At 47.4% G+C, this 984,444-nt stretch overlaps 7 protein-coding genes, 6 long non-coding RNA genes, 1 other non-coding gene and 2 pseudogenes across 26 annotated transcripts; 2 read left to right on the top strand and 14 right to left on the bottom strand.

Annotated features, from left to right (window-relative positions):
• Positions 1-42,117: 42,117 nt before the first annotated feature.
• LOC135896757 (uncharacterized) lies at positions 42,118-59,561 on the bottom strand. Its single transcript, XR_010562802.2, has 3 exons — positions 59,433-59,561; positions 53,937-54,064; positions 42,118-47,069 (listed from the first exon to the last, which is right to left on the bottom strand). It is a non-coding gene; the product is annotated as an uncharacterized lncRNA (long non-coding RNA).
• Positions 59,562-66,151: 6,590 nt separating this feature from the next.
• On the bottom strand, positions 66,152-141,787 carry LOC139046767 (uncharacterized). Of its 2 annotated transcripts, XR_011512367.1 has the most exons (4): positions 141,556-141,787; positions 78,883-78,917; positions 69,598-69,669; positions 66,152-68,227 (listed from the first exon to the last, which is right to left on the bottom strand). It is a non-coding gene; the product is annotated as an uncharacterized lncRNA (long non-coding RNA). The 2 variants fall into 2 exon arrangements; XR_011512366.1 differs by lacking the exon at positions 141,556-141,787 and adding an exon at positions 110,683-111,146 and having other exon boundaries at positions 66,152-69,669.
• A 9,444-nt stretch (positions 141,788-151,231) lies between these two features.
• Aldh7A1 (aldehyde dehydrogenase 7 family member A1) lies at positions 151,232-253,834 on the bottom strand. Its single transcript, XM_065425252.2, has 8 exons — positions 253,593-253,834; positions 229,562-229,807; positions 227,986-228,264; positions 209,525-209,830; positions 184,914-185,090; positions 163,952-164,158; positions 163,716-163,808; positions 151,232-151,591 (listed from the first exon to the last, which is right to left on the bottom strand). The coding sequence occupies exons 1-8, from the start codon at positions 253,776-253,778 to the stop codon at positions 151,472-151,474; spliced, it is 1,614 nt and encodes a 537-aa protein (XP_065281324.1). The 5' UTR covers positions 253,779-253,834; the 3' UTR covers positions 151,232-151,471.
• Positions 253,835-296,477: 42,643 nt separating this feature from the next.
• LOC135896749 (kinesin-like protein KIF12) lies at positions 296,478-831,554 on the bottom strand. 10 transcript variants are annotated; one of them, XM_065425246.1, is made up of 18 exons: positions 831,471-831,554; positions 815,538-815,621; positions 774,681-774,759; positions 700,436-700,563; positions 648,566-648,635; positions 640,334-640,468; positions 585,556-585,688; positions 533,687-533,929; positions 522,227-522,345; positions 521,825-521,929; positions 496,979-497,059; positions 482,861-482,982; positions 468,305-468,412; positions 423,688-423,751; positions 397,162-397,290; positions 375,966-376,075; positions 317,099-317,289; positions 296,478-296,798 (listed from the first exon to the last, which is right to left on the bottom strand). In XM_065425246.1, the coding sequence occupies exons 1-18, from the start codon at positions 831,509-831,511 to the stop codon at positions 296,758-296,760; spliced, it is 1,983 nt and encodes a 660-aa protein (XP_065281318.1). In that variant the 5' UTR covers positions 831,512-831,554; the 3' UTR covers positions 296,478-296,757. The 10 variants fall into 10 exon arrangements, with proteins under 10 accessions (XP_065281318.1, XP_065281319.1, XP_065281317.1 ...); XM_065425247.2 differs by lacking the exon at positions 831,471-831,554 and adding an exon at positions 815,799-815,894; XM_065425245.1 differs by lacking the exon at positions 831,471-831,554 and adding an exon at positions 815,697-815,831.
• On the bottom strand, positions 359,811-361,290 carry LOC135896766 (uncharacterized). Its single transcript, XR_010562808.2, has 2 exons — positions 361,128-361,290; positions 359,811-359,939 (listed from the first exon to the last, which is right to left on the bottom strand). It is a non-coding gene; the product is annotated as an uncharacterized lncRNA (long non-coding RNA).
• Positions 453,592-455,618, bottom strand: LOC135896763 (uncharacterized; annotated as a pseudogene).
• Positions 594,992-597,366, bottom strand: LOC135896754 (uncharacterized). The gene has a single exon (XM_065425255.2). The coding sequence runs from the start codon at positions 597,136-597,138 to the stop codon at positions 595,345-595,347; it is 1,794 nt and encodes a 597-aa protein (XP_065281327.1). The 5' UTR covers positions 597,139-597,366; the 3' UTR covers positions 594,992-595,344.
• TRNAK-CUU (transfer RNA lysine (anticodon CUU)) lies at positions 680,368-680,440 on the bottom strand. The gene has a single exon. It is a non-coding gene; the product is annotated as a tRNA-Lys (tRNA).
• LOC139056473 (uncharacterized) lies at positions 693,389-698,894 on the bottom strand. Its single transcript, XM_070534722.1, has 3 exons — positions 698,754-698,894; positions 695,798-695,851; positions 693,389-695,010 (listed from the first exon to the last, which is right to left on the bottom strand). The coding sequence occupies exons 1-3, from the start codon at positions 698,892-698,894 to the stop codon at positions 693,553-693,555; spliced, it is 1,653 nt and encodes a 550-aa protein (XP_070390823.1). The 3' UTR covers positions 693,389-693,552.
• Positions 740,402-746,562, bottom strand: LOC135896747 (uncharacterized). Its single transcript, XR_011512365.1, has 3 exons — positions 745,301-746,562; positions 742,372-742,557; positions 740,402-740,557 (listed from the first exon to the last, which is right to left on the bottom strand). It is a non-coding gene; the product is annotated as an uncharacterized lncRNA (long non-coding RNA).
• Positions 770,924-773,428, bottom strand: LOC135896752 (uncharacterized). Of its 2 annotated transcripts, none has more exons than XR_011512364.1 (2): positions 771,599-773,428; positions 770,924-771,505 (listed from the first exon to the last, which is right to left on the bottom strand). XR_011512364.1 is itself a non-coding variant. In XM_070534681.1 (2 exons), the coding sequence occupies exons 1-2, from the start codon at positions 772,826-772,828 to the stop codon at positions 771,407-771,409; spliced, it is 1,062 nt and encodes a 353-aa protein (XP_070390782.1). In that variant the 5' UTR covers positions 772,829-773,428; the 3' UTR covers positions 770,924-771,406. The 2 variants fall into 2 exon arrangements, 1 of the variants encoding a protein (XP_070390782.1); XM_070534681.1 differs by having other exon boundaries at positions 771,866-773,428.
• On the top strand, positions 816,170-824,862 carry LOC139056429 (uncharacterized). Of its 2 annotated transcripts, XM_070534675.1 has the most exons (5): positions 816,170-816,598; positions 816,856-817,057; positions 818,139-818,272; positions 819,869-819,933; positions 822,877-824,862. In XM_070534675.1, the coding sequence occupies exons 1-3, from the start codon at positions 816,386-816,388 to the stop codon at positions 818,159-818,161; spliced, it is 438 nt and encodes a 145-aa protein (XP_070390776.1). In that variant the 5' UTR covers positions 816,170-816,385; the 3' UTR covers positions 818,162-818,272; positions 819,869-819,933; positions 822,877-824,862. The 2 variants fall into 2 exon arrangements, with proteins under 2 accessions (XP_070390776.1, XP_070390777.1); XM_070534676.1 differs by lacking the exon at positions 819,869-819,933.
• On the bottom strand, positions 824,999-826,852 carry LOC139056472 (uncharacterized). Its single transcript, XM_070534721.1, has 2 exons — positions 826,815-826,852; positions 824,999-826,294 (listed from the first exon to the last, which is right to left on the bottom strand). The coding sequence occupies exons 1-2, from the start codon at positions 826,850-826,852 to the stop codon at positions 825,127-825,129; spliced, it is 1,206 nt and encodes a 401-aa protein (XP_070390822.1). The 3' UTR covers positions 824,999-825,126.
• A 1,114-nt stretch (positions 831,555-832,668) lies between the features above and the next one.
• Positions 832,669-835,754, bottom strand: LOC135896753 (uncharacterized). Its single transcript, XR_010562800.2, has 3 exons — positions 835,349-835,754; positions 833,731-833,940; positions 832,669-832,909 (listed from the first exon to the last, which is right to left on the bottom strand). It is a non-coding gene; the product is annotated as an uncharacterized lncRNA (long non-coding RNA).
• Positions 835,755-895,390: 59,636 nt separating this feature from the next.
• LOC139055835 (uncharacterized) lies at positions 895,391-948,574 on the top strand (annotated as a pseudogene).
• A 6,086-nt stretch (positions 948,575-954,660) lies between these two features.
• Positions 954,661-955,978, bottom strand: LOC135896756 (uncharacterized). The gene is made up of 2 exons (XR_010562801.1): positions 955,716-955,978; positions 954,661-954,933 (listed from the first exon to the last, which is right to left on the bottom strand). It is a non-coding gene; the product is annotated as an uncharacterized lncRNA (long non-coding RNA).
• Between the last annotated feature and the right edge of the window lie 28,466 nt (positions 955,979-984,444).

The following is a 984,444-nucleotide window of genomic DNA, read 5'->3' as shown; positions in this document are numbered from 1 at the left end:
CTAACCTAACCTAACCTAACTAACCTAACCTAACCTAACCTAACCTAACCTAACCTAACCTAACCTAACCTAACCTAACCTAACCTAACCTAACCTAACCTAACCTAACCTAACCTAACCTAACCTAACCTAACCTAACCTAACCTAACCTAACCTAACCTACACCTAACCTAACCTAACCTAACCTAACCTAACCTAACCTAACCTAACCTAACCTAACCTAACCTAACCTAACCTAACCTAACCTAACCTAACCTAACCTAACCTAACCTAACCTAACCTAACCTAACCTAACCTAACCTAACCTAACCTAACCTAACCTAACCTAACCTAACCTAACCTAACCTAACCTAACCTAACCTAACCTAACCTAACCTAACCTAACCTAACCTAACCTAACTAACCTAACCTAACCTAACCTAACCTAACCTAACCTAACCTAACCTAACCTAACCTAACCTAACCTAACCTAACCTAACCTAACCTAACCTAACCTAACCTAACCTAACCTAACCTAACCTAACCTAACCTAACCTAACCTAACCTAACCTAACCTAACCTAACCTAACCTAACCTAACCTAACCTAACCTAACCTAACCTAACCTAACCTAACCTAACCTAACCTAACCTAACCTAACCTAACCTAACCTAACCTAACCTAACCTAACCTAACCTAACCTAACCTAACCTAACCTAACCTAACCTAACCTAACCTAACCTAACCTAACCTAACCTAACCTAACCTAACCTAACCTAACCTAACCTAACCTAACCTAACCTAACCTAACCTAACCTAACCTAACCTAACCTAACCTAACCTAACCTAACCTAACCTAACCTAACCTAACCTAACCTAACCTAACCTAACCTAACCTAACCTAACCTAACCTAACCTAACCTAACCTAACCTAACCTAACCTAACCTAACCTAACCTAACCTAACCTAACCTAACCTAACCTAACCTAACCTAACCTAACCTAACCTAACCTAACCTAACCTAACCTAACCTAACCTAACCTAACCTAACCTAACCTAACCTAACCTAACCTAACCTAACCTAACCTAACCTAACCTAACCTAACCTAACCTAACCTAACCTAACCTAACCTAACCTAACCTAACCTAACCTAACCTAACCTAACCTAACCTAACCTAACCTAACCTAACCTAACCTAACCTAACCTAACCTAACCTAACCTAACCTAACCTAACCTAACCTAACCTAACCTAACCTAACCTAACCTAACCTAACCTAACCTAACCTAACCTAACCTAACCTAACCTAACCTAACCTAACCTAACCTAACCTAACCCAACCTAACCTAACCCAACCTAACCTAACCTAACCTAACCTAACCTAACCTAACCCAACCCAACCTAACCCAACCTAACCTAACCTAACCTAACCTACCTAACCTAACCTAACCTAACCTAACCTACCCTACCCTAACCTAACCTAACCCAACCTAACCTAACCCAACCCAACCTAACCTAACCTAACCTATGACACCATCTCGTTATGTCACACCGCGCCACCAGCAAAGTTTTGGGAATCCGAAACTATGGCACCATTTCGTCACATGACGAACCTAACCGATGACGCGATCTCCGGTATGTCACACCGCGCCACCAACTCAGTTTTGGGAATCCGAAACTATGGCACCATTTCATCACATGACCAACCTAACCGATGACGCGATCTCCGGTATGTCACACCGCGCCACGAACTCAGTTTTGGGAATCCGAAACTATGGCACCATTTTGTCACACGACGAACCTAACCGATGACGCGATCTCCGGTATCTCACACCGTGCCACCAATTCAGTTTTGGGAATCCGAAACTATGGTACCATTTCGTCACATGACCAGCCTAACCGATGACGCGTTCTCCGGTATGTCACACCATGCCACCAACTCAGTTTTGGGAATCCAAAACTATGGCACCATTTTGTCACATGACCAACCTAACCGATGACGCGATCTCCGATATATCACACCGCGCCACCTACTTAGTTTTGGGAATCCGAAACTATGGCACCGTTTTGTCACATGACTTACCTAACCGATGACGCGATCTCGGGTATGTCACACCGCGCCACCAACTTAGTTTTGGGAATCCGAAACTATGGCACCATTTTGTCACATGACTACCCTTACGTAATGCCGCGATCTCGGGTGTCACACGCCACCAACTCAGTTTTGGGAATCTGAAACTATGGCACCATTTCGTCACATGACCAACCTAACCGATGACACGATCTCCAGTATGTCACACCGCGCCACCAACTCAGTTTTGGGAATCCGAAACTATGGCACCATTTCGTCACATGACCAACCTGACCGATGACGCGATCTCCGGTATGTCACACCGCGCCACCAACTCAGTTTTGGGAATCCGAAACTATGGCACCATTTCGCCACATGACCAACCTAACCGATGACGCGATCTCCGGTATGTCACACCGCGCCACCAACTTAGTTTTGGGAATCCGAAACTATGGCACCATTTCGTCACATGACTAACCTGACCGATGACGCGATCTCCGGTATGTCACACCGCGCCACCAACTTAGTTTTGGGAATCCGAAACTATGGCACCATTTCGTCACATGACCAACCTAACCGATGACGCGATCTCCGGTATGTCACACCGCGCCACCAACTCAGTTTTGGGAATCCGAAACTATGGTACCATTTCGTCACATGACCAACCTAACCGATGACGCGTTCTCCGGTATGTCACACCATGCCACCAACTCAGTTTTGGGAATCCGAAACTATGGCACCATTTGTCACATGACCAACCTAACCGATGACGCGATCTCCGATATATCACACCGCGCCACCTACTTAGTTTTGGGAATCCGAAACTATGGCACCGTTTTGTCACATGACTTACCTAACCGATGACGCGATCTCGGGTATGTCACACCGCGCCACCAACTTAGTTTTGGGAATCCGAAACTATGGCACCATTTTGTCACATGACTACCCTTACGTAATGCCGCGATCTCGGGTGTCACACGCCACCAACTCAGTTTTGGGAATCTGAAACTATGGCACCATTTCGTCACATGACCAACCTAACCGATGACGCGATCTCCGGTATGTCCCACACGCCACCAACTCAGTTTTGGGAATCCGAAACTATGGCACCATTTCGTCACATGACCAACCTGACCGATGACGCGATCTCCGGTATGTCACACCGCGCCACCAACTCAGTTTTGGGAATCCGAAACTATGGCACCATTTCGCCACATGACCAACCTAACCGATGACGCGATCTCCGGTATCTCACACCGCGCCACCAATTCAGGATTGGGAATCCGAAAATATGGCACCATTTCGTCACATGACTAACCTGACCGATGACGCGATCTCCGGTATGTCACACCGCGCCACCAACTTAGTTTTGGGAATCCGAAACTATGGCACCATTTCGTCACATGACCAACCTAACCGATGACGCGATCTCCGGTATGTCACACCGCGCCACCAACTCAGTTTTGGGAATCCGAAACTATGGCACCATTTCGTCACATGACCAACCTAACCGATGACGCGATCTCCGGTATGTCACCGCGCCACCAACTTAGTTTTGGGAATCCGAAGCTATGGCACCATTTTGTCACATGACTTACCTAACCGATGACACGATCTCGGGTGTCACACCGCGCAGCCAACTTGGATTTGGGAATCCGCAACTATGGCACCACTTGTCACATGACTACCCTTACCTAACCAATGCCGCGATCTCGGCTATGTCACACCACGCCGCCAACTTGGATTTGGGAATCCGAAACCATGGCACCATTCGTCACATGACTAGCCTAACGGATGACGCGATCTCCGATATGTCACACCGCGTCACCAACTTCGTTTTGGGAATCCGAAACTATGGCACCATTTTGTCACATGACTAACTTAACCGATGAGGCGATCTCCGGTATGTCACACTGCACCACCAACTTAGTTTTGGGAATCCGAAACTATGGCACCATTTTGTCACATGACTAACCTAACCGATGACGCGATCTCGGGTTGTCACACCACGCCAGCAACTAAGATTTGGCAATCCGGAACTATGGCACCATTTTGTCACATGACTACCCTTACCTAACCAATGCCGCGATCTCGGGTATGTCACACCACGCCGCCAACTTGGATTTCGGAATTCGAAACCATGGCACCATTTTCACATGACTAGCCTAACCGATGACGCGGTTTGAATTTGGGAAACCGAAACTATGGCACCATTTCGTCACATGACCAACCTAACCGATGACGCGATCTCGGGTATGTCACACCGCGCCACCAACTCAGTTTTGGGAATCCGAAACTATGGCACCATTTTGTCACATGACTACCCTTACCTAACTAATGCCGCGATCTCGGGTGTCACACACGCCACCAACTCAGTTTTGGGAATCCGAAACTATGGCACCATTTTGTCACAGGAGTAACCTAACCAATGACGCGATCTCGGGTATGTCACACCATGCAGCCAACTTGGATTTGGGAATCCGAAACTATAGCACCATTTCGTCACATGACCAACCTAACTGATGACGCGATCTCCGCTATGTCACACCGCGCCACCTACTTAGCTTTGGGAGTCCGAAACTCTGGCACCATTTTGTCACGTCTTAACCGACGACGCGATCTCGGGTGTCACACCGCGCCACCAACTCAGTTTTGGGAATCCGAAACTATGGCACCATTTCGTCACATGACCAACCTAACCAATGCCGCGATCTCGGGTATGTCACACCACGCCACCAACTCAGTTTTGGTAATCCGAAACTATGGCACCATTTCGTCACATGACGAACCTAACCGATGACGCGATCTCCGGTATGTCACACCGAGCCACCAACTCAGTTTTGGGAATCCGAAACTATGGCACCATTTCGTCACATGACCAACCTAACCGATGACGCGATCTCCGGTATGTCACACCGCGCCACCAACTGTTTTGGGAATCGAAACTATGGCACCATTTCGTCACTTGACCAACCTAACCGATGACGCGATCTCCGGTATGTCACACCGCGCCACCAACTCAGTTTTGGGAATCCGAAACTATGCCACCATTTCTTCGCATGACCAACCTAACCGTTGACGCGATCTCCGGTATGTCACACCGCGCCACCAACTGAGTTTTGGGAATCCGAAACTATGGCACCATTTCGTCACATGACCAACCTAACCGATGACGCGATCTCCGGTATCTCACACCGTGCCACCAATTCAGGTTTGGGAATCCGAAACTATGGCACCATTTCTTCACATGACCAACCTAACCGAACGCGATCTCTGGTATGTCACACCGCGCCACCAACTCAGTTTTGGGAATCCGAAACTATGGCACCATTTCGTCACATGACCAACCTAACTGATGACGCGATCTCCGGTATGTGACAACGCGCCACCAACTTAATTTTGGGAATCCGAAACTATGGCACCACTTTGTCACATGAGTAACCTAACCAATGACGCGATCTCGGGTATGTCACACCATGCAGCCAACTTGGATTTGGGAATCCGAAACTATGGCACCATTTCGTCACATGACCAACCTAACTGATGACGCGATCTCCGCTATGTCACACCGCGCCACCTACTTAGCTTTGGGAATCCGAAACTATGGCACCATTTTGTCACATGTCTTACTTAACCGACGACGCGATCTCGGGTGTCACGCCGCGCCACCAACTGTTTTGGGAATCCGAAACTATGGCACCATTTCGTCACATGACCAACCTAACCAATGCCGCGATCTCGGGTATGTCACACCACACCACCAACTCAGTTTTGGGAATCCGAAACTATGGCACCATTTCGTCACATGACCAACCTAACCGATGACACGATCTCCAGTATGTCACACCGCACCACCAACTCAGTTTTGGGAATCCGAAACTATGGCACCATTTCGTCACATGACCAACCTAACCGATGACGCGATCTCCAGTATGTCACACCGCGCCACCAACTTAGTTTTCGGAATCCGAAGCTATGGCACCATTTTGTCACATGACTTACCTAACCGATGACGCAATCTCGGGTGTCACACCGCGCAGCCAACTTGCATTTGGGAATCCGAAACTATGGCACCATTTGTCGCATGACTAACCTAACCAATGACGCGGTTTGAATTTGGGAAACCGAAACTGGCACCATTTCGTCACATGACCAACCTAACCGTTGACGCGATCTCCAGTATGTCACACCGCGCCACCAACTGAGTTTTGGGAATCCGAAACTATGGCACCATTTCGTCACATGACCAACCTAACCGATGACGCGATCTCCGGTATCTCACACCGTGCCACCAATTCAGGTTTGGGAATCCGAAACTATGGCACCATTTCTTCACATGACCAACCTAACCGAACGCGATCTCTGGTATGTCACACCGCGCCACCAACTCAGTTTTGGGAATCCGAAACTATGGCACCATTTCGTCACATGACCAACCTAACTGATGACGCGATCTCCGGTATGTGACAACGCGCCACGAACTTAATTTTGGGAATCCGAAACTATGGCACCACTTTGTCACATGAGTAACCTAACCAATGACGCGATCTCGGGTATGTCACACCATGCAGCCAACTTGGATTTGGGAATCCGAAACTATGGCACCATTTCGTCACATGACCAACCTAACTGATGACGCGATCTCCGCTATGTCACACCGCGCCACCTACTTAGCTTTGGGAATCCGAAACTATGGCACCATTTTGTCACATGTCTTACTTAACCGACGACGCGATCTCGGGTGTCACGCCGCGCCACCAACTGTTTTGGGAATCCGAAACTATGGCACCATTTCGTCACATGACCAACCTAACCAATGCCGCGATCTCGGGTATGTCACACCACACCACCAACTCAGTTTTGGGAATCCGAAACTATGGCACCATTTCGTCACATGACCAACCTAACCGATGACACGATCTCCAGTATGTCACACCGCACCACCAACTCAGTTTTGGGAATCCGAAACTATGGCACCATTTCGTCACATGACCAACCTAACCGATGACGCGATCTCCAGTATGTCACACCGCGCCACCAACTTAGTTTTCGGAATCCGAAGCTATGGCACCATTTTGTCACATGACTTACCTAACCGATGACGCAATCTCGGGTGTCACACCGCGCAGCCAACTTGCATTTGGGAATCCGAAACTATGGCACCATTTGTCGCATGACTAACCTAACCAATGACGCGGTTTGAATTTAGGAAACCGAAACTATGGCACCATTTCGTCACATGACCAACCTAACCGATGACGCGATCTCGGGTATGTCACACCGCGCCACCAACTCAGTTTTGGGAATCCGAAACTATGGCACCATTTTGTCACATGACCACCCTTACCTAACTATTGCCGCGATCTCGGGTGCCACACACGCCACCAACTCAGTTTTGGGAATCCGAAACTATGGCACCATTTTGTCACATGACTAACCTAACCGATGACGCGATCTCGGGTTGTCACACCACGCCAGCAACTAAGATTTGGCAATCCGAAACTATGGCACCATTTTGTCACATGACTACCCTTACCTAACCAATGCCGCGATCTCGGGTATGTCACACCACGCCGCCAACTTGGATTTGGGAATTCGAAACCATGGCACCATTTTCACATGACTAGCCTAACCGATGACGCGGTTTGATTTTGGGAAACCGAAACTATGGCACCATTTCGTCACATGACCAACCTAACCAATGACGCGATCTCGGGTATGTCACACCGCGCCACCAACTCAGTTTTGGGAATCCGAAACTATGGCACCATTTTGTCACATGACTACCCTTACCTAACTAATGCCGCGATCTCGGGTGTCACACACGCCACCAACTCAGTTTTGGGAATCCGAAACTATGGTACAGTTTCGTCGCATGACCAACCTAACCGATGACGCGATCTCGGGTATGTCACACCGCGCCACCAACTCAGTTTTGGGAATCCGAAACTATGGCACCATTTCGTCACATGACCAACCTAACCGATGACGCGATCTCCGGTATGTCACACCGCGCCACCAACTCAGTTTTGGGAATCCGAAACTATGGCACCATTTCGTCACATGACCAACCTAACCGACGACGCGATCTCCGGTATGTCACCGCGCCACCAACTTAGTTTTGGGAATCCGAAGCTATGGCACCATTTTGTCACATGACTTACCTAACCGATGACGCGATCTCGGGTGTCACACCGTGCAGCCAACTTGGATTTGAGAATCCGCAACTATGGCACCACTTGTCACATGACTACCCTTACCTAACCAATGCCGCGATCTCGGCTATGTCACACCATGCCGCCAACTTGGATTTGGGAATCTGAAACCATGGCACCATTTGTCACATGACTAGCCTAACAGATGACGCGATCTCTGATGTCACACCGCGTCACCAACTTCGTTTTGGGAATCCGAAACTATGGCACCATTTTGTCACATGACTAACTTAACCGATGAGGCGATCTCCGGTATGTCACACTGCACCATCAACTTAGTTTTGGGAATCCGAAACTATGGCACCATTTTGTCACACGACTAACCTAACCGATGACGCGATCTCGGGTTGTCACACCACGCCAGCAACTAAGATTTGGCAATCCGAAACTATGGCACCATTTTGTCACATGACTACCCTTACCTAACCAATGCCGCGATCTCGGGTATGTCACACCACGCTGCCAACTTGGATTTGGGAATTCGAAACCATGGCACCATTTTCACATGACTAGCCTAACCGATGACGCGGTTTGAATTTGGGAAACCGAAACTATGGCACCATTTCGTCACATGACCAACCTAACCGATGACGCGATCTCGGGTATGTCACACCGCGCCACCAACTCAGTTTTGGGAATCCGAAACTATGGCCCCATTTGTCACATGACCACCCTTACCTAACTATTGCCGCGATCTCGGGTGTCACACACGCCACCAACTCAGTTTTGGGAATCCGAAACTATGCCACCATTTCGTCACATGACCAACCTAACCGATGACGCGATCTCCGGTATGTCACACCGCGCCACCAACTTAGTTTTGGGAATCCGAAACCTTGGCACCATTTTGTCACATGACTAACCTAAACGATGACGCGATCTCCGGTATGTCACACTGCACCACCAACTTAGTTTTGGGAATCCGAAACTATCTCCACATTTCGTCACATGACCAACCTAACCGATGACGCGATCTCCGGTATGTCACACCGCGCCACTAACTCAGTTTTGGGAATCCGAAACTATGGCACCATTTCGTCACATGACCAACCTAACGGATGACGTGATCTCAGGTAGCTCACACCGCGCCACCAATTCAGGTTTGGGAATCCGAAACTATGGCACCATTTCGTCACATGACGAACCTAACCGATGACGCGATCTCCGGTATGTCACACCACACCACCAACTCAGTTTTGGGAATCCAAAACTATGGCACCATTTCGTCACATGACCAACCTAACCGATGACGCGATCTCGGGTATGTCACACTGCGCCACCAACTCAGTTTTGGGAATCCAAAACTATGGCACCATTTTGTCACATGACTACCCTTACCTAACTAATGCCGCGATCTCGGGTGTCACGCACGCCACCAACTCAGTTTTGGGAATCCGAAACTATGGCACCATTTCGTCACATGACCAACCTAACCGATGACGCGATCTCCGGTATGTCACACCGCGCCACCAACTTTGTTTTGCGAATCCGAAACTATGGCACCATTTCGTCACATGACTAACCTAACCGATGACGCGATCTCCGGTATGTCACACCACGCCACCAACTTAGTTTTGGGAATCCGAAACTATGGCACCATTTTGTCACATGACTTACCTAACCGATGACGCAATCTCGGGTGTCACACCGCGCAGCCAGCTTGGATTTGGGAATCCGAAACTATGGCACCATTTGTCACATGACTACCCTTACCTAACCAATGCCGCAATCTCGGGTATGCCACACCACGCCGCCAACTTGGATTTGGGAATCCGAAACTATGGCACCATTTCGTCACATGACCAACCTAACCGATGACGCGATCTCCGATGTCACACCGCGCCACCAACTTAGTTTTGGGAATCCGAAACTATGGCACCATTTTGTCACATGACTTACCTAACCGATGACGCGATCTCGGGTATGTCACACCGCACCACCAATTAAGTTTTGGGAATCCGAAATATGGCACCATTTCGTCACATGACCAACCTAACCGATGACGCGATCTCTGGTATGTCACACCGCGCCACTTACTTAGTTTTGGGAATCCGAAACTATGGTACCATTTTGTCACATGACTTACCTAACCGATGACGCGATCTCGTTATGTCACACCGCGCCACCAACTAAGTTTTGGGAATCCGAAACTATGGCACCATTTCGTCACATGACGAACCTAACCGATGACGCGATCTCCGGTATGTCACACCGCGCCACCAACTCAGTTTTGGGAATCCGAAACTATGGCACCATTTCATCACATGACCAACCTAACCGATGACGCAATCTCCGGTATGTCACACCGCGCCACGAACTCAGTTTTGGGAATCCGAAACTATGGCACCATTTTGTCACATGACGAACCTAACCGATGACGCGATCTCCGGTATCTCACACCGTGCCACCAATTCAATTTTGGGAATCCGAAACTATGGCACCATTTCGTCACATGACCAACCTAACCGATGACGCGTTCTCCGGTATGTCACACCATGCCACCAACTCAGTTTTGGGAATCCGAAACTATGGCACCATTTTGTCACATGACCAACCTAACCGATGACGCGATCTCCGATATATCACACCGCGCCACCTACTTAGTTTTGGGAATCCGAAACTATGGCACCGTTTTGTCACATGACTTACCTAACCGATGACGCGATCTCGGGTATGTCACACCGCGCCACCAACTTAGTTTTGGGAATCCGAAACTATGGCACCATTTTGTCACATGACCAACCTAACCGATGACGCGATCTCCGATATATCACACCGCGCCACCTACTTAGTTTTGGGAATCCGAAACTATGGCACCGTTTTGTCACATGACTTACCTAACCGATGACGCGATCTCGGGTATGTCACACCGCGCCACCAACTCAGTTTTGGGAATCCGAAACTATGGCACCATTTCGTCACATGACCAACCTAACCGATGACGCGATCTCCGGTATGTCACACCGCGCCACCAACTTAGTTTTGCGCATCCGAAACTATGGCACCATTTCGTCACATGACTAACCTAACCGATGACGCGATCTCCGGTATGTCACACCGCGCCACCAACTTAGTTTTGGGAATCCGAAACTATGGCACCATTTTGTCACATGACTTACCTAACCGATGACGCAATCTCGGGTGTCACACCGCGCAGCCAGCTTGGATTTGGGAATCCGAAACTATGGCACCATTTGTCACATGACTACCCTTACCTAACCAATGCCGCAATCTCGGGTATGCCACACCACGCCGCCAACTTGGATTTGGGAATCCGAAACTATGGCACCATTTCGTCACATGACCAACCTAACCGATGACGCGATCTCCGATGTCACACCGCGCCACCAACTTAGTTTTGGGAATCCGAAACTATGGCACCATTTTGTCACATGACTTACCTAACCGATGACGCGATCTCGGGTATGTCACACCGCACCACCAATTAAGTTTTGGGAATCCGAAACTATGGCACCATTTCGTCACATGACCAACCTAACCGATGACGCGATCTCCGATATATCACACCGCGCCACCAACTAAGTTTTGGGAATCCGAAACTATGGCACCATTTCGTCACATGACGAACCTAACCGATGACGCGATCTCCGGTATGTCACACCGCGCCACCAATTCAATTTTGGGAATCCGAAACTATGGCACCATTTCGTCACATGACCAACCTAACCGATGACGCGATCTCCGGTATGTCCCACACGCCACCAACTCAGTTTTGGGAATCCGAAACTATGGCACCATTTCGTCACATGACCAACCTGACCGATGACGCGATCTCCGATATGTCACACCGCGCCACCAACTCAGTTTTGGGAATCCGAAACTATGGCACCATTTCGCCACATGACCAACCTAACCGATGACGCGATCTCCGGTATCTCACACCGCGCCACCAATTCAGGTTTGGGAATCCGAAACTATGGCACCATTTCGTCACATGACTAACCTGACCGATGACGCGATCTCCGGTATGTCACACCGCGCCACCAACTTAGTTTTGGGAATCCGAAACTATGGCACCATTTCGTCACATGACCAACCTAACCGATGACGCGATCTCCGGTATGTCACACCGCGCCAACTTAGTTTTGGGAATCCGAAACTATGGCACCATTTTGTCACATGACTTACCTAACCGATGACGCAATCTCGGGTGTCACACCGCACAGCCAACTTGGATTTGGGAATCCGAAACTATGGCACCATTTGTCACATGACTAACCTAACCGATGACGCGGCTTGAATTTGGGAATCCGAAACTATGGCACCATTTCGTCACATGACCAACCTAACCGATGACGCGATCTCGGGTATGTCACACCGCGCCACCAACTCAGTTTTGGGAATCCGAAACTATGGCACCATTTTGTCACATGACTTACCTAACCGATGACGCGATCTCGGGTATGTCACACCGCACCACCAACTCAGTTTTGGGAATCCGAAACTATGGCACCATTTTGTCACATGACTACCCTTACCTAACTAATGCCGCGATCTCGGGTGTCACACACGCCACCAACTCAGTTTTGGGAATCCGAAACTATGGCACCATTTCGTCACATGACCAACCTAATCGATGACGTGATCTCCGGTATGTCACACCGCGCCACCAACTCAGTTTTGGGAATCCGAAACTATGGCACCATTTCGTCACATGACCAACCTAACTGATGACGCGATCTCCGCTATGTCACACCGCGCCACCTACTTAGCTTTGGGAATCCGAAACTCTGGCACCATTTTGTCACGTCTTAACCGATGACGCGATCTCGGGTTGTCACACCACGCCAGCAACTAAGATTTGGCAATCCGGAACTATGGCACCATTTTGTCACATGACTACCCTTACCTAACCAATGCCGCGATCTCGGGTATGTCACACCACGCCGCCAACTTGGATTTGGGAATTCGAAACCATGGCACCATTTTCACATGACTAGCCTAACCGATGACGCGGTTTGAATTTGGGAAACCGAAACTATGGCACCATTTCGTCACATGACCAACCTAACCGATGACGCGATCTCGGGTATGTCACACCGCGCCACCAACTCAGTTTTGGGAATCCGAAACTATGGCACCATTTTGTCACATGACTACCCTTACCTAACTAATGCCGCGATCTCGGGTGTCACACACGCCACCAACTCAGTTTTGGGAATCCGAAACTATGGCACCATTTCGTCACATGACCAACCTAACCGATGACGCGATCTCCGGTATGTCACACCGCGCCACCAACTCAGTTTTGGGAATCCGAAACTATGGCACCATTTCGTCACATGACCAACCTAACCGATGACGCGATCTCCGGTATGTCACACCGCGCCACCAACTCAGTTTTGGGAATCCGAAACTATGGCACCATTTCGTCACATGACCAACCTAACCGATGACGCGATCTCCGGTATGTCACCGCGCCACCAACTTAGTTTTGGGAATCCGAAGCTATGGCACCATTTTGTCACATGACTTACCTAACCGATGACACGATCTCGGGTGTCACACCGCGCAGCCAACTTGGATTTGGGAATCCGCAACTATGGCACCACTTGTCACATGACTACCCTTACCTAACCAATGCCGCGATCTCGGCTATGTCACACCACGCCGCCAACATGGATTTGGGAATCCGAAACCATGGCACCATTTGTCAGATGACTAGCCTAACGGATGACGCGATCTCCGATGTCACACCGCGTCACCAACTTCGTTTTGGGAATCCGAAACTATGGCACCATTTTGTCACATGACTAACTTAACCGATGAGGCGATCTCCGGTATGTCACACTGCACCACCAACTTAGTTTTGGGAATCCGAAACTATGGCACCATTTTGTCACATGACTAACCTAACCGATGACGCGATCTCGGGTTGTCACACCACGCCAGCAACTAAGATTTGGCAATCCGAAACTATGGCACCATTTTGTCACATGACTACCCTTACCTAACCAATGCCGCGATCTCGGGTATGTCACACCACGCCGCCAACTTGGATTTTGGAATTCGAAACCATGGCACCATTTTCACATGACTAGCCTAACCGATGACGCGGTTTGAATTTGGGAAACCGAAACTATGGCACCATTTCGTCACATGACCAACCTAACCGATGACGCGATCTCGGGTATGTCACACCGCGCCACCAACTCAGTTTTGGGAATCCGAAACTATGGCACCATTTTGTCACATGACCACCCTTACCTAACTATTGCCGCGATCTCGGGTGTCACACACGCCACCAACTCAGTTTTGGGAATCCGAAACTATGCCACCATTTCGTCACATGACCAACCTAACCGATGACACGATCTCCGGTATGTCACACCGCGCCACCAACTTAGTTTTGGGAATCCGAAACCTTGGCACCATTTTGTCACATGACTAACCTAAACGATGACGCGATCTCCGGTATGTCACACCGCGCCACCAACTCAGTTTTGGGAATCCGAAACTATGGCACCATTTCGTCACATGACCAACCTAACGGATGACGTGATCTCCGGTATCTCACACCGCGCCACCAATTCAGGTTTTGGAATCCGAAACTATGGCACCATTTCGTCACATGACGAACCTAACCGATGACGCGATCTCGGGTATGTCACACTGCGCCACCAACTCAGTTTTGGGAATCCAAAACTATGGCACCATTTTGTCACATGACTACCCTTACCTAACTAATGCCGCGATCTCGGGTGTCACGCACGCCACCAACTCAGTTTTGGGAATCCGAAACTATGGCACCATTTCGTCACATGACCAACCTAACCGATGACGCGATCTCCGGTATGTCATACCGCGCCACCAACTTGGTTTTGGGAATCCGAAACTATGGCACCATTTCGTCACATGACTAAGCTAACCGATGACGCGATCTCGGTATGTCACACCACGCCACCAACTTAGTTTTGGGAATCCGAAACTATGGCACCATTTTGTGACATGACTTACCTAACCGATGACGCAATCTCGGGTGTCACACCGCGCAGCCAACTTGGATTTGGGAATCCGAAACTATGGCACCATTTGTCACATGACTACCCTTACCTAACCAATGCCGCGATCTCGGGTATGCCACACCACGCCGCCAACTTGGATTTGGGAATCCGAAACTATGGCACCATTTCGTCACATGACCAACCTAACCGATGACGCGATCTCCGATGTCACACCGCGTTACCTAAGTTTTGGGAATCCGAAACTATGGCACCATTTCGTCACATGACTTACCTAACCGATGACGCGATCTCGGGTATGTCACACCGCGCCACCAATGAAGTTTTGGGAATCCGAAACTATGGCACCATTTCGTCACATGACCAACCTAACCGATGACGCGATCTCTGGTATGTCACACCGGGCCACTTACTTAGTTTTGGGAATCCGAAACTATGGGACCATTTTGTCACATGACTTACCTAACCGATGACGCGATCTCGTTATGTCACACCGCGCCACCAACTAAGTTTTGGGAATCCGAAACTATGGCACCATTTCGTCACATGACGAACCTAACCGATGACGCGATCTCCGGTATGTCACACCGCGCCACCAACTCAGTTTTGGGAATCCGAAACTATGGCACCATTTCGTCACATGACCAACCTAACCGATGACGCGTTCTCCGGTATGTCACACCACGCCACCAACTCAGTTTTGAGAATCCGAAACTATGGCACCATTTTGTCACATGACCAACCTAACCGATGACGCGATCTCCGATATGTCACACCGCGCCACCTACTTAGTTTTGGGAATCCGAAACTATGGCACCGTTTTGTCACATGACTTACCTAACCGATGACGCGATCTCGGGTATGTCACACCGCGCCACCAACTCAGTTTTGGGAATCCGAAACTATGGCACCATTTTGTCACATGACTACCCTTACCTAATGCCGCGATCTCGGGTGTCACACGCCACCAACTCAGTTTTGGGAATCTGAAACTATGGCACCATTTCGTCACATGACCAACCTAACCGATGACGCGATCTCCGGTATGTCACACCGCGCCACCAACTTAGTTTTGGGAATCCGAAACTATGGCACCATTTTGTCACATGACTTACCTAACCGATGACGCAATCTCGGGTGTCACACCGCGCAGCCAACTTGGATTTGGGAATCCGAAACTATGGCACCATTTGTCACATGACTAACCTAACCGATGACGCGGCTTGAATTTGGGAATCCGAAACTATGGCACCATTTCGTCACATGACCAACCTGACCGATGACGCGATCTCGGGTATGTCACACCGCGCCACCAACTCAGTTTTGGGAATCCGAAACTATGGCACCATTTTGTCACATGACCAACCTAACCGATGACGCGATCTCCGGTATGTCACACCGCGCCACCAACTTAGTTTTGGGAATCCGAAACTATGGCACCATTTTGTCACATGACTTACCTAACCGATGACGCAATCTCGGGTTTCACACCGCGCAGCCAACTTGGATTTGGCAATCCGAAACTATGGCACCATTTGTCACATGACTAACCTAACCGATGACGCGGCTTGAATTTGGGAATCCGAAACTATGGCACCATTTCGTCACATGACCAACCTAACCGATGACGCGATCTCGGGTATGTCACACCGCGCCACCAACTCAGTTTTGGGAATCCGAAACTATGGCACCATTTTGTCACATGACTTACCTAACCGATGACGCGATCTCGGGTATGTCACACCGCACCACCAACTCAGTTTTGGGAATCCGAAACTATGGCACCATTTTGTCACATGACTACCCTTACCTAACTAATGCCGCGATCTCGGGTGTTACACACGCCACCAACTCAGTTCTGGGAATCCGAAACTATGGCACCATTTCGTCACATGACCAACCTAACCGATGACGCGATCTCCGGTATGTCACACCGCGCCACCAACTCAGTTTTGGGAATCCGAAACTATGGCACCATTTCGTCACATGACCAACCTAACCGATGACGCGATCTCCGGTATGTCACCGCGCCACCAACTTAGTTTTGGGAATCCGAAGCTAGGGCACCATTTTGTCACATGACTTACCTAACCGATGACGCGATCTCGGGTGTCACACCGCGCAGCCAACTTGGATTTGGGAATCCGCAACTATGGCACCACTTGTCACATGACTACCCTTACCTAACCAATGCCGCGATCTCGGCTATGTCACACCACGCCGCCAACTTGGATTTGGGAATCCGAAACCATGGCACCATTCGTCACATGACTAGCCTAACGGATGACGCGATCTCCGATATGTCACACCGCGTCACCAACTTCGTTTTGGGAATCCGAAACTATGGCACCATTTTGTCACATGACTAACTTAACCGATGAGGCGATCTCCGGTATGTCACACTGCACCACCAACTTAGTTTTGGGAATCCGAAACTATGGCACCATTTTGTCACATGACTAACCTAACCGATGACGCGATCTCGGGTTGTCACACCACGCCAGCAACTAAGATTTGGCAATCCGAAACTATGGCACCATTTTGTCACATGACTACCCTTACCTAACAAATGCCGCGATCTCGGGTATGTCACACCACGCCGCCAACTTGGATTTGGGAATTCGAAACCATGGCACCATTTTCACATGACTAGCCTAACCGATGACGCGATCTCCGATGTCACACCGTGCCATCTACTTAGTTTTGGGAATCCGAAACTATGGCACAATTTTGTCACATGACTAACCTAACCGATGACGCGATCTCCAGTATGTCACACCGCACCACCAACTTGGTTTTGGGAATCCGAAACTATGGCACCATTTTGTCACATAAGTAACGTAACCAATGACGCGATCTCGGGTATGTCACACCATGCAGCCAACTTGGATTTGGGAATCCGAAACTATGGCACCATTTTCTCACATGAATAACCAAACCAATGACGCGATCTCGTGTATGTCACACCGCACCGCCAACTTAGATTTGGGAATCTGAAACTATGGCACCATTTTTTCACATGACTTCATAATCATGAGGTTCCACTTCAACCCAACATATTGGATTGTTACGTCTTCAATGGCAACCTCATTTGGCTGCCATCTTCGATTTCAAATGGCGAAACTATGCCTCCATTTGTCATAATTATGTGGTTCACTTCAAGCTGCTATATGGGATTATGATGCTATCATTGGCACTCGTATTTGGTCGCTATCTTGAATTTCAGATTCCTAAACTATGTCGCCTATGGATTTCCTTCTATCCACCATATTGGATTACATTATCACTGGCACCAGAATTAGGCTGCCATCATAGATTAAGTCAGATATCACATTACCAATCACGAATTGGGTTGCTATTGATTTACTGTGGGCCGCCATCTTTGATTTATCGGTGACATCAATTGGTCTTCACCTTGGTTAGGTTACCAATCAATGAGCACTTCCGTTGCTATAGCAATTTACCATGGGGCTGCCATCTGGAACTTAACCTAACCCAACTAAACGAATGACGTGATCTCGGGTAGCAGCCACCTTAGATTTGGGAATCCGAAACTATGGCACCACTTCTTCACATGACGTCATAGCCATGCGGTTCCACCTCAATCCGTCATATTGGAGCATTACGTACTCACTGGCAACCTGATTTGTCCGCAATCTTACATTTCAGATTTCGAAACTACGCTTTCATTTTGTCATAATTGTTTGATTTACTACTAGCAGCCATATGGGGTTACTTCTAGCAGCCATATGGGCATGTGGGATATCATTGGCACCCGTATTTGGTCGCCATTACTAACTTCAGATTCCTAAACTATGATGTCATGACCCTGTGGATTCGTTTCTATCCACTTTATTGCATTACGTCATCACTAGCACCAGAACTAGGCAGCCGTCTTAGATTATGATGTCAAATATCACATTACCAATCACCAATTGTGTTGCTATTGATTTACTGTGGGCTGCCATCTTTGATTTATCGGCGACATCATCAATTGGTCTCCATCTTGGTTAGGTTACCAATCAATGAGCACTTCCATTGCTATAGCAATTTACCATGGGGCTGCCATCTGGAACTTAACCTAACCCAACTAAACGAATGACGTGATCTCGGGTAGCAGCCACCTTAGATTTGGGAATCCGAAACTATGGCACCACTTCTTCACATGACGTCATAGCCATGCGGTTCCACCTCAATCCGTCATATTGGAGCATTACGTACTCACTGGCAACCTGATTTGTCTGCAATCTTACATTTCAGATTTCGAAACTACGCTTTCATTTTGTCATAATTGTTTGATTTACTACTAGCAGCCATATGGGGTTACTTCTAGCAGCCATATGGGCATGTGGGATATCATTGGCACCCGTATTTGGTCGCCATAATCAATTTCAGATTCCTAAACTATGATGTCATGACCCTGTGGATTCGTTTCTATCCACTTTATTGCATTACGTCATCACTAGCACCAGAACTAGGCGGCCGTCTTAGATTATGTCAAATATCACATTACCAATGACCAATTGTGTTGCTATTGATTTACTGTGGGCTGCCATCTTTGATTTATCGGCGACATCATCAATTGGTCTCCATCTTGGTTAGGTTACCAATGAATCAGCAATTCGGTTGCTACAGCAATTTACCATGGGGCTGCCATCTGGAACTTAACCTAACCCAAGTAAACGAATGACGTGATCTCGGGTAGCAGCCACCTTAGATTTGGGAATCCGAAACTATGGCACCACTTCTTCACATGACGTCATAGCCATGCGGTTCCACCTCAATCCGTCATATTGGAGCATTACGTACTCACTGGCAACCTGATTTGTCCGCAATCTTACATTTCAGATTTCGAAACTACGCTTTCATTTTGTCATAATTGTTTGATTTACTACTAGCAGCCATATGGGGTTACCTCTAGCAGCCATATGGGCATGTGGGATATCATTGGCACCCGTATTTGGTCGCCATAATCAATTTCAGATTCCTAAACTATGATGTCATGACCCTGTGGATTCGTTTCTATCCACTTTATTGCATTACGTCATCACTAGCACCAGAACTAGGCGGCCGTCTTAGATTATGTCAAATATCACATTACCAATCACCAATTGTGTTGCTATTGATTTACTGTGGGCTGCCATCTTTGATTTATCGGCGACATCATCAATTGGTCTCCATCTTGGTTAGGTTACCAATCAATCAGCAATTCGGTTGCTACAGCAATTTACCATGGGGCTGCCATCTGGAACTTAACCTAACCCAAGTAAACGAATGACGTGATCTCGGGTAGCAGCCAACTTAGATTTGGGAATCCGAAACTATGGCACCACTTCGTCACATGACGTCATAGCCATGCGGTTTCACCTCAATCCGTCATATTGGAGCATTACGTACTCACTGGCAACCTCATTTGGCCGCAATCGTACATTTCAGATTTCGAAACTATGCTTCCATTTTGTCATAACTGATTTACTACTAGCAGCCATATGGGGTTACTTCTAGCAGCCATATGGGCATGTGGGATATCATTGGCACCCGTATTTGGTCGCCATTACTAACTTCAGATTCCTAAACTATGATGTCATGACCCTGTGGATTCGTTTCTATCCACTTTATTGCATTACGTCATCACTAGCACCAGAACTAGGCAGCCGTCTTAGATTATGATGTCAAATATCACGTTACCAATCATCAATTGTGTTGCTATTGATTTACAGTGGGCCGCCATCTTTGATTTATCGGCGACATCATCAATTGGTCCCCTCCTTGGTTAGGTTACCAATCAATGAGCAATTCGGTTGCTACAGCGACTTACCATGGGGCTGCCATCTGGAATTTCTCAAACTAAATAGTTCCTGCTCAAGCGTGCGGGCAGCAGGAACAGAAACGTAAGAGCTGAATCTCTTAATGAATAAAGGCGGGGCCTGCAACAGATCCACCATGCGATCCTCGATGTCTGGTATCGGAGAACTCGGGAAAGCAATTTCATCTCCAAAGGCTAGACATGGCAAGGAGAGTGCCTTGCATGACAGTGGAGCCCACCTGCTGCCATCTGGGTTCATGGCACTGCAATATTTCTACCTCGGCCATTAATGAGCCCACCTGAAAATTTTTAGAGCCAAAAGAAGACACTTCCAGTGCATAAAATGTGCCCTTTCAGTGCGTTCAAAACGCTTCCTAGAAGACATGCAACAACTTCCAGTATGCCCTTCAAGTGCATTTTAGCCTAATATATGGGTGCACGGGCGAGCGTTGCTCGATGCCAGGCACGACAGAGTGCATAGCAGGACCTAGTTATGGTGGCTACACTAGTGTGTCAAACCGCCAATGCATCGAACTATACCCGTTGGTCTCGCCAATGTGGCACATTTATTATTGCAATAAGGATTTGCCCTTAAGGCAAAATTCTTGGTGTGTATGTGTATTATATGTGTTGTGAGCCGTGTTAATAAATTGAAGCAGTGTTTGCAGAATCTGTTGTCATGTATCCCACGGCCATAGCTGTTTGTCAGTGTAGCAGAGGCCCGCTTGCAGTAGAAGACGCGAGCATTCTGATTTTAAACCAGTACATGTCCATATTAGGTGGTATCTGCTTCCATCACACGAACAGAGCGGTATGGACACGTAGCGACCAGCTCCACCTTGAGATAAGCCAGTGTAAGGGCCACCTCAGCTCCAAGCCTCCTCAGCACTTCCTCTGCCCTAGTAAGGTGAAGGGGGAGGGAGCAGACATACGGTGGAATAAGAGCGCGTGTTCTCCCGGAGAATTTTTTTACGGGCTCGGAGCGAGTTAAGGGAACAGGGTAGGCAAAATTTCCGGAAAAAATCTATTTTTTGTTTTTGTGTAATTTAAAATCTATTCTTTCCTTAACATGGCCCAGTGTTTCATTTGCGCGCACGCGAAATATTTACCTCAATATCGAGACTTTTCGAAACCTAGGCATCATCCAGCCACGCCCCCTCTGACATGCTCAGGATCTGTGCCTCTCCGAAACTGAAAAAAGTTTTTTTGAGCGCCTATTTTTTGTTGCGTTTAGCAGGAATGGCTGTCACTCATCTGGCGTAGGTACAGGGAGGTCTACACGCGTCAATATCTTCAACGATTTCTACGTTTTTTTTTTTTTGTACAGTGTGTACTCATGGCACCTGTATTGTGCATTGGTTGCTTTCATGTTTTACGTGCTAGCAGCTACCCATCCAAGCGGGCGGAGTAAGCCGCTTTGCGCAGAACGCAGAGTAAATTCCTTACGTCGCCTGACATTGCATAGCCTGAGCCATAAGCGTCCTCGCTCTGTTGAAGCCAAACATGGCAAAGCGTTTGCGCGGGCGAATCGCGCTGGGCGCACCGCCACGGATGCAACACTGTCAATGAGGCGTGCGCCTCTCATCTCGCTAACTCATTCGTGACAGGTGCGAGCTTGCGATCCGAGCCGCAGGAACCGCGTTTATATTGCGCTAGCGCCATAGAACTGTTTCATGGTGGGCAAAAGAAGCACCAGAAGGGACTTGTCTTTTCGCACCGTCTTTTCGTCCACCATGAAGCAGTCGTATGACGCTACCGCAAGCGTGACTCAGATGCAACTACTGGCCATGTCATGAACACAGCCATGAGCAGCTGTATTCTATATTTTACCCAGCGCGGCGCTATTTCATTCACGGTGCGCGCACCACGAAAGCCACCCGTGAAGATTGCGGCTACACTCACCTGCTTCTGGCCGTCAGTCGATCACGTGTACCACACACAATATGGGATATGTGACGTAACCGTGACGTAACTATGAAATCAAACACGCATTTGCCGTAACGTGTAACACAAGACGTGTACATAACGCTATAACGTAGGTTGCCTTGTTCATCGCATCTAGAAACGCATCTACTACAGAAAATATAGGATCAATACACCAAATGGCGCAAGAGAGCTTTAAATGTCAGTTTCTGTTGGATCCTGCTGCTACTCATGTATGAATTCCCGCGAATTGCCGCGAGCAACTTTTATGGCAGCCCATGCCAAAGATTTGGAGTTGCATGATGCTGGCCTACCTTGGCAAGATTATAAAGCCACTTTAGAAATATCAGTTGAAAAATACTGGCAGAAATGAATGGAAACATATTATAAAACCTGTTTTACGAGAACGGCGGAGTTCTCGCCAAAGAAAAACATTTTACGAGGTTATTTTATGTTGCTTGAAAAGTGGTCACACAAGGCTCATAGTTACTGAATATAACCAACCACAACGAACATGCGGCGAATTTTCATACGTGTTAGATTTTAATAACATGTGCCGGAAATAAAAATGGAGGCAAATATATTTTACTATTTTCTTGTGAAAAAATAATCCCTTTCCATCCCATGTTCTTATTGAGCGATGAACCACTTGTGCCATAAGGAGATACTTTGAACTTTTTAAAAGGCACGGGAAGGCACAGGAATTCTAACTGTAGCACATTCCATCTTCTATATTTTTACTTCCACTATTTTACCGCATTTGAACAAATAAGCTAATTTGAAAAACGGCTGCTGCATCATAATCCCAAATCATGTTGATTAGCTCTTACAAAAATCAAGCATCCGTACAGCCCGTCGGAATACGCCGTTTCGTTTTATAAGCCCCTCCTATGCGATCTGCATTTCTTCCACTATTCGCACATGTATAGCCGTTAAAGGTGGCTCGCTCATGCACAAACCGCCCCTTCCTGCGAATTAAACGAGCGTCCTCGCCTGCTGCAGATACCGCGGGAGCGCTCCCATCTTCGATGCTCGAACACGCAGGCGATGATGTAGTCGGCAGTTCGGCCGATAGCGTGATGCGGCCGATGCGATAGCAGAATTCGCATCAGCCTTGCCGTCTTTCGTAAGGCGATTGCCATGCCGCGCCGTTAGCCGAGTGGTAGAGTGTCGAGCCGGCACTCGCAAGGACCCACGTTCGAATCCTGGAATCCTGCTCTGCAGCCAGCGACGAGCTGCAGAGCAGAAGGGGTTCGGCGTGGTCCGCCACTTGGACGGCGCGGGGGACAAGGGGATTCTTTGTGCTTTTAGCACAAAGTCTCCTCTAGCGTCCCCCGGGTACCCGAAAGGGCAGGTGCCCGGATTTGTTTTTTATTTCAAGGTCAAATTTTTATTTCCTGATCGCTTGGTTTTCGCGCTAGCGCCATAAAGCTGTTTTATGGTGGACGAAAAACAGCGCGAAATGACAAGCACCAGAACGAGGTTTGTCTTTTCGCGCTGTTTTGTTTTTCGTCCATGAAACACTTGTATAGCGCTAGCGCAAACGTATGAATCACACTGGCCATGTTTATGAACAGATCTGCGGTATTTAATTTTACCTAGCGCGACGGTGCACGCACCACGAAAGCCGCCCGTGAAGAACACGGCTGCACTCACCTGCTTCTGCTGGCGCCAGCAATCGCACTGAAAGTGGTTCCAGGACAGAACTCCTGCACTGGTTGACATTAAATGTTTCGTACAGCTACGTTTGGGTGTTAGTTAAATACACGCATGTATGCTGGGAGTGGCCAGTGTTCACCAAACTAATTTACTTATTGGCGGGGTACCTTCTACTTACTGGGTTGTTTGGAACTTTCTTTATGAAGTGTCTGGGCAACATATTGTAACGCAGGAAACATTTATTTGGCTCATATAAACAAAAAGACGAGAATGGCAGACAAAGGGTATACAGTTGCAGAGGAAAGCTGCCGCCAGCTTCAGTACAACATTATGCTTAAATTATTGAACATAAGCATGCTGGCCCATTTCCTACAGATACTGTTGCAGCAGCGACTTGCGCAATTCGTCCCGCGTCTTCACGCTAGCGACATTCAAGTACCAAGCACTGTCATGTTCATGGCTAACTTTACGGTATTCGCTTCGCTAGAACTAAAGGAAACGCGCCGCGAAAGGTGACGCAGAAGGCTGCACATACCTGGCTGAGCTGGCGAGGGCGGCATCTCGTAGCGCTGACACGGAATACGGCTCCAATTCCCGCGACCCCATAAGTAACACACCTGCCTGCACATTTTCTTTTAAATCTGAGAATAACTTTATCAAGGGCGCGTGCATATTTTACACGTCAATATACACCAGATTTCGTAGCAAGCCATTGTTAACGCATCGCAAGTTTTCAAATGTGAACGCAAATGGTTATTCAGAAGTTTTCTGTTTTGCTATGGAAGCCGTTGTTTGCTTGTATTCTGTCATTTGGTGTTTTTGGCGGTGTAATCATGCAGGAGTATCATACCTGACGCCACAACGAGTCATGTTTTCTTGGTAACAACTCATTTGTTTTGCAAAGCTGGTCGCCCAGTAGACATTCATTCTTCGGGAGCTTTCGTAGTTTTCTAAATCAGGAATCAGCGATTCTATGTTTAAAGTCGATCACAAGCCGTCTTTTTTTTTCACTAGTCAGTCTCGCCGTGCTACCTAAGAACACACGAATAAATTCGCCTGCTTTTGACTACTCGTATCCGCGAATTCTGATATTCCCCCAACGCAATATTTTTTTTAATATTCTTATAAGGCAAAGTAATGTTTCACCACTGACTTCTGATCGTTTGTCAATGTGCTGCAAATGCTACAGTGTAAGCCGCAACTCGCATATTCCCGTTTGTGGTCGTCCGCTTTTAACACTTTCATTTGGTGCGAACATAGAATGTCCGACTAGTTCTCTTTCCTGTTCTCTGATCTATCTCAATGTTTTCATGGGCCGATCTCAAAATCCTACACTTTCCCTCAAGCAAGAATCGAACCTGCGATACACGGGCTCCTCATGTGCGGCGTGTCCAGAGGGAAGCGAGATGTGAGCCTACCTGCAATGCCTGGATAGTCTTCATAAATAAATAGCTGCAGCCGACAAGGGGGTGTTCTTTGTCAAGTACGACACCAGCCTCTTCTTGAATAAGACGTTCCCTTTTAACTTAATTGCGGCCATTTCTTTCTCTTTTCAGCATAAATTTGATTCATTTTAGGCTACATAAACGACATCATTCGTAAACTTGATTAACATCGAAATGCGGGTTAGCTACATCTACATCACTGTCATTTTGTCTTGAGATTCTGCAGTCATCAGCAGTAAGACTGATGGAAAACGTGTTAATTCATGATGGGCAAGCCATTCATTAAAATGAGATTGAGCGGCGGGCTTATTGCGGAGCTCTGATTCGGCTGACAAAAATGAGTCAATGGTTATCTGACGCAAATTGGTAACGATTCCTGAGAAAGGCTCGCAACTAAGAACTTCGCCGTGCAGATCCAGACGTTGAGTTCTTCCGCGACATTAGAATACGTAGTTGATAACGTCAGTGGGACATTTGCTTAATAGCCTTTTCGAAAAAGTTGTACTTAACCCACGCCCATATAAATTTAAGCACATATTTTCCATAGATGCGCGGCCATCGTTGCTAAGTCTAATTTTGGTTGCATTTGTAGTTGTGTCACGGTTGAATGCGGAATATCGCATCGCTGGTAAACATCAATCACATATAGTCTGAAGTGCTCCATATTACATATTTTAAGGACATTATTCAGTTTAGCCTGCAAATGACTGATGACGTCAGCCTGATTTTTTACCAAAATGTGAAGTTCGTGTATCCTGCAGCTCGAGACGCTCTGCAGCATAGCGCAAACATTCGCATGTTTAAGAATTGCCTTCTTTCTATACAAAAATTTAACTTCGCCATTGACATTTACCTTTTCACACTAATTTGCCATAGGTTTCCCTACATATTTCATAAACTTGACCTTGTCGGAGTCTGTACTTCGGTCAAGGCAGCGGGCTAAATTATGCACGTTTCGTAAAACAAAGAGTGCTTTGGAGCTCTTGCGTTTGTAATTTAATGCAAAGGCTACATATAACCCAGGCACTTTACAATTCGCGTGCGCATCATTTCAATCTCGCCAAATAAATGACGTACCTTTTCATTTCGCCCAGAACACCCGCAAAACATTGTATGACCCCTGGAAAATATGACAAAAAGCGTGTCCGCGAATTACTTGTAAAGCTGCTATTGAAGACAGAAACGGTATATTTTCGCGAAGCATGGAAGTAGAGATGCCCACCATTTGTGTAAGGCGGAGTTCCATCGCGACATAGTAGCCGATGATGGCAGTGCGTCACTTGCGAATACTTACGTTAACTTCTCCTTGGGGTAGTTTATTGATATTTCACAAAGCGCACACACAAGGTCGCACAGCTGATCACCCCGAACACTACTTCGAGTATTCATTGTTTGCAAAGTATCTGTGATGCACGCACTCAACTTCGCACAAATATTTGGAATATTGATCTCCCCAATTTACCGAAGTTTTTTGTTATTGATGATGTATGGTGTTTTTTTTTTTGTCCCAACGGTCAGGGATGGCCAAAGAGTGCCAGAGGTGTGTAGAAGTCAATGATGCCATGAGTGACAAGTGTCAGATGTAACGAGGCTAGATAAAGGCCGAAAATATTCCCTGTAAGGTACGTAAACTATGAAAGTGTTTAAATGGTGTCAAGGACGTGTAATGTGACAGATGACCACCACATATACAGCCAAACACGGATATATCAAACCCACACAAATCCAATTATTGTCTGTATCGAACTCGTAAATTATCCCCTTGAAAATTCTGAGTTAAAGTATGGAAATTCGTGCGTTTATATCGAACAATATCTTTACCCGCCATTGGATATAAGAAAACCGCGCGATCTCTGCACTCGCCGCACCCGCGAGCTCCGCAACTCCCCCGGAAGGCTCGGAAAATGTGAGAGCGAGAGGAAGGGAGGCTCGGACTGTACTCCCGCTGCGCACGCTCTCCGACTTGCGGAACTGTTCTTTTTCTCTCTCTCCCAATGTCTCATCCTTCCCCCGCGTTAGTGATCGGCTCGGAAAAGATAGCCAGGAACGAAGGCGCCGACGGCCTCCTCCTCCTGCCTTTTTTTTTTCTTGTTGCTTTTTCACGAGTTTTGCTCAGCCAACCACAGCTCGTGCCTTTCGTACGTCGCTGTCGCCCTTGGAGGTCATAGAGTTTCCTACAAAATTACTAGAGGGAACTCTGGCGCTAGTGTCTACGTGAGCTACAATGGGGGCGGTTGTCCCAGCATGGGTATAGAGGCTAGAAGGTTATCCTAGTGTCGGGAGCGGGCGCCCTTTCCCGAAGCGCCGGAGAAACCAGTTTGGATGCTTGGCGGAGTAGTTCGAAGAGGGCGCTGCGCTCCTGTGGCGGGTAGAGTTACTGTGTATGCTACCAAAGGTAGCGGTAGCATATACAGTAACTCTAGTGGCGGGTTACTGACGCCAGCCGAAGGAATGCAGACACAAGTCCAACAAGTCGTCGTCAGTTTTGGGTAGCACGTGTACCGACGTAGTTCAGTTTGTTGCAGCCTTTATTTTCGTTGACACCGTAGTGCCACGGCTTGGTGCGATGCGACGTTGAACTTCTGTGATAATGCCTTCAAAAAAAGAGAGGACATGTTTTGTTCCCCTTTGTAAGGGCGGTTACAAGTCGTCTATAGAAAAGGTGTCGTTGTTCCGCGCTCCATCCGACCCTGTTCGCTTGAAGGCATGGGCAAGGAACATCAAGAGAGACGACAAAGTGCTGAGTGAAACTTGTGTTGTGTGCTCTCGCCACTTCGACGAGCGGTTCATCCAAAGGAAGTTCAAGCACGTAATTAATGGCGAGATTGTCGAGCTCGACCGTGAACGTCCGGCGCTTACTGAGGATGCCATTCCTACTATTTTTCCCGACGCACCACCTTATTTCACGAAGCAACTACCGAAAAAGAGAGCAGAAAGAAACATGGCCAACAGCGATGCCCCGCCAGCAAACGCAAGGCTCCGAACAACGACCAAGCTGAAGCCGTCGAAACACAGGCCTGCACTGATGAAACGCCGCAAAGACCGCGCCCGTTGGGAGAAATCGAATTACCGTCGGCATTCTGCAGCAAGATTTCGCTGCCATGTGATGCCACTGTTTTGTGCTTCGCGTGGCACACCGGCACGCAGCCCGGCGATGTCCGTGTAGTAAAACACGTTACTTTTTCGACGTCCACGGAAGCAGCTGCTACGCAGCAAAATTCTCATATTTGCACAGTGTTTTCACGGTGCAAATATGTCGGCCTTGAGAGAGAGAATAAGTGTGACGTAGAGAGAAAAGAGTAGCTGCGAAACCTGCTGTTGGGGCTTCTTCCGTACCATTATCAAGGTGCTGCGCTATCTCTTCGGGTTTGCGATAGGCAGTGCAGTTACTTTCAATCAGCTTATTTGAGGGCACTGCTTTATGATGCGGGTGAGAGTTCACTCACATGGTGTTTTTCATAGTTCGTGAGGTTATTTTCCAGTCGGTAAAATTGTACGCAATTAGTATGTGGCTGAAAACACTGCAGTTAGATGTCATTTTGGGATGCCAACAAATGCCTCATTGACACCTTGAAAATTATGAGAGTACTTCTCGAGTTAGATAATTGTAATTACCCAATTAAATTACTGGCTGCTACTCCGCTTTACTGGAAACAATATGCACTAGGTTTTCTTCAAGTAACGGAACTGTTTTTTTTTTAAATCTTAGTGCATGATAGCTGTGGAACACTCTCTCTCTCTTCATCCCTATACCCCTTTCCCCAGTGCAGGGTAGAAAAACGGACATGCGTCGGGTTAACCTCTCTGCCTTTCCTCTCTTCTATTTCTCTCTCTCTCTCTCTAATTCACTAAGTAACCGTAATGAGGCCAAGCCAGATTCGCTCGAAATCGGAATCAACAGCAGTCATGTGCGGCAGCACTTATGCTCGGACTAGCAGAAAAAAAAAGAGAGAGGCTGCAGTTTTGCAGAAAGGCGAAGCAGTGTTAGTGATAGCCAAGTATGCGACAATTACACGAAGGAAGATTACACCAGCAAGGGGACTCAGGCTGTGAAATTGAACTGTCTCCTACTATGAGGTCTTGTATATACTTAGCGCCGTCACTTCAGTGCTCAAGTCTTCGAGGTCAAGCGAAGTTTCTTGAAGTGCAAGAAATATATATATATATATCCTCGAGGTAGTAGTCCGAGCTTGGCTGGAATAAAGCGGTTCCTTACGGCGAAGCAGTGTTAGTGATAGCCAAGTATGCGACAATTACACGAAGGAAGATTACACCAGCAAGGGGACTCAGGCTGTGAAATTCAACTGTCTCCTACTATGAGGTCTTGTATATACTTAGCGCCGTCACTTCAGTGCTCAAGTCTTCGAGGTCAAGCGAAGTTTCTTGAAGTGCAAGAAATATATATATATATATCCTCGAGGTAGTAGTCCGAGCTTGGCTGGAATAAAGCGGTTCCTTACGGCGAAGCAGTGTTAGTGATAGCCAAGTATGCGACAATTACACGAAGGAAGATTACACCAGCAAGGGGACTCAGGCTGTGAAATTCAACTGTCTCCTACTATGAGGTCTTGTATATACTTAGCGCCGTCACTTCAGTGCTCAAGTCTTCGAGGTCAAGCGAAGTTTCTTGAAGTGCAAGAAATATGAAGTGCAAATGAAGTGCAAGAAAAAACCTCGAGATGGGCGACATGCACTATCTCTGTGCCATATATATATATATATATATATATATATATATATATATATATATATATATATATATATATATATATATATATTGTCACGAGAGGAAAAGCCAGTCAGACAGTTCTAAGCGAACGGCCGTTTACAGTTTGTTTTCGCAGCAGCTACCACGCACACTTCTTCCTCGACAGCTCGCGTAACTAGCTCGTGCCATTACCCCTCCCTCCAAAAAAAAGAAAAAAACAAACAAATAAATAAATAAATAAAGTTGGGGAGATGTGAAATGCCACAAGGAAAAAATAAAAGAAATGAGAAAGACAGCGGACGAGACGACAGGGGCCGAATCACAAAGTTTGTGGATGAGAGTCAGCGCGAATGGTAGGGCTTCATCCTGGTAACGTGAACAATGTCAGAGGAACGTGGTCTACGGGAGTGGTGCGAACTGTCGGCTGGAATAACTTCGTAGTTGACAGGACTTAGACGACGCAAAACAATGTAGGGTCCAAAGTATCGGCGCAATAATTTTTCTGACCGGCCTCTTTGACGTATAGGGGTCCAAACCCATTCAAGATCTCCCGGGTTGTATGTGACGTCTCGATGACATAGGTTGTATCGACGAGCATCTTGACGTTGTCGGGATAGAATTCGTTCCCGCGCAAGGTGCCGCGCTGCTTCGGCACGCTGAACAAAGGCGTCTGTATCTGGTGCGGTATGTAGCGACGAAGTTGGTAGGAGCATCACGTCGAGCATAGTGGTGACGTCGCGTCCGTAGACCAGACGAAAAGGAGGAAACCCGGTGGTTTCTTGTAGGGCAGTGTTGTACGCGAATGTCACATACGGGAGCAGTTCGTCCCAATTTTTATGGTCCGTGGCAACATACATGGAAAGCATATCCGCGATCGTTTTGTTGAGACGCTCAGTTAAACCGTTAGTCTGCGGGTGATACGCAGTTGCCGTACGGTGCGTTGTCCCGCTCAGCTGCAGGATATTTCGGACCAACTGGGCAGTGAAGGCCGTACCACGGTCTGTGATGACGACAGCGGGAGCACCATGTCGAAGGACGATATTTTTGATGAAGAAGTTAGCAAGATCTGAAGCAGTAGCTCGCTGAACGGCTTGTGTTTCGCAGTATCGAGTGAGGTAATCGGTGGCGACGACGATCCAGCGGTTATCAGCCGAAGACTTGGGAAATGGGCCGAGTAAATCCATCCCAACTTGTTCAAAAGGTGAGCAAGGAGGTCGGACAGGCTGAAGCAGACCGGCTGGTTTCAGAGGTGGAACTTTGCGACGCTGGCAATCTCGACAACTTCTGACGTACTGCTTCACGGTTTTTGCGAGTTTTTGCCAATAGTACTTCTGCTTGATCCTCGCGAGAGTACGCGTGAAACCAAGATGCCCAGACGTTGGTTCGTCGTGGCATGCACGTATAACGTCGTCGCGGAGAGTAGCGGGAACAACGAGCAGGAAAGCGGTTGCCATAGGCTGAAAGTTCTGCTTGTATAGGATGTCGCCACGTAGGCAGAAAGATGACAAGTGACGCGCGAACTGCCGTGGGGGTTGTGGGCGGCTTCCTTCAAGGTATTCAATCAAGGGCTGGAGCTCGGAATCTTGGCGTTGCTGTTGAGCAAGGTTTAAAGACGGAAGAGTACAAAGAAAACCCGAATCGTCGTCAGTATCTAGTGGTGCGGGTTCGACGGGGGCGCGAGAGAGACAGTCGGCGTCAGTGTGTTTCTGGCCAGACTTATAGACGATGGTCACACCAAATTCCTGCAACCGAAGGCTCCATCTTGCGAGACGGCCTGAAGGATCTTTGAGATTCGCCAGCCAGCAGAGAGAGTGGTGGTCGCTTACGACACGGAAGGGGCGTCCGTACAGGTATGAGCGGAACTTCTGGAGAGACCATATGACTGCCAGACATTCTTTTATGCGAAGCATATTACGAGAGCTCAACCCAGCTCCTCAGGCGCGGCGGTGTCACCATGAAACCACATGACACCGTGACGTCACGACAGAGGAGAAGTGGCTTTGGCTCAACTCTTGCAAGACGGGCTGGGTGGGAATCGAACCAGGGTCTCCGGAGTGTGGGACGGAGATGCTACCACTGAGCCACGAGTACGATGCTTCAAAGCGGTACAAAAGCGCCTCTAGTGAATGCGGTGTTACCTTAGAAACGAGCTGTTTCTAAGGCGTGCGTCTCTTGCTCAGGCGCACATTTCGTTGCCGCGCCGAACGCTGCTTTGCTCGACGCTCACCGCGTCCAATGCGGGGCGCGTAGTCGCTGCCCTGTAGCCCATTGTCTTACACCCCTTGGCGGGTCGACGGGAACGCTGTCGCGTTCCACTCTTGAAGGCGAAGCAGTAATGCATGAGTTGTTTCTTCGTCTAGCTGAACCAAATATAGCCAAGCAACAGCAGTTCACCAGGCTAAACAGTGGTTCAACAACTAAAATAAAGGCTAGTATGCTTCGCATCCTGGGCTTAACCTTACCTAAGCCACAGCCATTTTTTTCAGTTGCCGAGTAGTTTTTTTCAGCAGCAGACAAGGTTCGGCTGGCATACGCAATAACGCGCTCAACACCAGCTTGAAACTGTACGAGTGTCGCTCCGAGACCAACGTTACTAGCATCAGTATGCACTTCTGTGTCAGCCTCGGTGTCAAAGTGACCAAGGATCGGTGGTGTCTGGAGACGTTGCTGAAGGTCGTGGAAGCCGTCGGATTGTGCCGGGCCCCAAACAAATGTGACGTCGTTCTTGATGAGTCGTTGCAAAGGTTCGGCAATTTCACAAAAATTGGGTACAAAACGCCGGTAATACGCGCAAAGCCCTAAAAATCGGCGGACATCGTGTTTTGTCTTCGGTATCGGGAACAGAGCGACTGCCATGGCTTTGTCAGTATATATATACTGGCTGTGCCATGGCTGTGCCAATATATATATATATATATATATATATCGTAAGGAACCGCTTCCTTCCAGTCAAGCTCGGACTACTACCTCGAGGATTAAACTGTGCTGCTGGTGATGATATATGCAGATGGAAAAGATGTGCAGATGATGAAGTTGAAAGTCAGGCATGTGTTGTGCCCATGCTAATTCTCTCTCGCTGTGGAAGCGGCCGCCTGGCAGCGCATAAGTACTATAAAATTCGTCAAATATTTGGTTTTAAGCGGGCGACATGCACTATCTCTGTGCCACATCAACGGGAATCGGGTGGCATTCTAACAAGCGAGACATGGTAATTGACAGGTGATGTCTGCTCAATGACCGTGGAAAGTCGAATAAAACACGAGAAATTTTTTGCATAAGCCAGGAACGCACACAGGAGTCCAAAGAACTTCGTCACCAGGAGAAAAAGTCACAGCACAGTGGGTCGAGTCGTTACAAAACTTGCGAGCGTCCTGGGAGACGCCGGTGTTAAGCGGGGCGAGGCGTCTGCACTCTGCAAGGCGAGACACAAACTGTTCCAAGAAAGGAACTGATGGGGGTACAGGAGTCGAAAGGAATGATACATCAAGAATGAAACTTGGTGACCAGCCATAGATGAAGAAAAAATGTTAAAAGCCAGTAGTACGTTGCGTAGCCATGTTATAGGCGAATGTCATGAACGGCAGGATTGCATCCCCGTTCGTGCGGCCAGGGTGGATGTACAGTCGCATGCAATATGACTTGCAACACTCTTGTTCGTGGTTGAAGGGGCTCCACGGCTGCGCAGCAGCTCTGACGTGTGAAATAGCAGTTTAATAGACACCACTAATTGAAGCTGTGTTTCGGTCTGGAACTTACCATGTGTCTGCACAGCCGTACAGCCTTGGAGCCCCTTCGACCACGGGCACCGGTATTGCAATTCATCTTGCACGTGACTGTACATCGCAATCATGTCAGAGAGGGTATGGTGAAAACACTCCGTCAACCTGTTGGTCTGCGGATGGTAACTGGAAGTCGTCTTGCAAATTGTGTTAGAGGTGCACAGAACTTCGGTAAGGATAGAAGAGAAGAAGACTGCTGCGGTCACTGAGGAGAACGCACGGAGCGCTGCGGTGTAAGATAATGTTGTGTAGAAAGAAATCGGCGATTTCAGCAGCAGTCCCGGATGGTAGAGATGCTGTCTCCGCATAGCGTGTTGGATGGTCTATGGCCGTTGCAATCCAACAATTTCCATGTAAGGTCATGGGAAGAGGAACGTACAAGTCTATTCCAACTACTTCAAAAGGCGAAGCGGGACAAGGCAGAGGTTGTAAAGAGCCAGAAGGAGCTGTTGGGTTTGCTTCGACAATGAACGCAGGGTGCAACATACTTCGCAACGGCTGAAGATGGGCCAGGCCAGGAGCAGCGACTTCATATTCTGTTGTAAGTCTTGCGGTAGCCTAGATGACCAGTCGTCGCATGATCGTGAAAGGCTTCAAGCACCTCACATTGCAAAGAACATGGTATGACCGGGACCCATTTGTTGCCATCGATCTGATAAATGTTTCGATGTAAAACCCCACTGTGCTGCTTGAATTGATTAAGTTGTCAACGAAGTCAGGCATTTGAAGGTGACAAAGAATCTTCCATGCGTTGGAGAATAGTTCAGCAGTATGGGTCGATGCGTTAGTGGGACACAAGGACAGATGGGCTGTCGTGTCTTAGCCATTCGAGGGTTACAATGGGTAAAGCCGATGAAGAGGACTCAGGACGTACACAATCACGGAGAGGTTATGGTGAATCGTCATGATTCGGCAGAGGGTAGCAAGAGAGAGCATTGGTGTCTTGATGCTTCTTTGCAGCCCTGTAGGTGACATTGAAATCGTACTCCTGTAGGTGAAGCACACAGCAACCCAGGTGACCTGATAAATTCTTTAGCGATGAAAGCCAGCACAGTGTGTTATGGTCGGTAACGACTGTGAAATGGCGGCCATGAAGACATGGGTGAAATTTTTGCACTGCCCAACAGCAAGGCACTCCTGCTTGGTTATGCTGTAGTAATTTTCTGCACTGGTTAGTGCACGACTACCATAAGCAATTACTCGTTCTCGGAATGTCTTGTCAGATTGCAGTAGAATGGCACCGAGACTGACTGCTAGCGTCGTTGTGAAAGATGGTGGGCGCAGTCGGATCAAAGTGGCACAGTACTGGGTCTGACGTCAGGGCATGTTGCAAAAGCAGGAAAGCATGTTCACATTCGTCGGACGAAACAAAGGGCGCATTACTGGCGAGCAGTTGATGGAGCGGGGACGTAAAATTAGCGAAGTTGCATATGAATTGCCGGAAGAAGCAAGTCCAAGAAAACTGTGCATGTCTTTTTGACGCAGTGGACACAAAATTCGAGGATGGCAGTAAGCTTCTCGGGGTCCGGTCGAATACCTTCTTTGCTGACTATGTGCCCCAGAACTTTGATGGCCTTGCTGGCCAAACTGCATTTGTGTGTGTGTGCATGTGTGTGCGTGTGTGCGCGCGCACGTGTGCGTGTGTTGAGCTGCAAACCAGCATTTGCAAGACAGGCAAGGACTTCATCAAGATGTTGCAAATGATTGAGAACATGGTTGAAAACACAATGTCGTCGAGATAGCACAGACAGGTTTTCCATTTCAAGCTACATAAGACTTATCATGCATTCGAATGTGGCAGGCACATTGCAGAGTCCAAAAGGCATCGCACTGAACTCGTAGAGCCCAAAGGGGTAGCAAATGTTGTTTTTGCTTTGTCGGATTTGGACATCGGCATTTGCCAGTAGCCTGGTCTAAAGTCAAGGCTAGAAAAATATTCAGCACCATGGAATGAATCTAGTGCATCATCCATCCGTGACACGGGGTAAACATCTTTGCGCACGACTTTGTTCAGCGCACGGTAATAGACGCAAGAACACACTGAGCTGTCTTCGTGACAATTGTAACGACATGAGTGTCAACAGCTCAAATGACAATTGATCCACGAGGCAACAGTTGGGGTTCGATTTGGTTTATTGCAGTAAGCAATGCAGACCCCTCAGAGAAGCAAATAAGGCCAGGGGTAATCAGAATTGCTCGAGATAGGGTATGGTCATAGTGTAGAATGAATACGCCGCCATCCACAATGTTACAGGAGTTGACACCTATAATCTCTTCTCTAGGTGGCCAAAGAACGTAATCGGAAGAGGTGACGAGACGAATGCGTTCCTCGAGGTTAGGAAGAGAATTGCCAGTGGCATCCAGTTGTGTGAGGCGCTGACGACAAGAGATAGAAGCGAACGCCAAAGATAAGAAGTCCCACCCCAAGATGAGTTCATGGGTCACTCACGAAATACCACAAAAGCAATGTGGTGAAGAATTTAGTCTATGGACACACGAACAGTACACGGTGCGATTGGACGAATAATAACGTTGGCCGCTGCACAAAGAGAAAAGCCGGAGTAGGGCAATTCTTGTGTTTTATAGAGCCCCAAACAGTCACATGGCAATAATCGCCAAGCGTCTTGTAACGTGGAGCCACCTCAGAATTGCACCAAACAAAGATGATGGATGCAGCCAGTCTTGCCAGATAACTACATTTTGACTATTCTGTATTGTTTGCATTTTTTTGTGCAAAAGGAATTCTCGCAGAGTTTTATCTTCAGTGGCATTCAGTTGACGTCATATGCTACAACTAGCACATAAGTTAACTCCATAGCACCACTAGGATGGAGACATTGTGTCGTGGGATGCTTCCTTAAAAGTGGACAAGAAGATTCTAAAGGAAAAGTGTGAGATGGTCACAGTAATAACCAAGGCATTTGGCATGGGAATGACCCAGCTATGAAGGTATTATCAGATGTAGACAAGCATATAATACTAAATGGCGCCTTGCACGAGCCCCAAGTGTCAAATGTAATCAGTATTGTGCATTGAAAGGGCCAAAAATGCTTTGTATATGCAAGGGAAAACTATGGGCATTTGATAGCAGTTGCTTAGATGTACTACATTAACAGGAACCAAACTCCCTTAGACATAAGCATGCAGCAAATTCAAGGACTAGATGAAGCTTCAAAGAAGTAACTGCATTTCATGTAGGATAGGTGCGAATGGGGGCATGCCGCTGCAACGAACGAGGTCATGAAACCGCTCCTTTTTGCGCAGGCTTTCCTGCTATGCACCCTTGCTCCGCTACATTCCGGTTTCGGCCTCATCGATCCTGCCACCGCTGGTCAACCCGATGACGCTGCTACACAGCCTCCTGTGGATGGCGACCGAGCAGCAGAAGACTGGCTGAATTCTCTGCATCCAGCTACAGTCGATTTCTTCGCCTGGCAACCACGCAGTACTGCCACCTCAGCAGCTTTGCCTTGCCTACAAATACCGCTTCCGTTCTGGGGCCATTCGGGGCATGCCGCTGCGACGAACGAGGTCATGAAACCGCTCCTTTTTGCGCAGGCTTTCCTGCTATGCACCCTTGCTCCGCTACATTCCGGTTTCGGCCTCATCGATCCCGCCACCGCTGGTCAACCCGATGACGCTGCTACACAGCCTCCTGTGGATGGCGACCGAGCAGCAGAAGACTGGCTGAATCCTCCGCATCCAGCTACAGTCGATTTCTCCGCCTGGCAACCACGCAGTACTGCCACCTCAGCAGCTTTGCCTTGCCTACAAATCCGTTCTGGGGCCATTCGGGGCATGCCGCTGCGACGAACAAGGTCATGAAACCACTCCTTTCTGCGCAGGTTAGTTACCTCCCTCTCGATAGTTACCTCCGAACCAGTAGTCCTTTTTTGGTCGCAGTGTCGTGCCCCTCTGACCTGCTTGATTGTTACCGCAGATTGTTGTGTTTTTCATGTTATTTTTGCCTCAATGTCAATTTGGTATCTCTCTTGCTTGTCATGTCAGGGGATGTGGAACTGAATCCCGGCCCTTCTAACGGTGACGAACTTGTATCCCTTGTTTCAATTTCACACACACTGTCCCGCCTGGAGCAGTCCCAAACCACTGTTCTCGCAGAACTTTCGCTAATCCGCACTGCCCAAACTAATATAGAAGGTCTGGTCGGCCGCCTGTCTTCACGTGTCGACGCACTGGAAAAAGTTGTCGAGAATAATCAATCGAACGACTCGTCTGCTTGCGCCTTGAAAACAAGTATTGAGAAATTCTCGGCGGAAATCAAAGCTCTTACCAACAAATGTGATGACGCCGAGAATCGCCTTCGCCGGTCAAATTTGATTTTTTTCGGAATAAAGGATAATAAAGGCGAAACCTGGGCAGAGTCCGAGACCCAGATTATTTCCTTTTGTTCAGAGAAACTTGGCATTAACCTAAATCCTGACGACATTGAGCGAGCACACCGGCTGGGACGATTCCAGGCAGACAAAAAGCGCCCTATAGTTGTGAAATTCGGGCGTTTCAAAGTTAAATCAAACATTCTATCAGCGGGACCTAAGCTTAAAGATACGTCTTATGCAATTCGTGATGATTATTCAACACGCTTGCAAACAGCCCGAAAAATGCTTTTCAATTACGCCCGAGAAAGGAGCACTAACTTTAAGATTCGATTCGACAAGCTCACCATGAACGGCAGACAATTCATATACAATTCCGAAACGAATTCTCTCCAGGAAGTGCAATTATAGCAACCGTCACCCGCTTACTTGTCGCCGCCACGCCCCCGACCGCAGCCACCCTGCGGGCGATACTTCAAACCGACTTGTCATAATTTGGCGGTTCTTCTAGCCAATATTCGCAGCTATTTGCCGAAGAAAGACGCTGTTGAAGCCTTCCTAAATGATAGCAGTACAGATATAGCAATATTTACTGAGTCCTGGCTAACTTCTGATATCTCGAATGATGAGTTGCTACACGGTGTGCGATCTTTCACGGTGTACAGGTGCGACAGAGTGGGGCGGAGGGGTGGCGGTGTGCTTGTTTTCGTGAGGTCGAGTGTGCCCTCTTTCTGTGTCTAACCAATCAGTAATCATGAAATTGTTGCTCTGAAATTAACACTGCCTTCCAGTACAATCATTTTAATTGCATGCTATCGTGCCCCGGACGCCGACATTTCATTTGTTAACCATTTGTATTCAATTCTACTGGACCTTCAGGCCCGCTATCACCGCGCGAGGTGCTTACTTTGTGGCGATTTCAACTTCCCTGACATTAACTGGCTCGACTTATCGGCGCACAGTGGCCAATCGAAAGAGTTTATTAATTTAGTTCTTACCTTTAATCTTCCACAAATAGTTGACATGCCAACCCGCCAAAACAATACTCTCGACCTTGTTCTTGCTTCGAACCCTGAATCCATTCAGTCATTATCATGCATTCCCGGTTTCAGCGATCATTGCTCCTTATTATTCAAACTGTCCGTACCCATCCCTACTCGTCAACCATCAGTCAAATATATACGAGACTATAAGAAGGCTGACATTCAGAATATTATCATCGAGCTGGACAAGTTTTTTCATTACTTCCGCATGTCCTCCACTTCCAGAACAGTAAATGAAAATTGGCTGCTTTTCAAACAAAAATTGTTATCACTCGTTGACCGATATGTACCCCTTGTTTGCATTCGAGGCGATGCCAGCAGACCCTGGTTTTCTAATGCCCTCAGAAAACTGTCAAATAAAAAGAAACGACTCTTCCGAGCAGAAAAACATTCGGCTAGCGCTTTGCGTTGGGAAAAGTATTTCTGTTGTCTTCGCGATTACACAAAACTTTTGCGATGCTCAAAAAGAAAATTTTATCATCTGGATCTACAGGACATTATTCGCTCCAATACAAAAAAATTCTGGAAAATTTTAACTCCCGCCATTACGTCATCACATAACATCTCATTGGTTAGCAATAACGGTTCTGAAGTTCCACCAGACAAACGCAGTGGTGTAATGAATTCTTACTTTTCCTCAGTTTTTACTAATGAACCGACCTTAAGTACCCTTCCCCTATCTAAGTTTCCGTTTTCACAGATGCCGCCCGTTATCATCACTACACATGGTATCATAAAACTTATTGAAAGGCTCAATGTTTCCAGCACCCCTGGACCGGATAATATATCGTCTAAGATACTGAAATGCACCAAGGACATATCAAGCCAGTTTCTGCAAATAATATTCGTCCAATCGATTGCTACCGGCTCACTTCCAGACGACTGGAAGCTGAGACAGAAGGTCTTATCTTTAGCAGTCTGCCGCCTTACTCGAGAAATACTTGGTACGCTACTGTCCACATTCACTGTAAATATGAAATTTCTGCTATTTATGGTCTTTCTGCAGAGGAAGGAAAGTCTTTTAAGCAGCTCACCTAACACTTCTAAACAAGCCGGAAACGAGGTTTTACCGATAATTAACCACTCATTGACACAGCCATTTCAAAAGCGATACCACTTAATTAGCTCTCCGTTTTTCATCACAAGTGGCCAACGCGGATCAGCCAGAATTTATAGCAGATTTATAAGCTTTATGATCAATGAGCCATCTTTTCCATACAATAGGGGCCTGATGTAAAAGCACCATTCCAAAAGTAATGGGTAAGTGATCGCTACTTGTTCCATTGTCGAAGGTGTCCCAAGATGAAATACTAGACATGAGAAGACAAAGTCAGGTCTAACGCAGAAGAGAATCGTCAACTTAGAAAACTAATTCGACCTGAAATATGACATTGAAAATTGTTGTCCTGCGTCCAATTTCGCAACCTTTTCCCACAAACATCCGCTTCAAGTCCACAAGAAGAATGATGATAATTAAGAATCTAATGCCAGGAGGATTGCATTTGAACATTTTTGGCACAGCGAGTACAGCTGATCAGTGCTCTTGACTCCGTTCGGCAAATACGCATTAACCACTATAAACGCAATGCAGTCAGGCAGCAAAAAATCTAATCCAAGAATGTCGCAGTCTCACGCACATGTTCATAGGTGACTGTTACGTTATGATACATTTTTCATGAGACTAATGCCAGCAGCCCACCGCCTCTACCTGGGCAATCTAATCGACATGTTCGAAAGTTACTAATAGTAAGTCTTTGATGTGGCGCAAGCCATAATCCTTGAAATAAAATAACATCTGTAATTAGTTTGTGTAAGAGGTAAAGAAAGGCAGCATAAACAGAAAAGTTAGAGTGCCAATTCCATTGAACATTTACTGATGCTTAGCCAGTCTTAAATGCAGAACTCAAGGCATCCTGCTCGTCGTGATCACTCTGTTTTTATTAGATTTATGAGAATTAGTGGGAGAAATTCCTGAAGGTCCCAAGCCTCACGTGTCCAAACGAGTGGCTAGGTCGCACAGTTACTGAGAGAGAAGAACACACGGACGTATCAGAAACAACCTCTGCCTGACTGTCAAAGTTTCATTCATTTCATTGTTGAGCAGGAGTACTAGTTGAAGAGGGGGCTACAGTAGCAGAGTGCAATTGGAGAGGCAGTTTAATTTGGCAGCATCTCAGTTATACTTTTATTTTTTTATTTGTAAAATACCTTACAAGGCCCCTTCTTGGGGATTGAGTAAGGGGGGCATACAATCAAGTACATACAATTAACAACAATAACAAATGAAAACAGCAGCCAAGTGCACAGCCTAAAAGTCATGAAACATATTAGCTACATAAAGCTGCATATGATTACAATAAAAAGAAACAATATAAGTTAGTAACAACGTATAACACTGCAAGAAAAAGGCAAAGAAATAATACAGAGCAGTGAGTGTGTTATTAATGGTTAACATGGGTTAAGCGAGTTCAGTGAGCACTTGAATTTATCACGGTCAGTTTCCAAAACTATGTTGTCGGGGAGGTTGTTCCAGAGCCGAATGGCACGTGGAATTGCAGATGAGTTAAATGCTTCTGTTTTACCATAGATGCGCGTGAAGCTATGATGATTGTATAATCTGTGCGACGTGTGTGATGACGTTTCTAGGTGTAAGGAATGTTTGTTAGTGTGGTGGGCGTATTTATGAAATAATGACAAAAGGGCTATGTCGCGACGATTACTTAGTAGCTGAAGTGAAAGGTGAATCTTTATTTGAGTTACGCTAGAACGGTAGTCATAATTTCGGGAAATGAAACGTGTGGCTCTATTTTGGATTGATTCCAGCATGGTAATTAGGTAATTTTGATGGGGAGACCAGATTGGAGCGGCGAACAAGTCGAGGGCGAACAAATGTTTGATATGCCAGTTTGCGGATAAGTGGAGGTGAGTTCCGATGGTTACGTCGCAGGTAACCCAGTGATCGAGAAGCACTGGCACAGATGGTAGTAATGTGAGAAGTCCAGGAGAGGTTTGTTGAAAGATTAACTCCTAGATATTTAAATGATGAGGTCCGAGATAATGGGACATTTTTAATACAGTAAGAATAGTCCAAGTTATTGCGTTTGCGGGTGAAGAACATCACTTTACATTTTGATGAGTTTAGAGTCATTAGCCAGGTGTCACACCAATTAGTGATTTCGTTAAGATCATTTTGGAGGATCAGGTGGTCATCGGAGGCGTTAATAGAACGATAGATAATGCAGTCGTCAGCGAAAATGCGCTTGCATGATGATAAGTTATTGGGTATGTCGTTAATGTATATCAGAAAGAGTAAGGGACCAAGAACGCTTCCTTGTGGTACACCGGATGAAACATCTGAAAGGGGCGAGGAGAAGCTGTTAGCGAAAGTAAACTGCTGCCTGTTAGAAAGAAAATTTCGAAGCCAGGCTAGTGTTAGTGAATTAAGTTTTAATGATGATAACTTCAAAAACAGGCGACAATGAGCTACGCGGTCAAAAGCTTTAGAAAAATCTAGAAAGATGCTGTCAGTTTGAAGGTTTAAGTCCATGTTAAAATGTAAATCTGTCGTAAATTCAAGCAGTTGCGTTTCGCACGACAAACCTCTCCTGAAACCATGTTGATTATGAAAAAAGAAGTTGTTCGATTCTAGATGTTGGTAAATATGAGATGCAATAATATGTTCCATCATTTTGCAGCATATGCACGTTAGTGATATCAGTCGGTAGTTCTCAGTTAAGTTTTTGTCAGCGTCTTTGAAAATGGGTATGACTTTGGCTGTTTTCCAATCTTGGGGTATCTGACCTGTCATTAATGATTGATGAAAAATGTGAAATAAAAACTTGCTAGATATTGATACTGTATTTTTTAGTAATTTAGAATTAATATTGTCAATACCTGCTGAAGATGAAACCTTCCAGTTATTAATAAGTTGAACAATACCATCAATAGTAATGTTAATAGGTTCCATGTACCGGTAATCTAGTTCGGCAACAATGGGCAAATTAGTAATACTTTCTTTTGTGAATACGGATGAGAAAAATTTATTAAAAAATGGCTGTGGCTTAGGTAAGGTTAAGCCCAGGATGCGAAGCATACTAGCCTTTATTTTAGTTGTTGAACCACTGTTTAGCCTGGTGAACTGCTGTTGCTTGGCTATATTTGGTTCGGCTAGACGAAGAAACAACTCATGCATTACTGCTTCGCCTTCAAGAGTGGAACGCGACAGCGTTCCCGTCGACCCGCCAAGGGGTGTAAGACAATGGGCTACAGGGCAGCGACTACGCGCCCCGCATTGGACGCGGTGATCGTCGAGCAAAGCAGCGTTCGGCGCGGCAACGAAATGTGCGCCTGAGCAAGAGACGCACGCCTTAGAAACAGCTCGTTTCTAAGGCAACACCGCATTCACTAGAGGCGCTTTTGTACCGCTTTGAAGCATCGTACTCGTGGCTCAGTGGTAGCGTCTCCGTCCCACACTCCGGAGACCCTGGTTCGATTCCCACCCAGCCCGTCCTGCAAGAGTTGAGCCAAAGCCACTTCTCCTCTGTCGTGACGTCACGGTGTCACGTGGTTTCAAGGCGACACCGCCGCGCCTGAGGAGCTGGGTTGAGCTCTCGTAATATGCTTCGCATAAAACTTGAGCGCACTCACTGTTAGGAATAGGAATGTTGTTTTCTTTATTGTGTAACGAGATGTCATTAGTATTGCGTTCAGGAGATAAAATTTGCCAGAACTTTCTGGGATTAGATTTGAGTAGTGAAGGAAGGTCTTGGGAAAAATATTTATTTTTGGCTACATTGAGAGCGGAGCAGTAAGAACTTAAACATTTAAGGTACCTTTCCCAAGCTGACGGGGTGCCGGTTCGTTTTGCAGTTCTGTATGAACATTTCTTTTTGTTTCTGAGTAGATGAAGGGACTTAGTGAACCACGGTTTGTTTTTGTCTTCAGTTATTCTGATTAAAGGAATGTTCTGCTCAACCAATGCGCATAACTTATCTCGGAACATGACCCAGTTATCATGAACAGACCTGGTGTGGAACGAAGGTAGGAAATGATGTTCAAGAAATGATTCTAGCTCAGTGATGATTACTTCATAATTTCCTTTGTTGTGGTCACGAATTGTCTTAAGATACCTGTAAATGGTAATGGGATACTGATGGATACATTCAGTAATCTGTTGTCACTGAAACCATCCGAGCATGTTACTTCTTCTATAGTTTCTGGGGCGTTAGTATAAGATCTAAAAGGTTAGAGCCACGGGTAGGTTCTTTAATGATCTGGAACAGATTATAATCTAATGTTAGGCTAATGAATTCTGATGAAAAACTGCAGGATGACGACAAGTTTGGCCAATCAATGAGAGGAAAATTAGTCTCCTATAAGGTATGTGAACTCAGTTGGACAGAACTGGGTGGCTTTAGCAATGCTGCTGCGCAGTTCATCAATGAAGCAATGACTGTAATTTGGAGGGCGGTAACAAACGCCTATCAAAACTTTGGCAGAGCGGCAGCGGCATGCGGCCCAGACAATCTCCAGACCTGAAGATGTGTCAATAATATAAGATGCGATAGTTTTTTTAATAGCGAGGAGGACACCACCACCTCTTCTATCTGAGCGATCGCAGCGATAAATATTATAGCTTAGTTTTACGGGAAGAATTTCAGGATCGGCTAACTCGGGGGAAAGCCAGGTTTCGGCAAGAGCAAGAATAGTGCAGTTGCAGTCTTCAAGATAAGATGAGACGAGTTCGCGTTTCGACATCAGGCTGCTAATATTAGTGAATGATATTGTTAACGATGTAGCAATGCGATGAGTTAGCGGCGCTTCACATGTGTCTTGGTCTAGCTATCTGCTGATTTCCACAACTGAATGCTTTGTGGCATCATATGCATAAGATTTGTTATCAATGCGCAATCGGTCAACTGCAAGTTTGAATGGTTTATTTAGTGTTTTCGCGTGATCGATCAATTGTTTTCTGGCTTGTCGTGTAGAAAATGAAAAGTCCTCTCGAACGTAGAAACCAGAACCTTTTAGTTTGTGCGCAGAAGACAAGATGCGTCCTTTATCTTTAAAATATGTTAGCTTAGCAATAATAGGTCTGCGCTTTTCATCAGCGAACTTACCCATTCTATGCACTCTGTCAAACTGGGCGCCCGTTACAGTGATACCAAGTTTCTCTGAGCAGAAAGAAATTATCTTGTGCTCCGATGCAGCCCAGTCTTCTCGAGCATTACCTTCTATGCCAAAGAACAGCAAGTTTGAGCGTCTCATTCTATTTTCGTTTTCATCACACCTCGAAGAAATTTTTTCGATCTGCTCAGAAAATTTACGCAATGAATGAGAGCCAGGGTCCGGGCCACCTGGGCATTCGAGTGAAGTCCTCAACTCCACTGCAGAAAGCTTCATACTCAGCAGCTTGACCTCGCTATCTGCGGCAGACTGCCTGTCGTGGGCTGCCTTTAGATCGGCCCGCAAAGTCGCATTTGCTTCTTGAAGTCGACGCACCGTTTCTGAAGCAGCTGCACGGTCATTTTTGACGTAGTTTAGTTCAGCAACTAAAGCAGCCTGCCCTTCCTCAAGTTTAAGTATTTTTTCCGTAGTAGCGACATCAGCTGCCTCTAGTCTGCGTATTGTTTCCAATATAATAGCAAAGGAATCCGCCTCCGTCTTGGACATTGGGCCCGGGTTTAGCTCAACATCCCCAGAAAGTACAAGCAAAAGTACAGGTAGAGCGGAAAACACATCACCCGAAAACGCTAGCATTCGTTTAAGTACATCAACGAGATCCGTCGGGCACGACACCTCAAATAAGCAGTAGTTGCTGGTCTTGAAAGACGCAGCGCCCTTCAAATAACTAACCTGCAAAAACAGTGGGCGTGAGCTGGCCATCCTAGCAGCGGTGTCGTGCCCGACTGGAATCGTCGACGGTCGGTGTTTATATCCGGCCCCGCCGTTGGCGGGCTCAGTGGTAGGTGAAGTGACTGACGGTCCGTGTTGCCAGGTGCATGTGCTCATCGTGTCCAGAGTTGGCATCGGGTTTGGGAATGTCAGCCAAACGGGTGGCCGATCCTCGGCGTTCAGCAGGCAGCAATCCCACACCTCGGAGCAGATGAACCATGTAAGCGTAACCTGCAAAAACAGTGGGCGTGAGCTGGCCATCCTAGCAGCGGTGTCGTGCCCGACTGGAATCGTCGACGGTCGGTGTTTATATCCGGCCCCGCCGTTGGCGGGCTCAGTGGTAGGTGAAGTGACTGACGGTCCGTGTTGCCAGGCGCATGTGCTCATCGTGTCCAGAGTTGGCATCGGGTTTGGGAATATCAGCCATCGGAAACTTCGGACCTTCGGAAAGGGTGCTGAAAAGTTGCTCGATAACTGTTGATTGCCCTATCATTAGCTGCGGCTACTTTGGCCGGAACTGGCATTTCTACAGATGTGGACTGACGGGATTTAGACACTGTTCGTATTTCCACACAAGGTTAACCCTTGCTGCTGATAAGATTGGAAGTAAAAATGAAGTGAATACAGGAAATACGTTAAGTGAGGAAGAAAGACAAAGGTTGCAAAAAGTTTCGAAAAAGGCAGAACTTTATTTTCAGTGCCATATGTTGTTATGACATGACGGTGGGCTCAATGACGTGTTGCTTCCTCCCGAGCCCTTCAAAGCGTGTTTTATTGCAAATACCAGAATTAGCACACATATTTTCAACTTTGCCTATGCACAAGCCACAGCATTTGTTTAATTTAGATGAAATATAAACAAGGTGTCCCAACTAGATCACCAACGACAACAAAAAAACTAGTAACAAACCTGTTTCTTCAAACATGGTTCTACAAACCTGGTTTATTCCTGATGAAAATCAGGAATAAACGAGAGTTCAGTAATTATTTGCAACGCGTCAATTTAAACAGGATACTCTAAACACTCGAAAGACATAAACGTCAAATCCCCACGTTGTCGGCAAACTTGAAGGTTTATCTGATGCACCTGTTTTACGACTTTGGGAAAATATGTACATATTGTCAGCATGACACTCTCAAACACTTGAATCAATAGGCTATCCAGAAAGGCCTTAATTAGGGTAAAAATTAGTTCGCACGTTAATCACTCGTCGAATGACGTGCTCCGTTCGTCAATGATTTATGAACATCGTGCCTTGCATAATTCAATGAATGAATATTTGATGTTTAATGGTGTAAGGGTGAGGTATGCCCAAAGAGCGCCATGCTAATGTTAATGAGTTCGCAGTGGACTGATGGTTTCTGTGATCTTAATGTGCCGTGGCTGGTAAAGGCTTAAAAGAGGATGTAAATTCCATAAAATCTACGTGTCATAAAATTATGGGAATGACTATTGACGTGTACTACGAACATTAGAATGCATTGAGAAAGAATGATGCAATATACGAAATACGTGAGATGCTAAAATTTTCTAGAGCACTACTGCCTCACTAGAGCCCTTGAAACCCAAGGGCCCAGAGGCATGTGCTATACAGAGAATCTATCCTAGCGATATTCTCTGGGAAGAGGACGCGCTACGAAATGGATGGGCTTGTAACATGTAGCACATCAAGAAAGCGAGGACTGCTTTGGTCTTGAAAAGCGGTTCTTCACCGAGAAACATAGCCGGATGCAGAGGAATGCAATGGCGGTATAGAAAAGAAACATGTTTCCTCCTCTCTCTTTCGGCTTCTCGGCACTCCAGCAAGACCTGGAGGACGGTCAGCCTGTCGCCACATCTACCCAAGGTTGGAGGCTCGTTACCAGTCAAGAGAAAGTTACGAGTGCCAAATGTGTGTCCTATTATTCTTAGTGTGGTGAATAGGACATCTGTGTTTTCGTTGTCAGATACCAGAAACCTAGCTTCAGCTCAATTAAGTGAAGCTTGTTACTCGTTTCTGCATCCCACAAGCATTGCCAGTGGCTTCACAGTTTCTTTCTTAGGAAAGGCTTCATGTCTGTGGCAGGGACTGCAGCAGAACGAGTACCCTGCGATACCATTGATATGGCCATCTCGTCGGCAAGCACATTTCCATCCATTCCTCTATGGCCAGGAACCCAGCATATTACTACATGTCTATGTGATGAGTAGATGTTACATAAGTGTGTGTAGAGTTCATTGAAGACAGGATTTGTATGCTTTTGTAAGGAAATGAGTGCTTTTACAAGGCTTAACGAGTCAGTGAATATGCTTGCTCTGTGAAGTTTTAGTTTCTTTATGTAAACTAGAAGTGAGGCGTGCAGACAGGACACAAGAGTAGAGAAGTGGACAACACGAACGCCGACTATCAACTGAAGGGAGCACTGAGGCAAAAAATGAAAGAAGACACAAAACTCATCTGCGCATGCTCAGGAATGGTAACACCACGTGTCAATCGGGTACACGTGCTGGTCTACGTGAGGTGGCCAATGTAGCGGTGGCCACTGTAGCTGAGCGCCTAAAGAAGTCGGTTTCGAGGGGGACGTACGTAATCACAGAAAGCAGTAATCGCAAAAAAAAAAAAAGAGTAGTGGCTATTCCGTACATTCATTCAGTGTCGCACAGGCTTAAGAAAGTTGCTAGTAGATATGATGTTAATGTTGCTTTCACTGCTCCCAATAAGCTAGGTAAGATATGCGCTGCCGTACAGAATAAAAAGGAGCGGGTTAAAGGCAAAAAACGAACAGATATTTGTCCAGTGAAGCACAATAAGAACAACAGTTTTACAGAATGTCGTATGGGTGTGGTATATCAAATTCCCCTTAGCTGTGGCCAGTTCTACGTAGGGCAAACGGGACGGTGTATCAATCAGAGGCTAATGGAGCATAAAAGGTCGTTAACCGGTGGATCGCCTTCTAATCTTTCGCTACATTGCCGAGATTGTAACTGCAGGCCAAAGTTAGATGAATGCGCGATACTGTACAGGCATAAGAATGAAGATACGCGTCTTATGGTAGAGGCATGGCATATCTATAATGGTGGAAGTGCGTGCGTGAGTCAGCCTTCGATTACTTTACATAAGGAAGAAATTAAGTGCCTTAACAGTTATCTCTCACGTAGACCAGCACGTGTACCCGATTGACACGTGGTGTTACCATTTCTGAGCATGCGCAGATGAGTTGTGTCTTCTTTCATTTTTCGCCTCAGTGCTCCCTTCAGTTGATAGTCGGCGTTCGTGTTGTCCACTTCTCTACTCTTGTGTCCTGTCTGCACGCCTCACTTCTAGTTTGCATAATGAATCCTTACCAACTAGCTCAGCTTTCTGTCGTTCTAAGCTTCTTTATGTGTTTTACTGCAGACGGTACCGCGTAGGATTCTGCAGTGAAGATACTTGTTTGGGGGTTTAACACGTCAGATTCAGAAAAAGAGGTACCAAGAGCAGCGTAACATACGCCAACATGTGATTTTGACACGTCTGTGTAGAATTCGCTGCAGGAGTACTTCACTTGAAGTTCACGGAAGTGCATAGCGATTTCGAGGTCAGGAGCATGCTCTGTGACATCTACAAAGGATATGCGACAGTCTCACCTGCCACTCCCACGGTGGTAATAGCTCAGCTGGAGGCATTAGGCGATGTTCGAGAACTGGGAAATCCGTTTCCCTGCTAAGTTCTCTTGCATGCAGTGAGAAAGGAAGTCTCATGAAGGATCTATTCCAAAAAAGTGTTTCACACGTCAAGTTGTTTACTGTCGTGAAACACGGATGTTCCTTATTAGAGCGAACCTTGAGAAAATATGATAAGCTGATGTATGTTCTTTGAAATTGGAGTGGCCACTCATCTGACTCGACGTATAGACTTTCGACAGGGCTTGTTCTAAATGCGCCAGTGGCCAGGCGGATATCAAGATGGTGAACGAGGTCTAACATCTTTAGCACGCTCAGGGCGGCAGAGTGACATACTACCGCACCATAATGTAATCTTGATCGAACTAGGCTTCTGCAAAGATTCAGTAAATACTTCCTGTCGCTACCCCATGTCGTATGGGATAGGATTTTAAGTAAATTCATAGTTTTTAGACATATTGCTTTAAGACTTGTTATGTGCGAGATGAAAGTAAGCCTCGAGTCAAGTATTACAACTAGGAATTTGTGTTCGTTGTTCACAGGTATTTGTTGTCCGCCCAGTTCTACGCAATCTGGGACCAGACCTCTCTTACTTGTGAAGAGAACGCAAGAACTTTTGTGGGGGTTGATTGTAATCCATTTTGGTCAGCCCACTTGGACATGGATTGAGGCAATAATGAAAATTTGAATAAGTCACATCTAGCAGCAAATGGTTGTATGCACATGTCGTGGTTGATTCTTTTGGAGCAGTGGTGTGGTGGCGGCTTTAGGTACGCATCTTTAGTTATACTGATGCAATCTTAACAGGAAAAGAAATTTCATACATGCAGTTAGTTGTCGGCATTCTAACGTCAAGATACTAGCCCTTTTACGCAGAAGTTTCACGCTATCGTAGCGGGAGTAACGGGAATAAATAAAACGGAGTGCTAGGCTTTGAAATAATTCTTTGAAGTTTCTTTTTCAGATAAGACTGATGGGGGTTCCAAACTATGGTGCTGTTCTCAAGAATGGGCCTTACTAGTCTTATAGGCGTTTAGTTTTACATGGGGGGTGCAGCTGATAATTTCCGTCGGATGAATCCAAGTTGTCGGTATGCTTTTGTACATATGTCATCTATGTGGGATTCCCAACTCAATTTTTCAGTAAGTGTTACCACGAAGTATTTTGCTTCATTATTATGTGTCACAGCAGAACCTGATAAACGGTAAGTAAAAAAATGGCCGTTTTTTTCCATTGTTATGGTGACAGATGACACTTCCCTTACATTTATTTTCATATGCCAAGTTTTAAACGAACAATCAATGTTAGTCAGTGTCAAGTGCAAATTATTTTGGTCGTCTTGTGAACGAATCACAGTGCACACAAGGTCATCTGCTAATAATTTCAGTACACTTGGAGTGACACAGGAAAAACTCATTTATATAGATTTTTAAAAAGTATACGTCCTAATATTGATCCCTGGGAACACCAGAGCAAACGTCTACATTATTGGATTTGGCATTCTTTATTTCGACATATTGAGTACGGCCTGAGGTAAGCTGCAATCCAGAAAAATGTTTGAATTAATACCAATAATTTGAAGCTGCTCGATTAATTTACGATGTGGGATAGAATCGAAGGCCTTCGCAAAGTCAACAAGCACTAGCAGCCATGAAGTCATGTGTAATTTCATGTAATTGCGTAACTGTTGATAGTCACTTCCTAAAGCCGTGCTGCTTTACACATAAAAGCTTGTTGCTTTCCAGATAGATTATGACTGCTTTGTTAATTATATGCTCCGCTAACTTGTAGCAAGAGCTGGTTAGTTATAGGTCTATACATGCTTACTAAGAGCCTATTCCCATTTTTTTAACACCGGGACCACTTTTACACAAAACTAGTTGGCGGGCACGGATGCTGTTTCTATAGGTAAGGAGACATTTTTTGAAGGAGAGACAGTTGTTGCATCTAATGATTTAAAAAAGCATTGGGTAATCCATCCGGCCGAGGCAATTTCTTTTCATCAAGCTGTAGCAGTAAGTTAAGAATGCCGCATTCTGTTATGACAAGATCGGGCATGAGAGAATGGTATTCCGCTTGATTGAATTCTGAGGTAGAAGCATGAGTGAACACAGACTGGAAATAGTGATTAAAGACATTCGCGATACAGTTCTCGTCATCTGTAACGGCTCCATTTCCATTTGTTTGATCGAAGCCCCCGGCTTCGCCATGTAACGCCAGAACTGTCTTGGCTGATGTGTGATAAAATTGGTCGGCATATTTGTGAAGAAATTCCTTCCAGAAGAAATTTCCACTCTGATCATTTACGAAAGTTCGTTTATAGCATCGACGTTGCTTTCCTTTTTTTGCATTCTTTGCAACCTTCCTTTGAAGTGGATAATGCTGTATGTAATCCAAGGTGTCGTGTCACAAGTTCTTCCCATAGGAAATACATGGGCTCTTTGGTGCCGAATTGTCTATCACAAAATTCCCTATATAGTAGAGCACCAAGACCTACGTATCTTCACCCAGAGGAACACTTGCACACACACTTAGTATACTCTCTTAAAATGGTGAAAGCCTGGGATCTGTTTCAAGGTTGCACTGAGGTACGGGAAAAATGACGTGACTCAAACAAGGCCACACGCTCACAATATCATGTACAGCTGAATGAGAGATTATTGCTTAGCAAAGTTAATTATTGATTAGTGACTGGATCAAGGTGGATTTACATTAATTACATTACATTCACAGAAACGAGTTGCCGCCATTGAAGCGTCAGGGGACTGTGAAGAAACAAAAAAACTGAGAAATTACCTTAATCACCTTGAGCAGTATGGACGACACAATATGGAAATACACGGCATAAGGTTGACCGAGAATGAGGACTTGCTCAGCAAGATTAACATCTTTGCTAGTGAACTTGGTCTGCAGCATGTCACTACAAGGGAACTCGATGCTGTTCATAGACTTCCAGCTAAACAAGGAAAGACACAGCCAATACTAGTCAGGTTTCAATCTCGAAATACTAAGGAAGAGTGGCTCAAAAGAGCTGTCTCGAAGGAAAAGAAATCAACCGTGGGTTTGCATGAGAACCTTACAGCTTGCAAGACTTCAATGCCACTTTTTAGGACATAAGCTCGCATATGATATGCAACGTTGTTCTGCGCATTAAGTTATGTTCATACCGTCAGAAAAGTGCAACGCATTCCAGAATCCCCCAGACAAGGGTCAAGTAATACTTCTCATGTCAAACGTTACGTACATAACGAAGAACACTGCATATTCCTTGTGTCTCTGCATTTGAGTTACTAGTGTGAATGGTGAGAATTACTGTTTTGTTTAACACGCTAAATTCCAAGAACTTTTTTCCTTATTTCTTTTCTAGTCACTAAATACACCTACTCGGCCGTGCCAAAAATTCAATCGCTCAGGTTTAATTACATGTACGCACTCTATCAGCACTGCCATCTCACCTTGCAGTACTCCTCCAATCACTTTTCTGCCAACGCATTCCTTGCAGCTGCAAGGGTCACCCTTCTGGCTGTGTCACCCACAGCCTGCTGCGAGAGGCAGCCTCTTGTTGATGTAGGTCTTGAAGGCCCTGCATAATTTGGGAAGCACACTAGCTTCTAAGCTGCACGACTAACGAAATGTAACTATGCTGTTTAAGGATAAGCAGCGCAATTAGGGCAGCAATAACAACAGGCAATACAAGTATTCATCTGCATGAGGTTTCATGTTGTACTTGACTGTACATACATTTCATACCTGAAATGTTTTTTTTTTTTTTTTGATCAGTGAAACAGGAATACTTCACGTTTTCACTTGAGGAGCATAGACCTTGAAATCGTTATAGAAACGTGCGAAATTGGAAATTACAGTTCCTTTCACAGCCGCACCACTAATGCAGCTCATCGTTTCTTAAGTGAAGTGTTTGCATTGCGCATTTAACCTTGTAATATGACTTCCCACAAAATCCCAGTCCCCAGCAGTCCATAATAGCATGTACAATTCAGGCGCATAGGAAGTTTCTTGGTCTATTTTAATCTTTAATTTCCATACCACTGATATAGACGAACAGCCATTCATGAGTGCTCAGCCAAGAACCACATTACATGATGTCACGCAAGTATTGATTTGGCTTGACTATATGTATCTGTTGTGTGACATGGCATTTGCATAAATACATTTGTCACATTCACCTCATAACAATTTCACTTTGAATTTGTGGAAGTTGTCCGAAATTACTTTGCCATATGAAGCTCTGCCAGTTAACAAAGGTGACATTGGCCCCCTAGAATACACTCCTAGCTTCATACATAGGCAAGCTTTGTTAGCAAGCCACTAGATAATCGCACATGCATGACTGAAGTTTGTGCAATATTTGTTCAAACGTGCAATGAATACATAGCATGCAGGCATGCATTCAGTGTGCTGTTGTAGTTGCCTTCATTCAATTTTTGCTACCTTTTTGTGGGCATCTCCCATGCCTTAGGTTTGTCAACCCACCAGTGACACTACAAACCCTCAAAGAGGTTTTCACAGTGACCTTTGTTCCGCTCGCCAGTTAAAATCATTCATGGCTATGTTCTTTATTCATGTATTGCCACATTACTAAATATCCAAACTACGTAAACCCTACAGCATCGAGATGCAGTTATTATGCACAAGATACGTAGCATTACCATTCAATAACAAGAGTATCCATGAAGTATGCATTCAGTTTGACTTCACCACTCCAACTAAAACTGAAAGCTAAACGTTCTGCTCCTCAGGTGAGTGTGGGTGAAACATGAAGTTGCCTAAGCATGCACGTAACATATAACATAGCCACTTATTACCAAGACTGTTTATTTATTTATTTATTTATTTATTTATTTATTTATTTATTTCACGTACTTTCAAGGCCCGAAGGCGTTACAGAAAGGAGTGGAGTCAAAACAAGAAGTAATGCAGTAAAAAATAAAAAAAATACAAACAAGTATTAACAAAAAATTAACAAAAGATATTAACAAAAGGCATTCTGAACGGCGGTTTTGAAGTTAGTAGGGTCGGTGATGAGTGCGATTGAGGTGGGAAGGCGATTCCAGTCCGTGCTTGTCCTGGGGATGAATGAGTCACTGTACCGGTTAGTACGGCACAATGGCACCCCGATTTTAAGGCTGTGGTCAGTGCGGGCAGAAATATATGACGGAGGGGTAAGAAGGGTCTCTTTTAAAAGGGGGTTCAAGTGAAAAACTTTGTGAAAAAGAGAGAGACGGGAAGATTTGCGGCGTGACGAAAGATCAGGTAAGTTAAGAGTTCGTTTCATTGAAGAAATACTTGCATAGCGAGAATAATTAGATAATATAAAGCGTGCACTGCGGTTTTGAATACTTTCAAAAGTAGAAACTAATGACGACTGCGTCGGATCCCAAATGGCTGAAGCATATTCCAATTTGGAGCGAACTAAAGTTTTATAAAGAGTTAGCTTCAGGGAAGAAGGGGCAGAGCTAAAATTACGGCGTAAGTAACCAAGCATGCTATTAGCTGCTTGGTTACTGTTACATTCATTAGCCAGACGTCTCACCCAATTGCATTTTACCGTGTGGCTGCAGGTGATATTTCCCAACTAAACTGCCTTGTCAATACAAATGCTTGGACCTTTGCCAAGCGTCTAGTGATCAACGGGTTTATAGTGGTGCATTAGAGATATCCTGTTGCATAGAGTTGATCCTCAAAAAGGAAAGATTGAGGATTGGGTTATCAAATGACATCCACAATGGTGGAAGCAGGCTTGAGCATTTTGGAGCAGCTCATGGAGCAGTAATAATGCCATTCCGGAGCAGCTTTGGAGCACGAAAGTTATGTTTTGGAGCACAAAAATTGTGTTTTGGAGCATGTTTCTAGAGTAAAGTACTTGTAATAATTGCAACTTCACACTGACATACAAAAAAACGCAAAGAAAATCATTTTATTCAGCATTCAATTTGCTTGTTAGAATTACTTGTTAGATTCCAGCGTGGAATCTATCATTCTAATGCGCTCAAGCACCGCCGGTTGGAATTCACATCAACGAGCAAAACGTTTCCAGTTTCCACTTTGTCCATGTCCTTCGATTTTACTCCTGTGCTGATGAGTTCCTCGGCACTGGTAAGTAATGCCTTCAGGGTGGATAGACGGCACTGCAGGGTGGCCTTTTCCTCTTTCAGCTTTTTTTCTTCGCTGCTTTCTGTCAGTGGCTCGTCACATTTCCGTTTGCGTGATTTTGATTCTTCTTCCATTTCAACGCGTTTGCGATAACCACTGTACGACTTTCCAACACACTTCAGGAGATCTCTAGTGATTGGCACCTTTGTGACGTCACCCCCATAACGCTTCAAGTGTGCTTTCGTTTGACGAAGGCTTGACACTTGTTATTGACAAAGAGGCTCGATGGTGAAGCGCCTGCTTGTTTTCGCTGAATCCTCTCTCGCAGTCTGCGTTGCCATGCGGCAAGGAAAGAACAGCCCTTACGAGCCTTCCCAGTCTTGGGTATTTGGGTTCGCCAGTGGGCATTTTTAGTGCAAACACATTAACCCAGTGTTCAACAACATTTGTTGAAACATCCCAGTCAGAAATTTCGCAGCAAAGGCACAACCACTCATCAGTTAGACATGATACTTCGCTGGGTGGCATGACTTGTGGGAGGGCATTCGCGATGTAGCGCAGTGACGTTGTGTAGTGGTCTCCTACTACACCAGGCTTCAAAAATCTACTGTGGAACAGCACTTTGTTGTCCAAAGGTAACCTTGAGACGAGGTACTTTGTGCAGGATATATAGAAAGCTCTGGTCTTGACATAGAAAGCCTTTTTCTGAGTTGATGTCCAAAGCTCCATTTCTTTCTCAGTATCTAAGCCAAGCTCAGGTTTCACTTTCCAGTTAGCTTGCGATTCAACTTGAACATTCTTCAAATGGAAACCAGTTACATCTACAAACGACTCCTGCCGCAAAAATCTGCCCATCAGCTGTTTGACCACAGCAACTATTTCATCATAAAATAAATGAAGAAGAGGCTCTTTGCTCTGAAACAAGGTTTGAAACTTGTCAAAGAGCTGGGCGGCATTCTGAACAAAAAGGAGTCGTGCTCGGAGCGTGTTGTCAGAAAATGCAGATGCGAGGCGATTGTGCCTTATAGATGAGGATTTTCTTGGTTCTGCAGCCTTGGAAAAGAAAGACTTCAAAGCATCATACAGCTTAAGCACACGCTGTATACTTGGTAATAGTGTCAGCCACCTGCTGCTTACGTGCCGCAGGAACTCCAGCTGTGGCAATCCAAGTTTCTGTTGGAGATCCTTGATGTCCGCATGTCTTGTGATGTCCGCATGTGTTTGTAGAATACTTTGCAGCGGTTTTTTTTTTCTCGAAAGTTTAGACTGCACACGAGACAGCTAAATACTGCCCAGGGGCATATTCTCAACATTCCATTTTTTATGTCGGATCCATTTGGTCCTCTGGCACAGGTTGGGTGACGAAGCCGCAGCTTACAAGCATTTGTGGATAGCAACTGGACCGCTGGCTCCTGTAGAGCGAGTGGTCAAATGCCACAAGATCAAATGGATCCAAAATGACCAGTGGAATGTTAAGAGAACACAGCTCCAGCTCACGTGCGGCCTTACACCACCCGGCATGTAAAAGTACAGTAAAATCTAGCCAATTCAGCCTTCAAGGAAATAGCAACCATGTTAAAATTATCTGAAAGTCCAAATTATCGAACGGCCCTAAAAAAACTGATGAAAACAGTTTGCATCACAGCAGTTTTATAAAATGAACACCTGGAATATTGTTGCAGTAAATTTGAGATGGAAACAAAGTGACCGCGACAATTTTTTGCAGTTTGGTCAAGTTTTTTTGCTTTTTGCACACTGTCGGGAACGTCGTACAACTGCTCCAGAATCATAAGCGCCTCCGCGGCTCTTTTCGCAGTGTGAGGCAGTAGCCGTGGTGCCTATTCACAAATGGCCCCATCACGATTTGAGGATGCTTCACCGCATGAACTCTGACGGCAGGTTCACATGGAAGCGACTGAGCGATTAAGCGGCGCGTCGCAGCGAAAATTTCGAACTTGTTGGAACCTCGTCGCTCATCGCAGCGGCTCAAAACAGGCTTTCCCGCTGCGGCGGCAGGATTCGCTAGCATTTTCGGTGGCATGTGAAACAGGCTTGAGGTGAAGCGTCCTCAAAACCCGGCGGTTTAACATACTCGAAGAGCGGAGAAAGCACGTGGACGCAAGAGAGAGATGCGTAGACGTTAGAACGCCGTGACCTGGCCATCCCAAAGTGAACATACAAAATAAAACTACACGACCCGTGACGCGCAATGTCCGAAACGGAACGACTGGACGATGCGCACGCCCGGTGGCAGCGGAGGGATGGCTTGAATTTAAGAGATGCAAAACTGAAAATATGCAGCTGATTTATACTTCGGCAGTGGTGGACTACCGATAGACGTCGCGCCTGCCATAGCACACGCGCCTGAGGTGTGCGGGCATCACTGTTCCCTACACAGGTTCGGCGAGGTCTATTAGGTCAATCACTGACGTCGCGGGTGGTACCTCGAAGCGGCCCCGCCATAATTAACCAGTGCGAACCTTCTCATGTTCGAACTAGCGAGCGTCCGACACCATAGGCTATGGGACCGCGCTGCTATTTCGAATTATATGAGAAAACGGGGGTCAAATAATCGAGAATTTAGTATGCTCGACAACCTGACCTGATGACAAGCGAGGACCAACAAATACAAGTGGCACTAGCTTGTTTCCTACTGCATACCATATATCACGAAAAATCAAACAATGGCGCCACATTTTCGTCCACTGCAGCTACAAGGCATGACCACCCAGCTTCGCTTTTAGACAATCCTGTCTGCGCTGCCCTCAACGCTGAGAATTTAAGTTACATAACTGCTATAATGTAGCATTTTCTAGATTCGGTAGCTTCAATACACTTACTTTTGCTCATGTCCAGGCTTGCAGGCGACCAGCATCCAACGGCAGCAGCTTACAAACACAACACCAAACAGCTTCGCACGAAGTATCGGATCGGATTGGATCAGATCGGCTAGCCCACAGTGAGAGGAAAAATAACCCATAGGCTTCGCTAAATTTGACGGTAAAACATCGAAGTGGCCGGCGCGGCGGAGTTATGGCGCAAAATTGTGTTTTAGAGCAGAATGGCTTGCACAAGAACATGCATTCGATTTTAATTGCGCATCCAGAGCTACAGTGCAGTAGCAGAAATAGTTCAGTGAATGGGCATGCATTCATATGTGAGAAAGCTCGAAGTAGCACAAAAAACCGCAGCTAAACGGCAGATAGCACAGAGCAGCCAAACAAAGCTACGGAAGCTTTGTTTCGCAATACAGGCTTGCATATGTTGTGTGTTGTGAGGTTGACATTACATAAGAGTGCATTGTTCTCTAGAGAATGTAACAATAAGACATATGTTGCAGTGCCTACCCAACAATTTAGCCACACAAAACAATATGTTGGTGTCTCCTTGCAGTGACACAAGCAGCACGGAGATTGAGAGCACACACATGCAAGTAGGAGTCGCATTAGGGAAGCACTAGCAAGTTCACATGATGTGCTGTCATTGCGACACCTCACCCAAATGCGGGTGCAAACATCGCGGGACGTCACCATGGCGAAACAGCACTGGATGATACCTATGCAAGAGCAAGGTTGCAGCCAACCTACCACTAGGCATGCAGTCCATTTGAACAGTATGTGAAACCAGCTGTCATTCTGCTGACCGAGAGGCACCAGCCAGACATGCATGCCTGTGTCGAGTCACACCTGCACCACACCAGATGATCAGTCGCCGAAAAAGTATACAAACGCTGCATTGGCGTGTTTAGGCTGGGCCGAAATTGACACAATAATCACATGCGAATTGCTGCCTGTGCAAAAAAACATCGTTTTGTGCCAGTGAAGGCTAGCCATGTTCACTTACAATTTTACTTACATTGTTACTGTTACTTACATGTTACATGTTACTTACACTTACATGTTACCTACAAGTGACAACCACACTATGGGTTCATTAGACTGTCTACACGTATCGCATGCCTGGCTTTGACACAACCTGACTCTTGCGCTCCCAGTGCAATTGCATCCAGTGCTGCTTCACAACACTACCACTTATCCTCACATATTCTTGTCGTGATGGCGGCAGTACATTGTATTAGCAGCAAGGCTGAATGACTGGTGCTGCACGCTAGTAGAGTGAAAGTAGCAGCCTCGCTCTGTCGGTTACATCTCTGCATGTTTTCAGGACAGCAAGTGAGAATGTGACAGCACGGTTTGTTAGGTAGATGTGTAGGAAAGCGCCCAAGTTTGGATGAAAGTATCAGTGCTAGTGGCATTGCATGGCCATGTGTTTTGCCGTCTAAGATGACTACACGTTCAGCAAAACTCTGCCTTTCACAGTAACATGTGTAGAAGCATTGCTGACGAAACATTTTTATTGCAGCAAACTGGTGAGTTACAGACGCTGAACCACCAGGTCAGCAGACTAGCTGACACAATGGAACAGCAGCTGAGGCCCATTTCAAAGTTGGCCACAATCATGGCCTCGTTTATAACGAATGGAACCCAAGTTTAGTGTTGATTTATAAATAATGTGTTATCCTTCCATATGTCAGAATTAAAAGTTCTTAAAAATACCAGCATACGTTTGAAGGTTTATTAGTAATGTAGTGTGGCAATCTCATGGTTACAACTGACCGAAGTTTTTTTTCAGCAATTCTTGGAGCAAGTAACATTGGGTGTTGGAGCAGTTTGGAGCAGACAAAATTCTATTTTGGAGCAATTTGGGGTAGAGAAATTTATTTTGAAGCAGTTTGGAGCGGGCCAATGGCAATTATGGTGGAATGGAATGTACAGGGCACTTCGAAACCACAATGAAATATAAAAGACCAACACGAAAAGAACAATAAAGTATGTCAACAGGCAGCATTGCGCATGTTTTTCTGTATAAAGGTAAGAGCATTGGTGGCACTATGATGGAACTATATATTCTGGTGCCAACGCTCATAACTGCAATGTTATTAAATCATGTGGTCCAATCAACGTGGTAACACACTTTCTGGTTCACCATATGTCACTGCAGACGCAGAGAGCCGCGATCAACCCCAGACTGGTGAAAGTTAAAGCTATTCCAATCTGTTTTTATAACAATAGCAATTACATGGACACTGTAGGCACATTTCTGCCGTCAGTGTTGGTGTGATGTTCCAGATAAATTGCAGGGGTGATAACGACATCGCCATGCACTGTATGCTGTAAAGTATGTGCAAGTCAAAGCATGTGAGGATGAGCCAGCGATGCCATTTGGGGAACTCAAGATGTATTCAAATATTATAATTACAACCTCCCAAGTGGCCGCACATGCCCCGACCAGTTGCAGGAAGCGCTGAAAAGTCCACTGTTGCGAGTGCGAAAATTCATGCGAGAGGCACGCTGGCTTGGTGTGCAACATGTGAACGGTTGTAGTCTTTTTTTGTGTGTGTGGAATTCGCTCTCTGTTCGCGGCCACTGCCGGAGCACACATATGCCGCAGTCATTGTGGTGTAGCATGGCACAATTTCCTCCAAATTTATGTTTGTGGCACAGTATGGTACAGGAATGTGCCTTTCTGTCAAGATGGTGCAATCGACAAAGGAGTCCCACCCTTGCAATAATCTTGTGAACTACCATGCACTTCCAGTGCTTTTCAAGTGTGGAGAGGTAGTGCACAACTTTGTTGTGGCATTGGTGTATTGAAAAAAGCCTATCTTTAATCTAATTCTTGCACCCTCACTGCCAACACATCATGTATACTTCGTGTAGATTACACAAATATATTCCAAAGCTATAAATTCCATGGTCCGAGCAGCTAAATCCTACGCTCAAGCTGAAAGGAAATAGTAATGAGGTATTGCGCACTCACGCTTGTTCGTAGTACATACTACGAGCATGACATGTCGAAGTAAACCTGTTTGGTCTCCTCAGACGGAGGAGAAATCTCATGTCATATTAACGACTTCCAACACAAATAAATCACAATGTGTGTCACAATGTAACGTATGTAGGAAACAATATGGAAGTATCCAACAACAAACTAAAAGAAACACGAGGAATATGGCCAATCGTTGAAGGAGGACAAATTATATGAAAAGAATTGTGGCACAAAACCAAGTGAACAAACACAGTCACAGCAGAGGCGACAGAACATGTCTTCCAGTGCATACAGAACAACAAACTGTTGCCACAAACGTTGCAGTGCATACCTTTACGACTTATGCTATCGAAACCTAAACTGTGTGTAATAAATAATTCACATGGACATAAAGGAGGTGGAAACTACGAATTGGCATATAAAGTGCATGCATTTTTGGTTTCGGTCATGAGTCAACATGACCTTGCAGAAGCACATGGAAATACATGGTAATAAAAAGCTTTTCTTTGTCAGCCATTCCACAAAAATCAGACTTTCTGTCACAGCGATGCGGGTGAGACTTTGAGATACGCTTGATATCGCAACATAGCTCGTAACATAACATTTAAGCAAATGTGGTGACTGGCTAATTCCAAAACGCACCTAAAAACAAAAAGTTTCGTGTGATGCGCCCCACACTGCTTTTTTAAACAATGCTTCGTTTCCGTTGCTTCATTTCCGTTGATAAAAAGTTGTACTTTTTAACAGACATAAAGCTAACAGTTCAAGTTCGTACAGGTGTTGGAAACATGCTGCCAATTTAATATTGCACATCACAAAGCTTACTGAATGTGCAGCAATGCTACATACAGTGCACCACATGTTTGAAGATCATTGTTGTGTGTCACTCACGTACATACAAGTGTGTTGTGTTACACATTTCACGTCATGGTGAACCTCTTTCAGTGAAGCTTTCCGAAATTACATGTTAGCGGATTTATTATAACATTTGTCCCTAGGTTACACACAGGTGCCATTTTTCTCGCAAGACCACAATTTCAATTTTAAACACATTTCATTGTGATTCCTTTGACGGTTAACTCAGGCAAGGCACTTGTACAGTTTGCATGTACTTTAAAAGGAAGCTTTGGTGTTTAAGTACATTAGGATGTTTACATATGCAAATGCCGTTGACATTACAGGGTGTCTACCAAGTTGACATTTCCAAATTCCCTGAGTTTTCCAGGTTTTCCCTGAGCACCTTTGCGAAATTCCCTGAATGAGTCAGATCTTTGTTTTATGTCAAGACAGGCTGACACCACGTTGCCCGATGCTGTCACTCTCTAGTAAGCATGCTGAAACAAAAAAATGACTTAATCCAGTTTGAACAGTAAGGAGTAATATATATTTTATTTAAAAAGAAAACAGAAGGAAGGTGTTAGTAAAATGCACAGCGAAAGAAATGGTAAAGCCCATTCCAAATTGAGTCGAACATTTTCAAATACGAATGAAAAGGAGATGCATACATAAGTAAATATTTTTTTAATATCGGCTATTTCTATCAACTGATAGCAAGCTCATCTGTATGAGGTCCTGAACTTTGTCACAACTAAGGTTCTCTCTCAGCAGCTGGGAAGTCAACCTCAACTGTCCTGACATACTCTCAGCCCGTACACAACATCTCAGTGTTGGGTTTCACTGCGTAAACAATTTATTTTGGTTTGGATGAGGGACACCTGTGTCTCAGCATCAGCCATCACTTAGCTTTTTAGCTCAAGCTCCTTCAAAAAGGTGGCGGCACCCTTCCTTTCCCGTTAATTCCTCAGTGCGTCGGTCCTCTCTGTTCTCATCCTCCTTCTACCACGCTTTCACCACATGGATCATCTGAAGCATCCTCTTGGTCAGTTGTACAGTCAACATTTGATTTCTTGGACTTCCGAGGGGCCGCAAAAAAAAAAAATTGAAAAAAAACGGGCAGTCTGAAAAAAATTAATGCATGTCTTTAACTGCCTTTAAGGGCTAAAATTACCACAGGCACGTCTCAAAAAGCTCTGAAGGCCTGCCAGTACGCTTTTTAGGCATATCAGGGCTTGTACTGTGACAGAAGACGACGTGCACGCATGTGTAATTAAGTAATGTATACTGTGTGCCGCGACAATTGCCCCCTTCCCACGCTTGTTATGCTTCACCGCCTAACACTAGTGTACCGAAGCAAAGCTAACTTTCGCAGACTGGCATTACGCAACGCGCTGTGCTCTGCGAGCTTCAAAGCCAATCGCTAGGATTACAAAGGCGGAGTCGGTGCCACTGGTGATAGCGGCGAATTCTTTCAATGAAAAACACGGCACCGCACGGCAAGAAGCTTAATAGCGAACATAGAAGCAGCTAGGCCTGACGTTGCCGCGGTGGTGGTTACGGATTTGCGGATTTGCCTGCGAGAGTGCCGGTTCGAGGCGGCGAGATAATCAAAATAGCGGCGGTGGCGGCTTTGATTAATGCCATTTCAGACCTGCAGTCGGGGCAATATACATTGACTATATGGAGTACGTGGTGGTGCCGCAAAACCGTGCAAATTATCAGGCATGTCCGAAAAATCGGCCGTCTAGAAAATCGGTCGTTAACTACTCTGGCAATACATCGTGCCGATGACACGGCGTCAATGACGATTCGTTGCGATTCCTCTGTTACTGGAGCCAGCATTAACACGACTTTCGTTCCCTTTCAATAAAGTTACAGCTAATTTTCCCTGATGGAAGCACAAATTCCCTGAGTTTTCCCTGAGTTTTTCCAGACTGTTCAAATTCCCTGAGAATTCCCGGTTTTCCCGGTTGGTAGACACCCTGCATTAGTGTTACCAGTGGGATGGCATAATTGGCTTAGAAGGTCATTGCTAATTTTAAATTGCGAACCAAAGCCAAAAGGGGTAGCTGCTTCATATAACGTTGGGATGACTCGGAGATGTCACATCCTACACTAACTCAACATAGATACCTACAACGCTTCTTAACACACCACATATGGTGCATGCGCTGAAAAAAATCCAAGCTGATGATATGTCCTGATGTCATATGAGAACTTTTGTAGGTAACTCGAATTAGCCTTCATCGATTGCTCAAACAGAGTTAGCACTGCAGCATCGGTAATTAACGCTTAACACCTCCCACTTTCTTTTTTACAGTTTGATTACCCAAGCTTACTTTATGCATTGGCTTAATCTCTTTCTCACCCATTAAAGGTACGGGGCGATTTACTCATGCCTAAATGCTGCTAAGAAAGCAGTTGCTGCTCAACAGTACGTCATCTTGTGAAAATCACTCAAAATGACATTCCCTGTTAAATCACTGCTAAAGCTTGTGGCATTAAGGACATGCTTTTTATACATGCAACAAATATCTGCATTTACACATTACCAGATTTTTTTAATGGCTGCTGTTTTTGTAGTTTCCTCTTTCATCCTTATAAATCTTCTCAAGAACTTGGACAGTGCTTCGGCACCGTGCCTTAAGCAGACTGTTTCCTGTTACCACTAGAATCAACCTTCATTGCATTCTTTTAGACGTAGCTCTTGTTTCCTTTCTCAGTGTGGAAAAAAATATTTCTTTTTGAACCCCGACTTCAATGTGTGCAGTTAGTAGTTTTTGTGCACAGATTTTATAATTAGCTCTGTCTTTCCGTGTCACTTCAACGTTAAGGCATTCGTGCAGACCAGCACAATAAAGGTATAGTGAAAGTGCAGACATGAACAAAGTGCTGGTTTCCAACAAACATTTATTTTAAATGTGAAGCATACATACACATTGAAAAAAAAAAGATAAATGAGCAAGTGTTGTGGGAACTTGTAATTAACAGTTATGTCCTTGAACCTTTATAAAATACAAAAATATCTTCAAGTTTACATGATGAGACATGAGAACGACCAAAATCTAATTGCTAGTGCCACCTTCATTGAGCAGCATCCTGTGCACTAAGTGAGATTTATTTTATATACAGCAAAGGTGGTGATGTGAACAGAGTACACAATGGTCTAGCTGGTCATGTCAGCGTTCACATCCGAAAGAAAGAAGGGGAATAAACTTTATACACAACATTCACAGCCATTTTCGTCAGGCCACTATCTGATTTGTCATCATGAGAGGGTGAACAAGAACAAAACATAGCCCGCCAGCACCACTAGAATGTAAACTGATTCTCCTACAATAATGTGTAGTTGGCACCTTGATGCACTAATCAAACACTATTTCACAGTGCTGGTGCTTGGTAATTTCATTTGTGGGGGGGGGGGGTCATTTCACTTAATTTATTTCCACCTTAAAGGCCCGAGAGCATTACATAAGAGGGGGGGGGAGGCATAGAGGAACATATGACACGGCTACAGAGGTACAGTATCAGTACAGTGAAGTACAGAGGTACAAGTGTAACAGCAGATACAAAAATAGAAATAGCTAAAAAAATACAGCACAAAAGTGCAGAGATACAACAGCCTAAAAATACAGCAGTAGATTTCCATACAGCAAGAGCATGAAACACATTAGCTATGCATGTACAATGGAATATGGCTGATTAATTTTTTCCGGAATAGTTCGCTGTCAGTGCATGAGGCTATGGTATCGATCGGGTAGACTGTTTCAGTGGGTTATTGCTTGAGGAAAGAATGAGGTTAGCATTGATGAAGTACGGCTGTTAAGTCATGCTATGGCGTTGCTGTGGTTGATACGGGAGGAAGTTCGGCGTGGCGGTCTTAAGAGAGGGTGTCTGGACTTTGGGTGATAATAAAAGGCTTGGCGCTGCATGAAACCCGGAGAGCGGAACACCTGTGCATGTTTCTAGAATTCCACAACCAGCATTACCGTAGTAGACAGAGACAACATATGGATGACAAAGTTATTAGGAACATGGCAACGCATACTTCACAAGCCTGCTACTTTAGCCATTCCTCTAGATGTGAATGCATTTCTAGCTAAAGTTTGGCAATTTCACACTCTCCCTACTTTTCATATTTGTGTTCTATAAATGTCATTCTAACTTGTCTAGTATCATTTTAATGCACAGTTACAAACTGGAACATCCTTCTAATCCTTCCAGGCTTCTGCTAGTTATTTATTTTGAAGACGTTTGTACTTGATTCACTCAACTTCCAATTGACAGACAGCTGGCTTATGCAACCTGGCACAATCAGGGCCCAATTTTCAGTGAAGCTGTTTCTTTTGAGTAGTTGCATGTAAGATTTCAGTTGCCAGTAATTAAGCCACACACCATAAAATATTGGCCGCCTACGACTTCACTTTCAAACATTGCCTGTAAACAGTGCATTCGAGCGCTTTCTTCCTTTTTTAGCAAAATGCTTCACTCACAAACATTTCAGTTAGCATGGATATGAGCCGCTATTAGTCTCCCCATTTTCAACAAATTTAACTTGTATGGCTGTTATAGTTCTCTCAGGAGAGCAGGCTAAATTATACATTCGTGAAACACACTTACGGTACTTAGGTGCACCGGAAGAATTTAGTGCAAAGGCCGCAATTAACCCACACACTTTAAACTTTGCCTAAAAGAACAGATTCACGTTAACGCAGCTCTGCCAGACCGTCAGAAAGGCCATCTGTTGAGTCTCGTGAACGAATTTGCGGACTGTTTTTCAACGTCATCCAAAGTGCGGCGCATGTCCATCACAAAGCGCCGCATTATTACAGACGATTCTGCACATCCTGTTCGTCAGCATCCTTACAGAGTGTCTCCAGTGGAAAGAGAAGCGACCAGGCATCAGGTGAAAGAGATGCTCCAAGACGACGTGATCCAGCCATCTACAAGTCCATGGGCTTCCCCTGTACTGTTAGTCAGAAAGAAAGACAACACACTACGCTTCTGTGTAGATTACAGAAAGTTGAACCATGTCACCAAGCGCGATGTTTATCCATTGCCACGCATCGACGACGCATTGGATCATCTACAACATGCCAAGTTTTTTTCTTCGTTGATCTTAAATCCGAATATTGGCAAATTGAAGTTGATGAACAGGATCGTGAAAAACAGCGTTTGTGACACCTGACGGGCTTTACGAGTTCAAAGCTCTCCCCTTCGGTCTCTGTTCCGCACCTGCCACCTTTCAGCCGATGATGGATACCGTGCTTGCTGAACTCAAGTGGCAAACTAGCCTCGTATACTTGGACGACGTCGTGTTCTCGAGCATGTTTGACAAACATCTCGCCTGACTTGAGTGTCCTCACTGCGATCCGTACTACCGGCCTCACCATCAAGCCTGGAAAATGCTACTTTGGGTTCCAAGAGCTCAAATTTCTTGGCCATGTCGTTGGTCCTCAAGGCGTCCGACCAGACCCCGACAGGCTAGCTGCCGTCGCCGAGTTTTCGCCACCCACAGACAAGAAGGCTATCCAACGCTTTCTTGGTTTGTGCGCATATTATAGGTGCTTCGTCGAGGGATTCTCGAGAATTGCTGAGCCTCTGACACGGCTTACACGCGACAATGTGCCTTTCATTTGGGCGGACGAGCAGCAGCAGTCATTAAATGAATTGCGCAACCGTTTGCAAGAGGCCCCAATACTTGCTTATTTCGACGTAGACGCTGACACTGAAATTCATACTGACGCCAGCAATGCGGGTCTCTGCACAGTTCTTGTGCAGTGCCAAGCTGGTACGGAATGCACTATTGCTTATGCAAGCCGCAGTCTCACCAAGGCCAAGAAAAACTACTCAACCACCGAAAAAAAAAAGCTTAGCGGTTGCCATTAGTAAATTCCGACCGTACTTGTACTGTAGACCCTTTAAGGCAGTCAGTGACCACCATGCGCTGTGCTGGCTTGCCAACCTCAAGGATCCTTCAGGCAGACTAGCCCGTTGGAGCCTGCGCTTACAAGAGTACAACATTACAGTTGTCTACCGATCTGGAAGCACAGTGACGCTGACTGTGTCACGCGCACCACTCCCTACAAGGTCATCTGACCCTGACCATGACTCGCCAATTGTCGGCGTTAGACACACCATAAAAACGGTGTCGACGTTATAGATGCCATAAAAATGACTAAACACCAGTACGCTGACCCTGAGCTGCTGCCGCTGATCGAGCACCTTCAAGGAGTTGAAGGTGTTCTACCCCACACGCTCGTGCGCAGCTTATCATCGTACTACTTGCATAACAATGTCCGTTACAGGAAAAACTGCAGAAGCAGTCCCAATACGTACCTCCTTGTCGTGCTGTCGGCACTGCGCCAATACATTTTGCAAGCCTGCCATGATGAGCCATGCGCGGGACACCTGGGATTCGCCAAGACATTAGCAAAGATACGACAAAAGTATTACTGGCCCCGGCTTTATTCTTCTGTGCAACGGTACGTGAAGACCTGCCGCAATTATCAACGCCGCAAGAAACCACCAGTTAAACCGGCTGGCTTTCTCCACACTGTGGACCCTCCTCGAGCACCGTTCCAACAAATAGGAATGGATGTACTTGGGCCATTCCCAGTAACTTCTTCGCGCAACAGATGGATAGTCGTCGCTACCAAATATTTAACCCGGTACGCCGAAACCGAAGCTATTCTGCAAGCAAATTCATATGAAGTGGTCAAGTTCTTTGTACGCCACATCATCCTACAACATGGTGCACCGTCTGTTCTCGTCACCGACCGCGGTACAGCATTTACAGCTGAACCTATGCAGGACATTCTCCAGCTGATGCATAGCTCTCACCGTAAGAGCACTGCGTATCACCCTCAAACCAATGGATTAACGGAATGTCTGAACAGAACGCTGGCTGATATGCTCTCCATGTATGTCGACGTAGAGCACAAAACGTGGGACGAGATTTTAGCCTATGTGACTTTTGTGTATGACACTGCTGTACAGGAGACTACACAGTTTACGCGTTCGAACTTTTATACGGGCGTCACGTCAACACTTGACGCCATGCTACCTCTGGCTGATAATAACAAGACCGGCGAACATGTGGAAGAGTTCGTGCAAGGAGCCGAAGAGGCATGCCAGCTTGCTCGACATCGTATCCGGAGTCAACAGCATACCAACACCCTTCGATACAACCAGGGTCAACGCGACGTCCATTACAATACCGGCACCTGCGTGTGGGTCTGGACGGCCATTCGTAGCCGTGGACTCTCGGACAAGTTGATCCGCTAGTATTTTGGTCCCTACAAGGTTACACGCTGCCTCAGTGACATGACCTACAAAGTTGTCCCCTGCAGTTCTGACCCCGGTGCGCTCTGTCGTAGCAAAACTGTAAACAGCGAAACTAACTCTTTACTGGGTGAATCTGTGCCTAGAAAAACAGGCTACACTCAAAGCACAATGATAGCGGTGAACACAGTTGGAGATCGTAAAAAATCTGCTCTGCCGGTCAAGCGCGTCAGCTTTTATACACAAGTCATCAAAGGTTCTGAATAATTTCTGGTGCTCGCGTGTCTTCCTGAATGGTCTACACAATTTTCGTCGTATATTCAATCAGGTTACACAAACTACAGTGACACAGACAGCAGACACAACCATCAGTAACATTCGAGAAACTTCTGATACATGCAGGCACCTCCAGCACTTAGACAGTGAAAAGCGGTCACCCCCAAAAAATAAACGAGCACATGTGTCAATATCAACTCAGTGAATGTTCTAGTTCCCCAGGGACATGAAACTGCACACATTTTCAAGCCCTCATAGTTCATCTAACATCTTTACTGCAAAACTACAATACACCACTCCCAGTATATTCACCTTTCTGACATTCACTCAATCACATTCATGTAAATTCGGAAGGTCTGCAATATAGAGGGTACTTCCCACACTCATCCTCACACATATCTTGTCCACTTCGCTAGTATGTAAAAGCACAGTCTCCTCAACTCCCGTTCTAATGCAGAAGTGTAATACTTATTTATTTATTTATTTACTTATTTATTTATTTACTTATTTACTTATTTATTTATTTATTTATTTATTCATTCATTCATTCATTCATTCATTCATTCATTCATTCATTCATTCATTCATTCAAAATACTCACAGGCTCTAGAAAGGAGTATTGTGTGAGGGGGGCATGTACAGAAAATGAAGGATACAAAAAAGCAGCTCATGCATCACAATGGGTAACAGTTTCACCGGACACAAAGAACTAATGAGAAGTATAAAGTTACAAATATAAGGCCAGAAAAATATTGCACAGTATATGCAATCTATGAAGGAACATTGAAATGACGACTAAAAGGGTGACTAACGAAGTACAAGGCAGCGAATAAAACAGTTAGGAAAACCAGAGCAGTACTTGGTCTTTGAAGGCTGCAGTGTCATGTAATGCAACAATGCGATCAGGAAGATCATTCCAGTAGCTTATGGCACGTGGAAGCACTGATGAATTAAAAGCCGTGGTTCGGCCAAATGTGTGCCTAAAGCTGTGGCTATTACAAAGACGACGGGATGTACTATGTGGTTCGGTAAGGGGAAGGGTAGTAGGATGCTGACTATGAATTATTTTGTGGAAGAGACAGCAAAGCTACCTTCCTTCACAGCTCTAGTGTTGGGAGTGATAGCGAGAACTTCAGGTTAGTAACACTAGTCTGTCGGTCATATATCCTGGTTATAAAACGTACCACGCGGTTCTGAATTCATTCAAGTGATTGCATTAGATAGGCCTGATGCGGTGACCATATGGGCGAGGCGAATTCAAGTTGAGGACGAACAAAAGTCTGCTAGGCTAGTTTTCGAGTGGTTAAAGGGGCATCTCGAAGATTACGCTTCAGATAGCCAAGAGTACGCAATGCTTTGGCGGTCATTTTATTATTGCGAGTCTTCCAGCAATGATTGACAGTGAGGTATACGCCAAGGTACTTGTATGAAGTCGCATGCGCACAAGGGTTAGAATTTAGTGAGTATGGGAAGGCTGAAGGCGTCTTTTTGCAGGTAAAAGTCACAGTTCTGCATTTGTCAAGATTCAGCGTCATTTGTCACGATGTGCACCAGTTAGTGATTTGATCTAAGTCGTTCTGAAGTTCAAGGTGTTCAGAGGGTGAGCTATTTTCCGATATATTATGCAGTCGTCTGCGAAAAGTCTAATGGTTGAAGTAATGTTAGACGGCAGGTCATTGATGCAGATTAAAAACAGTAATGGACCCAAGACGCTGCCCTGGGGAACACCGGAGGAGACATCAGTTAAATCGGATTCATATCTGTCGACGACAGTGAACTGCTAACGAAATGACAGGAAATTATGCAACCATGAGATCACTGAAGAATGTAAGTGCAACGACGATAGTTTAGCTATTAAGCGGGAGTGTGGAACACGATCAAATGCCTTGGAGTAGTCCAAAAAAATGCAGTCAGTCTGGAAACCTTCATCCACGTTAGAAAAAAAGTTCACTGGTGAATTCTATTAACTGCATGTCACACAAATATCCCTTCCTAAATCCATGCTGGTTTGGGAAAAAGAAGTTATTGCATTCAAGGTAATGTGCGATGCCTGATGCGACGATGTGCTCAAGAAGTTTGCATGCAATACAGGTTAGAGATATCGGGCGATAGTTACTGACATGATTTCTGTCACCAGCTTTAAAAATAGGAATAACTTTAGCGATTTTCCAATCATCAGGTATTTCCCCGGTAGACAATGATTGCTCGAATATGTTACAGAGGATAACGCTGGAATGATTTACGGTGTTCTTAAGTATTTTAGAATTTATGCCGTGAAGGCCACAACAAGTTGATAAGTTTAGGTTATTGATTAAAGATGCAATACCAGTAGCAGTTAGGTTTATAGGTTCCATGTACTGATAGAGGACATTGGTTAGCTGTGGAATACTGGAATGGTCTTCATGAGTAAAGACAGATCTAAAGAAAGTGTTGAAAACAAATAGACACTCTTGTTTACTTATGGGTGCCCCGATGTCGTCTTGAAGTAATATATTAGCATCCCTGTTTTTCGGTGATATGGTCTTCCAGAATTTTGACGGGTTATTCTAGATAACAGATTGAAGATCACGTAAATAGAATGTGTGTTTAGCTTTGCGTACAGCTTGACAGTATTTTTGATCAGCTGCTTTATGGTTAAGCCATGAATGTGGGGTTCTTAATTGTTTAGCTTTCCTAAATAAACATTTCTTCTTGTTTTTTAGCGTGCGCAAAGACCTGTGAAATCAAGGCTTTGATATGAGAACAAGGTCAGTTAATTTTTCTTTAAATAAAGTCCAGTTTTCATTGACCGGTCTGCCAGGAAAAGTAGGAATATATGTGCGGCAAAAGTTTTCTAAACCGAGGTTGATAGCATCGTAGTCTCCTTTTTTATAATCTAAGATTTGTTTGGGCCATGTGATACGCTGATAAAAAGAGGTAATTGTAAATTCGAGAAGCAGATGGTCACTAAATCTTTCACAAAAAGACACTGGGCTGATAAACTCGAGAGCAGTCGTAAGGATCAAATCCAAGATGTTATCACCGCGGGCAGGTTGATTTATTATCTGGACAAATGAAAAATCTAGACTAAACTCTATGAATTCATTAGAGTTGGTAGAACGAGATGTTAGGTTTTTCCAGTCGATGTCAGGATAGTTGAAGTCACCCAAAAGGAAGATATGAGCTGTTTGGAATTTCTGTTTAATTTCACTAAGGTTATCGGTCAAGTCTGAAATGAACGAGCTCGTATGATCTGGTGCTTTGTAACATAACCCAAGTAGGCATTTGTGCGCCTGTGAAGGAATACAAACCCACAAGATTTCCAGTGGGGAGGAAACATTAACATGAAAATGTACGATGTTTTTTCATGGCGACTAGGACGCCACCACCCCTTCTGTTGGTCCGATCATTCCGGTGAATGATGTAATCCTCAGTGTCAAATAAAACTTCGTGATCAGCAACATCTGAGTTAAGCCACGTTTCTGTTAATAATAAGATGTCAGTACTATTGCTTTCTAAGTGAGAGCATAGTTCAGTGCGCTTGGGGAGAATGCTACGAATATTAGTGAAAGATACTTTAAGCTCCGATGGTCGACTACAAGCATTTGAAGCTCGCGTACTAATATCCTGTGGACGTGTTGCCGGGGCGCGGTTGAGCTATCTGGAAGACTGTATCACAGTGTTTGAAGCAGAATCATACGTGTATACCTGTTTATCAATCCTCAACTTTTCAACGTTAAGCTTGAATGGCATCTTTTTAGATTTAGCATAGTCAAGAAGATTTTTTCTGGCAATGCGTGTTTGAAGGGGGAAATCCTCACGCACGGCAAAGCCAGTGTCCTTGAATTTATAGCCGTGTTCGAAAACACATTGACCATCTTTAAAGGAGGTAAATTTAGCTATGATAGGCCTATGTTTATCTTCATGATACTGGCCGAGGTGGTGGGTGCGTTCAATTAGTGAAGACTGCAGATTGATACCAAGATGATTCGTGCAGAGTGCTATAACTTTTTCCTCAGCTGTACACCATGACTCTGAAGCATCCTCAGAAATACCGAATAAAAGCAAATTTGATCGTCGCATTCGGTTTTCCGCGTCTTCACAGCGGGAGTGTGGTATCCTTAGTTTGTCCGGTAAATTACAAGCCAAAATAGATGAGCTGAATTCCAAAGTGCTATGGGCGTTTTTAATCTCCACAGAGTCAACTTCAATTGCACGGATTCTTGCAGAGAGCTGCCTCAACTCGACATCTACAGATGCCTGCCAGTTCTTTATTGCGAGCAGGTCATCCTTAATTTCATCTTGTCCGGATATAATCTGCTGAACTGTTGCTAAGACCTTCGCCAAAACGTCATCATGCTCAGGGCCTGGATTTGTTTCAATATCACCAGACATAATTCTGCCAAAACATGTACACCCAAAAATGAAACAGGAAGTGTGGCTCAGGTATTAATGCCAGTGTCTTGGTGTACTACTCGATTTAGTCGCTGGACTCTGTGAAAGTATCCACTCTTGTTGCATTTCTTTCTTTATGTTCAAATGCAGGCCGCAATTGGTCGTAATGCTGCGGCATCCACAGCACGAAATCCAGCCATTGACAAACATAGGTCTACATAAGGTCTACACAAGTGAGTGTAGCGAATGCCTTGGATGGTGGCGAGAGCGGGCCAACAATGTAGATGTCAAAGTGATAGAAACGGGCATCACAGAGACGAAAGGAGTGCATTGGCGACTTCGTGTGTTGCGTCCTCTTGGAGCGCTGACAGTGAAGGCATTCGCGTGCCAAGCGGCGCATATCAGAGTACACTCAGGTGGCATGCTGGGTGGCACGAACTAGGGGATGACTTGCATGGTGTAGGTTATCAAACACTTGATGAAGGAGTCGGAATGGAATGAATGGCAGTGTTCGACTCCTTGACATGTTGCAAGTGGTAGTGACTGAAGGAAATGGAAAGGGGACGTCTGGAAGCACTAATGAGATTGCAGAGGACCAGAGGTCCCGAGGCCCAATGTCTAAGTGCTGCGCCGTAGCAATTTCTTCAATGTCAAGTGTTGCCGTGGATATTGCGTCGATACAGAAGGCATCTGCAGCTGCGTTGACCGGGCTTTCAATGTATTGTATGTGCACGGTGAACTCGGACATGAAATTGAGGTGCCACCAAAGGTTGCGGGTACAGCTCAAGTTAACAATGGCAATCGGAATCCAGCTTGCAGTTATGGCTGGTTTGCCCATATCTTCAAGTGGGTACGACTGCCACCAAATGTTGTGGGTTCGAGTGTTAACTTCTCATGGGCAGTGCCGATTCTACCTCCGAGGAAGAATGGCAGAAAAAGCTAGTTACAGCATGGGATTCCTTTCAAGGATCCCCTGAGCGAGCTGCCGGTACGTGTCCATGCACACGCTGACATATGCTGTTAAGTACGTTGTTAGTGCACACATCAACAATGACGTCAAATCTAGCTAACACGAGACATTTAAACTGATCAATTATCTCTATTTGTTTGGAGTTAAATATGATGCTATTGTGTGGACAAACTGCTTTATATTTCAGCTGGAAGATTACTGCTCGTGTTTTTTTTTTCATTAACATGCATATGATTAGATTGTGACCATTTTCCCAGCGAAGTTATCGTCATATTGCACCCTTGTACGAGTTCATGAATGTTATGTCCAGATACGAAAATGCTTGTACCATCTGCATATATTATGAATCTGGCATTTGGGTTAATGTTTACAATGTCATTAACATAAATGTTGAAAAGTAGTGGTCCTAATATACTGCCTTGTGGGGCACCAGAATTAATTGGTTTTATTTCCAAGTATGATTATGTATGTTGACAAGTTAATATTTTATTAGTTTTACAGCCTGGCTTCATATCCTGAAGTACCATAGCTTCTCTAGAAGTAACGCATCATTAACAAGATCAAAATCTTTTGAAAAGTCAAGAAATATTCCCATCACAAAAGTTGTTTTGAAATTGTGACAGAATATATCCTTTTTTTAACAGCACCAGTTCAGTAGATTTGTTTTTCTGGAATACGAATTTACATCTGGTGAGCAAATTGTATTTATTTATAAATTTAGTAAATCTAGAATGCCAAATTTTCTCTACCGTAGAATCCCGAGAAATTCCCCACGCCCAAAAGATAACCCACCCCTAACTAAGGTGCGAGCTTAGGCATGATAAGGCACCAGTCAGGCATGATAAGGCACCAGTTGTTATCTTGGTAAGTGTTTGGAGTGCACTCATAAAATCATTAGAGTGCAACACCATCTTAAATTCTTCTAAATTCTTAAAACCTTAAATTCTTAAAACCTTGTTAAACTGTACCTCCTTAAACAGTAGTTTCGTTTTAAAAGTAGTAAAGTGAAATCCCTGACTCAGTGGCCATTGAACATAATGCATTTTGTATCTGCATAAACCGTACCAGCTTATTACGTATGTATCAGTTAACACGCAGTGTTTCCACTTTTCATTGCACAACCACAGCAGTTTGTCCCCATCGGGCAGGTTGTAAGAACAAACCTCACAGATCAAAACAACGGCCTTCAATCGTATTGTCTGTTTGTGAGTGAAGCCACATCAACATCATTTCGGTGTCGTACAGGCAAAGACTCGGGCCATGCCGAAGCTCAGAAAAAAAGCAGCAGGTGCTCAGCACAGAAGAAAAATTACGACATTCGACCCACTAAAGCATATTCTAGTACACTGTAAATACAGCTGCCCTGGCCATTCCGACAGCGGTGACAACAGCCAAGAGTGGACCCAGGGGCACCGGCCACTTAGCAGGAGCATGGAAAAGTCCAGTGTAAAGAGCACAAAAATTAAAAACTGTGCGCCAAGCGCCCTCGCACGGCGTGCGAAATGTGAACGGCTCAACTCTCTTTACGAGAAGAATCCGCTCGCTGTTCGCAGCCAGCACTGGAGCACACATGCCAAAGGCGCTCTGGCACAGCGTACAGAATTTGATCAATTTTCCGTGCTTGGCACAGGAGTCCCACCTCTGCTTTTTCAATGCCTTGCACTGCGAAGGCTACGGTACGGTGGGGCGTGCCCACAATTGTCACCTTTGCATAAAGCTCAAGTTTAATTTTTGATGTTAACGTAGACACCGCGACTTTCAATTTTGGTGCCTATGACGCAGTAAACATAAGCAAAACGTGGTTGTCCTGAGGAAGCCACAGTGCTTTTAGCCAGTGGACGCGTAACGGAAGCCTGCGGTGGTCGCTGTATCTACGCTACGTAGCCGACCACAACAACCAATAGCAGTCGCATATAGGAATCTGCTTTATTATGAAATAAAGTGTAAGCCTGCCTCCTTAAGAGAGTAAGGAGGCAGGTTTCTGTTGAAAAGAGAGTGTTCGAGAGAAAGGCGACTTCGTGGTCTGCTTGCAAGCTCCACGCACCACATACGACAGTAAAACTTGGTAGCATATGCTGCTGTGTACGTATCAGCCAACGGAGTATGTTATTTCACCAAGCTCGACGGGTGGTTCAGAGCCCCTTTAATCTATGTGCTACTGCTGCTATGAAGCTTGATCCTGAGACACTATTAAACACTCACTCATGTCACAATATAATAACGTACCGACAAGGGTACCAGAAAAGACAGGTACCATATTGAAACATTTCATAACCAAGTATGATAAGTGTTGCATAAAGGCAGGTGTCATTAATTTTGCGATAAGTGATCACTCGCCCATTTTCAGTGTCCCAGGTTAACATTTTAAAGAAGCAGGACTAATCTTACTTGTAGCGAGACATAAATCCTGCCACACTGTCACAATTCAGGGACTGGTGCAATGTTGTAAATGAAAATGACCCTGACGCAGTTTATGAGCAGTTTCTGTGCAAAGTTAAGTGGATTATGAGAATTGTCTTCCTTAAGAAACCTCTAGTAAGTGCAGGAAACATACAAATCTGTCAATGAATTATGAACTGCTCAACAACATAAGAAAAAGTGACTAGATTTAGAGAGCATTTCTTCAAGTAAGATGTACCGACGGCCTGAAAACTTGTACAGCATTTAGAAACCCCGTGAATAAGGATAGTGACATAGCAGAGAAAAATTACTATACTCACCTAACCAGCTCTTCTGCAGGAAGATCTGAAGAATTCTGGAAAAAATTTAAATCAGCAATTGGGCATATACCTCCACTTACTTAATTATTAAAGGATGGGGCGTAGTTTAAAGGTCTCGAACTCTGCTACATTTAATGATAATTTTGTCTCTTTCACCCTCTTGTCTATGAATAGCAACATACCAGCAATAATATTTCCTAATGAGCAGACCATTTTCTTAGGCTGTGTTAATGAAAGTGAAATAGTTTCGTCTTTTATGAAACCAAATAACAGCAAGTCTATTGATGCATCAGGCATACAAATAACATGAGTTACATATATTATTGACATTAATTATAGTGCGCTAGTTCATATTTTTAATACATGTCTTGCAACAGGAAGCTTTCCACGTAAAATGCATTATGCAAGAGTCGCCGTAATATACAAGAAAGGTGACAGAAACGAACCTTCCGATTACCGTCCTATTTCTTTTTGGCAGTTGTTTCAAAAAGATTAGAGAAAATTATACTTAAATATTTCAAATCCTTCATTGAACATAAAATTTAATTAATTTATTTATTTAAAATACCTCACAGGCCCATTTAAGGGCATTGGGTAAGGGGGGACACAAAGTGTTTCAACAGGAGCAAACAATATAAATATCAATACAGGCATTCACAAGATAAGTAAAGCAACGTTCAATAAATGTTTGTCTAGGCTAAGCTTTAGACAGCGTAAGAACAGTAATATCCTCATACACACAAAAAATACAAAAATTCAAGTGTGAAAAACAGGGAAGGAAAGCAGGTCAATAACATCCTTATACGATGTTCCTACAGGAAGCTTTGCAATTCTTCGCGAAAAGCGCCACAATTTAAGCATGCTATGTTATCAGGAAGACTGTTCCATACAGTTATGACACATGGCAGTGCTGATGCGTTAAATAACAGTGTATTGCCAAATATGTGCATGAAACTATGGCTATTGTTAAGGCAGCATGATGCACGCGCTGGTACTTCAAGCGGCAACAGATGAGTTCGTTAACATTCGTTAACCATTTCCTCTCGCTGCCCCAGGATGTGTGAAGATAAAATTGTCAGTAAGTTCGTTGTTTTTATGCATTTCGCTTTGTTATGTGTAGAATGAAAGTAAGTTTAGAGTAAAGTATGATGCCTAAAAACTTCTGCTCTTTGTTCACAGGTATTTGTTGCCCATGCATTTCCATATTGGGATCCGCAGCAAGAACTTTCTTCCTGGTGAAAAGAGCACAAGAACTTTAGGGGGGGTTCACTCTAAACTTATTTTCGTCTGGCCACTTAGAAACTCTGTTCAAGCACTGTTGTACTTGTCTCTAACAGACTGTAAAGTTGCAGGATTTGAAACCTATCTGTATGTCTTCTACATAGATGGAACAAAAAATAGCTGGTAGCAATGACGCACAAAGCGAATTCATATTAACGACAAAGAGCATACAACTGAACCCACCTCCCTGAGGTGCCCCAATTTTCTGTATGAATGCACACAAGAGTGCATACCTATTTTCAGCCGGAACGTACGGTTGTATAGGTAGCTTTCTATAATGTTTAACATAATGCCGCAGATGCCCACCACCAACAGGTCGCGCAGCATTTTGTAACGCCAAGTTGTATCGCGTGCCTTTTACATATCAAGAAACACAAAGAAGGATTATTTATGTACGAAGGTGTCACGAATGTTTGCTTCAATGCCCATGAGATCGTCCGTTGTACACCGTCCTTCTCTAAAACTGCACTGATATGGATAAAGAATTGTTTGACTGAAAAACGTGTAAAAGGTGATGGTTTAACATTTTTTTCAAAAAGTTTGCAAATGCAAATTGTGAGGGCAATTAGGCAGTAACTTGTTGCTAATGTGGGGTCTTTGCCTTGTTTTAAAATCAGGTCAAGGGATTCTTTACCATCTGTACCGTGTGCATGAGCAGTGCTTGTAATTAACCTTATGTTAAAAACCAGTATATTGTTGCAAAAATAGTATAGCACAGGCCCCTTTCTTTCCACAAATATGGGTTCCTCGATGCGGGGGAAGCCTTTGTGCGGAAATAACCACAACAGTGCCTCGGGCATGTTCTCCCGCCCAGCCAACGCTGCCGTACCTGATGGTCACTTCATGCACGTGTCGCACCCTCTTCTCACGCTCGGCTGTATGGGACGTGAAAAACTGATTACTTTTGGGCAAATTTATTTTTTATGCGGAGTATTTTCACCACCATTTTTGGACTCTTAAACTCTGGCCCTTATGGGATCCTGTCGGCCAGCCCGATGGGTCGAAATAGGCCATTGGCGGAGAAGCCTGCACCTCCCGCCGACCCGTGGGTCCCTTGAATGCTGCGGAAACTCGTTTAAGGAATGGTCCGGGAAGTTTTGGAGAGAGCAAGGAGACAGCAGCACACAGGCGGGACTTCACCACCTGCCGGTCAGGCATGCCGTCGACGATCGGTGTGTCATCGTTTTGTATTTGATATGTGTAGAGCATAAATCTAAATGTTAAGTTAATAAACCTAGTTATTCAAATGGCACTTCTCATCTTCGTACCTGCGGATCTGGCCTTGCCCCTGCCTGAACTCATCCCCTCTCATTGTTGTCTCCCTAGTGAGCTGATGCGTCAGAAAAGTAACAACTGCGTCACTTCACTACAACATTCCCTAGATGTCTAAAAAAGCTAAGGTAGTTCCTCTTCACAAAAAGGGTGACAACGCTAGTCTATAACTATCATCCTATATGTATTTTATCTTCAATTATTGCAGTGGTAGAAAAGGTATTGCTTTACCGTATTAACAACTACCTTAAATTTAGCTTGCTGAAACCTAGTCACTTCAGTATAAGTTCAGGAAGTTCACCTAACTTGGCTTTGCTAACATCAACTGATGATATTATTATTCACTTGATCTCGGGTACATGTGAGCTCAGCCTTTTAAGACTACTAAAACATTTGATACAATGAACCATAATGTTCATCATCAGCAGCAGCAGCCTATTTTATGTCGACTCCAGAATGAAGGCCTCTCCCTGCGATCTCCAATTGCGCCTGTCCTGCACCAACCAATTTGGTGCTGTCATTTGTGACAGCACCAATTTCAAGCTTGCTGTTCAAAGTGCCTTATAGTTCCCTCATTATTTTTTTATTTTCGTTCTGCAAATAATGTACTTCACCACTCCTTTCTGTTGTGCCTGCCGGCCTTGAAAGTATGTACAATAAATAAATAAATAAATAAACTAGCGCCCGTGAATTTCCCAATTTCATCGCCCACCCCTCTTCTGCCGTCCTCGACTGTGCTTCCCTTCCCTTGGCACCCATCCTGTAACCCTAATGGTCCGCCGGTTATCTAACCTGCACATTAGGTGACCTCTTTCTGTCTCGTAACGTTATGCCTAGAATTCTTCGTTACATTGCTCTTTGCGCAGTCTTTAACTTGTTCTCAAGCTTCTTTGTCAGTCTGCAAGTTTCCACCCCATATGTCAGCAGTAGATAAAATTCACTGATTGTACACCTTCCTTATCAATGATAATGGTAAGTTTCCAGTCAGGAGATGACAATGACTGCCGCATGTGCTCCAACCTATTTTTATTCTTTGAATTACGTTCTCATGATCAGGGTTCCCTGTGATTAATTGTCCAAGGTAAATGTACTCCTTCACAGACTCCAGAGGCTGACTGACGATCCTGAACTCTTGTTCCCTTGTCCGGCTATTCATGAGTATCTTTGTTTTGTACATATTAATCTTCAGACCAATTCTTACTCTCTCTGTTCAGGTCCACAATCATTTGTTCTAACTCAACTCCAGTGTTGCTGAACAAAATATCATCTGCAAACTAAAGGTTGCTGAGATACTCACAGCCGATCCTTACTCCTGAACCTTCCCAAATTAATAGCTTGGATACTTCTTCCAAGGACGCAGTGAACAGCATTGGAGAGATTGCGTCTCCTTGTCTGGCCTCTTTCTTTATAGGTATCTCCCTGCTATTCTTGTGGAGAATAAAGGCGCCTATAGAGTTTCCAATATATTTACGTAAGCGTTCAGTACTCCTTGATTACGTCATACCTCTATGACTGCTGTTATCTCTACTGAATCAAATGCCTTTTCGTAATCTATGAAAGCCATATAGAGAAGTTGATCATACTCTGCGGATTTCTCAATTACCTGATCGATGGCATGGATATTATCCATTGTAGAGTATCCCTTCCTGAAGCCAGCCTGTTCCCTTGGTTGGGAAAAGTTTAGTGTTGCTCTTATTTTATTGCGAGTTATCTTGGTGAATATTTTATATAATACTGGGAGTAAGCTAATGGACCTATAGTTTTTCGATTCTTTAACGTCTCCCTTTTTGTGGATTAGTATGTTTGCATTCTTCCAGTTTTCTGGGACCCTTGAAGTTTGATCTCTATAGATATGAGTATCGCTTCTGCTGTATAAACAGGAAGCTCCCCCATCGGTAACAATCTTCACAGCACAGCCGTACCTGAGTAAAGTGAATGTAGGGACACACACTAGATAAGAAAGGATTGGGAGACCTTGATGATGCGCTATAGTACTGTGCATGCACATTTCCCAAGCGTCACCACATTTTTGGATATGATTTGATTGCAAAAGTGCCCTTTTAAAGCTAAAACTAGCTGTCTACAGCATTACTGGCCCCTTCAGGTCGCCACTCAAATGAAAAAGATGTTGGTTGTGCAATGGCTTGATCATTATCGACAAAGCAAGCTAGTACGCGTGTTTTGCTAAATCTCCCGTTTTTTTATCATTGTGCACTTTTATTTTCATGCAGAATAAGTGGAGGCCATTCCATCGTAAACCGCTGCTGCTATGATCTGGAGACTGTACAGGCATCGGAGGCTGCTTGGTTGTGCGTGTGTGTGTGTCTGGTGGAACTTTAGGAATCTGCTATGCAACGCCAAGGCATGTTTCGTGAACTAGAGGCAACTACTCCATTTTTTTTTTTTAACTTGGTACAGTGCAAGTGCTGGATTTTTTTCATGGCATTGGAACGATTCTGCCTGTCATCTGCATCGTCAAATCACTTGCAAAGTTGTGCTCTTCCTAGAGTCCATCAATGTGGTTTGTGCAAAATTTGTGTGCAGGAACTTTTTACTGATTTTTTTTTTACGTCATGGCCATATTCTATGTTGGTGAAATTGCTACCGCAGCAAAGCCATGGCTTTATGAAACATGTTATTCTTCTCTACAAAACTTCTGTGCAAAAGCCCTACATTAGACACAAGATCTTTTTTACCTCAATATTTCAGAGTATTTCTGTTAGTCCTGTATGTGCATCTACCTGTCGCCTCATTGTTAGCATAAACGCACCAGTGCGTGGTTCGTACACAGTGCAGTGCACAAGCGGCAAAAACCAAATGCATGTGTGAAACGCTAAGGTAGTTCATTCCGTGTGAGCATTGCCCAAATTTCTCTGGACAGAGGCAGTTGGCTTGCCAGGAATAAATTCAACTGTTTCGCAATCTTGCTCATCTGCCCAACACTGGATGACACCTAAGAGACTGTTTCCTCTTTGTCCTGGTGACAGCTTGCGAAGGAAGGTGTCAGGATTCATGACTGCATATGGTGAGTGCATGGCTTTTCACCGAGATATCACTTGGCTTTACATATTTTGGGGGGAAGTACAAAGCAGTGATTTTTCTTTAACCATTGACGGAAGCTTTGAGTACATTGAGGTTGTTATAGGGTGATGATTTAGCAGCACTAAAGCCAGCTATGAACTTGAACACACTAAACAAGCTGGAGTTGTTTAACTTGGCCAGAGAGTTGAGCCTCCAAACTGCCGAATCGAAGAGAAAGCCAGAGATCATTGAGGCGATCAAAGCAATCGGGGCAGACGATAAACTGAAGGAATGCTTATAGAGCAGTACACGTAAGGAGGAAGAGCGTAAGCGCCTAGAAGAAAAAGAGCTCGAGCAGGCAGCATTTGAGGCTAAAGAAGAGTGCGACCATGCTGCACGCGACACAATCGAAATATTGAGATATTGAGTTTCTGAAGGCTGAAAATACTGAAAGACCTAGCACAGAGGCACGAGAAAGCGAGCGCAGAATGAGACTTGATGGCATCCGACACAGTAGTAGGGGAGATAGGTCTTTTTCTAGCGCAGTTTGAGCGCGCATGTGAGGAGGAAAAATTTGCAAGAAGCACGCGGCCGCAACGCTTGCTTAAGTTGCTGCCACGTGAGGTAGCTGATATCATTGCCCGCATGGGGAAAGAAGCAGAGGACTCTGATAAATTCAAAGCGAGTCTGCTTAAAAAGTATAGATTATCAGCAGAAGCATTCAGGCGAAAATTCAGGGAACTCGAGAAAACCAAAAGTGAGTCATACTCAAATTTCGCATACACTTTTGGAGGTAAACCTGAAAGAATGGCTCAGAGAAGAGAGTGCACTCCGCGACACAGAAAAGACAATGCAGTACGTTGCATTAGAACAGTTCTTCCGCCAGCCACCCGAAAACATCAAGTATGGGGTTCAGGATAAGCCAGGTGTGGACACTCACGAGAGCGGCCGATCTCGCTAAGGGGTATGTAACTCGCCGTGCGTTCGAAGACGAAGAAGCTCCTAAGGAGATGAATAAATACAGTCCCGACAAGCCAGAGCGATGGTCAAAGTTGAGTCGGTACAAATCAAAGGAAAGGTCAGATTCGGTGAAAAATAGTGACAAGAACAGCAAGGGAAAGGAGGAGTCACCCGACCAGAGGGCAGAAAGGCAAAAGAAAAAAGCTTTCGAGGCAAAGAAACAAGTAGTTTGCTACAACTGCTAAGAAACGGGGCATATCTCCATGGGGTGCAAAAATCCCAAACTAGTGTTGATGTCACTAAGTAGCAACGAGGAAAATCTGAAATTGCTAGAACCGTACATTCGAGACCTCATGATAAACGGCAAACCGTGTCGGGTACTTCACGACTCAAAAGCCACAATGGATGTGGTGCACCCGTCGTAGGTGGAGGAAGGCCAGTTCGCGGGAGAATGTGCTTGGATAACGCCTGCTTAACCTCCGCTGCGGGTCGGCCCGGCATTGCACTATCTCCGGGATCGGCCCATGTATGGGGAGTTTTTTGCTTACCACGCCAACACGAACATTTCATTGGACGGTAGAGGTATACCGCTTCGCCGTAATAATACCAATTTTCAAATGAGGCGATTGTGTTTCTCCACTTAATTATTGTCCAATCTCCTTAACCAGCACTACTCGTAAATTACTTGAACATATCATACACAGTCAAGTCATCAACTTCCTTGAAGAGCATAACATTATTTTCAAGCATCAGCACAGTTGTTGCGAGGGCTACTCATGCGACACCCTACTTCCCGGATTTATTAACGACATACACGCTGGGTTTCAAGTTGATGCAATACTTTTATATTTTTCTAAGGCATTTGATCGCATTCCAGACACTAGGTTGTTACTTGAATTTTCACAACTTAACATTCACTCTAATATAATTGCATGGATCATCAATTTGCTCTCATCTAGAATTAAGTTTACATCAGTTAACAATTCTACCTCATCTTATGCTGATGTTATGTCTGGAGTACCACAAGGCAGCGTACTTGGACCTTTACTCTCTCCAATCTATATTAATGATTTACCCAGGTACATGAGGTACAAAATCAGACTATTTGCAGATGATTGTATATTGTATCAATGTGCAACAAGTAACACTTGAAGCGGTATGAGCCTTCGAATAGAAGATGAAGAAGCGCGAGAACCGGGAGACAGGAGAAGAGAAGAATGAAGTGGGAATAAAAATGTAGACAAGATGGACGCCAGTTCCACAGCAATGCTTTACGTCTACTGTGTCCTTTAAATAGGAACGCTACATTATTTTGGCGCAGCCGACAGCGAACTCCAACATGTGGGTGAGATTTTTCCTTGAGGAGACCTCCGCGGACAAGATCATCTTTTCGAGATACCAAGCTGAAGATGAACCAGCGGTAGAACTACCTCGCGAACTCAACTCGGCAGAACTCATGAACCTGGTTTTAGAGAAGGCTTCCATGGACCCTGATGAACTACGTCGGAAGGGTGCTGTGAACGTGAACTTGCCTCTGGTGATCTTCGACGAATTAGTTCTTCAACCGATGCGTCGACAGGACTCTGGATCACAGTCGTCGACGGAAGAGGTGAGCCTCGTTTTGAAAGCACTTCGGCTACAACAAGAACAGATTTCGCAACAAAACCAGCTGGTGACATCGCTTATAAGCTCTTTAAACGCTGAGAAGTCAGTGACTAAATTTGTAGAACCCGATGCATTCGACGGCATGTCATCAAGTCCAGAAGGTTGGCTTGAATTCTATGACTATGCTGCTGGGAAGAACAACTGGCACTCTAATGAGGACAAGATTACTAACATGCGTAGTTACTTAAGCGGTGTTGCACGGAAGTGGTATGATTTGCACATTATTGAAGAGGCTGGCAACTCTTGGAATCAGTGGAAAGAAAAATTCTTGACGACATTCCGAAGCAACCCAGTGCAAAGGTGGGACGCCGCGCTTAATTTCAAATTCAAGCAAGGCTCCCTCGTCGAGTATTTCTTTGACAAATGCCGCCTTTTAAAGCTGGCCGAGCCTCTGCTTCCTCCGTCTGCCGTAGTAGCACTAATAATGCACGGTCTGCACGCGCAAGTCCTGAAGCAAGTGCAAATACGGTCACCTAAAACTATGGACGGGCTCCTGGAGTGCCTTCACGACATATCATTTACTTCAGAAGAAAATATAAACGCTAGCTCAAGCGGTCGCTTCACACGGTCCGGCGCGGATTGGTCAAGCCGTAATCAGCGAGAACCGCGCCGCCTTGCAGGCGGCACAGAGAACTTGGGTTGGCGCGCTCCCAGAGGTCGGGTGCATAACGTCGACAGCGACCCCGTTCCCCTCCTTTCGGACGCTGAAGAGGCTCCGACGACAACAAAACTGATAAACAAGGGTGATCAGTCCGACCCGATGACCACAACTGAGACTGTTTATTTAACTTGCTCTAGCCTACTTCACATCCCTGTCAAAGTGGGAAACAGACATATGATGGCTTTGGTTGACAGCGGTGCCTCTGTGTCTATAATTAATGCCAAGCTGGTAGATGCAAGTCACCTGCATAGTGGAAGAGTACTACGGGTGCAAGGCTACGACGGAAAAGTGACAATGCGTAATCAATGGGCCTCAGTAAACATCGAGTTCCAAGGTCATCAAATAGAGAGTGAAGTACTGGTGATTGAGGGGGTGACGTATGACTTTCTGCTATCCAGACCAGATATAAAGAAACTAAAAATCAACGTTTACTGGGACGATGCTGTTTTAGTGGAAGGACTATCAAGGCAAGAGACACAGCCTGATAGAAAAGATAACCTGCGAGTTGTCAAGTGCGCGAGGGATATTGCAACGACCTATCCTGAACTGGTATGCATAGGAAGCTACCCACCAGCGATGACGTCACACAAGGTGCCTTTCGAACTAACCGACAAGACTGTCATCCGAAAATCGCCTTATAACATGTCAAGAGAGCGCAAGATATGGTTGAAGAAGGAATTGCAGGAGATGCTAGACGCGAATATAATCCGGCCTTCGGTGTCACCTTTCGCCTCTCCCATAACTATTGCGCCGAAAGAAGATGCAACTTTCAGACTGTGCACAGATTACAGGGTTCTCAACCGCCAGACAGAGCTTATACCATTTCCCATGCCGAAGATAGACACGATTATAGATGAGACAGGTGGTTACCGATGTTTTTCACGTATTGACTTGTGCAAAGGTTTCTGGCAGATCCCGCTAACCGAAGAAACAAAAATGTACACTGCTTTCATCACGCCCTTCGACCTGTACGAGTATAACCGGCTTCCTTTCGGCTGGAAAAACTCACCAGCATGGTTCCAGAAGATAATGAACGAAGTCCTGAAGCCTTTCCTAGGTGTCTTTTGTAACGTGTACATCGACGATATTATCGTCTTCTCCAAAACAGAGGCAGAACATCAGGAACACCTGTCCCAGGTATTAAATGCCTTGAGCTTGGCACACCTCAAGGTTAATTTTAAGAAAAGTGCGTTCTTTCAAAGAAAAGTTATGTTTCTTGAAAGAGTCTTTGATGGGACTACCAAAAGCACGAAACAAGAGTCCGTTGAGAGGATATCCCAACTGGTAAAACCATATGACGTCCACTCATTGCGTGTGTTTTTGGGATTAGCAGGACATTTCAGACCTTTCATAAAAGACTTTGCCATAAAAACAAGATGCCTCACGCGCCTAACGCAGAAAGCAGTTCCATTTGTGTGGGATGAGGAATGTGAGAGAGTCTACCGTGATCTGGTGCACAGAATCTCTGCTGACCCTATTCTACGCATACCAGATTTCACTTTACCCTTTGAACTGAATACCGACGCCTCACATTATGGAACAGGTGCAGTCTTGTACCAGAAATGTCCAGAAGCATCCGGCCGAGAAAAGCGACACGTAGTAGGCTACTACAGCTACACCCTCAAGCCACCTGAAGTCAACTACACCACTACTGAAAAGGAAGCGCTTGCAGTCCTTAAAGCAATTCAGTACTTCCGTACGTACCTAGAAGGTGCGAAGTTTACTTTGTTCACCGATCACCAGGCCCTCACTCATCTCTTGAATATGACCCAACCTAAGGGACGTATCGCCAGATGGGTGAACTATTTGCAGCAATTTGATTTCACCATCTCCCACAGACCTGGACCCCTTTTGACTGATGCAGATGCATTGTCTAGACTGATGATACAGGCCGAACAATCTGAAGAAATCAATGAAGTAAAATTGTGGGAAGGCACTGAACAATTGATGTTTATGGAAGGTCGCTATCAAGTCCCGCCAACGCTGATTTCAAAGGTTCTTTATTTGTACCACGATAGCCCAGAATCTGGAGGGCACGACGGATTTTGGCGCACCTACAACAAGCTAGTCAAGAGATTTACGTGGCCTCACATGAAAGAAGACGTCAAGCAATACGTTCGTTCTTGCCACCTTTGTCAAGTCAACAAAGTGAAATATAAGCAGCCTACGGACGCCATGATAATACCTTGCCACTCGAACGTGCCTTTTGAAGTTATACACCTTGATTTTGCCGAGCTGAATAAGAAACGAGAAGGAGTCCGAAAAACGCAAGCTTTTCTTCTGGCCATAGATGAATGCACCAGGATGGTCGCGGCACGGGCAGGAAAAGAAGATGCGAATAGTGTCATCGCCCTTCTCGAACGGGAAATGTTTAGGACAACCAGGACGATTGTATGTGACAACGGTCCAGCGTTCAAGAGTGAAAAGCTAGCAAGATGGGCTCGAGACCATAATATATCAATCAAATTCTGTGCGCCATACCATCCCGCAGCGAATGGGCTTGCAGAGCGTGCTATACGAGATGTAAAACAATACATCAGGATGTACGATAGTTTCCCTGGTGGTTGGAAATGCTCTTTAGAAGCAGCTGTACGACATCACAATCGCTCCTACACCAGTGGCTTGGGATGTAGCCCGCAGTTCGCTTCTTCAGGAGAGACCCCTATTCTTCAGGCGGACCGTGAATTGGGGCTGTTAGAAAATCTCAAGATCGTCGAGGAGAGGAAACAAAAATCGCAGGAGGAGAGGTACCGTAAACGAATGAAACAAAATTTTGACAAGAGACATTGCTTAGATATCCCAGACATTCAAGTCACCGACCTCATTCTAGTTAGGAAAGGAGTAAGAGGATCCAGTGCCAAATTTTATGGTCCTTACTCTGTGACAAAGACAGCCACTCAGAAAGGAATATTGAAGACAGTGTGGTACATTGGTGAACGGGGCGCAGTTGAATGTGCTTCGATTGGAAACGTTTTCAAGTATTACCGCAGGAGGGGTTAGCAAAAGAAACCTGGAAGGGTGAAGCGGTATGAGCCTTCGAATAGAAGATGAAGAAGCGCGAGAACCGGGAGACAGGAGAAGAGAAGAATGAAGTGGGAATAAAAATGTAGACAAGATGGACGCCAGTTCCACAGCAATGCTTTACGTCTACTGTGTCCTTTAAATAGGAACGCTACAACACTCATAGCCACTTAGTAAAAACTGGCCTAGAAGTGATATGTGCATGGTGTTCCAATTTCTTAATGCCATTAAATATTTCCAAAACTAAACTCATGTCTTTCACTAATAGACCACCTACTCCCTCGATAACAACGCTGTGTAGAACTCGCCACAACTTACAAGTACTTTGGTATCAAGCCCAAATGCCATCAGAGCGACGGCTCTGAGTGACAAAACGAGCCATCGCGCGAACAGGTCGGACATTCTTTTCGCTCGACTGCTCAGTTATGGAAATCTATAATACATCGCTCGTCGCCCGGAAGTGCTATGAGCGACTACGAGTTCAGAGGGTGTATATGGATGACAGCGCAAGTAAGAGAGAAAAGGTGATAGGAGAAACTCGTTTTCCCCCCAACAGGTTGAATGTGCACAATGCCCTCTGGAGCTCCATGGCCGTCGTCACTTTAGCTGCTTGACAGCTGTAATTATCCGTGACTCCCCGCAGAAGCACTGCAGAAACTACAGCGCTTGCCTTTCTACTAACGTGCATGGCCAGATGGGACACAGATAGAACTGTAGAGAGGAGGAGAGGGAGAAGAGGCAGTTCCAATATAAAAGAGGGGGGAGGTGATGTGTGAAGGCAAGGAAACAGGGCGTCTACCAAGTTGGCCTTCCCAAGTTCCCTGAGTATTCCAGATTTTCCCTGAGTGCCTTTGCAAAATTCCCTGAGTGATTCAGAACTGTTTTATGTCAAGACAGGCTGAAACCATATCGCCCGATGCTGTCACTCTTTAGTAAGCATAAGAAGAAAATTTTTAAAAAGAACTTATGCCAATTTGAATACTAAGGAGTAGTGTTTATGTTATTCAAGAAGAGAATCGAAGGGAGGGGCTAGTAAAATGCACAGCAAATAAAGTGTCTTCTAAAAAAAATTTCAAATCGAGTCGAACACTCTCAAATACGAATAAAAAGGAGATGCATACAGAAGCAAATATTTTCGAATATGAGCTATTTCTATCAACTGATAGCAAGCTCAGTGGTATGAGGCCCGAACTTTGTCACAATTGACATTCTCCCTCAACAGCTCGTAAGCCAACCTCAACTGTCATGACATACTCTCAGCCTGCGCACGACGCCTTAGTGTTGTGTTTTACTGCTTTAAAGAGTTTATTTTGGTTTGGATGAGGGACACCTGCATCTCGGCATCAGCCAACAGTTTGTTTTTTGAGCTCAAGCTCCTTCAAAACGACAGCAGCACGCACGCTTCCTTTCCCGTTCATTTCTCAATGCATAGGTCCTTTCTGTTCTTGTCCTCCTTCCGCCACTCCTTCGTCCCACGGACCATTTGAAGCATCTTCTTGACCAGTTGCACAGTCCACGTGCGATTTTTCGAACTCCCTAGGGGGCTCGAAAACATCCGAAAAATCGGCCAGTTAGAAAAAATAAATGCATGTCATTTGCTGGCCATAAGGGCTCAAACCGCCACAGGCACATTCGAAAACACCTTGAAGGCCTGTCGATACTGTTAGGAACGGCCTGCTCAGGTGCAAGTTTTGCTAGCCAGTTGCGACAGCGACGGCAACCTTTGCTTGGAACGCCACCATTACGCTCTAGCCTCGTCGCCATTTTGACTAAACGCGGTCGGCGAATCAACTATTGTTACTGAGCCCGCCACCGCCCACCGGGTGGGCCGCAAGCGGGGGAGTGCCCGCGGGAACGGCTACTGATGCCTCTTCCCACGCGCCATTCGAGACGCAAGACAAGTCGGCCACGCTGCGGGGGTAAGCTCAGAGTTCTGCGAAGTCCGTGTGACGTCGGTTCTGGACCGTGAACCTGTGTGTGTGTGTGCGTGTCTGTATAAGCCGTCCCGCGGAGAGGCGACTTGTTTACGATAGCTGGACGAACGTTTCCGTCACCTTGGAATCGAGGGTGGACCGAGTGCTCATAAACCGCTGTTGTGCGGATGCTCGAGGAGTTTCTCAAGCAGTCATGTTAGATTGATGCACTTTTCTCTCGCAGTCATGTTAGACTGATGTACTTTCTCTCGCAGTCATGCTAGACTGATGTAGATACTGTAAATAAACCCACATTCCTCGTTCTCGATGAGAAGCAGTCCTTCCCTTCAACAACGTCCTCAGCCTGGATAAGTTGGATGACGGCATATCAGCTACCTTCTAATTCAGGGGGCACGACATCGTTTTAGACATGGAGCATTCACCGATGCTTCTGTTCCAGGTGCACCTACTTCTGCTGGCCCTGCCGCTGTCTACCGCATCATGTACTACTCAGGAAGCAGTCAGCACGCCAGCAACTAACCGCTCTGTGGAATGCCCGACATCGCCAAAGTTGGGATTCATTCCGGCCTGCTGCTGGCAACGAGGAATATCAAGACGACATGCCGGCACTAGCAGCACAGGATACGCAGCTTATAAGCAGTCATTCGGCGCCGCCCGGCTGGGGCACGACATCGTTTTAGACATGGAGCATTCACCGATGCTTCTGTTCCAGGTTAGTTACCTGAATGGTTGTTCTTGCCTGAAGAGCAGCAATCGCTGTCTTTTTGTGGTGTCGTGCCCCAGCGAGCTGCCACTTGCAGTACGGAGCAGTCAGTACGGTCAGTCAGTACGGAGCGGTCCAGGCAACTGGAAGCATCGGCAAACGTTAATCGTTCTCTTCAAATCGTGCAGATTCCGGGGCCAATTCGCTGCTGGTTGTACAGTCAAAAAACGACCAGCTGTTTCATCCAATCAACGATATCAGCCCTCATCTTCAAGATTGCCACCATGGTAGCTACCGACTGCGCCTGTGTCATGGAATGGCGCTCTGATCGTCAAATCATGGACGCCCCCTCGCATCAGCTATAAAAGGAGCTGTAACAAGTGCGACAATCGTCAGTACGGAGCGGTCCAGGCAAATGGAAGCATCGGCAAACGTTAATCGTTCTCTTCAAATCGTGCAGATTCCGGGGCCAATTCGCTGCTGGTTGTACAGTCAAAAAACGACCAGCTGTTTCATCCGATCAACGATATCAGCCCTCATCTTCAAGATTGCCACCATGGTAGCTACCGACTGCGCCTGTGTCATGGAATGGCGCTCTGATCGTCAAATCATGGACGCCCCCTCGCATCAACTATAAAAGGAGCTGTAACAAGTGCGACAATCGTCAGTACGGAGCGGTCCAGGCAACTGGAAGCATCGGCAAACGTTAATCGTTCTCTTCAAATCGTGCAGGTAAATCAACTTGGATCTTTTCATAATAACCCACCAGAAGTGCCTGGATCGCTCCGTGACTGCTCTTTTAGCGCGTTTCTTTGACTGTCTGTCAAGTGCGAATTGCCTTTGATAATGATGGACAAGCCACCGACTACAATTAAGGAATTGGCAAAGTTGCTTACTGATCTATCAGGCAAGGTTGACTCGCATGGATCTACTCTGAGAGATGAGATGCAACAGATAAGGGAATCCCTTCATTTCTTGAACTCTCACTTTGAAAGTTTCAAGGCAGCAGTTGATGCTATGAAGAAAGAACAAGCGTTGCTAAAAAAAGAAAATAATGAACTACGAAGTAAGCTTGAAAGCACCCGCTATGAAATAATTGAGCTGAAGCAATATACACGACAACAAAATTTGGAAATCAAGGGACTTCCCTTAAAACGAAACGAAAACCTCGTCGAAGTATTGACATCTGTTTGTCAAAAGCATGACATTTCTGTTAGTGAAACAGACTTTGACGTGATTCGTGTTCCCAGTAAAGATAAGGATCGGCCAAATGTTGTAGTTAAGTGCATGTCTCGTTCCATTCGTGAACGCATAATTAAAGGTTTCAAAAAGAAAAAGATAAGCCCTCAGGATTTTGGATACGATGGCTCAGCGAATGTGTACATTAACGAGCACCTCTGCCCCGAAATGAAAACACTATTAGGGAAAGCTATCACCAAGAAAAAGACAAACAACTGGAAATTTTTCTGGGTAGCAAACGGAAAAATTCTCGCCCGAAAGGCTGAGAATGCACGTGTTGTCAATATTCGTAATGATAACGACCTATCACTTATTTGTTAGTTTTTTGCATTAACATGGCTACCATAGTTCAGTCTGCTAATGACTTCCTGAACAGTTCCTCCTGTTATACTTTAATTCATTGTAATGTGCGTAGCTTGCTCAGAAATATTGACAATCTTTGCTCTCTTCTGTCATTACATAATTTCCCGTTTGATGTTATTGCTACCTCCGAAACATGGCTGCGTTCAGACGAACTGTACCATATACCCGGATATGCATTCTTCTCCACTCCTCGAAGTACGGGAACTAGGGTGGCGGCGTTGCACTATTTGTGAGGTCTTCTTTATCGTGCTCAGTCGTTAAAGAGTACTCTTACTCATACGCGAATGAATTTGATATGCTTGTTGTGCATTCTCAATGCTTCGTTGCAGCGGTAATTTATCGTGCTCCTAACAAGAACAAATCAGCTTTCATGCAACATTTTGAACATTTATTAGTTTATTTAACCAATTTAAATAAACGAATAATAATATGTGGAGACTTTAATATTGATGCTATAAAGGAACATGACAGCGATTATTTTAATCTTCTTAGATCATATGGGTTCCATAACGTCATTAAAACCCCAACACGTATAACTTCACTGACATCCACACTGATCGATCATATATTGTGCAACTTTAACACCGATTCAAGCTGGTGTAATGTTTATGATTCAGCTGTAACAGATCACTCTGCTGCTGCCATCTTTTTTCATCGATCCACTCATTCTCAGGGCCATTCTCATATTTCTCATCGAGTTAACTATCCAGTATTACGTGAATGCCTTTGCTCTTTAACTATAGATGTGCAGAAAAATTCAAATCAGCAATTTGACAGTTTCAGCAAAGCGTTGTGTGATGCATTAGCGCAATCGTCAAGCACCTTCGAAAAAAGGTATTATAGCACTCCTATCTGTCCCTGGATGACGAAAGGACTGCTAAAATTAATTAAAGATAAAGACTTTTGGCACACTAAAGTAAAGTCACATAGGGGTAACAAATATTATGAACAAAAATTTCGTATAGCTCGAAATTTAGTAACTAGCGCTATACGTATTCGTAAAAAAGAGTATTACACAAATTTAATAGTACGTAATTCTGGTAATTCAAAGGCTACATGGCGCATTATCAACTCAGTAATTAAGCCATCGGTTACAGAATATACAATGCCAGACTTGAAAGTCTTAGGAATATCTATGGAATCCTTAGTCTCGTCGTTTAACTCGTACTTCTGTACGACTGGCCAAGCAATATCTAATAACGTACCTCTTCTTTCAGCCATTACTTACCCAGAAGGGACAACAAACTCGTTTGGTTTTGTGGACATTGCAGCGGAGGAGATAGTGTCTGTAGTTAACGGCATGCCATTCAAACATTCTACTGGTCACGATGGCATATCCATAGTGGCCTTAAAGCATTGTATTGATATACTGTGCATGCCATTAGAAAAAATATTCAATCTCTCTTTCTATACTGCTACATATCCAGATTTACTAAAGATCGCTAAGGTTATTCCAATTTACAAAAATGGGGACCATAACTTATTAGAAAACTACCGTCCTATATCCGTCTTAAGTTGCTTAAACACCGTCTTTGAAAAACTTATCGCCCAACGAATCACTTCATTTCTTGAACGTGAATCCATTTTATCTTATTGCCAGCACGGTTTTCGAGCTAAAAGATCGACAAGCACAGCGGTACTAGCTCTGTCTGACTACATAAATTCTAACTTGAACAACAACAAAAGTGTCCTAGGCATATTTCTAGACGTGAGGAAAGCGTTTGACACTGTGGATCATGACATACTGCTAAATAAGTTAGAATGCTTTGGTTTCCGAGGTCTAACTCTTCAATTTTTCCGCAGCTATCTCAATAACAGAAAACAACTAGTTTCCATTGCAGATACCAAATCCCACGTTTCTGACATTGTTACAGGGGTCCCACAAGGGTCAGTACTAGGGCCAATATTTTTTTCTTTATTTGTAAACGATCTTCCTGATACCTTAGAAAACTTCTCTGCTGTGATGTATGCAGACGACACTGTTCTACTTTGTGCGCTAGACTCCTTGAACAAAACATTTCAAGTGGCTAATAATGAACTTCGGAGTGTTAACCAGTGGTTCGCGTCAAATAAGCTAACTCTGAATATCAAGAAAACTAAGTATATTCTCTTTACTTCTTCGTGGAAAGCACCACTAAAAGACTGTCATTCGCTTTCTCTAAACCATAATATCCTTGAGCGGATGAGTTCAATTCTATACTTGGGTGTCACACTAGACGAGCATCTTCACTGGAAGCCTCACATTGCATTGCTGTGTTAAAAGTTGAGCAAGGCTTGTTTTATGCTGTATAAATGCCGTTATTACTTCGACACTGCCACTCTGAGAACAATTTACTTTAGCATATTCCATAGCCATCTATCCTACTGTATTGCATCTTGGGGTCACACATACGTTTCATACGTTGAACCTATCATACTTCTTCAGAAAAGGGCCTTGCGATTTATGACTTTCTCGGACTACAATGCTAAATCATTGCCGCTCTTTCAAAGTTTAAATATACTGCCTTTTAATTTATTACTGAATCTTAAATCTACATTGCATACTCATAACAGTATAACCACTAACTGTCCTTTGAGTGTATCACATTTTTTACATTCTAGAAGCAATACACGCAGTGCTCTTAAGGGAAATTTTCTCTTGCCAAAAATGCATAATGTATATGGAAGGCGAAAGTTAAGCAACACTGGAGCACTCCTATGGAACAGCTTACCAACAGAAGTAAAACAAGCAAAATGTTTTTCACTATCAGTGAAATTCCATTATCACTCATTACTATTATCTGCATAGTTTTCATCTGGATTGTATACACATGTTTACCCTTTTCACTTGCACTGTATAATTTACTAAATACAAATTCCTTTCTGTCGGTTTCTCGTAGCTAATAGACGTACCCTGCCTTGTGTTCTAATTGAATGTTCATGTATATATGACTTACTTATACTTCTTCGTATTGATGTTAAGAATGTGAATTAATAACTAGCATGGATCCCAACTAGCCTTGAGCTAGGGATCCAGATGTCCTGTACAACATTTCCTGTGTACTTTCCTATTTTGAATAAACTTCAATTTCAATTTCAATCAAACGCTGTAAGAACTTGTAGTGCTTGTTCATATGTCGGGTACGCTTACTTCTTTCTGGAGACGTCGAATCAAATCCTGGTCCTGTTGACCTAGCTACCATTTTGGAAGCGTTGCGACGTATCGAAACTGGTCAAGATGAAATTCGAAATGACCTGCGAGCCCTTAAAAGTTGGCAGGCATCTGTCGATGGTCAACTGAAACAGTTATCCATTAGGCTTCAGACTGTTGAGGGTGATCTCGAATCGATTAAAAGTTTTGGCAATAGGTCATCATCCGAGTCTCCTGAAGAATGCCATGCTATCTCGAGGCAGCTTAAAACAATAGAGATGCGTTGCGAGGATGCCGAAAACAGACTTCGGCGGTGTAATTTACTCTTCTTTGGCATCCCTGATGATCGAAACGAATCATGGCCATCATCCGAATCTAAAGTTATCAACTTGTGCAGTGAACACCTTGGCATCACCATAGAACCCACCAAAATAGAACGCGCACACCGCCTTGGCCAGTTCAACAGAGAGAAGAACAGGCCAATAATTGCTAAATTTACGTTTTTTAAAGATAAACAAAGCATAATAGAAAATGGCTACAAATTCAAAGGCACGGAATTCGCTGTTCGCGAAGATTTTTCGCTCCAAACACGCATCGCCCGACGCAAGCTCATTGCCTTCGCGAAAACCAAGGGCGTACCGTTGAAGTTAACCCTCGACAAACTGTGAGTAGATAACACTACTTACAAGTATGACTCGCTTTCCGATACCATAGTACCAATTTCGCGATAGCTAGAACTTAACCCGATAACATGCGCGTCTGACAACCCCTCTGCTGCGCAACATACACACACCGAGCCTTCGTACCTAGCTTCATAATTTACTAACATTCGTAGTATAATTTCTAAGAAATCGTATCGTACTTGGAAAATAGTAACTGTGATATTTTGGCACTAACGGAAACTTGGCTCTGTGGCGGCGTGAATGACAGCGAAGTTTTTTCTGATACGGAGGACTATGTTATTTATCGCCGAGACAGACATAATCGAAGGGGAGGTGGTGTCTTGCTGGCAATAACGAAGCACATCACTTCGTTTATAATACCGACACCCTCCGCTATTGAGATAGTGTGGGTTTGTGTCACATCGACACTATCAAAGTCAGTTTACGGAGTGCGTTACAGGCCTCCTGACAGCACTGATAACTTTGTTTCTAACTTGCGTGAGAGCCTTACTGCTTTTCATTCTAAATTCCCTAAAGCTGATATATTCATTCTTGGCGATTTTAATTTCCCGGACATAGATTGGCCTAACTTAAGAGGCAATTCGCGTGCATCTAATGACTTTGTCCAGCTCATCCTTGATTTTTCTTTTGAGCAACTAGTCCTCCAACCAATGCGCATTACTAACGTCTTAAACCTTGTTCTAACAACAGCACCTAATAGAGTTAGCACCATTTCAATCACTGATGGGTTCAGTGACCACTCGTTATTAGAATTTACAGTTCGCACACCTTCATGCACACGTAATCTAACAACAAAACGAATATTTGACTATAAAAGAGCAGACTATAATGCCATTAACCGAGATTTACAAAACTTTTCATCTAGATTTATCGCAACATTTTCTCAACGATCAGCCAACAAAAATTGGTGCCTGTTTAAGGAACAACTGCTAGGTTTAGCAAATAAATACATACCTCAGATCTCATTTCGCACCAACTGCTCCAAACCATGGTTTAATAAAACTTTGAATGCGTTAAAAAACAAAAAGAAACGTTTATACAGTGCAGCCAAAAGCGTCAACACGTTAGGTTCGTGGAATAAACATAAAGCCTGCGAAAAAGCCTACTGCAGTTCCCTTCGTCGTGCAAAGCATAACGTCTTTTCCGATGACCGAAATTATCCGAAATTATCCGAAATTTTCGAGTAGTTCCGGATTTGATGGCATCAACACGAAAATCCTAAAGAATACAGTAGTCCCTTCCAGTACAATCCTTAGTTACATATTTCAGCAGTCACTGTCAACAGGGGAGCTGCCGAATGATTGGAAAGTTGGCAAAATCATACCCATTTTCAAGTCAGGTGACAAGAGCGATGTGAGTAATTACCATCCAATATCACTAACCAGCGTTCCCTGCAAGTTACTCGAACACATCATTTTTACTAATGTCGTTCATCACTTAGAATGTAATAACTTCTTTTTTAAACATCAGCATGGATTCAGAAAAGGCCTTTCATGTGAGACACAACTAATTGAATTCACTACGGATCTTTTTCAAAATATGGACGACAATGCTCAGACTGACTCAATATTCATCGACTTCTCTAAAGCATTTGATCGCATGGCTCACTGTCGCCTCATTTCTAAACTCTCGTGCTTAAACCTTGACGACCTAACAATTTCTTGGATAAGAAACTTTTTGTCTTTTCGAAAGCAGTCCACTGTCATTGACCAGTACTCTTCCCCTTTCAGTAACGTAACATCAGGCGTACCTCAGGGAAGTGTCCTTGGACCCTTACTCTTCCTGATTTTCATCAATGACTTGCCATTAAACATTACATCCCGTGTTCGACTATTCGCAGATGACTGCGTTATCTACCGTCAAATCCGCTCCCCCGCTGATCATATTGCTCTTCAACGTGACCTTCAATGTGTCACTAACTGGTGTCTGGATTGGCAAATGACCCTAAACACTAACAAATGCAAACTGATGACATTTACTCTCAAAAAGTCCTACTCCATTTTCAGTTACTCACTTGACAATAGTATCGTCGCTCGCACGTCTTCATACAAGTACCTTGGAATTATTCTAACACCTAGCCTTTCATGGTCATCCCACATTGTGAAAATAACGGCTAAAGCATCGCGCACTCTCGGATATTTAAAACGTAACCTTCGCAGCGCTCCCTCCCTCACAAGAAAGATAGCCTACCAAATATTAGAGCAACCGCAGCTCGAATTCACAGCTTCTATATGGTCACCTCATCAGGCATATCTACTCCATCTTCTCGAGTCGATCCAAAATCGTGCTGCACGTTTCATTGCCAGAGATTATAGCCCATTTTCGAGCGTAACTAACATCAAGCTGTCGTTGTCGCTTTCATCTTTGGAATCACGCAGGAATATAGCATTACTTTGTCTTCTGCACGAAATCATGCATAATGTACGCCCATCTACTTTACCACTCGTTCGTCCCTCCCGCACATCTAGACGCCTGCATAATCATCTCAGTTTCCAACGCATCTTCGGTCACACCAATGCATTCAACTGCTCAGCTTTGCCACGTGCAATTGCACTGTGGAATGGTCTTCCTGATAACCTCGCTGACATTAATGACCCATTAACCTTCAGACTAAAAATCACTGCATATTTGGCTAGTACTTAGCTAAAAACTAGTATCTGTTCAGTTTTGTTACTTTTAACTTCATTGTTATTTATTTATGTAAGCATTTGTTCTAAGGTTGTTTGCTTTACTGTATACTGAAAAGCTAACACCTGTTCGTTTACCTTCCTTGCTTTTTATCTTTGTTTACTTCGCATTCTTTGTTTATTATTTGATTCTTTTTTTGTTCATACTTATGTAACAAAAGCTATGTTTTTGCTCCGCATTTGTTATCTGTACCGCCCCCCTCACGCAATACTCCTTCTGGAACCTGTGAGGTATATGAAATAAATAAATAAATGCCCGACTCCAATCTTGACAACGAGTTACGAACGGTGGGATTGAGCCCACAATCCTGACAATACACGTATTAGGCATATCAGTGCTCGTACTGTGACAAGAAATACCGGGTGCACGCGTGTGTAATAAAAGGCCTACATGCTGTGTCCCGTGGCAACAGCTCCTTCCCACGCTTGTTATGCTTCACTGCAATACTTTTGCGTATGCTTCACTAAGTAACATTTCAGTAGAGAGGCGAAGCTGACTTTCGGGAACCGGCACTATACAATGCACCGTGCTTTCCAAGCTTCTAAGCCAATGGCGAGGGCCGCAAAGGCGGAGTCCGTCCCATTGCTGACAGCAGCGAATTATTTCAATAAAAAAACACGGCACCCAACAGCAAGAAGCTGCATAGAGAACGTCGCCGCAGTGGTGGTTACGGCTGCCAGCGCATCTGCGTGCGAGAGCGCCGGTTCGAGGCGGCGAGGTAATAAAAATGGCAGAGGTGGTGGCTTTGATTAATGCCGTTTCGGACCTGCGGTCACGGCAGAACGTCCGGAAAATCGGACGGCGAAGAGTTCTTGCGTCAAAAATATTGTTACGTAGGAAGACGCAGACGAAAAGCTATGTACAAATATATTTACAAGGAAAATACGCTGCGCTTGGCCAAGAGGCGACAGCCCGCGCAAGCTTCTAACCGTCGTCGTCGTCTTCACACTGCTGGCCTTTCGTGATCGCACATATTGTGCCGTAGCACTACCCCCGGCTGCAAAAGCGCCGTCCCGGAGCGACTAAAGATCGGACTCGGAAGCAGTGTAGTAGGCCTTGAGCCTACTGACGTGTACGACATCACTAGATGCCACAGGAACGGACGAGGTTGAGCCCACAGGAGCAATTTCGTAAGTCACAGGCGTCACCTGGCGCAGCACGCGGTAGGGCCCTGTGTATCGCGAAAGAAGCTTCTCTGAAAGTCCGACGTGACGAGAGGGCGACCACAGGAGCACGAGCGCACCAGGTGAAAACTGTACGTCACGATGGCGGGCGTTGTACTGACACTGCTGAGTGGTCTGTGAGGCCGTAAGTCGAGCACGGGCAAGCTGGCGTGCATGGTCGGCGAGGGCGATGGCGTCGCGCGCATACTCGCTTGTTGAGACCGCAGCAGGAGGAAGTGCCGTGTCTAGGGGCAAGGTAGGTTCGCGACCGTACAGTAGATAAAAGGGAGAAAATCCGGCGGTGTCGTGCCGGGAAGAATTGTACGCAAATGTTACGTAAGGAAGGGCAATGTCCCAGTCGTGGTGGTCCTTGGAAACGTACTTGGCCAGCATATCGGTAAGAGTACGGTTTAACCGCTCTGTCAGGCCATTGGTTTGAGGATGGTATGAAGTAGTCAGTTTGTGTTGAATGGAACAGGAACGCACAATGTCAGCGATAACTTTCGAGAGGAAGTTTCGACCACGGTCAGTAAGCAGCTGTCGCGGGGCGCCATGAAGCAAGATAATGTCACGCAAGAGAAAGTCCGCGACGTCAGTGGCGCAGCTGGTAGGGAGAGCCCGAGTGATAGCGTATCGGGTGGCGTAATCAGTCGCGACGGCTACCCATTTGTTCCCAGAGGATGACGTGGGAAAGGGACCGAGCAGGTCTAATCCAACACGAAAGAACGGTTCCACAGGGACGGTGATCGGCTGGAGATGACCGGCAGGTAGCACCTGAGGTGTCTTCCGACGCTGGCAGGGATCACAGGCAGCAACATAGCGTCGAACGGAGCGAGCGAGACCAGGCCAATAGAAGCGGCGGCGGACGCGGTCGTACGTGCGGGTTACTCCAAGATGTCCTGCAGTGGGTGCGTCATGCATCTCAAAGAGCACAGTCTGTCGTAGATGTTGTGGCACGACAAGAAGAAGATCAGGGCCATCAGGGAGGAAGCTCCTTCGGTACAGAATGCCGCCCTGGAGGACATATCGGCGAACGGATGCGTCGGTAGGTGTAGAGCGCAGACGCTCGATGAGTACTCGCAGCGATAGGTCTCGGTACTGCTCATCGGCGATGTTAGCGAAGGCAGACACTGAGAAAATGCCGTCGGCGGTACTACTGTCGGCGTCGTCAGGCTCGTCTACCGGGTAGCGAGACATGCAGTCAGCGTCCTTGTGTAGTCGGCCAGATTTGTGGGTGACAGAGAACGAATATTCTTGGAGGCGTAAGGCCCAGCGACCAAGTCTTCCTGAAGGGTCTTTCAATGAGCATAACCAACAAAGCGCGTGATGGTCTGTGACAACGGAAAAGGATCGGCCATATAAGTATGGGCGGAATTTCGCAACCGCCCAAACTAGGGCCAGACACTCACGCTCAGTGATGGAATAGTTGCGCTCCGCAGGTGAGAGGAGCCTGCTGGCGTAAGCGATAACACGGTCGTGGCCACGCTGGCGTTGTGCCAGTACTGCTCCAATTCCGTGACCGCTGGCGTCAGTACGGACTTCGGTAGGCGCAGAAGGATCGAAATGGGCCAGAACTGGAGGCGTTGTGAGAATGTCGATTAGATGAGAGAATGCAGAAGCCTCGTTATCGCCCCACTGGAAAGGAGCGTCTTTTTTCAAAAAGTCGGTTAGTGGTCGTGCTATGGCGGCGAAATTTCTCACGAAACGGCGGAAGTACGAATAAAGGCCGATGAAGCTGCGCACATCCTTGACACACTTCGGAACAGGGAAGTGCGCAACAGCATGGATCTTGCCTGGGTCCGGTTGCACTCCGTTCGCGTCAACGAGATGTCCAAGGACGGTAATCTGGCGACGGCCGAATTGGCACTTCGATGCGTTGAGTTGCAGACGGGCTCGCCGAAAAACGTCCAGGACTGCTGAGAGGCGCTCGAGGTGCGTAGCGAACGTTGGGGAGAATACGATAACGTCGTCCAAGTAGCACAAGCACGTGGACCATTTGAAACCGTGAAGAAGGGAGTCCATCATGCGTTCAAAAGTGGCAGGAGCGTTACATAGGCCGAACGGCATCACCTTGAATTGATAAAGACCGTCGGGTGTTACAAAGGCAGTCTTCTCGCGGTCGAGATCGTCCACGGCAATCTGCCAATAGCCGGAGCGAAGGTCAATAGAGGAGAAATAGCGAGCACCGTGGAGGCAGTCAAGGGCGTCATCAATCCGAGGTAGGGGATACACGTCCTTTTTGGTAACCCTGTTAAGGTGCCGATAATCCACGCAAAAGCGCCATGAGCCATCCTTCTTTTTTACCAGCACAACCGGTGACGCCCAAGGACTACATGACGGTTCAATAATGTTCTTGGCAAGCATTTTGCGAACTTCTGCGTGAATAACTTGACGCTCAGCTGGGGACACTCGATACGGGCGGCGATGAATAGGAGGGGCATCGCCGGTATTAATGCGATGTTTGACAGCTGTAGTTTGGGCCAAAGGACGATCGTTAAAGTCAAAAATATCGTGGTAGGAAAACAGAACGCGGTAGAGTTCACGAGCGTGCTCGGAGGGCAAGTCGGGGGCAATCATTTTCCGTAAGTCAGCGATGGTACAATTTGGCGACTGCGATGGTAGAGGAGTATCGGATGAAGTGTCGTCTACTGCAATGGATGCTACTGAGTGATCCTCGAATGAACAAAGCTGGGCCAAAGACATCCCACGTGGCAGCACTTGTGTCGTCAAGCCAAAGTTGACCACTGGCAGGCAGACGCAATTCGCCGTAATAGATAAAATTGTATGGGGTACTGTGATCCGTGTGTAAGGAGGACGTCTTGCATAGGAGCCGCGATGTAGTGACCGTCGGGGACTGGTGGGGATGACACTAGGTCAACGTAGGTCAGTGCCGAAGGTGGCAAGCGAACGAAGTCGGCGGAACTTAGGCGACTGGGGTGGGGTTCAGCAGGATCCAGAACAGGCAGGTCAAGGCGGAGAGTACTGGCGGAACAGTCGATGAGAGCAGAATGTGCGGAGAGGAAGTCTAAGCCGAGGATGATGTCGTGGGGACAGTGGGCGATGACTGTGAATAGCACGATTGTTGAGCGATCGGCGAAGGAGACGCGGGCGGTACACATACCAATTACCGGGGCTGATCCGCCATCGGCTACACGGACAGCAGGCGTCGTGGCGGGCGTGATAATTTTCTTGAGCCGGTTACGAAGGTCAGCGCTCATTACGGACAATTGCGCTCCAGTGTCTATGAGAGCAGACACAGAAACACCGTCGACTTGCACGTCAAGAAGGTAGATGAGTGGGCAAAGTCAGTAGAGGATTTGGCGGCGTAGGGAGCAATGCAGCGTCACCTCGAGGCGCTGCATCGTTTAGTTTTCCGGCTGGGAGCGGCGTCCGAAGGGAGTCGGCGAGTAGGAGCGACGGGGCTGGGGAGAGCGAGATTGTCGTCGTTGGGGCGAAGGCGAACGAGAATAGGGGCGGTTCGTTGCAGGCGAATCAGTGGCGGCATTATCGGAGCGTGCGGCATAGGGACGAGAAGGGCCACCTGAGGCGCGAGAGTAGGCAGTATAAGTAGACCGGATCGGGGAACTCCAGCGACTACGACAGTACCGAGAAATGTGCCCGATTCGATGGCAGTGGAAACAAATAGGCTTGTCGTCAGCAGTGCGCCATTCAGATGGGTTGCGGAAACGTGGTGTGTAAGAAGATGCGGGACGGGACGAAATCGAAGAAGCCGGGCACGCGGGTATCAGGGCGATGGGCCGAGCAGATGGTGTGAAGACCCATGTTTTCAAACTCCTGGCGGACAACTGCCTGGATCAGTGAGACCGTGACTGCAGAAGTGTTGGTGGGACTGGAGTCGAAGGCAGCCGGATAGGCGGCCTCGATCTCACGCCGGACGATCCTGGTAACATCGGCAGTGTTGTTGGGACGAGAAGCGTCGGCACAGGAAGATGTCGCTGGGGTGTTGGGCAGACGGGCAAACTTCGGGTCAATACGTCGGCTTTTGGCGAGTTCCAGGCGGCGGCACTCTTTTATAACAGCATCCACCGTGGCTACGTTGTTGCAAACGAGCAAGTTGAAGGCGTCATCGGCAATGCCTTTGAGGATGTGGGAAACCTTGTCTGATTCAGTCATGTGGGTGCCAACTTTCCGGCACAGAGCCAAGACGTCCTGAATGTACGTGACATAGGGCTCCGTTGACGTCAGCACACGGCCGGAAAGCGCCTTCTGCGCGGCAAGTTGTTGACCGTAGGGGTTGCCGAACAAGTCTCGAAGCTGTGTCTTAAGTGAATCCCAACTGGTGAGCTCATCTTCGTGCGTGCGATACCAAACTCGAGGTGTGCCACCGAGGTAAAAGACTACGTTGGCGAGCATAATAGTAGGGTCCCACCGGTTATTGCGGCTGACGTGTTCATACAGGCTGATCCAGTCGTCGACGTCTTCCCCATCGTGGCCCGAGAATACGCCAGGATCACGGGGAGCGGGGAGAGTGATGTAGGTCGGCGAAGTGGCAGGAGGTGTCGGAGCCGGCGGAGTTGGGTTGTCGTCACCGGGAGCCATGAAGGAAGGCTCGACGTACCGTCCACTGCGAAGCTCCGTGACGAGGTACAGGGAACGTCCACCTCCACCAGATATGTTACGTAGGAAGACGCAGACGAAAAGCTATGTACAAATATATTTACAAGGAAAATACGCTGCGCTTGGCCAAGAGGCGACAGCCCGCGCAAGCTTCTAACCGTCGTCGTCGTCTTCACACTGCTGGCCTTTCGTGATCGCACATATTGTGCCGTAGCAATATCAAACGTTCTGATACACTGACTCTGTGGGGTACGTGGTGGTGCCGCGAAGCCGTCCAAATTGTCGGGAATACGGAAAGTCGGTCGTTGACTGTACACTGGCAGCTCTCCATCCGACAACAGGACATCAAAGACGATTCATTACGATTCCTGACTGTTACTCGAGCCAGCATTACTTTCGACCCTTTCAATAAAGTTGCAGCTAATTTTCCCTGATAGCAGCACAAATTCCATGAGTTGTCCACGAGTTTTTCCAGACTACTCAAAATCCCTGAGAATTCCCGGTTGATAGACACACTGGGAAGCACCACTATTACACACAGCAGTTGCGGGGAAACAGGATTTAAGTTCAAGATACGGTGCAGTACGTTGCTGCTATTTCTGAAAAACAAACGCCATGCAGATATGTCAAGCGGACAAATTACGCAGGGCGTGCTGAAGCACAGCCGCATTAATTAAAGCCTGCAGGGTCTGGGCAACACTACGGAGCGGTCGACCGTCAAATCAACAGTTCTGAGCCCACCGCGGTAGCTGCGCGGCTATTGCAATGCTAGAGGTCGTGGCCGGATGTGGTCCCAATCGCGGCAGCCGTATTTCGACGGGGGCGAAATAGAAAACTCACGTGCACTTAGATTTTGGGACATATCTTAAAGAACATCACGGTGTCAAAATTAATCCGGAGTCTGCCACTACGTACGGCTTGCCTCATAATCCGAGTGTGGTTTTGGATTAAAGTACAGCCCCATAATCCAATTCGATTTTAATACTTCTGCCACAATGCGTTCCATGTGAGAAAAATGGCAGCGCTCTACCCTCTGAGAAGTTATAAAATATGGCGCACAACTACGCGTCAAGCAAACACCCCTCCCTGTGTGTTCTGTGTACTACGCAGAAAAATAGCAGTGGTGCAGGCAAGGTAACGTTTAACATCAACTCACTACTCTCGTGTTAGCCTAAACATTGAAGAAATTAAGCTTTAGCCGTCAACATCACAAATCAAAGAATCCGGCACGGAAAGCTTTGCTTTCATCGATTCCCACAGTGCGTGCATGGGATCTGTATAGTTTTTTTTTTACCTTTGGGACTGTGCTAAAAATCCGCAAGAAGCTGCAACGATAACAACGATCCCACTGCGGCTCGAGGCCGCAACGAGGTGCTATGACCAGGATGTCCAAGCCCAGTCCGTCGATCCAGCAGATCTCGGCAGCCCTCGAAAGGCAACGACCGAGCGAAACCGGAGGGAGGCTGACACCCCAAAAGAGGGGCAGGCGCGGTCCAAAGGAAGTAGTGCGGCCGCGGCCGAAGTAGAGACGCCACACACCGCGAAGACGTCATGGCCGCGTCACGGTTACGCCTCCCTAACAGGGGAAGGCTAACCGTTCTGCAGGCATTCATAACAATGCTTCTTCACTCACTCACCCTTGCCTCCACTAACCATACTCTCGGACTTCTTAAACATAAGTTAAAAGAAGCCCCAATGCATGTTAAGAAACTAGCATACACCACATTAATCCTTCGCAAGCTCTCCCGAGCCTATAATGAAGAAATATGCGCAAGCAGTGCAGTTGAAAATGAAATACGTGGAGTGCGGAAAGTAAAACTTGTAAAATGGCCATGTACTACAAAACACGTCAGCAAATTTCACTAACATACAACGAGAGATTCAGACCCAGAATCAAAGCTACATGTAAACAATATCGCAGCTATTGCTGAAACATTCGTCGAGTGCAATGTACAAGAGACGTCAGAAAATTTCTGAAAAATCTAACGATCGACAGGCTGGGTATGGAAATTATCGCTGACCACAGTATAAACGCAAAACGCAAACGAGCTCACCCTTCCGGTATTGCCTGCACTTAGGGCTTACATCAAGCAACCAAAATAAATGACCATTTCACAGACATTAGTAGCCGTCATTTATTAACAAGGAGAAATATGGCTGTGGCTTAGCTCTGGGTAAAGCTGGTTGAATTGCGAAAGCAAAGTTTCCTGGGCACGTTGTAACCTTTATATCATTCTTGCTAGCTTGCTTAGCTTTCGCCTTATAATTAAACGTTTCGAAGCAGTAGAGCAACTAGATTCAGATGTAGACTCTTCGTCGGTAATTTCCATGGCGAGAGTGATCAACCAACGCGTAGCGCACCGCTATATATCCCAGTGAAGCCGCCACCGAGCGAGCGCAAGGCGAGGTTGTCGTCGCGACGCATGCTCGGGGGCCACTGTACACGCCACGAGCGGTAAGCAAGCCGACGTCACGCGTCGTCATAGCAACGGAGAGAGCTGACGTCACACCAGCTGCTAAGCGCCGCGCCGGCTCTGGGGGAGCCACGGCGTGGCCACAGCATACGCGACGAGCGGTTAGACCTGGCGTAGTATTAGACAGCTTTAGTTACACGTACGTAGAGGCTTCACGTACGCAAACGTGAAGAGCCTACGAACCTTACGTGCACGCTATCTGAAACGCTTTTAGCTACACGTACGCGACGCGCGCCAAGAGGGACCTCGTAGCTCCATCTATCGGGAAATGTGAACCTGGCGATAGCCAATTCAATCCTGTCGCCGTGTTTCGATGCAAGCGGTCTTCGCGTGCACGGCCCGCTATCGCTTGTTTGTGATATCGCGAAACTCCCGCGCGAAGCTGTCTACGTGGGCAACAAACGCACGCAAAGAATTGAATCGCACGTACGTCCGTGAGACTAGCGCGCGGCCGCTACGTTCTACTCGTGCGCACTGCTTACACGTAGAAGCTCTACGTACGCAAAGCCTCTACGTACGTGCAACTAAAACTGTCTATTGCTTTCGCAATAATAAATATTTTAGAAAGTCGGGAAGCCTGCAGCAGAGGAACAGCGCGAAACAGCTGCTCCGAAACAATACGGCACCCTCCCTCCCCACGAAACCGGCAAAAATGGCGGCGAGGTGGATGATTCCGGTACGTCTCTAGTTTCACGCTCGAGCTCGCGAGGGTAATGGGCCCGGCGTCAAGCATCAGCTGATCAACTCAACAAGGTCTTACTCTTTATGTTCGCTGAGGTCGTGCACAATTACGAAAACCGCTACAATACCCGCCTCTTGTTTAGATGAAGCACGATAAATTGGGCGCGAGTTCGGAGAGATGACAAAAGGGCAATAGCTTCTTTATTTAAGTGCTTAAAATTATGCTCTTTATAACTCGAAGAGACAATGAATAGAGCAGTGAACATATTTCATATGTACTCACATTTAGAAGCCTTGCTGTGCGTTCTCAAGGTTTGCACCGGCGAACCGCATGGGCAGCCATCTCAACTCCGCACAATATACCCTCAAAGTTTCGTCGACGAACATCACAAGACAAGAGTTTTGGAACACATCGATATGTAAGCTGCCGAAGAACAGGAAGCAGCTTGTCTTGTCGAATCGTCCAACCGGTCCACGACCAAATCACATGACGCAACCGTTGCGCGGCAAATTTATCCCTCCGCAAGACCATAGTAACACAAGGGGAGAGAGGGTTAGTAGCGACCGCCAGGCCCGGCGTCTCCGCCGCTTCTGCAAGCACCGAGTGCGCGCCAAATCACCGGCCTGGCTCTTAAGTGCCGTGTGCAGGCGTTGTCTTATTGGTTAACTTGAGCCACGAGATCTGCCGCTTCGCTAGTCGCACGAAGAGTTTAAAGGAAGGCGCTGCTCGCGCCAGTGTTACGCCAGTCCTTGAACTCGGTGACCGTGCCAGCTACCTCGGCTTTGGCGAGAAAAGGCCGACTCCGCACGTTTTCGTTTCGGTGGGAAAAGGTGATTATGGCGTGAATATGCAGAAGTAGATGTTTGATGGTGACATTGAGCGCTGTTTGATTGCTGAATATTTCCAATACATCCGCGTTTCTTTCTTTCTTTTTTTCTTTCTTTAATGAAAATAAAGGAAAGAGATGTAGTCACCCTACAATGATGACGCCTACTCGTTTTCGTTTCGACTGGCGCGTTCAGTTACTTAATGCGTCACTAGTCACTGTGTTCGTTCTATAGAAAGTGCGATAGCAAGGAAAATTTCTGTTTGTACTGGCAAAGACGTAATCGGGAGTACGTTCTTAAAACAAATTTACACTCTTTGGGTCGTATCTTGCCACACAAGAATAATCGTCATCTGTCTTGCTTGCGTTTCCTTTCTTGAAAACGCTGTGCTCGCTACTTTCCTGTCGATAATGCTCTCATGGTGATAACGCGCATGCCGTTCGTGACTTGGAAGGGCTGGGCTCACAGCGTTTAAGAAAGGAAATGCGGACGAGAAAGATGACGATTATTGTTGTGTGGCAAGATACGACCAAAAGGGTGTAATTTTGTTTAAAAATCTATGCACTAGAAAACAACTATTAATTGGTCTGTTGTGTGTTGTAATATCTTCGAACTGGCAACGCTCAAAGTGTGCGCGACGGTGTGGCCGCTTCCTTTGGTTTTATCCCGTCGTATTACCTTTGTTTGTTTTGTGTATGCAGGGTTTTTTTTTAGGTGCACCAAATTTTTAAGATTAGAAAAACATAAATCACGGTAACGTTATGTTTGCCTTTCGAGTGTATGGACTGGCGGCCTCATACAGAGCAATTTCCGCACTTACGTGGACAATTAGCGAAGTTACGCTAATTAACTTAATTTCTAATTATCAACGATAGGTGGCTACAGCAAACCAGTACTTTGGGGCCCATCCCCGACACTACCTATACTAGCAATCAAATTTTGAATAGCGGAGTTCATTTGGGAGCTACGCGAACGATTATTTCCGCTTGGCAGGTTCCTTGAAACCGAAACTGGCTGGAAAAAGTGCGTCTGTGTCGTCGATGTGCCCCCCCCCCTCTCCCTTTCGTCACGTCTCTGAGGTCACCGCTGGTCCGGCGCCGCAAGTAGCTTTCGAACGACAGAAAGCTGAGCTAGTTCGTAAGGATTCATAATGCAAAATGTTAATGTTGCTTTCACTGCTCCCAATAAGCTAGGTAAGATATGCGCTGCCGTACAGAATAAAAAGGAGCGGGTTAAAGGCAAAAAAAGAACAGATATTTGTCCAGTGAAGCACAATAAGAACAACAGTTTTACTGAATGTCGTATGGGTGTGGTTTATCAAATTCCCCTTAGCTGTGGCCAGTTCTACGTAGGGCAAACGGGACGGTGTATCAATCAGAGGCTAATGGAGCATAAGAGGTCGTTAACCGGTGGATCGCCTTCTAATCTTTCGCTACATTGCCGAGATTTTAACTGCAAGCCAGAGTTAGATGAATGCGCGATACTGTACAGGCATAAGAATGAAGATACGCGTCTTATGGTAGACGCATGGCATATCTATAATGGTGGAAGTGCGTGCGTGAGTCAGCCTTCGATTACTTTACATAAGGAAGAGATTAAGTGCCTTAACAGTTATCTCTCACGTAGACCAGCACGTGTACCCGATTGACACGTGGTGTTACCATTCCTGAGCATGCGCAGATGAGTTTTGTGTCTTCTTTCATTTTTCGCGTCAGTGCTCCCTTCAGTTGATAGTCGGCGTTCGTGTTGTCCACTTCTCTACTCTTGTGTCCTGTCTGCACGCCTCACTTCTATTTTGCATTAAGTAGCTTTCGTTATGCTTTCGTTATCTCCTTGCTGTCTGCGGGTTTGGCCTAGCGCTTCAATGCCAGCGGGCCGCTAAATTTGCTTCGTCATTCCGTTTGGCGCCACGTGTGTGTCCATGCACTTCCACCGACGAAATGCCGTTTCAGGCTGTGGATGAAAACGACGTTTAATCAAAATTCACTTTCTCCGGGAAAGCTATCTCGAACGCGTGAGCGCGATTTGTGTAAATGAAAACGCGCAAACTAAAACAGATATGAACATAACTCACCAAGTGAAGGGGAAAAAAAGAAAGGAATACTACTACTGCAGCAAAGACAACCTGCTCAATGAACCCGGAGTTTAGTGCACTCAACAAAGCTTTAGTCCTGGAAGCCACTGCTTCCAGGACTGCTTCCAGCAGACATACGTATTTCACACACACATAGACACAAAGTGTTGTTCCAATCACATGCCTTTAAAGGAACTGTTCAAAATGATGGCCATTCGTGGCAACACACATCATCAACCTATCTTTCATGCAATCAAAGACTCGCTTGAGCATTGCAGGTTGAACTGCAGCACATGCAGCAATGATCCTTGCTTTGAGGTCTTCCACAGTGGCGGGTTCAGTGGCGTAAACATTCTTCACGTATCCCCAGAAGAAGAAATCTAGAGGGGAAAGGTCTGGAGAGCAGTAACAGTGACTTTGAAGTGGGAAAAGAAGAGATAAGTGCGGTACCGTAACTGTCTCTCGCTTAGGAGGTCACCTCAACAGTACTGCACGGGGGAAGGGGAATAAAAGAGTGAAGAGAAATAAAGATGGAAGAGAGGGACGAGCGTTAGGCCGTGAAGAAAAACAAACAAAAAGAAGCGTTAAACGGGGCCTATGGCCGCGAGTAAAGGTTCGAGGACTCAAAGAACTCAATGAGAGCTGGAAAGGCTCCTTTGAGTAAAGCCGAAAAATCGCTAGGAACTAGGAAGTCCTCAGGACGGGCTGTGGGGAGTCCTATGCGTCGATAGGAAGCGATTAGGGTTTCTCGAGCTGAGCTGTAAGCCGCACAGTCGAGAAGGATGTTTGCGAGAGTTTCATCAACGCCAGCAGTGCAGTTCTGGCAAACGGAACTGACTGCGCCTGAATGGCGAGAGATACGCTCCTCTGTGTTGAAGCAGCCAATGCGGAGTAAAAGGGCGCTATCGGCCCGTGAGAGTCCCAGTTTTGGTAGCGGCCGGGGTGGAACGCCAGCGGCGAAGCGATTGTCAGGGTGTTTGCTTCTGACTGCATTTGAGACCAGTTGGCGTGCAGTGTCACACTGAGAGACGAAGTTGGTATAGGGCCAGTGGCGTAGCTAGGTCGTCTGGCACCCGGGGCCCATTGGTGTTTGTCACCCCCCCCCCTCCCCGTTTGTAGTTGAGGAAGGCGAGGATATCGACAATTTCCGGCTTTCAGCAGCAGTACAGCCGCCAAATTCCGGATCAAGCTACAGAACAGGTATTCGGCTTTAACACAGGAAAAGGACCTTAGTGTTGAATCAATGAACGACAATCTTGTGGGCATCATTAAGGAGTGTGCAATGGAAGTCGGTGGTAACTCCGGTAGGCAGGATACCAGTAAACTATCGCGGGAGACGAAAGAGCTGATCAATAAACGCCAATGTGTGAAAGCCTCTAACCCTACAGCTAGAACAGAACTGGCAGAACTTTAGAAGTTAATCAACAAGCGTAAGACAGCTGACATAAGGAAGTATAATATGGATAGAATTGAACATGCTCTCAGGAACGGAGGAAGCCTAAAAACAGTGAAGAAGAAACTAGGAATTGGCAAGAATCAGATGTATGCGTTAAGAGACAAAGCCGGCAATATCATTACTAATATGGATGAGATAGTACAAGTGGCTGAGGAGTTCTATAGAGATTTATACAGTAGCAGTGGCACCCACGACGATAATGGAAGAGAAAATAGTCTAGAGGAATTCGAAATCCCACAGGTAACGCCGGAAGAAGTAAAGAAAGCCTTGGGAGATATGCAAAGGGTGAAGGCAGCTGGGGAGGATCAGGTAACAGCAGACTTGTTGAAGGATGGTGGGCAGATTGTTCTAGAGAAACTGGCCACCCTGTATACGCAATGCCTCATAACGTCGAGCGTACCGGAATCTTGGAAAAACGCTAACATAATCCTAATCCATAAGAAAGGGGACGCCAAAGAGTTGAAAAATTATAGACCGATCAGCTTACTGTCCGTTGCCTACAAACTATTTACTAAGGTAATCGCAAATAGAATCAGGAACACCTTAGACTTCTGTCAAGCAAAGGACCAGGCAGGATTCCATAAAGGCTACTCAACAATAGATCATATTCACATTATCAATCAGGTGATAGAGAAATGTGCGGAATATAACCAACCCTTATATATAGCTTTCATTGATTACGAGAAAGCATTTGATTCTGTCGAAACCTCAACAGTCATGGAGGCATTACGGAACCAGGGTGTAGATGAGCCATATGTAAAAATACTGAAAGATATCTATAGCGGCTCCACAGCCACCGTAATCCTCCATAAAGAAAGCAACAAAATCCCAATAAAGAAAGGCGTCAGGCAGGGAGATACGATCTCTCCAATGCTATTCACAGCGTGTTTACAGGAGGTATTCATAGACCTGGATTGGGAAGAAATGGGGATAAAAGTTAATGGAGAATACCTTAGTAACTTGCGATTCGCTGATGATATTGCTTTGCTTAGTAACTCAGGGGACCAATTGCAATGCATGCTCACTGACCTGGAGAGGCAAAGCAGAAGAGTGGGTCTAAAAATTAATCTGCAGAAAACTAAAGTAATGTTTAACAGTCTCGGAAGAGAACAGCAGTTTACAATAGGCAGCGAGGCACTGGCATTCGTAAGGGAATACATCTACTTAGGGCAGGTAGTGACTGCTGTTACGTTTCGCCTACGACGCGCGGTAAAGCCAGCGCGGATGCAACGTACGCCGGAGCTTCGTCCAAGCGGCGGACATTTTGGCCCGTTCGGAGCGGCCGCGACGCATCCCCGCCGAGCGCGTCCCGGCATGTTTCAGTGCCACGTGTCTTCGTGTGTGCGTGTGTGTGTGTGTGCCCACGCTTGTCAAAGCGCGGCAGCTGGGGAGAGGAGCTCCCCCAGTGTGAAGCGAGGAGGTCTGACCGGCGCCGGCCCGGCTGATGCGTCACCTCCTTGTCCCAACGTGTCTATCAGTCCGTCCGTCGCCGCTGTCACGTGGTGTCATCTCGTGACCTTCCTTCTTGCCCGCGACGCCAAGAGTATAAGAGCAGCTGCCCCCGGACGCCAGGAGAGAGGCTCCGATTTCTTCTGTTGAGTAAAGTGCTCTCCCGTCTCTCTACTTCGGTCGACCTGACCGCCCGCTCTTTGCGATGCTAGAATAAACAAGTTGTTCTGTTAGCAGTCGCCTCATGCTTTGCTGGGACCTTCGGATGCTTCCAGTGTGCCCCAGGCCACCAGGCCAACGCTACCCTTGGGGCTTGCGACCCATTTGCAACAACGGGTGTCAGCACTGAGGTTCCGACAGCTGGTGGCAGCGCTGAGATTCCAACAGCCGGTGCCATCGGTGCGGATCAAACATCTGGTTGCCAGCGGTGAGATCGCGACAACGGAGGCCAGCAGCGAAGATATGCGGTTGACTGTATGCTGAACAGCACAACGACCATCCGGGAGCAGTGCAACGAGCCCTGTGTGATGACTGGTTGCCTGCAGCGGACCGACTGCGCTGAATTCTTGGTTGCGAGGTTTGGTGAGTGCGGGACTTTCTTCTTCTGAGTTTTGCCAGGCTTTTGTTAGTGTCAGAAACAGAGCTGGTAATTGGGGTTGTCGTTGCTGCCGGGTTAGTTGCGGCAAAACAATAGTAGGCAGTAGAGAAAGCAGCATTCAGAGCAGCCATGGATTTGAAGTCGTTGCGCAAACCGAAATTGTTGGAGCTTGCAAGAGAGTTGGGTCTGGATGTCTCGGACAAACTCAGAAAACCAGAACTGCTAAGGGCTATTCTTCAGTTAGGAGCTGAGGATGACGAGCTGTCGGAATGCCTTGAGACCATTGAGGAGAGGGAGATGGCAAAAAGACAGGAACGCGAACTTAGAGAACGAAAAGAGAAAGATGAGCTTGAACGTAAAGAACAGAGAGAGAGAGATGAGCTTGAACGAAAAGAACGAAAAGAGAAAGAAAAAGAAGAGCGCGATCATGCTTTGGAAATGAAGCGTCTCGAGGTAGAGATGGAACGCGCTCGTAATGGAAGTCAGGCACACGGTGCAGGAGAACGAGTATTGTTCAAAATGACTGACCTGATGCGGCCGTTTAAGCTTGGAGAGGACATTGGTTTGTTCCTGGTTAACTTTGAGCGAACGTGCGAGAAGCAGGGGTTCTCTCGGGAAACGTGGCCACAGCGCTTGTTCACTTTGTTACCCGGCGAGGCGGCCGACGTAGTCGCTCGCTTGGATAGAGAGGAGGCAGAGGATTTCGACAAAGTGAAATCGAGTCTGCTAAAAAAGTACAGGCTGTCAGCGGAGGCGTTCCGTCGGAAGTTTCGAGAAAATGAGAAGGGCAAAAGTGAGTCATATACAGAGTTTGCCTACAGGCTAATGTCAAACATGCAGGAGTGGCTCAAAGAAGAGAAAGCGTTTGGTGACCACGAGAAAGTTCTGCAGTGTTTCGGGCTAGAACAGTTTTATAGTCGGTTACCTGAGAACGTGCGGTACTGGGTCTTGGATAGACCAGACGTTAGTACGGTGGCTAGAGCCGCTGAGCTAGCCGAAGAGTTTGTGACGCGTCGGGCTCGCGGAGCTAAGGACGGTCAAAAGGGTGAATTTGGCTCCAAGTTTGAGAGGCCGAAGTTCACGCCCATGAGAGCAAAGGGGGACACACGTAGTGCGGATGCGAGTGAAAGCAGTCCGACCGAACGTAAGGAGACGGCGGCAACCGAAGCCGAACGCAGAAAGCGGTTCGAGACGAGGCAAGCGCGCGTTTGTTATACGTGTCAGAAGCCGGGTCATTTTTCGGCGCAGTGTCCAGAAACAAAAACAAAAGTCGTGTTTTTGTCGTTATGCAGCACTGACGAGAACATGAAGCTTCTCGAGCCTTACATGCGAGACCTCCTCGTGAACGGGAAAGAGTGCCGAGTGCTTCGCGATTCCGCAGCTACGATGGATGTAGTTCACCCCTCTTACGTAGAACCCGATATGTTCACGGGCGAGTGCGCATGGATCAAGCAAGCCGTGGAAGCTCATGGCGTGTGTCTGCCTGTAGCAAAAGTGCTTATTGAAGGACCTTTCGGAGCACTTGAGACGGAGGCCGCAGTGTCATCTATGCTGCCCCCTCAGTACCCGTACCTATTTTCGAACAGGTCCGATCACCTCCTGCGCGAGAAGGGGCTTTTGTTTGGTGAGGCTAGCGTTCAGGCCTTAACCAGATCGAAGGTTCGGGAGCTCGCTGCAAAGGCGGTAGTTGCGGGGCCGACGTTGTCGAACGATGAGAAAGGGTCAGAGGCGCAGCAAGCTGATATTCAGAGCACGCCCGAACTGAATAAAATTGAGCCTGTAGCGTTAAAGGCACCAGGTACTGGAGAGGAAATTCCCGATGCGGGAAAGTTAGAAGAGCTATCTGCAGATTTGCTCATCGCGCCTACGTCAGACGGACTTAATAGGTTGCTAAAAGTCAGCCGGTCGGCTTTGATAGCCGAGCAAAAGAAGGATGGCAGCCTAGAAAACATACGCTGCATTGTCAAAGAAGGTATCGCCAAGAAAAATGCTCGCTTTGTGGAAAGAGGTGGGGTCCTGTACCAGAAGTATATAGACCGCAGGGGAGTGGAGTTCAATCAGCTGATCGTGCCTCAGTGCTATCGTCAGGATCTGTTGCGCTTGTCGCATGGGGGTTCGTGGTCCGGACACCTAGGAGTTAAGAAAACTAAGGACCGTCTCTTGCAAGAGTACTATTGGCCAGGGTGTTTTCGGGACGCAGACCACTTTGTGAAGACATGCGACACCTGTCAGCGGGTGGGCAAACCAGGGGACAAATCGAAGGCGCCGTTGAAGTTGGTACCTATCATTACAGAGCCTTTTAGACGGCTCGTTATTGATACAGTGGGACCTCTGCCGGTAACAGCCACGGGGTACAAACACATTTTGACTGTGATCTGCCCAGCGACAAAGTTCCCTGAAACAGTGCCGCTTAAAGAACTCAGCTCAGTTGAGATAGTCAATGCACTACTGCCCATATTTGCGCGAGTTGGTTTTCCTGCGGAAATCCAATCAGATCAGGGCACAGTGTTTACTAGCGCTTTGGCGACAGCCTTTCTCGAAAGGTGCGGGGTAAAGCTGTTACACAGCTCAGTGCACCACCCCCAGTCGAATTCCGTTGAGAAGCTCCACTCCGTCATGAAGCACGTGTTGAGAGCTTTGTGGTTTGAACAACAAACTGACTGGGAGCTGTTTCTGCCTGGGGTGATGTTTGCATTGAGGACCGCGCCGCATGCGGCTACGGGGTTTTCGCCAGCTGAGCTAGTGTACGGTCGCTCGCTGCGATCTCCGCTTCGCATGCATCGAGACGGATCACTGACCTCTCCAATGGCTGCAGACTATCTCTTTCACAAATGGCCGCCTCCTGCACAGGAGCCTCGCTTTGCAATAACATTCCTTTGAGGTGCGTTACAAAAAGGGGAGTCTCAACGGTAACGCCGATGGCTTAAGTCGAAGCCCCTAACGTGGGAATCAGCCTCAAAATTGTTTGTTATTGATGTTTTTCTTCTTGAGGCAGGATTTTTAACATATTGCTTTTGTGTAGTGTTTCAAAGTGATGATGTGCTTTCTAGTGCAATTTTCCGATTTGTGGACGCGTTCTGAGTGCTGCTAGAATACTGTAAGGAACTATGCAGTAGTATAAAAGGGGAAAGAGCCTGGCATGGCTTAGTGAGGGTTGTGCCGTGCTTGCTGACTGAGCGGCTGAGTTTCGGCGCAGTTCTAACGCTTGCTGGGAAAGAGAACAAAAATGGCAACTCTCCTGAAGTCACTTTGCAGTGTCCTGTGTGAACCTGAACGTGAGAACGAGGCCTTCTCGGTGCGCTGCGCTCAAGAAACGCCGAGGGACGACCGACTTCGGTTATGAGCATCATCGAGCGACATCCCTCCGGACAGCGGATGCAGTCCCCTGACCATCGGGATCTCCCTCCCCCGGCGGGGCGGTCTGTTACGTTTCGCCTACGACGCGCGGTAAAGCCAGCGCGGATGCAACGTACGCCGGAGCTTCGTCCAAGCGGCGGACATTTTGGCCCGTTCGGAGCGGCCGCGACGCATCCCCGCCGAGCGCGTCCCGGCATGTTTCAGTGCCACGTGTCTTCGTGTGTGCGTGTGTGTGTGTGTGCCCACGCTTGTCAAAGCGCGGCAGCTGGGGAGAGGAGCTCCCCCAGTGTGAAGCGAGGAGGTCTGACCGGCGCCGGCCCGGCTGATGCGTCACCTCCTTGTCCCAACGTGTCTATCAGTCCGACCGTCGCCGCTGTCACGTGGTGTCATCTCGTGACCTTCCTTCTTGCCCGCGACGCCAATAGTATAAGAGCAGCTGCCCCCGGACGCCAGGAGAGGCTCCGATTTCTTCTGTTGAGTAAAGTGCTCTCCCGTCTCTCTACTTCGGTCGACCTGACCGCCCGCTCTTTGCGATGCTAGAATAAACAAGTTGTTCTGTTAGCAGTCGCCTCATGCTTTGCTGGGACCTTCGGATGCTTCCAGTGTGCCCCAGGCCACCAGGCCAACGCTACCCTTGGGGCTTGCGACCCATTTGCAACAACGGGTGTCAGCACTGAGGTTCCGACAGCTGGTGGCAGCGCTGAGATTCCAACAGCCGGTGCCATCGGTGCGGATCAAACACTGCGGATCCGGATCATGAGACGGAAATAATCAGAAGAATAAGAATGGGCTGGGGTGCGTTTGGCAGGCATTCTCAGATCATGAACAGCAGGTTGCCATTATCCCTCAAAAGAAAAGTGTATAATAGCTGTGTCTTACCAGTACTCACCTACGGGACAGAAATCTGGAGGCTTACGAAAAGGGCTCTACTTAAACTGAGGATGACGCACCGAGCTATGGAAAGAAGAATGATGGGTGTAACGTTAAGGGATAAGAAAATAGCAGATTGGGTGATGGAACAAACGAGAGTTAATGACATCTTAGTTGAAATGAAGAAAGATATGGGCATGGGGGGACATGTAATGAGGAGGCAAGATAACCGATGGTCATTAAGGGTTACGGACTGGATTCCAAGGAAAGGGAAGCGTAGCAGGGGACGGCAGAAAGTTAGGTGGGCGGATGAGATTAAGAAGTTTGCAGGGACGACATGGCCACAATTAGTACATGACCTGGGTAGTTGGAGAAGTATGGGAGAGGCCTTTGCCCTGCAGTGGGCGTAACCAAGCTGATGATGATGATGATCTGTACGGTCGCGAACCGACCTTGCCCCTAGACACGGTACTTTCTCCTGCTGCGATCTCAACAAGCGAGTATGCGCGCGACGCCATCGCCCTCGCCGACCATGCACACCAGCTTGCCTGTACTCGACTGACGGCCTCGCAAACCACTCAGCAGCGTCAGTACAACGCCCGCTACCATGACGTACAGTCTTCGCCCGATGCGCTTGTGCTCCTGTGGTCGCCCTCTCGTCACATCGGACTTTCAGAGAAGCTCCTTTCGCGATACACAGGGCCCTACCGCGTGCTGCGCCAGGTGGCGCCTGTAGCATACGAAATTGCTCCTGTGAGTTCAACCTCGTCCTCTACTCTGGCATGTAGTGATGTCGTGCACGTCAGCAGGCTCAAGGCCTACTACACTGATTCTGAATCCGACCATTAGTCGCTCCGGGACGGCACTTTTGCCGCCGGGGGTAGTGCTACGGAACAGTATTTGCGATGACGAAGAGGCGAGCAGTGTGAAGACGACGACGACGATTAGAGGCTAGCGCGGACTGTTGCCTCTTGGCCAAGTGCGGCGTATGTTTTTGTAAATATACTTGTATATAGCTTTTCGTCTGCGTCTTCCTACGTAACAATATTTTACAATGTTGAGCCAAATGGGAACCTGTGCCTCTTGGTATGGATCGCTCATGTTCTCTAAGCGCTCGTCAACACAGCGGCCTGACTGACCTACATACACCTTGCCACATGACAACGGAATCTTGTATAGCACAGCGATGCTCTGAAATCTCCGAACTTCGTGTAGTTCTTTTCACAATCTGGTTTTTTACTTGTTTTAGAAATACGGTTGCCCAACATTGACAGTTTATGAGGAGTAGAAAAGACTACCGGAATTTGGTATCTAGTGGCGACATTCTTTAGATTGTGAGCCACTCTATGGCAATACGGCACAACTTCAGACCTCTTTTGTGTAATACAGTTACTTTTGTGCCACTTCCCTTTCCGTTTCTGAAGCAATACCTCAGAGACTGACGTCACCACCACACTTGGTTAACCGGCAGCCTGCAGCCTATTTAACTGTGCAATTAAACTCTGGTTCGCAGTGCGATGACAAGATTTCATTAACGAAGATTCTAGACACATCAAACGAATGGCGCGTTTTTCAATCTTTTGAGTGCGCAGACGCATAAGGTAGAAGCTCCTTACGTGCACGTGGCCAGTACATCCAACAGGCGTGACCTGTTTTTAAGGATAGCTGCAAATCTAAAAACTGGAGTTTACCGTGAAGTGTGAAAGTTAGACATTTGCCATTGTCATTGAACAGAGTTAGAATGTCAGCTACGGTAACGGAGCATTCGTTGTTAGTCTGTTTTATTACAACAAGAAAACCTTCACCATATCTAAAAATTTGAACCGAGTCATTGTTTAAAGCACTCTTAAGAGCGCGGTCGACAAACGATGAAAAATATTACAAAGAGCAGGCGACAAACATGAACCAATACAGACACCATTTTTCTGAATAAAAATCTTGTTTTCGAACCGGATAAAAGTCGCACTTAGATAAAATTCGAGAAAGGGGATGAAATTTTCCGAGGACAACCCGGTTGCATTAAGAAAATCTACCTCACCACTTTCTTAGATGCCCGTCATCACACTACGAAATAGCTCATCGTGCGGTATTGAGTAATAAAGATCTTCGGCTACTGAATGGTTGTTTTCCAGAAAGGAAACAACGCCGACGGAATTCTTTATCCCATAAGGATAATCAATAGTTAAATGGTTCAACTGTTTTTGCAAAAAGCGGGTAACCAAAACCTGCCAACAGTTGTTTTCAGTTACTATTGTATGGAAAGGCACAACCGGTTTGTGCTTTTTTGCAGTGAAAAAAACCTCTAGAGCAAGCACCTTACATTGTTTGACATCTTTCACAAGGTTGGTGAGGCCTATGCTTTCCAACAAAGAAACGGCTTTGCGTTTTAGCTTTTGAACTTCTTGTTTGCCAGAATTAAGTTCTTGTCGACAGCCTGAATGGCTTTTTTGTTGAAGACGGCAGACGGAGCTATCACGAAACCGCCCTGTTTGTCACTCAGTAACAACCGAAGTTCATTCTCTCTAAATAAAGATACTGCTCTTTTTATCAGAGCTGTCGATGGTGGCGCGTTCTTGGTGACGGTCCTACGAAGACAATCCACTCCATGGAGGAACCACTGCTCCTGGTCCTCTAGTCCACTTTCCTTGCAATGTGCCTGTTCAAGGCCAGTAGCTCGTGTGCAGAAATTCTTGGTTCCGTGCTAAACTTAGGCCCATTCTTTAACAATGCAGCAACTTCGTCAGGAAGCCTTACGTCACCGAGCAGCTGAAATCCAGCGGTGACAGCTAGGTTGCGTTTTTTTCTTCTGTTTTGATGAAATTGCTACCACTGCAAAGCCATGGTTTTGTGAAACGCTATTATTCTGCTTCTGTACAAAATTTGTGTGTGTGAAACCCTTACAGTAGATGCAAGATCTTTTTACCTCAATATTTCAGAGCATTTCTGTATGTCCCGTATGTGCATCTACATGTCGGCCCATTGTTAGCATAAACGCACCAGTGCGTGGCTCGTACACAATGCAGTGCACAAGTGTCAAAAACCAAGTGCATGTGTGAAACGCTAAGGCAGTGGACAGAAGCGGTTGGCTTGCCAGGAATCACTTCTACTGTTTCGCAAACTTGCTCATCTGCCCAAGACCTATGCTTGCAAAGAGCATCCAGAATCATTTGTTTGTGTCTGTAGGCCACCGTCTTAAGTGGCAAATTCACTGTTGCATAAATGCCATGCTTACTGTAGCCCTGCTGTGAAGTGTCCACAATCTGTCATCCTTGCATGGCTGTGGGAATCCCAGCCATTTCCTGTTTCTGATGACAAGGAATGAAAACACTGCGGCACATGCCTTACCAATTGCCATCCAGAAAAACCCTCAAAAGACCAAATAAATATGTTCACTCTTTTTATTCTGCGATTGCGGCTTGCACTTACCACGAAATATACGGCCATCACTGAAGCATGCCATGCATAACCGTGCATAAAACAAGCTGCTCCTGTTGCATTATGCTAGTGTCGTATTCCGTCATGCTCCATTTGTGAAATGAACAAATTTTGGCCTATTGTGTGATAACGTCACTGTAATGTACTGTTGTGGAAACACATGCTGGTGTGTTCATGCTACCAGTGGGGATGCTACTTTGGACCTTACTGGAAATTGTCAAGGCCAGCCACCTACTGCGAAAAATGCTGGTCAGGCCTCTCTCGTGCCTTTCTTGTGCTCGTGGTTATACTGCGCTTCGTCAGGAAGCCGAGCGAGTACCTGAAATCCAGCGGTGACAGGTTGTGTTTTTTTTTTCTGTTTTGATGAAATTGCTACTACTGCAAGGGAAGGTTCTAGTCATTTTCCTGCATCTTTAATGTCGCTTCCAGTGAAGTGTCATTATTCTTATTTGCACAAAAGAAATTTTCTGTGAAGTCCTTTTGATGGGTACATCTACAGTTTTACAAGGTAAAGTGCTACCACAGTCTATACGTAGGTTAACCATCTTTTTGAGACTGGCTGAGACTGGAGACTAGCTGTCTCATTGAGCCAATGAGACAGCCAGTTTGTTTTTTTGCATTACGTGCATTGCTGTTGTTGCAAAGATGCCATTTTGTGCCTTTGTGCAAAAAAGTGTGCATAGTGATAGCGCCAGATATTTGTTGCTCTATCGTACTGTTCGTTTAGTTATATTTGTGATATCACAGTTCAGATGCCAATGCCGTCAGTTTATTCTTGTCATTTTCCTTCACAAAACATGCTTACATCACTGCGTTAATTTGATAATTATAATTTGTCTTCATGTTGAGGTCACTTCAAGACGCATTTATAGTTTCCCTGTACTGATCTTGTTAAATTTAACATACACTCCTGCGGGCATCTTTTGTGATTTTCATTTTTTTTTGTGGGTCCTTATGGACTTTTCTTTAGTATGTTCTGGCACAGGTCATGTTTTGCTGTGCCAAGCACACAAGTGTGTTCTTACAATATGATTTTTAAATAAAGATCCGCTGTTTATGCGGTTTATGGGCAAGTCTATGCCTCAGTAAGGCTATCATAAAAAGCTGAGCAAGTTTTATTAGAAGGCTTATATGCATAATTTGATTTCACATTGATGCAGCTTAATATCTAGAATAACTTTGACTATTAGAGTTGATACACAATGCCTTTTACTGTGCATAATTGTTTTATTCTGTGCATTTGGAAGCTGCCCATATACATTTCCGATACCTGTGTACCAGTGGAACTTACATTAAATATGTTGAATGTGCCAGTTTGCAACATATGCTTCTGTTGCAGATGTGTCCACGTATGTGTCCACCTTTGCAACCTGCACCAGTAAGATGGTCCCCGTTGCTTTGGGGGTACTTAATTACTTGTGAATGCAATTGCACCTTAAACCAAGTGCAGTATCGTGCGTGTAACTGGTACATTGGTTTTCAGGTAGAGTACAGCTTCTAAAGCATCGAAAAAGCCGCAGTATGAGCAAGGTGACACACAGACAAAACTGAACAATGTATAAATAGCGTATTTATCATGGATGCTCTCTCGATATCTCATGGACGTTTCTGTAAACAATGTCCACATTTAAAATCCCACAATTAAATGTCCCCAGGATGTCCATGTCCGGATTGTTTTATCCAGCGGACATTGTTCGGATATTTAGTTGAAAACGTACATTATTTCATGTCCGACGGACGTCCATTGAACGTATTCTTTTTTTGCACAGGACGGTCCCTCCGATATCCAGCGTATGTCATTTGGATTTGTGGGGATATCCGGTGGATGTCCAAACGCCCGGCGCTAAACGTCCATCGGGTGTACTGTGGATTATTTGTGGTCTTTTGGGTTGCTGCGATGCGGGAGAAACAAGGGCAACGACGGGCCGATCCGACCTAGTTGGCCAGAGAGGCCGAAGCCAGAGGTGGCGACTACGCGAAGACCCAGAATACGCCAGTCGAGAGAGAGCCAGGATCGGTGCGAAGCATCGGCGATTACGCCAAGACCCTGCAGTGCCGGACGCCGAGTATGAGCGGCGCCGAGCTCGTGCTTCAATCAGGGGTGCGAACGTTCAGTTTCAACGTGAGTTGCTCTCGTTGGAGTTTGGACATTCCTGCCAAGTATGCGATCGACTGTGGTTTGACTCGAACCTATCAACGCTCAAGACGGTTTGGTCTGTCGAGAAAGGTGCACAAGACCAGCTTCGCTGGTTCAAACCTCGCGCGACCGAGTGCGAGCTTGCCCGTTTTTTTCTCATGACTTACCATCCATACTAAAAATAATACTCATTGCTTTTGACGTGCGGTGAACTCTAGCATTCGCGCTGGCATCAGTCTCACTGATTCTAGTGGCAATCCTATCGCCGATTCAGATTGCGCTCAACTTCTCACTGATACATTATAACAGTTTTCACTCAAGCAAACGCTAACTCATTGCCTACATTAAATGGGAATCAATATGCAAGAGGTATTGATCAGTGAGCCTGGTGTTTTATCTCTACTAAGCAAGTTAGAACGTCACCTAGGGCCAATCATGTAGGCTTCAAAAATAAAATTTTAAATAATACATCGCATAGTATTAGTTCCATGTTAACGGCCCTATTTTCCCTGTCATTATCAACTGGCTGCATTCCTAATTACACGCATAGCTAAAATAATACCCATATTCAAATGAGGTGATTGTGCTTCTCCGCTTAATTATTGTCCGATCTCTTTAACCAGCACTATTCGTAAATTACTCGAACATATCATAGACAGTCATCAACTTCCTTGAAGAGTACAACATTATTTTCAAGCATCAGCACAGTTATTGCGACGGCTACTCAAGCGACAGCCAACTTCCCGGATTTATTAATGACATACACGCTGGGTTTCAAGTTGATGCAATATTTTTACATTTTTCTAAGGCATTTGATCGCATACCAGACCATAGATTGTTACTTGAACGTTTACAACTTAACATTCACTCTAATATAATTGCATGGATCACCAATTTTCTCTGATATAGAATTAAGTTTACATAAGTTAAAAATTCTAACTCATCTTATGCTGATGTTACGTCTGGAGTTCCACAAGGCAGCGTAGTCGGACCTTTACTCTCTCTAATGTATATTAATGATTTACCCAGTTGCGTGACGTCCAAAATCAGGCTATTTGCAGATGATCGATTGTGTATTGTATCAATGTGTAACAAGTAACACTCATAGCCACTTACTAAAAACTGACCTTGAAGTGACATGCGCATGGTCTTCTAATTGCCCTAATGCCATTAAATATTTCGAAAACTAAACTCGTGCCTTTCACTAATAGACCACGAATTCCAACCACCTACTCCCTCGATAACAACGCTGTGTAAAACTCATCACCACTTACAAGTACCTTGGTATCAAGCCCAAACGCCATGAACGATTCTGTGCGCGGCAGCCTTGAGCGACGAAACGGGCCGTCACACGACTGATCACTCGTTCTTTTCGCTCGATTGCTCAGTTCTGGAAATCTACAATACATCGCTCGTCACCCGGAAGTGCTATGAGCAACTAGCCAATAGCACGAAGCCGGGACTGATTGTACACCAATCAATCAAGCCCTACCGATTCGCATGGAACGAGCAAACGACTAGATTTTGATTTGTGCAAGGATAGGAACCTACTGCAGCACCTTCAGAGATATATTACGCTGCTCCTTACACTGCTCCTTGATACGTGCAAGGGTAGGAACTTACTGCAGGACCTTCAGAAATATTTTGCGCTGCTCCTTACCGTCAAACACGTGAACTTCAATTAATAAAGCACGGTCACGAAGCCAGCTTCGGCGCAACTGCCATCATAACGGCAACACCAGGGAGTCGTCGCTCGAAGTCTTCATCTAGCATGGTGTACGACTTGCAGGCGACGAGTGAACGCAACGGCTATCTCCATCGCGTCACTGTCAAGCACAATATCGCTTGCAATCTTCATTCAAACTTATCGTGGAATCGTAATTATTTTTCACCCTTGCTTCCACTAGCCGTACTCTCGAACTTCTTAAACGTAACTTAAAAGAAGCTCCAATGCATATTAAGAAACTAGCATACACCACATTAATCCGCCCCAAACTCTCCCGAGCCTATAATGAATAAGCATGCTCTCGCAGTGCAGTTCAAAATGAAATAAGTACGTATGGCTTCAACTTCTACGTATTGCGAGGAAAGCAAAACTTGCAAAATGGCCATGTACTACAAAATACGCCAGCACATTTCACTAACATACAACGAGAGATGCAGTCCCAGAATCTAAGCTACTTATCTGACCAATATCGCAGCTATTGCTGAAATGGTCGTCGAGCGCAATGTACAAGAGGCGTTAGGAAATTTCAGAAAAATCTAACGAGTGACAGGCCGGGTATCGCTGACCAGAATATAAACGCAAAACGCAGCACGTGGTCGTAAAACGCAAACAAGCTCACCCTTCCGGTATTGCCTCAACTTATGGCGTACATCCAGTAACCAAAATAAATAAATAAATAACAGGCCTTTTCACAGACATCAATAGCCGTCATTTATTAAGAAGGAGAAATTTTATATTTTAAAAAGGTGGGAAGGCTGCAGAATAGGAACAGCTCGAAACAGCTACTCCGAAACATCCCTTGGCAGCATGCAACAATATGGCACCCTACCTCCCCACGAAACCGGCAAAAATGGCGGCGAGGCGGACGATTCCGGTACGTCTCATCCTTTCCCGTTTCACTCTCGAGCTCGCGAGGGTAATCGGTCCGGCGTCAAGCGTCAGTTGATTAACTCAACAAGGTCTTACTCTTTATGTTCGCCGAGGTCGCCCATATATTACGAAAACCACTACAATACCCGCTTCTGGTTTAGATGAAGCACGAACAACTTGGCGCGAGTTTTGGGAGTTGACAAAACCGCAATAGCTTTCTTTTTTAAGTGATCAAAATTATGCACTTTATAACTCGAAGAGGCAATGAATAGAGCAATGTATACATGAGTTTCATATGTAATCACATTTAGAAGCCCTGCTGTGTGTTCTCAAGGTTTGTAGAGGCGAATCGCGTTCCTTCTTTCCCCGGGCAGCCGTCTCAACTGTCCGCACAACATACCCTCTAAGTTTCGTCGACGAATAGCGCAAGGAGCACAAAAGTTTTGTGATACATCGACATATAAGATGCCGAAGAACAGGAAGCAGCTTGTCGAAATGTCCAACTGGTCCACGACCAAATAAGATGACGCAACAGTTGCGCAGCAAATGCACCCCCCCCCCCCACCTCCGAGACTATAGTCACAAAAGAAGGGGAAGAAGGGGGAGAGGGTAACAGGCAACCGTCAACTCCGCCATCTCCGCCGCTTCTGCGAACCAGTGCAACGTTTATAGATACTTTTTTAGTTCCGTATCTCTCCGCCTCGCCCATAGAGAAAAAGCGGCCTGTTGCGATTCTCGCCACCGTGGCGCTGCGGTTACGGGTTGCGCTAGGAGCGTGAGCGTCGTCTGCTAGCAGGCAGCGTTCCGCTGCGGCATCTCAGGTTCTCACCAATTCTGGCCGTCTGCTGCAGAAGAAATAACTGTTCTCGGGAAGGTGCTCGGCATTTTTTTGCGGCTATTCCAGTTCGCAATTTATTTGAAACGGGCCGTATTGTGCAAGGAGTAATGTGTACGCCCAGGTATTTTGAGTGGTGGCGGAAATATCAAGAATAACAGCGTTTTAAATGAACGTTCGCGCATCAGTGGCTGTCAAGCGTGCACACGAATTCGCTACCCATGCCAATCGCGCGAATCTATTGCAGCACGTATAATATTTCCTCACAGCCGTGCGGAACAACTCTTTTCTTTATGATACGCGCAGAGATCCACGTAGCTGAATTTATGCGCCTCAAGAGCTGGCTGCCCGTTTCAGCGACTGCGCAACTCGCAACCGTCGAGTGCTAACTTGTATTCTTCCATCCGAAATTCTCCACGCTCATTCTACTTTAAAGAAATATTCGACATTGGCTTGCTCAATACATGTGTATCGCGATGCACACGCAGTACACAGCGATTATATGAGCATGATCTATGCAGTAACTGTTTTCAAAATGGGAAAAAGAGGAACTTTATTAACAATGGCGTTCACAAGCTACATTGCCTTGGTGAAACTTTTGCGGTCACGGTTCTATCTAGACAAGTTTTGCTTTCTTTCGTTCCTTTTGTGCACGAATTGCACTGTCATTTCATGTCTGATAGTGTTCTGTAGCACTCTGGACTTAATTGTCAGCCGCAAAAGCAAGCACACCGATCCAGTCAGGCGGGTATCTATGGCCGCGGGCTGATTTTGCTGCCTGTTGCATGACTGCTGTGCGAATGGCGACCTTCTGTACTTCAGGTAGGTCTTGCACAAGCTCGTCAAGGGATGTTGTGAACGTGTCCCTCAGCTTCTCGCTGAGCCGCTTCACTTCCCGCTTTTTGCGCTCACGTGCTGCAGTGGCGCGAATCAATCGCTTCCTCAGCACACAAGCTGCGACAGGGACCTTCCTCCTTGCTGGCGTAGATATCTTCTTCTTCAGGCTCTTAATCAAAGTGACGCACATATTGCAGACACCTTTGTCTGCGTCCGTCAAAACTGAGCAGTCCTTGTGGAACAATGTGCTTCCAACTTTCACCCCTGCTCTGCTGGTGGCAACATCACTGCAAGAGCAGCCTAGGCAAAATTGTTTGTTGTGTACAATCTGCAGCAGGGCTTCTAGATCTTGCAGAGAACGAATCTCTACATCAAAAGACGACTGTCGGAGCAGCCTCCCGTTTGCGTGGACAACATAGGTGATATCGTCCCGCACAACGACGCTCTTCGGGATTGTGTACGCCCCCGCTTTCATTCCGGCCACGTAAAAAAAAAAAAACAATCACCCGCCGTGGTTGCTCAGTGGCTATGGTGTTGGGCTGCTGAGCACGAGGTCGCGGGATCGAATCCCGGCCACGGCGGCCGCATTTCGATGGGGGCGAAATGCGAAAACACCCGTGTGCTTAGATTTAGGTGCACGTTAAAGAACCCCAGGTGGTCTAAATTTCCGGAGTCCTCCACTACGGCGTGCCTCATAATCAGAAAGTGGTTTTGGCACGTAAAACCCCAAATATTATTATTAAAAAACAATCTGCCGACGCTGCCCTGGTTCTTCTTCGAGTACTGCTGTTGTCCAGTTGGCTGGGAGCCGAACTGTCGCACTATTCTCGACAATCTGAGCAAAATCGGTGCACTGCAGGGGAACAGGCGCCTCTTGGTTAGTCAGCTGCTCTCGTCGCTCCGTGGGCAAGTGTGCTTCGTTTGTGGTCACATCGTGCGTAGATGCTGCAGCTCTCTTTTTCGGAGACCGCCGCCGAGTCTGCCTTCTCGACAAGTAACTGGGAAGGTTGGGGAAGTTAACGGGGACTGCACCTTCCTTCAATGCCCAGTACGCCCGGTCGATCTCGACTTCACCGTTGATATTGAGCTTAAACGTCTTCGAAATGTCCGCTTCGTCAAAATAAAGGTCACGAACCTTGCACGTTTTGCTCAGCTCTTTGTCCGCGCGGGGAATAGCTCTTTTCCATTTGCTGAGAAGTTCCGGATCCGATGGCGGTGCAAAAAGTGACGCTTCTGAGTGTTGCTTTTGTACCCGCTCGTACAGCCAGGTGCGTAGCAGGTCGGCATTGCGCTAAGCCCAGCATATCAGAGAAAACACACCGTATCGACAGAGTTATGAAATGCTTCCGTCCGCGGCCGCACTGTTCGATAGCCCCACAAACCGAGCGCACTGCAAGGTCAAGGTTCTCGCACAGGGGTGAAGACAAACGCAGGCTAAAAGAATCGTGCACAGAAAACACGCAACTGTGCCACAACTTTTAGTTCAGCCGACCGGCACACGCCGTCAATGCTGCCGCCGGCACCGCGCAACCCTAAAGCCCCTCAATCTCCCAAAGTAGCGCCATTCACTTCCCTCCTCCTCCGCTCGGCGCGGCCTCGACGGTGGCGCCGCTGGTGGTGGGCCTGCCGTAGCAGACGACGGCTAACACGCTACGGGAGGAAATCCGCGGAAAAGTTCGTTCGAGTCCTGCGGAGCAGTTTTTTCAATCTAGATCTTGCTTCGTCAGTCGGTAACGAAGAATGTCGTGTCGGATTTGCGGAAGAAATAGAGAAAAGCACCATTATTCAAGGCGTATTTAAGGCGTAAAGCGCGCGCACGTTGAAAGTTCGTGTTGCTGAAACACGACACAAGCACGCGGTGTGCTCAGACACGCGAGTAATTACCAGAGTTTCAGGTTTTGACAGTGCGAAAGTATGTGCACGTGGTTTCGTAGGTTAATTTACGTACCTGCAGGATGCTTTTGTTCGGCCGGCGCGTGAGAGATTCCGACTGTCTGCGGTCAGCAATGCCTGGCAGCAGGGCCGTTTCTGTTCCGCGCCTTTTACAGATGTACGTAGCTCATGCACAGGTTTTGGTGGCCATGAGCAACGTTTTCACACATAGGCGGTATAGATAATTTTAACAACGTACCAGCATATGAAATTGTTATTTATTTATTACAGTGCAAATGGTTAGAATTTGATAGAAAAGAAAGAAGGAACTTGATGGGACAACTGGAAAGAGGTTCAGAAAATAATTATCCCCCTCCCTCATTGGCACCAGCAACACTTTTGTTGAAGTGCTAATTTTATCTCTGTATACTACGTGCGTCTGTATTCTTTTGCGTTGTAAGTTTTCACAAGGAAGCAGTGTTGCGTTAACTGGAACAGTCAAGGCACACAAGACAGAAGAAAAGTTGATTCTTGGGTTTTACATCCCAACACCACGATCTCATAAGGCACGCCATAATGGGGGCTCTGGATTAATTTTTTTTTTCAGCTGGGGTTCTTTAACGCACCCCCAATGCACTGGACACGGGCCCGTTTTGACACGGGCGTCAAAAGAAGAGGTTGGAGGAGCCGTGTCACTTCACAAAGCCGCGCGTTCTTTGCCACTTGCTCGAAGTCAGCCCGCCCGATCTTGTGAATCCACACTTTTCTTCGTTTTGCGTTGCGCCCGGCGGATGGTAAAACAAAAAGCTTTTTGCCGTCACTGGGTCTGTTGTGGCAACCGTAGGCGCAGCAGCACGGCATCGCAATTAAGCACTCGGCCCTAACACATTGTATAAAACTACCGCGCTCCTTCAAACCGCCTGCCGTACTTCGTCGCGTAGGCCCAAGAATGGGGGTCGCAGGCCCAAGATTGGGGGTCGCAGCGCGCTGGAAAGAAAAGATATACGAAAGCGCGGCGCCTGCTCTGCGCCGGAAAGAAAAAAATATACAAAAGCGCGGGGCCCGTTTTCACGTGACACAGATTGGCCAATGGGGGAGCGGAGGAGGCTGGGGCGACAGGAGGAGTGGAGGAGGAAGCGCCTGGGTGAGCGGGGTGGCGGAAAGATCTAAGAATGGCGCTACTTTTGGAAAATTGAGGGGCTTTACGCAACCCGCGACCGCAGCGCCCTCTCAGCGCCTAGGAAGAAATCACGCCCGCCTGGGAAGGCGCAGTTCCGGAATTAAGAAAGTATCTATAAACGTTGAACCAGTGTTGCCACGACACATTGAAAAATAGTAGATTTTTTCGCGAAAAATCAGTAGAAATCAGTAGATTTTAATTTCAATTTTTGCACTCAGTTTATGAGCCCACGAATTCAGCGCTTATATTAGTACTCTGTAGAAGTATTGTAGCTTCAAGGAAATCATAGAGTTTCTCACTATAACACTTAGAAGGTAATCTGGCGCCACCGTCTATGGGAGTTTCTTAAAGGGGCACCATGCCGTCATGGGAATGACGGTACAGTGTCTAAAACGTGGATATGGCTACGCAAATAATGCGTTCTGAAAGTAAAATCTTCATAAAATGTTTCCATTCACGCGTATTACATCTTTACTCACCCACGATCCATGGCCAAGCGAAGAAAAGCAAGAACAGACGACGAACTGTTTCAAAGCGAGCGCGAACCTTGTCGCCTGTCCTCCAACTTTAGCGGCCCGCTGATACTTTTTACGTAACGTGTAGTCGTCCACACAATAACAAGTTCTCATAGTTAAACAAAACATGTTTTCGCGTAATAATAAAGCTAAAACAGCTTTTAACGTGCTGTTCTAGTAGAAAATGAATCACTGTGACAGACGGAACGATACTTGCCAAGCGCGTCTTCAAGGTGTCCTGTCTCTACGAGAACGATGCCAATCCGAATCCACAACATACCGGCATTCCCATGCATACCACAGCGCAGCAGCGCCAGATTTCCCTCTAGGTAATGTAGTGAGAAACTCTATGCAGGAAATAGTTGAAAAATTGACCCCGAGATTCTTAGCGATACTTTTGAAAAACCCGGGGATGCAGAGAGCCATCGTCAAGCACGAATTTAAAAACAGCGAAGCCCTCCGATGGCCTATTCAAAGGCGTCAGATGGTAGTTAGTATCTGAAAGCTTTAGAGTATAGTATCTTCCAGACAGGGGTAATTGGAGATCGCTGGGAGAGGCCTACACAGAGGCCTCCGTGCTGCAGTGCACATAAAAATAGGTTGGTCATGGTGATGATGATGATTATAATGGTCGTTTCATAGTTGTGGAGTTCGGTAGTGCACCCACTTTCACAAATTCACCGCCTCACCGTTTCCCATAGAGCATAGAAACTCTATGCCTTTTCCCCACTTTGCTCAAAGACAGAGGTAGCGCCACGTTTGAGAGTCTGGAAACGGAGGAGTGTATGTTAACCTCGGATCCAACCACATTTTTTTTTCTCTCGCTAGGTGGCATCACATTAATATAACCTCTGTAACGTCTATAACCATCCATCCATCCATCCCCCGTACTGAAAAAGTTGCAGATTTCGCTTTCGTTTCACTAGAAAAGCAAGAAAATCAGCAGATTCAAGCGCTTTATCACTGAATCAGCAGAAAATTTAAAAAATCAGTAGATCTACTGATAAATCAGCAGCCGTGGCATCACTGCTGCGAACACTGGGTGCGCGCCAGGTCATCGGCCTGGCTGTTCAGTGCCGTGTGCAGGCGCTGTCTTATTGGTTAAATTGAGACACGAGATCTGCCGCTTTGCTAGTCGGACGAACACATATTGGCGGCGAGGAGTTACGGAGTCGCCATCTATCGGAAGCGCCTCGCTGGCGTAGTATGAGGGATCACGTGGCGCGCTCTTCATAGGTTTTGCTGTCAGCGCTCACTGAAAACACCACGCGCCAGCTCTCCCAGACATTTCTGTAAGTACTTTTGAAACGAGAGAAGTTTTTACTGCCCAAATAACAATCTTGGGCAAACTGAAAGCACAGAATCGTTTACAAACGCGATCTCTTTACCGAATACGTACAGTGAACGCCACTGCACGCGGTCGCCGCGATGGAGTCTCCCGAACCGGTTTCTTGCGTGAAAGGTGGGTAAACGCTGAGAGAAAACTATGTGAAATATGTTCTTATAGTGTTTGTATAACTAAATGGAGCGTAATAGGACGAAGCCTCAATGCAGCGATCGCGCAGATTCGCAGCGACCGACTGCGCGTCTGCATGCTTGTCCGCGCACTGTTTCGCTTTCTCCACGTGCGCGTTTTCGCACCGTGCCATGATCTTTAGGCCGCAGAATATGAGCATTTGACAGTATACAAGCAACCACTGCTGCGTGGGCGCTATCAGAGCTGTTCAAAAATAATTTCATTGTAGAGACTTCGACGCCTACAGGGAGTGATGTGCCGTCGCGACGATTAAATATTTTTTTTTTCTAAATTCGTTGAACTTTCAGTATTATTTCTCGAGTTGCGTCGCACTGTATGTTTATCGGTGTTCTCAGCGTGCAACTTCCTGCTGCTCCTTTTTTGTAATCCAGTGCATTAATTCATAACATAAGCATGACCAGGAGGAGGAATAAACATTTATTGTAGAACCAGCACTTTATGATGGCCGGGCCTAAGCCTCCCACGAAGGGACGTCGAGGGCTTGCCTCGCCGCCGCCTCGCGGGCGTGCTGGGTCGCCCAGGTTTGGTCGTCGAGGGCGGAGCTCCGCAGAGCCTCATGCAAACTCGACGAGAGAGTCGATATGCCATGCTTTTTTTAAATGTGCTTCTTACCGCTGCCTTTCCACTCCACTGAACTTACCAGTATCTATAGCATCGACAAGTTCATAGACCAAACCATCATGACATTAGTCGAGCAGCGGACTGGGGTGAGCGTCTCAGTGCGCGTTTTCAGAACATCGCAGACCGGGCGCCGTAGCAGAAATCTTCCTCGCGTCTGTGCTTGCTGCATACCCGAGTTGTAGCCGATGACTGTTTGCCGGTTTTATGTTTCGCGAGCCAAGCTTCACACAGCTTCTTGTCCTGCGGCTACGTGTGAATAAGGCTGACACTGGCCTCCGTTACGTGCGTCCGGCCCTGCGGCACCGAGCAGTAGCCTACCATGTTGCGCGCCTTCAAAGGCAGCCACTACCTATTGTAGTGCTTTCAAGCGTTTTAAAGGAGACACTCGGAGGGGGAAAGTTTCGCCACTAAATGAGGACCGCAGCGTACGAGGGAATTTAAACTCGTTTTCAGCTCGCTTCGGCGCTCCCGAAGCAGCCGACGCGGCCGCTATGTCCACGTGATCCCTCCTAGCACGTCACGCCGACGGTGGCGCCAGCTTTTCCAGTGGTGGAGCTCGAGGCCAATATGTCGGCTTTGGCGCGAAAAGGCAGACTCCGCGCGTTTTCCGTTCGGCGGGAAAAGGTGACCATGACGCGAATACGCAGAAGTAGATGTTTGATTGGTGAATATTTCCAATACATCAGTGTTTCTTTTTTTAATGAAAATAAAAGAAAGATATGTAGTCACCCTACAATAATGACGCCTACTCGTTTTCGTTCCGACAGGCCAGTTCAGTTGTCTGCACTAATGCGTCACCAGTGACTGTGTTCCTTCTATAGAAAGTGCAATACCAAGAAAAATGTGTTTGTACTGGAGAAGGCATAATAGGGAGTACACTCAAACAAATGTACACCATTTGGGTCGTATCTTGCCACATAACAATAGTCGCCTGTCTGGCTCGCGTTTCCTTTCTTGAGAACGCTGGGCTCGCTACTTTCCTGTCAAGAATGCCTTTCATGCTGATAACGCGCATGCCGTTCGTGACTTGGAAGGGCCGGGCTCGCAGCGTTAAAGAAAGGAAACGGGGACCAGAAAGATGACAACTGTTGTGTGGCAAGACATGACTTAAAGGGCATAATTTTGTTTAACAGTCTGTGCACTAGAAAACAACTCTTAATTGTTCTGTTGTGATATCTTCGAACTGGCAACGCTCATAGTGAGCGCGACGGTGTGGCCGTGTCCTTTGGTTTTATCCCGTCGTATTAGCTTTGTTTTGAGTATATTTGTGTGCGTGCGCGCGTACATATTTGACAAGCAGTACACTCACCGCTGGAACAGCGATCGGAGATCGTTGTTCGGGCGCGTTAGTTCGTTTAAGGCCGATCCATACGACGGACCAAATCTGCGGACCGATCGGTCACGTGATACGACGCCACGGCCCGCCGCGGTCCGGTCCGGCACATGCACACGGCGCACCGCCATAGCAGAAGGCAGAGCAGACCTATCAGCTACACTCTCGGCCACAGTGTTATCATTGCAATCATACCGGCTCGAGTCCCACAGAGCCAGGAACTGCTCAACGAGGGATACGAAATAAAAAACCTCCTCGTCACTCCAAGAGACATAGTGTTTAAAAAAATATATCTGCTGCACGCACGTGTAGGCGGAACGGCGGACAACACAACACCAGTGCAATGCATCTGCAATTTCGCGGATATGTGGTGGCGATCCAAGATATGCACCGTGCCAGCTTGCTGATTGGCTGAAGGAATATCCCGTGAGGAGCGTCACAGGAAGGGCTCTTTCGTAAACGTCATTTTGACGATGCGTGACGTTGCGATGGGCTGCCATTGCTGAGATTTTCCGCCATAATTTGCGGTGCGTCGAGCCGCGCGAATAATGCCAATGAGCAGTCATATTCAACAGCAGCCGAGAGGAATGCGTATCGCCACATTTTCCCCGTCGTTTGGCGCCATGAAAATCTTGTTCATAACGCGTGCTCATGGTATTTGCATCGCTCTCGGGTGGTGTTGGCATTTGCGTTTTGGGCCATCATTTTTTAAAAGAACGCGTTTCTGCGAAATAATATAGGTTGGACATAGCAAACTTTCGACAATGTTGTCCACTTTTCTCTGCTGCGTTCTAAGAATACCAGAATAGCGCGCTGGGGCGCTATTCTGGACATTCCGTCATTTTCTTCGATGCGTGACGTAGACGCGACGCGAATAAAATGGCGCTGATGGCCCCATTTTGCTTTCGTAACGTGACGCCAACTTGACGTTTTGCCTAAGAAACTGAAATGAAGGCACTGAACGTAAGGTTCTCGGTAAAGCAAAACAGTTTTCCTCCGCAGTAAAAATAAAGCAGCTAGCTCAAAGCGCATGATGATTTCGTTTAAAACGCATCTCGCTTCCGTCGTCTGCTGCGTACAAGCCGTCGTCTGCTGCATTAGCTAGGATGCGTGTCCCTGGGAAATGGAATGAGTCATCGTATGTTGGCGCCAACAAACTTGTTTTCTTTGAGACAACATACGCGACCTACCAGTGGTGATGCGCGCACGTTCTAGGCCATGTTATCGCTATCTCGTGAAACGCAAGTGACTCAGCCCGACTCGGCTGGCTGAGAAACGACCGAATATTACCGATAGCGTTGCGCGCGCCAGGGATCTCCACTAGCGCGACGCAAGCGCCGGCGCTGCCATCTCTTGTTCACTTCGCTGGTTAGTCGCACCGCAGGCGGATAAAACCCCTTAACCTTCGTAAAGTAGTGACACTCTCCTCCTCCGCTTCACTCCTCCTCGTTTCTCCTCTCTTTCACGTTCCCTTCTCGACCGTGGCGCAGACGACCTTTCGCAGAGTGAATGCACGCATAGCAAGGCACTCGCTTTCCGTGATATGCCCGCCATTAATCAGGCGCGAGGAAAAGGACTCGACGAAACTCCCTCAGTACGGCGAATTTCGGCTAATTATTTTCTACCGCGCAAATCGTCTCGCCCCATTTCCCGCTCCCTTTGACGCGTGGCAATTAGGGCGCGGGCACCACTTAATCATCAAGAAAGAAATGACACGGCCAGGCGCGCGCTCGCGGTGGTCGGTGAAAACGCACATTCGAAAGCAGACTTTTCGTTTTTCTCCCACCACGCAATGCGACTATACCCCCCCCCCCCCCCCCCCCGGCGTTCACGTTGGCTTTCGCAGCTCCGCGTAACTTCGTGTACAGCATAGAATTTCTAGTCGGATGGTTATACAAATTCAGCAACGGCAACTTTTGTTTCATTTTTTGATAACTATTTCTTAAAAAAGAATCTGAAGGAGTGTTAACGCTATGCGTTGACGACTGTGAATGTATCGCGTGCCCTACAATTAGGTACGCAACATTTGTCAAGGGCGTGTCGCAAGATCTTGTTGCGAATGGGTGCAAACAACACGTTTACGATCGAATGACAACATCTTGACTTCCAGCAAGCCCTCAGCCTAGAGAATCCCCGCCGCCCTTAGCATGTGAATTCGCGGCGCGTATCAGCTATGACGTACAAAAGCTGACGGAGGTCACTGCACTGAAGGTTTGAAAGTGCATTACAAGCTACAGTGCCACCAACGTGTGTGCTTGCCAATCTAAGCGCGTGCAAAGGCTCAGAAGTGGGCACTGGTGCTATTATGTTTCTCGTGTCTCAACATTGACAGAAATACCGCGGCCGATCATCGAGTCGGGACTCTGCGTACACAGGAAAATCAAATAAGTTTTTAGCATTCGTGCGCGAAGCGGGAGCGCGATAACAATGCTTAACTCACTCTCAAACATGAACATAGTGGGCTTGAGTAATTTTCTTCAGGTTAGTGACTTATCACGAATAACACTTCATCGTGCGTTGGTTCGTCCGTTCACTAAGTGACGTACTTGTCGCGAACCGAGTTGCACTGAGGTGCATGCATTGAGGACAGTTGCGCGCTCCCTCCGAAGTAACATTTGCGATACATGACTTTATATAGTGAAGTCGCGTTCGCGCAAAGAATCGCCCCACCATGACGCGGCCGAAATTGCCGCAAGTGAAATTGTTTTACCTATAGGTCAAAATGATATGAAACGGCATTCGAGTTGCAAGTTAACAGATTATTTGCAGCATAGATGCATTACTGATTTGCCTTTGCAGTCACAAGTCCGCGTGCACCATTCATTGTCTCATTGCGTAAATAAACGCACCAGCCTAAGAGTCCTACAGCAAGCGCGTCTCAATTAGGCACAGTGACTGTAGAAACTAACAGTGGAATGAACGAGCAAGCGAACGACTATATACGAGCGCGCGAACTAAACGAGCGTGCGAAGGAACGAGCAAACGACTAAACCAGCCAGGGAACGGGCGGGCGACCGTACGTTTTCTTTGCGAGCGCTCCACCGCCGCATCTTAAGCTTCGCACACTTTAAAGCTCACGTGAATTAGCACATACGTCTCAATTACCTATGATGCTGTCGCTCGGCAACGAACGCACCGCGTAACACGGTTTCGGGAGAGCACGCACGCTTTTCATCGGTGCCTCTGTATCGCAAATCCACCGGGCGACCGCCAAAGAGGAACACGAACAAGTGAGGCAAACAAAGCTATTCTATCTAAAGAAGGCTAGTAAGTAACCACAAAAGGCAGAGAGTTGCTCTCCTGAGGCGCTTTCATGATCGAGACTGAAATTTTGTCAAAAGGACTGCGCGGAATCTTAAAAATTTCGTAATCATGTAATAGCACGAAACCTCGCGTGCCCGCGAACTCAAGCCCGTTGACGTATAAGACGATTAAGCACACCAAATACGACTAACACGACCACGTAGTGCGTATATAAACAAAGCAGACGTTGCGTAAAAATCGTGTTAAAGCGTGCGTACAAATGACAACATGCACAGTGAACTGTGCAATATCTACTACGTTACTGCCCGCAGCACAATACTCAAGCCTGGCACATACTATACTCTGAGAGACGCACAACTTACCTCACATAGTCGCGCGGAGGAAGCTGGTCGGAAGTTCTCCCTCCCGATTCGGTGAAGCCATGTCTTTCTTCTTAAGCCGTCGCGCTTACCGGACGGTATCGCGAACAGATTCTTACCTTTGCTAAAACTATATTGGCATCCGAACGCGCAGCAGGTCATCGTCACAGAAAATGACGTGAAGCGACGCCGCACTTGCCACAAAACATCCTTCAAGGCGTTCACAAAATCAAAACAACACAGAATAGGGATGGAAGGAATGGCGCGCCGACAAGCGCCGCTTCTCTAGCAAAAATGGCACTGAAGCGTGACTGTAAACAAACGAAGCCGGCGCAAGGGGCCACGTGATGCCATTAGGCCAATAGCGACGCGGCGTCGGCTTCGGCCAGAGCAGCTCGAGGAGGCGGCATTCTTCAAAGCGTCGCACTACTTTACGAAGTTTAAGGAGTTTTACAGGCGGAAACTTCAAGGCGCCGCCTTGCGTACATTTCTTTTTATAAATTAGAAAGACGCCGTTGTCATAACTTTTCATTGTGCGAAAAGGCATTAATCTTGATTACAGTACAAATGCAGCAGTGAAAAGTGGACAACATTGTCGAAAGTTTGCTAGGTTCAACCTATATTATTTCGTATAAACGCGTTCTTCTAAAGAATGATGGCCCCAAACACAAATGCCAACACCACCCGAGAGTGATGCAAATACTATGAGCACGCGTTATGAACAAAATATTTTCATGGCGCCAAACGACGGGGGAAATGTGGCGATACGTGTTTTTCTCGGCTGCCGTTGCATATGGCTGCTCATTAGCATAATTCGCGCGGCTCGTCGCACCACAAATTATGGCGGAAAATCTCAGCAATGGCGGCCCAGCGCAACATCACGCATCGTCAAAACGACGTTTACGAAACAGCCCTTCCAGTGACGCGCCTCACGGGAGATTCCTTCAGCCAATCAGCAAGCTGGCATGGCGCCTATCTTGGATCGCCAGCACAGATTCGCGAAATTGCAGATGCATTGCACTGGCTTCTGCATGCTACCGCTCACATTCTTTTTGAAGCGCTAACGTGACAATGTAGCTGTCAAGGAACAAAAGACGTATTAGTCCATAACATTTGCAGCTCCACGTTACGTTTCGTCATCTTGATGAAAACGCAAAATTGCATTTTTCAATACTTCCGCTTCCCGGCACAGATTTCAAAGCACGTGACCTCTCGACAGCTAATCAGAGAGTAAACATGGCGGATAATGGCGGCCGTGCATGATGCAGCTGTGCAACCTCTATGCGTGTCGAGAATAATGCCCCTAGCTTGCGGCTCAGCAAAAGCCAGCCGTTTCATATCCGCCGTTCCACCTACACGTGCGTGCAGATGATATATTTTTTATACACCATGTCTCTTGGAGTGACGAGGTTTTTTTTTATTTCGTATCCCTCGTTGCGCAGTTCCTGGCTTTGTGGGACTCGAGCCGGAATGATTACAATGATAACACTGTGGCCAAGCGTGTAGCTGGTTGGTCTGCTCTGCCGTCCACCGTGTGGATGTGCTCTGCACCGGACCGGACCGCGGCGAGGCGTGACGTCGCATCACGTGAGCGATCGGCCCGCAGACTTGGTCCGTCGTGTAGATCGGCCTTAACCGAACGAACGCGCCGAACAACGAACTCCGATCGCACCCCGGATGCTTTCTACGAATTGAGCAACAACTTTTGGCCTGTTGCTCCATCGACGAGCGCAACCTCTGTTATTTCTTGGTAGTGTTAAGAATGGCGAGCTGCAATGCAAGATTGCCACCCAGTTACGACCGGGGAACAAGACACGCATCCCCCACTCTCCGTCGCTTCAGCTAGGATGCGTTCGATGAAGCGGGCTTTGTGCTGACACCGCCGCCATCCTCCAGCCCCATCACCGTTGTGACGGAACGAATTCGGCGGGCGAACTATTGTGCCCGAGCTCCCCAGCGCGGACCTGATCTGCTACGCATGAGCAAGCTGCCGCGGGAAAGCCGTTTTTTTGTTGCTTCCCACGCGCCTTCCGGGACGCAGGACAACGAGCTACCCACCATGGCTCCGAGCTTCCCGGCACGGCGCCTCTCTGACGTCGGCGCCGGACATCGGAATGTGTGTGCCTCTGTGTGCGTAAACTGTTCTGCGGGGCAGCGGCAAGTTGACAATGAGTAAACGAACGTTCGCGTCGCCTTGTATCGCGGGAGGACCGAGTGTTTAAAAACTGCTGTGGTGCGAATGCTGGACACACTTCTCTCGTGCAGTCATGTTGGACTGACACTCTTTTTCTCAAGCAGTCATGTTAGACTGATTTAAATACGGTAAATAAACCCATATTCCTCGTTCTCGATGAGAATCAGTTCTTTCCTTCATCAACGTCCTCAGCGTGGATAAGTTGGACGACGGCATGGGCCAGCTACCTTCGAATTCATGCCGGACTCCAATCTTCACAAAGGATCACGAGCGATGGGATTGAGCCCCCAATCCTGACAGTAGCTGAAGCAGCAGTGTTATTTATTCTAGATTTTGCAGGTGATTGAAATAGTGACGGCCACGTGGCTGCTATTTCAACTTGCGCGATTCGCGTTGTCTTGATAAGCTCTTTAGCGGCCGCTGCGACTTTGCTTCTGAATTCCTTCTCCATTTCTGTTGTCAAATGTTGTCTATACAATATTGTATCTGTACATATGTCTTTGCACGGGAGATTATAGATGCTCTGCAATCTATTAAACTCCTTTTCTACAGTTTTACAGCGAAGTTGTATACCTCTACCGTCCAAGGAAATTTTCGTGCCGTTGTGGTAAGCAAAAAACTCCACGTACGTGAGCCGATCCCGGCGATAGTGCAATGCCGGGCCGACTCGCGGCGTAGGTGAAGCAGGCGTTGTCATTGCCTCACATGGCACACCGCATCGTGGCAGAAGTATTGAAGTTGAATTGGGTTATGGGTTTGTACGTGCCAAAACCACAATCGGAATATGAGGCACGCCGTAGTGGCGGACTCCGGATTAATTTTTGCACGGTGATGTTCTTTAACGTGTCCCAAAATCTAAGTGCAGGTGCATTTTCTATTTCGCCTCCGTCGAAATGCGGATGCCGCGGTCGGGATCAAACCGCGACATTTAGCAATGCCATAGCCGCAAAGCTACTGCGGCGGGCACAGAAGTGTCGATATGCTGGTTGACCGCTTCCGTAGTGTCGCTTGGACCTTGCGGTGCGCTTTAATTAATGCGGCTCTGCTTCTGCACGCCCTGCGCAATTTGTTCACTTGACATATTTGCATGGTGTTTAATTGTCAGAAATAGTAGGAACTACTGTGCCATACTTTGAGCTTAAGCTTATCCAGTTTCCCCGCAACCACTGCAGTGACGCCCATGGAGCTCCAGAGGGCATTGTGCAGATTCGACGCGGTGGGGTTCAAACGAATTTCGCCCGTCGCCTTTTCTTTCTGACTTGCGGCTGTCATGTATACATAGGTTCTGAACCACCCCCCGACGTGGTGTGCCACACAACAGACACCGCAGCAGCAGTAGTGGTAAAGTCGAATGAGAGGCAAGAAAGCTTCGCTTTAAAACAGTAGCAAGCTCAAAGCATGTAGAAGAAATATGCAGATCCCACGCACTGTGGCAATCGATGTAAGCGATGCTTTCCGTGCTGGATGGTTTGATATACGATAATTAGCGGTGATGTTGACGGCTAAAGATTAATTTCTTCAACGTTTAGGCTAACACGAGAGTGGTGAGTTGATGTTAAACGTTACCTTGCGTGCACCACTGCTGTTTGGCGTTCGTGCCGGCTCTGGGCCCAATGCGAGAAACACGGCGTTCCTCGATCCCAAGACATTGCAGCCGAATGGCTTTTTTCCGTAGTGGCGGTTGCGCGTCCATCAACGTCGCTTCAAGGAAAATTGTGAAATCATTGCGCCACTGCTCCCATGAAATTGTCGCACCTCCAGGAGTCTCCAGGAAAGGCGGTAATGGTGGTAGTCCGTAAGCTGCGATCTCGTAGGGGACGCCCCTTGGAACAGCAGCAAGCCAGGTAAAGGAAAACAGTCCGTCGCTAGCTTGCTAACTTCACCGACTGCGTCAGATTATGGTGACGCGAAGCGCCGAATGATAAGACGAGACTCTACATTGACGAGGAACCACGTAACTCCATTTATTCTGATGGCAATCGCTTATATACAGATGACATAATTGACAGCACTCCCTGTACAGAACAGAGTTCACTTTGAGCCCGTTTTCGTCTGCCCACTTAGAAACTTTGTTCAAGCACTGTTGTACTTGTCTGTCACAGACTGTTCGGTTGCAAGATTTGAAACCTACTTGTATGTCGTCTACGTAGGTGGAATAAAAAATAGACGCTGGTAATGATGTACGAAGCATATTCATCTGAACGACAAAGAGCGTGCAACTCAGTATGCCTTCCTGGGGTACCCCAGTTTCCTGTATGAATGCACACGACAGTGCATTACCTATTTTCTCCCGGTATGTACAGTCGTGTAGGTAGCTTTCTATTATGTTTAACATAGTGCCGCGGATGCCCAGCGTCGACAGCTCGCGCAGGATTCCGTGACGCCAAATTGTATCGTACGCCTTTTCCATATCGAGAAAAACTGATATGGATTGCTTATGCACGAAGGCGTCGCGAATGTTTGATTCGATGCGCACGAGCTAGATGGTCGATTGTAGACCCTCCTACTCTAAAACCACACTGATATGAATCAAGAATTTTGTTTGATTCAAGGAAGTGTAAAAGACGGTTTATCATTTTTTCAAAAAGTTTGCATATACAACTTGTGAGGGCAATTGGACGGTAACTTGTTACTAATGTAGGATCTTTGCCTCATTTCGAAATCAGAATGACAAAGGCTTCTTTCCATGCGTTAGGGAGGTACCCCGCAGCCCATATAACATTAAAAAGTGCGAGTTACTTGAGTATCGCTGGGGAGGTGTTTATTCACGTCGTACGTGATCCTGTCAGGTTCAGGTGCAGAGCTCTGACATGCAGTCAAGGAGGCTCTTAACTCGACAATGTTAAAAGGCAGGTTATAGGCTCCGTTCTGTCTGCATATGCGGTCGATAGCCTTGAGTTCTGCTACTTGTTTGTGCTTTAGGAATACATCGGAATAATGTTTAGAACTGGAGATGCGCTGAAAGTGTTCACCAAGAGCATCAGCTTGGTCTTCCACGCTGTTCGCTTCATCGTTCACTCGAGACAACGGATGAATTTGTTGTCCCTTTAGCCTGTTCAGCCTATCCCATACTTTGACTTCTTGAGTATACAAATTTATACTTGAGAAAAATCTCTACCAGCTTGCCCTCTTTGCCTGTCGTCGTGCCCTTCTTCCCTGTGATTTAACCTGTTTAAGTTCTATTAGATTTTCGGCTGTGGGACATTCACGTAGTTTGCCCCAAACTTTATTTTGTCTCTTTTGTGCCTTTCTACAATCTTCATTCCACCAGGAGATCCGTCTTTTGTATGAAGTGCCTCTTGTTTGAGAAATGAGCTTTTCAGCGGCGTCATTGATAAAAGCGGTAAAGTATGAAACAGCATGGTCTATACTAAAATTATCTATAAAATCCCATAGATAGGTGGATTCACTACAACGTTCATAGTCAGCTGCGGCCAATTTCCAGTGAGGGAAGTGCGGAGGGAAGTCATGTTGATTTACCAAGTTCAACGTAACTGGGAAGTGATCACTTCCGAATGGATCTGTAATTACACCCCATTCTAAATAGGGTAGAAGCGCGCGGAGCCGATCGCCAGGTCTATTGATGAATATGAATTACGATGTGGATTATAATATGTTGGTTCTTTCATATTGAAAAGGCACGCATCGGAGGTTAAAATGAAATTTTCAATGAGTCGACCTCTCGTGTCGAATATAGTCTCCCCACATCGTGTTACGAGCGTTAAAATCTCCCACGAGTATGTAAGGCTCGGGTAGACCAATGAGGTTATTTATTTCACAATAATCCTAAAGGCCCTCTAGGGAGGGTATTACATAGGGTAAAGGTTACATCGGTGAGGCAAAAAGTGCATAAATGTAAATAAAATACAAAAACAAAACTGGGACAAAATTACAGTGCATCAACGCATAAACACAGAAAAAACAAAAAAATAACAATAGTTATCAGTACAGCAACATTAAATAACTTCGTGGAGACTTTGGTTATCGGCGCATTAAAAAAAGTGTTTTAATGATAAAAGTGCTTTTTTTAATATGATGGTTCGAGGGTATATACGTGGAACATACAGTGACTAATTGATTAAACAAGAATGGTCTGAACTGACACTGCCTCAAGGGGTGTCTGAAGTGTGACGTGCCGACAAGCTTTGGACTTGGCGGTTACTATGGCTACACCGCCGGAGGCATTAGCCTTGTCCCGGTCTTTTCGGAAGATGTTGTAATTAAGAAGAAAATTTGTGTTCGTAGGTTTCAGATGAGTCTTGAACACACAGTAACTTTGGATTGTGTAGCAGTTCCATAATTTCGTTGAGGTTGTGAAGAAGTCCTCTAACATTCCATTGTAGTATTTGTGTTTCCATTATAGTAAATGTGTTTGGTGTGTGTTTAAGAGACAGATTACCTCATGGGCCCTTTCCAGGCGCCATGACGCAAGGTTTGTCTTTTTTTTTGGAGTGATTGCAAGAATCGCGCCGCTCCTTAGGCGCTGGTGGCGCTGTTTGGATCGTGTCTATCGTCCCTTACGAAGCGTTGAGCACGCGCTTTTGCGAGCGGTGTTTGACGTGAAGGCCTCGTCTCGGTAGAAGAGAGCGTTGAGGCCACCTGCCCGCTGGTCGATGGCCCCTTCTGCTGGGGAAGATGGCGTCACTGCCGGCTCACTGCGTGTGCCGGACAACCGCCGGAAGCCGTTGTGTCGCTGCCCCCTGACGCGTCACATTGGCAAAGGTGTTCTTTGGTAGGAAGGATACCCGCCTGCGTGCCTCCTTGAAACTTATGTTTTCTTTTTGTTACAATTTCCTTTTCTTTTTTTTTTCAGAATGGACACGACCGCGCGTATGCAACGTGCTCCCCATCACAGTTTGCACGGCGGAGAGATTTTTTACAAGATTCAGAGATGTGCTCATAAACACTGCCTCTCGCACAGGTTTGGCAGCCTTGGCAGCGCTGTGAACTGTGGCCGAAAGGCTTGCATTTGAAACACCGCAGGGGATTTGGAATGTATGGCCGAACACGAAGCTTGACATACCCGGCCTCGATGGAGTCGGATGGAACACTTGTGCCAAAAGTATCAGATGTTTGGTCTGGATTTCTTATTGTCACGCCTCATTTTATTTCAGTTAACGTTGATGACGTTCTGCTCACTGAGGCCATCCAATGTTCAGCTTCAGCTATCTCCAAGTGATCATCATCTGAGACTACGCCACGGGTGGTATTCATAGTTCGGTGTGGGGGTTACCATTACTCGGACGTCCCCAAATGAGACTAGATGTGGTAGCTTTTCATATTGTTTCTGGTTGCGGTGCTCCAAGAGATCACTGCTTGCCATCCTGGATGCTTTATAGCCTGTACCAAAACTTCGGTGAGACACTTAGAAACGAAGAACGGTGAAATTGTTCGCACTGGTTTATCTGGTTTTTCAGAATGAATGACATGAAAACGGGAGATTCTTTTTGCTGACCAAAAACCTGGAATACTACATTGGTGCGCCATCATCTTTTCTGAGGGTGATCAGGGAGTGGGGGGAAGGAACTAGCCATAGAGGAATGTGTATACTTTTCGGCAATAACGCCAGTCACCCACCATGGAGCCCTACAAGGGCTACAGAGACTAAAAACAGGTCCTGCAAATGCCAGATGTACATTATTACTATAACCAAATATGAAATAATCTAGTTTGGCTATTCATGCAAGGTTATAACCCTTGCTGCCTGGAAAAATTGGAAGTAAAATGAATTAAGCCAGGAGAAGACAGGAAAGATGGAAAGTGAGAGAACGACGATGGCTGGTGGCAGAGAGACACGAAATGGCAACTACCGATTTCCTCCAGGTGGGTCAGTCCGGGGGTGCCGTCTACGTGAAGCAGAGGTCAAAGAGGTGTGTTGCCTTGGCCAGGGGTCCTGAACGGTCCGAACACCCGGCATCGGCTCAACCCCCAGGGTCCCCTTTTCCCCGGACACGGCTAAGCCGCGTACAGCTACACGCGGGAGGGTGCAACCCTCGTGTGCTCGGGTACGTGGTATCGCAACACACCAAGCGCCTGCCGAGGCAGACGCCCTTGCGGGGCTAGGGAAAAAAAAAACAGCTTTGGAGTACCATGAAGCAACAAATTTCAGTTGGCGCAGATTGATACGATTGACGAACATTCCCACCACTCAGTCACGTGATGCGCGGTTTGCGCTTGTCCATCCCGCAGCGGATGACAATATATGAAACTCACCTGTCATCAAGATGGGAGAACGGTTTTGCAGAGACGTGGAAAGCAGAACTTCTTAAGCAAAAGAAGATTGCCATGGCACACTATAAAATCAAGACCCTCACTGGTATTCAGAACATACCTTCCCTATTTCTTCAGCGTTCAGAGGGAAGAAAGCTGAAGAAAGGCACCCATGTACAAAAATTGTCGCCAGCTAGCAATATTCTCATTATGCCACGAGAGTAAGCCCCTTGAGCGTGTGTAGCACCTGGCTTTCGTGCACGAAATTTGTAGGCATTAAAATTAATGTTGAATTCTTTTATATTCAACACAATATTCGGCTTTTGATATTGCTGTTTGGTATACACGCACCCCAATTTATTTTACGACTTGGGCGAAGTTAGGAAGCTCAATTTTCCATACACCATCTAAGCAGTAAATTATCCATTTACTAACAACATGCACAAACCAGAGCACTAATGTCAAAACGCATAGCCTTTGAAACCTTCCAAGCAGGATATGTAGTCAAAGAACTGCTGTGAAACTGGACAACACACAAACAGGATGCCAGTGGAAAGATTACTCAGGAAAGAAAGTATGCAAAGTGTATACATGCTTCTTGTATAACGTACTGAAGTACACACACTGCTTCTGGGAATCTTACAGGCTGCCTGAGGAGCTAGGCGATGTAATGCTCTCCCTGATCAAAACGGCCTAAGCAGATAATGCGAGCTTTTTTCTACCATATTATAAAGTGCTTCTCAGCTCTCGAATTTGACTTTTCCGGAATGCCTTATCAAGAACATGCTTGTAATGCTTTTATAATCATCATCAGCCTGCTTTATGTCCACCACAGGACGAAGGCCTCTCCCTGCGATCTCCAATTACCCCTGTCCTGTGCCAACCAATTCCAATTAACGCCTGCGAATTTCCTAATTTCATTGCTCCACCTAGTCTTCTGCCATCCTCGACTTCCTCTAGTTCATGTCACCTTTTCCTTCATCGTAACAATATTATCCTGCTTATCTTTCAGTGCATACATCTTGGTTTGTCCTATGCCAAGCATCTTTCTCACTGATTTCAGGCTTCGTCCATACTTTTCAGCTTCTTCAGTCTTTCTCACGTTATGCCTTCGAATATTAGACAGAAAGAAATCCGTACTTTTGTTGTGTCCACCGAAGAGTTATCATAAATGCAACCAAAACAGCACAACAGCAACCTGTGGCACAAAGAGCATTAATGCACTAAGAGTGCAGCACTAGAACAATATAGAATGCACTGTTGAAGCAATGCACATTGTTTCACCTGTAATGCAAAGTTTATTGGCTCGTGGAATATGAGCAACAATCTTGAGTAGGTATCAAGGCTTTTATGACAAGACAGCTGTAGAGGGCAACAGTCATGGCAAAAATGGCATTGAACATACAAAAATATGCATATCCTAAAAGGGAATTACTGAAAAGGCAGTATTCCCGTAATAATAGAAGTGCTCTGAAAATTCCCATGGAATGTAGATGCAGTCTCGTCCCCCTTGCCTCACTGGAACGTGATGCCCTGTGCCAGGGGCAGCTCCTTGCTGTAGTTGATGGTGCAAGTGGAGCGACGCATGTACTGCTTCCATGAATCACTGCCCGACTCCCGGCCACCACCTGTGTGCTGCATGGCATGGGACCATGGTCAGTCCCACCTCCCAAAATGCCTGCATGCTGAGGCTAGAACCACTTGTAGGTCAGCTGCATCTTTTGCAGCATGCCACTTTGTGCTAGAGTTCTATAGCAAGACCTAAATCTTAAAGGGACCTAATTCTTAAAGAGGCCTAAACCACCTAACACAGCTGCCAGTTGTGCTACATATAGCTCGAAAAAGGGTCACCTCATTGCCACAAGCCACTCGACAATCATTTAGACTATGTAAGTGCACAAAAATGTCCTTGGCTGCACAGAAAAGTCTTGAAAACTTCATATTGTCAGCATTTGTAATATTAGATGAAGCAAGCCGAACAGTAATGTAAGAAAAGACTCATTTCAAATTCTGTTGTGAATGGCTCACTTTCGGGACAAAGCTGCTGTTGCCTGCTGAAGTTTTCCCTCACCAGAACAAAAGTGGCCACAATCTTTAACAGCATTACCTCCAATTAGTTACACACAGAAGCATATAAAATATCAATAGCACTATCAACATTATCCTACATTCGAGGACTGTAGCAGCAGCACTTAAGGAACACGGACACAGAAAGAATGAATAGACGTGGACGCAACTGCACTTTCAGCTAATTTCTTTATTAGAATTCCTGCGCTTTTTATTTCGTCTCCGCCTCTCATCTCTTATCTACCTGAGGCTTCTCTCAAAAAGGTGACTTCTTTTCTTGTCAAGGCCTCTGACGGTGTGCTTTACAGATTGCATTCCTGTTTGACTTATCTGAAATGCCTCAAGAATCTCCCGTGTTAGCCTATCATCGTTCCTTTTCAGGACTTGCACATCATGAAATTTGGTGTTGCACATGCATACTTGGCTATCTTTTTCCTTCTTGTTCTTCGCAACGTTTGCAGTGCAGGGCTAGAATGCTGCCAGGGGTCCCTAAGTGACATGCATGCTCTCTGGTTCAATCATTCATTAAGGCAGCTTCCAGCTTGCCCTATGTATTGTTTTCCACAGGACAGTGTCGATGGAGCCTCTCGACGATGCCGTTAGATGCAGGATGGTAAGCAGTTGTGTGAACGCACGCACAACCCAGAAGGGATGTTACAGACGTGAAAAGTGCCGATTAAAATTGTCTGCCCCTATCATGGTGAACGTTCATGGCCCACCAAAACAGCTCAGGTAGACAGAAAGGTACAAGCAACTGTCTCCGCCGTAATGCCAGGCATTGAAGCTGCTTCCGGCCACCGTGTGTACCTACCAATGATCATCATCATCAGCAGCAGCCTATTTTATGTCCACTGCAGGATGAAGGACTCTCCCTGCGATCTCCAGTTACCCCTGTTCTGAGCCAACTGATTCAAGCTAGCGCCTGCGAATTTCTTAATTCCATCACCCCACCTAGTCTTCTGGCGTCCTCGGCTGCGCTTCCCTTCTCTTGGAACCCATTCTGTAACCCTAATGGTCCACCAGTTATCCAATCTATGCATACATCACCTGCCCAACTCCATTTCTTTCTCTTAATGTCAATTAGAATATTGGCTATCCCTGTTTGCTCTTTGATCCACACCGCTCTCTTCCTGTTTCAACATTATGCCTAACATTCTTTGTTCCATCACTCTTTGCGTGGTCCTTAACTTGTTTTCGAGATTCTTGGTGTACCTATAAATGCACGTAAGAAAATACGTATAACAACGGCATGATGGCAAAGGGCCAACAATGTCCAAATGAATGGCGTCGAAATGTGCATAGGGAAGAGGGAATTTGCCCAATGGAAGCTTGGTGTGTCATTGCACCTTGATATGTTGACATGATGTACAAGTCCGGACCCAATCGCGGATATATCAGCTTGTATGCGCAACCAAACGTAACCTTCGGTGATAAGGTGTTGTGTGGCACGCATGCCTGGAAGGCAGATTGAGTGCAGTGTATCAAACATAGCCTGACGAAGAAGAGCAGGAACATAAAATGCGGGTACAGTTCGGTGAAACACCGCACCAGAATGTGGCGTCATGGTTGGGGAAGTTTACTTGCTCCGAGCCGAGGGATGTAGAAGATCGGAGTCCTGGAAGGTCATTGTTGGATGTTTGAGCTGCCGTGAGTGAAGACAAGGAAAGGTGGACAGAACTTCTTGTGGTGTTGATGGTAATATGACAGTGTCCGCTGCCCTGTTAAGGCTGCCTTTGACGTAGCATATGTCTTTTGTGAATTCAGCAATAGACCTTTTTCCATCCGTGGTGTTGCATCAGTGCATTCATGACCCCACAGAACTTACGGTCAGCCATTTTCAAAGTACAGTTAGCCAAGAAAAAAAAAGTATTTTATTGCATAGTATAATGTAGGCACATATTGTTGATGTTTTCAGATATAAAAAACGTGCGCCATATGTCGAGCTCATGTATATGCATTTTTTGTTGCACTGAACACTGCAATTCCCTTGTCAAACACTCCTACTCTGCAACAGAACTGGTGCCAGATGTAAGGTCCTATAACTTTTTAGGCTATTGCAACTTACGTTTCCCAGAGTGTTGAACTAGAAGTCTTCTGGGAACTATGTTTGTAAGCATGAAAAGGGTCTATAAAAGTAAGATTCTGAAGCTCTCTAGGAGTATGATGATGTGGGGTGTTTTGTGGCGCAAGGGCCAGGTTTGGCCAAAGAGCGCCATGACAAGTGGTAGTGTTAACGATGTATTATGGAAGATGTGACTTGGCTGTAAAGTGGCCTAAAAATAGTCGCTGTAAAGTACGTAAAATCTACGCGCTATAAAATTATGGCGATGACTAATGACGAATACTATGAACTTATCCATCTTAAAAGAATGATGCATTGTTTAAAATATGCGAGATGTTAAATTGCTTACAGGACTACTGCCTCGCCAGAGCCCTTGAACCACAAGGGCCTAGAGGCACGTGCAATTCAAAATAATTATCGCAGCGGCATCCTCTGGAGAGAGGAAGCGCTACGAACGTGTGGGGCTAATAACATGCAACACAACATCTTTCAAAAAACCTAGGACGGCGTGGTGTCAAAGAGTGGTTCTGGACCAAGTAACATAACAGGATTAAGGGGGATGTGGTGCCGGTATGCTAAGAGAAAATGTTTTTTTCTTTCGGATTCGGCTTCCCGACACTCCAGTAGGACGTGGAGGACGGTCAGCCTCTCCCCGCATCTACCACAGGTTGGAGGCTCGTTTCCCGTGAGTAAAAAGGTATGTGTGCCAAAAGTGTGTCCTATTCTTAGACGGCAGAATAGGACATCTGTCCGGCGGGATTTTGTTACAGGAGGCCAGAAACCTAATTGTGGCTTTATTACAAGCAGTTTATTATTTATTTCTTCGTCCCACATGCGATGCCAGTGGTTTCGTAGTTTCCTTCTTAAGAAAGGCTTCAGGTCTGTGACAGGGACCGAAGCAGTAGGATTAACTGCATGCAATGAAATTGATGTGGCCATCTTGTCGGCTAGAACGTTTCCCTCGATGCCCCTATGTCCAGGCACCCAGCATATGATCACATGTTGGTTAGATATATATGCTTTGCACAGTGCGGAGTAGAGTTCATAAAATACTGGATTTTTGTGATTACCGAAAGACATCAAGGCCTTCACAGCACTGAGGGAGTCCGCATATATAACTGATTTCTGGAGTTGTGATTTATTTATATCTGCGACCACATCGGGCTTTATCGGGCGACCACATTTGTTAGGCGGCCAAATGTGGTCGCCCGATAAAGTACACGTGTCAATATGCTTTACGGCCGACAGCAGTACGTAGGCCTCAGCCGTAAAGATACTAGTTTCCGGATGCAGTACGTCGGATTCCGAGAAGCATGGACCGACGGCTGCATAGGACACCCCGTCGTGTGACTTTGATGCGTCTGTTTGATGTCTCCGTGCAGGAGTACTTGTGCTAAAGTTCCCGGAAATGCATCTTGATTTCAATCTCTGGAGCATGCTTTGTGACTTCCACGAACGATATATCACATTGTATGAGCTGCCACTCGCAAGGAGGTAGCAGCTTGGCTGGATGCATTAGGCGAAGCTCGAGGAGTGGAACGTGCATTTCTTCACTAAGCTCCCTCACACGCAGCGAGAAAGGCTGTCTTACGGAGGGACGATTGCGAAAGAGTGTAGCATATGTCATGTCATTAATGGTATTAAAACAGGGATGTTGAGGATTTGAGTGGACTTCAAAAAATATGTTTGGCTGAAGTACGTTCTCTGCAGATGAAGTGACCACTCATTTGATTCTACATATAAACTTTGTATGGGACTCGTTCTGAAAGCACCAGTGGCCAGTCGGATTCCTAGATGGTGGACTGGGTCTAGCATGTTTAGTGCGCTCGGGGCAGCAGAGTGATAAATCACGGCGCCATAGCCTAGTCGTGATCGAATGAGGCTTTTACAGATATTCATTAAGCACTTCCTGTCACTACCCCACGTAGTCTGGGATAGAAGTTTGATTATGTTCATTGTTTTTAGACACTTTTCTTTAAGATACTTAATGTGGGGGACGAAAGTGAGTCTGTAGTCAAGTATGACACCTAGAAATTTGTGTTCTTTGTTTACAGGTATCTGTTGTCCACACATTTCTAAGCAGGGATCCGGAACCAGGCCTCTCTTCCTTGTAAACAAAACACAAGAACTCTTATGAGGATTGATTTTGAATCCATTTTTCTCTGCCCACCCTGACACCTTGTTCAAACCATGCTGTACCTGTCTCTCGCACACTGCGAGGTTACAGGATTTGAAACCTATTTGAATGTCGTCCACATAGACGGAATACAAAATGGCCGGTGGTAAGGAAGCACAAAGTGTTGTCATCTTAACAATAAAGAGTGTGCAACTGAGCATGCCACCCTGGGGTACACCGGTTTCTTGTGTAAAAGGACCTGACAGCACATTGTCTACTTTCACCCGGAAGGTACGATTGGACAAGTAGCTTTTTATTACGTTTAGCATATTACCATGAATGCCCATTTCTGACAAATCTCTCAAGATTCCGTAGCGCCAGGTCGTATTGTACGCCTTCTCCATATCGAGGAATATCGATAAGAACTGTTTATGTACAAACGCGTCGCGAATATGTCCTTCAATACGTATAAGATGGTCGGTTGTACAGCGCCCTTCTCGGAAGCCACACTGATAGGGATCAAGCATTTTGTTTTGTTCAAGGAACTGGATTAGTCGCCGATTTATCATTTTTTCAAATACCTTACACATGCAGCTTGTGAGGGCTATCGGGCGGTCACTTGCCACTGAAGAAGGGTCTTTCCCTTGTTTCAAAACAGGGACCACAATGGCTTCTTTCCACGCCGTTGGAAGGTACCCTGCGTCCCAGATGGTGTTGAAAAGTGTAAGTAGTGTTACTTGCGTGTCATTGTGCAAGTTTTTGAGCATTTCATACATGATTCTATCGGATCCCGGTGCAGAGCTCTTGCATGCGCTCAAGGCAGCTCTCAACTCTGCAATACTAAAAGGACGGTTGAACGGTTCATTCTGCTGACACTTTCTTATGAGTGGCTTGCATTCTTCTACTTGTTTGTATTTGCGAAAGGGTATTGAATAATTGGTGGAACTCGACACGCTCTGAAAGTGCTCCCCAAGTGAGTCTGCCTGATCTTGCAGTGTGTCGCCTTGTGTATTTACCAGTGGGAGTGAATACGCTGGTCGACCTCTAATTCTATTTACCCTGTTCCAGACTTTGGCCTCATCTGTAAACGAGTTAATACTCAATAAAAAGTTCTGCCAACTTTCTCTTCTGGCCTGCCTGCGAGTTCTCCTGCCTTGTGACTTTACTTTTTTAAAGTTGACAAGATTCTCTGCAGTGGGCGAAGCGCGTAGCAACCCCCATGCTTTGTTCTGATTTCTACGTGCGATTCTACATTCATTGTTCCCCCACGGGACGCACCGTCTGCATGCCAAGCCACTTCCTTCAGATATGCATTTAGATGCGGCATCTATTATGAACGCTGTAAAATACTCCACAGCGGCATCAATTTCTAGAGAAGACATATCAGCCCATGAGATGCTAGATAGAGTTCGAAATTTCTCCCAGTCGGCTGTATCTATTTTCCACCTAGGAGCTTGTGGGGGAAATTCATTTTCTTTGGATGTTCTTAGCAGTACAGGGAAGTGATCGCTCCCGTAAGGATTGCTTGTAACTTCCCATTTGAGTTCGGGCAGTATAGACGCGGAAACCATATACTAAGATCTATTGACGAAAAGGATCTGTTTGCAAGAGAGTAATATGTGCGTTCTTTCTTATTTAGAAGGCACGCTCCAGAAGAAAAAAGGAACTGTTCAACGAGACGACCTCGCGCATCGTACGAGAGTCTCCCCACAAGGTGCTGTGTGCATTGAAATCGCCAAGAACAACATAAGGTTCTGGCAATTGATCTACATAGGATTGAAATTCATGTTTTGTAAATTTGTAATGTGGGGGTAAGTAAAGAGAGCTAATGGTGATGAGTTTGTTTAAGAGAACAGCTCGAACCGCCACTCCTTCGAGAGGCGTTTGTAGCTGTAAGGGCACATTCACACCGGCGACTTGAGGAGGTCGCGCGACCATTTGCGACTCGCAATCAAAAAGCGACTGAAGGCGACTGATGTTCACACCGGCAAGCCCGGCTGAGCGCGACCCGCAAGTCGCAATCCCGGAGATTATCGTTCTCAGCGAGAACTCTCGGAATCTACGCAGAATTTGAATGCGACGCCGGAGGAGGCCGGATGTAGACACACGAAAGATCACTTCCGGTGCGCCGCTGATTGGTTTATCGGTTTTGCAACCACGGTCGCGCGACTGAAAAATCGCGCAGAGAGCGACTCGCCCAAAATGGTCGCTTTTCGAGAAAGGCGACCTTTTGCGACCATTTGCGACTGGTCGCAAAGCGACCAACTTGGTCGCGCGACCTCCTCAAGTCGCCGGTGTGAATGTGCCCTAAAAGTTGACACGCAATGCCCTTATGGATAACAATGGCGACACCGCCCGATGATGCGACGGCATCATCGCGATTTTTGTGATAAGTTATGTACTGTCGGAGAAAGTTTGTGTGTTTGGATTTTAAGTGTGTTTCCTGTAAACACAGCACTTTTGGATTGTGTTTTTGGATGAGTTCCTGCTCATCATCAAGGTTTCTAAGAAGACCTCTGATGTTCCATTGAATTATTTGTGTATCCATATTTAAAGAAAATTGGTGCTGTGTTTACGGAAACGGAAGTGATGCCTTAGGTTACAGAGCTCTTTCGAGGCCCTGTAAAGGGGGTTCTGCCCTTTCTGGAGCGTTCGAGGGAGCCTCGCCGCTCCTTAGGCGCTTGGTGCGCCTTGAGGACGGGTGTAGTGTCCACTGCCTCTTGTGAGGCGCCGGACACGTGCTCTTGCGAGCGGGAAATTACCAGCGAGGGTCCCGCCTTGGAGGGATAGACCCCTGCGCCCACCAGCCCGGAGGTCGATGGGGCTCCCCGAGGGATTTAGCTGCGCCGGCCGTTGCCAGCGCTGGAAGGGGCCGGGGAGGTTGGGGCAGCCTCGGCTGCACCCACCTTTGGGGTCGGTGGCCCCGTCTGCTGTGTTGACGGAGCAGTGCTAGCTGCAACCGCCGCGGGGGCAGATGGCGTTGCTGCCGACTCACGGCTTGTGGGTCGGACAGCCGCGGGAGGCCGTTGTGACGCTGCCCCCTGACGCGCCACTTCGGCAAAGCTGGTCTTAGGTAGGTATGCAACCCGCCTGCGTGCCTCTTTGAGCTATATGTTTTCTTTCACTTTGATCGTTGCGATTTCTTTTTCTTTCTTCCAAGACGGGCACGACCGCGAGTACGCAGCGTACTCGCCATCACAGTTCACGCAGTGTGGAGCGTTTTCGCATGTTTGAGAGGTGTGTTCTTGGGCACTACATTTAGCACAAGTTTGGCGGCCTCGGCAGCTCTGCGAGCTGTGGCCAAAGCGCTGGCATTTGAAACAACGCAGTGGGTTTGGCACGTACGGCCTAACACGGAGCTTGATGTACCCGGCCTCGATTAACTCGGGCAAGATACTTGATCCAAAAGTAATTATTAGGTGCTTCGTCTGAATCTCTTTACCATCCCGCCTCATCTTAATTCTTCTGACGTTGATCACATTTTGTTCACTGAAGCCCTCCAGGAGTTCCGCTTCAGTCAGCTCAAGCAAATCATCATCTGACACAACACCACGAGTGGTGTTCATTGTACGGTGGGGGGTTACTGTTATGGGGGTCTCCCCAAATGACACTAGTTGCGGTAGTTTCTCATATTGTTTTACATCACGGAGCTCCAAGAGGAGGTCGCTGCTTACCATCCTCGACACCTTGTATCCTGGACCAAAAACATCAGTCAGGGACTTTGAAACAAGGAATGGAGAAATGTTTCGCACTGCTTTGTTTGGCTTTTCGGAATGAATAACGTGGAAGCGGGGAAAATTCTGGGTTTGGCGTCCAAAAAACTTCAAGACATCTTCGGCGCGCCCTCGTTTCTGAGGGCGATCAGCAAGGGAGGGGAAAGAAGTTTCCATGAAAAAATTTATACATTCGGCAACAGCGCCGACCGCCCACCACAGAGCCCAACGAGGGGACGTGGCAGAGCTTGCATACAAGTCTGCACGACGCCAGTCGTACGCCGTCACTATAACCGAATATGGTGTACCCAAGGTTGGATAGCCACACAGGGTTAACCCTTGCCGCCAGGAGAAAGGAAGTAAAAAGAAGAGAGAAGGAGACAGGAAAGGTCAAAAAGTGGGAGATAAAGACGAAGATTCGAGGAGGGAGAGCCAGGAAAAGGCGACTGCCGATGTCCTCCAGGTGGGTCAGTCTGGAGGTGCCGTCTACGTGAAGCCGAGGCCGAAGAGGTGTGTTGCCTCTGCCGGGGGGCCTTAAAGGTCCAAACACCCAGCATCGGCTCAACCCCCAGGATCCCCTTTTCCCCAGACACGGCTAAGCCGCGCACGGCTACACGCGGGAGGGTCCAACCCTCGTGTGCTCGGGTACGTGGTGTCGCAACACACCAAACGCCTGCTGACGCAGACGCCCCTGCGGGGTCTCTAGGAGTATAGGTGGCATTGTGGGAACATAAAGCCGTAACAAGTGATTTGTGGCCAGTAAGAATTATAAATTGTCGCCCTTCCAGAAAGTACCTTAAATGATTCACTGCAAGGTAGGCTGCGAGGAGCTCCCATCTGAAAGTACTGTACCGGCATTCAGGGTAGCGTAACTTGCGGGAAAAGAAGCAGATGGGGGCCCATGCAGCATTAATCCACTGAAGACCTGCTCCCACAGCTTCCGTAGAAATGTTAACCATAAGGCTAGTGGAAGCGGTCTGTGAAGCGTGATGCAGGAGGGCAGCTTGTGCAAGTGCGGTCTTAACGACAGTGAAAGCTTGATCAACGACCCTGTCCCAAGGAAGACTCAGCTTTTGAAATAGAAAGAAGTGCTTCAAGAGGCTGCACCAACTTGGAGCATGCAGGGATGAAATGGCAATAAAATTTTATGAGTCCGAGAAAATGTCGCAAGCCACATGTGGACTTTGGTGGCGGATAGTTGATGGCCTGAACCTTATCACGCAGTGGAGTGAGGCCATGATTGGTGATGTGATGTCCGAGAAAATCCATCTCCGGAACTCCAAACTGACATTTGTCAACTTTTGATGAGATCGTAATCATGAAGTAGAGTGAAAAGTTGATGTAGATGTGCTTTGCGAGTTTCAGCATCGCTGCTGGCGACTTAGTCTCTAAAATGGCGAAAGGTTTGAGCTGCATTGCGCAAATTGAAAGGCACGCGTCAATACTCAAAAAGGCCACATGGGGTAGTTATAGCCATCTTTGGAATGTCGGCTGGCTCAACGTCGATCTGGTGATGTGCTTTTCGAATATATTGTTCTGCTGGTTAAAAAGGCAGTGCAATCCTGAATATTGGGTAGCAGGTGTTAGTAGGGAACAGTGACCGCATTCAGTGTGCGATAGTCACCACAGGGGTGCCAGTCATTCTTCTTCTTAGGAACCATATGTAGTGCTGATTACCGACGGACGAACAATTTTTAGTTGCAACATATGCTTGAATTTATTGCGGGCAACTTGAAGTTTATCAGGACCGAGTCAGGTGGGACGGCAGTGAACAGCGGGTCTGTGGTAACAATACAATGGGTTGCAGTGCGTTTAGGGGTTTTATCTAACGGAGACTGTGTAGTAATCTCCGGAAACTCGTTGAGTAGAGCTGCATATGGTAAGGCGGGCAATTTGGCAGAAATAGGGTTGAGAGCAGCAGCGTACGACAGAAAACCATTGACTGACAGTATCGTAATGTTATCCGCTAGGCGACAGTGGCTCATGTCCACAAGCAGATGAAAATGGCTCAAGAAATCAGCCCCTAAGATAGCATAGCGGACATCTGCTATCCAAAATAGCCATGGCAACCTTCTCTTAAGACCGAGATTGAGGCTAAGAGACTTCTGTCCGTAAATTGTGACGACAGAAGAGTTCATAGCTTGCAGGGGGTGTTGACTTTGCGCGGAGACACCGGTCAGCTTTGGATGCAGGAATTATGCTGACCTCTGCACCAGTGTCTACCAACAAATGCAGTCATGCGGTGCGGTCGGTTATATAGAAAAGGTGGCTTGATGTAAGGCCATCATCGCCTGTTGCTGTTACTGACGACTGGCCTGAGCGTTTCCCGCGTGCCACGAACAGGGTGTATGAATGTGTGATGTTTAGTGACGCAAGGGCCAGGTATGGTCAAAGAGCGCCATGCCAGTCTTAAGCTCGGGCCAAACTCCGACGAGGCCTATTCAAATACATGTAAAATGCAAAAACGCTTTTCTGAGAAACCCCCTGGACAGTCTTAACGAATTTTGTTGCATTTTAGAGAGAAAGCTAAATTCTAGTGATTGTTGGAAGGGGAATTGCAAGTTAAGGCCTGGATTTTGTGAAAATAGTTTTTGAAAAATTCGGAAGTTCTAAAGAAATAGATGCACGAAGTTTGTAAATAAATAGCTCTGCATTAAAAACAGATATCGCAGTTCTTTAAATGGCATCCATTAGATAATTCAAAGCAGACAAATTTGATATGTGAATTCATATCTTACGTGAATTTGTTACGTTTTGTCCATATTACTGATTTTTTTTTTACATTAATGTGTAACATCAATTTTGTCTACCTTAGATGTACTATCTGATGCAATTCACAGAATTGTGTTACGATTTTTTCTTGCCAAGTTAGAAAGTTGTAAACTTGACAGTTTCATTTTCTGATAATTTCCGATTTTTGACAATTTGTAATAAAATTTTCCGATCTAAATAAATGTGTAGCGCCTACCAAAGCGTGAAGCAGCTCCTCTGTATGGGGCAATGGGAAACTGTCTGGAACAATAGCTTTGTTCGGCTCTCGAAGGTCTACGCATATCCTGATGCTACCATCTTTCTTGTTAACAACAATGGGGGACACCCATTCAGAAGCATCGATCGCTGAACCTCTTCTTTGACGATGTCAGCAATTGAGGCCACTTGATGCTGTGACCATGGAAAGAGCTTCTGTGACCATGGAAAGAGCTTCTGCAGTTCCTCGCAAATGACTACTGTGATGGTCTACTGCAGGTAGTCGCTGCCAAGTGCTTGAACATTGGTATGGTTTGCGGTCAACAGTCTGATTATATTGCCTTGTCCTCATATTGAGCTTCTTCTCAATACCTGTGGCCTCCAAAACAAATTCGGCAAGAGCCTTGGGTGCGTTACGAACCAATCTGGTGAAGAGCTCTTGCTTTACCCCATGCATGAGGAACCTATTTTTTTTTTCAGACATATCCGGGTCAGCATGGCGGAAACGGGCACGTCATCTCCTAGGTGAAGATCACTATGGTCTCGTTGGGTAGGTGTACTCGGGCTTCTAGGATAGCTTCGGCCCTTTCCTTGCACACGATGCTCGTAAATGTCCGCAGGAAGCCACTACGGAACAGGTTACATGTCAGGGTCGACTCCCGGTTTTAAAACCACATTCTGGCGGTGTCTTCTAAGGTGAAGTATACATGCCGCAGTTCCTCATCGGAGTACCAGTTGTCGAAAGTCGCGATTCGTTCATAGGTCTCCAGCACAGCTTTGTAAAAGGTGCAGCACAGTGCAATACAAATCAGCAGACAAAGCCAAGGGGCTCACCTTCTCACCACCAAAGGCGCCGCCAATCTCTGCTCCACTTGTTGGAATGTTAATGTTCACAATACCGCAGTCCGAGCCCTTTGGTCCCAGCCACTATTTCATGAGAAATACAAAGAAACAGTCTATTGCATGGTGTCCAGCAAGTATTTGTAATGGATACTGAGAAAATTTTTTCTCTAGCACATCATTGTAGGAATGTGAGAGGAATGATCTAGAATGCAACCTTGGCTACCCACCTTGAAGACGTTGGCAAGGTTGGCAGTAAAGAGGCTGCTGGAGAGGCCCTGCTCCACCTCATTGTTCCATGCAATGGCTTGGTCCACACTGTCGCATTTGAGAAGGTACACGATGGGGGCAAACGTCTCCCGGTGAACAACAGGTGCATCATGTGGCAAGCCAGTCACAATGGTGGGCTCCACAAAGTAGCCATCCCTCTCCACGCGCTGCACGAAAGGAGGCACTCACACAGGGAACGCACCACATACACAGTGGCCATTCAATCAGATCAGAGGGTTGCTACAAAGGAAAGGCACAACCCGAAGAAAAATCTAGTTTGCTACACTGGGGGGCATAGGAAGATCACTTCTGTTCACAGCAGAGGGTAACAGTGCTAGAGCCGGTTGCACAGGTTTGTTGTCAGTAAAAACTGCAACAGTGCATTCGTAGCTTTCTGTTGTGGCTGCTTGTGAGGCAAGTTAGTTGGCTTAGTGTAACCCTTTCTTTCTTTGCTCCTACCATTGATAGCGAGCAAATATCATGGGCATCATTCGTCCAGCGATCAGAATTAGTGCTATCGCATAACACAAACAAGCGACAACCTTTGCTTAGATCACCTTTGCTTAGGTTTTTAATATATTTTGTTTTGTAAGCACACCATATGTATTCAAAACTAAAACAAGGAAATTGACAAATTTAGGTTTGCTTGAACTTGACTGGATAAGTAGCTGGAGCACAAGACAGACAGACAGACAGACAGACAGACAGACAGACAGACAGACAGACAGACAGACAGACAGACAGGCAGACAGGCAGACAGGCAGACAGGCAGACAGGCAGACAGACAGACAGACAGACAGACAGACAGACACAGACAGACAGACAGACACACAGCATGGAGACATATAAAGGTGCAATATAATGTTCCGGCCTTTTTTTTTTATAACATTTTTATCCTTACGTTGATAAGGCGATATTTTCCTAGTGGTTTCCAGTAGTCTGAATTCACGCTAAACAGAAAGTCTTAAGCTAACCTGAAGAACAAACAAAATTTTTGCATAAGAAAGTGGTAATAAGTTTTGTTTGCAAGAAAATAATGTAAAACATACTTGAAGATTGCACAACACGATAGAGCATGGTACAACTAATTTTCAAAACAAACCACTTGCCAGAGAAATAGTGAGAAATAGCAACAACAAGTGACTAAAATTATGAGAAATGTAAAATTTGTATTCAACTACAATGCCGCTTGGTCGACAGTGAATTTAGCAAATGAGCCCTGCAATCATGATTTCCAGAGCTGCATAGACTCATTTACTCACTGAGCCATGAGCTAGTGTCCCTGCTTACAAGGGCTGTGGTTATATCAAAAGGAATTTTTTTATTAGAATTACGCTCTTTGATTTTCCATGCCAAAACTACCGTACGATTTATGGGGATGCTCGACTCTCCCGTGTCAGTAAACTTCGACTTGGGCTAGTTGGCATGACATTGTTCTGTTTATTGCACTATACTGTTATACAAAAGACAAAAAAGCATGTGTACATCAGTTTATTTTGTCCTTTGCATACCAGTATAGCGCAGTAAACAGAACAATGCAACATGTCCCCAGATGTTTTTCCTGCATAGCTCTCGCATCTGTAACACGCATTCCCCACGTAGCTATGAGCCGCTGGCAGTCTGTGTAGTTGCAGAATAGTACGAGATGGAGCAAATGTTATGCTGTCAACACCACCTAAAGGCAGGACTTTAATCAGGTGCAAAAGGAAGTAGCCTCTTGCTCTTTGGCTTGGAGTCGATGGAGGCTGCACACTTGTCGCATGCCTATTGGCATGCTCTCTGGGAGCATCCAGTGAGAGGCTTCAATGCAGAGCGCCAGGATCGACGAACACGATCGTTCGAATGTGCCACCATTCATTTGGCTGTACATGTGAATGATTAGGTGTTGGTGTCTGGCATGTAGTGAACACATTCACTTAATATCCTGTTGCGGTCAGTTGGACTTCCTCATTTCATTAGTACCCATCATGTTTTATTGGTAGCGATTTGACTAGCTGGCATTGGTGTATAGAGGGCGGAATAAATGCTCAGTAGACCATAAGAAAGGGAAGTGCCTTTCTGTTTTCTTCACTGCTAAAATGCAAAAGCCAGGCGTTCTATATAGGACAACCATGAGTGAACACAATACTTGGCAGAATTTGATTAGCCAGCTTTTAATTAAGATGCTTAATTCTCTTGTTAATGACCTGTTTGCGACTGCTTATTCAGGTGTTACACACTTTCTGCAGACTGCAGAATTTTCCAATAGGGTACTTATTTTCCGTGGATATTGAGGATTTGTTTTATGCTGTCCTGCACAATGAATTGTTCTCCCATGTCAGAAATGGCATCGACGAGAGTGACCCTATTGCCTTCCAAAACGTTGTAGGCATATCGATGCGTTTTTATCTCTTCAAGCTTTATCTAAAAGTCACCTTCAATTTCAATGAAAATTTTATGTACAGGGTCGTACACTCTTAGGGTGAACACGGCTCACCGTGGCCGCGCTCCGCGGGGCAGCAGTGCGTCCGGCGCGGCGGCGCATCAAAGCGAAGCAGCGCAGGCACACACGGACCTCGGGGAGGCGCTTCGCATCATCTGCTACAGTGCTGGAGCACGCCGCTCTGGCTTTGCTGTAAAGTACACTTGGCTTCACCCACAGGTGACTGAGTGCCAGAGGCGCAGTCGCGGGAAGGCGCACTTCACTAACTGGAGCTTTTTCCAGCTGGTTCGGTCTACAGCTTGTGAACAGCCTGCTTAATCAATATACATTACCAGAAACGAGCTTCTCACCACATAAATCACTTAGCATGTTTTTAATAAGTGATAAGGGTAAAAATAGTCATTTTTTCGCACTCTTTATTAGGCTGGGGCTATTTTATTTTACTCTCGCAGCACTTGGTGGAGTGCATACGGAGAAACCTATTAGGCGGGCTCTTTTTGGTTGGAGTCATCATGTGATGAGCCTAGCGCGCCGTTTCACACATGTCTTGATGCTAGAACGAATTTGCTTAATTGACTTAAGAGGAAGCTTTAGCTCGGGCCCAACTCCGGCGTGGCCTATTCAAATACATGTAAAAAAGCAAAAACGTTTTTCTGAGATAACGCCTGCACCGATTTTAATGAAATTTGTTGCATTTGAGAGAGAAAGTTAAATTCTAGTGACTGCTGGAAGCGGAATTTTGATTTAGGGCTCGAATTTTGTCAAAAAGATTTTCAAAAATTCAGAAGTTTGAAAAAAATAGAAGCACGAAGTTTACAAACTAATAGCTCTGCATCAAGAACAGATATTACGGTTCTGCAAACGGAATCCATTAGATCATTCAAAGCGGACAAATTTCATATGTCATTTTACATCTTCCGTGAGTTTGTTACGTTGTTTACGAGGGTTCGGCAACAGTTGTAATTACATATTAATAAATTTTTTGAGATTCATGTGCAAGATATCAAATTTGTCCGCTTTAGATGTGCTATTAGGTACAATTCACAGAATTGTTATATCATCTTTTCTTGCTGAGTTACGGAGTTGTAAACTTGATAGTTTCGTTTTCTAAAAATTTGCGATTTTTGCCAATTTTTTATAAAACATTGACGACCTAAATCGAAAATTCGAAACCAACAGTCACTAGATTTTAAGTTTTTCTTTTAAATGCAACAAACCCCGTCAAGTTTGGTGCATTGGTTGCCGAGAAAAACGAATTCTCCTTTTACATGTATTTAGATAGGAGCACCCGAGCTAAAGCTTCCTCTTAAGAAAACGACCGAAACCCGCAATACATTTTGCAGAAAGTTAGAGAGCGATTGTTCAATCACGCATCATCATGTTCGCCATGAATTTTACCATTAAGGAGGGCAATAATGTTACTTCGACAGCAACTAAGAAGCAATATACGTTGCTTCGCGAGTCTCTTATCGACGCGTTAATGTCGCGGGTAGGAGGGCATGGAGCGCTTTACACGACGTAGAAAAGTGCTCTCCCCGGCATAGCAACTGATTTGGCATAACGCCTCCTTTTCATCTTTCTACATCCTATAAAAAAACTAAATCCATCTTTGTTGTCACAGTTCGGGTAAAATCATCGAAGCGGTGCCGGTCCTTTGATAGCTACCTGACGCGAGAAGTCGCATTCTCATTTAGAGGAATCGTCGGTCAATTATTTGATTACATTGATTAGGTGAAGTAAAATGCGACGCCAACATTTTTTTGGTTGTTTGTCTTTTTCTTCTTGGAGTCAATGCATGCCGCATGCGAATGCTATTTCTGTCCGTTTTGAATAGGTAATTGGAGGGAAAAATCTATAATCTATATGCCTGTTTTTTAGCTTAAGTTAAGTCTCGCTGGGTAATTAAGTTGTTATCCGCTTCTATTTCATTTCAGTACTTCCTCGGAATAGGCCATATGCATATTCTCATTAGCATATAATAATTTGTTAATTGTGCGGTATACAGTATGAAGCGACACATTGCCTCTGTGTTACGCCATAGAGGTGGGCATCGGATAAATTTGAAGGGCAGGAGGAACTGATTTTTTTTTTTTTAGGGGGTAGGAGGGGGGGGGGTGAGGCTGGGCTGAGGGGGTAAAACCCAGATATGAATACTAATATGGATGAGATAGTTCAAGTGGCTGAGGAGTTCTATAGAGATTTATACAGTACCAGTGGCACCCACGATGATAATGGAAGAGAGAATCAGGAACACCTTCGACTACTGTCAAGCAAAGGACCAGGCAGGATTCCGTAAGGGCTACTCAACAATAGACTATATTCCCACTATCAATCAGGTGATAGAGAAATGTGCGGAATATAACCAACCCTTATATATAGGTTTCATTGATTACGAGAAAGCGTTTGATTCTGTCGTAACCTCAGCAGTCATGGAGGCATTGCGGAATCAGGGTGTAGACGAGCTGTATGTAAAAATACTGAAAGATATCTATAGCGGCTCCACAGTCACCACAGTCCTCCATAAAGAAATCAACAAAATCCCAATAAAGAAAGGCGTCAGGCAGGGAGATACGATCTCTCCAATGCTATTCACAGCGTGTTTACAGGAGGTATTCAGAGACCTGGATTGGGAAGAATTGGGGATAAAAGTTGATGGAGAATACCTTAGTAACTTGCGATTCGCTGATGATATTGCCTTGCTTAGTAACTCAGGGGACCAATTGCAATGCATGCTCATTGACCTGGAGAGGCAAAGCAGAACAGTGGGTATAAAAATTAATCTGCAGAAAACTAAAGTAATGTATAACAGTCTCGTAAGAGAACAGCAATTTACAATAGGTAGCGAGGCACTGGAAGTGGTAAGCGAATACATCTACTTAGTGCAGGTAGTGACGGCGGATCCGGATCATGAGACGGAAATAACCAGAAGAATAAGAATGGGCTGGGGTGTGTTTGGCAGGAATTCTCAGATCATGAACAGCAGGTTGCCATTATCCCTCAAGAGAAAAGTGTATAATAGCTGTGTCTTACCAGCACTCACCTATGGGGCAGAAACCTGGAGGCTTATGAAAAGGGTTCTACTCAAATTGAGGACGACGCAACGAGCTATGGAAAGAAGAATGATAGGTGTAACATTAAGGGATAAGAAAAGGGCAGATTGGCTGAGGGAACAAACGCAAGTTAATGATATCTTAGTTGAAATCAAGAAAGAAATGGGCATGGGCAGGACAAGTAATGAGGAGGAAAGATAACCGGTGGTCATTAAGAGTTACGGAATGGATTCCAAGGGAAGGGAAGCATAGCAAAGGGCAGCAGAAAGTTAGGTGGGCGGATGAGATTAAGAAGTTTGCAGGAACAACATGGCCACAATTAGTACATGACCAGGGTAGTTGGAGAAGTATGGGAGAGGCCTTTGCCCTGCAGCGGGCGTAATCAGGCTGGTGGTGATGATGATGATGACGACGAATACAGCACCAGAACTCTTGCCGCGGACAAGCGATGCTGTTGCCGTCATGGGGAAGTGGCCAGTCCGTGTGTTAGAAGAACACGGCCACAATAATTAAACCGGCGGGTCATGAGGCCGGCCCGGTGTAGTCTGCTGACAGCATGCCGGTGGTCATCAACGGGCTCGCCATTTGTAAAAGCCAAGCCAGATTGCTGTGGTTGGGCAGTCTACTTTTTAACTGACCATGGGCGTCAGCCCGATCTACTGCTGAACCCCCCCCGCCCCCTTTTTTTTTTGCTTAGGTCATGGTATACCCCCATCTTAGCTTAATATGATGCGGTGCAGCCAATGGTTGCTCAACTGAGTGACTGGCCGCTCACGAGTTAAAGATTCTGGGATGCCTATCAAATCAAAAGACACCAGAGGTGTTTCCATTAAACACATTTCTGAGCACTTGCATGATGAATTGCATTTTGTTCAGTTACTGGTTGCCATGGCACTTTGGCGATAAAAACGCTTAACAGTGCAGGATAATTTAATTTCCCATGTGCACTTTCGGAAACTAGTCATGTTGTGGGTACCGGAAAGAAGGAAGATGACGCATTGTAGATCTGTGCCTACAAAACTATTCTCAATGCGTTATATCGGAGATGACAAAAAGGCCACTGACAACTGAAAAGAATCGTCCAGACTTACAAGAGGGATGGAAGAATTGCGGATGCTCCCCGTAAAGCCTGGTAAACAATGACTACTGAAGCTGAATACATGACAATTGTTGCAGCGGCTGCTGCGAACCCGACCTCCACCGTTCAAGAAATTAAGAACAGCCTCAGGTTGGGTGACGTCGCTGACTAGACTATCATTCGTCGCCTCTACGCCCCAGCCTAATAAAAAGCACAAAAAATGACTATTTTTACCCTCATCATTTATACCAAACATGCTAAGTGATTTATGTGGTGAGAAGCTCATTTCTGGTAATGTATATTGATTAAGCAGGCTGTTCACAAGCTGTAGACCGAACCAGCTGGAAAATGCTCCAGTTAGTGAAGTGCGCCTTCCCGCGCCGCCGCCTCTGGCACTCAGTCACCTGTGGGTCTAGCGAAATGTACTTTACAGCAAAGCCAGAGCGGTGCGCTCCTGCACTGTAGCAGATGACACAAAGTGCCTCCCCGAGGTCCGTGGACACCTGTGCTGCTTCACTTCGATGTGCCGCCACGCCGGACGCACTGGCGCCCCGCTGAGCGCAGCCACGGTGAGCCGTGTTCACCTTAAGAGTGGACGACCCTGTACAAAGACAAGGCATTTGTATTAGTACCTGTGTTGCTACTGTGCTTTGTACCAGCATGTTAATGTGGGGGAGGTAATGAAGGTACAAGGTTTTTTTTTTTTTTTTTCAGGGCAAGGTCCGATCGATTTCAAAATGAAAAGCACAGTGAAAATCTCACAGCGCTGTACGCAGATGTGTTGCTCAGTGTCTCTCTACTATATCCGTTGAATGCGTGAGGTCCGCAGTTGTCGATTCTGAGCATGCAGTGAGCATGTGAATATGCCTAGAACAATACAGTCTCCCACGAAGTGTGAACTGCGTGTTGTCATTCGATTTCTGCATGCTGAGGGGTGCAATGCAGCCAAAATTAATCTGTGAATGAGTAATGCGTGCAGCACAACTTTCATGAATGACAGCAAAATGCGGCAATGGTGCAGGAACTTTGAAGGATGATGTAAAGATGTTCATGATGCAGGCAGGTGGGGAAGAAAGCGAGTGGCAACTGCTCTTGTTCATCAGCATCATCATCATCGTCATCATCATCATCATTATCAGCCTGGTTACGCCCACTGCAGGGCAAAGGCCTCTCCCATATTTCTCCAACAACCCCGGTCATGTACTAATTGTGGCCATGCCGTCCCTGCAAACTTCTTAATCTCATCCGCCCACCTAGCTTTCTGCCGCCCCCTGCTAGGCTTCCCTTCTTTTCGAATCCAGTCCGTAACCCTTAATGACCATCGGTTATCTTCCCTCCTCATTACATGTCCTGCCCATGCCCATTTCTTTTTCTTGATTTCATCTAAGATGTCATTAACTCGCGTTTGTTCCCTCACCCAATCTGCTCTTTTCTTATCCCTTAACGTTACACCTATCATTCTTCTTTCCATAGCTCGTTGCGTCGTCCTCAATTTGAGTAGAACCCTTTTCGTAAGCCTCCAGGTTTCTGCCCCGCAGGTGAGTACTGGTAAGACACAGCTATTATATACTTTTCTCTTGAGGGATAATGGCAACCTGCTGTTCATGATCTGAGAATGCCTGCCAAACGCACCCCAGCCCATTCTTATTCTTCTGATTATTTCCGTCTCACGATCCGGATCCGCCGTCACTATCTGCCCTAAGTAGATGTATTCCCTTACCACTTCCAGTGCCTCGCTACCTATTGTAAATTGCTGTTCTCTTCCAAGACTGTTAAACATTACTTTAGTTTCCTGCAGATTAATTTTTAGACCCACTCTTCTGCTTTGCCTCTCCAGGTCATTGAGCATGCATTGCAATTGGTCCCCTGAGTTACTAAGCAAGGCAATATCATCAGCGAATCGCAAGTTACTAAGGTATTCTCCATTAACTTTTATCCCCAATTCTTCCCAATCCAGGTCTCTGAATACCTCCTGTAAACATGCTGTGAATAGCATTGGAGAGATCGTATCTTCCTGTCTGACGCCTTTCTTTATTGGGATTTTGTTGCTTTCTTTGTGGAGGACTACAGTGGCTGTGGAGCCGCTATATATATCTTCCAGTATCTTTACATACGGCTCATCTACACCCTGGTTCTGTAATGCCTCCATGACTGCTGAGGTTTCGACAGAATCAAACGCTTTCTCGTAATCAATGAAAGCTATATATAAGGGTTGGTTATATTCCGTACATTACTCTATCGCCTGATTGATAGTGTGAATATGATCTATTGTTGAGTAGCCTTTACGGAATCCTGCCTGGTCCTTTGCTTGACAGAAGTCTAAGGTGTTCCTGATTCTATTTGCGATTACCTTAGTGAATAATTTGTAGGCAACGGAAAGTAAGCTGATCGGTCTATAATTTTTCAAGTCTTTGGCGTCCCCTTTCTAATGGATTAGGATTATGTTAGCGTTTTTCCAAGATTCCGGTAGGCTCGACGTCATGAGGCATTGCGTATACAGGGTGGCCAGTTTCTCTAGAACAATCTGCCCACCATCCTTCAACAAATCTGCTGTTACCTGATCCTCCCCAGCTGCCTTCCCCCTTTGCACTTCTCCCAAGGCTTTCTTTACTTCTTCCGGCGTTACCTGTGAGATTTCGAATTCCTCTAGACTATTTTCTCTTCCATTATCGTCGTTGGTGCCACTGGTACTGTATAAATCTCTATAGAACTCCTCAGCCACTTGAACTATCTCATCCATGTTAGTAATGATATTGCCGGCTTTGTCTCTTAACGCATACGTCTGATTCTCGCCAATTCCAAGTTTCTTCTTCACTGTTTTTAGGCTTCCTCCGTTCCCGAGAGCATGTTCAATTCTATCCGTATTATACTTCCTTATGTCAGCAGTCTTACGCTTGTTGATTAACTTCGAAAGTTCTGCCAGTTCTATTCTAGCTGTAGGGTTAGAGGCTTTCATACATTGGCGTTTCTTAGATTAGATTAGATTATCTTTATTTCCATCTACTTGATGGAGGAGGCTGCAAGTAAAAGCTGCTCCAGTAGGCAGCTTGACGAGGCCCGCAGCCCCCTCTACAGAATATTCGGCAACAGCATACATGCAAGCACATATGCATCATACATACATATATACACATACACATATACATATGTATACATACATATATACTCTCATGAACCCACATACTCGCATTTACACATGCACACCCATATCCATACAGAGCCACTGGTGACAAAACCAAAAATACTTAGGGTAGCTTGTGTGGTTCTCGTGATTCTTGATCAGATCTTTCGTCTCCTGCGATAGTTTACTGGTATCCTGCCTAACGGAGTTACCACCGACTTCCATTGCACACTCCTTAATGATGCCCACAAGACTGTCGTTCACTGCTTCAACAGTAAGCTCCTCTTCCTGAGTTAAAGCCGAATACCTGTTCTGTAGCTTGATCTGGAATTCCTCTATTTTGACTCTTACCGCTAACTCATTGATCAGCTTCTTATGCACCAGTTTCTTCCGTTCCCTTCTTAGGTCTAGGCTAATTCGAGTTCTTACCATCCTGTGGTCACTGCAGCGCACCTTGCCAAGCACGTCCACATCTTGTATGATGCCAGGGTTAGCGCAGAGTATGAAGTCTATTTCATTTCTAGTCTCGCCGTTCGGGCTCCTCCACGTCCACTTTCGGCTATCCCTCTTGCGGAAGAAGGTATTCATTATCCTCATATTATTCTGTTCCGCAAACTCTACTAATAACTCTCGCCTGATATTCCTAGTGCCTATGCTTATTCCCCTGCTGCCTTGTCTCCAGCCTGCTTCTTGCCTACCTTGGCATTAAAGTCGCCCATTAGTATAGTGTATTTAGTTTTCACTCTACCCATCGCCGATTCCACGTCTTCATAGAAGTTTTCGACTTCCTGGTCATCATGACTGGATGTGGGGGCGTAGACCTATACAATCTTCATTTTGTACCTCTTATTAAGTTTCACAACAAGACCTGCCACGCTCTCGTTAATGCTATAGAATTCCTGTATGTTCTTGTTCAGCGAGTGAATAAGGCGATTCGAGAAAATCATCGGTTCACAATTTCTGCGTTGAGTTATTCGTTTCCCAAAATTTCATGGTCAGCTCTCTATACCATCATGAATGAGAGACTCCAGTGCTGTAAACTCTGTGCCAGGTGGTTTTCCAAGATGCCGACCACCGACCATCACAAAATACAGCTAATGGGCGCAGCCTTAACATTTCTCCAGCATTATCACGAGGAATATTTTTTGAAGAAAATCATCACAGAGGATGATACACGAGTCCATTTCGAAAGTGAAGAAACAAAAGAGCAAACCAACAGCCGATTCTCTGAATAAAGAAGTTCAAGCAAGCCGCTTTCTCCAGCAGAAAGTGTACGGCTACTGTGTTCTGGGATAGGAATGGTGTTCTCTTGGTGGAATTCATGTAATGTGGCATGACCATCGCTGCAGCCTCGTACAGCGCGACTCCTGAATGTCAGGCAATTCTGGATGAGTGAAGAGGAATGTTGTCATTAGGCATTCTTCTTCATGACAATGCGCGGCCACACCGTGCAGCTGTAACAAAGCTCCTGCAGCGTTTTTGATGGCAAGTGTGATCACCCACTGAACAGCCTGGACCTGGCTTTGTGATTACCATCTCTTTGCTCACATGAAACCCTGGCTAGGAGGACGAGAGTGACTCAGACGAGCTGCCGACCAGTTTACAGAACTGGCTGAAAGCACAGCCAGCTTCTATGGCGAGGGTATAGGAAAGTTGGTACCATGCTACGACAAATGTCTCAATCGGAGCAGCAACTATGTAACTGGAAAGTATCTAAATGTTCCAAATAAAACAGTTGATTTTCACTGTGGTTTTCATTTCGCAACTGATTAGACCTTGAAAAACAATTGCCCTCCTATTTAGATATGTTGATTTTTTCAGTTGCTTTAGAACAACAACCCATTGCCTCATATCCTTCCATTGTTGACAAAGCCTTAGTGGCCTTTTGCCACCTCGGGAAGGGAATGGTTTTTACTCACAAGTTACTTTCCCTAAATTCCTTGCAATTTTTAGATGTCAAAATCACCTTGCAGAAGGGTCACACCTGCTGGCTTTTTTCGCCTCTGACAAAGGTATTGCTGCCATATGAGTCAGCAGATTCCAAAACTTAAAAGGGCCGTAGCTAAACTTTGCCTTGAGTCCGCTCTTGTACGGTCGTGTCCTTGCGCAATTCAGGCAAGCTTTCAAAATCAATTGGATAGACTGTCTTCAGCTGGGTTCCCCTGCATGCTTTTTGCCACCGTTGCCGAGTCGCTCCTCCAGAAAATCAAGAGCGATGAATACAGGAAAAGGGCTGAGCAAGCACACAGAATGGCGAGGCCGGAGGTCTTACCTTATAGTATGCACTGTGTTACCCACACCTTAAGGAAGGTTGCAGACGCACATGGGGTGCCAATCATATTCTCTGCTCCATACAAGCTACCCCAGCTGTGCCCACGCATACTTTCTGATGAGAGCAAGAAACGTGGTCGCAGTAAGAAACAAGGCAAACCGTACACAAAATGTGCCACTGGAGTCATATATGAGGTCCCGCTCTCTTGAGGCAAGACATACGTCAGCCAGACAGGGCCATATGTGAATGAGCATGCGCGGGAACATGAGCTTTCACTAAAAGGTATAGGTGGAGCACATTTGTCTACGCATTGCAATTTACATCAGTGCAAGCCACGACTGGACAAGATACAGAATCTTGGAAAAAGCAGGGACATCACGGCACATTGTTAGAGGCTTATCACAGTAAAGAACAAGATTTGTTGTGCATTAGCAATAATTCAGTTTTGCTCTTGCATGCAGAAACTTTCTTAAAAGCCAGCTGCGATTGGGCTGTGGCATGATTGAAGCTTTTTGGTATGTTGCGCATTTGCCTGCGTATATACAGTAGAACGTCCTTGATACATTCCCGTTACGTACGTTTTCCCAGCACTAGCGACAAGTTCGCTGGCAAGAGGAAGAGACTGCGAACGGCAGCGCAACCGAAACTTGAAGCGTTGTTAAGATGGACTGCCGATTCGCGCGACGCACAGCTGCCTTAGAGTGGCCCCCTTATCAGTGCGCATGCCAAAAACTACGTGCTGAGGCTCAGAATCGAACACTTCAAGGCATCGGAAGGCTGGATCAACCGATTTAGAGGGCCCCTCACCAGGTCTGGCCATTTTGAGCTGACAAGCGCAGAGCATAAAATGCGTGCTAACTATTGTGTTTGCAAAGAATTGCATCGATACGCGCTGCGGAAAGGTCTGAAATTTCAATCCGAACGCCATTTTCCCTTTCCCTCGCGGTGACTGCGCTTCAAGCCGGACGATGACGTAGTCGTGTCCCTATGGCTACGCAGTCGTGTCCGCAGTGTGACGCCGCTTGTGGCGACATGCGACTTTCGAGAATTATTCAAGGCAACATCCATTATTTGTGTGATCTGTTGCTTGAATTGACGAACTGAAGTTTAGAGAAATAATAAAACACACAAACACAATGTCTGCATGGTTTTTGTTTTACTTCGCACCGAAGCAAGAGACGTACTTCTGCTTCGTCTACTTGTTCCCACGGTCGTGCAGTCACGTGCGCAGGTACCGAAACTATGCCATTTTCTACCATGTTCCAGCGCCTGATCATGCTCTGCGATCCACTTGTTCTGCCTCAGTATTCGTGTAGCACTAATTATAGCGCTAGTGCACAGTGCACAAAATCATGCGCTGCATGAAATGAAACATCACAAGAGCCCGCACACAATGCCGTCAGTGGAAATGCGCAGAGCCGGGGAAAAAGAAGAGAGAGAGAAAAGAAAAATAAAAGCGAGGAGAAAAAAAAATGAAGGTGGGGCCGTGACATTCGCATCACGTGATCCTCGAGCTCCACTACGGGAGAACACAGGGAAGGAATTTCGCTTGCAGAGGCTAGGCGGAGTGAGTGGAGAGAGTCGATATGCAGTGCAGCTCTCCTTCTGAAATCATGGGTTCATGGCACTGAACTGTTTCCATCTCGGCTATTAATGAGCCGATTTGTAAAGTTCTTGCGGCAGAACGCTCCCTAGAGAACACGTAACAACTTCCAGCGTATAACCAAAAATTGCTATGGGGCCTGGTGAGGGGTCGTTTTAGGATAGAGTCCTTTGCGGCAACATTTGGTAGAAGAGAGCTGCCTCATCAACATTGAACATATCTCTCTTCATACTTCTGTAGCAGGGATTCAACATTGGCTTTCACGCATGACGCTGCTGTTTCGTCAACGACAGACTGGTACTCGCCAGTAACGACCCTGCCTATGATATTGTGGCGCCCCTTAAATCATTATAGCCAGCTGTCGCTTGCGACAAAGCTGTCGAAGCTCATAATGCAAGGAAAGCCTCTGGCTTTTCTCTGAAGTGGTGCCCCACTCATGGGCAAATTAGCAGCCCTTGCATCCAAAAACCGCTTGAACAGGGCCTCATCCACTGCTTCAAAGGCAGGAGACTGCAGCTTCTTCCCCTACCTCTTATGCCGCGTGCAACAGCGCCAGTGATGACTTCCTTGCTGATGAGAATTGTAGAAAGTGAGGTCGACGCGACGCCAAAGTCCTTGGCCACTTGTGTTTTCTTTGTCCCTGATGCGACAGCTGCAATTATGGCTGCCCTCTGATCCAGAGTGGCAACTTTCCGTTTTCGTTTCGAGCAGCTGCTGCCATGATTCATTCTCCTGCCATGTAACTGGCAGCACGGCATAAAAAGCAAATTGCCTGGCTGACCTACACCTGCTTATGAAACAAAGCAAATGAGTGCACACAGTACGCTAACACAAGTCAGGCTTGGCCAGCTTACCTCGGCTAGCTTGGTAAGCTTAGTGTGGCTTGAAGCATTGCTGGTGTACTGCAGCCGTGGGAGATCTAAACTGCCACATTAAGAGGCCTGAAAAGCGCTGCGCATTTTGACAAATCGATACGTTGTGTACAAAGCGGGCGGTTAATTGTCAATTTGGAATGAAAATTTTTCATTATATTTCTTGATCACTATAAAACGTTTTTGTTAAAATGAAATTTTAATGATGTGGGTTTCTATGGGGACTTTCAAGGGGAATTAAGATTATTTAATTATAAACCATTATGCTATAACAAGGTTTAATATATACAGTGAAAGCTCGTTAATTCGAACTTCAATAATTCGAATTTATGGATAATTCGAACTGTACGATTTGGTCCGGCCAAGCTCCACAGAAGTCTATGTATAAAAAAGTCCGTTAATTCGAACGCGAGAAGGTTCCCTCACGGATAATTCGAACTACGCTCGCCTGACACACGGCCAGAGAAGCGCGCCTACTGCCTACACACAAGGCTGTATTGCCTCAGAAACGGAGAGAACGGCGAGAGAAGGCAAAATCGGAAAAAAATCTAACCGACGCGGGGTCAGCCAGAAGGCAGCGGCGGCTGCCGCCTCTCTATTCTACGTAACCTCCGAGACTTCTTGCCCGTTGCGAATCTCGGAGGCTTTGCAAATCTTGTACAGCTGCTAATGTTGTGTGGAGATGGCACGGCAAGCTCCAAAACACAGCGAATCAAGTACGTCGCAGCTGCGCTTGCAATCAAGAACCAACGAATGAGGGCCTTCGCCACCTTCACATGTTCAGCGTCTTTGTCTCGGCAGTCTTCATCGGTTGTGCACCTCTGTTTTCAGCTTAGGAGGTATCGGCCGTCGCGATTCATTGTGATGGTGTTAAGCCTCGGCTAACGTTCGTTTCGGTGGATATCGGTGGTGTGGCACAGTCGGACCCAGAGCTTCGACTTGAAGATGGCGTGTGCCCGTGGCACACGCCATCACTTTCTGACGCGCCAAATTTCTGACATGCCCTACTGCTTCCAAATCGCAGTGTACTGTTGCCCTCCTTCACTTTCGTTAGTTCGAACTGAAGCGTCTTCCCCTTGTGGTTCGAATTAACAAGCTTTTACTGTATATTGGATTGTATACAGCATGGAATAAACAGTCGAAATTTGGCACTCCCCTTGCCCCCTTCTGTCCTTCCTTGTTTGTGCTAAGCGGCCATTTATTTATTTATTTATTTATTTATTTATTTATTTATTTATTTATTTATTTATTCATTTATACACACTGCAGCGCAATTTGCGCTACAGCAGGAGTGGGTTAAGAAAACGTACAGAAAATGCATTGGAGTATACAGCGGTAAATACAAGTGAACACTATTAAAAGACAATTTCTTATGGTCTACTGAGCAGTGTGAACTGACTAGCCCAGCAACATGTACTTCATAATAAATGACCTTTGATTGTTTGCACAACTGTGTTGTAGTCCCTTTGTCCCAAGAGCACATTTGAGACCCCATAGAATAATTATGAGGCATGCCATAGTAGAGGACTCCGTATTAATTTGACTACCTGCGGTTCTTTAACGGGCACCTAAACTGAAGTATACACAAATGATATTGCATTTGGTGCAATACGAAATGTGGCCACAGCAGCTGGGATCGAATAAGTGACCTGAAGCTTGGCTGTGCAACACCATAGATGCTGGTTTTCACGTCGGGTGGTTATACGCGTAGCGTGCGCCAATAGATGCACCACTGGTGGCAGCCTTGCGAAGTGCGCTCAGCAAAGGAGGCAGCCGTGCACCGTAGTTTTCTACGTCGTTGATCATGCTTCTCTGTTTTATTAAAGTTTTCAGAGCAAAATAAGCAACCCCCTTCGCATGTGTGGGGTGCCCAAAGCTTCAAGGAATGTTGAAGGATTGTTGCACTTTTGGGTGCTCGAATACCGCCAGAAATGTGCCAGCGATATGGTTCTAATCATTCCCCGCAAAGCCTCATCAGTGGGAGCAATGGTCTAAATGTCATTTGCCGCTTCTCTACCACATTGCATTAGCTAGGCGGCATGACTGCACGAGTGCACCGTGTTGTATGTTAAAGCTACTGAAGTTTGCAAGAACTAAAATTGTTGGTTTTATGCGGCCCAGTAAATCATCGCAGAAGCTGTGAAGTACTCCATGTTTTTGCATGCACTTTATGTGTGGCTTCGCACATGTTGAACTGCTGCTAGTTACTTCATACGTAACAGTCGATTTTTTTAGGTGCAAGGTTTTCACCCTGCCTCATTTATAAAAGGTGTAAATCATGCTGTTTCTTATTGGAATGATACCAGGCAAGTGCCTCTTTAACAGCTTTATTTTTATCGCCCGAAGACATCTTAGGTATTGTGGTTTCTTGGGAAATGTGTTACTGCTAATAGTTGCTGCATATGGTATTTATGTTCCATTTTCGTTGAAAAGTTTGCATCACGTTTGGGAAGTCGTCACACCTCGATGCTGTCAGAACAGACTTACCACACCAAGTGAATTTTTTGTTTCATAACGTAGTCCATTTTTGCATGTGAATGTTGTACTCGACTGAATTTTCTTATTATGCTTACCCCGCAAACGAATAACACGGCCTTGCCGCCAGCGCCCATCTACTTTGGCTGGCGCTGCTCTGCCTTTAAATATATCATGTGGCACCTCTCTCTAGTAACATTCAAGAAAAAAAAAAAGCTACTGAAAAGTAGGTCAGACTTTGGCCTTGTACGTTTCCAAGCAGCTTCCTTAGGGAATGTTAAATTGCGAAAACTGCAGCGGGAATGGCAGTTCATTGACGTATGCAGCAGAATTGTAATTAGAGCCCTAACTTCCGCTATTATTAACCCCTATGTTAGGTGACTTCGTTGACTAGTGTATGCATTCCCATCAATAAATCCGCAATTACTGTTGAGGCGACTTTGATGGCACTTATTCAGCAATGTCACATGTATTCATCGGCATAAAGATCACTACTCAGGGTTCTACTCAAATTGAGGACGACGCAACGAGCTATGGAAAGAAGAATGATAGGGTAACGTTAAGGGATAAGAAAAGAGCAGATTGGGTGAGGGAACAAATGCGAGTTAATGACATCTTAGTTGAAATCAAGAAAAAGAAATGGGCATGGGCAGGACATGTAATGAGGAGGGAAGATAACCGATGGTCATTAAGGGTTACGGACTGGATTCCAAGGGAAGGGAAGCATAGCAGGGGACGACAGAAAGTTAGGTGGGCGGATGAGATTAAGAAGTTTGCAGGGATGGCATGGCCACAATTAGTACATGACCGGGGTTGTTGGAGAAATATGGGAGAGGCCTTTGCCCTGCAGTGGGCGTAACCAGGCTGATGATGATGATGAAAGATCACTACGACATGTGCAGACATTGCACCATGCGGATTTGTTTAAGATATAAGTCTGCACTGACGATGTGTGGCTATTAATGAGGTACAGAAGAAGTATTATGGCTAGGTTAGAATTAAAAAAAAAGAAAGAAGAAACGATCGAGACGATGCATTACTCAACAAAACCTAGCGACTAATTAACATAGCTACACTTTGTATAAATGGGGTTCATTGCATTTGTCTGCGGGCTGCACCTGGCACGAAGTGGATTGGGTTGTCCCAAACAGCGGTAACATTGTGTTCATGCCCGCTTCCATAGAGGACAGTGTCTTCCCTGCAGCTGCCACTGTAGAAGAAGCAGACTGGCACGCGAATAAAGGAGAAACTGCAGCCGCGAACTTCAGCCATCCCTGCCACAAAGGGTTGTCTGCTACTGCTTCTGAGCGTACTGTTGGAAGCGCCTGCCAGGTGGCACTCTATAGGCAGTGAACGACGCGTATATGGAAGATACATTAAATATATAACATTTGTTGTCCTCCTGAAATTGGTATTTATAAATCTAAGACTAAACCTTTTAGAACTGCACAAGCACACGGGAAACATGGACGAAAAAAGGCACATATACGCACATAGGCGCAACTTCTAACAGTTTATTTTGGTCCCAACACTACTTTTTATATATCACATAACCTGAGCACATCAGTGCGCAAAACTCCAAGGCACCACGAGTCAGCATTTCTACAAGAGCGAGGATGGCACACCCAGAAAATCGAATTCTTCCCTTGTCAGCGTGATCGACGCCATACTTATACACATTTCACCCATCTATTCTATTTCTTCTGCTTCTATTATCTTTCTTGTAAGCAGATTCCTATTTTGGCCAACAATTCTACAAGTGTGAAACAAAGGAACGCAACTGCAACACTTACAATGCGTCGCTAGAAAGCCACTGGCCACGTTTTGACATAACTTTGCTCATGCAATTGGCCGTTGAGGTAAGGGCCAGTTCGCCCAACATAGCTGTGACCACACGACAACGCTAAGCAATAAATTACAGGTTCAGCACAATCTACAAATTTGCTTTTGTAGTTCTTTTTGTTCAATGGCGAAAGGGCAGGGGATTCATCACGACTATATTAAACTGGAAATACTTATTAAGTGGGTGCATGTTTACAATGTTCTACTGTATACCACAGGCTGGAAGTGACCAATCTTGCTGCTTAACCCTTTCAGGGTCAATGACGTAAATATACAGTGCCTCGAACAAGTACAAAATGGTCGATGCCATATATTCACGGTGCCGTCTGTACGTTTAAAAAGCGCTTCAATTTCCTAACCTTTTCTTCCCTGGCATGTGCTGCCACTATGTGGGAATACAGGAAATTTTTTTCTCACGCCTCCCCCGCTCTATTTCGTTTCATGGTTTGTTTAAGAGCTAGTTTGCTCTGGTGCACCTGTATACTAGCACTCTCGCATTGGCATGCGTGCAGGTGGGCGGCGGTTTGGGTTTGGTTCCACAGTGGTTTCAGCTTCTTGCGCTCGTGAAACTGATGGCTATCTCGTTACTAATTGCTCAAAGGGAGACCGCCTGTCTCTTGGTCGTTTAGTGCTCACAGGAGTGCACATAGGAAGGATGCGCCGTACATGCGTATTTTTTTTTGAGACTCGCGATAACTAATTGCCCCTGGTTAGTTTAAGATGAAGATTAGAGGAAGTTTGTCAGACGTTTTGATTTTTCTACGGGCACACAGCCACACAGTTTTCTTGAGCGCACTCACCTACACAGTTCGATTACATTACGGACGTAAATATTTGTGTAAGAGCAGGAACATTTGAGACTTGCGAAATATTCTCGTGTGCGCATTTTTTAAGCCTTCAACTATGTGTATAACAATGCGTCAAATTTTTAATTATAAGTTTATTTCCTTTTTTTATTGTTGTTATTCATGAATAAACAGTACATATTATCACGATATCATCGAGCGATGCTCAAGAGAAACCGCCGTGAGAACAACGATGAAGTTGGTCGGTGCCCTTGGCGCGAGCGAGTGCCGGCCTGGCTGCCTGGCTCCAGTGTAAATAGCCTGTAGATAGGCTCTTTCATCTGTGTTTTTCCACATGTGACAATATATACCAACACAAAATATCTTTTTTTTTTCACTTTACGGTCACCGCAGAAAAATTACGGTAAATTTTTTCAAAATAAATTTCTCATAAAGATTGGAATCTGCAAAAAAAAAAGACCCTGGGCGGTCACATATGGTGAAAAAGATCGACCCTGAAAGGATTAAAGCGGTGACCACATGTATGCAATATTCAATCAACAGTGTCAAGCTGACAGACCCCATCACATTGCCACGTCACAGGGCAGGGCAACCTCATGGACGTGACATTGCAAGAAAGGTCTTGACAAATTTTCATTGTCTGCATAAGTACAATCATACACTTGTAAAAATATTGCAAACATGCCACAAGGCTAATTTTTTTGCCAAAATTTATTAGAACCTAGTTTTATTCTGCTGACATCCGACAATAAAAATGCGTTCCAGGTCACCAGAGTGAAATGCTGTGGTGCCCATCTGGTAGATAAAAATCTAAACACTTCTGCAGGTTTCAGTGGCATCTCAGGCCTAACGGCATCAAAACAACTGATCTCAATAATAGCCATAAAGCATCACTGATACTTTGTCCTCAGCGAAAGATGAGATGAAGCGATGGCTGATTTTACCATTTATTTCTTGCCATCACAGTGGAGAGCAAGTAGCAAGAGCCAATTCAGATCAAAGCGGGCAAACTTGTTGCTACCATGTAGTTATGCAATCACGTGGTAACTGGCAGAAGCTGCTGCATGCACTTCCGGGCAGCAAGCCGAGTTTTTTGGCTGGCCAAAAACCAACATCCCTAAAAGCGATCATGAAAGATTGACCTCTGCAACGAAAAAACCTGTCGCTTGTTGCCACCACTTGCCGCCGTCACTCAAAAATTACGTGCATGTGGTTGTACCTTCACAGACGCACAAGATTGCCAGGTGAAGCATGCTGGTATGACCTGTTTTTTTTTTTAATCACTCAGCTATGAATGCTATAAACTTCCAAAAAACAAAGAAAACTTAATGTTATCGTACAGCTTCTGAAGACGGTAGTCAGAAAATAATTGCTTCCTCACCTTACCACCACACTCAATGCGGCCACCAGACTTGACAGCTTCAGCAACAGCTTCCAGGAATTCCTCCACTGCACGCTCAGTGTGCAGGGGGCCACATAAGGTTGATGAGTGCAGAGGGTCACCCAGACGAACCTGGCTGTAGGCATTTTTGAGTCTCGACAGTACTTGGTCATATACCTGCGCAGTTGATGCAGTGCCAGCACTTTAGTGCCCCTGATTGTCAAACAAGTGACAACCAGTCATGTGTTCCTGTGGCAGTTATGAATAGCAGCAAGAATGCCATATATATTTGGTCACATTGAACATGGCATGCATTACAACACAGATGCACTCACAATGTTGCAGTGTTCTTTAACCCAAAATGCTATAGCCAGACAGGCCCTTCTATCCAAGTACAGTAGTTATTCATCTGTACTCAGGGTGTCTACCAAGTTGACATTTCCAAATTCCCATAGTTTTCCAGGTTTTCCCAGAGTGCCTTTGCAAAATTCCCTGAGTAATGCAGAACTATGTTTTATGTCAAGATGGGCTGGAACCATATCGCCCGATGCTGTCACTCTTTAGTAAGGTTCATGGTTATACTGCGCTCAGTTTTACACAGATGATGTTAAGGAAGGACAGGACGTGGACGGACGTAGCGCAAGTTTCTACACTAAATGGTAAGGATATGAAAATTCTTTTTAAAAGAAGCGACTTAATCTAATTTGAATACTAAGGAGTAGTGTTTATGTTATTCAAAAAAAGAATAGAAGGGAGGGGTTAGTAAAATGCACAGCAAATAAAATGTCTTCGAAATAAATTGCAAATCGAGTCATCATCATCATCATCATCATAATCAGCCTAGTTACGCCCACTGCAGGGCAAAGGCCTCTCCCATACTTCTCCAACTACCCCCGTCATGTACTAATTGTGGTCATGTTGTCCCTGCAAACGTCTTAATGTCATCTGCCCACCTAACTTTCTGCCGCCCCCTGCTACGCTTCCCTTCCCTTGGAATCCAGTCCGTAACCCTTAGTGACCATCGGTTATCTTCCCTCCTCATTACATGTCCGGCCCATGCCCATTTCTTTTTGTTGATTTCAACTAAGATGTCGTTTACCCGCGTTTGTTGCCTCACCCAATCTGCTCTTTTCTTATCCCTTAATGTTACACCTATCATTCTTCTTTCCATAGCTCATTGCGTCATCCTCAATTTCAGCAGAACCCTTTTCGTAAGCCTCCATGTTTCTGCCCCATATGTGAGTACTGGTAACACACAGCTGTTATACACTTTCCTTTTGAGGGATAGTGGCAACTTGCTGTTCATGATTTGAGAATGCCTGCCAAACGCACCCCAGCCCATTCTTATTCTTCTGGTTATTTCAGTCTCATGATCCGGATCCGTGGTCACTACCTGCCCTAAGTAGATGTATTCCCTTACCACTTCCAGTGCTTCACTACCTATCGTAAACTGCTGTTCTCTTCCGAGACTGTTAAACAATACTTTAGTTTTCTGCAGATTAATTTTCAGACCCACCCTTCTGCTTTGCCTCTCCAGGTCGGTGAGCATGCATTGCAATTGGTCTCCTGAGTTACTAAGCAAGGCAATATCATCAGCGAATCGCAAGTTACTAAGGTATTCTCCATCAACTTTTATCCCCAGTTCTTCCCACTCCAGGCCTCTCAATACCTCCTGTAAACATGCTGTGAATAGCATTGGAGGGATCGTATCTCCCTGTCTGACGCCTTTCTTTATAGGGATTTTGTTGCTTTCTTTGTGGAGGACTACGGTGGCTGTGGAGCTGCTATAGATATTTTCCAGTATTTTTACATATGGCTCATCTACACCCCGATTCCGTAATGCCTCCATGACTGCTGAGGTTTCGACTGAATCAAACGCTTTCTCGTAATCAATGAAAGCTATATATAAGGGTTGGTTATATTCTGCACATTTGTCTATCACTTGATTGATAGTGTCAATATGGTCTATTGCTGAGTAGCCTTTACGAAATCCTGCCTGGTCCTTTGGTTGACAGTAGTCGAAGATGTTCCTGATTCTATTTGCGATTACCTTAGTAAATACTTTGTAGGCAACGGACAGTAAGCTGATCGGTCTATAATTCTTCAAGTCTTTGGCGTCCCCTTTTTTATGGATTAGGATTATGTTAGCGTTCTTCCAAGATTCCGGTACGCTCGAGGTTATGAGGCATTGCATATACAATGTGGCCAGTTTCTCTAGAACAACCTGACCACCATCCTTCAACAAATCTGCTGTTACCTGATCCTCCCCAGCTGCCTTCCCCCTTTGCATAGCTCCTAAGGCTTTCTTTACTTCTTCTGGCGTTACCTGTGGGATTTCGAATTCCTCTAGGCTATTCTCTCTTCCACTATCGTCGTGGGTGCCACTGGTACTGTATAAATCTCTATAGAACTCCTCAGCCACTTGAACTACCTCATCCATATTAGTAACGATATTGCCGGCTTTGTCTCTTAACGCACACATCTGATTCTTGCCTATTCCTAGTTTCTTCTTCACTGTTTTTAGGCTTCCTCCGTCCCTGAGAGCCTGTTCAATTCTATCCATATTATAGTTCCTGATGTCCGCTGTCTTACGCTTGTTGATTAACTTAGAAAGTTCTGCCAGTTCTATTCTAGCTGTAGGGTTAGAGGTTTCCGTACATTGGCGTTTTTTGATCAGATCTTTCGTCTCCTGCGATAGCTTACTGGTTTCCTGTCTAACGGCGTTACCACCAACTTCTATTGCGCACTCCTTAATGATGCCCATGAGATTGTCGTTCATTGCTTCAACACTAAGGTCCTCTTCCTGAGTTAAAGCCAAATACCTGTTCTCAACAATGCAAGCTTGATCCGGAATTCCTCTAGTTTCCATCTTACCGCTAACTGATTGATTGGCTTCTTGTGTACCAGTTTCTTCCGTTCCCTCCTCAAGTCTAGGACAATTCGAGTTCTTACCATCCTATGGTCACTGCAGCGTACCTTGCCAAGCACGTCTACATCTTGTATGATGCCAGGGTTCGCGCAGAGTATGAAGTCGATTTCATTTCTAGTCTCACCATTCGGGCTCCTCCACGTCCACGTTCGACTAACCCGCTTGCGGAAAAAGGTATTCATCATCCGCATATTATTCTGTTCTGCAAACTCTACTAATAATTCTCCTCTGCTATTCCTAGAGCCTATGCCATATTCCCCCACTGACTTGTCTCCAGCCTGCTTCTTGCCTACCCTGGCATTGGAGTCGCCCATCAGTATAGTGTATTTTGTTTTGACTTTACCCATAGCCAATTCCATGTCTTCATAAAAGCTTTCGACTTCCTGGTCATCATCACTGCATGTAGGGGCATAGATTTGTACCACCTTCAATTTGTACCTCTTATTAAGTTTCACAACAAGACCTGCCACCCTCTCGTTAATGCTATAGAATTCCTGTATGTTACCAGCTATTTCCTTATTAATCAGGAATCCGACTCCTAGTTCTCGTCTCTCCGCTAAGCCCCGGTAACACAGCACATGCCCGCTTTTTAGCACTGTATATGCTTCTTTTGTCCTCCTAACCTCACTGAGCCCTATTATATCCCATTTACTACCCTCTAATTCCTCCAATAACACTGCTAGACTCGCCTCACTAGATAGCGTTCTAACGTTAAACGTTGCCAGGTTCAGATTCCAATGGCAGCCTGTCCGGAGATTCTCAAATACAAATAAAAAGGAGATGCATACAGAAGCAAATATTTTCGAATATGAGCTATTTATACCAACTGATAGCAAGCTCAGTGGTATGAGGCCCGAATCTTGTCACAATTGAGTGTCTCTCTCAACAGCTCGTAAGCCAACCTCAACTGTCCTGGCATACTCTCAGCCCGCACACGACGCCTCAGTGTTGTTTCACTGCTTTAAAGAGTTTATTTTGGTTAGTATGAGGGACACCTGCATCTCGGCGTCAGCCAAGAGTGTTTTTTGAGCTCGGGCTCCTTCAAAGAAGTGCTCGCATACTTCATTCCCCCTTCATTCCTCAATGCGTCAGTCCTTTCTGCTCTCGTGCTCCTTTTCTCGTGCGTTAGCACTACGGACCATTTGAAGCATACTTTTGGTCAATTTACAGCCAACATCCAATTTTTCGGACCCCCTAGGGGCCACGAAAACTTCCGAAAAATCGGGCTGTCCGATAAAATAAATGCATGTCTTTTACTGCTCTTAAGGGCTCAAATCGACACAGGCACATCTGGAAATGCTCTGAATGCCTGTAAGCACACTTATTAGGCATAGCAGTGCTCCTACTGTGACAGGAGAGGGCGGGTGCACGCATGTAAAATTAAGGAATACATACTGTGTCCCGTGACAATTGCCCCTTCCTAGGCTTGATAAGCTTCATCGCAATACTTTTGCTAATGCTTCACCGTGTCACACAACTGTACCGAGGCAAAACTTTCAGGAACCAGCATTATGGAATGTGCCGTGCATTCCGAGCTTCGAAGCCAAAATTATTGCTGACAGCAGAGAAATGAAGAAACACGGCACCGAACGGCAAGAAGCTTAATAGCGAACGTCAAAGCAGCTAGGCGTAGCGCTGCCGCAGTGGTGGCTACGGCTGCCAGCGGATCTGCGTGCGATAGCACCGGTTCGAGGCGGCGAGGTAATCAAAATGGCAGTGGTGGTGGCTTTGACTAATGCCATTTCGGACCTGCGGTCATGCAGACCGTTCATAAAATCGGACGGCAAAAAGTTCTTGCGTCCGAAATTTCAGATGGTCTGATACATTGATACTATGGGGTACGTGGTGGTGCCACGAAGCTGTCGAAATTATCGGGAATCCGGAAAGTCGGTTGTTGACTCTACATTGGAAACTCCCCCAGTCGACGACAGGGTGTCAAAGACTATTCGTTACCGATTCCTGTCTGTTATTTGAGCCAGCATTACCGTGACTATCGACCCTTTCAATAAAATTACAGCTAATTTTCCCTGATAAAGGCACGAATTCCCCGAGTTTTCCCCGAGTATTTCCAGACTACTAAAAATCCCAGAGAATTCCCAGTTTTCCGGGTTAGTAGACACCCTGGTACTTTTCACGATCTTCTCCCTTGAAGCAAGCAAATCTCCAGCTTTCTGTCACGTACCCGACAGGCTGGTCACTTTCCTTCATGGCTTCGGGTACTTGTAGGAAATTGAGGTAGCATAATTTTCAGGCTACATAATTATATATGCAACCAGGACTACAAGTGCTGCAGTTCTTGCTCGTTACACTTGCTTACAGTTCCTGCAATCTCGAATAATAATGGAGCTGTGCTGGCTGCACAAAGAATAAGGCCATGATGACTCCCATTGAAAACTCAAACCTTGGGGTGGCCACTGTGATGCAGCAGATGGGCACAGCTGCTGGCTTCAAGGGACCTGCAGGATCAGGCTTCCGCATGAGACTTGCAAACCTCAAAGCCATAGGCATTACAGTGGTGAAATACGTCTTGCAAAACAGTACTAATTTGGGCAGGTTGATTGAAACTAGAGTACTAGTAAATAGGCCCATTCTATTTTGTCTTGTCCCATGTGCAGTAACTCAATTCACCAATATGTCCGCATTAGAAGTACTTGTCACCTTTAGGGCTACATCCACAAGGCAGGTGTTGCTGACCTTGCAAGCCTCCCAGATGCTGCAGCCTTGAGCACCGATAGACTGCACTGACAATGTGTTTCCATGGACATCCTGGCCTTGTGAATCTGCGGCCATTGTTCTGAATGACAAGGTCTGACAGGAGCCGATGCAGATAAAAGGTGCTTGCTCCTTGCCACTATCCATCATTCAACCACAGTTGCAGTCCCAGGTTTCGCGACCCAAGTGTAAATATGATGAGCAAAACGAGAACGAAGTAAAAGCGGGAGCCAACATTTCAACAAGTAGACTTGTCTTTTCAAGGCAACATATGCTTTTCTCGGCACAGTATGTATAGGTAGGGTTCTTCTAAAGGGGAGAGGGGGAAAGGCAGGTGGGTGTGGCAATGACGGAAGGTGTGTTTGTGGTGAAGGTATAGAATTGAGGATAAAGGGGTGTTATGCACAAGGCTAGTGACATGACCATGTGCACTGCACGCCCCTATTATCTGCTCTGCTGGAGGCTGTGGGCTATTGTCTCTCTGAAAGAAATAATAAAAGGAGCGACAGAAAACAGTGCTTGTGAAAAAAATACTGAAATGGAATAAATATATAAAATTTTAGAAAGAAAGAAAGGGAGAAAAGAACTCCGAACTTTTGGCACTAGTACGGGAACATCATTTGCCCCCACATATGTGAACATTTTCATGGGACAGCTTGAAGCAGACCTGTTAAAATCCGAGCAGTGAACCGTGCTAAACGACAGGATGAAGAGGGGGACACAGCGCACAGCACTGACTAACAACTAAGTTTCTTTATTCTTTCAGTCAACATATATATACTCAACTGCTATCTCCAAGTGGTAGAGTATATATATATATATATATATATATATATATATATATATATATATATATATATATATATATATATACATGCAAAATCTTACCCTTTGACACCCCACACCTATCTGCGTTACATTGATGACATATTTATAATATGGAAACACAGCACAAGTGTGTTAACCGACTTAATTAGCCATTTCAATCACTTCAAATCAATCTAGTCAAATCAACTGCTTCGACAGACGTCTGCCAATTTCTGCCGTTCTTGAGGTACTGGCGTCGGTAGCTTCTGGTTCAGGACCAACAGGCATAGCGCGCATGTGTGCCCAGCACTTCCACCAGCTTGTCACGAGAGGAAAAGGCAAGCAGTCAGTTCCAAGCAAATGGTTGTTTACTGTTCGTTTGTGCAGAACTACGACACACACATATTTGTCCTCGGCTTCCAGCGTTACTAGCGTGTGGCAATATACTGCTGCCAACGCTCCATATACTCATTACATTGCTGGCCACCTTTCCTGGCTCCAGTTTTTGAAAGCTGTCTGCTGTTTACCGCAAGCATAGGCTTATCGTAGGGGCTTTCTGTAGGGGTGTTTGAATATCAAAATGCTGTAATATGGATTGAATATTAATAGTTAGCTTCAAATACTGAATTGAATATTGAATAATGATATGCACATTCATTTATTACCAAGTTTAGTTATTTTAGCCTGTTGAAACATGCAATTACATTGTCTAGGTTAAGAAATTAGGCAAGTAAGCTTTTATACTAAAAGATTGCGTATTTGACTCATGTCAACGTGGAAAATTAATTCCCAGTGGCTGTTGTCGACTTACTGCATTACTGGAATGTCGATTACCTGCGAGATCTGTACTACTATTTCCAGGTTTACCTCAGGCATGCATTGTGGCAGCAGATTGGCCATCACTATTTTCTGAAATGTAACAGGCATGCGATACACTGCACGAAGGTGAAACATGGGCATTTGGCGGGAAGCTGGCATATTTGCATAGTGAGACTGCGTAAGCGGGCATCACTGCTGAGGATCAGCCCACTCAACCTATACTACTGGAAAGAGCATTACAATTGCAGTTTTGTTCTTGCCCACCCCTTTTCATTGAGCTCTAAACACGCCCACACTGTCCACAAGCACGTGCCTCTCGTTACCAAGAGGCTGGCTTTCCCACATACATTTGACATTCGGTCGCTGAGCGCACCTTACAATCAAAATTTTGTTCAAGTTAAATTTAGGGGTTTTACGTACCAAAACTATGATATTGCGAAGCAAGCCATAGTCAGGGGACTCTGGAATAATTTTGGCCACCTAAGGTTCTTTATTGTGCACCCAATGTACAGTATACAATCGTTTTTGCATTTTTGTTCTCATCGAAATGCAGCCGCCATGGCCAGCATTTGGTCCTGCACCCCCAGGTTTAGCCGTGCAATGCCGAAGCCACTATGTCACCACTAGGGGTTAGGCAAAATTTTGCCAGCAGCACGAAACAGAAACAAAATTCAGCACAATATCAGACAGATTCTTAGATTTGATAGAAACAAATCCTAAGAACCGTTCTTCCTCCTGCACAACCAGTATTCGATTTGTTTTGGATATTAGCATCCAACTGAATATACGAAAATTTTTGAATGAATAGTTTCCGAGTTGAATACTGTTAAGAATGGCCACCTGCAATGCCGGATTGCCACCCGCTTACGACTATCAGGGCAAGATACCGGGAGCTTCGCCGTCAACTTCTAGCCACAGCGTGACTAAATCGACTTTGTGACGGAATGAGCTCGGCGGGCCAACTATTGTTCCCAAACTCCCCAACGCGCTACCCGGAACGGCTCCGAGTGCTACGGGGCCCCTCTGACGTCAGCTCCGGACATTGGAATGTGTGTGCCTTTGTGTGCGTAAACCGTCCTGCGGGAGGCGGCTAGGTTGCGTTGACGAAACGAATGTTTGCCGCCTTGTATCGCCGGAGGACCGAGTGTTTAAAAATGGCTGTGGCTTAGGTAAGGTTAAGCCCAGGATGCGAAGCATACTAGCCTTTATTTTAGTTGTTGAACCACTGTTTAGCCTGGTGAACTGCTGTTGCTTGGCTATATTTGGTTCGGCTAGACGAAGAAACAACTCATGCATTACTTCTTCGCCTTCAAGAGTGGAACGCGACAGCGTTCCCGTCGACCCGCCAAGGGGTGTAAGACAATGGGCTACAGGGCAGCGACTACGCGCCCCGCATTGGACGCGGTGAGCGTCGAGCAAAGCAGCGTTCGGCGCGGCAACGAAATGTGCGCCTGAGCAAGAGATGCACGCCTTAGAAACAGCGCGTTTCTAAGGCAACACCGCATTCACTAGAGGCGCTTTTGTACCGCTTTGAAGCATTGTACTCGTGGCTCAGTGGTAGCGTCTCCGTCCCACACTCCGGAGACCCTGGTTCGATTCCCACCCAGCCCGTCTTGCAAGAGTTGAGCCAAAGCCACTTCTCCTCTGTCGTGACGTCACGGTGTCACGTGATTTCATGGTCACCGCCGCGCCTGAGGAGCTGGGTTGAGCCCTCGTAATATGCTTCGCATAAAAACTGCTGTTGTGCGGATGCTTGACACACTTCTCTTGAGCAGTCATGTTGGACTGACACACTTCTCTTGAGCAGTCATGTTGGACTGACACTCACTCTCAAGCAGTCATGTTAGACTGATGTACTTTCTCAAACAGTCATGTTAGACTGACTTAAATATTGTAAATAAATCCATATTCCTCGTTCTCGATGAGAAGCAGTCCTTCCCTTCATCAACGTCCTCAGCGTGGATAAGTTAGACGACAGCATGGGCCAGCTACCTTCTAATTCATGCCGGACTCCAATCTTGACAACGGATCACGAGCGATGGGATTGAGCCCCCAATCTTGACAATACAAATAATAAAAATATAATATTCCATGCTATTTTATCAACCCCCAGTTTCCTGCCCTCGTTGCTTGCCCGGAACATGACGCCGGGCAAGGACAACGACAGGTGCACAGCGCGGGCTAAAGCCATAGCCCGGAAGCTGGAAGAGAACCCCAGGGTCCTCTGCGCAGATGCCTCGCTCTGAAAACACAGTGACCGTGCAGTGGTGGTGGTTACGTTGAAAGGCAGGCTGATCGTCAGCGCGTCCCTGAAGACAACAGACCCTGCAGTTGCCAAAGAAGCGGCCGTGGCCCTGGCACTCGCACAGCCAAGCGTGGACACCATGGTCACCAACTCAAAGACAGGCTACGAAAGCTTCCGCAGGGGGGTCATTTCCTCCGCGGCCTGAGCCATTCTATCCAAGTGCAAGCCTCCGGGAAGAGCCGGGTAGAGCTCGTGTGGATTCCTGCTCACTCGCAGGTAGCAGGCAACACCATCGCCGACTACCATGCCCGAGAAATGTCAATCCGGGTCGAGCACGAGCTGGAAGAGCTACCGCACCCGGTTACCAGCTTTTGGGACATTACCTGGATGAACTGAGACGAAAGGTGCAGACTGCCAGAACCGCACCCCAAATTCACCAGGCAACAACAGACGATCCTGCGTCAAGCGCAGGTGGGATTGCTTGCGCATCCCGTACTGATGAACCGCATAGACCCTGCGGAACACGATATGCTCTGTCCTTTTTGCAAAAGAGAAAAGGGCACCCTGCCGCACGTCTTGGCAGAGTGCACAGAACTCAAGACACCTCCTCCTCTCCTTCCCACCAACACACCCAATTGCCAACCCCTTGAACGATGGGAGACTGTTATCCAGCCCCGCCCTACCGATTCAGCTCGCACTGACGGACAGGGGTCAGGAGCTGCTGGGAACATATGGGTCCTGTAACGAGAGAACCACCCCGTCTGGTGCCTGGATGCACCACTGATTTATTTCTGGCCCAATAAATGTTGATTCATCATCATCATTGCTAGTTGATAAAACGGTGGCAAACAATTTAGCAAAATATTATTGCAAGAGCAATTATATGAACACTCAAAGCACATTTTCAACATCGCCGTTGCTGTGATGTTTCGTATAAATTCCAAGGGCGATAACACTGTCACCCCGCATCGTATATGCTGTATGTGCGAGTGAAAGCACACGAGGGAAGCCGACGATCGCGGCTCAATCTGGCGCCTGCGAACGAAGAAAGTGGAGAGCAAACATGCTGTTTACCATCGTGCAAAAGGCCGTGGGGGGATGGGAGGGAGGAGGGCGGTGTTACGCTTTCGCAGCAACTGCTCATTTCGAGACCGGGCGCAAGGGGAATAGACTATCGCGGCTCAATCTCGCATGCCATACATGAAAGCAAGTGGGGAAGCAGCGCAGGAGGGGGCGAGGTGCGGTTTCGACTCCGCCAACAAGTGCGTACTTCGTACAGCCATGCGCAGTATCTTGAAAGTGATCTGCAGATGGCTCATACCTCTGTGTGCACTGTATGCATACCTTTGTGTGCACTGTATGCATACCTTTGTGTGCACTGTGTTTTTGGATCAAAAGTTGGCATCAACTTTCATGCAAGCCTTTCAGAAAAGATTACTCTTTATCGTGCAGCATGATTGAAGCCTGGATCATACAAGCGTTACGTTTGACGATTTCATTTCATTTCATTTTATTACCTTAAAAGCCCCATAGGGGCATTACATAAGGGGTGGGCATACATATATTTATTATACATCATTTTTAGAATAACAGAGCCTAAGTAAAAATAACAGAGCATAAGTTACAACGCACGCGAAAATTAAGTACATAATTCCATCTAGTAAACACATAGATAGCATATCCTGTTCATTTTTTATTCTAAAAAATGGTCTGTCAGTCTTCGCATGAATGTAGGTGCACAGGTTATGGCGGCAATTTGGTGGGGCAGGTTGTTCCAATCTGTTGCTGCGCGAAAGAAGAATGAGCCTGAAAAAGTGGTAGTATGAGTGCGAGGGCGGCCAACTTGGTACACGTGCCGAGTGCGATGTGATACACGGGCAGCGGGAATAATGTATGGTTGTTGATTAAGTGAAGTATGATAAAACTTATGAAAAAGAGAGAGAGTTGAGATGCGACGGCGATCAGCGAGTGTAACCAGTCCGGATTCTTTTTTCAGTGATGACACGCTGACATCATATGAATACGTTGAATGAATGAACCTTATGGCACAGTTTTGCACCGATTCAAGTGCGTTGATTAGATATGCTTGATGAGGGCTCCATACGGCACATGCATATTCGAGTTTGGGTCTGATTATGGTCTTGTAGGCTAGTAATTTCACATGCGTGGGTGCTTGCTTTAAGTTTCGTTTTAAGAAACCAAGAGATTTATTAGCAGATGAGATGACGTTAGTAATATGTGTGCTCCAAGTCAAGTCATTTGTAAGGGTAACACCAAGGTATTTATAGGACTGCGCAGTTTCTACGTCTACGTTATTTATTGTGTATGGGTAAGCTAGTGGGTTATGTCGCCGGGAGAATACCACTACTTTACATTTATTTGGGTTAAGTGTCATTAACCAGCAATCGCACCATTGTTGCAAGCGTTTAATATCCTCCTGAAGGGAGATTTGGTCAGACATGTTAGTAATTGTTTGGTAAATGACGCAGTCATCTGCAAACATGCGAATGTTGCAGGATACATGCAGAGGTAAGTCGTTAAAATATATTAAAAAGAGGAGAGGCCCGAGGACAGATCCTTGTGGAACCCCAGAAATTACCGGTAGGGAAACAGATGGACTGTTGTTAATAAGAACAAACTGTGAGCGGTTACTAAGGAAAGCTTCAATCCATCGCAATATATCGGGGTGCACGTTTGCTAGAGATAGCTTTAGTAATAGTCGTTGATGTGGTACCTTATCAAATGCTTTGGCAAAGTCTAGGAATACTGCGTCTGTCTGCTGGTTAGTATCTAGATTAGTGTGAAGATCATGAAGGAAAAGTGCCAATTGCGTCTTGCAGGAAAATCCCTTGCGAAATCCGTGCTGTGAAGAATGAAAAAAGTTTCCTGCGTCTACGAATTTCATAATTTCTGTATAAACGACATGTTCCATGATTTTGCAAGGTATGCTTGTCAGTGAGATGGGGTGATAGTTAAGTGGAGAGTTCTTGTCACCTGATTTGTAGATGGGAACAACCCTCCCCACCTTCCAGTCATGTGGTATGATGCCAGATGAGAGTGACTGCGAGAACAAGCACAAATAAGCAGCACTGATGTCTTTAGTATTTTTTAACACTTTTGAGTTTATGTTATCCACTCCAGCTGAGGATGTTAGTTTAAGATTGTCAATTAGAGACAAAATACCATCGGCAAAGAAGGTTACTGATGGCATGACACTAGTTGAGTTGTTAACTGTAGGGGGAAATGACAAGCTAGGTTCATGGGAGAAGACTGACACAAAAGCTGTATTAAAAAGATTAGCACATTCAACATCATCGACCGTTTCACCGTTCTCGTTGACTAACGCAATACTGCTTATTTCCCGAGGATTGATCACCTGCCAGAACTTTCTTGGATTAGTGACCAGCATGTTTGGTAGATCTTCGTGAAAGAAAGACTGTTTTGCCTCCCTTATAGCTGATAAGTATGCACTATGATAGTATAATAATAGTATAATAGTATATACTGAGTATAATAGTATATACTGAGATACTATGCTGATAGTATAAGTATGGATGTGGAACGCCTCGATAATTTCTCTAGGCTGCTGATCCCTGTGGCGTGAAAGTATTTTATGACAGTCTCTTTCTCTCACATGGCTGTGTGCTGGTACAGTTCAACTCGTTTATAACGAACTCTAAAGCTCCACGAAAAGTCGTTATAACAGTAGATCGTTATATATGGACTCATGCTTAGAAACACTAAAAAACGAACCGCACTGAAGGTGGCATCAGCAGTTACAATTTCGCAGCACTGCCGTCCGAAAACCAGATTTGCACTTTTGTTCTCAGTGCGTTCCCACACCTAGCTGCAGACTTCCGTTAGAAACGTCCATCTAAAGAACGAAATGCGGCATTGTATAGCTCTTTCAAAGTGGCATCTGGTTTCGTTCAACTGTTTTTGTGAAACTGCAAGCGCAGCCACCATTTTTTATTCAAGCTTGTGATATATTTTATTACCAGAGGGACATGACTATTTGGCACAAAAGAGTCAAGCATTCTATTTGGCCGGAAGCGTAAACTATGGAAACTACTGCGTCATGCCACCATTTCCCGAAGGTCTCGCAGACTACACATTGATTCTGCATGAGCAGACAAAAAGTGCCCGACTTCACATCAGATCCAGTCAGAGGGACACACTCGCCAGAGCCCTGCACAAAGCTACCACATCCTGTTCCGGACACGAGCTGGTTGCCAAGCTCATGGAGAAGTACCTTCCCATAAAGGACGGAGACGAGGAAGACCAGTTTCCTGACTACCTCGGCCCAGCCCATCCGGAATTGGATGAAGACTTCACCGTGAGGGAAATTAGACAAGCCATTTTTGCGCTCAAAGGCAAGCGTGCGCCAGGTGCGGACAGAATCGCCAACAAGATGCTGCGGAACCTTGAAGACCGATCGGATACCTCACCGAGAAGATCAACGGGACATGGAAAAACGGCAGCGTCAAAGGGCATTGGAAAACCGCCAATGTCGTCCCGATCCGCAAACCCGGCAAGGCTCCGAACGTGGACAACCTCTGACCCATCTCTCTCACCTCCTGTGTCGGGAAAGTGGCAGAGCACGTCGTCCTCAACAGATATCTAGAAGAGAATAACATCTATACTCACAGCACGATTGGCTTCCGTGCCGGCCTTTCGTCACAGGACGCCATGAAGATGATCAAACATCAAATCATCGACGGCAGTACAGTCGACTCCCGATAATTCGAAGCCACTTAATTGGAATTTTCGGTTAATTAGAAGTGAAGTGCTGGTCCCGTCAGTTTTGCATGTAATCCTATAGAAGAAATCGCTCGATAATTCGAAGTCCTCATCCAGTAATATTGTTTAATTGGAAATTAATTTTCATCCGGGATCCTCGAGGTGACCGTCATTCTTTGGTAGAATGTGCAATTTTTCAAGTGTTGCAACCGTTCCATTCTCTGCGTTAGTGTCATCGCCACCGCAGCCGCCCGCAACGCCATCCTTCTTGGAGCGGCGCGATTATTCATTGCTACGGCTGCCGTGGCCTCCGCGATCAACTCCGGCGGGAGGCGAAGCGGCTCCCGCCGGAGGCCACGCGCGGCTGCCATGCGTGGCCGGAGCTGATCGCGAAGGCCACGCGGGTGCCATAGGTGCACACAGCGCTGCATACTGGCAGTGGCGAGATTGTGCGAGATTTGTCTTGCAGCGTGCGCAGCGTATGTGGAGGCGTGTGTTGGTCGAGCGCCTTTGTGCGGGTAGCTTGTAGGCTAGGTTGTTCCACGGGCGATTCGGAATTGACTGTACCTAGACGCGCAGTTTATGGGCAGGTTGCAAGTGCTAGGCGGCGCACCGTCTTTCCGACCCCTAGCGCCATCTGACGAACAGTTGCGCGAATGTGGTAGGATTACTCACGGCGTCAGCAGCCCGCACTGCGTGTTTGGCGTCCTGTCAAACGATAGCGATGGCGCGAAACAGCGTGCCGATATTAATTTTAACCGGGTTTCTGGGAATTACAAGATCTTCATAGCTTTTTTCGTGAAAAGAATTTAGGGAAAGGAAGTCGTCTATTTGAAGTGGGGCACGTCTACGACGTGAGGGAAGTGTTGAACTCGCACTGATCGGAAGTGACTGCTTGGTTTATTCCGCAAACGAAATATAATGCACCAGCGAGATGCGTGAAGCTCAGCGTAATTTACTTCGTTATCTACGGTGTGGACGCATGAAATTGTAGGCGAAATTGATTCTTGAAGATCGGCGACAGCAGACAAATCCTAGCGGGGAGCTGCGATTGCCGTGCTGGCATCGCAGCGAAGTGCAAGGATGCCGCGGTAGTTTCCCTCTACATACATGACGGCAAATACGAATCCAAAACATCTCATCCAAGAACGTGAGGCGTATGAACGACTCGTAAGACCTACCAGAGGTATTCTAACGTTGCTCTCCCCAAACACTAAAAAAAAGGGGATGAACTTACCAGTTGTGTTAGACTGCGCTGGGAAAATATTTTCGCCAAAGTTACTGGAAGTGCGATACTTTTATGTTGCGATTTTCCAGTGCGTGCAAAGGAGGTTCCAATAAATCACGTTGTCAAAAATTTTGGTGATCTCATCTGCACCTTCGTTGATATGCTGCCATGGGAGCAGAAGAGTATGCCCGCTCAGCCGGCTGCAACCCCTCCACAAATCTCTCAGCAAGCCCTAGCGCTGTTCGAATGGGAGAGGATTGGGAAAGAGTTCCACGGCTTTACTGCGGTACAGTGTAGGAACAAACTACTTTGTTTGATGCATATCCTGGTACGCACTGCAGGCAGTGGCGTAGCAAGGGGGGGGTGGGGCGTGGGCTCCGTGTGCAAGGGGCCAGTGGGGGGGGGGGTCATATACGTCTGGAGACACACAGAAATTGTTGATATCCTCGCCTTCCTCCAATAAACCCGGGAGAGGGGGGGGGACAGAAGACCTATGGGCCCCGGGTGCCAGACGACCTAGCTACGCTACTGACTGTAGGTGTCCCGTTGCTGCCATCATTGCTGTAAAAGCAAAGAATTCAGAGTTATAACGCACTTGGCATAACGCCAGAACATAAAACAGCTTATGCCGTCGGACGAGCGCTATCCAGTGATGACGCCGTTCTGCTTCATACGGTCGGCTTGGAAACCTGTAAAACTTTGTTCCTCGTGAGTTGGTGTACGTGCTGTTGCAGCCCACTACTCAACAGCGCGGGTTGCACTTCGGCATTACTCAGAAAAGGCAACAGCTACGCGCGAAACAGTGCGCATACAGGCTTTCCGAACGCAAGCGGGCCGGTCGTATCCTGCCGGTCCTGCGCTCGCCGCCGCGAGGGGCGCCCTAGTAGGCGCGGGAACTACGTTCGCAGCCTGCCTATAGCCATGGCAAACCGTGGCTCTTATCGCACGCTCGACCTGGCAACGAAAGTCGAGGTTTTTGAAGGAAGTTGAGAAGGGAGTTGCCGCCAAACAAGACATAGCGCGGAAGTATGGGATCAAGCCGAACACGCTCTCAAACTACATCAAGAAGAAGCGCACAATAATGGATGCATTTGAGAACGACAAGTTCAAGACTTCTCGGAAGCGAATGCGCACCGGCGCTTACCCAGAGTTGGAGAAGGCTCTGCTGGTTTGGATTAGGGAGGCCAGGAGCAACAAACTTCCTCTCAGCGGAAACATCGTTGCGATGAAAGCCCGAACGCTTGCAGCAATGTTGGAGATCGATGACTTCGTTTCGTCAGATGGATGGCTGACGCGCTTTAAAGATCGCCATGACCTGGTTTTCAAGAGCGTGTGTGGTGAAAAGGTGTCCATTAACCAGAAAACATGTGCCACGCGGAAGGACGGAAAGCTGCGTGAATATCTTGCCGAATACAGACCAGAAGACATCTTCAATGCAGATGAGACTGCACTCTTCTATCGGCTTCTACCAGAAAAGACCCTGACATTCAAGGACGACGACTGTGCTGGGGGCAAACGCAGCAAGGAGAGAGTGTCGGTGTTGATCGCGGCAAACATGACTGGCACGGAACGATGTCGGTTACTTGTGATCAGGAAAGCCACGAAGCAGAGATGTTTTAAAGGCATGAAGACGCTGCCTGTGGACTATGAGGCGAACAAAAAAGCGTGGATGATGGCCGAAATCTTCAAGAGCTCGATAAGCAAATTGGACCGCAAGTTTGCTGTTTCAAACCGCAAGGTGTTGTTCCTTGTTGATCACTGCAGGGCTCACGTGAATGTGCCAGCCCTGAGTGCAATACGCCTCGCATTTTTGCCTGCAAACACAATGGATGTTTTGCAGCCAATGGACTAAGGCATCATCAAGAATGTTAAAGTCCTGTACAGGCGGCACCTCCTCGAGCGCATGATTTTGTGTATAAATAGCTCCACAAAGTACGGGGTGAGCCTGCTTAGTGCCATCCACATGTTGGCGCGAGCATGGGATCGTGTGAAGCAAGAAACAATCACAAACTGCTTCAGGGCTTGCAGTTTTGTGGCAGCTTCTTCGGAGGATGCCTCCGAAATTTCAGTGGAGGAAGCGTCAACAAGCGAGCTTGACGGCACTGATTTTGGTGATGCTCTCGGGGACGTCAATTTTGAAGATTACGTCGCCGTAGACTAGGTGGTCGAAACGTGCGGTGCGCTGACGGATAGCAAAATTGTAGAGATTATTCGGCCCCAGGAAGCGACCCAGGAAAGTGACGGTGATGCTGAAGGCGAGCCGCAACCTAAGGCTGCCGATGTAGCTGCAGGCCTTGCTCTCGCGGAGCGCTTCTTTGCCACTGAAGGTAACGAGGAAGAAGCGTTCCGCCACATCTACAGCCTGCAGAACTTGCTTTCAGCAGCGCGATTCGGCAAGAAGAAGCAAAGCAAGATGACCGACTACTTTTCATAGAGAAAATACTCGATTTCGCCACAAATAAAGTGCTGTTTTTTGTGTTTTGTGCTTAATTGGAAGTTTTTTGCGGTCCGCGTGAACTTCGTATTAACGGGAGTCGACTGTACCAGGGACACCAGGGCCCTGCACAGACTCAAACCCGAGAAAGCGTTTGACAACATTCTCCATGAATACATTCTGGCCTCCGTCGCAAACCTCGAGCTGGGCCCCAGCCTATATAACTACGTCCATTTGTTCCTCACGGGGAGAAAAGTGAAGCTGTGGATCAGCGACTTTGTATCCGATGGTGTGCTCCTGGGCCCATGGGGCACGCCGCAAGGCTCGGTCATTTCGCCTGCTCACTTCAACATCTGCATGGTCAGCCTCCCGAGGAATCTGGCCCAAGTTAAAGGTATCAAACACACCATCTACACCGACGGCATCACGATGTGGTGCACCGGTGGTAGCGAAAAGCAAGCATAAAGTGCCATGCAAGAGGCGGTAGATGACACGGAGCAGTACCTGCTACCCACCGGACTCGTATGCTCCCCGACCAAATTTGAGCTTCTGCTTTATAGAAAAGATAAAGGCGGCAGACCCAAGGGCTGGAAAGTGGTTTCGGAAAGTGACATTCAGATTCAGATTCAGATTCAGATTCAGATTTATTGGTTCAGATTCAGATTTCACCTGTTCACTCGGAGCGGTGACCCGATACCCAGGGTCGACACCATCAGAGTCCTGGGTATGTTCATCGAATCACGTGACGGCAATGGCACTGCGTTGCGCAATATAATTGCAAAGACTGACAATGTTTTTCGCCTAGTTCAAAGGGTCACAAACAGACATCGTGGCCTCAAGGAGGACAACCTGCTTCAGCACACGCCTTTGTGCTGTGTCATTTCACCTACGCGGTGGCCATGCACAACTGGCTCCGAGCCAAGCGGGAAAAGCTTCATGCCCTCATTAGAAAATTTGTCAAGAGAGCCCTCGGGCTGCCCGTCAGAACGCATACCGAGGAACTCCTTCGGTTTGGTATACACAACACCATGGAGGAGATCGCCGAGGCTCAGGAACGGGCCCAGCTAACTCGGCTGTCCACCACGCCGGCCGGCAGGCGTATCCTCGAGGAGATCAGACTCGAACCCACGAAGAACTTGGCTGAAAACATCCAAATCCCCAGAGAAATAGGGTAGAAGATCGTGGTCGCCCCTTTGTCCCGCAACGTTCATCCCGTTCCCAACGCAGGTCATTGCAAGGCAAGAGCATTGAATATACTGAAGCAAATAAACAAGGAAAAGATCAAAGCAAGCTTTGTGGACGCAGCTGCACATAGACACGGCAAGGCTATTGCGGTTTCCGTTGTGGACACACTGGGCAAAGTCATCAACTGTGCTTCCGTCCAGACAACGAACCCCAAGGTGGCAGAACAAGTGGCCATTGCACTCACCATGCAAGACAGTCGAAGAGAAAGGGTGTATAGTGATTCGAAAGTGGCCGTAAGGGCCTTCCAGAAAGGCCAGGTAGCCTGGCAGGTAATTCAAATTCTGAAAGGCCCCAAACACGGTGACACCGCCATACACTCCATCCTTTGGTTCCCTGCCCACATCGGGGCGATTAAGGGGGTTCCTCTGAACCTCGAGTCTGCCCATGAGGCTGCGTGCGGCTTTACCGACCACGCTGCCCTCGAATCGGGCGACTCTCTCCCCGGACATAGAGACGCTCCTGTCACACAGACGTCCCTTAACAGCATATATCCCGAGATTTATCCGCATTGTTCTTGCATGGCCTGTGGTGAGGTTGCTACTTTGCCTCGTACGCTCTGGGAGTGCGGGTCGCTGGGCCTGAAGTTCACCAAGGAGGAGTGGGACGTGCTCCTGCGAAGTCCTGTCTTTGAGGACCAAATCCTGGCTGTCCAGCACGCCCGCGATCGGGCTGGCAGGCTAGACCTGTCAGTCCCGTTGTGGGATTAGCTGGGCGCATGTTTTATTGCGTTTTGCTGGACCCAATAAAAGTTTATCCACTCACTCACTGACTTCACACTTTGCCTGACATTGTAGTTACTGGCTTCACATATGCCCTTGCCTGAAACTAAAAGGCAATGTACGAGTTTCTTTTCAGCAACAAATCTAGACAAACTGCAGCCAAATACATCAGGAGTGCATAACGCACGAAGATAACTTCCCTATATATGCATATAGTACAGTGCGGAGTCTGAAACAGCAAGCACCATCTGTAAATAAGAAAATTTTGTCTTCTTGGAGGATTAGCCCACCTTCCTCTGTGACCGTCTATGACACATGGTCACGCCAGTACTTTGCTGCTGTCCCTGCAGCGAACCTTCACGATCATCACCATATCAGCACTGACAGTCACAGACGAAATGGTGCCATGTGTTCACACCAGCCAGTTTGCTTGTCTGCTACCTACACTCATTGAAACTGTGGTGTAGAAAGTAGTTTTCATGCTACATTACTGCTATAAAAATTGGTTCGTGTATGTGAGCAGAGCTACAATTTTTCCACACGAGTTAAAAAGCAAAAAGATTTTTTAAATAAAAAAAAATAGCCCTATGGTCTGGGCATTACAACTGGCGTGCGCCAGCCATGAAAGAGCCATAAAATTACATGATGTCACTTCGGGTGAAAAGAAATGTGATGTTCGAAAGGTCAAACAGCACTGTGAGCCATTATCAGCAATTGGCAACGCATAAACAAAGCGTCGCCAAACTGCGATCTCTTGACAACGACGTAGTAACTGCCAATCCTTCACAACATTGCATGGCAGCAGCACATGGTGCAGCGCATTCGCCGACTCGGGCAGCGTTGACAGGAATGCTTGAGCGGCCGTTATTTCCATGACAGAAGGACATATACTGTCGTTCAAAATCATTGAAACAGGCTTCATGCACGTGGTGCTGCATGGGCAATGGCACCGAAATGACAGTGACACCATTGTGGCATCCGATATCCCAACAGCGCATATGCCATGCACGATAAGTATCATGCTCACGCTGTTTATGCTGTACACCTACTCCCTGGAGGCACGCCTTGAAAGCGTATGACCTTCGCAGCTTCCGAAATCTGGATGCGGCAGTCACTCGCTCATCTCGAATGTTGCATTATCATCGCGGTTGGACTGGAGCGGTGAATGTGCTACTGTATGTCCACTTCGGTTGCGCTTCCATGGACTGATACTTCGAGTGTGCCCTATTTTTACCTTGACTTGGTTCAAAGCGTTCATTGGAACAGTACAGCAATTTAAAAAACGTTTGTTATATCTGGAAGCAGTTTCAGTAGGTAGGGTCAGAAAATCGTAAATGCACTGAAATGTCATTATGACCGATAGATCGTTATATCTGGGATCGTTATGAGTGGGTTCGACCGTATACCTATTTAAAGGGGCCTCAGAACATTTTTCTAACTAATCGCAGAATTAGCTTGCTGTTAAAGACATCATCTCACAAGTGTCATTCCACAAAAATGTTTCAGATCCTTTAAGTATAAGTGGAGTTATCGCACCGATACCTGGTTTCCTCTCTTTTCACCTCCGCTAGCGCACTGGAAGTTACACAGCGGAGAAGCCAAGAGGGCAAAGCTCTGGCCAAAAGTTCAGTGTCGCAGCAGCAAAAAGGCTTGCTGTGGCACCCTTTGGCGGCCGCGGTAGATTAGCTATAGAGTTACTGTATATGGCTAACTCTAAATATAGTCTGATATAACTCAAGCCTGCAGTGAAGCCCCACCCACGCCCTCATAACCGCCAGCCACTGCTCCTCCACGAGGCTGCAAATAGTTCAGACTTCAAACTTTCCCTGTTATCTAACTAAGGCGGTAACCCCAAAAATAAAATTATAAGTACATAATTTTGTACGCTTTCACTCGTCTATTATAGTGGAACGCTGAAAGCCTAATTCTTTATTGAAGTGAAATAAAACGCATGATTTGCTACAACTATTTATTGTCAAATTTCACTTCAGTTGGCAGAGAAGTTTCATGAGTAAAACGGGGTCAGCAGTGAAATGAACTGTGCCGCCGACTTTTGAAGAGTGAAAAGCTGAGACTACATGCACTTTGTCCATGCCTCTTGCACACCTCATCGCTTCGGCCGATGTAAAGGCTCTTCAAGAACAGCAGATGTTCCAGAGGTATCAAGTATGACGCCATTTTAAAATGGTTACATGACAACGATTTTATTTGCTTCTGTGATTAGCTGGCGGAGTAACAATCTCACACGGTCTGTGTGCCTTGGTTGTCAACTGCTGTTTTTTTTTTAAGTTGTATCATACTATAGCTACACAGCATGCCACTGCCATCTCGAAGGCCATGAGCAGTACACACAACTACACGGAATGCATAGATGAAATTATTTTTCTGTCTTTTTGAGATTGCCAACGTATACATCTTTCATTTATTTAACTCAAATTAAGCAATTATATTACTGAGAATGCTCTTGCGATCACAAAATCAGCCAACAGCATTGGTTGGCCAGCTGCTCTCGGTGCAACAACATTGTGGAAGCGAGGGCAAGCGATTTTTAGCTCTCTGATACAAGATTGTAAATTCCCTGCTGCATGCAGTGCAGTAACATTTGGTTCATGTTCACAGCAGCCTCAATGACAGACCGGCAGCATATTCTAATGCCCAAAAAGTGTTTCAGCGCTTCTTTAACACTGCATTTTAAATTAAATATTACAGTAGAACGCGACTATATTGAACCCGTTTACATAAAATTATTCTATATATCGAACAATTTCTGGACAAGGTATAGTTACAATGAGTATATATAGCAAAAATTCCGCTTACATTGAACAAAAATACCAGCGACTCCCGATATATCGAATGTCAAGCGGCAGAAAAATGCCCCCAGACGTTGGCTTTCCTTCGAGGTGGCGAGGAAACCCGGCAGCGCGGCTCCATCCAACCGCTCTCCCTACAGTGACCGCGCTGTGTTGAGCGAGCCGTCGACACCCCCCTGCAAAAAATGATCCTGGCTCACCTGCAGCGCTTGCTCAGACAGCCAATCACAGGCTCTTGTGCCCTCTTTGTGCAAGATGACGAAAGTGTGAGTTGTCTCGCTGCTTTTCTGGTTCATTGCGTGTGCATCTTGTGGGCCTTCTCCCACATTGTTGCCGTGATGAAGTGGCAGAATTCGCCTTTCATCGTGAAGCTCGAAATCATAAATCGGGTCGAACATGGTGACAAGTCGGATGTCCCCTCAGCGTGCAAGATTCCAAGGAGCACTGTCAGCACGATCTTGAAGAATAAGGGGGAGATTAGGGCTAAAGCGGCCAAACTCATGACCTGGTGCTCGTGGCACCCGATGCATACGCACGGCCGTGTACAAGTGGTTCATCCGAAATTGCTTCAGCCGTGCCGGCTTCCGCGTGCTCGGTGATGACTAAATTCTGATGAATGCAACGAAGCCGTTGCCGGTGTTGGCGAAGTTTGGAGTGAGCTGTCAGAATTTCCGGAAGCTGTTGGCGAATCACCGGTGGACGAGTTCTTGAGTGCAAATGATGGTGTCGCGACCACGGCAGAGCCCGAGAACGAAGACTACATTGCCGACATCGTACCGAGCACAAGAGAAATTGGGCAAAATGAGGAAAGCCACGCCGGTCCTTTACCCATGTCCTCGGAAGTGACTGGTGTGCTCGCACTAGTCCGGTGCTTCTGTGCGAATGCGGAAGGTGGCGGCCTCAGCTGCTTTGACTCCGACAAAGTGGAGAAGTGTGCACGTCACAGGCAGCGAAATTGCCCAAGCAGAAGAAAATGCAGGACTATTTCACGCGAAACTAAGCTATTTCTAGAAGTAAAGTGATTTTAAAAGTAATATGTGCTTTTATGACATCCACTTATTTAGCAGGCTTATATCAAATTATGCTCTATATCGAACTGATAGGCGTTCTTTTGCGAGTTCGATATAGCAGGGTTCGACTGTAGTTGCAAGTGCAGGATTTGTCGTCCCGAGTTCTGTCTGTGCACTGCCCCTCAGAATTTAGTACTATTCTCATTCTGGTATGCTCTACTTGAGTTTATGTGTCATTAGAATGTGGGTTTAGTGTACTGCTGTTTCAAAGTAGCAGCACTTCTTGCGGCAGGAGCTAGAAATGTAGTTTTTTTAAGCATCTCTCCAGAAAGACTTCTGGCCCCTTCAATAAGCATTCACAGCTGTTAAGGGTCTTGAAGAGTGGCTGCATCGCTGCCTGAAACCCCGACCAAGGCTGAAGTTTTGAAAACATTGAGTATTTATAGTTTGCAACCATGTCTGGCACTTATTACAACAGCGCCTCACCAAAGAATATTACATTATGAACCTGTAACAAGTTGTAGATTTCTTATTTCAACTTTATTCTACATGGTTCAAAACACTTCTTCCTGCCAAACTTGTCTACAGCCACACCTTTGTTGCATTCTATTGCTATCAGTCCTGATTAAGAATTTTGCCAGTGTTGATGCTTAAAATTTCACATGTTTTCAGAAGTAACTACAGCAGTTGTGGCCACCTTTGATGATAAACTTTATGTGTATACACATAAGATAGCTTTAGACCATACATAACTGTTTGGTGTGATTATGTACTTGGGAGGCATGCTTAAGTGACCATTTCAAAACTGAGCTGCAAAGCTAGGACTTATAAAGTGCTCCTGTAAATATGCAGGACCCCTGTAGTCCTGTTTCGCCTCGTCTGAGGCTGCACGTAAAAGCATTTGTGCACTTGCCTTGTGGTGGATGATGATTCGGCGCGTGGTAGTACAGCGCTGACCAGCTGTGCCCACACAGGCAAACAGGGCAGCCCGCACAAGCATGTCTAGGTCAGCGTCCTCGTCCACCACAATGGCATTGTTCCCGCCCAGCTCGAGCAGAGGACGTCCAAAGCGCTCCTGCACCTTGAGAGCCACCTGACGCCCGACGTGGGTGCTACCCGTGAAGGACAGCAAACGCACACGGTTGTCCTCAGCCATAGCGTTGCCAATGGGGGGCCCGCCAACAGTCAGTGCACACACTGCACCCGGAAGCTGGTTAGCCTGCAACAGGGCATTGCACAAGGCTTCCATAAATCAGTCCGCCTTCAGAGAAACGTGGTCGCACAGGGTTCAACCAACTGATTTTAGCTTAACCTTCAACATGACCCACCATATTTTTCCGCGTATAACTCGCTAACGTGCATAACCCGCACCCCCGATTACAACAGCCTGGAAAAAATTTGTACTTGCGTAGCTCTTGGAAATTCCTGCATACAACAATGCTCAAAGCTTTGCAAAAACAGTATCCATTCACACATGGATGACTCGTTCGCGTTATATCTTCAGCTAACGGCTGTTATACATGCAATAATTCAGTATATTCTTTTTTTTTGCTGGCATCCCAAGCCATTACAGAATCACAAAGGTTTACTAGTTTGCCTCAGGTATGTTTCTCAGTGAGTGATCATCAAACGGATAATACAGTATAAGAGGAGTACATTTTGTCGGGCAAGTGTATGTGTACTGTATATATTAATTTGTGCCTCTTTTCTAATAGATATAAAGGGACATTGCCTTTCTGAAAGGGCTCTTAGTGCCAACAACTGAATGCAAAACAGCCTGCAAAGAGGCTCTGGTTGGTGGTCTCTCGAGGGTATGGGAAATTTAGCACAATCACTTTCTTCCTTTTGTGCAATATCACAAATACACAGCTTTCTTGTTCATCACGAGAATGGTCAGTGAGGATCACTTTTTATGCACTTTTGTCTGGCCTCAGCATGAGTACAACCTGGAAAGTAGGTACAGGTCGCAATGGGGTTTTAGTCAAACCTTTATATAGAGGTGACCAGCTCTAAACAAATATGCAGCCTTAGAACAGAGAGATGATGACATAGAGCTAATGAATGAACCCGTAACTAGGTTGGCTTCAGAGGCAGCAATTGAAGTGGGAGGCAAGGCACCAAGGCAACCAGTACGCAAACTCTCCCAAGTAACAAAGGACTTAATAAAGAAACGACAAAAAATTAAAGTGTCCTACTCAAGAGATAAGATGGCATTCGCGTAACTGTCAAAACCGATCAACAAGGCGAAAATAAGCGATATTCGAAACTATAACGTGAGAAAGACTGAAGAAGCCGTAAGAAATGGACGCAGCCTGAAATCAGCGAGAAAAAAAATTGGCCTAGGATAAACCAAGATGTCTGCATAAACCCAGGTAAGCAGGGTAATATCAGCAATCTGGAAGATATAGTAAAAGCAGTGGAAGAATTCTATACTGACTTGTACAATACCCAGAGGAGTCAGGATACCTCAATAGAAACAGTAAACAGGATACAGAAACTTCTATAACTAGCGATGAGGCCAGAAGGGCCTTGCAAGACATGAAACGAGGAAGATGGAATAACAGTCCATTTAATAAAAGATGGAGGAGACATAATGCTTGAAAAACTGGCAGCTCTTTATACAAAGTGTATCGACTGCAAGGGTCCCAGGAAACTGGAAGAATGCAAACATTATACCAATCCACAAAAAGGGAGACGTTAAAGAATTGAAAAATTATAGGCTCATTAGTTTACTCCCAGTATTATGTAAAATATTTACCAAAATAATCTCCAATAGAATAAGGGCAACACCAGACTTTAGTCAATCAAGGGAACAGGCTGGCTTCAGGAAGGGATACTCTACAATGGATCACATCCATGTCATTAATCAGATTATAGAAAATTCCGCAGAGCATAATAGGCCTCTCTATATGGCTTTCATAGATTATGGAAAGGCATTTGATTCAGTAGAGATACCAACAGTCATAGTGGCATTACGTAATCAAGGAGTACAGAACGCTTACGTAAATACCTTAGAAAATATCTACAGAGGTTCTACAGCTACGTTAATTCTACATAAGAAAAGCAGGAAGATACCTATAAAGAAAGAGGTCAGACAGGGAGACAATCTCTCCAATGCTATTTACTGCATGCTTGGAAGAAGTATTCAAGCTATTAAACTGGGAAGGCTTAGGAGTAAAGATCGACAGCGAATATGTCGGCAACCTTTGGTTTGCCGATGACATTGTTCTATTCAGCAACTATGCAGATGAGTTACAACAAATGATTGAGGACCTTAACAGAGAGTGTAAGAGTGGGATTGAAGATTAATATGCAGAAGACAAAGAATGTTCAATAGCCTGGCCCGGGAGCAAGAGTTCAGGATCGCCAATCAACCTCTAGAGTCTTAAGAAGTATGCTTCTCTTGATCAGGTACTTACAGGGGACCCTGATTATGAGAAGGAAACTTGCAGAACAATAAAAGTGGGTTGGATTGCATATGGCGGACATTGCCAGCTCCTGGCTGGAAGCTTACCATTATCATTGAAAAGGAAGGTGTACAATCAGTGCATTGTACCAGTGCCGACATATGGGGCAGAGACTTGGAGACTGATAAAGAAGCTTGAGAACAAGTTAAGGACCGCGCAAGGAGCGATGGAACAAAAAGTGCTAGGCATAACGTTAAGAGAGAGAAAGAACGGTTTGGATAGGAGAGCAAATGGGTATAGACAATATTTTAATTGACATCAAAAGAAACAAATGGAGCTGGGCAAGTCATGTAATGCGCAGGTTAGGTAACCGTTGGACAATTAGGGTAACAGAATGGGTACCAAGAGAAGGGAAACGCAATCGAGGATGACTGAAGACTAGGTGGAGCAATGGAATTAGGAAATTCGTGGGCGCTAGTTGGAATCGGTTGGCGCAGGACGGAGGTAATTGGAGATCGCAGAGAGAGGCTGTCGTCCTGTAGTGGACATAAAACAGTATGATGATGACCAGCTGTAAATACTATTGGGAATGCTATGCTTTGGCCACATTTTCAAACTTTGCCTTATGACGATACTTCTAGGCCTTAAAGGGGCCCTGAAACACAAAGTTTTTAAACTAATCATAGAATGGCCTCAATATTAAAGAATGTTGTCTCGCAAATCATGCCGTCAAAAATACTTCAACTATAAGTAAGATTGTCACACCAATACCAGGCTTTATATTTTCATCTCCGTTATCGCGCTGGAAGATACACAGTGGAGAAGCCAAAAGGAGCAAAGCCCCAGCAAAAACCTCAGTGTCACAGTGGCACAAGGGCTTGTCGCAGCACCCCATGGCGGCTGCAGTAGACTGAACTAGGGAGTACACCACTGCCACCTCGTAGGCCATGCACAGTGCTAAGATGAAATTATTTTCGATAAAAGCCCCGGCAGCCACATTCCAACGGGGGCAAAATAAATAAATGCTTGTGTACTAGGATTTAGGGACCCGTTAAAGAATACCACGGTGCCGAAATGGCCATACTTGTGCACATATAATCCATACCAAGAATTTGAAAAAACTAACAGTAACGTTAGGGTGCGGGTTATACGCGAATTTCACCTGGAGATGTGGCTTCACGGCAATGAGGCATGCTCTGCCTTATAGCTACACCTCGATGCAAAGTTCTCCCCCTTGTAGTTTCAAAATCTCATTACGGGTTGCCATTTTGGCTATAGCGAATAGTGCACGGGGCGCCAGCGAACTGTTCCCGCGGTGCTCCCTTGGTCCACGCAAAGTGCTTCACGATACGGCGGTGAGTGAAAGCACCGTTGGGATTTTCGGCTAGGTCTCGTTTGCTCCACGGCGGTGCCCATGCAAGGACTGCTCTGTCTGCACTGTCATGCTCTGTTGCGTAAATGCTAGCTATGCCTGCGAAGTGATCTGATTCACGTCAGATGTCACGTGACTGATTCGTCTACTATCATGTCTGTCTTACGAATCTAGCTTTATCAGCATCGCCGAAGAAGGGAGGAAGAGGAGGATGGAACAGCCGCTGGCCGAAGATACGACGCAGACGAGTCGTGCATCCGTGAATGGACAGTTTTTGTAAAGATTTGAGCGTTATTGTATGCAGTTATTTCCAAGGCGATACAAGCAGCTATTATTTTCCCGGCTGTTGTTATTGGGGGTGCGGGTTATATGGGGAAAAATACGGTAATCCAGAGTCCGCCATTTTGTCATGCCTTTTGTGATTGTGGCACATACAGCTCCATGATTCAACTAAAGTTTAATACTTCTACCACGATGCGATATGCCATGCGAGGCAGTGAATAAGCTCAACCCTCTCAGAGGTTATGAAGTATGGCACACAATGCCTCAGTCAAACACTTCCCCCGTGCATAACGGAGATAAACAGCAGTGGTGCACACAAGGTATAATGTTTAACATCAACTCGCCACTCTCGTATTGGACTAAACATTGACAGAATTAAACATCCGCCGTCAACATCAACACCAATTATCGTCGATCAAAGCAAACAGCACAGAAAGATTTGCTTAAATCAATTCCCACAGTGTGTGGGATCTGCATAAATTTTATTTTCAAGGATTTCGCATTTCATCAACTTTCAGCATGGACAGACAGCAGTAAGACTATCGTTATAACCGATAATGCAGCAAGGGGCATTGCAGTAAGCAGTTTATTTCACCATAGAAAACATACAAAAGGTGAGAGTGCAGCAGCTTCTCATTGTTATAACCAATATATAATTAAAATCAGTATTGTGATAAGTGGGTTCAACTGTACATGCCTTTAAAAAATGTTTTGGATATAGTGCGGTACTGATGTTAGTGTAGAAATTAGACTCCACTAACGTACCTTAAAGCAGTCCTACGCTGTATCACGTTTCCAAGTTTTTCTAGGTCTTGATAGGCATATTTTTTTACAGTTGGCAACACTGCTCCATGGGCAGAAATAAATGTGAACAAGTTGTTTCTATTCGCTCTGATGTAAAATGGCATTCAGGTTTTGTAGGGCTAATGATTCGCTCCTCATTGGATCTCTTTACTTGCACCTACACATATCTTTTTTTTAATTAGAAGGACTGGCCCTTTTTGGATAATTTAAACTTAACATGTAAGGACCTTGCCTCAAATGTAGTGCTTCTTGGAAGCCTTAGAAAATAGTGAATGCATTGAAGAACACATCATCTCTCACCAAAAATGAAGATTTCAGTCCACTATCAAAACCAGCAGCTCACAGTGATTGATAACTGTATTTACCAGATACAATAGAACCTCATTGATACAATCCTGCTATGTATAATTTCGCAGCACCAACATCCTCAATCAAGGACACAATGACCCAATACAGTTAGGCTTCTTTTTTGCTGGTTCATATGTTCCTGGAAAACATGATCTGTTAGTAGCAGCATTCAGTACAGCAAACCGCGTTTGTTTGAGACCTGTTCTGGCCAATAGATCCCATGTAAACAGGAAAAAGAATACTTGCCTGCTCACCTCACATGAAAACGCTGACGCGCACTCGGTTTCTTATTTCGGTACAAGCGAATCTCATCCAGGGTCATCACATGCTGCAATCACAGCTACTGCCAACAACCGTATATAATAAGCATCTTTGCCTGTATGTTTCACAGTAAAACTGATAAAAGAACCAGTAGAAGCACATGAGAGCCCATATGAAGATGACGGGACTAGGTGGAATTTACAATGGAAAGATTGAGACAAATGACGAAAATATACCTGACGCCAGGCCACGTGGTGTGTGCTTTTTGAGAACTGTCATCCGCCCAATGAACCAACTCGCCCAAATCAAGGTATGGTCGCACGAACTCATTGCAAAAGGCCAATTTCTTACCTATTAAAAATCAACAGTGACACTATGAAAATGTGTCACTAACACACATGGTTTTTTCCTAATTATGTGGAGTGCCTCCAGATTGCAATAGTCAACACAAAACTTTTCTTCCCACAGCAGACGACGCTCATTTGCCGAAGCATTGTAGACAGTGCAGGTGCGCAGCTGTGTTTGGCAACAGAAGTATCTTAGGCCACAGGAAAATGAGGAATGAATGATTCTGGAGGCATCCCCCATAATTAGGAAAAAAAAAAAGCCACTTGTGTTAGTTGCACGTCTCTGTGCCTCACTGATAAAGAGATGAATTTCCTTAGTGCCCACTGCTGATCTTAGATACTATATCAAATAATTGGCTTCTTGCAATTGCAGTTTGCACATGCACCACGTGGTCTGCCAGCAGGTATTTTGTCATTCAAGTGTCAATCTTTCAGTTGCAAGTTCTAGCTAGTCCCATCTTCATCTGGTGTCTTATGCGTTTCTGCTGGCTTTTTATCAATTTTACAATGTACCAACTAGCCCAGTTCACCGCTTTGCTGTTTTACATTTCATAGGACATAGTTCTGTTGGAAGCACATTGCCTGCCTGCCTACGATGCCTGCAAGCACAAGCTCTGCCTGCATCGTAGACATTGTATTTCACTGGTGTCACCCCCCGCCCCCCCCCTCGATTTAGCTTCAGTTGTCTGTCACTGCTTTAAAACACTATGCAATAGAAGAACAACAATGTGCATCTAGGGTCCCTTGGGCACCACCAGCTCAATGCAAGTCTCATTATGCAATAATTCGAGGCAAGTGAGTACATCGAAACTTCCTGCAAAATGCCCTGCTTGAAGCTGCTGACCCAGGCCAAATTCGAGGACCACAAACGTAAGCGTGCCAAAGACTAAAAAATTAGATCCACGTCTTCGGTCGCTCGGGCTCAACAAACTCCACATGCATCGGCATTTTATATTGCAACACTTTGCATTACATAGATGACAATTACAGTTGAGTCAAACTTTTTAGTGACTTGGGATAGCAAATTTTGCCGGTTCGCATATTTTTTTTTTCAGATATATTTTTACAATATATATAGATGAGGTTTTACTATTAACCTGCACTATTTTTTTCAAGATATTTGGTCCAAATATTGCCTTTGTGTTACAATCAGATATAAAAATCCATGTTCACAATATTGGAAACAGCCTACCATCAGTGCAAACATTTTTCCAACAACTTGAATTGGGTGAGTTGGTTCATCTTGATTACAACTTCAAGCAGCATGAAGAAGATAAAGACAACAATCGAAATGAACAACCAATGTCTTCAGTCTTACACTCAAACCCTAAAAAGTTTTGGCAGACTGTTTCTGTTTCTAGATTGGAGTGTGTGCCAACATTCAATGCCTTTTGCAGCACTGTGGAAGCTGCACGCTTCTTGGGCCAATCAGAACAGTGAGCGCATCTTTTCTGTGCCTTGTTTTCTAGCGGCAACCACTGCAGCACACAGGGTGGCAGCACGTACAAACCCTGCAACTGCACAGTCAGACACGTACTCTGATAGCAGCGGTAGAAAATTAGCTCCGACACTGAAATGAGAGAAGGTGGAGGATTCAGAAGGAGCACTCGGCCAACGTGTAGCATGGGATAGTGGCACTATCTCTTGACTCATCTTGTAAGATACACTGTACGCTGCACTCATTGATGCTTGTCTATGCCGCCGCTTCCTTAATTACAGCGTTTGTGCACTTTATGGCCCTTCTTCCACAATGTTCAAAGCATGTTCAACACCAGCTGCATTACCGTATTTACACGATTGTAAGTTGACCCCCCCCACACACACACACTGTGCGACAGGAAAAAAAAAAAGCATACCCGAGGGCGCATTCCATAACGAAAATTTATTAGTAGCTGACATGGTCACTGGACTACTAATCTTCCCTAGTGCTGCCATCGTCATCGTTGCTACAGTCCCACAGTGCGTAGTCGTCCCGCGAAATTTCACATTTGGCAAACGACCGCACCACGACATCTTGTGGAACAGCAGCCGACGCTGAATGCACCCAACCACACGCAGCCGTCAGGGAGGCTCTTTTGACAGGCCTGGTTGGCGTAATTTCGCGATCTTCTGCCGCCAGCCACTCATACTCACGGCAGAGCAGGTCCTTAAAAGGCGAAGATCCGGGCCATGTCGCACTTCACTGGCAGGGACCGATCTCGCATTTCAGCGACATATGCCGCAAGCTTAGCCTACAGCTCCGGAAAGCGTCCAGACATCGGCACGTGGGAAATTCCTCACTTGCCGTCACAAGAGAAAATTTCGCTTCGCTGCAGTCACCACTCTCGCACCACCCGTTCGAAACATAGAACTTGCGGCCAGCTGCACAGCGATTTTGTTTCTTTGGTGTAAAGGATGGCAGCCCTCTTGAATGCTACTGTGAACGAGTGCCGAATGATTAGTGGGCCTCGAGCACTCATGACGACTGAGGAAGGATAGAAGTAGCACGTAGCCGGCAGTCAAGTGAAAAGCGTCAAACCAATGCCTTTCGTCAAGAAAGCTAAGCGCAACAGGCACAGAGAAACCCGAGAGCGGTGCCTGCTCTTCCATGCCAGTAGGTCATGTTCCATGCACTACCAATGCTCCCCGCAAGCGCCGCCGTTCTGAGGGTGCCGCCGCAAATGGAACAGCGGCGCTTCTATCAACTATTGACACCCCCTCATGAGTGTAAAACCACAAGAGCGGCGCCACTGCTCCTGACGGGTAGCGCCATCTGTGGCAGAAAAAGTCGAAACTGGGAATATCCACTGCGCATTTCTGCTGCGCCGCGCTGCAGCCGCTCGCTTTTTGTGCACGTGCAGGGCCCTCTCCTCGTTTTGCACGTGCGGCGCGTCACAATGTATCGCCTTCAGTGCGGCTTCAAAAAGATCGGCCAGCTATTTTTGGAAAGCCAACTTGTTAAAAGGAGAAAAGCTCGTCAGTCACGTAAACTCTGTGGAGCAGACAATCAACGGTAACGAGGCACAGCTCAATGCAAAATGTATTTCCCAAGTGAGCAACAACATCGTGTACGACGTGTACCTCGAGGGGAGGGTCATTCTGTCATATGTTAAAAATACTGATTGTCTATACACACTGCGAAATGAAGCCGCGCACTCTCGATGTTTTTCGTTGTCGAATATGAAGCGTACGCTTTAGTTGTTTTGATATGGCAGCCTTACAGTTGTTGTCGTCTACTGTCGGGGTCGAACGTTTGCGGCGTGCTAAAAAAATAATTGTACGGCCATGGCATCCCACTGAAAAGCCTGGGAAGATACAACACTTGCGCTTCGCCCGTTGGAGGATCACCCACTGACTTGGTGGCGAGGCAGCTGAAATTTAAGCACTGCGAAGCTAGTTGAACTGCTCACCTCGTTGATTTCGCCGGTCGCGTCATGCCTGCACTCGAGTTTTGTGAAAGTATCGCAGGCGCATAAAACCTGCTGCGCGAACGCGGTTCAGTGTGAGTGATGCAGAATTAAAGGCGCGACATGGTATCGTGCGCGTGATGTGCTCGCGTAATTAGCGCGCATAGTGAACGCACACTCGAAACAATGTGCTGAATGTTTATATTAGTAAACGTAAGCATATCATGTTGCCTTTATTTTCGCTTTATAGGGCAACGGTGCAAACTTGGAGTTAGCTTTGGAGATGCCCACCACGCCATGTTGCTGAATATTTGTAGAGGCAAGTTTGGAAGGCAGCTGCATTTGAAAAGTAGCGGCAAATGGCTTCACTGTCTCACCCTTATTTTCATTCTTTCATAGCTGCAGTGGTCGTGCCATGTAAAGAGGAATTCTTGCTTTCGAGAAGGAGATGCACTTGCAAAGCTGGCATTACGGCAAAGTGCAAGCACGCAGCTGCGGTGTGCATTTACCTCAACAATAAAGAAGTAAATTCATGCATCAGCGAGCCACAGAAATGGGGCAAGCCAAGCGGAAAGCCAAAGAGACGCCTGGAACAAGATGTCTCGGACCTTTTCCCAAATGAGTTAGAAAAACATTCATGCTGTAGAATGCACTGCTTCAGTGAAGTAACTGTGCCAGTACTGAAGGTACGAGAATTAGGGGCTCGTTACGACACACCCGCCCACGACACAGCAGTACTTCGGACCGCGCTTTCGCTTCGGTGGGGCCGCTTTTGCCATTGTGGAAAGTCAACTTCGCGCAAGAAGCCTTTTGACAACGTTCCCAGCTGGCGGCGCGACGCGCCAGTGCCCCGGCTCAACTGAATAGCGCGGGCGCGCACGTGCAGTGGCCGCCTGCAAACTGGTTGCGCCTGGCGGCGCGGGCGCCGTCTATCCCCAGTTTTGCACTGCTCGCTCGCTGGGGCAGCAGTGCGCGCTGTCGTCGCGCGCCCAAACTTGAGCTTGGGTTCCCTATTACTACAGTGAACTATATATTCTAGTTCACTGTACTATTACTTCGCGACCTGTTCACCGGCGCCGCCTCCGTAGCCGCCGATTTTTTACTGCTTGTTTAGTTCATTCTTAGTTCGCCCGACCGCCGCTGCTCTCCGTGGCGCCAGAACTTACCCCCACGCCGAGTGTGGGCTGGCGTAGCGGTAGCAGTGGCGGCTTCTTCGTTGTGTTTTTGTGGTCTGAACACCGTGTTTCCGGCTGTTCTGATTGCTGCCCGCATACGTGCCAAGAACGCAATTACTGCTGAGAGCCTTTACATTTCATAGGCCGTAAAAATCATCGCCCGCGATGGTGTATTGCTGTGTTCCGCTCTGCAAATCGAGCGGGTGCACAGCGAAGGGTATCACATGTGAGGGCTGTCTCATTAATTTGAGGGCACCAGCCTCTCAGTCTACTACTACTGCCATCATAGCAGGCATGGACCGGGGAGGGCTATCAGTACCCTACCTTGGCTTTCGTAGGGTTCGTCAGCCGCCTGGAAGGTGCTGCATCAAGTGTGGCTCCTGTGCTTGTTAGGAGGCCAACGCCGCTTAAGAAGTTTGCAGACCTAGTGCTGCCGTCACTTATAAAAAATCCGTTGTTTGTGTGCTTGAAGGACACCACAGAGCCTCACAGAAGGGCCCAGCTAAAGCTGATTGTCCACAAGTTTATGAGGCCATTTTTGTCCAATTTTTCCTCTGATCTCACAGAAGAGCAGTACAAACGAAGATTAATTAATGCCAAACTGAAATCACGAACGGTCCTAAAAGTGTAAGAATCTGGCTGACCTGAAATGAAGTTCTGGCCACGGCCGGCTATTGTGTCTGGCAAACAAGCTTTTTTAGTCTGGTTTTATTCATTTTTCATCTAGAGTGCGTCTTGAAATGATTAACAATCGGGTGAATGCTCCTGAAAACGAGTAAGTGTGCATAGCGCGCTTTTTGTCGTAAATTGGTGGAAAGTAGCGCGGCTTCGCCCTGGGATGCTGCTAGCTACAGAGCAGAAGCAATCGTGTTCAGGTTGTACAGCTGTGCGCGCAAAAAAAAAAAAAAAGAAATGAAAAAACGCCGCTTGAGCAGCACCACAGCCGCGCCCCCCACTACAACCGCTCTTTGAGCTTGTTTTAGTTGCAAAACTGCTGCGCTGAGAATGAAAAATATTACCGCTATCAGCCTTTAGTCGGGTACAGCTTTTTGTGGCTATGCAGGGGAATTGCTACGAGCGCGATCGAGACGCTTGCTTCTGCGCTGTTCTCGCGCGCTCATGAGCCAGATTAGGCGCGTTAGCTGACAGCTCGCGCTCTTAACTACCGCTGTATACAGAAAGCTGTCCGCGATTACTGCATCTGATGAATATTAACACGTCTTGGCGGTGCATGCTTAAACGATGCGGTTTAACTCGGCCTACCGGCTACATGGTAACGCAAGCGTACTGAAGCTAAAACAAGCGTATGGCGGGCGCTGCCGAAATGAGGGTAGCTTGTGGCGCCACCTGTTGCATCGCGCCGTCCCTCCTGAACAGTCACGTGATACTTACGCGGACACGCGCCGCCATAGGAGCCGGCGTAGTGAGCAGGTCGCGAGTAGGGTGCCTCAACGGCGGCGCTGGCATCGAGGCACCCTAGTCGCGAGTAGGGTGCCTCGATGCGTGCGCCCCCCTCCGCCGCTCCGTGGAGGGTGGGGACATCCTTTGAAAGGGTCAGTGCCGCCTCGGCGAGGACGCGCGCCATATTTGTGCCCCCTCCCCGTCCCGCCTGCGTCAGTTGCACGTGCGGCGGCCTGTTTCCCGTCAGTTGCAATTTTTCTTGGCCGCAAGACGAGGAAGACATGCCGGGGTGTTGCGTGCCTGCGTGCACAAATCACTCCCGAAATGGCTGGAGAATGTTTTCATTTCCGAGAGATCCGAAAAGGAGGCTCCTGTGGACTGTAAAAGTGAAACGGGACAAGTGGCAGCCCGCCAACACTTCACGCCTATGCAGTGTAAGTACTATATTCCTTGTTTCGTTTCCGTGCTGCTTGCTCCATAGATAAGTGTACTGCTTTAAAATAATACCCAACGTGCGCGCTAAAAACGGCGTTACAGTTTTTGTAGGCATTCATTACTATTTCGCGCTTGATACTGGGTACGATCGATTATGCCAGCATATACCGCGGCACCAAGCATTGTGTTTAAAATGCTTAGCCAACGTACACTTCAGGACGCGAAGTTGTGGTCATGAATCGCATCTTTAGTGAAAAGAGACTAAGTTTCAAGGCATAAGGGACCTTGATCTGAACAGAACACAATACATGCGTGTGTTGCAGTGGCGCCCGGACCTTTATGCTCTAGGCCTCTGCCGCTCGTAATCTGTTTGCCTAACGCTGCAAATATCTGTATTACTGATTACTGATGAAAGTGAACGCGTCAGAGATCGTTACACCATAGCTTTCATCCGAGGTTCTGAAGAAAATAAGTAAAGGCGCGAAGGCCGCACGACAAATTAATGAAGTTTAAGATTTCATTTGTTGAGTACCAGTATAATGACATCGAAATATTTGGAGCTGTTGATTTTTACTTCCTTTGTGGTGATTAGCAGTTCTAATACTAGACCAGTGATTGTTTCGTACACCGTTTGGAAAATTCCGAAAACCAACTTTCCTGCACAGCAAATGCCCCTTCAACATGGCGGACCGGCCTAGAAGTTGGGTGCAGCTCTGCATTCTAATATTTTACGCCTCATACCACTTTGCTCGCACATGGCGAACAATTTGACAGGGCTCATTTCACCCTTCTCCAACAAAAGCAGTGGCTTGGCAGAACTGCCCCTAATTCGTTTATCGCGGCAGCGTGAAGGCAGGGAACCTGGCATTGTTCAGGGCATAGGTGTCTCCTTTGCTGCACCTTATTTCTAACCCCAAAACCAGTTTGGTGGCCGTGGTGAAAGGTTTTTGCAAAGGGTCATATTAGAGTGCCTTGTCGGCGAAGATCGACCTTCGTCGTCTGTCTGCAGCCTCAGCGCAGTAGTCTATGCGTGATTATTTCGTCATATGTGATAGAATTATAATAAACACATCATTAGTGTCACCGACTTGAGTGTATTATGATGTCATTGACTAATTACCCTAACGATTGTGCGTAATTACTTTGTAGCTAGTGTTACAATGAATAGAGATGACTATAATTAAAAGTAAGAAAGTATAAGGCTGGGATTAATGACTATGACAATTACTATTGCTTAAGAATTACTCAATACAAATTAATATGGCTTAAATTTATTGAACAAAATAAATATTGACTTAGAATGACGCAGAAAAATTAGACTGGCTTAAAATAATGCAGCAAAATTAACGACCACCGAAAATAAATTATCAAAATACAGATTACTTACGGCTACTCAGCAACATAAGTATGACTTAAAAGGACTGAGCAGAACAAACGATCAAAAATTGCAGCTGTAAAGGAGTTTAATGTGGTAATCGTTGATTCTTAAAAAGCGAAAGGCGTATGCTTTCGCACTTCGAATCAATCGTCTCTAAGGACTTATTTTGCTCTTACTGTGTTCTTTTTTTTCGATATGCCGTCCGCCTACTATGTTCGTTTGCCTTAGTGACTTACTTTCCTATACCAATTTCCAAAAAATTTTGCCCCTAAAAGCCGACAAAAATGGAACAGCAGAAAAGTGAAATGCTTGAAAATCCCTCGAGTATCATCACGTGGCCTTGTGTATATTAAATGTAATGTCATGGGGGCGGATTTAGTTCCTTGTGCAGTGATTACTCGACTGTTAATATTACTATTTCTTTGGTGCGCAGGCCCATTTTGTGGACAGCTGCTTCGAAAACAACCGCGCGGACGGACGAAAGCTGCTGAAAGGAAACGCTGTGCCAACCATCTTTTCGTTCCGACGTAAGTTGTACCATATGTTTCAGTAGTGATTACTTTTGCAATGCATATCACTGTTGCTGATATGTTAGTATACTGGCGCAATTGAGGACTGTAAGCGCGCATACTTCTCAACCTTACATTTCTTTACTTGAAACTGCCTTGTCATTCACGCAACTGGGAAATTATAGTGTCACCTTTCGATGCTTTTGACTGAGTCCATAAGCTCTAAAATTTCCTGTTTATTGTGCAGCTTTGGTTCCCCACCGAAAGGAGCCGAAGGAAAGAAGCACACCTGTTCTAGCATCTGCAGCCATAACAGTGGTGCCACAAGGAAAACCAGAAGTTTCTGCAGCTTTTGAATTGTCTTCAGGGTGTCATCTAGATTCTCTGCCAGTCCACTCTTGCAGTGCACAAGACAGCATGAACTGCAATCAGGAGGCAGTCTGCAATGAGTCGCAAACACAACAAGAACAAGTATGCAATGTACATGCTTCCTCCAGCTCTTGTGCCGAGCTAAAAAAGCAACTAGACGATGCAAGACAAAGCTACATGCAGCTTCAAGAAGTTCACAAGAAGGCTAACGTGACTATTCAGTCCCTAAAAAAGAAGGTGCGAAAACTAGGAAGTAAAATAGAAACCTTCGAAAGGCGAATAAAATTTCTTAATGAAGACCAAGTGCAGGCGCTTTCGAGAAGCAGCAATCAAGGGTCTACGTGGTCGCCGCAGACAATTAAACAGGGGCTGCAACTGAAGTTTGCTTGCGGAAAGTCTGGCTACAGAGCACTGATACAGCTTGGGTATCCACTGCCGACAGATAGAACATTGAATCGTCGCCTCCAGGGGTTGAAATTCTCGCCGGGAATCTTGAATGATGTTGTTGAACTCCTCAGGATCAAAGCGCAAGGCATGGAAGACATTGAAAGAGACTGTGTTTTGTTCCTTGACGAAATGGAGATAGCGCAAGGGTTTCAGCTTGACCGTGCTGAAGACACCGTGTTCGGAGGTGTGACGCTTCCACCTAAGCCAGATAATCCCGCTAGTCATGCACTGGTGTTCATGGTAGGAGGCCTCAACAACCGATGGAAACAGGTGATCGCATACCATTTTACTGGGAGCCACGTCGACGGCAGTACTCTCAAGGACTGCGTTCTCGAAATTGTCCGCCTGTGTGCAGATATTTCGCTCAGAGTCCGAGCAGTAACGTCAGATATGGGCGCATCAAACCGAGCGATGTGGGGCGATCTCGGGTTTTCCAGCCATCGGAACTCCAAGACTACGTGCTCTATAACACATCTGTCATTCAGTGAAACGGAGTTAGTTTTCAATGCAGATGCTGCCCATGTGCTCAAGAATATCAAGGGTCAGCTTCTAAACTCTATCGTGTTCACATTAAGTGATGCAACCGTCAGCGAGCACAACCTACCTTCAAAGGATGTGAAACTAGAGCACGTACGCGCTGTCCTAGAGTTCGACAAAGAAAGGGAGCTGAAGCTCGCGCCGAAGCTTTCTGAAGCACATGTTTCCTCAGGACATTTCACAAAGATGAAAGTGGGACTTGCAGTGCAATTTTTCAAAAAGACCCCCGCTGCAATCCGGTACTTGGTGAAAGAAAAAATACTGGAGCAAGAAGCCGAAACCACAGCATGGTTTTTAGAACTTTTATCAAGGTGGTATACTCTGATGTCATCGCGCCACCCCTCCGTTTCTCTTAGTCTTCAAGACATGGAGAAGCATTATGAAGCTGTCTGTACTCTCAAGCTGGCCATCAATACTTTTCAAGGCATGAATATGGGCAGCACCTCGCAGTGGAAGCCATTACAGGCAGGCCTTCTAATCACCACTACTGCTGTACTTCAACTCCAGGACATTCTTTTGAGCTCTGAAGGTTACACTTTCTTTCTAACTGGCAGAATACTGCAAGATTGCCTGGAAAACCTTTTCTCTGTTGTTCGCCTGAAGAAGCCGGTTCCAGATGCATTGGACACGAAATATGCTCTCAAAGTTGTGTGCATTAGCCAATTTTGGCGCACGTCGAAGACAACCAGCTATGCTGTCGATGATTCGGAGTATCTGGTTGATCTACTGACAGATGGCAAGTGTGAGCTAGCTGAACCAGACCCATCTGAAATCGATGATTCTGAGATACTCTTCATTGAAGAGCCGATATCTACAGAATGTAGCACCCTCTTTCATATTGCCGGATTCCTCGTGAAAGGCATTATCAAAAAGATAAGCAGTTGCGAGCAGTGCAAAACTGCTCTGCTAGGTTCGACAGACAGTCGGCATTCTTACCTGACAAGGCTAAAAGAATACATCCGGAACGGCGACAACCTGCATTGCCCCAGTGCTCAAGTAATGAGTATTCTGAAGTCGTGCGAGGAGCTATTCAAGGGAATCACTGAATGGACCGAAAGCCTTCTTACTGTACAATCTCCTTTACAGGCTGTTGTGACGTACTTGAGCAAAATGGGAAAGTTCAACGTGAATGCTTGCCAAGTGCACAGTGCAACTGTTCAGAAGCTTCTCATTTCCACCTATGCCCGAATGAGGTTACGCATTCACCTGCGTCAGCTTGAAAAGAAAGAAGTCAACGGCCGCGGAAGCAAAACGTGTGCTGCAGTAAACTTGCAGTGAAACCACAGTTTTGATAGTGTGCACATAGCTGGTGTGTACTTTTTATAACTTTTTTCTATAGTGTTTTCATATTTTTCGCACATTGTTGATGCAGCGGTGTCGCAAAGCTTTTGATCACAACACCATATTTTTTGTGGATTCTTTCAGTGATTTCTACATAAGTGTTTTGCTGTAATGAAAAAGAAATATTCAGTTAACTCGACGCGAACTTTTTAAGGCCGGAGAATATAAGAGGTTTCATAAAATATTGGATGTCGCAATACATTCCAAATACCCCACTTCAGCCTCGTTTGTGTGTGTGCGCTTTCGAAGAATGACTGCCTTCTGATAGCAGCCACTGAGGTTCTTGACTTCGCCGAAAGTGTGACATTTTATCATTTGAGTCATTCTCCTTCTATTCATAATGATTTGTGTCGTTTGGCGAGAAAAACAGCTTACTTTCAAGGAAACGCGTTCGGCACCAGTGCGCGCTCCCGAAGCGCGATGAAAGAAGTGGGCACAAATACGGCGGACTCCGTAGCAGACGACGCGGTCGTCCCCACCCTCCACGGAGCGGCGGAGGGGGGCGCGCGCATCGAGGCACCCTAGTCGCGAGTAATAAAGCCGGTCGTGTGTAAAACTCTCAAAAATTTTAAAAAACCGTTCCAAAAAGCGAACAAACATGCGGGATAGCAAAATGCTATGGGTGGGGCCATAGAGCAAACATAAAATTGTAACTACGTTGTAGCTCCTGTTGGTCTTGCTTTTTTGGCGGTGCCATGTTTTGGTTTCGATTGTAAGTCGACCCCCCCCCTTCAGATTTTCAAATTTAAAAAAAGTGGTCGACTTACAATCGTGTAAATACAGTATCTATTTCACGTAAGAGAGCAGCTTGAAATGATACCATACATGCGAGCCTGAAGATGGCATTCTCGCAAAGGACAAAGCACGACCCAAGAGGGAGCCCACAGCAGTACTGTGGCTGTGCTGACTACACATGAATTTAGTCGAAGTCAAAGCAACTGAGTGTTTGTAAACACTAAATTGAAATTAATGGCTATAAAACAGTGTTGCATTGATTTCTTTCATTCTTTGCATGTTTTTATTCGCAAAAGTGGAGAGAAACACTGCACAAAAAATCAAAGCTCTCCTGCAGAGGAGCTTCCAGACACATCTGCAGAGGAGAACACTTGTTAAGGCTATTTAGTGAAGCAACAGGTTCTAAACTATGGCACTACATCCCGATGCAAAGAATCTGCACTTGCAGGCCTCGTAGCTTCAGCACTGATTCGAGGAACTACAGAAATGGAGCATATACCGCCTGGTATTGATAACATACTGAAAAAACACATAAGCTTTGTTCACTGAAATTTAGCATAATTATTTTCAGCAGTCCTTGTCAGCTGGTCTACTGCCCACTGACTGGAAGATCGCCAAAGAATGTGGCAGCCACAGTGGGGATTGAACCCATGACCTCGGCAGCACAACGCCATAGCCACTGTGCTACGCATGACAAAAGTACACATGACAAGGAATTTCCAATTTTAAGAAAGCGTCAATATTCCCAGCTTCTGCAGTGTAGTTTGCTTTAGATTTTCACACAACTTTATATTGGTCAATTAGTACTGCACCAGGAACCACAGAAATAGACCACCTCACCTCAAGGACCTGGGCGATAATCTTTGTCACAGCAACACCACATAGTGGAGTTGTGCTGGCTGTCTTCCAGAGGAGTGTGTCGCCACAGACGAGGGCAATAGCGCTGTTCCAACCATAGACAGCCACTGGGAAGTTGAAGGCTGTTATGACACCCACAATGCCCAGTGGATTCCAGGCTTCAAGGAGAGCGTGACCTGGCCGTTCACTAGGAAGCCACTTTCCCTCAATGGTGCGCGACAGGCCAACAGCATAGTCACACACGTCAATATACTCCTGAACCTGCATAACACATAAGCGGTAAATATACTTGTGTGCAAGACATAAAAAAGTACAAGATGTTGCAAAATTAGGAATCATTTAATAATCACCAATCCTCAATTCCTTAGCTTGCATTGAACAAGATACCCACAGACTCAAGTACTGGTGAAATAAGAGCATGGATTGGCTGAAGCTTTGTCTTCAGATTTTTATTCCTTGTAGTGGATACATTTTCATGAAGTTTACTATCTACACACCATTAAAAACGTAAAGCACTATTGGTGATGCTTGAAATCCCTTTTTCTCATAACTTAAAAGCAGTTTAGCATTAAGTTATAGCTTCAGCAACTCACAGAATGTTTATTTAATAAGGTAGTCTCACCTTGTACAGCACATTTTCCAGAGACTTGCTCTGCAATGAACACTGCAGCAAATATGTGTGGAGAGCAGGTATACAGTGTTGTCTTTTCAAATGTCATTTTCGCACAGTAATCACACAGAGTACAGTTTACTGCTACAATAGCTGTACTGATTAACTGATGCTATATTGCACATTGTTCTAGCTTGAGAAATGCTAATCTTGAGGACCGTTCATGCGGCCAGGCTGCAGGAATCAATGCCAATGCAATGACATGTCTAAATAGCACCATGCGAGGACAGAAACATGAGCTTGAGTACGCACTCCAGCCTTGTCACGTACAATGCAAACGCTGCGCATAGGCACTAAAGTTGCATGTAGCTGCATTCAGCTATGTAGTGCAGATACCGCAATCAGCGCGCTTGCTGAGCGCACTGCAGCTTGCCGAGGTCAACCCCATTTGGCATGTCGTAGGTGCCGAAATCGGAAATAGTGTCATCTACATGAACATCGAAAATAGGACTTGGACAGTGCGCCCTTGTTGCTGTAAAGTGTTTCTGAAATAGTCTAGTTCAACTTCAAATGCATTGCTCGACTTGAATAAGAAGTGCTTCAAGGCTCTGTTAACCAGTTTAAGATGTATACCAAGTGTTCAGGCATGGAGCAGCTTTTGGTGCATCATCAAAGGTGGTTGTCATTTGTGTACCACTCTGCATGGTGCAAGGCATCCCAATGGTTGACACGGTGACTGACAAATTCTCAGCCAGGCTCACAGATTCTGAATCTGAACCAACTCATGACTCTTGACATGAGCTGGGAATTGATGTCTTCGATATTCTTGCCGGCATGCTTTGACAAGTTAATAAATGAAATGGAAGTACAAACTGAAACCAATGCCGTGAGCAGTGCACACTTTCTGTGCACAGTGCCCAGTGCCAGAGCAGAATAGAGCAAAAGTACCTCTCCCAAGCCTTCAGCGAGAATCTTGCCCATCTCCAGGGACACGAGCTTGCCCAGTGGCTCCTTGTAGCGGCGAAGTGCATCGCCCATCTGGCGGACAATCTCACCCCGCTTGGGGGCTGGAAGGTCTGCCCATTGTTGCCAAGCTGCAGAACTTGCAGCCACTGCAGCCTCATAGTCTGCTGGTGTAGCCTGGACCACCTCGGCGATGGGTCGAGCATTGGCTGGGCAGTAGGATGTCAGCACCTACAGGAGAGAAGCGCACATAAGACCATTCCCAAAACGGCAGGCTAGTTCGGACCAGAGAGCATGTGCTCTTGAATTTACTCTGAAAATGCTTCTGCAACTTAGTCAAACACCCAATTCATATCTGGCACAGGTATTTACTCATAATAGCAAAGCCTTTAGCGCTGCTAAGAGATTTATTAGCAACTGGCGCGAACGGGTAGCTGTCAAGCGTTCGGCGAAAGACAGCAACCACGAGCTCATGCTGGTAGCGATGGTGCTGTGGCGCAGGCGGCTACTCTTCTTCGTTACAATCGCCCTCCGCATAAAAAGGCGCCATCCTGGCGGCTTAAGGCGAAGAGACTACTATTGGGTCGTAGTACAGTAAAAGCTCGTTAATTCGAACCGCAAGGGGAAGCCGCTTCAGTTCGAATTAACGAAAGTTCGAACTAACGAAAGTGCAGGAGAGCAACAGTACACTGCGATTTAGAAGCAGTAGGGCATGTCAGAAATTTGGCGTGTCAGAAAGTGATGGCGTGTGCCGCGGGCACACGCCATCTTGAAGTCGAAGCTCTGGGTCCGAATGTGCCACACTACCGATGTCCACCGAAACGAACGTTAGCCGAGGCTTAACACCATCACAATGAATCGCGATGGCCGATACCTCCTAAGCTGAAAACAGACGTGCACAACCGATGAAGACTGCCGAGGCAAAGAGGCTGAACATGTGAAGGTGGCGAAGGCCCTGATTCGTTGGTTCTTGATTGCAGGCGCAGCTGCGACGTACTTGATTCGCTGTGTTACGATGGCGCTTGCCATGCCATCTCTGCACAACATTAGCAGCTGTAGAAGATTTGCAAAGCCTCCGTGATTCGCAACGGGCACGAAGTCTCGGAGGTTACGTAGAACGGAGAGGCGGCAGCCGCCGCTGCCTTCTGGCTGACCCCGCGTCGGTTAGATTTTTTTTTCGATTTTGCCTTCTCTCGCCGCTCTCTCCGTTTCGCAGGCAATACAGCCTTGTGTGTAGGCAGTAGGCGCGTTTCTCTGGCCGTGTGCCAGGCGAGCGTAGTTCGAATTATCCGTGAGGGAACCTTCTCGCGTTCGAATTAACGGACTTTTTTATACATACACTTCTGTGGAGCTTGGCCGGACCAAATCGTACAGTTCGAATTATCCATAAATTCGAATTATTGAAGTTCGAATTAACGAGCTTTCACTGTACGGCTTAAGGCGAGAGACGTGGAGAAGTTCGCGGCCGCGATGGCGTAGGTCCGTCGATGGCGTGAGGGGCTCTACGATGTAATTGACGGAGGACGTTTGCTGGAGAACGCGGTAGGGTCCTAGGTACTTTGCGACAAGTTTTGAGGAGAGGCCGGGTGTAGCAGCGGGTACCCGAAGCCATACGAGAGAGCCAGGCAAAAAAGTTGGGGCAGAACGGCTGGCAGGTTGAAGGGATTGCTGCTGCCGCTGGTCCTCGGTGGAAAAAGAGCGGGCAAGCTGGCGGCATTCCTCGGCATGACGAGCAGCTTCAGATAGCGGAGTACTTTCGGACGCGTCAAGTGTATATGACAGAATGGTATCGAGAGTAGTAGAAGGTTCTCGTCCGTATAGGAGAAAGTAAGGGGAAAAACCAGTAGTTGCTTGGGTCGCAGAATTGTACGCATACGTCATGAAAGGGAGAACTTGGTCCCAGTTTTAATGATCAGAGGCGACGTACATGGAGAGCATATCGCCAAGAGTACGGTTGAAGCGCTCGGTCATGCCGTTAGTTTGCGGATGGTACGCTGTACTGGTGCGGTGAACGATTCGGCATTCGTCGAGTAGTGCCTTCAAAGCATCGGAAAGAAAGGCGCGGCCTCTATCGCTCAGAAGTTCGCGAGGGGCACCGTGGCGAAGAACGAAATGTCGTAATAGAAACGAGGCAACGTCGCGGGCAGTGGCAGTCGGCAGAGCAGCTGTTTCAGCATAGCGGGTCAAGTGATCCACTGCAACAATAATCCAGCGGTTGCCTGCTGGAGTGGAGGGTAGCGGTCCGTAGATGTCTATACCAACACGATCAAAAGGCCGACGAGGGCAGGGAAGGGGTTGTGATGGATAGACTTGTCCGGGAGGTAATTTTCGGCGTTGGCACTGAGCGCAGGAGCGAATGAACTTTCTGACGTAGTTATACATGCCGCGCCAATAAAATCGGATGCGTAGTCGAGCATAGGTCTTGAAGAGGCCGGCATGTGCGCACTGAGGGTCTGCGTGGAAAGCGTCGCAGATAAGGTCACGGAGATGGCGCGGTATCACGAGAAGCCACTTGCGACCGTCAGAGAGGTAATTACGACGATAAAGAAGGCCGTCGCGAATGCAGAAGTAAGTAGCCTGACGGCAAAGAGCGCGAGATGGGGAAGAGGTGGATGGATCAGAAAGGATGCTGATGAGAGCACTGATCCAGGGATCCTTGCGCTGCTCCGACGGCATGTTGCGCAGTTCATGAGATGGAACTGTGGGCTCAAGGGCGGATAGGCAAGCGCAGTCAGCGGAGACCGGTGAGCGAGAAAGGGCGTCAGCGTCCGTGTGTTTGCGGCCGGAACGGTAGAGGACGCGGATGTCGTACTCCTGTAGCTTAAGGGCCCAGCGAGCAAGTCGGCCAGATGGGTCCTTAAGGGTAGACAGCCAACAAAGGGCGTGATGGTCGGTGACGACATCGAAAGGGTGACCATACAAATAAGGACGGAATTTTCCAAGGGCCCAAATAATGGCTAAACACTCTTTCTCTGTAACAGAGTAATTAGCCTCGGCCTTTGTAAGAGTTCGGCTCGCGTAGGCAATGACATATTCATCAAAGCCCGCTTTTCGTTGTGCGAGTACGGCGCCAAGTCCGACGCCGCTGGCATCGGTGTGGACCTCTGTGGGCGCCGCAGGATCGAAGTGGCGGAGGATAGGTGGCGAGGTTAGCAGGCGGCGTAATTTCGTGAAGGCGTCATCACAGGCGGGCGACCAAGAGGAAAGTTCTTTGTCGCCACTTAGAAGGGCTGTCAGGGGTGCACTTATGGAAGCGAAATTTCGAATGAAACGTCGGAAGTATGAGCATAAACCAAGGAAGCTTTGAAGCTCCTTTAACTTCTTTGGTTGCGGAAAGTCGGTGACAGCGCGGAGCTTGGCTGGATCCGGAAGGACACCCTCTCGTGATACAACATGGCCAAGAATAGTGAGCTTTCGGGCGCCAAAACGACATTTTTTTAAGTTAAGTTGAAGTCCCGCGTCAGTAAGGCATTTGAGAACTTGCTCGAGACGGCTGAGATGGGTTCGGAAATCAGCGGAAAAGACAACTACGTCATCCAGGTAGCATAAACATGTGTTCCATTTGAGGCCGCGTAAAATATTATCCATCATTCTCTCAAAAGTGGCTGGAGCATTGCACAGACCGAAAGGCATTACGATGAATTCGTACAATCCGTCAGGTGTTACAAATGCTGTTTTAGGTCGATCAGATGGTGCCAAGGGGACTTGCCAGTATCCGGAACGTAAATCCAGCGAAGAGAAGAACTCAGCTCCCTGCAAACAGTCGAGGGCGTCGTCAATGCGCTGTAACGGGTAAACGTCCTTGCGCGTTATCTTGTTCAGACGTCGGTAGTCGACGCAGAATCGAATAGAGCCATCCTTTTTCTTAACAAGGACGACCGGTGATGCCCAGGGACTGTTGGAAGGCTGCACAACGCCACGCTTGAGCATGTCGGCAACCTGGTGGTCAATGACACGGCGCTCAGAGGTGGAAACTTGGTAAGGGCGCTGCCGTAAAGGTGCATGACTGCCGGTATCTATCTGGTGAAAAACGGTCGATGTGCGGCCCAAACCGGAAGCATGGCTGTCGAAAGAAGCGCTGAACCTCTGCAGGAGAGCAATAAGCTGGCTTCGTTCTGAAGATGACGTGCCATCGTCGATGGAGCAGTGGAAAGCGTCGAGGAGTGACTGATCAACCGCAGAGTCACAAGTAAGTGCGCCAAGGCCCGCAGAAGTAGAAACGGCAAGCGTGTCAAAGATGCAAAAGGTGTCGACCGGTTGAACAAGGCCTAGGCATTCGCCATGAGATAAAGCTAAAGTGCAGGCTGTGGGATTGTCGACGACCATTTTCGTGACGCCATTGCGAAGAGTAAGGAGAGCAAAGGGCAGCGGAGAACATCGGCGGCGAATGAACAGCTCAGAGGGCGTAAAGAGAACAGTGGCATCAGAAATAGCGGCGCACGACACAGGCACAAGCAGGGAAGAGCGTGGAGGGACGGAATTGTCTTCGGAAACAAACAGTTTAACACTGGAAGGGTCGTTTTCGATAGGCTCGACGTCGGGAAGTGCAGAAAGTTCGAGTTCGGCGTGACAACAGTCAATAACGGCGTTATTATTTGCAAGGAAGTCCCAGCCTAATATAATGTCCTGGGAACAAGTGGGCAGCACGACGAATTCGACGGTATACAGTAAACCTTGAATGAAGACGCAAGCAGTACAGGCAGCGAGAGGCGTTATATTTTGATCGTTCGCGGTTCGAAGGGAGAAGTCGGAGAGAGGCGTCGAAACCTTTCGTAGTGTGCGGGAGAGTTCGGCGGAAATTACGGATACGGCGGCTCCTGTATCTACAAGTGCCAGGGCGGCGATTCCATCGACAGAGACTTCGATGACATTGGCTGGAGAGGGACGAGGACTTGGGCATTGCGACGTGGACGCAGTTCGTGCCTCGGGAACTGCGGCCATCAGAGCTTCGGCCACGCTCAACACTGTGGACAGTGGCACTGCGGAAGAGGCTGCTATTGCCCTAGCCATCGTACACACTTCAACCATGCCAGCACCGGATGGACCTATCACAGTGGTCACTGATTCTCAGACCGCCTGCAGGACTTTGGCACAAGGGAGGGCGACACCCTACACACACCGCATCCTTACATCATTACACCCCACAGCGTTACACAGGGTGCGTATCGTCTGGACGCCTGGACACGCCTCTCTCCATGGTAATGAACGCGCTAATGCGGTAGCCCGAGAGCTCGCTAACCGGGCGCCATTGGAAGAGCTGCCCAACCCAGACGACGCACCGACAGCACCACTGAACTACACTGAAACTTTACAATATTACAGAGATACCAGGAGACACTTCCCTGCACCACATAATTCCCTTAATCGAGAAGATGCCGTTGCGTGGCGACAGCTTCAAACTAATTCATTTCCCTGCCTCTTTTATCTTCACCTCTTCCACCTCACACAATATCCCTCATACTGTCCCTATTGTGGAGCAAAGCCCACAATATATCATTGCACCTGGGAGTGCCCACATTCTCCGGGCTACTCCCGTATTCCTTCACCTTCACCTTCCTCCTGGGAGACTGCGCTGACCAGCTCAGACCCGCAAGAGCAGCGACGGCCGATCCGGCGGGCACGCGGAGTGGCGCGGGCCAATGGGGCCCTGAACTAAGGGCTCCACCCTGCGAGGAAGTCGCCCAATCTGATGACAAATAAATGTTTTCTCTCTCTCTCTCTTTCCTGCTCGGTGGACACGGGACGACGCCGCATCGGAGAAAGCGAGCGACGACGGGGAGATGGGGAGCGGCGAGTAGAGGCGGTTGGGCGGTCAGGGGAAAAGGAAGAGGTAGGAAGGCCGGAAGGCGACGACGAAAACGAACCGGGGAAAGGTGGCGCTCGCCGGATGTTCTGAAGAGGAGGCATGCCACGACGACAATGGCGCGCCACGTGACCAGCACCACCACAAGCAAAACATATTGGGCGGTCATCGAAGGTGCGCCACTGGTGGGGGTAAGGTCCGAGTCGCAGTTGAGGATTCGGAAAATGCTGTCGGTCGGGCAGCGGCATAGGAGGAAAATGCCGGCGGTCGTGAAGCGGCATAGATGGCGGCAAAAATGTCGGTGGTCGATGCATAGAGGGCGGCAGGGGCGCTTGTGGACAAGATCGGGAAACTGCTTCAGCGTAAGTGAGAGGAGCCGTGACTGGTGGCTGCTCAACAGCTGGAGGAACGGCTTGAGAGACTTGTTCTTGAATGAAGTCGTGGATCGTAGGATGCAAAGCAGGGGGTGGTTCCTGGACAGAAGATATCAACGATAGCTGGCGGGCGACCTCTGCGCGAACGAATTCCTGGATTTTTACGAAGAGAGCAGCATGAGTGTCGTCGATTCCAAGGCTTGATAGAGAGTCGGCGGGCGGGGTGGGACGGCGGGTGTGAAGCCGTTGCCTGCGCAACTCGTCGTAACTCTGGCACAATTCTATCACTTCAGCGACAGTGTGAGGACTCTTCGATATTAACATTTGAAACGCGTCGTTCTGAATACCCTTCATTATATGTTGGATCTTCTCCTCCTCTGACATCGACGCATTCACCCGTTTGCAAAGGTCGACAATGTCCTCAATGTAGCTCGTAAAGTTTTCTCCGGCCTCTTGGGATCGTGTGCGCAAACGTTGTTCTGCACGAAGCTTTCGTACTGCAGGCCGACCGAAAACTTGGGTAAAGTTGGTCTTGAAGACCAACCATGAAGTGAGGTCGGCTTCATGGTTGAGAAACCATAGTTTCGCAATGCCCGTAAGATAAAATGCGACGTTTCTCAACTTGGTAACGTCGTCCCACTGGTTATGGGCACTCACTCGCTCATAAGACGAGATCCAATCTTCAACATCGTTGTCATCTGTGCCGGAGAAGATAGGGGGATCTCGCTGATGCAAGGCACCGGCACAAACCAAGGTGGCCGGCGCCGTTGGAGGAGCTGGAGGAGTGCGTGCGTCATCGGGCATGATGGGGGGTAGAGTGCGACTCCGAAGTTCCAGGGTGGTCGAAACCCAGCACGTCCACCACTTGCTAAGAGATTTATTAGCAACTGGCGCGAACGGGTACCTGTCACAAGCGTTCGGCGAAAGACAGCAACCACGAGCTCATGCCGGTAGCGATGGTGCTATGGCGCAGGCGGCTACTCTTCTTTGTTACAAGCGCATTCAAAAAGACAGGGACGTGACAGAGACACAGGACAGCACTATTGGATTTGCAGAATTGCGCTAAAGGCTTTGCCATTATGAGTCAACCATACCAACTAGCCCAAGAATCAGCCTCACAGGTATTTAAATGCAAATGCTTTCACTTTAAAGTGTAAATGTACATTTGCAGCATGCACTTGGCAGCTTTTTATGACTTTTGCAGTGTTCTTACCAGGGTGTCAAACTGAACTGGACAGCAGCAGAACCAAATCAAACTGATATTTTTTTCCATTGTCTCAGAGCCATCGTAACTGAGCCGAAACATTTTGGAGGCACAGGTTAAGCATAGGGTCTTGTAGCTTAAATCCTATGGGAGCAGTCGTTTCGTGCATCTATTCAGCGATACACGCAGCGTAACTGCCATGAGAATTGTCGTGTGGTTCGCCACAATTGGCTCACTCAACCGTACACTTTGCGCATAGTCAGTGTGCATTGATAGATCGTCGCTGATGTTGCGTCGTCTAGGATACCACTTGTGATCGAGGCATTTGTTTATGTTTATATGTTTATTGCAATTTGTACTTAATCTCTGGTTCTCCACGATAAAGCACAGATGTAGACAACTCAATAAAGAGGGTATGTAGACTGTTTTGTGGTGCTCTGATATTAATAAGCAGATTACAAATTTATGTAATTGTAAGCTCTTTCTGTAACATTTACATGGCATCCCTGTTTTGAGGCAGTTTGCGTGAGCGCTATGGAGAAATCCAGGAAAAAAACATGTCTCGTAATGGAATGTGTGAAAATTCAAAATTTAGGATATGAAGCCCTGGCATTCAGACTGATGGTATTTCCTTAAATACAATAAAATAAAGAAATAATAGCCCTTGCTATTTAATCTGTGTTTAATTCGAGAATTCACTGTTTGATATTGCTACGGCACAATATGTGCGATCACGAAAGGCCAGCGGTGTGAAGACGACGACGGTTAGAAGCTTGCGCGGGCTGTCGCCTCTTGGCCAAGCGCAGCGTATTTTCCTTGTAAATATATTTGTACATAGCTTTTCGTCTGCATCTTAATACGTAACATATCTGGTGGAGGTGGACGTTCCCTGTACCTCGTCACGGAGCTTCGCATTGGACGGTACGTCGAGCCTTCCTTCATGGCTCCCGGTGACGACAACCCGACTCCGCCGGCTCCGACACCTGCTGCCACTACGCCGACCTACATCACTCTCCCCGCTCCCCGTGATCCTGGCGTATTCTCGGGCCACGATGGGGAAGACGTCGATGACTGGATCAGCCTGTATGAACACGTCAGCCGCAATAACCGGTGGGACCCTACTATTATGCTCGCCAACGTAGTCTTTTACCTCGGTGGCACACCTCGAGTTTGGTATCGCACGCACGAAGATGAGCTCACCAGCTGGGATTCACTTAAGACACAGCTTCGAGACTTGTTCGGCAACCCCTACGGTCAACAACTTGCCGCGCAGAAGGCGCTTTCCGGCCGTGTGCAGACGTCAACAGAGCCCTATGTCACGTACATTCAGGACGTCTTGGCTCTGTGCCGCAAAGTTGACACCCACATGACTGAGTCAGACAAGGTTTCCCACATCCTCAAAGGCATTGCCGATGACGCCTTCAACTTGCTCGTTTGCAACAACGTAGCCACGGTGGATGCTGTTATAAAAGAGTGCCGCCACCTGGAACTCGCCAAAAGCCGACGTATTGACCAGCAGTTTGCCCGTCTGCCCAACACCCCAGCGACATCTTCCTGTGCCGACGCTCCTCGTCCCAACAACACTGCCGATGTTACCAGGATCGTCCGGCGTGAGATCGAGGCCGCCTATCCGGCTGCCTTCGACTCCAGTCCCACCAACACATCTGCAGTCACGGTCTCACTGATCCAGGCAGTTGTCCGCCAGGAGTTTGAAAACATGGGTCTTCACACCATCTGCTCGGCCCATCGCCCTGATACCCGCCCGGCTTCTTCGATTTCGCCCCGTCCCGCATCTTCTTACCCACCACCTTTCCGCAACCCATCTGAATGGCGCACTGCTGACGACAAGCCTATTTGTTTCCACTGCCATCGAATCGGGCACATTTCTCGGTACTGTCGTAGTCGCTGGAGTTCCCCGATCCGGTCTACTTATACTGCCTACTCTCGCCCCTCAGGTGGCCCTTCTCGTCCCTATGCCGCACGCTCCGATAATGCTGCCACTGATTCTCCTGCAACGAACCGCCCCTATTCTCGTTCGCCTTCGCCCCAACGACGACAATCTCGCTCTCCCCAGCCCCGTCGCTCCTACTCGCCGACTCCCTTCGGACGCCACTCCCAGCCGGAAAACTAGACGATGCAGCGCCTCGAGGTTACGCTGCATTGCTCCCTACGCCGCCAAATCCTCTACTGACTTTGCCCACTCATCTGAACCTTCTTGACGTGCAAGTCGACGGTGTTTCTGTGTCTGCTCTCATAGACACTGGAGCGCATTTGTCCGTAATGAGCGCTGACCTTCGTAACCGGCTCAAGAAAATTATCACGCCCGCCACGACGCCTGTTGTCCGTGTCGCCGATGGCGGATCAGCCCCCGTAATTGGTATGTGTACCGCCCGCGTCTCCTTCGCCGATCGCTCAACAATCGTGCTATTCACAGTCATCGCCCACTGTCCCCACGACATCATCCTCGGCTTAGACTTCCTCTCTGCACATTCTGCTCTCATCGACTGTTCCGCCAGTACTCTCCGCCTTGACCTGCCTGTTCTGGATCCTGCTGAACCCCACCCCAGTCGCCTAAGTTCCGCCGACTTCGTTCGCTTGCCACCTTCGGCACTGACGTACGTTGACCTAGTGTCATCCCCACCAGTCCCCGACGGTCACTACATCGCGGCTCCTATGCAAGACGTCCTCCTTACACACGGGATCACAGTACCCCATACAGTTTTATCTATTACGGCGAATTGCGTCTGCCTGCGAGTGGTCAACTTTGGCTTGACGACACAAGTGCTGCCACGTGGGATGTCTTTGGCCCAGCTATGTTCATTCGAGGATCACTCAGTAGCATCCATTGCAGTAGACGACACTTCATCCGATACTCCTCTACCATCGCAGTCGACAAATTGTACCATCGCTGACTTACGGAAAATGATTGCCCCCGACTTGCCCTCTGAGCACGCTTGTGAACTCTACCGCGTTCTGTTTTCCTACCACGATATTTTTTACTTTAACGACCGTCCTTTGGCCCAAACTACAGCTGTCAAACATCGCATTAATACCGGCGATGCCCCTCCTATTCATCGCCGCCCGTATCGAGTGTCCCCAGCTGAGCGTCAAGTTATTCACGCAGAAGTTCGCAAAATGCTTGCCAAGAACATTATTGAACCGTCATGTAGTCCTTGGGCGTCACCGGTTGTGCTGGTAAAAAAGAAGGATGGCTCATGGCGCTTTTGCGTGGATTATCGGCACCTTAACAGGGTTACCAAAAAGGACGTGTATCCCCTACCTCGGATTGATGACGCCCTTGACTGCCTCCACGGTGCTCGCTATTTCTCCTCTATTGACCTTCGCTCCGGCTATTGGCAGATTGCCGTGGACGATCTCGACCGCGAGAAGACTGACTTTGTAACACCCGACGGTCTTTATCAATTCAAGGTGATGCCGTTCGGCCTATGTAACGCTCCTGCCACTTTTGAACGCATGATGGACTCCCTTCTTCACGGTTTCAAATGGTCCACATGCTTGTGCTACTTGGACGACGTTATCGTATTCTCCCCAACGTTCGCTACGCACCTCGAGCGCCTGTCAGCAGTCCTGGACGTTTTTCGGCGAGCCGGTCTGCAACTCAACGCATCGAAGTGCCAATTCGGCCGTCGCCAGATTACCGTCCTTGGACATCTCGTTGACGCGAACGGAGTGCAACCGGACCCAAGCAAGATCCATGCTGTTGCGCACTTCCCTGTTCCGAAGTGTGTCAAGGATGTGCGCAGCTTCATCGGCCTTTGTTCGTACTTCCGCCGTTTCGTGAGGAATTTCGCCGCCATAGCACGACCACTAACCGACCTTTTGAAAAAAGACTCTCCTTTCCAGTGGGGCGATAACGAGGCCTCTGCATTCTCTCATCTAATCGACATTCTCACAACGCTTCCCGTTCTGGCCCATTTCGATCCTTCTGCGCCTACCGAAGTCCGTACTGATGCCAGCGGTCACGGAATTGGAGCAGTCCTGGCACAACGCCAGCGTGGCCACGACCGTGTTATCGCTTACGCCAGCAGGCTCCTCTCACCCGCGGAGCGCAACTATTCCATCACTGAACGTGAGTGTCTGGCCCTAGTTTGGGCGGTTGCGAAATTCTGCCCATACTTATATGGCCGATCCTTTTCCGTTGTCACAGACCATCACGCGCTTTGTTGGTTATGCTCATTGAAAGACCCTTCAGGAAGACTTGGTCGCTGGGCCTTACGCCTCCAAGAATATTCGTTCTCTGTCACCTACAAATCTGGCCGACTACACAAGGACGCTGACTGCCTGTCTCGCTACCCGGTAGACGAGCCTGACGACGCCGACAGTAGTACCGCCGACGGCATTTTCTCTGTGTCTGCCTTCGCTAATATCGCCGATGAGCAGTACCGAGACCTATCACTGCGAGTACTCGTCGAGCGTCTGCGCTCTACACCTACCGACGCATCCGTTCGCCGATATGTCCTCCAGGGCGGCATTCTGTACCGAAGGAGCTTCCTCCCTGATCTTCTTCTTGTTGTGCCACAACATCTATGACAGACTGTGCTCTTTGAGATGCATGACGCACCCACTGCAGGACATCTTGGGGTAACCCGCACGTACGACCGCGTCCGCCGCCGCTTCTATTGGCCTGGTCTCGCTCGCTCCGTTCGACGCTATGTTGCTGCCTGTGATCCCTGCCAGCGTTGGAAGACACCTCAGGTGCTACCTGCCGGTCATCTCCAGCCGATCCCCGTCCCTGTGGAACCGTTCTTTCGTGTTGGATTAGACCTGCTCAGTCCCTTTCCCACGTCATCCTCTGGGAACAAATGGGTAGCCGTCGCGACTGATTACGCCACCCGATACGCTATCACTCGGGCTCTCCCTACCAGCTGCGCCACTGACGTCGCGGACTTTCTCTTGCGTGACATTATCTTGCTTCATGGCGCCCCGCGACAGCTGCTTACTGACCGTGGTCGAAACTTCCTCTCGAAAGTTATCGCTGACATTGTGCGTTCCTGTTCCATTCAACACAAACTGACTACTTCATACCATCCTCAAACCAATGGCCTGACAGAGCGGTTAAACCGTACTCTTACCGATATGCTAGCCAAGTACGTTTCCAAGGACCACCACGACTGGGACATTGCCCTTCCTTACGTAACATTTGCGTACAATTCTTCCCGGCACGACACCGCCGGATTTTCTCCCTTTTATCTACTGTACGGTCGCGAACCTACCTTGCCCCTAGACACGGCACTTCCTCCTGCTGCGGTCTCAACAAGCGAGTATGCGCGCGACGCCATCGCCCTCGCCGACCATGCACGCCAGCTTGCCCGTGCTCGACTTACGGCCTCACAGACCACTCGGCAGTGTCAGTACAACGCCCGCCATCGTGACGTACAGTTTTCACCTGGTGCACTCGTGCTCCTGTGGTCGCCCTCTCGTCACGTCGGACTTTCAGAGAAGCTTCTTTCACGATACACAGGGCCCTACCGCGTGCTGCGCCAGGTGACGCCTGTGACTTACGAAATTGCTCCTGTGGGCTCAACCTCGTCCTCTCCTGAGGCATCTAGTGATGTCGTACACGTCAGTAGGCTCAAGGCCTACTACACTGCTTCCGAGTCCGATCTTTAGTCGCTCCGGGACGGCGCTTTTGCAGCCGGGGGTAGTGCTACGGCACAATATGTGCGATCACGAAAGGCCAGCGGTGTGAAGACGACGACGACGGTTAGAAGCTTGCGCGGGCTGTCGCCTCTTGGCCAAGCGCAGCGTATTTTCCTTGTAAATATATTTGTACATAGCTTTTCGTCTGCGTCTTAATACGTAACAATATTGTTGAATATTCGTTTCTGTTTGAATATGAGATAAACACACTCATTGGAGACTCGACGGAGCCAGAGATGCGAAAGACAGGACTGTTCCGAATGATTCACCTGCAAGAAACCCAGGTATCTTGTTGCACAGGGGCACCAGTCTGCGTGAATGCACGGGCCAAATAACTACTGCTTGATAAGCGACAGTCATTCAGCAAGGCTGCCTCACTAAAGCAGCCTATGATATACAAATTTGTTGTCTCAATGTTTGGCAAACAAATATTTTTTTTACCACTTTACACGTATGTATCAAATAATTCAAAATAAGTTTACTTCATGATACAGCCTCCATATAAATCTTGTTTCACTTTGTTTAGAAATGTGAAAGTATTTTATATTTGATTCAGTAATGCGAGGTTGTTTTCTTCCTTTGAATATTCGTGTTTGATTTAATAAGGAAATTTTACTATTCGAAGATCCTCAGAAAAAGTTGTATTCAACAGACATCTTGGCCCATCTTGCTTAACATGTCACACAATGTGTACCGAGTTCTGCTCTGTGTCAGCACTACACACTTATTTGTTTTAATGCAAAGCATTCTTTGCCTCATGTCAGGAACTTGGCAGGAGGTTGGTAGGCAAGTAGGTCTTTCATGTCTTGCCACATTTCGGACCTCTGTAATAAACGAATTACTGACAGCGAAATAAAACCTCTGCCTTTGAGCAGAGCAGCTCAATGCTCTAACCAGCAGTGTACAATCGCACGCGTACTCCCCTCATGCTAAAGCTGGCAAGCTATTTGAGACGTTTGGCGCATACGTTCCACGAGACTTTGTAGTCAAAGTTCTCACCTTTCAGGGTCATCAAAAGAAATTATGAATATAGTAAAAATGTTTCATCTAACACATGTTGACTCGGACAACAAGAAAAAGTAACGTTTAGGACTTATCTGCAACAAATCGGCCCAATTGGGTAACCTCGATTTATGTTTTGACATAACCTATGTCAAAGGAAAATTCTACACTGACCGAAAGATGTACAATTACACACAAGCCAATGTTACAGGTATAGGCTCTGCACTAAAAGAATATTTAATAAATTATGAATTGCTTTCAGAAACTTCCAGTGTGAACGATTTATGGGTATCATTTAAAACGAAAATTTTGGAGCTAGGAGACCACTATATACCATCATGGGTTCAGACAGCCCAGCGTTTTAGAAGCAAGCCCTGGTTAAATGCAACATTACATTCTCTTGTATTTGAAACGCAAAGAATATATGAAAAAGAAACTTCCTTATTGAAGGAAAGACTGCAAGCTATTACCAAGGGATTGCAAAAGAAAACGATAGAAGCAAAGCGGATATTTTTTTAGTTTTTTAACACGTGGTTGCAAATCACCTCGAAGGAATTCTGGAAGCATGTCAGACGTAACCAGAAAGATAGGGTCTATTCAACCGCTTGAGCTAAATGATGAAATAATAATAAAGCCAATTCCTTTAATAACTTCATCACCTCAGTTTTTTCCTTGAAAGTATCAAATGAGCTACCACCCTGCCCTAGAAATATAACCATACAAGACATGGAAGAAATTATTTATTTATTTACAAATACTGCTGTCTCAGAGTTGAGACATAGCAGGAGTAGGTAAGTACGTCAAGACAACATACAATCAACATGTCACATGTAAACGAACTTTGTCTACAAAACGCTCATGTGGCAATTTTCGGAGATGAGTATGTAGGTTATTCGAGAATTCAATAGGAAATGGAAAGAAAGAAAAATTAAGCCATCTAAGTGAACAATATTCAAAGAATTGGCTCTTCGTGCTACATGTGACAAGGAGCTAACAAATGTCACAGGTACGTCGACAATGACATAAGCATGTGCAATTTTGTGCAACATTATAATCCTTTCACACGTGCGCCTAAGTGCCAACGGCTCAAGCGATAGCAGTTGAAGAAAAATTCATCCTGGTCCAGGACTCGAACACTGGGCCACCGCCTTTCCGGGGCGAACGCTCTACCATCTGAGCTAGTCAGGCAACCAGGAGATGGCAGGGCAAAGTCGAATTTGCCAACAACTCGAAGCAAAGGCAAGAGTTTGACGTAACAGTTCTGCGGAAACCCACAAGGTGGAAAGAAGTAATTGCTAGTTTCCGCAGAACTATTACGTCAAACTCTTGCCTTTGCTTCGAGTTGTTGACATGGATGGATGGATGGATGTTATGAGCGTACCCTTTGGAACCGGGCGGTGGGTTGCGCCACCAAGCTCTTGGCATTATATTGCCTAATGCCCTACCTAGGTTAAACCATGAAAAAAGAAAAAAAAAAACACTATGAACTCCCACAACCAAATTTTCTGATCCGCTATTGCAATCTGTTCTTTTGTACGTCTCCGTTTTTTGTTGTTTCCCTACTTTTATTCCACCAATCGTCCAATCACCTCTTACTAATCCTTATTGCGGACATGTTTACTTTTCCACTGCTCTCGCTGAACCCAAGGGCTTCAAGGAAGCCAGTGGTGCCTGAATCGACCGCTGGGTAGACGTCTTCACATTATAATAAAACATGCTCCATAGTCTCCCTAGCTTTACCACTGCAAGCACATGCTTCTTCCTTCGTATATCTCGCTTTATAGGTGCGTGTTCTAAGGCACCCCGATCTCACTTTGAAAAGTAATGACCTTCCCTTTGAGCTATCAAATTGTTTCTTTCCTAATTTCGTTTTTTCCTCTTAAGTAGTTACTTATGGCAGATTTCTCTTCCATTGCCGCCACCTATCAGATTATTTCAGCCTCTCTGACTTTCTGCTTGACGTTCTTTGTTGCTGTGTTGCCTGCCCTACAGGCCACATCCTTGCTGGTAAGCTTCCTAGTTCTTTTTCTCCCCTGTGAATCAATGTTTTTCCTGCACAAATACCTTAACACTCTCCCAGACCATTTACTTTCTTCCGCATTCCTCAGTCGTTCTTCATACTCAATTTTACTGCGAGCTTCCCTCACTTCAAAACTAGTCCAGCCCACATCACCGTGCACAGCTTCATTTGTAGTCTTCCCGTGAGCGCCCAATGAGAGGTGATCCACCGACCTTTGGTTCCCATCGAGTCCCGATTGTAACCCTGATTTAAAGCAAACGACCGCATTTCCAAAAGTCCTGGAACCATTACACCTTTCCACAGACCTCGGAGCACCTTGTACTTATTGTATCCCCATAGTGCTCTGTGCTTTCTTATGGCTGCCATTTATCATCCCCTTCACTGTTATTGTTTTTTCCTGTGTTTCCATTATACCGTATTTTCGCGATACTTAGCACCCCCCCTCTATTGTCGCGAAAAAATTGGGGAAAAAAGTTTGCATGCGAATCTAAGCACCCCCCTATTTGTTAGGAAGAGCGCGTAGCCAAGACCGCCAAGCGCGCTTGCTCGCTCTGTCATCGAGCCGGAGCCGTCGGAGTCCCGAGGTGGAATGGCGTCCGCGGTGCGATCTTACCGCACAGCCGGACTGCAGAGCGGGGCGGACTCGTGAGTGGCAGTGATAGTGACTAAGCATCCGACACAAGTGGTGGGCTCACTGTCTGCGCCGATCTTTCTTTCAGATGTTTGCAAAATAAAATGTTATTTCTCACACCCGTCTCGTCGTGATGTCGCAGCGAAAAGGGGGAGGGGGGAAGGGTCATTCTAGATTTTTCGAATCTAAGCACCCCCCCCACTTTGGGCATCGTGATCATGAAGAAAAGGGGGAGCTTAGAATCGAGCAAATACGGTATATTGCCTTCGTTTATCCATATACCAATGTATTTATATTCTGTTACACAAGGTATTTCCTGGCCCTGTATCGCCGCTGTCTGTTCACTGTTTTCATTGCATATTACCATAACACCTGATTTTCTAACACTAAATGTCAAACCTAAATTGTTGCCTTCCTGTCCACAGAGAAGTCCACAGATGTCCAAAGAAAGCCAGACGTTGCAAATCACTTTCCTTGTTAGCTAGCAAGACTATGTCATCCGCATAAAATAAATCTGGAAGCTGCTGCTCTACTACTGTAGCCGCCTGTTTGTATGAGATATTAAAGTCGATATTACTTCCTTCTAGAGCCCTCTCCATCTTCACCATGTACATTATAAACAGCAGTGGGGATAAAGGGCACCCCTGCCTCGGTCCCCTGTTGATATGAACTTTCTACTCGCTCTTCATCCCTTCCCATTCTACACAAACGGTATTTTCTAGGTAAATCTCTCTCAAAAGCTGTAGACAATCGTCACCTAAGCCTTCCCCTTCCAGAATATCCCACAAAATGTTGCGGTCGACGTTGTCATAGGCTCCTGTAATGTCTAAAAAGGCCACTATAAAGGTCTGCTTTCTACTTTTGATATTTCAATACTGAGTAAGAGCACATAAGTTACCATTTAAAGGCCTGCCTATTCTGAAGCCATTCTGAAGTTCCCCCCAAAATGCCATTATTCTCTGCCCATGCTTGCAGCTTTAATTTGATTGCCTGCATTGCTAACCTGTATATTACCGATGTAATGGTCACCGGTCTATACGAGTGAATTCTATCTTTCTCCCCCTTACCTTTATACATTAAATTCATCCTACTTTGTCGCCAACTGTCAGGTATTCGTCTATCTTTTAAAGTTTATTTCCACTGCTTTCACCAGAGCTTCCTTACTTTTTGGTCCTAATTCATTAATCAGCCTAACGGGGACCTCGTCTAGCCCTGTGGTTGTACGCTTAGGAATTTTCTCTTCGGCTTTCTTCCAGTTTAAATTTGTCAGCACCAGCTCCTTTTCCACCTGGTTCTCTTTCATGCTCTTTCATGCTCGCCCTGCCATCTGCTGGCTGCCTAGTTAGCTCAGACGGTAGAGCGATTGCCCCGGAAAGGCAGTAGTCCCGGGTTTGAGTCCTGGACCAGGACAAATTTTTCTTCAACTGCGAAGCTTTTCTTTCAAGGAACCCATATGGGTTTCCTTTGTAGCAATTGCTATGAATGGGTGGATGCCTCATTTCCACTAATTAATTACTTCTCTCCACCTTGTGGATTTCCACAGCACTATTACTTCAGTGTCCAGTATATTTGATCCCCTTGGCATTCTCTCACCCTTCACAGTAACCACCAAGCTGCTATTCCAAAAGTTACGGTGCTCGGAAATCCCATGGAATGCTGAAATACCGAAGGAAATGAAGCAACATGGAAGGAGCGGTGCGCTGAAGTAGCTAATCGCAGATCTATCAAGATTCGAAGATGCGTCAGGCGTCAATTAACATGAGAAATCACAAAGACGCAACTTCACATCTTCGTAGATGTCAGTCCCAGAGCTTAAGGAGCATGCACGTACCTCAGAACAGTTGATCTTTATAGCTGTTGTGCTACGGCACTCATCGTAGCAAAGTCGAACGTTGCACCTACAAAAGCCTTGACATTGCCAAAGTTGGAACTGATGGGTGATGTAGGAGTGCAACTACTGAAGTACCTAAGGAAATCATGGGCCGCCATATGTTTCTCACATGTCATGTAGTCGAACTCTACAATTGTGCTGAGCTAGATTCACGGGCAACACTACGAACTCGGACCTCTCATCAAGAACAGAGTGGCTGAGATAGCTGAAGGTACCAATAGAGATACATGGCTTTATTGCCCTAGTGAGGAAAATCCATCTCACTGACACGAGGATTATCTGCAATATTGCTGCGAGAGAACCACAGCTGGTGGCTCGGCCCAGGTTGGTTGCCGCAGTCTGAAACAACGTGGCCAACCGAACCAACTGCCATTTGCGTCAAAAGTTGAATGTGAAACTGAACTAAAAATAGCATCAGAGAAAGTTCTGCAGATACAAGAACAACATGAAGATGTCATAAACGTGAAAAGGTAGAGCAGCTTATCCAAGCTTCTATGAGTCGCGACATTAGCATCCAGATTTGTGGAAAGGACTGTGTGCCCGGACAGTGCATACCAGGCCTATAACAGTAGAAAAAAAAATATTGCCGAAGCATTTTGGACAAAGCAAGCTCAGCATTTTGGCTCCTCCCAGGAAATCAAGCAGCTGCCTGGTGGACACACTCTCAAGACACTACATGCTACGTGACCTAAATTCGTTCTTAGATTAATGACATCAACTGGGTCGACATCTACAGAAAATGCAACTTTATGATCAAGAAATATATTCTGCGATATTGCATCAGAATCATAAATTCACGAGATTGGTATTACGGAAGCACACTGTAGTGCCCGACATGGCACAGTATCAACCATACTGACGCAAATTCGTGAGTGCCTCTAGATTATTCATACCCACCAGGAGATGACAAATATTGCAAACTGCTTTCTCTACAAACGATTCCGCCCCAAGCCCGAGAGCATCGCTCATGCTCCACTACCAACACACTGAGCCACTATGTCTCGTCCATTTTAAGTGTTGGGAATTGACTACGTCAGCCCATTATATGCAAAGCGCAGCAAAACAAACTCTGTGCCAAAAGGTTTACATTGTGCCTTTTACCTGCGCAACGACTCAAGCGGTGCATCTAGAAATGACAGTAGGTCTCTCGTCTGACACTTTCCTTGCTCGTAGGGGAGTGCCTCTTATGGTGTATTCGGACAATGTGTTGACCTTCAAGAGGGCAAGCAGAGATGTGACATGGGGCGCATTATGAATGGTTCTCCATTTGCTTCATTTCTCACCAAACATAGAATATTGTAGAATTTTGTAGTGCCCAACACACGATGGTGGGGTTGGAAAGGCTAATTCGGTCAATCAAGTCAGCTCTGTGCAAAGTTCTCGGGAAGAGCAGTCTGGAAAGTGAGGAGTTAAGGACTTTACTGCTGGAAGTGGAAGCCTTGATCAATTCCCATCCTTTGACTTATATGTACTCGCAAGCAGGAGAATGGTTGCCGGTATGTCCAGCACACTTCCTGGTTGGCAACTCATTCCTCACTAATCCGGACCCCAGCTTCTGCGACACCTTGTCCTGGCCACAGGCCACGATCTCTGCATCAGTATCCGCAAAGCTCCAACCAAAGTGTGAAGGTCAACAACGTCATTTTAATGGAAGAAGACAGAAAGACATCTTTGGCCACTGACTCAAGTACTCCAAGTATATCCAGGCCATGATGGATTGGTACGGGCTTGTTACATCAAAACACAAGACAGCAAAATACTTAAAAGGCCTGTTCGCGTCCCGCATCACCTGGAGATGCCCACTGCTTTTCGGGTGGGGCAGGATGTAGAAAATGATGAAGTTAAATGCGGCCAGCCAGTGTAGGCAAAGAAAAGAAAGAAGACGCTAGAATATGTAGGTGCTACACCATGGCTCCCATCTGAGCATCTTGTTCGTTGCCATCTAAGCATCTATACATGCTAGGCACAGAGGGGAGAAGTAGTGGTGAACATTTTGCCAAACACCAAATGGAGCAGCACTGATACACAACAAATACTAGCTTTGAATGCCACTGCACACTTGCTTGCAAACGCAATGACAGGCGTCATCGATATACAGAGATGGGACAGCAGTGGAATGTTACCAAGTTGCCTTATGGATGCAAACAAGTATTATGACAAATACATCAGACAGCACAAGTTTGGCCTGGTGTGTGCTATAGACTGGTTTCTCTTGCATCTCTGGTGTTGCAGCTCTACAAGTTTATGCCAAACAAGGCATTTCCCATTGAAAATGTGTCCGTTCCTCATACTACATAAATGAAAGCTTTGCTTAAACCTATTCCCACTGTATGTGGGATTTATAATTTTTCTTGGCATCATAAGCCATGATGAGGAGGGGCGCTCAAACCCTCCGAAAACAGAAGCCATCCACGTTTCCTTACACCGCCTGAAAAGAGCCCATAAATTTTGAGGGGGTGCTTCATGAAAGGGTGCTTACACTTCAAACGCACTGCATACATTTCGAAGGGAGACATACAATCCACATGAACACTGCCTCAAAACAAACCATTAGGAAACCTCAAACAGGCTTCCAGTTACCACCACAAGCGTTTCAAACAAAGACAACAATTCTTAGAATAAAGTCTAGGATGCAGTTGCAACATGGAACAATGTCAAGCTGACATATCCCCATTGAAAAAAAAAAAAAAAGACAATCATTCAAGATGGGGCAGCATTTATGCGAGATTGCGTGCATTCATAGCCTTGACTTCCTTTTTACGTGCAAGCACAGCTGGCCAGCTCGTCAAATTGCCGGTGTTTGTCTGAATCCGCAAAGCAAGCGAATGAGGAAGACGCCAGGGCCTCCATGCTGGCTCCGATTGGTCCGCAAGTTTCGTCTGTGTATTTAATTAGCACTATGAGCAACGACAATGCAGAAATTAGAGGATAAAAATTGTTAAGCATCACACTCTTCAAACTAACACTTTGAAGATGAAGTCTGACACCTGTATGCCTGAAATTGCGCTGCTGAAGTGTTTGCTATTAATGAATAAAAAAAAAATTATGAAGAACCAACTTGCTACCATTCATGAATGTGTTTACCATGCACTGCAAGGTGGCTATTCACGGCACTATATTGCACTGTTATGAGGGGTGCTCCCCCTTACCACCGTCCCTTCAACGTACGCGGAAGCCAACCGGTACTTTGAGCAGCCCTTACTCAAGCAACGCATTCTGAACCCCATGCAGCGCCTGCCACTGCCTTTGATCGCAGATGCTGTGACCAGAGGCACAGCGTCTCAACAACATCGTCTCAAAGCACTAGGTGTCACGAGGGAAGAATGCGAGAATGCTCCCCTTACCACCATGCCAGTGGTGCCACCATACTGTTCCATGGCACAGTTGCGTGGGCTTTATCTTGAATACGATCTGCTTTTTTTTTTTTTATTCAGCATTGATTCAGACACAGTGAAGGTCTTGGATGGCAAGGCTAAAGGCAGTACATTGTCTGCCTGACTAAGGCCCTGTCACCCATACATTGCTCAACAGTGTGGTAGCATACAACATACAGATAGTATACACACATATCAATAGCGTGGATTAGACGTACATAGCATACATTGCAAACATACGTGCATTAAATACAACAATAACTATACAACTTTCTAAGCAGAAACCGTTTAGGATCAACAGAGTAATATAAACACAAAAAAACTATACATATATATATATATATATATATATATATATATATATATATATATATATATATATATATATATATATATATATATATATACAAGCACAAAATGAAACGCACTTAAAATAATTGTACATAAGACACACAAAACACCAATTAGCACAATGTCAATCAGAAAGGGAAAGCAAATATTTTTTCATGGCACTTTTAAAGCAGTTTAATGATCTGAAGTTTTGCGCGATAGTGATCGTGTTAGGATGTGCATTTATGAAGGAGGGGACTAAGTATGCTAATTGTTTTTTACCGTAGTTCGTCCTGCAAAATGGAACTCTAATATGGTCATGCCTGAAATTGTATTGGGTGTAACTTGAGAGGTGGTTTTGATAAAAAATGAGTGAATTTTTCTCGAGTTCACCTCGTATGTATATAGCGAGCTTAAGTTCGTACAGTTGATTAATTCTTAAAAGTGCATGCTTTATGAAGAAAGGTGCCGTGTGATCGCGGGGTCCAAGGTTCTCAACACAGCGAACTGCTCGTTTTTGGAGACATATCAATCGATCCAAGTTTGATTGGAATGTAGTCCCCCATACCAACAGGCAATAGCTAAGATGAGACTGAATTAAAGCATAATACAGGCGGAGTTTCAACCAAGTAGGAACAAAGTATCTAATTTTAAACAATATGCCTATTGACCTACAAATGCTAGAATGAATCTTCGTTACATGAGGTGTAAAACTTGTGTTTGGGGGCACAGTGTAGGTAGGCCAACCGCTCTAGCTTTGCGTGCGCTGTGTTCTGACTGCTCAGTTTGCGTTTAAGCGATAGGCTGCACGAAGACACTTCGTTCGCGGCTGCTGCCGCGAATTCCTCATGCCAGCGCCTTGACAGCGAGTGTCCGCAGTCATCGAGTAGGAAATGTTAATGTTTGCCTGTGCGCGCTGACACCATGCTCGGTAATTCAGATAGTATTTCTTTTCTTTAATAATGGCGACGAATTTCACGCGATACTAAACAACTTGGCTGCTTTTCATTTCAGTTTTCGCTCGTTTTCTTGTCTACCGAACGGCAACACTTAGTGCTTCTTCCTCGACCCTCTGCTCGTCACACGCACTGCCAGCGACGTGTGTTGATTCACTTGCGCTTATCTTGAAATGCCGCTTAGAAATTCTGACTGACGCCCCACTGAATATGAAGGATGCAGGACTAGCACAGACGCCAGGATTTCCTCGGAAGTGCAACGGAAATTTAATGTGTGAAAACGCTGAGCACATATTTAAAGCACTGTGCCACACACCAGATCAGGTTTTAGATTCGAGTAATCTGACGTTTTTCGCAGAAGCAATGTAGGTTCGGTTATTAAGGCGAAATGGCTCATGGACACAAAAATCGACTGACCGGCGTTAAGGCACCAAAATTCAATGGCACCAATATGGATGGTGCCACCCACAACCACTGGCGGGAGTAAACGAGTCACAGAAAGTAACAACACATTCGAATGACAATGTCAAGTAATTTAATAAATGTATCGAGAGCGTGCAGGCTCTCGCCTTCATACTATCAGCGTATGCAAGGGTGACTCACTTTTTACAACAGTTTTTACCTTGAGACTTAGAACGGACTAAGCATGCAAAATAGAATAAGCAGGAATGCACGACCCAAAGTTTCTGCCTTAAAGTCCACGCTCACGGCGGCGTGTAGCGCACGTGCGCTTATCAGAGGCGACCTCCAGAGAGGTCATGTGAGCTCACCTGACCGCTACCTCGCCACTGCCCGTCGTACACTCCGAAATTCTTCTTCGACAGGCCGAGGTCTTTGAGAAATGAGTACTCGGCTTCGTCGATCAGAAACGACGCCATTCTCCTACCCGAAGTACTACCAATGACTCTCGAAGCAGCAGTAAACTTAACGCCACGACGGACTAGCAGCAGCCACATCACGCCCACTATACTACGTTGAGTAAAGAGCCCTCAAAACCCGCGAAATGATTCGCGGAGGCATGGCAGCACTGCAGAAACCAACGCCGCATCAAAAACATCTCACAAGAATTTTCACACATAATAAAAAATAAAACGCGCTAAATTTTAAGTACTGTAGTTATCATGCTGTCTGCTGCAGTTACGTTGCTGTTCTGGATATTATTGTGCAGTACACGTCCCAGTGGCGGTCACTGATCCATGGACTCCAAGATTTGCGCGCGCCGGCTGTCTAACCAACTGCCGGCTGCTTTTCCTTCACCTGCACTACAGTGCCTAGACACTGCTACAGTATTCTAGTACACTGTAACACTGCACCTGCGCCTAGAGTGTACTAGACTATATCCGAGTGGACCGAACGGCACTCTCGCTGAGGTGCCGCGTGTGGAAAAATTTTGCCAAGGCGCTGCAAGCGAAATGAATTGGGGTCGGGACGCGCTTCGCTGCATATTCAACGTAATTTCGCTGCGGGCCTTGAGAACGATTGCGCGCGTACGCTCTTATAATAGTGCTTTATTTCCATTGCAAATTTATACTGACACATTTTTGCTACGTACACATACTTGAGGCATGGATTATACAACATGACGTATTCAATTTTGCTGTCGTTGTCAAGTGCATCGTCTGCTAGCGAGTGCGCCTTCGTTGCGCGGACGCTGGCGGACGCTCAGTTTTTCTAGCAGAAAGTCTCTGCAGTAAGATTTTTTGTGGTTTTCCTTGCATTGGTGCGCCAGCGATTCTTCTCGGCCGGTACCAATTGCAGTTTTAGTCAGGTGAACTGGTATTTTTAACATCGTTTTCTATAGGTAACACGTAACTTTTGCCACAGAAGCCGCCAATCTGCAACATGAAGCTACGTAAGAAAATGTTATTGATATCGTATCATTTGACACGCGTTTCTTATTGGTGGAATATTGATCAGGGGCAATGATCAATGATCAAAGAGAACAATATTACAGTGAAATAAGCCAGGTTCATTAACTGCGTGGCGCGAAGAGATGCAGAGGACCGATGCACTTCTAGGTAAATCTAAGAGTACATAGACATGTATATCCACGACATATATTCAAGAGAAAAGTGATCAAAGATGCTAAATGAACTGGTTGAAAAAAGTGAGAACTCCCGACTGGAATAATTGTTTCTTTTAAAAGCTGCAGCAGCCCCAGGTGAACCAATCGACTTCCCGAGAAAAGAACCCAAGACAATTATTGGACATTAACATGAACATTGTAAGGGAAAAGAGAGTGTCTGTGTACTCAGACTGAATCGGGGAGACCGGGGAGTCTTTACCAACAGTGGCTAAGCCAGAAATCTCGTTCAGGGGAGAGGGAGCGGCGGGGGGGGGGGGGGGGGGGGAGGGCTCACGTTGCAGCTCGACCGCTTTAGATCGGGTGCTCCTTTCTAAATACATGTACAAGGAGAATTCGTTTTTCTCGGCGACCACTGCACCAAATTTGACGAGGTTTGTTGCATTTAAAAGAAAAGCTAATTCTAGTGACTGTTTGTTTCGAATTTTTCATTTAGGTTGTCAATTCTTTATTAAAAATTGGCGAAAAACGCAAATTTTCAGGAAACGAAACTATCAAGTTTAAAACTCTGTAACTAAACAATAAAAAATAATATCACAATTATATGAATTGCATCTAATAGAAAATCTACAGCGGACAAAACTGATATGTTACTCATGAATATAAAAAAAATTAGTATTATGAAAATACGGCTTTTGCAGAACCCTTGTACACAACGTAACCTATTCACATAAGATACAAAGTGACATATCAAATTTGTCCGCTTTGACTGTTATAGCAGATGCCGTTCACAGAGCCGCGACATCTGTTCTTGATGCAGAGCTATTAGTTTGTAAACATCGTGCTTCTATTTTCTTCAAACTTTCGAATTTTTCAAAATATTTTAACCAAAATTCAGGCCCTAAATCGAAAGTCCGCTTCCAACAGACACTAGAACTATCTCTCTCAAATGCAACAAATTTCGTTAAATGCGATCCACGGGTAATCTCAGAAAAGCATTTCCGTGTTTTACATGTATCTGAATAGATCGCGTCGGAGTTGGGCCCGAGCTAAAGCTTCCTCTTAAACAATTTATCGAGAGATAAAATACATGAATAATAACTGCATTGGCCTTGCCAAAGATGCCGCAAACAAATTCTTGAACGCTACGCACTGTCAAAACAAGTAAAATAGTTAGTTTTTTTTATATAAGTATATACTCTTATGTGCCAAATATTGTGCGCAAAGTATATAACTGATATCAGTGCTTCCATGTTTTTGTCTATTAAATAAGTAAATAATATATCACACAAACTTTAGAACAATATCAGTTCGAAACCAGCCAAGCATTGCATGCCGCTGGTATGAAGAATGTAAAGCCCATGGAATGAACAAGTTGATAACTAATATGTTAATAAAACTTTGTCATTCAAGAACCTTGTTTACAGTCTTGCACACATGCAGCGATATCGCCGTGGTTGCTCAGTGGCTATGGTGTTGGTCTGCTGATCACGAGGTCGCGGGATTGAATACCGGCCACGGCGGCCGCATTTCGATGGGGGCGAAAACACCCGTGTACTTAGATTTAGGTCCACGTTTAAGAACCCCAGGTGGTCGAAATTTCCGGAGTCCTCCACTACGGCGTGCCTCACAATCAGAAAGTAGTTTTGGCACATAAAACCCATAATTAAAAAAAAATGCAGCGGCCAGTGAAAAATCTAAATGACGCTGTCACTTGCTCCAATGTGTTACGAAGGAGCAGCTGTCACCGGTCCTGTATCGTGAGTAATCGCACCGAAATTATAGGCGCAACAGGGATCACGTATAAAAAGCAGGACTTCTGCAAAATCTACGAGGGCGAGTCAAATGAAAGTGAGCCAATGTGAATATATGACAAACGGAGTACTTTATTTAAAAGTGGTCTCCATGAGCAATTAGACATTTGTCCCATTGACTAACGAGTCGCGTAATTCTCGTCTCCTGAAACTCCATGGGTTGCTGCTCCAAAAAGCCTGCAACTGACTCTTTCACGTCACCGTCCGACAAGAATCTGGTTCCCTTGAGCTGTTTTTTCAGTTGCCCCAAAATGTCGAAGTCGCAAAGCGAGAAACCTCAGCTGTATGGCGGATATTGCAGCGTTTCCCACTTGAATTTCGCCAGTTTTATATTAACCAAATCAGCGACGTGAGGACGGGCATTGCCGTGGAACAAGATCTTGTTCAACAAGATTGTGTCGCAATCAATATCGTGTCGATCTTCATTGCAAACAAGATCGTGTCGCAGTCAAGAACAAGTTCTTGATTGCGACACGTAGCCGATCCCGCGTTTCACAATATCGGAAAGAATTGATAGTCTCTCAAGATTTACCAAATTCTATCAATAATGGCCCCTGACAATCGAAAAAAGAAGTCAACAACATCTTTCAGGCAGAAATGACGGCCTTTGCTTCCTTGGGGGTGGTGAATTCGAATGTTTCCACTGTAAGCTTTGCCGTCGTGTTTCAGGTTCGTAGGAGTGGCACCATGGTTCGTCCCCGATCTCAATTGCAGACAAGAAGTCGTCACCTTCGTTGTGATACCGGATCAGATGAGTCAAGTCAGCGCCGAACTGCTCCGTCTTCTGGTGGTGGTTCGAAATATTGGGCATCCATTGCGCACACAAGAGCCGATAACCGAGATGTTCATGATTTATGGCGTGAACGGAACCGTGACTGATGTTCACACGCTCGGCCGGTTCATCGATGCTTATTCTCCGTTCTTGTCTCATCAGCTCACAAACCACAAATTGTGTTGCTCACAAATTCAGCTCACAAATTTTGTTGGGGGTGATTGCACGGTGGCTTTGGCCCTGTCTTGGGTCGTCTTAGCAACGTCCAACTATCCATCCTAACGTGTTTGCAACTTTCACATCTTTCTTTGAACCGTTAGCTCCAACTCTTCACAGTGGCCAATGAAATGCAATGTTCAAGGTACACGGCAGTCATACGGCGACTAATTTCTTGTTAGGAAACACCTTCAGCAGTCAAAAACTTCACGGCACCACTCTACTCAACTTCTGGAGCGTCCATTACGTCACATAACCAAGTTCAACCCAGTGTGTGAGAGCAATAAAGAACATTTATTCTCACACCTGCGTGTCACTTTTGTAAATAAGAGATTCCCCTGTGCCACGCGCATGCCTCGCAAATAATGAACCGAACCATTATTGCGCAGGGTGGGTTGGCTCACTTTCATTTGACTTGCCTTCGTACATTAGAAATGCGAAGATACAATGGAATATGCAAATGCGAAGATACAGCTTGATAAAGGGCAACAAAGTGTCACTGGAAACAAAGTTCGCTGCACGCGTATGCATAAAACCTCGCACCAATATATTTAACCATACGTATAAGTCTTCAATAAATCTACGTATCTAAGAAAAAAAGCCACTGTATATAAAGCATCAAGTAAGGCAAATAAACATGTTGCGCAATCACAGATTCACGGAATCCTAGATCCCGCCCCCATTTCATCCACTCCCCCCGATGTATCGCGCGCAATGGAAGGCGGCGCGGTTCCTCCCAGCTTTTCTCCTCTGCGCACACAAGACTGAGCCACCATCGTCGGCCAACCCATGCCACCCCCCTCCCCCATACGCTTTCACTCGCTCACACAGCATGCGGCGCCTGGTCCCGATGTTATCGCCCTTGGACTTTATACGGAACATGAGGGCGACGGCAGGAATGCGCCGGAAGTGTCCGTATAATGGCTATCGCAATAATATAATAAGAGTATCCGGCAGGTGAAGGGTCCCGCGGCCCATAGCTTTCCTTTCCGTAAAAGACGTAACAAACTCGAACTTTCACCATGCGACAATTCGCTACGCCACAGCGATGTATTTTTTTCTTCCTTTAGCGAAGTGGGGCCACCGAAATGAAAAAAAAAAATACGCGAAGGAAAATATCTTGGCCACAATCGAATGCCTACTTTGGGCCCCTAATGTGGCTACCGAAGGAATATCGAAGAAAACGTGAGACGTTCGGTCCACCGAGAACAACAGGCATACTGCTCGGTATCCTACACTGGCTGGACAAGACTTTCCGGAGATGTTGCTCTCAAGCGAACGCGGTGCAATCCATCGAGTCCCCACAGTGATGGCGGCGAGCGACCATTGTTTCGTTTTCTCGTCTGCTAGCCAGGAAGCGTCCAAAACCTCTGCTAAGCAAAAATCTTTTCGGCCAGAGAAAACCGAACGCGCACCTAAGTGCGCCGCGCGGTTGTCGGGGCAACACGAGAACAACGCATGCGCTCTGGGTGGCTCTGGCAGACCGCGGGTAAGGTAGCGAGAAGAAAAAAAAAATTGAAGAGGCTCAATGTGTCCTCGTGAATCAAAGTCAAAGTAGAAAAAGATAAATAAGAACGTAGCTACCTTTGCTGGCTTTAGTGTCTTGACATGGATGCTTTGGAGTAAGTGAAAAAAAAAAATGTTGATATTTTTTGTGTAAGATGGCGGCACAAATGAACCACCACAACGCTTCGTCTCATCGAACCTCGCTGCGTGCTTTGTCAATTTGTCTGATAGTGTGTTGATTTGGCTTGCGTTGTTGTACGTTCCGATGTACGACTTTAGAAAAGTGAATGCACCTCTGGCGTCAAATGTTTATAACAGCATTAAACCCACATCATCATCATCACCAGCCTGGTCGCGCCCACTGCAGGGCAAAGGCCTCTCCCATGCTTCTCCAACAACCCCGGTCATGTACTAATTGTGGCCATGCCGTGCCTGCAAACTTCTTAATCTCATCAGCCCACCTAACTTTCTGCCGCCCCCTGCTGCGCTTCCCTTCCCTTGGGATCCAGTCCGTAACCCTTAATGACCATCGGTTATCTTCCCTCCTCATTACATGTCCTGCCCATGCCCATTTCTTTTTCTTGATTTCAAGTAAGATGTCATTAACTCGCGTTTGTTCCCTCACCCAATCTGCTCTTTTCTTATCCCTTAACGTTACACCTATCATTCTTCTTTCCATAGCTCGTTGTGTCGTCCTCAATTTGAGTAGAACCCTTTTCGTAAGCCTCCAGGTTTCTGCCCCGTACGTGAGCACTGGTAAGACACAGCTATTATATACTTTTCTCTTGAGGGATAATGGCAACCTGCTGTTCATGATTTGGGAATGCCTGCCAAACGCACCCTAGCCCATTCTTATTCTTCTGATTATTTCCGTCTCATGATCCGGATCCGCCGTCACTACCTGCCCTAAGTAGATGTATTCCCTTACAACTTCCAGTGCCTCGCTGCCTATTGTAAATTGCTGTTCTCTCCCGAGACTGTTAAGCATTACTTTAGTTTTCTGCAGATTAATTTTTAGACCCACTCTTCTGCTTTGCCTCTCCAGGTCAGTGAGCATGCATTGCAATTGGTCCCCTGAGTTACTAAGCAAGGCAATATCATCAGCGAATCGCAAGTTACTAAGGTATTCTCCATTAACTTTTATCCCCAATTCTTCCCAATCCAGGTCTCTGAATACCTCCTGTAAACACGCTGTGAATAGCATTGGAGATATCGTATCTCCCTGCCTGACGCCTTTCTTTGTTGGGATTTTGTTGCTTGCTTTATGGAGGACTACGGTGGCTGTGGAGCCGCTATAGATATCTTCCAGTATTTTTACATATGGCTCATCTACACCCTGATTCCGTAATACCTCCATGACTGCTGAGGTTTCGACTGAATCAAACGCTTTCTCGTAATCAATGAAAGCTATATATAAGGGTTGGTTATATTCTGCACATTTCTCTATCACTTGATTGATAGTGTGAATATGGTCTATAGTTGAGTAGCCTTTACGGAATCCTGCCTGGTCCTTTGGTTGACAGAAGTCTAAGGTGTTCCTGATTCTATTTGCAATTACCTTAGTAAATACTTTGTAGGCAACGGACAGTAAGCTGATCGGTCTATAATTTTTCAAGTCATTGGCGTCTCCTTGATTATGGATTAAGATTATGTTGGCGTTCTTCCAAGATTCCGGTACGCTCGAGGTCATGAAGCATTTCGTATAATGGGTGGCCAGGTTCTCTAGAACAATCTGCCCACCATGCATGCTTCAGCAAATCTGCTGTTACCTGATCCTCGCCAGCTGCCTTCCCCCTTTGCATATCTCCTAAGGCTTTCTTTACTTCTTCCGGCGTTACCTTCGGGATTTCGAATTCCTCTAGACTATTTTCTCTTCTATTATGGCCGTGGGTGCCACTGGTACTGTATAAATCTCTATAGAACTCCTCAGCCACTTGAACTATCTCATCCATATTAGTAATGATATTGCCGGCTTTGTCTCTTAACGCGTACATCTGATTCTTGCCAATTCTTAGTTTCTTCTTCACTGTTTTTAGGCTTTAGGCTTTTTAGGCATTAAACCCACAAGGTTCAGCAATCGAAAATCGAAAGCACAACTTCGGAAATGCCAATGCACCTTTCACATAAGAAGTTTATGAGAACTTTACACCCATAAAGTTTCGGAATTGACATCCATGCGTTCCGCAGATTCCTCGGCCTCCGCGAGATGCCGCGGCGAGTCCGTTCGCACTTTGTGCTCGGATGGGGTTGCTTGGCGTTGTGTGACTCCCGGTGCATGGACGTTGTCGCGAAATCGCGCCCGAGTTCGCAATGTTCGCGGTGGAATGTTCTTTCAAGTGCGAAAAAGACATTCTGGACAAAATCCAGAATAATTTCCGGCTCCGGGGGTTGCTTTGGTCGGCGGTGCATGTACAGCAGGAAAACATTTCGGGGGGGGGGGGAGGGGAGTCTGAAGCCTCGTAAGCGCCCCCCCCCCCAGGCTACGCCCCTGTTTACCAATGTAATCTCCGTGGCTTGTCTGGCGATCTCCTTCAACGTGCAAGCAGGCGAGATGAAGTGAAACATATATTAGTCTAATCGAATGGTATTTGCTATTCAGATCGTATCCGACTTAAGAATTTACTATTAAAAATGACTGAATAACAGTAAGGGCACATTCACACCGGCGACTTGAGGAGGTCGCGCGACCAAGTCGGTCGCTTTGCGACCAGTCGCAAATGGTCGCAAACGGTCGCCTTTCTCGAAAAGCGACCATTTTGGGCGAGTCGCTCTCTGCGCGATTTTTCAGTCGCGCGACCGTGGTCGCAAAACTGATAAACCAATCAGCGGCGCACCGGAAGTGATCTTTCGTGTGTCTACATCCGGCCTCCTCCGGCGTCGCATTCAAATTCCGCGTAGATTCCGAGAGTTCTCGCTGAGTACGATAATCTCCGGGATTGCGACTTGCGGGTCGCGCTCTGCCGGGCTTGCCGGTGTGAACATCAGTCGCCTTCGGTCGCTTTTTGATTGCGAGTCGCAAATGGTCGCGCGACCTCCTCTAGTCGCCGGTGTGAATGTGCCCTAACGAATGTAACGAATAACAGCACTTTTGAAGCCTCGAAGGTGAGGGGCTGACGCAAGCGCATGATGACTCTTATTCCGAGTGATTGTGCTGTTGGAGAGTCGTGGTTATTGTGCAGAGGCGCATCAGTTCCTGACAGAAATAACGCACGGGTGTTAATCGGTTCAGCTCAACAAGTTACTAGCTGTCATTCAATATAAACACCCCGTTTTGGGACAGCCTGCAAATCTGCAAACTTGAATCAGGCAAGGAAAACTTTTTTTTGACACTGTCACCATGTCTGCAAAACTGCAACCCATCAAAACTAGGTGTCCAATGTGGTACCACTTTTATCTTTTTCAACGAACACAGCAGATCTACAAATATCTCTACGTGTATCAGAGGCATGTCGCTCCTTTAAATGCTTCATTATTGTCGAATTTGGAACCCCGCAAAGCGCGGTCCTCTCCCCCCTTCTATTTAACATTGCTCGCATCCCCTTAGCCCAGAAGCTCAATCTCATCCCCCACCTAAAGCATACTCTGTACGCTGATGATATTACCGCATGGACTACTCATGGCTCAGACGGGGAAATTGAGGAAACTCTACAATTAGCAGTCGACACGATCTCCGCTCACGTATCATCTATCGAACTCGAATGTTCCGTCTCTAAGTCCGCGCTCCTCCTAATTAGACCAAAATCTGTCGCTAACTCACCCATCCAAATCACTTTACAAGGATCCCCCATCTCCATCACTCCCACTCTGCGCATCCTTGGCCTCTACCTGCAGGATTCCGAACGCAATGACCATACCCTTAAAACACTCAAGGCCTCCACGCCATCAGTGTTGCAGCTTCTACGCCGCGTATCTTCCCTGCACAAGGGTTTAGACGAAGCAGACAACATGAAAGTTGTACATGCTTTTACGCTTAGCCGCATTCTGTACGCCACACCATATCTCAAGCTGAACTGCACGGAAACCTAGCGCGTGAACGCCATGATCCGCCTTGCAATTAAGGCAGCCCTCAACCTACCTCGCAGTACTAGCATAGCCAGACTCCTTGCACTAGGCATGCATAACACGCTTCCTGAACTAGTTGAGGCGCACCTTCAGACGCAGTATTTAAGACTTGCCGCGAGCGACACTGCCCGCCATATCCTCGCCTCCCTTCGCATCAACATACCCGCTAATCAGTCAACCCTTATGGCCATTCCGCGACACATTCATACACCCCTTGTAGTGAAACCCCTTCCTCGAAACGTCCATCCCCAGTATCACATCTCTCGCCGCGTAGCTCGCGCAAATGCCCTCCACAAATATTACGGACAAGTCGAGAAAGCCATCTGGGTAGACGCCGCATGTACAACGCATGAAGCTGTAGCAGTTGCTTACAACCCAACCTTACCCCGACCCCTAACTCACCAGCTTCCCTCGGGCTCTACACCTGAGGAAGCAGAGGAGACCGCCATCGCCTTAGCCTTTATCCCTTTCGGATGCTGAATACATCTTTAGCGATTCAAAGACTGCTTTGTCCAACTTTGCCAGAGGCAGAATTCACAACCCTGCCTGGAACTTGTTGAACATCCCCACCCAGAATTTACCACGCAGGGTTGAGCTCCGGTGGGTGCCGGCGGACTCTGGGAACCCCGGAAACGAGGCTGCCGATAAATTGGCCCGAGGTTTAATTTGCCGGGCTCAGGACAGCCTCGATCCGAGTTTCTCGAGGGAGCGGGTACACAGCTTTGCTGAGCTCACGCAAATACCCCGTTTGGACCGTCGGACTTACCCTCCTCCCCACCCCTCCCTGACGCACTCCCAACAGATCCTCTGGAGACGCCTCCAGACCCGCTCTCTCCCATGCCCTCAGCTGCTATCCCACTACTGTGGCATCTCCCCTACATGCTCCCTATGCGGAGACCCTCATGCCACACTCTCCCCCATCCTCTTTGGCTGTCCTGCCGATCCTCCCCCGCAGGGACAGCCCGCCATCTCAAGCTGGGAGGACTGGGAGGTCCTGCTCTCGTCTACGGACCCGACATCGCAGCTTACTGCGGTGGCTCGGGCTGCCGACGTCATGAAAAAAAGGAGCATGAACGTCTCAACGTAGTGCGGGACCATGCGGTGGTCCAGGGACCCAGAGAAGTCCAAACTCACTCGCTATCAATAAAGTTTTTCTGTCTGTCTGTCATTATTATCCTTATGATAGAGCACCGGATAACTGAAAGCAGCCGTTTATAATACAGAAGCTGCCCAAGAAGCAAAAGTGGGCTACAAGCATTACAGACTCGGCTTGACCCAGCTTGGCCCAGCTAGTGCTAAGTTAAGCTCCAAATTAGACGTCTTCTGTACAGCTTATAGTAAATGTCTTCAATACTTTTGCTGTAAGATCTGATGGAAACGTAAAAGCTCTAGTACGTTCTTAAAGTCGATCTCCAAGTCTTACAAGCAAAATTTACGCCAATTTTTTATGCGAAGCATATTACGAGAGCTCAACCCAGCTCCTCAGGCGCGGCGGTGTCGCCTTCAATGACCTTTGACCCCATGCCATGCCATACCACGTGACACCGTGACGTCACGACAGAGGAGAAACGGGGCTCCAACTCGCGCCGTCGCTCAACTCTCGCAAGATGGGCTAGGTGGGAATGGAACCAGTGTCTCCGGAGTGTGAGACGGAGACGCTACCACTGAGCCACGAGTACGATGCTTCAAAGCGGTACAAAAGCGCCTCTAGTGAATGCGGTGTTGCCTTACAAACGAGCTGTTTCTAAGGCTCAGGCGTGCGTCGCTTGCTCAGGCGCACATTTCGTTGCCGCGCCGAACGCTGCGTTGCTCGACGATCACCGCGTCCAATGCGGGGCGCGTAGTCGCTGGCGGGTCGACGGGAACGCTGTCGCGTTCCACTCTTGAAGGCGAAGCAGAGTAACGCATGAGTTGTTTCTTCGTCTACCCGAACCAAATATAGCCAAGCAACAGCAGTTCACCAGGCTAAACAGTGGTTCAACAACTAAAATAAAGGCTAGTATGCTTCGCATCCTGGGCTTAACCTTAGCTAAGCCACAGTCATTTTTTTTACCTCTGGCTTGCAACGATTCGTTCGACAACACCATCAGTGGAATGAAAACATCGGTATGTTATCGTCATACAAAAGCGCTGCGCAAAATACAATAATCATAAGGTGTACTACAAGTCCTATGTACGAGATTATTTCGCAAAGACCATCGTCGGTGACAGCGCACGTATCAATATCTGCCAATTTAAATTTACCGCGTCATCCGAAACTAAAGCCACGCCAAGGTTTCGTGTGTCCTTGATCACAATACAACAAAAACTTTCAAAATGTGTAAAGTTATTATTTAATTTGTAGAAGTTTTAATAAAAATATTCTAATGAAGTTTCACAAGCTAATACAACATTTTGCAACAGAACTGCTTGTTGGCCTAGTTGGTGCTTGCTAAAAGACATGTTTTTTGCGCAATTTAACACAAACAAAAGGAAAATACATAAAGACACACGGGAGGTGGCTCGTGTTGTCTTAATGTGTCTTCTTTTTGTGTGAGTTAAATTGAGGCAAAAAACATGTCTAATACAACATGCCGTGACCCAACAATAAGAGCGCTACTGTGGCTTGGCCGCTTCCAACACTGGCACACCCATGCATAGAGTTTCATACAATAATGCTCCCGTGCATTGCATTATTCGAATTGCATCCGCTTGACTACCGCGCTTTTTAACGTGTTCAACGGATTTGTTCTGCGCGCGCATCGCCTATACGCTGTCTTTCTGTGTTGTAGGCGCAGCTCCATTTGGGTACATGATCGAACTTTTTACCTGGTTTGAAAGGTCTGTTGCACTTGGTTTTGTTGGATACGCATCCTTTTCCTGGAATCACTCAAGTTCCCCGACCTCATCCAATCGCCGTCGCATTCCAATTATGGTGCGCCGGGGCGCGTCTACCACATTACCGGACCCATCAAACAGGTTGGTGACCCCCACCTCATGCGCCGCACGTCGAGCTATTGTCTCCCCCCTGCCCCCTGCTTGACTCGTCCCGGAAGTGCAACGGGAGGCTAGCACGGTTCCAGGTAGCTCATCTTATACCCCTGTCACACTGGGAGTTTTTATGTCATTCGAATCGAATAGCATTCGGTGCAACGAATGTCATTCGCCCCCGGAGGTGCTACACTCGAAAAATTAACGTCATTCGGTGGCGATATCAATGGCAATGATTCCAAAAACGTCGTAACTAAAGTAGAACATGGTAGGTATAAAGTGCTTGCATAAACGATCCCTATATTTAAATATATTGTTACAAGCACGGGGAAAAGGGGTTTATTTAGGCGTGCGAGAGCAGGAACGGCAGGCTACGAACAACAGGAATGGCCGCTGCACAGTCTTCGTTTTCCTCTTCTCTTCTCTCCTTGATCCCCGCGTCCCTTTTACGCGCTTGGACGTAACATATACCTCTCCTTGCAGACAAAGCCCACTGGGCGAGTCAACTAGATTGTCGTGGCGTGCATGATTTCAACCATGCTACATGCGCGACTTGTGTCCTAGCAGAACGTCTACCAGTGTTCGTGAGGCGCGCGAGAGTATAGTTCACTTCGCTGACTTTGTCGATGACAATATACGGTCCATCGTAGTTTGCCAGCAGCTTTTGGCACAAACCGCGCTTCCTTGTAGGAGTCCAAAGCCAAACGAGATCACCAGGGTGATATGTAACAGGCCGATGTCGTGCGTCGTAGCGGGCTCTGGAATTTTCTTGTGATGCCAAAGTCCGCAGTCGCGCAAGTCTCCGAGCCTCTTCAGCGAGGCATAGCGTATCGGCGACCGTAGGATTGGCGTGGTGGTAAAAAGGGAGGACAGTGTCGAGCGTATACCGGGGCGGCCGAGCATATAGAAGGAAGAAGGGGCTGTAGCCGGTTGTCTCGTGCTTGGCGGTGTTGCAGGCGTAAGTAATAAACGGTAGAACTTCATCCCGATTCTTGTGATCGGACGCAACATACATGGAAAGCATATTTGTGATTGTTCGATTAGTGCGCTCAGTGAGGCCTGTTGTTTGCGGATGATACAGCGTCGAGTGCCTGAGGTGCAAGTTACATAAGCGCACAAGCTCTTCCACGATATCCGCCGTGAATTGACGTCCCCGGTCGCTTATGATAACACCAGGTGGTTCATATCGCAGAACAATAACGTGAAGTAAGAAGAGCGACACTTCGGTGGCAGTGGCTGATCTTATAGCCGCCGTCTCGCAATAGCGTGTGAAATAGTCGGCACAGGCAATTATCCAGCGGTTCCCTTTAGATGACTGAGGAAAGGGGCCTAAAAGATCAATTCCAACTTGCCGAAAGGGTAAGCTGGGAGGCGGCACAGGTTTAAGGAGACCAGATGGGACAGTGGTTGGGCGTTTCCGACGTTGGTATTGTATGCAGCTGGCGACATACAACTCAAACGAATGCCGCATCCGGGGCCAGTAAAAGCGTTCTTGAATGCGATAAAGGGTGCGCACAGTGCCTAAGTGACCGGAGGTAGGGTCATCGTGCATAGCCTTAAGGACTGCTGGCCGGAGACGCTTCGGCACCACTAGAAGGAAGCGTGCCCCCGTGCTTGAGTAGTTCCTTCTGTACAGGAGCCCGTCACGTAGACAGTAGCTGCTGGTTGCACTTGAATGGGCAGAAGTGTAGAGTGGTTCCAATTTGGTGACTGTCCGTTGTTCTGCTTTGAACGCATCGATATCTGGAAAAGCGGATGTCACAGAAGCGACGAGATGATCAAAATCGTCTGCGTCGCAATCCATCGTGGTAAGCAGCATACGGGAAAGGCAGTCTGCGTCAGCGTGTTTTCGGCCACTCTTGTAGGCAACAGTGAAGTTATATTCCTGCAACCTCAAAGCCCAGCGCGCAAGGCGACCACAAGGGTCGCGAAGGTTCACGAGCCAGCGCAGGGAATGGTGGTCTGTGACGACTAGGAATGGGCGTCCATACAAGTACGAGTGAAATCGCTGAGCTGCAAAGATTACAGAGAGGCATTCTTGCTCTGTCACCGTGTAATTTCGTTCAGGTTTGCTTAATGAGCGGCTTGCATAAGCAATCACGAGCTGACGGTCGTCATAACGTTGGACCAAGACGGCACCCAGACCGACGCCACTAGCATCTGTGTGGATTTCTGTCGGCGCAGCAGGATTGAAGTGACGAAGGATAGGTCGGGAGGTCAGCAGGAACTTCAACTGACGAAATGCAGACTCGCACTCGGGTGTCCACTCAAATCGTGCGTCTTTATGTAGCAGATTTGTCAGGGGATAAGCGACGTCAGCAAAACCAGGAATAAATCGGCGAAAGTAAGAGCAAAGACCCAGAACACTACGAAGTTGCCTCACAGACTGCGGTGCACTGAATGCCTCAACAGCTGCCGTCTAGAGGGGATCAGGCCGGATACCGTCTTTGTCAACAAGATGACCCAGCACAAGGGTTTGACGGTCACCAAAGATGTATTTCTTGAAGTTCAGAACGAGGCCGGCGTTTTTGATGCAGTCGAGGACAATATCCAGGCGCGTATTGTGCTCATTGAATGTGCGCCCGAATATAACAACGTCGTCAAGATAGCACATACAGATGTTCCATTTTAACCCACGTAAAATGGTGTCCATGAACCTTTCAAAGGTTGCTGGAGCGTTGCACAACCCAAATGGCATCACATTGAATTCGAATAATCCATCCGGGGTTATGAAGGCTGTTTTCTCCTTGTATGCCGGGTGTATCGTGAGTATCGCGTATCGTGCTTATCGCGTATCGTGATTATCGCGTATCGATTACCTTGCGTATCGTGGCACGCAAGGCAGCAATGGCCATGCATAAAGGCCTGTGTGGCCAATCTGCTGCACCTTCATTATTTGTCCATACCTCTATCAGCATTTAAACAATGTACAGGCTGTGGTCAAAGTGAATGCAGGCATGCTTACTCTCTCAACAATGACGACAATCAAGGATGATTGCCTTGAGACCGTTTGCTGCTGTCAACATCATTTATGCATGCATTCTCTTTTTATTCTTTTCCCTATAAAAAAAAGCTTGTGCAAAATGCAAGAAGTCAGTGAGCTATAGCAATGTTATTTGATTGCGTTGGGCATGGCCCAAATGTCATTCATGTAGTGACAACCTAGTTAGCTAATGCACAGCCACATTAAAAAGTAAGAGAAGTGCATAGGCCAACAAACAGGAGCACAGTACCTGTATTTCATCTCAAAGCAAACCAAGATTATCAAGCGACTATAGAGATCTATAGGAACGCAAGCATTCAGGCCCCCTAGTACTTGAGGCCCCAACGATTGCATCCGCCTGATCTAAAACTCTCTAATAAGCTTTGCAATGACTGCAGTGATCTTGCATGTGAAATGGTTGACGTAGTTAGTCGTTTTGTATTTGCCTTTCTTAATCAGTAACTGCTTAAACAGGTACGTAACAATGAAGTGAAATGCCGGCTCATGGTGCACAATACACAAGTAAGGGAGAACATTTGTCATGCCTGCTGTAACACCAATTCCAACATGCAGTAGCTTGTAGGCAATGAATGCATGTTCATTGCATCTGTGCAACTTGCACCTACCTCTAATGAAAGAATATAATGTCTGCATTGTAGGCATTAGTTCATTAGCCCCGTGTGCGGGGCAGCACAAGAAAGTAAAGGAATGTTTGTTGCCACTTTTTATTTTCACAACCGACAGACAGTTTCTTGGGTGGAGCATTATGACAAATTCATAACATGTTCTGTGTAAATCTGCAATGCGGACATGTTCTATCATCCAATCACTTCATAAATTGTCAAAGGAATGCAGATAGCCCCATAAGCACTGTGAAACGGAACGGAGAAATTTGCAGTTAAGAAGCCATAGTGATTCACACTCTGTACTGAACATAAAATAGAAAAACTGCGTAGTGGACAATTGGGTGCACATTATCATCTGTCATGCAGATCCATATATTACAAGTAATCTTTCACTCGTTCTCGTATTGGTTACAGCTGCACGAACTTTACTGCAGCATCCTCTGTGGAGTAAAATAATATTGCAAGTCACAGCTACTTGTTCACTCTAATAACATATATTAGCCCCCAGGCTCTCCTGTATTCCTTTACGCATGCTACAATAGCATGGTTGTACTCAATCACCTCTTTCCATTCCACTGAAATGAACATGGCATATATTTGTTACCAAAATATGTTCTAAGGCATAACTGTTTATCATTCTTTAAGCCTCTGAGAAGTAAGGATGGATGTTCAGCCTTGCTGTTGCTGCATTTCATAGGTTCTAACTGACCGTTATAATTCTAAACAAGCAACGATGAAATTGTACAGTCAAGCCATACCATTAGTACAACTGAGGTATTGCTTCCCCAGGGAGTCTCACTGCCACCTCCCCAATTTCGTAAATACTTAGAGGTGTGGACAACGTACACATTTTGAAGCCAACTTCACAGCCTGTGTTTTAACACAACAAATAAACCAGATTAACCTAACAGCTCTTATATCATTCTCTTAATCATTTCAAATACTAACTAGCACACGGCATGTAGTCATATTATATTCTGTTTGTATGTTTGGTGAATTGCACAAATCATTTTTGTCGCCCTTACAGTCTAGCTGATCCTGCCTTTCTTTATAACAACTAAGCAACAACCTTACTTGGTGCATTGCTGTGAGAACTATAACTAGCTTCACAGTAGCACTGCACATGTACCCTCAGACAACATCGTAGACATGCTTCTATAGATACTAGAGGCTGGCCCCAATCAGCATAATTTTGAAACCTAGATAAACAGGGTGCGAATTCATGTGTATCAAATAAATGTCTGTTCCATTGAGAGGCTGTGTACTTGTGTGCGATATAGTTATCGATTCACTATACTTATGGCAGAAGAACAGAATACACAAAACAACAAAATCAAGTTCTATCTGAAAAGCTGCGTTTTGCCACTATTACATGCAGCAAAGTAAGACTTCAGAAAGCACAAATATGGCTTGCGCGCATCTGTGTGCATTGTATAAGAAGCAGAGATGGGCGAATGTTAATTTTTTTCAAACACAAATTGAACGAAATTAGTAAATATCAAATATTGAATAGTGACACGAGGATGCAAGTACTTGTAGTAGCAATATTTATTTACATGTATTTAGGTACATCTTAACCAACTAGTGCAAAAGAGAGCTAACTATTGGGGACAAAGGATAAGTTTGCAATGCAAGGCTACTCATTGTTATATTAAAAAATACTTGCATAATCTATCAAAACTTTAGAGCCTCGTTGCAAAGAAGCTTTCCAAGAAATAATGGCTGCTGCATGAAGAGCTTCCAAAAATGCAAAATAATTGTTATAAAAGAAAACATGAAAGTTGTAGAAAAAAATAGGACCAATGAAGGACCAATGTTCAGCGGACACATGTAAAAGTACTTGCTGCAAGGAAAACAGCACAGACTTGTCGCATAAAAGATAAATCTGCCAGATAAAAAGATATGTGGTTGGCTTTTTCACACACAAAAAAAGCCTATAGGAAAGTTTTGTGCTAATATGGTTAAAATATACTTTCGTCACCGTGCTTGCCTTTGAGAGGCCACATACGCTTGTTCACACGCAAGTACTTGTCACACATTCGTTTTTAAAAAACTTCCAATTTATATATTGACACAAAAGCCTCCTCTGACCACGGAAAAAGAATAGAATTGTCATATAGTATACATAACATGTAGAGCATCAGGGAATGTAGAGAATGTAGAGCACTATTTTCACATTATGCAAATACTCATGAAAGACAAAACTGCAAGAATCAGCATAACACTTTGGCATAATCCGTAACTGATTATGCGAATCGGATTCGGAGATGCGTTATTGCATCTGGGTACAAGGATTATACAACTTATCATTGTGGGAATAAAGAAATAAGTGGCATTGATTAACAGTATGTCATCATATCACTTCTATCTGAAAAGTGACTTTCATTTCAAGTCAAACTTGCAACTGGCAAACTTGCATTGAGCATCATGTATATGTGCCCCCATATGTGTACCTCATGAGCCGTTGCTTTAAGTTATGACCAGTGTCATGCCATTCCTGTATGTAATTGTAGTTTTACACAGTACCCCTATAAACTTTTGATCAGCATCCTTGTACATTTCCCTGTATTTGCACGCAGGCTTTCTATGGAACACCCTCTTCGCACCCAAGATAAATGCTGCAGTCAGTAAAAAGGAAGACGAAGTGACTGCGAGCCAGAACGCTATTTTTCTAGCTCAGCTACTTTCGAATGCAGCAAGCTGCCAGGAGCGTGCTCGTATCAAGTTTCAAGGTGGGAAACGATTTTTCGCTACTTTAGAAAGCACTTCCGCCTGAGAAGCGCCGACGCCACGTTCAGACGCTGCGCACGCCTGGAGGCAAGCCTAGGCGAGCTACCACCCGCCAGGCCTAACAGTACCTAAGCCCTACGAATAAATTTTTCGCCAAGCATGGACGTCCAGGTAGAAGGAGAGGAGATGTCTCCCGAGAAATTCGGTGAAGATGCCGGCTGTTGCATGATCGGCTCACAGATGTCGCGCCATTTTGGTTGACTGCTGGTCAGTGATGCTGTTGTTGTTGACATCGGGGGATATCGAGGAGAATCCAGGGCCCCCGACGGAAGAGTATTTGAAGGCCATTCTAGACAACCAGGCAGAAACCGACCGGAAACTTAATTCAATTCAAGAACAAATTGGTGTTCTCTCAGCAAGGACAGAAAAGCTGTCAGATTAACTTGTGGTAATCCAGGAGATGACCACAACAATAGATAAGCTCGAGGATACTGTCAGGCAACAGGCCAAAAAATTAGTTGAGTTTGAAAACCGTGGGCGGCGTAACAACCTTTTAGTGTTTGGTGTCCCGGAAAAGGCGAACGAAACAGAGTCAGATCTCAGGGCAGCTGTTGCAGATAACATTTTTAAAAAAGAACCAGGTGTCCATGTCACCACAATAGAAAGAATTCACCGTATTGGAAGGAAGAAGCCAGAAAAACATAGACCTATCATAATGAAATTCTCTGACAGCAGGGAGAAGGACAGCATTCTAAAGAATTGCAAGAAACTTAAGGGAAAATCTGATTATGCAAAAGAAACTGCAGACGTTAGAAAGAAACTATGGGATTCTGCCATTGTAGAAAGGGACAACAAGCAAAAGGTGTCTCTGGTTCATGATAAGCTTAAGATTGATGACCGTCTATATGCCTGGGATCACAGTCGCAACGAGCGTATTCTTTGCCAAGAACGCCGTGATAAGGGCCGCCATAGCAATCGCAACGTGTCAGGGGAAGCTTGCAATGACAAGGAGGGCATGCCTTCCTGCAGTTCAAATACAGCATAGCTCAGAATCGTTTCGTTCAATGCTCGCAGTATTCTTAACAAGGTTGCTGAATTAGAATGTCTGTTGCTATCTGAGCGACCGCACGTCGTTTGCATTACAGAAACATGGCTCAACAGTGCCATTTCTTGCGACTGCATTATCCCACCTGGCTACACAATGTTCAGGTGGGATCGGGACTCTCGTGGTGGTGGTGTGGCCATTATTGTTAAATCATCGCTGACAGCCTGTACGGTTATGTGTGACATGTCGGAATCGGTGTGGTGTAAAACCATATTTTCTGGCATGTCGTACCTCATAGGAGTCGTTTATAGGCCGCAACTACTTCACCTGATTTTCTAGATATGTTAAATACGTTTCTTTGCTCACACGTAAACAGGAACACCAGGCTAATAATGATTGGTGATTTTAACTTGCCACATATCAATTGGGAACTTATTTCGCCTGGAAATAAAGAAACTTATAGTGCCGAAAAATTATTGGATATCACATTTTTTCACAACTTAAGGCAAATAGTGAAGGAAAACACACGTAACGTCCCAATCGCAGTCATTGCTTGACTTGGTGTCCTTTCCCATAAAGTAGGCGACTATGAAATGGCAGTCACCGATGGTATATATCACAAAATCATTTTGCTGAATGTGCTTACTTGTACACCACCACCTACAAAACCTACTGTATGTGTTGAAATCAAAGACTATGCTAAGGCCGATGATACGTCTATTCTAGATTATTTAGAAAAGTGTTTCAACGAATTTGAAAATGTCTCCGAGATCGAAACAGTTGCAGATTTGTGGCAGCGCTTTCAAGCTATTATTAAAGTCTGCATAGATCAGTTTGTTCCGACCCGACTCAAAAAAACGAAGCGGAGTAACCCATGGATAACTAGGGATATTGTTCACGCGAAACGGAAATTAAAAAGGCTGCGCAAAGGAAAAGCAGATCCTAGGGAAATACACGCAGTACGTCAGAGAATAAAGGCTTTGCTACTGAGTTCGAAGCAAACATTTTTTAATCGCACTCTAAGTGATTTTCTTAAGACTTCCCCAGAAAAATTCTGGCGTCATTTAGACCGCAGAAACGAAAAAATGAAGCAAATGACGGTAGGAAATGGTGTAGTAGAAGAAAAAGGTGTTATCGCTGATGGATTAAATAAATATTTCCAATCAGTATTCACGCGCAGTGATCGACCATTTCCAGTAGATGATGGGGAATCTTTCAGCGAAAGTTCCATGGACGCTATCAACTTTACTCAGAGGGGCGTATTCCAGCAGTTGCTACAGTTAGATGACAAGAAGGCTTCTGGGCCAGGCGGAATACCTACTCGCTTTTTGAAAAGGTATGCTGAGTGGATATAATTTTATTTGGTGATTATTTTTCAGAAATCACTAAGCACCCATTCCGTGCCACAGGACTGGCGTTGTGCTGTATTTATCCCCATATTTAAAAGTGGCAATCGTACTCTAATGAATAACTACCGTCCTGTATCCCTTACGTCAGTTTGCTACAAGGTTATGGAACACGTCATAGCAAAACATATAATTATCTTCCTAGAATCAAATGGCCTCCTTTGCGCATGCCAGCATGGGTTCCGACGGGGACTTTCCACAGTGACACAGCTCATTGAGACATTACACGATTTTTACAAAGCTATGGACAACCGTGAACAAATGGATGTTATATGCGTTGATTTTGCCAAAGCCTTTGATAAGGTTCCCCACCGTAAATTACTTTTTAAACTGTACAAAGCAGGTATAAATAGCGACGTTCTAAAATGGATTGAAGATTACTTAACTAACCGCAAGCAGGCAGTTCGCGTTGATGGTTCCGAGTCTGGTTTTGTAGATGTATATTCAGGAGTACCACAGGGGCCCGTGTTAGGGCCAACACTTTTTCTGCTTTACATCAATGATGTAGCAACCGCTTTAGATAGTTCTGCTAAGATGAAACTCTTTGCAGATGACTGCTTGATTTTTGCGCCGGTATCTTGCTTAGAGGATCAGATTAAGCTCAACCGAAACCTTCAGGCGTTTCGGAGTTGGTGTGACAAGTAGGAAATGCGAATCAATTTTGATAAGACCACATACACGCATATCACTGCAAAAAAGAATATTTTTACTTTTCAGTACGATATTCAAGGCTACAATCTAGTTAATGTTCCTTGTTTCAAATATCTTGGCGTCTCTATTTCGCATGATTTAAAATGGCACAATCAAGTAGAAAGAGTGTGCTCTGCGGCACAGAAGAAATTGGGTTTTTTAAGAGCAAAACTGGGGAGGGCAACAAAAGATGTCAAACTGCTGGCTTACAGATCTCTTATTCGACCATCCCTAGAATATGCGTTAGTAGCATGGGCGCCCCATCAAAAGCTAATGTGGGCCAAAATAGAGAAGGTGCAACGCCGGGCGACGCGCTTTATTTGCTCGAAATATAGAAGGACAGACTCAGTTTCGGCGATGTTAAAGTCTTGCGGTCTTGAATTATTGGAAGATCAGTGCAAGAAGCAGAGGGTAAAAATGTTATTTCAAATAATTCATGGTGAACTAAAAATTAATAAAGAGTTGTATTTAAAACCTCCAGGCAGACTGAGCTCCCACTTAAATCATAGTGGAGCTATTCAACCGTACTTGTCCCGAACCAATGCCTTTCGTTGTTCGTTCTTCCCAGATTCAATAGAGCTGTGGAACAAGCTGCCTGCAGAAATTGTTCGCACTTCTGATACTGCATTGTTTACAAATGCAATCAAGGTTCTTTACTAAAACTGTACCATGTGGATATTGTAAAGTGTTTTTCTTTTCTTTTTTTCTCTTTTTCCTTTTTTCTGTTTGTGTGCGTGCGGCAGCTGGTTGAACATTTGAATACATGTCTTACAGTCTGTATATCGTATCTTGTATTGTATCCGTAGGACACTGTAGTGCATGCGCATATTTCTTTTGTATCTGGCTGCCTTGTATGAACGTATATGTAACATCCCTCCCTGTTATGACCCTCAACTGAGGGTTGACAGTATTTCTATTTCTAAATAAATAAAAGCCGGTCCGGCCGCTGCGCATCGCGGAATAGACCTAAGAACGAAGCCTACTCCTGCACCGGCGAGGGAGACGGTCGACAACCGCCACGACGCCCGCGGAACGTAAAACAACAAATACTCAAGGCCAGCAGAATGCCGGCTCTCCTGAGGAACGACATCAAGATCGTCTTTAGACCCAAGGGCGGCCTCAACACCGCAACGATCGGAGCAGTCAGGATTGCGTCAGCTATATACCGGGCTGCAGGAGTGTCCGATCAAGACGCCAGCGAAGACACCGTCTGCCCCAACACCCACCAAAACATCGTGGTTATCAGCACACCCAGCAGCACCAACGCAGAAAATACAGGAAGCTCGAGGTCATCAGGATCGGCGACCGCCAATACGAGGTCAACGCGTATGAAACGGCACGCGATCATACGGCCAAGGGGGTCATCTGAGGCATACCTCTCGAAGAAGACTCCAGGACCATTAACTCCAAGGTCGTGAACGACAGGAACCCGACAGCCCTGGCAGCCAAGCGTCTTAGCAACACGACCACAATCATCATCGCCTTCGAAGGCCTAAATGTGCCCACTCTCGTCAGGTACGGAGGCACTCTGCTTCGCTGTTCGCTGCACAGGAAGCAGGTCGACATCTGTCACCAATGCGGTAGGCTGGGGGCACCATATGGACGTCTGCCCAAATCCCCAGGACAAGATCTGCAGGGGCTGCGGTGGCAAGAACCCAGATCCCAATCACCAGTGCACCTCAAACTGCCGCTGATGTGGAGGGGAATACCCTACGGCAGACAAATCCTGCCGAGCAAAGTTCAAGACCCAGTATATAGTCAAGAAACGGAGATTGGAAAGGAAAAGAGCCGAAGCGGAAGCAGAACTCGAGGTGGTCAAGGAATCCGGAGAAGAGCAAGCCCCCGCCCTGCAAAAGCCAAGATCCAGATCCAGAGGCCGGGCCAGCTCCAGATCGACGTCGGCTACCGGGACCTCTCGTTCCCGTCAGCCCAGCCGGTCGAGGAGCAGAGCTTGCAGTCGCAAGTTCTGCTCCTCGTCCCGTCGCACCCCAGGACCGGGCCGAGCCAGGTCCAAATCCATCCAGGCCCTCCCAGAAAAGGTGAGCTGGGCAGACGCGGTCAAGGGTGCGCCAAGGCGCGGGGTCTACGGAATAACTGCCTCAGAACCACAAGTCACAAAGAACATAGACAATGAGATTATTGCAGAAATAAAACGTGAGCACGCCATGCTCAGGAGCCTAAGTACATCTGCTAACCCAAGAGGTACGCGAACTGAGAAAGGTCGCGCCTCCCGCGCAACCCCCTAGACCCACTCCCGTCAGTACTCCTGCTCCGAGCAACAATGGCGAGGAACAGGACAAAGCAACTCCACCCGCGAAAAAGCGAGCCGTACAAAGCCAAGACACCAGCCGCGCCGAACAGGCGAGATCGGAAATAAAAGCCATGCTTACCGAACTACAAAGTGCAATCGGCAATCTGTCTTCCGCCATATCCGGCCTCACAACCAGGGTGGTCAAGCTCGAAGAATGTGCGATGTGGGCACCATCTCTGTCGCAATCACCACAGCCAAACATGGGAACTCATAATATAAATCCCGTAATCCCAGACGTTCCCATGATGGCACCGCCCCCCGCGCACCGCTCCAGTTTCTCAACAGCTCCTTATTCAAGACTCCAGGATGGCCAGACACGATAAAGAGCTATTGGTCTGGCAGTGGAACTCCAGAGGTATAGCCGGGAAAAAACCTGTCCTACAACAATACGTATGAAACATCCAACCCAAACCCGATGTGATAATGCTACAAGAAACCGTGGGCACGTCGACCAACATCCCGGGCTACCGCGCTCTCGTCCCTAAATTCCAAAACAATAGGGGCATCGCCTCACTAATCAGAAAGGGCCTAGTACCCATAGAACATGAGATTAAAGGCCCGCAGGCCGAGCATATAATGATAGAAATTATTCTTAACAGAACGCAAAAAAATAGCACCTTTATACTGAACATATACAGAAGCCCAGCCAAAAGACGGCAGCGTTTTCTCTCCCTGCTCAAGAAGGCAGCCGAGCTCGCCGGCCTGAACCCGCTAATAGTGGGTGGGGACTTCAACGCACCGTGTCATCCCTGGGGATACGGCCACACCACAACCAAGGGCAAACAGTTATGGCAGGACTCGCAAGACTTGGAATACACGCTCATCACGGATTCCAGCGCCCAAACGCGTATGGGCAATTCGGTTGCAAGAGATACCACACCAGACTTAACAATGATCAAAAACATCGAGAGGGCTACCTGGAGAAACACCCTAGAAGACCTAGGTAGCGACCGTATGATCATCGAGATCACGATCCCCCGAGCGGGAACCACTCTCACAGTCAAAAGCTTCAAATGGACAGATTGTGAGAAGTTCCACAAGCACCGGGATATGAGGCAAGACGACGAGCCAGGCGGTGACATTGACAGATGGATCGCGGACCTGACCAGGGATGTCGGGGAGGCCACGCATACCATCACTCCTGATTTCCTGACGGAGAGGATGGACAGTCGCCTCGCCCACCACTGGGAAGCCATGAAATCCATACAAACCCGAGGGCAAGGCCATCGGTTCAATCGAAAGGTGAGAAAAAAGATAGCCGACTGAAACAAACAAATCGAAGAGCACTGCAAAACCTTGAGCAAGCAACAGTGGGACGAAGTCTGCAATGCCGCGGATGGCCAACTCCACAACGGAAGTACGTGGCGACTGCTGAGGCACCTGCTGGGCGAAACCCAATGCAAATCCAAGCAAAGAGCCGACATGCAGAGACTTCTGCACAAAGAAAAAGGGGTGGCGAGCGAGAAGCAAATCGTCATGAAACTCTGCGACAAGTACCTCCCGCAACGACCGACGGTCGAGCACGGCCGGTACACTGGCAGTCCTAGTCCCAAGTTAGATGAAGACTTCAGTGAGGCGGACATCAGAACGGCACTCCAAGGACTCAACAGCAAGTCAGCCCCAGGACCGGACAGGGTTACCAACAAAACGCTCAAAAACCTGGACGACAAATCTGTCACCAAACTCGCGGCCCATATGAACGAGTGCTGGAGAGAAGGCCGCATCCCGGAGCAGTGGAAAAGGTCCAAGGCTATCCTCACACTCAAGCACGGAAAGCCGTTGAGTTTGGAGAACCTACGCCCAATCTATCTCGCGTCGTGCGTGGGTAAGGTCTTGGAACACGCCTTCCTGAACCGTATCAACAGCCATCTAGAAGAGACGGAAGCATACCCCCACACCATGATAGGCTTCCGATCCCGCCTGTCTACGCAGGACGTCATGTTACAACTAAAGAACCAGATCCTTGACGACAAGACAAGAAACACCAGAGCCGTCCTAGGACTAGACCTGGAGAAAGCATTCGATAACGCCGCTCACGGGTCGATCCTTACACAAGTGTCTAATCTGAACCTGGAGGAAAGGGCCTACAACTACGTGAGGGACTTTTTGAACGATCGCAAAGCCACCCTGACGGTTGGCGACCTCGAGTCCGAAGAACGAACCCAGGGAAGTGCAGGTACCCCCCAGGGCTCAGTTATGTCCCCGCTCCTTTTCAACTTAGTCATGCTGGGTCTCCCCAGCAAACTACGGGAAACCGAAGGAATCCACCACGCTATATACGCAGACGATATAACGATTTGGGCAGACCGCGGCAGTGACGGGAAAATTGAACACGCACTACAAACGGCCATTCACAAAGTGGAAGAGTATCTCCAAGGAATGGGTTTCGAGTCTCGAGGAATCCCGAGCAAGTCCGAACTACTACTTTACCGGCCCACGCGCAGAGGCATGCCACCAAAGAGCTACACAGGAACCCGGGAGTGCGAGGAAATCGGCCTGTACACCCAAGACGGAAACACAATCCCCAAAGTAAACAAGATCAAAATCCTCGGAATGATCATTGAGGCCAACGGAGCTAACGGCGAAACCGTGAGGAAGGTCGAAGGCAAAGTCACCAGCGCCACGAGACTCATGAAGAGAATAACCAATAGACACGCGGGCATGAAGGAAGAAAACGTCATTCGACTGATCCACTCATTCGTTGTCAGCCACATCGCCTATGTAGCCGCCTACCACATCTGGTACGTCGCGGAAAAGAAAAAGATCAACACGCTCATAAGGAAAACGTACAAGATAGCCATGGGCCTCCCGGAATCGACGAGCACCGAGCTCCGGGCTCAGCTGGGCATATACAACACCCTAGAAGAAATATCCGAAGCACAACGCATCTCGCAGCTCGAACGCCTGTCGACCACCACGACGGGAAGGTACATTATGAACACGCTCGGCATAACGTACCACAACCAGCACCGTCAGAAAATGCAAATCCCCAACAAAATCAGAGAGACCATTACGGTGGCAACCATCCCAAGAAACGTGCACCCCGATTACAACCGAGGTAGAAAAAAGGCAAGAGCCGAGGCTCTGCTCCGTTCATTCGGCAGGGAGAGAAACGCGCGCTTTGTCGACGCAGCCGAATATGCGAATGGCCAAAAATACACCGCCGTAGTCATAGACGCAGAGTCAAAAATCAGAACCACATGCAGTGTATGCACCAAACACTCGGAAATAGCGGAGGAAGTAGCGATTGCGCCGGCCCTCACAGAACAGGAATGCGAAGTCGTACTAAGTGACTCGCAAACGGCGGTAAAGAATTATGCCAAAGGTCGAATTTCCAAGGATGCCCTGTCCATTCTGGCCAAAGCGGGCAGATCCAAAACCGCGAGCTCGAGGATCATATGGTTCCCCGCGCAGGTCACCACGGAAGGCGACGCGCTCCCGAACCTAAACGAGACGGCGCAGCAGAGGGCGCGAGACATGACCCGCCGCGCCGAACAGGGCAACGCCTCTCGCACGATAGCGAACGCTTCTCGAGCAGAATGGGACAGGCTCATCAGATACAACGACATAACCAGTGCATATTTGAACGCCAGAAGGATATACCCACCGCCGAGTCCCAAATTGAATAGGAGGCAGGCCGTCGCCTGGCGACAACTCCAGACGAACACCTTCCCTAATCCATTCCGTCTGAAACGTATCTTCCCAGAGAAGCATCAGGACGACACGTGCAAATTGTGCCAGGAAGGACCAGCAACACTCAAACACATGCTGTGGGAGTGCAATGTAGTTATAGGAGGGATGGCAGTTACTCCGGAGACCCTGTCGTCGAGGTGGGCCGCCGCTCTGCGCAGCTCAGACCTCGGAATCCAGATGTGGACAGTCCAGCAAGCACGTGAGGCGGCGTTGATGCTGGGCCTTGACGTTCCCCCGTGGGAGACCTGAGCCCGGGTCGCGTTAAACCTTGCCGGTCGTACAAGAAAGTTGTATTCATCCATCCATCAGTAAAATAGAGATTCAGATTATTTCCTAAATTGCTAAATTTCCTAAATTTCCTAAGATTATTGCTTTCATTCCAGCAAGTAGACGCCGAGAAGACGCTGTGCCGCAAGTGAACATTTATGAGGGCGTTCATCCTTGCTGTTAATTCAAGTGACTGCAAGGTGGGCCAAACAGACAGTTGCGTAAATGACTGACTGTGCGAACATTGATATAACGGCAGCCTGATACAAGCACCTAGAGACCTTGCCATATATTGCGCTTCATGCCGTATCTTCCACAGGATGGGGATCTTGCTGAAATGCAGTAACCAAAGAAAAAGAAATCGTGGAAGCCTACAACATCAAGATGACCCCATGTATCAACTATATGACTCAGCAAAGAGATTACCTTAATGACTGACGATAGATGGCATGGGTCGACTGAGAAGAGCATCCCTGCACATGCGAGTAGGCTATATGAAGGTCTCATTTTGCGAAAAATAAAACATTGTTAATTTGCACTCAGGTGTCGTGCATTGTTTTTCTTTCTTAAGTCCTGTCCCTTCGTTACTTTGCGCAACAGTGTTATGTCGAACTAACTAGCCCACTGGGAAATTTTCTTTAATTATATGTAATATGCTCCGAGTGCACATTTATGCGAGTCTTGTTTGCAATGCACATGGGAAATACAGCGCAAAAAGATGCAATATTAGCGGTGAGCAAATAGGGATTTTTGGAACCGAATAGAATAGTTCCAGAAGCTAATCGAATCTAATACTTTTCTAAAAATGAATAGCAATTATCATAATATAAACTGATGTTTACATCCCAGTATTTCTGAAGTTAGCAAGTTTCTGTCATCATATAGTACCTTATTAAGTATTGTACTTGAAAAACACAAACTGAGCATTACTAGCAAACAAGTACTTTATTCACATGCACAGGGCTCTTCAGAGGATGCAAAAAATCCCTGTAGAGCCTGTAAAGTGTGGCTACTCGAGTGACCTAGCCTGCTCTACTACGCAAGTTCTCATGTTTTATGGCTATAGTATGCCTGTCGTGGTGAAAATTTACCGTACTTTTCTGCAATGTAATGTTTATGTGGGTGCGGTTGGCAATTTGAAATACCCGAACGGTATGCGAAAAATATTCACATTTACAAAAAGTGACCACCGAATCGAATAGGACGTTATTCGATGCATTACTACAAAGCTGCAAATATTCGCACATCCCTATGCCACTTGAGATTGGCACTTTACTTTCAGGCATGCTCATTCACAATACTCTCTCTTGCTTCCATCATACCGACGCACAAGAACTGATCTCCCTCGAAATAATGGTTTCGACGCTTACATACACACTACATGCTCCAGCAGCCAACAGTACATCATATATGGACAAAAGGGTGTTTAACTGGGCTAGTTGGTTCGTTCTTCGAGGATTGTAGCAGCAGAACTTAAGGAACACGGACATAGAAAAAACGACTAGACGAAGACGCAACTGCATTGTCAACTGATTTCTTTATTTAAATCCCCACTCTTATTTATTTCGTCACCATATCTCTTATCTATCTGAGGCTCCCTCAAAAAGTTGACTTCCTTGTCAAGGCGACTGACGGGTGTGCTTACACATTGCACTCCTGTTTTAGTTATCTCAAATGTCTCAAGAATCTCCTGAGTTAGCCTATCGTTGTTCCTTTTCAGGTATTGCACTTCATGAAATTTGGGAATGCACGTGCTTACTTGGCTATCTTGTCCCTTCTTGTTCATTTCGCAACGTTTGCAGTGCAAGGCCAGATTGCTGCCACGGGTCCCTGAAAGTGATGATGCGTGCACTCTTGTTCGATCATTAAGGCACCTCCCTGTTTGCCCTATGTATTGTTTTCCGTAGGGCAGGGGGATGGCGTACACTACTCCTTTGACGCAATCGCAGTAAAATCGAAATGAACAAGAAGGGACAAGATAGCCAAGTAAGCATGTGCACCCCCTAATTTCATGAAATGCAAATCCTGAAAAGAAATGACGAAGCAAGTAGACGGCGTCTACTTGCTTTCAGAGACTTGAGCTTTTGCACGTGAAACCGCTATCTTGAGTGCATAAAAGAAAAAAAGTGCTTGTTTCGCATGATGTGCGATCACATGACTGCGACACGTGTGGGAAATGGTTATAAGAAGCCGTGTTTCTTTCGGAATAAACGCTGTTGAAAGTCAGCGCTTGTGGTGTCTTCTTGTCTCGTCTCTTGTCTACATTTTGCGCTGTTACTAGCAGGATGGAAAACCAACAAGCCCAAGCTGCTATTCTAGCAAAGTTTTCGGAGACAGTAAAGTAGGCTGAAAAATGCAAGGTACCCCGCGTCAATGCTATGCAGCATAGCTGAAGGCATCATCATCGTCGTCGTCATCATCATCATCATCATCACCATCATCATCATCATCATCATCATCAGCCTGGTTACACCCACTGCAGGGCAAAGGCCTCTCCCATATTTCTCCAACAACCCCGGTCATGTACTAATTGTGGCCATGCCGTCCCTGCAAACTTCTTAATCTCATCCACCCACCTAACTTTCTGTCGCCCCCTGCTACGCTTCCCTTCCCTTGGAATCCAGTCGGTAACCCTTAATGACCATCGGTTGTCTTCCCTCCTCATTACATGTCCTGCCCATGTCCATTTCTTTTTCTTGATTTCAACTAAGATGTCATTAACTCGCGTTTGTTCCCTCACCCGATCTGCTCTTTTCTTATCCTTAACGTTACACCTATCATTCTTCTTTCCATAGCTCATTGCGTCGTCCTCAATTTGAGTAGAACCCTGTTCGTAAGCCTCCAGGTTTCTGCCCTGTAGGTGAGTACTGGTAAGACACAGCTATTATACACTTTTCTCTTGAGGGATAATGGCAACCTGCTGTTCATGATCTGAGAATGCCTGCCATACGCACCCCAGCCCATTCTTATTCTTCTGATTATTTCCGCCTTATGATCCGGATCCGCCGTCACTACATGCCCTAAGTAGATGTATTCTCTTACCATTTCCAGTGCCTCGCTACCTATTGTATATTGCTGTTCTCTTCCGAGGCAGTTAAACATTACTTTAGTTTTCTGCAGATTAATTTTTAGACCCACTCTTCTGCTTTGCCTCTCCAGGTCAGTGAGCATGCATTACAATTGGTCCCCTGAGTTACTAAGCAAGGCAATATCATCAGCGAATCGCAAGTTACTAAGGTATTCTCCATTAACCTTTATCCCCATTTCCTCCCAATCCAGGTCTCTGAATACCTCCTGTAAACACGCTGTGAATAGCATTGGAGAGATCGTATCTCCCTGCCTGACGCCTTTCTTTATTGGGATTTTGTTGCTTTCTAAGGCACCATCGAGAAGATTAAAAGAAAACAAGAAAGCAAAAGCGGACCTGAAGTTGCGGATGCCAAAAATAATTCTACAAAAATTCCATATGTGCATGGACTAAGCACCCTAATACACATATTATCTAGTTTGGTGACTTTAATTTTTCTAATATTGATTGGCCTAACCTAACTGTTGACGGAGGATGCCACAGCGAGGCAATCGAGTTTATAAATGTTTGCCTTATTTTATCCTTACTCAAATCATATCCAAACCAACCCGCGTAACCCAAGATTGTGAAAGCATTTTAGACTTAATACTAATCAGTATCCCTGAAACCATAAAATCAATCTCATACTTGCCAGAAATAAGTGACCACAAAGAAGTTCAGGCCGACTTTATAATTACTCCACTAAACTGACAAATCGCCAGAAAGTCCATACGACTCTACGATAAGGGAAATTACACCGCTATAAATAACGAACTAAATCATTTTATTTCAATATTCCAAGAAAATTTTCATTGTCGCTCAGTGCATGAAAACTGGACGGTATTTAAGGACAAAATAGATATATTAGTCGAAAAATTCATCCCTAAATTTAGTTTCCGTGCCTGCTCTCAAAAACCATGGTTTACTAAAACACTTAAAAGACTAGAAAACAAGAAAAAACGCCTCTTTCGCTCTGCCAAACTGCGGGATAATAAAAACGCGTGGCTGAAATATTATACAGCTGAAAAAACATACCTAACGGCAATCCGCAATGCTAAGCATTCTTTTTTCCACGCTGACTTGCCAAAAATATCACGAGTGCGTGAGTTCTTTTGTGTCACGTGGTAGTGACGCTGAAAAAAGCAAAACGGTGAATGGTGAAACTAGCGTTTAATTGGGCGAACTTGTGCCCACAAAAGCAAGTTACACTTAAAGCACAATAATAGGGGCGGACACAGTCGGCGATCGTCGGAAATCTCATCAGCGAGTCAAGCGCGTCGGCTTTTTAATCATTAGTCGTCGAATGTTCCAGAGTAATCGCTGGCGGACCCGCGTGTCTTCCACAAAGTTCTACGCCATTCGCATCGCGCATACATGAAATAAGATTCCACAAGGTTCGGCGACCTCCAGACAGCGGATGGAACCATGAATAACATTCCAGAAACTTCCTATACATGCAGGCACGTCCTCAGCTGTGCGATAACATTTGTTAGGCGGTGAAAAGTGGTCACCCGATAAAGATAAACAAGTACACATGTCAGTGAACTCGCACATGCTACCTGAAGGCGTCAATGCATTGCCGGATTCGAGACTTTTCTTATGTAATGAACAAGGAGAGACAGTTTCATTGCCATCATCATTGATTGAATTCAATAGGCAAGTACAAGTAATTTACCCTATGTTGTCCTTGGCGTCCTTGCTTGTTGGCTTCTCATGACATGATTAATAAAAATTGGGCCCCTAGGTTATGTACTCTCGTTAGTAAGAAACTCATTCATGTAACCCATGACCTCAAAATGGCTTGTAGTAATATTGAGTATGTCATCGTAGAGATCATACCTGGTCGGGTCAGCCGAGGCAGCATATGTGTTCTTAACATTTACAGTAGTCCCAACGATAGAAGGCAATGGTTTAAGACTCTGCTCCGCAAGGCCGTAGACCTGGCAGGCTCAAGCCCTCTTTTTGTCGCAGGGGACTTTAATGTCCCCCTTCATGTCTGGGGTTGTAAATATGACACCAATAAGGGTAAGCATCTTTGGCAGAATGCCATGGATCTGGACCTGACACTGATCACTGACACTAACTTTCCGATCTGAATCGGGACATCCACGTGTAGAGACTCTACCCCTGATCTCATCTTGTCAAGAACGTGACTGAGGCCAAATGGAATAACTTGGCTGAGAACCTTGGTAGTGACCATAATATTTGTCAGGCCCAGTTTCCTACCGCGGGTAAAAACAGCGCGAATTCTCATACACAAACTGGTACATTATCCGCAAACGTCGGGAGGAGAGGCCTCCCTCAGATTCCCGGCCTACAATAGAGCATTGGATGGGTCAGGTCCAAGAGGATGTTCGGCGTGCAACCTCTAAGATCTTGAGAAGGCCTTCGACAACGTCCTACATTCGCGTATTCTAGCCTCGATATCTCGGCTCAATCTGGGTGAGAGATTTTACAACTATGTTAGATCGTTCCTCTCCGATAGGAAGGCTACCCTCCGAGTTGCCGATTTCGAATTGCAACTGCTGGAACTTGGCGAGAGGGGCCCCCCACAGAGGTCAGTAATTTCCTCCTCTTTGTTCAATATAGCCATGGTCTACCTTAGCAGAAAGATTCTGGAGATTGAAGGCATCAAACACACTATGTATGCTGACGGTATAACTATATGGTTCACAGGAGGCAATGATGCATGGTCAGGTTGAGGCAGCCTTACTGGATGCCATCGAAACCTATCTCGAACCCACCGGTCTCAGATGCTTCCCCTTGAAGCCGGAACTCTTACTGTGTAGCCCCAAGAAACGCGGTCCAAGTCCCAAAGGGAGGACATCGTTAGAATACAGAGACATTACCCTACATACAAGAAATGGTTGCCGCATACCCAGAGTCGATTCAACCAAAGTCTTGGGCATGATCGTTGAGTCAGGGGGTACAAATGGCAAGACTATAGGCAAGTTAATTTCTTGAACTGAAAGTGCCTTTCGTTTAGTTCGGAGGGTATCAAACCGGCATCATGGACTTAAGGAGGTTAACCTCATTCGACTAATGCATGCTTTCGTTCTGTGCCACTTTACATACGTGGCAGCCATGCATAGATGGAAACGGACAGAGCGGGAAAAGTTCAATGTACAGCTTAGGAAGATTATTAAGCGGGTTCTCGGGTTACCCATATACACTTGTACGGAGCGCTTAATGCAGCTTGGCTTTTGTTACGTTCTACCGGCCAAAGGCCGGCAGCTACGCGATGAAACTTGCACTTGTCGGAACGAAGCTTGATACCGTTCTCGCGGAAACGCTGTAGCACAGCTTGCAGGTTTACGTTTTCAGCCTCGCTGCTCTCGGCTATCAGGACGTCGTCTAGATAAGCCTGGGTCCCTTTTAGTCCTTGCAGTACAGATTCAATTTTCCGTTGGAATATCGCTGGAGCTGATGCGACGCCAAACGGTAACCTGTTGTAGCAAAAGAGCCCCTTTTGTGTGTTTATCACTGCTAATTTCCGCGAATCTTCATCTAGCTCGACCTGACTGTAAGCATCGCGAAGGTCTAAAATACTGAATTTTTTTCCTCCACACAGGTTTGCAAAAATATCGTCTATGACAGGCAAGGGGTACTGCTCAACATCGCACACAGGGTTTAGTGTAACCTTGAAGTCCCCACAAATGCGCACTGTTCCGTCCTTCTTCAAAACTGGCACGATGGGCGTTGCCCATTCGGAATGAGGGACTGGAGATATTATACCGTCTGACACTAATCTGTCAAGCTCCTTAGACACTTTATCACGAAGTGCAAAAGGAATTTTCCTTGCCTTGAAGAACTTGGGGTTTGCTCCAGCCTTGATGTGCAGTCGGGCTGGCGGGCCTTTCATGAGACCAGCGCCTTCTGTAAAAAAGTCGGAGTGTTGCTGGAGCAGCGTCGGCACGTCCTCCAAGGCTTGTTTTGGCACAGGAGCCGTCGAATACACGCTCAGCACCTGAATGCGTTCGTCTGTTAATTTTTTCAGCAGGTCCCGACCGCATAGACTGGGGCCATTGCAGTCTAAAACTGTCAGACTGCACTGCACTGTTGTACCGTCATAAGAAACTGGCATTGTCAGTGCACCCAGAAGCGGCAACTTTCCGAGATAGCATGAAAGCTGCACTTCCGCCTTTTGTAGCTGCGGCCATCGGTGAGAGTGCAATTTGTAAATGCTCTTGGGAATGACACAAACAGGGGAACCCGTATCGATGTCCATCATTATTTCGATGCCATTCCACGCGAACGATTTCCTGATGGGCGGTATGAGAGAGCGCGTGGTAGTCAAGGACCAGATTTGTGATGCGCTGCTATCACTTTCTTCGCTTTCCATCGCCTGAGCAGTTACTGCTAGCATTTTGCTTGTTTCATTTCCCGCACACATTCTCGCTAAATGCCCTGGCCGTGCACACTTGTAACATTTGCGCTTGATTAGACGACAAGCATTGGTCGTGTGACCACGTCTACCGCAACATTTGCATTGTTGCACGCCTTGCGACTTCGCGCGCGATTCCTATTGCCCAGAGAGCTTTAGCAATCTTGCTTGTTCTTATTCGATCTGTAACAATACCTTGCGAATCGCGTTCAGCGCTCTCTGCGGCAAGGGCAAGAGCCTCGGCTTCTTCAAGATTCAGATCTTTCTTCGCTAGCAGCTGCTTCTGCACATTCTTGGATCTGACGCCGCACACAATACGGTCCCTTATAATTCTGTCCAGCATAGTTCCATAATTGCAGTTGTGTGCCATCTGCCGTATTGCCACTATGAATGCATGTACAGATTCCCCTTCTTGCTGGCAGCGATGGAAGAACTTGAAACTTTCAGAAATTTCATTCGGTACCGGGTCGTAGTAGCTGTTTAACGACTGCACAACTTCTTTGTAGGTCAGGGCGCTAGGCTTTCGCGGAGCTACCTTTCCGTTCAAAATTTCTATTGTCCTTGTTCCAAGCGCAGCTACCAGCAGGGCTCTTTGCTTAGCATCGTCCTTCACATCATTCGCTTCGAAATAGGCTTCAACCTTGACTAGGTACGCCTGCCACTTATCTTTTTCGTCTTCAAATTCCGGTAGCCTGTGTGCCATGGTCGGTGGTGGGCTCCTTCTGCTTGGCTTCTTTGCTGCAGCAGAATCCTCGTCGCCACTGTTACGTTCTACCGGCCAAAGGCCGGCAGCTACGCGACGAAATCCAGGCCGATTCGCAGAGCAAAAAGACGACGCTTTATTTCCAGCTCGGAAATATATATAGAAGAGAAAAGAGAGAAAGAAGGAAAGAGGGACCATAGACGCATGCGCGGAGAGGCGCACGTGGCTCCGAATAGGTTATCTGCAGCAGCTTTCATAATACTGTGGAAGAGATTGCAGAGGCCCAGGAGCGCGCACCGCTAACTCGCCTCACTACAACGAACGCAAGGAGATCCATCTTGCAGGAACTCGGATATCACACCGATAGAGTAGCGCAGGAGTTCTCTGACGTTCCTCCGTCGATTCGTGAGAACATTACGGCCGCGCCCATACTTAGGAACATGCAGCCCCATCAAAATCGCGGTAGAAGGAGGGCAAGGGCGGCCAACCTCCTTAGGAAAATACACAGTGATCAGCGACAGGTCAGCTTTGTGGATACCGCTTCTTGTAAAAGACGTCGGGCGTTCACCATCGTCACTGTCGATGGTCGGCAAGGAATCACCAATGCTGCCTCTGCTCGGACGAGGGACTCCGAAATTGCTGAACAAATGGCTATTGCAGTAGCCCTGCTGGATAGCTCACAGGATGTCACCTATAGAGATTCAAGGTCTGTAGTCTGAGCATTTAAAAAGGCACTGCTTCCAAGCAGGCCCTCAGATTTCTTGGGGGCAAGGCAATCACGCACCACTTCATTTATTGGTTTCCCACACATCAGGGTGCTCCTACCAACCTGAACGAGTCGGCTCACAGGGCTGCGCGTGAACTTGCCCACCGCGCTACTCGCGACCAATCGGATGCCGACTCTCCAGAGAACATGGACACGCCCACCACCTACAACAAGATTGCTAAGCACTACTATCTCAGCCGTAGAACATACTTCATTCCTTATCCGCGGCTCAGTCGAGCTTAAACATTAACGCTCCGTCTACTACATACGACTACGTATCCCCAATCCGTCGCTCTTATATAACATCTATCCGGATACTTACGCCAATGGAACTTGCCGCGATTGTGGAGAAATAACCACGTTAGAACACATGCTCTGGCGTGTGCCCGGTCGCGCTCTATCATCGATAACAGCTCTGTCAGATGGCAGGCGGTTCTCTGCAGCCCAACTCTGGGCTGTCCAGCAGGGCCCACGATGCGGCCGAGAGGCTCGGACTCCCGGTTACCACGTGGGAGCGGCCCGCTTCGTGAAGCCTCACGATCTGCAGGACTTCAATAAAGTTTTACCATACCATACCATACCTCGGTTAACACCCTTTCTTCTGGTTCATTACATAAAGAGGGTCTCGAATCCGGCAACAATGATGCCTTCAGGTAGCGTGTGTCGGTTTATTGGCCAGTTGCCTTCACCCCCCAAAAATAAATATCACTTATCGTGATGCCTGGTGACGCTGGCTAACACTCCCAAGTTTTGTTGTTGTAGTAAAACATAAATACCCAAGAAAGTGAATTGCAAAACGGCGCCGCGGTAACTAAATTGGTTAGAGCATCGCACGCGTAATGCGATGACGTGGGGTCGTTCCCCACCTGAGGCAAATTGCTTTTTCATCCACTTTCATTGCCACTAATTTGTCATTTTTTAATTCAATTAGCAAGTACGTGTAATTTCCCCTATGTTGTCCTTTGGCGTCTTTGTTTGTTGGCTTCTCATGATACGATCACTAAAAATCGGGCCCCGCTGTTAACCCCCTTTCATCTCGTTTATCGTCTGTGGTCGTTCAGTAAGCCGCTTATCGAAATCGGAGTCAGCATCCACTCATCTGCCATCACTCTCACTAGAACTTACCATTGTGCCCGCCGCAACGCGAGGAAAACAAAACAGCTCGCAGCCGGTCTGTTGCCCCGTCGCTGCAGAAGGTAGATGTGAGGTCAGATCCGCCGGCTTGTTGTCGGGAGCGCGTTGCGTGTGACTCGGTGGCCGCTCAAAGAGCGTCAAAAAGAGCCATCCGCTTATAATTAACCCGAATGATGACTGTATGCAAGAGCAATCCTGTCATAGAAATGCAATTGTGGTGTTTTCTCGATATGCTTGGATTTTTATTCTGTATACCTTTAGAGCCACGCGAGCTCAGACAATTTGACAGCAAGGAGAAGATCCCGAGCTGAGGGAGCGGGACGCCAAAGCAATCGGGCACCATTACCTGTCGGTTAATTAACCGTCACGAAGGGCAGGTGCTCGCAGGACAAGCTTCGCTTATCCCCCTTTTCCGGTAGGGGAAGGGTTGGTCTTTTTTAGAGCGAAGCTGTTCATGGTTAGGTTCAGGCGGATTTAGTCTCCGTCGACATAGACCAACTATTTTCCATACGTGGGTCGATGCCGAAGATAGTGAATACCGGGCCGACTCGCGGCGGAGGTGAAGCAGGCATTAAGCACTTCCTCTAGGTGGGCCGATACTGCAGATAGTGAATGCTGGGCGGACCCGCGGCGGAGGTGCAGTTCGCCAGTAAGGGGCCCCACATTACAGTTTCGCTGGTCATCCTTCTTCACAGACTGGAAGGGCACTGATTTTTCGTTGTTGCGCCCCTGACCCGCATGCATGCACCGCGTCTTCCGTTCGACTCACTAGACCATATTTAAGGGCAATCTACATCTCACAAGCTGGTAGGAGCACTCCCAAAGGTACGATGCGTACACAGGCAATATCCTTGCGCAGCGGTATATAGTAGGGCGTAACTGGCTGATTATTGGCTGCAATAGAAATTACGCGACATGTTAGGACCTTTGCTCATGCACGTCGTATGCCGTGAATTGCTGTGGCAGTTACCGCCGGTCACCGTAATAGCCACCCTAACCGTGGCAACATGGCAGCGCTCATACAGCGCTGACCACGCGCTTCGATGCGAATTCGCACTTGTCATGGGCTCTCCGCCCTCCCAGCATGCGACAAAATCCGTCATCGCTAAGTTTCATCTCAAGTTGAGGTCAAATCATTAGGTATGTTTTGTCGTAATTATTGAGATGGGCTGTCTGTTGTCACGCTGCTACCATTACAGACACCGCACCGAGCCGTAACACTGGTTAGATGTCTAGTTAGGAGGTGGCACAACAGCATTAGCATTGGCGATTTGTTGACGATGCGGAACGCAATAAAATGCTAATTGTTCAGTGCATCGTTACTTTATTACCCCGCTCTAGCGTGATACGTGATGACAGTAGCGAACATTTGTAAGGGCATCCGCCCGCGCTACTTGCTAAGGAGGCTACAAGGTATCGGCAGGGGAAGCGTACAGGTAAAGCGAAGCCCTGCTGTCGCATGCATGTAAATGCAGTTTATGGCTACGGCGTCACAACATTTTCTTTTTGCGTCAATCCACCAACCATGGAGCATGTAAGAGGATGGCAAGCAGACGCTGAGAAGACGACGCGGCGCGGATGAGCGCATCTCGAGGGGGCATCCGGCCCTCCTATTGGCTAAGAACTTTTGCAGCGCAAACGTCGGGTGGCTTACCATAGGCTGTAGGGTCCTTTCTACGTAGGCAAATCTGTTCGTGTTGTCGGCTTGGTAGGTCTCCATTGTTTGTTTCAATGCTGTCACTGCTGCGATGTTCGCCGTAATTACCTGTTTGAGTTTGGTGAATGTCGCTTCGAATTTCCCTTCGAGGCTGTCGATGCGATCGTTTTCTGTTTGCGTGCGCGTGGCCTCGATGGCTCGCTTCTTCGGTGCCGGTTCCTCTATGGCTTTCTCCTGGATGTTCGTTGTCGTTTCCTCGGTCTTGCTGTGCTTGGCGTGGGTCTCTGTAGAGGCTCCTAGCAGAAATTGACAGATCTCGGCGATCTCTCTCGTGAGGTTGCTGATGGTCGGTCGCAACGCCGCGTCTTCTTGTCTTATCATTTGCCTCCCGCCACCTTGTTCATATCTTCTTTCTTCGTGGCTTCGATGATTTTCTGCGCGTTTTTTATATTCTTTCCTTTCGCTGCGTAGACCCAGCTCACTCGCTCACGTGATGGTGACGTTTTCCTGCTGAGGCTTCTCTTGCAGCAGCTGCTGTCTCTGGATTTAGGCGCGCGGTTTTCCGATGGGGTCCTTGACTTTCGCGCATCTGGCGGCTTGTCGAGTGGCGGGAAGTCACTCTCAGACAGCAGCTGGCGTTCGGCTTGTCGGCGCTCCCATAGCCGCTTGCGCACTACGTAGGAGATCTTGTATTTCGCCTTGCACGTTCGGCCTCCGGTCGGGTGGTCGTCGCCGCACAACTTACATTTTGGGATACAGCGATGGTCTTCTGTAGGGTTCGCGAGTCCGCAGGCCAGGCACGTTTTGATTGTGGGGGTCGGGCACACGTCCTTGCGGTGTCCCACTCGGCCACACTGCTGGCAAACGTCGATCTGTTTCTTCTAGAGGCGGCACGGTATCAGGGTGACTCCGTATCGGACGAAGTTAGGTACCTTGGGTCCCTGGAACACCACGATCGCAGAGGTCGTGCTTCCAATCCCTTTTGCGACCACTGCTAGCGGGTTCCTCTCGTTGACGATGTTTCTATCTAGCTCGTTGGCGCTCGCGTCGATGGGGACGCCTCTGATGACGCCCTTTACGGTGCTGTGAGGTGCCGTGCGATATGGGCTGACCTCGTAGGGTTTGCCTTGAATAGATATTTCCTGGATTTTAGCGTACCTTGCCGCATTGTCTTCGTTCGGTGTACTGACGACCATGATGTTCTGTGGCGTGTTGGGGCAGATGGTGTGCGCGGCGCTTTCCTCGCTCGTGATCTTGGCCGCAGCGAGTATGGCCGCAGCGACGGTGGTGGTGCCGGTCTTGACGACGTCCAGTCCCCCTCTGGGTCTGACAACTATCTTGCTTTCTTCCAGTGGCAGGGCTGGCATGCGTGCTGCCTTGATGGCCGAGGCGCGGAACGCATGTCGAGGATGCGCCTCGACATGCGCTCCCCCGCGAGCGTCATTCCGGCGTCGCTGTGGTATTCCTCGGGTGATCTCTTTTCCTTGAACTTGAACGCACATGTGATTGTCCACGATCATTGTTGTTTGAGCGAGCGCCTCCATCTCGGAGTTGACGAGCGGCAGCCGCCGAGATGTACGGCAGGCCGCTGTCGGTGCGACGGTGTTGGGCCTAGCGTCCGCGGAACAAGCCTAAGCCAAGCACTCCTTCGCACGGCGGCAGTAGTAGTAGCCACGAAATGTGGCAACGAAAAACGCACCTCTGGGGTCAGCTGGTATCAGTCGATGCCGCTCGCCTTCATGGACACATTGCTGCAAGCAAAACATTGGTTCGAAGTAACACTGCGTAATTGGCTAGCAATCACGGAATCGATCTATGACTAGGGACGAGCGCTTCTTCTCCGTCGTCTCATTACAGGTAAGTAAATTTTAATTACGTGCCAACATCATGGTAAAAACTGCAGTCAAATAACCTCTATATGATGACACAGCTGTGCAGGGCGTTTCATGTTAGGTGCCGCCATGTTCTCGCCATAAGGGTGTTGCATACAATTCAGACGGCAAACTCAAGTTTGCTGCAAGACATGCTATGAGAAATACAGCCTCAGCAACAAACACACTGTTGCACGTATTTCAGTAGTTTCAAACTTGCAATGCGAATAGGCCGTTTTGTCATGTTTGAAATCACTGTTACGAGAGAGAGAGAATGGGATGAGAATGACAGGGAGGTTAAAGGGAAGAGCTTCTGGTTTGCTGTAACAAGTGCTGTCATGAAAAAAAGCTTGATGCACTGACACAACATATTTTTTTTTAAGGTGTGACACTTCACTTTGCCCCTGGGTATAAAGGGTATGTTGCTCCAGCAATCAGTAAATCTATTTTGTGGTATACTCCAATACATACCAAAGCCGTCCTTCCGCGGAGGATTAAATTAAAAAAATTAAATTATGGGGTTTTACGTGCCAAAACCACTTTCTGATTATGAGGCACACCGTAGTGGAGGACTCCGGAAATTTTGACCACCTGGGGTTCTTTAACGTGCGCCTAAATCTAAGTACACGGGTGTTTTCGCATTTCGCCCCCATCGAAATGCGGCTGCCGGGGCCGGGATTCGATCCCGCGACCTCGTGCTCAGCAGCCCAACACCATAGCCACTGAGCAACCATGGCGGGTATCCGCGGAGGATTAAGAAAGACTAGGCAGAGAAAGGCGACAATTTGAAGCACACTTGCAACTAATATAAAGGAAAGGCTTAAGGGAAATAGGCCCTTACCACGTCTTAGGCTAGCGATGATTTCAACACGTCGAGGCTGTGGAGAGTATATAATTCGACCGAGGTTCGACTGTGGCCAGGGCTTTCGGTTCTACAAAGAGAACAATGCATCTAAAGATCTGGTAACAACATCGGATTTATTTCCAAATAGTTTATGCGCAGATGGACCCCGAAGTTAAACAGGGTGACTTTAAGAGGATGACGACTGCTGATGTCTGATGTCATGCTCTTCGCTAGCCATTCTCCTTTCTCCACGTGTTCACCATTACAGTGGGGCTGCTGGGGGGAAAATAAAGGTACTTCCATGTCATTTGGTTAATCAGGGATGTTCTGTGCTCCATGCTGAGATTAAAAGATGAATATTGCTTGTGTGCGTCATGATGCTTCTTCTTATCACCTTAGTTCATTCCGGTTTGTGATGCACTGCTCCTCTTCGTGTCTGAAAGCACACAAAAAAAAAAATTACTGCAGAAACTGCCTAGTGGTACTTTCCAGATAGTGTATAACCATTCTTTCCAGTCAAGCGCTCATCTTGCGCCCATACGTCCTTGACGTGTCCGAACGCGTGTGGTCGTACGATGGCGACGATTGCTCGTTTTCGTTTTTTGATTGTTAGTCTTTATTAATGAATATAATGAACCCGAATCATGGAGGGACAATCAAATTAATATACTCAAGTTAGGCTAAAGTCGTATTAATTACTCTTAACTGATACTAATTGGCCTTGATAAATTCAATGTCATTTAATGGAAATTAGGCTTAGCATCATCATCATCATCATTATCCTGGTTATGCCCTCTGCAGGGCAAGGCCTCTCCCGTACTTCTCCAAGAACCCCGGTAATGTACTAATTGTGGCCATGTCGCCCCTGCAAAGTTAATCTCATCCGCCCACCTAACTTTCTGCCGCCCCCTGCTACGCTTCCCTTCCCTTGGAATCCAGTCCGTAACCCTTCATGACCATCGGTTATCTTCTCTCCTAATTACATGTCCTGCCCATGCCCATTCATTTTTCTTCATTTCAACTAAGATGTCATTACCTCACGTTTGTTCCATCACCCAATCTGCTCTTTTCTTATCCCTTAACGTTACACCCATCATTCTTCTTTCCATAGCTCGTTGCGTCGTCCTCAATTTAAGTAGAACCCTTTTCGTAAGCCTCCAGGTTTCTGCCCCGTAGGTGAGTGCTGGTAAGACACAGCTATTATACACTTTTCCCTTGAGGGATAATGGCAACCTGCTGTTCATGATCTGAGAATGCCTGCCAAACGCACCCCAGCCCATTCTTCTGATTATTTCCGTCTCACGATCCGGATCCGCCGTCACTATCTGCCCTAAGTAGGTGTATTCCCTTACCACTTCCAGTGCCTCGCTACCTATTGTAAATTGCTGTTCTCTTCCGAGACTGTTAAACATTACTTTAGTTTTCTGCAGATTAATTTTTAGACCCACTCTTCTGCTTTGCCTCTCCAGGTCATTGAGCATGCATTGCAATTGGTCCCCTGAGTTACTAAGCAAGGCAATATCATCAGCGAATAGCAAGTTACTAAGGTATTCTATTAACTTTTATCCCCAATTCTTCCCAATCCAGGTCTCTGAATACCTCCTATAAACACGCTGTGAATAGCATTGGAGAGATCGTATCTCCCTGCCAGACGCCTTTTTTATTGGGATTTTATTGCTTTCTTTATAGAGGACTACGGTGGCTGTGGAGCCGCTATATATATCTTTCAGTATTTTTACATACGGCTCGTCTACACCCTGATTCCGTAATGCCTCGGTGACTGCTGAGGTTTCGACAGAATCAAATGCTTTCTCGTAATCAATGAAAGCTATATATAAGGGTTGGTTATATTCCGCACATTTCTCTATAAGCTGATTGATAGCGTGAATATGGTCTATTGTTGAGTAGCCTTTACGAAATCCTGCCTGGTCCTTTGCTTGACAGAAGTCTGAGGTGTACCTGATTCTTTTTGCGATTACCTTAGTAAATAGTTTGTAGGCAACTGACAGTAAGCTGATCGGTCTATAATTTTTCAAGTCTTTGGCATCCCCTTTCTTATGGATTAGGATTATGTTAGCGTTCTTCCAAGATTCCGGTGCGCTCGAGGTCATGAGGCATTGCGTATACAGGGTGGCCAGTTTCTCTAGAACGACCGGCCCACCATCCTTCAACAAATCTGCTGTTACCTTATCTTCTCGAGCTGCCTTCCCCGTTTGCATAGCTCCCAAGGCTTTCTTTACTTCTTCCGGCGTTACCTGTGGCATTTCGAATTCTTCTAGACTATTCTCTCTTCCATTATCGTCGTGGGTGCCACTGGTACTGTATAAATCTCTATAGAACTCCTCAGCCACTTGAACTATCTCATCCATATTAGTAATGATATTGCCGGCTTTGTCTCTTAACGCATACATCTGATCCTTGCCACTTCCTAGTTTCTTCTTCACTGCTTTTAGGCTTCCTCCGTTCCTGAGAGCATGTTCAATTCTATCCATATTGTACTTCCTTATGTCAGCTGTCTTACGCTTGTTGATTAGTAGAACTCGCGCACGCCTTTTCTGTAGACGTGGCTGATTTATTTTACTCAGTGCCTTAACAGGAAATGTGTGCCTCCGTTAGGGATCGCATTGATCGCAACGGCCCAGTAGATTTTCAGAATCTAGTAGGCATACCCATTGACAATTTTATGGTTTTATTAGAATTTTACTTAAAGTCTACTTTTATTTCTCTTAACGATGAATTGTATGTTCAACGGCAAGGGATATGCATCGGGTCCTGCGTCGCTCCTGTGCTGTGTGACATTTTCTTGGCTTTGATTGACCGCGACCTGCACAGTTCCTTTGACGATAGGTTCCACCTTAAGGCTTTTAGAAATGTCGATTACTTTTTATTTCTTTTGAAAAGTAACCATGATTTTACCGTTGACCAGTGCATTAGCCAGGTCTTAGGTGTTTTTAGACTCCATGGGAAGGGCATACTATTTACACATGAAATCCCTTCCCATGGCACTCTTCAGTTTGTAGATCTGTCTTTATTTTTTGACAAAGACCACGTATGTTGGCAGTATAGCCCACGTGCCCAGAAGGAATTGCTACCGCATGATTCGGCACACTCAAAGTTAGTTCAAAGAGGAATAGCCACTCTTTGCCTTGACTGAAGTACTATAGCGCCAAACAGACGACACGGGAAGAAGAGACACAGACGAGCGCTTACTAACGACTGATGCTTTAATGACGGAAGCACACAATATATATACACAAATCTGGTGGCGCAACTCGCGCATTGTCAAAACATCACATGGTAAAAGGGCAAAAGGCGATAGAACGATTGTGAATGTGACGTTCGTGAAGATGACACGTGGTGTACAGGGCCAAATGACTATAAGTGATAATGGTTACATGATACACAAACACTGGCGTAAGGGAGTACCCCCTAAAAAACTAAACGATTAGGAATGTTCACCAGGCGCGGGCGGCGCAGCAACATGCTCAGATTTAACTATGGGCTTCTAAAAATGACATCTCACTTTTATAGAGAATTTTAGATGGTTCGCTTACGCATTCAGTGCCCTTCCTTTTAATGTAGAAGGCTTCCTTTAGCTCGCGGGCCACGCTGTCTCGACTTCTGTCCAGAATGATCGTCTCTCTTAGGCGAGGCTTGCACCCGCACTCTTTGCAGTGGATGGCCATATTGGAACCTGTTCCTTTCTCGTGTAACCTTTCGTGTTCTTTCAGCCTTTCATTTAGACACCGCCCCGTTTGTCCTATGTAAACGTTTTTGCATGAGAGCGGAATTTGATATACTACCCCTTCCTTGCAGCTGACAAGTGGATTGGTATGCTGGGTTCCGCAGGTCACGCGTTCTGTTTTCTGGTTGCTCACGCGGGCGCACAATGTTGCAAGTTTTGAAGGGGCTGAGAAAACAACGGGGACTTCGAATTTACTCGCGACCTTTTTCAGGTTGTGGGCTACGCGGTGGGAGTACGGTACAACTACAGGTCTTAATCTCCTGGTTTGTTCTTGCGTGTTTTTTCTTGCTTTCCCTTTTATCTTCTGGAGCAGGCTCTCTACTACAGAAGTTATAACTGACTGTGGGAACCCCGCCTCCTTTAGCCTTTCAATCTGCTGATGGAAGCTGCTCCGTATGGCATGCTTACATGACTTCCTGGTAGTCGATTCCAATGCCCCTTTTGCTATCGCTCTTTTTACGGTCTTAGAGTGGGCTGACTCATAAGACAAGAGCTCTTTCTGCGCTCGGGGTTGGTACTTTCAGTGCACTTCAGATCCCAGGCTGAGCTCGAGGTCTAAAAACTGTAACTTATTATTCTTTGGTAGTTCAAAGGTGTATTCTAATCCATGGATATATTTCATAAAGACATCTAGCGTCTCTGATAGTTTCTTGGTGGCCTGGTGGATCCTGTCTGTTTAACACAATTAAGAAATCATCTACATATCTAAATACTTTCAAAACCTTCTGTTTGTCAAGCATGCTGTCCAAAACGCTATCAACGGCCGAAAAAAAAATGTTGCTTAAGATAGGGGCTACGCAGGACCCTATACAGATGCCCTTCTTTTGAACATAAACCCTATCATCAAACTGAACAAGCGTGGAACTGAGATAAAACTTCAGAAGCCTAATGAAATTTTCAACTGACATGGCCACAGAATTCTGAAACGAAATGGTGCCTTTCTTTTCAATACATGCCTGGACAGCTGAAAACAGTTCCTTGTGTGGGATAGAATAGAAAAGATCTTTGACATCGACCGAGAAAAAACCACTTACGGTACCGCAAGCCTGTAAAAATCCTACCACATCATAGGAGTTTCTTGTTTCGAAAGGATCTTCCATGTTAAGTGAACTCAAATGCTTTAACAGAAACTGGCTAACATGACGTTGCGAAGATTCCCTTTCGCTCACGATACACCGGAACGGAACTTCTTCTTTGTGGGTCTTAGCGGTAAAAAACATGCCCAAAGTCTTACTTTTGCACTTACTTATGGCATTTGCTATTTTTCCTAGTTCCAGTTCCTTGCAGAGGGACACAGCTTGAGATTTCACCCTAGCCGGCTAGCAGAGGGACACAGCCTGAGATTTCACCCTAGCCGGCTAGGGTGAAATCTCAAGCTGTGTCCCTCTGCAAGGAACTGGAACTAGGAAAAATAGCAAATGCCATAAGTAAGTGCAAAAATAAGACTTTGGGCATGTTTTTTACCGCTAAGACCCACAAAGAAGAAGTTCCGTTCCGGTGTATCGTGAGCGAAAGGGAATCTTGGCAACGTCATGCTAGCCAGTTTCTGTTAAAGCATTTGAGTTCACTTAACATGGAAGATCCTTTCGAAACAAGAAACTCCTATGATGTGGTAGGATTTTTACAGGCTTGCGGTACCGTAGGTGGTTTTTTCTCGGTCGATGTCAAAGATCTTTTCTATTCTATCCCACACAAGGAACTGTTTTCAGCTGTCCAGGCATGTATTGAAAAGAAAGGCACCATTTCGTTTCAGAATTCTGTGGCCATGTCAGTTGAAAATTTCATTAGGCTTCTGAAGTTTTATCTCAGTTCCACGCTTGTTCAGTTTGATGATAGGGTTTATGTTCAAAAGAAGGGCATCTGTATAGGGTCCTGCGTAGCCCCTATCTTAAGCAACATTTTTCTTTCGGCCGTTGATAGCGTTTTGGACAGCATGCTTGACAAACAGAAGGTTTTGAAAGTATTTAGATATGTAGATGATTTCTTAATTGTGTTAAACAGACAGGATCCACCAGGCCACCAAGAAACTATCAAAGAGACGCTAGATGTCTTTATGAAATATAGCCATGGATTATAATACACCTTTGAACTACCAAAGAATAATAAGTTACAGTTTTTAGACCTCGAGCTCAGCCTGGGAGCTGAAGTGCACTGGAAGTACCAACCCCGAGCGCAGAAAGAGCTCTTGTCTTATGAGTCAGCCCACTCTAAGACCGTAAAAAGAGCGATAGCAAAAGAGGCATTGGAATCGGCTACCAGGAAGTCATGTAAGCATGCCATACGGAGCAGCTTCCATCAGCAGATTGAAAGGCTAAAGGAGGCGGGGTTCCGACAGTCAGTTATAACTTCTGTAGTAGAGAGCCTGCTCCAGAAGATAAAAGGGAAAGCAAGAAAAAACACGCAAGAACAAACCAGGAGATTAAGACCTGTAGTTGTACCGTACTCCCACCGCGTAGCCCACAACCTGAAAAAGGTCGCGAGTAAATTCGAAGTCCCCGTTGTTTTCTCAGCCCCTTCAAAACATGCAACATTGTGCGCCCGCGTTAACAACCAGAAAACAGAACGCGTGACCTGCGGAACCCAGCATACCAATCCACTTGTCAGTTGCAAGGAAGGGGTAGTATATCAAATTCCGCTCTCATGCAAAAAAGTTTACATAGGACAAACGGGGCGGTGTCTAAATGAAAGGCTGAAAGAACACGAAAGGTTACACGAGAAAGGAACAGGTTCCAATATGGCCATCCACTGCAAAGAGTGCGGGTGCAAGCCTCGCCTAAGAGAGACGATCATTCTGGACAGAAGTCGAGACAGCGTGGCCCGCGAGCTGAAGGAAGCCTTCTACATTAAAAGGAAGGGCACTGAATGCGTAAGCGAACCATCTAAAATTCTCTATAAAAGTGAGATGTCATTTTTAGAAGCCCATAGTTAAATCTGAGCATGTTGCTGCGCCGCCCGCGCCTGGTGAACATTCCTAATCTTTTAGTTTTTTAGGGGGTACTCCCTTACGCCAGTGTTTGTGTATCATGTAACCATTATCACTTATAGTCATTTGGCCCTGTACACCACGTGTCATCTTCACGAACGTCACATTCACAATCGTTCTATCGCCTTTTGCCCTTTTACCATGTGATGTTTTGACAATGCGCGAGTTGCGCCGCCAGATTTGTGTATATATATTGTGTGCTTCCGTCATTAAAGCATCAGTTGTTAGTAAGCGCTCGTCTGTGTCTCTTCTTCCCGTGTCGTCTGTTTGGCGCTGTAGTACTTCAGTGATGCACCAACTAGCCCAACAAAAAGTTTTTCTTTGCCTTGAATCTGCTCTCATGAAGTCGTACCCCCACAGGATGCAGACTAGCTTTGATAAGCAACTGGCGAGGCTACACACAGCCGGCTACCCGAGCTCGGTCATTGGGGCGGTGTCTAAAACATTGCTCCAGAAGGTGAAGGGGAAAAGGCATGCGCCTAGGCCCGGCCAACAACGAGGCAAACCCGCAGTGGTGCCATACGTCCACAAGCTTTCCCACAACTTGAAGAAAGTCGCTGCTAGGTTTGATGTGCCAGTTGTTTTCTCGGCACCACGCAAGTTGGCTGGACTGTGTCCGCGCATAAGCCGCGTTGACAAGAAGTCAGGATGCCAGAAAAAGCACACTAGACAGTACGTCAAATGTCTGACGGGCGTTATATACGAAATACCGCTAAAATGTGGGAAATCCTACGTTGGACAAACGGGGAGATGTGTTAATGACCGAGCCCGGGAGCATGAATTGTCTGTAATCAATAAAGGTAATGCGCATTTACCTGCGCATTGCACAGTTTGCCTGGAAGGCAGATGCCAGCCACTGCTGCGTGAGATAAAGATACTGGGCAGGAGTGGCAATACGTTAGCAAGAGAACTTTTGGAGGCACGAGTTGTATTAGTGATACGTCTGTTTTTCTGTTTGAAAACGAGTTGCAACTGTTAAAAACGTCACTGGAATAGCTTTAGGCAACACTGATGTGCACATGCGCATTTGTTCATTCTCCCTGTCCTGCTGTAAGAATAAAATCAGTTGAAGTTCAGCGCTCATAAGTCTTTATTTTACTTTTTTGGCGCAACAATGTATTCTTTAGCTTGTTGATTAAATTTGAAAGTTCTGCTAGTTATATTCTAGCTGTAGGCTTAGAGGCTTTCATACAATGGCGTTTCTTGATCAGATCTTTCGTCTCCTGCGATAGCTTACTGGTATCCTGTCTAACGGAGTTACCACCGACTTCTATTGCACACTCCTTAATGATGGCCACAAGATTGTCGTTCATTGCTTTAACACTAAGGTCCTCTTCCTGAGTTAAAGCCGAATGCCTGTTCTGTAGCTTGATCTGGAATTCCTCTATGTTTTCTCTTACCGCTAACTCATTGATCGGCTTCTTATCTACCAGTTTCTTCCGTTCCCTCCTCAGGTCTAGGCTAATTCGAGTTCTTACCATCCTATGGTCACTGCAGCGCACCTTGCTGAGCACGTCCACATCTTGTATGATGCCAGGGTTAGCGCAGAGTATGCACTCTAAGAAAAATCCCGGGGAAAAGGGAGTAACTGCGCCGTTAGTCCTAAAAAGGGCGCTTTCGTCCCTCAAAGGACTAACTGCATGAATGTGCGTGCCGTGTGCAAATTTCGGAGAGTAAGCGTTTAGTCCCTGGTCGGAAAGAGAGCAATGGGAGGACGAACGGCAACAGTTACTCCCCGGGCACTTCGCTGTTTTCGTCCGTGTCATGGAGCGATGTGGCGAAAACCGTATTGTCTATAAATCGTGAATGGTTCGAAGTTCGTGCATTGTCTATTGAACTACATGCAAAGCAGCGCCTTGTCTCTTCGTGAGAAAATTACTTGTAACTTAAAACTGGAATGTGAAGAGGCATGTCCTTCGTGCGCACCACATAAGTGAGCGATACACATTAAACGCGTGCAAGTCATTGATAGACGGCTAGATTTTCTTGGTCAATAGTACTTAAGTTCCTTCCGTTCGAAGGGAATTGGGAACTGAAGCGATGTGTACCTCTAACCGCACACGCTAAGCGACAGAGAAATTGGCCTTCTCTGTTGTCTTCGGTGCCCCGTCTGAGCTCGCTACACGTATACATGGCGTAGTGCCTCAGTTTAAATCACCCTAAGAATACTCGGGCTGATTTCTTTTCGCAGTCGCTTATGGTTGCAAATACACTCAACGTTAGACTCTCACTGCATAGCTTGTACAAAATACGAAGTCGCTTTTATATTGCCGCACTTGCGTTCCCATGCTTAACCTTCCCTAAATATCCAGCTTCGTCAACCAGCTTCGTCAACCAAGTGGCGTGGTGGAGTTCCATGTAATAAAGGAAAAAAAACCAAGTGGCGTGGTGGAGTGGTTAGAGTGCCTGACTTGTGAGCGAGAGGGCGCGAGTTCGAATCCTACTTTCGGTCGTGTTTTTTTTTAGCTCATTAATTTTTTATTAGGGTATAATTGCCTAATTTAATTAATTCCACCTTTGCGGAGCATCGGAACGAATTACCGTTACTCCCTTGAGGAGCATCGGGCAAGGGCAACTGTTAGTCCCCGAAGGAGTAAGTGCATGGCGAGTAACAGTTCATCCCATGTCAGTTCGTCCCCAAAAGGACTAATGGTTGTGGCAAATCAGTTAGTCCCCAAAAGGACTAACCTCCCTACCCCTTTTAGTCCTTTTTTTCTTAAAGTGTGAAGTCTATTTCATTTCTAGTCTCGCCGTTATGGCTCCTCCACGTCCACTTTCGGCTATCCCGCTTGCGGAAGAAGACCCGCCGTGGTTGCTCAGTGGCTATGGTGTTGGGCTGCTGAGCACGAGGTCGCGGGATCGAATCCCGGCCACGGCGGCCGCATTTCGATGGGGGCGAAATGCGAAAACACCCGTGTGCTTAGATTTAGGTGCACGTTAAAGAACCCCAGGTGGTCAAAATTTCCGGAGTCCTCCACTACGGCGTGCCTCATAATCAGAAAATGGTTTTGGCACGTAAAACCCCAAATATTATTATTATTATTGCGGAAGAAGGTATTCATTGCCCGCATATTATTCTGTTCCACAAACTCTACTAATAACTCTACCCTGCTATTCCTAGTGCCTGTGCCATATTACCCCACTGCCTTGTCTCCAGCCTGCTTCTTGCCTACCTTGGCATTGAAGTCGCCCATCAGTATAGTGTATTTTGTTTTCACTGTACCCATCACCGATTCCACGTCTTCATAGAAGCTTTCGAGTTCCTGTTCATCATGACTGAATGTAGGGGCGTAGACCTGTACAACCTTCATTTTGTACCTCTTATTAAGTTTCAGAACACGACCTGCCACCCTCTCGTTAATGCTACAGAATTCCTGTATGTTACCAGTTATATTATTAATCAGGAATCCGACTCCTAGTTCTCGTCTCTCCGCTAAGCCCCGGTAGCACAAGACGTACTACCCGCTTTTTAGCACTGTATATGCTTCTTTTGGCCTCCTAACTTCACTGAGCCCTATTATATCCCATTTACTGCCCTCAAAGTCCTCCAATAGCACTGCTGGACTCACCTCACTAGATAACGTTCTAGCGTTAAACGTTGCCAGGTTCATATTCCAATGGCGGCCTGTCCGCTTAGCAATATAACCTTAATTATTCTTGATTAGGATAACTAATCTAACTTAAATCATTCTTGTTTAGGCTCGCTATTCTTAATTACCTTTAAATAATCTGCGTTTAGTTCGCATAATTGTACCTGATTAACCTTAATTTAACGTTAATCAATCGAACATTGGTTCAAATATTTCGTGCCCTTATTATCCTTGATTAGGCTTAATACTTGCTTACTTAGACTTAATTGCTCGTTGAGGCAAATCTAGTGGCCCCCTATTTCTGCACCGACTGTATGCGACTGTATGGCCGACTTCATGGTATGCTTGTTGCGACAACTGCAGTAGTCATAATGCAAAGAAGGATAGCATAATGCAAATGCTAGGATAGCAGAACAAGAATCCAAGCTTGCAGCGCTTATCGCCGAACTTGACGAAGTAATCAAACAAAACACCGCGCCGCCACCCACCACACCCCCACAGCAACACGAAGTAGTGACGCACCAAACGCTACAGCAAACACTACAGGACATGGAGAAGAGAGTGGTCAGCTCCCTCAACGAAAATATCACCCAACTATTCAGCGTGCTTCAATCCAAAATTGAAACCACAGCGGTCAACCTCGAGCAGGTAACTGCTGCGCAAAACTCACACCCTATCTCAATACAGGCGCTCCGGACTCAAAGCAAAAAACGCGCATCGTCACGCGATCAAGGTCCCTCCCGCAATCGCAGCCGCGCCAGTTGCACTGGGAGCGATGAAGGCCCGCCAGCCTACCTAGCACCCCCCCCCCCCCCGATATGGCCCCAAACCATAAGGAAATCAGCAATGAACACCTCGAAATTTGGCAGTGGAACTGCAGAGGTTTCAGACAAAAACAAGGACTTCTTAAGCAATACCTCTGTACCACTCCCATAAGACCTGACGTTATCTACCTGCAATAGGTAGGAGCCGAAAGTACCCCAACGCTAGCCGGCTACTACACAATCCACCAACCCTACATGGCGACGACTGCAATCCTCGTCGCAAAAGACATCACTGTCATCGAGCACTTTTTATCGGAACCGGACGTTGAGCACTTAGCCATAGAGATAGTGCCCAATAAACGGGGCCGGAAGAGCACGTTCGTGGTTAACAGGTACAAGCCACCAAAACCAGCAAAGGCCGAGCAGCTCAGGCCTAGCAAAGGCGCAAGCTAACCAGCTTGTCGTAGTTGGGCATTTCAACTCCTCACACCATGACTGGGGGTATCAGTCAAACTCGCAAGAGGAGTGGCAGTCGCGCGAGTAATAAAAGCTCTCGGACTGGAACTCCTCACCGACCATTTATATCCGACCAGGGAAGGCAACAGTGTCACCCGTGACTCCTGTCCCAACCTCATCCTGAAGAAGAACGTCGCCGACGCCACGTGGACGAGCCTAGGAGAAACCCTGGGCAGCGACCACTGCATATTCGGCACGTCCATATGATGTTCTAAAATTAGAAGGGGTCTGGACACCGCCCGTATCACCAACTGGCCCAAATTCCGCAATGCACCCTTCCCGCCAGGTACCATCCAGTCCATACACGTCTGAAGCGAAGGCATCAGACAAGCATACAGGACAGCAACAGAAACAATACACTGCACACCGGAAGCCCGGGAAGTAGACCGTGTTACGGTTAGCATGTACCACCCCGGGCAAAAAGGATGTTCGAAAGATCCTGCTCAACCGAAACGGAGGATCGATTCCTAATTTGTTATGGTTGTCTCGTGTGGTTGTAGGTCTGGCAGGCGCCCCGCAGTAATGACAGGCCCCTTTGTGTGTGCGACGAAGGGGAGCACCCTTTCCACGAACTGTCCAATTCTACGGGAGAATTGCGTTCCGCGAACCAAGGCCGCCTACGACCCCCGACCCGCGTGTTGCCGCCAGCGGAGGGAAACACGTGCGAACGTCACCTGGGAAAAGGGATAAGGCGCCTATCCTCAACCAGACAAAGTGCATGTCACGTGACGCTGACGTGAGCAAGATCCCGCCTACAATTTTAGTGGGCCTATTTAAGGGGCCTCGCAATGTGCTTTTTATTCTCGTTCATTCTCTTCACATCTTTTGAATAAACAGTGCAAGTTTCGCACTACAAATCGTCTCGTCCTTGCCTGGTCGCCATGGTCTACCGGACGCCTGCAGCCCGCCGACAACGCCACGCTACCCAATAGTAACGCTGGTCAAGGTTGAAGAAACGGGTGTCGCAACAACCACCACCTACTCAAGCTATGGCAGAAGCACCGCCGGCTCGTGGGAAGATGGAAAAGACAACGCCTAAACAGACCCCTCCGCCAGCGTATTGCATAGCACACGGAGGAAGCTCAAACATACGCCACCAACCTAGCACAGCAAAATTGGCAACAGTTCTGTGAGTCGCTGCGGGGAACGCTGGGTACCCCCCGTACCTGGACAATTCTACGGAACCTCATCGACCCCTCTAATCAAAATTACAATCTGCACGCACCCTGAAGCGCATTGCTCCCCTCTTCCCGGGAGACGACGCAGCACTGCTTCAGGCTCTAAGGGACAAACACATCGGAACTAGTACCGCCCCACCGTGCTCTGTGACCTACCAGGGCAAGTAAAATCCTGCACTTGACGCTCCCATCTCTGAGGCCGAGGTGTATGCCGCCGTCCGATCGTGCACCCAAAACACGGCGACGGGAGCAGACGGAATTAACAACGCCATGATCCGCAACCTGAGCGAGGCACAGATCAGGGATCTCACCAAGTGCCCCAATGACTCGCTCTGGGAGAAGAATGAAATCCCCACCGAGTGGAAACACTCCGACATCATAGTAACTCCGAAACCGGGCAAGAAGCCGGCGATCGAAGCACTACGACCTATATCTCTCGCATAGTGCCTGGGCAAGCTCTACGAGCGAGTCGTCCAGACGCGTCTCCAACACTACATGAAGACAACGATCTTTTTCATCCCTCCATGATTGGCTTCCGGTCGCGCTTGTCGACGGAAGACGCCTTCCTTCTTCTGAAGGAGCAGGTTCTCTCCAACATCCCGAGGGGTGGCGAACACCTCAATAAGGCGCTGGATCTCAAAAGCGCTTTTGATAACGTGTCTCACGAGGCCATTCTCTAGGAGCTCAGCAATCTAAACTGCGGCGAGCGCACCTTTCAATATATCAAGACCTTTCTGTCCAGACGAATGGCAACAATAGGAATGGGTGACACGAGATCAGACCCTCAAGACATGCCCAACAAGGGCACGCCACAAGGATCGATCATCTACCAGCTCCTATTCAACATCGCCATGATTGGAGTCGCAAGGGCTCTGCAACAGGTCTCGAACATTGGATACACCCTGTATGCGGACGACATTAGGATCTGGATAAACACCGGCTTCCCAGCCGAGAAGGAAGACATACTCCAAGCGGCAGCAATCTGCGTCGAAACAGAGGCCATTCGATTCGGGCTCCGCTGCTCACCCCACAAATCCGAAGTTATCCACATACAGGGATACCACTACAAATCACCAGGCAACCTGAGCATCCTCCTACACAGGGTCCCAATCCGGGAAGTACCACTCATCCGGATCATGGGTCTATGGCTGTAGAGTGACGGAAAGGACAACCACACATTCCAACTGCTCAAAACTACAACACAGCATATTCCTAAGATAACCCGGCGGGTGGCCAGAAACAGAAATGGCATGCGAAATGAGAAAACGATCCGTCTGGTGCAGGCGCTGGTCATAAGCAGCCTCTCCTACGGGCTCCTCTACCTCACCCTGCGCGGAGCAGACAAATAAAGTCAATGCGATGATACGCGTAGCCTACAAGAATGCCATTGGTCTCCTACCATACACATCCAATGTGAGCTTGGAAGCTTTGGAACTACACAACACGTTCGAGGAAATTCAAGAGGCGATCCTCCTGTCCCAGAGAGAACACCTCCTTTCCACAGCAACAGGCCGACACATCCTCAAGCGCATCGGCTACCCGGCGGACATTGACACCATCCAGTCGACCACGAACATTGCTACACTTTACCGGGCCAGAGTACACGTGGCCCCGCTCCCAAAAAAAACATGTGTCAAACCCACAATGAAGGCAGAAGAAACGCCCGAGTGGACTATCTCAAACGCACAGTGGGACGGAGCCAGAAGACGGGTTACTTTGATGCTGCCCTATATCAGGGTACATCGAATCCAGCAGCAGCCGTGGTGGTGGAACACAGAAGTCTCTAGCATCTCCATTCCGCACTGTACAGTCACAGAAGTGGAGGCTGCGGCAATCGTGCTGGCTGTTGAATAGGGGGACGCGACCAACCTAGAACTACAAGTAGTCACCGACTCCCAAGCGGCGTGTCGGCTCCTTCTAGCAGACAGAATACCTCAAAAATTAGCTAGATTCACGACTAATCCATTGGATACAAAATCATCGCTCAAACGCCAGATTGCGTGGGTCCCGGTGCAGTCGGGGCTGGAGGGCAACCAGGTCGCGGACAGGCTTGCTCGAGGTCACACAAACCGAGCTGCCACAATCCTCGATTCCACAACCACCCTCCCCATCCCCGCGGCTTACGGCGCGAGACTTCAACACCTGCGCAAACAACGACAGCTTTACCCCCACCGCACAAGGGGCTAAACGCACAAAAAGCGCGGGACTGGAGAAAGCTCCAGACCAACACTTTCCCCAACTTACACAAATACAGGATCTTCTCAGAAAACTACGAAGACGCATGCCCCTGGTGTAACAAACAGACCACTGCCTACCACGTCACGTAAGGGTGTACGGGCCCCAAACCGCCAGATATACAAGCACAACAGTCGGAGGAGCAGTGGGAGGCCACCTTGTCCAGCCCAGATCTAGAGACCCAGCGCGGACTGCTAATCCAGGCGAGAGCAACAGCCAAGGCCACTGGGGTTTTGAAATGAAGACTCCACTCGCTGTACATTTTTTTCCGTATTTTGTTTCCTCATTCGTGAATAAACGTTTTCTACTACTACGGATGGGCATTGCTGCGTCCAACGGCATCGACATCAACACCCGCAAATATAAGAAGCCTGCTCGAGCCAAATTTTTTCAGTGGGTAGGTTGGCTGGACGCCTGGCAGTGTGATGCGAAACCCGCTTCTTTTCATGCAGTTGGTTGTGCTCGTCACGACAGCCAAGGCAAGCGCGTCACAAGATTCAACCATTCCGACTACTCGGTTAGGGAAAAGAGTGTATAGAAATCATATGGGCCACAGGAAAGCTTCGCCCTTACCTTTATGGCCGCCCAGTCGACGTGGTTACAGATCATGATCTGTTATTTTGGCTTTTCCTCCTTGAAATATCCATCTGGTCGACTCGCCAGTTGGGCATTACGGCTCCAGGAGTACGCCATTCGCGTCAGTTTAATCAACGCCTCCTTTATTATACTATGCCTGTCAGTTCCGGCGCCACGCAATGGGACCGCCGCGGACGCCTCGGTTCACGCGCCGCTCGCACCGCGGCGCTGCTAGCTGCCACTATGCCGCCGCTCAGAACGCTGCTGAAACATACGCGCCGCGCCCGACTTGCGCAGCTCACGTTGGTCGTCGAGTTACATATTGCACTATAATTTATTCAGTTCGTCCAGTAGGTTAACGAAACACTGCTCAGGTGCTTATAACCTAAATATTTATTGTGATACAAGCGATACGACTGAGTGACATCGCCGCCGGGTTAGTAGCTAGCAGTTTCGTGTGTTCGTTCAGGTATTCCGATGTCGACTAGCTACTAGCCAAACGCATCGATTGTCACTCACTGAGCTCGGCAAAAACGTAAAGCGTAATAGCCAGAAACTGTACTCGTCCTCGATTTTGTGATTTGCCCTGCTTTTTCAAAAGATTTCGTTCCCAAGGCCCGAATTTTCTCACAAGTCAACCACATGGGACATTTAACAATCGAACATTTATTTGCAGTAGTTATCTAAACATGTCAAGAATGCTACAGTTCACATGACATATGCTACAGTTTTAGCAGCTTCCGTGACAATGGCTTCTTTGAATATAATTTGGCAACTGAATTCTTATCTGTAATATTAAAAGCATGGTTAGACAGCAGGGGTTTGATGAACTTGCGGCACAAGAGTTCAAGGAACATCTTCCTGTGGCCAGGCTCTCCGTTCTTGCACATCAAGACGGGGACGTCCACAAGCACATCAACAGCATGTTCTACACTGGTTTCGAGCGGTTTGGAAATGAACTTTCTGTGAAACAACATTATGTCAACAAACCGCTTGAGACCTATCAAGACGGACACCAACTCTTTGGTTGGATACTTCAGTCCACCACTGTCTTGGTACGCAATGAGCCCATCAACAGGGGCATTGGCCTTTGGTTTTTCGACAAGTTGAATACAACTCTCGCAGCTCAGCCTTTCTGACAAGGCTCTGGCTAGATAACCACCAATCAGGGCAATACTAGCCACTTCGGGGTTGGGGAGCCATGGTGTAGTGCACAGGTCCCGCAATCTATTCTTTGCTGCTGATGGGAAAAAACCCTTGCTAGTACAGCTGCGTTTCTGAGTGTCCCCATTGCAAACTGCCGCATCAGTACGGAATGAGGTTGAGCTGTTCACATTGCTTCGAACTGATGCAGATACAATGCCAGTCTTTAACATCTTCTCAAGTCCGCAGAGTACAGTCTTCACATCCATGGCATCATTGCAACCTGCTGTCCTTCGAAGGAAACCGAACAGTGCCTCAATCGGATCACTTGAGAATTTTCGAGTCAAAACAAATATGAATTTCTTTTCCTTCAGAAGAAAACGAATGCATGCTACATTCGATGTTGTCGTCAGGACCAGTGCTCGGTATGTTTCACTGGTAAAGAAATTGTCAGGGTGGCTCTCCTGTCTCAGCCTTTCGATATAGTTAAGGAAATCGGTCTCTAGCCACTGCAGCCTCATGTCGTCAACATCACTGAAATGCCGGCTGTCAGGGTCATTCCTGTGGACGTGCTGCTCTGTGTTGCTGACATCCATCAGCGCAAACCACTTGTGCATCAGCAACAAAAATTCAACAGTTGGGCCCACTGACCTGAACTCCAAGTCACAGGTGTGACCAGCCTGGTCTTTCAAATACTGGAGTGCAGCAGTAACTGGCGGAGAGAAGATTTGCACTGCATGTCTCACACTCATCTTCTCAATATTTGATGGATATAGGTGTTTCCGTGTTAAATATCGTATTGGCTTCACAGTAGAGCCTCGCTGCATTCTGTACAGTTCTTTCAAAGGAGCTGACGAAATTTGTTTCTTACCACCTATGTCCTTTGCAAGAAATTGTGACCTGACATTTTTAATTATGTGGGATTGGTCAAAAGCAAGATAAAGGAGTCTTGAAGGATCCGCTGGATGTGGAGCAGAAATTTGAGCCGTTCCCTTGCTTAATATGTCCATGGCAGCGACGTTTGTCTTGTGGTTATCAGTGACAAGACGAACTATTTCAAAACCGAGCTCCTCTGTCTTCTGGACAACGTGACAAATGGTCTGCGCGAGCTCGGCTCCTGTGCAGGCTTTAGTAAAAAAGTACCCGACAGGTATCTTAAAGCTTGTCGACAGGCCACAAAGCAAGAAACAAAGCAATGAATTTGCTAACTGGTCGCTGTCACTTGGTACCAGATGCTCCAGATCAATGCTCATATTGACGTCACCAACAAAAGCATCTCTTTGTTTATTATATTCAAGCTTTTGCTTGATGTGCATTTCGTCTACTACCAAACTGCACACTTTTGACTGCGATTTTGTAAGACCCTGAAGCTCTGTTTTGAGCCTGCAGCGAACCAGACGGCTGAAGCCAATTTCCCCAGTTGCCGATCCAATATACTTTTGCAAAGTATTTCTACATGGTAAAGGCAGAAGTTGTTCAGTCCGCACATACTCATAGGCCTTGGTCGAGAGATTCCTCAGGATCACGCAGTACCTCACGGTAGTTTCAGACCACGTTGGTCTCTTCCTACCGTAATTGATGACTTGGTCCACAATGAATACAGCCTTTGCCTTGTTTTGGTGCGCATCGGCTACAACGTCCACAAAGGCACGCACATTGCAGTCGTCCTTCAGCTTGCAAAGTTCTTCTTTGTAACTTTCAACTGTCTGTTGCAACCTGGCGATCTGTAACCGAAGGGCTTTCTCTTTGGCTCGCTGTTTTCGGCGATCTACGTAACTGCTTGAACTTGCGGTCCTTTCCGTCTGAGTTGAAAATGTTCGCTTCGCAAACGCCACTGTTCTGCAAGTTAACGCTTCGGTACGCACCGCCGTCGCTACAGCGCATACTGTGCCACTCAAAGGAAGAGATGCGTTCGAGCATGCTGGCCTGTTAGTTGGCGCTAAGGCTGGTCGCGCAACTACTGACGTCGCGACGCCAGGGCAGCCAGATTCTTCATTCTCGTTGAAGGTAGTAGCAGCTACTGCTTTCCGTTTTTTGCTAGCCTTCTCCTGGCCACAGTCGAGCTGCACAGTGCGCTTTCGACTACTTGCATCACTACGTACCTTGGCAGGTGCAGGCTTCATGTACGAGGGGTAGCACGTGAACACGCTGGGCACCGCTCCCTTGTTTAATTGTCGGATTTTAGTATTCTCCCGAAAGTCCGAGGCAACGAAGTGCTTACTGCAAACGACGGAGTAATTAGATGTTGTATTGGGCTCCCAGTTCTTTCGTGAGATCACCTTTAGCCATCGTTGGCGCAACTCGAGGTCGGCAGGAATCTCGTGGAATGATACTCCGTCGTCCTTCTTTCGTGCACTTGATGTGCACATAGGCACACAGCAGTACCTCATGCTGAACACTGTCCGTACACAAAACAGAACCAAATCAAACTTCAGAGCATCTTTCTACGCACGTCGACACCAGCGAACAAAACGTTGCTTTGTTTATCTCGCGCCACGAGCCCCGCAAGCCCATGCACGGCCGAGACGGACGGGAGACTGTAGTGTCAGCCGCCAGCGCCACGAGCGGCAAGCGCCGGCATATGGGAAAGAGCGACAGGAGAGGGTGTGATTGAGCAGGAGGGGCTCTTTTGACAGGCATAGTTAAATAAAGGAGGCGTTGGTTTAATACTGCGCCATGACGATAGACATCCGCACGCCAAGCTTCATCCTAGACGCCAGCGCTTGTTTCTCCCCTGGCGGAACGATTTCACCTCCAACGGGTGTGTTTCCGCCGCTTCCCTTCAAGGTCGTGTCCGCGTTGAGCTCGCGCTGCGCGCGAAACGTCTCTTAATTGTTTGCGATGGCGCCTCTTCGGATGACTGGAAATTATTAGTGTTGTTAACTGTCCTGACAGCAATGTGAACACGAAAGAGTTGATGCCATGAGTGAAATTCTGGCAATTCACAAGACAATGTTAAGAAAAAAGACGACAGACATGGTTTACTGCGTTGCGCCGAAGGAAGTAAACAACTGGAAAACCAAGCAATCTCGTTCATTGATCACTCGTGAGTGTATGACGGATATACATGTAATCCACATGAATCGCATGATTACACGGTATACAATCCTTTTATTCACATAAGAACTTTCAGTTGTTCGACCAGCGCTTGTCCTGTCTGCTTTCTCTTGCTTCGTTTGTGTGTGCGCTGCCGAAAATGGAAACCGCTTCTGTGCATGCGCTAGCAGTGGCCGAAGTTCACGCGTGCCGAGAAATTGAATATGTGCACGATGCATTCAACATGACCGGAGTTCATTCCTGCATCACCACTGCCCCGATCGATCGAGTTACTGGACGACAAACGCCCGCGTCTTGGTAGCGCCGGCATTGCTGAAGCAGAAATGATTACTAATACTTTCAACTTCTCTCTCTTGAGCATTGCTAAAGAATGGTAAAGTTATTTACATTGCTGCCTCTATGCTATATTGTAGGGGACGTATTAGTTAAATTTGTGTACGCATGTCGTACTTTGGCTATGCGGCGATATATTTTGTTTATTTCCGCGCAGTGTCGATGGAAGTCCGTTGTCGCCATCAGAGAGAACATGGATTTGTAGCAAACATATAGTGGGAAACTGCAAAAATCGCTTTAGCTAACACGCATCGTATGTGCCGACGATTTCTCCAGCGGCACATACCTAAATTGTGCCTTGCGCAAACTGCTGAATTTCTCGGTTACCATTCCGTATGCAATTCGAGAAAATGGCATCCCAAACTACTTCTTACCTAAGTGCTCATGTCAGGTTGCGCATCACATTCGAAAGCATCAAGCTCAATTGTTTCCAGTACGCAACGTCTTACGTTTTTTTCGCTTTCTAACGTCATAGCGCAGACCGCGAACAAAGGTGCGAAGTGAGCGCGCAACAGCAGCGCTCTCGAAAGGGATAAAAAGACTGATTCTTGTAGGTGCACTATATGGCAACGGTGATAAAGTGACAAGACAGCAATTCGACAAGACTGGAACATACCAGCGGGTGTGACCCTGTTGGAAGCTGTGCGGCGCAGCACGCGCTTGGGTGCCAGTGCAGCTACAAGCGGGTTCGTCGATAGCTTTTGGCGCAGCTTGGGTATGCCGCTGGTGCCCCACGAGTTGCGTCGGCCGCCCTGCTCGACACCACGTGGCTGAGCCACCAGTGTGCCGCCACCGATGTCGTTCAGGCTGCGATAATGAGAACACTGAAAGAAGTTGGCGCCTGTCCGCTTTACTAGCTTCTATAAAGCACGTGCTACACTTCTTAGACTTCTGTTTTTCTTTATTAATCGGAGAAAACAAATACCACATAGCACAGAAATAGCCGGTACAACCTTGTGAAGAACGGCACCTGTGTGGAAACCAAGTGTTCTAATTAAACGCTCAACGTAGGAAAGTGTTAAAGGAACTGTCTAAGGAAGCTGGGTATAGCGCTTTCGCGCAACCGGGAACAGAATGTTTGAGGAGGTGGATACGCCGACATAACATGCGTGTTGAGCGAGTATTAAAGCGACGCTTTTGGTTGCCTACCTTCTCAGGGCTTGGCGTCTCTCTGTCGGTCGCTGGTTCAGTTCTTGCCCAGTACGCTACACAGAGGTATAACAAAACTTCTAAGAAAAAAATAATTTATAACATTACGTCATAACCCATCTCCTAGTGACTGTCGATGTTAATACGAGCAATAAAAACAGCGCTAAACGACGGGACGAGTGAAGGGACACAGACAACGGCGCTGACTAACAACCAAAGTGTGTTTATTCCGTCAGTCAGCATATATATGCTCCGCCGCTATCTGAAACCATGGGATCTACAGGATAGGGCATGCGCAGGGGGAATGCAATTAATGTGATAAGAAGGCAACCTCTTTTGGAAGGAGAGAAATGGATGGGAGGCTTGCACATGCATCACCACTAACGTGAATGTGGAAGGCTTCGGATATAAGGCGTGCGCGGTCATCACGATATTTTGACAGATATGTTACACGTTCGAAGGATGGCTTGCAACCGCATTCATTGCAACGTAGTGACAACTGACTATCTTTTGCCCGTTTTTGAAATTTGTTGAAGTGCTCGCGCATGCGGTCGTTGATGCAACGCCCCGTTTGGCCGATATAAAAACGCTTGCATGAAAGAGGGATCTTGTAAACCACACAGTCACAACAGTCAGCAACAAACCTCTGTCTGTGCTGTTTTTTACAACTTTTCTTGTTATTGCTTATCCTATTTACTTGGTGGCACAGGCTTCCTAACTTATTTTTGGCAGTAAACAGCAACCTGACGCCTGCCCTACTGACAACCTTTTTGAGGTTGTGCGCAACCTGGTGAACATATGGTATTACCGCAACCACTTGCCGTGAGCGATTCTCGGACAGAGCAGCTGCCGACTGCTTTCCTTTAAGGTTCGCTACGAGGCTTTCGGCGATGCTGGTCAATAGTGGTACCGAGAACCCTGCGAGCTTCAGTCTGGCTACTTGCTTTTCGAAGCTTACATCCACTTGGTGGTCACATGACCGGATGAGGGCCGCCTTCATGCAGGAACTTGCTATACCGCGCTTGACTATCTTTGAGTGCGCGGACGAAAATGGAAGAAGGTGCTTACGAGACCTAGGAGCGTAACCCCAACATACATGATTGCTTGAGAACGTTAGCTCCAAGTCTAGGAAACGGAGTTTGTTGTCTGACGGATGCTCCGTGGTCAATTCGAAAGAATCTAGAACTGTGCGGAACAAGTCAAATATTATAGCAGCAGCAGGCTGCGCGTCAGTGGCGTTAGTATTGTAAAAAATTAGAAAGTCATCGACGTATCGCATCACTTTTACAGTGCTTGTCTGGCTGAGCTTAGTTACAAGATTGCGGTCATAGCTGGCTAATAAAATGTCACTAAGAACAGGGGCTATACATGAACGGTTGCATGTCCGAGGCTGTCCGAGCCTGTCCGTGGACATCAAGGACTTGTACTACTCCTTGCCTCAAGATGATGTATGCATTGAAGTCGGCCATTGCATAGACAAATATGGCATTCTTAGGTTTCAGAATGCATGTGGTATCAACGTCGACAAGTTTTTAGAGCTTTTAAGGTTTTATATGCTTTCCACTTTCGTTTCAATGGAGGATAAGCTTTTTATACAGAAGAAAGGTGTGTGCATCGGTTCATGTATAGCCCCTGTTCTTAGTGACATTTTATTAGCCAGCTATGACCGCAATCTTGTAACTAAGCTCAGCCAGACAAGCACTGTAAAAGTGATGCGATACGTCGATGACTTTCTAATTTTTTACAATACTAACGCCACTGACGCGCAGCCTGCTGCTGCTATAATATTTGACTTGTTCCGCACAGTTCTAGATTCTTTCGAATTGACCACGGAGCATCCGTCAGACAACAAACTCCGTTTCCTAGACTTGGAGCTAACGTTCTCAAGCAATCATGTATGTTGGGGTTACGCTCCTAGGTCTCGTAAGCACCTTCTTCCATTTTCGTCCGCGCACTCAAAGATAGTCAAGCGCGGTATAGCAAGTTCCTGCATGAAGGCGGCCCTCATCCGGTCATGTGACCACCAAGTGGATGTAAGCTTCGAAAAGCAAGTAGCGAGACAGAAGCTCGCAGGGTTCTCGGTACCACTATTGACCAGCATCGCCGAAAGCCTCGTAGCGAACCTTAAAGGAAAGCAGTCGGCAGCTGCTCTGTCCGAGAATCGCTCACGGCAAGTGGTTGCGGTAATACCATATGTTCACCAGGTTGCGCACAACCTCAAAAAGGTTGTCAGTAGGGCAGGCGTCAGGTTGCTGTTTACTGCCAAAAATAAGTTAGGAAGCCTGTGCCACCAAGTAAATAGGATAAGCAATAACAAGAAAAGTTGTAAAAAACAGCACAGACAGAGGTTTGTTGCTGACTGTTGTGATTGTGTGGTTTACAAGATCCCTCTTTCATGCAAGCGTTTTTATATCGGCCAAACGGGGCGTTGCATCAACGACCGCATGCGCGAGCACTTCAACAAATTTCAAAAACGGGAAAAAGATAGTCAGTTGTCACTACGTTGCAATGAATGCGGTTGCAAGCCATCCTTCGAACGTGTAACATATCTGTCAAAATATCGTGATGACCGCGCACGCCTTATATCCGAAGCCTTCCACATTCACGTTAGTGGTGATGCATGTGTAAGCCTCCCATCCATTTCTCTCCTTCCAAAAGAGATTGCCTTCTTATCACATTAATTGCATTCCCCCTGCGCATGCCCTATCCTGTAGATTCCATGGTTTCAGATAGCGGCGGAGCATATATATGCTGACTGACGGAATAAACACACTTTGGTTGTTAGTCAGCGCCGTTGTCTGTGTCCCTTCACTCGTCCCGTCGTTTAGCGCTGTTTTTATTGCTCGTAATCATGAACCAACCAGCCCAAATGCGTACTCTTTTGATGTTAATACGATTAGCACTAAAAGAATGTAAGGATAGGGCGTGCTGTTGAAGATGCCTTTATTTACGTTTTGTATTGGTGGAAGTAAACTGAGAATGCTAATCACGTTGATTGCCCACAACTACCCCACAAAGTCTGCACCTTTGGATGAAAAAAGAAAAGAAAGAAACCTTCCTAAACTCAGCCTCCCCATCGCATCCAGATATCGCTGACGCAGTAAAGACTACCCTGTATATGCACTTGGAGAGGTGGAACAGCGTTATTCGTCATCGGATATTTAACAAAAAGCTATTTGAACTGGAGATGCAAGCTCCGGCGAAAATATCTTGGAAGATTGGGAAAATGTTTTTCCCATTGTTTTTCAGCACAAATCAAGTGCAAAAAAAGCCCATAAATATTGACACGTGTACTTATCTTTATCGGGCGACCACGTTTCGCCACTTAACAACTGTAATCGCACAGCGAGGGACGCGCCTGAATGTATCCGATGTTTCTGGAAAGTTATCGATGCTTCTACCCGGCTGTCTGTTGTCGCCGAACCTTGTGTTATCTGATTTCATCGCGTAACGCGAATGGTGTAGAACTTTGTGGAAGGCACGCGGGTCCGAACGATTAGTCTGGAACATTCGACGACTGCTCTATAAAAGCCGACGCGCTAGACCCGCTGATCAGATTTTCGACGATCGCCGAGCGTGTTCGCCGCTATCGTTGTGCTATAAGTGTAGCCTGTTTTGTGGGCACAGGTTCGCCCAATAAAAGTTAGTTTTCTCGTTCACAGTATTGCTACTGTGTTATTCAACGTCACCACCACGTGACATCTGGTGGAGGTGCTTTGCGTTCATGCACCGGACGCCCCCACAAAGCCGTGACCCAAGCCCTCACTCGGAAGACACCAACGTCGACAAGAACCAGCGAGGTAGCCGCAGGCTGCAAGGACTGCCCCCGGAGCACGGACTTTTGCCCGAGACGACTAGGAGGATGGCCACCAAGTCCACCCCAATGGCAGCACCAGCGTCACCCGTCGTGCTGCAACAGCCCAGGGAGCCTCCGACGTTCCGCGGTTCAACTTTCGAGGACCCGGAAAGCTGGCTTGAGACGTACGAGAGAGTCGCTACCTTTAACAACTGGAACAGCGACGACAAACTGCGATATGTGTTCTTCGCTTTGGAAGACGCGGCCAGGACGTGGTTCGAGAACCGAGAAGCCACCTTAACGACCTGGGAACTTTTCCGAAGCGGCTTCCTACAGACATTCGCAAGCGTCGTACGCCGAGAACGAGCCCAAGCGCTACTAGAAACCCGGGTGCAGCTACCTAATGAGACGGCCGCGATCTACACGGAAGAAATGAGCCGTCTGTTCCGCGCCGACCCTGAAATGCCCGAGGAGAAGAAAGTCCGCCTGCTGATGCGTGGTGTGAAGGAGGAACTCTTTTCCGGAATGGTACGAAGCCCACCGCAGACCGTCGACGAGTTTCTTCGCGAGGCCACCAGCATCGAGAAGACACTCGAGATGCGAAACCGGCAATTCGACCGCCGCACGAACTCGACAAATTACGCCGGAGTTCAGTCACTGGCCACCGACGACCTGCGCGAGACTATCCGAGCGGTCGTGCGGGAGGAGCTACAAAAGCTGTTCCCACCATCACAGCCACAAGTCGCTTCGATTGCCGACGCCGTGCGTGAGGAGCTCCAACAACAACTTGGAGTAGCCCCTGTATCGCCCCAGCCTGAGCCGCAAGCGATGACCTACGCCGCCGTCGCACGCCGTCAAGGTCCCCCTCCGCGACCGCGCCAGGGCCCTGTCACGCCGCAGTTCCGTCGACCACCGCCGCCGCCGCCAGCACGCCCACCCGTCACCCAGCGCAGCTACCCGAGAAAGACAGACATTTGGCGAGCCCCCGACCACCGCCCGCTCTGCTATCACTGCGGAGAAGCGGTCACGTTTACCGACGATGTCCATACCGGGAGATGGGACTGCGAGGTTTCGCCGTGAACGCTCCGCGCCCGCAGCAAGGCGAACGCCCCCGCGATATCGCCGATTATCTCGCCGCTACTCAGTGGAGCTCTCGACGACCGTCGCGTTCGCCATCACCAGGCCGCTACCTGTCGCCGCAGCGCCGACCATACACTGGCCCAGCCCGGGGCCGGTCAGCGAGCCCATATCCGGAAAACTAAAAGCAGCAACCGATGGAGGTGCGGTTGCTGTTCGTCGAACTGATGAAGATCCTCCGCCGCCTACGAAGACGACGAAGACGACGAAGACGACGAAGAGACCATCTCGACGACATAATAACGACACGCCGCCATCCCGACAAAGTCAGGTAGCCAAGACTACACCGACTAAAGACGATTTGACGAAGCGACGTTCCAGCTTCAGTTCAACCCGATGCAGCCGTGATCCGATGCCAAGACCTAATTGCAATGCCAGACAAAGAACCACCGACCTCAACGTGCTTCTCGACGGCCACGCAGTCACCGCTTTAGCAGACACAGGAGCTGATTACTCCGTCATGAGTGGACACATCGCCGCCCAGTTGAAGAAGGTTAAGACTGCATGGGAAGGCCCTCAAATTCGCACCGCTGGAGGACACCTGATTACGCCGACTGGAATCTGCACGGCAAGGATAACCATTCATGACCGGACTTACCCTGCCACCTTCGTTATCCTCCAACAGTGTTCTCGAGACGTCATTCTCGGTATGGACTTCCTGAACCAACACGGCGCAGTCATCGACCTGAAGTCGAAGTCAATAACGCTGTCGCAAGATAAAGCGATACCGCCGGAAAGCCCTCGTTATCACCACGCCTTGAGTGTGCTCGAAGACCAAGTGAGCATCCCGCCCCACTCCAGCATTGTTATTTCGGTCGGCACCGAAATACCCGCTGACGTAGAAGGTGTCATCGAAGGCGACCAACGTCTCCTGCTAGACCGTGAAATTTGCGTCGAAAGAGGGATCGCTCGACTGCATGGAGGGAAAACTGAAGTGTTGCTGACAAACATCAGCCCGGAGTTCAAGCACATCAACAAGGGCACGACGATCGCGTACATCGAGGAAATTGTGGAAACCAGTAATGCGTTTGACCTCTCGGATTCCGCCGCATCTACCTCGACGACAATGGTTCCCGAACCAGACTACGACATTAATCCAAGTCTCCCAGTGATTAAGCAACAGCAGCTCAGAAGTCTGCTCCGACGATACAAAGGCTGCTTTTCGACGACATCGAGGATTCGACAAACACCAGTCGCCAAGCATCGCATAATCACCGAGGAGTACGCTCGACCACTCCGCCAAAGCCCTTACCGAGTTTCGCCGCGAGAACGCGAAGCTATAAGAGAAGAAGTCGACGAAATGCTGCGCGACGACATCATCCAGCCGTCGAAAAGCCCGTGGGCATCCCCTGTTGTCCTGGTGAAGAAAAAGGACGGAACCCTACGTTTCTGCATCGATTATCGTCGTCTGAACAAGATCACGAAGAAGGACGTATACCCCCTTCCACGAATAGACGATGCATTGGATCGGCTCTGCAACGATAAGTAATTCTCCTCGATGGACCTCAAGTCTGGCTATTGGCAAATAGAAGTCGACGAAAGAGATCGCGAAAAGACCGCCTTCATCACCCCAGACGGCCTCTACGAGTTCAAGGTTATGCCATTTGGACTGTGCTCGGCGCCTGCAACGTTCCAGCACGTGATGGACACGGTTTTAGCGGGATTGAAATGGCAGACCGGTCTCGTTTACTTGGATGACGTCGTTGTATTCGCCAGAAATTTCGACGATCACCTTAGGCGGCTTGCCACAGTACTAGAGGCCATCAAGTCATCAGGGCTCACTCTGAAGCCAGAAAAATGCCGCTTCGCTTACGACGAGCTTCTGTTCCTAGGCCACGTCATCAGTAAATCCGGAGTACGCCCCGACCCGCAGAAAACAGCTGCCATCGCAAAGTTCCCGCAGCCCACCGACAAGAAGGCAGTGCGTAGATTCCTTGGCATGTGTGCCTACTACAGGCGCTTTGTCAAGGACTTTTCACGCATCGCCGAGCCGTTGACACGTCTAACTAAATGTGATGTTGAGTTCAAGTGGAAAACGCCGCAGGCCGACGCATTTGAAGAACTCAAACGACGCATGCAGTCGCCGCCGGTACTTGCGCACTTCGACGAGTACGCCGATACAGAAATCCATACTGACGCCAGTAGCCTAGGCCTCGGTGCCGTTCTAGTCCAGAGGAAAAACGGAGTCGAACAGGTGATATCTTACGCTAGCCGGTCGCTGTCAAAAGCGGAAGGCAACTATTCTACGACCGAAAAGGAATGCCTCGCCATCGTTTGGGCTACAGCTAAATTTCGCCCTTATCTTTATGGCAGGCCATTCAAAGTCGTCAGTGACCATCACGCGTTGTGTTGGCTAGCGAGTATAAAGGATCCTTCAGGACGACTGGCGCGGTGGAGCAAGATGACGACGCCTTCCTTGGCATGATAAGCGCGGAAGACTTCGCTGAACAGCAACGGGCAGACCCGGAGCTAAAAGGCCTGGTGGAATATTTGGAAGGGCACACCAACGTTGTCCCCAGGGCATTTAAGCGCGGACTATCTTTCTTCACGCTTCAAAACAATCTCCTCGTGAAGAAGAACTTTTCACCAGTCCGCGCCAACTACCTTCTTGTTGTCCCGTCAGGACTTCGTCCAGAAGTATTGCACGCCCTACATGACGATCCGACCGCTGGACACCTCGGTTTTTCCCGGACACTCTCGAGGATACAACAAAAGTATTATTGGCCGCGCCTGACCGCCGACATCGCCCATTATGTCAGAACATGCCGAGACTGTCAGCGACGTAAGACACCGCCGACAAGGCCAGCTGGATTACTACAGCCAATCGAGCCTCCTTGCCGACCATTCCAGCAGATCGGGATGGACTTGCTGGGACCCTTTCCGACGTCAACAACCGGAAATAAGTGGATCGTCGTGGCGACAGACTACCTCACCCGCTTCGCTGAAACTAAAGCACTGCCGAAAGGTAGCGCAGCCGAAGTGGCGAAATTTTTTGTCGAAAACATCCTGCTTCGACATGGCGCCCCAGAAGTCCTCATCACCGACAGGGGAACGGCCTTTACAGCGGAGCTCTCCCAAGCCATTCTGAAATACAGTCAGACAAGGCACAGGAGGACCACGGCCTACCACCCGCAGACGAATGGTCTTACGGAGCGGCTGAATAAGACCCTCGCCGACCAGCGGCGTAGCCAGAATTTTCGTTCGGGGGGGGCTCACAATGCAGCTCGGCCACCTCCTAAGACGAAACATTAGGTCGGTTGCTCCTATCTAAATACATGTAGAAGGAAAATTCGTTTTTCTCGGCAACCACTTCACCAAATTTGATGAGGTTTGTTGCATTTAAAAGCAAAACTTGAATTCTAGTGATTGTTTAATTGTTTCGAATTTCCGATTTAGGTCGTCAATATTTTAATAAAAAGTGGCAAACAACGAAAATTTCCAGAAAACGAACAATGAAGTTTACAACTCTGCAAATCAGCAATGAAAATTGATATCACAATTCTGTAAATTGCACATAATAGTACATCGACAGCGGACAATATTGATGTTACACATGAGTCTCAAAATAGTAAGTAATTTGGAAATAAGGATTTTGCAGAACCGTTGTACATAACATAACCAATTCAAATAGACATATTAAATTTGTCCGCTTTGAATGGTGTAACGGATGCCGTTTACAGAACCATGATATCTGTTCTTGATGAAGAGCTATTAATTTGTAAACTTCGTGCTTCTGCTTTTTTCGGAGTTTCAAATTTTTCAAAATATTTTAAACAAAGTTCGGGCCCTAAATCGATATTCCGCTTCCCACAGACACTAGAATTAAACTTACTCACTCAAATGCAACAAATTTCATTAAAACAATTCAGGAGTTATCTCACAAAAGCGTTTCTGCGTTTTACATGTATCTGAATAGGCCGCGTCGGAGTTGGGCCCGAGCTAAAGCTTCCTCTTAAACATTTGCCTAGGGACCAAATACATGAATAATAACTGTATTGTCATTGCCAAAGATGCTGCAAACGAATTCTTGAACGCTACGCACTGTCACTACAAGCAAAATATGTATTTTTTCATAAAATATTATACTCGTATGTGCCAAAAATTGTGCCCAACATAACTGATGTCAATGCTTCCATGTTTTTGTCTAGTTACTAAGTAAAGAAAATATCACACCAGCTTTAGAACTACATCAGTTCGAAACCAGCAAAAGCAGTGCATGCCGGTGATATGAAAAATGTAAAGGCCATGAAATGAACAAGTTGAGGACAAATATGTTAATGAAACTTTGTCATTCAATATCCTTCTTTACATTCTTGTACATATGCAACGGCCAGTGAAAAATCTCAATGACAGTGTCATTTGTTCTAATATATTACGCAGGAGCAGCTGTCACCGGTCGTGTATCGTGAGTAATTGCACCGAAATTATAGTCGCAACAGAAAGCACGTATAAAAAGCAGGAGTTCTGCAGAATTTATGAGGGCCAGTCAAATGAAAGTGAGCCAATGCGAATATATGACAAACGGGGTACTATTTAAAAGTAGCCTCCATGAGCATTTAGACATTTGTCCCATTGACTAACGAGTCGCGTAATTCCCGTCTCATTAAGCTTCTTGGGTTGTTGCTCCAAAACGTCTGCAACTGACTTTCACGTCATCGTCCGAGACGAATCTGGTTCCCTTGAGCTGTTTTCTTGGTTGCCGCAAAATGTGGAAGTCGCAAGGCGACAGGTCTGAGCTTTATGCCGGATGTTACAGCGTTTCCCGCTTGAACTTTTCCAGTTTTGTGTTAACCACATCAGCGACGTGTGCACGGGCATTGTCGTGGAACAACCCATTCGTCAATTTTTCACGTGGTTTGTTCTTGATTGCAACATGCAGCCGATCCGGTGTTTCATAATATCGGAAACAATTGATAGCCTCTCAAGATTTAGCACATTCTATCAGTAATGGCCCCTGACGATCGAAAAATAAAAGTCAACAGCACCTTTCCGGCGGAAATGACGGCCTTTGCTTTCTTTGGGGGTGGTGAATTCGAATGTTTCCATCGTAAGCTTTGCCGTCGTGTTTCAGGCGCGTAGTAGTGGCATGATGGTTCGTCTCCGACCACAATTGCAGACATGAAATCGTCACCCTTATTGTGATACTGGATCAGAGGAGTAAAGGCAGCGCTGAACTTCTCCGTACTCTGGCGGTGGTTCAAAATCTTGGGCATCCATAGCGCACACAAGAGCCTATAACCGATATGTTCATTAATTATGGCGTGAACGTTGACGGTGATCCGAACCGTGACTGATGTTCACACGTTCTGCCACTTCATCGATGCTTATCCTCTGTTCTTGTGTCATCAGCTCATCAACCTTTGCAAGTTTGTTAGGGGTGATTGCACGATGGCTTTGGTGCGGTCTGCAATCGTCTTTGCAACTTTCACATCCTTCTTTGAACCGTTTGTTCTAACGCTTGACAGTGGCCAATGCAATGCATTGTTCAATGTTCAATAGGACTTAGTCAAGCTGCTGACGCAGCTTTTTTCTTCAAGACCTGTCCATATTCAAATGTATATTGTATATGGGGAATAAAGCACTTACTTACTTACTTACTTACTTTACTTGCTTACTTACTTTACTTACTTACTTTACTTACTTACTTTACTTACTTACTTTACTTGCTTGCTTGCTTGCAGTGTACACGGCAGCCATACGGTCACTAATTTCTTTTTGGGAAACACATTCAGCTGTCAAAAACCTCACGGCACCACGCTGCTCAACTTCTGGAGCGTCCATTACGTCTTGCAACCATGTTCAACCCAGTGTATGACCCCATTAACGAACATTTATCCTCACACCTGCGTGTTACTTTTGTAAATGAGAGATGCCTGTGTGCTACGCGCAGGCCTTGCAGATAATGAACAGAACCATAATTGCGCAGGATGGGTGGGCTCACTTTCATTTCACTCGCCTTCGTACATTAGAAACGCGAAGATACAATGGAATGTACAAATGCCAAGATACAGCTTGATAAAGGGCAAAAAAAGTGCCACTCGAAACAAAGTTCACTGCACGTATGCACGGAACCTCGCAACAAGATATCTAAACGTACTTATAAGTCTCCAATAAATCTACGTATCTAAGAAAAAGTCACAGTATATAATGGGTGAAACAAGGCAAATAAACATGTCGCGCAATCACAGATTCACAGAATCCTAGATCCCCTCCCCCATTCCATCCACTCCCTCCGATGTATCGCGCGCGACGGAAAGCGGCGCGCTTGCTCCTGTTTTCTCTCTCGCGCACACAAGACTGAGCCACCATCGTCGTCTCACCCATTCCAGCCCCCCATCCCCCTTCCTACGCCCTTGGACTTTATGTGGAACATGAGGGCGACGGCAACGGCAGGAATGCGCCTAGACTGTCCATATAATTGCTATCGCAATAGTATAATAAGAGTATCCGGCAGCTGAAGCGTCCCATGACCCGTTACTTTTCGCAAAAGAAGAAGCAACAAAATCGAACTTCACCATGCGACAATTCGCTGTGCCACAACAATGTCTTTTTTTTTCCTTTTGTGGGGCGGAGGCATCAAATGCAAAAACACAAACGAAAGTATCTCCACAATCGAATGCCTACTTTGGGCACCTAATTTCGCTACCGAAAGAATATCGAAGAAATCGCGAGACGTTTGGTCCACCGAGAACCATACGCATACTGCTCGGTATCCTACACCGGCTAGACAAGACTTTCTGGAGAGGTTGCGCTCAGGCGAACGCGGTGCAATCCATCGAGTCCTCACAGTGATGGCGGCGAGCGACCATTGTTTATTTTTCTCGTCTTCTAGCTAGAAAGCCTCCAAAACTCTGCCAGGTGAAAATTTACTCGGCCAGAGAAAACCGAACGCGCACCGAAGTGCGCCGCGCGATGGTCGGGGCAACACGAGAAAAACGCATGTGCTCTGGCTGGCTCTGGCATCCCGCGGGTAGGGCAGCGAGAGCGAAAACAAAAAAATTGAAGAGGCTCAATGTGTCATGGCAATTAAAAGTCAAAATAGAAAAAATAAATAGGAACGTAGTTACCTTGGCTGGCTTTAGTGTCTTCAGTGGATGCTTTGGCGCAGGTGAAAAGAAAATGTTAATATTTTTATGTGACATGACGGCACGAAAAAACCACCACAACGCTTCGTCTCATCGGGCCTCAATGCGGGCTTTGTCAACTTGTCTGATAGTGCGTTGACTTGGCTAGTCTCGTTGTATGGCCCGATGTACGACTTTGGAAAAATTAATGAACCTTTGGCGTCAAATATTTATGGGAAATTAAACTTACAAAGTTCCGCAATCGAAAATCTAAAGCACGCGTTTGGAAATGTCAATTCACCTTCTACATCAAAAGTTTATGAGAACTTTACACCCATAAAGTTTCGGAATTGACATCCACGCGCTCCGTAGATTCCATGATAAAGTGTAGATTCTGCGGTCTCCGCAAGATGCCCTGGCGAGCCCGTTCGCCATCAAAACGTCCTTGAAACTTTGTGCTCGGATGGGGCTGCTTGCGTTATGTGACTCCCGGTGCATGGGCGTTGCCGCGAAATCCAGCCCCAGTTCACGATTTTTGTGGTGAAATGGCTTTTCGAGCGTGAAAAAGACGTTCCAGACAAAATTCAGACTGATTTCCGGCGCCGGGGCTTGCTTTGGTCAGCGGTGCATGGACAGCACGAAAAAATTTCCGGGGGGGGGGGGGCTGAAGCCCCATAAGGCCCCCCCCCCTGGCTACGCCCCTGTCGCCGACATGCTAGCGATGTACGTCGACGTCGAACACAAGACCTGGGATGCCGTCCTGCCGTACGTAACATTTGCTTACAACACGGCGGTGCAAGAAACAACACAGATCACGCCGTTTAAGCTGGTTTACGGCAGGAACCCGACGACGACGCTCGACGCCATGCTGCCCCACGTCACTGACGAAGAGAATGTTGACGTCGCTAGCTATCTCCAGCGCGCCGAAGAAGCCCGACAGCTCGCCCGCCTACGGATCAAGAACCAACAGAGGACCGACAGCCGACACGACAACCTCCGACGACGCTTTGTTGAGTACCAGCCCGGCGACCGTGTTTGGGTTTGGACACCGATACGCCGACGAGGACTCAGTGAGAAACTACTCCGACGCTATTTCGGACCCTACAGATCATCCGACGTACTGGCGCTCTGGACTATGAGGTCGTGCCAGACGGCATTTCGCATTCACAGCGGCGCCGCGCACGATCTGAAGTGGTCCACGTGGTGCGCCTTAAACCCTTTTACGGACGCTGACGAAATTCCTTATTTTCTTTTGTTGTTGTTTTCTTTGCTACGGGTGTTTTTATTTCGCTTGTAGTAGCATCGGGTCGATGCTTTTTAAGAGGGGGGTATTGATACGTGTACTTATCTTTATCGGGCGACCACGTTTCGCCACTTAACTGTAATCGCACAGCGAGGGACGCGCCTGAATGTATCCGATGTTTCTGGAAAGTTATCGATGCTTCTACCCGGCTGTCTGTTGTCGCCGAACCTTGTGTTATCTGATTTCATCGCGTAACGCGAATGGTGTAGAACTTTGTGGAAGGCACGCGGGTCCGAACGATTAGTCTGGAACATTCGACGACTGCTCTATAAAAGCCGACGCGCTAGACCCGCTGATCAGATTTTCGACGACCGCCGAGCGTGTTCGCCGCTATCGTTGTGCTATAAGTGTAGCCTGTTTTGTGGGCACAGGTTCGCCCAATAAAAGTTAGTTTTCTCGTTCACAGTATTGCTACTGTGTTATTCAACGTCACCACCACGTGACAACATTTCGACATATTTGAAATACAGTTACATTGGCCATTCTGTGCTGTGCAGCATACGATTCTAGAAGTGACGACGACGACAAAAACACACCACAGTTTACTCCCCAGCACAATGTCTTCATTAAATGCTTCCAGTTCCGTTATGATAACGTAGCGTAGCCTTCAAACATAGCAGAATACAGGACGCCCTTTGAGTTTTGGTGAAGGATTAACGTTTGGGACCCGCGAAGCACGTGTAAGCGTCAACCTGGTAGCCATCTTATTAGCAAATTAGAATCTTTTCAGAAGGCAGCGCGATTTATTACAGGTAACTGTCCATAACGTTCAAGCATCACCAAAATAAAACATGACCTCGGACTCATCCTATTGCAGACTAGAAGAAAGATATCTCGGTTAACTTTCTTCGATCAGCTTTTTCATTACCCAAATATCTTCTCTCAGGCGCACATCTTACCAGCCAAAAGGAATTTCCCACGAATTGATCACGAATTTAAGGTCGAATAACCATTTGCACACACTAAACTATTGCAATTTTCGTGTCTGCACTTAGCCATTTCGGAATGGAATCATCTCCCAAGTAATATAGCCGAAATAACTGACCATATTATATTCAAACAAATACTTAATGAAACAGTCGGAAATTAGAAACAATAATATTTCTTCTTACATTTCTTCAGATGTCAGAGGATGTAAGATTATTGTTTGTATAATGTAAGAATTATTGGTGTCTGATGTACAATGAGAAGAGATGTAAAGGTTGCATAGCATGTACGACTTCATATAAGGATATTCGCCTGACAAGCACGCTGCCTCATACCTTTGTACATCAATTGTTACCTACCCCCCTATAAGTAATACTCAAGCTGGGCCTTTAGGTAAATAAATGAAAAAAAAAACGCATTTGCATTGATCAGCCGCTGACATCTATTTCTAGGCTGCTGCAGATGCCTTAGACATCTGCCAGTTGTGAACGGCAGAGGCCGCAGTTTGGAAATATTGATAACAAGCTTCTCAAAAGCTTCATAAGCAAGCTTGTTTAAAAGGTCGCAGTTTCACCTGAAAGTCCAAGCATCCATTGCGATAGTAAATAAGTGGACAGCTATACGAAGTAAGAATAGTAGTTTTATCGGCCGTACAAACTTCTAAACATAGACGTACTAACTAAATTAACAAGCGAGTGAAGTCACCTTCATGCAGCGTCTCGCATCGACGCGAACTAAGCCGCTGAAAGACAGCGCGCAGCGGACTTTGTCCTTTGGCGCAGATGGCTTTCAAGATACAGTGGCCCGGGCGGTAGCGCGCGGCCGCCCCTTAAACTTCGTAAAGTAGCGACACACTCCTCCTCCGCCTCAACTGCTCGTTTCTCCTGTTTCACGCCCCCTCTTCGACCGTGGCGCCGCCTACACTGCTCGAGTGCACCAACGGCGCCAGCTACCCTCAATCTCCCAAAGTAGCGCCATTCGCTTCCCTCCTCCTCCGCTCGGCGCGGCCTCGACGGTGGCGCCGCCGTTGGTGGGCCTGCCGTAGCAGACGACGGCTAACACGCTACGGGAGGAAATCCGCAGAAATGTTCGTTCGAGCCTTGTGGAGCAGTTTTTTCAATCGAGATCTTTCTTCGTCAGTCGGTAACTGGCCTTTAGAATTTCGTGTTGGAATTGCGGAAGAAATAGAGAAAATGACCATTATTCAAGGCGTACCTTCAGGACACTTTTGTTCGGTCGGCGCGTGAGAGATTCCGGCTGTGTGCGGTCAGCAATGCCTGGCAACAGGGCAGTTTTTTTCATTGCGGGGTGCTTTGGTAATCGTGACGATATATTTTTTTTTTGCAAGTACTGCTCCAGGAGGGCACATGTAATGGCTAAAGGAGGCCTGTGAAGAGCATGTAACATTACACTAATGCAGGCGTCGCCGGGAGTGTTCGCATACAAAATTGGCTGGCTGCGATCTTATACCCCCTTGGCATGCACAGGCTTCGGCGAGCCTCATCCAGCCCTGGTTCTAGCTTTGGTGTTCCCGTTGTCGCTTTGGTGCCCTGGAGGCGCCGTCAATATTAATACGAAATAATGACAAGTTGTTAAAACTAGTAAATAAAATTTATTGAAGGAATACAATCGCGCCAAGGCGCCAACTTCTGAAGCAGCGGTAGCGCGCGAGTATAATGAAACGCCAACGAGGAATTTACCGGCCCACGTACGACTCTACGATCAAAGTGCACGTTAAACATCCCCAGGCGAGCCAGATAAAGTTATCCGGAGCCATCCACTACGACCTCCATCCTAGCTTTAGTCGCTTCGGAACGTTAAAAACGTTAATCACGACAAACCAAATCAATACATGCGGGCGCACATTCGAAGCTAAAAGACAGCATCGTAAGTCATAGTGAGCCTTGCAAAAGCGCCGAGAATGTGCTAACTTCTGGTGGAGCTCAAAACACACCCTGAATAAAGTCGCTTTTATGTCACAGGCCAACTGCAGATGCGTGCATTTCACCGCAAGACGAAACTACATGAAACAAAGAGAGCACATTCGAAAAAAAAAATGGCTGTGGCTTAGCTGAGGTTAAGCCCAGGATGCGAAGCATACTGGCCTTTATTTTAACGCGACAGCGTTAAGGAGTCCGTGTCGCAGAAAAGCCGGTGTCGTCGGCGTCGGCTCAGGCGTGCGGCGCTTGCTCAGGCACACATTTCGTTGTCGCGCCGAACGCTGCGTTGCTCGACGCTCACCGCGTCCGATGCGGGGCGCGTAGTCGCTGCGCCGTAGCAAAGCCACCCAGAAACAGTCTCTGTAGCACGCGGCAACCTTCGCTTCTCATTCCAACGAGCAGCTCTGTCTCCAGGAGGCATCTCACCTCGTGAGTGTCTAGCAGAGGCAAGCGCAGCTGCTTATATACCGCCGCGACGCCGTGAGCGACGGCGCGAGTTGGAGCCCCGTTTCTCCTCTGTCGTGACGTCACTGTGTCACGTGGTCAGCCTTGAAGGCGACGCCACGAGCGACGGCGCGAGTTGGAGCCCCGTTTCTCCTCGGTCATGACGTCACAGTGTCACGTGGTATTGAAGGCGACACCGCCGCGCCTGAGGGGCTGGGTTGAGCTCTAGTAATATGCTTCGCATAAAAGTCAAACAACGCGCTAAAAACCACGCAGAGCATGAACACACACCTTTTTCGAAGGGGAAGGCGTGAACTAGGCTCAAAATAAGAGGTTGTGAGCAGCCGTGGCCCTTACTTCACCAAGCCGTGCGTTCTTTGCCACTTCCTCGAAGTCAGCCCGCTCGATCCTGCGAATCCACTACTTTTTTGCGTTGCGCCCGCCGGACGGCTAAGCAAAAAGCTTTTGCCCTCGCTGTGTCTGTTGCGGCAAACGAAGGCGCAGCAGCATGGCATCGCAATTAAGTTCTCGGCCCTGCACATTCTATTACGCTTACGCGTTCCGTCAGTCCGCCTGCCGTACTTTCGTCGCCCAGGCCCAACAATGGAGGTCGGCGCGCGCTGGGAAGAAAAAATATACAAAAGCGCGGCGCCTGCTTCGCGCTGGAAAGAAAAAAATATACAAATGCTCGGGGCCTGCTTCCACGTGACACAGATTGGCCAATGGGGGAGCGGAGGAGGCTGGGGCGACAGGAGGCGTGGAGGAGGACGCGCCAGGGTGAGCGGGGTGGCGGAAAGATCTAAGAATGGCGCTACTTTTGAAAAATTGAGGGGTTTTAGCGCCAGCATGCGCTCCGCGCCACTCCGTAGACGCTCAGGGGTAGCACACTCTCAAGTTCAACAAATGGCCACAGAGGGCGAAAAAATCGACCGCGCGCCGCTGCTAACAAAGCCGGCGTAGTAGCATCACTTCGGGATGCTTTCGTTAGTTCCAACATTTCCCGGTAGAGGCGTCGTAATAAGCGCAATTTTATCTTACACGCTTTCTCTTACTATTACCGAAGCATTTTTGTTACATAAAAAAACAGGCCAAAATTATCATTGCTAATTAGTTATTGTACTCTTTGTTAGTAAGTTTATTGTTTCTTCGTCATTATAAACGCAAATAGCGTTCAGCATCATCGATCTTTCACGTGACCTCTGGCCTAGATTTAAAATTTTTACCAGTATTTTCGAGTGCACGGCAGCACGGATTCATTCGTTCGTACACTCAGACTGGTTGCTTCTTTGTTGCTAAAACTAGTTTCTTGCGCTTCGATGTCTCGTGTTATTTAACTTGGGGTGAAGTTACGTGTTTGCAAGCGGACATGTAAGCCCGGAAGGTGGGTTTCGGTCGTGAGCCATTCGGAACACGTCTGCATCGAAACGGGAGCTGGATTTTGCTGCGGCTGACAACGGCAATAACGGCGAGTCGTTTACACCGCTGCTTGAATCGTTATATAACATCCGTCTCATTACCTTCCAGGCGGGCACAAGTTAACGAACTAGATCCTGAATTACATATGGGCAGTCAGGATCTCAGTTGCTGTTTCCTAAATAAACCTTTACTTGCGAGGCTGTCGTTATACACACACAACCAGGAAAGAAAGAGCGATATCGGAACGCGCGTCTCATTTTTCATCTTATTGTAGCCGTGGTCGTAGGTGACTGTTTAGCCTTGTCAATATACATATTAAACTGTTTTTTCAAGTCCACCGGCAACTTCTTTCATCCACAAAACCGAATAATCCTTTGGTAAAATGAAGTGAAAGTACAGAATTTAATGTATTAAACAGTTGCAAGCATGATAATTCACCCATATTTCGTACTTGTTGGTTCCAAATGTTCTTGCTGTTCAGTTTGGTTTACCGTAGGGCATTTATTTTTGCAGTAGTGGAGCGGTGCATCACGTTCGCGCAGAAAAATAATGCATCAGTTCTAATAGCTTCATGACTTTCATGCATTTGCTTGTGGAACCAGCAGCCTGATCTCTTCTAGTGAATAAACGAACGCACAAATGCTCTCATTTGTGATCTTAATAATACTTAAGCTGTTGACGTGCATTGTAGTTAGGCAGACATCAATTTTATGGACTATAGCAATATTTATTTAACATGCTGCTTAAGCACCCTAGAACAAACAGTGTACATTTGCATGTGTTCTGTAGTCGCAAACCATTACAATATATGTCACACCTTTTTGCATTTCATATTGCAAAATTTAGCTTTTTCAATTTCTGATTCAGTCAAAATTTCTGTTCCAGACATGCAGTAATGAGGACGGCACCAGTATAAAACAACACACTCCACGCATTAAACAGAAGCTGCTGCCAGCTACAACAAGGTCGTTGTGTGGACGTTGGCTACTACTACAAGGTAAACAACACATGGTTCAGAAATAAATATGTTTGATATATGCTGTATTGGCTTGCTGTTTGCAGCAGATATGAATGTTTGTTCATATTTATGGTTCAGTATAATTGGTTCGAACATAAAAGAAAATACACATGAGTTTGGCTAATCTGTGCTGTATCTCATGTGTCACCGTTCTGCCCCAACAGAGTCTATGCCAAGCACATCTTGGTCATCACTGGAGCTCCTATCTGCACCAACAGGAAGGGGCTGGAGCCGAATTTGCAAGGCTTTTACACCAAGAACAAAGAGGCGCATGCAGAAGAATATGGATGAGATATCAAGTCTGCAGATAACTGTGTTAAGACTAAAAAGAGCTTCAGCCACCATTCCACCAGCACGGACATTTGGCTGAGTCATCCAGGTAACTCAAAAAGGACTTTCTAGAAATTCTTCGTCTTCAGATGCACCTGCAACATCCGACCAAGCACAGACGACGCTGGCCAAAAGATCGAATTCCGGCAGTTTGCCCTTAATCAGCTTCCTAGCCATGTCAATTCCGTTTGTGCCAAGTGCAATTTTTCTTCTATAAATGCAAGTTTTTTCATTGCCCATTTTTGTTAGAGATCATTCATCCTCATCCAAACATAAAGGTCAACCGATTCTTCGCTGATACTTAATACCAGTCATTGTCTAGTAGCCTAACATATCTGTAGCAGTATCTTCTAGTTTACGTTGTCATGCACAATTCCTCTCCTGAAATAGCTGATGTAGCATCGGTATGTGTCTTGCATTAACCTATCCACCATGCACCATTTTACTTTTCTTGATGTTTTTAGCCTTCTTCCTCGATAGCCTAGGTCTTTCCGCAAGCTACACTGAAGTGATTGATTGCAGAATCTGGTTTTGCTGCCCCACTTGGTTGTGGTAACTGTGTTACGTTTCTCGGATGTGGGTGCCTCGTCAGTTGCATTGGTAAGCAGTGCCTCGAGGTAAGCATTTGCCCCTGCAGTCCACAAAGCGACATAGACTCCCAGTATACACACACAGTAACTGGTGCTCCCCGTTCGTTCTTGCCTGCTGCAGCCATGGGCAAATTGTGCTTGTGGCCTACCTCGGCCATGATTTGCTCAAAACGGAGACCAGCATATGTGCTTACATGGTTCGAAGTGTATGAAGTTGATAGCCGTATGGGTGGAAAGGCCCGCAAAAATGGCTGCCGAAGGTGATGCCCACAAAAGCGACTTGTCCACATTGAGACAAAGTGGGACACAAAGTGTGAGCCACACATTAGCAGCCCTCGAAAGAAAATGAATGTGCAGGTTGGAAAGGAGTTAACGCTAAAATGCCGGGTAGTCCATGTCGCTGTGTCGGTTGCGGCAGCAGATGCCTGCGTCACCTGATTGTTTCGCAATGGAAGTTGCTCATCTTCAACGGCAACTGTTGGTTCAAATAGGTGCGAGGCTCTGTCCAATCTGTTTGTACCACTGGTTGTCGCAAGTTACCAGACCACCACATACGACAAAGGCAAGCATTATGCCTGTGAGATGGTTCGTCGCCAATGTATTGTCTGAACCTCATGCGGTGACTGCTTCCCAGTGCAACAGCAAAATTAAACAGCAATCAGTCTCTCGAAGTAAGCATTTGCTCCTGCAGTCTGCACAGAGACATAGACTCCCAATTTACACACACCGTGATTTGTGCTCCCGTTCACCCTTTCCTGCTGCAGCCATGGGCAAATTGTGCCTCTGGCCTTTCTCGGCTGCGATTAAGCACGAACGGAGACCAGAATACGTGCTTACATGGTCGGACGTGCATGAAATTTGGTGGGAAGGCCCGCAAAAGTGGCTGATGAAGGTGATGCCCACGAAAGCGACTTGTCTATATTGAGACAATGTGGGACACCAAGTGTGAGCCACGCATTAGCGGCCTCCGAAAGAAAAGAAACGTGCAGGTTGGAAAGGAGTCAATGCTAAAATGATGTGTAGTCCATGTCGCTGTGTAGGCTGCGGCAGCAGATGCCTGCGTCACCCGATTGCTTCGCAATGCAATTTGGGCATTTTTAATGGCGACTGTCGCTGCAAACAGGTGGCACACTGTCCAATCTGTTTCCGCTGCTGGTTGTCGCTCGTTACTAGACCACCACGTGCGACGAAGGCAGGCACTACGCCTGTAGGTAGGCGGCTGAATGTACCCTAAGAGACCCGTGTATGTGAATGCTCACTGTTGCCATATGGTTCGTATACAATGTATAATGTATTGTCTGAACCTTATGTGGTGATTGATTGCTGTTTAATTTCGATGTTATCTTACTTGGTTATAGTCGCCATGTTATGCTTCTCGACTGTGGCGGCCTGGTCAGTTGCATTGGGAAGCAGTCTCTCGAAGTAAGCATTCACTCCTGCAGCCTACACAGCGACATAAGACTACCCATTTTCATGCACCGTGATTCATGCTCTCCGTTCGCCCTTTCCTGCTGCAGCCATGAGCAAATTGTGCCTCTGGCCTTTCTCGGCCGCGATTAGGCATGAACGGAGATCAGCATACGTGCTTACATAGTCCGATGCGTATGAAGTTGATAGCCACATGGTTGGAAAGGCCCGCAAAACCAGCTGATGAAGGTGATGGCCACGAAAGCGACTTGTCTATATTGAGACAATGTGAGACACCAAGTGTGAGCCACACATTAGCGGTCCCCGAAAGAAAAGAAACGTGCAGGTTGGAAAGGAGTAAACAGCTAAAATCCGGGGTAGGCCATATCGCTGTGTAGGCTGCGGCAGCAGATGCCTGCGTCACCCGATTGCTTCGCAATGCAATTTGGGCATTTTTAACGGCGACTGTCGCTGCAAACAGGTGGCACACTGTCCAATCTGTTTCCGCTGTTGGTTGTCGCTCGTTAACGTGACCACCACGTGCGACGACGATGGTGAGCCGTTTACGAGCACGCGTCAATGATTCCAGTGTATCTCGACATGCAAATTTTATTTCTGCTATTGCACGAGAATGTACACTGCTTGTCTTCTGCCAATAAAGTCGCACGTTCTGTTCACTCACTTGTGGCTTGTTTGCATGGGCGTCAGTAGAGGCTCTTGACAATTAGAACGCACCAGCTACGCGGCAGCGAAGGCATTGAGGCATGCCGCATAGCCGGCAGGACAAGCACGGCGCGTACCAGTGTACGCGACCGGCGAAAAGCGGCCATATTGGATTCTGTTCTAAAAAAGCAAGTGTACTTCCGCTTCCGCATTGAGCAACGCCATCTGGCGTCCACCTAAGTAAGTTCCATGCGCTGCCGCTGCTTATTTTCGAACCACTGCGAAAGGTACAGTTTCCCTTCTCTAAGTTGGTTCTTTATTCTATGGACGCTTCTCGAGCGAAAATGGCACTGATGCAGGGCGCGAGGGCCCACATGGTGCTATTAGGCCAACAGTGACGCGGCGTCGGCCAGAGCACGCGAGGAGGACACGGCATTCTTCAAAGCGTGGCACTAGTTTACGAAGTTTAAGGGACTTTAAGTACAACGCCACCCTTGCCTATTCTCTCCTGGGAGCCTTGCGCGCGACGGAAGACAGTGCGCTTTCTCCCCGCTTCCCTCCCTTGCGTGCGCGAGATTAAGCCGCCATCGCCGGCTCACCCTTGCGCGTTTTCACTCGGACATACAGCATACAGCGGGCGATGACGATTTTATCGCCCTTGGACTCAATACGGAATGTGTTCACGGATGAATAGTTTTTTTTTTATTTCTGGGATAATGAATGTAAGCAAAATATCAATTTTTCCTAACATTTACAAAGTTTCCTGAAAAAGCACGAAAAAAAACCAGCTTCTTTTCCTAGCTCAATATTTCCATAATATCGCATCCCTTGTTTGAAATTAAAAAAAAATGATTATCGGGTACGTAGTCTTAGAGGGGCACGTGCAACGTTTTGTGCGTGCTGCTGAGAGTGTAAGGGCGATATAGGGCACTGGGTGCACAGCTGGGCTAGTTTCGGCGTAGGCAATTGCCATCGCCATGTTTCTGGTGGCCAGGGGAAATTAAATACCGTTCGATATTCGGCTATATTTGTAAAATCTGCGGCTACGTCAAGCAAAATAATGGAGTTGTTTGTAGAATCATTTGTTTCCACGTATTTTTTTCTTTTTGGCGCACTTTTTGGGGTATTTGGTGGTTGCTTCATTCATTGGCGCCAAGGTATGACGCTCTAGCTGTTATCGCTTCGGCTGCCATTCTGTTCATTTGCTGCTAGCACTCTGCACACATGCGCGCCTTTGACGTCTACTGAGCGCAGCAAAATTTTATTTCTGTATCGGCCAGTTTTACAGCAATATAAGACAAGCAGAAGAAAGGCCACAAGGCGTTCTGCGCAGCTAGCTCTATGGTTGACCAACACGAGGAGGGACAGCCGGGCCACTTTTCTTCCTTTCTAAGAGAATAAAAGGCAAGTACGATTTTTATGCAGTCGTTATGCAGCGAAAAGCTGCTAACCTTATTGAAAAGGGCATGCGACAAGAAGAAGCGCCTTGCGTACGTGGTACATTGGTATGTGGTGCGTAAGGACATTGAAATTGCATTTCGACAACAGCTCCTGAGTGAGTGATCAAGCTAACTCGCTGCGGAAATTGCGCGTTGTTAAATCTTGGCGACTGCTGTTCGTTTTCCCGAGGAATAAATCGTTTATATCTTACCATTGCTGAATGTGGGCTGCAGGAACGAGATGGTCAGGTAAGCGCTTGGTTGTTGGTTAGACATGGCAAGTCGCCTGGAGCTTCGCGAGGTGCGAAAACCAATTTAAGAAGCGCTGCGCAGGCGCAAAATGCTCTGCAGGCGCTGCTTTTTCCGCGTTGTCCGCTATGGCGCCGGGCGCTTTTTATGTTACGAATAAAAAATTCCAGTCTCGCCAAAAACAACCTTCTTGTCTGTTAATTTTTATGAGATATTCATCTGCGATGTTCGGGGTTGTTAACTGTGAACTACGCAGCCGAGCAGATTCTGCTAATAAGGAGCGAGTTTACCTTCGCAGCCAGTCGCGCGGCACTGCATCTGTCAGCGCTGAGCGAGCCACGCGCTCCGGCGTTCCCGAGCACGTGCTGGTGGGCGAGTTGGTTAGAACGAGGCCGCCACATAACACAACGGTTGTTAGAGTGTCTACGTGGTTGCCCCGCGTCGTCGTCCGTTGTTTTATTTGGCGCCTTCGTTGAATCGCTGTTCCCGCAAGGTTTTGCTTCCCGACTGCCACCCAAATTCTTCTAGAGTTGGAAATGCTTCGAGAGTTGGAAATGCGCAGGGTCAACTGCAATGTTGACCCTGCGGCTTCCGACTTTTGGAACCTAGTCTTCTTGTAAGAGGGATTCTGTAGGACAAGGAAGGCGGACGGCAAGTAAAAGGTCGAACTAATCCGTCAGTGCCTCATTTACAAGCGAACGAGAAATTCATCAACAAAATAATTTAGTGAAAGGTAAAACAGAGAAACGCGAACTAAAAATGAAAAGACTAAAAAAAAAGAAACACCGCCCAAGCACTTCGTACCGCTGGTTAACCGGCGAAGCTGAAGTGTGTGGCCCCGGTGTTGGTAGGCTGCCAGATCCGGCTTGGTTAGCTGCCCGATCCTCGGCACGTAGTTGCTGCTTGAGCTTGACTGCACGGGGCTGTTCTTGCGCGCGGGCTGCAGCATCGGCGCGGCGTAGACGAGCTCGTTCCCGGTTCAGCTCACGGCATTGCTGATCGAAAGCTCTCTGCTCATTCGGAGTACGTACGATGCGTGGCCTACCCATTTCGGAGCTGGAGAGAAACTGCAGCGCGCGCGCTCGGCTGCGACGGAGAGCAGCGACGTCACTACTGGCGCAGCCAATCCAGCGCCTCTCTCTTTTCGTTTCGCGCATGCGCATGGGGTGGCGCCGGAGGAGTTTTCGGCGTACAGGCGACAGACAAATTGGCTAGCCATATGGGGAACCAGCATTGGAGTTTTCACGACGCCTGCAGCGCCGCCCTAGCGGTCAGAACGTGCACAATGCAGCCACTTCCGCGGACGAAAATTGCTACTGGTAGTGGCGTTGCGTGCCCCCAAAGTCGAAGGAAAAAAAAAGGACGCCGACGATACTGTTGCGTATACAAGTGCCACAACTACGTCGGGATGAGGGAGGATGTATCCTTCTGCGTCTTTCCATCTGAACCCTAAGAACGAGAACGGAGGCGGCGTTGGATCCAAGCAGTCAGGCGAGCGGAGTAAGTTTCCGTCTTGTCGCCCTGTCAAGAGGTGTCGGGCTTGTTTCTAAATCGAATTTCGCGCGTGTGCTTGGTTTATTCGATAGTGAAGACTGTCCGCCATGGCAGACAGTACCAAACAGCAGAATCTGCAGTCGGCATTTTTTCGGAAACAAAATGAGCAATAGCATGCACCATCCGCCATATGTATGTCCCAACCATTTTTCCTTCGTAATACCACCGCCAAGCCCCTTCCAATGCCACCGCACCAAGCGAACGATACGATAGGCAAATATTATCCATTCATTGCCAAGAATTATGTGGTAGGGATCTTGTAATACGAGTTGTGTGCGCATACTGCCGGCGCAAGCGCGACTAAGCCGCCTATGTATTTTTAAAATGCGCACGCAGATGAGGACTCGGCGCTGAGATGCATCCTGTAAATTTATGTAATTAGTGCTAAATGTAGCCAGCGTTGTTACGGCTCCAGCAGCGGAGCACTCAAACCTTTGCTTGCGCGAGTCAGCTGATGCGATAAAGCTTTCTTCTCCATTGACTGCTGTGGCGAAGTAACATCAGAAATTTTTATGTCTAGCCAGAGAAATATGGAATGTCTTCAGGCCAACTAATACTTCCGAAACCATAGCGCAGCACGACCGGAGCCATAGCTGCTAGATTTGCGAGGCAGGCTGCCACGCAAGCATGGCAATGGACCACGGCGCAACCTTTAAAGAAACACACGTGCTCCGCGAGACACTGTGACAAATATATAAAGCTTAAAAAGCTTCTTTCGTCATTTATTCACTTGATGGCGCTAGCTTCTTTACGAAAACTGTCCACTTGAAGCGCGCGAAAACGGAAACGTACGAACTATAATACGGCCGCGCACGTGTGTGTCGTCTTGTCGAGAGGCTGGAATATGCCGCGTTTCGTCGCCAGGGCGGCGTGCAACACACTCTTTTCGACGCGCCGCCTATCCAGCGCTGGTTTCCTATAGACCGTTCTCTCGTAGGCGCCGCCATATTGTGAAGCAGTGGCGCCGCCTATGAGCAGCGCCATAGCTTGGGTGAAAGCGGTCTTTTGGACGGCAGGTACTATACGCTCGGCGGTAGGTTCTGGCATTTGTTTTCGCGGTCATGTGGTCTGTTTAGTATGACATGCGTCTTTACGTGGTAAACGGTTCTGTGAGACGTGCTGAAGTGGTTTAAGGCGACATGGCCGGAATTTCTGCTGGCGTTGAGGTGGACGGAACATGCAGCGCGATGTGTGCGCTGTTCAAACTGTTCGCTGCAGATTACATTGCGTGACTACTTGGTTCGATGGATGAGGTTTCCGCCCCTGAATAAAATAGTTTTAGCAGTAATAGCAGCATACCTTACAGTCTGAATTAAGCTTGTCCAGCAAAGGGACTGTTTACGAACTGCGCGAGCGTCCTAAACAGTGGTAGGTGGTGGAGAACAGATATCTTCGTTCTATATACCGCATGGTCCAAGCGTACGGCATCAGCGGTTATATATTCATAAACGTTGTGCGGCGTGACTATACGAGGTCGTATTGCGGCGTTAGCCCGTTTTCTCTTGCTTTTCGAGAAGGAGGATGATAACCAAATTTTTTTTTTCGGTTGTGTTCGTTCCGTTCTCTACGACGCACTCACACGTATTACGGAAATTTTGTCCTCAAAAATAGGCATCGCATTCTTTTTACGAGATCCCTCTCATATTCCTCTCGAGATCACGATTGGGCACGGCAGCGCAGTTGCGATGGTGGCATCTAATCCTTTCGTCTTCGTTGTGCAGCTTTTCTTCGTCCTGCTGTGTTCCTTGGCAGGCGTGCGCACGGACCATCCTCACCACGCCAGCTTCGCACAGGCCAACCAGACCGGCGCACGAGGTATCATGGTCAAAAATATGCACCTTCAGGATGGTTTTCGCGACTCACCATGGGACAGCAGGATACGTCACTCGACAGCGCCTGCGCATCTGCACGGCCAACAAGCAGCGCCTCACCACAGCACCTATATAAAAGGCCTCCCTTGGCACAACGGCTTCATTGGGCACGGCAGCGCAGTTGCGATGGTGGCATCTAATCCTTTCATCTTCGTTGTGCAGGTGAGACGATATGGTTTATGCTTTCGATCAAACGACCCATTTCTGCTATTGCTGCCGTGCCCACGGACTCTCCTTTCCGCTGATTCGGTCGGTTGTATTTTGATTTGCATCGACATCACATTGTATTTGAGAGAACTGCTATTATTGTGCGGTGATATAGAATCCAACCCGGGACCTGACATAAACCAGATTGCCAAACAACTTAAGGAAATAGCCGCTGACATTAAAGATATTAAAGAGGGACGCCTCGTTCAGATGGATCAAAAGTTAGACGTATTAACAGCAATCGAGGCAAAGGTGTCATTCTTCGAATGTGAGATAACAGATATGAAGGTGCGCTTGCAAAGACTTGAAGAGAGAGCCGAAGACTTAGAAAATCGGAGCAGACGAGCAAACCTATTAGTATATGGCCTCCCTGAAACAGAGGGAGAAAGCAGTGAAAGCCTAGAAACGGCTGTGAACGACAACATAATTAAGAATACCCTTGGTCTGGAACCCGTTGGTATTGAGCGCATCCACCGTTTAGGTAGATATTCAAGAAATAAAACCAGACCAATCATATTCAGGCTTCTCGACACTAGACACAAGACTCAAATATTGCGAAAAGGCTACAAGCTCAAAGGCTCCAACTTGTCTATCGGAGAGGATTTCAGCCGCAAAATGCGGGAGACTAGAAAAAAACTCTGGGATAGTGCAAAACCCAATCGGGAAAAACACGAAAACGTCTCTTTATCCTATGATAAGCTCTACATTAATGATCGCGTATTCGTTTGGGATCACGAAAAAAATGAAAGGGTGTCACTACAAAAAAACATAGAAAGAAATCGTCCATCAACCCGAAGTCAAACAAATTTAAAACCCTAACAAAGAAACTTGAGACCCTAACAGTGCTTAACATAAATGCGAGAAGCATAGTAAACAAGGTAGAACTCCTGGAAGGACTGTTACTTGAACACAATCCGGATATAGTGGCCATCACTGAAACCTGGCTATCCCCAGATATCTTCAATCACGAGATATCTCCACCAGGTTACTCTGTTATCCGTAAAGATAGGCTGTCTCGTGGTGGTGGCGTGGCCCTACTTCTTAAGAATGATATCCCATTCGTTTTACTCCCCGAAGTCTCCAACGCGGAGGCTGTATTTTGTAAAATATTGTACAATGATACCGGTATATTTACTGGTTGCGTCTATCGAAGCCCTACTAGTGGATCCTAAGGCGTGCTTGCTTTGCAGGAGTATATGCAATTCCATGTTCGTACTAGTAGAGTGATCCTCATGGGGGACTTCAATTTACCTGATCTGAACTGGAGTACCATGCACTACACTTCAGCCACATCCGCAGCACTTACCGATTTAATGCTAAACTTCAACCTCAACCAGGTAGTCGACCAGCCAACTCGCTCACAAGGTTCTACGAATAGCATACTTGATCTCATACTCATAAGTAACCATTTCCCACTTCACGCAATTGAGATGACAATAGTCGGTGGTATATCGGACCACGACATACCTAAATGTAAGCTCTCGCTTGAAGGCAACATAAAGAAGCTAAACCTGGAGCGTGCTGTACTTGATTTTCGCAGAGCAGCTCATGACTGTATTGTCACTCACCTGGCACACGAGTTTGATGCTTTTCTCCAAGCAGCTTCAGAAACGTGTTGTGACGTCAACACTTTGTGGCATCAATTTAAGTCAGTCGTGCTACACTGCACAACAAACTTCATCCCGATGAAACGTTGCAAACCACAAAAGAAAAACCCATGGATATCGCGTGAGGTCCTTCAAGCGAAGCGTAAAGTAAAAAGACTTAGACATACTATTAAAAGAAAAGGGCCGAATCAATCTCTGAAAGACAATCTGACCTCCGCTCTCGCTGACTTCAAAGGAAAGTTAAAAAATGCAAAACATCACTATTTCAGCACAACATTCGCCGACTTCATTACCAACAATCCACACAGGTTTTGGAAATACTTTCGCCCGTGTTTAGGTGTGTCACCCGAACGGTCTCTAGAAGAGAAAACAGCTCGAGCAAACACATTCAACAAATTTTTCTTCTCGGTTTTCACTTCAGACAATGGCTTACTTCCCTCCCTACCCTGCCCACCTAAAACCATCGATTCATTAAGCATTACGAATGCCGGTATTCTTAATCTGTTGCTTAATATCGACATCAAGAAAGCTAACGGGCCAGATGATATCCCGAACGAATTTTTAAAAACGTATGCAGATTGGTGTAGCCAATACCTTGCCATTATATACCGCAAATCACTCGAGTCCGAACAACTACCAGATGACTGGAAAAAGGCGAAGGTGATCCCAATACATAAATCCGGCGACAGCAACGAACCTTCCAACTACAGGCCAATCTCACTTATCAGCACATCTTGTAAAATATTGGAACATGTTATCTTCAAACACATCACTACATTTCTCGAGCAAGAACATATATTAATACCTCAACAGCACGGCTTTAGAAGTGGCCTCTCAACGGTCACACAACTAACCGAAGTGGTCCATGACCTTGCGCTCAGCCTAAACAACCGAAGCCAGACAGACATGATCCTCCTCGACTTCAGTAAAGCGTTCGATTGTGTAAGCCATGTAAAACTAGTTCCAAAACTGGAGGCTGCAATCGGAGTTGGTCAGATTACTGCATGGATAAAAAACTTCTTATCACATCGAACACAATATGTTATTGTAGATAACACCCCTTCCAGGTCTGTAGCTGTCACCTCCGGTGTTCCCCAAGGGTCAGTACTGGGCCCATTGCTATTTTTGATCTTTATTAACGACATTGCTGCTAACATTGAATGTGACATTAAGCTCTTCGCGGGCGATTGTATTATTTATAAAGAAATTGTCAGTTACGCAGACCACTTATTATTAAACAGAGCACTCGATTTGGTGTGCAATTGGTGTAAAGAGTGGCAAATGTCAATTAACCCCACTAAATCTGTATGCATGTCCTTTACAACAAAAAAAGAAGCCTTCAGAATTTTCTTACGCCCTCGGTGGCACTTGTCTGAATAAAGTAAATAACCACAAATACCTAGGTTTGACATTCTCCTCTACCCTTTCTTGGAACTTACATATTGATAATATTACCTCAGTCGCATTACGCAAGCTTTTTTTTCTTAGACGATGTTTACGCCTTGCACCGAAACGCACCAGACTACTAGCCTACACAACTTTTGTTCGCCCCGTCTTAGAATATGCTAACATCATCTGGTTTCCACACACATCAACTAACATATCAAAACTAGAAAAGGTGCAAAGAAAAGCTGTGAGGTTCATTTTTAACAAATACAGTCCTTATGACTCCCCTATAAACCTCTTAGCTGATGCAGGTCTTAAAACACTATCTGTTAGGGCCAGACACGCCCGCTTAAAATTCATCTACCAACTAATGCACGACAGTTATAAGATAGACCGAACTAAGTACGTTACTTTGTCTACATCACGCCTGTCGCGAAAAAAATCACCCATTTACACTAAACCAGTACAGTATTCACAATGACACGTTCAAGTTTTCACTTTTCCCACGTGCGATCAGAGAATGGAATCTCCTCCACCCAGACATAGTTTTCTCTCCGTCACTTTCATCGTTCATCAACCTACTGGAGACATCAAACGGAGAAGACGCCACTTAACACACCCACATATCTTAATCTTAACCCACATATCTGTAATACTTATTTCTGTGCGTGGAATTTATGCATTTCAAACCCCAAACTCGCCGCTCCTGCGCGGTTATCTGTTACCTGTATAAGTTCTCTGATCTTATAAGTGTCATTCATTCGCTATTTTTTATATAAAATCTAGTAATACAATATTGTTATATTGTTATACTAACTACATTGTTATATTGTTATGGCCATATTGTTCTACCAACCAAAAGTATTGTATTAATGGTGATTTCTGCAGTAGTTAAGGAAGCGTTTTTCCTTCTTTTTTTTTTCTTTTAATGTACCATGTAACATGACCTGTTTGTTTCTCTCTGTAAAATTGTGCCCACCTGCTTTGGTCTCAACTGAGACTGGCAGTATTGCAAATAAATAAATAAATAAATAAATAAATACATATATTATGGCTGTATACAGGCCAAAAAGGCAATGCCGATGCGCACAGCTTACAAATGTATCGTGCTGGTTCGCCAACCGCAGTGATTGCTGTGTTGAGCAGCGCCATCGGCCTCATGCAGGAAGGCTAGCGTAGACATATGGTTTGAAGCCTACTAGACTTTAAATGCGCGAGAATGATGCCGGTGCGTCACAAAAAATTGGAGGACGCTTAAGCTTCGCCTTCAAGAGTGGAACGCGAAAGCGTTCCCATCGATCCGCCAAGGTCCTCGTACAGCTCCAATGCGCGCGTGGCGCGCCATCTGTCGGGGCAACGCCGTACATAGAGAGAAGGGGGTCTTCTGCGTTTGCCGCAAGATGGCTCTGCGTGTGCGGAAAGCGCAGAAGAAATGCAGCGGAAACGCACTTCGCTACTCGTGTAATTGCGACTTCTGTAAGTTACATGTTCATAATTACCGATATACAACGCAGTATAACTTTCCGCGGCTCGTTTCGAAGGCAACACCGCATTCACTAGAGGCGCGTTTGTACCGCTTGGAAGCATCGAACTCGTGGCTGAGTGGTAGCGTCTTCGTCTCACACTCCGGAGACCCTGGTTCGATTGCCACCCAGCCCATCTTGGAAGTTGCTTTTTATTTATGAAGTGCCTGCCGTGATTTATCGCTCACGGCCAACGCCGCGGACGCCGACACCGACACCGACGCCGACGACACCGGCTTTTCTGCGACACGAGCTCCTTAACGCTATCGCGTTAATATTTGATAGTGCCTGCCGCTTAGATGCTTCGTGGTTGCCTTAAGGCGGAACCGCATGGCGCGATTTCAGGCGCGATTGACGCCCGGATGGTGGGACGCGCGCGTCATTTTGACGCGTGCCCAGCAGGATCCATCACGAAATCGCGCCGGCGCGTGTTGCTGCTCGGAGTAGAAAAAACGCGTCGCGCGCGCGCGTCCACCAATCAGAGTTCAGGTAAGTCACGTGGCATTTGGTCACGTGGCATTTTGGTTCTTTTTTTGCCACCAGATGGCCCTACTCTCTGGGCATCTCGACGGAACCTCCTTGGCGGAATTTTTTTTTCTCGGCAGAACTGGCGCGCGCGTCGAGGAAAACGTGCTACCGTGATTTCGTTCGCGCATCGTGTTGGTTCGCGCATCGTGTTCACCTAAAATGAACACAGCAACCTTCAACGAGGCCCTAATAACTAAAGTGGAGAAGCGTCGCGTCTCATCGCTAATACTGGCAAGACAATTTGCTAATAATATTACCAATGTATGGTGCTCGCTCTCTTCTCAAACAGGCAGGCCGCACCCACATGTACCTCCTGACCCGCATTTTTTCTTGCTTCAGTATCAGTATCCCCCTTAGTAGTAGCAATCGCCTCTTCTGCTCGGTAGTAAGCGGCCGACCCTCCTTTTTATATGTGAAGTTGTAAACAAGCAGCGGCTTCTCAGCATGCGGAAAGTACATAGTTGCAGTTTCGCACACAATATTGCTGCTTGAAATTAAGCTTCATAAATACACTTCGGAAAGAAATGTCGCTGTCTAATTACACTCAGATTATTTTTATTGTAGTGTTCTGTAAGTTTAAGGGCATATTATATATGCGGTAACAGAGACAATACCTGTCGTTGAGAGTTATGTTGTCTGGCAACGCGGAAAACGCGGCGCGTAAGCGCCGCTCCTTTTTTTCGTACGGGTGGTTGCACATGCTCTTCATCGGTGTCACTTCGGCCACACGTCGAGACAAGCCTCGGAAAGGTGCGTTGCTTTCTGGCCGTTTTACGGCCGCTTTTACGCGCCAGCGGGCGGCCTTGCTAAGCCTAATGCATGGCCACGACTGCGTTGATGACCGAGCCCGGGTCATCGAAGCTACCTCCATCTGACGACCATGAACAACGCCAGGGACAATCAGCTTTGATGCCGCTTACCCAAGACTGGGGCCAAGAAGCGGCTACGCCACGTCCCGAAGGCGTTCCGGAAGCGTCTACCACAGAACGCTCTGCTGGGATGCATGAAGAACGCTGTGGGCATGCTACCGCTGACCAACAACATAGACGCGAACGCCAAAAACGAAAGAACAATAGGGAACCGAACGAACGCAGCCGCAGCCGCCACCGTCGTGATAGAGACCGCTCTGCAAGTCTGTCAACGACGGCCAGTGCGGTATCGAAACGAACGCGGCACGACTCTCTCACGTCATCGACCTACGAAGACGCGTCCGCCCCTTCCAGTGACGAAGACGACATGCAAACACAAGCACCACCGACATCCTCAAGCCTACAGTCTGATGGGACAACGCCACGTCAAGCAGAGACTGCATTGCACGCGTCTCAAGAACTGTTTTCTTACGCAAACTCAACTGAGAAGCTAGAGACAATTCGAGACGCCGGAGCCCTCTCCCAGGACGCGTTTGAAGATTACGGTGACGAAGGAGTGTGGAAAGTGCAACGCCGTAAGCACAACCAAACGCGGCCCGAGAAGGAAACACCGCCAGAAACTTTTGTGCTAGTCGTGAAACCACGGATAAACGTGGCGCTCACGACTGTACCAGGCAAGGACCTCCACCGCAACTTCGTGATGGCCCCACCCGCTGCCGCCAACACCAAGCCTTTGACGTACACGTTGCAACCAGCATCTAACACCATAAGATTGCTCGTTCATGACAAGAGGCAAGCAGACGGGCTTCTCAAGCTTTCACACCTAGACGTGAACCACGGACAGATACCAGTACAAGTGTATCAGGCACCCGGCCGAGACATGTGCCGAGGTGTTATATACAACGTTGACTGCAATGAAACAAAGGCTGAACTCCGGGCAGCCTTGACCTGTGAGCACCGACGTATCCTTGACGCGCGCCCAATGGGAAAGCGTGGGGCATGTCTACTGACTTTTGAAGGACGCCACCCCCCTAACAGAGTCGTGTATTACGGCCGCATCACCCGAGTTTCAATTTACGAACCTAAAAGCATCGTGTGTAATCGTTGCCATCGCTTTGGTCACAAAAAGGATGTCTGCCCGCACGAAGCGGTATGTCCTACATGCGGCAAGACACACGAAGGTAGTACTACTGGCAATGAATGCAAACAGACGAAGCCCAGATGCCGCAACTGTGAAGAAGAAGGTCACACGGCGACTGACCCCAAGTGTCCAGCTAAACTGAAGTCCGACGCACAAATTGCTAAGAAACTCCGCTCAAGGCCCCGCTCTCGTCGTAGAAGGCACGGCGCACACCGATCGAGAAGCCGCACTAGAACTGTCCAGTGCCATGACGTCAAATTGACGCAGCAGCTACTTGAAAGTGAAAACATCTCAACGCAGCCACGTACCATAAAGGAAGCAGTGAACGAGATTGTTTCAAAGAACTGTGCACAACCAACAACGGGAGGAAACGGCTGCAACCTCACCTACGCAGCAGCGCTCAAGCGAACTCAACCAAGTGGAGACAAACCGGCACACTCTTTACGCTATCCCACACCTATGCTGCCTTCACCATCGCAGCTGGTTGATACACCGAAAGACAGTGTAGAAGCTGAGATTGCAGAACTCGCACGACAGAACGTCGAACTGCGGCGGCAACTAGAAGAGAACGAAAAAAGGCATGCAGCACTGCTCGCACGTGTTCGTGCCAAGCGACAGCAGCAGCCATGCAATCCGCAGGAGCTCACTAAAACGCAAGAAACAACCTCTACTACCACACAGCAGACAGACCTGGCTCTGCTGGTACAACAACTTTTGCACCCTCTCCTCCAAGCGCAGGAGAAGCACTTCCAACGACAATATGGCTTGCTCCAACAGCTCTTCGCCTCGCGTCAATAGCCACCCGGCTCCGCGTACAGCCCTCGACAATCCCACTCCACACGTTTTACAGTGGAACTGCCGAGGGCTCGGCACTTGTGCGACAGAACTGAACCTCTTGTTTGACTGTGTCGGACGCCCCCTTGCGCTGTTACTTCAAGAAACTAATGGCACAGATCGGACACTACGACAGTTCAATGGTTATTACCAACCGTCAATAGAGCATAGAAACAGGAAACGACACCGAAACCCGCAGCACAATGGTATCGCCAGTGCAGCCGAAGAATTTGTAATACGGGGACAAGCGGCTGTCTTTGTCCGCACAGACATTCCGCAAACGCAGATTGACACTTCTCAGTACTCGACTGCCGTACAGGAGGTGGTGGCTGTCCGTTGCAAGATTGCAAAGCGAAATGCAGTGCTGGTATCGGTATACATGCGCCCTGAAGTTAGCTCCCGTACACGCGGTTCATTCACGTGGATTCACGCTTTGCGGAGACGTTACCCAAACGACGACTTCCTGATAGGCGGCGATTTCAACGCCAAGCATCCGCAGTGGGGCTATGACTATCACACGCCCCGCGGAATGGCACTCGCAGATGCCACGGAGTCAGCTGACTTAGTGCTCGCAAATGACACCGACTACCCCACCCGCGCCGCCCTGCATAGTGGACAACGTAACACGACCCCAGACCTGACGTTATCCACACCAGCCTACGTGAAAGACTGGCGATGCGATCCGGACGCCTGGGGCAGCGACCACTATCCACTGTAGATTACTTTGAACGTGGGACGAAAGCGTGTGGCCGGGCGCACTGTGCGCACGATCAGATGGGATGCCTACAGAAGAGCATTTGCGGAGCAACCCAAGACTTCATCCGTACGGGAGCGGGCGTCACGCGCCCTGCGCAAGGCCACTACTGAGACTGAGGTGAGAGCTGATGCTCCGGCGCCGGACATACATATGCTAAACCTTTGGGATGCGCGCAAGCGAGCACAGTTGACGTACGAAGCCAATGGCCGACGACATCGCGACCGTGTGCGACTTCGACGTCGCACTGCCATCGCTAGAAGATACGCCAAGCGCCTGTATCGGGAACGTTGGAGCCAGCACTGCTCATCATTCAACGAAAGAACTGGCCTCCACAAGGTGTGGCACACGTTCAAGGCTATGACAGGTCAACGTAAAACACGCAGCGCTATTTCCAACGTCTTGCTCAAAACTAGCCAGTCAATCAGCCGACTCCAAGATGATGCCGCGAACACGTTTTTTCCCCAACCATCGACGCCCCCGAACGTTGACATTTACCGGAAAACGCCGCCAGTGACCGATGAGGGCATCCAGGCCCCATTCTCTCTCTTCGAGCTCGAACAGGCACTTTCTTCCATCAACACGCGCAGCGCGCCAGGCTATGACGGCGTGACGTGGGCGGCTCTGAGGAATCTGGAAGAATACGCAAAAAAGCAACTTCTCGAGGAGATTAACGAAGTGTGGATCAACGGTGAAATCCCCGCAGGATGGAAGCATTCGATAGTTACACCCATACCGAAACCAAACAAACAGCCAGATGTACTGTCGAACATGCGCCCTGTATCCCTCACGCTTACTACGTGTAAGCTGGCGGAGCGAATGGCCTTGACACGCATATCTCACTTTCTAGAAACAGAGGGTCGCTTTCATCCAGCACAGACAGGGTTTAGACCAAACCTTGGCACTCATGACAGCCTCCTACTTGTGAGGGAGGGTGCACTGCGTCGAAAGACAGTCGGTCGCGCAAAGCGACACCCGAGCGTCCTGGTGGCGGTGGACCTCCGTAAAGCTTTTGACACTGTGACGCATGAGGCAATCATCGAGGCAGCAGAGAGGCACGGAATCACGGGCCGCCCCCTCAACTTTGTGCGTTCCTTCCTTCAAGATCGCACTTTTTCCATACGGGTAGACGGAGACGCCGGGAAGGTTTACCCAAACATAGTGGGAGTCCCACAAGGCTCCATACTATCACCCCTCCTCTTTAATTTGACTATGATAGGCCTGGCTGAGCGACTGGAGGCTATTTCCGAACTGGGCTTCACAATTTACGCAGATGACATCACGTTATGGACTGCATCACGACCAATTGATGAGCAGCAGGAGACCCTACAGGCGGCACTTGACGTTATTGACCACTACCTGCCACAAACTGGCATGCGGCCATCTCCAGAGAAGACAACCTATGTGGTGATCCGAGGTTCAACGCAGGACGAAGCAGCCCTCACGCTCACTCTCGCAGGCAAAACGCTGCAGCGAGCAGAAAAATCAGTGCGCGTTCTCGGTATACCTATTGACCGCAAAGGCACAGCGGATGCGTGGCTCGCAGACCTTCGTCGGACGTGGCATAACACTCTGCACCTCATAAAACGAATCTGTTTCCGCATGGGCGGTGCTGGTACCGACGTATGCCGAAAGCTTGTTAGTGCTTTGCTGACATCCCGAGCGATATATGGAGCGCGCTGTTATGACCTGCTTGCTCGGCATTGGACACAGCTAGAGGTACTCCACAGATCAGCTCTCCGTGTTATCACTGGGCTCCCAAAACACACACGTGTCGAGGAGCTACATCGCTATGCGAAGTTGCCTACCCTCCGTGCAACCATCGAAGCATCGAAGGCAGGACACGAGGAACGCCTGAAGCACACCAGACAAGGCAGGACTCTACTGGCCTACATGGGAAAGGATATATCAACTTTGCCACAACTGCCATCCGACATCTCACCGTGGGATGACATTGCTGTCGTCGACACTACACCAACGCCCCGAAACATGGGTGCCCAACATGTGCACCGCCGAGCAGCATTTGCTGCGCGTCATGTGCAGACAGTGGCAGACGCACCGCCAAGTCATGAACAAGTGTACACTGACGCAGCTTTCGACCCACGCACCAGCGAAGGAGCAGTCGCCTACCACGTAGTGGGTTCTTGTGAGACACATTCTACCTTTACAACTGCTGATGCTGACGACCCAACGGACCTTGAACTCCGCGCAATAGTCTGGGCATTAGATAGAGTTTCAAGCACCACGCAAGCAAAACACATCGATATATACACCGACTCTCAGTATGCGCTGCACGCCTGCAAGTCGCGCCACACATCATCATCGGTAGTACTCCTCGTCAAGCAGGCCTTCAGGCGTGCGGAGGCCCACGGGGTCACTGCAACACTTCATTGGATCCCTGGTCACCAGGGCATCGAGGGAAATGAGAGAGCCCACGAGGCGGCGCGCGCCCTTCTTTCCAACCGCGTCGTCTCCCGGGATCCTTCAGAAGCCCTCACAACCAGCACAAGCAACACGACAAATGGAGCCCCGTATGACCCAGACAGAGCTCTGAGAGCGGCAGCCAACCGACGCAAGAGGGAACTCCGTGCGAGTGTGCCCTCAGACCCAGACCCCCTTCCAGCGGGTCTTCCCAGGTCGGGGCAGGTGCTGCTGCATAGGCTCCGTTCCGGCTTCGTCCTCACACCGGATGTGCTGCAGCGGTGGCGACAGTACCGGCCACGCCGGGAAAGACGCCCTCCATCTCCGTCTCCCAACTCCCTTCCATCGCAGGAATCCGGCCATCCCACAGCCTCCGCGGACCAAGAAGCGCTCCAGACGCCACACAGGTGCCCTGACTGCGACATGGCTACACGGCCATCCGCAGCCCATCTGTTTTGGGAGTGCCAGCGACACGCTCAACAGCGGGACCACCACCTGAGGGCGGTGCGAGTGTCGTCCTACGAGGAGTGGATTAGACTGGCAACTGGCTCGATGGATTCCGATAGGGCCATTCTGGACTCACTCTTGGCTTTCGCCAAGGACGCGAAGCTCCTAGGACGGCTCTGAGTACGCCTCCCCCCTCCCCTTCCTATTCCCCATTATAGGCCTTCGCGCCATCCCTTAATAAATACATTTTGTCATCATCATCGTACGGGTGCTCGCGCGTCGGCGGCAACGCGGGCGTTTGCCGCCCGTCGCGTTTTTCGCTCGCGAAAAACGCGCCATGCGGTTCCAGCTTTAGGTCGGCCGCGTGCGCGAGCATGCGCTCTTATGCTTTTTATTTTACTCCCTACGCCAAGCGATCAGATAGTGAGCAGATTTACCATTTCATGCTGCTAATACAGAGACACCGGTATTTTTTTGTTGAATTAAAACCGATATAAGCAGAATAGTTTACAACACCTACACACACCGCGACTGATAATGTGCGTCATATTTTTGCGCCCCCAAGAGATATTTCCGCCTGCTGTAGTTACCGATGCACCGAAAGGCTTCCCTGACGACCTTATATGGACGGACATGGCGTAAGTTTCACAAAGTACGATCTAAAACATCTCGAAATCGTTCCGCAGCACGCGACAGCAATACTCTCAAACAGCGCCGCGCCGGATCGCCCAAGCCAGAGAGGAGGAAAGGCTCTCCGCGCGCCCTATCCTCCTCACCCGATGAAAATGTCTATACAGCGTCGTTGTGAAACTTCAAGACATTTCGGCTTCCGTACGCAAGCCGCGTTCTCAAAAAAAAGTGGCTCGGCTCGGCGAGCTTATTCCCTTTTAGTACATGACCGAGGCACCTAACATACGGAGCTGGGTGATTGCCATCATTAGCGTTTGCTTCGTAGTTTGGATAAGAGACGATTCAAGATGCTGACGGGAACGCCAGTATGATTCTTTCGCTGATATGCTTGCCTTGTCCCAGTCAACCTCATGATTAGAAGTTGCCACGCTCCTGCTGCGCATGCTATCGCATGGATTAGCCGCCATGAAAGAACAAACGTTGGAGCGAACCTTATTATTTATGACTCAAGCTCTCTGCCCCTTTCTTGTGAAGGTGCCGGTTTGCTTCAGCGACTCGTAGGTGTTGAATGTTGTCATCGGGCTCAGTCGCGTACCCGGGTGCCAGCTTCGAAATAGTCTTGCAGCCTGCCGTCTCTGCCTGCTTGCAGCTACTAGGGCAAGGATCATGTTTGCTTTTTCCTCGTTGGAGAAAAACATCACGAAATTGCTCGCGCGTTGGCGCCCGATGCACGATAGTCTGTTTATCGCTGTCTGGAATTACCACCTACCAATACAACCACGTCCATCAGTCGCTTTACACAGCACAGGGGATAACGGTTGCTAGCTTAAATCGAACAGCCAACGCTTGCGTCGCTGCTCTGTCGCTTTTTAAGTGGCTGCTAGTGCACCTATGGCTGTTTGTGCGCGGAAAGCTTCGGAGCAGTGCAATCACGACACGCAAGCGGGCATGTCACGTTGTGTTTTTGTATTTCGCGGGAATCCGCAGTGAGCTGAAAAACACTAATACTTAATAGATAGAAAGACAGAAACTGTATACTCGGACGCTTTGCAAAGCGCTCTGAAACTTTCTAATTGTAATTTTTTTCCCTAGCTTCGTTGCTTCAGAAGTTAGCCAATTAATCTTGACTAATTATTTAATTAAACAAAATAGAAAAAGAGCTACACAATGCATACAAAATTGAGAAACATGCATTTTGTGGCGTCTTGTTAGAGTGCATCGGCATATTTTTAAACTCTGGCTAAAGTTAGCTAAAACACCCTGTATAATGCGTCAAACAAGGCAAATAAACATGTTGCGCAATCAAAGATTCACAGATCACAGAATCCTAAGGCCCGCACCCCCCCCCCCCCCCCTCCACTCCCCCGAATCATCCCGCGCGACGGAAGGCGGCGCGCTTCCGTCCCGCTTTTCTCCGTTGCGCACACAAGACTGACCCACCATCGTCGGCTCCCCACTCCAACCCCCCCCCCCCTTCCCCCCCCCCCCCGCTACGTTTTCACTCGTACATACAGCATGCGGCGCGCACTGTAGATGTTATCGCCCTTGGACTTCATATGGAACATGACGGCGACGACAGGAACGTGCCTTGAGCGTCAACCTAATTGCTATCGCAATAATAACAATAAGAGTATCCGGCAAGTGAAGAGTCCCATGGCCCATTACTTTTCGCAAAAGTAGTAACAAAATCGAACTATGAGCATGCGACAATTCGCTGCGCGGCTACAATGTCTTTTTGTGTGTGTTGGGAGGGGGGGGGGGGGCACCGAAATGAAACGCAAAGGAAAGCATCTTGGCAACATTCGAATGCCTACTTGGGGCACCTAATGTAGCTACCTAAGGAATATCCAAGAAAACCTGAGACGCTTGGTCCACAGAGAACCATATGCTTGCTGCTCGTTATCCTACACTTGCGAGATAAGACTTTCCGTAGACGTTGTGATAAAATCGAAACGATGGTGGTGCCCTCGAGCGAACGCGTTACAATCTGTCGAGCCCCCACAACGGTGACGGCGAGCAACCATAGCTTTTTTTTCTCGTCTGCTAACCAGAAAGCGTCCAAAACTCTCCGAGGCCAAAATCCGCTCGGCCAGAGAAAAACGAACACGCACCGCAGTGCGCCGCGCAGTTGTCAGGGCAACACACGAAAAACACATGACCCCTGGCTGGCTCTGGTAGCCCGCGGGTAGCGAGAAAAGAAATTGGAGAGGCTCAATGTGTCCTCGCGAATAAAATTCGAAGTATAAAAAATAAATAAGAACGCAGTTACCATTGCTGGCTTTAGTGTCTTGACATGGATGCTTTGGCGCAGGTGAAAAAGATGTTGATATTGTCACGTGGTAGTGACATAGAGAAAGGAATACAATAAGAGGGGACACTCCCATAGAGCCCAGCGGCCGAATTGACTGCAGCGCACCAAGCCGTCGATGTTAAAACCTGAAGCACACTTCCGGTTTCGGTTTTGTGCGCGCGCGTTTTGAATTCTAGCTGGTGCGCGTCACGCCGGCTCCGTTCTATTTTTTTTTTTGCTTTTGCAGCAAATATTTATTTACATATTTATTTTTTATTTATTAAATATTTATGTGCAAATTATTTTATAAAGTAAAATTGATCGCGATCTTCACAAGCCTCCATTGAATATGTGCCACGTGCAATTTCATAACGACGCAAGACACCTTGTGAAATGTGGAAAAATTAACGTTTGTTTTATTCTTTGTAAATGGTCGTCGCGGGCTTTTTGTGCATTCATCCAGCGTTGTGGCACCAGGTAAGCAGCAGTAGTTTCCGCAGGAAGCTCCACCAGACGACGTGAGCTGAAAAAAATTACAAGCGTTATTTTGGTATTAACATCTAAGAATAATGCCTGTAGAGGCGAAGCGTACGAAAGTGGTGAGTGGGTGGCATTACAAACAAAAGCAGCTCGTATTTACACACACGGCGTAGAAAATACCCGACTCATCCCAAGCAATACCGTACATACCACAAACACATTCTAATTCCAAACATTCCCCTCTTCCCAATACTTATTTCCTGCACTTTAATGGCACGAATGCGCGGGCAACGGCGCGTTTCGCGAACTTGGCTACAACCGACGCGATAGTACGCTAGGAATACACAGAGGTGGCCACAACAGAGGCTCTCAACCAGAGCATGCTGGACGCTCGCAGAATTCCTTCTACTCGGACTCAAGACAAAATGCGTGGGCGCCGTTCAGAAGACAGAATTTCGAGTTACTAGTTCCTGGCGTTTGAGCTCCTTGGCTTATCACTTCTGCGTTCTGAAAGGCGCAAGCAACGCACTCCCGTGTTATCACTCTTGACGATTGCTCGTCGCGTTTTCGACAAGCGTGGGTACCGAAAGAAGGCTTAAATTGTTGCGGGGACATAAAAATTGCGACAAATTTGTCGGAGTAAGATTCAGTACGCGCCAAACTAACTGTCACCACGACCGAGCTGCTTTTCGCTGCGTCACAACAGGCGCGGCGAGCGGGCCTCATAACATAAAAGTGTCGAAAATAATTTTCAACAATGTTTAGCGTCAGAGAAAGAACAGCGTCATGAACTTGTCAGTGCATTAAAGCGCGAAACCGCGCACCACGGCCGAGCTGATTTTCGCTAACCGAGTCACAGCGCCAGGCGCACCCACTGTGCTCGAAAGGTGGCCCAAAAAGTAATGAAATTAGTTTCAATAATGTTGTCAGTCAGAGAAAGCGCCAAAACTTCTCGCAGTAAAATTCAGTACACGCGAAACTGCGTCACAGCACCCTGTGCGACTAACGTGCCCAAAAACTACCGAAATTAGTTAAAACAATATTGGGGCTTACAGGAAGCGTCGCAAACATCTCCCAGTGCGATTCTTTAATTCAAATTAACTGCTCCACGACGGCCACGCTGTTTTTCGTTAACTGCGTCACAAGTCTAACCTACAAGTCTAACCTAGTTGCCGGGCAGTAAGCCTAATTGCTTGAAGTGCGTCGCAGACTGTCGAACAAAGTTTCTCACCTTGCCGTAGTCCAATAGTGCAGTGCTGCCTTGTCGAAGTTCCGAATGAAAGCAATAATTCGCCGGGAGGCCACCAAACCAGGCTAAATCCCAAAATAGAAAAACAGTCAGACGGGTGACCAAACAGGCCAACGCTCAGATGCGCGGCCGGTCGCTCTCGCTTCGGCGGTGATGATGATGATGATAGCAACTTTATTGTACCACCGGATAAGGAGGCCCCTACTCCCCGTCCCCGGCACACAGGCCTTGGGGACGGGGGCCGGAACCTCCGCGATTAGAAGCAAGCAAAGAGGTCTTGACTCTTCGCGGCTTCTTCCGTCAGGCGGATGGCGTGTTGCTGTGGAGTAGGGTCCTCGCTCCGCAGCAGGGCTTCCCAGGCCTCTCTACAATTTATGTTTGCTTTAGCCCCTGGTGAGCTAGCGATTATGTGATCGAGGGTCCCTCTCGCCCCACAGTGTTTGCACTTATCGGTTTCTCTGTCATGCATAACATGGTATGCCCAGACCGGGTTTACGAAGTTCCCAGCTTGCAGGCGCCGCCATGCGACTGCCTCTCTATTGTTTAGACTTTTATCCGGTGGTGGCACCAGTCTCCTGCGTAGCCGATAATTTTCGACAATCTCCGTATAATTTTGCACACGCTCGTCCATGTTCCGGCAGTCGGGCGGTTCCACAGCCACCCGGAAGTAGAGAGCTCGGGCTAACTCGTGGGCCGCCTCGTTGCCAGGAACGGACGTGTGTGCAGGGGTCCAAATTAGGCTAATTTTTCTGTTCAGCCGTCTACTGGCCAGAACCCTTGCCGCTTCGGGCGAAATCCTGCCCTTTCCAAAATTCCAGATGGCCGTTTTGCTATCGCTAATTATGAAATTTGCTTGCGTTCCCACGCAAGCGAGCGCTATCGCAACTTCTTCAGCCGTTTCCGAGTTGCGGCTTCTAATGGTGGCGGCCGATACGGGGGCACCTCGGCCGTCGACCACCGAGGCGACCGCCGCACCCGACTTGCCACTTGCCGCGTCCACGTACGCAACTGACTTGCTGTTCATTGAATCAAAGCGTTTGATTAGTGCTTCTGCTCTTTTTTCCCTCCTCTCCGTGTGGAATATGGGATGCATGTTACGAGGGAGGGGAGGAATGATTATATTTTCTCGGCAGTCCAGCGGGATGTTTGTCTTGCCTCGTAGTCCCCTGTCTGTTTGCAGGCCTACCATATCGAGAATAGCTCTGCCCGTGGTCGTTCGGCTTAATCTTTCAAGCTGCGAAATTCTGACAGCCTCCGCTATTTCGTCCCAGGTATTGTGCACTCCCATAGAGAGGAGCTTTTCTGTGGAGGTGGTAATTGGTAAGCCTAAGGCCCTCTTTATGCACCGTCGAATGAGCGAGTCGAGTTTCCTCCTCTCCTCTGACCTGATGTTTAAGAAAGGCGTGGCATAGCACACGCGGCTTATTACGTATGCTTGGGTTAGTTTAAGCAAGCTTCTTTCCTTCAGGCCTCGTCCTTTCAGCGCGACCCTTCTAAATATGCCAAGTGCTTGCGTGGCAAAGCCCTCTAGATTTTTTATTGTCCCATCATTATGTCCGTTTTCCTGTATGAAAAGTCCTAGGATTCTGATTTGGTTAACCTTTGGGACTGGTTTCCCCTCTATTTTAATGTCAAATTCCCAGCTACGCTTGCACCGGAGCGACTTTGGGTTGTAGACGAATAACTCCGATTTTTGCGGTGAGCACGACAGACCCCTACCGGCAGCATAGTGCACGACAGTATCCGCCGCCGCCTGCAGGCGCTCCTCGATGCTAGCATCGCTCCCCTGATTGGTCCAGAGGGTGATGTCATCCGCATAAATACTGAAATTTAGTCCCTGTATGTTTCTCAGAGCTTCGGGGAGGCCCCTCATCGCCACATTGAAGAGGAACGGGGAAAGAACTGAGCCTTGCGGCGTGCCCCTGCTTCCTAATTTCAGTGTTGGAGATTCAATATCTTGGAACTTCATGCAGGCAGTTCTGTCTGACAGAAAGTCCTTTACATAGTCGAATGTTCGCGCGCCTACCCCGATTTCTTGGAGACCGCGGAGTATCGCTTCGTGTTTAACATTATCAAAAGCCTTTGTCAAGTCCAGGCCGAGGATTACCTTGGCGTCTCTAGAACGTGAGTCAATGATGTCATGTTTTAGTCGGAGCATCACGTCCTGCGTACACAAGCCCGGTCGGAAGCCGATGATCTCGTGCGGCCACAGATCGTTCTGCTCCATAAAGTGCGTCAGTCTGGTCTGGACTACGCGCTCCATCAATTTCCCCATGCATGAGGTTAGGGAAATGGGTCTTAGATTTTCTAGTTTAGGGGGTTTGCCCGGCTTTGGAATTAGGATCACGTTTGCCATCTTCCATTGGCGTGGCAAGTGGCCTTTAGTCCAAATTTCTTGCATGTACTCCCTCAGAGCGCTGATGGAGGCATCGTCCAGATTTCTTAGAATTTTGTTTGTTATCCCGTCAGGGCCCGGGGCTGATTTGGTTTTTAGTCCCAATATTACTGCCCTGACCTCCGCCTCCGTGATGGGTGCGTCGAGCTCCTCATTGGGGGCTCCGTCATATTCCGGGAGGGGGGTGCTAAGCGTATCGCCAATGTACATGGTGATCAGTTTGTCCATAAATTCTGCGTCTGTACCCTCATACGCGTGCCTGGCTTTTGATAATCTAATTCCCGATAGGGTTTTCGAATTGGTCGGATCTAATAGGTGTCTCAGCAGACCCCACGTTTTGGAAAGGCTCATGCCCCTCTCCATCTCGTCGCATCTGCTGCACCAATTCTGTTCGCATAATTTAATCGCGTAATTTTCAATTTCTTTGTTATGTCTAGCAATCCGCCTTCTAAGATTACGGTTCCATTTTTGCTTCTTTAGTCTGCGCTCCATACCGCGTTTTGCCTCCCACATGTGAAGCAGTTTGCTATCCATTATTTCCGGGGCATCGTCCCCTTCAATCGTCTTGGTTGCCTCTTCAACGTGACGCGCGATGACCTCCGTCCATTTCTCTATGTTTGTGATTTTCCCTATGGCAGCTTTCTCTCCTTTCTCCCTAAATAATCCCCATTCGGTGATCCTCGGTTGACGCACACGACGCGTCTTCACCCCTTTTTTAAGGATCGAGGCCAGAATGAAATGATCACTTCCGAAATTGAGCTCCGAGTTTTTCCAATTCAGATCTGTCATATTTTTTGAGAAGGTCAGGTCAGGGGAGGTGTCTGCGCACACGCTGTTACCCACCCTGGTCAGACAGCTAGGGTCCGTGTGTAGGGTGAGTCCTAGCTCGTGCGCATCCTCCCATAGCTGCCTGCCTTTTGGATCTTGTTTAGCGTAACCCCATTCCGGATGCGCTGCATTAAAGTCACCTACTATTAGTAAGGGATTTATCCCGGCTACCTGAATAGCTTTGCGGAAGAGGGCCCTGAATCGCACCTTTCTCTGCTGTGGAGTGCTGTACAAGTTTAATAGGAACACGCTCGGTTCCTCTTTTCGTCCCGTAATAATTTCTAGGAGCACTGCCTCAATGTCTCTCGAGTTGATTTCGTGCACGATTGCCGCAATATTCCTCTTAATGAACGTAGTGATGCGAGATTTCTCACCCCTGTCACTTGAAAAAGCTTGGTATCCCGAAAGTTGTGCTGCTTTGCCCGTCTCCTGCAGGGCTATAGCTAGCGGTTTCTCATCTAATAGCGTCAAGTACTGTTGCACTAACGCTCGCTTGCGTTGGAAGCCGCGACAGTTCCACTGCCAGATTAAAGACTCATTTTGTGCGCCTCTGGCCATGTTGGAGGTGGTCGAGTTGTTCCTCTGCTTTTAGTTGCCATTCTCCGATGGCTACTAATTCTGCCCTTTGCTTTTGTACTTCACCCGTAAGGGCTTGGATCTGGCTTTGAGTCTGCTGTATTGCTCCCATAATTTGGGCCATGAAAGAATCAAATTTAGCTTCGATTTTAGCTTCTAATCTTTTCTCTAGTGCCACCAACGGATCAACGTCTTCCCCTTTGCGTTTCATTGGGGGTGGTCTAGCCGATTCAATAATCATATTTTCCTCCTCCGGTGCCGCAGGCTGCATGGGAGTCGCGGCCATAGGAACCGGGCGGGTTGGTTTCGATACCAATTTTGGCTGCGTGTTGTGGGTAGAGGGGGACCCCGTACACGGTTGTGATTTTGGTCTATGCAACTCTTGAGTGAGCTTATTAATGATCTCTTTAAGCTCCCCAACCTCTTTCCGTAATTTATCGATCTCCTCATCTTTTTTATCTTTTGCCTGGGAAACCCCACTGCCAAAGCTTACATTGTTTCGGTCCCTGCTCTGCTTCCGCTTCTTAGTCCATGGGTTCGCCGGGTCCCTGGAGCTTGATCTCCCCCTTTGTCTGGATCCGGAGCGGCCCCTGGTGCGGGACCGCGAACGGCCACGCTGCTGGTGCCCTCCGGTGGTCTCCTCCAGCCTCGGAAAGGAGTCGGTTCTGGCACGAAAGTCCTCGTTTCCGCGCCTGACCTTGGAACGATCCCTGGGATTCACCTCTGCAGTCGCTCCGGCTTGCTGCTGCTTTTGAAGTTGCCGCTGCTGTAGCATGTTGGTCTTCCGTTCCCACTGCCTCTTCTTCACCTAGTAAGGAACACGGTAGAGTTCTCTACATTTTCTGTCACCGAGCGGGTGTCCTTTCCCACACAGTTGGCACTTGGGCTCACATAAATGGTCTTGTGGTGGTTGCTCCATGCCACAGCCACGACACTTCACATTCGCGGGGTCCGGGCAGACGTCCTCGCGGTGTCCGAGCCGTCCGCAGGCGTTACAAACTTCGTACTTCTTGCGGTAGATTACGCAGCGTTGCGCCACGGGCGTAAGTCTCACCCACCGCGGCACCTCTTTGTCTTCGAACAGTATTAGAACTGTCCTCGACGTTCTTCCGAGTCGTCGTACTCCCAAGACCGGGGGATTCCCGTAGATTTGCAGCCTTTTCAAGATCTCTGCGTCGGAGAAGGACAAAGGGACTTCATGCACGACGCCTTTTCCGCAGTCCTCCGGCATAGCGACGTACGTAGTCATTTCAATTTTTTCCCCTTCGAACACGAGGAGCTTCAAGTCCGCGTATTTTCGCTTCCTTTCCGCGCTGACGGTGGCAACGAGAATGGAATGTTGCTTCACATTCATCAAGATGACGTCCTCTCCGGCGGCGTCTGGACTGACGCCAGCCGCCTTAAGTATTACGTCTGCCAAATACGCACTTCCGTATTTCATTAGACGTACGAGACCACCGTGCGGCCTCATGACTACTTTCTCGGCGCCGTCCGGAAGTCGGGCAAATTGCCTTTCAACCGACTTAGCCGCCATCTTCCTTCCTGCGAGCTTCTCGGCGGCTCGCTGCCGTTCCATATGGCGTGCCTCGTTGTTCACTAGGGGGGCCGCTTTTCCTTTCTTCTTTCTAATGTACCATTGCCCCGGCACGTTCAATTCTTCCGGATCGATCTCCGTACCTTCTACGGTCTCCATCATAGTCTTCGAGCTGCGCCTCCACCGCCGCCGCCGCCGCCGCCGCCGCCAGTGGCTTCTCGTCGCTATGTCGAGCCTTAGGCTTAGCTCGCCATGCAGCGCGTAGAACGCTTCAAAGTCTCGATATCGTGGGAAAACGAGGGCCCACCTTGGAAAAATTGATATCCTCGGTGTCCGTTCGTCGAGTGCTGTTGATTCCAGCTAGAAACCAAGACCGTCGAATCCAACTTGTGCTCGAGCGGCCGTTGTCGACGGAGCCCATCGAACGCACGTCTGCTCGAGCGATCATCGTCGTCTTCGGCGGTGAGTCTGACGAATGACGTAAACATTTGGCTCGTCATTCGCCAGTTCGCCTGTCGCTAGGCAACGAAAGTAAGCCGCAAAGTTTAACTTAATTTATACGCAGATATTTTTAATTTTTCCGGGAAAGAATAAAAAAAAAAATAAAACAATTTCTGTTAATCTCATTTCACATTCTTTTTTTTCTCGATGCTCGCGACCCCAATTCGTCGATGTTAAAAGTATAGCGTGACGTGTTTCCTGTTTCCAATTTTCGCCGAGTGTCCGCTCTTGTTCAATCCCTTTCTCTATGGTAGTGATGGCGAAGAAAGAAGCAGTACGGTGGAATACAAAACTAGCTTTTATTGGGCGAACCTGTGCCCACAAAACAGGCTACACTTATAGCACAACGAAAGCGGCGAACACAGTCGGCGATCGTCGAAAATCTGATCAGCGGGTCAAGCGCGTCGGCTTTTATAGAGCAGTCGTCGAATGTTCCAGTCTAATCGTTCGGACCCCTGTGCCTTCCACAAAGTTCTACACCATTCGCGTTACGCGATGAAATCAGATAACACAAGGTTCGGCGACAACAGACAGCCGGGTATGCATCGATAACTTTCCAGAAACATCGGATAGATTCAGGCGCGTCCCTCGCTGTGCGATTACAGTTGTTAAGCGGCGAAACGTGGTCGCCCGATAAAGATAAGTACACGTGTCAATATTATTTTCTGTGACATGATGGCAAATATGAACCATGACAACACTTCGTCTCATCGGACCTCGCTGCGTGCTTTGCCAACTTGTCTGATAGTGTATTGATTTGGCTTGTGTCGTTGTATGGTCCGATGTACGACTTTAGAAAAGTAAATGCAGCTTTGGCATCAAAGGTTAATAAGAACATTAAACCCACACAGATCCGGAATTGAAAATGTAAAGCACGACTTTCGAAATGTCAATGCACCTTTCGCATCGAAACATATGATCTTTACACCTCTAAAGTTTTTTAATTGAAATTCATGCGCTCCGTAGATTCTACGACCTCTGCGAGATGCCGCAGCGGGCCCGCTCGCCATCAAAGCGCCCTGGAGACTTTGTGCTCGGGTGGGGATCTTTGCGTTATGCGACTCCAGGTGCATGGGTGTCGCCGTGAAGTCCAGCCCGAGTTCGCAATCTTCGCGCCGAAATGTTCTTTCGGGCGCGAAAAATACATTCTAGAGAAAATCTAGAATAATTTCCGGCGCCGTGGGTTGTTTTGGTTGGCGGTGCATTACAGTACGAGAAGATTTCGGGGGGGTGGGGGAAGTGAAGCCCCATAAGCCCACCCCCCTGGCTACGCTCTATTTGATCCGCACCGATGGCACCGGCTGTTGGAATCTCAGCGCTGCCACCAGCTGTCGGAACCTCAGTGCTGACGCCCGTTATTGCAACTGGGTCGCAAGCCCCAAGGGTAGCGTTGGCCTGGCGGCCTGGGGCACACTGGAAGCATCCGAAGGTCCCAGCAAAGCATGAGGCGACTGCTAACAGAACAACTTGTTTATTCTAGCATCGCAAAGAGCGGGCGGTCAGGTCGACCGAAGTAGAGAGACGGGAGAGCACGTTACTCAACAGAAGAAATCGGAGCCTCTCTCCTGGCGTCCGGGGGCAGCTGCTCTTATACTCTTGGCGTCGCGGGCAAGAAGGAAGGTCACGGGACGACACCACGTGACAGCGGCGACGGACGGACTGATAAACACGTTGGGACAAGGAGGTGACGCATCAGCCGGGCCGGCGCCGGTCAGACCTCCTCGCTTCACACTGGGGGAGCTCCTCTCCCCGGCTGCCGCGCTTTGACAAGCGTGGGCACACACACACACACGCACACACAAAGACACGTGGCACTGAACATGCCGGGACGCGCTCGGCGGGGATGCGTCGCAGCCGCTCCGAACGGGCCAAAATGTCCGCCGCTTTGAACGAAGCCCCGCCGTCCGTTGAATCCGCGCCGGCTACACCGCGCGTCATAGGCGAAACGTAACAGCTCCTGCCCCATTTACTCGGACACTGATTGTAATTTCTTCCACGCGGCTTTTCGTCTTCTATAATTCCGCGTGCAATCCGAATTCCACCATGGAGAGGTAGTACTTTTTCTTATGTTAACATTAAATTGGGACCTTTTAAAGGAACTTTTTACTCCAGCGCAAAGCCTTACGGCTTTCATGTGATTGGGTACCGTTTCCTGGGAATTGAGGACCGTTTTTCAGGTACTCTGAAATTTCTGATAATTGACAAAAGTACGCGTTGGTGGCTCCAGGGGAATAACAGGGCAGACAATACCAAACCTAATAGGTAGATGGTCCCTATTTGAGGCTGAGTCGACAGTATACCAGAAAGTTACGGAAATTGCTGAACTGGGAAATGTTTGATCCAATGCCGATTTAGAAAGACCCTGAATGGAGGTAGCTGACTTCGTGTTTAAGAAACGAAAATTTTGATTAATTGCCCAGTCCGACAATCGCTTTCCACATACGTCAGTTTTGAAACCCCAAGGCACATGATGCGAATTAAAGTCTCCGGCTATTACAATTTCTTTCCTACAAGATTTGACAACGGTATCGAGGAAACGAGTATCATATACGCCTGTGGGAAAATATGTATTAACTAAGGGAAATGGGGAACAACCAGGAATAATTACATCTATTGCTAGTATCTCACACTCCGTAGAGATATACTGGTAGGAAATTTTACTTTGTGGAATATTTTAGTTATCAAGAAAATAGGTCCTCCACCTCTCGATGGACGGTCCTAACGAAATAAACGATAATTTTTTATATGAAAATCTTGGCCATTGGAGAGTTAAGTTTCCTGCAAAAGAATAATGTCGGTGGATAGTTGTGAACAAAAATATGTTAAATCGGTAGCTGCAGAAATAATAATACCTTTAAATAACCTCTGATCTAATAATGCCTACATTAAAAACCGCTTGCTCTAAAATACTGTCTTTTAAAAAATCCTTCTTCGAAAGACTGTCTTTAAAGTACCTTGTGGGTTTTGATTGAAAGTCAGAGCTGGAAGACTTAGGATTAGAATCTGACTTGGAAAGACTTTCACAAACTTTTTGGTTTTTGAGTGCGGGACAGAGATCGATGAATTATCGTTAGGTGATCTTGTGCGTTTAGGTGTCGGGAAGTCCATTTCTACATCCTGGTTGTTTTCCGACACTGATCCAGAGAAGCATCCGTTGTCGGTCTGCTGAGTTGGAGTTGACGGTCTCGCATTGTCTGCGTCTTGTACAATAACTGATAAAGGATCCATTAGTTGTTCAGCATACGATCTTAAGGTCTGTGTAATAATCTGCGAGCTAGCATTAGAACTCGCTAAAGGACTGAAAAGCTGAATAATTTGTGATGTCATCACTTGAGCTAGAGTCTCCGACAGGTTTGATGTTAATCGTTCCATAGCTTTTGACAACGCCTTTTCGACCGCTGTCACAATAGAATCGGAAAGGGTTGAGTCCGCAACCATTTGCTGACGGGCTGTCACTCCTGCATATCCCTTAGACCTCCCCTGGACCTCAACAAGAGCATCACGGCGTGAGCAACGTCTCCTTTCAATTACATCTATAATTTGCATTTCCTGTGATCTTGTAAGGCAATTCGAGTAGCTGGCGGGATGACCACCACCACATAGACAACATTTCTCTTCTTTGGAGGAACAATCACTAAAACTGTGGCTGTCTCCAGAAGCACGGCAGCGGGGTGCAGATCCGCAGCCCCTGACGCTGTGACCAAATCCCCAACAATTGTTACATTGTAGAATGCGTGGAGTTAGAGCTTCTACCTTGTAAATTAGGGGCCAGACCTTAATTTCTGTTGGCCGCAATGTCCCAGCACATGTAACTATGACTGACTCTGTTGGGATCTTCTTATTGTCAATCACTCGACTGCACCGGTAAACGGAGATGACTCCAGCCACCGAGAACATTTCTAAAATCTTTTCAGGGGTTAAAGTGACGTTCACCCCTCGTACAATGCCTCTAGAGCGTGCGAGATGTGGTGGTACGAAACAGCTCACCGGATGGGAAGCGAATGTGGAACAATTCAGCAGTTCTTTGACACAGGTGTGGTCTGGCGAGCAGCACAGTATACCCCCTTTGCCGAACTGACGGACCTCTGTGATCTGTCGGAAGTGGGGTGAGGCCTTCTGCAATTCGCTCTGAATCGTTTTGGGGTTTTTCATATTGATCGTACCGCCATCGGTCGGCACCATGGTCACAGGAACAGTTCCGGCTCCACTGCGAAGAAAAAACTCATGCGGCAGCTCCCGGGGAGCTACCGAGGTTGACCACGGGGAAGTCCCGTATCCAGGTGACGCTACGGACATCAAGCAAGGCTAACACTAAAACAGATCAGAAAAAAAATAATAAGAAGGTAATGTGAAATTACAAGCTGACTGAGCAAAGAAAATACCACCTGATACTTGACCTAAGCCCCCAAAGCAGGAGAAGCCAGAACCGAGGAACGCAATTTCTAAGCGCAGAGCTAGATCGATCGCGCGGACAGCCGACACAAGAGCCGTCCTGTTCTTCCTCTTCTTCACTACACTGTGAGCAACTGTAACATCGCCAACGTTACACATGAAAGACTGGCGTTGAAGCTGGGGCACAAAGTACTGCTATTTTGAGGATTTGATGCATGTTGGAATTCAGGCAGCAAATTTGAGCAAAGTGATAGCGCTTTTAAGCCATTAGGTATAGCATTATAGCCGGCGAGCTAAAATAAGTTTTTCGCAGGCTGCCAACGTTATGCTTTCAAATCACATTATATTTATATTAATTTTGGGATATATTTATAATGTCTGACAATGTTATTGCGTATGAGCTGTATATTGCCACGTGGTGGTGACGTTGAAGAACACAGTAGCAATACTGTGAAAGACAAACCTAACTGTTATTGGGCGAACCTGTGCCCACAAGAACAGGCTACACTTATAGCACAACGATAGCGGCGAACACGGTCGGCGATCGTCGAAAATCTGATCAGCGGGTCAAGCGCGTCGGCTTTTATACAGCAGTCGTCGAACGTTGCAGACTAATCATTGGGACCCGCGTGCCTTCCACAAAGTTCTACACCATTCGCGTCAGGCGATTAAATCCGATAACACAAGGTTCGGTGACAACAGACAGCGGATAGAAGCATCGATAACTTTCGAGAAACTTCGGATACATGCAGGCGCGTCCCACGCTGTGCGATAACATTTGTTAGGCGGCGAAACGTGGTCGCCTGATAAAGATAAGTAAACGTGTCAATATTATCGTGCTTCACTATACTGAAAAAGTCGTTACTGCTCGGTCGAGAGGTTTCTGGAAGAACGATGCATGAGTAAAACAACCGGCAACCTCTAAGTTACACTAGAGTGATGGACACCGGTGATAAAGCCAACAAAAAAGGAATAACAGACGCGTTACTTGGGGTGTACGGTGTACCTCTGCCATTACCAACAAGCGCACATTGCAACCCTGGCGAGCGTTACTGGGCCCTATAGCGCGTATCCCTTTGTGCGCTTGAAAGTTGGATGTCTGTTTATTTTTTGCAACATCTCAAAGTACAGTCGGCGACAGAGAGGTGCTGAGCAACAGAAACACAAGGAAGTCATGTAGCGCATTGATTTGAAGTCGGCCTGACGGTCAAGTAAGTATAGTATGACCCCAGGCTCACAACACGGACGTAGGTACGGGACGCAACTAGGTTAAGTGATAAGAACAGCCGGTTCGGTTGATGAGCAGGCGATCCAGGTGTGGCTGCCACATAAAAATGTTTGGTCCTTATGTTAAACGGATAAGTGGGTAAGAGCGAGTACGCTTCTGTGATCAGTCAGGAAACATCACCGCGAGCATCTAAAATATCCTCAGCGGTCGCATCTGAAGGCGAAAGTATATTCAGAGGAAATACAGTATGCTCCTGTCGAAAAAAAAAAGAGAAGAAAACGTGATGAATAACAAGCGGTGTAGAGTGAGCAATCGCACGCGAATATCACCAAAGACAGGGCCACGTTACTATACCAGTGGTAAGCGAAAATGTACTGTCGGCCAAAAATGTAAACGGACCACGGCTTAGGTGGCCAGAGCGGCTGCGGGGCCACACCGGGGCGCTGCTATCTCGCTCCGCGTAAGGTCCCTCTATAATTTAGGGACTTTAGCTCCGCGTGCTGACAACGAGAGTGCCCCGGGTGACGCCAGACTTCGCCCTCATTCTCACGCCGGGCCTTATCACGCTTGATAAATTTCTAGTGCGCCGTTCGGCTGCTCTGGTGCTGACGGTTGTGACGAAGGAGACTGTGTATTGCCGATATTCTAGAACATGGCGCTGTCGCACAGTAACGGATGGCAGCAGGGCATCAAACCGCGGTACTGAGAAGGAACGAAACCCGTTGTGATTGTTGTTTTGCTTATATTCACCTTATCCTTCATATTAGTGGATGTTGCGCGCGTCCACCGCTGCTCAATTTTAGGCAACATAACGCAAGTAGGCACAATGACGGCTACGGTGATGCGCGCTCTTTCACGCCGGCGTGATAAGTTACAGGCGCCAAGCTCTACTGATGGCACGGCTTTTCTGCGCAAATTACTTCCCCTGCATTGTCTCCAGCAGTGCGTTTAATATTTACATCAGCGACGCCTCTGAAAACTGCTTTAATTAGCTACTACAATGCGTAGGCTGTTATGAAACTTTACAAAAGTGCGGCCAGGAAGAGATAATTGGGACGACGAATTGGAATAACTAGTCAGTCGTGAAAGTTTATTAACGGAAGCATTCCATAGCTTGAAGGGGTCTTCAGTGCGATGAAAAGTTGCCGCCGACCGCGATGACTTGGCTTACTCGCCTTGGCATCGAGAGCGCCACCGCTATAGCTTCGGACGTCCGTGCAGCGCTTCCCGCTCTCTGTCACGCCGACGTGAAACAGCGCTTGCGCGATGTCGCCTAAAATCGAGCAGTGGTGAACGCCGGCGACATGCACTAATATGAAAGACAAGGTGAATATCAGCAAAACAACAATCAGAACGGGTCTTCGTTCCCTCCCAGTGCCGTGGTTTGATGCCCTGCGGCCGCCCGCTAGTGCGCGACATCGCCATGTGCTGGACTACTGGCGATGCACGGTCCGCTTCATCGCGACCGCCAGCAGCAGAGCAACCGAACGGTGCCCTAGAAATTTATCAAGCATGATGAGGCCCCGAGTGATAGTGAGGGCGAAGTCTGGCGTCACCCGGGGCACTCTCCTCGCCAGAGCGCGGAGCTACGCGGAGCGAGATAGCAGCGCTCCGGTGTGGCCCTGCAGCCGCTCCGGCCACCTAAGCCGTGGTCCGTTTACTTTTTTGGCCGATAGTACATCGACAGCATCTCGACGAGCGTGTAATTGATACTTAAATAAGGTCATTGTGTGATTGTGATGGCACGTTTTTGGCACATCAAAAACAAAAAACTGAGCGAGAAATATGGGAAGCACTTGCGACAGCAAAAGAAAAATAGAAGTGCACAAGCACTTCATCCAACCAGTTTATCGAAGCTGAAGTCGATTTTCCCAGGGCGAACGGGTGAAAGTGAACGGGTGAATGTTTTCCGGCTCACTGAGTCATCACATGTCGTTACCTTGTCATTTCTTGTTATATCTACCTCTTCCCCCGGGCCATATCACTTTGTATATAAGCGTGTTCTTTAACAGTAATAAACAAGTTGGTAGTTTGTGCCACGTACGTCCATGTCTTGTTCCCTACATTCATGGTTATATTGCACTCAGTTTTACAAAGACGATATTAAGAAAGGACAGGACGTGGACAGACTTGCGCTACGTCCGTCCACGTCCTGTCCTTTCTTAATATCGTCATTGTAAAACTGAGTGCAATATAACCATGAACGTTCACCAACTAGCCCCCTTTATTGCTTTACTAAATGTCATTTCTTGTTCCTTACGTTTGTCAGCGTAACACTAAGCGCAATACAATCATGAATGCATAATATGTGCATATATGGCTATGTATAAAGAAGTTATGGATGAGACATGGCCCATATTTAATTTTTTTTTAAGGATTGCCTAGAGGTTCGAGAAAGGAAGCGTTCAAGCAGTTGCGCTTGTCAGTCATCGGTTGGCACGTGCATTCGTAGTTGTGGAAGTAGACATGGTGAAATTTGTGCGAATACCATCAGGAATTTGCAAGCGTCAAGCTACGGCCTTGTTGGCACGATATCTCTTCTAGTGCTCAGCGCTTATGTACGTCTCCTTTTCTCTCCGTTGTTCTTGAAATTTCTGCGCTGAACACTGAAGTGAGAGCGCCAGGAGACTACAGCTCACTAAATGCTACGTCTGCACTTCCGGAAGCGGCCATGGTTAGAACGCTCGACCGCAAGCCTCAAGGATTAAAAACCGAGGAGTGACGTGCTAACCCGATCGGCTTCTTCCGTGGCTCGTAACAACAGTATGTGATGCAGGCTTGCTCATGCACCAGTTCACATTTCCTGCGACTCACTCTGACATCCACAAGGCAGCCGAGGATTTCCTCGTGGGTGGGTCTCACTTAGTCTCTTAGATTGGTATTACGAGGGAGCTTGCCGATATACGATGCCACGATACTTCATTTTTTTTTATGCGAAGCATACTAGCCGCACAACCACGCTCTTCCTTGCTGCGCCGCGCACGGCCGCGTAGCTACCATATGATGTCAAAACAGCTGCAAAAGCAGAGGCTCAACTCGTGCGCTCGCTTGCGGCCGCGTAGCTACATAGCCGGGTCTCAGCTCGTGCGCTCGCCTGCATGAGTTGTTTCTTCGTCTAGCCGAACCAAATATAGCCAAGCAACAGCAGTTCACCAGGCTAAACAGTGGTTCAACAACTAGAATAAAGGCTAGTATGCTTCGCATCCTGGGCTTAACCTTAGCTAAGCCACAGCCATTTCTTTTCCCACAGGGCACGAGTGCAGAGAGCATGCATGGCTAGCATTTCAGCTGTACTGCCGTGAATACTCAGTACAGCCTTTTTACTTGACGCACTGAAAATCCCCCTGCGAAGGAAAATTTGCACACCTTCGACCAATCTTCCGGACTGTGGGCGTCAGCTTGGGTGACTCCCTGGTCGAGCTCTGGTTGGAAGCTGCGCTGTGCTTGGTCACCTTTGCGTCAGCACGGGCGCCCGTCTGCGTGAGTAACCTTATTTAGTGTATCCGAGGAGAGGGGTGAAGAGCGGCAACTGGCATGAAAGTGCTTGTGCTATAAGCACAAAATACACAGATAAATGACAAGAGAAATGAGAAGAGTGTCAAATGAGAAGAGCATCATTGCTCGCTTCTGCTCACGCGATAAGAAAAACGAGTTCACCAGGAAGGCAAGAAGAGCTAGGCTTCGCACTGACCAGATTGGTTTCACAGGTGGCACTAGCACGCCTGGCTATGTAAATGACCACTTGACGATTGATAACAAGATGTTCTAGAAGGCGCTGTCACTCAAAAAAGAAAATAAGTGGAAATACTTACGGACACAAAACTGCCAGATAAAAGCCCGCAAAACTGATGATAGCAGGGTCTATCGCATTTTCACTGAGTCCGACCTTCCAATCCTCACGTGATTCACTGTGAATATTTTTTTTCTTTTTTTCCCTTTTTTTCCGTGGCCTTGCTCTACCCCGTTGACGTAAAATCTTGTCTTACCGCAAATAAACGATCCCTCAATCACTTCAATGCTCGTAGCCTTCGTAAGAACATAGATGGGATTAATAACTTCGTTGCCTCACTTCACCATGTCTTCACTTTTATCTGAATATCGGAGACTTGGCTTTCTGATTCCGACAACAACATGAGCGGTTTTCCATCTTATCAACCCGAGTATTGTCATCGTCCAACTAACAGTCATGGTGGCGCCGCCATTTTTGTTTCACAAGCTGTCACCTACGCTCGCAGATTTGATCTGGCAGTTAACGTGAATCATTGTGAGTCAGTGTGGATAGAAGTCGACAGGTCATTCCTTAATAACAATAAGAACTTGATCCTTGGTTGCATTTATCGCTCACCGTCATCTTCCCTTAACGATTTCTTGCTTTCTCTTGATGCAGTATTGTCCCAGCTAGCTTTTGAAAATAAGGATGCGGTGATTGTAGGTGATATTAATATTAACTTACTTGACACTGAAGCTGCCTTGTACACAACTTACACAGATTGTTTTGATGGATTCGGTTTTGAATCACTCATTGACTGCCCAACTAGGGTAGCCTCTCGTGGGAGTAGTGCGCTTATTGATCACTTGTTATGTAACATATCGCCATCGCCTTGCTCCGGGGTTATTAATACTGACATAACGATACTAGACTAGCTAGGCGCTATAGTAGGTACTGTAAATTACTGAATATTTTACTTAAACAGGCGAAAGAAAAGTACTCCGAAAATAAATCTGATCAGAATAAGGATAACCCCAAAAAGCAATGGCAGTTATTGAACTCTTTTCTTAACAAATCGTCTGTTGATGCCTCTATAACCAAAATAAATTACAACGGTCTCACTCTTTCTGAGCCCAACGAGATTGCTAATGCTTTTTCGGACTTTACTTCTGTTTAAACTAATAACAACATACATGCGCAGTTGCATAATACTTTGAGCCGTACGACACAATCGTTCTTTTTGTTACCAGCTACACCAAATGAAGTGTGCTCCACGATTGCTAACCTTAAAAATACAGGGCCTGGCTTAGACAATATTTGTGTCAGGCATTTAAATCTGCTTGCGCATTTAGTTTGCGAAACGCTCTGTAATATTATCAACCTTATGTTCAAAGAAGGTGCATTCCCTTCATTTTTAAAAAATGCCAATATTATTCCTGTTTTTAAAAAAGGCGACAAACACACAGTTAATAATTACCGACCAATTGCAATTCTTTCCTGCCTTAGTAAACGCTTTGAGAAATTATTTGTTAAATGTCTTAATAACTACTTAACAAAGTTTAAATTGCTAAAGAACAATCAATTTGGTTTCCGCCCTGGCAGTTCCACGAATCTAGCTGTTCTATCTCTGACTACATAAAAAAAATGTATTCATTCGGGAAACTTAGTCTGATATCTATCTTTAGACTTCAGTAAAGCTTATGACACGGTTAACCATCAAGTCCTGTTGGCACCCCCATCACTCTAATCTCACGAATCTACTCGAATCAGTTCAAAATAAAGCTGCGCGGTTCATCCTAACTTCATAGTCTCGATATCAAAGTGTGTCCGCCTTAAAGAAATTACTTAAACTCCCTTCACTTGACATGCGCAGGAAATTATCACTGTTGACCTTCTTCCATAGCCTTTACCACAGCAACATTGCATTAGCTCGAGCCCATATTCTTCCCGCTCCCCACATCTCTAACCGCACAGACCATGTTCATGAAGTAAAACCTAACGCTTATCAAAATTAGCCTCTAGTTTCATCTATTGCCGAATGGAACTCGCTACCTGCAAACATTGTCTCGCTTACGGAATCATTATCATTTCATGCAGCACTGCTAACCTTTTTAGAATGTGTCAACCTGTCCGAACCCACATTTCCTTGAATATTTACTTAAACAATGTTTTCAAGTGCTTGGCATTGTATAAAATTCATTCCGTTTCATCATCTGATATGTATCTGTGTAGGCTGTTTACCTAAATCATTATTCGATTGTATCCTTAAACTCGTGTTCTGATGGGTACTGATTGTTTGCATCGCATTTTAGGTTCTTATGCATGTTTCACGCTACTAAACATTGTTTAAACTTCGTTACCCTTTCTTTCTTTCTTTCTTTCTTTCTTTCTTTCTTTCTTTCTTTCTTTCTTTCTTTCTTTCTTTCCTTCTTTCTTTCTTTCTTTCTTTCTTTTGTTTGCTTCTGCTATATTTTTTTAACTTCGTTACCCTTTCTTTCTTTCTTTCTTTCTTTCTTTCTTTCTTTCTTTCTTTCTTTCTTTCTTTCTTTTTTTTGTTTGCTTCTGCTATATTTTTTTTATGGTTCCTAATACCTTCATATTGCTACGGAACAATATGTGCGATCACGAAAAGGCGAGCAGTGTGAAGACGACTACGACGATTAGAAGCAAGCGCGGGCTGTTGCCTCTTGGCCAAGCACAGCGTATTTTCTTGTATATATACTTGTACATAGCTTTTCGTCTGCGTCTTCCTACGTAACATATCTGGTGGAGGTGGACGTTCCCTGTACCTCGTCACGGAGCTTCGCAGTGGGCGGTACGTCGAGCCTTCCTTCATGGCTCCCGGCGACGACAACCCGACTCCGCCGGCTCCGACACCTGCTGCCACTTCGACGACCTACATCACTCTCCCCGCTTCCCGTGATCCTGGCGTATTCTCGGGCAAAGATGGGGAAGACGTCGACGACTGGATCAGCCTGTATGAACACGTCAGCCGCAATAACCGGTGGGACCCTACAATTATGCTCGCCAACGTAGTCTTTTGCCTCGGTGGCACACCTAGAGTTCGGTATCGGACGCACGAAGATGAGCTCACCAGTTGGGATTCACTTAAGAAACAGCTTCGGGACTTGTTCGGCAACCCCTACGGTCACCAACTTGCCGTGCAGAAGGCGCTTTCCGGCCGTGTGCAGACGTCAACAGAGCCCTATGTCACGTACATTCAGGACGTCTTGGCTCTGTGCCGCAAAGTTGACACCCACATGACTGAGTCAGACAAGGTTGCCCACATCCTCAAAGGCATTGCCGATGACGCCTTCAACTTGCTCATTTGCAACAACGTAGCGACGGTGGATGCTGTTATAAAAGAGTGCCGCCGCCTGGAACTCGCTGAAAGCCGACGTATTGACCAGCAGTTTGCCCGTCTGCCCAACACCCCAGCGACATCTTCCTGTGCCGACACTCCTCGTCCCAACAACACTGCCGATGTTACGAGGATCGTCCGGCGTGAGCTCGAGGCCGCCTATCCGGCTGCGTTCGACTCCAGTCCCACCAACACATCTGCAGTCACGGTCTCACTGATCCAGGCAGTTGTCCGCCAAGAGTTCGAAAACATGGGTCTTCACACCATCTGCTCGGCCCATCGTCCTGATACCCGCCCGGCTTCTTCGATTCCGCCCCGTCCCGGATCTTCTTAACCACCACGTTTCCGCAACCCATCTGAATGGCGCACTGCTGACGACAAGCCCATTTGTTTCCACTGCCATCGAATCGGGCACATTTCTCGGCACTGTCGCAGTCGCTGGAGTTCCCCGACCCGGTCTACTTATACTGCCTAGTCTAACCCCCCAGGTGGCCCTTCTCGTCCCTATGCCGCACGCTCCGATAACGCCACCGCTGATACTCCTGCACTAAACCGCTCCTATTCTCGTTCGCCTTCGCCCCAAGGACGACAATCTCGCTCTCCTCAGCCCCGTCGCTCCTATTCGCCGACTCCCTTCGGACGCCGCTCCCAGCCGGAAAACTAGACCATGCAGCGCCTCGAGGTGACGCTGCATTGCTCCCTACGCCACCAAATCCTCTATTGACGTTGCCTCTGAACCTTCTTGACGTGCAAGTCGACGGTGTTTCTGTGTCTGCACTCATAGACACTGGGGCGTATTTGTCCGTAATGAGCGCTGACCTTCGTAACCGGCTCAAGAAAATTATCACGCCCACCACGACGCCTGTTGTCCGTGTCGCCGATGGCGGAACAGCCTCCGTAATTGGTTTGTGTACCGCCCGCGTCTCCTTCGCCGATCACTCAACAATCGTGCTATTCACAGTCATCGCCCACTGTCCCCACGACATCATCCTCGGCTTAGACTTCCTCTCCGCACATTCTGCTCTCATCGATTGTTCCGCCTGCACTCTCCGCCTTGACCTGCCTGTTCTGGATCCTGCTGAACCACACCCCAGTCGCCTCAGTTCCGTCGACTTCGTTGGCTTGCCACCTTCGGCACTGACCTACGTTGACCTAGTGTCATCCCCACCAGTCCCCGACGGTCACTACATCGCGGCTCCTATACAAGACGTCCTCCTTACACACGGGATCACAGTACCTCATACAGTTTTATCTATTACGGCGAATTGCGTCTGCCTGCCAGTGGTCAACTTTGGCTTGACGACACAAGTGCTGCCACGCGGGATGTCTCTGGCCCAGCTTTGCTCATTCGAGGATCACTCAGTAGCATCCATTGCAGTAGACGACACTTCATCCGATACTCCTCTACCATCGCAGTCGGCAAATTGTACCATCGCTGACTTACAGAAAATGATTGCGCCCGACTTGCCGTCCGAGCACGCTCGTGAACTCTACCGCGTTCTGTTTTCCTACCACGATATTTCTGACTTTACCGATCGTCCTTTGGTCCAAACTACAGCTGTCAAACATCGCATTAATACCGGCGATGCCCCTCCTATTTATCGCCGCCCGTATCGAGTGTCACCAGCTGAGCGTCAAGTTATTCACGCAGAAGTTCGCAAAATGCTTGCCAAGAACATTATTGAACCATCATATAGTCCATGGGCGTCACCTGTTGTACTGGTAAAAAAGAAGGATGGCGCATGGCGCTTTTGCGTGGACTATCGGCACCTTAACAGGGTTACCAAAAAGGACGTGTATCCCCTACCTCGGATTGATGACGCCCTTGACTGCCTCCACGGTGCTTGCTGTTTTTCCTCTATTGACCTTCGCTCCGGCTACTGGCAGATTGCCGTGGACGATCTCGACCGCGAGAAGACTGCTTTTGTACCACCCGACGGTCTTTATCAATTTAAAGTGATGCTGTTCGGTCTGTGTAACACCCCTGCCACTTTTGAACGCATGATGGACTTCCTTCTTCACGGCTTCAAATGGTCCACGTGCCTGTGCTACTTGGACGACGTTATCGTATTCTCGCCAACGTTCGCTACACACCTCGAGCGCCTCCCAGCAGTCCTGGACGTTTTTCGTCGAGCCGTTCTGCAATTCAACGGATCGAAGTGCCAATTCGGCCGTCACCAGATTACCGTCCTTGGACATCGCACTGACGCGAACGGAGTGCAACCGGACCCAGGCAAGATCCATGCTGTTACACACTTCCCTGTTCCGAAGTGTGTCAAGGATGTGCGCAGCTTCACCGGCCTTTGTTGGTACTTCCGCCGTTTCGTGAAAAATTTCGCCGCCATAGCACGACCACTAACCGAGCTTTTGAAAAAAGACGCCCCGTTCAAGTGGGGCGATAACGAGGCCTCTGCATTCTCACATCTAATCGACATTCCCACAACGCCTCCCGTTCTGACCCATTTCGATCCTTCTGCGCCTACCGAAGTCCGTACTGATGCCAGCGGTCACGGAATTGGCGCAGTACTGGCACAACGCCAGCGTGGCCACGACCGTGTTATCGCTTACGCCAGCAGGCTCCTCTCACCCGCGGAGCGCAACTATTCCATCACTGAGCGTGGGTGTCTGACCCTAGTTTGGGCGGTTGCGAAATTCCGCCCATACTTACATGGTCGACCCTTTTCCGTTGTCACAGACCATCACGCGCTTTGCTGGTTATGCTCACTGAAAAATCCTACAGGAAGACTTGGTCGCTGGGCCTTACGCCTCCAAGAATATTCGTATGCTGACACCTATAAATCTGGCCGACTATACAAGGACGCTGACTGCCTGTCTCACTACCCGGTCGACGAGCCTGACGACGCCGACAGTAGTAGCGCCAACGGCATTTTCTCTGTGTGCCTTCGCTAACATCGCCGATGAGCAGTACCGAGACCTATCGCTGCGAGCACTTACCGAGCGTCTGCGCTCTATACCTAACGACGCATCCGTTCGCCGATATGTCCTCCAGGGCGGCATTCTGTATCGAAGGAACTTCCTCCCTGACGGCTCTGATCTTTCTTGTCCCGCCAAAACAGCTACGACAGACTGTGCTCTTTGAGATGCATGACTCACCCACTGCAGGACATCTTGGGGTAACCCGCACGTACGACCGCGTCCGCCGCCGCTTCTATTGGCCTGGTCTCGCTCGCTCCGTTCGACGCTAGGTTGCTGCCTGTGATCCCTGCCAGCGTCGGAAAACACCTGAGGTGCTACCTGCCGGTCATCTCCAGCCGATCACCGTCCCTGTAGAACCGTTCTTTCGTGTTGGATTAGACCTGCTTGCATGGTCCCTTTCCAACGTGATTATCTGGAGAAAAATGGGTAGCCGTCGCGACTGATTGCGCCACCCGATGCGCTATCACTCGGGCTCTCCCTACCAGTTGCGCCGCTGACGTCGCGGACTTTCTCTTGCGTGACATTATCTTGCTTCATGGCGCCCCGCGACAGCTGCTTACTGACCGTGGTCGAAACTTCCTCTCGAAAGTTATCGCTGACAATGTGCGTTCCTGCTCCATTCAACACAATCTGACTACCTCATACCATCCTCAAACCAATGGCCTGACAGAGCGGTTAAACCGTACTCTTACCGATATGCTGTCCAAGTACGTTTCCAAAGACCACCACGACTGGGACATTGCCCTTCCTTACGTAACATTTGCGTACAATTCTTCCCGGCACGACACTGCCGGATTTTCTCCATTTTATCTCCTGTACGGTCGCGAACCTACCTTGCCCCTAGACACGGCACTTTCTCCTGCTGCGATCTCAACAAGCGAGTATGCTCGCGACGCCATCGCCCTCGCCGACCATGCACGCCAGCTTGCCCGTGCTCGACTGACGGCCTCACAAACCACTCAGCAGTGTCAGTACAACGCCCGCTATCGGGACGTACAGTTTTCGCCTGGTGCGCTCGTGCTCCTGCGGTCGCCCTCTCGTCACGTCGGACTTTCAGAGAAGCTCCTTTCGCGATACACAAGGCCCTACCGCATGCTGCGCCAGGTGACGCCTGTGACTTACGAAATTGCTCCTGTGGGTTCAACCTCGAGCTCTCCTCTACCATCTAGTGATGTGCATGTCAGTAGGCTCAAGGCCTACTACACTGCTTCCGAGTCCGATCTTTAGTCGCTCCGGGACGGCACTTTTGCAGCCGGGGGTAGTGCTACGGCACAATATGTGCGATCACGAAAAGGCGAGCAGTGTGAAGAAGACGACGACGACAATTAGATGCTAGCGCGGGCTGTTGCCTCTTGGCCAAGCGCAGCGTACTTTCTTGTAAATATACTTGTACATAGCCTTTCGTCTGCGTCTTCCTACGTAACAATATATTTACATTGTACAGAGAAGCTAGGCTTTGCACAAGGAGACATAGAAAAGGACTTTGCGGACCTCCCACGGGACATCCACGCCAAGATCACGGTCCGCCCTATACCCAGAAACGTGCACCCCGAAAACAACAGGGGCAGACGACAAGCGAGAGGACAATTCCTTCTTAACCAAGCCTTGGCGAACCGTGAACGCTCAGCTTTTGTGGACGCGGCGGCATACACGGGAAACAAAGCTTTCGCAGTGGCGGTTGTGGATGGCCGCGGATCCACAAGATATGCAGCCACGGTAATTGCAAGGAAGCCTGAAAAGGCCGAACAGGTTGCGATCGCTGTTGCGCTCACCGACGACAATCTTTCCCATATCTACAGCGACCCCATAGCCGCTATCAGAGCTTTCCAAAAGGGCACGGTCTGCGCACAGGCTCTCAGAATTGTTTCAAAGAAAGAGATTAAGAACCACTTCGTATACTGGTTCCCGGCACACTTAGGACCAAAGATAGGTGACGTCCCCAACCTTAACGAGGCGGCACACGAGGCTGCGCGCGCTTACAGACCGCGCGGCTTCACCCAACCACTCCGAGAATAAGGACGCGCCCACTACATACAATGAAATCACTAAATACTACTACCTACAACGCAGACAGTATAGCATGCCACACCGCACGCTCACTCGAGCTCAAGAGGTTACACTGAGAATGCTACAAACAGACACATACCCCACTCAAAACAGATTACACCATTACATGCCTGAGCTCTACGACAAGTCTCATTGCACCAATTGCAATACATCCCTTAACGTATATCATTTACTCTGGCCGTGCTCGCAAGCTCACGTAAACTACGAACAGGACAAGCGCAAGTTTGAAGAAGCAATCCGGAGCGAAGAACTCGCTCCCCAACTCTGGGCCGTCCAGCAGGTCCACGACGCCGCCAGGAAACTCAACCACCCGGTTCCGTCGTGGGAGACGCCCACTCCATGAGAGCCCAAAGCTCTCGTGGCCTGCAGGACCTGAATAAAGTTGATTTCCTTCCTTCCTTGTACAGATTTCACTCATGCTTGAACTTTTCCGTTCCCCCCTATGTAATGCCCTAGCGCGCCCTTAGGGTACTCAAATAAATAAATAAATAAATAAATAAATAAATAAATAAATAAATAAATAAATAAATAAATAAATAAACTTGACTTTTACGGTATAAGCGGTCCTGCGCTAACATTCTTAAAAAATTATTTACTTGACCGGCCATACACAGTACATGCAGCAAATACTTTCTCAGTAACAATATGTATTAACCAAGGTGTACCACAGGGATCAGTTCTGGGCCCTTTGCTTTTCCTTTTATATATTCATGATCTTCCGGATTCTCTTAACTCCACCAACTACGTTCATTGCATTTTATACGCAGATGACACAACCATATCTTTATCTGACAAATCTGTTACTACTCTTACTTCTAAATTAAATATTGCATTAAGTAACATTATAAAATGGTGTAGCAACAATTACTTAGTTCTTAATCCTTTAAAAACTAAATTTATGTCACCACGTGACACCGCTAGCACCCGTATGGATTTCCGTGGGAGCAGTTGGATCGAAATGGCGCAGTATCGGTGGTGTTGTGAGCAGGCGACGTAGCGTTGCGAAGGCATCATCGCAAGTCGGGGACCACGCGGAAAGATTGGGGTCTCACCGAAGAAGCTCTGTCAGAGATGCCAAAATCGAAGCGAAATTTCGAATAAAGCGGCGGAAGTACGAGCAGAGGCCAATGAAACTATGCAAGTCTTTTAGAGACGTTGGCCTCGGGAATTCTTTAACAGCACGGAGCTTAGCGGCATCAGGGAGAGCGCCGTCCTTCGACAACATGTCCGAGAATTGTCAGCTTGCGTGCCCCAAAGTGACATTTTTTCAGATTTAGTTGGAGGCCAGCGTCACTGAGACCGCATAAAACCTCCTCCAAGCGATGAAGGTGAGTACGAAAATTTGGTGCGAACACTACTACATCATCCAAATAACACAAGCACGTGTTCCATTTGAGGCCTCGAAGAATAGTGTCCATCATCCGCTCAAAAGTCGCGGGCGCGTTGCAAAGTCCGAATGGCATTACACGAAATTCGTATAAGCCATCTGGTGTGATGAAAGCAGTTTTTATGCTGAGCACGAGGGCGTGGGATCGAATCCCGGCCACGGCGGCCGCATTTCGATGGGGGCGAAATGCGAAAACACCCGTGCGCTTCGATTTAGGCGCACGTTAAAGAACCCCAGGTGGTCGAAATTTCCGGAGTCCCCCACTGCGGCGTGCCTCATAATCAGAAAGTGGTTTTGGCACGTAAAACCCCTTAATTTACAAAGCAGTTTTAGGCTTATCTTCTGCAGCCATAGGCACCTGCCAATAACCAGGGCGTAGATCGAGGGAGGAAAAGAACTGTGCACCTTGTAAGCTGTCGAGGGCGTCGTCGATCCGCGGCAATGGATAAACATCCTTTCGGATCATTTCGTTTAGGCGTCGGTAATCCACGCAAAAGCGGATCGAGCCATCCTTCTTTTTAACTAAAACAGCTGGCGATGCCCATGGGCTGTCGGACGGTTCAATGACACCACGCTTTAGCATGTCACCTACTTGCTCATCAATGACGCGTCGTTCTGTCGACGAGACGCGGTAGGGTTGCTGCCGTAGCGGTGAGTGAGAACCGGTGCCAATACGGTGACATACAGTCGTCGTTCGGCCCAGAGAAGTGCTTGACTGTCAAAAGCAGGGCGAAATTTCTCGAGGAGACGGAGACGGTCATGGCGTTGCGTGGGGCTTAAGGCATTGTCGATGACGTGGCTGAAAATGTCTTCAGGCGATGCGGCAGGTGCGGGACTACAGCAGAGGGTGTTGACCTCTTACGATCCAACAGGAAGTTCCGACGTGGTAATTGTGTCGTAAGGCTCCACAGTGCCGAGAGATTCACCGCGAAGCAACGCAATCAAGAATGGGAAGTGGTTGTGTATAGGAAGGTGAGTAGCACCAGCTTGAAGGCTAAAGGCTCAACCAGACGTACGCGTTCCAACGCGCCGCACCACGCCTGGGCGCGTACGGCGTCAGGCGCGGAGGCTGTTTCGCGTGTCGGCGCGCGGCGGCGTGGAGACCTACAACCGCTAGGTTTTTTGCGCCCGCGCCGGAAGCTGCCGCTCGCGTCAGTAGCATGACGCACCTCACATGACCACGGCAAGCCAACGTCACTTCCGGAACGACTCTTCGCGCGACGTTCAGGTACAGTTCAGGCAAGCCCGGGTAGGGTGGCTAGAATGGGAGGTGTCGGCATCGGCTGGGCTGCGCCGCGTGTGGCGGTGCGGCATTTTTTCATGACAGCGACAGGTGGCGCGCTCGTCGTCTCCGAGATGCCTAGCGTGATGTGTTTGAGCAATCTCTCCGGCTCCAAGCGCGCGTCGTGAAGTCTGTGTTGAAGTTAGCTTCGCCTTCCCCGCTTTTGTTTGCTCTCATAAGGAGTTCTGAGTAGCCTTCTTGACCCACGCCACTAGAAAAATTTGGTCGGTGTGCAGAGTAAGCTGGATGATCTCCTGGATGTGGGCCACCTAAATGAAGTTCACGAGATGGTAAAGCATTGTGATGCGATGCCAGATCATCGTGAAATGGTGGGATCAAATAGCGACTCTCGCATACCCTACTACGTTAGCGGGTATGTTTGCAGGAAAATGCTAATGAGAACAAAGTGCGAAGAGTGTTCTCTAGCTGTTGCTTCAAGCGAAAGACTTGCGCCTGCTTCCGGAAGAGTCGTGCCTTACCAACCACATGGATAGAGGTGGCCTACTTTACCCATCTCAAGCACTAAATGACTTGGTAGCTGCGATGGAAGATGCCTTCACGCATTGTTTCAGCTTTAACAAGTTGAAAGTTGACAGCATCACGGGCCTTATTTTCTGCCTGTCAATAAATAAGCTGGATGTGGTTGGCTGTGCGCAGCATAGCGTAGAAATCACCAAGTTATACGGCTTTTTGTCATCACGAGGTTGCACGTCCTTGTCGCAGGAGAGAACGCATCGAAGCAAGGGAAGCGAGAAAAAATGAAGTACCTCAAGTTGAGGCGCACAACATAACTGCATAATCGCAAAGTTTATATCAGCAAGACCAACATAAAGCGTTTATAATGTAAAACAGGAATTGTTCCCATCACATTGTATGCACAGAAATATCTGCATATCTGAGCAGAATTTCCCACCCGACAAATTATTGTTTGCAGTGCACCTCGTTCACCGTTCCTGCGTATATACCTCCATTATATATTGGATTTGCGCTCCATTTCGTGTCATATTGTTTGTTTGAGAGCTAACAACCATGTATATAGAGTCGTGTGTATTATCTTATTAACAAGAAATATTATTTTGTTTTTGTAAGGCATTTTTGGCGTTATCTGAGGGGGTACTAAATACGCGAACTTAGTTCTTTGCAGGTTTCTAATATTGGAAACCAAATTTCCCTTAGCGCTCTCATCATGCTGAGTTTTGACCATTGGTGCCTACAGTTCTACCTTTCACTGCAAAATTAAAAAAAAAAACTTCAAATAATCATGTTTCACTCGAGCGGCCCGTTTCAACTGATGAGGCGCGCACCAACTAGTAGACGATTAGGACAAGCGCCTGTAGCACAAGACACTGATAAAGTCACGCCAAACAAAACTTCATACGGCACCCCATAATAGTCCCTTAAAATGTAAAAGCGGCACTGGCAAGCTGCAAACAACCGCCTACTGCGGAAGCTTTCTTTGTTAGGTGCAATTATGAGTTTCACAAGTGTTGCAATGAGCGCGAAGCTAAAGCGTGGCGATAGAATGACCAAAATTTAGTACATAGTACGTTAGGCCAGCTGCAGTGATAAAGCCGCCTAGCCTTTAAAATGATTTTCCGATGCGCGTTTTGCGCCCCAACAAGCCGCGGAGCGAGAAAGCACTTCACAGCGGAACCAAATAACCGCAGCGAACCTAATTAGCCAGCGTACGGGAGGCATCTCGGAGCCGACAGCAGCGCCGCCGCATCGTCCTGAAAAAATGCTGCCTCTCCGGCGCTCCGATGCCGACACCTCCCCCTCTAGCCACCATAGCCCGGGCAAGCTGCTTCAGTACCTGGCACGGAGGAAGGAAACTAAGGAGAGGCCCTGACGTCACTCTTTATGAAGCAAAAGTGAAGCCGGAAGTTGGCGTTGCTCATGGCGATGCGCCGCCTTTTAACGCGATAGCGTTAAGGAGCTCGTGTCGCAGAAAAGCCGGTGTCGTCGGCGTCGGCGTCCGTGGCGTTGACCGTGAGCGATAAATCACGGCAGGCACTTCATAAATAAAAAGCAACTTTCAAGATGGGCTGGGTGGGAATCGAACCAGGGTTTGCAGAGTGTGAGACGGAGACGCTACCACTCAGCCACGAGTTTTTTTTCTTTATTGCCAACTTGGCACAATACAGTGAAAAACACCATCATACCATCACATTAAAAATGCTAGCTTGTGTCTGGCTAGCATAAGTGGGTAAAAAACGCTTTACGGTCAGGAGTTCGTCCAGATAAACACACCAATCTGGCTTTTCTTCCTTCTGTTTGTACACATCTCGTAAATATGCGATGCTTTCGTTGAAGTTGTCCCGGGCTGACCTCGCGTTGACGTCCGCATTACGCACTGACATTCTGGTTTTCCAAACACTGTGCATTACTAGAATCATTAGCATATCGTACGGCACACCTTCGCTTTCGACGGGAAGAAATCGAATGCCGTAGGGTGTAAGCGGCAGTTCCTTTTTCAGGGTTCTTTGCAAGATGTCCCATAAGAATACGGCATCCCAACAATCGAGAAACATGTGCTCGATTGTTTCAGGCCTTTTGCATATTACACAGTCAACAGACCATGGTACCAACAACCCTTTTTCCTTTAGCCACGGTATTGTTGAAAGTGTGCCACTATGGAGCATGAAAAAGAAAGTTTTGACTGACGATCGGATAGTCATACTTTTAACCCTTTTTAACACATTGCTGCCTTGCCCAGGATTGTACATCCTTCGATACATGGGAACAGGCATCATCACATCAATTAGATCTTTGTAGAGGCGTTTTCTCTTGACCTCGCTGAGATATTCCATTGAAAATCTTACTTTTAGAAACTGGACAGCCGCAACAATTTCATGCATGTATCCGCGGACATTGCGTTGCATATGAGCGCATGATGACACAATGACATCTGGCAATGCGTTCGCCAATCTCACTTGCATAACACTTCTTAAAAAAGGATTTCTTTGATTGCGATAATATACGAACCTAGAGACAATTTGTCTCACGAACAAATGAATCAAACCCAGTCCTCCCGATCGCACTGGAAGGAACAAATTTGTGCGGCTCACCCTTTCCCATGATGAGTTCCATACAAAAACAGCCAACACTCTGTGCAGTCGTTGAATACTCATGCGCGACATGTGTAACGCTTGCAAAACATACCATACTCGAGCAATAATAAAAATGTTACACACTGTGGCACGGGAAAAAATTGATAGGTCTCGTCCTCCCCATTTTTGTGTTTTCTCTCGAGCCTTGTCTGTCTGTTCTTTCCAGTATTCTTGTGTATCCTTGTAGTGTTGTAGTGGTACGCCTAGGTATTTACTTGGAGTAGTCGTCCACTGAATGTTGGCGTACGTGACTGGCACACTTTCCCATTCACCATGCCAGAAACCCTGACATTTATTCCAGTTTATTCTGCTCCCTGTGTATTGACAGAAAGCTGTGGCATCTTTTATCGCATTTGTTACACTTTCTCTATCGGTACAGAAAACAGCTATGTCGTCGGCGTAAGATAATATTTTGACTTCACAAGCCATAATACGAAAGCCTCTTATTTCCTCATTTTGAATAATCTTTAAACAAAATGGCTCTAAATAAATGCTAAAAAGTAGTGACAACAGAGGACACCCTTGTTTCACCGAAGAGACGACATGGATGCTTTTGCTGACTTGTTTGTTAATTATAATTGAGGAAGAGCACCCAGTGTACGACATTTTTACACCTTCCAGTATTATTTTCCCTACATTTACATATTCCATAATGGCAAACAATATTTGGTGCGTAACAAGGTCAAAAGCTTTTTCCAGATCTATTTGGAGCATTGCCACGTGGTTGGAAAAAACATCACAAAACTTCAAAATCTTCAAAACTTCACATCACAAACTCCAAAATATTTCTTGCTATACGAATGTTCGTCGTTATGCTCCTACCTTTAATTCCGCACGTCTGGTGTGGTCCGACTATATCTTTAATAAAACCTTGTAATCTTCTTGCCAAGACCTTCATGAATATCTTGTAATCTACGTTAGAGAGGGTAATTGGCCGGTAAGAACCTACCAATAATTGCTTAAGTCGGTCGTTTAGGAATGAGAATGATATGTGATAGACGGAAGGAAAGGGGAAGCTCTTCTACGTCATATGCCTCTTGTATTACCGCATGCAATGCCTTAGCTATAGGAGTTTTAAATTTCTTATAAAACGCTGAACCCAGTCCATCGGGACCGGGCGACTTTCCGGGGTTGATTGATCATCGATTGATTTTTCAATTTCCTTTAATGTGATTGAGGCTTCTAGGACTGATTTTGCATTTTCATCTAGTTGCGGCATAAGTTGAAGAAAAGCGTTTACAAATCCCTTGTTTACTTCTTTCCTTTCACCAACCAATTTCCGAAAGTGCTCTACGAAAGCGTCTTCTATATCACTTTTCTTATCTGTGGCTACACCTCGGTACCTTATTTCTTTGATTTCTTTTTTGGTCGTGTATCTTTTTTCGTCACTAAGGGCGCGTTTGGTGGGCGTTTCGCCCATCCACAAATGCTCTGCACGAGCCCGTATCACTGCTCCTCTATAATTTTCGACATCGATAAGCTCAAGTTGTCGCTTGACGTCTCGAATTTCCTTACTGCGCAGGCCGGGGGTAACACTTTCTTGGCTGATCAAGAAGTCTAACTGGGCTTGCAGTTCTTTTTCGTGTTTTATTTTACTGTGCTTAAGTGCAGAAGCCCGTTCTATCGCCTTAATCTTTATTTTTTCTTTGAAACGCTCCCATCTGCCAATTATGTTCTGGTGATCTTCAAGTAAGTCGTTAAGGTTTTCCATTGCGTAATCTACGAAAGGTTTGTCATCCAATAGATTATCATTAAGTTTCCAGAGCTGCCAATTAAATGTACGTTTTCTTTTTTCTGCTCCAAGCGAGATAGACACTAAGCTGTGGTCGCTGAAAGAAACATGATTGACTGTGTAATTACTGCACAAAGGTACAAGAGCTGTCGATATATAAGCTCTATCTAGTCTAGCGTGGCTATTTCCTTGAAAATGAGTGAACTGGGGGAAGTTACATGAAAACAAAGACCCCACGTCATCTAAATTGTGTTCACCCAGTATTGCGCTTAAAAATATTGCACTTTTATCTCGAATAGGTCGTTTGTTTACTGTATCTTCTGGTTCACAAACACAGTTGAAATCACCCAGTAATATGACCAGCTTATCGCATAGCAGGTGTTTTTCCATTTCCTCAAAGAACACTCGCCGGTCATGTTCCTTGTTTGGTGCGTACACGTTAATCACCCTCCAATTTTTCATTGCGAAGGTGAAATCACAAACAATATAACGACCACTTTGACTGACACTCAAAGATTCCTCAACAATCTCAATAGAATTTCGAAGAAATAGAGCACAACCTGCTGACAAGCCTACTGCATGACTTATGGCAACATTGTACCGATTTCTAAAAGGTGATACCATGTGATCACTTTGTTCCTGCGTTTCTACCTTTGTCTCTTGAACTGCTACGATATCCAGCTCATTTTCTAACAGCAGGCGACTAAGCTGGTACTGACGTCTCCTAGACGCCAGACCTCTGACATTTATCGTCGCTATGCGTAGTGCTATGTCTGATTTTAACGCCATTTCTTTTTATATATTCTGCAAAATGATCGCATTACAGTACCCCTTTAGAATCTGAAAAATTTGTTAGCATAGTATAACACTTACAGCGAAGATGAACCTTGTAGACACATCACGTATGCAGCACAATGTGCGCTATAGGCATCTTCTAACCGGAAGGCTTCACGACACTTGCAAATGAGTTTGCTCAGAGTCCCCACGTCTTCCCGAAGACCCCAAAAGGTTGCGCTGCGCGGAGAGTCGGCGTTAAGACGGAGGTTTTTCCGCCGGCCGCGCTTCTAGTGAACGCGGTGTTGCCTTAAAAACGTGCCGTAGGAAGTTATACTGCGGTGTATATCGGTAATTATGAGCACGTAACTTACACAAGTCGCATTTACACGAGTAGCGAAGTACGTTTCCGCTAAATTTCTTCTGCGCTTACCGCACACGCAGAGCCATCTTGCGGCAAACACAGATGACCCCCTCCTCTCAATGTACGGCGCTGCCCCGACAGGTGGCGCACCATGCGCGCATTGGGTAAAGTCCCTTAGCATTGGGGCTGTGCGCGGTCCGGGCCCGACTCCCTCTCCCCTGACGACGCTTCGCCGTGCTCCCACGCGGGTTGCAGAATCAAGCGCCCTTCCTTTCTTTAGATTACTATCTATCTCTCTGCCCGTGACGATCACGACGTTTGGCAGGCGTAGATCGCTTCCCCCTCCGAGACACCGAGTTCTTTGGTTCGTTCCGTTTGCTCAGGCGCACGTTTCGTTGCCGCGCCGAACGCTGCGTTGCTCGACGCTCTCCGTGTGATAGGTGGCCGCAAAGTCCGATGCGGGGCGCCTCGTAAGTGATCCCTGCGCCGTAGCGCATTGTCTTACACCCCTTGGCGGGTCGATGGGAACGCTGTCGTGTTCCACTCTTGAAGGCGAAGCTTAAGCGTCCTCCAATTTTTGTGCCACCCTCCTCTCTTGAGAAGAAGAAGGCGCCGACTAATGCGGACGTGGAAAGATCGGCTCCCGCTTTCGTAAATATTTTCGGTCTGCTTTTTGTGTCACCTACCGCGGAAATGCACGCCATTCGACACGGTTTCTTCTGAGGACTTCCTTTGGTGAGTGGCCTTTGCGCGGAAACCGTGGAGCTTTTTGTGTAGACCACGCCGCGGCGACGCTAGGCGCGGGTAGGCTTAGGCCTAACGCGACGAAGAGGGGCATTATGCCCGAAGTAGAAATGGTGGCAGGAGAGGAAATCTCCTCCGAGGAAGCCAACAGCCCAGGCTGGATGACAGCGTTGGGCAAGCACTAGAAAGCCCGGCAAGAAACACCAGTTTCAACGAGCAAGAGAGCTCACGTGGGCTCGAAGGGTGGTTGCCGCACGGCTGCCCCGCAAGGCGTGTTGCAACGTCTCGCAGCCTCGTCGAGGCTCCCCAGACTACCTAGGGAGCACATACGAATTATTGTCCGCCCAAGGGGCGGGCTTGACGTCAAGAAGATAAGCCAAATCAAGCTGGCTCAAGCCTTGGCCATGGCGGCTGCACTAGCTCCCACAGAAACTGAGGGCGACGTAATCTGCCCTAATTTCACTCAAAACGTTCTCGTCGTATCCACCCCGGAGAAGAAGAACGCCGCCGCTTATGCAGGAATCCAGCAAATCCGCATAAGCGAAGGACTGTACAAAGTGGCCGCATACATAGCGGCCCCAGACAACACCTGCAAAGGGGTCATACGAGGGGTCGACGCAGACATCAGCGAGGCCCAACTCCAGCGCATGATCGTCAAACATCGTAACCCGAAGGCTCTGGAAGTCGAACGAATTAAGAACACCACCACAGTGGTTGTCCTCTTCGACGGCATGAAAGTGCCTAACTATATCATGTGCGGCGGCAGCCTTCTGCGCTGCACGCTCTACAAACGCCAAACCGAGGTGTGCTACGCGTGTGGCGGCTTGGGACATCGCGCGGACGTCTGCCCCAACCCCACCAATGAGGATTGCCGGGGCTGCGGACTAAGCTCACCACCCGATGACCACCAGTGTTCGCCGAAGTGCGCCCTTTGCGGAGGCCCGCATCTTACGGCGGACAAAACGTGTAAGCAGCGCTTTCAAGACACATACGTTGTACGCAGACGCCGACGGCGCCGTAAGCGCGCCAACAACAAGCACCAGCAGCAACAGCTGGCCAAGGAGAACAGGCCACGTGGCTCCAGCGCGGCGGGAGCCCCCAGGAGGGAGCGCTCCGTCACGCCCTCTGGTCGACAACGCAGCCTCTCCAGAGGGCGCTCTCGTTCCCGAGGGCGCTCTAACTCCCGGGTTCGGATCCAGGAAATGCCAACCTGGGCCGATCGTGTCAAGTCGAAGCAGACGACGCCAGCTTCAAAGGTAATGCAGGTAGCATTGCCGGAGCATAAAGTTGATCCCAGAGTCGCTCAACTCATGCAAGAGAACGCTCGACTCAAAGCAGAAATGCAGCAGATGAGGGCCGACTTTGAGTCTTTCCGTAAGTCGTACCCCTCGCAAGTCGAGAAGCAACAGGTGCCCCCCTCAGGGGAGCCACAGGCGCGCTCGGGTAAACGTAGGGCCGCGCCCCCAGAGGGGGACGCTCACTCTATGGAGACCGAGTCCAATAACAAGGACTTAGAAAGCATGCAGCGGGCTATTCAGCAGCTCGCTGAAAGCGTGACTGTCCTCCTTAAAAGGATGGCGTCCCTGGAAAGTGCACAGGCCGCGTTAGCTACGGCTAGACAGCCTTCGAGGGAGCCCCGTCGGGCACCTTTACCCGCAAGCGCCGTCCCCGTCAACAAGACGGTGGAATGGCCAATCCAAGGTAATCGCCATGGCGGTCAATCCCAATAAGTTGGTTGTGTGGCAGAGGAACTGTGCCAGTTTCCAACGGCGCAAAGCTCCGCTGCAGCAATTCGTTTCGGCACAGGCGGTCAAACCGCACGTAATTCTTTTACAAGAAACTCTCGATGACGCGCCCACCTTCCCGGGATACCGGGTTGTATCGATACGGGAGGAAGGAAAGCGGGGTTTAGCAACCTTGGTCGCACGGAAGTGCTCCTTTCAAGTACACAAATTACAAATTGGCAAAACTAGGGCGGAAATAATTATGGTCGAAATTATCCCTAACAATTGGCTTAAGAGCAGTGTCTTCCTTTTAAACATATACAGCTCGCCGTCGGATCAACGACAGGCATTCGCCACGATCATGACAAAGGCGGTGGCCCTGAGCAAGGGAGCCCCCATAGTGATAGCGGGTGACTTCAATGCCCCCCACAATGCCTGGGGATACCCCCGCCAATCCACCAAGGGCAATCTCCTTGTCCAGGCAGTTGCTGACTGCTCACTGGAATTGATTACGGATGCTCAATACCCGACGCGAACCGGCACGTCGGTAGTCCGAGACACCACTCCGGGCCTGGCGTTCGTCAAGAACGCCCCCGGAGCAGGATGGCGAAATTTGCAAGAGAACCTGGGCAGCGACCACTTCATTGTGGAGATTACCCTAACGATTAGCACAGCCCCTACCAGGGAATTTAAAGTGACGGATTGGGATGCCTTCCGGAAAATACGGAAGGCGGACCAGACCGACTACGATAATCTCGATAGTCTGTTCACAAGACTACAGAAGGACGTACAAGCTGCGACCAAGGTGGTTAAGACCGACCTAAAGGTAGATCGTATGGACGCGCGCCTTGCACACCTCCTAGAAGCCAAAAACTCCATCCTGCACCGCTGGAGAACGCACAGACTCCACCGCCGGCTTCGTAAGAAAATTGCGGAGCTCAATCGTACAATTGAAACTCATTCCATCGAACTGTCCAAACAACAATGGAATGAAGTGTGCTCCTCGGTTGATGGGCAGATGAGAACGGGGGGCAAATGGAACCTGCTCAAACACTTACTCGACGATTCGCAAACCAAAAGCAATCAGAGACTAGTCATCGATCGCATAGTTCATAATGAAAAGGCGGCGGGCGTATTTGAACACGTCCTCTTGCAAGAGTTGGCCGAAAAGTATCTTCCGCTGGGCCACTCCGGTGACGGGGATTATCCTTGTTATCGGGGGGGAGCGGTGGGGGAGCTCGACGCCCTCTTCACGGAATCCGAAATCTGGGAGGTGCTGCAAACGCTCAACGGTCGCTCTGCACCGGGCCCGGATGGCATCTCCAATAAGCTCCTCCGAAACTTGGGCGAACAATCAGTTGCGCTGCTCACCGGGGAGGTCAATAAAATTTGGGAAAGGGGCCTAGTCCCCGACTCCTGGAAGACAGCCTCAGTGGTGCTCATCCCGAAACCAGGCAAACCTCTTGCGCCGGAGAACATGCGGCCCATCTCGCTCACGTCCTGCGTGGGTAAAATGGCCGAACATGTCATTCACAACCGTATATCTAGGCATATAGAAAATAATGAGTTATTCCCTCACAACATGGTCGGCTTTCGGCCGGCACTCTCCACACAGGACGTCATGTTACTTATAAAGAGGCAAATCATTGATGTCGACACTAGAGACACTCGGGGCATCCTTGCTCTAGACTTGTCCAAGGCTTTTGATAACATCTCGCACCGGTTCGTACTAGACGCCATCTCAGATCTGGGCCTGGGGCCACGATTCCATGCGTACGTTAGCTCCTTTCTCAGGGATCGCAAGGCCACTGTCAAAATAGGGCAAATCAAATCGAAGGAATTTACATTGGGAGCGAGAGGCACCCCGCAAGGGGCAGTCATCTCTCCCCTACTGTTTAACATCGCCATGAAGGGCCTCTCGGACAGACTGGCCACAGTAAGAGGAACGGGTCACGCCCTCTACGCGGATGATATTACCGTGTGGTGCTTGGGAGGGTCTGACGCTGCAGTTGAGAGTGCGCTCCAAGAGGCGCTCGACATCACCGAACACTTCCTACTAGACACGGGCCTGAGTCTGTCACCAACCAAGTCCGAACTTCTATTGCATAGGCCCACCCGACGGGGGGGTTAGGTGCTCCACACCCTTAGATCAATTTCCCATAGCCCTCTATACGAAGGACGGAGAACAAATTCACAGAGTGGATACCATCAGGGTCCTCGGACTCTTGCTGGAATCTCGCGGGGGCAACTCACAGACTATAGCCCGCATTACTTCGAAGATGGAGAATATGCTTCGGCTTATCCTCAGGGTCTCGAACCGCAGAGGGGGTTTAAGCGAGAGCAGTCTACTCAGACTCTACCACGCGTTTCTGATGAGCCACGTTAACTATGTAGCCTCCGCGTTGCGCTGGTCTAAAGGGGATGAGGCCAAAATCGACGCCCTCATGCGCAAAAGCATCAAGCGCGTGCTGGGTTTACCACTCACTACCAGCACCGCGCGTCTCATGCAACTAGGCATGCACAACACCCTATCAGAGGTGATCGAGGCCCAACGAGTGGCTCAAATAATTCGACTATCATCATCGCGAGCGGGGAGACGCATCCTCGAATCCGTTGGATGCGGTCACCAGGAAATCACGGAGCGCAACGTGACCCTATCACCCATGGTCCGAGATACGTTCAAGGTAGATCCCATGCCACGTAACGTCCACCCCCAATACAATGTAGGGCGCCGGGTAGCCAGGGCTCGTTCCCTGTTAAAAGCGGCTGCTGCCACTCCGAATCTGGCATGTTTCGTTGATGCCGCCCAGTACGAGTGCTCTGATCACTATGCCGTAGTTTCGGTTGACTCTAATGGCACTCTCATTAATTCAGCATCCGTGCGGAAGGTTTCTTCAACATTAGCCGAGCAGGTTGCTATAGCTATAGCACTGAAGGACCCTCTACGTTCCAATATCTTTACAGACTCCAGATCGGCAGCCCGAGCTTTCGCCTCCGGCTCGATCTCAAAGGAGGCGGCGGCCATCCTCGGCAGCGAGGGGGGCTGCTGGTTTTCATAGCATCAAATGGTTCCCGGCCCATATGGGAATCAATGTACACTCTGAGCTTGTTAACGCCAATGAGTTGGCCCACGACTGTGCGCGAGGTCTTACACACCGCGGCGGTTCAGGTGGACTCACGGGCGGCGACTTAGGGCTGTACAGGGATTCGCTTCTCACCTTCCATGAAATTTTGACACATTATCAACTTGCTCGGCGGGCCTTTCCGCTACCACACCCTAAACTTAATAGACCACAATCGTCGGCGTTTCGCATGCTTCAAACGGGGTCATTTCCCTCCAGGGGCAGATTCAGTCACTTCGCGACTAATGTAGAACCCCACTGTCCAGACTGTGGGGAGGCGTACTGCTCCTTGTCCCATATGCTCTGGCAATGCCCTGTGTTACGCAGCTCATCGCTAACCACTCTAACCGACTGGGAGGCAGCCCTTAAGAGCGGCGACCTCTCAGAGCAACTACGGGCTGTCCAGAGGGCCTGCGACAGGGCGGAGGACCACGATCTTCCGACCCCGACGTGGGTGCGGCCCGCGACGGCTACGGGGACTCCCTGAAAAGGGAGGTACCCTAACGCTGGTTCCTCAGGACCATTAATAAAGTTCTTTGTCTGTCTGTCTGTCTCCTCTCTTGTTTACATCTTTCGCGAAACCACGCCGCGCTGCGCGTGGTTACGCGCGCGGAGCGCGCGCTCTCGCGCAACATCCGTCAGAGCACGGTGCAGGTAACACAGCGCAACAAGACACGGTGACTAACGCAAACCCGCCCACACAGCGCCTTTGCCACGGCACGAAACCTACCAGAGCAACACGTGTGAGCGCTCAAAAAATCAGAACAACGCCGCCATTGTGGCCCAAAAGGCGTGGCCATGCAGCAAAAAAATAAAAATAAAAAAAGCAGCAAAAAAATGAGAACCTATACGTCATTTCCGCCACACTTTTCTCCTAGCGCGCGGAGTGGGTAGGGCCTCTCCTTAGTTTCCTTCCTCCGTGGTACCTGGTGATGCTATGCCGATGCTGCTGCAGGTTTCGCCGGGCTCACAATACTCATATTAGGTGGCAGTAGAGCTGAATGACCCCAAGGAGTCGTAAAATACGTTTCTGAAATACAAAAACAAATTTTAAGCTAAAATTATTGTGTTTTCTTGCAATATGTAACACATTGCTTAACGTGGCCGTTAAGCGAAGGCTAGACTGCCTTGAACATGGCAAGCTAGCAACACTGCGCAGCCGCGACGAGACGCGCGGCTACGCGCGGCAACTCGTACATCGTTTGGGTGCGCGCCCTCTTCCTCCGTCGGGCGCGACGCGACGTCGAATCAGCGCGGCGTGTGCGGACGCATTGGAACGCGTACGTCTGGTTGAGCCTTAAGCAGCGCAGTTGGGAGTGGTGAGAGGTGGCGGTGAACGAAAGCAGTCGAAGGCGTGAAGAGTACGGTAGAGTCGGAGGCAACGGAACAGGATACAGGTGCCCGAATGGATGCGTGCGGAGGTATATGGATGTCGTCAGTGAGGGACAACTTGGTGCAGGAAAGCGAAACGTCATCAGATATGGCATTGCCAAGCGAAGGGAAGGCGACTTCTGCACGGGAGCAGTCAATACCAGCTTGGTGACGGGAGAGAAAGTCCCAACCTAAAATAATATCGTGGGAACAGTGGGGAAGAACGACGAACTCGACTGTGTAGAGCACTCCTTGAATTTCAAGTCTGGCGGTGCACGCAGCCACCGGCTGGACGTGCTGTGCTGTGGCTGTGCGGAGTAAAGGAACGAAGAAAGGCGTCGTGACTTCTGGTATTGAGCGGCATAGTTTTCCGGCAATTACAGATATGGCGGCACCTGTGTCAATGAGGGAAAGCACAGAGACACCTTCAACAGCGACATCAATAACGTTGGGCGGCGAAAGAAGAGGGCTTGCGCGTTGTGACGATGATGCAGTTCTTGCCTCGGGAACTGCGCCACTTAGTTTTCCGTGTCAGCGGTAGAAGGACGTCAACGCATCGGGGAGAGCGAGCGACGACGAGGAAAAGGAGAACGGCGGTCGGAAACTGGGCGAAGGCTTGGGAGAGGAAGGGGTAAATCGCGGTCTGGAGCGTAAGACAAAGGATGGTCGTACGCGGCTGTGCGTGGGTCGTCACGTGGATGAAGTGGACGGCGGCGGTACAGGCGTGCAACGTGTCCGGGAATACCGCACGAATAGCAGATGGGCCGATTGTCCGGTGTGCGCCAGGGATTAATTACTCGATGGGCTGAAGGTCGTGGCGGCGCGGGGGTAAAAACAGGGCTAGGCATCGGAGGCGGAGCCCGGAAGGTCGGCGGTCGTGGTCGTGCGACGGCGTCGGCGTAAGTCAATGGGGCATTGAGTTGAGGCGCCCGTTCCAGAGGAAGGACCTCGGACACTTGCTCTTCTATAACATGTCTTAGGGTCGCACTAAGGGACGAACCTGAGTCCGGCGGGTTGGAGATGAGAGAGAGCTGGCCAGGATACTTCTTCGCGGACGAAAGCCTTGATCTGCGAGAGGAGGGTGGAATCTTGAATAGGGGAGGTCAAGCCGGACAACGATTCGTGATGGGGAACAGGACGGCGAGTGAGGATGCGTTGACGGCGGAGCTCGTCATAGCTTTGGCACAGTTGAATAACTTGTGCAACAGTAGAGGGGCTCTTTGAAATGAGCATCTGAAATGCGTCCTTGTCGATACCCTTCACTATATGCTTGATTTTATTGCCCTCAGTCATGGATGCATCAACGCGTTTACAGAAATCGATGACATCTTCGATGTAGCTGGTAAAGGTTTCACCAGGCTGCTGAGAGCGCGACTGCAGGCGCTGTTCGGCACGAAGCTTTTGAACAGCAGAGCGGCCGAAGACCTCGCTGAAGTTTGTCTTGAACACCGTCCAGCTTGGGACTTCGCTTTCGTGGTTCCGAAACCACAAGTGGGCAATTCCGGTGAGGTAAAAAGGGACGGTGGTAAGTTTTGTGATGTCATCCCATTTGTTGTTCAGACTGACGCGTTCGTATGATGAGAGCCAGTCATCAACGTCGTGGTCGTCAGTGCCACTGAAGATGGGAGGGTCCCGCTGACGGAGTGTGCCGGGGTATACGGAGGACTGGCGAGCAGGTGGTGGTAAGCTCGTGGCGCTTGAGGTGGTCATGATGGCAGGGAGAGTCCGGCTGCGCAATTCCAGGATGACAGGAGACCCAGCAAACCTCCACCTATTATGGCCAAGAAGTCCGACACGGCTGTGGACGGCACGATGGACGCGGACAAGAGGACGCGAAAGCGTAGGCTTAGCCAGTCACACCAGGAACAGCGTCTAGCCCGAGCCCCACTTCAGTAGCATTGGCGATCCGGCTGTGGAGCTCTGCACGGCGCACTTCTTCCTCACAGAACCAATACAAATCTAAATATCTAAATAAAACTAAACAGGCCGCAGGCGCTAACGCTACGCTTATTACAGACGGATACCTATCCCAACCCGGCCACCTTACACATAATCTACCCGGACGTCTACCCAGACGATGCGTGCCCCTCGTGCGGGGTCACGGCGACACTCGCACACGTGCTCTGGGAGTGCAGAAACGCTCTGCCCGACTCTACCTCCGACAGGTGGGAGAAGACCCTAAGAAGCCCGCTCCTACAAGACCAGCAATGGGCCGTCCAGCAGGCTCGCGCAGCGGCCGCCAGGTATTCCCTGTCGGTCCCTGCGTGGGAGACGCCCACTGCGCGCTGACGTGCGTCCTGCAGGACTTTTATTAAAGTTTTTCCAATCCAATCTAAATAAAAAAGCCGGGCTATAGGGTAAAATAGAGTCGGGACCGATTAGAATTGACCAGCGTCAATCCAAAGGTTTAGTACAACTTTCGCGACAACCTTAACGCAGGTTAGAAAGTTTAGCCAAATAATCGACGTTGTCATGTTTCTAGAAACATTGGTAGGCTTTTTACTAAGTGATGTTGTGTTATAACTGCTGAAATAACCAGAAATAATACTTTCACAACCACCGATATAAATTAATTACTTCTGTAGTCGAACTTAGCCTTTTGTTTTATCATGCATTAATGCGCTGCGCATAGGCGAGTATTGAGATCCATGCCTTCAAACTTCTCGCAGCCTTGCAGTTGGCGCCACCATGTATAGAGCACCAACATCGCAGATTTGGTGTGATCATAGCTAAATAGCAGGTTTAGTTAGAAAACCTTGTACACGGGACACCCCTGGGCATATAACGCACAACTAAATAAATGGTAGCGTCGCGCTTGAAGCAGCACAACGAAGCTACACCTGGCGACAACTTTCTGTGGCAGCACGGCCAAGGCTACCATGGTTCCCATGGTAGGAACATGTAGTTCCCTAATCAAAACATCTGTAGGCTATTCAGCGTAAATGGTAATTTACCAGCGACTTTGTTTTTACAGCTAAGCTGAAGGCTAGTTCCCCCAGGATTGTGTCGGTGTGTTAACAGAAGACTATCGTCGTCAGAATTGGCTCCGGCGTCGTCTTCCACAGCTGGCCCGTTGGTGCCCTTCGGCGCTACCGCGCGAACGCGCTCGTGCCACTGCTCCCATGTCCGACGTTAATTAATTAATTAATTGGCATGGCTTTTGCGCTGGTTTACACATGCACGGCATATTTACTACTCGCTTTACGAGCTTAATCTGAATCAATCGACGTTAAAACAGGCTACACTTATAGCACAACGATAGCGGCGAACACGGTCGGCAGCCGTCGAAAATCTGATCAGCGGGTCAAGCGCGTCGGCTGTTATACATCAGTCGTCGAATGTTCCAGAGTAATCGCTGTGACCCGCGTGCCTTCCACAAAGTTCTATATTATTCGCGTCGCGCACACATGCGATCAGATTACAGAAGGTTCAGTCACAGACAGCGGACGGAAGCATCGATAATATTCCAGAAACTTCCGATACATGCAGGTGCGTCCTGCTCTGTGCGATAACATTTGTTAGGCGGAGAAACGTGTCGCCCGATGAAGACAAACATGTACACGTGTAAATATTTAACAAGTACTTAAACAAACAATGCATTTATCGAAACCATTACAAACCTGGGGCGACAAGACGATAGTCAGGAAAGGTAAAAAAATGCTTGATTCATCGTTTTAAATATATACCACTGGTTTTAAATAGCTTAAGATTTATATTTGTTTGGTTTTGTGTTCTCACAAACTTATTTTCAAGAATGTCATAGGTTCTTCTTTTTGGTTTCCGCTCACTTTTTTTTTTTGTACAGCGACACAGTACACAACACACCCGCCGTTAACGGTAGGCACCACACTGTGGCAAACTTTCCTCGTCGTAACTTAACTTTGGAGCTAAACAAAAGACCATGGAACAAACACGCAGGATGTTTGTAGCGGTGTGTGGTCGCGGAATCCTGTTTTCAGACGAAGCGTAGCACAGCGTCTGCGATGCTCGCTGCAAACTTTCGTTGCCGGATCACGGCTCAGAATAACCGCACGCGGCACGAATGGTGGATCGTAGTCTCGCAGTAATATTTCCGGCATGGTAGACACCACAAACAGTTTGGGAATTCGCCATGATGAGGGGAAGACGCACACGCCTGACGCGACTCCACCCAGTTCGAAGCACGAGCGCAGATCTTCTCCATCGGCGTGGTTACCGGCCGTCCGGCTCATGACGTCAGTCCACAGTGCATGCCCATAGGTGGAGGCTCGTGTGCATCCGCCTTGGAGGAGTAAATGCCCCTTTTTTCTAAAGTTGCAGCCGACTATACACACGGACGCGATCCTGGGGGAACTAGCTCTTAAGAGCTTCGCTGTAAGATTCGTTACGTCTTTGTGTAACTTAATTACGTTTTTGTGTTCGCTAACAACCTGCTAAGGAACTTTTGCCCCAGGATCGTGTCCGTGTGTAGACAGAAAAGTCCACATACGTGGGCCAATCCTGAAGATAGCGCAATGCCGGGCCGAGACGCGGCAGAGGTGAAGCAGGCATTAAGCATTCTCCTGTACGTGGGCTGATCCCGAAGATAGTGCAATACTGGACCGACCTGCGGCGGAGGTGCAGTTTGCCATTAAAAGAGAGACACTGGCGTCGCTGTCGAGAGCATTCGCACCTCGAGTCGGATCCGCCAATTTTCGGCCTTCGTGCCGGTTCTTTTGTCCCTATCCGGATAGTTTCTTCACGAATGGATGAAGCAAGTCGTCAGGACCATTTCTATACCAGTCTTATACCGATACTCGTCCGGGGTGGCCCAGGAGAGTTTTGGGAAGCCCTTGAACACGCCGTGCCCCGACCTAGGCATATCTGGCCAAACTCGAGGGCGGCCGCCCGCACGTCAGCGCGCAGACGACGGGGCGAGCACCCTGCCGCCCGCCGTGACCTCGTCACCCATCTCTCGGCTGCCCTACGCCATGGAGAACGCTGTCCAAGGACAGGAGGTGACCACCGAAGAACTTTTGGACGCTTCCTGGCAGACGCCAGGCCTCCGCACCCAAGAGGAACGCCGCACAGAGTTGCGCCTCGCCGCGATCGAAGCAGGCAGGTGCTTCGCCTCCTCAGCCCCGCCGCCACGCTCCGCTCCCTAGCCTACCGGCCGACACGATTCACGTCGTCGGCCGCCCCAAAACCCCCGTCGACCTCACCAAGCTCCAGCCTTGGCATTTGTACACCGCCTTGCTGCAGGCAGCGAGCCTGCGAGACCTCCCGCCCGCATCTCGCGACACGGTGCGGATCCACCCGGTCAACACCTTTACGATCAGCGTCGCGAAATCGACTCGCGCTCAAGCCTTCCTCCGCATTACGTCCCTCACGGTGTCCGGCACCACCTTCACCATCCACCTCTACGCCCCACCGCCGGACGATGCCCTATGGGGCATACTCTACCACGCCTTCGACGATTTCACGGATGAAGCCATCCTTGACGATCTCCCGGCAAGCAATCCTGTACTTTCTATTGTGGGTGGCCGCCGTATGGGCAAGACTCCCCACATCTTAGTTACCCTCACGGACCCCAAACTACTCCGGTGGATCTTTTACCATGGAGTCCACCTTCGCCTTCTTTCTGTCCACAACAAGGTGGAGGCCTGTTTCAACTGCTGCTAGACTGGCCACCATACCGACGTGTGCCCCAAGCCCCAGCAGCACCGGTGCCGGCGTTGCGGCAACATTCACCCCCAACCGCTCGAGGGCTCGCCCCCCACTTGCACCCCCGCGCTGCATCGCCTGCAACGGGAATCACTCCACGCATAGCTCCAACTGTTAGCACCGCCATGTGCAGCGCCCTCAACCCCCGAAGCAAGCGGCACGCCGTCCTCCACCGCCTCCACACTCCAAGTCAGCCACTGACTCCCCACCCTTCGCCCCGGCGGCGCCAAACCCGCCTCTAGGCCCATCCAGCCAACGTGGTCCCGGCGGCCTCCCCGGCGCTCCCTCGGCGTCCTCCTCGCTGCAGGTCGTCGCATTGCAGCAGGAAAACGCCTCCCTACGACAGCAACTCACTGCGCGAAGCGCTCAACTTGCGGCACAGAAGACCCAAAGTGACTCCTTCCAAGCCCAACTGCGAGCTTTTGAAGAGAAGTTCGAGGCGGCCATCACGCTCCCATCCTGTCTGCGTCCTCAGTCGCCTCCTCCTCTGACATGGATGTTCAGACCTCTGAAGGAGGCACTAGCAAGCACCGCAGACCCAACACCCCCTTGTATTTATTTTATTTTTTATTTATTATAATACCCTCAGGGCCCAATGGGCATTACAGAGGGGGTGGGTACATGGCTTACAAACAAAAAGCATTCAAGCGTATAACACAAGGACAAGATAAATAGACAGTAAGAGCAGAAAAATGAAAAAAAAAACAGCAAAATTCCAGTCATTTTAAAAGATGATCTGTCACAGCGGTCTTGAATGATGACGCATCGGCTAAGGTGGCGATAGAAGAGGGAAGGCTGTTCCACTCAGAACATGTTTTCGGCATAAAAGAATGCAGGAACATGTCAGTGCGACAAAGAGGAACAGCTACCTTATTGCTATGATCGATACGGGAGGACAAGTACACTGGCTGCGAAATGAGTTGCTGATTCAATGAATGGTGATGGAACACTTTGTGGAATAAACAAAGGCGCGAGATGTTGCGCCGAGTTTGAAGGTCAGGAAGGGTAAGTGACGATTTCATCTGCGAGACACTAGCGGTACGTGAATAGTTAGACATAATAAAACGAGCTGATCGATTTTGAAGGGATTCTATGGATTGAATGAGAGTGCGGTGTGCCGGATCCCAAACTGCACACGCGTATTCGAGTTTCGGACGAACGAAAGTTTGATAAAGCATTAATTTTAGGCGCTGTGGAGCTTGGAAAAAATTGCGTCGGAAATAACCGAGAGTGCGATTTGCATTACCTATGATGTAGTCAATGTGAGTATGCCATGACAAGTCATCAGATATGTAGACACCGAGATACTTGTAGGCAGACACGCGCTCCAGTCCGATGTCATTAATTCTGTATTCTGAAGACATTGAGGCGTTAGTGCTTCGCGAAAATATCATATGCTTGCATTTACTGATGTTAAGGGTCATTAACCATTTATTGCACCATTCAGATACTTTATTTAGGTCAGATTGAAGGACAAGTGTATCATTAGGGTTATTTATTTCGCGATAGATAACGCAGTCGTCTGCAAATAGCCCTATACTAGAGTTAATGTTATCTGGAAGATCATTTATGTAGATCAGGAATAGTATTGGACCTAAAACGGAACCTTGAGGGACGCCAGATTCAACAGGACAAGGAGAGGAAGCGTGATTATTAGCGATAACATACTGGGTTCGGTTAGATAAAAAGCATTCGATCCATTTGAGAATGTTTGGGTCAATTTTCAAAGTGCTGATTTTTAGTAGAAGTAGTTGATGAGGTACTTTGTCGAAAGCCTTAGAAAAGTCAAGAAAAACACTATGAAGAAACGAGCCTCGGTCTAGAGCTGCGGCGATGTGATTAGTAAATAACAGAAGCTGTGTTTCACAGGAATAGTTTTTCCGGAATCCATGTTGGCAGGAGCTAAAAAAGTCAGTAGATTCAAGATATGAGACTAAATTAGAGTAAATTACATGTTCTAAAAGTTTGCACGGGATACTAGTTAATGAAATTGGTCGATAATTAAGAGGAGAATGCGTGTTCCCGGATTTAAAAAGTGGCACCACTTTCCCGACCTTCCAATCTGATGGCAGCATACCTGATTCAATGGACTGTGTGAAGAGGTATGACAGGAAAACTGAAGAGTAAACTTTCGTGTTCTTCAGAAACTTTGCATTAATTTCATCGTCACCACATGAAGACGAAAGCTTTAGTTTCTCAATTAATTTAGCTATTCCCTCAAAGTTCACTATAATTGCATCCATGGGAAAGAAATCGCGATTATGCAGCTGCGGCGTGACAACGGCAGGTGACTTTGTAAACACACCCGCGAAGACGTCATTCAAGACCGTACAACACTCCTCATTGCGCAGCACGTGCCCAGCAGAGTCAACAAGAGAAATGGCACGGCTTTGTGCAGGTTTAACAAAGTTCCAGAACTTGGAAGGGTTGGTAGAAAGAAGAGAAGGGAGTGTGCTCTCTAGAAAAAAATCTTTTGCCTGTTTGATAGCAATGCGATAGGAGCACATACTATCACGATATACACGCCAGCGAGCAAGACTGTTTGTAGACTTCGCTAAACGAAAAAGACGCTTTTTCTTGTACAGTAGCCTCTTTAAGGTTGTGTTAAACCAAGGTGCCCGTTGTTTACCTGAAATTTTTTGTAACGGTATGTGTTTGTTAATGAGACTTGTAACTGTATTTTTAAAGGAAATCCAGTTTTCTTCCACTGTACGATCGAAAAATGTTGGAATGCAGCCATCCAAGAATAGTTCAAGCTCCTTATTAATTGAGACATAATCTCCCTTTTTGTAATTTCTGAACGTTTTTGTTGTCGAAGTCTGGCGTGTGTTGCAAGTTGTTATAACGAAATGAATAATGCTGTGGTCACTTATACCAGGCATGTATGAAATCGAGTGTACAAGTCCAGGTGCTGTTGTTAAGATGAGATCAAGAATGTTAGCCGATGTAGGACCAATTCTAGTAGGCTGGGAAACGATCTGAGTGAAGTTGAAGTCTAAGCACAAGGTAGCAAAAGATGATACACCAGGTAATGTTTCAGATACAACCGGGACAAGTCCAGACCAGTTAATTTTAGGCATATTGAAGTCACCCAAGAGAAATAATGGAGAGCGTGGAAATTGTAGAACCAGGTAATTAAGCACATCATGTAATTTTTCACAGAAATCTGAAGCAGCATTCGGCGGGCGGTAGCATGCGCAAAAAAGGAAATTTTTGTGGTTTAAGGAAATGCAAACACAAATGAACTCCAAGTCTGAGTTAGTTAAAATCATATGCGATACAAGATTATCGGCCACAGCAATGAGCACGCCACCACCGTGTTTGTCGGAGCGATCACAGCGATAAATCGTGTACTTTTTTTCACACTCAAACAGCTCAGAGCTGTCAATTCTTGACGATAACCAGGTTTCAGTAAGCAGGACCACATCGGCGGAGCATGCGTCCAAAACTGATGACAGTGCCTCACGTTTATTGACAATGCTTCTAATATTCGTGAATAAAAAAGATACATCACGGTGAGTAGCGGGGCTTTTAGTTAGGATAACAACTGATTGTCAGAAGCCGACGTCGATGCAGGTGATGCATCTGTCGAAACGGAAGCACCATTACTAGATTCAAGGACGCAAACACGGTCGGTAGCTGAACAGTAAACGTAGCACTTTTTGCCGATATAGAGCTTATTATGCCGAATTGAAAATTGCTTTCCAGAAGATTTACCATAGTCGAACAATTTTTTCCTCATAGCTCTAGTCGCTCTGCAAAAGTCTTCGGTCACATCCACTCCAGATTTCTTCAGATCACGCTTTGCCGCCAGGATACTGTCCCGAAGTTTCAGTGAAACAAATTTAACAATCATAGGTCGGCATTTCCCAGGGACGTATTTGCCGAGTCGGTGCGCACAAGATAGGCGGTCGTCACTGCAATTTAGGTTTAGATTCATTGTGGAATTCAGAAGGGAAACAATATTGCCCTCTGACTGAGCCCACGTTTCCGCGCCGGTGTCAGTAATGCCGTAAAATATAAGGTTAACCCTGCGGGAACGGTCCTCAAAATCATCAAGTCGTTGGTTAACAGCGACTACTTCGGCTGCTGAGCTTTGTCCGACTGTGGTTTCGGCCGATGATAACCTATCTTCAACTGCGAGAAGCCTGCTGTCTATGTTGGAAACACGCCCCTCAAGTGATTGCTGAGCCTCTTTCAGCTCGTTAAGGGCACTTATAAGTTCATCATGTTTTTTATCCATTTTTTCATGCAGCGATTTCATGAGAGCAACAAGCTGGCTGTATTGCTGACCAGAGGGATCTTCCCTAGGTGGTCCTGGATTTAACTCAATATCACCAGACATGAACAACAGGTTAGCAACGTGAACGCACTCGCAGAATAAAGCGAACAAAACATTTGGGCGTGGAAGTACAAGTAAGCAAAGGTCGTTTGACTTTCTACAGTAAAGTGAAACGGGGCGACCAACCTGCATCAAAAAACGGAAAGGTGTTGGCATGGTCTGCATTGTCCTTGCACTTCCATGCCCACTGAAGAAATCCACGGGAAGGCGGTCGCTTAAAAAGCGCGTTGCTGATGTAGCTTTCGATGCGGCGGACAGCAAGGCGTCGAGTTCCGGCTGATGTACCGCAAACAAAAACGGCACTGGCGCTTGACAGGGAGGCGAGTTCACCGTCGGTAGCCGGTGGCAGTTTTCAGCGCCCAGGCTTGCGCATTGCGGCTGGCACAGCTGCGCACTGACGAAGCCGGACGATAGATCCCAAATGGATCCAACAATCAGCGTCTGCATCAACAAACGGAAAGGTGTTTGCATGGTCTGCATTGTCCTTGCACTTCCATGCCCACTGAAGAAATCCACGGGAAGGCGGTCGCTTAAAAAGCGCGTTGCTGATGTAGCTTTCGATGCGGCGGACAGCAAGGCGTCGAGTTCCGGCTGATGTACCGCAAACAAAAACGGCACTGGCGCTTGACAGGGAGGCGAGTTCACCGTCGGTAGCCGGTGGCAGTTTTCAGCGCCCAGGCTTGCGCATTGCGGCTGGCACAGCTGCGCACTGACGAAGCCGGACGATAGATCCCAAATGGATCCAACAATCAGCGTCTGCATCAACAAACGGAAAGGTGTTTGCATGGTCTGCATTGTCCTTGCACTTCCATGCCCACTGAAGAAATCCACGGGAAGGCGGTCGCTTAAAAAGCGCGTTGCTGATGTAGCTTTCGATGCGGCGGACAGCAAGGCGTCGAGTTCCGGCTGATGTACCGCAAACAAAAACGGCACTGGCGCTTGACAGGGAGGCGAGTTCACCGTCGGTAGCCGGTGGCAGTTTTCAGCGCCCAGACTTGCGCATTGCGGCTGGCACAGCTGCGCACTGACGAAGCCGGACGATAGATCCCAAATGGATCCAACAATCAGCGTCTGCATCAACAAACGGAAAGGTATTTGCATGGTCTGCATTGTCCTTGCACTTCCATGCCCACTCACTTTCTCTGTATCACTGTATCTCTCCACTTTTCCGAAAAGGTCCAGGCAGCCATCAAGACGGTCCTGGTGAACCTCTAATAACAGCTGGATAGCCGTTTCAACTCGATGTACCAGCTTCTCACGGCACAACAAAAAGCTCTCAATGCCATGCGCACGGACGTCGCTGCCTATCCCCCGCCACGTCCTTCCAATCTCTTCAAGAGACGGTCGACAGCATTCAAACTTCCGTGCTCACAACCATCCGAGCCAAGCCACCCCTCCACTCCCGCACCACCTCCTCCTCTGTCACCCGACCCTCGCAAGCACCGGCAGAGGCAACACCTTCTTCTTCCGCTACTAATCATAGCTGACCGCGCCGTCGTCACCGTTTGGCAGTGGAACTGCCGCGGTTTTCGCCCCAAGTGTAACCACCTCCTTCTACACATGCAGCAACTGGACACCCTCGGTCTCTTCTGACGCCATCGTACTACAGGACACTCACGCCACCATTTCCCTCTCGGGTTACGACCAAGTGGCTCATCCACGACCAAGTGGCTCATCACCCTCTGCCCCATCCCGTCACGGCCATCCTCACTCGGCGGACGCTCACGGTCAATCGAGCCGATCTACCTTTCCCTGCGGTCCACCATGCCTTTATCGAGGTGCTACCTCAGCGACGTCAAGACTTCTCTTTTTATTCTCAATGTTTACACCCTCCCACGCGTCACCAAGGACTTGTCGCTCGTTGTTCTGCTCCGCGCCGCTGCAGCGAGAGCAGCCAAATCCCTCCTCCTCGTTCTCGGCGACTTCAACGTCAGGCATCCGGACTGGGGTTACTCCAAGGCCGATGGCCCCGGCACGAGGCTGTGGCAGCTCGTACACCACCTCCACCTCTCCCTGCTCACCACCCCACGCAATCCACGCGCATCGGCAACAGTGTGTGCCGCGACACCGCTCCGGAGCTCAGCTTTGGCCGTTACGTGCATGACGCGCGCTGGTCCAATACGTATCATTCCTTGGGCAGCGACTACTAATTCCTCGCCAATCACGTCCGCACTTCCCTGTACAAGCCACGCCCGCACACGACCCGCATCGCATACCTCGATTGCGAGATCGAGCATCACACCACTGTGCTCGCCCGCCTACAGTGGGAGCAGCTTTGCTCAGGGATCTCCGGTCAGTTGTTGGTCTGCAAACAATCCTGGCATCTCCTCCGCCACCTCCTCGACCCTGCTTCCGCCAAGGCAGTCGCTCGGCAACGATTACAACGCGTTGTCCGGGCCTACCCCGGCGACACTCCGTCGCTGATAGCAGGCCTGGCCGTCAAATACCTCCAGCTGCCACCACCTGGAACCTCATTCTATCCTCCTCTCGCGTCCCACTCCGGGGCTCCCAACCCCGAACTGGACGCCGATATCACGGAAGCTGAAGTCTACGTGGTGCTACACAAGCTGCGCACCACCTCCATCCCCGGTCCAGATCGCATTCCCAACAAACTTCTCCGAAATCTTGACGCCCCTTCGGTCATTGCCCTCACTTCGCTTCTCAATGAGTGCTGGCGCTCCGGCAACCTTCCACAGTCGTGGAAACACGCTCGCGTGGCTTTCATCCACAAGCCAGGCAAGAAACTCACAATCGAGAATCTCCGGCCCATCTCACTCACTTCGTGCGTCAGCAAGCTTAGAGCACGTCGTCCTAGCTCGCTTGCAAACGTACACGGACGCTCACCCCCTCCTTCCCCACATCATGATTGGTTTCTGCCCCCACCTCTCCATTCAAGACGTCCTTTTGCAACTCCACCACGACTTTCTCGATCCACTTACCTTCTCGCACACTAAGGCTCTCCTTAGCCTCGACCTTCACAAGGAGTTTCACCACGTCTCCCATTTGGCTATTCTTACTGAACACGCCACCGTCAACCCCGGCTCTCGCACCTACCACTACATTCGCTCCTTCCTCACAGCCCGCATGGCCGGAATCATCTTGCGAGATCTCTCGTCTCCCACATATGCGATTGGACCTCGTGGTATCCCTAGGGCGCCGTCTTGTCACCTTTCCTTTTCAATCTCGCCCTTCACCCACTTCCCGACAAGCTCGACCGTATCCCCAATGTCAAACGCACCCTGTACGCGGACGACTTCTTGGGGTCACGTCTGGCTCCAACGGGCACATTGAGCAGACGTTGCAACGCGCAACTGACGTCGTCACAAGTAACATGCACGCGACCAGTCTCGCTTGCTCGGCGCCGAAATCGGCCATCCTCCTCATGCATCCCCCCGACCGGCGTCGCCACAAGGCGCCTCACCCCACCATCACGATTCACGCCAATTCCGCTCCCGTTCCTGTCGTCTCGCATCTCCGCGTGCTCGAGCTGATACTACAGTCCAGCCGCCATAATGCTCACACCATCGACCAGCTCTCGCTTTCGGTTCAGCAAACCGCGCGCATGCTCGCTCGTGTCCGAGCGCGGCACATGGGCATGCGCGAACACGATCTCCTCCGCCTAGTCGACGCTTTCGTCGTTTCCCGTCTCACGTACGGCCTTCCTTATACTCGTCTTCTCAAATCGGAACGCGACAAGGTCAACGTCCTTATTCGCCGGGCATACAAGACGGCCCTCGGCCTTCCCCCCAACGCGTCCACGGCGCGTCTCCTCACCCTAGGAGTCCACAACACACTCGACGAAGCTCACCGCACCGCTCAGGTGCAACGCCTTCATCATTCGCCGACCAGTCGCTACATCCTCTCTTCCATCGGTCATGACACCTCTTCTCACCCGCCAGACCTGGCCTCACTACCGAATGCTCTTCGGGCAGCCTTCTCCATCAAGCCGCTACCCAAGAATATGCTCGCGGGACACCACGACGCCCGTCGCCAAGCCTGTGCCGCCATGCTTTACGCCAAGTATGCCGACCACCCGGCCATCGCCTACGTGGATGCAGCCCGATATGCCTCGCCCGGGGACGCCTTCGCAGTCGTCTCCGTCTCGCCTTCCTCGGCGCCCTCGGGGCCGACAATCACGGCCGCCACCGTTCGAACGCCCTACGTCGTCGAGGCTGAGGAGGCGGCCATCGCTTTAGCCGCCACCTCGACCGACGCCAGCGTCATAATCTCCGATTCCACTCACGCCATCTCCAATTTCGCCTGAGGTCTCGTCTCGCCTACCACCTTACGGCTCCTTCGCCCAATTCTACTGCAAGACGAACCGCGTCACACTGAACTGGTCTGGGTCCTTTCCCACTTGGCTCACCAACACGCTCGAGGATTCGTCGACCGCGCGGTGGGCCCTCTACGTCGGACGCCCCGGTGCCGGAGCCCCTGGTCACCTACCGCGACATTATCCAGCACTATTGCCTCGAACGGTAGGCCTACCCACCCCCACATGGCAGTCTTCCCAAGCGGTCCGAGATCGCCTTGCGTCGCCTCCAGACCCGCACCTTTCCGTACCCCCTAGTGTATTCGCACATCCACTCTGGTGTCATTGATGCACGCTGCTGCCTGTGCGGCGAGGTTGCCTCGTTGAACCACATCCTCTAGGGCTGTCTGGGATATCCCCCGCCTAAACCCCCGCCTGCCGACCTCGTCTCGCCACCCCCCACCGACTATCAATGGGAGGCCCTTCTCTCCAGCCCCGACCGAGACATCCAAACACGGATCCTGGCACGAGCTGAAGACGCCATCGTGAAGCACAGTCTGGCAGTCTACGTAGCTTAGCTTCCCTTATCCCTTACTCCTAACAATAAAGTTGACACTCACTCACTCACTTGCCATTAAAAGGCCCGCATACACAGCTTCGCTGGGCATCCTTCTTCACGGAGTGGAAGGGCACTGGGTTCTTTTACGCAACTGGTTTATTAATTAATCAATAAAAATGTTCCGGAGTAGAAGGAATTCCGTTTCACTCTCTTTAAGATTTTGTGGTTTTCTGGCGTCTGTAGGTCTTTTCCATCACCTGCAGAGGAAAGTCTACAGAGGAAAGTCCGCCGCGTCCCGTGAGTCCGCCAGCTTCGCAGCTGTACCAAGAGTTCTCAAACCAAAAGTTCCCCGTACAGCCTAAGAAACGGGTGCGCAACGTTGAGGCGCAAGTAAGGAAAAGCGACCCGCAGCTGCCTATGAGAGCCGCATGTCAGAAGGTCAGTGAGCTCACTGGTGTTAGAAAACGCAGTGCCTGCCGGATTAAGCTCGACGTGAACAGTGACACCCTGAAGACAGCGAAGCGCAAGCGCATGCGCCTTATATGCCCGAGCGAAAACCAGCCGGACAAGGCTGCAACTTGATGACAGCTTCCCCTTCGCAGCTCTACGAAGTGCAGCAGTACTTTCTGCGAAATGAAATTTCGACAGCTGAAAAACTCGCTCAAGATTTGGCCAGTGGCAGTAACATGAACATGACTAAAATGAGCGTGCGAACGATGCAAAGGCTGTCTAATGATATTGGAAGAGAAATATTGTGCGCTGTTCGCGATAAACGACGTCATCGTGTGGCGATGGCATCCGTGCGTGCTATCCGAGAACTTCGCACTGAAAAATGGTATGTACGAGAGTTTCGTAGTGTGTAGATGAATGAGCAAATTTTTTTTTATTCACCCAGCAAACCCATACCATCAAAACATTGCTCTTGAGACGCAACAGATGTGACGCGCGTATGGCTGCAGTTACGTGGAATCGTAGAGGACGCGCCGACACGTCCAGCCCAATATTCTTCAGTGAGGACACGGTAGCGTCCAAACTTTCGGTGCTCGTGATCGAAACAAACACAAGCGTTCTTGCTTGCCAGTTCTGTGCGTCGCTTATTTCAGCGGGACACACATTAAAGTGAAAGTTACAAACGCCACTGTTTTTTGCAGCCTCACGTCGTGCACCATATGATTTTGACGGTAGCAATGCCACTCACGCAAAGCAACGCTAAAACGCACTCCCCTGGCCAGCGTTTTAGAGCGCAGCTCTTTGGCGCCCGTTCCCGCGTTTCGTGTCGCCATCGTGCCTCGCCTTAACCAGCTCCATAGCCAGAGCCAGCGCGCTGCTCTAGCTGCGATAAAACCCCTTGATAATTTGAAAGTAGCGACACTGTCCTCCACGCGGCGCTTTCCTCCTCGATTCTCCTCTCCTTTACTGCGCTGCACTTTACCCCAACCTTTCTTTCCCATCAAGAATCTCCTCTCTCCTTTCCTCCTCGGCTGCCGCAGACGGGGCGCAGCATTCTATGGAGGCGCTTTATTTTGGGCCAGTTTCACGGCCCAGTGGTGTTGAAAATTTTGAAAAATGCTGATAACCGCATCGGTCATGCCGAAGGCAACGTTTATGAGGAGGTTGGTTTTTACTAAAGCCGTGTGAACGGGGTATACTGATGTAAAAGAAGCTTTGAGGCGAGTTCAGTACTGCAGACAATTTTCTGCCACATCTAATGAATACATTGTTGCGCAAAAAAAAAGGAAAAAAAAAGACTTGGGAAGGAAGAGTACGAAACGACAGATTGAGCGCTGAACTTCAACTCATTTTATTCTGAGAGCAGGGCTGGGAGAATGAACAAATGCGCATGCGTACATCAGTGTTACCTAGAGCGATTAAAGTGACGTTTTCAACATTTGCAACTCGTTTTCAAACAGAAAAACAGACGTGTCACTAATACAACTCGTGCCTCTTACTTTTATGTGATATGCCTCCAAAAGTTCTCTTGCTAACGTATCACCACTCCTGCCAAGTATCTTTATCTCACGCAGTAGTGGCTGGCATGTTCCTTCCAGGCAAACCGTGCAATGCGCAGGTAAATGCGCGTTACCTTTGTTGATTACAGACAGTTCATGCTCCCGGGCCCGGTCATTAACACATCTCCCCGTTTGTCCAACGTAGGATTTCCCGCATTTTAGGGGTATTTCGTATATAACGCCCGTCACACATTTCACGTACTGTCTAGTGTGCTTTTTCTGGCATCCTGACTTTTTGTCAACGCGGCTTATGCGCGGACACAGTCCAGCCAACTTGCGTGGTGCCGAGAAAACAACTGGCACACCAAACCTTGTGGCGACTTTCTTCAAGTTGTGGGAAAGCTTGTGGATGTATGGCACCACTACGAGTTTGCCTCGTTCTTGGTCGGGCCTAGGCGTGTGCCTTTTTCCCTTCACCTACGGGAGCAATGTTTTTGACACCGCCACAATGACCGAGCTCGGGTAGCCGGCTGTGTGTAGCCTCGCCAAAAGCTTATCAAAGCTAGTTTGCATCGCGTGGGGGCACGACTTCATGAGAGCAGATTCAAGGCAAAGAGTGGCTATTCCTCTTTTAACTAGCTTTGAGTGTGCCGAATCATACGGCAGCAATTCCTTCTGGGTACGTGGGCTATACTGCCAACCTACGTGGTCTTTGTCAAAACCTAAAGACAGATCTAAAAACTGTAGAGTGCCACGGGAACGGATTTCATGTGTAAATAGCACGCCTTTCCCATGTAGTCTAAAAACATCTAAGATCTGGCTAATGCACTGATAAACGGTAAAATTATGGTTACTTTTTAAAAGAATTCAAAATCATCGACATATCTAAAGGCCTTAAGGTAGAGCCTATCGTCAAAGGAACTGTGCAGGTCGCGGTTAATTGAAGCCAAGAAAATGTCACACAGCACAGGAGCGACGCAGGACCCAATGCATATCCCTTGTCGTTGAACATACCAGTCGTAGTTAAAAAAAAATAAAAGTAGACCTTAAGTAAAATTCCAATAAAACCATAAAATTAAGAGCTCTAGAGATGTAATTCAATTCCTGAAAGGAAACCCCTCTATCGCACACGCTTTTTCTGTAGGCGTAGTTGATTTGTTTTACTCAGTGCCTCAACAAGAAATGTATGCCTCTGTTAGGGATTGCATTGACCGCAACGACACAGTAGATTTTCAGAATCTAGTGGGCATGTCCATTGACAATGTTATAGTTTTATTGGAATTTTACTTAAAGTCTACCTTTATTACTTTTAACGCCGACCTGTATGTTGAACGACAAGGGATATGCATTGGGTCTTGCGTCGCTCCCGTGCTGTGTGACATTTTCTTGGCTTCAATTGACTTCGACCTGCACAGTTCCTTTGACGATAGGTTCTGCCTTAAGGCTTTTAGATATATCGATGATTTTTTAATTCTTTTAAAATGTAACCATAATTTTACCGTTGACCAGTGCATTAGCCAAATCTTAGATGCTTTAGACCACATGGGAAAGGCATGCTATTTACACATGAAATCCCTTCCCATGGCACTCTACAGTTTTTAGATCTATCTTTAGGTTTTGACAAAGACCACGTATGTTGGCAGTATAGCCCACGTGCCCAGAGGGAATTGCTACCGTATAATGCGGCACACTCAAAGCTAGTTAAAAGAGGAATAGCCACTCTTTGCCTTGAATCTGCTTTCATGAAGTCGTGCCCCCACGCGATGCAGACTAGCTTTGATAAGTGATTGGCGAGGCTACACACAGCCGGCTACCCGAGCTCGGTCATTGGGGCGGTGTCAAAAACATTGCTCCCATAGGTGAAGGGAAAAAGGCACACGCCTAGGCCCGCCCAAGAACGAGGCAAACCCGCAGTGGTGCCATACACCCATAAGCTTTCCCACAACTTGAAGAAAGTCGCCACAAGGTTTGGTGTGCCAGTTGTTTTCTCGGCACCACGCAAGTTGGCTGGACTGTGTCCGCGCATAAGCCGCGTTGACAAAAAGTCAGGATGCCAGAAAAAGCACACTAGACAGTACGTGAAATGTGTGACAGGCCTTATATACGAAATACCGCTAAAATGCGGGAAATCCTACGTTGGACAAAGGGGGAGATGTGTTTATGACCGGGCCTGGGAGCATGAACGGTCCGTAATCAACAAAGGTAACGCGCATTTACCTGCGCATTGCACGGTTTGCCTGGAAGGAACATGCCAGCCACTACTGCCTGAGATGAAGATACTTGGCAGGAGTGGTGACACGTTAGCAAGATAACTTTTGGAGGCATATCACATAAAAGTAAGAGGCACCAGTTGTATTCGTGACACGTCTGTTTTTCTGTTTGAAAACGAGTTGCAAATGTTGAAAAGGTCACTGTAATCGCTCTAGGCAACACTGATGTACACATGCGCATTTGGGCATTCTCACTGGCCTGCTCTAAGAATAAAATGAGTAGAAGTTCAGCGCTCAATCTGTCGTTTCGCACTCTTCCTTCCCAAGTCTTTTTTTTTTTCTTTTTTTGGCGCAACAATGTATTGATTAGATCCAAACCAACTCGCCCAGCAACAAGTTCTACTTTCTGCCACATGATGAGATGCTTTACTTTGTGCGTCTGAACTAGTATTGCTTATGGCACATCCCCCTGCGTGTGGCTTATTTTAAGCGAAAGCCTTAGATCTGTGTTTCAATGTCACGTTGCGAGGTATAGAAAAATCAAGTAACCCAAGGAAGGCCGGTAGCGAACCAAATCGTGCCCAGCAGAGTATAAGAGATGATTACTGATTAGCGAAGTTAATTATTGACTACTGATTGTATTAGGACGGATTAAGGTGTATTAAGGAGGAGGATATTACATCCCTCTAGCGCGCTTTCCATCCTGACCATGTACATCATAAATAGCAGTGGGGATGAAGGGCACCCCTGCCTCAGTCCCTTTTCGAGATTAACTTTCTCCTCGATCCTCATCCCTTCCCATTCAACGAAAGCGGTGTTTTATAGGTGAAGCTCCCTCAAAAGCTCTATGGAATCGTCGACCAACCTTTCCCTTCCAGAATATCCTACAAAATGTTGCGGTCTTCCTTGTCATACGTTCCTGTATTATGTAAAAAAGCTACATATAACAGTATTCTTTCTACAATGGATATTTCAATAGACTGAGTAAGGACAAATAAGTTATCTTCAAGACGCCTACCAATTCTGAAGCCATTCTGAAGTTCTCCCAAAATGCCATTATTCTCTGTCCATGCTTGTAGCTTTAATTTAATCACCTGCACTGCTATTAAACCGTATATTACCGACGTAATAGTCAAAGGTCTATAGCGGATGGGCGCAGACGAGCGCCATCTGGTGGTGTTGCAAGAAACCCAGCGGCACGCACGGCAAGACCATCACAGCAGCAGCAGCGCCCGGAAAGTAGGTAGAAGAGGCAAAGAAAGCTTCTCTTTAAAACTTGTAGGTGGTGCATTTTCATGCAGGGGCGGTGGTGCACAGCGCTCTGATACTCTGCAGGCGCGATCATCAGCGTGTCAAATAGGCGCTGCGCTCGTCTTTTTGAAGCTGCGAAACCTGGTGAGAGGCCCTTTAAAGAACGCACTCAGTTCGCTATGGTTCCCAATACTGCTCTGCTGTCTTCTCGTGAGAAGACATCGTCCAAACCTGCCGATAACTTTGATGATAGTAGCTGACGTTCTCCTTTGTCACTGTCAAAGTCTGCGCAGATTCTTAACGCCGTATACCGGTACAGGTTTGACAGTTATGACAAACCGTTGAACCAAGCCTCTACCGCAACACACCACACCACTACTGTAGATACCAGCCAAATTCATCGGCGTGCTTATCGAGCATCCGCCATTGAACTTCGCGTCATTCAGAAAGAAGTGACCGTCTTGCAGTCCTTGTGATTTCTCTGTTATTCTCGTAAAAAAAAATGGGGCTTCCCCTCCGAATGCCGCCACCTGAACAAGGTCAATAAGAGTGATGTATTTATACTTTGCCACATATCGATAACCTGCTTGAATGTCTCCACGGCGCGAATTAGTTCTCCTCCATCGACCCCCATTTGTGATCCTGGCAAATCACAGTGAATGACAATGATCGGGAGAAGACTGCCTTTGTAATACAAGAAGCAGTTGTTGACGTTGCAGGTATCAGATCTGGCCCGGACAAAGTGTGAATTGTTGTGGATTTCCCCGTGCCGAAGTTTATTTACAATGTTCGCAGTTTCGTCGGCCTCTGCTGATATTTTCTTCGGTTTGCCAAGGATTTTGCTACTATCGCCCGACTCTCTACCGACCTTTGCTAGATGCCTCGATGAAGGGGTACGCTACAAGCTTTGGCTTTCGCCAAGCTGATCACCCTGCTTACGTCCGAACATATTCTAGCTCACTCTGATGACTCTTTCCCCACGGAGGTCCGCTCCGACGCCGGTGGCCATAGCATATACGCTGTTTACTCGCACCATCAGCCCGGACACGACCATGATTTAGCGTACTCCAGCTGTCCTTCCAATCCGGAGCGGAACTATACTCCATTAGGAAGAGGGTGTGTCTCGCTCTGGTCCGGACTGTTGTAAAATTTCAAACCCTTACTCTGCGGCCAACAGTCCTCCGTTACCACTGACCACCACGCACTTTGCTGGCTTTCGCTTCTGAAAGACAACATTGGCCACCTTAGGCGCTGGGTTTGGCGGTTTCATGAGCATCTTTCTATTTTGTCGTGCACAAGTCTGCCCGCTTGCACCAAAATGTAGAGTGTTTATCCCGTTATCCAGTGGATCTACCTGACCACGAATACAGCGACACCACAGCCTGTGTTACACAGATGTCTGTCCCGTCTGCAATGAACAGAGGCGTGATGCCGCCTTGCACCAACTCATTGTGCGGCTGAATTCTTCACCTCCTGATGCCAACCTGCGCATGTTTTTACTCCGCGATGGCATCTTTTTGCCGTCGCACTAGGTTCCGACAACCTGAGATACTCCTTGTGATTGCGGAACATCTGCGGCCGACCATTATTGCACACCTTCACGATGTACCAATGGTGGGCCACCTAGGCTTTTCTCGTACGTATGACCGCATACGCCATTGCTTTTACTGGCACGGCATGCACCGGTCTGTGCACGAACGCGTCATTTCGTGTGACCTCTGCCAACGTGGAAACAGGCCCTCCGTTCTCCTATAGTGGTCCACATCAGTCCTTGGACATCCCCTATGCGTCTTTCTTTCGCATTGGCATCCACTTGCTTAGCCCGTTGCTTGTGTCTCACTCTTTGAACAAGTCAATCGCCGTTATAACATATTATTTCACACATGCGATCAAGCGCGCCCTGGCGATCAGCTCTGCGAATTACGTCACCAACGCTTTGTTGTGTGACGTCAGCTTTTATCGCGGCGCTCCTAAACAGCTCTTTACGGACATGGCCTAAGCAATTGCTCTCTAACGTGATCGCCAACATTCTTGGATCGTGTGAGACCAGGCACAAGCTCACCCAGCTTATCATATCCGGACTAAGGGGATAGAAGAACGCTTGAATCGCGCGCTCACAGCTCACAGACATGTCGTGGACGTATGTTTCCTCTGAGTTCCGCCACTTTGACGTGAGCCTATCATTCGTGACATTCGCATACAATTCATCACGCTATGTTGTCACCGGTTTCTCTCAGCTCTATTTATTGTTGGGCGGCGATCTTACCTTGCCCAGAGATACCTCGCTGCTTTCCACTACGCCTGCTACCAGTGACTATGCCCCCAACGCAATTACTCGAGCCCATCACGCCTTTCAGGTTGGCCGCCAGCGATTAGCCACGTCACACTCACAACAGAAGACACAGTACGACAGGCATCGCCGGCTCACCTGTTTTCGGCCAGGTTCCCTGGTTCTTCTCTGGAGTGACTCCAACGCGCGCGTTCTCAGAAAGAAACTGCTGTTGGCTTACACTGACTCTTACATTCCTTGTTCTACGACTGTTGATCACTTCAAACCTACATTACCCAATTCATCCTTTGGACTTGTATGCTGTCATGTGGCAATACCTGTGCTCGTTAGGCTGTACACTGTGTTATAATGTTTACCTTGATGAACACGAAACCGTGGTAAACTAAGACAACACTTAGCCGAGCATATCCGGGAGTGTGCATCTGTACGTTATTTTAATAAAACTGCATTAAGTGTAGACATCACTATCAGCACACATGTGAAATGACTGCATGAGGCACACCATTCCTAAAAGAAAAGGCAGAACGTTGCGTGAGCTAACCAAGAATCATCTTGTAAATAAAGATATTTCTAAGCGAGTTGTAAAATTGAGGCTGTGGCGGTTTCGTTGCTTTGAATATGTGAAACTCACCCGCAAGTTTAAATCATCGTTCATATCCTCTTGAATAAACATTCAAGTTGGTAATGCCGCATACAAAGACACCAACTTTCACTACTGCAGCAACGAGCCGTATTGAAAAGAATATCAAGCCAGTAGCTAATAGCCGGTCGACGCTCATGTGATATTAACTGCATAAATATTCGTACCCATTACAGGTATGAAAGCCTAAGTGCTCCCAGTTTGCAAGCAGAAGATCCTGCAGGTATACCTGCGGCTTGGCACTTTCCTGTGTCTTCTCGGTGGCAGTAGGCTGACGTTGTTGCGCTGAGGTCCTGCGTAAGCACACAAGATGTCGGTGAAATTACAGCGAGACCATATAGCTATAGCATTGAATAGGTAAAGATGTGACGCATAAAAACGATGCAATATGGGCGTAAAATGGCGAGTGGTGCATGGAATTTTGCAGTGAAGACTACTTCACTTCAATGTCTGTTACGCCGCTTCTGTGCAGATAATGAACGTGGACCCTATATCAACTAAGAACCATTATCGGAATGATATAAGACTTCCGCAGAGAAATGCTCCCTCTTCACCTGCTTCCATTCTTTACACAAATGTATGTTTTACCCTGCAGGGCACCTATATAACCCGTTGATTCTGATTCTTTGAGTTGACTCTGAATATTCTTTTAGTGAGCAGCTTATTCTGAGTTCAGATGAGTTATGAACCTATGAGGCTGAGTGCGAGATTCCGTGGGTCTGGGTGGGTCCAAGACCATAATTCCGTTTGTCTATGTCCGAATGAATGCAAGTCTGCGTGAACCCGCAAGCCCGAGGCAGCACACCTCGGTCGGATTCCAGTGAGTAAGAGCTCAAGTGACTTCACCAGGGATATATTGGGGTGAGCATGTGTCAGAGTGGGCTTGGCTATCTCGGATGTTTTGGCTGGCATAGAGTGAGCCTGATGGGACACGATCATCAGGCATGCGACTGATGAGTCGGATGTCTTGTGAGCCTGCGATCCAGTAAGCCCGCTGAGTTGTATTTCTGTGAGCCTGGGTCTAAGTGAGCCGTAAGCTAAACCAATACCTTGTGTGTGAGCCTGAGTTCGACTCATTTTGCCAACATATGGTGGTGATTATTACGTCGCACTCAACTTTGTATTCAAGGATGAGAAATACCCGCTACCTAATAAAGAGACGACTTCGCTGTCAAAATCGCTCGAGGTGTGAACTTTTCTAATCTAAATTGCAAACATGCCTCCTTCCAAATACAGTTGGAAGCGTTATACGTTACGACACGTTATCGTAACACCTTAAGAAGAATTTGAAACATAAAAGGCTATGTACCAGGTGGATAGGCTCTCCTTCAGGGTCACATAGACCTCAGAAATTTCCCAGCTAGTCATTGAGGGATTATAAGTGGACACACCAGGAATGCGATAATTTCAAGACGTCATAGTTGTCGGCTAGAACAATAGCGAAATCTGGACACGGTTGGAGTGCTTCAAAAATAAGTCTAGCTCTTAGAAAGAAACAAATTCGGTTCTTGGAAGACATACACGGGACACATCATGGGCTCAAGAAAGTGTAGGCAAATCTGCACGTCACGGCACTATTATATATTAAGGCGCTTCGATCATTCCACAGACTCGTAAACTGTAAATTAAATTCTGGTTTTTAAAGGAGCCCTGAACCACCCCTTGGGCTTTGCGAAAAAACACATTCAGCGGATGGTACACGCTGCTGTGAACATCTCAGCCAAATTTTGCACTCGTGAGCGACGCGTGGGGTTCACAAGCGGGGCGCCAGGTCAGCTTTTTGTCAAACGTTCTCCTTTCAGAAGAAGCCAAACTCTCGCTCTCGTTTGTGTGCTTTATTGCGTCATAAAGCACATTTCCTTAGACGGCGGCTATTGGCCGATCGCTGATGTCAATCAAGAAGGGTGTTTGGATCAGTGTACTTGTTCCTACTGTTACCGTGGGTATGAATTGACACAGTTAACTGAATGGGCTGCAGTATAACTGAAGTAAGCGAAAACTTCACTTTAAATTGTCATATCTATGACGCCCTTCCGGGCGAAACCCACTGTCGTCTGTTGACGCTCAGCCATGGCTCAGCGGCGCCCGCAGCCAGCGCGCCCACGTACGTCCGAACTATTTTTGACCGCACTGCCTATTCAGCATCGCCGTCTTCGTGCCTCGTTCGTTTCGAGTGGTTTTGAACTCCAGACGTAGTCTCAAACCATACGAAGCTTATGATGCGGCACTGCCGCTTAGTTCCAACGCGGCAAATCCCGTGCTGGTCAGTGCGCATAACAATAATATAAATATGCAAGCGAGTCCATTGGTGACCAAGGCCGGTGAACGGCTACTCATGAAACCTGCAGATCAGAAGAAACTTGAAGATTGGGGTAAACTACTTTTTTTTGCAAACTATATAAAGATAGAATAACACACTCCGATCAGCGTCGCGCTTGTGAATTCGCGGATCTAAGGGTAAGGTCGGAACTACAAACGGAAGCTGACTGTCAACTCTTTAAGTGCACTTTTGTTTCCAGTAGTGTTCTAAGTACATGAAAACGTCTGTATATCACGAGCACACGCAGACGCGCACGACCTTCCATGTCGACAGAGTTAAGGTTGTTGACACTACGGCTCTTCTGTCGCCGCTTCGATCACTGTCGTTCCACGTAGCGGTAAAAGTGCCGAACGCGACCTCCCAAGGCCAGTGGCAGGGACCTGCCAAGGTTAAAGGGAGTAATCTTCTCTCCCTAATTAACCTTGAGGTGGGGTTACCATTGGGAGCTCAAGCAGCCATACAGTACTAAATGCGCAGCTTGGCGAGGCTCCGCAATGCGATACCTACCTAGAGGGACTCCATCAGTTAAAGATATGCGTGGAAATGCTCTACTGCGAGAGCTCATCGATGGGCTGGGACTGGTCGATGCTTGGCGCGTGCTTCGTTCTGGACAGTCAGGAATGACTTGTACAGGATGGGGCCTGCAGATCCGCATCAATCGTTTTTACATCGCGTCGTCACTAGCTTCCATTATGCCTTCTTCTTGGTTGATTCCTTCTGCTCTTGGCGACCACAGCTTCCTCATTCTGCGGTTTGCCGATTCTAACATAGTCTCGCAAGGACAGAGACCATGGTGCCTAAATCCACGTCTCCTAAAATACAGGCAGGCAACCACAGAGGTATCATCTATTCTCTTTCGATCGCTGCACAACAAAGAGAATCTAGGTGGCACAGAATGGGATGACGTGAAGATCAGAGTGCGCGAGTGCTTCAGGTCTTGGGGCAAGCGTGGAGCGCGCGAGGAGCGTGAGGCGATTAAAATTGTCTCCGACGCGATCCCCCTGCTCTCGAGGCCACTGTCCGGCGGGCCTGTGTTGCTCCGGCGCTGGCCTCACTCCGAAAGGAACTTCGGATTCTCCTGCAACGACGCTGGGATAGCTTGAGGGTCAGAACCCGAGCAGAGCAGTGGGAAATTGAAGCGTGGTGCAGCAGAAACGTCTTACGTAGTCATCCTTCAAGGAAGAGCACACCTCTCTCTTCTCTAATAGATCCAAGTGATGGTAGCATAGTCAATTCATCAGATGCAGTTTTTGCACTGGCGAGGCACTTTTACATGACCTTGTATGCCGAACCAGTTGCCTCACCAGCTGTCTTTCCTTTTGCTTCACCAGCTGAGCCGCCACAAGTATGTGACTCAGCCATAGATAAGGACGAGCTATTTTCGGCTTTGAAGTCTATGAGGCGTAATCGCAGTCCAGGATCCGATGGTCTGACGGTCGAATGTTATGTTAAGTTTTGGGCACTGTTAGGGAAGCCGTTCACATCATTGGTGAACAGGCTACTCAGTGAAAGGGCATTGTCAGCGTTTCAACAAGAAGGGCTAATCACTCTCCTTTGTAAAGACGAGGGGAGAAGCTCCGATCTGAGAGCATGGCATCCAATCACACTTCTGAACTGCGATTATAAGCTCATAGCAAAGTGCCTGTGTATGGGACTCACGCCAGTACTCAACACTGTTTTGGGTCCATAGCAGGCATGTGGTGTTCAGGGGCGGTCCACTCAGCTTCACGGTTTAGCAGTAAAAGACTCTCTCCTGTGGGCACATACCAGGAAACTTACAGGTATTATTTGCTCCTTCGATCAGGAGAAGGCTTTCGACATCATTAGCCATAGGTACCTTTTCCGTGTTCTGGAAGAAGCTGGTTTTAGTGTGGGTTTTCGGCAGATGGTTGAAGCTTTGTATTCTCGGCCGACTTCTGCTGTTCTCCTACGGTACCGCGTCTCGGAGGCATTCATTGTGAGACGCAATGTACGGCACGGGGACACTCTCTCACCTGCCCTCCACGTACTCGCTTTTGAACCGCTTCTGTAGAGGTTGTCCTGTGATAGCAGAGTTGGCAGGTTCCTCCCGGACGGGGCGTCAGCTTGCAGCATCCTGGAGGTCATCGACAGTTACTGCGAGGCGACAGGTGCAAGGCTGAATAGGTCGAAAAGTGCAGCCATGTACTTGAACTCTACTCCGTCCAGTCCTCAGCCCATTCATGGTCTCCCTGTAAAAATGCGGCTGCGCATTGTATGTTTCCAATTCGAACCAGACGGTCTCTGTCCGGAAAACTGGCACCAGGCTAAGGAGAAGCTTGAAACCAGGATTCAGGAATTTAGCGCGTTGTCATACCCATTGACTGCTCGAGCGACAATTCTTCACTCACTTCTGTTTTTCTTCCTGGCGTATGTGGCGTGTGTGTCTCCTGTTCCAACCCGAACCAAGCTTATCTTGGAGAGGGTCCTCTTTAGCTTCCTCTGGAAGGGGACAACTGGTCGTGTAGCTAGGCAGGTGCTCAAGTAGCCCAGAGATAAGGGGCGACTCGGAGTACCCGGCCTGGGCATCGTGGCGCCTGTACTATACGCCAGGTCGACCCAGGTCACACTTAACTCGGATATGCTCCTAACTCGAAGCTTAACCTTCTTTTTCTAGCACCCGACTCCGCTTATTTCCGCAGAGCACATTTTCCCACTGTGTGCCTCACTCAGGTTCCCCGTCCGCCATTTATGCGGCGGCTGCCAATTCTCTGGTAAGCCTCCGCAAGGTACACCCCGGCATAGACGTAGTTTCAACTCCAATCCAAGAACTAGTCAATATCCTCACCCCAGGTCTCCCCCGCATTGCCAAAGGTACGATCTGTCCATCCACGGGCCAAACTGCAAGCTCATTACGGCCAGTTTCCTCGACGCTAGGCGAGCTACGTTCATGTACCGCCTGGCGCGAGGGTGCCTGCCGTTAAGTTACAGGCCCTTCACAGCCGTCCCGGCTCGTGGAGTGTGCCCCTTTCGTGGCGGTCGTGATGACTCGGTTCATATCTTTACGCAGTGTTTGCTTGCTGCAGCTGTTCTCCAAAGGATTGCTAGTCTCTTTAAGCTCCCAGGTGTTCCATATCAGACTGTTCGATTTTCGCTCCCTTTGCCTAATCAGGCAAACAAGCAGTTCGTGCTCCTTCTCGCCGAGTGCTTATACCAAGTTTGGTTGGCACGCTGTGATGTACTTTTCGGGGGGCGGGCGCCGGGCCTTCACGAGGTGCTTGCGAAAGCACGGAAGAAGGTCTGGTTCCATCTCACCCGGGAGCGGCATCGCTTGGGCGACAAGAACTTTCCCGTAATGTGGGCTCGTCCTGCCGTGATTTTTGATGAGTCAGGTGGAAAGCTATCCGCTAAGTTATGATGCATGCTCCTAAGGTCGCTCGACTCGGCCGTGTGTGCCAGTCGATCCACAGGGTTTTGTTTGGCTCAGTGGAACCCACTGTCGGAACCGGTCGTGGCGCACCCCCGTGTGGTCGCGCTGCTCCGCGGTTGGCTTTGGTGGTCTCCATAGTTGTATGCCTTGACCTCTTTTCCGAGGGTCAGTCAGGCTTGTGTCCTGTAAGACCGACATGGCTGTTTGTGTGTTGAGGGCAGTAACTCAGTTGTGCTGCACCACAACAGCCCCCTTGTCCGGGATGGATCGTTGGCCCGAAACAAAGCCCCCTGCCCAGTCAACCCGGGTAGAGGGGGAGTGCCGGGGTCAATGTATCGGATGATGTTGGGTTGATGAGTACATGTAAGTTCTGGGACGTGGCATCACCGGGTGACAAGTCCTCTTCCCATCTGACAACGGCACCTCCAGACGTTGCAGCGCAGTAAATGCAGGTTCTCCGATTAGTTCTGTCGGCACTCGTGCGGCTGCAGCGGAGCTGACTGTATCTTCGGTTTCTTCCGCTCGGCTCAATTCAATAGCGCTGAATTTAACCCCGGAGATTGCATCGCCGACCGAGCGCGCTAAGCGCCCACAGCTATTTCTGGCAGGAATGAGTAAGCGAGATGCGCCTTTCCATGTCATCGGGTGCAAAGCCAGCGACAGAAAATCGTGAAGTCTCGGTATTTGCTGCCTCAAGATGACTCTTTGTGGTCTGCTTGGCTACCGCGGATTGGCCTTCCTTCCAGAGAGACGCGGGAAAACCTGCGCGTTTGCGGTAGGCACTTCGCAAGGGATGCCTTCCGTTACGATCCGGAACTTCTACAAGGCACAGACGCCAGTTGGACACGTTTGCATTTGAAGGCAAATGCACTGCCGACGTTGTTCCTTCCCGACAGAAAGGTAAGCGGAAAGTTCATATTTCTCATTCCTTAAGTCTACAAACTTGTAGCAATACGATGGTACACTTGGCAATCAGCCGCAGTGGAAAATATGCTACAGTTTTCCAGATGTAATTAGTCGATCACAAGCATTGATGTATGGAGACTGCAGCAGACATACGGGTGTTTCAGAGATGCTGTGTAACGTATCCGTGATCCCAATAAAATTAATTACTTTCATCCCACTTCAATTACGACCATTCTGACTATTTCTTTAGCTTCACAAAGCTTTAATGAGTCAGACATCAAAATTGTGCCTCACTTCAATCATTTCGAGATGCAGTACTACTTGCATGACATTTGCGTTGTTCAATGTGCTAATAAATAATATTAAGCTAATTAAGTTGTGGCAAATGGTGCGACTAAGTGACACAGGTTGGTACTTCATGCAGTCCAGCATAGTAGCACCTCGCCACTCCCTCTCCCAAGGTAAATTGGCATTCCAGGTTGCATTTTTCTGAAACGCATTCTTTGTGCCATGGGGAGCAAGGCTGTACAATATTACTTTATGTCATGAGATAGTTTGGATACAATTGGCTATTAAAACTGGGTAGTGTTGGTTTTTCTGCAAAGTACATGTGCTTTTGAACTGTTTCGACATGTGGCATAATACAATAAATTGTATGCTAATTCGAAAATTGTATTATTGCACTAATCTGCCAATTCAAATGTGATGTGTCATATAGTAAATGTAGTCTCTGAAAGGTAACACAACTGAATTTCTATTCCATTTATCACAGGTGATTTGAAGAATCTGGTGCCATTAATAATACCAGTAGTTGAGAGTTGTAGCCTATTTGCATAAAGGGTGTTCACCATTCATAATTTCATTTATGGCTACATAAACTCATTATTGATAAGTACTAGTAGTGGTCTTCCATGTTACAGTGAGACATTTTCACAGCGCAACGATCCGCTGCACGGTGAACCTCATCGCTAGATCCCTAGTGCAGCTGCATCTTGCGATCCACAGGCGGAAAGTTCACAGGAAGCGAATTAGAGGTTCGAAATAACTTTAGCACAAGTATAACTGATCACTTGGTCCACAGGCTCAGCAGGGCATTTGGGCCAGTGAATTTCATCCAACCAGAGCTGGTCTGCAAGTTTCCTGTAAAGTAAGTTTATTACTCTCACTTTACTGAGCTCCTATACTAAATCGTTCTGTGCTGTGTCTGAAGCAAATACCATTTTATGGGTTCGGATTTGCAGATGCAGCTCCCCTCCTCTGCTATGCACTGTAGGAACTTAGTGTGCTGTTGATGCCAGGACTGTAGCTACAGAGACCTAACACAAGGGATTGTTAAAAAAAGATGCTGGTAAGCTTACACCACTTACTATACATGGACACATCTGACGCAGAGCATCACCACGCTCAGTGAAAGTGACTGTTGCACAGTAATTATGGGATGCATAATTCAAAGACAAGCAATATTCGCAATGCTTGTACATCTGCTGAGCAAGCTGCAACTCTCGCCCGAGACATTATAGCAAAGCAAAGGTGAAATTTGGTAGTGCTTGAAATTGTGCAGGCATAAGTTTGCATCCGTTTAAGTGGCACAAATACAATGAGACTGATGCACTTTTACCACAAGGTCTTTATCTCTCCTTAGTCATCAAACAAGTTACTAAAAACTGATGCAGGTAATCATGTAACCAGCAAAACACAGCTACTAGCTAATGAATGGATTGTTAATTATTTTTTCCAGCGGAGCCACGGCGCCGCGTCGGTTGGATTTTTCCGTTCTCCGTGGTGGATTTCGACCCCGCGTTTGGAGCGCTTCCGGCCACTCCTCATCGGATCTGACGGTCGTCCATCCATTCTGTTATGGTGACGATCAACGTTGTGTCCGTCAGGCCTCCTCCTCATTTTTAGCTTCACCATCGCGAGAGTGGACAGAGGAAGGAAGCTTTCTTCACAATCAGCCCCAGTGGGATTTCACCACTCGTAACTCGTTGGAATCGTGGCCTCAAACCAGTACCTGAGACGACGAAAGCTGGAGTGGACGAGCAGGATCGATTAGATCAACCGGAGGCCACGCGGACCATCACGTGGGTTACACCAACCGCTGCTGCCTACAAAAGGACATCGCCCCCCTTGGACTATCGCACACGCACTCAGCAGCAGCAGCGGAGCAGACAGTTGTACGGCGGCTAAAGACGCTTTTGACGAACGTTACAGGTTGGTCTGTTCTCTTCGCCTATCGACGGCACTTTTGTTCTGTTACGTTTCCTGCTGCTGCTGGGTGCACTCTGTGAGCGAACTTTACTAGTGTGCTGGGTGCTATGAATGACATATGTCCAGCATGCGATGGCAGGATTCACGAATCGGAGTCGTGGTTGCTGTGCTCAGAATGCAAGTATAGTTACCATACCGGCTCATGCTCTGCGGTAACTGACAATGCTTACAAAAAGAAGTCTGTTGCTGCTAAAAAATCTTGGATCTGCGTGACGTGTAAAGCGTCGACTCGAGGCGCCAATTCTGCGGAAATGCAGAATGAGACGTTAGAAAAGAAGTTCACCTCAGAGCTTGCGGCAATTCATCTCAAGCTTACTGAGCTACTGGACATCAAATCAAAGGTTGACGATTTGTCCCAAATTAAAACAACTGTTGATAGCATTGAGGAATCTATGAAAGTTATGTCCAGTAAATACGATGATGTTCTTACTCAGATGACACGGCAGTCCGCAGACATCTCAGACCTCAGAAAGCGGGTTGTGAAGCTTGAGGCCCACGCTAAAGAAACAGACGTGGAAAAACTTCAGCATGAGTTGAACGAGCTAGATCAGTACAGCAGGCGCCTAAATCTTGAAGTGAACGGTTTGGCCTATCACGAAAATGAGAACCTTCTGGTAAAGCTCAACCAACTGGCAACTGAACTTGGGCTTCCACAGCTTTCCGAGTCTGACATTGAAGCCGCCCACAGACTAGCTTCTAGAAACGAGAGGAAGGGAGACAAGCCCAATACTGTGATGGTGAGGTTTTCATCTCGTCAAACTAAAGAAAAATGGCTTGCAAAGAAAGGACAATTGAAGAAAACAAAGTCAGCTATATTCTTCAGTGAAAACCTCACGGCTTGCAATAAGAAGCTTTTCTGGGAAATGAAAAATAGGGCTCTTGAAAATAAGTACGATTTCGCATGGCACAAGAATGGCAAACTTTTCGTGCGCCGCAGCCCGAGTGATAGGGTGATTAGAATTGCAACAGTGCATGACCTAGACAAAATACGATAACATGAAAGATAGCTGATCGCAAGAAGTGCTTACGTTCTATTCACAAACATAACAAACTACTATGATACTGAGGCCTTCCAGAAAATTGCTTCACGCCAGAAAAAACAGTTATCACTGATTCACCTTAATGCGCAAAGTCTTCAAAACAAAAAAGATAGTGTCGACTACTTTTTGAACAGCCTAAATCACCAGTTTGATTTCTTAGCTTTCACTGAAACATGGTCTACTGATAACCATGATACCGTGCCATTTACGAACTACAGTTGTGCATCAATCTGCAGGGAAAACCAAAGGGGTGGTGGTGTATCGATTTATGTTCATGACAGCGTTAAATACAATATTGTCAAAGAATATACTGTAATATCCTCTCACTTTGAATCTGTCATGATAGAATGTCAAAGCCTTTTAGTAGTTACTATATATAGGCCCCCTTCTGGAAATGTGTCTGATTTCCTTAATTTCATGGATGAAATGCTTGAGTATTGTGAACAGAATGGCGCACGCGTGATTGTTACAGGCGATTTCAACATAGATATGCTATCACCAAGCAACAACAAACAAAATTTTCTTGACAGAATGCTCTCTTTTGGCTATGAAAACACAATTTATGTACCTACAAGGATAACACAGTTGACTGAAACTGCCTTGGATTTATGTTTCACAAACTACAAAAATGAAATATGCACAGGGGTTCTAACACCTGGAGTCAGCGATCACCTGCCGATTTTTGCATTTTTGCCGTGGTGCGTAAAAAAACGAAATCCAGCAAATCCTACACAGCGTAGACAGATTAACCAAGAAACAATTAAGCATTTTCAGAATGTTGTCGCTGACACTGATTGGAGCTGTATTTTCAATAATACTGACCCTGTGAATGCCTACGACATATTCATAACAAAGTTCACAGACCTTTATAATTTAGCTTTTCCGATTGTGGTACATAAGATAAACAAGAGGGCGAGAAAACCATGGATAGACGCTTCACTTTTGAAAAGAATGAAAGCAAGAGATAAGTTGTTCACCGAATTCATAAAAACAAAGCGCTTAGACTATTTGGTTGAATTTAAGCAGGTCAGAAATAAGATAGGATCTGACATTAAAAAGGCGCGATTTAGCTACTATGAAAAAAAGTTCGCAAACATACTCAATGATCAGAAAGCAATTTGGAACGCTGTGAACGATCTTTTGCAAAGGAAAAATACGAAGACTATCTCTCAGCTTCAAATAGAGGGCAGATCTTGTTCAGGTACTTTACTTGCCGATATGTTCAATGAGCATTTTTTGAGTTCAGGAGCTTCTGATATTTCAAATGGTTCTGTCCAGTCTTACAAATCGTATATTAAAACACACGTCTCGGAATCTATTTTCCTAACTCCCACGAATGAATCGGAAGTAGCCTCGCTGATACAGAATTTAAGTAACAAATGTGCTGTGGGTTTTGACAATATAAAAGCAGAACCTCTAAAAGCTGTTTCAGAACACATAAGCGCACCATTTGCACATATTTGCAACCTTATTTTGAGCACTGGAACATTCCCGGAGAAACTGAAAATTGCTAGAGTATCCGTTGTTCACAAAGGGGGTAATGAAAATGACATGAATAACTACAGGCCCATTTCCGTTTTGCCCATTTTTTCAAAAATTATAGAACGTGTCATATATGTGCGAATTGCAAACTTTTGTAGCTTAAACAAAATTATAACCGAACATCAATACGGATTTCAGAAGAACAAATGTACTGAAAAGGCCTTATTATCTATTAAAGATCAAATTATTGAACATTTTGAGCTAAAACATCGCACAATTGGTATATTTCTCGACTTTAAGAAAGCTTTTGATTCGATTAAGCATGAAATTCTTTTGCAAAAGCTGTATGAATATGGAATAAGAGGTACGCCCCTCGATTTAATAAGAAGTTACCTTACTAATCGGTATCAGTATACAGATATGCAGCACTCGAAGTCACAAATGGGCAAGATCAAGTACGGCGTCCCACAGGGTTCTATACTTGGGCCACTTTTATTCTTATTTTATATAAATGACATCGTAAACGTACCTCTAACACCAGATATAATATTATATGCCGATGACACTAACGTCTTTTTCTCGGGTCAGGATATGTCTACTCTAGTACAAGAAGCGAACCTTTGGCTTAGCAATTTGTCGCTATGGCTGAGAACAAATAAGCTCGAATTAAACATTAAGAAAACAAAGTACATCATTTTTAAACCTCGGAACCATTGTATTCTCCACAATACGCAGCTCACATTCCAAGGAGCTTTAATTGAGCGCGTCCAGACTCAAAAATTTCTAGGCGTTATCTTTCACGAAACATTGAGTTGGTCCAATCACATAGATAATCTTCGCACCCACATATCGCGATCCATTGGCATAATTGGCAAAATCAGATGTTTACTACCCCTCTGGGTGACAAAGCAGCTTTATTACACTTTAGTTTACTCGCGCATACATTACTGCCTATTAATCTGGGGCACAACAACACAAACAAATAAAGATAGTATTCACAGGCTCCAAAAAAGAATCTTGCGTATTATCGAAAATGTTCCGCGCCGAACGCCTTCTGCTACACTTTTCCATAAGCACAGCATATTAAAATTAGAAAACATATTCCTTAAAAAACTAGCGACAGTCATCTACAATCAAATTAAATCGGACGCAGGTATATTTCAGGATACCTACTCGCGGGAAACACACACGTATAATTTTAGGAAAACCACCTATTACAGTGAAAGGATTCGAACCAACTACGGCAAGCAAAAACTAACGCACCTTATACCTTCATTTCTAAACTCTAACATGACGGCCATAAGCATAGTGAATGAAAGCCGATCAGTAGCAATTTTCAAAAAAAAGATGCATGCTTATCTAATGGCGCTTCAAACATGACATTTTTTTTCTTTCTCTTCCGTGTAAGACTTCCTTATATTGTATAAGCTTTCTTCCAGAACTGCATTGTGCCTCAAAATTCAGCCATGAAAATTTTTTGTCAACAAGCTGTTCATATCAATTATGTTCTAGTTCACTTATTAAAACCATGGCTTAGTTCTTTTTTTCTCTTCTGCATTTATGTATTCCATGATGTATTAGTGTTACATTATGTGTCATTATGTAGTGTTATATTTATGTATTATGTATTACAGACTGAGTGTACTGCAACAATTGTTTTTCTTTTCTTTTTTTCGTTTGTTACTACATTTATGTATTATCTAGTGACTCGCTGAGTGTTGTGCAATGTCGTGGTCTGGGCGGGGATTGGCGCGTTGTCAGGCATTCAGTTGCCTTTTCGCCACCCCTTCCCGCTGTACCACTGGATATGTATGCTGAACTGATGATAAAATAAACCATTCAAACCATTCATTCAAATGCGCTGCTCAATATACTATTAAACGTGGCAATCATGTGGAAAGATACATGTTCTGCAGTTTCTCAGCACAGTAATGTAGGAAATTTTGCAACCACGCAGGTGAATCTGAACATCTCTCCTTGTAGCGATTTAAGTGCACAGACTGAAACTTGTGACGAACTCGCGGATCAAGCTGAACCAAGTTCCAGTGATCCAGCACGCATTCCATCACCATCATGGAGTTTTGAACCAGCACGACGTTCAGCACCAGTGCCAGGTGCAGTAGAAGAGATGGCCACTACGGAACTTGCAACTACTCTTGCTGAGATCGATACAAGCTATACGAGCCACCCTTTGATGAGAGCTGAGAAGTACATCATTGTAGAATTTCTCATCTTGGAGTGTGAATGCCAGAAAGTATGTGAACAACCCTACAGTGCAACATTGAGCTGGAATTCGCGATCTCCAAACTAATAAGTTGAAGATCACAGTTTATGTTTTTTTTGCAATTTATAGTACACTGTTCAGTAGCTGTCAAAAGCCAGTGATTTTAACCATGTTATTTCACACTGGCATGCAAACTGGAAGTTGGAATACAAAGCTGCAAAAGAAAAAGTGTGCCACAAGACTTCCTCTTTAGCCAGTAGTTTCCTTTATGTCAGCATCTAAAATTTTCTGCACCAGGTTAACGCATTGAAAACAGGCAACACTGCATAGCCAACTGTGCCTGAAAATTCTGGGGCTAATGTAAGTCACAAAGACGGCTAAAAATAAAGTGAAAGCCTGCATGTCCTTCTCGATGGAGGCAAAAAGGATGTGCAAATTACTGAAGTCTCAAAAATAACGCCAAATACGACTATATAATGATTGGCTGAAAGTACTCGTTGAAGAAAGAAAATACCCCTGGAAAAAGGACCGAATGCTGCGCGAGTACAAGAGACTTGCCGGGAAATCTACAGAGTTCCTGTGGCAACGCCCCAGGATCTTCTTACCGAAGCAGTGCGCTGGGGTAACCAGTGCCAACGTAGTCACCACGCTAAGGGAGGTTACAATTCCAGACCAACTTAGGAGGACAATGGGAAAAGGCCCGAAATACAGTTTTGAGCCAAAACGTACTGCTCCACAGCTCCTGGCCGTGGGTAGCAGCATAGAAGACAGAGCTGAGGATCAAGACCGTGAACGAGCTGTCGGTGCAGCTGTGGACTGCGTACTAAAGGGCGCGCCGTGTGAAAAATGAGGTATGCCTCCCATGATGAAAATTGTAACGAACCTAAAGAATGATGCGCTTGAAGTACAGGCAGATAAAGAAGGCGGTTTTGTTGTTCTGCCTAAAACCTTATGAACCAAAAATCTAAGCAAGCTATTATGAAGACTTTCAAAAGCTGTTTCTCTCGACCTGAAAAAGCAAAATGAGGCCACCCTGAAGTTACTCAAAAACTTGCCTCTGGACTCGTTACGACAGCTTGTGAACAAAGCGGAGACGCAGTTCCTTGATGTTTTCTTCACTTGCAAAACCCACAAGCCTGAATAAACTTTCAGGTTTGTTGTGTCCGAGAAGACGTCATGGCAATGTCATGTAGGAAAGTTCTGCAAGGCCATCTGAAAAAGTTGCAGATAAATGACCCTTTTCTAGTAAGAAGCTCTGAAGAAGTTATCTTGCGGATAAATGAAGACCAGGGGACTGCACCAACTGCATATTCAATAGATGTAAAGGAATTATATTATTCTGTGCCACGCAATGGTTTGATGTGCGCTGTGCGCGATAGGACAGAAGACATTGGAGAAGTTAATTGTCAGAATTCTGTAGTTGTCAACAGCGACAATTTTAAACGCTTTCAGATTTTTATCTTCATTCAACTGCTGGTAATTATGATGGCCAATTCTACATCCAACGCAACGGCATCTGTATAGGATCAGCCATAGCCCCCATTTTATTTGACATTTTTTTATTCTCAGTTGACAATGTAATTTCTGCTAAGTTGGTCGACATGCCTGTAACGCGAGTATTCAGATACGTTGACGACTACTTAATTGCTATGAAGAAAGATGCCTGTATGCATTTTCATGAAGCGGTCGAAGAAATTCTGGACTTGTTCATTAACTCAACAGGAGGACTTAAGCTCACGTATGAATTGCCAATTAAGAACTGTATTTAGTTTGTAGATATTAACCTCTGTTTTTCTTTGGACGAGCATGTATGCTGGGGATGTCATCCCAGATCTAAGAAAACCTTGTTGCGCTACGACAGCGCATACTCTAAATTGATTAAGAGAGGCATAGCAACCACGTGTATTAAGGCAGCACTTAGTAAGTCGTGTGAGCATGAGTGCGATGAAACTTTTTAAAATCAGATAGTGCCATTAAAGAACGCAGGCTTTCCCAGTTCTGTGATCACTTCAGTATGCGAATCCATCCTGCAGAAAATGAAAAGAAGTTCCGAAACATCACAAAAAGAAAAGAATAAAGACAAGGGACAAGCGCACGTGGTGCTATACTTACACAAGCTGTCACACAATCTAAAGAAAGTTTCCAATATACATAATATTAATTTACTTGTCAGTGACCGTTTAAGCTGTCCTCGATATGTAATCATATGACAACGAGCGAAAGGCCTCTGAGCACCACAAATCATAAATCCCGTTTTACTGAGTGCAGGCGCAACTTTATCTATCAGATACCGCTCCAGCTGTGAAAAACTTATATAGGTCAAACGGGAGAGTGTTTCAATGAAAGAGCTCGTCAGCACAGCAGTAACCTGAAGAATGGCTATGGGAGTCATTTAGCAGGACATTGGAACAAGTGTCACTGCACTGCCATATTTGAAAAAAAAATCATAGGGAAACCAAAAGGTAAGAGGGAAAGGGAAATAATAGAGGCTTATTACATTAGAAAGAAAGGAGATAAATGTGTAAGCGCTCCCTCACTCACCTTGTCGGGAAAAGAAATAGCATTTTTGGATGAAAGATTGTGATGTTTCTGATTTGCGGATGTTCAGGCGACTGGTGTACGCATGCCTATGCTGTAAAAGGTATAAATGGCTGGATAATTTCAAATATGCTTCGAGTTGGCAGTCAGCGCTTGTCTGTGGTATTTGTTTCCTTGTGTCCTTGCTTTATTCGCGCTGTTTAACCTCAGCTTTAAATATGAACCAACTAGCCCTCATCAATATCCTACTAATGCGAGGATTTAGGTTTGAAATTTAGCCTTAGAAAATCAGGTGTTATGTATTCAATGAAAAGAGTGAAGGTACAGTGTCAATTCAGGGCCAGAAGACATCTCGGGTAAGAGAATATAAATACCTAGGCATATGGATACACGAAGGCAATAAATATATGGAAACACAGGAAAAAATAATAACAGCAAAGAGGAAAAGAAATAGGCCATAACGAAACATAGAGCGCTATGAGGTTACAATAAATACGAGGTGCTCCGGGGTATGTGGAAAGGTGAAATGGTTCCAGGACTTACATATGGAAATGCGGTTGTTCGCTTGAAATCAAGGGTAGAATCGGGACTCGATGGCAACCAAAGGTCATTGGGGCGCCTGGCATTGGGCACTCACGGGTAATCTACAAATGAAGCTGTGCAGGGTGATATGGGCTGGACTAGTTTTGAAGTGCGGGAAGCTCATAGTGAAATTCATTATGAAGAGCAGCTGAGGAATATGGAAGAAACTAAATGGCCGGGGAGAGTTTTCAGTCATCTGTAAATTAAAACATTGATTCGAAGTGGAGGAAAAAAACTAGGAGACTTACCAAAAAGTATATGCGACCCGCACGGTGAGCAACATGGCAAAAAAGAATATTCATTCATGCCGGCTCCCAAAGTTTTTTTCGGATACATGGAAGACTGCTTTTATATTGTCAAGAAAGAAGCACTGCAGGAGTTTACAATTCACTTCAATAGTTTTGAGCCTGCCATACAGTTCACCGTATCAGAGGAAACGGACGGCCACCTCCCCTATCTAGATTTACTAGTTTTCCGAGAATCCTGAAGCTTGAAGGTAAACGTTTACAGAAAATCTACACATACCGGCCGTTAGCTTCACTTCAATTTTGTGTATCCTGATTGCCAAAAACGTTCGGTTGTTTCAACACTGCTCCGTCAAAAGAATGTCTGGTCCACGCGGGAAGAACAGGCGGCTGAAGCCGAGCACGTACGCCGTGATCTGTCTAGCTGTTGCTATCCTCATTACGCAATTGCATCTGTGACACGCAAACTTTAACACCCAAAACTGAAACCAACACCAACACAACCAACACAAGCGAGCTGCCATTCCATATGTGCCAGGCTTCAGCGAAACTCTGGCGTTTGTATTTCGTACGTATGCCGTACATACCACGCATGTGCCTGCTCGAAAACTGAAGAATCAGCTGGTCCAAGTCAAGGACAAAGTCAAGAAAGAAAAATTTCCTGGTGTGGTGTACTCCATTCCTTGCGCCGACTGCCCATCTTTGTATATCGGCCAAACTCCATATCTGCCGCACACAGCATAAACTGGGCAGAGGCTAGTGTAACTGCACAAGAAAAGCGCAGAAAGTCGAGGCTCTATCTCGAATCATTGATCATCCATACGACAGCGCATACGCTTAATCGCAATGACGGAGACTCGCCTCCATGGAAGAAGGAAACTGAGGAGAGGCCCTACTCCCTCACCGCGCTGTGAGAAAAATGTGAATGAAACGACGTAGTAGGTTATCCTTTTTCTTGCTGTTTTTTATTTCTTTGCTGTAGCGGCCACGCCTTTCGGGCTACAATGGCGGCTTTGTTATGGTTCTGTGCGCTCACACGTGTTGCTCCGTAGGTTTCGTGCCGTTGCAAAGGCACCGTGCGGGCAGGTTTGCGTTGGTCTCCGTGTTTTGTTGCGCTGCTTTATCTGGACCGTGCTCTCCCGGATGTTGCTGTGGCCAGGTGGGACAGGAGGAACTAAAGTTCGTGAAATGAACGCGCATGCAACACTGTATGCAATGTACCGCGCCACGGCAGTGGTAACGGACGAAGGAATATCCGCGTGAAATTTTGCCCTCATTGGAGGAATCATGCTAACGTGCTATCGCAAACCGAAACCGATGCGTTTCAGAATTTGCACAATGAACACCTTGCAGGTCAGCGATTCCTGCATTTGAAAGCGCATATGGTGCATTTGCGGCACGTAAAAAGTACGTTATGAATGCATAGTTCGTGTTCAGTAACAACTTGCTTTTGTGCATATTAAAACACATGTTGCTTAAAAAAATGAAGCGCCAACGGTAACGGTACACAAAGAAGGAACAAAGGGCAGGACAAGGCGCTACTTGCAACTGTTTATTGAAGTGAAAGGTGGCTGATTATATAGCCATGGGGAGAGGGGGACGAAAAAAGAGGAACACTGATTACGTCAATGCGCACGTGCGAGAACACTGACGATATATTCGAGAGGAATCGCGATTAATCAAAATCTAAAACTTACCTAAAAACATTCTTTCATTGTTATGAATGTTCGGAGACGGGGTGCTCACGCAGGCGTCCCTGGTTGGCCTCCAACAATTCACGCGCCACGGAATCTTTACTTGTAAACATGATTGTTGTGTCATGAAGCCTTGCTTCACATGCTTGTTTCTTCTCATTCCCGGAGGCCTTGCAATGAAGCGGCAAGTTTGAACCATAACCGTTTTTCAATGAAAGCTTATGCTCCCGCAGGCGTCCATTGATACATCGGCCAGTTTGGCCGATATACTCTTTCCCACACTTGAGTGGTATGCGGTATACTACCCCTTCTTCACACTTAACAAAAGGTTTCGTATGTTTAATAGAACACCCTACTTTCTTCGAGTCATCAGAACCAATCAGGCGGCACAAAGTGTGTGAGCACCCCAACTCTGAAGATTTATAACATTGAAAGCATGTTTTTAGATGAGTTTTAGATTTTGATTAATCGCGATTCCCATCGAATATATCTCAAGTTTTCACGCGCGTTGTTAGTTACGGGACCTTTTCCTAAGCCTACTTCGAGTTCACCAGACTACATCGAATCGCGTGACAGCTAATTAAGGAGCGCAGAAGCACATCTACCACGTTCCCGAGGCATGGCGACGCCCACCTCGTGCGCCGCAGGTGGAGCTATTCACTGCTTGACTCTTCCCGAAAGTGTAGCGGGAGCCTGGCACGGTTCCAGGTAACGTGGGTCCCGAGGCAAGGCGGCTGTAATGCACCGTGAAGCCCTGGCAGCAATCCCCCCATCCGCCTTTGTGAAGACAGTTGGAAGCCACGAAGGCAATACCGCAGAGAGAAGTAAGCTCTCGGACAATTGGAGCCCAAGGAGCGACCCTCAGCACCGGGTGTGACACAATCACACGGGAGCCTACCAATGGCCGAAAATGAAGCCACCTGAGCGGGCTCGCCGATTGGCCGAACGTGACGTGACTTCGAGACACCGAAAGTGTTAAAAGCCAGAGACCGGGTGCAGCTAGAGAGCATTCCTTCATTCATTTCTTTCGAGCTTCTTGCCACGGGCCGCAGCGTCCGAGTTGCTGCCGGCCCGTAATGACATTATGACTGCTAATTTCTTTGTACTCTCACTGTAAATAACGTAAACAAACCTCCAGTTTTCATCTCAAAGTCCTCCTCAACCTCGGCCAACTCCCACACCCTACGGCAAGGTCCGAACATATGGGGGACGCAATTGGGATTGTCCTCCAGATCCAACAACGTGCTGTTACGTTTCGCCTACGACGCGCGGTATAGCGGCGCGGATGCAACGGACGCCGGGGCTTCGTTCAAAGCGGCGGACATTTTGGCCCGTTCGGAGCGGCCGCAACGCATCCCCGCCAAGCGCGTCCCGGCATGTTCAGTGCCACGTGTCTTTGGGTGTGCGTGTGTGTGTGTGTGCCCACGCTTGTCAAAGCGCGGCAGCCGGGGAGAGGAGCTCCCCAGTGTGAAGCGAGGAGGTCTGACCGGCGCCGGCCCGGCTGATGCGTCACCTCCTTGTCCCAACGTGTCTCTCAGCGTGTCTGTGCTCCACCGTCACGTGACCTAGTCCCGTGACCTTCCCTCTTGCCCTCAACTCCGAGAGTATAAGAGCAGCTGCCCCCGGACGCCAGGAGAGAGGCTCCGAATTCTTCAGTCGAGAAGCGTGCGGAACCCAGAGCTAGAACCGGTGGCGGCGCACCCTTGGTTGGTCGCGCTGCTCCGCGGACGGCTTTGGTGCTCTGCATGGTTGTATGCCTTGGCCTCTTTTGTGCCGAGGCAGTCCGAAGGTCAGTCAGGCTCGAGTCCTGTACGACCAGCACGGCTGTTTGTGTGTTGCGTGCGGTAACTTTGTGTTGCTGCACCACAACAGCCCCCTTGTCCGGGAAGGACCGTTGGCCCGAACCAAGTCCCCCCACCCAGTCAACCCGGGTTGAGGGGGAGAACCGGGGTGAATGTATCGGATGATGATGGGTTGATGAGATATGTATGCTCATGGACGAGGTGCCTTCAAAGGTGCCAAGTCCTCTTCCCATCTGACAACGGTTCTCCCGTCTCTCCACTTCGGTCGACCTGACCGGCCGCTCTTTTGCGATGCTAGAATAAACAAGTTGTTCTGTTAGCAGTCGACTCATGCTTTGCCGGGACCTTCGGGTGCTTCCAGTGTGCCCCAGGCCGCCAGGCCAACGCTACCCTTGGGGCTGGCGACCCATTTGCGACAACGGGCGCCAGCGGTCCGATTGCAATAACGGGTGTCAGCACTGAGGTTCCAACAGCTGGTTGCCAGCGGTGAGATCGCGACAACGGAGGCCAGCAGCGAAGATATGCGGTTGACTGTATGCTGAGCAGCACAACGACCATCCGGGAGCAGTGCAACGAGCCCTGTGTGATGACTGGTTGCCTGCAGCGGAACGACTGCGCTGAATTCTTGGCTGCGAGGTTTGGTGAGTGCGGGACTTTCTTTTTCTGAGTTTTGCCAGGCTTTTGTTAGTGTCAGAAATAGAGCTCGTAATTGTGGTTGTCGTTGCTGCCGGGTTAGTTTGCGGCAAGACAATAGTAGGCAGTAGAGAAAGCAGCATTCAGAGCAGCCATGGATTTGAAGTCGTTGCGCAAACCGAAATTGTTGGAGCTTGCAAGGGAGTTGGGTCTGGATGTCTCAGACAAACTCAGAAAACCAGAACTGCTGAGGGCTATTCTTGAGTTAGAAGCTGAGGATGACGAGCTGTCATCCTCAAGGTCTCAAGGCATTCCGCCTTGAGACCATTGAGGAGAGGGCAAAAAGACAGGAGCGCGAACTTAAAGAACAGAAAGAGAAAGATGAGCGTGAACTTAAAGAACAGATAGAACGAGAGCAACAAGAGAAAGAAAGAGAGCGCGACCGTCAACACGCTTTGGAAATGAAGCGTCTCGAGTTAGAGATGGAACGCGCTCGTAATGGAAGTCAGGCACACGGTGCAGAAGAACGAGTATTGTTCAAAATGACTGACCTGATGCGGCCGTTTAAGCTTGGAGAGGACATTGGTTTGTTCCTGGTTAACTTTGAGCGAACGTGCGAAAAGCAGGGGTTCTCTCGGGAAACGTGGCCACAGCGCTTGCTCACTTTGTTACCCGGCGAGGCGGCCGACGTAGTCGCTCGCTTGGAGAGAGAGGAGGCAGAGGATTTCGACAAAGTGAAATCGAGTCTGCTAAAAAAGTACAGGCTGTCAGCGGAGGCGTTCCGTCGGAAGTTTCGGGAAAATGAGAAAGGTAAAAGCGAGTCATATACAGAGTTTGCCTACAGGCTTATGTCAAACATGCAGGAGTGGCTCAAAGAAGAGAAAGCGTTTGGTGACCACGAGAAAGTTCTGCAGTGTTTCGGGCTGGAACAGTTTTATAGTCGGTTACCTGAGAACGTGCGGTACTGGGTCTTGGATAGGCCAGACGTTAGTACGGTGGCTAGAGCCGCTGAGCTAGCCCGAAGAGTTTGTGACGCGTCGGGCTCGTGGAGCTAAGGACGGTCAAAAGGGTCAATTTGGCTCCAAGTTTGAGAGGCCGAAGTTCACGCCCATGAGAGCAAAGGGGGACACACGTAGTGCGGATGCGAGTGAAAGCAGTCCGACCGAACGTAAGGAGACGGCGGCAACCGAAGCCGAACGCAGAAAGCGGTTCGAGACGAGGCAAGCGCGCGTTTGTTATACGTGTCAGAAGCCGGGTCACTTTTCGGCGCAGTGTCCAGAAACAAAAACAAAAGTCGTGTTTTTGTCATTATGCAGCACTGACGAAAACATGAAGCTTCTCGAGCCTTACATGCGAGACCTCCTCGTGAACGGGAAAGAGTGCCGAGTGCTTCGCGATTCCGCAGCTACAATGGATGTAGTTCACCCCTCTTACGTAGAACCCGATATGTTCACGGGCGAGTGCGCATGGATCAAGCAAGCCGTGGAAGCTCACAGCGTGTGTCTGCCAGTAGCAGAAGTGCTTATTGAAGGACCTTTCGGAGCACTTGAGACGGAGGCGGCGGTGTCATCTATGCTGCCCCCCAGTACCCGTACCTATTTTCGAACAGGTCCGATCACCTCGTGCGCGAGAAGGGGCTTTTGTTTGGTGAGGCTAGCGTTCAGGCCTTAACCAGATCGAAGGTTCGGGAGCTCGCTGCAAAGGCGGTAGTTGCGGGGCCGACGTTGTCGAACAATGAGAAAGGGTCGGAGGCGCAGCAAGCTGATATTCAGAGCACGCCCGAACTGAATAAAATTGAGCCTGTAGCGTTAAAGGCACCAGATACTGGAGAGGAAATTCCCGATGCGGGAAAGTTAGAAGAGCTATCTGCAGATTTGCTCATCGCGCCTACGTCAGACGGACTTAATAGGTTGCTGAAAGTCAGCCGGTCGGCTTTGATAGCCGAGCAAAAGAAGGATGGCAGCCTAGAAAACATACGCTGCATTGTCAAGGAAGGTATCGCCAAGAAAAATGCTCGCTTTGTGGAAAGAGGTGGGGTCCTGTACCGGAAGTATCTAGAGCGCAGGGGAGTGGAGTTCGATCAGCTGATCGTGCCTCAATGCTATCGTCAGGATCTGTTGCGCTTGTCGCATGGGGGTTCGTGGTCCGGACACCTTGGAGTTAAGAAAACTAAGGACCGTCTCTTGCAAGAGTACTATTGGCCAGGGTGTTTTCGGGACGCAGACCACTTTGTGAAGACATGTGACACCTGTCAGCGGGTGGGCAAACCAGGGGACAAATCGAGGGCGCCGTTGAAGTTGGTACCTATCATTACGGAGCCTTATAGACGGCTCGTTATTGATACAGTGGGACCTCTGCCGGTAACAGCCACGGGGTACAGACACATTTTGACTGTGATCTGCCCAGCGACAAAGTTCCCTGAAGCAGTGCCGCTTAAAGAACTCAGCTCAGTTGAGATAGTCAATGCACTACTGTCCATATGTGCGCGAGTTGGTTTTCCTGCGGAAATCCAATCAGATCAGGGCACAGTGTTTACTAGCGGTTTGACGACAGCCTTTCTCGAAAGGTGCGGGGTAAAGCTGCTACACAGCTCAGTGCACCACCCCCAGTCAAATTCCGTTGAGAAGCTCCACTCCGTCATGAAGCGCGTGTTGAGAGCATTGGGTTTTGAACACCAAACTGACTGGGAGCTGTGTCTGCCTGGGGTGATGTTTGCATTACGGACCGCGCCGCATGCGGCTACGGGGTTTTCGCCAGCTGAGCTGGTGTACGGTCGCTCGCTGCGGTCTCCGCTTCGCATGCTTCGAGAATCGTGGGAAGGCAGGGGCGACGACCCAGTCGTGGTGGAGTACGTGCTTAAGCTCCTCGAACGCTTAAGAAGGGCACAGGAGTTGTCAGGTGAAGCAATGGCAAAGGCCCAGCAGAGGGCCAAGGTTTATTATGATCGGACAGCCAGGGCCCGTCGTTTTGAGGTGGGCGATGAGGTCATGATATTGCGCACATCGCTAAAAAACAAACTCGACGTGCAGTGGGAGGGCCCAGCACAGATTGTTCAAAAACTGTCGGACGTTAACTACGTGGTGAGTCTGCCAGGAAAACGGAAAGCACAGCAAGTTTACCACTGTAATCTGTTCAAACCCTATAAGCAACGGGAAGCAGTGGTGTGTATGATGGTAAACGTTTCCGAAGAGCTTCCGGTCGAGCTTCCGGGACTAGGCTCAGTGACGAACAGGGAAGACACCGATCAAGTCATTAGTGACTTAATCAGTAAAGCACCGCTGTCGCCTGAGCAGAAAACCGAACTGCGCCAGCTCTTACAAGAGTTTGAAGGTCAGTTCTCTGAGAGGCCTGGTAGGACTTCTGTCCTTACTCATGATATAGAACTTACCTCCCCAGAGCCAGTGCGATCCAAGGCGTACCGGGTGTCACCCCGCCAGCACGATATTATGGAGGCTGAGGTAAAGAAGATGCTACAGCTCGGTGTTATTGAGGCGGGTGAGAGTGATTATACCTCCCCTTTGATTTTAGTTGAGGTACCGGGCAAGGAACCTCGTCCTTGTGTCGACTACCGCAGGCTAAATTCCATAACTACGAATCAAATTTATCCGATCCCTAACATCGAGGAGCGCCTTGAGAAAGTTAGTAGCGCTCAGTTTATTTCCACCCTAAATCTTGTCAGGGGTTATTGGCAGGTTCCACTTACAGAAGAGGCTAGTAGGTATGCGGCGTTCATTTCACCAATGGGAACATTCCGTCCTAAAGTGTTGAGTTTCGGTTTGAAGAACGCGCCATACTGTTTTTCAAGCCTCATGGATAAAGTGTTGCGGGGACAGCAAGAATTCGCTTTACCGTATTTAGACGACGTAGCGATATTCTCCGCATCCTGGTCTGAGCATGTGGCACACTTGCGGGCAGTGCTAACCCGCCTGCGCGAAGCGGGCTTGACAGTCAAGGCTCCCAAGTGCCAGTTAGCACAGGCCGAGGTTGTCTACCTCGGTCACGTGATTGGTCGGGGTCGTCGCCGCCCCTCTGAAATAAAGGTGGCCGCTGTGCGAGACTTCCCGCAACCGCGTACGAAGACCGATATTCGGTCGTTCTTAGGTGTCGCTGGCTACTATCAGAGGTACATCCCCAGGTACTCTGATATCGCGGCTCCCCTGACGGATGCTCTAAGAAAGACAGAGCCCCAAAGAGTCGTCTGGGAGGAGACAAAGGAAAGAGCTTTTAGCGCCCTAAAGAGCGCCCTAACAAGCCAGCCTGTGCTACGATCGCCAGACTACACAAAAGGGTTCGTTGTTCAGTGCGATGCTAGTGAGCGAGGCATGGGCGTTGTACTGTGCCAACGGGAAAATGGAGAAGTGGAACACACCGTCCTGTATGCTAGTCGTAAGCTGACCAGTCGTGAGCAGGCGTACAGCGCCACCGAGAAAGAGTGTGCGTGTCTCGTGTGGGCTGTTCAGAAATTGTCATGCTACCTAGCCGGCTCGAGGTTTATCATTGAGACGGATCACTGCCCTCTCCAATGGCTGCAGACCATCTCTCCCAAAAATGGCCGCCTCCGGCGCTGGAGCCTCGCTTTGCAACAATATTCCTTTGAGGTGCGTTACAAAAAGAGGAGTCTCAACGGCAACGCCGATGGCTTAAGTCGAAGCCCCTAACGTGGGAATCAGCTTCAAAATTGTTTGTTATTGATGTTTTTCTTCCTGAGGCAGGATTTTTAACATATTGCTTTTGTGTAGTGTTTCAAAGTCATGATGTGCTTTCTAGTGCAATTTTCCAATTTGTGGACGCGTTCTGAGTGCTGCTAGACTACTGTAAGGAACTAGACAGTAGTATAAAAGGGGAAAGAGCCTGGCATGGCTTAGTGAGGGTTGTTCCGTGCTTGCTGACTGAGCGGCTGAGTTTCGGCGTGGTTCTAACGCTTGCTGGGAACGAGAGAAAAATGACAACTCTCCCGAAGTCACTTTGCAGTGTCCTGTGTGAACCTGAACGTGAGAACGAGGCCTTCTCGGTGCGCTGCGCTCAAGAAACGCCGAGGGACGACCGACTTCGGTTATGAGCATCATCGAGCGACATCCTTCCGGACAGCGGATGCAGTCCCCTGACCATCGGGATCTCCTTCCCCCGGCGGGGCGGTCTGTTACGTTTCGCCTACGACGCGCGGTATAGCGGCGCGGATGCAACGGACGCCGGGGCTTCGTTCAAAGCGGCGGACATTTTGGCCCGTTCGGAGCGGCCGCAACGCATCCCCGCCAAGCGCGTCCCGGCATGTTCAGTGCCACGTGTCTTTGGGTGTGCGTGTGTGTGTGTGTGTGCCCACGCTTGTCAAAGCGCGGCAGCCGGGGAGAGGAGCTCCCCAGTGTGAAGCGAGGAGGTCTGACCGGCGCCGGCCCGGCTGATGCGTCACCTCCTTGTCCCAACGTGTCTCTCAGCGTGTCTGTGCCCCACCGTCACGTGACCTAGTCCCGTGACCTTCCCTCTTGCCCTCAACTCCGAGAGTATAAGAGCAGCTGCCCCCGGACGCCAGGAGAGAGGCTCCGAATTCTTCAGTCGAGAAGCGTGCTCTCCCGTCTCTCCACTTCGGTCGACCTGACCGGCCGCTCTTTTGCGATGCTAGAATAAACAAGTTGTTCTGTTAGCAGTCGACTCATGCTTTGCCGGGACCTTCGGATGCTTCCAGTGTGCCCCAGGCCGCCAGGCCAACGCTACCCTTGGGGCTTGCGACCCATTTGCGACAACGGGCGCCAGCGGTCCGATTGCAATAACGGGTGTCAGCACTGAGGTTCCAACAGTACGCATTGACCTAATCAGTGTCCCTCCTTTTTCGTCCTCCTCTTCCCATGACTATATAATCAGCCACCTTTGACTTCAATACACAGTTTCAAGTAGCGCCCTGTCCTGTCTTTTGTTCCTTCTTTGTGTGTCGTTACCGTTGGCGCTTCATTTTTTGAAAGCTATGCACCAACCAGCCCCAACGTGTTTTACTACATGTTGCTTAACTGTTGCTTGTTCCTTGCAGTAGTCGCGGCGTTTTGTCGTCGTTACAAAGCGAGTCGCCGCAGCAGACATGCCGGCGCCAACGGATTGTTGACGAGGCGCATTCTTGTTTTCACAAAGCGAGTCATCGCAGCGGGCCGGGAAGAGTTCGACGGTCGCTTCCCCGAAGTTTGCCAGCCCCCGCAGGCCGATCGTCACAGTTGCTTCATGGCCCGGGAAATCTCGACTGGCCAGTTCTGATGACCGCTGGGCAGAAAGAGAATGGCTAGTGGCATGGGGGGCTGCCTTGGCTAGCAGCGACCAGCTGTGAAATGATGACACCGCCCCAAAACATCCAACAAAGACAGGCAACTGCAAAACGAACCCCACAACACGGGTCTGCGCCGAGATGAAGTATCTTGGATCTCACTTTAAACCCGCTATATATAGTTTTAAGAAAGCAAAAGTGCAGAAACAACAAATGCTGCATTTCGCTACGCCAATTTTTAAAGGAATTTCGTGCTGACAAATTGAGTAATCATAGATGGAGTCGTGCCAAATGGAGGTGATCTTTTCGGCTTAACAAAATTAACAATACCAAGCCTAAAATTTAGGCGGGATCACTAAACGCAGAATTCAAATTAGCCTGCTCAAAACATCCGCATTGCTATGCAACTTTCCCTTATATCGAACGGAGAAGTTGTACTCTTGCAAAGTGAGGCTCCATCGGAGCAGGCGGCCATTTATGTGTGACATTTGATTCAGCCACGTCAGAGGACAGTGGTCGGTCTCGAAGATGAACCTCGCTCCGTAAAAGTAACACAACTTCTGGGCTGCCCAAACTAAACAAGCACATTCCTTCTCTGAAGCGCTGTAGGCTTTCTCTCTTACAGTTAGTTTAAGGCTGGCATAGAGGATACGATGTTCCTCACTCTCGTCGCCGACGTGACCAAGTACCCCGCCCATACCCCTGTCGCTTGCGTCGCACAGCACTATGAATTCGTTTGCGTGGTCTGGCGCACGAAGCAGAGGACGAGAAACCAATAGCGTTTTCAAACCTTGGAAAGCGCTCTCTTTGTCCTTATCCCAGTTCACGTTACCCAGTGCTCCCTTTCGGAGGGTGTCCGTTGAAGGACTTGCTATTTGCGAGTAATTCGGAATGTACCGTTGATAGTACCCCACAAGTCCCAAAAATGAACGAATGTCTGTTTTCGTGCGCGGCTGAGAAAAACCTCAAATCGTAGCTATTTTCAGCTCAGCCGGCCGTCTCGTGCCCTGACCGACAACATGGCCCAGATAAGTAACCTGCGAGCAACAAAACGTATACTTCTCCGCCTTCATCGTTAAGCCGGCTTCCCTCAACCGTGAGAACACCTGCTTTTTGGTGCAATACGTACTGTTCCCAGAAGTCCGAAAAAAATGCTACATCCTCAAGATATGGTAAGGCGAACTCGTGCAAGTCTTTTAGGACAATATCCATTAACTTGAGAAGCTGAACGGGGCGTTCTTCAGCCCGAAGCTGAGTGCGAGAGGGCGAAAAGTGCCTACAGGTGAGATGAATGCGGCATAGCGGTTGGCACTTTCTGAAAGGGGAACTTGCCAGTATCCCCGCACGAGATCTATAGTTGAAATGCATTTAGTAGCGCAAACTCTTTTCATTCGTTTCTCAATGTTGGGTATCGGGTACAGCTGATTCCTAGTGATGGCACTTTACTTCCTGTAATCGACACACGGACGAGGGTCCTCATTAAGGGTTTCTACAAGTATTAGCGGTGACGTGTAATCCCTCTCAGCGGGCTCAATAACTCTCCCAACTCTAGCATGCGCTGTATCCCTGCCTCCATAATTTCTCTCTGTCGTGGGGATACCCTGTAAGGCTTTGATCTTACGGGTTCGTTTGACGTCCGCTCTATTTCATGCGTTATTACTTCGGTTCTATCTATCCAATCACTGAATCTGTCGAGATATTCCCCTAACAGCCCTCTTAGCTCATCTATCTGCTCGGGTCTAAGAGCGTGCGAGCTTACCGAATATTTTACCATTTCTACCAGGCTGATAGAAGTGGCAGATCGCCTTACACTCATTAACCTCGGTACTAGTGCCATCCTGCTCCATGATGGCAATGTTAATGACTCCGCTCCACTCTACGTACGGCTTCATCAAATTTCAGTGGTATGTTCTCACCTCCTTCCTGCGACCAGGCATGTTCATGGCATAGTTAGTATCTGAAAGTTTGTGTAGCACTTTAACGGGTCCGTCCCAGTGAACTTCAAGCTTGTTCCTTCTTGAAGGTTCCAGAATCATTACCTGGTCTCCGGCGTTAAACGTACGAAGCCTCGCATTCTTGTCGCAATAGAACATGGCGTTCTTTTGAGCTACTCCCATGTTCTTTTCGACTAGTTCTTCGGTTGCACTTAGCCGTTCCAGCAGATTTAGCACGTATTCTACCACTGTTCGACTCGCTCCTCCCCCATCTCTCTTAACATTCTCAGTGAAGAACGGACTGCTCTCCCATACACTAGTTCTGCGTGCGAGAGCCCTGTAGCCTCATGAGGAATCCTGCGCAAAGCAAAGTGGCCGGAAGACAATTCTCCCAGTAATCCTGGTGCTCGTAACATAGCGCCCGCAAAACTCGCTTAAACACTGAATGCCACCTCTCTACACTTTTTGACTGAGGGTGATAGACGGAACTGTGTATCAACTTTACCCCGCACTTTTGTAAGAATGTGGAAGTTAGTCGCTGGTGAATACTGATCCTTGATCCACCTGAATTTCGGCTGGAAACCGAACTCGTGCGAATACTTTCAAAAGCGCGTCTACTGCTTCGGTGGAGCTGAGCTCTTTCAGAGGGATTGCTTCTGGAAACTTTGTAGTCGGAAACAGCATGGTAAACAAGTACCTGTAACCCAACTTTGTCTTTAGTAGAGGCCCTGCCGTGTGTATCACAAGTCGTCTGCAAGGTTCTGATATTAAGGGCAGTATTTTTGTGGAGCTTTTCATGTTTCTCTTGGTTTACCCGAGCGCTGGCAGGGGTCTCATGATCTTACAAAGTTTTCTACGTCTTTGAAACAGCCAGGCCAGTAGTATTCCATAAGCAATCTTTCCTTTGATTTGTTTATGCCTAGGTGGCCACTCCACCCATTTCCACGACAGAGACTCAAAAGGTCCTCCCTGTACTTAGTAGGTACGACTAACTGATGTAGAATCCTACCCTTTCGGTCTCTGTAGTGCCGATACAACAATTCTCCTCTATCTTGTGTCATTACGTTGCGCCTAGTCATGCCTTTTTAAGCTGAGTGGTACAATTTTGCTAAGCTGTCATCATTCTTTTGCTCGGCTGCCAATGACTTTCTGTCCACACGTAAGAGCTGGTCAAAGTTCTTTGAGGCAGGTGATAGTAACGACCCTGTATAGCTTGCGAGTGCGCCAGCTGGCTCTTCCTGCAGGCGGGAACTTTGACACCCTAGTGATACGCTCTCATTGAGCTGGTCAGCTGGCAGACTTTCCTCAACCGTTTTTTCGTCCCTCAAGCCTAGCTCGGATTCGGTTACAGATGTTACCTCTTTTGCTACTTCCGCTGGAGCAGCTTTTGCATTTTCAGGCGAAAGCGACGCGAGTTTACGAGCTCGGCTTCACGTCAACGCCTGCACAACGCCCTCTCCCAGTCTAAGCCATTTGTCCCGCAGTAACTGATCCGACCGATTCGAAAAAATGTAAGGGTACTGCAGCGACAAAAAATTGGAAACTGCAGCCTCCGTCACGAGCTCCCCGAACGGTCCACTGATTCTGACTTTGGCCGTGGGCAGATACACGCTGTGTTCTTCTACAGCCTGTTTGATCCATGCTACTTCTCCAGTGAAGTCATCAACCATCACGTAAGACGGATGGACAATGTCCATAGTGGCGGCACTGTCTCGCAGCACGCGGCATGGTTTGCCATTAACTTGCAGGTCGTGAAGATGTGGACCTAAAAGTTCCATATTATCTTCGTTTCCATCCACGTAGGAGAAAACTATGCTAGGCTTCCCGCAGTTTACAGCGATATGTCTCAGTTTGTGGCACTTATAGCAGCGGATTGGTCTAAAAGATTCGAACTTTCTTTTCTGCTCTTTTTGTAGTTTCCCCGTTTGACTTCTCCTCGCTCTTTACAGAGGGCTTTTCCTCCCCGTCTGCAGGCTCCGATCGTCTAGTCTGCGAACCCTTTTTGAACGGAAATGGTTTCCGCCGTCCATTTCAACCATCCCAATTTCCGTCCCCGGCGTTCAGCTTTCTACGCGTTGCGTACTCTTCTGCTAAATCAACCGCCCTTTCTAGAGTGTTTACATTTCCTCTGTCTTGCACCCACAGCATTACAGATTGTGGGATGCTTCTGTAAAACTGCTCTAGACATATGCATTCAATAATCATATCTCTGCTCTCGTACGCTTCTGCGCTATTCAGCCACTTGACTAGGTTGGCCTTTAAGCTATATGTAAACTCCGGATATCCCTCGCTATACTTCTTGCCCATGCTTCTAAACCTTTGCCGAAAAGCTTCGGCTGAAAGGCGGTACTTTTTCAAAAGACTAGCCTTAACTTTCGCATAATCATATGCATCTTGGGCACCGAGTCTTGCGATTATTTCCGCCGCCTCACACGGCAATATAGACAACAGCCGCTGTGGCCATGTAGTCGGACCTAAGTACACCTTCTCGTAAGTCCTTTCAAAATTTCCGAGGAAGAATCCTATGTCGTTCCCGAACTCAAATGGCTTTAAGAGCCTGTCGATGCGGTATGATTCTGCCTCACTTGATCGTCCCAGAGCCCCTTCACTTCCTTGAGACAACCCAAACGCTTTCTTTCGAGCTCAAGTTGCATTTTTCTCAACTCGCGTTCCTGTTCTCTCTCTCTGTCCCGTTTCTGTCTTTTCCTAAAAAGTTCTAGCCCAATTTCAATGTCCTCCTCACTGGTCTTTTCGGGATTCAGCTTCAATAATTCCCATTTTAGCATTTCCTTGTGTATCTCTAGGCCAAGTTCCTCACAACAATCAACATTTCGTCTCTTAGCAGTATCCTTAACTCCATGATTGCTGCTTAACTGCCTTGGTCCTGGTCGCTAAACTTGCCTAGGAAAACAAAACCTAGCTAACAATCAACAATCCAGCTTCCCTACTGTTCTAAACTGAACAACCACGAAATGAAGCATAGAGAGTCAAAGCAAGAACTCTCCGCAGACACAGCACCACGTCGGAAGTGCATCTCACCACTGTCAGCCAGTTGTAATGGTTGGAGTCGGGCATGACATAGATGGTAGCTGGCCCATGCCGTCGTCCAACTCATCCACGCTGAGGACGTTGTTGAAGGGAGAGACTTAATTGTTGTCATCGAGAAAGAGGAATATGGGATTTATTTACAGTATATACATGAGAACGTTACAGTTCATCAGTCTAGCATGCCTGAAAGAGAATGCACACTGAACAGCCGACAACGGCTACTTAAATACACTGTCCTCCCTAGATCCCTAGGTGAGGGAAAACGGCCGTTCAACCGCTGACCGATTCGGAGCGGCCGAAGTCATCGTAGACGACCCGCCTTTGACGGGGAGGGTGTACACACTCACTTCCGCACAAGTTTCACTGACCTCACCAAGGTGAGACGGTTTTCGCAAGCACGGGCCTTGACCTGAGCAGGCGTCTTTCGGTCCCAGAGCTGACTCCGCAGACAGTGGCCGCCACGTCTGTAAATTGACTGAGACCCGTGAGACGGCGCCGCAAAACACCTCCTTCAATGAGTTCCACCGTTCCCAATAAACCATGACTGTGAAGGCGAATCCGCGAATAATGCTTGGTCCGCCGACTGCACCTAGACATCCCGGCGCCGCTCACTTGGGGACGCGGCGTATTGTAGTCCTTACAAAGCGAGTCGCCGCAGCAGACATGCAGGCGCCAACGGGTTGTTGACGAGGCGCATTCTTGTTTTCACAAAGCGAGTCATCGCAGCGGGCCGGGCAGAGTTGGACGGTCGCTTCCCCGAAGTTCGCCAGCCCCACTGGCCGATAGTAACACCCTGTCCTGCGGCAACGGCTTCCAGTTAGCGCCTGCGAGTTTCAATTTCATCGCCCCACCTAGCCTTTTGCCGTCCTCGACTGCACTTCCCTTGGCACCCCTTCTGTGACCGTAATGGTCTACCGGTTATCTATCTTACGCATTACATGAGCTGTCCAGCTCCATTTCTTTCTCTTAATGTCAATTAGAATATCGGGTATTCCTGTTTGCTCTCTGATCCACACCACTCTTTTCCTGTTTCTTAAGGTTATGCCTAACGTTTTTCGTTCTATCGCTCTTTGCGTAGTCCTTAATTTGCTCTCGAGCTTATTTTTCAGTCTCCAAGTCTCTGCCCCATATGTCAGTACCGGTAAAATGCACTGATTATAAACCTTCCTTTTCAATAATAGTAAGCTTCCAAACAGGAGCCGACAATGCCTGCCGTATGCGATTCAACCGATTCTTATTCTTCTATGAATTTCTTTTCATAATCAGGGTCCTCCGTGTTAATTGGCCTAGGTAAACATACACCTTCACAGACTAAAGAGGCTGACTGGCGATCGTGAACTCTTGTTCCTTTGCTCGGTTATTCATCACTATCTTTGTCTTCTGCAAACTAATCTTCAAACCCCTCTGACACTCTCTCTGGTAAGGCCCTTAATCGTTTGTTGTAACTTGTCTCCAGTGTTGCTGAAAAGAACAATGTGATCGGCAAACCGAAGGTTGCCGAGGTATTCGCCGTCGATCCTTACTCCTAAGCCTTCTCAGTTTAATAACTTGGGTACGTCTTCCAAGCACGCAGTGAATAGCACTGAAGAGATTGTGTCTCTTGTATGACCCCTTTCTTTATAGGTATCTTCCTACCCTTTTTGCGTAGAATTAAGGTAGCTGTGGAATCTCTGAAGATACTTACCATGATATTTACGTAAGCATCCTGTACTCCTTGCTTACGTAATGCCTCTATGACTGCTGGTATCTCGACTGAATCAAATGCCTTTTCGTAATCTATAAAAGCCATATGGAGATGCTGATTGCACTCAGCGGATTACCCGATTACGTGTTTGATGACATGGATGTGATCCATCGTAGAGTATTCCTTCCCGAAACCTGCCTGTTCCCTGGATTGACTAAAGTCCAATGTTGCTCTTATTTTATAGGAAATTATCGTGGTGAATATTATATATAATATCGGATATAAGCTAATGGGCCATATAATTTTTTAATTCTTTAACGTCTCCTTTTTTGTGGATTAGTGTAACGTTGGCATTCTTCCAGTTCTCTGGCACCCCTGAAGCCGATAGACAGTTTGTAGGGCCGCTGGTTTTCCAAGCATTATGTCTCCACCCTTCTTAATTATATCGACTGGTAATCCATCTTCTCCTGCCGCTTTTGGTCATTTCCTGACTTGCAAGGCGCTTCAAACTTCGTCGCTAGTTATAGAAGGAGCTTCTGTAACCTGTTTATTACTACTTTGAATAGAGGTACCGTGGCTCCTTTGGGTACTGTACACATCAGTATAGAATTCTTCTGCTGCTTTTACTATATTCTCGAGATTGCTAGCGATATTACCCTGCCTATCTTTCAGTGTATACATCTTGGTTTGTCCGATGCCTAGTTTCCTTCTTGCTGTTTTCAGGCTGCGTCTATTTTTTACTGCTACCTCAGTCTTGCTGACGTCATAATTTCGAATATCCTTTATTTTCATGTTGTTTAGTTTTGACAGTTCCGCGAATTCTATCTGATCTCTTGAGTTGGACACTTTCCTTCTTTGTCGTTTCTGTATTAGGTCCTTTGTTACTTCGGACAGATTAGCTACTGGTTCCATTGGTGCCTTACTTGCCACCTCAATTGCTGCTTCTGAAGCCAGTCTAGTTAGGGTTTCATTCATTGCCTCTATGCCATTTTTATCTCCCTGTTCTAAGGCTGCATTTATATTTGCAAGTGCCAACATGAATTGGTCTTTTACCGTTTCTGCGTCTAGGTTGGCCTGTTTATTCTTGACCAATTTTACTTTTTGTTCAAACTGAGGTGAATCCTAGCACTCACTAACCTATGATCACTGCACTTTACCGTACCTAACACTTCTACATCCTTCACTAGGTTAGGATCAGCAGGAATTATGAAATCAATTTCATGTCATGTTTCATCATTAGGGCTTTTCCAGGTCCACTTTTTTGTTGTAACACTTCTTGAAGAAGGTGTTCATTATTTATCAGGCCATCGTATTCATCATCATATTATATGGCCATCATGAAATCTGCGTAGTGTTTCTGGGCACATGCTGGCCAGGGTCACGACTTTGCGGCCCTCAGTAGCACGCCGCTTACAGTTGAAAGTTCCGTCGCGAAGGGTTTATGCTGGCCTTCCACTGGCTGGTTAGTCTGAAGGCTGGTGATGACGTTGTGCAAGTAGCAGTCAATGCGTGCATCTTTAGCCAGGCGATCAACATGGCATCGCTTACAAGTTGAGAGACAGCACTTACGGCATGAACTTCGATGTCTTCGATGTCTTCGTCCGCCTCGTCTGTTTGGGGCTTCCTGACCGAAGCACGCGACAGCATGTCTACCAGCACAAATTGCTTACCTGGAACAAACTACAATTCAAAATTTTATCTGAGCAAACGAAGAAAGAAACGTTGCAGTCTCGGTTGCATTCCGGCGATTGCGTTTTGCGAAATGTTTATAAGGAGGCGGTGGTCTGTTTCGAGGATTGCCATGCGACCGTACAGAAAACGGTGAAATTTCTCATACCCGTTTACTACAGCCATTGCCTCCTTCTAGATCTGCGAATATCGTTTTTGATCGTCCGCAAGTCCTCGCGAGGCATTTGCAACATGTTTCCATGCGTCCCCATAAAGTTGTAGCAAAGCTGAGCCAATGCCGTTTTGTGATGCTTCTGAGGCAACGTTAGTATCTCATACTGGGTCAAAGATAGCCAGCACGGGCTGGCTGCTGAAATCGCTACCGAGACGCCTCCAATCTTTCGCATGGTCTTCTATCCATTCATGTCAGGGCTCGTAGCACCGTTATTTCTTCTGCTAGTGGCGGCAGGAATTTAGCGAAATAGTTGACATCTAGCATCCTTTGAACGCTTTTCTTGCCACTCGACTGAGTCGGGGCTTGACCGTACGCCGCTTTCGGAAATGGCGTGAGCAAGGAAGGAAATTTCCGTAACGCCTATTTCGCATTTCTCAGCATTCAACGTCACTCCCGCTTGGCGTGCGGACTGGAAGACAGTGCGCAGCCTGTCGTCGTGTTCTTTTTCTGAAGCGCCCCACGCCAGTATGTCATCCGCATACATGCCCACGCCGGGTATTGCGCCAAAGATCTCGCTCATGCATTTCCGAAATACTTCGGATGCTGACCCTACGCCAAAAGGAAGGATCATAAAGCGATAAAGGCCAAAAGGGGTTGAAGAAGTGCGTATTGTGGATGTTTCTTCATGCAACGGAGTGTGGTGAAATCCCGACTTAGCGCCTAATCCGGAGAAAGAAATTCGCTCCTGCTAGCTCTGCTTATAGGTCCTCTTGGCGGGGCATCTGAAAGCGCTCCCTCTTCAGACTCATTAAATCTTCTGGGATCGATGTATATTCTTAGCCTGCCGTCTTTCTTTTTGGCGATAAGTAACGGAATTACACAGTCCGTTGGTTTTTCTACCTTGGCTATGATGCCTGCGTTCAGCATGCGTTCGTGTTCTGCCCAGAGTGGCCCTTGCGCAGCTGCGACCCCTCTGGCATGGACCACTCTGGCATGGAGTGGGCATGGACGCACGACAGGAATGATGGCCTCACGCATCTTTTTGTTCATTCCACAGGTATTCGGTGCCCTGGTCCTTGGCTGGGAATGTTATGCTGTCTCTCGTCACGGCGGAGCGCTCTACAACGGTTCGTTAACCACGGAAGCAAGTTTTCAAGACATCTGTGCCTCACCTACCTCATCTTATCCTGGTGACTGCTGCTTGCCACCAAATGAGATGCTCCCTGTCGACCAGTGCCTCACCGGCAACGGTACAGTTGGTGACCCCTGCGACGAAACTGCGATGGCGGGTGCTTTCCCAGCTTCCATGTCCTCTGGCAGGGCAGTTGCGTCACAGGTCACTTGTCACCTGATGTGCACTGCGCATCTTCAACGTCTTCGGCTGCGCCGATAGCGAGTCAACTTAAAGCCGGCGCTCCGAACGAAATCTTCAGTGGGCGTGGACGCACGACAGGAATGATGGCCTCGCGCCTCTTTTTGTTCATTCCATAGGTCAGTTGCCTTTCCATATCAAGACTACAATCCGACGATCCATTTATAATCGTGCTTCCATGCCCAGAAGCAGTTCTTGGTCCTTTTTGTTCTTTGTTATTGCTTTTGTGCGGTGACGTTGAGAGTAATCCCGGTCCTCCGAGAGAACAACAATCAGATACATTATCCGAAGTTTTGAAAACCTTACGCGATTTTTATCAAAGGTCTAAAAGAATGGAGGATAACCAAAAAGCAATGCTGGACACTATTACAGAGTTAAAGACGCATCAGGAATTGGTGGCGGAAGCGGTATCTGAAATTCAAGAAAGACTTGCGACGGTAGAAAATCAGACCGGTAGTTTTGAAAAATGGCAGCATGAACTTGGTGACGTGCGTGAAGCGGTTGGGAATGTAGCAAAGGACGCTGCATTCCTACGCTCCTGACTGGATGATGCGGAAGACCACTCTCGTAGAAGTAATCTACTTTTTTATGGTTTAACGGAAATCGCCACCGAATCCGCTGTTCAATCGGAGGAAAAGACACTGGACATTCTAACAAACACTCTAAGGCTCAGAATAACTAGTGACAGCATATCGCGCGCACATCGCATTGGTAGATTCAGTCCAGAGAAGTCTCGTCCGTTGATAGTAAATTTTGCTGCCTATAAAACGAAGGAAGAAATATTATCGAACCGCCCCATGCTAAAAGAAATGAGTATCTCTGTTAGTGAAGATTTCAGTCCCGCTGCACGTTACGCCAGGAACTCTTATCGAATACGGAAAAAGTCAGAATGTACTATTTAAATTAAGATATAACAAGCTACTAATTGGTAGAAAATGCTATGTATACGACGCCACTGAGCAAAAGGTCTGTGAATTGAAGCCGTTAAGTAGTACCTCAGATGATGCCACGGCGTCTGTTCTATCCTTAAGATCAGGCCGCAATGTACTAACAGCTCGCCCACAGGGTAACGCGAGGAGTAGGGACCTCGATCATATAATACTAAGACTACCGGATCTTTTTACTAATATTCGTAGCTTCTTACCTAAAAAAGATGATCTCTATAGCCTAATAAATGATTGTGATGAAGACATAATTGCATTAACCGAAACGTGGTCGACGAGTGAAGTAGCAAACTCATAGTTTTCTGAGCAAACTCTGAGGGAATTTTCTTGTAGGGGTGACGTCTTCCGTTATTCTTTTTTTGTTAGAACTGTTCGAGATTGGAACAGTTTGCCATCGACCATTGTATATATTACAGAAAATGATGCTTTTTACCATGCGTTGAAATAATTTGTTGATGTATTGATTCAAGTTTGTAACCTCCCTGCTGTAATGCCCTACGGGGCGATGCAGGTAACTAATAAATAAATAAATAAATAAATAAATAATATTTACCGTACTAATCGCGCTAACACACTAGGCGGTGGTGTTTTAATTGCTGTTAATGAATGTTTTGACTGTTTCCCTGTAGCCATATCATGTAACATTGAATGTGCATGGTGCTGCATTTCTGTAAATTTCAAAAAGGTTGGGATCGGTGTTTGTTACCGACCACCATCATCAGACCCGACCTTTTGCGATAGCATGTAAGATTGCTTGTGCCAGATAAGTGTTCGCTTCCCCGGAGCGCCAATATTACTCATGGGTGATTTTAACTTCCCGAATATTTCCTGGTCAAGCACGTGTCATTTGTTAAATACAACTTCCGCAGAATCGAAGCATTTTGTAAAGATATGTGCTGATTTCAACTTGGTTGAGGTAGTTACTTCCTCTACACGTGTAACGAACACCACATCATCTCTTTTAGATCTTGTTTTAACATCATCAACAGATATCATATCTAAAGTTACACACTTACCCGGCTTGAGCGATCATGACGTCTTGCATTTTTTCATTAGCCTGGCAATTCTACCATCCCAAAACAGTATTAAAACCATTCGTGATTATAAAAACGGCAACTTCACTGCTATCAACTATAACTTGCTCTTTTCCTTGATAATTATCTGCCTAAAGTTGCTGAGCGCTCACTGGATACTAACTGGAATATATTCAAAGTAAAAAATCATGATCTTGTTAACAAGATTATTCCAAAGAGGCGCGTTTTTTCGTATAACAATGCTTCATGGTATACTAAATCTTTGAAACGCCTATCTAACAGAAAAAAACGTCTTTTTCGCACAGCTAAGCGGATGGAAAGCCAGGCTAAATGGTCTGCTTACAAAGAAGCTGCCTCGGCCTGCTCATCTGCGATAAAGAATACAAAATTTTCTTTTTTCAATAATACCATTCCGAACATGCTCATAAATAATCCAAGAAGCTTCTGGAATGTAGTAAGGCCTAGTGCATCGAAAATCATATCACTTAGCACGTGTTCCGGTGAGCCTATACCTCGGCAGCCTTGCGCTACGATTTTAAATAATGTATGTATAAAAGCTTTCACTCCTTCAGCACATGATAACGACCTTCCAAGGCTACCATGCTGCAATTTTTTTCTATGGATCCCGTAATTTTTAACTTTACTGGCATAAAAAAAAATAATAGACACTCTTAAACTTACGTCTTCTTGTGGAATATTATAGACAAAATCACGACGAAATTTCTAAAAAATACTTGTGAGTATTCCTCTATCATCTTAGAGAGCATTTCTTCACAATCGTACCTGTCTTCATCCTTGCCTCATGACTGGAAAACAGCAATGATTATGCCTATCCACAGGTCTGGCGAAACTCAAGATCCTTTTAACTACAGGCCCATATCGATTACCTCAGTACCGTGCAAAATTATGGAGCACATCATATTTTCTAACCTCGTCAGCTTTCTCGAAGAAAATAATTTTTTCTCTAGCAGTCAACATGGCTTTCGCAAATTTTTTACTTGTCAGACTCAGCTGGTAACTTTCACTAATGACTTACATGTATATCTTGATAGCGGTTTTTTGACTGATTGCATATTTTGGGATTTTTCTAAAGCTTTTGACAAGGTGAAACATGTACTGCTACTACACAAACTAAGCGCACTCAACACTGACCCGGGAGTACTCAGCTGGATCCAATTGTTCCTTTCTTCTCGTTCCCAGTTTGTTGTAACTAATGACTCCACATCTCACGCGGCTCCAGTTGAATCTGGTGTTCCACAAGGGTCTGTTCTTGGTCCTCTTTCATTTTTAATATATATTAACGATTTACCTGATAACATTTCCTCACAAATTTGTTTATTCGCTGACGACTGTGTTATATATCGGAAAGCGACTAATGCATCTGATATAGCAACCCTTCAATCCAATATAAATAACATATCTAACTGGTGCCTCACTTGGTGCATGGAACTCAACATTAATAAATGCAAATCTATGCGGATTTCTTGTTCTAACACAACTTGCCCTGCCTACGCCCTTAATCACTGCCCCCTTCAATCCGTTACATGCTACCGTTATCTTGGCATTCATATAACTAGCGATCTTTCTTGGAAGCAGCATGTGCCGTACGTAATATCTAAAGCTAACCGTTCCTTAGGATATTTGAAGAGAAATTTTTCGCTTGCGCCAGTTTTATTAAAACGGCTGTTGTACATGACATACATCTGCCCCCAATTAGAATATGCCTTATTCGTTTGGGCTCCTCATCAGTTCACATTAATTAACGAAATTGAATCAGTGCAACATCGCTCGGTTCGTTTCATCTTAGCTAACTACCATCGCACTGCTAGTGTTACATTAATGAAGAGTACCCTTCAAATTCTATTATTGTCTCTTCGCAGAAAGGAATCACGCATTTCCCTTTTTCATAAAATCTACTACCACATCGCATCTCTTCGCCCTCTTTGGATCCAACCTGCGCCTGATTATTCGGCTCGTCGTGACCACTTACATAAAGTTAACGTACCCCGTCATAACACCGACGCGTGCTCACAATCATTCCTTCTTAGGACTTCAGTCGACTGGAATAATATACCTACATCATTAGTAAGCATCAGTGACCCCACTCGTTTTAAGAATGCACTAATCAACATAAAATAATGTATGGTGGCAAATGGCATAATTATGTACTTATTCGTGAACATTGTCTGCTTGCTAAAGTGTATTCTTTCTGCATTTTCATGTTATGTAAGTCTCGGTTATTTGTTATGAATGCATTTCTACTTTTTTCATATTGCTTTTGTTCCTTGGAAATTCCTTGAACTAATCCTGTATTTTTTACTCTTGGAATGTATTCTAGCCCCTCCCCTCTGCAATGTACAATTATGTACCTTGAGGGTATCACAAATAAATAAATAAATAAATAAATAAATAAATAAATAAATAAATAAATAAATAAATAAGGGCACGCGTCTGACCATTTGGAAGGTTGGCATGACGTCTTATCGCACTACCATCCTGTACTGCCGTTGCAGGCATCCGGTGCCAGTGAAGGTGTCGTTGTATCCATGCATGAATTGTGCAATAGCTGTTGCTGCCATTGCATTGAGCGACCGAACGAAGAGTCCCAAGCATTCACTCGCTTCAAGGCCAATAATTGCTTATTGCTGTTTGACGACAGAAAGTCTACGTTGACGGCCGCCTTGCCTACAGTGACCTTTAGTCTGACTACTCCGAAGTGCTTGATGATTCCTCCCTCATAGCACGAAACGGCGTTGCTCTCCCTTGGCTGTGTGGTTGGGCGCAAGATGCGACACACACTATGCGTCAGCAAGTTCGCGTGTGCCCTGGTGTCCAGCTTCAGGTTGGAGGGTTTGTTGGCCATTCGCGCTTGCACTAGCCGATCATGGTGGCGTACAACTCCGTCCACTAATACTTTGAGAATTGTGAAGTCCTTATCGGTGCTGACTTCGGCCTGTTCATGCCTGTTGCTTTTGCATCGCACTGCAAAGCGGTTCTTGCCTCTACATCTGCGGCTGGTTCGTCCAAACGCCGGGCTATTTCTTGGGCCATGCTCACGACCTCACTACGGCATCGAAAAACTGTGGGTTGGTAAGTTTCCTTCGATCTTGCTTCGACACGGTCGACCTTCTGTACAGCTGATAACTCGGTGGACTTGCAAACTTTCTCTGCTCTTGCCAGAGTCAACTTGTTGGCACGAAGAAGCTTCTCGCGCACATTGTCGTACTAATTCTAAATACAGTGTGGTCATGGATCACCGAATCTTCTGTAACGCCGAAGTTGCATGATCGTGCGAGCTGCCTTAGGTCCCGTAGGAATTGTTCGAAAAGCTCACCTTCTGCTTGGACTCGTTGCCTAATTATGTATCACTCGTGTACTTCATTCACCTACGCTGTGCAGTACCCATACAGTTTCTTGGTTAAAGTGGCATAGTGCTCCTTCTGGTCGTCTTCGGTGAAGGTGAAGTTAAAGATTTCCAAGAGATCATCGCCTGCCAGGCTGACCAGCACTGCAGTCTTCGTAGCTTGATCACGAAACTTGTTTCTCGGTCCCGTGGCGGTCATCAAGAGCTCGAATTTTTGCTTGAAAAGCTTCCATTGGCTAGCGACATCACAACTCAGATGAAGCGGCTTGGCAGGCTTTACTAATTCCACATTGGTTTTTTTTTGGTTGCGGTTCACTGGCGACGGTTGCCGAACAGCACTTCTGATACCATGTTTCGTGTCGTTCATGCAAGCAATGCGACCAAATCAAGCGACGAATTTATTCAGTGAAGGCAGGAGAGGGAACATGCTTGTGGAGGGATGCGAAGGCACGCGTTAAGTTGCTGGTGGCGAGAATGAGCAGTGACAGCAATCACTTAAACATGTGCGTCCAATGCTCTTGGCTTTATCAAGCACGATACACTAAGCTTTACAAATTTCTTGTTTTAGTCCGAGAACAAAGGGGGTCACCCGAGGGGCCCGATTATTATTATTCGTATCATGAAAAGCCAACAAAGACACCAAGATCAAGATAGGGGAAATTAATTGTGCTCAGTAAATGGAATAAAGAAATAATAAATTAATGGCAATGAAAGTGAATGAAAAAACAACTTGCCGCATGTGTGGAACGATCCTAAATCTTTGCATTACGGGTGCTAGGCTCTATAGCCAACTGAGCTACCGCGGAGCCGTTTTTCGATCCTCTTTTTTGTGTAGTTATGTGTTACTACTAGAACTAACCTTGGGAGTGCTAGCCAGCGCCACCGCGCACAAACCTTGGCGGCGGATGTGGAACATCCTTTCTGCCGCAGGCGTCACGAGTGCGTGATCTTTCTGGGTGAAGGCAACCGGTCAATACACCCGCACATGGTACCTGGAGGCATCAATACGTATGACATCCGCAATACGTATGACGCGTTCACAGAAAAAGAATATTTTCAAAATGATGGTTTAAGCAAGGTTGACACTTGTTCTTGTTATGCGGTAGCACTGATTCTCATCGATGGACGAACCTCGCCCATACAATGTGCTCGCTACCCATTAGAGCAGCGAAGAAAGAAAGGGCTGCGCCGAGCTGAATAACACGCAGGGGCGAGCTGTATCACGGTGAAAGTAATCAAGTTTTCTTAAACTTTTCTTGCGAAGGTCAGTACTGCAGCACACGACTGTATACCTTTATTTCGCCCGCCCTTGTATAAGACGTTCAAGACGGCATTTTGCTGCAATGCGGCTAAATCAGTGCATACATTAACGCGCCAAAGCGACCGCGCAGTTTCCTGAAAATGGCATCAAACGGCTTTCGTGAGATGCTGAACGCGCTGGGCAGCAACAAAATTCGAATGTCTACGGCAACGGAGCAACTAGGGGTCCGAACACACAGCACGCGCTGCACAGCGACACACAGTATTACAGCCCAGACACTGTGGGTCGCCAGCGTCTGCAATACATCGTCAAAAAAGGTCCGACAAATCATTACGAGTGCGCCACGACAACTTAGCTGTAATGACGAGAAGCCGCCGCCGTACACGCATGTGTACACACTGATGACTACCAGACGTCTCCAGGAGCAATCCAACCTTAACGGGGTGACGACTGCGACCCCACTCGACTTCGCAGAGAAAGTTTTCTAGAGCATTCCGTATATAATGTCTACGAACCTGCCGACTAACATTTCAAATACTCGAGCATAGCACATCGGCCGACAGCTTCAAGTTGCCGTCACGTAACGAGCGCACGCGCTGCGGAGCAGTGGAGTCCAACCCAACTGACGTCACACGCAAAAGTGCGCCACTCAAAGATCTCGGGGCTAATAGCAAACTCTGTGAATTCACCTGCTAAAAATTGAGATATGGCACCTATGTAATGCCAGCCATTTCAAGTAATGCACCGGAAGAGGCAGCATAACACTGTCCGCAACGAGAGCCTTTATACACATTTGCACTGCCTAAAAAGAAGAAAAAGGTAAACAGTGTGAATGTACTTATGATCGCCCGCCGTTCGAAGTACTTTCAAGCTGAAGCTTCACTGTCACGGCGTCTAAATCCCGGACTTAGCACCGGCTTCGCTGTTTTGCAGCTACGTTATCGTATTTACTTCGGCCATGAATCTATGCAGTTAGCGCTGAAACCGTGCACTCACTTCTCCAGGGCATCCAGTTTCTTGATGAGTCGTTCATTCTCCCTGCAGACGAGCTCGTGGTCCCTCACCAGCATCTCCCGCAAGTGGTGCATCGTGGCGTTCTCGGTTCTGCGAACGAGGGCGCTCCCATCACACTGTGCCCGCAATGTAACGTTATCTATCATCAATGGCCCGTATTCACATTGCTCATAAAACGTAACAGTGCCTCGTTAGCGGCCTGCTGCGGTACAGAAGGATGCCATGCAACCGCATGGCGCTTACGTGGCAGCATTTTTGTGAATATGAACCTAGGTGCTCACGTCAGCTACAGGAGAAATGTGGCCGTTCCGAGTAATTCTTACAATGGCATCATGAAGGTTAATTTCGAACGTCATCGCGAGTTCTCATCGTATCCTCTCTAAAGGTAATTAGTCCCCGCCCCCCCCCCCCATCACAAAAAATATTTAGCAATACCTGTTCTTTTAGTCTCGAAATATTATGATTTGACTGTTCTGAGAACGTCCTATAGGGAAAATTATTTAGAATATTAAAACTGCTCAAAGCATGCACGCTGACTTAAGTATGCCATCTTGCTAGTTTGTACGATGAGATGGTTACAGGTAGAGCGAAAGTGATATAGACACAGAAAGAAACGCAATCGCTAGCGCCAATATAAATCGATCTTAATGCAAAATGAGCTTAGGTTCATGGTAAGAAAGAAAGAAATAAAGAAAGAAAGAAAGACAAAATGAAAGAAAGACAGAAAGGAAGACGGAAACACAGAAAGAAAGACAGAAAGAAAGACAGAAAGAAAGAAAGAACACACAATATGAAGTGCTTATTCTTGTTCTTGAATGACACAATTGCCGCAAGAAGCATACACGAAAAGCAAAGGAAACACGTGAGACGACCCAGGCGGCACCAACGGATTTATTTCAGTCGCAACCCTGGAATAAATATGGAGAAAAGAACAGACGCAAACGGACTCATTCACACCAACTGGGAAAGCCAGCTTCCGAAGAAACTAATCTCTGAATCGTACAACTGTATTGAAATCTCCCCTTGTCTTTTTAATATGAAAAACTTCCCTTAATTCCCGAGACGTCTGATACTTGCTTCTGCTAAGTAGGTACAGTTGTGGCAAAATACATGCCACAACCTATGCTGAATGCCAGACCGGAGTTGTTTATGAGATACCTCTCATGTGCTGCAAATCCTATGTGGGACTGACTGGCCGCAGTCTTAATGAGCGAAACAGGGACATGCTTTAAATTTAGAAAAAATGAACTCGCACATTTGCCCGCGCACTGCAAGGTCTGCATATGTGAGCCGCGGTGTCAAGAGATAAAGGTTCTCGACAGGAGCAAGTATCAGACGGTTTGGGGATTATTGGAAGCTTTCCATATAAGAAAATTAAGCGGAGACTGCATTAGAGACACGTCAATAAACTTGTGTAACTCGGAGACTAGTTTCTTTGAAAGCTGGTTGCCCCAGCAGGCGTGAATGCGTCTGTCTGCGCAAGTTCTTTTATGTATATTTATTCCAGGGTTGCGCCTGAAATAAATCAGTCGGTACTGCCGCCTTTGTTGTCCCATCTGTGTTTCAACTGCCATGTGAGCGTTTTTTTTTCTTCTGCGGCATTTATGCCACTCAGAAAGAACCAACTAGGCCAAGAGCAACTACTATTGTAGCATATTCTTGTCCTGACAAAGACAGTCCCCTTGTGTTTTCCCGAGAATTTCCTTGAGCGCTTCCGCGCGTTTTCTTTGTTTATACGCATACAATTTATTTCAGCTATCTTTATTCAATGTTTAAAAGAATGCCACAGTTTCGCCCGAAAGGCGAAGCATCCATTGCGGCAGCAAATTAGTAGACAGTTATACGCAGTAAGGAAAGTAGCTTTATTGGTCGCATAAACTTGGAAACACTTGCCTTTTAAAGGCTCATTCACACTAGGTCAACACGACACCGATTTCAGTCTGCTGACTGTTCGCCTCAGCGTTTCTTCCCTCGTGTCGGCGCCTCTGTCACATTGCAAACAGGTCGACAATTTGCTAACGGTCGGCAGAGAGCTCGGCGTCAGTATATTCTGACAGAGGCGCTAACACGAAGGAAAAAACGTTGTCGCCGACAGTCGGCAGACCAAAATCGGCGTCGTGTTGGCCTAGTGTGAATGAGCCGTGACTAATAAGCACGGTGTCAGCACGCACCGGCAAGCATGTACACATCAGATTCTATGGCCGCGGCACTCGCTGTCAAAATGCTGGCGTGAGCAACCGCGGCAGCAGCAGCGAGCGAAGTGACGTTCGTGCTGTCTATCGCTTCTACGCAAAGAGCGGCGAGAACCGAGCACGCACAAAGGTATGAGCCGTCTCTAGATCGCTTTCAAGATATGGTGCGACCGCGCGCCGCCGTACGCAGTTGCTGGAAGAATAGAAGCCGCTCCCGCCTCCTTCCACTAAAGCCCCTTATAGACGAGAAAACCATGGCCAGGCGGCGCTGCTGCGCCTCCCCCAATGTGGAAACGCCAAGCAACGCGGTCGCGTCGTGGCGTAGTCTCCGCTTTGATTGCATTGTGCCGTCCGCGCTTTTCTTCGCTGCTCGTTCTCACGGCGCTCCGTTTTCGACGGCGGCATATCGCCTGCTTGCGCAACAGCGATGCAAAGATTGCCCTGCGGTTTCAAGAAGGTTGCCGACGCCGACAGCTTTTTTTCGTGGCGGCAACCTCACAATAGGGGAGCGTCTGCTTCCGAACGTGTACGGCGTTGAACAAATTGTGGACGGTGATGTGAGAGTGAAAGCCAAGTGCGTGTCACAGGTGTCCGACAAGATCGTAGACGACGTCGAGTTAGAGGTCACATCATGTTCAGAAATTTAGCCACTTTTATTTCAATTACAACATAAGTCACACTGGCAGCAGGAACTTCTGTTGTCATACTACTCGATGACTCAGGCACGTACCCAGGATTTTTTTTCGGGGGGGACCCACCACCTCCATCATCATCATCATCATCAACATCATCATCTTCATCATCATCATCATGTTTTATGTCCACTGCAGGGCGAAGGCCTCTCCCTGCGATCTCCATTTAGCCCTGTCCTGCGCCAACCGATGCCAACTAGCGCCCGCGAATTTCCTAATTTCATCGCTCCACTTAGTGTTTTGTCGTCCTCGATTGCGTTTTCCTTCTCTTGGTACCCATTCTGTAACCCTAATGGTCCAACGGTTATCTAACCGGCGCATTACATGGCCTGCCCAGCTACATTTTGTCCTCTTGATGTCAATTAGAATATCGTCTATACCCGTTCGCTCCCTGATCCAAACCGCTCTCTTTCTCTCTCTTAACGGTATGCCTAGCAATCTTCGTTCGATCCCTCTTTGCGCGGTCCTTAACTCATTCTCAAATCTCTGACCCCTATCAGCACTGGCAAAATGCACTGATTGCACACCTTACTTTTCAATAATAATGGTAAGCGTCCAGTCAGGAGCTGGCAATGTCTGTCGTATGCAATCCAACCTATTTTTATTCTTCTGTGAATTTCCTTCTCATGATCAGGGTTCCCTGTGATTAATTGACCTAGGTAAACGTACTCCTTCACAGTCTCTAGTGGCCGACTGGCGATCCTTGTCTTGTCTTGTCTTGTGTCCCAGACAGTGGCGCGTACCCACTATGGGGGATTGGCCAAGAAGCAGGCAGTTTTCCGTACTACTAGAAGTAGAGAGAAACTAGATTTGTATAGTGGAGCGTGGGACGATAGTACTGTAATTTAGAAATGTAATTAAATCCTGATCTCTTGTTCCTTTGCCCGGCTATTTATCATTATCGTCATCTTCTGCATATTAATATTCAACCCCACTCTTACACTCTCTATGTTAAGGTCTCCAATCATTTGTTGTAACTCGTCTGCATTGTTGTTGAATAGAACAATGTCATCGGCAAACCGAAGGTTGCTGAGATATTTGCCGTCGATCTTTACTCCTAAGCCTTCCCAGTTTAATAGCTTGAATTCTTCTAAGCACGCAGTGAATAGCTTTGGAGAAATTGTGTCTCCCTGTCTGACCCATTTCCCTGTAGGTATCTCCCTGCTTTTCTTGTGTAGAATTAAGGTAGCTGTAGAACCTCTGTATATATTCTTACGCGAAGGACGAGCCAGTAAGACGAGAAACTATTTACAGATTATATTTACAACAACGGTTGCAGCGCTGACCGGTTAGATTCACAGCGCGAGCCCAGTTCGTTCTTCCTCCTCTTTTCTGGAGTGATGGCACCCACGCACCTCGTTCAAACAAACAAATACCACACGCATGTAGCAATATTTTTCAAGCTTTTTACGTAAGCGTTCTGTGGTCCTTGATTACGTAGTGCCTCTAGACTGCTGGTATCTCTACTTCATCAAATGCATTTTCGTAATCTATATAAGCCACATCAAGAGGCTCATTGTACTCTGCAGATTTCGCAATAACCTGATTGATGACATGGAAGTGATCCATTGTAAGGTATCTCTTCCTGAAGCCAGCCTGTTCCCTTGGTTGACAAAATCCAGTGTTGCCCTTATTCTATTGGAGATTATTTTGGTAAATATCTTATATAATACGGGGAGCAAGCTAACGGTCCTATAATTTTTCAATTCTCTAACGTCTCCTTTTTTGTGGATTAGTGCATATCTGCATTCTTCCAGTTTTCTGGGACCCTTGCAGTCGATATACACTTCGTATAAAGAGCCGCTGTTTTCCAAGCATTATGCCTCCATCTCTGATTAAATGGACTGTTATTCCACCTTCTCCCACTCTTCATCGTTTCATGTCTTGCAGCGCCCTTCTGACCTCATCGCTAGTTATAGGAGAGTTTCTGTATCCTGTTCATTACTGTTTCTAAGTGAGGTATCGTGACTCCTCTGGGTACTGTATACAGGTCAACTTAGAATTTTTCCGCTGCTTTTACTGTATCTTCGAGATTGCTTATGATATTATCCCTCTTATCTTTTAGTGCATACATCATGGTTTGTCCTATGCCAGGTTTCTTTTTTACTGATTTCAGGCTGTGTTCATTTTTTTACGGCTTCTTCACTCTTTCACATGTTATAGTTTCGAATATCAGTTATTTTCGCCTTGTGGATCAGTTTTGACAGTTCCGCGAATTGCGTAACTCTGTGCGGCCGCCAGTCCCATACAACCGCGTAGAGCGCAGGACTCTGCGATTCTAGATACTGCGCTCACCGAGAAAGGTTAGAAAAACACCCACATAAGCACAGCAGAGAAGTGGCTACGTGAGGCGGTTCGACCGATAACTGTAGAAGCGTCATTCAAAGCAAGTAATTATTCTCCACTTCCGGTGGTGTTTTCTCTACTTCCTTTTTAAATAAAAAAATGTTGATCCATAAATATTCTCATAAACAACGGTTAACATTTTTATCATTCGCTTTTGCCTGCAGTTTGGTTGTTGCGTTGGCTCTCTCCCTTAGTAGATCGCTTAATTTCTCAACTCCTTGCGGTTTTTGTTTCCGGTTTCCAATTTTGCACGAAAAGTGCTATACAATTAAGGAAAAACAGCCGAGGTAATTGGCGACAGTCATCTTGCTTATGGGTTTAAGGGTTATTGCAGGGTTTCATGATGGACGCTCTTCCACATCATTTTATTTCCCACCTTATCTAACCCATATCACGTGTATAAGGTTCCGGGCATCTGCCAGCGTCGCGGCGAGCCATAACTCAAGGAAATAATGAAGCAAAGGGAAAAGTTAAACGCAATTGGTGTTTTCTCCGGCCGCAACTCGTTCCATGAGAGTACAGACCAGCTGAGTAACAGCCGCATCTCTCTCCTGGTCCCAGGATCAGCCTAAACAAAGAAGGTTGAACTAACAAAAGCAACAGCTATGCGCGTGACGGTTGAATAGATGGTGACAACTCAGCGCATCTCAAGTTATCCACGCGGGTGCGGAATCTATGAGAAAACTGTCCTTCACATTACAAGATATGCCGATAACTACCGCCATCTAAAAGGAGTGAAAAAGGATAAGGCTGGCCGATGAACAGCTGCCAAGTCTCAACATTAATCTGGCGGCGCTTTAGGAATGTGTGAGGAGTGGTGGCGTGGGTGGGGAGGGGGAGGGGGGGGTATGCCACTTGATTTCGGGGGGGGGGGGCGCCGGGCCCCCCCGGGCCCCCCCGGGCCCTTCCCTGGGTACGTGCCTGCGATGACTGCAGATCCATTGGGCTGCTTCTTGACGGTTCCGTCACTTCACAAAGGCATGTTCTGGAGTCTGTTTCACATGTGTCTTGCTGCTGCTCAAGAGCTGTGTCGCTGCAGTACGAAAGCACATGTCCCGGTGGTGCTGACTGCTGAGAAGACTGTTTGTGATTGCCATTGGTCTGTTTGGCGCCGCTTCCATCTGCATCGCATATAAATGAAATTAAAATTAAATTATGGGGTTTTATGTGCCGAAACCACTTTCTGATTATGAGGCACGCCGTGGTGGAGGACTCCGGAAATGTCGACCACCTGGGGTTCTTTAACATGCACCTAAATCTAAGCACACGGGTGTGTTCGCATTTCGCCCCCATCGAAATGCGGCCCGCATATAAAGGAAACAGTATGTGTGCCTATTTGTTGTGGGGATTAAATTACTCCCAATAATATGTTTTCAAAGGTAACGTTCCTGTGATTGTGTGCATATATTATTCTACAAGAGTGGTACCACTACAAGTTATGATACTTGCACACTTAGATACGTAGAAAGCATGGACAAACAACAAACATAACGCGCACGTCTCGAGCGGCTGCTTTCCGATCTGCCGCTTCCCGACGCACGCGACGACCGCGGCTTGCATTAAATACGGTCTGCTACCACACAAAAGTAGCGCGCGGCCCCTTTCGTTACCTGCACAACTAGTAATTTAAGTTGCAGCGTTTGGAAAAGGGAAACAATTATCTTGAGCTCGTCCATGCCGATCGCGAGGGAAGGCACAGTGCAATCAAATAAATTCGGGGGTTCTAAGTGCCAAAAATATGCCAGAACCACGAAACCATTATGAGGCCCGCTGTAATGGGGAGTCTCAGGAATAATTTCAACCTCTGGGGGTTCTTTAACGTGCACAAAAATCAAAGCACACGGTAACAAGGGTGTTCTTGCATTTTGCCCCTATCGAAATGCGGCCGCCGTGGCAGGGAATCGAGCACGCGTCGTTAGCGTGCTCGGTTAGCGTGCTCGTTAGCGTGCGCGTTAGAGCTTAGCGGCGCAGCACGCATGAATTTACCGCTAGCAAACGGCGGATGCCACCACAATTCAACAACGCGACACGCTATATAAACAAACGGCCGTGCACTAAAAGCAGGCATATGACTATTCCGCTTTCAAGATATTACACGTGAATGCGAAAGTATGAGGCTTACCTGACTCGACGCACTGCAGTTATCCATGCTTGTCGTCTGTCCTTCTCGTACCACTTCCCAGGAAATCTGTAGAACTTCACGGGCGGCGTACGACCTTTCGTGTCTTCGAGGCTGCTGTGGCAATCAACAACACATCAGTATTGCGTGCCACCTTTCCTGGCTGATGAGGTCGCACTCGGCATCGCAAAAACCACGCGCACGAGCGCTCCCGCCGTATAGAACACGGGCGCGCGCTAGCGCAGCGACGACCCTCGGAACTTCCATCGGTCCGCTAGGGGAGCATTCGGCGCTGGTGCCGCGCGGGCAAACTTTAGGTTGTCTCGTCTATACCCTCCAACGCTGCCTCCTCACTTTACTCCCTTTGGCGCGCGAGAGTGAGCCGCGAGCCTCCGTTCCCCTTGCGCCTGCTCGCGAAATAGGCAGATTCTGCTGGTGTCAAACGCGGCCCCCTCCCTACCTCTTATCCCCCCGCGGCCTTTCGCGGAAGGGAAGATGGCGTGCTTGCTCGCCGCTCTCATCCCTCGCGTGCGCCAGATTGAGCCGTGATCGTCGGTTCTCTTCGCGTGCTTTCACTCGCACATACAGCCTACGGCGTGCGGCGACGGTATTATCGCCCTTGGACTTTATAGGGAACATCACGACGACGGCAACGCCGTCAGTAGAAATGCGCCTCGAGTGTCAATAAAATAGCTCTCGCAATAAATACTTTCGAAGCTCTATAAGAGAACGCAACAAAACATGTTATTGGCCTCTTTATGTACGAGTATTAACACACTTTTTGGCATTTCCTTCGGCTGCAAAACTAGCCAACACTAATTAGGAGGAAGCTTTAGCTCAGGGGATCCTATCTAAACAGTCCACGGACGGCCGATTCACGTTCCTTATAACTGTCCTTCCGATGTTACTAAATAATAAGTGGCCAGCGTTGACGTGGCATGGGCAGTAGGAATCCAGATTACCGGACAGGGACGAAGACGTTTGTTTTGGCGAAAACCTAATTGATTTACGTGAGTGAAGGTACTCAGATGAGAAAAGGGCAGTAAAGTGCATGGCAAGGACGCTTAAATAGTCCCGATCTTACAATCGAAAAATTTGGAGGGCGCTTAAGCTTCGCCTTTAAGAGTGGAACGCGACAGCATTAAAAGATCCCCGACTGCTTCTCACGCTTCCCGGTAACTGCAGCTTATATAACCGTAAGGTTTACCGGGAAACACCGGCGCCAAACGCTATGCATGAAGGTAAGCTTTTCGGGGCCTCTTGCGTGTGCCGCGATGGATGGATGGATGGATGGATGGATGGATGGATGGATGGATGGATGGATGGATGGATGGATGGATGGATGGATGGATGGATGGATGGATGGATGGATGGACGGATGGATGGATGGATGGATGGATGCTATGAGCGTCCCCTTTGGAAGGGGGCTGTGGTATGCGCCACCAAGCTCTTACTATTATACTGCCTAATGTCCTGCCCAAGCTTAAAAAAAGCCACTATGAACTCCCACAACCACATTCTCTGACCCCCTATTGCAAACGTTGCTTTTGTACGTCTCCGATTTTTTGTCGTTTCCGTACTTTTCTTCCACCAATCTTCCAATCGCCTATTACTAATCTCTGTTACGGATATGTTTACTATTCCCCTGCTCTCGCTGAACCCAAGGGCTTCAAGGAGGCCAGTGGTGCCTAAATCGACCGCAGGGCAGATGTCTTCCCATTCTAATAAAACATGCTCCATCGTTTCCCTAGTTTTACCGCAGCAAGCACATGCTTCTTCTTCCTTCTTATATCTCGCTTTATAGGTGCGTGTTCTAAGTCATCCTGATCTCGCTTCGAAAAGTAATGAGTTTTCCTTTGAGTTATCATAAACTGTTTTTTCCTGATTTAATTTTTTCCTCTTAAGTACTTACTCATGGCAGGTTTCTTTTTAATTGCCGCCACCCATGAGATTTTTTCAGCCTCTCTGACTTTCCGCTTGACGTTCTTTGTTGATGTGTTGTCCATCCTACAGGCCACGTACTTGCTGGTAAGCTTCCTAGTTCTTTTCCTCCACTGTGAATCAATGTTTTTCCTGTACAGATACCTCAACACTCTCCCAACCCATTTACCTTCTTTCCATATTCCTCAGACGTTCTTAATAATCAATTTTACTGTGAGCTTCCCTCGCTTCAACACTAGTCCCGTCCATATCACGCTGCACAGCTTCATTTGTAGTCTTCCTATGAGCGCCCAATGCGAGGCGACCCACTGACCTTTGGTTCCCATCGAGTCCTGATAGTATCCCCGATTTCAAGCAAACAACCGCATTTCCAAAAGTAAGTCCCGGAACCATTACACCTTTCCATATACCCCGGAGCACGTCGCACCTATTGTATCCCCATAGCGCTCTGTGCTTCATTATGGCTCCATTTCTCTTTCTCTTTACTGTTATTGTTTTTTCCTGTGTTTCCAGATATATAATGCCTTCGTTTATCCATATACCAAGGTACTTATATTCTCTTACCCGAGGTATTTCCTGGCCCTGTATTGCCACTGTCTGTCCACTGCTTTGATTGAATACCATAACACCTGATTTTCTAACACTAAACTTCAAACCTAAATCGTTGCCTTCCTGGCCACAGATATTAGCCAGGCGTTGCAAATCACTTTGCTTGTTAGCTAGCAACACAATGTCGTCCGCATAAAATAAACCTGGGAGTTGCTGCTCTAATACTGTACCCGCCTGTTTGTATGAGAGATTAAACCCGATATTACTTCCTTCTAGCGCCCTCTCCATCCTCACCATGTACATCATAAACAACAGCGGGGATAAAGAGCACCCCTGCCTCAGTCCCTTGTTGATATGAACTTTCTCCTCGCTCCTCATCCCTTCCCACTCGACGCAAACGGTATTTTCTCGGTAAACCTCTCTCAAAAGCTGTATACAATCGTTACCTAAGCCTTCCCCTTCCAGGATATCCCACAATATGTTGCGGTCCATGTTGTCGTAGGCTCCTGTAATGTCTAGAAAGGCCACATACAACGGTCTGCTTTCTGCTTTTGATATTTCAATACACTGAGTAAGAACAAACAAGTTGTCATCCAAACGCCTACCTATTCTGAAGCCATTCTGAAGCTCTCCCAAAATGCCATTATTCTCTGTCCATGCTTGAAGCTTTAATTTGATTGCCTGCATTGCTAGCCTGTATATTACCGATGTAATGGTCAACGGTCTATACGAGTGAATTCTGTCTTTCTCGCCCTTTCCTTTACAAATCAAATTCATTCTACTTTGTCGCCAACTGTCTGGTATTTGTCAATCTTTTAAAGTTCTTTCCACTGCTTTCACCAGAGCTTCCTTACTTTTTGTTCCTAGTTCATTTATCAGCCTAATGGGAACCTCGTCTAGCCCTGTGGCTGTACGCTTAGGAATTTTCTCTTCCGCTTTCTTCCAGTTTAAATTTGTTAGCACCAGCTGCTTTTCCCCTTGGGTGTCTTTCATGCTCTTTTTTTCAACAAGTATAACCTCGTCATTGCCTTGGAAAGATTCGGCTGTTGCTTTTCGGATGTAATTTATTGCCGCTTCTCCTTCGAGTCTGTTTTCATCTTCGTCTAGGATATGTTGTTGTATTGTTGTTGACTTCCTGCCTAATAACTTTATGTGGTTCCAAAATATTCTAGGTGCGGCCTTCTGTTTCTCACGTATTTCTGACAACCAACGTTCACTTTCACCTTTTAATTTTGCTTGCACCAGTATTTGAACCATAAACTTTTTCTCCCGGTATATTTCCCTTTTACTGGTTACTTCATCCTGTGGCAACTGCGCCTTCTTTGCCTGCCTGTGCTCTCGAGATGCTTTCTGTCGTTCGGCGATCGCTTCTCGTATCTCCTTGTTCCACCAGCTTTTCGGTTTCTTTTTTTCCTTTCCAACGAACATGTTGGTTCTCTTTCCGTATTTCTGTCTTTATTACACTTATAAGCTCACCATATTCCCACTCTTTACTTGGCCATTTGCCAAGTTCTTCCTCAACTCTAATGACGGTATTTGCTATTTGTTCAGCGTTCAGATTTGGACTGGTCATTTTGCTCTCCTTGCTCTCTTTCCCAACTACATATCCCATTTTCAACATGATGCGTTTATGGTCACTCCCTATGCTGTTAAACCCTTCCTCATCGATGACCATTTCTCTCAACTTATCATGAATTCCTGCTGTCATCAGACAGTAATCAATGGTCGATTGCCGGTTTCCCACTTCCCACGTGATCTGTCCTTCACACTTAGACCCTGTATTCCCGATCACGAGGTTATTTTGCTCACAATGGTCCAGCATTGACTTCCCCGTTATTGTCGGTATAGCCATCTAATTCCTGTATGTGGGCATTCATGTCACCTAATAGGATAATTTCAGCACCACTCCCGAAACCCTTAACATCAGCGCTTATGCATTCCACTACCTCTTTATTCTTCTCTGTGCAATTTTTTCCGGTCCACAAATACGTAACGCCAAGCCAAGTTTCTTTCCCACTCATTGTACCTGATAACCAAAGATGCTCTTGACATTGTGAATTTACTCTTTTCCATTTGGCTCCCTGATAGATGACCGTTCCGACTCCCCCTCCCTTTCTTTCCGACTTAGTTCTGTTGCACCCTTCCCAAACATAATTGTCAATAACTGGTGGCTCTTCTGAGTCTCTAAGGTGCGTTTCTGTAACCGCATACACCCCTATTTGTTCTCTGTGTAACTGCTCCTCAATCTCTGCCCACTTTTCCTTTCTTCTGCCGCCCTGCATGTTTATGTAACCTATTGCATGGCGAGCTCTTTTTCTTGTTTTCCTCCTTTCTCTATTATCGACGGCGATGCTCTTCTGATGTTCCCCTAGGGGACCTTCTTCATTACTATCTGACCTCCTGAGCGCCCACGGGCCCCCTAAAAAAGCAACAGTGCGACCACCAAGTCGCCAGCCCACTTCTCGTGCTAACCTGTAATTGAAGTGGATCCCGTCTCGTTTAAAACCACCGCAACTTCCACTTCCCTCCGCCACATCGCGGAGAGACCGCGATGTGGCGGAGGCGAGCGCCATCTGGAAGTGTTGCAAGAAACCGGGCGTGCCATTCCACGGCCGGTCTCTAGGGGAGCGCGCGCTTTCCCTCGAGACCGGCCGTGGCCGCTCTTTAGCCTCCAAGATATGCGCGCGCCGGTGCGCGCGAATGGCGGACATCCTGGACGATCTATAATTGGTAGAAATGGTGGAAAAGGAGTTTGAGTTTCCGCGTAACAGAATTACGTTTGCTCGTATATTCAAATTACAATTCAACTCTAGCATGTCTGTAGATTGTGTGTAAGTCGTACTTTACGATTTTTCTGACGTATTTTACTTCAAGAAATTCAATTCAGTAAATTTGCGCTACACAGAGGGTCTACGTGTTTTATGCGTGGTTTTGTTTGCATCGTTTGGAATGACTTTTGCCGAAGCGACGGTCGACTGGACGCCGACGCTGGATTTTTTGCGACACGGGGCCCTTAACGCTATGGCGTTAATACCTGGGAAAGGAGATATCGTATTAACAGTGGGCCACTTGTTAATTTCCATGCAGCCCGGTGTCATTATCAGTGTTATGAAACTTGACCCGACTAGTACAAACGGCAGCGCTGCAGCGGCACGAACGGCTGTGGACGGCGGCGCAAGGTGATTTGATGACGCAAGCAATTTACTGCAGGTGGTAGCGCCACGTGCGCTGATGAAGTTTCAGTCATCATAAGCCATTATGGATGTTTAGGGCCTTATACATCCGCATCGAACCATTATGAATTGTGATCAGTCGCACTCCTGCAGCTGCGTGTGGCGCGGTCGTGCGGTTTCGTACTTGAAAGCGATCTGCGATGGAGACAGAGAGCGCCAACTGCTGATAGCTTCATATGCATTGTCGCCACTTAGTTCGCGTCTAAGCGTGACGCGCGGGCGCCTATCTTGAAAGCGATCTGCGATAGGGGCAGAGTGCAGCGAGTGCTGATAGCTACGTGAGCGCTGTGTTCTCGCCGATTAGTTCGCGTTAATGTGAGAAGCCGCACGAAGGTGACTTCGTTCGCTGCTGCGGGCCCTACAATGAAAGCGATCATCTTAAGTGACGGAGTGAGGGATAGTTTTCTTTGTTGAGTAAGCATGGGAATGCTTACGTTGCAGTCCAGAGCCACGTTTACCACTCTGTAACTTAGCAATAAAAAGCGATATCACAATTCTGTAAACTGCACCTAATAATGCATATAAAGTGCGCAAAATCGACGCAATATACGGCATCCATAATATACCGTTACTTGCGAATACAACTGCGCAATCCTTGTAAACTTTGTAGCATATTAACATAAGCTGCAAATTCATGTATAAAGTATGATAGCTATAAATACCCTAACAGATGCTTTTTACAAGAATGTAACATCTTTTTGTGCAAGTTGCGGATTTGTAAATTTCATGTTTCAATTTTTGTAGACTTACCAAGCCTTGATAATTCGCGTAGAAAACTTTACGCCATAAATAAAAAATCTGTAAGTAAGTGTGACTAGAACGTAACATTTTCTTTTAAGTGCAACAAAATACATAGAAATCGGTCAAGCAGTTTTCTCATAAAAGCATTTCTACGTTTTGCATGTGTTTGAATACGAATAAATCATAGTATGTTCAGAGCTAAAGCTTCCTCTTATCAATTCCTCATGCTCTCATTTAGAAACGAACTTTAACTTTAAATAAGAAAACTTTTAAGCATTCAAGGCGACGAATTCAGCAGTGTTTGAACTCCTGTCTACTATGCGAGTATACTTCCTAAGTATGGACAGCTGGGCTAGTTGGTTGTGATTAGCATTATGAAACATCGTTCCAGCGCACAAGTGAACACGGACGAGAAGAGAAAGACAACACCCGGCGTTCGTGTTGTCTTTCTCTTCTCGTCCGTGTTCAATTGTGCGCTGGAACTATGTTTCGTAACGCGAGTATACTTGCCAAGTGATAAACAATGCCAGCGAACTATGAAAATACCCATGTTACTAGGCGTTTGTGCGCCGTGATGATGGTGCTCCTGGACGCATTCAAGGGAATAGGGGTGCCAAACGCTGAAGTTCAGTCGAGTTTTTCTATTTGTTTTCACGGGGCGGCACGTCAACAAGTAAAATACTAGAGAGCACGCCGATTTACGGAAGACATGTGGCTGAGGATACCTGAGAGCCTCGTTCTCTGTCATGTACTTGTGCAGGAGCTCCTTCTCGTCGTCGTCTTCTGAAAGCTCGTCGCCCACGGTCAGCACGTTGCTCAGATGAAGCGACCCACCGGCGTTCAGCATCTGTGTGCAGAGCATCCTCGATTATCATGTATGACAGCTTTTTCTTGCGATAGAAATTACATGGACAAACGAGGCGCATTTCTGCCGTCGACGTGATGTTCCGTATGAAGTCCAAAGACGATAACACCGTTGCCGAGTGCCGTATGCCGTTATGTGCGAGTGAAAGCGTGCAAGGGTGAGCCGACGACGGCGGCTCAATCTCGCGCGCGCAAGGGAGGTAAACAGGAAAGAAGCGCACTGTCTTCTGTCGCGCGCAAGGCACCAAGGGGCGGGGAAGGGGGGGGGGGGCGTTTTACTCAGGCGGTTACTGAACATGGCGCGGCCACGTGGGCCCTATCTTCAAAGCGAACTGCGATGAGTACAAAGTCTAGGCACGCCGGCGGCTCATAGCTTCGCGTGCGCTGTGTTCTCGCCGCTTAGTTCACGTTAAAGCGAGAGGCAGCACGAAGGTCCATTTGCTCGCTGCTGCTACCGCGCTTCCTCACTCCAGCATTATGACAACGAGTGTCCGCGATCATCGAGTGACGTGTGTTCATGGTTGCTTGCGCATGCGTGACACCGTGCTGGCTACTTTAGTTAGACAGCGGGTGCTTACAAGTTTACACGGGCGATAAAACTACATCCTTACTTCGTATCGCTGCCTTGTGTTTGAATAGAAGCCCACCCTAATAAATGGTCTTTGTTCTTTCCCGAAAGCTTCGCGCAAAGTATTCGTTGCAGCGCGCGCGGTCTCGCCTTCCTTTTCTGGGATTGTCTGGGCGCTCGCGCACAGCGAGGCGGCGCCACACGGAGCTGGCCGGAGCGGGCGCGGCGCCAGTGCTCGATCCCCCGGCGCGCGCGATCAGAGCGTGCAGGAAAGACCAGATGGTTCATCGGTAACAATTCAAAGCGGTATGGCGGGCTGCGAGTTCTGCCGCTTTAGAGGTTATCTGCTACACCTTGGATTTATCTGTGCCCTGTTTGGCTGGAATCATAAAAATCAGCTGCTGAGCTGGTAGCGAACTCGAGCAACCGGTATAAAAAGTCGCAGTTTTGCACCAACTGCGAAGCACCAATTGAGATAGCACATTGGTCGACAGCCATCCGAAGTAGGAAAGTACTGTTATCGACCGTATAAACTTCTAAACACTCGCTTACCAAGTAAATTAACAAGCATGATACCAGCGTGCAGAGGCAAACATGCACGCATCACACTCGATAATCGCTGACGCTCGCTGTCAAAAAAACGCTGGCATGAGGAACCGCGGCAGCAGCAGTGAGCGATGCGACCTTCGTGATGTCTATCACCTTAACTCAAACTGAACGGCGAGAACACAGCACACGCAAAGCTGCAAGCCGTCCACCCACATAGTCTCTGCTCCCACAGCAGATCGCTTTCAAAAGTAAGCCCGCGCGATCGCGCGCGGCTGCGCGTTGCTGCCAAACATTGGAAAACATTGGAAGGAAAACTGAGGAGAGGCCCTCCGTGCGCTAGGAGAAAAGTGTGGAGGAAATGACGTAGTAGGTTCACCTTTTTTGTCTGTCTTATTTCTTTTGCTCTAGCGGCCATGTTACCGGGCCAGAATAGCGGCTTTCTCATGGTCGTGCGCGCTTACACGTGTTGCTCCGTAGGTTTCGTATCGTGGCAAAGGCGTCGGGCGGGCAAGTATTGTTTCCGTGTTTCGTTGTGCTGCGTTATCTGGACCGTGGTCTCCCGGATGTTCCTATGACCAGCTTGGACAGCTAGGAGGAACTAAAGCTCGTGAAATGAACGCGCATGCAATGTACGCAATGTACCACGCCATGCCAATGGCCACGGACAATGGAATATCTGTGGGACATTTTGCCATCATGCTAACGTGCCATGGTAGGCCGAAGCCAATGCGTTTCAGAATCTGTACAATGAACGTCTTGTAGGTCAATGATTTCTGCTTTTGACCGCGCATGGTGCATTTGCGGCACGTAGAACGTAGGTTATTCAAGAATGGATAATCCTGGTTTTAGAACTTCGTGTTCAGAAACAACTTGCTTTTATGCATATTGTTGCGACTCGGGGTTCGAAGACGTGGGTTACTCTTTTCTCGTGGAGTGAGTGAACGGTAGGCTGGGTCCAATGTTCAGGACGTTGGAAAAACACGTATATATTTACATAAGTACAAGAAAATGCAAAGAAATACAGAAAAGTTGATGAATAAATGGCAGTCGCTGATCACTGACCCCGCTGACCGTAGCTCCTTTTACGCTGTGTGTGATCTTTGTTTAGCCACTTCCCCCAATACGCTCCCGGGAGTCGATGACATCATGTCCCACCAGTCCGGAGGTAGGTCGCGCTTTTCGCCTACGCTGATCGTACACAGAGGGTCACACTGAGTGGGCCGGGTCATACTGAGCGGGTCATACTGAGCGCATCTCTGGCTTGGACACGCCAGTCTGTGCTGCTGACAGGTGACAGCCGTATCATTGCTAATTGCTGAAACCTCTCATGAACGAGGCATTCCCGCGCTGGCCATAACTCATCCATGTCGAGAACCACCCCGACGAGGCCGTCGGCCCTTTCACCATAATCGGGCGAGCCGTGACTGAGGGGTGTCGCGGGGCGAGCGGCCGATCACAACAGCTCGTCGACCGCCTGGAAGAGGGCTTGCAAGTAGGCAGCTCATCGGTGCCCCTTCAAGAATGCTTGGCCACTCAGCAGGCTCAGCTCCGGCTCAAAGTCCCAGGCTCTCCTGGAGGGTCGGAATGCCGATCACAACGGCCCCTCCACCGCCAGAAAGAGGGTTCAAACGGGGGCAGCTTATCAGTGCCGCTTGATGAGGCCTTGGCCGCTCAGCAGGCTCAGCTCCGGCTCGAAGTCCCGGGCTCGCTGGGAGAGTTGAAAGGCCCGATCACAACAGCCCGTCCACCACCAGGAAGAGGGCTCGAAAGGGGGCATCTCATCAGTGCCCCTTGAAGAAGCCTTGGCCGCTCAGCAGGCTCAGCTCCGGCTCGAAGTCCCGGGCTCGCCAGGAGGATCACGTCCAAAGGCTATCTTGGAGGGAGGGTTGGCGGCAGGTCGTAGGCTCGGAACTGGCATTTTAGTGACCAAGTCCGTACAGCACCCGAGCAGCGACAAGGCAAGCGCCCCAAACTCCCTCCGAGGTATGCCAGGTAATACTCCCTCTCACTTAATTAATACCGAGGTCAGAACCAGCGAGCGCCAGAAAGGCAGCCATAGAGGAGCACTGCTCAAACTAACCTAAACAAATTAATTAGTAAATTAAGTTCCACACCCTAGACAAAGTTTAAATGGTAGTGTGCCTAACGTTTTGGTCAATTTAGTTTTTATCGTGGCTCAAAAATGCGCAACTCACGCAGCTCTGAGGCAAACGATAAACAATTGCAGATCGATTAGAACAGAACAGACAAAAATAAAACCAACACACAAAAAAAACTATGTTCTCCTTCGAAGCATAAACACCGAACAAACGACATAGCTCATAAGTCGGCTACTTTCAGCCACCTTTTTCCCTCCCTTTCGAAACGGCCTCAAGACCACTGTCAATTTGGTCACGGTACAACGAGGTTGAAATTAACTGGGATACTTCCCCGAAAACGTGTCCCGCGTCTCCAACTCCATCCTTCCGAACCAAAAATTACACGTAGCGCGTGATTCACAAGTCACCAAAACGAAAGAAAAAGCCGCCATTTTGAACCACGGGATTCGTCACAGCGATTGAAATGGACAAAGGGATCAGTGCAACGTGCCGAGTTACTCGTTCTGTCAGCGCCACGTGCCAGTACCAGCGCCTCTAAAGCGAAACGTACTGGGCTCTGCTGACCGGGTTACTTTATTCTAAATTAATTGGTAGAATACTATTTCAAACATAAAAGAAAACAAAAGCTACACTGTCTACGCCCAAAAACTTTGAAGAAAAATTGCTTTCCTAACGCGAACTATTTAAATTGAAAAGTAAGATGTTCTTAATAACTAACAAAAATGCATTGCGTACTAATTAAAAAAGAAACAAGGCTATCAAAAAAGCTTATACAAGCGCTCAAATTGCAATAACTCTTTCTTAATGAGCGCTCGAATGGGTCGCCGACTGACAGCCTTTGGGCCATGCTGGGCACACGAGATGCAAGACCTACACTCTTAAAAAGGTTGCACCCTTTGGGGTGTATATTTGTCCCACAACAATAATCGTCATCTGCCTAACTTGCGTTTCCTTTCTTGAAAACTCGGCGCTCGCTACTTTCCTGTCGAGAATGCTGCGTCACACTGATAACGCGCGTGCCGTTCGTGACTGGGAAGTACCGGGCTCGCAGCGTTAAAAAAAGGAAACGCGGGCCAGACAGATGACGATTATCGTTGTGGGACAAGATAAGCCCCAAAGGGTGTTAATTTTTCTAAGAGTGTACGTTTCTCTCTGCCGTCAACCATCACTCCATGTGCTCGCGGCTTGCTGTCTCGTTCCTAAGGGGGAGGCCGTAAACGCGGGAATAGTCATTTTGCCTTTGTTCTCCTCGCAGCGCACTCCCGCTCAGTGACTATTCGACTGGCCCAGTTCCGACGCGCATGCCTCAGCCCAGTTGAATTTTATTGCGAAGCAATACTACTTTAGGTCGCACTTGAGCCCGTTTCGTGGCGAGGCGGTGGTAGGCACCATTGACCTTTAGCGTGACCTCGCTGCGTGACGTTACACCACGTGACCTAGAGTGACGTCACACCAGCTCTGTAAAAACGGGGCCCCATCTCACGCCGTTGCGAGGCGAGGCGGTAGCCACCAACGGCGGCCTAACTCCCGCTCCTCTCACCAGGGGCGCTACGGTCGGTGTGACGTCACACCAGCTGTGTAAAAACGGGACCCCATCTCACGCCGTCCCGAGGCGAGGCGGTAGCCACCAACGGCGGCCTAACTCCCGCTCCTCTCACCAGGGGCGCTACGGTCAGAGTGACGTCATACCAGCTGCATAAAACAGCTCCGCTCCTCTCGCCAAGGCAGTCATACAGCCAGATGTTACGATGGTGCCTACGAACAAGGCAGCTCAGCAGAATGCAAAGAGGAAGCATCAGCGAGCTACGGAGACGGAAGAAGAACGACTTTCTAAGCGGCGTGCCCAGTATGCAGCTCGGCGACAACGTGCAACCTCCTCTGTGGAAACAAAAGCAAAGGAAGAAATTATGAGTTTGCCCGACAGTGAGTCTCCTTCTACTAGTTCAGAACACTGGAACGCGACTAAACGGCAGAGGCGTGTCCAAGAAACCCCGGAACAGCGGCAGCAGCGGCTCGAGAATGAACGTGCGTTTCGAGAGAAGGAAAACGAAAAGCGAAGAAAACAGCGTGCAGAAGGAACACCCCAGCAGAGAGCGTTCGAAGAAAAGACGAGAAATCTCTCACCAAGGCTGGCCCAACTCAACCCGAAGGACACATTGCAGTAGAACTGTAAGCCGTAACACTAACATAACCCAAGACTACCACCAGCCATACTACCAGCTGATCCGAGAATAACACACTATTGCTTCGCAATCACCAGGCTTAATCAAGCTAAGCCACGGCTGTTTTTTTTTTTTTACGCCGCACCTCTACTCGCAGAGACGCGCTGTCTCTTGTCGTTATCAACCTTTCGCGACGCCTCCGTTACCTGAATCGCCACAACGAACCCTTTACGGCTCGGCGCGATGGCCTGTCCCTCTGTCTCACGGACGCTGACGTGGCGTCTTTCACGACTTTTCGATGCGCCGAATACTTCACTCTTTTAAACCTCCGCAGCCTGAACCAATTTTTCGCTGCCAGGTGGTCACTGAATGTGTCACTAGAAACTCTGAGCGTCGGGTTCCTGCCCTGCTTGGCCACTACGGCATTCACTCCATTTGGCGATTCCGGAACGTCGATCAAGTGCGTTGGTACGAGAAAGGTTTTTAGTGCCTCCTTTACACTGTTAGGGCTACTGAAACAAGCCTCGTCCTCGCAAGCAACGCCTTTCCAGATAGCCACTGCTTGAACTTTGCTCTCTATTTTCGGCAATGTCAGAGAGTCACTCAAGTGCTGAGGCACGAGAAAGGTATCCAGCCCTACACTGACCCTCGTAGATTTGCTGGAACAAGCCTCGTCCCCGCAAGGAGAGCTCACCGGGATGGCCACTGGGTCGGCTTCGGCGTATGACTGCACTACGCAGTCACCGATGGTGGAGCCCTGAGCGACCTCTGCCCCGTTCTGCCGCTTCGTGCGTTTTCTTGGCTCGGCCGCTACCGTATCTGGGTCCATCCCAGACAATTACGAAAAGTCGCCAAAGTGCTCGAACACGAGGAAAGTCTTGAGCGCCTCCTTAACGTTCTCATGGCTACTGGAACAAGCCTTGTCCTCGCAAGGGACGCGCTCCGGAATGGACCCTCTCTGAAGACCGCCAACGGCCTCGCGCTCTGTCTCTGAGAATTTCGCCGCCTCGCACTTTTCGTACTCTTCATTTACTGGCGCAACCTCAGTGTCTTCGACAGGACAAATTTTGTACCGGTCACTTTGATTGTGTCTCTCGCTCTTCACAGAAATGCCGAAATGGCGCAACAATGCCTGTTTAGCCAGATCGTACTTATAGAAGTCGGCATCAGAAAGGGGAGCTAAGCAACAGGACACGCTATAGGGAAGTACTCCCAACAACCATACCGACCAACAGTTACGGTCCAGCTGCACTTCTGTGCAAACATTCTCGAAAAATTCAAGAAAGCTTTCGATGTTTTCGCCGTCCTCGAATGCGTGCCGCCTAAACCGTGCCTACAGTGCCCCGAGATACTGGAGTTCCCTGTCCAATTTCTCCATTTGCATTCTGAACTGTCGCGTTGGCTCCTTCCTTTCCCGTTCGCGTTCTTCCCACTCTCGCTTTCTCTAGTACTCCTCGCGGTCATCCTGCTCTCGCTTTTTCTGGTACTCGCGTTCATCCTACTCTCGCTTTCTCTGGTCTTCTTCCCTTTCGCGTTCGCGTGCCTTCTGTTCCTGAATATCCTCCCAAACCTCCACGATCTCCTCGTCATATCTGCCCATAATGGCAAAGCTTTAGCGCAATTAAAGAAAGACAGGAACGTGGCAGAGACACAGGACATTGCTCACTTTCAACTGACGTTTATTAAAACACAGAGGCGAATATATAGCGAAGCAGGTATGAAGGATACAACAATGCAAAAGATAAATCACACTCTACGCATGCGCACGTCATTGCCGTCCAGGAACGCGATTTCCTTGTCAGAAAGATTAACTGACGGTGTACTACAGTCTGCTCCATTTTTTTCGCATCAGCCGAGCTTCGATTATTTCACGCATGCAGCGGTCTTTGCTCCTGGCCTCCACTGTGCATGCGCCGAACATTGGTTTGCACATTTTGCCGGGACAATCATGGCAATGTTCAGAAACTTCTTAGTCCCTTGGTTTTGCCACATTTCGCTTGTGTTCTGCAAGCCTTTCATTGAGGCATCTGTCAGTTTGTCCTACGTATAACCGACCACAAGTTCACGGAATGCAGCAAACCACCCCTTGCGAGCACTCCACAAACTTTTTCTTATGCTTCACTTTACGTACCCTTAATTGTTTGGGAAAAGGGTCCGTCAGCTTACACAACTTTGATAACTTCTCCGGGGCAGAGAATGTCAACTTCACATTCGCCTTATTGGCAACCTCCTTCAGCCTATGGGAACCAAACAATCAAGGGGAGCATAGTAAAGCATACAAGAGGAGCATAGAGTAAAGTGAAGCATAGGAAAAAAATTGGTGGAGTGCTCGCAAGGGGTGGTTTACCGTATTCCGTTAACTTGTGGTCGGGTATACATAAGGCGAATTGGCAGCTGCCTCAATGAAAGGTTTGCAGAACACAAGCGAAATGTGGCAAAGCCAAGGGACGGAAACCTTTCTGAATATTGCCATGATTGTCCCAGCAAAACGTGCAAACCAATGTTCGGCGCATGGACAGTGGAGGCCAGGAGCAAAGACCGCTGCATGCGTGAAATAATCGAAGCCCGGCTTATTAGAAAAAAAGAGAGCAGCAGACTGTGTTAGTACACCATCAATTAATCTTTCTGACAAGGAAATCGCGTTCCTGGACGGTAATGACTTGCGCATGCGTAGAGTGCGATTTATCTTTTGTGTTGTTGTATCCTTCATACCTGCTTCGCTATATATTTGCCTCTGCGTTTCAATAAACGTCAGTTGAAAGTCAGTACTGTCCTGTGTCTCTGTCACGTCCCTGCCTTTTCTGAATTGCGCTAAAGACTTTGTTATTATGGGTAAAGCGTACCAACTAGCCCAAGAATCAGCCTTGTTGATCATCTCTGCCAGTTGCCTCTGTCGCATCGACGACTTCCGCCTCCTTTAGCTGCTTCCCACACTCAATCCCGAATTCCCCGCATATCACCTTTAGATCCGTTTTGCGCAACTTCCTCCAACCCATGGCTACCTCTCTTTTGCCGACAAGTTTTTCAAGGAATTAGGTGTAGAAGCAAAGTATCTTTCAACAAGGCTTCCTACACCCTTGTTTCCAGGAAGAACCACGTTAAGCCTGGCAACTCTCAAGGAGAAAAGGTCGTGCACACACCATGCCAAAGTCGAAGCGCTGCGCGGACTATCCCACCGCGGCCATCCAAAGTTGCGACTCGGGGTTTGAAGACGTGGGACCCTCTTTTCTCGTGGAGTAGCGAGTGAACGGGACGCTGGGTCCGATATGCAGCATGTTGGACAAACACGTATACATTTACATAAGTACAAGAAAATGCAAAGTAATACAAAGAAATGAAAAGAAATACAGAAAAGCTAATGATTAAGTGGTAGTCGCTGATCACTCCCGCCGTCCGTAGCTTCTTTTGCGCCATGTGTGATCTTTGTTCAGCTACTTCTTCCAATCCGGTGCTAGGAGGTCGACGACATCAGGTACCACCAATCCGGAGGTAGGTCGCCCTTTTCGCCGACGCTGACCGTACACTGAGAGGGTCATACTGAGCGGGTCATACTGAGGGCATCTCTGGCTTGGACACGCCAGTTTGTGCTCCTGACAGGTGACAGCCGTGTCATTGCTAATCGGTGAAACCTCGAACAAGGAACTCCTGCGCTGACCATAACTCATCCGTGTCGAGAACCATCCTGACGAGGCCGTCGGCCCTTTAAACATAATCGGGCGAGCCGTGGCCGAGGGGTGTCGCGGGGCGAACGGCCGATCACAACAATATTAGAACACATGTTGCTGAACTGTTGCTTGTTTCTCGCAGCCCTCACGACAGCACAAACCCTTTTAAGCAGAGCGCGTATGAGGTTCAAACACCTGCCGAGGTGTATAACAATGCACGTGCTGACAGAGCTTTAGGCAAAATATGTGCATTTTGCTGCCCTCGGCAACGTGCGTCGGCCAATCGACGCTTCATCAGGGAAGAATGGTTGTTATTGTTAAAACATTAATTGAAATAACCACCGAGGAAGTGAATCCATCACGACGGGCGGAGGGACGAAGGGGAGGCGCAGGGAAGTGCAGGTTAGCGGATTCACTGCAAGAGTGAGCAAGGCTCCACAGAACGTACGCCTGCGAACACATCAAACGACTTCTATAGTCGCACGTAGGCCGGATCTACACGTCTACTGTTCTGAACCATGCGCAGGCTATTACAAAACTTTGGTTCCGCGAATCTTTACGTACCGTAGGAAGAAGGCACCTCTGGCCGCAGTCAATGACTGTAAAAGCGGAGTCAGAAACGACATTCTGCCTCCCGACCGACGCGCTGTGGTAGTGGTGCACGGTTACCCCAAATTTGTTCAATAAAGCACGACGACTCCTCAAGCCGCAGAGAGAATAGATGTTTGTGCTCATATACTAAAGATGGATTGCAAATAGGTCAGTGCGTCGTACGTGTCTCTAGCGCATTCTTGCAGTGCAGTGAGAAGGCGTACATTTTTTTTTCTTTTTTTGTATCGCCAGACGTCTAGCTCGCAAGTCCTTCTGAGCGCCCCAGGAAGTCCAAGCAGATAAAAGCAAGTAGGAGAGTACGCATTTGGGCTGGTTGGTTCATGATTACCAGCAGTAAATAGCGCTAAACAACAGGACAAGAAGAGGGACACAGACAACAGTGCTGACTGACAAACAAGTGTCTGTATTCTTTGAGTCAGCATATCTATACTACGCCGCTATCCCAAAGCACAAAACCAACAGAATTCAGCATGCGCAGGGGCAAAAATTGCATATAATGCGATAGGAAGGCAATCTCTTTCGGAAGGAGAGAAATAGAGGGAAGGTTTACACATGCTTCGCCGCTAATATGAATATCGAAAGCTTCAGAAATAAGACGTGCGCGGTCATTCCGCTATTTTGACAGATGTGTCACATCTTTAAAAGACGGCTTGCAGCCGCATTCATTGCAATGCAGTGATAATTGACTATCTTTAGCTCGTTGATCAACTTTGTTTGAGTGTTCGCGCATGCGGTTATTGACGCGCCGCCCCGTCTCACCGATATAAAACCGCTTGCATGAAAACGGAATCCTATAAACCATACAGTCACAACAGTCAACAACAAATCTCTGTCTGTGCTGCTTTTTGTAACTTTTTTGTTGTTCTCGGTCGCCCGATTAACTTGATGGCACAGGCTACCTAACTTATTTCTGGCAGTAAACAGCAATGTAACGTCTGCCCTGCTGACCACCTTTTTGAGATTATGCGCAACCTGGTGCACATATGGGATAACCGGAGCCACCTGCCGTGAGCGATTCTCAGATTGAGTAACTGCCGATTGCTTGCTGTTAAGGCTTGTTGCGAGGCTTTCAGCCATGCTAGTTAAAAGCGTTAACGGGAAACCTGCGAACTTCAGCCTGGCTACTTGCAATTCGAAACTTGCATCTACTTGGTGGTCACAAAACCTGATGAGGGCCGCCTTCATGCAATATCTTGCAATACCGCGCTTGGTTATCTTTGAGTGCGCGGAGGAAAGGGAAGAAGGCTCTTATGAGACCGAGGAGCGTAACCTCAACATACATGATTGCTTGAGAACGATAGCTCGAAGTCTAAGAAACGCAGCTTGTTGTCTGACGGATGCTCCGTAGTTAATTCAAAGGAATCTAAAGCTATGCGGAACAGGTAAAATATTATAGCAGCAGGAGGCTGCGCGTCAGTAGTGTTAGTATTCTAAAAATTTGAAAAGTCATCAACGTATCGCATCGCTTTTACAGTGCTCGTCTGGCTGAGCTTAGTTTCAAGATTGCGGTCATAGCTGGCCAATAAAATGTCGCTAAAAACTGGGACTATACATGAACCGATGTACACACCTTTCTTTCGTATAAAAAGCTTATCCTGCATGGAGACGAAAGTGGAAAGCCTGTAAAACCTTAAGAGCTCTAAGAACCTGTTGACATTGATACCACATGCATTCCGAAACTTAAGAACGCCGTATTTGTCAATGCAATGGCCGACTTCAATGCATACATCTTGAGGCAAAATATAATATATGTCCTTGATGTCGAAGGAAAAAGTTCGGACAGCCTTTAAACATTCCTTACGGAGAAAGGTGGAGTACCTGGCGCCTTTATGAGGAAGGAGTCATCTATGTCGAAAAGGCACAAAAGCCTTTGCAGGAACACTCCCACTTGTTGCCAGGTTCCACACTTAGAAAAAAATGGCCCGAAGAAGGCACAGTTCCTTGTGTGCCCAGGCACTGAAAAACAAATACTTGTTCCTTGCAGGCTTTTATGGAGCAGGCGACTTGAAGAGTCCGGCTTTTTCGCAAAGTTGAACAGTTCTTGTTTTTACCTTCGCAGGAGCCACTGAGTGCACTTCCTTGAAGTTGCCTAGAATGGCCGAATCTGCTTGGCTGTTGTACAAGCCACCAGGCACAACGACAAATTCACCTTTTTTGTCGGATCGTAGCAGCTTGAGCTCCGCTTCCCGAAGGATGGTCACTGCTGTGCAGAGCTGAACTGTGTTGACTTTTGTAACCTGCTGGGACAGGCAGTCAGCAGCTTTTCTGATGAATCTGTCAACTTCATCTGTTCTTGTTCTACCAGCAGCTGTCCGGACGAGGCTGAGCAGTTCCGTCTTGTCCAGAGCAGGATGCTAACAAGATTTATGACCAAGCTTGAGTAGATCAGCAACATTATTCGGGATCGAGGCATCTCCGGATGTCGTTACCTCTTGGCCTTGTCCTGGATTCCGACGTCCTCTCCTAGGCAGTCAAACCACCAGCTTGCCCCACAGGAAGTTGGCTGTCAGAGACGCCAATCGCAAATCTTGAAGAAACTTCTGAGCTCTGTAAAAATGCAGCTCGTTCTGGTTCACAACCTGCAAGCTCCGTTTCTTAGACTTGGAGCTATCGTTCTCAAGCAATCATGTATGTTGGGGTTACGCTCCTCGGTCTTATAAGAGCATTCTTTCCTCTTCCTCCGCGCACTCAAAGATACTCAAGCGCGGTATTGTAAGATCTTGCATGAAGGCGGCCCTCATTAGGTCTTGTGACCACCAAGTGGATGCAAGCTTCGAATTGCAATTAGCCTGGCTGAAGCTCGCAGGTTTGCCGTTAACATTTTTGATTAGCATCGTTGAAAGCGTCACAACAAGCCTTAAAAGCAAGCAACCGGCAGTTACTTAATCTGCGAATCGCTCACGGCAGAATTGTTCCGGTTATCCTATATGCGCACCAGGTTGCGCATAATCTCAAAAGGGTTGTCAGTAGGTCAGGCGTTAGGTTGCTGTTCACTGCCAGAAATAAGTTAGGTAGCCTGTGCCATCAAGTCAATCAGGTGACCGAGAACAAAAAAAGTTATAAAAAGCAGCACAGACAGCGGTTTGTTGTTGACTGTTGTGACTGTGTGGTTTATAGGATTCCTCTTTCATGCAAGCGTTTTTATATCGGTCAGGCGGGGCGGTGCATCCATTACCGCATGCGCGAACACTCAAAGTTGAAAAAACGAGCTAGCGATAGTCAATTATCACTGCATTGCAATGAATGCGGCTGCAAGCCGCCTTTTAAAGATGTGACATATCTGTCAAAATACGGCAGTGACCACGCACGTCTTATTTCCGAAGCTTTCCATATTCATATTTGCGGCGAAGCATGTGTAAGCCTTCCCTCGATTTCTCTCCTTCCGCAGGAGATTGCCTTCTTATCGCATTAATTGCAATTTCCGCCCCTGCGCATGCTGCATTCTGTTGATTCTGTGATTTGATATTGCGGCGGAGTATATATGTTGACTGAAAGAATAAAGACACTTGGTTGTTAATCATCGCTGTTGTCTGCGTCCCTCGCCTTGTCCTGTTGTTTAGCGCTGTTTACTGCTCGTAAGCAAGTAGGAGGGAACGATAAAGGTGATCTGTTTTAATAACACGCAAGAACTGGGAAGTAGCCGGCACCTGCGGTTCATGAGAATAGTTCAGTTGGTTGGGCTGATCAAGCATGCTTATTTTGATAAACACCCGTAAAAACAGCGGATTTGGCCTCATGGCCCAATTTTCGAAGTTCATTATAAACTTCTTTCAACACGAGTTCGGCAACGGTAATGCTATGAGGCATCGCGATTACATCCTTTGGTTTAGTATTGCTGCGGAGCGCGCGCTTCCGAACAGCCCGGTTGCGTGCAGCGCGGCGTGGTTACGCGAGAGGTGAAAACAAAAGAGGGGAACTGGCCCGACATGATGGCAGGGCAACGCCATCACTGGCTTAGCTTCGCAAAGGGTAACTAACGTTAGGGCCCCTCAGGTTTTTTTCCTTTCACCATGTTGCCAAAGTACAACTCCCCCCACCCCCACTCCCTGCCACCTCGCCTCCCCCCGGATACGTGCGCGCGACGAAAGACAGCACGCTTGCACCCCGCTTTTCTCCTTGAGCGTGCGAGATTGAGCCGCGATCGTCGCCTCACTACCGCAGGCTTTCACTAGTATACAGCGCGAGGCGACGATGTTATCGCCGTTGGACTTTGCACGGTATATCACGGGGCGGCGGCGGCAAAAATGCGCCTTGAGTGTCCACATAATTGCTATAGCAATAATATGCACGCGGTCGCGGTATGTCTGGTGCAGTGAGTACGAACCTGTTGGCGCAGGTAGCTGTTCTCCATGCGTAATAGCCGGACTTCTCGGCGCAGGCTAAGGATGAGTAACTCCCGAGGGTCCTGGAAAAAAAGAAAGAAAAAAAAACTATTCGCAGTCACGCTATGAAAACATAGGCGCAGGCTGATGAGTGTTGGAATATAGCACTGGACCGGCCGGTTTTTTTCTGGGCAGATACCAGCCAGGTTTTTGCACTGTCATGCGCTAGCCCGCCCAGTTGTTTTAAGCCGTGCCTGTAACTCGTCCAGGCCTAAAAGTTTTGGGCGTGGCCCTGTTTAGTCAATTATCCTTTGATCCTCAACTAAACACGGTCCAGTTCACTGTTAATTTGAGGAAACCAGCCACACAGATGTTGTTCGACAGCGATAGACTTGGCTGTGCCAGGCTGCCACTGAATTTGATGCTGCCGTAGAAGTAAAAGAGAAAGAAAATCCAAACCCTCTGTTCATGATGCGCATTCGTTACTGTATGATATATAGAAATACCGGTACTACATTTGCCAAATACTAGTTGGACAGCAATAAATAGTGAAGACATACATAGGTTACTATGTACTTTTGCATAAACCGCACTCACTGGATACTAACTGGAATGTATTCAAAGAAAAAATTCACGATCTTGTTAACAAGTTTATTCCGAAGAGGCGCGTTTTTTCGAATAACAATGCTTCATGCTATACTAAATCTTTGAAACGCCTATCTAACAGAAAAAAAACGACTTTTTCGCACAGCTAAGCGGATGGAAAGTCAGTCTAAATGGTCTGCTTACAGAGAAGCTGCCTCGGCCTACTCATCTGCGATAAAGAATACAAAATTAATTTTTTTCCAATAATACCCTTCCGAACATGCTCATAAATAATCCAAGAAGCTTCTGGAATGTAGTAAGGCTTAGTGCATCGAAAATCATATCACTTAGCACGTGTTCCGGTGAGCCTATACCTCGGCAGCACTGCGCTACGATATTAAATATTGTATTTATAAAAGCTTTTATTCCTTCAGCACATGATAACGACCTTCCAAGGCTACCATGCTGCATTTTTTTTCCTATGGATCCCGTAATTTTTAACTCTACTGGCATAAAAAAAATAATAGACAGTCTTAAACTTACGTCTCCTTGTGGAATAGACGAAATTACGACGAAATTTCTAAAAGATACTAGTGAGTACTGCTCTATCATCTTAGAGAGCATTTTTTCACAATCGTACCTGTCTTCATCCTTGCCTCATGACTGGAAAACAGCAAAGATTATTCCTATCCACAAATCTGGCGAAATTCAAGGTCCTTTTAACTACAGGCCCATATCGATTACCTCAGTACCATGCAAAATTATGGAGCACATCGTATTTTCTAACCTCGTCAACTTTCTTGAAGAAAATAATTTTTTCTCTAACAATCAACATGGCTTTCGGAAATTTTTTGTTGTGAGACTCGGCTGGTAACTTTCACTAATGACTTACATGTATATCTTGAAAGCGGTTTTTTGACTGATTGCATATTTTTTTATTTATCTAAAGCTTTTGACAAGGTGAAACATGTACTGCTACTACACAAACTAAGCGCACTCAACATTGAGCAGAACATTTTGTTGGGCTAGTTGGTGCATGTTACTGAACTACTATAGCGCCAAACAGACGACACAAGAGGAGACACGGACGAGCGCTTCTCCGTGTCTCTTCTTGTGTCGTCTGTTTAGCGCTATAGTAGTTCTCAACATTGACCCGGGAGTACTCAGCTATATCCAATCTATCCTTTCTCCTTCCCAATTTGTTGTAACTAATGACTCCACATCTCACGCGGCTCCAGTTGAGTCCAGTGTTCTACAAGGGTCTGTTCTTAGTCCTCTTTTATTTTTAATATATTGACGATTTACCTGACAACATTTCCTCACAAATTTGTTAATTCGCTGACGACTGTGTTATATATCGAAAAGTAACTAACGCATCTGATATGGCTACCCTTCAATCCAATTTAAATAACATATCTAGCTGGTGCCTCACTTGGTGCATGGAACTCAACATAAATAAATGCAAATCTATGCGGATTTCTCGTTCTAACACAACTTGCCCTACCTACGCCCTTAATGACTGCCGTCTTCAATCCGTTACATGCTACCGTTATCTTGGCATTCATATAACTAGCGATCTTTCTTGGAAGCAGCATAGTATCTAAAGCTAACCGCTCCTTAGGATATTTGAAGAGAAATTTTTCGTTTGTGCCAGTTTTATTAAAACGGCTGTTGTACACGACATACGTCCGCCCCCAATTAGAATATGCCTCATTCGTTTGGGATCCTCATCAGTTCACATTAATTAACAAAATTGAATCAGTGCAACATCGCTCGGTTCGTTTCATCTTAGCTAACTACCATCGCACTGCTAGTGTTACATTCATGAAGAGTACCCTTCAAATTCCATTATTGTCTCTTCGCAGAAAAGAATCACGCATTTCCCTTTTTCATAATATCTACTACCACAACGCATCTCTTCGCCCTCTTTGGATCCAACCTTTCCTCACAAATTTGTTAATTCTCTGACGACTGTGTTATATATCGAAAAGTAACTAACGCATCTGATATGGCTACCCTTCAATCCAATTTAAATAACATAGCTAACTGGTGCCTCACTTGGTGCATGGAACTCAACATTAATAAATGCAAATCTATGCGGATTTCTCGTTCTAACACAACTTGCCCTACCTACGCCCTTAATGACTGCCGTCTTCAATCCGTTACATGCTACCGTTATCTTGGCATTCATATAACTAGCGATCTTTCTTGGAAGCAGCATAGTATCTAAAGCTAACCGCTCCTTAGGATATTTGAAAAGAAATTTTTCGTTTGCGCCAGTTTTATTAAAACGGCTGTTGTACACGACATACGTCCGCCCCCAATTAGAATATGCCTCATTCGTTTGGGATCCTCATCAGTTCACATTAATTAAGAAAATTGAATCAGTGCAACATCGCTCGGTTCGTTTCATCTTAGCTAACTACCATCGCACTGCTAGTGTTACATTAATGAAGAGTACCTTTCAAATTCCATTATTGTCTCTTCGCAGAAAAGAATCACGCATTTCCCTTTTTCATAAAATCTACTACCACAACGCATCTCTTCGCCCTCTTTGGAACCAACCTGCGCCTAATTATTCGGCTCGTCGTGACCACTTACATAAAGTTAACGTACCCCGTCATAACACCGTCGCGTGCTCACAATCATTCCTTCCTAGGACTTCAGTCGACTGGAATAATATACCTACATCATTAGTAAGCATCAGTGACCCCACTCGTTTTAAGAATGCACTAATCAACATAAAATAATGTATGGTGGCAAATGGCATAATTATGTACGTATTCGTGAACATTGTCTGCTTGCTAAAGTGTATTCTTTCTGCATTTTCATGTTATGTAAGTCTCTGTTATTTGTTATGAATGCATTACTACTTTTTTCATATTGCTTTTGTTCCTTGGAAATTCCTTGAACTAATCCTGTATTTTTTACTCTTGGAATGTATTCTCGCCCCTCCCCTCTGCAATGTACAATTATGTACCTTGAGGGTATCACAAATAAATAAATAAATAAATTCCATCTCCCTCTGGAATTTTGATGAACGAAATTGCTACAGGCAATGCTATCATGTCAATCGACAGTCAACGAAACCAGGAAAAGCATATAGTAAATTACTTGTTTTTTTTCAAATGCAATGTTAAAGTAGAGGAACACAATACAGGACGAAAAACAACTTGTCGCAGGGAAAACCAACATGTTCGCATCATGTGCTTTACCAGAGGTATGCTCTCATTAATTTAGCTACATCAGTGCCATTTCCCGATGAACTTTCTTGGGTACTTATATACGTGTAAGTATGTGTGTCTTGCTTTGAAAGTGTTAGCCACCGCCACCGCTCAAGGCCACCACGGCGGATGTGGAAAATCGCTTCTAGCACAGGCGCCGCCACGTGGAATGTGATCTTAGGAGAAGACAAAGGGCCCAATAAAACCTCGTACGCCGCCGGAAGGCGTCAAAGCTGCCGTACGTAGTCGAAACACTCGCAAGGAAATTAAGGAGAAGAAGGGGAACCCAGAGGCCTGATTTTCGTTAGTTCCAGCCAAACGAAGCCAATGAGGATAGCTATAGGGGCTTGTTGGTACGGCATATCTTATTTTGTTGTAGCGCAAACTGAACAAGGACAACAGAAAGGCACTTCCGACACATGCAGCGCTAACTTTCAAGAACAGATTTATTTCCCGTTCTCGCCGCTGTATATACATCCTTGAAACGTCATACATCATGCATAATATTTCGGTAAAAATAAACAAAAAAATAGACTGGGAACCCCATGTAAGTACTTTTTCACTCACATATTCACAGAAACGTACACGTCCAGCGCGAACAAATATGATTGAGCTCTTTTCAGGATAATGAAATGGAAGGTTTAGTGAGGCATGCGTCGCCGAATGTTGATATGTGTCTAGCTTCTATTATCAAGCTCGTCATCTCACACCTGCTTCTACTCATGATGACTCTTTCTTAAAATCTAGGTTTGCATTTGCATCTTTGGCAATGGATCGCAAGAAAGCCGTCAGCGGCCAAGTTCTGTGTTGTTGTGTTCCCGTAGCCTGTCATTTATGCATCTGCCTGTTTGACCAAGGTAGGATCGTCCACACCAGAGAGGAATGCGGTATACCACACCCGCGATGTAATGAATGAATTAGTTTTTATGTTCATTTTCGCATGCGTTACGTGCGATTCTTTCTGGACTTGTGTTTCTACACAGGCCGACCAATTTATTAGGTGCCGAAAATACAACGTTGGTGCGGCTCCTTCCAGCAATCTTCTTTAATCTATGGGAGAACCCGTGTATGTAGGGGATGACAGCAACCTTTCTTTTGTTTATATCAGTGCTTGTATCATGCACCTGCTCCGAGCTGCTTTCCTGTGCCTTCTTAAGCAGTCCTTCTGAGACTGACACAAGCACGTGGCTCGGGTAACCAGCGCAGCCTAAACGCGAGGTTTGCCGTCCGAAGCTATCGTGCATTAGGTGTTGGCATGATTTCTTCAGTGCTTCGCTGAAACACATCTTCGCGATTCCCCTCTTTACAAGCTTGTATGCGCGGAATGAAATGGTAAATGTGGCTCACTTGCCCTAGGTTCGTAATGCCAGCAGGTTTTGTTATCCGTGAGCACAAACTTGATGTCAAGGAGTCTAATCCTCCCGTCACACGGCATTTCGAAGGTCACTTCTAGTGGGTTAAGACAGTCACGAATAGCGGTAAAAACGGGAGCACATTCATTAGTAAAACAAGCGGATGTACAGCTAGTAAGAACTAAAAAGTCATCAACATATCTAGACATTTACAACCTTAGATAAGTGAAGACGCTCTGACAGGTCTCTGTCCAGTTTGGCTAAAAGCAGATTACTTAGCACTGGTGCTACGCAAGAACCTATACACACTCCCTGTTTCTGCAGAAATAGGGTACCTTTGTTTTTGATAAACGCAGACGACAAATAAAACCTAAGCAATTCTAAAAAAATTTCAACGGATCTACCTGCTTCCGTACTAAACCTTTAACGGCACAATATGTATCAATGCAACTGCCAATACAGGTTACTGATTCTTATTGTGGCAGAGAATAATAAAGACCTTTAATATCTGCGGAGAATGCCTTTAAACGTTGATTTTCATGTGCTCTTACAAAATTTAAAACCACCTCGGAACTTTGTCAGCAAAGGGTCATTGATGTCTAGCAAGTTTAGTTTTTCTTGTAGGTACAAGGCGACAGATTTCTGCCATGTGTCCCTCTCAGAAAATGTCACCCTGAACGGTACACCTTCAGTGTGAGTCTTAGCACTGAAAAATATTTCCAGACAATCCTTAGGTTTTTTATGCTGCTCATCACACCTTGCACCTTCATATTTTTACACAATTGTGCGTTCGCTCTGACCTTATTACAATAAATGTCATTTCTCTCATTAAAAACTGCAGAAACAGCGTTTATAGCTTTCTCATTGAACTCTTCACGCGAAAAAACTGCGAAGCGGACTTCTCTATCAGCTGGCAGCACACAGAAGTCATGATTTAACAAGTATGATTCTACATGTTTCACAGGTAATTTCTGACCTGGAGGCTTACAGCTTTGTAACGCGTCGACACCTTCGGAGTTGATGCTCATGGCCTCGTCCTCTGGAGTACGGCTGGAGACCTAACGCACAATAGATAAATGTTCAGGCTTTTTCTTCGGGGGTTGCAGCGCAAACTTTGGTCCGAGCCCCAAGGGATCACGTACAGGTTCAGGGAGGGCGAGTCCTTCCGGTACATGTATGTTGCAGGTCCTATTCACGCACACTTTGCTCACCCAGTCACGTAGATGCCTCAGGGGAAGATTCCAGTGGAACTCCGTCATTTGGTCTGCCAGCCGTCGATGCTCTCGGACTTGCATTTCCGCAGTGTGTGGTTCATAGGCGCTGCGCAGCTGAGGCCCCAGAAATGGTCTGAAAAGTCTATCCCTGTTGGAGTCATTCTGAGCGCTGGATTTCTAGAATCCTTGTCCTGTGTCCATTCGAAGGAGCACATCCTCCAAAGAGCGCTCGAACATCCTCTGGTTGAAGTCTGTTTCTTATGCAGAAACTAAGTGACCTTGCTCTGCACACGGCGTTGTTGATGAGGGCGACTATACCGCAAGGAGCCCGGAGTACGCGTAGGAGAGCCCGTTGAACGGGAAATGAAGTCGATGAGGATAGCTATAGGGGCTTGTTGGTATGGCATATCTTATGTTATTGTAGCGCAAGCTGAACAGGGACAACAGAAAGGCACTTCTGTTGCACTACGATTTCGTTATGAGGTATGCTGTAGTGGGAACTCCGGACCACCTAAAGTTCTTTAACCTGCGCCTAAATCTAAGTACACGGGTGCTTTCGCGTTCCACCCCCCAATGAAATGTGGCCGCGGTGACCTGGATTCGATCCCGCGACCTCATGCTTGGCAGCCCAACACCATAGCCACTAAGCAACCACAGCGGGTGTTCCTATATCTTGTGTCAAATTTATGTCGGCCAGACCGGGCACTAAGGAAATGAACATGCATGAGCTGTATCTAAAAGGTAAAGACGGAAAGCATTTGCCTTCGTACCGGAATACATAGCAGTGTGAGCCACCAAAACACAAGGGTTGTGGGTGTAGAAGTAGCGACGCAGCGGCACGCGAATTATTAGAGGCTTTTCATATTGGACACGTGTACTTATATTTATCGGGCGACCATGTTTCGCCGCCTAACAAATGTCATCGCACAGCGCTTGACGCGCCTGCATGTATCCGAAGTTTCTGGAAAGTTATCGATGCTTCTATCCGCTGTCTGTTGTCGCCGAACTTTGTGTTATCTGATTTAATCACGTGACTCGAATGGTGTAGAACTTTGTGGAAGGCATGCGGTCCCAACAATTAGTCTCGAACATTCGATGACTGCTGTATAAAAGCCGACGCGCTTGACCCACTGATCAGATTTTCGACGATCGCCGACCGTGTTCGCCGCTATCGTTGTGCTAAAAGTGTAGCCTGTTTTTGTGGGCACAGGTTCGCCCAATAAAGTTAGTTTTGTCTTTCACAGTATTGCTACTGTGTTCAACGTCACCACCACGTGACAATATTGTTGCGGGAAGAAAGCAGGCCCACGAGTGTAAAATAACTTATATTTACAAATGATGGATATGGCGTTCAGGCAACCGCCAGACTTCGTCTTTCTCTAGTCCAACTCAACGTCTTCCTTCACTTCACCGTAACATCACCCTCCCGGTGGGGGAGCTCCGTCCCGGTGCAAGTTAAACAGCCTCACTTATTGGGGGGACATAGGGCTTGAGCCTGGTGACGTGAACAACATCACTGGTTAAGTTGGGAGGCACGGAAGGCTGACCGAGTGGGGCGATCTCGTAGGTCACGTCGGACAGTTGGCGTAAGATCTGGTACGGACCAGAAAAACGGGACAGTAATTTTTCCGACAAGCCGACACGACGTGAAGGCGTCCAGAGAAGGACAAGGGAACCAGGTGAAAAATGGTGGTCTCGGTGCCGAAGGTCGTAGCGTCGCTTTTGAGAAGCTTGCGAGACTGTGAGGCGATGACGGGCGACATCTCGGGCCTGGGCGGCTAAGTCAATAGCCTCGCGAGCGTAAGCAGTGCTGGGTGACTGTACTGCGGAAGGTAGCAACGTGTCAAAAGGCAAGGTGGGGTCGCGGCCGTACAAAAGGAAAAATGGTGAAAATCCGGCAGTGTCGTGACGGGACGAGTTGTATGCGAAAGTGACGTATGGTAAAGCGACGTCCCAGTCGCGGTGATCGTTGGAGACGTACATGGCGAGCATTTCAGTGAGTGTGCGGTTGAGTCGCTCGGTGAGGCCGTTCGTTTGAGGGTGGTACGCGGTAGCAATCCGATGTTCTGTAGAACAGGAGCGGAGCAGATCATCAATGACCTTCGATAGAAAGTAGCGGCCGCGATCCGTCAGCAACTGGCGAGGGGCGCCGTGGTGCAGGATGACGTCTTTTAGTAAGAAGTCGGCGACATCTGTAGCGCAGCTGGTTGGCAGGGCTCGTGCGATGGCATATCTAGTGGCATAATCGGTTGCTACAGCAATCCATTTGTTTCCTTTGATGGAAATTGGAAACGGACCAAGGAGGTCGAGGCCCACACGGAAGAAGGGCTCTGTAGGTATATCAATGGGTTGAAGCAAACCAGCGGGAGGCATAGCAGGCGTCTTCCGGCGCTGACACAGGTCGCAAGAAGCGACATAACGGCGCACAGAGCGATAAATGCCAGGCCAGAAGAAGCGGCGCCGCAGGTGGTCGTAAGTACGAGTGACGCCCAGATGTCCAGCAGTAGGAGCGTCATGAAGTTGCTGGAGCACGGTGAGTCGAAGGTGCTTGGGGACGACTAGGAGGAGCTCCGGGCCGTCAGGACGAACGCTACGACGGTATAAAGTTCCATCGCGCAAGGTGAACATCCGAAGGGACGGGTCATTGGGCGAGGAGCTTAGGCGGTCCATAAGTGTTCGAAGAACAGGATCCTTGCGCTGCTCGTCGCCAATGTGGAGGAAGCCGGAGAGGGACAGAATACTGATGTCCGAGTCTGCATCGGTATCGTCCGGTTGATCCACGGGATTGCGGGACAGGCAGTCAGCGTCTTTATGCAGGCGTCCTGACTTATATATAATAGAAAATGTATATTCTTGTAGGCGCAATGCCCAACGTGCAAGTCGTCCAGTTGGGTCCTTCAAAGAGGAGAGCCAGCAGAGGGCGTGATGGTCGGTGACAACGCAGAAGCTCCGACCGAAAAGGTACGGGCGAAATTTCGCGACCGCCCATACGAGCGCGAGACATTCTCTCTCAGTAATGGAGTAATTTCGCTCGGGCGTGGAAAGGCGGCGGCTAGCGTAAGCGATGACACGGTCTTGGCCCTGTTGACGCTGAGCGAGGACAGCGCCGATGCCATGACCACTCGCGTCAGTTCGTACTTCAGTGGGCGCAGAAGGGTCAAAGTGGGAGAGAATCGGGGAAGTGGTAAGCCGCTCAATCAGCGTAGAGAAGGCTTTCTCCTGTAGCGGTCCCCAAGAGAAAGAGGCGTCTTTCTTAAGAAGGTCAGTGAGAGGGTGAGCGATGTCCGCAAAATTTTTCACAAATCGCCGAAAATAAGAGCATAAGCCCAGAAAACTACGGACATCGTTCGTTGAACAAGGTACAGGAAAATTTCGCACGGCGTGAACTTTCTGTGGATCAGGTTGGATTCCGGCGGCGTTGACGAGATGACCAAGCATGTTAATTTCACGGCGACCGAAATGGCACTTGGAGGAGTTTAGCTGAAGGCCAGCCCTGCGAAACACGGAGAGTATGGTTGTGAGGCGCCGCAGGTGGCTCTCAAAGTTCGGCGAAAACACAATCACATCGTCGAGGTAACACAGGCATGTAGACCACTTCAAGCCGCGCAAGAGAGAGTCCATCATGCGCTCGAATGTAGCTGGCGCATTGCATAATCCAAAGGGCATGACTTTAAATTGGTACAGACCGTCCGGTGTGACAAAGGCGGTTTTCTCGCGGTCCATCTCATCGACGCTAATCTGCCAATAGCCGGAGCGGAGGTCAATTGATGAAAAGTATTGGGATCCGTGAAGGCAGTCAAGAGCGTCATCAATGCGAGGCAAGGGATAAACATCCTTCTTTGTTATCCGGTTGAGGTGACGGTAGTCAACGCAGAAGCGCCACGAGTTATCTTTTTTCTTTACTAAGACAACCGGTGATGCCCACGGGCTACTGGAGGGTTCAATGATGTCCTTGTCCATCATCCTGTCTACTTCTTTCTGTATGATGGCCCTTTCTGTTGCCGAGACACGATATGGCCGCCTATGAATGGGGCTGGCGTCACCGGTGTTGATGCGATGCGTGACAACAGATGTCTGGCCAAGTGGACGGTCGTCCAAATCAAAGATGTCCCGATAAGATGACAGGAGATGACGAAGAGCTGTTGTTTGCTCGGAAGGAAGGTCGGGGGCGATCATCTTAGAAACATCGTCCGCAGGCGTCGAGTACGAAGGAGTGGATGACAAAGGTCCGTTCGTACTGAGGAAGGATTCAGAGGTCAAAAAAGAAATCTGAAATTCTTCCAAAGGAGTGATATGCGCTATGGCGATACCGTGTGGCAAAACATGTGACGAGAACCCAAAATTGAGGATGGGCACGCGAGCGCAGTTTTCGCGGATCCGAATTAAGGTGCTCGGTAGGGCAATATTACGCGACAAAACCACGTCAGTAAGCGGCGACAGGACGTACTCGCCATCAGGTACGGGAGGACAGGGCGTCAGCAGGACATTTGTAGCAGCCTGTGGAGACAGCCTTGCAAATTCAGCAGCACATAAGCGGTGTGGAGCACAAGTGGTTGCGTCGGCAGGAAGTGGCAGGTCCAACTGTACAACACCTGCGGAGCAGTCAATTTGGGCAGAGTGTTTCGAAAGGAAGTCGAGGCCGAGAATTAGGTCGTGTGGGCAGTGTTCAAGGACGATAAATAGAACAACGGTATAATGGCCCCCAATGGTCACACGTGCTGTGCACATTCCAAGGACAGGTGACGTACTCCCATCGGCGACTCGCACGGTGCACGGTACGGCGGGGGTCAGAACCTTTTTGAGCCGGCGGCGGAGAGCAGCGCTCATAACTGAAAGCTGCGCTCCTGTATCAACGAGAGATCTAACAGGAACGCCATCGACTTCAATGTCCAGCAGGTTTCCACATGTAGGCAGGGTCAATAGAGGATTTGTGGGCCGGGTCGGAGTTGCAGCTTCACCTCCGGGAGCTGCACCGCCTAGTTTCCCGAAGCGAAGCGACCGGTTGCAGAAGGGGACGAAGAGCGGTGAACGAGAGGCGAACGGGACCTACGACCTTGCGGAGACGGGGATCGGCTGGATCTTGGTGGAGCACTGTCGGCGTTGCTGTTCCTAGTCGGCGTATAGGGCGAGAAAGTGCGATTGTCGGGTACTTGGCTGTAGTGACTCGGAGACGACCACCGAGGAGGCGACGACCAGTGGTTGCGGCAATGACGGGCGATGTGTCCAATACCGGAACAATTAAAACAGATGGGTTTATCATCCGCTGTGCGCCATTCAGCTGGGTTGCGACGGAGTGGTGGAAAGCTTTGCGTCCGGGAGCGAGCGGTCGGAGAAATTTGGTAGGTGTTGGTATGGCGGACTGAGCAGAGAGATGGAATGCCCAAACTTGCTATTTCCTCCCGAACGACCGCTTGTATAAGGGAGATAGCGGGTACGCTTTCCCGACAGTCTGAACGAACGGGAGCCGGGGCCATGGCCTCAAGCTCACGGCGAACGATGCGCGTTATTTCTTCCGGTCCTGCGGGTTGAACGAACCGCGGCGGGTCTTCGCAAGAAGATGTCGCGGCGGTATTGGGCAACCGGTCGAAAGTTTGAGTGACGCGGCGGCCCTTCGCTTGTTCGAAGCGCCGGCACTCCTTAATAATTGCATCCACAGTGGCACAATCCTTACACATCAAGAGATTGAAGGCATCGTCTGCAATACCTTTCAATATATGGCCAATCTTGTCTGCCTCGGTCATGTTGTCATCAGCCTTGCGACAGAGGGCCAGCACATCCTGTATGTACACGACATAGGATTCTGTGGACGTCTGAGCGCGGCACGCAAGTTCTTTTTTAGCTGCCAGCTGACGACCGACAGGTCTGCCGAACAGGTCTCGCATTTTTTCTTTGCAAACATCCCAGCTCGTTAGGTCAGCTTCATGTGTGTCATACCATTGCTTCGCAGTTCCCTTCAGATAAAATATTACGTTTGCAAGCATCATTGTAGGATCCCACCTGTTGTTGTCGCACACTCGCTCGTACATCGTAAGCCAGTCCTCGACGTCGACGTTGTCCGTGCCACAAAATGTTCCCGGGTCCCGTGGGTGAGTGAGGATGACCGTGGGCACGGGCTGCCGAGGCGTTGTCGCTTGTGTCGGTTGATTTGCCATTGTGGCAGCAGGTAGATGACGTCCGCTGCGAAGTTCCGTGGTGGTACCCCGCACCTTCCACCAAAATGTTGCGGGAAGAAAGCAGGCCCACGAGTGTAAAATAACTTATATTTACAAATGATGGATATGGCGTTCAGGCAACCGCCAGACTTCGTCTTTCTCTAGTCCAACTCAACGTCTTCCTTCACTTCACCGTAACAATATTAAGAAGCGAGGTGCTTCGTGTATTTGCAATACGTCAGTTGCCTTCTTTCCTTACGAGAGACGTTATATGGAGGTCATGATGCAAGTGCAGTGATGCGCGTTCGAAGTTTTAACGCGAAAGCGTTAAGGAGCTCGTGTCGCAGAAAAGCCGGTGTCGTCGGTGTCGGCGTCCGCGGAGTTGGCCGTAAGCGAAAAATCCCGGCAGGGAATTCATAAATAAAAACAACTTGCAAGATGGGCTGCGCGGGAATCGAACCAGGGTCTCCGGAGTGTGAGGCGGAGACGCTACCACTCAGCCACGAGTTCGATCGCTCAAAGTGGTACAAAAACGCCTCTAGTGAATGCGGTGTTGCCTTACAAACGTGCCGTAGAAAGCTATACTGCTGTGTATATCGGTAATTATAAGCATGTAAATTACAGAAGTCGCAGTTAAACGCGTAGCGAAGTACGTTTCCGCTACATTTCTTCTGCGCTTTCCGCACACGCAGAGCCATCTTGCGGCAAATGAACCACGTGACGTTTGTAGATTGCAGCGTCGGTGTGGTTTATAAGATTCCCTTGTCATGTGGCAAAGTGTATGTAGGGCAGTCAGGCCACTGTGTTAACGAGCGCCTTAGAGAGCATGAGCGATCCATAGCAACAGGCACAGGTTCACATTTGGCTCAGCATTGTAAAACATGCAAGTGCAAACCCATGTTTCGTGATACCACAATTTTGAAAAGAGCCGTGACACCACCGCCCGAGGGTAATCGGAAGCATTTTTCATTCAGTCATTGGGGTCACAGTGCATTAGGGTGCCTTCGTTAACCTTGTACAGCGCTGAATTTGGTTTTTTTGATTCTGTCGCATGAGTGCGCTCTTGGGATCGGATGGTGATGGCTCCACCGCATGGTGCTCACTGCGCATGTTTCGCTGGTTTGAGCGGTCTATAAAGGAGTGACGCAATAAAATTATGTCAGTTGAGAGTAGCGCCTTGTCCTGTCGTCTTTCTTGTGTCTGTCTTTTTTGCGCTAAACAAAGTATTCATGGACAGAAGACCCCCTCCTCTGAGTGTACAGCGTTGCCCCGACAGGTGGCGCGCCACGCGCGCACTTGGGCTGTGCGGGGACCGGTGCGAGGCGCGCCGCGGCCCCGACTCCCTCTCCCCTGACGACGCTTCGCCGTGCTCCCACGCGGGTTGCAGAATCAAGCGTCGTTCCTTTATTTAGATTACCATCTATTTATCTCTCTGCCCGTGCCGATCTTGACGTTTGGCTGGCGTAGATCGTTTCCCCCTCCGAGACACCGAGTTCTTTGGTTCGTTCCGTTTGCTCAGGCGCACGTTTCGTTGCCGCGCCGAACGCTGCGTTGCTCGACGCTCACCGCGTGATAGGTGGGCGCAAAGTCCGATGCGGGGCGCCTCGTAAGTGATCGCTGCGCCGTAGCGCATTGTCTTACACCCCTTGGCGGGTCGACGGGAACGCTGTCGCGTTCCACTCTTGAAGGCGAAGCTTAAGCATCCTCCAGTTTTGTTTTCATAATTCCTCCAATTATTTTTCGTATGCTGCGCAGTGCATATTTCTACACATTGGTTATCTTTGTAAGTAGAATAAGCAATGCAACAACAATGCTGCCCTAGGGGATTATGTTGTGAATTATACAAATGCCCTGGGAACCTATGCGCTCTGCGGCAAGCTACTGGAATTTCACCAGAATATTCCAGTCTCTAGTATGTATAACTGCGAGTCATTTTCCATAACACAATTTGTACGTGCTATATATTGTTGACCAGAGACGCCGTGAAGTCAAGTATTTATTCGGACAGCAACATGAACATAACAGACAGCAACGATTCAGTGGCTTCGCCTTATAAAGGGAGCATGGGTGCAGCCGAGGCATGCGATTGGCTAGCGATACAATGGCACATGTGAACAATGACCGCGCGCATCAGATACGCGGCGCACAGTAACAAGAGAATACGCTTGATAAACGTTGCACAGATACAACACTTCCCCTCCAACAAGATCAGAATCTGTCATACGTCAGACGATCCGGCTTCCGCTTATCACGGGCGCTGCGCCTGGGTAGCACAGGTGAACCGGCATCGTTTTGTTCTGACATTGATGCACTTTGGGCTCCATGTGAGAGTGGGCCACCATCACTACGATCCAACACTGGCCGGTTTGAGGCGGGTGCAAGGAAACTTTCACTTTCAAGCAGTTCACTTGCATGTGGCAAAGGTACATCCTTTTCTTTCACAACACTACCAAGCTTTACACAAGAATGTCGCAAATGATCCGCGTGCACAAACCGCGTCTGTCCATCCACAACCACAAGGTATGTCATTGCCGATTTCACATCCACAATCTTGCCTGGACGCCATTTCACCTGTTCCCCACGTACTGAACGCACAAACACTCTATCCCCAACAGAAGATACTCTGGGTGAACTCCTCCTCTTGTTTGCACTACGTACAGTACTCTCACATTTGGCATTTATTGCATCCTGCATATCTGGTTTCAATAACGACAACCTTGTGCGCAACTTCCTCCTCACAAAGAGTTCAGCTGGTGTTTGGCCGGTGAATGTATGCGGCGTTGTTCTATAAGCGAACAGAAAATTATCAATTCTGTGCTGCAGTGACCTGGAACTTTTATTCCTTTGGTCTTCCAGCAATTGCTTCAACAGCGACTGCTTTACTGTTTGAACCGCACGTTCAGCCGAACCGTTGGACTGAGGATGATATGGTGGAGTAAGCGTGTGCTTAACCCCGTTTGACAATAGGAAGTCCTCAAACTCTTTTGCACGAAACTGCGGCCCGTTATCAGTGACTACCTCTTTAGGTAGGCCGTGACTTGCGAACAACGAGCGCACTGTTTCGATCGTGCTTTGCGCGGTCGTTGACGTCATGGCTCTTATTCCCAACCATTTGGAATAGGAATCTACAGCTAAAAGGAACATATTTTTTTTCTTTTTCAGCAAAGTCTAGATGTATCCTCTCCCAACTGCTTGTGCACCACTTCCAAGATGAAAGCGGCGCAAGTGGCACCAAAGATTTTGTGCTTTGACAAATTTCACACTGCTTTACAGTTTGTTCCAAGCAGTTGTCTATCTTTGGCCACCAAACCATTGACCTTGCAAGAGCTTTCATCTTTGTAATGCCAATGTGTTGCTCATGCAACAAACACATAACTTCACTTTGAAGCGAATGTGGTATCACGACTCTGTTGTTCCACACCAAACAGCCGCAATCCACTGAAAGTTCAAATCGCCTCACGAAGAAAGGCTGATAATGAGCGTCCACAGCCCGCGGCCATCCGTGCCATACCATTTCACGAACAGCACTGAGAACTGGATCTTTCACAGTTTCACGCTCGATATCTTTCGCAGTTATAGGGAGTTTATTGACAGGCGAAAAATAAAAGATTTCTTCTGTCTCGTCACCGGCTTCCGGCAGTGGAAGGCGTGATAAACCATCTGCATTGGCTATCTTTGTTCCTGGTCTGTGCAAAATACGAAAACTGTAGTTAGCAAGAAAAATTCCCCAGCGGTGCACACGAGCTGCAGCTATTGCATTTGTGTGGTGCTTTGCTTCAAATATGACTGTGAGCGACTGGTGATCAGTGATTACACTGAAAGTACGCCCGTACAGATATTTATGAAATTTCTTCACTCCAAAAACAACTGCAAGCGCTTCTTTTTCCACTTGCGCGTAGTTACGCTCAGCAGGCGTCATTGTCCGCGATGCAAACGCGATCGGTCGCTCTACGCCCTCAACCACGTGCGACAGCACTGCGCCTAAGCCGTAAGCAGAAGCGTCACATGTCAGCTGTATTTCTTTCGTTACATCATACAGTTCCAAGACCGTGTCTTCACTGATTGAATCTTTACAGCGACTGAAACATGCGTCACACTGGCTCGACCATTTCCATGTGCTGCCCTTGCGCAACAGTTGGTGGAGAGGTTCTAGCACATTTGCTAGGTCAGGCAAAAATTTAGCGTAGTAGTTTACTAGGCCCAAAAATGCCTTTAGCTGAGTCACATTACTTGGTTTTGGCGCTTCTCGAATCGCCTTTACTTTTTCCGCTGCTGGGTGTACGCCATGCTTGTCTAGCTCGTGCCCCAAGTAACAAACATTTTCTTGGAAAAATTTGCATTTCCCTGCGTTTACACGAATGCCGTGCTTACTAAGCGCTTCTAGCACTTTCTGGGAACGGTGATAGCACTCCGTCAGGTTTTTACCTGCTATTAGCACATCGTCCAGGTAACAGGCTGTCCCAGGTATGTTTTGTAAAACCTGGTCCATCACGGCCTGAAACATTGCGGGTGCGCTTGCCACTCCGTACGGCAATCGCCGGAACCTGAAAAGTCCCATGTGCGTATTCACCGTGAGCAGTTGCTGTGCCTGCTCATCCAGCTCAAGCAGTAGGTAAGCCTTCGACAAATCTAGTAAGGTGAACATGGTCCCGCCAACCAGTGACGCGAATATGTCTTCTGGCAGAGGCAGTGGATAGTGGTCAAGTTCAATATCTCGATTGACCGTGACTCTGTAATCCCCACATATCCTAATTTCTTTTGCTGTTTTCTTTGGCACGATAACTAGCGGTGTAGCCCAATCACTGTGCCTGACTCTGTACACCACACCAGCTTTCTCAAGGTCACGCAATTCATTCTCCACTTGTTCGCGCAAGGCATATGGTACTGGTCTCGCCTTACAAAAAGTTGCATGCACATCGGTTTTCATTCGTATACTACCAGTGAATCCTTTGATAGAACCATAGCCTGGCTCAAACACATCACCGTACAACTGTTTCAACTTCTTTTCAGCTTCCGCTGCTGCCATCTGCCTGCCCTCCTGTACGTTATCCACGTCACATTGCAACTGCTGAACAGCATTTTGCAGGTCAACTTTTAGTGTAGTCATCCAATCTCGACCTAAAAGCGTCGGCATGCGGGCTTCATTTTCTTGCTTTGCGACTATCAGAGGCAGATCGTAGCTTCGGTTCTGATAAGACACATTGACCTTTGCTACGCCTTTCACTTTGAGTGCAGTGCCATTATACACTCCTAGACGCACGTCGTCTTTGGAACATGGGTAATTTGGAAAATTTTCATCAAAGTCTCTTTCAGACATTATGGTCACAGCTGCTCCCGTGTCTAGTTCCATCGGAATCTCCTTGCCGTTTACTTTTACTTTAAGCACAATAGGCGGAGAGCTATGAACTTGGTTAGTCGTACTAACAGTCAGCAAGTACGTTGACGGCAAGGTCTCCTTAACTTTGTGCACGACCTTAGTTTTGCACATTTTCGCTACATGCCCTGACTTCGAGCATTTGAAGCAGGTACTTTTGAGAAAAGGACAACTCACTGGCGCGTGCAGTCCGCCGCATCTATGACAGGCGCGAACAATGCCTTTCCCACGTTGCTTCCTTGGACCGTTTTGGGGGGCACGCTGCTCGCTGCTAGCGGTCTTCGTCGCGTGTCGCCTGCCTTGCGTGGTGGGCTCCCGATGCCAGTAAACGTCGGCAGGACTGGCGGTTGACCCCTCCGGTAGCATTTCTCGGGTGTCTTTCTGGGCCGTTTCCAAGGCGGTGGCAATTTTGCATACTCGCTCCCAGGTGACTTCGTCGTCTGACAAGGCAAGAAGACGGCATCGAATCGAATCCGTCCTGAGTCCAGCAATCAGTCGATCCCGGAGCGCTTCTCCCAAAAAGCTTCCAAACGAGCACGTTGCAGCCAGTCTTTTCAGCTCGACGATGAACTGCTTTAGGCTTTCGTCCGGCTCTTGCTTTCGCTGGTAAAAGCGATACCGTTCGGTAACCACTGACCGTTTTGGAGCATAGTGCTTTCGGAGAGCTTCTGTAGCTTCTTCGTACTTGACTTCCGTTGGTTTCTTCGGCAGCAGCAGGCTACGCAGAGTCACGTAAGCCTTTTCACCCAGGATTGTTAAGAAGACTTGCAACTTCTTACTTGAGTCTATTCCATTGGCGGTTGCATACAGGTCGAACCTTTCCAGGTAGACTTCGATATTGCCAGAGTCTGGGCAGAACTCGGCCAAAGATCCCAGGGTGTTGGTCATCACTGATGTCCTCGCTTGCCGTGGCGTCGTTGCCGTTTCCTCAGGCTTGGTCATTGCCACTGCCCGAACGATCCCATCTTCGTCGCCATGTTGACCATAGACGCCGTGAAGTCAAGTATTTATTCGGACAGCAACATGAACATAACAGACAGCAACGATTCAGTGGCTTCGCCTTATAAAGGGAGCATGGGTGCAGCCGAGGCATGCGATTGGCTAGCGATACAATGGCACATGTGAACAATGACCGCGCGCATCAGATACGCGGCGCACAGTAACAAGAGAATACGCTTGATAAACGTTGCACAGATACAACATATATATATATATATATATATATATATATATATATATATCAAGGAAAAGTTCTGGAGGTCTGGTGCATAGGTAGTTGAATAAACGAAGGAGCACACTTACGAAAATTGAATTTTTAATGTTGCAAGGTTTCGGCCGTGGCACGGCCTTCGTCAAAATACCAACAGAATACCAGAATATATATATATATATATATATATATATATATATATATATATATATACTGCGTCCTACCACGATCCTGCAATCGACGCCTCGGCAACCAAAACCAGGCGTTTGTGCCACGTTGCAACACTGGACTTTTTAAGCAGTTGCGCGCGGTGTTTGCCGGCATTCAAAACTCGTATTCCACGTAGCGAATGGATTCGACAGGCTTCCCCCATTTCGCGTCTTCGCAGGCGACGGCTTACATCCGAGCTTCGTGGGCTACGCGATACTAGTCTGTCACTAATGAAAGTTATGCTTTAAAGATCCACAAGATGCGTAATCATCATCTTGGGAAAACTGCACAAGCAGTAAAACGCTGTCTCGCACTTCTTGAACAGCAACAATGCAACTTCAACACGGCAACGATTCTTCATCTTGCAAAGTGGCAATGCACGCAACAATGCTAGTAACGCGCAGCCAAGGCAGTAAAAGCCAGTCAGCGAGGAGCCACACAACTGTGGCATCGACAAGCAAGGCGGCTATAAGCGACGCCATGAAAAGCAAGACATCGGCGAGCGAGGCATCCGCAAACAAGACATCAAGAGTCAAGGCAGCGACAAGGAAGATATCAAGTAGCAAGGCGCCGAGAAATAGCGAACCTACACCAAACGCAGCTACAGATCGAATGTAAAGACGCAAATCGACAAGGACGACGACAGACAGCAGAAAGACTTCTAGTGAAGCTGTGGACAATCTAGTGACTCGCAAGGCAACAGCCAGTCCATGGGCACATTCACCGACGCGCTGTGCCACGTCGCCTCAGCCAAGGTACGGGCTCACAAGCACGCGGCCTGATCCAGCCAATGGAACCAATCGACTAACATCTTGCCGGGGTAAGACACCCTTTGGGGACGCCTCTGCATTTTTTGGGTGTTAGAAATGCAATTCAAAAACGCATTCGATGTAACCTTCGTGATTCCACTTTAAAAAAGTACACTGCTGCATCTACTGTGCCTAAAGGTTCACGCCTCATTTTAAGATCTGCCACGTCTGAAATGTCCAATAGCAACTTGTCGAGGTGGGTCAACACCCTCAAACAAGCTTCACTGGACCTAACTCTTATTGTTATTAACCATTATGAGCCATCCGCGAAATTGTGCAAATCATCAATTATTTGAAATTAATTGTACCCGCCAGTTGTGGGACAAAAACTCAAACCCCGTGACAGGTACACTATATCCTTCCCCCGATAACGTGCTACAAGCAATATTGACTATATTTCCCGTTTCTGCGGAGCTCGAATATGTCGAAGTTGTTGCATCTGCAGGGGTGCTGACACTAGTGCAGACCTTGTCACGTATCAATTTCTTATATTTCTTCTAATTAAGTTCGCGTGTTTTATCTTGCCTGTAATTATTAAGCATTGTCCCCTCTTCAGTAGGGAAGTTATGAGTTGCAGAAAGTAGCTTCTCTTTGTTAACTGTTTCGCGGATGGCTCATAATGGTTAATAACAATAAGAGTTAGGTCCAGTGAAGCTTGTTTGAGGGTGTTGACCCACCTCGACAAGTTGCTATTGGACATTTCAGACGTGGCAGATCTTAAAATGAGGCGTGAACCTTTAGGCACAGTAGATGCAGCAGTGTACTTTTTTAAAGTGGAATCACGAAGGTTACATCGAATGCGTTTTTGAATTGCATTTCTAACACCCAAAAAATGCAGAGGCGTCCCCAAAGGGTGTCTTACCCCGGCAAGATGTTAGTCGATTGGTTCCATTGGCTGGATCAGGCCGCAATTTTGAAAGAAACATGAGGTTACGCGAGTACATCAATGATCGGTGCACCTCTGACAAGACATCTTTATTTTCGACTGAACACTGGTACTCGTTCTCAAAGAGATAAATGCCTCGATCTATACATCAGAGCTGTGCAGCGAGATGTACTTGAAGCATACAAAATGCAATTGCCAATCCGTCGGAACGTTAGCCCCGTTGCGAATGGAGGTTCGAAGACGTGGGATATCTTTTCCTCGTGGAGGGGCTGGGCCCGATATTCAGGAAGTTTGACAAACACGTTTATATTTACATATGCACAAGAAAGTGCAAAGAAATACTGAAAAGTTGATGACGAACTTGTAGTCGCCGATCACTCCCGCCGTCCGTTGCTCCGTTTACGCCTTGCGTGATCATTGTTCAATCACTTACCGCAATCCGTCGTCAAGAGAATGACATCAGGTTCCGTGACAACGGAGGTCGGTTGCCCTTTGGCTAAAAAGAGAACTTGGTCGGAAACGCGTGCACATCACTGGGCACAAACAGGGAAAGGAGGGGAAGGTACGCTGACTGAGGTGATGGCCGTATCATCGCACTGACCGTCTCCGGCTCGGACAGGCTAATTTGTGCGGCTGACAGGCGATGACCTTATCATTGCACTCACCACATCTCGGGCTTGGTCATGCCAATTTGTGCGGTTGACAGGTGATGGCTATATCATTGCACTGACCGCGTCTCCTGCTTGGACATACCAATTTGTAGGGCTGACAAGTGATGGCCGCATCATACTAATCGCTCAAACCTCTCCTGAAGGAGGTACTCCCGCGCTGGTCATAAATCATCCGTTTTGAGAACCATTTTGACGAGGCCATCGGCCAGTTCCCCATAATCACACGAGCCGTGACCGGAGATTGTCGCGGGGCGAACGGCCGATCACAACAGCCCTAAAGAAAGGGCCGCAATAGAAACATTGGCTAACCGTGACGACATCATCATAAAACCCGCTGAAAAGGTGGTGCAGTCGTCATTATGGACAAAGCCAGTTACCTAAGTGAGGCTCACAGACAACTTAATGATCAGTCATTCTAGAGGCACCTGAGTTACGACTCGACCGAACTGTTCAAAACCACGGAAAAGGAAACTTTAGGCAATTTCGCGAAAGAAAACAAAATTGGAAAATCTGCACTTAGGTCACTGGTCCCACTATGCCCGGTAGCTGGTAGATTTTATCTACTTCCGGAAATCTATAAGGAAAACAACCAAGGCCGACCAATAGTTTCAGGAATAAGACCCTCAAAGAGAAATTGTTCCGCTATGTAGATAACCTTGTCATTTCAATTCCTCCTTAATTTTCTTGGTATATTAAAGACACCAATCACTTCCTGTCTGATATCGCTGACTTGCAAGTTCCAAGCGATACTGTTCGAGTCACACTAGACATGGCGTCGCTCTACACGAACATTCCCCGTACAGATCGGATTCAATCTGTACTCCGTGCATATAACAACTCTGTAGACGACAAACCCATCGGCGATTCTAACATGCCGATGCTGGCACTAATCCTTGAACTGAACGACTCTGAATTCGACGACGAACATTACGTTCAAACTAGGGGTACCACCATGGCACAAAAACAGGTCCCAATTATGGTAACATTTTTATGGACATGTTAGAAATAAATTTCCTCGCTGCTCGTGACCTCAAACCATTCCATTACAAACGCTTCATCAATGACATTTTCTTAATTTGGCAAAGCTACATTACTTTCCTTCATTACTGAACTTAACAAGGCGGAAGCGTCAATTTCCTTTTCCCATTCCTATTCATCACTGAGCATAAACTTCCTTGACATCTCGGTATGTCTGTGCAATGGTAACTTAATGACCAATCTTAACAGAAAGCCCGCCGACCGACAGCGATACCTGCATTTCAAAAGCAGCCAGGACAAACATTGCAAAGCGAGCATTCCCTACAGCCAAGCTATCCGGTTCAAAATAATTTGTTCGGACGACAGTGAATTCACTCGCAACTGTAACCAGCTTCGTAACGCACTAACCGTAAAGATATACCCTTCACAAATAATTGATGATGCCCTTAAATGGGCCGAATGTCTCGACCGGAAGGATCTCATCTGTACGGACAAGCGATCGGCACCAAATTCACGAACTAACGTTATCCTAACACACTCTGAATCTATTCCTAACGTGTCGCACATTCTCAGGAAGCATTATAATTTACTGACAAAGAGCGACCGTCTTAAAAACATTTTCACGGAATCGCCAAGAGTGGTCTATGGTCACTCTAGGGCACTGCGTAACCTAGTAACATCTTCAAAGAATAAAACAATTGCTTCTGCTGCTTGTCATCCCTGCAATAAGCCCCGTTGTAAAGTTTGTACACATATTACCACATCAAAGACTGCTAGAACCAGAGCATCCAATTTTTCTGTTAAAATCAATGGCGACTTCACATGCGACAGTACTAACATCATCTATCTGCTTAAATGTTCAGTGTGTCATATGCAGTATATCGGTCACAGCGAAACATCTTTGCGTATCCGATTCAATAACCACAAAGCACAGGTTAACAACTTGCCGCACCGGCCATTCTCTAAACATGTTCGACTGCCAGGTCATACGTTTGACAACATCAATGCAACAGTAATACAATCAGGTTTCAAATCGCACCATGATCGAGATGTACGAGAATCCTTTCTCATTCACAAATTTAACACTGTGTCATCGGGTATCAACGAGAGCGCAGGAAAAATGTCGTGCCTTTCTGTCATATCTTGATGTTTATGCTCTCGTAAAGAATTTATAAAGCATGGCAAATCTATTTATCCTAGTTTTGCCATGTCGCAGTTGATATTATTCTGTAACTTCATGTACAATCATTGTGACACCATAATGATACTTCATAGAAATCATTTAGCGTGCTAAGTTATACTTGCTGGTGCACTTTTTTCTTTTATTATTTGCAAATGTACACGTGCATGTACTGCTGACTATGCCCCCGTGCGCATGCCCATAAAAGCGGCTGCACGCTTGTGTCTGTGTTTATTCTGACGAAGGCCGTGACACGGGCGAAACGTAAAACCATTTAACATGCCATGTACGTAAGTATACCCATTCGTTACTCATATATATATATATATATATATATATATATATATATATATATATATATATATATATATATGAGTAACGAATGGGCATACTTACGTACATGGCATGTTAAACGGTTTTATATATATATATATATATACCGCCGAAAGATGACGCGAAGTGCACATGTCCGGAAATCCTAACCACGTATAGGCGTTATCAGTCTCTTGCACGATCAGCAGAACCGATTTATGCAGGAGACAGTGAAAACGGCAGAGAAGCATTCTTTAATGACACTTTAAGCAGTATTATCAACAGACTGGGCGTGCCTAACCGCAGTCAGGCCGGATTACACAGTGCTGATGAAGTAAGAGCTATTTGGTCTTATTAGAAAATTGAAGAAAGACAAGTATGCGCAGCCGGATGTAGAGTTCCCCTGTTCTGCCTTGTACTCGTCGCGGCACTGTTTACCACACGGCGGGGGCCCTATGGGAGATCTTCAATGACGCCTAGTCTGCGTCAACAGATTCCACCTCATGCGTGTGACACATTCACCATTAAATTTCTTATGCGCGGCAATTATTGCGCTAAGTGTAACGGCGCCACACGTACAATGCCACCTTATTTTTTTCTTGGACAGCAACATGTTATTTCCGGGCAGCTCAGCAGCTGAGGGACGCAGTGCCATCGCGTGTCTGACTTCGGCTCACACAAGTTCGCTCACCATTCGGACCATAGGTTTCGTCTTGACCCTCTTGGCCCTGGACGCATATCGCAGCGTGTTGATCGTCTCGTGTGCGTTGGAAGAGCTCGGAGAAATGCAGGCTATCTGCACAGAAAGGGGAAGCCCTCTCACAATTAATTAATGCTACCTCGCGTTCGCTGCAACATACCAGACGTGCAAAATGTCATGCATGTCCGGTCCTGCGTCGGGTGCAAGGAACGCAATTGCTGGTTTCTTGGACATCAGCGTCTCGGTAGATCGTAAAGACAATTTTCTGCGTAATTTCCAGAGGTTCTAATTGGTTATTACCCATTAACGGAGAAAATATGAAAGCAGTAACCTACCGCATCATCTGTTGAAATGTGTCGAGAATTTTCTATATGTCTCAAAGAGCTCACTCACGATTAGAGCCATTCCACTGCCGCCGAGGCTGTCGGCGAGCAGCTTGGTAAGTGTACTGTCCCTGTACGGGATGTGGCCCGTCCGCTTCTTAGGGTCCGCCAGGCACGATATGCAGTTACCTAGGTGTGCAAATAAAATAAGCGACAAAAATATTACAATTTCATTGCTTCTCTGCTCGCGAAATTCATTAGGAGATGATGTGCTCATGAAACAACGTGTTGGTATAAAAGCTCACGACGGTTGCGCCTATTCCGTACACCTCTTCAACACGTATGAAAGCACCATGCTGTATATACAGGAAATAACTACACTACTCGATGTAAGCAATTGAATCTTCGGGCCATGTGCTTGAATTAAAATGAACTGAATTGCACTTTATTAGACAAAGTATGGTCATACAGAAGAACATTGTTATAAACAGTTGCATCCGTAGCATCATGCTGGTTTAGATCCATGCAAAAATTACATGCATAAGCTCGGAGGCAGGAAACGCATATATGCATCAGTTTAACAGCATAGAAGGTTAGCATTCAAAGCAAGGAATAACAAATATACATTCGTACATCGGTTTAACAGCATATGACGATAACATAGGAAACATAGAAATTTGGATTAAAGAACACCCTACGTGTACGTTATATTATCGCCGCTTGATTTCCCAGCCTGTTATACACGTATTAGCGGGCCAGCTATGGCCAGTTGCTGATATGTTCATGCCGCTTTGCGCACCATATGCATGGTTCTATCACCTCGTTCTCACAGCGACTTGTCACAATGGGTATGCCACAAAAGGGCAGCGTTGGGCGACTATTCCGCGTACGAATTTGTTTAACATAGCGTACGTTTCACGGGCAAGAAGCAAGGCTCAACGCATTAGGAATAATATTGCAGCATAAGTTGTAATGAAAACATCGGTGCACAAACACGAAAATAAAGACTTGGGAGGGCAAGGAAGAAACGATAGTTCGAGCGCTGAACTTCAACTGATTTTATTCTTACAGCCGAGCAGGGAGAATCAACAAATTCGCATGTGTACATCAGTGTTGTCTACAGCGATTACAGTGACCTTTTTTGACAGCTGCATCTCATTGTCAAACAGAAAAACGGACGTACCACTAATGCAACTCGTGCCTCTCTGTTTTATGTGATATGCCTCGAAAAGTTCTCTTGCTAATGTGTCGCCACTGCTGCCAATTATGTTAATCTCACGCAGTAGTGGCTGGAATTTGCCTACGAAGCAAACCATACAATGAGCAGGTAAATGCCCATTACCTTTGTTAAATATAGACAATTCCTGTTCCCGGGCCCGGTCATTGACACATCTCCCCCTTTGTTCTACGTAGGACTTCCCACATTTCAGCGGTATCTCGTATATAACGCCCGTCGCATATTTCATGTGCGGTCTAGTGTGGTTTTTCTGGCATCCTGACTTTTTGTCAACACGGCTTATGCGCGGATACAATCCAGCGAACTTGCGTGGCACCGAGAAAACATCTGGCACACCAAACCTATAAACCACTTTCTTTATGGGAAAGTTCGAGGACGTATGGCACCACTGCGGCTTTGCATCCGTTTTGGTACGGGCTAGGCGTATGTTTTTTTCCCTTCACCTTCTAGAACAATGCTTCTGACACCGCCCCTACGACCGAGCGCGGGTAGCCGGCTGTGCGTAGCCTCGCCGATTGCTTATCAAAGCTAGCCTGCATCGCGTGAGGGCACGACTTCATGAGAGCAGACTCAAGGCAAAGAGTGGCTACTGCTCTTTTAACTAACTTTGAATGTGCCGAATCGTACGGCAGCAATTTATTTTGGACACGTGGGCTACGCTGAAAATAGACGTGGTTTTTGTCCAAAAAAAAAAAAACATATCTGAAAACTGAAGAGTACCATGGGAAGGGATTTCATGTGTAAATAGCATGGCCTTCCCATATAGTCTAAAAACCCCTAAGACCACATTAATGCACTTGTTAACGGTAAAAACATCGTTACCTTCTGAAAGAATTAGAAAATGACCGACGTATCTATAAGCCGTAAGGTTGAACGTATCGTCAAAGAAACTGTGCAGGTCGCCGTCAATAAAACCATAAAATTGTCAATGAATACGCCCACTAGGTTCTGAAAATCGAATGGGCCGTTGCAGTAAATGACATCCCTAACAACACATTTCCTCTTGAGGCACTGAGTAAAACAAATCAACTACGTCTACAGAAAAAGAGTGTGCGATAAAGGCCTTTCCTTTCGGGAATTCAATTACATCTCTACAGCTTTTAGTCGCGAAAGGATCACCATCCACTTGCAACGATTTGAAATTCTTTAAAAGGAACTGGCTAACTAACTGCCGCCAAGAACCTTTCTCGATTACGATGGCACGAAACGGAATTCATTCCTAAGTGCCTCAACGGGAAATGTGTGCCTCTGTTAGGGATCGCATTGACCGCAACGGCCGAGTAGATTTTAAGAATCTACTAAGGAATGTTAATTGACAATGTTATGGTATCACAGGAATATTATTTAAAGTCAATCTTTATTTCTTTTAATGACGACTTGTATATTCAACGGCAAGGAATATGCATATTTTCCTGTGGCCCTTCTGTGCTGTGTGACATTTTCTTGGCGTCAACTGACCGAGACCTGCACAGTTCTTTTGACCATATGTTTTACCTTAGGGCTTTTATATACTTTTGTGATTTTCTAGCTGTTTAAAACGTAACCATGATGTTACCGTTGACCAGCGCATTACCGAGATCTTAGGCGCTTTTAGACTACATGGGAAGGGCATGCTATTTACACATGAAATACCATCTCATGGTACTCTTCAGTTTTTGGATATGTTTTTTGTTTTTTGACAAAAGCCACGTCTGTTGGCAGTGTAGCCCACGTGCCCAGAAGGAATTACTGCCGTGCGATTCGGCACTTTCAAAGTTAGTTAAAAGGGCAGTAGCCACCCTTTGCCTTGAGTCTGGTCTCATGAAGTCGTGCCCTCACGCGATACAGGCTAGCTTGGATAAGGAATTGGCGAGGCTACACACAGCGGGCTACCCGTGCTCCGTCGTAGGGGCGGTGTCAAAAACATTGCTATAGAAGGTGAAGGGAAAAAACCATACGCCTAGCCCTGAACAAAAAGAATGCAAACCCGCAGTGGTGCCACGTCCACAAACTTTCACACAGCTTGAAGAAAGTCGCTAATAGGTTTGGTGTGCCAGATGTTTTCTCGGCGCCACGGAAGTTGGTTGGACTGTGTCCGCGCATAAGCCGCGTTGACAAAAAGACGGGATGCCAGAAAAACCACACTAGACCATACGTGAAGCGTGCGACGGGCGATATATACGAGATACCGCTAAAATGTGGGAAGTCCTACATAGGAAAAACGGGGAGATGTGTCAATGACCAGGCCCGGGAACATGATTTGTCTGTATTTAACAAAGGTAATGCGCATTTACCTGCGCATTGCATGGTTTACTTGGCAGGCAGATGCCAGCCACTACTGCGAGAGATTAAGATAGTTGGCAGCAGTGGTGATACGTTAGGAAGAGAACTTTTGGAGGCATATCACATAAAAGAGAGACGCACGAGTTGCAATAGTGTATGTATAGTATATATAATATAGTATAGTATATATAGTATATATAATAGTATGCCCGTTTTGCTGTTAGACAACGATATCAAGCTGTTAAAAAAACGCCACTGCAATCGCTCTAGACAACACTGATGTACGCACGCGCATTGGTTGATTCTTAAAGAAGGGAATTGCGCTAAAAAAGACACGGACGAGTAAGGGCGCAATCTCATCCTCGTCCGTGTCTTTTTCAGCGCAATTCCCTTCTTTAAGTATGTACGACCGACTCGCCCAACAACGTGCTCTCCTGGTTGATTCTCTCCGCTTTGCTGTAAGAATAAAATCAGTTGACTCTCAGCGCTCGACCTATCGTTTTTTACTTGTCCTCCTAAGTCTTTATTTTCTTGTTAGTGCCAAAAATGTATTCATTAGATCTCAACCAACTAGTTCTATTCAAGTTCTATTCAGCGTAAGCTGTTATCGGCTCATTAAAATAGCCGTTTCAGTTGGCGGCGTTGTCCGCCGCGGCCACTGCCACCGCCGGTGTGCGTCTCAGCTATCCCCAGCAGTAAAGAAGTGCCCAGTTCCCGCCGGGACCGAACCTGGGGCCGGAGCGCAGGAGTCAGCTACTCAACCACTGCTCCACGCCAGCTCTTGCTAGCTGTAGCGGGAACATGCTATTAGCTCCGAGAACGAACTACAGGGGCGCTGCGAGCGCCGCTCGCGTGACGTCAGGGCAAGGACTCGCGCCTGTCGTCTGCTACAGTTCGGGCGGTGTCCGGGCTCATTCTGCGGTGTTTTCGTTTGCTCGCCCTCGTTCTCTCTGCTTGTGTACTTATGGCGGTCGTCTCAAATATATTTTTACGACGTCTTCATTCGCGAAAGTTTATTCAAAGAGCTTATTTCTTAGACGACAATGCAGCTCTCGAAGGCAACGCTACAGTGCCAGCCGAAGGAGCGCAGACCAGCTCATGGCGGGTTTTTCAATCGACAACCGCAAACATATAGAAAATAAGAATCCAGTTATGATACCATACCTGCCGCGGTGCAACGAGTATGTCACAGACGCTGGCTATATATGACTTCTACAACAGTTACAATCCGCTAAAACTGGTTTGTTCACGAGGAGTAGTTCATGGTGCAATATCGAATGTTTGCCTTTCTTCAGAGAAACGCTCGGCAGTAACACGAGGACTTAACTAATACTGCAGTTAGGTTCTACAAGCACAACTTGCTTCTTCGACTGCTTCTTAAAATTAAGCGCTTCTTCACGTGTTTATATTAAGCGGCGGTAATTTGAAGTAAAGCTAATGAAGGCTTACGTCTATTTACAGAATACAAAATGGAATGTACCAATATATTCCCTTTTCTGTGCTACACGTTCAACTCACTTAAGAAATTTACTGGTGATTGTTCCTTGAGGAATATACATGACGAATTTGTTTGGCGAAATGACACAGGCTGCTCGGCCCAAATGTTTTAGAGAAATTTGCCTTTTGGGCCGTATGGCTGCCGCCAGAAAGAAGTCGAAGCGTCAATCATTAGTAGTAGGGGACATATTGAAGATAGAATTCCCCTGTGAAGGGTCGAAAATCAAGTGAATATATATGTAAGTTTTGTGGTGTTTTCTTTATGAATGTTTGCGATTGGATTGGAGCAAACTTTATTTTGCCTGCAGTTGGGCGAGGTCCTCTTTTATGTACCGACCAAGCGAATAGTTCTCCGTTTGCATAATTAAACAACGCTGGATCGAGACATGGTGAGACAGAAAGTGCTTGAATTTTCCTTTTCTAGGCAATCTAAGCTGCGCTGCAGTAGCTCGAGAATATTTTAGCCATTCCAATTGGAGCTGTAAAAATGCTTTATGGTTTCAATTCGAAATTGTAGTGAACTGATCGGTTTCACGAACAAAGCGTGCCTCGCCATACTGACAGTCACTTGCTACCGTTTCGTGCTACCGTTGGGTGATGGGTGTGCCATATTGTCGATAAAGGCTACTGAGCGCAACTATGAAACATTTCATCGCTTGCAATTGATTGGCTCTCGATCTTAAGAACGAAACTTTTCTCTCAGGTGATTGCTACTATGGTATTTGTGAATTAACTATGTAAATACTCTACGTGACATGCCGTCGTGTTAGCAGCCATGAGCGTTTCGTTTTTTGGAGGCCTGTTTCAGGGAGGGGTGAAACTAGCAGCAAACTTTTTCATAAACAATGGGCGCCTAACTCTTTCTTTTACGCATAAATAAATGGCCATATTTGGCTAGAACAACTCACCAGAGTAATAAGAATCATGATGACAGCTTCGCTGGGCAATGTCTTTCTAACACGGATAACATCCTGACGCCAATTACCAAGAAGTTTCTTTCATGTAAAATGCAATGTCTCTCATAGCTAAATACTAACGGAATGTTAAGTGTTTAGCCAAGCATCGTACACAACTTCGCGTATTGAATTTCCAGACATTCTTTTTACGCAAAATTTATGGACAGAGACGGCGCATATATGCATTGTAAAACCAGTAGCCCCGTTCAACGCTACATAGCTTGCGATATCGAAGTCCGAAATTTTATTGACTCACGTGCTTCAGGAGAAGGAACTGTGGTTCAGGCATGGCAGCAGAAAGAAGCCGACATACCCTTCGATAAGTGCGGCTCGAGCCACCCATACCCCAAGCATACACGAAGAAAACGAGCACGCGCGGCCGCCGAGCGCGACGGAGCGAGCGGCGTCCTGGCCGTGACGTCACACGCGAGAGGGCGCCACTCCTAATTCTCGCCGCTAATAGACACGCGTTCAAGCGCGAGCGAAGTCATGCGATGCGAGGTGCGCAGCGTCGATATGTGCACATTTTGCGCTGCAGTTGCATATTATGACACCAGTTGGCACGCCATGCGTCGTATCGTGCCGCTTGTTACGCGACTAGAGTTACTGCACAGCCTCCCATTAGGAAGCCAGAGTTCTGACATTGTTTTCCGCGCGCCGCTCGCGCCGCCTCTAGCGATTCTAGCGCCGCCATTCACCGAGCACCATCACATGGTCAAAACGGGCTCCACTGAGTTGCCGAGAAGCCAACACTTCAGGGCCGCGCCAACATGCCGACTATGTTAAAGGGCCCCTGAAACGGTTCGGACAAATTTTGTAGACGCGTAGGGTACAGCTTAAGTAGAACATTCGCACCACAATTCAAGTGAAGCGTTACGTTTTACTGGAGCTACAAGCGATTAGAAGTTACCTTCCTCCCCAGCCATGCTTTTCCTCGTCAACTCATTCGCCAAGCGAGCGGGGCTAAGCTCCGCCTTCACTGGTCCTGCGTCACGATGCGACGTCACATCGTCCACTTCCGGTGGTTTTGGAGCCCGCCCCTGCCCGCGCGATACCTCTCCGCTAGCCGCTTGGCTGTCGACCCCAAGCGAGAGCTATCGAAGCAGCGTGCGTTGCGAGCATTCTGTCGTAGCGCCGAACGTGTCTGGTATTCCGTTAACCACAGACAAGCTGGTCATTTCGGCAAATGACTGGAGGCATAAACTCAAGCTGATGAAGGAACTTTGGCGTAGGCGTACGTGAGCGGCCTGATCGGTCTGTACGATCCAGACACTTGTTGGCGCAGCGCTTAACCAGCCAAACAAAGCGCTAATATTGCTCTAACCAAGTGTAAAACATTTTAAACATTTATAAAAACAACGTGTTGATGATTACACTCCTGCGAGAAATACGCACCAGCAGCAAAGAAGAATACGCTTCGTAGCTGCTACTGTGTATGGTTGAGCTCTATGCCACCAGGTGGCTGCACCATGCAGACCATTCACATTTGCCCTTCTGCTCATCTCGGCTCGTCCCGTTACGGCACAGTCAAGCGGCCAGACCCTGTCCCCTTGCGCTTACGTTTGCCCTAATACAGGACTCGCGAAACGCTTTTGCGTTAGTAATCTTCCGGTGTAAAGTGACGGCCACAAACGCGCAAATCCTGGCGCCGATCGGATAGCGGTAGTCCGATGCGCAGCAGCCAGTTCGCTCGTATGCTGCCTTGCAGAGGGACACGATGTCGCAGCTTGACATATTGCCAGTCGCTACGTTTGCAGTCCACAAGGCAACAAAGTCGAATCATAGTGCTCGCGAAAAGACTGAGACCAACTCTGACCGCGGAGCTCTCGTCAAAATGGAGTACGTTGTAACACAAGCAGACGACACTTGCTGTGTGCCGGAAGTGCTTAAGTGTACTGAAAAATTGTTCTTGTGCATTCTCTTTATGCTACTTTCTTTTTATAAAAACAAATTAACTAACATTCCAACTATTACAAGATCATTTGTTTACCATAAAGTTGGAAAAATTCTCGATCACGCGCCCTGGTCAGCCAATCGGATAGCTCGCCCCACTGACGTCATATGGGTGATTTCGGTCATATGGGTAGGGGCGGCTTAAAATTCTGCCGAGCAGTGCGCTGCGATCGGCAGCGATGTGCATTTTTAAAACCTTATAATAAATTACACGCTTTACGCAGAGCACTTAGATGTGTCAATTAATGATCAGAAGGACCTACTCTAACTACTCCGTACGTTTGTAGAAAATCGTCAAAAGCGTTTCAGGGTCCCTTTAACTACATCACGAGAACTTTAAGCTATCACGGGAACGATATCTTCAGGATCCTTTCAAACGATCAGAGAGAACGCACCACAGTAAAACTATTAGACAGCCAATCAGCCACATCAATGCTCACAAGTTCTCTTTATTTCCTCGCGCAATTTATTATTGGAATAGATTATTTGAGGAAGCAGTGAATTCCGCCTCGTTGGCATCATTTCTTCAATGTATTGGTAATATCAACGTTTGTTGAAATTCGAGTCCAAGTGGTGTACACTCTGAGTTGATAATATTGCCTTGTTCGAGTATTTATTTGTAATCTATGTCCAGTATATTGCCATGCTTTTTTCTTCACTTTTGTATGTATTATATCTTTGCAATTATGTGAAGTAATTAGTTTAAATTTACTTCTCTTGTTTGTACTCTTAGTATCCACTCCTGCATGGGCCTGAGAAGAGCCTGCAGTATCTGCAAATATAATAAATAAATAAATAAATAAATAAATAGATAAATAAATAAATAAACATTCCGCAAGAACCGGCCGACCGAGCGCAATTGACAGCGGCACTGTGTTATTCTTCTTGCTTGTTCCATGGTGCTGTTGACCAAAAGATATGTGTTGACAGGTTTTCTTCTTCGGTTAAATTGCGGAATAAATGTCACACGAACCACTGACAGCTCTTGCAATATGAAGGGATGCTAAAAAAGTGCTTTTTTCTTTCCTTTTAGCGCTCAGCTCTTAGGCGCCCGTTCCTGCAGCAAAAGTCGGCATAACCGAATGAACGAGCACACCGAAAGACGAAAGCAAACGTGGAGAGCAGCGGAGGATGAAAGACGAGAGGGGGAAAGCGGAGAAGGAGGGTGTGGCAAAAGGTGAGAAGAAAAGGTCTGCGCGGCGACGATGACTACGAGATGGCGCCGGAATAGCGCGAGTCGTCCGGGAGGTATGTGGGCGGCGGCTCCTGTGAGTCGCACCCACAACGACACTAATGCGTAGGCTCTCGCGATCTCCAGAAGGGCCGATTTACGCTCAAACAGCTCATGGCCGCACGCCGCACCGCAAGCGAGCGGTCCGCCAGTAATGGCCGACGTGACGTCACGAGAGGCGGTCATGAACTTTTGCCTCCGTGCGGCGACCGCATAAACGTGGCGCTGGTTCGAAGCGAAGCGGAGCGCGAGGCCTAGACCGCTAGGTTGTGAAGGCCTAGACCACTAGGCTTATTGTGAACATTGCAAGAGCTATTCAGCACCTGCAAAGCAATTTGTCTAACGCAACAAGCAGCTGTACTCTTCCCGACAGTCTTCAGTACGTGCGATCGCCAAAGGAAACAGACGGATGTGTGCTGTGTTTACGCGAGGGTCGGAAGGAATGAAGCGGCCAATTTCCTGTGTTTTAGACTGTTTTTTGCATGCGATATACAAGAGCGAAGGACATTGCATACACCTGCATTCTAAGCATGACACTAAGTTCGATACGCGCCAAAATGAAGACTGCGATCGCCCACCTCAGCATATGGTGTTCGTAGGTGTTGTGTGTGTGCGCTTCATCGATACGAAGATTGTAAGTTTGTGCAAAGTGATGACACGATGTGTAGCGATGAGCTTAATTGTCGTGTCATTGCAGTCATTCGTAATGTGCTGTTTGTGTCTTGCTTGGTGTGAGCTGTTTTGCGGGCTGAGATGCGCATTGGTGACCGCGAACACGTACAGAACGTTCGAGCGCTAGGGTTCTTACTTTTACGAAGCGTAAGTGTACTGTGATGTGTACGTGCAATGTGTCAATGTGGTGCTAGGCGTATAAGTGTTCGTTTTATGCAATATGAATATGTCCTGAAGTGAACCGTGCATATGCGTTGCGGGCGAGTTTTGGTTCCGGCCCTTTCTGCCTCGTTCATGTATCTTATGTGTTTTTCAAAAGTTATTTCTGTGCTATGAAGGTGTTTATAATCGCTGAGGGCAATATAAGGAACAGCTTAAAAGTTACATGAGTACATGCGCGCTGTCGTAAAATGTGGACGCGCTTATGCACTGTTCTTATGAACGCTAATTTCGTGCACTCTTCTTTTTTGTCATGTGGACATTGGTGTCAACAGCAGAAATCCTGATGCATATTTCTAGATTAAGCAAAGTATACAGTCTTATACTGAGGGATGTGAGCGCCTTGCATGTGCAAGAAATTCAGCTGCTTGTTGTTAGTGTCCGAGTACACACTGTTTGTGCAAACACCAGTGGCACGGCATGATGAGCATATAATGTGTGAAAACTGGGTGCTTCCTTCTGATTCTTGACAAAGTTGCATTTTTTGATAAAAGACCGCATGCACGTAACAAAGTATGAGGATGACAAAACAACTGGTATGGTCAATATATGATTTGAGGATTGTAGCAGCAGAACTTAAGGAACACGGACACAGAAATGACGACTAGACGAGGACGTAGCTGCACTGTCAACTGATTTCTTAATTGAAATTCCCACTCTTATTTATTTCATCGCCATATCTCTTCTCTTACCTGTCTGAGGCTGTCTCAAAAAGGTGAATACCTTTCTTGTTAAGGCGACTAACGGTGTACTTACACATTGTGCTCCTGTTTTACTTACCTGAAACGCCTCAAGAATCTCCCGAGTTAGCCTATTGTTCCTATTCAGGACTTGTACTTCGTGATAATTTGGGGGTGCACGTGCTTACATGGCTATCTTAACTACCCCGGTCATGTACTAATTGTGTCCATGTCATCCCTGCAAACTTCTTAATCTCATCCGCCCACCTAACTTTCTGCCGTCCCCTGCTACGCTTCCCTTCCCTTGGAATCCAGTCCGTAACCCTTAATGACCATCGGTTATCTTCCCTCCTCATTACATGTCCTGCCCATGCACATTTCTTTTTCTTGATTTCAACTAAGATGTCATTAACTCGCGCTTGTTCCCTCACCCAGTCTGCTCTTTTCTTATCCATTAACTTTACACCCATTATGACACAAGTGCTTCCACATAAATTACCCGAATTTACTTTTTACTTGTCAATCCCACGGGTCCTGAAAGGTTAAGGGCAATCAGCACGACTGCAACGACAATGAGTTAGTTGCCGAGCTTAGTTATCAAGTAACCAGTTCAGGGACTTCGCTTGTCGCACCAATTCAGACCGCCCGGGCCTCCTAAGCGTGCAAGGCTCAAGTGGTCTAGCGCGCCATAGCTGCGTTTACACCGCACTCCCGTAAAAACTAGCTTCTCTAATTCTGGCAACAGAATATTGCAGCTCAGTACACAAACAGTCAACAAAAGCTGCAAAGATTTCTTGCAAAACTAGCACCGCTGGCATGTTACCGAGAACAAGAAGCGACTTGTTGATGTTGTTCGCCTCGACAAGCGTGTTTCCGCGGCTCCGTGTCTTCTTGGTCTTTTCGGAGCCGGCGAGGTCGACGAGCGAAAGCTTTCCCTGGCGACGGATGAAAATGTTCGGGTCATCCGGGTCGCGTACATCGGAAGCCAAGTTGATGGTCAGGATGCTGTGGCTGCGACTCGAGTACTCGTTCATCTCGTGGCTGCGCACCTGACGGTTCTTGCGGCCTGCAGAAATAAATGGCAACGCTGTCGATGTATAGGCGCAAGACTGTTTAAGCTGTAACATCACATTCGGTCGATTTCGTGCTTTAATCTGCGTAGTGTTCACTGCAGTCGCATGTTACTTCACAGTTTAAGGCAAACGCGCACTAAAGCTCCCAAGGCTAAAATCTAGTACGCATACACAAATACTGTAAAAATTAGACGGCGGCGGCTGCCATCGTATAGCTCACCAGTATTCCACATTTCGCGGCCGCAATGCGGAACATGTGGTTTTGCCTTCCACACGCGTGGCAAGTTGCTCTTTTGTCCGCATTCATTTCTGCTTTTCTGAATATTTCTACACTACAATTAAAAAAAGTACTTCGTCTATGCTTTCAGCTCCTTGACTGACTTTGTTTGGGCGGCTAAAAAAATGTTCCCAAATCCAGCGCTCATGTCGAAGTGTAAATGACGCAAAGCTTTCGTGTGGTTTATAGAACCATGTTTGTGCTGCGTATGCTGTCTCAACAGCAATGCAATGTCAATTTCAACGTTGTACGCAAAATCATATCGAAGAACCAATGCATTGCCTTGGCAAGCCAAAAGTAGATTTGAAACGGTTAAGTAGGATGTGTCTATCGTGCAAAGTCATGTACTGAAAAGCTCAAGTGGCGCATTTTTCCATCGTGCAACTCATGCTCTGAAGTCCGGTAACATAGTCCTTATTTTAATGCAAGGTCCGTACACACGAACTTTGACAACGCGCACGAACGCTGGTGCTCACAAAGGCAATGGTGGTTATTGCGAACACAAAAAGTCGCAGCTTCGCCCGAAAGGAGAAGCATCGATCGCGACTGCAAATTAGTAGTCAACATATATCGACTGCGACAGAAATATTAGTCAACATATACTATAGTCAACTATACGAAGTAAGGGCAGTAGTTTTATCTACCGTATAAACCTGGAAACATTCGCTAACTAAATTAACAAGCGTGCTGTCATAGCGCACAGGCAAACATGATCACATCATACTCGACAACCGCGGACACTCGCCACAAAACGCTGGCGCGAGCAAGCGCGGCCGCAACAGCGAGCGAAGTGATTTAATCACCGTCTGTCGCTTCAACGCAAAAAGCTGCGAAAACACGCATCGCGTATGAGCCGTCCCGCACGAGCCGTCTGCAGATCGCTTTCTAGATAAGGCGCGCGTCGCCGCGCTAAGTGCGCAGTTGCTGCCTCCCGCACTGCCTCCCCGCTTGCCTCCCCCACGGGCGGGAGATTAAGCCGTGATTGTCGGTTTCCCTTGTGCGCGGTCGTGAAATACGCATTTGCTGCCAAAGAACGCCGTCCCCATCCCTCTCTCCCATGCCGCCACTGCCTTTCGCGCGACGGGAGACAGCGTGTTTCCACTCAGCTTTCCTTCCTTGGGCACCCCAGACTGACCCGCCATCGCCGGCTCCTGTCGCGCGTACTTTCACTAGCACGTACTGTACAACACACGGCGCGAGGCGACGGTATTATTAGACAGTTTTAGTTACACGTACGTAGAGGCTTCACGTACAGTGGTGAGCAGCCTTGTCTAGAGCGCGCCGACGGTGCTCTGCGGTAAAGCCCCTCAATTTTCCAAAAGTAGCGCCATTCTTAGATCTTTCTGCCACCCCGCTCACCCAGGCGCTTCCTCCTCCACTCCTCCTGTCGCCCCAGCCTCCTCCGCTCCCCCACTGGCCAATCTGTGTCACGTGAAAGCAGGCCCCGCACTTTTGTATATTTTTTTTCTTTCCGGCGCAGAGCAGGCGCCGCGCTTTTGTATATCTTTTCTTTCCAGCGCGCTGCGACCCCCATTCTTGGGCCTGCGCGGCGAAAGTACGGCAGGCGGTTTGAAGGAGCGCGGTAGTTTTATACAATGTGTTAGGGCCGAGTGCTTAATTGCGATGCCGTGCTGCTGCGCCTACGGTTGCCACTACAGACCCAGTGACGGCAAAAAGCTTTTTGCTTTACCATCCGCCGGGCGCAACGCAAAACGAAGTGTGGATTCACAAGATCGGGCGGGCTGACTTCGAGCAAGTGGCAAAGAACGCGGGCTTTGTGAAGTAAGTGCCACGGCTCCTCCAACCTCTTCTTTTGACGCCCGTGTCAAAACGGGCCCGTGTCCAGTGCATTGGGGGCGCGTTAAAGAACCCCAGCTGGAAAAAAATTAATCCGGAGCCCCCATTATGGCGTGCCTTATGAGATCGTGGTGTTGGGATGTAAAACCCAAGAATCAACTTTTTTTCTGTCTTGTGTGCCTTGACTGTTCCAGTTAACGCAACACTGCTTCCTTGTGAAAACTTACAACGCAAAAGAATACAGACGCACGTAGTATACAGAGATAAAATTAGCACTTCAACAAAAGTTGCTGGTGCCAATGAGGGGAGGGGGATAATTATTTTCTGAACCTGTTTCCAGTTGTCCCATCAAGTTCCTTCTTTTTTTTCTATCAAATTCTAACCATTTGCACTGTAATAAATAAATAACGATTTCATATGCTGGTACGTTGTTCAAATTATCTATACCGCCTATGTGTGAAAACGTTGCTCATGGCCACCACAAACTGTGCATGAGCTAAGTACATTTGTAAAAGGCGCGGAACAGAAACGGCCCTGCTGCCAGGCATTGCTGACCGCAGACAGTCGGAATCTCTCACGCGCCGGCCGAACAAAAGCATCCTGCAGGTACGTAAATTAACCTACGAAACCACGTGCACATACTTTCGCGCTGTCAAAACCTGAAACTCTGGTAATTACTCGCGTGTCTGAGCACACCGCGTGCTTGTGTCGTGCTTCAGCAACACGAACTTTCAACGTGCGCGCGCTTTACGCCTTAAATAATGGTGCTTTTCTCTATTTCTTCCGCAAATCCGACACGACATTCGTAAGGCCAGTTACCGACGGACAAAGCAAGATCTAGATTGAAAAAACTGCTCCGCAGGACTCGAACGAACTTTTCCGCGGATTTCCTCCCGTAGCGTGTTAGCCGTCGTCTGCTACGGCAGGCCCACCGCCGGCGGCGCCACCGTCGAGGCCGCGCCGAGCGGAGGAGGAGGGAAGTGAATGGCGCTACTTTGGGAGATTGAGGGGTTTTACTCTGCGGAGTAAGTCAGCGCCACCTAACGTTGCGCTCTGGGTTTGAGTTATGCGTCCCGCGCGCATGCGCGGCAGAAACAGGCATGCCTGCTCATCGCGTCCTTGTCCAGCAACCGCCTTGCGAGTTCGTCTCGTGCCGCCAGGGACGCGCTGCCTGCAATTGTGACGCTGTGACAACGGCGAGGGCGTCGCCATGCCGCCGTGTTTCACGAGTGTAACGAGACGGCCAGGCAAGCAAGCGCGAGTGATAGCAGATCACCGCGCATTTCTGCGCAGGCACCACTCGCCGCGGCCATAATGTCTTTCGGCGTGTATCTGCACTGGGTATTTAGCTGAGGGCGACAGCCGACGAAAGTAGGCGACGAGAATAGACACCAAACAACCATATAGGCCCAATTCTCGCACTCTTAGCCTGGTCTGCGCCTGAAACGCGCGATCACCCGCTATCACTTGGACATGCTTCAGAAACGCGCGATCACCCGATATCACTTGCACTTGCTTGCCTAGCCGCCTCGTGATTCGCGCGAAACGCGTTGGTTTTCCGGCCGCTGTTACATATCATTCAGCGCGGCCCTGGCGGACTGAAGCGCAAGCACTGAGGCCGAGAACCCACGAGCAAGCACCGCTTTATTTTGGCTGCGCATGCGCACGAGACGCATAGCTCAAACCCAGAGCGTAACGTTAGGTGGCGCTGATTTGCTCCGCAGAGCACCGTCGCCGCGCTCTAGACAAGGCTGCGCACCACTGTACGCAAACGTGAAAAGCCTACGTACCTTACGTGCACGCCACCTGAAACGCTTTTAGCTACACGTAGGCGACGCACGCCAGTAGGGACCCGGTAGCCACATCTATCGGGAAATGTGAACACGGCGGTAGCCAATTCAATCCTGTCGCCGTGTTTCAATGCAAGCCGTCTGCGCGCGCGCGGCCCGCTATCGCTTGTTTGTGATCTCGCGGAACTCCCGCGCGAAGCTGTCTACGTGCGCAAGAAACGCACTCAAAGAATTGAATCTCACGTACGTCCGTGAGACGCGCGCGCGCCCGCTACGTTTTACGCATGCGCACTGCTGACACGTAGAAGCTCTACGTACGAAAAGCCTCTACGTACGTGTAACTAAAACTGTCTATTGTCTTTGCACTTCATAGGTAGCATCACGCCGACGGCAAAAGTGCCCCTGCAGTTTCCATATAATCGCTGTCGCAATAAAATGTCGTTGATGGTAGGGGGATTGCGATGGGACAGTGTGCAGTAACCTTCGCGCTGATACTCCTCAGCGGTTCAGTTCCTGTTGCGGTGGCACAGTGGCTATGGCGTTCTGCTGCTGAGCATGAGGTGGCTGACTTTGTGCCTGGCTGCGGCGGCCACATTTCGGTGGAGGCGTAATGCAAAAATGTTACTGTTCGCAACTTCGAATTTGGGTGTAGTATACTCAACAATAGACCATATTCACACTATCAATCAGGTGATAGAAAAATGTGCAGAATATAACCAACCCTTATATATAGCTTTCATTGATTACGAGAAAGCGTTTGATTCAGTCGAAACTTCAGCAGTCATGGAGGCATTACGGAATCAGGGTGTAGATGAGCCATCTGTAAAAATACTGGAAGATATCTATAGCGGCTCGACAGCCACCGTAGTCCTCCACAAAGAAAGCAACAAAATCCCAATAAAGAAAGGCGTCAGACAGGGAGATACGATCTCTCCAATGCTATTCACCGCATGTTTACAGGAGGTATTCAGAGACCTGGAGTGGGAAGAATGGGGGATAAAAGTTGATGGAGAATACCTTAGCAACTTGCGATTCGCTGATGATATTGCCTTGCTTAGTAACTCAGGAGACCGATTGAAATGCATGCTCACTGACCTGGAGAGGCAAAGCAGAAGGGTGGGTCTGAAAATTAATCTGCAGAAAACTAAAGTAATGTTTAACAGTCTCGGAAGAGAACGGCAGTTTACGATAGGTAGCGAGGCACTGGAAGTGGTAAGGGAATACGTCTACTTAGGGCAGGTAGTGACCACGGATCCGGATCATGAGACTGAAATAACCAGAAGAATAAGAATGGGCTGGGGTGCGTTTGGCAGGCATTCTCAAATTATGAACAGCAGGTTGCCACTATCCCTCAAAAGGAAAGTGTATAACAGCTGTGTGTTACCAGTACTCACATATGGGGCAGAAACCTGGAGGCTTACGAAAGGGGTTCTGCTGAAATTGAGGACGACGCAACGAGCTATGGAAAGAAGAATGATCGGTGTAACGTTAAGGGATAAGAAAAGAGCAGATTGGAATGACATCTTAGTTGAAATCAAGAAAAAGAAATGGGCATGGGCAGGACATGTAATGAGGAGGGAAGATAACCGATGGTCATTAAGGGTTACGGACTGGATCCCAAGGGAAGGGAAGCGTAGCAGGGGGCGGCAGAAAGTAAGGTGGGCGGATGAGATTAAGAAGTTTGCAGGGATGGCATGGCCACAATTAGTACATGACCGGGGCTGTTGGAGAAGTATGGGAGAGGCCTTTGCCCTGCAGTAGTCGTAACCAGGCTGATGATGATGATGAACCAAATCAATATAGATAGAATACTCTGCAAAATTATCCGGGTGATGGGATGGCAAACAATGGGTCAGGGAATGCGTTGTTTTTCTGCAAAACAAAAGCTGATGACTGCCATTACGTAAGTCACTTTAACATCATATGAGACTGGTCCTTAATAAATTAAGAAACAAACCAAAAAACAAGACACACAAAAATTAAAAAAAATCTAATGATGCTCTATACACACTGGAATAAATAAAAAGAAACGGATAACTTCTAATGGGGACATATAAGACGCCTTGTGCAACACTAAAGGAAAAATTCAATTTCGAGCTATGCCGCATAGATGTGGGGGGCCTTGCACCAATAGTGATAGTTACCACTGCATTTAGAAATTGAAAACATTCATGCAGACAAGGATGATGATTATATTTTTGGCTGCCACTTCAAATGCCTCCACCAAGTGTTACAATGCTGCACGCAGCCATACCAAGGATCTCAGAGCAACACCTGCAGGTAAGAAGTAAAAGCAGTCAAAGTGCTTGTGTATTCTGGACACTATGTTTGAAAGCTTTTAGGCAAGAAGAGTGCAAGAAGCAGACATAAGAACTGCATTTATCTCCATAATTCCCCATTTGAATGGCCTTTTCTTTTTGCTTAGACAATGCCTACGCCTAGCCGCAGCAGCTCCCTCATGCAGACTCCGCAAGCCAAGAGGCCGTGGAGGCAAATGCATGTAAGAGGCAAGAAGCAATAGCACCGGTATTGACATTTATCTAATTTCTTTCTTTTTCTTACGTTTAGGCAGCCAGCACACCTCGAACAGCCACCTTGACTGTGGTTGTGTTACCCTCAATTGTCGCTAAGGAAGCATTTGAGGGAAAGCAACAGGCAATGTGAAAAGCCACTTCTCCATGTAAACGATACTCATTCTCTCGAGTGATTCCTACGCAACGCCAGTTCATCTGTGCAGACTCCACCAACAAAGATGCCGCGGAGGCACATGCACGTCAGAGGCAAGAAGCAGTGGCACTAGTGTTGACATTCCCCCAATTTCTTTCTTTTTCTTACGCTGAGGCCGCCAGCACACCTCGAACAGCCACCTTGACTGCTGGTGTGTCAGCAGATTCCTGTTGTACATATGCCCATAAAAAACTTCAGTAAACTTGAACTTGATGATCAACTTGAAGGCAAATGGGATATTGATGCATTGCTTTGTTGAACATTTAGTGTACAGATACATTTTATACTTTGCAGTGCTAGAGAGCGTACTTTGAAATGTTTCTCTATATTTTTCACCTTTCATTACGTATGTGTTGTGTGGCCCTCAATGCTGTTCACGTTGCAGCAGATGCCTTGTTTGTGTATTGCACATTGAATTAAGCTTGTGATAGCCACATGTGTAAAATGCCTATACTTCTGTCACATCCACAAATTAAGGTTCTATGTAGTTCTCAGTGTTGAAAAAATAACCCTAAACAATCCGATCGTGGAATAGTGTTTATTACAGTAATCCCTATGACAGTTATTGACAAGTTGACAACTTGAACTGGTCAGTCCGTCATGGGAAGTAATTGTATGTATACATATAGAAAAAAAGGGTGTGTGTGTGTGTGTGTGTGTGTGTGTGTGTGCGCGCGTGCGCGCGCGCGCGGTAGGGTGGTACAAAAAAAAACGTACCAACACCGTCCTGTAGACCCATTCCTTTAAAGTACCGTAACAAAGCCGTATTATGCATAAAGTTCATACAACTAACTATATTACTACATACGCCTGGCGACGCGAACTACTTATGCAATGACTCGCATTCGCGACTGCACTGGATGCCCTCCATATTATTCTGGTTAATCATGCTCACTGCACCGATGCAAAAGAAAGATCATGGGCGCAGGCGCCTTTAAAGTACGTCGACCTTGCCAGGCACCGGTGCGCGGGCTAGGGGAGCTGTCCGTGCGAACACTCCTTGGAGCACACCTACCTCGGCGGCCCTAGCCTACGTACCGTTCTGCTTCGATGTTTGATCCCCCCCCACTGTCACATGGATGCCCAGGAGTTCCAGCGCCGCCTGCTTTATTATAATCTCAGGTGCTCTCCTGAGATTTCCGTTTGCCGGTTACATGTGTCCTACAGCTTGATCAGTACTTGTGATAACCGTCGCGACTTTGGATCGCGACAGCAGCTTCTGCAACATAGCGCGCCCATGCAAAGAAAATTACGGAACGCCAACTAGGAATCTGACCACAGCTTCGAGCTTCTAACTCGTAACCTCGTCGAGTGACACTCCTGCAACAGGCGTGACCGCTGAAAACCACATACCGCCAGAAACTTCAACAGGATCATCCTTCGGTTGCATAACTGCCACCTGCACGGCCAACATGGACCACATCCACACCACCCCGCAACATAGAAAAAAGAACCAACTTATAAAGCCCCAAACACACGGCTGCACGCACACCATATCACCACACTACAAGTACGACGCCATGCTGTTACGCTGCTAAAATTGCCAGATTATAACTGGCTTCTGTCACCAAGTCTAGTAAGCGTCTTAGGAACTGGCAACCTCTGCGCGTAGCAACATGGCGGCGCTCTTGCGGTTCCCGATTTCAATGCATGGGCACTATGGGTAGCTTGTCCTCTAGAGTCAGTATAATAACTGTATGATGGATTGGATCCGAACGTGCCATTCGGCGGCCGAAGCCGCCGTTTGGATCCAATCCAATCTACCAGACGCGCCACGCGAAGCCGGTCACGTGCAAGCGTAAGATCGCTCCAAACTTCCCAACTCCCGTCGCGTTCGGCGCCACGAGACTACGTGCTCGGTTGCAACATGAGTGACAGGAGCGTGTTGTCATTCTTACGACACCAAAAACGTGGCCGCGCCCCATGGCTGGCGACGTCGGCGTGGAGTAGACCAATCGCGCGTGCCGGTAACGGAACGAACGTGCCGAACAACGATCTCCGCTCACACCTCCAGTGCCAGAAAAATATCGTGTGCAGAAGTCCATACGAGGAAATGGTGGAAAAACATCAAAACAGTTAAGAAATAAGGTCACTGCACTAAAAGAAAGCGTTACCTCTTAGTCTTCCTAATGAAATGCATGCGAAACATCTAAATGACAGCAACAGTCAACTGCTAAACTAAGTTCGTTTTAAATTTAACGAAAAAAGAAATAACCGACAGTTCACGCTCGTTCAGCGCCAATATTACAACACCCCTACTAATAAATATAATATTGGTCTTTGTCAGATGTCATAAGTCTGTCATTAGTCTGGTGTGTCGCAAACACCACTTGTGCCACATCCTAAGCCCGTGCCCAGTGTGCCCCCCGCACCATCACTGCTCAAGCCATAATTTTAGGATTATATCGGCAAACATGATGCTCAGTAGAGATGAAAATGTGGTCCTCCAGTTCTTTGGATATTACTGGACGTGCCTATAAGAACGGGTAAGAAGACTTGTTATGGCGAGCTTACCCACAATTCAAAACTAAGAAACAGTTCACTGCGGCCTGCATCTTAGCTTACTAAAAGGGATGAACTTATTTTCATTTATGAGGTACGCAGTGGAGTTCATTTTTGATAGACTCCACTATTGCAGCAGTTTGAAATTTAGCATTTTACATTCTTGAAGGTATGGAAAAGTTGCAGTTAGAACACAGTTATTAGTTTATTAGACCAACTCTTTCTGTGTATGACAGACGACTAGTTACAAAGAATTGGACATGCCATGTCGAAAACAGTAAGCGTACGCAAAACTTCCTTGCAACTGAAATTCCACACAGCAGTTGTTCTATTCTATACCGACGCATAACTCACCGCTTGACAATTCACCGACTTCGTACACATAAGCACCCTTTCCAATTCGCACCGGGCTCGAAAACCAAACACGAGACATAATATCAGACATATAATCACACCATTTCAGAACATGAGCAAAAACGGCTCAGTCTTATTCAGCCTAAAATATGAATTCCTCATACGTTTTCAGTAGGTTCAAGATAACGCACCCAACTTACTTCTTGCAGCATGCCGCTGGATGCCTGCGGCAAAGTTTCTAACTGGCGCGGCACGTAACTTCAGTGGTCGCAGATTACCCATGGGCGAAAGACACCGTCAAGCACGCGGCTTATTATAACGAAAGCATGCCGCCAACAAAATGACGCCTTTCGATATGTGACTCCTTATTTCAGCAGCATTCCGTATACGGTAGGCTCACAAACTGAATAATTCAAACACAACAAACGCACGCTTAGCACTCTACACATAGGCTCGGAATCATGGGCAGGTAAACGAATCATTTTATACGTCCCCTCGCTCCAAGTCTTACTGAACATACCATGGTTCAAGCAGCATTTGCGATTTTCAAAGCGCTTGTGGACGGCGGCAAGTGATAAAATCACATGCAGTTATCGCGATGACTGCCTTTTTCGATTGACATCGAGAGACAAAGTCCGCTTGCCTAGTCCGTCCGTTGTCAATCGCGACGGCTGAACGTCGCGACGACTGCCTGGCGAAGCATGTCATCTACGCAGAATTTGCACGTAAGTTAGAATTAACTTACCGTGGAGAATTTGTTGTTATATCCAACGAATAACGAACGACTGTCCTGTTTTCGCGGCGGCGCGAGAAGGCTGACACACGGTCTTCCTAGGGTGGTCTTCTTAGCTGGTCGCGGGACGGATAATTTTAACGCGATAGCGTTAAGGAGCTCGTGTCGCAGAAAAGCCGGTGTCGTCGGCGTCGGTGTCGGGTGTCGGCGTTTGCGGCGTTGACCGTGAGCGATAAATCACGGCAGGCGCTTCATAAATAAAAAGCAACTTCCAAGATTGGCCCGGTGGGAATCGAACCAGGGTCTCCGGAGTGTGAGACGGAGACGCTACCACTCAGCCACGAGTTCGATGCTTCCAAGCGGTGCAAACGCGCCTCTAGTGAATGCGGTGTTGCCTTCGAAACGAGCCGTGGAAAGTTATACTGCGGTGTATATCGGTAATTATGAACATGTAACGTACAGAAGTCACAATTACACGAGTTGCGAAGTGCGTTTCCGCTGCATTTCTTCTGCGCTTTCCGCACACGCAGAGCCATCTTGCGGCAAACACAGAAGACCCCCCTCCTCTCAATGTACGGCGCTGCCCCGACAGGAGGCGCGCCGCGCGCGCATTGGGACCGCTGCCAGGCGCGTCGCGGGACTCCCTCTCCCCTGACGACGCTTCGCCGTGCTCCCGGTTTAGATAACTATCTATCTCTCTGCCCGTGCCGATCACGACGTTTGGCTGGCGCAGATCGTTTCCCCTCCGAGACACCGAGTTCTTTGGTTCGTTCCGTTCGCTCAGGCGCACGTTTCGTTGCCACGCCGAACGCTGCGTTGCTCGACGCTCACCGCGTGATAGGTGGGCGCCAAGTCCGATGCGGGGCGCATCGTAAGTGATCGCTGTGCCGTAGCGCATTGTCGACTCCTTGGCGGGTCGACGGGAACGCTGTCGCATCCCACTCTTGAAGGCGAAGCTTAAGCGTCCTCCAATTTTTTTCTCCGGTGCTGTGCTGTACCGCGATGTTGTGCGCGCGTGCGGTAGAACAACTCCGAGTGAAAAAGTACAGCGCTGGCTCCGCTTTTCTTTGCACGGTGGCCATAGAGAAAGAAATTCAACAAGAGGGGACGCTCGGAGAAAACTGTCAACAAGAAACACGTCACGCGTAGTGGTTGTCCCATCCGTTAGTTGACGCGAGCATCGGGGGAAAAAAAAGAATGTGAAATGAACTTAGAGACAACGGTTCATATTTTTTTTTCATTTTTATGCGCTTAAACTAATAGCGTCCTCGATCACCTGCACCGGTGCGCACCGCGGCGCCTTGGTGTGCACTTTCATCCTCGATCAACCGCACCAGTGCGCACCGACCATCCTCGATCACCGGAAGCGCACCCTGTTGGAGCGGTTTTCCGTTGCCCCGTCTCGCACCGAGAAAATCGGCGGTGCGCCGGGGTGCAATCCCAGCAAGCACTGCGGGACGCGCGACGCGCGCGCGCACAGCCTGCTGCAGAACCGCAGACGCTCTGGCCCGATAGCTTGCTGCGGTTGCAACGGAGTTGGCGGAGTTAGCTAGTGGAGATGTCGGCAATGAGAAAGGAAGCGCTAGTAGTTGCCGCAATCGATGAGCTTTCGTCAAGTTAGTCTGACAGCGAAGACGACGTACATGCTGATCGACCTCGTCCAAAAACGATGTGGTGAAGAGCGACCGAAAGTGTACAGGTTCGTTGAACGAGTCGTCAGGAACGGGTCGTCAGGATTAATTTAATATCCATTGGTGTTTGCTTGCAACCAGGTATGTCGGAGCACGCCATTTGACAAGGTTCGAGCGCTTGCCGCGGATGCTCAGCACCTGCAAACAATAAAATGTGCGCGCGCGCGTGTTCGCGCACGTTTTGCGCGCCAGGGGTAAGAGAGAGAGAGAGAGAAGAATACAGGAAGGCAGGGATGTTAACCAGTCAATAGTCTGGTTGGCTACCCTACACTGGGGGAAGGGAGAAGGGGAAGAGAAAGAAGGGAGAGAGAAGGTGTAGGTACGCGTACGGACAGCACTTCAGTTAAAGTCGCTCGAGCAAACCAGAAGTTCTGAGAAAACACAAAAGTGCCTTCACTGCCTTCTGAGCCGATGATCGGTCGGGACGGTGCTCTAATATTGTCTGTTCACTCAGAGGACGATCGTCTAGTTTCCTCAATGTGTCGGACAAATACTGTCTTTGGGCTTGAAATTGAGGACAATGGCACAATATGTGGTCAATGTTCTCCCCGCATGCGCAAACATCACATGCAGGACTATCAGCCATTCCAATTAGTGCTGAGTAGGCATTCGTGAAGGCCACTCCAAGCCATAACCGACACAGAAGAGACGCTTCACGCCGGTGCACACCGGCTGGAGGTCTGAGTTGAAGTGATGGGTTTAGTCGGTGCAGTCTTGTGCGTCTTGTATGTACATTATTCCACTCTGCTAAGGAGATCGTGCGTGCCAGAATGCCAAGTTGTCTCGCGGCGTCGGTCCTTGAGAGCGGAATGGGGACGCAGCGGTCTTCTTGGTTTGACGTCCGAGCTGCTTTATCGGCGTCTTCATTACCAATGATACCGCAATGACCTGGTATCCACTGAAAAGAGATATCATGGCCTTTTTCTCCTAAGTGATGGACAAGTTCCGCGATTTCGCCCGTGAGCTGATCGTGAGTTCCATGTCGGAGAAATGAATGCACACATTGCAAGGCCGGCCTGGAATCGCAGAAGACTGCCCATTTTCTCGGACTTTCAGTATTTATCACTTGAAGCGCGTCGCGGAGAGCCGCGAGCTCTGCAGCTGTAGACGTAGTGACATGGGAAGTCTTGAACCGCTTGGTTATTCTCATTGCTGGTATAACTACAGCTCCGCCGGAACTGGATGATGTAGTTGATCCATCAGTGTAGACGTGTGTGCAGTCGCTGTATTTCTCGTACAAGAGAAATAAAGTTAGTTGCTTGAGCGCTGATGATGGCAAGTCCGACTTTTTCTGAAGTCCTGGGACTGTAAGGTTCACTTGAGTACGGCGCATACACCATGGAGGAATAGAAGGCCTTGCCGCAGGTGTGTAACCTGACCTGAAAGAGGCACGGTGCGCGAAGACAGTCGCACTGAATGTCGTGTGTGGCCTATCTACTGGGAGACTTGCTAGGTGGTGGGTAGGGTTCCGGGCGAAGTGTCTTAGGTGCACACGCATTGTTTCAATGCTAATGTGCGTTCTAATAGTGAAATCTTGAGCCACTGCAATAACTTCAGTCGTTGACGCACTCCGCGGTAGACCGAGACATATCTTGAGTGCTTGGGCTTGGATGCTTTGGATTATGTTCAGGTTAGTTCTGCAGGTGTTGGACATGACAGGTAGGCTGTATCGCAGGAGTCCAATAAAGAGGACCCTGTACAGTTGCAGCATAGAGTGTATTGGCACTCCCCAGGTCTTTCCTGCAAGGAACTTAAACATATGGCAAATTCCTGTCAGGCGTTTTTTCACATAATTCACATGAGGGGTCCAGGAGAGATTTTTGTCAAGGACCACCCCTAAAAATCTCTGACTCGTGCTGTACGAGATCATGTGTCTGTCGACGGATATCACGTATGGCGACATTGATTTCCTGGTAAATGCCACCGCTGCGCACTTCTCGTATGATATATGAAGTCCTTGTTCTCGAAGGTAGGATGATGTCAAAGTAGCTGACTTTTGAAGCCGCGCGCGAAGCTGCAGTCGCGTCACAGCCGACGTCCAAATGCAAATCTCGTCGGCATAGATGGAGAGCCTAACAATGCCTGGCAGGATGTCGGTGAGTCCAATGAGTGTTAGACTGAAGAGCGTTGGGCTGAGTACTCCGCCCTGAGGTACCCCACGGTTACTGTAATGCTGGGAGGTCGGGCCATCCTCGGTAAGTACGAAAAAGGATCTCGTATGTAGATAGCTACGTATCCAAATATATACTTTGCCGCCAAGTCCTACTGCCTCTAACGCGTTCAAAATCGCTTCGTGCGTTACGTTATCGTACGCTCCTTTAACACCCAGAAACAGGGCAGCAGATAATCTTTTGCAGGACTTCTGGTGCCAGGGGTAAAGTGGCGCTGCATGCAAGCACCCTGCACGGGGTGCAGTTTTGTCCTCGATGTTGACCCTCCGCAGTGCGCCACCACCGCGGTGCAAAGCGCACCTTTTTGGTTTCGGGGCAATCCCGGGGCAAGGTGATCGAGGACGCTATAAGAAGTTTTGCGTATAAATGAACTTATACTTCGCGACCTATCTCTCTTGAGTCATCTAGCAACAATGTAGCGGCACGCCCGACACTCCATATGATGCGTCATGCGCCAGACGTGTCACGACGTGCCAACGAAGCGAGCCAGGCCGGCAGCGCATGTGAAGTTCGTTTGGCGACCCGTCTCTTTTGGATGTAGCTCGTTTGTGGGCTCCCGGCGTTTTCTTGCGTTCCCTCTGTATTTCGACACGGCACCGCTGCACAATTGACTACGGCAAGGTGAGAAATATTGTTTGACGGTCTGCGACGCATTTCAAGCAAATGTAGGCTTACGGCACAAAACCGAGACTAGTGACGCAGTTAGCGAAAAAGAGCTCGGCCGTTCTGGCGCAGTTAATTTTAGTTAATGACTCGTACTGGGAAACGTTTGCAACGGCTTCTATGAGCCCTAACATCATTAAAACTTATTTCCGTAGGTTTTGGGCACCCTTGCCGCACCCGGCTAAAGCCTGTTTCACATGATGCGATTACCGTCGCACCGGAAGTGCGATTTCCGTCGTCTGCGATGAAAATCGCAGTCGCAATGCCGACCCGCCGATTTTCGGCTGCGACCAACCGATTGGTTGCACAGTCGCACCGATCGCTGCGGTTTTCCGTCGAAATTGCGCGGAGAGCTGTCAACGGAGCTATTTCGCCGGTTTGTTTTGAAAAATGGCGTCTCGCACGACAAGTGCAATGCGCGGAGACGTGGGTCGTCGAATTCGGTACGTACGCGAAGGGAGAATAAAAAACTTGTACCGCAGATTGCATTCTCCGATTGCTATGCGTTTGTTGACACGCTACACAGCAAATGACGTGCATTTTCACGTTTTCTTCGTACGCCTTTGCGAGTTGTCAGTGCTAGGAGGTGTTCGATCCCCAGCAGACGACGAGGTCGTCACAATTTTCATTTGTTGAGTAGCATGCAAAAATCGCGCTTACTGAGCAGCTTGAATTATTTCAACCTCAGCAAGGGCAAATGACAAGACAGCAAAGTACCCGAAGTTTCAACGTTGCGCTGAACGCGGCACCGTTCAGTTGCATCTTCTTGTCGGTTTTCAAGCATGAATTTCCCGATGCATCTTGAAAGCTTATCATGCCTCTTATTAAATTTGACAGAGCAAAAGTGTAGGCTATCGTAATGAATTTGCTACGATAGCATTAAATCCGTGGCTTGAATAAAATATTACATGCACGTTAAGTTGCACCTCTTCTCTGGATAATTTTTTTTTTCTTGCACAGAAACCAATAAACATTGACTATGTTGCGGAATTTGTATCCTTACTGCATCTGTATGAACTTGCTCTGCAAGGTAATTAACTGTACAGCTAGTAGATTAAGTAAATTGCTTGCTATAGTGGCACAGTGACAACGTACCAGTGACAACGTAAAAGCAGGCAAACGGCCTGTTCTTGTGGGTATAAAACAGTATAAAACGACACGCTGAAGAAAAGGAAATCAAAACTGTGCAGTGAAGTCAGCCAGTACAAGTAGTTCTTGCACGTTCACAGCTGATCAAGTGTGCAGAAAGATTCATGCCTTACATGTTTGTAATAAGTTTCTAATAAGTTTGTGATCACATATATTAGTGCGTAAACCCATATAACGATATCCGCTGCGATTACTATCTTTATAAGTAATGAAATACCATGCTACTTGCAAGAACATAATCACCCGAGGATTTTAGAGAGAGAGAGAGAAAAAAAACTTTATTTGGTTCCTTCAAGGAATTAGCGTCTCGAGGTCTCCGTTGTCTTCTTGGGCGCCGGCCACTTGGAGCCTCTTCAGGCAAGGGTGGGCCCCTATTCCAGGCCTCCACTGAGCCTAGCTACCTCACTAGCGTGCTGCACTAAGGCCCTTGGGGCCGTGAGCTCGCAGCTGGTAAGCCGACTCTCCCATTGCTCCGCACTCGGGTTATTGTGTTGGTGGAATGATTGATTGTGTTTACATTCCCATGTGACATGACATAGTGTGGGTGTGGCCCCGCACCATGGACCCACCCATGGTCTCTGTATTGTGTTGGGTACATGTTGTTTACGATGTATAAATTTGGGAAGGAGTTTGTTTGCAATCTGCGCCAACTCGTTGCTTCCACCTTCGTTAGAGCTTTGTGCGGTGGTGGATATTTGGCTCTCGTCCCTCTGTATAAGTTTAAGATTTCTGTGTATCCTCCTTCACAAGCGTGTGGGTGATACTCCGGGGCGTGCGACTGCTCTACTCGGAACGTGGTCTCTCGAGCTAGGCTGTCTGCCCTTTCGTTACCCTCTATGCCTGCGTGGGCCGGAATCCAGATTAACTTGTGCGTAACGTTCCTCTCGGCGAAGTTGGCTCCGCCAAGAATTCTGAGGGCGGCTTTGCTAATCTTGCCCCTGGTGTAATTTCTGCACGCTTCCTTCGAGTCTGTTAAGATGTTTAGAGGCCTGCCTGTCCTGTATCCTTCTACTGCCACCAGCGCCACGGCAATTTCTTCGGCCTCCGCGGTGCCGGCTGCCTTTGCCGTCACACATGTGAGCAGATTCCCGTCGCCGTCCACCACCACTGCCGTGGCCGTGCGCTTCCCTTCTCGCGGGTACGTGGCAGCATTCGTGTATACCGTGTTGTCTAGTAGCGCTAGTGTCTTTTCCACGTATTCGGCTCGCGCCTGCCTTCTGCTCTCGTGCAGGTTAGGGTCCATGTTCTTAGGTACTGGCCGAACGCTTACTGTTTTTCTTAAGCAGTCAGGCACGTCTGCGTATCTATCTACGTGTCCGCTCGTGTCCCGTCCCAGCCTAGTCAGGAGCGCTCTCCCTGCAGGGGTGCTTTTGAGTCTGGCTTTTTGCGTTTCGAGCAGGGCTTCCGCCAGTTCGCTGAAAGTGTTGCTGATGCCCAGTTGGAGCAGTTTTTCGTTTGACGTGTTTTTTGGCAGATGGAGAACCGTCTTGTATGCTTTCCTGGGTATCGTGTCCGCCTGTTCTCTCTCTCCTTTGGTCATCGCGTGGTACGGTAGCGAGTTGATGACTCGGCTGACGACCAGGCTGCCGACGAGTTTGAGTGTGTCTTCCTCTTTCATGCCATATCTTTTTTGGGAGACCCTGTTGATCATCCAGCCCACCTGCTCCGTCACTTTGCTCAGCAGGCTGATGGTGTGGCTGCATTTTCTGCTGCCCTGTAGCCACATGCCCAGGATTCTGATCATGTTCTTTTCCGGGATGTTTTGACCGTCCAGCGTTACTTCCAGTGTTGCTTGGGTGGGGTGTCTGCCTACTCTCAGTAGTTCGGATTTTTCTGTGGGGCATACCAGTCTCCTCTCTCTGGTGTACTTTTCGACACAGCGGGCAGCCTCTTGTAGCTTCTGTTGTTTTTCTCCCAGTGAACCTTGCGTGACCCAAACCGTGACGTCGTCCGCGTACATGGCGTGTTGGATGCCCTGGATCTTGCCGAGTCGTTTTGCCAAACCGATCATCGCCACATTAAATAGCATGGGCGATATTACAGAGCCTTGGGGTGTGCCTTTACACGGTGTGGAGAAGGTGTCGCTTCTCAACTCCCCCAGCCCTACCGTTGCCGTTCTGTCTGTTAGGAAGTCCTTGACGTAGTCGTGTACTTTCCTTCCGAAGTTGGTGTTGTTGAGGCCCTCTATTATGGCCGCGTGGCTGACGTTGTCGAAGGCGCCTTTGATGTCGAGCGCCATCACAATGTTTTCACCCGCCTTGGGCAGTGTGACGAGTACCTCCTCTTTGAGTTGTAGGAGGACGTCCTGCGTCGATAGGTTGGCGCTGAAGCCATACATGCTGTCAGGGTACCACCTCCCGTTCTCCAGGTGCTGCTGGATCCTTCTGGTGACTATTCTCTCATACAGTTTTCCCAGGCACGACGTGAGCGAGATCGGCCTGAGATTCTCGATCTGTAATTTCTTGCCTGGCTTGGGTATTATGACCACGACGGCATGTTTCCATTCCGCCGGTACCTTCCCCTCTTGCCAGAGCGTGTTGAGGTACGACGTCAGCTGATCGATTGCCTCGTCGCTTAGGTTTCTTATGAGCGAGTTTCGAATCTTGTCCGCTCCCGCAGCTGTATTCTTGGTGGCCGCTCTCACGGCTTCGGTGACCTCCTCTCTCGTGATGGGTCGGTCCATGTTCGGGTTTTTCTCACCGAGATAATCTCCTTTGTAACCTTCGATTTGGTCTTTCCCGTAGCATTTTTCTCGGACTTCTTTCAGGAGCTGCTCTTCAGAACATTCGTACTGGTGGACCAGTCTTTGGATCGACTTGCCGCTTTCGGACTTGTTCTTGCTAGAGTCCATTAGGGCCTTGAAGATGCGCCACGTTTTGGCCGTACTTAGGGTCCCGTTCAGCGAGTTGCTAAACTATTGCCATCCCTGTCTGGCCAGCTGCGTCGCGTACTCCTCCGTCTGCCTAGTGATGTCCGCTATCTTCTTCTTTAGCTTCTTGTTTAGCTTTTGTCTTTTCCATCTCTTGGTGAGCCCGCGTCTAGCCTCCCAGAGCCTGAGGAGCCGCTTGTCTACCTCCGGTGTTTGTTCGGTTCTGTGCACTTCTTGCGTCTAAATTTCCTGAATTTGCTTGAGTTGTTGGCTCCACTCTTCTACCGAGGTAATGTTACCCTTTAGCTGTCGACAGTGTGCTCTAAAGGCGTCCCAATCCGTCAGCCGAGGCGTACCAATTTTCCTCTCGACATTGTCTGCCACCGTGCTGACTCTTATTATGTGGTGGTCGCTGCCAAGGTTCTAGAGCAGGTTTTCTCACTCTGCCTGCTTGGCGCCCCTGACAAAGGTTAGGTCGGGACACGTGTCTAGACTTACGCTGTTTCCCTGTCTAGTCGGCTGGTTTTCATCGGTTAGCAGCTCGCACCCGGTGTTTTCTGCCGCCGTGCAGATGCCTCGTCTCTTCTTGTCTTCCTTGTTATAGCCCCATGCAGCGCGGGCTTTTAGCGTTAAAGTCTCCCGCTATGATTAGAGTGTTTTGTCCCGCCAATTTCTTGGCCTCCGCGAAAAGTTTAATAAAGTTTCCTTTTGTTTGTTTAGGTGGACTGTACAAGTTTACTATGTAGGTACTTCTAGCCTTTCTTTTCTTTTTGGGAATCACCTCCTTGATCACGTGTTCTATCTGGGTGTCCTCGATTTCTTTATGCGCTATGGTTACTACTTTGTTACTTATGAGGGTCGCGGCGCGGCCACTCTCCTGGCACCTGTAGCCCCTGAGCGCGGGGGTTTTATTGGTTTATTGTAGCACGAGTATATGTGGTGGATTTTCTCGCGTAGATATGAACTGTTGCAGGAGTCCTTGCTTGCGCTTGTACCCTCTGCAGTTCCACTGCCATGCTTCTAGTTAGTTTTGTCCTGCCATGTTGCGTTGATACTGTTGCTTGTACCTTGGGTTTCTGATCCGAATCTCCTGTCATTGTATAGCCTATCCCTGGCGTCATTAGTGGTTTTCTGTGTGGGTTGATTTTTGACGTAGTTACGGAAGCTCTGGTCCTGCAGAGCTATCTTTTGTTGCGTTTGTTGCATCTGATTTTGCATCTGTTGCATTTGGTTTTGCACGCTAGTCATGAAATTCCTGATTTCATCATTAAAGCTTTTCTCTTCGGTGTTTTGCTGCACTGGTGCCACGGCCTGCGGTGGTGGCGTTGGCGTTCTGATTGGCGAGTACCCCGCTCGCCTGAGCTCTTGCAATTTTTTAATTAGGTCATCTATCCTCTTTCTGAGTTGTCGCGTTTCTTCTCGGCTTAGCTCGAGTTCGCGTTTGAGACTTTTGTTTTCCTCACTTAGTTGCCTTTCGACCGCTGTCTGCGTGTTGTTGTTGTTAGTGTGTGATCCCGAGTGCGGAGCAAAAAGTGTCTTGGGAGGGCCGGTCCCCCAGCTCACCTTAACGCCGCCGTCCTGCTGCTGCTGCTGCTGCTGCTGCTGCTGCTGCTGCTGCTCCTGGCCCGTGCCGCCCAGGGGTGGATAGGATCCGTCCCGGTTGGACCTTCGGCTCTGGCTCCGGTCCCGGCCGCGGCTCCAGCTCCGTGACCCGCTCCGGTAGGCATTGAAGTTTTGCTGATCCTGGCCCTCGTCTCGTAACCACTTCGGTCTTCTTGCGCCGCCTCTGCTTCGGCTGCGGCTGCGGCTCTGGTGCTGATGTCCCTGTGGACCTCCTCACAGCTCACCTGCCATCTTGAGTCGTTGCTTGCAGTCCCGCGTGCCTGCCAAGTAGTCGCCCCCGCATATCAGGCATTTGGGCATGCACTGGTGTTGTTCCGCTGGATTTTGGCAGCCACATTGCTTGCAGGCCTTGGCCTCCGGATTCGGGCAGACGTCCACCCGATGCCCCTGGTGGCAGCATTTGTAGCATACTTGTCTCGTCGGGCGGTACGGGTAGCACCACATCTCTCCACCGTAGTAGAGTACTTGCTTCGGGATTATGGGGCCATCAAATGTGATGACCGCCGTGCTCGACCGTCCCAGCATGCTGGCTGCTAAGATCTTGAATCCTTGCATTCGGACTCTGAGGTTCGCCTTGAGTTTTTCCGGCGAGGTCCCCGCGTCCACCCGGTGGATGACCCACCGCAACGTGCCTTCCGGCACCGCCACGTGTGCGTTGATGGCGTAGCTGCTGTTCCCGAACGTTCTGCGTGATGCGCCGTATACGTTGGGCCGCCTCTTCGTTGTGGGTGCTTACTATTATGATGTTGGAGCCATTGCGCAGCCTGATGATCAAGTCTTCCGCCTTGCATCCGGATCCGGTGGCCGCGACCATCGCTCGCGCAACCTGGTGTGTCTGCAAGCTCTTGACTGCGAGTTCACTCGGCCTGAGCACCATCTTTAAATCGTCCTTGGGGAGCGGAGGCAGTCACCTCCGCGGCACCCCCTCTCCGCCTCCTCGCTTCGGCGCAGCTGGCGCGCCGCCTGTGATCCTTGCGTCGCCTAGCGAATTTCCGTTCCCTAGCGCCGTTCCCGCCCAAACTTGGCTGCTCTATCCTTTGCCGTCTCGCTGGCGCTTCTTCTGTCTCCTGGACATGGCAATCTCCCATTCGGGGTCCGCGTCGTTATTGCTTTCTGCCTGTGGTCTTCCTGTCGCTGGGGTGCTGCTTCTCGGGACTTGGGTGCCTGCCACGGGCCCGCTTCGATCTTGTACGAGGACGGGCTCAGTGGCGTCGTGAAAATCTTCCTCCATGGTTTCCTGGGTTTCCGCCATGAAACCTGTCGGGACCTCTCGTCGATGATTGCTCAAAGTTGGGGTTGGGTATTCGGGACTTCGCTCCAGGTCGTCTCTACCTCAGGCCGAGGCCGGGGCGCCCGCGGAGCCCCACTCTCGCGCTAGGTCTCGTTAGGCCTACCGTCCGGCCGACCACGGGAGAAATACAATGTCCGATGAAATACAAAACATTGGACCCACTGATTTGAATTTGGGGTCTTCGTGGTCCTCTTCAGTTCCGGCGTCGATCCCAGCCAAAGGTTTGGTGGTCCAATAGGGTTTGATGGGTCAAAAAGTCCAAAAACTGCGGAGTGCATGTGACACGCGTCCTCTCGCCTCGGCTTCCTCTTCTTCCCCCCGAGGATTTTAGAACAAGTTTCTGCATTTCAACTATACACAATATGTGGTTTATTCAATAAAAGACCACAAACTGGGCTTTTTTGCAATAACAAACTTATTGCAAACTTTACTTACATACAGGCAAGAAAAAAAATTATAGACAGAAATATTGTTCTGCAATTTGTTCACCTGCCACTGTGGCTATAGCATTCTGCTGCTAACACAAGGCGAGGGGTTGATTTGCCAGCCATGGAAGTCGCATTTGGATGGGAGTCATAGGTGAGAAAAAAGGCTCTTGCACTTAGATTTAGTTCATCACCTTTTATTGAACCCTTACACTTCAAAATACTATTGCATAGGGGGGCATGCCTATGCAAAATCTAACACCAATAGAAAGCAAAGGACAGAATTGTAAAACAACCATATTTCGTGATAATTTGAGTGTGTAAATATTCATTGCATCAATATGTATTGTTCAACAGCACTGCACAAATAAGCATGATCAGGTATAGCAAGTACTCTGTCAGGAAGCTGGTTCTACAGATGTATAAATGTCGAGGCATGAATGCTCATACTACGTCGCACACATAGCACAAAGAAAGCCTTTTTCAAGAGTTGTCCCTTCTGGCAGATATGAGTGGGCCATAAGCAGCAGAAACTTTATTGCAGGACATTGTGTAATACCACTTATGAAAGAATGAAGAGAGTGAAGAGGCTTTTATCAGCACTACCTCATGCTGCTCTAATAAGAGGAACGATGAGCAAAAACACTTCTGGTAGAGCACTTAAACAGTAACTTTCTGAAAGAAAGAAAATTCCAGGTGAGAGTTGAAGGTACATTTGTCCCACACACACCAACAACACGGGCATACTACAAGAAACACTACAGCCTATGGTGTATTACAGTCTATGGGAAAGCTATCTTACACAGAAATCAAGAATGATGCAACAAGTCCTCGACAACACTGCAGACTTTCTTGGCCAGTCTGGCGTCTCACTTTCTGATAAGTCAGCTCATATCGACGTCGGAAAAAAAGAAAGACTAGAATCAAGAACTACCCCAGATTGCACATTGTGATCCACATAGCTGGACAAATATGCCCGCAAGTCAACATCCACAAATCCTCACTTAGTGTAAGCCCATGACGGCATAGCCAGCACGTGGGTGAAACAATTATGCAATGCCTGGACGCAACTTCCACACCTGGTGAAAAGAATAATCTCGAAATAATGGGCGTGGACGAGTGGATACTATAGAAAATCGCAGATGCAGTGCTTGTGTCCAAGGTATGGTACGGTGTGAATTACCAGCAGCACACAAAAAAGACAACTCATCGAATACAGGCATCGGGTAGTAATAACAGGTCTTTCCAACTGTACCATGCTTGAAGACCTCTATTAGAAAGAGCTAACGAACAAGTACCTAGACAGAGTAGAGTTGCAGCCTGCAGCACAAATTCTTTGTCTCAAGAGCTCAGAACCTCGTCCCAAGATACTATGCCAGCTAGCATATGAGATGCAAAGACGACTTCCCCTCCCTTCAAAAACACAACCTCGGGAGTACCTGAACTTGAAACACAACAGGCCCATACCGTGAAATATGGGGGCAAACAATTAGGCCAGAAGACTATATGCAACTGCCAAACACACAGAGGAGGTTGCTAATCATGAAGATGCAAGCAAACATAAGGCACATATAGTACACTGATCTGGCAATAGCAGTGTAACAGTAGTATGACACTAAATAAAACTAAACCCCATATAAGTGAATACAATTCCAGGTCATCCTACACCTAGAAAAGCTGAACTGAAAGCAATCAAAGCAGCACTTGTAGTGCAGATTACACCCTGCACAACACCCTGCATGGATTCTCCAGAAACTGTCTGGGCCTGCACATCATACAAGATTGTCACGAAAATCAGGAGATTGACACGCGGCTTGTAAGAACAAGTCCAAAAATTAAATTACAGGATACATAGCCATGCAGATATTCCAGGACACAAGCAGGCTTATAAGCCCGACATAATAACTGAAAATTAGATGAGTTTGTGTGTATTCATTGTTAACTAAAGTGCAACAGATACACAACAGACAAGAACGAAGCGCTCGGTGTGTTCACTTCGTTCCTGTCAATCGTATTTCTGTTGCACTATAGTTAATGAATTCATAAGGCTGCACAGGAGAAGACTGATACCTCTGCCCAAGGGCCCGATCTCACATCCAAATCCACGCGTGTGTGCACACACACACACACATACAAATGTTGCAAGAGTGCATACCGTGAAGCAGTATCAACAGGATGACACTAGATATGGATGAGGACGAACTTTCAACTGAGGTTCATTTGTAAAAATGTGGCGAGTTACATAAATTACCAGAAAAAAAAGGACGATGAGCAAAACGAGAACAAGGTGAAAGCAGGTGCCAACGTTTCGACAAGTGGACTTGTCTTATTCAAGGTCCACGTGTGGAAACGTTGGCTCCTACTTTCACCTAGTTCTTGTGTTGCTCATCGTCTTGAATTTCCATCTTCAGCCTTCGCCGTGTTTTCCCCAGAAAAAGAAAGACATCTTTGAAGGATAGATAAAAATTGGTGCTTGATGCAGCCAAACATAAATAAAAATGCTACAGAAAGAAAATACAGAAAAATTCCAAGTGCAGGAAAATAATCATTACAATTGCCAATCCTGCATGCCAGCACCTTTCAAGAAACACTGTTGTTATTCCAGTAGACAGACTGACAGCTTGCTTATGCAAGCACATTCTTCCAGTTCCATGCCATTGGGAAAAAAATGAGTTTCCTGGAAGGTAGCCACATGCACATTTGCTGATCACAATGTCTTTTTTTTCCCTGCACTTGTATATCTATATGTATTTTCTGCCTTCCTCCATTTTATGTTTGGTTTCATCAAGCACTAGTCTTTATCAGGTTTTATTGCTGTACTACTTCCTGGTAACCTTTATAGATCACTGCATTTTCACAAGAAACCTTTTAACTAGGAGTTAGCGTACCATGCTCTTACTGCTTCACACTATACATTGTTGCTACATTGGCCAAATAAAAGATTTTATAAGGTATCATGAGGGCCATTAAAGTGACTTGTTGCAGTCTAAAAAAATGAATAGCCTGGCTGCAAATGGCACCAGAGAACACATAGGACAAACAAGAAAACCGAGATGATCTAACAATCAAAAGTTTAATGTACACACTGAGTAAATGCTCGCTGACAAGCAATAGACTGAGCATACACAAAAAGGAGAAGCAAAAATTCATGTGCGTTTCCCGACAGGAAATGCATCCATCTCTAACGGAAGCCGTGCTGACAAGATTAACACAGCATTTTTAGATCTACAGCTTCCGTAATTTCTCTAGACAGCCGATCTGCACAGAATGCTAGCTTCTTCCTCTACAATGCACCCTCGATGTGGAGAATGCATTGTAGAGGAAGAAGCTAGTATTCTGTGGAGATCGGCTGCCTAGAGAAATTATGGATGCTGTAGATGCAAATACACTGGTAGAATCTTGTGTCAGCATGGCCGCGGTTACACTTTCAGAGATGGATGCGTTTCCTGTTGGGATCTGTATGGACACACATCAGATCTTCCTTCTGCTTTTTTGTGTGAATTCGATTTATTGCTTGTCGAAAAGCATTTACTCGGCATGTTCAATAAACTTTCATTTGTTAATACACCTCATGATTGTCTTGGTCTCTAGCAGTAAAGTGTTCATTCTTTTTACAGTGAAGCTCTATATGCCTAGGCGAAACTCATGGTCCGATCCCAAAAACCCTAGTGTAGGGGTATGAGCCATTGTTTAAGGGGGTGTGAGCCATTGCATTCGTCTTGCATGATGGACGGAGACATTTCTTCTTGGGTAGACATAGAAATGCTTATGCATTTCAAACATACATTTATCTGCGTATTATTGCAGGGAAGGGACACTGACGGGGATGCGGTTAAGACAAGATCATGATGTCATTATTATCTCACAGCAAAGGTGTGGTGGGCCATTGCCTAGACTAATAGTGACGTCATTTCTCTCTAGCAGCAGAGCGCGCGTGCAGCAGTCTCTCTCAGACTTCCCTATAGGTTTGAAAATGTGTCCCTGTATTTAATTAAATGAAATGTGCATTCCCGGTGTGTCACTTCGTAACTACAGTGCATAACTGAGTCATAAACGTTATGATTAACGCATTACAAAACACACGAGCGTAACATAATTCAGAAAGACTTTCATGGACCCGCTGGATTAACACAATGAACCACTCATTTCACTTTCCATGATGGTGATCTTGCAAAGTGCAATGTGTGGCATTCCAAATAAACAATGTGATAAACCCAAGCCAAACATGTACATAACGTCATTAAGAAACACAGACATAACCAATAATATAGAAAGACTTGAATAAACCATTGGAATTAAGCCAGTGATAAACACCGGGACCGCACATTTCAGCTTCGATGGTTTACCGTCTGTACTGGGTGCATGGGCAGTAAGTTCTTCTGTTATTGTTTGTTAAGTATTGTATAATATTGTACCAGTAAAACAGGTTGGGCTAGTTGGTGCATTGTATTGGCACTGCTTTTTTTGCTGGTTTTATGCGAAGCATACTAGCCGCACAACCACGCTCTTCCTTGCTGCGCCGCGCGCGGCCGCGTAGCTACCATATGACGTCATAACAGCTGCAAAAGCGGAGGCTCAACTCGTGCGCTCGCTTGCGGCCGCGTAGCTACATAGCCGGGTCTCAGCTCGTGCGCTCGCCTGCGGTCGCACAGATGGTACTGCGACCTAACTCCCGCTCCTCCCGCTAGGGCACTGACGTCAGAACAGCTGCAAGCCGGGCTCAACTCTTGCGCTCGCCTGCGGTCGCACAGCCGGTGCTGCGGCCTAACTCCCGTTCCTCCCGCTAGGGCACTGGCGTCATAACAGCTGTATAAAAGAGCGTCGCGCTCTCGTCGAGGCCAGTTTGGTTGCATTTCGCCGCTCCGAGCGAGTAGAAGTACTCCCAGGTCATGACCAGGTCCAAGGTTGCTTGTTAAAGGCTAGTATGCTTTGCATCCTGGGCACAGCCATTCTTTTTCTTAATGTTGTGCCCTTCTTCTTTTTGTAACAACTTTTTAAATCCCCCTTGCATAGAACTCCAATCTTGCAGCCTGCGAGGTATATAAATAAATAAGTACATAAGCATGTCATTCATTCATCTGCATAAACCTCGCACCATTCCTTGCTCAACAAACGTCACTGTGTTGATGTCTCGCAGCGTGCATCTACATTAACTGCCGTTTGCATTTCGGTATGGTTTGTGAACAGTGTAATGCATAAAGATTACATGACATTAAGGTTGTGACCTATGCGGTGTATAAGGAAACATTGCAAAAGATGACATGTTGGATTGTTGAAAATCAGACAAATTGCATATATCGCAGTTACTTTACCAGCATTTAATTGAACACTTGACAAAAACTTCACTTCGCATAGATTCCAATCTGCAGTTTTCTTTTTTGCTTATTAATGCAGTCGTTACTGCATGGCCACATTGTAGATTGGAAAACAAAGTGAAATACATTTGTTTGTTGCAATATAACAATATGTGTAGATCACTGCGATTGTAACACGAGAACTTCATACAAACATGCACACTATAGGATGCAGACAAATGGTCAGGACAAACTCCAGAATGTTTGCATCCTGATACTTATGAAAGTGAACGGTTTCATTCCATGGCTGTCAATGAGAGGGACCGAGAAAACCTAATTGTGTTCGTGGAACAAAAACGCATTGATAAGCTTAGACATATTGACGCGAAATAAGTTTGCACGTGTTGACACGGGACCCTTAAGGCGAGAACGACGAAGTTCGTGGTTGCGCGCGGGCTCTCCGAGGACCAGCCATCGCTAAAGGCAGACGTTTTTTGCCAATCTGTATTTTGCCAAACTGTTTTAGTTTTAATAGCTGGGTGACATTTCTGGTGGATGTGTGGGGTACGGTCGATGTTAAGATCTCCGGAGCATACCCCAGACCTAAGCCCGGCGAGTAGTTCAGCCGAACTTATCCCTGTGCACGTACATGCCAGACGACGTCTCCAGGGACTCCAGCTACAGCACGGTCTGCTACCCGAACGAACTAGAATGACGAACCAACCACCTCCTGCCACTCCTGCAGCATCGCACGTTGTCGTCAATCACATCCGGACGCCGAATCTGTTCCACGGAAGTGCTTCAGAGGACGCCGACGACTGGCTTGACCATTTTGACCGTGTTGCCAACCTCAACGACTGGAACCACGAGCGTAAGATACGCTACGTGTACTTCGCTCTTGAGGATTCCGCGAAAACATGGTTTGAGAACCACGAGGCGACACTGACATCATGGGAAGAATTTCGTAGGCAGTTCCTCAATGCCTTCGCCAGGGCGGACAGAAAAGAGAGGGCGGAGTTAGCGTTGGAGGAAAGAATTCAAGGCCCGAATGAGCGAGTGACGGCGTACGTAGAAGACATGAATCGGCTTTTCAGACGTGCGGACCCTATATGACTGAAACAAAGAAGGTGCGCCATCTCATACGCGGCGTCAAAAAGAGGAAATCTGCTGGCCTCATTCGAAATCCGCCGACGACACTTGCAGAATTCCATGACGAAGCCACTACTATGGAAAAGGCCCTTCAATAGCGGGCCAGGCGAAACAACCGCGACGCCGTGATTTCAAGCGAGCTCTCTGCCGTTACCCTCGGTAACGACGTGGGCGCTTTGCAAGAACTCATCAGGGCTATCGTCAAGGAGGAACTGCAGAAGATGCAGACGACCACTGCCCCTGTGGAACAACTTTCTATTGCGGAAATGGTGCGCGCCGAGGTCCGACAGGCCGTCCATAACGTTCCTGGACATTACGAGGCACAACAGCAGGACCGCACGCCGAAATGAGTTACGCTGAAGCAGTACGCCGTCCGCCACCCTCAAGTGCGTGCAGCATGGAACACCCCACTCAACAAATGGACGTAAGCTTCAGGCCGCCTCGCAGCCCACCGCACATCACCGAAGCAAGGACTAGGAAGAGCGACGTCTGGCGCACCACAGACTACAAGCCCCTTTGTTTTCATTGTGGCGAAGCCGGACACATCTACATAACGTGTCCTTATCGTCATGTGGGGCTCCGTGGATTCTCTCCGAATGCACCTCGTCCACGACTTGGTGAGCGGCCGCCGGAAATAGAGAGTTTAGTCGCAAATCGTCGCAATGTTGATCAGCGATGGCCGGAGCCCCGTTCGTCACCTGCTCGTTACAGGTCACAATCACCAAGCCAAGCCTTTACTCGCGGCGCTCTGAGACGCCGCTCGCCTAGCCCGGCGAGTCGGGAAAACTGAGTTCAGCGACCTCCGTAGGTGAGGCCGCTGACGACGACCGTACGCAATATCCTCCACTACGACGACAACGACGAAAACAGAACGACGCAAACGTACAGACGGAGTCGAACACCTTACGAGAGGTAGTAACGTCGAACATTCCCGTCGCTATAGACGACGAAGAAATAACGGCGTTAATCGTCACTGGAGCGGACACCTCAGTTATGAGCATGGACCTTGCCTGCAAGCTGAAGAAAGTTTCTACCGAGTGGACTGGGTCGCAGATTCGCACTGCAGGAGGCCATCTGCTAACCCCGGTAGGAAGATGCAGGAAGATGCGCGGTAGGAAGATGCGCGATGTGAGCATTCGTGGGTTATTTATTTATTTATTTATTTATTCAGGTACCTACAGCGCCCGTTGAGGGCATTCTTGTAGGGAGGATACAATTCCAAAACATACATCGTTATGCAGATGACACTGTGCAAATAACAAACAACAAACAATAAAAATACAACGCATTCCAATACTGAGCAAACTGATAACAAGAGAATCATGAAAGCAACAAAGACGTAAATATTGTCATATGAAGAAGCGTATACAAAGAATTCAAAAACGCACAGCAACACAGCACAAAAAAATTAATTCAACAAAATTTAATTCAACAAAACGCGTGACAGAGCATTTTCAAAAGAAGATTGCGAGGCTAAGACTTCTTCTTCTGGCAATTTATTCCAGTCATGCACTGTTTTGGGAAAAAATGAGTTTTTAAAGACATTTATACGGCACTGGTATTCTTGAATCTTTAAAGAGTGATCTAAACGGGAGGATATATAGCTGGGAGGTTTCATGTATGAATCTTTAGACAAACCTGTTGCGCCTATAAAAATACTGTAAAATAGCTTAAGTCTAATGTATTTGCGTCTGTCTTGCAATAGAGGCCAGCCCCAATTTTTGCACATCTGAGAGCTGCTTTTAGTGAAATGATAGTTTGTGGACACAAACCTTGCTGCTCGCTTTTGAATTCGTTCAAGTTCGCTGATAAGTGTTTTTGTTTCAGGGTCCCAAGTCGCACAACCATATTCTAATATGGGACGCACGTTTGTCAAGTAGAGTGTTTCCTCCAAATCAGCAGGTGCTGCTTGAAATTGGGGTTTAGGAAGTTTAACCCACGGCTAGCTTTGGCAGCAATATGGTTTACGTGGCCCTTCCAAGAAAGGTTGTTTGCGAAGATAACACCCAAGTACTTGTAATTCTTAACAAATGATAAGTTTCTGTGGCCTAAAGAATACTGGGTAGGTAATGGATGATTTTTATTTGTAAATTTCAGAACTCTACATTCTGAAAAACTTAATGTCGTGTTCCATGTTTTGCACCATGCCAAGACAGAGTCAAGGTCGCTTTGCAATTCATAAGAGTCGCTTATACATGTGACGTCACGGTAAATCCAACAATCGTCAGCATACAATCTGACCCGACTGGAAACCCGGTCAACTATATTATTGATAAATATTTAAAAAAGAAGAGGGCCCAAAACTGATCCCATGGGGAACACCCGAAAGAACTGCAATATCAGATGAACTTGCGCCTTCAAGAATAACGCGTTGCTTTCTACGAACGAGGTACGCTTCGAGCCATTTCAGCAGGGTGGGTAGAACTTTGAGGGTAGACAGTTTCAGTAATAATAAATTATGTGCGACAGAATCAAAAGCTTTTTGAAAATCCAAAAATATGCAGTCAACCTGGTTACCATTGTTAATTGAAAAAGCGATATCGTGAGCAAACTCAATCAGTTGCGTGTCGCAAGAAAATCGCTTTCTGAAGCCGTGTTGCATTGGACAGAAAAAGTTGTTATCCTGGAGGTGCTTAAATAGATTAGTGTAAATGATGTGCTCTAGCGATTTGCATATGACACTTGTAAGGGAGATAGGCCTATAGTTTAGTTTTTGTTTTGTCGCCACTTTTATATAGAGGAACTACGTTGGCGCTTTTCCAGTCATCGGGCAAAGCGCCGGCATCCATTGATTTTTGAAACAGATGTACCTCGGAGATTTCGTAATCCTCCCAAGCTGTTCGAGCGACTTAATTCTGGGAATGGACTTTCTGCAGGCTAATGGAGCTGTGATTAACTTACAAACGTCGCGGGTAACATTTTCGACGGCGCAGGCCTTAGCAGGGATTAGCACTGACGACATGTCAACGCCTTGAGGGTTCTTGACGAGAACATCACGGTGCCGCCAAGGAGCAGCGTATTGACCCTCGTCACCTGCGACGCATTCGACGGTTGTGAGGGTATTGCCGAGGCAAATATCCCGCTGCTGCTCGAAAGACACATCTGTATCGCCCGGGCCCTTGTTCGAATACAACATAAGTGCTCGCAAGTTGTGTTGACAAACTTCAGCCATGAGTATCAGCACGTCCCTCAAGGTACAGCTGTGGCATTCATGAACGACATTGCTGACTTCTCCGATATCGGCACGTTACAAGTGACTTCACCAGATGCAACAACTCACGCCAGCCTGAATACCCGCGTCCGCATTAATGCTGACTTAGCAGATGTACAGAAGGATCAGCTGCTGGGCCTACTGACAGAATTCTCCGGCTGTTTTTCCACGGAATACAAAGTCCAGAGCACTTCCGTTACGCAACACCGGATCGTTACAGAGGAGTCGGCGTGGCCTGTTCGTCAGCATCCGTATCGTGTGTCACCGATGGAGCGGGAGGCTATTGAGCGTGAAGCTCAAGAAATGCTAAATGATGACGTCATCCAGCCGTCGACAAGTCCGTGGGCATCGCCTGTCGTACTAGTAAAAAAGAAAGACAACAGACTCCGCTTCTGCGTTGACTACAGACGGCTTAACCGAGTCACCAAACGCGACGTTTATCCCCTGCCACGGATCGATGACGCTTTGGACCATGTCCGTCATGCTCAGTTCTTTACTTCGTTAGACCTAAAGTCAGGCTACTGGCAAATCGAAGTGCACGAGCGTGACCGTGAAAAAACCGCCTTCGTGACTCCCGATGGGCTGTACGAAATTAAAGTGCTGCCTTTCGGTCTCTGTTCCGCTCCTGCTACGTTCCAACGATTGATGGACACTGTACTCGTTGGACTAAAGTGGCAGACGCAAGGCCAATACGCAAGGACAACCTCACCATCAAGCCTGAAAAATGTTACTTTGGCTTCCAGGAACTCAAGTTTCTAGGCCACGTGGTCAGCTCTTAAGGAGTACGACCAGACCCGGGAAAACTCGCTGCCGTTGCCGAGTTTCCTCGTCCTAAAGACAAAAAGGCTGTTCAGCGGTTCCTGGGCCTCTGCGCTTACTACCGTCGTTTCGTTGAAGGTTTCTCAAGGATTGCTGAACCGCTCACGAGACTGACGCGACAAGATGTGCCCTTTGCGTGGACGGAAGACCAAGAGCAGGCCTTCACCGAATTGCGTAAACGCCTTCAATCCGCTCCAGTGCTGGCGCATATTGATGACACCGCGGCAACTGAAATACACACCGACGCCAGCAACGTAGGACTCGGGCCATTCTGGTTCTATGGCAAGATGGCGCAGAACGTGTAATTGCGTACGCGAGTCGTAGTCTGACAAAAGCAGAAGCGAATTATTCAACGACCGAAAAAGAATGCTTAGCAGTCGTGTGGGCCATCAGCAAGTTCTGACCATACTTATACGGCTGGCCATTTCGAGCGATCAGTGATCACCACTCGCTCTGCTGGCTTGCCAATCTAGGAGACCCGTCAGGTCGCCTCGCTCGTTGGAGCCTCCGCCTCCAGGAATACGACATAACTGTTGTCTACAGATCCGGCCATAAGCATAGCGACGCTGACTGCTTGTCACGTTCTCCTATTCCCTTGATATCCTTCGACTTGGAGCTAGATTCGCCATGCGCACCACGTCGACGTGGTGCGCATGGCTGACTATCAACGTGCAGACTCTGAGCTGCTTCCAGTCATCCGATATCTCGAGGGAGCTGACGTTGTTGTCCCACGCCCACTTTCACGAGGATTGACGTCGTACTGCCTGCGAAACGATGTCCTGTACAAGAAAAATTTCGAGAACAGAGAGGAAACGTTCCTTCTCGTCGTTCCGACGGCACTGCGCGAGGAAGTTTTACAGGCGTGTCACGACGATCCCTCTGCCGGCCACTTAGGCTTCGCGAGGACATTAGCACGCATACGGCAAAAATACTATTGGCCACACCTATTTTCGTCGGTTCAGCGCTATGTGCGAACATGCCGTCACTGTCAGAGGCGTAAAGTTCCACCCGTCAAGCCTGCCGGCCTCCTTCAGCCTTTGCATCCACCTCCGGCGCCGTTCCAGCAAGTGGGAATGGACCTTGGGCCGTTCTTGGGCCGTTCGCCACGTCCTCCTTGCAAAATAAGTGGATAATCTTGGCAACTCACTATTTAACTCGCTATGCAGAGACGAAAGCTGTGCCGCGGGGAACTGCTGCTGAAGTCGCCAGCTTCTTCGTCCACAACATTGTGCTTCGCCACGGTGCACCCGCTGTACTCATTACTGACCGCGGTGCAGCGTTTACAGCGGAGTTATTGCAACAAGTCGTCACACTGACGCACACCGACCACCGAAAGACCACAGCCTATCATCCCCAAACTAACGGCTTAACAGAGCGCCTAAACAGAACATCAGCCGACATGCTCTCCATGTACATTGATGTGGAACACAAAACGTGGGATGAAATTTTTCCATACGTCACGTTTGCCTAAAATACCGCTGTGCAGGAGATCACCGAGTTTACACCATTCGAGCTTGTTTACGGACGTCGCGTTACAACCCCCTTAGACGCCATGCTCCCGGCAGACCCCGAAACCACGAGGAATGACACCACTGAAGATTTCGTCAAAAAAGCCGAGGAAGCTCGCCAGCTTGCTCGGAATCGCATCCGCACCCAGCAGAATACCGACGCCTACCGTTACAACCGGACCCGAGGAAATGTCCAGTACTTACCAAGCGACCGCGTATGGGTGTGGACACCTATTCGACACCGTGGGCTCTCAGAGAAATTGTTGCGCCGCTACTTCGGCCCCTACTAAGTTGTACGCCGCCTCAGTGATGTGAACTACGAGGTGGTGCCTCAAAGCTCTGATCCTGGTTCGAACCGACGCCGTCCCCGTGCTGAAGTCGTTCATGTAGTACCGATGAAGCCGTACTACGCACGCCAGTGCTAAGCAACCCTCACAAACCGCTTCAGCATTGTGTACATACCTGTTTTGTTTTTCTTTTCATGTTGGCACTCTTGCCCATAGTGTGCGCCCGCTGCCCTTGGCGCGACCGGACCGGTCGCTTTTGAGAGGGGAGCAATGACGCGAAATAAGTTTGCACGTGTTGACACGGGACCCTTAAAGTGAGAACGACGAAGTTCGTGGTTGCGCGCGGGCTCTCCGAGAACCAGCCATCGCTAAAGGCAGACGTTTTTTGCCAATCTGTATTTTGCCAAACTGTTTTAGTTGTAATAGCTGGGTGACAATATAGTCATTGCTTAACACTTTCGAAATGAATAATTATAGCTTGCTATCGACATTGAAGCAGCCTTTCGACAGCAAGAAAATGAATCAGTTTTTCCAGCTCTGAACATTGAACTGCAGGTAATGCAAGCTGGCATAAAATTCTGCCAATATAATCTGTTTAGGAATACCAAATTGTAATAAACATTGAGGCTTGCATTTGTACTTTCTCTGGCTGAGCAATCTAGTTTGAAATGACTACCATAAGCATGTCGTAACAATGTTGATCTAATACAGGTTCAATGCATGACGAGCTTAAGAAATCTAGATGATTGCTATAAATTACAGTGAAGAAACTATAATATTACCACGACCTCGACACAGCTGACAGCCACACGGTGCAATTCGGTGCCACATGCTAGGCATGTTGGGTGGCTCGCAGAAGAAGAGAACGACGAAGGTGCCAGGACAGCGATCAATAAAGAGATCTCCAGCGTCGACCGAAGTCCTTTGTGGCTTTGTCTGTGACAAACTGGTGGAGGTGCTGGGTACGCGTCTATGTACTCTGACCCCCAGGAACTGGAAGTGGACAACCTACGCAAAAGCCGACGGCTTCAGAGACTGCCTCCGGAATACGGCCTGCAAGATCTGCCGAGGATGTCCACCACAACCGCAAGCCAGACACAGGAGACGTACGGTACGGGACAGCCTCCTGCGTCGCTGGTTCTCCACACCCCACGCTGGCCGCGGCCGTTCCATGGTGAGCCTTTTGAGGACGTAGAAGACTGGCTTGACGACTTTGATCGTGTGGCTGACGTCAATTATTGGGACGAGCAGAAAAAGTTACGGAACGTGTACTTCGCCCTAGAGGACTCTGCCCGAACATGGTTCGCTAACCACGAGCAATCCATTACCACCTGGCAAGAATTTCAGCAGCAGATACGCGATACGTACAGCAGCCCTGCAAGAAAAGAACGAGCAGAGCAAGCCCTTCAGAACAGGGTTCAAAGGCCGAACGAAAGCGTCGCCATGTTCGTCGAGGACATGTCGCGGCTTTTCAAGCGTGCTGACCCTGGCATGACAGAAGCTAAGAAAGTACGCCTGCTGATGCGTGCAGTGAAAGAACAGCTGTTTGCTGGACTGATGCGAAGGCCTCCAAGTACAGTAGCTGAGTTCGTCAGTGAGGCTACGACAATGGAGCGAGCCCTTCAGCAACGTTCCTCAGCCTACGATCGCCAAATCAGCCTGGGATCAGCGTCTTCTCTCTCGTTGCCCTATGACACCAATGCGCTTCGAGAGCTTGTGCGTAGTGTCGTGCGTGAGGAGCTCGATCGACTACAGGGAGCACGATTTCAACCGACCGTAACGTCCCTCACAGATATCGTCCGCGAAGAAGTCCGCCAGGCGGCACAGCCATTCGTGCAAACCAGACCTGAAGCCGCCCCCGTACTGACTTATGCACAAGCAGTGAGGCTACCATCGCAACCCGGGAACCACCGTAACCCGCCTTCTTCTGAAGAACCGCTGTGCCACTTCCAGGGCCAAGCTTCACGTACAAATATATACGGGTCCACGAGCCCCCGAATCAATACGCGAAAGTCAGACGTGTGGCGCACACCGGACTATCAGCCACTCTGCTTCCACTGTGGCGAAGCGGGCCACTTGTACCGTGCCTGCTACTACCGAAGAATAGGACTCCAGGGCTATCACCCCGGCGCTCGTCGCCCACTTGAGGGAGAGCGCCCGAGAGAAATCCAGCAATATCTGGCCAGTCAACCTTCGTTGCCGTACGCGCAGTTCCCACCGGTTGAACAGTCCCTGCCAACGACCCGATCTCTGTCTCCGCAGAGGCGCCAGTCACGATCACCACCTCCTCGACGATCGGCGTCACCTAGCCGCTACACTACGTTCTCCGCTTCCGTGGGCAACCGGGCCACGAGCCCAAGTCGGGGAAACTAAGAACAGCGACCTCTGGGGGTGGGGCCGCTGTCCAACGCACTTCGAAAGATCCTCCGCTGCGACTCCCCGACGACGGCGTCGACGACGACGACGATAACGATGACGACAACGACGACTGCGTACCTTCGACACCTTCCTGCGAAAACCGTGAACCTGTTTGAGCCGACATACTTGTTTCTGTAGATAACCACCCGGTAACCGCTCTTGTCGATACTGGTGCCGATTATTCTGTCATGAGCGGACAACTGGTTACTGCACTTCGCAAGGTGACGACACCATGGCCAGGACTTAAACTCCGTACAGCCGGCGGTCATGTTCTCACGCCGATCGGCAAATGCACTGCGAGGATACAAATTCGTGAGGCCACATTTGTCGGTTCATTTATTATACTGGCAGAGTGCTCCAGGCAGGTCATACTCGGCATGGACTTTCTTCGGGAGTACGGCGCAATCATCAACCTTCGCGAGTTACTTGTCACTTTTTCCAGCGAACACGCAACTCATTCGGGCGACTCCCACCCACAGTCCACGGTGTTACGCGTTTCGGGTGACTGTGCTACTTTACCACCCAGGAGTACTGCGTTGATCACCGTAGAAACAGACGATGACCCTCCCCGTCTCGGAATCGCTGAAGGCAATCTGTCAGTCTTGTTGGCGCGACAGGTTTGCGTAGCCCGCGGCATCTTGCAGCTGTCGTCACGGACTGCTCAGATTTTAGTGACCAATTTCAGTCGTGAATACCAGCACTTCGCCCCACGAACTGCCATTGCCTATTTGGAGCCAGTCAGTGACTTTCCCGCTTGTTTAACTGTAGGACACACTGATGAAGATTCTAACTGTGACGTACCAGCCAACAACAATATTGATGTGAATTCTAAATTATCAGTTGAACAACAGGCTAGCATTTGGAGCCTTTTACAGTCTTTTGCGGACTGTTTCGCTTCAACATCGAAGGTCAACCAAACGCCTATTGCGAAACACAGAATTATTACAAATCCGAATGAAAGACCTGTGCGCCAACGTGCCTACCGTGTTTCTCGTAAAGAGCAAGACGCCATTCGAAATCAAGTCCAACAAATGCTTACCGACGATATCATACAGCCCTCCACCAGTCCATGGGCGTCACCTGTGGTTCTGGTGAAAAAGAAAGACGGCACACTGCGTTTTTGCGTTGACTATCGCAAGCTTAACAACGTTACGAAGAAGGACGTTTATCCCCTTCCCCGCATCGACGACTCTTTGGACCGCCTTCGACATGCTCGATACTTCTCATCGATGGACCTTCGCAGCGGCTACTGGCAAATAGAGGTTGATGAGCGTGACCGTGAGAAAACCGCATTTATTACGCCTGACGGACTCTACGAATTCAAGGTCCTTCCTTTCGGATTGTGCTCTGCGCCTGCTACTTTTCAGCGCATGATGGACACGGTTCTATCAGGTCTCAAGTGGCAGTCATGCCTTGTCTATTTAGACGATATCGTTGTGTTCTCAGAAACTTTTGAGCAGCACATCCAGCGTTTACAAGCAGTTCTTGCCGCAATTCGTACTGCTGGTCTGTCTTTAAAGCCTGAAAAATGCCATTTCGGGTATGACGAACTCAAATTTTTAGGCCATGTCATCAGCTACGAGGGCATTCGACCAGACCCCGACAAAACCATTGCTGTTGCTTCGTTTCCAACACCTTCGAACAAACACGAACTCCGCCGTTTTCTAGGGCTTTGCGCATATTATCGACGCTTCGTGGCTAACTTTTCACGGATAGCCGAACCTTTGCAATGGTTGACTAAGGATAATGTTCCGTTTGTCTGGGAGCAGGACCAACAAGAAGCCTTCTGTGAACTCCGGAAACGTCTGCGCACACCTCCTGTTCTAGGACACTTTGACGAAGACAGTGACACCGAGTTGCACACGGATGCCAGCAACGTTGGCCTTGGTGCCGTCCTCGCCCAGTGGCAGGATGGAGCCGAACGCGTGATTGCATACGCAAGCCGCACTTTGTCTCCAGCTGAAAGGAACTATTCCACTACGGAAAAGGAATGCTTGGCTGTGGTGTGGGCAATTACTAAGTTCCGACCATATTTGTACGGCCGATCGTTTCGAGTTGTGACAGATCACCATTCATTGTGCTGGCTCGCCAATCTGAAAGATCCATCTGGCCGTCTTGCACGCTGGAGTCTTCGCTTGCAAGAATACGATATGACGATAGTATTCAAGTCCGGGCGTATACACACCGACGCCGACTGCCTGTCACGTGCTCCACTTCAACCGTCGCCAAACGACTTTGATGAAGAGGACGCATTTCTGTCCATTATCACAGCATCAGACATCAGCAAGCAACAGCGCGATGATTCAGAACTCCGGCCGCTCATCGACTACCTTGAGAACCGTCTACCAGAGCCGCCTCGTATGTTTATGCGCAAGTTATCCTCCTTTTTTCTCCGCGATGGCGTGCTCTACAAATTAGGTTTTCACTCGACCGCAACCGCCTGCCTCCTTGTAGTGCCGTCTTCACTACGTGACGACATCCTGCGGGCCTCTCACGACGAGCCATCTTCGGGCCACTTGGGCTTCGCACGGACGTTTTCACGCATACGCCAAAAGTACTTCTGGCCTAACCTTCGCCGTGACGTAAAGCAATACGTGAAGACATGCCGCGACTGCCAGAGACGCAAGACACCACCCGTGCGTCCTGCTGGACTTCTCCATCCCGTGGATCCTCCGAGGATCCCTTTTCAGCAAGTTGGCATAGATTTGCTTGGACCATTCCCCACGTCGAGGGCTGGTAACCGCTGGATTGCTGTTGCCACAGACTACCTTACACGGTACATTGAAACCAGAGCTCTCCCACGAGGCACCGCTAATGATATTGCGACCTTCTTTGTACATGGTATCGTACTCCGCCACGGTGCCCCTAGAGTGGTTATAACCGACCGGGGCACAGCATTTACAGCGAAGCTCACAGAAGATATCATGCTTCTCAGTGGTACAGTTCACCGCAAAGCCACTGCTTACCATCCCCAGACGAATGGGCTCACAGAAAGGCTAAACAAAACGATCGCTGATATGATTTCCATGTATGTTGACGTCGACCACAAGAACTGGGACGACGTTCTCCCATATGTTACGTTCGCATACAATACTGCCGTTCAAGAAACTACCGGCTTCACCCCTTTTCGCTTGGTGCACGGCCGGGAAGCTGTCACAACGTTGGACGCAATGCTTTTACCCACCTGCTGCTCTAATGTTGTCACTGATGTTGCCGAATTTGCTCGATGCGCCGAAGAGGCGCGCCAGCTCGCACGAATGCGTATCCGCTACCAACAACAAAATGACGCCGACCGCTACAATCTTCGTCACCGCGACGTCACTTATCAACCCGGTGACAAAGTATGGGTCTGGACACCGATCCGCCAGCGTGGTCGGTCGGAGAAGCTTTTGCGCCGCTACTTTGGACCTTACAGGATCGTTCAACGACTCGGCGACGTCACATACGAAGTGATTCCTGAAGGAGAAGGCACCACGCACCGTCCCCGACGCCCACCCCTGTCCGATGTCGTTCACGTCTCTCGACTGAAGTTATACAACAGCCGCTGAACGCAAAGCTCAGCACCTCTCTCACCATCTGCGTCTCTCTTAACAGTATCCCCGTGGCAATCTCCAGTGTATCAATGTTCCGCATCGAGACGATGCTCCTAGGGAGGGGGGTAATGCCACGACCTCGACACAGCTGACAGCCACACGGTGCAATTCGGTGCCACATGCTAGGCATGTTGGGTGGCTCGCAGAAGAAGAGAACGACGAAGGTGCCAGGACAGCGATCAATAAAGAGATCTCCAGCGTCGACCGAAGTCCTTTGTGGCTTTGTCTGTGACAATATCTAATAACATTAATATAATAATAATAATATTTATTTTCACAAAACAGGCTAACCGTGAGAGGCGTGCGAGGCTGAGCAGAAAGCTGAAAAATTCTACGGCAAGTGCGCCTGCCATGGGCCTACCATCTTGCATTATGAATAGCGCGTATTGATATGGTCTTCTTGTTAGAAGTTCCGAGTATACTACCAGCGCGAGACACGGGACAACAAAGTGGACGAGAAGCGTGTCTTTTAGAATGCTATGTTACAACGTACAGATTTCTACAAAAGTGACGGTAACTGCTCGAAACATTTGATGCGTCGGCTATTGCGCCTTTAGAAATATTTAGAGAGAGCTCCCATATATATATTCGCAGCGCAAGCACGGCGGTGGACGAACCAGGCTAGCGCTAAGGTTGAATTTCACAACACAAGTTTCATTCCACGTCGTAATCACACAGATCGTTTGAGGCTTCGTTCAGGGGCACACGCGGGCGTTCGGGTTGGTGCTTCTTGTTGCGTTTGGCGTAAGAATATGGTCAGGAACATGCACCACATATGCGCAATGACGGGCAATATACACGCATCATTTCTCCAGAAGCTGACACCGAGCACGGGTAGCGCGAGGATCTTGTTGGGCTGACACGACAACTTCGTGGCAGCCGAATTCCGAATACTGCATATACGGTGAGGCTAGCTATATGAACTTGTCGATAGGTCATCTTGTAGATTGTTGTAGCGCAGGCAAAACGAAACGGTCATAGAAGGTAGATAAGACAACGCACAGCGCTGAACCATAGAATAAAGAATCGCAGAACCACTTGCGAACAGCTGTTTACATACGCGATGTCACACTGAACTACAGAAACCGCCGTCGCGCACCTTAAGACAAATCTTAACTAGCATTCTTAAATTAGTAAACGTACATATTATTTGCTTCTAATCAAGAGAAGTCAATAATATTATAGTGTAAACGTTTTATTCACTACAATAAAATAATTATGCAGCGTGTGCCACGAAACCTGGCAGTAAGCAACTCTGGGCGTCGCACCAGTCGCATTGTTGAAATCGCAATCATGTGAAATGAGCCCTCTAAAAATCGCATTGCGAAGCGTGCGACAGCACCGATTTTCGTCGTTGCAGTCGCAGCATGTGAAACAGCCTTAAGTGACGCAGTTACCGAAATGCAGCTCGACCGAGGTGACGGCTTCGCGTGTACTGAATCTGATGGGACAAGTTCGTGACGCTTTCCCTGACCCACAACATTATTGTATTTCGCTACTTTTTGGGATACTTCTGAGGTACGGGCGTCGCGCTTGGCGTCGCGCCGCAGTTAGCGAAAAGCAGCTCGGCTGTGTGCCGCACTTTCGCGTGTGCTGAATCTTACCGGGACAACTTCGTGACGCCTTCTCGAAACCCCAAAATTATTGTAAATAATTTCGTAACTTTTTGGGATACCTTTGAGGCATGCTCGCCGCGCCTGCGGTTGTGAAGCAGTTAGCAAAAATGCAAGCCGGCCGCGGTGACGGTTTGGCGTGTGCTGAATTTTAGTGGGACAAATATGAGACGTTTTTTTATGGCTCTGCAACAACATACGCCTTTTGTGGGTACTCACGCTCGTTGAAAACTCGACGATTGATTGCCAAAAAGTGATAACCCGGGAGTGTGTTTGCGCCGGCAGGACGCGTAAAAGATAACGTTGAGGAGCGCGAAAACCAAGAAGTTGACAATTTCGTCTTTTGAGCGACTGAAAACAGAATTTGCACCCACGAATTTGTCTCGAATGCAACTAAAAGGTATTCTGCGAGCGTGTAACATGGTCTGGCTGAGAGCCTGTGTTGCGGCCATCTCTGTGTGTTTGACGTACCATCGCGTCGACTGAGGCCAAGTTGTTTTGGAAACGCGCAGTCACTTGTGTATTTGTGCTCTTAAAGTGCATGAAATAGTGCCCGGGGAGGGAGGGATGCTTGAAAATCGGATGTTTTCTTCATATTTTATGGCATTGTTTGGGAAGCGCCTATTTGCTACGATATTTATGTAAAAGTAAATTTATCTGTAATGCCGCCCATTCACCAGTTAAACCCGTTTCGCCTCTACACGCAGTATTCCTGTTAGGTCAACATACCAAAATGATACATGCTTGTAATTTACTGTTTTTCAGCTTATAGTGTCCGGCTGAGCTTCGTACGGCAACGACTGTTTCTTACGTGGTGCCACTACTTTGGATGAAAGCACAAAAAGCCCGAATCGAGCATTTATGTACAGCAAAATAAACGTTTCATCATTTTTAGAACACGACTTGCGTTTACTTTATGAAATTTCACGTGGCACAGATTCGGTGGAGGCTTGTAAAGATCGTTCGCAATCATTTTTACTAAATAATAAAGCTATTCCGCGCCAAGCAGCGCGTGGTTCAGCAGCAGAAGGGGGAAAAAGTTACACGGTCATAATTACCGATATATACCGTAGTATAACGTTCTACGGCACGTTTCTAAGGTAACACCGCATTCACTAGAGGCGATTTTGTGCCGTTTCGAAGGAACGAACTCGTGGCTGAGCGGTAGCGTCTCACACTCCGGAGAACCTGGTTCTATTCCCACCAGCCCAACTTGCAAGATGTTTTTTTATTTATGAAGTGCCTGCTGGGATTTATCGCTCATGGCCAACGCCGCTGACGCCGATGCCGACACCGACGACACCGGCTTTTCTGCGACACGAGCTCCTTAACGCTGTCGCGGTAAAATGCCACGCCGATCAGCGGAGCCGGCATGGCGTGTACAAGCTGTCTTTCAAAACGCGCGCGCTCAAAACCAAAACCGTAAGGTGTTAATCCCATCCGCTTGGTGCGCTACAGTCAACTCGGCCGCTGGGCTTGATGGGAGTGTCCACTCTTGTTGAATTTCTTTTATATGCGGTGGCTGCCTGTTCTCTTAGAAGCAAAACAGCGTGCTCTTTGCTCAGCGTGCGTGAGTGATACATCGCCATCTTCTGGGCCAGCCTTCTGCAGTTGCAGCAGGAGCTTCCGCTACGTTTTGTTCTCTATTGCCGCAAGAGTATAAAGGGCATTCTCTTGTAATCTCTCTCAGAAGTGACGAGTGAAAAGATCTCACTCTCTCCTCGCTGACGGAGTGAACAATGCATTTCACTCCACTCGACATTTTGAGAGAGTAAAACAATGCTTTGAAGGGTAAATCGGCCCTTTTAATCCTGTGATACTCTCCCTAGGCTATAGAGTACTGATATCGCCCACGCAGCGGCGCATGCCGTGGCCGCCGGCAACTGAGCGCATGCGCAGGCCACTTCGCCTCCCCTCCTCCTCCATTTTTCGCCTCATGCTTTCACTGCACTCTCCTCCTTCACTTTCCTCCATTCGTACTCTTTCATTTCCACGCTGCGCTCCGCGTTCGCTTTCATCGTATGCTGTGCTCGTCCGCTCGGTTACGCCGATGAACTACGCCTACACTCAACGTAGAAACGAGCGCCTAAGAGCTGTGCGCTGAAATAAAATGCTACGTATTCATCCGGAATTGATATCCTCTCTAGCAATGACATAAATCGCGACTTTCTCACTCAAAATAGCGTTTAAGTTAGTTTTCCCTGAAGAAATGTATGGCAGCAGCTCGTCATACTTATTTATTTATTTATTTATTAAGGAACCCACAGCGCCAAGGCATTACAGTGGGGGGGGGGGTACAAGAAGAAATACATACGACACCTCTGCTCCTGTACAGTGTTAAAAGTGATAACAAAAGAGGAAAAACGAAAAAAAAAACGGAAAAAAAGGCAAAGCCCTTAGCAATGCACATCTACAATCTACAAGATCAAAAAGAAAGCATCATTTGATTCAACCCTCACAACATCACTCGGCAGTCTATTCCATTCCCTAATGGTTTTAGGAAAGAAAGACATTCTGAACAATTCAGTTTTTGTCGCAAATTCACGGACCTTAAAATCGTGGTCAACACGATTGGATCTATAAAAAGGCTCTAGCACAAACTTTTCGCGATCAACCCGAACAGCTGAATAATAAATAGCATGGAAAAACTTCAGCCTCAACTTCTTACGGCGCATGTCTAGTAATTCCCAGTTGAGTACTACCTTCGTACGCGATGCACTGTATTGAGCCCCGCGTATGCCAGATACGAAGCGAGCGGCAATGTTCTGCACCCGCTCCAGCTTATCTTTATCTCTACGAGTAGGCGGGTCCCAAACCGTACACGCGTATTCCAGAATTGACCTCACATAAGTCTTGTACAAGATGTCCCGACATGACTGTGGAAAAGTGTTTGCATTTCGGCGAAGAAATCCCAGGATTTTGCATGCTTTAGCAGTGACATAATCGACTTGACGGCGCCAATTCAAAGTGGCAGTAAAATAAACACCTAAATATTTAAATTCGAATACCTGTTCCAACATTACATTCCTAATAACATACGGTTGCATATCAAGGTTTTTCTTTCTTGTAAATTTCATATGAACAGTTTTAGACAGATTCAAATTCATATTCCATTTAACGCACCACTCTGAGATGCTGTTCAAGTCTTCCTGAAAGATCTCAGCATCACGCTCACAAGTGACTACTCTATAGAGAACGCAGTCGTCCGCAAATAACCGCATTTGAGACACTACTCCGTCACCAATGTCGTTCACGTACAGCAAGAACAATAGCGGCCCCAACACGGAGCCTTGCGGAACACCGGACACAACTTGCACCTTCTGTGACTGAGTACCATTCACCATCACAAACTGCTGACGTAACCGTATACGTAATCTTCTACCCATGATATTACTTGAGGACTGATATTGTAAAAGGCCATTTTTTTATTAGTAAACTGCGTCACTGTATCAAATGCCTTTTTGAAATCCAAGAACACACAGTCCACGCTAAGACGCCTGTCCAGTGCTTCTTCCAGCTCGTGCTCAAATTCAGTCAACTGCGTAGTACAAGATAGGCCCCTTCGAAAACCATGCTGCCGAGGATTAAACAATGAATGTGCGTCCATATGTGCTACTATACTAGTGTACAAAATATGTTCAAGAGTCCTGCACGCAACTGAAGTTAGTGATACTGGCCTATAATATGCGACGGTGTCACGAGGACCAGATTTATGAATTGGCACTACGCTTGCGATTTTCCAGTCATCTGGAAGGCAGGATTCCTCAAGCGATTTTTCGAAAATAATCTTCAAGTACGGTGCCACCGACTGTGCACAAAATTTATAAAACTTGTTTGGCAAGTCATCAGGACACCCAGCCTTACCACTCTTCAGATTCTGCAGCAGAGACTCTATGCCATTAATGCTAATAACAACATCATCCATATCACTCACCACCGGCTGGAAATTCAAGGTACTCATATCATGTCTGTGTTGCAATGCACAGCTGAAAACAGAGCTAAAATACGTATTAAAGAACTCAGCTTTTCCTACGTCATCATCAATAAAGCTGTTACCAGACACAAGCGGTGGTATAGTCACAGTGTCTTTTCCATTTCTCTTTGCATGTTTCCAGAATTCCTTCGGATTATCCTTTAATTTCGACTCCATTGAAATTCCAAATGAATGCTTTGCAGCTGCCACTGCAACTTTCATTTTTTCGGTAGTTTCATGCAGCTTCAACCAATGATCACGTGTCGGCTTACCTTTGTATTTGCGGTAAGCTAGTTGCCTTTTGCGTGTTATACTGCGTAACTCCCGAGTAAACCAAGGTTTACTTTTACTTCTTCTTTTCGTTAATGTCCACGCCGGAACAAAGCGCTCCCTCAGCTCAGACATCTTCTTCTTAAATATAGGCCATAATTCAGTTACTCCAGTGTAGTCGGCATGTGTTTCAAATACCGTCCGGTACTCATTCAGCGCTTTATTTATCTCGCATACATTTGCTTTTTCGTAGTTATATACTCGTCTGTTTGCTGTTCCAATGCTTCTTAAATGTTCAACATTCATTTCACAAAGCACAACATTATGATCGCTTATTCCAGGTAGCACGTGAGTAGACCGGACGAATTCAGGTTTATTTGTGAATAACAAATCTAAGATACGGTTCCCACGTGTCGTTTCCAATACAGTTTGATGTAACTAAAAAAATTCAACCAAGTTAATCAGTTCCTGTCTAGACCGACCCGAAAAAGACAACGTGCAAAAGGTTCGTAAATAAGCAGGTTATTTCCATATTCTATACGTTTAACAGTAGACCACAAAGCTGTCAGGATATTTTCCTCTTCATTAGCCTACTACGAAGTTCTGATCTAGAAAAAAGTCGGTCTCGCCCGAAAGGCGAAGCATCGATTGCGATAGCAAATTAGCAGACACCTATACGAAGTAAGGATAGCAGTTTTATCGGCCGTATAAACATGCGAACATTCGCTTACTAACTGAATGAACAAGTGTGGTGGAAGCGCGCACAAGCAAACATGAACACATCACACCCGATGAGCGCGGACACTCGCTGTGGAAGCGCTGGTGTGAGCAAGCGCGGCAGCAGCAGCGAGCGAAGTGACCTTCGTGCCGCCAATCGCTTCGACGCAAGAGTGGCTGGAGCACAGCGCGCGCAAATGTATGAGCCGTCTGCAGATCCCTTTCAAGATAAGACGCACACGACCGCGCGCGGCCGTGCAAAGTACGCGCTTGTCGGCGGAGTCGAAGCCGCCCCCGCCCCCCCTCAATCCTGCACTGCCTCCCCACTTCTGCACATGGCGCGCGAGATTGAGCCGCAATGTTCCTTCGCTGTGCGCCCGTTCGCGAAATGCGCAGTTGCTGCCGTAGCACAACGCCGCCCTCTTCATACATACCCGCCCATCAGTCTTCGCGCGGCGGAAGACGGCACGTCTGCTCTCCGCTTTCTCCGCGCACGCCAGGTTGAGCCCCCATCGTCTGTTTCCGTCGCATGTTTTAGAGCGCAGCTCTTTGGCGTCCGTTCCTGGGTTTCGCGTCGTCGTCGGCGTTGTCGTCGGCGTTGTCGTCGGCCTCGTAACCAGCTCCGCCCCCCTTTCATCCCCCCAGCGCTAGCAGCGACCGACTGATACCGCTGGATGCCGCTGACGCCGCTAGAGAGTCAAGATAACGTGACTGCATAGAACACCGTCGCCGCCATGCAGAAAGAGGAGGAAAGGGTCCCCCCCTGTTCTTGTGTGGCGGATAGGGTGCTCTTCAGTTGCCGACGCGCCGGTTATTTCACGTAGGCCCCGGCACGTCGACGAATACGTGACCACCTTCCCACGGCTAGACCTGGTTCTTAGCGCTGCGGAAGCGAGGGTATCATATTGTTTGTGTCGGCATCGGCGGCGTTGTCCCTGAAACCAACTCCGCAGCTGGGGTTGACTCACTATCGGCGTCAGCGGCATCAGTCAGTCGCTGCTATCTCTTCCCTCCTCCCTTTATCGTGTTGTCCGCTTGCTGCGCGCGCTTCTGCCCCCATCGTTTGCCGCTGGGTGTACACGCCGCCCCCCTCCCCCCTCTTCCTGCGAGTCTCCGGTTGTCAAAGCGCCGGCTCGAACTTAATTCCTTTCTTCGCTCCTCCTCCAATGCAACCCCTGTGCGGTGGCAATCAGAGAGCCAGATCGGTGGCGGCGGATCTGTATATGTGCACCGCCCGAGCCGAAATTGCCGCTGCCGTTCGCCCTGTGCGGTGGCAATCAGAGAGCCAGATCGGTGGCGGCGGATCTGTATATGTGCACCGCCCGAGCCGAAATTGCCGCTGCCGTTCGCCACTGCGAAATTATCTGCCAGTTCTTTCTGAGCCATGAGCGAGACGACCGATGGAAGTCCTCCGTCTGCTGCTGCAGCTGCTGCTGCTAAACGAGCTGCCAGAGCAGAGGCCCAGCGCCGTCGCCGTCAGAATCCAGAGGTGCGTGCCGCCGAAGCAGAAGCTTACCGTCGCCGCCGTCGAGATGATCCAGGAGTACGCGTCGCCGAAGCAGAGACTAAGCGCCGCCGCCGAGAAGACCCTGCCGTTCGCGCCGCCGAAGCGGAGGCTCATCGCCGCCGTCGAGAGCAACCAGCAGTAAGCGAGGCTGAAGCAGAAGCTCATCGCCGCCGCCGAGAAGACCCTGCCGTTCGCACCGCCGAAGCGGAGGCTCATCGCCACCGTCGAGAGCAACCAGCAGTAAGCGAGGCTGAAGCAGAAGCTCATCGCCGTCGCAGAGAAGACTCTACCGTTCGCGCGGCCGAGGCCGAGGCCAAACACAAACAAAGGCTCGCAAACAGTCAGGGTGCAACAAATGCTTTCCGGCGACAGTTTACAGACAATCCGTTTGGAAGTTTGTGTTCAGTGTGTGATCGGCTCTGGTTCCAAAATGACGTGAAACCGCTTCCGGATACGTGCCGTGAGAATCTCCGGTGTGCGTTTCCCAACTCGGACTTGTGTCAATTCAGACTGTGTTCTTCATGCATGCAATCTGTGCGGAAAGGTGACATTCCTCATTTCTCGACAACAAACGGTTACAAATATCCCTCGAGGCCAGCGCACCTTCCACAACTTAATGCGGTGAGTGTAAGACTCGTATCTCCGCGAATCCCATTCATGCAAGTGCGACGACTGATGCACGGCGGAGGCCAATATGGCATTAAGGGTCCAGTTGTGAACGTGGAGTCTTTGTTAAAGGAATACGTGTGAAAAATAAAAAAAAAATTCTGTGATAGCGCATACATGTGTTGCTCGATTTCTTTGCTTCAATCTATCGAAAAGGTGAAACAGCTTATTTGCTGCGCTGAAATTTCGCAATTAGGAAGTAACGTAATCGTCGGTAATTTTTTTACTCGCACATACAGCATACGACGCGCCGCGACGGTGTTGTCGCCCTTGGACTTAATAACATCACGGCGACGCCGAAGGCAAAATGGGCCTGGATTGTACAGTCAACCGCAAAAGTTTATGGGACGCAGGATCTGCCAAGAAGCCGAATTCTCGCGAAGCGTGGTCACAGCCTGGAATTAAATGTTCCAGCAGGCAGTAGCCTTCGCCACCTACACAGTGATTCATTAAATACCAAGTGTCATGCCTAACAGTGCAGGAATTCACATTTTAAGGGGAAACCGCATCCCGTAAACTTTTGCTGTTGACTGTACATATAATTGGTATCGCAATACTACATTCGGGTTTTCCTGTGTGTATGGGGCATGCGCTGTCTGCCTTATCGTGACAGCTGGTTGGCTGTTTCATCATGTTTTATCGCAGTGGCGTCCGCAAGTTTGCCTGCTTCTGGCAAGTTAATAAGCTCATCGAACGCAGCGATGTACACTGTAAAGCAAACATATATTTTTGCGCAATTTAGTAGGCAGCATGCAGTGATGTTTTTTTTGCGGAGGACATTAGAATTATCTGCCCTCCCCCCCCCCAAAAAAAAAAAAAACAAATGTGGTAGCAAAATTTATTGTTTCAGGAGGTATATTTTTTAGAACAATTATTGGTTCTGAATACGCAGGGAAATGAAAATTCCAGCAGTGTTTACGATGAATATAGCAAGAGACCTGCCACATATCAGCAGCTCATAACAATAGAAGCAGCTAATAACTCGGGAGATGAGCAAGAAAGTTTTCTTTTGGCTTGTGCCAAACTGATAAAGGCTATGAAAAGTAAAATTTAACATAAGACGAATGTTTATAAATGATCCGGCCTAGACGAAGATATGAATTAGCCAATCAAAGATGGCGTCATAAAATTTTTATGACACTTGTGCTCGCTGGATCTGTGAGAAAAACTGTCCTCTCTAAAGCAATGTGCCAATTTCATTATCTGACTAATATATCTTGCAAGTTTTCTGCAGTTAAAATATATTTTGCATGATCGAAAAATATACCCGTAACCGCATGCTCTATCGCATATGGGTGGTACATCGCATATATGTGATACGCCACAGTTCTTTCTCATAAATTACCACCAAGCGTTAGTTAAGAAACGTGATGTTGGTTATAGCGTATCTGGCCTCACAAAGGGTTGCCTAATATTTCACAAAGTATAAGAAGTTGTAGTTTCGCCCGAAAGGCGAAGCATCGATTGCGACAGAAAATTATTAGAGAACTATGCCAAGTAAATATCGCACCTTTATCGACCACAGAAACTTGTAAAAATTCGCTTACTAACTAAACCAACAAGCCCACTGTCACGCGAGCACAGGTAAACATGAACACATCTCACTCGACGACCGCGGAAACTTGCTGTCAAAACGTTGGTGTCAGGAAACGTGGCAGTAGCAGCGAGCGAATTTACCTTCGTGTTGCATCTCGCTTCAACGTGAACAAAGCTTCGAAAGGACAGCGCACACGAAGCTACCAGCATATGACGCACTATGTACACATCGCAGATCGATTTAAGATGAGGCACATGCAACCGCGCACTTTGTCCACATCGCTGGTCGCTTTCAAGATATGGTGGCCCGCGTGGCCGCACGCGCCGTACGCAGCATCCGGCAGAGTAGAACGCCCCCTCCCGTCCCTCCCACCTCGCCGGTGCCTCGCGCGCGAAGGAAGACGGCCCGCGTCCACCCCACTTTCCTCGATAGAGCCTCGATCGTGGGATTGCCCTCACAAGCTTCACTCACACATACAACAACGGCTCACGGGGACGATGTTATCGTGCTTGGACTGCATACAAACCACGGCGACGGCGACACCGACGGCTACAAAGACGGCACAAGTGCGCCTGCAGTGTCCATATTTCTAACGCAAGAAATTCATACAGCAAGGCGAGAAAGAAAAATTGAAAGGAACGCAGATTATATATGCTGATGGCGTGAGGCTCGTCCTACATTTGTTTGACTTCATGTTGTGTTCCTTCTTAGCAAAGATAGAAAACATTCAGTCATCCGAATTTTTGTAGTACAGTCACAACTAACTAATCATCCAACACTGTTCCTCCGATGCAGAGCCATGTAACAGTGAAAAACTCAACAGTTCCACCGAGTTAGCTCTCATTTTTCGCTGTGCTCGTTCACTCGGTTGCGAGGAACGCCGACTTTCGCCGTATGAGCGGCTCTAAAAGATATGCGTGCAGTGCGGTGAGCGGTACAAAAATACTGGCACAGTGACTGTAATGATGGTTGTTGGTAGGACAAATTCACTTTACCTTCTTGTAGAACGCCGTCTAAATCACCCAGGTCCTCGCATTCCACGACAAACAAGTTTTCCGCATAGAAACCCTTGTCCTTCGACCAGCGGACGGGAAGCGTCTTGTGCGACGGGTTTAGAAGGTCAAGCACCTGAAAATTACAACAGCCCATTGCTCGTAAACCACAAGTGCGCCCTATTTTCTCGCGTTTTCTTTAATCACCAACTTCAGCGGAAATAATTGTATGCAAAATAATTATCCACTTCACATCCTTCCAAAAAAAAAGCCGCTGCTTAATTTTCTCAACACATACCGGCTTTAACTTCTAGACTGCAAGAAATGTCCGTACGTCGAAGTTGGGGTGTTGATTGATTAAAGCAGAGGCGTTGTAAATTAAATGCGTAACTGGTGGCAGTAAGTGGAAGAAGCTTATAATTAGCTCGATATAAAAAATTGGCATATCTAAAGTTCTCACTTTTCAAGTGATGCAATACAGCACGTACAACAAACACCAAAAAATTCAGAGGAACCCTTCCATCTTACGATGACCGTCGACGGTTCTGCTTTCAGCATTGAATCAATATAGCCGTCGAAAATAGTTGTGTATGAGGCGGGTATTACAGCGGGATTCCTAATTCGCGCTTGGTTGGATAGAACGACGGATAAATGCTGTGAGCGTACCTTTTATACGAGGGCGGTGGGTTGCGCTACCCATCTCTTTTTCTTAACTTGCCTAATATCTCATCTATCTTATGCTTTTTTTACAGACACAACTTCTCGCCATCAAACCTTCTAAACCATTAATGGGAACTTTGTTCCTATATACCTCCGTTCTTTGTGTTCTCCCTACGGCAAGCCACGGACAGCCATCTACGTTGGGTGCAACCTGGCCTACGTTGTGGTTTCAGTGGCCGACGTTGTAGGAGGCCCTCTGGAGTGTTGTGCTGTCACGGCGCGTCTCGGCAGCCAAGACACGACCGTGGCGAGCATATACATACGACCAGGAAAGCCATGGGACTCCTCCATCCTTGACCAGCTGGCTTTACGCCTCGAGAGGCAGGCAGTCCTGTGTGGCGATTTCAACGCCCACCACACAGACTGGGGAAGTCGCCGCTGCTCCAGCCGACGCCGAAGCTTCCGCGACGCCATGAGCCGTGCCTGACTGGTGATCTTGAACAGCGGAGGAACCACCTATGTCTGCCGAGAGGTGAACTCAACCATCGAACTCTCCCTCACCACAGAACAGTGCTCCTACTCCTGGGACACAACTCCGGACACTTGGGGTTCGGACCACTTCACCATTGTGATCACCTCTGTACACGGAAGGAAGCCAAAGACCAGAACTTTTCACGTCATAAACTGGTCTCCGTCGGCCGATCGGCGTGATAGGCTGCCGATCGCTGTGACTTTCTAGATGCCATCGCGGAGTGCGCCCGGGCGGCTACCGTTCAGTGTTCTGCGCCACCGGACACCCCTGCCCCGGATCTCCGCCTACTCAATCTCCGTGCCTCCAGGCGCCGCACGGAGCGCAGAGCAATTTGGACAGGGAAGGCAGAGCACTGGACTGAATACAGACGGGCGGATGCTTGCTGTAGAAGACAGGCCCGTCGCAGGAGGAACCAGAGCTGGGTAAGCCTGTGCTTCAGCATCAAGGACCGTTCATGGGGCCCCCTAGCCATTCAAGTCACTCACCGGCAAGAGGACGAGCCGTCAACCCGTCCTCGCTGTGGCCATCTCGCTAGGAATCAGCGATGAGGCCCTCGCGGAACTTCTGGCGGACCAGTTCGCCCCTCCCGTGTCACAGAGTGCAGCCATCCTACCGGCCGGACACCCCCCTGCCCAGCTGCCCACCTGTCTACACAGCATCCACCCTGCTTGGACGTCCAGCCAGGTTGTTGCCCTCTGCCAAGAGCCACTTGCCCTGCACGAGCTCCATGCAGCTCTGAGGCGAGGGAAACGCCGCAGCGCACCAGGAGCAGACGGTGTAACGCCTCCGTAACCTGGCCACCAGCGAGCTACAGCGCCTGCTCGAGTGCTTCAATGAGATCTGGCAGTCAGGGCAGGTGCCAGAGGCATGGCGCACAGCCATTGTGGCACCCATCCTCAAGGCCAGAAAGCCGGCTAGGGAACTGTCATCCTATCGACCGGTCTCCCTCACCTCTGCTGCCTGCAAGGTGATGGAGGCCATGGCTCTGGCACGACTGGACTGGGTGGCCCGTGCTCGCGGCTTCCTGGCAGACCAACAGACGGGCTTCCGGCGGCGGCGGTGCACTGCGGACTCCAACGCTGACATGGTGTCCACTCTGGAGGACGCCAAGGTCGGCGGGGACCTCGTGATGCTCTTGCTGATCGACGTACAGGGTGCCTTCGACAGCCCCCCCCCCCCCCCCCCCCCACGCAGTTGTCCAGCAGGGCCTGGACCTCCTCGGCATCTGTGGCAACCTGCGGGAGTTCCTCCCGTCGTTCCTGCACAACCGCACCCTCAGGGTACGTGTGGGTCAATCGAAGAGCAACCCCGTCCAGTCGCTGCAGGTGTGCCACAGGGGTCAATGGTGAGCCCCTTCCTTTTCAACCTGGCCATGGCACGGTTGCCTGCTGCCCTCTCGATCGATCCTCAATTCCCCGTGTAGTCCTCAATCTACACGCACGACATCGCCCTATGGGTGTGGGGACCACCGCAACACATCCGCAAGGCACGTGCGGCCCTACAGAGAGCCTTGGACACTGCGGCTGCCTACTTGTGCAGCATCGGCCTTACCATCTCGGCCAGGAAGACCAAGGCCTTGCTACTGCACCCCAGAGCATCAGCCCACCCCTCAGCTGGCCGACTGCGCTTGGAGGGCGTCCAGATTCCATGGAACAAGGCAGTCACCTACCTGGGGCTGCGCGTTGGCCATCGGCTGACCTTGCTGCCGGCTACCAAGGCCCTGTGCGCCCAGACGCTTCGGGTCCGCAAGGCGATCTCACAGCTCCTTGCCCGTGGAGAGGGCTGTACCACCAGGTGGGCCCTGCAGCTATTTGAAGCTGTAGTCACTTCACGGCTACTGCATGCCCTCCCTCTTGTGGCGCTGCCCCCACACCGCCTGCGGCAACTCGAGCTGCAGCATTGGTCAGCAATATGGCTCTGTCTTGGCGTTCCCCGAACCTCACAAGTGGCCGCCACTTTGGCTGAGGCAGGTGCCTTGCCCCTGTAATTACTCTTCCTACAACAGGGGCTTCGACACATTGATCGCCTACACCATGCCGCAGATGGTCAAGCAGTCCTGACGCACCTACGCTCCCGGCCAGCATCACACATGGGACGGCTGTGTGGCCTCTATAGGGAAGTCAAAGGGGACACGCCTGCAAACGCTGTACAGCCTCGCCCACCACATCGACCACCAATCCCTATCTCGACGGAGCTGCCAGGTGTCTCGAAGAACCGTTCCCCAACATGTGCCCTACAGCAGACAGCAGCCTCTCTCGTCCAAGAGAGACTTGGGAACCACCTTCACATCTTCGTCGATGGATCCGTGATACTGGAGACGGGCTCATCAACAGCAGCCTGCGTTGCACCGGCCCTACAAAAGAGCAAGCTCTGCCGTCTCCGGGGACATGCAAACTCTACCGCAGCAGAGATAGCAGGACTCCACCTTGCTGTGGACCTACTTGCAGAGGAGGTACCAGCGACCCCGGCAGCCATCTTCTGTGACTACAAGGCGGCGATGCTCTGCCTGCAGAAGCCTGACAGGGCTATCCTTGGGGTAGCGCTGCTCTCTTCAAGACTGACGGCCCTTCAGGACGCAGGATGCTCACTATCTCTGCATTGGCTACCGGCACACGTGGGGATCCCGGGCAATTCAAAAAGTGCCCACTACTCAAGCGTCCCCCTCAGCCCTGCTGCAACGGCAGCTGACTTCTCGAGACACAGGCTGCGCCTGCACATCATCGCCTGCCACCCGGACAAACGGGTATCCCTGGGCCGGCCTCCACGGCCTCTTCCGCAGCACGGCCTCCTACGAAGGGATGCCTCGATGCTGCTCCGACTGCGAGTTGGCTGCTACTGGACGGCAGCCCACCTGCACCGCCTTGGGAAAGCCACCTCGCCAGCCTGTGCCTCCTGTGGTGAACCAGAGACACTGGAGCACCTCCTGCTACCCTGCCCTGCTGACCTGCAGCACCGCGGCCGACTTCTGCAAGAGTTCCACCGCCTGACGCTCCCATGTTCACGACAGGAAGCTATCCTCTTCCCCTGTCGTAATCAGCTACCAGCCTTCCTAAGTGTCGTCGAGTACCTCGACTCGTCGGGCTCTCGGCGAGACTATAGGAAACTTCTACAAAGACAGATGGGCTGACGGCCATCCCACCACCTCGGGCTTCCTGATCCGCCACTATTTCGCTTCTACCCTCCTACCCTCCTACCCTCTCTCTCTTTTAATCCCATCTCCTCCACCCTGCTGGCGCTGAGCCGTGCTCCCGCATGGGTTGCAGAAAATAGTGCTAGCCTTTCCTACTTCCCCACAAGAACCACTTCTCTCTCTCTCCCTGCGCTTCTGCCACTAAACTTCCAATCGGCTTTTTGCTAATATTTGTTTGACGTGCTTACCCTGCCATTCCTGAAGCCAAGTGCTTCAAGGAGGCCAGCGGATCCTAAACCAACAGCCGTGTAGATCTCCAATTTCTAATAAAGCATGTTCCATCCTTTCCCTAGCTTTAGCTCAGCAAGCGCATGGTCCTTCTTTCTTGATGAACCTTACTTTATAATTGCCTGTTCTAAAGTATCCTGATCTCGCTTCGGAAAGTAAACGTCTTCCCTTTTCGCTATGATAAATTGTTTCTTCTGCGATTTTGTTTCCCTAAGAATTCACAGAATTCACTCGGCGCCATCTAGCGCCGTCGCCGCAAGGACTGCGCGTGGCCTTGGAAATGCATGGCGCACCGGTCTTGGAGAACGGTGCGAAACGCGTCATGCGGCAGCCGGGCTTCCTTCTCAGGCTTCTTTCTGGACACGCTACGACCCCGAGAAATCTGCGCGTGGCCCACGAGATGAGAATTGTGGCGCGCGAGCGCCTGCGAACGCCTGAGAATTGTTCCATCGCTTGCCACCCAATCAGTGGCACATACTCAGTGACCCAAATTGGCTAGAGGTTCACTGAAGAGCGGCACATACCTAATGCATTCATGGCGCAGGTCGCAGGTCGCGTGAAAGGCTTTCATTGAAAAGCAGCCCATACCCAGTGCATTTACGGCGCAGCCTGCGGAAGCGTGGTGTAAATTGGCCGTGCTTACATACTCCGCAATTTACATACGTACAACAGTTACTAGACCCTTTGAAGGTTTGTATCTGTGATAAACTTCGGATTGCCGACATACCTCATTGTATGAATATCAGATGTGATGACACTTCTCCTTATAACGAACAATAATTTCCGCACCGTATTTTAGATGGTTTATTACACAGCCACTTACAGAGTCTACCAACTAACGTCATAAGGGTAATAGATGCTTCAAAGTAAAAAAAAGGCCTGGTGTTGGAATTTTTCGCCCAGCGCTAGACGGAACTTTTTCTCTGCCGCTGCCGAACCTTGTACCTATGTTGTGCGAGGAATTTAGTGCCGTGCTAGCCCCACCTAAATTAATTTCACCAATTATATCAGCTGTGATAATTACTGACTCTTCATTTATTGTGCTCATCACTAACTGCTTCTGCTGACTCACGTTACGAGGGCAGTTCATTATTTGGTACCTCGACGCTTCAGAAGCGCCCGTTTTGTTAGGATGCCTGGCCACAAAGAATTATGTTCAAACGAGATTGCTGATTCCTTAGCTAAGGCTTCTCTAGGCGACCAGATTCTTCCACATTGTCATTTGTCTGGTAATGTCATAGTTGCTCGCTTCCGTTTTCATGCTATCACGCAAGAAGTGTTAGACTCTGCACTATCATAAAAAGCCAACAAACACTGACACCAAGGACAACATAGGGGAAATTACTTGTGCCTAATAAATGTAATATTGAAACGATAAACTAATGGAAATCAAAGTGGATGAATAAACAACTTGCCGCAAGGCGGAACCATCCCACAACCTTCGCATTTCGCGAGCAACGCTCTCCCAATTGAGCTACCACGGCGCCGTTTCCCCATCCACTTTCTTGGGTATTTGTTTGCTAGTAGAACCCTGGGAGTGTTAGCCAGCACCGCCACTCACAGTCTGTCTGTCTGTCTGAAAAACATTTATTTAGATAGGTGTTGCATCAACACTAGGTGGGCTCCCCCTTACGGGAGCCCATTGGCGTCGGCCGCCGCCCGGGCCCGCTCGACCAAGGCCCGTTGGGCCGTCAGGTCAGAGCAGCCGAGCAGGGCTGCCTCCCAGTCCACCCGGGAAGGGTTGGGTAGGGGGGTGAGATTTGGGGTTTTTTGACATGCCCATACCATGTGGAAAATGTCTGAGGACTTTTCCCCACAGTGCTGGCACTCCCCCGTGCAAGCGGGGTCAAAGTATTTTAAGGCTGCCGGGCACAGCAGAGTTTTGGTATAAAGGCGAAGGAGAATGCGCTCCTCCGCCTTTGTGAGGCCCTTACAGGGCTTGGGATAGATGGCATGGCCAGATTGGTAGAGCTGAACGATCTCTGTGAAAGTATAGGCGGGATTGGGTTCGGGGTCCGGATCGGTGGGGGACGAAGGTGATGCCCGGAAAGTGAGCGCGCGGGCGACGGCATCGGCCGTTTCGTTTCCTTCGAGGCCCGTGTGAGCGGGAGTCCAGATAATCGTACGGTGCGAGGGGGCACCGAGATAGTCGCTGTTTTGCAAAATTTTGTAGGCAAGGTACGGTATGTGCCCCTGCTCAATATTGCGGCAAGCACTCCTCGAGTCAGTGATGATGACCCTTGAGTGTTGATCTGCGGCGGCTAGCGCGATGGCAACCACCTCCGCGTGTGTAATGTTGTGTGCACGGAAAGTGAGTCCATTTACTGCTGTGTTTTGGTGGACGACTGCGGCCGTGTACCAACCCCCATGGTACGGGCCGGAGGCGTCCACGTAAAAGACTCCGTGTTTGTGTCCGTAGTGGCGAGCCAAGGCTTCCGCCCGCGCGAGGCGTCTGCCGCTATGGTCCTCTCGTGTCATGTTGACCGGAAGAGGGCGCACGTGCAGGGCATACCTCCACTGTGATGGGATATGTACGTGCTCCTCCGTATGTATTGAATGATGGATGTGTAATCGGGCAAGGAGGCGGCGACCCGACGGCGTTTTAGAGAGTCTCGTGTATTGGTTCATCAAGTGTGCCTCTCGCAGCTCCTTAAAGGTGTTCACCATCCCCAGGCCCAGGAGGCGCAGGTTGGAGGTGCTGACCGGGAGGTCGAGGGCACGCTTGTAGATTTTACGGAGAATGACTTCGAGTGCATTCTCGTCAACTTTGCGTAGGTGGAGGTATGGAGCCGAGTAAAGGACTCGACTGGTTACAAATGCATGCGCCAGCCGCAAGGCGTCTTTGCATCGTAACCCCCCGCGCTTGTTCGAAACCCGGCGGACCATCCGGCCCACCTGGTCCCCCACCTTACGCAATTTGGCCAATGTTGTGTCAGCTTTTCGATTTTTGTGAATAAAGAGCCCCAGTACTCGGATCTCGTCGTGTTCGGGTATGGGTCCACTGTTAAGGGAGAGGTCGATTTTGGTAGTGCACTTTGGTGAGGGGCGTATGTGCACAAATTCAGATTTGGACGGGGAGCACTGAAGGCCGCATCGACGGGCATAGTTGTCTACGATGTCCGCCGCTTGCTGCAGGTTGGCCTCCATTTCTCCTACCGAGCCGTGTTTAGCCCAGATGGTGATGTCGTCGGCATACAGCGCGTGCTGGATGCCGTCGACCCTCGCCAGCTGAGCGGGAAGTCTCATCATCGCCAAATTGAATAGGAGGGGTGAGAGGACCGCTCCCTGCGGGGTCCCTCGCGTGCCTAATTGGTATGGGCCGTGTTCGCTGTCTTCAATCCGAATGTATGATTGTCGGTCAGTGAGAAATTGCCTAATGTGGTTAAAGGTATTTCGGCCGCAATCTGTTTGGGAAAGATGTGTTAGGATAATTTCGTGGGTCACGTTGTCGAAGGCCCCCTTCAAATCCAAAGCGAGTACTACTTTGTCACTTAGGGGATATTCGATCGGGTCGAGAATTTCTCGGTCAAGTTGAAGCAATACATCCTGTGCGGACCGGTGTGGGCGGAATCCGAACATGGTGTCGGCGAAAACATTTTTGTTCTCCAGAAACTCAGACAGCCTGTCGCGCACCATCGTCTCCATTAATTTTCCCACACAAGAAGTAAGGGAGATGGGGCGGAGGTTGTCTGTGTTGATGGCTTTACCAGCTTTGCGAATGAAGGTGACCAGAGCGGTCTTCCAATCAAGTGGGAGGGGTGTTTCCCCGATCCAAATGGAGTTCATGTAAGCGAGGAGTGTGGAGTAGGCAGAGTCGGGAAGGTTGGCAAGTAATTTGACTGTAATTTTATCCCGTCCCGGTGCCGTTCCTCGCTTCATTTTTGCTAGGCCCGCCTTCAGGTCGTGCAGCTGGAACGGTTGGTCCATCTCCGCGTTCTCGGAACCTGCATACGAGTACGCGGGCCCTCGGGGGTCCTGCTGAGTACAGAGGTATTGATCTCGGAGTTTGCATGCCAATTTTGAAGTGTCTCCATCGAAGCAGTGAATGGCTCGTTGGAGATGTTTTTGTGTTTCTGCTCGAGTTTGGGTGGGGTCGATTAGGGCGCGGAAGAGGCGCCACGTACTCCGGCTGGACATTTGTCGCGCGGCCGTGTTGCACCGGTCCACCCAGTTAGAGTCAGCGAGTTGGGCCGCGTACTCTGCCGCTCGTTGGGTGAGCTCAGCGATGCGAATTTTGAGTTTCCGATTGTGTTTTTGCCGGCGCCATCGGCGGACAAGGCTGTGCCGGGCCTCCCAGAGGTGAAGGAGGTGGTTGTCCACCTCCGGGGTCGCCTCTGAGAGTTGAATTTGAGTTTCCGTGGAGCGAAGGGTGGAAACCAATTGCTGGGACCAGACGCGGTACCCTTGCTCCTGAATGGGGGTCGAGTTGGTGTATGTTTGTCGGAATTTGGTCCAATCGGGCAATTTTGCCTGTGCGAAAGGTCTTGCCAATGGATGGGTGCGAATAGTTGTATTGAGTATGCAGTGGTCGCTACCGAGGGTTTCTTCGGTGTTGACCCAGTCTACATATTGAATGTTTTTGGTGAGGGTTAGGTCCGGACACGTGTCCCGGGTCACGGAGTTACCCACGCGAGTTGGGTGGGCAGGGTCGGTGTGGAGAGTAAGGCCCAGCGTGGACATAAGTTCCGCCAGCTTACGTCCACGTTTCTCCTCACGCGCGTATCCCCAAAGTGTGCTGGGGGCGTTGAAATCGCCCACGATCACCAGGGGATCCCTGCCCGCAGCCTTTAAGGCGCGGCTAAAAAGGTCTGCGAAGGTGATGTTGGCTAACTTAGGGGAACAATAAATGTTGAGAACGTGTAGTGGTGGGTCCTGTTTTCGTAGCGGAAGGAGGGTCACCATCACGTACGAGAATTCTGTTTTGAGGTCAAGGTCAACGAAGTTGGCCGTGTAATTTTTATGCACGCAGATACAGGAGAGGGGGTCCTGCTGAAACGTAGTGTAATTTGTAAGTGTGGCGCCGCTCCCTGGCTCCTGGAGGGCTACCACAGCAGGAAGGTGCTCGAATGTTGTGAGGAAAAATCGTAGGTTGGCCCGCTTAGCGTGGGCCTTGAAACCTCGACAGTTCCACTGGGTAATTAGGATGGGGATGGCCAATTTGGATCGGGGGAATTTCCTGAATTTAGGGGTGCCCGCCATCATCGGTAAGATTGGTAGGGGGTTGCGAAGACGATGTTCCATCACCAGCACTCACGGGGAGGGGAGCATCCTCCATTCCGGAGAGTGAGCAACTGTCTTCATCATCTAAATCGAGTTGTCGTCGAAACATTTTGGGGTACGGGCCGGACACGTCTTTAATTGGGCCGGCTCGCCGGGTGGTGCGAGAGGTTTGCGCGATTTGTTGAGTTATGAGAGAGGGAATCATCTCTGTCAATTTGGCAATCGCGGCATTCATGGCTGCGGAGATTTGGGTTTCAAGAGCGCAAATCCGGCTGTCCATACGGGCCTCGAGGGCGTTGATCCGGGCCTCGAGAGCGGCTGCCGCGCTAGGTGCCTCCGCCGGCGCTTCTGTCTCACTTTCCATTACTTCTACTGCGGGGCTAGGGAGGGGTTGCGTCATTTTTGCTTCGAGCGCTGTAATTTTCTTTAGCAGCATCTCATTTTGCGCCTGGAGAGCCGCGATCATGTTTTGTTCGGCGCTGAGCGCCGCAGGAGGAGTAGAGGGAGGGGACGAGGAAGCAGCCCTGCCCGCGCCGCTCACCTGTTTTCCTTTTTTGACGGCGTCGGCCCAGGCCCCAGCCACGCCGTGTGGTGGCGCCGTAGATTGCCTCCCGGCTTCTCCGGCAGGGGGCGCTGGCTTGCCGGTCTTGGTGACGTCCCGGTGCGGCGGCCCACCGGGAAGCTCAAGATGGCGGTGTTTTTTCTTGACCGCCGTTATGGTCTTGCCGCCCTTTTGGGCGGCTGTCTTGGAGTTCCGGAACTTTGCAGTGCACTCGCGGGAGTTCGTGACGTGTCCACCACCGCACACTGAACACTTGGGCACGCATTCGTGAGGGGCCCGCACCCCCTCCACGAGTGGAATCTGTTGCCCGCACAGACCGCAAGTGTCCTGTCTCAGGTTTGGGCATGCATCCATCCTATGGCCGACAGCACCGCACTTGCCGCAGGCCGGGATTGTACGGTAGTAGGGTTGGACGGGTACCACCATGTTGTCATAGTGAACAAAACGCGGTTTGTCCTTTCCGGCGAAGGTAACACGCGCTTTGTTCGATGTGCCAAATTTTCTCACTTCAACAATGGTGCCTGCTCTCCAACGCACCTTTTGCTGAAGTGTCTCCGTCGTGTCCGAGTTGCACACCACGATGACACCGTGGCAAACGTTTCCGCCATCTTGCCGTAGGTATCCGTGGAGCGGGACCGCTCCGCGTTCGGTGTTGACGGAAAAATCCCCTATCACTCGGTCCGCCGTCTCGAGGTCCGGGGTATGGATCACAATCAAATTTTGTTCTCTCGAAGGGAGAATCGATGCGGTCTCTGCCCGCTCGGACCCGAGGTAAGCCGTGAAAGCGGTCCCGTAGCGATTCTCGGAGAAGGCTTCGTGCAAGGAAATATGCTCACGTGGCTTTACAACGATCACGTAGTCATCCGGGTTCGGTTTTAGTAGCAGGCGAGGCTTCCACTTCGTGAAGACCTTGCCCTTGCTTCCTGCAGCGTTCGAGGCAGGAGGCTGCGTCCTGCCCGCTGGGTTGCCGGACGCCGGGGCGGCGGCAGGCGCTACCATCTTGGCTTTCTCTTGCAAGCGGCGAGCGGCCGCGTTGAGGAGAGCTTGGCTTCGAATATTCGAAGGCATCGCAGAATTGGGCTCCTCAGTCGTCGGAACCGTCGTCCAGGACATCGCGTCCGGGTCGTAGCCACGCTGGGTTAGCGTAGAGACGGCCATATTGCCTCGGGAAGCAGTCTCCACGCCGCCGGGCATCGGCGTCGCCGTCAGGCTGGACGGCGTCGCCCACGTGGCGGGGTGAAAAACTGCTCTAAAATTGCCGAAAACCGGCCCACCTGGTTGAAATCGGTGTCCACGTGCGCCGGGTGACTTGCTTTATCAGATGGTAACAAATTTGGTGGCGTACCGTGAAGTTATCCGTGGCTGCGGCCGAGAATTGGCCGAGCCGATGCGCAGCACGTCTGAAGCGAACGCTCCGGTTACGGCGCCTCGCCACTCACAGGCCTTGGCGGCGGACGTGGCACATACTTTCTGCCGCAGGCGTCACGAGAACGTGAGCTTTTTGGGTGAAGGCGACCAGTCAATAAACCCACACACCTTACCAGAAGGCATCAATATTGCCGGCTTCGAGACCCCCGTTATGTAATAAACGAGAAGAAAGGGGGTTAACCGAGGGGCCCAATTTTTATTAGTTTTATCATGCGAATCCAACAAACACTGACACCAAGGATAAGATAAGGGAAATTACTTGTGCTTAGTAAATGAAATATTGAAACGATAAACTAACGGAAATCAATATGGACGAAAAAATAACTTGCCCCATGGGGAAACCATCCCACAACCTTCGCATTTCGCGTGCGATGCTCTACCAATTGAGCTGCCGCGGCGCCATTTCTCCATCCACTTTCTTGGGTACTTATGTTTCCTAGTAGAACCCTGGGAGTGATAGCCAGCAGCACCACTCACAGACCTTGGCGTCAGACGTGGGACATCTTTTCTGCCATAGGCGTCACGAGAACGTAATCTTTTTGGGTAAAGGCCACCGGTCAATAAACCCACACATGCTACCTGAAAGCATCAATGTTGCAGGGTTCGACACCCTCTATATGTAACCAACGAGAAGAAAGGGGGTGAAGCAAGAGTCCCCATTTTTATTAGTCATATCTTAAGAAGCCAACAAACACTCACACCAAGGACAACATAAGGAAAATTACTTGTGCTTAATAAATGAAATAAAGAAACGATAAACTAATGGAAATCAAAGTGGATGAAAAAACATCTGGACGCAGGTTTGGAACGAACCCACAACCTTCGAATTTCGCGTGCGACGCTCTACCAATTGAGCTACCGCGGCGCCATTTCTCCATCCACTTTCTTGGGTACTTATGTTTCCTAGCAGAACACTGGGAGTACTAACCAGCAGCACCACTCACAGACCTTGGCATCGGACGCGGAACATCCTTTCTGCCGCAAGCTTCACGAGAGCGTGATGTTTTTGGGTGAAGGCAACCGGTCAGTAAACCCACACATGCTATTTGGAGGCCACAATGGTGCCAGATTCGAGACCCTCGTTATGTAATAATCAACCAGAGAGGGGGTTAACTCAGGGGCCCCATATTTATTAGTCATATCATAAAAAGCCAACGAGCACTGATACTGAAGTACTAAAGTGCCAAACAGATGACACAAGAAGAGATACGGACGAGCGCTTACTAACAAGTGATGCTTTATTGTCAGAAACACACAACATATACGAAAATCTGGCGGCGCAGCTCATGCGTTGTCGAAAATCAAAATGGTAACCAGGCAAAAGGCGATAAACTGATTGTAAAAGATGACGTTCGTGACAATGACACGCAGTGTACAGGGCCAAAGGACCATAAATGATAATGCTCACTTTTATAAAGAATTTTTGATGGTTCGCTGCCGCATTCCAGGCCTTTCCTTTCAATGTGGAAGGCTTCCTTCAGCTCACGGGCAACGCTGTCTCGACTTTTGTCCAGAACAATGGTATCTCTTAGGCGAGGCTTGCACCCGCACTCTTTGCAATGGATGGCCATATTGGAAGCATTTCCCTTTTCCTGTGAGCGTTCATGTTCTTTTAGCCTTCCATTTAAACATCACCTCGTTTGTCCAATGTATACCTTTTTGCATGAGAGCTGAATTTGATAAACTACCCATTCCTTGCAACTGACAAGTGGATCTGTATGATGGGTTCTGCAAGTCGCGCGTTCTGCTTCTTGGTTGTTAACGCGGGCGCACAATGTAGCAAGTTTTGAAGCGGCTGATAAAACAACCTGGAGTTTGAATTTGCTCGCGATCTTTTTCAAATTGTGAGTTACACGGTGAGAGTACGGGCTTGTTCTTGCGTGTTTTTTCTAGCTTTACCTTTTATCTTCTGGAGCAGGTACTCTACTACAGAAGTTAGAACTGTCTCTGGGAACCCCGCCTTCTTTATCCTTTCAATCTGCAGTTGGAAGCTGCTTCGTATACCATGCTTTCATGATATCCTGGCAGCCGATACCAATGCCCCTGAGGCTATCACTCTTTTTACCGTCTTAGAGTGGGCTGACTCATAAGACAAGAGCTCTATTTGCGCTCGGGGGTGGTACTTCCAGTGCACTTCCACTCCCAGGTTGAGCTCGAGTTCTAAAAACTGTAAATTATTGTTCGTTGGTAGTTCACAGGTGTATTCTAAATCATGGCTATATTTTCTAAAATCCTCTAGCATCTCTTTGACAGTTTCTTGATGGTCTGATGGATCCTGTCTGTTTAACACAATTAGGAAATCATCTACGTACTAAATACTTTCATAACCTTCTGTTTGCCAAGTATGTTGTTCAAAACGCTATCAACGGCCAAGAGAAAAATATTGCTTAGGACAGGGGCTACAGAGGGCCCTATATAGATGCCGTTCTTCTGACCATAAACCCTATCATTAAACTGAACTAGCGTGGAACTAAGGTAGAACTGCAGAAGCCTAATTAAATTTCGAAGTGACATGCCCACATAATTTTGAAACGGCACAGTGCCTTTCTTTTCAATACATGCCTGAAGAGCTAAAAAGAGTTCCTTGTGTGGGATAGAATAGAAAAGATCCTTAACATCGACAGAGAAAAAATTACCTGCGGTACCGCAGGACTGCACAAATCCTACCACATCATAGGAGTTCTTTGTGTCGAAAGGATCTTCTATGTTAAGTGAACTCAAATGCTTTAAGAGAAACGGGCTATCAGGACGTTGCCAAGATTCCCTTTCGTTCACGATACACCGGAACGAAACTTCTTCTTCGTGGGTCTTGGCGATAAAAAACATGCCCGAATTCTTATTTGTGCACTTAATTATGGCATTTGCCACGTTTCGTAGTTCCAGTTCCTTGCAACGGGACACAGCCTGACATTTCACTCTAGCCGGCTTGAGGCTTGACGTGGCGAAATTCTTTTCCACTGCTCGGCACGCCTTCTCCTTGTAGATTCCTTGCGGAACCATAACGAAGCCTCCTCGTCAGCCTGTAAAAGCAGCAGGCCATTCTCCTAGAAGAAAGCGACTACTTTGTTAATCCCAAATCGGTTGCTAGACGTTTTCTTCGAAACTGTTCTTGACAAAGCGTCTACTCCTTCCAGTAGGCACATTTCCTGGTCTTTAGGTGACGCCTTCCCGGCAACACGCCTATTAAAAGAGAGTAGTTCATGCGCTGCTGTTTCAGGTTCGAGGCTGAACTTCGGTCCGTTCGCCAGCACGGTTTTTACTTCCTCCGTGACTTGTACTTGTCCCAGGATTCTTACAGCACCACTGGCCTTCTTCTTGTCTGGGGGCTCGGGTGTATTGTTTAACGTATGTCGCCACTAGAAATCCACCGTTTGAGCCGCAAGCTTCCTGTATTCCCGTAATTTCTTCTCGGCAGCCCACTCAAGATAATTGATGTGACATGTAGCACGCAAAGAGTGACATGTAGCACGCACGCCGCCACAATTCCGAACGTACATCCTACACAGCCGGTTTAGGCGCTCGTAGGAAGGCTGAATGGCACCAAAGAGGGCGGAAATTTCTCCACGGATCAGGCCCTTTTTGAGGCAAAAGGAGATGTGTCTGGCGTGGCATGAAGACCATGTGATCTTGGTGACGAGGGCTGCCATATTTTACGTAGGGTAGGAAAGACATATTGAAGAGCCCACTGTATAAGAACGATATTCCAGCAGAACTTTCTGTTGGGCTAGTTGGTGCATGTTGCTGAAGTACTAAAGCGCCAAACCGACGACACAAGAAAAGACACGGACGAGCGCTTACTAACAACTGATGTTTTATTGCCAAACTAAAAGATTAAGATTTTTCACCAAGCGCAGGCGGCGCAGCAACGTGCTCAATCGTAACTGTGGGCTTCTAAAAGGACATTTCACCTTTATACAAAATTTTTGATGACTCGCTGACGCATTCCAGGCCTTTCCTTTTAATGTGAAAGACTTCCTTCAGCTCACGGGCAACGCTGTCACGACAGAAGTCGAAGCAGTATCTGTCGAGACAGACAGAGAAGAAATTCATATGATGCGGAAGGATTTTTGCAGTCCTGTGGTACCGTAGGTAATTTTTTCTCGGTCGATGTTAAGGATCTTTTCTATTCTATCCCACACAAGGAACTCTCTTTAGCTGTTCAGGCATGTATTGAGAAGAAAGACACTGTTCCGCTTCAGAATTCTGTGGCCATGTCACTTCAAAATTTCATTAGGCTTCTGCTGTTTTACGTTAGTTCCACGGAATTCAGTTTGATGATAGGGTTTTGTTAGATATGGCGCCGTTTCCTGAGGCTACTTCGAGTTCCCCAAACCACTTCGAATCGCAGCACAGCTAATTGAGGAATGCAGAAGCAGGGGTGCCACATTCCTGAGGCAGGACACTTGCAAACAAGTTCGTACGCCGCCGGGATTAGAAGGGGCCCTCGGACAATAGAGCCCAATCGTCACCCCTCTTCGCCTTTGAAGAAGGCATTTGCCACCACTGCGGAGCCGTACCACCGGGAGCAGGTGGGCCCTTGTACAATGGAGCATGAGCGCCCCCCCCCCCTTCTCCACCTTAGAAGAAGTGCATTGCAAGTCAGCGAGGCAAGACCGCAGAGAGCCGCCGGGTGTGACACCGCGACACGGTCGCCAACGATTGGCCGAAAATGGCGTCATCTGAGCGGACTCTCCCATTGGTCAAACATGACGCGACTTCCAGTGCTCGAAGGGTTTAAAAGAAGCATTCCAGAGAGACCAGAGCATTCCCTGATTCCCTGATTGACCTCTCTCGAACTTCTTGCCGCGGGCCGCAGCGTCCGAGTTGCTGCCGGCCCGTAATGACTGTACAACTGTTACTTGTCTCTCACCTCCCTGTATATAATGTAAAATAAATACTCCCAAGTTTGGTTTTCATCCGGAAGTCCGTCCCCAACCCCTACAGTTTATAGTCAGAAGAAGGGCATCTGTATAGGGTCCTGTGTAGCCCCTATCTTAAGCAATATTTTTCTCTCGGCTGTTGATAGCGTTTTGAACAGCATGCTTGACAAACAGAAGGTTTAAAGGTATTTAGATACGTAGATCATTTTCTAATTGGGTTAAACAGACAAGATCCAACACACCATCAAGAAACTGTCAAAGAGATGCTAGGGGTTCATAGAAAATATAGCCATGGTTTAGAATACACCTGTGAATTACCAACGAACAATAAGACAGTTTTTAGACCTCGAGCTCAACGTGGGAGCAGAAGTGCACTGGAAGTACCACCCACGAGCGCAAATAGAGCTCTTGTCTTATGAGTCAGCCCACTCCAAGACCGTAAAAAAGAAGAAAAAAAAAGAAAAAAAAACGATAGCCACAGGGGCATTGGAATGGGATGCCAGGAAATCATGTGAGCATGGTATACGAAGCTGCTTCCAACTGCCGATTGAAAGGATAAAGGAGGCGGGTTTCCCACAGACAGTTTAACTTCCGTAGTAGAGTGCCTGCTCCAGAAGGTAAAAGGTAAAGCAAGAAAAAACAGGCAACAACAAAGCAGGAGAACAAGACCCGTAGTCATACAGTACTCCCACCATGTAACTCACAATCTGAAAAAGGTCGCGAGTAAATTCAAAGTCCCGGTTGTCTTTTCAGCCCCTTCAAAACTTGCTACATTGTGCGCCCGCGTTAACAACCAAGAAACAGAACGCGCGACCTGCGGAACCCAGCATACAGATCCACTTCTCAGTTGCAAGGAAGGGATACTTTATCAAATGCCGCTCTCATGTAAAAAGATGTACATTGGAGAAAAGAGGTGATGTTTGAATGAAAGGCTAAAAGAACATGAACGCTCACAGTAAAAAAGGAACTGGTTCCTTTATGGCCATAGATTACAAAGAGTGCGGTGCAAGCCTCGCCTAAGAAATACCATTGTTCTGTACAGAAGTCGAGACAGCGTTGCCCTTGAGCTGAAGGAAGCCTTCCACATTGAAAGGAAGGGCCTGGAATGCGTCAGCGAACCGTCAAAAATTCTGTATAGAAGAGAAATGTCCTTTTTAGAAGCCCTTAGTTAGAACTGAGCACGTTGCTGCGCCGCCTGCAATTGGTGAAAAATCTTAATACTTAATTTTTTAATGGGATACTCCCTTACGACGGTGTTTTGTGTATCACGTAACCATTATCATTTATGGTCCTTTGGCCCTATACACCACGTGTCATTGTCACGAACGTCATCTTTTACAATCGGTTTAGCGCCTTTTGCCTGGTAACCTTGTGATTTCCAACAAAGTGTGAGTTGCGCCGACAGATTTGCGTTTATATTGTGTGTTTCTGACAATAAAGCATCAGCTCTTAGTAAAAGCTCGTCCATGTCTCTTCTTGTGTCGTCTGTTTGGCGCTTTAGTACTTCAGTAACATGCACCAACTAGCACAACAAAAAGTTCTGCTGGAAACACTGACACCAAGGACAACATAAGGGGAAATCACTTGTGCCTAATAAATGAAATAAAGATACGATAAACTAATGGGAATCAAGGTGAATGAAAAAACAACTTGCCACAGGTGGGGAACGATCCCACAACCTTCGCATTTCGCGTGCTATGCTCCACCAATTGAGCTACAGCGGCGCCGTTTCCCCATCCACTTTCTTGGGTATTTATGTTTCCTATTGGAAACCTGGGAGTTTTAGCCAGCACCACCAATCACAGACCTCGCCGGCGGATGTGGAACATCCGTTCTGCCGCAGGCGTCACGAGAACGTGATCTTTTTGGGTGAAGGCGACCGGTCAATAAAACCACACATGGTACCGGAAGGCAACAATGTTGCCGGATTCGAGACTCTCGTTATGTAATAAACGAGAAAAAAGGGGGTTAACCAAGGGTCCCCATTTTTATTAGCCATATCATAAGAAGCCAACAAACAGTGACACCAAGGACAACATAGGGGAAATTACTTGTTCTTAATAAATGAATAAAGAAACGATAAACTAATGGAGATCAAAGTGGATGAAAAAACAACTTCACGCAGGTGGGGAACGATGGCACAACCTTTGCATTTCGCGTGCGATGCTCTACCAATTGAGCTACCACGGCGCTGTTTCCCCATCCACTTTCTTATGTATTTATCATTCCTAGTAGAACCTGGGGGGTGTGTCCCTCACCAGGGCGTGTTCTGACATACCGACGCTTTGAATACCGACATACCGTCGATTGGAAAATTGGTGGAAGAAAAGTGCGGAAGCGACACAAAACGGAGGCGTACAAAAGCATAGTTCGTAATATGGGATCAGAAAATTTGGTTGTGGAAGTTCATAAGGTTTCTTTTTCTTCTTTTTATGCGAAGCATATTACGAGGGCTCAACCCAGCTCCTCAGGCGCGGCGGTGTCGCCTTCAATACCACGTGACACCATGACGTCACGACAGAGAAACGGGGCTCCAACTCGCGCCGTCGCTCGCGGCGTCGCGGCGGTATATAAGCAGCTGCGATTGCCTCTGCTAGCGTAGCTAGCCTCTGCTAGACACTCACGAGGTGAGATGCCTCCTGGAGACAGAGCTGCTCGTTGGAATGAGAAGCGAAGGTTGCGGCGTGCTACAGAGACTGATTTTCTCGGTGGTTTTGGCTCAACTCTTGCAAGATGGGCTGGGTGGGAATCGAACCAGGGTCTCCGGAGTGTGAGACGGAGACGCTACCACTGAGCCACGAGTACGATGCTTCAAAGCGGTACAAAAGCGCCTCTAGTGAATGCGGTGTTGCTTTAGAAACGAGCTGTTTCTAAGGCTCAGGCGTGCGTCGCTTGCTCAGGCGCACATTTCGTTGCCGCGCCGAACGCTGCGTTGCTCGACGCTCACCGCGTCCAATGCCGGGGCGCGTAGTCGCTGCGCCGTAGCCCATTGTCTTACACCCCTTGGCGGATCGACGGGAACGCTGTCGCGTTCCACTCTTGAAGGCGAAGCAGAGTAACGCATGAGTGGTTTCTTCGTCTAGCCGAACCAAATATAGCCAAGCAACAGCAGTTCACCGGGCTAAACAGTGCTTCAACAACTAAAATAAAGGCTAGTATGCTTCGCATCCTGGGCTTAACCTTAGCTAAGCCACAGCCATTTTTTTAACCTAAGTAGGACATTAGGCAGTATAATAGTAAGAGCTTGGTGGCGCAGCCGCCACACCATTCCAAAAGGGATGCTCATAACATCCATCCATCCATCCATCCATCCATCCATCCATCCATCCATCCATCCATCCATCCATCCATCCATCCATCCGTCCATCCGTCCGTCCGTCCGTCCGTCCGTCCGTCCGTCCGTCCGTCCGTCCGTGCATCCGTCCGTCCGTCCATCCATCCGTCCATCCATCCATCCATCCATCCATCCATCCATCCATCCATCCATCCATCCATCCATCCGTCCGTCCGTCCGTCCGTCCGTCCGTCCGTCCGTCCGTCCGTCCGTCCGTCCGTCCATCCATCCATCCATCCATCCAGCTTTCAATAAATCCAGGTCTGTACTAGTACCCTGACGAGTGTGCTCGTTCTGTTGTGGTCTTCCCCTATTGGCGTTTCACTATAAAAACGGAAAGATTATTACTGCGATCACTTTAATCTGGAAACAGTGGTGAGCGCAGGCCCTGCCAGGAGAAAAGGCAGAAACCAGCTAATTGTTGAATGCAGGGGCGTAGCCAGGGGGGGGGGAGGCTTATGGGGCTTCAGCCCCCCCCCCCGAATTTTTTTTGTGCTGCCCATGCACCGCCGACCAAAGCGACGCCCGGCGCCGGAAATCACCCCGAATTTCGTCTAGAATGTCTTTTCGACGCTTGAAAAGACATTTAACCGCGAAGATTGCAAACTCGGGCTGGATTTCGTGGTAACGCCCATACACCGGGAGTCACATAACGCCAAGCAGTCCCATCCGAGCACAAAGTTGCAAGGGCGCTTTGATGGTGAGCGGGCTCGCCGCGGCATCTCACTGAGGCCACGGAATCTATGGAGCACATGGATATCAATTGCGAAACTTTATCGGTATACATCTCATAAGCTCTTGATGTGAAAGGTGCATTGACATTTCCAAAGTTGTGCTTTAGATTTTCAATTGCGGAACTTTGTGGGTTTAATGTTGTTATAAACATTTGACGCCAAAGGTCTATTGACTTTTCTAAAATCTTACATCGGAACACACAACGAGACAAGCCAAATCAACACACTAGCAGACGAGTTGACAAAGCAGGCAGCGAGGTCCAATGATACGAAGCGTTGGGGTGGTTCATTTGTGCCGTCATGTCACATCACATAAAAAAAATATAAATATTTTTTTTAACCTACGCCAGAACATCCATGTCAAGACACTAAAGCCAGCCAAAGTAACTACGTTCTTATTTATTTTTTTCTACTTTGACTTTTATTCGCGAGGACACATTGAGCCTCTCCAATTTTTTTTTTGTTCTCGCTACCCTACACAGGGGTTGCCAGAGCCAGCCAGAGCGCATACGTTTTTCTCGTATGGCCCCGACCACCGTGCGGTGCACTTCGGTGCGCGTTCGGTTTGCTCTAGCCGAGTGGATTTTCACCTGACAGAGTTTTGGACGCTTTCTGGCTAGCAGACGAGAAAAAAAAAACAATGGTCGCTCGCCGCCATCACTGTGGGGACTCGAAGGATTGCACCGCATTCCTTGAGCGGAACCTTTCCGGAAAGTCTTGTTTCACCGCTGTAGGATACTGAGCAGTATGCATATGGTTCTCAGTGGACCAAGCGTCTCATGTTTTCTTCGGTATTCCTTCCGACCCATTAGGTGCCCGAAGTAGGCATTCGATTCTGGCCAACATACTTTCCTATGCGTTTTTTTTTTTCATTTCGGTGCCTCCGCCTCACAGAAAAAAAAAAAACATTGTTGCGGCGCAGCGAATTGTCGCATGATGAAAGTTCGATTTTGATACTTCTTTTGCGGAAAGTAATGGGCGACGGGACGCTTCAGTTGCCGGATACACTTATTATATTATTGCGAAAGCAATTATATGGACACTCCAGGCGCATTCCGGCCGTCTCCGTCGCCCTCATGTTTCGTATAAAGTCCAAGGGTGATAACATCGTGACCACGCGCTGCATGCTGTATGTGCGAGTGAAAGCGTAGGAGGGGAGGTGGAATGGGTGAGCCGACGATGGTGGCTGTCTTGTGTGCGCAAAGGAGAAAAGCGGGGAGCAAGCGCGCCGCCTTCCGTCGCGCGCAATACATCGGGGGGAGTGGATGGAATGGGGGCGGAATCTAGGATTCTGTGAATCTATGATTGTGCAACATGTTTATTTGCCTTGTTTGAAGCATTATATACAGTTACTTCTTCTTACATACATAGACTTATTGGAGACTTATACGTATACTTAAATATCTTGTTGCGAGGTTTTGTGTATACATGCAGTGAACTTTGTTTCCAGTGACACTTTTTTGTCCTTTATCAAGCCGTATTTTCGCATTTGTATATCCCATTGTATCTTTGCATTTCTAATGTACGAGGGCGGGTCAAATGAAAGTGAGCCTACCCTAAATGGTTCGGTTCATTATCTGCGAGGCATGTGCGTAGGAGAACGGCATGTCTCATTTACAAAAGTGGCACGCAGGTGTGAAGATAAATGTTCTTTAATGCTCTCATACACTGGGTTGAATATGGTTGCGTCACATAATGGACACTTTAAAAGTTGAACAGCTCGGTGTCGCGAAGTTTTTGACAGTGACAGTGACAAGAACTTTATTGGAGTGTCCTGAGGAACTTGATTAGGGGGCAACCGAAGGCTCCCCGATCAAGTTGGTGGCTCCACCCACGACGGGACAGGGAGATGGTGACTCTCCGCGACGTCGCGGGCCCTCTGGACGGCCTGTAGTTGGCTTGTGAAATCCGAGCTCTTCAGCAAGGCGTCCCACTTGGACTCGTTATGAAAGTCGGAGCCCGCGTTGTACGGGCACAGCCAGAGCATGTGGTCGAAGGAGCAGCACGCGTGACCGCATTTGGAGCACGATTGCGGAAAGTTCGGGTCTATCCAACTAAGCGCTCTCGGGGTGAGGTACGATCTCGTCTGTAAAAGCCTGAAAGTAACAGCCTGAGCCCTGTTCAGTTTCGGACTGGGGGGAGGGAATTTTCTCCTGCTGTGTCTGTAATGTGACGTAATTTCGTGAAAGGTTGTAAGTTTATCTTTGAAGGGGCAATCCCGCGGGAGAGCCGGACTGCTAGCTCTGGCGCGGTTCGTGAATTCACGCGCCAGGCAGTTGGCCCACTCGTTAGGGTTGCAACCCGCTCGGTTAGTTGCATCGTCCATGTGTGCCGGGAACCATGCTATGTTGATATGACCTGCAGTTTCTTCTCGCGTATTAATACGAAAGCATCTGTTAACGATGTTGGCTGCGTGTTTACAAACTAGAGCGGACGAGAAAGCCCTGACCGCCGTGCGCGAGTCAGAGAAAATGGACGCCGGGCCTTTTGCGGCTTGAAGAGCCAAGGCTATCGCGGTTTCCTCCGCCTCGTTCGCGTGTTTGGCGCAGATTGATGCGGCACTGATAAGCGTTCCGCGCGCGTCAACGACCGTGATTGCAAACTTGTCTTCGCTGCCATATTTGGCGGCGTCAACGAAGAATGCATCTGCCCCGTCAGGATCTATTCGTCGAAGGATGGCTCTAGCCCGCGCTCTTCTGCGACCTTCGTTATATATTGGGTGGATGTTCCTCGGCACGGGCTCGACCTTTATACCTTCACGGGCTAATTTAGACAGGGGGTGTCGGTTGAGCGGTGCCTGTATAGGGAGTTGACCAGCTTCATCAAGAATTTTGATACCCGGCTTAGTTGACGAAAGCCTGGAGATCTGTGCAATAAACTGTGCTTCAATTAATTCGTCTGTGGTATTGTGAATTCCGAGTTCAAGTAGTTTTAATGTGCTAGCGGATTGTGGAATACCGAGTATTCTTTTGACGCCGGACCTGATGAGTGTGCCGAGTTTGTTCTTTTCAATTTTGCTCCACTTGAGGTACGGCGCCGTGTAAGTAATGTGGCTGATAAAGAAAGCTTGGAAGACCCTGAGTAGGTTGTCCTCCTTGAGTCCCCCCCTTTTGCTTGCGATTCTAGTTATGAGTCTTAGTATGTTTTTCGCCTGAGCGCTCAGCTTGTTTAGAGCTTCTGCATTGCAGCCTTTGGCGTTGATTAGAAGTCCTAAAATTTTGATGGAGTTCACCCTCGGAATGGGGTGCCCTTCTAGTGTTGTAATTTCGACTGGCAGCGTTTCCAGAGGCTAGAGGTTCCTAACGCCCTGCCTCGACTGTCTGTAGAGGAGGAGTTCGGATTTGGTCGGTGACAGCTTGAGACCCGTGCATGTAAGAAATTCTTCCGTTACATCTAAGGCCGCCTGGAGAGATTGCTCTAGATCGGCCAAAGATCCCCCCGGGGACCAGATTGTGATATCGTCTGCATAGATTACGTGGCCTATTTTTGGAAGTTCGGCCAGCCTTTCAGAGAGTTTATGCATGGCGATATTAAATAGTAGCGGGGATAAGACCGAGCCCTGAGGGGTTCCGCAGTTGCCCAGTTCGTACGGACCGCCCGAGATCGTGCCCAGTCGAAGGAACGCTTTCCTTTCCGATAGGAACGAGAGAGTGAAATTAAAGAATTTCCGCCCTAGGTTGAGATGGGAAATTTCGTTCAAGATGTGTTCGTGAGCCACGAAGTTTTTGACAGCTGAAGGTGTTTCCAAACAGAAATTAATCACCATATGACTGCCGTGTACGTTGAAAACTTCATTTCATTGACCACTGTGAAGCATTGGAGCAAACGGTTCAAAGGACGTTGCAATGACATTCCAAGACCGGGCCAAAACCATCGACAGCGTCACCGAGATTTTTCACTGGCCATTGCATATATACAAGAATGTAAGCACGGTTCTTGAATGACAAAGTTTCATTAACATATTTGTCCTCAACTTGTTCAGTGCATTGCCTTTTAATTTTTCATATCAGCGGCATGCACTGCTTTCCTGGTTTCGAACTGATATAGTTCTAAAGTTTGTGTGATATTTCCTTTACTTAATAAACAGACAAAAAACATGGAAGCATTGACGTCAGTTATGTTGGGCACAATTTTTGGCACATACGAGTATAATATTTTATGAAAAAATACATATTTTACTTGTATTTGCAGTGCGTAGCTTTCAAGAATTCGTTTGCAGCATCTTTTGCAATGACAATGCAGTTATTCATGTATTTGATCCCTCGATAAATTGTTTAAGAGGAAGCTTTAGCTCGGGCCCAATCCGACGCGGCCTATTCAAATACTTGTAAAACGCAGAAACGCTTTTCTGAGATAATCCTGCTAATCGCTTTTAATGAAATTGGTTGCATTTGAGAGTGAAAGTTAAATCCTAGTGTCTGTTGGAAACAGAACTTCGATTTAGGGCCTGAATTTTGTTTAAAATATTTTGAAAAATTCGAAAGTCTGAAAAAATAGAAGCACGACGTTTACAAACTAATAGCTATGCATGACGAACAGATATTGTGGTTCTGTAAACGGCATTTATTATAACAGTCAAAGCGGACAAGTTTGCTGTGTCAATTTGTATCTTACGTGAATTGGTTACGTTGTGTACAAGGGTTCTGCAAAAGCCGTACTTCCACAATACTAATTTTTTTTGAGATTCATGTGTAGCATATCTATTTTGTCCGCTGTAGATGTACTATTAGATGCAATTCACAGAATTGTGATATCATTTTTCATTGTTGAGTCACGGAGTTTTAAACTTGATAGTTTCGTTTTCTGAAAATTTTCAATTTCGGCCAATGTTTAATAAATAATTGACCACCTAAATGAAAAATTCGAAACCAGTAGTCACTAGAATTAAACGTTTTCTTTTATATGCAACAAACCTCGTCAAATTTGGTGAAGTGGTTGCAGGGAAAAACGAATTCCCCTTCTACATGTACTTAAATAGGAACACCCGAGCTAAAGCTTCCTCTTAAGGAGGAGGCTGAGCTGCAACGTGCAGCTATATATATATATATATATATATATATATATATATATATATATATATATATATATATATATATGGGGCCAGTGGCGTAGCCCCCCCCCCCCCCCCCGAACAAAATTTCTGGCTACGCCGCTGGTTGAATGGGATGCCATTCGCGCAATAAGAAGCGAGACGGCAGTGAGTAAGATAAGGGATATTGATGAATGGGATAAGAAACTAGGCCAGGACGTTAAGAACGCAACCAAAGAGATAACGGAGGACTCTGCACTGGAGATAGCGGACAGCCACCTCCTCCATATGTGGGAAGCTAAGCTCAGCATGGAAAAACGGCTCAGGAGGCAAAGGTGGAACCGCAATATCAGTAGACGGATCGCTATAGGCTCAATAAAAATATAGAAGATTACGCGCTCAAACTAACCAGGCAGAACTGGGAGTCCACCTGCGATAGGATGGACGGAAATATAGGCCTAGCTAGGACATGGAATCTACTCCGCTACCTGCTGGATCTACAGGGCTGCAAAACAGCGCAGCGACAGAACCTTAAAAAATTCTTCACTTGTACGAAGATACGGAGGTAGATCTAATGAAGGACATACAGGAGAGATACATAGGGGACACTAGCAAGGAACCCCTACCTAACTATGAAGGCGTCGGCAACTCCAGCCTAGACGAACCCATCAGCAAGGCGAAGGTCCGGGCGGAGATTGCCAAGCTCAAAACCAAATCAGCTTCAGGCCCGGATGGCGTTAGCAATAAGATGCTTCGCAATCTAGACGATAACTCTATAACTGCATTAACTAACTTTATGCAGGAGTGCTGGGAAGAGGGTTAACTACCAAATCAGTGGAAAACCGCTAAGGTGGTGATGATCCCAAAACCAGGCAAGAAACTCCAGATAGAGAACTTAAGACCTATCTCTCTAACCTCTTGTGCAGGCAAGCTTTTGGAGCACGCTATTCAAACGCGGCTCAATAACTACATGGGGGATAATGACCTCGATCCGCATTCGATGGTCCACATGGCTTCCATGACTACCAGCGCACCTACCCAAACCAGCTATCCGCAGTGGCGTCCTCCTCGTCCCATCTGATACTACTGCGGCTATCGTGGCCACATAGCACACTTTTGCCGCAAGCGCCAGCAAGACGAGCGTCGCGGATATGACGTATACGAACGGGATGACTTGTCGCCCGGAGCTACTTTCCAACGTCTAGGGAGCTTCCATGACCAACGCCGTCCTTATAGTTCACCGCGCGGCCGCTCTCCATCGCCTACTGTGGCATCCGAGACGGCTGAGACGTACCGTCCTGCGAGACGCCGCTCGCCGTCACCCCTTCGCCGCTCTACGTCCCCACTGAGACTTGCTTCTCAATTCTCCGAGCGTCGTCCGGAAAACTGAATTATGCAGCTTTTGGAGGAACGGCTGCATCGAATGACAGGACAGAAATTCCTCCATCGCGTCCGTGCAATATGATATTGGTTGTAGTAGAAGGTGTACAAGTAGAAGCTTTGATAGACACTGGTGCTAGTGTTTCCGTTATTCACCGTGAATTGTGTTCGCGACTCCGGAAAGTTACGACCCCTATGATGGACCTACGCTACTCGTTGCTCAAGGGGCCGCCATTCGACCTATCGCCATGTGCACTGCTCGTATTTCCATCGATGTAATTCTGCATTACGTACAATTTGCAGTGCTAAGTTCGTGTGCCCAGCAGCTCATACTGGGATGGGATTTTCTTTCTACGGCCTTCACCTCCATTTGCTTTGGGCAACGCGTTCTGCACATGACCGACACGACCTATTCACTTCATGCAGATGACGCACCACTTCACTTGCTTGCTGCAGGAGATACCGCGCTACCTCCTCTCCATCAAAGCATCGTTACCATCACGACTGATGTCATTGACTGCGGCGACGTGCTCGTATTACCATCTGCACGCTGTCTCGCAAGAGGGATAGCCTTTGCATCAGGGCTAGTTCGGTTTGATTATGGCTCTGCACTTCTCTACGCTACAAACCCGACATCCGCAAATATTATCATCCCCAAAGGCACTACATTGGCTTGCGCCGCTGAATCGGAGTCTATGTTGCTTCCGTTCAACCAGCTTCCTCTGAAGTTCCCTGTACCGGACGGGCCGCATCTCCTTCAGCTCTTGCAGCTGCCATCAGTTCCGACCTGACACCTTCGCAGTCACAATTGCGTGCTTTGCTCCAAAAACGTGAAGCTTCGTTTCACACGCATTCAGCTTCGTTGGGAATGACGCATCGGATAGAGACAGATGGTACATCCATCGTACGCCGTAGACCATATCGCGTATCGCTAGCCGAGAGGAAAGTCATTGACGAGAACGTCACCGACTTGCTTCAACGGAACATAATACGCCCCTCTTCTAGCCCTTGGTCTTCCCCCGTTGTTTTGGTTCGAGAAAAAAAAAGACGGCTCTGTTCGATTTTGTGTCGACTACCGAGCACTTAACAAGATCACACGCAAGGATGTATACCCTATGCCGCGAGTAGACGATGCCTTGGATTCCCTACAGGGTGCCGAGTACTTCTCCAGCATCGATCTGCGTTCCGGCTACTGGCAGATACCTACGCACGAGGACGATAAAGAGAAAACAGCGTTTTCAACACCAGATGGGCTCTACGAGTTTAATGTCATACCATTCGGCCTCTGCAATGCGCCCGCAACGTTCGAGCGCATGATTGACACCGTTCTTCGCGGCCTGAAGTGGAAGACTTGCTTGTGCTACCTGGACGATATTGTTGTTTTCTCGTCAACCTTCTCTCAGCACCTGCAACGTCTGGATGAAGTTCTCACGTGCCTTTCCAACGCTGGACTTCAGCTAAACACCAAGAAATACCGCTTTGCAAGCAAGACGATCAAAATACTAGGTCACATTGTGAGCAAAGATGGCATTCGTCCTGATCCTGACAAGGTTTCAGCAGTTCAGCACTTCCCTCGACCCGAAAACACCAAAGATTTGCGTAGTCTCTTAGGCCTCGCTTCCTATTTTCGCCGATTCATACGAGGCTTCGCCTCAATAGCGTCACCTCTGCACAAATTACTGGGGTCTAATGTTCCCTTTGTATGGTCTACCGAATGTGAATCTGCGTTCGCCCATCTGAAGCGCGCTCTCACATCGGAACCAGTACTATGCCATTTTGATGAAGCTGCTCCTACCCTCCTGCATACGGATGCTAGTGGTCACGGAATTGGTGGCATTCTCCTACAGCGAGACGACACTTTAGGTGAGAGGGTCGTCGCATACGCAAGTCGCGTTAAACGCCGAAAAGAATTGCACCATCACGGAGCAGGAATGCCTAGCTATCATTTGGTCTGTGCAGAAGTTTCGACGTGATCTTCACCGCCGCCACATTACGATCGTTACAGACCATCATGCATTATGCTGGCTTTCAACGCTGAAGAACTTGTCTGGACGACTTGGTCGGTGGATTCTTCGTCTGCAAGAATACGACTTTACTATTACCTACAAATGCGGAAAAAAAAACACCAAGATGCAGGCGCGCTTTCTCGCTGTCCGCTTCCTACGACACTATGCAATGGACCTCCTACCATCCGTGACAAGCTTTCGTACGATCCCTTCTCACATGCTTTCTTGTTGGCCACTGTCGACGGGATGCCTCTATACAACAAATCCTTCCAATCTCATCAACTTGCCGACTCTTACTGTCGGCGCATCATAGACCACCTTCAAGGAGCTTCGCCTAACGCCCGCATTCGTCGACAGCTGACGCAATTTAAGATTGACAACCGCGTCCTGTACCGTAATGTTTATCACCCCGACGGTCAACGCTGGGTTCCTGTCCTGCCACGCTCTCTACGTGCTCATGTCCTGCAGGCTTCTCACGACGATATGACTGCTGGTCCCCTTGGTTTCCAGAAAAGCTATGACAGCATCAAAGATCGCTTCTACTGGCCTTGTTTGTCCGCCAGTGTAGCGAGGTATGTCGCTTCTTGCGCCCTATGTCAGCGTCGAAAGCTCCCTACATCAGCTCCAAGCGGACAACTTCAACTGGTTCCTTGTCCGTCGCAACCATTTGAGGTCGTTGTCGTTTACCTGTATGGTCCTGTTCCCGTGACTCTCACCGGTAAACGATGGATTGTGACAGCTGTTGATCCCTTGACACGCTACGCCGAAACAACTTGTGTGAGTTCTGCCTCAGCCTGTGAAGTTACTGCATTCATACTTCAATCCTTAATACTGCGTCACGGTGCTGCTCGAGTCCTCCTGAGCGACCGTGGAAAAGCATTCCTCTCACAACTACAAGACGAAGTACCCAGAGCCTCCGGAACCACCCACAAGACTACCTTCAGTTACCACCCGCAAACCAACGGCCTCACAGAGCGATTTCATCGCACGCTGTCAGACATGCTAGCCATGTACATCGACCCGGATCACAGAAACTGGGACGCAATTTTGCCATTCGTGACTTTTGTATATAATACCGCCGTTCAACGCACGACCGGTTACTCGCCATTCTACCTTGTCTATGGTCGTTCGCGCTCTTCCTGTCTTGACGTCTCTTTCTTCGCGCCAACTGTCCATCAATGTCCTTCCTCCTGTGAAGAATATGTGTCCTGCATTCTGCGTTGTGGCCAGCTCGCCCGCATCAACACCGAAGCACGGCAACAGGACCGGAAGCAGCATTACGACGCCTCTCATCTCGTCGTGTGCTTCCGCCTTGGCGAGGAAGTGCTACTCCGGACACAAGTTCGTACTCCTGGCTTGTGTGACAAGTTTCAGCGGTTCATCGGCCCCTACAAAGTCTTGGAGCAGACTTCTCCGGTTAACTATCGCGTGTAACCAGTTATTGTTCGAAATGACCGCCGCTGCCGCGCCGCTGAGATTGTCCACGTTTCACGTATGAAGCCTTTCACGAGACGTTCACCGCCCCTTTGAATTGCGGCCAGGATGGCCGCTCTCGCGCGAGGGGACATTAGTGTGGGAATTTATAAGCTATTCTTTGTGATCTGTACATAATAATCATCATGTGGGGTTCATATGGGGTTCTTCTTCATCATCGTTTGTGGGGCTGGCTCTCGAGTGTGATCCTTGCTGTGAGCGTAGTCGGTTCGCCCAATCTTTCACGTGGAATAAACGTCGTGATAACTGCTGCATCACAATATATATATATATATATATATATATATATATACTGTAAGCGGAAATAACTCTCAGGCGGAAGTATCATACTTGTCCTCTAGCGAAGGCCCAGTTGGGATCATAATGTACTTCGTGTGACGTCTCAACACCACAAAGGTGTTAATTGAACGTTTGCCACGTGTCAAACCACCACACTTCTTATCCCGACGACAACTCAGCGTAGACACTGGCGGTTGAAGGGCGCTTACCCTACCATTACCTAGAAACCTGAGCAAAGGATGCAAATGATAGAACTACGAAGACTTGATAAGTGCAGGTAATAAGACGTTTGCGACGAGTCCAATCGCCACCAGCACTTATCCAGCCGTCAAGAGAGCATGAAAACCTGCTGTCGCAGGGTTCTACGAAAGGCCCTCGGCCCGCCCTTCATCTGGCAGCCTAGGTGAAGAAGGGGCAACGACGAAAGAACTACGTGTCGCCGGTTGATTTCTTTCCACAGATTTCAAACCAGTTTCTTCGGAGGCGGAGTTGCTGCGGGTTATTGCGAACATGGGCGTGGTATCGCAACGGAATCGACGATGGTGATTGCTGCTGGACAGTCTTCAGATTCCCTAGTCGACTCGCCTAGGGAAGAAGACTGTATAAAAGCAGAAACGTTTCGATAGTGAGGACAGAGGGTCTTGATGTGAACTGACACGTTTGAATTGCTCCTGCTTGAATTGGCCTTCTGTACTGGAGCCGTGTAACTAAACTAAATAAACCTTTTCCCTTGATTTTCTACAACCTGACCCTGACGTAGTAGTCGATCGGCTTGGTGGATGGTAGCCGCAACAACTGGTGGCAGTGGTGGCATCAAGATGTCAGTCCTCACGATCTGGGATAGGTGGACCTGTGTACGCGGCTTCGGGAGCCACAACCTTCGCAAGCTCAACGTTGGTTGAGTGCTTGATTGACAATAAGGACAGAATTCTACCGTGCAATTACCTGTGATTGATCGCCACCGGGTGTGCGGGCAATATAGGGTAAGTTGTAGTTAGCTCTCTAGAAGAATGGACATTACAGTGTTAAAGAAAGAGGTCCTGTTGCTCTAAGCTCTATGTTGCTCTATGGATATTAACCATAGGTTGAGGAAGCCCAAAATCAAAATTCGTACGGCGATTGTCGAAGTGGGTTTCGATGAGGACGAGCTCACAGAGGCGTGGGAAAAGATTTGTCGCGAAACCCCTATGAAAATGGCCATTGCCTTTATGTTTCCTTTATGTTTCCTTCTTGTGTCCTATGTGACCTTTATGTTTCCTTGTCCTTTGTGTGACCTCCAGGATGTGAACTTTGTGTGTACTACGTGTTTACTCATCCTAACGTATACCTCGAGGAAGTTACCTTTATTATGCCTCTAGGATGTGTCCTTTATGTTTACGGCAGGATGTTAACTGGATGTGCACTATGTGTTACCTGAGTGTACACTTGAGTGCACATGTAGGTAACATAGAGTGCACATAACAACTGTCTTTACATATAATATAGGCAGATCTATCTGTACTGTGTGACAGGCATTGATACACTCAGCAGAGTCATTGTAAGTACTAAATCTTGACTTATGCTTTCATTTGGTCCAAGAAAACAACCCTTATTATAATTCTTGTAGGATATGTCCTTTGTGTTTACGGCAGGATGTTACCTAGGTGTGCACTTCAGTACACACGTAGGTAACATAGAGCATATAGTGGGCGAGTTGGTTACGATTCATCGTACCTTTAGCAACAGCGCAAAAGCAACGCGGAAACAAGGAACACTCCGAAGAAACAGCGCCGTCTTGTTGTGTTTCTTCCTTTTGTCCGTGTCGCTTTCGCGCTGACCACAAGTACGAGTAACTGCTGTGTCGATATTAGCACGCGTAGAAGCAGGGCAGCGCGGATCCCGTAAATGCTTGCTTGGGCGTACAACTGAACAATTTATAATTGTGAGTTGGCTAAGTATGAAAGTTGTGTGCGGAGTATGGCCGTATTTGATTACGCGAGCATGCAAGCAGTACGCCTGTTTCACTTTGGCCGAAGTTCCGCTGCCGCTGCAAGCCAGCTATCGCCACATTTTGTCGCCTTCATTCCTTACGCTACGAGCAAATATGGTGCCACCTATGCAAGATAAAGCCTGACATTCTCAAAAACACGTCACTGGGCACCATAAGAAGCGTGTATATGTGTGGCAATTCCGAATTTCTGATCGGTAGGCGTCACAGCTCTCGCGGCTGCCCGCACACCGTGCGCCATCCCAAGCGCCGGAACAGCACATGATGCGCGCTGATTGGCTCGTGTCCGCCGACAAACCACAGGACAAGCGTTCGCGCATAGTTCGTCTAAAATCTCTGCATATACTTTAAAAAAACAAGGCAGCGCACCAAGACACTTTAAAATCAATAATTTGTGTTTAAATACCAGCCTTCCTTCCAGCAACGACGTTTTTAAATCTCGAAGGCCGTGCTTTTTCAAAATGCACGCCCTAAAGAAAAATGTAGATCTCGGAGGCTAAATTCACGTTTTAACCGCAGTGCGGCGCTGCCGCAGTGTAACGGTTGACGGTGAGCTGGGTCACGTTGTTTTGCTGTGAGCGGTGAGAGTGTTCGTTACACAGTAATTTAATCATATTTTCGAAGTGCCTAAACAAACTGTGATCCGTACCGTGTGCATTAACCATCAGGAAACCTCTGGACTCGTGTAACGCCATTAGTTCGCCTTATGTTTCGTGTGATACGCCAGTGTCTTGTGTAGCGCCCGTCCGAGCGGCCTTTGTTCTCGCCTGTCCGCGTTCGCTCGTGGAATACCTGATACTGTGGCTTCGAATTATGGTGCGTGAAAGAATTCGTTGACAGTTGTGCTTTCGTGCGCTGGTGTTCATCGGCGATTCAACAGTGTTCGCGCTGGAAAGGGTGTCGTCGCGTGGTGCCTGCGAGACGAAGAAGCCGTTTGCTGACCACATTGAAGGTAACCAGATCTGACGCTTGCGCGCATTCTCGCAGCTTTTGGTTCATGTAGTAAGCTTTGTGGAACGACAACAGAACACTTTCTGAGCGTACGTTGACCATGTTGCTGTGCACATTTAGCAAAGCGTTTCACGAGGGGAGTTTCCGTGAAATGTATCATTTCTTACCGCTTACTTGCTTTATGGAGTGATGTGCTACCACCGCCGATTGTTGGGACTTAATGGGCAAATATTTACGTAAACGCTGAAAGTTACTGCTTTCTCGGTAGTTTCCCGGCAAGAAATTCTTCCGTAGATATGAATTTCCGCAAGTTACGTTTGTAATGCATGTCGATGTGTCACGGGCATCGCGAGTTGGCACGCGACTGCGATGTTTGACACTTGAACAGGTATTAGCTTGTGTGAAGATTACTTTATTGATAGTGTTCAGATTGAAGTGCAGCTTCGCGAGAACTTGTCTGCATTGTTTGTGTTCTTCGACGTGCTCGTGTATTTGTCTTCTATATTGTAGGGCAAATGTAGACCGACATTACAACAGCGAAATTTCTTTTTAATCGAGGCATCTCAATCAGACGCTCGTTTTCATTAATATTTTCATCCGAAGAACGGGATGTGAGTTCCTGCGATTGTTAAAGACAGTGGTTTGTAGCACTGCCTAATAAGGGATGCGATTTTCTTGCGATGCTTTGCGCTCGATGTTTGCCACTCTTATAACCCACCTTTCACGGCTGGCTGTTATAGTTAATAACGATAGCGGAATGTCGGTCAGATCAATGAGCAAAGGAGTAGCATCGGAAAAGGGATCGCTACAAAATCGCGGTCTAGGTTTTAGACCCTTCGTAATCGATTGTTCATTTGATTTACTAGATCTTTAAGTTTTGGTGATAATTTCCCATGTAGTCTGATGTTTGCGGCTGGTTTTATTCCCGCCTGAATTTTACCATATAACAGTGTAACCACTTGAGATATAACTACGAGACATCTGTACAAGCAGGCACACAAAGATTTGTTGGCCAGTTGCCTACTCCTATAGGTCATGTACTACTTAGCAGCTGCTGCAGAAATGTTTAAAAAAATTTGTGAGCAATTTAATACCTGAGTGGACTGGCAGCTCAGTCTCTTTCAAACAATTAGTTAAAAGCTTCTGTGTTGCCCTGATGTTTTTATGATCTGTTTTTGACTTCTCCACGTTTCTTCGCTGTGTGCATACAGGCCAGGCTGTTCTTGCTTAAATGAATATTTTTGAATAAGTGAAAAAGATTGGCTTTTGTTTTGTTTTTCAGGTGCCTTGTGAGCTCTCACCCAAGCAACACATTCCAGAGGTCTGCTGTGAGCAGACGTGGCAAACTGAAGTAACATTCAGATAGTCCAATAAACTGTTCGTAGTTTCAGACAAACTTTTGCAAAGTATAGTCAAAACTTTCTTTTAAAAGTGCAAGCACTGATCCAACCTGATCTTTCCATCCAAACATTACATATTATATTAGTCACAAAGACATAACTAGAACAGCAGCACTGCAGTGAGGAACGTACAGTGGTTCTCCAAGTGTTATACTGAAATAATCTATGAAGGCTAATTAGTTTGCAATTTTAGAACAAATTGTCATGAATTTCTGTGCCATAGCAGAGTTTCAATCCATGCGCTGCATCATGTAGGGAACAGTAACCTTACAATGAAAACCAATGCAAAACTTTTTAATTCAGGAAAAATTTATAAATATAAAATGTGTACACGGAACTCTTCATCTATGCATGTCTACGTAAAATACAGGATTTAGTCACTGCGGCCACATAAAGGATGCATAAAGGTAGGACACACGAAGGAAACATAAAAGCAGTGGCCAAATTTCAACATGGAGGAAACATAAAGTACGGTAACATAAGGGATACATAAAGGGAGGACACACGAAGGAAACATAAAAGCAGTGGCCAAATTTCAACATGGAGGAAACATAAAGTGCGGTAACATAAGGGATACATAAAGGGAGGACACACGAAGGAAACATAAAAGCAGTGGCCAAATTTCAACATGGAGGAAACATAAAGGATATTTCCTCATGTGAACTGCGGGAAACATACAGTAAACATAAAGGACATAACCATTTTCATAAGGGAAAGGAAGAAAAGCAACGCGAGAGGATAGAAATAGCGGAAGAGAACAAGCGGGACATAATGAAACGCAAGAGGAAAGAAAGGGGTTAAGAGAAAATAGACACTGCACGAAATTGAGTTCGCGAAAATAAGACGAGAGATAGCGAGATTAACACGCAGGGCGAATACGGCACCGCCACAAACGCAAACCGTGGAAATGGCGAGTTTGCTTCAGCCGTAAAAAAACAAGCGATGACATCGGTCTCTACTTTATTAATTTTGAACAGAATTGTGAGAAGCGATCATTTCACCACGACACATGGCCGGAGCGGTTGTTTGAGTTGATGCCAAGAGAAGTCGCGCAGGTCGTAGTTTGACTGAGCGCCGCCGAAGTAGACAATAACAGTTTAGTGATGGCGGGTTTGCTCCCTAAATACAAGCTCTCCGCATAGGAATTCTGGGAGGAACCGATTTCCTCGACCGGAATGCCGGAAGAAGGTCTGACGCTGTGTTACGACGCGGAATGCAGTCCAAAGAAAGCCGACGAAGTAGCTAGCTCCTGAGGCGTAGTTAAGCCGGAGGAGGAAATGCTTCCGATTTCCTCGACAGAAATTCAGAACGCAGATCAGGCGCTTTGTTACGAAGCGGTACACAGTAGAAAGAAAGAGGATGAACGCGCTAGCTCAAGAGGCATAGTTAAGCCGGAGGAGGAATCCTTACGATTTCCTCGACAGTAAATCAGAAAGAGGAGCAGGCGCCTTGTTCCAACGCGGAACAGAGTGCACGGAAGGAGGTTTACGTAGCTAGCTCGGGAGACGTAGTTCAGCCAGAGGAGGAAATCTTTCTGATTTTCCCTCCTGAAATTCAGAGAGAGAGTCAGGCACTGAATTGCGATGAAAAGCTCAGTAGGAAGAAAGAGGATGATACAGCTAGCTCGGGGGGCATAGTTAATCTGGAGGAGAAATCTTTCTGATTTCCACGACAGAAATTTCGGAAGTTGGTCAGGCCTAGGAGTCACCAACGGAAAGAAACGAAAGGCACTCGTAATTAAGCACCAGAAACATTGTCAGGAGAAAGAGGCATCGCAAATTCAGAATTGCGGCAGAGAAGACAACGCGGCCAAGTAAATCTAAAGCCACTAAACCCGGTGGTGAGGGCAGAGAAAGATCAAGAAAGGCGCGTTTGTCGCTTGGAAAGTTTCGAGTCAGAGCGCGTCCGAGTCGTCAGATGACGTTGAAAAGAAAGTGACGTTCGGCGCGGAGGAGGACAAAAGTCAGGGGGCAATTACACTCCTCCTCGTTTAGTTCTCCTCGAGGTGTACCTTGTCTGACAGGGGAGAACGTGGCGGTCGGGGCGACGCGAGGTAGTCATACCAAGCATTGCACTCCGAGGGCAATGCCAGAAAGTCAGGTGATCAGTACGAAAAGTATCGGGGTTCTGCAGCGAGAGGAATGACATACGGGCCTTTTGTATTCCCGGGTTTACAAGTTTGACAGGAGCGCCCGCCTCGAGTACCATATAAGGAGACGGTTTTCACGCACATAAAGTTTGGACTTTTTTTAGCAGATAGGCTTCATTTTTATTTACATGCGCTTGCACAGCCAAGTCTAGGTAGCCAAACCTGTAGTGGTGTGCTTAAGTATCAGTTCGCTTTTCATAAGCTGTCACGAGATCTTTTTCTTTGGAAGAAAGACGCGTTATTTAGCAGAGCCGTTGTGAACCGCCCGATTTATAAAGTTTAGTACTGTCCCTTTAAGGTTGTACCCTTTAAGTGTACTGTTACTTTAAGGGTCCTTGGTGGACTAGAGAAAGAAAATGTTAGCGCGTGAGTCGCACGAAATTCAAGGTTAGCGCAGCTTACTCGGAAAAACTGGATTGCTCGAGAAGGAAGCTTCGTCTTCACGACCTATACTTTCTTCGCCAGACTTCTGCAGAGAATGCATTCTCTGGTGTGACACCAGCAGCCGTAGTCAAGGTGTCGTCCTTATCGAAATTGACGAAAGCGGTGAAGCGCACCCTATGTGGTACCTCAGTCGAAAACTGACACTGCAAGAAAAGGCGTTTAGCACCTCGGAGCACGGGGTTCTTTAACGTGCGCCCAATCCATCTTATGTTTTTGCATTTCGACGGCATCGAAATGCGGGCGTTGTGGCGGTGTTCTTATCCTGTGCCATTCAGCTTAGCAGTGTAATGTCAAAACCACTACGCCACCACGTTTTTACTATGCTGGCAGTAGGGCGGTTTCCAATTCATTTAGTTAGCTCGACCTGTTCGTGCTGCTTCCTAAACGTACATTTTCGGCTTGTAATTTCTGTTTCTTCAATACTAGTAATTGTTGTTACTGAAACTCTGTCTTTCTTTTTTTTACTCTAATAACACTTGTTTCAGTGGCCTGCTAATGTGACAGGTTATTCAATCGCAGAAATGCATGTTACTTTAGAAGTCGTAAGCATTGCAGGAAACAACTTATTTAAAAAAAGTTTGTTCAGTATCCCATATGTTCTGAATGCGGAAGCATTCCTACTTGTGTGAATGTAGGCAAAACTGTGTTTGCCTATGTGTTATTCCATGAGTGAAAAGAAATTGTTCGCTTTTCTTTACTTTTTCAGGTGCCGTGCAAGCTCTCACTCAAGCAACACGTTCCAGTGGTCATCTGTCAGTAGACTTGGTGTATTGGAGTACCAGAAAAAGGTCTAATAAACTACGCTTGTGAGATTTATGACATGCCCTTCCTCAGAATCTTAGGACTTCATTATTAGTGAAAGCTTGAGTGGGTGTGCAGAGGAACCTACGTAAAGTATGCTGTTTTCTATACATGTCCAAGCCGTTACTTCACCTGATTTCCCCCTCACAATTACTCTTTACTATATATTTGGGAACAAACGGGAACAAACCAATTAAGCAACACAACACTGCAGTAAGGTCAGTACAAGTGATCGTGCATGTAGCACATTTACAGGAATTGCATTTGCATTATTATAGTAAATATGAAAAGGAGTTGCCGATCTTTTTCAGAGTGCATACTCTCGCAAGTCGTACAAGCTCGTTCATCTTGTATGCACTCAGCTCATACATAAAAACTCGTTCATGATGTGCGAGATCTCGTTCAGTGATACTAATGCGATCTCGTACACACGTGCCGTTCAAGAACTCGTTCAGTCTACGATTTCTCGTAGACTGAATGGCTCGAATGCGTCGTGCAGTTGTATGTCTCGAGAAAAGTACGGTTGACCCGGGCCTATCTCAGCCATTCTGCTCTAAGAGTCTTGAGGATGCGAGTTCCGCACGTGTCCAATGCAACGAGTGCACCCTCCGAACACGGTTCTAACGTCCTCGGGAAAAAAAGCTTGTACAGATATAAAAGCCAAGATGCCGCGCTCTGCACAGTGACGTAGAGATAAAAGCAACTGTACAGCAGGAATCCCTGAAAAAATGTAAGGAAAGGTCCGCACAACTAGAAATGAAATTGACGAAAGTTGCACGCTGGGCTCATTGGCATAGCATGATGGAGGATGGATAGCAGGATAGAGTCCTGTTTTGAATATACTATGCCTTTTGTCTCCATCATGCTATACCATCAAGCCTAACGTGGAACGTTGATTAATTGTTGGAGCTACGAATTTTTTTTTCAGCGGAGCTGTTCGAAGTCGAGCATTCGCCTTCTGTCCGGTGTCCCGCAGGGGAGGCAGGTTCCGCAGCTCACCGCCAGAGGGCGCGCCGAGGGTAGGAGTGGATCCTGTGCGTATCGGTTTTTTCTAGAAGGCACGTGCTCTGCATTGATATAGTATTATAGTATTTGCAAAAAGCCGTGCAATACATGGCGAGAAAGCCGGTAAAGCAGGGAGTACGGGGGGGCGACCCTCAAGGCAGATGAGGAGACGCGTGAGAATGGAGAGGGCGTCGAATCAACCGGCACACAATGTGATGTCGATACTAGGATGCAGAAAATGGAGAGTTTCCAGGAAGAGCTTCTCAAACAGGTGCAAGAGCTCAAAAATGAGCTAAACACGGAGCGTAAGGCACGGAAGGTAGTTGAAAAGAGACTGGAAGCAGCCGAGGAAAAGCTCAACAGGTTCGCCATTGTGACCGAGAATGTGCGTGACAATAGAACGCAGACCCCCGACGCGACAGGCGCGGGATGGTCAGAGAAATACGCGGAACGCAGGCAGGGTGATGATGGGTTAGCTGGAAAGAGCAGCACCTACCTTGAGGCCGCTACGCGGAAAAAGCAGGAGCCGAGGGGACAATGCCCCTAGTCGAGTCCGAATCACGCGAAAAATGACAAAGGGAAGCAGGGAGAGGTAGGAGAGAGTGAAAGGGTGATTATTGCAGGCGATTCAAACCTGGCTGGGTGCTCAAAAGCAGTTGTGGAGAGGGTGAAAGGCGACAAAAGAGTGGCGGTAGGGACATTTCCAGGGCGCACACTGGGTTCTGTCATGGAGCGAGCAAAAGAAAAGCTCGCGGAAAATGCCCACGTGCACAACCCCGTCATAGTAGCAGGTGGGCTAAATGACGTCCTAAACAGGAAGGGGCCAGGACTAGCCCAGCGCTTGGCGAAGGGGGTGGACGACTTGCGTGAGCTATCCCCTCAGGTGCAGATCGTGGTGTGCACGGTGCCGGAGGTGCCTGTGCGTGACAGTCACGTACAAAGAGCCGTAGTGGCTGCTAATGAGGCAATATGGAAAATGAGCCGAGAGAAAGGCTTCGAGGTTGTCGAAGTAAACAGGAAAGTGAGAAGTTGCGGTGGTTTTAAAAGAGACGGGATCCACTTCAATTACAGGTTAGCACGAGAAGTGGGCTGGCGACTTGGTGGTCGCGCTGTTGCTTTTTTAGGGGGCCCGCGGGCGCTCAGGAGGTCAGAGTAGATAGTAATGAAGAAGGTCCCCTAGGGGAACATCAGAAGAGCATCGCCGTCGATAATAGAAAAAGGAGGAAAACAAGAAAAAGAGCTCGCCATGCAATAGGTTACATAAACATGCAGGGCGGCAGAAGAAAGGAAAAGTGGGCAGAGATTGAGGAGCAGTTACACAGAGAACAAATAGGGGTGTATGCGGTTACAGAAACGCACCTTAGAGACTCAGAAGAGCCACTAGTTACCTAAGCCACACAAGGCCTAGGTAACGATTGTATACAGCTTTTGAGAGAGATTTACCAAGAAAATACCGTTTGTGTTGAATGGGAAGAGATGAGGAGCGAGGAGAAAGTTCATATCAACAAGGGACTGAGGCAGGGGTGCCCTTTATCCCCGCTGTTGTTTATGATGTACATGGTGAGGATGGAGAGGGCGCTAGAAGGAAGTAATATCGGGTTTAATCTCTCATACAAACACGCGGGTACAGTAATACAGCAGCAACTCCCGGGTTTATTTTATGCGGATGACATTGTGTTGCTAGCTAACAAGCAAAGTGATTTGCAACGTCTGGCGAATATCTGTGGACAGGAAGGCAACGATTTAGGCTTGAAGTTTATTGTTAGAAAATGAGGTGTTTTGGTATTCAATGAAAACAGTGAACAGACAGTGGAGATACGGGGCGAAGAAATACCTCGGGTAACAGAATATAAATACCTTGGTATATGGATAAACGAAGGCAATGTATATATGGAAACACAGGAAAAAAACATAACAGTAAAGGGGAAGATAAATGCAGCCATAATGAAGCACAGAGCGCTATGGGGATACAATAGGTACGAGGTCCTCCGAGGTATGTGGAAAGGATAATGGTTCCAGGACTTACTTTTGGAAATGCGGTTGTTTGCTATAAATCAGGGGTACAATCAGGACTCGACGGGAACCAAAGGTCAGTGGGTCGCCTCGCATTGGGCGCTCACGGGAAGACTACACATGAAGCTGTGCAGGGTGATATGTGCTGGACTAGTTTTGAAGTGAGGGAAGCTTGCAGTAAAATTGAGTATGAAGAACGGCTGAGGAATATGGAAGAAAGTAAATGTGCTGGGAGAGTGTTCAGGTATCTGTACAGGAAAAACATTGATTCACAGTGGAGGAAAAGAACTAGGAAGCTTACCAGCAAGTATGCGGCTTGTAGGGTGAACAACACAACAACAAAGGTCAAGCGGAAAGTGAGAGAAGCTGAATTAATCTCATGGGTGGAGGCAATGGAAAAGAAACTTGCCATGAGTAACTACTTAAGAGGAAAAAACGAAAACAGGAAAGAAACCATTTATGATAACTCAAAGGGAAGCTCATTACTTTTCGAAGCGAGATCAGGATGCCTTAGAACGCGCACCTATAAAGCGAGATATAAGAAGAAGAAGCATGTGCTTGCTGTGGTAAAGCTAGGGAAACTACGGAGCATGTTTTATTAGAATGTGAAGACGTCTACCCAGCGGTAGATTTAGGCACCACTGGCCTCCTTGAAGCCCTTGGGTTCAGAGGGAGCAGTGGTAAAGCAAACATGTCCGCAGTAGACATTAGTAAGAGGCGACTGGAGGATTGGTGGAAGAAAAGTAGGGAAACGACAAAAGACGGATACTTACAAAAGCACAGTTCGCAATAGGGGATCAGAAAGTTTGGGAGGGGTAGTTCATAGTGCTTTTTTTTCTTTTTTCATTGTTTAACTTAGGTAGAATATTAGGCAGCATAGTAGCAAGAGCTTGGTGGCGCAACCTACCGCCCCGTTCCAAAGGGGACGCTCATAACATCCATCCATCCTGGATTTAGGCACCAGGGGTCGATTTAGCCACCACTGGCCTCCTTGAAGCCCTTGGGTTCAGCAAGAGCAGTGGAAAAGTAAACATGTCCGCAATAGGGATTAGTAAGAAGCGATTGGAGGATTGGTGGAAGAAAAGTTGGGAAACGACAAAAAACGGAGACGTACAAAAGCACAGTTCGCAATAGGGTATCAGAAAAATTGGTTGTGGGAGTTCATCGTGTTTTCTTTTTTAATGTTTACCCTAGGTAGGACATTAGGCAGTATATAGCAAGAGCTTGGCGGCGCAGCTCACCGCTCCGTTACAAAGGGGACGCTCATAAGATCCATCCATCCATTCATCGATGGAGGAAAAACGTAAATGGGCTGGGAACGTGTAAAAAACGTAAATGGCTGGGAAACATTGATTCACAGTGGAGAAAAAAAAAGCTAGGGAGCTTACCAGCAAGTATGCGACCTGTAGGGTGAGCAACACCGCGCCAAAGAACGTTATGCGGAAAGACAGAAAGGTTGAAATAATGAAAGAAAGCTGCCATAAATAATAAAGCACCTGCCACGTGTAATTAAGAAAAAAACAAAATCAGCAAGGAAAAGCGGGATCAGGATACCTTAGAACACGCACCTATAAAGCGAGACATAACGCGAGAGATAACGTGGAAGAAGCACGTGCTTGCTGCGGTAAAGCTAGACAAATGATGGAGCGTAGTTTGTTAAAATGTGAAGATATCTTCTCAGTGGTTGATTTAGGCACCAATGGGCCCCTTGAAGCCCTTGGGTTCAGCGAGAGTTGGGGGAAAGTAAACATGTCAGCAATAGAGATTAGTTAGAGTCGATTGGAAGATTCGTTGAAGAAAAGTGGGGAAACGACAAAAAACGGAGACGTACAAAAGCAAAGTTCACAATAGGGGGTCAGGAAATTTGGTTGTGGGAGTTCAGCGTGTTCTTTTTTCTTTTTTCCTGTTTTTTTACCTACGTAGGACATTAGGCACTTTAATAGCAAGAATTTGGTGGTGCAGCCCACCACCACATTCCAAAGGGGACGCTCATAACCTCCATCCATCCATCCATCCATCCGGTTAGGCCCCTGAATAGAACTAAAAGGCAGCGATATTCCTCCTCGCCCAGCCTCTGACACTGTGACACTAGTGTAAATGACACTTGTGAACAATGATGTACTGCTTTGTGTTTGTTAACGCCACGCAAACGCCAATGCGGGGGCCTGCGGCTTCGTAAAACTGTCCATGTGGCAGCTTTTTCTGCATGCCTCTCGCGTCATGTACTGATGTACTGAAGCAAATAAACATCATTGTCATTTTCTTATCGAAGACTTGTATTACTTTTTGCCGCATGACGGGTTGTTAATTCCATAAATTAGTTCATTAAAGAACAAGCGCAAGAGTCCGCTTTTATAGAGAGATGCGGTGTTTCCAGAGGTGCATTTTAGAAATTCTTTCAATGTACTTAATGTCGACGCTGGCTAGGTGGAGAAATGGCATGTTTCTGCAGAAATTGGTAATTTGTATTGGTTCAAAGATTGCCTCTGTTGTTAGTGCTATTTACCTTAGCAAGATAGACAGCTGCTTAGAGAAGGCCTTAGGAAATTGTGTTATTAAGGTATTTCGTTGCGGGTGATGATTACCTGATTTTCTGCAATAAGGACGAATTTGATTCCGCAGCTACCTCAGTAAGTAAGCAATTTAAACTTAATGGAGGAGGATTAAAGTTTACCACAAAATTTCCTCAGAGACGCGTAATACAGTTTCTAGATATTTCCTTGGTCTTCGAACAAAATCACGTGTGTTGGCAGTAGTCCCCTAGACCTCCGAAACCATTGTCAAACTTTCAATCCAAGCGTTCCAAAGTAGTTAAAGACGGAATCGCCATGTTGCACCTTAAGCCTTCTCTCACCATATCGTGCATGCCCAAAATGAGCGCCAGTTTTAATGCACAGGTCCGGCACCTATTACAAGCAGGTTATCCTGGTGTAGCAGGGGCCACTGTGGCTGAACCCCTAAAAAAGTCAATTTCGAGGGGGACGGACGTGATTACGGATAGCAGTAATAGCAAGGAAAGAGTAGTGGCTATACCTTACATTCATTCAGTATCGCAAAGGCTTAAAAGGTTGCAAGTAGATATGCTGTTAATGTTGTTTTTACCGCTCCCAATGAGTTAGGTCACATATGCGCTGCCGTGCAGAGAAAAAAGGAGCAGGTGAAAGGCAAAGAAGAACGGATATTTGTACAGTGAATCACATGAAGAACAAGGATTTTGGGGGGCACGCCACCGCACCGAGCACGGTCATGACGCCGACTTTGTATGCGCAGGCGCTGCTGCTATCGTCAATCACCTCGGCTGCCTTTCTTGGTGGAACCTGCCCTTCCTCATCTTTTACTCGCAACTGGAATGACATCGCCTGCCAACTTCCCCTGCCTTCGGACCAAGAAACCATTTCAGCCTCAAGCCCGCCACTTCTAACCCAAACCGTGCTTTCCGCCTGGCCACAGCGAGCAACTTCCGGCGTGGGAGACTCGCTACTTCTACTTAAGCAGCCTCCGTCTTGGGACCACTTGGGGCACGCCACCGCACCGAGCATGGTCATGACGCCGACTTTGTATGCGCAGGCGCTGCTGCTATCGTCAATCACCTCGGTCGCCTTTCTTGGTGGAACCTGCCCTTCCTCATCTTTTACTCGCAACTGGAATGACATCGCCTGCCAACTTCCCCTGCCTTCGGACCAAGAAACCATTCCAGCCTCAAGCCCGCCACTTCTAACCCAAACCGTGCTTTCCGCCTGGCCACAGCGAGCAACTTCCGGCGTGGGAGACTCGCTACTTCTACATAAGCAGCCTTCGTCTTGGTATCACTTGGGGCACGCCACCGCACCGAGCACGGTCATGACGCCGACTTTGTTTGCGCAGGTTAGTTACCTACCTAGTGCAAGATGTGTACGTTCTAGTGACCGAATGTTTATTGCGGTGTCGTGCCCCTTTGACACATTTGATGCCAATCGGAAAGTTTTGTGCCACTTGCTATGTTCATTATGTGCGAATGCTCACCTCACTTTCCTTTTACTAGCCCTTTCTGGGGACATTGAGCTTAACCCCGGTCCTGTTAATGACATTCCCACTGCGGCATCCCTTGCATCCATTGCTAACGTACTATCCCGTTTAGAAACCTCTCAGAACACCGTTCTGTCTGAGCTCGCTCTAATTCGTGCTACACAGGCCACCATTGAAAACCAGGTCGGCCGTCTATCCACCCGTGTCGACGCCCTTGAGAAAATTGTAGACGCTCATAAGTCAAGTCACTCGATACCTGCATCTAGTGACAATCCTGAAATAATTAAATTGACTTCTCAAATAAACGACCTCGTACAGAAATGCGATGACTCTGAAAACCGCCTTCGCCGGGACAACCTACTTTTTTTCGGTGTTGAGGATGCGCATGATGAAACTTGGGAGCAATCCGATTCTCGCGTTATTTCACTGTGAGCAGATAAACTTCTAATTTCCATAACCAAAAATGACATAGAACGCGTACACAGCCTTTGCCGTTTCCAGGCCGGTAAACACCGACCAATTGTAGTAAAACTGGCGAGGTACAAAGATAAGTGTAGCATTCTGTCTGCCGGACCAAAGCTTAAAGGTACGCCAATTTCTGTCCGGGAAGATTTTTCATCGCGCGTCCGGCTTGCAAAGAAAAAAGGTGTACGCCTATGCGAAACAAAACAACGCCTCTACTTTCAAGTTACGCTTCGATAAACTTCAGATGAATGATGGGCAGTTTTTTTATGACGTGCAATCAGACTCAGTTTTACAAGTTAAATCCTAGCCATCACTTCAGGCTTGCCCAGCACTCTCCTTTCCCTCCCAGCCGCTACTAAACCCTGTTGAAACATCACGCAATCACATACTTTCTGTTATGCTGGCTAATGTTCGCAGTTACATGTCAAAAAAAGATACCATTGAAGCCCCTCTCAACGACAATAACACAGACATGGCTACTTTCACTGAGTCTTGGTTAACCCCTGACATAGATAGCACTGAGCTACTGCATGCAGATTCCCCCTACACTGTTTACAGACGCGATAGGAGGGAACGAAGGGGTGGTGGCGTTCTTGTCTTCACGAAAAACAGCATTCCTTGTTACCAGCTCCCGAACAGTTGTACTGACGAAATTCTTTGTGCGCAGATATCCATGCCGACATGCACATGCATTCTCATATCATGTTATCGCCTACCCGATTGTGACCCTTCCTTTATCGACGAACTTAACACTGCCATTTTAGATGCATCCTCTCAATTCCCGCGTGCTAACTATATTATTTGTGGTGATTTTAACTTTCCGGATATAAACTGGGACAATCTAACGGCATCATCCCGCCAGTCAAAAGATTTGCTTGATTTAGCCTTAAACTTCAACATTACGCAAACAGTAAATTTACCTACACGTGGCTCAAACACCCTTGACCTGGTCCTCACTTCACAACCCGAATACATTCAGTTTATAGCACGTGTCAATTGGCTGAGCGATCACAGTATTGTCCTTTTCTATTTGGAAATCCCAGTTCCAGTCAAACAGCGTTCAATAAAACTAATTCTGGACTACAACAAAGCTGACTTTTCCATAATTAACAATGAACTGAATATTTTTTTTTGAATACCTCAAGGAAACTGCCTTCAGAAGGTCTGTTGATGCAAACTGGCTGTTGTACAAGCATAAGCTACTCAGCTTAATCAATAATCACGTACCCCTTGTGTGCATTCGTGGTGTCATGGGAAAGCCTTGGTTCACAAACCAACTAAAGAAACTAGCACAGAAGAAAAAGCGCCTTTTCAGAGTGGCAAAAAAATGTGGTTCTGCCCCTAAATGGAAGAAGTATTTCACCTGCCTGCGCGAGTACAACAGCCTTCTGAAGTTTTCTAAGAAAAAATTTTATCACCAAGATCTTCTCAATATCATCCGTGTAAACCCGAAAAAATTTTGGAAAATACTCGCACCAAGTAGAAATCAGTCGCATAACATTACCATAACTAATCCTAATGGGTCCCAAGTTCCAGTTGAAAAGCGTTCTGACGTCTTCAAATCATACTTCTCTTCCGTCTTCACTAGTGAATCTTCCATCAACATTCCTGTTTTACCAAGATTTTGCGGCACTGAAATGCTTCCCATTGATGTAACTGTTGAAGGTATCGCAAGCCTAACCAATAAACTTAAGATATCTAGCTCCCCCGGACCTGACAACATACCGGTGAAGATACTAGAAGGCACTAACGTCATTTCTAGCCAAATATTACAAATCATTTTTCCCAGTCTATAAGCGAGGGTACTATTCCCAAAGACTGGAAACTAAGCAATGTAACCCCCGTTTTTAAATCTGGTAAGCGCTCCGACCCATCCAACTATCGCCCGATCTCACTTACATGTATTGCCTGTAAACTTTTGGAACACGTCATTTATTCCCAAATAGCGTCCCACCTCGACAGAAATTCTTTTTTCTTTAGCAAACAACATGGCTTTCGTCCAGGCTTATCATACGAAACACAACTTTTTGAATTCACCACAGATCTCCACCTAAACTTATATTCTTCATTCTTCATTCTTCATTTCAGACTGACGTTATTTACTTAGATTTTTCAAAGGCTTTCGATCGCGTCCCTCATCACCGACCAGTGTCTAAACTTTCATGCCTTCACCTCGACCCACTAATCCTATCATGGATCATTTGCTTCCTGACAGATCGCCTCCAGTTCACCTGTGTTGCCGGTCGCTGTTCAGACACTACCAAAGTAATATCCGGTGTACCACAGGGATCCTTCCTCGGCCCACTCCTTTTTGTAATATACATTAACGACCTCCCAACTGACATATCATCCACAATACGCCTATTCGCCGTGTGTTATTTACCGTCGTGTCACTACCAACACTGACCAATCCATTCTGCAAAATGACCTAAATTCTATTGACAAGTAGTGCTCACGCTGGATTATGGAACTAAATGTCTCATCTAAATTTCTATACTCTTTGGGCTCTGCGAACTTATCTGAGGTCGACAGCTACCGCTACCTTGGCGTTATCATCACTAACAAACTAAATTGGTCGAACCACATTCAGAAAATAACAGCGGCTGCTTCAAGATCCCTTAACTAAATTAAAACATCCCTATCCTTGTCTCCTCCGTCGATTCGTAAACTAGCATATGAAATTTTCATCCGTACCAAATTAGAATACGCGTCTACAATTTGGAATCCACATCAAAAGTACTTGATTGACACTTTAGAAGCTACACAAAATCGTGCCTCCCGCTTTATCTTATCGAATTATGACAACACTATCAGCGTTACTAGCTTAAAGTTATCTATTGGTCTACCCCTTTTAGCATCAAGACGCATAATTTCACGACTCTGCCTATTCCATAAATTGTACTATAACTTTCCTGACCTTCGTTCCTCACTTTTATTTCCACCCATTCGCTCATCACATCGTCTATTCAATTCTTTATGTGTCCAACGCCTCCATGGTTCTAGAAACGCTTTTAACAAATCCTTCCTTCCCTCTGCTATAGAACAATGGAACTCGCTCCCGGAATCCATTGTTGTAGAGCGAAATAGCAGAAGCTTGATGTGGGTGAGTTGGTTATGCATACTTGATGAAATGAGCGCTGCGAAGACGCGGACGAAAGAACACATGTACGACAGACATGAGAGCGAAACCCTTCGAAATTTCGAGAGTTACTAACCACCCATATTTGCAACTAATTATGCAAAAACCTGTTCTTTTATAGTGTCTTTTCAGTTGTTGCCTTTTTTGCTTTGTACATGAATATTCATTCGATGTTTGTATTATTGTTTTGCCTCCCCCTTATGTAATACCCCACATGGGGCCCTTAAAGGAATAATAAATGATGATGATGATGATTTTACTGACTGTCGTATGCGTGTGGTATATAAGGTTCCCTTTAGCTGTGACCATTTCTACGTAGGGCAAACGGGCCGGTGTATCAATCACAGGCCAATGGAACATAACTGGTCGTTAACTGGTGGATCGCCTTCTAATCATTCCTTACATTGCCAAGAGTGTAACTGCACGCCTGAGTTAAATGAATGCGCGATATTGTACAGCCATAAGAACGAAGATACGCGTTTTATGGTAGAGGCATGACACATCTATAATGGTGGAAGTGCGTGCGTGAGTCAGCCTTCTATTACTTTACGTAAGGAAGAGATTAAGTGCCTTAACAGCTATCTCTCACGTAGGCCGGCACGTGTACTCGATTAACATGTGGTGCTACCATTCCAGAGCATCTACACATGCTCTGGAATGTGTCTTCTTTCTTTTTTTTCGCCTTAATGCTTCCTCCAGTTGATAGTCGGCGTTCGTGTTGTCACTTCTTCGTGTTCCCGTCTGCATGCCTTACCCTTTTTCGCATTATGAATCCTTACAATCTATCTCAGCTTTCTGTCGTTCTAAGCAAAATGGCATAGTTTGGGTACCTGCACAAGTGACTGCACGACCGTGGGAACAAGCAGACGAAGCGGAAGTACATCTCTCTTGCTTTGGTGCGAAGTAAAACAGAAACACGCAGACATTCCGTTTGTGTATTTTATTACTTTTCTAAACGTCAATTCGACAATTCATGCACCAGATCACACAAATAACAGATGGTGCCTTGAATAATTCTTGAAGTCATGTGTCACTACGAGCGACGTCACATTGCGGACCTGAGTATAGTGTTGCGCTCTCCAGGGGCAGCGTACCTCACCGTTGCCGACCAGTTACTACGACGCCTATTTTTCGAAGCTCGACCGACGTTACTATTGGGTAGCGTGGCGTTGTCAGCGGGCTGCAGGCATCCGGTAGACCATATCGACCAGGCGAGGACGAGACGATTTCTAGTGAGAAACTTGCACGGTTTATTCAATGGTTGGTGAAAGATGAGAAGACAATGAAGTGAAAAAGTACGTTGCGGGGCCCTTTGAGCTACTAAAGCCTACTAAAGTCTACTAAAGTCGTAGGCGGGACCATGCTCACGTCAACGTCACGTGACATGCGCTGAGTCCCACGGTGCTTGGCGATGGAACCCACTCTACACGATGACCTTTCACGAGCCCGCCACCATAGGTGGCAACCAGCAGTTCCGGGATCATAGGTGCTTATCCTTTCTTCTAGGCGACCTTGGTTCGCGGAAGTTCTCTGTAGAGCTTTACAGTTCGTGGAAAGGGCGTCTGGTTGGGGATAGGCAGCTGATCCATTGTCCCAGTTGGCGTCTTCACAAGCGTGCTTCTGGTTGGTGGCACTGAGCAGGTGCCGTTTAAGTCCTCGTCGTGGATTTGCAGCAGGTTCCACTTTCGGTGGGGCTTTTCATCTAGACGACGTTGGTTCTCGGGAAGTGTTGACAGTTCATGGGAATCGTAGGCAGCTGATCACATCTCTTTCGCGCATCATTGGTTCGCGGAAAGGGTTTTCACGCACAGACAGAAAGAGGCCTGTGAACACTGCGGGGCGTCTGCCAGACCGGTAACCACTCGAGACAACCACAGCTAATTAGGAATCCATCCTTCGTTTCGATGAAGCATGGTGGTAGAGCATCCTTTTTACCCGTCGTGTTACATGCCAACCGTAACAGTAGGCGCAGGGACGCGAGTACGTCACCGTCCGGCTTGGTGCGCAGCGGCCACGAGAAGGGAATACGGCGTTCAGATTGAAATTTCCGACTTTTTTGCGGCGTGTAGCGAAGTATTATTTAGCAGGCACGACCATTATCGCGCATTGTATGTTCTGCGCTTGTCAGATCAAAATGGCCAGACCTGGTGAGGTGCCGTTTAAGTCTACGTAATACTATGCTGTATAACAGCCGGCCCGGAATATGCACTTTACAGCTGTCAGCCCCATAGTTTTTCTTAGTGAACCACGAGTGAGTGAGTGAGTGAGTGAGTGAGTGAGTGAGTGAGTGAGTGAGTGAGTGAGTGAGTGAGTGAGTGAGTGAGTGAGTGAGTGGAGTGAGTGAGTGAGTGAGTGAGTGAGTGAGTGGAGTGAGTGAGTGAGTGAGTGAGTGAGTGAGTAAACTTTTATTTGGTCCAGCAAAGCGCGATAGAACGCGCACCCGGCTTATCCCACGACGGGACTGACAGATCTTGTCTGCCGGCCGGATCGCAGGCGCGCTGGACGGCCAGGATTTGGTCCTCAAAGACGGGACTTCGCAGGAGCGTGTCCCACTCTTCCTTGGTGAACTTCGGGCCCAGCGACCCGCATTCCCAGAGCATATGAGGCAACGTAGCTACCTCACCACAGGCCACGCAAGAACAATTCGGATAAATCTCGGGATATATGCTATTAAGGGACGCCGGATTTGGGAACGAGTTCGTTTGCACAAGTCTTAGTGTGACCGCCTGCGGCCTGCTTAGCTTGCAGTGAGGCGGGGGGAAAACCCTTCTCTCTAAGTAAAAGAATTTAGTGATTTCGTTGTGTGTGAGAGGAGCGTCTCTGTGTCCGGGGAGAGAGTCGCCCGATCCAACGACAGTGCGGTCGGTAAAGCCACGCGCAGCCTCGTGGGCAGACTCGTTGAGGTTCAGAGGAACCCCCTCAATCGCCCCGACGTGTGCAGGGAACCAAAGGATCAAGTGCATGGAGGTGTTGCCATGTTTGGCGGCTTTCAGAATTTCAACTACCTGCCGGGCTACCCGACCTTTCTGGAATGCCCTGATGGCGGCTTTTGAATCGCTATACACCCTGTCTCTCCGACCGTCTTGCATGGCGAGTGCAATGGCCACTTGCTCGGCCACCTCTGGGTTCGTCGTCCGGACGGAAACACAGTTGATGAGTTCGCCCAGCGTGTCAACGTCGGAAACCGCAAAACAAGTAGCCGGTCGCAGATAGTGCCGAAAGCAGAACAAGAAGGTGAGAGCTTAGCGCTGGAATGACGTATAGATATGGCAGCCATGACTTCCCGCCATCCTCCCAGTGCCGACATTGCTAAAAACACAGCCTTGGAGATTGTCTACGTATCTCTGTAACAGCAATGAGCTTTGAGTTTTCATAAACCGGCGTTCCAGAATTTTGTCAGTGTTGGCGTGTCCTCGGGACTTTGAAGTCTTTAATTATATAAAAATAGCCCAAATATAGCCATGTAGCTAACTCGGAACTTTCGGCGCCAACCTGCATGACTCAATCTGGCAGCCCAGGTGGTGAGTGCGCCGAGAGGAGGAGAAACATTTATTAAAAGAAAGGACAAGCAGGTGTCTTTCTGCTTGTGCGGGAGGCGCCCTTAGTCCAGGGCTCCTGCGGCTCTTGCTGTCTCCCGGACCCGCCGTACCAGTGGCTGCTGGTTACGAGGGTCCGAACTAGTCAGCACGGCCTCCCACTGCTCGGGTGTGGGGTTGTGTATTTGCGGGGCCGCCTTCACATCGGGGCACGCCCATGTGGTGTGATATAGGGAGACGTAATCATTACAAAGGGGACATTTGTATGAATATAGTGTAGGGTGTATTGCGTCTAGTCTGCTTAAATGGGCGTATGTGTTGGTTTGTAGTTGTCGCCATGTTACGGCGTCTTCACGTGAGAGGGTCTTGTGTGGAGGTGGGTATTGTCTGTTCAATCTGTGGTGTTGTAGTATGGCGTTGTATCGTAAAGGTACGGGCTCCATGGATGCGGCCGTATCCCTCTCTTGTGGCGCCCGGGAGGCATGAGCTCGGGCTACAGCGTGCGCACGCTGATTTCCACGGGGGGACTCGTGTCCTGGAGTCCACACTGTTTCAACGTCCGGGAATTGGGAGGCTTGTTTGAGGAGTCGGTGGGCGATTGAAGATATTCTGCCTCTCGCGTAGCTACGGCAAGCTGCCTGGGAATCAGTAATAATTGTGACGTACTCGTTGGTCGGACTAGAGGTGATGGCCAAGGCGATGGCTGTCTCCTCCGCTACGAGGGCGCTGGCAGTGTGGACCGTCATCGAAACCACCTCTTGTAGGTTATAGTCGACAACGCTGGCCGTCATGACTGCTTTTTGGGGGTACTGTGCGGCATCTGTGTATAGTGTGGTGGGCAGACTGCCATATTTTGTCTGTAGAGTCTTTGCGCGAGCTTGGCGACGATCGGCATGATGTTCCGGGTGCATGCTCCTGGGGATAGGGGCTACCTTGATGTGCTCCCGGAAGTTGGGGGACAGATGATTTGCTGGTTCGTGGCCTTTGCAGTGTGTTGGGTAGCCTAGGCGCGCTATAGGACTGTTCTTCCTGTTGGTGTGAGGGCTACTCATTCTCGTAGGCTTGTGAGGTGGGCGCCTATAATTTCTCTTATAGTATTATGGACTCCTAGAGCTTTAAGCTTGAGTGTCACTGTTCCCGGTGGTAGGCCGAGCGCTTGCTTGTAGGCTTTCCGGAGAAGTACGTCCAATTGATCTAGCTCTTTGGGAGTGAGGGGCAAGTACGGGCAGCGTAGGCAATGCGGCTGATTATCAGGGCCCGGGCGATCTGTATTATGTCGTCTTCTTTCAGTCCGTATTGTTTGGTGGTGATACGGCTGACCCTTCGCATGATTTGGAAGGCGATCTGCTTGAGAAGTTGGATGGTGTATGCGCCTCCGCCGTCCTGTTGTATGTGGAGTCCGAGAATGCGGACGTGGTTTACTGCGGGTATTTCTTTGTCGTCGAGGGTGAGTGTGATGTGGGGAAGTTCATTGAGTTTTCTTTGTGATTTCTGTCTTACGACTAATAGTCGTAAGACAGAACGTAAGACGCCGAGACGATAGCCTGAAACTCAACGAAACCGAAGCTCGTACCTAGAAAAACGACGGGAACGAGATAAAAGACTCATAAAATCGCGCTGAACACGAGTTTAAACTTGGGAGAACGACCACAATTGTGGTCGTTCTCCAGCTTAAGCTTCGCTGTTTTGACAGCTTTCAGTGCGTAGAAGTGACTTTATTTTCCTTTTCTGGTTTGATATCGTGTACACTGTGGAACGCTGTAGTGTTGCCTTTCTTCTCTTGCATCCGCGTTTCGACATGCAATGCCTTTTTCTTGGAGAAATTTGAAGTATCGCGCGCATACACACACAAAAAAGTAATGATTCTAATCATTTTGTTCGGTGAGAAGCTCCGTGTTGTCAGAAATAGGGGCAGCGAAAGACCACTTACGTGCTCCTTGTATACCTCCAGGTACGAGGCCTGCACGATGTACTCGACACCTCTGCGTTGCGTGATCTCCCCGAAGAGGTAACCGAACGCCAGCTGCATAATACCCGGCACGCTGGCTCCGCCTTCAGATGCCTCCTGCGAGTAACACCGCCTCCAGTGATGCATCGGTGCTGTGTGAGACGTCACAGAAGATATGTGTTGTGCAAAGATCATAGGCGCATCTACAGGAGAGGGGGGGGGGGGGGGGCAAGGGAGCAGTTATCCCCCCATACTGTCAAATGTAGGTGGGGGAATTGTGTCATTTACCCCCCCCCCCCTACCCACCTTTTTGAAAGCGGGCGCTGGCACCTTCTGCTGCACATTGGAACGTCCATCAAAACGACAGCTGAAGCTAAATTTCCTTTCTCAATATAGAGTGACCACATAAGTAATGCTTTACCACGCATATCCCTGCTTTGACAACCGAGGAATGCCGTCTCGGAGCGGACGACAGGCGGGTTTCGCCATACACGCACCCATAGCGAGGAACGCCTGGCGCTGGGCAGTTCCTGCCCTAACAAACTGTCAGCTTCCGCAATTTGCATCGTGACCAGTTTTATGGCACTGCTATATCCATGTTCTAAAACATAATCAGCTTGTTACACACAACCTGCAGGCGAGGACGCGGTCCGGATAAAGTATTACAATCATGGAATGGATATTTAGCGCCAGCGAACAAGGACAGAAAGGACACGACACCACAAGCGCATTGTGGTGTCGTCTCCTTTCTGTCCTTGTTCGATGACGCTAAATATGCTCTCCAAGTCAGTCTACCAATCTATCGAGCAATTGTCAATGCTGAAATTTATTTAAACAGCCACGCCCGACGACTCGCGTGCCTTACGGCAAGGAATTATTCGATTATCAAATGCTGGAACTATTTCATCTCCGTCCTGAGATGGCCTACATAGCGCTGCAATCTCCGTATATTATACTGAAACTATTGACAGTGCAAAACGGCGCGAAATACCCAAGAAAGATACATGGACAAGATGTTGTCCGCGTATCTTTCGTGTGTAGCTCGGCCGTTTCGCGCTGTCAAGTTTCAGTATTGAATATCAACGTGCTGTCCATTTTCAGTACCTTTTTGTCACTATCAAAATTATGGACAGCAGGCTATGGCTATAGACAGCAGGCTGGCGCATCTGATTGAGACCAAACAGGCCATATTACACAGATGGAAAACGCAGAGACTTAACAGAACGCTAAGGAAAAAAATTGCGCAATTAAACAGAGAAATTAAACAGAAACCCTCGTTAAGCAACAATGGGATGAGATCTGTAATTCGGCTGATGGTAGACTAAAACATGGAGGTAGCTGGAACCTCCTCAATCACTTGCTCAACGAGAATGAAACAAGGACAAGCAAGAGAACAGCTATAGCTATGTTGGTTCATCAGGAAAGCCAAAATAAAACACAGAAGGATATCATGGATAGTCTCGCAGCCAAATATGTCCCACTTAAACAACCAAACGAAGGAGACGAGAGCCCCGAATATACAGGAGGCATATGTGAAGAACTTGACCGGGACTTCACTGAGAGTGAAGTGAGGGTGGCTCTTCACAGTCTTAATAGTAGATCGGCGGCTGGACCTGACGGAATAACTAACAAGATATTAAGAAATATGGATGATGAATCAATTTCTTATCTAACTGAACATATCAATGAATGTTGGAGAAAAGGGGTATACTCATAGGAATGAAGGGTGGCCGATACTATCCTCATACCAAAGCCAGGCAAACAACTCACTCTGGACAACCTCCGTCCTATTTCCTTAACATCATGTCTAGGCAGAGCTATGGAACATGTTATCCTAAATCGACTCAATAAATACGTTGAGCAGAACGAAATCCTCCCATACAATTTGATCGGCTTTCATCCCGGGCTGTCAACTCAGGATGCTATGCTGCTGATCAAACACCAACTGATACAGGTCAGCCCAGCGCATACGAAAGCTCTTTTGGGATTGGATGTGGAAAAAGCTTTTGATCGTATGAAGCATAAGGCAATACTTGGCGTCGTCTCGGAGATGGGGTTAAGTAAGATACTTTTTAACATGATGAAGGACTTTTCTTAGAAATCGAACTGCACAACTCATGCTGGGTAAGCTTAAATCAGGGGGTCAGAATTTGGGAAATAGGGACACTCCACAAGGGGCTGTGCTCTCACCCATGCTGTTCAATTTAGCAATGTCCAAGATTGCAAGAAATCTGGAGAAAATTGAGGGTATACATTATGTGGTATATGCCGACGACATAACCATATGGAGTGCCAAGGGTAATGTAGGACAGACAGAGACCAGCTTACAGGAAAGTTTATATGTTGTAGAGAACACACTGAAAGACATGGGGTTGAAATGCGCGGCTGCCAAATAAGAACTCCTGGTCATTAAGCATCGCAGAAAAGCTATTAAACCAAGAGGTTACATTCTAGAAGATGAGCCAAGAGTGTGCTTATACACTCATGAAGGATCCGCAATCAGGCTAGTTGAAAAAATCAAGGTTCTTGAGTATCACACAGACGGAAACAATGCTAACTATAGAACAATACAACATATCTTGAATCTTGAATAAAACAGATGAAGTCATTAGGTTACTAAGGAGAATTACCAATAGACACAGAGGCTTAGGAGAAGACAGTGCTTTGAGGCTAATACACGCCTTTGCACTCTGTCACGTCACTTATGTGGCTGGATTATTCAAATGGAAGCAGGCAGAACTTAACGAACTTAATGTGATGCTCAGGAAGCTCGTTAAGGTAGCCCTAGGGATACCCAGAAACGCTGCAACCGAAAAACTCATGAGTCTAGGGGTGCACAACACAATGGAAGAAATCGCGGATGCCCAACAGCTAGCACAACACGAAAGATTGACAAAATCATGAGCTGGCAGGAACATATTACAGCAATAGGTGCAGGACTGAATGCATCAAGGAGCCCAATAGAGGCTGAATTAGAATTAAGGACTGACGCTAGGAACAAGATCAGAACCAACCCTCTGCCCAGAAACATGCATCCAGAATATAATGTCGAAAGGAGAAAGGCAAAAGCTAAAGCACTCTTGCAAGAAATAAGGCAGCAGACCCAACTGGCACCTATAGTTGATGCAGCATGGGTGAAAGGTAAAGAAGCATATACGGCCATTGTCTCAAATTATCAAGGGAAGGTGCAAGATGCTATCACTACTTTTACTAAAGACCCCATTGTGGCGGAACAAGTGGCAATCGCTCTAGCCATCAGGAGTAATATGTGGGCCTGCACTTACAGTGATTCGAAATCCGCTATAAAGTTTCTTGGGAAAGAGGTTAATTAAGTATATATAGATAAATGGATATCACAAGTTGTGTGAAGTACCCTACGAATGCTAATCTCACAGAGAACTTAGGGTTCTTCATTGGTGAAATTACTTAGTATGCATAATGCTGAATTTTGGTCATGCGTCATCTGTCGGCTGCACTGACAATTCGCTGCAGCGCGAGATGCGGATGTTGCGCCAAGCCGGTCGTGCCTATGCATTTCTGGCGAAATGAAAATGCATTGAGAATCTGATTGTGCTGGCTTGTACGAAGAAAATACTTCAGGGTGTTTGCTCTGTTCACTGTTGATGCATATGCCAGAGGTTCAGCGTATCTTTCTTTCTTTTTTGTTTGGGGGGGGGCGGGGCAGGGAGCAGCATTATTGTGGATAAACAAATCCTGTATTTTCGTCTCAAAATGCTGCTCTAATTCTTAAGCAGTAGAACAACGCAGATCCAATGCTATGCAGAACTCGGTGTAAGTGAAGATGTCATGAACCACCGAGGCAAAATTACATATTGGGAGAAATGTGGTGCAGATGCCAATGAAAAGTGGGCCTTTAACCCGCCATGATAAAAATAAAAAGTAGACGTTTTGTGCAGCTTTAGAGCAATGATTACACAAAACGTGATGTGCTCAAACTTGTAAAAGCTTGCCACAATGCCAAAGTAGGACGAGCGACATGCAGCATATTTTGGTATTGAACATGTCTTGTAACTGCTATTTTTATTGTAAGCCTCGCTGTTACGCCTTTCCCTCCCGCACTCCCTTTACGGAAACGTGGCACTGTCTGTCCATTGGTGTCACGATGGTGATGGTAACGGTAGCAGTAAGACAGCAAAGGGCCAATGCTTGCCCCTTGATTCCTGTGAGTTCAGTTGTAAAGAATATGACACATGCATACACCTGTGCTGCAAAATTTAACGCTTGTGGTGATTTTTCGGAGAACTAATCTGTGTTGGGACATTTCAAAGATGTGCGCCATTGTGGCCTAATAACTAGAACGTTGGTGAGGTTAAAGACTGGGTGTATTGGTATAGAAGCTTGAAGTTGAACCACATAACAATTCGACGGGACACACAGCGGAAACACACAGCGGAACGCTCTGCTGTGTGTTACTCTCCTTTGTGTGCGGTCAAATTGTTGCGCGATCAAACTTCAAATAGAGCATTGGGCTTCTTTGGTGCAGGACCGAGGAAGTGTAAGCTATTCGACAACATGCCAGTGCCTTGCCACGCAATTATGGAAGTCTGAAGGTTTGCAAACAATGTTTTGCTTTCAAATCCACCTGCTCATGTAATACAAGCACTAAAAGACATGTTTTTTGCCTCAATTGAACGCTCACAAAAAGAAGACACATAAAGACAACACAGGCCAACAAGCAGTTCTGTTGAAAAATACAAGCACTGATTGAAAGAACCTTCATACAAAAATAATGGTGAAATGAATGGCCTTTGAAAAGTGTAATTTGTATATTGATACATGTCTGCAAACGACAGGCGCAGACTGCATCAAACAAATTGTCTAAGTTAGCGGATGTAAATGGGTTTAAAATAAACATAAAGAAAAGTGCGTCTATACTATTTTCAAACAAAAGGAGGCGTGACACCAGTGCCAGATGTCACAATCAATTGAGAGGAACTATTTGTGAGCATTGAACAGAAATTCCCGCGAATAATTCTAGACTGAAAGCTTACCTTCATCGCCTAACTTGTACCGTGAGGCAAAATGTGTGAAGACGATGAACATTTCAAAAATTGTCTGCGCAACATGGCGTAGCGATAGAAAATGCCTCCTGAACTTGTACGAGAGCCTTCTCCGCTCTCACTTTGACTATGGTGCTACAATCTATCATTCTGCAAATCCAAGCGCGCTAAAAATCCTAGACCCTGTGCCCCATTTAGGTATCCGCCTAGCGACCGGTGCTTTCAGAATAAGCCCCGTAGAAAGCCTCTAAGTAGAATGAAATGAGTGGTCACTCCGTCTACAGAGGCCATATTCCACCTTCACAGATTATTTGAAAGTTAACTCGAATCCTGAACACCCTTGTTACACAACTGTAAACGATGTGTCCTGTGCCATACTTTTTAATAATGGTTCCACAGCAAGGGAGCCCGTCTCACTGCGTGTAAGGAATATCAGTGAAGAAATGTGTTTCTCACTTTTAGAACACCATCTAATGCTTCCGGCGAAGCGGCCACCGTCATGGCAGTGGCAGCTCGTGGAATGTGACACGTCGTTTGTTGTATTCAGTAAGCGTGCTTCTGAGATTAACATCTGAATGTACTTCCTTGAATTTCGGTGGAAATGCTGCTCTCCGGAGTTTTACACAGATGCATCAAAATCGCAAGGCGGCGTGTTTTATACCCCTGTCACACCGGCGCTCATGAACTTCGCTTAACTCCTTTGTCTTTACGTCAAGGGAGTTGCGCTCCGTGCCACACGGTCTTCCTTGCGCCAAGGAAGTTCAATGGAGATTTTGGCGAAGAAAGTTCGGCAATGACCATTACTGCTGGATGGAGTACTCTCGTTTCCAGATAGCTACAGCTGCGAAGAAAATCGCGCTAATAAGATCATCGCAACTGGCTCACTTACAAATTTTAGCATTATGATTTCTTTGACCTTCGTTTACACGCACGTAATGGTAGTTTTTAATTGATATGTAAGGACATAGTGCCTTTATCCTCTACACCAATGCTTCCCCATGCCGCATGGGGAAATGTCGTTCCGCCATTTCGTTTGTTTATCCATTCGTCACCCATCTGGACGCAGGTGAGCTCACCGCGAACACACGCACGATTACACAGCACAGAATCACAAATCGAAGCGCACCGGTCGAACAACGTGAGCCACGCACGAAAGCAAGAACGCAGTGTGGCCAGCATCCCTTTCAACTTCACTATACTTGAAAAAGAAGTCTTACGGTAGCATATAGCAAGCTCTGTTGCTGTGATTTTATTAGATTACCATACTGCGTTAAAAAAACTTCCTTTAACGGCGACCGTACATGTGAGCAGTTGCACGCGAAAGTGAGCGCAGCAGCGCCGTTTCTGTCCTATGCGGCTTCCGTCGAAAGCACGCACTGCGCCGCGTAGCATGGCCGCAACTCCATTGCCTTAAATCTGCTAGGAAGTTTCATGTCAACGGAGTTCGCGGGTGCCCGTGTGACAGGGGTACCATGCAGCAGTCGGTCCGTCCTCTTCGTTGTCTGCAATTCTGCATGCGCAAACAAGTGTCTTTACGGCTGAAGCCTACAGCCTATTATAAGCTGTGAAACAGATCAACCAATTAAATTTAGAAAAGGCAATTATATTTACCGTCTCTCTAAGCATTGTCAATGCTTCATTATCGCTACAAAATCATGCAAATCGTGTAATTATTGATCTTTATGCACTCTTGTGCGCTGTTTATGCATGCAATCAACTAGTCATAAAGTGTTGGGTGCCCGGGCACAGAGGCATAGAGGGTAATGTGCTCGCCGACGAAATCGGCACATCCACAGCAACAAAAGACATAGGCACTTCCATAGCAGTCCCCGCCATAGATTGAAACGTTTCATTCAGAAAAAATTCAGAGCCTATTGGCAACGTATGTGCAAGGCCCAAAGCTCTAATAAACATCATCTAATTAAGCTACAGTTAAGCACTTCCCCATGAATAATATCACGAGAAACTGATGTTCCGTTCTGTCGACTACGAATGGGGCCTACATAGAGCACACATAAACTCTTGCTGACTGGTGATCAACCTCCTACATGTAGCAGATGTGATAAAAGACTGACCGTCAGCAACGTTCTTGCGGAGTGTGGGTACTGTACATTATCAGTCCAAAGGTTACGTAGTACGGCCTCTTACTAGAGGCTGCTATTGCATTCGTTACATCTAGTATAGCGCACGTGTCCCCAGGCCCTTGCATTCAAGGGCCCTGTTGAGGCACCAAGGCTATGCCCACCTACACATTTTATTACATGATCCCTGCGTAACAAAACATTTATGGTCATAGCTCACATCGCTGGTCATTGTCATTGTTTTTTTACTAATATATCTTGCGCAAGTTACAGCGAATGACTTTAGGCCTATTTGTAGTCATGCTACACCCACCATTCACAGCAGATTTCCCTATTTCATAAACCATTGTTTGGAAACATATTACCGTGTGTGTGGCGCTCCTTGGACATATCTGGCCCTTGCGCCATAAAACCCCATACATCCTCATTCACAACAGCGTCCTCTTGCGGTGCACTTACACTTTCCGTTACCTGGCCCTGGGATTGAACAGTTCAAGACCCAATTTGAATAGGCAAAAGGTCTAGGCCTCGTGTCTGCAGCGAAATCCTTGCCACCTGCTGTGGCTGGGCCCAGAGACCATGGCTCACGGCAAAAAGAGCGCGTTAAGAGGCCGGGATGCAGACAGACTGTCCCAGACTACGTGCAGTTTGTCATGGACAATAAGTTCCGCAACAAATTTCTGCTGTCACTGCACGAAGCGGGTCAGTACGCGCGTGTTCTTTACACACATTATATCATGCAGTAACCCGCGCAACTTAAGCAAACATTCGGTTTCGTTTTTTTGGGCTTCTCGCAATCCTTGTAAAATAATTAATGGCATAATAGACACAGCTTTGAACAGTCAGAGAGTTCCAACCTCTCCATTTCAATTCAGGCAACCCAATCAAAACTGGTTCAGTGGATCCCGAGCAAACTCATTCCACCGTTTCCATGTATTTGGACATGGGCTCCAATTGAGGTAAGGTTGCATGTTCGTGAAGACTTTTCGGTGTTACGCAAAACCATTTGTGGAAACAAACAGCACATTTCATCGCGCCTTGATATCTGCAGATGAGACTGCAACGAAGCCGCGCTGATACCTGCGCGAATTTTGTGAATAATGGAAACGTACCGGCGGTCCAGTTAGCGTGTAGGTCTTGCCGGCACCTGTCTGGCCGTACGCCATGATCGTGCTGGCAAACCTGCGGTGGAAATCGGTACATTCAGAACTGCTATACTGGAGCCATCGAGACAGTGCTCAATTGATTTGATGCGTGCTTGTGTCCCTCCTACAGGTGAACATGCTCGTTCTAAGTCATCATCATCATCATCCTCGCGAACGCCATTTTACATGTCTTGTTTAAAACCGGCCGGTCGAACACCCACAGTGCGCGCACACACACACACTCGGCGGCACGAGCGCGCTCTTCTTCCAGCGCCGCCGGGTCGGCGGCCCGACGGCCACGGTTGCAGTCCCACCGCTACTCGAGGCGTCGTTGCTCGAACGCTCGCTGCTACTTGGGAGTATACGCACAACGCTCATTTGTGCCTTGTCAACGTGGGAGCAGTGTTGCCAGGTCGGACGAGGCAGCGTAGCCCAAAGCTAGAGTAATTGTAGCCCAAATGTAGCAAAAAACAAAAATAGCAAAAAATGTGTAGCCAAATATAGCCATTTTTATTTGCAGTTTTATTTGCATATGCATTGTCGCATTCGTCTACGGCAATCTCTTTTTGCGCAACCTGTCGTCACAAAATGTCCGTGATGTCCAACCTTGACATGAATAACAATTACACGCTGCTTGCACACAGAACACTTTCTGCTTGACCCAGAATCGCTGCAAAGGTCGAAAAAAAACTGACCGCGGCGCTGCCGAGAAAGCAGCTACATAGTATGCCCACTCCGCAGGGCTGCCGTCGTGAGCGCACAGTTCCCCGCTAGGGACCCTACAGTAAGCGCACACTTAACGAATAAAATTTGTTTAAAGCCTATCACAGTGCTTTATTATATGACAGATAGTACTCAATTATTATTTCTAGTTATATACAATATGATTAACTACTAACTATGTTTTTTAGCTAACATGAAAGCAAAAGAATGTTCAGCATCATGCCCTTATGGTAGCCTATATAGGCAGTCCCATGCATTCCCGGTGCTTATTTTCGAACCACGGTGAAAGCTACAGCTTCTGGCCAGGAAGCGCTCATCTGCCTCGAATATCTCGAAGTATCCATACGTGCAAGATTATTTCTAACGTTCGTGTTGCCAGTTCATATCTGTGATCGCTCTTAGTCACGGAGACCAGGCAACATTCGACCAGGCTACAGCAGCGTTCGACACAGGCAAGCGCAGAGGAGCGCAAAAATTTGGAGGATGTTCCAGCTTCGCCTTTAAGAGTGGAACGCGATATACTTCAAATATCCCTGACTAGTTGTCACGCTTCCCGGCAATCGCAGCTTTCCTGCGGATGCGCGGAGGCGCGGGTGACGGTATTGTTCTAAGGAATCGAGCGGGCCGCTCTAGTAAGAAAAGGGGTGTGTGTTTCAGTTTTCGCGTAACAGAATTATGTTTTCTGGTATACCTAAATTAAACTCCGACGCTATCATGTTAGTTAATTGTGTTTAGGTCGTACTTAACGATTTGTCTGACGTATTTTACTTGGAGCAATTGAATTAGTTCAGTAATGCCTCTGCGCCACGCGGAGGGCCTGCGTGGTTGTGGTTCGGAATAATTTTTTCGAAGCGATGTCCGACGCCGACAACAGATCTTTTGCGACAAGAGGCCCCTAATACTATCGCGTTAAAACTTATTTCGACATGTTTGGAAACAGAAGCTCACCAGCAGCGTTTTTTTTTTAAGTTTTGTTTTCGCAAAGGCACGCCTAAATGCCACCATCATTTTCCACCGTCTTCCACAGACTCCTCCGCGCAGGCGCGCGAGGACAAAGTCGAAGATGAGGGGGCTACGAGAGAGGGCGAGGAGAGCGGAGTTGCAAGTAGGGGTGGGAATGAAGCGGATTTGCTTTCCTGCATGCCTGATGGATGGCGCTAATATCCTAGACTCTAAAAACAGTTGCACCTTTTGGGGTGTATATTTACCTCACGACAATAATCCTCACCTGTCTTTCGCCTTTCCTTTCTGAAAAATGCTGCACTCGCTACGTTCCTGTCGAGAATGCGCTGCCATGCCGTTCGTGATTTGGAAGTATCGGGCTCGCATCATTAAACAAAGGAAATGCGGGCAAGACAGATGACGATTATTGTCGTGAGGCAAATATACAGCCCAAAGGGGGGCGCAACTATTTTAGGAGTGTATACGACGCCTCGATGCTACTACAGTATACTAGAAGGGTGTAATGCTACGCTTCTCCGTGGGAGGCGACGCTGACATCGAGGCACCCTGCTGCCACAGAAGCGGCGGAGTTGCCGAGGCCGGTTTTAACTGCATCTAAGATCAAAACCATCGGCTCAGACAACGGCGCAGAGAGGGGAATGCGGGGGCATTCCGCGCACGCACTCGCGCACAGCTGCGATGCCGGCTCAGCCAGCTAAAACATATATCCTTCCAGATTTTTTTCTGCTCAGTGAGAGCCAGCTCTCGAGCGTGGATTGGTGCGCCACTCATTGCCCATACAAAGCCAAGTCGCAGATCTTCAGCAGTCTAAATATAGCCACATAACCAATTCGCCCAAGTCGATGCAAACATTTTTTTCTGTAGCCCAATTTGGCTATATATAGCCAAACCGTGCAACAATGCGTCACGTCGGAGCGAAAATGACCTCCTCCACCACAGACACGTGGTTTCGGGGCAGCAGGCGCGATTCGCTGCGACAGTATAGCAACGTCACGCACACGTGGCCAATCCACCTTTTGCGACGCCGAAGTGCGCATGCGCAGCGCCGTAGCGGCTCAGGGCCGAAGCGATTTGGAAGGCGCACGCGGCGCATGGCCGGTCTCGACTTTCTCCTCCGAGTGAGTCGAGTCCGGCCGAGGCAGGCGCTGTACTTGTCAGTTGAATGGGGCGCAAGCCGTTTCTCTTAAGAATCTTACAGACCGGCACACATCCGTGTCTGGCCGTTCTACACGAGGCTTACCCCGACGTATATCGCGACGACGCATGCCCGGCCTGCGGGCCGACCTCCACTCTAGCACACATGCTCTGGGAGTGCAGGTCGACATACCCCAAGTTCAGCAAGGAGGAGTGGGAATCGTTTATGCGTAGCCCAATGCATTCTGCCAATGCATCCTGCCAATGCTGAGGATGCCTGCCATGGACTGCCTCACCGTTCCTACTCGTACTGTCCTTAAAGGAACGCAGCACCAATAAACATCTTATCAATTGGTGGAGGTTGCTGGAGTTCCCCCTATCGCTTACATCCTGGAGCTTGGAACCCGACTGCTTCCGCTCATCATGACCGACAACACAAATGTGCCGGTGCCTTCGCCCGAGTCTGTCATCTTCACTGTAGTACCCCGGCAACGTGACCCGAAGGTCTTCAGCGGTACAGATGACAACGAGGTGGAAGCCAACGCGTCCGCGCACATAACAAGTCGGATCACGCCGCGAAGTTGACCTACGTCGTCTTTTATCCGACTGCCATTGCTAAACTCTGGTCCCATAATAAGGAAAGCGACATCCAGGCATGGTCAACTTTCAAGACATCGTCCACTGAAGTGTTTGGTCCGCGTGCTGTCCGCAAACTGCGCGCTGACCAGCACTTGCACGCCCGAGCACAGCAGACTGGCGAAACTTTCACGAGCTACATTGAAGAAGTCCTAGACCTTTGTAAACGTGTGAACGCCGCCATGCCCGAACCAGATAAACTTCAGCACATTTTCAAAGGCATCCATTATGGCACATTCCAAATGCTCCTGGTCAGGAATCCGCGCACCGTTTATGAAGTCGTCGCCTCATGTCATAGCCACGATGAGTTGAAGAAGCAACGCACCTTGAATTAGGCAGCCTCAATCGAACACTAACTCGCTATTGCGTAGTGTTACCGTTCCCGAGCACTATCCACAGCTTCAGCAGATCAAAGACTTCACACGCGAGGAAGTTGCTCGTGCACTTATGAGGGTGTTTGCTTGACGACAGGGGTACAATGAGGACTCGATGGCAACCAAAGGTCAGTGAGACGTCTCCCATTGGATTCTCATAGGAAAACTGCAAATGAAGCTCTGCAGGGTGATATGGGCTTGACAAGTTTTGAAATGACGGAAGCTCAGAGTAAAAATGATTTTCAAAAACGAGTGTGGATATAAAAAATGGCCAGTCTTAGCTTGGTTAAGCCAAGAATGCGTTGCATATTGCACGGCCTTTTTTTTTTATGCAAAGCATTAGCCGCACAACCACGCTCTTCCTTGCTGCGCCGCGCGCGGCCGCGTAGCTACCATACGACGTCATAACAGCTGCAAAGCGGACGCTTAAGCTTCGCCTTCAAGACTGGAACGCGACAGCGTTCCCGTCGACCCGCCAAGGGGTGTAAAAATTAAATTATGGGGTTTTACGTGCCAAAACCACTTCCTGATTATGAGGCACGCCGTAGTGGAGGGCTCCGGAAATTTCGACCGCCTGGGGTTCTTTAACGTGCACCTAAATCTAAGTACACGGGTGTTTTCGCATTTCGCCCCCATCGAAATGCGGCCGCCGTGGCCGGGATTCAATCCCGCGACCTCGCGCTCAGCAGCCCAACACCATAGCCACTGAGCAACCACGGCGGGTCGCCAAGGGGTGTAAGACAATGGGCTACGGCGCAGCGACTACGCGCCCCGCATCGGACGCGGTGAGCGTCGAGCAACGCAGCGTTCGGCGCGGCAACGAAATGTGCGCCTGAGCAAGCGACGCACGCCTGAGCCTTAGAAACAGCTCGTTTCTAAGGCAACACCGCGTTCACTAGAGGCGCTTTTGTACCGCTTTGAAGCATCGAACTCGTGGCTCAGAGGGAGTCTACTTCCGGCCACCGAGCGTGACGGACGTGCGATGACGGGCTCCGTCGGAGCGGCTACAGCGGCCATGCCTGGTCGCGGAAACAGGGCTATTGCATCGGACAACAAATACCAGGTCGTACTGCCTACTTTGCCTACAGGTCGTCTTGTCTTAAACACCGTTTTCCTGCACGGGGACATCAGTGCCCGCCCATACCAGGTGGAAGATTTTCGTGACGCGCTCGCTCCACTTTCGCTCCTGCCGGAAGTTATCGCCTTAGGCGCGTACCGCATGAGTCATGTGTGGGCGGTTACATTCAAGGATGCCGACGCCGCGAAGAAGATTCTCAACATCGGCGAGTTGAAAGTGAAAAATGCGAGATGTCTCGTGATCGACCCTGCAAACCGGGATGTTCGAATGAAGCTGCACTGGCTCCTTCACAGCGTACCAGATGAGGACGTGCGTCTTGCCTTCTCGCCATTTGGGAAGGTGACGGAGATCTCAAGAGAGCTGTGGCGCGCTCACGGCGTGTCTGATAAGGGGCAACTACGCGGATGGTGACCTTGAAGTTGAACGCTGGCGTGAAGCTCGACGACTTGCCGCACCAGGTGAACGTTGCTGGAGAGCTGGCGCTTGTTGTCGTATCGGGCCGGCCACCCCTGTGCCTTCGCTGCCGTGGCACAGGTCATATTCGGCGTGACTGTCAAATTCCACGGTGTGGTTCGTTCCGTCGCTTTGGAGACGACGAGAACCACTGCGCACGGACGTACGCCAGCGTCGCCGGGCCAGTGAGCAGTGATGAGACGTCAGCACTACTCATGGATGAGGCTGACGCGGAGGAGGCATCGAAAGAAGCTAGCGGATCAGCGGTGCAGGAGACCACGTCGGCTGCTCCTAGGGCGCATCAGTTGGACGCGCAACCGAAGGCTCGCGCATCTCCTGCACACACGCCTCTACCTCCGGCGCAGGACGCCGTGGCGGCGTCAGAGAACGCAGCGGAAACGCCTGACGCGTCTTCGGAGAACGCCACCCAACCGGTGAGCCCATGGACTTCTCCCCTGAAGGGTCCAGCCACATGGACGGAAAGCAGTCGCACGATGAGGCCGTGAGCAAGGCGTCGCAACAGGATGAAATAGGCGGTTATGAGCCTCCTTTTAAAGCAGCAGGTATGAGGCGAGCGTCCTGGAAACTGCGGCCGAACATTCCGGCCGAATCACGGCAGGCGGGGAAACCGCCTCCGTAGTTTCGTGCTGCAGATCCCGAAATGGGGTATGGGGGCGTGCGATGTTGTCGTGAGGGTAGACGCCATAAGATAGGGTTTCTTTTCTCTCGATATGGCGATCCACCTTCCTGAAGCACTACGTGTAGCGACTCTGAATGTACGAGGTCTTGGAGCAAGAAGGCGACAGTGTCAACTTAGTCGCCTTCTCTTAGAAAACAATCTACACGTGGTGGCAATCCAAGAAACCAAAATTGATAGCCAGGAAGCGACTGATCGAATGGTGTCCACTTTCCGTCAGCATTATGATGTTTTTGTGTGTCATTCTGTCGGTGCCTCTGGTGGTTGTGCCCTTTTCATCCGCAATAGTGTCGGTGTAACTGTGCAATCGCTCTTTTCGTGCCAAAGTGGACGCCTCTTGGTTGTCGATTTTTTCCAATATGGTCTGAATTTCCGTGTTATTTGTGCTTGCGCTCCAAATGTAGAGGCGGAGAGAAAAGAGTTTTTTGAGCGTTTTCAGATGTATCTCGATTGTAAAAAAAGTACTAGTTTTGTTGGGGGACTTAAATTCTGTTTCTCGTTCGGTAGACCGTGTAAAAGGTTTGCCAGTGCGAGATAAGAGTTCGGAGGTTTTGAATGTTGTAGTTCACGACCACAACTTAGAAGATATCGGAAGTGTTGTCACAAATGGTGCGCGTCCACAATTCACACATTTTCAAGGCGATAGCCATGCACGATTGGACAGGCTGTATGTGTCGCTTGAACTTGTGCCACTATGCACATCGTACGAAGTTAAGCCAGTGTCTTTCAGTGACCATTGTCTAGTTATTGCAACCTTTGGTAAAAAAGAAAACAAAAAGTACTTCAAGTGGGAACTTTGGAAACTTAATGCGAAATTGATGGAGGATCAGGTTTCCGTTAGGGATGTAGATGAGAAGCTAAAGAAGCTACTCGCAGTGCAATCTTTAAGTATTGGTGTAGAGTGGGAGGAGTTTAAGCAATTAGTAAAAATGAAAGCCATTGAAAGAAGTAGCACATTGCGTTATGAAGACAAACGAAACGAAACACTGCTTCGTGAGCAACTTGAATTTCTTACGGGTATAGAATGCTCCCAACCAGGTACTTACACCAACGAATTAAGAAACATAAAAATTCAGTTAGAGAGAATCGATGCGGAAAGGTACAGAGCGGCGGTTATACGTGCACGGGCCGAGAAGCTGTGGGCCGGTGAAACGCCCACAAAACGTGCGTTATCGGACGAAAAACAATACGCTTGCAATAAGGAAATACGGCAAATAAGAAACGGTAATGACGTTTCGGAGGACCGCAATGTAATCAAACGCGTCGTCACTGATCATTTCAAAGAATTGTTCGGTCAACCGCGCACCATTATAGGGGGCTTTGAAGCGGAATTTCTGTCGTTACTGCCAAAGCTGGAAGAAGAAGAAAGAACGCGTTTGGAACAGCCAATTTCTATGAAAGAAATAGAGGATGCAATAGATACACTACCTGTCGGCAAGGCACCCGGCCCTGATGGCCTAGGTGTAGCATTTTATAAAACATTCAAAACAATTATAGCCCAGATTCTACTCAAAGTTATCGCCGAATCGTATCAGCAAAAACATATACCACTGTCCTTCACAACTTCGCACATCGTTCTCATCCCAAAAACTGAGGCACCTGAAAAACGTCAGTTGGTGGGGTCTTATCGCCCGATAAGCCTTACCAACGTCGACTACAAGATATTTATGAAGGTATTGGCCAAACGATTGCAGGGTGTGATAACGAGGCTGGTTGGCACGCATCAGACCTGTGGTATAAAGGGTAGAAGCATCGCCACGAACATACACGTAGCTCGAAGTGTGCTAGAATGTTGCGATGTATTTGGCGATCGAGTGGCAATGATGCAACTAGATCTCGCTAAAGCCTTCGACCGTGTTTCCCACGATGTTCTCTTCGCCATATTAGAGCATTGCAACGTGGGAAGCGTAATAACAGACGCTGTCAGGATGGCGTATGCTAACTGCTCAACTCGGGTGATTGTAAACGGGGACCTGACAGACAGCGTGCAAGTGCTGTCTTCTGTCAGGCAGGGATGTCCGCTGTCGCCCCTGCTATTCGCGGCTTACCTTGAGCCTTTGTGCAAGGCCATCCTAAACAATGAACGGATAACTGGCTTCAGCTTACAGTCCACACAGGTGAAAATATTGGCGTATGCCGATGACGTCGCCATATTCTGTTCAAATAGAAATAGTATTCGTACCCGCCGTGGTTGCTCAGTGGCTATGGTGTTGGGCTGCTGAGCACGAGGTCGCGGGATCGAATCCCGGCCACGGCGGCCGCATTTCGATGGGGGCGAAATGCGAAAACACCCGTGTGCTTAGATTTAGGTGCACGTTAAAGAACCCCAGGCGGTCCAAATTTCCGGAGTCCTCCACTACGGCGTGCCTCATAATCAGAAAGTGGTTTTGGCACGTAAAACTCCAAATATTATTATTAAATAGTATTCGTGACGCCGTGGCGGTAGTTGAATCCTTCTGCAAGGGCACCGGGGCGCAAATAAACTGGGAGAAGAGTTATGGGCTTTGGCATGGTGAATGGGAAGAAACGCCAGACTGCTTCGCTCGACTTCGGTGGTCAACCACTGCAACAACCTACCTAGGCGTGCCTATCGACTCTTATCGCGACCCGGAGCCGTACTGGAATGAACAAGTGGCGAGAGCAAAGGAAAAGACTAACGCGTGGCAGGGGCGACAGCTGTCAATGTTCTCGGGCGCCACGGTCTGTAACCTATTTCTTGCATCCAAGATATGGTATGTCATGAATGTGCTGTGTGCTTCGCGGATCAACATCCAAAAAATTCACCGTATCTTCGCCGTTTTCATATGGGCATCGACTTGGGAAAGGTCCAGCCGCACAAACTTTTTCTTGCCAGTAAAGAAAGGGGGCCTTGGGTTGGCACATTTATTTGTGCGACAAATTGTGTCGCGCTTTATGTACCTTCGCGATCAAAATGATGTGTTCCTTCGCACAGTCATGCAAGTGCTTTTATGTCGTCACCTTCCAGGATTTGTTGTATGCTCGTGTGAAGCAATGCATGGTTCCGTTAAAGGTTACCTGCGAGAAGTCGTGCTTGCGTACAGAATGTTGCATGTGCGGTTTTCTGTGCAGTATCTCGCCAATATTACTAGGAAAAAACTGTATAAGGACCTAATTGACACTATGCTCCCTGTACCGATTTACCGTATGTCAAACCGTGGAGGCCCAGGAGACTTCCTCAAAAGGGTTAAAAGAATGCCAGTACACCCTTCGGTAAAAACCTTTTTCTTTAAACTACACACTAACACATTATCAGTTAAAATATGGATGCATAACAGGGGTATTTTTGTCCCATGGTCCATTAACTGCTTCTTATGCAAGAAACCTGAAACGATAGAGCATGCGTTTTTAGATTGCTGGGATCCCATCTTTTCCTGGGATGTGCTACAAATGACTTTAAAAAAAGAGTTACCTTTAGATCCACATGGAATAAGATTCTTACCGGTAGAAACGGAGGCTTTTCCGTATGACGCTATAATGCTCCTGGGCCTCCACAGTTTGTGGAAAGCTGGAGCGCAGTTCAACAATGCTGATGTCAATTCGCGACCTACACGTGATCACTTCATTGAATCTGTAGTACGGTTCAGGGATGTCCATCGGGCACCCTGAACAACCAACATGGATTGACATGCTAGATAAACTTTATAGGGGTATTACTCAGGCTCGCGCGTGCGCACCTGACCCTTCTCTGGATCGCACAGCGCCGGCGGAGCGGCAGTCGCTCCCTAGCACTTTCGCAGCAGCCCTAGCAGTCAGAGCTGTGACCCCTAACCCGCGGTTCGCAGTGAGTTGCGACCACGGCGGGTTCAGGCCAGGGGGGACAGGGTGAGTCTCGACCTAAGGTGTTTATTCACCTTAGAGTACAAAGATTCCAACAGACAACAACAGCCACAACACACACAAATACAACACAAAACACAACCACAGCGGCGGAGCATTCCGCACGTCTGGGGTGAAACAAACCGCACAATGTGGGAACCACAAAAGAGGCTGATAAGAGTTCAGCTCACCCAAAAGTGTATCCGCGCTCGGGCCCTGGGGCGGTGAGTCGCACGCAAAGGCCGGGCGCAACAGGGGACGGCGTGCGGCGGTCTCAGCGGCTGATTTGAGATGCGGCCTTTCGCAAGCTCTTCCACCGTGAGACAACCGTGCATCGGGGGAATAGCACTTCTCCCCGAGCGGCGGAGAGGAGTCTCCCCGATTCCAAGAAAGGGAAAGGAGGGAACGGGGTGCCTTGGCTGCGGCGTCGCGGCCAGGCGCGAAGAGCAGCGGGAGCGGCGAAGGTGCCCTCTCCCCAGCTACCCTCCGCGGGCGAGCACGTGATTATCGCGTGATAACCGCGTGGCCGCTCCGGAGATATTGGGACGCGCGTGCGATCCCCACAACTTGCAGCATTGAAAAAATTTTGATATGTCGTGCCAGCAAAATCCTTGTTGACCTGTTTTTTTTCCTTTTTCTGCATTGTTTGTGGATGTCAAAGCCGGCAATAAAGAAAAAAAATCTCGTGGCTCAGTGGTAACGTCTGTCTCACACTCCGGAGACCCTGGTTCGATTCCCACCCAGCCCATCATTGGTGAGGGCGAGGTATGGATGGATGGATCTTATGAGCGTCCCCTTTGGAACGGGGCGGTGGGTTGCGCCACCAAGCTCTTGCTACTATACTGCCTAATCTACCTAGGTTAAACAATGAAAAAAAAACACTATGAACTACCACGCCCAAATTTTCTGATCCCCTATTGCGAACTGTGCTTTTGTACGTCTCCGTCTTTTGTCGTTTCCCTACTTCCACCAATCCTCCAGTCGCCTCTTACTAATGTCTACTGCGGACATGTTTGCTTTACTACTGCTCCCTCTGAACCCAAGGGCTTCAAGGAGGCCAGTGGTGCCTAAATCGACCGCTGGGTAGACGTCTTCACATTCTAATAAAACATGCTCCGTAGTTTCCCTAGCTTTACCACAGCAAGCACATGCTTCTTCTTCCTTCTTATATCTCGCTTTATAGGTGCGTGTTCTGAGGCATCCTGATTTCGCTTCGAAAAGTAATGAGCTTCCCTTTGAGTTATCATAAATGGTTTCTTTCCTGATTTCGTTTTTTCCTCTTAAGTAGTTACTCATGGCAGGTTTCTTTTCCATTGCCGCCACCCATGAGATTAATTCAGCTTCTCTGACTTTCTGCTTGACCTTTGTTGTTGGGTTGTCCACCCTACAGGCCGCATACTTGCTGGTAAGCTTCCTAGTTCTTTTCCTCCACTGTGAATCAATGTTTTTCCTGTACAGGTACCTGAACACTCTCCCAGCCCATTTACTTTCTTCCATATTCCTCAGCCGTTCTTCATACTCAATTTTACTGCAAGCTTCCCTCACTTCAAAACTAGTCCAGCCCATATCACACTGCACAGCTTCATTTGTAGTCTTCCCGTGAGCGCCCAATGCGAGGCGACCCACTGACCTTTGGTTCCCGTCGAGTCCCGATTGTACCCCTGATTTATAGCAAACAACCGCATCTCCAAAAGTAAGTCCTAGAACCATTACACCTTTCCACATAGCTCGGAGGACCTCGTCCCTATTGTATCACGCGCCGGCGCAGCGCCCCTAGCGCGAGGAGCGGGAGTCAGGCGGTGGCTGCGGCCGCGCGCGACCCCGCGAGTTGGGGCCCAGCTTTTCCTCCGGCTGTCGTGACGTCAAGTCAGGTGGTTGCGCTCAAGGTCAATGGTGGCTGCCCGGCCGCGCCCAAGGGCTGAACTGAGCGATTGCGATATGCTACGCATAAAATTGGCAGTGGCTTAGCTCGGCTATGCCAGGATACACGTAGCGAAAGCTAAGACATAGCATGATTAGCCTTGGTTAATCTAGATTGCAAGCCTAGGTTAGCCTGGTTGTCTAGCTCTGTTGCGGCGTTTAGCCAGTCGTTCGGCGCGCTCTTCGTCTGTTTGCTGGGCGATTCGTTTTCTCTTCATCTCGTTCCAATGTCAATTCCAGGCCTCCTCCTGCTTATCAGAATTGTCGCCGTCCATACTGCCGCCTCAAATGTGGTTGCGGCGCACGCGAGCTTTCCTTTTCAATCCTCCGACATGTTATCAGGCATGCGACACAGCTGGCGAAACGAGCGGAGGCAAGCGCAACGACGAAGAACGCGGTGTGACGTCATACCAAACGGCGGCACCCGAAAGGCGCGGCACTGCGCAGCGGCGGAACACCGGTGGCTCGGTGCTACTAGTGGCGCATGCGCAGTAGTTAATAGGGAGCGAGCGAGCGAGAGAGAAATATTCGCGGCGAGGCGCGCGTTGTGACGTCATGTGCCTCCTCGGAGCACCGCCACGGCGAAATCGCAAGTTCGCGGTCAGTAATGCTTTCGCTTTAAAAGAAAATAAATGGGCTGCGAGAGGTTTCAGGTATTTGTGCAAGAAAAAAAAATGGCTGTGGCTTAGCTAAGGTTAAGCCCAGGAAGCATACTAGCCTTTATTTTAGTTGCTGAACCACTGTTTAGCCTGGTGAACTGCTGTTGCTTGGCTATATTTGGTTCGGCTAGACGAAGAAACAACTCATGCAGGCGAGCGCACGAGCTGAGACCCGGCTATGTAGCTACGCGGCCGCGCGCGGCGCAGCAAGGAAGAGCGTGGTTGTGCGGCAAGTATGCTTCGCATAAAATTTGGAGGACGCTGAAGCTTCGCCTTTAAGAGTGGGACGCTATAGCATTCAAAGGCTATGACTGCTTTTCAGGCTTCGCGGCAACTGCAGCTTATGCAACCGTAATATTTACCGGGAAACGCTGGCGGCGAATGCTGTGCCCGAAGGCAAGCTTTCTGTTAGAAACGCGGCCTCTTGCGTGTGTCGATCTCCAGTTATTATTTCGCACTTTTATTGTATCAGTCTGAGAAGAGCTAGCATAAGATATATGCGCTGTCGGTGTTTTTTTTTTTTCATTACACTTGGTTGTGTGCTGCCGTTCTGAAAATTCCGAGGAGGAAAATGAGGAAATAACTTCATTGCGTGCCCTGCGAGTTGGTGGGGAGGGCCAAAGGCCCCGCCTAGGTGCCGGCCAGGAGTTCGTGGGTCCTGGTGGCATCCTCGGCCCGCTGGACGGCCCAAGGTTGATCCTCGAGGGAGGGGCTGAACAGCGCCACTTCCCAGCGCGTGCGAAAGCTGCTGCTAGAGGCCGCGTTCTCTTTATTGTTATATATCCCTTGGCATTCCCATAATATATGCTCCAGAGTGGCTCTGGATTGCATTTGTCCATTCGATATATATCCGGATATATGATGTGCGAGAGCGCAGGATTCGGATACGTCCTAATTTGTAACTGCCGCCATGCGACAGACTGCTTTTTTGTCAATATTGCGTGAGGTCGCGGGAATATGCCCTTCTGTAACCTATTGTGTTTCGTGATGTCATTATATGTGGTCATTCTGTCCTCCCATTCCCGCTCATTTACCGCACCCTCACGTCCAGAGAGTGTCGGGGCGTCACTTGCGACTGCGGCTCGGTCCGTAAGCCCTCGAGCCGCGTCGTGTGCTGCCTCGTTGTTGCCGTCCTCCGCGAGAGAGTGAGCGGGTGCCCAGGTGTATACCTTTCTTTTGCAATTTTGGCCTCCTGCAAGAAGAATGCGTAGTGCCTCCGGGGAGATTCGGCCGTTGGCAAAGTTTCTTATTGCCGTCTGAGAGTCGCTGACTATCGCGGTTGCGTTAACCTGAGCTAGTGCGAGCGCTATGGCTACTTCTTCCGCTGTCTCGTTACTTGTGGCGCGTATCGTCGCGCACGTCTTGCGCTGTTTCTCCCTATCGATTACGGCTGCCGTAAACCCCCGTCTGCGACTGTATCGAGCCGCGTCTACGAACACTGCGTCCTTGTCGCTGCCGAATTTCTTCTGTATCTGCTTCGCTCTGTTCTCTCGTCTGTCCTTATTGTGTTCTGGGTGCATGTTCTTTATGGTATGGGGGGTATTACGATTGTTTCCTTCGTCTCTCTCGGTATGTCCACCTTGACACCATGCTGTTTGTGGTAACCTATGTCTAATCTCGCTAGGATGTGTCTGCCTGCTCTAGTCTTAGGCGTTCATATTGAGCCGAACATTGCGCTTCAATGAGCTCGTCTATCATGTTGTGTAGGCCTAATTGCACCAACTTGTTCGTGCTTGTGCGGATCGGTAGCCCTATGGCTAGTTTGTATATTTTCCGAATGAGGCATTCTAGTGTGATTTTTTCCGCGACCTGCCATTTTAAGTACGGCGCTACGTGTACTATTCCATTTATTATGAAGAAGAAAAGTGGTTCTTTCGGTGAAGGAGGAAAGGCTAGCACTATTTTCTGCAACCCATGCGGGAGTACGGTTCAGCGCCAGCAGAGTGGGGAGATGGGATTAAACGAGAGAGAGGGTAGGAGGGAGAAAGGCAGAAGGTCGTCGTAGCAGCATCAGAGCAGCCCGGCAGGGAGGGCCCAGTGAGTTCGACCGGAGGAGTAGGCTGGAGGTAGACCGTATAGGAGGTGGCCCAGTGGAAGCGAAGTAGTGGCGAATCAGGAAGCTCGAGGTGGAACGGCCATCCGTTGTAGAAATTTTGCTGCTCCGACTGCGAGTTGGCTGCTACTGGTGGGCAGCCCGCCGGCACCGCCTTGGGAAAGCCACCTCGCCAGCCTGTGCCGCCTCTGGTGAACCAGAGACTCTGGAGCACCTCCTGCTGGCCTGTCCTGCTCATCTGCAGCATCGCGGGCGACTTCTGCAAGAGTTCCACGACCTGGGCTCCCATGTTCACGACAGGAAGATAGCCTCTTCCCATGTCGTAATCAGCTACCAGCCTTCCTAAGTGTCGTCGAGTACCTCGATTCGTCGGGGCTCTCAGCGAGACTATAGGAAATTTCTATTACGAAGGCCTGTATTAACCTGATCATGTTTTCCTCTCTCATCCCGCTATGTTTGTGTGCTATCCTTCTGATTAGCCTCATGATTTGCGCTACATTTCCCTCCAGTCTTCTGAGGGTTTCTGCGTTTTTGCCCTTGGCTTCAATGAGGAGCCCCAATACCCTGATCCTATCAACTCTGGGTATGGGTTTACCATCAGCCGTCTTTAACTGTATCTCCCTGCTATGGGTGAGATTTTCCCTGCAGTTGCCTGGTTTGCGACCTCTGCGAGTCGGTCTGTACAGCAACAGCTCCGATTTCTCTGCCGAGCAGGTTAGCCCTGTCCCCTCTAGATATTTTTCGATTGTTTCGACCGCTGTTTGAAGCGTTTGTTCTATTTGCCCTTCACTTCTGTTTCTCACACATAGGGTGATATCGTCAGCGTATAAGGTATGATTGAGTCCCTGGGTTTCTTGTAGCTTGGCTGGCAGCCCGATTAGCGCCAAATTGAATAGCATCGGTGATAAGACCGAGCCCTGTGGCGTATCGGCGCTGTCTATTTCGATCTCCTCCGAAACTAGGTCCGCTATCGTGATCTTTGCCTTTTTGCCCGTTAGAAAATTGCGTACGTAATCGTACGTCCGTTTTACTAGTCCTAGTTCTACTCTATCTAGTATTGTTGCATGCGTTACGTTACCGAAGACTTTCTTAGGTCCAACCCGAGAATTGCCTTTGTCGATCTGCCCGAATCTTCAATGATCTGATGTTTTAGCTGTAACAGAGCGTCCTGCACTGAGAGATTTCTCCTGAATCCTATCATCGTGGGTGGCAGCGCGTGCCAGTCCTCGAGGTAGGTGGTTATCCTCGATAGGACCACGTGGTCCGTGAGTTTCCCCACGTAAGAAGTGAGAGATATGGGTCTCAAGTTCTCAATCTGCAGTCGCTTGCCCGGTTTAGGTATTAACACGACTTGTGCCGTCTTCCATTGCTTCGAAATCTGCCCTGTCTCCCAGGATTCGTTAATATATTCTGTTAACTTAGCTATAGACTCATCGTCCAAGTTCCTTAGCATTTTATTCGTTGCCTCGTCTAGTCCGGGTGCCGATTTAGTATTGAGTTTCTGTAGAGCTGCCCTGACCTCTGACTCGACGATTTTGTTTTCTAATTTGTCATTTACCTGCCCTGTGTAGTCAGGGTGTATGACGGGCGTCGCTTTCGAGATGTATCTTTTCTTGATTTCCTCGAGGAAGTCCTGCTCTGTCCCTCGGTACGTTTGTATTAGCCGGTTTATTCCGAGGAAAAATTTTGTAAAGAATGAAAGACAAGGTATGAGCAACTCTGGTAGTAGAAGAGTGGTTGGGTACGCGTGGTTCAGAATTTCGTTCGAAATTCTCTTTGCCGAAGCGACGACGTCCGACGCCGGAGTTTCTGCGACACGGGGTCCTTAAAGGGACACTAAAGTGAAAAATGATTTCTTCTGCATCAGTAAATCACCGTTCAACAACACCGAAAACACCACTCTTACAGCGATAAGACGTTTGGTAAGCCAGAAAAAGGGCAAGAACGAAATACGGGTGGCGACGCCTACCTAAGTTCCCGCACCTGGGGGCTGTGACGTTTCGGATTTTCATGGCATGTTCCAGGGCCTACTAATTATACATAGCGGTACAGATTGACAGATTGACATTGTGTTCTAAAGGAACCAGATATTAAACATGGCAAGTTTCCGAAACCTTTACTCCGCCAACGCGGCCAAAATGCGAAAACATACTTTGGAATCCCTGACGTCACGCTGAAGTACCGGCGCTGGGGTTTCGGCGCAAAATTCGAATACTGATACTTGGACCTTCATTTTCTCATCTAATAATCAAACTATTTTTTAAAATGACTGCCTGCAGGGTTCTCAAACAATGCTTCATTAGTCTGAACTGATTTATTGTTTCGCTTTAGTGTCCCTTTAACGCCATCGCGTTAAAACAGTGACTTCCAGTGGAGGAAAAGAGCTAGGAAGCTTACCAACAAGTATGCGAACGGTGTAGTAAGCAACCTGACAACAACGAAAGTCAAACGCTATGTCAGAGGGGCTGAGACAATCTCATGGGTGGTGGCAAAGGAAAAGATACCTGCTATCATTAACAACCGAGCAAAAATTCATAAGCCATTCCGCTCTGTGAAAGTGGATGACCAGCGAAGCTGTTTAGCGGACGATACAGAGGTGAAGCAGAATTATGAACAAAGGTACGGACATATCTATTGTCCTGATCGATGGTCATCGTGACGCCATTGGCACGCACACACATTCGCGTTTCACCTGTGTTATTAAATGTGTTCGTCCCATAAGACACCGTGATTGAAGCGTCAGAATCGGTGATCTTTCCTGCAAAAATTTCCACCATAAAGATTCGACTGTCTCACCAGACTACATCGACTGCCGTCAGTGGCGTAGCCAGAAATTTTGTTCGGGGGGGGGGGAGGGCTACGCCACTGGCCCAATATATATATATATATATATATATATATATATATATATATATATATATATATATAGCTGCACGTTGCAGCTCAGCCTCCTCCTTAAGAGGAAGCTTTAGCTCGGGTGCTCCTATTTAAGTACATGTAGAAGGGGAATTCGTTTTTCCCTGCAACCACTTCACCAAATTTGAGGAGGTTTGTTGCATTTAAATGAAAAAGTTTTATTCTAGTGACTACTGCTTTTGAATTTTTCATTTATGTGGTCAATTATTTATTAAAAATTGGCCAAAATTGAAAATTTTCAGGAAGCGAAACTATCAAGTTTAAAACTCCGTGACTCAACAATGAAAAATGATATCACAATTCTGTGAATTGCATCTAATAGTACATCTACAGCGGACAAAATAGATATGCTACACATGAATCTCAAAATTTAGTATTGTGGAAATACGGCTTTTGCAGAACCCTTGTACACAACGTAACCAATTCACGTAAGATACAAATTGACACAGCAAACTTGTCCGCTTTGACTGTTATAATAAATACCGTTTACAGAACCACAATATCTGTTCTTCATGCATAGCTATTAGTATGTAAACGTCGTGCTTCTATTTTTTCAAACTTTCGAATTTTTCAAAATATTTTAAGCAAAATTCAGGCCCTAAATCGAAGTTCTGTTTCCAACAGACACTAGGATTTAACTTTCTCTCTCAAATGCAACCAATTTCAATAAAAGCGATTAGCAGGATTATCTCAGAAAAGCGTTTCTGCGTTTTACAAGCATTTGAATAGGCCGCGTCGGATTGGGCCCGAGCTAAAGCTTCCTCTTAAACAATTTATCGAGGGATCAAATACATGAATAATAACTGCATTGTCATTGCCAAAGATGCTGCAAACAAATTCTTGAAAGCTACGCACTGTAAATACAAGTAAAATATGTATTTTTTCATAAAATATTATACTCGTATGTGCCAAAAATTGTGCCCAACAAAACTGACGTCAATGCTTCCATGTTGTTTGTCTATTTATTAAGTAAAGAAAATATCACACGAACTTTAGAACTATATCAGTTCGAAACTAGGAAAGCAGTGCATGCCGCTGAAATGAAAAATTAAAAGGCAATGAACTGAACAAGTTGAGGACAAATATGTTAATGAAACTTTGTCATTCAAGAACCGTGCTTACATTCTTGTATATATGCAATGGCCAGTGAAAAATCTCAATGACGCTGTCGTTTGTTGCAATGCATTACGCAGGAGTAGCTGTCCCTTGTCGTGTATCGTGAGTAATTGCACCGAAATTACAGTTGCGACAGGGAGCACGTATAAAAAGCAGGAGTTCTGCAAGATATATGAGGGCAAGTCAAATGAATGAGCCAACAACGGGGTACTTTATTTAAAAGTAGTCTTCATGAGAATTTAGACATTTGTCCTATTGACTAACGAGTCGCGTGATTCCCGTCTTATAAAACTCCTTGGGTTGCTGCTTCAAAAAGTCTGTATCTGGTTCCCTTGAGCTGTTTTTTCGGTTGCCCCAAAATGTAGTGATTGCACGATGGTTTTGGCCCGGTCTTGGAATGTCTTTGCAACGTCCTTTGAACCATTTGCTCCAACGCTTCACAGTGGTCAATGAAATGAAGTGTTCAACGTACACGGCAGTTATATGGTGATTAATTTCTGTTTTGGAAACACCTTCAGCTGTCAAAAACTTCGCGACACTGAGCTGTTCAACTTTTGAAGTGTCCATTATGTGACGCAACCATATTCAACCCAGTGTATGAGAGCATTAAAGAACATTTATCTTCACACCTGCGTGTCACTTTTGTAAATGAGACATGCCGTTCTCCTACGCGCATGCCTCGCAGATAATGAACCGAACCATTATTGCGCGGTTAGGGTAGGCTCACTTTCATTCGACTCGCCCTCGTACATAAGAAATGCAAAGATACAATGGGATATACAAATGCGAAAATACGGCTTGATAAAGGACAAAAAAGTGTCACTGGAAACAGAGTTCACTGCATGTATACACAAAACCTCGCAACAAGATATTTAAGTATACGTATAAGTCTCCAATGAGTCTATGTATGTAAGAAGAAGTAACTGTATATAATGCGTCAAACAAGGCAAATAAACATGTTGCACAATCACAGATTCACAGAATCCTAGATTCCGCCCCCATTCCATCCACTCCTTCCGATGTATTGCGCGCGACGGAAGGCGGCGCGCTTGCTCCCCGCTTTTCTCCTTTGCGCCCACAAGACTGAGCCAACATCGTCAGCTCACCCATTCCACCTCCCCTCTCACGCTTTCACTCGCACATACAGCATGCAGCGCGTGGTCACGATGTTATCACCCTTGGACTTTATACGAAACATGAGGGCGACGGCGACGGCAGGAATGCGCCTGGAGTGTCCATATAATTGCTTTCGCAATAATATAATAAACGTATCCGGCAACTGAAGCGTCCCGTCGCCCATTACTTTCCGCAAAAGAAGTATCAAAATCAAACTTTCACCATGCGACAATTCGCTGCGCCGCAACAATGTATTTTTTTTTTCTGTGAGGCGGAGGCACCGAAATGAAAAAAAAAACGCTTAGGAAAGTATGTTGGCCAGAATCGAATGCCTACTTCGGGCACCTAATGGGGCTACGGAAGGAATACCGAAGAAAACATGAGACGCTTGGTCCACTGAGAACCATACGCATACTGCTCAGTATCCTACAGCGGCGAAACAAGAGTTTCCGGAAAGGTTCCGCTCAAGGAATGCGGTGCAATCCTTCGAGTCCCCACAGTGATGGCGGCGAGCGACCACTGTTTTTTTTCTCGTCTGCTAGACAGAAAGCGTCCAAAACTCTGTCAGGTGAAAATCCACTCGGCCAGAGCAAACCGAACGCGCACCGAAGTGCACCGCACGGTGGTCGGGGCCATACGAGAAAGACGAATGCGCTCTGGCTGGCTCTGGCAGCCCGCGGGTAGGGTAGCGAGAACAGAAAAAAAAAATGAAGAAGAGGCTCAATGTGTCCTCGCGAATAAAAGTCAAAGTAGAAAAAATAAATAAGAACGTAGTTACTTTGGCTGGCTTTAGTGTCTTGACCTGGATGTTCTGGCTTAGGTTAAAAAAAATTTTGGTATTTTTTTATGTGACATGACGGCACAAATGAACCACCCCAACGCTTCGTCTCATTGGACCTCGCTGCGTGCTTTGTGAACTTGTCTGTTAGTGTGTTCATTTGGCTTGTCTCGTTCTATGTTCCGATGTAAGACTTTAGAAAAGTCAATGGACCTTTTTCGTCAAATGTTTATAAGAACATTAAACCCACAAAGTTCCGCAATTGAAAATTTAAAGCACAACTTTGGAAATGTCTATGCACTTTTCACATCAAGAGCTTATGAGATTTATACCCATAAAGTTTCGCAATTGATATCCATGCGCTCCATAGATTCCGTGGCCTCAGTGAGATGCCTCGGCGAGCCCGCTCACCATCAAAGCGCCCTTGAAACTTTGTGCTCGGATGGGACTGCTTGGCGTTATGTGACTCCCGGTGTATGGGCGTTGCCACGAAATCCAGCCCGAGTTTGCAATCTTCGCGGTTAAATGTCTTTTCGAGCGTCAAAAAGACATTCTAGACAAAATTCAGAGGGATTTCCGGCGCCGGGGGTCGCTTTGGTCGGCGGTGCATGGACAGCACGAAAAAATTTCGGGGGGGGGGCTGAAGCCCCATAAGCCCCCCCCCCCTGGCTACGCCCCTGACTGCCGTGGAGACCGCTGCTATTCGTTGTGCACTTTGTGTAATTTCTGATGAACTACTCAAGAAATGGAGCGTGTTCAGGGACTCCCAGGCTGCTCTTCATTGTTTGGTTTCAGCCTTATGCCACGAACCCCAGGAACAACTAGTTCTAGAAATCAGACTGCTGCTTCACCACCTCGTCGAGCAAGGACACGACATCACGTTACAGTGGATTCCAGGCCACTGTGGCATGATGGGCAATGAACATGCCGACGCAGCAGCCCGATCTGCACATGAGGAGAGTGCAAGACTCCGTTCCATTCTCAAGAATAGGCACTGCAATGAAAATTCGTGTGCTTGCAAATGAAGGCATGAGGACTTTATGGAACACACTATGTTTGAAGCACACACGTCTACACCGACTGGACCCGTCCCTTCGACTTCGCCCCCATCTGGACTCTCTCGACTCGAGACAGCAGTACTTTGCCGACTGTTGCTTGGCGTCACTTGCACAGGATCTTTCGCCTTCCATGTCGGTATGGACGAGAGCGCGGCTTGCAGTCACTACGGCGGCGAAGAGACTATAGAACATGTACTTTGCCACTGTCCTTGATACAGCGCCCACCGGCTGCCACTAGCGGCTGTCACTAGAGACCGCCTTGGCACGCCACTTTCAGAACAGTCAGTCTTGGAATGCCGACATGAACTGTCGTCGCACCGAAAGTTGGTCAAGGCTTTGTTGACATTTTTACGTGGCAGTGGCCTATTAAACATACTATAATGATCCCATTTCGTTCTTTTTCATTGTTTTCACGCTTTTATTTTTGTCACCACTCTTCTTTCCGTTTTCACTTTCCCTTTCCCTTCCCCTAGTGCAGGGTAGTAGAGCCGAGGTTTTCACTCTGGTTAACTTCCCTGCCTTTCTCTCATTTGCATCGCTTTCCCACTCTCTCGCATAAGATAATGAATGGCTCATGCCGCGTCACAGGGCACCTGACCAGGTCTGACCATGTTGAGCTGACAAACGTAGAGCATACATTGCGCGATAGCGATCATGACAGCAAAGTATTACATCGCTACGCGCTGCGGAAAGGTTTGAAATTTCAGACCGAACGCCGTTTTTCCTTCTCCTCGCCACCGGCGCGCTCCAAGCCGGAGGATGACGTACTCGCGTCATTGCGACTACGTGCTCTAGTCCGCAGATGGAAGTCGCTCGTGGTGACACGTGATTTAGAGAATTATTCAAGGCACCATCTGTTATTTGCGTGATCTCTAGAGAAATAATTTAACACACAAAGAGAACATCTGCGTGTTTTTTGTTTTACTTCTCCCCAAAGCAAGATAAATGTATTTCCGCTTCGTCTGCTTGTTCCCAAGATCGTGCAGTCACGTGCGCAGGTACCTAAACTATGCGATATTCTACCGTGTGCGCCGCGCGTGATCACGCTCTGCGATCCGCTTGTTCTGCTTCAGTATTTGTGTAGCACTGAACTATACCGCTAGTCATGTGTCTGTGCATAGCGCGCAACATCGTGCGCTGCACGAACAAGGCAACAGCTCCCGTGCGACGCTGTCCAGTGGGATAAAATTACAATAAAACTTGTTGCGGGGATAGTTGGTGATGTGTTGTTTGAAACTGATGGTAGCGCTAAAAAGAGCGAACACACGGTGAAACGATGACACGACGACGACGAAACGCTACTGACAACTGGTTTATTTCTTGAAAAGGGTTCAATATTTAAGAGAATCACAACACATGTGCACAACCGTACTGCGCCAGCCTTCTTTATCGCAATATCGCAAACAGTCACAGGAAGTGAAATGATAAAACACCCAAGCTGCAAGAAGTGAACACATGATCAATTGATGAAAAGCCATAGGTTACTGTTTTGAAATCTCTTCAGAAGTGTGCGCTCAGCCGAGTACAAATTTATTGAAACATCGCTGATGCACAGGCCCACCTTTCCTGTATGTGAAAAGCTTTCAGCAAAACTCTAGCTTTAGCGCTTGCACTTCTGCCCAGAACCATTGCTTCTTTGAACCGTGGCACGCACTCCCAACCATCACATGCGAAACTAAATTCGCAAGTTTGTCTTGTTTTGTTCATTTTTGATAGTTTTCCCTTAAGCGGTCATTGATGCAACGCCCCGTCTGCCCCATATAGCCCTTGCTGCAGGATGGATGGATGGATGGAGTAACTTTATAGAAAGGTCCTGCGAGCTAGGGGGCGCAAGGTCCCATAGAGCGGGCTACTCCCACGTTGGGACCGGGAGTTGTAACTCCCTGGCCGCATCGTGGGCTCGCTGGACGACCCAGAGCTGCTCCGCCAGGTCCGTGCTGCGTAATGCGTCTTGTAGCCGGGCGGATTCTTGATCCTTGTTTGCGTGGGTCCGACCACACGGCCAGAGCAAGTGATGTACGTCTAGTGTGCTATGGCAATTTTCGCAATATGATGTTTTGTATAGGTCAGGCATGTAGTGATGTAGTCTGTTCTGCGTGGGGTACGTGTTTGTTTGAAGCATTCTGAACGTCAGGACTTGAGGCCTGGTGAGCTTATTGTGAGGTGTGCTGTATATTCTGCGGTCTAGATAAAAGTGCTTTATGATCTCGTTATATGTGAAGGGAGGGTCCCGATTCTCGCTGGGATGGTCACGACCAGAATAGGTGGCGTCGCGGAAGGTTAGGTCTCGCGCGCTCCTGTGAGCCATCTCATTGAGATTGCGAGGGGCGTCCTCGATCTCTCCGAGGTGTGCCGGGAACCAGCAGATGGTGTGATGCTGCAGCGGTGCGGATCTATTGATTATTCGTAGTGCTTGTCTTGCAACTGCTCCTTTCTGAAAGGCTTTGACGGCCGAGCGTGAATCGCTGTAGACGTGGGTGGTGGTCGGGTCTGTGAGCGCGAGTGCGATGGCAACCTGTTCTGCTATCTCGGACTTGTGGGTCTTGACTGTGAGAGCGTTTCTCACTTGACCTTGCTTATTGATCGTGGTGGCAACGAAGGCCTTCCTGGTTGCGTACTGTGCCGCGTCAACGAAACAGGCTGGGATCTTCTTATCACGTATTTCGCGCAGGATGAACGATCCGCGTGCCAGCCTTCTGGGTTGATGGTGCGCGGGGTTCATGTTGCGCGGCAGTGGGCGAACCGTGTAGGAGTTGCGTGTGTCCGTCGGAACGCTTTGACATAGATTCTCGATTACTGTGGTGTCATGACCTAGTTTGGCTAGGATTTCTCTACGCGGTTTGGTTCCAGAGAGTCTTGTCCATTGAGCCCGTTCTTGAACTTCGGCGATTTCTTCAAGTGTGTTGTGTACCCCCAGTTGCAGCAAGAGCTCTGTCTCGGTGTTCTTGGGGATTCCCAGCGCTAGTTTGACTAGCTTCCTCAGTTGTACATTGAGTTTGTCCTTCTCCGCTACCTTCCATCTGTGCATCCTTGCTGCAGGACAGCTAGGGGAATAGAGTATACCACTCCTAGGGCACACCTGACGAAGACATCTTCATGCTGCTTTTTGCAACTGCGCTGACGTTCACCGCAGATGCGGGGGCACAGCTTCGCCAACTTTTTGGCGCAGAAAAAACAAGCGGCACATTGTGCCTGCTGGCCACTTTTTTGAGTTTGTGTCAAACCTTTTGAATGTAAGGCATCACCTCAGGTTTGGTCTTAACGCGTTCAGGTCCAGCGTTCATTCGTCGGGGACCAAGTTTCTTGGGGAGGGTTTCAGCGTCTGCTGCAAGGACCGAGCAAGGGAAGCCTGCGGGCAAAAGCCTGCGAATCTAATTGTCAAAGCTAAAAAGCATTTCGTGCGGGCACGACTTCTGAAGCGCCGATTCTATGCAGAGAGATGCAACTGCTCTTTCCACGATCTTCGAATGAGACAATTCATGAGGCAAAAGCTCTTTCTTTGCACGTGGGAAATAGGCCAACAGGTGTGTGCCTTAGTTGTCTTCAGCCTAAGGTCTTAAAAACGTGTCTCCCCATTTTGCGGAAGTTCATGGGTAAAAGCCAGGCCTTTGCCATGGTCGTTAAAAGTACTTAAGACCTGTCGTACAGAATCTTCAAAAGAAGTGCCATTACGAACATTTAAGAAGATCAAAACATCATCGACATATCTAAAAACCTTTAAAACCGGGCCTCCTATAAAATCTCGATCCAAAAGGCGATCAACATGAGGTAAAAAGATGTCGCACAAGATAGGTTTAACACAGGACCCTATACAAATGCCACTGCGCTGCAGAAAAGGCTGCCGGTCGAAAAGGATAAAAGTGGCACTCAGATAAAATTCTAAAAGCTTTAAAAAAAGATCAAGAGTGTGGGGACCCCTTTTGGGACCCCTGTCTCCTGTTCACGCGCGACTTGGGCCATTCGGCCGCGCGATCGCTGGGGACACGCAGTTCCAAGCCTTATTTTGGATAGCGCACATTCCCCGCGGCCGCGGGCGCCGGCGCGACGCGGAGCCTGCTGCTTGCGCGCGCGGCTCACGTTACGCCGTGCGCCGCGCGTAAGAACAGTGCCTGAGGAGCGGGCCCCTCTCGCCCTCTCTTCGGTTTCTCTCTCCTTCAGCATCGGAGGTGCGCGGGCGCTTTCGCCCGGACAGATTGACTTTCGGTGCTCTTGGCTGGTGGTGGTGGTAGAAACATTTATTGCCAATGATATGAATGGTGGGGGCGAAGCCCCCTACATGGCACTTGAGTGCTCGCTTACTATGAGGGGGGCACCCTTACAAAGCAAAGGAGAGTCCTTGAAGCGCAATCCTTCTTATTGCACTGGAGATGATCCGGCACTGGTCTTGAGCGGAAGTGCAGGTCAGAAGAGTCTCCCAGTAAGACACCGCCACGGCAGGTGATGGGGGATGAGGGAAGGTGGGGCACGTGAGGAGGGTGTGCAGGAAGTCTCCTGGTTTGCCGCAAAGTTTGCATGTTGAGGGGAATTGGTCTGGGTATCTGGCATGTAGTAGTATGGGGTATGGAGCAGTCCGAGTTTGTAGTCGACGCCAGTGTGCGGCCTGCTCTATGGTGAGGGATGGGGCTGGGGGTGTGTATTCCCTTCGTTTGTCCCGGTAGTACGAGAGAATATCACGGAAGGAGAGCAGGCACTCCCCGGCCCGTAGAGGGGGCTCGGCTCCCACTGCCCGGAATGTGAGACCTCGGGCGAAGGAGTGAGCCTCCTCGTTGCCGGGGAGGCCAGCATGTGCTGGCGTCCAGATTAGCGTTATGCGGCGCCGGGGCTGCCAGGAGCGTAGTAAGCGCGCAGCGGTGCGGGATATGTAGCCATTGGCATAGTTGAGAATGGCGGATTTGGAGTCAGTGATAATTTTGGTGGCAGATGAAGAGATGAGAGCAAGCGCGATGGCTGCCTCTTCTGCCTCTGTGGTGGAATTGGTGATGATTGAACTGGAGGTTAGAAGCTTTGCTCGATTGTCGGCTACCGCCAGGGCCATACGGGAGCCTGACGTATATTCCGCTGCGTCCACGTAGACCACCTCATGGTCCTCGCCATACTGTTTGTGTAGGGCCCGAGCCCTTGCTCTTCGGCGGTTCCCGTCTCGCTCAGGGTTCATGTTCTTGGGGACAGGGGGTATGTTGAGGTTAGAGCGGAGGATAGGAGAAAGGGCGACCCTCTCGGTAGGGTGTGTAATAGGGGTTAGGTTTAATTGGGATAACAGAGTGCGGCCAGGCTATGAGTTAGACAGACGGGATATTTGTGCCGTAAAGGTGGCTTCTCTGAGTTCCTCAAAGGTGTTGTGGACACCGAGTTTGAGGAGTCGGTCATTGGATGTGCTGGGAGGAAGGCGTAGAGCTGCTTTCGTGCAACTCCGTAGGAGCGCGTTTACTCGATCTCTCTCCTTCTGTCGAAGGGGTAGGTAAGGAAGAGCATATGCGGTGCGGCTTATTATGTAAGCCTGGGTGAGGCGAAGCGTGTTTTCCTCGCGTAAGCCAGCCCGGCGGTTCGCTATGCGGCGAATCAGTCGGGTGGTCTGTTGAGCGTGTGTTTGGAGAGTTTTTATGACTTCTCCGTGCGCGCCATGAGAGTGGATAACTAGCCCTAGCACTCGGATTTTTGATACTAGTGGGATGGGGTGAGTACCTAGCGTAAGGGTGATGGGAGGAACGACTGAATCGTGTTGCTTGTGGCGGTATAGAAAGAGCTCCGATTTTGAGGGGGAGCAGGTCAGGCCACGCTCTCGTACATATGTGTCGATGGTGGTTAGTGCCAGTTGTAGGTGTTGTTCTATTTCGGCGTTACTGCCTCGGTTTGTCCAGACAGTGATGTCGTCGGCGTAGAGGCTAAAATGGATGTCGGGGATTTCAGCTAGTTGTTGGGGTAGGTGAAGGAGTGCTATATTGAATAATATAGGGGAAAGGACGGCTCCCTGGGGCGTACCTCGTGCCCCGAGTGTGATACCTGGGAGGCTGTGGTCACCGAAAGTAAGTGTGGCTGTGCGGTGGCTGAGGAAGTCTCGGATGTAGTTGTACATCCTGGCTCCGACTCCCAAGGTTGTAAGGTTTTGTAGGATAGCTGAGTGTGTAACGTTGTCAAATGCCTTAGTAAGATCCACACCTAGAATAGCTTTGGTGTCGTTGGTTTGAGAGTCTAGAATGTGATGTTTTAGCTGTAGGAAGACGTCCTGTGTGGAAAGTCCAGGACGAAATCCAAACATGCAGGTGGGCATCAGATCATTGCTTTCTAGGTAACGGCAGAGCCTGGTCTGGAGTACGTGTTCCATCAATTTGCCCACCGAAGATGTCAAAGAGATGGGTCTGAGGTTAGAGGTGAGCAGAGGTTTCCCGGGTTTAGGTATGAAGACGACTTTGGCCTCTTTCCATTGCGATGGGAGGGTGCCCTTTTGCCAGCACCCGTTAAAGTATTCGGTAAGGGCCGTAATGGATTCGGCGTCGAGATTCCGGAGTGCCTTGTTATGTACCCCGTCCGGACCGGGGGTTGAGCACGTGTTAAGTCTCTGGAGTTCAGCCTGAACTTCTGCTTCTGTAATGGGTTGGTCGATGAAGTCGTTAGGGGGGCCTGCATAGTCGGGGTGTGTTAAAGGAGGGTGTGTGGGGAAGTACAGGTTTCGAAGTTCTTGAAGGAGTTCCAATGGAGGTGTATCGGAAGTATGTATGAGTTTGGTGAGGTTGTGTCTTTGTGTAGTCTTAGACTGTGTGGAGTCTATTAAGTGTCTAAAGAGGTTCCAGGTCTGAGGTAAACTCATATTGCCATCTAGCTTGTTGCATAGTGATTCCCAGTTTTGTCGTGAAAGAGTCGCTGCGTGTGTCTCTATCTCTTTATTGAGACGGGCGAGGCGGCGTCTAAGTGTCCGGTTCCAACGCTGCCTTTGCCAGCGTCGTTCTAGGCTTGCTTTAGCTTCCCATAAATGTAGAAGGTGGGAGTCAACTGTGTCGCTGGGGTAGTCCTCCCATAGGGGACGAGTTGCGAGTCGGACATCACTTTGTAGTTGTTTGGACCATTCGGTGATGTCCTTGATGGGGGTGGAGGTGCGGGCTGCTCTACATGATCGGAAAGAGTCCCACTTCGTGAAAGTGGAGCCTCTGGGAGGTCTGCGGGGTAGTTGAATGTTTAAGAGAATTTCGATGATGCAATGGTCACTACCCAAATTCTCTTGTGTGTTGCACCATGTGGAGTGAGGGAGGCGATGTGCGAACGTAAGGTCTGGCGTAGTGTCTCTACAGACGCTGGTTCCCGTGCGTGTTGGAGAGGTAGGGTCGGTGAGTAGAGAGAGACCGGCTTGTTGCGCTGCTAACCACACACGACGGCCTTTCGGTGTGTCATGTGGGTAACCCCAAGCCGTATGCGGGGCATTAAAGTCTCCTACAACGAGTAAGGGGCACTTGTTTGCTATGCGCTTCGCAAGTGTAAAGAGGCGTTCGAAGTTGCTTTGTAGGCACTTTGGGTGGCTATATACATTTAGGATGAAGAGACTGTTCGCTCGAGCGTGTTGCGGCACAAGCTCAATTAGAAGGTGATCAATGTCTTGAATCGGTAGGGTATGGGAGATGGTGGTGATTGAGCGACTAACTAGAAATGCTACCCGGGAGGGTAGGGGAGATGTGGGCAGAATAGGAGTATAGCCAGGGAGGGTAAGTGGGTTGGAGGGTTCCTGCAGGGCAAGGATGTCGGGCCCCGTTGCGCAGGACAGCAGTTGGTGGACGACATGACGCTTCTGGCGAAAGCCCCGGCAGTTCCACTGCCAGAGTGTAAGATTACGGTTTGGAGCTGCCATCATGAGAATCGATAGCAGGGGAAGGAATAACGGGGGGGTGGGAGTCGTGAGCTATGACAGGCATAGGGTTGTCGTTTCCCTCCGTTGCTTTAGCCTTCTTGCGTCTATTTGGGGTGGGGTCCCGCTTCGGGAGGGCGGTTGAGTAAGAATTGAGCTGGGACTCAAGATCGCTACATCGGTCAGAGAAGCCTTGGGTTAGCACGTCTAATCGTTGGTTAAAAGAAGTATTATCTTGCGTTAAGTGAATTACCGCGTTTTTGAGCGTTGCACATTCCTGGTTGATGTGAGTAATAGCGGCCTGCAATTTTGCCTCAAAGCGAGCAGCGAAGGACTCAAGCAGGGTTGGAATGTCGTCTCGTGAGGTAGCGGTGGGGGGAGTGGGTGCTGTGCATGCAGTTGAATTTGCGGAGGGTTCGGTGTCAGCTTCCATTGCTAGCAAATCAGGAGAGGAAGTAGGGTTGGAGTGACTGGGTAAGGTATGGGCAGTGGGTGGGTTGGGGGTGGGAGGCTGGTATGCGGCAGGAGCGGGGGCAGGTGGAATGGGAGATCCAGAGGCAAGAGCACTTATCTGGGTTTGCAGTTTGGCGATATGTTGATGAAGGGCGGCGGCTTCTTTCCGGGCTGCTGTAGCTTCTGCTTTGGCCGCCGCTGCCTCCTCCTGGGATTTTGCAAGGGCGTGTTGCAGATTGGGAGTCGCCGTCATGGATGGCATGTGCTTGTGAGAAGAGAGGGGAGTGCCCCAGGCTTGCTTCAACGGCGCTGTCCAGGCTTGCTTGTGTTGATTGGGCGACAACTGGGGAAAATTGTCCCCGGATGTGATCAATTCTTGATGCCGCGTTTGTGGGTGGCTCGGCTGTTTCCGTGTCTGGTGAAGGTTTCGTCCCTTGCAGGATCCCGTGCCGGTAAGGTGAGGGCCCTCGCACAGAATGCAATTAGGCGTGCAAGGAGGTTCTTGTTGCGGATGTTGTATCCCACAGCGGGGGCAGAGATTGGTCTTGGGGCTTGGGCATACGTCATGACGGTGACCCGGTTGTCTGCAATTAGTGCAGGCTTCCGGACTGCCGCGGTATTGGGTGCAGCGGTGGATGGCTCCCATGTATTTGATGGAGTTCGGGACTGCGCTTGCGTCGAAGGTGATTAGGATGGAGTGCGTCTTTCCCATGCGTCGGGCTGCTAGTATGGTGTGCTCTGGATTTCTTCTGACCAGGTCTTGGTAGAGTTGCATTGGGGTCTCGTCGTCATAGGCGTTTGTGATGACTCCTCTGGTAGCCCCCGGTGGGGGTGCCACGTAAGCTGCGCACGGGTAGGTTCGGTCTCCAATGGTGAGGGAGGTCAGCGTCTTCAGTCTCGGCAGTTGGGAAATGTGTTGTTGCCATGGTGAAAGTATTGTTGGTCGGGTGGATACGAAGGCAGAAGTCGTCCGGGAGAGTGATTTGGAGCTGGGTCTGCACTGCCTTACTGAGTCGAGGTGTTGGGATGTCAAGGAGTCGCACTTCACCTCGCGGGCGAACGACCACTCTAATAGCGTTGGGTGGGAGTGGCGGCAGTTGCTTGCTGCGTTGCACTGTGAGGCGAGCCTCCTTGGTTGCAGGTGGTAGGCGGGCCAGCGTCTTGCCGCTGCTAGTTGCGGCTGCTGCGTCGGGCGCAGCGTTCCTGGCGTTCGGGTTTGCTGCCTCGGAGGTAGCGTTGTCTGAGCGTTGAGGTGGTTTCGGCGAATTGGCCGGTCGGGAGGCATAGGCTTTATATATAACTGGTGTCCAATCGTCTGAATGGAGCTCTTGTGCGGTTACGGTGTGTCCTTCAACCGTTACTTCCATGTTAGCGGTTGGCATCGCAGGCAGAGTGGCGGAGTCCGAGTGAGGCTTAGCTCGACGGCTGAGCGTCTCTCCGGAGCTGGGGAGCCGGAGTCGTCGGGGTCTCGGGGCGAGCCGTGCCGCTCGCGGTGCCTCGGGGGCCCCCGGCTGGGGGCGGCGGTTCGGGCCGACGTACGTGCTGTGGAGCAGTGTTCAGGCACGTCTTACCTCGACGAGCGCGCGTGGTGTTCTCCGGTGCTCTTGGCTGTCGGACGTGCGGACCCTCTTGGTCCCGCGCCCCTCTGAGCAAGGCGGCCCCCTTTTGTGTGGCGAACCTGCTCGGAAGAGCCAGCGTGGCGGAGCAGACTTCCCGGGGGCTTTCACCCGTAGTCTGCGGCTGCCACCCCAGTGCCATATTCCTGTACTGTACTCGCATTTTGTACGTAGCAGGGAATAAACCCCCATTCGTTGGTGCCACGGCTGGAGTCGTCTCTACGCCTTGCCGGTGAGTCAGCGAACCCGCCGCGGCGCCGCTTTGCGTGCGCTGCGGAGTGGGGACGAGCTACATGTCTCCTTAGACCTTAGCTAGCCGGGTCCCGGGCACGTTAGCCCGAAGCCCCCACATATCTGGCGCCCAACGTGGGGCCCGAACCCACGACCCTGAGATTAAGAGTCTCATGCTCTACCGACTGAGCTAGCCGGGCTCAGTTGGCCTGGAGGGCAACCTTTTCGCAGCACCGTCGGCCGGCCTCCCATAGGCCCGCACGAGATTTCTCCGCCGTTCGCCGGTCGCTTAGGGCCACGAGCGGGCACATCCCGGCAGGCACCCTGTGAGCCTCGCCCGGACCAATTGCCGCTGCACAACGCAGCCGCGCAGTTGCTATCATCGCTGATGGAAATGGCGCAATCTGAGGCTAGCGTCAGGCCTCCCGTGGTGGACCCTAGTCCCCCTAGGCCTGCCCTGCCGAGCAACTTCAAGGTACATATTCCGACGTACAGCGGTTACTCAGACCACATGAGCGCTACGGAATACCTGGAGTCTCTATGCCAATACCAGAAAGCGATGAGGCTGGAAGACAGCGTGATTATAGGCACCATACTGCCTGTCTCGCTGACCGCCCAAGCTGCGCGGTGGTACCGCCTAGTCGGACAGCGCGCTCGCAGCATGGAGGAGTTTAGGACGCTGTTCAGCCATGAGTTCCTCCCTCCTGACTATGAGCGACGCATGCGGCGCGAGTTGGAGCTTCGAACCCAACACAGGGACGAATCTCTGCTCGAGTACGTGAGAGCCATGCAGGAGCTTTATCTCCTAGCAGAGGACTCGGCGTCGAACTCTGAGAAGGTGGAGCGGGTGATTCGGCAAGCCCACCCAACCTTCGCCGCTTACCTTCGAAACGGCCGGTTCCACGACCTGGACGATTTGGCCGCTGAAGCGAAGCGTATTCAGGGTGACATTCTGGCCGCGCGGGCCTACCGCCCGCCGCCGCCAGCGTCGTTGTCCCTTGAACCCCGGTGCGCTTGGAACGGTGGCAACGTGCTTACGCCCGCCCCTTTCCGGCTAACCGATGCAACGGCAGCCCCCGGAGAAACAGAACGAGGCGCGTGGGAGCTCTCTGACCGCGCTCTTGACCCGTACTCGTATGCCAGGCGGGCGCACACAGTCGCCCAGCCCGGCCGAGCACGAAACTGGAACCGCCGAAGCGGCCCGGCGGTGGAAACTGATACCAATGCCCACACGGCGCAACAGAAACCACCGCCGGCGCGCAGCGCGCCGCGAGCAGCTCCGCCTGCACGCAGCGTCGTCTGCTACAAGTGCAATGAGACGGGCCACATTGCCCGGGAGTGCACAAACCGCCGCGCTACCGAAGGGCACAATCGCCCGACGGGAAACGGCGTGCGCCGCCGGTGACTCTGCCTTCGCCGGCGGTGCCTGAAACAAGGGGTTCCTTAGCCCCGATGGCGTGTAGGGTCGGAATTAATGACCCGTCGCCAGCACCCTTCCTTGCGCTCACGATCGCTGGTCGAACGTTTGCAGCGCTACTGGACAGCGGCGCCACAGCCTCGCTGTTCGGGGAGGAAGTTTTGGCTCACTCACGCCGGCACTCAGTCAGGCTGCGAGCCTGCAACACCGCCTTCCATCTCGCGAGTGGTGCGGCTACCTCGTGTGGCTCGGCGAGATTGGTTGTGCGCTGGGAGGAGCGTGTACGCCGTCACAGGTTCGTGTACCTCCCTGGTCTGCCCGTACCCGTGATAGTAGGCCGAGACTTTCTGGCCCACACTGGGATCGTGATAGACATTGCGAACAAAGGATACAGGGAGGGCCCTGGTGCGCCCCTGAAACCTTTTGCGCATTTCCCTGTCGCTTCGGTGGCACCTAGAGCCCCAGGCGCGACACCACGGCAGGAGGAGGGGCGAGTCCCGTTGACCCCCCAGACTCCGGCTGTCACGAAACCCGCTGTACGCGGCCCCTCGTCGGCCAGCGAAGCGGGCAGAGCTCGTTGCGAGACTCATTCTCCCGAGCCGAGCGCAGCACTAGCGGATCGGATTTCATGTAATCCTACGATCGCAAGCGCGCGCGGCGAAACGAACCGCTCGCTGCCGCCTTTGCCTGGCAGTTTGTCGGAACGTGAGAAGGCGCGCCTGTCATCGCTGCTGAACCAATTTCACGCGATGTTTACAGATCGGCCGGGACGCACCACTCTTGTGCGACACCGGATCGACACAGGCGACGCGCTACCGTGGAAATGCAATCCTAGGCCCGTGAGTGTGGCCAAAAGGAAAGCTATCGACCTTGCAATGGACGAAATGATCGAGACTGGCGTAATCCGCCGATCTAATAGTCCGTGGGGTTCTCCGGTAGTGCTGGTCCCGAAAAAAGACGGCTCCCCTCGTCTTTGCGTGGACTACCGCCGACTCAATGAAGTCACTCGGAAGGATGCTTACCCTATGCCGAGCATTGACTCAATCGTGGCGAGCCTAGGTGGTGCACATTATTTTACCACTCTAGATGCTAGCCGCGGTTACCTACAAGTGCAGATGGAGCCAAGGGACGCGGAGAAAACCGCTTTCACCTCACATAGAGGCTTGTACGAGTTCACTCGCATGCCCTTTGGCTGCTCGGGCGCTGCAGCGACTTTCCAGAGATTGATGGACAGAGTTCTGGGAAGGGCAAAATGGCAATACGCCCTAGCCTACCTAGACGATATTGTCCTCTTCTCTCGCACCTTTGAGGAACACCTCCGCCACTTGGAGGACATCCTCGGAAGGATGCACGCTGCCGGGATCACTCTGAACCCGAAGAAAGCTCAGATCGCAGAGACCCGTGTCTCACTGCTGGGCTTTACAATAGAGCGAGGCCGTGTTTTGCCGAGCGAGGACAAGGTCCGAGCTATCCTCGAGTACCCAACGCCGGCGAACATACAGGCCCTCAGACGCTTTTTGGGCATGGTGAATTACTACCGCCAATTTGTGCCCAACTGCACCGCTCTACAGGCTCCCTTGACCTCGTTGTTGAGGAAGTCTACAAGCTGGAGCTGGGGTCCGGAGCAAGATGATGCCTTCAGGGCTCTCTCTAAAGCTCTTGTGGACACAGCCGAGCTGAAGCTGCCCGACCTGAACAGGGAGTTCGTAGTCCAAGCTGACGCGAGCGACCTGGGTATAGGTGCGGTGCTGTTCCAAGAACATGAGGACGTTCTTCGGCCAGTGGCCTTTGCCAGCCGGTCGTTGACGCCCGCAGAGCGTAACTATTCCGTGACCGAACGTGAATGTCTAGCGATAGTGTTCCCTCTGCGTAAGTTCGATCACTACGTCGACGGAGTGCCTTTTGTTGTTGAAATGGATCACATGGCGCTCACCTGGCTGAAGCACTTGCGCGAGCCCTCAGGCCGCCTCGCGCGCTGGGCATTGACGTTACAGCGCTACAACTTTGTTGTTCGCTATCGGAAGGGGAGCACAAACGTGGTGGCCGACGCCTTGTCGCGCGCCCCCGTTTCACACCCGGACACCTTTGACCGGCACCCCTCCGCGACAACGCTTCTGAACGAAGCCGGAGCCCTTGTCTCCAATGGCACAGAAGGAGCGAGTTCAGGCGGCTGTGCGGCCTATAAGCCGCCGTCGCCGGGCGAAAGTGCGTACCTGCTGGACCCTGTAACGTCCATGGGTATCACTTACAGCAGACGGGAGCTGCTGGAAGCTCAGCGGAAAGACCCATTTTGTCAGCAAATCGCTGACGAGCTCGAAAAAGAGCACAGCTCCGAAAGGGAGCGAGGCGGCAACGCCGATGGGCGCAAATTGACAGCTGGTATTGCTGTTGGCGCCGGGTGCGACGCAGCTGGTATTGCTGCAGGCACGTTGGATTCGTATCTGCTGGATGCTGATGGAGTGCTCCTGCGCTATCTCCCATCTGAAGATGCTCCTAATGAGTCCTTTAAGGTGGTGATCCCCCGCAGTCTACGGAGGGCCACGTTGAGCTATTTCCATGACTCGCGGTTGGCCGGACACGCGAGTGGCCGTAAGACTTATTTTAAGTTGTGCCGCTCCGCAACCTGGCCAGGCATGAAGCGTGATGTACTTCATTATTCTCGCTTGTGCCGCGTGTGTCAAAGTGTGAAGCCCCGTGGGGGCAAACCCCCCGGCCTCATGCAGCCGATCGACAGCCAGCTACCCTGGCAAATCGCGGCCTGTGACGTTATGGGACCTTTCCCAAGAAGCCGGCAAGGTCACACATTCCTGCTGGCCGTCACAGATCATTTCACGAAGTGGGTGGAACTTTTTCCCCTTCGGAAGCTAACGGCACGCGTCATATGGGACAAGTTGCTCGAGGTATTCACCCGCTTTGGCTTTCCGGCGGAGTTGATCACTGACAACGCGTCCTATTTCACGGCCAAGGTGTTCGTCGATGTCTGTGCAGCCTTTGGCATAACGCACCGCAAAACAACGACTTATCACCCTCAGGCCAATCCCACCGAGCGGATGAACTGAAATGTGAAGCCCTTGCTCGCGGCCTTTGCCCGGCAACACAGGGACTGGGACGCCTGTCTCCGCGAGATAAGTTTCTCTTTGCGCACATCGGTGAACCGTTCGACTGGGTACACGCCCGCTTTCCTCAATTTCGGGAGAGAGCTGCCAAACCCTATGGATCGCGTTCTGCGAACCAGCAGCGGGGCGAGCGCCGTTGCGTCGGGTCTCTCCGACTACGCGGTGCAAGTGCGCGCTAGGATGAACGAGGCCCTTTCTCATGCCCGCACCAACCTGGCGAAAGCACGCGCTGGACAAAAAGCCCAATACGACCGGTCGCATAGAGAGGTACATTATCAAGTAGGTGACCTTGTCCTCAGGCGCAATCATGGGCTGAGTGACGCAACAAAGGGCATCTCAGCCTCTCTGTCGGCCAAGTGGTCGGGCCCATACCGAGTGGAGACCAAAATGTCCCCTCTTGTGTATAAGCTGGTGGACTCAAACGGTAGACCATCCGGCGGTCCAGTGAACGTTTCTGACCTCAAACCTTTTGTTGCCAGAAGCAGCAACTGGGAAGAGGAAGAGACACAGCAAGCGCAACCGAGCAAGACGGCGGATCTCAATCCGCGCACTCGCCGGTATAACTTGCGAAAACGCTCGTAGTCGCCGCTTCTCGTTGGCAGGCGGAGGGACCTTATTCCACACCGAGCTGGCAAGCGGAGAGGTGTGACTATAGCGTGAATGCACGCGTTAAAGCGAAAAAAAGGCACTCATTAGCCGAATAAGACGCTTTTTCGTAGTGCGCAGCTTCTGCTGAGGGCCGTGGTGAACCAAAGTGATCCGTGAGCCCGCCGGCGTGAGCTGTGAAAGCCGACCTAGCCGTTGCCTTACTGCTCGCGCCCGGTGGACTTTATCCTCCAGTGGCGCTCGAGTGCCATGAAAGGCACGGTTAGCGTTTCGGCGCTGGCCGGAGGGATGCATGAGGCTACCATAAGCCCAATATGACCCTTTCCGTGGGCCTCCTCCTTCCCTCTGGCAGCCGCCTGCAAAGGTGAAGGCGCCAGAACGATGCGTGATTGGCAAGCTGACGGATGCAGTGTGAGCTTCGCGATCTGTGTGTGAACATTGTCAGCGGAGGGTGAGATTTGCGTGTAGTGTTATTATAATCGGAGTGCGGATTAGTTGTGTGAAGTGTTGATTGTCAGTGTGGTGCCAGACGGACGCCAACAATGAAGCCGTCGCAACACGCTTCGAGGACGACGACCGACTCGCCCAGGTCTCACGGAAGCCGTCGCCGCCGCCGCGGGCGCCTCCAGTCGCAAGCCGTTCGAGAGGCCACTGCGGTCGCACTCGCTCCTGAGACCACAGCACGACCCGTGGTGCAAGCTGGCGCTGTTACCACCTCCGCATCCTCCCAGGGGCGGTCGCTGCCGGTGTCTCCACAGCCAGCTGCCCGTTTGCCTCCACGCCGCCATGTCGCTACCTGGGCCTTCCAATCCGGTTCCGAAGCACCACTTTGCTTCGTGTCGACGAAACGGTGGAAGGAGCAAAGAAAGGTGGAGAACCACATGAGCGGGCGAGAGATACCACGCATTTTCCGCGGCCGCACGCTATCAGCCATAGTCGAAGCCTCGGGTGGGGCCGTCGTGGCCTCGGACCCTTCGACAGTGTACTGCGGCGTGTGCGGTGTGCAGCGGCTGTGTGCTGCCCATGACTCCAGCGCGGTGCACAAGCTTCACGTGAAGGGGACGGAGCCAGCTGCCGAGGAGCCCGGGACGGATCCAGCCCCACAGGTGCTGCAGTACCTCTCACCTCGGACCCTGTGTTCGCGGCGACCATCGCGGCAGCTGTGCAGCAGGCGACAACGCTGGCGCCCCTCCACAGCTCCGTCCTTTCTCCGGAAGCCGGAGGCAACGACCCTGCGAGAGAGACTCTCGACTTCGATATTTTCGCTTGAGAAAATAAAACAGGTCAGACGTCAGCTTTGCCATTGATTACGGTGGGCTCTCTCATGGGCCGGCCCGAGTCTTCAGGAGCGGGGGGATGTGGGGACCCCTTTTGGGACCCCTGTCTCCTGTTCACGCGCGACTTGGGCCATTCGGCCGCGCGATCGCTGGGGACACGCAGTTCCAAGCCTTATTTTGGATAGCGCACATTCCCCGCGGCCGCGGGCGCCGGCGCGACGCGGAGCCTGCTGCTTGCGCGCGCGGCTCACGTTACGCCGTGCGCCGCGCGTAAGAACAGTGCCTGAGGAGCGGGCCCCTCTCGCCCTCTCTTCGGTTTCTCTCTCCTTCAGCATCGGAGGTGCGCGGGCGCTTTCGCCCGGACAGATTGACTTTCGGTGCTCTTGGCTGTCGGACGTGCGGACCCTCTTGGTCCCGCGCCCCTCTGAGCAAGGCGGCCCCCTTTTGTGTGGCGAACCTGCTCGGAAGAGCCAGCGTGGCGGAGCAGACTTCCCGGGGGCTTTCACCCGTAGTCTGCGGCTGCCACCCCAGTGCCATATTCCTGTACTGTACTCGCATTTTGTACGTAGCAGGGAATAAACCCCCATTCGTTGGTGCCACGGCTGGAGTCGTCTCTACGCCTTGCCGGTGAGTCAGCGAACCCGCCGCGGCGCCCCTTTGCGTGCGCTGCGGAGTGGGGACGAGCTACGTGTCTCCTTAGACCTTAGCTAGCCGGGTCCCGGGCACGTTAGCCCGAAGCCCCCACAAGAGACACACCTGCTGTTGTCTGAAAGGAGAGTTCGCCTGAATTTTCGACAGTCTCCTTCACAGCAACTAAAGGTTCAGGTTGAGGGACGGAATAAAATAAATCCTCAACATCTACAGAGAAAGCATAACGGACAAAGCGGTTATTCTGGAGAAAGTTTGTAATTTCTTGGGACTGGGACTTAACTTCGTCGGGACAGCAATTACTTATTGGCGTTTTTAACTGCGCACATATACGAGGCATAAGTGAAATGGTTACAATAGTAATGCGGGGTTCATACTCGCAGCGCGCGCGCGAACGCCACAATTCGCAGAACGGCGCTGCGTCGTCGGTACAAGGTCCGTCCAAGTTGACAGCACCGATAGAAAGTATACCGTGACGTACGCCAACAGAGGGAACGACGAGAGCAGGGTGTACTTCGGAAAGCGCGAAAGCATCGGCGAAGATCGGGCTGATTAGTCGCTGTAGGCACGCAGATCGTTTCAACACGCCGTTTCAACAGCCGTGTGTCTAACCCGTGTATGCAGTACAACATAGAGTCACTGATCCTTCAGTTTCAGAGGAGAAGAAGCACTTCACTTTATTCAATATACAATCTGTTACTAAAGGAAGTATTTTCCAGACCTTCATATATTAGAACAGAGGTGTTACCACTGTTGGAATACTAATTTGGAGCACCCTTTATTATTAACAGTAGACCATGCTGTTTATACAGAGCTTGTGTAGCACCCTCTTGCACAAAATTAGTAAGGATTAACTTTGCAATAAATGTTCTGCTATATTCGATATTTTATTCGATATCCAGCTTACTTTTTCTTCATTTGATTCGATGTTCGATTCTAAATCTACAATTCCGTATTAGCACACCCCTACAAATAAGTTAAGGACTGCTAGTTATGTTTGTGCCATTAATATAACACATGAATTCAAGAACACCTTTTTATACGTGTTGGTTGTCATATATGAAGCTTGTGGACGAGATACGAGTTCCCATATTTTCTGTCTCTCAGAATTGTGAGTGTAGAATATGAAGTGTAATGTAATTAAAGTATGACCTGGCAGGTTAAAATGCTGTGCAACTAATTTCGGAAGTTTCTTGGCAATGGCCGCACTATTTTTGTTTAATATACCTTTAACTGGCTCTCCTGTTTTGCCGACACACTGTTTGTATTCAAGCATATAAACAAAGCAGGTGGTAAAGTTAATCATGGCTAGTGGCTATGCGTGCGTGTCAGTGAAAAGTGTACAGCTTCTGATACTTGCGCGTGCTTGTGGGTAGGGCACGGGTCTTCTGTCAAGCAATAATGCACCATTTTTTACAGATGCAACGGATATGTCAGAATGACCACGGATTTTTCTACAAGTTCTTTCGCATGACGCCGCAGCTCTTTGACAAACTATTGAGCTTTGTCGCAGAGGACCCCACAGGGCAGCACCACATTCGAGAAACCCCTGGAGTCTGGAGAACGACTTGTTATAGCATCGAGGCTTGTAAAAGATAGTTGCCCCTACAGTAATAATGTGCGATTGGAGGAATAGGAAACGACACCGTTTCTTTGTCATTTAATGTATCATTTATTTTATTTATTTACATAATATTGCCCGCCGCCTTTTGGCAGCCATGGCAGGGAGGGGTCACAAATCATTGAAGCAAAACAAAAGAAACAACGAAGCAACTGTCAATGAGCATGCATAAAAATACTAATACATAATCTATTTCATTATACACAACTAAACATTTATTAACTCATAAAAACATAATGGGTGGGACACAGAACACTGTTACAAAACAAGAGAAGTAGTAATCAAGCTACTGACGATGCGCGTGAAAAAAGATACCTGGAAAAAAGTTGTCACATGATCACAGAGACTGAAAGTTTGCACTTAGTGCATCACCAGTGTAGCAGTTCTGGCTAAATTAATCGAAAAACTTTGCCATCGAGTGGCATCACACAAAAGCTACCTCAGCGCTTTTGACCTTGCGCAACTTGTAAGACATGCACTCAGGAATGCTTGCACAGGTAGCATTAAATAAAGGTGGTAGATAACGTACACAAAAGAATTTGGTTTGTATGTCACCCAAGACGTGCCCCCACAGCCATGAAAATCATTGTCAAGAAAAGTCACGTCATATAATTAATGTGCAAACAATTGAGACATGGGTACAGATTTTTTTCCAACTTGTATTGCAGCTACTTGTTCTCTGGGCAAGACATAAAAGATGTTGCCTTTGCTTACCGTGTGGGGACTGAAATGGCTAGACACTGCAATCGTGTGTAAGTCGTATTGTGATGATCGTGTCTGCAAAGTATTAAACTGCTGCACAGCACGACAGCAGCAGAAATTTTTTACATTTTTTTAAGCTTAGGATTTTTTTAAAGTTCACATGCTCTTCACAGTTCCTGTCAGGTAGTCCTGTTTCATGCCAGAGAAGCAAGGTCATATGTACAAATGCCTCATTTACGCATTGCCTTATGTCACTGATTATGTACAAAGACTTCGGCAAAACATCCAATGCAGAACATGCTAAACCAACTCTGGCAGTGAGCCATGCAACAGCAAAAAAAAAGGACAAGAAATGTGGCTTGTGGTTGTCTATGTTGGCAGTGAACCTCACCTCCTGACTAGGCGGTGGTAAGATTTTTCCCATTCTGCTATGTCTTCTAATAATAAAACGATTTGAAAAATGCTTGCGGTGCTGGAACGCCCAGAGACAATGCTTTGCAACTTGCAGCATATAACCGAAATTTCCGATTTCTTTACCGGCATGTACAGACAACCGTAGATGCATGCACAAACTCTACATGCACAGGTGGTGAACTCAAAAAGGTTCATTGCTGCAAGACAGGTTCAATGAGTAAAGACAGATGAACGCGATGAACACCTGTCTTGTAACAACAAACCTTTAGTTGCAAGTCTGTACTTATTTCTCTCTCATAGGTGTGTTGCTAAAACATATTCACACATCTCTAGAGCAGCAATGGCCAACCAACCAGGCCCACAGATATCAACTTCACGAAATTCTGAAATAATTATGCACAAAAATACAAATACAACACAATGTAAAATGAACAAAAAAGAACTGAGGGGCTTTCATATGACAAAAACAGACAAGAAAACGGAGTAAAGCATATAGGAAAATTTATTTATTTATTTATTTATTTCAACATACTGTCAACCCTTTGACAGCGTTATTACAGGAGTGGGGTACAGAAAGAGCAGTAATAATAGTAATTGTCAGGGTAGGTATGCTAAACAAGCACAAATAAGAATGAAAAATATACATACAACAGTAAGCATGAATACGAGTATTGACAAGCATGCTAATAGAAAAAATAAAACAGCTAATCATATAGAGAGTACAAATAAATGACATCAGGTTGATAAGTACGTATTAAGCGAGTTATGTAACATCTCAAGGAAATCATCAATTCTTTGCTGTTCGACTATAAGTCGGTCAATGGTATTCCATTCCTGAATGGATCTAGGGAGAAAGGAATAATAGAATGCATTGTTGTTGCACGCATATTCTTGTAGTGTGAGATCATGCATGTGGCGTAGTTGCCTTGTTTGTTTAGTTTCAACGTATGTTGTGGGGTCTATCTTAAAATAGTTGTGCAGTAGCATAAATAAGAACTTCAGGCGGTGGATTTTACCACGACTTTGGAGTGAGGGCAAACCTGCGCTACGTAGCAATTCTGTCGGGGAATCAAGGCGTCGATAGCGGTTAAAAATAAATCTAATCGCTTTGCGCTGCACATTTTCAAGGATGCGATACCGCTACTTGTGAAAGGGAACCAGATTATATTCGTGTATTCTAGAATCGGTCGGACAAGTGTGGTGTACGCTAAAAGCTTAGTGTCACGGTCAGCGTGCCGCAGCGTCCGCTTAAGGAAAAACAATTTTTTCATTGCTTTCGCGATTGTAGCTTCCGTGTGAGCTGCCCAGCTGAGATCAGAAGTTATGATTACACCAAGATATTTGTACTGGGTTACATTTCGGAGTGCCACATTATTAAAACCATAAGAGAATGCTAGGCTTGTTTCCTTTTTTGTTATTGTCATTGCAACTGTTTTGTCTGTATTAATCACCATTTGCCAGTTAGAGCACCAACTTACTACTTCATTCAGGGCAATGTTCAGCTCATATTGGTCACTGTAGCTTTTGACCTCTTTATAAAGTACGCAGTCGTCTGCGAATAGCCTAATATTTGCGTTAATATTGATTGCCAGGTCATTTATAAACAGCAAAAATAATATTGGTGCCAAGACAGATCCCTGGGGCACACCGGATGTGACATTTAATGTGTCAGAAACATGCTCATTGCATTGCACAAATTGTTGACGGCCGGACAAATAGTTTGACAACCATCGAGTCATTGGCCCATCCCCAAGTTTGCGGACCAGCTGGATAACTAGCTTTTCATGGGAAACTCAATCAAATATGCATTTGAGAAATCCATAAAAATTATGTCAATTTGCGAGTGTTCGTTAATGCCTTGGGCGAAGTCGTGCATTATCGCGACGAGCTGAGTAACGGTCGATAGGCCTCTCCGGAATCCGTGCTGGTTGGGGTGTAGCAGATCATTGTCTTCGACAAACTTTGTGATGAATTTGAGCATAATATGTTCGAGTATTTTACAGCTGGTACACGTCAAGGAAATGGGCCTGTAGTTTGATGGGATCGTCTTGTCACCGGATTTATGCACTGGGATTATTTTTGCGACTTTCCATTCAGAAGGAATCTGAATCCTGGATAGATTTTGTGAATATTAAGCGTAGATACTTACTAACTGGTACTGCATACTGTTTGAGAAAAGCGTTCGGTATCCCGTCTGGGCCACAGCTCTTTTTGTCATCCAGGTTTAATAGGAGACATAGTATACCACTGTCGGTTATTTCTGGGGTTTCTAGTAATTTATTTTTGGTAGATGTGATAGTCTGGGAATGTTGCACTAGTCCATTATCGATTGTAAAAATTGACTGGAAGTAGCGATTGAATTGATCCGCCATATCTTTTGTTTCTATTGAAGGAGAAGCCTTGCTATCGCCATGTTTACCAGTGACGTAACGCCAAAATTTAGCTGGTGACGTTTTCATGAGCTTGGAGAGAGTGGCACCATAGTAGTGCATTTTGGAAACGCGTATCTTGCTTTTCAATGTTTTAGATAGCGCGGAAATCTGAGCGGCGATATTAGCGGCTAAACCAGACCTCCTATCCTTCCTCAGCCTACTAATTTTACGTTTAATATGAATTATTTCGCGAGTGATCCATGGATTATATTTTCTTGTAAGTTTGCGCTCTAGTGGGACGAAATTTTCAATACAATGCATGACGTGTGCTTTGAACTGCAACCATACATGATCTATCGACGAGTTTTTATCCGAGCAAAGATCTAAAAAGTCACGAAATTCGTGAGTGAGGTATGCGATTATTGCACTGTTGTCTGCTCTATTGAATGCAAGAACGTGCTTTATAGGGCCGTGGTGTCGTACAAGACCAGGTAGAGGCAGTGTGCATAGGACTAATTTATAATCGGATATGCCGTCTAAGATTTCGGTGGATGTCTGGTCGTTCAGGAAATGGTCACTAACTAGAACAACGTCAAGAATAGAAGTGGAATTGCCCTGGATACGTGTGGGGACGCGTACGAGTTGCTTGAGGTTAAAGTTGAACAATATATCCAATATGGCGTCATTCGCAGCACCTCGCATTTTTTTTGACGACCATTCCATTTCAGGCAAGTTAAAATCACCAGCCATGATTATTCTGCCGTTCGTCATGTGATCACGCATATAATCCAGAAGATGTTCTAGATAACTTATCTCAGCGTTAGGTGGTCTGTAGATAGCGCCTACAAATATGCAGCCTTTCTGCAGCTGTACTTTGCACCACACCGCCTCAATTTCTGGCTTATCTGGTAAAACGGTGTATCGTAGTTCTTTCTTAAAGAAGAGTGCGACACCCCCGCCTCTAGTGCCCCTATCTCTGCGCACAATCACATATCCCGGTGGCAAGACTTCATGGTCTAAGATATCCGAGTGAAGCCATGTTTCTGTGACAGCAATAATGTCAGGTTTAATTTCCAAAACAAGAGCTTCGAATTGGTCTATTTTATTTGCAAGACTCCGTGCGTTCACATTCAACAGGGTTACTTCTGTCGACTTCGAGTGACTCTCTTTTGTAAGGCGTCCTTTTCTTCGTTTTTTTGGACTGCAACTAAATCTTCATGGTCACTATCCCAAGCAAAAAGTTGACCATTTACACGCACTTTATCGTAGACTAGCGATACCCTTTCCTGCCTACGCCGGTATTCTTTCGTTCGATCCCACAGCTTCTTTCTTATTTCTCGAGTACTACGAGAAAAATCTTTACTTATATAGAAACCTGAGCCCTTGAGCTTCGTGCAGTGCTTGAGGATTGAAACTTTGTCTCGGCAGTCGAGTAGTTTAAGAATTACGGGTCTTGGCCTAGAAGTATCAGTTTGCTTCTTTTTGCCTAGGCGGTGGATTCTTTCTATTCCCTTGGTTTTTATCTGTAGTATACCGTCTAAAATCTTCTTTTCGACGAATTCAAGAAGCATGTCTGTTGATTCCTTTTGTTGTTCTTCAACACCGTATATGACAAGGTTAGACCGACGGCTCCGGTTTTCCAGATCCTCGATCTTCTTTTCCATAGCCATTAGGTTTTTTTCTAAGGTAAATATTCGTTTATTGTTCTCTGAGATCTGTTTTTCAATGCCGGCTATCTTTTCAAGTTTCTTGTCAATTGCTATAAGTCTAGTGTTTGTTATAGATTTTTCTTTCTTGATTTCTTGAATATCCCTTGCAATTAGCTTTAGCTGTTCTGCTATGCCATCAAGTGTAGGGCCAGGGTTCAAGTCAACATCTCCACCCAAAAGTAACAGCATGCGCAAGAAAACAAACAATTTGCAAAAGGATTCGCGAAGCGACCGTGGGCACGGCAGCAGAATTAGGCAGACATCGTTACTACGAAATGACTTGTCATAGCGTCTGCTCACTTGTAGAATAAACAGGAACGGATTTGAAGGCTGCATCTTTGCGATGCTGCCGTGCCCACTGCCAGCTGTGCCGTATGCGTCCTGCTTTATAGGGCCGCTCCACAGTGTCGTCATCGGTGATCCAAGGTTATCTGTCGATGTGACACCAGCGCCATCATGGAAGGGCCGGTAGCTTTCGTCGACTGAGACTGGGTGCATCAGCAGATACTTGTCGCCGATAGAAGGAGCTCGAGACGATGGTTGTAGCTCGTAGCACACCGGTGTAAGGCCCGTGGGGAACAGCAGGAAGCCTACCTGTAGAATAAGCAGGAACGGATTTGAAGGCTGCATCTTTGCGATGCTGCCGTGCCCGCCGCCAGCTGTGCCGTATGCGTCCTGCTTTATAGGGCCGCTCCACAGTGTCGTCATCGGTGATCCAAGGTTATCTGTCGACGTGACACCAGCGCCATCATGGAAGGGCCGGTAGCTTTCGTCGACTGAGACTGGGTGCATCAGCAGATACTTGTCGCCGATAGAAGCAGCTCGAGACGATGGTTGTAGCTCGTAGCACACCGGTGTAAGGCCCGTGGGGTACAGCAGGAAGCCTATCTGTAGAATAAACAGGAACGGATTTGAAGGCTGCATCTTTCCGATGCTGCCGTGCCCACTGTAGTAACTGTAGTTTTATTTCTAATGCCGTGGTCACAAGGAGAAGAGACTGAAAGTGGACGAAATACAACTTGTCACTGGTGGGAGCTAAACCCAAAACAAATTGACCTACGGTGAAGGCCGTTTCACCATCAATTCCCTAGAATGTTTACGTGTACTAGATTAGGCTCTGGTAGTGTTGCTGCACAAGTAGCACTGGCTAACACCACCAGAACGAGATCTAGTACAAGCACATATATGCTCAAGAAAGTTTGCAGAGGGATAGCCATTGCTGCAGCTGTATTGGTAACGCAACGCAAACATAATACAAAGGCTGTGGGTTCGCCTTCCATCAATGGGAAGTTATCTTTTCATCCAATTTCATTTTCCTCTTTATTTGTCCATTTTATTACAAGGTAAATACATTCCTCAATTATTTGCTTTGTTTCATTGTCTCTTGGCTTTATTATACAAGAGGTATACAATAGAAACATTAATCTTTGAATTTACTATTTGCATCAATTTAATTTTCATACCGAGATGCTTATCCTCACTGACTTCCCTAATGTGTTTGAGCAGAGAGACAGCAAAAGTTCGAGGTCGTCCTGTGGTTTGCATCTTTTGACTGCACTTGAAACATTGCCTTATTCCTCCAACACTAACTGACTCTCATCTTTCTTTTTCCTTTTCCTCCCTCTTGACGTCGCTTCAGAAGCAATGCTTCCCAACGTGTCGAGCTTGTGACTACCTGCTCAAGCCAGCGACGCTTGTGACTCCGGCCTGCTTCGTGTGCCTCGGAAGCCTCAGGAACCAGCACTTCTTGAAGCACCGGGGGATTCAAGAGATTTCAAAATGTCCCGAGACTCCACAGAATCGTGCGATGCCGAAGACAAAGTCGATGCTGGCGCTTGTGACTCTACACCTGACAGTGACGGCACTTCAAGCATTGCCAGATCAGAAAGCTGGCACATCTTTGTTAAGATGTCCGCAGCGCTTGCCTCCTCACTCGATGGGGGCACTGGTGGAAGGTTGGCGGACATCCTGCATGTGAGCGTAATAACGTTTGCACATATTGTCAATGTGCAAATAATGTGCCGATCTGAGTCCAAAAATACGTAATGGCTCAAGTCCGTCCACATTTGTTTTAAGGTGTCATTTTATTAGAGAACAACGCCCAAGCTCTGAGTCAGTTTCGTGAGGACGAAAGTGGCTTGCATACACAACCAGAATGAACATTTGCTGCATGCGTTGAAGTGTAGCTTTTGTATTATTATTATTTTTATGCTTCTTATGCATTTAAGCAGTTCTTATGAGATCTCCATGCCTAAAACCTAGTGATACCTTGTACTTCAAAGAGTGCATGATATCTGGAATGTTTCAGTTTCGAAATAATTAGCAGCAAACATTCCAGTACATTTAATCAGTACAACCACTTAATAAATTTTATGTTAAAAGACCTACGCTTGTACGTTCTAAACATAGAGTACACTCTAAAAAATGTTTACACCCTTTGGGGTGTATATCTGCCACCCAACAATAATCGTCATCTGCCTTCTTACGTTTCCTTGCTTGAAAACGCCGCACCCGCTACTTTCCTCTCGGCAATACTATGTCACGCTGATAACGCGCATGCCGTTCGTTACTGGGAAGTGCCGGGCTCGCAGAGTTAAAGAAATGAATTGCGGACAAGACCGATGACGTTTATCGTTGTGTGGCAAGATACGACTCAAAGGGTGTTTTTCTAAGAGTGTAGTAGTATTATGTCTTGCTTTAACATGGCTCTTTCCTGTTACAGTTTTTGTACTTGAAATGTTCTTGACTTGTAACTTTGTTTTCCTTTCATTTGTTTTTAAACTCCATCTCATTCTAAACTGTTTTTCTTAATTGAATGTATGTGTAAACACAGTGTGAAGCTGTGTACGTAGCAGTCAGTGCATTTGCTGTTTGTATTTAGGAAGTTATGTATAGTCATGTTGGTCATCTTGCCATCTGCCTTGTGAAGGGCGTTTTAGCCCAGTGAAGCTGATTTTAGCGCGCAAACCCTTCCAGAAGGTTTTTTAAAGCTAAGCTATATTTGCTTCATCTTTGGAATTTCCCACCGCTGCTGCTGCTGTCTTGCCAAATAGCTCTTACTGAATGCCTCGTACTGACATTAATGTAGTCGTTGAATCATTGTCATCCCGGCTGACTACTGGCTACTGTCTTGCACGAGTGACGAGTACAAGACATAGTGCAAATACCGGATATAATAATGTAACTAGGTCGTGGTTTTCGCATGTAAAATTCCAGTAATCATTTTATGCACAGTGAAAATGTGTCTAACTGGATCGTCTGGTGTTGGAAATTTTGCTAAGCAGGAACAGAGTTCTCCATAAACATCGTCAAAGCTTCACTTAAACCAGTATAACCACAGCGCTTGGTATTCGCAGAATAACCGCAAGCAGATAATTAGGTAAGGACACTGCTGAGCAGGCACAAAAACAAGCATTATCAGTTACACAGCTGATAATGTCGCTGGATGGTGCATTTTTTCCTACAGCATGAGGGCACTGAATTAATCCTTGAGCAAGCTAGCTAAAATTCGTGGGTCTGCGATTAAGCATAGATTTGCACACTGCTGTCAAGCAACAAAATGCAAAATTAAAGCTGTTCATTGCAGCGCCTAAGACACACGTGAATATAGCAACGTTCAATACTCGGCTAAATACTGTCCATTGACTTGCATGCTGCCTTCTAGGATCAGTGCACAGAATTAAAGGAAACTACTTGCATCTTTTGGGTTTTGTTTTTGTGTGTGCATCATGCAAGGCCTTTTCATTTTATTCATCCTCCTGGTTTGTGTGTGATACTCTCTGTACTTCTGTCTTATGCATTATTAAGTTAGGTTCTTATGTGCTATTTTACTTGTTATTTTGTACCTATATTTCTGCTTTCTCTGCTCTCCACTGCAAGATTGTGGGTACCTAAATAAATAAATATACAAAGCTATGCTTGTACTGCTTATATGTCCCCTTACCAGATCACATTTAACGAAATATGCGATGATCGGAGCAGCGATGCCGCACAAATATTTTATCGCGAATTCGACGAAGCTGAATATAATGCATACTGCGCGTCGATTCACTTGTGTAAGCACAATTTTGAGTCGATAACCATAAAGCGGCGCATTGCAAGCTATAATATAAACCTACGGCATCACCGGTCGACGTGGTAAAGGGAAAGCACTAGAATCCCGTGGTTAATTTTTAACAAGCCGGCTAAGATGGAAACTTCAAGATCACTTATATATGGTCTACACTCCATTGTGTAGCGCAGTAACATCATCTCGTGGAAAAACAGCCAGATGACGTCGTCCTGAACGTCGTCTGGCAAGGCACGGCTCTTTTCTTTCTGAAGCGTCTTCCAAGGCGTCGAAATTTATTCCCCAAGGATTTCCATCACTTCTGCAGCGCTGTGATAACGTCATTTGCACAGATGAAACGCGTTTTAGACATCTGCGAGTCGGCTGATGAGAGAGGCAGCTTATACCGGTTCCACACAGGCTTTCGATCGCGATCGAGCGCGATCAAATTTCTCGATCACGATCGGTTCTACGCAGATTGCGCAGTACAGGCAATCGTGATCACAAAATCCGATCCCGATCGGGCTCGATCGCGATTGAAACTGCTCCGGTGTGACGCCCGTACGAAATTCAGAGTACTCACCTGTTGGGCAGCGCTGGGCATGACGATCCACGAGCACCTCGTCATGTGCGTGTTCTTGTGGCGCTTGTGTTTCACCTGCCACCAAAGCGCAGGTCGAGCCTCAACGCAGGCGATCAGCGCTTCGTTGTTGATCGCCTCCATAGTCTCTGTGATCTATAGCGACACGAAACCAGCAGCTATATACTCCCGGCGTCTCCGTAGGATTCTGAAACTTCAACAACCTTTCCGAACCGCCGTAAATGTACAAGCGGCCAGCGGCCCACGTGACGTCGGTGCACAAGCTACGACTTCCGTCGCGTACGCTCAAAATGACGCCCAAGATAAAGACCTCCTTGACGCGCGCTATTCCTGCGCGTCTGCCCTCTCTAGATGCGTAGGACAGGTGCGCACGGCCTCGCAGACGCGCGACGCGTAGCCAGGCGCGCACGATTAACCGCGTGTGGTTGTGCAGTGCGCGCCCGCGCGTGCTTCATCTCCAAAGCGATCTGCTATGTTTGCAGATTGCGCGTAGTGCCGGTAGGTTCGTATGAGCTGTGCTTTCGACGTTTCGTTCGCGTTGAAGCGAGAGATGCACGAAGGTCAATTCGATCGCTGCTGCTGCCGCGATTCTTCATTCACTCCAGCATTTTGACAGAGAGTTTCCGCGCTCATCAAGCTAGATGTGTTTATGTTACTTACAAATTTCAAATTCAGATTGCTTGTAAAGTATGTTTGTGCGATTGTACTAGTATGTTCCCACCCTGCTTAAGATCTTGTAAAAGATCGTAGTATATATAAATAAAAAAAAGAAAAGTAATGTTTACCTGTGAGCGCCTAACACCGTGCTTGTTAATTTTGTTAAAAACATGTTGCCGAGTAGTTGGTTTGAAACCACGATAGAATGTGTAAGCGCGACTGAACGAGAACGCAGAAAGAAAGACGCACAGAGACAGCGCTGTCTTTGTGTGTCTGTTTCTTTCTACGTCCTCGCTCAACCTCGCTTATACATTAGATCATTGTTAATTTAGTTAGTAAGTGAAAATTTTACGAGTTTATGTGGCCGATAAAACTACTATCCTTACTTTGTATAGCTATCTACAAGTTTGCTATCGCAATCGGTGCTTCACCTTTGGGGCGAAACTGCGACTTTTCCATACATGTTTTTCATCTTTTTTTCTCTTCCTCGAAACTTCTCAATCTCCCTTGTAGCGTTACCTGCGCTTTAACGGATCGTGTCTTATCAATCTCTTCCCTGCTTTCTTTCCATCAATACTCTAATCGTCTTTAGCTTATCTCGACTGCCGACCGATTTACGCTTCCGTTCACTTCAAATCCAAACGCTTCTGCAAAGTATACGTTACCTACAGGTCTAGCTAGGTGAATGCTTTTCCATTCCACTAGGATACGGAGTGGTTTTCATATGTTTTGCTGCAGCGTACACATGCCTTATCTAGCCGGGTAGGGTGTCGGACGCGACACGCGTCCGGCCGGCGCCTTCATGTGTAGACAGCATTCACGCGACCACGTACAGGTAGTGCTACCCGGTGCGACCAAATACAGCGAGTTGGTAGCGCGTGCAACTTGCGATCTGACGCCGCATTTTGTGGAAGCCTGTTGGGAGTGTATCGGGTGCGTCTCTTAGTGCGAGTAACCTCATGACGGATCGCGCACAATATCGCACGTGGTGTCTGCATTTCACTCACCCGTCAAGCGCCATGTCGATGAGACGCTTGATGCCGCAGTGCTCGAACACGTCCTCCTGTGTCGCCTCCGGTTCGAACACCACGGTGAATGTGAACAGCTTGGTTTGACCACTTGCTGGCTCCTCCACCTGTTCGCGCCAACGGCGAGAGGTTGTGTTGTAGCCCTGCTTTCTGACCTGCTCTTCTGTCAGAAATATTCAGTCCTAAAGAGGGTGCACTTCAGAGGAACTTGAGTTTCGCCTAGTTGGTATTTACTGCATGTCACACCGACCGCCTATAAAATACCAAGACAGAACACAAGACGACAACAAGGGCGGTATTCTTTCAATGTCTTCGTCTTTTATTAGCGGTGAATGTGACTTGGATGCATTTCGACAACATTATGTGCAAGCTCACCTAGTTTGTAGATGAATAAACGACCAAGATAGAACATAACACGACGACACGGGCGGTATTCTTTCACTGTCTTCGTCTCTTGTTAGCGGTCAATATGACTTGAATGTATTTCGACAACATTATGTGCAATTATGCAAAAAAGAGGTGGGGCGTGCAGACAGGACACAAGAGTAGAGAAGTAAACAAGACGATAGAACGCACGTGTTGTCCACTTCTCTACGCTCGTGTCCTGTCTGCACGCCTCACCTCTTTTTTGCATAATGCATCCTTACCAACTAGCTCAGCTTTCTGCAGTTCTATTACGTGCAAGCTCACCTAGTTTGTAGATGAATAAAATACCAAGATAGAACACAACAGGACGACACGGGCGGTATTCTTTCACTGTCCTCGTCTTTTATTAGCGGTCGATATGACTTGGATGCATGTCGACAACATTATGTGCAAGCTCACCTGTTTTGCAGATGACACTAGGCCTAGCGATACTGTACTAGGCAATCTCCATTCAAGTTCAATTAATTTCTTCGTATGCAGTCGATGGATGACGTCAGTTCCGTGATTCTTCAGAGCATATTCTTAATTTAGGGCCTCTTTTATTTATTTATTTATTTATTTATTTATTTATTTATTTATTTATTTATTCGGATAATTACAGCGCCCTAATATGGGCATCGTTGTAGGATGAAAACATACAAAGGTTGTATAGGCAGTACAACAAAACACAAAACAACGGAACGCTATGATTACAAATAACACATCACAAATTCGCAACGCATTTCGACTAAAAAGGAGCTACTGTTGGCAGACAAAGGTCAAACGCTCCACAAATGTAACACGATACCTAATTAAACAAAATTCGGGAAGAGCACCGTCGAAGCAAGTGGGCGACATGGACAAAATTTCCTCCCGCAGAACATTCGAATCTTAAACTGTCTTTTGGAAAAAAAAAATTGAATATGTTTATTCGACACTTACGCTCTCGGACCTTTACGGAGTGATCGACGCGGGCAGAGCTGTAGGTAGGATCAAGTATATATGTTTCTTTAGGCAGCACTTAGGCAGCAGTGGCAGCTTAGGCAGCAGTGGTTGCGGCTTGCGAACCACTTCTAACCATTCTCTGCATATTTGTGCAGATTTCGTGTGCATCTGATTCCCGGCGCCATCTGTGTAACAACGATCCTATCAAGACCCACACGTGTAAAGCCGGCGACCCCAGCACCGTCATCACTGCATCGCATGCAGCGCCGCCTACAGAGGGATCCTGCCTTATAAGCGACTGCCCTGGAACGGCGATCATCACTTAGGCAGCAGTGGTTGCGGCTTGCGAACCACTTCTAACCATTCTCTGCATATTTGTGCAGATTTCGTGTGCATCTGATTCCCGGCGCCATCTGTGTAACAACGATCCTATCAAGACCCACACGTGTAAAGCCGGCGACCCCAGCACCGTCATCACTGCATCGCATGCAGCGCCGCCTACAGAGGGATCCTGCCTTATAAGCGACTACCCTGGAACGGCGATCATCACTTAGGCAGCAGTGGTTGCGGCTTGCGAACCACTTCTAACCATTCTCTGCATATTTGTGCAGGTTAGTGTTTCTGAAATTTTCCTCGTAGCCCATAAGTTTCCGCCGCCACCACTGCTGCTGCTCTTTGCTTTTTGTGTTTATCTGCGTAATTCTACGAGATGCCCACTAATTCCGAGTTAGCGAAAGAACTTGAGATTCTCCGTTCTGAAGTCGCAGAAATGCGTCAAAGTCTCAGTGTGTTTAATGAATTGTACGAATCTGTGAAGGCAAGAAATGACAACCTTCTCCAAGAAAACAAATCCTTGAGAGACGATAACAAGTCTTTGATTGATAGTAACAAAAGCCTTTCACAACGAGTAGCTGGCCTTGAGCAGTATTCCAGGCAAAATAACGTAGAAATTAAAGGTATTCCAAAGACTGAAGGAGAAAGCTGCCTAACAATTATCCAGGCTTTGGGTGACAAGATTGGGTGCCCTGTCACTGCTGGTGACATTGACATTGTTCACCGCGTGCCTGCCAAACAAGGAACCAACATTATCGCGCGGTTCTGCTCACGAACAAAGAAGGCTGACTTTGCTTCCAAAGCGCGTAAAGCAAGACTCACAACAACTACAGTAGGGCTGTCACATAAACCACCCACTTCCATTTTTGTTAATGATCACCTCACACCCGATAGTAAGCGGCTTTTTGCGCAGGCGCTAGAGCTCAAGAAGTCCAAAGGATGGAAATTTCTATGGACCGATAACTGTGCCATTAAGGCAAGAAAGTCGGAGAACAGCCGTGTTCATCGCATATGTAGTGTAAATGATCTGTCAATCTTCAAATAAGTTCTTCCTTGCTTACACTAACGTCTAAATCATCATGGCTGACTCAGTTTTTACTCTTGACGAAGCGAAAGCTCTCATTGAGGAAAAACAACCCACTTTATCCTTAATACATTGGAACATCCGCAGTATTCGTAGGCATCACGATGATCTCATCGCTCTTTGCAGTCTTGATCATGCATTCTCTTTCGTATGCTTATCTGAAACGTGGTTATCATCTCATGACGGGAATCTATACGGTCTTTCAGGCTACACTCCTGAATATTGTCATCGTGAAGGTTATCGTAGTGGCGGTTACGCCATTTTAGTAAAATCTTCATTGTCATATAAACGTCGCCATGATCTTTTTTTTCGTCATTGCCTCTGTGAATCAGTATGGCTAGAAGTAGAGAGTAATAACCTGCAGCTGCCTACCAAACGTAACATCATAATTGCATGCATTTATCGCTCACCTTCTTCCTCTTACATCGAATTTTGTAAAGAATTTGAGCAGTTACTAAACACAGTCACTGATGAAAACAAGGATATTGTGATATGTGGCGACATTAACATCAACATTATCAGCCCTGACAGTCAATGTTGCTCTGAGTACTTACGTACTTATCTTAGCTGCGGTCTCTCCTCACATATTACAGCTCCAACGAGGTGTGAAATAGGCGGACCTAATACTTTAATTGACCATGTACTGTCTAGCATACCTACTGATCTTAGCACAGCTGGAATAGTGGTATATGCCGTAACAGACCATTACCCTATATTTTTTTGCATAGGTTCCGTAACGCCTTCTCAACCAGCAAAATATGTCAGGACTTTCTTTGATTCTAATAAATTCACTGGTATGATTCGTGCAATTGACTGGGCTGACGTGCTTGAAGAGGAATGTGGCGAAAGGGCTTTTGAATCTTTTTTCGCAAAAATATCTGAATGCTCTAACTTATGCACAAGTAACACTACGGTGACGCGTTAGTTTAGCTCACCAAGAAAGCCTTGGATTAGTGATTCTTTATTGCGGTCCATTAAAAAAAGAGATAATCTTCGTAAGAAACTTAAAGTCCAGCCATTCAATAATGCGTTGCGATTGCGCTTCCACACATATTCAAATGTTCTAACAGCCACTTTAAAAAATGTCAAGCGTAATTACTACGAAAATAAAATTAGAAAAAATGGAAGTGATACCAGACGAAACTGGCAGGTTATTAAAGAATTCTTAAACATCAGTACAACTAAAAATCGCATATCGTGTATGAACCACAACTCTGCTAATATTACTGACCCTCAAGACATAGCTAACGTTTTCAGTGACCATTTTAGTATTGCAGACGGTAGTCAGCCTGATTCAACGTTGCTTAGTTTTCCGCGCTGTTCTCATTCATTTTACCTGTTCCCCACAACATCTCTGGAAGTATGTAACACTATTAATTCTCTTAACACAACCGGTCCGGGCCTCGACTTGATACGTCCCTCTAGCATTAAGCTTGTGTCTAACGAAATCTCACCTGCGTTAGCACATATAGTAAATAGACTATTTATAGATGGCATCTTTCCTAACCGCCTCACGACAGGTAAAATAATCCCAGTATTTAAAAAAGGTGACCATAAATGCACAAGTAATTATCGTCCTATCTGCATTTTGTCTTTCTTTAGTAAGGTCATCGAAAAACTTATACATAATCGCTTAACTAAATACTTATCCAAATTTAATCTTTTAACTCCTGATCAATTTGGTTTTCGTGACAATTTTTCAACTGAATTAGCGCTTATTACATTTACTGAGAGGGTCAAATTAGCCATCGATCAAGGCCTCTTAGTTGGTGCTCTCTTTATTGATTTCACGAAGGCGTTTGATACAATTAACCATCGTATTCGTTTAAGTAAACTTGAATCATATGGCATTTCTGGACCGCCTTTACAAATAATTCGGAACTACCTAATTAACCGACAATATATAGTCGAATTTAATGGTGTCTTGTCCTCTTCAAAAACTGTAAATACAGGTGTCCCCCAGGGATCAATACTTGGGCCACTTTTATTTCTCATATTCATTAATGACTTGCCAGACATATTAACACATGCGCACTGCCTTCTTTACGCTGATGACACCACCATTTTCGCATCTGATAAAAATTTATTTGCATTGCAGGATAAACTTAACGCTGACCTAACGAATGTTCATTCATGGTGTGTAAAAAACAAGCTAACCATTAACCCATCTAAGACAACATTTATGGTATTCCATTCTTCAAAATCTTTGCACATTGATTCTATTGTAGTGTCTCTAAATAATAATGTATTTGCAAGATCCACGTCTACTAAATTTCTTGGTGTAGTACTAGATGAAAACCTAAAGTTCCAGTGTCATATTCAATCACTTATTCAAAAAATCTCATTTGGTATTCACATCATAATAAAAACTCGGTCTTTTTTCCAGCAAACCATTCTCATGTCTTTATATTACGCATATATACACAGTCATCTCTCATACTGCCTGTCATCTTGGGGTAATACATATACCACACATCTTCATCAGTTAGAAGTTTTGCAAAAGCAGGCATTACGATTAATTGCATTCCAATCGCATACATCTCCCTCTGCTCCAATATTCCGTTCCCTAAATGTTTTACCTTTACGCATGTTATTCAATCATAAGCTGTCGCTACTTATGTTTCGTCTTATAAATACCCAGTTTAATATTCCAGGTTTTAGTCGCTCTAGCCTCATCAATTATAACAACACAAGATTTTCAGCTCAACTCAATCTTCTTCTTCCAAAAGCAAAAACTAACTATGGGAAATTTACCGTCGCGTTTTCAGGCGTTTCTGTTTGGAATTCTATACCATCTGACATGAAGACATCTACATTATTATCATTCAAACGTAGAACGAAGGAGCATTTCATGAACACTTTATCTGACGCGTAGCCTAATTTAACAAACATAGAATTAATTAGTATGTTGTTCACTTTACCATTACGCAATATACTTTTCAATTACCGAGTTACTAAATTTTGCCTTAATTGATACTTCTCCTCCTTGTTAGTTTTACGTGCCATTTATCCTCGTTTTAATTGTTGCATGTTATTTTTAAGATTTCTTCAATTATTTTTTCTTTTTAACTCTGTGAATATACCTGTGATATTGTTAACAGATTTTTTTTCTACCTTATCGTTCATTTCTGATGTAGAAACTGTATAATATATGACATGACTCACTGTTTGCCACGATCCTACTATCCCCTTTTCATGTTTTGTTAGGAGGTCCCCCCGACAGTTGTTACTTCGGGACCTCCGAATGTGTACTTATACCCATCTTGTATTTCTTTTGTCAAAAATAAATATTGATTGATTGATTGATTGAAGTATATATGTTTCTTTCCTGAAACCTGTTGCACCTGTAAAAATCTTGTGAAATAGCATTAAGCGCATGAATTTTTGTCTTCGCAAAAGGGCGCATCCTAAATTGATTCGTATGTCGGAAGAGCTTTGGGCGAAGTCATGGTTCGAGGGGACAAATCGTGTGGCATGCTGTTGAAAGCGGTCGGATTCGGCAATACAGGTTTTCGTTCCAGGGTCCCAGGCGCAGCATCCGTATGCTAATATAGTGCGCACGTTTGAAAAGTAAAGAGTTCCTCTTAATATAGCAGGAGCTTGCTTAAAAAATTCATTTTAGAAACTTAAGGACAGGGCCAACCTTGGCTGCTATATAGTCCCTATGGTCATTTCAGGAAAAGTCGTTCGTATACAAAACACCTAATTACTTGAAAGTTTATACTGTCAAGAGATTTCCCCACCGAGAGAGTATGTAATATTTAAAATGTGATATTTATTACTAAAGCGCACAACTTTGCATTTGGAAAAATTCAGTGTCATATTCCACATATTGCACCACAGTAGTGTAGAGTTCAGGTCACATTGTAGTTGAACACCATCATTTAAGCCATTCATTTCACACTAGAGACTACAATCGTTAGCATACACTGAGAAAACTTGATACATGTCCACATATATATTTATTATTTAAAAAAAAAGAGGTCTGACAACAGATCCCTGAGGAACACCTGACAAGACTGTTTTATGTGATGAATTCGTTCCCTTAAGCACAACACGCTGTTTTCTATTTAAACACTCACAAACATCGGATAATGCTGAATGCAGTGTATAAATCGGGGCCTCGCGAACTGGTCGGCAATTACAGACCGATATCTCTAACAAGTATTGTCTGCAAAGTATTAGAGCACATCTTGTGCAGTAACATAATGACACACATTACCAATCATAACCTCCTGAATCAGAAACAGCATGGTTTCAGGCAAGGGCTTTCCTGTACAACTCAATTAACAGAATTCGTTCATGAAGTTTGTGGTGCACTGGATGCTCGTTCTTGTGTTGACTCGGTGTTTGTAGATTTTAGAAAAGCTTTTGACCTGGTGGATCACAAATTGCTTGTATGTAAACTACGCTGGTTTAATATCAATGACCAAGTAATTGCATGGATTCAGGAATACCTTTCTTTGCGGTTTCAGCATGTAGTGGTAAATGGCGCAGAATCTAGTGCGGCCCGCGTAACGTCTGGCGTCCCCCAGGGCTCGGTATTGGGCCCATTGCTTTTCTTATTGTTTATAAATGACCTTCCCAACACTATTGTTTCTTCCGTAAGATTGTTTGCTGATGATCTGATAATATATAGAGAAATTACAAGCATTGCCGATACTGTTATCTTGCAAAATGATTTAGTTGAACTACAAAACTGGTGCAGGGAGTCACATATGCAAATAAACACACAGAAAACTGTCCACATGCGCTTTACTAAAAAGTGTATGCCAGAAGCCGTATATTATCTCTCCGGTTCCCCATTGCAGATTGTTCACGAGTACAAGTACTTGGGTGTATTCCTCACGCCGTCCATGTGTTGGCACAGGCATGTTGATTTCATTACAGCAAAGGCATGCAAAGTGTTAGGATTTCTACGACGCAATACAAAACTCTTTCCCCAGCAGGCTCGCGATCTTCTGTACAAAAGCTATGTTAGACCCATTTTAGAATATGGATGTACCGTATGGGACCCTCCTACGTGTACCGACCGAGATAAACTTGAGAGAGTTCAGAATATAGCAGCACGGTACGTAATCGGCAACTATGACAGAAACCTTAGTATTACTAGCGCAAAACAAACATTAAAATGGGACACCTTAGAAAAGAGAAGGCAGACATTACGCTTGAAAATTTTTCACAATATATTTTATGGCCAAATCGGAATAGACCGTAATAAGTATATTCTTCAGCCACATTATATATCCAGACGAACAGATCACGAGCTCAAGGTTAGGGAATACACTTGTAGAACTAAACTTTTCAAAAGCACCTTTTTCCCCAAAACCATTTTAGAATGGAATCGACTGCCTGCTGCCGTAGTTAGTATACTTAATAATGAACATTTTGCAAATGCTCTTTGAAATTTTCTTCTTTATTTTTCAGTATGCAGTAATTGCAGAGTTTGCTATCATTATATAGTGCTTTATTACTTAATTCTATGATGCCGTTTCCTGCGTGCTGTACATTGATATCCTGATGTACCATTTTTGTCATGTCATTTTTGCGTTTTTTTTTCTCTTTTTCTCTTTCATTGTATTGTATAGCATAATACTGTTTATTCGATGCCATAAGCTGCTTACATTGATGTATGTAACCCCCCCACTGTAATGCCTAAATGGCGCTGTGGGTATGAGAGTAAATAAAATAAGTTCACAAGACTGCAGCATAGCAAAGGAAATTAAGGAATTCATTAAATTACGCTTGAAAGAACATTTGAACCTAACAAATAAAGCTAAATTATTGCAACAGTGTAAAAGTGACGAACGGCAAGAAAACAGCGACTGGTAGAAGTCGGGAAGGAAAGTAAGCAAGTTGACATGGCTTCATGTTAGAGTCATAGCACGGTGAAGACAACGACGGCGTACAGCGACGAAACATAAGCGCTATCATCTGGATATTCATTCTAGAAAAATTCACAATGATTACCATACTCCCTCACGCGAAATTTTGGCGCAGCTCTATACGGGTTCTCATTTCGCGATTTACTGGCTGGCGCGGACAATCTGTCTCGTGCGGCACGTTGCAAACGGAGCGAAGTATGGCGCGATTGCCGGGCTAATCTGAAAATCGTGAGACCGAGCGCGTGGATGACGCGTGGGCGCGCTTCGCTGCAGCTACCGCAGACAGACCACCCGGCGACGACGCACGCTACTGTGGCGCTATCTCGTAGCTACCATTACGCTTTTCTTCTCACGCTTTCGCCACATCCTTCTGCGCTTCCAATCTCAACAAGAGCGGACACTCCCGTGGAGCCCAGCGGCCGAATTGACTCTAGCACACCAAGCGGGTGGTATTAACTCCTTCCGGTTTCGGGCGCGCACGCTTTGAACACCCGTTGGTACACGCCGCGCCGGCTCCGCTCCTCGGCGCGGCATTCATTTTTTTTTTCACTTCTGCTGAACCTCGCGTGGCGTTGGCATGGAATCGTTTCATTATTAAGTAGAAATGATTGCGATTGACCTTTACAAGACTGCGCCGAATCTGTCAAGTGCAATTTCATAAAGAAAACGAAAGACGTTTTCTGAAATGTTTATTTTGCTTTATATAAATGCTCGTTCCGGGCTTCTGCATTCATCCAAAGTTGTGGCACCAGGTAAGCAGCAGTCGTTGCCATACGATGCTCCACCGGATGCCATCAGATGAAAGAAAGTAAATTACAAGCATGTGTCAATTCGGTATATTGACCTAACAGGAGTATTGCGTGTAGAGGCGAAACGTGCGTAAGTGGTGAATGAGCGGCATTACAGATAAATTCACTTTTACATACATTTCGCAGCAAAGACTCCTCCCAAACAATGCCATAAAATCTGAACATACGATTTTCAAGCACCCCTCCTTTCGCGGGCATTATTTCCTGCACTTTAAGTGCACGAATGCACGGGTGACTGCGCGTTTTCAAAACGACTTGGCCTCAGTCGACACGACGGTACACCTAGTACACAAAGGTGGCTACAACACAGGCTCAGCCAGACCATGTTACACGCTCGCAGAATGCCTTCTAATCGCACTCAGGTTAGACTCGTGGGTGCAAAGCCTGTTTTCAGTCGTTTAGCATACATAAATGTCAAGTTCTTGAGCTCCTCCGTGTTATCTTTTACGCGTCCTGCCGGCGCAAGCAACACTCCTGTGTTATCACTCTCGGCAATCGCTCGTCGCGTTTTCGACAAGCGTGAGTACCGAAATAAGGTATACGTTGTTGCAGGGCTATAAAATGCGTCACAATCTTGTCCCACTAAAATTCAGTACACGCAAAACTAACTCACTATGGTCGGCTTGCTTTTTTGCTAACAGCTTCACAACCCCAGGCGCGGCGAGCATGCCTCAATATATCCCAAAAGGTTACTAAATAAATTACAATACTTTTTCGGGTCAGAGAATGCGTCACGAACTTCTACCACTAAGATTCAGTACACGCGAAACTAACTGCGGCACATATGCCGAGCTGCTTTTCGCCAACTGCGCCACTACGCCGAGCGCAGCCACTGTGCTTGAAAAGTACCCCAAAAAGTAGCGAAATTAGTTACAATGATGTCTGGGGTCAGAGAAAGCACCAAAACTTTTCCCGGTAAGATTCAGTACACGCGAAACTGCGTTACATGGCCAAGGTGCTATTCGTCACAGAGACAGGGGTGGCGAGCGTGCCCAAAACCTACCTAAATAAGTTTTAATTATGCTTGGGCTCAGAGAAAGCGTTGCAAACATCTCCCAGTACGAATAATTCTCTCAAATTAACTAGGCTTGGACGGCGGAGCTGTTTTTCGATAACTGCGTCACTATATAGGTTCAGTTTTGTGCAGTAAGCCTAAATGAGCTTGAAGTGCGTCGCAGACTGTCAAACAAAGTTCCTCACCTTGTTGTAGTCCAGCAGTGCAGCTGTGCCGTGCCGAAATGCAGACGGAACGCAAAAGAACGCCGGGAGCCCAAAAACGGGCTACATCCAAAAAAGACGTGTCGCCGAGCACGCGAGCTTCACATGCGCAGCCGCTCTCGCTCAACCCTGCGGCTTGTCTGGCGCATGACGTATGCACGCGCGTCTGGCGTGCCGCTAGCTTGTTGCTAGGCAACGCAACAAAAATAAGTCGCAAAGTAGAAGTTCATTTACACGCAAAACTTTTTTCACTTTTAGTAGAAAGAATAAAAAAAAATAAAACGTTGTCTGTAAGTTTATTTCACATTCTTTTTTTCTGATGCTCGCGTCAACTAACGGATGGAGTTGAAACTAGGCGTGACGTATTTCCTGTTGCCAGTTTTTAAAGAGTGTCCCCTCTTGGGCGCTATTCTGGGGCCGAATCTTATAACGGTTCGGAATACGAACCGTTCACTTCGCCGCCTACGTCACTAGATGTGCCACTCCCAAGCCGGCGGTGGAAGAAGGGGAGTACGCGACCAATAGATGAGAGGGTGCCACCTCTGAAGTGTACGTCATTATATGACGAGCTAATCGAGGAATTGCAGAATGTTTCTGCTTGCTAAATAAATGTAAAATATAAATTAAATATTATACGCTAAGTTTTGAAGTATAAACTTGTGGTACCGGGCGTTTACGCAATGCAGAAGTAACTTATTAATGTCATTCTTTTCCATTCTCAGCCCACAGGCGGTATCGTAAGCGTAAATGAGTTGGCCACGGAGTTGGCAGAGCGCAGGGCTATGTCGTCTGCTACCAGGAGCTCGCACGATGCATGCAACAGGAACGCACTGCCAGCACTTCTCAAGTAGCTAGCGCGACAAAACCGTGAACTGGTTCTTAGGGACACCTTTACTAGCCGACTATATGAATTTTCCTTCTTTTTTCGACCTTCGTCATCGGCTCGGACATTACTCGCTCACCGCCGCGCTGCCGCTATCCCTGCGATCTGCCCCACGGCGCGTCGCGTGATAGAAGCAGTGGAACTTAAATCGAACATTATGGTATACGGGCCCTGCATTGCCTGCGCGAAGTCAAATCGAAGAGTGTGGTGCTGACGGTGCGCGCTGTGCCGTGAAATTGAGAGACAAAGTATGGCACTACCGAACTAGAGAAAAAAGGGCAGCCAAATAAGAGAGCTCCACAATACTTTCCCGTCCTGACTGTATAGTTTTATCAGCCGAACGAAGCAGGAAGCGCTGAACCAGCCTAGGTTGAACCCTTCTGATTGCTGAACGGCGATCTGTGAGCTATTCACACTGGCGATAGCACTGGGAATTCGATCTCACCATGCAAATATCTCCTTAGCATTGACTTTGAAGCTGAGGTCACGGCAAAGCTGACCCAGCCCTTCAACCGGCCAACACAGTAATTGCGAGAGCAACTTTGTGGACAATGCCGGCAGCAGAGATCTAGGCAATTCCGATTAATGCTTCGCGTCCGACTGAGCTCTGGGAGCTGCAGGCCGGTGGCGATGAACCGCAGCGCGCAATATTCCTTCCTCTGCGTGGAATGGCCACTCGTACGCTTGCAGCCGAGTCTCCTCCATTTGATAGCGTAGCCTGCTAAAGGTCTACTTAGAAAGCCAGCAAGGGCGATGCAACTCATTATCCGTCACTTCTTCGAAAGCGTATCGCATTTCCAGCCGTGGTCGACACCGAAAGAGCAACGCCAAGCAGACGACGAAGGCAAGTAATAGCCTCCGAAGCAAGCAATGCACGCGCGCGCGACGCCCGCGTGTCTCCGGGGGATGCGCGACCGGCGCGCGCGGCCAGGGTCACAAGCCAACAGCCAAGCCACAGCAACGGAACCCAAAGCGGACTACCCCTTCACCGGTTCCTTCGACCGGTTCGCTTTGAAAATGATTGACAGATGCGTGACGTATTCGAAAATTGCGATACCGCCCCGCTGCCTCTGACGACCTGTGACGTAATCAAAATTTTGGCCAATCAGGTGAGGCCAAAGGAACGGTTCCCCAACCGAACCGTTATAAGATTCGGCTCCTGGACACGCATGGCGGCTGCACGGCCGCCATTATCCGCCATGTTTACTCTCTGATTGGCTATCAAAAGGTCACGTGTTTTGAAATTTGTGCCGGGAAGCGGAAGTATTGCAAAATGCAATTTCGCGTTTTCATCAAGATGACGAAACGTGACGTGGAGCTGCAAATTTTATGGACTAATACATTTTTTTGGTCCTTGGCAGATATATTCTGATGTTAGCCCTTCAAAAAGAATGTGAGCGGTAGCGTGCAGAAGCCAGTGCAATGCATCTGCAATTGCGCGAATATGTAGTGACGATCCAAGATATGCGCCATGCCACCTTGCTGATTGGCTGAAGGAATATCTCGTGAGGAGCGTCACAGGAAGGGCTGTTTCGTAATCGTCATTTTGACGATGCGTGACGTTGCGCTGGGCCACCATTGCTGAGATTTTCCGCCATAATTTTTGCTGCGACGAGCCGCGCGAATTATGCTAATTGGCAGCCATATGCAATGGCAGCCGAGAGGAATGCGTATCGCCACATTTTCCCCGTCGTTTGGCGCTACGAAAATCTTTTGTTCATACGAGTGCTCATAGTATTTGCATCGCTCTCGTGTGGTGTTGGCATTTGTGTTTGGGGCCATCGTTTTTTAAAAGAACGCGTTTATACGAAATAATATTGGTTGAATATAGCAAACTTTCAGATATGTTGTCCACTTTTCACTGCTGCATTTGTATTGTAATCGAGATTAATGCCTTTTCGCACAATCAGACGTTATGACAACGGCCTCTTTCTAATTTATAAAAAGAAATGTACGCAAGGCGGCGCCTTGAAGTTTCCTCCCGCGGTGCGAGAAACCAGCGAAATGAACAAGAGATGGCAGCGCCGGCGCTTGCGTCGCTCTAGTTGATATCTCTGGCGCGCGCAACGCTATCGGTGATATTCGGCCGTTTCTCAGCCAGCCGAGTCGGGCTGAGTCACTTGCGTTTCACGAAATAGCGATAACGTGACCTAGAACGTGCGCGCATCACCACTGGTAGGTCGCGTATGTTGCCTCAAGCAACAAAACAAGCGCGTTGGCGCCAGCATGCAATGGCTCATTCCATTTTCCAGGGTCACGCATCCTAGCCATTGAAGGAGACGACGGCTTGTACGCAGCAGACGACGGAAGCAAGAAGCGTTTTTGACGGAATAATCATACGCTTTGAGATAGCTGTTTTATTTTTACTGCGGAGGAAAACTGTTTTGCTTTACCGATAACGCTATATTCAGTGCCTTCATTTCAGTTTCTTAGGCAAAACGTCAAGTTGGCGTCACGTTACGTAAGCAAAACTGGGCCACCAGCGCCATTTTGTTTGCGTCGCGCCTACGTCACGCACCGAAGAAAATGGCGGAATGTCCAGAATAGCGCCCCTTGTTGAATTTCTTTCTCTATGGTTCCACTGTACCCTTGGTACAGTGCATAGAGTTTCTCACTACATTACCTAGAGGGAAATCTGGCACTGCTGCGCTGTGGTATGCATGGGAATGCCGCTATATTGTGACTTCTGATTGGCATCGTTCTCGTAGAGACAGAACACCTTGAAGACGCGCTTGGCAAGTACCGTTCTGTCTGTCACAATGATTCATTTTCTACTAAAACAGCACGTCAAAAGCTGTTATAGCTTTATTATTACGCGAAAACATGTTTTGTTTAACTATGAGAACTTGTTATTGTGTGTACGATTACATGTTACGTAAAAAGTATCAGCGAGCCGCTAAAGTTGGAGGATAGACGACAAGGTTCGCGCTCGCTTTGAAACAGTTGGTCGTCTGTTCTTGCTTTTCTTCGCTTGGTCATGCATTGTTGGTGAGTAAAGATGTAATATGCGTGAATGGAAACATTTTATGAAGATTCTACTTTGAGAACGCGTTATTTGTGTAGCCATATCCACGTTTTAGACGAAGCCTCTTACAACACCAGCCAACACGAGCCTCGCAGACACATATACCGTCATTCCCATGACGGCACGGTGCCCCCTTAAGAAACTCGCATAGATGGTGGCGCCAGATTACCCTAGGTGTTATAGTGAGAAACTCTATGGTACAGTGTATTAGTACCTGGGGCGCTATTCTGGAGATTCCGCCATATTCTTCGAGGCGTGACGTAGACGCGATGCGTTCAAAATGGCGTTGATAGCCCCGTTTTGCTTTCGTAACGTGACGCAAACGACGTTTTGCCTAAGAAACTGAAATGAAGGCGCCTAACCTAACGTTCTTAATAAAGCAGAGGAGTTTTCCGCCCCAATAAAAATAAAGCAGCTAGCTGAAAGCGTACGATAACTCTGTCGAAAACGCTTCTCGCTTCTGTCGTCTGCTCAGCGTCGCGGCCGAAATCCAACGGCGATATATCCGCGGTGTCCTGTTGTGCAGCACGTGTTGACGCGCGCTGCTTGCGCAGCGTGTCGTACTGCTGACAAAGCCGTATGACCTCGGCTATCGTCCTGGGACTCTTCGCGACGAGCATCTGGAAGGCTTGGTCATCGGTCATCATCGGAAGGCTCGGTCATCGATGCCTTTCATGAAGTGCTTGATCTTGTCAGCTTCGTCCATAGATGAGTTGACGCGCTTGCAGAGCGAGAGAACGTCTTCAATATACCTGGCGAAGGTCTCGTCGTGGCGTTGAGCTAGGCCACGCAAACGTCGGCAGCCCGAGCCACCGCAGCAAGCTGTCATGTTGGGTCCGTAGACGAGAGCGAGATTTCCCAGTCCTCCCAGCTTGAGATGGCGGGCTATCTCTGCGGGGGAGGATCAGCAGAGCAGCCAAAAAGGATGTAGGAGAGTGTCGCGTGAAGGCCGCCGCATAGGAAGCATGTAGGGGAGGTGCCACAGTAGTGGGATAACAGCTGGGGGATGGGAGAGAGCGGGTCTGGAGGCGTCTCCAGAGGATCTGTTGGGAGTGGGCCAGGGAAGGGTGAGGAAGAGGGTAAGTCTGACGGTCCAAACGGGGTACTTGCGTGAGCTCCGCAAAGCTGTGCGCCCGCTCCCTCGAGAAGCCCGGATCGAGGCTGTCCTGAGCCCGGCAAATCAAACCTCGTGCCAATTTATCAGCAGTCTCGTTTTCGGGGTTGCCAGAGTGAGCCGGCACCCACCGGAGCTCTATCATGCGTGGTAAATTCTGAGTGGGGGTGTTTGTCAAGTTCCAGGCAGGGGTGTGAATCCTGCTTGTGGCAAAGTTGGACAGAGCAGTCTTGGAATCGCTAAAATGTATTCAGCATCCGAAAGTGCAAGGGTTAAGGCAATGGCTGTCTCCTCTGCCTCCTCAGGTGTAGAGCCCCAGGGAAGATGGTGAGTTAGGGGTTGGGGTAGGGTTGGGTTGTAAGCAACTGCTACAACTTCATGCGTTGTACATGAGGCGTCTGCTCAAATGGCTTTCTCGACTTATCCGTAATACTTGGGGAGAGCATTTGCGTGAGCTACGCGGCGAGAGATGTGATACTGGGGATGGACGTTTCGAGGAAAGGGTTTCAATACAAGCGGTGTATGGATGTGTCAAGAAATGGCCATAAGCGTTGACTGATTAGCGGGTATGTTGGTGCGAAGGGATGAGAGGACATGACGGCCAGTGGCGCTCGCGGCAAGCTTTATGTACTGCGTCTGAAGGTGCGCCTCAACTAGTTCAGGAAGCGTGTTATGCATGCCTAGTGGAAAGAGTTTGGCTGTGCTAGTGCTACGGGGTAGGTTTAGGGCTGCCTTAGTTGCAAGGCGGATCATGACGTCCACGCGCTCAGTTTCCGTGTGGTTCAGCTTAAGATATGGAGTGGTGTACAGAATGTGGATAAGCGTAAAGACATGTACAACTTTCGCGCTGTTCGTCTAAACCCTTGTGAAGGGCAGATACGCGGCGTAGAAGCTGCAACACTGATTGCGTGTGAGGCCTTGATTGTTTTAAGGGTATGGTTATTGCGTCCTGAATCCTGCATGTAGAGGCCAAAGATGCGCAGGGTGGAAGTGAGGGGCATAAGCGATCCTTGTAAAGTGATTTGGATGGGTGAGTTAGCGGCAGATTTTGGTCTAATTAGGACGAGGGGCAATATTGGAGTCCGATAGATGATACGTGAGCCGAGATGGTGTCGGCTGCTAATTGTAGACTTTCCTCAGTTTCCTCGTCAGAGCCGTGTGTGGTACATGTGATAATATCATCAGCGTACAGAGTATACGTTTTAGGTGTGGGATGAGATTGAGCTTCTGCGCTAAGGGGATGAGAGCAATGTTAAATAGAAGGGGGGATAGGACGACGCCTTGAGGGGTTCCTAAGTCACCGAGTGTATAAGGGGGTGTGCTGAGCTGATCAATCAATGTGCAAGAAAGCAGTGCGGCCAGAAAGGAAGACGCGAACGTAGCTGTAAGGCCTGGCGTGGTATAGGTGCATTTCACCTGCGCAAGAAAGGCGTCGGTGTCCTGGCGATTGTTATGAGTGAGGCGACGGATGCTAAGGCGCGTCAGAGATTTAGATTGCGTGGGATCTAGCATGTGGCATAACAGGTGCCAAGCGCGGGTTGTGGAGATCGCCTTGGAGACCGTCATAAACCTCAGCCCATTCAGCTTTTAAAAGGGTGGCACTATGGTGTTCTATTTGGGATTGAAGCTGGGTGAGTTTTAGTTTCATGTTGTGCTTCTGAGTTTTCCACCTTCGCATTAGGCGGTCTTCAGCTTCAAGAAGGTGGGTGAGCTTATTGTCGCAAACGGGGGTGTCTGGAGCAGTATCGAACGTTTCGGTATGTTGGCGAATGTCTTTCTGCAACTGAGTAGTCCAGGTGTCTAGGTCGAAGGGGCCTGTGCTGGCTGCGCTTGCCTAAATTTGCGGAGATGGTCCCAATTAGGATGCCTAGTGGTAAATTTGCGCTGAGGTCTACCATAGTTAACCGCTATGCGAATTAGGTGCTGGTCGCTGCCTAGTGTGGCTTGCGTTCTTTCCCATTGTAGTTGAACCAAGTTTCTACCAAGCATGAGATCTGGGCTAGTGTCGGCAGCAACGTTGTTACGAACCCGCGTAGGTAGGCTGAAATCATTAAATGTGGTCAGGTGGAGCAATAGCGTTTCATTGTATAAAACTGTGTCTTTGTGGTTTATGCGCCGATAGCCCCAGTCCACATGAGCGCAATTAAAGTCGCCGGCAACCAGTAGAGGGTTTGATCCGGTCATTTGGGTTATGGATTTGAGGAGTAGAGGGAGTAGGTGAATAGGCTGTCGTGGGAGAAGATAGCAGTTCAGAATTAACAGGAGAGATTGCGCAGGACAGGGGGGTAAAATTACGATGAAGGTGAGGGCGAAAGGGGAGGTAACGTCGTGAGCCGCGTAATGCAAGGTGTTACAGACGTATGTAACAACCTGAGGAAGATCACTGGAGTCAGAGGAGACAACAGCGTATCCTGGCCTGCAAACATTGGCGTCCTGGATAGCGATAATATATGTTGGGGACAAGAAACTGACGATTATCTGCTGCAGAGGGTCACGCTTTTGCCGAAGTCCCCTGCAATTCCATTGATTAATTTGTAAGGAATTATGGGCCCTTGGAAGAGTCATGCTGAAGGGTGGCGTGGCGAAGGAGGAGTGTGGAAGGTGGGACTGCGGGAGGAGAGGCCGTTGAGAGTCCAGGAATAAGGAGAGCTAAACGCTCCTCTACCTTGGTCATGGTGCTAGATATGACCTTATCCATTAAGCCGGTAATGGTAGCCTCAATCATAGTCTGGCACTGTGCAGTGACCTGCGCAGTAATGCGCTCTGTGAACTTGGCTCCTAGGCTTTGGACGAGGTCCTGAAATTTGGCTTCCAGGTCTATAGGCTGCGCTGGACTCTTATGAGACCTCCCCAAGGAGTTTGGTCGGACAGGGTGGCTGAAGAATATGGGGGTGGTGGAGTGGGGGGTAGAGCAGTGGTGCAGGTAGAGAGGGCTGCCTTGAGCTGCCTTACCTCGTCTCGCAGAGCCTTCACTTCCGAGTCCTGGGAGGTCATGATGTTCGTCTTGGGAGCATTGGAAGCTCATGTAGAGGTAGACGGGAGGGTGGTGCTAAGCGGGGGAAAGTCCTTCTTGGTAGGGCACACTTTCTCTTCTGGGGTGGTGGGCTGCGTCGTTTGGTGGTGGCATTTCTTGCCTTGCACGAGCCGGTGCCCGTGAGCTGCTGCCTCCCACAGAGAATGATGCAGGTAGGTATGCAGGAGGGAAGATCTTGCGGCTCATGCATGTCCCCGCACTGCGGGCAGAGACCACTCTTTGGGTGGGGGCACACGTCGTATCTGTGGCCCAGTCGACGACAGTTTGTGCACGCGTCGGGACTTCCCTTGTATGGCGTGCATCATACGCTAGACTCACGGAGCTTATGGCGTGAGGGACTGGCCCATGCGCAAATGTGATCAATGTGGAGAGGGTCCTACCCATCCTGCGGCCTGCGATGATATCAGCTTCCGGGTTCAGACTCTGGAGGTCCCGTAGCATCTGTTCCGATGTTTCTGCTCAGTAGGCTTGCGAGATGACTTCGCGCGCAGCACCGAGCGGCGGTGCGATGTAGGTGGCGACGGGGTAACTGGCCTCTTGGAGGACCACTTCCTTCAGTGGGACGAGGTGAAGGGCCGTTGACTCGTGAGGCGTAGCGACCGTCAAGGTGTTACTCGTGGGGTGGATCCGGAGGTGAAACTCTCCTAGGTCCCGGTCAGCGGCGGTGACATGCAGAGCTTGCATGAGTGGCTGCGCCATGGCTCCGTTCAAAGCGAGGCCTCCGCTTGGTCGGAAAACTAGCCGTATAGTGCCGGGAGGGAGTGAAGCAAGTTGCTTACTTCGCAGCGCGATTGCGTGCGTCACGCGCAGCTGTTGTTGTTAAGCGCGGTAAGTCGGTTTGAAAGTCGCAGGGGCAGCGTCGGCCGGAGCACCGATGGCGGACGCGGTAGGCTTAGCTCCAACAGAGACTGCATGCGGAGGTACAACCAGCGTTTCCGGGCTTGGTTTGCCATGCTTGTACGCGCGGGGTGTCGTGGTCCACTCACTGGGTCTGAAGGTTGTCGGGTCGAGATCTTCGCCCTGTGATTGCACCGCTATGGCTTTTGGGGGTGGGTGCGCTACCGGTGACAGGCCTAGCCTCTAGCAAGGCAAGGCTCAGCGCAGCGGCTGGTGAGAAGCACACTTTCCGACGTCGATATGGCCCGAAAGAAGGTTCGGATTGGCCCCTAACGGTTGAAAGGAGCCCAAATTTAGGAAGCGTTTGACATAAGAGGAGAGGCACTAGGGCGTGCGGGTCGCACGAAAAGAAGATTATGCCCGGAGCGAGGCACGTCTTGCTTCTCGGACACGACGCGCGTCCACCAACATAAGCTCCTCACGAGACAGGCATCGAAGTACGCGTGCAAGTTACGCAGGCAGCAGTGACAGGAGTGCTGCAACCAGTCACACGGTCGGATAAATAATGAAAGGTTATGGAGCATTGTGAAATCATTGGACGGTCGGAGCAAAACTCGAACAGTCGCTGAAAATTTTCGCTTGGCGTCCAAATCTACAGCACGTGCTACTGCGATACTTGTGCCAACACATTTTCCTTGCAACCGGCCAACGATCCGGAATATTCAAAATGGCCCGAGGAAAAACACAAATGAAGCAATGCGTGCTTCTTTCACGATCCAATAATTTGTGACAGCACTGAAGGAGTCAAACAATAAAACAGCACCGGGTCCAGGTATGATCACGTACAAACAATTGCAACAGCTCACAGAAGACCAACTAATACTGCAGTTCTTGCCCTCATTAACCATGCCTGAGAAGATGGGGCACTTCCTACACAGTGGAAACATTACTCTGTAACACCACTCCGAAAACCAAGCTTCCGACAAGTGTCAGTAACCTCCGTCCCATATCATTAACCTCAGTTATCGGCAAGGTGATGAACGAATTGTTAAAAAAACGCCTCACATGGATGTTTGAGAATAGGGATTATTATCAATGGACCCAAATTGGCTTTAGGTCCCACCTTTCCACGCAGGACACACTTCGGCGCTTGCACTCAGATATGCTAAAGGACCCCTCACCATATTGGCCGAACACTATTGTACGCAGAGACGCAAAGAAAGCCTTTCACTCGGTGCCCCATGACACTGTAATCCGACAAATGGCTGGACTACCGGCAGGCAGAAGGCTGTACAATTATGGTCGAAGTTGTCTGCGGAACATAGCGTTTTCTATAAAGATAGGTTCATGTACCAGTGAACCATATTCTAATAAAATAGGAGTTCCGCATGGAGCTGTCATCTCCCCAACCTTGCTCAATATAACAATGCGTCCATTTGCGTATCTTCTAAAGGAAGTACAGTCCATCTAGGCGGGAATCTACGCTAACGATGTTACATTATGGTATAACGCGCCGGATATCCCTCAGCAACAACAGCAACTCCAGAGGGGTTAGGCACTATAACCAATTTCCTGGACAGACAGGGTCTCGAAGATTCACCAGGAAAAACTGAGTTTGTAGTGGTTCTTAAGCCTACAAACTACAGAAAGCAACAATTCATTCGAGATAAAATCCAACTTCTTGTTCGAAACACAAGCATGCAGCGCAAGGAACACATCGAGATTCTGGGTATCATATACCAACAAAACGCAAAGTCCACGCAATGGGTAGAAAAAACGTTCCGTACGACAAGACAGACAACAAGGGTGCTGCGAGAGCTAACAAGCAGTGCATGAGATCTATGCGAAGGTCAAATCAAGCAGCTCGCACAAGCGCTGGTCCATTAAAGGTTTTTCTATGGCCTACTTTTCTTTCCAATCTCGACGGCCTAGCTCAACACAATTGAAAGTATCAACAAATCATGCATCCGGATCGCTACAGGGCTGCCGAAGTACGCGAAAGTCGAAGACCGCTACGAAACAGGTCTACTTCTCCCGATAGGTGTCTACGCAGAACCTGCACTGCAAGACTAGAATGAGCGCCTCGAGCTTACCAGTACAGGAAGGGCCATCAGAAGCGAGATAAATCTTTGTAACGAAGACCTACTTCAAATTCTGCCCACCACTCCTCCATGGAAAGATATCACAGTGACAGATAACCGTCCACTTCCAAAGCATATGAATCAAGCTTCGGACAAAGAGAGAACGGAATAATATGCTCAAAGGCACACGCAGTACATCAAAAGCTTATGCGAAGAAGAAATTATCTACAAGGACGCCTTGTGCATTCTGAAAGGGTCCAAGACTGGGGCGTTCTTGAAGTTGAGAACAGGTGAAGCATCCTCAGTCTCAATCGTACAACCATGCTTGCTTCCCGAGGCAGCAGAAGGCCACGCTACTGCGGAAGCGCTAGCTTGCTACCGTCAAATAGACTCATCACAAAAAGCTATCCACGCCTTCAGAGACTCTCAGCAAGTATACGAACGCTCCAAATACGAAGGAAGTTACCGGCATACGCCAGGTACATCCTTAGCCAAGCCTCCCGACTTCACGATCAATCCATCCGAGTAAAAATCCATTCGATTCCTGGACACACCAATATTCCGGAGCACGAGGTAGTTCATCAGCGAGTCTTGCAGCATCAAAGCAAGAAACGACTCGGCGATGACAGTTCGAAGCAATCCCATACTTCCATCCAAGGCGACGCCTATCACATCACATCACATTATTACCTTAAAGAGCCCGGTTAGGGGGTATTACATAAGGGGAGCCAACTACAGAGCAAAAGTGCACCGCCGACGAGAATTAAGGGCTTAGTTAGAAGACGCAACAAAACGCGCAGCCTTACCACTAAGATCCACCCGCCTCCGCAAAGTCAGACTAAGAAGACTACTAACTGAAAGCTTCGCTGCAATCCCCGTACTTCACCAGATGTACCCGACGAAATACCCCGACCCATTTGTGCCTATTGCGAAGCCCCAGCAACCACGGAGCATATCCTCCGGGTATGCCCAATTCATAACTCAAACCGAGCCGCTTTTATAACAACAGCCCTGACTACGCTACCAAACCTACCACAAAACATGCAGGAAACCGCCCACCGGATACTCGAAGGTCCGCTCATCAGAGCCAGGCTGAACATATGGCGCAATGCCTTGCGCACTAAGGCCATCACCTGTCCAATCCCTACAAGCTCACCCACTTAAGAAATACACTTTTGTTTACAGAGACTGTTTTCGATCATAGTGCTGGCGCTGACAAACGAAAGCACGCTGTAGTCAAATAAAGGTTCATTCATTCATCATCATCATCATCATCATCATCATTTATTGGACCCTTAAGGACCCTTTACAGGGTATTACATAAGGGGGGGGAGTCATAGATATACATAAGTCAAAGATGTTACATAAAGAATGAATTGAAATAGCGCAGGTTAAGAAATGCAGGAATACAAAATAGGAGTACAGGCAACTTCAAATGCAACAACACTTGGAATTCATTCATTCATTCATTCATTCATTCATTCATTCATTCATTCATTCATTCATTCATTCCGCGTTCGTTGTGTGCTTACGTGGGTTCCGCCTCTCGTATACACGCATCTGTCTATAGGCGTCGTATATGGCGACCACTTGGTGACCCGGACGGTACGTGATGGCTACGAACACAAGCCCCACGACGGCGCACAACGGTACTCAATAGCGACCACATTCAACGGTATTCAACGAGAACCATGCCCTCCCCAGCGACATCGAAGCAGTCTCAAACGTGCAGATGCGGCTCCCACCATTTTGGCCGAAGAATCTCCCCGTACGGTGTACTCATGTGTAAGCGCTCTTCGACTTGCGCCGCATCAGTGTACAGGCGTGAAGTACCTTCATCCCGTCTCTGCACCACCATCTCAAGTTGCGGACGAATTGGACGACGTGTGCGTCTTAAACAGGCGACCCAACCATACGAAGATTTCAAGACCATTGTTCTGACGCGCAAAGCGGTTTCAGAACGCAGCCGGCTGCAGAAATTTCTCAGCGCGGAGGTGCTGGGAGACTGACGACCGCTGCTACACCGAATGCGCCAGCTACTTGGCGACAGCATGCAAGATTCCGAGAGTCCCCTGCTTCGTGAGTTATTTCTGCAGCGCCTGCCGCAAAACCTGTCCTGGCTGCTGCAGGCGACATGTCATTGGAGAAGCTAGCACAGCTTGCCGATTGCATTGCGGAATACTTCCGCGCTGGCGCCACGGTGGCAGCAGCGACCGCCGTGACACCGGATGCCCAAGCTCGGCACTCCCGCCTCGAAAACCTCGAAGAAAAATAGAGCGGCTCGCGGCCTCCATCGCCGCCTAGGCGCCGACTACGGGAAGGAGGGGGCTCCGGCGGGGCCCGAACCCCCTTCAATGGTTTCCGGGGTGAGGGGTGGGGGGGTGCTGAGCCCTCCCCACGGGCAATTCCGAAGCCCCCTCTCCCCCCACACCTAAAGTGCCATTACCAGAGCTTTGTCACCTACATCATATGAGGTTTCGTTTGACTTTCCTCCAGCTTTTCACTTGAAATTGTACTCGGGCTAATTGCTTACTGCACCATTGTAGGCACGGACGTGCACGGCTTTTGATCGACGCTTTCGCTTTATCAAATCCTCACAATAGGAGGTCAGGCGCATTAGAAGTGCTTGCCGCGGCAGCCGCATCCGTATTTTCTCACTTCAACATTGTTTCGAAATTCCACTGTAAACACCATGCACATATACAATATATGTAAATATACACACAGGACAAAATTTATAATATTGAAAGAGATGGAGGTAGCCGATTAAAAATCAGTTCTCAAGGTGTGAACAGCCTATGCCTAGAGAATGAATGTGTTTCTGTATGTTCACCATGCTTCCAGTTGCTTTATGTGCTTTTTTGACCATGAAATAAACCTATAGACTTCAGTGACCCTTACGGCAGTCTTTTATCAATTTCGTGTGAAATGCACTTGAATGTTGTCCCTTATAAAAATGACTATTGAATTGTTGGCGTATTGCTGATGAATTGTTGACTCAAAAGCCTTTCAACTAAATCTCAACAATTATTGAAAGCACACAGCAATAATTGAACAATAAAGTTGTTGTAAGAATTCAAGGCCCGAATGAGCGAGTGACGGCGTACGTGGAAGACATGAATCGGCTTTTTAGACGTGCGGACCCTTATATGACTGAAACAAAGAAGGTGCGCCATCTCATGCGCGGCGTCAAGGAGGAAATCTTTGCTAGCCTCATTCGAAATCCTCCGACGACACTTGCAGAGTTCCACGACGAAGCCACTACTATCGAAAAGGCCCTTCAACAGCGGGCCAGGCAAAACAACCGCGACGCCATGATTTCAAGGGAGCTCTCTGCCGTTACCCTCGGTAACGACGTTGGCGCCTTGCGCGAACTCATCAGCGCTGTCGTCAAGGAGGAACTGCAGAAGATGCAGACGACCACTGCCCCTGTGGGACAACTTTGCATTGCGGAAATGGTGGGCGCCGAGGTCCAACAGGCCGTCCATATTCCTGGACAGTACGAGGCACCACAGCAGGGACCGCACAGCGAAATGATTTACGCTGAAGCAGTACGCCATCCGCCACCCTCAAGTGCGTGCAGCATGGTACATCCCACTCAACAAATGGACGTAAGCTTCAGGCCGCCTCGCAGCCCACCGCACATCACCGAAGCAAGGACTAGGAAGAGCGACGTCGGGCGCACCACAAACTACAAGCCCTTTTGTTTTCATTGTGGTGAAGCCGGACACATCTACAGAATGTGTCCTTATCATCATGTGGGGCTCCGTGGATTCTCGCCGAATGCACCTCGTCCACGACCTGGTGAGCGGCCGCCGGAAATAGAGAGTTTCGTCGCGAATCGTCGCAATGATGATCAGCGATGGCAGGAGCCCCGTTCGTCGTCTCCTGCTCGTTACAGGTCACAATCACCAAGCCAAGCCTTTACTCGCGGCGCTCTGAGACGCCACTCGCCTAGCTCGGCGGGTCGGGAAAACTGAGTTCAGTGACCGGAGGTGAGGCCACTGACGACGACCGTACGCAAGATCCTCCACTACGACGAAAACGACGAAAACAGAACGACGCAGACGTGCAGACGGAGTCAAACACCTTACGAGAGGAAGTAACGTCGAACATTCCCGTCATCATAGACGACGAAGAAATAACGGCGTTATTCGACACTGGAGCGGACACCTCAGTTATGAGCATGGACCATGTCTGCAAGCTGAAGAAAGTTTCTACCGAGTGGACTGGGTCGCAGATTCGCACTGCAGGAGGCCATCTGCTAACCCCGGTAGGAAGATACACAGCGCAAGTGAGCATTCGTCGGTTTACGTACCTCGGAGATTTCGTTCATCCTCCCAAGCTGTTCGAGGGACCAGTTTCTGGGAATGGACTTTCTACAAGCTAATGGAGCTGTGATTAACTTACAAAAGTCGCGGGTAACGTTTTCGACTGTGCAGGCCTTAGCAGGGAGCAGCACTGACGACACGTATGTCAATACGCCTTGAGGATTGTTGACGAGAACATCACGGTGCCGCCAAGGAGCAGCGTATTGACCCTCGTCACCTGCGACGTATTCGACGGCTATGACGGTATTGCCGAGACAAATATCCTGCTGTTGCTCGAAAGACACATCTGCATCGCCCAGGGCCTTGTTCGAATACAGCATAAGTGCTCGCAAGTTTTGTTGACAAACTTCAGCCATGAGTATCAGCACGTCCCTCAAAGTACAGCTGTGGCATTCCTGAACGACACTGCTGACTTCTCAGACATCGGCACATTACAAGTGACTTCACCGGATGCAACAACTCACGCCAGCCTGAATACCCGCGTCCACATTAATGCTGACTTAGCAGATGTACAGAAGGATCCGCTGCTGGGCCTACTGACAGAATTCTCCGGCTGTTTTTCCACGCAATCCAAAGTCCAGCGCACTTCCGTTACGCAACACCGGATCGTTACAGAGGAGTCGGCGCGGCCTGTTCGTCAGCATCCGTATCGCGTGTCACCTAAGGAGCGGGAGGCGATTAAGCGTCAAGTTCAAGAAATGCTAAATGATGACGTCATCCAGCCGTCGACAAGTCCGTGGGCATCGCCTGTCGTACTAGTAAAAAAGAAAGACAACACACTCCGCTTCTGCGTTGACTACAGACGGCTTAACCGAGTCACCAAACGCGACGTTTATCTCCTGCCACGGATCGATGACGCTTTGGACCGTCTGCGTCATGCTCAGTTCTTTACTTCGTTAGACCAAGGGTGCGATCTTGTACGCGTTCCAAACTCGAACGGAGGCGGTCCGTTCTTTCCGTCGCGAAATTGGCGGTCCGTTCCGTTGCGTTCGTCCGATAGCAGACAACACGGAATGATTGACAGCAGATATCACTTCACAATTGAGGTCATGGCGTTCGACACCGTTCAAACTGTCCAAGCGTGTGCGGCTCGGTGGAACGGACCGCCTCCGTTCTATTTTGGAACGCGTACAAGATCGCACCCCTAAAGTCAGGCTACTGGCAAATCGAAGTGGACGAGCATGGCCGTGAAAAAACCGCCTTCATGACTCCCGATAGGCCGTACGAATTTAAAGCGCTGCCTTTCGGTCTCTGTTCCACTCCTGCTATTTTTCAACGAATGATGAACACTGTACTCGTTGGACTAAAGTGGCAGACGTGTCTAGTGTACCTAGACGACGTTGTCGTGTTTTCCAGCACGTTCGATGGACATCTCGCCTGGCTACGAAGTGTCCTTACCGCAATACGCAAGGCCAACCTCACCATCAAGCCTGAAAAATGTTACTTTGGCTTCCAGGAACTCAAGTTTCTAGGCTAGGTGGTCAGCTCCCAAGGAGTACGACCAGACCCAGAAAAACTCGCTGCCATTGCCGAGTTCCCTCGTTCTAAAGACAAAAAGGCTGTTCAGTGGTTCCTGGGCCTCTGCGCTTACTACCATCCTTTCGTTGAAGGCTTCTCAATAATAATATTTGGGGTTTTACGTGCCAAAACCACTTTCTGATTATGAGGCACGCCGTAGTGGAGGCCTCCGGAAATTTTGACCACCTGGGGTTCTTTAACGTGCACCTAAATCTAAGCACACGGGTGTTTTCGCATTTCGCCCCCATCGAAATGCGGCCGCCGTGGCCGGGATTCGATCCCGCGACCTCGTGCTCAGCAGCCCAACACCATAGCCACTGAGCAACCACGGCGGGTAAGGCTTCTCAAGGATTGCTGAACCACTCACGAGACTGACGCGAGAAGATGTGCCCTTTGCGTGGACGAAAGACCAAGAGCAAGCCTTCACCGAATTGCGTAAACGCCTTCAATCCGCTCCAGTGCTGGCGCATTTTGATGACACCACGGCAACTGAAATACACACCGACGCCAGCAACGTAGGACTCGGGGCCATTCAGGTTCAATGGAAAGATGGCGCAGAACGTGTAATTGCGTATGCGAGTCGTAGTCTGACAAAAGCAGAAGCTAATTATGCAACGACCGCAAAAGAATGCTTAGCAGTCGTGTGGGCCATCAACAAGTTCCGACCCTACTATACGGCCGGCCATTTCGAGCCATCAGTGATCAATGCTCGCTCTGCTGGCTTGCCAATCTACGAGACCCGTCAGGTCGCCTCGGTCGTTGGACCCTCCACCTCCAGGAATACGACATAACTGTTGTCTACAGATCCGGCCATAAGCATAGCGACGCTGACCGCTTGTCACGTTCTCATATTCCCTTGACATCCACCGACTTGGAGCTAGATTTGCCGTTTCTTGGTGTCGTCGACATGGTGCGGATGGCTGACTATCAACGTGCAGACTCTGAGCTGCTGCCAGTCATCCGATGTCTCGAGGGAGCTGACGTTGTTGTCCCACGCCCACTTTCACGAGGACTGACGTCGTACTGCCAGCGAAACGATGTCCTGTACAAGAAAAATTTCGAGAACAGCCAGGAAACGTTCCTTCTCGTCGTCCCGAAGGCACTGCGCGAGGAAGTTTTACAGGCGTGTTACGACGATCCCTGTGCCGGCCACTTAGGCTTCGCGAGGACATTAGCACGCATACGGCAAAAATACTATTGGCCCCACCTATTTTCATCGGTTCAGCGCTGTGTGCGAGCGTGCCGTGACTGTCAGATGCGTAAAGTTCCACCCGTCAAGCCTGCCGGCCTCCTTCATCCTTTGGATCCGCCTCCGGCGCCGTTCTAGCAAGTCCAGCAAGCATGTCCAGTACTTACCAGGCGACCGCGTGTGGGTGTGGACACCTATCTGATACCGTGGGCTCTCAAAGAAATTTTTGCGCCGTTATTTCGGCACCTATGAAGTTGTACGCCGTCTCAGTGATGTGGACTACGAGGTGGTGCCTCAAAGCCCTGAACCTGGTTCGAACCGACGCCGTCCCCATGCTGAAGGCGTCAACGTGGTACGGATGAAGCCGTACTACGCACGCGAGGGATAAGCAACCCTGACACACCGCTTCAGCATTGTGTACATTCCTATATGTTTTTTTTTGTATTTCATGTTGACACTCTTGCCCATAGTGCACGCCCGCTGCCCTTCAAACGACCGGGCCGGTGGCTTTTGAGAGGCATGCAATGCCGCGAAATAAGTTTGCACGTGATGACACGGGACCCTTAAGGCGAGAACGACGAAGTTCGTGGTTGCGCGCGCGCTCTCCGAGGATCAGCCATCTCAAAAAGGCAGACGTTTCTTTGCCACTCTGTCGGTGGTAAACTGAAAATAAAAGCTTGCGGCAGCCATGGATAGATGCCTCAATCAGTAAGATATATATATATTGTGACGTAGCAGTTGTCACTACGTTTATTCCGACCCGAAGATACGGCGAAGCGATCACGCCCACAGCACGGATCACACTCGAGAGCCAGCCCCACAAGCGATGATGAAGAAGAACCCCATATGAGCCCCACATGATGATGATCATGTACAGATGACAAAGAATAGCTTATATCTCGCTACACTAATGTCCCCTCGCGTGAGAGCGGCCATCCTGGCCGCAATTCAAAGGGGCGGCGAACGCCTCGTGAAAGGCTTCATACGGGACACGTGGACAACCTCAGCAGCGCGGCAGCGGCGGTCACTTGGAACAATAACTGGTACCACGCGATAGTTAACCGGGGAAGTCTGCTCCAAGACTTTGTAGGGGCCGATGAACCGAAGTTGAAACTTGTCACACAAGCCAGGAGTACGAACTGGTGTCCGGAGTAGCACTTCGTCGCCAGGGCGGAAGCACACGACGCGATGAGAGGCGTCGTAATGCTGCTTGCGGTCCTGTTGCTGTGCTTCGGTGTTGATGCGAGCGAGCTGGCGACAACGCAGAATGCGGGACACATATTCTTCACAGGAGGATGGACATTGATTGACAGTTGGCGCGAAGAAAGATGCGTCAAGACAGGAACTGGGCGAACGACCATAGACAAGGTAGAATGGCGAGTAACCGGTCGTGCGTTGAACGGCGGTATTATACGCAAAAGTCACGAATGGCAAAATTGCGTCCCAGTTTCTGTGATCCGGTTCGATGTACATGGCTAGCATGTCTGACAGCGTGCGATGAAATCGCTCTGTGAGGCCGTTAGTTTGCGGATGGTAACTGGAGGTAGTCTTGTGGGTGGTTCCGGAGGCTCTGAGTACTTCGTCTACAGGTTGCGAGAGGATTGCTTTTCCACGGTCGCTCAGGAGGACGCGAGGAGCACCGTGGCGCAGTATTAAGGATTGAAGTATGAATGCAGCAACTTCAGAGGCTGAGGCAGAGCTCACACAAGTTGTTTCGGCGTAGCGTGTCAAGTGATCAACGGCTGTCACAATCCATCGTTTACCGGTGGGAGTCACAGGAAGAGGACCATACAGGTCAATGCCAACGATGTCAAATGGTTGCGACGGACAAGGAACCGGTTGAAGTTGTCCGCTTGGAGCTGATGTAGGGAGCTTTCGACGCTGACATAGGGCGCAGGAAGCGACATACCTCGCTACAATATATATATATATATATATATATATATATATATATATATATATATATATATATATATATATATATATATATATATAGCGGGCACGGCGGACCCGGCCCTGCAACGATGCTGACTATGCACCTGCTCTTCATTTTGCTGGGAGCCGCCGCCGTATCCATGACTAGCCACGCGCACTACGTGGATCACCGTACGAGCATCGATAGGAGCGAGTGCGTGCGAACGAACGAACGTTTTGCACCATCAACTTCTGATGGCCCTTAGCTCCTAGCGACATCTTTTGGTCAGTGCACCGTGACGTCACTGAGCCGCTCTTCTGAGCACCGAGCCGCTGTGTCAAAGAACCGTTTTGCTGCTTGAACTTCAGTGGGCACGGCGGACCCGGCCCTGCAACGATGCTGACCAGGCACCTGCTCCTCGTTGTGCAGGTTTTGCTGAGAGCCGCCGCAGTATCAACGACTAGCCACGCGCACTACGTGGTTCACCGTATCAGCATCGATAGGAGCGAGTGTGTGCGATCCAACGAACATTTTGCACCGTCAACTTCTGATAGCCCTGAGCTCCTAGCGACACCTTTTCGTAAGCGCAGCGGGACGTCAATTACAGGCGCTTGTATAAAAGAACCGCTCGGCTTCTTGAACTTCAGTGGGCACGGCGGACCAGGCCCTGCAACGATGCTGACCAGGCACCTGCTCTTTGTTGTGCAGGTTGGTCCCTCTATGAAATTTAGCAGAATTGACAGTGACCATCGTTGCAGTGTGGTGCTACCGTGCCCCCAACAGTTTATTAGCCTTGCTTGTGAGTGTTTACAGATGCCCAAGTCACTGCTTTGTGGTGATATAGAAACATATTCTGGACCAATCCAAAATGAACTGTATGACCAACTGCTTGAAGGCCAAAAAGCTATCCTTAATTATGTAACTGAAATGAAGTGCAGTTACGCAACATAAACAGTATACTTGCCAGCTTACAACGTACTCTGGAGGACATGCAAGCTAAGCTCCCTGATTCTTCTGCAACCCTGGTTCAGGTCGGCCAAGTAGAAACCATGCTGAAATTTTTAGAGAAAGTGATGACTTTTCAGACAAAAAGATTGACTAGTTTGGAGGACCACAGCAGGCGTTCCAATGTGATTATTTACCGAATAAAGGAGTTAGCTGACGAAACCAAATATATGATGAAAAGATTGTCAAGGAAGTATTCCAATGGCAAGCTGGGTGTGAAATGTGAGTCCATCGGTCGAATACATATTGTTACGTGTAAAAAGACACAGACAAAACAGGCTGTTTACAGGCTATTTACACTGGACTGGAGCCAGAGCACCAGGCCGACATTCACTCGCACGAAGGGCACAGACCCACTTCGTCGTCGTTCTCGCGGCGGCTCGTCTCTCGGGTATCTACCGATAATATCGTAATACTACCCCCTCCCCCCTCCCCCCCCCCCGGCGGCAAAAGCGCCGTCACGGCACTTTTAAATATCCAAGGCACGTGGAGAGTTGTAGGGCTTGAGTCGGGTGACGTGGACAATATCACTGATTATCACACCGGAGGACGTAGTGGGCGTGGCTAGAACAATTTCATAGGTGACATCGGTCACTTGGCGGAGCACGCGATATGGGCCGGTATAACAGGAAAGCAGTTTCTCACAAAGGCCAACTTTTCGCGATGGTGACCAAAGCAACACGAGGGTGCCGGGCGCAAAATAGACACCACGGTGACGGAGGTCATAGCATCGCTTCTGTTTGTCTCGAGAGACTTGTAGACGAACGCGCGCAAATTGACGAGCATGGTCAGCATGGGCGATTGCATCACGGGCATAAGCGCTAGTTGAAGCTGTGGTAGACGGAAGCACGGTGTCTAGTAGTAGCGTCGGTTCGCGGCCATACAAGAGGTAAAACGGGGAAAACCGGCAGTTTCGAGACGGGACGAGTTGTACGCAAAGGTAATGTAGGGTAGAGCCAGGTCCCAGTCACGGTGGTCGCCTGAAACGTATTTGGATAGCATGTCTGTTAGGGTGCGGTTCAAACGCTCAGTGAGGCCGTTCGTTTGAGGGTGGTAGGAGGAAGTAAATTTATGCTGAATGGAGCAGGCCCGCATGATGTCGTCAATGACTTTCGCCAAAAACGTACGGCCACGGTCTGTTAGCAATTGACGCAGAGCACCATGCATCAAAATGATATCATGTAGAAGGAAGTCCGCAACGTCAGTTGCGCAACTGGTCGGAAGAGCGCGGGTTACGGCGTAGCGGGTCGCGTAGTCAGCCGCGACTGCAATCCACTTGTTTCCTGATGTAGATTCCGGAAATGGGCCGAGAAGGTCTAAGCCAACATGATGGAAGGGCTCGGCAGGGATGTCGAGCGGCTGCAGGTAACCAGCGGGGGGCTGGGAAGGCTTCTTGCGTCGTTGGCAAAGTTCACAAGCGGCGACGTAACGTCGTACGGAACGGGCAAGGCCCGGCCAGAAAAAACGGCGACGTACACGGTCATACGTTCGAGATACGCCGAGGTGTCCTGCCATTGGTGCGTCGTGGAGCTCTTCTAGAACGGTTGAGCGGAGGTGTTTAGGTATGACAAGTAGGAACTCAGAGCCGTCCGGATGAAGGTTACGACGGTACAGAGCACCGTCGCCGAGGACGAAGAGGCGTAGAGTGGCGTCGGCCGGAGAGTGTTAAAAACGGTCGATGAGTTCTCTGATATTGGCGTCACGACATTGCTCGTCGGCGAAATGAAGAAACTGTGACACAGAGAATACACAAGCAGCACTGGTAATATTGGAGGAGTCAGGGTCGTCAACAGGGTAACGCGACAGGCTGTCAGCGTCTTGGTGCAGGCGGCCAGACTTGTAGACCACAGAATACGAAAATTCTTGTAGTCTCAAAGCCAATCGACCTAGCCGGCCTGTAGGATCTTTAGGGATGAGAGCCAGCAGAGAGCATGATGGTCAGTGACTACGGAAAAAGGGCGACCGTAGAGGTAAGGACGGAACTTCGCAACCGCCCAGACTACAGCAAGGCATTCTCGTTCCGTAATGGAATAGTTGCGCTCCGATGGTGTGAGGAGGCGGCTTGCATAAGCAATAACGCGATCCTGACCACGCTGACGCTGGGCTAAGACGGCACCTACGCCATGACCGCTGGCATCTGTACACTATTCTGTAGGGGCATCAGGGTCGAAGTGGGCGAGAATGGGTGGTGAGGAGAGAAGAGCGACAAGACGAGAGAAGGCGGCGGCTTCTGCAGTACCCCACGAGAATTGTACGCCTTTCTTCCAAAGATTAGTGAGTGGTCTAGCAATTGCCGCAAAATCTTGAACAAAAAGCATAGCCCGACAAAACTTCGAACGTCAGCGGCTGTCTTCGGAACCGGAAAGTCTCGGACAGCACGAGTTTTGTCGGGATCAGGCTGTGCTCCGGAAGCATCAACGAGGAGGCCCAGAAAAGTAATTTGGCGGTGGCCGAAACGACATTTCGACGAGTAAAGTTGCAGCTTCGCCTTTCGAAATACATCAAGTATAGCTGTTAGACGCTCAAGGTGAGAGTCGAACGTGGGCGAGACGACGATGACGTCGTCGAGGTAGCAGAGACAAGTGGACCATTTAAAACCACGGAGCAAGGAGACCATCATACGCTCAAAGCTGGCAGGGGCGTTGCATAATCCAAACAGCATTACTTTAAATTGTTATAGGCCATCAGGTGTGATGAACGCGGTTTTTTCTCTGTCCATATCGTCAACAGCAATCTGCCAGTATCCAGAACGAAGATCGATAGAAGAGACATAGCTGGAACCGTGGAGGCAGTCAAGGGCGTCGTCTATACGTGGGAGCGGGTAGACGTCCTTCTTAGTAATGTTGTTAAGATGGCGGTAGTTTACACAGAACCGCCACGTGCCATCCTGCTAATTAACCAACACTACAGGTGACGCCCAGGGACTCGAAGAACGCTCAATGATGTTTTTGTCTAGCATTTTGTTGACTTCGCTATGAATTACTCGGCGTTCCGACGCAGAAACTCGATACGGTTGTCGGTGAATAGGAGTAGCATCGCCAGTAAGAATCCGATGCTTGACCGCGAGCGTCTGGCCTAAAGGGCGATCGTCGAAATCGAAAATATCTCTGTAGGACGATAATACTTAGTAAAGGTCTTCAGCCTGCGCAAAAGACAGGTCCGTCGCAAGCATTTTCTGTATCTTGGTATCGGCGGCCGAGGCTGGCACGATGGACCTGCTAAGCTCGCAGGAAGCATCGGTTAATAACGCTGCCACGTGATGGTCGCCGAGACAATCAACGTTGGCAAGGCAAATACCTTGCGGTAGAATTTGCTTTGCCAATCCAAAGTTAAAGATAGGTATGCGAGTGCGGTTCGCAGTAATAGTAAGTATACTGTGAGGCACGGTAAGGTCATACTGTAGTGGAATGTCGAGCAGAGGAGTGACCAGGTACTCGCCATAAGGGACTGGTGGGAAAGACAAGAGTTCAATATAGGCTATTGATTTTGGCGGCAGGCGAATAAAGCCGGTGGGGCGTAGGCGGCACTGGGGTGCGTCAGAAGGTTCTGCGGGAATCGGCAACTCGAGGCGAAGTGTACTGGCAGAGCAGTAAATAAGAGCAGAATGCGCGGAGAGAAAATCGAGGCCGAGAATGAGGTCGTGGGGGCAATGAGCAATCACGGTTAAGAGGACAGGAGTGTGGCGGCCGGCGATGCTAACACGTGCCGTACACTGTAAAAAAATTTTCCTTACTTTACAGAAAATTTGCTGGTAATTTGTGACCGAACACTCTTCCGTAAATTAAGAACGGCCATTTCCGTAGAACGGACAACTGTAAAAGAGAGACCGTAATAAAAGATACGAGTGCTTCTGTATCTAGAAAACGGAAGACTCTGTATTCTGAATCTGTACTATGACCGTTAAAGTACGGTGCTTCTCGTATTCAGATACGGAAGGTAAATTAAGAACGGTCATTTCCGTAGAACGGACAACTGTAAAAGAGAGACCGTGATACAAGATACGAGTGCTTCTGTATCTAGAAAACGGAAGACTCTGTATTCTGAATCTGTACTATGACCGTTAAAGTACGGTGCTTCTCGTATTCAGAAAACGGAACACACTGTATGCTGAATCTGTACTATAACCGTTAAAATACAGGTGCTTGCCGTATTCAGAAAACGAAAGACTCCGTATGCTAAATCTGTACTATATCCGTTAAAGTACAGGTGCTTCCCGTATTTCATCTTGCAGAGCATATCCATTATTCGATGAATGTGCCATCGGGGACAAAATTGCCCAGGACGTGCGAGAGTCGACCAAATTTTATTGGAGTGCTATTTGCTGGGATCAGCCGTGCCACCATCTGCGTTCAGAATGTGCATTCGTGACCCACTGTTTTTAGCGGTCTTGAGCAGAAATGCAATTTGGTCATCACTCGCACTTCCAGGGTACTTTTGTCCACGATAGTACATCTCCTTATATGCAAATGTCATGAAGGCAGCTCATAGTCAAAGCAGCAGGTCACCATTGAGAAAATTGTCTTGCCAACACACTGACATGGCTGCAGAGATAAAACACTTTGCACTTTGTGATATGAATGCACTGCATAGCATATATACAAAAAGGTGCAACATTTCAGTCCTCAAGTTCTTAGATCACAGAAGCAACTTTATTTTCTTCAATCACTCGTCTCGCACTTCTTCCTGGTGAAAGTTGTTCTTGACTCCAAACGCTTGCAAGGATAAACTTGCTGCTGTTAGGAGAAACAAATAGTATTCGTGAATATCCATCCTAAAGAAAGCAGCAAAAAAGTATAATCACAGAACACAACAAAGCAGTAACTTCGGTGTTAGAAAAACATGTCAGTAGATCAACATTGTTGGAACAAAGGATGTTGCTGTAGCCAACATTTCGACATAGGTGCTTGTCATTAGGGTAGCAAATGTTTTCCTTGGCTGTGTTGTTTTGGATTTTGCATATCTCACTGGCCCCTAGCCTCATTGGGGGAGAAGTAACTGGTGCATAAAATAGGTCAAGAGAAGCCAAAGTGTTAAAATAAAGGAAGGAAGGGTGTGCTTAGCAGTGGTGATTGTGATGGAGCGGGTATGAGCGATGCTGTCAGTACTTGCCAAGAGTAGGGGTGACCAAAACAGAAAACGATGTACCCATGTAAGCAGTCATTAATCCAGTAGACCTAATCTTCCCAGAAGACAAAATAGGTATCAAGATAAACAGTTTGCACTTTTGGAAAAGGAAAACGAAGAATTAAGAAAAATAAATTTTGTATCAAGATGCATCTGGTTAAGATCACTGCAAGTGGTAAATGAAGGCGCATTATGAATATATATTTGGTTGAAAGCCGATGAAGAAAAGATATATTAACCCAATATTAAAAAATAGGGACATTAATATTAAAGTGGGTATGACCATAAAACAGTAAAGAACAGCCTGTGGAAAAAAATGGGATGGATAATATAACCAGGTGCAAGATTGCAAAACGTCGAGCGCTGTTTATATTCATGCTGCTGTTGACAGCTTCAAGTTTCTGTCTTCCTGTGGAACCTTTGTCTTACTTGAACAAGGAAATGGGTCATTTTTTAAACAAGCCAGCTCAAATGCAGTTCAAAGTTTCAGCAGTGTTATATAGAAGAAAATATTATGGCCAGTTCTGGGTGTGCTTTCATTCACCAGTTATTTCCACGGGTGTAAGTTCAAAATTTAATGGTCTAAATGGACCTTAGCTCTTGGCAAACCATTAGCTGGTATTTTTTTCAACACAGATGCCTGCACATTATATGTGTTGGCAGGAATGCTAGCGAACTACATTATACTTGTTGCCACAACCAAAGTGAAACTTGGTAACAGTGATTGAAAAAAAAACAGCATTCCACAATACTGATTCAAGTTGTCTGGAAAAGTTGCTTAAGTTAACGTACACCCCCTACCCCACCAGACACAATTATTCACCACACTGACTCTCATGGTGTGAACCATGCTATTACAAGACTAGGCATCAAGTGAGGAGAATTAGGGGATAAGAGGGCACAATGCTTTTTGTTAGAACATCAAATGTGCTTTACATAAATGCTACATTCCAACTAACAAAGGAGCAACTGGTTTGTGAGATAGTGACCAATGCATACGAAAGCTAATGACATTCTGTGCAGCAGAATCTTTACGATGAGGTGTTATGCGCACAAGTGCACTCTTTCACACAAAATGCCATCCTGCAGTCAAACCTTGTGCCAACATTAGACGTTGAAAAACACCGTAGTGGAAAGCAAAGAGTGCTAAACTTGTTGAAAATTACTAAAAATTATTCGATTATTCATTATCCTTACTGTTCGTTAAAGATTCACAGATTGTTCCCTACGGGTGCTGTAAACAGGCACCATGCTTTTACAGTGGTAGCAACAATGATCTGTGGCACAGACAAGAATAAATGCTCATGAAGTTTGTGCAAGAGTATACCCTACAAATTGCACCCCATTTCACATTCCAATATGGTAGAAGAGGAAGACGAAAAAAAACTACTTTCTGGTGGAGGATGCATACCCACCCTAGAATAGAAGAAACAAGTGTACCCTAACCGTTGCTGCTGCCGATGCCTGTGCACTAGCAGTTACATATAATATGGCAGTTACAATTGTTTTTCCACAAGCACTGCAAGCTGCGGCCAGTTTACCAGTACACAGCTGTAATAAATTTAGGGCAAGCTAAAGCTCTCTAATGGATTTATCTCATATGACACAATTGGAATGCAATATTCTGCAAATAAGTGAAGCGCGATGTGCCATCCCATACAATGAAACACCTTTGAAGAATCTGAATCCCCACCTGCACTCTTAGGCAAAGTTACACCCTTTGGAGTGTCTTTTCTGCCACACAACAATAATCGTTATCTGCCTTGATGCGTTTCCTTTCTTGAAAACGCCACGCCCGCTACTTTGCTGTCGGGAATGCTATCATGCTGATAACGCGCATGCCGTTCGTTACTGGAAAGCACAGGGCTCGCAGCGTTAAAGAAAGGAAATGCATAAAGGCAGATGACAATTATCACTGTGCGGAAGAAGGGGCACTTCAAAGGGTGTAACTCTGCCTAAGAGTGTGGGCCGTGACGAGGGAAACGGGTGTGTTCTGTGTAAAGTAGTGCACCTGTATAACCTAAAGCTTTGGAGAATGCATTTAGTATGAGCTGGGAAGGTTCCTAATTTTAATTGCACACAGTAAAAACCTCCATGCAGTTTTGCAAAATGCAAACCCCCTAACTTTTTGTAGTTCAAACGTAATGACACGTAGGGCCATAACATGTACATTATGGGTTTCGTTCCCAAACAATCAAAGTGAATAGCACCAACCTAAGTGTTATGTGCCTTCTTGTTAGTGTCGAATGCTGCGATCGGCAGAAAAACGGATTTCTGGAGCAATACAAAGTATTAGGTACTGTGATCTCAGTTCTTTCACTGCTGTTTAAGCATTATCGGGTCTTAAAGTAAAAAAATGAGGAATAAATACATGCATATGTTACGTCACAACCCTCATAAGCATAATGCAGGACAGATTTTATTTCACTGAAAGAATGGCATCATGCCAATGATTCTGCATTTGGTGCTATATTTATTTGTATTTAGTTCAGTTGGAATGTGTGTGTATCATCAGCGATATCGCTTGACATGTTTTAGATTGACTGTTTTCTAAATTTAGGCAAATTCGTATTTGCAAATAACCTTGTATGACACCAAGAACTTGCTTAGCAGGAGTATTTCTAACATTTGCAAGATATGAGGCTCTTGAATGCATATCTAAGCCTGGAGTACACGCCGCCCCCTAATCTCATCAGCAAGTTTCTGGAACTCATCTACGAGGTTTCTTATGATGAATGTAAAGTTGCTTGAACGGGAGAAATAGGGAACTTATAACAGGTGAATTATGCAGCATAAGAATGATGTCAGCAAGAAGCAAACATCAAGAAGCACTGTCACTCAATGTGCATAGACTATCAAACACAAGAATTATTTGGGATGATTTAAAATTCTGGCATTGGAACGAAATGTCTTTTAATGTATATATAAACTCTGATTATTCACTCTACTACCACTACCTTCATTAGAAACATTCATAATCATTATCCTATCTATGCCCCATCATCCTAGCTAATATTCAAGCCTTTATAAGCTGCTTTTTTTTACTGCTAATTCTCTGTGGGAAAGAGGTGTCCGTATGAAGACCATTACCCGTTTTTTGATAAATGATAAGGGCAAAACTTCACACCAAAAATGCATTGAGCTTGAGCAAGTTCTGTGTTTGGTGCTGTTGATTCTTTTTTCCCTTTGCCATCATTGACCCACCTGGTTAGCTAAGTAGACAGAAAAGCTCCAGGAGAAAGGTGGGGGTGCCAAACCAGACTTGTGCCCCAGGGGACCTTTTCACGGTCACTGGAGGAACTGCCTGTGGCCTCGGCATCTTCCTTGAGGGCCATGGCCATGTCTAAGAAACCTTGTCTCCACAGGCTGCACAAAGAAAGATAATTTGCTGAGCTAAGTCTTTTTCTTAAAAGAACCCATTTAAGTTGTATTCGTGGCTTTGCACCACAAAACTGACACATGACTGGCCACTCAAGACACTTTATGTGTATTCGCAGGCTTATTCCTTGGAAAAACACTTTTATGTAGCACACAATGAGTAACAGTAACAAAAAAGTGCATCAGGAGGCTTTCATATTGCTCTACAACTTTTGATTGACACATTTCATTTAATTATTTGAGATATTTATTAACTAATTAAGAATTATGTAATTAGGCAGAATGCACAAAATAATCAGAGTATCTTCAAGCGATGGCAAACATTACCTTCATTTTGTCTAGTTACATCGCATTTACATATTTATAAATCTTGGTACATGATAGTTAAGCCACCCTGTAGATCAAAAAACAATATTAAAATTTTCATAATCATCTCTTGCGTGTTATTGGTGGCTATGGCTGCTTCAAGTTATTCTTTCAGTATGGTACAAGCAGTTTTGAAGTGAAATTGTTTTGCATCGAGGGCATGCAATCTAGACAATCAAGCAAAAGGTCAAGTTGTGTTCACTAATCAGATGTTTAACTAAGGAGCTGCAGGAAAAGGAAACAGGACACAACACCTAATAAACAATGCAAAATTTCAAAATTTAAATTGAACAAGAAACCAGTTTTTGAAAACACAGAAAAAAAGCCAGCAGCTTACATTGAATACACCCTTGCTATGTACTCCAAGTGAAGTTGTTACCGCAATGCTTGGGCACCATATGAACGTAACAATAAACAACTTTGAGAAGAATATTAACACCACTAAATGAACTGGCCTTTGAAGATTCTTGATCTGAAATCCTCAACGACTTGTTCTGGCGTTTAATCTGTCAAGCTCAATCTGTATTCTCAAAAGCTGGCTCTCGGCCATAATTTCTCTAAATGCAACATCAGCTTAAATCTCAAGATAGGGTTGACCTGTAAATAAAGTGGATAATGCATGGCAAACATCATGAACTCTCTTACATGTTAACCAGAGGGTTCACTCATGCAGCCATGAAATTGTGATGCAGACACGATATATTGAAGCTGGTTTTGTGAAATGTTTCATGCTTCCAAGGCTTCTTCAGTTGTGAAAGCTGTCTCCACTAGCTAAATAAGCGATGAGAATAAAAAAAGAACTTCAACATGCTCGCAATACGTTGGCCATTTGCAAGTAAACAGCAGCCTTTTTGGGCGCCCAGGTTGCCTGGTGCAAATCTATTATGCCACAGTACTTGCGTTACCCAGTACCAGCCACTTTAAAACGCAATGTGTTCAGAGCCCTTTCCCTCTCTTTTTCTGCTTTGGAAACAGTTTAACATGTGTTCAGTAGGCGTCGAGAAAGGGGACAGAAAACACTGTGAACCACTGATTTCTAACATGTTTCGCTGGATGCAGCACACCGCACCGGATGCAGGTGTAGCCAGTGGAAATGCGATGTCATGCAGTCGCTTGTCCTGGAAGCAGGGCATATGGTGGACTAAGTAGTGCGTGCGATCAGATAATATTGCTGCCGAAAAACTTTTCTTCGTGGTTTTTCACATTTTAGGAGGTCTCTACATGTCTGGCAAGCGCTTTTATGACAATCTGAACCCGTATACGATAGTGTTCTCTTACATCAAGTTTTTTCTGATTTACCAGTGTTTCCATTGCACGCCACTTATGTTAGCGACACTGTAGACACTACAATGGAAAAATTCTGGACACCTCGAAACACTGCTTGGGTAGTTTATGGCACATCAGGCAGGCATGTTAGGGGAAGAAATGCCACACACCCGTGCAACAAAGTGGTGCCGCAAAGTTGTGAAGCACCAACTTCCGGGACAAGGCCGGCTTTAGTCGAGGGCGCTCAATGTGCTGTTCATCCCCTGTAGTAGAGATGAGTGGCGTGGACCCTTTTATACTGGCTGTCTTTTCTGGCCGGAACCTTGGCAACAGCTTCCACCATACTTTTTTTGAACCTGCAACATGTGCAGAGAAAGTCACATCACTGTGCGTTGATTGTATGGCTTTATTGCTCTACACATTCTATCAAATGATTAAAAAATACAGTTAACACATTTTTACTACTGTATATAGACAGTCTAGTTGCTATACATGCGAAACATTACCATTCCTCTGACAGAATGCAACAATAGAAGCGTACACTGTAAAGCTACCCTAAAATTTAAATTGATGTGACACCGTATGAGCATACAGTATGCTTACTGTATGCTCTAGCCCTGTGTCAAGTAAAAGTTAATTGTCTATCATTTATGGTGTATTTCTGCTTATTCTGTGTCATCAAACTGTACAATGTTCCAAGTTTACACATTGTTGGCTTTTGATTGCCTATGTGATCCATTTCCTACTTACGCATGCAGTAATCCCACTGTAATAAGGAAAAAGAGAATAGTAAATGCCATGATAATCTTCCACATTTGATGAGGGCAGGAGCAATGGCCAATAGCATGTGGTTGAAGCTACATAAATACTCAGTTTTCACACAGCTTAATTATTCAGCAAGTAATAAATAGCTATCCTGTGCACCTCTGCATGACCAGTAAAATCTGACTACTTGACACTGCACTAAGGCTGCCGCTTGGTACTGTGCGGCAGTTCAGCTTTGGTTTTCTGATATACAGAACTGTTTAGGTACCAGTAGTTTACTTTGCGATAAAATGGAGCTCGGAGCACTGGTCATTTGCACATAAATAATGCGACAGCAAATATAACAAAAGGATAGGAATATGGGTCTCTTGGAAAAAGTAAATACACATTATGATTATAATGTGATGTGATGCCACAATGAAACAGAAAGCAACGCATAGAAGTGGACGGCGCTTCCATGCCACCAAGGTTATTCGACAGACAGTACTTCAGAAGTGCCCGCAACACAATGTGTTGGCGGGCTAGTTGGTGTGAATCCATAAATACTTTGTTAAGCGCAAAACAATGGACACAAGAAAGACGACCGGCACAAGGCGCCACACTCAACTGACATCACTTTATTGCGTCGCTCCTTTATAAATAGTAGAATCTAGAAGAACATGCGCAGTGAGCACCATGTGCAGAGACCACCAACAACCAATCACAAGAGCGTACTCATGCGACGGGATCCAAAAAAACCATATTGAGCACTGCACAAGGTTAAAGAAGGCACACTAATGCACTGTGACCCCAATGACTGTATGAAGAAAGCTTCCGATAACTCTCGGGCGGTGGTATCACAGCACTTTTTCAAAATCGTAGTATCACAAAACATGGCTTTGCACTTCCATATTTTACAATGTTGAGCCAAATGGGAACCTGTGCCTGTTGGTATGGATCGCTTAGGTTCGCAATGTTTCGTGATACTACGATTTTGAAAAAGAGCCGTGATACCACCGCCAGAGAGTTATCGGAAGTTTTCTTCATACAGTCATTGGGGTCACAGTGCATTAGTGTGCTTTCTTTAACCTTGTACAGTGCTCAATATGTTTTTTTTATTCTGTTGCATGAGTGTGCTTTTTTGATCAGATGTTGGTGGTTCCTGCACATGGTGTTCACAGCGCATGTAATTCTAGATTCTGCTGTCTACAAAGGAGGGACGCAATAAAGTGATGTCAGTTGAGAGTAGCGCCTTGTTCTGTCATCCTTCTTGTGTCCGTTGTTTTGTGCTAAAAAGCAATGATGTATTCCTTGTGTGTGTTTGAAGACAGCTCCACACGCAGTAGCGATTCCAGTATTGCTGCCCAGTGGTTTAGCTCGCCGCAGTTTGAAGTGCCACAAAACATAAGGAGAGAAACCTGCATTATAGTCTTGTTGCAAACAAGAATATAACGTGAAGTGCATTCTGAGGCCAGAAACTATAAAAAAAAAAATTCATGATGCACCACTGTCCAGGGTTTTATAGCAAAGTCAAATACATTTAGTGTAAATATCACACTATGATGGTGCACAATGGTGGTAATCTGTAATAATATAAAAGGTGCCTTAATGCTACAACAAAAGCTGACATTACTTAATAATAGCCCTGTAAAATATAGCATGCAGGGGACCGCTTGGTTAAACAATAGTGATGTATTGTCTATGTACACAAGTATTACCCACGCATTTCTGCCATTGTCTAAATGGCATAAATGAATGGGTAATACTTGTATACATAGGTATTACATCTCTATTGTTTAACCAAGTGGGTAAACTATGTCTGCCTGACACAAGATTAGAATTAAACCATAAATTATATATAGTCACCCTAACAGTAACACCTCACTTGAACTTCACAGTACGTAGACGCCTGTTGATGCCAGCCTCCCCCAATGTTAAACTGTGCTGCATGCTCTACAGAGAAATTATAGTGGTATCACTCAACTCTGAAGCAATTCAGGACTGCAGCACTGTAGAAGACGTCTACAAATGTCCCATTTCATGCATAACAGCCTGAATTGCTTGCACATCTTACCAAGTGCAAATTAAAATTTCTTCTTGTTTAGCATTTTTGCCTGCTAGACCACAATCCAATGTCATCAATATATTAACATATTACCTCAAAGAACCTAATTTGGCTTATAGATTCACACCTTTGCATACTGCCACAGCCGCACTCTGTCATATGCGTTGCAATCATAAAGGAGTGCTGGTCCACCAGCACTCCAATGTCACTAACAGTGATCACCTACACAGCTAAGTAAATGGTCATGATTCAGGTGGCAAACAGCTAAGAGAAAAAAAAAATCGACTCACCTTGTGAGCTACATTACTGCAATAACTTGAGAGAGATGGACCCATTGCAGGCGGCAGACCTCTTCTCAGCTCCAGCACAACAGTAATTTGCCTTTCAGTAAAAGAAAAGGATTGATTAGTAATCATAAGTTACCTTGTTTTTGCTGAGTATCAATACAATCTGGCTTTCATGCATATCCACTCTCCGCTTTAGTAATACAACTGAATTATTCGTCAAATAAAAGAGTCTATGATGATACCATTCGCTTCTCTTGTATGTCCAAATTTTTTCGCACTGATACCCCGTTTACTGCTTGCTTACTGACACGAATGCCTTGACTGCCCAGACATCATTCGAAGCAACACGTCTTGCTGCACCGCGAAAAGTTGCACCGAGGAAACACAGCAGGGCAGCCAGAGCAAAGAACTTCTTTTTCTGGTCACAATTAAAACGTGCACCCAAGCAAGAAAGTAACGATCACAGGTAGTGAGCGACTGCTATTGCCTCGAACGTTTATTTCCGTATTTTAACAGAAGTTCATGTATCGGATACAGTATGCTCTCAAGCCAATACAAGCGTCAATACAAGAGCTCAACTGAACGCAGTTTTATTCTACGCTTTTAACGCGAGTGAACAAAAGGTTAGAAGTACCTCACGGAAATTGCAATCGAGCCAATCGCGCTACGACTGGAATCGATCTGAAAAGACAGGGTGATTCCTTTCCCCATTCATGCGTCATTTTTGCCCTAAGACGTTGCATAGTGGTCTTTTGAAACAATATTTCTGTTCGCGACACCGGCTTACCACACATCATTTTAACACCTACGTTATGCAAACCAAATAAGATTAAAATGGGCTTACCTCATGAGCAAGTTACGAGCGCGCGTAGACTGTTGAACACCCGTTGAGAGCAAGCAGGCTATCCGTGTCCAAGCGCATACGTGCACCCAAACACAGGACAACTTCTTCGATGCCGCAGCGTGCAGAGTTTTGTACACGAAGTGAAAGACATGCAGCGCAAATATCTCCGCGCGATGACGGCAAATGACGAGCGCACAAGCGTACACAACACGGCGACAAATTCGGAACTTTGCCAATTCGAACGTGCCGAGACCCAAGCAGCGTAACCATCCATCGTTTCTGTTCTTCGCTCCCGATGCGTCAATCTCTCTTCCTTGGGGTCTTGCTCCACTCTTGAGCACAAATCAAGAGATATTTACGGTGAATTAACAACATTTACAACACAACTCGAAAAATGCCGGCTGACTACACATGAGGGCTCCGCCCGCCACTCCTAACGGACGCGCAGCGCGCGCTGCCCCCTGGTGCCGCACTCTGAGCGCGGAGAACCGAACAGAATCGGTTTAGTTTTCGCATTTGTGCTCTAGTTACTGGAACTGCAATATAATTGCTTGACAATTAATTGAATTCTAAAAGAGGAGAACGCTTTCTCTCCCACAAGTTAGTGCGTTTTATACAAAGGGAGAGGAAATTCAAAAAGCAGAAAGGCAGAGAGGTCAACCAAAGCTTTCGCTACTGGCGATAGCAAACCCCTGTGCTACAATGAAATGCAAAGCAGTGCACTGCGATGCGTCCATAAGCTCTAGTACAGGGATAATTTGGGCTGGTTGGTGCATGTAATGAACGGGTAAATAATGAGTTGTGTCATAACATTACCCATGCATAAAGCACATGGAACTAATGGTGTTGCATCCTAGGTCAAAAAGAAATAAAGCTTGAATCGTTACATCTCGGCACTGGGCATTCTTTCTTTCCGTATTATTTTTTTCTTCTTTTTGACAGTATACACAGTACTAGCACGGTAATAGGTCCTTCATCTTCAGTCACCTTCCAGTAGTTTACACACATGTCGGTGCATGTTCGCGTTCTTTATTCTACTGTACAAGAACGAGCGCGCTTACCGGTCTTGTTTCAAGATGAAGCGCGAAATGTTTGCGCTTACATCTTGTCGCAAGAATTAACACATGAACAGTGAAGATTATGCGTAATCGATTTGTCTCAATGAATGGGCAGCTATTGTCAGAGACGAGATATTTTGTAAATATCATGGGAATGAGTTCAACCAACTACATTGCAGTTCAGCAGTGCCCTTTGACACTTGGGTTAATTGCTTGCCGCATTCGAAAATTTCCTCCGACCGTTGTACTTGGATCTATTGGCCGCCAGTCCCCTTCGAGACCATTTGTTGCAAAATGTAAACGCAGTTAGGGTCATTATACCACTCCCTGCGTTTCGGTACTGATTTAGAGTGCGCACAATTTTTGGCGTATAGAGCACCAATGTCATTCCCAGTGCACCAGCACCTGAGTGCCGCAAGCTTGTTTACGTATGCACGTATGTCCCCGGCTCTTCATTCACTTAAACATATATGCTGTGTTATTAACTACGAAGCCCTTAATTTGAGAACATGGCGAGAACATGCATATATTTGCGAATATGATCAGCGTTACTAAGCCCATATGCGCGGCAAACTGCGACCGGAATAGAAGATGCGTATATATATTTATACGATCTGTTATTGCAGCTTTTGGTAAAAGGCTAGCTCTCACATTTTGTACGCATCTTCATAATGCGTACAGTTTGCGTGTTCAATAAAGTATTATTAGCTGAAACTTTATGAGTACGAGCGCTCATTCAGACAGCTTAAATTTTCTCACAATATACGGATGTTCACATAACAAAAATACGGAATTCTCTCTGTTTCGTCCACAACAGTGTATAGCCGTTATATGATTACAGTGAAAATGTCCGTAAAGCTGAATACGGAGAGCACTTTCCGTATATTAACGGCAGATTTTGCCGTATTTTTGAAATATGACATACTTTCCGTATTTTTATCTGCAGTTCTCCGTATAATGACAGAAATCCTCCGTAAAATTACGGAAATTTTTTACAGTGTACACATGCCGATGATAGGCACAGTACCGCCATCCGCAACGCGGACGACGCGTGCCGACGCTGGTGTGAGGAGCTTGTTCAGTCGTCGTCGGAAGGCAGCACTCATAATAGAAAGATGTGGCCCTGTATCGATGAGTGCCGTGACAGGATAGCCATCAACGTCAACGTCAAGAAGGTTTTGGTTCGTGTTTAACGTGAGCAGAGGATTTGAGGGCAGTGTCGACAACTGAGCTTCACCTCCAGAAGCTGCACTGCCTAGTTTTCCGGCTGGGCCCGGGAGGCGATAGGCGGCGAAAAGAAGCGACGGGGTTGGGGCGAACGAGACTGACGGCGTCGAGGTGAGGGCGAGCGGCTGTAGTGGAGGTTCGGCGCAGGGGCATCAGCGGCAGTGGGTTCATGCCGGGTGGCATAGGGAACAGAAGGTCCAAAGGTGCGAGAATAAGTGGCAGCGTATGTCCGAGGAGGCGGCGGCCGTCGGCTGCGGTAGTGACGAGCGACGTGGCCGATGCGACAGCAGTGGAAGCAGATTGGTCTATCATTGGGGCTACGCCATTCGGACGGGTTGCGGCGTGATGTGGTAGAAAAGGACTGTCGGGTACTAGGAGGGCCGGTAGAGAACTGGGGAACGCTGGGTGTAGATGTTGAACACACGGACTTCAGACCCATGTTCTCAAATTCCTGCCTGACTGCCTGAATCATGGCAATCCTGGTTGCTGGCGGATCGGGAGGAGTCGTGGAGAAAGTTGGCGAACAGGCGGCCTCGAGCTCGCGGCGAACAATACGGGTGACGTCGTCAAAGGTGGTGGCCTGACGAGGTCGACCCTCACATGTCGACGTAGCAGCGGTGCTGGGTAGCCGCGTGATGTGGTGCTTGATACGGCGGCTCTTGGCTTGTTCAAGGCGACGGCATTCTTTAATGATGGCGTCGATTGTCGAGACATTGCCGAAAACAAGCAAATTGAAAGCGTCGTCGGCGATGCCTTTTAGAACATGGTACACTTTATCTGATTAAGACATAGCATCGTCAGCTTTGCGACATAGAGCCAAGACGTCGAAGATGTATGAAACGTACGGCTCTGTAGATGTCTGAACACGAGACGCAAGAGCCTTTCTCGCGGCAACCTTGCGGCCAATGGGGTCGCCGAACAGTTCCCGTAGCTTTTCTTTGAAAGTGTCCCAACTGCTTATCTCGTTGTCATGCGTCTGGTACCACACGCGTGGGGTGCCGCCAAGATAAAAGGATAAAACTAGGAAACCGACCGGTCATAATTAAGACTGCAAAATGATCGTCCCATTTCTCTGACATCACAATGCTGCAAGCTGTTGGAGCACATCGTAGCAAACTATATAAAAGAATTCTTCGCTAAAAACAATGTGCTCACGGGGTTTCAGCATGGCTTCAGAAAAGGTTATTCGACTGCAACGCAATCGGTATCAGTGATTCATTAGTTTGATTTATCTCTCGACAATAGTGGCCAAATAGATGAAATATTTTTTAGATTTCAGAAAAGCCTTCGATAAGGTGCCGCACTGGAAATTAATCATCAAACTTAGAATTATTGGCATACCTGACATTTTCTTAGATTATTGCTTACCTGAGCAAACGCACTCATTACGTTACAATTCGTGAACATAGCTCGGCCACTCTCCCAGTCACATTGTCACAGAGTGCATGCCCGCGCCCCTCTCAAGATGGCCGCCATTGCCGCAGCAGCAGCAACGCCGCTTGCACGGCAATGGGGAAGAGAGCTTCCCATTGTCCCTGAGCTCGCCGGACCGGTTGGTGACGTGGGTCGCCTGAGTGCGACGGAGGGACGAGGCGGCTCGGCGAGCGGAAGAGCGGCTTGGAAGACGGAGCAGGTTGGTCGTGCACCGGGAGACAGCTGAAGATGTGGTCGGCAGGCTGAAACCTCCTGGCCGAAGTCTTCGCCGTTCGACCGACAGACGGTGCAAGTCCATCAGGATCTTCGGCAGCGAGGTACCAGCAGCCTGACGCTCTTCAGACTGGGAGCTCGGCAAGCACGCCACAGTTAAGCCTCGTGTTCCAGCCCGCTCTCAAAACTTTCCGCCGGGCTGTCTTTTTTTATCGCGTTTCATCTTTCGTTTAAATAGCCATTGAGTGTTAATTCTTGTATGTTCTGTTAGTGCAGTGTTTGCCCTATATATTGTCACGTGTATTTTTCATTTTTGTCGCGTATTTTGTTTGTTATTTCGCGAGTGTAGGATTTACCACGTGGTGGGCTTAGTGTCGCGCGAGCGGCGTCAGGGCGTGTGTTGTGTGACCAGCACGCCTTCCGCGAACTAGGCCCCGCTGCTGGTAATTTGTACGTCTTTCCAGTATGTCTCGCGCATGATTTCATTTTATTAAATTGAGTGTGTGTGTTACGCGACGTCGCCTCCCGTCTCATGCCTCTGGTTCACGGTCGATCAGGCGTGGACCTTATCGCCGGCCAGCAGTCGAACCCTCAATAAACGCACGCGGGGTGGGTTTGCTGTCGCCCCATTCCCTCCGGTTCGGAGAGTGCGAATTCCCTCACCACCAATCTTTGACACACATCAAGATGGCCCCAAGATAGTGTCTTGGGGCCTTTACTGTTTCTAATGTATATAAGTGACATCGTTAAAACTATAATTCCTGGTGTGCAAATTAGACTATTTGCCAAGGATTCTATTTTGTACAGTGATATAACTTGTCAGAATGATCAGACTATCCTCGAAAAGAATTTAAATAACATATTGAATGGTGTAATGAATGGGGTATGTTTATTAACGCTGATAAATCCGTATTTCTTCGTATTACCCGTAAAAAAACCACTACCTTTTTCTTATACGCTAGGTTCTTCAGCTCTGCGTGAGACTAACTACAAATACTTTTGTGTTAATTTGCGGTTGAGGTTGAAATTTATTTGCCTTCAAAGATGAAAGAGGGAACTGCGACAAAAGGCGGCAAGCCTGACGAGGTCACAGTTCCCCAAAACAGTCGATACGGCAGTGAGCAACACAGAAATAAATATTAACATAGTATGATAGTGAACAACATACATTGCATCAAACGACAGTATTACCATGAGAAATATTACTTTCGATAGAAAGACAGTGCTCCATAAATCAAAGGCAGTGTATAAACATGGCATGAGGTCGCTACAGAAAACACACACACAAACAAATTTGACTTCCACATTGTCGTGGAACATGCACATTAATGATATTTGTTCTGCTTTCCGCAAGCTATGTTTCTTATGACACAAACTGAAAAATGCCCCTCCTAATGTGAAATTACTGTTATATTACATTTATTAGACCAAAGTTAGAGTATACACGCATATCATGGGATCCTTACATTAAACTAAGCCAGGTATCGCGCATCTTGAAAAAATACAAAGAAAAGCAGTTAGCTTTATATTTCATAAATTCGCAAGACTGGACTCTCTCTCTAAAATTATGACAGAGGATTCCATACCCACTCTTGAATCACGCCGAAAGCTAAGGCTTGAATTCCCGCCCCTTCTCAACAACAGACTTGAAATCAAACCATCGACTTACATAACGCCTGCAATAACACGGTACACAAGACAGCATCATCCCGTCTCATAAACACCCTATTATGATCGAACTGACACGTTTAAACTTTCTTTTTTTGCCAGAACAATATCATACTGGAACGACTGTTGACAGTTTAGTACAGTGTGACTAAAAACTGTGTTAATTTGTGTTTGCCTGTTCCTAATTTGTTCTCTATTGCTTGTATGCATTCTATTGCCTCTATCCTTGGACCGAAAGGTCCGCAGTCTGTACCAAATCTATATATATATATATATATATATATATATATATATATATATATATATATATATATATATATATATATATATATATATATATATATATGACTTCATTATAGAGGCATCTATGGCTGCTGCAAGGTTTTCTTTCACAAGTTGATGCACTCCTTGAAAAACTTTCTCTCATTCACACATTTTTTCTTATGCCGGGTGTCTAAAATCCCTTGATAGTTTGAAAGTACCGCTACTCTTTGAACTCTGCCGCCGCCTTGCGACCTCCACGCCTCCTCCTCACCTCTTGCGCGTCCCTTCCGCGGGAAGCGGTCTTGCGCCCGTTTTCCTGCAGGACGATTGGTCTCCCTGCCGTTGCCCTTGGAAACGCGCGGATCTTGCGTTTTCCTCGTGTTTTTGTTTTTCGTCCGCGCCATTTTTCTCCTCAGCTCGGCTAGCTCAGCGCTTTAGGTCGGCGTAGCGAACGTTGCACGCAGTGTTTCCTGCTCTCTGTGCTAGCGCTATGCCGTACTGTTTCGCTTATAACTGCAGCAAGAAGCCTGAAGATTGTTATGCAATATTTGTGATACCACAAGGGAAGCGTGACGGCTTGCGCAGGAAGCAGTGGCTGCATTACATTGGCTGAAAGAACTTTGTTCCGAATAAAAACAGTGTTGTTTGCGAGGTGAGGCGTCTTTTTTATTGCTCGTGTCAAAACAAGCCCTAATGCTGCATTTTTAAAATTCTTCCGGCCTCCTCACCAGCATTTTTGCTGCGGCAATTTGTACGTTGCATAAAAATTGGGTTGACTTCAGTACGCTTGATATTCTGGTGGGACTCCACCACCTGGCATGTCGCCAACTGTTGTTATTACGTCGGAAATAAAGCACTACAGGTTGTTTTCCCCTGTGAAGAATTCTGAGCAATGATACAGCCTCTTGATCGCACTTTTCGTTACTGATAGGACACGTGGCCTCTTTTACTGAAAATCGAAATAGCGGCTTGTAGAGGAGCTATTATTTTCAGCTTACGTCGATGTGTGTGTCAGTCATGCAATGAATGCAGGCCCCGAAAAAAATTGCACCGTAATCCTGTGGTATCGCTGGTGATGAGCGCTAGCTAGTCCACATCGCGTTCTTAAGGTTTTAAGGCCAAAGTCTTTAGATCTCTGTTTCAACGCCGCGTTGTGAACAGAAAATATCAGGCGACCCTGGAAGGTCAGAAACGACCCAAAGCATGTCCAGCCGTGTATAAGAGATTAATTATTAGCCAAGTTAACTAATGATTAATTAGTGATTGCACTAAGGCGGATTATGGGAGGATTAAGGTTTATTAGGGTGTATTACGGTGGACTGAAAGGGTTAAGGTGGATTAGGGTGTATAAAGGAGGATTAAGTAGCATGAACAATGATTAAGGCTTATTAAAGAGAATTAGCGTGGAATAAGGTGGATGAAAGAAGATTAAGGTCGATTAGGGTGGATTAAGGTGAATTACAGTAAGCTTTACAAGGCTTTGGCATTCATGTCTCTCAGGTGATATCTAAGTTCACCTTCGATTTTTGGAATTTGTTTTCAACTGCACTTCCACGCACGCATGAGTGGGCGACGATTATTATTTGGTTTTCTCACGGATACAGGCAGTGTGCAGGGGTTGTTCACATGATCGCGCACGTTTGCTGTTGATATCGACATCTAGGCAGAGGCCGGGAATCTTTGCTTTAATGGCGAATGTTTTGACAATGACAATGGCAATATTTATTTGCGTCTGTACATCAGTACATGACGTGAGGGGCATACAGAAAAAGCTGCCACATGGACAGCTTGACGAAGTCGCAGGCACCCGAACTGGCGTTCTCATGGTGTTAGCAAACACAAAGGTAATACATTATCGTTTAGAAATGCCATTTATACAAAATTGACAATCGCGAACCATGCGAAGCAAATGAAGAAAGAATGTGCTCTAACAACAGGGCATAGTAAAAAACGTCTCCAACGAATAAAGACAAAAAAGGCAATGATAGGCATAACGGTATCGCCACTTTTCGCAACACGAGGGCCACAAGCCGTAACACATGACGTAACAATAACATTTCTGAAACAAACTAAGCCAAAGAAAAACCAAGAATATAATTTATACAATGGGACTCGTTGCCAGGGAAACAATCTAGTGCAGGCAGAAATAACTATACAGAGCTTTAAAAGAGGTATTTTCCAATCCATTGGTTTCGTTGTGAAATCTATTCAGTAGCCTTGGCAGGTTGTTACGAAGAGTTTGTTGTTCGTATGTCGTTCTAACGGTTTCTACTTTCCGAAACTCTCGAAACCACCTTTCTGTGCGGAAACTTTTTCCATTGATTTAATTAACACGAGCCGAAATCGTTGCATCAATGCCCTTTGATTACGAAGATTGAGCAATCAATCATGATTGTGGTCAAGATGCAGAAATGCAAGAAATATTCTGTAGGCAATAATGTTTAGCACTGCGACATATTTCATCGTAATATTTTATCCTAGCGCTCACCCTGTTCTCCATTCATTTTCATTACCCCTTCGATTTTCCTGTTTTCCTCGTTCTGAGCTGCGCTACAAGCCTTAAGAAAGTAATCCCTAATCCACCTTAATCCTCCATAATGCACCTTAATCAACCCTCATCGGCCTTCATCATCATCATCATCCTGGCTACGCTTCTTGCAGGGAAAAGGCCTCTCCCATCTTCTCCAACTACCCCGGTCATGTGCTAATTGTGGCCATTTGTCCCTGAAAACTTCTTAATCTCATCCATCCACTAAACTTTCTGCCGCCCCCTGCTACGCTTACCTTCTCTTGGAATCCAGTCCGTAACCCTTAATGACAATCGGTTATCTTCCCTCCTCATTACATTTCCAGCTCATGCCCATTTTCTTTCTTGATTTCGACTAAGATGTCATTAACTCGCGTTTGTTCCCTCACCATATCTCCTCCTTTCTTATCCCTTAACTTTACACCCATCATTATTCTTTTCATAGCTCGTTGAGTCGGCCTCAATTTAAGTAGAACCGTTTTCGTAAGCCTCCAAGTTTCTGCCCCGTACGTGGGTACTGTTAAGACACAGTTGTTATACACTTTTCTCTTGAGGGATAATGGCAACCTGCTGTTCATGATCTGAGAATGCCTCCAAAACGCACCTCAGCCCATTCTTATTCTTCTGATTATTTCAGTTTCATGATCCGGGTCCGCCGTCACTACCTGTGCTAAGTAGATGTATTCCCTTACCACTTCCAGTGCCTCACTACCTAGCGTATACTGCTGTTCTCTTCCGGGACTGTTAAACACTACTTTAGTTTTCTGCAGATTAATTTTTAGACCCACACTTCTGCTTTGCCTCTCCACGTCAGCGAGCATGCATTGCAGTTGGTGCCCTTAGTTACTAAGCAAGGCAATATCATCAGCGAATCGCAAGTTACTAAGGTATTCTCCTTTAACTCTTCTCCCCAATTCTTCCCAATCCAGGTCTCTGAATACTCCCTGTAAGTACACTGTGAATAGCATTGGAGAGATTGTATCTCCCTGCCTGACGCATTTCTTTATTGGGGTTTTGTTGCTTTCTTCATGGAGGACTACGGTGGCTGTGGAGCCGCTATTGATATCTTTCAGTATTTTTACATACAGCTCGTCTACACCCCGATTCTGTAATGCCTCCATGACTGCTGAGGTTTCGACTAAATCAAACGCTTTTTCGTAATCAATGAAAGCTATATATAAGGGTAGGTTACATATAATCAGAAGTGGACAAAATGTTCCGTAAAGTGGTCGTCGAGCCATCAGCCAGCGCTTGGCCCTTGCTTGTTCTTTTGAAAAATATAGATGGTGCCTGGCATTTTTACGTCGATTATCGCCATGTAAACTCGGTCACGCGAAAGGACGTCTACCCACTACCACGCATCGATGACGCCTTCGACTGCTTGCACGGAACTAAATACTTCTCGGCCATTGATCTTCGATCCGGCTAATGGCAGATTTCAGTTGATGAAATTGACCACTAGAAGACGGCCTTCAGTACATGTGATGGTTTATATCAGTTCAAAGTCATCCCTTTTGGCCTACGCAATGCTCCTGCGACATTTGAACGTATGATGGACTCTCTTCTGCAAGCCTACCAATGGACCACCTGTCTTAGTTATCTTGACTACGCTGTTGTTTTTTCTCCCATGTTCGGCAGGCACTTTACCCGACCGGCTGCAATTCTTGCGGTCTTCCAAAACATGGCCTTCAACTGAACTCCACGAAATGTCGATACGGAAGCCGTCAGATTACCATGTTGGGACACCTCGTTGACGCATCCGGCCTGTGTTCTTACTTTCACTGTTTCGTCAAAAACTTCGCCGAAGTTGCTCGGCCTTTGACAAATCGTCTAAAGAAGAACACGCCATTCTCATGGGGCCCGACCAGGCCCACGTGTTCACCGCTCTCATCGGCTTTCTTATCACCCCTCCCATATTTGCCCACTTTGATCCATCTGCACCGACCAAAGTCCACACTGACGCAAGCGGCCACGGCACCGGCGCTGTTCTCGCCTAACAGCAGAATGGTGCTGAGTGCGTGATAGCTTACGCCAGCTGTCTGCTCTCATCTCACGAGAGAAATTATTCTATCGCCGAGCCGGAGTGCTTGGCTTTAGTTTGGGCTGCCGCCAAGTTCCGGCCATATTTGTACGGCGGCACGTTTTCGGTCGTTACAGACCACCACGCCCCCTGCTGGCTGTCTTCCCTCTGGGACCCGACAGGACGGCTTGGTCGCTGGGCTTTGCAGCTCCAGGAATTTTCATTTATTGTCAACCAAAAGTCTGAACGTCTGCACCAGGACGCTGACTGCCTCTTCGTCACCCCGTGGATCCTTCTGATCCTGTTGCGCATGATCCTGTGACCTGCGTGATGGCTTTTACTGACATAATCGACATGCACATGGAAGAACAACGCGACAAATCCTTACAGCCAATCATCGCAGGAGTGCAGTCTAGCAACACTGACGGCACGTGTCCCATGTTCGTGTTGCACGACGGCATCCTCTACCGGCGCAACATCCACCCTGACGGCCCTGACTTGCTCATTGTCCTTCCTCATCATCTGCAATCCGTCGTTCTCGAACAACTTCACGATGCACCGAAGGCGGGATACCTTAGAGTTTTGCGTATATGCGACTGCGTACAGCGCCAGTCCTTCTGGCCGGGTGTCTACCGTTCTGTGCGCCGTTATGTCGCAACATGCGAATTGTGTGAGCGCCGGAAGAAACCCCCCCTGCCACCTGTCGGACGGCTCTATCCAATTGAAGTTCCCTCTGAACAATTCTTTCGCGTAGGCCTTGAGCTGCTTGGCCCTTTTCCGACAACTAGAGGGAAATAAGTGGATCGCCGTCTCTACTCATTACGCGACACGCTTTTTTTTTATTTATTTATTTATTTATTTATTTATTTATTTATTTATTTATTTATTTATTTATTTATTTATAGATACTGCGATCTTTTACAAGATCTTAGCAGGGTGGGAACATACAAGTACATTCACAAGAACATACAGTTTAAGCAATCATGCCAACGCTTGAATTCGAAAATGGCAAAAGGACAAAATGCATGGAAAAAAGAGCAAATAAAGTATGTGCGGTTGAGTCATGAGTACAGGTGCGCCTGAAAACGGGATAACGAATTTTCCGTAACAACTTTATCAGGAAGTTTATTCCAATCAACTATTGTTCTTGTAAAATAAGAGTATTTGAAGCAGTTGTTGTGCGGTGTTAACGGGGTTACTGCAAGGGAGTGTTTATGACGAGTAGCATAACCAGTTAAAGGTGTTAAGATGTGTGAGGTATCAATACGGTAGTGGCCATTCATTAGTTGAAAAAAGAATTTTAATCGGTAGACACGATTTTGTTCTGTAATCGAAGAGAAGCCACTACGTTTAAGGAGATCTGTTATAGATGTTCGACCGTAAGAATTGTAGATGAATCGGACAGCTTTCTTTTGAATTCTTTCTAATTTCTCAATATTTGTTTTTGTGTAGGGGTCCCAAATGATTATTGCATATTCTAAAGTAGGACGAACTATTGTATTATATGCCATGAGGCGGACAGTTGGTGTGGAGAATTTAAGCGACCGTCTGAGGGTGAACAATTTGCGAAGACAATTAGCCATTACAGTGTCAGTATGTTTTGACCAGGAAAGATTGTGGGATATGTGTACACCGAGATATATATAGTGAGATACTTCGGAGATATAAGTGTTCTGGGCAAAATAGTGGAAGAGAAGAGGCTTTTTTCTTAGTGTAATTCTCATAAAGACGGTTTTTTCATAGTTAATAGTCATTTGCCATTGATGGCACCATGCAACTATTTTGCCGAAGTCACTATTTAACCTGATTTGATCTTGGGGTGAGTCAATTTCATCATATAGTACACAGTCATCCGCGTAAAGTTTAATTTTTACAGATAGATTATTGCCAATGTCATTTATATAAAGCAAAAATAAAAGAGGACCCAGCACGGATCCCTGCGGAACGCCAGAGGCAACAGGTAATGTGTTGGAGGAAGTCTGGTTTATTTTAACGTATTGGAAACGGTTGGTTAGGTACGCCTGTATCCATTTGAATAACTTATCATTTCTAATTATAAAACTTAATTTGTGAAGTAATTTGCTGTGGGCTACTTTGTCGAATGCTTTACTGAAATCCATGAATATAGCGTCGGTTTGTTTTCTATTATTTATTGTGTTGGCAAAATCATGAATTATTTCTGCTAACTGAGTGGTTGTGGAAAAGCCCTGCCGAAATCCATGCTGAGCGTTTGTCAATACGCAATGCCCATCAAGGAAACCGATTACATGCTTATAGACTATGTGTTCAAAAATTTTGCATGTTGTTGAAGTCAGGGATATTGGTCGATAGTTTTTTATGCAATTCTTGTTTCCCGATTTGTGTAAGGGTTTGATTATTGCAGTCTTCCAGTCATCCGGAAGGATGCCATCCTGAAGCGATTTACTAAATAAAATGTCCAAGTATTTCGCACACCACTCGGCATAACGTTTTAAGAAAGTGTTTGGTATGCCATCTGGACCGGGGGATTTTTTTCCATCAATTTTTAACAGTAAGTGACGTATACCATTCTCAGAAATAACAATATCGGGAATGGGAGGCAAATCCATGTAAAAAGAAGGCAGACAACCGTCATCCGTTGTGAATACACTACTGAAATGATTGTTAAAAGCAGAACATACAACCTGCTCATCGTGTACACTCTCACCGTCTATTATAAACATATCGGAAAAGGAAGAAGAATGACTCATCGTCCTCCAGAACCTCCCTGGAGACGTTTTCATGAAACTAGGAAGCTGTACATTAAAGTAATTATGTTTGTCATTTATGATCATTTGTTTTAATTTATTTGATGCTTCCTCAATGACCCTTTCGGAATCCGAACTGGTTTTCAATTTTGCGGAATTCTTAAGCCGTTTAAGCCTGCGTTGCTGGTGCAACGTCTCCCGGGAAATCCAAGGATTCCGACGGGTAGCCTTACTCGCAATTTTTGGGACAAACTGTTGCATACAGTTGCATATAATGCCTTTAAATAGAAGCCACAGATCATTCATGCTAGCTGTGTTGTTTTTAAAGTCGTCCAGATGAAATGCTAGTGTATCAATTACAGATTCGTCATCTGCACGAGAAAAATTAGGGTAATATTGAATCTTGTCGTTTTTACTACGAGGGGCACATTGCAACAACAATACCACAGCTTGATGATCTGAAATGCCGTCTGTGACCATACATGAGGCATTATGTTGTATATTTCCACTCACAAAAAATAGATCGAGAACTGCATTTGAATCCTTGTGGGTTCTAGTGAAATCCTTAACTACCTGTAATAAGTCAAAATTAAAAGCAATATCGATCATCTCACTATCAATATTTGTGGTGGAGCGGGACGTGAATGTGCTCCAGTCGACATTTGGCAAGTTAAAATCGCCGGTTAGCATTATTTTATCTGCTTGTCCTATATGGGTGTACATATATTCTCCTAAGCATTTCAAGTTTGCGACAGGCGAATTAGGGGGCCTGTATACGGCACCAAGAATGTATTTCACGTTGTTAATACAAAATGTGCAGAAAACACTTTCTACTCCAGAGGTGTCCGGCATTCTGAAGATTTTAAAGGAATCTTTAAAAAGAATAGCTACGCCCCCTCCTCTTCTATCACGGTCTTTTCGCATTATTCTGTAGTTTATCGGGACAAATTCGCTATCACATATAACTTCATTTAACCACGTTTCCGTCAATACGGCAATATCGGGGTCTAGCGAGCGAAGGATGCCTTCAAGCCGTTTTACTTTGTTAACAACGCTGCGGCAGTTAAGGTTTAAAATGGTGAATGGTGATTGGCAAGTGTTAGCGCGTCATTTGCTCCTTCTTTTTAGCTTACAGCGCTTGTCCTTTTCCACATCCCACACAAACATTTCACCATCAATGCTGCATTTATCAAAAACTAGTTTAACTTTGGAGCCCTGATCACGTTCTTCTTTCGAGCTTTGCCATAATTTTTTTCTTATCTCCCGAACTTTCAAAGAAAAGTCCTCTGTTATAAAAAGCGTGGTCCCTTTAAGCTTTTTACACTCTTTCAGCACTGAACTTTTATCGCGATAGTCCAAGATTCTTAGAATCACGGGGCGTGCTTTTTCCTTTTTCTTTCCAAGCCTGCGACATCTTTCGACATTATCAATAGTAAGTCCAAGCCTTTCCATGAAAACATCTTTTTGATCACATTCTATAACAAAGGCGTTGCTGACTACTACTCAATAACAAAGGCGTTGCTGACTAGTGGCGCTACTGACGTCACCGATTTTGTCCTCCATGACGTCATTCTTTACCACTGTGCACCTCAACAGTTACAGACCGCGGCCGCTCGTTCTTGTGTCGAGCTGTGGACGACCTCCTCCGCTCTTGTGCCACTGAGCACAAGCTGTCCACTGCCTACCACCCACAAACGAACGGCCTTACGGAACGTCTCAACCGAACACTCACAGATGCTGTCAGTGTACACATCTCCAACGATCACCGCGACTGGGACGCCACGCTGGCCTACGTGACATTCGCGTATAACTCGTCCCAACATGACACCGTAGGATATTCACCCTTTTATCTTTTGTATGGTCGCGACGCCACATTGGCATTTGACACCATGCTAACTTCTATGTCATATGTTGCAAATGAGCACGCTCCTGAAGAGATCGATCGCGCTTACATGGTGTGTCAAGTCACCCGATGTCGTTTATTAGCCTCGCAACATTTGCAAAAAGTAGAACGATCGACATTTGGGCGAGTTGGTACTGGTTGAACATTTCGAAGGGGCAGCGTAATAAGACGATGACAGAAGGCAGGAAACACGCTGCGCTGTCCTGTGTGTTTCCTTCCTTCTGCCATCGTCTTATTACGCTACCCCTTCAAGATATGCAAAAAGAGCGTTACGACCGGTGCCATCGCGATGTTAAGTTCACCCGAGGTGCTTGGGTGCTCCTTTGGTCAATATGTCGTCGGTTCGGTCTCTCCTAGAAGGTTCTCTCGCTACACGAGGCCTTATGAAGTGCTACGTCAAGTTAACGACGCCAATTACGAGATCTCGCTGTTAGACTTTGATCCATCCTCAAGTCCGACGCCTGTTTACATCCTGCACGTTTCGCGGCTGAAGCCATACTTCACTCCCAGTTCTTTGCCTAACATGCACCGAGACGGCGCTTCAGCGCCCAGAGGTCCTGTTACGGAAGGATAAAAGAGAAAGGAAGAAGAAGATAGCGCGACGCTGGCTGCTGCGTGTTGTTGCTGGTCATCCATATAAAGCACATTGTCTGCTTGTACATATATTGTAAATACAGTCTGTCTATATTCCCAACATCCCCGTAACAATACCGTCGATAATTTGAAGGCAGTAGGGCGTGTCTTGAACAAAACATGGGAGGGTGGTGGGGATGTTTGCAGCTGGTGATTTAGAATTTAGATAGTGACTTGGCAGGTGCGTTGTTATTAAAGACACTATAGGCGACCTGGGATTTCTGGTGTAAATATTTCGTCAACGCGAACCTTATGTATTCTTATGTATTTTAGGAACAAGATTAAAGGAAGCTGTTTTTTTGTTCTTGGATATCATGAAGCGAAATTCAAATTACGTGATTAGTTCCCTGGACAGGAGCTCCACTATCCTGCGCTGCACAATATTGCTGTAGTCTGAAGTTGGGTTTGAGTCGAGTTCTTTGCAATGGGTGTGGTTGCTCAGTTGTTTGGAGGCCTCATTCTTGTACTTTTCTATAGGACAGATTACGATACTACCGTCTTTTTCTGTTGGTTTTATGACAATATCATTTCTTTCCGCGAGATCTTTAAGAATGTGTTGCTGAGCGGGGGTCGAATTACTGGGGTTTGCGGCAATGCCGCGTTGGCTATAGAATTTCCTTTCGGATTAGCTTTATGTAGAAATCGTGTCCTCGTGTCACCGCGCAAACTTTTTCAGTATGAATTTTAACCAACTAGCCCAACTATCTGCTCTTCTAAGTATAAATCCAGGTCTGGGCACTGTTCGGCTTCCGGTATCCACGTTCTAGGTGGCCTACGAGATTCTCTATCCTGTTTTCCTACGTCTGGCCTATCGAAAGAGAATTCCTTGATGCGCATGCGTGTTGAAAACTGTGTTATATCTTCGTGGAGTTCGTATTGGTTTACTTAGTTGTTCGTTGGACAAAACGTTAGACCACGGTTCAGGAGATCGAATTAATCGGGACTTAAACACAGTGATATGTCTACTACGTTACTGCAGTGCTCTGTATGCTCACTCATAGCACTATCGGTATAGTTATATGCTGCAGAGTTCACAGTAATTTTCTTGGGTAGATCTGGGGCTCTAGTAACTTTCTGTTGGTATTTACCCACTAGGTTTTCCTCCATAGTTTCGACGAATTGTTCAAGTTCTCTCGCGGACACAGCTAAAAAGCTTCCCAAAGCCGTCGCCGACCAGGTCATAATTTTGATGCGCTTAAACTCTACATACTATAGCGAAATGTCTGTTCTGTGCGTGACAGAAGATACAAAGTATCAGACAGCATCTACGAGTTCAGGACATTGCAACCGATAGGCATAAGCATTTCAAAAGGAGCTTTAGAATTTATTCGCTATGCCAAATTTCAAGCTATAGGCAACAACACAGCTATATTTCAGTGTGTTGCTTAGTGTTTTGTTTCTTTTCTTTCCTCCCTCTGTTTTTTCTTTTATTTATATATGTATTCCATTTTAGTAATGTTTTGTTCCTCGAGCACCATTTTTTGCCGCTTCTTTTATTTTTGCTTTTAGAAAGACGATAGCTCACTGACCTCTAGCGGAGCTCATGATCATCAGCTCTTCCCCTCTGTGAAGAAGGACGAGCACAGAAGCCTTAGCGTGTTTTGCCTCGATCGACGCAATTATTATTATTATTATTATTATTATTATTATTATTATTATTATTATTATTATTATTATTATTATTACAATACACAACGGCCACTGGTGGTACCAGTATGTTGGGACGCAGGTGGCCGTTAAACCGAGCCTCGACGCGAGCGACGATATGCGTTGACCGGGGCGCAGTCAAAAGAGTATACGAAACAAAACACGTTTCTTAGTCGTTTTCGATTTACCACACTTCCTAGTTAATTAGCTGAATGAAACTGAGAAGTACTAGAGCTTTATTCTAGCGGACAAACATGGGGCTGTCCGTTTCCCTACCGTAGAAGCCCTTGTATGTACAGCCATATACGGGAATTCCACAATATTTACAGCTTCACTGTGAACTACGTAATTAAAAAAGTAGATGAAACTCGGCATAATGTTAGAGTCGTCTTAGCGGCTAGTGGTCATATAATTTGTTTCGGGATAGTTCCCATAACAAAAGAGTTACAGTCATTTTCTGTAACCATACACGCTCCGTAAACGCTCATGTATTGACAGGAAACGGGAATTCTGTAACGTTTATAACTTCACTGTGAACTAACTAATTATGAGAGGTAAATGAAACTCCGCTTAATGATACATACGTCTTCGCGGTAAATGTCAGTACAATTTTAGCCAAGATACCTACGTTAGATTGAGAGGTACAGAGCATTCGCGAGGAACTGGAGACGAAAATTTTTTTCGTGTCGCATCGACGCGCAGACACGAAAAGACACGGTGGCCATCGACCACCGCCGGAGGGTATATACAGCGTCGCTGTACATAGCTTGGTGGTATAACCCACCGCTCCGTTCCAGAGGGGACGCTCATAGCCTTCATCCATCCATGCTGTAACAGACACTTCCACTTGTCCAAACGTTGGTTCCTGCTTTTACCTTGTTGTCGTTTTGCTCATCGTCCCTCTCAGTATGTGTTTCCCGCCAGCGACCTTTCACCAGATATTCGATATCGCCCTCCCTGAACTGAAATGATAAGCTTTATTAAACTACTTCTTCTTTGTCTTGTGCATTTGGGTGACGTCGTCACGTTTTAACAACTTCGAGAAAAATTTCGCGGGAGTCAGGAGCGTTGTGGCTACCATTCGCAATATTGATGTCATTACTCGACGCCAGTATATGTCGTTTGTGTTTCACTTAGTCCTCGTCTGCTAAGCGTCGTACTCTTGGTCCTTAACTCATTATAAAGCCTGAAAAGTTCTCACTTCCGTTTTAAGAAATCAAATTCTTCCACTATGTAGGCTACGCCAAGGCGTTCCGACCAATTGGCTGCCGGTGGTGGTGGCGGTGGTGGTGGTGATGTTGAAGCAGGCGGGGTTAGCCTGGCATACATAGCCGGCAATTGTTCCGCCTGATCCTCCTTCGAGTTGAGATCAGGTGTGTGTCACCAGGTGTCGATGAGCCCGTGTCTCGCAGGAAGGCTATCAGCGGTCGCTGCGCTCTCTTCCTGAATGCCGCGGGCCCTCCGGGGAAAACAACGTCTTCAAAGGTCCTATGCGTAAAGACCGCTCTTTTGTAGGTTGTCTACCATCGCTTTTCTTTCTGTGTCAAACTGCGGGCATAGCCAAATGAAATGTTCGATGTCGCCAATGTCAACACAGAAAACACAGAGTGGGGAAGCGCGAAGCCCAGTCTTGAATAACCAAGCTGGGGTGTACGCGGAGTCGGTCCTGATGCGGTATAAAAGCGTCGCTTGTTCGCGTGTAAATCCATGAGTCACACAGGATTCGTGTGGATTCTTGTGCATCTCTCTAAAGTGAAGGCGGATTGCACTCTTAGGATTTTGAAAAGCTTTTGGAGCTTTCACTTTTGGGACACATGTCAGCGCTAGGCGTGCAAGGGCGTCATCTTTCTCCCTTCCATCAATTCCTACGTGTGATGGAATCCATTGAAACCTTAAGTTAAATCCTTTGCTCGTTAGGTCGGTAATCAGTGCCAGAGACTGCTTTGTAAATTTCTCTAGAGGTAGGCCTCGATGTAATAATCTCTGTAATGCAGACTTGGAATCCGTCAGGACCACGACATCTCGTGCAGAAATGCCCGTAGTTTCCGCAAAGCCGCGGTCATTGCGGCGTTTTCTACTGTTGTAGAGGAAACTACGCGATCCAATCGGCCAGACCATGACACATCAAGGGATGGTATGCAGAATGCCGCTGCACAGCTGTCTGTTTGTGCGCACACCGAACCGTCTGTGTACACTTGTAGATGGCTATGAAAGACAGTGCTGAAGTGGTCTAGCAAAATAAACTTTGCTTCGGCACTTGAAATGGTACGTTTCGTCGGTAGGTGGGGTACATTGAGGATGCAGGTAACGTCCGAAAAAGACCATGGCGGGTCAAGGCGACTTCTTTTAGGCCATTCCAGTCCTAAAAATCGGAAGGTGTTCAGCGCCGCATGGACATGTGAGCGAGTTCTTGCTCTTAGCCGCCGGAGAAGCGCCGTGCCTGCGCGTGACTCGCTCAGCCTTAATAGCTGCGTCAGCAAGGCCCGAGATGCCAAGAGGCGGAGTGGAAGAGACTCTGCCTCATTAGTGACTTTCTTGTTTGAAGCCGCCGTTGGAACTCCCATCGCCAAGCGAAGTCCCTTTCTGTGCACTGCCTCCAAGCGCTGGAATTGACTCGATGACGGTGATATCAGAGGGAGCTGATAGAGAATGCGGCTTGTTATCAGTGCAGCGTTCAGTTTAAGCATGGATATAGGATTGTTTCCCCAACGTACAGCTGCCAATCGACAAAGTGCGTTAATTCTTCGCACTGATGCAGCCACATCACTTTCGACCGCACCACGCCATAGTAGCTTGTTGTCGATGGTGACGCCCAGGAATCGAACACGAGTTGCACGAATTGAATTCCCTCTGAGTCTTATCTCCCCAAAGCGAATGATGTGCGTTAAAATCGCCACAGATTATTCTAGGAGAGGGGCAACGAATGCAAAGGTCCTTTATAAACGCCTCCATGGAGACCTTCCTGCGCGGACTTATATAACCCCGACACCACACTGAGTTTTCGTTTTCCAAGGCACACTTGCACAGCGGCGACTTCCAAGGAGGTAGAACAAAGGTCTTGCACTGGTAAGGTGACGTGAGGTATTTCTCGCCTGATATATACCATCGCACTTCCATTTGCAAATGACGGTATACTCGGATTTCCATGTCTGATGTACCCTGGGATCGTCCTTAGATTTGGGAGACCGGCCTCCGAGAGGGCTAGAATTGGTATAGGTATGTCTCGAAGGAAAAGGCTGAGTTGAGAAAGACGCTGTAGAATACCGGCGCAGTTCCATTGCATTATTAAGGGCACTTTTGGACGACGGAATGGACCAAGTGGGCAAGAAATTGCCATTATGCGACTGTGGGTATGTGGAAGTAGAGCAGAGTATTTATTTATTTATTTATTTCATTTATTTAGTACCCACAGCGCCCATTCAGGCATTACAGTGGGGGGGTACAGATGAAAAACAAGCATCAAAATTGCAGGTTTGCATAAATTTGTGTAAGTCAACAACACATTATTATAGGCCGACAAAAAAAGAAAGAAAAGCACACAGCTAAGTTGCACACAGCCATATCGGAAACAGGTACGTTGCAGATGTCACATGTCACATTTGGAAAAAAAAAGAGTACATAAAGCACAATGATTACAGAGACTCACAATGAAAAGGCAAAAAAAAGACAAATCGAATAATAAGTTGGAAAAAAAAAGAAACAATGCAGTGATTAAGATACAGTGCGACAAGGTGCAAAAAAAGCACTAAAAGAAAATGTCATTTGCAGCTGGGATTGTTTATAGGTCATGATGATTGCTAGACGTACACGGGATATTGACCAAGCCTTAGGGATCAAAAGATTCTATCGCTTTTAATGCAGAAAAGAACTTGTTAAGACAAGAAATTCTTACAATTGAGGAAGGAAGTCGGTTCCACTGACTGATGGTCGTTGGGAAAAACGAGCTGCTAAAGGCCGATGTATTACATTTGTATTCTCTTATCTTCTGTTCATGATCTTTGCGTGCTGATGTGTAGTGAGGCTGGTTTATGTACACGTCACGCGCAATTCGAGTATGAGAGTGATATATGCTGTGCAAAAGCTTCAGTCGAAACGACGCTCTTCGGTGCTGGAGAGATTGCCAGTTTAGCATTGCCTTAGATTTAGTTGCACTAAACTGCCTGTCATACATTGCTATATCTAGTACATATCTTGCCGCCATGAACTGAACTTTTTCTAGTTTTTCTTTGTTGGTTACTGATGAAGGATCCCACACAGGGCATGCGTATTCGAGCGCAGATCTTACATATGATTTATATAGTAGCTCCCGGGTTTGTTGTGGAAACGCACGTGTATTTCGTCGTAAAAATCCCAAGCTCCGACAAGCTTTGCCTACGGTATAATCCACATGCCGATTCTATGATAAAGAGGGGCAGAAGTAAACGCCTAGGTATTTATATTCACACACCATTTTTACTGGACAGTAGTTTATCGTATATTCAAATTTTCCAGGATTTTTTTTTCTGGAGAACCTCATACACACCATTTTCTCGAGATTCAGTTTCATTTCCCATCGCTCACACCACTCGTGTATGGCATTTAAGTCGTTTTGAATTACGAAGCAGTCACTTTCAGATGTAACCTTACGGTATAATATGCAGTCATCTGCAAATAAGCTAATATGGGACTGTACATTTTCATTAAAGTCATTGATATAAAGTAGGAAAAGAAGGGGCCCCAGAACTGATCCCTGAGGTACCCCTGACGTTACATTACTTATTGCAGATTGTTCGCCGTTTACGACTACATATTGTCGCCTCTCGCGCAAATATTCGGTGATCCACGCAATAACTTGGGGATTAATATTAAAACTGGTTCGTTTCTGCAGTAACAGGTAATGTGAAACGGTGTCCAACGCTTTTTGAAAGTCAAGAGAAATACAGTCGACCGATGATTTATCGTCCAGGGCTGCCGCTAAGACATGTGTGAACTCTACTAGTTGTGTGACGCATGATAATCCTCGCCTAAATCCATGCTGATTTGGATTAAATAAAGAATTACTATCGATATGTTTGACTACTGCAGTATATAAAACATGCTCTAGAACTTTACTGCACACAGAAGTTAGTGAAATCGGACGGTAGTTATTAATAATGTTGCGCGGGCCAGTTTTATGTATAGGAGCAACCAATGCCATTTTCAAATCAGCCGGAAGTGAACTGTGTTCCAAGGACTTCTCAAAAATAATTTTCAAATACATTGACACTATATGAGAGTAAGACCAACATAAAATTGGGTAAACAGTCAGGGCCCACAGCTTTTGCACAATTTAAATCACGAAGCAGTAATTCAATGCCCCAAGCTTCGATCACTATTTTAGGCATGGGTGTGGATTCGTGTTTTAACAATTTCAGATATTTCCGATATAAAATAAAGATTGAACAACTTGGCCTTTTCTGTGGCGTCGCAAATTGTAACATCGCCATCGGTCAAAGCGGGGATAGAAATGTCTTTTTTATTTCGTTTTATATGCTTCCAAAGTTCCTTCGGACTTTGCTTTATCTTACTTTCTATTGTTTTAAAGTAGGCTGATTTTGTTTGGATTGTAGCGTTGTTCACTTCCCGCGTTGCCAGTTTTAGTTTACAAAAGTTCTCTTTAGAAGGGTACCGCCGCGGTTGCTCAGTGGCAATGGTGTTGGGCTGCTGAGCACGAGGTCGCGGGATCGAATCCCGGCCACGGCGGCCGCATTTCGATGGGGGCGAAATGCGAAAACACCCGTGTACTTAGATTTAGGTGCACGTTAAAGAACCCCAGGTGGTCGAAATTTCCGGAGCCCTCCACTACGGCGTGCCTCATAATCTGAAAGTGGTTTTGGCACGTAAAACCCCATATATTATTATTATTATTATTTAGAAGGGTATCGTTTAAATGAACGGTAAATTCTTTGCCTACGCTTCACTAAAACATTCCGTTCTTTAGTGTACCATGGCTTACTTCGATTACGCCTTCTAGTCAATACCCATGACGGAACAAACCGGTTGCGCAGTCCAAAGATTTTTTCTTTAAATAGAACCCATAGGTTTTCCACGGAGTACTCATCCGCAAGTGTTTCGAACACAACGAAGTATGCTTCCAGTGAAGCATTGATTGATTGGATATCAGCCTTGGCGTAATTGTACATGCACCGATTCTTCTCACTGTAAACGCCTACATGTTTCATATTTATTTCGCTTAGCACGACATCCTGAACACTTATCCCTGGCAATATTTCAGCGTTCTGGACCATTTCTGGCATATCTGTGAAAAAAAGATCTAGGATATGACTTCCTCGCGTAGGTTTCAGCACAGTTTGTCTTAATGAAAGGAGGTTCATGAAATCGGCAATTTCAGATGTGAAGCTAGGGGAGCTTCCAGAGGTTTTCGGCTGTTCATTCCAATTGAGATTAGGCAGATTAAAGTCCCCACCCACAATGACGTAATAGGATGTGATTTTTGTAGCTGTGGCAGTGAAATGAGACAATTCCTTGGCTGAACCAACTGGTGGCCGGTAAAAGGAGCAGACTGACGGGGATTTGCCGTTCGGGATTTTCAGCTGACACCAAACAGCTTCACTCCTATCTTCTATAATATTTACGCGTGTAGAAGGGATGCGCTGGTCTACCAAGATAAATACAGCACCTCCATGGTGATTTCTATCTTTTCGATAAACTGTAAAGTTATCAGGAAATACTTCAGAGCTTGCTACGTCTTCATCCAGCCATGATTCGGTGCCAATAACTACACTAGGTTTGACCATGTGCACTAAATTGCTGAAAGCATCAACTTTGTTTTTAATGCTCCTACAGTTGACTACCAAAAGGAAAGTGAAGTCGATAAGGAGTTATTGGGCCATTTGCACGGCACAACCTTGTCTGAAAGGTCATCATAGGTGTACTTGATGCCGTCTATGTAGAGCGTGTCATGCCTTAATTGCACACGTGCGTCCTTACTTTTGTGTTCCTGAGCAAATCGCCACAGGTTTCGCCTTCTCTTGCGCACTGGCTCAGAAAAGTCTTCCGACATACTGATACCTGTATCTTTCAAATTCTTGGCCTTTCCTAAAATCAAACGTTTTTCTTTCAGAGACCCAAACCTTGCGATCAAGGGTCGCGTTTTCCCTTCTCGAAATTTTCCAAGTCGATGGGCTTTTTCGATCGACTCAGGGTTAACTTGCAATTTTGTTGCGCATACTTCCTTCAAAAGCAATTCAGATGATGACCAAGATTCGCGAATATTTGTATCAGGTATGCCGTAGAACACGAGGTTGTGCTGCCTACTACGATTTTCAAGATCATCGACCTTATTTTGGAGCAGCTGTATCACCCCGTGCTGTGCGTCATAGTGTGCGATACACTCAGTAACGGCGGATTCTAAGTTTGGTAATACTGACATTTTTACTTCAATTGACGACACACGTGCAGTCAAATCATTTATAGCTGCCTTCTGTTCCGCTTGATTCGCCTCAATAGTATTAAACTTTCGAACAATGACATTTTGCCCACCCAAAATTTTCTGTGGTGTCACATCAGTGTTAGGGCCGGGATTCATTTCAATATCACCACACAGTATTAATAATAAGAAATAAAAGGCATAACGACGCAACAAGAAAATGCGATGCCTTGGGCGGTTTCTGGCGTCGGAATGCATACGTACACAGTTATACAGGATACGGGGTGGAACCGGCACGATAAGAACTGCAAATGTTCTACATGGTATACATTCACTAACCTGCACGAGAAGCAGAACATGCGTGAGCGGCATTGCCATAGCACTGCAGGTTCCACGCCCCAGAGGGACACTGCAGTCTGCCGCCTTTTGTAGGCCGGTGATAGTAGCTGTGAACCATAGTGCGTTGACTGTGGCTGGACATGCGCGGGATTCCACTGGAGTAGACGTCACCGGTCCACGATCGCGTGCGTTGAAGATTTAGTCGCTGTTGCATGCGAATACTTCGGTGAGGTTGGCCATAATCCTGTGGTTGTCGCATTCGTGGCCTGTTGAAAGCGCTCTGGAACTACATGCAACCTGCACGAGAAGCAGAACATGCGTAAGCGGCATTGCCATAGCACTGCCGGTTCCACGCCACGGTATGTGGAAGTAGAGCATAGTATTACTGACTCAAGAGCCAGCACTGCTTCCAGCATATCCTCCGTTGAACTAGCAGGCATCTTCGCGACGTTGGGAACGTAGTGCCGTGAACAAAGCGCGTATAACATGCTGACAGTTTTCCTGCTGTTTCCAAGTGGTACTTGAGGTCGGTTTACTGCGGCCGCATAGGTGCGTTTTTCGGACTTTTTTCGAACAGGTTTCTCAGAGCCTGTGACCGTTTGCGTTGGCTCACTAACTTCGTTTATCGGTGTGAGACGCGGGAAATGAGATGCGTACTCTCAAAATCAGGTAGTTGTGGCGCTCTGGACGTCTTCTTCGTGTTCGATAGTGCGCTTGCACTCTTTGAACCCAGAACCAACAACTTATTTCTTCGCTGAGCAGCTGTCCGCGCAGGACATCGACCGTAGCTAGCAGGATGGTCACCGCCGCAATTTGCACATACAAAGTTGTCTTTACTGTCACACGTCTTAAAGTCATGAGGTCCCCCACAGCACTTGCACCTCTGTTCCCCACGACAGTACTTAGCGATATGTCCGAAGCGCTGACACTTAAGCGTGGTGGTGTCTCCACGTAGTCGACAAGCTCGTGTCTTGTGAAACCAAGGTTGACCTTCTCCCGGCGTTCAGAATTTGGAGCAAATGTGAGAACCACCGCGTTAGTGCGCCTTGACTCCCATTCAGATGACGAGGTTTGGACCCGACGGATGATTCTTCTAGCATGAAATACTCCCTGAGGTCTCAGGTAGATGACCAGCTTTTCATCCGAGTACCATTTAGGGACTCCTTTAACAATGCACTTGTTTTTCCTATAACTGTGTGGAACACGGGCAGATATGACTATGCCGCCGATATTCTTGGTCTCTAGAAGGACGTTGGCTTGTCCTTCTGTCTCTAAATCTAAGAGCAATGCTCCCTGTGCTGTGAAGTGCCTCTTCACTGGTGCTCCACCGAGAATCCTTTCAAGCTCAGAATACAGGACAATAGGGTTTACTTGCCTTAAATCATCTCTTTCGGATGCTGCGGTGATTAACACTGGAATACCCTCCACCCTGTTTTTACGATGGCGCACAATTCGGAAACCACCCTCGTCCATGTCCAGGTCTGAAGGCTTCGCCACGTTGTCGTCCTCGATGATAGTTGACTCGTCTTCAGATTCACCAGTGTCTTGTCGCTTGCAGCCAGGCTGGCTTGTACAAACCAGCTGGCGTTTCTGACCCGGTGTCAGCTCTTGGGAGGTCATGGCGGGGTGCTCGTCGGTGCCAGCTTGAGTCCTTCTAGCACCTTGTGAGGCGGCAGGTGGCGCAGCACCCGTCGGTCTCCGATACGGAAGGTACCTTTTCGAGTCGACAGACGTCTTGAACCGTTCTGACCAGTAATATAACCAGAAAATAATGAAAATAACGATAAATGTAGGCAGAGCTACTCAGACAGGCTAGCAGCAGCTTCGTCGTCTTCTTTCTCCCAATTCGCTGCCCTCATCGAGTTTCCAGCATCTACAGGCAAAAAGGTTGCGAAATGCTTCTTGTTTTTTTTTTCTGCGTGCTATAGGTTCGTTGAAGGTTTCGGCAGCAAGAGTCGTTTGAGGAACTGCGCCTGCACGACTGCGCCTACAAGCTGCCCCACTTTATGCGCAATGCGTGGACGACTCTGAAACTGAAATTCGTACTATCGCAACAGATTTGCTGAAATGCCGTGTATCTGTGATGTAAAGGAAAGCACTGCTAGCTGTGTCAGATTAGTTTCGAAATTGCTGCGGACGACCACTGAACCGCTGCACTCACCCTTTTTATAGATTACATGATTACAACGAAGGCGCCAAATAAAACAACCGGAGAAGGAAGACGACACGGGACAGCCACGTAGCCGCGCTAACTGAGCGTTTTATTGCTTGACACAGGTATAAATAGCTGCTGCCAAAAGTAAAAACAAGAGAAGATACAGTGACGTCATCTGTATCACACAACGAAAACACGATACAGAACTGCTTCTAATCGCCGCTCCCAAGATACGCAAGTTTCTTTGTCGATAGAGAAACTGAGGGTTCAGTGATACAAGCACCCCCACGCTTCCTGATCTCAAGCGCTTCCAATATCTCCCTCGTCAGTTGATCATCTGCTCTGTTCATAATACAGGTTCTATCAAAATCGGGAGTGCACTTGTGAGTGGATGATCAACTAACAAGGGAGATATTGGAAGCGCTTGAGATAAAGAAGGGTGGTGATGCTCGTATCAGTGATCCCTCAGTTTCTCTATCGACAAAGGAACTGGCGCATCTTGGGAGCGGCACTTAGTAGCTGTTCTGTATCGTGTTTTTGTTGGGTGATGCAGATGACGTCACTGTCTTTTCTTGTTTTGACTATTGGCAGCAGCTATTCATTCCTGTGTCAAAAAAAATTATGGGGTTTTACGTGCCAAAACCACTTTCTGATTATGAGGCACGCCGTAGTGGAGGACTCCGGAAATTTCGACCACCTGGGGTTCTTTAACGTGCACCTAAATCTAAGCACACGGGTGTTTTCGCATTTCGCCCCCATCGAAATGCGGCCGCCGTGGCCGGGATTCGATCCCACGACCTCGTGTTCAGCAGCCCAACACCATAGCCACTGAGCAGCCACGGCGAGTCCTGTGTCAAGCAATAAAACGCTCCGTTGTTGGTGCGGCTACGTGGTTGTCCCAAGTGGTCTTCCTTCGTCCTTTGTTATTTGGCGCCTTCGTTGTAGTCATGTATAACCGACTCGCCCGCCATTACGTACTCAGTGCTTCTTTAGAGGGAATCTGAAATGCATTTTCTAAAACAAAGAAACATCTGTATTCGTGTTCTTTGTTACCTGCATTCGGAAGGCTGGAATTGGTCTTTACGTAAGTCAGTAATACGCCGGCGGGGACAAAAGAAACCTGACCGGTATTCCTCATCGCCGTATGCCAGGATGTTGCAGATTGCTGTGAGCACAAAAAATTTAACTAATCAGGACCGCGGAAGCCAGCAAAGTATCGCGAAAGCGCGTGCTATCGCGAGGCACGAATTATGCGATCAAAGGAGAATTGATAATTGTGAGCGCGAGATCTCTTATCTAAAGGTGCATGCCACTCACGAGCACTTGTCCTTCTCCCGGGTAGTTGAGCGCTTGAGCCTTGTAGCCATCATGCTCAAGGGCCGTAAGAGGCCGCACTCTGGAAGAAGACAACAGCACCACAATGAAACTACCCATGTTGAATGTTGTCTGAGAAAGGCGAGGCACACATCCTCCCAAGCGGCACCCATCATCGTCCGTAGACATGCTTCCATAACAAAAGTTACGGTACGAGGGCACCTGCCATGAACAGCCTTGGCTCAAGGAAGCTACCAACGTTACGAATTGCTTGGCTGTTTCGGCGACCGGCCTTCGTCGGAATGATCGGATATATATATATATATATATATATATATATATATATATATATATATATATATATATATATATATATATATATATATATATATATATATATATATAAGCATTAAAGCGTTCAAAGTACAAAGAATACATGCACATCACGAAATGCGGATTGATAACAGTTCATAAAAATAAGTTGCAGTTTCACCTGAAAGGCGAAGCACCGATTGCGCTGGCGAATTAGTGGACAGCTATACGAAGTAAGGACAGTAGTTTTATCGGCCGTGTAAGCTATTAAACATAGTTATACCAAATAAATTAACAAGCATGGTGTCACGCGCGCACGAGCAAACATGAACACATCTCAATCGATTAAAATTAATATAAATAAATTATGGGGTTTTACGCGCCAAAACCACTTTCTGATTATGAGGCACGCCGTAGTGAAGTACTCCGGAAACTTCGACTACCTGGGGTCCTTCAACGTCCATCTAAACCTAAGAGCACGGGCGCTTTCGCATTTCACCTATATCGAAGTGCGGCCGCCATGGCCGGGATTGGATCCCGCGACCTCGTGCTCAGCCGCCTAACACCATAACCACTGAGCAACCACGACGCGTATCTCACTCGATGATCACGGAAACACGTTGCCGAAGCGCTGCAGTGAGGCAACGCGGCAGCAGCAGCGAGCGAAATGAATTTCCTGCAGCGGCTCTCACAAACCTGAACTAAGCCGGGAAAGCAGAGCGCTACCCGGACTCTGTAGCCATCGCAGATGGCTTTCACGATACCGCGACCCGACCCGCAGTAGAACGCGTTCCCCCTCCCTACCATAGCCCCAAGCCTTGCGCGCGACGGTAGGCGGCGCGCTTCTTCCCCGTTTCTGTCCGTTGCGTGCGCGAGATTGCGCTGCGATTGCCGGCTCGCACTTGCACGCTTTCACTGGCACATACAGTATACGGCGCGCGGCGACGATTTCAGCGCCCTTGCACTTTACACGGAACCTCACGGCGACGCCGGCGGCAGAAATGCACCTGGAGCGTCCATGTTCAAAGAGCAACAGTAAAAGATAAGTAATAATAACAAGGGAATATTATATATATATATATATATATATATATATATATATATATATATATATATATATATATATATTGACGCGTTTATTTTGTGCAGGCGACGACGACGACGATGGGAGCACGAACGGACTCCGCCTGGTGGGTCAGAGTGAGATTGGGTGATGACCAAGCAGACAAGTCTCTGGTCTGTTTGTTTTTGAACAGATTGTCCTATTGTTCGTGAAGAACGTCTCCCTGTGTTCTGTCCGCGTTTTACCGCGACACTGGTGGAGGTTCTGGGTACTGTTAGATACGGGACCATTTCCTGAGCCTACTTCGAGTTCCCCAGACCTCATCGAATCGCACCACAGCTAATTCAGGAGCGCAGAAACACGGATACCACATTCCTGAGGCACGACACGTGCAAACAAGTTGGCGGACCCCACTTCGTGTGCAGCCGGTGGAGCTATTCACTGCTTGGCTCTTCCCGAAAGTAAAGCGAGGGCCTGGCACTGTGGCGAGTAAAGTGACCGTCCCGAAGCAAGACGGCTGTAATGCACCGTGACAACCTGGCGGCGTGGCCCCCTTCCCTCTATGGTGACGGCGCACTGCAAGTCAGCAAGGCAAGACCGCAGGGAGAAGGAAGCCCTCGGACAAACACACGAGCAGCGACTCTCTTCGCCGGGTGTGACTCCGTCGCACGGGCGCCTACCATTGGCCGAAAATGGCGTCACCTGAGCGGGCTCTCCCACTGGCCGAACGTGACATGTTTTACCGACACCGAAGCGCTTAAAAGACGGAGACTGGGAGCAGCAGGGGAGCATTCCTAGAGCATTCCTTGATCCATCTCTTTCGAGCTTCTTGCCACGGGCCGCAGCGTTTGAGTTGGTGCCGGCCCGTAATGACTCTACGACGGTTAATTGACTCTCACTGTAAATAATGTAAGTAAACCTCCCAAGGTTTTCATCCCGACGTCCTCCTCGACTCCTACAACTGCTTGCTAGCGGTGGGATCGCCTCCAAATGCATCAACTGGTGGCAGCACTACGGATCAACCTTCAAGAGAAATCCTGAGGAACCAGGAACAGCGAAAACGTGCCTTCGTCCAAAGGAGTCGCGAGGAACCGGGAAGAGCGAAGACGAGAGAGCCTTCGTCGAAAGAGGTCCTAAGGAACTGGGAGTAGCGAAGAAGAGCGAGCCTTCGACCCAGGGAGTCCTGAGGAACCGGGAACAGCGGACCAATGAACGAGATGGCAGGGTGCTGCAACCGTAAGTGAGCGCGTGGTTTTTTTTCCTTTTGATTCGCCAGACTCAAATGTTGTGTGTTCATTTTGATAGTTCTGGGAATCATGAATTAGTTGCATTGTGTGTTTGCATAAATTAATTAAGGAAAACAGTTCTAACCACCAGTCGGTACAGCTGCCATGGATCTTGGAAGGTTGACGAGGTTGGACTTGTTGTTGGTGTGCGACGATTTGGGAGTTGAGGCGGACGAACAGATGAAGACGCCAGCTATCATAAAGGCGATTCGAGATAGTGGCAATGATGATAAAAGCATTGAGCTTGCTTGGGAGGTGATACAAGAACCACGGGAGCGGGAGCATCGTGAACGTGAGCGAGAGCGTCGTGAACGTAAGAGTGAGCGTAAGCATGAAGAACGCGAGAATGAACGGAAGCGTGAGCTTCAAGAACTTACTCTTAGGTGTGAGCGTCAAGAACGTAAGCGTGAGCGGCAAGAACGTGAGAATGAACGCGAACGTATCAGGAACGTAACCGTGAGCGTGAGCAAAAGTATGAGAGAGAGAAGGCAGCATTGTTAAAAGAGATACAGTATTGTGATCAGTTAATGGCACAGAGAAAACGCCTGTCTGAAAATTCTGTAGGAAGTACAGAGCACAAGAATAAGGAAGTGTCTAGCGGCTTTTCGCCAAAATCCGACGAGAAGAGTAGTGCCTGTGAGATTGGCTGCACATTCATAGGTGAAGGGAAAAAGCTAGCTGCTAACAATGCCTTAGTGGCCTCTGTCTTGCTTTACATTACACGTCTTGCTTGTCATGTCATGTCTTGCTTTACATTACATCATTGAAAGCGGACAAATTTGACATGTCACTTTACATCTTACGTGAATTTGTTACGTTGTTTACAAGGGTTCTGCAAAGGCTGTATTTCTGTGTTATTAAATTTTTGCGATTCAATTTTGTCCACTTTGGATGTACTATTAGATGGATTTCACAGAATTGTATTATCACTTTTTGTTGATGAGTTACAGTGTTGTACACTTGATAATTTCGTTTGTTTTGGAAATTTTAGATTTCCGCCAATCTTTAATAAAAGATTCACAACCTAAATCAAGAATTCGAAACCAACGGGCACTAGATTTTAAGTTTTTCTTTTAAATGCAACAAACTTCGTCAAATTTGGTGCAGTGGTTGCCGAGAAAAACGAATTATCTTTTTAGATGTATTTAGATAGCAGCACCCGAGCTAAAGCTTCCTCTTAACTACAGCCATGGTTACCGAGCCACGCAGACACCTTGCAAGCGTAAAGCACCTAGGCGCAGAGATACTGACGGCTTCGACTATCCGGCCCATCCGGCCGATCCGACTAGTGTGTGGTCACACCGGCATGCGGACGCCTTTTTAATGCGAAAGCTTTACTGGCCGTGAACTTGCGATTTCGCCGTGGCGGTGCTTCGAGGAGGCACATGACGTCACACCGCGTTCCTCGTCATTGCGCTCGCCTCCATTCGTTTCGCCAGCTGCGTTGCATGCCTGATAGCATGTCGGAGGATTGAAAAGGAGAGTTCGCGTGCGCCGCAACCACAGTTGAGGCGGCAGTATGAACGGCGACAATTCTGAAAACCAGGAGGCCTGGAATCGACATCGGAACGAGATGAAGAGGAAACAAATTGCCCAGGAAACTGACGAACAGTGCGCCGAACGACTGGCTAATGACCGCAACATAGCTAGACAACCAGAATAACCTGGCCTTGCATTCAAGATTAACCAAGGCTAACCATGCTATGCCTTAGCTTTCGCTACGTATATCCTGGCATACCCGAGATAAGCCACTGTTTCTCTCTTTCTCCCTATCACTAGTGCGCATGCGCCACTAGTAGTACCAAGGCACATGTGTTCAGCCGTGGCGCAGCGCCGCGACTTTCCGCCACCGCCATTTCGCACGACGTCAGACCGCGTTCCTCGTCGCTGCGCTCACCTCCGCTCGCTTCGCCAGCTACGTCGCATGTCTGATAACATTTTTCACTCTCTCTCACTCCCTAGTCACTACTGCGCATGCGCCACTAGTAGTACCGAGGCACATGTGTTCAGCCGTGGCGCAGCGCCGCGACTTTCCGCCACCGCCATTTCGTACGACGTCACACCGCGTTCCTCGTCGCTGCGCTCACCTCCGCTCGCTTCGCCAGCTACGTCGCATGTCTGATAACATGTCTGATAACAGAAACGTGCCGTAGAAATCTATACTGCGGTGTACATCGGTAATTATGAGCATGCATGTAAACTACAGAAGTCGCCGTTTAACGCGTAGCGAAGTACGTTTCCGCTACATTTCTTCTGCGCTTGGCACACACGCAGAGCCATCTTGCGGCAAACCCAGAAGACCCCCTCCGCGCAATGTACGGCACTGCCCAAACAGGTGGCGCGCCACTCGCCCGCTTCTCCCTTTCGTCTCATTTGAGCGCATTGGGGCCGTGCGGGGACCGGTCCGAGGATGCCCCAATATCCCTGCGTTTAAGTTTTCTCGCTCTCTCCTCTCCCAACTTCCAGCGTGCGTCACTCGAACCCTCGTGTTTTGGCGACGCGGCTCCTCTTTCCGCTCACAGCGCGATTCCTAGGTGCAACGTCCGATGCGGGACGCCTCTGACGTGATCGCTGCGCCGTAGCGCGTCTGGTGGAAAAGCGTCCCCTGCGATGTGTGCCGTGCTGCTGGCGTGGAGTCATGCGTCTGCGTGGTGCTCCCAGACGAGATAGAGGACGATCCCATCGAGGCGTCAGCCCCATGCATGATTGCGTCCGCCTTCATGGCGCGTCGCGGCCCGGCTGTCCGTGCCGATCACGACGTTTGGCTCGCGTAGGTCGTTTCTCTCTCCGAACACCGAGTTCTTTGGTTCGTTGCGCTTTCTAAGGCGCACGTTTCGTCTTTGTGTGACTCAAGAGCATGCCGAGCGAATGCGTGGGCGGTGCGAACGGGGTGCGATAACGCTACCGCGTTCCACTCTGGAAGGCGAAGCTTAAGCGTCTTCCAAGTTTTTTACAGACAGTTACCCCTGTTATCGAGCGATCTGTGTTCACGTTTACCTGTGTGCCTTTGACACCATGCTGGTTAATTTAGTTAAAACACGTTGACGGGCTGGTTGGTTCGAGTCCATGATAAAATGTGTAAGCGCGACTGAACAAGGACGTAGAAAGAAGCAGATACAGAATGACAGCGGTGTCTCTGTGTATTTGTTTCTTTCTACGTCCTCGTTGAGTCACGCTTACACATTCTATCATTGTTAATTTGGTTAGTAAACGAATGTTTACAAGCTTATACGGTCGATAAAGCTACTACACTTCGTACAGCTCCTTATACAAAAAAGAAGTGAGGCGTGCAGACAGGACACAAGAGTAGAGAAGTGGACAACACGAACGTCTCACTTCTTTTTTTGCATTATGACTCCTTACCAACTAGCTCAGCTTTCTGTCGTTCTAAGCTTCGTACAGCTATGTAGTAATTTTACATCGCAATCGATGCTTCGCCTTAACGGCGTAACTGCGAATTTTTTTTTAACTCGAGTAGCGTTATGGGCTCCGTATCATAGAAAAGCCGGTATTGTAATCCTCAGATTCCTTTGTGAGCTCAAGTTTTTATTTATTTATTTTTATTCTATCAATACCGTAAGCCTTTACAGGCTCTTACAGGAGTGGGAACAACAAAGAAAAACAACAGCGAAAAGTACAGATTGCCAGCAATAGAAAAAAAAAGATCCGAAAATAAGAAATGAAAGAAACGAAAGTCCTAAAACAGTACGGACTGTTGCTGTACTAAACAGTACAGGAAAGGGTGCGCGTTATACACTGATTTCGGAATAACTGCAAGCGGCATACACAGTAAAAGCATACACTACAAGAACTGCGGTCAGCATCCACATAAAACATACACTCCGTGCACAGCCCCTTTTTTTTTTCTACAACTGCGCAACCTGCTAAACAAAAAAAAAGTTCAATCTTGACAGAAAATGTTATAACAGATTCCGAGGACACAATGCCGTGTGGCAGTTTATTCCATACTTCTATGACTGACGGAAAGAAGGAGTACTTGAATGTATTACAGCGGGAGGTATATGGCCTGATACTCTTGTCATGGTTTGTTCTGGCTGAGCGCTGGTATGGTGGTTTTAGGTACTCCTGTTTGCTTATATTAATGCTGTCATGATAAAGAAGGTAGAGAAACTTTAAGGCAGCAACGCGTCGGCGAATTGCCAATGTTTGAATGTTTTCCCGGTTGCGTAGTGCGGTTATGCAGACGTCACGTGAATACTGCGAATACACAAACCGGAAAGCTTTATTTTGAATTCCCTCCAGTTGATTAAGAAGGTAGATTTGGTGCGGATTCCAGATAATACTGGCGTATTCAAAGATTGGCCTTACAAGGGCCTTATAACTTGCTAGCCTAACTTTGGAAGGTACCAGTGCAAGTTTCCTGCGAAGGTATCCCAGCTGTCTATATGCTTTTGTGCACGTCTGTTTAATGTGAACGTCTCATTTTAATGTGTTTGTGATGGTAACACCCAAGTATTTAACTGTGTCGGCTTCTGTTACATGTAATCCCATTAGATGATATGCAAATTTTAAGGGTACCTTTTTCCGAGATATATACATGGATGAAGTTTTTGCTACGTTAATTTCCATTCCCCATTCTTGACACCATCTGGAAATGTTAGTTAAGGAGGAATTAAGTCGAATCTGGTCGTTAATCATCCGTACTGTGGTGTAGATGACGCAGTCATCTGCAGATAGACTTACTGTTACGTCAGGTTCAACTTGAGAACGAATGTCATTAACAAAAATTAGAAAAAGAATCGGACCCAGCACAGACCCCTGTGGAACACCGGAGTAGACATCTAACTCTTCAAATTCAGTGCCATTTATTTTTATTTATTTATTTATTTATTTATTCAGCATTGATTCAGACACAGTGAAGGTCTTGGATGGCAAGGCTAAAGGCAGTACATTGTCTGCCTGACTAGGGCCCTGTCACCCATACATTGCTCAACAGTGTGGTAGCATATAACATACAGATAGTATACACACATATCAATAGCGGGAATTAGACGTACATAGCATACATTGCAAACATACGTGCATTAAATACAACAATAACTATACAACTTTCTAAGTAGAAACAGTTTAGGATCAACAGAGTAATATAAACACGAAAAAAAACTATATATATATATATATATATATATATATATATATATATATATATATATATATATATATATATATATATATATATATATACATACATATATATAAGATACGCACATATATATATATATATATATATATATATATATATATATATATATACACACAAGCACAAAATGAACCGCACTTAAAATAATTGTACATAAGACACACAAAAACCAATTAGCACAATGTCAATCAGAAAGGGAAAGCAAATATTTTTTTCATGGCACTTTTAAAGCAGTTTAAGGGTCTGAAGTTTTGCCCAATAGTGATCGTGTTAGGATGTGCATTTATGAAGGATGGGACTAAGTATGCTAATTGTTTTTTACCGTAGTTCGTCCTGCAAAATGGAACTCTAATATGGTCATGCCTGAAATTGTATTGGGTGTAACTTGAGAGGTGGTTTTGATGAAAAATGAGTGAATTTTTCACGAGTTCACCTCGTATGTATATAGCGAGCTTAAGTTCGTACAGTTGATTAATTCTTAAAAGTGCATGCTTTATGAAGAAAGGTGCCGTGTGATCGCGGGGTCCAAGGTTCTCAACACAGCGAACTGCTCGTTTTTGGAGACATATCAGTCGATCCAAGTTTGATTGGAATGTAGTCCCCCATACCAACAGGCAATAGCTAAGATGAGACTGAATTAAAGCATAATACAGGCGGAGTTTCAACCAAGTAGGAACAAGGTATCTAATTTTAAACAATATGCCTATTGACCTACAAATGCTAGAATGAATCTTCGTTACATGAGGTGTAAAACTCAGGTTCTCATCAAAAAGCACACCTAAAAATTTAAAAGCTGAAGTCCGCTCGATTACACAACTATTGAACTTCACACAAAAAGCACAGTCATCAGGCCTATTTCTAGGCTTAAAAACCACGTATTTTGTTTTATTGACGTTTAACTGCAGGTGGTTTGCTGATAACCAAACTGAAAGTTGATCTAACCAATTATTAGCTGTAGTTTCTAGCACTCGTAGACTGTCACCTGAGAAAAACAAACTTGTGTCGTCAGCATACAAGACTATGTCTGGAGTAAGCGGTATGTTTACAATATCGTTCACATATAGAATAAAGAACAGGGGACCCAAAATTGACCCTTGAGGGACACCGAGTGCAATTTCTTTCTTGTATGAACAAAACCCATTATAACACGTGTATTGCTGTCTGGTAGTGAAGTAATCTTGAATCAGTTTCAGGGCCACTCCGCGAACTCCGTAGTATGTTAGTTTATTAAATAGGATGGTGTGTTCAATGGAGTCGAAAGCTTTTCTAATATCCAGGAAAAGACCAACCGTATATAGTTTGTTCTCGATGTTACTGAGGAGTTTTTCTTTGATCTTAACAAGTGCCATTTCAGTAGATCTGTGTTCACGGAAACCAAACTGTTGGTCCACAAGGGCGTGGTTTTTATCTAGAAATTTAGTTATTCTGCACTTTACGAGTCGTTCCAACACTTTTGAGAAAAGAGGTAGTATGGATATCGGTCTATAATTGTTTAAATCAGTGACAGAGCCTCCCTTATGCAATACAATCACTTTGGCAATTTTCATAGAATCGGGGAAAATGCCATTCACGAAAGCGCTGTTACAGATATGGCATAATGGGGCCGAGACAACATCAGCAACAGATATGATTGGTCCTGCTTTTATGTCATCAGTCCCTGCTGCAGTATCTTTTTTTAAAGCCTTAAGAACGGAATACACTTCCATTTCAGTGCAGGGTGATAGGAAGATAGAATTGGAAGCCTCGTGGTTTAGAAATCTTTCAGGTGGCAGTAATGAACCACTAGAGTAGGATGACCCACCACCAAGTAAAAAATGATCGTTGAATTTATTGGCCAAGGAAGTTTCACTGTATTCAGTGTCATCAAACGTTAGAGTATTCGGGTTTGTGTTATGCTGGGTTCCTTTTAACCTGCGAACTGGATTCCATAATTTCTTTGGATTGTTTGATACCGTAGAAAACATATGTTCGTAATACCTGTTTCTAGCTTTTCTGAGGTCTGAAGTCAACTTGTTTCTTATTTTCTTGTATTCATTTAGTATCGCAAGATCCCTGTACCGAATAAATGTATCAAATAATTTGTCACGTTTCTGCATTCTTTTATACATATCTCGAGTTACCCACGGCTTCCTAGCTTTCTTGTAGGTTTTTATTTGTTGTAGTGGGAAAGCAGCATCATAACACGATTTTATTATCTGAATAAACGTATCATACGAAATATTCGGATCATTTTCGCCATACACTGTAGACCAGTCTGTATTCTCTATCATGGAGCGAAAGGAACTCATATTTTCATCGCTAAAGTGGCGACAGAAAGAAAGTTGACTTCGAAAACGCCTTTTTTTGTTTACATGTCGTGGCAAAAAACAAAATACTGGCAAATAATCACCTAGATCAGAGGTGAGAATTCCCGAAAAAACATCATTTGGATCGTGGTTCGTTATACATATATCAATTAATGATTCAGAATCTGGCGTTATTCTGGCTGGCGAACAAATTGTGTTAGTGCAATTATAAGAATGTAGTACGTCAATGAATTGTTGAGTGTGAGCAGTAGGTAATAATAAGTTAATGTTCATATCGCCAACCAAAACAACCGGGAGACTCAGATCAGAAGCATATTCCAATATTTTGGTAATGAATTCAATGAAATCAGCAAGATCACCTGAAGGAGGACGGTACACTGAAGCAATAAAATATTTACAACATTTTACAGCAATACACTCATAGGAATCGGTAACGCACGAGAATTCGCACAGCAGCTCGTAGGACAGATCGTTTTTCAAATAAAACGTACTGGCTGCGGTTAGCGTACGTAAATTACGTGGCTAGTACGTGGCTGCGGTTAGCGTTAGCGTAAGTTAACGTACTGGCTGCGGTTAGATTGATAGGCGGTTATCCAGTGTACTATGTTAATGTCAATCCCAATATTCGCAAGTCTGTCAATTAAAGTTTCCACGTATATATACGTATATGTATATGACAGAGCACCTTATTCATTCTCCTCGGCTCAGCCTTCACAGCAGCACAAGATGGAGGTACCCAGTGTCTCGTCGCCTGTCGGGTGAGAAAAGCGACCAGTTCCACCATTATTTTGCCCCTTCTCGTTTTAAGCACTGTTAGAGGTGGTCGAAACGCCTTTCCGAGTTCACGGCCGCCTATCTATACTGGATAAATCAAGGAAGTTTTTAGGCATGTAAGATCCTCTGGGCTGAAATTCTGCGCCATAAGACAGCCTCACAGCCTGCAGGGTTATCTGACTAAGCTACCGAGTATGCTCGATTGCTTTCGTGAGAAGTTCGAATCCTCGAAGTCTTCTTTTTTTAGCTTTGATGGTGGTAATCTTGAACTCACCTCCTTCAGTACTCAAACATCTCCACGCTTGGAGGCCTGACACCGGATAAAAAGCCGACAACCACTGGGGCTATACTAATCCAATTAGGAAGGCTCACCAAGCTTCAACAAAGACACTCTTTCACCAGAACAGGAATTGGCCTCCCTGGTGTAGTATTCGGCCACTACCTCCCTCATGATTCCTACAATTATACCCATGGCCTTCAGTCTCCAGCAGCTGCGGAGCACCTGACCAAGGCGGCAGTCAAACCTGAAACGTGGCAGAGGGTGCTCAAAATTTCTGGACCCGGGCAAGCTGCCAATGGAAACTGACCCTTGCATCCTTTACCACCCCAACTCTTTCGAATGAGGCTAACTTAGCAGGACTCTTTGAGGAACTATCAGACATTGTTTGGGATATCGTTGGCCTTAGTGAGGTTAGAAGAAATGGTGAGGCTTATGCAATGCTGAATAACGGCCACGTCCTCTGGCATAGAGGACTCTCAGATAGGAAGTTATACGGGGTAGGATTCCTAATACATAAAGAAATAGCGGGCAACACTGACGAATTATACAGCATTATAGAGAGGGTAGCAGTACTTATATTAAAACTCAAGAGGTATAGAATAAAGGTTGCACAAGCCTACGCCCCAACCTCCAGTCATGATGATGACGAAGTTGAAAATCAAATGAAGCTGAAGATGAAGATGCAAAATTAAGAAGAGGTAGAATTATGTATGAATTATGAAGATGTAGAATTAAATATAATTATGAAGACGTAGTATTAGCCATGAGAAAAGTTCAAACTCAGTTCACTGTAGTAATGGGCGACTTCAATGCAAAAGCGGAGGGAAAGCAGGCTGTTGAACAAGTAATTGGCAACTACGGCGTCGGTTCTAGAAACACTAGAGGAGGGAAGTTGGTAGAATTCGCAGAAAGGAATAAGCTACGGGTAATGAAAACCTTCTTCAGAAAGAAAAGCAACAAAAAGTGGACCTGGAAAAGCCCTAGAGGTGAAACAAGAAATGAAATTGGTTTCACACCTTGTGCTGATCCCAGCGTAGTGCAGGATGCAGAAGTGTTAGGAAGGGCAAAGTGCAATGATAATAGGTTAGTGAGGTCTAGGATTCACCTGAATTTGAGGAGAGAAAGAGTAAAATTGGTCAAGAAGAAATATGTCAACCTAGTCACAGTAAGGATAAAAGCTGGTATTTTCAAACAAATATGCAGCCTTAGAACAACGAGATGCAGATGACATAGAGGTAATGAATGAGACCGTAAGTAGGCTGGCTTCAGAAGCAGCAATTGAAGTTGGAGGCAACGCATCAAGGCATTCAGTACGTAAGTTCTCCCAAGCAACGAAGGGCCTAACAAAGAAACGAAAAAGAATGAAACAGTCCCACTCTAGAGATCAGATAGGATTCGCGGAACTGTCAAAATTGATCCACATGGAGAAAACAAAGGATATTCGAAGTCGTAACGTAAGAAAGACTGAGGAAGCAGTAATAAATTGACGCAGCTTGAAATCAGTGAGAAGAAAACTCGGCATAGGACAAGCCAAGATGTAAACACTGAAAAATAAGCAGAGTAATATCATCAGCAATTTCGAATATATAGTAAAAGCAGCGGAAGAATTCCATACTGACCTATACAATACCCAGAGCAGCCAGGATACTTCCATTGAAAGCAGTAATGAATAGATTACAGAGGGTCCTTCTATAACTTGCGAGAAAGTTAGGAGGAGCTTCGAAGAGATGAAACGAGGAAAGGCAGCAGAAGAAGATGGAATAACAGTCGATTTATTAAAAGATGGAGAAGACATCATGCTTGAAAAGCTTGCAGACTTTTGTACGAAGTTTCTTAGGACTTCAGAGGTCCTAATGAACTGAAAGAATGCCAAAATTACACTAATCCACAAAAAGGGAGACGTTAAAGAATTCAAAAATTATAGGCCCATTAGCTTCCAGTATTGTATAAAATATTCACCAAGATAATTTTCAATAGAATAAAGGCAACACTTGACTTCAGTCAAACAAGGAAACAGGCCGGCTTCAGGAAGGGATACCGTACAATGGATCACATCTATGTGATCACTCAGGTAATCGAGAAATCTGCAAAGTACAATCAGCCTCTCTACATGGCTTTCATAGATTACGAAAACGCATTTGATTCAGTAGAGATAGCAGCAGTCATAGAGGCATTACGTAATCAAGGAGTACAGGAGGCTTACGTAAATATCATGGAAAATACCTACAAAGATCCCACAGCTACCATAACTCTCCACAAGAAAAGTAGGAAGATACCTATAAACAAAGGGGTCAGACAAACCGACACAATCTCTTCAATGCAGAAGAGTACGCATTTGGGCTGGTTGGTTCATGATTCACGGATGCTCCGTTGTAAATTCAAAGGAATGTAAAACTATGCGGAACAGGTCAAATGCTACTGCAGCAGCAGGCAGCGCGTCAGTAGTGTTAGTACTGCAAAAAATTAAAGAGTAATCAACGTATCGCATCACTTTTACAGTTCATCGTCTGGCTGAGCTAGCTTAGTTCTAAGATTGCGGTCATAGCTCGGTCAGACGGGGCGGTGCATAAATGACCGCATGCGCGAACACTCAAACAAAGTTAAAGAACGAGCTAGAAACAGTCAGTTATCACTGCATTGCAATGAATGCGGCTGCACGCCGTCTTTTAAAGATGTGACTTATCTGTCAAAATACCGCGATGACCGCGCACGTCTTATTTCCGAAAATTTCCACATTCATAATAGCGGCGAAGCATGTGTAAGCCTTCCCTCCATTTCTTTCCTTTCCTAGGAGATTGCCTTCCTATCACATTAATTGCATTTTTTTTACCCTGCGCATGCTGAATTCTGTTGAGTCTATGCTTTGAGATAGTGGTGGAGTATGTACATATGCTGACTGAAAGAATAAAGCCACTTGGTTGTTAGTCAGCGCTGTTGTTTGTGTCCCTGTCCTGGTCCTGTTGTTTAATGCCGTTTACTGTTCGTCTCCAATGCTATTCACTGCATGCTTGGAAGTATTCAAGCTAATCAAAATAACAGATAAATAAAGGATCGACGGCGACTATCTCAGCAACCTTCGCTTTGCAGGTGACATTGTCCTGTTCAGCAACACTGGGGACCAGTTACAACAAATGATTGAGGACCTTAACAAAGTGCAAGAGTGGGGGTGATGATTAATATGCAGAAAACTAAGATAATGATCAATAGCATGGCAAGGGAACAAGATTTCAAGATAGTCAGTCAGCCTCAAAAGTCTGTGAAGGTGTACGTTTAACTAGGTCAATTACTCTCAGGGGACCCTGATCATGAGAAGGAAATTTACAGCAGAATAATGTTGCGTTGGAGCGCATACGGCCGACATACTCAGCTCCTTACTGGAAGCTTAAATTATCACTAAAAACAAAGGTTTACGATTAGTCCATTCTACCGGGGCTAAAGTATGGGGCGGAAACTTGGAGACTGACAAAGAAGCTCGAAAAGAAGTTAAGGACCGCAGAAGAGCGACGGAACGAAGAATGATAGGCGTAACATTAAGAGACTGGAAGAGAGCGGTGTGGATTAGCGAGCAAATGGACATAGCCGATATAGACGACTATTTTTCTTTTGTTTGGTCGAATCATGCAGAATCAGTGTGTATACATCATATCACATGTGGAGCTATCGCGGTTTTCGTGACGTCGCATGACAGACAGGCGAGGTGAGGGTGGTGTAAAAACGTTTTTGACCAATCGTGGAGTGATCATTGCAGAAAGGGAATAGAAAAAGTTTGGAATAGCTTCACCTTATGGCATGCTTTGTTTTTGAACACATTCGTTGTTTGCCGTTTCCCTAGTTTTCTTAGACCAATCTTCCAATCGCCTGTTACGAATGGATGGATGGATGGATGGATGGATGGATGGATGGATGGATGGATGGATGGATGGATGGATGGATGGATGGATGGATGGATGAATGGATGGATGGATGCTGTGAGCGTCCCCTTTGGAAGAGCGTGGTGGGTTGCGCCACCAAGCTCTGGTTATTATATTGCCTAATGTTCTACCTATGTTACCAAGGCGGACCCGGCACGGGTGTGGGGCAAGGGAGAGGCGGCGTTCTTCTCCGGCGGCTGCTGACAGCACGGCCATGCCAGCGCCATACTTGAAAGCGGTCTGCGACGTGGCCAATGAGCGCGCTCTCGCGGGCGTCATCGTCAAAATGATCTGTGAGGTTTGCAAAGTCCGTGCAGTGCCGGTAGCTTCGTATGCGCTGTGTTTTCTACGTTTCGTTCACGGTGAAGCGAGAGATGCATGAAGGTCAATTCGATCGCCACTGCTGCCGCGATTCTCACTCCAGCATTTTGACAGCGAGTTTCCGCGCTCATCGAGCGGGATGTGTTTATGTTACCAGTGCGCGCGCTGTATCGTAATCTGTATCACTATCAGCGCTGCGTGTGACGCGCGCTGTGTTCGTGGCAAGATAAACCTGTTTCACATGATGCGATTTTCGTCGCACCGGAAGTGCGATTTCCGTCGTTTGCGACGAAAATCGCAGTCGCAGTGCCGACCCCCCGATTTTCGGCTGCGACCAACCGGTTGGCCGCACAGTCGCACCGTCGCACCGATCGCTGCGATTTTCCGTCGAAATTGCGCGGAGAGCTGTCAACCGAGCTGTTTCGCCGGTTTGTTTTGGAAAATGGCGTCTCGCACGACAAGTGCAATCGCGGAGACGTGGATCGTCGAATTCGGTACGTACGCGAAGGGAGAATAAAAAAACTTGTACCGCAGATTGCATTCTCCGATTGCTATGCGTTTGTTGACACGCTATACAGCAAATGAAGTGCATTTTCACGTTTGCTTCGTGCGCCTTTGCGAGTTGTCAGTGCTAGGAGGTGTTCGATCCCCAGCAGACGACGAGGTCGTCACAATTTTCTTTTGTTGAGTAGGATGCAAAAATCGCGCTTACGGAGCAGCTTGAATTATTTCAACCTCGGCAAGGGCAAATGACAAGACAGCAAAGTACCCGAAGTTTCAACGTTGCGCTGAACGCGGTACCGTTCAGTTGCATTTTCTTGTCGGTTTTCAAGCATGAATTTCTCGATGCATCTCGATGCAGCTTATCTTGCCTCTTATTAAATTTGACAGAGCAAAAGTGTAGGCTATCGTAATGAATTTGCTATAAATATATAATAATTTGCTATATATAAAATTTGCTAATAAAATATTACATGCACGTTAAATTGCACCTCTTCTCTGGAGAATTTTATGCGAAGCATATTACTAGAGCTCAACCCAGCTCCTCAGGCGCGGCGGTGTCGCCTTCAATACCACGTGACACGGTGACGTCACGACAGAGGAGAAACGGGGCTCCAACTCGCGCCGTCGCTCGCAGCGTCGCGGCGGTATATAAGCAGCTGCGCTTGCCTCTGCTAGACATTCACGAGGTGAGATGCCTCCTGTGACAGAGCTGCTCGTTGGAATGAGAACCGAAGGTTGCGGCGTGCTACAGAGACTGTTTCTAGGTGGCTTTGCTACGGCGCAGCGACTACGCGCCCCGCATCGGACGCGGTGAGCGTCGAGCAACGCAGCGTTCGGCGCGACAACGAAATGTGCGCCTGAGCAAGCGCCGCACGCCTGAGCCGACGCCGACGACACCGGCTTTTCTGCGACACGAGCTCCTTAACGCTGTCGCGTTAAAATAAAGGCTAGTATGCTTCGCATCCTGGGCTTAACCTTAGCTAAGCCACAGCCAGTTTTTTTTTCTTGCACAGAAACTAATAAACATAGACTATGTTGCGGACTTTGTATCCTTACTGCATCTGTATGAACACTTGCTCTGCAAGGTAATTAGCTGTACAGCTAGCAGATTAATTAAATTGCTTGCTATAGTGGCGAAGTGACAGCGTACCCTCCTGCACAATTATGTGGAACTCGTGCAACAATGCGAAAAGCAGTCAAACAGCCTGTACTTGTGGGGATAAAACAGTATAAAACGACACGCTGAAGAAAAGTAAATCAAAACTGTGCAGAGAAGTCAACCAGTACAAGCAGTTCTTGCACGTTCACAGCGGATCAAGTGTGCAGAAACATTCATGCCTTACATGTTTCTAGTAAGTTTCTAATAAGTTTCTGATCACATATATTAGTGTGTAAACCCATATAACGATATCCGCTGCGATTATTATCTTTATAAGTAATGAAATACCATGCTACTTGCCAGTACATATATCACCCGAGGATTTTAGAACAAATTTCTGCATTTTAACTCTACACAATATGTGGTTTATTCAATAAAAGACCACACTGGGATTTTTTACAATGACAAGCTTATTCCAAACTTTACTTACATACAGGCAATAAAAAAATATTATAGACAAATATTGTTCTTCAATTTCTTCACCTGCCACTATGGCTATAGCACTCTGCTGCTAACACAAGGCGAGGGGTTGATTTGCCAGCCATGGAAGTCGCATTTCGATGGGAGTCATAGGTGAGAAAAAAAGCTCTTGCACTTATATTTAGTTCATCACCTTTTATTGAACCCTTACGCTTCAAAATACTATTGCATAGGGGGGGGGGGGCTTGCTTATGCAAAATCTAACACCAATAAAAAGCAAAGCGCAGAATTGTAAAACAACCATCTTTCGTGATAATTCGAGGGTGTAAATATTCATTGCATCAATATGTATTGTTCAACAGCACTGCACAAATAAGCATGAACAGGTATAGCAAGTACTCTGTCAGGAAGCTGGTTCTACAGATGTATAAAAGGCATGAATTGTCATACTACGTCGCACACATAGCACAAAGAAAACCTTTTTCAAGAGTTGTCCCTTCTGGCAGATATGAGTGGGCCATAAGCAGCAGAAACTTTATTGCAGGACATTGTGTAATGCCGCTTATGAAAGAATGAAGAGAGTGAAGAGGCTTTTGACAGCAGTACCTCATGCTGCTCTAATAAGAGGAACGATGAGCAAAAACATTTCTGGTAGAGCACTTAAACAGTAACCTTCTGAAAGACAGAAAATTCCAGGTGAGAGTTGGAGGTACATTTGGCCCACACACACCAACAACACGGGCATACTACAAGAAACACTACAGCCTATGGTGTATTACAGTCTATGGGAAAGCTATGTTATACAGAAATCAAGAATGATGCAACAAGCCCTCGACAACACTGTAGACTTTCTTGGCCAGTCTGGCCTTTCGCTTTCTGATAAGTCAGCTCATATCTATGTCGAAAAAAAAGAAAGACTAGAATCAAGAACTACCCCAGATTGCACATTGTGATCCACATAGCTGGACAAATATGCCCGCAAGTCAACATCCACAAATCCTCACTTAGTGTAAGCCCATGACGGCATAGCCAGCACGTGGGTGAAACAATTATGCAATGCCTGGACGCAACTTCCACACCTGGTGAAAAGAATAATCTCGAAATAATGGGCGTGGACGAGTGGATACTATAGAAAATCGCAGATGCAGTGCTTGTGTCCAAGGTATGGTACGGTGTGAATTACCAGCAGCACACAAAAAAGACAACTCATCGAATACAGGCATCGGGTAGTAATAACAGGTCTTTCCAACTGTACCATGCTTGAAGACCTCTATTAGAAAGAGCTAACGAACAAGTACCTAGACAGAGTAGAGTTGCAGCCTGCAGCACAAATTCTTTGTCTCAAGAGCTCAGAACCTCGTCCCAAGATACTATGCCAGCTAGCATATGAGATGCAAAGACGACTTCCCCTCCCTTCAAAAACACAACCTCGGGAGTACCTGAACTTGAAACACAACAGGCCCATACCGTGAAATATGGGGGCAAACAATTAGGCCAGAAGACTATATGCAACTGCCAAACACACAGAGGAGGTTGCTAATCATGAAGATGCAAGCAAACATAAGGCACATATAGTACACTGATCTGGCAATAGCAGTGTAACAGTAGTATGACACTAAATAAAACTAAACCCCATATAAGTGAATACAATTCCAGGTCATCCTACACCTAGAAAAGCTGAACTGAAAGCAATCAAAGCAGCACTTGTAGTGCAGATTACACCCTGCACAACACCCTGCATGGATTCTCCAGAAACTGTCTGGGCCTGCACATCATACAAGATTGTCACGAAAATCAGGAGATTGACACGCGGCTTGTAAGAACAAGTCCAAAAATTAAATTACAGGATACATAGCCATGCAGATATTCCAGGACACAAGCAGGCTTATAAGCCCGACATAATAACTGAAAATTAGATGAGTTTGTGTGCATTCATTGTTAACTAAAGTGCAACAGATACACAACAGACAAGAACGAAGCGCTCGGTGTGTTCACTTCGTTCCTGTCAATCGTATTTCTGTTGCACTATAGTTAATGAATTCATAAGGCTGCACAGGAGAAGACTGATACCTCTGCCCAAGGGCCCGATCTCACATCCAAATCCACGCGTGTGTGCACACACACACACACATACAAATGTTGCAAGAGTGCATACCATGAAGCAGTATCAACAGGATGACACTAGATATGGATGAGGACGAACTTTCAACTGAGGTTCATTTGTAAAAATGTGGCGAGTTACATAAATTACCAGAAAAAAAAAGGACGATGAGCAAAACGAGAACAAGGTGAAAGCAGGTGCCAACGTTTCGACAAGTGGACTTGTCTTCTTCAAGGTCCACGTGTGGAAACGTTGGCTCCTACTTTCACCTAGTTCTTGTGTTGCTCATCGTCTTGAATTTCCATCTTCAGCCTTCGCCGTGTTTTCCCCAGAAAAAGAAAGACATCTTTGAAGGATAGATAAAAATTGGTGCTTGATGCAGCCAAACATAAATAAAAATGCTACAGAAAGAAAATACAGAAAAATTCCAAGTGCAGGAAAAGAATCATTACAATTGCCAATCCTGCATGCCAGCACCTTTCAAGAAACACTGTTGTTATTCCAGTAGACAGACTGACAGCTTGCTTATGCAAGCACATTCTTCCAGTTCCATGCCATTGGGAAAAAAATGAGTTTCCTGGAAGGTAGCCACATGCACATTTGCTGATCACAATGTCTTTTTTTTCCCTGCACTTGTATATCTATATGTATTTTCTGCCTTCCTCCATTTTATGTTTGGTTTCATCAAGCACTAGTCTTTATCAGGTTTTATTGCTGTACTACTTCCTGGTAACCTTTATAGATCACTGCATTTTCACAAGAAACCTTTTAACTAGGAGTTAGCGTACCATGCTCTTACTGCTTCACACTATACATTGTTGCTACATTGGCCAAATAAAAGATTTTATAAGGTATCATGAGGGCCATTAAAGTGACTTGTTGCAGTCTAAAAAAATGAATAGCCTGGCTGCAAATGGCACCAGAGAACACATAGGACAAACAAGAAAACCGAGATGATCTAACAATCAAAAGTTTAATGTACACACTGAGTAAATGCTCGCTGACAAGCAATAGACTGAGCATACACAAAAAGGAGAAGCAAAAATTCATGTGCGTTTCCCGACAGGAAATGCATCCATCTCTAACGGAGGCCGTGCTGACAAGATTAACACAGCATTTTTAGATCTACAGCTTCCGTAATTTCTCTAGACAGCCGATCTGCACAGAATGCTAGCTTCTTCCTCTACAATGCACCCTCGATGTGGAGAATGCATTGTAGAGGAAGAAGCTAGTATTCTGTGGAGATCGGCTGCCTAGAGAAATTATGGATGCTGTAGATGCAAATACACTGGTAGAATCTTGTGTCAGCATGGCCGCGGTTACACTTTCAGAGATGGATGCGTTTCCTGTTGGGATCTGTATGGACACACATCAGATCTTCCTTCTGCTTTTTTGTGTGAATTCGATTTATTGCTTGTCGAAAAGCATTTACTCGGCATGTTCAATAAACTTTCATTTGTTAATACACCTCATGATTGTCTTGGTCTCTAGCAGTAAAGTGTTCATTCTTTTTACAGTGAAGCTCTATATGCCTAGGCGAAACTCATGGTCCGATCCCAAAAACCCTAGTGTAGGGGTATGAGCCATTGTTTAAGGGGGTGTGAGCCATTGCATTCGTCTTGCATGATGGACGGAGACATTTCTTCTTGGGTAGACATAGAAATGCTTATGCATTTCAAACATACATTTATCTGCGTATTATTGCAGGGAAGGGACACTGAGGGGGATGCGGTTAAGACAAGATCATGATGTCATTATTATCTCACAGCAAAGGTGTGGTGGGCCATTGCCTAGACTAATAGTGACGTCATTTCTCTCTAGCAGCAGAGCGCGCGTGCAGCAGTCTCTCTCAGACTTCCCTATAGGTTTGAAAATGTGTCCCTGTATTTAATTAAATGAAATGTGCATTCCCGGTGTGTCACTTCGTAACTACAGTGCATAACTGAGTCATAAACGTTATGATTAACGCATTACAAAACACACGAGCGTAACATAATTCAGAAAGACTTTCATGGACCCGCTGGATTAACACAATGAACCACTCATTTCACTTTCCATGATGGTGATCTTGCAAAGTGCAATGTGTGGCATTCCAAATAAACAATGTGATAAACCCAAGCCAAACATGTACATAACGTCATTAAGAAACACAGACATAACCAATAATATAGAAAGACTTGAATAAACCATTGGAATTAACCCAGTGATAAACACCGGGGCTGCACATTTCAGCTTCGCTGGTTTACCGTCTGTACAGGGTGCATGGGCAGTAATATTTTCTGTTATTGTTTGTTAAGTATTGTATAATGTTGTGCCAGTAAAACACGTTGGGCTAGTTGATGCAATGTATTGGTACTGCTTTTTTTGCTGTTTTTTTAATGTTGTGCCCTTCTTCTTTTTGTAACAACTTTTTTATTCCCCTTTGCATAATACTCCAACCTTGTAGCCTGCGAGGTATATAAATTAAGTACATAAGCACGTCATTCATTCATTTCGTTCGTGGAACAGAAACGCATTGATAAGCTTAGACATATAGTCATTGCTTAACACTTTCGAAACGAACAATTATAGCTTGCTATCGACATTGAAGCAGCCTTTCGACAGCAAGAAAAGGAATCAGTTTTTCCAGCTCTGAACATTGAATTGCAGGAAATGCAAGCAGGCATAAAATTCTGCCAATATAATCTGTTTAGGAATACCAAATTGGTATAAACATAGAGGCTTGCATTTGGACTTTCTCTGGCTGAGCAATCTAGCTTGAAATGACTCCCATAAGCATGTCGTAACAATGTTGATCTAATACAGCTTACATGCATGACTAGCTTAAGAAATCTGGATGATTGCTATAAATTATAGTGAAGAAACTATAATATCTAATAACATTAAGAATATAATAATATTTATTTCCACAAAACAGGCTAACCGTGAGAGGCGTGCGAGGCTGAGCAGAAAGCTGAAAAATTCTACGGCAAGTGCGCCTGCCGTGGGCCTACGATCCTGCATTATGAATAGCGCGTATTGATATGGTCTTCTTGTTAGAAGTTCCGAGTATACTACCAGCGCGAGACACGGGACAACAAAGTGGACGAGAAGCGTGTCTTTTAGAATGCTATGTTACAACGTACTGGTTTCTACAAAAGTGACGGTAACTGCTCGAAACATTTGATGCGTCGGCTTTTGCGCCTTTAGAAATATTTAGAGGGGGCTCCCATATATATATTCGCAACGCAAGCATGGCGATGGACGAACCAGGCTAGCGCTAAGGTTGAATTTCAGGACACACTTTTCATTCCACGTCGTAATCACACAGATCGTTTGAGGCTTCGTTCAGGGGCACACGCGGGCGTTCGGGTTGGTGCTTCTTGTTGGGTTTGGCGTAAGAATATGGCTAGGAGCAGGCACCACACATGCGCATTGACGGGCAATATACACGCATAATTTCTCCAGAAGCTGACGCCGAGCACGGGTAGCGCGAGGATCTTGTTGGGCTGACACGACAACTTCGTGGCAGCCGAATTCCGAGTACTGCATATACGGTGAGGGTAGCTATATGAACTTGTCGATACGTCATCTTGTAGATTGTTGTAGCGCAGGCAGAACGAAACGGTCATAGAAGGTAGATAAGACAACACACAGCGCTGAACCATAGAATAAAGAATCGCTGAACCACCTGCGAACAGCTGTTTATGTGCGCGATGTCGCACTGAACTACAGAAACCGGCGTCGCGCACCCCAAGACAAATCTTAACTAACGTTTTTAAATTAGTAAACGTACATATTATTTGCTTTTAATCAAGAGAAGTCAATAATATTATAGTGTAAACGTTTTATTCACTTCAATAAAAGAATTATGCAGCGTGTGCCACGAATCCTGGCAGTAAGCAACCCTGGGCGTCGCACCAGTCGCATTGTTGAAATCGCAATCATGTGAAATGAGCCCTCTAGAAATCGCATTGCGACGCGTGCGACAGCACCGATTTTGGTCGTTGCAGTCGCAGCATGTGAAACAGCCTATACGCCCCCATGTGCATATCTTGTATAAAACCCTCCTCTGCATATCTTGTATAAAACCAGTGCTGAATGAATGTTGGGCCCAGTTTAGCCCACAAGTGACATGATGTGCCGTTGACTGATCCGCTCGATACTGGAGGCAGGAGTGGTTAGCACGGCAATGCACTGCCTGCACGACACATGAAGACGAAGGATACAGTAGAGCGAAATGGATTTCTTCAAGCCACCGGATCCACTTTGTACAACAGGTGACCTGCGAAAGAACTGGCAGCTTTCCAAACAGAAGTTTTAAATCTTCTTGAGTGTTTCAGAACTTGCCGAAAAGCCTCGACCTGAGCCTAAGAAAACAACGCTGCTTTTAAGCGTCCCGGCGCAGAGGCTATTGAAGTATTTAACACCTTCACGTTTGCAGAAGGTAAGAAGAACGAGGACTATTCCACGTCGGTGAAAAATTTTGATGAGTATTGCACTGCACAGACCAATGATGTGCACGAGCGGTACATATATAGGAGAAGAACCCAAGCTGATGGCGAACCAGTGGAGGATTTTCTGCGAGACCTGAAAAATCAAGCACGTGATTGCAACTTTGGCGCTCTCACGGAATCCATGGTGAGGGACCAAATTCTATTCGGGATGCACGACGACAGGGTGCGTGAAAAGCTCCTCGCAGAAAACAACTTGACTTTGCAGAAAGTAGAACAAGCCTGTAAAGCAGCTGAAGCATCAGCATCTCAACAGAAAATGTCGAGCCAAGAACACCAAGTGCATCCAGTTGGACAAAACCAGCGGGTTGACAAACACCAGCAAAAAGACTACTCAAGAGGGCCACTCGCACCACACAACGACGGCGACACAGTCAGAATAAAACACGGCGCATGATCAAAAAAGGCTCAGGTTCTCCGGTCGCCTGGTCAACCAAGGTCATATCTAGTCATGACTGAAGACGGCCAACTCTTGCGACGCAATCGCGAGCATCTATTGCCAACTAGAGAGCCTTTCCGCCTACGCGGTCCCCACCAGGACGAGGAAGACTATAATAAGAAATGCGCTGCCCCTACGTGCAAGCAACACGACCCAGATGCGGCGCAATATCAAGGCAGCACAGCGAGCACTGTGCCGATACGTCCGCAGCAGGTGGTAGCTCCAAGAAGGACTACAAGACAACGTCGACCGCCTCGACGCTTTATGTATGACGAGAACATTAAACAAGTGCCGTGACTTTATTCCGTGCTATGATTTTTATTGTAGTTTTGATGCCCACATCTGTTTTGATTTCACTGTCTCTTTTCTGTTTTCCAAAGATAAAAAGCTGTCCTTGTTATGCAATTTTTTTTTTGCGAAACGAGATGTATTTTAATCTTTATCACTATCAGCGCTGCGTGTGACGCGAGCTGTCTTCGTGGCAAGATACGCCCTTAGGTGGAAATGGCGTCCCCCTCCTCTGCATATGTTGTATAAAACCAGTGCTGAATAAACGCTGTGCCCAATTTGGCCACAAAGTGGCACGTGATGTGCTGTCGACTGATCCGCTCGATACACCCGCGACACCGTGCATGTGAACTTCCAGCAGAACTTTTTGTTGGGCTAGTTGGTGCATGCATATTACTGAAGTGCTATAGCGCCAAACAGACGACACAAGAAGAAGCGCTCGTCCGTGTCTCTTCTGCTTGTGTCGTCTGTTTGGCGCTATAGTACTTCAGCATGTGAACTTAGTTTAAACACGTTGGCGGGCAAGTTGGTTTGAATCCATTATAGAATGTGATACTGATATCAGTGTTAAAAATTAAATTATGGGGTTTTACATGCCAAAACCACTTTATGATTGTGAGGCACGCCGCAGTGGGGGACTCAGGAAATTTCGACCACCTGGAGTTCTTTAACGTGCACCTAAATCTAAGTACACAGGTGTTTTCGCATTTCGCCCCCATCGAAATGCGGCCGCCGTGGCCGGGATTGTTAATCATTGATAATCAGTTAATCAGTGTTAATCACTGATATCATTGTTAATTTAGTTAGTGAGGGAATTTTTACAAGTTTATAAGGCCAATAAAACTACAATCCTTACTTCGTGTAGCTATCTACTAATTTACTATCCCAATCGGCGCTTCGCATTTCGGACGAAACTGCGCCTTTTCTTTAGTCCGCATTAACTTTCTGGCTAATGTAGTTCCATCATCCTCGAGGCTACACACTGATTACTGCGTAATTTATCTCACAATATCATCTGACGCTAATGTTACAGCCTTTCAATCTGACCTCAACGCTATGACTAGCTGGTGCAATGCAATGCAATGAAATGGATTTGTATTTGGAAAGTGTAAAGTAATGAGAGACTCCCGAAAACCTTCTATTATAACCCTTTTCTTTATCGCTATAATGGCTCTGTACTTGACGAGATTTTCATGTATATGTGTCTAGGTGTTCACGTAACTGCTAGCCTTTTTTTTGGCAAACCCATGTTAAGTACGCCGTTAACAATGGTAATCGCACGTTAGGTAACTTACCCGACTTTTTAAGAGCACCATCCTCTCTTAAATTAGCATTATAGAAAACAATTGTAAGGTCTAAGCTTGAATATGCACGTGCTTTGTAGGATCCCAGAAAGCAATTTATTAACTAATTAGAATCAGTACAACACCGTAGTGCTCGTTTCATTGTGTAAAATTATTTTCGCTTCTCAAGTGTATCTTTGATGAAAGGCACTTCGAAACTTCCTAACCTTTCGGTGCGCAAAAGAGTGTTTTGTTTATCCCAATTTCATCAATTTTTTCACCATCCACATCAGAAATTTAACTTCTTCAAGAGCCATCTTATTTCTTTTGTACTAACAGCCGTAATAAAGTAGAAGTCCCTTTTTGCCGTACTTACTTATTTTCTTATTCATTCTTGCCGAAGACATTGAAGGAATGGAACCACCTGCCCACCTCCGTCGTCACCATTCCAAATATTTCTGCACTGAAATCCGCTGTCGACGATTATTATTGCTGTACTAGCCGCTAACAGTCATAACAATGTGTATTTTTCTTCTCCACTCCCTTCTGTAATGCCGTCGGGCATTCAAGGTAATTAAATAAATAAAAACAAATAAAACAGACTTGGCCGCGATGACGCGCCGTGCACGCCGACAGACGCGCCATTGGTGGCGGCCTTGCGTTGAACATGCGGGAGAGGAGCCTGGCGCGCGCCGTACTTTGTTGTGTCGTTGATCGTGCTTCTCTGTCTTATTCACGTTTTCAGAGCAAGATAGGCAACACCATTCGCACGTGTGGGGTGGCCAAACCTTCAGGGAATGTCGAAGAAGAATTGTTGCAGGGTGGGGGGGCTCAAATACCGGTGAAAACGTGCCGGCGATACGGTTCTAATCATTCCCGGCAAAGCCTCATCAGCGGGAGCAACGGTAGCAAAAATGGAACGTCGCTTCGAAGGGAAATTTCTTGTTCTCATCCTTTCCTTTTCTCGTCGGTAATTTTTTCCACTCGATCATAGACGCGTGAGCAACGAAGTTCGTCTGCAGTGCAGCATGAGGTTTAAAGGCATTTCGCTAAAGTTCGAAATGCTGTTTGCCGCTTATATTGTTTTCCGCTTCTTTTCCGCGTTGCGCTAGCTAGGCAGCATGACTACACGAGCGCATTGCGTTTTATGTTAAAGCTACTGAAGTTTGCAAGAACTAAAATTGTTGGTTTCATGTGGCGCGGTAAATCCTCGCACCAGCTGTCGCGCACTTCATGTTTTTACATCTATTTTATGCGTGGCTTTGCACATGTTTAACTGTTGCTAGTTGCTCCATGCTTAACTCTTGTCGATTCTTTTGAGCTGCGAAGTTTTCACACTGCCTTGTTTGTAAAGGGTATAAATCACGCTGTGTCTTATCGGAATGATACCAAGGAAGTGCTTCTTTAACAGCTTTATTCTTTTCACCCGAGGGCATCTTAGATATTGTTTGCGTTTTTGGAACTGTGTTTAGAAAATAGGTAGTTCATGGCGAGAATTGCTAATAGCTGCTGCATATGGTATTTTTGTTCCATTTCTCGCTGAAAAGTTCGTGTCCCGTTTGGGAAGTCAACACACCTCGATGCTGCCCGAGCAAACTTAACACGCCGAGTGATTTGTTTGTTTCACAACGAAGTCCCTTCTTGCATGTGAGTTTTGTACTCAACTGAATTCTTTCTTATACTTACGCTGCAGACTAAACCGGGCATTGCCGCCAGCGCTCATCTACTTTGACTGGCGCTGCTCTGCCTTTAAATATATCTTGTGGCACCTCTCTCTAGTAATATAAAAAAAGTACTGAAAGGTTAGTCAGTCTTTAGCTTTCTACGTTTCCAAGCAGCTCCCTTGGGGAATTTAAAATTGCACAAACTGCAGCGGGAACGGTAGTTCATCGGCGTATGCAGCAGAATTGCATCAGCGGTACAGCACTAACACGCGCTTTTATTAACCCGTGTGTTTGGTGGCTTCGTTGGCTAGTGTACGCGTTTCCATCAATAAATCTTCTTGAGGCGACTTCGACTGCACTTATTCGGCGATGTTACATGTATTCATCGGCAGAAAAATCACAACGGCATATGCAGAGATTGCACCATCTGGATTTGTTTTATATAAGTCTGCACTAACGACGGGTGCTTATTATTCAGGTACAGAAGCATCATTGCGGCAAGGGTAGAGAGAGAGAGAAAGAAACGTTTATTTACGAAACAGTGTCCCGAGCGAGGACGGGTATCACCCTAAGGTGGGAAGGCTCCTTAGTCCAGGAACCATCTGGCTTCGACTGCCCTCTTGGCCCTGGCGACGAGTTGTCGTTGGTCTTCCCTGCAGGTCCCCGTGGGTTAGCTTGGCCTCCCACGTTTCGAATAGGTCGTTTGCTTCTATTGCTAGTTTTAACGCGACAGCGTTAAGGAGCTCGTGTCGCAGAAAAGCCGGTGTCGTCGGTGTCGGCGTCGGCGGCGTTGGCCATGAGCGATAAATCCCAGCAGGCACTTCATGAATAAAAAACAACTTGCAAGATGGGCTGGGTGGGAATCATACCAGGGTCTCCCGAGTGTGAGACGGAGGCGCTACCACTGAGCCACGAGTTCAATGCTTCAAAGCGGTACAAAAGCGCCTCTAGTGAATGCGGTGTTGCCTTAGGAACGACTTGTTTCTACGGCTCGGGCGTGCGTCGCTTGCTCAGGCGCACATTTCGTTGCCGCGCCGAACGCGGCGTTGCTCGACGCTCACCGCGTCCGATGCGGGGCGCGTAGTCGCTGCGCCGTAGCCCATTGTCTTACACCCCTTGGCGGGTCGACGGGAACGCTGTCGCGTTCCACTCTTGAAGGCGAAGCTTAAGCGTCCTCCAATTTTTGTGTGCGTCTCTGGTTGCATTTCGCTGCCTTCCTGCCACGGGCATTCCAGGAGGAAGTGTGCCAGAGTGTCGGGTACGTTGCAGAGTGGGCAGAGGTATCCGTAGAGCGTCGGGTAGAGGCGATGCATTATCATTCCGTGCGTGTACGTATAACTTTGCAGGCGTCTGAGGATCAGGCTTTCTTCTCTGTCGAGTTTAGGGTGCGGTGGAGGGTACACTCGACGCTCGAGCCTGTAATGTTGCAATATGGCCCAATAGTTGGTGGGTACGGCCTCCGTCTCTTCTGTCGCCGGTCCGAGAGCGCGTGGGGAGAGGGGAGCCCGGCTGACGTACCCGCGGGCAGCGGCGTGGGCCACTTCGTTCCCCTCTAGTGCCTCGTGTCCGGGTACCCACGTTACGGAGGTGTAAGGGAGCGGAGTGCTTCGTCTTTTTAGCATCTTGAGTGCATCGGCCGAGATGCGGCCCCTCAAGAGGTTTCTGCAGGCGGCCTGAGAGTCGGTGAATATAACCGCTGAGTCTGTGCATGTAGTGGTGGCGAGAGCGATTGCCGCTTCTTCAGCCGTTTCTGGGTTGCGTGCCCTGATGGTTGCCGATGCTAGCACGAAGCCTTGGGAGTCTACGACGCTGAGAGCGTACGCGTTTCGATGCGGATACTTGGCCGCGTCGGTGTAGCGGGCATTCGGGTCATGCTTTAAACTTCGCTTGATGGCGTTGGCTCTAGCCTGTCTTCTACTCTTGTGATATATGGGATGCATGTTGCGCGGGACACGTGCGATGCAAATGCACTCTCGAACGTCCGGTGGTATTCGCTCTTTCTTGTCCGTGTCTGCGACATACGTCTCGCTGTAGTTCAGATGTCGCAGTATACAGATCTCCCTGTGGGTGTGAGCTTCAGTCGTTCTAGCTGGCTGTTCTTGTGCGCTTCGGCTAGCTCTTGCCACGTGTTGTGGACGCCCATCTTAAGGAGACGTGATGTAGAGGCCATGGCGGGGAGTCCCAGGGCGACTTGGATTGCCTTTCTTATCATGATGTTGAGCTTTTCTATTTCACCGTTCTTTAAAGCCAGGTACGGCGTGCCATATGTGATGCGGCTGGTGAGCAGTGCTTGTAATATGCTTAGAGTGTCTTACTCCTTGAGCCCGCTTCTTTGGCTTGAGATCCTCTTGACAAGGTGCGTGAGTTGCGAAAGGGTGCGTTCTAGTCTCGGTAGGCTAGCAGCTCCCGATCCGTCTTTGTGGATGTGGAGTCCATGTATTCGCATGGTGTCGACTTTCGGGATTGTTGTCCCGTTGAGTGTGATGGTAGGGTCAGGCTCTTCGTAGTTGGTTGGTCGGCCTCTCGTTCTTGCTTTCAGGACGAGGTGCTCAGACTTCTCTGGGGCGCAGCGGAGACCGCAGTTTCGGAGATAGCTTTCGATGGTGTCGACGGCTTCTTGTAAGCTACTTTCTTGCCTTCCAACGTTCGTAGCTCTGGTCCAGAGCGTGACGTCATCAGCATACATCGCATGACGCAGATATGGTATGGTCTCGAGGAGTGGGGGTAGCTTGATCATATACGTTAAAGAGTAGCGGGGAAATGACCGACCCTTGCGGGGTGCCTCTGTTTGGAAGTAGGAAGCTTTCACTGCGGATGTTGCAGATTCCGACCGTTGCCATGCGGTCCATCAGAAAGTTTCTGACGTATGCGTAGGTCCTAGCGCCGCAGCCGGTGTCTTCGAGATTGGTGAGGATCGCGTCGTGGCTAACGTTATCAAAGGCTCCCTTGACGTCTACTGCCACTATGGAGTATTTGCTTCGATTGTTTAGGTGATCTAGAAGGCCTTCTTTTAGTTGTAAGAGCACGTCCTGCGTTGAGAGGTGCTGCCTGAAGCCGAACATGGTGTCTGGTAGGTGGCCGCTGTCTTCCAGGTACTGGGTAATGCGATCGTGAACCAGATGTTCGAAAAGCTTTCCCGCCCACGTGGTGAGGGAAATTGGGCGTAGGTTCTCCAAGCTGAGAGGTTTTTTGGGCTTGGGGATCATGGTGATGTCCGAGTGTTTCCACACAGCAGGAAGTTCTCCTTTCTCCCAGCACTCATTGTAGTAACGGAAGAGAGCCTCTGTGGCCTGCGGCGATAGGTTGCGTAGGTGTTTGTTAATGATGCGGTCTTTACCAGGGCTAGTATTTCTAGTCAGCTTGGATAGGGCTACGTGGATTTCGGCCTGCGTGAAGGGTCGGTCGAGTTCTGGATTCGGTTTTCCAGAGTATTCTATGCTGCGAGTTGACGCGTTAGAGGGTGCGTCTCCGCATAGTTTCTTTTGTAGTTCTCGCAGGAGGTGTTCTTCTGATCCGGCGTGGTTGTGGAAAGACTGTGAAGATGTTGCTTCTGTTTCGTTTTGGTGGGTTCAGTGGCCAGGAGTGCGCGTAGGAGGTGCCAGGTCCTCTTCATGCTCAGAGTCCCCTGTAGCTTGTCACAGAAAGCGTGCCAGTTCTGCCTGGCGAGGTGATCCGCATAGTTTTGAGCCTGCTTGGTCAGGAGAGCGATACGTGTTTTTAGCTTTCTGTTAAGCTTTTGTCGCTTCCATCTCTTCAGGAGGCCACATCTTGCTTCCCAGAGATGGAGGAGGTGCGTGTCGACCGCGGGTGTATCGGCATCGAGTTGTATGATCTTGGTGTAACGTTTTGCTGTGTCTAATGCATTTTTGAGCCACTCGTCAATGTCAGTTATGCTTGCTCCAGAATCTAGCTTGTCCCTAAAGGATTTCCATTCGGTTAGCCGTGCAGTTCCGGTCTTGGTCTGTTTACGGGTGTGTGTTACATCTAATTGGAGGATATGGTGATCGCTACCTAAGGTTTCCTGGAGTCGACTCCACTCTGCCCAGGGGACGTCCGCAGTAAAGGTTAGGTCGGGGTTTGTGTCCCTCGAGACGCTGTTTCCAATTCTCGTGGTCTGGAGAGGATCATTCTAGAGGGTGAGTCTGTGTTGCTGGGCAGCATCATGCACTCTAGCACCCTTCTTTGTGGAAGTATGATAGCTCCATGCCGTGTGCGAGGCGTTGAAGTCTCCCACTATGACGAGTTGGTGTCCATTCGTGGATTTCCTGATTTTTCGCACAAAGTGATCGAAGTCCGGTAGCTGGTCGCGATGCGGGCTGTACACGCTGGCCACGAATAAGCTTTTCTGCGTCTTTCGTTCCGGTAAAACCTCGATTAAGGTGTGTTCGGTCTGGGTGTTCTCTACGTCATGTTTTTGGGCTGTGAATGTTTTCTTCACCAGTATGGCAGTTCGTCGGGTTTGTGCATATGTGGCGTATCCTTGCAGTCGGACGTTCTGTGTGTTGGTTTCCTGTAGTGCTATGACGTCGGGTTCATTCAGCTTGACGAATTCTTGTAGATTGGCGTGTCTAGGGCGGCATGATCGACAGTTCCATTGACACATGCGCATAGTTGAATGCTGGTTCTTTGCCTTGCGGTTAGGGGTCGCCATCGTCGTAGGACTCGAATTCGCGTCGGCGATCGCGAGTGGGCGAGACCGAGTGAGAGTCGCTGTGGCTGTTCGCCCGTGCCTTCCGAGTCGTGGGGCGCGAATTGTCGAGCTGTGCTTTAGTGATGCAGTTGTTCTTTATATGCGCGATAAAATTGCTGAGCTGTGGTGCGATCCCATCAATGCTGGCGTTTAACGTGGCGATCTTGTTTTCGAAGGTAGCGGCTGTTTTTTCGACTGCTGATTGGACAACTTTTTCCATTGTGGGGTGAATGTTCTTCATAAAGGCTTCTTGAAATATCAGGCACCTTGCATCTACTATGGCTTCAACGGCGGCCTTGGTCAACGTCGTTCCCGACTGTCTGTTTATGTTGTCGAGCTCCTGGCATTTTTGATGCAGCTTGTCTGTGAGTTCTTGTTGTTCTTTGCATTTTTGAAGCAGTTTGTCGGTGAGCTCTTGCTGTTTCTGTTGGCTGCGGAGTAGCTTGTATATGAGGTCTTGCTGGCTTTGTAATTGGCTGTGCTGATCCTGCAGTTTGCTCTGCTGGTTCTGCTGCTTGTTTTCTAGGACCCGTGTGACTGCCGCTTCGGCCGATGCATCCAAGCTACTCGAACCAGCCGAGTCGCTCGAGCCGTTTACCGCATCGGCGTAGCTCGCGCGTTTGACTGAGCGGGTGCGAGAGCGGGAACGTGAGCGCGAAGCACTTCGCAGTATTGGCTTGGAGCTGCTGCGCCTGGGCGAGCTGCCCGCACTGACACTGCTCGAACTGGTGGCCGAGGTGCCCAGCTCCGGGAACTCTTCACTGCTGGAGCTCCAGCGGTTGTCTCTTTCTTGTTGTCTGTTAAGGCGCTGTTGCCGTATATTGTAGGGTGGAGGGCTTGGCTTCAGTCTCTTCTTGCACTCTGTACTTGCAGTTTCGTGCGCTTCTCCGCAGAGCTTGCAGGTCGGTTTGCAGTCATGGTGTTGTGGTTGTCCAGTCTTGCCGCACTTGTAGCAAAAATCTGGGATGGGTTTCGGACAGACGTCTTGGCGGTGTCCCGTGTTGCCACAGGTGCGGCAGTACTGCACTGACTTGCGATATGGTCTGCAGCGGAAGTCTACGCTCTGGAAGATGATGTAGTAGGGAACGTGCGGTCCTTCGAAGAATACGATTGCCGCAGTCGACTGACCCATCATTCGGGCGTGAAGGACGGTGTATCGTGTCGGTGCTTGGATTCCTGCCATAAGTTCTGCGGTGCTTGTTCCTGGTATGAGGCCATTGATGACGCCTCGGGAGACGTCGTCAGGGGTCCGTATGTTGCCTTGGACGTTGTGGTAAGTGCCTCCGAGCTGTATTCTGTTGATGCTGACCAGCATCTTGGCGTCTTCCTTGTCGGCCGTGCTTTCGATGATTAAATTTCCGATTCTCTGTACTTGTACGCGTACTTTATCATTGAAGTCCTGCTGTGATAGTCCACTCGCTCTACCGATGGCGTGCATGACTGCGACGGTATTCCATTTGGCGAGGTCGATACCTGCTTGGGGGCGGTAGACGATCATAAAGTCGTCAAGTGGCAGGGGCGGCATCCTGGGTCTGCGTTGTTGCTGTAAAGGTGCTGCATTGGGCGTTTGATCATCGGTTGGTTTTTTTCGCCGGCGTCTTTGAATTCGATGTGTCCTTCTTGGCTTTCTTGTTTCTTGTGATCCAGGCGCTTCGCGCTTCGATTGTTGGGCCGCTTTCTGCATCATAGTTCCAGGTACCTTCCCCGGTGTTTTCTTCCGTCCGGTCTGTTTGCATTGCATTTGCTTCATCTTCTTTCTGGTTTGACATTTCGCTTGCAGCAGCTGCTTCTCGGCTCATCGTAGGGGCTCTTCGCCGCGGCATGGGCGAGCGCTCGTGTGCTCGTGCTCACGCGGCGCGAGTGTTTCTGCCGATGAGATCGCGGGAGCTGGTTCTGGCGTTAGGCTTAACCGGGTGCGCGGGCGGTCGTCGGGAATAACGCTTTATCTCTTGAGATAAGGTGCACTCACCCGAGAGTGGCTAGTGTCCGCCGGTTACTCTCATCTTGCCGGTTGCACCGGTACAAAACTTGGGTTCGTCACTGGCCTTGTTCCGGGTTGAGAAGGACGAGAAGCGGGAGCCCATGTGAGGCACCATCGAGAGATCGCATCACTCAACAAAATTTATCGGCTAGTGAACATGAGCTCCACGTCATGTACATGGGGTTCATGGCGTCGGTCTGCGGGACACACCTTGCACGTATGTGGACCATGTTGTCCCAAACACTGGTAACATCATGTTCATACCCACTCGCACAGAGGTCAGCATCTTCCCTACAGCTTTCACCACAGAAGAAGCAGCCTGGCACCCGAACAAACGAGAAATCACAGCCGCGAACTTCAGCCATCCTTGCTGCAAAGGGTTGTCGTCTGCTACTGCTCCTGCATGTACTGTTGGAAGCGTCCGCTAGGTGGCTTTCAGTGGCGCCTCTATGGGGAACCAGCGCTGGAGTTTTCACGACACCTACAGCGCCGCCCTGGCGGTCAGAACGTTCACAACTGAGCCGCTCCCGCGGACAAAAATTGCTACTGGTAGTGGCGTTGCGTGCGCTGAAAGTCGAAGGAAAACAAAAAGACGCCGACGGTACTGTTGCGTATACAAGTGCCACAACTACGTCGGGATGAGGGAGGATGTATCCTTCTGCGTCTTTCCATCTAAACCCTACGAACAAGAACGGAGGCGGCGTTGGATACAAGCAGTCAGGCGAGCGGAGTAAGTTCCTGTCTTGTCGCCCTGTCAAGTGGTGTCGGGCTGGTTTCTAAAGCGAATTTCGCGTGTGTGCTTGGTTTATTCGATAGTGCAGACGGTCAGCCGTGGCAGCCAGTACCAAAGAGCAGAATGTGCAGTTCGGCATTTCGTCGGAAACAAAATGAGCAATAGCATGCGCCATCCGGCATATGTACCAACCATTTTTTCTTTGCAATACCACCGCCAAGCCCCTTCCAATGTTACCGCACGAAGCGAACTATACGAAAAGTAAATATTATCCATTCATTGCCAAGAATTATGTGGGAGGGAAGCTGCCTTGTAATGCGAGTTGTGTGTGCATACTGCCGTCGCACATGCGACTAAGCCACCTATGTGTTTTTTTTTTATATGCGCATGCGGATGAGGACTCGGCGCTGAGATGCATCCGGTAAATTTATGTAATTAGTGCTAAATGTAGCCAGCGTTGTTACGGATCCAGCAGCGGAGCACTCGAACCCTTGCTTGCGCGAGTCAGCTGATGCGATAAAGCTTTCTTCTCCGTTGACTGCTGTGGAGAAGTAACATCAGAATTTTTTATGTCTAGCCAGAGAAATATGGAAAGTCTTCAGGCCAACTAATACTTCCGAAACCGTCGCGCAGCACGACCGGAGCCATAGCTGCTAGATTGGCGAGGCAGGCTGCCCCGCACGCATGGCAACGGCACACACGCAACCATTAAAGAAACACACGTGCTCGCCGCGACACACTGTGAAAAATATATAAAGCTTAAAAAGCTTCTTTCGTCATTTCTTCACTTGATGGCGCCAGCTTCTTTAGGAAAACTCTCCACTTGAAGCGGCGCGAAAACGGAAACATACGAACTATACGGCCGCGCACGTGTGTGTCGTCGCACGTCGCCAGGGCGGCGTGCAACGCACTCTTTTCGACGCACCGCTTATCCAGCGCTGTTTCCCCATAGGCGGTGCACGAGGCGCGAGGTGCAGGTTCCCGTAAAGCCGCTCCTCCAGCTGTGTGCCGCGCCGGCATGTGACTTTCTCTTCTCATTGCTGGCGACAGCTGCGACGGACACCGGCGGCGACGGACATCGCCCACCGAAATGGCCATTGTATTGAGCCCATAACAGCTCACGCTTAAGAACATCGCGGGTCCCCTCATAGCCTTTCATTGCCGGCTATGTAAATTTGACATCAGGCGAATGGACAAGGGGGGAAAGGGCAACCCAGGTAGCACAAAAGAGATACGTAACGTTTTCGTAGCGTTTATCCAAGACGATAAAAACGGGTTAAAGAAGACACGAATGAGAGAACTTCGGCGGGAAAACGTCGTATATTTCTGCTGATGTCCGGCTTAATTACTTTCTTGAGACGATCTAGAACAGGTCTGCAAGACGTATTCGAAAAGCTGGTCTAGAAATAGGATTGGGAAAGACACAAGTAATCCCTTTGCCAAAACTATTCGTAACCAATTTCTAAACGTTTTTAGGAGGTTATCAAAAAGCTGGTCTAGAAGTGGTCTTGAAAGGTTTACGATCATCTGAAGCTAATTTTCGCGGGTGACGGGTGGGATCAGACATCGTTGTTCAAAACACGCGTTTAGTTTCGCCTCACGCGACTGGCCTATGCCGCGCAGACGTCGTCAGCCGCACCCGTCGGCACGGCCTAGGCCAATCGCGTGAGGTGAAACTGATCGGGCGTTTCGAACAACGATCTCCAATCGCGCCCCAGATGAGTAGAATTCGGTGTTGACTGCAAGAGCCATGGCGCAGTGCCAAGCACTGTTCCCCGCATGGCCGGCGCATCCTCTACCAAGTCCCACGAAAATAAGTCTGTTAAAAATAATGAATCCTTAATACCACCTTTAGTAAGCTACGATGCTTACAACCAAAACGGGAATGACATCCTGCAAAGAACAAATGGTCACGACTTTGCAGGCGGCAAGACCAAGCTCTTCATGCCAAGAGTGCATGAAATCAGAACATTGTGACCAAGCAAAAACACTTTATTAAAATGTAATGCTTATGCAAGCTTCGAACAAACTGTGTGAGAAATGCAAATAGAAGTAAAAGTACATCAACAATGACAAAAGTCGCAGAAAGGATTCGTGATGAACTCGAAAGTGAACATTCACTAGCACATAAACAAAATTCCAAGTACACATACAAAAATGAACAGAAGAACCTGGAGTGTACTAATGTTTCTCATTTATCATAGTAAAGGGCACGTGCTATTAGATGGACTAGAGTTATGCAGAAGTGACATCGGAGCGAATGGAAGTAGACTGAAAAATGCAAGAGTATGAATCGGATGGTAACTGCCTCCAAGCAATGTTACCAATCAGCTAGAAGCTTGAAAAGAGCACAAAAAGAAATACCACCGCATACCATCATAAAATAATCCCGTGACAGAAATAAAAAAAATGGGAACAATGCAAAATTGGAATATCGCCTTTAGGATATATCAAAGAAGGTAATGGCGAGAAAAATAACCATACAACAAAAAAGCAATAAAGTGAAATCACTACAGAATACTTAAACGGGGGATTCAGTGTAACAAGTGAACACTATACTGTAGTACAGCGAACGATGAGACAGTAATGCTGCATCTTGCCACTCCAGAACGTGAGAAATGAATATGCAAGCCTCATATTAGTAACTTACATAAACATGGAAATAAACTGGAATGCACTGGAAGCTGCATTTGTGTAACAAAGGAAGCAATGGTCGTAATAAATAGTAAGTGTTTTATCTAAAAAGCCCTGTACATGAGGCAAAGTTGGACCTCTCTAGCAAAAACAAAGTTGCAACGAATAATTTCCAAACCAGCAAATACATTAATTAGCACACTGACATGTCACACTTTGCGCATATCTTCAGTCTCCTAAAGTAAAAAAAGAAGCACTCTGAATGAGAAAAACTTTTAACACATGTAGCCCAGAGCAAATTCTTTGCCAGTTCACGCACACTTTCACATCCAAAAACATTTGCCACAAAGTCCAGGAACAGTTCCACTGATGTTTACCAATTCACCCCCACTTTCACGTCCAAAAATATTTGGCACACAGTCGAGGCAGAGCTTCATAGATAAACAACTTGAGCGCACCCTACTGATTATACTGCAGTCCCGCTGGAAATAGAACTGCCGCACAAGCTGGTAGTGGTTTAAATGTAGACACACTTGCTGTCCTGGACAGGTATGCTCAGATATCTGCACTGGTGCTCCGTTTTGTGAAGTAGACACATTGATGCACTACGCTGGTTGTTGAAATGTTTTGAATGCACAAGTATTGGCTTCACCAGAAAGACTTGCCCACATACCACCACTGGCATATATATGCACTTTCTCTTCACTCAGTAGCATTGAACTTAAAGTGTTCCCTATGTGGGAGCCATGTGTAAAACCGGTGTCACACGACCACTCTCGATCGCGATCAAGCCCGATCCAGATCGAAATTATCGATGCGACTGGCTCGATCACTCTCGTAGCTTGCGCAAAGGAGCCAATCACGACCGAGAAATTCGATTTGTAACGGATTGGATAGCGGTTAAAAGAGCCCCGTGTGAAACCGGTATCAAATAATGCACAGGCGTACGCTAGGAAAATGTGTTGCACAAGGACAAAGAACTGCGGCATGCCCTGCTGTGCGAAGCGCGCGAACAGAACACATATAAAAAAAACCGCGCGAGCGCTTCGCAAACTTCATGCGCACACATTGCACCCGCACGAACTTGGCAGGCCGCCGACTAAGTAAAGCGCGAAGGGCGCACAGCGTACATTCCGACACATGTCCCAAACGGCAAACAATCGTACTACCTAAAGCATACTCGACTCACGTATGCAGTATCCACAAGCGAGTTATGCAGCGTACATGCTATATCCATTCGCCAAGTAGTAAAATTGATAACAAGCACAAAGCTACAAGGGACTCAATACATTAATACCATTTGAATCGTCAAATAAAATAGAATTGGGCCGTTTCATATATTGGACACAATATATGGACACACGTGGTACCCCGTAAGACCATGAAATACCGCTCACGTGGATAAAGGGGGCGAAAACACAATCGAGAACCTGAAGCGTAAACGACAAAAGCACGGTGTATATGGTGCACGCAAAATTCTGTCAGTGCGTTGTAGCGCGAGGGAAGAAAATAGGGCGAACACTTGACCTCACCTTTTGGGATACCGTACTAGTACAGAAACATTAAAAAAAAAGCCTGTTTGAACCAGTTATCTTGTCTGCAACACTCTTGCTAAACGGGAGACTAAAATACCACGATGACGGCTCTATTGCGGAGATTGGCAAGGTGCGCACAGACAGCAATTTTGCCATCTTTCTTCGTATTCTGCAAAATGCTTTCTTGTTAGGATCACGCATAGCGGCCGATCCCGACGCTAGGGACACACAGGCACGATTTCTTCCCTCTAACTTTCGTCCTTATACTGCCCTTAACGCCTGCATTACAGCGTCAGTGAAAAGGCGCCTCAAATACCATGACAATGAACTTGGAGAACTGATTAGTGCCCTCCACTCGGCGCCCTGCAATTGAAAACACTACTGATTTACAAATTAAAACTATACAGACAGATCGCACAACCCAAACTAGTCACAGAATGTCGTTTTCTTGACGGCAAAACACTGCAACACTTACATGACAAAGGGCAGCGGCAGCACGTTCAGAACAGCCGCAAACATACCACAGCGCAATGCAAGTGCGATAGCGCTATTATGCCCGGCTCAAACAGATCGCACAACCCAAACTAATCACAGAATGTCGTTTTCTTGACAGCAAAACACTGCAACACTTACATGACAAAAGGCAGCGGCAGCACATTCAGAAGAGTCGCAAACAGACTATAGTGCCATGCGAGTGCGATAACGTAACTATGCCAGGCTTCACGAATAACGTGGCCGCCTTGGTCAGATAACAATTGAAAACACTACTGATTTCCGAATTAAAACCACACAAACAATTTCGCACAACCCAAATTAATCACTGAATACCGTTTTCGTGACAGCAAAACACTGCAACACTTACATAGCAAAGGGCAGCGGCAGCGCATTCAGAACAGCCGCAAAAACACCACAGCGCAATGCGAGTGCGGTGACGCGACGACACGACTATGCCCGGCTCGCCCGGCTGCCCGGCATCACGAATCACGTGGCCACCTTGGTCACATGATAACTAAAGAGATAGAGCGAGTCATATGAAGTCGTTTTCAAAACGTATTCACCCCTCGTTTTTAAGCTGCCTGGCTTCCAACGTTATCCAAACGTATTCACCCCTCGTTTTTAAGCTATCTTGTTTGGAACGTCTTTGATGCGTCGATTTTGGTCAAAAATCCATTTCAGACGTTGAATCCCTTAATACGACGTTTTCAAGACTTTGTGTGCTACCTGGGAAGGGGGGAAAGGTTGGCCAAGAAAACTTTCAGTTTAGTGGCAAACAAGCGTCGCCCACCGTGTATTGGTTGCACCTTAAAGAACCACAGGTGGCATAATCCGGAGTGCCCCACTACCGCGTGCCTCATTATCAGGTTGTGGTTTTGGCAAGTCAAACCCAAAAATTTAATTTCAGGTTGCCCATCGCAATTTCGCTTTTTCAGAGCTACGAGAATTGCGAATTCGGCGAGCAGATTTACGAAGTCATGAATCACCTCAAAATGAGATGGGATGGCATGCGAGGACACGTGCTCACCTAACGACGACGTTGATGTGGTCACCTCCATTGTCATCTGGGTTCAGGGTCATCAACGAGCCCTGAGAAGAAGCCGTGCTGGGCCTGCGAGACAAATAACGTAATGATAAGGCCTTGTCCAGCCCCCGTAGCAAGGACCAGAACGGCCAAATTGCATACACTGTGTGAAGTATAGCATAAGCAGAGTAGACGCAAAGCCCTGACAAGTAGCGAAACAATCCCTGCTTTGGAGATGGCGCACGCTGTGAAGTACTGTCATACCACATGTTTGAATACTATTTCTTGAGTGTCCTGGCCAACTTCCACTGTGAAATATCGGCCTTGCTGGGTTACGAATCTCACGCACATTGCGCTGCGTTGCGCTTTTGCAGCAACTGCGCAGTTCGCGATCGGGCGCAAGAACTGACGATAGCGGCTCAAGCCACGGCCGCCTCGATCACGCGCGCACTTGCAAGCCCCGCCGTGCGCGCGTGATCGAGGCGGCCGTGCTCAAGCGGAGAGGAAGCGCGCCAACTTCGTAAAGTAGCAACACTCTCCTTCTCCGCCTTCATTCCTCATTGCTCCTCTCCGCGCCCTCCTCGACCATGGTGCCCCATGGAGAACCAGCTCTCGACAGATGGCGCTCCAAAAATAACGGGATAGCGCCGTCTGTAGTGACGGAAATGCATTTTTCAGTAACACACACTGTGCGAGCAATGCTGTCATATCCGCTGCCCGCCGCGGCGACGTGAGTGTTGTGGGCCTCACCGTGAGCACGTTTTTGTCGCTTGTTTCTGTTGTTGTGTCGTGGTGCGTTCCAACATTTTCACAGGTTTCAAAAACTGCGACGCCACCTCCGCGGCTGCAGCATGGCACCCGTAGTGCTGCGCTACGGTTTTAGAAAAGTGGCCGGGATCGACGAATATTTCCGTGCTAGTGCGCTTGAGAAGGGCCGAAAGTTGTGCGCTGCGAAGTACGCTTACGACGTCGAGGAGACCCTGGAACGCTTTGATGGCGATTCACAAGTGGTGGCGAAATGCCACTCGCAAGTGCGTCAAGCTACGTACGACGTCAACATTCAGGTAAGCGCGCATATTCGTTAAGCTTTTTCTTATTTCACCATGACCGCGAAGATTGGTGTCTTGCGTAGTTTGAGCAGCGTTTACGGACTTCATATGCTTATTAATTTTAAGTTTTACGCGGCGTAGCGAAGCCTCACAAACTAAACAATTTCGAGCGCTGCTTATCTCGTGTATGCCTAACGCAAATTTCGCTACGTCCGTGCGCGGTAAGAATCATGTTTTCAGTTGTTTGACTAAATATATTTTTGCGTTGGCAGCTGTCATCGCAGCGGCGAATACTGGGTGCGCAGTGCACGTGCAAGGCCGGCCTTGGTGGCGGTTGCAAACATGTAGCTGCCGTCGTCCTGTTCGTCAACGAGGCCGACGCGCCGTCTTCGACTGATCGCCCTCAAGGGTGGGGTCGGCCGTCCTCTAAGCCGGACACTTCTCGAAGGGAGTCCATCGAAGAGCTTTTTGGAGGTACACTGTACATTTTGTCTTGCAAAAATGTGGCGTGGAGAACTACTGGTTCTCGGTACAGCGGAAATTGAAAGCCTTTTCGAAACACGATTTCATTTTCTTATTTACATGCCTGTTTGACAAGTCGACATTAACGTGGTCAAAGTGGTGTCTAGCTGGTTTTGGGCATGCTGATGTTAAGCATATGTGGAAGGAAGCTATGTGCATGTGGAAGCTTGTGTATGTGTGTGGGTATGCAGGAAGGGGGGGGGGGGTCAGCAGCACTAAGCTGCTGGTCCTGTCGCTTGCGTAGGGACGCCACTGCATTGACAATGCAACAGTGCCATATCTAATTAGCCTGCATTTTCTGAGCATGGAGTCGGTATGTGTGTATGCCTAGCACAAGTTTGGCTATGTCTGTACTCAATCACAATCATGTTTTATATTGTTGCACTAAATACTGATCATACTTTTGCATCTGCAGCTGTCGCCACTGCAATTTCTGTGCTTTTAGTTTATTAAACATGTAGTTCACAGCTGTTATCTCTTGCAGAGTACAAGCCCCTGTATGTTGGTGGCAAGTGCCCAAAAGAAGAACCGCCATCCTATGTTCTGCACCATTTCCCCGACATAAACTGTGTAATGAATTCAGCTTTGATAAGTGAGGAGCAAGGGCGAATTGAACGAGACGTGCAAGACGTCCTAGAAGACCTTATTTCAAAGGCAGCACTCCATGCTGACATATTATCTGTAGAAGAGGTGTTGATCTGGGAGTGTAGTCTACCTCACTATACAGCAGGACAGTGTGCCTCACTCACTGCAATTGAGCAGCAATTTATTGCCACAAAAGTGGCATGTACAGGCTCCCAGGCAACCGTGACAGCTGCTGAAACTATAATGCAGGGAAAATGCCCCCGGTTTGTAACAAAGCACTGCACATTTCTGAAATTTCGCATGTTTTCCTTTTCTTACCTTTTCTGCTGCATGAGAACATGTAGTGCACTATACTCTTTCTTGGTGCATGCATGGATGCATGCTTTCGGAATGTGCTCTACGTTTTATTACTGGCCATGAAATTGAACTGATCCTTTTTGTGTTGCAGTTGGCACAAAGAAAGGTCGGTAAGGATATCAAGCTCCATCGCACACCGCATCCTGACTAGGCAAAAGGCCTTCGAGTCCCTGGCCGAGCAGCTGCAGAACTCCAAAACACCACTTGTTCCGGCGCTGATGTATGGTAGGCACCCAATTTTTTTTTATAAATGACATGATGGACTTGACATGTAATAGAATTTAATAAATTTTGGTTTAAAGCAGCAGCCCTGAGCCAGTGATGGCACTAAGCACTGTAATCCACTGTAATATACCGCTTTACATCACTTAGGAACACCTCAATCATGCAACTGAACAAATGTTTACATATGCACTACTAAAGATTGGTCTTTGCTTGAATACTACTGCAGCGTGGATCAGGTTATCAGTGACAGTAAAATTTGTAGCTCTGTATTCCGTTAAGTGCATGAGTGAGGAACAGTTCCTCTAGAAATGCACATTTTAACAAGGGAACATACAGCAAGGATTATGACAGCCGTAGATTCTTGTGCAGGCATTTGGACTTGAATGCCATGTGCCTATACATACACCCTGTGAGCCTGTAAGCATCTAGGCAACCAACATATTGGTGTCTGTTGTATTCACACAGGGAGACATAGGCTTCAAGAAATTGTTTTATTTTCCGTGGTGCATACTGGCAGCATGAAAGCAACAATTGATGATAGTGCAGTACACAAACAGCAATATATATACACCAAGATACAGTCATACATAGAACATCATGGTGACATTCATTAGCCAGGTCATTGTCCTGAATACCAGCTAAGGAGGCATGCAATGTCACATTTCTCTGCTGGTGGGGCCGATTTGCCAGTGCACCACAAGGCATGTGGCTGCTGTAGTGAATTAAAAGAAATGTTCATTACTCGGTGTGCTAAGGAAAAGAAGCAACTAGAGGTTGAAGTGGCAGCAATGCTTGGGTTGGAGCTTGGATGTCCGTGTTAGCATGCCATCGTTTCACTGACAGAAAAATAAAGTCTTGAGAAGCAGATATGGCCCTTGGGCATGCGCAATACACAGTTTTTGCTAATTATTTTTCTTGTATATCTGACGCTGGCTTTGCATGTAATGTTTGATTACCATGTTCGCAAGAGTGATTATGGCTGGCCTTGTGCGTGCACTGTACTCCACTGGGTTTTCATGAAATGTTGAGTTGTAAGCCAATGCTTGTGTATCATGTAGTATTCCTTCAGTCCAGTCTGTATAATTGTATTTCACCTGGAATGAAAAGTAGCTGTGGTGTACTGGTAGGGCACTTGTTTCAGAGTTTTGCTAGTGTGTAGATGTGCTCAGTAGACGACAAAAGAAAGAATGAGATGCGCACAGCTGGCGTGTTACCCGTGTCTCGTCATCTCTTCTGTAATGTCTGGTAAGCACATGAACATGCACGATTGCAATTCTCAACTCGCCCAACTAGCTGTGTTGACCTGCTTGGCAGTCGTGAGGTTCTTTGTTCGAGGCAACGAAAATTCATGAACCTTTTCTTCCTTTTCACTTCTGACACTTCCAAGTTTGATGTTACCAGGGGCCATGATTTAAAAGGGATACACTCATAACTGCTTAGCACACTAAAAATGTTCAACACTGCTACTGACAAGTGATTTATGGAAGGATTTCAGAGCAAAATCCATGATATCATTAATGAGCATGAGGCTCTCTAAGTATTGCTACATTGAACTCGTGCACATAGCATCTGCATTTTTTTTCTACTTTTCTGAAGGTACTGCTATGGAACCAACAGCAAGGGCAACATTCGAGAAAAAAATTGGTGCCAAAGTAACCCAGGTTTGTAACTACGTTCATCATCATCATCAGCCTACTTTATGTCCACAGCAGGCCGAAAGCCTCTCCCTGCGATCTCCAATTACCTCTGTCCTGCGCCAACAGATTCCAACTAGCACCCGCAAATTTCCAAATTTCGTCGCACCACCTAGTCTTCTGCCGTCCTCTACTGCGCTTCCCTTCTCTTGGGACCTATTCTGTCACCCTAATGGTCCAACGGTTATCTAATCTGCGCATTACATGACCTGCCCAGCGCCATTTTTTTCTCTTAATGTCTATTAGAATATTGTCTATACCTATTTCCTCTCTGATCTAAACCAATCTCTTTCTGTCTCTTAAAGTTATGCCTAGCATTCTTCATTGCATCGCTCTTTGCGCGGTGCTTAACTTGTTCTCAAGCTTCTTTGTCAGTCTCCATGTCTCTGCCCCATATGTCAGCACCGGTAAAATGTGCTGATTGTATACTTTTCTTTTCAGTGATAACAGTAAGCTCCCAGTCAGGAGCTCATGATGTCTGCTGTATGCGATCCAACCCATTTTTATTCTGTGTATTTCCTTCTCATGCTTAGGGTTCCCTGTCAGGACTCTTACACTCTCTCTTTTACGGTCCTTCCAGTTTTCTGGGCCCCTTGCAGTCGATAGACACTTCATATTGAGAGCCGCCATTTTTCCAAGCATTATGTCTCCTCCATCTTTGATTAAATAGACTGTTATTTCATCTCCTGCCACTTTTCCCCATTTCATGTCTTGCGAGGCCCTTCTGACCTCATCTCTAGATATAGGAGGAGTTTCTGTATACTGTTCAGTATTGTTTCGAATAGAGTACTCCAGAGGCTTTTGGGTACTGTACAGGTCAGTACACAATTCTTACGCTGCTATTATTATACCTTCAAGATTGCTGATATTACCCTGCTTATCTTTCAGTGCATACATCTTGGTCTGTGCTATGCCAAGTTTCTTTGTCACTGATTTCAGGCTGCGTCCATTTTTTACGGCTTCTTCACTCTTTCTCACGTTATAATTTCAAATATCACTTATTTTCGTTTTGTTGATCAGTTTTGACAGTTCCACGAATTCTATCTGATCTTTTGAGTTGGACACTCTCATTCTTTGTCGTTTCTTTATTCGGTCCTTTGTTACTTGGGAGAACTTGCCTATTGGTTACCTTGGTGCCTTGCCTCCCACTACAATTCCTGCCTCTGACGCCAGCTTCGTTACGGTTTCATTCATTGCCTCTATGTCATCATCATCATCTCTGTTCTAAGGCAGCATATTTGTTTGCAAGTACCAGCCTAAATTTGTCTGCTTTTACCCTTCCTGCCTCTAAGTTGACCTGTTTTTTTCTTGAGCGATTGTACTCTTTTTCTCTTCAAACTGAGGTGAATCCTAGCCCTCACTAACCTATGATTATTGCACTTTACCCTACCTATCACATCTACATTCTGCAGTATGCTGGGATCGGCAGAAAGTATGAAATCAATTTCATTTCTTGTTTCACCATTAGGGCTTTTCCAGGTCCACTTTATGTTGCTACGTTTCCTGAAAAAGGTGTTCATTATTCTCAGCTTATTGCTTTCGGCGAAGTCTACCAGCATCTCTCCTCTAGTGTTTCTAGAATCGACGCCGTAGTCGCCAATTGCCTGCTCACCTGCCTGCTTTTCCCCCAGTTTTGCATTGAAGTCACCCATTACTACTGTATACCGAATGTGCACTTTTCTCATCGCTAATTCAACATCTTCATAAAACTGATCTACTTCCTCATCATCGTCGCTGGATGCTGGAGTGTAGGCTTGTGCTGCCTTTAATCTATACCTCTACTGCTACGACTACTGCTACCCTCTTCATTAAAACTTTTTTCTAGATGAGTTGGTGCATACTTGACGTAAAAATTGTAACAGCGCCAATGCATGCATCCACTAAGTAACAAGCGCTTGTGTCTCGTCCATTGTGGATGCATGTGTTGGCACTGTTACAATTTTTATGTCAAGTGTGCTACCCTCTCGTTAATGCTGTAGAATTCGTCAGTGTTGCCCGCTATGTCCTTGTGGATTAGGAATCCTACCCCGTATTGCTTCTTATCAGGGAGACCTTTATAGCAGAGGACATGGCCGGTATTTAGCAATGTATAAGCCTCAACAGTTCTTCTAATTTTGCTAAGGCCAATAATATCCCAAATAACGTCTGATAGTTCCTCAAAGAGTTTTGCTAAGCTAGCCTCACTCGACAGAGTTCGGCTGTTAAAGGTTGACAGGGTCAGTTTCCATTGGCGGCTTGTTCGGACCCAGAGATTCTTAGCACCCTCTGCTGCAATACAGGTCTGACCGCCTCCTTGGTCAGTAGCTACGCAGCTGTTGGGGACTGAGGTCTATCAATTGTAGATATCATCAGGGAGGTTGTGGCCGAATACTGCACCAGGGAGGCCAATTGCTGTTCTGGTGGTAACTACGTTGTCACATAATGCATTTTAATATTGTACAACTAACTAATCTATCAGTTTACTAATACAGACATCAAGTTGTTTTTTGTAGTGCTTTTATAGGAACTGCTAAGCGAGTTCATAATGGATAAGGGCAAGTTTGAATTTCATCCACAAGAGCACGTTACTCAGCAAGCTGAAAGAATATACACTGCAAGAGTGGGTAATTAGTAGAGCTTGGCAGTGTTGCCCTTGTCTCTCTATCCCCCTCTCCACTATGCATTACTGGAATAAAAGTAAAACCAATCATTTTTCCCCTTAGCACATTTATAGATCAGCGTAATGCATTTTCATCGAAGTGCTTGTACACTGAGGCTGGCTCACACATACTGAACTGTCACAGCCACTGCTGCACACACGGTGGTTGCTACTGATATTTGAAAGCATGACTGTTGGACAAAACATATTGAATATGGTGTTCGTGCATGTTGTACATATTATTTGCTAACTTTACAAAATATGCTTTGCAGGTTGGCGTTGTGATCCACCCCTGTCAGCCATGGCTTTGTGCAAGTCCCGATGGCCTTTTCCAAACAACCAGTGGTGTCGTTTTGCTTGAAATCAAGTGCCCCTACAGTCGTAAAGATGACATAATCATAGATCATGCTCTGTGCGAAAGCTACGTTAGCTATGTGACATATCATGATGGAATGCTTCAGTTGCCTCGCAGCCACCCATATTATTCACAGGTTCAGGTTGCCATGTATGTCACTAACACTACAGAATGTTTCTTTTTTGTTTATACAAGCAAGCAAGATATTACTATAGTTGTTGACAGAGATGAAGACTTCCTTGCTCGAAACATTCCTCGGTTGGAGGCGTTTTATTATTCATACTACATTAAGCAGCTCCTGCGTTAGACCAGATTCCTGCTTGCAGGAAGTAAGTTTGCTCTTAAAGGTACATACAGCTGCTCAGCACATGAAATCAGATAACCCTGCTTATGGAATGATTCCCTATCATAGTGGCTAAAACAAGCCATGTTTCTCTCATTAAATTTGGAAATTTACTTTTTTAACCTATCACTAAAAGTCGCGAAAAATGACCTTTCGCGCACCACATGGCACACACATGAAGCTGCATAAGAGCTCTGCCACGTGACCTTCTACTAGTGTACGCGGTTACTGGTCTTTTTATTAGTACTGAAATGCAGTATACTTCCTATTGCGTGTTTTTCCTGACTTACAGTGTGCAGATTTACTGATTACAGTGTGCAGAGTTGGCCCACTTGTGGCATAGTTGATGTCATATTGTATCTCATAGGGGGGACCACAGAACTTGGGTTACTTGCATGCAAATTCGCGCATGTACAAAAGCATCTATGTGTACCATTATGCATGCCTTTTTTACCTTGTAGTACTCACATATTAAAGTGCCTGTGGTTTTCAGGCAGGTAAAGCACAAATAAAAAACAGACAGCGGAAAGAATGACAAAATACATTGTTATTGCCATACATGCCTTACCAAAACGTGTTACTGTCTCGACCTTCCACTGTACCAGCTAGCTTGGATACAGACCCTAGGTCTGTGTAATATAAAGGCTGATTTGTAAATTATGCTGCACTTATTAACAGCTCAATTACCTACAGTATGTTAGTATCAAGGTTTCACTTCCAGTGAGTGACAAAGTGTTTTTCGATTTCTGTGCCAATTTAAAATTATAATAGCTACTTAAAACATGTACAGCATCCTTGTTTCTATCAATATAAATCATCGTCTTTTCCTTTGCACCATTTCATGACACATTTTTTGCACTTGTTGGCCCTTTAAGGAAGTTGCTAGAGTGTTAAACACTGTTGAGCTACCTGATGGCAAAAGCTGGTTTTAGTCTGAAATCTTCCTCTGAAATTGCCTGGCTTTCAGGAACTTGCAAGTGAACAGCAATGCTTTATTACCACCAATTTCTTTGCTTATTGTCGCTTTATAACTGCAACATGAAAGACTGCATCAAAAAGATCCCGAACGTCTGCCATGGCTTTTACATGTCCATTCTGTCATTGAAGGAGTTGCAGTGATTCTTTCAGTTGTATCTGTAAGCTTGCAGTGTATTTCCTTATTGAGAGCCTCTGCTGTTGCACAGTTGAGGCTAGTTCACAGTTGCAGTGTTTAAGCCATTTTTGATGCCTGTAGTGAATGTAGCCTTGAGGCACTGTCGACCTGATCACGTCTCCTTTAATTTTAATTGATGTCTCCCATGTTTTTGTGTGTGTTTGTATGGTGGTTGAGAGCCACACCATAGCTTCTTAGATATGTTTGCAAATTTGTTCAGCCTAGTGCTGTCCCCTTGCTTTACAATTTCTCATCCAAGTTTATAATTTCAGAGTCGCAGATAAAGCTGCTAGCTTTCCTGGTGACCTGGGCACTACTATGTTAGCTGGCTAAAATATCACTGCTATGAGCAGTTTCTTCAGTGTCATACTGCGCTTAATGTTCTAAAAATAAAGCATAGTAATTTATTTCTGTATGGTGCTTGCCTGCAAAACAGCAGTATTGTGTTTGCAAGCTAGGCACATAAGTCTACACATGTTTACACGAATGGATTGGTCCGCTTTTTATTATTGCCAAAAATGATGAAAAACACATGACCGGAATATTTTTCAAAATCTCTGTGGGGAAGTTGGCCTTTAAATATTACAATTTTGTAAAAGGTGGTAGCAGTGCTTATGCAAAAAATATGTTTGATACTCTGTGCTTGTGTGTCACAGTGAAAATAAAGCACCTTACTTTGTGTTGCTTTGAATTATTGGACTTTGCAGATTTGCCAAAATGCAGCACATATGAAAAATTTCACTCATGGCAGGAATCAAACTGACAGGAATACGGTGCTCCAAAATTCCATGAGTTTTTATGCGCTGTATCACTCTCTCTACATGCACGCGCACTTGAGCAACATTGTATGTTTCTTGCAGTTCTGCAGGTGAGAACGGCTGGTTGCCAGTTGAGAATGGTGGCATAATCAGTACGGCACTTTTACCTGCTACACCTGCTAGTATTCCAGGAAAACCCTTATCAGCAAGAATAACATCATGCTGACCAATTATTTCAAGGAATCCTGATTCCAGCACGATTTGTGTGTCTGAGCAACGCCCACCATAGGATTTGGACTTGAATACAATGAGGCCAGAGGGGGCAATCGCAACTAAAAATTTCAATGTAAAGCCACTTTTGTACGTGGAGTAGAGGACATGTTGTTGCCTCACCTCTGATGGTGTTTCTGTGCGCACTTCAGTGCAATCGACAATGAGTGTGCAGTCAGGATAGTTGACCTTAAAACACTCTGGACGTGTATCCCGTATCACTTGCATATGTGGCTTATATATCCACTTTCTTGTAGCACCCGCAAGCGTGCCCAGAACTGCATGAAACGTTCGTGCTGCTGTTGTTTCATGAATGCCAAAAATTACTGCAATTGCACTAAAAGGCACTCCATGCTTCATTTTGAATAGAAATATTAAAAGTTTGTTCGGAAGGCTGACATCAGTACCCTTATCTCTCGTGTGAGGCAGGAGACTTAACAGGAGCGAGAAAACATTGTCTGAAACGCCACAGAGATCTCTCACTGCACCGGGTGTTAAGGAAACTGTGTCGAATCCCCCAAAAAAGCAAACCCTAGAGTCTGGTCCTGCAGCACGGTGCGATAGGCATGGCAAATTTCCTGCTGGTGTTATGAAGCATGGTGTGGCTGATTCTTCTTTCTGGCACACCTTTTGCACTGTAAGGTCTAATGCCTCAATGTGCTCCTCTTCAAGATTGCATTCAACCTGAAAGTCGCAAATGAGAGAGAATATGAATCGAGCTCCAGCAAACGGTGAACGTACCAGCTCCAGGCTACTGTGTCCATTTGGCGGTTCAAGGCATGACTGCTGCTGATACAAGCCTCCAGCCAAACTGTGAATGTCATTGTCCTGTATAAATGGAAAAAGTCAATTAACTGCTGCTGATTGGAGCCTCCAACCAAACTGTGAGTGTCCTTGTCCTGTGTAAACGGAAAAAATAAATTTTTCTATGATTTCTGAACCAAAATGCAACATTGTTTTCCACTTGCCCTCCTTTCACTTTGTTGTGATGGCTCCTGGCAATTCGTAGGTGATTTCGCACGTGCTCGAGCTCGCTCTGCCCATCTGGTAAGAAAAAAAAAACATAGAATCGGTGCACTTGTATGTACGGTTTTTAAAGACATCCCCCACTGCATCAACGCGACATTAATGTGATAGGTTGATGAAGAAGACATTTAAGATTAGTCGAAAGGCGACTCTTGGACTTTGAAAGCTAACTAACAGCTCGTCAGCCGCTACAGTCTTTGTATCGTTGAAACCAATAAACTATAAAATGGAGTTAGGTGTCGCGATAGCCCGGAAACAAAACCGTCGGCTGCGTACAATTAAGCTACTGGGGTATGCGAACGTACCAAGCAGCGGTGGTGTATTGAGATGTCGAAGCGTACATGGAGGCTTTTACTATAAATCAACAGTTTGCATCGTTTCTACTGCAATGCAGAAATAGCCCAAGAAATAATGAAGGCGGCCGCGATCGTTCGTGGCCAGGGCGACGTCCGATCGTCCGCGTTATCAACGGGATCAGCCGGCCTTGAACGGTGGATGACGAGTGGCATAAAACGAACAGTTTGGCCTTTATGGTTGTCAAACACCTGCTCACTGGCACAGTAGCCGAACACAGCGCAAATTTCCAACCGCCTGACGGGCCCTTACGCGCGCGTCGTGCAAGTTCCGCTCCTCTCGGCAACAAGTTGGTGCGGCTTTCTCGAGGCGCGATCGCTCGATGCCTAATTTAACACAACCCACAACGACGACACGTAGTTTTGCTTTAAAAAACCTCACCGGTGGTAACGCTCTATTGGTGCCGAAGGGTCGCATGGAACCGTGCAGCGGTATGCTGAAGGAAAAATTGTTGGCACGTAGGCGGGATGGTGCATGCAATTACTCTTTGCATTGCCGAAGAAGTGCCGGCTGCATATTCTGGTGTTCGCATTCGGCTGCCATGGCTTGCCGTCAGGCCTGTCGAACAAATTAAGCATATAAGTTCAAGCGTATTCCCACCTGTTTAAGTGTCACGCTTTAAAATTAAACACACTCACCCAGCACGTCGAACAGCTTGTATCCAACGTTGCCGCCGCTCTAACTCGTACGGCTTTGAAGGGAATGTGTAAAAAGACACGCTGCGATCATAGCCTTCTTGGTTGTGGCACTTAAAAACACAGCAATACCGCCGGCCTCGAAGTTTCTTTTTCCGCGTTTCACCTATGGTTTCACTTTCACGCACCGCGGTGTCGTTGACGTTTGCTGCCATTTCTATTTGTTTGTATTACTGAAAACTTCCGGCCGCGTCCAGAGGGCGGCGCTGCATGTTCGTCGAAACTCCAGCGCTGGTTCCCGATACACCGCTCGAGCGTAGCAGAGGACCTTTCGCACAGTGAATGCACGCATAGCAAAGCGGTGCGCTTTAAAGTTCGCAATGGCTTTCTAGCTCCGAGTAACTTCGTGTACAGCATACAATTTCTATACGGACGGTTATACAAATTCGGTGACGGGAGCCTTTTTTCTATTTTGATAATTATTTTTTAAAGAAGTATCTGAACGAGCGTTAACGCTGTGCCGTGATTGCTCCAACTGTATCGCGTGCGCTACAATTAGGTACGCAACATTTGGCAAGTTTGGCAAGATGCTGTTGTGAATGGTTGTAAATAACACATTTACGATCCAATGCCAACATCGTGACCTCCAGCAAGCCCCCAGCAGCCTAAATAATCCGCGCCATTCTTACCATGAGAATTCGCGGCGCGTATCAGCGATGACGTGCAAAGGCCGACAGAAGGTACGAGCGGTGGCTGCTCTGAAGGTTCGAAATAGTATTACAAGCTACAGTGCCGCCAACGTGCGTGCTTGCCAATCTTCTAAGCACGCGCAAAGGCTCAGAGGTGAGCGATCGCTGCTATTATGTTTCTCGTGCCTCAAAGTCGACAGAAATACGCGCGGCCGATCATCGAGTCGAGATTCTGCGTATATAGTGAATTAAATCAGCTTTTTAGTATTCATTCGCGAAGCGGTAATACGGTAACAGCGCTTCATTCAGGCTCAAACAAATTCAATATTTTTTCAGGTTAGTGACTCATCACGAATAATATTTCATCGTGCGTTAGCTCGTCCATTCACAAACCTTGTTGCGAACTGAGTTGCACTGAGGTGCATGCATTGAGGACGGTTGCGCTCGCTCCGAAATAACATTTACGAGACATGACATAAGTGATGACCGCGCAAAGAATTGCCGCGCTATGACGCGGCCGAAATTGCGGTAAGTGAAATGATGCGGTCGTTCAATTGAGGTACAATTTCTTGTCTCATTAAGTGTGTCTTAAAGACATAGTGGTCGAACGAGCTAGTAGCTGAACGAACGAGTAAGCGAACGACTACTAAACTAGCCAGTGAACGAGAGGGCGACCGCACGTTTTCTTTGCGAGTGCTTCACCGCCGCATTTTGACCTACGCACACTTTTTTATTTATTTATTTATTTCGTGTACCCTCAGGGCCATTGGCATTGGAGAGGGGAGTGGTTACAGGCATACAAAACAAGAAAAAATAGGAAATGTGATACAAGGAAGAGAAGTATTGCAATAAAAGTTAACAAGTGTGTCTACTTATACAATGTTAGCTAAGGCGTTCTTGAAAAGCTGGTAATCTTTGATGGTGGCTGTCAGTGCGGGAAGGTGATTCCACTCTGCTGCTGTACGAGGTATAAATGACTGGAAGAAAGCGTTAGTTCTACAAAATGGGACACCGACCTTGTAGGCATGATCTAATCGAGATGATAGGTGACGTGGGGGAGGGATTAATTCGCTACGCAGGTGTGGATGATGAAACATCTTATGGAACAGACAGATACGAAACGCTTTGCGACGTGAGGCTAGGGATGGTAGATTAAGGCTTGATTTCATTGAAGATATGCTAGCGGTCCTGTTATAGTTGGAAAGAATGAAGCGAACCGAGCTTTAAAGCTTACACGAATTAACACGTGCGTCTCAAAGACTTATGACGCTGTCGTTAGGCGATGAACGCGGTTTCGGGAGAGCCCGCACACTTGTCCCTTTTATCGTAAATCCACCGGGCGACCGCCAATTAAAAGAGGCAAACAAAGCTATTCGCTCTAAAGAAGCCATGCATTTACCTCAATTTCTCGGTTACTAAAGCTCTGTTCGTGATTATATTGACGCCTTAGACGTTCTAGGGCATTGCTTTATCAATATAACTAGACTTCATAGTAACCTTTAGTGTCCCTGTAATCAGAACCACAGCGCAGGTAGGACTTTAAACCTTCGTTTTCAGTTTGCTTCAGTGCTTCCGAAGCAGCCGATGCGGCCGCTGTGTCCACGTGATCCGTCATGCCTGTCACGTCGACGGTGGCGCCAGCTTTCCTTGTGCTGGAGCTCTCCCCCGATACCCATGAAGTTTCAGAATTAAAATCCATGCGCTACGGAGATTCCGCGACGAGCACGCTCGCCATCGAAACGTCCTTGAAACTTTGTGCTCGGATTGGGGCTCTTTGGCGTTGTGCGACTCCCGGTGCTTGGGCGTGGGCGCGAAATCCAGTCCGAGTTCGCAATGTTCGCACTGAAGCGTCTTTTGGAGCATGAAAAGAGCATTCTAGACAAAATCCAGCATGGTTTCCTGCGCCGGGGGTTGTTTTGGTAGGCGGGGCATGACAGCACGAAAAAATTTCCGTGTTGGGGGCTGAAGCCCCATATGCCACCCCCCCCTCCCCCTGGCTAGGCCCCTGGCGCTGACAACTGAGAAGCTGCAGGCTGCCGCGAGTGCATATTTTAAACCTAGCATAGTTTGCAGTATTATTTTATTTGATAGTTCAGCACCTGACTTAAAAATTTAAAACGTGCTGCAGGTTCCTATGTCTCAAAAAATCGCTTTGCAGCCTATACGTCGACAGAAAAGCGTCAGAAGTGCCGGCAGCAGACCGACTGCGAAAGATGAACCGCTTTATCGCAGAGATGCTGAATGATTTAAATAAATAGTGCTCAGGGGAAATAATTTAGGCCTCGGTTTTCTTCTATATGGTGCACAATTACTTTTGCACACATTTACACGTTGTTCAGCACTCATGAAACACATGACTAGAATGCACATTGCTGTATATTCCACGTTGCCCACAAACCCTCGCCACAAAAAAAAAAAATCCGCATTTCCATATTGCACGTATGCCACCGAATCACCCATATGATCCCACATCAACCATATGCCGCCATATTCCTTGTATATCCCTGTATCACCCGTATGCCTCTATATCACCCATATGCCCCCATATCCAATAACATTGTATGTACAGGTACTATATGCATAGACATTTTCAGTAGGGCTGCTTTTTTGGTTTCGAACTGACACAGTTTCAATGTTCGTGTGATATTTTCTTTACTTAGTAAATAGACAAAAAACATGGAATCATTGATATCAGTTATTTTCGGCACAATTTTTGGGATATACGAGTCAATTCTTCAATGAAAAAGTACATATTTAACTTGTCTTGAAAGTGCGTAGCATTCAAGAAATCGTTTGCAGGATATTTGGGAATGGCAGTGCAGTTATTCATTTGATCCCTCGACGAATTGTACAAGAAGGAGGCCGACCTGTTGTGAGCCCACCCCCGAACGAAATTTCTGGCTACGCCGCTGGTTAGAACGTATAACAAAGCAAAATTTGAAGACGACCCCATGCGTTGACGTTTTATTAGGAACGTAGATGCAGCGAAGAACGTATGGTTAAGCTTCCTGCGGACTTACGAGGTTGTTGTCGGATCTTAAAGAACTTGTATTTAATGTTTGCGGAAATATGAACGACTTGGGCGTTTAAGCACGCTTTCTATTTCCACATGCACCACTGCCATCAAGCGAAGCACACACTTGTCCACAACTGCATAGCGTCAACTGAGTGATTGATTGTGCCCGCCTCACAGCTGAGCGGTGCTAAAGGAAGGTTACTGTCATTAGTCGAGGGTGCGTGCCACCGGTTTTCCAACAAGGGCCAAGCTGGCGAATGTACTCACGCGGCTGCCGCCTGCGTCCGGTCAGATGAACGGTCCGCCATCGACTCGGCCGCTCGCCGGACACGCGCGCAGGTATATAGCGCAGGCGCGGTAGTGACGTGCCGCGCCATCTGTCTCGCCCCCTTGTAAACAACAGCGTCAGCGTGTTTCTAAGATTGGTATTGCAGGCGTCGCTTTCGGGAGACGTTTATTTGGTGGATCACCAGCCGTTTTTGCGCAGACACGAGTAAGAGCGGGCGCGAGAGAGAAAATTTGGGGGCTTTTGCTCCTTGAATATGATTCTACCTAGTCACTACGGAAGAGGTTTCTTAGTGCGTGTTGCAGGCGTTTGTCCCCTAGAGATGCCGGCATTGCGGAGTGGGGTCGAGTTTGTTTACGCTCGGACGCTGGATGTCGGCGCGGTAAAATAGGTGAAGCAGCAGGCAGCCCGATGTGGTGACCGCTGCGTTGCACAGGCTGTCTCGCACCTGCGGCGCTCGTGCTAAGTTAGTCGTGGCGGATCATAGCTTGCGACCGTTGTAGAGCACGGGCCGCATATATTGAAAATCTAGAAGGCAGAGCGGGCCTTAGCAACCGCGGTTGAACGCAAGTGGGTGAAAGGCCGCCGGTGAAGATGACTTACTCAGCACCAGCGCCGCAGGAGCAAGAAAGTCTGTCAGACGTATTCAGAGACGAAGTTCTCACTGGTGTTGCACAAGTCGCGGGGCGCGGTAGTGCTGAACTTCCCTTACAAAAAAATTTAGTAACATTCTATAAACCGTCTTTAGACAAATGTTACTAGAACCTATCGACATTCTATAAAACGTCTTTAGACACCGTAACAACTTCCTAGTAACCTCCTGCCGACTATTGGCCACCGATATTGAATTGAAAGTATAGATATAAAATGTCGATAGAATTCTTACCGACTGCTTATTATCTTATGTCGTTAGAAAGTGTCAACTGTGAAGCGACTATTTATTGACCACCTTTATACATCCTAACTACTTGCTAGTAACATCCTGTCGACTATTCGCCACAGATAGTTGACAGGATATTACTAGATAGTCGTTAGGATGTATAAAGGTGGTTAATAAATAGTCGCTTCACAGTTATTAGAAAGTACATAAAAATTTTATCCAGAGGTAATTACTTTTGCAATTATAAATTGCAAAAGTAAGCTTTGATTATCTCTGAATAAAATTTTTATTTGCTTCCTAAAAACTGTGCAATGACTATTTATTAACCACCTTTATATATCCTAACGACTTGCTAGTAACATCCTGTCAACTATCTGTCTTTGGCGAATAGTGATTGCCAAGTGGCTAGGTGTGGCATGCAACAGAAGAAGACGGGTTTCCATTTGTGCTTGAACACATCCATTTAATATCCCCGGGCTAGTAAGGAGGACGAGTTCTCCAGCTGCCCTGGAAGTAGGCTGAAATGTTGCGTTGTGTGGTCTAGAAACGAGAAGAAAAAAGGCAATATATTAGTTTTGCTACAGTGACATGAGACAAGAAGTGCCATGAGAAGTGCACAAGAGACAAGCTTTCAATCCTGTGAGCTATAAACATCTCCACCTGTTTTGTGCAAAGTCCTAAAAATGCATGAAATGACTGAATTCGTGCATTAAAGCTGGGAGCGTGATGGATGTGCATAACACCAACAGATGCACGACACATAAACTCTATCGTACCAATTGTCATCTACAAACAAAAGCTGTAAATCAACTTCAGTTTAATGAACTTCGATATTCGTATTGTGACTAGTACATGGAAGTTTCATGTGTGAATTATCTTAGGAAAGGCAAGGTGTCAGTCATAACTATGCTGCAGCTTTGCTTGGGCACAGGTACATAGAAGAGTTGATTTTTATGTTGCACTTAAGAACCACGAAATGATACAAGCAACATGTAAGCAGTTGAACAGGCATTACGGACGTTCTACAGCAAGATTACAAAATGCCTTTGTTGTGCAGGCAGACATTGTCAAAGTGAGCTTGTTACTAAACATGTTAGCTTTCCACAAGACAGGATATTATATTATCAGTGCATTCACATGACCAGGGCCTCTATCACAAAAATACACATGCCAACAGTAATGACAATTTTCTAGTTATGGTGGCAAGGCTTGCATTATAATATGCTATTATAATCAGGTTAATAGCTATTTTAGCAGGAAAGAAAGGAGTATACCCTAAGATAGCATTGAAATTGCCATGAAAGGAGTTTTGTTGAAAACTGCACAAAGAATATTAAGATGCTTCTTTGTGACATACATACCTACTATGGTGTTGACCTTCTTGGAATCCAACGGATCCTTCTGTGGAAGGCATTTGACAGCCGCCCAAAGAAGGACCTCCCTTCAACGTCTTCTATTGAAAAAGGAGCTTTAAGGAGGCCCTCCGCGAAGTGAAAGCCTGAGTTGTTAGCATCCAGGCACAGCCTCTTCAGCAGGCCCTTTTCAACGTATACACCGTCACCGATGTCTACCTGTGAAAGAATACAACAACCAAAGATTCATTTTATACGCATTTGATCAAGGAATGGTTAGGAAGTAGGGTAAGGTTTGCAAAAACGGAAGTCGCTGCTTCTTGTTGATTCGGTTTAAAGAACAAAGCAGCCTTACGTATACCATACATGCATTGTACTGAGCTGTGTACTTTTACGTAAGACTAGAAAGTATTGGGAACTTCAATGCGAAAGAAAGACATGCATCTGCCTAGAACTAAGCAAATGTGTGCCACCCCTTGACACAGAGTGAGATCTGGTGCTGTTTTAGTGATTAGCAGACATTGAAAGCTTCAAGCCTCATCGAGTATAGGGCCAAGCTGTGCTCGATTAGTGGCGCACAAGTGCTCGAGAACTATCAAACAAGATGCAATTGTCTTCAAATACAATTCTGACTTCCCCTTGCAGGCATGCACTTTTAAATTTACTGACTGCACTTGGGTGTAAAGATTTTGTCTGACAGAGTGAATAAACAATATACGCAAGCAGCATTTTCATAGTTAGCGTAGTCTTTAATAGGTACTGATACCTTCAATTTAGAAAGCGCTGTATATTGGGCCTCATCAAACTAATTTCACAAAAGGTTTGTCAAGGTAGAAGCATAGAACTTTAGTCATTAGAAGACAGGTGAAAGTAGTTAATTATTGCAATTATTACTGAAAATAAATTTCAGACAGCTCATCCCAATGAGAAATGGATGCAAGCAGTTTGTACATGCCACATAAGCATTTAGATATCAAAAATAGGGATTAGAGAAAACCTTCCCTTAGAGGTTCATTATTACAAGCAGCCATGCCCTCGAGAAGACATAACTTCTTTTTCTGTAGGCAGAAAGAGGCTCGAGTATTTTATTGACACATATGTGCCCATGCATATATGTCATCTCTGTTGTAAACCTTTTTTTCATGTACATGCAAGGTGTGTTTATAACATCTCATTGTGCACAAAATTTGCGTAATAATTTAAAGACCGCGATTTTGTAGCGATGGTATTCCTTTGCGCTATTCGTTAGTAGGCTGACCGACGCCCCGGCCCGTGCTACGTACTGCAGCTGCCGGCCGTTAGCGGTGGGCGAGAAGAGTGATATAGAATCGAGGGGTAAGTATTGCTACAAAATCGCAGTCTTCAAATTATTACGCACTGCCGAACGAACACAAACTTTCAATGTGTTTTCATAACTGTGTGCCCATTCAGGCATAGCAATCAAGGCGGGTAGCAGAATGCAAGTACGCTGTAACATCAGAGGAAGCTTTCGCGAAATTGCTTGCTAAATGTGCACAGCAACATGGCTAACATACGATAGGAAAGCGCTTTGCTCTAGCTAGTTACGCAACGCTCATTACGCAAATCATAAGCTTAAAGAATGCGCGCAAGCGCCAAACTTGCTTACCTTTCAAGACTTGGCAAACGCTCCTTCGTCTAACAGGTACAGAAGCACCGACGTTTCTCTGGCGCAAGCACTGTAGAACTGCCGATGAACTCCAGCTCCACAAAAGCACAACCTTCAACAGTCTTCCAAACACTACAATTCGAAGCCCCAGTACCAGACTTTTGACGAGAGCGCCGGCAGGCAGCTCGGCAGAACAAAGGCAGTTCGGACGGGAGCTGTACTAGGGCACTCACTGACGACACTGGTGGATCGCTCGAAACACACGGCGAACCAATGGCGTTACACGAGTCCGGAGGGTTTGGGATGGTCACTGCACACAACAAGCAGCACGTTTTGTCTAGGCACTTCTAAAATTTACCTCAAATACCACCTCACTGCAGGGAGCACTCACGACAACCAACGTGGTGTGTCGACCAAACAAATGCTACAGTAGCGCCACTCTGCGGTTTTTTAGAAAAATGTATCTTAAATGAAAAAATTGCGTGTTTTTTCCTAATAACATTTGACAGAGTCTTTTAATAAATTTATTTGATCCAGAAGTGTGTACTTTGTACTTTGTGATACGAAGTTTAAGGAAATGTATATATAATAAAAACTAAGCGGATGTTGCCTTCAAGATTCGCAATTGCTTCAGGTGCATGCAGGTTGCAAAAGCATGGCCTTCGAGATCAGACTGTCACTCAAAGGAAGCCGTAGTAGGAGGCGGAGAGGCATTTAGGCCGCAATCATTGGGTTTACAGTGCCTAGGTAGGCTTCCTCATTTATAAAGTGTATACGGGGACTTCAGCCGAACCATGAGCGAGCTATACAGACGCACGCGGTACGATTCGGTGTCCGATCCGACGTGCGGCGCTGCATGCTACGGCATGAGCGGCGCGTAAGCTCCGCCCACATCCAACTCCCCAGCTTGAGTTGATATCCACGTCGAGAAACGTAATATAAACAACTCTGCACCACACTGCTTCGCTTTACGCGAAGGCTGTCGATAAAATTATGCCCCTGTGAGTGACAGAACACTTCACGACGGCGCGTTGTCCACTGACGGCTCCGCTAAAGCCAGCGATAGGGCCGGTAGGCATAGCTAGGCGGACGCTGCAGCCGACGGCGCTTGCGATCCAGTCCGAGCTCGTCGAGGAGTGCTTATTTTTGCCAAAACAATGAACACTGTACACTTAGGTCGGCCGTAATTAAATACAATTGGTTTACTCGACGCAGTCGTTGCGAAGGGCAAACGTGCAAGCGAAGCGAGCGGCCTCGCTCAGACGGTCGGTGTGTGATGTCTGCTCGCGCAATGCCCTCGCGTCGCGGCTCCCGATCTCACCAGTAGCTTAGCGCTAGTGTACAAGGCGCTGGTTTGCGTAACAGGCACACGTTCGAGATAATTTTACTGAACTGGTAACTATTTCATGTCAGAAACAAACTGCAGCAGGCAAGGAAAAAAATTACCGACGATTACGTTACTTCCTAATGCGAAATTTGAGCGCAGCAAATAAGCTGTTTCACCTTTTCGATAGATTGAGACAAAGAAATCGAGCAACACATGTATGCGCTATCACAGAATTATTTTTTTTATTTTTCACACGTATTCCTTTAACAAAGACTGCACTAACAGTTCTTGACAGTCATGAAGGCAGCTTTGTGGTCGGAGAAATAGACTGATATATGTTCGACTTGGTACACCAATGCTTCATTCTCAAAGACGAGATCTATACAAGTGCCTCGCGAGGTTGTCACAGCCGTGGGACGCGTTACGAGCGAGAGGAACGGGATGTTGTCCCGCATAAGTGTTAGGAAATTGCTGTTTGTCTTTATGTCAACATTAAAGTCCCCCACTACTAACATCGGTGTGGATCGATGGACGGTTAATGCGAGTTGCAGGAAGTGCACGACGTCTTTTGTGAGTGCGGTAGCGGACTCACGAAAGCGGTATCAGTCGGTCGCTGCTAGCGCTGGGGGGATGAAAGGGGGGCGGAGCTGGTTACGAGGCCGACGACAACGCCGACGACGACGCGAAGCCCAGGAACGGACGCCAAAGAGCCATTTGTGTAGCCAGCCCTCCTCCACAGTCTCTCCTCCTCCCTTCCATCATCCTCCCTCGCCCGGAGAGCCGACAGCGCGCATGCGCGGCGGCGGCGGAGCAGATTCGTCGGCGAGCTGGTTACGAGGCCGACGACAACGCCGACGACGACGACGACGACGACGACAACGCCGACGACGACGCCGACGACGACGCGAAACCCAGGAACGGACGCCAAAGAGCTGCGCTCTAAAAAGCATAACTGCGAGAAACCGGAAAGCCAGCACCGCCTCCGTGGAGGGAACGTCAGAGAACGTCACATGCCAGCCGCGCTGCCAATGGCTGCGGCCAGACGACGGTGCAGTTGTCGGACACGTCGAACGATGAAAATCTGCCCGGTTTGTCGCACGCCGGACGTCCGATCCGGCGCTTCGGCACGGCAAAACACCTCGATTCAGGCTGCAGTTTCGGCACGTCAGACGCCGGATCGGACTCCAAATCGGACCGTGTGTCTCCCGCTTTAGTTGGCGAACACGAGCCGATCAGCGCGCCGTCTAGTGCGATGGTGCATGGCCTACGGGCTTCTTTGACACCTACTGAGCACAAATTCATGATCACCGCTCATATACACCCTTCCCATGGCACTAGCTGTCGTGTTTTCGAGAATACGTGCCCACATCTTGAATTGGTGAGACCATATTTTCTCTTAGCGTCCGGTATTAGAAGCATTTTTTTTGTATGAACATTCTACTATCATCTGTTACTAGGAAGTTGATTAAAAATTAGGAAAACAGTTACTGTGAAAAAAAAAACGTTTTTTTTAATGCAGCCAGTCTTTGCATATTCATTTATAGTTCAGATGCTGTTATATGTTCATTTTTCACTAAATCATTTTTAACAACTTTGTAGTAACCAGTGTTACTAGAAAGTTGATTGCAAATTGTGGAAAGTTACACCTGTCCATGAAACAACACTGTCTTGCGCCAGCTATGTTCACTGAATAATTATAACCTTATTGAATAATATTCATGCATGTTTTGTAACTTGGGTTATGTACTTTAAGAACATAATTATTTTTATTACCTTCCTATTGAATCGTGTTTTTAAAAAGTTAAAATAGTGTGTCTTAACTTTCTAGTAACTTTCTTTTTACATACTGAAGTTAGAAAAGAAGTAACCAACTTTCTTTTGACAAACGTTACTAAAAAGTAAAAGTCAATAGGATGTTACTAAAGTTGATAGGATGTTGATAAAAGTTCTAAAGAAAGTAAGGAAGCATTTTTGTATGGGTTATAGTCACAAGTTGGCGGCTGGACGTAATTATATTTATTCAATAGTGTTTTTTTACTAATTGTAACAACGTGTCATTATTTCGCATTATTGGCGGCGCCTCCAGGACACCAAAGCGGCAACGGGGACACCGAAGCTAGAACCCGGACCCGTCCGTGGGTTGGGGCTCGCCGAGGCCTTCGCGTACCAGGAGTGTACAAGAATTTTTTTATGCGAACGCCGCCTGGCACGCTTCGGCCACCGCGGCCCCAGCCCACGGGTCACCCTCCTTCCAGCTTTCATCCCCCCGCTACCCTTTGGAGTGCCCCGGAGGCGCTTTTAGAATTGCTAGTACGTACAGCGGGGCATGGTGCTTTTGACGGCGCTCGACGTATCTGCACAGGTGCGAGTAAGAGCGGGTGCGAGAGAGAAAATCTGGAGGCCTTTTCTCCTGATTATGTGTTTGCCTAGGCACAACGGAAGAGGTTTCTTAACGCGCTGTATGCGTTTGTCCCCTAGGCATGCTGGCGTGGCGGAGTGTGGTCCAGTTTATTTACGCTCCGCCGCTGGCTACCCGCGCTTTGAGGCAATGGGCACGGACGCCCCATTTGGTGATCGCTGAGTCTGAAGGGACAAGGTTCTGACTGGTGTTGTATAAGTCGCGGATCGCTTTTTTCGTCGCGACGACATATTGGATTTTTTACAAGCACTGCTCCAGGAGGGCGCATGTAACCGGCAAAAGGAGGCCTCAGGAGATCACCTGATGTTATATTAAAGCAGGCGCCACAGAATCTCCGGGGCACCCAAGCGGAAGTGGGGGGATCAAAGCTGGAAGCAGGGCGGCCCGTCGGTCGTGGCCTCTGCGAGCCCCAGCCCACGGACCAGTCCGGGTTCTAGCTTTGATGTCCCCGTTGCCGCTTTGGTGTCCTATAGGCGCAGCCAATAATGCGAAATTGATGACACGTTCTTTTGAAATAGTCAAAAACACGATCGCATATATATAATTGCGTTGAGCCGCCAACTTGCCATGCTAAGTTAAGACCTACCTTGCCCCGCGACTTCTGCCGGCACGCCTACGGACAAGCGCATACAACGCGCGCTAAGAAACTACTGCGTAGTGCCTAGGCAGAGCCGTATATTCAAGGAACAAAAGTCCCCACATTTGCTCTCTCGCACCGGCTCTTACTCGCGCATGCGCGCAAACGTCCGTCCTCTCCGCAAGTGCCACGCCCCGTTGTAACTACTAGCAATTTGAAATGCTCGCCCCGGAGATCTTGTGCCGCCTGCTTTGTTATAACCTCAGGTGCTCTCGTGAGGCCACCGTTTGGCGGTTACAAGTGCCCTCCTGGAGCAGTGCTTGCAAAAAATCCTATCTATCGTTGCCACGAAAAAAGCGACCCGCGACTTATAAAACACCAGTCAGAACATTGCCCCTTCAGACACAGCGATCACCATATGGGGAGTCCGCACCCACTGCGTCACCACGCGGGCAGCCAGCGGCGGATCTTAAACAAACTCGACCGCACTCCACAATGCCGGCTTCTCTAGGGGACAAACGCATACAAGCGCTATGAAATCTCTGTAGTGCACAGGCAGAGTCGTACATTCAAGGAGCAAAAGCCCCCAGATTTTATCTCTCACGCCCGTCCTAATTCGCTCCTGCGCAGAAACGGCTGCCGATCCCTCAAATGAACGCCTCGTGTCCAGGGCTAGCACACTCTCAAGTTCGACAAATGGCCCCAGAGGGCGAAAAAATCGACCGCGCGCCGCTGCTAACAAAATCAGCATACTTAAATCACTTCGGGATGCTTACATTACTTCCAACATTTTCCGCTAGAGGCGCCGTAATAAGCGCAATTTTATCTTACAAACTTTCTCTTACAATTACCGAAGCATTTTTGTTGCATAAAAAACAGGGCAAAATTATCATTGCTAATTAGATATTGTACTCTTTGTTAGTAAATTTATTGTTTCTTCGTCATTATAATCGCAAATAGCGTTCAGCATCATGGATCTTTCACGTGACCTCTGGCTTAGATTTAAAATTTTTACCGGTATTTTCGAGTGCACGGCGGCACGGATTCATTCGTTCGTACACTCAGACTGGTTGCTTCTTTTCTAAAACTAGTTTATTGCGCTTCGATGTCTTGCTTTATTTAACTTGGGGCGAAGTGACGTGTCTGCAAGCGGACACGTAAGCCCGAAAGTTCGGTTTCGGTCGTGAGCCATTCGGAACACGTCTGCATCGAAACGGGAGCTGGATTTTGCTGCGACTGACAACCGCAATAATAATGAGTCGTTTAACAACGCTGCTTGAATCGTTATATAATATCCGTCTCATTAACTTACAGGCAGGGACAAGTTACCGAACTAGATCCTGCATTACATATGGGCAGTCAGGATCTCAGCTGCTGTTTCCTAAATAAACGTTTACTTGCGCGGCAGTCGTTGTACACAAACAATCAGGAAAGAAAGAGTGATATCGCAACGCGCGTCTCTTTTTTCATCTTATTGTAGCCGTGGTCGTAGGTGACTGAGTAGCCTTATCAATATACATATAAAACGTTTTTCGAGTCCACCGGCAACTTCTTTCGTCCACAAAACGGAATAATCCTTTGGTAAAATGAAATGAAAGTACAGAATTTTATGTATTAAACAGTTGCAAGCATGATAATTCGCCCATATTTCGTACTTGTTGGTTCCAAATGTTCTTGCTGTTCAGTTTGGTTTAATGTAGGGCATTTATTTTTGCAGTAGTGAAGCAGTGCATCACGTTCGTGTAGAAAAATAATGCATCATTTCTAATTGCGTCATGTCTTCCAAGGATTTGCTTGTGGAACCATCAGTGTGATATCTTCTAGTGTATAAATGAACGCACAAATGCTCTGATTTGTGATCTTAATAATACTTAAGCTGCTGACATGCATTGTAGTTAGGCAGACATCAATTTTATGGACAATAGCAATATTTATTTAACATGCTGCTTAAGCACCCTAGAACAGACAGTGTACATTTGCATGTGTTCTGCAGTCGCAAACCATTACAATATATATGTCACACCTTCTTGCATTTCATATTGCAAAATTGTGCCTTTTCTATTTCTGATTCAGTCAAAATTTCTGTTCCAAACATGCAGTAACGAGGAAGGCACCAGTATAAAGCTACACACTCCACGCACTAAACAGAAGCTACTGCCTGCTACAACAAGGCCACTGTGTGGATGTTAATTGGCTGCTACTACAAGGTAAACGTACAACACATGGTTCAGAAATAAATACGTTTGATATATGCTGTATTGCCTTGCTGTTTGCAGCAGATATGAATGTTTGTTCATATTTATGGTTCAGTATAATTGGTTCGAACATAAAAGAAAACAGACTTGAGTTTGGCTAATATGTGCTGTATCTCATGGGTCACCGTTCTGCCCCAACAGAGTCCATGCCAAGCACATCTTGGTCATCACAGAAGCTCCTATCTACACCAACAGGAAGGGGCTGGAGCCGAAGATGGAAGGCTTTTACACCACGAACAAAGAAAGAAGTGCATGCAGAAGAGCTTGGATGAGATATCAAGTCTGCAGAGGACTGTGTCAAGACTGAAAAGAGCAATAAAAACAGCGCTAAACGACGGGACGAGTGAAAGGACACAGACAACAGCGCTGACTAACAACCAAAGTGTGTTTATTCCGTCAGTCAGCATATATATGTTCCGCCGCTATCTGAAACCACAGAATCTACAGAATAGGGCATGCGCAGGAGGAATTGCAATTAATGTGATAAGAAGGCAATCTCCTTCGGAAAGAGAGAAATGGACGGAAGGCTTACACATGCTCTTTACACATACACATCTTTCGAAGGTGTAACCTATCTGTCAAGATATCGTGATGACCGCGCACGCCTTATATCCGAAGCCTTCCACATTCACGTTAGTGGCGAAGCATGTGTAAGCCTTCCGTCCATTTCTCTCCTTCCGAAGGAGATTGCCTTCTTATCACATTAATTGCAATTGCCCCTGCGCATGACCTATTCTGTAGATTCTGCGGTTTCATATAGCGGCGGAACATATATATGCTGACTGACGGAATAAACACACTTTGGTTGTTAGTCAGCGCTGTTGTCTGTGTCCTTTCACTCGTCCCGTCGTTTAGCGCTGTTTTTATTGCTCGTAATCATGAACCAACCAGCCCAAATGCGTACTCTTTTACTGAAAAGAGCTTCAGCCACCATTACCCAGCACGGACATTTGGCTAAGTCATCCAGCTAACTCATGAAGGACTAACTCAAAAAGTGTGAGCGACACATTAGCGGCCTCCGAAAGGAAAAAAAAGAAACGTGCAGGTTGGAAAGGAGTCAATGCTAAAATGATGGGTAGTCCATGTCGCTGTGTAGGCTGCGGCACCAGATGCAAGCGTCACCCGATTGCTTCGCACTTCAAGTTGCTCATCTTTAACAGCGACTGTCGCTGCAAACAGGCGGGACGCTCTGTTCAATCTCTTTCTGCTGCTGGTTGTCGCTCGTTACCAGACCACCACATGCGACGAAAGCAAACACTATGCCTGTAGGTAGGCAGCTGAATGTACCGTAAGAGACCCGTGTACGTGAATGCTCACTGTTGCCATATGGTTCGTAGCCAATGTATAATGTATTGCCTGATCCCTATGCGGTGATTGATTGCTGTTTAATTTTGCTCTTATCTCATTTGGTTACGGTCGCAGTGTTATGCTTCTCGGATGTTGCAGCCTGGTAAATTGCATTGGAATGCAGTCTCTGGAAGTAAGCATTTGCTCCTGCAGACTGAACAGCGACACAAGCTCCGAATTTACACACACCGTGATTCGTGCTCGTCGTTCACCCTTTCCTGCTGCAGCCATGGGCAAATTGTGTCTGTGGCCTTTCTCGGCTGCGGTTAAGCACGAACGGAGACCAGCATACGTGCTTACATGGTCAGATGTGTATGAAGTTTGGTGGAAAGGCCCGCAAAAGTGACTGATGAAGGTGATGCCCATGAAAGGGACTTGTCGATATTGAGACAATGTGGGACACCAAGTGTGATCCACCCGTTAGCGGCTCCCCAAAGAAAAAAAAACGGGCAGGTTGAAAGGAGTCAACGCTAAAATGCCGGGTAGTCCATGTCACTGCGTTGGCTGCGGCAGCAGATGCCTGCATCACCCGATAGTATCGCAACGGAAGTTGCTCATCGTTAACGGTGACTGCCGCTGCAAACGGGTGGGACACTCTGTCCAATCTGCTTGCGCCGCTGGTTGTCGCTCGTTACCAGACCGCCATGTGCGACGACGATGGTGAGCCGTTTACCAGCTCATGTCAATGATTCCAGCGTATCACGACACGCAAATTTTATTTCTGCTATTGCACGAGAATGTGCACTGCTTGTCTTCAGCCAATAAAGTCGCACGTTCCGTACACTCACTGGTGGCTTGTTTGTATGGACGTCAGTAGAGGCGCTTTGGTCTACTGGCAATTAGAACGCACCAGCTACGCGGCAGCCAAGGCATTGAGGCACGCCGCATAGCCGGCAGGGCAAGCACGGCGCGTACCAGCGTACGCTACCGGCAAAAAGCAGCCATATTGAATTTTGCTCTAAAAAAACAGACTTCCGCTTCCGGGTTGAGCAGCGCCATCTGGCGTCCACCTAAGTAAGTTTCATGCGCTGCCGCTGCTTATTTTCGAACCACGGCGGAAGGTACACTTTCCCTGCTCTAATGCTGGTCCTTTATTCTATGTCATGTCGCTTTCGACACGGATATGTTATGGGGATTACGGGCTGCAGTTTTGAACGCACTGTCGCGCAACCTGGTGGCGAACAAATAAGTTGGCAGGAAGCGCGGAAGTGTGGGCGTGTTTGTAAGGTATGATGAAATAATTTGTGCAGCGCCGATGAACGAGGAAACACCAAAAGAACAGACAGCAGGAGCGCTGCGTCGTTTCGTGTTATTTTCGTCTGTCCTCGTTCTTCGGAGCTGTACAGTTATTTCATCAAGTTGGTTGGGTAGTTCAACGGCCTGCTATATTGCGCAGCCTGGCAGGTTTTTCTCCGGGCGTCCCATTCGCGCAGACAGAGCGTAAATCTGCGGTGGGCGTTGTCCACCGCAATTTCGTTTCCCCACCCAGGAGCTCGCAGCCGGGGGCTTCTTATACGTCGGAGATAGTGTTGTCTTAGTGTTTAGCTGCATGTCTTTAAAGTGAGACTGAAAAGTTGCAAGAATCTCGCTGAATTTCGCTTCGAGGTCGCTAAAGTTCTCCCTAAGATTGTAGAGTAAATTCTGAATAATGTACACGCTTCGGAAAATTATAACATGCGATAACGAGGCGTTGATCATTTGGCAGCAGTGGTCACGGCCGGAAACTACGAACTTCAGGAAAAATATTCTGCTTGCTTTTGCAGTGCTCGTCCTCTATACCTGCTAGCCACCGCATGGTCACTTCACCCACGTGCTGTGCCTGCGTCCTCTGCATCGTGTTCGTCATCAATCTTCGTTCATCACCGTGGCAAGCTGGCTGCGTGGGCCACCTGAGTCGATAGCCTCCCCTGCGCACCTTCCTGATCGTGACGTCGCGCTCTTGTTGGTATAAGAAGGACGGCAGAATCGACTTGGCATCATTTGGCAGCAGTGGTCACGGCCGGAAACTACGAACTTCAGGAAAAATATTCTGCTTGCTTTTGCAGGTTAGTGCCGCTGCTGGTCAAGCATTCATTCAATTTACCGTTTCTTCCGTGACTGCTGCTGCTCCAGGTGCTCGTATTATTTTTGTGCTTGTCACTATGCCTACTTGTGCGGAGCTCGCGAAACGAATTGATCAGTTAGAGGCCATGTTCAAGGGTCGATGTGACGAGGCAGTCGCTGATCTTGTAAAAAAGTGTTCACTGAAGCTGTCAACAGATTCAAACGTTGCTGAAATGAAGCGTGATATGGCATCTCTGATTCAAAGTGTCGACATGCTCAACTCAATGGTTGAGGAAACCCGAGCTCAAAATGCTACTTTGACCGCAGCTAACAAAGAACTAAAAACAGAGAATGAAGCTCTCGGCAAACGCCTGTCTGAACTTGAGCAGCGGTCAAGAATAAACAATGTGGAAATCAAGGGACTAGCATGCACACAGGGCGAGAATTGTCTTGCGATCATGAAAGCCGTCGGTGAAAGAATAGGCTGTCCCATTTCTGACGACGACATTGATGTTGTACACCGCGTCCCAACGAGGTCGGGAACGGGCAATAAGAACATTATTGCTCGGTTCTGCTCAAGGACTAAGAAGCAGGATTTTGTTTCTAAGGCACGAAAGGCTCGCCTAAATTCTAAAGATCTCGGCTTCGCAGGGCCGAATCATGTTCCTATTTATATTAATGATCACCTGACCAGAGAAAACAAAGTGCTGTTTGCGAAGGCTCAATCCCTGAAAAGGGAAAAGGGATGGCAATTTCTATGGACCGAGAATTGCCAAATAAAAGCTAGAAAGACAAGCGACAGTCGAGTATTTCGTATCTTGTCAGAGGGTGATTTATCGGTCTTCCGGTAGTTGTAGGAGGGTCTGAATATTAACCTATTTTGTTGCGCTTGATAATGTCATCTTATTTTTCGACTGAAGAACTTAAATCTTTTTTTAGGAACCCATGCCTATCTGCTATTCACTTTAACGCTCGAAGTCTAAAAAAACACCATGATGAAATCCACAACTTTTTAGCATCTTTAGACCACACATTTTCTCTCATCTGCATTTCTGAAACGTGGCTTTCAGATGCAGATAATGATTTATTTGGCTTTCCCTCTTATGCTTCGGAGTATTGCTACCGCCCTCATCAAAGCTACGGAGGGGTCGCTGTTTTTATATCTTCAAATGTGCGTTACAAACGAAGACATGATATATCATTTTCAATGCCAAACTGTGAAGCTGTGTGGATCGAACTGGAAGATGCGAACCAGACAATTGTCGGTTGCCTGTATCGCTCACCTTCAACTTCCATATCTGCTTTTTGCAATGACCTGAACGGTATACTTGGTAACTTGTCTTCAGAAAAGAACAATGTTGTGCTTCTTGGTGACATTAACATCAATCTTCTGGATGACTGCAGCTCTGCTACTACTGCTTACACTAACTGCCTTCATGGATTTGGCTTCCAATCATTGGTTTCGCTTCCAACTAGATGTAATTTAGGGGCTTCGGCCACCTTAATAGATCACATATTTTCCAACCTTATGTGCCCTCCAGTTTGCGGTATACTTGAAATTAACAACACTGACCATTTTCCTGTCTTTTTTAAACTTCCTTATCAATTACATAAACCTTGTCATGAATTCTATAAAGCCGTGATTAATAAAGACGACTTCATCGCTCGCGTTGGTGAGCTAAATTGGTGTTCTGTGTTTTCAGAATCAAACGCTGAATTTGCATTTAATGACTTCTCGGACAACATAAAGAAATGTATCGCTAATTCTACAAGCTTTGTAAAATGCAGAAGACATGTCCCAGCTTTACAGAACCCTTGGTTAACCAATGGTCTACTCACTAGCCTACGTAAAAAAGATAACCTGTACCGAAAAGTTAAACACCGCCCTTTTAACATTCGACTCAAAACTCGCTATAAGATCTATTGTAACCTGTTAAACCGTCTGCTCAGGGTAGCCAAAAGAAAATATTATGAATTAAGAATAGCTGAAGCCGGCACAGATACAAAACGGCAGTGGAATGTAATAAATTCCTTCTTGAACCGAAGCCATAAGGCTAAACCAATAAGTATGCTTCATTCATCAGACGGCACGTATGAACAAGCAGATGAAATCGCGAACGCATTTAATGAGTTCTTTTGTGACCATTCCTCTGATCATACCACTGATAATCAACTATCATTTCAACGATGCTTACAATCATTGTACCTATTTCCAACTGGCCCAGATGAAATAATTAATATCATACAAGATTTAAAGGTTACAGGAGCAGGTCTGGACGAAATCAGCTCTATTAATATTAAATTAGTAGCTCATCTTATCGCTCGCCCGTTATCACATGTTATCAATTTAATCTTTAAGACTGGAGTATTTCCTAGTCAACTGAAAAAAGCAAAAATTATTCCAGTATTTAAAAAGGGTGACCGCTCCTACATTTCTAATTATCGCCCTATTGCAATTCTTCCTTTCTGTAGCAAGATTATCGAAAAAGGTCTTGAAAAACGCTTAACTAAGTACTTCTCAAAATTTAACATTCTTTCGCCAAATCAATTCGGCTTCAGGGTAGGATCCTCGACTGATTGTGCTATACTTTCTTTCACGGATAAAATAAAAGGCGCTATAGATGCCGGTTTCTACGCAGGATCAATTTTTATCGACTTATCCAAAGCATTTGAATCAATAAACCACGTCATCTTACTTACTAAACTACGAGCAGTAGGCATCGATGGCCCAGCATTAGCACTTATAAAAAGTTACCTAACAGATAGACAACAAGCTGTGTATTTTAGTTCCTCACTTTCTAATTTCAGAATAACCAATAAAGGGGTTCCGCAGGGGTCTGTACTTGGCCCGCTACTATTCCTGCTTTATATAAATGATTTACCCGGTTGTTTAACAGAAACTGAGGCCTTTCTTTACGCCGATGACACTACATTACTTGCTACCGATCGTTCACTAACTTCCCTGACTACTAAGCTAAACACTGATCTGAAAAATATTTTAACGTGGTGCCAGCTTAACTCGCTAAGCATAAATCCTACCAAAACGTCTTTTATGCTTTTTCATTCGAATCACAGGACACCAGAGTTCATTCCCACTGTCAACCTAAACTCTCTTAACATCAGTGCAGTTAATGAATGCTCATTTCTTGGAATAATTCTTGACTCAAACTTAAAATTTACGAAGCATATCGCCTATTTGAAGCGCAAAATTTCTCCCGGTATTAGAATTTTACTTAAATCTAGATATTATTTTAGCAAACCAACATTGCTGACCTTGTATTATTCTTTTATTCACAGCCATCTTAATTATTGCATTACAGCATGGGGTAACACATATCCAACTCATATAGCACCACTACAGCATTTGCAGAATCAAGCCATCCGGATATTGTCATTCAGCTCATTCAACTGCAGTGCTTCTGATATGCTTTTCAACCACAGAATACTTTCAGTAAAAAATATTGTTAAATATAAATTAGCCATAACGTTATTTAAGGTAATACGTAATCCTTCTCCAGTAAATATATTTTCTACGGCTACTTTGGTTAACTTGAACCGCACAAGGTTTGCAGCTAACAACAATTTCTTATTACCACTAATACATACTAATTATGGAAAACAATCTGGATACTTCGCAGCAGTATCCACTTGGAACAGCCTCCCATTAAATGTCAAGGACTCTTCTTCTTTGAGTTTCTTCAAGAAAACATTATGCACTTTCCTACTAGATAGCCAAAATAATCCACATATCTAAGCTATTCACCTCACTCCTGCTCATTTCCTTGCCGGTTTTTTTTTCTTTTTTCTTTAGTTTTCTTATTCTCTCATTTATAGCCTTTATAAGTATTTTGGTTTATTATGTTGCGAATGCCCTAAACTACTGTTTTATTTGTACGACTAGCTATTGACTTCATGTTACTTTACAGTTTGTACTTATACTTTGAATATTCTTCATCACTGTGACTACTGTATTGCTGTTTTATGCCTTGTATTTTCTTTAATGTATATATTTTCTGTCAGGAGGTCCCCTTTCAGCCACATGCTCTGGGACCTCCTTCTGTATACTTATGTAAACATGTATGTCTCCTCCTTATTAAAGAAATAAACTGAACTGACCCACAAAAAAAAATCATCTAATGACATATTTACCAGGGAGAGGCGGGCTAGTTGGTGGTCGATATTGGCATTCATCATGTAACCGCGCAAACGACAACGGACGAAGCGCCTGTCCTGTGCGTTTCCTTCTTCGTCCATTGTCGTTTGCGCGGTTACATGATGCCTTCCAATATCATCTAGTGAACCGTTGGCATTATCTTTTATGTTCATGCATGTCAGGAATAAACAGTAAGTTTGACGATGGGTGCACAAGGCTTTTAGTTTATTGCTGCATCTAGATAACAGCGGATGAGAGAAGCTGGAATATTGCTTTTAACTTCACATAGTGACGTTACAAATCCGAGACTACAAAAAAAAAAAAAAAGACGGACAACCTCATCTTAATAATAAAAAAAGTCAGTGTTTCGCCGCAAGGGCGAAACATTGAATGTGATAGCAACACATGCTATACGAAGCAAGGCTAGCAGCTTTAGGACCAATATGAATAGTAGTAAACATGAGCTTCCTAAGTAACCAGGTGTGCAGCGGCGTAGCCAGACCGATATGAAGAAAGACGGGCTGACCACAACAAAGCTGGTGTGAAATGGTGGCGTTCAGAAGGGGCTCCCGTGGGCAGCGTGTGCAGTTGCGATATGTTCTGTGTTGCCTGTTCGGGCAGCATTGCGTCGGAAAATGAGCAGATGAGACAGTGTTGACTATAGGGCGCGGGAGCAGATATAGAGGTAGGTATGTGGCGCCCTCGTGTGGCCGCCATCGCGCGCACTGCAGGTGATAGTAGGCGCGCGGGGAACATACGGGATTAGGCACAAGCTCGAATGCGCTTAGAATTATAGCAATACAATAATGGCATGACGAGAAGTGGGGTATTTATTCAGGTGCAGAAATGAATTGCAGGAAATATGGTATTATGATGCAGACGCACGTGAATGTAAGTGGAACGCAGCTCACTCGACGACTGCGACAACCGCCTTGTGGTCGCTGAAGTCGGCTGGCAGTGGTAGACACTGCTCTGGGAATGCGACTCCTTTTCTGAGCACAAGATCCAAACAGCTGTTGTTGCGTGTAGCAGGCAGTGCGACGTTCGACAGGAGGCCAAGTACAAGTTCGGCCACCAACGGACACAACAAACCACTAGTTTTCACGTCGAAGCACATTCACGTTAAAGTCACCGGTAACGATCACCGGCGCATCTTCGAGGCGCACCGCACAGAAGTTATGCAGCAAGAAGTTATTTACGTCTTTCGCGAGGTTCTTGGTGAGAGCTAGACTGCTGCGACGATGAAGCCCTGTGGTGTTTTAATGGCACACACATATCGCCACAACTCATCTGGCGCAGCTAGTTCAGTTGTAGAGAGCGCTTCGCGATAAAAGGGTGGTTCAGTCCAAGTGGTCCTAAACGGGCACTCCAGTAGCTCGGCGATCCTGCCGTTTTGCGAGTCTAGGGCACTGGTAACCTAACAAGTCGACGGCAATTTCTGTGCACGTTTCCGATAAGCGTATTAGTGATACCTCGCAGATGACGTGGTCGTGCGAGACATCGAAGGCGTGCGCAGGCAAAGAGCGCACGTGGATGCTGCATGGAGGTAAGGTGTGAGGTGATTGGAGGACGGCAAAGCTCTTGGCGCTGATCGTATTGAGCCGACGGTTTTGTAATCGACGAAAGGTCCCGACAAGGGTCGATCGGGGTTTTCTCTTCTGTGGTATTAAGTGAAGTCACCTTCTGTCTTCGCTAGGTCCATCCAGAGTGGTGGCTCGACTTAAGCTACGTAAACAAGTTCCCGGGAATGGCGCTTGTAGTAATCGTAGACCATCGCAGTATGCTCCACCCTGCGATTTATCTATAGTCACAGCGCTCACTTGCATGACGGGGAACTGCTTGCGACCGCAGGTCTTTCTGTCCAAGAGGGGGGAACTTAGGGCCAGTTGGTCCGACATGTTTAAAGAGGAAAAGAACCGAGACTTCAGACGCGACGTGACGAAAGAGTGGACAGGGTGAGCGGTAACTAGTAAAACTTTCTGCCCAACGTGACAGTGGCGGTGCGCAGTTCGACGGAAACGGGATGGACAAGACCAACAACTCGACGAATAGGCTTGGGCGTAAGGCGAGCAGTGTTGCCAATTGCTTGAGAGTGAAAGTGGAGCCAAAGTTTTTGTGGAGGCCCGTTCAGTCGAACTGAATGTGCTTGACATTACCCACCGCTCCATTAACCAAGCTGCCGGACAGGTCAATGTTGAGCGTAAGCATGTACGGCATTCCTGAGCATAGCACGACTTTTCGCAGGAGGTTGCCACCGTCACCAAGTAAGCGAGTGTAGCCGAGGCGTTGCGCCCCCACAGTCAGCATCACTGCGGTAGCAGATCATGGCGTCGTCTGCATTAGCCTCGTGAATAGCGTCAACGTCTTGGATATCGTTCTTGTTGGAGTAGAATAGCCTGACGGCGCGACGGCAGCGGCACTTTGCGTCCAATATGGAATTGAGGCGGGCCTGAAACATGCCGACTTGTTCCTTTTCGAGCGCATGAACATTGCCGACCTTTGACGGTGCGGTGGCGAATATGGCATCGTTCTGGAGGACGACTTGCACAAGCGGAAAGTAGGAGAGGTGTCGCCAAGTGATGTGGGTATTGAAGATCCATTATCACTTTGTTTAGTGCAAAACAACGGATACAAGAGAGACGACAGGACCTGTCTTGTCGTCTCTCTTGTATCAGTTGTATTGCTATAAACAAAGTAATTATGGATTCGCACCAGCTAGACCTCCAAACAATTGTGTTGGAGATGTTGTAATGCCTTTGTACACCTCGCTGGCGTGGACGGGGGGCAGCTGGCGCAAGTCACCGCACACGATGAAGCCCACCCCGCCACCGAAGGGGTCGTGCCTCTTTCATTTTATCTGGATGGATGGATGTTATGAACGTCTTCTTTGGAACGTGGCGGTGGGTTGCGCCACCAAGCTCTTGCTATTATACTGCCTAATGTCCTACCTAGGTTAAAGAATAAAAAGGAAAAAAAAACGATGAACTACCACAACCAAATTTTCTGATACCCTATTGCGAACTGTACTTTTGTACGTCTCCGTTTTTTGTCGTTTGAATTCGCTACATTTCTTCCACCAATCCTTCAATCGCCTCTTACTAATGCCTATTGCGGACATGTTTATATTTTCCACTGCTCTCGCTGAACCCAAGGGCATTAAGGAGGCCAGTGGTGTCTAAATCGACCGCTGCGTAGACGTCTCCACATTCTAATAAAGCATGCTCCATAGTTTCCCTAGCTATACCGCAGGAAGCGCATGCTTCTTCTTCCTTCTTGTATCTCGCTCTATAGGTGCGTATTCTAAGGCATCCCGATTTCTCTTCGAAAAGTAATAAGCTTCCCTTTGAGTTAACATAAATTGTTTCTTTCCTGATTTCGTTTTTTCCTCTAAAGTACTTACTCATTGCAGGTTTCTTTTCCATGGCCACCACCCAGGCACGTACCCAGGATTTTTTCCCGGGGGGGGGCCCACCAACTTCATCATCATCATCATCGTCGTCGTCGTCATCATCACCATCATCAGCCTGTTTTAAGTTCACTGCAGAACGAAGGCCTCTCCCTGCGATCTCCAATTACCCCTGTCCTGCGCCAACCGATTCCGACTCTAGCGCCCGCGAATTTCGTAATTTCATCGCTCCACCTAGTCTTTTGTCATCCTCGATTGCGTTTTCCTTCTCTTGGTACCCATTCTGCAACCCTAATGGTCCAACGGTTATCTAACCAGCGCATTACATGACCTGCCCAGCTCCATTTTTTTTTTCTTGATGTCAATTAGAATATCGTCTATACCCGTTTGCTCTCTGATCCAAACAACTGTCTTTCTGTATCTTAATATTATGCCTAGCAATCTTCGTTCCATCGCTCTTTGCGTGGTCCTTGCTCTCAAACATCTTTGTCAGTCTCCAACTCTCTGCCCCATATGTCCGCATTTGCAAAATGCACTGATTGCACATCTTACTTTTCAGTGATAATGGCAAGCTTCCAGTCAGGAGCTGGCAATGTCTGCCGTATGCGATCCAACCCATTTTTCTTCTGTGAATTTCCTTCTCATAATCAGGGTTCCCTGTGAATAATTGACCTAGGTAAGCGTGCTCCTTCACAGTCTCCAGAGGCCCACTGGTGATCCTGATCTCTTGTTCCTTTGCCCGGCTATTTATCATTATCTTTATCTTCTGCATATTAATATTCAACCCCACTCTTACACTCTCTCTGTTAAGGTCTCCAATGATTTGTTGTAACTCGTCTGCATTGTTGTTGAACAGAACAACGTCATCGGCAAACCAAAGGTTGCTGAGATATTCGCCGTCGATCTTTACTCCTAAGCCGTCCCAGCTTAATAGCTTGAATTCTTCTAAACAAGCAGTGAATAGCTTTGGAGAAATTGTGTCTCCCTGCCTGACCCCTTTCTCTATAGGTATCTCCCTGCTTTTCTTGTGTAGAATTAAGGTAGCTGCAGAACCTCTGTAGATATTCTTACGCGAAAGACGAGTCAGTAAGACGAGAAACTATTTATAGGTTATATTTACAACAATGCTTGCAGCGCTGACCGGTTAGATTCACAGCGCGAGCCCAGTTCGTTCTTCCTCCTCTTTTCTGGAGTGATGGCACCCACGCGCCTCGTTCAAACAAATACCACACGCATGTAGCAATATTACTCCGCCAGTTAATCACAGAAGCAAACAAAATCATCGTCATGCGGCCTTATCAAGATGGCGTCGTGCTTGATAGCTCCGGATCGTCCGCTGTTCTTGAAGAGTTTTTCCATCGGCGGAACCAATGAGGTATGCAACAGACATGGACAAAGTGTACGGAGTCTAAGTATATTTCACTCTTCAAAAGTCTGCGGTACAGTTCTTTTCACTGCTGAGCCGGTTTACTCATGAAACTTCACTGCCAACTGAAGTGAAGCTTGACAATAAATAGTTGCAGCGAAGCAAGCATTTCAGTTCAATAAAGAATTAGGCTTTCGTCATTCCACTGTAATAGGCGAGGGAAAACGTGTAAAATTAAGCGCTAATAATTTTACTTTTTTGTGGTTACCGCCTTATTTGGGTAACAGGAAAAGTTTGAAGTACGGATTATTTGCAGCCTCGTGAAGGCTGCTGGTTGTAAATAGGGCGTGGGCCAGGCTTCACTGTAGACTTAAGTTGTCTCCGACTATAGTAGCATTTTTTGTATTAGCTCTGCAAGAATTACAGCGAAATATATATTTGCGGAACAATCACAGTTCTTTTGGATTCCTCGTTTACTGCTCCAAGTGCGAAAACGACTCGTGTAGTTATTTGGGAAGTTGCGTACCGCTGTGTGCCCGCCAGTGCCATACAACCGCGTAGAGCGCAGGATACTGCGATTGTAGACGTACTGCGCCCACCGCGAAAGGTTAGAAAAACACCCACATTAGCACAATAGAGAAGTGGCTACGTGAGGCGGTTCGACCGATAACTGTAGAAGCGTCATTCAAAACACGTAATTGTTCTCCGCTTCCGACGGCGTTTTCTCTACTTCCTATTTAAATAAAAATATGTTGATCCATAAATATTTTATGAAGCAACGGTTATATTTGTTAGATTTGTTGTTAAATTCGCTTTTCCTTGCAGTTTGGTTGTTGCCTTGGCTCTCTCCCTTAGTAGATCGCTTGATTTCTCAACTCCTTGCGATTTTTGTTTCCAGTTGCCAATTTAGCACGAAAAGTGCTATACAATTAGGGAAAAACCAGACGAGGTTACGGGCGACAGTCATCTTGATTATGGGTTTGAGGGTTATGGCAGGTTTTTGTGATGGACGCTGTTTCACATTATTTTATTTCCCACCTTATCTAACCCATATCACGTAATACTGTATATGATTCCGGGCATCTGCCAGCGTCGCGACGAGCTGTCATTCAAGGAAATAATGAAGCAAAAGGAAAAGTTAAACGCAATTGGCGTTTTCTCCGCCCGCAACTTGTTCCACGAGAGTACAGACCAGCTGACTAACAGCCGCATCCCTTTCGTGGTCCCAGGATGAGCCTAAACAAAGAAGGTTGAATTAACAAAAGCAACAGCTATGCGCGTGACAGTTGAATGGATGGTGACAAATGAACGCATCTCGAGTTAATCTCGCGGACGCCGAATCTATGAGAAAACTGGCCTTCACATCCCAAGAGATGCTGATAACTACCGCCATCCAAAAGGAGTGAAAAAGGCAGCATAATGCTGACCGATGAATAGCTGCCAAGTCTCAACATTGATCTGGCAGCGCTTTAGGAATGTGTGAGGAGTGGTGGCGTGGGTGGCGAGGGGGGGAAGGTATGCCATCTGATCTCGGGGGGGGCCCGGGCCCCCCCGGGCCCCGCCCTGGGTACGTGCCTGCCACCACCCATGAGATTATTTCAGCCTCTCTGACTTGCCGCTTCACCTTCTTTGCTGCTGTGTTGCGCACCTTACAGGCCGCATACTTGCTGGTAAGCTTCCTAGTTTTTATGCGAAGCATATTACGAGAGCTCAACCCAGCTCCTCAGGCGCGGCGGTGTCGCCTTGAATACCACGTGACACCGTGACGTCACGACAGAGGAGAAGTGGCTTTGGCTCAACTCTTGCAAGATGGGCTGGGTGGGAATCGAACCAAGGTCTCCGGAGTGTGAGACGGAGACGCTACCACTGAGCCACGAGTACGATGCTTCAAAGCGGTACAAAAGCGCCTCTAGTGAATGCGGTGTTGCCTTAGAAACGAGCTGTTCCTAAGGCTCAGGCGTGCGTCGCTTGCTCAGGCGCACATTTCGTTGCCGCGCCGAACGCTGCGTTGCTCGACGCTCACCGCGTCCAATGCGGGGCGTCCAAGGCGAAGCAGAGTAACGCATGAGTTGTTTCTTCGTCTAGCCGAACCGAATATAGCCAAGCAACAGCAGTTCACCAAGCTAAACAGTGGTTCAACAACTAAAATAAAGGCTAGTATGCTTCGCATCCTGGGCTTAACCTTACCTAAGCCACAGCCATTTTTTTTCCTCCACTGTGAATCAATGTTTTGCCCGTACAGATACCTGAACACTCTCCCAGCCCATTTATTTTTTCCATATTCCTCAGCCATTCTTCATATTCAAATTTACTGCGAGCTTCCGCCACTTCAAAACTTGTCCAGCCCATATCACTCTGCACAGCTTCATTTGTAGTCTTCTCGCGAGCGCCCAATGCGAGGCGACCCACTGACCTTTGGTTCCCATCGAGTCCTGATTGTACCCCTGATTTAAAGCAAACAGCCGCATTTCCAAAAGTAAGTCCTGGAACCATTGCACCTTTCCACATACCTCGGAGGATCTCGTACCTATTGTATCCCCATAGCGCTCTGCGCTTCATTATGGCTGCATTTCTCTCCCCCTTCTCTGTTATTGTTTTAACGCGACAGCATTAAGGAGCTAGTGTCGAAGAAAAGCCGGTGTCGTCAGCGTTGGCCGTGAGTGAAAAAATCTCGGAAGGCAATTCATAAATAAAAACAACTTGAGAAAATGTTCCAAAAGCCAGGGGAACTCATGCTTCAATGTGTTGTTTTCACTGGCTTTACTTAACGAAAAATAACAAAATTCTCGTTTGCCGGTACCATATATCACCAGATAGAAGGCGTTCCGATGGGTAGTCCTGTTTCTGTAACCGTGGCTGATCTGTTAATGCAACACGTGGAAACGGCTGTGATGACGTCCTTGCCCTTCCCTGTCAAAATGTACTGTCGCTATGTAGATGACACCTTTGTGATTGTCGAAAAGAAAAACCTGCATGCCATGCATGAGGCGCTTAATGCCGTCCATCATGCCATTCAGTTTACATGTGAGACGGAGAATAGTGGCAGCCTAGCCTTTCTAGACGTGCTAGTACGACGGAGCGAAGGAGGTTCGGTGGAGACAGCCGTATATCGCAAATCTTGCGATAGCGGGAGTGTGCTGAGTTTTGACTCTCACCACCCTATAGAACACAAACATGCCGTGGTACGTACGCTCCTGTCTCGTTGCGACGCGCTCTCGCCAACGCAAACTTTGAGGGAGCAAGAATTAACAAATGTTGCCGCTCTTTTGCATAAACGGAGTTACCCTGAGCACTTTCTGCTCAGGGTAACTCAGGGTAAACCCCGTGAGAGCAAGGCCGAAAGGCCAGCTTCCTTTGTGTGCATTCCGTATGTCCGCGGTGTATCAGAAGCAGTGCGCAGGGCTTTACGGCCTTTGGGTGTTCGAAGTGTGTTCAAACCCTCGTACACATTGGGAAACGTGTTCCGGAAACCAAAGGACCGCACACCTCCGGACGAACAAAGTGGTGTCATTTACAAGGTCAACTGCTCGGACTGTGGTGCCAGCTACATTGGCGAGACGGGGCGGTGACGTCGCACTCGAATCAAGGAACATTTAAGAGATGCTACGAAAGCCACCAATGCTACACGTGCCAAGACGGAATTGGTTGATCATTGTTTATCAAAGGGACACATGTTCGATTTTGACAATGTAACCACACTAGCACGGGAACACCGATGGGGCCCAAGAAAGTTCGTACAATCATGGTTCATCCGTCGTAATCAATCTTCATGCAACTCTAACCGTGGCCCCCTGCCGGATGTTTACGGCAGTTTCATAGATAAATAGGATGTATTTCTCATTTGTTGCCATTGTGTTGCCACGATGCCACCCGCATAGGTGGCGAAACGTCTATGTTTTTGTTATTTTGCGTTAAGTAAAGCCAGTGAAAACAACACTTTGAAGCATAAAAACAACTTGCAAGATGGGCTGGGTGGGAATTGAACCAGGGTCTCCGGTGTGTGAGACGGAGACGCTACCACTCAGCCATGAGTTCGACGGTTCCAAGCGGTACAAAAGCGCTTCTAGTGAATGCGTTGTTGCCTTAGAAACGTGCCGTAGAAAGTTATACTGCGGTATATATCGGTAATTATGAGCGTGTAAATTACAGAAGTCGCAGTTAAGCGAGTAGCGAAGTACGTTTCCGCTACATTTCTTTTGAGCTTGGCGCTCACGCAGAGCCATCTTGCGGCAAACACAGAAGACCCCCTCCTCGCAATGTACGACAGGTGGCGCGCCACTCACCCGCTTCTTCCCTTCGTCTCGTTTGAGCGCATTGGGGCCGTGAGGGGACCGGTGCGAGGATGCCCCAAAGTTGTGCTGCGGACTTAGAAGTGTTATATATTAAAACTATGTCTTTGTGTGACTCAAGAGCATGCCGAGCGAATGAGTGGGCGGTGCGAACGGGGTGCGATAACGCTATCGCGTTCGACTCTTGAAGGCGAAGTTTAAGCGTCCTCCATTTTTTTTCCTGTGTTTCCATATATCTATTGCCTTCGTTTATTCATATACCAAGGTATTTTTTACCATATTCTGCTACCCGAGGTATTTCCTGGTCCTGTATCTCCAATGTCTGTTCACTGTTTTCATTGAATACTATAACACCTGATTTTCCAGCACTAAATTTCATGCCTAAATTGTTGCCTTCCTGTCCAAACATATTAGCCAGACGTTGCAAATCACTTTGCTTGCTACCTAGCAACACAATGTCGTCCGCACAATATAAACATGGGAGCTGCTGCTCTAATAATATACCCGTCAATTTGTATGAGAGATTGAACCCGATATCACTTCCCTCTAGCGCCCTCTCCATCCTCACCATGTATACATCATAAACAGCAGCGGGGATAAAGGGCACCCCTGCCTCAGTCTCTTGTTGATACGAACTTTCTCCTCGCTCATCATCCCTCCCCATTCACCGCAAACGGTATTTTCTCGGTAAATCTCTCTCAAAAGCTGTAGACAATCGTTACCTAAGCCTTCCCCTTCCAGAATATCCCACAAAATGTTGCGGTCTACGTTGTCGTAAGCTCCTCTAATGTCTAAAAAGGCCACTGTTGCATATGGGTCGCAAGCCCCAAGGGTAGCGTCGGCCTGGCGGCCTGGGGCACAACTGGAAGCATCCGAAGGTCCTGGCAAAGCATGAGTCGACTGCTGACAGAACAATTTGTTTATTCTAGCATCGCAAAAGAGCGGCCGGTCAGGTCGACCGAAGTGGAGAGACGGGAGAGCACGCTACTCGACGGAAGAATTCGGAGCCTCTCTCGGCGTCCGGGGCAGCTGCTTTTATACGCTCGGAGTCGAGGGCAAGAAGGAACGGCTTGCGAGAGGCGCCCGTAACGGCGGGGCACGGACACGCTGAGAGACACGTTGAGACAAGAAGTGACGCATCCGCCGGGCCGGCGCCACTCAGACCTCCTCGCTTCACACTTGAGGAGCTCCTCTCCCCGGCTGCCGCGCTTTGACAAGCGTGGGCACCAACATGCACACACACACACACACACACACACACACACACACACGCACACACGAAGACACGTGGCATTGAAACGTGCCTGGACGCGCTTGGAGGGGAGGCGTTGCGGCAGCGCTGAACGGGCCAAAATGTCCGCGGCTTTGAACGAAGGCCCGGCGTCCGTTGCATCTGCGCCGGCTATACCGCGCGTCGTAGGCGAAACGTAACACCACATACAACTGTCTGCTTTCTGCTTTTGATATTTCAATACACTGAGTAAGAACAAACAAGTTATCATCTAAACGCATACCTATTCTGAAGCCATTCTGAAGCTCTCGCAAAACGCCATTATTCTCAGCCCATGCTTGAAGCTTTAATTTGATTGCCTGCATTGCTAGCCTGTATATTACCGATGTAATAGTCAACGGTCTATACGAGTGAATTCTGTCTTTCTCACCTAGGGCGAAGAAAGGACACTTTCTCGCTGTTTCTTACAATAAACGTTCATTCCTCCTCCTCCTCCTCTCCCTTACCTTTATAAATTATATTCATTCTACTTTGTCGCCAACTGTGTGGTATTCGTCTATCTTTTAAAGTTTTTTCCACTGCTTTCACCAGAGTTTCCTTACTTTTTGGTCCTAGTTGATTATTCAGCCTAACGGGAACCTCGTCTAGCCCCGTGGCTGTGCGCTTAGGAATTTTCTCTCCCACTTTCTTCCAGTTTAAATTTGTCAGCACGAGCTCCTTTTCCACTTGGGTCTCTTTCATGCCCTTTTTTTCTTCAAATACAACCTCGTGACACGTGTACTTATCTTTATCGGGCAACCACGTTTCGCCGCTTAACAACTGTAATCGCAGAGCGAGGGACGCGCCTGCATGTATCCGACGTTTCTGGAAAGTTATCGACGCTTCTATCCGCGTGTCTGTTGTCGCCGAACCTTGTGTTATCAGATTTCATCGCGTGACACGAATGGTGTAGAACTTTGTGGAAGACACGCGGGTCCCATCAGGTAATCTGGAACCTTCGACGACTGATCTATAAAAGCCGACGCGCTTGACCCGCTGATCAGTTTTTCCGACGATCGCCGACCGTGTTCGCCGCTATCGTTGTGCTATAAGTGTAGCCTGTTTTTGTGGGCACAGGTTCGCCCAATAAAAGCTAGTTTTTTATTCCGCCGTATTGCTTCTTTCTTCACCGTCACTACCACGTGACACTCGTCATTGCCTTGGAAAGATTTGGCTGTTATTTTTTTCGTATGTAATTTATTGCCGCTTCTCCTTCCAGTCTGTTTTCATCTTCGTCTAGGATACGCTGTCGTATTGTTGTTGACTTCCTGCCTAATTATTCTATGTGGTTCCGAAATATTCTAAGTGCGACCTTCTTTTTCTCACGTATTTCTGACTACCATCGTTCACTTGCACCTTTTAATTTTGCTTGCACCAGTATTTGAACGATATACTTTTTCTCCTGGTATAATTCCCATTTACAGGCTTCTTAAACCTGCGGCAACTGCGCCTTCCTTGCCTGCCTGTGCTCTCGAGATGCTTTCTGTCGTTCGGCGATCGCTTCCCGTATTTCCCTGTTCCACCAGCTTTTCGGTTTCCTTTTTTCAACAAACATGTTGCTTGTCCTTCTCTATTTCTGTTCTTATTATACCTAGAAGCTCATTACATTCCCACCCATTATTTCGATATTTGCCAATTTCTTCCTCGAATCTAGCGACGAAATGTGTTATTTGTTCAGCGTTCAAATTCGTACTGGCCATTTTGCACTCCTTGCTCTCTTTCCCAACTACATATCCCATTTTCAAGATCACGCGTTTATGGTCACTCCCTATGCTGCTATACCCTTCCTCATCAATGACCATTTCTCTCAACTGATCATTAATTCCTTCTGTCATCAGACAGCAATCAATGGTTGATTGCAGATTTCCCACTTCCCGCGTGATCTGGCCCTTCACACTTAGGCCCTGTATTCACGATAACGAGGTTATGTTGCTGACAAAGGTCAAGCATTGACTTCACGTTGTTGTAGGTATAGCCATCTAAATCCTCTAAGTGGGCATTCATGTCACCTAATAGGACAATTTCAGCACCATTCCCGAAACCCTTAATATCAGCGCTTATGCATTCCACAAATTCTTCATTCTGTTGCTGCAATTAAGCCTACACAACACTATAGACGAGCTCATTGAAGCGCAATGTACGGCACAATATGAACGCCTCTCTAAGACTAGAGCAGGCAGGCACATCCTAGAGAGATTAGGCATAGGTTACCACACACAGCATGGTGTCAAGGTGGACATCCCGAGAGATACAAAGGAAAGATTGGTAATACCTCCCTTACCAAAGAACATGCACCCAGAACACAATGAGGACAGAAGAAAGAACAGAGCGAAACAAATACAGAAGAAATTCGGCAGCGACAAGGACGCAGTGTTCGTAGACGCGGCTCGATACAGTCGCAGACGGGGGTTTACGGCAGCCGTAATCGATAGGGAGAAACAGCGCAAGACGGGCGCGACGATACGCGCCACAAGTAACGAGATAGCGGAAGAAGTAGCCATAGCGCTCGCACTAGCTCAGGTTAACGCAACCGTGATAGTCAGCGACTCTCAGACGGCAATAAGAAACTTTGCCAACGGCCGAATCTCCCCGGAGGCACTACGCATTCTTCTTGCAGGAGGCCAAAATTGCAAAAGAAAGGTATACATCACCTGGGCACCCGCTCACACCCTCGCGGAGCACGGCAACAACGAGGCGGCACATGACGCGGCTCGAAGGCTTACGGACCGAGCCGCAGTCGCAAGTGACGCCCCGACACCCTCCGTCCGGACGTGACGGTACGGTAAGTGAGTGGGAGTGGGAGGACAGAATGACAACATATAATGACATTACGAAACATTATAGGTTACAGAGGTGCATCCCCGCGACCTCACGCAAAATTGACAAAAAAGCAGTCTGTCGCATGGCGGCAGTTACAAACTAGGACGTATCCGAATCCTGCGCTCTCGCACATCATATATCCGGATGTATATCCTACGGACAAATGCAAAACATGTGAATCCAGAGCCACTCTGGAGCATATATTATGGGAATGCCGAGGGCTAAATAACAATAAAGAAAACGCGGCCTCTAGCAGCAGCCTTCGCACGCGCTGGGAAGCCGCGCTGCTCAGCCCCGCCTCCGAAGATCAATTATGGGCCGTCCAGCGGGCCGAGGATGCCGCCAGGACCCAAGAACTCCTGGCCGTCACCTAGGCGGGGCCTTTGGCCCTCCCCACCAACTCGCAGGGCACACAATAAAGTTGTTTCCTCCTCCTCCTCCTCCTCCTCCTCTGTGCAGTTATTCCCGGTCCACAAATACGTAATGCCCAGCCAAGCTTTTTTCCCACTCATTGTACCTGATAACCAAAGATGCTCTTGACATTTTGAATTTACTCATTTCCATTTGGCTCCCTGATGGATGGGCATTCCGACTCCCCCTCCCTTTCTTTCTGACGTAGTTCTGTTGCACCCTTCCCAAACATAATTCTCAATAACTGGAGGCTCTTCTGAGTCTCTAAGGTTCGTTTCTGTAACCGCATACACCCCTATTTGTTCTCTGTTTTACTTCTCCTCAATCTCTGCCCACTTTTCCTTTCTTTTGCCGCCCTGCATGTTTATGTAGCCTATTGCATGGCGAACTCTCTTTCTTGCTTTCCTCCTTTTCCTGTTATAGACGGCAACGCTCTTCTGAGGTTCCCCTAGGGGCCCTTCTTCATTTCTTTCTACTCTGGCCTCCTAAGTGCCCGCGGGCCCCCTAAAAAAAGCAACAGCGCGACCACCATGTCGCCAGCCTACTTCTCGTACCAGCCTGTAATAAACGTGGATCCCGTCTCGTTTAAAACCCCCACACCTTCTCACTTCCCTGTTTACTTCGACAACCTCGAAGCCTTTCTCTCGGCTTATTTTCCACATCGCCTCATTAGCAGCCACCACGGCTCTTTGCACGTGACTTTCATGTACAGGCACCTCCGGCACCGTGCACACCACGATCTGCACCTGAGGGGATAGCTCGCGCAATTCGTCCACCCCCTTCGCCAAGCGCTGGGCTAGTCCAGTCCCTTTCCTGTTTAGGACGTCATTTAGTACACCTCCTACTATGACAAGGTCGCGCACGTGGGCATTTTCCGCGAGTTTTTCTTTTGCTCGCTTCATGACAGAACCCAGTGTCCGCCCTGAAAATGACCCTACCGCCACTCTTTTATCGCTTTAACCCTCTGCACAATTGCTTTTGAGCACCCAGCCAGGTGTGAGTCATCGGCGATAATCACCCTTTCACTGTCTCCTACCTCTCCCTGCTTCCCTTTGTCCTTTTCCGTGTGATTCAGGCTCGACAAGGGGCATTGTGCCTTGGGCTCTTGATTTTTCAGCGTGGCGGCCTGAAGGTAGGTGCCGCTCTTTCCAGCTAACCCTTCATCACGCTGCATGCATTCCACGTACTTTGCTGATACTCCCTCGCAGGTCGCGTCGCGGGTCTGCGTTCCATTGTCACGCACTATGTCGTTCCCAATGGCGGCCCTGTCCAGCTTTTCCTCAGCTGCTTCAAGTCTCTTTTCAACTACCTTCCGTGCATGACGCTCACTGTTTAGCTCATTTTTGAGCTCTTGCAGCTGTTTAAGAAGCTCTTTCTGGAAAGCGTCCATTTTCTGCAGCCTAGTATCGACATCACATTGTGTGCCGGTTGATTCGATGCCCTCTCCATTCTCATCCTTCTCCTCACCTGCCTTGACGGACCCCTCGCGCACTACCTGCTTTCCCGGCCGGCTTTCTCGCAATGTATTGCACGGCTTTTTGCAAATACTATAATACAATAATAATGGTACTACTGATGCAAATACTATAATACTATATCAATGCAGAGCATGTGCATTTTCGGGAAAAAAAACATACGCACAGGATCCAAATTCTCAAAATGTCGCAAAGCAACTCTCACCAATGTTTCAGAAACAATAAATGCCGCGGAAACCGAAGGTATGGCACGCTCTCGCACGCGCTCAACCACGCGGCCACGCTTTCACTTTCCTACCATACCACGCACAGTTAAACCACTAATAGCTGTTAGTCTTGCCACTTTCAAGCTACCATTTAAAGACAACAAACACTCAACGTCCCACCCGGTTGCACGTGTTGAAGCACGTGGCACGAAAGGACGCTATAACCATCCTACAAAACCAAATGTGCACGAAGCACACCCGGGCACCCGGAATACGAGAGACAAAAAAGGAAAGAAAAATAAAACCACCCAATTTCTATTTAAAGGCAAAAAAATCAGCAAATCAAAAGCATAAGCAAGCTCAAAGCTTGCACAACAACTTATGATTTCGTCGCCGCCACGGAGCCCCGAAAAGCACGTCCATTCGCCACAAATTCCAAACAAAACTCTTTTCTTATTCCTGTGCTGCCCTCTGACGCATGCCGATGGAAACGTTTTGGAAGGGTGCCGGGGATTTCGCCGGTTGATTTGTGTACCTGCGCCCATGTTGAGTGTGCGTCGGTTGGGCGTTTCGTGGATCACAATTAATTGTTAGTGGTTTCTGCGGGTAGGATGTAGTTCACCCATCGACTGTACTGGGTGAATAAGCCCGAGTGTGCTGTTGTGGTAACAGCGCGGCCAATAAAGGCATGCTGAGTTCCGTCTACCGACGCGGCTGCCTTGGAGTTCGTTGTCGCTGATGTCTGTGCTTGCACATCGCTCTTCGTATTCCTTTCAGACATTCACTAAAAATTTTGCATATTCAAGAAGCCTTCGAGCGCAGCCTTCCACGTCGGATTTGCCAAAGCGGTGCATTTGTTTACATCTACATCTACAGCTTCAAATCGCTGTTACCTTCGGATATTGTAGAAGCGGCGCATCGCTGATATAAAATAATCTCGAAACGTGGCAAAACATACATATCTGCACATATGAGCCACGTTGTACCTCCCTGAAATGAGTCAATTTGTGCGGCCGAGTCACTTAAACAAGTACAACTGCGATCCAGACACATACGTATTACGGGCTTTTACTACTGATTCTCGCTTTTCTTTAACTTCACCATACTTACAGTTTGCGCGTGCCATAAAGTACCGTTCGAGAAAACTGTGCTCGGCGTAAGCCCCCACTTGTAGGCCGTGTAGTTCTCTCGCGAAAACGCGAATGCCATCGCTGACACCATTCGTTACTGAGCGAGTTTATGCTGCTGGGCCGAATGCACTGCCTCTTAATTCCCGTTTGACGCTGAAGTAAACAGCGCATCCTTGGAATTAAGAAATGTGTCAACATACTAACACACACACAGGCTCACCATCTACGTGAATGCGACCAGCAGTGTTCGGGAACGGTGGCCAAAGTACAAGATGTTGGCACAGCGCTGTTTCGCCGTGCAAAGTGAAGAGTAGATATGAAATCCCTATAGGGCCACAACTGTACTATAAGAGCGGCTTCCTTGGTCCTGAATGCTTATTTCTTAAGTCCAGGCCCGTGGTAGCGGGTGCACGAACTCGACAGGGTCAGGCCTAACGCAACCTTCGCTAAACAGGATCAACATTGGCTCAAACTTCACGTACACGGCTTGAGAGGACTAGCTTGTGCATTTCAACTTCGAAGGCATGTCGACGCATCTTGAGCGCGAATAATTATATTTATAAGTGAATGAGCTGCAGCTACCGCGTTGTTTGTTCGACGGCTGATCGTGTAGGGTTCTGTCGAGTGATCACGGTAGGCACGCTTATTTTGTCGGTACGGTCGTCGACAAGCCCGTCGCGCTATATGACAACTCGCACCCGTCGGTTGCATCGCTGTCGGCCTATTATGATCAAATGGTCCCAGTGACACAGTGCGGAATAGTCGGCCAATCGTCGGCGTCAGCGCCTTGTCGGTCTCGTATCGACTCAGTGTAACCACGCCTTAAACGAGGGACGTGAAGTTAGGCACGCGCTGCCGCCACCAGCAAGAGCGGGCCGACGCTGAAAGAATACTGAGTCGGCAACGTGTTTTATGCGAAGCATATTACTGCTCAACCCAGCTCCTCAGGCGCGGCGGTGTCGCCTTCAATACCACGTGACACCATGACGTCACGACAGAGGAGAAACGGGGCTCCAACTCGCGGCGTCGCCTTCAAGGCTGACCACGTGACACCATGACGTCACGACAGAGGAGAAACGGGGCTCCAACTCGCGCCGTCGCTGGCGGCGTCGCGGCGGTATTAAGCAGCTGCGCTTGCCTCTGCTAGACACTCACGAGGTGAGATGCCTCCTGGAGACAGAGCTGCTCGTTGGAATGAAAAGCGAAGGTTGCGGCGTGCTACAGAGACTGTTTCTAGGTGGCTTTGCTACGGCGCAGCGACTACGCGCCCCGCATCGGACGCGGTGAGCGTCGAGCAACGCAGCGCTCGGCGCGACAACGAAATGTGCGCCTGAGCAAGCGCCGCACGCCTGAGCCGACGCCGACGACACCGGCTTTTCTGCGACACGAGCTCCTTAACGCTGTCGCGTTAAAATAAAGGCTAGTATGCTTCGCATCCTGGGCTTAACCTTAGCTAAGCCACAGCCAGTTTTTTGAAGTGTCGCCCAAGTGTAACGTAGGGGCTTATCGATAAATTTGACAGCCGTCAATGCAAGGCGGCAACTACGTGGTTCACGGCGCAGTTCGGACGAAGCGCAGGCCCTCTTCTGTTTTAAAGTGGAGTTGCAGTCTTAGACGAAGCACGTTTTATAGCACTGAAATGGTGTCGAGCTGCCAGTAGAGTTCCAACGCGGTACACGGCACAAGTGTTCGCTGCAGTGGGCGTCTGTGCGCTTTTCTTTTTCGGGGTACTTTCCTTTGATATCTGGTCGCGCGGCCCAACGCGAGTCCCTTTCAAAACGTTTCGCGACTAATCCGCTAGGGCACGACGCATGCGCCGTCGCGGCCGGCCTAGGGAACTCGGAACTCGGCCTAGGGAACTGCATCATAAGTCTCAAAGACTTATGATGCAGTCGTTCGGCGACGAACACATTTCGGGAGAGCACGCACATCTTTAATTTATATCAAATATCCACCGGGCGACACCCAATGACAAACACGATCAAAAGAGGTGAATAAAGCTATTCGCTCTAAAGAAGGCTAGTGAGTAATCACAAAATGCAGAGAGTTGCATTCCAAAGATGAGTTTTCACACTCGAGCCTCAAATTTTATCAATAGGAATGCGCTGAATTCTTAAGGTGTCGTAATCACATTCTGCTGGCGTCAAATACGATTAGCGCACCAAATGCATCCACGTACGGCTTAAATAAACAAAGCACACGTCGAGTAGGAAACGTGTTAAAGTGTGCAGACAAATGGCAACTTCCTCAGTGAACTGTGCAATATATACTCCGTTATGGCCCGCAACAAATTACGCAAGCGTGACACATGCTATACTATAAGATACTCGCAAAAACGTCTACAGCCGTGTGGAGAATGTTGGTCTGAAGTTCTCCCTCCCAATTCGATGAATCCGTCTTTCTTTTTAGAGGAGTACTGACACAGAAATTCGAATTCCAGTTAACGTGTGAGATCGATTTGTGTGGGCGCACACCATCGTCTGCAAAATAGAAAGGAAGAATATAGCTTATTAAATGTTTAAAATAAATTTTAAGGTATGCGTGCGCGCAGCAAACCACACAGTAAAGCACCTCGCGACATCAAAGAAGGAATGTAAATAAGTGAGAAAACGCTACTTCACGAGTTTGCACTGCCGTCGGGGTCGGCCCTGCGAGGAAGTTTCTCGCCGCTCCGATAGCCCCGGTGTTATTTTTTTTTTTTTCGCTGATGACGGCAGCAGGAAAATTCAGCTAAAATTTGTTTCCGACACGAAATAACTCAGAGTAAAGTGACCTCGAAAGTGGGCATGTCATAAAACGTTGCGCGAAATAGTAAATCATTGGCGTGATTTTGACTCGCAAGCGGTCAGCGCAACCGCCGCAGCAATGGTCTCTGCGAAGCGGCTCGCCTGACTAACGTGTTTTCCCATCGCTACCAACGGCATCGAAAACACAATTAAATTATGGGGTTTTACGTGCCAAAAGCACTTTCTGATTATGAGGCACGCGTGGCGGAGGACTCCGGAAATTTCAACCACCTGGGGTACTTTAACATGCACCTAAATCTAAGCACACGGGTGTTTTCGCATTTCGCCCCCATCGAAATGCTGCCGTCGTGGCCGGGATTCGATTCCGCGATCTCGTGCTCAGAAGCCCAACACCATAGCCACTAAGCATACCAACGGCATCGGAAAACTTAATTGTACTGTCATTTATAAGCGACGTAAATGTGCAGACGTTGATTGTGTTGACGAATATAAGTGCTTTGTTACGAGCTGCGGAAGGATCGCAAGGGCCGCCGGCCTCTGATCCGACAGCCAGCGAGCTAGGCATACGCGTATATGCCGTTTCCCAGCGATCGCCAGCTAGCCTGGCTTGCTCGTTCGCTACCGTCGGCGTCGATGAGCCGCAGAAGTGGTCCGAGTTTGTGCGCGCAGCTGGACGCTTAGAATGGACCCCGTTGAAGAGCAGCTAGATTTGCTCGTTTGATTTCGGGCGTGCCTGGTAAAAACAAAACCCACCGAGTTTACAGCAGTCGAATGATCTTCCACCTAGAATACATACCCCCAAGCCTGATGCTGTGCCGACTTTTACTCCACCTTGTGTCCTGCTCCGGAATATGCTTCATTCCCAAAGCCCCCTTTGACGAATGGTTCGTACTACTTGTAGCAGTGCGTACGCATATTAATAGCTGTCGCTGGCCGCACATTCCGAGCCGCTGCTTTCCAGTGGATCCAATTATAAGTGGTTGGCCACGTCTAATACGGCGTCCACTCCCGCCTGCAGGAAGTAGTCGCCGCTGGAGGACGAAAACAAAGAAGGCGATAATGGCGAGGACATCGCAAAGCACTTGCAGGCGTAGCTGACGAAATAGCAACACGAAGCTCGCGCGCCGGTGAGTGTGCAGGCGTGCGTACGTCACCATTTTGGGCGATCACGTGCCCAGCTGTGTTTACATTCCTTGTTTGGCCCATCTCGTTGCTCTCTCAAAGTGAAACTTGTATTGCTCTCTATAAACAAGACTCCAAATAATTACCTGTCGTGCTCTGAAGCAAATGATCTTTCGTGCCGTGATTACTGAGTCATTAGCTACTTATTCCAGTGGAAAAAAAAGAAGATCGAAAATTTTTGTGTCAGTACTCCTTTAACCGAAGCGCTCACCGGATGGTATCGAGAACAGCTTCTTGTTCTTGCTGAAACTATTTTGGCATACGAAGACACAGCAGGTTATGGTGACAGTGGGGCGACGTTGCACTTGCCACAGAACGTAGTTCAAGGCGTTCGCAAAACAAAACAACACGGAACAGCATGCGCTCAAGCTTGCCCCTCCGTAGACGCTCCTCAAGCGAAAATGGCGCTGAAGCGCGACTGCAAACAGACGAAGTCAACGCGAGGGCCCACGTGACGCCATTAGGCCAATAGCGACGCGGCGTCGCCCTTGGCCAGAGCGCGCGAGGAGGAGGCGGCATTCTTCAATCAATCAATCAATCAATCAATTTTATTTACCAGAAACAAAAGGAACTGGAGGGACACCTGGGCAAAAAGCTGTCGCAGCAGCTTGACGGAGGCCCAGGGTCCCTTACATGGCAGTAGCACTCACATGATATATATACACTGAAATCTTTATACACAACAAACATGACAATTTCGTACGTATGCATGAAGATGACATTTTACACTTGAATGCAAATGTACTAAATTGCCACTATAAAGAAAGAAAGTAGTCACGCAAACCATTTTTATTTAGCGTAGCTGTGTGCTTATATTTGTTTAGTATAGTCGGTATATTATGTGTTAAGGACTGTAGGCTGTAATTGTTTCGGAACCATGGTACCTTCCACACCTCGGGGTTTCGTGTAGTATGTTTCGTGTGAGTGCAGAGTTCTAGCTGAGCAAGGGATGCAAAATAATTCTTAACATATTCGGATGAGAAGTAAATCGTTTCTAGTAATCTGCGTTCGTATAATTTATCAACGCGGTTTAGTCGGTATTTGAGAAATATATTATCTGTTGGTGAAAGCCGGTTAACGTTATCTATATACCGAACGATTTTCTTTTGAAGTATTACCAGCTTTTGCAAGTTAGATTTAGATGTTGTAGCCCAGACAAGGTAAGAGTAATTTATATACGATAAGAAGAGACCATAGTATATTTTGAAGTTTTGCTCTCGTAGGTAGAAATGTGCGACAACGTGCCATAGCACCGGTAACCGCAGAGAGTTTTCCGCAGAGATGTTTAATATGGGCATCCCAACGTAAATTAGAAGAAAAGTATACTCCAAGAATTTTAAATTCTTCAACCAGTTCAATGCGTTGGCTCTGAAAATAAATAGCATGATTAATGTTAAGTGGTTTATTTTTCGCGCGAAATATTAGAACTTTTGTTTTCTTTGAATTTACTTTAAGCTTATTTGTCTGTGTCCAATCGGACAAATTTGCCATAATTTTATTACATTTTTGCGCAAGTTCATTCGCATCAGGACCTGAGACACACAGTGTGCAATCATCCGCGTACATAATGAATTGAACCTCACTGTTTATGGTTACGATATCATTTATAAAAACGTTAAACAAAAGTGGCCCAAGCATACTTCCCTGAGGCACACCACATACAATACTTAAGAGGGACGAGTTATGTTTATTAATGGAAACGTACTGACGTCGATGTTTCAGATATGATTTGAGTAATTCTAACGGTTTCCCACGAATTCCATACAAACAAAGTTTCCGAATAAGAATCTCGTGATTGAGGCTGTCAAAAGCTTTACTGAAGTCTACAAAAATGCCGGCTGCGTAGTAGTTGTTTTCGAAGCTCTGCAAAACGTATTCTTTCAGCGCAAGAAGAGCCATTTCTGTGGATCTGTTTTTCCGAAATCCATATTGTGAATCAGTAAGCACGCTCTGTTTATTGAAAAATTCCGTCATTCTAGCAAAAATAAGCTTTTCCATTCCTTTTGAAAAAATTGGGAGCACCGATATCGGTCGATAGTTAGACGCAGTATTTCGATCACCACCTTTATAAATAACCGAGACTTTCGCGTGTTTCATTGCATCTAGAAAAATTGCAGTCTCTAAAATTAGGTTGTAAATGTGCACAAGCGGAGGTACAATAAATTGCAAAACATGTTTTATAGGTTTAATCTGCAAATTATTTACATCTAAAGCTTTACTGTTTTTCAGCCCCATGTACACACTGTATACTTCATATTCATCAGTAGGTGCAAAGAATGCGCTTTCGCGAACAGCATCGCTACGACAAACCACCCCTATGCTATCATTTCCTTCAGCCATATCGCTTTGTGCAGTTACGAAGTGGTGGTTAAAGTAATCGGAAAGCGCTGTGCCTGTTATCTCACGTGAGCCCAGCTTCATCGATGTCAAGTGCGTATCGTCCTTGCGGCGGCCTAGAACAAGATTAATCGTTTGCCACGCAATCTCTGGGCGTTGTCTAGAAACATTTGCAAATAAGTCCTCACAGTACGCCACCTTTGCTTTTCTTAGTTCAGCATTTAGCCTGTTTCTAAATTTTTTGAATGTTTGTAATGCTAATTCACACCGCGTGCGCAAGAAGGAATGGTAGAGATTATTTTTTGTTTTGATCATTTTTGCAAGCTCATGAGTAACCCAAGGCTTTCTAACTTTTTTGGAATATTTAGCTATCCTCATTGGAAAATTGCTGGCGTACATATCGGTAAAAGTTATAATAAATTCATTATATGCCTCATTTGCATCTGTTTTGTTCAAAACATGTAACCAATCGTGATTCATAACGTCATTCCTGAACTGCTCTAAACCTGCTTGTGTTATACGTTGATAAGTGAATTGTAGACAGGCGTCAGTTGCTTTCTTAGAGTCATCGGTGTAGATTAAAAATATAGGGCAGTGGTCGCTTATGTCAGACACCAATGTGCCTGTGTTGCATACAGTAGTAGATATGTCAACAATGAATAAGTCAAGTAAAGAAGATGTATGACTTGTAATGCGTGTTGGTGTGGTGATTGTGTTTACAAAACCTGCAGACTGGAGGCACGTGTTCAGTTGGAAGGATGAGTTACTCTGTTTAAGTACATCTATATTAAAATCGCCGCCACACACAAGCTTCAAATTGTTCATCTTACATAATCTAGGAATGGTTCAAAAAAATCTAGAAAAGTGACAACATTGCCGCTCGGTGGGCGATACACCAGACATATTATCCTGTTTTTACTCTTTACAGTGAGTATTTCGTAGTCATCTGTTACTGTCGTATAGTCTGGTACTAATTCATATTTTGCATAGCTTTCAACAAAAAGTGCAACACCCCCGCCTTTTTTGCTGGGCCGATTAATACAAAAGCGGTGATAACCTTGTAAAGTCAGCATAGCACAGTTACTGTAGTACCATGTTTCAGATATCATGATCACATTAAACTTAAAAGTAAATTGCTCCAAAAGATGGATGATATCGTCACTCTTGTTGCATGCTGAGCGCGCGTTAAGATGCAAAACAGCCGTGGCCGATGGATCCTGCTTAGCAATGAGATGCGGGAGAGCCAGCTCTTGATAAGCCATTTTGACGATGCAGCCAAAGTTGCGGGGTGCACAAATTCGCGCTGCTTCCGCATTTTACACCTGCGCCTGCCCCGACATTATCTTCTCGACGTCACTCTCGTTTCTTATGTGGAGAACGGGCGTGTCTTCAGCTCGTGTCTTCAAGTACCGCACTAGTGCACGAATCGCTTTTCGAGCCAGTGACGGTTGTGGCCACGGTCCGAGTATCTTTGACTCGGTGAACGGTCTCGAGTCTAGTCTGTGTAAAATGGCAATAAAGCTTACCATGATAAATGCGGAGTATGTCCAAAGCTGTGCCCAGCGCGATACTTCAACCAGACGCCTTTGCTGTGGACACACTGGAGCATGTCATCTAGTACCCGTGTTTCCCTTCTTTCATGCTGGCGCCACGATCGCCAGACTCTATTGCTCTCCGCTTGTGAGCATAGCCATGTTAGTACCATGTACTGTAAAACACCCTCCACTCCCAGGCTCATCCCGATGCCGGTGATCGGGAGTCGGGATAAGACGAAGATGAGATGACGTTGCTGGCGTAAATGTTCGTATGGTGAAGCGCGGTGTAAATTTAAGTGCGTCAAGGATAAAAGCCATCGGCTCAGAGAACGATGCACTGAGGAGGGGAGGGGGCATTTTGCACACACACGCACAGCCGGCTCAGCCAGTTAAAACATAGCCTTCTAGATTAGTTTCTACTCGATGAGAGTCACCTCTGGCGATAGGATTAAGGCGCCACTTATAGGCCAAACAAAGCCAAGTCGCAGATTTTCAGTAGCCCAAATATAGCCACGTAGCCAACTCGCCCAAGTCGACGCCAAACACTTTTTTCTGTAGCCTAATTTGGCTATATATAGCCAAACCTGGCACTCGCATGATAACGGCTCATCTGCCTCTTGACAGATTCTTAGTGCAATGACGTTTACTCGCTTATAAATGATTCGGCGTTGTAAATAATCTCTGCTTACAAGGTTTTCGGTTTATGGGCAATATTAGGGAAATAATCTAAGCAATCACAGCGTGCTGCTGGTACAGATTTGTTTTCAAGGGTTGTTGCCATAACTTTGACGTAACTAAACGTTGCAGGGGAAAGTTGCTTAAAGTCATGAAAGAAAATCTAGAATTGTTATGTAAACAAACATTCTTGTAATGCGCTGCTGCTGCTGCGTGCGTGTACGAAAGTTTGCTTTGTTCAAGGGGTCCCTGTTACCGTGACATTCATCAGTGACTTCGACTTTGTGCTCTGTTTCCACGATGCACCAGTGCAGGCATTATTTTCGTGACTGTTTTTACATACTCATTGCATGTATTCACGATGTAACAGTCTTATTGTGCCACAGATATAAGTTAACACATAATTCTCTTTTTAGTGGTGAAGCCGTGACCCCCTACAGTGTCCACATAACCCGTGGCCATGGCTGCAGCAGCACGGCGTGTAATCTGGATGGACATGTCAGGTATGCATTGAGTGTACGTGTTCACAAAAGTAGGATCTCGGTATCATTAGTGGATAAGTTTATCGACATATTACTTAATGCAGCTTGCTAAATAGGCTAAATATTTATACAACTTTATTCCACTTGCTGCTTATTTGTGTTTGTAGACATTATGCACACATTATCTTGTTCAGTTAAAACTACACCTCACATGTCCTGGCGTTTAGTATTTTTCTCGCATCAATCGCTTGGCTACAAGTTCAATTTTAATTTTGCTTATTTCATAGTATATTTTATTTTTATTTTGGTTTTACTTGTTTGGAGCTGTTTCCTATGCTGTAGCATATATTTCCATATTTTCCGTTCTGCTTATGCTACACATGTGCACTTTTTGTCCATGTAAAAATTTGATCTGTAGTGTGCTATATATGTCACAGGTCTAAGCATGCAGTGTGCATACCATTGTTTAACATTGATATTTACCATTATTTCTGTCTTGTTCTGAGAATAACTGCCACTGGCAAATGCACATTAGATGAGCTCGAGTTTCTTGAAATGAAATAGGAAGGCCAGTATTCATTGTGCTGCAGTTACTTAAGTAGTGAGGTGTTTTCTAGTAAGCTTGGTGTATTTTCTCTCAGTTTCTGACCGTCGTCGAAACTTCCTCTCGAAAGTTATCGCTGACATTGTGCGTTCCTGTTCCATTCAACACAAACTGACTACTTCATACCATCCTCAAACCAATGGCCTGACAGAGCGGTTAAACCGTACTCTTACCGATATGCTGGCCAAGTACGTTTCCAAGGACCACCACGACTGGGACATTGCCCTTCCTTACGTAACATTTGCGTACAATTCTTCCCGGCACGACACCGCCGGATTTTCTCCCTTTTATCTACTGTACGGTCGCGAACCTACCTTGTCCCTAGACACGGCACTTCCTCCTGCTGCGGTCTCAACAAGCGAGTATGCGCGCGACGCCGTCGCCCTCGCCGACCATGCACGCCAGCTTGCCCGTGCTCGACTTACGGCCTCACAGACCACTCAGCAGTGTCACTACAACGCCCGCCATCGTGACGTACAGTTTTCACCTGGTGCGCTCGTTCTCCTGTGGTCGCCCTCTCGTCACGTCGGACTTTCAGAGAAGCTTCTTTCGCGATACACAGGGCCCTACCGCGTGCTGCGCCAGGTGACGCCTGTGACTTACGAAATTGCTCCTGTGGGCTCAACCTCGTCCTCTCCTGTGGCATCTAGTGATGTCGTACACGTCAGTAGGCTCAAGGCCTACTACACTGCTTCCGAGTCCGATCTTTAGTCGCTCCGGGACGGCGCTTTTACAGCCGGGGGTAGTGCTACGGCACAATATGTGCGATCACGAAAGGCCAGCAGTGTGAAGACGACGACGACGGTTAGAAGCTTGCGCGGGCTGTCGCCTCTTGGCCAAGCGCAGCGTATTTTCCTTGTAAATATATTTGTACATAGCTTTTCGTCTGCGTCTTCCTACGTAACAATATTCTTTGCAAGCTGCCCCCATTCATGCTAGTAGGCATTGTAGCACTTGTGAGTGTGTCTACTCAAGCAGTGTCGCAGCTAGTTTTCACACACTACAGGGTGTCAACAGATACCCATCACTGTTCTTGTGCATTTCTGAGAACCAGTCATGTCCCCTCGGCGAAACTTGTAGTGTCAATTTGAATTTGCCGGTCAGTTCATGTAACTTTTCAGGACAAAATTTACGCAGCGAGGGAAAGGAGACCATACAAATTAAACTCGGCTAACAACTGACTGTTTAAGTTGATGGAAGGATTAACAAAAATAGCACTGGATGTGCGCTTGTGTTGTGCACAAGTTAATTTTAGAGGGAAGGCATAAGTTGCAATACAAAGGCATAAAATCGCGATAAGCGGTGTGTGGATAAAGAAAGTAAGTATATAGGCACAGACTAAATTATATCCCTTGTAATCTACAAGGACGCCTTTCTTCATGCGTTGATAATGGGGGCTGGCTCACACTTATTGTTATTTATGTGGTGTGCCTGACTGATTTTCAACCATGGGTGAAAACATATAAACGATCCTAATCCGGCCTGAAGCCCTATTGCGGATATGTGTGGCCAAATCTGACGAGCATACTGGTCTTTTGAGTGAAATATGGTGATCTCATAGGTACATGTTTAGGCACCAGGCACCAGCCAGTCTGCCCTATGTACACTTGACCACATGTGAAAGGAATACAGTACACTGCCTCTGACACGTACTGGACAAATTTGGTGCTATCATTAACCAAGCAAGCGTCGCTTGCCTCCTTGCCTTTCTCAATTCAGTTGTGAACTGTTGTGCACATGCTGCCTACTTTATTATTGCTGGAAATATGTGTGTATAGCAGCCCACAAGTGAATTGACAAAGGCACTCAGGCAGTGGTGGCTTGCTTAGTTAAGATACCCAAAATTTATCTCGTATCTGTCAGGGGTAGTGTAGACTATTCTTTTGATCACGTGCATATTTGGTCCATTGTATATCGGGCATGTAGACTAGCTGGTGCCTCAGCATGCGCCTAGGAGAGCACCATAATTCACTCAAAGGACCAGTGTGCTCGTCCCATTTGACCATGCATCGACACGACAAGTTGTGCACTGGATTTAGATTGTTAATCTGTTTTGTTCGCCTATGGCAAGCGATTGATACAAGAAATCAGTGAGGAATACCACATCTAAAAATGGGGCGTGTTTCAGTCAACGCTCATTATGATTGCATGACAAAGAGGAATACCTTATAACGACATGGAATAGCAATCACCATACTTAATTATTAAATCCTTTTTATGCAAGTTTGTTTATCATGCTTCTATACATTTGTTGTTCAACGTGTGCCCTCCCACTAAAACAGCGCTCGGGTGTTAACGATAAGAAAACCCAGACATGGTGTGGTGTCTTTCTTAATTGCGATATATGCCGTCATACCGGCGGCCAACACAGGCATGACAGTAGGTTTGAAATGTACGACAACTGTGCCAGTAGCTGATACAAATATTCTGTAACAACTAGCACTTGGATGCCTCAAGGATGCATTGGATTTCCCGTACACAAGCACTCCTATGCTCATTTCCATCCCAAGTAATCGGATAGTCAAAAGATTTTCCAATTCACGCTAGCAGTACACAGACTGGTGTTTTTTGTCAAGTAGAAGCTGATACAGCCGAAGTAGTTAACGACATGTACACACGCCACAACTGATCTACGTTGCACGTTGGTACAGACAGGAGCGATTTCTGCTCACTGTAGTTACTGCTGCACCCATAGGCCACACATTGGTTCCTCAACAACTTTGTGTAAACCGACATGACATAAATGTTTCGCAGAACTAGCTATAACATCTCCAGATCGTTCTGCAGCAAGTGACAGCGTGTATTTCTGTGGTTGATTGCCAAGTATTGTTAATTTTCTGTCCTTCCTACCATGCAGGGTACACGTGCACTCACTTCAAGACGACGATCCTCCACCTCAAGAACAGCCTCTCCTCAATGATAAGTAGCGAGAATAAATGAAAGAAAAATATCACATTCGTAACCAGGCTGATACTGTGTTTTCCTTTCATTTAACTTCCTTCTGCATGTAGGAAAGCATTGATATGCCCAATAAATGTTTTTGTCAAATTTCTTTCGTTGAGTGATGTCTAACATGCAGCATATGTACGGGCCCACGTACATGTTGTAAAAAGTGCTGCATCTTCGCTGAATATACATGCATACAGGCTGCATGTATCAAGCACCAAAGACAGTCACGCACAGGTAACATCATTAAATAAGGTCTGACTGCCATTGGGACACAACAGAAAATGTTACCACACGTGGTGGACAATTTCGTTATAGCAGTGCTATGAGCACCAGCAGTCTAATGTATAAGCTAATTAGAGATTCATTAGGAAGACATGAGAAAGTCACCAGAAAAATTCTTTGAAGCGCACGTTAGGAAGACATTTCATGCTCACAAGAAAACACGCGTCAAGAATTCAACAGAAACACGGTGGCCATTATGTTTTAAAATGACATTAGGAATACATCAGAAAATTCCAAAGAAACTCTTCAGAAAGTCTAATGGCTGTGATGTCAAAACTCATAAATTTTTCATGTGAAACTCATCACATATTTTCTTAAGGGGTTACTCTGATTATAGAACATCGAGCGCGAACGCCGGTGCATGTCGCCCACTCGCACAAATAATTTGGTCGTCCACATTTGATCCCAGCAAAAAGCTGGCCTCGTATGCTGGCGCGTGCACACCAGGCCAGGAGAGAGGATCGAAGCGCTGAGCAAGCATTTCCTTTTAGAGGGCGTGTTTGTGCAGTGCTCCATCGACCGCCGGGCGCTTACGATCGACGCACCAAAGCTGATCGATGACAAGGCAATACGACTGCCGAACTTGGCGGCTTGAGACCTTTGCCGTCATCATTGATTGTGCCGAGCAGTGAGGCCCGTCGCTATCTCGGACACTGCACTCGCCTGACTGCCGGAAACGTAGCACTAGTGAGTCCGTGCCAGTGCGTGCTGCTATTCCGCGATATCGCCAGCCACTACATCCAACATAGCTGCAACATAGCATCGACTGGTTTAATTAAGGTTTAATTGCGTAGTGCAATATTCCAACTATAGAGCAATCCGTATTCGATCACCATTTTTATTTGGTTTCTTGAATTGCTGCAGGAACATCACACTCGTCCACACAGCCTTAAATATGCCGGTGTACGTGCAGTGACCTAATCCGGAGGAGCCATTTCAATGGAAATTATTTTTTTGCTTCATGGGCATGTGCCTTGCATGAGAATGATTTTGCTTCATTGTATGATCCCGACCCAATGATGAAAACATCACGATGACCGTGGCGTAATGGCGACAGTTTGATGATGATGGAATGACGACGACGGCATAATGACGATAGAATTACGACAGAATGGTGATCACGGCTTGCCTACGAGGCGTGATCACGACGGCACAGAGAAGGTGGCGTAACGATGACGACTGCAAGTAATGAAGGTATGATCACAACAGAATGTTGGCGATGAAATTACCACAATGCACGACGATGACGAACTGACGTTCGTACGTGAACGTGAGCGACGTCAGAGGTCGCGTCCTTGCTTGGGCACATCCGCCTCGGACCAGCACAGGCCACTTCGGTTGGCACTGCATCCAGTGCCGCTCCGTACTATGTGCGATACCAGTCAATGAAGAACATATTCGTCTATATTTACACAAATATATCCACCGAGATCCTGAGAGATCCAGGAGACGGCCACACCATACCAGGGAGGACAGGCACAGAAAGCGTCGATTTACGACTCAATAAGTACGTTCTTACTGTCCATTCCTTGCTTACTAAATATGTGACGGTGAGCGTACATACAACTATCGTACTAGGGCTCATTCTTCCTTAATCTTCCATAAGCTGATTGTAACAATGATCAGCAATAGAACAATTGCCAATGACAGCAGGCAGCCACAAATCTTAGTGCAAAAAAAAAACATTGTAACATTGTAACATTGTAACAAAAACATTGTCCGTTTAGCTGTATACTCGCACGAAGTCTGTCATCTATATGGCGCCCATTTGTCCAGTTTATAATATACCACAAGACAAATGGTGTCTCAACGCACCTCGCACACATCCCGCAAATTTGATTTGATGTTATCTTTCGCAATTTAACATGTCACCTTCTCAATATTTGTAAGCTTACAAAGCCTTCCTAGGTTATCGACAAAGAAGAAAACCACGCAACATTCACACGTCCAAAAATTTTAATTATTGGGTTTCATGTGCCAAAACCACGACATGATTATTAGGCACGCCATAGCGGGGGACTCCGAATTAATTTCAGCCACCTGAGATTTTTTAACTTGCTCGCACTGTACGGCACACGGGCGCTTTTGCTTTCGTTACTATTGAAATGCAGCTGCCACGGCTCGGCTTAGATCTTTCGGGCTCTTGCTCAGCGATTCACACGCTGAGAGACCGTCAAACTATGAAAGACATTACGAAAGGAAGTTCAGAGTCGTTTATTTTATTGTCCCTAAAGACCCCCGGAGGAGGTATTACGTAAAGAGTGGATTTTACATAAGTTCCACATGCACGCATTATTATACATAAAGAGTGGGTTTTACATAAGTTCCACATGTACCCATTATTAAAATGGATGCATTAGTTATGCGTATATGATGTGGTACAACATCTAATATCTGGCGTTAGGCTGTCAGGCGATATGGCACCAAAATTCATAGGGAGTGGAACCCTCGACTTAGGTGAGAGTCAAACCTACTACCTGTAGTGTTAATTAGGCCCACGAACATTGGTGGGAGTCGTACCCTCGACCTTTGGTGGGACCAAAATTCGATGGCACCAAAACTGACGGTGCCACCGTTGATGGTCGAACGCACGACCACTGATCGCCGTCGAACCCACGACCATAGGTTGGAGTCCAACCCACGACAGAGTGCGGAGACTCCCCATACCTCCCTTGGGACGCTCGGTCGCATGTCGATACGCGGCGGCAGCGCCGCTTCCAACACTCGCGGCTGACGGATATTCAAGTGCAAATAATTCACAAACAGAACAACGCCTTCTTGACGTCACTGGTGAGGTCAGAAGGTAGAGGGCTTGCAGTCGGGAGGAGGAGGGTTGCCGTGCTCTCCTTTCACACTTCGCATGCAAGCGGGATGTGTTGGCGACATTGGCCACATCACGGAGCAGGACCTACTGAAGTGTGCCTTCTTTACGAAGCGCTTCTTTTCTGCCGCGTTTACCTCGCAAACTTCTGTCCATTTTTTAAAGCACTGAGACATCGGTCGTTCACACTAGCGCCAAGCATTATAATTGGAAACCATCGTTAACAACCAATATTCGCTGTTAAAATGTTACATTTCGTCATTTCGTGAAAGTAGTCGCCTTGAGATTCCTAACGTGTGGTTAAGTTTAGGACTGCAGTTCAACTAGCCCACATATATAGTGGGGCTAGCATAAAGAAAATAACTTCCTGGCACCAACATTCGGTAAGCTTGTTCGCGTCTTGTGAAGTGGATCAACTAAAGCTGGCCCATTTCTCAGTCAGCCAAAACTCAACACAAATAAGAGCTGAACGTTCTTGCTTTTATTCACACGCTTCGTACTGGAAAAAGACTGACCTCCACGCAGTGCGAAAGTGTCAATCTGCAGAAAGATTCCAAGAAAATTCATAGCTTAAACCTTGTTCAGTACGAACAGGAGTGCCTCAAAACGCAACAAGGAATTACGTGCGTGCATCGTTTTGCCGTCATTGCTATTGAAATCCGATGTGTGTGCTCTTGAAATCTGTGTGTGCTTTTTTTTGTTTTACTTCAGCCTTGGATGTTCATTTCGACAAAGTAAGGAGTGAACAAAATTTATAGCCCAACAAACACGCGCTCAAGCCGTTCACTACAAGTATTTTACCGGCATGACGAATGAGTCGAGTAACACTGCTCTATTGTCAGTTCACTCCGGCTTGCACAGAACTGGTTTACCCATGCAAAATGAGCACCTGCTCCTAAAATAGAGCGAAATACTTGTGTTTACCTTTTGTCATTATAGGAAACCTGAAAAACTTGGCAGAACTGGAAATCCCCTTGTTAGAACACCACAGAGTCGCTAAATACACGCGATGCGCCAATTTAGCCATCTTCATCTGATGCTTGGTAGACCGTCCTCCGTTCTTTGCACGCCTGATCGAGCTTCTGCGTCTTATCTTTCCCATCTTCATACTTGGCGCGACAACCGAAGCTGACGACCGAGCTCGATGTGACTTGTGATATCGCTGAGCCCGTGGCAAGTGTGAGCGGGAATAAACTGGACACGATATCAACTACTTCCCGCGCTTCACCCGATTTAAAATTCACAAAAAGAGAAATAAAGAAGAACAGAAAGAAGCGTTGTTTTCGGCGCGTTCAAATTTGTTTATTGCTAAAACCTTACGAATGGCAAGCAATATGTAAACATCCACATCTACTTTACCTCGTTCGACGATATCTTAAGATATCCGGCAACCGCTAGGAGCGCGCATGCTCCTTCAAACCAAAACTAGCACTTGCCTTCCGGGGGTTGCCCTCAACGTCTTGTGGGACCAAAATTCAATGGCATCAAAATTGACGGTGCCACTATTGATAATCGAACTTACGACCACTGTTCGACCCACCACGAAGACGACTGCGTGAGCTCGCGGGGTAGTATGGGAACGCTGACATGACGAGCGGCATCGGAGCCAGCTTTGATAGAAGACGATGAGAAATGCGCGAGGGCCCGGCAGCTGTGGGCCCGGTAGCTGCGCGACAGTGCAGTCTACTAATCCGCTCCTTTTCATGATGCAGGTGTTTGCTCTCGCCGTCCGCCTACTTCTAACCGTTCCACCGTCTGCCTCCCGTGGATCTGTGCCTTCCGCGAACCTGCCCTACCACAATCAACACATCTCGGATCAACCCGCAACGTCATCAGAGCTGCATGTGCCATCACTGCCATCAGTCTACTGCATCTCGGATCATCAGTGGACAACCCCATCGCCAGGAACATCATCCGCTGCTGCTGCTGCTGCTACAAAACGCGTGCGCTCATCGCCACCACTCTGTGGGCCCGGTAGCTGCGCGACAGTGCCGTCTACTAATCCGCTGCTTTTCATGATGCAGGTTGGTAATAAATTTTCTCTGTTCGCTAAAAAAAGTAGTAACCTTTTCCTGATGCAGCTACCGAGCCCTCAGTGCTGTGCCTGTATTGTTGCCGAATGTTCACATGTTATTCGTATTCTCTTGCTATTGTCGGGTGCCGTAGAAACTAACCCAGGCCCCGACCGTTTCGCCACCGTACTTGCCGAGCTCCAGAAACTAACTGCCGGGCAAACCGCGTTATTGTCTGATTTACAAGACATTAAACAACAGCTGAAAACTACTGACACAACTTTGGTCGACCTAAACAAACGCATGGACGCTCTGAAATCCCACTACACCACCCTTTCTGCTCTCCACTCTGAAATAGACACCCTGAAAACTTTAACAACCGAACTTACCTGCAAGGTCGACAAAGTGGAAGTACAAGTGGACGACGCAGAAAATCGCTCCCGTCGTAACAATCTCATTTTTTACAATGTTCCGGACACTAACCCCGCTGAAACCTTTGCAGACTCAGAACAAACTGTCATTCGCCATTGCTCTCAACAACTAGGCTTTGACATCGACCCTCATTTAATAGAGCGTGCTCACCGTCTCGGACGTCACTCATCTAATCGTACCAGGCCTATCATAGTAAAATTCACATCGTCCAAAACTAAAGAAAGCATTCTATCATGTGGTTATAAACTTAAAGGCACGAACTACAGCATTGGCGAAGACTTTTCCGCTTCTGTCCGTAACACTCGCAAAAATCTTGTATCCTATACCAGATCGGTATCCGATAAGTTCTCCCTGCGCTTCAAAACTTTGCACATTGGTCCGAAACGCTACACATTCGATGAAGCTTCACAAACAGTAAAAGAAGTGAAATAGCAATCATCTCACCGTCAATCGACAGGCCATTCTAAGCATGTTCAACAACAAGCACTTTCATTGTCAGCTATTTTTTCTAACGTGCGCAGCTTCATTTCAAAACGCGACATTATTTCAAATATCGTCTCATCTTCCGCCAGCAACCTACTAATCTTGACGGAAACGTGGCTAAACAGCGACATCTGTGATAGTGAAGTCCTTGCCGACCTGCCTAATTTCCGTGTCTTCCGCAAGGATCGCCCAGATAGGAGGGGAGGGGGAGTACTGATTGCAACCAGACACGAACTATCATGTACAACCATTAATATTTCATCAGACATAGAAATGTTATGGGTCTTATGTCACGCTTCACCTCAGTCCGTTTTGATTGGCGTTTGCTATAGGCCTCCTAACAGTCCGGATTTCCCCACAAAACTGAATAATGCAATAAATGAAATTAAAACGAAGCATCCAAACACCTGTACTCTTTGATTTGGAGACTTCAATTTCCCGAGTATTGATTGGCATAATCTAACTACCACAGGTAACAGAGATGCTAACGAATTTCTTGATGTTTGCCTCAATTTTAATCTTGTTCAAATTATATCGGAGCCAACCCGTGTAACTGAGGACTGCGCTAACATTCTCGACCTAATGTTAACGGATAATCCGGACTACGTTCATTCCATCACGCATCTACCAGGCGTCAGGGATCACCAAGTCATACAAGCCGACTTCACGATTAAGCCATTTTCACGGACAACTAGCAAACGTACCATCCGGCTTTATGATAAAGGAAACTATACTGCCATAAATAATGAACTTCGCACATTCTTACCCCGTTTTCAGTCTGACTTTAATCAAAGAACTATCCACGATAACTGGCACTTGTTTAAGACAAAAATTGAAGGTTTGGTTGACAGGTTTATTCCGAGCATAAATATAAGAACTAACCCCCTAAACCCTTGGTTCACAAACACACTCAAACGCCTTGAAAACAAAAAGAAGCGTCTTTTTCGTTCAGCCAAGTTGCGGCCTAGTCAGAACGCTTGGGACAAGTATTATGCAGCGGAAAAAACTTACCTACAAAATGTGCGAGAAGCCAAGCACTCTTTCTTTCATTATGACCTGCCAAACATGTTGTCTACTAACCCCCGTAGGTTCTGGCAAGTAATTAATCCCCAGAATACACGCACAATTTACCTCACCGATGCATCAGGTGAAACTATCTGTGAATCCGAATGCGCCAACATTTTTAACGCAGCGTTTTCATCCGCGTTTACTAATGAAACCGATCCGGTTGTTTCTCCAAACCCCGCAATTATTCAGGAGACAATGCCTTCGCTTGTATTTTCTTCAGAAGGGATTTTGTCCCTAATAGAAAACTTAAAGCTTTCATCCTCTGCTGGCATTGACAACATCAACGCTAAGATTCTGCAGAACACCAAAGATACATGTTCATCCCTGTTGTGCATGTTATTCACTCAGTTACTCCTCACAGGCCAACTGCCCAAAGAATGGAAACAAGGGAAGGTCGTTCCAGTCCACAAATCAGGTAACAAGAACTCGCCTCTAAATTACCGTCCCATTTCTCTAACTAGTATTCCCTGCAAAATCATGGAACACGTCATCTATACTCACATCATGGCATTTCTCGACTCGAATAACTTTTTCAATCCTGCCCAGCACGGGTTTCGCCGTGGTTACTCCTGCGAGACTCAGCTTGCCGCTTTCTTACACGATCTGCACTCTAACCTTGATTGTAATCTTCAGTCTGACGTAATATTTTGAGATTTTGCTAAAGCCTTTGACAAAGTGCCCCATAAACGCCTTCTTATAAAGCTTTCCCGCTTAAATTTTGACCCTAATATACTAAAGTGGATTGAAGAATTCTTGACTAATCGTTCACAATTCGTCACCATTAATAATAGGAATTCTAATTCAGTCTCTGTAACTTCAGGCGTCCCACAAAGATCCGTGCTGGGCCCGCTACTTTTCCTAATATACATAAATGATTTACCATTAAACGTAACATCTAGCATACGTATGTTCGCGGATGACTGTGTGATATATCGTGTTATTAATTCCACCGCTGACCAATCTACTCTTCAAAGTGATCTTAATGCAGTCCAGGACTGGTGTAACGAGTGGCTAATGGAACTTAACCCGCGTAAGTGTAAATATTTGTCCATTCACCGTCGCCGTAATTCTCTCCTATTTCCTTATGTAATATCTGAAGTTCCGGTAGAACTAGTTCATTCATACAAGTATTTAGGAGTAACAATTTCGAGCGATCTTTCCTGGAATCCTCATGTTACTAACCTAATATCATCCGCGAACAGGACTTTAGGATTTTTAAAACGCCATCTGCATCACGCTCCTCAACATGTAAAATTGTTAGCCTACAAATCATTTGTCAGGTCAAAACTAGAATTTGCATCGCCTATTTGGAATCCTCATCAGGCATACCTAATTAATGATCTTGAATCTGTACAAAATCGCGCCGCTCGTTTCATCCACTCATCATATTCCTTTGACATCAGCGTTTCCTCCTTAAAAACTGCATCCGCATTATCCCCCTTATCGCTCCGTCGTCGCATTGCTAGCCTATCTTTATTTCACAAATTCTTTCATAGCCATATGCGCATCCCACCTTATATCCTTCCTCCTACACGCATATCTCACCGCACCAGCATCAGCTACAGGTTGCCTGTCCACGCTCACGCACTGTCACGTTTTCAAATTCTTTTTTTCTTCGCACAGCTGCAGACTGGAACGGCCTTCCTAACGACGTTGCTGTCATTATGTGCCCATCCAAGTTCATCGAAAATGTAAAAAACTTCCTGTTATTGTGACTATGTATTTTTATTCTTGCCACCCCTTATGTAACGCTCCATTTATTGGAGCCTTTAAGGTAATAAAATGAAATGGAATGAAATGAAATGAAAGCAGTGGCAGGAGCGCGTTTGCACGGTTACGTCGAGGGGACGCCGACGCTCAACCCATGAACGGGCACCTGAGAGCCGTGCTCTAAAAGGCAGCTTTTCACAAACCATGTGTAGACTCCTCGCTGGTATGCTGGCATTGATAATAATTACATAAAAAGCATCTTAACAAAGGAATGGCAGTTTCGCCCCAAGGGCGGAGCACTAGCAAGGTTTAGCGTTGCGCTTGAGCTCCTCGGCCGCTATTCTATGATAAGCAGGTCTGCTTAAAGGGTATTTTTATAACGCAGCTCCTGGGACGAGCGACCTGCGACGAATTCCTGCGACGAGCTTCGGCGTAACCAAGCGAACGAGCACAAGATGAAAGAGCGAACGCGGAGCCCAGCGGGGGATGAAAGACGCGAGCATGAAAGCAGAGGAGGAGGGTAAACGGCAAAGTGGTGAGAAGAAAAGCGCAGTGCGGTGACGATGGCTGCGATACGGCGCCAGAGCATAGAGAAAATAATTCAACAAGAGGGGACACTCTTCAAAAACTGGCAACAGGAAACACGTCACGCCTAGTTTCAACAACATCCGTTAGTTGACGCGAGCATCAGAAGAAAAAGAATGTGAAATAAACTTCCAGACAACGCTTTATGATTTTATTTCTTCCCACTAAAAGTGAAAGAGTTTTGCATGTAAATGAACTCATACTTTGCAACTTTTTGTTGCGTTGCCTAGCAACAAGCTAGCGGCACGCCAGACGCGCGTGCATACGTCATGCGCCAGACAAGCCGCAGGAGTGAGCTAGGCCGGTCGTACGTGCGAAGCTCGCGTGCTCGGCGACCCGTCTGTTTTGGATATAGCCCATTTTTGGGGGGGCTCCCGGCCTTCTCTATGCTTTTTTTTGCGTATCGTCTGCATTTCGACACGGCACCACTGCACTACTGGACTATGGCAAGGTGAGAAATTGTGTTTGACAGTGTGCGGCGCATTTTAAGCACTTTTAGGCTTATTTTTAGTGGCGCAGTTAGCGAAAAACAGCTCCGCCGTCGTGGCGCAGTTATTTGAGTTAATGCCTCGTCCTGGGAGATGTTTGTGACGCTTTCTATGAGCCCCAACAGTACTGTAACTTATTTCGGTAGTTTTTGGGCTCGCTTGCCGCGCCCGGCTTATTGACGCAGTAAGCGAAAACCGGCTCGGCCGTGTGACGCATTTGCGCGTGTATGTACAGGGTTGTTCAAAATATGTGCGAACACGGCGAAGCGTGGCCGCGCTCCGCGCAGCGTCAGCGCATCCGGAGCGGTCGCGCATCGAAACAATGTGGCGCAGGCGCACAGGAGTCTAGAGGCGGTGCTTCGTGTCGTCTGCTACAGCTCGGAAGCGCACCATGCTTGCTTTGCTGTGAAGCGCACCTGTGTGCTGGCAGCGTCCTGACGTGCCGAGAAGGCATTGTCGCATTTTACTGACTGCAGCGCGTTGTTGTTGGTTCCGCATATGGCAACTCAGCAGCGTGTGTTTGCAATGCAGCGTTCGCTGTTAAATGCAGGCGTTGTTTCAAATTTCTCAGCTCTAGTGTAGATCCGAGAATCATTCACTAGTACAAAGTAGTCGCTTAGCTTGGCACTTATTTGCAGCAGCTTATCAGCCACGCCAGCAGATAAGAGATTGCCGTGCCCAAGCTAGCTCCCTCTGCCAGTTGATACCCTTCCATACGACTGAACAACGCGCTGCAATCAGTAAAATGCGACTGTGCCATCGCGGCACCACGTCTGGACGCTGCCAGCACAGAGTTAGGCGCGCTTCCCAGCAAAGCAAGCACGGTGCGCTTCAGCACTGTAGCAGACGACACGAAGCACCGCCTCCAGACTGCTGTGCGCCTGCGCCACATTGTTTCGATGCGCGACCGCGCCGGATGCGCTGACGCTCCGCGGAGCGCGGCCACGCTTCGCCGCGTTCGCACATATTTTGAACGACCCTGTACTTACATGCGTGTACTACGTCGTAGCGCCTAAGACAGACAAGTTTTCGCTCATTCTGTGGCCCCCAACATTATTGCAACTAGCGTCGTTATATTTGGGGTAGTTTAGGAGCACGGTTGCCGCGCCCGGCTTATTGACGCAGTTAGCGAAAAGCAGCTCGGCTGTGTGCCGCAGTTAGTTTCGCGTGTGCTGAATCTTACTGGTAGAAGTTCGTGACGCATTCTCTGACCCGAAAAAGTATTGTAACTTATTTGGTAACTTTTTGGGATATCTTGAGGCTTGCTCGCCGCGCCTGGGGTTGTGAAGGTGTTAGCAAAAAAGCAAGCCGGCCATAGTGAGTTAGTTTTGCGTGTACTTAATTTTAGTGGGACAAGTTTGTGACGCATTTTATAGCCCTGCATCAACATATATCTTATTTCAGTACTCACGCTTCTCGAAAACGCGACGAGCGATTGCCTAGAGTGATAACACGGGAGTGTTGCATGCGCCGGCAGGACGCTTAAAAGATAACACGGAGGAGCTCAAGAACATGACATTTACGTATTCTGAGCGGCTGAAAACAGGCTTTGCACCCACGAGTCTGACTTGAGTGCGATTAGAAGGCATTCTGCGAGCGTGTAACATGGTATGGCTGAGCATGTGTGTGTACTTGGCGTACCATCGTGTCGACTGAGGCCAAGTTGTTTTGGAAATGCGCAGTCACCCGTGTATTTGTGCACTTAAAGTGCAGGAAATAATGCCCGGGAAAAGAGGTGTGCTTGAAAATCGGATGTTCACATTTTATGGCATTGTTTGGGAGGAGTCTGCTGCGAAATGTACGTAAAAGTGAATTTATCTGTAGTGCCGCTCATTCACCACTTACGCACGTTTCGCCTCTACACGGAATACTCCTGTTAGGTCAATACACCAAAATGATACATGCTTGTAATTTACTTTCTTTCAGCTGATGGCATCCGGTGGAGCATCGTACGGCAACAACTGCTGCTTTCCTGGTGCCACAACTTTGGACGAATGCAGAAGAAGCCCGGAACGAGCATTTATATAGAGCAAAATAAACATTTCATCATTTCAGAAGACGTCTTTCGTTTTCTTTATGAAATTGCACCTGACAGATTCGGTGCAGTCTTGTAAAGGTCAATCGCAATCATTTCTACTTAATAATGAAAGGATTCCACGCCAAGGCCACGCGAGGTTCAACAAAAGCGTAAAAAAAAAATGAATGCCGCGCTGAGCAGCGGAGCCGGCGCGGCGTGTACGAACTGGTGTTCAAAACGCGCGCGCCCAAAACGAAACCGGAAGGAGTCAACAACATCCGCTTGGTGTGCTACAGTCAATTCGGCCGCTGGGCTCTATGGGAGTGTCCGCTCTTGTTGAAATTTCTTTCTCTATGGCCAGAGTAGCGCTAGTCGTCTGGGAGGTCTGTCGGTGGCGGCTCCTGTGAATCGCGCCACACATGCGCTGGCTCTCGCGATTTCCAGGTTACAGAGGCAGTCGCGCCACGCTTCGCTCCGTTTTAACGTGCCGGACGAGTCAGAATGTGGGCGCAAGCCAACTTATCGCGAAGTGAAACACACGTATAAGACTGCGCTCAAAATTCGCGTTAGGCAGTATCTTATTCGTCGGTGAAATTTTGCTTTTTCTCCCTTTTTTCTTCCGAGAAAAGCAGGCAGAAATATCTAGGGACTACAGGTCAGACCAACGTGGGCGCGACATAACCGAGTGCGACAATTCCGGGTGCGCATAAGTTTCTGGCGGTCTTAAAAGGTTTAACACGCCGTCAGATCCAGCTTTTCCGGACATATCAGCGCTAGTTCGCTTCGGCACGACCACATGCGGCGCAACCGTTATCTCTATTGGTGGTAAGCTCCACCGCTGGAAAAGCTGGCGCTGCCGTCGGAGTGACGTGGTATTAGAGATCACGTGGACACGCGTCGGCTCACGCGTCGGCTTCTGCTAAAAACAAAAGTTTAAAGTCCCACCTGCTTGTCCTGATTAAGTGGGGATTGTCATGATTAGGTGGGGAGGTTTTCCCACATCGGTGTCTGCTTGAAAACACTTGAAAGTATCATAATATGTAGTGGCTGCCATTGAAGGCGTCCAACATGGTAGGCTACTGCTCGGTGCCGCAGTGCTGGGCGCACGCAATGGAACCCGGTGTCAGCCTTCACGCGTACCCACAGGACAAGAAGCTGCTTGAAGCTTGGATCGCGAAACTTAGAACCGACAAGGAGCCGTCGGCTACAACTTCGATGTGCAGCAAGCACTACTGCGAGAAATATTTCTGCGACGGCGTTGGGGCTGCATGCGATGTTCGGCGAGTAGCAGAAAGCGCGCAATTAGACGCTCGCCCACATGCACTGCCCGGCTGTCATGAAGCCTTGATCTATGAACTTGATGATGCTAGACACTGGCAAGTTCACTGGAATGGAAAGGGAACGGTAAGAAGCACATTATAAGAAAGAACACTGTCATATGCTCATTTTTGTGCTAGCACGGAGAAAGGAAGAAGAAGCCGACCTGTGCGGATGTGGAGTTTTCGGCTCCCGCTTCTGTACACGTTTTCGAACTGATTTCTGTGATTCCTGGCAACGAAATCTGCACTATTCGACGCAGTTTCTTCTAAGGAACACGCCGATGTCCCATTTTTCTTCCGTTGAGTGAACATTCTTCAATTTCCGAGACTTTTTTAGTTCGGACCACGCCGCGGCTCAGCTAGCCTATACACGACTAGGCCTATCGTCGGGGGCGAGGAGCGAGCAGGCCGAGGCCTCGCTCGTACGTGTTGTTACGTTTCGCCTACGATGCCCGGTATTGGCGGCGAGGACTTGCGGAGTCGCCATCTGTCGGAAGCGCCTCCCTTGCGTAGTATGAGGGATCACGCGGTGCGCTCCTCCATAGGTTTGGCTTACGGCGCTCAATAAAAACACCACCCGGCAGCCCTCCTGGATATTTCATTAAGTATTCTCGAAACGAGGGAGGATTTTACTGTCGACATAATAACCTTGAGCAAACTGAAAGCATAGAATCGTTTACAGACGTCATCTCTTTACCGAATACGTACAGTGAACGCCACTGCGCGCGGTCGCCGGGATGGAGTCTCCCAAACAGGCTTCGTACGTGAAAGGTCGGCAAACGCTGAGAGCAAACTGTGTGAAATATGTTCATATGTTCTTACAGTGGGCTGTCTGTATAACCAAAATGAGCCTCAATGCAACGATCGCACCGGTTCGCAGTAACCGACTGCGCGTCTTCATGCATATCCGCGCAATAAGTTTCGCTTTCGCTGCGTGCGCGTTTTCGCACCGTGCCGGAGCTTTAGGCCGCAGAATATGAGCATTTGACAGTACACAAGCAACTATTGTTGCGTGGACGCTATCAGAACTGTTCAAAAGTAATTTCGTTACAGAGACTTCGACGCCTACAGCGACTTGATGTGCCGTCGCGACGACTCAATCTTTTTTTCTTCCCTTCTAAATCCTTGGACGTTTCAAGTGATTTGTTAAGTTGCGTCGTACTGTATATTTATCGGTCTTCTCAGCGTGCGATTTCCCGCTGCTTCGTTTTCGTAATCCAGCGCATTAATTCATAACACAAACGTGACCATATGCCATGCCATTTTTTAATGTGCTTCTTACCGCTCCATTTCCATTCCAGTGAACTTGCCAGTATCTAGCATCAGCAAGTTTATAGATCAAAGCGTCATGACATTAGCCGGGCAGTGGGTGCGAGCGAGCGTCTCAGTGCGCGTTTTCTGCTACTCACCGAACATCGCAGTACCGGCGCCGTAGCAGAATCTTCCTCGCGTCTGTGCATGCTGCGTACCCGAGTTGTAGCCGATGGCTGTCTGCCGGTTCTAATTTTCGCGAGCGAAGCTGCACGCAGCTTATTGTCCTGCGGCTAGGTGTGATTAATGCTGAAACCGGACTCCGTTGCGTATACGTCCGGCACTGGGGCACCGATCAGTAGCCTACCATGCTGCAAGACTCCAAAGGCAGCCACTACCTATGATAGTGCTTTCAAATGTTGTCAAGCAGACACTCAAGGCGGGAAAGCCTCACCAATGAATCAGAACCGCAACGCAGGTGGTACTTAAAACTTTCGTTTTCAGCTCGCTTCGGCGCTTCCGAAGCAGCCGACGCGGCCGCTGTGTCCTCGCGATCCCTCATGCCACGTCACGCCGATGGTGGCGCCAGCTTTTCCAGTGGTGGTGCTCGCCCCCAATAGCCGGCACGGATGCAACGGACGCCGGGGCTTCGTTCAAAGCGGCGGACATTTTGGCCCGTTCAGCGCTGGCGCAACGCCTCCTGCCATGCGCGTCCAGGCATGTTTCAATGCCACGTGTCTTCGTGTGTGCGTGTGTGTGTGTGCATGTTGGTGCCCACGCTTGTCAAAGCGCGGTAGCCGGGGAGAGGAGCTCCCCAACTGTGAAGCGAGGAGGTCTGACCGGCGCCGGCCCGGCGGATGCGCCACTACTCGTCTCAACGTGTCCGTGCCCCGCCGTCATGTGCGCCTCTATGGAGGCATTCCTTCTTGCCCTCGACTCCGAGAGTATAAAAGCAGCTGCCCCTGGACGCCAAGAGAGAGGCTCCGATTTCTTCCGTCGAGTAACGTGCTCTCCCGTCTCTCCACTTCGGTCGACCTGACCGGCCGCTTTTTTGCGATGCTAGAATAAACAAGTTGTTCTGTTAGCAGTCGACTCATCCTTTCCCAGGACCTTCGGATGCTTCCAGTTGTGCCCCAGGCCGCCAGGGCAACGCTGCCCTTGGGGCTTGCGACCCAGTTGCAACAACTGAGGCCAGCAGCGAAGATATGCGGTCGACTGTATGCTGAGCAGCACAACGACCATCCGGGAGCAGTGCAAGGAGCCCTGTGTGATGACTGGTTGCCTGCAGCGGAACGACTGCGCTGAATTCTTGGCTGTGAGGTCTGGTGAGTGCGGGACTTTCTTCTTCTGAGTTTTGCCAGGCTTTTGTTAGTGTCAGAAACAGAGCCGGTAATTGTGGTTGTCGTGGCTGCCGGGTTACTTTGCGGCAAAACAATAGTAGGCAGTAGAGAAAGCAGCATTCAGAGCAGCCATGGATTGGAAGTCGTTGCGCAAACCGAAATTGCTGGAGCTTGCAAGAGAGCTGGGTCTGGATGTCTCAGACAAACTCAGAAAACCAGAACTGCTAAGGGCTATTCTTGAGTTAGAAGCTGAGGATGACGAGCTGTCGGAATGCCTTGAGACCATTGACGAGAGGGCAAAAAGACAGGAGCGCGAACTTAAAGAGCAAAAAGAAAAAGATGAGCGCGAACGTAAAGAAGAGAAAGAGCGAGAGCAACAAGAGAAAGAAAAAGAGCGCGACCGTCAACACGCTTTGGAAATGAAGCGTCTCGAGGTAGAGATGGAACGCGCTCGTAATGGAAGTCAGGCACACGGTGCAGGAGAACGAATATCGTTCAAAATGACTGACCTGATCGCCATGTGTCAGACCTCCTCGCTGTGAAGCGAGGAGGTCTGACCGGCGCCGGCCCGCGGATGCGCCACTACTCGTCTCAACGTGTCCGTGCGCCGCCGTCACGTGCGCCTCTGCGGAGGCGTTCCTTCTTGCCCTCGACTCCGAGAGTATAAAAGCAGCTGCCCCCGGACACCAAGAGAGAGGCTCCGGTTTCTTCCGTCAAGTAACGTGCTCTCCCGTCTCTCCACTTCGGTCGACCTGACCGGCCGCTCTTTTGCGATGCTAGAATAAACAAGTTGTTCTGTTAGCAGTCGACTCATGCTTTGCCAGGACCTTAGGATGCTTCCAGCTGTGCCCCATGCCGCCAGGCCAACGCTACCCTTGGGGCTTGCGACCCAGAAGCAACAGGGTGCGCGGCAGCATGCCCGCTATGGAGACCATCGTGGAGGGAGAGGACATCTCGCAAAAAGAAGTGAATCGCCCAGGTTGGACGACGGCCATGGGCAGGCACAAGAAGGCCAAACCGGGACCGACCGTTCCGGACCGAGACAACGAGGGACGAGCAGAGACGAAGGGCGGCCGCCGCACGGCCGGCCCGTAGAGTGCGGGCAAGCGCCTCGTTGCCGCATCGATGCTCCCCCGGCTATCGAGGGACCACATTCACATCTTAGTGAGGCCGAGAGACGGCCTCGACGTGAAAAAGTGAGTCAAATTCGCCTGGCGCAAGCGCTAGCAATGGCGGCCTCGCTCCCGCCGAACGAGACCGAGGAAGACATCGTTTCTCCGAACGCAACCCAGAACATTCTCGTCGTGTCCACGCCGACCGAGAAGAACGCGAACGCATGCGCCGGAATTCACAAGCTTCACCTAAGAGAAGGCGCATACAATGTGGCCGCATACATTGCGGCACCGGACAACACGTGCAAGGGGGTCATCAGAGAAGTGGACCCCGAAATCGACGAGGCCCAGCTTCAGGCCATGATCATGAACCAAAGAAATCCCAAGGCCTTGGAAGCCATGCGGATCAAAAACACTTCGACGGTGGTAGTGCTCTTTGACGGCATGAAAGTGCCGAACTATGTCATGTGTGGCGTAAGCCTAATGCGCTGCACGCTATACAGGCGGCAGAACGACGTGTGCTACGGGTGCGGTGACTTAGTCCACAGAGTCGACGTCTGTCCAAATCCTGACAAGAAGAGGTGCCGCGGCTGCGGAGTCAATGACCCGGCTGAAGACCACCAGTGCTCGCCCAAATGCGCCCTCTGCGGGGCTAACACCCGACGGCGAACGGCAAGTGCAGGAAACGATACCAAATCCCTTACGCCGTGCGGCGCAGGAGGCGCCGACACAGAAATACGAAGGAATCGCCGCTGCAAAGCCAGCCGCAACAGATGGAGAGTAGACCACGCGATTCCAGCGTGGCAAGCGCTCCCAGACTGGGACGTTCGACAACGCCGACACTACGACAGCGCAGCCGATTGCGAGGCCGTACCCGCTCCAGGGGGCGCTCCCGCTTTCAAGTGCGCATTCAAGAGGGGCCTACCTGGGCGGACCAGGCCAAACCAAAGCCGCATTCGAAGTCACAATCAAAGGTAACGCAGGTATCATTGCCAAATTATAACAAGGAAGACCCTAGATTAGCTCAGCTAGCGGAAGAAAATGCGCGCCTCAAGGCGGAGATTCAGCAAATGAGGGCGGATTTCGAATCGTTTCGGAATCAAGGTTACACTCCCCAGCTAGTCGCACAACAGCAGCAGCAAGTGCCACAAACTACACCGACCCCACAAAGGGAGCAGTCGGTTCGCTCGGTCAAACGCAGGGCCCCTCCCCTGACGGAGGAGGGAAACCTGGCGGAACCCGAGTCTAGTAGCATCCTATATTGGGAATTAAGCAGTCTATTAGCTCTTTGCAGCTAATGGTCCAGCAGCTAGCGGAAAGCATGGTAGCGCTCGCGGCAAGAGTGACACGCATCGAAGCACACATGGCGCCTGCAGGTGCTAAACAAATCCAAGGTATCAATCACGGCGAACAACTCAACTAGAAAGCTGGTCGTGTGGCACTAGAATTGCGCTAGCTGCAAAAAGCGCAAGGCTCCGCTGCTACAGTTCGTTGCCTCACAGGCCGAGAAACCGCACGTCATAATTTTACAAAAAACTTTGGGTAGCGAGGCGACTCTGCCCGGCTACCGGGTCGCCTCGTCGCGAACAAATGCTCTTTCCAGGAACGCGATATGAAATTAGGCAACGCGAAAGTGGAGGTAACCGCGATCGAAATCATACCGAACAGTTGACTGAAAAACACCGTATTCGTAGTGAACGTGTACAGCCCGCCCCCTGACCAGAGACAGTCGTTCACATCGATAATAACGAAGGTGGCCTCAATGGCCGGGGGGGCCCCGCTCGTAGTGGCAGGAGATTTTAACGCGCCCCACGGAGCCTGGGGTTACGCAAGGCCAAAGCCTAAGGGAGAGCGTCTATTGGAGGCAGTCACTCTGTGCTCGCTAAAGCTGGCGACGGACCCCCGCTATCCGACTCGACTAGGCACGTCGGTGGCACGGGACACGACGCCCGACCTGACCTTCGTCAAGAACGTGCGAGGGGCCGAGTGGCGCAACCTACACGAGAACCTTGTCAGCGACCACTACATACTGGAGGTGAAGATCCCCATCAGGGCGGCACCACCGAGAGAATTTAAGGTCACCGACTGGGACGCCTTCCGCAAAATAAGGAAGAAAGACACAAGCGAATACGCGGAGCTAGACAGCCTTTTTAGAAGGCTCAAAGAAGACGTTAGCACCGCGACGAGGGTTGTCCAAACCGAACAGAACGTTGAAAGGATGGACGCGAGATTGGCACACCCATTAGAGGCAAAGAATTCCATCACGGCCAGGTGGAAAACGCAAAGACTAAATCGCAGGCTGCGAAAGAAAGTAGCGGCACTAAACCGGGAAATCGAAGCGCACTCGATCGAGCTTTCCAAGCAACAATGGAACGGAGCGTGCGCGTCGGTAGACGGACAAATGAGAACCGGGCGCAAATGGAGCCTCCTAAAGAAACGGTTAGACGACAGGCAATCCAAAAGCAATCAGAGATTGGCAATCGATAGTATTTTACACAAGCAAAAGGAGCAGGGCAAAACGGAGAGCGAGTTCCTAAAGGAGCTGGCGGAGACGTATCTGCCACTGGGCCCGTCAAGCAATGGCGACTATCCACAATATGCCGGCACAGAGGTCGATGAACTCGACGCGCCCTTCATGGAATCGGAAATTTGGGATGCCTTACAATGCCTCAACGGACGCTCCGCGACGGGCCCTGACGGGCTCTCGAATAAACTGTTAAGAAACCTAGACGGAAAGTCGGTCGAGAAGCTCACCGAAGAAATCAACAGAGCGTGGGAAACGGGACGAGTACCCGAGGTCTGGAAAGAAGCCTCGGTCATACTAATACCGAAACCCGGTAAACCACTTGCGGCGGAGAACATGCGGCCAATTTCGCTAACCTCGTGCGTAAGCAAGACGGCACAACATGCCATACATAAGTGAGTATCGCGGTACATAGAGAGAGAGGGCCTCTTCCCAAATATCATGGTGGGCTTCAGACCGGGCCTCGCCACACAGGGCGCAATGTTGTTACTCAAAAAGCATATAATCGACGACATGACCAGAGACACCAGGGGCATAGTGGCCCTGGAGCTAACGAAAGCGTTCGACACGCTAAAACACAGGTTTATAATGGAAACGATCTCGGTGATGGGGCTCGGCCGGAAATTCCACTCTTACATAGGCTCCTTCCTCAGAGACAGGAAAGCCGCGATCAAAATAGGACAGGCCACGTCCGATTGGTAAACGCTGGGCGCGAGGGGCACCCCACAAGGGGCCGTGCTCTCCCCACTATTATTCAATCTAGCAATGAAAGGGCTCTCGGACCGGCTGACGAGAGTGACCAACGTAAATCACGCCCTGTACGCAGACGACATTACGGTGTGGTGCCCGGGAGGGTCCGACGCAGAAGTCGAGCAGGCCCTTCAAGAGGCGCTGCATACACAGGAATTCTGGACATGTGTTTAGTTTCTTTTTTCGCCACCACGTGGCGTATCAACCTTAGATTTGAAATTCGCGCCGTGACGTATGCCATGACGGACAACTAAAGAAAACAATAAAAAGAAGCACACCCTGAGACTGTTGCTTCCCCTCGGCACTTGGAAACGAGCGCGCTTATGTATCAGCGTTATCTTGAAGACAACCTGCTACTTGCTCGACTTGCAATGAATCGACAATTTTGCTAGACATCTTGCCAGACAGCTCGCCGGCATTCAAGGTGAGATGTCTGGCCGAGATAACAGCTCCCGCTAAGCTTGCGTTTGGTTCCCTTTCTTCGTTGTTTTTTCTCTTTATTTGGGCACAACTGCCGCCGCGGGATTCGGTAGTCAGCGTTATTTTCGTGTTTTTTCTAAAGGCGCGTTTATAGTCCGACGTTATCGTCGCGCGGGTGAGCGTCGTTCGCGGTCAGTCACGCTACGTTGGTTGCGCTGCGCCAGCCGAGATGCCATCCCCTCTATACTTAAACGCGCGCGCCGTCGGCTGCTATCTTCGGAGAATGCGCAGAACGTTCGGCAAGTCGCGCGCCGTCCGCAAAAGCCGACTGCGGAGTTGGCGCCTTTTTCTTCGCGCGCAATGCATTGTGGTGCGAGAGTTCCGACAACTCCGACGCGCGATTCATAGTGTTGCCAGGTTTGGCTATTATAGCCAAATTGGGCTACAGAAAAAAATTTTTGGCGTCGACTTGGGTGAGTTGGCTACGTGGCTATATTTGGGCTACTGAAAATCTGCGACTTGGCTTTGTTTAGGCTATGAGTGGATCATTAATCCACGCTCCAGGGGTGACTCTCATAGAGTAGAAACAAAACTTGAAGGCTATGTTTTAGCTGGCTGAGCCAGCTGCGTGGCAGTGCGTGTGTGCGCGAAATGCCCCCCCCCCCCTCCCCCTCAGTGCATCATTGTTTGAGCCGATGATTTTATCCTTGACGAACCTAAATTTACACCGCGCTTCACCGTGCTAACATTTACTCCAGCAATGTTGTCTCATCTTCGTATTATCCCGACACCCAATCACCGGGCATCGGGATTAGCCTGGGAGTGGAGGGTGTTTCACAGTGCACTGTACTAACATGGCTATGCTGAGAAACAGAGAGCAATATGGTTGTGCCGTCGTGGCGCCGACATGAAAGAAGGGAAGCCTGGGTAAATGACACGCTACAGTGTGTCCAAGGCGAAGGTGTCTGGTTGAAGTATCGCGCTAGGCACAGTTTCTGACCTAGTCCGCGTTTCCCACGGTAAGCTTTTTGCTGCCATTTTTCTTTGCATGTGAAATGACTTTAATGCGACAGGCGTGAAGGGCCCCGTGTCGCAGAAAATCCGGCGTCGACGTCGTTGCTGTGCGAAAAAATTATCCCGAACCACCTATAGGTCCTTCGGCTGGCGCATATGTATTGCTGAAGTAACTGATTTTCTCAAAGTAAAACGTGGCAGAAAATTCGTAAGATACGACTTACACTCACTCTATAGACATGGTAGCGTCGAATTGTAATTTGATTATACGAGAAAACTATGTTTGTTACGCGGGACCTCGAACACAAACCCATTTTCTAGCTGCTGTTCGACATCTTAGTAGGGGGGCGATGGTTTGGGCTAGTTGGTTTTCCATGAGACTGAGTGGTGCAGCGCGAATCAGGACATTGGACACAGGAAAAAAACGAGGACAAGCGGTTACTGCCAAGTAGGATCGGCGCGCCCCGCTCGGTTCCATGCAACACCATACAGATGGCACTCGCCTCCGCAGCATCGGCGGCGCCTGCCATGCGAGTGGAATGAAAAAAAAGAACCAGAAAGCTCGCCTTCATACATATTGTTCGCCTCCAGCGTTTGCAGGTAAACATTATGGTTGCTTACACTGCAGTTGCAGGGAATGGTGAGAAGCAGTCAGGGATCTTTGAATGCTGTCACATTCCACTCTTAAATGTGCATATTAAAGAGCTGAGAGCCAATTTTCATGGTACCTATTTTTTAATGCAATGGAAAGTTTGCTAGTCAGAGTGTGTAATCATGAAGTGGTAACGCGGAAAACGCCGTGGAACATTTTTTATCAGAATTTTTTATCTGCAGTGAGGATGTAGCTTTTCACTGGCAGCTTGTTGGCAGCGGTGGTAGGTGAGCGCAATAGTGATTATACGCCGGCATCAGTGGGAGGCAGACGACAAGTGCGGCCGTAAGTGTGACAAAGTAGTTTGTCTAACAATTTAACGTTCCTGCGATTTATGTTTTCCAAAGTCTTAAGAACTTTTGCGATAATAGCTACGTGTTTCCATTGTTTCCTGCCCAACTGCTTTGGTATTTAAACAGTCAAAGCGAAACCAATCGGATTGAAAACGAAACGACGATTTTACGCGTGATACGCAGTTCAGCGTGTTGCCGTAGCCATGCGTGCGCTTTTGATTTCCGAAGCATAGAATAAAGCGCAAGTGTCTAAAACTATAGCAACTGCAATCTGAAGCAATAATTATGTTGTATTAAATAACAGCCGACTTACTTACAGTAATAGCATAGACTACATTCGGAGTACCAAGCTTTCATTGCCAGGCCTCGCCCCTTACTGGCCTTTGAGATATTCTTTGCCCATTTTTAAATTATAATCCCTACTTCAATCCCGAACAGCGTCCCTGGTTCTATCGCGATAAATCATGATCAGTTCATTTCCATCAACGTCCCACAACACTTTCTGACCAGTTGTCCTCCAAGCGTCCTCCAAATTTTTTGTTCGTGCTTCCATTCGACATCGAGGGAGACCACGAGGGAAATTATGGAGGTCTACTATATCAGGAAAAAAGGGTCGCGTTGCGTAAGCAGGCCATCGTTAAATTTGCATGACAGTGAATTTGAATTTTTAAGCCGCCTCATAGTGTAACATTAGATTACCGGGTTTTGGGTTTTTTGCCTGTGCACTGTTAATGACTCCATTGATCGGAGAGCACGTGGCTATGGGTTGTGTACAAAAGTTTGTGTATGCCTTCGAATGAAGTTAGTTGTGAGATCAGCGCTGTCCTGTGTGTTCCTGCCTTCTGTCTTCGTCATATTGCGCTGCCCCTTCAAGATGTTTAGCTGTTGTAGATGTCAAGGGTCGACCGTCACGGCGTCACGGACATTTTTTTACGATGGGTTGTACAAAAAGCGATTACCGTAGTCGAATGCGAAAATGTATATACAGATAAAACTGAAAATAACAATGGCGATATTTGGCTACAAATTTGTTTTGCTTTTTTGTGTGTTTGGCTACATTTGGGCTACAGTTTCTCTAGCTTTGGGCGACTCCACGTTGTCCGACTTGGCAACACTGGTTGTGTGGTGGATCACGCCTCGTGCTTTTTGATGAAAGTATATTTTCTTTTCGGACATCACGACGCACATTTTAGTGAAATGCTTTATCGACAATAAGTGGGACGTTTATCCGTTGAAGTCGTTGGCTGACCAAGCTACTAGTCTTCGACTGATGTGCGAGCCTGGCTGTTTTGATGAGTTGCGCAGCAGAGGTCATGATGCCTGCTGGAGAGAAGGCACCCCGAAACAGTCGCAGCCTAACTTCTGCTGATAGGAAAGTAATCTCGCTTTCTTGGGCTCGTAGCCTTTTTTCTATTTTCACATTGACAAGCGTGAGATGTTAAGCACACCGCTCACTTTCTTCAAACAAACCGTATGCCCAGTAGCGAGAGCGCGTGATACTAACGCTCGCTGCCGCCGTCACTTCGTTTAAAACAATAGTAGGCGAAGAGGCAGCGGCGCCCCACGTGCGTAAAATTGCATTGCATCATTTGTTCCTGTCTAATGACGTTTCCTTAATTTGTATGAGAGAACACAATTGACGTTTCCTTAATTTGTATGAGAGAACACAATTGGAACATAAGGATCAGCTTCTCTGAGCAGTAATAATTTTGTACAGTGGCCACGCCATCTTTCATAGGGGCTCACGTGGGCCGTCTAAGCGCTTGTTATCGCGTTCCGATACGTGAGAGGCGCGCTGCTTTTCAAGGTATTTAGGCAGACACTACGAGCTTATGAGAACCGCGACAAATAATTGTGCAGCAGGTGTGCAGCTGTGCTACGCTTGTACCACACTCGTACCAGAAGGCGGTGTTGCACGTCACGCTTACGCATTTCGTAACAATGGCGGCCGCCGTGGCAATTTGGGGCTCGAGGTCGTGGATACGATCCCTGCAGCGGCCGCATTCTAAAGGAGCGCAATTCAAAAACGCCCGTGAGGTCGTGGATACGATCCCTGCAGCGGCCGCATTCTAAAGGAGCGCAATTCAAAAACGCCCGTGCATTGTGCATTGTATGCACGTAAAAATTTCCAGGAAGTCAAAATTAATGCGGAGTCCCCAACTACGACCTGCGTCATAATCAGATCGTTCGTTTCGCACCTAGGACATCATAATTATTTTTTTAATCCGTAGTGGCTCATCGTATACCACACGGTTAGTGTGATCACTTTTTGTGCCGTAGCGGTTAAGCGCGCCTCGATTTAGGTTGCGCCGAATGATGCGGCGCACCGCAAAATATATTTCGCCTCTTTGGGATTTGAGGAGAACGGCCAACCGACAAGTCGCAGCTTCCGCGCGGTGACTGTACACGGATACAAAGCGCAAATGAACAGAGGTGTGGCGACGACGTCGGCAAAGAACAGAGCCGCCGACGTGCTCGCCTTATCGCCTATCACCGCCAAAACTACTGCAGTAAGCATCTTAATATATCTAGCGCAGCGCGTTTCCGTTGAAGGCGTACTGTACAATTTTAATTGGCGATAACCGAAACATGCCACCGTTCTCTGCTGCCTCTTTGAGCTGGACCGATCCGAATGTGCGTTGCTTGCAGAAACGAAAGGAGCGCCACTTGGCGCGTTCTCGCCTCGAGCTAAGCGTCGCACTCGAGCACCGTTTGCGCGGCGAATGACGCGTGCATGAAGCTAGCTCACTGCGCAGGCGCTACCGCGCAAAACGCCCAAGGGCGTGTACTCGACGTTCTGCACACAAATCGCGTGGGATGATCGGAGACACGCCGGAGCGGCTAGCTTCCAAGAAACGGTGCATGTTCTCACTCGTACAGGCACGCTGACGCTCGCATCGCTCTCGGCCTATTTTAGAGCGCAGCTCTTTGGCGTCCGTTCCTGGGTTTCGCGTCGGCGTTGTCGTCGGCCTCGTAACCAGCTCCGCCCCCCTTTCATCCCCCCAGCGCTAGCAGCGACCGACTGATACCGCTGGATGCCGCTGACGCCGCTAGAGAGTCAAGATAACGTGACTGCATAGAACACCGTCGCCGCCATGCAGAAAGAGGAGGAAAGGGTCCCCCCCCCCCCCCTGGTTCTTAGCGCTGCGGAAGCGAGGGTATCATATTGTTTGTGTCGGCATCGGCGGCGTTGTCCCTGAAACCAACTCCGCAGCTGGGGTTGACTCACTATCGGCGTCAGCGGCATCAGTCAGTCGCTGCTATCTCTTCCCTCCTCCCTTTATCGTGTTGTCCGCTTGCTGCACGCGCTTCTGCCCCCATCGTTTGCCGCTGGGTGTACACGCCGCCCCCCTCCCACCCCTTCCTGCGAGTCTCCGGTTGTCAAAGCGCCGGCTCGAACTTTGAAGTTGGCGAACTGTGCGCCGCAAAGTTGCCCAACGGCTTGCTGGTAGTAGCTGCCTACTTCGCCCCTACCGCACTCACGAAAGACGTCGTGCACTTCCTGCAACTCGCATTAACCGTCCATCGATCCACACCGATGTTAGTAGTGGGGGACTTTAATGTTGACATAAAGACAAACAGCAATTTCCTAACACTTATGCGGGAGAACATCCCGTTCCTCTCGCTCGTAACGCGTCCCACGGCTGTGACAACCTCGCGAGGCACTTGTATAGATCTCGTCTTTGAGAATCAAGCATTGGTGTACCAAGTCGAACATATATCAGTCTATTTCTCCGACCACAAAGCTTCCTTCATGACTGTCAAGAACTGTTAGTGGAGTCTTTGTTAAAGGAATACGTGTGAAAAATAAAAAAAAATTCTGTGATAGCGCATACATGTGTTGCTCGATTTCTTTGCCTCAATCTATCGAAAAGGTGAAACAGCTTATTTGCTGCGCTCAAATTTCGCATTAGGAAGTAACGTAATCGTCGGTAATTTTTAGGTCATTCCTGCTGCTGGACTTCTACCCAAAGATGCGATATCTGCTTGGTATGGGCTATGCACCATAGAGAAAGAAATTCAACAAGAGGGGACACCATAGAATAAAGAACCAACTTAGAGAAGGGAAACTGTACCTTTCGCAGCGGCAGCGCATGGAACTTATTTAGGTGGACGCCAGATGACGTTGCTCAATCCGGAAGCGGAAGTACCCTTTTCTTTTTTTTTAGAACAAAATTCAATATGGCCGCTTTTCGCCGGTCGCGTACGCTGGTACGCGCCGTGCTTGTCCTGCCGGCTATGCGGCATGCCTCAATGCCTTTGCTGCCGCGTAGCTGGTGCGTTCTAATCGCCAAGAGCCTCTACTGACACCCACACAAACAAGCCACAAGTGAGTGAACAGAACGTGCGACTCTATTGGCAGAAGACACGCAGTGTACATTCTCGTCCAATAGCAGAAATAAAATTTGCATGTCGAGATACGCTGGAATCATTGACGCGAGCTCGTAAATGGCTCACCGTCGTCGTCGCACATGGCGGTCAGGTTAACGAGCGACAACCAGCAGCGGAAACAGATTGGACAGTGTGCCACCTGTTTGCAGCGACAGTCGCCGTTAAAAATGCCCAAATTGCATTGCGAAGCAATCGGGTGACGCAGGCATCTGCTGCCGCAGCCTACACAGCGACAAGGACTACCCCGGATTTTAGCCGTTCACTCCTTTCCAACCTGCACGTTTCATTTCTTTCGGGGGCCGCTAATGTGTGGCTCACACTTGGTGTCTCACATTGTCTTAATATGGACAAGTCGCTTTCGTGGGCATCGCCTTCATCAGCTACTTTTGCGGGCCTTCCCAACCATGTGGCTATGAACTTCATACGCATCGGACTATGTAAGCACGTATGCTGGTCTCCGTTCATGCCTAATCGCGGCCGAGAAAGGCCAGAGGCACAATTTGCCCATGGCTGCAGCAGGAAAGGGCGAATGAGGAGCATGAATCATGGTGCATGAAAATTGGGAGTCTTATGTCGCTGCGCAGGCTGCAGGAGCGAATGCTTACTTAGAGAGAGTGCTTCCCAATGCAACTGACCAGGCTGCCACATTCGAGAAGCATTACACGGGAACCATAACCTAGTGAGATAACATCGAAATTAAACAGCAATCAATCACCACATAAGGCTCAGACAATACATTATACATTGGCTACGAACCATAAGGCAACAGTGAGCATTCACATACACGGGTCTCTTAGGGTACATTCAGCCGCCTACCTACAGGCGTAGTGCCTGCCTTCGTCGCACGTGGTGGGGACGAGCGACAACCAGCAGCAGAAACAGATTCGACAGAGTGTCCCACCTGTTTGCAGCGACAGTCGCTGTTAAAGATGAGCAACTTGCAGTGCGAAGCAATCGGTTGACGCAGGCATCTGCTGCCGCAGCCTACACAGCGACATGGACTACCCATCATTTTAGCATTGACTCCTTTCCAACCTGCATGTTTCTTTTCTTTCGGAGGCCGCTAATGTGTGGCTCACACTTCGTGTCCCACGTTGTCTCAATATGGACAAGTCGCTTTCGTGGGCATCACCTTCATCAGCCACTTTTGCGGGCCTGTCCACCCAATTTCATGCACGTCCGACCATGCAAGCATGTATTCTGGTCTCCGTTCGTGCTTAATCGCAGCCAAGTAAGGCCAGAGGCGCAATTTGCCCATGGCTTCAGCAGGAAAGGGCGAATGGGGAGCATGAATCACGGTGCATGAAAATTGGGAGTCTTATGTCGCTGTGCAGGCTGCAGGAGCGAATGCTTACTTAGAGAGACTGCTTCCCAATGCAACTGACCAGGCCGCAATATTAAAAAAAGATAGCACTGCTACCGTAACCAAGTGACATAACAGCAAAATTAAACAGCAATCAGTCACCGCATGAGGTTGAGACAATACATCATACATTGGCTACGAACCATCTTACAGGCATAATGCTTGCTTTTGTCGCATGTGGTGGTCTGGTAACGTGCGACAACCAGCGGTACAAACAGATTGGACAGAGCCTCGCACCTATTTGAACCAACAGTTGCTGTTGAAGATGAGCAACTTCCATTGCGAAGCAATCAGATGACGCAGGCATCTGCTGCCGCAACCAACACAGCTACATGGACTACCCGGCATTTTAGCATTAACTCCTTTCCAACCTGCACATTTATTTTCTTCCAAGGGCCGCTAATGTGTGGCTCACACTTTGTGTCCCACTTTGTCTCAATGTGGACAAGTCGCTTTTGTGGGCATCACCTTTGGCAGCCATTTTTGTGGGCCTTTCCACCGATACGGCTATCAACTTCATTCACTTCGAACCATGTAAGCACATATGCTGGTCTCCGTTTTGAGCAAATCATGGCCGCGGTAGGCCACAAGCACAATTTGCCCATGGCTGCAGCAGGCAACAACGAACGGGGAGCACCAGTTACGGTGTGTGTATACTGGGAGTCTATGTCGCTTTGCGGACTGCAGGAGCAAATGCTTACTTCGAGGGACCTCTTACCAATGCAACTGACCAGGCACCCACATCCGAGAAACGTAACACAGTCACCACAACCAAGTGGGGCAGCAAAACGAGATTCTGCAATCAATCACTTTAGTGTAGCTTGCGCAAAAACCCAGGCTATCGAGGAAGAAGAGCAATCATCAACAAGACTAGGAATATGTAAAATGAGAAAGCTTGCATTCAAGAGGGAAGCCACTCTGCTCAGCAGGCATTGAAGGCTAAAAACATTAAGAAAAGTAAAATGGTGCATAGCACATAGTGCATAGGTTAATGCATGACACATGCCGATGCTGCATTAGCTATTTCAGGAGAGGAATTGTGCATGACAACATACACTAGAAGATACTGCTAAAGATATGTTAGGCTACTAGACAGTGACTGGTATTAAGTATCAGCGAAGAATCGGTTGACCTTTATGTTTGGATGAGGATGAATGATCTCTAACAAAAATGGGCAATGAAAAAGCTTGCATATATAGAAGAAAAATTACACTTGGCACAAACGAAATTGACATGGCTAGGAAGCTGATCAAGGGCAAACTGACGGAATTCAGTCTTTTGGCCAGCGTCGTCCGTGCTTGGTCGGGTGTTGCAGGTGCATCTGAAGACGAAGAATTTCTAGAAAGTTCTTTTTGAGTTACCTGGATGACTCAGCCAAATGTCCATGCTGGTGGAATGATGGCTGAAGCTATTTTCAGTCTTAACACAGTCCTCTGCAGACTTGATATCTCATCCATATTCTTCGGCATGCGCTTCTTTGTTCGTGGTGTAAAAGCCTTGCAAATTCGGCTCCAGCCCCTTCCTGTTGGTGCAGATAGGAGCTCCAGTGATGACCAAGATGTGCTTGGCATAGACTCTGTTGGGGCAGAACGGTGACACATGGGATACTGCACAGATTAGCCAAACTCATGTGTGTTTTCTTTTATGTTCGAACCAATTATACTGAACCATAAATATGAACAAACATTCATATCTGCTGCAAACAGCAAGCCAATACAGCATATATCAAACATATTTATTTCTGAACCATGTGTTGTTTACCTTGTAGTAGTAGCCAGCGTCCACACAACGACTTTGTTGTAGCAGGCAGCAGCTTCTGTTTAGTCCGTGGAGTGTGGTGCTTTATACTGGTGCCGTCCTCATTACTGCATGTCTGGAACAGAAATTTTGACTGAATCAGAAATTGAAAAAGCAAAATTTTGCAATATGAAATGCAAAATGTGTGACACATATATTGTAATGGTTTGCGACTACAGAACACATGCAAGTGTACACTGTCTGTTCTAGGGTGCTTAAGCAGCATGGTAAATAAATATTGCTATTGTCCATAAAATTGATGTCTACCTTACTACAATGCATGTCAACAGCTTAAGTATTATTGAGATCACAAATTAGAGCATTTGTGCGTTCATTTATACACTAGAAGAGATCACACTGCTGGTTCCACAAGCAAATGCATGAAAGTCTTGCAGCTATTAGAACTGATGCATTATTTTTCTTCACTACTGCAAAAATAAATGCCCTACGGTGCACCAAACTGAACAGCAAGAACATTTGGAAACAACAAGTACGAAATATGGGTGAATTATCATGCTTGCAACTGTTTAATACATTAAATTCTGTACTTTCACTTCATTTTACCAAATGATTTCGGTTTTGTGGACGAAAGAAGTTACCGGCGGACTCGAAAAAAAATGGCTGTGGCTTAGCTAAGGTTAAGCCCAGGATGCGAAGCATACTAGCCTTTATTTTAGTTGTTGAACCACTGTTTAGCCTGGTGAACTGCTGTTGCTTGGCTATATTTGGTTCGGCTAGACGAAGAAACAACTCATGCGTTACTCTGCTTATTCCTTTATTTTCAAACCAATAAATACGCTGTGGTGATCAGTAAAGTAGTGGCTCTTTGTTTGAACATCGCTTATCTCGTTCTTCGGCCGTTTCCGTGGCTCTTTGTAACTTGCGCTTTGCGGTCTGACGAGCGGCCCTTTCCTTTTCCGCCATCGCGCTATTGGCGGCGAGGAGTTACGGAGTCGCCATCTATCGGAAGCGCCTCGCTGGCGTAGTATGAGGGATCACGTGGCACGCTTCTCATAGGTTTTGCTGTCAGCGGTCACTGAAAACACCACACGCAAGCTCTCCCGGACATTATTGCAAGTACTTTGGAAACGAGAGAAGTTTCTTAGTGTCTAAATAATAATCTTGGGTGCACTGAAAGCACACAATCGTTTACAGACGCTATTTCTTTACCGAATACGTACAGTGAACGCCACTGCGCGCGGTTGCCGCGATGGAGTCTCCCGAACCGGCTTCTTGCGTGAAAGGTAGGTAAACGCCGAGAGCAAACTATGTGAAATATGTTCGTATAGTGTTTGTATAACTAAATGGAGCGTAATAGAACGAAGCCTAAATGCAGCGATCGCGCAGATCCGCAGCGACCGACTGCGCGTCTGCATGCTTGTCCGCGCACTGTTTCGATTTCTCCGCACGCGCGTTTTCTCACCGTGCCATGAGCTTTAGGCCGCAGAATATGAGCATTTGACAGTATACAAGCAACCATAGTTGCGTGGGCGCTATCAGAGCTGTTCAAAAATAATTTCATTGTAGAGGCTTCGACGCCTACGGGGACTGTAATGTGCCGTCGCGACGATTCAATCTTTCTTTCTTCTAAATTCTTTGACCTTTCAGTATTATTCCTCGAGTTGCATCGCACTGTATGTTTATCGGTGTTCTCAGCGTGCAATTTCCCGCTGCTCCTTTTTTGTAATCCAGTGCATTAATTCATAACAAAAAGATGACCATATGCCATGCTTTTTTTAAATGTGCTTCTAACCGCTGCCTTTCCACTCCACTGAACTTTCCAGTATCTATAGCATCGACAAGTTCATAGACCAAACCGTCATGACATTAGTCGGGCAGCGGACTCGGGCGAGCGTCTCAGTGCGCGTTTTCAGAACATCGCAGACCGGGCGCCATAGCAGAAATCTTCCTCGCGTCTGTGCTTGCTGCATACCCGAGTTGTAGCCGATGACTGTTAGCCGGTTTTATGTTTCGCAAGCCAAGCTTCACGCAGCTTCTTGTCCTGCGGCTACGTGTGAATAAGGCTGCCACACGGCCTCCGTTACGTGCGTCCGGCCCTGCGGCACCGAGCAGTAGCCGACTATGTTGCGCGCCTTCAAAGGCAGCCACTACCTATTGTAGTGCGTTGAAGCGTTGTGAAGGAGACAGTCGAAGCGGTAAAATTTCGCCACTAAATGAGGACCGCAGCGTACGAGGGAATTTAAACTCGTTTTCAGCTCGCTTCGGCGCGCCCGAAGCAGCCAACGCGGCCGCTATGTCCACGTGATCCCTCCTAGCCCGTCACGCCGACGGTGGCGCCAGCTTTTCCAGTGGTGGAGCTCGAGGCCAATACAACTGGCCTCGACGAGAGCGCGCCGCTCTTTTATACAGCTGTTATGACGCCAGTGCCCTAGCGGGAGGAGTGGGAGTTAGGCCGCAGTACCATCTGCGCGACCGCAGGCGAGCGCACGAGCTGAGACCCGGCCATGTAGATACGCGGCCGCAAGCGAGCGCACGAGTTGAGCCTCCGCTTTTGCAGCTGTTATGACGTCATATGGTAGCTACGCGGCCGCGCGCGGCGCAGCAAGGAAGAGCGTGGTTGTGCGGCTAGTATGCTTCGCATAAAATTTTAATATGTATATTCATAAGGCTACTCAGTCACCTACGACCACAGCTGCAATAAGATGGAGAATGAGACGCGCGTTCCGATATCGCTGTTTCTATCCTGGTTGTGTGCATATAACGACAGCCTCGCAAGTAAAGTTTTATTTAGAAAACAGCAACTGAGATCCTGACTGCCCATATGTAATGCAGGATCTAGTTCGTTAACTTGTGCCCGCCTGGAAGGTAATAATACGGATGTTATATAACGATTCAAGCAGCGGTGTTAAACGACTCACCGTTATTGCCGTTGTCAGCCGCAGCAAAATCCAGCTCCCGTTTCGATGCAGACGTGTTCCTAATGGCTCCCGACCGAAACCCAACTTCCGAGCTTACATGTCCGCTTGCAAACACGTAACTTCACCCCAAGTTAAATAACGCGAGACATCAAAGCGCAAGAAACTAGTTTTAGAAACAAAGAAGCAACCAGGCTGAATGTACGAACGAATGAATCCGTGCCGCCGTGCACTCGAAAATACCGGTAAAAACGTTAAGTCCATGCCAGAGGTCACGTGATAGATCGATGATGCTGAACGCTATTTGCGTTTATAATGACGAAGAAACAATAAACTTACTAACAAGGAGTACAATATCTAATTAGCAATGATAATTTTGCCCTGTTCTTTATGTAACAAAAATGCTTCGGTAATTGTAAGAGAACGGTTGTAAAATAAAATTGCGCTTATTACGATGCCTCTACCGGGAAATGTTGGAACTAACGTAAGCATCCCGAAGTGATGCTACTAGGCTGGCTTTGTTAGCAGCGGCGCGCGTTCGATTTTTTCGCTCTCTGTGGCCATTTGTTGAAATTGACAGTGTGCTACCCCTGGGGACACTCTTCAAAAACTGGCAACAGGAAACCCGTCACGCCTAGTTTTAACACCATCCGTTGGTTGACACGAGCATCAGAAAAAAAAATGTGAAATAAACTTCCAGACAACGTTTTATTTTTTTAATTTCTTCCCAGTAAAAGTGAAAAAGTTTTGCGAGTAAATGAACTTATCCTCTGCAACTTTTTGTTGCGTTGCCTAGCAACAAGCTATCGGCATGCCAGACGCGCGTGCATACGTCATGCGCCAGGCAAGCCGCAGGCGTGAGCGAGGCCGGTCGCACGTGCGAAGCTCGCGTGCTCGGCGACCCGTTTGTTATGGATATAGCCCATTTTTGGGGGGCTCCCGGCCTTCTCTATGCTTTTCTTGCGTATCGTCTGCATTTCGACACGGCACCACTGCACTACTGGACTACGGCAAGGTGAGAAATTGTGTTGTACAATGGGCTGCGCATTTTAAGCACATTTAGGCTTAGTTCGAGTGGCGCAGTTAGCAAAAAACAGCTCCGCCGTCCTGGCGCAGTTAAATTGAGTTAATGCCTCGTCCTGTGATATCCTTGCGACGCTTTCCATGAGCCCCAACATTACTGTAACTTATTTCGGTAATTTTTGGGCACGCTTGCCGCGCCCGGCTTATTGACGCAGTAAGCCAAAAGCGGCTCGGCCGTGTGACGCATTTGCGCGTGTACAGGGTCGTCCACTCGAATGCCGCTCCGTGCTGCCGGCGCTCCGCGGGGCGCCTCTGTCGGGCGCCGGAGAAACTATTGCGCAGGTGCAGTGAGAGCCGCAGGCGGGGCTTCGCGCGTCGTCTGCTAAAGTGCGCCCTGTATTGCGGTGAAGTGGACTTCAAATTTGCACTGCCTCCGCAGAACGCCGATCGGAGAAACGTTTCTGAATAAACAAAAGACTGCTGAGAAGCCTATCAGCTGCTTTTATCCCGTTGCAGCAACCGTAGGAAAATTTCCTGCGTGCCTGGTGAGGTTGAAACACACAAATAGGCATACCGAGAAAATGCGCGCCGCGTAATATTCGAAGCTTTATACTACTGCTGCAGCACTACGATCCGCCAATATTTTTAATTTTTGGCGTCTTGTTGAGTAGCTGGTAATAAGTGTTAGCAGACGACTGCAGTTGTCTGCTGAAATCTCGGCGTGTACTGAATCTTACTGGCAGTTTTGCGTGTACTGAATCTTACTGGTAGAAGTTCGTGACGCATTCTCTGACCCGAAAAAAGTATTGTAATTTATTTGGTAACCTTTTCGGATAAGCTTGAGGCTTGCTCGCCGCGCCTGGGGTTGTGAAGCTGTTAACAAAAAAGCAAGCCGGCCATAGTGAGTTAGTTTTGCGTGTACTGAATTTTAGTGGGACAAGGTTGTGACGCATTTTATAGTTCTGCAACAACATATACCTTATTTCGGTACTCACGCTTCTCGAAAACGCGACGAGCGATTGACGAGAGTGATAACACGGGAGTGTTGCATGCGCCGGCAGGACGCTTAAAAGATAACACGGAGGAGCTCAAGAACATGACATTTATGTATTCTGAGCGACTGAAAACAGGCTTTGCACCCACGAGTCTGACTTGAGTGCGATTAGAAGGCATTCTGCGAGCGTGTAACATGGTATGGCTGAGCCTGTGTTGTAGCCACCTTTGTGTACTTGGCGTACCATCGTGTCGACTGAGGCCAAGTTTTTTTGAAAACTCGCAGTCACCCGTGTATTTGTGCACTTAAAGTGCAGGAAATAATGCCCGGGAAAGGAGGGGTGCTTGAAAATCGGATGTTCAGATTTTGTGGCATTGTTTGGGAGGAGTCTTTGCTGCGAAATGTACGTAAAAGTGAATTTATCTGTAATGCCGCTCATTCGCCACTTACGCACGTTTCGCCTCTACACGCAATACTCCTGTTTGGTCAATATACCGAAATGATACAAGCTTGTAATTTACTTTCTTTCAGCTGATGGCATCCGGTGGAGCATCGTACGGCAACGACTGCTGCTTACCTGGTGCCACAACTTTGTATGAATGCAGAAGCCCGGAACGAGCATTTATATAGAGCAAAATAAACATTTCATCATTTCAGAACACGTCTTTCGTTTTCATTATGAAATTGCACCTGGCATATTCTGCACAGTCTTTTAAAGGCCAATCGCAATCATTTCTACTTAATAATGAAACGATTGCACGCCAAGGCCACGCGAAATTCAGCAGAAGCAAAAAAAAAATGGCTGTGGCTTAGCTAAGGTTAAGCCCAGGATGCGAAGCATACTAGCCTTTATTTTAGTTGTTGAACCACTGTTTAGCCTGGTGAACTGCTCTTGCTTGGCTATATTTGGTTCGGCTAGACGAAGAAACAACTCATGCGTTACTCTGCTTCGCCTTCAAGAGTGGAACGCGACAGCGTTGCCGTCGACCCGCCAAGAGGTGTAAGACAATGGGCTACGGCGCAGCGACTACGCGCCCCGCATTGGACGCGGTGAGCGTCGAGCAACGCAGCGTTCGGCGCGGCAACGAAATGTGCGCCTGAGCAAGCGACGCACGCCTGAGCCTTAGAAACAGCTCGTTTCTAAGGCAACACCGCATTCACTAGAGGCGCTTTTGTACCGCTTTGAAGCATCGTAGTCGTGGCTCAGTGGTAGCGTCTCCGTCTCACACTCCGAAGACCCTGGTTCGATTCCCACCCAGCCCATCTTGCAAGAGGTGAGCCAAAGCCACCTAGAAAATCAGTCTGTAGCACGCCGCAACCTTCGCTTCTCATTCCAACGAGCAGCTCTGTCTCCAGGAGGCATCTCACCTCGTGAGTGTCTAGCAGAGGCAAGCGCAGCTGCTTATATACCGGCGCGACGCCGCGAGCGACGGCGCGAATTGGAGCCCCGTTTCTCCTCTGTCGTGACGTCACGGTGTCACGTGGTATTGAAGGTGACGCCGCCGCGCCTGAGGAGCTGGGTTGAGCTCTAGTAATATGCTTCGCATAAAAATGAATGCCGCGCCGAGCAGCGGAGCCGGCGCGGCGTGTACCAACCAACGCGCGCGCCCGGAACCGGATGGAGTCAACAACATCCGCTTGGTGTGCTACAGTCAATTCGGCCGCTGGGTTCTATGGGAGTGTCCGCTCTTGTTGAAATTTTTTTCTCAATGTATGCACTGTCGCGTGGTCTTTGGTTCTGCGAGAGAGCCGGGAATATTTCTCGCCGCTGTGAAACATCGCTGTGCGTGTCTTAGCTAACATTTACCGTAGCAACCCATTTCTTCCTTTTCGAGACAGCACTCGTAAAGAGTCGCAAATTTTTACTTGTCAGTATAGTGTGTACTTCTATTTTGTGCTTAGTTATGTACAGTGTGTGGCAGATTCTGAATCCGCGCTATCTCATTTTCTGTCCGCATTCCCTTCTCGCAGGTTACGCTTGCAGCAAATACCCATATGCTAAAGTGTTCTACGTCAAGAGCTGCTTGGCGTCGTGCAAGAGACACCCGTTGATATGTGGCTGATTCACTAGCGAGCTCGCCTGTCTGTTGCCACTCTCCATCAAGTGGGATTTTTAACTAATTTTTGTGCTGCTCTGTGGTGTACTAGCTGCCGCATGGACGCTGTGAAGGCTTACTTTTGATTTGTTCTGGCTTTTAGTAGTGAAGGATGGGCTACCTTTTGAGAGGAGGTATTTCCTTTTGCTTGCGAGAATGTTTACCAGCCTAAGCAAGTGATACGTGCTTACTGGAAACAGCAGCGCGAACAGAGGCGGACGACGGACGGCGAGATATGTAGGAGCACACACGAGCGCAAGTTCAACTAAGGTTATTTTTGAAGACAGAGGTATTAAAGACGCTGGTCAACTTGACAAAGGTAAAGAGCCGTGCATGCGTGGCAGAAACAGTCACGAGCGACAAGAAAAAAAAATATGAAAAAGCCATGTTATGTAGAATAAACGTGCGTGAAAAACGAGAACTATCGGACAAATCTTTTGAAAAAGCGAAATATTTGTCCGATGAGTGATACTACCCAGCGTGAAATACTCTTGAGAACTGCAAGTGGGAAACCCTAAGGGCAACATATAACTTGGTTATGCATTTGTTTCGTTAGTGATCAATAAATATTGCTTCTGGAACTCCTCCGGTGTTGAGACATAGAGCAGAAAGAACGGTTGTTTCATCACAAAGACCAGAACACAAGATGACCTTTGGAAGAATTATTTATTGATCACGAAGAAAAATTCATAGGCAAGATTTCTGTGACCCTTAGTGGGAAAGAGTTGCTGCAGTATTTCTCGTTAATATCACTTACAGGACAAACCTTTCAGTTTTCATGTGTTTTGCTTTGTTTTTGACGCACATGTTTGTTCTACAGGACATGTCTTTCGGTCCTTTTTTGTTGTGCCGGGCTGTATCTGCTGCACATCCATGGCTTTTTCTTTGTGAAGCTGGCCAATGTATTTAATATCTTTGTCTTCACGAATAAACTTCTAGTTGAGTCAGCGTTCATGTGTGTTCCTACCTTAATTCATCCTTCTCGTCTCTGTTTGGGTGGTTGTCAAATATAAATGTACACCGAATTGGCAAAGTGTCCATAGAATTGATACATGAAGTATTTGCGCTGTTTATTTCAGGAAGAACGGTATAGGGTCTTATCTTCTCTGTTTTTAACACTGATGTACATTTTTCTAGTTCAACTTCAAGGGGTCCCCCGAGGAAGCCAATAAGAGTGATGGTAACTTCATTTGTGTAAGATTTATGAATTTCATCCATTGAAGACATGACATGTCACATGCCTGTAGGTATGCAAATATTCGTACTTTTTAAACATACTCTCTAGTTTTCGGTTCTCATGACGCTGCTTTGTACTGTGCTGCGTTCTCCAGGCGCAGGAACCTTCTTTTATGCCGTCAGTGCATGTGTTCTTTTTGAGTATATTGGAGAAAACGTTGTCTTCATCTTAAATATGCATGCACATCACTTGTAATTTTTTTTCAACACGGGTACTGTATCTCCCTCCGTCTTTGTTATTGCTTTGTCCCTATTTTTATGCAACATTTATGTATTTTATGCAATAAAATTCTGGTAGCATTTTAATAACATTTACCTGCGCAATTGAGGCCATTGGTTTTTCGTATACGCATTTGTTTGCGTTTTTCTCTGTCTCACCAATCTGGCTGTCCAGTCATTGAAACCTTTTCCCATCCTTTATGATTATTTCTGGGGTACATGATACTGCACGTGCAGGTGACCATCTATTTGGCTCTTTGAAATTGTGTTAGCCGTGTGTTACTACCAATTTTCTGTGCTAAATAATTATTTTCTCTCTTATCGATCAAGGTATTAGCCTTGCCTTATCTCTTTATTGACTGAGGTACCACTTAGTTGCTGGGCATAGTGAAAAAGGCCCCAAAAAGTGCTCTAATTAGCTTTGTGCAAGTCCAGAAAAATTAACTCAAAATGAGCTCACTAAATTGAGGAAATACCACCAACAAACTCTTCTGTACCTCAATTTAACATAATCAAATGGTGTACTGTTCTTTCAAACCTGGCTCGTCAGAAACATGATTAAGGTGTTCACCATGCCCGACAACTTTCTAAATGATGTCTCATCAATTAATAGCTAAGTTGAGTGATGTTGTATTATAAAATAATTGGGCAACATTAACATATGTACATCTCAAAGACAAAAAGCTCAGACAAGTCTACTTCCGTACTTCATTAAATTTTAATCATGGTGAAACACGTGTGCTAAAGCTTGTATATATTTACGTGAAGTCATTTGTTTCAAGTCTGTTATTTTGCCTTCTCACAGTCAGCCGTAACTGTTCCTGTGATGGGTTAGTGTGCCAAACATTTTAATTTAACATATTCAGATGTCTTCTGTGCATTCACACGCAAGCACCTTCAAGTGTTCATGTGTTCAAAGTTGGTTGTTAAAAGGGTATACTTAAGCCCTGCCTTTTGAGTCGCTTTGCCTTCTAGTCATAAACTTAAATAGCAAGTGAAGACCACAATGATCGTTTTGATTGAATTCAGATGTATAGGCTTTTTTCAGATGTATTTACACTGTTAAGAGTGCCGTAGGGACTAGCCTATGTCTCCAGGTTCGACGTAGTGTTGCCTTATGTACTGTAATAATGCTTCATGGGCACGCATCTTTAGTGTAAAGGTACTTCAAATTGATCAGCGTCTCCTTTCCTTTTGTTTGTGTTTGTAAATGTTATGAGCAGGCACCGGGCATGCAAGTGTGAATAGCAAAGCAATTTCAATATATGAATAAAAATCCACTAGCCCAACGAAATGTCAATCATATTTCAATGGCGACTTCTGAAATCTCAATGCCATCTCAACTGGGCCACAATGTACTTTTCAGTGCTGTGACAACAATAACTCAACAGGTCAACAGAACTACCACGTCAGTTCAATGCAGCATCAATGGTAACCCCACAACCATTCAACAAAATGAACACAACGAGCCGTCTAAGCGCAATGGAATTTCAATGGTAACTTAACAATTATTCAACATTGAGACACCCAATGGTGTTTCAATTAAATTTCAGTGGCCAATATTCAAAACCACTCAACAGTCAGCCCAACAATTCTCCAACAAAATTTCCACAATTCCTCAATGAAAAACTCAACATTGACCAACGATAATTCAATGCCGTCTCAATGATTTTTTTTGTACGGGCATGTAGCCGTCATTTAATAAGAACGAACCATGACTTATGTTCTTGCGTATATATTCCAATCGTCCAGGAGTGGCAGATGATGAGTCGCATCATATGCACCATCCATATGGAAATGCTGTTCCTGACGCGCGAGACCTCAGTGGATTTTTCCTCGTAAAGTCGGCGCAGTCGCATTTTGTATGCATGCACAATCCCCTTTGTACGCCGAGAATCTGTAGAGCTACATGACGATGAGCACCAACTCTCACAATTAGATCAAGATCTATCTGCTGCAATGAAGGAACGTCGTGACAGTGCACCGGAGAATTTACGTTAAAAACGGCCGAGAGCAGTCTTGAAAACACCACGGTCTTCACCAACCTCCCCAAGAAAAGTTTCGTATTCCTCGCACAGCGGTGAGAAGGCGGGGAGGGTTGTTCTCCCTCGCCCACGCTCCGTGCAGAGCATGTGATATATCACGATTCCCCTATTCGGATATTTATGTGCGTGATTGACAGTTCACGCGCGAGAGCTCCGCGGGGTGGTAAGCATGTTGTTTGCGTTTATCAAGCGTACGCGGTTCGCTCAGGCTTGCAGGCACGCAGTCTTGTCCTCACGCTTACATGAAGGAATGTTACGCTTATTTTCGGTCACATGGTGCTTGACACTTCATCCACCCCTCATTTACATGCGCGTCACACTTAAAATTACAGTTTAGCGTTAGATTAAGCGTGAAATTTTTAAATGGTGTCCCGAAAAATGCCTGCCGTTGAACAACGCTCACATTCCTCCAAATTAGGGGAAAAGTTATGGGTTATTTGATAGCGCAATTCTATGTGTTTCGTTTACTTGTGGCCTGCTCAAGGATATACGTATTCGTTTGATTCTAATGTTGATCGAGTGGCACAAGATTTAGCCCGCCGCCTTGGCTATAAGGGCAACCAAATGAAACGTAAAAAGAAATCCGGGGCTCTATACTTTGGCAAATTTGCGTGTGACGTTACACGTGCATACATGCTATAATGTACATCTTCAGTTGCTTCCTGCATCCTGCCATATTAAAGGAAATGACCATGCCAACGAAGCCCCCTGATCATGTTCATAAGACCGCTCGGTGTGTGTTTATTCCGCGTTCGCGACCTGACGCTGCGGCTTGATTGCGCAAAAGATGTTCCGTGAATTTGCATTGCCCCCGTGGGACTCGAACAATTTTACCATGCCTCGTTTCAGTTCGTTGTACCCATAAAGTTTCCTGCAATAATTACTAGAGGGAACTCTGGCGCTGCAATCACTCAGCCACCACGGGAATGATGGGTAGTACAAGGATTTGCCTGATGTTCGTGCTTGTGAATTCAGACGATGTTGTGGCTTTGTTTACTACACTTTATCTTCGTTCACCGTCGTAAATTTCAGAGACATATATACCTTGATCAGTACAAAAGATTCTCGGAACACGCACAATCGTTACTAACTGCACCGATTCAGCTTGTGGCCCATGTAGGAAGAAAAGCGTCGGAGAGGCGCGTCCCGCCTCATCACTTCAAGTGTGGGAAGTCACACAGTGTTTTACGCAAAGGAGCACTGGGACTGATGTGCTAAACATCAGCGTTGCCATAGCAGCCGCGCCCTTGAAGCTCTCACAGCTGCTCGAGGCCTATGAAAAGTGAGACAAGTTTTTTCTGCCCATGTCTTTCTCGCAGCACATTCTGTTCGCGAGATAAGCTGACTTTGCAGTGTGGTGTGCAAGCTTGAAAGTCGTTTTTTGGGTCCGTGAGTGTCAGCACGGCACGGGTCTTCGTCGTTTTCTTCAACATATGCCGGAAAGCACAGGAGCGCGTCTGCTCCACTAACGCCCTTAGAGAAGTTTCGTAGGCTTTGTTCTGACGCGCGTCGGCAGAACGCAGTTCCGGCGGCACGTAGCAATGCAAGTTCAGAGCTGAGCTGAGCTCCGCTGAGCTGACTCGAGGCGCAGACTGAGATGACGCACCAACATGGCTGCACTTCCGGCTTGAAAAACCTGATGTCAGGGCCTCCCCTATTATGTTTCTTTCCTCCATGAGGTGGCCAAATCGAAACGCGCCAAGCGCCTCAAGGCACTACCTTGCCTGCAAGAAAGTGATAAGGGCGTTTTACGCCGCTTGTCGGTGTACGCGCCCGTGGCATAATGGTCTCAATATCGGGCTTCTGTTCTCGAAGTCCTGTGTTCGAATGCTGCCGTCGTAAAGTTTTATCAATGTTTATTTAACTATTTGCTACACAGTACCCTGTTGAACATAACGAGCTTCCAATGTCATGAAGTCGCCCGAAGCCACAAGGACGAAGCTTACGCAAATGCAAGTATGCTACCCATCACTTCCATCATGGAGGAAAAGAAACAAGATATGCTGACGGCTCTTAGTTTTGGCGCGTCGTAGACGCCAAAATGGGAAGAAGTGCCCCTTATGTGAACATCGAAATCAAATTTCCCATTATTAATGTGAACATCGAAAATCAAATTTGAACTGCGCGCAAAAGCGATGTCTAGTAGGCCGGAGCGTTGTTGGATCGGACCGCCCTCGCATTGAAGAAGGACAGGCAGCACCGCGAAAGGGATCACAGGCGATCCTTGCTTGCCAACAACTTCGCTTCTGCCGATCGCATTGAAGTGCGTTCTTAAAGCGCAGCTCTCTCAGGCACCCGCTCCTGCGTCCACATCCTTGGCTTAATCGAGCGAACGTGGAACGCAGCGGGAGATGAAAGACGGCGGCAGGGAAGAGAGTGCGAGGAGGAAGGCGGAGGAGGAGGGAGCGCGGAAAGCGGCGGAGGAGACTATGGCGAAATGACAATTAGCGCTGATGTTGACGGGGAAGTCTTCATTTCTTGAACGTTTAGTCCAGCACGAGAGTGGTGAGATGACGTTAAACGTTACCTTGCGTGCACCACTGCTGTTTGTCTGTGCAGCACAAAGAATACACAGGGAGAGGTGTTTGTTTCAGGCGTCTTTGCGCGCCATACCTAATTGCTCGTGAGAGGTCTGAGCATTGTCGTTGCCTCACAAGGCACATCGTATCGTGGCAGATGTATTAAACGAATTGGATTATAGGGCAAAACCACAATCTGACTATCAGGCATGCCGTAGTGGCCGTACGTGCCCCAAAATCTAAGTGCACGTGCGTTTTCTATTTGGCCTCCGTCGAAATGCGGCTGCCGCGGTTCGGATCAAATCCGTGATCTCTAGCAATGCCATAGCCGCAAAGCTACTGCGGCGGGGCCGGAAGCGTTGATTTGACGGTCAACCGCTTCCGTAGTGTCGCCTGCACGCTGCGATACGCTTTAATTGATACGGCTTTGCTTCGGCACGCCCTGCGTAGTTTATCCGCTTGACATATTTGCTAAGTGTTTATTTTTCAGAAATGGCAGGAACGTACTGTCCGTATCTTGAACTTCAGCTTATCCAGTTTGTCCGCAAACGCCTGTCGTATAGTTTTCGCTATCAGTTTCTCTGATAGAGAAAAGCTCCCACTTCTTCCAGGTGGGAGCGCTAAGAATACAAGCTTTCTGCATTTAACGGGGAAAGTCAGGTTTCCTCTCAACAGAATGTTGATACGAAGCAAGAGCGGCAACTATGGCAAACGCGAAAATATAATAATTACGAAAACATTTCAAAAGAGAAACGATTCAGTTATTGATACGTACGTGCCTACGACGTCGAAGTCACGAAGGAGCCATTTTGAAAACGCTTGTATATTTATTATTTTTTGTACTCTTGGTGTTTTTGTTGTATTTACTTAATCAAGATTGAATTCTTCGAGCACCGATACTGTACGCAGAACTGCATCCAGCGTGTTCGAGTCAATTCCCAGAGACATTGTGTGCCCTCCGCCCTGCTTCATATCGCGGTCAGGCTAAGTAGCTTGAAGAAATACTAGCGTGCTTAGGGCATTTTCGCATGAGGCAGCCTTCGTTTAGTTCTGCGATAAGTGCGTGCATTTTCCCATTATGCGTCCGGAAGTCGCGGGGAAAGAGGATAGTGCGAGGGTGAAACGCCTGTGACGTGTCACGCCAATAGTCACTTGCCTGTTTTCGATCTTGTCACACATGGTTTCTTCCAGAATTTCCTGACGCAATCGTGGAATTGCGACCGTTGACACGCTGTTAGGTGGCCGCTGGAGCAAAAGTAGCTTCCTTTTTTTCATACATTCATTGAATTACGCTAAGCTGCAGACTTTTTCACCAACTTGAGTGTCAGAGGGGGCACTGTCAAATATGCCGCATTCATCTGTTATGATCTGCTTAGCGTTGGTTGCCAGGAGCAACGCTGTTGGCTCTAAATGACTAAAGAGCCAATCCAAAGTTGACACGCCGCGCCACCTCTTTCGGCGGGATGCAATCAATAGTTTCCCACACGGAATGCGTGGCGGTCGTGGGCGCGCAGATCTCGGAGGTGACCTGTTCTTAGCCGCGCGCAGCTCTCCTCGAGGTGCTTCAATCTGACGAAAAGGCCGGTTTCAGGCTGAAACGTCGAAAACAAATTTGCTGTGTTTTTCAACATGGATTCCTTCAAAATAAAGTTTGTGGAGTTGCCACGCACTGTCGGAATAGATGTTATGCGAAACATTTTGCACGCAGCTGCAGTATGAGGCCTTGTTTGCGGATACGCAAAGCACTGCCACCTTGGGCGATTGTTTGTGTATATCCAGTATTTGTGTGTGCGACGCGAGCACGTGCCGACAGCAGCAAGACGACGATGACGGTAACGTCATTGGGCGTCTTGCGCTGGATGTTGAGGTATAGTAGCGGCGCCTGGTGGCGGCAAGAAACGTTAGCTGGGCAGTACCAGCTTGGGTAGTATTGAGCCCTGGCTGTGCGAAGCACGTCTCTAGCCCGAATTTTGCGTCGATTAGCACTTTTTTTCTGCCCTGTTGCTTGTGCGAAAAGGCTCGTCACTTCTCACAGACCACGCCGACCACGCTGTGAGCACGAGCACATCATAAATGGATTTCTCCGTTCTTTCTGCGCATGCGCGGGGAGCAGTGGTCGCGAGAGATAAATGTGGGGACTTTCGGTCCTTGAGATTTCTCTTCGCCTAGGTACTACGGCGAAGAAAGTTTGGTTCCGTTCGTCCCTAGCCGAGCTGGCAACACATTCGACAGAATGCGTGGCCGGCAAGAAGGAGAAGCCGTGTGCAAGGTGAGTTTCTTGCTATTTTGTTGCGACGGTAGCATATTAAATTTTTATAGTCGCAGGAGGATACGTTTGGAAGTGAGGAGTCTTCTCGGATGACTTTAGTGGCAAAGCATTACATCGTGCCGATGCATTGTTCATTAGTGTCGTTGAGCAAGGTCAGCATACCACACACTTCAGGAGATTCGCGGGAACGGAAACAGTTTATGAATTAGACTACCGTGCCGATGCGAGTTTGTTGCTTTTTTTTTTTTTTGCGGCGGTGTCATACTAAATTCTGATAGTCGCAGGGGGATACGTTTGGACGCGAGTTCTTTTCTCGGATGACTTTATTGGCAAAGCATTACGTCGCACCGATACATTGTTCATTAGTGTCGTTGAGCATACCAAACACTTCGGGGAATCGCGGGAACGGAAACAGTTTATGAATTCAACTGCCGTGCCGGTGCATGAGTTCTTAATGTAACTGAACATACAACACACTTGGAGATTTGTGGGAATGGAACATTTTGTACTCTGTATATGAAAGTACTAAAACTTGCGTCGCCATGCAATCTGAGCCGTAGATCGTTGTGAGAGCTGTACAGCCACACTGGCAAAAGCCTATGCCCTGCGGGTGAATACGGAACAAATGTATGCTAAAGAAAAATGGTCGACATGCAATTTCATAGCAGTAGACCTTTGTGAAAGCTGTACAGTAACACTGATATTGGCTACGTGGTTTGTGCAATCAGCCAGCTCTTCCAGATTCAGGAAAGACTTAAGACCGGAGGAAAATTTCTCAAACTACAAGACGGCATTGTGGTTTGATAAATCATAGTTTGGATGTTTCCAATAGAAGCACCTGCACCAATGGAAACTAAGTTGCAGTAAAAGTTTGACTTCAGACAGTAAATGCGTCAACATTACACCAACGATAAACGCAATTCCACTACATGGATGACTTGCCTTGTACGAAAACGTTGTTTTGACTTTTTGCTCTCCTGTTCGCCACATAAGCATTGCGGATTAAGGCGAAGTCTCACTGTTTAGTGCAGTGCATTTGTCACTGGCTGACCACAAATTAATCGCTATCAATGTAGTATGATGAGCATTAAAAAGTTGTCTTCAGCTCCTACTTTGCGACTGATGAGCCGGCTGTGCTTACATAGGAGGGGATCCACCTCCAGAGAGTCATCCTGAATTGCATTTTCTTTTTTTCTTTTGACAGGAATGTGGACACCTGCATAAATAGTGTTTTCTGACTGACTGCACATAGGTTACCAGGCTTTCTATCAATCTTTTAAATCACCCACACAGGCGTACGTTATCCTCTTCGTTTAGTAAAGAGGGATAAACATCGACAAACTGATGCAGCTCAAATAGCTTGAACGTGTATGCGTTTTCTATCCCCAGTGACGGACAAGGTGGCTCGAGCGTTGCACAATGTCGTTTGCCTAAAGTCAGCTTCGCCGTACGGCACCAATGTCGCGCAACCAAGCATGTGTAGTGTATTGCGGCGAAGTATACCAAGCGTGGAAAGCGGCCACTGTCGGAGGATATAGTGTGATATACGGGCGCACCTGCCGTCACATCTCCCGTCGCAGTACAAGCACGGTGACGCCGAACAGTACTGGCAGGCCTTCAGAGCTATTTCGCACGCGGTTGTAGCGATCTGAGCCCTTGTTTCGCCCACACAGAGCTCCCCGTATATGAGCTAGACATCGTAACAGCCGGGATTAGTAATACGCGCTCCTTCATTAATTACCCTTGCGCACAAGCACCTCAGAATCGCTACGAATCTGCACCACGTAGCCAATATCAGTGTTACTGTACAGCTTTCCAAGAATCTACTGCTATGAAATTGCATGACGACCATTTTTCTTTAACATACATTTCTTCCGTGTTCATCCACGGGGCGTAGTGTTTTGCCAGTGTGGCTGTACAGCTCTCACAACGATTTACGGCTCAGGTTGCATGGCGACGCAAGTTTTAGTACTTTCACATACAGAGTACAAAATGTTCCATTCCCACGAATCTCCAAGTGTGTTGTATACTCAGTTACATTAAGAACTAATTAATCGGCACGGCAGTTGAATTCACAAGCTGTTTCCGTTCCCGCGATTACCCTGAAGTGTGTGGTATGCTCAACGACACTAATGAACAATGCGTCAGCACGATGTAATGCTTTGCCGTTAAAGTCATCCGAGAAAACGCCTCACGTCCAATCGTATCCCCCTGCGACTATCAGAATTTAATATGAAACCGGCACAAAAAAAAAGCAACAAACTCGCATCGACACGGCAGTCGAATTCATAAACTGTTTCCGTTTCCGCGAATCTCCTGAAATGTGCAGTATGCTGACCTTGCTCAACGACACTAATGAAATGCATCGCACGATGCATTTCATTTCAAATGCATCGGCACGATGTAATGCTTTACCCTTACGTCATCCGAGAAGACACCTCACTTCCAAACGTATCCCCCTGCGACTATAAAAATTTGATATGCTACCGTAGCAACAAGATAGCAACAAACTCACCTTGGACACGGCTTCTTCGCCTTGCCGGCCACGCATTCTGTCGATTGTGTTACCTGCTCGGCTAGGGACGAACGGAACTAAACTTTCTTCGCCGTAGTACCTAGGCGAAGAGAAATCTCAAGGACCGAAATTCCCCACATTTCTCTCTCGCGACCACTGCTCCCCGCGCATGCGCAGAAAGAGCGGAGAAATTCATTTATGATGTGCTCGTCTTTAGGTATGGCCACAGCCTCCTCTATACACCCTTGGGCCTGGCAACAACGCGCTTCGTGGCCATCGTTGCCCCTCCTCCACCATCGAGAGCTTACGCTGCTAGCTGCCGAGAGATTTGACGGCGACGTAAGGGACGCCGCGACGCCGCACCGCCCAGTCAGGCGCAGTGTTGCAGCCAGATGCATTTGGCGCTCTTTCATCGGGCTTTTGCCATTTTATGCACCATCATTGCTTCTTGCTTCAACGTTTTGACGCTTCTATTACTGCATTTGGATGTAGCGGGACCACGTTACTGCAACATCCTGTAAGTACATTTTAGAGGGCCCCTGAAAGGGTTCGAAAAAATTTTGCTGACGCGTAGCATACAGCTAAAGTTAATCGTTCGCACCACAACTTGTGGGAAGCTCCACCTATTAGCGTCTCAAAACGGACGATTACAAGTTGCCCTCCTCCATAGCCGTACATTTTCTCCAACTCGTTCGCCGAGTGATCGGGGCTAAGCTCCGCCTTCACTCGCCCTGCGTCATGATGGCACGTCGTGTCGTCACTTCCGGTTCTCCTGGAGCGTGCGCGCGAAGCCTCTCCAACCTCCGCCCGCTGCTTGGCAGTCGACCCGAAACGACGTCTATCGAAGCAGCGTGCGTTGCGAACATTCTGTGCCAGCGCCGAACGTGTCTGATATTCCGGTTACCACAGGCGAGCAGGGCGTTTCGACGGAACGGTGGAAGCATAAACTGAAGCTGAGGAAAAAACTTTATCGTAGATGCACATAAGCTGCGTGATCAGTTTCCACCGTCCAGCCACCTGTTGGCGCAGAGCTTTACCAGTGAAACAAAGGGCTAATATTGCTCTAACCAAGTGTAATATATTCTAAACATTGATAAAAACAGCGTGTTAACGATTACGCTCCTGCGAGAAATTTACACCAGCAGCATAGAAAAATACGCTTCGTTACTGTTACTGTGTTTGGTTGAGCTTTGTGCCATCACGTGGCTAGACCATGCAGATTATTCACGTTTGCTCTTCTGCTCATCTCGTGAAACGGCATGGTCAAACGGCCAGGCCCTGTACCTTTGCTCCTGCGTTTAGCCGAATACCGGGCTCGCGAAACGCTGTTGTGGTAGAAATCTCCCGGTGTAAAGTGACGACCGCAAACGCGCAAATCCTGGCGCCGATGGGATAGCGACAGTACGAGGCGCTGCAGCCACACCGCTCGTCTGCTGCCTTGCGGAGGGGCACAATGTCGCAGCTTGACATATTACTAGTCGCTACGTTTGCAGCTCAGAACGCAGCGAAGTCGAATCATGGTGCACGCGAAAAGACAGACCGACTCTGGCCGCGGAGCTCTCGTCAAAATGGAGCACGTCGTAACACTTGGAGGAAGGAAAACTAAGGAGAGGCCCTACCCCTCCGCGCGCTAGGAGAAAGAATGGGGACGAAATGACTTAGTAGCTTCTCCTTTTTTTTGCTGTCTATTTATTTCTTTTGCTGTAGCGGCAATGCTTTCGGGGCACAATGGCTGCTTTATTATGGTTCTGTGCGCTCACACGTGTTGCTCCGTAGGTTTCGTACCGTGGCAAAGGTGTCATGTGGGCAGGTTTGCGTTAGTCTCGGTGTTTGTTGCGCTGTTTATCTAGACCGTGCTCTCCCGGATGTTGCTATGGTCAGGTGCGACAGGAGGAACTAAAGATGTTCAAATGAACGCGCATACAACGCTGTACGCAATGTACCGCGCCACGGCAATGGCAACAGGCAAAGGAATATTCGCGGGATATTTTGCTCTCTTCGGCGGAATCATGCTAACGTGCCACCGCAGGCCGAAACCGATGCGTTTCAGAATCTGTACAACGAACGCCTCACAGGTTAGTGATTTCTGCTTTCCATGCGCATGGTGCATTTGCTGCACGTAGAAAGTACGTTATACAGGAATGCATAGTCCTGGTTTTAGGACATTCGTGTTCTGTAACAACTTGCTTTCGTGCATGTTAAAACACACATTGCTCAAATGTTGCTTGCTTCCCTCAGTACTTGCAACAGCCCGTAGTCCTTTAAGCATAACGCGTTCGAGGTTCATGCACATCTGCACAGCACAGGTGTACCACAATGCACGTGCTGATAGTGCATTACGCAGAATATGTGCATTTTGCTGCCCTCGGCACCGTGCGCCGGCCAGTCGACGCTTCATCCGGGAAGATAGATTGTTGTTGGTAAAACATTAATTAAAATAACCACCAAGGAAGTGGATACATCAGGACGGGCGCAGGGACGAAGGAGGAGGTCAGTTCAGACATAAAAAAGTGGTTGCTTTGACTTATTAAGGAACGAATCCTCCCTACCACAGACGTATCTTATTTGTGTGCGCGAGAAGCGCAGGAAAGAAAAGGTTACAGATGCGCTGGAAGAGTGAGTAATGCTCCACAGTACGCACTGCTGCGAACACATCAAACGGGTGCTCCATGGTCGCACGTAGGCAGGGTCTACGCGCGTACTGTTCTGCACCGTGCGCCGGCTATCAGAAAACTGGTTCCGTGAAGCTTTACTTACCGTGGGAAGAAGGCACCTCTGGCCGCAGTCAGTGAATCTAAACGCGGAGTCAGAAACGACATTCTTCCTCCCCACCGACGCGCTGTGGTAGTGGTGCGCGGTCATCCCAAATTTGTTCAATAAATGCGTGACGATTCCTCAAGACACTGCGAGAATATGTGTTTGTGCTCGTAAACTCAAAATGGATCGCAAATAGGTCGGTGTGTCGTACGCATCTCCAGTGCATTCTTGCTGTGCATTGAGAATGTGTACAATTTTTTCTTATCGCGAGACGTCTGACTCGCAAGTCCGTCTGAGAGCCCCAGAAAGCCCAAGCAGAGAAAAGCAAGTAGAAGGCAGCCGCTAAGGTGACCTTTTTTTAAAAAAAACACGCAAGCGCTGGGCAGCGGCCGGTACCTGCGGTTGATGAGGGCAGTTCTGTTGGCTGGCCTTATAAAGCATGTTTATTTTCATAAAAGCCGGTAAAAGCAGCCGATTGGACCTCACGGCCCAATTTACGAAGTTCACTATGAACTTCTTTCAACATTATTTCGGCAACGGTAACGCAATGAGACATCGCGATTTAATCCTTTTGTTTAGTATTGCTACGGAGCGCGCGCGTCTAAGCAGCCCAGTTGCGCGCAGCGCGGCGTGGTTTCGCGAGAAATGTAAACAAGAGAGTAGAACTGGCCCGATATGATGGCGGAGCAACGCTAACTTCCGGCTTCACTTAGCTTCACAAAGAGTGGCGTCAGGGCCGTTCCTCCATGTTGTAACCCAAGCAGACGACACTTGCTGTGTGCCGGAAGTGCTTAAACACCCGCCGTGGTTGCTCAGTGGCTATGGTGTTAGGCTGCTGAGCACAAGGTCGCGGGATCGAATCCCGGCCACGGCGGCCGCATATCGATGGGGGCGAAATGCGAAAACACCCGTGTACTTAGATTTAGGTGCACGTTAAAGAACCCCAGGTGGTCGAAATTTCCGGAGTCCTCCACTACGGCGTGCCTCATAATCAGAAAGTGGTTTTGGCACGTAAAACCCCATAATTTGATAATTTGATTTGAAGTGCTTAAGCGTTGTGAGAAATGGTTCTTGTGCATTCTTTCTGTTATTTTCTTTTTATTGAACAAATGAACTAACACTACCACTATTACGAACAACATTTTTTTTTAACCATAGAGTTGGAAAAATTATTGATTACACGCCCTGGGCAGCCAATCGGATAGCTCGCCCTACTAACGTCGTTAGGGAAAATCACGTCAAATGGTTAGGGGCGGCTTAAAATACTGCCCAACAATGTGCTGCGATCGGTAGTGATATACATTTTTAGAACCTTATAATAAATTACACACTTTACGCGGAGCACTAATATACACCAATTAATGATCAGAAGGACCTACTCGAACGACTCGGTACGTTTGTACAAAATCGTCAAAATCGTTTCAGGGTCCCTTTAATCATATTGCAGACATCTGAGTGACAGCTTTGGTTTTGTCATTGTTTAACGATCGTTCCGCGTTTTCGGTCAACTAAACGAGCGTTCTCGTACTAAGCTTCATTATGACACAAAAAGAAGGATTGATATCATTCGGACGCGTCACTATGGCTATGCCGACAACATTGCGCGTGAATTCGCGATATTATGATGCTGCATTTGCTTCCTGCACAGCACGTGTGCGCAGCGTGATGCACGTGTCTCTTGCAAGTTCTCTTTGGAGCGCGTTGCTTTATCAGCTATTTTTTTAATTCGAAAGCATGCCCTTAGGCATAATACAAAAGATGTTAGAAATACACGAAAAGATTCGACTCGTGCAAAAAATCTAGGAGTGAACGATGATGGGGTCCATGAATCCAACGTTCAAGGTCGGGTGGGTGGCCAGGCCGAAGGACTGTTGCCCGGAGATGGCGGAGACGGCTTAGATGAAGTCCTGGGCACGTCCATAATAGGTGTGTCACTGTCACATTTTGGATTCCTGTGTTGCAAAATGGGCACGATGAGCCGTAAGGACCATGGTATTGTTGTGGCCAGAGAGCGGTCACAGACGGTGTGAGCGCGACCCCGACACGTAGCCTCCTTAACGTAACCTCCTCTCGGCGGGTTAACCCGCCAGGGAGGTCTGACCCACACGAAGGTATGAGAGCTCGTGTGGTACGTCGGAGGTTTTCCTTTTCCCGGATCAGTCGTCCACAGGCGTCTTCAGGAAAATGTGGAAGTGGGTATGTTGTAATCTGTGGGTGGGTTGCCATATCTGCTTCAAGGAGACCCGGCAGGGCTGCTCGAGGCGCCCACTGGACGCGTATGAGGATATTCGTAGTGGCAGCAAGACGGTGAATGCTATCTGACAATAGAGTGGACCGAGATACCCTACGTATCTCATGGATGGCTTGAGTCGAGTCTGTGCGAATGATGAGTTGAGAGTATCGAGCATCTTGAACAGTAGGTAGCAACGCGGCCAGGCCGTCTCGTATGGCAGCAAGCTCGGCAAGGTAGGCCGGTGGTGCAGGATCGGCAACATACGAGCACGTTTGGCCTGCCTCTGGTATCAATGGACACACGAGAGCTGTGTGAATCATGGTGCCATTAACACTGGCATCAGTGTATGCTACAAGAATCGTATCGTCTTGATTGTCATCGGCGCGATGAAGGCGGGAATCATGGGCATTCGCCTGACGAGGAACCGGGCTATACAGACGACCAAGAGGCTTATTGTCACTTAATTGTACCCTTTTCAACGGAGCTACATCGGTTCTCGTAGATGCTGGATTGTCTATTTCGTGTCCCATGTACCGGGCCAGTGAAGCAGCCAAGCCGAAATATGATGGCTCTAGGGCGCGCGCGCATCGACGTTGGTGTACGAGTTCGTCAATAGTGTTGAGTTGGGACTCAGCCTGTAGGGTTGGCAACGGAGTGAGACGTGGTAGTCGCGTAATGGCCCGCATAGCTTCATTATTAATGGCCTTAAGGCGAGCCCATTGTGCCTTCGTGAGATGATGAAACTGGGCTCTGTAGACGAGTCGTGGTTGCAAGGCAGAACGGACAAGAAGGCGAGCCATGTTGGTGCTCGCTCCGCCAGATTTCTTCGCAATCCGACGTATCAACTGTATCGTTTCTGCGGCCTGTTGCTTTGCATTCTTGACCCATGGTCCCGCAGATCCGGAGGAATCCATTTCAAGGCCGAGTACACGGAGAGTTGAAGCCTCGTGTAATGGTTTGCTGATCCAGAGTTAACTGAAGAGGCCGGAGTGCCAGTAGACGGCGCCCATACTTGTTCGCTACTGACATGCACGTCGTCTTGTCCTTGGAAATGTCAAGGCCTATCTGAGCACACCACTTGTGCATCATGTTTAGGGCCTCTTGGAGCGCTTGTTCTTGGTGGCAGATTTCAGGACCGACTGACCAGACAGTGATGTCATCTGCGTACATTATGTACTGTGCGTTATGTATCATGGCTAGCTTCCAGGCTAGTGGAAGGAGAGCAATAGTGAAAAGGACTGGTGCGAGCACAGATCCTTGTGGGACACCCCGATGTGCGACGAACTGACCTACTGCTTGGCCAGCCAGGCGAATGGAGAAGGTGCGAGCGCACAGGAAGGCTTCGACGAATGTGCAGACACGGCTAGGGAATTGAAGCCAATGGAGAATTCCGACAATTGCTTCGTGACTCACATGCTCGTATGCTTTACGAATATCCATTGCCAGTATCGTGCGAATTCTTCGGGAGCGGCCTCCGATGAGAACCATAGAAGATAGGTACGCAAGGCCATCCTCTGCGCCTAGATGAGCACGGAACACGATTTGGCCAGGATGATACCATGAGTACCGCTCGAGCCACCATGTAATACGTGTCGCGAGCATACGCTCCATCAGCTTGCCTAACGTTGAGGTTAGTGCTATTGGGCGCATATGAGCGATATTAGACAGTTTTAGTACTGCGTACGTAGCGTACGCAACGGCGTTGCGTACGTAAGATCGCTGCGTTCTGCAAACTGCGCATGTGCAGAACGCAACACAAACGCTACGAGATGCGTACGCGGCCGCTGCGTACGCACGCATCCGATTCTTGCGTGCGTACGTAGGCAGCCTTGCGTGCTGCTCTCGTGGTTCTCGTTTGTTCGGGAGAGCGCGCGACAAAAGAGTTTCCCAAGATGGCAGCGTCAAAGGCGACTCGCGGAAGGCGGTACTTTCAATGGCCTACGATTTGGCTTTGCTGCGTGAAGTGAACGCGCAGAAGGCATTCCCAGACCCTGCACGTTGGGAATGCATAGCAAAAATAGGAACTTTGTTTTTGAGGAAGTGTTCAGTGTGTGCTGTTTGCGCGAAAGGCTCGACCTGCTTTTGGCGCAGTTTATCGCAAATGACCGTGGATGGATGGAAACAACTTTATTCTGAATCCGGCAAGTTTGACGACCCGGGCTCAGGTCTCCCATGAGGGGACTTCGAGGCCTTGCCTCGTCGCCGCCTCTCGGGCTTGCTGGACAGCCCACTCTTGTGTCTTGAGGTTGGAGCTGCGCAGAGCGGCGGCCCACTTCGACGCAAGAGCCTCCGGAGCTACTGCCATTGTAGCTGATGTAACCCGACACTCCCACAACATGTGTGACAGCGTCGCTCTAGTTGCCTGACATAATTTGCAAAGAGCAGTCGGGTATTGCGCGGGGAAAATGTGCTGCAATCGCACCGGACTGGGGAAGGTTTGTGTTTGCAATTGTCGCCAGATGACTGCCTGGCGACGTTTCAGCATGGGGTGAGGTGGGGGCAGCAACCTCCTGCCTAGCTGGTAGTGCTTGGTGATGTCATTGTACCTGACCAGGCGTTCTCGCGTGTTTTGAGCCAGCAGTTCTGAACTCGAAGAGGCGGTCTCCGATTCTGCGCGGCGGGTCAGTTCTCGCGCAGAGCGGTGTGCTACCTCGTTCAAGTTCCAGCCTGAGAAAGCAAGTACTCGTTTTTTTATTTTTCTCGATATGATTCGTGCATTATATCCGCATTAAAAGTAGAGTCTCTTAAAGGCCTAAATATAGTCCGACGAAGCGGTAACTCGCCCACACGTTACATGACGTTAGCGAGATCAACAGCGTCTAGTTTGGCCGACGGTTCGCCGTACTGGCGGACACGGCCATACGCTCCGACGCGCCCGGCGTCTAACGCTCGCCCTCTTACGTACGTAGGCATTTCGCAGTACTAAAAGCCCCAACGCGACACGCGCTCCTACGTTCCGCAAAGCCCTTGCGTGCTGCGTACGTATCGTCATGACGCAGTACTAAAACTGCCTATTATCTTGGGGTTTTCCGGGTTTGGGAATAGGGACCATTTCTGCATGCCGCCAAGAATCGGGAATGACTCCTGTAGCCCAAGCTTCGTTTATGGCCCCCAACAGCACTTCGAGAACCTTGCCTTCCGTGTTTTTATAAAGTTCATGCGGTATGCCATCCGGTCCTGGTGCCTTGCATGGCTTCGACAGGTCGATTGCCGCTAAAAATTCCGCCATAGTGAAGGCAGCTTGTATACCCTCGATGTCAGAGAGCGTAGGCGGCGTGCCTGCGTCCGCAGGAAGGCAGTTTTGAACAACAAAGGGAGGCGGTGCTGTGTCCAAAGCCAGAAAAAAGGTGTCGGCGACAGTTTCTACGAATACTGCTGGTGTCTGGCCCGATGCTAACAGGGCGCAGGCTGCGGGCTCTGGAGGGCGCCGACCACGTTCCATTACTCGGAAGGTGCGCCAAATGGAGGCATTGGACGATGCTAACAGGGCGCAGGCTGCGGGCTCTGGAGGGCGCCGACCACGTTCCATTACTCGGAAGGTGCGCCAAATGGAGGCATTGGACGATGAAGGTCCGAGAGAAGAGCACCAGTCCATCCAGCGGCCACGTTCTAAGCGGTGTTCATGGCGCCGAGCTACTGCAGTAAGGCGTTGGGCCTCTAAGCGAAGGGTTTTTGATGCAGGGTCACGTTCTGATGCAAGTTCTGCTTGGCGGCACGACGCCCAGAGACGCAGAAGTTGCAAATCAGGAGCGGTTCGCGATTCATCAACCCACGACGTACGTGTCGCTTCAACTAATGCCGCCTTAAGACAATGGGACGGGTCCACCATGAAGTTGGATACATTGCTTTCTGATACCGCCCTGTATCGATCCCAGTCCACCACTCGACATAGTCGGCGGAGGCGGCCTGTTCCTCCCGAAGATAAGCCAAGGTGAATCGGATGATTGTCGCTACCCCAGCAGTCGGGTTCACATGACCACGAGACGGTCGTCCTTCCTATAGCCACCAAGATAAGTCCGCTGAGTGTGGCGGCGCGCAAGGGTGGTCTCGCCGACGAGTAGGCACGGACACATTATTAAGCAGAGTGAATTGGGCGTCCATAAATCTGTCCAGCACACATGTACCACGCGCACTGGAAATAGCGCATCCCCATGTGGTGTGGGGCGCGTTAAAATCTCCTGCGACCATAATGGGGCAACCAGGATGTTTCTGTCGTAGGTGCGCCAGCCAGCCGAGACACAACCGAGCCGCACGACCGCTGTAGGGGCGGGCATATTATGGAACGAGATAACGTCCGTGCGTTGGAGACGAACCAATACGGCCACGACTTCTTGCCATAGAGTACACCACCGTGAAAGTTCAACGCGAGTCTCATGAAGAGTGCATCTTACATACGCTGCAACCTTTCCTGGAGGGACATCGGGCGTCGCGCTCCTGCGATCCAACATTGAAGGCGATGAGTATGCCACAAATCCTGGAATGGGTGGCAGGCCGTTGGATTCTTGAAGCAGTAGAGCCCAAACATGCAGCTTCCCATATCTGAGAGGCTGACGCAGCTCTCCGACCTTCCCCGCGATGCCACGACAGTTCCACTGTAAGATGCCTTCTGGCACGCTTGAAGACGTAGCAGCCATCATAGATTAAGATTGGCCAGTAGAACCGAGGTGAGATGCTGGAGCTGTTGCGCAACGAAGCGCAGGAGTTCTTGGGATGAAAGAGGCTTCGACACAGATGCCGGGTTAGCCATATGAGCAGGACTAGACGACGACGGCGAATGCGACGGCCGCGCTCCGTCATGACGACGCCGGAGCACTGTACGTCGTTCCTTGAGACGTTGGATCTCCCTTTCAAGGTTGGCCAGGCGAGCGTCGATCTCGAACTCTTCGTCTGCCAAAGGAAGCGGCGTGTCTTCTATCGATTGTGATTCCCGTTGCGGTCGTGAAGTGGACGACCCAACAGCTGCGCTATAGGTACGAGTGGCAGCATCACTTGTCTTTGTACTTGCTTTTGTCACCTGGATAGCGTCCTCTTCCAGCGAGGCCAGAACGGCGTAACGGTTGTACACAGGGACTTGTTTCATTGATGAATCTCGAAGGGTCCTTGCTGGCTGTCGAGAATGGCGTTGTCGAGCCTTCTTAGTGGCCTTCAACTTCGTAGGACACGTCGTGGAAGTGATGTCATTATCGTTTGTTTGGCATAGGCCGCATCTAAACGATGCCGACGGTTCAGGCTCCATGGTGTCGTCCTTAGGTGGGTAGGGGCAGGATGATTTCTTGTGCCCCTGTCTAAAGCAAGAGTAGCAGTACACAACAGAAGGCTTGAACGGACGCGGGCGCAGTACACAGCCGTAATACAGGATACGTTCAGGTGGGTAATTAGGACCTTGAAGCGTGATTAGGCACGTACGACCGCTGCCTAGGTAGCGAGCAGCCACGACCTTGTGTGTGGGACACGATAGTTCCTGCAGGAGCCTCTCGGGTTCTTCGTCAAGGTCAACGCCATTAACCACGTAGCGTCTTAAATCTGTACCACTGGCGAGGTACGCCTGGACTGGAAGGACACACTCTTCCGAGACTTGTATTTGTTGCAGTTCTTCGAGTTTATAAACTAGTGCCATAGCAGCCACCCATACTGAGACCGTGTTAGTGGGTTTGCGTAGAGCGAAACCTTGAAATCGGGAAGTCTCGAGGCAGGCGTCCAGGGCTGCTTGAATGATACGGTTGTGCACAGTGGACATGTCATATCTAGCACGAGGCTTGATAACCACTTTGTACCACGATGTCGTTGGCGACTCCAGAGACGTACGTGTCGGTCGTGCAGGCAGGCCTTGTGATGAGCGAGCTCTTTTCGGGGCTGCTGGAGCTACATTTTCATCCGATGGAAGGCCAGTAGCTTCCTTCGTTCTCTTGGCTGAGGTGTGCGCCACGACAGCAGGGCTGTTCTGCTCCACGTTGGTGGTATCCATGCTCAGGGTACCGCCTTCACCCGTTGCACTTGTCCCCACGGAGGAGACGTTCCTGGCTTGGATGGCAGTTGCATCGGTAATGTTCCGCTCCCTCGACGCAGCGGACAGCAGCTTGGATGCTCCGCGCCGGCGCGGCGAGTGCCGCGGGGGCACTCGCACTCGCGAAGCCGCACAAGAACTCGAGTTTGACGGCGCAGCAGGAGGGTGTAGATGACGACGTACCTTGTAGATAGGCGCCAGTAGTAATTACGAACCGCCAAAGAGGTCCGTAAACAACAGAGTTCCAGAAGCGGGGAAAAGAAACCAGCAAACGGGGCGAAAATCCGGAGCTACGGAAAAACACGTCCGAGCGGAACGAGCGCTGGAAACGCCCCCCTCATGCACGTTTATTTGTTCCTTGTTCGCTGCTCTTATCAGCTATTTAAGCAACTGCATGTTGAATGTTGCATAAGTTAGCGTTGTAAGCATACGTTAATATGTAGGGAGCAAAATCGAACATTTTAATGCATATTTCAGTTTCATTTCTTTGTCAAGTGTGATTACCTAGTTATGTTGTGCAGACGAAGCGCAGAAGCTTGGAACAAATTGCTAATAGTCGTAATATTTATTTACAGATCCCAATGGCATACCGCTGTGTGACACTGTGCCGAACAAACGGGAAAAAGAAGGAGCCTGGCCAGAACCCTCTTTCGCCGAAATGCATAATCCGTAGGGCAGCTGCTTTTGGTTTGCAACCTGTAAATAATACTGCTGCCTGTGAGCGTGAATTTTGTTTTACTTTAGTCAGTATGAATCTATTCTAGCTGTCAGCTCCTTTCGATCTGAAACCTGTAAATTAACGCTGCTTCATGTGTTCCTGAATTTTGTTTTTCATTGGTGTATTATGAATCCTCATCCATTATAGCTATCTGCAGAAAAAGCACTAGACTGCTGATTATTCTTGTAATGATCTCTGCAGTATGTAACATCATCATCATCAGCCTGTTCTATGTCCACTGCAGGACGAAGGCCTCTCCCTGCGATCTCCAATTACCCCTGTTCTGCGCCAACCGATTCCTACTAGCGCCCACGAATTTCCTAATTTCATCGCTCCACCTTGTCTTCTGCTGTCCTTGACTGCGTTTCCTTTCTCTTGGTACCCATTCTGTAACCCTAATGGTCCAACGGTTATTTAACCGGCGCATTACATGACCCGCCCAGCTCCATTTTTTTCTCTTAATGTCAATTAGAATATCGGCAATACCCGTTCGCTCCCTGATCCAAACCGCTCTCTTTCTGTCTGTAAACGTTATGGCTAGGAATATTCGTTCCATCGCTCCTTGCGCGGTCTTTAACTTGTTCTCAAGCTTCTTTGTCGGTCTTCAAGTCTCTGTCCCATATGTCAACACTGGTAAGGTGCACTGACTGTACACCTTTTTTTTCAACGATAATTGTAAGCTTCCAGCCTAGAGCTGACAATGTCTGCCGTATGCGATTCAACCCATTTTTATTTTATGAATTTCCTTCTCATTGTCAGGGTTCCCTGTGATTAATTGGCCTAAGTAAACGTACTCCTTCAGAGACTCGAGAGGCTGACTGACCATCTTGAACTCTTGTTCCCTTGCTCGGCTATTCATCACTATCTTTGTCTTCTGCATATTAAACTTCAATCTCACTCTCACACTCTCCCTCTTAAGGTCCTCAATCATTTGTTGTAACTCGTCTGCATTGTTGCTGATTAGAACGTCATCGGCAAAGCGAACGCTGCTGAGATATTCGCCGTCGATCCTTGCTCCTAAGCCTTCCCAGTTTAATAGCTTGAATACTTCCAAACACGCAGTGAATAGCATAGGAGAGATTGTGTCTCCCTGTCTGACCCCTTTCTTTATAGGTATCTTAATGCTTTTCTTGTTTAGAATTAAGGTAGCTGTGAAACCTCTGTAGATATTCTCCAAGGTATTTACGTCAGCGGTCTGTACTCATTGTTTACGTATGCCTCTATGGCTGCTGGTATCTTATGCAGAAAACAAGAGGCGTGCAGACAGGAGACAAAAGTAGAGAAGTGGACAACACGAACGCCGTTCGTCTTGTCCACTTCTCTACTCTTGTGTCCTGCCTGCACCCATCTTCTTTTCTGCATAATGAATCCTTATCAACTAGCTCAGCTTTCTGTCGTTCTATGCTGGTATCTCTATTGAATCAAATGCATTTTCGTAATCTATGAAAGCCACATAGAGAGGCTTATTGCCGTCTGCGGATTTCTCGATAACCTTATTAATGACATGAATGTGATCCATTTAGGAGCCAGCCTGTTTCCTTGGTTGACTAAAGTCCAGTGTTGCCCTTATTCTATTGGATACTATTTTGGTAAATATTTTGCATAATACCGGGAGTAAGCTAATGGTCCCATATTTTTTCAATTCTTTAACGTCTGCCTTTCCGTGTATTAGTATAATGTTTGCATTCTTCCAGTTTTCTGGGACGCTTGCAGTCAATAGGCACTTCGTATAAAGATCCGCCAGTTTTCTAAGCATTATGTCTCCTCCATCATTGATTAAATCGACAGTTATTCTATCTTCTCTTTCCGCTCTTCCTCGTTTCATGTTTTGCAAAGCCCTTCTGACCTCATCGCCAGTTATAGGAGTTTCTATATCCTGTTCATTACTGTTTCTAATTGAGGTATCCTGACTCATCCTGGTACTGTACAGGTCAGTACAGAATTCTTCCGCTGCTTTTATTATTTATTATTATTATTTTCGAGATTGCTCATGATATTACCCTGCTTATCTTTCAGTGAATACATCTTGGTTTGCCCTTTGCCAAGTTTCGTGCTCACTGATTTCAGGTTGCGTCCATTTTTTACTGCTTCTTGAGCAGTGGCGTAGCAAAACGGGGTTGGGGGGCGGGAGGCCGTGGGGCAAGGGGCCAGCGGGGGGAGGGTCTGTCATATACGTCTGAAGACAACAGGAAATTGTTGATATCCTCGACTTCCTCGACTACATAGGGGGGGGGGGGAGTTACAGAAGACCTATGGGCCTCGGGTGCCATACGACCTAGCTACCGCCCTGTTCTTGAGTCTTTCTCACGTTATAGTTTCGAATATTACTTATTTTCGCCTTGTTGATCAGTTTTGACAGCTCCACAAATTTTATCTTATTTCTTGAGTTGGACACTTTCATTCTTTGTCGTTTCTTTATTAGGTCATTTGTTACTTGGAATAGCTTGCTTACTGTTTGCCTTGATGCCTTGCCTCCCAATACAATTGCTGCCTCTGAAGCCAGCCTAGTTAGGTTTTCATTCATTGCATCTATGTCATCATCTGTCTCTTCTAAGGCTGCATATTCCTTTGCAAGTACCAGCCTGAATTTGTCTACTTTCACTCTTACTGCCTCTAGGTTGACTTGTTTCTTCTTGATTAATTTTACTCTTTCTCTCTTCAAATTGAGGGGAATCGTAGCCCTCACTAACCTATGATCACTGCACTTTACCATGCCTATCATTTCTACATCCTGCACTATGCTGGGATCAGCAGAAAATATGAAATGAATTTCATTTCTTGTTTCACCATTATGGTTTTTCCAGGTCCACTTTCTGTTGCTACGCTTCCTGAAAAAGTTGTTCATTATTCGAAGCTTATTCCTTTCTGCGAATTCGACCAGCGTCTCTCCCCTAGTGTTCCTAGAATCCACGCCGTAGTTGCCAATTTATTTTTATTTTATTTATTTCACAATACTGCAGGCCAATCTGGCCCAAGCAGGAGTGGAATTACAATGAAATGGGAAAATAACAGCAGAGAAATAAATTCCAACAACATTTGCACGACAATATAATACATCGGTTTCACTGGGACAGTATTTATCATACATACACGTAAAAAGAACAGCACATCAATAATTTACAACAGTAGTACTTGCACCAGAAATAACAGTTTGACTACGTTGATATTTAAGACAGGTGTAGTACAAGGGCTTCGTCAAAATTATCAGCCTGACAGACAAACTCAGGTAGACTATTCCAGTCCGAAACAGTGCGTGGGAAAAAACTCTGCTTAAAAGCCTCTGTTCTGGCAAAAATTGGTTGTAGGGAGTGTTTGTGAGTGTTACGTGTTGGTCTTCTTGCGGTGGACTTTAAATATGGGGGTACCGATATATTTATTTTTCCAGACAAAATATTATGCAAGAGTTTTAGTCGACTGATTTTTCTGCGCGCAGCTAGGGTGGGAATGTTATGCGCAATCATGAGCTTAGTTGGAGAATCCAGCCTTTTATATTTATTAAATATAAATCTGATTGCTTTCCTTTGCAGGCGTTCTAAGCAGTGTATATCCTTTTTTGTGTGGGGATCCCATACAACGGATGCATACTCCAATTTAGGTCTGACAAGGGCATTGTATGCTTGAAGTTTAACATTCACCGTTGCCTTTGTAAGCTTCCTTTATAAAAAACATAGTTTGCGAAAAGCTGTTGCGCAAATTGTAGAGATGTGCGCTCCCCATGTCATATCACTAGAAAGAGTAATCCCTAAATACTTATATTGAGTTACTTCTTGAATGTGAGAGCCATGGATAGTGTAAGTGAACACGCTAGGATTAGTTTTCCACGTTAAATTTAATAACACTGTTTTGTTAACGTTCAGTTCCATGTCCCATTCTGCGCATCAGCATTCAATGTGGCTGAGAGTTCGCTGTAATAGCGTATGATCTTCATGGCAGGTTATTTCTTTAAACACAATACAATCGTCCGCAAAAAGTTTAATAGACACTGAGTCAGGGATTACTTGCACTAAATCATTTACATATATAAGAAATAATAATGGCCCCAAAACACTCCCCTGGGGAACACCGGATGTAACGCTGAGCATCCTAGATACACTAGATTTGATTTCAACAAACTGCTTTCTATTAGTTAAATATGCTTCAACCCATTTGATAAGATATAGCGGCAATCCTAGGTTATTTAATTTTCGAAGTAATTTACAGTGCGGAACCTTATCAAATGCTTTAGAAAAATCCAAAAGAAGTATATCAATTTGCCCAGAAAGATCTAGAGCTGCTAAAAAGTCGTGAATAGTTGTTACCAGTTGTGTCGTCATGGACATTCCCTTCCGAAAGCCGTGTTGGTAAGGAGATAAGACGTTATTATCTGCTAAAAAGCACTGGATATTGTGAGCCAAAATATGCTCTAGTAACTTGCAACAGACAGAAGTTAAAGAAATCGGCCTATAATTAGAAATTATTGACCTATCACTTTTCCTAAATATGGGGATTACGCGTGCAATTTTCCAGTCGTCCGGAAGTTCGCAACTACGCAAGGATGCATTAAAGACCTTTGCCAAGAAATCGCTTATCTGTATAGAATAGCGCTATAAAAATGTATTTGGGATTTGATCTGGTCCTATACTCTTTCTGGTGCTCAAGTTCCTTAACATAATTAAGACACCTTCCCTTGTGACGATAGGAATGTCCATATCATCAAGCATAGCGGGTCGGGGTAGGTAAGCACTAGACGGAGAAAAAACGCTCTGAAAATATATATTAAAAGCCTGCGATATTATAAAGCCGTCAGTTTCGAATTTCCCGTTCAGCTTAATTTTATTTACCATTTCATTGCCTTGACCCAGAAATCTCCAAAATTTAGCAGGATCATCTCTACTGAATGCAGGGAGAGTGACTTGATAGTAATATGTCCGTGCTTCATTTACTTTAGTTGCCAAATTTCTTTTCAGTTTATTAAAGGTCTCAGGTGTTACTTCTCTACGCTTTCTAAGTCGCCTGAGTCTACGTTTAATATGGATAATCTCCCTAGAGATCCATGGGTTTTTACGGTTCATACGTACCTTCCGGAATGGGATATTGTTCAATTGAGAATAAGGCTGCCTTTTTAAATTGTGCCCACAAGGCATTAACATCATCATGTGTAGTGTGGTTTAGTGCAGTGTCTAAGTAATCTGTGATAGATGTATCATCAGCGCGGTCAAAGTCATTAATGCACACTGAATGAGTACTCGAATGCCCTGCGGACCTTCGATAAGACCAAGAAAAAAACAATAAGCTGTGATCCGACATACCAGATTCAGTACTAATAACACCATTTAAAAACATATCACTTACAAAGAACAAGTCCAAGACAGCACTGTTGCGCGTAGGTTCACAGACAATTTGATCAAGGTTCAGAGCTAACATTGTGTCTAAAATAACATCACTCGATTTAGATTGCCCGTAAACTAATTTATCCCATTTAATAGCTGGAAGGTTGAAATCACCTGTAATAATCACGTGTCGCGGGTGGTTTAGAAGAAGATGATCGTAAAGTTGTTCGAGAAACGATTCTGACATTTCAGGGGCTTTATAAACAACACAAAGCATAAATGTAACAGCATTAACAGTGACGTTGAGAAACAGGATTTCGTGATCATTAATCTGGTTTGTCAGACATACATCAATACCGAGTTTAGAAATAACAGCAACTCCTCCGCCACGTGCGCCTCGATCACGCCTGTGTATCTGATAGCCGGGCGGAATAACTTCATCATCGTGTACGCCATCATGCAACCACGTCTCAGTGATAGCAACCACATGAGGGTCGTATGTCAAAAGCAATATTTCTAGTTTTTCCACTTTGTTCACAATGCTTCTGGCGTTAAAAGAGAGCACACGAAGATTCTTAAGAGTAGACTGTGAAAGCTACGCTCTTTGTATAGGATCTTTCCCGGATCGGACAACAACACGTGTGTTCGAAACGTCATCCCATGCGTAGAATTGGGAATCGATGCGAAGTTTATCGTTTACTAGTGCGACCTTCTTGCCTTGTTCTTTATCAGCTTTAGCAGTTTGCCACAACAGTTTTCGTTTTCTTAATGTTTCGACAGAGAAGTCATTTTGCACGGAAATCTGCGTTCCCTTAAGCTTTTTGCAGTTGCGTAGCACCTCTTGTTTTTCCATATAATTTTGAAAAAACAGGATTACAGGTCGCTTTCCAGGATGTTTTCCCAGGCGATGTATCCTAGCAATAGACAAACACTTTACACCAAGCCTGTTCTCGAACACCTCCTTGATTACTTTCTGTCGCAGATCAGCCTCAGTTTCATTTGTTCGGTCATCTATGCCGAAAACCACAAGATTAGATCTCCGACTGCGATCTTCCAGCTCTACAAGTTTTGCCTGTTGCAATACGAGTGTTTGTTGAAGTTTTTCAACAGAATTGCTAAGGGTTTCACAATTGTCTACTTTTTGGGCTATTTCACTGACATTTGTTTCAAGGCGGGCCATTCGGGTCGAGAATGCATTGACGCTTTTTTCGGCGTCTTCCAACCGCTTTTTAAGCTCTGCTAGATCATCCCTAATAGCCTTTTGGACTTGTATCAGCGTCTGGAGCATATCAGCATTGGAAGGACCCGGATTCAATTCTACATCGCCACAAAGTAACAATTTGCACACATGATAACACTCGTAGGCTAATGCAATCAAAGTCCGTGGGCACGGCGCAACAACAACACCTCTTTCATCGCTGCGGTATGAGTGAACACAACTAACCTGGAACAATAATACGGGACGCATGGTTAACGCTCTGCTTCCTGGGTTTTCGCCGAGCCCACTGAAGAATCCGTGTTGGAGCTGGTCTTTTATACGTTCTGGACTGGCCGATGTGACGCATGCGCTGCCGGTATCTTGTAGGAAAGCTGATGTCCAACTGATTGCCAGATGGGCGAAGTTCCCGCTTGTTCCACGAGCACGCGCAGCGCAGGTATGATTCTGCGATGTCCAAGAAGCTGTAACGATCGGCAGCAAAGCCACCTGGAACAATAATACGGGACGCATGGTTAACGCTGTGCTTCCTGCGTTTTCGCCGAGCCCACTGAAGAATCCGTGTTGGAGCTGGTCTTTTATACGTTCTGGACTGGCCGATGTGACGCATGCGCTGCCGGTATCTTGTAGGAAAGCTGATGTCCAACTGATTGCCAGATGGGCGAAGTTCCCGTTTGTTCCACGAGCACGCGCAGCGCAGGTATGATTCTGCGATGTCCAAGAAGCTGTAACGATCGGCAGCAAAGCCACCTGGAACAATAATACGGGACGCATGGTTAACGCTGTGCTTCCTGCGTTTTCGCCGAGCCCACTGAAGAATCCGTGTTGGAGCTGGTCTTTTATACGTTCTGGACTGGCCGATGTGACGCATGCGCTGCCGGTATCTTGTAGGAAAGCTGATGTCCAACTGATTGCCAGATGGGCGAAGTTCCCGCTTGTTCCACGAGCACGCGCAGCGCAGGTATGATTCTGCGATGTCCAAGAAGCTGTAACGATCGGCAGCAAAGCCACCTGGAACAATAATACGGGACGCATGGTTAACGCTCTGCTTCCTGCGTTTTCGCCGAGCCCACTGAAGAATCCGTGTTGGAGCTTGTTGCCAACAACAATTGCTTGTTGCCAGCCTGAAGTTGCCCATCTCTACAGTATATTGATTGTGCACATTTCTCATCGCTAATTGAACATCTTCATAAAACTGATCTACTTGATCATCGTCGTGATTAACTGCTGGAGCGTAGGCTTGTACTGCCTTTAATCTATACATCTTATTAAGTTTGATTACGACTACAGTTACCTCTCATTAATTCTGTAGAATTATTCAATGTTGCCCGCTATGCCCTTATGGATTAGGAACCCTACGCATATTGCTTCTTATCTGGGAGAGGGCATGTCCATTATTCAGGAATCTATAATCCTCACCAGTTCTTCTATTTTCACGGAGGCTCATGATATCCCAAACAATGTCTGATAGTTCCTCAAAGAGTCCTGCTAAGCTAGCTTCACTCGACAGAGTTCGGCAAGTAAAGGTTGAGAGGGTCAGGTTCCATTGGCTGCCTGTCCGGACCCAGATATTCTTAGCACCCTCTTGTGCGTTACAGGTCTGACCGCCGCCTAGGCCAGGCGCTCCGCAGCTGCTGGGGACAAAGTGCCATGGGTTAATTGTAGGAGACATTCGGCAAGTATAGGCCGAATACTGCGGCAGGGAGGCCAATTCCTCTTCTGGTGAGGGAGCGTCTTTATTAAAGCTTAGGGGACCTTCTTAATTTGGTCGTACCTGGATTAGTATAGCCCCATCTTCATTTTTTGCTGGTGTCAGGAGTCACTCGAAGCCTGCAGATACTGTGCAGTATGCACATTGCATGAAATTTTGAATATTTCACATGCCTCGACAATCAAATGCGATAATTATCCGTTATGCGTAGAGGATAAGTCAGCCGTTTAAGTAAAATAGAGGAATGTACAACATATGTATTATTAAATGTTCTGCGTGTGGCAAATGGTGGCGCCGCGCTTAGCCGGCGCATTTAGCCGACTTTTTGGTCGTCGTCGCGGGTGCCCCGATACCTATGTCAGTGTGGCCCCCAGCCGTGAGAACGGAGGCGGCGCCGCTCCATTGTTATCACGTTGTGCTGACAGGCACAGAGAGTATAAAGGAGGCTATGGTATGGCTAAGAAAGATGATACAATTTCTTGACTCTGCGCTATGCAGATTCAGATGGTGCCATTACTACGGCCAACCAAGCTCGTTTCCACGCCACTGGTTTGATGATGGTTCAGTGTAAGTGTTAATTCAGCTTGTAGGGCTCAGTTATTTGTTGGGTTTCTGGCTCCACTTTGAGAACTGTGGTGCCACTGTATTCTGTTTTCTCTATCCTGCGGTCGCAGCTGACCACACGTATGCACAACCAAGCTCTGAAGCGAGCATTTCATCTCTGGAACCTGACACGACAGGGGAGGTCACAACACTGCCAGCGAGTGCTGCGCTGTCACCACGAGTTCCGCTCAGCGCCTAGCCTCTTTCTTATGAAGGTTAGTGATTTTGAAACACTTTCACAATATTGCACACTTTTTGCTGCTGCAAGAGAACAGGGAGCTATGATAAACCAGACGCAGCAACTTATTGCTCTTCTGTCGATTCTCTACCCTTCAGGAACTTTCACCAGCTTCTAACAACGAAAGGCGGCCTCCTCAGAAACTTCGAGCCAAGCTCAGCCGACTCCATGACCGCAACAAGAGGCTACAAGAACTGCTGCTTCAACGCCGTCGCATGAAGACCACTGCGGAACTAGTAGAGCGTCTGCGTGAGCATTTAACTCCAGCTGTTGCTGCTTTTGTCGAGGCTCAGCTGAAGATGCGTAATGTCAGCCAGTTTGGCCGTCGATGGTGCAGCCAAAACAAAGCCTTTGCTTTAGGTTTATACTTTCACAGTCCAAAACGTTACAGATATTGTAGGACACTCCTAAGACTTCCATCTGTTAGGTCTCTGCAGGTGTGGCTTGCACGCCCTCCACTGAGGGTTGGGTTTTACCCTGAAATTTCTTTCACGGCCAGATTTATTGAGAGGATCGACAGGGTGTTCGATTGTTTAAATATTTCACAGAAGTGGGGAAAGTCTCCGTATGCATCTGCAATGTGTGCAGGATCTGTGCATAAAGAGTTTTTTGAGGAGTGCATTGCAGTTTTCGAGAATATCAAAGTTCTAGGCTGTGCACGGCAGCCTCTTTGCATCCATGGATTCTGCCAAGCTATCAGGGCTTTGCTGCTGTTATGGGACCACCCGGCCTCTCGCTATGCTTTGGCATACATCCTTACCAGACCCCTGAACCAGGATGCGCTTGAAAACACACTTGCAATAGTTATGTTAAAATCTGGAACGAACAGCAACTCGTCTTGCTGGCAGTTTCAGGCGGCATTTAAACATCTTTTAGTTAGCAACCTTTTCAAACTGTCGGAAAGCAGCAACTGTGCTGAAGACATGTCTAGACTTCTGGCCACTCTCCCAGTTTGTTTTTCTAATCTTGCTCCTTCTCTCAGTACACCTACCACATTTTTGCTAGCTGCAGTCGAATTACTGCCTTATGATTATCCATCTCCAATGGTAGAGAACAACGTTGTCTATTTTGTGGGCTGCATTGTGTATATGTTTATGAATGGCCACAGGTGTGCTACAGGGTAGCATTGAGTATAGGCAAGAGAACGCAGCCTTTACCGATCAAAGCCAAGTTATCTTGTACTTGAGCGTGCAAAAACTTGGGGAAGCGGACTTTGGGAGCCTGCCATTTCCTGCACCCTCCTTTGTAGCATTCATCAATGCTCGGGAGCAGTTTTTTATCGCATCTGCCTCCGATATTGTGGAAAAAGAACATGTACGGCATGACCTGTGTTTGTTGCTTCATGCCAAGGTAGAAAAATCGCTAACTGTATGTGGTAATGATGTTTATGATGGTTTGTTTGTCCTGTTCGTCAGGAGGAGGTTGCATTGGCTTGCGCGCAGAAAAAATCGTGAACTCCACAGTGAAACGACTAAACGGAAAACTGCCAAGCAAGCACCGTGGCTATGCACTTGAAAAGGATACAATTCCTGAGCAACTGGCTGAATGTTTTGTGAAGTTGCAAGCTATTTTCCAGTGTGTGCGAACGATCTGTTTAGGTTGGTTTAAGGGCTGCAAATGGTTTTTCTGGTTGATAGCTTGGCTATATTCTATATTATTTTTTCTTGTGCATTTTGCTTTGATACGACGTGACATGGTTGCTTTCAGGGGCAATAGTTTAGCAATGCGACATCGTTCATCCTTCATTCCACTATGCCACTCTTTTACTGTATTTTTATGCGATGTTTAGCCTTTTCAAGTGTCCCCTATGTACTTGTGCATTATTGCCGTATAAAACTCTATTCTGATAAGTCGAATGCCTCTCAAAGGAGACCCTTCTGGCAATGGATTCAACCGGTTTCCGTGATGTTGGGGTCAATCTTTCCACCTTCCCGCCCCCTGCGGTTTCGTGCTGACATGTATAACTAAATCAACCGCGTCTTCATAACTACCACTCAGCACCATTGGCTACAAAGCAGCCTTTAAACAGGCTTGCTGCATCTCCTTCGAGCTTTTAGCAGGATCTTTTGCAGCACGACGAGATGACAAAAAAAAAAACGTAGAACTGCGCTTGAGCTTTATCTGGCTATATTGTAAGGTACAGTACGGTGATATATGCTTCGCTGTCATGTGAATGACCTTGCATTTCACTTTAAGGTGTACATCATGTATGCTTTAGTTGAATTAGAACTGCTTCAAAATACTCTGGTTAGCGACCAGAAGCAAGTCTGGAGGTACAGCAAGCTCTGTTTATGGTGAAATGCTAATGCGTTTAGCAGGTTTGTTAATGCTAAAACTGTCTTTAACAATGTCTTCCAGGGGTAAACATAGCTGCTATATTCTTTTAGAGGAAGAAATGAAATGTGAAGAGTAATCCCAGTGCCCTATGTTCCATGTGTTTCTTGATGCACCTACTTATTTCGCGTCATTCTTGCCTGAATTGAAGCTGTCGTAGCATTGTTTTCTGTACAATTAAATTTCCTACATGGCAACGTTTGTGGCAATTCAGAGCTTTTTACTATCTGCACTGTGACCATTGGGATGATTAGCCAGCTTAAACAGTGCTACTATTTGTGCTGCCTATGACATGCAATTTCTGATGTGCTTTATCACTGTATTTGTTTGGTTGATGTAATAAACCGTGAAATTAAAACAATACTTGCCGTACACTCTATCGAGAACTCTGCACTTGAGCCAGTGCTTTCTGGATCGTGCCTTGCTCTACTCAGAGACAAAGTACTTGCACGAGTATTTTCGCTTGAAATTATGCGTGCTTAGCCCATGTCTGGAAGTGTTGCTGCCTTTCTATGCTGCCTTCTTTGCTTGTCACTTTCATTGGGTTCACAGTTGCTCATAAACGCATAAACAAGGACATAACTAGCAGGAACTCGAGCACATTTGACTGGCAAAGGTTGACGCGCGCTGAAAGGTAGCAACCTTCAATACGGGTTCGAAAATGCGGATTATATAAAAAGACCGGTTTATAAGTCGCGCCAAAGCACGCGTGAGCTTGACGTCATTCAACGGCACGCATACGTAAGCATGCCCCCCAGCATCCAGGGGCGCTGGGGCGCCCATGAGCGGCGATTTTAACGCGATAGCGTTAAGGAGCTCGTGTCGCAGAAAAGCCGGCGTCGGCGGCGTTGGCCGTGAGCGATAAATCCCAGCAGGCATTTCATGAATGAAAAACAACTTGCAAGATGGACTGGGTGCGATTCGAACCAGGGTCTCCGGAGTGTGAGACGGAGACACTACTACTCAGCCACGAGTTCGATGCTTCAAAGCGGTACAAAAGCGCCTCTAGTGAATGCGGTGTTGCCTAAGAAACGAGCTGTTTCTAAGGCTCAGGCGTGCGTCGCTTGCTCATGCGCACCTTCCGTTGCCGCGCCGAACGCTGCGTTGCTCGACGCTCACCGCGTCCGATGCGGGGAGCGCAGTCGCTGTGCCGTAGCCCATAGACGACCGCACGCCAAGTTTCATCCTAAACGCCAGCGCTCGTTTCTCCCCTGGCGGAGCGATTTCATCTCCAACGGGTGTAGGTTTCCGTCGCCGCTTCCCTTGGCGGTCGCGCCCGCGTTCAGTTCGCTCTGCGCGCGAAACGTCTCTTGTTTGCGACGGCGCCTCTTCGGATGACCGGAAATTATTATTGTGTTGTTAACTGTCACGACAGCAATGTAAACATGAAAAGGTTGATGCCACCAGTGAAATTCTGCCGATTCACAAGAAAATGGTACGAAAGAAGCAGACGACAGACATGGATTACTGCGGTGCGCCGAGCGAAGTAAACATCTGGCAAACGAAGCGAGCTCGTTCATTGATCACTCCTGAGTGTATGACGGTTTCTATATGTAACCCACGTGAAATTAATAATTACTCGGTACATAATCCTTTTATTCATATAAAAACTTTAAGTTCAACGAGCGCTTGTCCTGTCTTCTTTCTCGTGTTTCGTTTGTGTGTGCGCTGCCCAAGAATGGAAACCACGTCTGTTGTATGCGCCACCAGTGGCCGAAGTTCACGCGTGCCGAGAAATTGAATATGTGCATGATGCACTGAACATGACCGGAGTTCATTCGCGCTTCACCACTGCACCGATCGATCGGGTTACTGGACGATACACACCCGCGTCTTGGTCGCGCCGGCATTGCTGAAGCAGGAATGATTAATAATACTTTCAACTTCCGTCTCTTGAGTACTGTTAAAAAATGGCCAAGCTGTCTACATTGCTGCCTCTATTCCATATTGTAGGGGAAGTACTAGTTAAAGTTGTGTGCGCATGTCGTACTTGTGCTATGCAGCGATATATCTTGTTTATTTCCGCACAGTGTCGATAGAAGTCCGTTGTCGCCATCAGAGACAACCCGGATTTGTAGCAAACATAATGTGAGAAACTGCAAAAATGACTTCAGCTCGCAGGTGCCGTATGTATGTGCCGCGTCGTATGTGCTGACGATTTTTCCGGCGGCACATACGATGTCGTTTCCAATTACCTGCTCAGCGTCCCTTACATGGTTAAGCAGACGCTGCCCTTTCGCCGCATTGCGGCCATAAAAATAATCGTCAAGCGTACCGATCTTCTTAAAGGCATATATAGCGTGTGCAGTTTGTTTCACACTAAGGGGAAAACTCGGAACGAATTGCATCGCGATGCGGCAAGCAATGGAGTCGTGCGGCGGCAGCAGCTCGAGCAGGCGCACACGCTTGAGGGGCGGTGTCGTGATCTGCGTCGTCCTCTACGGCGGCGCGCGCTGGCCGCATTTTCGGGAAGCGTGGTACTGTCAGGGGCAGTGCAGCGATTTCATCGGTACTGCGGGAACTGAGCTGATATTCTTTACTAAACGTTGTGCGTCGCCAAACTCTGATCCTTGGCGATCCTTGGCGTGATTGGCGATAATGGAGTTCCACAAACTTCTTTTGACAACATGGTTCATTTGTTCTTTCGAAAGGCCGGAGTACTGAGCGTGTGCACGTATATTTCTTCACTGTGTGTGCTACCGTAATGAGCAGTGACAAAACGCACCAAGATGTGCGCGCAACGTGCTCAGCCTTTGTTTGACTCGAAAGGAAAACAAAGCACTCAACAATGGGAGTCGAACACGGTAAAACAAACGGACACGATTAAATGAACGTTTTAGGTTCAGACAATGAGCTGGAAGTGATTTTTCTCGACAATCATTCGCTACACCAGACAGACCCTGCCCGCCGGTGGGGAATTGGACACGTCAAGCTCGGAACTTCAGTTAGTGTCTCGTCATGTCCCCAGCGGCAGCGATGACAGCGCTCATCCTGGAAGGCAGTGAAGTGTAGAATGACTTGATCAGGGATGTGTTCATTCGCAGCACGTCTCAGTCGCTGACGATGGTGGATCGAAGCCTATCCTCGGGCGACTGATAGAGGGGATGTTGCGCCAGCAATACTTTCAACGAGCCCCAGACATTTTAAATGATGTTGGCGCCCGGGGATTGAGGCGGCCGCTCCAAGAGAGTGAGTGCGCGCTCTTCTAGCAGTTCTTGCACAGCACGAGCAGTGTGGATCGGCGTCCTATCGCGTTAGAATATATAGTCGCCTTCCAGAAACGGGCCGTCAAGAATGTATGGAATCAGTACGTCGTCTATGACTGCCCTGCAGCGATGAACTTACATTCGAGGCATATCAGTGGGCGTCGCGCAACGCTTAGCAAAGAATACCGGCTCATTTCACGCAGTAACGATGTGATCGGCGCCCTGCACCTGACAGTAGAACGTTTCCCGACAATGCGGCCAGCGCGCGCCGCCGTATCAGACGATGCCGTTCAAGATCCCGCCCCTCGAGCATCTGCGCGAGCTGCTGCCGCTGCCTGACTCAAGCACTCGCCGCATCGCGATGCAATGCGCGTCGAGTTTTCCCCTAAATGTGAAACAGACTACACCGCCCTTCGAAGGAAATGTCCACGCGCACACACGTAGGCACACACCGCGCGCGGCACGAAACGTGCCCAAACACGCGCAGTGCAGGAGGCAATCAAGGCGGCGCGAGCGAGAGATGGGAGAGGGGTACCACCCGCTAATAGAATTTTGCTTCGCATGCGGCGCTCTCAACGCCGGCGCAGCAGCGCCGCTCTCGGTGCCGGTGCGTTCCACTCTTGAAGGCGAAGCTTAAGCGTCCTCCAATTTTTTTTCCACCAACGGGCCTCTATGGAACCTTCGCTATCAGTGTACATCTACCTCGTACCATCTTTCGGTACTCACGCTTGTCGACGAGCGATTGCCAAGAGTGATAACACTGGAGTGTGTTGCTTGCGCCGGCAGAACGCGCACAAGATAATTCCGAGGAGCTCAAAAACCAAGTTCTCAAAAATTCTGTCTTGTGAACGACTAAAATAGGCTTTGCACCCACGCATTTCTCCTTAGTGCGAGTAGAAATTCTGCGAGCGTCTAGCATGGTCTGGCTGAGAGCCTGTGTTGTGGCCACCTCTGTGTATGAAACGTACTATCGCGTTGGCTGAGGCCAAGTTGTCTTCGAAACTCGCAGTCGCTCGTCCATTTGTGGTCTTATAAAGTGCAGGAAATAATGCGCGGGAATGGGAAATGTTTGGAAATCAGATGCCTTGTTCATACTTAATAGTACAGCGAATGAGTAGAGTATTTCCGACGCCATCTATGTAAAAGCGAATTGCTTTTGTCTGTAATGTCTCCCATTCACCACTTTCGCACGTTTCCCCTCTACAAGCAGTATTCCTATAAGGGCCAAATACAACAAAGGCACATGCTTGTAATTTACTTTTTTCAGCTGATGCCGCCCGGTGGCGCTTCATACGGGAACTATTGGTGCTTACCTCATGCCACAACGCTGGATGAACGCACGAAAAGCCCGGAACGAGCACTTATATAGCGCCAAATAAACATTTCCTCATTTACAACGCGATTCGCGTCTACTTTATCAAATTGCATGGGGCACAGATTCAATGGAGGCTTGCAAAGATCGTTCGCAATCATCGCAATTAAATAAACGATTCCGCACTAAGGCCACGCGCGATTGAGCAGCAGAAGCAACAAAAAAGCGCTGAGTAGCGCAGTAGGCGTAGCGCGTGCCAGCTAGCGTTCAAAACGCGCGCGCCAACAGTAGAGTGTTTTAGTTGAGCGTGTTTACGGTACGCTCCGCTCCGAGCTGCCCCGCTATAGACAAGAAAACCATGGCCAGGCGGCGCTACTGCGCCTCTTGACAGCGCCCCCAATGTGGAAGCGTCAGGCCGGGCGGTCGCGCCGTGGCGCAGTCTCCGCTTTGTTTACATTGTGTTGTCCGCGCTTTTCTTCGCTGCTCGTGCTCACGGCGCTCCGTTTTCGACGGCGGCAGATCGCCTGCTTGCGCAACAGCCATGCAAAGATTGCCGTGCGGTTTCAAGAAGGCTGCCGACGACGACAGCTTTTTTTCGTGGCGGCAACCTCACGATAGGGGAGCGTCTGCTTCCGAACGTGTACGGCGTTGAACCAATTGTGGACGGTGATGTGATAGTGAAAGCCAAGTGCGTGTCACAGGTGTCCCACAAGATCGTAGACGACGTCGAGTTAGAGGTACGCACTATGTTCAGAAATTTAGCCACATTTATTTCAATTACAACATAAGTCACACTGGCAGCAGGAACTTCTGTTGTCATACTACTCGATGACTGCAGATCCATTGGGCTGCTTCTTGACGGTTCCGTCACTTCACAAAGGCTTGTTCTGGAGTCTGTTTCACACGTGTCTTGCCGCTGCTCAAGAGCTGCGTCGCTGCAGTAGGAAAGCACATGTCCCGGTGGTGCTGACTGCTGAGAAGACTGTTGTGATTGCCATTGGTCTGTTTGGCGCCGCTTCCATCTGCATCGCATATGAATGAAACAGTATGTGTGCCTATTTGTTGTGGGGATTAAATTACTCCCAATAATATGTTTGCAAAGGTAACGTTCATGTGATTGTGTGCATATGTTATTCTACAAGAGTGCTAACACTACAAGTTACGATACTTGCACACTTAGATACTTAGAAAGCATGGGAAAACAACAAGCATAACGCGCACGTCTCGAGCGGCTGCTTTCCGATCTGCCGCTTCCCGACGCACGCGACGACCGCGGCTTGCATTAAATACGGTCTGATACCACACACAAGTAGCGCGCGGCCCCTTTCGTTACCTGCACAACTAGTAATTCAAGTTGCAGCGTTTGGAAAAAGGAAATAATTCTCTTGAGCTCGTCCATGCCAATCGCGAGGGAAGGCACAGTGCAATCAAATAAATTCGGAGGTTCCAAGTGCCAAAACCGTGCCAAAACCACGAAATCAATATGAAGCCCGCTGTAATGGGGAGTCTCAGGAATAATTTTAAGCTCTGGGGGTTCTTTAACGTGCACAAAAATCAAAGCACACGGTAACAAGGCTGTTCTTGCATTTTGCCCCTATCGAAATGCGGCCGCCGTGGCTGGGAATCGAGCACGCGTCGTAGAGCTTAGCGGCGCAACACGCCTGCATTTACCGCTAACAAACGGCGGATGCCACCACAATTCAACAACGCGACACGACTAAACAAACGGCCGTGCACTAAAAACAGGCATATGACTATTCCGCTTTCAAGATATTACACGCGAATGCGAAAGTATGAGACTTACTTGACTCGGCGCACTGCAGTTATCTATGCTTGTCGTCTGTCCTTCTCGTACCACTTCCCAGGAAATCTGTAGAACTTCACGGGCGGCGTAGGACCTTTCGTGTTTTCGAGGCTGATGTAGCAATCAACAACACATCAGTATTGCGTGCCACCTTTCCTGGCTGATGAGGTCGCACTCGGCGTCGCAAAATCCACGCGCACGAGCGCTCCCGCCGTACAGAACACAGGCGAGCGCTAGCGCAGCGACGACCCTCCAAACTTCCATCGGTCCGCTAGGGGAGCATTCGGCGCTGTTGTCGCGCGGGCAAACTTTAGGTTGCCTCGTCTATACACCAGAACACCGTTAATTCAAAGGGCGCCGCCATATTTATGAGCGCCGGTCGCGCCATCTATCCCAATCGCCGCGAAGTAGCAGGCCTGGGCTGCCACGCCGGGAGATGCGACCCGGCGCGAAAGCGAAACTTGGGCTTTTAGCTGGGCGGAAGGCGTGTTTCGCGTTTTTTCTAACCTGTCATTTTCGCTGTCTGGATTCAATAAAACTTCAAGACCTCATGCAAGTCCGCAATAGCCACACTGAGTGCTGTGCAGACTGCAGAAGCGAATACATCGGGTAGGTACGCTATTACGTTTGTACAAACCGCGCGCTATATGCTAGAACACCTGTGAGCTTTTTGGCACGTAACCTGTGAAGGAATTTACAGCACTGTGTTGGTGCCATACATTATTAAAGCACGCAGAACACTGTCATCTGCACTTTCAGTTTGGTCTTGTTTGTAATGGTCTCTACTGGGTTGGCCGCGCTTGGCAACCAACTGGCGAGGTCGTTTGACTGCCTGGTTAGCAGACGCCTGCCCTTCACCACCTGCACACTGAAAACAAAATAGAGATGTTATAGTAAGAAGGGCTGTAGTTCTTTCCCATGCCATCACTTTTGCGAAGATATAAAGTCCTCTCAAAATGAAATAGAAAATACACCAGGCGAATTGTATCGTGCAACCACTTAAGAGTACAACATTCAGAACAAAAGCCTACAGCACTCGAACAAGCAGCATATGATGCTAAACCTGCACTCATTGGAAAATGAGGTACTACAGTAGTTATAATGTTCAACTACATGTGCAGTCAAAGCCCGTATAACAGGGCGAGCATGACAGATGCAGGTGTTGTACAGTTGCACAAACCATGACAGGGCACGTAAAATTACCATCCCTACTTAAAGCTGCATCATCAGGACCCCTTTGGTACAAGACAACAACCGCACCTGCATTCCAAGAAATTAGCCCCACCAACTGCAGCTACCTGGTACAAGACCTGTTTCACTTGTGCGAGGCCATCGGATTGTTGGCGCTCCCTTAGAAAAGAAAACAGCAAAAAAATTAGTGAGAACAATCAAAATTTTGTTACAAAATACAAGAATAATTAAGCACCTTATTTTCCTCGCCATATGAACGGAAATATTTTGCGCTTTGCCCCGCATAACAGCCCGCACGCAGTTTAGAGCTCAGGAGGCTCAAATGAATTCGTTACGAATGACACCTGCAACACCAGCTCGTAAAGGTAGGTGCGCTGCAAGAACACCTTCGGCGACGAGTAGTCGTCGTTTACGTTTTTGTGGACGCATGCTACGTGACGAGCAGACTTCGGTTTACTTTCATTAGCAATAACGCTCACCAGCAAGGCCTACAACTTGTCGTTCACGCTTAATGGTCATTCCGTGCACCAGCTGCAAGTATCGCTAACCGCAAACTCAGCTGTTCCGCTTAACTGTCGGGAGCTCTGCCTGAATGAAAACACGAAAAGGCTTGCCTTTTTGTTATAGCCAAGGCGAAGCACCGGCGCGGGATTCTGCTCTGTAGGCTTGTTGCCCAGAAAGTGCTTGGAGCAAACCTGCGTATTACGTTTGCAGGGCGCAAAGTTGAACGTGGCACCACAATATACACAGATCGAATACTCACTCGTGCATTTTCACTGGGTTGGTAGTTCTTCCTATTCACTGCAGCTATCCACCGGTGGCGCAGCTTGGCATTCTTCGTTGCAGATGGAAACCGGCGCTGAAAACACCGCACCGGCACGATTCCCTACGTGTGTTGTGCTCTTCGCAAACAGCGCTAAGCAACCTGCTCCTTTTCCGCTGGTTGTTTTGGCATCCACACACGACGCAATGATGCCCAGATGACTTCTTCTACTTTGGATCCATGTGAACGGGCACATTTCCGCACTTTGGAGCCCTAGAGCTGGCGCTTGCCATGTCTACTGGTCGCCGGCGAACACACTTTGGCAGCCCAGTACAAAATAGCGCCGGTCGATCGGGCAACCCGGGTGCGAGAGTATGCGTTCGGTTAGTCTGGGTGCGAGACTAGCGTGTTCTGGTCTATAAAGCCCCTCAATCTCCCAAAGTAGCGCTACAGTACGGTGTTACTTTGTAGTAGTGCCATTCGGTTCCCTCCTCCTCCGCTCGGCGCGGCCTTGATCGTGGCGTCGCTGGTGATGGGCCTGCCGTAGCAGACGACGGCTAACACGCTACGGGAGGTAAATCCGCAGAAAAGTTCGTTTTCTGCGTTTCGGAGAAAGTTCGGAGCAGTTTTTTCAATCGAGATCTTTCTTCTTCAGTCGGTAACTGGCCTTTAGAATTTCGTGTTGTAATTGCGGAAGAAATAGAGAAAATGACCATTATTCAAGGCGTATTTATAGCGTAAAGCGCGCGACGTTGAGAGTTCGTGTTGCTGAAACACGACGCAAGCACGCGGTGTACTCAAACACGCGCGTAATTACCAAAGTTTCAGGTGTTGACAGCATGAAAGTATGTGTACGTGGTTTCGTAGGTTCATTCACGTACCTGCAGAACACTTTTGTTCGGTCGGCGCGTGAGAGATTCCGGCTGTGTGCGGTCTGCAATGCCTGGCAACAGGGCCGTTTTTTTTATTGCGGGGTGCTTTGGTAATTGTGACGATATATTGTTTTTTTTTACAAGTACTGCTCCCGGAGGGCACATGTAATGGCTAAAGGAGGCCTCCGAAGAGCACGTAACGTTACACTAATGCAGGCGTCGCAGGGAGTGTTCGCATACAAAATTGGCTGTCCGCGATCTTATACCCCCTTGGCATGCACAGGCTTCGGCGAGCCCCATCCAGCCCTGGTTCTAGCTTTGGTGCGCCGTCAATAATATGAAATAATGACAAGTTGTTATAACTAGTCAATAAAATTTATTGAAGAAATACAATTGCGCCGAGGCGCCAACTTCTAAAGCAGCGCTAGCACGCGAGTATTATGAAACGCCAACGAGGAATTTACCGGCCCACGTACGACTCTACAATCAAAGTGCACGCTAAACATCCCTAGGCGATCTAGATAAAGTTATCCGGAGCCATCCACTACGGCCTCCATCCTAGCTTTAGTCGCTTCGGAACGTTAAAAACCTTAATCTCCACAAATCAAATCAGTACATGTGGGCGTACATTCGAAGCTAAAAGACTGCATCGTAAGTCATAGTGAGCCTTGCAAAAGCGTCGAGAATGTGCTAACTTCTGGTGGAGCTCAAAACACACCCTGAATAAAGTCGCTTTTATGTAACAGGCCAGCTGCAGATGCGTGCATTTCACCGCAAGACGAAACTACATAAAACAAAGAGAGCACATTCGAAAAAAATAAAGTCAAACAACGCGCTAAAACCCACGCAGAGCATGAACACACTCTTTTTCGAAGCGGAAGGCGTGAACTAGGCTCAAAATAAGAGGTTGTGAGTAGCCGTGGCCCTTAATTCACTAAGCCGTGCGTTCTTTGCCAATTCCTCGAAGTCAGCCCGCTCGATCCTGCGAATCCACACTTCTTTTCGCGTTGCGCCCGCCGGACGGCAAAGCAAAAAGCTTTTTGCCCTCGCTGTGTCCCTTGCGGCAACTGAAGCCGCAGCAGCATGGCATCGCAATTAAGTTGTCGGCCCTGCACATTCTATTACGCTAACGCGCTCATTGAGTCCGCCTGCCATACTTTCGTCGCGCAGGCCCAACAATGGAGGTCGGCGCGCGCTGGAAAGAAAAAAAATATACAAAAGCGCGGCGCCTGCTCCGCGCTGGAAAGAAAAATACATACAAAAGCGCGGCGCCTGCTGCCACTAGACACAGATTGTCCAATGGGGGAGCGGAGGTGGCTGGGGCGACAGGAGGCGTGGAGGAGGACGCGCCAGGGTGAGCGGGGTGGCGGAAAGATCTAAGAATGGCGCTACTTTTGAAAAATTGAGGGGCTTTACCCCGCTAAGCCACAGCGGAGCGGTGGGCGATTTTAACGTTTTAGTTATCACGCGCGTGGTAGAAGCGAAGTGCCATACTAAAACGCTGCTGCACGCACGAAAGTGATGTCACAGTTATGATGACGTTGTTTAAACAAGTATGGCGTGTTCCGGCTTATAGTTTTGCGCGTGCTGCTAGAGCTCCTTCAGCTTTTCAGCTTAGCTAAAACAGAATTTTACGGTTTTTTTACTGTATTGTTTACTAGAATGTTGTTCTAGTTAGTTACGCAGGAAGAACCGGATGGTGTTCGAGCTTGCGATTTCGAGCGACACTTGGGCGCAACGCTGGAGCAGCTCGTTTCCATATGCCTTGCAGTGCGTCTATGATTGGTAGTGTGGTCTTGTGCAGCTCCTATTACGTTTTTTAGTGATGTTGCTCTTGTTTGTTGAATTTGTTCTTGTGAATGAGGCATATGTGGGCTCTCAGTTTGGCAGCACTTTTTTCTCTTATGGTAAAAACGTTTAAACTCGCTCTAAGTGCTTGTTGTCGCAGTTGCCGCTTAGTGTAGTGCATCGATCGCGAAAAAAAAAATTTGTTTCATCTTTCGTAGGATTGCTGTTGCAGATATTGCCTGAATAATTGAGCTGTTGCGATATTTATATGGCACTCGATGTTGCAGTTACCTCTACTGTTTCTTGTCTTGCATGTTCATACTGTTTCCTTGTTTATTTCAGATTTTGGCGGCTAGCGAATCGCGACTTGCTAGAGCACCTGCTCACCACAGTTCAAAAGGTACATGTTCAGAAACCCCAATGTAAACTATGAAGACAAATATTGCAGAAAGTGGCCCAGCCACTTATAGTTCTACTCTGGCTCAATTTTGTTGCAAAGCTTGATTGTCTTGAAGATAAAGAAATTTTCTTAAATTTCTTCCAGCTAGTTTGCTAAGCTGCTATTTAGTATTGCTTCTTTTGATGGCGCTATGTGAGGTACCAGGTTTGCGCAAATGTTCCTCGCAAATTGTTCTCAAACACGATGTAGGTTTAGGCCCAGACAATGAAACAGTTCCTCTCCTTCGAGCGCTTGCTAACCTTACGTGAGGTCTCCTAACAGCCAAGGGCCGATGGAGGAAGCACGCGTACTCTGAAAGCTCCCTTCACCCGTCCTCACGTAAGGAGCGGTTGCCGCATGTCTGGGTTCGAGATTATCCCTTAAAATCTTTACGCGAACACCATTATTCTATAAAAAAATGTTGTATCGTGGCACAATCTTTAAATTGAAGAGCTAATATAGAGAACCGTGGACGCTTTCTTCTAGTTTTGTTTACTAAAGTTTAGAAAAATTGGAGGCTTAGCAAGGTTAAGCCCAGTGGATGCTTCGCATCCACTGGGCTTAACCTTAGCGTATCCTTAGCGCTTGGAGGCATCTTGACCGCATACACGCCCGGCGCAAAGACGCTGGCGTTGTTGCGGGCACAGAGACTGACGCGACGGCGGGCGCGCGCTGCTTCATCCCTGGCGTGACGTCACATATCACGTGATGCAGCGATGGTGGCGCCGCCGCCGCGTCGCGCGCGACGGCGCGAACCAAAGCGTGGAGGCCTCCGCCGGGCGACGTCCGACGGCGCGATATGAGGCCCCATCTGCAGCCGGTGTGACGTCATCACGTGACGTCACATCATGTGATCTCACTTCAGGGTCAATGGTGGCCACCGCCGGGAGGCGACCGACGGCGCGATATGAGGCCCCATCTGCAGCCTGTGTGACGTCATCACGTGACGTCATGTCACGTGACCCCACTTCAGGGTCAATGGTGGCCACCGCCGGGCGTCGCGCGAAGGCCCGCAACCTACGTTAATATGCTTCGCATAAAAGTAGCGCATTACAGTGCGAAACTTTAAGTGCTCCATCAACGCTGGCACGCCGGAGTCGTGCAACGCTTAGCAACGCCTAGCAACGCTTTCATGCCGCACGCGTGACTGAAACGAACATGCCTGGGAAGACTTACCGTGCTGGCGCTTCTCCGCAGGTGGGCGACAGCGCGCATGCGCAAGCAAACGTCACGTGGTTAAGCAGTAAGGTGAAGCGCTCGTTCAGGGCCAGGAGGGGCGTAAGGACGCATGAAGGTAGCTTTGGAGCTACCTTATGCTGAGGAAGCGCCAAGGAAGCCTTCACCGAGGGCCCCTCAATAAGGAAGCTTTCAGCGTGACATAAGGTAGCCTCACCGCAATGAAGGCTATCTTACTGAGCTAAGGAAGATTTCATTGTTTGGCCCTTATTGCAGGAACCTGCATTAGGTTATGGATGTGAGATGCACGCTAATATGACCGAAGTCGGTTTGCAAGTCCATGCATGCCACTCAAGCAAATGCCAAGTTTCCAGTGTATGAATCTTCCTTGACTTCGCAGGGCTTGTTTGGTTAATCCCTTCATCTGTGCAAAAGAATGCTCACAGGTTTTGAGCCTTACCCTGATCATCTTGTCCAACAAAAAAAAATCTTTTAGGCACTGCATTAGGGAATATATGTGGGTGATAATGTGACAATTTTTGCCTCTATAACCTTTCTTTTCTCCCATCTTATCAGTGAAGACTTTGTTCGAACAGAGTGCCGTGGAGTGACAAATTCTCATTACAATAAGAAAATCTCTGAAGGAGATTTTCTTCGACTTCGTCTTGGGAAAGTTGGTGAAGTCTGCTGCACATTGTTTTTGTGCGCAAAAAGATATTTATAGAGGAAGGACACATGAAAGTGCGAACTACCAACTGATATAATGATTCAAAAGATAGAACATAGGGTACAAATTTTGCGCACACGCAAGAGGCGCATGCTGTGACAGTGCTAGTTTGTCTAGTAATACTACAAATCGGCATTAAACAAGTGCATCTCTGGGGAATTAAGGCAATTGGAGTGCTACTAACATGTACACAATCTTTCTGATAATATATACCTTCGTGAGCTCATGTGCTGTTTTGTTGCTACTCCTGCCCAGGATCATAATGTGCGAAAGCACGGCTCACATGAGCAGGCCTTGCAATGTGCGCTCCACCACCCGGTTTATTTAAATTGTTTGAATGCTCCCTCAAATAGTCATTCAGGCATTAAGCCGTTTGGTCCACATAGAATTTACCACAGCTGAGAGGTATCTTATAGACCAACCCACCGCACAATGCACAAAATGGTTGGCGTGATTTTTCATACACCCTTGTCTCGTGGTACGAGAACACAACTGGGCTAATTTGACAGGTGTGTAAAGGAACAATTGGGACATTGTATGTAGCAGGCATGTTCTTGAAGCTGTGGGTAAATTTATGCACATATTTGTACATATATATATATATATATATATATATATATATATATATATATATATATATATATATATATATATATATATATATATATATATATATATATATATATATACATATATATATATATATATATATATATATGTATATGTATATATATATATATATATATATATATATATATATATATATATATATATATATATATAGATATATATATATATATATATATATATATATATATATAGATTAGAACATATGCTTCTCTGCACTGAATTTTGTGCAATTGAGACCATAAAATTTCTATATTGTGGTGAAGCTAACTAAAGCAAATTTGTCGACCATTATGAGATGCATACAAGACCTTGCCCACGTGTGGATTTATGTGAGCTATGCCTACACTCTAAAAAAGTTTACACCCTTTGGGCAGGGTTGCCACGTACAAAATGTGAAAAGTAGCCAAAAAATCTCGAAAAGTAGCCAGATAAGTAGCCAACTTTGGCCACATACAGAAATGTAGCCAAAAAAGTAGCCACGCTATGGAAAAACGTTGCATTTTCATTTATTATGCAACACTGAAGACATTATCACAGCCAGCACTTAAAGTTGCTTTTAGTAAATGCAGGAACATACAAAAATATAATGAAACGTGTATAAATGACTACAGCTAAGAGCGCTCTGATCAGCATGTAATATGACTAGAATATTATCACAAATCAGAATCACAGTGTCAATGTTTGAGTTAATCTTGGCGCACATTCCTCGAAGCAGGTCAAAGCTCGAGGCAACCTCGAGCGATCGCTTTCGCGATTATTTACGTGCGATATTGCGTCTTGGCATCGGACGCGTCGCAGGCCGTTTGCTACGCTCTGCAAAGTGAGATGCCCAGTCGCGCGAAATCTCGCAAAAGTGATCGTATTCCAGAAAACAGCTGTATGTTTTCAAGCTAGGAACACATAAATGGACCGACTACGCCGAGAGCGCGCCGGCCAGACCGGCCGCTGACATGCTGGTAGCATGTTTACGTTTATCCCGTGACCAGCTGTCCAAGTGTTCGATTTTGCAAGCTTAGGGCAGCTTCGGGTTGTCTTAGGATCCCACCTCACGTTGCCTTCCCATCAGGACCGGCACTAGCTGGCTACCAGCGGGCTGCCAGAACTCCGAAAATCGAAGAAGCCCTATGTGTGGAAGGTGGAAGTCCTGACGCGGAACGTCAATGCGAAGATGGAACACGCTGTGACGTCACCAGTGCGAAATCCTTTGCATGAAATGAAAGCGCCAGAGTCTGATTGACAATGATGATGGACCAGCTTGAAAAGATTTGAAGTGTCGTTGTTGCGGGTTGGCCTAAATATTTGCTAATGTTGCTGCATAATATGAGCTACACAAGTTTCTATCCAATTTTTACAATAGTCAAGCTATTTCAAAAGTAGCCAAAAAAGTAGCCAAGTAGCCAAGGCACTTTATTTCCCGCCAACAGCCTCAAAAAGTAGCCAATTTGGCGCAAAGTAGCCAAATCTGGCAACCCTGCCTTTGGGTTGTATTTTGTCTCCAAACAATATATAATCGTCATTTGTCTTGCCCGCATTTCCTTTCTTTAATGCTGCGAGGCCGGTACTTCCTAGTCACGAACGGCTTGCGCGTAATCAGCTTGACACAGCACTCTCCACAGGAAAGTAGCGAGCGCCGAGTTTTCAAGAGAGGAAATGCAAGTAATTAAGCCAGATGACTATTATCGCTGTGGGACAAGACAAGTCCCAAAGGGGGTAAACCTTTTGGTGAGTGTATGGTGGACTGTCAGTTGCTGTGAAATCTTCAACACCTAGCTCCTCTCTCTCTCTTTCTCTTTCCAGAGAAAATTTAGTTGCATCTAGAGAAGCCCCAGCCCCAGGCTTGAAAAACTTGATGCTCCGTGTTAGATGGCAGGGACCAGAGAAAGGAAGTGCGAAAAAAAAGAAAAAAAAAGCACACTGACTTACACATACATGCCTGCGAAATGCACTACCACAAAAGTGATTTTCTCATTGCCTTCGTGGAGCACAGCTCAGATCTATTTTTAGTTGCAGCACAAATCATGTATTGTGTGGCTACTGAAATTCTTAAGGACAGCCCTCACTGTTACAAAGCCTCTGCAAATTTAAATCAATGGTCCCTGCCCTAGTCAACACAACAGGGGAATACATGTATGCATGCTGGAAAAATAATTCTAAATAAGTCCCTCTTGAGCGCATGGCCGTTAATGAGACCTTTAGCATTTTGAAATGTGTGTAAGTTTAGTTCTGAAATGGTAAATTGGTGATATAGCCGTGGTTGAGGCAGCCTTTTCTTGAATCTACTGTGTGTAAAACACACTCACGGTTGTTGACAGTTGAATCGCTAGAATTGCAATCAACAGAGACCTAATCTCAGCCTACGTAGCTGTACATACTAATGTGCTCAGAGCACATATTCAACATTCCGCCATCTTGCTTGAGTACCATCTCGTTTGCTTGAAAGCGGTGAGCTCACTGGCTACATTTTCAAGAACCATTGTTACTCGCTAGCCTTCACTTTCAAAGATGTTTGCACCTGCGGCAACATCACCATCTCCCTTTCGTGGTGAGAAAAAGCTCTATTAGAACTGTTTGTGACATCTGGGCCTTCTTTGTAACCCCTGGTATTTAGAGGCATACTTGATCAAGTGCCTTTACAAATTCACTGTCCTTCATTATTAAATGTGATCACTGTAACTGTGAAAAGACCATTGAGCACCTGCCCTGTCAGTGAACCCACTTTTATGCACAATGTCAGCCCCTTTAGAGTGTACCCACCCAACTGGATAGTTGACCTTTCACAGAGGCTAGGATCCTGGGTGCTTGGCCATATCAACGAAGAAAGCTATACATACATGCTCTAATGACTGACTGACTGTAATGACTGGCTAATGACTGTATCTGAAAAGACACTTATAGACACCATCTCTCTTTTGTGCGAGTGAACTGTCTCAACTTGCCTCCTTTTTTTTTTCTTTTAACCCCTCATACCCTCACCCCCATGCAGGGTAGCCAACTGGATGTACGTCTGGTTAACCTACCCGGCGTTCCTTGTTCCTTTCTCTCTCTCTCAGATGTAAACCCCCATGCAGAAAAACTAAAAACCACGCAAACTTTAGTCGTCCATACTTGTTCAAACTAAGATGCGACATGCTTAAACCATTTCAGACGTGGAAATGCACCTAAAATGCAAGGAAAAAAGGTAGGGCAACACACACGTAGCACATGCACTACTGATTCTTGTCCTTTCTCTTGTCCTTGTATCTTATGTACTTTTACAATCCTGCAATGCTGAACCAACTCGTCGAACTACCTATATTGCTTAAACCAATTTAATTGATATTTTGGTTAATGTATGCCCAGGAATTTGTGCGATGATTAGGCAGATTCTTCTCCTGCAGAACTTCATCCGACCAAACACCAGAGAAAAGAGTGACGCTGATACCGACACGCAAGTTTTGTTGGCAGTGGACTATGTTAGCTGGACAAACTACTGCAAGCGTTGCATAGCAACATGCATTGAAGCTGGTGAGCAAGTTGAAGTGCATGATCTGCAAATTTTCTGCCAGTAATTTGAATTGTCAGACATCTGTGATGAAGGCAAAGAATTAAGGGACTGCTGGCATCTGGACCAGGTTCTTGCTAAGTTCATAGCAACTGCTATTACATTGGAGGACAAAATAAAGCAACCACTGTGCCACCTGAAGCAGTATTCTGTCTTGTTGCTTAATCCAGGAAGGACAGAAAAAGAGTGGAGAATGCTGCCTTTATTTATTTATTTATTTATTTATTTATTTATTTATTTATTTATTTATTTATTTAGTACCCACAGCGCCCATTCAGGCATTACAGTGGGGGGGGGGGGAGGGTACAGATGAAAGCCTTCCGAGCTTAATTACAAGCAATGCAAAAGCAACCTTGGAAATCGAATCAACTACATCATTCTGGATGACATGAGATAGGATGACATGCACGGGTAAAGAAGTGTCTGCACATTGGCCCAGCACATATTAACTTTATATTATTGCTGCAACTGTAGGAAGCTATGCTAAAAAAAGAGCAGCAGGGCTCGGAGCTGAGAAGCTGCGTGCCATAATCATAATAAAATCAGCTTTTTCCATGACTGGCAGGAGCTATGTCAACATGTGCAAGCATCAATGACCAGCAAAAAATGAATCTCCACAAAAAATGAAGTGGAGTAAACGAGACATTTGCTTAAATTTTGGCTAAGTGTCATCACCTGGCAGTTCTGGTTTCATGGCCTCACCAATAAAATTTTGTCACAGAAGTAATACAATAATGCTTTTCCTGTAATGTACTTTTTATTGTGTATTTGCTTATGTTAGTATGTGATTTTTAATGCAGTTTCATAGGTGCAACAAGGCACTAAATTTTTTGTTGCAGTTTGTATTGAAAGAGTTCAACAATGGGGCTTGTTACTCTTACATGTTTTTCTGCCAACCCAATAGCCCAAGTTGTATATTAGCTTGTGCCACTAGATGTGTGGCACAAGCTAATATCCATTATTATCCGCATCACAAACACAACCACACAGTCTAGATGTGTGGTTGTGTTTGTGATGCCACCTTGTTCGTTGCATTGTCGCCATTCCAGCTTTGTCATGCAACTCTCACGCTACCTGCGTTGGAACCAGATGGCTCACATGAAAAGATCCGAGTGTCTCAGCAGCAACACACCCACCCGTTGTTGGTCACCTCTGTTTGAGATTCAAAAGCAAGTTTCACACGAGTGTTCATTTCGGAACAACCGATAGCAACACTTCAATTTGGCATAGCCAACTACCTGTAAAATACTTCACATAACCTCAATTCCCACATTGCGTGAGATTTATGCAAGTTTATCTCATAGTTTTCATGTAGAACCTTTTGGACGTTCATGTGGGGGATAATAAAATGGCTTTTTATGTCTAGCTCCTCTGAAATATATATAATTCGACACCTTGCATGCTAAGCTGCAGCTCCTTAAGTACCAAACTGGCATCAAGAAAGCCAGGACCATAACATAATACTGGGCTGTACAAATCAGTTTCCAAAGATTTATTTTGCGTTCTTGACCTCCTTTTCACAGTTCCTGTGACAAGTTCGTGTAAAAAGACATTCTCAAAGCTAACATATGTAGATAACAACTGAGAAGCTTTATGTCAAGAAAGGCTTAGCTGGCTTATGGGGCCTTTGGTGGAGCAATGAATTGCAATATTTTTTCTGATGTTATGAAGATAAATAACGCTATAGCATGCAGACTTATTCTTCAGCTTTCTTTCCTGCCATGCAACACCAAGTATGCAAATGAGTAATTGCAAAGTAATCTGCATATTGTATCCCAGCTGTATTGTGCGTGCCACATTACCAGAGAATCCTGCTGTCCTTTAATTCACCTTTCCAGCGCAACATGTATTTATCAAGCCATACCTTTACGTTGGGTTGATATATGTAGGGATGCCCTTTCACCTTCATGTCAGCTTAGCTCTGTCAACAGCACATGCACTAAAGCTACACACTCTTGCTACCTACTTCGCATATTGCAACTGAAATGAAGGAAACACAGGTCTTAACAGTAAACTTTTAAAGAGTGTATTTAAATACTTGTGCAACCTTCTTTTCAGAAAGACCATGTGGAGTCTACTGGTGTAGAGATGTAGCTTGACAAGTAAGAAACGGATGTGCTTTTATCTAAAAATAGAATTGATGTTTTGTGGGACAAGGTGCCTGGTGTCTCAATGAGCACACTTTATGGCTGATATTATTTTTGCCATTGTGTCAGCTTTGAAAACTTGTCAGAATCTTTAATCTTGGTGCAATAGAAAACACCTTGACACAAAATGAATGTAACCCTTAATGTCATTGAGAGAAAGGTGCTGAAAATAATTCGGTGAATACAGCAGAATGAAATGCAGGGACTTAGATGGGAACCAGGTAAGCAATTTACCAACCACGTTATGAATGCAAGCAGCTGACACTGAATAGAATAAGAAAGCCCTGGAGCAAGTCTCTGGCTTGCAGTGCAAGACCTGTGCACACATATGATGATATTGCAGTATTCATGGTAGAAACGGGACCATTCAACCTTGCACACTGTAACACTCTGTATATCTCTTTCAAATCTTTTTGCACCAACATGTACAAACTGCATGTTACAAACAGTAAAACCATTGCTATTGTCCTAGTGACAGTTTCCATGTTTATTGGGTTCTCATTTTAACAGACGACTTTAAACTTCCACACTGAGAGCTGGGTGAGTTAGTGCATTTTTGAAAGACTAGAAATAAAGTATTAACGACAGTGAAAACGCAGCGGGAGCACTGCCTTGGAACCAAATTTTTTATTCAGATATATATATACAAGAACAATATGCACACACCATGCAATGTGAAAAAAAAAGCAAGCAAATGAAGTGCAAACTACTAATCACGATTGACGTTGCTAGAAATGCTACAAAACACAAACATGAGTGACGTCGTGAGTTAACTGCGACATGGTACTAAATCCGTGCAGAAAGCCATGTTAGAATTTACACGGGCATTATGTGATTCAATGAATTCAACAGTATGATTGTAAACTATATTCTAACATTTTACTTGAATAAGCTGCTAAGAAGATCAATCTATATATATAGATACAAATGCCTTAGTCACCATATTTAAAAAGAGGGAGGACTAATTTGTTTCAAAGATGAAAGAACAATACCTGTTGGGAGAGAATGCTGAGAAATAACAGCGATAGTGAGGAGTTTATTGGCAATATTATAATGTACCAAAATGCATTAGGAATTACGTCAGGCACTCCACATTTCTTAAATTTGCAGCGATACTTCTATATTTTAACAATATTATTAAGGTATACAAATTTAAAGAAGAAATGCCACTGTGTTAGTATTTGCCATGGGAAATGATCTTGCTATGGGTGCATGTACAATGGCCCCCACTGAAAATTGTACCACTAAAGCTGTACCACATGTGTTTGAGTCCTGTTGATTGCTCCAAGTCCAGCTAAGTCACACAAGCCTGTTCCCTTAGTGAGTGAAACTCAGTGAGCGAAACTTGGCCTTCTTTGTCGAGCAAAGACATTTGGCAAAAATGCAGCACACAATAGTAGGAAGGTTTAGGTATAGCCTGTACAGTGAAAGATCCACTCAAGATCCATGTGCTGTACCATATCTTTAGAAGATAAAGCATTTATCTAAACACGTGCACAGGATGTAAATGATCACACTCCCATGCATGTGATACATAATGATAATCACCACAAAAACCTACCGCATTACTATTACTTCCACAGGTAATTTGCATGGCTGCTATGGAATGGTTGTCTCAATGCACCACAATCTATAGCAACTAATACACTGGGCATTTCAAATGGTTCATGAAAGCGGATTGGACACAGCTGGCCAGTCGGAAGCAGCGGCACTCCACACACTGTTCAACGCCCAGCCTCGTGTGAGTCACTTAAAACTTATGACGGACACTTGCTGACATTGCCTTCAGGCGGGAACATGACTTTCTGTTAGATTCACGTTTCACGTCCAGGCTTTCGTTACTAGGCTTCTGCGTGCGTAAGGCGACGCGAAATGTGTGAATGCACTTTGTTAATCGACAAAAGGCGCCCTTACTTTGCAAAGTGATTTGGAAACGTGTAGGCACACTACATCGACGTCAATGCCGGCGCGCACCACTACTGCGTTTTCGAGCTCGTGAGCAGTGTGTCGACGTGGTGTCCAAGGCCCAACAGCCATCTGGCTTTACCAGAAGGCGTGAACACAACTTAAAGAAGCACTTCATATGACACACCCTGCAATATGCGTTATCCGTGTCGGCACCTTATGCAGCCGGCGCTGCGTTACCACGACTTTTCGAAATAGACAGTCCAAATCAGGCGACATGTCGTGCTGTTTCGTGGATGCAGTACAGTTCGTTCGAAGCTTCTGTAGCTTCGTAACGGCAACGTTATTCGTACTCGCAGATATTACACAGTGCTCCTGTACTACAGTACAGAACACACAGTCGCAAGGAACCACAACGGTCCTTCTACTGCGTGTACGCGCGTGTAGGCGCCGACAGTCATTTTTTATTTTAAAGCGCAGCATAAAATAAATGCTTTATTTCTTTAGGCGTAGTGCATTTATTAAAAAAAACGATAATGTTAGCATTTTATGTATTGTTTATTAAACTTTTTTGTGACGTCATCATGCGTGGCAGTAGCGGACTTCACTTGGTGTCGTCTGCTGCCACGTGCGTGCACCCAGCGCCGGCCTTATATATATAACATATTTCTCCATGAAGTATCTAGACGTGCGCTTGTAATGCGTTACCGGTACATTTTATCCAATGGAAAATAAAGCGCCGTCTTGGAGAACGCCACGTGATAGCCAGCGCGCTTGTTTTCTGCATCCAATCCAATCCTTTCTGACGCCAACGCTAGCCAAAGCGCTGCGCAGCACGCTCCGCTCAGGCAGCTTCTAAGCGGACCGTGTTGCTCGCTCCGCTAGCCCGCTTACGGCTAAGCGGACGGCGCATGCGCATTCGCGCTCCGCTTAGCTGCTTAGCGGAGCGTAGACACGCTCAACTAAAACACTTTACTGTTACGGTTGGCGTGTAACACCCCATGAACAACGGATGATCGAAAGGCCATGCCCAATCGAAACGGAGGATGGATCCCTAATTTGCTATGGGTGTCTCGAGAGGTTGCCGGTCTGGCGGGCGCCCCACAGTGATTCCAGGCCCTTTGTGTGTCTGCGTGACAGGAGGGAGGGCTGCCTTCCGCGAACTGTGCCAATCAAGGGGAGACTCCTTTGCGCGAAGCAAACTGGACCCACGGGTTGCCGCCCGCAGAGGCAAGCAGGTAAAACCTCGCCTAGGAGAGAGGGTTCAGCCGCCCATCATCGACCAGACTCAGTACATGTAACGTGACGTTGACGTGAGCAAAATCCCGCCTACGATTTTAGCGGGCCTATTTAGGCGGCCCCGCAATGTATTTGTATGATTACTCTCATCTTTTATATCCTTCACCTACCATGGAATCAACAGTGCAAGTTTCGCACTAGAAACCGTCTCGCCCCTGCCTGTTTGCCATGGTCTACCGGACGCCTTCAGCCTGCCGACCACGCCACGCTACCCAGTAGTAACGCCGGCCGAGGTTCGAGTAACAGGCGTCGCAACAACACCGAAACCGGAAGGAGTTAATCCCCATCCGTTGAGTGCACTACAGTCGATTCGGCCGCTGGGCTCTATAGGATCGTGCACTCTCGTTGAGTGTCTTCCTATATGGCTGGATGAAGAAGAAATACGTGCTTGGAACAGCCGATGTCCGTGAAAGGTATAGAGGATGCAATAGATGCGCTACCTGTTGGCTAGGCACCCGGCCCTGACAGCCTAGGAGCAGCATTTTATAAAGCATTAAAAACAATGATAGCCAAGATTCTGCTCAAAGTTATTGCGAATCGTATCAGCAAAAAACATATACTTGAGAAGCGTTAAGTTTTTGGCGAGTTGGTTGTACGTGATTCTTTAGACACTTATGCGCGCACAAGGACAGGACGTCGAACGAAGGGACACACCATGCGCAAAGTTGCGCATGGTGTGTGTTCCTTCTTCGTTTGACGTCCTGTCTTTGTGCGCGCAAAAGTCTTTACAGAAAAACATATAACATTGTCCTTCAAAACTTCGCACGTCGTTCTCATCCCGAAAACTGAGGCACCTTAAAAACGTCAATAGGTGGGGTCTTATCGCCCGATGACCCTTACGAACGTAGACTATAGATATTTGGGAAGGTGTTGGCCAAACGATTGAAGGGTGTGATAACGAGGCTGGTTTGCACGCATTAGACCTGTAGTATAAAGGGTCGAAGCATCGCTACGAACATAGACGTAGCTCGAAGTGTGCTAGAATGTTGTGATGTATTTAGGGACCGAGTGACTGTAATGCAACTGGATCTCGCTAAACCCTTCGATCGTGTTTCCCATGATGTTTTCGTCGCCATATTAGAGTATTCCAACGTAGGAAGCGTAATAACAGACGGTGTCAGGATGGTGTATGCTAACTGCTCAACTCGGTTCATTGTAAACGGGGACCTGACTGATAGCTTGCAAGCCCGGTCATCTGTGAGACAGGGATGTACGCTGCCGCATCTGCAGTTCGCAGCCTACCTTGAGACTTTGCGCAAGGCCATCCAGACTAATGAGCGGATAACTGGCTTCAGGGGACAGTAAAAACATGTGAAAATTTTGACGTATGCCGATGACATCATATTCTGCTCAAAAAGTGACAGTATTTGTGAGGCCGTGGCTGTAGTTCTTCTGCATTGCGCAAATAAACTAGGAGAGAAGCTATGGGTTCTGGCATGGAGAATGGGATGAAACACCTGGCTACCTCTATCGACTTCGGTGGTCAGCCACTGCAACAATGTATCTAGGCATGCCTCTCGGCTCTTATCGCGACCCGGAGTCGTACTGGAATGCGCAAACAGCGAGCGCAAAGGCAATGGCTTTGCGTGGCATAGGCGACAACTGTCAATGTTCTCGCGCGCCAGTCTGTAACCTATTTCTTACCTCCAAGATATGGCTTCTCATGAATGTACTGTGTGTTTCGCGGATCAGCATCCAAGAAATCCACCGTGTTTTTGCCGTTTTCGTATGGGCATCGACTTGGGAAAGAACCAGTCGCACAAACTTCTTCTTGCCCTTAAATAAAGGGGAGGGGGCCTTGAGTTGGCACATTTATTTGTGTTACAAGTCGTGTCGCGCTTCACGTGCCTTCGCGATCAGAATGATGTGTTCCTTCGCATTGTGATGCAAATGTTTTATGTCGTCACGTTCCAGGATTTGTTGTATGCTCGTGTGGTGCCATTAAATGCGTGGTGCCTTTAAAGGTTATCTACGAGAAGTCGGGCTTGCATATAAGCTGTTGGATGTAGTGTTTTCAATGCAGTATCTCGCCAACATTACTAGAAAGAACTGTAGGAGGACCTAATAGACCTAATAGCTTCATCCACGAAGACGATCCCACGAAGACGACGCTGCTGCTGGCTCGTTCGCTGCGGCTTCTGTCACTTGGCCAGGTTTTGGGTGATATTAGGCTTTACTAATCTTATTTCTTGAGCTCTCACTAATTCTAACGCCACCTTCTTCCTAGGCAGATGTCCAACCACACCCCAGGCAGGGGTTCGTCCCCATGGGTGGGGACGAACCCAACTCTATTCCAACGGATGAATTACCTCTAGATTTGTTCATCCGCAGCGGTGTGAGCAACATCCCAGTGGCTCTGGTTCCTTCAAATGGCGGCTTTATACGTCTGACCAACCCCCAGGCGATCCAGAAATCCCTGCAAGCTGCTACCTCTTCATACCAGACCATCACGGAAGTGCGGCAGTTCGGCCGCGGAGGTATCGTGTGTCGATCGCCAGACCAGTCCTGTGTCGCGGATTTTCTAAAGTGCTCGTCATTCGCGTCATTACCGGTGATTGCCTTCATCCCTGCTCACCTCGCCTGCACTAAGGGAATAGTCAGAGGTGTCGATGCTGATCTTTCTCCCGCTGAAACACTGGAGAGATTGTCTGGGACTGGAGTAATTGCTGTTTACCGATGCACTCGAGTGGTAGACAATAAGCGGGCCCCAACAGAATCAGTGATTGCGTTTTTTGCTGGAACGTCCTGCCCGTCAGAGCTAAAGGTGTGGCCCCTTGTGTTCAGAGTTGAACCCCTGGCGTCGCGTCCGATTCAATGCCGCAATTGCTGGCGATACGGCCATAGTATGGCAGGGTGTAAATCAAGACAACGGTGTTGCGCATGTGGGGGAGAACACGCTCAAAGTGATTGTAACGCCCAAGAAGAGCGATGCTGTCTCTGTGATGGAAATCATCCAGACAATTATTTAAACTGTTCTGTTAGGGCTCAAGAGTTACAGGTGATTGAAATAATTGATCGTCGACGCTGCTCTAGGATGGAGGCCATAAACATTGTGAAAGAAAGGGCATCTGGCTATGCGGGGATAATAGGTAGACAAAATCTTACCACGGACCGATCACTTACTGCAACTATAGAGGCCGCTGTTGAAAAGCCAGTTACAAAAGCTATGGAAAGGTTGGAAATGAGCCTTGGTGAATGTATCTCACAAGCCGCTTCTAGTCATTTATCTCATTTGATGAAAACTACCTGCCCAGCTCCTGTACCAACGCAAACAATTGATCCTGAGCACCAAACTAACCATGGAAGATCAGACGCCAATCCTTGCAATAATGATATTGGACTTTCAAATCCCTCTTCTTCGGGCCCTACAACTTGTAATCTGATTAATACAGATTTGGAGATGACAGAGGTAGAACAATATGCTCGAGCATATAAAAGAACCATGTCGTCTATTAGTGAAGACTCCTCCCCCGGTCCTCACTCAAAAGTGAAGAAAAGTCAGTCCAGTGTTGTGCTAAAGGATAACATTTTGCAGAAGGTAGTTTCGACTGCGGCACTTTCCAAAAAATAGGATCACTAAAGGTGCTTCAATGGAACTGCCGCTCTTTATATTCTGCATCAGTAGATTTAACTTGTTTAACTTCTCAACTTAATCCTGATTTAATTATGCTACAAGAAACGTGGCTAAAACCTGAGAAATCTTTTCAACTGAAACTCTACAGGTCATTTCGATTAGACCGTCCTACAAGAGGTGGCGGGTTACTTACACTTATCTCATCTAAAATTTGCCATAAGGCTAAAATTTCATTTCAAGTTTCTACTCCAGAGTGTTAAATCCTAGCTATAAAATTGGTTCTCCCGGGATGTTGTCCTTTTACCGTAGTTAATGCATATTTTCCATCTGGCGTACAGGACACTAGCACACTGGATAGTGTTATTAACTCTTGTGGACGTGACATTGTAATCTCAGGTGATTTTAATTCTCACCATATCTCATGGGGTTTAAGAACAGATTTGTGCGGCACCCGATTGTGGAACTGGTCGTTGGACAATCGCCTCACGTGTGTAAACTCCGGATCTATTACGTTTGTTAGAGGCCGATCTTACTCTTCACTAGATCTTACATTCTCTGGCCCGAGTCTCTCCGTAACTTCTTGGTCGACTATTGATTGTTCGACAAGCAGTGATCATCTTCCAATAGTATTTGACGTTGCACGTCCGGTAACATTTATAAGTGATCAGGTTCGAACCTTCATAAATTACAACATTTTCAAAAAATGCTTACGAAATGTTCTTTCATCTCTGTCTGATGGGCCTACAGAACAAAAAACCACGATTATCTGTTCCGCTTTGGAAAGTTCTCAAAAAAAGGCTCAATTTGAGATTGGATTGAATAAAAGAAATTCTTACAGTCCTTGGTGGAATGAAGAATGCACTCGAGACTACAGAAAGAGAAAAGCTGCTTGGAAAAAATTATTGCATAACCAGAGTCCCCAAAATTGGAGTGACTATAAATTTTTTCGAGCTGTCTTTAAACATACAGTTTCTAAAGCCAAAGATGAATTCGACTGTAAGCATTTTGATTTCTTATCTAACAATAAAAATAAGCTTGCATTGTTACGCATTCTCCGCGGTAGAAAAATTGCTCCGCGTCAAATTAAAATTGACTCTATAATCTTAAGTAGCGATGAAATGAAACAATCACTAGAAGAAATCGCGAAGGGATTAGAAATTAGATTTTCTTCGGTCTTGCCAAGTGGTCGTCGCTTACGAAGGGCATCAGATGATTTTACAGAAATCACCATGTTAGAATTGCCTGAAATCGTGGAGCGACTTCCAGATTCAGCTCCCGGTGTGGATGGGGTAACATCTACTATGATCAAAATTTTATTTAAGGAAGCTCCCGATGACCTTTTAGCTATTGTAAATTACTCAATTCGCTTCTCATGGATTACGTCTGCGTGGAAAATTGCTAAAATCATCCCTATTCTTAAAAATCATGGGGAAGGATATACAATAGATAACATTAGGCCAATTGCGCTAACTTCAAATTTGGTTAAATTAATTGAAAGAATTCTATATGCCCGCATGATTAAATTTATACAGAACAAGGACTTGCTTAGCCCCTGCCAAATTGGATTTCGACCATCATGTTCAATTTGGCATGCTCACGTGGACCTAGAAAGTAGAATAAAATTAGCACGGCGACAGAGGCAAATAGGTGCTCTTGTGACATTAGACATTTCCAAAGCCTACGACAGTGTAGAACACTTAATTTTATTAGATATATTGCGAAATCTAGAGATTCCAAATTATTTTTCAAACTGGATTGGTGAATTTTTAAATGGAAGAACATTTTACTTGCCAAGGTTGACGACTGGGCGTGTTGGTATAGCATATTGGAGCGCTGTGTGGTGTGTGTCTCTTCTGTGTGTCTCGTCGAATTGTTGCGCATTCCAACCTCCAACATTTTACTGCAGTCTGAGAGGCGTTTCCTCGAGTATATATAATCAATCACGAGGTGTTCCTCAAGGAGCTGTCACTTCACGATTACTATTTAATATTCTGATGTGTTCCATTCCTCTTCATCAAGATGTACAAACATACGTCTACGCGGATGACAGTGCTTTCTTCGCATCAGACAGTGATATTCACTCTCTATATTATCGACTACAAAACTACCTCAACGCCATAGAAACCTGGTTAAACAAAATTCGCCTTTCATTTAACGTTAGAAAATCCTCGATATTGGTTTTCCCTCTTAACAATCCCGTTAATATATCGATATCCTATCGCCTCGAGACTATACCTCAAGTGGAGTCGGTGAAATACTTAGGTGTAGTATATGACGGTTCCCTCAACTGGCTCGGCCATATTGACTATATAGTTAAAAAAGGAGTACGAGCAGTTGGTATGCTACGTAAGCTGTGCAATAGCCGGTCCGGAATGCGGAGAGATCCACTTTTAATGATATACAAAATGTATGTGTGGCCCATTTTAGAATTTGGATGTGTTTTATTTTCTGGTGCCCCAGCTTATAAATTACGTCCCCTCGTTCAACTTGAGCGGGAAGCCCTACGACTGTGTTGCGGATTGCCGAAATATGTTGCCAATAACATATTACACCAAGAAGTCAGGTTGCCCTCAATATTGTGTAGATTTCGGTTACTGACGTTGCAAACAGTCTTGAAATTGTATGAATCCCCTATTACAAGATTGAAATACATATTCATTTCCCAGCCTGCACTTTTCTTCGGAGTACACTGGCATCGTTTTCATACACCACAGGCGGTCTTCGTACAAACATTGCTAAATCCCTTAAATGTACGTCTCTGGGAGGTACCGCCTATTTGTGATGTGCGAGAGAACCTACAAATTATATATGATGACATCTACCCAAATAATGCAAAACATCTCTCTTATAATATATTAAAAGGCTTATTACAGGACCATTTATTGAGTTTATCTAAAAGTACGGTCATTGCGACAGACGCCTCACAGGGTGAAAAAAATCTGGAATTGGCATTTTATCTCCCGCTCTAAACTGGTCATTTGCAATCAGGATTCCGGACTTTTATTCCGTATTTTTGGCTGAATTTCTAGCTGTAGTCCTAGCCTTACGCAAACTAAATTTGTCAACATCGGCGGTAGTAATTATAACAGATTCTTTATCATTATGTTCCTCGCTCACAGCAAATGGTGTCACTAACGTTTTACGTACATTTCATTTTCTAGTGCCTGCCCACATGAATTTAATTAGATTGCTTTGGGTGCCTGGACATAAAGGATTAGTCATGAACGGAATGGCTGACAGTCTCGCGAGAGCAGCCCTCAGTGGCCCTGTATTACCATTACTTCCTACAATAGCTTACCTGACGACTAATAGATTCAGGAGATATACAATTACTCAAGACTTTTTGAACCCAGCTGTAGCATTTTTTTCAGAATATCGACACCTCCTATTCCCTTGGCCTAAAAATTCCTTTCACACCAGAAAAATAGAAGTAATTTTTACCCAATTACGTTGTCGAATACCAAAATTATACTTCTATCGTCAAAGGGCTGGTCTGGTGCCTACCCCTCTGTGCCCAGTCTGTGGAAAAGATGAAACAATAGATCATTTTTTCATATTCTGCCACCGTTTCACTTCTTTAAGAAAAAATCTAGAATCAAGGTTTACACAGCTTGGTTTGAGCTTTTCAATTATAAATATCCTTTCTCTAGGAGCCTCCTCTCTTGGACAGTGTCACAGGGATATTTGCTCAACCGTGGAGGATTTTATAATCGCTACAAAGAGATTGTCTTGAATTCTTGAACATTTTATTTTTGTTCATTTCCTCCAGTTAGCTTTACCATTTTCAGTTTTTAATAAAGATAGCCTAATTTCATCCAAATCTTGGCCAATCCCCCACAGTGGGTGTGCGCCATCGCATAAGGAATACCATACCATACCATATCATACCATACCATACCTGAGCAAGCGTCGCTTCCTGCCTTGCTGCGCTAGTTTTGTCATAGCGGAGGCTTAATTGTGGTTCTTGGACGAGAAGTCGTCCGAAGCGATGACAAGACGACACGCCACCACCTGCGTCGAGGACGCCTCTTCGCAATGCGTCTCGCAGGGACATATTGTAAGGCTTCTAACGTAGCCATGGAGACGTCCGGTTCCTGTTTCTCCAACAGCGAGCCACTCCGACAACGACTACACCGTCGTGGAGGGCAGGCGACTGAAAACAAAGTACCGCAGGACGACCAAAGACGTGAGTGAGCAGGGCCCCAACGGACCATCTACTCCGACTTATAGGATTGCTTTTGTGCCGCTCGACGTCTCTAAGAATTTAAATTCTGTACACAGACAGATTCTTAACACCTACCTCGGTAAAGTGGTTCCGATAGGAATTAACGAAGTGCGTTTCAACACGAAGAAAAATGTAGTCCCAGTGGAAGCAGTGACGCAGGCCGCCCTTGAAAAATTGAAAACCGTGCGCATATTAGAACACATAGAAATCCGGTCGTTCGTCGTGCACAGTGGTCGCACTAGGGCAGGTGTTATCTCCGATGTCGTGATTGACATCAGCGACAAAGAGCTACAAAGGCTTCTGTCTTCAACAGTGAAGGTCATCGATTTTCACCGCTTCGGTCGCTCGACGAGCGTCAAGCTTCTTTTCGAGGGAGACACGCTACTTGATCATGTCCAGGTGGGCTACGTGAGACACTCGGTGCGTCCTTATGTTCCCCGACCATTGCAATGTCACAAGTGCCTAAAGCTACGCCATGTCAGCGTTGTCTGCACAGGCAAGACGGCATGCCTCCGCTGTGCCGGCAGCCATGACGTATCTTCATGCACAGTGAGATAAATGAAGTGCTCGAATTGCGATGGACCCCACGAGGCCAATTACAAAGATTGTACTAAACAGAAAAATGAGAAAAAAAATGGCCAGGCTTAGTTTGGTTAAGCCAAGAATGCGTTGCACATTGCGCGGCCGCGCAATATGCGGCCGCGCGCGACCGCGCCAGTTGGGGGCCCATCCGTTCCGTTCCGTTCCAAAAACTTTTATTTCCATCAGAGAAGGAGACCCCCTACTCCCTGTCCCTGGCGCGCAGGCCTAGGGACAGGAGTGGGAGTCTCCGCGACTAGATGCAGGCAAAGAGTTGTTGACTCTTCGCGGCCTCTGCCGCCAGATGGATGGCTCTCCTCTGCATGGCGGGGTCCGCGCTTTGCAGAAGGGTGTCCCAGGCTTCTCTACTATTTATTCCTTCCTTGACACCTGGGGAGTCTACGCATTGCCAGATTATATGGTCGAGGGTCCCCCTCTCCCCGCATCTCTTACATTTATCGTCTATATCGCTTTTCCTCCGTGACGTCACGTGCCGGCGCAGCGCCCCTAGCGGGAGGAGCGGGAGTCAGGTGGTGGCTGCGGCCGCGCGCGACCGCGCGAGTTGGGGCCCAGCTTTTCCTCCGGCTGTCGTGACGTCACGTCACATGGTTGCGCTCAAGGTCAATGGTGGCTGCCCGGCCACGCCCAAGGGCTGAACTGAGTGATTGCAATATGCAACGCATAAAAATACTGAACTAAATGAGCAAGACAAGTATGTCCCACAAGGAGGCGGCAGCGTCAGTGCAACACCGGAGGAGACGAACGCGTCGTCGGCGTGGACAAGCTGTAGGTCCAGACGAGGGCTCCCTGGCTCCAATTCCGCAGGTCCAGCAGAAGGTAATTGATTCGGTATCGGTATATCTCTCCAAATCATTGCTTCAAGCGAGCCGCGCGCAAGCCCGGAACCGAATGTATGGCCACGCTTACCGCCGCGCACACGGCCCTCAGACTGTCAGCGCAAGCAAGGACAGTGCACTCAGATATCGCCATCGGACTCTGTCATCAAAGCCATGCTGCGACAAATAATCGCCGCCGTGCAGCTGCTACTGTCCGGTTAAAATACTCCAGTGGCGCTAACAGCGGCAAAAATTATGAACGCTATAGACAGTCTCTTCGCTACGCTGCAGTAACTTCCACCTCTGCCCGCTAAGATGACTGTGCTGCGCTGTGAAGTGTACACGTACGCATTACACAAAAACATTATGCTGTACAGCCCTAATCATATTCACCATATCGCCACCTCCCTTCCTCTTCACATCCTTTCTCTCTTATTCGCCAACCCCTTCCCCAGCGTGGAGTAACAGGCTAGAGGCATTTCACTCAGGCCGACCTCTCCACCTTTCTGCCATTAAATATTATCTCTCTCTCTCTACCGTATGTCAAACTATGGAGGCCCAGGAGATGTCGGTTAAAATAATGCCAGTACACCCTTCGGTAATCTTTTTTCAGGAAACTACACACTAATACATTATCAGTTAATACATGGATGCAAAACGAATGTATTTTTGTTCCGCGATGAATTAAGTACTTATGCAAGAAACCTCAAACGATAGAGCATGCGTTTCTAGATTGCTGGGATCCAATCTTTTTCGGGGATGTGCTACAAAGGATGTTAGAGAAAGAGTTACCTTTAGATCCACATGGAATAGCATTCTTACCGGTAGAAACAGATGCTTTTCTGTTGAGGCTATAATGATCCTCGACTTCCACAGTTTGTGAAAAGCTAGAACGTAGTTCAACAATGCTCATCTCAAATTTCTACCTACACGTGATGGCTTCATTGAAGGTGTACTATGGTTCAGGGATGTCCATCGGGCGCACCCTGAACAGCCAGCATGGACTGACATGTTGGATAAATTGGCAGCATTGAAAAAAAAATTAATATGTCGTGCCAGCAAAATCCTTGCAAACACGTTTTATCTTTCGTTTATTGTTTGTGTATGATGTCAAAGTCGGCAATAAAGAAAAATAAAACTGGCGTGGCTCAGTGGTATAGTAGCTGACTCCCACGAAGCGGGTCCGGGTTCAATCCCGGCGAGAAATGTCTTATTTTTTTTCTAATTTCAGGCAATAGCTGCTAGGGACACCGGACGCCGGCGACGGAGGCGGCGGTGGCGGACACCATCGCCAACCGAAACGGCTATTGGAATAAGCCCATCGCAGCTTACGCTGTAGAAGTGACTTTCGAGCTAGAGGGAACATAGTGTCAGATTACTCCTGTAGAACGTGGACATCTGCAGGCCGCGCACCAGCAGGAGGGATGTCAGCCTCGCCTTCTGCTGCTTCACAAAAGAAATCCGAGGACGAACAAGTAGGGGCGGTGGTTTCTTGTGGAGCCGCAGTGGTGGAGCCCGTGGGATTACCGCGCCATGGAGAACAAAAATCGCACCTGATGCAGCCAGCCTCCGAAGCGGCTGCGAGAGCGGTCACCCGAGGCAAGAGGTTGGGAACCTGTAGCAGTGCTCAAGGATGGAAAGCTGAGAAGAACCGAGGAGTGCTTGTTGGCCCAGCTACCTCCTTGCGAACAGCGGCCGCGCACATGCGTATAAGCTGGGGTACCGACCCACGCGCCAAGGAGAAGTTGGTGGTGCGTACCGGCGCTGTTAGGTATGGCCGGACGCCAAGGGCCCCGTGGGTGCTACGTCATCCCCTTCCCCTCCCATGGTCGGAGCCCGTGGGTGCTGCGTCATCCCCACGCTAACGTAGAGGTCACTCACCCGACGCTCTCCCCGGATTCGTCGAAGAAAGGTCACTCACCCGACGCTCTCCCCGGATTCGTCGAAGAGAGGTCACTCACCCGACGCTCTCGCCGGATTCGTGGAAGAGAGGTCATTCACCCGACCCTCTCCAGGGATCCGTCGAAAAGAGGATCGACTTCTCCTTCCCGTGCTTGGTATTGCAGGAGGAGGGGCCTTCTCTCTGTGCCTGTCACGTGTCATCGACGAAAGCAAGATCCCGCCCACACGATTGTAGAGAGCCTACTTAAGGGGCTCCGAAATGTATTTGATACCTAATTCTCTTCTTATTTTCTTTCAACTACCTTTGAATAAACAGTGCAATTTTAGCACTGGGAAAACGTCGTCACGCCCTTGCGCGGTCGCCATGGCCTACCGGATGCCTGCAGCTCGCCGACAACGCCACGCTACCCAATAAGTAATGTCGGTGGAGCTTCGAGAGACAGGTCGCTAGCAGTGGGATCGCCTACAAATGCAAAAAACTGGTTGCTAACGGAGGGATCGCCCTGCGGTGCAACAGTGCGTGGGGACGACCCGCATTGGTAGACACTGAAAGTGAGCGTCGGAAATTAGCCGCCTGATGTGGTTTGTCAAGTGGCGAACGTCTGCGTGGCAAAATGTCGGGAGGAAGATGCTGTAGCCTGGAAAAACGGAGCAGCGGATGACGGTGCGACGCATCAGGCCCTTTGGAACCTCGCGTTATGCGTGAAGGTTGCGCAATAGTGTATCAGTCACGTTGTTGAAGAAGAAGTGACTATGCACCTGCATAAGAAATATGGTTAGATTGGTTACATAAATCTTCTGGAGGCCGCAGCACAGTATGGTAGCAATGTCTGCTGGCACAGGATTGCAGCCGTCACGTCGACGTGCTTCAGTCGCTATATTGACACTGGCCTAGCTGGCTGGGACGTCAGGAGTCGCCAGTCATGTAGAGGCGGCTGAGGAGAGGAAACCGCCGCGGATACAGCTTATTGGAGTGGGCTAGCCATGGTGCCGATGGTCCCGGAAAGCGGCTGATTAGTGTGCTTATGAATTATGAAAGCTGACTTGTGACCGCGCAAGAAGGACTTAGCGGATCATCGTTGCGTGCATTGTGAAGCGCTTGGTGACATCGAACATTATATATTAAAGTGTACAG

This window comes from Dermacentor albipictus, chromosome 2 (genome assembly GCF_038994185.2).
Source record: "Dermacentor albipictus isolate Rhodes 1998 colony chromosome 2, USDA_Dalb.pri_finalv2, whole genome shotgun sequence".
Taxonomy (NCBI): domain Eukaryota; kingdom Metazoa; phylum Arthropoda; class Arachnida; order Ixodida; family Ixodidae; genus Dermacentor; species Dermacentor albipictus.
Note: the sequence above shows the minus strand (reverse complement) of the source record. Positions and strands in the feature narration are given on the sequence as shown.

Excerpts from the sequence above, each read along its gene's own strand:
- Aldh7A1 (XM_065425252.2), bottom strand. The coding sequence starts at position 253,778 with ATGTGGCTGCTGCTAGTCCGTCGTGGCGTTAAGTTTACTGCTGCTTCG. Across the intron at positions 185,091-209,524 it reads GAATCATCATCCACCACAAG|GTATATGACCAAGTACTGTC; the intron begins GCAAGTGCACAA and ends TCAACTGCGCAG. Across the intron at positions 164,159-184,913 it reads GCATTGAGTGTGGTGGTAAG|CGCGTGGAGAGGGATGGCTA; the intron begins GTGAGGAAGCAA and ends CCTTTCGTGCAG.
- LOC135896754 (XM_065425255.2), bottom strand. The coding sequence starts at position 597,138 with ATGCCCGGCGGCGTGGAGACTGCTTCCCGAGGCAATATGGCCGTCTCT.
- LOC139056473 (XM_070534722.1), bottom strand. The coding sequence starts at position 698,894 with ATGGAGGCGATCAACAACGAAGCGCTGATCGCCTGCGTTGAGGCTCGA. Across the intron at positions 695,852-698,753 it reads TGCCCAGCGCTGCCCAACAG|GCTTCCGAGGCACACGAAGC; the intron begins GTGAGTACTCTG and ends CTGGTTCCTGAG. Across the intron at positions 695,011-695,797 it reads AGCGTCGCTGGCTTGAGCAG|ATAGGCTTCCTGCTGTACCC; the intron begins GTAGTCACAAGC and ends TTTATTCTACAG.
- LOC135896752 (XM_070534681.1), bottom strand. The coding sequence starts at position 772,828 with ATGACCTCCCAAGAGCTGACACCGGGTCAGAAACGCCAGCTGGTTTGT. Across the intron at positions 771,506-771,865 it reads ACAACTACCTGATTTTGAGA|GTTGCATGTAGTTCCAGAGC; the intron begins GTACGCATCTCA and ends CTTCTCGTGCAG.
- LOC135896749 (XM_065425245.1), bottom strand. The coding sequence starts at position 815,803 with ATGTGGTATGACAGTACTTCACAGCGTGCGCCATCTCCAAAGCAGGGA. Across the intron at positions 774,760-815,537 it reads CACATCAACGTCGTCGTTAG|AGTGCGGCCTCTTACGGCCC; the intron begins GTGAGCACGTGT and ends GTCTTCTTCCAG. Across the intron at positions 482,983-496,978 it reads ACAGCTACCTGCGCCAACAG|ATGCTGAACGCCGGTGGGTC; the intron begins GTTCGTACTCAC and ends CTCTGCACACAG.
- LOC139056429 (XM_070534676.1), top strand. The coding sequence starts at position 816,386 with ATGGCACCCGTAGTGCTGCGCTACGGTTTTAGAAAAGTGGCCGGGATC. Across the intron at positions 816,599-816,855 it reads CGTACGACGTCAACATTCAG|CTGTCATCGCAGCGGCGAAT; the intron begins GTAAGCGCGCAT and ends TTGCGTTGGCAG. Across the intron at positions 817,058-818,138 it reads CATCGAAGAGCTTTTTGGAG|TTGGCACAAAGAAAGGTCGG; the intron begins GTACACTGTACA and ends TTTGTGTTGCAG.
- LOC139056472 (XM_070534721.1), bottom strand. The coding sequence starts at position 826,852 with ATGTACGCTTCGACATCTCAATACACCACCGCTGCTTG. Across the intron at positions 826,295-826,814 it reads CAATACACCACCGCTGCTTG|TTTGGCTGGAGGCTTGTATC; the intron begins GTACGTTCGCAT and ends TGACATTCACAG.